This window comes from Choloepus didactylus, chromosome 5 (assembly GCF_015220235.1).
Source record: "Choloepus didactylus isolate mChoDid1 chromosome 5, mChoDid1.pri, whole genome shotgun sequence".
Taxonomy (NCBI): Eukaryota; Metazoa; Chordata; class Mammalia; order Pilosa; family Megalonychidae; genus Choloepus; species Choloepus didactylus.
Window position 1 is genome coordinate 107,057,188 of NC_051311.1, and position 1,032,196 is coordinate 108,089,383.

The 1,032,196-nt window shown below is 38.1% G+C and overlaps 8 protein-coding genes, 1 long non-coding RNA gene and 5 pseudogenes across 21 annotated transcripts; 9 read left to right on the plus strand and 5 right to left on the minus strand.

The window, feature by feature from the left end:
* Positions 1-20,837: 20,837 nt before the first annotated feature.
* LOC119534940 (cytochrome c-like) lies at positions 20,838-21,152 on the minus strand. Its single transcript, XM_037837483.1, has one exon. It carries the CDS (start codon positions 21,150-21,152, stop codon positions 20,838-20,840), a length of 315 nt encoding a protein of 104 aa, XP_037693411.1.
* A 7,230-nt stretch (positions 21,153-28,382) lies between these two features.
* GTPBP10 (GTP binding protein 10) lies at positions 28,383-77,186 on the plus strand. 5 transcript variants are annotated; one of them, XM_037836613.1, is made up of 10 exons: positions 28,383-28,471; positions 30,865-31,058; positions 37,297-37,388; positions 37,815-37,959; positions 45,346-45,419; positions 47,009-47,061; positions 49,080-49,187; positions 49,779-49,856; positions 66,993-67,116; positions 73,244-77,186. In XM_037836613.1, exons 1-10 carry the CDS (start codon positions 28,439-28,441, stop codon positions 73,483-73,485), a joined length of 1,143 nt encoding a protein of 380 aa, XP_037692541.1. In that variant the 5' UTR covers positions 28,383-28,438; the 3' UTR covers positions 73,486-77,186. The 5 variants fall into 5 exon arrangements, with proteins under 5 accessions (XP_037692541.1, XP_037692544.1, XP_037692542.1 ...); XM_037836614.1 differs by lacking the exon at positions 28,383-28,471 and adding an exon at positions 28,574-28,642; XM_037836612.1 differs by lacking the exon at positions 28,383-28,471 and adding an exon at positions 29,545-29,851.
* A 5,144-nt stretch (positions 77,187-82,330) lies between these two features.
* On the plus strand, positions 82,331-93,762 carry CLDN12 (claudin 12). Of its 4 annotated transcripts, none has more exons than XM_037836620.1 (3): positions 82,331-86,799; positions 87,305-87,396; positions 90,426-93,762. In XM_037836620.1, exon 3 carries the CDS (start codon positions 90,459-90,461, stop codon positions 91,191-91,193), a length of 735 nt encoding a protein of 244 aa, XP_037692548.1. In that variant the 5' UTR covers positions 82,331-86,799; positions 87,305-87,396; positions 90,426-90,458; the 3' UTR covers positions 91,194-93,762. The 4 variants fall into 4 exon arrangements, with proteins under 4 accessions (XP_037692548.1, XP_037692547.1, XP_037692545.1 ...); XM_037836619.1 differs by having other exon boundaries at positions 82,331-85,868; positions 86,622-86,799; positions 87,305-93,762; XM_037836617.1 differs by having other exon boundaries at positions 82,331-85,868; positions 86,743-86,799; positions 87,305-93,762.
* A 10,223-nt stretch (positions 93,763-103,985) lies between these two features.
* Positions 103,986-104,406, minus strand: LOC119535127 (annotated as a pseudogene).
* Positions 104,407-126,192: 21,786 nt separating this feature from the next.
* On the plus strand, positions 126,193-202,231 carry PTTG1IP2 (PTTG1IP family member 2). Of its 2 annotated transcripts, XR_005217135.1 has the most exons (8): positions 126,193-126,491; positions 162,197-162,243; positions 171,685-171,775; positions 173,077-173,170; positions 174,342-174,394; positions 176,979-177,037; positions 179,302-179,390; positions 201,870-202,231. XR_005217135.1 is itself a non-coding variant. In XM_037837484.1 (7 exons), exons 1-6 carry the CDS (start codon positions 126,341-126,343, stop codon positions 176,990-176,992), a joined length of 450 nt encoding a protein of 149 aa, XP_037693412.1. In that variant the 5' UTR covers positions 126,193-126,340; the 3' UTR covers positions 176,993-177,037; positions 179,302-179,560. The 2 variants fall into 2 exon arrangements, 1 of the variants encoding a protein (XP_037693412.1); XM_037837484.1 differs by lacking the exon at positions 201,870-202,231 and having other exon boundaries at positions 179,302-179,560.
* LOC119534942 lies at positions 159,339-159,949 on the minus strand (annotated as a pseudogene).
* Positions 202,232-218,942: 16,711 nt separating the features above from the next.
* LOC119535402 lies at positions 218,943-265,790 on the plus strand (annotated as a pseudogene).
* A 19,549-nt stretch (positions 265,791-285,339) lies between these two features.
* Positions 285,340-964,197, plus strand: CDK14 (cyclin dependent kinase 14). 5 transcript variants are annotated; one of them, XM_037836624.1, is made up of 15 exons: positions 285,340-285,897; positions 292,356-292,387; positions 460,902-461,147; positions 498,805-498,899; positions 525,782-525,861; positions 604,351-604,445; positions 647,564-647,626; positions 667,423-667,546; positions 703,588-703,708; positions 727,956-728,049; positions 804,974-805,037; positions 836,509-836,557; positions 871,327-871,466; positions 877,071-877,214; positions 960,834-964,197. In XM_037836624.1, exons 1-14 carry the CDS (start codon positions 285,807-285,809, stop codon positions 877,184-877,186), a joined length of 1,410 nt encoding a protein of 469 aa, XP_037692552.1. In that variant the 5' UTR covers positions 285,340-285,806; the 3' UTR covers positions 877,187-877,214; positions 960,834-964,197. The 5 variants fall into 5 exon arrangements, with proteins under 5 accessions (XP_037692552.1, XP_037692550.1, XP_037692549.1 ...); XM_037836622.1 differs by lacking the exon at positions 960,834-964,197 and adding an exon at positions 884,050-885,001; XM_037836621.1 differs by lacking the exon at positions 960,834-964,197 and adding an exon at positions 883,256-883,671.
* LOC119534360 lies at positions 603,123-603,538 on the plus strand (annotated as a pseudogene).
* On the plus strand, positions 697,473-698,552 carry LOC119534772 (annotated as a pseudogene).
* Positions 869,630-871,020, minus strand: LOC119534773 (protein PBDC1-like). Its single transcript, XM_037837357.1, has 2 exons — positions 870,952-871,020; positions 869,630-870,849 (listed from the first exon to the last, which is right to left on the minus strand). Exons 1-2 carry the CDS (start codon positions 871,018-871,020, stop codon positions 870,271-870,273), a joined length of 648 nt encoding a protein of 215 aa, XP_037693285.1. The 3' UTR covers positions 869,630-870,270.
* Positions 935,415-936,577, plus strand: LOC119535403 (arginine-fifty homeobox-like). The gene has a single exon (XM_037837776.1). It carries the CDS (start codon positions 935,441-935,443, stop codon positions 936,575-936,577), a length of 1,137 nt encoding a protein of 378 aa, XP_037693704.1. The 5' UTR covers positions 935,415-935,440.
* LOC119534361 lies at positions 958,997-965,834 on the minus strand. Its single transcript, XR_005217016.1, has 3 exons — positions 965,731-965,834; positions 960,166-960,303; positions 958,997-959,393 (listed from the first exon to the last, which is right to left on the minus strand). It is a non-coding gene; the product is annotated as an uncharacterized LOC119534361 (long non-coding RNA).
* A 39,479-nt stretch (positions 965,835-1,005,313) lies between these two features.
* On the plus strand, positions 1,005,314-1,009,634 carry FZD1 (frizzled class receptor 1). The gene has a single exon (XM_037836627.1). It carries the CDS (start codon positions 1,005,891-1,005,893, stop codon positions 1,007,841-1,007,843), a length of 1,953 nt encoding a protein of 650 aa, XP_037692555.1. The 5' UTR covers positions 1,005,314-1,005,890; the 3' UTR covers positions 1,007,844-1,009,634.
* The last annotated feature ends 22,562 nt before the right edge of the window (positions 1,009,635-1,032,196 follow it).

A 1,032,196-nucleotide genomic window follows, 5' to 3' on the forward strand; every position in this document is an offset into this window, starting at 1 on the left:
GATCCCACGTAGTGGGGAGGGCAGTGATTTCACCTTTCAAGTTGGCTTAGCCAGAGAGAGAGGGCCACATCTGAGCAACAAAGAGGCATTCAGGAGGAGACTCTTAGGCACAAATATAGGGAGGCCTAGCCTCTCCTTTGCAGCAACCGTCTTCCCAAGGGTAAAACTTATGGTAGAGGGCTCAACCCATCAAACCACCAGTCCCCTATGTCTGTGGTCATGTTAGCAACCATGGAGGTGGGGTAGGCGAATACCCCTGCATTCTCCACAGGCTCCTCAAGGGGGCACTACATCATTTTTTTTTCCTTGTTTTTCTTTCTTTCTTTTTTTTTTTTTTAACTTTCCCTTCTTTTTTAAATCAACTGTATGAAAAAAAAGTTAAAAAGAAAACAAACATACAACAAAAGAACATTTCAAAGAGACCATAACAAGGGAGTAAGAAAAAGACAACTAACCTAAGATAACTGCTTAACTTCCAACATGTTCCTACTTTACCCCAAGAAAGTTACATAATATAGCAACCTTTCTGTGAACTTGTTCCTACTATATCCATCAGAAATTAACAGACCATAGTCATTTCTGGGCATCCCCAGAACGTTAAAAAGCTTATCTGTTCCTCTTGGATTATTGTTCCCCCTTCCTTAATTACTCTCTACTGCTAGTTCCCCTACATTCCACAATATAAACCATTTGTTTTACATTTTTGAAAGTTCACATTAGTGGTAGCATATAATATTTCTCTTTTTGTGCCTGGCTTATTTCACTCAGCATTATGTCTTCAAGGTTCATCCATGTTGTCATATGTTTCACGAGATCGTTCCTTCTTACTGACGCGTAGTATTCCATCGTGTGTATATACCACATTTTATTTATCCACTCATCTGTTGAAGGACATTTGGGTTGTTTCCATCTCTTGGCAATTGTGAATAATGCTGCTATGAACATTGGCGTGCAGATATCTGTTCGTGTCACTGCTTTCCGATCTTCCGGGTATATACCGAGACGTGCAATCGCCGGATCGAATGGTAGCTCTATATCTAGTTTTCTAAGGAACTGCCAGACTGACTTCCAGAGTGGCTGAACCATTATACAGTCCCACCAACAATGAATAAGAGTTCCAATTTCTCCACATCCCCTCCAGCATTTGTAGTTTCCTGGTTGTTTAATGGCAGCCATTCTAACCGGTGTTAGATGGTATCTCATTGTGGTTTTAATTTGCATCTCTCTAATAGCTAGTGAAGCTGAACATTTTTTCATGTGTTTCTTGGCCATTTGTATTTCCTCTTCAGAGAACTGTCTTTTCATATCTTTTGCCCATTTTATAATTGGGCTGTCTGTACTATTGTCATTGAGTTGTAGGATTTCTTTGTATATGCAAGATATCAGTCTTTTGTCAGATACATGGTTTCCAAAATTTTTTTCCCATTGAGTTGGCTGCCTCTTTACCTTTTTGAGAAATTCCTTTGAGGTGCAGAAACTTCTAAGCTTGAGGAGTTCCCATTTATCTGTTTTCTCTTTTGTTGCTTGTGCTTTGGGTGTAAAGTCTAGGAAGTGGCTGCCTAATACAAGGTCTTGAAGATGTTTTCCTACATTATCTTCTAGGAGTTTTATGGTACTTTCTTTTATATTGAGATCTTTGGTCCATTTTGAGTTAATTTTTGTGTAGGGGGTGAGGTAGGGGTCCTCTTTCATTCTTTTGGATATGGATATCCAACTCTCCCAGCCCCATTTGTTGAAAAGACCATTATGGCTCAGTTCAGTGACTTTGGGGGCCTTATCAAAGATCAGTCGGCCATAGATCTGAGGGTCTATCTCTGAATTCTCAATTCGATTCCATTGATCTATATGTCTATCTTTGTGCCAGTACCATGCTGTTTTGGCAACTGTGGCTTTATAATAAGCTTCAAAGTCAGGGAGTGTAAGTCCTCCCACTTCGTTTTTCTTTTTTAGAGTGTCTTTAGCAATTCGAGGCATCTTCCCTTTCCAAATAAATTTGATAACTAGCTTTTCCAAGTCTGCAAAGTAGGTTCTTGGAATTTTGATTGGGATTGCATTGAATCTGTAGATGAGTTTGGGTAGAATTGACATCTTAATGACATTTAGTCTTCCTATCCATGAACATGGAATATTTTTCCATCTTTTAAGGTCCCCTTCTATTTCTTTTAGTAGAGTTATGTAGTTTTCTTTGTATAGATCTTTTACATCTTTGGTTAAGTTTATTCCTAGGTACTTGATTTTTTTAGTTGCTATTGAAAATGTTATATTTTTCTTGAGTGTCTCTTCAGTTTGTTCATTTCTAGCATATAGAACATTACTGACTTATGTGCATTAATCTTGTATCCCGCTACTTTGCTAAATTTGTTTATTAGCTCTAGTAGGTGTATCGTCGATTTCTCAGGGTTTTCTGGATATAAGATCATATCGTCTGCAAACAATGACAGTTTTACTTCTTCTTTTCCAATTTGGATGCCTTTTATTTCTTTGTCTTGCCGGATTGCCCTGGCTAGCACTTCCAGCACAATGTTGAATAACAGTGGTGACAGCGGGCATCCTTGTCTTGTTCCTGATCTTAGAGGGAAGGCTTTCAGTCTCTCACCATTGAGTACTATGCTGGCTGTGGGTTTTTCCTATATGCTCTTTATCATGTTGAGGAAGTTTCCTTCAATTCCTACCTTTTGAAGTGTTTTTATCAAAAAGGGATGTTGGATTTTGTCAAATGCTTTTTCAGCATCTATTGAGATGATCAATTGATTTTTCCCTTTCGAGTTTTTAATGTGTTGTAATACATTGATTGTTTTTCTTATGTTGAACCATCCTTGCATGCCTGGAATGAACCCCACTTGGTCATGGTGTATGATTTTTTTAATGTGTCTTTGGATTCGATTTGCAAGTATTTTGTTGAGGATTTTTGCATCTATATTCATTAGGGAGATTGGCCGGTAGTTTTCCTTTTTTGTAGCATCTTTGCCTGGTTTTGGTATTAGATTGATGTTAGCTTCATAAAATGAGTTAGGTAGTGTTCCATTTTCTTCAGTGTTTTGAAAGAGTTTGAGTAAGATTGGTGTCAGTTCTTTCTGGAAAGTTTGGTAGAATTCCCCTGTGAAGCCATCTGGCCCTGGGCATTTATTTGTGGGAAGATTTTTGATGACTGATTGGATCTCTTTGCTTGTGATGGGTTGGTTGAGGTCTTCTATTTCTTCTCTGGTCAGTCTAGGTTGTTCATATGTTTCCAGGAAATTGTCCATTTCTTCTACGTTATCCAGTTTGTTGCCATACAGTTGTTCATAATATCCTCTTATAATTTTTTTAATTTCTTCAGGATCTGCAGTTATGTCACCTTTTTCATTCATTATTTTGTTTATATGGGTCTTCTCTCTTTTTGATTTTGTCAGTCTAGCTAGGGGCTTGTCAATCTTGTTGATCTTCTCAAAGAACCAACTTTTGGTGATATTTATCCTCTCTATTGTTTTTTTGTTCTCTATGTCATTTATTTCTGCTTTAATCCTTGTTATTTCTTTTCTTCTACTTGGTTTAGGATTGGTTTGCTGTTCATTTTCTAGCTTCTTCAGTTGATCCATTAGTTCTTTGATTTTGGCTCTTTCTTCCTTTTTAATATATGTGTTTAGTGCTATAAATTTCCCCCTTAGCACTGCTTTTGCTGCATCCCATAGGTTTTGGTATGTTGTGTTCTCATTTTCGTTCGTCTCTATATATTTAGCAATTTCTCTTGCTATTTCTTCTTTAACCCACTGATTGTTTAGGAGTGTGTTGTTTAACCTCCAGGTATTTGTGAATTTTCTAAGTCTCTGATGGTTATTGACTTCTAATTGTATTCCATTGTGGTCAGAGAATGTGCTTTGAATAATTTCAATCTTTTTAAATTTATTGAGGCTTGTTTTATGTCCCAGCATATGATCTATTCTGGAGAAAGTTCCGTGAGCACTAGAAAAGTATGTGTATCCTGGTGATTTGGGATGTAATGTCCTGTATATGTCTGTTAAATCTAATTCATTTATCAGATTGTTTAGGTTTTCAATTTCCTTATTGGTCTTCTGTCTGGTTGATCTATCTATAGGAGAGAGTGATGTGTTGAAGTCTCCCACAATTATTGTGGAAACATCAATTGCTTCCTTTAGTTTTGCCAGTGTTTCTCTCATGTATTTTGTGGCACCTTGATTGGGTGCATAGACATTTACGATTGTTATTTCTTCTTGCTGAATTGCCCCTTTTATTAGTATGTAGTGGCCTTCTTTGTCTCTCAAAACATCCCTGCATTTCAAGTCTATTTTATCTGAGATTAATATTGCTACACCTGCTTTCTTTTGGCTGTAGCTTGCATGAAATATTTTTTTCCATCCTTTCACTTTCAGTTTCTTTGTGTCCCTATGTCTAAGATGAGTCTCTTGTATGCAACATATTGATGGTTCATTTTTTTTGATCCATTCTGCGAATCTATATCTTTTAATTGGGGAGTTTAATCCATTTACATTCAACGTTATAACCATGAAGGCATTTCTTGAATCAGCCATCTTATCCTTTGGTTTATGTTTGCCATATTTTTCCCTCTCTCTATTAATATCCTTTATTGTACCCATACCGAATCTCTTTAGTACTGAACCTTTCTCCAAGTCTCTCTGTCCTGTCTTTGTTTCTCTGTCTGTAGGGGTCCCTTTAGTATCTCCAGTAGGGCAGGTCTCTTGTTAGCAAATTCTCTCAGCATTTGTTTGTCTGTGAAAAATTTAAGCTCTCCCTCAAATTTGAAGGAGAGCTTTGCTGGATAAAGTATTCTTGGCTGGAAATTTTTCTCACTCAGAATTTTAAATATATCATGCCACTGCCTTCTCACCTCCATGGTGGCTGCTGAGTAGTCACTACTTAGTCTTATGCTGTTTCCTTTGTATGTGGTGAATTGCTTTTCTCTTGCTGCTTTCAGAACTTGCTCCTTCTCTTCTGTGTTTGACAGTGTGATCAGTATATGTCTCGGAGTGGGTTTATTTGGATTTATTCTATTTGGAGTTCGCTGAGCATTTATGATTTGTGTATTTATGTTGTTTAGAAGATTTGGGAAGTTTTCCCCAACAATTTCTTTGAATACTCTTCCTAGACCTTTACCCTTTTCTTCCCCTTCTGGGACACCAATGAGTCTTATATTTGGACGTTTCATATTATCTATCATATCCCTGAGGTCCATTTCGAGTTTTTCAATTTTTTTCCCCATTCTTTCTTTTATGCTTTCATTTTCCATTCTGTCATCTTCCAGGTCACTGATCGTTGTTCAACTTCCTCTAGTCTTGTACTATGAGTGTCCAGAATCTTTTTAATTTGGTCAACAGTTTCTTTAATTTCCATAAGATCATCCATTTTTTTATTTAGTCTTGCAATGTCTTCTTTATGCTCTTCTAGAGTCTTCTTGATTTCCTTCATATCCCGTACTATGGTCTCATTGTTCATCTTTAGTTCTTTGAGTAGCTGCTCTAGGTGCTGTGTGTCTTCTGGTCTTTTGATTTGGGTGCTTGGGCTTGGGTTATCCATATCGTCTGGTTTTTTCATATGCTTTATAATTTTCTGTTGTTTTTGGCCTCGTGGCATTTGCTGAACTTGATAGGGTTCTTTTAGGGTTTGTAGACCAGTTGAAGTCCTTATCTCTAATTTATCAGATCTACAGCTTCGTGGAGTACACTTTCTCTAACTAACCAGCAGGTGGCGTCCACGAGCCACCTGTTCTCCACAAGCCAGTTCTCCCCTGCTTAGCCTTTTTGGTGAGTAGGGGAGTGAGTCTTGTGGGGCCCAATTGGTGTACCAAGCTTGCGTGTGTAGTTGGTGTTGCCTGCCCTGTATGTGGGGCGTGTTTCTGGGCAGTCGGGGAGGGGGGGTGGTCCTAACAATCAAATCTCCCTGATGATCCTAGAGTTTTAAAGCTGCTGCAATAGTCTAATCCTTCAGTTCAGTCCTGCCACAGTTTGTCTCTGCCACTGACCCACAAGTCTTTGGTATTGGCGTATGGCTCCTGAGACTTGCAAGTGGGCCCCTCTTCCAGGCTGTGCACCCCGGGTCCTCTGTTGAGGGATGACTGTGCTATGTCACACGTGAGTGCCGTCCCCCCAGGGCAGTTCTGGGCTGCTGGGATGTGTAGGGAGGCTCCCAGTCTGCTCAAATGATGGCTGAATGGGGCTTTGTTAATTCACACTGCTCCACCTTCCCAGCTCTGGGACTATCAGCTGAGGTTGCAGGGAAGGCTAATGTCCACACCCAGTTTTGTGATGTGTGCCTGTTATTTGAAGCACTTCCGTCACACTGGGTTGTCTGGGGCAGCTCTGGGCTATGGGGCTGGCGATGGGCAGGAGTGTTTCCTGTCCACCAGGATGGTGGCTGTGAGTGGACACCCCCCTTTTCTTGGGAAGTTGTGGTGTTTAGTGAATTTTCTCAGCCACTGGATTATTGCCTTTTGTCTCAGAGCTCTCTTAGTTCTGCTCTTGACTTGACGTGCCCAAATTGCAATTCTTTGAAGCTTTCTGTATTGGGCTTCTTAGAGTAATTGTTTTAGAAAAAGAAAAAAGGATTAAAAAAAAAAAAAAAAGGTCCCTCCTCAGAGATCTAATGGGTTATTGAAATGCTAATAGACAAAGCAACCAGGGCCATTAAGGAAAGGTCCACAGGGCAGAGAGATCAGCTTTTCTTCGGGATTTGCATATGCGCCTCAAGGCCTGAGCTCCGCCCTTCCCCTTTCTGTGTTCACCAGAACTCCAAAAATCCTCTGCTTTTATTTTGGAGTTTTTCATGTTATTTTTTTTTTTTTTTCTATGCCTGTCTCCTCTCTGCTGGGCTGCTGGCAGCTCTCAGATTCTCTGGTGTCTGGTCTCAGTCTATCTATGGTTGGAGTATGGATCAGTAGAATGAGTTTCCGATAAGAGCTGCCACTGCAGTTCTCCCTTCTTCTTCCGGGAGCTGACAGCCCCTCCTCCCTCGGGACTGAGCCTGACAGGGAGGGGCGCGGGTCCCCTGGCCGCAAAAACTTACAGATTTCGCTGATCTCAGCAGTTCGACATTTTCATGAGTGTTGTATGAAGTATGCCCAAAGACAGATTGCTCTGGTGTCCAGTCCACGCAGTTCCTGGCTTTTTACCTACTTTCCTGGAGGAGTAACTAAAATTTACAGCTCACCAGTCTGCCATCTTGCCCCGCCTCCCCCTATATACTTTTTTATTATCAAACAATACATGTTAAAATTTTTAGGACAGTGACAAAAAGGAAGGAAGGAAAGAAAGAACAAACAGCCTATTCAATCTCCAGGATGGTGTAATACCACAGAACCACGGTGGGGAGACAGATGAAGAACCTGAAGATTACTGTAGGGTCAAACACTATAGCAACGGTTAGGAGAATTGGATTTGAAATAAGATTGTTCATTTGGCAAAAAAGTGCTCATGGGGCTGAAATTGACAAATATGAAAGTTGGAAAGGAATATGATTAATGCAGAGGATGAACTTGATTCAGGACATGTCATGTTAGAGTTGATATTCTGGAATATCTAAAATATAACTGGAAATATAACTAGATTAAGAGGTCTCTGTTTTGATATATAATAAATTGCTACTGTGAGAGCAGACACTGAAAAAAGAAAGTTGAGATGGAGAACTATGCCCAAATTTAGGGATCCATGAACTACAAATGGAATCAATGAAGAAAGGAAGGAAAGAAAGAACAATCAGCATATACAAGCTCCAGAAACAAAGGGAGAAGATAGTTGAAGAATCAAAAACCACTGTAGGGTCAAACTCTATAGAGAAGGCTAGTAGAACTGGATTTTAAAATAAGATTTTTTATTTGACAAAAGGGAGACACAGTGGTGAAATTAAAAAAAAAAAAACACACACACACAACACAATTCAACAGAGAAAGGATAGTCTCTTCAATAAATGGTGTTGGAATAAATGGTCATCCACATGCAAAAAAATGAATCTAGACACAGACCTTACACCTCAAAAAAGTTTAGTCAAAATGGATTATAGACCTAAATGTAAAATACCAAACTATACAACTTTGAGAAGATAACATAGGAGAAAATCTAGGTGACCATGGGTTTGGTGATGACTTCTTAGATACAACACCAAAAAGCATGTTCCATGAAAAAAAAAATTGGTAAGTTGGATTTGACTAAAGTTAAAAACTTCTAGTCTATGAAAGATTCTTAACATTCTCACTGATAAAAGAATGAAAAGACAAGTCACAGACTAGGAGAAAATATTTGTGAAACACATCTGACAAAGGACTTGTATCAAAATATACAAAGAACACTTAGAATTCAACAATAAGAAAACAATCCAATTACATAAAATGGGGAAAAGAACAGATACCTCACCAAAGATATGCAGATGACTAAAAAGTATGTGAAAAGATGCTCAACATCATACATTATTTGGGTATTGCAAATTAAAACAATGATGAGATACCACAACATACTTATTAGAATGGCTAAAATTCAGAATACAGACACCAAATGCTGACCAGAATATGGAGCAGCAGAAGCTCTCATTTATTGCTGGTGAGAATGCAAAAGGTACAGCCACCTTGGAAGACAGTCTGGAAGTTTCTTAAAAGCCAATCATAAGCTTACCTTATGGTCCAGCAATTGCACTCGTGGAACTTATTTCCATTCAAAAACCTGTACACAAATGTTTACAGCAGCTTTCTTCATAAGCCAAAAATTGTAAGCAACTCAATAAGTGAATGGATAAACAAACTGTAGTACATTTCATAAAATGAAGAATTATTCAGTGATAAAAAGAAATGACTTATCAAGCTATGAAAAAACTTGGAGGAACCTTAAATACGTATTGCTAATAAGTGAAAGAAGCCAGTCTGAAAAATCTACTGTATGATCCCAACAATAAGACATTCTGGAAAAGGCAGTAAAATGATCAATGGTTGCCAGAGGTTCATGGGAGGGGGTGGGAAATGAATAAATGGAGAACATGGAAGTTTTGGGGCAGTGAAACTATTCCGCATGATACTGTCATGGGGATACATAATATTATGTATTTGTCAAAACCCAACACTATACAATAGAAAGAACTGTACAACATTGTACAACAAAGAGTGAGCCCTTATGTAAGCTATGGTCTTTAATTAATAATAACAACAGTTAATACAGTTCATCAATTGTAATAAATGCACCACATTAATGACAGATGTTAATAATAGGAGAAACTGTGGGGAGGGGAGACGGCATATGGGAACTCTGTACTTTCTGCACAATTTTTCTGCAAACCCAACTGTTCTAAAATTAAAGTCTATTTTAAAAACTACACATACAACATATTTTTTTCTTTCTTTTTTTTATTAAATTCAATTTTATTGAAATACATTCACACACCATACAATCATCCATGGTATACAATCCACTGTCCACAGTATGATAACATAGTTATGCGTTCATCACCACAATCTGTCTCTGAACATTTTCCTTACATCAGAAAGAACCAGAACAAGAATAAAAAAGAAAAGTGAAAAAAAGAACACCCATATCATCCCCCCATCCCACCCCATTTGTCCTTTAGTTTTTATCCCCATTTTTCTACTCATCCATACACTAGATAAAGGGGGTGTGATCCACAAGGTCTTCACAATCACACTGTCACCCCTTGTAATCTACATTATTATATAATTGTCTTCAGCAGTCCAGACTGCTGGGTTGGAGTTTGGTAGTTTCAGGTATTTACTTCTAGCTATTCCAATACATTAAAACCTAAGAGGTGTTATCTATATAGTGCATAAGAATGTCCACCAGAGCGACCTCTTGACTCCATTTGAAATCTCTCAGCCACTGAAACTATTTCATCTCATTTTGCATCCCCCTTTTGGTCAAGAAGATACTCTCAGTCCCACGATGCCGGGTCCACATTCATCCCCGGGAGTCATACTCTGCATTGCCAGGGAGATTTACACCCCTGGGAGTCGGGTCCCACGTAGTGGGGAGGGCAGTGAGATACAACGTATTTTTAAACAGCTATGATAAAATCATGTCAAAGTTTGGATTTAACTGTTGGCTATTTATAAGGTCAGTATATACTACCTAATTAATCTAATTTATCATTATATCCAAAACAAACCTTCTAACTGAACAGGTATGTTTCCCAGGCTGTGTGTCCTTTTTATTAAAATCGTCTTTAGCAGCAATATATTCATCATCATTCTATCACAATCATCTTGTTTCCGGCATATTCCCATTGTCCCACTCTTTATTTCTGGGCTATATTAAAGAGCATTTCCCCCTTTTTGTCACTTTAGGCCCCTATTTTAAAGAGCTTTTCATTTAATTCAGATTTACCTCTGCAGTTAGGTGTTCATTTTCCCTACATTTTTTGACAGCTGTTTGTGAATTACTTTATATGTTGTTTTTTTCCATGAGAATATGTCATCTCCCCTACTGGTTTATAAGAATATTATCTTTATTTCATCTTTTCCCAATGCCTGATACATAGTACAAAGGGCACACAATAAACATTTTTGACTGATTTCATATCCATGATATTCCCTCCACTTAGGAAGTTTTATCAGCTTTCCATGAGCCACATCCCTCAAATCTTTCAGAACTCAAGTGTTGTTTGAGATTTCCTGGCTTAGTCAGGCCAGAAGCCCATCATTTGCCCCCATGCTTCCTACCTTCCAATCACTTAGGTACAGTTCTGTCACACTTGTGTTTGTCCCATTTCTCCTTTATACAGCACACTCCTTGAGGAAATACTCCCATCGTCACTTCCCACAGAACCCAGAAGAGCACTCCACACACAGCGGGGACATGTTGACTGACTAATGCTGAATACTAGCAAAAAGAATAATTTTTCAATTCATTAACTTTCTGACTCATTTTAATGACAGACATTAATTTGAAATATCTACGATTGCAATAGCCTCTAGTAAACCTTAATAACAATGTATTTATCAAGGTGTGATGCAATACCCTTGGGGGAAAGAGCAGGAAATGAAGTTGAAACAAATAAGTGCCCTGCAGAGAAAACAAGCACTCATTGATTGCTGACTAATTGAAGGGAAAGGAGGTAATAGTTCTTCAGGAACACAGGAGACAAAGATGTACAAAATACTGTCTCTGACATAGGAGAAAAAAGGAAAAGTTCAGGAGAGAAGTTGAAACAAGATCATTAATCCTTACAGCTGCCAAAAGGACCATTGGCAGAAAATATTTCGTCTTGTTTAAGACATCTTAAGATCCAAAAGCTGAAATATAGAAGATACATAAATATTGTATATTCCGGGATCCTTATTTTACCTCTTTGCATTATTTTTCAGTATTTGCTCTAAGGACTACAATATATATTCTTAACTTTTCACAAACCACATAGGTTCAATATTGAATTGCTCCTTTCCTGTAAAATGTAGAAACCTTACAAGGTGTGGGTCCATTGACTCACCCTCCTATCCTTTTTGCTATATTTGCCAAATGCATTACATCTATACACATTTTAAACCCAATGATACAATGTTATAGTTTCTAATTAAATAATTTCTTCATTTTTTCCCTCTGAAAATCTGAATTTCCATCAGGTTTTAATTCTCGTCAACCTAAAGAACTTCATTTAGTATTTCTTGTAGTGAATATCCATTAGCAACATATTCTTTTAATTTTCTTTTATATGAAAATGTGTTTTGTTTCTTTTCATTCTTGAAAGATTATTTTCACTGGGTATAGAATTCTGAGTTGATAGCTATCTATTTTTGTTGTTGTTTTTTGGTTTGTTTTGTTATTCAGGACTTTCAAAATGCTGTTCCACTGATTTCTGGTCTCTATGATTTCTCTGATGAGAATGCATTGATCATTCAAATCACAGTTGCCTCGTATGTAATGTGTCATTTTTCTGTGATAGCTTTGAAAATAACACTTTTTTTGTGTGTGTGCACAATTTGATGATAATATGCCTAGGTGTGCTTTTGTGTTTATCCCACTTGAGCTCTGTTGAACTTTTTTAATATGTAAATTTATGTTTTTAACCAAATTTGGAAATATTTGGCCATTTTTCCTTAAATATGGTATCTGCCCCATTCTCTCTCTCTCTCATTTCCTCTGGGACTCTATTTACATGTATTTTAAACTCTTCTTTATTCTGAACTCCTTGCCCCCCAAATTTTGCCTGACAGTCTCCCCATATGACTTTTCTCTCTCTTCTTTTCCTTTTCTTCTTTCTGTAGCTCTTTATTATGTAACTCTTCTGGTTTCTTTTGTTTTATTTTGTTTAGATATATATCTGAATTTTGGAAAACAAATGAGAGCCAAGGAGCCAGAAAGCAAGAATGTTTCCTCTTAAATGTTTCTTGGTGTCCAGGGAAAAGAGAAAGGTATGGATGTCCATAAATTAGTAATTATGACTCCCTTACACCATTAATGAATAATTTTATCTCTGGTACACTAATAAGAATAGTGTGCTTTATCTTGGACTTTCTCTATTAGATGGGGAGGATTCTTTTAGGGATGACTGGGATCTGGACTAATTCAGATTCATCTGTGAGTTCTGAAATAATACATATGTGGAAGTATGGCTCAGGGCCTTCCCTAAGGACCATGAAGAATGTGCACACAGAAGCTTGCATGACCTGGGTCAGTTAAGGTTTAATCTACCCTCCTTGTACAAGCAGGCCTCCTGTGCTAAATGTCATCTATAGCTTACATCCTTCCTGAACTCCCTGAGATACTATCACTCTTGTTGTTATCTACCAGGTAACCTGCAATCCTCCCCTCTTTACTGTTGAATACAGTCAATCTTTCCCTATGTTACAAGGCTCCCATTCCTACACTTATGCTCATACCATTGGAACATCTCTGTCTCAAGCTCCTATAACTGACTTGCCCATTCCGCCCCAAAGTGCCGAGTACTTGCACACTGAGCTCTGAACTGGCTGCCCTTCAGAGCAGCTCGACTGAACTTCATTTAGAGCAGCCTGACTGATGTCCCATTCTATTCCTTTAAGTAAAACCCAAATTAAAGCTCATGTCTCAGACTGTGTCTGGTGTCTTCTTTGGCCTCTCGGTTGCAAAAATTCCTTTGGGCCATGACAGGAAACTTAGTGGAACTATTGTATAGGAGAAACTAGACTTTTATTGGGTGCCTCCAAACTTTGCTGGGTACAGAGATAGAAGAGAGCTTGAATTGAAATTCTTTTGAAATTAGAGGAAATATGGTTTTAAACCCATATCTGGTTGTTAATTTTCAGCTAGAATCACAGAGGAAAAGAACACATTCAGCTCCCTACCCAGGTATTTGTTTGTTTGTTTTTCTTTATCTATACCACTTAGGAGACCAAAAGTGAATTGGACATAATCAAAAATGCAACAGTAAAAATAAAGTATAACTAATTGGGATCACTGTGGGCCAAGCAAAGTCATGGAGAATTTAGGGATAGAGAAGTCAAACGTAATTTGAGGGATTCAGGGATTTAGATGTTTACCATCTGATGGGTCAGCTTTCTAAGGAGGGCAGTTGCCAAAAGGATGGTATACTGGCAAGCAGGCAGAAACCCTGAGAGCAGTTGTAAAAGGGACTATGTATTACTGTCATTTCTAATCACTGCTGATCCTAGGCAATCCAGATTCATATCATGATTGAGGCAAGTGATGTAAGACTTCAGAGTAAATGTTTCTATAATATGTTATATAAACTAGGAAGATGATCATGACATCAATTAATTTCATCATTTTTGATCAAGGAAAATCCTCACATAATTCACTCAACAAGCATTTGATGAGTACCCACTACTTGCCAGGTATGGAACTAGGTTTTGGGGTTACAGTGGGAAACAGGACAGATAAAATGCTGGAGGGAAATGGACAATAAACCAGTAAATAAATATATGAATAAAAGGGATTATTTCAGATAGAGGCAAGTGTTATGAAGATAATAAAATAGAAAGTGACTAAGAGATGGGTACTGTTTTAGCTTTAGTGGTCTCAGAGAACTTCTCTGAAAAGATGACATTTCAGCTGAGAGTAAAATGATAAGAAAGAGCTAGCCATGCAAAGATCTGTGCTAGAACATGCCACACAGGGGGAACAGTTAGTAGAAAGACCCTAATTTGGGTACAAGTGTAGTATGTTAAAGAGAACACAGTGAAAACAAAATGGCAAGGCTAAATCATGCAGGGCCTTAAAAGTTTATTCTAATTGCAGTGAACAGGCATTGGAGAATTTTAAGCCAGAAAAGAAAATTATCTGATTTATATTTTCAAAGGCTCTCCTGGGCTCCTTTGTGCAGCACAGACCAAACGGGTCAAGGATGGAGGCTTTTACTATCATCCAGGCAGGAGATAATAAGAGTAAGAGTGAAGAAGATAAGAAGATGCTAGAATTGGGAACTATTTTGAAGATTTAGCCAAGAGGACTTACTGATCGATTGGATATGAGAAGCCAAGAAGAAGGGAATCAAAGTTGTCTCTGAAGTTCAGGGCTTGATCAGTTGGTTAGGTGGACAATAACACTAATAAGTAAGATGTGGATGCCTAGGTAAAGAGAATATGATGGGAGTAGTGTGGTGAATTAAGTTTGTCTTGGACTTGTTACGTTTGAAGTACCTACTAAGAGGGTCTATGTTATCAATAAAGAAAAGGAATTAACAGTTTATCAGTCGTGCTCTGAACCAGTTCCACAATAAGCAAAGACCCTGTATTGGGAAGACCTGTTATACACACTTTAAAGCAGGGGGGATCCCAGTTTGGGGTCCAAGAACTCCCATAATTATATGGCTGGGCTTTCACGAGTCCTTGAATACACTTAAATGAAATGAAACATTTTGCGTATAGAGTCACAGGTGCTTTGAGTGGGGAGAATGCACAACCTTCCTCAAATTCTCAGAAGTCTCAAAAGTTAACTTGGAAAAGTAAAGTTAGACACTTCCTAACATCTTGCCTTCTGGATTTTCTTTTTCCCCTCTTTCATTTTTATGGTTATGTGAAAGCAGAGAAGAGAGTACAGATTGAGCTATTATTAAATAACCCAAAATATATGTAAAGGAAAGGACACATTTTGAGAATTACCTCTTTTTAATTTGATTTCATTGAGAATATAGAGATATTCAGGGTATACTAAAAGAGTCTTTCAGATTCCTTTTTGAATACTTGCTGTATTCAAGGTCCTCTGGCATTATTTAGTGTAGGCGATCCTTTAGCCATCCTGGCCTCTCCTGCCAGACTAAACACACATCTCCTTCTTCCTTGCCAAGTCCAGGGGAGATCTTTTACTTTCTTTCTAAAGTTCTCTCTCTGAGGTATAACTAAGGTAAGTCCTGTAATCCTTTTAGGTATTATATCTGATAAGGTTTAATCAGGGAAACAGATCTATGAATGTTATGGACTAAAGGATTTATTATAGGTGTTAGATCTTACATAACTGTGGGAGAAGCTGAGTAAATAAAGGTATGAAAGGGACTAGCTGAAGAATTAGAGAAAAATCACTGACCAGGGTACCACAAAGGGGAACAGGTAAAGAAGTCTGTGGCAGGCTGTTGCCTCAGCATCTGGTTGTGGGCCTGAAGTCACTGTAAGTGAGCAGGTCAGGAAGTCAAGAAGAGACAAGAACCCGCAAGGACAAATTGGAACCTGTCTGTTACTCACCACATCAAACCCCGACAATGCAGGCAACCTGAAGAAAAAGTTGGTGTCTTTGGCCATGTTGCTGCACACACAACTGGACCAGGGTTTTAGAAGCTGAAGGTGGAAATCTGATGGGAGCTGGAGAAGCTGTGGACCTGGCTGTGAACAAGGTAAGCCAGGACATCTGTAACAATAGCACAAGCTGCAGCAGTGCTTGGGGCCCTGAGGTAACCTTCAAACCACAGTGGCTGCTGCTTCTGTCTTCCAAATCTCATGCAAATTTCTCCAATGTTGAACTTAAACTGATACTACACAGGGAAGGAAATTCTGAGAACCAGAGTTCCAGCTTAGCTGAGTTGATGAAATACAAAATCACCACAGGCATGAGCTTCAACACACATACCATGAGAAAGAAGGCAGTGATTCACTCCTACCCCAACCATGATGAAAAAAAGACCTGAAGAGAAGTCGGATGTATTTCAGACATGTAGAATTGCACTGGGACAAAAGAACTCAGTAAACTCAATTTCTGGCTCCAATCACTCAAAAACACCACCTGAAATTCTCAGACATTATGAATATTACTAGCAGAGCAGTTTTTAAGAGCCTGGGGCTACCAATGTTAACAAAATGCTGGGCTGCATGGATCATAGCTTTGACTCATTGGTAATTCCTGTGTAAATAAAAGGGTTGAGATTATTCAATTTTATGTCCTATCCAAATATGCTTCAGCCTTTTATATCTAGTCTCACAGTAATGTTTTATAAGTAATCCTTGTTTGCTTTCTTGCTGTAATACTCCAGTATTGTAGAAGGAAGTAACACAAAATTGATGTAGTTATTGGCTTTTCTCCTCTGTGAACTGTGCATAAGTAATTTCCATAATAATAGGTATCTTCTTTTAATACAAAGAATGTTTGTCAGCTAATAAGACACCATTTTTCTTTGATAGAGAAAAAACTACCTTTCATCTGTGAGAGAATTATCTGTCAGAAATTTTACATGACAAGATTGATAATATTTTTTCTAAGATGACATTTCATGTGAGAGATGTTTTCCTTAATGAAGAGATGTAATCACTCCTAACTGTAGGAGATACAATTTACACAGTAGGTAAAGAGAAGCCCAACTTTGAATTAATGGCACACAAGAGAACAGTTTTCAAAGACCAAGATCAGCCCTTAGAGATTTACTTGAAGAATTATTATTTCCTTTATATTTCAGAAGAAGACAAAGAAGGATAAAAGAGGTGAGAGACTATTTCCTAAAATAAATATCAGGTATTATAACAGAAAAGATGTAAAGAAGAAAATCATAACACCTCTCAGACCCTCTCAAAACTAAATTATTAATTAACTACTCATAGAGAAATGACAAGATCATGCAGATAAGCAAGACAGAATAGAAAATAATGTGTCTGTTCTAGTTAAATTCAATTCCAGCACCCCCCCATTTTATATTTCCCAAAAAAGGAAGTATCTCAGGATTTTAAATTACAAGTTCCAACTGACACACCAAGATGAAATAGATGCTTCATATCAAAGTAAGATGCTATAGTCAGATTAAGATTTTCAAAGGAAATGTTCAAAACCAGCCCGGCAGTGAGAAAAGCTTTGAGGCTTTGTTCCCCCACAGAAGGTTTGAACACCCAGCAAGAACTGGCAGAAACTTCTTTCTCAAAGCTCCAGAAAACAGTTAAACACTAAAAGTGTGAGTACTGAATTCTCTTTTACTCTCATTGTTTACTGCTTTATGAAATCTCAGTAATAAGCATCAAAGAAAATGGGTTTGGAAAATGAGCTTCCTGAAGAAACTACAGACTTTTCTGCTGTATGAGTATTCTTGTTTTAGACAAGCAGGAAGCATCATTATAAAAGGCCCTTCTGATAATTCAGTTGCCACATCTGTTGATGATTAAAAGAAAGTTAAAAAAAAAAGAGAGAAGGAGGCATTCTATGACTAATACTATAGTAGAATTCCCTTAAAATACTTTTATTCCTCTAGTACAAGTGGTTGACAATGGGGGATCTTAAAAATGTGATTCAACTAATTCTTAGGATTTCTATAAATACATCTAAGAAAGTAACCTTTCAGTGATATCCTTCTTCAGATTAAAAGCAGATGTACTATGTAAAATATAGAGAATTTTGTGGTGAGAAATATATTTTTGACATTCAAGGATGCCTATTTTGCTGTCCTGCAAATTCCTTTGATTAATGGACAAGCATCAGGAAACAAGATTTTCCTTATTTCATTTGAAATATTTGCCTTTGACTTTCCTTCACTGACTGCATCATCCATATGGGAACTTCCCATTGGGAGCTTACCATTATACAAGTGTGCTTCCCTTTAAAAATCCATGATGTATCCCTTAGCTTAGTGAGAATTTGGTTGTGTTCTTTCTATAACGTTGCTTGGTAAAATCAACAAAACTATTTGTATGGTGATGACATTCAGAAAAGTCCAACAATGAGCTTGAATTCAAACAAAAATCAAGGCTTCCTTTTCTCATGCACAAATTGTTGTATGAGCATGGTATATTGCACCTTTGATTCTAGAACTATTTTTTCCTTTAATTGCCAGTTTTGCAACATTTTTGAAAAGTGGGGAATTTAAATAAAATTAAAATTTTCAGCAACCAAATAACCCTGTTCCTTCTACATGTTATAAGGATCTAGTTTTTATTCATAATCAAATTTATAGACTTCCTTTTTATCTTCTTAATACCCAAAATAATTTTACCTGATGGGTGAAATGGACCTCAATAAATGACCAAGTAGTTACAGGATGATATCTTTGTTCTACTCATTGTTTTCACTTTTTTTCACCCATTGTTAATCTCTTCCTAGCCCAAGAGATTGATTCATTAGTCTTGGACAGATCTCAGGGGTCTTTGTTCTCTAAAATTCCCTATTTCCTTAACTCCAATTCTAGGTTATTTCATTAACTACTAAGCAGTTAAACTTAATACTTCCCTTCAACCAGGGTAACTGAAGTTTTGCACTACTGTATACATTTAATGCCCAACAGCAAAGTTTTTGTTGGTTTGTTTTGTTTTTATGGGGCCCCTAAAGTCATAAGGGAGGTGTTCTAGTTTGCTAAGCTGCCAGAATGCGAAACACCAGAAACGGATTGGCTTTTATAAAAGGGGGTTTATTTGGTTACACAGTTACAGTCTTAAGGCCATAGAGTATCCATCAACAAAGGGTACCTTCACTGGAGAAAGGCCATTGGCATCTGGAAAACCTCTGTTAGCTGGGAATGCACATGGCTGGCATCTGCTAGCTCCCAGGTTGTATTTCAAAATGGCGTTCTCCAAAATGTCTGCATCAGCTTCCAACGGCCATCTTCAAAATGTCTGTCTCAGCTCCAGCTCGCTCTAGCTAGCTATGAGCTCCTTCTGTCTTTGCTTATATAGTGCTCCAGTAAACTAAACAAGGCCCACGCTGAAAGGGTGGGGCCATGCCTCCATGGGAATTATCCAGTCAGAGTTATCACTACCTTTGGGTAGGTCACATCTCCACGGACACTGAACCAATAGGTTCCAAGCCAATCAACACTAATACGTCTGCCCTCACAAGAATGCATTAATGAACGTGGCTTTTTCTGGGGGACTAATATATACAAACCAGCACAGGAGGGCTGTTATTAACAACGCAGAACTCTAATTTATCAGAATATCTGATGCTGGGCTCAGTGTGTCGCATCCACTGGTAACTCTGCAATGTTCTGACATATCAGAGAGGGCTCTGATTCTGAGAGTACAGATTCTTAATGTCAGTTTTTGAAATTTACATTAGTAAGCTGCAAAAATGTTCACCCATAATTCCCTTATTGATTCCTACCACAAACCCCACATCAAGAAGAAATCCAGTTTTAACATTAGGACTTGAGTTCATTTAGATTCCATGAACTTGAATTACACGAGTTAGAATACTAAATGAGGCCAATACAGGAACTATCACCTTTCTTACTTTGTTTCACAAGCAGGTTGTTCCACTAACCTGGAGTGTGTTACAGTTCTAGAGAGGATGATTTTACATGTATTTATTTTATCAAGTAATGGATTTTCTGGAGGCCCCAGTATGAATTTTAAGACCAGTCCCAAGGGTACCTTTTGTTCATCCTTGCTTTGTGGACTCTTGATATCTCCTGACAAGGTTTTCTCTGTATGGATAAATACGTTCCTGATATTTTGATTTCAAGAACATCACTTGCAGAATTCTAAGATGAAATGAACCTAAAGAAAACCAGAATTATCTAACATACCTTTATTAAATAGCAGAAAGGATCAGTAGGCATTTGGAATCTACACTTGAGTCCTCAATTATTTGATTATTTATTTCAGCAATATTGAGTCTAGATTGTAAAATTTATTAGGCCTGTTAGTCTATAAATGTACCAGTGAGCCTTCTGATGTCCAGCATGTAGACCTGGCCCAAATGCTGGTATACTTATCTATGACCTTTCACTCTTCCTCTTTAGTCCATTTTTCACACTTGCACATAATATGATTTTAAAATGCAACTCTGTACGCTCTCCTGTTGAACTACTGTGAGGCTCATTCAATGTAGGCTCATGAAAACATAATAAACTCATTATGGTATGCAAGGACTTTTCTTTTTTTATGAAAAGGGTTCAGCATTCTTTATTTGGTATTATACATAAACCATATCAAAATGCTTTTTGTTAATTAAAAGGCAAGATTTTAGATACAGGGAATTTTAATTAGATTTACACAGTTAAGACCAGAGAAATAAAGTGGACATAGCTAGCTTATTTTCAGCACTTGCCTTTAAACAGGCTGATAAATACCAACTGAAACCAACTGAGTCTTGTTCTGTTCTAGGAAACAGTGAAGGGGTTTCCTTAGTATTTAAATATATTCATAAAACCAGTTATATAAATCTAAATATAAAACCGATCTCTTATAGGTTGTGAGTTGACATTTACCATCTTTGTGGAAAGCTGAACATTACTAATTCAACCTAGCCTCAAGTCCAATTAAACCTTTAGAAGGGGGAAATAGTGATAGCATTTGCCAAACCAGAATTACTATCAAAATTCGAAAAGCTTGATCATATTCATTTAACTATAGCTAACCTTATTTAACTCAGGACTGTCCAACAAAAATGATGCCATTCATGATCTGAATTCTGGTGTATGACATCAATTTAAATATGGTACTTGTAAAAATGTCACAAGACATTTGTTTTGTAATAAATAAACACAGTGGCCAACTATTACTCATTAGTAGCTTTTTTGAGATAAGTTATCAAGTTTTCCCTTTCTGTCTTCTTAATGCCAGCAAAGATCATTTTTGTTCCAGGGATGTACTTCTTGGGATACTCCAAATACTCCGTCAGTGTCTCATTGTCCCAAGTGATACCTTTCCTCTTGCTGGCATGTGTATAAGAAAATCCAGGGGCCTGACCTGTCTTCCGCCCAAACAGACCATGAAGATTTGGCCCAGTCTTGTGCTTGCCTCCCTTTTCCATGGTGTGGTACTGGGCACACTTCTCAACAAAAATCATCTTGCTCTTCTCAATATCACCCATTTTGAATTCGCTCTTTCATTGCACACAACGCAAAGGTCCCCGTGCGGAAGCCAAACGTCCCGCTCTCCTGCAAGGACTTTTATACAAACCTATGCTTCTCTCTTCACCCCCATCTCTGAGTGCTTTATCTTTCCTCCACAGCATTTTCTGGCCTCATTGAACTACAGCAGTACCTCAAGATTTGTACAATCTCTCATCTTACACTTTTGCAAATCTACGGTGACAAAGGCCCTGTTCCTTCTCAACAATGCCTATCCAACCTATGTAGACCTGTACATATATTTCTCACTGTAATATAATCACTGCATGTTTAACTTTCTTACTAGAAAGTATCTTGAAATCTGGGACTCTCATTGCTAATATACTTAGTGCTGCTTTGGATGTATTATGACCCCCCAAATGCCACGTTCTTTGATGCAATCTTGTGGGGGAAGACGTATTAATGTTGATTCAATTGTAATTCTTTGAGTGTTTCCATGGAGATTCGATCCACCCAACTGTAGGTGATATCTCTGATTAGATAATTTCCATGGAGGTGTGGCCCTTCCCATTCAGCTTGGGCCTTGATTAGTTTACCAGAGCACTATACAAGCTCAGACAGAAGGAGTGAGCTTGCTACAGCCAAGAGGGACACTTTTAAGAATGCACAGGAGCTGAGAGAGGAGCTACAGCTTACAGAAACATTTTGGAAACAGCCTTTGAAAGCAGTCTTTTGCTCCTGAGAAGCTAAGAGAGTTCAAATGCCCCAAGAGCAACTAAGAGTGACATTTTTGAGAAGCTGCAGCCTAGAAAGGAACATTCTGGGAGAAAGCCATTTTGAATCCAGAACTCCAGAGCAGATGCCAGTCACATGCCTTCCCAGCTAACAGAGGTTTTCTGGGTGCCATTGGCTATCCTCCAGTGAAGGTACCTGTTCTAGTTTGCTAATGCTGCCAGAATGCAAAACACCAGAAATGGATTGGCTTTTATAAAAGGGGGTTTATTTGGGTACAGAGTTACAGTCTTAAGGCCATAAAGTGTCCATCAACAAAGGGTACCCTCACTGGAGGATGGCCAATGGTGTCTAGAAAATCTCTGTTAGCTGGGAAGGCACCTGGCTGCTGTCTGCTCCAAAGTTCTGGCTTTCTCCCAGGACGTTTCTCTCTAGGATGTAGTTCCTCAAAAATGTCACTCTTAGTTGCTCTTGGGGTGTCTGTCCTCTCTTAGCTTCTCTAGAGCAAGAGTCTGCTTTCAATGGCCATCTTCAAAATGTCTCTGTAAACTGCGGTTCCTCTCTCAGCTTCTGTGCATTCTTCAAAGTGTCTCTCTTGGCTGTAGAAAGCTTGCTCCTTCTGTCTGAGCTTATATAGTACTCCAGTAATTTAATTCAGACCCACTCTCAATGGAAATTATCCAACCACAGGTCTTGTCCACAGCTGATTGAATCACATCTCCATGGAAACACCCAAAGGATTCCAAAATCTAATCAACACTAATATGTCTGCCCACACAAGATTGCATCAAAGATAATGGCATCTTGGGGGACATAATACATCGAACTGGCACAGTACCTGATTGTTGATGCATTACCTTGGACACTTTATGGCCTTATGACTGTAATTGTGTAATCAAATAAACCCTCTTTTATAAAAGCCAATCCATTTCTGGTGTTTTGGATTCCAGCAGCATTAGCAAACAAGAACATAGTTTTAGCAGCTGAGGCTGTAAGTTTTAAAATTCATTGCTCTCAGTGGCTGTGTTTCCTACCACATGGAGAAGCATGCTCTGTAATGAGACAGAAGAATGAAGTTGTCATGGAAGCAGAGTTAAGAAAGAGTCCTTATTGTATTCCAGTATCTGGTTCTTGTTTTGATGTCCAGATTCATTTCTTCTCTATTCATGAATTGAGCATTGAATTCTGTGAGATGCCACCAGATATCCTTCTAATAAATTCCCCTTTTTGCTTCAAAAAAAAAGAAAGAAAGAAAGAAAAGAAAAAAGGAAAGAAAAAAGCAGGTGCTTTAAGAGCAAAGCAAAATCATGCTTAATAGGGATGTCTTCTCCACTCACTATGAATTCGGGCATCAGAAAAATTAAAATTTGCTTCTTTCTTCCATTAACCCAACCACTCTACTCAGTTATTCATGCTTAGATTTTCAGTACCCATGCCAGTGTCCTAACACATAGCTGAGTGCATGGAACAAATTAGGATCTCAATAATTGTTACATGAATCAGTGAATGAGCTAAGTGTAAATTCTTAGAAAGTAAGGCAGTAAGATAAATCCACTTTATTTTTATTCACAAAGATATTGTTTCAGGATAATAATTACAAGTGAGTCCCTCACTTTAACAACGCTTCATTTTAATTTAGAGAAAGAAGGACTTAGCTGGTATATAGCCCTTATTTATACCATCCATTTACCTTTATCATCTAAAAGAACTTAAATGATTGAGTCTTACAGTGTAAGACCCCAATTTATAATAGTTTTCAGAGTATCAATATTTTGAATAGTATGAAACTAAAGAATATTTGACATGTTACTTTTGGGGGACTGTAAGTCTAATAAGTGAGAATAACTCTATTTCCCACTTCAGGCAATTCATATGTCATAGGAGTTAGCGATATAGCTATTGTATTTCTTATGAATACATTAATTAACTAACAAATATTCAGGAAGTATATGCTATATCCAAGGTCTGAGCCAGATGGACCCTGTTAGGAAATATATAAATGGAAAATAGGCAGATAACGTAAATAATTGAGGGTGGCAATATATCCAGTTTTTTGTTTTTTTTTTTAAGTTTTTTTTTCCAGCCTTTGTTGTAGATAGAGGTGACAATGATAAATAAGGATGGAATTTTCAGGAAAGCAACTTTATTAATGTTCCCACCTGTAACATGAACGTGATGGCTGGAACTGCAGCAATTATGAAGATACCATGAAGGGATCTTGAATATAGTAATATGATTAGATTTGTATATTTAAGGAAAATTAAAACTTGTTATGAAGAGAAAATGCAGTGAGGAAACATTTTGGTAATACACACTAGTAAATCTAATTCAATTATTACTTCTTGCCAACTTAAAACATTCATAACAAAAATAGTAGATTCTGAAGAGTATCAGAAAGTTAATCTCACAGCAAATGCAGAGATATAAATATTATCTCACAGCAAATGCAGCTATTTATGACTTTATGTTAATGGAGAGAAGTGGAATGAATAATATAAAGTAACAAAAATATGTTTATGGTTCTAAATGTAGTGCTGTACTTTCAAAATGTGCTATATATAATCTTTCCTGGGAATTTGAGTACACTTATCATTTCATAAAACCAGACTTGGACATACCTATTGTTCCGGTTTGCTAGAGCTGCCATTATGCAAAATACCAGAAATAGATTGGCTTTTATAAAGAAGATTTATTATGTTACAGATTTACAGTTCTAAGGCCAGAGAAGTGTCCAAACTACAGCAAGAGAATACCTTCACTGAAGAAAGGCCGACGGCATCTGGAAAACCTCTGTCAGCTGGGAAGGCATGTGGCTGACATCTGCTGATCCTTTGCTCCCAGGTTACATTTCAAAACGGCTTTCTCCAAAATGTCTCTGGGCTTCTGTCTCTCTTACCTTCTCTCAGCTCTCTGCTTGATTTTCCTGGGGCATTTCTCTCTAAGTGTCTGGGGGGGCCTCTCTTAGCTTCTCTGGGGCAAATTCTGGGCTTTGTCTCTTCGCTTAGAGTCTCCAAATGTCCTGTCTGTATCTCCCAATGTCTCCAAACATCTGGGTCTATGTTGGCTCTTAGCATCTCTTGGGGCCCAACTCTGTATTACATATTTTAGCTTCTCTCCAAAATGTCTCTCTCAGCTTCTCTGAGCTCCTTTTCTTTCTGAGCTCTCTTAAAGGACTCCAGTGATCTAATTAAGATCACTGGAATGGGCAGGGTCACACCTCCATGGAAATGATCTAATCAAAAGGTCTCACCTACAGTTGGGGGGGTGGATCACATCTCCATGGAAACAACCTAATAAAAACACTAATAAGTCTGCCCCCACAAGATTGCATCAAGGAGCATGGCTTTTGTGGGGGACATAATAGATTCAAACCAGCACAGTTATATAGGCTTATTTATTTACACATTCACCTTCCTACTTTCCCATCTGATTCCAACTCAATCCTGGTTTAGGCCCATGGTTAATACCACAGAAAACATCTCCTATAGGCAGATATGAATGTCTTGTGTGTCCACCAAAAATCTCTTCCACTGACCTACTGTGATACCAGAAAATTTCAGTATTAGAGTTATTTCTCCAAAACAAAGTAACTAGTTCATTAGAGCTAACTTCAATCCAATTCCACCTTGAAACATCTTGGTACAAGATGTCCTCAGGAAATAAAGTCTGGGTAAGTTTGATATGAGAGAAAAGAGGGAGAGAACTAAAGATGTCTGCTGAACAAGAACAGGCCACACTGAAGATTTCCTCGCAGGCCCTGTGAACTGAGTTGTGGAAGACAGGAGGCTGGCACTTCCTGGAAGTCAGTGAATACCAGAGGGAGTGGTGTGAAACTGACAGCAGACTCGACCTTTGCAGTTCATATAGGGACCCCCTAACCTGGCTATGTTGACCTTCTTGGACAGGTAGAACCAAAAGCATGGTAAACACAAAGCAGAAACCCAACTAAGAACAGGTAAGAAGACACAAGATCAGTTTAGATAATCTACAAAGACGAAATCAAGTCAGGATATTTTCATTTCAGTCATCTGACAAAATCAAACAATACAATACCATAAAGATATTAGAGTTGTTAATTATGTATTTGTCCATTTTATGCTGAAGAGTGCACTAAAATGTTAACTAGATTAGGTGCAATATGGTGTCCAGGATCGGATTCTGGAACTAGTTGAAAACCTAGTGAGATCCAAATAAAGTTTATAGTTTATAGTTAATAGTACTGTATCAATGGTAATTTCTTCATGACCAATGGTTACATAAGATTTTAACATTAGGGCAAACTGGGCAAAGAGTATATAGGAACTCTTTGTACTATCTCTGTAATTTTTCTGTAAATCTAAAATTATTTCAAAATATAAAGTATTTTGAAAAATGTTGATTAGAAAAACTCTAGTTTATGTTGCAAAATTTTAAAAATCAAATTGAGTTATGCCAATGGTTCATTTCATGACAACTATGCAAGATTCTCTAGTGTCATTCATTTTAATGATTTCCCCATATTTAAATGTTCTGGGCTGCTGTGGGGGAGGTATCTTCTCTTCTCAGTTGCAGAGTACTAATATTTTCTTCCAGTAATGAGTTCTGTATCAGATCTGTATAGCGCTTGGGGTCATTTTACTCCATCTTCATTTTAGGTGCACATGTTAAAGGAGACAGTGTCTAGCATCCAGCTTCATAATGTTGTTGTTAATTTCAGAACTAACTGGTGACCAAGATGGCCTTACCTTCCCTTTAGCTCGACTAAACTTAAGACAGTCTTTTCCCTGACTCCTGGCCCCTGTCCTCCCTCTCACCCTGGTCCTGACATTATCCAGATGCCTGAGAGGCTCCTAACCAGGTAGCTCCTCCTAACTAGGTAGTTCCTTTCTCCCTGCCCTTACAGACTCCAGGTGGTCTAATTATTAGAACCAACTGGTCCTAATTGCAACTTCAGTAAATAACTCACCCATCCCAGTGATCAGCCTCCACACACACACACCTTACTATCTTCCAGGGCTTTTTCCCCAACCTACTCCCAGCCCTTAAAATGCTTGCCTTCCTTTGTTTCAAAAGATTTGATTTCCACTTTCTCTCTACAACATGGTAACTTTGAGTAAAGTAATCCTTGCTTGTTTCACATTGCCCTTTGCAATTTTTTCTTTTATGCTGGTAACAGAGTTGTAATAAATACCTCAGGCTCTGCCCATGTTTTGTTCAAGGAATGTAATATGCTTTCTTCTTTATTGATAGCACACAATGATCCTCAACATTTTGAGATATTTTGATATCAATTGCTCCTTTATTTTTTATTTGCTGTTATTTCCCCAGGTAAATGTTATAGGAAAGAAAACAATTTGGGCATGTGTCCACTAATGAGACATAAACATTAGAAAATATATTAAATAAATAGACTGTGCTCAACAACAGATTAAGAACACCTAGTAAAGACAGTAATTGAAATGGCAACAAATGTAATCAAGATTCAACAAAAATAATCTACACAGTAACAATCTAATATCCTGATTAATGAGATAGATACATTTGATGGAAATAAACATTTATAATGTCAGGTTAATATTCAACATTCAAGTAATCCATAGAGGGGGAAAATTTATCCATTACAGGTTAAATGACAATTACCGTTTTATGGATTGCCAGGGAGGGGGCCCAATAGCAGCAAAGAAATCAAGACAAAGACGGATGGTTTTCACATCTGCAATTCCAAATAATCACCATCAGAAGTGAGAGATGTCTTATTGACCTGTGAAAAGAATTCAAGAAATTAATGGTTTGGGTGGTTAAGAAAGAGTAAGACTGGCCGTGTAGTTCAGGGTGGCCTAGCATGGATGTGTACATTTTTCACTGCACCGAGGGCACGGAGAGGGGAGAGGTGATTGTGCTTGAAATCCAGCCACTCTCTGCTCTTCCTGCCCAGGCTGAGGAAAGGTAATTTCTAATTCTCTTTAAGGCGCGATTCTAATGAGATTTGGATAAAGATCCTTGTGTATCCAACTCCAAGTTTCTTTCTCCACTGCACACAATGAGACTCTTCTTGTGGTTCTCAGATCCTAAAATACTTTTGTGCCACAAATTTTAAATTTATTGTTTCCTAGAAGCGTTTGCTGGCGACTACTCAGCTAATCAATGAACTAACAACAAGCTAACACCTTTCCGGACTCCTCTTTCCAAGCTGTTTCCCTGTCTTATTATGCAGTAGGTCTTACGATCTGAGGTTTTTTTCCACTCTGCTTCACCAAGAGTAAAGATTCTTAAGATTTCCATAATTAGCATAAAAATTCCTCCAAAGCAGCTTAGTCTCCAGGGGCATGCAATTAAAAATGTTAATTCTTGAGGTATCCACTCTGCACCCAACGTTTTCTCAGAGTCTCATTCTCCCGCTTTCCCGTAGTAAAAAGAGGACCCCCGCCACCGTCTCTCCCGGTGGCGCGCCGCACAGCGCATGCGCCAGTCCCTACGGGACCGCGCGGTACAGGGAAACATCGCGCCGGTGGAGGGTAGTGACGTGCAAAAGGCTGCGCCGTCCTTCAGTTCCCTCTGCTTGCTCAGGAGGGAATCGTGGCCTAGAGCTCGAGCTATGGTGCGCTGCAGTTGCGTGCTATTCAGAAAGGTGCGTGCCTGGTGCTCTTTTGCCTGGTACCCCTACTCCCACTTCGGGACTGGTTCTTTCCCGCTTCCCGCCCCCAACACTTTTTCTTCTGTGGCGGCCTCTTTGCTGCCTGGTTCTGCTGTAGCCGTTTCCTCTCCTCCCCTCCCGGAGTCCAGGCTTTGCCAGTAAGGGGTGAGAAGGGTGTTTGGGGACAGGGTTTGAGGTTCGTTGGGGGGACTTGTGTGCACGTGAGGTGGGGAGCAGCCGTTTAGACACGCAATTTGGTATAGATGGAGTATAAGAGATGACTTTTTCTTTTGGCCCAAATAGTGTGTTTTTGCCTTCTTTTAAGTAATACTATCCATAGCTTGTTCTTATCATACTGTGTATTTTTTCCTCAAGTGCATTGTTTTAAAGATCTTTCTAAAGAAAACTTTTCGTCAGTACAAGAAAGTGTATATTTGGCTTTCCTTCTTGTGGGAACTTTAGGTCACTTTTTGTGCAGTGCCAACTTTAGAACCGCGTCTGTAACAAGTTACAACTCTTTCAAATTAAAAAAAAGCAAAAACAACTCTGTAGAAGGGCTTGGCTAGCCATGCTTTTTTTTTTAAAACCTGCTGGCATCATTTTGGCCAGTGCCTTAGCATAAAAAGTGTATGATATTCCTTTTAAGTAAGGTGAAGCCTCTGAATCTGAAGAGTCTGGAGCAGTACAGAATGTGTCAAACATTGAACTAAGCTTTTAAAACAAGAGCTTTCTTTTTATCAGAGGAAAAGGCATGATTAGTAATATTTCTGAGTGAAATTATACTTCATTGCAAACCCTATATTCTCCAGAAAATAGGTAGTAAAAAGAGAGACTTGTGAAGGGAGAACTTGGGCATATGAGGTAACTAATCTTCCAACTATAAAAGAAACAACTATATTGTTGGTAGATAAATTATTAAAGATGACTTTTGCTGCACTCCTATCCACCTCAATCTCAAATCTAGAGTGTTTCAGACTCACTGAGAGAGTTTTTGCTGAATATACTTGCTTGCTTATCTTCATGTCTTTGTCCAGATCATATTAGACTTGTCAGTTAGTTGGGTATATGTATTTTGGAAAAAAGTTCCCAGGTGTTCTTGATACAACTATCCTAAATGACTAAAGACATGAAGATTATAAATTTAAGAAATTACTCTTAAGGAAATTTGGTAGCCTGGGAGATGAATATACAAGGTCTTTACTTACAAGAAGTCCCCAATTTAGTGAGGGAAACAAGTAATCAACTAAATGCAGTACAATATTGTGAAAGGTGTACCAAAAGAAATATAGACAAATTGCTGACCGTTCTGTGAAGTCGTGGTAAATGTTGATCAGAGGAATTAAGGAAGACATCACAGAAAGTATGACATTTGAGGTGAGTTTATGATAGACAGAAAAGCACAAGTGGCATGCTAGGTAGAAGGAAAATCATGAGCAGAGTGGCATGGAGCCATAGGGGTACAAGGGATAGAGGGGAAGAGGAGATAGGAAATAGTGAAGTGAAGGAAAACAGAACTGGGAGGATAGGTTAAAGACTTTGAATATGTTACTAAGAATATTAGACTTCAGTTCATAAACAATAAAAAAACAAATGAAAACCCATGAATGGTTTCAAGTAGAGGGGAAACATGATTCAGAAAAATAGGCAAGGTGGAAAATGGATTGAGGAAGGAATACTAGAGACTGAAAGACCAGTTAGGAGCTGATGTGATGGTAAAGGCACTAGAGCAGTGGTACCAGAAAGGAAAAAAAATTAGCAGGATTTGGAAAAGAAGGAATGTAGTCTGAAACATTCCCATTTGTATAGTTTCAATGAATAGATAAACTATGGTTCCATTATTTGAGAAAACATTGGAGGAACAGATTTTGCCTGGGGAAAAGTTTGATTTTGTCGTGAAAATATGTCATATTTGGGGTGACTATTATCCATTCAACTAATACTTATAAGCAAATTACAAATTTGGTGGTTTCAAATATGAATTAGATACAGATCCTGTTCTTAGTTGCTTCTAATAAGAATCTTATGTCCTAGTGGAGATATCCAACAGACTGGACATAGAAAATATCTCACATAAGTAATTGCTACAACTGTATACAGTGAGATTACTCGGGGGAGACAGTCTAGGTTGAAGAGTGCCAAGGTTAGAAGCCCTGAGTATAGATGGGGCAACTATTCATAATTGTTTTTTAAAAAACAAAGACCCTTTAGAAAGGTAAGCAAATGGGAAAAGGAGGTCAGATAGGAGGTGACCTGAGACAAGGCTATAATTGGCATATAGATGCCATTGATTTTTTAAATTTTTAGACGATTTAGTGGCAACAACTAGAAAGGAGTTCTAAGTTATTAAAGACATATGGTGTACAAATTTTCTTTTTTTTTTTTTTAAGTATGGAAACTTCATTGATAACCTCAGACTCTTCACTAAGGGAGGAAGTGGCGGAATGGGCTATCCTCGATTAGGTGGAGAAGGTGGAAAAGGTGGTGACGTCTGGGTTGTAGCTGAAAAAAAAATTACTTTAAAACAACTTAAAGACAAATATCCTCAGAAACGGTTTGTGGCTGGAGGAGGAACAAACAGTCGGTAAGTGCTCCCTAAATAACTTTTGACTTTATATAGTCAATTCCCTCTAGAAGAACCCCCCCAAAAAAAAGTTGCGAAAGAAAGTAACTTAATTGGTAATTATTTTTCCCTGTTGGTACCTGAGCAAAAGTCTGCAATTTGTCTTAACTCTAATAAAGATAAAAGGCTGGTACTAAGGAATATAGTGGAGCTTTCCTTTTAAACATTTTATCCTTTTGTACTCCCAATGTTTGTGTTCTTTTTCACTACTGTAAAAACAGAAAACTATCTAAATCCCCACTGTTTCCTTCTAAAATTATTTTTGACAGTCTTGAGAAAACTTTTCTCAAATCTTAACTATACTCCCCACCACTGTTAGTTCTACCAGGGTCTCTTAGGTAGTGCTTAGAATTTAGAGCCTGTTTCACTGACACTTCCCTTGTATATTTTCCTTTTTCTTCTGTTTTAGTCTTCTCTATGATAGCAAAATCTTCCTTTTATTTTTTGTTGATGTTTTTTATTTTCAAAAGAATATATACTATGCTGGCCTCAAAATATGAGAAGGTTTTATCCTTTCATTAGAAAGAAAATTGAAGAAAAAAAAACTTTTCTTAAAGCTTCCATCAGTTTGCAGGCTGCTCTCATTCCACTGTTATTTCTTAGGAGATTTTGATATAAAGGTTAGACTTTTGCCTCTTCTTGCTTGGGTGTATTTAGTTAGCACAATTCTAGAGGATGGAATGGGGTTTAGTTGGGGGAATGGGTGTAGGCAAGGAACAGAAGGCTGGGATTCTGACACCCTTGTAATGCAGAGTGAGTACTGGTCCCAACAACAAAAAATTGTCCTACAGAAAATACCCAGCAGCTTCTCCCACCGGTAAAAGAATCCTTTAAATTTCTTTTGAATGCTTCTGTTTTATAAATAATTTGATTAAAACTATTTTAAATGGCAAATTTTGAAAGCCAATCATATTTGTTAGAATTTTAGTAATTAGTGCTTTGAATTCAGAAAGTTATTCTACTATCTTGATGTTACAGGTGGGAAAGAACAGTAGTTTGCATCATAGAATAAAATTTTTATCATCTTGTAATTTTCTTTGAAAAGTAGGATTGTTGTAATTCCAAGTTTATTCAGTGATCAGTTAAATGGTACACAAACAAGGATGAAGAGCTAAGTGTTAAGATACTTCGAATGAGAACATTTCTCTTACTGGAGTTGCGTATTGCAATTCTTGGAATGTAGTAGAGGCAAGACTTATTTTTCATTCTTATTTTATTTTACTACTGGTGAACTTTTCATTAAAATGTTATTTTTATATTAAAAACATTTGTCACTTAAATTTCAAAAGAGCCTTGGAAACAGCTTTTTAAAGAACTGAAATGGTATTTGATCATTTTCATGCAAAGCTTTAACCACTTTACTGGGAGATAATTTCATGATAAACAAAAGCAGTCTGAATTTTAGTAGACATTATTAGGTGTCTGAAATGAAAAATCTCACTTCATTGCATATATTTTGGAAGAGATCTTGAACCAAGTCTTTAGAGAGAAGTAAGACTTTGCCACAAAAACAAGGCAGGAAAGGGTGCTTAGGAAATAGAGCAATATTTATAAAGGGACTGGATTAGGAGGGAGCAAGCTATTTGGTGAAGTAATAAATAGCTATTTACAGCATAGCCCAGGTATGAGTGAAGTGGCATGTTGTGAAATAAAGTTATGATAGTCCAGATCATGGAGGGCATAATATGTCAGGTATAAGAGTTTGAATATTATCTTAGAGTGACTGGGAACCATCGAAGGATTTTAAATGGGCAAGTGACATTTGTGTTTTAGAAAATTCTTTCTGGGGATAATTGAATAAAGAATGAATGGGAGGTGATGATCGAGACTGGAGATAGGCGACCAGATTGGAAACTATTGCAGTATTTCAGAAATAATGAAGGTCTGAATTAAGTCTGGCCTCTTCCTGTCTTTCTAGTCTTATCTCCCTCCACATTCTATGTTCCCTGGCTCCAGCCTTCTTTTAGTTTCATAAACTGGTATTTGTCTTCTACTACAGAGCTTTTGTTCATGCTGTTCTTTCTCCTGTAATGCTTTTAACTCCCCTTCGCATAGCTGAATCTTATTCATCCTTCAGATGTAAGATTAAGCATCAGTTCCTTAAGCCTTATCTGACTTCCCTGATCAGGTTAAGAATTCCCATCCAGACCTACATGTGTAGGCTTTCATTTGTAAAACTTGTTACGGTTATAATTTTCCATTTTTAATGTATTTGATTAATGTTTACACTTCTACTAGAGTGTAAGCTCCATGAGGTCAGGGACCATGTCAGTTTTAGATCACCATTTTATTCCCAACATCTTGTACACTATTTGGCACTTGGTAGTTAGTTAACATTAGTTGAATGAATGAATTGGGATTGACAGAAATGGATGGATGATTAGAAATATATTAGTGATTGTTAGTGTATTGAAAGAGAAGGATAAATCAAGATGACTTCCTGGTTTCTGGCTTGAGTAGTGGGTAGATGGTGGTAACATTCTCTGAGAAGGATTACAGTAGAAGGTGGTAGCAGCGGTTGTGCCAGTTTGGATATATTATGTTCCTCCAAGAGTCATGTTTTAATGCAGTCTTGTGGGATATTTGGATTAGGTTGTTTCCATGGAGATGTAACTCACCCAGCTGTAGGTGATCATTTTGATTAGATTATTTCCATGGAGGTGTGATCCCGCCCATTCAGCATGGGTCTTGATTTAAAGTACTCCAGTACTCCACACAGGCCCAGATGCTTGCTGACACTGATGGTTAGACATGCTTGGAGATGCAGACAGAAGGATGTTTAGCTAAGAGATGAAGCTCAGAGTTTGCCCTGGGATATGCTAAGACAGGACCCCCAGGCTCCTAGAGAGAAACAGCCTGGGAGAAAGAACCAAGAAGGCACAGGAGCGGAGAGAGGAGCTGGAACACAACCCGGGATGAGTAGATGCTAGCCACATGCCTTCCCAGCTAACAGAGGTTTTCTGGATGCCATTGGCCTTTCTCCAGTGAAGGTATCTTCTTGTTGGTGCCCTAGTTTGGACACTTTTATGACCATAGAATTGTAACTTTGTAACCAAATAAAGCCCACTTTATAAAAGCCAATCCAATTCTGATATGTTGCATAACAGCAGCTCTAGCAAACCAGAATGGCAGTATAGGGAAAGAAATTTTGAGGGACCTGTAGAGATGTTTAGCAAGTAGTTGAAATACTGGTCTTGGTTCAGGAGCATGGTCTGGTCTAGATATGTAAGTTTGTCACTCATAAGCACTGGCCAGAAGTTGTGGTCCAAACTGTAAAGCCAAGAAGACTTGGTGTTTTGGAAGCTAGGGGGAAGAAGAGTTTGAAGGAGAAGGAAAGTTCATATTGTAAAGTTGAAGTAAATTAAGCCAAGAATTTAGATAAATTTGTTGAATGGCAAAAAATTGAATGAATTGTTTTATAGTTTCAGGAATTTTGTCTTCATGTTGTTAGTTTGGGTCCTATGAGAAGCAGACACCAAGATGAGATTAGATGAGTAAGAGATCTGTTAGGAAAAACTTGAGGGCAAATGGGGAGGGAATGAGAGGAGGTTGAGAAAGCTGTCAGACCATGGTGCAGGTCTAAGCCCTATGAAAGAAAGAGGGAAGGAAGGGAAGTTGGGTTAGAAAAGTTTCAGGCTGCTCTGCAGATCTAAGAAAGTTTTAGGCAATGCTGATGGAGAGTCCTTGTATCAAAACCACCCATTAGAGCAGTCCCCTGACTTGTAGGAAGGGTTCTGCCTTAGTAACCCCACCATATTCAGTAATTGGTTATATGTAGCCTGTGCGAAGTGTCCTTTTTGTCATTTCAGAGCATAGCAGCTGTGAGGGACATAGGTTAATTATGTTCCCTGGAGTCAGAGATCTCAGGTGAATTTTCATGGCCACCATGTTAATGCATTGTTCAAATTTTGTTTTTATAATACATAATCAAATTTATCAATATTTAGAGTTCTGCAAGTGCTTTATGAATTAATTACCTTACAAGTAATTATTGGGATTATGTTTCTGGTTGTAGAACCAAAGGATGAGACCCTTAGATTGAAGGGATAATTACTATTTTGTTCATTCACCAAATACTTTTTGAGCATCTACCACAAACTGTTAAAATAATGTCTTGTAGTAGATGATGAAAGATGAACTATACAATTCATCTTTGAATTGTGTATCAATTGTTTATCATGTTATGATTTTAAAGTATTGCTTTGCAAATTTCAGGGCAAAAGGTTTGTATGAGTCAATGAAAGTCATTTATGATTAATTTGAGAATACATTAGTGTTTTAACTTTTCAGAATCTTTTATACACGTGTATTTACACATTACCTGTTTATCCACATTTCACCTTAAGATTGGGCTCTCTGACCAGTCTGTGTCTTTACCCCAAACAACCAAGCTGAGTAAGTATTTTTGCTACCAGTCTCCCCCACCTCCCAATTTTCTGTCTTTCAAAGCTCACTTAATTCCACCTGAAAAGATTTACTCCCTATTGAATATGAATATCCCTTCTCTTCTACTCCCTCTTAAAAGATTTGTTCATGTGCTTCGATTTTTGGAAGAAGATGAAATTTATCTTGGGAAAAAGAACTTGGCTAGACTACCTGTTAAATGCTCTAAGCAATGATTTTCAAAGTTTGTCTGGCAATTCATTAGTGTGGTGGCTTTCAGACTTTTTTCATTGTAACTTAGAGTGGAAATATATTTTATATTGTAACCCAAACACACATACATGTTACTTCTGTTTTCAGTCTATTTTGTGGTATAGCATATATTATTTTTAAATGCCGTAGTATGACCCCTAGTTTGAAAAACATTGCACTAGGTTGTAAAATCAATTTAGTAGAATGCAACCTGCATTTAAAAAAATAAATAAATAAATAAAACCCAATAAAGTAGAATAGGAAACATCAGCCTGTATCACATACATAGTAATTATGAACTTTAAATTCATTTATTATCTACTGGGTCCTGCTTTATAATTTCTTACTGGGAGTCACAATTGAAGTTTGAGAGCTACTGCTCTGAAGAAAGCAATGCAGGCAACATGTAAATTCCTTGAAAGTGCTCAGGAACTGTGTAAAGCATGTCTGTTTCCTCAACTATAAAATAGGGATAATAATAGTATTTGTTTCACAGGATTGTCTTGAATCTTACGTAAGTTAATATAAATAAAGCTTTTAATAGTCCCTGGTACATAGAATTGGCTAAATAAGTGGCATATGGTTATATAATTACCATAATAATATAGCGGTTATCATTATCATAATTCTGTAATCGCTAATCTTTAATTTGTATATTTTTCTTTGTTTTAGGTAAAATTAATTCAGTCTCTTTCTAAAAATATCAAATAATATAGAAAAGTTAAAAAGAAAAAAGTCTAGTACCTATAATTCATCCATGCAGAGATAAATACTATTAACCTTTTCTTGATTTTTCTGACTTTCCTGTGTGTTTACACAAATGTAGTTAATCATAAAATTTTGCGGGCAAAACAAGCATAATATTTTGCAACCTGCTTTTTTTTACTTAACTTTTTTTTCCATGTCAGAAAATAGTTCAGAATGCTGTATAGTATTATAGTATTGGAAATTACATAATTTATTTTATCATTTAACTTATTGTTGAATTTTTTCTATTATGGCCACAATATGGTACACATCCTTTTGTATATATTATTTAACATACTTGTCCAATCATTTTTTTAGGATATAGTTCCAGATGTGAAATTGCTAAGTGTGTACCTTTTTTACCTTAGATACTTTTGATATTGCTTCCAGGAAGTTTGTACTAATTATTCTCTCATAAGCAGTTTGAGAGTAGCCAAATGAGCCTCCTATAAAGAAAGTACTCTCGTTTAAGGTCAATTTTTAAAAAACTTTTATTCAGTGGATTTTCTGTTTTTTCTAGTTATTTAAATTTCACCAATGATCACTTCAGATGTGCAACATTTTAGTTGTTAGGGTTGGAACAACTTTTGGTGGTTAGCTTGGTAACTTAAATTATTACTTAATACCATTTTGGGGGGATGTAACAGCCTGAAATATAAATATATAATTAGATATTGAACGTTTGGCAATTTCACATTAGTATTAGCCAGAGGAGTTTGCTGCTAGTCATCTTTGTAAACCATTATATTTGCTTAAAGCATGAACCACTTAATTTACTGGGTTTTCCATATATTTATTTAGCTTTATTTTCTTGTAGGGTTAGTGCGTTGAAAGGCTCCAAAGGAAAAGACTGTGAAATTCCTGTACCTGTTGGTATTTCTGTAACTGATGAAAATGGTAAAATTATAGGTGAGTGTGTATGGCTTCTAAAGTTATAAAAAATGTGCACATTTTCTAAAATTGCTTAGGGAGTTGGGAGGAATAGCTTCTCTGAATTTCAGAAAAAATATTTTTAACAGCAATTTCAGTTACTGATTTTTTATAAAAGAACTTTAAGACCTTGTGTAAAAGTTGGTCAAATTGACTGCTAGATTTAAGATTGTTTTAAAGATAAAAGAGTATTTACTTGGCTTTAAAACGCTTAAGTAATCTCTTTTCAACCCCTTACAAAAGTGTTTTTCCAGGGTAGAACTTTAATAGAAATTTAATTCTACTTTTTAGCCCTTTAAATTTGCAGATTAGAAGTTCTCAGCATATCTTTTTGAAAGAAAAATATCAGATTATTAATAAGCTCTACTTAATCATCTATTAACTATCTCTCCCCCCTCTTTTAAGGAGAGCTCAATAAAGAGAAAGAAAGAATTTTGGTAGCTGAAGGAGGTCTTGGTGGCAAATTACTTACAAATTTCTTACCATTGAAAGGCCAGAAACGAATAATTCACCTTGATCTAAAACTTATAGCTGATGTAGGCCTAGTGGGGTAAGTATCATTTGTATTTTTATTATTATACTTTCAGAGAGGAGGGCTCATAAATAGGAAATAAATGTAAATGGTAATTTGGGGCTAAGATTATTTCTTGTTTATGGAATTTATGCATTATGTGCATACTTTGAAAATATGCTGCTAAGTATGGTTATTTTCATATTGCCAACATATATAGTTTCACAATTAAGGAAGATCAGAGCAATTGAGTAGGTCTGTGAGAATTTAAGAGAATGAGTAAAGAAAGAAAAATCAATCAAATACAGTATTATAAGAAGGGAAAGAATGTTTCTAGATATTAGGGAATGGAATTAGAAAACCAAGCAAGTCACATTTTTTTTTTTAAATGCATGGAAGTGAAAAGGAAGAAAAAAATGGTTGAGATCTGTACAAATCTTAATAGAAATTTTGAGGTATCATTGATCAGATGGCTAAAGAGCATACTGACAATCTCAAACATCAGACTTATACACTACTGCATACCAAATTGGATCTTGCTGCGACTGCTTTCCTATCCTTCATCCCTCTGCTTAAGAGCTAACTATTCTTTGTTCTGCAGACCTCACAATGTTGTGCTCTTCCTCTAGCCTCCAATCTTTGATCAAACAATGCTATTTGGCTGAAGGATTTACAGACACTGGACTTGAAGGGTGTAGAGAGCAAGATAAAAAGTACTTAAAGGAAGGGAAAACAACTTTGCATTTTCTCCTCTGCTCTCTCACTGTAACCCCACTAGAGCATTATGCAGTAGCCAGATGGAAAGCTTAAGGAGAAGATACGGAAAACTGCTGTATTGCTGCTCTACTCCAAATCCCCAGTTCATTCTTTGCTTTCTCATAGGTTCTTTCTAAGCTCTTATCATTCTCCTCTGTAGCCAACTACTTGTTTCTTTACCAGAAAATCTTAGTCTGAATTCCTCACCTCTTTCCCTGCATGTCACCTCTTTCCCTGCCTGTCCTTTCCCTGCCTGTCCAGCCCCTAGGTCACACCACCAGTGACTTAAAGTTTGCAGAGACCCCATTCTTGCTGAAGTTTTAACAGGGAAGGATGTGATCTTTGCATTCCAACTTGTCATTCTAATTTAATTTTTTTCAATTAATGTAGTTATGGGTCATGAGGCATAAGTTCTGTTACACTATGTATTGTTCAGGAACATGGGTTTAATAAGGTTTTGTAGACGAGGGAATCCATCCACTCACAATCTCATTTTGGTAGAAATATGTTTCAAGTTACAAAGAGACACCTACATATTTCGGATCACAGCCTAAGAATAACCTAGAAGGGCTGAGTAGTAAAAAACGAAGGGGATTTTGCAATTAGACTCTTTGGGTTGGAATTTCAAATCCTTTGGTAAGTTATGTATCCTTTCTCAGCCAATGTTTTCTCATCTTTAATATGGGGTAGGGATAGTTCTTACCTTAAAATGTTGTTGGGAGGGTAAAATATTACATTTATAACACGATACATGCTTGAAATTTACATATGTTCAATGAATTGTAGCTACTGTCCACATCATTTTTATTTTGCGAACATACTGAAGATCACATATAGTGAACTACTAGGCTTTCAGAGTGGTTTTAAAATTAGAGCCAGTAATTAAAGCATGAAGATTTTTTTATTTGACATATGTTTTGATTTTTTTAACTTTTATCAAAAAATTAAAAAACAAATAAACAACAAAAAACATTTCAAACACAGCAAAGGAATAAGAAAAACAAATAACCTAAAATAACTACATTGCTTCCAACATGTTTCTACCATACTCCAAGAAAATTAACAAACCATAATCAAACACAGGCATAAGAAAAACCATATAACCTAAAATAACTACATTGAAGCTATTTTTTTTAAAGGCAGTAGCTTTTTTTTAAAATTTTTTTTTTAATTGAAATTGTTCAGATACCATACAACTATCCAAAGATCCAAAGTGTACAATCAGTTGCCCGTGGCATCTATCAACACAATTTTTTTTTTCAATTTTTAGAACATTTGCACTACTCCAGTAAAGAAATAAAGACAAAAAAAGGAAAGTCAAATCCTCCCATACCTCTAACCACGCCTCCCCTCCATTATTGATTCATAGTTTTGGTATAGTACGTTTGTTACTGTTGATGAAAGAATATTAAAATACTACTAACTGTAGTATATAGTTCGCAATAGGTATATATTTTTTCCCATGTGCTTTTCTATTATTAACTTCTAGTTATAATGGCATACATTTGTTTTAGTTCGTGAGAGAGAGTTCTAATATTTGTATAGTTAATCACGGACATTGTCCACCACAAGATTCACTGTTTTATACATTCCCATCTTTTAACCTCCAACTTTCCTTCTGGTGACATGCGTGACTCTGAGCTTACTCTTTCCACCACCTTCACACACCTTTCAGCACTGTTATTTATTCTCATAACATGCTACCATCTCCCCTGTCCATTTCCAAACGTTTAAGTTCACCCTAGTTGAACATTCTGCTCATAATAAGCAACTGCTCCCCATTCTTTAGCCTCATTTCTATATCCTGGTAACTTGTATTTCATGTCTATGAGTTTACATATTATAATTAGTTCATATCAGTGAGACCCTACAATATTTGCCTTTACGTGTCTGTCTTATTTTACTCAATATAGTGCCCTCATTGTTTCTTCATCAACCCATTTCTTTTAAGATGGTTTTGTTCACACACTGTACATTCCATCGTAAGTAAACAATCGTTGGTTTCCCTGTATAGTCACGTATTTATGTATTGAGCATTATCGCCACTCTCTATATAAGGACATCTCCATTTCTTCCACAAAGATGGAGGAAGAGTCAGACAAGGCAGAGAGGCAAAAGAAAAAGAGAAAGAGAGAAAAACAAACAAAGAAACAACAACAACAACAAAAACTATAGCTAGAAAGTGACAGAAGGAAAGATAGCATTAACCTAAAATAGAGTAAAGAGTCAGACAACATCACCAATGCCAGGGGTCCCATACCTTTCCCCTATTCCCACCCCCACCCCCCCATATGCATTTAGCTTTGGTATATTGCCTTTGTTACATTAAAGGAAGCATAATACAATGTTGCTATTAACTCTAGCCTCTAGTTTGCATTGCTTTTATTTCCCCCCAATCCCACCCTGTTTTTAACACCTTGTAATGCTGACATTCATTTATTCTACCTCATGTAAAAACATATTGTACCTTTTATTACACTCCTTGAGTATCCTGGGTTTCCCTGAGTTACACAGTCCCAGTCTTTATCGTTTGTCTTTTATTTTGGTGTCCCACATGGTCCCAGCCTTCCTCTTTCAACCATATTCATAGTCATGTTTGTTCAGTGTACTTACATAGCTGCGTTACTATCTCCCAAAATTGTTTTCCAAACCTCTCACTCCTGTCTTTTCCTTTCTGTCTGCAGTTCTTCCTTTAGTGTTTCCTGTAGAGCAGGTATCTTGTTCACAAACTCTGTCATTGTCTGTTTGTCAGAGAATATTTTAAGCTCTCCCTCATATCTGAAGGATAGTTTTGCTGGATATAGGATTCTTGGTTGGTGGTTTTTCTCTTTCAGTGTCTTAAATATATCACCCCACTTCCTTCTTGCCTCCATGGTTTCTATTGAGAAATCCAGACATAGTCTTATCAAGCTTCCTTTGTGTGTTATAGATTGCTTTTCTCTTGTTGCTTTCATGATTCTCTCTTTATCTTTGATGTTTGATCATCTGATTATTAAGTGTCTTGGTATAGGCATATTCAGATCTATTCTGTTTGTGGTACGCTGTGCTTCTTGGATCTGCAATTTTATGTCTTTCATAAGAGATGGGAAATTTTCATTGATTATTTTCTCTATTATTGCTTCTGCTCCTTTTCCCTTCTCTTCTCCTTCTGGGACACCAATGACACGCACATTCTTGCTCTTCGTTTTGTCTTTCAGCTCCTGGAGACGTTGCTGGTATTTTTCCTTTCTTTTCTGTATCTGTTCTTTTGTGTGTAGGCTTTCAGGTGCTTTGTTCTCCAGTTCCTGAGTGTTTTCTTCTCCCTCTTGAGTTCTGCTGTTGTATGTTTCCATTGTGTCTTTCATCTCTTGCATTGTGCCTTTCATTTCCACAGATTCTGCCAGTTGGTTTCTCAAACTTTCAATTTCTACCTTATGTATGCCCAGTGTTTTCATTATACTGTTCAGCTCTTTTGCCATATCTTCCCTAAACTTTTTGAATTGACTTATTATTAGTTGTTTCAATTCCTGTATCTCAGTTGAAGTGTAAATTTGTTCCTTTGACTGGGCCATAACTTGATTTTTCTTAGTGTAGGTTGTAGTTTTCTGTTGTCTAGGCATGGTTTCCTTGGTTACCCCAATCAGGTTTTCTCAGACCAGAATGGGCTCAGGTCCCAGAAGGAAGAACTATTCAGTATCCAGTTTCCCTGAGGGTGTCTTAGAAAATTGGTACACCCTGTGATGCCTCAGGTCCCTGTACTTTTCTGCCCAGCAGTTGGCGCCTGTTAGACTGTAATTCTTGACTGATGTAAGGAGATGTGGCTGTTTCCCCCCAGGCTCTGATGTCTGGTTCTGAATGGAAGGCCGGTAGTAGAGCTGGGCCCCACCCCTTTCCTCTTAGAGAAGATAGACCCCCTAGGAGGAGGTCATTAGCATTTCAGTGGTCTCTCTCTGCCTGTACTATCTCCACCCTTGTCTGGGTCAGAGCACTGGGAACTGAAAATGGCTGAGGCTTTCTCCACTGAGCTGAGAAAGGAACGGAAAGTCCCCTTCAGAGCTAGTCCGCGGTGACCCTCTGGCTCTCCAAGGTCAGTAGTCGCCCAAAGCATCTGTCTGCTCGTTGGGGGTTTGTAGCTCGTAGTGAGCAGTTCACACTCGCTAATTAAAACTCCAGTTGGAGCTCAACTGATCTATATTCGCTTGCTGGGAGAGAGCTCCTCTCTGGCACCACGAGGCTTTGCAGCTTGGGCTGTGGGGGGAGGGGTCTCCCGGCTTGGATCTGCAGTTTTTACTTAACAGATTTTATGCTGTGATCTTGGGTGTTTCTCCCAATTCAGTTTGGTGTATGATGAGTGGACAGTTACGTTTGTCCCCCTGCAGTTATTCCGGATTATTTACTAGTTGTTTCTGGTTTTTTTCAGTTGTTCCAGGGGGACTACTTAGCTTCCGCTCCTCTCTATGTCACCATCTTAGATCCTCCTCAACAGTAACATTGCAGTAGCTTTTTTTTTACTTTATCAAAAAATTAAAAAAAATTCAAACAAAACAAAACAAAGGAATAAGAAAACTAATAACCTAAAATAACTGCATTATAAAGCATGAAGATTCTTAAGCACAATATTTAACATTTGTGTTCTAGTGCTTTTAAATTAGGCATCTTTTCTTGAAAAGTTACTATGGTAAACACTAGCATAAACAGATATCCTTTTAGCTAATTTCAGGAATGGACTAAACCTTAGAAGAAAGGTAACATATAACTAATATACTTGTATTGATGTTTTCAAATCTGATCTTGGCATAGGTTGAATTTCAGCCTCTAAAATTTCCATTAGGCACTTTTCAAGAAAACTCTCAATGTCTGTTCTTCCATAGAGTAAACCATTAACATCTTCTTTCTACTAGCACTTTATGCTCTATGGAAATAGTTGCTTGCATTTATCTTTACTTAATCACTGCTGTGAAGATAAGAAGATGTTGAAATGAAACAAGTGAGTCCAGCTAGTGATAGTATGGACAAAAAAATGGTTGCATTTGCTTTTCAAAGAGCTTCAAAAGCCTGAGTATAACAAAATCTGAGAAAATAATGTATGGTCCAGGGAAAATGTATCATTAAGAAATGTCCTATTTTATTTTAAATTTATTTCAGAAAGTTTTTTTTTTTAATGAGGAAAAGTGTTAAAAAAGCTCTTTTATGGAGTTTATACATTTTTAATAGAATTCCAAATCATTACTTGCTAAGTATTACACCATTAGTCCAAATGAAAGTATAGCAGAGTTTTTGAAAGAAGTGCATTTTCAAATATGAATAGAAATTCTGTGAAGGCAAGGATCATGTATGTCTTATTCATCACTGTATTTCTGGTGCCTAGAACATTGCTTGACATAAAGTTGGTACTCAGTAAATTTTTGTTGGATAAATTTAATGAAAATACCTGAATGCAATTTATAAAATCATCTTTTATATGACCCCTCATTCTTTGTATTTTCATACATGGTGGGCCTTTCTTTAGGGAAATTTAGCGACAACATCAAAAGCCTTTAAAATAAGCGTGTATTTTAGTTGAGTATTTCCTCATCTAGAAATTTATCCCAAGGAAAGATTAAAGATACATGCAAAAATTCAAGGATAGTGATCACAGTGTTTAAAATTTTTTAGGAAAAAAGGTTATACAAATAATAAATACTTGTTTGCAGAAAGAAAAACATAGTTATAATCCCACCACTCAGAGGTAACTATTAACTTAGTGTATGTCTTTTAGGCTTTATATAGATCTTTTGCAGTGTTATAACTGGGAAAAATTAGAGGCAACCTAAATGTCTAACAATAGGAATTAGTTAAGTAAATTACATTTCACCCTTGAAAGGTGTTCACCTTACATTATCCAGTTTAAAAAGCAAGCTAACCAACTATATATTAGTCATTCAAAGACAAACAAAAAATCAAACCTGGATCTGATGAAGCCTTTATATCTAATTACTAATTTATAGACGGTGCAGTGGAAAGAAGTGTGTTAAACAATACCACGGAGATGCCAGTGGCAAATACCAAATTGGGATCTACAGGACAAATGACCTAGTTTCTTTAAAAAAAAAATTTTTTTTGCAAAGGAGATATAAGATGGAAGGAGAATCTATACCAAAAGAGACTTAAGAGACCTATCAACCATTCATAAAATGTGGACCTTATTTGGATATTTCCTTATTTGGTTATTTATTCAGACAAAGTTCTTAAAAAAGTATTGGGAATGAATTGTTGAAACTAGATGATGGCTAAATGGGATTCATTACTCTTCTCTGCTTTTGTATGTATTTGAAAATGTCTCCCAAAAAATGTTAAAAAAAAAAAAATTGGTGTTTGGTCAAAAATAGTGAAATTACAAATTTTTTGTTTGTTTATTAGTTTCTTTCTGTTTTTCTATGATTTCCAAGTTGTTTTTTTAACATAATTGGAATCACAGTTGCTTTACCTCTCTTTATTAAAACATCTTCAGTTTCTGGCATGAATTTACCTTTACCTTTATTATAAGTATATTTTGTTCCTCAAGGTTTTCAGTATTAATTTTTAATCTATATTTTAAATGCCAGAAATATTCAAGAGGTCTATGTCTTGAATTGTTAAAAATTCAAAGATAAGCAAGTATTAATGATAATGACATTTGTTTTAATTTATAATTTTATTTTCTCATTTCAGATTCCCAAATGCTGGAAAATCCTCTTTGCTAAGTCAGATTTCTCATGCAAAACCTGTGATTGCAGATTATGCCTGTAAGTGTAATTTGTTTTCTTTCATGTGTGAAGGTAAACTTTTAAAGACTAATCTTTCTCTGAGCATGAATAAAATGACAAGTCTGGGGGTAGCCTTAGTTTGACAACTCTTTGCAGATAAGCTATCGTACATTTCCCATTAATCTTTGAAACCTATGTAGCCCCTAGCAAAGTTTCTTACATTTGTTAGACATTTACTATGTTGCATTTAGCTTATTTCTCTGCTGCATAACCATTTATTTGCTTAGTTATGATTTTATGAGTACCTACCTTGTATCAAGCACTATGATAAATACTAGGAATGCAGAGATGAATTTTCATTCATTTAGCAAATATTTATATCTAGGAACCATATTAGGTTCTGCTGTTACAAAGACTGGTAAGCAGAACAGATACTGTTGTGGTTTTGTTCAGTTTACAGACTAGTGGGGAATGCATGTACATCACTAATGAATATAAAGAAATATATAATGGTTGTGTAAAAGCAGGTAGGTGGCTATTTTAGATTTCCTTGAGGAAGTATGGTACTTAGGCTAAGATATGATGAATGACTACAAGTTAGTGAAAGGGAGTGGAAGTGAAGGGTCTTTTAGCCAGAGGGAATAACATGTACACAAAGGTTCTGTTGGGTAGGGTGTAGACTTGTGTGTCTGGAAAACACAGAGTAAGAGAAAGAGTGAGTCAAGACGAGGCTGAATATGTAAGTAGAGACCATATCATACAGACTTGTAGGCCATGTTTGACTTTTCTATCCTAAGAATAGTTGAGACATTTTAAGCAATGAATAAATGGTTAGATTCCCTTTTCAAAAAGATCTCTACCTATAATACAGAAAATGGATTGAATGGGACATAAATGGGATGTGCAAAGATCAGTTAGTAGGCTTTTGCAATAGTTAGGTGACATATAATGGAAGCATAGACTAAGAGGAGTGAATAAAAATGATAGGATCTCTACTGTCAATAAACAGAAAAACATGGAATGACATTAACCTAGGAAATAAAGAGTCATTCTAAAATTAGAGTCTGATGAAGTAGAGTTAATTTTGGATTGACTGTTATAAATCACATGGTCAATATTTATTGTTACTGTTTCGGAAACTTTTGAGAAAGAAAGAGGAGGGAAAGCAACAAATTATAGTAAAGAAGCTATTGCAGGATTGGTGAAGCATGAAGATGATGGAATGAAAAAAGACTAGAAAAATTCCACCCACAGACCCAGTGATGTAAAGTTAAATTTTGGCCTCCCTCATCAAAATTTTAAAAAAGTAGGTATCTTTTGACTCATTGCTCCTAAGACACCCTTTAGCACCCTCCTTAAAGTGCAGTAAAGAAACTTTGAGGCCCACTAACTAGATTATGTTAGTGGGCCTCAGTGTTTTATGTAGATTATTAAAATCTGCATTTATCCTCTTCCCAAGTACATCATAAATAATCAGGATAATTATACTTTCCACTTCAACAAATGAGGACATAATCTGAATTGACTTGTTCACAGAAAAGAAATATTGTTTAGTCTATGTATAATGCTAACGACAATTTCAGAGTACCAGCCTTTATTCTAGCTTAATTTATTGTTTTTCTTTTTAGTTACAACCTTAAAGCCTGAACTTGGAAAAATTATGTACCAGGATTTCAAACAGGTTGGTATTTTTAAAGTAAGATGCTAAGAAATGAAAGTACTTGCTTTTGGTACCTGAACTTAAAAAAAAAATTGCCTGTTGCTGTGGTTTTAGGGGAAAAACCAGAATGTTGTTTTTTGATAAGTGAAACCATAGTCAAATTATTTCTGCCAAGCACAATTGCAGTAAGTTATTGTATAAGAAGTTACTTCTTGTGCTTCCGAAGATTAGGTTCAGTTTGTTGCTTCATCATCATATTTATTTATCTCCTTAATCTGTATCTTCTTATTATATTTTATTATTGATTTTCATTTACTAGAAACATTTTCCAAAGTTCAGAGAGGTGATTTCATTACAATTTTCTGCTTTTGGGGAAATAAAAATATCCTTTTACCTTAATAAGATTCCAGCTTCATCTAGCTATTAAAATTTATTTTTCTTTGCTAAGGAAGAACTACAGATCTTCTGTGAAATTTTAGAGAATAAAAAGTAAAATAAAAAAGGAAAGTGACAAAATAAAAAAGTAATGTAAGTAAATGCTTATTCTTAATGTATAAAAACTTAAATCTGTGTTAAGTAACTGAGTGAAACAAGTAAATTTACATAGGAGGAACTAAATTAGTAAGTGATCATTTGGGGAAAATGTTCAGCACCATGAATAAATTAAGAAACATAATTAAAGCAACTAGGTCATAGTTATAAAATGTAGCCATTATTAACAGGGCTGTGAAGAAATAGGTAAACCTATTCATGCATTGATATTGAAGTAATTAGTATACTCATTCTAGAGAGCAATTGCCAGTATTAAAGAATAAATATAATCCTGATCATTCCCTTTCATTTAATAATAGGAATATAATTCTATGAAATAATTCAAAAAAAATAACAGCTTTATATTCATTTATAATAATAATGTGCTAGTAAGTATATAAAGGCTCAACAGTTATAAAATATTACATAATAAGTACAAATTTTAAATATTGAATGATATTGCTATAGAGAATTTTTAGAGGGAAAGAGAACACTGTTTATCCCTAATACTAAGGGAAATCAGTAAGGAAACTCAAAAGAAAGTTTTGAAAACAGGAGACCTCTCTTGTGCTCACTGCTTTGTCATATAGCCACAACTTGTTTTATAAGACTGAATTCCTCATACACAGAAAGAAGTGAGTATAGAGCAGTGGTTCTCATTTTCTTGCTGTACATCAGAATTGTTTGAAGTACTTTAAGAACAACAACAATAATAGGAATATGATCCTACAGAATAGTTCCAAATAAATAATAGATACATATTTATTTATAATAACATTATAATTATAATAACATATAACAGTAAAAAATTTGAAAACCTCAACATTTATAATATAAATGAAAAATGATGCCTGGGTCCCAATTGAAACCAAATTCTTGGGGATAGGGTCTAGACATCTGATTATTAAAAATTCCCTAGGTGACTATGATGCACAGTGAGATTTGAAAACCACCAGTGTAGAATGATGGGTAATAACTCTTACCACCTCCAACAGAAGTGGAAGGATACTATATTCTTTTACTTTATAAAAATGGTCAGTAATCCTGGTATAATGTGAACAGAGAGAACAATAATGCCAAGTAAACAATTAAAATATTATTTAAAACTTAAGACTACAGAGCTATACTTAATGCCTGCTAAATTAATATCCTTATAAACTTTTAAGAATTCAGATTGTAAAAATTGAGATACTATGAAAAGTTCATATCGAACAATATAATTTATGAAATTCTAAAGAGAATTATTTGATTAATTGGTATTAAACTGATCCCTAAAATTCCTAGATTGTTAGATTAGTAAGTAAAAATAGGTCTCTAATTTCTGCTATCAGAAGATACTGACTCTTAATACATTTATTTTGCTATAAAGGTATCGTGGCTTTTTCAGAGTTGAAGTAATAATCATAGTTTAGGAACTGTTTATATTTGAAATATGAAAAGTTTTGAATATGATTGTACTTGTGGTTTTCATACTTCTTTTTTCATCAAACCATTTAACTTTATATTAGATATCAGTAGCTGATCTTCCCGGTTTAATAGAAGGAGCACATATGAACAAAGGAATGGGTCACAAATTCCTCAAGCATATAGAAAGAACTAGACAACTACTTTTTGTTGTAAGTCATATGCATTCCAACTTAATGTTCAAATGAATGTGAAAATCAGTTTAGTTTTCCTAGAAAATTTCTATAAAGATAAGATTTAAAGATAAAATAGTAATGTATTCTCTGCTAACTGTTCAGGTGGGGGTCAAGCACAGTAAGTTATTTTTGTTTACAATATGGGGATGGAGATGGCATTGTTTAAATTTAATACATCAGGTGTAACTTTGGCTGTTCTTATCAAGACTTAATTCATTAAGATTTCTGGCATAATACTATATTATATAATATTTATTTCCTACTTCATTGGCAGCACTAGAGTTATATATGAGATTATCTATATCATTATAAATTATCTGTACTGGTTTGTCATTTTATTAATGACTATCATTTTACAAGAATATATAAATTAGTGACACATCAATTTTTCTTATTGTGAATTTATGAAATTATCAATAGAGTATAGAGAAACATTTTTAAAAACAATAGAAGTATAGAGAAAAGCAGAGAAATTATTTTTGACTTGAGAGTCCAAAACATTTCAAAACACAGAGATGTATAGGTGTGGCCCTTATGTTAAAGTTTGTTTCTCTCTCTTTTTTTTAGGTTGATATTTCTGGATTTCAGCTTTCTTCCCAAACACAATACAGAACTGCTTTTGAAACCATAACACTGCTTACAAAAGTAGGTTTTCTGCTTTCCTTTGTCACTGCATCTGACTTAATATGTAGGCATGTAGGACTATAGGAAATAACATGTAATAATTAGAGTAATTACATATTCCACCTCTGCTTTTTAAAGCTGTGATGGTAGGTAAAGAATTATTTACTTATGGTATCCAATTCCTCAACAACCACCTACTTCTCAAACTATATGCTCTATTAAGCCCTCCTTGATTACAAGTCTCCATTAGGTGCTTCTCAGACTTTTTCTTGCTTGAACTCTAAAGTGGTTGACTCAGTGACTATTTCTCTTTGAAACATTCTCCATTCTTGGCTTCATGAACCATAGTCCCTGGTTTAAAACTATTTCTTAGGCTAGTTTGCTGTCTACTTTTTAGGCTCTTCTTGGTCAATTTTTAAGTAGCATGCTTCAGAGTTCTGTCGTAACCCTCTTGTACAATTTGAACTACTCCCATTGCTTCAGTTATGGTTCATATGCTAAAGACCCCAAATCTGTATCTGAAACCCAGATCTCTTGCTTGAACTTCAGACTAGCTGCTATTGGACATCTTTGATTGGATGTCCTTTGTGGGGTGCTCATGCACCTCAGGCTTTATACGTATAAAACTGAACTCATTTTTCTTTTCTTCCCAGCCTCCCCAAGAACTTTTCTGGGTTGCCTAAGCCAGAAACCTGTGTGGTGGTCTTGATTCCATCTTTCTAACCACATACATCAAGCCCTGTCAGTTGTATATCCCACATATCCCTGAAACCCATCTATTTGTCTTCCTCCACCGTGTTACACTCATCAACCCTTCTCATTACAGATGGAATATTGTGTCCTTCCTGTCTAGTCTCCCTGCTTCTAACCTCACTTCTCTCCAGTCCATTTTTATATTGCAGCTAGAATGATATTTCTTAAAGAACCAAGCTGACATCCATTCCCTGCTTGAAACACTGCAGTGATCCCCCATTGCTCTTAGGTTAAAGTCTAAAGTGAACATGGTTTATGAGGTCTGGCAAGGTTAGGCCCCTACCTAGGTGTCTAGCTTTATCCCTTATCAGTCCATGCTCCACCACCCCATAGCTTTTTTTTTTTTAATACAGTTTTATTGAGATATATTCACATACCCTACAATCATCCACATTGTACAATCAACCATTCACAGTACCATCATGTAGTTGTGCATTCATCACCAGAATCAACTTTTGAACATTTTTTTAATAAATAAATAAATAAAAGTAAAAAAGAACACCCAAAACATTCAATCATCCCCATCCACCCTATTTTTCTTTTAGTTTTTGTCCCCATTTTTCTACTCATCTGTCCATACACTGGACAAAGGGAGTGTGAACCATGATGTTTTCACAATCACACTGTCACACCATGTAAGCTGTATAGTTACGCAGTCATCTTCAAGAGTCAAGGCTACTGGGTTGCAGTTAGACAGTTTCAGGAATTTCCTTCTAGGTAGTCCACTACACTAAAAACTAAAAAAGGGTATCTGTATAGCACAAGAGAATGCCCTCCAGACTGTCCTCTTGACTCCATTTGAAATCTCTCAGCCACTGAAACTTTGTTTTGTTTCATTTTACTTCTCCCTTTTGGTCAAGAAGATTTTCTCAATCCCATGATGCCATGTCCAGGCTCATCCCCGGAATTCATGTCCCATGTTGCCAGGGAGATTTATATCCCTGGGAGTCAAGTCCCATGTACCCCCATAACTTTTTTGGTTTTTAATACACCATGACATCTCCTACCTCCAGGACTTAACAGATCCTGTTTTCTATGCCAGGAGGACTTTGTCCTTCCTACCATTCATTGGCCTTGCTAACTCATACTCATCTTCAGGTCTTTTTTTTTAAATTTGTATTTATTGAGATATAGTCACATAACATGCAGTCATACAAAACAAAACATACATTCAATTGTTTACAGTACTATTATTTAGTTCTGCATTCATCACCAAAGTTAATTTTTGACGTTTTCATTACCACACACAAAAAAATAATAAGAATAAAAATTAAAGTGAAAAAGAACAATTAAAGTAAAAAAGACCACTGGGTGCCCTTTTTTTTTTAATTCCCCCATTTTTCTACTCATCCATCCATAAACTAGACAAAGGGGAGTGTGGTCCATATGGCTTTCCCAATCACATTGTCACCCCTCATAAGTGACATTTTTATACACTCGGCTTCAAGATTCATGGGTTCTGGGTTGTAGTTTGATAGTTTCAGGTATTTACTGCTAGCTGTTCCAATTCATTAGAACCTAAAAAGGGTTGTCTATATTGTGCGTAAGAGTGCCCACCAGAGTGATCTCTCAGCTCCTTTTGGAATCTCTCTGCCACTGAAGTTTATTTCATTTCCTTTCACATCCCCCTTTTGGTCAAAAAGATTTTCTCCATCCCACGATGCTGGGTCTAGATTCCTCCCCAGAAGTCATATTCCACGTTGCTAGGGGGCTTCACTCCCCTGGGTGTCAGATCCCACATAGAGGGGAGGGCAGTGATTTCACCTGCCAAGTTGGCTTAGCTAGAGAGAGAGGGCCGCATCTGAGCAACAAAGAGTCATTCGGGAGGAGGCTCTTAGGCAGAATTACAGGGAGGCCTAGCCTCTCCTTTGTAGCAACAGTCTTCCCAAGGGCAAGTCCTGTGGTAGAGGGCTCAGCCCATCAAACCACCAGTACCCTGTGTCTGCGAGCACATCAGCAACCATCGAGGTGGTAGAGCCCAGCACCCCTGCATTCTCCACCAGCTCCTCAAGGGGGCTCTGCATATTTCTTTTATTGTTTGTTTGGTTTTTTTAAATTAACTTTTTTTTTAAATCAACTATATAAAAAAAAATTTTTTTTAAAACATATTATTAAAAAAAAATACATTTCAAGCAAACCATAACAAGGGAGTCCAACATGTTCCTACGCTACCCCAAGAAAATAACCTAATATAGCAACATTTCTGTGAAATTGTTCCTACCATACCCATCAGAAATTAACAAACCATAGTCATTCCTGGGCATTCCCAGAACGTTAAGTTTACCCACAATAGCTTATCTGTTCTTCTTGGGTTATCATTCCCCCTTTATTAATTGCTCTTTATCTCTAGTTCCCCTACATTCGACATTGTAAACCATTTATTTTAGGATGTGTTGTTTAACCTCCAAGAGTTTGTGAATTTTCTGAATCTCTGATGGGTATTGACTTCTAATTGTATTCCATTGTGGTCAGAGAATGTGCTTTGAATTATTTCAATTTTTTTAAAATTTATTGAGGCTTGTTTTATGTCCCAGCATACACTCTATTCTGGAGAAAGTTCCGTGATCACTAGAGAAGAATGTGTATCCTGGTGATTTGGGATGTAATGTTCTATATATGTCTGTTAAATCCAATTCATTTATCAGATTGTTTAGGTTTTCAGTTTCCTTATTGGTCCTCTGTCTGGTTGATCTATCTATAGGAGAGAGTGATGTGTTGAAGTCTCCCACAATTATTGTGGAAACAGCCATTGCTTCCTTTAGTTTTGCCATTGTTTGTCTCATGTATTTTGTGGCACCATGATTGGGTGCATAAACATTTATGATTGTTATTTCTTCTTGTTAAATTGCCCTTTTGTTAGTATGTACTGGCCTTCTTTGTCCCTCATAACATACTTAGATTTAAAGTCTATTTTATCTGAGATTAATATTGCTACACCTGCTTTCTTTTGGCTGTAGCTTGCATGAAATATTTTTTCCCCTGCTTTCACTTTCAATTTCTTTGTGTCCTTATGTCTAAGATGAGTCTCTTGTATGCTAATTATTGATGGTTCATATTTTTTCATCCATTCTGCCAATCTATATCTTTTAATTGGGGAGTTTAATCCATTTACATTCAATGTTATTACTGTGAAGGCATTTCTTGAATCAGCCATTCTATCCTTTGGTTTTTGTTTGTCAGATATATTTTCTTCCTCTCTCTCTTTTTGTCCTTTAATGAAACAACATTAAATCTCTTTAGTATTGAACCTTTGTCCATATCTTTCTCTCCTTTCTTTGTTTCTCTATCTGTAGGGCTCCCTTTAGTATCAGAAGTAGGGCAGGTCTTTTACTAGCAAAATCTCTCAACATTTGTTTGTCTGTGAAAATTTTAAGCTCTCCCTCAAATTTGAAGGAGAGCTTTGCTGGATAAAGTATTCTTGGTTGGAAATTTTTCTCTCTTAGAATTTTAAATATGTCACGCCACTGCCTTCTTGCCTCCATGGTGGCCGCTGAGTAGTCACTACTTAGTCTATGTTGTTTCCTTTGTATGTGGTGAATTGCTTTTCTCTTGCTGCTTTCAGAACTTGCTCCTTCTCTTCTGTATTTGACAGTCTGATCTGAACATGTCTTGGAGTGGGTTTATTTGGATTTATTCTATGTGGAGTTCACTGGACATTTATAATTTGTGTATTTATATTGTGTAAAAGGTTTTGGGAAGTTTTCCCCAACAGTTTCTTTGAATACTCTTTCTGGACCTTTACCCTTCTTTTCCCCTTCTGGGACACCAATGAGTCTTATATTTGGAGATTTGATTTTTTCTGTCACATCCCTGAGGTCCATTTGGATTTTTTCAATTTTTTTCCCCATTCTTTCTTTTGTTCTTTTGTTTTCTGTTCTGTGGCCCTCAAGGTCGCTAATTCATTGTTCAGATTCCTCTAGTCTTGTACTGTGCATATCCAGAATCTTTTTAATTTGATCAACAGTTTCTTTTATTTCCATAAGATCATCTATTTTTTTATTTACTCTTGCAATTTCTTCTTTATGCTCTTCTAGGGTCTTCTTTATGTCCTTTATATCCTGTGCCATGCTCTTCTTCATGTCCTTTATATCCTGTGCCATGCTCTCGTTTGTCTTTAGTTCTTTGATTAATTGCTCCAAGTACTGTGTCTCCTCTGATCTTTTGATTTGGGTATTTGGGTTTGGGTTATCCATATCTGGTTTTTTTTAATATGCTTTAAAATTTTCTGTTGTTTTAGGCCTCTTGGCATTTGCTTTACTTGATAGGGTTCTTTTAGTATATGTAGGATTATTCAATGACTGTTCTTTAATTTGTCAGATCTACAGCTTGGTGGTGTACACTTTCTCTAACTACCCAGCAGATGGCATCTGCGAGTCACCTATTCCCCTCAAGTCGGTTCTCCTCAACTTTGTCTTTGTGGTGTGTGGGGGTCTGTTTCTTGTGGGATCCAATTGGTGCACCAAGTTTGTGTGTGTTGTTGGTGCTGTCTGCCCTGAATGTGGGGCATGTCTGAGCAGTTAGAGAGGGAGGGCAGCTTTAATAATCAAACCTCCCAGGTGTTCCTGGAGATTTAAGGCTTTTGCAAGAGTCTAAACCTTCATTTCAGTGTCACCACAGATTGTCTCTGCCGCTGACCCACAAATCCCTGGTATCGGCATAGGGTCCCTGGGATTTCCAAGTGGGTCCCTCTTCCAAGCTGTTCCCTTCTAGGGCCTCTGCTGAGGGAAAATTGTGCTACGTCACAAGTGCACGCTGTCCCTCAAGGGAAGTTCTGGGCTGCTGGGCCGTGTAGGTGCATTCCCAGCCTGCTGTAAGGATGGCTGGATGGGGCGTGTTAATTTCCCCCTTTTTGCACAGCTCTGCCTTCCCCACTCCAGGACAATTAACTGTGGGTGTGCAAAAGGCTATTGTCCACACCCAGTATTGTGTGTGCGCATGATGCTGGAAACACTTCCTGTCACACTGGATTTTTTGGCGCTGCTCTGGGCTGTGGTGTCGGCATTAGGCAGGAGCATTCCTAGCTCGCCGGGAAGATGACTGGCATGGTTATTTTCCCCTTTTGGCTCACCTCTGCCGTCCTTGCTCTGACACAGTTAGTGGGTATGCGAAAGGCTATCTTCCATGCCAGATATTGAGGTGTTCGCACAGCCCATTCTTGTTGCGCTTCACTGTGCAATTCTCGCTGCCGTGTCTGCAGCTGCTTTCGGGTTTTTTAAAAAGAATGAGGAGGCGGGGCAAGATGGCGGACTGGTGAGCTGTATGTTTTAGTTACTCCTCCAGGAAAGTAGGTAGAAAGCCAGGAACTGCGTGGACTGGACACCACAGAGCAATCTGACTTTGGGCATACTTCATACAACACTCATGAAAACGTGGAACTGCTGAGATCAGCGAAATCTGTAAGTTTTTGCGGCCAGGGGACCCGCGCCCCTCCCTGCCAGGCTCAGTCCCGTGGGAGGAGGGGCTGTCAGCTCCGGGAAGGAGAAGGGAGAACTGCAGTGGCAGCCCTTATCGGAAACTCATTCTACTGATCCAAACTCCAACCATAGATAGACTGAGACCAGACACCAGAGAATCTGAGAGCAGTCAGCCCAGCAGAGAGGAGACAGGCATAGAAAAAAAACAACACGAAAAACTCCAAAATAAAAGCGGAGGATCTTTGGAGTTCTGGTGAACATAGAAAGGGGAAGGGCAGAGCTCAGGCCCTGAGGCACATATGCAAATCCCGAAGAAAAGCTGATCTCTCTGCCCTGTGGACCTTTCCTTAATGGCCCTGGTTGCTTTGTCTCTTAGCATTTCAATAACCCATTAGATCTCTGAGGAGGGCCCTTTTTTTTTTTTTAATCCTTTTTTCTTTTTCTAAAACAATTACTCTAAGAAGCCCAATACAGAAAGTTTCAAAGACTTGCAATTTGGGCAGGTCAAGTCAAGAGCAGAACTAAGAGAGCTCTGAGACAAAAGGCAATAATCCAGTGGCTGAGAAAATTCACTAAACACCACAACTTCCCAAGAAAAGGGGGGTGTCCGCTCACAGCCATCATCCTGGTGGACAGGAAACACTCCTGACCATCGCCAGCCCCATAGCCCAGAGCTGCCCCAGACAACCCAGTGTGACAGAAGTGCTTCAAATAACAGGCACACTCCACAAAACTGAGCGTGGACATTAGCCTTCCCTGCAACCTCAGCTGATTGTCCCAGAGTTGGGAAGGTGGAGCAGTGTGAATTGACAGGGCCCCGTTCGGCCGTCGTTTCGGCAGACTGGGAGCCTCCCTATGCAGCCCAGCAGCCCAGAACTGCCCTGGGGGGACGGCACTCACCTGTGACATAGCACAGTCATCCCTCAACAGAGGACCCAGGGTGCGCAGCCTGGAAGAGGGGCCCACTTGCAAGTCTCAGGAGCCATATGCCAATAACAAGGTCTTGTGGGTCAGTGGCACAGACAAACTGTGGCAGGACTGAACTGAAGGATTAGACTATTGCAGCAGCTTTAAAACTCTAGGATCACCAGGGAGATTTGATTGTTAGGGCCACCCCCCCTCCCCGACTGCCCAGAAACACGCCCCATATACAGGGCAGGCAACACCAACTACACACGCAAGCTTGGTACACCAATTGGACCCCACAAGACTCACTCCCCCACTCACCAAAAAGGCTAAGCAGGGGAGAACTAGCTTGTGGAGAACAGGTGGCTCGTGGACGCCACCTGCTGGTTAGTTAGAGAAAGTGTACTTCACGAAGCTGTAGATCTGATAAATTAGAGATAAGGACTTCAATTGGTCTACAAATCCTAAAAGAACCCTATCAAGTTCAGCAAATGCCACGAGGCCAAAAACAACAGAAAATTATAAAGTATATGAAAAAACCAGACGATATGGATAACCCAAGCCCAAGCACCCAAATCAAAAGATCAGAAGAGACACAGCACCTAGAGCAGCTACTCAAAGAACTAAAGATGAACAATGAGACCATAGTATGGGATACAAAGGAAATCAAGAAGACCCTAGAAGAGCATAAAGAAGACATTGCAAGACTAAAAAAAATAAAAAAAATTGCAAGACTAAATAAAAAAAATCTTATGGAAATTAAAGAAACTGTTGACCAAATTAAAAAGATTCTGGACACTCATAGTACAAGACTAGAGGAAATTGAACAACGAATCAGTGACCTGGAAGATGACAGAATGGAAAATGAAAGCATAAGAGAAAGAATGGGGAAAAAATCGAAATGGACCTCAGGGATATGATAGATAATATGAAACGTCCGAATATAAGAGTCATTGGTGTCCCAGAAGGGGAAGAAAAGGGTAAAGGTCTAGGAAGAGTATTCAAAGAAATTGTTGGGGAAAACTTCCCAAATCTTCTAAACAACATAAATACACAAATCATAAATGCTCAGCGAACTCCAAATAGAATAAATCCAAATAAACCCACTCCGAGACGTATTCTGATCACACTGTCAAACACAGAAGAGAAGGAGCAAGTTGTGAAAGCAGCAAGAGAAAAGCAACTCATCACATACAAAGGAAACAGCATAAGACTAAGTAGTGACTACTCAGCAGCCACCATGGAGGCGAGAAGGCAGTGGCACGATATATTTAAAATTCTGAGTGAGAAAAATTTCCAGCCAAGAATACTTTATCCAGCAAAGCTCTCCTTCAAATTTGAGGGAGAGCTTAAATTTTTCACAGACAAACAAATGCTGAGAGAATTTGCTAACAAGAGACCTGCCCTACTGGAGATACTAAAGGGAGCCCTACAGACAGACAAACAAAGAAAGGACAGAGAGACTTGGAGAAAGGTTCAGTACTAAAGAGATTCGGTATGGGTACAATAAAGGATATTAATAGACAGAGGGGAAAAATATGACAAACATAAACCAAAGGATAAGATGGCTGATTCAAGAAATGCCTTCACGGTTATAACGTTGAATGTAAATGGATTAAACTCCCCAATTAAAAGATATAGATTCGCAGAATGGATCAAAAAAAATGAACCATCAATATGTTGCATACAAGAGACTCATCTGAGACACAGGGACACAAAGAAACTGAAAGTGAAAGGATGGAAAAAAATATTTCATGCAAGCCACAGCCAAAAGAAAGCAGGTGTAGCAATATTAATCTCAGATAAAATAGACTTGAAATGCAGGGATGTTTTGAGAGACAAAGAAGGCCACTACATACTAATAAAAGGTGCAATTCAGCAAGAAGAAATAACAATCGTAAATGTCTATGCACCCAATCAAGGTGCCACAAAATACATGAGAGAAACACTGGCAAAACTAAAGGAAGCAATTGATGTTTCCACAATAGTTGTGGGAGACTTCAACACATCACTCTCTCCTATAGATAGATCAACCAGACAGAAGACCAATAAGGAAATTGAAAACCTAAACAATCTGATAAATGAATTAGATTTAACAGACATATACAGGACATTACATCCCAAATCATCAGGACACACATACTTTTCTAGTGCTCATGGAACTTTCTCTAGAATAGATCATATGCTGGGACATAAAAGAAGCCTCAATAAATTTAAAAAGATTGAAATTATTCAAAGCACATTCTCTGACCACAATGGAGTACAATTAGAAGTCAATAACCATCAGAGACTTAGAAAATTCACAAATACCTGGAGGTTAAACAACACACTCCTAAACAATCAGTGGGTTAAAGAAAAAATAGCAAGAGAAATTGCTAAATATATAGAGACGAATGAAAATGAGAACACAACATACCAAAACCTATGGGATGCAGCAAAAGCAGTGCTAATGGGGAAATTTATAGCACTAAACGCATATATTAAAAAGGAAGAAAGAGCCAAAATCAAAGAACTAATGGATCAACTGAAGAAGCTAGAAAATGAACAGCAAACCAATCCTAAACCAAGTAGAAGAAAAGAAATAACAAGGATTAAAGCAGAAATAAATGACATAGAGAACAAAAAAACAATAGAGGATAAATATCACCAAAAGTTGGTTCTTTGAGAAGATCAACAAGATTGACAAGCCCCTAGCTAGACTGACAAAATCAAAAAGAGAGAAGACCCATATAAACAAAATAATGAATGAAAAAGGTGACATAACTGCAGATCCTGAAGAAATTAAAAAAATTATAAGAGGATATTATGAACAACTGTATGGCAACAAACTGGATAATGTAGAAGAAATGGACAATTTCCTGGAAACATATGAACAACCTAGACTGACCAGAGAAGAAATAGAAGACCTCAACCAACCCATCACAAGCAAAGAGATCCAATCAGTCATCAAAAATCTTCCCACAAATAAATGCCCAGGGCCAGATGGCTTCACAGGGGAATTCTACCAAACTTTCCAGAAAGAACTGACACCAATCTTACTCAAACTCTTTCAAAACGTTGAAGAAAATGGAACACTACCTAACTCATTTTATGAAGCTAACATCAATCTAATACCAAAACCAGGCAAAGATGCTACAAAAAAGGAAAACTACCGGCCAATCTCCCTAATGAATATAGATGCAAAAATCCTCAACAAAATACTTGCAAATCGAATCCAAAGACACATTAAAAAAATCATACACCATGACCAAGTGGGGTTCATTCCAGGCATGCAAGGATGGTTCAACATAAGAAAATCAATCAATGTATTACAACACATTAACAAGTCAAAAGGGAAAAATCAATTGATCATCTCAATAGATGCTGAAAAAGCATTTCACAAAATCCAACATCCGTTTTTGATAAAAACACTTCAAAAGGTAGGAATTGAAGGAAACTTCCTCAACATGATAAAGAGCATATATGAAAAACCCACAGCCAGCATAGTACTCAATGGTGAGAGACTGAAAGCCTTCCCTCTAAGATCAGGAACAAGACAAGGATGCCCGCTGTCACCACTGTTATTCAACATTGTGCTGGAAGTGCTAGCCAGGGCAATCCGGCAAGACAAAGAAATAAAAGGCATCCAAATTGGAAAAGAAGAAGTAAAACTGTCATTATTTGCAGATGATATGATCTTATATCTAGAAAACCCTGAGAAATCGACGATACAGCTACTAGAGCTAATAAACAAATTTAGCAAAGTAGCGGGATACAAGATTAATGCACATAAGTCAGTAATGTTTCTATATGCTAGAAATGAACAAACTGAAGAGACACTCAAGAAAAAGATACCATTTTCAATAGCAACTAAAAAAATCAAGTACCTAGGAATAAACTTAACCAAAGATGTAAAAGACCTATACAAAGAAAACTACATAACTCTACTAAAAGAAATAGAAGGGGACCTTAAAAGATGGAAAAATATTCCATGTTCATGGATAGGAAGGCTAAATGTCATTAAGATGTCAATTCTACCCAAACTCATCTACAGATTCAATGCAATCCCAATCAAAATTCCAACAACCTACTTTGCAGACTTGGAAAAGCTAGTTATCAAATTTATTTGGAAAGGGAAGATGCCTCGAATTGCTAAAGACACTCTAAAAAAGAAAAACGAAGTGGGAGGACTTACACTCCCTGACTTTGAAGCTTATTATAAAGCCACAGTTGCCAAAACAGCATGGTACTGGCACAAAGATAGACATATAGATCAATGGAATCGAATTGAGAATTCAGAGATAGACCCTCAGATCTATGGCCGACTGATCTTTGATAAGGCCCCCAAAGTCACTGAACTGAGCCATAATGGTCTTTTCAACAAATGGGGCTGGGAGAGTTGGATATCCATATCCAAAAGAATGAAAGAGGACCCCTACCTCACCCCCTACACAAAAATTAACTCAAAATGGATCAAAGATCTCAATATAAAAGAAAGTACCATAAAACTCCTAGAAGATAATGTAGGAAAACATCTTCAAGACCTTGTATTAGGCGGCCACTTCCTAGACTTTACACCCAAAGCACAAGCAACAAAAGAGAAAATAGATAAATGGGAACTCCTCAAGCTTAGAAGTTTCTGCACCTCAAAGGAATTTCTCAAAAAGGTAAAGAGGCAGCCAACTCAATGGGAAAAAATTTTGGAAACCATGTATCTGACAAAAGACTGATATCTTGCATATACAAAGAAATCCTACAACTCAATGACAATAGTACAGACAGCCCAATTATAAAATGGGCAAAAGATATGAAAAGACAGTTCTCTGAAGAGGAAATACAAATGGCCAAGAAACACATGAAAAAATGTTCAGCTTCGCTAGCTATTAGAGAGATGCAAATTAAGACCACAATGAGATACCATCTAACACTGGTTAGAATGGCTGCCATTAAACAAACAGGAAACTACAAATGCTGGAGGGGATGTGGAGAAATTGGAACTCTTATTCATTGTTGGTGGGACTGTATAATGGTTCAGCCACTCTGGAAGTCAGTCTGGCAGTTCCTTAGAAAATTAGATATAGAGTTACCATTCGATGCAGCGATTGCACTTCTCGGTATATACCCGGAAGGTCAGAAAGCAGTGGCACGAACAGATATCTGCACGCCAATGTTCATAGCAGCATTATTCACAATTGCCAAGAGATGGAAACAACCCAAATGTCCTTCAACAGATGAGTGGATAAATAAAATGTGGTATATACACACGATGGAATACTACGCGGCAGTAAGAAGGAACGATCTCGTGAAACATATGACACCATGGATGAACCTTGAAGACATAATGCTGAGCGAAATAAGCCAGGCACAAAAAGAGAAATATTATATGCTACCACTAATGTGAACTTTGAAAAATGTAAAACAAATGGTTTATAATGTAGAATGTAGGGGAACTAGGAATAGAGAGCAATTAAGGAAGGGGGAACAATAATCCAAGAAGAACAGATAAGCTATTTAACGTTCTGGGGATGCCCAGGAATGACTATGGTCTGTTAATTTCTGATGGATATAGTAGGAACAAGTTCACAGAAATGTTGCTATATTATGTAACTTTCTTGGGGTAAAGTAGGAACATGTTGGAAGTTAAGCAGTTATCTTAGGTTAGTTGTCTTTTTCTTACTCCCTTGTTATGGTCTCTTTGAAATGTTCTTTTATTGTATGTTTGTTTTCTTTTTAACTTTTTTTTCATACAGTTGATTTAAAAAAGAAGGGAATCTTAAAAAAAAAAAAGAGAAAAACAAGGAAAAAAAAAAGATATAGTGCCCCCTTGAGGAGCCTGTGGAGAATGCAGGGGTATTCACCTACCCCACCTCGATGGTTGCTAACATGACCACAGACATAGGGGACTGGTGGTTTGATGGGTTGAGCCCTCTACCATAGGTTTTACCCTTGGGAAGACAGTTGCTGCAAAGGAGAGGCTAGGCCTCCCTATGGTTGTGCCTAAGAGCCTCGTCCCGAATGCCTCTTTGTTGCTCAGATGTGGCCCTCTCTCTCTGGCTAAGCCAACTTCAAAGGTGAAATCACTGCCCTCCCCCCTACGTGGGGTCAGACACCCAGGGGAGTGAATCTCCCTGGCAACGTGGAATATGACTCCCGGGGAGGAATGTAGACCTGGCATCGTGGGACGGAGAACATCTTCTGGACCAAAAGGGGGATGTGAAAGGAAATGAAATAAGCTTCAGTGGCAGAGAGACTCCAAAAGGAGCCGAGAGGTCACTCTGGTGGGCACTCTTACGCACACTTTAGACAACCCTTTTTAGGTTCTAAAGAATTGGGGTAGCTAGTGGTGGATACCTGAAACTATCAAACTACAACCCACAACCCATGAATCTCGAAGACAGTTGTATAAAAATGTAGCTTATGAGGGGTGACAATGGGATTGGGAAAGCCATAAGGACCACACTCCCCTTTGTCTAGTTTATGGATGGATGAGTAGAAAAATAGGGGAAGGAAACAAACAGACAAAGGTACCCAGTGTTCTTTTTTACTTCAGTTGCTCTTTTTCACTCTAATTATTATTCTTGTTATTTTTGTGTGTGTGCTAATGAAGGTGTCAGGGATTGATTTAGTTGATGAATGTACAACTATGTAATGGTACTGTAAACAATCGAAAGTACCATTTGTTTTGTTAAAAAAAAAAAAAAACTAAAGGACAAATGGGGTGGGATGGGGGGATGGTTTGGGTGTTATTTTTTCACTTTTATTTTTTATTCTTGTTCTGGTTCTTTCTGATGTAAGGAAAATGTTCAGAGATAGATTGTGGTGATGAACGCATAACTATGTGATCATACTGTCGACAGTGGATTGTATACCATGGATGATTGTATGGTGTGTGAATGTATTTCAATAAAACTGAATTTAAAAAAAAAGAAAAGAAAAAAAAAAAAAAAAGAATGAGTCTGCCGCCAAATGTCAACCCACAGTTTCCCCAGATCACAGTGTGGCTGCTGGATATTCAGCAGGCTTACTCACTCGTTTCAGAACGCAGAGTTCCGATTTTACCAAGCGCACGGTCCCTGTGGATTTAGCAGACCTTGTCCAGCTGGTGCATCGCAGGAACTGGTGTTCTGGGTCACTTTCTGGCTTTTATCTAGTATTTTTCACAGAGGTGTTTTTTGGCCCTGTCTGTCCTAGCTGCCATCTTAGGTTCTCCCCCTCATCTTCAGGTCTTAACTCAGATTTTCATTCCCTCAGAAACTCTGTCTTGTCCCTTTTCTTCTGAAATAGGTTCCATTTGTATGTGCTACCACAGCACTCCTGTGTTTACCCTGTCATAGAATTCATCAGATTCAGTTGTAAATGCCTAATTTATTGCTTATACCCTTAACTCTCTGAGGCAAAGGGCTATTTATTCTGTTCAAGAAATGCTTTTAAGTAATAATAACAGCAACAATAATAATAGCTAACACTTATTGAATGCTTACAGTGTGCCATGCCCTTTGCATGAATAATCTCCTTTAATCTTCGCAAAATCCTGTGAGGTAGATACTATTATTACCCACCCTACCTCCTTCCCAAAATGAAGCTTACAGAAATTAATACTAATTAGCCAAGTTCAGAAAGCTAATAAGAGGTAGAGCCAACTCTAAGTAGGCAGTTTGATGATAGTGTTTATACTCTTAACCACTGCACATCATAATGAAGGTATTGAGATCAAGAAATCATCAGATATGCTAGAAGTATATAAAAAAAAGCTTGGTGAGCCAATTGTTTTCTATTAGTGAAGCTATAATGAATATAATGACCTTAGAATCACATTATATCCTTCTACAGCAGTGATTCTCAACCATGGGCATCTTTGCCTCTCAGAAGACACTTGGCAGTGTCTGGAGATGTTTTCAGTTGTCATAGCTGGGGGGATGATAATGGGATCTAATAGTAGTGGCTAAAGATGCTGCTGAATATCCTACAATGTGAAGGACAGTCCCCCTGAACAAAGAATTAGCAGGTCCAAAATGTCATTAGTGCCAAGGTTGAGAAATAGTATTACAGAGAATTGCTTTAGCTAGCAGGAGAAAGCTAATTTCTCTAATTGTCAAAAGTAGTTAACCACCATTAGTTCATCAAATGTAACTCTATGCTATATGTATGTTTGAAGAATGAAGAGCCATAGGAAAGTAATATGGACATACACAGTATGGACCATATACATATATGGATATATATCCCTAATGCTATTATCAATCTTATTAAAAATTAAGGTTAAAAAAAGGTTTTAAAAGTTGTATTGTTATCTGAAGTATAGAGAACTGTTAAAAGGTAAATAAGTGTGAAAGCTTTTTTGCTGCTTTCCTTTTGCACATGAAGAATAACAGCCTTGAATTTCTGTCAGATCAGTGAGCCTAGAGTCCTCTAGCCTTCCTTTTGCCTTAAGGAAATGATTTAAAATGCAATGTCCTTTTTATTTAAATTAAATTTCATTTGAGTTATTTGAAAAATAAGCACATTGACTTTTTGTTTTTTTAGCAACCCTAACTCTCTATGTGTATAAAAAGCAGAAAACTAGATGCTATTGCTCACTTTTAAAAAATGTGATGGATTTATTGAAATATAATTCACCTACCATAAAATTCACGCTTTTAAGGTTACAGTTCAGTGTTTTTTTGTATATTGACATTGTTGTGCAACCATCAACCCCTGTCTAATTCCAGAATATTTTCATAACCCTAAATGAAACCCTGTACCCATTAGTCGTCTCTCCCCAACTTCCTGTCACCCTAGGCCTTGCCAACTTCTAATCTACTTTCTGTTTCTGTAGTTTTACCTATTCTGAACATTTCTTATAAATGAAATCATACAATATATGGTCTTCTATGACTGGCTTATTTCACTTAGTTTGAGGTTTTCAGGATTTATCTATTTTGTAGCATGCCTTGGAACTTCATTTCTTTTCATTGCCAAATATATTTCAGTGTATGGCTATACCACATTTTTGTTTATCCATTTATCAGTTGGTGGACATTTGAGTTGTTTTCGTCTCTTGGCTATTATGAATAATGCTGCTGTGACGATTTGAGTACAGTACAAGTTTTGTGTGCATATCATGTTTTCTTTTCTTGTGGATATGGTATATACCTGGGAGCAGAATTGCTGAGTCATATGGTAATTCTCTTTAATGTTTTGAGAAGCTCCCAAACTGTTTTTCAAAGTGGTTGCACCACTTTGAAAACCTCATTTTCAGTGAGGGTTCCGATTTTTTCACATCCTTGCCAATACTTTTCATTTTCTCTTTTTAAAATTGTAGTCATCCTAGTGAGATGAAGTATTATCTCATGGTTTTGATTTGTACTTCACTGGTGACTAATAATGTTGAACATTAATTCATGTGTTTTTATTGGCCATTTATATGTCTTCTTCGAAGAAATGTCTTTAAATCCTTTTCACAATTTTTAATGGGCTAATTGTTTTTTTATTGTTGAGTTGTAAAAGTTCTTTATATTCTGGATACAAGTCCCTTAACAGACATATGGTTGGCAAATATTTTTCTCCCTTTCTGTTGATTTTCCTTTTTGAAGCATAAAAAGTTTTAATAATCTTTTAAGAATTAAAAGTCCCTTTTATCTATTTTTATTTGTTTTATTTTATTTTTATTTAAGTCCCTTTTATCTATTTTTTTCTTTTGTTGCTTGTGCTTTTGTCATCATATCTGAGAATCCATTGCTTTAATCCAAGGTTGTAAAGATTTACTATGAAGCACATTGACTTTTTCCAAGGATAGAGTAGAGTGTGGTATTAAATTGTCATTACCTATTTCTGAATTTTATCTGAGTGCTTTTAGAATTCCAGATATCTGTACTTTGCTCAAGGCACAAAATCAACTGTCTCTAGTGTCATATGAACTAAAATACACTAACGTGATCTAACCAGTAAGCATTTTCTGAATTGTATTTGTTAATCAGCTTTGTGGTTGTTGGGAATTATTGCATTTCAGAGATATAAATGAATTATAGGTTACCCAGTCCTATACATTAAAAAAAGATATTACCAAACAGGTAATTTATATGGATAATTTCATAAAATTATTTAGATTTTCTCTTTTAATTCAAAGGAATTGGAGTTGTATAAAGAAGAGCTTCAGACAAAACCTGCACTACTGGCAGTTAATAAAATGGATTTGCCAGGTGCCCAAGATAAACTCCATGAACTGATGTCCCAACTCCAGAATCCTAAAGGTAAACCCATTCTTTCATTTAATGTCTATTTTTTGAATACCTACTATGTGCAGAGAATGCTGCTCATTGCTAAAATGGATGAAAATGAAAAACTGACAGTTTCTATTCTGAAAAAACATTTGTGTTTAAAGAAAGCACACATACCATATGAAACATTTAAATAACATTGTAACATAATTATCAAGTTTCATAATGTTTGATTTGGACAGTAAATTATAGGAACAAGAGGAAAGAAGGATTTATTTGAGCTAAAAAGGTCAAGCTTCATGAAGAAGTAAAAATTATACTGGGCTCTTAAAGAGTGGATAGGATTTGGGTAAGAAGAGGAAAAAAATCAGCATTTACCTGTGAGATATTTCAGTTTAATTAACATACTTCACAAGTTTTAGAACTTCTGGTTCCCCTAGTACACCCACCATAATTTAAAATCAGAGCTAATAATTTTAAAGAGGTGTGTTTCTTTGCAACCCTAACTCTATGTGTATAAAAAGCAGAAAACTAGATGCTATTGCTCAAGAAGGATTTGTTTGAAATCTGTTCCTAAATAGACAACCTTGTACAGGGAAACTAAATGGGACTCTTCACGGTTTTAAATATTGACCTTGGCAGATCACCTCAGTAGCACAGTGATGATGCTTTCTTTTTTCTGAGTCTACAAGTCAGAAATACTCAAAAATACTTTTTCTTTTTTTGCTCATTTTTATTGATATATATGTACATACCATGCAGTCATACAAAACAAAGCATACATTCGTTTACAGTACCATTATATAATTGTACATTCATCACCAAAATTAATTTTTGACATTTTCATTACCACACACACAAAAATAATAATAATAAAAATTAAAGTGAAAAAGAATAATTAAAGTAAAAAAGAACACTGTGTGCCTTTTTTTTTTTTTTCCCTTCCCCCATTTTTCTACTTATCCATCCATAAACTAGACAAAGGGGAGTGTGGTCCATATGGCTTTCCCAATCACACAAAAATACTTTTTCAAAAATGAGGAAAAGAAGGGTGTATGTTAGGTGGCTAACATGTTGTCAAGTAGTCTGATTTCTGTATGTTTTTATCCTTGGGATAAAAATTGGGGGAAATGGATTCTGGTGTACTAGGACTAGCAGACACCACCAGAAGATCCTTTCTCCCCTCTCAAAAATGTCTTTCCTGTATATTGTACCTGCTGGAGCTGTCCTTCAGTTCATAATTTTTCCTGGGTATACATATTCCCTGGAATTGTTAAATAGTCATCACATCCTAATGTCATTAGCTTTTAATGTCTTTAGATCTGTTTGCTAGCTGGTCTTGCAGAAAAGGGAATTTTCAGAGGAGGCATGAGGATGAAGGGTGTTTTAGTTTCTTAGGCTGCTCAAAGCAAGTACCATGAAATGGGTCAGGTTAAACAATGGGAATTTCTTCACTCATGGTTTTAAGGCTGGGAAAATGTCCAAATTAAGGCATCGTCAAGGTGATGCTTTCTTCTTGAAAACTGTCTGCTGGAGATCCTTGGCTCCTTTGTCATATGGCAAAGCATGTGTGCATCTGCTTGTCTCTCCCTTCCCCTCCAGGTTTCATTGATTTCAGCTTCTGTGGCTTTCTCTCTCTTCTCTGAATTACATTCCCTTATGAAGGACTCCAGTAATAGGATTAAAACCCATCCTGATTGAGGTGGGTCACATCTTAACTGAAGTAGCCTCGTTTAAAGGTCCTACTTACAATGGGTTCATGTACTCAGGAATGGCTTACATTTAAGAACATGTTTTTCTGGGGTACATACATTTCAAACCATCACACTCCACCCTCTGGACCCCAAAAAGATATGTTCTTTCTGTATGCAAAATACATTCATTCCATCACAATATCCCAAAAGTCTTAAGTGATTTCAGAAACAATGCTAAGTACAAAGACTCATCAAAATTGATTATGGTTGTATCTGTCCTGGGGCACAATTCCCCTCCATTTGTGGACCTGTGAAACTTAGAGAACAAGTTATCTGCTTCCAATATACAATGGAGGGACAGGCATGGGATAAACATTCCCGTTCACATAGGGAAAAATTAGAAGGAAAACGGGTCATGGTTTCAAACCATTCTGAAACCCTGCAAGGCATACTCCATTAGATTTCAAGGTCTGAGAGTTATCTATGGAACTATATTTTGTCCTGCAGGCCTGATGGAATGGCCACCCCACCCCTTCCAGGCACTTGCCCAACAATCATGCTCTCCCTAAACACTGGGTTGATGGCTCCACCCTCTCCAAGCATTGAGATGGGCCAAGCTTTCCACAAATGCTAGGGCACAGTCTCCACCCTCTCAGAGCAGTGGGGTGGCAGCCAGGTTCTCCACAGTCCCCAGGGCATGTGCTCCAGCCTCTCTAAATACTGGGGTAGTAGCACTTACTAACCAGATGACTTGCCCCCTTCAAGCGCAGGGGCAGACTCACCCTTTCCGCACACATTTGTGAACCTCCTGTTTGCCCAGTAAGATGTCTTTGGTCCAGACCTCAGCATCCATGATACTGCTCTTGAAGTGATTTTTCCTTTAATCTGTCTCTTTTCTTTTCCTTTTAGCTCAGACTGGCATTGGTTCTATTCATACAGAACTCACAGAACCTTGTTGATTTTGCTTGTAGTATATAGGAGTCCAAACCATCAAACAGTAGGACTTTCCACAGATCCTTCTTGGATAACTGCATCTCCATTTCTGACTTCCATGGTAATTGCTGAATGGTTCCATGTTCAGTTAAACCCTAACATGGAGCCCTATTCTTCGGGGACTCACTTTTCAGGAACTCAGATTTTCCAAACCATGAATTTCTGGTTTCTTTATGCACTGGAGTTCAGTTCTCAGCTTATCCCTTTTCCTTTCACATTTTACTATAAGCTGTAAGGAGAAACCAGGCTGTACTTCCCACACTTATCTTTGAAATCTCCTCAGCTAAATATCCAAGTTCATCACTTTCAATTTCTGCCTTCCATGCAACATCTGAACTCAGTCTCATCAAGTTCTCTACCACTTTAAAACGAGAATTGCCTTTTGCTACAGTTTCCAATAACACACTCATCATTTCCATCTAGTCCTCACCAGAATAGCTTTAGCATCCATATTTCTACCAACAGTCTCTTCAAAGCAATCTAGGTCTTTTCTCTCAAATTCTTCAAGCCTCTACTCGTGATCACCAGTTCCAAAGCCATTTCCACATTTTTCGTATTTTCAATAGCAGCATCGCACTCTCCTGGTACCAAAATCTGTTTTAGTTTACTAGGTCACTCAAAAGAAATACCATGAAATGGGTTGGGTTAAGCAATGGGAATTTATTCGTTCATGGTTTTAAGGCTGGGAAAATGTCCAAATCAAGGCATCATTAAGGTGATGCTTTCTTCCCAAAGACCAGTTGCCAGAGATCCTTGGCTCCTCTTCATATAGCAAGGCATGTGTTGGCATCTGCTGGTTTCTTCTTTCTCTCCCAGGTTTCATTGATTTTAGCTTCTTGCTTCCATGGCTTTCTCTCTCTTTCTCTGAATTTCATTATCTTATAGAGGACTCTAGTAATGGGATTAAGACCCACCTTGATTGAGGTGGGTCACAGTTAACTGAAGTAGCCTCACGAAAAGGTCCTACTTAAAATGGGGTCACACCCACAGGAATAGATTAACTTTAAGAATATGTTCTTCTAGGGCATATAAAGCTTCAAATTACCACAGAGGGTTAACTCAAGAGTTTGTAGCCATGCTTTACCATCATAGAATAAAATGTGTCCCAGTGGTAATTCATGAGTTAGGCTCTCTGGACTTCCTTGAATGCCCATGCATCTAAGGAAGTATGCCCTGTGTTGGCTTGTCCAGTCTCTTTCAGCCTGGCCTTTCCAGTTCTTATCATCAAGTCAGTAGGCTGTCATTCTTCCCATTGCCTTGGCAGCAAGAAAGAGGGAAAAGCAGTGAAACAGCTGTGAGTTCTTGGGGGTATACATTGGACTCATCTGCAATGATCTCCTCTTGAACTCTTCCCATATTCTTTTAAATTTTATTATGAATCCTAGCACCAAGAAAGATAAGCTTATACTTTAGGAAAGTTAAAAGACTCTTGCAGATTGTTTATTTGGTACAAAATTTATATTCTCTGTAGCACACTAATTTAACCTGAATGGTCAGTTTATTTAAACAACATAGTTACATGGAACCTAGAATAGGGAATGATCATGATCTTGTTATTCTGTACAGGTTACTGTAATACTCCAATACATCCCAGAGTATTTTGGGCAGAAAATAAAATATTTGTAGAGTCCCCTTGAGGGACCGGGGAAAATGTGGCAATATTGAACTTCCCCACCTGGGGAATTCCTGATATTCTCGTGAGCGTTAGGGACACCCAGTTTAACAAGTCAAGCCCTCCATCTTGGGGCTTGCCATTATGAAACTTATTCCTGCAAAGAAGAAGCTAAGCCTACTTACAATTATGCCTAAGAGTCACCCCAGAGAACCTCTTTTGTTGATCAGATGTGGCCTCTCTCAGCCAACTCTGCAAATAAACTTACTACCCTGCCCTACTACGTGGGACATAGCTCCCAGGGGTGTAAGTCTCCTTGGCAACATGGGACATGACGCCCAGGGATAAGTCAGCCCTGGCATCATGGAATTGACAATGCCTTCTTGACCCAAAGGGGGAATAGAAATGAAACAAAATAAAGTTTCAATGGCTAAGAGATTTCGAATAGAGTCAAGAGGTCATTCTGGAGTTATTCTTATGCATATATAGATACTCCTTTTTAGTTTCTGGTGTATTAGAACAGCTAGAAGGAAAAACCTGAATCGGTTGAACTGTAATCCAGTAGACTTGATTCTTGATGATGACTATATAGCTTTTATCTTGTGACCATGTGATTGTGAAAACCTTGTGACTGACACTCCCTTTTTCTAGTGTATGGGTAGATGAGTAATAAAATAAATAAAATAAAGAAAAAATATATATACATAATGGGGGCTATAAGAGGTATGGGATGCTTTGGGTGTCCTTTTTTATTTTTATATTTTTCTTTACTTTGGAGTAATGAAAATGTTCTAAAATTGATTGTGGCAATCAACTATATGATGATACTGTGAGCCATTGATTATATACTTTGGATGGATTATATGGTGTGTGAATATATCTCAATAAAATTGCATTAAAAAAAAGACTTGCACATTGAGGCAGTCTAGACTGTTTCAAATTATAGGTTGTTTTATTTTTGTTTTACAGAAAAGTTCTTTCACCTTATTGAGCAAAAAAAAAAAAAAAAAATCAAAATTTATTGGTTCTGTGAGTAAACCCCCTTCTCTAATTAATCTACTTATACTTAATTTTGTTTGGAATATATTCACCCAACAAATATTTAAGCATCTATCATGTGCCAAGAACCTTATCATTTTCATTAGTGAGTAAAAACCAAAGGTTCTGAGAGTTTATTACAGAGAAGGAAAAAAAAAGAAATTAAAAATGCTAACGTGAGCAAGAGGCTTGCTGCCTGATGCGCACAGGAGCCAATTCTTAGGATTCTATGACATTGAGATTTTGGGAAAAGAAAGAGCTTTATTGTGAGGCTGACCAGCAAGAAGACAGAAGGCAAGGCTCAGATCTGTCTCCTGACTTGAAAGCTAAGAAAGATTTTATGAGATTGGGAGGTGGATTCTGTTATGGGGAAGGTTGATTTGGTGTGGTTTGATTGGCTAGGCATAGATTTGCCATATATAGTAAGGCATGCTTTTGATCTGATTTTCCTTGTTAAAGGACTTCTCATATTGGATTTGCTTCTGATGCTTCTCTCGATTCACTCAAACTTTGGTTCCGAGGGAGATGATTTTAGTTGCTGGGGTCTTGGAGGTTATCTAAGGATGCCAGTCCAGGTTTCTTTGCATGCTCAGGTTACATCTGACTGCAAAACAAGCTCAAATAGAGAAGAAGCTGCTAATATTGGAGTTTGGGTGGTGCTTGCACAACAAGCTCAAAAGGAGGAGCTACAGATTAGCTAACAGTTTTGGGGGCACTTTCACTTAGTTTTGGGTTCCCTGGTTCACAAATCAGACCTCTTAATGTAGTTTTTACTTACTATCAAAGACAATGAAAATAAATTTAGTTTTGTATTCTTTTTCAGATTTTCTGCAGTTATTTGAAAAAAACATGATTCCAGAGAGGATTATGGAGTTCCAACATATCATCCCAATATCTGCAGTTACCAGAGAAGGAATTGAAGAATTAAAGAATTGTATAAGAAAATCACTGGATGAACAAGACAGCCAGGAAAAGAGTGCATACCATAAGAATCAGTTGCTTAACTTAAGAAATGCAATATCTTATAGTGAGCCACCATCAAGGCATGCCATTCCTAGTTCCTGAATGGATATAATTTAAACCTATTAAAAATGATAGGAATTTCTTTGGGTCAGTTTCAAAGTTTTACATAGACATGTAAGTACTTTTTGAGTTTTATTACTAATATTTTGGTACATGCACCATCAAAGATACCTTTTAACCTATTCTTTTGTAGTTAAGGGAATCAAGAGAAAAATAAAAATGATAGTATGTAAATTTTTTATCAGTCTACCCGTTAAGTACCTGGAGTAACATCATCCTCTGGCATTCCTTTATTTATGATGTCTCTATTGAGATCATTTTTAAAAATTATATAAAAGATTTCCATATAATATTGTTAGGATCGGCAACTAGATTTTGTTTTGTTTTTACAGTCTATCATGTACGTGGTTGCTCTAAATATATAATAGTTCTGGTTGTTTGTTTTTAAAAAAGAAAAAAAAACTTTTCAAAACCTTAAACTGGAATCTATATTCAGCAATGATCAAGATCACAAATATTTAACAAAAACCAACAGTTATACATATTTGTGATTTAAGCTTTTGATAATTTTTCTTTCTCAAAATTAAGAGTATTTTTTTCTAGCTTTGGGAAATGTCCTAGTTTGTTTCATTATCCAGTTTCACAATTTAGTAAAGAGAGAATAAGTGCAAACTTTAAACAATATTATCAATCATTAATATATTCTTTTTCCCCCATATTTTTGGTTACAGCATTATTGAGATACAATTCATATACCATAAATTCATTAAATTTGGGAAGATTTTGACAATTATTTCTTTAAATACATTTTTGCTCCTTTTTTCTTATTTCTTTCTGGCATTCCCACTACGTATTATGTACATAATACTATATATTCTATATTATGTAAACATAATGGTGTCCCACATCTCTCTGTTCTTTTTTTTTTCTCTCTTTTCTTTAGATTGTATAATCTCTATTCATCGCTATTCATCTGTCTTCAAGTTTGCCAATTCTTTCTTCTGCTGTTTCAAATCTGCTGTTGAGCAGATTTTTCATTTCAATTATTGTACTTTTCAACTCCAGAATGTCTATTTGGTTCTTTTTATAATTTCTATCTTTTAATTATTATTCTCTATTGGATGAGACATTGTTAAGGTACCTTCCTTAACTTCTCTGTGCATAGCTTACTTTAGTTCTTTGAACATATTTATGTTGGCTACTTTGAAGTCTTTGTTAAATCTAACCTTTGATCACTTTCACTGGCAGCTTCTGTTGCTTGCTTTTATTCTTGTGTATGGGTCACACTTTCCTGTTTTTTCACATCTTACAATTTGTTGTTGGAAACTGGACATTTTAGATAATATACTGTTGCAACTTTGGCTACTGGTCCTTTCCACTCTCCAGCACTAGTCATTGTTTGTTTATTTTTTTAGTGACTCACTGGATTCTTTAAGTGAAGTCTATTTTCCCTCCATAGTTTGAAGCCTCTGATGTTGCTCCTTGGCTAGTGTAGCCCTGGACAAACACACAGTCACTCTTGGATAACAGTGATTGATCAGAGCTCTCTTTGTCTCTTTTCCTGACCACACCCAGTTGATTAGCTTCACTAATGGCTGGCTGATTGTTCTGTTGTTTTCCAATGCCATTGGACACAACTTGTGCTGCAGGATTATCCAATTAAATTTGGACTCATTTGCAGGGATAATTTTTGTGTTCAGTATTTGAGGTTCTCACCCCAGGGAAGCTCTTCTGAGCTGCCTCTTTCCCTGATTTCTCTGGTAAACTAGATGGTTTATGGTTTAGCTTATATCGTTAATGAATCTATGAATCATCTTAATTGCTTTTCACCACACCCTCTATTGTTTTTGTGAGCACCTTTAGGGTTGTACTTTCCTATATTCTTACAAATAAAATCACTTTGGGAAGAGATTTGGAGCTGTCCATTTTATGGGCTGCTTCTCACACTGGGCAAAATCTCTGAGCCCATGCTTCAAGTGGAGGTAGCAGGGTAAGGATACAATGGCATGCTTCACTCTGAGTGATCCCCCTGCTGTAGAAGCTGCGGTCTTGGTAGGGAAGGAAGATAGCCCCTGATCTTCTCAGCTTGCTTCTCTTGTTGGGAAACTACCACCTTATGAAGGAGTCAGAGCAAGGGTGTTAAAGGCCCCAATATTCTCAGGGCATCACATCCAAGGGTAGGGTTGGGGGATAGAAGGGAGCCTTCACTTCTTGGCTATGCTTACTAGGAATTTAGCCTCTGCAACAGGTACCTGGAGATAGGATGTGAAATGCTGATATACTACCTCCTGGGTCTACATCATGGCCCAAGATGAGAGCTGAGGGGAGAGGATGCCCCATTTTCATGGTACATTGGCCTGAAGTAGAGTTTCTGTTACACTGAGTTGGGGTGGGGGGAGGGAGTGGGTTGTGGTTAAATGCCACAGACTGGCTACTCTCACTGAGTTTTAGTAGATTTCCTTGAATGAATTTATGCTGTATACTGTATATCTAGGGATTTTTTTTTTTTAATTTTCACTTTTGCTTGGGAGTGAATCCGCTGAGCTCCTCATCTTGCTTTTCTGAAAGTGAAACTCTGTATAATCTTGAGAGATTAAAATGTCTAAATTTCTACATTTTTGCCTGAGTGTTGCAAAAATACTTACAAATTGGATATTTTCCCTTTGAGTTTTATTATGAAATATATATGTTCATTGTACAAAAATTCAAATGTATAAAATAAAATAAAAGTTTTCCTCTTTCTGTGTTAGGCCCCCAGTCCTACTTCCCAGAGGATATCAATGTTGATAGCTTATGTTCTTGCAGAAGTTTTTTTATGCATTTTTTTTACCCAAATGAGTTTATTATATAAATCTTTTCCAACTTTATTTTTCTTACATAGTAGTAGCAAGCTAAAAGACATTTAAAAAGTATTCTTCAATGCTACTTTTAAATTATTATAAATTATTTTGGAATTTAATGCTTACTAAGTCCTTTACATATGGCTATTCATCCTTTCATAAGCATTAAATAAAATGATTTCAGTAATATTCTGGACTTAAATTTCTTCTGATTTCACAATATGAGTTACTTTTTACAAGCATTATTTCACTTTCATTTGTTCTGTTTTCTGTTCCCAATTCCCATTCCAGTCTCTAGATCACTGTCCTTGCATTTCCTTTTTCTTCATTGCACAGTATTTATTGATTGTTTCCCATGTGCCGGGCACTGTGCAGAGTGCTGCATGTATGGTGTTGAAGAGAACAGATAGGACCCACTGCCTTCATGTATCTTACATTCTACAGCAAAAACCGCAGGGGATTAGAATAGCCTGGTTCCATTTTACAACAAAGGACGACGGCGGGGGAACAGGGATTGGGATTTGGACATCTGTACTGATCAATGTGACCATGTTTCATATTGAATATGTTTTATGTTTGTAACTTTCAATGTCATTTCCCTGTTACCTAAATCTAAACAACTGGCAATGTTAGGACAATTACATTAGGTGAATTTAAAAAGTTACAACGCACCATAATCTTATTTTGTGCTGTGGCAAAGATAGTAGATGTGCACACCATGTGCATTGAGAATGAAGAAGAATTGTACCATATTTGCTCAGTCAATAATGCCCAGGATACTACTCCCAACAAAATGAAGCATTTTGTTATGTGACTCACCAAAATGTTCTTATTAGCATTTTCTAGGTACTGAAAGTGCACTCTATGTACCTTCTTCTGACAGTTGATTTTTATTTTAAACAAAAGGAGAAAATCTGTCTTCCTTTTTTATTTTATAAAAATAAATTTGAAAAAAATGAAAGATTTAATTAGAAATAAATCTTTTAACATCTTTTTTTTTTTTTTTTTTTTTTTTTGCAAAATATATACACATCCCAAATGTTCTCTAAAAAAACCTCCCCATCCCAAATCTCTAAAAAACCTGATGCCCTGGAAGATGCACCACATTTATCCTGTGGCTCAAGTATCATGGTCAGTGGCACATAGCCCCAATCTAGAAGCACAGGATTGGATGGCCTCTGGTCTTAGATATATTTTATTTTGTCTTGAAGCAAGACTTTTTCATTTTTACTTTTCAAACTGCATTTTTCAAATTGTATACTTTTGTAATACCAAATCATATTCTTGACTAGTTAACTAGAGTATCAGTGTGCTGTGACTTTTTACTGAGTCCTGGTAGTTCTTGCAGAGCTTGCTATATCAGATTTATTTACCTTCATGAAGTACAAGTTTATACTACCAGACATTATCACATATTAAACATATTGTATTGTGATGTTGGGTCTGTGCTTTGAAGATTCCACCTATGAATAAACAAAATTTCCAGAATATCTATTATATTATTTTGTGGAAAATGTCCATATTATTCTTATTTATCATAGCAAGATGAACTTAATGTAAAATTAATTTTTTAATGGTAAACATACTTATTATATAATATGGGGAAAAACCTGCTTTCCTATTGGAAAAAATCAGGTTGAGGGTCTTTTATTTCAGGTTTTAGCCACTTGGTTTTCTTGTAAAATTATGTGTTTTCTTTTAGCTCAGTGTTTGTTTGCTTTGGTAATGAGACAGTCAGAGGGTCCTTTGAGAAAGCTAATGAAAGCTACAGATTTTTTCTTGCCAAAATACACATAAGTACTGAAGTATTTTCTAAGCAGTTTCGCAGGATATGCAAAATTCAGATGTTAAACCCAATTTAAAAATTCCATCCAGAATTTGTGTATCATTAAGGTACATGAAAAATACTGTGTTTCAAAACAACAGCATAAATACAATGACAAATTATAGCCAAAAAATGAAAATGAAGAAAAGTGGTAATATCACCCTGTGGATAATAGGAATAATATGTAGGGTTGCTGCCTCATATTAGGTGTCATAAGGATGAAAAAGCCAAGGGGAATTTCAGCTACCATTTCTGACCATAACCAACAGCTAATTTTAGGCAACTCTGATTTTTTCAAATTTTTCTGTTTCTTACTATTGGCAGTTACTTTATTGGGAAGATTTCACAGGAAGGGATCATCTCTGTATATACTAATAATGTGTTTCTGATAGAAATTAAATCCTCTGGGATGCCCAGATACTAGGCTGTGTGAGGCAGAGGCATAGCTATTATGTAAATCATGGCCTTTGAAATACTTGGAATTTGAAGAACAGGATATACAGTTTCTATTATAACTAATTTTGGAGCAATATATAAGATGGGCTTTTTCTATTCATTTGTTAACTCTGAGTGCATTGAAAGTTGAAAGCAAAGGATGAAAGCTTCCTTTTGTTCATGGCACATATTTCAATATATTTTTCTGAAATTGCCAATATCTTCTGACCAGTGTCTTCATTTCCTATTGGTTATCAAACATTATTATTGGTATTATTTCTGTATAAAAGGCTTTAAGAAGACTGTCGTCTGTTTTTTTTATGTTAAGAAAAAGGACATGATTATAAAGCTAAAATATACCTTCAATTTTATTTGTATATAGTTCCTACAAATTGAAAGAGGTAGAGAATATTTGAAATTCAGACATCGTGTAAAAGCTTATGGCTTTGGATAGATTTGAAACATAATTTTTTTTTAACTTAATAAATTTTATTTTGAAATAAATTCAATCTTACAGGAACAGTTGCCAAAACAGTTCAAACCCCATACAAAGAACTCCATCATACCCCAACCCCTCTCCCCCGATACCCCGATCCACCACCTTTAACATCCTGTCACACCACTGTTTCTTTCCCTCCCTCTTTCCCTTCCTTCCTCCCTCCCTATCTGTCATCCATCATCTATTGCTCTGTCCTCTGAACATATGAGAGCAAGCTGCACATATCTTTGAGCAAACAATATAATTCACATATACCTTTCCCATGGACAAGAACATTCTTTTATGCAATCTCATTAAGCGCAGCTAAGAAGTTCAAGAAATTCAACATTGACATAAAGCTTACATTCTACATTTCCTTTTCTTTTCCTTGTGTCCCATCTGTGTCCCTTTGAGCCTCCTCTCCTCCATCCTCAGATCCCATCCCAGGATCATCCTTGGCATTTAATTGTCATCTATTTAGACTGTCTTTTTTTTTTTTTTTCAATTGTGGAAACATATATAGCCTAAATCCTCCCATTCTACCCCCTCGCTAGCATTCCGTTCGTGGGATTAATCACATTTAGAATGTTGCAATGCTATCATCTTCCCACCATCCATTTTAGAAGTTTTCCTTCACCCCAAACAGAAACCCTACTCTCATTTCTTAACTCCTCATTGCCCCTTCCCCCACTTCTCGGAACCCCTACTCTACTTTTCATCTCTATGGTCATATTCTCTGATACTTTCTGTGTGTTTACCATGGGGCTTAAATTTAACATCTTAAATCTGTAACAATTTTGTTTTTCTTTGATACCAACTTAACTTCAATATGACACGTAAACTATGTTCCTATATTCCATCATTCCCCCACCCTTATGTATTTCTTGTCAAAAATTACGTATTTTACATTGAGTCCAAAACTACTGATTTATCATTACAGTTTATGTATTTTAGATCCTGTAGGAAGTAAATAGTGGAGTTATAAGTCAAAAATACAGTAGTATTGGTTTTTATATTTACCATGTGATCTTTACTGGAAATCTTTATTTCTTCATGTAGTTTCAGTCAATTGTTTAGTGTCCCTTCCTTTCAGCCTGCTCATCTCCCTTTAGCATTTCTTATAGGACTGATTACTAGTGATGAAGTCCCTCAGCTTTTGATTATCTGTGAATGTTTTCATCTCCCCCTCATTTTTATCCTCCAGGTGTCTGTGAATTCTCCAAGTCTCTGATGGTTATTGACTTCTATTTGTATTCCATTGTGGTCAGAGAATGTGCTTTGAACAAATTCTTTTTTTTTTTGAATTGAGGCTTGTTTTCATGTCCCAGCATACAGTCCATTCTGGAGAAAGATCTGGGATCACTAGAGAAGAATGTGTGTCCCAATGACCTGGGATGTAATATTCTATATATGTCTTAAAATTCTCTGTACCTCTCTCTCCTTTCTTTGTTTCTCTGTCGGTAGGACTCCCTCTAGTATCTGAAGTAGGGCAGGTCTTTTATTAGCAAAATCTCTCAGCATCTGTTTGTCTGTGAAAAATTTAAGCTCTCCCTCAAATTTGAAGAGAGTTTTGCTGGATAAAGTATTCTTGGTTGGAAATTTTTCTCTCTCAGAATTTTAAATATGTCATGCCACTGCCTTCTCGCCTCCATGGAGGCCACTGAGTAGTCACTACTTAGTCTTATGTTGTTTCTTTTGTATGTGGTGAATTGCTTTTCTCTTGCTGCTTTCAGAACTTGCTCCTTCTCTTCAGTATTTGACAGTCTGATCAGAATATGTCTTGCAGTGGGTTTATTTGGATTTATTCTATTTGGAGTTCACTGGGCATTTATGCGTTGTGTATTTATATTGTGTAGAAGGTTTGGGAAGTTTTCCGCAACAATTTCTTTGAATACTCTTTCTAGACCTTTACCCTTCTCTTCCCCTTCTGGGACACCAATGAGTCTTAAATTTGGATGTTTTACTTTATCTATCATATCCCTGAGATCCATTTCAATTTTTTCGATTTTTTTCCCCGTTCTTTCTTTTGTTCTCTCATTTTCTGTTCTGTGGTCCTCAAGGAGGCTGAGTTGTTCAACTTCCTCTAATCTTGTATTATGAATATCCAGAGTCTTTTTAATTTGGCCTACAGTTTCTTTAATTTCCATAAGATCTTCTATTTTTTTATTTACTCTTGCAATATCTTCTTTATGCTCTTCTAGGGTCTTCTTTATGTCTTTTATATCCTGTGCCATGCTCTTCTTCATGTCGTTTATATCCTGTGCCATGCTCTCATTGCCTGTCTGTAGTTCTTTGATTAATTGTGCCAAGTACTGTGTGTCTTCTGATCTTTTGATTTGGGTGTTTGGGTTTGGATTCTCCATATCGTCTGGTTTTATCATATGCTTTAAGATTTTCTGTTGTTTTTGGCCTCTTGGCATTTGCTTTACTTGATCTTTAATTTGTCAGAATTGCAGCTTGGTGGCGTACACTTTCTCTAACCAGCAGATGGTGTCTGTGAGTCACCTATTCCCCTCAAGTCAGTTCTCCCCAGCTTTGTGTTTGTGGTGTGTGGGGATCTGATTCTTGTGGGGTCCAATTGGTGCACTTAATTTGGGTGTGTTGTCGGTGCTGTCCGCCCTGAATGAGGGGCATGTGTCTGAGCGGTTAGGGAGGAAGGGCAGCTTTAATAATCAAACCTCCAGGTGTTCCCAGAGATTTGGCTGTTCTCTGCCACTGACCCAAAAGTCTTTGGTATTGGCATAGGTTCCCTGGGATTTCTGAGTGGTTCCCCCTTCCCTGCTGTGCTCTTCCAGGACCTCTGCTGAGGGAGGGCCGTGCCACATCACAAGTGCGCGCCGGCCTCCAGGGAAGCCCTGGGATGCCGGGCTGTGCAGGGGTGTTCCCAGTCCGCTTCAAAGATGGTTGAATGGGACGCATTAACTTCCCCTTTCCGCACAGCTCCACCCTCCCAGCTTCGGGACAGTCAGTCGTGGGTGTATTAAAGGCCGCTTTCCACAGTGGATATTGTGGCATATGCGCGGTACTGTGGGAAAGACTCCCCGTCGCACTGGGTTTCTTGGCGCGGCTCTGTGCCATGGGTTCGGCCCTGGGCAGGAGTGCCCCTGCCCGCTGGGAAGATGGCTGCAAGTCGTGCGTTTTTTCCTCCTTTTGTCTCCCCTTTGCTCCCCTGGGCCCGAGACAATCAGCAGTGGGTGTGGGAAGGGGTATCCTCCACGCTAGACACCGAGGCGTTAGAGCCCAGTCTGCTCCCGTTGTACCTGCAGCTGCTCCCAGGCTTTTTTTTTTTTTTTTTTTAAAGAACTAGTCCATCTCCAAACGCCAACCCACCGTTTCCCCACACCACAGTGTGGCCAAGGGACTTTCAGCCAACTCACTCATTTCAGAATGCAGACTCCTGGTTTCGCCAAATGCACAGTCCTTGTAGATTTAGCAAACCTTGTATGGCTGGTGCTCCTCTGGAAGTGGTGTTCTGGGTCACTTTCTGGTTTTTATCTAGTATTTTTCACAGAGGTGTTTTTTTGCCCTGTTTCACCTAGTCGCCATCTTAGGTTCTCCTGAAACATGATAAGTTAAAGAGTAAATGAAAGCCCCTGGTCAACTGAATCCTAATAAGAGTACTGTGTAATAATTTGGCCTTGGCTTCAAAACAATTCTTTCCATGAACTGGTACTACTTTGGGTCAAGAGAAATTGTGCAAATGATATAGTGAGCACACATGGCCTTTCCTATAAAAATATGAAACAGAAAAAAACTTATCTGCTTCAAAGAACCATTAATGCTATAATGCCAAATTTGTTTAACACATTTATCAAAAGCCTAACATGCAAGTTTCTCCTTAAAAACTGGAGAAAAATAATGGTAGTGGGGGGAGGGTGGTGGGCATGGTAAAAAAAATCAAAGACTTAAAACACCTAAATGTAATTACTGGAAAAAGTCTACAATTGTCCTGATAATAGACCAATTCTTTTGCATAATCGTCTGCCTCCCTTTCTTCATTCTTTCCTACCCCACTAGTAACTTTATGAGAAGCAAACATGCTGTAGTCCTGCCTGTTGTGTGGTAGATTACCTTCCAAAACCAATATGCAGAGCTCCTAAAGCACAAATTCCTAACAGTTTTTAAAGTGACACCTCACTATTTGATTTCCTCGGAACCATCTTCCCTAACTTCCCTACTTTTCTCTCTATACTTCCCAGCTCCATCCTCCTCTAAAAATAGTCTATGGGAAGGTTTTTTTTAAAAGTTAAATTGCATTTGTTGAATATCAATCATGGATTCAGAAATCCTCTGGTGAGATATGGTTAACACATAAAAAGGGAACAATATGTGCAAGTTTGTTTACAATTTGTAGTTGACAAATTGTTTAGTTTAGAGAAGATACACATATTCATAGAAGGGGGGAAGGTTGGTAGGATTTGTGTAGGTAAAGATGATAGTAGGCCATTCCAAGTTCAGGAATAGCTTCAGTGAACATTTAGAGTAAGTAATATCTTAGAAATCCAAAATAAGGAGATGCCTGATTGAAGTCAAAGTTTGCCTCATGATACAAATAATTCAGAAGACAAAAAAAATGGATAGGTAGGAAAATGCCTTGATGAGTAAGCAGAGGACTTGGGGTTGATTCTGGCTTAAAAAGAGTCTGGGGAGTTATGAGTGGTGATGGTAACCTTTAGGAAGGTGCATCACTTTGGACAAATTATTTAATCTCTGAATCTCAGTTTCTTTGTCAGTCATATGAGGTTATTGGGATTAAATTAGATAATTCATGAAAAAGAATCCAATGCCTGGTACATAGTAAATGGTCTAGTTATCTCATTTTTTTTTTTTTACATTAATGTATATGTAAGGAGATTGTACCACCTATCTTGATGTGAAGATGTGAGGGCTTAAACTCACATAGTAAACAGTTGTTGGTAGTGAATAAGGGGTAAGTGGGTATTTCAAAAGAAGAATCAGAAGGACTTGGTTCCTAATTTGAGTAAAATATATGAAGTGAAAGAGTCGAAGAAACGGAATAAAGTGAGATTGCTGGCAAAAAAAAGAAGGAATGAAGGAAGACTTAGGGGGTACAATTAGTATTTAGAAAATGATGAAATTGAAGTAATAACAGCCAACTATATGAGCTGGTAATTAGAAATAGGAAGTGAAAGCAACAGGTGGACAGGGAACTAACCAGATAAACTATAAGAGAAGTAGAAATGTTGGTGTCGCCAAATCCAAAGAAGAAAAGCTTTGGTGAGGGGGGAAAGAGGTGGTCAGAATTGTGCACTATGGACCTAGAGGGGGTGGAAGAGAATTAAGACCAAAGAAAGGTCTTTGGATTTAGCCAGAAGTTATTAGTAACTATGGTAGGCAGAAAATTACTGCTGCACCTCCCCAAGGTTGTCCACATCCTAATTCCTGGAATCTGAATATGTTAGGTAAATGGCAAAGGCCTGGAAGCCAGGGCCTATCTGTGCCAAGAAATCCATTATATTTCCCAGTCTGGCAACAGAATTGATTATGACCCTAGATAACCTTATCCATCTTCAGACACAGTATGGCAAATGAAGAGGAGGAGGGCGCGAGCAGTGGACAGAGAGTAAACACTTTTCTCCTTTTTCCATAACTAACAAATAGTCCCATTGTTATCAGAGCAACACAAAACGGAAGTGGTAATAGCAAAAGTGAATAATACTTATTTATCAGGCACTGTTCTAAACTTCTCCATTTATAGTAATTTATTTAATCTTTACCATAATTTTCTGATGTGGATACACCATTATTACAGATGAGACCCTGAGGCACAGAGGTTTCCCTGACTCACCCATGGGATGGTTGCCATCCTGTACTTTTGTTTAAACTGATACTTTCCCTTCAACATTTTATTTTGAAAATTTTCAAAGCTATTGAAAATTTGAAGGAACAGTTCAATGAACACCCATATACTCTTTTTCTAGATTGACCAATGGCAACACTTGCCACATTTACTTTATTTCCATTTGTGTGTGATAATTTGAAAGTAAGTTGTAGGCATCATGACACATCAACATTCCTTGTTTTGTTGAATCAGATAATCACTGATAAAGGACTTCTGAATCCTTGACTTTTAAAATTCAGATATTCACTGATATTGGACTTCGTATTTATGAGAAGCCAACAAAGAAAGGGATGGGACAGTCGAAATTGTGTGGGAAAGTCAAGTTGGTCTAAATATCTAATAGCTAGCTATGTGCCCGGCTCTTTACCTATATTAAGCTCCTTAATTTTTATGACAACCCTATGATGGAGGTAACATACCCATTTTATAGATAACCTCAGATATAAAGAGGTTGACCAAGTATCTCGCCCAGAGTCACCCAACCAGTAGGAATAGAAACCTAGGCAGTCTGATCCCAGGGTCTGCACCTCTTATCCACGTTGTGCCTGCGTATATCTTTTCTGAAAAAAAAAGTACGGATTTAAGAGTTTCTGCCAGCAAAGTGTCTTCCTCGCAAATCACGTTTAGTAGGAAATATTTCCTTGGGTATCTAACTCAAAACTATTTTTAGTTTCGTTTCGTCATGGCTTTCTCCCCCCGCCCCCCCCCCCCCTTTTTTTTCGTAAACTGATAACCCAAATCTGGATGGGAGGTAAGGATGACTGTGGGAAGGGGATCGCAGGATATTGCTTGCGGCCCGCGGCCCGGTGAATTCTGGGAGTTGTAGTCTCCCGGGGCATTCGCGTTTCTGGTCGCGGCAGAAGCCGACAACGCTCCCAGAAGCCTCCTGTTTGCTGGGAACACACTTCCTGGGACGCTAAGAGGGAGACGCTCCAAGAGGCTTCTCGCTGTGGGCAAGTAAAATGCCTTGGATGTGAGAAGCAGGTAGGTGTGGTCGAGAATGTTCCGATTTCTGGGTCTTTTGCATAAGTAGTTAAGGATTTTATGTAAAAGAGGTAAATCGAGGGGAATTAGGGAAGTTGAAAAATGCTGATCGCACTTGGGGACGTGAGAATTGAATGAGGAGTTATTTGATAATTTTTTAAAAAATTATTTTTTATTTAGGATTATGGAAATTGTCGAACTGTCTTGCCGGAGCAGCCAAGGGCTGGGACTGGCTGGCGGGGGTTTGCAGTGTGGAGGTGCAAGTTGCTATTTTTGAATAACCAGCTGATACTGGTTGTATAATGATGATCTGCTCCCTGTTCGAACCCACTCAGTGGTGCGGGGATGGGCTTGCTCTGAGAGCCTTACAGTCACTGTTATGGGCTCTTTCTATTGGCTCTAACTAGCAAGGCTTGTATTTGTCCCCCCGACCCCCCCGCTCGCTCTGGTGTTCCTAAGGTCGCAGCTTTGAAAGAGAAAGAGGGGAAGGGAGGGAAGGAGAGGGAGGATGCTGTTGCCCTGAAAGCTTGTTTTGCGTTTCTCTGAAGCCCAAGTTTTGTGTTTCAGGCCTTCAGCCACGTTACAGAAAGGCCAGGCCTGGTGACCCTCACTTGAAATGATTGCCCCGTAATTTTATTGTGTTTTTAATTGTGAAACTATTTCCTCTGACTTTCGGCTGAACAGTTATGCTTGATACCAAGTCAAGAAACATACATTTGGGGAAAAAACTTAATAGAAATCTCTTCCGTGCAGGTTGTTGTGAACAACATTGTGCATAATGACTTTAATGGGGCTAGTGATAAATACCTTAATCCAGGAAGTTCCCAGGCATTTACAAGTTTTCATTCTCATCCTTCCTGTTTGAATTACATAGTATTTGAAGAGGAAGTTGCTGGTGCTTAAAAAAGATGGAAACCTCTTAAAATGCCAGGTGAATAAACTCAACAAAACATTCTAATTCCAAATTTTAGGATGCACAAGAAAGAAAAATTTTGCCTGTTTTTTTTTTTTTTTTGTTGGTATCCTTTTAAACGGTAAAAAAAGAAACAGTGAATTTCTTTTGCTTCCAAGACAACCATCTAGTGTTTCTTCACCCCTTTTATTCTTTCCCTGTAATTCTGAAAAGGGCTAAAATACGTTAAGTATTGATCATTTATTTCCAAGACAGTAATGCAATTTTTATCCTTTTTGCTCCTGTTTTCTCAAATCACAAAATGAGAGTTGATTTTTTTCTTCTGTATCCTACACAGACATGATGTGTGACTTTAAGAATAAAGTGCCTTTTAATTTTTTAAACTTACTGTCTGCCTTTTTTGGTATAATATTTTATCGGTTTTAGATGATTGCTAATTATTTTTTCTAATTCTGTGTGAATTCAAATTGAGTTTTTAGAGAAATATTATATTAATTTGGGGACATTTCCCCTATTTCTTTAGGTCCAGATCATCTCTACTGTGAATTCAGATGTGCACTTAAATTTCTTCTAAGTTGATTAAAGGTATTTTAGAATTATCAGATACCTCAAAGGGTAAGTACATCCCTCGATTATGTCTTGTCTTCCTGCCATCATGTGTCAGCCAATAATGACACTTTTTTTCTTGTTCAACAAAATAAAGGTGAGGACATACCTTCCTTGTGAGTGCAGCGATTGATGATTTATAGTTTCAAACCAAATTATAGGTAGAAGGGACTGCCGATGTTCCCATCCAGAATCCAGTAGCTGTTAGACATGTGTTCTCATGTAGCTATTCCTTGAAATTGTCCCTGAAAAGATGTTTCGTAATGGCTTAGTGAATTCCTAAAGTTCTTAACCATAGTCCCTTCTCCAGGCTTCATTGAACTCTTCAAACCACAGAAAAGATATCCCTTTGAAAATATTCTTATTCAAAGGGATATGTTTGCTAGCCTTTAATTGCATACCAAATTTTATCCATCTCCTTCTCTGAAAGTCACATACTTGTATTGAAACAGAGTCCTCATTTGATTTAGTCAATAACTTTTAAACAGAATGCTCCGTCATTATTGTTACATCACTCTAATCATCTGTGGTTGTTTGCTAAGAGTCTAGGAGAAAAGCAGTTCCTAGCTGAAGATCAATAAGCCTACTGATAATCATTACAAACATACATTTCTGACCATATTTTGGTTTACAAAGGTCTTTGCTCTTCATGATATTTAACTACCTTGTGAGACATTCTACAGATGAGAAATTTGAGGTTCAGAGGTGATAGATGACTTGCCCAGTTTGTAACTGGTAGGTTATGACTGTCATTTGGGTCTTCGGTCTCTTGGGCCCCAAACCAAGCTGCCTCCCAGATGAAAACAGCAAAGCCTGCACATCTACATCTGTATCTATGACCCAGATATGGGCCCAGGGGGAAGAGGGAGAGGTTGAGGCCTAGAAGCTATCAGCATTCAAACATCAAAATTATGGAGTTAGACTCCACAATACAGCCAGGCACTGTGCAAGTTTCTCACAGTATGTGGAGGAGACAGACAGGTGAGCAAAAACCAACACGTTGCTGAATTCCTGCGCTTTGTTGGCATCATTAGTAGCCTTTTCCAGTATAAACATTCTCAGACTTGCACTAGAGTTTCCATTGCTGGACCAAGGTGTTTGGTTCCTAAAATTAAGCAAGATAGTCTTTTCCTAAATTGCAGGAAAACAAATAAATTAGGACTCTAAGTTCCTTGTTTTAAGTATTTCCTCCATAAAATTTTCTTAAACCTTTTCTTAAACTATAGCTTCTTCTGGTAATGTTAACAGAAGACAACATGATAAATAAGTAGTAAACTAATATTAATGGAGGAACAGCTAAATGTGCTTAACTTGAGGACTTGTAAAAAGTCCTTGTGCTTAACATAGGCATGGTATTTTCCATAGTAAAATTATTTCTACTTCATATGATTGGTTTATATACACAGATGTCATATTGTCTTCTAAAGAGCATTGTACCCTCCCATCTGAACACAGTTGAGAATCATGTCCTAACCCAGTTTCCTAGAGCCTTTTTGTCTTGGTCTTCTTTCTTAAATCCTTGAACTTCTAGGACTGCTGCTCCACCTTCTCAACAGATAATATTTGACTTGCAAAAGATGATGGATTCTCTAAATATTACGTTTTTGTATCCCAGAATAAAAGATATTCTCAACCTTGTGCCTTCTTCATGCTTTGACCAAAAACTGTACATGTGCTTGCTACTTGACTAAAATAGTGTTTTCTGCTGCCTCGTGGTGGGTATGATGGAAGGCAGAGAAAATATATTTGAGTGTTGTTTTGTGATTGTTTCAAGGCCTTTGAAGAAATTAAAACTGAATAAAGTATTATTTTTTTATAGTTTGTCATATATAGAAAAAGTTTTTAAATTTGGGATGAATTAAGAGCCTGAGTACTATTTTTCTTTTTCTTACAATAACATTAATAGAGATGGGTTGTCTGTACTTGAAAAATCTCTGAATTCATCATTTATGAACATTAATAGTATAACAACCAACAAGTGCTATAGATTTCCCTGAAAAGGACTCAGTTCTTTTTGAATTGGACAGGAAGCAGTTGAGCAAAATGGACTTTCAGGGGCCTTTGTTCTTTCCCTATTTTCATTTGACTAATTTACTGGAGATGAGCCCATTTACATCTTATAATTTCCCATAGTGCCTGGTATATAGGACTAAGATCAGTTTGCTTTTTCTTATTTAACACTCATTCAACAAATGGTCATCGAACTTCTCCTGGGTACCAAGCTCTGAGCTGGTCACTGAATGCTAAGCACTAGTTAACACTTGCATTGCACTTAGTAGGTGTCAGACCTTTTCTAAACACTTTACATTACATTAACTAATTGAATGCTTAAAACGGCCCTGTGAGGTAGGCACTATTTTCCCATTTTACAGATGTGGAAAATGAGGCACAGAGAAGTTATGGAGCTGCCTGAAGGTCCCTCAGCTACTAAGTTAAGAAGTGGGGATTAGAACTCAAGCAGTCTAGCTGAGTCTGTTCTCAAGCATTCTCCTGTCCTGTAGTGCTTCTCTCCCCTCACCTTTGTCTTTTATGAGCTTTCCTTACTTCGGCTGCATGCTAGTCTTGTGAGCATTTGAGTCTGAACTTGTTTTTTTTTGTGGCTTAGTGATGGTTGATGAGTGCCATGATGTTTGCTATGTATTTGAGTACCTGACACAAAAAGTAATATTCAGTACATGTGTGTTGAATGAATAATTGACAACCAAGAGAATTTTAGATATAATAAGGGAATTTGAAATTATTTGTGCTGTTCCTCTGACTAGCTGTGAAGAAAATGAGTCATGTCCCTGCATACTTTAAGGCTTTAGTCGCTACCTGACCCAGTCAGTGATAGACGAGTGTGCGTGTACACCTGTGCTCAGAGGTTAACCTCACAAGCAGTTATATATGTTTGTATAGTACATAGAAAACAAGGGACAGGATTTCTTTCCTTGCATTGACATTTCATCGTTTGTTGTATGGCTAATAGGTACCACCCCTTCCTCCTCTGCTCTCTTATTGCCCCCTCATGATTTGTTCTCTTGTGTGTTACCCCCTAGTCTGACTGACAGTGCTGCACAAGCCTGCCTGCCATGGGCTGTCGGGATGTCCACGCAGCCACAGTTCTCTCCTTCCTGTGTGGAATCGCCTCTGTGGCAGGACTCTTTGCAGGGACTCTGCTTCCCAACTGGAGAAAACTGAGGTTGATCACATTCAACAGAAATGAGAAGAACTTGACCGTTTACACAGGCCTGTGGGTGAAATGTGCCCGATACGACGGGAGCAGTGACTGCCTGATGTATGACACTACTTGGTACTCATCAGTTGACCAGCTGGACCTCCGGGTCCTCCAGTTTGCCCTGCCCCTCAGCATCCTGATCGCAATGGGTGCCCTGCTGCTCTGCTTGATTGGAATGTGTAACACGGCCTTCAGGTCTTCAGTGCCCAACATCAAACTGGCCAGGTGTCTGGTCAACAGTGCAGGCTGCCACCTGGTGGCCGGGCTGCTGTTCTTTCTGGCAGGTAGTGTGAGCCTCTCCCCATCCGTCTGGGTCATCTTTTATAACACACATCTGAACAAGAAGTTCGAGCCAGTCTTTGCGTTTGACTATGCAGTGTATGTCACTATCGCTAGTGCTGGGGGTCTGTTTATGACTTCTCTTCTACTGTTTATTTGGTATTGTGCATGCAAATCTTTACCTTCTCCTTTCTGGCAGCCACTGTACTCCCATCCTCCCACTATGCATACCTATTCCCAGCCCTATTCAGCACGCTCCCGCCTTTCTGCCATTGAAATTGATATTCCAGTAGTTTCACATACCACCTGATGGGGAAATTAATTGTTAAAGAGAATTCTTCATGTAGCCTCATATTCCCCTTGTGCACCACCTATTGCAAGGAGCTTTCTTTTTTTTTGACCCAGAATCATTTTCTTTTGTTCCTGACCTGTCAGTGAAGCCCAATGTATATGTCATGGTAGAATGAAGTGCTGCTAGTTTTTATGAAAAGTACATTATTTTAAATGTGAATCATTCCTTTTATCTTGCTTCTTACACTGGAAGGATTTTTAACCTCCATATTGATATTTGATCAGTTATTTAAGTAGAAAAGACCTATGTCTCAATTGAGGTGATTTAGTACAACATGGTAAAGTGAAAAAATGATGGCTAAGAGAAGCTGTTGTTTACAATCTTTATGAATATTTCAGAGTGTGTATTGTTTTTTTTCTGTAATAAACTAGGAAAAAAGCAATTTCAGATATAAGAAATTTCTTTCAGATAAGGGTTATATTTTAACAGTAGTCAGTCTACTAGTCTAAAGCTATAACTTTTCTTACTGTATTGTTAGGCTTAGGTATTTTGAAGATTACTTTCTTTTGTGAGTTCCTTATCTTCTACCTCATGCCAGTGTTTAAAAATAAAATGCATTTTAAGTGATATCAGAGAGAATAGTTTAACATTTTAAATACCTATTATGGATAACATCTAACATTTAAAAAGTTGTTGATTCTATAAATTGTGTTATTGAAGTTAAGACATGCTGTGTGATGGTTTGATGTTTTTTCTGAGGCAGAAAAACCTTTTTTCTAGATCCTATCCACAAAGCTGTATTCATGCCCACATATAATCTCTTATTGGGTAAGAGAAGGAAATAAAGGGGTCCCCGTGGTTTATTTTCTTCTAGCCACGGTGGTAGGGGATCAGAGTCTGTTCCTCATTGACAGTACAACATCGGAGATTCACAGTACTGACTGTCCTTTGAGTGATGAATGATCTAAGATACAGCTTCACCATGACCACATCCACCCGATTCACTTCCTGCCACATCACTGATTATTTCATTGAGCACATATCTCTGCCCAGCATTTTAGTAGATGCCATAGATCCATGAAAAGTATGAGATCTAGTTATATCCAGTAAGAAATTTTAATCTGACAGAGAAGATCAAACTGTTACATGACAATCAGGGGACAGTCTGACTTCCTTGGGCAGCTGGTGTTAACTTCTCAGTCATTGATCCAGAATACATGTCAATCAGAGACATGGCTTTCTGGAAGTCAGGTTTGTTGTACAACACCAGCAATATCCCAGTCCCAGATAATTCAGTTTGCTTCAATTTATCGACTCTTTAGAGCACCTGTCATAGCCAAGATACTGTAATTGCATTCCATAGGATACATGAGAAGGGACGAAAGTGATAGAGAAATTAAAGTGTTCCCTTTCCTCTGAAAATATGGTGATGTACTGAGGACAGACGAATTTTTAAATCTCTTCTAATGGGGGAACAATTAGATTAAACCATGTTAACACTAAGGTGAAAGCTTAGAAGTTCAGGGATACTGGGTTTTTATCCTTTGAAATTTGAGCTGCTTTTTAAATTGGTGTAATTTGCTACATGTTAATACTTTGTTCATGAGGACTTTGTTCTGTTAACCACTACAGATTTTACAAAAAGCTAGTTGCATGACAAACAGATTATAATGCCACCTTTGCAAATTTGATTATAATTCTGGTACTTGTGTATGTATGTATGTGGTAAAATTTTGTTTTTTAAATTCCGACTCTAGTTTATGTATATAGCAAATAAATCCAGTTGTATAGTTTTTAAATGCCACCAGTATAAAGCATGCAAAGCTATGTTTTTTTTTAGTTATACCTTCTGATTTCTTCTATTCTGATTCTTTGAACTTTTCTTAGATGTAGCTGAGTCTTGATCATTCCAAGGCAAAGGCAAGTGGAATTTTGAGAGTAAATTTTAGTTTTCCTCTTTCCTAATTAATTTCAGTCCCTGCTCTCACTGAACTTTTTCCAGAAAAGAACAATCCTTGTTCATTGTATAAAAAAAGAAAAATAGACCTCGCTATTAAGATACTGGACAGTTTTTAGTCCATGGGATCATAAATAGAAACATTAAGCTATTCCTTCAAAAACTTTTTGGCTTTATAATCTGTGAAAATTAGTATTTATTATGGATTCATGAGGCAAAAGAAACAGCTGTTTGCCTTATCCTCTTTTTTCTTTTATATTTTTGATTTGGTATCAGTAGCTAGTTATTTTTTAAAGCCACCAAAGGATAGCAAGTATTTACAATTCTTTTTAGTCACTTTTGAACTTTCATCAGGTTAATATGATGGGGGATACTGTTTTTTTTGTTGTTGTTGTTGTTAAAAGCCTATTAATGTTAAAGGCCTTTTACAGAAGCTGACTTGGAAAACAACCTTAGATGCGGTATGATGCACCAAATTTGGCTTATCCAGCCATGGAAGAAAAAAAGAAACCTGATTCAACTTTACTCGTAAATGTACACTATAAAGGATATATGTTTGCTGTAAACTGCAATGTAAAGCCTCAACTGCACTCTACTTCTTAATGTTTATTAAAAGATGTATTTTTACAAGTTTCTGTTTCTATTCTATCCTCACTTTCTATTCTATTCTCAGTGCTTTAATGTGAAATATTTTGAGAAGTGTTTCTTAAATGCATATAGATTGAAGAGACAGTATCACTGCTATTCCTCATGCCCAGGAGCAGGGGGTAGGCCACAAGAAAGGGAAATGCTGAGATAATTTTCTTCCGAGTGTTTAGAACCTCAGGTCAGGTTTGTTTTAAGTAAACATTCTAAACATCAGTGACCAAAGAATGGCATAAATTCATGTATGTTCAGCTTGTCAGTTCCATTTTTTTTTTCAAATCTTCATTTTATTGAGATATAGTCACATACCACGCAGTCATACAAAACAAATCGTACATTTGATTGTTCACAGTACCATTACAGAGCTGTACATTCATCACCTAAATCAATCCCTGACACCTTCATTAGCATACACACAAAAATAACAAGAATAATAATTAAAGTGAAAAAGAGCAACTGAAGTAAAAAAGAACACTGGGTGCCTTTGTTTGTTTCCTTCCCCCATTTTTCTACTCATCCATCCATAAACTAGACAAAGGGGAATGTGGTCCTTATGGCTTTCCCAATCCCATTGTCACCCCTCATAAGCTACATTTTTATACAATTGGCTTCGAGATTCATGGGTTCTGGGCTGTAGTTTGATAGTTAACAGGTATCTATCACCAGCTATCCCAATTCTTTAGAACCTAAAAAGGGTTGTCTAAATTGCGCATAAGAGTGCCCACCAGAGTGACCTCTCGGCTCCTTTTGGAATCTCTCTGCCACTGAAGCTTATTTCATTTCCTTTCACATCCCCCTTTTGGTCAAGAAGATGTTCTCCGTCCCACGATGCCGGGTCTACATTCCTCCCCGGGAGTCATATTCCACGTTGCCAGGGAGATTCACTCTCTTGGGTGTCTGATCCCACGTAGGGGGGAGGGCAGTGATTTCACCTTTCAAGTTGGCTTAGCTAGAGAGAGAGGGCCACATCTGAGCAACAAAGAGGTATTCGGGAGGAGGCTCTTAGGCACAATTATCAGTTCCATTTTTGCTTTTTAATCTCTCCTGATCTCACTCATCTTCATTCTCATAAAAAAAAAAACAAACTTAAAAACATGATGGAGTCTAAATTGTCTCCAAAATATTTTATAAAATCACTCTTTTAGAAGTGATTTTGAAGAGTCTGTGCCAGGTCTTCTGTCCTGGAAAACTCTAAAAGAAAGGTCCCTGTGGAAAAGATGTAAAGTCACAGAACCACAGGGCTCAATGGGATTTTAACAAATGAGCTCTTCTGTTTCTATTGATTAGCAATATCTTCAGTCCTCTAGCATAATGATAGGTTAGCCCAAGGGGGCTATCTCTTCCCCATTCCTGCACTGGAGGAAACTTTCAGGAGAACGTTATACTTCTGCAACCTGCTAGGTATCTCACCATCATCCAGCTCAGGAAGGTTCTGCGGTGTCAGTGCCACAGTATACCAGAGCCCTTTAAACCTCACTGCAGAACTGTGGAACTCAGGAGAAGCACATCTGTATCCTGCCGATTATTCATATCCAAATCTGCTGTTAAGTGGGATTTGGGTTTGTTTGTTGTGTTTTATTTGGAAATATGCCAGCTTTCCTGACTTCTGTAAAAAAAAAAAAAAAATCTGTAAATTTTGGGAAAGACAGAGTGGAAGAGGAGGAAAGAAGAGAAAATTTTCCTAATTTTCCTTATTTTGTTTGAAAAACCCAGTGGGAGTGGACCTGTTTAGCAGGAGTCTAGTTATGATGATATTTGGGTGGTCTTTGCTTCCCAGAATCCTCTTCAGAAATATATGTATTCGTATCTCCAGGGATTTGCTTTATAGAAAAAAGGTAGAGATCATACTTCATCATTGAGAGAAAAGGTATTAGTGATAATTTAGCTGCATTATATGTAGTGGCTGTTGCTCAAGATTCACTCCCAACAGTTTGAAAGGATACTTCTAGCAAATAAATCAAGATAACCCACTTAAATTTTTAAATAATTTTGTTCCTTGCCCCATACCCTTTTTCTTGCCATCGCTCTTTGAAGATAATCTTGTGGTTGGGGAAGGGATTTAGCCCCAGGTGGCTGTTGTTGGTAGTGGTGGTTCCTTCTGGGGCTCCTTCCCCGCTGGAAACCTGTCTTCACCTTCTCAGTCATGTGGGCAAGGGTATCTGCTTGCTTTGTCCCCTGCATACCTGACCTGCTAACCTGATCCTGGCCATTTCTGCTTTAAGAACTTGAAGGTACCAGTGGAGGGCCAGAGCCAGCTGGTAAAGGCCTGCAAGAGCTGATGGTGTATATCTCTTCCTGACTTGCCATTCAGCGACATCACATTGGTAGTTTGAAATTGGCTGTGGCAGGAGTATTTCTGGCACAGAACTTGGCAAATGCTACAGATTAGGGCCTTTTTTCATTTACCAGCACACCGCACTAGTTAGAGTGATCAATTTGCTGAGCTTCAGGTTACTGATGAAATTAGGAATCATACAGCAAATGTTAAGAGCTGTAAAAACTTATCTATGACTCAAGCCTGTCCAGGGACTATCTGAAATATCCTGTTAGCAGTTTTCTCTGTCTCCAGCATTGCTTTCCCTCCTTCCCTACCACCAGTTCATCCTGTATAAAGGCAACAGAACGATCCTAATAAAATGCAAGTGGGACCTATGGCCTGTCTTTCCCCTTCTTAAAATCCTTTAGCAGCTGCCCTTCAGGACAGAATCTAAGCTCTTCAAGTCTGAATGAAAGGCTTTGCTTAGTAGAACACATAGGAGTACATCAAAGAAGGTAGAGCAAACTTTGCTTGGCATATCACAGATACACAAGGCTTGGCTAGAAGGAGATCTTCACTGTGCCCATAGCTTATCACACCCTTAATTATTATTGACACAAAGTCTCACAAGACAAATGTATAAAATAGAATGCAAATTCAATAACACATAATGAGGACTATCCCTTTTCAGTGTCTAGATTGGTCATACTCCTCATTCATGGAATTTTCATTTCCTACCTGATAGAGTTGCATGATGAATGTGGTAGCTAGCCTCTGAGCTCCTGGTATTCATACCCTTGTGTAGTCCTATCCCACACTGAGCAGGGCTGACCTGTGTTATCATTAGGATTTTGCAGAAATGATGGTATTTGATTACTGAAGTTACAGTTCATAAAAGACATTGCAGCTTCTTCCTTGCTCTCTCTTGGATCACTTGCTTTGGGGGAAGCCAGGCACCATCTTGTGAGGACACACAAGCAGTCCTGTGGTTAACGTAGGAGGAACTGAGGCCTCCTGCCAACAGCCAGTTTCAATATGCCAGCCATGTAAAGAGCCATTTTGGAAGCAGATTTCCCCAATCCCAGTTAAGCCTTCCAATGATTGCAGCCCTGGTCAACATCTTGATTGCACCTGAATGCGAGACCCCAAGACAGAACCGTTCACTAAGCTGCCTGCAATTTCCTGTCCCACACAAACTGTGTGAATTAATGTTTATTGTTTCATGCTGCCAATTTTGGGGGGTAATTTGTTATGCAGCAATAGCCAACTAATACAAAGAGCATCAAGCAAATGCAAGGGACCTTGATTAGATTGTTAGTGGATGTCCTTGTTACCAAAGCAATACATTGAAGGCAGAGCATACATGGAGTTTGGAGGAGAAGTTAAGTAAATTTGCAGTCAAATTAATCTGATAATAGTTATGTTGTCATGTGGTAAGGTGACTTGGGAGTTATGTACCTCAGAAAAACATGTTCTTAATCTTAATCCATTCCTGTGTGTGTGAATCCATTGTAAATAGAACATTTTGATGAGGTTACTTCACTTGAGGTGTGGCCCAACTGAATCAGGATGGGTCTTAATCCTATTACCAAAGGTCTTTTAGAGAAGACCATAGAGATGGAAGCCATGCGGAGCAGCTGGAAGTCATTAGAACCCAGAGGAATAAGAAGAAGACATCAGTGTGCATTGCCATGTGATGGAAAAGCCAAGGAACCTCAAAGATTGCCGGCCAACCAGAGATACTGACCCTGGGAAGAAGCAAGCCTTCTAACCTCTGAAACTGTGAGCCGGTAAATGCCTATTGTTAAGCCAACCCATTGTATGGTATTTGTTTTAGCACCTAGGAAATGAAAACAGGAACAAATGATAAACCATTGCTATTTTAAAATAGATATACATCATTTATTTGTTTTTATCTAACTAACCAACTCTTCCTGGAGTCAGCCCTTCAAGAAGAAGAAAACACTGATACTTTCCCAGGTGGGAGAGGAAGTATCTTATTCTGAGACTCTTTAGGCAGTTGAACTGACATGAGATGCCTCCCTCTCACAAAACTAATAGTAAGATACAAGCTTGTGGAGCATTTGGGAGGTAAGAGTTTGGAGAGGAAGTAGAATTGTACTGACATTGCAGTGGCGTGAATTTACCATATTTAATCTAACCCTTGTCCTGAAAAGGGGCTGAATCACATGGTTTGAGATTCCCAGAGGGGAGAAACTTAAGGACACTGAGCTCCTTGATTGACGAATAAAAGGAATTTATGGAAGAAAATGTGACCCAAGTAGAAGGATGGTTCATAACAGAAAGCTCAAATCCAGCATCTCCTACTCTTTTCAGACTCTAAGATTGAGAAAACCACAAATGCTAAAGTAGAGTTAGGAGACTTAAAATTTTTTCTCAGGTAGAACCACAATGCCTGTTGATTTAAGCCAGACTGACAGGGAACAGAACAAGAATTAAGGCAGTCCTAGCATCTTGTGGTAAACAACAATTCTCTTTAGTTTAGCTCAGGTGAACAGAAGTGAAACAGTGAAACGATGACGGGCAAAAATTCAGTTTAATTAGAGAACAAAGGTATGTAAGGAGATAGTGTAAGAAAGTAAAGGAATCAAACTTTGAAGATTCCTCAAAGAGAAAAATGGCAAAGACGAAAAAGTCATTGTATTCTTATTTTTGCTTAAAAACCAAGGCATTGTCAGTCACATATCTAGAGACTGGCAGCCTGTCTTTCTGTGCTTATGTGTTTGTTTTTGTTTCCACAGGTGCCTCCTAGTTCTTTGTCAGAAACAAAGGCTCTCAGACTGCCAAGAGAAATTAGCAATGTTTTCAGAAGTAAAGTAACCAAAAATAACCTTTTAATGTTGGCATAGACATTCATCGTACCAAAGTCAAATAAGAAGCATCCCCTCCCAGCTTCTCTACCTCTGCCAGGCCTGTGATTTGGAAGGTAGTGTGACTTGAAGCAGGTCTAACTTCATAGATGTGATGCCTTCGCAGTCACTCAGGGTCCCACCCTCAGAAGGCCCTGCAATTGGTCTAATGTGCATTTTCATTTTACATGGGGCCCCACAAATCATGTAGCCAATTCTGTATGAGAGAAGGCTGAGGAAGGTAATACACCAGGCAGACCTAGGATCCCATCCAAACTGCCACTTACTCTCTATATGGCAATGGGAAAACTCCTTACCCTCTGAACCTCAGATTTTCACCTAAACAATGACAGCACCCTTTAACTTCTAGGGTATTAGACCTAACAGACATATACACAATACTGCACCTTAAAAGAGGAGGATACAAGTTCTTTTCAAGAGTTCATGAAACATTCTCCAAGATAGACCACATGTTAGGTCACAAAACAAGTCTCAATAAATTTTAAAAAGATTGAAATTATGCAAAGCATATTCTCTGACTACAAAGGAATGAAGCTAGAGATCAATAACATATGGAGAACTGGAAAATCCACAAATATTTGGAAATTTAAGAACACACTCTTAATGGGTCAAAGGAAAAATCACAAGGGAAATCAGGAAATATCTTGAGATGAATGAAAATGAGAACAACAAAGGCAGTGCCCAGAGAGAGGAAAATTTATAGCTCTAAATGCTTACATTAAAAGAGAAGAAAGAGTTCAAATCAGAGATTTAGTTGCACTATTGAAGGTAATGGAAAAAGAACAGCAAACTAAACCCAAAGCAAGCAGAAGGAAGGAAATATATTGGAGCAGAAATAAATGGAATAAAGAATTAAAGAAAAAATAGAATTAACAAAACCAAAAATTAGTTTTTTAAAAGATCAATAAAATTGACATTTAGCTAGACTGACAGAGGAAAAAAAAGAGAAGGTGCAAATAATTAAAATCAGGAATGAAGTGAGGACATTAGTACTGACTCCACAGAAATAAAAAGGATCATAAAAGGATACTCTGAACAACTATATGCCAACAAACTAGACAACCTAGATGAAATAGACAAGTTCCTAAAAAGCATACAACTTAAATTGACTGTAGAAGAAATAGATCTCAACAGACCAATTACATGAGATTTAATTAGTACTGAAAAACCTCTGAACACGGAAAAGCCCAGGACTATATGGCTTCATAGTGAATTCTACCACACATTCAAAGGAGAATCCCTCTTGATAAAAACACTTTGAACACTAGGAATACAAGGAAACTTCCTCAACCTGATAAAGGGCATATATCAAAAACCCACAACTAACATGATATTCAATGGGGAGAGACTGAAAGCTTTTTCTCTAAGATCTGGAGCAAGAGAAGGATGTTTACTGTCACCACTGTTACTTACCATTTTACTGGAAGTTCTAGCCGCAGCAGTTAGGAAAGAAATAGAAATAAAAGGTGTCCAAGTTGGAAAGAAGTAAAACTTATTCTGTTTGCAGAAGACATGAGCCTGTATGTATAGAAAGTTCAGAAAAACTACATGATTCTCCTACAGCTAATAAATAAATTCAGCAAAGTGGCAGGGCACAAGATCAACAGGCAAAAATCAGTAGTGTTTCTGTATAATAGGGATGAACAATCTGAAGAGGAATTAAGGGAAAAAATCCATTTACAATAGCAACTTCAAGAATAATATATCTAGGAATATATTAAACCAAGGATGTAAAGGGCTTATGCATGGGAACTGTAAAGCATTGCTAAAAAAAAATCAAAGAAGACCTAAGTAAATGGAAGGAGATTCCATGTTCATAGATTGGAAGACTAAATGTCATTAAGATGTCAATTCTACTGAAGGCAATTTACAGATTCAATGCAATCCCAATTAAAATTCCAACAGCCTCCTTTACAGAAATGGGAAAGCTAATCACCAAATTTATTTGTAAAGTTAAGGGGTGCTGAATAGGCAAAAACATCTTAAAAAAAAAAAGAATAAAGTTGGAAGATTCACAATACTCAATCCTAAAACTTATAAAACTACAGTAGTCAAAACAGTGTGGTATGGAAGAAGGAGAGATATATAAACCAATGGAATCTAATTGAGTGTTCAGAAATGGAGCCCCACATCTATGATCAATTGAGGATGCCAAGTCCATTCAGTTAGGATAGTCTGTTCAACAAATATTGCTGGGAAAACTGGATATTCATATGCAAAAGAAAAAGGGGGACCCCTATCTCATCATATACAAAAATTAACTCAAAAAGACCTAAAGATAAGATCCAGAACTATAAAACACCTAGAAGAAAATGTAGGGAAGTATCTTCTGGACCTTGAATTAGGCAATGTTTTTGTTTCTTTTGTTTTGTTTTGTTTTAAATTAAAGAAGTTGTGGATTTACAGCACAATCATGCATAAAAGACAGGATTCTCATATATCACCCCACCACCACCAACTTGCATTGGTGTGGAAACATCTGTTAAAATTGATGATAGCACATTTTTATGATTATACTGTTAATTAAAGTCCATGGTTTAACTTAGGGTTCACTGTGTAGTGTAGTCCCATAGATTTATTTTAAAATTTTATTGTTACATACACTTTTACCATATGTATAACCTTATATATATAACCTAACATTTTCCCTTTTAATCATATTCAGATATATCTTTCAGCGCTGTTAATTACATTCACAATATTGTGCTACCATCACCACCATCCATTACCAAAACATTTTCATCATTCCAAATAGGAACCCTGTACATTTTAAGCTTTTAACATCCCATTCCATATTCCCCTTTCCCCCTGTCTTCAGGTAACCTAGATTCTCACTTTTATGAGTTTACTTATTCTAATTGTTTCAAAACAGTGAGATTATACAATATTTGTCTTTTTCTGTGTGGCTTATTTTGCTCAACATTGTGTCTTCAAGGTTCATCCATGTTGTTGCATACCAGGACTTCATTCCTTTTTATGACTGAATAATAGTCCATTGTGTGTGTGTGTGTGTGTGTGTGTGTGTGTGTGTGTACACACACACCATATTTTGATTATTCATTCATCTATTGATGGACTCTTGGGTTGCTTCCAACTTTTGGCAGTTCAACAGGGATGAACCTTGAAGACATAATGCTGAGCGAAATAAGCTAGGTACAAAAAGAGAAATATTATATGCTACTACTAATGTGAACATTGGAAAATGTAAAATAAATGGTTTATAATGTAGAATGTAGGGGACCTAGCAATAGAGAGCAATTAGTGAAGGGGGAACGATAACCTAATAAGAACAGATAAGTTATTGTGGGTAAATTTAACATTCTGGGAATGCCCAGGAATGACTGTGGTTTGTTAATTTCTGGTGGGTATGGTAGGAACAAGTTCACAGAAATGGTGCTGTCTTAGGTTATCCATCCTTCTTATTCCTTTGCTGGGTTATAGTCTGTATATTTTCTTGCGGTAGAGTAGGAACATGTTGGAAGTAAGTAGTTATTTTAGGTTAGTTGTCTTTTTCTTATTCCCTTGTTTTGGTTTGTTTGAAATGGTTTTTTTATTGTATGTTTAAAAAAAAATTTTTTTTTGATATAGTTAATAGTTAATTTAAAAAAAAATGAAAAAAATATGCAGAGCCCCCCCCGAGGAGCTGGTGGAGAATGCAGGGATGTTGGTCTTCCCCACCTTGATGGTTGTTGATGTGCTCGCAGACATTGGGGACTAGTGGTTTGATGGGCTGAGCCCTCTATCATGGGACTTGCCCTTGGGAAGACTGTTGCTGCAAAGGAGAGGCTAGGCCTGCTTGTGATTGTGCCTAACTGTCTCTTCTTTAATGTCTCTTTGTTGCTCAGATGTGGCCTTCTCTCTCTAGCTAAGCCAACTTGCCCTCCCCCCTACATGCGATCTGACACCCAGGGGAGTGAATCTCCCTGGAAACGAGGAATATGATTCCCGGGGAGGAATCTAGACACAGCATCATGGGATGGAGAATATTTTCTTGACCAAAAGGGGGATGTGAAATGAAATAAGTTTCAGTGGCTGAGAGATTCCAAAAGGAACCAACAGGTCACTCTGGTGGGCACTCTTATGCACAATATAGATAACTCTTTTTAGGTTTTGGTGAATTGGAATAGCTAGCAGTAAATACCTGAAACTATCAAACTGCAACCCCAAACCCTTGAATCTTGAAGACGATTGTGTAACAATGTAGCTTATAAGGGGTGACAATGTGATTGGGAAAGCCATAAGGACCATACTCCCCTTTGTCCAATGTATGGATGGATGAATGGGAAAACGGGGGCAAAAAAAATGGGGGGGGGGACAATTTGGGTGCTGTGTTTTTACTCTTGTTTTTTTTAAATTCTTTCTTTCACTTTTTCTGGTACAAGGAAAATGTTAAAAAAAAATAGATCATGGTGATGAATGAACAACTATATGATGGTAATGCGATCAATGGATTGTATACTTTGGATGATTGTATGGTGTGTGAATAAATCTGAATAAAAGAAAACTAGATTAATGAGCAGCTATTTCTAAAAATTATTACCTAACACTGTTGATGAGCTTTCCTGTTTACTCTGAATCTACTGCTTCATTCTTTGTTGAAAAAATCATATTTTATGACCAAACATTTATTTACCCCTATGTCTACATACAATTTTTATATTTGGGATTTCTTAATCAGAAACTAAACGTGGATTTAGCTTCAATATCTGCTTTAACCACTAGTTTGTGAATATGATATGGAAACAAGGAAGTGATACCTGTTTCTTAATGCATTTTTTCTTATTTATTTCAGATCAACATAATATCTGCAGCTTGATGCAAGAGAATTAGGAAATATCTGCAACAATATGGATTTCTTTTGTTGTCAGTAGAATCTTTTATTCAGAAAAAAAAAAAAAAAAGAATTGTCCAACCACACACACAGGAGGGGTATGGGTAGGGGGATGTGTCTGCACATCCAGACCCCACCCCTGCCCCATGTGGTTTTGGCAGCAATATGGGATATGGGGTAATGGCCCCCAAAAGCACTTGGGAACAGTGGAGGGAAGGGATGGATGAGGTTAGTACTGGGAATGCCACAGGTGGGAGCCCATTTCATAACATTTCTTGTTAATCAAATCACCGTGGACACCTTCCTTTGCCCATCAGTAGGACTAGCATCTAGGCAGTCATGGTGACAGTGAGGTTGAAGGTGGGGGTTCCAGTGGTGCTGTTGGTATAAAAATCCATGGTAAATTCTCTATCCTGCACTAGTGAGTCCCAGATCACAGAACATTTCTGACCCCCAAATGTCTGCCCATTCATGAAAAAACTTGACTGGTCTTTGCCAATCAGGACATGAACCTCAGCTGGAGTGATGTTGAAGGTTTTCCTGGGGATGGCAGTCAAAATGGAGGGCAAGTCCTTTGAGCCCATGATGGCTGCATTCTGACAGGTCCCATCTGCCATGAGATTGTTAATATAGGCATTGCACCCAGCCATGGTGCTGCTACTGCTGCTGGGGCCACAGGCTGGACTAAGGCTGGCAAGGGGGGAAGGCAGAGGGCTAGGGGCATGCACTGCCATCTGGACCTCAGCTTTGCTAGCTGTCAACAATATCAGTTTTGATAAGCTGAATGTTGTGTAGGTGCTTTGGTTTTGCAATGTATTTGCAAATGTATTTACAATTTTCAGTATTAACAGCAGACTAAGTAGTGTCATATTTAGCTTAAAGGGCAATAGAGTGAACATGTGGATACCAGGCTATGAGTCTTCTCTTCCTAGAGTGCTGCCACCCCACCCTATTCCTTTTCCTTGCCAGCTGTCTTATGTCTCATTCACAGTGGACCTTGTTCTTTGTTAAAACACAAGTCATTAAAACTACTCAGCAGAGGGTGGGACAAAATGGTGGAGTGGTGAGGTGTGGAATTTAGTTACTCCTGTAGGGCAGCTGGTAAATAGCCAGGAACTGTATGGAACAGTTGTTTTGGGGACTTCTGTGACTGGACATGCATCATGCACCAGTCTGGTACAGGTGGAACAGCTGAGATCGCAGTGAAGAATTGTAAGTTTCCCTGGCCAACGGGCAGGCAGCCCTTCCCCACAGGCACAGCAGACCATCTTGGAGCTGTTCCCCAAGGGAAAAAGAAACAATCTGTGCTGGGAGCAAGGAGGAGGGCTCAACCAGGTCCCAATTTCAGAAATAGTTAACAAATTCAGACTACTGAATAAAAGCTCTGAGCACAGATAAATCAAGATCAGGCATGAAAGGAACCAGGAGGCTTTGGCCTGGCAGACAGGAGGCAGGGCTAACAACAACAAAAAAACAAAACAGAGACTTTTGGAGTTAGAGGTGTTCAGAATGCTGGAAAAGGGCTGCGCTCCAAGAAAAAGTGGCACACAGAAATGGGTACCAGCTCCAGCTGTTGTTTGCAAACCTGGGGAACTGGATTAAACTCCCAATAAAAAGACATAGACTGGCAGAATGGATTAAAAACCAGGACCCATCTATATGCTGTCAACAAGAGACTCACTTTAGACACAACAAAAGTAGGTTGAAAGTGAAAGACTGGAGAAAGATATTTCACACAAAACAACCAGAAAAAAGTGGGAGTAGCTATATTATTATCAAATTAGACTTCAAATGTAAGACAAGAGACAAAGAAGGACACTACATATTAATATATGAAGACATAACAATCATAAATATTTACACACTGAGCCAAAGTGGCCCAAAATACATGAGGCAAACACTGACCACACTGAAGGGAGAAGTAGATACCTCTACAATAATAGTTGGAGACTTCAATACACCGCTCTCATTAATGGATAGAACATCTAGACAGAGGATCAATAAGGAAACAGAGATGTCAAATTGTATGACAAATGAACTAAACTTGACAGATATTTATAGAACACTACACCACACAACAGCAGGATTCAACTGCTCATGAATCATTCTCTAGGATAGACCACATGTTGGGTCACAAAGGAAGTCTCAACAAATTTTAAAATATTTATATTATTCAGAACACTTTCTTGACTCATATGGAATGAAGTTGGAAATCAATAACAGGCAGAATGTTGGAAAATACACAAATATATGGATGCTAAACAGCATATTCTTAAACAACCAGTGGGTAAAGGAAGAAATTACAAGAGAAATTAGTAAATATCTTGAAACAAATGAAAATGAAAACACAACATATCAAAACTTATGGGATGCAACAAAGGCAGTGCTGAGAGGGGAATTTCTTGCCTTAAATGCCTATTTAAAAATTGAGGAATTAACTGTTCACCTGGAGGAACTAGAGAAAGAACAGCAAATTAACCCCAAAGCAAACAGAAGGAAAGAAATAACAAAGATTAGAGCAGAAATAAATGAAATTGAGAGCAGGAAAACAATAGAGGGAAACAACAAAACCAGAAGTTGCTTCTTTGAGAAAATCAATAAAATTGATGGGCTCTTAGCTAGGCCAACAGAAAGGGGGGGGGGAGAAAGAGAGAGAGAGAATGCAAATAAATACTATTAGAAATGGGAAAGGGGACATAACTACTGACCCTGCAGAAATAAAGGAGATGAGAGGATACTACTAGCAACTATATGCTACTAAACTAGACAACTTAGATGAAAAGAACAACTTCCTAGAAAAGCATGAACAACCAACATTGACTCAAGAAGAAATAGACAACCTCAACAAACCAATCCTAAGTAAAGAGATTGAGTCAGTCATCAAAAAGCTCCCCAAAAAGAAAAGCCCAGGACCAGATGGCTTCACATGTGAATTCTACCAAGCATTCAAGAAAGAATTAATACCAATCCTGCTCAAACTCTTCAAAAAAATTGAAGAGGAGGGAAAGCTACCTAACTCATTCTATGAAGCCAACTTCACCCTACTACCAAAGTCAGACAAAGATACTACAAAAAAAAAAAAAAAAAAAAAAGAAGAAAATTATAGAACAATCTCTTTAATGAAAATAGATGCAAAAATCCTCAACAAAATACTCACAAATCAAATCCAGCAACACATTAAGAGAATTATACATAATGACCAAATGGGATTTATTCCAGGTATGCAAGGTTGGTTCAATACAAGAAAAACAATTAATGTAATATATCACATCAATAAATCAAAGTGGAAGAACCACATGAACATCTTGATTGGTGCAGAAAAGGCCTTTAATAAAATTCAACATCATTTCTTGATGAAAACACTCAAAAAGACAGGAATAAAAAGGAATTTTCACAATGTGATAAAGGCAATATATGAAAAACCCACAGCTAACATCATACTCAATGAAGAAAGACTGAAAGCTTTCCCTCTAAGATCAGAAACAAGACAGGGATGCCCACTGTCACCATTGTTATTTAACATTGTGATGGAAGTTCTAGCTAGAGCAATTAGGCAAGAAAAAGAAATAAAAGGCATCCAAATTGGAGAGGAAGAAGTAAAACTTTCACTGTTTGCAGATTACATGATTGTATATGTAGAAAATCCAGAAAAATGTACAGCAAAGCTACTAAAGCTAATAAATGAATACAGCAAAGTGGCAGGGTACAAGATGAACACACAAAAATCAGTAATGTTCCTATACACAAGTAATGAGCAAGAAGAGGAGGAAATCAAGAAGAAAATTCCATTTACAATAGCAACCAAAAGAATCAAGTATTTAGGAATACCGTGTTCATGGACTAGAAGACTAAATATAGTTAAGATGTCAATTCTACTTAAACTGATTTATAGAGTCAATGCAATGCCAATTAAAATCCCAACAACTTAGTTTGCAGAGATAGAAAAAAAAATAACAAAATTTATTTGGAAGGGCAGTGTTCTGGTTTGCTAATGCTGCCCTTTTGCAAAATACCAGAAATGGCTTGTCTTTTATAAAAGGGGTTTATTTGGTTACAAAGTTACAGTCTTAAGGCCATAAAGTGTTCAAGGTAAGGCATCAAAAAAGGGTGCCTCCATTGGAGAAAGGCCATTGGCATCTGGAAAACCTCTGTTAGCTGGGAAGGCACATGGCTGGCGTCTGCTTGCTCCCATGTTGTGTTTCAAAATGGCATTCTCCAAAGTGTTGTTCTTGGAGTCATTTTGTCCTCTTTTAGCTGCAGCTGCTCTACAAAATGTCACTCTCAGTTGCTCTTGGGGCATTTGTCCTTGCTTAGCTTCTCCAGAGCAAAAGTCTTATTTTCAACGGCCATCTTCAAACTCTCTCTCATCTGCAGCAAGCATTTGGGCCTGTGTGGCTCTTTTTAAAGTACTCCAGTGATCCAATTAAGACCCACCCTGAATGGGTGGGACAACACCTCCATGGAAATAATCCAATGAAAGGTCTCGCCCATAGTTGATTGAGTCACATCTCCATGGAAACACTGAACCAATAGGTTCCAACCTAATCAACACCAATACGTCTGCCCCCACAAGATTGCATCAAAGAATATGGCTTTTTCTGGGGGACATAATATATACAAACCAGCACAGGCAGGGTGCACCAAATAGCCAAAAATAACTTGAGAAAGAGGAATGAAGTGGGAGGTCTCACACTACCTGACTTTAAAGAATACTACAAAGCTACAGTGGTTAAAACAGCATGGTACTGGCATAAAGTTTAGATACACCAACCAGTGAAATCAAGTTGAGTGTCCAGCAATAGACCCTCTCATCTACAAACAATTGATCTTTGATAAGGCAGTCAAGCCAGTGCAACTGGGACAGAGCAGCCTTTTCAATAAATGGTGTCTGGAGAAACAGATATTCATATCCAAAAGAATGAAATAGGACTCCTATATCATACCTTACAAAAAAATTAACTTGAAATGGATCAAAGACCTAAATGTTAGCACTAACTTGAAATGGATCAAAGACCTAAATGTTAGCACTAATGTTGTCAAAAGGACAAATATTGTATGGGCTCAATAATATGAACTAACATTAATGAGCAAACTTTTGAGGGTTAAAACTGAGAACACAGGTTATCAGGAGACAGAAAGAGGGTAGAGATCAGATGTTTGATGCTAAAGGAGTATAGAATGTTCAACAGGATTGATTGTATAGATTCAGAAATGGATAGCACAATACTGTGTGATGGTAGCACAATATTGTAAGTACACTGAATAAAGATGTCTGTGAGTAGAGTTGAAAGAAGACAGCTAGGGGTCTGTATGACACCAGAAGGAAAGACGGACGATAAAACTAGGACTGTATAACTTAGTGAAACCTAGAGTGGTCTATCATGGTGACTAAATGTACAAATATAAAAATATTTCTAAGTGTGGGAGAACAAATAAATGTCAACCTTGCAAGGTGTTGAAAAAGGGATGGTATTGGGGAAAAAGTAAAATCAATACCAACTAGAGTCTATGGTTAACAGTAACATTGTAATATGCTTCCATTAAATGTAACAAAGGCAGTATAGCAAATCTAAATGTCTATAAGAGGGGTAAGGGATTTTTGGGGGTGGTGGTGTTGTCTGACCTTATTATTTATTTTATTTATTTTTTTCTTTAATCTCTTTTTTTTTTCAATAGCTTACTTTTTTAATTAGTGAACATCTGTTTTATTTTTTAAAAAAATTTTTGAGTAATGAATATGTTCAAGTGCTTATTGTGGTAATGAATGCACAACCATAAGATGATACTGTGAACAACTGATTACACACTGTGGATGACTGTACAGTATGTGAATATATCTATAAGATTGCAGGGGAAAAAATAAACAGAGGGATACAAGTGTTGGAGAAAACATGGAGAGAGGGATGTACCTATTCACTGTTGGTGGGGAAGTAGAATGGTGCAGCCTATCTGGAGGACAGTGTGGTGGTTCCACAAGAAGCTAAGTATGTCCTGCAACCTGAGAGCAGGGACACGCATGGACATTTTCACACTGTTGATTATGATGGCAGTATTCATGATTTGCAATGGATGGAAGCAGCCTAAGGGTACGTCAACTGATGAGCAGAATGGTGAACTGTTGTGTATTCATACAATAGAATATTGAGCAGCTGCAAAAAGAAATGAAGTTTTGAGACATGCAACTGCGTGAATTGATCTTGAGGACAGCATTGTGAGTGATAAACACCAGAAATGAAAAGACAAACATTATAATGCCTCACTGTGCTGGTTTGGATTTATTATGTCCCCCAAAACACCATGTTCTTTAATGAAATCTTGTGGGGGCAGAGGTATTAGTGTTGATTAGGTTGGAATCTTTGGATTAGGTTGTTTCTATGGAGATATGACCCACCCAACTGTGGGTAATACCTTTGATTAGATTATTCCATGAAGGTGTGGACCCACACTTTCAGCGTGGGTCTTGATTTAATCATTGGAGTCCTATATAAGAACTCAGACAGAAGGAGCTTGCTGCTGCAGCTTAGAGAGACATTTTGGTGATGGCTTTGAAGACAAGAGCAACATTTTGAAGAATGCACAGGAGCTGAGAGAGGAGCTGGAACACAATCCAGGATTAGCATGTGCCAGCCACATGCCTTCTCAGCTAACAGAGGTTTTCCAGATGCCATTGGCCTACCTTCACTGAAGGTACACTTGTGTTGATGCCATCATTTGGATATTTTCTTGGCCTTCAGACTGTAACTTTGTAACCAAATAAACACCCTTTATAAAAGCCAATCTGTTCCTGGTATTTTGCATAACGGCAGCATTAGCAAACTGGAACACTCACTAATATGGACTAACTATAATGTGTAAACTCTGAGAAATGAATCTGAGAGCACAGGGTATCAGGGGAACACTTATTGTAATGGTCCCTAGATTGTAAATTCTTACAGCAGTCACATCTGTTCCTGAGTTGTAATGGTTATCTCTAAATTCTGAGATGCTAACCTCTTTGAGTATAACCTGGTCGGTCTCTGGAACTTTGGGTAACTATATCACACCTAGAACTCAGAACTAGAGTTCAGTGGCTGTGAATGTCAGTATTACCTAGTACAGCAACTGTTTAAGAAGCTGAAAGAGAGTTCAGACTTCAATTAGAGATATGAATGAAGTGGATCTGGTTAAGCCTAAGAAAAATCAGACAAAAAGGTAAAGGATAATATTGACTGTGTTTTAAAACTTCAACTTCTGTGTGAGACCAAGGGAAGAGATGTTCACTTAGTGCAGGATCTATATTTTCCGCAGCACACTAAATAATTTAACTTGTATGGTATGTTTATTCAAACACCATAATTACATGGAACTTTAATAGTAAATGAGATCTGGTAGGTTTGTGCAGGTTACTGTGAAATCCTGATACAACCCAAAGCAATTTGAGCAGAGAATAAAAACATTTTCAGGGCCCCCCTGAGGAACTGGGGGAAAATGCAGAAATATTAAACTTCCCCACCTGGAGAATTACTGATATTCTCACAAGCATTGGGGCTACCAATTTAGTAGGCTGAGCCCTCGATATTGGGTCTTGCCCTTAAGAAGCAAAGGAGAGGCTAAGCCTACTTACAATTGTAATTAAGAGTCTCCCCAAGACAACGTCTTTTGTTATTCAGATGTGGTCTCTCTCTCTCTCTTTCTAAGCCCACTGAGCAGGTGGACTCGCTGCCCTCCCCCCATGTGAGTCATGACTCCCAGGGGTGTAAACTTCCTGGCAACACCAGACATGACTCCCCAGGGTAAGCCTGGACCCAGCATCATTGAATTGTGAAACTCTTCTTGACCAAAGGTGTAAGTGAAATGGAACAAAATAAAGTTTCAGTGGCTGAGAGATTTCAGATGGAGTCGAGAGATCATTCTGGAGGATATTCTTATGTGCTATACAGACATCCCTTTGTAGTTTTTAGTGTATTGGAATAGCTAGAAGGAAATTCCTGAAACCGTCGAACTGCAACCCAGTAGCCTTGATTCTTGAAGACGATTGTGTAACTATGTAGCTTACACAGTGTGATTGTGTGATTGTGAAAACCTTGTGGCTCACAATTCCTATATCCAGTGTATGGACAGAGGAGTAGAAAAATGAGGACAAAAATTAAATGAGAAATAGGATGGGATGTGAGGGGTGGGATGTTTTAGGTGTTCTTTTTTTACATATTTTTTTGGAGTAATGAAAATGTTCAATAATTGATTGTGGTGATGAATACTCAACTATATGATGGTACTGTGAACAATTGGTTGTATACTGGATGATTGTATGGTATGTGAATATATCTCAATAAAGCTGAAGTTTTAAAAAGCAAGCAAACAACCCCAATTTTAAAAACAAAAAACAAAAAAAACTACTCAGCAATAGTGTTTGAGGTATTTACAGGTTAATATGCCAGTCTTAAAGATGGGAAATTCTTAAGCTCCCCCAAATGACTCTTCAGTGGTGGAATTTCAGGTATAATGCATGTTAGAGGTAAGATTCTTTGAAGCCTGAGTTCCTCCTGGAAGCTCCAAAAATCACAGAATATGAGCCTACCCAATTTTAGTGCATTTTAGGCTAAGGCCTTGTAAAAGCATATAAAATATCATGGAGACTTCTTAATGAGAAAAACATTTCTTAAAAAGATAATTTGAAGAACACTTTGTGAAATGCTATGTTTTGCAAAATACTTTGTTAAATGGCAAATTGTCCTTGTTTTGGAGTTGCACTGGATGACATGTATAAGTGCCAATTATTTAAAGGTGAAGGGGTTAGATATCAAATTCTTTCCAACCTCCAAATTTGAGTGATCTGACCGGACTATAGCTTTATTTTTGTGGAACAATCCTGACATCTAGTGGTTAATCTAAATAATTCCAAGGAATAAGTCCACATGCTATTTTCCTTAACTAAATTCATTTAAATGTGAGAACTTACTATGGAAGCAATACTGTAATAAATATATTTTGTACATATATATTTTTAAATTTCATTGTGTTAACATATATACAACACAAAATTTCCCATCTTAACCACTTTCATGTGTACAATTCAGTGGAATTAATTACATTCACAATATTGTGTTAATATCACCACCATCCAGAACTGAAAAATTTTTAATCACCCCAAACAGAAACTCTGTACCAATTCAGGTATCACTCCTTGTTCCACCACCCCACCCCTATTCCAGGCCCCAAGTAACCTGTAATCTATTTTCTGTCTCCATGAATTTGCTTTCTCTAGGTATTTCAGTTAAGTGAAATCATACAATATCTGTCCTTTTGAATCTGGCTTATTTCACTCAACATGGTTAATTCATTTATCAGCGCATCATTCTTTTTTTTGACTTGGTAATATTCAATTATATGTGATATTCAATTATATTCATTCATCTGTTAATGGACACTTGGGTTGTTTCCACCTTTTGGCTATTGTGAATAATGCCACGGTGAAAATCAGAGTACAAATATCTGTTAAGTCCCTGTTTTCAGTTATTTTGGGTATGTATCTAGAGGTGGGAATGGCTGGGTCTTATGGTAACTGTATGTTTAACTTTCTGAGAAACCACCAAACTTTTCCACAGCAGCTCTACCATTTTACATTCCTACTAACAATGTACAAGGGTTCCTATTTTTTCACATCTTCTCCAACACTTGTTATTTCCTGTTTTTAAAATAATAGCCATTCTAGTGGGTGTGACGTGATATCTCATTTTGGTTTTGATTTGCATTTTCCTAATGGCTAATAATGTCGAACATCTTTACATACTGTTATTGGTCATTTTTATATCTTCTTTGGAGAAATGTCTTGTCAAGTTCTTCACTCATTTTTAAATTGGATTATTTGTCTTTTTATTGTTGAGTTGTACATATATCTTTACATACTCAATTATACAGGATAAAGCCAGAAATTGAACTTCTTAGTGAAAGGATATGTGTATTTAGAATGTTGAATATTGCCAATTCTTCCTCCAAAGAAAGTTGCACCAATTTATCCTATAATTGTATATGAGAATAATTCTTCGCATCATCCCAACAATAAGTATTACCAAACATTCTTCATTTACATTTTAATCTTTGCTTCTTTGTGAGGTGGTTCATTTTTTATGACATTTTTCTTCTCTTTTCATTTTGTTCATTTGTTTTGGCTACTTGCATATCTTTATCTGTGAAGCACCAACCCACATTTTTATCCCATTGCTTTTACTTGGTAGTTCATGAGTATTTTTTTTCATTCATAATAGATTTTTGCATATAGAGAAAATTTGTCCTTTTTCTGTCATATGCATAGAAAATATTTTTCCCAGTTTATCATTTATTATTTATACTTGTGATCTTTTTCTTGCTCTGCAGATTTTTAAATTTTATGTGGTCAAGTGTATCAGTATTTTCCTTTATAATTTTAGTTTCATGTCATATTTAAAATGGCCATTTCTTCTCCCTGAGGATAAAGATTTTAAATTATGAATATTTTCTTCTAGTATATTTATATTTATAGTTTTAGTTTTTGCTTTTAAGTCTTTCATCTAACTGGTATTTTAGTAAAATAAGTAAGGTAGGGATCCAACTTTAATTTTTCCCTACCAATGTAAAGGTCCATCAAAAGTAGATTGGTAAAATTAATTATGCTATCTCTATGTATAACCATTAAAGAGATTGAACTAGGTATATATATACTAACAAGAAAAGATGGAATATATATGCAAAGAATAGAAGAGTGTTGATAATATTCAATTTATGTAGAAAATTTATTTCCCTGAAAAAGATAGAAAGTGTCTGAAAGGACACACACACACACACACACACACACACACACACACACACACACACATGCAAAGACATCTATTAACAGTGGATACTTCTAGGAAGTAATATGGGCATGAAGGGATTTGGGGTGATTTTTATTGTTTTCTTTGCTACTAATTTCTATTTTCTAAACACTCTACAATAAACATGTACTACTTTTAAAAATACATTTCAGAACTGATTAATGCTGTATATAGATCTCTGTAAGATAATCGTAATTTCATGTAGCTTATTTTTTTCTTATCCAAAGAGCTAGAACAGAACTTTCCTCTCTTTCCCACTCCAATGACCTATTTGATCTTTCTAAAGCTTGATCCATCATGTATTTCCTACAAAATAAGATCATATACTTCATTAATACCTTTAAAAGGAAAAATTCCTGGCTTGTGGAGCCAGAAGATAATTGGATATAAAAATATCTGACAGGCTGATCTCCATGGGGACACTGATTTCTAGAATCAGGTCTAGAGCTGCATATGATTCCTCCAGAGCCCACAGCCTTGGAAAAGCAAGCCCAGGAACAGCACCAGGCAGCTCACCCTAATAGCCATGTTTATTTTCATCTCTGCTTTCTGCTCCTTCCAGTTCTTGTAAAAAAAACCAAATATATATATATATATATATATATATATATATATATATAATTTTAAAACTGAAAAAAAATTGCAATGTAAGGTTATTTCTTCCATCAAATTTCAGTCATGCAAGACTTCCTAATCCTTGGACTCCTCACTCTAAATGACTTATTTCTTCTGTATTTTATGTAGAATAAGTAGCAAATACTTGTGAGTTTCTTTGAACTCTTTAAAAATTATTTATATTACTATGCTCAGTCTTGTCCCAGGAAGGATGTAAGGTAGCTAGCAAAAACATGTAACCTGAAGTTTAAAAATAAAAGTAACCAGATGAAGTAAAATGTAAAATGAGCAGGTAAAGAAATCAGGACAAAGAACTATGACAGAAGGAGAGAGAAGCTGAAACCTATTTCTTAAGAGCCAACACTGTTGTTGAGGGAGACACCAACAGTTCTAAACCTCTCTCTTGGCCCCGCAAAAAGAGGTCAGGGTTCAGAATGGCTAAACTATCCTGAGACTGAGGCCAGAAGGAAATTCCTCCAGTGCATTAGGTATATGTATGACAATAACAATGACAACATCTCAGAGGCTTCTAAGAATCAGGAACGGTTCTAAGCTCTTTAAGTCATGATTTTATTTAATCTTCACAATAGCGCTAATATTAGTGAGGAACATTTTCCCTACTTCCCATGTTTCCACAGTAGGAGGAGAATTTCCTCTTGACTCCCTAGGAGGGAAACATTTTGGAGGAACACTTTGGCCACTCAATTCTGCCCCCTCACTTAGCTTTTCTTCCTCCGGAAGAGTTTCGGACAGTTGGTGGGTTTGAGAGAAGGAACTGAGCAGCTGCAGCTCTTTCCTTTGGGGTGGCCTGTTTTCCCACCCAGGATGCTCTCTGTCCCTTGATACACTAAGCTTGCTTTGAGAGCTTTGCCCTGCACTTCTGCTTGGTTCTGATGTGTTCTATCAATTCAGCTTCATCAGTAATAAACCTGGCATCATCCACAATCTCTCATCTGAAACAAGTGGGTTTCAGAATTCAGAAATTTTTCAGATTTTTATAAAGATTATATGGTTCAATTACATTTTCTAATTGGCTATGACTGGTATATAAGACCATTATTGATTTGGTGTCAAGGAAACTGCTGAACTTTTATTAGTTCTAATAGCTTGTAGATTCTCTTGGATTTTCTATGTGGGCAATCACCTGAAAATAAGAACAGGCAAGCATTTTTAAAATGATCATTCTTTTCAGTGGGACCTGCTACTTTGAAGAATAAAAAGCTCCCAGGATGTCTGATTTCTAAAATAAAATTACTCTCCAGTATCTACCTGCATATGTTCAAAAGCAGATATTCAGGAAGCATCTCCTACTCCCTATCCTGAATGTTTTTCAAGGGGTATAGTTATAAATATCTTTTCCTCTTGCTCTGTCATCCAAGGATTTTATTCTCTGAGGATTGTTTGATTTGACTTCAAATGGAGCACCAAAAAACCAAAGAACTGAAAACATATGAGTGACTTTTGTTTCAAGAACATATTACCCACTTCAGAATACCTGTGATTTCATAAAACACTGGACTTTTAGGCAAAATGGTCTTTAGATTTAGACCAGATTTAGATTTCTTTAGATTTCTCTGTAAACATATTGCAGCAAAGGTATTCTCTTTTTGTTTGTCAATAGCTGTGAGTGCACATCATCTCTTTCTAAGGAGAAGAAAACTAAAAAGTCACATAATGAAAATCAAGGTCAAAGACCCATTATCTTTGTGGCCATTTATTCTGACCTCCTATCAGTGTTGGGAGGAAAAAGCAATAATCCTAATAAAGCAAGGGTCTCCAGGGAGAACATAGTCTGGTTTCCATGTGAACTGAAAGCCAGAGCTTTAACTATATGTCCTTTCTCATTATTTTGAACTGACATCATTAAAGAATATTTCCCTGAAACTCTGCTCAATAGAAGGCATTATTAAATAAACTCTATGTGCCAATTAGGGTTCTTGGTTGCAAACAATAGAAACTGACTAACTTCAGCAAATAAAGTTATTGGAAACAGTATAGGTAGCTTAGGGAGTCAAAGACATGTTGAACAATTAGGCCTCAGGAATGAAAGGTATGAGGGCAGCTCTGAGAATCTGGGTAACAGGAACGAATCGACAGTCTCTTCAGGGAACTGCCACATATCAGCTCTACACATAATACTACTGTCTGTGTCACTCCACTCGAGAGTCAGATTCCTGAAAGAGAGAGACTGATTTGCTTGATTTGTGTCGTGTGGCTCCTCCTTGATTTGTGTGTTGGTGGGTCTAGGGAGCTAGGTTGGGAGAGCACCTTAATTTTCATGTCCCACCTGGACCATAGTGATGGGGACATTCTGAAGGGAAATTAGGGCTTTTTTACCTAAGGAAGGGGGAGAATTGCCCTACATGAGGATATAACCGATATCCATTTCACTTCTCTTGGTATGCTTTTTTTTTTTTAATTTGATTTTGTTGAGACATATTCACATACCATACAAACATCCCAAGTGTACAATCAATTGTTCACAGTACCATCATATAGTTGTGCCTTCATCACCCCAATCTATTTTTTGAACATTTTCCTTGTACCAGAAAAAGTAAAAGTAAGAATAAAAAACAAAAGTATAAAAGAACACCCAAATCATACCCCCTCTCCCACCCTATTTTTCATTTAGTTGTGTGTCTCCATTTTTCTACTCATCCATCCATACAGTGGATAAAGGGAGTGTGATCCACAAGGCTTTCACAATCACACTGTCACCCCTTGTAAGCTACATTGCAGTTTGATCATTTCAGGTATTTACTTCTAGCTATTCCAATGCATTAAAACCTAAAAAGGGTTATCTATGTAGTGTGTAAGAATGCCCACCACAGTGACCGCTCAACTTCATTTGGAATCTCTCAGCCACTGAAACTTTGTTTCATTTCGCATCCCCCTTTTGGTCAAGAAGATGTTCTCAATCCCACAATGTCAGGTCCAGATTCATCCTCTTGGTATGCTTTTTATGAAGGATTAAAGCATCAGTCTCCTGGCAGAACCTCTGTAGTGCCAAAGAGGTATCAGACCACAAAAGGAGATGGCTCCAATGAAGACAGATCAGAGAATGCTGGGAGTGGAGCTCCCATTAAGTACATTGGGGACATCCAGGTACCAGGATGGATGAACTCATAGAAAGAAGTCTTATCACATCCATGGATAATGGGACTAAGTCCTTTAAAACATATGAGTTCTGTTGGTGAGCACTTCTGGGTAGGCTGACCAGAGAAGCCAAAAGTTCCCCTAAAGTGACACTATTTTTTTTTTTTTTTAATTTCAGACAACTGTTAAGGAGCAGTCAGCAATCCTGAGAGGCTTCTGTTGTGCCAGTCTCACATACTCCTCAGTTTGACTAGATAGTTGTAGGGGTTCTTCCTAAATCATCTTTCTCACTATCCTTGTTGATTTCAGCTTCTTGCTTCTGTGGCTTTGTATTTTTTCTCTCTGTATTCATTCTGTTTATAAAGGACTCCAGTAATAGGATTAAGACCCATCTTTAATGAGGTGAGTCACAACTTAACTTCATCAAAAGGTCTTATTTACAATGGGTTCACACTCACAGGAATGGATTAGATTTAAGAACATGTTTATCTGGGGTACATACAACTTCAAACCACCACAAAATCCTATTATAAGCCCTTTCTAATACCCTCTAACTGAGACATCCCACATTTTCCCACAGTGTGCATTCTTTCTTGCTGTAATGAGTAATAAACACAACCTGTTTAATTACAGGTGTAGGCCTGGTGGTCTTTGGATGGAGGGCATTGACAGGATCATGGGCTTTGAACCTGAGTAACTTGGTTTGGCATCCTGGCTCCACTGCTTACCAGCTAAATTGCCTTAATCAGCTCCCTAACTTCTCTGTGCCTCAGTTTCCTCATTGGTAAAATAGAGATAATTATAGTACCTGCATCGTTGAAATTTGTGAATATTAACTGAAATACTGCGTAAAGAGCTTAGCACAATGCCTGACAGTGAGTTCTCAATCAATACTGGTGATTATTATTGGCTCTGTCATTGTATTGTTTACTTCATCTGAAAAACACACTAATTCTAAGATTTGCATTTGACTTTCTTCTTAAAGATTGGTGGAATTACCCTGATTTTATTCCACTATTTTTTTTTTGCCAAATTCCATGTCAAAATTCACATGAATTCCAGTATGTGCATATGAATGTGTACATGTGTTTGATGAGAGGACTAGAGGAAAGCCTAACATTTACCAAACACCTGTTATATTCCAGACACTTTGCTGGGGCTGTTCATTTTTTTGTAATGAACAAAAGCTGAAGATACTATTCCTAAAAGCTTTTTTTGATGGTTGATGCCAAATTTTCAAGTACAACTGCAAACAATTCTGCTGAAAGAAGGGACCATTCAGGCATTTTTCTGAAAAATTTGAGTCTGAATTAAGTCTGAAGCAAGGACGTAGATTTAATTTTCCTGCTGGGAGTAGGTAAATCCTCTGCCAAAGACATGACCTTCAATTTTTCCCCCAAGAAATGTCTTTTAGAGCCTGCAAAACAAATTCAACTCACATGGGAATGTAAATCAAGTTAGGATATGAAATTGCATATGCTACTTACTAGCTCCATAGTTGTTTGACGGTAGAGTTTAGGTTGCAACAAGCTTTGAGATACTGAGAAGACCTTTCATTTCAGGGTCTGAAATGATTAAATGATTAATATTGCTGTTTAATAATTAAACATGCCATCTGTATAAGACAGAGTGTGACCTTTCACCCAGGGTCTCTCAGGCTGTTCTAGAATTTCTGCATTTGGCACATATGGTATCACAAATCCATTGCTATTCTTCCTTTGAAATATTAGAGGAGCAGACTTAGAGCAGCTGTTTTTGTGCTGCCAGATTTCATTGAAATGTGGGTTTTAAAAGCCCTTGGCTTGTCATTTTGAGTTAGCTTACCTTAATCATGAATCTCACCATAATGTAATTCAACTGATGCCCTGAAACTCAATATAGTGGAACATTTGCTGAACAATGCACTTAACAATAACCAGCCAGAATGTACATTTTTCTTTGAAATGCCCTTTTCATGTTATATGTACCCTCAAGAATGTCTAATAGATTATAAACATTCCTTGTTCAATAACAGAAAAATACCAGGAAAACAATCCCCATCATACCTTCTTTCCTCAGGTTGGGCACGTACAAGAGAGTATTCTGGAGAACTATCTGCTCTATGATTTACCGATTGATGGTACTACTAAAAAATTGATGCAACCCTGTCATTAAGCTAACTGCAATAATTAGCAAATGATAAGTACACTTGCATGTTTGTCTCAAATGTCACACCAGACAACTCCTTCCACAGTTCAGTGATTGACAGTTACAATGAAGTTACAATAAAGGAATATTTGGTCACCATAAACATAGTTTCTCTGTGTATTTGAGAGAAGGGACAGAGAACTGCCTGTTAACAGTGCTCACTAATTAATCTGTAGTATGCTGAAGACTCTGTATTTACTTGCTTTCAACAAGCTGTTTCATCATTAAAGTTCAGCTGTTAGACCACATTCAAATGCTTTAAATGCTGACTTTAGTGCATCTTTTGGAAATAAAATCAATTCTTCACTTCCATTCAAAGCCTTCCTGTGGACTTTTAGAGCCAGAAGCAAGGACAAAAGAGCTAGTCTTACTTTAAAAATATTTTACAAATTTTATTTTAAAAAATTAAATTGTAGGGAGAAAACTTTATTAGAATCTGCTATTGAAACTTGTTCCACACATAAATTGATAGCCTGGGATCAGGAAAAGGTTTCCTGTTTGCTTTATTGTTGTATTTATTGTATTCAGGAGTCAAATGGAGTTTGTGGGATGGTAAGGGGTAGTATAAAATAGAATACATTTGCCCTTTATTCCCCCCAGCATGATTTTAAGCCATGGGGATAGTTAATGTGTATTCAGTCCTTTATTTATTCAAACATGAATTTATGAGTTTCCCCTAGAGTGGGTGCTGGAAGACTTACTGCCATGAATGAGATGTTGAAGAATTCAGTCTTGGGTTAATATGGGGAGTCAAGTGCATAAAATAAATATCCATAATACAAGATGATTATACATATATAAATTTGTAAAACAGAGGAGAGGGAAATTCATTTTGTGAAGGGAAGATATGCTGGTTATTCACTAGTTCACCCTCCAAATTCATTCTCCACCCTTCTCTGCCCTGCCCTGACCTCTGCAGCTTGAATTACCTGAGTTTCTTTTCCCCTCTCGCTTTGGGAGGAAAGAAAGTAGGAGAGAAAAAGCTCAGGGTATCTATTCCCTCTACTCCCTCAGTCAAGTTCTATTTCCTTTACCTATGGCCCCTATTGGGCAGTCCCTCTTCCAGTGCTACCCTTCTCTCTGGATTCTAGCCTCACCATTCCTTGATCTGCCCTTTCTGTTCCAGAGCTAGTAGCCCCTAAGTGCCTCACCATCCCTTGTTGGTTCTCCTTATTATATTCTCTTCAGTTAACCTCTTTGCCAGGCCTGTGACTGCTGCAGAGCAGAATACAGAAGGTCAAGGAAAATGACACAGAGGTGTCTTTGCCTTCAGATTTTCATCCTATACACTTCGAGGATCTGAACAAAGCTGCTATCCAGCCTAAACACATGCCATTTCTGTTGCCACCAATAGGTGGCATTAACGGCAATGCCCAGTCTTTCAGGCCCAAGAATTGTTTTTTCTTGAGTCTGTTGGCAATTCTTAACCCACTTAAAGAATGTTTTACAAACATTAACCCTACCCATACCTGATAAATGCAAAAGCAGTGAAAGTGTTGGAAAAACGTTATTTAAAAAGGCAATATTTGTTTATGATAAAGCAAGTATGGAGATGATTTGAAAAAAAATGGAAAGCAGAGAGAAAAGAACAAAGTTTGCATGTGAAAAAGAATGACTTTTTTTTTTTTTTTTGACAGGAATACTTCTGAAGGACAAAGAGTGAATCTAAATGATGACGGAAAAGTGCTGTGCCCAACCAATAGACTGTAATCAATAAGAGGCAAGGAGAAGTGACTGAGGAAATGCAAGAACATGTTTGCATGTCTGGCTAAAAGATCAGCATCAATATCAAATGACTTTTAACATTAGGAGAGGGCTAAGAGGTCCAAAATTAAAATGAGGACTGACTGTGAGCCTTCCCCCTTAGGTGACTGGATGGATATTGATGCCACGAACCAAATCAGGAAAACAGGAGGAAGAACTTATTTGATGGGGAGGATGAATCTGGCTTGGGGCATACTGAGTTTGAGGTGTCTGAAGGACATTCAGGTAGAGATTTCTAAAAAGAACTTGGAATATAGGACCAGAACTAAGTGATAAATGATTTGGGTATATAAATACAATTAAAAATATTTATTGAGCACCTCCTATATGCTGGGCACTATTCTAGTGCTTGGGTTACATTAGTGGAAAAAAAAAAAGAGAGGGAAATATCTTTACCCTGTGGAGCTTATATTCTAATGGAGGTGGAAACAAACAAACAAACAAACAAACCCAATAACATAACAAACAAGTAAAGTACACAGTATTTTAGAAGGTGATAAAATGCCTTGGGGCAATAGAGCAATCAAGGGAGTACTGGAGTGAGGGAGTGCAGGTTGCAATATTCTATAAGGTGGTTCAGGTTAGGCCTCACAGAGAAGATGGCATTTGGGCAAAACCTGGAAGGAGGTGAGGGAGTTGGGCAATGGCCTATCTAAAGGAAGTTCATTCCTGCCATAAAGGTCCTGAGGTAGAAGCATGCCTGGTGTGTCTGAGAAACAGCAAAGATGTCAGCATGGCTGTAGCATAAAGACAGAAAAAGAGAGTAATAGTAGATGGTGCCCGAGAGGCAAGGTGGAGAGGGCTCAGATCACTCAAGTGTCAGCATTTTGTAAGGTGTTCAGGTATTGCTTTGAGATGGAGAAGTCTGAATGGAGGAATCACCAGGACTGACTTTCATTTTAAAAGGGTTACTGGCTGCTGTGTTAAGAATAGACTGTGAGAGTATTCCTGGGCAAGGAAGGGAGCAGGCAGACCAGTTAGGAGGCAATTTCAGTAACAGAAGAGTAGGTAGAGGTTTGCTAATCTGAAGGCAGAGACAACTTGCTAACAGATTGGATATGGAGTTTCAGAGAAAGAAAGGAGTCAAGGATGACTCCAAGGTTTCTGGCTTGGGAAACTAGAAGAATAGGAAAAATGGATGGGAGAAAAGCTTGTAAGTTTTGGATATGTTGAGATGGATGTTTGCCACACATTTGGTGATGTTGTATAAACATTTTTCTATATTTGACTGGAGTTGAGGTCTGAACTGGAGACCTAACTGGAAGTTAGCAGCGTGTGGATGGTATTTAAAGCTGTATCACAAAAGAATGAATGCCTTAGAAAACATAAGAGGACCAAGGATTGAGCCAATATTAACAGGTCTTAGGGAAAAGGAGCATCCAACAAAAAAGACTGAGTGAGAGCAACCAGAGATGTGCTTTTAAGAAAGGCACCAACATCACTAAGAAGTATATGGGTGACTCTCCTCCACAGGCAGAGAGTAGAGCAGTCATTTGAACAGGGCTTGTTAATATTCATGGAGATAATGGAGTCCCTGAAGTAAGAGAGACCAGGGTGTATCACTTAAACATAAGAATTCATGGTTTTCTAACCAGAGTCCTTACCTTAGCATGAGAAACCTGCTTTGACTGGGCATTTCAGTGTCTCTGGAGCTCTGTAACTCTGTCAGGTCCTCAGTCTGCTGCTTAACTGTGTCTACTCCACTACAGAAGATAAGGACTACCAAAGAGGTTCCCTGGCTCTCATAATTAGCTAGTCACTATCCCTCTGCAGAGAATTCTGTAGCCAACCAACTTTGCTCTCCTTGTAGGCCCTGTTTGTTCCCCTCTGTCTTTCAAGTGCTTGAATCATTGCACCTACCGAGGCATTCCTTTCCACTAGTTTGTTTTCCTAGGGGGAAAACATTTCACTGCCACCTTTTACCAGGGCCTATCCATATTCCACATACCACTCAGGATGGCATTTTCTTTGTCCATCAGATAGTGAGTAAACCAGTCTCAAAGTTTTACCTTACCACCTCTTTTCTCAGAACACTTCTGGTGACATTTGCATTAGTTTGGGTCCTCCAAGAGGCAGACACCCAAATAAGATTGCAAGTAGAAGAGATTTATTGGGGGGGGAGTACTTGGGAAGAATAAAGGAGAGGGAGCTAGTGAAGGTAAGGAGAACCTTCAAACCATGTGCAGGTTGACACCTGAGAAGGGAAGGAGGAGGATTTGGTTGGCAGTCTCAGAGAACAGCACAGTTCTAAGAAAGTTTCCGCCTGACTGATGGGGCATCCTGAAGCAAAATCGCCCATTAGAGGTATACTATGTTAGTACCCCTGACATATTTAGTCTTGGTTGGGAACATGGCCTTGGCATGAATATGGAAGGTTCTGAGAGATAGCAGCTGAGGCCCCAGTCAATTCTGTTCTGAGTGAGGCATTTTTGTGGCCAACCCCATATGATCTCAAAATGACTTTTAGCACTTCTGGGACTAAGTTCCTCCAAATTTGAATCTAGAGGAAGAAAAGCATCTTTATTCCAGCATTCTTAGCAAAACCCCTGAGATTGACCTTGCTGGATCAGCTTATGTCATGTATCCAGCCCTGAGCCAGTTGTGGTGACCAGAGAAATGCAATGCTCTGATTTGCTCGGGCCTGGTTTTTATGTACTACCTCCTGGCAGGGCTTGAAGTCCCACCCACAACATGAGAATTGAGAAGGAGTGGGGGGCAGACTCCCACACAAAATATGTATATATAGAACATATGTATTTTTAATTTTAATAGCTGTTGCCAGGTTGCTTTCCAAAGACACTGTAGCATTTACAGTTTGCCCCAAAGGTGTACGAGTACCTTTTTCTTCCAGATCTTCACCAGCAATATGCATTAGTTTTTTGTTTGTTTGTTTGTTTTTGTTTTTTGTTTTTTGTTTAGCTTTCTTTTAAAATGTTTGCTAACTTAATGGTTGGTAGCTCATTATTACTTTTCTTTACAATTTCCTACTATTAGTCATTTTAAAAATATTTTTTCATACACGCTTGGCTATTTGGATTTGCTCTTTTTTAGGACTATTTACATTACTTGTCCATTAAAAAAAAGTTTCTCGCTTTAACTTATTTTTGACAGTTTACAAGAGCTCTTTTCATATTATAGCTAATAATCCTCTGTCCTTTGCATTGCAAATAGGCAAGAAAATGCAGTCTGAAGCTCTGGGTATGTACTCTGGTTCCCCATCTTTATCGCCAGCACTAGATCTGTAGTCCCCAGGATCCAGACTACGTGAACAGGCTAGAATGCCATGGGACAGCTCCATCATTCATTTTTGAAAAACAGGAACCAGGATAGGCCTTAGGAATAAGTTTTCATTCTAAGCAAAAACAGATGAATGGCCACCCTCTTCACAATTTTTGCCATATCCTTTACATCGTGTACTATTTCTGACAATTGACAATATTTACATAAATAGATTTCTTTTAAAAGAAAAGTATATCTTGTCCATATATCATTGTAACTACCGGTTATATTTTCCAATACATGTAAACATAAATTCATAGCTATTTAAATAAAAGATGTTCACCTGCAAACCACCTAAAATACACCAGAGTTTAGGAAACTGCCTTAAAGCATCCTTTTTAATCGTGAATTCAGAGAGCCGTGAGTTTCACGGCCTTACCACTTTTAACCTCAGAACAGCTGGGGTGGGCCTTAGGCCCATTTATATCGGAGGAAAGTCATCACAGAGAGGTGCAATTGCTTCTTTACACGCTGTTGAGTGGTGGAACCTAGAATGCAGGTCTTCAAAACAACGGCATCAGGAGACAGCTGCAGGCTTCGCGGGGAGAAAAGCCTCCAGCAAGTCCAGGGAGGAACCGCACACGGTGGTCCCGGGCCCAGGAAGCTGAACAGAGCTGACCCGGAAGGTCTAACGAATAGTCCCCGTTCTGGCCAGAACGTTCGGGGTTCTAAGGTTCTGCGAATTATGCAGGGGTCCGGAGCTCGGAAGGGACGGCCTCAGGACCTGGGGCTGCGACAGGACACAGTCCCTTGGCGGGGTCCCTGTGCCCGCCCCTGCGCCCGGTGCCCGCTCGGCTCCCGCTGACCCGGAGGGATGTGCTCGCCGCGGGCTTGGAGCCAAATCCTCCTGCCGGTGTTCCTCTCCCTCTGCCTCATTCAACTGCTCATCAACTTCTCCGAGAATGGTTTTTCCCAGTTCCTCAGGCACAGCGGCAAGCAGAGACCAAAAAACGCGGACAAAGACGGTGAGCGAGCCCGGTCGCCGGTATCTTTCCTTTTGGTTCTGGCAGCCTGTAGCGCTGAGGTGTTCTTCTCAAAAGTTGCTCACGAAAAGTTGTTTGGTGTTTGTGTGAACGGATTTTTAAAGCCTTTAAACATTTTTGGTGAAACCCAGTTAAGTTTGACTCTAATTTACTTTATCTGAAATGTGAAAAGTGGATTAAAACAGTTTTAAATTGGGAAAAGCTTTTTCCCCTCACTTTCTCAAGACCTACATACACACAGCACATAAGCTTTATGCTGTGAGTAAAAGTCTTAGTTAATACATTGCCTAATTTGTGTTTTTTTCTTATGAAATAAATACTTTAGTCAGAAGGCTTCCTTTGGTCCTTCCCCACCCCATCACCAAAGACATTTTGAAACTTTAAAAGTCATGTTGAGTTGAATTCTTGAAACTAGAATAAGGTTTTTAGTATCCTAAATTGGAATTGTATAGATAGACTAAGGGACAGGATTTAAATTGGAAAATGCCATGTAAAGCCAAGATTGCCATTTTTATGAAGACTATGAGACAGAATAATTGGTGCTGTCTGGTTTCCGGATTATAAAAGAATGTAAGTATCTGTAAGTGAATCAGTCTTCCTTGCTAAAACCAAAAACAGAACTCTCAGCTTGGCACTGAAATGAGAATTTCCATTGGGAAGGTGGGGGAGGGCAGAATCAAAAGGCTTAGCTTTGTTTTACTTGGTTTCATTTTTCCCTTAGATTTCTCTCTTTTTAAACCTCTTCTGTCACCCCCATTCATACTCCAAGAGGAACAGTGTTCCAGTGCCATCTCTGCTACCTTCTCCCCACAAAAACAGCCTAAAAACATAGGCCCAAGCATACAAGCAAATCCTTCTCTTTGTTCCCCTAGCAAACTGGAGTCAGGCTAGGATTTTTCAAGACTTTATTAAAATGCAGACTAAGAACAAACAGGAAGTAAACAAAAACAAATCAAGAATCATAGATAACATAGCCTGGCCTCTAAAAACTGATTCTAGCAAAGTTCTGGGGCTGACCAACCCTGGGCCATTCTATACACTTTCTGAGAAAACAGCTTCACTTTGACCAGGAAAGCCTGGTACAACCTGTCATGGACATCACCTGCATTGTTTGCTTCATTGCTTGGGGCAGGTTCCCCCTTGTGCTTTCATTCAACCTTCCTACCTAACAAAGATATAGTTTCTTAGGCATCATGACTCTTTCACTTCCAAAATGAGAAAGGGCTTCTAACCCCTCAGTAAGGTCCCTACCTACATCCCTGCTTGTGCTATGAGTGACAGGCCTTTTCCACAGGCAACTGACAGGACTCTGTGAATGATCTCACATAGGTGAGATCTCCCTTAAGCAGGTTATTTTGATCCCCAGGGGTTTTAACCTTGATGCCATTCACATTTGAGAGCTTACAATCAACATCCCAAGAAATTATGGCTTCCACTTGATAGAACTTTGGGTGAAGAATTTTCTTCCCCAAGTATTTAATGAATGAATTTAAAAGGTACTAAAACTATAGAAAAATTTTCACCTGACAACAAAGGGACATAGTCCAAAAAGTGGCACCAAGGAAAGAAATGGAAGAGTCTAGATTGGAACAGAAGAGTGTAGCGTGGGAAGGCTACAAATGCCACCACCAGAAGTAGAAGTAACTAATGAGTCACCACACCACCAAATTCTCAATAATATGCCCAAATTTGTAGAGATGCAAATTGAATGGATGTCCTGTTCCTCACCCTGCTCTGAAGATGAGCAGTAGAAATGGCTACAGTGGAGAAATGCATGAAACAGAGAAACTGAACACAGGGCCTGACTCTCTCTGATGGAAATGTAAATTCCTGGGCTACAAGCTGATTTGGGGGGCATATTGGGAGCCCAAAGTAACCTCCCATGGAAATGGAAAACACCCCCAATTAGGTAGAGCAAACCCTCGCATTGGAAAATGACAAAATCTCAAAAGTGAGAGTAGAGCCCAGATAGTCCAACGAAGTCTGGCACAGACAGAACTTGAGTTCTCCCTCTTTGTCAGATGCTGAATACAACCAAGTGAATAGAACATAAAATACCATCAAACTGTAGCTTCTTGAAGAAAAAAAAAAATCTCAGAGTTGAAGGTAGACAAGATGTCATCTACAATATATCCAAATAAATAGAATGTCTATATAAAGCTAGCAAAGCATTAATAAAATGAAATAAGCAATAGAGCAACTATGCAAACACTGCAGAACAAAATAAATAATGAAATAAAAGGAATATGTAATAGGATGCAAAAAACAGTCCACCTCAGAAGAAAATATAACACAAGAAACATAAAAACTTCCTCACAAGTGCTTTGAGCTAGAGAACAACCAAATGAGAAATAGGTTTTAGTGAGACAAGCTTCAAAATAAAGATGATAAAATGTCAGAATGAGATGAAAAGGCAGATTACTCCAAGGAAATCAATTGAAGGCAAAATAGTTTGAATGAGCCAAGTTCCAGATTTTCTTTTCGCTTCTATAAAATATTAATTGGTTTATTTCTGCTGATGGTGAGCACAAAAAGAAAATGTGTCAGGCACACTGTAAGTGTTCTTATTGTATTAGTCTCTGGTAGCTGCCTCCTTCCTGTGTCCTCTAGGGATGGTAACAGCTTCCTACTATGCTGATCTCTGGGGCCCTCAGTTTCTTTCTCCTGGTAGACTTCTCAGTCTCTTCCATCACTTGTATAACCATTTCCCAGTACTCCCTATGTTATAGATATACTCACAGTGGTTTCTGTTTTCCTGATTGGATCCTGATGGATAGAGCCCTCTTCAAGACCAAAAATACTGAAGAATTTGACCAGCAGGAAAATATTAGGGGAGTTAGAGGGAATGACAATGTTTTAGTTCACTAGAGTTGCTAAAATTAATATCATGTAATGGGTTGACTTAAACAACAGAAACTTATTGGCTCATGGTTTTGGAAGTTAGAAGTCCAAAATCAGGGCATTGGCAAGGCCATGCTTTCTCCCCAAAGTCTACAGTGTTCTGGTGCTGGCTTGCTGTAATCCTTGGTGTTACTTAGCCTGCATCTTTTCCTCTTATCACGTGGTGGTCTACTCTTTCAGTTTCCACTGAACTCCGTGTTCTTCTTGTGGCCTTCTCTGACTCTGTGTCCAAATTTCTTCTGCCTATAAAGGGTTCCAGTAATACAGATTATGGCCCACACTGATTCAGTTATTACCTTAACTAATAATACTTCTTAAAAGGGTCCTATTTACAATGGGTTCACACAGGAACAAGGATTCAGATTAAGAACATGTCTTTTGTTGGGGTACATAATTCAATCTACCACAGACACTAAGGTTTAAATTCTGCTGAGGAACTGGATGAGAAACCCACTTCCAGCTGAGGTGATAAAGGGAGTGAGAAAATAAAAACCTTGGGTAGGTTGAAGGGGGATCTGAACACATTAGGAACTTGTGGTTCACTTTCTAGAGTTTACCTTAGGGGGCCACCAGCCTCATAGATAGCATGAGGCTAACACGACTCTCTGCCATAGATAGCAATGTCAGGGAGTGGTATATAAGCAGATGGACCCAACAACTGACTCACAGAGTCCTTGAATATGAAAATTTTATAGGGAAAGGAGTGGAAATCCCCCAAATCTCCAAGATAGCAGGTGGGATATTAGGGGCAGAAGGAGCTCCATGACGACTTACAGAATTGAAAAGGACAGAATATTACAAGATACCATTGGCCTCACCTCCAGAAGCCACAGCAGGACAGCAAATGCCAGCACACAACACCCAGAAGAAGAAACAAGATGAAATTCAGTGCATTGGAGGCCAGCAAGGAAGGAGAAGGCCAGTCACCCTTTCCCTGGGAACAGGGCAACATATAGCTCTCATTCACCAGAGGAGTGGAACATCCCCAAGGAAAATGGGGAGGTAGCAAATCCTGAGGTTGACTAAATATTTACACAAAAGTGGCTTGCCATGACTCCATGGATGCTGAAAGACAATGAGGATCAATGGATCAAAGCAGGGCGGTTTATTACTCACAGCACAGCAAACAGCAAAAACATCAGCATGGTGGCACCAGCTTTCCTGTCTCCAAGTTCCACAGAGTGAAACAGTGGACTCAGATGGTAACTATGCACACAGTTTGTTTCACTGCAGCTCAGGAAGCCAGGGCTAAGGGCCTGTCACCTTTTGTAGCAAGAAGTAAATAAGCCAGTCCCCTGGGGAGTGAGTAGTTGTACTATAGGCACACTGTGGTGGCTCTGACCTATTTAATTGCCTATATGACCAGATTCAGAAAAGCTTCATGGTCAGAGATCAGTTAGGCCTACCAGTTCGGCACACTCAACAAGGAAGCACAGGACCACTTGGGCCCAATGACAGGTAGCTTCTCCCTCCTCTATGATTAATATTCATATGGAGATAACTGTGAAATAAAAACAGGTTTTTATGAAAAAGTCTAGGGATCTTAGAAATTAAAAATACAATCAAGATGGAAATACCTGAAGAGTAATAAGCAAGCTTGATGATTGAGCCATGGGATGCTTACAGAATGCAGCACAAAGGACAAGCAATAGAGAGTATATAGAAAAAAAAATTAAGAGCTCATGCCAACGTGAGTGTAATAGGAGTTTCAGGAGGAAAGAAGAAATAGAAGAGAGGAAACAAGGAAGGAAAAATTTCCAGAAAGAAAATAGTTTTGAAACTGGAACATAAAACCAGACTAAGAAAGCTATGTATGCTCCAGTATGTGGATAAAATGAAAACATTTTGGACTCTTAAAGAGTTCAAAGAATTTATTACTCACAGAACCTCTCTGAATAAGATACTCAAGGATATAATTCAACTAAATAAAAAATGAATCTCAGAGGAAGATGTGGTATTCCAGAAAGAATAGTAAGCAAATGAACAAACAAGCAAACAGTAAATCCCCAGTTAATTCTAAATAATTGATTGTAAATCAATAGCAAATTTAAAATATTAACACTCTAATAACAATTAATTAAAATTTAATAGTAATTAAAATTCCAGATGATCTCCACTTGGAAAGTGGTATGAGTGGGAAGAGGAGAAAATAAAAGCATACAAGATTCCTGGTACAAATAGAGAATGTAGCTCCTGATTAGACAATGATATAAAGATACACATAAAATATATCTGGCAAAATTTTAAAAGTAACAGCTTGAAGAAGAAAAATAGGATTGTGACTTTGAAATCACTAGAAGAAATAAAGGGACAAAGAAAATAAATTGATGAAATAAGATGTACCTTGTACATATTAATGAAAAAGCAAGTGTAGCAATATTCAGATTTGATAAAATAGAATTCAAGTAGAAAAATCATTAAGTAGAAGAATATGGGGCATTCCATATTGACATATAATACAGTATACCAAGATAACATGTTATGAACCTTTATTTACCTAACAACATAGTTTTGAAATTCACACAGCAAAAGCCAATAGAAATAAAAAGTTCTTTGGACAAATTCTAAAACATGAACTCACTTATATATGCCTATATCAGAAATAAACAGATCAAATAAAAAAAAAGGATAAAGAGTAGCAAAATTTAAAATATAAAACCTTATTATCCCTCCCTGTGTTTTTCTCTTAACTATTCTTGAAAAAATTTTCCCTTCTAGATAAACCTTAGAATCAGCTTGTCTGATTAATCTGTTTTATTTTAAAAAATCATTTTATTAATTGATTTCAATACAATCAAAAATATTTTGTTTTGACATCTGGTATCTTTAGGCATTTGAAATTGTGATCCCTCATAGGACAAGAGAAGAGGACAAAGGAGAAAACTTTTTGGAATAACAACACTTTAAAAATTGGTAAAGGAAGTGGAACCAGTCACGGAAACTCAATAAGAATGGACAGAGATATTCCAAGAGAAGTAGGAGAAAATGATGCTATAAAAGTCATGAAAAAATGTAATCATGAGGAAGGATGTGATTAGATAGAAAATAAATATACAAAAATCTGGCCTTTAGGGTAAGGAAAGACTCTGGCACCTGATAAAGCCTAGGAAATAGCTAGTACCTTTTCCTTCCAGAATAGTGTAAAAAAATAACTTACTGATTCATGCAGCACATAAGTCACTGGTTCTTCAGTAAGGGCAAGGAAAACTATATGAAAGGATTCTAGTTAGTTATACCAATGCTCAATCTAAACCTCTGGGATCAAACCATTACTGAATTAAGGGTTCCAGACTATAAAGGGAAGGAATGAGGTCATGAGCAGCAGATAGATTTGGAAAACAATGGCGAGGTCAAGGTAAGTGAAGTTCTGCATGATATCAAAATGCAAGTGAGAGAGAAGGAAGAAAGAGTCTAGAGAATCAATTCTAGAGAATTAGAATTCACTAGAAGATTCTAGAGAATAGAACATTGGAGTATAAGATTTCATGAGTGGAGTGATGTGGAATGATGATAAAATCCAAGTTCAGATCATGGGAAAATAATTTGATGAAGTAAATTATTAAAATGAGGAACCAGAGTTTCTCTAGATGGTGGAATTTCAGTTGATTTTTCTTCCAGTATACTTTTTCTTATATTGAACATACATCACTTTTATAACTACATGAAGACAATAATGCTGTTTAAAAAAAAAAAAAGTAGCAGGAGTGATGGAATCACAGGAAAGAAAAGAGTGAGTCTCAACACTTTCGGGAAAGAAACAAGGCTGTGGGTTTTATATTACCCAGAACTTTTATGGATGCCATGTCAGATACCAAGATTAAGCATATGAGGAATGTAACTTTGTCTCACTTCACCTAAATAAGAGTAGAAATGCATTATTCCGCAGAAATGATTGGATCACCATCAGCTCCCTATTTCTTCTTCTGCCTTCCCTTCTTTTCTCTCCTATCAACTTCATTCTCACTTACTATGCACTGGCTTCTTCCTCAGGGTTGGAGATATGGCCAGTGACAGCTTCTAATCCCATATCTTCAGCTTTTTGACCAGCTTTTTAAGCAGCAGTAGGTAGCTGCTCCCTACCACCTCTTTTTTTTTTCTCTTTTTAATATTCATTTTATTGAGATATATTCACATACCATGCAGTCATACAAAACAAATCGTACATTCAGTTGTTCACAGTACCATTACATAATTGTGTATTCATCACCAAAATCAATCCCTGACACCTTCATTACCTCACACACAAAAATAACAAGAATAATAATTAAGGTGAAAAAGAGCAATTAGAGTAAAAAAGAACACTGGGTGCCTTTGTCTGTTTGTTTGTTTGTTTCCTTCCCCTATTTTTCTACTCGTCCATCCATGAACTAGACAAAGGGGAGTGTGGTCCTTGTAGCTTTCCCAATCCCATCGTCACCCCTTATAAGCTACATTTTTATACAATTGTCTTCAAGATTCATGGGTTCTGGGTTGTAGTTTGATAGTTTCAGGTATCCACCACCAGCTACCCCAACTGATTAGAACCTAAAAAGGGTTGTCTGTATTGTGCGTAAGAGTGCCCACCAGAGTGACCTCTCGGCTCCTTTTGGAATCTCTCTGCCACTGAAGCTTATTTCATTTCCATTCACATCCCCCTTTTGGTCAAGAAGATGTTCTCCATCCCACGATGCCGGGTCTACATTCCTCCCCGGGAGTCATAGTCCACGTTGCCAGGGAGATTCACTCCCCTGGGTGTCTGATCCCATGTAGGGGGGAGGGCAGTGATTTCACCTGCCAAGTTGGCTTAGCTAGAGAGAGAGGGCCACATCTGAGCAACAAAGAAGCATTCGGGAGGAGGCTCTTAGGCACAATTATAGCCTCTCCTTTGCAGCAACAGTTTTCCCAAGGGCAAATCCTGTGGTAGAGGGCTCAACCCATCAAACCACCAGTCCTCTATGTCTGTGGGCATGTTAGCAACCCTCGCGGTGGGGCAGGCCAATACCCCTGCATTCTCCACCAGCTCCTTAAGGGGGCTCTGCATATTTTTTTCCTTGGTTTTTTTTTTTTTTTTTTTTTAAATCAACTGTATGAAAAATAAAAAAAAATAAAAATTTAAAAAAACATACAATAAAAGAACATTTCAAAGAGACCATAACAAGGGAGTAAGAAAAAGACAACTAACCTAAGATAACTACTTTACTTCCAACATGTTCCTACTCTACCCCAAGAAAGTAACCTAATATAGCAACATTTCTGTGAACTTGTTCCTACTATACCCATCAGAAATTAACAGACCATAGTCATTCTGGGCATTCCCAAAACGTTAAATTTACCGACTATAGCTTATCTGTTCTTATTGGATTATTGTTCCCCCTTCCTTAATTACTCTCTACTGCTAGTTCCCCTACATTCTACATTATAAACCATTTGTTTTACATTTTTCAAAGTTCACATTAGTGGTAGCATATAGTATTTCTCTTTTTGTGCCTGGCTTATTTCGCTCAGCATTATGTCTTCAAGGTTCATCCATGTTGTCATTATGTTTCACCACATCGTTCCTTCTTACTGCCGTGTAGTATTCCATCGTGTGTGTATACCACATTTTATTTATCCACTCATCTGTTGAAGGACATTTGGGTTGTTTCCATCTCTTGGCAATTGTGAATAATGCTGCTATGAACATTGGCGTGCAGATATCTGTTTGTGTCACTGCTCTCCAATCTTCCGGGTAAATACAAAGAAGTGCAATCGCTGGATCGAAGGGTAACTATATCTAGTTTTCTAAGGAACTGCCAGACTGTCTTCCAGAGTGGCTGAACCATTATACAGTCCCACCAACAATGAATAAGAGTTCCAATTTCTCCACATCCCCTCCAGCATTTGTAGTTTCCTGTTTGTTTAATGGCAGCCATTCTAATTGGTGTGAGATGGTATCTCATTGTGGTCTTAATTTGCATCTCTCTAATGGCTAGTGAAGCTGAACATTTTTTCATGTGTTTCTTGGCCATTTGTATTTCCTCTTCAGAGAACTGTCTTTTCATATCTTTTGCCCATTTTATAATTGGGCTGTCTGAACTATCGTCATTGAGTTGTTGGATTTCTTTATGTATGCAAGATATCAGTCTTTTGTCAGATACTTGGTTTCCAAAAATTTTTTCCCATTGAGTTGGCTGCCTCTTTACCTTTTTGACAAATTCCTTTGAGGTACAGAAACTTCTAAACTTGAGGAATTCCCATTTATCTATTTTTTCTTTTGTTGCTTGTGCTTTGGGTGTAAAGTCTAGGAAGTGGCCGCCTAATACAAGGTCTTGAAGATGTTTTCCTACATTATCTTCTAGGAGTTTTATGGTACTTTTTTTTATATTGAGATCTTTGATCCATTTTGAGTTAATTTTTGTGTAGGGTGTGAGGTTGGGGTCCTCTTTCATTCTTTTGGATATGGATATCCAACTCTCCCAGCTCCATTTGTTGAAAAGACCATTATGACCCAGTTCAGTGACTTTGGGGGCCTTATCAGAGATCAGTCGGCCGTAGATCTGGGGGTCTATCTCTGAATTCTCAATTCGATTCCATTGATCTATATGTCTATCTTTGTGCCAGTACCATGCTGTTTTGACACTGTGGCTTTATAATAAGCTTCAAAGTCAGAGAGGGTAAGTCCTCCCACTTTGTTTTTCTTTTTTAGAGTGTCTTTAGCAATTCGAGGCATCTTCCCTTTCCAAATAAATTTGATGACTAGCTTTTCCAAGTTTGCAAAGTAAGTTGTTGGAATTTTGATTGGGATGGCATTGAATCTGTAGATGAGTTTGGGTAGAATTCACATCTTAATGATATTTAGCCTTCCTATCCATGAACATGAAATATTTTTCCATCTTTTAAGGTCCCCTTCTATTTCTTTTAGTAGAGTTATGTAGTTTTCTTTGTATAGGTCTTTTATATCTTTGGTTAAGTTTATTCCCAGGTACTTGATTTTTTTAGTTGCTATTGAAAATGTTATCTTTTTCTTGAGTGTCTCTTCAGTTTCTTCATTTCTAGCATATAGAAACATTACTGATTTATGTGCATTAATCTTGTATCCCGCTACTTTGCTAAATTTGTTTATTAGCTCTAATAGCTGTGTCGTCGATTTCTCGGGGTTTTCCAGATATAAGACCATATCATCTTCAAGCAATGACAGTTTTACTTCTTCCTTTCCAATTTGGATGCCTTTTATTTCTTTGTCTTGCCGGATTGCCCTGGCTAGCACTTCCAGCACAATGTTGAATAACAGTGGTGATAGCGGGCATCCTTGTCTTGTTCCTGATCTTAGAGGGAAGGCTTTCAGTCTGTCACCATTGAGTACTGTGCTGGCTGTGGGTTTTTCATATATGCTCTTTATCATATTGAGGAAGTTTCCTTCAATTCCTACGTTTTGAAGTGTTTTTATCAAAAAGGGATGTTGGATTTTGTCGAATGCTTTTTCAGCATCTATTGAGATGATCATTTGATTTTTCCCTTTTGATTTGTTAATGTGTTGTAATACATTGATTGATTTTCTTATGTTGAACCATCCGTGCATGCCTGGAATGAACCCCACTTGGTCATGGTGTATGATTTTTTTAATGTGTCTTTGGATTCGATTTGCAACTATTTTGCTGAGGATTTTTGCATCTATATTCATTAGGGAGATTGGCCGGTAGTTTTCCTTTTTTGTAGCATCTTTGCCTGGTTTTAGTATTAGATTGATGTTAGCTTCATAAAATGAGTTAGGTAGTGTTCCATTTTCTTCAACGTTTTGAAAGAGTTTAAGTGAGATTGGTGTCAGTTCTTTTTGGAAAGTTTGGTAGAATTCCCCTGTGAAGCCATCTGGCCCTGGGCATTTATTTGTGGGAAGCTTTTTGATGACTGATTGGATCCCTTTGCCTGTGATTGGTTGGTTGAGGTCTTCTATTTCTTCTCTGGTCAGTCTAGGTTGTTCATATGTTTCCAGGAAATTGTCCATTTCCTCTACATTATCCAGTTTGTTGCCATACAGTTGTTCATAGTATCCTCTTATAATTTTTTTAATTTCTTCAGGATCTGCAGTAATGTCACCTTTCCCATTCATTATTTTGTTTATATGGGTCGTCTCTCTTTTTGATTTTGTCAGTCTAGCTAGGGGCTTGTCAGTCTTGTTGATCTTCTCAAAGAACCAACTTTTGGTGTTATTTATCCTCTGTTGTTTTTTTGTTCTCTATCTCATTTATTCTGCTTTAATCCTTGTTATTTCTTTTCTTCTACTTGGTTTAGGATTGGTTTGCTGTTCATTTTCTAGCTTCTTCAGTTGATCCATTAGTCTTTGATTTTAGCACTCTCTTGCTTTTTAATATATGTGTTTAGTGCTGTAAGTTTCCCCCTCGGTACCACTTTTGCTGCATCCCATAGGTTTTGGTATGTTGTGTTCTCATTTTCATTCATCTCTATATATTTAGTAATTTCTCCTGCTATTTCTTCTTTAACCCACTGAATTTTTAGGAGTGTGTTGTTTAACCTCCAGGTATTTGTGAATTTTCTAAGTCTCTGATGGTTATTGACTTCTAATTGTATTCCATTGTGGTCAGAGAATGTGCTTTGAATAATTTCAATCTTTTTAAATTTACTGAGCCTTGTTTTATGTCCCAGCATATGATCTATTCTGGAGAAAGTTCCGTGAGCGCTAGAGAAGAATGTGTATCGTGGTGATTTGGGATGTAATGTTCTATATATGTCTGTTAAATCCAATTCATTTATCAGATTGTTTAGGTTTTCAGTTTCCTTATTGGTCTTCTGTCTGGTTGATCTATCTATAGGAGAGAGTGATGTGTTAAAGTCTCCCACAATTATTGTGGAAACATCAATTGCTTCCTTTAGTTTTGCCAGTGTTTCTCTCATGTATTTTGTGACACCCTGATTGGGTGCATAAACATTTATGATTGTTATTTCTTCTTGTTGAATTGCCCCTTTTATTAGTATGTAATGGCCTTCTTTGTCTGTCAAAACATCCCTGCATTTTAAGTCTATTTTATCTGAGATTAATATTGCTACACCTGCTTTCTTTTGGCTGTAGCTGGCATGAAATATTTTTTTCCATCCTTTCACTTTCAATTTCTTTGTGTCCCTGTGTCTAAGATGAGTCTCTTGTATGCAACATATTGATGGTTCATTTTTTTTGATCCATTCTGTGAATCTATATCTTTTAATTGGGGAGTTTAATCCATTTACATTCAACGTTATAACCGTGAAGGCATTTCTTGAATCAGCCATCTTATCCTTTGGTTTATGTTTGTCATATATATTTTTCCGCTCTCTCTATTAATATCCTTTAATTTACCCATACGGAATCTCTTTAGTACTGAACCTTTCTCCATGTCTCTCTCTCCTTTCTTTGTTTCTCTGTCTGTGGGCTCCCTTTAGTATCTCCAGTAGGGCAGGTCTCTTGTTAGCAAATTCTCTCAGCATTTGTTTGTCTGTGAAAAATTTAAGCTCTCCCTCAAATTTGAAGGAGAGCTTTGCTGGATAAAGTATTCTTGGTTGGAAACTTTTCTCACTCAGAATTTTAAATATGTCGTGCCACTGCCTTCTCGCCTCCATGGTGGCTGCTGAGTAGTCACTACTTAGTCTTATGCTGTTTCCTTTGTATGTGGTGAATTGCTTTTCTCTTGCTGCTTTCAGAACTTGCTCCTTCTCTTCTGTATTTGACACTGTGATCAGAATACGTCTCGGAGTTGGTTTATTTGGATTTATTCTATTTGAAGTTTGCTGGGCATTTATGATTTGTGTACTTATGGTGTTTAGAAGATCTGGGAAGTTTTCCCCAACAATTTCTTTGAATGCTCTTCCTAGACTTTTACCCTTTACTTCTCCTTCTGGAACACCAATGAGTCTTATATTTGGTCGTTTTATATTATCTATCATATCCCTGAGGTCCATTTCGATTTTTTCAATTTTTTTCCCCATTCTTTCTTTTGTGCTTTCATTTTCCATTCTGTCATCTTCCAGGTCACTGATTCGTTGTTCAACTTCCTCTAGTCTTGTACTATGAGTATCCAGAATCTTTTTAATTTGGTCTACAGTTTCTTTAATTTCCATAAGGTCATCTATTTTTTTATTTAGTCTTGCAATGTCTTCTTTATGCTCTTCTAGGGTCTTCTTGATGTCTTTTATATCCTGTGCCATGCTTCTCTTCATGTCCTTTATATCATGTGCCATGGTCTTGTCGTTCATCTTTAGTTCTTTGAGTAGTTGCTCTAGGTACTGTATCTCCTCTGATCTTTTGATTTGGGTGCTTGGGCTTGGGTTATCCATATCGTCTGGTTTTTTCATATGCTTTAAAATTTTCTGTTGTTTTTGGCCTCTTGGCATTTGCTTAATTTTATAGGTTTCTTTTAGGATTTGTAGACCAATTGAAATCCTTATCTCTAATTTGTCTGATCTACAACTTCATGGAGTACACTTTCTCTAACTAACCAGCAGGTGGCGGCCACAAGCCACCTGTTCCCCTCAAGGCAGTTCTCTCCTGCTTTGTCTTTGTGGTGAGTGGGGGAGTGAGTCTTGTGGGGTCCAATTGGTGTACCAAGCTTGCGTGTGTAGTTGGTATTGCCTGCCCTGTATATGGGGCGTGTGTCTTGGCGTTCAGGGAGGGGGGGCGGCTCTAACAATCAAATCTCCCTGGTGTTCCTGGAGTTTTAAAGCTGCTGCAGTAGTCGAATCTTTCAGTTCAGTCCTGCCACAGTTTGTCTCTGCCACTGACCTACAAGTCCTTGTTATGGCCCCTGAGACTTGCGAGTGGGTCCCTCTTCCAGGCCGTGCACCTCCTGGTCCTCTGTTGAGGGATGACTGTGCTATGTCACAGGTGAGTGCCATCCCCCCAGGGCGGTTCTGGGCTACAGGGCTGTGTAGGGAGGCTCCCAGTCTGCTGAGTGGATGCCCCCCTTTCCTTGGGAAGTTGTGGTGTTTAGTGAATTTTCTCAGCCACTGGATTATTGCCTTTTGTCTCAGAGCTCTCTTCGTTCTGCTCTTGTCTTGACCTGCCCAAATTGCAAGTCTTTGAGGCTTTCTGTATTGGGCTTCTTAGAGTAATTGTTTTAGAAAAAGAAAAACAAAAGATAAAAAAACAAAGGGCCCTTCTTGCAGATCTAATGGGTTATTGAATTGCTAAGAGACAAAGCAATTAGGGCCATTAAGGAAAAGTCCAGGGGGCAGAGAGATCCATTTTTCTTTGGGATTTGCATATGAGCCTCAGGGCCTGAGCTCTGCCCTTCCCTTTTCTATGCTCACCAGAATTCCAAAAAGCCTCCGCTTTTCTTTTTGGGCTTTTCTTGCTGTTTCTTGCTATCCCTATCTCCTCTCTGCTGGGCTGGCTGCTCTCAGGTTCTCTGGTGTCTGGTCTCAGTCTATCTGTGATTGGAGTTTGGATCAGTAGAATGAGTTTCCGATAAGAGCTGCCACTGCAGTTCTCCCTTCTCATTCCCAGTGCTGACAGCCCCTCCTCACATGGGACTGAGACTGGCAGGGAGGGGTATGGGTCTCCTGGCCGCAAAAACTTACAGATTTCGCTGATCTCAGCAGTTCGACGTGTTCATGGGTGTTGTATGAAGTATGCCCAAAGTCACATTGCTCTGCAGTGTCCAGTCCACACAATTCCTGGCTTTCTACCTACTTTCCTGGAGGATTAACTAAAACATACACCTCACCAATCCGCCATCTTGCTCCGCCCTCCCTACCACTTCTTAACCCCAAGTTCCAATTTGTAAATTGTGAGGGAGGACCCTTCTTGGTCTCATGTTCCCTCTCTCTGGACCAGTAAGTGTGGTCTGGGATTGGCCCCATACAATTCAGGTGTACAACCTTAAATGACTGGCTTGGGCCAGGCAGTTTGCCTAAGAAGTGGGCAGCGCCCAAATGTACTATGTACAGAATTCAGGAGGGATCAGTTCTGCAAAAGAAGGGTGGATTATATTTCCCAAGAGAAGGGTGAGGTGTTGGATGGTGTGATGGTTTGGAGGCTTTATGGACTCCAGAAAATTAAGTTCTTAAAGTTAATCCATTCCTGTGGGTGTGAATCCATTGTACATGGGACTTTTTTTTTTAACTTTATTTTTCAAAAATGGGACTTTTTGATTAGGTTACTCCAGTTGTGGCATGGCCCAGGGTGGGTCTTAATCCTCTTACTGGAATCCTTTATAAATTGGATGAATATGGAGAGAAAGTCACAGTCAGAAAGCCACAGAAGCTGAGAGAGAAAGCCCCAGAAACCAGAAGCTAAAGGCACTGAAACTCAGAAGAGAGTGGAGAGACCAGCAGATGCCACCATTTGCCTTGCCATGTGACAGGAATCTAGGATCGCTGGCAGCTGATATTTGGGGACAAAGTATCACCTGATGTTGCCTTGATTTGGACATTTTCACAGCCTCAGAACAGTAAGCTTGTAAACTAATTAATTTCCATTGTCAAAAGCCAGCCCACTTCTGGTATATTGCATTTTGGCAGCCTATTAGACTAAAACAGGTGGTCAAACAGTGAACATCTTGGGTTAAATCCATACTCTGCCATTATTAGCAAGTAAGTTGAACAGGTTACTTGACTTTTCTGATCTCAATTTCTTTATCAGTTGAGTGAGTATCTTAGTTTTCTAGCTGTTAGAATCATACAGTGGGTTGGCTTAAATATATTAGCTCATGGTTTTGAGGCTAAGAGAAGTCCAAAATTGAGGCATCAGCAAGGCTGTTCTGGGGCTAGCCGCCAGCAATCTTTGGGTCCTTGGTTTTTCTGTCACATGGCAATGTTCTCTCTGTTATTTTTTTAATAATTAAATTTGGTTTTATTGAGATATATTCACATACCGTACAGTCATCCATGGTGTACAATCAACTGTTCACAGTACCATCATGTAGTTGTGCATTCATCACCCCAGTCTATTTTTGAACATTTTCTTACACCAGAAAGAATAAGAATAAGAATAAAAAATAAAAATAAAAAAGAACATTCAAATTAACCCCCCCATCCCACCCAATTTTTTCATTTACTTTTTGCCCCCATTTTTCTACTTATCCATCCATACACTGGATGAAGGGAGTGTGATCCACAAGGTTTTCACAATCACACTGTCACCCCTCTAAGCTGTGTTGTTATATAACTATCTTCAAGAGTCAAGGCAATATTCTTTTATTTCTCTTCTAGGTTCTGTTGACTTCTTGCTTCTGCTTCTCTCTCTCTGTCTGAATTTCATTCTGCTCATAAAGGACCCCAGTAATCAGATTAATGTTCAACCTGATCCACTTGGGCGATACCTTAATTAAAAATAACATCTTCAGAAAGTCCTATTTACAATGGATTCACAACCACAGGAATGGATTAAGATTAAGAACATGTTTTTTCTGGGGTACACAGTTTAAGCTACACAATGGAGATAAATAATGACTACCTTTCAGGTCGTTGTTCATAAATAAGCACTTATGTGTAAATTGCTAAATAAGCATTTATAAAAGTGGGGGCTGAAGCCCAGCTTGTAACCCACATTAAACCAGGTTCCCTGACTATAGCTGCCCAGAGAGGGTGACTTTTTCTCGTTGGTTCTTCCAGAAGGGTACCTCTTTCTGGTTTACACAAATGTACCCTGTAGGCTAGAAGCAGCCCTGGGTCTTCAACTTTCTCTTTCTATTGTTCGTAAAATATATAAAAGTTATTTCAAAATCATGTTTATATCATATACTTGCTGATATGATGAGGAGAAAAATTTACCTCTGCAGTGTTCTGTTATTTCCCAGAACCTATAATCTTGGTCTAACTATTAGTAAAAAACACCAGACAACCCTGAATTGAGGGATATAGTATGTGACCATTATATTCCTCAAAACTGTCAAGTTCATGTAAAACAGGAAAGACTGAGAAACTGTCACAGACTGGAGGAAACTAAGGAAGCATGATGACTAAATGCATGTGGTCTGCTGGATGGAATCTTGGAACAGAAAAAGGACAATCATGTAAAAACTGATGAGATCAGAAAAAAATCTGGAATGTAGTTAAAGTTAGGTATCAATGTTGGTATCTTAGTTTTGATCAATATACTAAGGTAATATAAGATGTTAATAATGGGAAAAGTTTGTGAGGGGTGTGCCAGTTTGAATGTATTGTGTCCCCCAAAATTCCATTATCTCTGATGCAGTCTTGTGTGGGCAGACCTATTAGTGTTGATTAGATTGTAATTCTTTGAGTGTTTCCATGGAGATGTGACCCACCCAACTGTAGGTGATAACTCTGATTAGATAATTTCCATGGAGGCATGGCCCCACCCATTCACTGTGGGCCTTGATTAGTTCACTGGAGCACTGTATAAGCTCAGACAGAAGGAGTGAGCTTGCTACAGCCAAGAGGGACACTTTTAAGAATGCACAGGAGCTGAGAGAGGAGCTGCAGATGAGAGACAGTTTGGAGATGGCCATTGAAAGCAGATTCTTGCTCCAGAGAAGCTAAGAGAAGACAAATGCCCCAAGAGCAGCTGAGAGTGACATTTTGAAGAGGAGCTGTGGCCTAGAGAGGAATGTCCTGGGAGAAAGCCATTTTGAAACCAGAACTTGGAGCAGATGCCAGCCACATGCCTTCCCAGCTAACAGAGGTTTTCCAGATGCCATTGACCATCCTCCAGTGAAGGTACCTGATTGTTGATGTATTACCTTGGACACTTTATGTCCTAAAGACTGTAAGTGTGTAACCAAACAAACCCCCTTTATAAAAGCCAATCCATTTCTGGTATTTTGCAATCTGGCAGTATTAGCAAACTAGAACAAGGGGTATACAGGAAGTCTATATAATAATTGCAACTTTTCTGTCAGTCTAAAATTATTCCAAAATAAAAACTTTATTTAAAAAAAAAGCTGGAATATTGTGGGAAGACGATGGAGAAAGTAGCTCCAAGAATTAACTATTTTGAAACTCTGGAGTCTAATGGAACACTTTGCAGCATAAAAGGAAGAACTGGAGGAGGGGAATGGTAAATTGCAGTAAATTCTGGTGAATTCCACCCTCCTTGCAGCAGCTACCATCTCCAGTCCCCCAGGTCCATGGCAGGAAGGAATGAGGTCTGCAGCCCTGGCTCCTGGTACAGCTTGTGGTTGCCAGGTGGGATATAAAAACCTAGTTCTCAAAATCTGGGGGGATTTGGTGGTGCTGATCGCTGATCACTGCATTATCGGTTCAGTGCATTATCAGTAGTTCCTTTAAATGTAAATGGTTAAACTCTCCAGTGAAGAGGTAGAGTTTGGCAGAAAGGATTTAAAAAAATATGTAACCCAACTATATGCTAGTTACAGGAGACTCACTTAAACTCAAAGATATAAACTGGCTGAAAATGAAAGGATGGAAAAAAATATGCCATGCAAATAATAACAAAAGAGAGCAGATAAAATAGACTTTAAGTCAAAAACTATTAAAAGGGACGAAGAAGGTTACTAAATACTGATAAAGGGATCAATTGAATAAGAAGACATAATTATAAATATCTATGCACCTAATGGCAGAGTCCAAAAGTATATGAAGCAAATATTGACCAGTGTAGAATAGTTCTACATTAATAGTAGGAAAGTTAAAGGCACCACTTTCAATAATGGATAGAACATCTAGAAAGACGATCAATTAGGAAGTACAAGACTTGAACAATACTGTAAACCAAGTAGACCTAACAGACGTATATAGAATACCACCCAACACCAGCAGAATACATGTTCTTCTCTAGTGTACTTGAATCATTCTCCAGGATTGGCCATATGTTAGGTCACAAAACAAGTCACAATAAAATTAACAATATTGAAATCATACAATGTATCTTCTCTGACCACAACGGAATGAAGCTAGAATCCAGTAACAGAAAGAGAACTGGAAAATTCACAAATATATAGAAATTAAACAACATACTCTTAGTCGATTGTTCAAAGAAGAAATCACAAGGGAAATTAGGAAATATGTTGAAACAACTGAAAATTAAAACACAGCACAACACAAAAATGAGAGGGAAGATGGTGGAGTAGGAAGCTCCAGAACATAGACCTTCCACCAAAACAACTATTAAATGGGCAGGAACTGTCTGAAAGAACTATTTTGAAACTCCAGAGGACAGAACACTGTATAGCATCCAGGGAAGAGGGGAAGGAGGAGACTGATAAACTTTGGTAAAGAACAGTAAATTGTTCTCTCTGTGTGGTGGCAAAAGGTGCCCATCCCCCATTCTCATGGCAGGCCACCACAGGGTCCACTCCTGGCTAGCTCACTTGTGACAGAAAGGGACATGAAAATCATCTTCCCCAAGAACAGGGGTAAACAAGGCTGATCACTGATCATGGCTTTTGATCAGCAGATTTGGATTGCTGGGGGCCCAGCTTTGAGGGCAGATATTATTTCAACCTGCTCCCTGGACAAAGGCCATGGCAGCCATTGTTTCAATCCACATTGGACAAAGGCAGCAGCAGCCATTGTTTCAAACTTTCCTGGACAGGGGTGGAGACAGTGGAGATTCAAAGATAAAGCACTTCCTTAGGACTGCAGGAGACAGTTAGCTGAAGAGCTGCATTTGCTAGGCAGGCCAGAAAAGCTTAGCTTTGGGGAGCCATAGGAGAGGCTTTTGCGTGTTTCCTGATCCCCTCCCCAGGGCACTTTGGAGCATGTATGAACTCCCTTTTTGTGTCCCTAGACCTGTGTTAGCTGGAGAAAACTGACTTGGGAACGTCCTCTCTAGGGTGATCCTCCCTTCTCCAGGCAAAAGCAGCTAGAGACAACAAAAGGAGCATAAAAACACTATAGAGGTAGATAGTCAGGGACAAATGCCTACAGGCTTCAAATACCCAGGAGAGGGACATCCATCTCTTAGGAAACAGGAGACAAACTCCTGTAAACAATTAACAAGCAAAATCCCAGGACATGACAGGGGAGAGCATGACACTGCAATTACCTTGGGCAGACCTTCCTGATAGAAGGGCTGAAGCTCAAGAAAGTTTCTGTCTTATCACTGGTTGGTTACAAAGCCAATAAACAGTCATCCAGGGAGTAAATCCCAGAGTTAACTCTTTAAAATATTAAAATGTATAGATGTGCAGTGTACAACAAAAGAATACAAGACAAACAAAGAAACAGGAAATGATGGCCCATCCAAAAGAGGAGGATAAAAAAAACAGAAAATACCAATGAAGAAGACAAGAATGTGGACATACTAGACAAAGCTTTTGAAAAAAAACGATCTTAAAAATACCCCAGGAGATGAAGGAAAGTACAGAGAAAGAAATAAAGGATATCAAGAAAACAGTGAATGAACAATATGAGAATCTTAGTAAAGAAATAGAAATTTAAAGAAAGGAACCAACAGAACTATGGAGTAGAAAACCACAATATCTGAAAGGAAAAATACCCAGGAGCATTTCAAGAGCATATTGGAGTGGGCAGAAGAAAGAATTAGTGAACTTGAAGACAAGGCACTTGAAATGAGTCAGGCTGAGGAGCAGAAAGAGAAAAGAAATATTAAAAGTGAAAAATAGCTTAAGACAGCTATGGGACACTATCAAGTGCACCAATGTTTGCATTACAAGGGTCCCAGAAGAAGAAAGAGAGAAATAGCAGAAGGAATAGTCAAAGACATAATAACAGAGAACTTCCACTTATTAAAAGACATGACCGTGCACAACCAAGAACTTAGGGAACAACAAATGGGACAAACATGAAGAAAAATACAGCCCATCATATATTGATTACATTACTGAATGCAAAGGACAAGGAGAGGGTTCTGAACATTGCAAGAGAAAAGCAATGTGTTATGTACAAGGGAGTCCCAATTAGATTGCATGCCAATTTCCCATCAGAAACCATGGAGGCAAAAAGGCAGTAGGTTGAAATACTTAAAGTGATGAAGGAAAACAACTGCCAGCCAAGAATATTATATCTGGTGAGAATCTCTTTCAAAAATGAAGGAGAGATTAAGACATTCTCAGATAAACAAAAGCTGAGGGAGTTCATCACCACTAGACCAGCATTACAAGCAATGCTAAAGGGAATTTTGCAAACTGAAAGGAAAGAACTCTAGACAGTGGTTCAAAACAGCATAAAGAAATAAAGATCAACAGTAAAGGTAACCATTTAGGTCATTATAAATGCTAATATTATTGTTTGGTATGTAACTCTACTGGGTGCTAAAGTGCAAATGCATAAATACTAATGATAAATCTAGGTTTTTGGACATACAGTGTACAAAGATATAAGTGGCAACAACTACAAAAAACGGGGGGGGGAGACAGAGGGTATGGGAATGGTATATGTGCATGCTATTAAAGTTAAGTTGGTATCAAACCAAATATGATTGTTATATATTTGGGATGTTAACTTTTTTTTTTTTTTTTAATCTCGTATACATGACTATTTATTATAGTATTAATATTTATTTTGATAGCTCTGTTTCTTTGTCCACACAAATTTACAAATTCATCATGAATCCAGCTACCTGGGGTATTCCAGAGATAATGTTTACATAGCATAACTTATAAGACTGGGAAATAATGACTAATACAGTTCCTGGCACACAGAATAGAGAATATTTGTTACAGTAATTGAATGCTGTCTGGAGTGACATCCCAGTGACACTTTGCAGTATAGTTGTGAATGCAGCTTTGGCATTGAGGTCTCTTTCAGTTGCTCAGTTACAGAAAGGACCAGAGAGGGAATTCTTCTTTTTGAAAGGAGAGAGAGAGAGAGAGAGAGAGAGAGAGAGAGAGAGAAACTCTAAACAAACAAAGCCAGCTACCTTGAAATGTTCCCCTGTTGTTCTTTTTTTTTTTTTTTAAATCTTCATTTTATTGAGATATATTCACATACCACGCAGTCATACAAAACAAATCGTACTTTTGATTGTTTACAGTACCATTACATAGTGGTACATTCATCACCCAAATCAATCCCTGACACCTTCATTAACACACACACAAAAATAACAAGAATAATAATTAGAGTGAAAAAGAGCAATTGAAGTAAAAAAGAACACTGGGTACCTTTGTCTGTTTGTTTCCTTCCCCTATTTTTCTACTCATCCATCCATAAACTAGACAAAGTGGAGTGTGGTCCTTATGGCTTTCCCAATCCCACTGTCACCCCTCATAAGCTACATTTTTATACAACTGTCTTCGAGATTCATGGGTTCTGGGTTGTAGTTTGATAGTTTCAGGTAACCACCACCAGCTACCCCAATTCTTTAGAACCTAAAAAGGGTTGTCTAAAGTGTGCATAAGAGTGCCCACCAGAGTGACCTCTCGGCTCCTTTTGGAATCTCTCTGCCACTGAAGCTTATTTCATTTCCTTTCACATCCCCCTTTTGGTCAAGAAGATGTTCTCCGTCCCACGATGCCAGGTCTACATTCCTCCCCGGGAGTCATATTCCACGTTGCCAGGGAGATTCACTCCCCTGGGTGTCTGATCCCATGCAGGGGGGAGGGCAGTGATTTCACCTTTCAAGTTGGCTTAGCTAGAGAGACAGGGCCACATCTGAGCAACAAAGAGGCACTCGGAAGGAGGCTCTTAGGCACAACCATAGGGAGGCCTAGCCTCTCCTTTGCAGCAACCGTCTTCCCAAGGGTAAAACCTGTGGTAGAGGGCTCAGTCCATCAAACCACCAGTCCCCTATGTCTGTGGTCATGTTAGCAACCATGGAGGTGGGGTAGGCGAATACCCCTGCATTCTCCACAGGCTCCTCAAGGGGGCACTACATCTTTTTTTTTTTTCCTTGTTTTTCTTTTTTTTTTTTTTTTTTAACTTTCCCTTCTTTTTTAAATCAACTGTATGAAAAAAAAGTTAAAAAGAAAACAAACATACAATAAAAGAACATTTCAAAGAGACCATAACAAGGGAGTAAGAAAAAGACAACTAACCTAAGATAACTGCTTAACTTCCAACATGTTCCTACTTTACCCCAAGAAAGTTACATAATATAGCAGCATTTCTGTGAACTTCTTCCTACTATATCCATCAGAAATTAACAGACCATAGTCATTCCTGGGCATCCCCAGAACGTTAAATAGCTTATCTGTTCTTCTTGGATTATTGTTCCCCCTTCTTTAATTGCTCTCTATTGCTAGTTCCCCTACATTCTACATTATAAACCATTTGTTTTACATTTTTCAAAGTTCACATTAGTGATAGCATATAATATTTCTCTTTTTGTGCCTGGCTTATTTCGCTCAGCATTATGTCTTCAAGGTTCATCCATGTTGTCATATGTTTCACGAGATCGTTCCTTCTTACTGCCGTGTAGTATTCCATCGTGTGTATATACCACATTTTATTTATCCACTCATCTGTTGAAGGACATTTGGGTTGTTTCCATCTCTTGGCAATTGTGAATAATGCTGCTGTGAACATTGGCGTGCAGATATCTGTTCGTGTCACTGCTTTCCGATCTTCCGGGTATATACCGAGAAGTGCAAGGATGTTAACTTTTAACACCATGGTAACCACAAGGAAAATAGATGAAAAAATGTATCCAGATAGAAGTGAGAAGGCACTCAGTATGGTACAGCCCAAAAAGCAAATATAAAAGTAGGCCTTTAACAGAAGTGAGGGACAGGAAAGGTATAAGACTTACAAAAGTTCAGTAGCACGTGGCAGAAGAATGTCCTGCATTATCAGTAGTGACATAAAATGTAAATGGATTAAATTCTCCAGACAAAAGGCAGAGATTGGCAGAATGGATTAAAAAAACAAACAAAACAAAACAAAACAAAAACGTGGCCCAACTACATGCTGTCCACAAGAGACTCACCTTAAATTCAAAGGTACAAGTAAGTCAAGGGTGAAAGGATGGAAAAAATATACCATACAAGTGTAATCTAAAGAGAGTTAGAAAGGCTATACTAATATCAAGTAAAATAGACTTTGAGTCGAAAACAGTTATGAGGGACAAAGTCAGTCATTATATACTGATAAAAGGGTCAATTCGACAAGATGTAACAATTGTAAATATTTATGCACGAAATAGCAGAGCCCCAAAATATATGAACAGTTTACTGAAGGGCACCATCTTCTGGTCAGGCCAGGAAATCACAGCTTTGGGGTGGCATTAAAAAGGCTTTTTGGCATCTTTCCTGACTCTCTCACCAGGGCTCTTTGGAGTTGGTCTGTACCTCCTTTTTGGGTCTCTGGCCCTGTTTTGGCTGGGAAATACTGACTTGGGTAGATCCTCGCTGGGGTGACCTTCCTCTCAGAATTTGCCCTCCAGGCAAAAGCAGATAGAGGTAACAAAAGGAGTTGGAAAAACTATAGAGGCAAAGCAAAAAGAAACAGAAAACAGATCAAAATTCCCAGAGAAGGAACAGAGGAAAGGAGGCTTTCTCCTGGGGTTGAAATAGTTGCACAAATAGTGCAGTCTTAAAAATTATACCTTATATCCAGAGCAAGAATCAGATGAAGAAGAGTTGAAAAAATCTGGTCAGGTAAACACAGGCTAGTCTATAAGTCTAGAATAAGTTGAACCAAGAGTCAAAGAAGAGCCTTAACACAAAGCCACTCAATAACAAAACCCCAGGCAAGAGAGAGAAACTGACCTTCAGAGTCAACTCATCAAGATAATCAGACACCTAGATATCAGCAAAAATTTACAAGCTATACTAAGACACAGGAAGATACGGCCAAGTCTAGGGAACAAATTAAAACTCCACAGGAGACACAGACTCGAACAACTAATCAAAGATGTTCAAACAAATCTCCTAAGTCAATTCAAGGAGATGAAGGAAAATATGGCTTAAGAGTTAAAGGATATTAAGAAGACACTGGGTAAGAATAAAGAAAAATGTGAAAGTATGAAAGGAAATATAACAGAACTTATGGGAATGAAAGGCACAATAGAAGAGATTAAAATACACTAGATGTATGGTTTGTGACTATATATCAGTAAAATTTCATTTTTAAAAAAGTTATGAAAATACACTAGAGGCATACAACAGCAGATATGATAAGGCAGAAGAAAGAATCAGCAAATTAGAGAATAGTACAATCAAAAGCTCACAAACAGAAGAAGAGATAGAGAAACGAATGGAAAAAAAATGACCAGGGTCTCAAGGATTTGAGTAACAGCACGAAGCACACAAACATATGTGTCATGGGTGTCCCAGAAGGAGAAGGGAAAAGGGGCAGAATGAATATTCGAGGAAATAATGGCTGAAAATTTCCCAACTCTTATGAAAGACATAAGTATACATGTCCAAGAAATGCAATGTACTCCAAACAGAATAAATCCTAATAGACCTACTCTGGGACACATACTAATCAGAATGTCCAAAGATAAAGAGGGAATTCTGAAAGCAGCAAGAGAAAAATGATACAAGAGAACAGCAAAAAGATACCATTTCACACCTACTAGAATGTCCATTATTAAAAAAAAAGGCATAAAACTACAAGTGTTGGAAAGGATGCAGAGAAATAGGAACACTCATTCACTACTGGTGGGAATTTAAAATTTGCAGCCACTGTGGAAGACAGCTTGGCAGTTCCTCAGGAAGCAAAGTATAGAATTGCCATATCATCTGGCAATCCTACTACTAGAAAATTAACCAGGAGGACTGAAAACAGGAACTCAAATAGACGTTTGCACCCTGATGTTCATAGCAGCATTAGTCACAATTGCCAAAAGATGTAAGTAACCCAAGTGTCAATCAACCGATTAATGGATAAACAAAATGTGGTATAAACATGCAATGGAATATTATTCAGTTGTAAGAAGGAACGAAGTCCCAATGCATGGTTAAACCTTGGGGACATCATGTTAAGTGAAATAAGCCAGACACAAAAGGACAAATAAAAAATGATTTCACTTACATGAAATAATTAGAATAAACAAACTCGTAGAGTTAGAATCTAGAATATAGGTTACTAGGGGATAGAATGGGAGTAGAGAATGGGGAGCTGATGCTTAATTTCCATGTAGGTTGATTGTAAATGTTTGGAAAGCAATAGTAGTGGTGGTAGCATATTATTGTGAGTATAAATTACAGCACTGAATTATGTTTGTGAATGTGGTTGAAAGGGAAGTTTTGGGTCATTTATGTTACTAGAAGGAAAGTTAGAAGATAAAACATGGACTGTATCACATAGTGAACCCTGTTGTGGACAATGACTCTGGTGAATAGTACAAATAAAAGAATGTTCTTTCCTGAATCATAACAAATGTATATCACTATTACAAGGTGTTAGTAATCAGGTGGTATATGGGAAAAAATACACCTAATGTAAACTGTGGACTATAGTTAACAGTAACATTTTAATATTCTTTCATCAGTTATAACAAAGGTACCACATCAATGCAAAGTGTCAACAGTAGTGGGATATATGGGAATGCAGTATTTTTTTACACCACTTTTATATAAACCTACAACTTCTCTAATTAAAAAAAAAAGAATTAACAAAAAACCTCCCCCAAAAGAAAAGTCCAGTACCACATGGATTCTCAGGGAATTCTACCAAACATTCCAAGAAGACTTAACTCCAATTCTGCTCAAACTCTTACAAAAAACTTGAAGAGGAGGGAAAACTCTCTACTCAATCTACAAGGTCAGCATCACCTTCACACCGCAGCCAGATAATGATGCCATAAGAAAAGAAAACTACAGAACAATATCTCTTATGAATATAGATGCAAAACTCCTCAACAAAATACTAGCAAAACTAATCCATTAGCATATTAAAAGAATTATACACCATGATCAAGTGGGATTTGTCCCTGGTATAAGAGGTTGGTTCAACATAAGAAAATCAATTAATATAATACACCACCTTAACAGAATGAAGGAAAAAACCACATGATCATCACTATTGATGCAGAAAAGGCACTTGAAAAAATACAGCACCATTTCTTGATAAAAACACTTAGAACACTAGGAATAGAAGGAAACTTTCTCAACATGATAAAGGGCATATATGAAAAGCCTGGAGCTAACATCCTACTTAATGGTCAAAGTCTGAAAACTTCCCCTGTGAGATCAGACAAGACTAGGATGCCCACTGTCACCACTGTTATTCAACATTACTGGAAGTTCTTGCCAGAGAAATTAGGCAAATAAATAAATAAATAAAAGGCATCCAGATTGGAAAGGAAGAAGCAAAACTTTCACTATTTGCAGATGCCATTATCCTATATATACGAAGTCTGGAAAATCTACAACACACCTCCTAGAGCTGATAAACAAATTCAGCAAAGTGGCATGGTCCAAGTCCACAAGCAAAAATCAGTATGTTTCTATACATTAGTAATGAGCAATCTGAAGAGAAAAATTTTTTAAAATTCCATTTATAATAGCAACTACAAGGATCAAATATCTAGGAGTGAATTTAGTCAAGAATGTAAGAGACTTATATGTGGAAATTTATGAAAACATTATTAAAAGAAATCAAAGACCTAAGTAAGTGAAAGGACATTCCATGCTCTTGGACTGGAAAACTAAATATTGTCAACATTTGAATTCTATCGAAAGTGATTTACAGATTCAGTGCAATCCCCATAAAAATTTCTACAGCCTCCTTTGCAGAAATGGAAAGGCCAGTCATCAAATTTATTTGTAAGGATCAGAGACCCCAAATAGCCAAAACCATCTTTAAAAAGAAGTACAAAGTTGGAGGTTTCACATGTCCTGATTTTAAAGCTTATTATAGAGCTACAGTGGTCAAAACAGCATGGGACTGGCACAAGGATAGATATATAGACCAATGGAACTGAAATGAGAGTTCAGACATATACCTTCACATCTATGGCCAATTGATTTTTGACCAGGGTACCAAATCCACTCAATTGGGAATCTTCAACAAATGGTGCTGGGAAAACTGGAATTCCATTTGGGAAAAAAAAAGGAAGACAAAAACTAACTCAAAATGTACCAAAGACCTAAATATAAAAACCAGGAGTATAAAATTCCTAGAAGAAAAGTTAAGGAAGCATCTTCAGAAACTTGTTTTAGGCAGTGATTTCTTAGATTTCATACTAAAAGCCCAAGCAACAAAAGGAAAAATAGATATATGGGACATCATCAAATTAAAAGCTTTTGTGCATCACAGCCTAACAGGGAAATGATTATTGTAATGGTCCCTAGATTGTAAGCTCTTACAGCAGTCAAAGCTATTCCTGAATTATAATGGCTGTCTCCAGACTCTGAGATGCTGATCCCTTGGTGTATAACCTGATTGGTCTCAGGAACATTGGGTATCTGTGCGACACCTGAAACTCAGAGCTAGAGCTCGGCAGATAGGAATGTCAGTATTAATGCGTACAGCAATTGTTTAAAAAAACAAAAAAGCTGAAAAAGAGCCCACACTTCGATTAGAGATATGAATGAAGCAGATCTGGTTAAGACTAGGACAAATCGGGCCAAAGGGTAAAGGTTGAAACTGTGTGTTAAAACTTCAACTTCCATGTGAGACCAAAGGAAGAAATGTTTATTTGGTGTAGGATCTATATTTTCCTATATTTTCTAAGCAATATAACTTCTACAGTCAGTATGTTCAAACACCACAATTACATGGAACTTTGAATAGGAAGTGAGATATGGCAGGTCTGTATAGGTTTGAGTGAAACAGCAAAACATCCCAAAGTAATTTGGGCAGAGAATAAAAATATATATTCGGGGGCCCCCAGAGAAGCTGGAGGAGGATGGGGAGGTGTTGGTCTTCCTCACCTGGATTGTTGCTGACGTTCTCACAAACACTGGGGACTGACAGCTTGACATGCTGAGCCCTCTGTCTTGGGGCTTGCCCTTATGAAGTTTGTTACTAGAAAGGAGAGGCTAAACCTGCTTATAATTGTGCCTGAGTCTCCCCCTGAGTGCCTCTTTGTTGCTCAGATGTGGCCCTCTCTCTCTAACTAAGCCACCTTGGCAAGTGATCTCACTGCCCTCTCCCCTACGTGGGACCTGACTCCCAGGGGTGTAAATTTCCCTGGCAATGCAGGATATGATTCCCAGGGACGAATCTGGACCTGGCATCTTGGGATTGAGAACATCTTCTTGACCAAAAGGGGGATGTGAAATGAAACGAAATAAAATTTCAGTGGCTGAGACATGTCAAATGGAGTCGAGAGGTCACTCAGGTGGACATTCTTACACACTATATAGATAACACTTTTTAGGTTTTAGTGTATTGGAATAGCTAGAAGTAAATACCTGAAACTACCAAACTCCTTACTCTTGAAGACAACTGTATAACAATGTAGATTACAAGAGGTGACAGTGTGATTTTGAAAACCTTGTGGATCGCACTCCCTTTATCCAGTGTATGGATGGATGAGTAGAGAAATGGGGACAAAACTAAATGAAAAATAGGGTGGGATGGGGGGGATGATTTAGGTGTTCTTTTTTATTTTTATTTTTTATTCTTATTCTGATTCTTTATGGTATAAGGAAAATGTTCAAAAATAGATTGGGGTGATGAATGCACAACTATATGATGGTACTGTGAACAGTTGATTATACACCATGGATGACTGTATGGTATGTGACTATATCTCAATAAAACTGAATTAAAAACAAAACAAAAAAAACTTCTGTGCATCAAAGAACTTCATTTCGAAAGTAAAAGAGTAAAAAGACAACTTAAAGAATGGGAGAAAAGATTTGGAAACCACATATCTGAGAAGGATTTAATATCCAAAATTTATAAAGTAAAGCTACAACTCAACAACAGAAAAACAACCTAATTGAAAAATTGTGCCCAAAGCAGGAATACATTTCTCCAAAGATGATATACAAATAGCCAAAAAGTAAATGACATTGCATCAACATCATTAGCCATTAGAAAACCACAATGAAGGAGAGACCCTAAGATGGTGGCTAGGAGAGACAGGGCAAAAAAAAACACCTCTGTGAAAAATACTAGATAAAAGCCAGAAAGTAACCCAGAACACCAGTTCCAGTGATGCAACCAGCTGGACAAGGTCTGCTAAATCCTCAGGGACCATGCACTTCGTGAAACCGGGAGTCTGTGTTCTGAAACGAGTGAGTAAGCCTGCTGAATATCTGGCAGCCATGCTAAGGTTTGGAGAAAATGTGGGTTGGCGTTTGGAGGAGGACTAGTTCTTTTTTAAAAAACCCAAAAGCAGCTGCAGATACTGCAGCGAGAACCACACAGTGAATCGCGGCAGGAACAGGCTGTGTGAACACCTCAATATCTGGCATGGAAGGCAGCCTTTTGTGCACCTGAAACCATCAATATGTTGCATACAAGAGACTCATCTTAGACACAGGGACACAAAGAAATTGAAAGTGAAAGGATGGGAAAAAAATATTTCATGCAAGCTCCAGTCAAAAGAAAGCAGGAGTAGCAATATTAATCTCAGATAAAATAGACTTTAAATGCAGGGATGTTTTGAGAGACAAAGAAGGCCACTACATACCAATAAAAGGGGCAATTCAACAAGAAGAAATAGCAATCATAAATGTTATGCACCCAATCATGGTGCCACAAAATACATGAGACAAACACTGGCAAAACTAAAGGAAGCAATGGACGTTTCCATAATAATTGTGGGAGACTTCAACACATCACTCTCTCCTATAGATAGATCAACCAGACAGAAGACCAATAAGGAAATTGAAAACCTAAACAATCGGATAAATGAATTTGATTTAACAGACATATATAGAACATTACATCCCAAATCACCAGGATACACATTCTTTAGTGCTCACGGAACTTTCTCCAGAATAGAGCATATGCTGGGACATAAAACAAGCCTCAATAAGTTTTAAAAAATTAAAATTATTCGAAGCACATTCTCTGACCACAATGGAATACAATTAGAAGTCAATAACCATCAGAGACTTAGAAAATTCACAAACTCCTGGAGGTTAAACAACACATCCTAAAATAAATAGTTTATAATGTAGAATGTAGGGGATCTAGCGATAGAGAGCAATTAATGAAGGGAGAATGATAACCCAGTAAGAACAGATAACTATCATGTGTAAATTTAACATTCTGGGAATGCCCAGGAATGACTATGGTTTGTTGATTTCCTATGGGTATGGTAGGAACAAGTTCACAGAAATGTTGCTATATTAGGTTATTTTCTTGGGGTAGAGTAGGAACATGTTGGACTCCCTTGTTACGGTTTGTTTGAAATGTTTTTTTTTTTAATTTTTTTTTTTTTTTGATATAGTTGATTTTTTTTTAAAAAGTTAATTAAAAAAAAAAAAAGAAAGAAATATGCAGAGCCCCCTTGAGGAGCTGGTGGAGAATGCAGGGGTGTTGGGCTTCCCCACCTCCATGGTTGCTGATGTGCTCACAGACATAGGGGACTGGTGGTTTGATGGGTTGAGCCCTCTACCACAGGACTTGCCCTTGGGAAGACTGTTGCTGCAAAGGAGAGGCTAGGCCTCCCTATAATTGCCTCTTTGTTGCTCCACCCGAATGTCTCTTTGTTGCTCAGATGTGGCCCTCTCTCTCTGGCTAAGCCAACTTCACAGGTGAAATCACTGCCCACCCCTCTACGTGGGATCTGACACCCAGGGGTGTAAATCTCCCTGGCAACATGGAATATGACTCCCAGGGAGGAATCTAGACCTGGCATCGTGAGATGGAGAACATCTTCTTGACCAAAAGGGAGATGTGAAAGGAAATGAAATAAGCTTCAGTGGCAGAGAGATTCCAAAAGGAGCCAAGAGGTCACTCTGGTGGGCACTCTTAACGTACAATATAGACAACCCTTTTTAGGTTCTAATGAATTGGAATAGCTAGCAGTAAATACCTGGAACTATCAAACTACAACCCAGAACCCATGAATCTTGAAGACGATTGTATAAAAATGTAGCTTATGAGGGTGACAATGTGATTGGGAAAGCCATATGGACCACACTCCCCTTTGTCTAGTTTATGGATGGATGAGTAGAAAAATGGGGGAAGAAAAAAAAAAGGGCACCCAGTGTTTAATTGTTCTTTTTCATTTTTATCTTTATTCTTCTTCTTCTTATTATTTTTTTTTTTCCATTTTGAAAAATATATAGACTCTTTATTAAGCCCCCTTACATCCAATGACCCAGATTTTTACAACAATCCTGGGAAGCTGATAGAGCGTCGAGCACTGGGCCTCAGAAATGTAACCCTGAGTGCCTGACTGAGCTGGTATTCTCTCACCCACTCAGCTACTCCAAGCTCAGAGGAACGTGGCAAGTCAGTTGCCAGCTTTGGGCAAAAAAAAAAAATTGTCAGCTTAGGAGTTAAACTATCCTAGTTTAAAACCACAGGCTGAAAGAAAAGCCTTCTTTCTCAGTAATATGACCCTAATTACTTACTCTCAGATAAATAACAGCAATAGGTGAACACTTTTCAAAGACAAAGCATACAGAATAATTCATGCTGTGTCATCTCCCCCTGGTGGTAAGCTCTGGAAACTGAAATTGGCCTAATAAGGAGCTACTGCAGTAGGTAAAAAAAATACTTGTTTTCGATCAACATCACCCTTATTTCTTTAAATCACCAGAACCTCTTTGTCTTTCTTCAAGGAGCCAGGTATTGACACAAATAGATGAACAGATGAATGAAACCTGGATCTGGTGCCATCCAGGCTCAGTGCTCTGGATGACGCTAAGGGTGATCCCAACTCTGCAGTCCCACTGTTTATCTCCCAGCCTTCCCTTCTCTACCACTTCTGCTGCTGTTGCTTCTGCATTGGGATTCTTCAGCATTGCCTTTCCTGCTTTCTCTCTGCCTCCATCCACTTCTCTGAGTCTAAGGAAAGGGTAACGGGTGGCCCATGTACTCTCAGGCATGAGCTGGCATGAAGAAGTCCCAACATCAGAAACACATAGTACCAATCCTTCCAAGAGCCAGTCCTTCAATTCTAGGCATTGATATTCCAAATATATCAGGTTGCAATACTGACATTCCTTCAGGAATATCAGACTTCAGCATTGTCAGTCTTCGACTGTGCTCTCCAGATGGACACACACAGCTTCTTCACTCTTCCAGGAAGAAGGAAACATTCAATAGTATATCTTGTACAAATTCTTGGTGCTCATCTTCTGAAATTTGGTCCAGGCCTTGGGCAAAGCTTGAATGTTTGCCAAGTCTCCCCACTGGATTGAGGTGAAAAGGTACTTTCTCTTCAGGTAGGAATTCCGATAATGTCTCTCAGTATCATGCAACCATTCCAACATGTCAGCCAGAGAGGCGCTCACAGCTGAAGGCTGCAGGACAGCATCAATGCCAGTTTTGTCTGCATGCTGCTCCTAGACCTGAAACACTTGCTCCACGTGACTACTGACTGTGTCACACACCTTGAGGAGGGTGGCTATCTACTCCCCTAGCTTGTCCAGGGCAGTGTCACCAGCCTCCAGCTGCTTGCACCTCAGCCGCTCCTTCAAGTCTGGGAAGGCCCAAAGTGAGGGCACATCGTTAAATCGCAGATTCTAAGCCACTTGCAGTTGCTCTGCCAAGTTGCTAAGGGAAGCCAGGAGGGGCTGGCAGTCCCTCAGCCTGCTTTGCCACAAGCCATGCTGCACCTCCACCATGGGAAAGCACTACTTCAGGGCCTCGTGCACAGCAAGAGATGGCCGGTCTTGAGTCATCTTCTTCAGAAAGCTATTCTTATTATTTTGTGTGTGTGGTAATGAAAATGTCAAAAATTAATTTTGGTGCTGAATGCACAACTATATAATGGTACTGTAAACAACTGAATGTATGCTTTGTATGACTGCATGGTATATAAATATATCTCAATAAATATGAATAAAAAAACACAATGAAATACCATTTCACACCTACTAGAATGGCTACCATTAAAAAAATGAAATATAACAAGTATTGGAGAGGATGTGGAGAAACAGGAACACTAATTGATTGTTGGTGGGGCTGTAAAAGGTTCAAACTGCCATTTGGCAGTTCTTCAGAAAGTTTAGTATGGAACTACCATACGACTGGCAATCCTACTTCTAGGTATGTACCCAAAAGAATTGAAAGGAGGGACTTGTACATTTATTTGCATACTGTTGTTCATAGCAGCATTATTCACAATTTTCAGAAGATGGAAGCAACCGAAGTCAAAGCAGACATATGGATAAACAAAATGTGGTATATACATGGAATATTATCCAGCTAGTGAAAAGGAACAAAGTTCTGATAACATGCAACGATGTGAATGAATCTTGAAAAATCATGTTGAGTGTAATACACTTGACATAAAAGGACAAATATTGCATGATCTCACTGATATGAAATAATTAGAATAAGCAAATTCATAGAATCAAAAACTAGATTACAGGGAATGGGGAGTTAATGCTTAATTGGCATAGAATTTTTGCTTGGAGTGATGGAAAATTTTGGTAATGGATGGTGGTGATGGCAACACAACATGTGACTGTACCACTGAATTTCTCTGAACGTGGTTAAATGGAAAATTTTAGGTGGTGTATGTTACTAGGATTTTAAAAATTTAAATTTAAAAATAGCCATAGGATTGTATAGTACAAACAGTGGACCCAAATGTAAACTATAGACTATTGTTAATAGTACAATTATAATATGCTCTAATCAACTGTATCAAAGTTACCATAATAAAGCAAAAGATTAATATTGGGGGTGGGTATATGGGAACTCTGTATTCCACAAGAATTTTCTGTAAACCTATAACTTCTCTAATGAGAAAAAGGATAAAATATTTTATTAAAAAAATTTAAAGTATTATATTTCTATAAAGCTGTGAGAAACGAGTAGTTTGGAAAATAGAGGCCATGTCATGAACCATTTTTCCCTACTCCGGTCTCACGAAATGACCAGTTGTGATAAGCCTGAGGTTGGCTGTCTGGGACGTAAATGAAGTAATAGAAACTTTCCTACTTGCCTTGCCTTTTCCTCCATTTAACCTTCCCTTAGGGACTTCAAGAATACATTTGAATAGGAGGAAATAACATTTAGTAGGACTTAGTTTGAAAAACTGGGTTATAAGTTTTTTCTCAGCCAAGTCAGATCTGCATCAAATCAATTTTGAATTAAAAAGTCTAACCTGTCCCACATTGCCTGTGAACTCTGTCCCCAAAATATATAGAGACCGACTTTATTGTTACTATATCACAAAACAACTACAGTATTACTTCCAGGACCTATTTGCTTTATGAAGTTATTCAAGAAATAAAATGAATCATTGAAATACTTTTTTACAAGCTTATATTTTTCAGTCCAGAACTTTCAAATATAAATCATACTGTTTATTTTCTTCACAAACAAAAAGAATGAAAATCCTTAATTGGAGGAAGTTTTTAAAGCTTTGTAGCAAAACAGGATTGGGTTTTGTTGTTGTTGTTTTTAACATTTAAAGGGCTAATTAATTAACCAGGAATATCTTGGTAAAACCATGCTGAATAACCAAGGAGTTCCTAAAAGAGTATTTTAAAATATAGTGTTTTAAATATTCGGTGATATTGCCGATTTGTTTCCCTTTTTGTTTTTTGGCAGATGTTTTTTGGAACTTGGTTGGCTAACCAAAGCTGGATAATACCATTTCATGTTTTTCCAAGTATTGCCGATTTGTTTCCCTTTTTGTTTTTTGGCAGATGTTTTTTGGAACTTGGTTGGCTAACCAAAGCTGGATAATACCATTTCATGTTTTTCCAAGTAACAGGAGAAAATAAACAAGGAGTTAGAATTTAAATAGTAAGGTGAGAGAAGTGTCTGATACACGAAAATAATTTAGTAAAATACTGGGCTGTGGATGAGTATGGCTTGAAACAGGAATGAATAAATGAAATGCAGATTTATATAAAACTAGTAATAAATAGGCTTTGGATTTACATTTTTGTACTTAATTTCTTTTCTTGTAGAATGTGCTGAAAAGAAAAAGTGTAACTCGTGCATAGAAAAAAGAGGGGTAAGTTAAGGACATTGTCTTGGAAATGTTATAAAGTCACACAATCTCCTGATGCAGTCTAAAAGATATGCTAAACTTTGTTTTACACAATGTTTTGATGTTAGGAATGACTAATAACAGGATGTATTTTTTGCATTTCAAATAATTCTTTGAGGATCTAGAAATAAATGATGGAAATAATTTAGTACAAACCTATACTTCCCCCAGGGAAAATTATCCTTTAAAAAACAATATATTTTTTGCTTGAGAAATAAATAAGTCGGCTGAAATTTTGTTAAGAATTTTTTGTAAGGGAAAAGATAAACCTTTTGAGATGCAGTGAAAATTCTCTTGCCGCTTCTAATCCCTAAAGATTAGAAAGGATGCCACACAGCTTCTTAACCACAGTGTAGCTAAGGTCTCCTTTGAAGATTAGGTATCTGAACTCATCATGCTTCACTTCAGTTCTGGAAGAAAACAGAAATGCTGTAATGAATGAGGGAAATGGTGTTTTTGTACCACAGAGAACTCTGTAGCAATCGTCACAAAACCATTCTACTCTAACCAAGTGTTGGAGAACTGACAATATCAAAGACAGAGACATGAAATCACTAATTAGAATAGGACAGACTCTAATAATTGGTATCTTTTATAGTGCTCCAGATATACTGCCCTCTATGGCTTTACATATCTTCCCCCAGGTCACTCCTCCCCTTTAATGGGGTCCTGGGCTCCTGGCTCATGGACTTCTCCCAATTCCTGTCATGCATTACGTGCTTTCTACATCCATCGTGGTGGCAAAGACACACCCGGTTTCACAGTGTCCTTACTTCTTCATCCCTGTGCATTAAGAACTCACTTCCATGACCACCCCATCACAATCTACAATGGCAAATTCACATTCCCTTACTCACGTTGTACATACTCCTAGACCCCAACAAGACTGTCTTTCAGTCCTTTAACCCCTCATTTTTTCCTTCAGCTTATTAGCCTTCTCCTGTGAACTCACTTCCTTCTTGTGAACTCTCATGGCTGCTTACTTGAGTGGAATATTTTTGTACCATTTTTTATTGTTAAATGTTTTACAGTGGAAATTTTCAAATATATAATGAAACTTTATATGCCCACTATCTGTCTGGCCAACCTTGTTTCATATATGCCTCTCCCCAACAACATGGATTATTTTGACTCAAATAATGATATGGATACCATATAATTTTATCTATAAATATTTCCATATTTATCTATAAATATTTCCATATATTTGTATATCTTTAGAAAAAATCTATAATATTTTATTTTAAAATATTACAAATTACCATTATCATACCTAAAAATTAACCATAACAAGAATCCAGGCAATATTCACCTTTCTCTTGTTGTTTCATTGAAATTTTTATTTAAAAATGTAAAACTTTAAAAAATGAAAATTCAAGTCTTAGCATTTAGCAATGAGTCAATATTACAAAGCTGTTTACAGCAATAATTAAAGTAGTGGTGACATTTTACCATTGTAAAAATGTCACAGAATTCAAATCGTATCTTGGATTCACAACAATGCGTTTTATCCCATGTAACAAGGGTTAGTAAGTTTTAAAGTAAAATTCCTCTGATACGCCATCCTCAAGTGTTTCAGCACACATCAGGTAACATTGTAGAATAGCAGGCTGCTGTGGCAATTCCGCAGTGCTTGTTCTGGTCTTTGGCCATCTTTAAATGTCTCTTCATACCCCAATATGTACCCCAACTATTTTTAACAAACCAATAGTTAATGTTATTTGAATCTATTCCTTCAAAGCCATAACCAACCACCACAACACCATGGTCTTTGTTGCCCATAATTTTTAAAAAGTTTGTTTGGGAATCAGGACCCTAATAAGGTCCATACATTGCATTGGCTGATAAATCCCTTAAATGTCTTTTTGTTCTGTATGATCCTTCTTCCTCTCTTTTATTTTTACTGCATTTTATTTGTTGCAGAATTTGGTTTGCTTGTCCTGTTGGGTCTCCCACAGTCTGGATTTTGCTAGCTGTATCCCATAATGTACTTTAATATGTTCCTCTGTTGCCTGTTCTTCTGTTTCTGTAAACTGGTAGTTTTATATGGAGATTTGATCAGATTAAAGTTTAAGTTTTTGCCAGAAATGCTTCATACTGAGGACTTCCATTAGGAGGCATATAAAGTCTGTTCTCTAAGATTTTGTGATTTTAGCAGCCAATGATGATTCTTGCCTAGATCCATTCTTTCACTGAGGCTTGCAAAAACTCTCTCTCATCTTTAATTGTGCTGGATCTACATTCCCCAGACCTGATGGGTCCTTATGACTACCTTTTCATAGCTGATTGCCACTCAAGCATGTTGCATCCAAGATTGCATTAGTGCAATTACAAATTAATTTCTGGTCTCATCTGAGTGCAGAAAACAACTATCCATTACTTATCTTTGGTTAGCAGCACTTCCTAAAATTTCCCATAATAGCAATTCCAAAACTTCATTATTGTCTTTAAAGTTCTGATATTATCCCTCATCCCCTCAGTCTCAATAGACGACTTTGTCTTTGGTTTTATAGATAAAAGTAGAGGCTCTTGGAGTAAAAATCACCTCCCCAAACATAAAGTTACTAGCATTCTTACCCATCCTTACCTATTGCTCTTCCCTCTTAGAGGAAGAATATCGGCTCCTGTTCCTATATCTCTGTTTTGCATCTTGAACTTGTACATTTTTAAAGTTGTGACACATGTCATACAAATTATTTGCATGTTCACTTCCCCCTCCTATTCTTAGTTCCCTGAGGTTGGGGATCTGAGTTTTATTCATCTTTGCATCTATAACATAGCACACATATTCCAGAATGTAACAAGCATTCAGTAACTATTGAATTGAAGTGACTCTTGAGTCATTGGAAGGAGGTTAAATTACATTCAACATACTCTATAAAATATTGAGGTAGAGAATTTTTTCTTATAGAATTTCCAAAGATAAGTCATTATGGGACTACTGGGGATATGTGTATTTGAGTATAATTTTAAAAATACTCTCAGTATCTCATAGAAATAAACTATGGGATAATTCTACTTGATCAACATAAAATTAGGGTATCATACTTTGGAGAAAGATCCCTTAACATTCCCAGGAAATCAGAAGAACACAAAGCTGTCAGTGACAGGGTCTGACATCTCCCATGCTTCAGAGCAATTGCCAACTTTATAGATGGCAATACATGAAGTAACCAAGAACATTTGAGTTTCTCTGTGGGCTATAAGGAGGATGACCATATGTCCTGATTTGCCTGGGATTCTCCCAGTTAATGCCTTTTGACTTAGAAAAATTATTTATACCACTCTTTCTCATGCCCTTCTTAACTTCATATCTTGTCTTGAATATTTCTTTGTTCTTCATTAGTGTGGGATTAGCTTTCCTAGACTTAGGATACATTCTTACCAAGAAAGGTAACCCATTTACAATAGTACCTCCCCCCAAGACACACACACACACACACACACACACACACACACACACACACACCCCTCACAAACACAGCATATGAAAAACATATTTTTTTGATATCTTCCCTTCCATTAAAAATAATGTTTCAAAAAACCAAAGTAACTAAAAGGGCTAAAAGTTCCTTTACCTGAACTTTCATTGCTATTCGTAAGTAATATTATTCATCATTGTTGAATCCCTAGAATAATAGTTGTCACTCATGATGTCTTAATGTTAAGATTTGTCATAAATTGTTTTGTTGAGAATTAAAAGGCTGAATTTTTCAATTGACTTAAAAAAAAAACCTTAGAGCAAATTCTAGTTTTCCTCTGATTTATTTTTTTAAGTGCAATTAAATGCACCATTTCTCTCCCAACAAAAAATCTATCTTTCTTACTCATTACATCTTGATATAGGTTTTTTGGTTGAGAGAGAAGTTATAGCAAACCAAAAGGGATTTTTGTATTTCTCGTAGCCTAGTTCACCTATTGCCCAGTTTATACGGAATTACCATTACTCATAGGCATTTATAAATGTCACACATCACACCCCTCAGATGCCCACTTTGTTATTTACTTTACTTCTCTGAAAAATTGTGTGTGTGTGTGTTGGGGTATTGGGTGGCAGAATCATGGGTCCAAATATTAATATGTCAGTGAACATGTGGGTTGCACCTATCAAGAGTTTCTCAGCTGTGGGTTGCACCTATCAAGAGTTTCTCAGCTGAAAAAATGGTGGAGAACCAGTATCATGAAATACTCTCCATGGCAACTTTTCCCAACACTTTATCTACCTTTGGCATGAACTTCCTTTTAGAGTTTTGATTTTCCTTGAGAAGTTTAAGGTCATCTCTGAGTTCAAATTCCCTCATTTTTCTTCTTTACCAACTCAATGTTTTTTCTCTTACATTTTCTTTTCCCCTCAAGCAGTCTCTTTTTTCCAAGGCAAATCCCTTAACCTTAGCTTCAATGAATGCATCACACTCAAAAATATATGCATATTCACAAATTCAGAACCTTTCTCTTTTTTTTTTTTGTTCCCTCTGCAATAAATTCAGTCTTTTTCTCTGCATTGGCTCCTTCCTTTCTGAGTTCAGACAAAATTCACAAATCAAAACCTTTGTACTAAAGTACTTATTCAACCTTTGCTTTGTTATTACACACTCTGACTTAATTTTAGCAAACTGATTCAGAGATTACAAAAGACTCTCCATAACCAAACCCAATGATCTTTTCAAGTTAGTCACTTACTCTTCTGGAAACTTGCTCCTTTCTTGGTGATCTTCATGTTACACTGCTCTAGCTCTCCCCTTCACCACTCTCTCCTTTACCAACCTCTCTTCCTCATACTGTCTAAACAAGGGCATTTCTTAATACTGTGTTCTCACCCTTGTGCTATCTCACCCACTACCATGGCTCCACCATTACCTGCCCATAAAAGAAATTCCAGATTCCTATGCTTAGACCTAATAGCTCCCTGAGACTTAGGGTCACACTCACAGTTGCTTGATTGGCATTTCTATCTGGATAGTTTTCTATCACTTCAAACTCAAAATTTTCATAACTAAATTTATCATTTTGCCTTCTCCAAGGACGCTTATTTTATTGACTTTGTTTATTTCTGGTAACATTCCCTGAAACCTATAATTTTAGAAATCTTGGGCTGCTTTCTTTTCCTTTTCCTCCATATGTGATTCACAAAGTCCTGTCAATCTTTCTATTTTTAATTTTTTTTTTTTTGACTGGAACAATCTTCAACTTCCTACCCAAGTCCCTCCAATCCCTCCTGGTGCCTTATTCATTATCTTAAAATAGCTCTCCCATCATGTCACATTTTAGCTCAAAATAATTCCGTTGAATCCCTATTGTTATGATAAATACAAATTCCTTAGTCTGCCATTCAAAATCCATCACAGTCTGAGAGAAATTTACCTTTCCAAATTATTTCACAAAACTCCACATGGGATTGTCACTCCTGTTCTTTCACTCTACCTAGTCTCTGCATCTAAGGGGCTTTCCTGTCATGTACAGATATTACCTATTCCTCAAGGCCCAGGCCAAGTTATGCATGTTTCCTGAAAGAAATCTTATCTACACATTCCAACTAGAAATCAATACTTTTTCTTCTGAATTCATGTTACATTTTACATCTGTTCCACTCATTTTAAAATTATAATATACTTTCTTGTAGATATTCATTTTGGTTATATAATGTAAATATATTTCTTGCCAATTAAGTTGTCACCCTCTAAAAAGCAAAAAACAGTGCTTTATGCATATGTGTAACCTCTGCTGTGTCTAGCTTTTGCACCTAAATACCTAGTAAACGCTTTTTATCTTCTCAATATCTACTACTTTAAAATCCCCCTTTGCCCAGTAACGCTTATGTTCTATTTCTTGACCAGTTTAACATTAATCTGTTTGTTTTATACAGTGTTAAAAAAAATCACTAAACATTATGTACCTTCCCCTGTCCTGCATATTTTCATTTTAATGGTATTTACTTATAAAATTAGCAATTTTAATGTCCATATATGCATATTAAAATGAAGTTCTATACTAAAATTAGTGCTCTAATTTTTCTATGGAGCAATATTAACCATCACCCACAAAGTTTTTTAGTTAGCTTCTCAGTTGTCACACTCATAAGAGCTGAGATTAGCATGGCTTCATATTTATATGGGTTATCTTCCTTAGCTACAAGAAGAAATCCATGTAATTTGTCTTAATACATTGTCAGTTTAGGGATGCTGAATATATTATATTCTGCCTTTTGGGCAATGTGAACATCTGCTTTTTGAAGACATTTTAGACTTAGATAAGGTAGGAGTCAAATCTTTTTGTAGTAAGTGACAGAAACCCAACTCAAACTAATTTAATAAAAAGAGGAATTTATTGGCTAACAAAATTGGGAAGTCCAGGGGTGGCCTTAGTTTCATACACAGCTTAATCTCAAAGAATGTCATTCCTATTTCCTCTCTCACCTTTCATCTCCCGGCTCTGCCTTCCTCTGGGTATTGGCCTCATTTTCTCCTCTGACAAATGGACATTCTCTTTGCAGCTGAGGGAGTGGCTGCCAGCAGGTCTTTCCCAATGTCTGCATGCAATTCCAAAGAAGGTTTTGATCAGCTCTGTTTGGGTTTCATGTCCAGTCCAGGACTAGTTACTGTACCATAGGGATGGGTTACCCTGAGTGCCACTGCCCAGGTCACAGGACCACTCCAATAGTAGGAAAGGAGTGAGGCAAAGCTAATTGACAGCTGCAGTACCAAATGGTGTTGGGGAAAGAGGTTCACAAAGGAAAGAGAGTGTGGTTATCAGAAGAAGAATGAGAACTCAATTTCACCCTTTGGCCATTCAGTACATGCACATTCTATTTTCTCCATCTTCATATTTTAAAAAATGCTCCTGGCAAAATAATGCATCAACCCTGAACTAAAACTGTACTTACCCCAAATCATTGTCATTTTCTGCACCTAGCTCTAAATCCAGAAACTCAGAATGATGTTCATTACTCTTGATGAAGTTTGGATGTTGTTCCTCATGCTCCTTCAACTCAACTATGTAATCAATTAAACCAATCCCCAAAGACCCACTATTCAGTAGAAGAGAGTAAGCATGGTAACAATAAAAACTCCCATTGACTAACGTAGTAACTAGTCCTACAATATATTCTAAGCCTATAACATATTCTTTTGAATTTCTCTATCCAGAGAGTGAATTGCTTGTCACCAATATGGCTACCCCTGGTTCAGCCTGCTGCCAGGAGTTCCCTTTTCCATTATTCTCTGAGCCGTCATTGGAGAGAGAAATAGGGGAGCTTTGGAGGCTGCACTGCTTTAGGAGCTTACTTGCTATGGATTTCTTTACTTGGGCCTGGGAATCTGCTTAGGAGTTGAGTAATCACAAGCTCCTCTCTTATGGGTTTAGGGTTTTTCTGGCAATTCAGCTCCCTTGAAACCCTGCAAGATAGCATGGATTTGTTTCCTGAGAAATCAAAGTTTCCTTGAAACTCTAAGAACTATTTACCACAACCAGAAATCTCCCTGAGCTGTAATCCATGAATCTAGGCCCTACCTTTGCAGTTTTAGTCTTTAAACTATAATCTAGGAGGACCTACTCAGACTAAATGAAGTCTTAGACTTGCCTTAAATGGCTTCACTTGGCCTTGGTCTATAGCAATGTGAAACAAAAGTTGGCTTTTGATATACCTCCACTTGCAGCATTGTCCAATGGATAGTTCTTTACAATGAGGTGAATCATTACCTCTGCTACCCTGGAGATGTATAGCAAGAGGTGTTTAGGAGGAATCAGGGGGTAAGGCTTATAGGATTAGATACCAGCATAGAGCCACACTGCTTATGTTAGAACTCAGGCTCCCCTGATTACTAGCTTGTTGTATAAGTCACTTAACTGCTCTGTGCCTTTTTGTCTTCATCTCTAAAGTGGACATAATTATAGCACCTAGCTCACAGGGTTGTCATGAGGACGAAATAAATTAATGCATATAAAAGGCTGGGAACATTGCCTGTCACATGGTAAGCCCTATATAAGCAACAGCCATTTTTACCACTCGGTCCTCATTTTTCTGATTCTTCTAGGTTCTAGTCTTGTTTTCCACATGGTTTTCACCACTGTATCTTGCTTTTACTTACTTCAACAAGGGGTCCAGAACTCAGCTTTCCTATTTCTACATGATTATCTGACCACCAATGACCAGAAGAGGGGGGGTGAGGAAGGCTGGTTGACAGCACCACCAGGGTTACATGTAGCAGATGAAGAATCCCCGGAAGAAGAGTGGGTGCTGCAGACAAAGTGAATGGGAAAGAGTGTTGGAGAGATAAAAAACAAAACAAAACAAAACTATCTACTACAGCCCTTATTACTACTTGGTGAAATAATGTCTTGTGTTGGATTCCCAAAATGCAGATTCTGAGACAGGGATTCAGGTGTGCGTGATTTCTTGAGTGGCAGCTCTTCAGGAAAATCCTGTGACAGAGTAAGGGGCTTAGGGCCAGTCAGAGATAAAAGCCAAACCAAGATGTGGTCTCAGTTCAAACCCACCTTTAGCCTGAACCATGGTGGTAGTGGGGCATCCTAGGACAAAAAAAATGTCATTACATTGTTGTCCCTGCCTTGAGGCAAAGGTGTCCACAATTTGGAATCCCGTATCAGTCAGTTATTGGCAGATGGGGAAGAAACCTCACAGGCAAGGTGGTCCCCATCCACTGAAGGCAATTATCCAAGAAGAGGGACAGCCACAGGTAACTGGCAGCCAACATTCGCTGCAAATGGAGTTTGATGAGTGGGCCTGGTAAAATGGATCTGGGCAGGCTACCAATGGTATTTATGAAAAATAACAATAATAAAATAATAATACTATTTATTAAATACTTATTGAACTATTGCTTTGAGTATATTAACACCATATCTCAGAAGAACCCTGCAAGTGGGACCATTCCTACCATTTTCAGAGAGGTTTAAGTAACTGGTTCAAGTTATGTAGGTGTTAAGGGGTTAAGCCAGAATTTAAACACTCTGGAAAGCACTCTGGCTTCAAAGATCAGAGTTTGTCTCTCTCGATGCACCCTTCTGTTTCTTGTCAATAAGCAGAGTTAATGATTTTTGTCTTTTTTTTTTTTTAACCAAAATTGCTTCTAATAGGAAACAATCTACATCAGATGGAAAACTGCTTTATTGTGCTTTTCCATGAGGTTGGATACAATTTGATCCTAATATTTCTGGTGACAATTTCTACTTCTCGTTAAATACACACATGTTTACACATACACACAGGTATACACATATATAAATATATGTTCACATATACATATATAAATATTTACTTTTGTTCCCTCTGAATTTGTTATGACTTGAATAAGATTATTTAATTCCTACTAATCCCTACTAAAAATTTACTGGGATTGTGGTTATTATACTTGGATACTGCTTTTATTTTTTTTCCCCCAAATACAGTGTTTTTGGTGCAGTGAAGAAAATACTTGCAAAACATTTTGTTTTCGATCTCAGTGTCACCTCAGTTCTTTATTTTGGTTGAACTGTAGAGGTAAGTTGTCCTTATTTTAATTTTAAGGTACTTTTTTAAATTAAATTGAAAAATCTACTGATTTTTACATTTGTAAGGATTATAAATTATTACACCTCCTATATTAAAATATATCAAGTCCAGGGCTGATTGTCAGTGTTTCTCCTTCATACAAACTTACTAGTTGTGTCCAGCCAGTGTTGGTTCATATTAAGTCAGCATTCATTCTGATTTGTGGGTTCCTTTGCCATACCAGTTGTTAGATTCTTTAAATTTCATTTCTAAAAATCCCTGATGTACAGTAACCATAATCCAGTTAAGGGATTTTTGTGTTCTTAAATGTTTGTAGGAACTCCAAGAGTTTCTTGTAACTAGTCTTGGGATGAAGACATATTGAGCCCAGTAGCATTACTACAACTCATATTTCCTCAGTTAATGTAGACTATACTGAGAATTGCCATTCAGAATATTTCCCTAGCACTGAACAGATCTCAAGTATCAAAGATTCTTTAAATTATATTTGCAGCGTTGCACTTAATGTATGTTATATGGTTCTTACCAAGGCAGGAAAATGTACTAGTACATTTTAAGTAGTTTTCAAAATAATTGAAACAAAAGTCTTTCCAGGTGAACCCTAACTCTATGAGAAAACTCACTCTACAACAACGAATTGTCGTATTTTTTTCTTAATCGAAGTGAAAAGACAGGGATAAAATTGTCTCCAAGTCTCTGTTTCCTTCAGGTACTACCAAGTATATTTAAATCACATTCGTTTGTAGCAAAGAGCTTATAAACAAGTATCCCTTCATATATTTAGTATGAATGGGGAGCCCTTGTCTCCTATTTCATATTCTGCCCTTCTAGATTCATTTACAGGCACACCAGGCTGATAAGCTATATAGTTCTGAAGGGGAAAAGAAAAAAACAAACAAACAAACAAACAAAAAACAGGCAAATCAACATTTACAAAGGCTAGAAATCTGCTTTCCCAGCAAGCGTTGGTTGTGTCTGATGAAGTGAAACCATCCCCTGCTATTTATATGTATCTTCAGAGAAACAGCAACCTGAGAAATCAGTATTTTAACTGTCGAGATACTACCTGAAATGAATTTAGAGGTAAAATAGAGGAAAAAATGGGCCAGTGGCCCAATATTTTACCAATTTGGAGATAAAGGACATCAAATTTTACCTCTTTTTAGCAACCCAGATTAGTTTAAAATGTTAGTAATTGAGTTAATGGAAATTTTATTGGAATATGTGATTTATGTTAGTGTGTCATTGTTTTCCAATAACTTAAAATAATTTCTTTTCATATGTTTCAGTTGACATGTTTGGAATCCTGATGCTTCTACTCGTTGCAGTATTAATTATAGCACTTATTTGCTATTGCTGCATCTTTGCCTGTTACATTCAAGAGTATGTTCATTTTATCCTTATTAAGAATGCACTTTGGGAGAATATCAGCAAATAGAATGCTAAGCCGGTCATCAGGAAATGTTTTGCCTTTATTATGTAATAAAAATAGTAGATCCACGTGATAAGGAAATGAAAGTTCAAAAAGTATAGAAGATTGTAAAATGAAAAGAAAAAGTTTATCTTTTCCACCTTCCACTCCACCTCTCACACTTCCTCCCTAGAAGTGATCTTTATAGTATGTAGTTCTTTTTTATTTGTAGTTCTGATATGGTTATATCTCTTTTCCATGATGTATTAACTTTAGATGTTATCTGTTAAACCCCCCATCATGAAAGCTGAAAAATTTATCTTATACTATCCCTGACTTCACTCCCTCTCTATTTATTATATGTTGTTATTATTTTGCTGTTGGTGGATAATTATAATTTTGTTATTTTTTATTGCAACAGTTTTTATTTTTTTGGTTATTAGCTCTTAAGATTACTAATATTTCTCTTATTGGTTGTCTTTTTAACATTGAATAATGTATTTGATCCTCTGCTTCTATATCCATCAGTCTTTATCCCCATTATTTAAGAAAAGAAAATTTGGATCCCTATACTTCTTTCCATCTCTCCTCTTTTCCCTCTATCTCCTAAATTCTGTATGTTTTCCCATTAATTTGATGTTGTCAAGGTATGTAATATTTAAATTGTGTTCTATAGCTATAATTATAACTTGAAATACCCTATAGTTTAATTCTAAAATTTTTAAATTAATAAAAAGCATAAAACATATTATGATGATGTCAATATTGTTCACTAAAGACCCAAAGTGGAAACAGGAAATAGCCATCACTTTAGTTTCTCTTATCTGCAGTTTAAATGGAAAACCCTGAAGCTGCCCTGAAGATATGGTCCAACAATTGTACACAGTTCTGTTTAGCTCTGCTGTTTACCTACCATCTCTTCTTTACTGATATTTTAATTTATATTCCATCTGTTTCAGTTGTGTTTTTCTTAGTTAAATATTTTAATTCTTTGGGTGAATAAACAACAGGAGAATTTAATAAAGTGATGGTTATAAAGTATTTCATAAATATTGTCTAATGAAATAAAATAATTCAGATTATAACCCTAACTATTCTGAAAATAAACATCACTAATTCTAAATTCACCATCATTTTGAACAGAATTGAAACCTATGTTGCTAGAAGACCAGAAACTCACTACTGGAATCCTAGAGGCAAGTGTTTTAATTTATTTGATGGGCTGTCCCAGACACTTTCAGTAAATAACAGCTGGAAGTCTTTCCTTCTCTTGTTCCAGGTATCAAAATTGAAGCATGAGTAGGAAATGTGATAGCAGATATCATCATTCTCATTACTAACACAACCCTGTAAATTCAGTAGATAGACTAGGATCAGTAAAATTACAATATCGATCCAACCCATAATGGGGATATTAGTAGCTTCCCCAGCTCCCCCAACTCCCCTCTACACCAGCAGCTCTACACAAGATGATCTTTGCTTTAAGGAATCCTTGCAGACTTTTCCCAAATTAGTTCACTTCATCTTACCTAGTACCTTGGCTGATTCTCCCTTGGGAGCAGTTCTTGCTTAGTCCACACTTGTCATCTTGCTTCTTTAAACTTTCCCTTGCTAACTAACTTACCCATCACTCAAATCTTGGCTTCCATTTGCTCCTCATCCACAGTTCCTGGGCAGACCTTCCCACTCCTCTTCCCTGGCCTGGATCCTCGAACCCTATCTGGAGTCAGAACCCCTGCTCAGAGGATTAATTGGATCACAAACGATTTTAGATTGGGATAATATGACTGAGGGAAAGGTGGTGCAAGGTCCCTTTTAATTACCGTTAAAAATAACTTTGGGGAGCCTCCAGATTTATATGGTACACTGGATCTCAGGGACATAATGGTAGGGAATGTAGAAAAGCCTAGGATCTAGGAACCATACTAGGTAAATTACCCTTTACTAATATATAGTGTCCTTCAATGTCTCTTATGACATCTTTGCATTTAAAATCTATTTTGTCTGATATTAGTATGAATACCCAAGCTTTCTTTTGGTTACTACTTGCATGGAATATCTTTTTCCATACTTTCACTTTCAACCTACTTGTATGTTTGGGTCTAAGATAAGTCTCTTGTAAACAGTATATAAATGAATCATATTTTTAAATCCATTCTGCCAATCTGTGCCTTTTGATTGGGGGGTGTAAATATATCATACCATTGCTTTCGCATCCCCATGGTGCCCAAAGAATAGTCAGCACTTAGTCTCATGTGGCTTCCCTTGTATGTGGTGACTTTCTTTTCTCTTGCTGCTTTCAGGACTTTCTCCTTCTCTACAGCATTTGACAGTCTGATTAGTATGTATCTTGGAGTGGGTCTATTTGTACTTTTTCTTTTCAGAGTTCATTGGACTTCTTTGATTTGCATATTTATGTTTTTAATGATCCTTCTAAAGGAACTGAGAACTAAAAAGAAGATGAACAATTAGTTGACAGTGAGTGGTGTCATAGAGCTCAAGGGAGGAGGGTCTGAATGAGTGTCCCTTGTCCCTTACAGATTGAGAGGTTCCTGGTGACTTATTTGGAAGTAATAGTTGTAAGAGTTGTGCCAGTTTGAATATATTGTGCCCCCCAAACACCATTATCTTTGATGTAATCTTGTGTGGGCAGACGTAATCAGTGTTGATTAGATTGTAATTCTTCGAGTGTTTCCATGGAATGTGCCCCACCCAGCTGTGGGTGATGACTCTGATTGGATATTTCCATGGAGGTGTGGCCCCACCCATTCAGGGCGGGCCTTGATCAGGGGAGCCATATAAATGAGCTGATGGGCAGAGGGAACTCAGTGCAGCTGAGAGTGAACTTTTGAAGAGGAGCTACAGCCAAGAAGGACACTGAAGAGTGCCCAGAAGCTGAGAGAGGAACTGCAGTTTGATCAGAGCTGTTGGAAGCAGACTCCTCCTCCAGAAAAGCTGAGAGAGGACAAATATCCCAAGTGCAATAAGAGTGACATTTTTGAGGAACTGCAGCCTAGAGAGGAACACCCTGGGAGAAAGCCATTTTGAAACCAGAACTTTGGAGCAGACGCCAGCGCGTGCCTTCCCAGCTAACAAAGGTTTTCTGGACACCATTGGCCATCCTCCAGTGAAGGTACCCAATTGCTGATGTGTTACCTTGGACACTTTATGGCCTTAAGACTGTAACTATGTAACCAAATAAACCCCCTTTAATGAAGCCGATCCATCTCTGGTGTTCTGCATTCCAGAAGCATTAGCAAACTAGAACAAGAGTGTTTAAGGAGACATAGTGTGAGTGAACCTCTGACTTGTGGAATAGGAAAATATGGAGCCTGCAAAACATACACTGTGTGTTATTTGATCACAATGCTTCTTCCAGAGAGTTATTTTCCAGGAGTAGTAGTAATATCACCTCTTGGTCCATACCTTCCAAGAAAATGAATTCAGAAGACAATTTGCTGGGATTAGGGCTTCATTCAGCATCCATAGGTGTTTTGTCACTGGAGACAGCTAGTCTTGTGAGCACCCACCAAATATGTGACCTTTTCACTTTGTCAAATTCATACCCTCATTTCCTCTTTGTCAAATTCATTCAAGTTAACACCACCTTAAGTCACTTGAGCCCTAAATATTAAATACGAGTATTAAAATCTCAGAATAGAAATCTTTTAATTATTTATAAACATTTTGTGTGTTTGACATTTTTAAAAATTAGGTAAATCATCATTGACCTTTCTGAGAAAGAATTTGAATAGATAAATTTATTTTCTCTTCTCATAGTATATAATGGATAACTGAAAAGAAAGATCTTCCAGAAAGAAAAAGAAGTTTCTTCAATGGTAAGGTTTCAAATAATACTGAAGGAATTTTCTCCATATTTTGTTTCCCTTCCTAGTAAGCAACTTTTCAGAAATGTAATCAGAATCATTAAGAAAGAAAATGGAAATCAAGTCTGTTAAAAGTAAACATTCTCAGAGCCTGGAAACATGTAATCAGATAAGGCTGCAGAAAATGGAGAAATAACAGCTCCTGGGTCAAACTGCCTTAGTTGAAATCTGGGCTTCTCCATTTACTAGGATGTCATATTGGACAACTAAGTTAACCTCTCTGTACATTAGTTTCCTCATTTGTTAATATTATCTAATAATAGTGATTAAATCATGGGTAGTTCTGAGGATAAAATGAGATTTTATTGGTAAAATTTTTAGAATTGTCCTAGGCACTCACTAAGTCCTCAATAAGTGTCAGTTGTTACTCCTGTAATCACAAATCTCAGCACTGAAGGCATTTAAAGGTCATCCTGCCCAACCCTTCATGCCAGCTAAGATTCTCTCATCAACATCCAGGGCATGTTAGATGAGAGTTAGGGGGCTGTTACTTGGATTACAGCGTAGTAACGAATTTGACTTCATGTGCTTGCAAGTGTTGTGTGACTTTCAACAAGATTAAACACACAGACGTGCTTTAATTGCGACCTCCTTCAACTGCCTGCACAGAAAGGAGGTCCTTGGGCATGCCCCATAATTCTGTGGCTCCTGAAGTAGTCCATGCAGGTTTATATTGAGGCAGGGACAGGAAATGCTAGTGCCCTCCAGAAGGCTACAGGCCCCATAGGGGCCAGAATGATCTCCAGGGGAGAGAGCATATACACATTTAAAAGATGGGTAACACTGGGGTCACCATATATCATTCAAACCAGGACCCTTCTGAGAGTCAGAGGGGGGCACTATTAATCATTACCCTGGGAGAAGTATGTAAATCAGGACTACCCTATAGTCATGCTGGTTAATAACCACTGTTGTAAGGGAAACATGCACATTTATTGGCCATTGAAGGGAATGTGCATTTATATAAACTTTTAGAAGGCGATCTGGCAATATCTATTGAAATTTGATTTTTTGGATACTCTTTGACCTAGTGATTCTATCATTAGAGATTTTTTTTCCTTATAAAAACTCTTGTGTGAATCAACAAAATTATATGTATTAGTTGAACCATATGAAGTTTCTGATATTTGCCCCTTTATGACATACTAAAATGACAATCTCATATGGTTCAAACTGATTATAATGTTGAGCCAGTCTAGGTTTTCTGGAACCTGAAACTTATGCAATTTAGGGGGCCCTCTTTAAGGAAAAAAAAAAAGTTTAATTTTTGTTTGTAAATTTTACGAACATATTTGATTCTGATAAGCACATATTTAGGGCCCTTCCCAGGGCCTTGAAAGAGCTGGGGCAAATGAGGAGCCCTAAAGTTTAAGCTAAGATTAACTTTAGATTCTCTTAAATTGTTAACTGTAGTAATTATAAATTCTCTTAAATTATTAAATATTTTTAAAAAGAGAATACACATTTCTTGACTAGACTTCAGTAAAGATGGTATGTCATATACTACATATGGGGATTATAAATTAATTCAAAAAATTCTAAAAAGCAGTTTGCTAACATGCGTCAAGAACTTTAAAATTTTTTCACTCTTTAACCCAATAATGACATTTTTGGGAATTTATCCTAAATAAATAATCTGAAATTTTGTGTGTGTGTGTGTGTGTGTGTGTTTAACATTTAGCTCTATGATCCATTTGGTACTAATCATGGTGTTTGGTATGAGATTCAGATCTAATTTTATCTTTTCCCAAATGGCTATCCAGTTGTCCCAACCCAATTTATTTTAAAAGCCCATTACACCAGTCATATGAGATGGAACCTTTTTTATAGGTTAAACTTCCATATGCCTTGGAGTGTATTTCTGTACTCTCTATTCAGTGTTATTGGCCTGTTTGGCTAACCATTCCCAGATACCACATTGTTTTAATTATGGAGGATATATATAAATTATTTTAATATCTGATAATGATAATCCCTCCCTGTCACCTCACATTATTCCCTTTGTTTCCTATTTTTCTTAATTTTAATTTCAAGCAGAAGAAAGATGAGTTGTTTATTCTAACTTGTGCCAGTGCTAGAAATTTCACAAAATTAAACATCTGGTCTCTGGAAAAGATTATCATTCTAGAACTTTCAGAGTTGCTGCATGCAAACTAATTCATGAACTTACAATGATTTTTTCCTGATTTGTTTCATTTTCTTTTTCTTTTTTTTAGAAACATAGGCTCACCAAAGGAGAACTCAATGATATAAGAAAATTTCTGCCACCCCCTGTCTTACAACGTCACTTTGCCATCCCACTTTTGTACTAGTGTTTTTCATTTTGAATCAAAATGCTGTTGCAGGGGGAAGATGTTATTATAGAAGAGATTTCACTATCAGTTGATCATATGATAATCATATAAAGACATTTATATGCATAATGTAAAAAACACAATTTTTAATGATTTCTTGTTAGGTATTCTGTTAAAAATAAAATGGAACTTTTAAAAATTTAGACCTAATATTCCAACACTCTCTTCTATAAGGGAATATTTTGAAGGCTTAGAACAAGGCACTGAAACACACTAGCACAAATAATAGAACTAGTTATGAATTCGCCTTCATATCTAATTAGTAAATTTAAATTAAAAAATAGTGAACTCTATTGACAGAAAAGGAATTGACCCCAAAATGTCAGAAAACAAGAATGTGAGAAGGGAGAAATAAAGAACTTGAAAGGCTGGGTTTGGGGGAAGCTTTTCTTTGAGTGATGAGAATGGGATAACAGAAGAAAGTTTGAAGAGAGCCGCAGTCTTACATTGGGTTCCCTGGGAAGCAGGCTCTAAGACAGAGATTTGTATGCAGGAGTTTTATTGGGGAATGCTCTCAAGAATAACATGCAAGGGAGAAAGAGAAGCAGGCTTGGAGAGGGGAAAAGTTGAATACAGCCGCAATTGAGGCAAGGAGGCCAAACCCACCCCAACAGCCATCATTAGATGTGGGATGCCCCCAAGGCAGAGGTATTATTGGTTGAAAGCAATTCCCAAGGAGGACCTGGCAGCTGGAGAGAGTGTTTTGTTCATGAAGGAGAGATCTGGGCAGCACACCTCAGCAGCTGTCTTTGGTTTGGGAGATTGAGAGTAGTGACCATGAGCATATAGGATTTTGAAGATGCTCTACTGTTGATTAAGCACATCCTCCTCCCCCTGCCTCTTTAGCACTTTCTTTAGAGCCTAAGTAAATGTTTAAATTTCTTTCCATTATGTCTTTTCATTGTTAATGAATCAGTCTTTTCTTTGGATTGACCCAATGCAGAGACTGTGCCACATAAGAACCTCTTATGTTCAGGTTAAATAAATTTGCAATGGAATTAATTGTGATGGTGACTGAGAAGGAAAAGGAAAGTAAACAGAAGATGGTAGATTTAGTAGAAAAAGAAGATGACTGAAAAACAGGATGTCTTGGTGAAGCAGAAAAAAAGCAGATCTAATGGGAGAGAGAGGGGGAAGTAGAAAATTGTGGCCATAGAGTATAATTGCCACTTAAAACATGAATGGTTTAGATCAGGGATTGGCAAACTTTTTCTATAAAGAGCCAAAATATTTCTATGTATTTCTTTATATTTCTATAAAGTAAATATCTTGGGCTCTCTGTCACAACTAATTAACTCTGCTGTTGTAGTGTGAAAGCAGCCATCGACAATAAATAAATGAATGCATGTGGCTGAGTTCCAATAAAACTTTATTTACAAAAAACATGCAGGGGGCCAGATTTGGTCTGTGGACCATAGGTTATGGATCCTTGGTTTCAATTATTAAAAAAGGTCACTGACTGCAGGCCAGGGCTTGCCTAATTTCAATAGACTGACTTGTAACAAATGTTTAAAAGATACCAAATAAAATTGCCAAAAGAAGATACAAAGGGAAAGCTAGAATAAAGTAGTCAGTCTGTAATCCATAATCCCATTTTTTTTTTTTGAAATAAATTCAAAGTTATATGAACAGTTGCAAAAACAATACTAGCCCCATACACAGAATTCCATCATACCCTGACCCCACCTACCCTGGTAGTTCAATCCACCAACTTTAACTTGCTGTCACATTGCTATTTCTTTCCCTCCCTCCCTCCCTATCATCCATCATCTATTGCTCTATCGTCTGAACATATGAGAGTTAGCTGCACACATCCTTGAGCATTCACTATAATTCACATATACACTTCCCATGAACAAGAACATTCTTTCATGCAATCCCATTAAGTGCAGCTAAGAAGTACAATAGATTCAACAATGATAAAAAGCTTACATTCTATATTTCCTTTTCCTTATGTCTCAACTGTGTCCCTTTGAGCCACCTGTCCTCTATCCTCCTGTCCCATCCAAGTTCATCCTTAGTATTCAATTGTCATCTAGTTAGACTGACTTTTTTTTTTTTTTCCAGTTGTGGAAACATATATACAGCCCAAATCTTCCGATTCCACTCCCTCCCTAGCCTTTCATTAGTGGGATTAATCACGTTTAGAATGTTGTAATGCTCTTTCCCACCATCCATTACTAGAAATTTCCCTTCACCTCAAACAGTAACCCTACACTCATTTCTTAACTCCCCATTGCCCCTTCCCCCATTTCTCTTAACCCAAACTCTACTTTTCATCTCTATGGTTATAGTCTCTGATAATTTCTTTGTGTTTACTGTGGGGCTTAAAATTAACCTCTTAAATCCATATCAATCTTGTTTTTCTTTGATACCACCTTCACTTCAATAGGACACATAAACTATGTTCCTATACTCCTTCATTCCCCCCACCTTTATATAGTTGTCTAAAATTACATATTTTACATTGAGTTCAAAACCACTGATTTGTCCTTAGAGTTTGTGTACTTTATATCATGTAGGAAGTGACTAGTGGAGTTACAGTTCAAAAATTATTGACTTCTATTTGTATTCCATTGTGGTTGGAGAATGTGCTTTGAGTATATTCAATGTTTTTTTTTTTTTAATTTCTTGAGGCTTGTTTTATGTCCCAGCTTATGGTCCCTTCTCGAGAAAGATCTGTGATCACTAGAGAAAAGTGAGTGTCCTGGTGATTTGGGATGTAAGGTACTACATATGTCTGTTAAAATTCTCTATATCTCTTTCTCCTTTCCCTGTCTCTCCTCCAACAGGGCTCCCCTCAGAATCTGAAGTAGGGCAGTTCTTTCATTGGCAAAGTCTCTCAGCATTTGTTTGTCTGTGAAAAATTTAAGCTCTCCCTCAAATTTGAAGGAGAGTTTTGCTGGATAAAGTATTCTTGGTTGCAAATTTTTCTCTTTCAGAGTTTTAAATATGTCATGCCACTGCATTCTCACCTCCATGGTTGCTGCTGAGTAGTCACTACTTAATCTTATGTTGTTTCTTTGGTATGTGGTGAACTGCTTTTCTCTTGCTGCTTTCAGAACTTGCTCCTTGTCTTCAGTATTTGACAGTCTGATCAGAATATGTCTTGGAGTGGGTTTATTTGGATTTATTCTATTTGGAGTTTGCTGGGCATTTATGCTTTGTGTATTTATATTGTGTAGAAGGTTTGGGAAGTTTTCCCCAACAATCTCTTTGAATACTTTTTCTAGACCTTTACCCTTCTCTTCCCCTTCTGGGACACCAATGAGTCTTAAGTTTGGACATTTTATTTTATCTATTGTATTCCTGAGATCCATTTCTATTTTTTTTATTTTTTTCTCCATTCTTTCTTTTATTCTTTCATTTTCTGTTCTGTGGGCTTCTAGGACACTGAGATTTGTTTGGCTTCCTCTAGTCTTGTATTGTGAATATCCAGAGTCTTTTTAATTTGGCCAACAGTTTCTTTTATTTCCATAAGATCTTCTATTTTTTTATTTACTCTTGCTATGTCTTCTTTATGCTCTTCTAGGGTCTTCTTTATGTAGCTTATATCCTGGGCCATGGTCTTCTTGATGTCCTTTAAATCCTTTGCCATGTTTTCGTTCCTTGATTGTAGATCTTTGATTAATTTGCGAGGTATACTGTATCTTCCGATATTTTGGTTTGTGTGTTTGGAGTTGGATTCTCCATATCGTCTGGTTTTATCATATGCATTAAGATTTTCTGTTGTTTTTGGCCTCTTGGTATTTGTTTTGCTTGATAGGGCTCTTTCAAGTTGTAAAGAAAAAAGGGATATCGATCTAATTTTTCAGGAACACAGTTTGGTGATGTACACTTTCTCTAACTAACCAGCAGATGGTGTCTGTGAGTCACCTATATCCCTCGAGTCAGTCTCAACCTTTTTTCCGCTTTGTGTGGGGAAATGATTCTTGTGGGTTCAGTTGGAGAACTCAGTTTGGGTGTGTTGCTGGAGCTGTCCGCCCTGAATGTGGGATGTGTGTATGGGTAGCCAGGGAGGAAGGGCAGTTCTAATGTTCAAATCCCCCAGGAACCCGGAGATTCAAGGCCGCCGCAAAAGTCTAAGCCTTCATTTCAGTTCAGCCCCAGCCTCTCTCTCTCTCGCTGATCCATAAACCACCGGACTTGGCGTAGCGTCCCTGGGTTCTCCGAGCGGATCCCCACTCCCAGCCACGCTCCTCCAGTAGCTCAGCCAAGGGAAGGCTGTGCTACGTCATCAGTGCACGCCGTCCCACAAGGGAAGCCCCGGGCTGCCGGGCCGTGCGGCGGCACACTCCCAGCCTGAAGCAAAAATGGCTGAGCAGGGCATCTCAGCCCCCTCCCCCTCACACAGTTCCTTCTTCCCAGCTCTGGGACAACTGGCGGGGCTTTGGGCTGTGGGGACGGCCCCGGGCAGGAGTTTATCCAGCCCTCCGGGGGCTAGCTGCAAGCCGCGGGGTTTCTTTCTGCTTCCGGCTCTCCCCTCCTTTCCCCCGAACCCAGTGGTATCTGCTGCGGACTATCTTCCCGGCCAGACAGCAAGAGGCCAGCCCAGCCCCCTCTTGCTGTGTTTTACTGCGTGGTTCCCACAATTGCTACTGGAGCCGCTCCTTTTTTTTTTTTTAAAACAGCCAGCTGGACTCCATATGCTGAACCCTGGTTTCCCCAGCCTGCCGCGCGGCTGCGGGTCTTCCAGCCAGCTTACTCACTCGTTTCAGAATGCCGACTCCCGGTTTCATCAAGTATACGGCCCCCCTGGAGCTAGGAGCCCTCATCCAGTTGGTGCATCGCTGTAACCGGTATTCTAGGTCACTTTCTGGTTTTTAGCTAGTGTTTTTCACAGAGGCGTTTTTTTCGCCCTGTCTCAGCTAGCCGCCATCTTAGTTCCCTGATTGTTTACTTCAATCCCATTGTTTTTAAATGCATGAATGATTATGTATTTACCCTTTCTTTTCATGATTTACTATTTTTTTTGTTCTTCACATTAATATTCTTACTTCAGAAATAATATTTTTTAGACAGAAGCAACAATTAATCCAACCAGTGGCTACCACCATGATATATCCAAATGGGTTTCACCACACACATATCAGAAGCAGCAGCTAATCTCATGAGAATATATGTAGCAGTAACTGCAAGGAAGAAATTAGACTTCTGAGAGACACAGGTGATGGGGAAAGGGGTCTTTCCATTTAATTTGTATGGCTCCTCATAAATCTTTCAACCTCTTTACTTCATTATGCAACTATCCAATGAGAATAAATTTGATACTTTTTCAGAGCTTTAAATTCTTACACAATAATTTTTAAACTCGTGAAAAAGGTATTAAATGACTTTTTGGAATAAGGTAATATTTTCCATATCCAAGTTGCTGCCCTGCCAAATCCCATCCTACAGGATGGGAAAGCCTTTGTGGACTGTAGGTGAGATGAGATAACCCTAACCCTCATGACTGTTCAACCAATAGAAATTTACTCCAAAATTTCATTTCAGCTTATAAATTGGGTACCCAAATAATTTTTTTTAAAAAGAATATTAAGAAAAGCCTTTATGTCTCTTAACTGTCTTTTGTTAAATATATGCTGTTAAATTATATATTGAACATACCAGAGGCTAATGAGCAAATTGCAACTAAAAATCAAGGAGAAAGACTTAACCTGTTCTGTCCTGCTGGTACAGGAGAGAACACCAGTTTATGGTAAGGGTGAGTGGCAGAATGGCAATAGCTTTGTTAACTTGACTGTAGATTAGATGATCATTGTCTGCAATGCCAGCTTCTGGTTGGCTGTAAAAAAAAAAATGCTTTTCTTCATTTCACTCACCAGCTTTTCTCCCTCCATTTAAATGGTAATTACACATTTATAATGCATTGCAAGTGTCTCTAGCTCTATTCAGAACTCTGGGAGCTCTAAAAAATAGTATTTTCATAATGAGGGATACTCTTTTGGAGTTATTTTTTTGCTTGGGAAGATTTTTGTTTTTATTAATTTTTTCTATTTTCACTTGCATATTTTGTTCTCAAAACCAATAGGAATTTTTCCAAATAGCGACCATTGGCAAAATGGAATAATGATACTCATGTAACTTTAAATAATATCTATATTTTAATTATCTTTTAATTATCTTTTAATTACCTTGGTAGTTGCTGCATACATGTATGATATTTAAGTGCTGTTTTTTTTTAATTCAATTTTATTGAGATATATTCACATACCATACAATCATCCATTGTGTACCATTAACTGTGCACAGTATCATCATATAGTTGTGCCTTTATCACCCCAATCCATTTTTGAACATTTTCTTTACACCAGAAAGAAAAAAAATAAGAATAAAAAACAGAAGTAAAAAAGAACACCCAAATCATCCCCCCCATCCCACAACAATCTTCATTTAGTCCCTGTCCCCCTTTTTCTACTCATTCTTTCATATACTGGGTACAGGGAGTGTGATCCAAAAGTTTTTCACCATCAACACTGTCATCCCTTACAAACTACATAGTTACACAATCATCTTCAAGAGTCAAGGTCATTGGGTTGGAGTTTGATAGTTTCAGGTATTTACTTCTAGCTATTCCAAGTCACTAAAAACCTAGAAAGGGATACCTATATAGTGCATAAGAATGCCCACCAGAGTGACCTCTTGACTCCATTTGAAATCTCTTAGCCATTGAAACTTTATTTCATTTCATTCTGCTTCTCCCTTTTGGTCAAGAAGATGTTCTCAATCCCATGATGCCAGGTCCAGGTTCATTCCTGGGAGTCATATCCTGCATTGCCATGGATATTCACACCCCTGGGAGTCAGGTCCCATGTAGGGGGGAGGGCAGTGAGTTCATCTGTGGAGTTGGCTTAGCTAGAAAGAGAGAGGGCCACATCTAAGCAACAAAGAGGCACTCTGCAGGAGTCTCTTAGGCACAGTTATAAGCAAGTTTAGCCTCCTTTGCAGCAACAAGCCTCTTGAGGGCAAGCCCCAAGACAGGGGGCTCAGCATACCAAACTGCCAGTACTCAATGTTTATGAGAACATCAGCAACAACCCAAGTGAGAAAGTCTAATGCTTTTTTTTTTTTAAATGTTTTTTTTTTAATCTCTCACTTTTCATATTTTTTCTCAAATTTTCCCTATATTTCAGCTACTATTTCTGTATTTTTTATTATTTCTGTGAGTCAGGAATTCTGGAAGGACCTGGCTGTGCTGTTTTCTCTTAAATAAGCCAGACTAATTTCCAGTAAAATCAACTCCCCCACCCCTAAATTTTTCCCTTTTCAAAATTATATCCTTATATTCTTTTAAAATAAAATGTTAATTCTGATCCTGCACCTTCCCTTTTATTTGCTTCTCTTTATGCATGGCATTTAGTTCAAAATTTATTTTGGAATTCATGTCAGTGCCTACTTATTTCTCTAGGTGTAGTATTTTTTTTTTTTTTAAATCATCATTTTATTGAGATATATTCACATACCACGCAGTCATACAAAACAAATTGTACTTTCGATTGTTTACAGTACCATTACATAGTTGTACATTCATCACCTAAATCAATCCCTGACACCTTCATTAGCACACACACAAAAATAACAAGAATAATAATTAGAGTGAAAAAGAGCAATTGAAGTAAAAAAGAACACTGGGTACCTTTGTCTGTTTGTTTCCTTCCCCTACTTTTCTACACATCCATCCATAAACTAGACAAAGTGGAGTTTGGTCCTTATGGCTTTCCCAATCCCATTGTCACCCCTCATAAGCTACATTTTTATACAACTGTCTTCGAGATTCATGGGTTCTGGGTTGTAGTTTAATAGTTTCAGGTATCCACCACCAGCTACCCCAATTCTTTAGAACCTAAAAAAGGTTGTCTAAAGTGTGCGTAAGAGTGCCCACCAGAGTGATCTCTTGGCTCGTTTTGGAATCTCTCTGCCACTGAAGCTTATTTCATTTCCTTTCACATCCCCCTTTTGGTCAAGAAGATGTTCTCCATCCCACGATGCCGGGTCTACATTCCTCCCCGGGAGTCATATTCCACGTTGCCAGGGAGATTCACTTCCCTGGGTGTCTGATCCCACGTAGGGGGGAGGGCAGTGATTTCACCTTTCAAGTTGGCTTAGCCAGAGAGAGAGGGCCACATCTGAGCAACAAAGAGGCATTCAGGAGGAGACTCTTAGGCACAAATACAGGGAGGCCTAGCCTCTCCTTTGCAGCAACCGTCTTCCCAAGGGTAAAACTTATGGTAGAGGGCTCAACCCATCAAACCACCAGTCCCCTATGTCTGTGGTCATGTTAGCAACCATGGAGGTGGGGTAGGCAAATACCCCTGCATTCTCCACAGGCTCCTCAAGGGGGCACTACATCTTTTTTTTTTTTTTTCCCTTGTTTGTCTTTTTTCTTTCTTTTCTTTTTTTTTTTAACTTTCCCTTCTTTTTTAAATCAACTGTATGAAAAAAAAAGTTAAAAAGAAAACAAACATACAATAAAAGAACATTTCAAAGAGACCATAACAAGGGAGTAAGAAAAAGACAACTAACCTAAGGTAACTGCTTAACTTCCAACATGTTCCTACTTTACCCCAAGAAAGTTACATAATATAGCAACATTTCAGTGAACTTGTTCCTACTACATCCATCAGAAATTAACAGACCATAGTCATTTCTGGGCATCCCCAGAACGTTAAATAGCTTATCTGTTCTTCTTGGATTATTGTTCCCCCTTCCTTAATTGCTCTCTATTGCTAGTTCCCCTACATTCTACATTATAAACCATTTGTTTTACATTTTTCAAAGTTCACATTAGTGGTAGCATATAATATTTCTCTTTTTGTGCCTGGCTTATTTCGCTCAGCATTATGTCTTCAAGGTTCATCCATGTTGTCATATGTTTCACCAGATCGTTCCTTCTTACTGCCACGTAGTATTCCATCGTGTGTATATACCACATTTTATTTATCTACTCATCTGTTGAAGGACATTTGGGTTGTTTCCATCTCTTGGCAATTGTGAATAATGCTGCTATGAACATTGGTGTGCAGATATCTGTTCGTGTCACTGCTTTCCGATCTTCCGGGTATATACCGAGAAGTGCAATCGCTGGATCGAATGGTAGCTCTATATCTAGTTTTCTAAGAAACCGCCAGACTGACTTCCAGAGTGGCTGAACCATTATACAGTCCCACCAACAATGAATAAGAGTTCCAATTTCTCCACATCCCCTCCAGCATTTGTAGTTTCCTGTTTGTTTAATGGCAGCCATTCTAACCGGTGTTAGATGGTATCTCATTGTGGTCTTAATTTGCATCTCTCTAATAGCTAGTGAAGCTGAACATTTTTTCATGTGTTTCTTGGCCATTTGTATTTCATCTTCAGAGAACTGTCTTTTCATATCTTTTGCCCATTTTATAATTGGGCCGACTGTACTATTGTCATTGAGTTGTAGGATTTCTTTATATATGCAAGATATCAGTCTTTTGTCAGATACATGGTTTCCAAAAATTTTTTCCCATTGAGTTGGCTGCCTCTTTACCTTTTTGAGAAATTCCTTTGAGGTGCAGAAACTTCTAAGCTTGAGGAGTTCCCATTTATCTATTTTCTCTTTTGTTGCTTGTGCTTTGGGTGTAAAGTCTAGGAAGTGGCCTCCTAATACAAGGTCTTGAAGATGTTTTCCTACATTATCTTCTAGGAGTTTTATGGTACTTTCTTTTATATTGAGATCTTTGGTCCATTTTGAGTTAATTTTTGTGCAGGGGGTGAGGTAGGGGTCCTCTTTCATTCTTTTGGATATGGATATCCAACTCTCCCAGCCCCATTTGTTGAAAAGACCATTATGGCTCAGTTCGGTGACTTTGGGGGCCTTATCAAAGATCAGTCGGCCATAGATCTGAGGGTCTATCTCTGAATTCTCAATTCGATTCCATTGATCTATATGTCTATCTTTGTGCCAGTACCATGCTGTTTTGGCAACTGTGGCTTTATAATAAGCTTCAAAGTCAGGGAGTGTAAGTCCTCCCACTTCGTTTTTCTTTTTTAGAGTGTCTTTAGCAATTCGAGGCATCTTCCCTTTCCAAATAAATTTGATAACTAGCTTTTCCAAGTCTGCAAAGTAGGTTGTTGGAATTTTGATTGGGATTGCATTGAATCTGTAGATGAGTTTGGGTAGAATTGACATCTTAATGACATTTAGACTTCCTATCCATGAACATGGAATATTTTTCCATCTTTTAAGGTCCCCTTCTATTTCTTTTAGTAGAGTTATGTAGTTTTCTTTGTATAGGTCTTTTACATCTTTGGTTAAGTTTATTCCTAGGTACTTGATTTTTTTTAGTTGCTATTGAAAATGGTATCTTTTTCTTGAGTGTCTCTTCAGTTTGTTCATTTCTAGCATATAGAAACATTACTGACTTATGTGCATTAATCTTGTATCCCGCTACTTTGCTAAATTTGTTTATTAGCTCTAGTAGGTGCATCGTTGATTTCTCAGGGTTTTCTAGATATAAGATCATATCATCTGCAAACAATGACAGTTTTACTTCTTCTTTTCCAATTTGGATGCCTTTTATTTCTTTGTCTTGCCGGATTGCCCTGGCTAGCACTTCCAGCACAATGTTGAATAACAGTGGTGACAGCGGGCATCCTTGTCTTGTTCCTGATCTTAGAGGGAAGGCTTTCAGTCTCTCACCATTGAGTACTATGCTGGCTGTGGGTTTTTCATATATGCTCTTTATCATGTTGAGGAAGTTTCCTTCAATTCCTACCTTTTGAAGTGTTTTTATCAAAAAGGGATGTTGGATTTTGTCAAATGCTTTTTCAGCATCTATTGAGATGATCAATTGATTTTTCCCTTTCGAGTTTTTAATGTGTTGTAATACATTGATTGTTTTTCTTATGTTGAACCATCCTTGCATGCCTGGAATGAACCCCACTTGGTCATGGTGTATGATTTTTTTAATGTGTCTTTGGATTCGATTTGCAAGTATTTTGTTGAGGATTTTTGCATCTATATTCATTAGGGAGATTGGCCGGTAGTTTTCCTTTTTTGTAGCATCTTTGCCTGGTTTTGGTATTAGGTTGACGTTAGCTTCATAAAATGAGTTAGGTAGTGTTCCATTTTTTTCAATGTTTTGAAAGAGTTTGAGTAAGATTGGTGTCAGTTCTTTCTGGAAAGTTTGGTAGAATTCCCCTGTGAAGCCATCTGGCCCTGGGCATTTATTTGTGGGAAGATTTTTGATGACTGATTGGATCTCTTTGCTTGTGATGGGTTGGTTGAGGTCTTCTATTTCTTCTCTGGTCAGTCTAGGTTGTTCATATGTTTCCAGGAAATTGTCCATTTCTTCTACATTATCCAGTTTGTTGCCATACAGTTGTTCATAATATCCTCTTATAATTTTTTTAATTTCTTCAGGATCTGCAGTTATGTCACCTTTTTCATTCATTATTTTGTTTATATGGGTCTTCTCTCTTTTTGATTTTGTCAGTCTAGCTAGGGGCTTGTCAATCTTGTTGATCTTCTCAAAGAACCAACTTTTGGTGATATTTATCCTCTCTATTGTTTTTTTGTTCTCTATGTCATTTATTTCTGCTTTAATCCTTGTTATTTCTTTTCTTCTACTTGGTTTAGGATTGGTTTGCTGTTCATTTTCTAGCTTCTTCAGTTGATCCATTAGTTCTTTGATTTTGGCTCTTTCTTCCTTTTTAATATATGCGTTTAGTGCTATAAATTTCCCCCTTAGCACTGCTTTTGCTGCATCCCATAGGTTTTGGTATGTTGTGTTCTCATTTTCATTCGTCTCTATATATTTAGCAATTTCTCTTGCTATTTCTTCTTTAACCCACTGATTGTTTAGGAGTGTGTTGTTTAACCTCCAGGTATTTGTGAATTTTCTAAGTCTCTGATGGTTATTGACTTCTAATTGTATTCCATTGTGGTCAGAGAATGTGCTTTGAATAATTTCAATCTTTTTAAATTTATTGAGGCTTGTTTTATGTCCCAGCATATGATCTATTCTGGAGAAAGTTCCGTGAGCACTAGAAAAGTATGTGTATCCTGGTGATTTGGGATGTAATGTCCTGTATATGTCTGTTAAATCTAATTCATTTATCAGATTGTTTAGGTTTTCAATTTCCTTATTGGTCTTCTGTCTGGTTGATCTATCTATAGGAGAGAGTGGTGTGTTGAAGTCTCCCACAATTATTGTGGAAACATCAATTGCTTCCTTTAGTTTTGCCAGTGTTTCTCTCATGTATTTTGTGGCACCTTGATTGGGCGCATAGACATTTACGATTGTTATTTCTTCTTGCTGAATTGCCCCTTTTATTAGTATGTAGTGGCCTTCTTTGTCTCTCAAAACATCCCTGCATTTGAAGTCTATTTTATCTGAGATTAATATTGCTACACCTGCTTTCTTTTGGCTGTAGCTTGCATGAAATATTTTTTTCCATCCTTTCACTTTCAGTTTCTTTGTGTCCCTGTGTCTAAGATGAGTCTCTTGTATGCAACATATTGATGGTTCATTTTTTTTATCCATTCTGCGAATCTATATCTTTTAATTGGGGAGTTTAATCCATTTACATTCAACGTTAAAACCGTGAAGGCATTTTTTGAATCGGCCATCTTATCCTTTGGTTTATGTTTGCCATATTTTTCCCTCTCTCTATTAATATCCTTTATTGTACCCAAACCGAATCTCTTTAGTACTGAACCTTTCTCCAAGTCTCTCTGTCCTGTCTTTGTTTCTCTGTCTGTAGGGCTCCCTTTAGTATCTCCAGTAGGGCAGGTCTCTTGTTAGCAAATTCTCTCAGCATTTCTTTGTCTGTGAAAAATTTAAGCTCTCCCTCAAATTTGAAGGAGAGCTTTGCTGGATAAAGTATTCTTGGCTGGAAATTCCTCTCACTCAGAATTTTAAATATATCGTGCCACTGCCTTCTCGCCTCCATGGTGGCTGCTGAGTAGTCACTACTTAGTCTTATGCTGTTTCCTTTGTATGTGGTGAATTGCTTTTCTCTTGCTGCTTTCAGAACTTGCTCCTTCTCTTCTATGTTTGACAGTGTGATCAGTATATGTCTCGGAGTGGGTTTTTTTGGATTTATTCTATTTGGAGTTCGCTGAGCATTTATGATTTGTGTATTTATGTTGTTTAGAAGATTTGGGAAGTTTTCCCCAACAATTTCTTTGAATACTCTTCCTAGACCTTTACCCTTTTCTTCCCCTTCTGGGACACCAATGAGTTTATATTCGGACGTTTCATATTATCTATCATATCCCTGAGGTCCATTTCGAGTTTTTCAATTTTTTTCCCCATTCTTTCTTTTATGCTTTCATTTTCCATTCTGTCATCTTCCAGGTCACTGATTCGTTGTTCAACTTCCTCTAGTCTTGTACTATGAGTGTCCAGAATCTTTTTAATTTGGTCAACAGTTTCTTTAATTTCCATAAGATCATCCATTTTTTTATTTAGTCTTGCAATGTCTTCTTTATGCTCTTCTAGGGTCTTCTTGATTTCCTTCATATCCCGTACTATGGTCTCATTGTTCATCTTTAGTTCTTTGAGTAGCTGCTCTAGGTGCTGTGTGTCTTCTGGTCTTTTGATTTGGGTGCTTGGGCTTGGGTTATCTATATCTTCTGGTTTTTTCATATGCTTTATAATTTTCTGTTGTTTTTGGCCTCGTGGCATTTGCTGAACTTGATAGGGTTCTTTTAGGGTTTGTAGACCTATTGAAGTCCTTATCTCTAATTTATCAGATTTACAGCTTCGTGGAGTATACTTTCTCTAACTAACCAGCAGGTGGCGTCCACGAGCCACCTGTTCTCCACAAGCCAGTTCTCCCCTGCCTAGCCTTTTTGGTGAGTGGGGGAGTGAGTCTTGTGGGGCCCAATTGGTATACCAAGCTTGCGTGTGTAGTTGGTGTTGCCTGCCCTGTATGTGGGGCGTGTTTCTGGGCAGTCGGGGAGGGGGGGTGGCCCTAACAATCAAATCTCCCTGATGATCCTAGAGTTTTAAAGCTGCTGCAATAGTCTAGTCCTTCAGTTCAGTCCTGCCACAGTTTGTCTCTGCCACTGACCCACAAGTCTTTGGTATTGGCGTATGGCTCCTGAGACTTGCAAGTGGGCCCCTCTTCCAGGCTGTGCACCCCGGGTCCTCTGTTGAGGGATGACTGTGCTATGTCACAGGTGAGTGCCGTCCTCCCAGGGCAGTTCTGGGCTGCTGGGCTGTGTAGGGAGGCTCCCAGTCTGCTGAAATGATGGCTGAATGGGGCTTTGTTAATTCACACTGCTCCACCTTCCCAGCTCTGGGACATTCAGCTGAGGTTGCAGGGAAGGCTAATGTCCACGCCCAGTTTTGTGGTGTGTGCCTGTTATTTGAAGCACTTCCGTCACACTGGGTTGTCTGGGGCAGCTCTGGGCTATGGGGCTGGTGATGGGCAGGAGTGTTTCCTGTCCACCAGGATGGTGGCTGTGAGCAGACACCCCCCTTTTCTTGGGAAGTTGTGTTGTTTAGTGAATTTTCTCAGCCACTGGATTATTGCCTTTTGTCTCAGAGCTCTCTTAGTTCTGCTCTTGACTTGACGTGCCCAAATTGCAATTCTTTGAAGCTTTCTGTATTGGGCTTCTTAGAGTAATTGTTTTAGAAAAAGAAAAAAGGATTTAAAAAAAAAAAAAAAAAAAAAAAACGGCCCTCCTCAGAGATCTAATGGGTTATTGAAATGCTAATAGACAAAGCAACCAGGGCCATTAAGGAAAGGTCCACAGGGCAGAGAGATCAGCTTTGCTTCGGGATTTGCATATGCGCCTCAAGGCCTGAGCTCCGCCCTTCCCCTTTCTGTGTTCACCAGAACTCCAAAAATCCTCTGCTTTTATTTTGGAGTTTTTCGAGTTGTTTTTTTTCTATGCCTGTCTCCTCTCTGGTGGGCTGGCTGCTCTCAGAGTCTCTGGTGTCTGGTCTCAGTCTATCTATGGTTGGAGTTTGAATCAGTAGAATGAGTTTCCGATAAGAGCAGCCACTGCAGATCTCCCTTCTCCTTCCCGGAGCTGACAGCCCCTCCTCCCCTGGGACTGAGCCTGGCAGGGAGGGGCGCGGGTCCCCTGGCCGCAAAAACTTACAGATTTCGCTGATCTCAGCAGTTCCACGTTTTCATGAGTGTTGTATGAAGTATGCCCAAAGACAGATTGCTCTGTGGTGTCCAGTCCACGCAGTTCCTGGCTTTTTACCTAGTTTCCTGGAGGAGTAACTAAAACTTACAGCTCACCAGTCTGCCATCTTGCCCCTAGGTGTAGTATTTTATCCTGACCTTCAAATAATTTGAATGCTATGGAAGTACCAGGTGAAACTTGGTCTGGTGAAGTTAATAATGACAAGTAATAAATATGGATTCCTCAATCTATCCCTGACCTACTTTTATATAAGCAATTGTTTATACCAACCATTTGTGTGAACACAAATGGAAAACCCACTTACAGTGTTCCAAGTAAAGAGCAATTGAAATAGCTAAAATTAAATAACAAGAAATATCCTAATGATTTTATCTTTTTATGATTTTCATATTAAATCATTTTTATGTAAAAATCCATCAAATTTTTGGGAGAACCAGCATTTTTTGCCAAATTAGTTATAATAATTAGGATTAAATAGTCAGTATATAGAGACAAAAATTGACCAAAACATAATATCAGAATATTTCTTCTATAAGGGTATCTAGTGATATTTCCTATCAAAAGAGTTTCTAAATGAAATAGAACTGCACAAATGATACCCTGTGAGTAATAATAATAACAGTGAAGACAACATATTTCTCAAAGCACTGCTTCTTGTGTGTGTGTGTGTCAGTTCTGGAGTCAGGTTTAAAAGTTGCCTTTGTCATTAACTAACTGAGATCAAGGATAAATTATTTAACCTCTCCGAGCCTTGATTTCCTCGTCTACAAAATGGAGATAACTATAATCACTTTGCAAGGAAATTTAGGCACAATTTTGGAAAATCTCCCAGAATATAAGATGTGATCAATAAATGATAGCTGTTGGGCAGGGGAAGGCACCAGGCGAGATACAACATCACTAGGAAGAGCTCCATCAGTGAACTAGCAAGATCTGGGTTCAAATCTCTACCACAACACTTTTTTTTTTTTAATTAAATTCAGTTCTATTGAAATACATTCACACACCATACAATCATCCATGATATACAATCCACTGTCCACAGTATGATAACATAGTTATGCGTTGATCACCACAATCTATCTCTGAACATTTTCCTTACATCAGAAAGAACCAGAACAAGAATAAAAAATAAAAGTGAAAAAAGAACACCCAAATCATCCCCCCCATCCCACCCCATTTGTCCTTTCGTTTTTATCCCCATTTTTCTACACATCCATACAATAGATAAAGGGGGTGTGATCCACAAGGTCTTCACAATCACACTGTCACCCCTTGTAATCTACATTATTATATAACTGTCTTCAGGAGTCCAGACTGCTGGGTTGGAGTTTGGTAGTTTCAGGTATTTACTTCTAGCTATTCCAATACATTAAAACCTAAGACGTATTATCTATATAGTGCATAAGAATATCCACCAGAGTGACCTCTCGACTCCATTTGAAATCTCTCAGCCACTGAAACTATTTCGTCTCATTTTGCATCCCCCTTTTGGTCAAGAAGATACTCTCAGTCCCACGATGCCGGGTCCAGATTCATCCCCGGGAGTCATATTCTGCATTGCCAGGGAGATTTACAACCCTGGGAGTAAGGTCCCACGTAGTGGGGAGTCTGCCGCAACACTTTTTAGCTGTTTAGCACTATGCAATTACTTAAACAACCTAAATCTCAGTTTTCCTGTATAAAAGGGAAATAATCCTACTACAAAAGTTGTGTAAGAAGTAATTTAAATACTGTATGTAAAGCACTTTATATAACACCTGGTTCATAATAGGTGCTCAATAAATGCTTCTATTCTAAGCCCATTATGTCACTGTAATCCTATAGCCACTGTGAGAACATAAGAAGAAAAACCCTACAGAGTGCCTGCTCTTAAGAAACTTAAAGGAAGATAAGGCCTTCAGATAAGTATAGGTACTGTATAGATAGAAAATAAACTAGAGACAAGTTCCACAGTGAGGTCCATAGTACCAGAGTTGAGTTAAAGTCCAGAGAACTCATAAGTAAGGCTTATTGGAGGCAATAATAGCATCTCTGCTGGTCTTGAAGAATGAGAAGGATATCAATAGGCAAAGATTGGAATTGCTAGGGGAGGAAATTTTCAGGAGATGAAGCAGAATGAGCAATGAAAGGCATGAAGGTAAAAAAGCACAGATTATATACAAGAAATAGTAAATAAATACTACCATCTATTTAAATTATAAGGAGCAGGAAAAATCAGTGAGGGATTCACAGCTGACACTTATTGATCACTTATGTGCCTGGCACTGTTCTAACAACCCATGAGGTAATCCTAGTAGTAGCCCTACTTTATGGATAAAGAAACTGATCCCTTATATTGCCTTTATGTGAAATAGAACAGGGGGCCCCTTCCTCTGAGCCCATGGCAGCCCTGTGCATGGGCCACACTTCCACTCCCACTCACTTCTCAGCCAGATGCCTCAAGAGGGGCCCCCTCAGCCACACTAGCACGTTTAGAGGCCCTGCTCAATGTCACAAACCTGGGCAGCCTGACTCTGGAGCCTGGGCTTTCCATCTCGACACTGTGATAAGAAAGACACTTAGTCCTTATTTGTGGAGAACTTTGGTATCTCCATGTAGGACTTTGGAGTTTATTCTAAAAGTAGCATAGAGACATTCGCTTTATTCTAAAGGAATGTGAAGACATGTTTAATCAGGGGTGGGGGATCTGTAAGGAAGCATACCTTTTTGGCACTATTGTGGGTGGAAGGTTTGGAGAGGGGAGATTCAGGCAGGAAGAACAGTTAAGGGAAGATTGCCAGCCCGCGGGACATGATTCCTGGGAATGAGCCTGGACCCGGCATTGTGGGATTGAGAAAATTTTCTCGACAAAAAGCTGGAAGCAAAATGAAACAGAATAAAGTTTCAGTAACTGAGAGACTTCAAATGGAGTCTGGAGGATATTCTTATGCACTATATAGATGTCCCTCTTTAGTCTTTAGTGTATTGGAATAGCTAGAAGGAAATACCTGAAACTGTTGAATTGCAACCTAGTAACCTTGATTTTTGAAGACAATTGTGTAACTATGTAGCTTACATGGTGTGACTTCGTGATTATGAAAACTGTGTGGCTCCTACTCCCTTTACCCAATGTATGGACAGATGAATAGAAAAATGGGGACAAAAATTAAATGAAAAATAGGGTGGGATGGGAGGATGGAATTTTTTGGGTATTCGTTTATACTTTTATTCTTATTTTTATCTTTTTTTGGAGCACTGAAAGTGTTTAGAAATTGATTCTGGTGATGAATGCACAACTGTATGATGGTACTGTGAACAATTGTTTGTAAACTGTGGATGACTGTATGGTATGTGAATGTATCTCAATAAAACTGAATTTTTTTTAAAAAAGAGAAGACTGCCAGCCATTAAAGTTAGCATTGATAAACACTAGGTGGCACTGGAAATTGGGAGGAGAAGACAGAATTGAATGGTGTTTTGGAGTTAGAATTTGCAACCCAGGTGAACATTTAGAAGTATAGAGTGAAATGGAGGAGATAAAGGAGGCCCCAAGATTTCCAGCTTGGGTGATTGGATGATAGTGTTGCTATTAAGAGAAAGAAGGAATACAGCAGGAGTGACAAGAAAATTTTGGTGAGGAGGTTGAAATGTTTAGTTTTGAACAAGTTGAATTTGTGGTAATAGAAAGACATGCATGTAGAAAATCCAACTGGGATCATGGGTCTGGAGCTGGAGAAGTTTGGGCTGGAAAACTAAACAAGGGCACCAGGTACATGAAGCCGTGGATATGGATGAAAGTGACCCTGTATAGTATAGAGAGAACAGCAGAAGGCCAAGGTTGGATCCTTCAGGATGGCTATAATTTAGGGTGGGAAGTTGTGGTTGCCCACCCCCCAGAAGATGGAGGAGTGACTCACAGGTAAGTATAGGAAAAGCATCAAGTGCACAGGCATAGGAAAGGGGTGGGCAGGAGAACCAAATGCATGGCACAGGCAAAAACTGTCCATACATTTAGTCAATTTTGTAATCTGCAGTAATGCTTTTAAACTATTAAGATATGTTTCAGGGTACTAAGAAGCACTTTGCTAACTAATAGGTACTCTGGTAGCTCTAAATAGATTGTAGGTTTCCAAAGTGCCTTGAATTGCAGGATACATTTTATATACTAGGAGAAGGCTCATACACAATTAATGTTTATCTTCCAAGGTAGCTGTGCCTGGAGCATCATGTGAGCAAGACCCAGGCTCAGTGGAAAGAAACACTGTGATCTATTAGCAGCATCTGCCCAGTGTGGAGAGAGTGGGGAATACTGCATTGGCCATCCCTCCATTAGGGGTGTTCTAAGGCACTGTTAAAACCCTAAATTTCTGTGACTCCTAGAATCTAGTTCATCATGCATATCAACTAAAAAGAAAACAAATTAGGCAAATGACTCCTTATGATTCTGTTGTAGCAATTTTGAATAAGACCATTGTTAGAAGTTTTATTTCTAGTGCCTGGACTTGTAAATGAAGCTGAATGTCAACCTTTTTGTGTGAATGAATGGGAAAAATAAGTACATTTAATAGTACAAATAAGAGAATCATGCACACACTTTTAACTCAGCCCGTTCTTAATACAAGCTTTAGTTGTATATATAAGTGTTTGTGTTATCTGGAACTTTGGATAAATTTTCTAGTGGGAATAGTGGGATTGAGAGAAGAGAATTGAAAGTAATTCTTTCTTACTAAAAGAGAAAGAATATTATTTAAATTTCTCTAATCAAGAACTTCAGTTATAGAAAGCCACAGGCAGGGAACATAAAGAAGCAAATTCTGAGTTGCATATTCCCCAAGGAGAATTCATGGTGACCACATTAACAAAGTTTTAGGTGGACCCTCCACTGTTCTATGTAAATAATTGTGTTGTACAGAAGCTGTTATACTCATTATGATAGAAATATACTCTTCCTTAGTCTTCAAAAGTTGTGCATAAGCACTTTTGAAAAATACTATTATAATTTACATAACTGTTGGAGCTGATTTTTTAAAAAGGTGTTTTGCAATATTCTAGAGCTGTAGCCCTTTGTATTTCTTTTAACTTATTTACTCTAGTGTAAGAATTTCCACCAATCATTTCATCTCTGTGTCAGAATATAAGTCCCTTGAGTACCAGAACTGTATTTTATTGCTGTATCATTGCTATCACCTGGCATAGTGCCAAGCTTCTCTCTAGTCTAGTCTAGTCTCTGACTTTTCTTCTTTTTACCCCACTGACATTTTCAAGAGTCAGATTTCAATACTCCTTTCATGAATATATAAGAAATGTTAAAATCCAGTTGCTGAGAGAATAGTCACCAAAAATAGATAATGAACAAGGAAGTGTTACCAATATGATAACTTGGAGAATATAGCCATGGTAAATTACTATTTAAAAACTTTTAATGTGCTATTGCTGCTTTTTTGGCCACAGATAAATTCCTTGGTGATATACTCAAGGACCTTCACAATTTGGGCTCAAAAGATATGACAACATATTATAACTCTACTATTACTATTTCCTGTGTATATTTGGCATCTCTTTTCTCTGTATCTTTGTTCACATTTTACCTTTTTGATGAGCCTCTTATACCAGCCCATGGTATTCATTTGTCAAAATCCTAAATTTTTTTCAAAGCTTATCATAAATGCTACTTACAAACAAATTTTCCTCATCTCCCTTAAGCAGAAAGAGAAAGTCTTCTTTTTCCTCTTAAATTTCTAGCTCATTTACATTCTCCTCTCTCCTGATACTTATTTTATGGTAGAAATTATGTTTTATTCAATAAAGGTAGTGTCCCAGGTCTATCAGTTACTGTTTGTAAGACCTTAGGCATGTTATTAATCCCTCTATGTCTCAGTTTCCTCTTCTGTAAAATGGGGATAAAACAGTTGTTTGTTCACATGGCTGTGGGGATATAATGAGATAACATATATAAAGCACCTAAAACAGTGTCTGGCACATAATTAACACTCAGAAAATAATAGCTGCTCTTACAATATTTTACAGTTCCTGGAATATAATAGGTACACATGTTGACTTGAATAATAATGATAAAATTGAGCAAATGATGAGTTCTGTTTGCTTTGTATCTGAAAAGAACAAAAGGAGTTAGAAAAGGGTAGATCGTGGTGGGATGGAGTTAATTGAACAAGCATCTATTGAGTTTTTGCTTTGTACCAGTCATTGGAAATACAGCATAAACAAGGAAGACAGAGATCTCTGTCTCACCCTCAGGGTGCTTATATATTCTAGTGGGGGTACAAAAAAAAAAGTGCAGGACCAAGGAAAATAATTAAAAATTGTGACCCAGCTGGGAAGAAATGAAAGGGCTGAAATTAGGAAAAATAGGGGTGGGGAACCTACTTGAGATAAAGTAGGAAAGTCCTCCCTGGGGGAGTGGAGGGATGGTTAACTTAAGTCATGAAACATATAAAAAGGAATCAGGCAGGGGGAAGGAATGGGGTGTTGGAGAAACTAGAAAATCAGTGTGGCTGGAGTAACAAGGGATGGAATTGGAGACAGGCATAGCAATCAGATTATAAAGGGATTTATAGGCCATCATAAAGAGTTTGGATTGCACTAGAAGACTTGTCTGGGAGGGTATGATTTCAGCTGAGCTTAAGACTGTGTAAGAAGTAGAGAAAATTTTGGAAGTAGGCATTTGAGCTAGAAGAGCAACGACGAAAGGTCAGCCTAACCACTAAGAGTGGTGTCAGGGGAGACAAGAAAGATACAGTCCAATGAAGTGTGGAGGATTTGAATTGGGGAGCATCAGAAAGAATTCTGCTTTTGAGGGTATCATTCTACAGAACAGCTGTTTATTTACAGAGATGGAATTTGACAGCTTTTTCTTATAGCAGACAAAAAGTTGAGATGACATGACCTTTTAGAGTAGATGGTTTCTTTACTGTCAGGTTGAACCCTTTCTGGGAATATCTGTGATGATTGAGCTCTCTGACCTTAGTGCAGAGTGGGTAAATGCTATCCTTCCTGAACATTCAACTCATTCCCTTTTATGTCTGCAGAAGGAAATAAATCATTTATGTTACTTTGGGTAATTGAAGGGGCTTTTCCTTTCCAATTTACCCTAGTGTGTGTGACTAATTTGAGTTGACAATCATTACTACCCAAGCACAACTTTTCAAGGGATAGATTGTGATTTGGAAAACATTGCATGTCTATAAAGATTGATGTAATGGGCCTTGAACTTAAGCTTTCTAATCTGAACGTAAAACCTGAGAGTCAACATTGTGTAATGTTTCCAATAATGAATGTATCCTTTTCCTTTCAGGCTTCCTTCAGGATTTTAATCATCCTTACAGCCTCTTTGAGAATGATTGAACTTCCAAATTTCCTCAAGTTAAAATTTTAAATTCTATTGAACATTTTTGTAGAGTATGTCCTTACTTTTACATCATGACTTGTGCAGTAATTTGAGACTATAAGGGTTGAAAATGCTCTTTAAATAAAGAGGTTTTTGTTGGTTAAAAAATAATTTAACTGTTGAATCATCTTTTCTTAGCTAGTCCCACGATCTTAATATTCTTCCCTTTGAACATTAAAGTGGCATTAATATAGAATGTTCAAGTACCTGATGTAAATTTATATACAGCATAAGGATTGTGTCAGTCATTGCTATTTTCTCATTAGTGTTACCAGACAATAAATAAATAAATACTGTAATTATAACTTTGTTTACATTTATGTTACAAAAAAGCTCCATATTCGGAATCTTTCCTATAATGGTAAATTTGATGTAATGGTCGATACTATTAGAATCTGTGTTGATGAAATTTTGAATGAATCAATAATAATATATTTTTAGTGATTCAGAATTTTTATTTCCCAAATAAAAGAGGTGGAGACTCTTCACAACATTAAAAAAAATTAGGTGATGTATTAGAGATTTATTTTAAGGAATTGGCTATGTGATTATGGGGACTGGCAAGTTTGAAATCTGTTAGGAAGGCTGGAAACTCAGGCAAGAGTTGATGTTCTAAGTTGAGTCAGTATTTCTTCTTCTATAGCAAATCTCAGTTTTTGCGCTTAAGGCCTGATTGGATAAGGCTCACCCATATTTTCAAGGGCAATTTTTACTTAAAAGTCACTGACTGTAGATGTTGATCACATCTACAAAATACCTACACGGCAGCACATAGATTTTTGTTTGATTAAATAGCTGGGTACTATGTAGCTTAACCAAGTTGACAGGTAAGACTAACCCTCACAGTTCCTAACTTAATAGAACAATTGTTGAAATCTGAATTTGGTCTGTATATTACGTACTACTATTGTGTCAATGATAATTTCCTAATTTTGATCACTGTAGTGTAAATATGTAAGACAATGACTTTAAGAAAATACATACTAAATTAGAGATAAAATACTTTAAATAACCAATAAATATTAACTAATAAGGTATTATTATATTATTATTATTATTACAAATTTTTCTAGATTGACTTCTGCATCCATCAGCTTGGTGGACCGGGCACTGTTAAAGGCTCTAGTGGTGAAATACAACTGGATCCCAGATAAACTACAAAATTTAAAAATACTATAAATGCATTGCTGGGCTTTTATAAAGTAAAGGAATTCTTGGAAGGCAAACAAATGAAGGGAAAATTTTTTTAAATTGGCAAGCTGAAACCCAAGCAGGATACATTAACGAAACTACCAGACCAAATACTTTGAAAGAATGATGACCAAAGAAATTAGTAATCATGTGTGTAAATATAGACAATCATATAAATAAATTGGAATTTTTAGGGTCAAAAAAAGACAATACAAATTGGGAAAAGAAGAGTGCAAGTTTTAGAAGCAGGGTATTTGGAGTTAAAGTGTTCTAATATTCTTATATTGTTTGGGAAGAAGCCTGATACATTGATTGACTCCAACTCTGTTGGATTAAATATACCTGATAACATTTAGAAGGCAATGACTGAAAAAATAATAGAAGTAGGTTCATAAGCTAGAAGAGGGACAAAGTAGATAAGAAAAAAAAAAAAAAAGGAAAGAAAAATATATCCATACAACAGAAGGCAAAAAAGAAGAAAAAAGAATAGAAAAAATGAGACAAATAGAAAACTAAAGTAAGAGGGTAAAAAATTGTCAGATTTAAAAGTAATCATAATAACTATAAATTGAATAAAAGTATCTGTTTAAAATAGAAATTATTATATTGCATTTTAAACCACCCAGGTTCAGGTATATGCTCTTTGCAAAAGGCACATTTAAAACAAAAATATATAGAGAAGTAAAAGGATGGGGAGAAAATGCCAGGAAAATAAAAATTGAAAGAAAGCTAGAGAAGTTATATTAACATCAGACAAAATATACAAAGCATTATTAGAGATAAAGAGGATCACAACCTATGGAAAAATGTAGGCTTAGAATTATAAGGAGTAAGTAACAAATCCATCATTGGGTTTATCAGGATAGGCTAACTGCTATAATAAGCAACTCCAAAATTCAATGAATTAAATGAAGACTATACATGGGATGGATAGTGTTTTTATTATTCTCCATACTAAGATAATATAAATGATATTTTTGTACCCTTAATTAACTAGATTTCAAAGGATCTGGCTTCTTAATTACCTTGCCATTTGTTTCTCCCATATGTGAAAGAATTTGGATTTGTAGTGGGTTTTAATATTTTCTGATTAAAATGAATTTGGTTTGTTGTAGCCATTGCTGAATACGAGCCCTGAATGGACATAGAAAGTTATAGAAGGCTTGTAAAAGTGAATTTTTTTATTGTAGTCAATGCTGACTAAAATTTGATAAGCTCGTCTAAGAAAGGATGGTTTGTCCTAAAAAAAAAAAAATGGCTAGTTTTAATATGTAAGACTAGACCTAAATGAATATGGAAAGTTGTGGAAGGTTTATGAAAGTGAATTTTGTCTGTCATACTCAATGCTGACCAAAAATTTGATAGTCCTGTTTATAATATTTTTTAAAAAGAAATTTTGTGTCAAACCATGTATACATACAAAACTGGAGTTTAGTTTTCTCTTTGTTAAAATGGTGTGGATTGTTGGTCTGCTCTTAATGAAAGGTTATGAAAAATCTTTGTTAACCATCTGAGTACTCTGTCTAGAAGAAAAAGATTTTATATCATATCAAAAAAAATTCAATGAATTAAAAATAATAATAGCAGATCAAAAGCACAATGAGATACCATTTCACACCCACCATAATGGCTACTATTAAAAAAACCCAGAAAATTAAAAGTGTTGGAGAGGATGTGGAGAAATAGGAGCCCTTGTACATTGTTAATGGAAATGTAAAATTCTGTAGCCACTGTGGAAAACAGTTTGGCAGTTCCTCAGAAAGTACAGAATTATCATATGACTGGGCAATCCTGCTACTAGGTATATATCCCAAAAAATTGAAAGCAAGGACTCGAACAGATATTTGCACATTGATGTTCATAGCGGCATTATTCACAATTGCCAAAAGTTGGAAGGAACCCAAGTGTTTGTCAACCGATGAATGGATAAACAAAATGTGGTACATATATTCAATGGAATATTTTCAGCCATAAAAAGGAATGAAGTTCTGATGCATGCTATAACATGGATGAACCTTGAAGACATCAAGTTGAGTGTAATAAACCAGACACAAAAGGACAAATCTTGTATGATTTCACTTATATGAAGTAATTAGAAAATACAAACTCATAAAGTTAGAAACTAGAATACAAGGGAATAAGGTGGGGTACAGAATGCCTAATTGGCATGGAGCTTCTGTTTGGGGTGATGGAAAAGCTTTGGTAGTGGATGGTGTTGATGGTAGCACAACAATATGAATGTAATTAACACCACAGAATTGTGTAATTGCAAGTGGATAAAATAGGAAATTTTAGGATGTATATATCAGAATGAAAATTTTTAAAAACCCATAGAACTGTATAACACAAAGAGTGAACCTATGTAAACCATGGACTATAGTTAATAATATAATTATAATAATATTATTTTATCAGTTGTAGCAAAGATACCACACTATGCAAAATGCTAATAATGGGGAAAACTGTGTGTGTGAGGGCTATATATGGGAATTCTGTACTATCTGCATGATTTTTCTGTAAACCTACTACTGTTCTAATATATACATATAATTAACAGCTTCTCACTCACTTCACTATCCAGTCCACACTGTAAGTAGGCAACAGGACTCTGCTCCACATGGTCACCCAGGCCTCCTATATCTTGTAAATTCACCCTCAAGGTCCTTGGAATCTTCTCCATCCAAAAGTTGGATTTGACAAAGAGTAGGGATTACACATCTGAGGTCTTCATCATTTATGCTCACTTTCCATTGGCCAGAACTCTATAATGTGGGTACAGTATCTTCAAGAGAGTCTGGAAACTGTAATTCAGGTGTTTCCAAGAAAATGAGGAATGCATGGATATTTATGACACCAGCAGTCTCTGAACAATGATCATGATGAAATATTTTAACATATGTTTCTCAATTATTGATATTATGAATGTAAATTGGAAAAGATAGAGAAGATTTGAACTACACAATTAAGACAAGCTTGATTAAAACTGGCATATACAGCATCAATAATTGGAGACTACACACTCTTCTAAAGCCTACAAAGAATACCTATAAAAACTGACCATAAAGTGAATCTTACCAAATTTCAAAGACTTAGTATTGTACTTTCTGTGACACCATTGCAGTTATTAGAAATCAATAACAAAAAGATAAAAATCCCCATATTGTGGAAATTAAATAACATACTTCTGTATAACATGAGTCAATAAAAATCATAATAGAAATTCTTTAAATATTTAGTAAAAAGATAATGAAAATACTATACTGCTGCATATAGACACTTGTAGAATGCACCAAAAGCATACTTGAGGAAATTAAAGGCCTCAAATACTTACATTTGAAAAGAGAAAAAAGCTAGAAATCATGAAGCATGGCATGTAACTTAGGCAGACAGTGAAAGAATAATAGTATAAACCCAAGAAAATAGCAGGAAGGAAACAATAAAGTTAAGAAAAGAAAAAATGAATTTCATAGCAAAGACATGGCGGTGAGGAAAAACAAGCCAAAAGTTTGATGTTTTAACATTAATAAAACCAACAAATGCTGGCAAGTAAAACAGAGAAAAGGACCAAATAAGTATTAGGAAATAGAAAGGAGACCAAGGTAAAGATACAGTAGCCATTTGTAAGATAAGAGATTACTATGAACAATTTTGTACCAATAAATTTGAAAATTTAGACAAAATGAACAATTCCTAGGAAAATATGTCAAAAATGACTAAAGAAAAAAAAATAACAAATCTGAAAATCCTATTACCATCAAAGAATTAAATCCTTTGTTTCAATCTTCCAACAAAGAATGGAGAAACATATTGTGATGCATACATACAAAGGAATACATCTCAGGAAAAACAACTACTACTACTACTAAATACATGCAACACCATGGAGAATCTCAAAAACCGTGTGCTGAGTAAAAGGAGCCAGGCACAGGAGTACACACTGTATGATTCCATTTATGTGATGTTTTACACCAAATAAAACTAATCTCTAGCGACAGAGAACAGATCAGCGGTGGTCTGGTGCTGGGGATGTATGGTGTGTGGAGGTGGAGAGCAGTCTGACGACAAAGGGCCTGAGGAAACTTTTGGGGTGATGAGGATGTTCTATGTCTTGACTGTGATGATGGTTAATTGGTGTGTCTTTTATCAAAACTCACTGAACTGTAGTACATTTAAAATGGGTACATTTTATTGTAGGAAAATACCTCAGTAAAGTTATTTAGAAAGAAAATGCGCATAAAGAAAACACCAAGCCCAAGTGGTTTTACTGGCAAGTTCTACCAAACTTTCAGGGTACAGATCATAACAATTTTCTATTCATTAATGAAGTGGTATAATCTTAAAGAAAGAAAAACCAACTTTGTCTAAGCTAAAGTGGCTATAACTCCAGCAAGTCAGCTCTTGCATTGGATCAAAGATTGATTTCCATCCTAGGCAGAAAATTTGACTCTGATTAAAAGGCTGAAACAGCAATACAGAAATAAGTAATGTCTTTGTTCCACAAAAATCCAAGAATTTCCTCTGTCTCTTCTCCCTGAAGTAATAGGCCGGCCAGCTAGCGAATTCAGGCTCTCTGCTCTGTCTTGTTTCTTTCCACCTTGGCTCATGTACTGGAGTTTATCCTCACTTTAGAATGGATGTTGACCCTCACTATGAAAGGAGGATGTCTTATAGAACTCTCAATTAACCTTTATGGGTTTTTTTGGTGATAGGTTTTTTCAGCTGCTTTCTGGGGGCTTATACATGCCATGTGAATCACATCACCCTCATTCTTTAGTTGGAAAGATAGTGTTGGCACTAAGATAGAGTGAACATACAGGGTCCAGGAAATTCAAGTTTTATTCAACTTAACACAGACTGGAGTTTATCCTCAAAAGTCTAGGCAAAAATGGGATTCTTACAGGTAAAAAAATTAGGGAGATTAACCAGAGGGAGTACTTGTTTGACTGTCAATAAGATTACCATTGCCATATTTAAATATGTACCCAATTTTTTATTAGAGGGATTCATATCTCAAAAGCATGCTAACTTTTCAAATGTTATAACTATATCCATTTTTGTTAATTCTCTACATATGGCCATTGTCATATACCTGTCAAAATCTCATTAATTGATTGTTTGGGGAGAGTTTCATTTTTTCTCCTTTCACAATAATACATATCATTTTCATTTCTTTTTTCAGTATAGTCTTTATTACCTTTGATAATTGTGAAGAATCATCCTTTAGTTACACAACCTGAATATTGCTCTTGATTTATAATCATCTGGAAAAAAAAGTTTCTATACATAAATGCTAAAGGAAAAATAAAATATTAAGTCATAGTAAGAACTTTTGTTGTAATTATAACAGAATTCTTTTAATTAATTTCTTCATGACTGGCTATAATTCATTTAAGAATCTACCACAATTCTATATTTATAAAAATCATTTATTGGCTGGCTATTTTTTTTCTCAACCAGATACTTTATATAGCCAGTTTTCACAATTATTGATATATCTAATTACCAAATGAACAATACTATACCTAAAGGATTAGTGATTTGGGAATGGTTTTGATGTAAAATTAAACTATTAATAACCTTGTTCTCTCTGCTCTGTTTGACTTTTTTCTTTCGTCACCTGTCTGTGAATCAAAAAAAGTAAAGTGCAACTCAGCTGGCTGCCTTTGAAGAATAATGATTTGAGATGAGAGTAAGTTGATAGTGTAGTAATAAGGTCTGGTGATAGTTTTCCCAGGAGATATCTTATGCAAAAATGATGGAGGTCTGCCCATCATTGCACAGGGGCTGCTGACATTTTTAACTTTAATAGGAAAGCATTTATCTTTTGCACCTGCTCCAGTATATGAGTAGCTGTCATGTACTACAACAAGAAGGGGAAAAAAACTGTCACAATGATTTAAGAAATATGCATTGGTTTCAGAAAAAGCAAAATATTTTGAGCAATTAGAGTTTATATTTCTTGTTCTATTCTGCCTGATTCCTCCAGTGAATTATTTGAGTTATATTTAATAATACTAGTATTTTCCTATTGAGTTTTTTGGTATGACTTCATTATTACAGAAAGCTTTTAAATTATTGAAGAGTGCTTGTGTGCATGCTTTAGGAGTAAAAGGTTAGTGTATTTATGATTACTGAATTTTCAGTGATATGTAATGAAACAAAATACTTAGATAAAATGTAAATGCAGTCTTTACAGTAAAACATAAAACTGAAAATTGACAAAGTAAAAACTTTTTCCTAAAATTTCATGAGTCAAAGTCACACAATTAAAATAATATAATAAAATGCATATTAAAATTGAGCACTGGAAAAACAGAAGGCCCTTGAGGTTTTTAGATGCCTGACATGTTGACTATGGGTCCAGAGCCTTTAAATGTATTACAAATATTGGAACACTATTGCTTTTTCACAACATTTTCATTTCCTAAATGTTACTGCTTTGCTGGGTAAAATTATGGAGGAAACCTATCAGACACCTTCTACATTTATGATTTCCCGGCAGGTGTTTCTTTCCATGGCATTTTACATGCTGATTTTTCTTCCATTGCTGTCTTTCAATTTTAACACTCTCTTTAAAAATATTAAAGAGGCATTGAGATTATTCACACATGTGTATAGTTTGTGTACATATAACAAGTATAGCTATAATCTCACTCATTTTAACAAATTACTAAAACAATTAAGTACCAAAATTAATTTTTCCTTTGGAAGTATTTACCACTGGAAATTATTCACTTATTTCAGTGATGCTAATATTATTTAAAATGTCCTTGGACCTTTTCTTCTGAAATTTCCTTAATAATCTGCAGAACATTTAAAATAAATATACCTTCAGTGGTGACAGAGCATCATTCTTTGAGGATGGTTGGGAAATGAGGACAAAGATTTTGTTTTTGAAACAGCATTCACCTGTGATGATCAGGTAACCGTTTAGATAATCCATTTTGGGTCAAAGACAGTGATGGACTATAAAGAACTTGGGGTGTACATAAGAGAGGAAAATGAAAGAGGAGGGAGAAAGGGAGAGAGAGACCCAACTGATGGTGATAGCAATTTTTCTTTCCATATACTGGATAAAGGGAGTGTCAATCACAAGTTTTACACAATTATACAGTAACACCATAAAAGCTATATAGTTATACAGTCATCTTCAGGAATCAAGGCTACTGGATTACCATTCAACAGTTTCAGGTATTTCCTTCTAATTATTCTAATGCACTAAAAACTAAAAAGGGATATCTACATAACTCATAAGAATAACCTCCAGAATGACCTTTAGACTCCATTTGAAATCTCTCAGCCACTGAAACTTTATTTTGTTTCATTTCTTTTCCTCCTTTTGGTCAGGAAGGCTTTCTTAATCCCACAATGCCAGGGCCAGGCTTATCCCTGGGAGTCATGTCCCATGTGAGTTTACCTGCAGAGTTGGCTGAGAGAGAAAGGCCACAACTGAGCAACAAAAAAGGTTCTCTGTGGGTGACTCTTAGGTGTAATTGTAAGTAGGCTTAGCTTCTCCTTTGCAGGAGTAATTTCATAACTGCAAGCCCCAAGATCGAGGGCTTAGCCTATTAAATTGGTAGTCCTCAATACTTGTGAGAATATCAGGAATGACCCACATGGGGAACTTTAGTATTTCCACATTTTTCCCTAGTCCCTCAATGGGGCTTTGTGATAGAAATTTAAGAAGAAAAATCCAAAATGGTTTGAGCAGTGTTAAAAAAAAAAAGCTTAGAGTTTTCCATGGTGACTATTTTGAAAGAACTGCAGTCATTTGGAAGTACTAGTAGCCCTTGAAGCACTAAGATTTTACTTATTATGATTTTTGTTCATACTTCTGAGCCTGTTATATCCATATTAGGATTTAAAGTAAACAAGATATTAATTAAGACTGAATCTTATTAATTCTTCCTAAGGCTTTTTCACCCACCTAGCATCAACCTGGCCATAAGTCTCACTCCCCACCTTGAACCATCACTTTTGATTCTTCCAAGGGGAACATCTACTGTGCTTTGTTGAGTTTCTGAAAACTATTGAATTGTATAGCTAATGATAAAATAAGATGGCTCCAGGAAAGGTCAGCTCTGGAGAGAGGAAGCAAAGTAAATTTAGAGAGGAAGATAAAGGAGCCAAGATTCAGAATTCTAATCAGAACTCTGGGTGGTTTTGATCCCTGGTGAGGGATCAAAAATGACCAATTTAATGCCAGCTGCTAGGTGAAACTTCATACTAATTAGCCAAGCTTCTTCATGTTTTATTTCAAGAGATAGAGATGTATTGTTGGAATAGGAGATCAAGTTTTAGAGTTAGGAAACATAGCCCTAGACCAGCTCTGACACTAGTTTATTTGTGATCTTGACAAGTTGCTTCAAGAAAATGGTATTTTTAAATTTTCTAGAATAAATCCTTGGAGATAGATAGGTACTAGCCTTCTATTTCATAGATAAGGAATTTGGAAAAACAAAAACAAAAAACAAGCCAGCAAAGGCAAAATGAACTGCCCAAGATCATAAGATTTTTTTTTTTTTTTCATTTTTCAAGTAATTTATTCTTATTATTATTACCTTATAATTTTATATACCACAGTAGTTTGGTGAAAGAAATGATCCTTCAATATAATTTTTTTTTAATCATCATTTTATTGAGATATATTCACATACCACGCAGTCATACAAAACAAATTGTACTTTCGATTGTTTACAGTACCATTACATAGTTGTACATTCATCACCTAAATCAATCCCTGACACCTTCATTAGCACACACACAAAAATAACAAGAATAATAATTAGAGTGAAAAAGAGCAATTGAAGTAAAAAAGAACACTGGGTACCTTTGTCTGTTTGTTTGCTTTCCCTACTTTTCTACACATCCATCCATAAACTAGAAAAAGTGGAGTTTGGTCCTTATGGCATTCCCAATCCCACTGTCACCCCTCATAAGCTACATTTTTATACAACTGTCTTCGAGATTCATGGGTTCTGGGTTGTAGTTTAATAGTTTCAGGTATCCACCACCAGCTACCCCAATTCTTTAGAACCTAAAAAAGGTTGTCTAAAGTGTGCGTAAGAGTGCCCACCAGAGTGATCTCTCGGCTCGTTTTGGAATCTCTCTGCCACTGAAGCTTATTTCATTTCCTTTCACATCCCCCTTTTGGTCAAGAAGATGTTCTCCATCCCACGATGCCGGGTCTACATTCCTCCCCGGGAGTCATATTCCACGTTGCCAGGGAGATTCACTTCCCTGGGTGTCTGATCCCACGTAGGGGGGAGGGCAGTGATTTCACCTTTCAAGTTGGCTTAGCCAGAGAGAGAGGGCCACATCTGAGCAACAAAGAGGCATTCAGGAGGAGACTCTTAGGCACAAATACAGGGAGGCCTAGCCTCTCCTTTGCAGCAACCGTCTTCCCAAGGGTAAAACTTATGGTAGAGGGCTCAACCCATCAAACCACCAGTCCCCTATGTCTGTGGTCAGATCATAAGATTTTAAGATGTGGAGCTAGGACCTGAAGCATGCCACTTTTGCCTCATAGGAAGCTACTTCTCTGTGAGATAACAGCTCAAGATTTTCCTTTATATTTGTCTAAATAATTCAAGACAGAAGTTACTGTGCTAGAAAAAGGTTTTCTTGTCAGTGAAACTGAACAGTTCTGGAGGAAAATGCTTTCTCAACTCTATGTCATTCAACCCGAAAAATCCATGTTTGGTTTTAAAGTTAAGGCTAGGTTTACTTATTATTACCCTTTTATTTGGTTCAAATGTTTCCAGTGATTTCAAGCTTAAATGTTTACTTTGTTCATCACTGTGAAAATCCAAAAGCACATAAGATTTTATTAAAGGCAGTGTTTAGTCATCTGGAAATCAAATAGTAAAAGCTTAGGGAATCAAGTTCCATTTTTAAGAATGGTTTTATGTTTGATGTTTAATCCTAACATTTGAGAGCCTAACATATAGAAAGCATTATAGGCTGTTCAGAATTATTGCAATAACAGCCTTGTGTATAAAATTAGTATAACAAAATCTCTGTCTCTGGATGTCATGTGCTATAGAGACAAAATCAAACTAATAGAAAGGATATTTTCATGCCCTTTTGCATAAATTTCCTGCTCTCATCTATAGACAGAGGTTATTTCATCTTAAAAGAAGTTACAACAGAAAAATCAATATAGTATTCATACACATTTGCGATGGTCAATATGGGTTTTGTTGCCTTTTTTTTTAATGAGAAGAGGGCAGAAGAACAAAACATCCATGGTTCAAAATGCTTAATCATTTTGATTAAATGATTACCAGGGTTACTAAGGGGCAAAGTGAGGGTAGGAAAATGGGAGTTAATGCTTAATTGGTACAGAGTCTTGAGTTGGGGTGATGAAAAGTTTTGGGAATGAATGGTGGTGATTGTAACACAACACTGTGAATATAATTAACACCACTGAATTATATATTTGAATGTGATTAAAAGGGGAAATTTTATATTGTATATATATGTTACTAGAATAAAAATTTTTAAAAACCCATAGGACTATACAATAAAATAGTGAATGCTAGTGTAACATGTGGACTATATAGTTAATAGTACAATTATAATAGCCTTTCAACACTAATGCAAAGTGATAATAAAAGGGAAAACTGTGTAGTGGGGGATATATGGGAATTCTGTGTTTGCTGCATGGTTTTTCTGTAAACCTACAACTTCTCTAACTAAAAAAATAATGCTTAATCAAATGTCTCTAACTCTCTCCAATTGTCTCCTCAAAGATTCCTGGCAAATTCTCTCCAAAAGAGTCCTTTAGCATTCTATAATCTTACCTTCTTTTTTGTTGCACTAAAGGAAAACTAAAGGCTATAACTGTGTAGAATGTAGAAGCATTTACAATGTTCTATAAAACTGAATCATATTAACTTAAGTACACTGTTGTGAGATGCTTACTATTTTGTACTGTTTAGTATATGCTTTTCAAGGTGTTATAGTATATACTATTTGGTTTATAGATGTGTATTTTATTTTTGACATTAAGAAAGATTTCAAATCAAAACTGGAAGAATTAGAGTAAGAAGAGAAAACTAAACCCAAAGCAAGCAGAAGGAAGGAAATAACAGACTATTGTGATTAATGAAGATCAATGAAATAGAAAAACAAAACAAAACAAAACAAAACAAAAAACCAATAGAGGATTAACAAAACCAAAAGTTGGTTCTTTGAAAAGATCAGTAAAATAACAAACCTTTGGCTAGAATGACAAAGAAAAAAGAGAGAGGACACAACTAAAATCAGAAGTGAAAGAGGGGACATAACTCCCAACTTAACTGAAATAAAAAAGACTATAAGAGGATACAATGAACACTAGTATTCCAACAAATTAGATAGCGTAGATGTAATGGACCAATTCCTAGAAACACAACTGCCCATACTGACTAAGGAAGAAATAGAAGATCTCAAGAAGCCAATTACTAGTAAAGAGATTGAATCAGTAGTCAAAAACCTCCCAACAAAGAAAAGCCCAGGACAAGATGGCTTTACAGGGAAATTTTACGAAACATCCCAAAAAGACACCAATCCTGCTCACATTCTTCAAAAAACTGAAGAGGAGGGACACTCCCTAATTCATTCTATGATGCCCACATCAACCTTATACCAAAGACAGATCAAGATACCACAAGAAAAGAAAATTACAGACCAATATCTCTTAGAATATAGCTGCAAAAATCCCCAAGAAAATAATAGCAACCTGAATCAAACAGAACATTAAAAGAATTATACACCATGATCAAGTAGCAGGTATGCAAGAGTGGTTAACATAAGAAAATCAATTAATGTAGTACACAGCATTAACAGAATGAAGGGGGAAAAAAACCACATGGTTATCTCAATGATGCAGACAGGAATTTGAAAAATCAAGCATCCCTTGATTTTCTAGAAAACTAGAAATAGAAGGAAACTTGCTCAATATGATGAAGTGCATATATGAAAAACCCAGCTAACATACTACTTACTGATGAAAGACTGAAAGCTTTCCTTCTAAGATCAGGAACAAGACAAGGATGCCCACCATCACCAATGTTATTCAACATTGTTCTATAAGTTTTAGCCAGATCAATTAGGCAATAAAAAGAAATAAAAGGCACCCAAATTGGAAAGGAAAAAATAAAACTTTTCCTATTTGCAGATGACATGATCTTATATAAAGAACATCCTGAAAAATCCACAACAAAGCTTCTAAAGCTAATAAATGAATTCAGCAAAGTGGCGGGGTACAAGATCAACACTGAAAAATGAGTAGTGTTGGGTGCCATAAGGTCCTGCAACCTCATTAGGGGACATTTACTTGGAGGATCTGAGAGCAGGGACATGAATGGACATTTGCACACTGGTGTTTATGGAGAGAGTATACATGATTTGCAATGAGTGAAGTGGCCTAAGGGTACATCGACTGAGGAACAGAATGGTGAACTGTTGTGTGTGCATACCAGGAAATACTGAGCTATTGCAAGAAGGAGTGAAGCTGTGAGACATGCAGTGAGGTGAACAGAACCTGTAGACAGTATTTTGAGTGAACTATGCCAGAAACAAAGGCAAACACTAAAATGCCTCACCAATATGGACTAAATACAATGTGTAAACTCAGAATTGAACCTTAGAGCACAGCTTGTCAGGGGAATGCTTATTGTAACAGTCCATAGATAGTAAGCTCTTAAAGCAGTCACACATGAATTGTAATGGCTAGCTCCAGATTCGGAAATGCTGATCCCTTTGTGTATAATCTGATCAATCCCTGGAATTTTGGGTATCTGTGTGACACCTGAAACTCAGAGCTAGAACTTGGCAGATATGAATGTTACTGTTAGCACATATAGCAACTGTTAAAAAAGCTAAAAAGGAATCCAGACCTCAAATAGAGATATGAATGAAGCAGGTGTGGTTAGGACTACACAAATAGGGCCAAAGGGTAAAGGACAATACTGACTGCATTTTAAAACTCCAAATTCCAGGTGAGACCAAGGGAAGAGATGTTTAGTTGGTATTTGCTAAACAATTTAACTCACACAGTTTGTTCAAATACCATAATTACATGAAACTTTTAATAGGAAGTGAGACCTGGTAGGTTTGCATAGGTTAGTGTGAAATAGCAACACATCCCAAAGTAATCTGGACAGAGAATAAAAATATATATGCAGGGCCCCCCTGAGGAGGTGGGGGGAAATGCAGAGGTATTGGGCTTCCTCACCTGGATTATTGCTGATGTTCTCACAAACACTGATGACTGGTGGTTTGATGGGCCTGACCTTCTATCATGGGACTTACCCTTATGAAGCTCATCACTGCAAAGGAGAAGATATACCTGCTTATAATTTTGCCTAAGAGTCTCCCCCTGAGTACCTCTTTGTTGCTCAGATGTGGCCCTCTCTCCCTATCTAAGCCAACTCAACAGGTGAACTTACTCCCCTCCCCCCTACATGGGATCTGACTCCCAGGGGTGTAAATCCCCCTTGCAACATGGGATATGACTCCAGGGATGAATGTGGACCCAACATCATGGGAGTGAGAACATCTTCTTGACCAAAAGAGGGATGCAAATTAAAACAAAAGAAAGTTTCAGTGGCTGAGAGATTCCAAATGGAGTTGAGAGGTCACTCTGGTGGGCATTCTTATGCACTATATAGATAACCCTTTTTAGGTTTTAATGCATTGGAATAGCTAGGAGTAAATACCTGAAACTATCAAACTGCAACCCAGTAGCCTTGATTCTGGAAGACGATTGTATAGAAATGTGGCTTACAGGAGGTGACCATGTGACTGTGAAAGCCTTATGGACCACACTCCCTTTATCCAGTGTATGGATGGATGAGTAGAAAAATGGGGACAAAAAAACTAAACGAAAAAATAGGGTGGAGGGGGTGTTTTGGGTGTAGCTTTACTTTTATTTTTTATTCTTATTTTCACTTTTTCTGGTACAAGGAAAATGTTCAAAAATAGATTGGGGTGATGAATGCACAACTGTATTGTGCCAGGTTGAATGTATTATGTCCTCCAAAATGCCATTATCTTTGATGTGATCTTGTGTGGGCATTATCAGTGTTGATTAGATTGTGATTCTTTGAGTGTTTCCGTGGAGATGTGACCCACCCAACTGTGGGTGATGACTCTGATTGGATAGTTTCCATTGAGGTGTGGCCCCATCCATTCAGCGTGGGCCTTGATTAGTTTACTAGAGCACTATATAAGCCCAGACAGAAGGAGGGAGATTGCTAAAGCCAAGAGGGACACTTTGAAGAATGCACAGAAACAAAAAGAGGAGCTGCAGATGAGACACAGCTTGAAGATGGCCGTTGAAAGTGGACTTTTGCTCCAGAGAAGCTAAGAGAGGAAATATGCCCAAGAGCAACTAAGAGTGACATTTCTGAGGAACTGCAGCCTAGAGAGGAATGTACTGGGAGAAAGCCATTTTGAAACCAGAACACTGGAGCAGACACCATCTACATGCCTTCTCAGCTAACAGGGTTTCTGGACACCATTGGCCATCCTCCAGTGAAGGTACCCAATTGTTGATGACTTACCTTGGACACTTTATGGCCTTAAGACTGTAATTTTGCAACCAAATAAACCCTCTTTATAAAAGCCAATCCATTTTTGGTATTTTGCATTCCGGCAGCATTAGCAAACTAGAACAGGGGGTGCGTTTTGGGTGTGCTTTACTTTTATTTTTTATTCTTATTTTCACTTTTTCTGGTACAAGGAAAATGTTCAAAAATAGATTGGAGTGATGAATGCACAACTATATAATCGTACTATGAACAATTGATTTACACTTTGGATGATTGTATAGTATGTGAATATATCTCAGTAAAATTGAATAAAAAATGAGTAGTGTTTCTATATACTAGTAATGAACAATTGGAGAAGAAATCAAGAAAAAAAATTCCATTTACAATAGCAACCAAAAGAATCCAATACCAATGAAAAATCTAAAGATGTAAAGGACAGATACACAGAAAACTGAATCATTGCTAAAAGAAATCAAAGAAGATCTAAATAAATGGAAAGATATTCATGGATTGGAAAACTAAATTTTGTTGAGAAGTCAATTCTACCCAAATGATTTACAGATTCAATGCAATCCCAATCAAAATTCCAACAACCTTCTTTGCAGAAATGGAAAAGTCAATCATCAAATTTATATGGAAATTCTGGGAAGATGGCAGATTAGGAGAGAGAGACCAAAATTCTCCTCTTTGAAAAACACTAGATAAAGGACAGAAAACACTCCAGAAGAGCAGTTCCAGGGTTCCACTGGCTTGGCACGGACTTCTACACCCATAGTGAATGTGTATTTGGAGAAGCTGAGAGACTGTGTTTAAAACCCATGAGTGTTCGGCCTGAAACACCACTGGGGAATGGGCAGTTGGAGCCAGTGGACAAGCACAGAAGGGAGCAGCTGGAGAGGAGGAGCGTTCCACACCCCAGGCACCCTCCTCAGCACTTGGCTTGGGTGATTATCCCTTTGCAGACTCCAGTCAAGAGCCCCTGTGCCAGCCACTGGTGGTTGGAGCAGGCAGATGAGTGTGGAAGGGCACAGCTTTCCATGCCCCATGCCACCGTCTTTGCAGTTGGCTAGGGAGATGACCTTTCACAGTCCTATGGCTGAGAGCTTCCTTGAGAGAATTTGAGATTTCACGGGCTTGTGACAGCATCCACTTTTCCTCCATGGAAGCCCATGGAGCGCACAGCCTAGAGGCCAGGGTGCCACATGGAAGTGCCGGGAGCCAGCTCCCAATCCCAGGGACTTGTGGGCACATGGCAGACAGGGACTCTGGAGCTTTTGAGCTGGAAGTGAGATGCACAGCTCTACCCCAGAGTACTCCACCTGCAGCCCTGGAAATGGCCAGGGCCACCGTGCCCTGGAATGGACCCCCTGCCAAACTGCAGGGTATGCCTCCCACCCACAGGGCTGGCAGTCCCCATTGCACACAGAAAATTGGTGTGCTGACTGGACACAAATGACATCCAAAATGGCCACAGTATGCCAGGCCTTTACCAAAAGTAGTCCCTAAATACTTAGGTGCCTACCTGAGATTCTATAAAAGATTCACTTGCTAAGTTTTATCTCTCAGAAACTTAAATCTACCAGAGTGTTCCTATACCAGACAAGTCCTAAGAACCAAAGGCAACAGCCTCTTTAAGAACAACAATCAGATGCAGCCCTTTCCCCATTGTGTCAACACCCCCTTTCAATATGAACAAGTTAGAGTGCTCTGTGCCTAGACACCCCTGAAGATGGAGAAAGAGATTAAGTGAGAGGAAGGGGTAGCAACAAACAAGATAAGTATTCTATGAATACTGAAACTTAATATAAACATATATATATAGATATTCTTTTTAGATGCTGGGATGTAGGAATAGCTGAAAGGACGTAAATGACATAGTGGAACTGTAACTTACGACATTCTTTGAAATTTGCTCTATAGCTACTCATTGAATTGTGCTTTGAAAGTCTTCACCTTTCTGTGTATACCCTATATAGCATAATAAGGAAAAAACTGAAACTGTGGAAATGTAACCCATAACAATTTTTTAATTCCCTATATAACTGCTTGTTGAGCTGTACATTGAAAGGTGACACCTTTCTGTATGTATGTTATATTTTACAATAATGGAAATAGCTGAAATTGTGGAACTGTGACCCATAATATTCTTTGAAATTTGCTCTTTAGCTACTTCTTAAATCGTACTTTGGAAGTTATCACTGTTATGTATATTTGTTAAAGTTCACAATAAAAAAATGGATTAAAAATTTATATGGAAATGTAGAGGGCCCTGAATAGCTACACCCATCTTGAAAAACAATAACAAAGTTGGAGGTCTCACATTTCCTGATCTTAAAACTTACTACAAAGCCATAGTAACCAAAACAGCATGGTACTGGTGCAAGTATAGACCTACAGAACAGTGGAATCAAATTCAGAGTTCAGAAATCAACTCTCACATTTATGATCAACTGATTTTTGACAAGGATGTGAAGACCACTCAACTGGGAAAGTAGTCTCTTCAACAAATGGTGCTGGGAAAATTGGACCTGAGCCAGGAGCCCCCTCCCCCCATGGCAGCCCGAACTGTAAAACCTCGCTGTAGTAGAAAGCAGCACTCTCTGAATAAGCAAATATACCTCAGTCCAGCCTCAAATGGGGTTTTCATTAACAAATGTGGAATGCTCAGTACAAGCTACAAATCCCCAACAAGCAGACAGAGGCTTTTAGTGATGACTGACCTTAAATAGATAGAAGACTTCTCTATCCCCAAGAGAGGTACTAGGTACCCAGAGGACCAGGTACTATCTCTGGCCAGTGGGTGAAACTGGGGGGGCCATGGCCTGGCCCTGAAAGGGGGCTTTGTGTCCCTTTTACTCTTGCTCAAACTGAGTAGCTCAGTGGTGAAAGCCTCAGCCATTTTCAATTCGCAGCCTGCTGACCCAGACAAGGGTGGGGATAGCAGAGTCAGAGAGACTATTCAAATGCAGATGATAACTCCCTAGGAGGTGTATCTTCCCTAAGAGTAAAGAGGTGGGGCCCAGCTTTCCCTTCAGAACCAGACCCCAGAGCCTGCGGGAAAACAGCCAAAACAGAAACTAAGGAGGCCACACCTCCCTATACCAGTCAGAAGTGACAGGCTGACAGCTGCCACCTGCTAGGCAGGTTGGGAAAAGCACAGTGGCTTGAGGCCTCACAGGGTGTGTCAATCTTCTAAGACACACCCTCAGGGAAACCTGATACTGAATATTGCCTCCTTCTGAGAGCTGACACCGTTCTGGTATGGGAAAACCTTATTGGGGTAACCAAGGAAACCAGATGCCTAGACAACAGAAAACTACAACTTACACTAAGAAAAATGAAGTTATGGCCCAGTCAAAGGAACAAACTTACACTTCAACTAAGATACAGGAATTGAAACAACTAATGCTAAATCAGTTCAAAAGGTTTATGGAAGAAATGGCAAAAGAAATGAAGTGTATAATGAAAACACTGGGCGTACATAAGGTAGAAATCGAAAGTTCGAAAAAACAACTGGCAGAATCTATGGAAATGAAAGGCACAACACAAGAGATGAAAGATACAATGGAGACATACAACAGCAGATCTCAAAAGGCAGAAGAAAACACTCAGGAACTGGAGAACAAGACACCTGAAAGCCCACACACCAAAGAACAGATAGGGAAAAGAACAGAAAAATATGAGCAATGCTTAGGGAATTGAATGACAACATGAAACACATGAATGTACATGTCATGGGTATCCCAGAAGGAGAAGAGAAGGGGAAAGGGGCAGAAGCAATAATAGAGGAAATAATCAATGAAAATTTCCCATCTCTTAAGAAAGACATAAAATTACAGATCCAAGAAGCACAGCATACCCCAAACAGAATAGATTTGAATAGGCCTACACCAAGACACTTTAATAATCAGATTATCGAATGTCAAGGAAAAGAGAGAATCCTGAAAGCAGCAAGAGAAAAGTGATCCATCACATACAAATGAAGCTTGATAAGACTATGTGCGGATTTCTCAGTAGAAACCATAGAGGCAAGAAGGAAATGGGGTGATATATTTAAGATACTGAAAGAGAAAAACCACCAACCAAGAATCCTATATCTGGCAAAACTGTCCTTCAAATATGAGGGAGAGCTTAAAATATTCTCTGACAAACAGACAATGACAGAGTTTGTGAACAAGATACCTGCTCTACAGGAAATACTAAAGGGAGAACTACAGACAGGTCGGAAAAAACAGGAGTGAGAGATTTGGAACACAATTTTGGGAGATAGTAGCACAGCAATGTAAGTACACTGAACAAAGATGACTGTGAGTATGGTCAAAAGAGGAAGGTTAGGAGCATGTGGGACACCAGAAGGAAAGAGGAAAGATAAAGACTGGGACTGTATAACTCAGTGAAACCTAGAGTGCTCAACAATTGTGATAAAATGTACAAATATGATTTACATGGGGTAGAACAAATGCAAGGTGTTAAAAACTGGGTGGTATTGGGGAAAAAATACAATCAATGCAAACTAGACTATAATTAACAGAAACATTGTATTGTGCTTCCTTTAATGTAACAAAGGCAATATACCAAAGCTAAATGCATAGAAGAGGGGGGATATAAGGGAGGGGTATGGGATCCTTGGCATTGGCGATGTTGTCTGACTCTTTATTTTACTTTAGTTTAATGTTATCTTTCCTTTTGTTGCTTCCTAGCTGTCATGTGTTTTTTTTCTCTTTTTTTTTTTCTTTGTCTTTTGTCTCTCTACCTTCTTTGATTCTTCCTCTTCCTTTGTGGAAGAAATGGAGATGTCCTTAGATAGATAGTGGTGATGGTGGTGAATACATAAATACATGACTATACAGGGAACAACTGATTGTTCACTTAGGATGGAAAGTATGGTGGGTGAACAAAAGTATCTTTTAAAAAAAACGGATTGATGAAGAAACCTTGAGGGCACAACATTGAGTGAAATAAGTCAGACACATAAGGACAAATATTGCATGGTCTCACTGATATGAACTAATTATAATATGTAAATTTATAGACAGGAAATATAAGTTACCAGGATATAGAACAAGGCTAAAGAATGGGGAGCAGTTGCTTATTATGAGCAGAATGTTCAACTAGGTTGAACTTAAATGTTTGGAAATGGACAGAGGTGACGGTAGCACATTGTGAGAATAACTAACAGTGCTGAATGGTGTGTGAATGTGGTGGAAAGGGGAAGCTCAGAGTCACATATGTCACCAGAAGGAAAGTTGGAGCTTAAAAGATGGGAATGTATAAAACAATGAATCTTGTAGTGGGCAATGTCCGTGATTAATTGTACAAATATTAGAAATCTCTTTCATGAACCAGAACAAATGTATGACACTATAACTAGAAGTTAATAATAGAGGGGCATATAGGGAAAAATATATACCTATTGCAACCTATATACTACAGTTAGTAGTATTTTAGCATTCTCTCATCAACAGTAACAAATGTACTATACCAATACTATGAGTCAACAATGGAAGGGGGTTGGTTAGGGGTATGGGAGGATTTGAGTTTCCTTTTTTTGTCTTTATTTCTTTTCTGGAGTAATGAAAATGTTCTAAAAATTGAAAAAAATTAATTGTGATGATGGATGCACAGCTGTATGATGGTACTGGGGGCAATTGATTGTATACTTTGGATCTTTGGATAATTGTATGGCATGTGAACAATCTGAATAAAAAAAAAATCTATTCAAAATGGATCAAAGACCTAAGTATAACATCCAGAACTATAAAAACTCCTAGAAGAAAACACAGGGAAGCATCTTCAGGATCTTGTGTTAGGCGATGGTTTCTTAGACTTTACAGCCAACACATAAGCAACAAAAGAAAGAATAGATAAACAGTACCTCATGAAAATTAAAAACTTTTGTGCATTAAAGGACTTTATCATGAAAGTAAAATGACAACTTACACAATGGGAGAAAATATTTGGAAACCACATATCCAATAAGGGTACTATCCAGCATATATAAAGAAGTCCTCCAACTCAACAACAAAAAGAAAAACAGCCCAATTAAAAATGGGCAAAAGACCTGGATATGTCTACAAAGAAGATATACAAATGGTCCAAAAGCACAGGAAAAGATGCTTGACATTATTAGCTGTCGGGGAAATGCAAATCAAAAACACAATGAGTTATTGTGTCACACGTATTAGAATGGTTACTATTTTAAAAAATGGGAAAAAAAAAACAGGTGTTGGAGAGGATGTGGACAAATAGGAACACTCATTCATGGATAGTGGGAATATAAAATGATGCAGCTGCTGTGGAAGACAGTTTGGCAGTTCCTTAGAAAGTTAAGTATAGAAGTATATGACCCAGAAATCCCACTTCCAGGTATATAACTAAGAGAATTGAAAGCAAGGACTCAAACAGATATTTACATTATTCATAATCACCAAAATATAGAAGCAACCCAAGTGTCCATGAACAGATGAATAAAGAACCAAAGTGTGGTATATAAATACTATAGAGTATTACAGAGCCATGAAAAGGAACAAAGTTCTGATACATGTGACAGCATGAATGAACAATGAAGACATTATGTTGAGTGAAATAAACCAGACACAAAAGAACAAATATTGAATGATCTCACTGATAAGAAATAATTAGAGTAAACAAGCTCATACAGACAGAATCTAGAATAGAATTTACCAGGAGATGGAGTGGGGTAGGGAATAGTGTGTTAAGTCTTAAGATGTACAGTTTCTATTTGGGACAAATGGATGGTGGTGATGGTGGCACAACACTGTGAATTTAATTAACTGCACTAAATTGTATCTTTGAATGTGGTTCAAAGGGGAAATTTTAGGTGTATGTATGTGACTAGAATAAAAATTTTTAAAAACACATAGGACTGTTGCAACACAGTGAACTCTATGTGTTAATAGCATGATTTAAAAAATGCTTTCGTGAATTGTAACAAATATGCCACACTAATGCTAGGTGTTAATAAGAGGGTGGTAAATGGGAACTCTATTTTCTACATGATTTTTTTTTGTGTAAACCCACAATTTCTCTAAAAAAACAAATCTATGGAATGGTACAGTACAGTGAGCCTTAAGTTAAACTGTGGACTATAGTTAATAGTACAATTATTAAATGTGCTTTCATCAATTGTAACAAATATACTGCACCGATGTAAAATGGTAATAATAGGGTGGTATATGGGAATCCTGTATTATATGCATGATTTTTATGTAAACCCACAACTTCTCTAATAAAAACAAAAAAGGACCCTAATTTGAAGGTTGGTAATCTGTTTCTTAATCTGGATGCTTGTTTCATGGACTTTTAATCTGGGTGCAGGTTTTGTGAAAATCTACTTACAGTAGGTTTACTTTTTTGTGTATATTTTATACTTCAATAAAAACTCCTCCCCTCCTCAACTCACTCCCTCAAAAGTCTGGAAGAATTCTCAAGGGGGCATGTGGAGAGTATCCTAGTTTGGAAAATAAATTATCAGATGACCTTATTCTCTGTATGATACTCTTTTTTTCCTATTTTAGAGACAAAAATAAGATTTAAAAATGACCTAGAAAAAAAAAAAAAACGAAACACAAATACAGTAAATACTTCAATGGAAACTTTTGCTAGGATTTTCTTTCCTCAAAGTAAATATGCTTTCCTGTTTTTTCCTGCTTTCCAGACCAAAGAAGTGGCCTATGTTTAAGGAAGGTTTGTCATGTTAAAAAGTAATCAGCTTATTTTATGGTCATCCCTCATACATTCATAACATAATTCATTATCACTCACATCAAATTCCCTCAGAGCTGGAGAATAATTTTCATTTCAATATCTTCAGCAAGTTTTGGGACACAAAGCAACTAACCCTAATCAGTTACTGCAATGGTATCAAAGAACTGTAATAAAAAATGGATTTTAAGGAAACAAAAGATTGCCTACTAGTGAAGAATACAATTCTGATCATAAAATGAAACCACCGGTAGAAGAAAACAACATATTTATCAACATTTGGAAATACAGCGAACACTTCAGAAGAAAAATCCACACATCAGTGAGGGCTTTTATATATTTTGGTGGACCAACTCAGTGGAAAATTGTTTTCTCTATGGAAGATTGTTGATTACCAAGGTAAAAAGAAACAAACAATCCTTTCATATTAAATAGCAATTTAGTTTAGAAAATGATTATATTATAAAATAATAAACTGACTTTAAATACTAAGGTTACATATTTTCAAAGAACAATTCCCCAAAGATCATTATATTAGTACAGTACTTTATATACAATAGACTCTCAATGTGGTATGGACTAATTTCAGTTCACGCCCAGTATAGGAGAAACGGTGGGAGAAGATGTTAAGACAGATAGGGAAGAAAAAGAAAAAGCAAAGGTAGAGCAAGAGACAACATAAAAAAATGCCCCATAGTTTTCTAAAAAAAAGTCATTTCCAATCACCTTCCACTGTTACCTGAATCACTGGGCGCTTTATACGTTGTAGAAGATTCTTTTGGTTGCCTCCCCAACATCTCTTTCCCTCCATGCATTTCCTAAAATGACCCTGATTTTTTTCAGGTAGCAGCACTTTGTCATTTGACTGGCCCAGTTCCGGCCTCCATGGGGTAAATTCTAATTGGCCTATGTAGTCTCATTTTGCTTGCCAGTAATTGCTTTTCAAAGGACATATGACCCAATTCTGGCTAATCAGAAATGAGAACTCTGCTGGAAGCTTCTGGGAAAGGTTTTGTCACTCTTAAATAAGATACAAAGAAGACACATTCTTCTTCTTCAGCTTGGTGTTACTGTATCTGGATGTGATTCCCTAAACTGCTTCAGCTGTTTGGCTCTCGTGAAGTTAGCCAGTTTGTGGGAAAAGTTGATGCATTGAGAGAGGCAGAATTGAAAATTGGGAAGAACCTACCTTCTTGATGATGTCTTTGAGCCACTAAATTATCCAGCCCTGGAGTTGCTACTAACCAGCAAAATGTTTTTTTTTTTTTTAATGCAATTTTATTGAGCCATATTCACACTCTCTCAAGGAGAGGTTATTGCTATTTTAACTAAGCTGCATATCTTGTAAATGTTTATCTTCTAACTTGAGTGCAGCCATTGCATTTCAGGTCACTGGGCTTTAAACAAAAGAAAAGCTTAAAAATGAAATTTTTTTGATCTGAGCACATCCTGAAATTCTGTGATTACTGTCCTTGAACAAGAATTTGCTCTTCTGTTACTTAAGGAAGTTCTATTTAAAAGAATTATTTTATTGCAGATAATGTGAGAGGTGCAATTTCCAATGTTCTTGGGATTTTAAAGTAAGGAAAGATCTTTCCCCTGAATTTCTCAGCAATAATTAGATTTCTAATCAATTGTTAAAGTCCATAGTGACTCAAATCATCAGCAAACTTGAAGATATTGAATGTAACCTCTTGATTTTAGTAGTCTCTATTTACTCTATACTTGTCATACTCCTTCAGTCAGAGAAATAAAAAAAACATTTTCTATTTGCCCATTTTTTTTCTAACCTTGATTAATCCCCTAGGCCTCCTTTTATTTAAAAACACACATAAATTTCTATAAAAGCCTCTCTATCATTTATAAATTCAACCAATATTTTTGAGTACCTAATATGTGCCATTCTAAAGACTCAGGACAATTATGAAAAAGCCCCATCCACCCTCATAAAGGTTCAAATCTCTAAGGGGGAATTTTATTTATTGTGCTGTCTAAGCTGTGACAAAGAGACACCAGAGTAGAATGGGTGGAAGTTTGTTTCTCTCCCACCTCATGATTCCAAGGTAGACATCCCAGGCCTACAGGATGGCTGTGTCTTCCTAGCACCAGTTTCCTCTCTGGGTCCAGAGTAGGTGCGCCAGCTCTTACCATCTCCTCCACATCACAACCAGCTTTAAGGAGGGAGGGGGAATTCACACTCCTTTTAAGGACATGATCTGGAAGTTGCGCTTATTATTTCTATTCACTTCCCTTTGGTCAAAAGAGAGTTACAAGCCCACAGCTGCTGTGGTGGTTTGAAACCGTATGTACCCCAGAAAAGCATGTTCTTAAACTTAATCCATTTCTGTGGCTGTGGGCCCTTTGTAAGTATGATCTTTTGATGAGGCTACTTCAGTTAAAGTAGACCCACCTCATTCAGGAAAGGTCTTAATTCTCTTACTGAGTCCTTTATAAATGGGATGAACACAGAGAGAGGTAAAGCCATGGAAGCAAGAAAACCTGAAATCAAGGAAACCTGGAAGAGAAGGGAGAGACCAGCAGATGAGACCATGTGCCTTGCCATGTGGTAGAGGAGTTCAGGATCACTAGTAGCCCAACTTCAGGAAGAAAATATTGTCTTAATTATGCTTTGATTTGGACATTTTTCATGGTCTCAACACTGCAAGCTCGTAAAGCCAATCCGTCTCATGGTACCTGCTTTAAGCAGCCTAGGAAACTAAAACAGCTGGCTACAAAGAAGACTGAAAAATGTAGCCTTTAGCTAAGTAGCCATGGGCCTAGCTAAAACATTCTTTACTCTGGAAAAAAGGGCAAATGAATATCATGGAACAATTAATGGAGAAGAGACCATAAACAGGCAATGACTATCGAGCGTGGTAAGTGAGAAAGGAGCATTATGTCCAGAAGCAGCAAAGTCTGGCATAAAGAAAGAGATGGAAAAAGATGGAGATGTCACTTCCCTCCCAACTCCCAGGAGTATAAATATCCCTGGCAACATGGGACATGACTCTCAAGGATGACCCTATTCCTGGCATAGTGGGATCGAGAAAGTCTTCTTGACCAAAAGGGAGAAGAGAAATGAAACAAAATAAATTTTCAGTGGCTGAGAGATTTCAAATGGAGTCAAGAGGTCATTCTGGAAATTATTCTTATATGTTATATAGATATCTCTTTGTAGTTTTTAGTGTATTGGAATAGCTAGAAGGAAATGCCTGAAACTGTTGAATTGCTACCCAGTAGTCTTGGTTCTTGAAGATGATTGTATAACTATATAGCTTACACAGTCTGACTGTGTGAATGTGAAATCCTTGTGGCTCACACTCCCTTTATCGAGTGTATGCATAGATGATTAGAAAACTGGGGACAAAAATTAATTGAAAAATAGGGTGGGATGGAGGGGAATGGGAAGTGTCAGGTGTTCTTTTTTACTTTTATTTTTATTCTTATTTAATTTTGGGGGGAGTAATAAAAATGTTCAAAAATTGATTGTGGTGATGAAGCACAACTATATGATGGTTCTGTGAACAACTGATTATACATTTTGGATGACTGTATGGTATGTGAATATATCTCAATAAAATTGAATTTAAAAAAAAAATGGAGATACGCACAGAAAAGTAGAAAACAGAGACCAAAAGACCAATAGAGAGAGAATGAGAAGGAAGCTGCCTGAGTTCCCTAAAGCTTTTTAGATCCTGATTCTAATCCTTCATGATATGGGAGCACATGAATCATCTTCTTATTACTTTTTTAAAATCCGAAATTGCTCATAAATTCAGGTTTTAGTTTCTTTTCAGTGACCTTTATATTTATAATGCCCACTTAACAGTCAAGCATGTACTTGCTTTCAACCAACAATTCAGAAAACCAGGTCTTGTTGCCTTTCCTTACTAGAAGGTAATTGCCATAATAGCAAGTGGGAAAAAAAAGCTCCACAGTTGTTTGATAATAAACACTGATATTTTAACCTGTGTAAACCACAAAAGAAGATATATTTATAAAAGCCACTGAGAGTTATTGATAAGACTTGCCAAATCTGTTAAATCTTTCTATTTTTAAGTAAAGTGTGCATTTAAGGAACTAGTCCTCATAGAAAAAGCTTTACACATGTAAGAAACTGCTACCAAAAGGACTGTATAGCAATCAGATTTTTCAGTATCCGTAATAAATGCATGCAGATCATCCCTATCCATAATATTCAGCATCTGCTAGTGGTTCTGAAAGCCATAAAATCAGATGACCTCATATAAATTTAAAAGGGAAATTCATTTAATTTTTTTATTTCCTGGATAGGTTTCTAAATGTGGGTTCATAAAATACTTGTAGTTTATATATAAGAAATTAAAGCATCAAAGGGAAGCTTAATTCGGTTATATTCAGAAGGTGGAGTCAACAAGAGGAACTATTTCTCAGGAATTCATTTTGGGAATTTTTCATAAGACAATCTCTTCCAAAAGAATCAATGGAAAAATTCTAACTCTCTCCTGTGGCTGACTGATTATCCTTATCAAGCATGAATTCAGTGAAGGCAGCTAAATAGAAAAACTTGATGGCATATAACTAAGCAGCCTGGCCTATTTTGTGCTAACCTGATGGTCTGTAAATTCTGAGACAAAAGTGAAATACTCTGACTGTTTCCTTTTTTAGACTCTGAAATGGGCCGCTGTTTCATTAAATTTTATGGCTATATAAATTTTGGTATTAGCCTCAGCAATTTTTCATGCTTTTCATGTCCCCCTAAAGGAAAATGGGTAATCATCAGAAAGAGAGCTTCTTCTTGCCTGTTACTAACTGCTGCTGAAGAAAAATCACCCTGTTGGGCAGATTGATTGGACACTACTTCAACTGGGCCCAAAGTATTCTCAATCAATCCTCTATTTCCTGACTCACCTCCCTCTCTTGTTCTCAACAAGGATTATTTCAAACCTTCTCTACTACCTTCACTATCAAAAATTTAATCACTCCAATTCCTTCTTCACTCTCAGAAAAAGACTTTATGTCTTACTTCACGTGTAAAACAGAAGCCATCTTAAAGGTACTCGCTCTACTTCTCACCATAACTATACAGTCCAGACCCAACTTCTCCCAACCACCTTTCCTCTAACCAGAGATGTTTCTCTCTTCTGTTAAAAGGGTCACCTCTAAGGTGGCTCCCAGTGATCTCACTTGTGTGATCTCCTCCTCTTGAATGTGACTGGCTTCTAATGGATAGAATACATCAAAAAAGATGGGATGTCTCTTTTGAGGTTAGGATACAAAAAGACAGCTTAGGTTACAAAAAGACTCTTGGGTGCTCTCTAGCTTTCTCTTGCTCTCTCACTCACTGTGAAGGAAGCCAGCTTCTGGATTGTGAGCTGCCGTCTGAAGAAGTTCATGTGCCAAGAAAGGCCTCTGGCCAACAGCCAGCAAGGAGTAGAGGCTATCATTCCAACAGATTGTGAAAAACTGAAGGATGACAACAACCATGTGAGTGAGCTTGGAAGCAGATCCTCTCCCCAGTTCAGCTTTCAGATGGGATTGCAGTCTTTCATGACATCTTGATTACAACCTCATGAGAGACCTTGAGCCAGATAGACCCACTTATGGTGCACTCTGGTTCTTGGCCCACAGAAACTCTAAGATAATAAATGTTTGTTATCTTAAGCTGCTAAATTTTGGGGTAATTTGTTATGTAGCAATAGACTATTAATACAACCTTCATCTATGGTATGGATCCTTCTCACTTGCTCCTCTCTCTGCCAAACCATCTCTATCTGCTCCTTCTAATCAGCAATTAAATGTGGGTAAAAAAAAAACCCACTTAAAAAAAAGAAACCTTTCAATTCCAATTTTTCTTCCAGCTACTGTCACATTTCTCCCCTCCCCTTCAGAGCCAAACTTCTTGAGTTATCTACACTTACTGTCTCCATTTTCTTCCCGTTCCATTCACATTTACCCATTCCACAGCAATAATAGCCATCAGACCCATCAACTCCACAGAATCTTCTCTCACCAAGGTCTTCAGTGACCCACAGATTACTGAGCCCAAGGGGAATTTTCAGATCTTATCATACTTAACTGTTCTATATTATTCATTACTGTTGACCACACCATCTATATTAATTTTCTAGCTGCTAAAATAAGTACCATATGATAGACTGACTTAAACAACAGGAATTTATTGGATCACAGTTTTGAGGCTAGGAAAAGTCCAAAATCCAGGCATCAGCAAGGTGATGTTTTCTCCCTGAAGACTGTGGGATAGCTACCAGTGATCTTTGGTCCTTGGCATTTCCGTCACATGGCAGTGCACATGGCAGCATTTTCTCCTTTCTCTTCCAGGTTCCATTGACTTCCAGCTTCTGGCTGCTCCTGTGTCTTCTTTCCCATGTCCAATTTCCTTTACTTATAAGGACTTTAGCCATATTGAATTAAGGCCAACCCTCACTCAATTTGGGCACACTTTTATAACATCTTCAAAAGTCACATCCACAGGATCAGGGAATGGGACCAGAACATTTTTTTTTTTTTTTGGAGGGACACGATTCAATCCCCAACACCATTCTTCTCAAAAGTGCTCTCTTTCCTTTATTTCCATTATATCAGACTCCCATGGCTTTCATCCTATCTCTCAGACCACTCCATTTCCATCTCTTTTCCAGGCTTTTTAAACTCTACTCCAAAAGCTTATGCTTCTCAGAGCTCAGCCACAGGTCATCTGTACTTCTCACTCTATGCTCTCTACCTGAGCAATCGCACTTCCTTATAAATCCGAAATTGATATCCCCAACTAGGAGAGTTCCAAACAAATATATCCAACATCTCTCCTCAAACTCAGCAAATATAGAACTAAACTTATTAATATCCTCACCACCACCACCCAATCCTCCTCTTCTTCCTACCATAGTAAATCACATCACCCTCTGACTATTTTGCCCAAGCTAGAAAAGCAATTAACTAGACTCCCATCTCTCCATATGCACAATTATCTATTCTACTTTCATAATAGTTTACACTTCTGTTCACTTCTGTCCATTCACAATGCCACAATCACACAGAACACCATCATTTCTTGCCTTGATAACTATAACAGCCTTCCAATGCATCTCCAATTCATCATTCTCTCTGCAGCTAGAGGGATAAGTCTAAAACACTAAAAATGTCAATTCCCTGGCAAAGGACTTGAATAGACGTTTCTACAAAGAAGAAATACAAACGGCTGATAAGTACATGAAAAGATGTTCAACATCATTAGTTATTACAATGAGATACCACGTCACACCCACTAGAATGGCTATTATTTTAAAAATGGAAAATAACAAGTGCTGGTGAAGTTGCAGAGCAATAAGAATCTTAGTATATTGTTGGTGGGAATGTAAAATTGTGCAGTCACTGTGAAAAACAGTTTGGCATTGTCTCAGAAAGTTAACCATAGAACTACCATATGACCCAGCATTCCCACTTCTAGGTATATAACCGAAAGAAATGAAAGCAGGGACTTGGATAGATATTTGTACACCAATGTTCATAACAGTATTATTCACAATAGCCAAACTGGTGGAAGCAACCCAAATGTCTATCAGCAGATGAATTGATAAGCAAAATGTGGTATACACATAAAATGGAATATTATTCACCTTAAAAAGAATGCTACATGCTACTAGATGTATAAACCTTAAAGACATCATGTAGAATGAAATGTCAGACACAAAGGGACAGACATTGTATGATTCCATTTATATGAAATAGCTAGAATATGCAAAGTTATAGACAGAAAGCAGAGCACGGTTTACCAGGGGTAGGGGTGGGGGAATGGAGAGTTAATGTATAATGGGTGTAGGGTTTGTGTTTGGTGTGATGGGACTACTAGTAATAAATATGAAGGGACAGGGGTATGAACGGTAACTGTCTGGGAAAATGGAATATAAGGTCACCTTATTTTTAGGTCCTGTGTGATCTAGTCCCTGACACTCTCCATCCTGTCTCTTGCACTGCCACACACTCCAGCCGTTCTAAACTTCATTCACTTCCTTGAACTCACCATAATCTCTCTTGCTTTGGGGCTTCCACTTGCCTGGAAAACTTATCACCCTTCCTCTTCTCCTGAAAAACTTGTATTTGTTGCTCTGGTCTCAACTTAATTGTCCCAGGGAGATGTTTCCTGACCTCTAGATTCCTCTGCCATGGGTTCCTAAAGCATGTGGCACATCCCATATCATAACCTTTACCTCCCTTTATTGTAATTGTGATTTGGGGCTGACTTTCCAGCTATTCTAAAATATTCTTTAGAGAAGAGACTATCTCTGTTTTGTTCATCACCGTATCACAGAAAGGAAAGGAAGGAATTTATGGAGGTTAAGCATTTAAAGTCCCAAAGTGGGATTTCAAAAACCCATCACCCAAATCTAATAAGAACAGGTACATTATTGAGGGTAATCTCAATGTTATGGCAATGCTCAGGAATGATTATGGTTTGCAAATTTTCTTGGGTATGGTAGGATCATGTTGGAAGCACTGTAGTTATTTTAGGTTATTTGTTTTTCTTATTCCTTTGTTTTGTTAGGGTTTGTTAATTTTCTTGGGGTATGGTAGAGACATGTTGGAAGCAATACAGTTATTTTAGGTTATTTATTTTTCTTATTCCTTTGTTTTGTTTGAATTTTTTTAAATTTTTTGATAAAGTAAAAAAATATATTGCATTTAAAAATTAGCTTCAATGTAGTTATTTTAGGTTATTTGGTTTTTTTTTATGCCTTTGTTTGAATATAGTTTGTTAATTTTCTTGGGGTATGGTAGGAACATGTTAGAAGCAATGTAGTTATTTTAGATTATTTTTCTTATTCCTTTGCTATGTTTTGCTTGAAATATTGTGGGGTGTTGTGTGTGTGTGTGTGTGTGTGTGTGTGTGTGTTTAATTTTTTGATAAGTAAAGTTAAAAAATTAAAAAAAAAAAAAAAACCATCACCCATTCCTTGAAACTGCAGTAGATAGGACTATCTCCCCCAACTTCCCATTCCTACCTCTTCTACTGTTGTTGGTGATCCTTAAAGCCTGGGACAAGAATTCAGAAGAGTGAGAGCTTTCGATGATTAAGGACCCACATTCAGAGATTCTGACTCAGGATGGGCCCAGGCAATGGTATTTTTAAAATTCTCACTAGGTGGTACTAACGTGAAGCTAGCATTGCAAACTAGTGCTCTAGAACAGTGCTGTCCAGTACAACTTCTTAGAGGGGAAAGAAGTTCCAGTATGGTAGCTACTAGCCCTGTGTGGCTATTGAGTATTTGAAATGTGGCTAGTGCAACTGAAGAAGTGAATTTTTAATTGTATTTATTTTTTTATAATTAAAATTAATATATCCCCCTCACGAGGGACATGACTCCCAGGGGAATGAACCTCCTTGACGACGTGGGACATGACTCCCAGGAATGAGCCTGGCTGTCCCTGGCAGCGAGGGATTGAAAATGCCTACTTGATCAAAAGGGGAAAAAGAAAGGTAACAAGCTGAGGTTATAGTGGCTGAGAGAGCCCAATACAGTTGAGAGGCTCTCTTGGAGGTTTCTCTTATGCAAGCTCCAGCTAGACATCCCAAATGGCCACAGTATGCCACGCTCTTACCAAAAGTAGTCCCCAAATACCTACATCCCTACCTGAGGTTCTGTAAAAGATTCACTCGCTATGTTTTATCTCCTAGAAACTTAAATCCACCAGAGTGTTCCTATGCCAGACAAGTCCTAAAACCTAGAGGCAACAGCCTCTTTAAGAATAACAATCAGATGCCACTGCCTTCCCCACACTGTCGACACCTCTTTCAATTTGAACAAGTTAGGAGATACCTAGATACCCCTGAAGATGGAGAAAGGGATTAAGTGAGAGGAAAAGGCAACAAACAAGATAAGATTTAACAAAGGTCTAAGAATACTGAAACTTTACATAAATATATATATATATTTTTAGATGCTGGGTTGGAATAGCTGGAGGGGGATGGATGACATGATGGAACTATAACCTGTAACATTCTTTGAAATTTGCTCTATAGCTACTCATTGGATTGTGTTTTGAAAGTCTTCACCTTTCTGTATATACCCTATATTTCATAATAAGGAAAGAACTGAAACTGTGGCACTGTAACCCATAATATTTTTTTAACTACCTATATAACTGCTTATTGAGCTGTACATTGAAAGGTAGCACCATTCTGTATATATGTTATATTCTACAATAGTGGAAGTGGCTGAATTTGTGGAACTGTGACCCATGACATTCTTTGAGATTTGCTCTCTAACTGCTTGTTAAATCATGCTTTTGAAGTTATCACTGTTATGTATATATGTTCACAATAAAAATGCATTAAAAAGGCAAAAAAATTAATATAGCCACTTGGGGCTAATGGCTATCAAAGTGCAGCTTTAGAGCAGCAGCTCTCAAATTTGGGCTTGTATCAGAATCATCTGGAGGGCTTATTGTGTCACAGATTGCTGGGCCCACCCCCTACAGTTTCTGATTCAGTAGGTCTGAAGTGGGGCCTGAGAATCTGCATTCTAACCCATTCCCACATGATGCTGATTTAGTGGTCTGGGGCCCACACTCTGAGAACCACTGCTCTCGAGTCTTACTATAGCATTGTTTTCACCTGAGAACTTGTTAAAAATATAGATCTCAAGTCCCAGCCCAGTTCTACTAAACCAGAATCCACATTTTAAAAAGATCATCGGATTATTTGTATGAACATTACAGTTTGAGAAGCACTGGTTAAGATGATCATGGGTAAGTCAGAGAATTCCAATTTCACCCCACAAATTCAGCTTTCTGACTGCAGAATCACTGTCATGCTCCCCATTTAGCCTTCATCTTTCAAATTCTAAAAAAAGAGCCGAATCAGGATAGGACCCTACCCTTTGCCTCATTAATTAATCCTTCTCTAGATTTAAATTTCCTTCTTGAAAACACAGAAATACTAACAATAAATACACGGTGCTTCACATAAGTCAGAATGTAATGTTACATCTAAACCAAACACTTGGTATTCATTCTGTGGTTTATATTCTGCTTGCAAATCTTTACTTTGGGCTTTGCACATGTTGCCTCTTTGAGATCGCTGCCCTCACTCCAAGCTGGAACATGGCCCTTCTTTTAATTTCCCAAAGCAAGACCTGACTGTAAATTTTGTGTCTGTAGAATGGAAACACCGTGCAGAAAAGCAGCCATTGGAGAGGAATGCTTCAGGAGTTTATAAACCACACCCTTCCCAAGGGGTGCTCTGAGCTTTAATTTTATTCCTTGACATGCTGCTAAGATGCAGTTCACCCTCTGCCTCTGCTTTCACCCCATGTTAATGTCTTCCTCCAAATTCCTGCCTACCCAGAACATTAACCTCCAACTCATCTGAGGATCATAGATAGGGAAATATCTAGTTTTGTCCCTGTCTAAAGCCTGCCCAGCCCAGGTATGTCATCACTGGCAGTTTGCTCTGTGGAGTCTGGAAAGCCCTCCAATCTGGAAAAAGTTTTGGCTCTATCTTGAATCAAAAGGTCCGCCGAAGGTTTCCAACCCCTTCACCAACCTACCCCCACTCCCACTTCAAAAGAGATATATCTGCCTTCAAAGAGCCTTTAGTGAAATTGAAAAGTATTGCAACATTTCAAAAAAGTTAGAATTCTGCTGTGGGTAGGGCACCCTTTCCATAAAAATCAGTTCTGTTATTTCAATCAGGTAATAAATGTCGCTGTCAGAAAACCATGTGTATGGCAGCTGTATGAAGTGATGGGTTTTTTGTTTTTGTTTTTGTTTTTGTTGTTTTTAATATTTATAGTCATTTGTGCAGGCTTGGTGTATGAATACAAAGAATGACTCCAAGTATGCGTCAAATATCTTTTTTTACCCCTAATTTCCTTTTACCAGTAATCATTCAAAAGTTTATCCTGTTTCTTGACATGATTTAAGTGAAATTAAACTTGAACAAAGCCATTTCATCAGACAGTGCTGGAGCAACTAGATATTCATATGGGAAAAAATGAACCTCAACTCATACCTCACAACCATATGCAAAAATTAATTTGAGATGTATCACAGACTTTAACTTAAAATCTGAAACTATTAAACTTCTAGAAGAAAACATGGGAAAATATCTTTGCAACCTTGGGGTAGTCAAAGATTTCTTCAAGAAAACAAGCGCCAACCAGAAAAGGAAAAAAAAATGGTAAATTGGACTATATTAAATTATAACACTTTGAAAAGACTGTTAAGAAAATAAAAAGACAAGCCACAGATTGGGAGAAAATATCTGCAACAACTATATCTGGCCAAAGACCTGAAGGTAGGATATTAAAAAACACCTATAGCACAATAATTTAAAAAATTAAACTGCCCAATTTTTTAAAATAGGCAAAGGATTTGAACAGACAATTCACACAAAATACATAAATGGCTAATAAAAAATTGAAAAATGCTCAACATTGAATTTAAACCACAATAAGGTACTACTTCACACCTACTAGAATGGCTTAAACTGAAACTCCAAATGCTCACATATTGTTGGTGGAAAATAAAATGATATAAGTACTCTAGAAAATTGTTTGGCAGTTTCTTACAAAGTTAAATACACATTTACCAAATAACTCAGCAATTCCCCTCCAAGAGAAATGAAAAGATGATTGCACAAAGATCTATACACAAATGTTCTTAGCAGCTTTATTCCTAAAAGATCTAAACTGGAACCACCCCAACTATTGATCAACAGGAGAATGGATAAACTGGGATATATTCATTCAATGATATTCAGCTCAGGAATAGAAAGGACATACTACTGATATACACAGGAACAAGGATGAATCTCAGAAACATTATGCTGAGTAAAAGAAGCCAGACACAAAATAGTAATATACTGTATGTTTTCACCTATAGGAAATTACAGAACAGGAAAACTAATCTATAGTTCCAGAAATCAGAACTGTAGCTACTTAGGGGATTAAGATGGGAGGAATGACTGGGAAAGAGCATGTTTTAGTTCCTGGGCTGCTTAAGCAAATACCCTACAATGGGTTGGCTTAAACAACAATAATTTATTGGCTCATGGTTTTGAGGCCAGGAGAAGTCGTTTACAAGATATCATCAAGGTGATGCTTTCTCCCCAAAGACTGTGGTGTTCTGGGGCTAACTGCTGGTGATCCTTGGTTCTTCATTCCTCCGCCACATGGCAATGCACATGGCGGCCTTTCAAGGCCTTTCATTTTTTTCCCAAGTTCCTTTGACTTTCAGCTACTGGCTGCTCCCTCTGTGGCTTTCTCTCTGTGTGTATGAATTTCATTCTGCTTATGAAGGACTCCAGTAACAAGATTAAGACTCACTGTTCTGGTTTGCTAATGCTGCCAGAATACAAAACACCAGAGATGGATTGGTTTTTATAAAAGGGGGTTTATTTGGTTACACAGTTACAGTCCTAAGACCATAAAGTGTCCCAGGTAACACATCAACAATCGGGTACCTTCACTGGAGGATGGCCAGTGGTGTCCAGAAAAACCTCTTTTAGCTGGGAAGGCACATGGCTGGCATCTGCTCCAAAGTTCTGGTTTCAAAATGGCTTTCTCCCAGGATGTTCCTCTCTAGGCTGCAGTTCCTCAAAAATGTCTCTTAGTTTCACTTGGGATATTTGTCCTCTCTCAGCCTCTCCAGAGCAAGAGTCTGCTTTCAACGGCCATCTTCAAACTGTCTCTCATCTGCAGCTCCTGTGCTTTCTTCAGTGTCCCTCTTGGCTGTAGCTCCTCTTCAAAATGTCAGTCTCAGCTGCACTGAGTTCCCTCTGCCCATCAGCTCATTTTTGTGGCTCCACTGATCAAGGCCCACCCTGAATGGGTGGGGCCACGCCTCCATGGGAATATCTCATCAGAGTTATCACCTACAGTTGGGTGGGGCGCATTTCCATGCAAACAACCTAATCCCAACGTTCCAACTTAATCCCCACTAATATGTCTGCCCCAGAAGATTGCATCAAAGGATATGGCTTTTTCTGGGGGACATAATACATTCAAACCAGCACACCCATCCTGTTTGAGTTGGGCCAAACCTTAACTAAAGTAACCTCATCAAATGGTCCTATTTACAATGGGTTCACACCCACAGGAATGGATTAAGTTTAAGAACATGTTTTTCTGGGATATATAGCTCCAAATCACAACAGGCCATGAGGGAAACTTTTCTGGTGATAGAATGTTCTATATCTCAATAGGGTATGGATTACCTGGGTGTCAAAACTGAAATCTGTGTGTCAGTTTTGTCAAAGCTGACTTAGTTGTGCCCTTAAGGTCTGTGCATTTCCCTCCATGTAAATGATACTTCTCTTTTAAAAAAAAACCTTGACAATCTTAAAATAATATTACAATTGCATTTAGCTTTTGCTATAATCATTTAATGATCCATTGATCCTACTACTTAATTACTGATGGTGGTCAATTACTCAGTGGTGGTAGTGAGTAGCTAGTTTATATGTGCTGTCTAATTAGGTAAAAAAAATGTTGCTATAAATCTTCTGAATTTTGCTAAATATAGCTGCAGATTTGTTTTAAATTCTATATTGAACTATATCACACTGTAGATTTATTTTAGAAAACACTTTTCAAACTGAATTCTCTCAATGCTTTTCAATAACCTGTTTCCCTTACATGTTTTTGTTCATCTTCATTTTCCCATCTGAAATAAATGTCTTCAACATTTTACTTCGTGCCTTCAAAATCCTATTACTCCATTACAGCCCAGTTCATGTCATTTCCTTAATAAAGCTTTTATTCCTGCTTGCAGCTAATACAGCTTAAAATTTTCTCCTAAATTATTGAACCACTTTTATTCTCTCAAGCACTCCTTCCCATGATGATACAAGAGCTCCAAATACATTTGGAACTTCTTTTCTGGAATGGCCTTCATTCCAGAGTGCAAGCTACGTGAGGTTAGGCATGAGATACTCAAATGCCTAAGTAAAGCATTTGAATTTCAAAAATATTTAATATCAAATAATGTGGATCTTCTTCCCCTGAACTCAGAGCTGGCACATGAGACAATAAATAATTTAAGTTTGTTCAAATAGATCTTGACTTATCTAGAAAGAATAATAATCAGTAAATTTGGATGTTACCCCAATTTTTAAACTCATAGTTAAAATATATTGTTCTCAACATCTTTCATTGCTCAGATGTGGCCTCTCTTTCTAGGCCAACACTGTAGGTGGACTCACTGCCCTCCCCACTGTGGGGGACATGACTCCTAGGGGTATGAATCTCCCTGACAGCATGGGAAAAGTGGCTCGGGGATTTCGAGTGAAGTTGAGAGGTCATTCTGGAAGTTATTCTTATGCATTCTGTGGATGTCCCTTTTTGGTTTTTAGTGTATTGGAGTGGCTGGATGGAGGTGACTGGGACTCTTGAACTGCAATCCAGTATCCTTGATTCTTAGAGACAATCGTATAGCTATATATATTATACGATCGTATAGCTATATATATTATATGGGATGACTATGTGGTTGCTGGAACCTTGTGGCCCACACTCCCTTTGTCTGGTGTATGGATAGATAGGTAGAGAAAAGGGAGACAGAAGGTAAATGAATAATGGGGAGGGGGAGGGATGAGTATGAGATATTTTGGGTGTTTTTTTTAACTTTTATTTTTATTTTTATTTATTTCTTGGAGTAATGAGAATGTTTGGAGAGTTGATTGTGGTGATGAATGCACAATTGTTTGATGGTGCTGTGGGCAGTTGATTGTACACTTTGGATGATTTTGTGGTGTATGAATATAATCTCAATAAAATTGCATAAAAATTTTAAAAAGAGAAAAAATATTGTTCTCATAACCAAGGTCATTTACAATCATTATACTCAAGAAAGTTCAACAGAATAAAACAGAAGAGTTTGGGAATTTCTCTTTTTTCAATCAACAGACAAAAGACTGATTTGACTAGAATTGTCCGTTTTCAATGGGCACATCATGCTTATCTTTGGCAGGAGGTTAAAAGACAGTTCAATATTTCAAATATTTTGGAGCATCAACAAACATTTAGCCAATTCATTAATAAGATATTTTTATATTTTCATTGTGAAGGCTAATAATATGGCTTTAAAAAATTTTTATTACAGAAAGTTGTAGGTCTACAGAACAAACATACATAAAATACAGGATTCCTATACACCACTCTATAACCAACACCTTGCATTGGTGTGAAACATTTATTACAATTGATAGTACTTCTTTGTAATTGTACTATTTCTTTTAATGGTAGTTACCTTTGTTACAATTGATGAAAGATTATTAAAATAGTATTATTTAACTACCATCCATAGTTTACCTTAGGTGTATTTTTTCCCATATATCACCCTATTATTAACGCCTTGTATTAGTGTCATATATTCATTATAATTCATGAAAGAACATTCTTATATTTGTACTATTAACTATAGTCCATTGTCTACAATAGGGTTCTGTGTCATATAGTCCTATGTTTTACCTTTTAATTTTTATTCTTATATGTGCCTTAAAGTTTCCTCTTTTAACCACATTTCAGATATATAATTCAGTGCTGTTCATTACACTCACAATAATGTGCTACCATCACTGTTAGCCATTTCCAAACCTTTACAGTCAACCTAAACAGAAATTCTATACAAATTAAGCATCCACAATCCATTCTCTAACCCCAGTCTGTCCCCTGATAACCTATTGTGCCAGTTTCTATCTTTATGTCCCCCAGAAAAAGCCATATTCTATGCAATCTTGGGAGGGCAGATTGATTATCTTTTTGATTGGGGTGTGACCTCTTGATTGGATGTTTTCATGGAGATTTGACCCCACCATTCAGGGTGGGTCTTGATTAGTTTACTGGAGTCCTTTAAAGGGCGCTTGCACAGAGAGATGAAAATGCCCTGGGATATGCTAAGCCAAGACCCAAATGCTTAGCTAAGAAACGCTGGCCCACAGTTGCTCCGAAGAAGCTAAGAGAGGACAAAATGCCCCAAGAGGAGCTGAGAGAGACATTTTGGAGATGGCTGTTGAAAGCAGATGCTTGGAGATATTTGGAGATGCTAAGCTAAGGACACACAGGAGCTGAGAGAGGAGCTGAAACACAACCTGGGACAGATGCCAGCCATATGCCTTCACAGCTAACAGAGGTTTTCCAGATGCCATCAGCAATTCTTCAGTAAAGGTATCCTATTGTTGATGCCTTAGTTTGGACACTTTTATGGCCTTAGGACTATAACCTTGTAGCCAAATAAACCCCTTTTATAAAAGCCAATCCATTTCTGGTAGTTTGCATAATGGCAGCATTAGCGAACCAGAACACCTATATTCTAGATTCTAACTCTATGGGTTTGCTTATTATAATTAGATCATATCAGTGAGATCATACAATATTTGTCCTTTTGCGTCTGGCTTATTTCATTCAACATAATGTCTTCAAGCTTCATCCATGTTGTCGCATACATCAGGAATTCATTCCTTTTTACATATGAATAATATTCCATTGGATGTATATGCCACATTTTGTTTATCCATTCATCAGTTGATGGGCACTGGGTTGTTTCCATCTTTTAGCAATTGTGAGTAATGCCACTATGAACTTGGTGGGCAAATGTCTGTTCGAGTCTCTGCTTTCAATTCTTCTGATTTTGCTGGGTCATATGGTAATTCTATACTTGGCTTGCTGGGGAATAACAAACTGTCTTCCACAGCAGATGTACCATTCCCACCAGCAATGAATGAGTGTTCCTATCTCTCTACATCCTCTCCAACACTTGTAGTTTTTTTTTTTTAAATAGTAGCCATTCTAGTGGTTGTGAAATGATACCTCATGATTTTGATTTGCATTTCTCTAATAGCTAGTGATATTGAGCATCTTTTCATGTGCTTTTTAGCTATTTGTACATACTCTTTGTAGAAATGTCTATTCAAGTCTTTTGCCATTTTTAAATTGGGTTGTTTGCCTTTTTATTGTTGAATTGTATAAATTATTTATATATTCTGGATACTAAAACCTTATCAGATATGTGGTTTCCAAATATTTAATCCCACTGAGTAGGTGGTCTTTTCAGTTTTGTGACAGTCTTTTGATGCAAAAAAGTTTTTAATTTTGAGAAGGTCCCATTAATCTATTATTTCTTTTGTTGCTTGTGCTTTGGGTGTAAATTCTAAGAAACTATAGCCTAATACAAGATCCTGAAGATGCTTCCCTATTCTTTCTTCTAGGAGTTTTATTGCCATGGTTCTTATATTTTGGTCTTTGATCCACTTTGAGATAATTTTTGTATATGGTGAGAGATAGAGGTCCTCTTTCATTCTTTTGCATATGGATATCCAGTTCTCCCAGCATGATTTGTTGAAGACATTACTCCATCTCAATTGAGTGGACTTGGTAGCCTTGTCAAAAAGCAGTTGACCATAGATGTGAGGGTTTGTTTCTGAATTCTTAATTTGATTCCATTGGTCAATGTTTCTAGCCTTCTGCCAACACCATGCTGTTTTGACCACTGTAGCTTTGAAATATGTATCAAAAAGCATGATACCTCCCAATCCATTCTTGTTTTTCAAGATGGTTTTCGCTATTTGATGCCTCTTACCCTTCCAAATAAAATTGATAATTAGCATTTCTATTTCAGCAAAATAGTCTGTTGGAATTTTTACTGGGATTACATTGAATCTGTAGATCAATTTGGGTAGAATTGACATATTAACAACATTTAGCCTTCCAATCCATGAACACGGAATGTCTTTCCATTTATTCAGGTCTTTTTTGATTTCTTTTAGCAATGTTTTGCAGTTTTCCGTGTACAAGTCCTTTACAACCTTGGTTAAGTTTATTCCTAGAAATTGGATTTTTTCAGTTACTAATGTAATGGATTTTTTTCTTGATTTAGTCCTCAGATTGCTCATTACTAATGTATAGAAACACTACTGACTTTTGCATGATGATCTGGTACCCTGTTACTTTGCTGAATTCATTTATTAGCTCTAGTAGTTTTGTTGTAGATTTTGGGGGACTTTCTCTATATAGGATCATGTCATCTTCAAATAGTCTATGTTTTACTTCTTCCTTTCCAATTCAGATGCCTTTTGTTTCTTTTTCTTGCCTAACTGCCAGGCTAGAACTTCCAGTATGATGCTGAGTAACAGTGGTGATGGTGGGCCTCCCTGTCTTGTTCCAGCTATTAGAGGGAAAACTTTCAGGCTTTCATTGAGTATGATGTTAGCTGTGGGTTTTTCATATATGCCCTATATCATATTGAAGTTACTTCTATTTCTAGTTTTCTAAGTGTTTTTATAAAGAAAGGATGCTGGATTTTACCAAATGTCTTTCTGAGTCAATGGAGATGACTATGTGGTTCTTTACCTTCATTTTGTTAATGTAGTGTATTATATTAATTGATTTTCTTATGTGGAACCACCCTGGCATATTTGGGTTAAAACCTACTTGATCATGGTGTATAATTCTTTTAGTTGCTGCTATATTCAGTTTGCAAGTATTTTCTTGAGGATTTTTGCATTTATATTCATAAGAGATCGGTCTGTAATTTTCTTTTCTGTAGTATCTTTATCTGGCTTTGGTATTAGGGTGATGTTGACCTCATAGAATGAGTTCAGTAGTGTTCCTTCCTCTCCAAGTTTTTGGAAGAATATGAGCAGTATTGATATTAATTCTTCTTGGAATGACTGGTAGAATTCACCTGTGAAGATATCTGGTCCAGGACCTTTCTTTTTTGGGAGGTTTTTGATGACTAATTCAATCTCTTTACTTGTAATTGGACTGTTGAGGTCCTCTATTTCTTCTAGAATTAGTGTAGGTTGCTTGTGTGTTTCTAGGAATTTGTCCATTTCATCTAGGTTGTCTAATTTGCTCATGTACAGTTGTTCATAGTATCCTCATATGATCCCTAACATTTCTTTGGGGTCAGTAGTAATGTCTACCTCTCATTTCTGATTTTATTTATTTGAGCTTTCTTTCTTTTTCTTTGTCAGTCTGGCTAAGAATTTGTGAATTTTACTGTTCTTTTCAAAGAACCAAATTTTGGTTTTGTTTTTTCAGTCTCAATTTAATTTATTTCTGTTCTAATCTTTTTTCTTTCCTTCTGCTTGCTTTAAGGTTAGTTTGCTGTTCTTTTTCTAGTTCTTCCAGCTGTGCAGTTATGTCTTTGATTTTAGTTCTTTCTTCCTTTTTAGTGTAAGCACTTATTTGCCTCTCAGCTCTGTCTTTGTTGCATCCCATAAGTTTTTTTTTTCTTTTTCTTTTTTCCTTTTTTTCTGATACATGAACTTTTATTCAGGGCTTACTTACAGGGTGAGAAGTCGTAGAGAGATCACGCCCGGCAGGCATCGCATTTGCAGGGAAGTCGACCCCTCATGCAAAGAGGACAGCAAGCCATTTATACAGGTTTAAGACAAAGACATTCCTAAGGGTGGGGGGAGCATAGATGCAGGAACAGGACACTGTGTTCTGGGGGGTGGTGCAGGAAGGAAAGAATTATAGGATGGGATTTTGTAAACAACCACAAGAGTGTTAACACTTTTGGGGGTCAGGAAGCAGGTAGAGTAGATTAACATTGTTGCCCTTTTGTGAGACCAGGAGCCTCACACCTCTTGTCTGCTTCCCGTTTCACATTTTAAAGTTACATTTTAAGGTCAATTTACCCCTTTTCTCTTTAATGGCTTACAAAGACAATGGGTTAAACGTTAGCTGCCTAGGTTATGCAGACTGTTGTGCACCAAGGTCCACAGGCCTGTTTTGCTCAGGCCACGGGCTGCCACACAGATGTTCTGCATACTTGTGATCAAAGCATCACAGTCTTGAAGTATGAATTTGCTTTACTTTATCCTCTACAGATGTCACTTTTTTTCTCACAGGAAGCTGGTGCCCCGAGAGGACAGAATTTGAGGATTTGGGATTCTGGTTTAGGTTACATGCCTTGACCATCATCTCTCTCTCAATCTCTTCTTGCTTATCTTCCCCTCTCTCAGGTGGCCTCACACCTTAATTCTCTTCAATTTGAGATGTGATGGTCTGAGAGTTGGGCTGAAGAATGACAGTAAACATTGCTGTGCTACTATCTCCCAAAATTGTTTTCCAAGCCTCTCACTCCTGTCTTTTCCTTTCTGTCTGCAGTGTTTCCTTTAGTGTTTCCTGTAGAGCAGGTATCTTGTTCACAAACTCTATCATTATCTGTTTGTCTGAGAATATTTTAAGCTCTCCCTGATATTTGAAGGACAGTTTTGCCAGATATAGGATTCTTGGTTGGTGGTTTTTCTTTTTCAGTATCTTAAATATATCACCCCACTTCCTTCTTGCCTCCATAGTTTCTATTGAGAAATCTGCACATAGTCTTATCAAGCTTCCTTTGTATGTGATGGATCACTTTTCTCTTGCTGCTTTCAGGATTCTCTCTTTATCTTTGATGTTTGATAATCTGTTTATTAAGTGTCTTAGTGTGGGGCTATTCAGATTTATTCCATTTGGGGTATGCTGCCCTTCTTGGATCTGTAATTTTATGTCTTTCAAGAGAGATGGGAAATTTTCATTGATTATTCCTTCTATTATTGCTTCTGCCCCTTTTCCCTTCTCTTCTCCTTCAGGGACACCAATAACATGTACATTCGGATTTTCTTTTTGTCCTTAAGTTCCCAGAGATGTTGCTCATATTTTTCCATTCTTTTCTCTATCTGTTCTTTTGTGTGTAGGCTTTCTGATACCTTGTTCTCCAGTTCCTGAGTGTTTTCTTCTGCCTCTTGAGATCTGCTATTGTATGGTTCCATTGTGTCTTTCATCTCTTGTGTTGTGCCTTTCATTTCCATAGATTCTGCCAGTTGGTTTCTCAGACTTTCAATTTCTACCTTACGTACGCCCAGTCTTTTCATTATACGGTCCATCTCTTTTGCCATATCCTTCTTAAACTTTTTGAATTGACTTAATATTAGTTGTTTAAGTTCCTGTGTCTCAGTTGAAGTGTAAGTTTGTTCCTTTGACTGGGACATAACTTCATTTCTTTTAGTGTACATTGTAGTTTTCTGTTGTCTAGGCATGATTTCCTTGGTTACCCCAGTCAGGTTTTCCCAGACCAAAACGGGCTCCGGTCCCAGAAGGAAGAACTATTCAGTATCCAGTTTCCCTGAGGGTGTGTCTTAGAAAATTGGTACACCCTGTGAGGCCTCAGGTCACTGTGCTTTTCTGCCCAGCAAGTGGCACCTGTCAGCCTGTAACTCCAGACTGGTGTAAGGAGGTGTGGCCTGTGGCTGTTTTCCACCAGGCTCTGGGATCTGGTTCTGAATGGAAGGCAGGTAGTAGAGCTGGGCCCCACCCCTTTCCTCTTAGGAAAGATAGACCCCCTAGGGAGATGTCATTAGCATGTCAATGATCTCTCTCTGCCTGTGCTATCTCCACCCTTGTCTGGGTCAGAGAGCTGGGAACTGAAAATGGCTGAGGCTTTCTCCACTGAGGTGAAACAGGAACAGAAAGCTCCCTTCAAGGTCAGTGTGGCTCTCCAAGGTCAGTCTTCACCCAAAGCCTCTGTCTGCTTGTTGGGGATTTGTATGGAGCAGTCCACACTTGTTAATTAAAGCCCTGGTTGGAGCTCAGCTGTGCTATATTCGCTCGCTCAGAGAGAACTGCTCTCTGGCTCCACAAGGCTTTGCAGCTTGGGCCCTGGGGGGAGGGGACTCCTACCTTGGATCCGCAGCTTTTACTTACAGATTTTATGCTGCAATCTCAGGCATTCCTCCTAATTCAGGCTGGTGTATGATGAGTGGGCAGTCATGTTTGTCCCCCCATAGTTATTCCAATTATTTACTAGTTGTTCTTGGTTGCTTATTAGTTGTTCCAGGGGGACTAACAAGCTTCCACTCCTCTCTACGCTGCCATCTTAGATCCTCTCATCCCATAAGTTTTGATGTGATATTTTCTTGTTTTCATTCACCTCAAGATATTTACTGATGTGCCTTACAGTTTCTTCTTTGACCCACTGATGGTTTAAGAAAGTGTTGCTTAATTTCCATATATTTGTGGATTTTCCAGTTCTCTGGCTGTTATTGATTTCCACCTTCATTCCGCTATGGTCAGAGAAGATGATTTGTGTAATTTCAATCTTTTAAAATTTATTGAGACTTGTTTTGTGACCCACCATGTGGTCTATCCTGGAGAATGATCCATGTGCACTTGAGAAGAATGTATATGTCTGGCTGTTTGTGGGTATAATGTTCTGTGTATGTCTGTTAGGTCTAGTTCATTTATCATACTATTCAAGTTCTCTGTTTCCTTATTGATCTTCTGTCTAGATGTGCTATCTATTGATAAGAGTGGTGCATTAAAGTCTCCAACTATTATTGTAGAGGTGTCTATTTCTCACTTCAGTTTTTCCAGCATTTGCCTAGTGTATTTTGAGGTACAATGGTTAGGAGCATAAATATTTATGATTGTTGTTTCTTACTGGTGGATTGCCACTTTTATTAATATAGTGTCCTTCTTTATTTCTTGTAACAGTTTTTGACTTAAAGTCTATTTCGTCTGATTTTAACATAGCTACCCCAGCTCTTTTTTGGTTACCTTTTGCAGGGAATATCTCTTCCCAACCTCTCACTTTCACCCTATTTTTGTCTGGGTATAAGATGAATCTCTTGTAAACATATAGTTTGGGGTGATACTTTTTATCCATTTTGCCAATCTGTGTCTTTTGATAGCGGAGTTTAACCCATTAACATTCAATGTTATTATTGTAAAGGCAGTACTTACTTCAGCCATTTTGCCCTTTGGTCTTGATATGTCATATCTTTTTTAATTCTTTGTCTCTCTTCCTTTATTGCAACCTCCTTTTTTGTATAGGTGAAATTTTATGATGTATCTGACAGATTCCTGTCTCATTTTTGTTTCTGTATATATTTTAAATACTTTCTTTGTGTTGACCCTGGGTCTTATATTACACAATCTACATCTACAACCTACCATCTATAACCATGTGCCGGTTTGAATGTATTATGTCCCCCAGAAAAAGCCATATTCTTTGATGCAATCTTGTGGGGCTGACATAATAGTGGGGATTAAGTTGGAACGTTTGGATTAGGTTGTTTGCATGGAGATGTGCCCCACCCAACTGTAGATGATAACTGATGGAATATTTCCATGGAAGCGTGGCCCCACCCATTCAGGGTGGACCTTGATCAGTGGAGCCACATAAATGACTCAAAGAGAAGGAACTCAGTGCAGCTGTGAGTGATGTTTTGAAGAGGAGCAAGCTTGCTAGAGAGGAACATCCTGGGAGAAAGCCATTTTGAAACCAGAACTTTGGAGCAGACACCAGCCACGTGCCTTCCCAGCTAACAGAGGTTTTCCAGACGCCATTGGCCATCCTCCAGTGAAGCATTAGCAAACTAAAACAAACCAGTACATGTTCTCTGCTCCCATATCCCTCTGTTTCCCCTCTTTATGCTGTTTTTATCCTACTTTATCACTTTATATTTTGCATGTCCATTATCAGGAAATATGCCTTTTTCTTGTTCAATTGTATTCTGACTCATATAGGGATTAGAGAGTAGAGTAGTATACTGAGGATACAATACTATCTGGTTTTGCATTTAACCTTTTAGTTTCCCTTACTGATAATCTTCATTTCTTTACACTACTCCAAGCCACTGTCTCCTGGCTTTTCCTTTCAAACTTCATAACTCCCTTCAGTAATTCTTGTAGGGCAGGTCTTTTGTTGATGAATTCTCTTACTTTCTGCTTATCTGTGAATATTTTAAGCTCTCCCTCATTTTTGAAGGATAGTTTTGCAGGATACAGAATTTTTGGCTGGCAGTTTTTTTTTTTTTTTATTTTATTTCAGTCCCTTAAAGATACCATGGAGCCCTTCTTGCTTCCATGGTTCTGATGAGAAATTAGTCTAATTGAGGATCCCTTATTTCTGATTATCACTTTTCTCTTGCTGCTTTCAGAATTCTCTCTTTAGCTTTGGCATTCGACATTTTGATTAGCATGTGTCTCAGAGTAGGTCTAAATGATTTATTCTGTTTGGTGTACTCTGTACTTCTTGGACATATATATTTATGTCTTTCATAAGAGTTGGGAAATTTTCAGCAATTATTTCCTTATTCTTTCTGCCCTTCTCCTTCTGGGATACCTATGATGAGTATGTTTGCATGCCTTGTTCTGTCACTCAAATCCCTGAGACACTGCTTAATTTTTTTTCTATCTTTTTCTCTACCTGTTCTTGTGACTGTATGATTTTGATTGTTTTGTCTTCTAGTTCACTGATTCTTTCTCTGCCTATTCATATTTGCTGTTGTATGCCTCTAGTGCAAATTTCTATTATTGTGCCTTCCATCCCCATAATTTCTGTTATGTTCCCTTTATAATTTCAAATTATTCTTTATGCTCATACATTGTCTTCTCCATATCTTTTTTCTCTTTATACATATTTTCCTTTATCTCCTTGAATTGATTTAGGATTTTTTGTTGAACTTCATTGATTGGTTGTTCCAAATTCTGTGTCTCCTTTGAGGTTTTAATTTGTTCCCCTGACTGAGCTGGATCTTCCTTTTTCTTAGTATGGCTTCTAATTTTTTGCTGATGTCTAGGAATCTGATTATCTTGATGAGTTAACTCTGAATGTTAGTTTATCCCTCTTATCTAGGATTTTATTGTTGACTAGCTTTGCATTAAGGCTGTTCTTTGATGCTTGGACCAATTTATTTTAAACTTTTAAAATAGCCCAAGTTTAACTGATCAAATTTTCTCAGCTCTTCTTCTGATTCTTGTCCTGGATATGCTGTATAATTTTTAATATTGCACTTTTTGTGTAATTGCTTCACCGCCAGGAGAAAGCTTCCTTTCCTCTGTTTCTTCTCCGGGAATCTTGATCTTTTCTGTTTGTTTTTGTGCAGACTGTTCTCCCCAGCTCCTATTACTTGTTCAAATTCTCTCTCTCTCTCAGTACCTCATTTTCCTTACACTTTTCAGTTCTGGGATCCTTCCCATTTTTTGCAGTTCAGTCTAACCCCATCCCAAATCCCACTTTTTTTTTTTTTTTAAATCTCTGTGAGTCTTTCCTGACTCTGGTTTCTTCCCCATTAGGGTATCCTGCCCCAAGGAGCCAGATGGGATAAATCCAGAATGGTGGGTCACTCCAAAAAGTCCATTTTGCCTTTAGGTGGTCCAGCCAACAGTAACTGTACTGAGTGAACATTTGGCAGCTGCTGTTCTACCACAATCTCCCTCCCTCCTGCAGGGGTCCTTTAGAATGCAGTACACCTCAGTGGCTGGTGTTCTGCCCTGGGTCTCTGTGGACTTGAGTCCCTGTGCCTGGATATACATGGGTTCTAACTCACTGATGTGAGAGGCTTTTTAGTCTGTGCCTATGGTGAGAGCAGGGAGGGATTCAGGATGCTGCCTCTGAGCAACTCCCAAGCTGTATGGGACTGAGTGAGGGGGAGGAAAAAGGTCAGGCAGGTTCTAGATGGAAGTTTTCTATCTGTTATTTTTCTTTTTCTTTGATTCAGCATTTTTGGAGTCCTTCTTCAGAGTTCTAAGCAAGTGGGATTTGTCCTTTTATTCGCTGAATCTCTGGGGAGGTTTTTTCAAGGGATGTCTTATGTCATCATGTTGATGATGTCACCTCTCAATTATATGATTTTGTGTGATGTGAGAGCCTTTAATGTGTAGTAGGGACCATTGCTAAATAAATATATTTTAGTTTTCAAGTGTGTTTGATCATTATATTTTGTACTTGAAGACTGAGTCCCATATTGGTCAATACTGTACCATAATGACAATAGGAGAAACAATGCTAATAAGTGAAGATCCATTACACTGGACAAAAAAACCATGCTTCATGAATTTGCTAAGTGTTTTCCCAGTTCTGGACATTAGCCAGTGTCCTTTCTTACTAAATAAACACATCTTAAAGGCCTTGTCAAATAAGTACATATAAAAAGTAGGAATTAATATAGTATTAAATTTACTACCATGCCTTAAATACACTACACATCAGATGTCAAGGTTGTTAAAGATATTTACTAAATTAAAAACCACCAGAGGGCAGCTTAATACAATAGTGATGGAATACTTAAAACAGTATGGTAGGAATAATATTTTTAAAGTAATTCCAGTAAGTCAGATAGGATAGCTATAAAGGAAAGAGAATGACAAGAGACACAGTTAATGTAATATTTTAAAATTCTAACCATAATAAGTGTTTCTGAGTTGGACATGTTTGCATTATATTTTATGTTCGGTACATTTTGTTAGTCAATACTCAAAATTAAGTGCAAATTAAAGTTATGCTCCCCTCCTCTCCCCCCTCCTCCCCACCACCTTGTGGCAGCAGCAAAATTGGCTAGAAGGTTAAGCAACCTGGATAATATTAAATTTAAAAATTATGTGATCTTGGGTTCTCCCCTCTCTGTTCTGGCCAGTGCTCCTTGTGTAAGAAGGAAATAGAACCACTAACTTGTTTCTTTCCAATTTAATGGAATTAAAATGAAAATTAAGAAATAGATGATCTAATAGCAGATTTAATAAATGTTAAATTATTCTCTGTCCAGCACTGTGATAATTCACTTTAAAGCAGTTTTAATAATTTGTAATTATTTGCTGTATTAATTTATTTGGTCTGTGTCTCTTCCTCTAGTACTAAACTCCATGATGACAAGGACATTTAATTCAGGGACCTTGCCAAACAGAGTGGCTAGCAGTTGGTTTTCAATAATGACTTTTGAATCAATTAAGTAATTAACAGTAAATTCTTGAGTAATCTTTCCAGAGACTGTTCTATGTTTTCATGTTGCCCATAGCAATGCCTTCCTTCCCATCTGTCCAACCTTCTATCCATCCCCACATACATCTAACCTCAAAGACAATTTGCAAAAAGGGTTCCTTCCTCTGGTGATTGAAGAAGAAGCATTCTCAGTGAAGGAATTCTCAGTTCGAAGACCTTCCTTCCCAAACACATAAAAGCTGCTTAAGTAGCTTTTACAATAGGGACAGCCAGTCTTCCTCAACTCTTCCTCTCTGCCAATACTATGGTAAAAGAGCACACAAGGGCTCATTATGCTCCATTTTCCTCCCCAATGACCTGATTTCTGGTCAGGAACCACTTTTTGAAAACGTTAAAGATACCCTCTATCCTAGGATTTATGTTATTTATTTTGTAATATGCCAGAGGTTTTGAAGAAAATTCATTGCCACTTTTGTGGGTTCTTAATAATAAATGATGACCCCTTGGACCTTCTGCCCTGGACCATGTTCTTTTTCTCACTTATAGGCCCCACAGCTTTAACCATCACCTCTAAGCTAATGTATTTCAAGTCTGTACCTTGAACCCTGCTGCTCTCTAAAACTGATGATTTTGTATCCTTCTGTATGGCCGAGAGTCACTTTAATTTAACATGACCAAAATGGAATTGTTTTTCCCTCCCAAACCTGCTATTCCTCAAACAGTTCTCCTGCTTTTTTTTTAAACAGGAACTACTAGGCACACAGTCATCTCAGCCCAACTCTGCATGCCACCTAGCCCACTCTCTTCATCTCCCACCCCATATCCTACCCTACCAGCCATAACCTCTCTCTCATAACCATTTTCTCTTGTCCATTCCTAATACAATTAGTGCAGGCCTTCTCATCTTTTGCAATAAATTTTGAACTCATTTTCTTGACTTGAACCATATCCTCATTCAATTTTTTCCTCCACACTTCCTCCAGAGGGATGCTTCTGAAATGTAAATGTCATTGCTCCATATAAAACCCATGCCCTCCATGATAATGTCCAAACTTCCTAGCATGATGTGCACAGCTCTCCATGCAGAGGCCCTTGTATAGCTCTTCAGCCACCTCTCCCTCCTCATCCTTTCTTCTTCCGCTACTTCACACTTTGGCCCCAGTAATGGCTTCTTTCCTTATCCCAAGATCCTTGATGAACACCTCTTTTTGCCTCATCTCAGGCACCCACCTCCAGGAGACTGCACTAACTGGAAAGGAAAGTGTGCACTGGGACTATAGGAGAGAACACTGGTTAGGTGGCATTGTGACAGAGTATGAAATATTAAAAATCAGAGGGAGGGATTTGCAGGTGATTGGGGCTTAGGAACTATAACAGAATGAAGAGAGATGAGAAAAAATTTCAAACACATTTAAATCCAAGTATCAAAAGAACACTGATTCATTTTTGAAACTCTGGAAAATATAGAAAAATGCAACAGCAGGATAAAGTTTTTCAAATTAAAATAAAGGACAGCATGTTTTTCAGGGGTAGTCCTTGACATACTGCATCTCTGTTCCCACTCTCACTGAAATAGTCATTGCTCAATGAGAAGTGTGGGTTCTGCTGAGAAGAAAAGGCATTGCTCAGTTTTAGCCTTCAAGATAAATGCTTTTAAAGGCAGTAATGGTAACAAGGGAAGTCAGGCTTTAATTTTCAATAGGCAAGGTTTGTTGTGAAAAAAAGGAATTCATGGATGGATCCCAATGAGTGAAGGACTATGTGAATGGCATAGAGCTTAAGTGGCAAGTGAGGATGCTGGGGTTGGGGGAACTTTTGGTCCATACAGGAAGGATATCATATCTGTCCCTGGGTGGAAGAGGATGGGAAGGTGAGAAGAAGGGGAGGAGAGAATCTGGGACCTGGAGAGAAATAAGGGTAGGAAGAGTTGGGGGGAGTTAGGGGTGTGAGCCTGAGGGGGAGTGTTATTTCTCCCCTCCTCTTTAAAAACTGTGAGGAGGAAGCTTAATCAAGATGGCAGTTGAAGATGCTCCAGGGTGCTATCCCCCTACGAAATCATTGGATAACTAGAAAAGCCTGGCAGAGCCATCTTCCCCCAAACTCTGGAAAACCCTTAAAGGTTTGCAGTACTGGGCAAGGGCCAAATCACAAAAACAAAGAATTAAAAATGATAGGAGAAGCTCGGGGCACCCTTGCTGACCCCTCCACTACCCGTCCCCAGTGTGGTGTGGATCTGGCCTGCACTCTCATTGTGGGTCTCTGGCCTATTCTGGAGGGAGCAGAGTAACACCTATGCACAAACTAGGTTACCCGTATGTAGGTACAAATTTATTGGGCAGCAGCCTGAGAGACTAAACCAGGAAACTCATCTCTGGCTTGCTGTCCCCGAACTTGCCCTGCAGGCAGAAGAAGCTTGCTGACAGCTAAAGCATTGTAAGAACCGATTAAGTCAAAACAGTTTTGGGCAAATAACTTCCTACTTTAAAAAATACAATAGAACCCAGGAGCAGGGAGGGATAATTTCATAGGAAAGAAAGGAATTCCAAAGGCCACTAGCAAGTACCAGTCCAAGACAAGACTCAGGCTCAGAAAACAGGACAAGGAGCTTGCACTTTACTTTTGTCTCAGGCTGATCTTCTCGATAAAGGGGCTAAATTCTGAAGGATAGCACCAGCCAATCTAGAGCCAAATTTGCAAAGACTGTGAAGAATGTTTTTCTTTGGTTTCTTTGTTTTTTTAAATCTCCTGGCACTCAAGGAAATCTCTGTCATATCACCAGCTGGGTAAAAACTTAAGGAGCAGATTGTTCACAGACTAAATTCCAGAGTTAACATTTTAAAATATTAAAATATACATTGTGCAACAAAAGACTACAAGACAAACAGAGAAATAGGGAATGATGGCCCATCCAAAAGAACAAGATGAAAATCCAGAAAATATCAACAAAGAAGACCAAATTTTGGAAATACTGTACAAAGACTTTTAAAAAATGTTTCTCAATGTGCTCAAGGAGATAAAAGAAAATACAGAGAAAGAACTAAAGGATATCAGGAAAATGATGAATGAGCAATATGAGAATCCCAATAAAGAGACAGAAATTTTTAAAAAGGAACCAAACAGAAATACTGGAGTTGAAAACCACAATAACTGAAATTAAAAATTCCCAAGAGGATTTCATTAGCAGATTGGAGCTGGCAAAAGAATCAGTGAACACAAAGACAAGACAATTGAAATGAGTTGGGCTGAGGAGCAGAAAGAAGAAGAATGAATAAAAGTGAACAGAGCCTAAGAGACCTGTGGGACTCATCAAGTGTACCAATATATGTATTATGGAATCCCGGAAAAAGAGAAAGACAGAAAGGGGCAAAAGGAATAATCAAAGTAATGGCAGAAAACTTCCCAAATTTAATGAAAGACATGAATACACAAATGCAAGAAGCCTGACAATCCTCAAACAGGATAAACTAAAAGAGAACAAACCATGCCCAGACACATAGTAGTTAAACTGTGGAAGCCAAGGACAAGGAGAGAGTTATCAAAACTGCAAGAAAAAAGCAACATGGTATGTACAAGGGAGCCCCAATAATGATTAAGTATTTATTTCTCATCAAGAACCATGAAGGCAAGAAGGTGGTGGGACAAAATATTTAAAGTGCTAAAAGGAAACAGATGCCAGCCCCAAATTTTATATCCAGCAAGACTGTCTTTCAAAAATGAGGTGAAGATTAAGACATTTCCAGATAAACAAAAGCTGAGGAGTTCATCACCTCTAGACCTGCCATACAAGCAATGCTAAAGGGAGTTCTTCAGACTGAAAGGAAGTAGCATAAAGAAATAAAGAATTCTGGTACAGGTAACTGTTCCAGTTTGCTAAAGCTGCCATTATGCAAAATGCCAGAAATGGATTGGCTTTTATAAAGGGGATTGATTAGGTTGCAAATGTATAGTTCTAGGGCCATAAAAGTGTTCAAACTAAGGCATCAACAAGAGGATAACTTCACTGAAGAAAGGCCGATGGTGACCAGAACACCTCTGTTAGCTGGGAAGCATGTGGCTGGCATCTGCTGGTCCTTTGCTCCCAGGTTGCATCAGCATCTGATTCCAGTGGCTTTCTCTTGAAGCATCTGTGGGTTCTCACTTAGCTTCTCCAGGGCAAACTCTGGGCTTCACCTCTTAGCTTAGCAACTCCAAATGTCTGGTTTCAATGGCTGTCTCCAAAATGTCTCTGACCATTTTCTCTCTAAGCATCTCTCTCTCAGCTCCTATACATCTTTGCTTGTCTCTGCCAGGGCATTTCTCTCTAAGTGTCTGGGGTCCTCTCTCAGCTTCTCTGGTGCAAACTCTGGGCTTCATCTCTTAGCTTAGCATCCCCAGATGTCTTTCTGTCTGTATCTCCAAGTGTCTGGGTTTGTGTCAGTTCTTAGCTTCTCCCAGGGGCAAACTCTGTATTACATGTCTTAGCTTCTCTCCAAAATGTCTCTCCCAACTCCTCTGAGCTCTTTTTCTCTGTGAACTCTCTTAAAGGACTCCAATAAAGTAATTAAGACCCATTCTGAATTGGTGGGGTCATACCTCCATGGAAATAATCTAATCAAAAGGTCTCACCCACATTTGGGTGGGTCACATCTCTAATCAAAAGATCCCACCCATAATAAGTTTGCCTCCACAAGATTGCATTAAAGAACATAGTCTTTCCAGGGGTACATAACAGATTCAAACTGGCACAGTAAACTTATGCGTAATTGTGAATGCCTGTACAATTATATTGTACATTTAGTATGTAATTCCACTTTTTTTCTTCTTACAAGTTCTAAAAACCAAATGGATAAAAAGTTATGATAAATCTATGATTTGAGAATACAATGTTATAAAGATATAATTTGTAATAAGTACAACAAAAAGGTGGGGGAAGACAGGGATATTCAAATTAAGGTGGTATCAAATCAAATGTGATTGTTATACATTAGGATGTCAAATTAAGCCCCATGGTAATTACAAAGAAAATACTTGAAAAATATATACAGAAGGAAATGAGAAGGAACTCAAAATGGTACATTAGAAAAAAACCAATAAATGTGAAAGTAGGCATTGACAGAAGAATGGAAAGACAAAAAAGGTATAACAGCAAATAGCAAAATAACAGAAGAAAGTCCTGCATTATTGGTAGTTACTTTAAATGTAAACAGATGAAACTGTCCAATCAAAAGGCAAAGATTGGCAGAATGGATAAAAAACATACCCCAACTATATGCTGTTTATAGGAGACTCATCTTAAATTCAAAGACACAGGTAGATTGAAAGTGAAAGGATGGAAAAAATATACCATGCAAGAAATAACCAGAAGAGAGCTAGGGATAGCTATACTAATAGCAGATAAAATAGACTTTAAATCAAACACTGTTACAAGAGACAAAGAAGTTCACTATACACTGATAAAGAGATCAATTCAACAAGAAGACATAACAGTTATAATTATATAGGGAACTAAAAGCAAAGCCCCAAAATATGTGAAACAAACATCAACAAATTTTAAGGGAAAAATATATGGTCCCACATAAATAGAAAGAGACTTCAATATACCATTTTCAATAATGGGTAGAACACATAGACAGAAGATCAATAAGAAAATAGAAGACTTGACCAATATTAACCAACTAGACCTAACAGACATGTATAGAACACTTCACACAACAGCAGCAGAATACTCATTCTTCTCTAGAGCACATGAGTTGTTTTCCAGGATAAACATATGTTAGGTCACAGAACAAGTCTCAATTTATTACAAGACATTGAAATCATACAATGTATCTTCTCCAACCATAGAAGAATGAAGCTAGAATCAATAACACAGGGTGAACTGGAAAATTCATGGATGTGAGGAAATGAAATGACACACTTTTTAACAACTAATGGGTCAAAAAATAAATCACAAGGGAAATTAGGAAACATCTTCAGGCAAATGAAAACACAACATACTAAAACGTATGGGATACAGCAAAGGTAGTTCTGAGAGGGAAATGTATAGCTCTATATGCTTACATTAAAAAAGAAGAAAGATCTCAAATCAGAGACCTAACCTCATAACTGGAAGATCTAGAAAAAGCAAGGCAAACTAAACCAAAGTGAACAGAAGGAAGAAAACAAAAATGAGAGTGGAGATGAATGAAATAGAAAATAGGAAACATGCTGTGAGGAAGGGCTAACAAGCCATCCCTCACCTATGGTCAGCAGGAGTCAGCATGGAAGGATCAGGAGCCGGAGTCCCTCCTCAACGCCATTATGATCTCAAACTTCCCCTTCCCCCAGAGTCTTAAGAAGTGGGTGAAGGGAAGAAACCTTAAGAAGTTAGGACAGAGAGCAAATATTGAAATGATAAAATAGGAAGCCAACTCTGACTGGGTATTAACCAAAAGGGACCTAATTTTATGCTGAAATGGACTAAGTTACCTATAATTGGTAAGACTGTTTTTACTGTCTGTGGTGGTTTGAAGCTGTATGTACCCTAGAAAAACATGTCCTTAAATTTAATCCATTCCCATGGGTGTGAAACCCATTGTATGAAGGACCTTATAATGAGGTTACTTCAGTTAAGGTGTATCCCACCTCAACCAGGATGAGTCTTTTTTTCCCCCCTTTATTAAAAGTATTGAGGGTTTACAGAAAAATCATGCATAAAATATATATACCACCACATCACCAACATCTTGAGTTACTGTGGAATATTTTTTACAAATGATGATAGCATATTTTTATAATTGTATTATTAATTAAAGTCCGTGGTTTAACAAAGCGTTCACTGTATAGTGTAGTTCCATGAATTTTTAAAAAACTTTTATTCTGTTACCATATATACAATCTAACATTTCCCCTTTTAGTCATATTCAGATATATATTTCAGTGCTGTTGTGTTCACAATGTTGTACAACCATCAAAACCACCGATCACCAAAACATTTCCATCATTCCAAATAGGAACCCTGTACATTTTAAGCCTTAACTTCCCATTCACTATCCCCACACCATCCCTGGTAACCTATATTCTAGATTCTGACTCTATATGAGTTTGTTTATTCTAATTGTCATGCAATATTTGTCCTTTTGTGCCTGGCTTATTTCATGCAACATGATGGCTTCAAGGTTCATTGATGTTGTAGCATATATCAAACTTCATTTCTTTTTATGACCAAATATTCCATTGTATGCATATACCACATTATATGTATCCATTCATTAGTTGATGGACACTTGAGTTGCTTCATCTTTTGACAATTGTGAGTAATGCTGCTATGAACATTGGTGTACAAGTATCTGTTGGAGTTCCTGCTTTCAATTCTTCTGGGTATATACCAAGTAGTGAGATTGCTGGGTATTGTGGTAGTTCCATAGTAGTTTTCTGAGAAACCAACAAAGTTTCTTTCACAGTGGCTGCACCATTTTACACTGCCATTAGCAATGAATGAGTGTTCTTATTTCTTCACATCCTCTCCAACCCTTGTTATTTTCCATTTTTTAATAGCAGCCATTGTAATTTCATTGAGGTTTGATTTGCATTTTCCTGGTGGCTAAAGGTGTTGAGCATCTTATGTGCTTTCTGGCCATTTGTGTATATTCTTTGGAGAGATGTCAGTTCAAGTCTTTTGTCAATTTTTACTCAGATTGTTTGTCTTTCTGTTGTTAAGTTGAAGAATTTCTTTAAATACACTGGATAGTAATCCTTTATCTGATATGTACTTTCCAAATATTTTCTCTATTGTGTAAGTTACCATTTTACTTTCATGTTTTTAACTTTGATGAGGTCCAATTTATATATTTTTTTCTCTTATTGCTAATGCTTTGAGTGTAAAGTCTAAGAAACCATTGTGTAAACACAAGGTCCTGAAGATGCTTCCCTCTGTTTTCTTCTAGGAGCTTGATACTTCCAGCTGTTATATTAAAGTCTTTGATACATTTTGAGTTGATTTTTACCTATGATGTGATGATGTGATGTGGGGGGGCGGTCCTCCTTTTTTTTTTTTTTTTTTTTTTGCAAATGGAGATCGAGTTTTCCAGCACCATTTGTGGAAGAGACTGTTCTTTCCCAACTGAGTGGTCTTTTCTCCCTTGTTAAAAATCAGTTGACAATCAATGTGAGGATTGATTTCTGACCTCCCAATTCTATTCATTGGTCCAGATGTCTGTCCTTGTTCCAGTACCATGTTATTTGGATTACTGTGGCTTTGTAATATGTTTTAAGATCAATGTGTGAGTCCTTCAATGTCATTCTTACTTTCATGATGGTTATAGCTATTTGGGCCCCTTACATTTCATATGAATTGATGATTATCTTTTCCATTTCTGCAAAGAAGGTTTTTGGAATTTTGATTGGGATTGCATTGAATCTATACATTGCTTTGGGTAGTATTGACATCTAATGATATTTAGTTTTCCAATCAATGAATACAGAATGTCCTTCCATCTAAATTACAATGTTTTGTGATTTCCTGTGTAGAAGTCCTTTAAATCCTTGAATAGACTTATTCTTAGATATTTGATTCAACTGCTATTGTAAATGAAAATTTTTCTTTATTGCCTCTTCTGATTATTCATTGCTTGTATATAGAAACGCTACTGGATTTTTGGTGTTCAGGATGAGTCTTAATCCTATTAGTCCTTTATAAAAGAATGAAATTCAGACAAAGAAAGCCAGGAAGGAAGATGGTGAAATCAAGGAAACCCAGAAGAGAAAGGAGTGACCAGCAGATACCACCATGTGCCCTGCCATGTGTCAGAGGAGCCAAGGATCCCCAGCAGCTGGTATTCAGGAAGAAAGCATCACCTTGATAATGCCTTCATTTGGACATTTCCCAGCCTCAAACCATGAGTGAATAAATTCCCATTGTTTAAGCCAAACAATTTTGTGGTGTTTGCCTAGGCAACCAAGAAAACTAAAACACTGTTATTGGAAATGGGATCTCACTGCAAGTTGAGCTCAATTTAGATCAATAAAGTAATATTTTTACATATCTGAGCCATGACTCTGACAAAACTTATTCCAAGTTTTCTCACCTAGAAATAAATTGTATAAAAGTTTTATTGACTATCTTTTCTGACTCTTTTCTATGCATAACACCAACTTTCTGTAATATTGGGATAATATTTACTACTGGTTTCTAACCTTTTTTTTTTTCACTTAACCAAGAATCAGAACATTTTCCCAAGTCACCAAATATTTTCTCTCAATATCATTTTATTCTCATATACTAAGTATTCCATTTTTATTGAGGAAAATTTAACTGAAGATCAAAGATTCTTTCCAGAATTGAGTATTCCAAATTTACAGCAACTGCTATTCTAATACATGTGGAGGATGGGGACCTGACATTCAGTACTCAATTCATGAGCCCTGGACCAGGGGCCATTCAGTTCTTTTGCCAGGAAGATTTCCAAACGTTGCCTGGGTTGTTGCGGAACAGCTGTGGGAGTCCTTCCATTGTCCCCTCAATATCATTTTTAATGGCAGCATGGTAATTTATCATATGGCTGTTTGGTAAATTAGCTAACTTACCTCATTTTTATCAATATTTAGATAGTTTCTTGTTTTCTGCTATGATGATAACTATAAGATAATGGACAACCCTATAACATATATCTTTAGTGCTCCTAAGATAATTTCTTTAGAATAAATTCCTTGAAGTGGAATTTCTGGATCAAAGAGTAAGCATATTTTAAAGGTTTTGGATACATTTGACCAAAATGGCCTTGAGAAATGTTAAACCACTTTCAACTCCAACCAACAGTGTATGAGAGTACCTCTTTCCTTACATCCTCAGCAATACTCATGAATATCGTGTTTAAGTTCTGTTTTGAAAAAAATATTTTTGATTAAAAAACATCATGTTTTAGTCTGTAATTATATGATTACTAGGGAGATAGTACACTTCATATGACGGGTAAATCTCTCTATTAAGAATACCAATACTTTGCCCTTTGTTACCAATATTTTCCCCAGTTTGGTACAAAGATCCTCTGGAAGTATAGAGGTGTGAAAATGTCAATGATGATGAAAGAAATAGATGTGTGTGTGTGTAAACAAATGATTTATGCTTCAAAAAGAAATGGTTAGTGGACCATGATGTAAGAATCCTCTTTTCTCCTCCAAAAATTAAACATGGTCAAGAATAGCCAAATCCGTAGAGACAGAAAGTAGATTAGTAGTTGGTTGCCAGGGGCTGGGGGTGGAGAGGGGGAATGGAGAGTGACTGCTAATGGGTATGGGGTTTCTCTTTGGAATGGTGAAAATCTTCTGCAGTTAGATGGTAGTTGTCATAACCTTGTCAATATATTAAAGCTCACTAAATTATATACTTTAAAATGTATAAATAAACATAAAATGTTAATTTTATGGTATGTGAAAACGTTATGCTAAGTGAAAGGAGCCGGTCACCAAATACATGATTCCATTTATGTGAAATATCCAGAATAGGCAAATTCATATAAAGAAAGTAAATTAGTGGTTGCCAGGGACAGGGATGGAGGTGATTAGGGAGTGACTGCTACTGGGTGTGCTTCTTTTAGGGTTGATGAGAATCAACCAGTATTAGATGGTGATGGTGTCTGCCTAACCTTGTGAATATTCTAAAAACCACTGAACTGTACACTTTAGATGGGTGAATTGTATGTGACTATGTGAACTATATCTCAATAAAGCAGTTAAAATATTTTTAAATTAACAAAATTTTGGGACAAAGATTGGAGAGAGACGGATGGTAGAAAATAGCCTCTGCCAATGAGCTAAAAAAAAAAAAAGTCTCTTTTCTTTTCCCCAAATTCTTGAATCTACAGTGACTCTACTCCTTTTCTAGGTCTTGAATATATTAGCTAAGATTATTTCTCCCCATCTCTCCTCTTCAGGGATTCATTGTTCTATGCCTGTGCACATTGCAGGTGTTCTGCTGACTTATAGAATTTATAAATTCCAGGTGAATTAGTTGCCTAGTGTAATGCTATAATATATTACAATGAAAGGTTTCATGTCATCTTCAAATTTTAAATTTTACCTTGCACCCCTGTTTTTCTAGAAATGCTATGGAAAGTTGCTATAAGCATTCAAGCCAGCCCAGTTACCACAATTGTCCATTCTGCCAGAACAAGTGCATGTACCACTAGGCTCTGGTTCTTGCTATTATTCAACTCCCTCTCCATGAAAATCATGTCTCCCTAGTAACTGGGTTGGTTTAGCCATTGTTTTGACTTTAAGCAGCATTGGAAGTGAAATCTTGACAACATTTAAAGTTATAGCACTTCTGAATTCACACAACAAACATTTATTGCATACCTACTACTGGCCATGCATTATTTATTTATAACCAACATTAAAGAACTCCAGTTGATTAATCAAGCATGATTTTTCTCTTACAGATGCTGGTACCTAAGAGTACTTCAAAGATGTGAATTAATCCAGGCTGTTGGTCCTGACAGGTAAGCCAGTCTACCTGCTGTTAGAATCACATGTAGAAAGGAAATCGAGTAAGAAGAAAGTTATTTTAGTAGCTTTTTTGTTTTCTGTGGTTTGTTTGTTTGTTTTTTGTTTTTTTTGTTTGTTTGTTTCTTTGTTTGTTTGCCAAACAGTGCTCTCACCCACGTAGAGCCAGGATTAAATCTACAAGATAACTGACCAGACCCCAGCAGGGGGCATTACCCCCTCCAACATACGGTTACCTCAGGCGCTGGGGCTGTGGCCACCTTCCTCTTCATGACACTCTTGGAGGTGGTGATGGTGCACTTGCAGTCTCAGCGCCTCTCCGTGGCTAGTGAGCTGATGCATCCCGCCAGACTCTAGATCCTCTCCTACGCCAAACGGAAGTGCCTCAGGCACCGCAACGGTGTCCTGGAGCTCCTGTACTAGTGCCCAAACGGTGTTCGCTGGGCCACCTGGTTTCAGGACCCCTCCTGCTTCACTGGCACCATGAATCACAAGACACTTGGGCACTGTACCCTGTGAAGAGGCCACCCCAACGCCCTAGTGATAACCGTGACAATGACTGCTGTTTGCTTCACTATGACCAACTGAAGGCCTGCCTGTGTGGCCGTGCACTGACCCGTACACACCCAAGGTGGCTGGCGCTGTTCCGCCTGGGCACCGTGATTGTGATCAGCCCCCTGGAGCTGGTGCGGACGCAGAGTCAGCATGGGTCCTACCGGGAGCCAGGCACCTGTGCCCGGGCTGTGGTGGCTCGGGGTGGTTGGCGCCCGCTGTGACTGGGCTAGGGCCCCACTGCTCTGCGGGATGTGCCCTTTTCGGTCCTGAACTGCTGCAACTATGAGCTGGCGAAGCGCTGGCTGAGCGCGTTCAGGTCAAAGGACCAGACATCCACGGGCGTCGGCTTTGTGGCTGACAGCATCTCACGGATGGTGGCAGCCATAGTGATTCTGCCCCTCAGCGTGGCGGAGGCCGGAAGTGACGTGGCACCGGGGGCTGTAGAGGTGGCGAGAATGATGCCCCAGTGCCGACGACACTTGGCTGCTGCTACCGCTGAGGATGTGGGCTGAGACCCGCACCACTCTTTGCAGCTTTTCTCCCGAGGATCATCAAAGCCAGCCCCTCTTGTACCATCATGATCCGCGTTTTTGAGTTGGGCAAGAGCTTTTTCCTGAGGCCCAACCGGGAGTGGCCTCGGGGCCCTTGAGGGAGTAAGGGGATGAGGACCTCATTTCTTCTGTGGATGGGGAGAGGGAATCAGGAGGAGACTAAGCCAAGTGCCTTTTTCTTAGCATTGAGGGGAGGGGCCTTGTTTTCCTTCCCCCTTTTTCCAGCAATATGTGGCTGCCCCTTTGGTCCCTCCCTGGTCCTCCTCACATCCAGTTTTCTTCCTTCTTCTCCCCTTTTCAGAACCCCAAGTATTATCACTTTCCCACCACCCAAGTTCAAGACCAAATCTGCCAATTGCTGCCCTCTCCCCCAACTTTGTTTATTTCTGTGTTTGCTGTAGCTGGGCCTTCCCCCAGGATCCAGAAACCCTGGGCCTGGCTCAGTCTCAGTCACACTCCACTTCTGTTAATCCCCTAAGAATACAGATAGTGAGCTTCTGAAAAAAAGAACAAAACAAACAAACAAACAAAAAAACCCACAAACTAAAAACCACCATGACAAGTTGAGAGGGACACCACAGAATAAAGAAAAAAGCTTTATATTTTTGGTAATTTTACATTTTTTCCTGCCTTTTTCCTTTTGCAGTGGGCCCCACAAATTATGTAGTAGGCCTTGGTTGACAGTGGCTGCATTCCTTCATCAAAGGCCACAATTCCTGATGTGTGGTTCTTTCCTTCTTCTCTATAGCTACAGCACTCCCTGGGTTCCAGGAGCTGCTCTCTCCCTTGTGTCTTCAAGCTTAGGGTGGATCATGGTAGCACTTCCCACTGTTACCAGCTTGGGGAGGGGGTGGTGCTCATCTCCTTTGCTGTTTTCCTTTAACCTCCCCCCCCCCCCCCGCCATCCACACCTTTGTAAATAATTCCTTCATTAGTCTCTCTTTTAGGCCCCCCCTCTTTTGTTTATATCTATATCTATATATATATATATGTTATAGGCAAGTTCAAACAGGGAAAAATAGAGTAGTATAATGGACACCCACATACCCATTACCCAACTTCAACATCCCACTTTGGAGTGTCCTTTTCTTTCCTACTGGGATGCTGGCTGAAATAGGGCCCTCCTATGCATTTTACTATTCAAGGCCACTATACCTCTTTCCTCGACAAGAATCAGCAACTTGGCAGCTTATTTCTGAAAAGAAGTTAATTAAAATTAACCTACATATTTAAATGGAGGAAGTGGCCTTAGACATATTCCTTTCCTATTCAGTGAAACTTGTTCCCCTACCTCCCTCCTGGGCATCCTAGCTCATCTCAAACCTTGCTTTGTTTTGTACATGTGTTCTGTAAAGCTGCAGAAAGAGTACACACTTGGTACCATCTAAAATAAGTGAATCACATTCATCAATAGCATTTATTCTCACAGATTAATAAGTACTTTATCTTTTCACTCATAAGAGAAAAGGAAACACTTGGGATGAACTATTTTCTTTGTGAGGAGGCCCTCTTTGTGAGAAGATTGATTACATGGTCATAGATCAGCAATATATTTGTCTTCCACAATTTCATGAAAATAATTTTGTCATTAATGAGATTTGCTAGTAAAGAATAAATGTCATCTCCACAAGGATAGAGTCATTTGTAAGATGTGGCCCTGGTCTCTTTTCTTAGCAAGAAAGAAGAATCATTTCAGATTTAGTCTTCTTACTGGTAGATACAATAAAAGTAATATACTGTTCTCTATATGGGTATTTGGCATTAGACTCTTTTTCATCAGGTCCCATCAGGGGCCCCATGCAAATGTCCAAATCAGTAGGAAGATAGAGAGGGAAGGGGTGGGGAAAGAACTAATATTTGTTGAATGCCTTTTTTTGTGTAATAAATGCCTTCGCATTTATTGTCAATTTAATCCTTACAGTAATCTTAGGAGTAGATGTTATTATTCCTGTGGTATAGAGGAGGAAAGTGAAGTTCAAAGAAGATAAGTAAGTTACTCAAAGGCCCACAGCTACATAATAATGGCAATAGCCACCATTTATGGTTTTCAGTGCTTGGCTCCATACAAAGCACTTTACATCCATTATCAAATTTAACCACATGAGGTAAGTTGCATTATGCCCACAATGCAGATGAAGTGGGTTAAGTGTCTTGCCCATGATCACATAGATAATAACTGACAGAGGCAGAATTGTGAGTCCATGCTATCTGACTCCAAAGTCCTTACTATTCCCATTAACTTCTGCTGGCTCTCAGGAGAGGTGGGTATGCTGCTACAATTTATTTTTCCATTTTGAGCTGCTCTTCTTCTTTCCCAATGGCAATTCAGTCATTCTTAGTCAGTTGTTTCTTTGCTAAAGGACAAAAAAGCAAATATGAATAGACAGGTCCTTTGTCATCCCATTTCATTGAATAATCAGTCTCAAGAACAGTGGGCCTTTTCTTTCCTTGACCGTTTTCTTGTCCAACAAATAATTTTCTCTTTTCATTGTCTCCAGACAATTTCACTTATGTAGTCTTAAAATATTTTTAAAAAATCAGTGTGCTCAGCCCAGATCAAAACGATGGAGTGAGATGCTTTGGATCTCTGTGCCCCCAAAGAAGATTTGAACAACCAGCAAGAACTGGCAGAAACATCCTTCTCAAAGCTCCAGAAAACAGTTAAAGTATTGCAGTAACAAGGTAAGAACTGACTCAAGAAAAAGGCAACATAAAAGCAGTAGGATCTCATGATGCCCTGACTGGCCTCTTCCCATCCCTTTGCCTGCTTGACGTGGAGTTGGCCCATGCTCTGGGTGTGGGTCCCTGGTCCCAGTTCCAGGGGGAGCAGAGTAACCCTTGTGTACATACTGGGAGCAAGAGTGTCTGGACCAATCTATCTGGTGGTGGCCTGACACTGGTTGCAGGCTCATCTTTCCAGAACTTGCCCTGTGTGTAAAAGGCAGCTCACAGAGTTCTCCTACAGAATGCTGTGGGATAGCAGTCAAGTTATGGGTGTCTGGGGAGGGATTACTAGTTGGAGGACACATAAGGCAGTGCCCAGAACTGTGGGGGAAAACTGTTTCTTAGGGTAGAGGGGACATTCATATCTGTATAAATAAGGGAATCCCTAGTGCCATATATGTATGTCCAAGACAAGACACATGCACAGAAGGGATCAGGGAGGCCTCTGTACTTTGGCCTCAAGCTAGTCTGTAAACTCTTGGATAAGCTCTGAAGGAGAGCACTCACACAGATCAGTCTGCAAAAACTGGGAAAGATGATGTCTCCTCCCCCTTTTTTTTGGTAGCTCCAGGCATTCAAGGAAAGCTGCCATAACATTAACTGGATACAAGCTTAAAGAACAGATGCTTCAGAGTCCAAATTCCAGAGATAATATATGAAAATATTAAAATGTCCATGTTTCAACATAAAGTTACAGAACATACAAAGAAACAGAAAGTAATGGTCTAGGCAAAGGTGAAGATTGAAACATTAGAAATCATCAATGAAGAGGATCAGACCTGAGATATAACAAAGAATTTTTAAAAAATGCTCATAAATATACTCAAAGAGCTAAAGGAAAACATGGTGAAAAAACCTAAAGGAAATCAGGAAAATGATACATGGACACAAAGGGATTATCAATAGAGCAGTGGAAATTAAGAAAAAGGAGCCAAACAGAGCTGAAGACCACAGTAACAGAAATTTAAAATTCCCTAGAGATGTTCAACAGTAGATTGGAGCTGGCAGAAGAAAGAATCAATGAACTTGAAGACAAGACAATTGAAATCATCCAGTCTGAGGAACAAAATGTTGAATGAAGAAAAGTGAACAGAGCCTGAGGAACCTCTGGAACACCATCAAGCAACTCAATATATGTGTCGTTGGAGTCCCAGAAGGAGAGAAAGAAAGGAAGGAAGAAAGGAAGGGAGGGAGGGAGGAAGGAAGGAAGGAAGGAAGGAAGGGGCACAGAGAATAAAGAGATAATGGCTGAAAACTTACCAAATTTAACAAAATATGTGAATAGACACATCCAAGGTGCTCAACACACTCCAAACAGGATAAACCCAAGCAGATCCACACAGTGACATATTATAGGCAAACTGTTGAATGCCAGAGATAGAGCATTTTTAACGCCAAGAGAAAGAAGCAACATGTCATTTACAAGGGAACCTCAATAAGACTAGGTGCCAATTTCTCATCAGAAACACTGGAAGCAAAAACACAGTGGGATGACATATTTAAAGTGCTGAAAGCAAAAAATTGCCAGCAAAGAATTATGTATTGGGCCAAACTGTCTTTCAAAAATGAGGGAGACAGTGGACCCTAATGCAAACTATGGACTATAGTTAATAGCATAATTATAATAATATTATTTCATCAATTGTAACAAAGGTACCACACTAATGTGAAGTGTTAATAATAGGGAAAACTATGGTTAAGGGTATATAGGAACCCAGTACTTTCTGCATGATTTTTCTGTAAACCTACAACTTCTCTAAGGAAAAAAAATGATAGAGTGTTTAAGACATTTCCAGATACAGAAAAACTGAGGAAGTTCATCACCACTAGACTGACCCTAGATGCTACAAAGAGTTCTGCAGGTCAAAAGGAAAGGACAGTAGACAATAGATTGAAGCTGCATGAAGAAATGAAGATCTTCAGTAAGAATAACAACATGGATAAATACAAATGCCAGTATTATTGTATTTTTGATTTGTAACTCCAATTTTTACCTCATACAGTGTCTAAAATGCAAATGAATAAAATGTAAATTAATCAGTGCTTTTGGACTCATAAGGTATAAGCATGTAATTTGTGACAAGAGCTACGTAACGGTGGGAGAAGGTAGGGGTATAGGAACATAGTTTGTGTATACTCTTGCAGTTAGGTTGGTATCAAAGTCAATGAAATTGTTATAGATTTAGAGTGTTAAATTTAACCCCCATGGTAACTACAAAGAAAATATCGGATGATATGTAAGCTCATAAAGACAGAAAGTAGAGTAGAGGTTGTCAGTGCCAGAAGGCAGGGGGAACGGGGAGTTAATGCATAGTGGGTGTAGGGTGTCTGTTTGGGGAGATGCGAAAGTTTTAAATGGATGGTGGTGAGGGTACCACAATATTGTGAATGTGGTTAATCCCACAGAATGATATGCTTAGGAGTGGTTAAGATGGGAAAGTTTATGTTATATATATGACCCCACAATTAAAAAAAAAAAAAGAGCAACTAAAGAGATGAATGGGATCTAATAAGAAAAGAAATAAGTCTTAAAAGAATGTTATTGGAACATATGAAAAAATTGGATTATAGACTGTAAACTTTTATGTTTGAACTTGATAACTGCACTTAAAGTGGTGGCTTAAGTGAATATCCTTATTCTTAGGAAATGTATATGGCACTATTAAATGTTCAAGGAGAATGATGTTTACAACTTACACTCAAGTGTTCAGAAAATGGATGGAGATAGATAGATAGATAGATAAGAGTGATATGGCAAATGCGGCAACATATTGATGTTGGTGGATCTATTTATCTGGGGGATAGGGATAAGCTGAAATTTTCTGTATGGAGTTTGTATTATTTTTGTAACTGTCCTGTAAGTTTGAAAGTATTTCCAAATAAAGTTGTTTTTTTAAAAAAAGGCAATGCACTCCCCACCACATTTAAATTGATCTCTAAAATTTCTTATCATAAGTAAAAGTTTCAAATATATATTTAATTCTCAGCATATTATAAATAATGACATTTTAAAATAAACTGTGGTATCACTATGTAATATCTATCCAGTGGAATCTAAACAGAATAGCAATTTGCTGCCTGTCATCCTTTAAGTATACAGAAATAAGTTCTAAATTTTTGTAGAAAATTTTGTTTGTTTCCTTGAAATTATATTTCTATTCCACTTCCTAATTTTTTTTATACTTTAAAGTATTTTGCAAATAACTTGCTTCTTTGCAACAAAAATATGTAAATAAATGGAAATAATTTAAAATATCCTGTGACCCTAAGGTTCTAAGTGTCAAATCTCCTACACAATTTCTCAAAGCAACATAAATATATTAGAAACATTGATATAATATAAAGTTATATTGAAATTGCAGCTCCTAAAGAGATGGGTAAAACATTTTTGGCCCCATGAATCTATGGATAAATACTGCAGGGTTTAACATCGATTTTATTCCTATTTTTATTTTGATGGGTGGAGGTGCTGAGAAATCCTTCACATAATAAATGAATTGGAAGTATGGAATTTTTTTTTATAGCAGTGGGGCTCAACTCTTTTTTCTTATATGCTAGATTATAGCATATAATCTAGTTATATGCTAGATTATTTTTAATGACCTCTTTTCTGATGACTTGATTAAGTATATGTGAATTTTGTGGAGAGCAGAGAATTAGAATCCATCTGACTTGCAAAAAGATTAATTATCTCAATATTAGGATCATTCACTTTTCCTTTCTTGGACTCTGTGCCAGTTTGAATGTATTGTGTCCCCCAAAATGCCATTATCTTTGATGCAATCTTGTGTGGGCAGATGTAGTAGTGTTGATTGGATTGTAATTCTTTGAGTGTTTCCATGGAGATGTGACCCATCCAACTGTAGGTGATAACTCTGACTGGATGATTTCTATGGAGGTGTGGCCCTGCCCATTCAGCATGGCCCTTGATTAGTTTCTTAGAGCACTATATAAGCTTAGACAGAAGGAGCGAGCTTGCTACAGCCAAGAGAGACACTTTGAAGAATGCACAGAAGCAGAGAGAGGAACTACAGCTTACAGAGACATTTTAGAGACTGCCCTTGAAAGCAGACTTTTGCTCTGGAGAAGCTAAGAGAGGACAAATGCCCCGAGAGCAACGGAGAGTGACATTTTGAGGAGCTGCAGCCTAGAGAGGAATGTCCTGGGAGAAAGCCATTTTGAAACCAGAACTCTGGAGCAGTCACCAGCCATGTGCCTTCCCAGCTAATAGAGGTTTTCTGGACACCATTAGCCATCCTCCAGTGAAGGTATCCAATTGTTGATGCATTACCTTGACACTTTATGGCCTTAAGACTGTAACTGTGTAACCAAGTAAACCCCTTTTTATAAAACCCAATCCATTTCTGGTGTTTTGTGAAAAGGCACCATTAGCAAACTGGAACAGATGTCTTAGATGTTTTTACACCCCAGGTAATGCTTTAATAGATTTGGTATGGGTGTGAGGTATGCTTTTCTTTTATTCAGTGGAAGAAAGATGACAGTACAGGGGAGATAGGAAAAGAGAAACAACCTGATGCCTTGACCACAGGAGGTTTCTTGGGTTGATTCACCTTAGGAAAGCATATCCGAAAATGGATTCCCTTGAAACTATCCGTGCCCACTCACTGCTCTGTAAGACTTAATGTACCCCAGTTTGAAGACTGCTAGTCTTTAGCATTTATATTTTCAAGGCTTAGCTCATTTGGCACTTTAGCACTCTGGTTCTGTTGATAAAAGTTGTGGTCAGTCTCTTACATTTGGCCTGTGGATGTTCCTTTTTTCCATCTTTAGTGCATGTTTTTTTAAACTTTAAGCCCATCACTAAGCTCCCTTAGGGCCTTGTAGATAAGACAGCATTTTGTGTACAGATGTTTAACTACCCAGGCCAATCCAATTAAAAAAGTAATGAAAGAAAAAACACAGATACTCTCAAAGACAGAGAGGGGATTTTAAATTATAAGAGGCTGACTCCCTATGGAGTCAGTGCATGATGTATCAGGCATGTAGAGATTTGGGCCTCTCAGGCTTTAAACAGACACTGATAGGTTGCCTTAACATCTCTTCCTAAATTTCCCCAGCAAGAGTACCCCTCCACTCCCCAGCCCATTCTCAATTCTGTGACTTTGGTGATTGATTCCATCTCAGCTTTGGGGATAAGACCTGGTTGACCTAAAGCCAATCATGGTATCTCATACTCCTGGCTGTAGGAGTTGATTGGTTCAAGGTTAGCTCATAACTCAACCCAAGAGATTTTGCTCCTGCTTCTGGGGGAAAGAAAGCATATAAGCATTTAAAATATATATATATTTTGGCAGATGCTACTGTCAGAGATACTTTCTTTCCTGTTGGACATGACTGAGGAAGATGTAGCCCAGGGGGTTCTGGTAGCTATCTTGCAACCATGAGGGCAGAGATTGCTTAAAAATAGATCCAACACTGATGAAGCAGAGCCAAGAAATAGTGAGAAAGAAACTGGGCACTGGCCCATGGTCATTTGAGTGCTAAATCAAACACCTGATGCAGATATATCCCTAAATATTCTGTTACGTGAACCAGTGAGTTTTCCTTATTGTTTGTGTTTCCTGTTACTTGCTACATAAAAAGTGATAATTAATATAATCACCCACTGTAATCAGAACATGTATTTTTTTTTTACATATTGGGAATCATATATACATGGTGTGAAGAAAAGACACTGTTGCTTATAATGATTGAAAAGCCACTACCCTAAAACATCTCCGTTAAAGTCAGGAACAAGATGTAGGTGTTCATAATGGTCAAAGCATAGCACCTCTCTTTTCTCTGAGACCATGGGTATCAAGATCAAAGTGTCAGTGTCCTTATCATTGGAGCTCAAGATCAAAGTGTCAGCGTCCTTATCATTGGAGCTGCCGGGGTCATGGTTTAGGTGTATTATCCCAGTGGGTTTCCTAATATTTCAGGCCTGAGCTGAACTTCCCATCTAGCTACAGGCTGGACTGAACCAGCATCAGCCAGTCCTTGTGAAAATCCCCACAAAGATGCCGAGACAGACACACACTCCTTAGGCAGGCTGTCTTCTAAGAGAAGGGAGAAAGGAGGAGCCTTGCCTTGGCAGCTCAGTGTCTTATCCCCAACCAGGATGGCAATCCTCTTATCCGGAATGAGATAAGTGGGGGAAGGGGGAAAGGGGGCAAGGGACTGAGAATCAAGAAAGCAAATAAATATTCAAAATATGTAATTAGAATTGTGGCAAATACTAGGAAAGATCAAAGTCTTGTGAGAATATAAAGGGGCAGGGTTACTTTAAAAGGGGTAATCTGGTAAGGCACTTGTGAGATGACCTGAAAGATGAAAAGGAGCCTGTCATTCAAATAGGAGGAGGAGGTTGGAAGCAGAAGAGCATTACAGGCAGAAAGATCAACAGGTTCAGATGTCCCAAGGTGGGGAAGGAAGTGGGTGGGGAGATGGCACAAGATAAGGTTGAATAGGTAGGCAAAGGGCAAGTCACGCAGAGCTTTGAGTGATGGTCTGGTGTTTGGATTTCATTCAAAGTGCAAATGGAAAATCGTTGAGTCATCAAACAGTTTAAACACAGGAAAGACATGAACAGGTTTATGGTTTTAAAAGATCGCGTTGGATGTTCTGAAAATGAGGTGGGTGGGTACAAGAGCAGACGCAGGGAGGTCAGTCAGGAGGATATTGCTGTAGTTCAGGTGAGAACTGATGCATTGATCTAGAGTGTGGCAGTGGAGATGAAGAGAAGGTGAAGGGCTTGAGATATATTTTGGAGCTAGGCTAGACATGGCTTGTTGATGGGTTAATATAGTTAAATGTGAGGAGTCAGGGACACCTAGATTTTTGGCTAGAACAAAAACCCATGCTATTTTCTTCCTTCCTTTCTTCTTTTTTTCTTTCTTCTTTCCCTCCCTCCCTGCCTCCCTCCCTCCCTGTCTCACTCATTCCCTCTACCTTCTCCTCCTCTTCTTCATCTTTGTCTTCTCCTGCTTGGTATGGGATGAGTATATCAATATTTCATTTTTAGACATATTAAGTTTGAGATATACAATTGAGATGCAACTATGTATGGATATATGAAACTGGAGCTTAGAACGTAAGTCTAGTCTGGAGATACACATTCGGGCATTATCAGCACTAAAATGGCTTTTAAAGCCTTAGGAATGATTGAGATCACCAGGTAGATGGAAGGTAAAGAGAAGAGGTTTGAGCAACTTAGAGAATCTCCAACATTTAGAGTTTGCGTAGAGCCAAGGAGCTAAAAAAGGGATTGAGAATGAGTAGCCAATTTGGGTAGGTGGAAAGCCAGAGCTTAGCGTCTTAGAAGTCCAGGGAAGAGCGTTGCAAGGAGGGAGTGGTCAATTGTATTACAAATACTTAGTGAGCACAGTAAGATGAGGACACAGAAGTCTTTTGAATTTCTCCCATGGAGGCCTTAGCTTGACCTCGACAAAAGCACTTTCAATGGGGGAATGAAAACTAATTGGTTGAAGAATGAATGGGAGGTGAAAAAATGGACAGTGTTACAGGCAACTCTTTTGAAAGATTTTGCTGTAAAAGGAAAAAGAAAAGCTGTAAATGGAGGGAAATGTGGGGCCAAAGGAAGTGTTTGTGTGTTTATTTGTTTAAACATGGGGTTTTCTAAAGCTCTTTGTATGCTACAGGGGTTGATTCAGTAGAGTAGGAAAGAGAAGACTTAGGGGAAGCAGGGAAGTTAGTAAGAGGGAAGGGGAAGGCTGAATTCAGAGCACAAGGGTAGATACTGAAAATTGAAAGTGAACCCACATTGTCTTCTGTATTAAAAGAGAAAAGGGAGAATGTGGGAGCAGAATTGAGTAGGCAAAGAATATGAAGGAGGTTCCCTTCTGATGCTTCTTTTTTCTGACTGGGATTTAAGGCCTAGGATAGAATAATATAGTTATATCTTCCCCAATAATTCCAATGTTTTATAAGTGTATTTTTAAAAATACTGCCATACATAAATAAAAAATATGACAATTTATAACATTGTGAGATTTTCCATAGATTTAAATTCATGATCTGAGCATGTGTCCAAATTTTTTCACTATAAGTACATTCTAATTGATCATATTTAGAATTAAATATAAGAGAGTCAACAGTATATAATTATGATTATAAATGTAATTATTGACATTTGGAAATATGCTTGCTTGAATAGACCAGATAATTAGAATATCATGTAAAATAGGCTGAGATTCCAGCCTACACAGAACCAAGTGTTTTGCATAGTTAAAAAATTTTCCATTGCTAGAGAACTGCATTCTTAACCTGGGCCAGGTATTTCATAAATACGCTGTTTTGGTCATAAGGAAGTCCAGAAAGGGGGTGGGGTGGTAGGGAGAGAAACATTAAGGATGACTTTATGCAAACATCACCACCATAGGAAAAACAACACAAAACCATGACCCAGTCAGTAACATTATCTTTGGCTTATTAATAACAGTACATTTCTTGGCTGATTATCAACCTCAGTAATTTATCTTACTGTTATAGAAGGTATTTCCTTGAGAAAACTCAAAGAGCTTACACAAATTATTTCATTTGTCTTCATAGCATTCTGAAGCTGAGAGCAGAAGGGACGTTGTCTAGACTGGTACCATCCAACATAACCCGAGCCACATATGTAATTAAAGATTCTCCAATAGCTGCATTTTAAAAAAGTAGAAAGAAACAGGGGAAATTAATTTGAATATTATATTTCATTTAACTCAATATATCTAAAATATAATTTCAACATGTGATAAACATAAAAAATTGTTCATTCTTTTATTTGTAGTAAGTCTTTGAAATCCAGTGTGCATTTTACACGTATAGCACATCTCAATTCAGATGTGCCACATTTCAAGTGCTCAGTAGTCACATAATAGCCCAGTTATAGAGAATAATGGAAAGAGCAATGGTTACAAAATCCTAAATTTAGACTCCTGCAAACTAGTAAAATGCGATTCAGTTTGTCACTGCCCTGCTAGAAATTCTCCAAAGGCTTCCCATCACACCTGTAACAACAGCTAATCTCTTACCTATACTACAGCCTCTGCCTTGCTTTCTGACTTCAGTCTGCCCAATTTTTCCAGAGATCATTCAGTGACGGCCTCAGGCCTTCTTCTTTGCTAAACCAAGCTCATTCCTACTTCAGAGGCCTGGCACTTCCTCAGCTATCTACTTTGAATGAGTTTTCTCATGGCTCCATCCTGAATTTACTCAAGTTTCTGCTGAGATGTCATCTCAGAAAGGCCTTGCTGGTCAAATAATCTAAAGTAGCTTTTTGTTCTACCCACTCTCTAGCCAGTTACTCTGCTTTATTAATGTTTACTGCACACAGTGTATACATGTATGTTTTTGGTTTTTTTGTTTGTTTGTTTGTTTCTTGTTTATTTGTTCCACTAGAAAGCTCTATGAGGTCAGGGACTTTGCTTTAAACCCTGTTGGATCACCAGCACTTGGAATAGTGCTTGGCACACGGTAGGTTTGTTGAATGAACAAGTGAATAATACTATTTTTGGCAGGTCATTTAGTGGCATGGTGAAATACATGAGTTTGCTTTCTGGGGTCAGACTCCAGATGTGGAGGTGATGGGATAGTGTGAACCAGATTCTAGCTTCAGAGCCTGATTGACCTATCGCTTACTAGAGGGGTTTATTTCATTTTACTCATTTTATTTTGAAAATTAAAAAACCTACAGACAATTGAAAGAATAGTACAATGGATACCTGTATATTCTTCACCTAGAGTTACCAATTTTTAACATTTTGTCACATTTGCTTTCTTTGCCCGCCCAACCCCCATATGGATATGTTCTCTTGTTGAACCATTTGAAAGTAATTTGTAGACATCATGATACTTTACCCTTCACAAATACTGTTTACTATGTGTGCTGGTTTGGATGTATTATGGCCCCCAAAATGACATTATCTTTGATATAATCTTGTGGGGGCAGATTGATTAATCTTAATTAGGGTGTGACCTTTTGATTGGATGTTTCCATGGAGATATGACCCACCCAACTGTGAGTGATGATGTTGATAGGATAATTTCCATGGAGGTGTTACCCCACCCATTCTGGGTAGGTCTGAATTAAATCATTGGAGCCATATAAATGAGAGCAACTGAGAGTGACATTTTGGAGGAGCTGCAGCTTACAGAGACAATTTGGAGAACATAACCCAGGAGCAAGCAGATGCCTAGAGAGGAACGTAGTGGGAGAAAGCCATTTTGAAACCAGAACTCCAGAGCAGACACCAGCTATGTGCCCTCCCAGCTAACAGAGGTTTTCCAGACACCATTGGCCATCCACCATTGGCCATCATCCGGATTGTTGATGCCTTATCTTGGACACTTCATGGCCTTAAGACTGTAACTTTGTAACCAAATAAACCCCTTTAAAAAAGCCAATCAATTTCTGGTATTTTGCATAATAGGCAGTATTAGCAAACCGGAACACTATGAAATAAATAAATACTATTATTGTCACATATAAGAAAATGAACTTTGATTCAATAATATCATCTAATACATGGTTGATATTTAAATTTCCCTTTCTCCCAAATGCATTTTATAAATGTGTGGCTTTATTTTAGTTTTGCATCCAGTATCCAATAGAAGTTCATGCAATACTTCTTTAATCTTTTTTAATAGAAAACAACCCCCTGTCTTTTTTGTTTTGTTTTGTTTTTCATGATGTTGAATATTTTGAAAATCCAGGTCACTAATCTTGTAGGACTCACATTCAAAGTTTGTTTTATTGTTAAATATTTTTGACAAAAATGCTGCATGAGTGGTGTGGGTACCTTTTATTGCCTTGCGCCAGGAAGCACATGATGTTATGCCACCTTTTGGTGAGGTTACTTTTGATCAATCACCTAGGTAGGAAACAACAGCTAATTTCTTCATTGTAAATGTATTCTATGGAGGACTACATTGTGGAGGATTATTACCATGTGGATGTGTTTTATCTAACAATTTTATGTCTAGTGATTTATTGGACTCAATTATTACATGGAGGGTTGCAAAATTGTGATTTTCTATTTCTGCTGTACTTCTACACTTACTAAGCAGCTGAGTGGGTTTGAAGAAATTCATTTAATCTCTATGAGCCTTAGTTTTCGTATCTGTAAATATGATAATGCATTATATCTCTCAATGTGATGGTGAGATTAGAGGTGATGTCTTTGAATGCCTAGCATGTAGCAGTGGTTCAACAAGTGATAGTTTAAAAATGTCTAGTACATTTAAAACCACAATTAAGAGTAGAAAGGAGATTCTTTTTTGAAGTCAACCATATACCTTCTAATACCACACTTCCCCATAAGGTAGGAAAAACAAAATACAGGGCTAGATTTAGGAGTTCCAATTCATTCTTTAACCTGTTTGAGTTTGGGCAGTCCCTTGGTCTCTTGGCCTCAGAGTAGTTCCTTTCTATACAATAAGGACAACAATAATTATACCCAATGTCTATCAGAAGAAAAAGAAAATGACTTATGTCTTGCTCCAAAAATGCTTTATAAAAGAAACACTTTTTGGTAGCCAAAAGTGTGTTTTTAATCTAAAATTGGGACCTGTGTCATCTGGGGGACTGTTTCTTGGCATCTCTATTTCCTAGTGTAACAAAGTGATAATGATATGCCTCCTGGAGTAGGGCAGATGAAATTAAAACAAGATCATCAATTTTTAGCCTGTTATAAAACCATTAGATATTGTAGTTACATTTAAAAATTACCAATAGCAAGTCATTTTAGCTAGGAAATGTGATATGTGAGATGACACTATTGATATAATTAACCTATTTCTGGTTTCTGTGTACTTGATATGAATAGGCATGTGAGTGCAGATGACCTGTTAAGGACCTTAGGAGAAAAGACTTGGGTTTTTAAAAAATCTATTTTGTTTTTCATTTTTTGAATTAAAAATACTTATTAGAGAAATTGTGGGTTTACAGAAAAATCATGCATAAAATGCATACAGTTCATGAAAGAACATTTTTATAACTGTACTATTAACTATAGTCCACCATTTACAATAAGGTTCACTGTTTGTGTTGTATAGTCCTATATGTTTTTTTAAATTTTTATTCCAGTAACATATATACAACATAAAATTTCTCCTTTTAACCACATCCACCTATACAATTCAGTGATGTCAATTACATTCGCAATGTTGCTCTACCGTTATCACAACCCACTTACCAAAACTTTACAATCAACCCAAATAGAAACTTTGTATAATTGAAGCATTAATTCCCCATTCCCATGGCCCCTGGTAACCTATATTCTAGATTCTGACTCTATGAGTTTGCTTATTCTAACTATTTCATATCAGTGAGATCATACACTATTTGTCCCTTCCATATAAATTTGATGATTGGCTTTTCCATTTCTGCAAAGAAGGCTGTTGGAATTTTGATTGGTATTGCATTGAATCTGTAAATTGCTTTGGGTAGAATTGACATCTTAACAACATTTAAGGACTGGAATGTTTTTGATAGAAGGGCTGCATTTCTGAACTTACTTGCTCCTAACAAAATTTGCCTGGAGTGTCCAAAAGGCATAAGGTTTTAGTTCACTTAAACATTAGCTTCTGACCAGTTTGACATCCATGTTCAGAGTTCAATTACAGGACTCAATTACAGGACCTAATTCTGATGTATGCAACATGATACACTGAAATTGATGACAATCATAAATGAGGACACTTTTGGCTAATGACACATCTACACCATGCACACAAGTAACCAAAGGGTATACCAAAGGATATAATTAAGGGTATGATTGTGTCTTAGAAATCCTAGTAGATATTTCTCCTGTAAACTTCCATAGGGCAAATTATATAGCTTGATTGGAAACATGAATGGATGCCATTACAATATTTAAGCCTGATTTAATAGGAGAGGGGGATTTACCAGTATTTCAATGCTCGCTTTGACCTGGTAGTTTATTTTTCTACTGAGCTAATTTAAACTTGATATCATTGGGATTTTTTTTTTCAATTTATTTGTTTTTCTTACAGTCATTTCCAAGTAGAACAAGTTACTTAAGTCCCTAGGTCTCTTGAAACATCTGATGAAAAATATAGAATTACCTATAAAATAATCAGGCAAATGTAGGTCTCATTACTGAACAAGTCTGGAGGTTTGCGTCACAAGGGAGGGATTTCTGTAAATATTTAAAGGATCCGAATGAGGAGCTGACTGGGCAATGGACAGCTGATAGGACTGGGAGTGTGATGGGATACCTGAGTATGAATAAACTGCAAGCTTCCATTTTTTCCCCCTTTTTGATTTCAGTTTGCTCATTGCCAAAGGAAAAAAAAAAAAAAGACCCTTTAGGACTGGACACTTTCCAACAGTTGGAACATAAAAGCCCATGATAAGAATTTTGAATTTCAAGTACCAATTTCACTGATGACTCACTGGGAACTTGGTGTCAGTCACTTAACCTTCTGGAACTTCAGTTCCTCTCTGTCTTCAGAAAGGAGGAAATAGTTGATCCTAAAAATAATTAACTAGGGTTACTGCTTACAAGTTCTAAGAGGATATTTAATTATGCAAAACTCCACCTCTTTAATAATTACACCCTGACTATATGTCTTAATCTTTAATTTTCTAGACTTGGGCCAAATTATAAAATTTTATGTTAATAAACTTATATTCGTATCTTTTCTCTTTTTAATTTCACTTTCCAATTCTATTCTCCACATTCTTGGCATCCTTGTTTCATGGATTTCTTTTCCCTGATAATATCCTTTCATACTGTTTCGGGTCAGTAAATATGCTTCTGCTTTTGCTGGTTCTTTGGATTCTAATATAATTTTCTACATTTCATCTTATTTGGATCAATAGGGTTCTTTCCCTTAAAATCTAATGCCAGCATATTAGCCTGTGACTTTTCTTATATGAACAAGATCCATTTATAGTAAAAGCATAAATGACATTCTATGACTAAACATAATGTAACAAATTAAATTTCATATAATTTTTGTCAACAGATCTTTGTCTATTTTATTTGTGGATTAATTACTCCTCATTAATGTATCTACCTTTTAGTATCTAAGTTAGGGGAGGGAAAATTTGCTATTCAACTTAGAATTAGAATTTTGCAGGTATAAATGACCTTAGAGGTCACTTACTTTAAGACCTTCCTTCATTTTATAGATTAGGAGGTGGTTAAATGACTTACCTGTTCAAGGCCTTCCAATGGTTAAGTGATAGAGCAGGGACTAGAACCCATGAGTCCTTGCTCCCCAGCCAACTGTTGCTAATACAGGTCTAATACATGCTGAGGCTTTAAATGATGAATTTGGCTAAGGTCAACATATGCATAGTTCAGCCCCTAGGTAAGCTTATCTATTTATATTCAGGCACTTCAACTTTAATTCAGGCCAGTCAAAGCTATAGCCTTGTGAACCAGAAGTTCAGATGGAGAACTGGCACAGATCCATCCCCCCACTGAAAATACACATGCCACACACATGCTGGAGAGTTGTCTTTGTTTTCAAGGACAACGCATCACTTTGCAATGGTGGAAATCCATTTGACTTTCGAGAAAATTTGCATCCATTATGAAACAGGCACTGTATATTTTGGATCTTAGGGTCCCTGGCCTCAAGGAACTTGCACTCCAAGGTGAAAGCAAATGTGAAAGAAAATAACTATGCAAAGGATTGAATCCTAAAAACTAAGTGTGCATGTATCTTATAAGCACCCAATTGAAAACTTCCTTCTTTGTATCTTAATTTCTTGTGAAATTAGACATTTCTAATTATAACCAAGAAAGGAAGCAGATAAGCATATAAATAGAAAGCTGGTTATACATATTTGCTAGAATTTATTTTGTCCATGACTAACAACTGTTTTCTCCTGCCAGACATGCTGTTGTAATTAGGTGAAGATTTTTGGAGGTTAGAGAGTTGAAGGTTTGGAGGGGTGTAGAACATAAGAAATATATATATTTTGACGTTTTAAACTACTTTATTACAAAAGTAATGAATTCTTTGGCTAAAACATTCAAACTGCACTTAAAGGTATAAAGTGAAAAGGAAAAGTTCTTCCTATTCTGGGTACCCACTTAAGTTTCTCTTCCTTTCTAAAAATTTTCTTTGCAAACAGATACATGTATATATTAAGTGTGTGTATCTTTTATTCGTTTGCCACAAATGGGTGGATATTAAGCATGTGTTTTTTCACTTACTATATCCTAGACATATTTATACATCAGTACATATTGATCTATCGCATTAAAAAATGGTTGTGTACGGTACCTTTCTATGCATATACCATAATTTACTTAAGCAGATGCTGACTTTTTTTTTTTTTAGTCAGAAATACTGGGGAGGTATAGGAAAGAAATATTTAACACAAATATATTTGAAACAAGCCATCGTTAGAGCTAATAATAGCACAGACACAGACATGGAGTATGTGTACAAAGTTTATTAAATTAATGAATATTTTTTCATCTTTGTTGAAGCGTAGAACCTATCAATGTTTTGATCGGTTGCTTTTGTCTTTTCATTCACAACTAATAACTTTCTCCTTAACTAACCTGAGGAAGTGGTAAAAGACCAACTTTTTCCTGTATGAGACCACACTTGGTGCTGCCTGTATTATCTGGGTATGGCTGCAAGGATCAAATATCCTTGCATTTTAACTCACACCGACTTTACTTACTGGATCCCGCCACCGTCCTCTGCTCCCCTCTTGGCTTGACTTCCTGTCTTTTATCAGCTACAATCTACCAAGACCCTATAATGTGCTCAGTGCAGGGCAGAACAAATCAAAGCGTTCTACCTCACAATTTAAGGAAGGCAGGGGTTAGTTTTTGTTTTAAGATAAAAATCTTTTAACAAAACACAAACTAAAGACTTCCTTTAACCCAAACAGTATTGTCACACCCTCACAAGCTCTTATTACACAGCCAGATGACTCAAGATTACTAACATTTCTATTCATAAGGAGTTTGCTGGCCCCAAATCAACTCATTCTGGCCCTCCCCCATCTTCCTTCTTGCTCCCTTGGGAAACTGACGTTTGGAGCGCTGGTTGCACGATGTTTTATTAGAATGAAGACGATGTGTGTTTGCTGCTAAACTGTTTGTCCTGTGATTTTAAAAAGCCTCCTCCTCCGCCCTTTTAAAGTTTATTTTTCAAGGGGGAAGAGCAAGGAGGGTAGAATCTTTTTAACCTCCAAGTCTTCCAATTCAGAAATACATTGTAAAAATGGGAAATAAATAGATCAAGGACTTCTGCTTGCTATTTATTGCGGAACTGGCATTCATATCGGAAATCATCTACATTCCTGTGTCACCCAGTGCCATGAGGCCTGCCTTCCTGGGGATTACAGTCAAAGCTTCCACCTCTACACTTGACCTTCCTAAAAAAGTACGGTGACAACCGACTTTCACTTCCTTCACAGTTTCCCTGGAAAAACTGAAACAAAACAAAACAAAAAAAACCCTGAAATTTGAATGCATTCTCGAGGCCTTACCGCCCACGTCCCGGTGGCGAACGTGGCAATCGCCTCCCACCCAGGTCCGCGCCCTTTACACACGCGCTCAGGGAAAGGAGAAAACCACTGAAATCAACCATGGCAACTCAGCCCCTTCCCTTTAGGAACCCTCCCTACCCTGCGAGATGAGTCCCGCTCCCAGCCCTTCCCCTCCGCGGGCCCTGGCCCCCGAAGGAGCCGCGGCGGGGAGGGGAAGGCAAGGTCGGCGCAGAAGTGCGGGGGCGGCCGGGAGGAGGCGCCTCCTTTGCGCGAGTGGGGTCGGCGGGGCCGCAGGGACACTGGCGCCGCGCGGGAAGCTGTGGTCTCGCCAGCGTCCCGCGCCCTGAGGCCTTCACTGAGAAGGAGGAGGGGCGGCGGTGGCGGCGGGAGGGGCGGTGAGGGCGGTGGGGGTGGCGACTCGGATCCGCGGCTTTTTCTCCCTAGCGCCCGCAACTCCAGGCTGAGAACTTCTCCCCGCCCCGACCGCTGGGCGCGTACTCGGCGACCCTCTGTTCCCGCAACGCATCCCCGGCCCGCCCCCGCCTCTGGCCGCGCCACCACCCCCTGGTGGCCGCCGGCCGCGCTTCTCTCACTTACAAAGGAGGGAAAATGAGCCAGGCGGCGGCGGCGCGGCGCGGGGCGACCACGGCGGCCGCAAGCCCGGCCGTCCCTGGCACCACGTAGAACGCCCCCGCCCGCCTATCCTGGGTCTGGACCCCAGACGTGTCTGCGGCCGGCCGCTCTCTTTCCGAACCCTGTGCGTCGCCTCCCGGCCCGAGGCGGAGGCGGAGGAGGAGGAGGAGGCGCCGCCTTCCCCGCGCAGCGGGCTCTTGCTGTTGTCTGCGCACCGCTCTGGACCAGTTTGGGGAAGTTGCCGGAGCCCTGCGTCGCCCAGATGTGCGACCTCATTGAACCGCAACCGGCCGAGAAGATCGGCAAGATGAAGAAGTTGCGAAGAACTTTGTCGGAGAGTTTCAGTCGCATCGGTGAGTGGCGCGCTGCCCCGGGCACCCCTCTCGGCGCCCCGTCGCTCGCTTCCTTTGACACCGCGCCCCAGTCGCGCTCCTGGCACTGGCAGTGCAGCAGCCACCCGAGGCTGGCGTGGGGTGCGCTGCTTGCGGGAGTGGAGGGAACATTGTCCTGGACCTGGTGGAGGGCGATGTTGCAAAGAACAGACATCCCTCTCCCCCAGGACTTGGGGATTAATTTGTGGACGCTATCTTTACAGTTTGAGTTCCCCCTTTTCGCCCTTAACGTTCCGGCTATCGCGTCCGAGGAGACTGACTAGGAGACCGCCCGACCCCCACCGAACACAAGGGTGCGTGGCCACCTGGGTCACTTATTATTTTATTTATTTATTTATTTTTTGCGTGAAGGACTTGATATAGGGTGTTTAATCAATAATTAATCCTTAGAAATTGGTGAAACGTTGGGTTGTGGCTTGGTATTGTTTAACATATCCAACCCAAAGGGAAGTGGGACAGATACCTTGGGACCCTTTGTTCGGTACTTCGGGTCCTAGAAAGCGAGATTTGGGTTTTTAGAACCGAGTTCTCGGAATCTTCCCATTAATGCAGAAATGTGATTGTTAAGTTACCTGGACATTGAGGAATAAGTGTCCCGAACTTCTTTCACTTACGGAAACTCAGGGGCTATTGTCTTTAAACCAACCGACAAATAAAAACCGAGCGAGAAATGTTTAGGACACTTAATAATTCCATGTCACAGGTTGTAACAGGGTGGCAAGTGACACGAAGAATGGGTTTATTAGATTTCGAGTGTTAACCTTGGAAAATCCCCTTTAACCTTTAAGACATAGCTGCCTCCTCTACTGTCATAATTTTCATTTATACAGGTAACTGCCCTCAGCAAGAAAATTGTACAAGCATTAAAAATAACTTCCCTTGGAGTCCCTAGAAGCTTTCTAGCCTTTGTTTAACTTGTTTAACATGTCATCCATGTTGATGAAGGTATTAATGGAATTTAAGCGTGAAAGTGCCTAATTCCTTAAAACAAAATAAAACCCTGGACTATGGAAAGTACACTTGAGTATTAATGTCATCGTTCCATCCGCTCATTTAAAAATCATTTTATAAGTACATCTTAACATATGCAAACTGTCTTCAAGTGAGGGAAAGCATGGATCAAAATTTAGCTGAGCTTTCTTTGTTGTCTTTTAATGTAAAATTTCGTATTGCTAAACAAAATCTCAAGATGCCTGTAAAGACATGGTGTGAAACCAACATTTAGTCCTGATTTTATTCATTGCATGTATTGGATGTTTGTACTTTCACTCTTCACCATTAGGGCTGCATGTGAGGAGTCCCTATATTCAAATGAAGTTTGAAGCCAAGAAGAGTGTGCAAGAGTAAGGTGTTCAGTTGGTGTGCATTATTAACAAGGATGTTTCAGCCCCTGACCCAAACCATCACAGAGGCGGGTTCTGGAGTCCATTAAGCTTCTGTTCTAAAACACTGAACTGTGTATTTACTAATGCTAATGACTGTTGGGGTGCGTCCAGTTTTGTGTTAAATAATTCATTGCAATTGAGTATCACTAAGAAACCAAGGACATTAATATAAAAATTCCCTATGTTTAAATAATTTCAAGATTTGATTGACAATCGGTAAAATTTCTATTAAGTGCAGTGCTGGCAAATTGGGGTATTAGGGTTAATTGAATTTTCTGGCTTACAGAGATCTAGTGATGTGAAACTCCTTTTGATTCCAACTCTTGTTAAAATGTCTGCTAAAATCTCCAAATAGATTTTACTTCCAGTCTTTAGAAAGCAGAGTACAGTGCACTGAACATAACTGATTATTTCTTGTATTGATAAGAGGGTCATGATTCTGAATAGCAAAACTCATTGTGGCATACTGTAAAAGTAGAAGGAGATGTTTTAAGTGATTATGATTGCATATCAAGCCCAGGGCATTCATTAGAAATTGTGTTAAAGAAAAACAAACCCTTGTCACCTACTTATTTTTGTTTTCATATTTTATTTGCAAAATTAAAAGCAGTGGAATCATTCTGATTATTTAAGGATTTTTAGGGCACTGGCAATTGTTTAAGTGGGGCTTTATTGTGGGATTATATCATGCTTGGGTTCAGAGTGTGGGCTTTGTGTTAGATGGACTGGGGATTCCCGGTGTTACCACTTTTAGCCAAGTGACCTTGGACAGGTCCCTCAACTTCTGTGGGCTTCAGTTTTTCATGTACAGCTCAGTCTTGTTGACACTTTGTGAAGTAATAATACATATGATGCCTTATGTGATACTTAACATTCACAATGTGTCATCATTATTTGTCATTATTATGGATTACTGTTATACTGGCATAGCTGATCTTCTAAGTAGAAAGTAAGAGAAGTAAGGGTAGAAGTGGTTGCTGACTTTGATGTAGTATACCCAGCCTGAAAACAGAGTAGGTTTTGGAGTTAGGCAAACCTGGGTTTGAACCCTGTTTTTCCTGCTTGCTGTGTGCCTTGGACACCCGCCAGAATTTCCCTAAACCCTAAAGTCCTTATCTGTAAATATTCATGAGATGGTTGTGAAGATTAAATGAAATAAAATACATAAAACATCTAGTGGAGGATCTGTCGCATGAGGAGGATCCATACTGGGGACTGTTACTCCTTCCAGTTTCTCCTTTTAGCCTCTAAACTCCTCCTTTCTTGATTGGTACTTCGTGGGTAGAGCAAAGAGTGAATACTTTGTTCTGTTGAATAATCCAACATTTCTATGTACTCATTTTCTTTAACCAATCTAAGATGGGTTTTGAAATAAACATACTGACTTTATTTTGCTTTTTAGTATGATTCAAAGTGTATCTTGTTATATGGTGAAATTATAATCATTCACCTACAGAAAATGAGGACAGTGTTTGAAAGTATGTGATGTACAATCGATGTTTATTATTAATAACAATAATTCTAAATACAAAAAGTAGCAATGCTAATATTTAATTTGTTTGCAAATGAAAGATCTTGCTGACTCTGTGGCTCCCCACCTCAAATACAGCTGATCTGAGATTACTACATTATAAAAGGAGTAATAAAACACATTGGCTTTCAAGCCACAGTGCTCTAATTTACGACATCTGTCAGGGAGTGACTATTATACAGCTATGGTTCTTTTATAAGACGGATGTAATTGAATTTTAAAGTCACCTGTCGATTTCAGTAGTAAATATTTATGGCTTTCTGCTAAATCTTGTCAGTGTGGGCACTTATTTAGGGATTAGTATAGTTGTCTCACTTTTTTTTTAATTTAGGCAAACATAAACAAAGACAAATGGAAACTTAATTGGTAAAATAGTTTAAATACATTCACATCCATTTCCTCTTTTTCCTTGTTTCTTTTTTATTTTTAAATGATGGTCTAGGAAGAGAAAGGCTTTCTGTGGTATGCAGTGTACAATTAAGGTCAAACTGACATTTCTTCATATTCATTTGAATGGATTTCTTCACATTTATTTTGATTATCTCCTAGAGAAAGAATGTTTATACTCTGTGATATTTGAGATGAACCACTGGTATACCATTTCTTTAAAGGATGTCATTTGTGAGAGAGCTGAATTAAAGGAAGAGGCTGTGGTTACACTGAATTTTTGGGTTTGTTAGCTTGTGCTCTAAGTGTGTAATTCCAGATTCCAGGTGTTATCTGATGAATTCATTCTGTAAGAAAAGAGAAATGTAAGGTTGAAGGTTTCTAGATAGTTCAGACACAAAATTGAGCTGTTGTTCCTTATCCTCTTCCAGTATATTCTCAAAGGATTTTAATTTGAAATGAAATTTGTATCTGTGATCCATTTGTTAGTGAGAACAGCACATGGTTTTCATATGTCAAAACTTTAGTGTGTATGAAAAACAAGATACTTTACTTTCACTATTTAGGTAAAAAACTCATTAATTCAACAAGTAGTTATGGAGTACCTCCTGTGCGTACTACATTGTCCTGGCACTCAGATACAGAGACCAATTAAACCAATCTCTGACCTCAACAAATTTAGAGGGAGACAATCAAGTGAATGAGCAATGACAATACAGAGTGATAAATTCTACTATAAAGATTAGCATGATTTGCCTTTGAGAATGTAGGGGGGGCATTGCTCTCCCCAGAGGACTGAATGGAATATCTGATTATCATAAATGGTCTAATATATGCACCTTTGTTAATCCAGAATAATGTGATATGCTTGTTATTCCATGATATCATTGAAGACAATTGTGGGTTTACATTTACATGAATGATTAATGATAATCAGAGAATATAATCAATAATGAGATTTAGTGTGCTTGTTTAGGTCAGAGTTTATTCATCACTGACCTGATAAATATCTGACACTTCTAATTGGTCTTTGTTGTCACAATTAACTGCTATTCAGGGCAGATATTTAGAAGAAACCTTGTAAAGTGTCAATTTAGCTGTACAGGGTTTCAATGAAATGATGGACTTCTTGGTCTTAAAATGTTTGCCATTATAGTATCATGGGCTTGAAAGTAGCATACAGGGGAAAGAATCTAATGTCCTGCTCCTTCCACCTGCAATTTACTCTTATATTTTCTCCTCCTCTTTCTACTTCCAGACCCCACCTCTTTATTCAGAATGTTGGGGCAATTGGAAGGACTTGGGGCAAGAAGGAAATAGTCCAGCCTGGATGCTGAAAACATTCTAGTTTTCTGCTCTTACATCTCTCAACTTGAGGGCTTTCATTCCATGGTTGTAAATCCCTAATCGATAGTATTGGCTGTAGTTCTTATTGAATGATTTACTTAAGAAAACACATGACGAAATTTGTAGACGTTTGAGGCTATGTAATAATTTACTTATGTGTGGCTTTGTATAATCATTTCTTATCACAAAAAATTAGATTTTTAGAAAGACCAACTTGTCTAAATTTACATAGATCACATATTTTATAAAGGAATCACTAGTCAAGTATTTTAATTAAGGGATATGCTTGAGTTGAAGAAGTGGGAGTGTTGTCTTGTAAACATTGTTGACTGGTATTTAAAGAAAGTCTCCTATATTAGAGGGTTTAAATTCTAGTGAAAACGTAGCCACTGGAAATCAACAAGGGTCTTATATCTTTCTATCAAAATAGGTAATTTTAGATTTAATGTAACTTAAATAATATTAAACTATGTGCAAGTGATTGAGTGTAAGATAGGCAATTTGAGACTGAAATAAAGGATTCCTTTCATTTCGAATTCAGAAGAAAATGTCCTCTAATAAAGGAAATAGAGAAATCTGTTATAGATCAGTTTCTTAACCAAAAGGGAAAAGTGAAGAATTAAACTTGTAGAAGCATTTTATCTCCCTTACCCTCATTTCCTGTAACTCACCTCCATCTCCACATGCTTCTTAATCCCCTTGAAAGGGCACATGTATAGTTGTATAGTATGAAACAGGAACTTAACCTTTTCAAGATTGCTAGATTATGTATTATAAACCCTGAGATGATAACTTACGTTTAGGCACATTACTTCTCCGTGCTTAATTGCCAAAATAATAAGCTTTCCACTTTTGTCAGAACATAGCTTTTCAAGTAATAGCTATCCAAGTGCTTCTTTTTATCCAGAAGAGAACTGTCCAGGATAGTGGATAAGTGTATAGTGCCACTGTTCTGTAAATCTGAAACATTTTTCCAACTAGTGGTTTCCCATAAATTAGCTACTTTGTGAATTCTCCTTAATATGAAATATTCTAACTAAATTTTAGAACTCAAAGTATAGTGTCTGCAAACTACATGAAATACATCTTATTCTTTCTAGAGTGATAAAATTCCAGTACTGAAGATATGTATATTTAAAATAAATTTAAAGTATTTGCTGGTTTCTATAGGATTTTCTGAATATATATTTTTTGAACTTTATTATGAAATTTATCATGTTGAGAATAATGTTCAGATTATCTCTCTCATGCTGCAATTCTTATTTTACACTTTTGATCTTTCACCACCATATTTAAACTGTGCTCACTATGAAAATATCATTTAGGATGATATGCAGAGTGGGTGTCATCCTAACTGTTGGTCGGTGGGGATCTCCATCCACCACAAATGGTGCTATATGCTCAAAACCCAGGAGTTTAAGGGAAATTACTTTAAAGATAGATTTATAATTCATTTATGGTTTCATTAAAACATTTTCCTGCTAAAAAAGATAAGGGAAATATGTACACATTTTTTTTCCATAGTTGGGAGGGTAGTCTATTTACATATGTATGAAAAGTGTTTCACAAAGATGCACGCTGTGCAATTCTGTCTCATTTGCAGTTTTTATATTTGTATCATAACATTGTTATTCAGGTTGGGTTACAGTTTTCTTTCTGAAATGAAAACACCATACTGCTTTGTTTTTTCTGTTTGCTAGGACTTGGATTCTTTGGTTTCTTTTGAGATGTTTCACAATAACTGTTTCCTTTCCCTTTTTATTTTATAGCTTTGAAGAAAGACGATACCACCTTTGATGAGGTAGGTTAAATTTCTTTACGTAATGTTAGATGTATTTAATTACTGCTGGGTAAAATTAATAGGTGCCAACTCTTCACTTAGAACCAGAAAAAAATGCCTTTTTTTAAAAAAAAACTAGAGATGACAACTGCTCATTTAATTTCACTTCATTATTTTCAAATTTTAAATAATCTTTCAAATGAATTTTGGTAGCAGTCAACAGACATTTGTCTTTTAAATTAATAAACAAATTAAAAGACACACCAGGACATTTGCATTGTTACCTTCTTGGTAGAGTTGATGATGGAGAAGCCCAGTGTATCCTGTGTGCTTAGGGTGAGTCTGGAGTTTTTGGTGAGTTGGGCAGGATGGCTCCTTGGCAGACCTCAGCTGAATGAGGGTGTGATGAGTTGTTGACACCAAGCTTTGTCTGTCAGTCTCCCAAAGGAGGAACTGACTTTTCATGCTCTAGTTTTCCTATTCTTTGTAATCAGATCTGTTTTTATCTACTTGCTACAAAGTAGCAAAAAAGCCTATTCATGTAAGGCAGAGGGTTCATGTATCATCATCCTGAACATGATTTTTAAAAAATTATCCTCTTTCCTGAGTCTTTTGTAGCATAAGTGGAGATCACCAGAAAAATATGTGTGTTTATGGAATGTTCTCAAGAGTGCTATAGAGTGAAGTATTTCATTGTAACCATCCAAAGCCCCAGGAATTGATCTGTATTATAAGCTGGGCCACACGTGTGTATATATTGCTTGTTTATATTTGAAAACAATGTGCTTACCCTATAGTCTTATGAGAACTGGTTAGTCTGCTTGTAGTTCTTTCATTTTAATGGTTGCAGATTCCATGAAATATGCTTCCTTTCCATCCTCTGCTGTCATGCCACAGGGAAGAAAGGGTATTTCTGTTCATGGAATGTCCCCTTGGCCATGTGGCTGGCCATAGATTCGCTGCAGGACCGGTCAGGGAGAACCTGTTCCAGGCCGGGATTTCTGGATTGGGCCAGCATCATTTGGCTTTCACGGTCTGCTGCTTCCTCTCGTGCACCTGTTCTTTTTTCCTGGGCTGAGCTCTTCAAAGCTGCGTCTCTGGACTTCAAAGCAACATCCCCTGCCAGCATTCCTATAGCATCCTCAAAAACTTAGTTATTCTAGTCCTGAAGCAATAAGGAAATCTTTTCTTCCCCATCTGTAGTAAGTGATAGTGGTGTTCTCCTCTAAACTTGTATTTCTGGAATTTCTAGAGTGATTGATACTGAGATGTTTTTAGGAGAGTATTTTCTTTCTACTCTAGAGAAATCAATGTGAGAATATTGAGCATCTTTTCTCTCTATATAAAGAATGGTCTCTCCTCTATTTATGGCAGTAGTTTAAGCTTACATAAAAAAATAAAACTAAGGAAAAGGAAAATCACCCAAATCCTTTTAGACAGATGTAACCACTGTTGAATGTTCCTGCTTCTTTCCCCATGTTTTAAAATGCATAGTACATATGTTGTATCCTACTTTTTTTTTAACCTATAACGTGACATTTCCCCATGTTTTTACAAACACCTCTTAAGCATTGTTAGGAATTTTAGAGCTTCTTTCGTTGTTTAAACATAGTTGTTAATGATTGGAAGTTATTTCGTGATGGGGCTCTAACTTAGTTTTTTAAAAAATCTGAGGCTGGATCCCAGGTGAAGTTAAGGATGTGTCTGTCAAACCCGTTACCTCCCTCCCTCTCCACATTCACATCCTTTCTGCATAGTCAAAGGTCTGGATTTTGTAATTTGGGGCAAAATCTTCTTTAGTTTTTACAAAGTGTTTTCCTTCCTCTGCATCACAAGAGGTTGGTTAAATACTTCAAATCAGTGAATCACAGAACATTAGACCTGGAGGAGACTTTGGAAATCAAGTGGCCCAAACTATTATGCCAGGTGAGGAGATTGAGGTCCTCAGGGATCAGGTAATTTGTCCTTAATCGAGGGCAGACCAGGGCCAGGAGCCTGGGAGATAGCGGTCCTGAGGCGTGCCTGGGTGACCACCCACTTCAGGTGATTAACTTGTTCTTTTGTGAAATAGAGATAATCATAGTATCTCCTTCCGAAGGTAGTTGAGAGGATTAAGTAAGCTAATGCATATAAAAGTTTTCAGAATGGTGACTGGCACATAAATGTCTTATAATTTGTGTTATCATTGTCATCATTGAAGTCCTTATGACATCCATCTTCCATAGTTGGAAGGGTTGCAAGGAGGATGGAAGGATGCGGTCTGAAATTAAGAATTAGGACTATGAGGAGAGTTAATTTCAGATGTTCCTCTAACATTCCACATGAGACTTTGTGTGATTTGCACATTAATATGGTGGAAACATTGTCGAAAACCCATTGTTTTTTAGATTTGAGGGAATGACTGCGTTCGGTTTTGTAATCCCTGTGGTATCTTGCGCATGGTTAGCATTTAATAAATATATGTTGAAAATGAGTAAATAATTTGTTGCAAATGAGTAGAGAGAGTGATGTTCCAGGTGTCAGGCAATGGGGATTCTCATTTGCTATTTCCTAGCTACTGAGGCAAGTCATTTAACTTACACAGGCCTTGTTTTCTCATTTGTAAAATAAATCAGATGGGCTGTGATTTTCCAGTTGATTTCTATCGCTGAATATTGGATTCTAATCATCCAACCAACATAAAATTACAGTTTTACCAAGATCAGAAATGAGCACCAGATCTGTGGTCATATCAACAGGAAACAGCTGAGTTCTGTGATGATCTTAGATCTTGGAAGTAGAACTTTTCTCGAACTCTTAGTCTTCCACTTCTCTTCTGGAGCTGGGGGAGTCTGCAGTCCACTGGACTTCAGTTCAGATTTGAGTCTTGGGGATAGGGTCAACCTCTTAGATATGCTGCAAGATGGGGCAACTCTCTCTTCACTCAGTATTTACAAGCTGGAGGCTCCTTATCTGAAGGAGTGGCTGGAGTTTAGTTGAGTTTAGTTGCTCCTCCCTGATTCATGTTGGGGATTCCTCTGGGGATTATGTCTGAGTGTTTGACCTTGAACAGAGGAGAAAATGAAATACAGACCTGTTTCATTAACTGATTAAATAAATAAATAGACTGAAATACCATGACTGCTAATTTTCAAAACCAGACTCAATTTATATTCAGGAACCGTGTGCTAATGTTTGTTGTGGTTAACTTTTGAGGTATCAGATTTAAAATGATAGGCAAACTATATGGAATTATGGTGAAGGGAGGACATTCTAAGAAAGATCAGTTTGCCCTTCATTCATTGTTGTACTTGTGCCCTGACTAAAATATCAGGCATTTTATGTTCTGTTTCAATCTACACCATTTGGTTTGGGTGGAGTAATCATTTACAAGGGTATTCCAAGTATAATTTTTTGGTTTAATTTACTTTAGTTATTATTAGTTTTTTTTCACACAACTTCCTGATCTTTGGGTGCTCACGGTTTATTTAGCATAGTATCTGTCCAGAATAAAGGGCCTAAATCAGTAATTGTTGGAGAAACAAATGGTTAAGGCAGATTGAAAGTTGAAAGCAGATTGGTATTTTGTGTCATAGGTTTTAGTGGACACAGTGTTTTTGGTGACATTGTGATGTGAGCCTCCAGTAAGTAAGAACTTCATATCTGCAATACTGTGGTGGAACAAAGTGTTGCCTGTGTTGGGCTGTTTGGTAAAAAACGCAAAAATTTTAGGGCTTGAAATAAGCTTTCCAAATGTAAAGAGTTTTATTTGCTTATGGTATATAACCCAGATAATTAATCAGTTTTTTGGGAAATAGACAACGGGTGGTAGTTCATGAGTTGTCTATTTTCTGTTTTGGTCAGTTATTTCATGTTTGTGAATTAGAAGGGGCTAGTTATTTTGGTATTTTCCAGCTCTTTTTATTTGGTATACTAAGAAATGTGTACAAAGGATATAAAATATCTTGACATATCTACATCTGATCTGTAAGTGCTCCAAGTACATATTACCAGTTCACTTGCTTATTCTATGCTTAAATATATAATTCTGTGAGAGAGATGGGGCAGTATACATTGATCTCAGCTTCTAGTCCATGCCCCTCTTTGTTATTTTGTATAAAGGATATAACCTGAGATGATAAATGCAGCAGTGATTTTTTTGAGAATAAGGTTCTACGAGTTAGGTACAAATGTGACTTGGGGGCATTATTGGTCATTCTTTCCCATTCATTGAGAGTGTTGGAAACTAGATCATCATTATGGGCAGCCCCAGTGTCCATGTGGATGATGTATACATGGTACACAAAAGCCTAGCTTCAGAGTTCTTTGACTTCCTCATTTCCAATCAGCATCACCCAGGCTAGTTTTCTGTAGGGCCTGGACTGTTTCACTGGGATTGTCCGGAATCTAAAATATTAAAGCCTGGTAACAATCTTTCCTTCTTAGCTCTCTTATTTCTGCCACACTTCCTATGTCTCTTCTTTGCTGCCTTCCATTTCTAGATGACCCCCCACCCCCACCTGCCCATCCCATTCTCCCAGTCCGTGACCCATCCTCCTTCCTTTGTTTCAGCACTCTTGCCAGCATCCTCAATAGCCTTATTGCTCTGTACTTTGCTTAGAATCTACTCTGTTAGCTCTCAATTTTGACCTGGCATCTTCTCCACTCTTACCCAGCAGCTGCCAAGAGCTGCTTGAGGAAATCACTCTTAAATAAATTTATCATTCCCAGCCTTAGCTGGTACCTCAGGTCGCTTACCTGCTTCCTGCTGAAAGCTTTCCCTCTCCCCTCAATCTTCGTAGCTTCTCACCTTCACCCCTCCCCCTTTTAGTGGATGGCTTTCCCTCCAACTTCTTAGAATACTTAATACTAATAGGTCAGTGCCCTGTCTTCACCTATATTTCCATTTGCTCCAATCTTACATCCTTTTTTTCCAGGCGCAGAGCAACATAGATCCTTTTTCTCCTGTTGACATCTTCTGACCTCGAGATTCCTTCCCCTCCTTTCTCCTCCAGAAACTTGCATAACTAATTTTTTCCTTTCTTTTCCTTTATTTTCTACCTCATCATTTTTTTGGGTACTTTTGCCGCAGGCTCTGAGCATCCCTGTTTCTCCCATCTCTTCCATCATGACTGAAGCCCTCTGTCCTTTGTGATCATTTTTTTTTCTGTCTCTTATGCTCTCCTTGAGTGGTTCGCCTACCCCTTGCTTCCAGCTACTACCTTACTATACTCACATCACTGTGGCTAACTTGGCTTTCTGTTCTGAACTCCAGACCCAGATATCTGACTGCCCATTAGATGTTTCTGCCTGCATGTCTCAGAGGAGCAGCAATCTCAGTACACACAAAAACGTGACTGATGCCTGCTTTCTCCTTCTCCTCTCTTCATCTCAGTGAGTGGCTTCACCAGCCACATAATTTTCGAAGGCAGAGACCTGAAGTCATCTTCGTCTTCTCTCCAAACCCCACATCCAGGCAGTGATTTGGTTTTTGTTTCCCAACTGTCATCTGCATTTCCACCTCTAAGATGCACATTCAGCCTCATCATCTCTTGCCTGGACTTGCAGCCATCTTCTCACTGTCCTCCCTGCCTACAGCTTGCCTCCTCTTCCAACAGAATAATGGATCTGAAGTACAACTTATGCTAGTCTCCTGCTTCGTACTTTACAGGCTCTGTCAGCTGTAAGTTTACATCTAGAATCCTTAGGCTGGCTTTCGAGTATTTATAGGTTGGTCAGCTCCTAGCATTTTGCCATGTTGAGCAGGGCAAAAATTCCCTCTCACTCTCTCTTATAGTAAAATTTTACATTACTTTATATCCTTTTAATTATCACTGTAGTCATGTCTGCTAGCCCTGGATGACATGAATCTATCCCATATAAAACATCTAGAAATGTACAGACTGCTGTTTTTTTTTTTTGTTTTTTTTTTTCCCCTTCTCTGATTATGCCAGCAACTGGGTAAGTCGTTCTGTTTCAAATTCAACAATTTGGATTGTTGAAAATTAATCTCACTTCCTCCTTAATTCTTTCCTTGGAGATGCAGTTTAAATTTCGAAATTTATAAAACTTTCTGTGCTTCAGCTCTTCCTTTTTTTAAATGTTTAATCACATTTACCATCTCCCTAATTATGATAGACATAATTACCATAATTACATCTAACCCCAGACAATGGCCAGAATGTCTGGGTAGAGATGTAAAGGCCCTGAGAGGAGGTGCATGTCACAAAGTGCCAAATGTGTGGCATTTGCAAGAATTAGTCACTTTCATATTCTTAATTTCCAGAAGACAGAAGGTTACAGAAGTTTAAAGGGTGAATAGTGTCCTGTTTCTGTTTGTGAGCACTGCACATCCTGACGGCAGGCCGGGCCTGTTAGGAATTCTCTTGCTTCTGGGAGGCTGGTGCTCCTTCCTTGGCAGTGCTCTGATTTGCAGTTTTAAATTCATTTCTAGAAAGCTGGCCTCTGACACAGGAAGTCTCTTCTTGCAGCCTAAGGACTAATGGTTGGCTTCAACAAGTACAAAATGGGCCCAACTACAGAGAATGCATCATGCCCATTTTCCTTCTGACTGAAATTCGAGTCACTGATTTATCATCTATAAATCCTTAAATTGCTTGGTTACCACTGAGATGGCCTTTCATTCTAGGATCCTCAATAATAAGTGAAATCAGCTAAAGCCCAGGGGGTCACAGTTTTCTGAGAAGACTGGAGCCACGGTCTACTGTTCATCTGGAGTACGTCAATATGTCACACACACCTTTCTAAATTATTCTTTTTGAGGAGTACATTGATTAAGAAATTTTTGTAGTCCAAAGCACACTTAACTCTATTCTTGTTCTCTTGTATCATAAAATTTTAAAAGGCAGAATTATAGGAAATTGAAACCAGCAGTTTGCTCTCGGATTTGCAAGCTTAATTTCTCTAAAACGTGTAAATGTCTTTTCTTTTTTAAAAGAACTCTTTCACCATTTAAAGACAATAATTGAAGTAATACTCACTTTTTCCCTCTAAATCTGTTTTACTTTCAGTATATAGAATTGGTTCCAGTTATTCATTCAATTCATTCTTTAGTTTTTATTTTATTTTTTTTACTTTCTTTTAATTTTTTATTATTACTATTTTTTAATTGAGTAACTTCTCCATTTTAAGCATACGACCCTAGGGATTTTCTTAATTTTTGAAAAAATGATCTCAAAGTGGTATTATTTAATACACTGTCTTGCAGTGAAATGTGTGCTTATTATTATTGTTTTATAATGTGATTAGTTTTCTTGTGTAAGATTTTTAAAATACTCTAAATCTTCTAACATTAAACCTTTTATGTATGGGTAAAGAATATGTTGAAAAAAATTTTTTTAAAGACTTTTATGATTGGGTATTTAAGACAGAGCAGAAAATAAATTTCAGTATGTGGTTGCATGCCCAGACTAAAATTTACTGGATAGAGTACTTATTTGATTTTACACTGATAAAATTACTTTTCTCCAGCTGGCAAGTCATTTTGACAGAGACTTGGAATTGGACAGAGAACCCCTGGATCCTTAGAGTCACCACTGTGTGCTCATGTGTGTTTCCTCAATCTGTAGATACCCTCATGTGATGTTTGATGTTTAGAAGGTTTCTTTGTATTTAGAGTTTTGGAATTAACCATTCTCATCCAGCAGATATCAAATACGTTGTTGCAACTCTGTGTTCTGATCAGCTGAAACATTGGAGTGTACAAATTATTCCCCTTTTCTAAACCCAAGCAGATTGAATGTCATTCTCTCAACTGTGTTATATTTTCTTTAGTGGGTAAAAAGGGGGCTGAGTTGCAGTTATAGTACCAGGGATTTGGCATATTCCACAATTTGCCTGTGTAAATGTGTCATGTATGAAGTTATCACACATGACATATGTCTTGGTGGAAACAAATTGAAATATGTCCCCCTGGTCTGTTCCTTGCCTGAAGTCAGGACTGTAGCTGTGAGTTAGCTGTCTTAGAGCATTATTTGTTCTATTTTAAAGGATTTTCACAAAAGGAGATTGTACCTTCTCTATAAAACAGTGATTGGGCCGTGGTTGAGAGAGAGGGTGAGAGTTTTCTAAATACTCCCTGATGATTTTGGTGCAGACCCCTTCTCACCCTGCACTCCCCTGCCCCCTCACCAAAAAACCAAAAACCCAACCACACAACTTAGAATTCTGCTGCCGTAGTTAGCCAGGATTATTTTTTGGTAGTGTGTCATAGACCTCAAGTGTGTTGGACTGATATAAGTGATAAAGAACCACTCCTCTAGAGCATCTATCCTGAACTATTAGAAAGTAGTTTACGATGGTTCAGATCACATGTGGCCTGAAATTTGTTTCAGAAAATATGGTCTCCTTTGTTCTGCAGTTGTTTATTTATTAATATCACATTAATTTTCCCAATTTTATGGCCAAAGGAAAAACTAAGACAGTGATACAGAAATTTTTGGCAAAGAAGGAGCTGAGTAAAGGTTATTCTACAACACATAAAAATGAAGAAGAAATCACTAATGGTTTACTTTTTTCATTTAAGTAATTTTTTTGAGCCTGAGGAGATAAAATTATATGTTAGTAACGGTCATTCAAGGAGTGTATTAAAAATTCTTTTGTGCTTTTGTTGCTCATTTATTTTAACTCTTCAGCCTGATAGCTCTTTTTATACTGTCTGCAAGTGAATATGACAGAGCATGTACTGCAGCAGTACTTGATTCTCTTCTCTTAAAAAGGCAGACTATTTAATTTTATAAATGAGCATCCTTGGGTCATTAGATATTAGGGTTCAGGTGTGCAGAAGGCTTGGTAACATATGGCCTGTCCCCAGATTCCCTAATTGAGGTCAGAACTTTTCCCAAGAGGTTTGCATTATTTTATCTAAATGATGTGTTACATGTGCAACAAAAGGTGTTTTAGTTGTAAAAGGAAAAAAATATATAAACTTTGCTGAGATGCACTGGTTGGTCTTTACATTAATCTCTCTATAGTATTTAGAAGATAAAATCTTTAAGACCCATATGACTGACATTAATTACATCACTGCAATTTCAGATGACTCACATACTGTCTTCAGGGTTTCCTTTATATTACTTATTATATTGCCTGTATATACCTTTTCTTCCATTTGAATCCTTTTTTGGGTAACATAGGCTGTCATATTAAACTTACCCTGCACTTTTTTTCAATTTCAGAATTTATTCTTTTTATCACACTTGCATATTTTTCCATGGATAATGTTTAATTTTTGCTCTTAAAAGAAGTAATTATGCTCATTGCAAAACATTTACAAAATACTAAAAATCATAAAATAAAAATTCAATGTTAAATTAACAAAACACTGTATGGAGTATGATACCAGCTTTCTGAAACGTAAGTATCTTCTTCATGGGGGTAACATCTGAGAAAAGGAAATACAGCAAAATGATAATAGAAATTGAGATTCCCTGAAGTTGTGACATGCTCAGAGTTCCTCAGCTTGCAAACTGACTAGATTCCAATCTAGTCTCTGTGCTCCAAAGTACGTGTGCTGAATGTTTATTTACTAGGCTCCTTCCCAGAAGGGAGAAATAACCCACAGGCACTGTGGGTGTGCCTACAGACTGGGAAAGGACCTAAAGCTCTTACGGAGAAACACCTGATGACTGGTAATAATTCTAACAGATTTAGATTTTTCCTAAAAAGGCATAACAGGAAGTGAACCTAAAAGATTCCTGCAGTAGATCTTTGTTGTTTTTAAGCTGAGTTACACCCGTATTTCAAAGAGGCCTGGGGAGGTTTAGTTAAATGAGTTGCTGGAGAGAACATAGCTGGTTGGTTAGTGGGTGGTTGGAGGTCTCTTTTGAAATTATTCCTTACATTTTAGATTTCAGTTTCAGGATTATCTTAAAACAATGCTTGGATTGCTATTTATATCTGGAGTTGGGTGGGGATTGGGTGTAATTGTTTGACGAGATATAAGCTTGATCTTTCCACTTTTAACTGTTTAATAAAAATTTCTGGCTGGACATTAGGGCTCTGCAGACAATGAAGGTTATGGAAGTTGCCTGTTGGATGAGGAACCGGGGCCCCTAGACCACCTGAAGACTGGTTCCAGCTGGGAGACATTATGAGAGTGATGCTGGTTGTGTTTTCACTGGCATTTTTGGAAAATGGTGTGTTGTAACTGCTTTCTGTAGGTATAAATTACCTCCATTGGGCAAAGCAAAGTGGTGTTAATATTGAACTGAAAATGTGAGAGAATCACTTCATTCTATTTCTTCAGACTTGAGTATATACACTTAGAGTATTAGCTTGTGCTTGTGAAGGGACCCGAGCTTCTTTTTATTTCAGATTGTGACAACTGAAATTTTTGTGAAGGTTGGAAATACAGAGGAAGCAGTCCGATCTCTTTAATATTTACATCTTAGTAAGAAAAATGAATGACTTTAAGTGGGCATGGAGAGAGACGTCAAGTAATTTGTTCTTTTTTTTGTTGATAGGGTGGGTGTTGAGAGGGGAATATGGAAAGAAATAGACCAGTTTTTTCCCTTCTGCTCTCCCCTATGCTTCCAATCTCATTGGATTTTCTTTTTTCTTTTCTAAAAATGCTTGGTCTCGGTGGAGATGGTTGTCTCCATCGAGTCCTGAAGCAAATGATTCAGCTGCCAGCCACTTGGCCTCCTTTGTCCTGAGCACTTTCATGGCCTAGGCACTCCTTCCCGGGAATGTGGTGACCTTTGACCTCTTGAACCTGTGCTGTCCTTCCTCCGTGGCAGAGACAATGCTCTGCTGGTGCAGGATTGGATCCCGCAGGTGAATACGTAAAGGCAGGGGAAGAAGAAGGTAGTAGGTGGGAGATGCAGATGATTTACAATGATTGGCTCCTGTCCCACAATTAGAAAGCAGACTTCTGGTTCCTAAAAAAACAAAAAAACAAAAAACAAAAATCAAAACAAAATAAACTAAAAATGCAACAACTCCTCATGCATTTCATGGACCCGTTCTGGCTTATATATTGCTCGATGTAGTCCATCTTCTGTTCGTACTACCAGTTGGGTTGGGAAGATTTGAGAACACACACAGAAACAGTGATTTTAGATTTTTCTCTAGTACCGGTTGGGTTCAGAAGTAGGGAAATTTGTGTCTTACTTGTGCTTGCTTTCTTTTTAATTTTTTCCTTTTTGATGAGAAGGAGCAGGGAAATGAAAGTCTTAAGAGAGCAGAATCAATTTTCTGGTCATCAAGCTCAAAGTTAATATTTACTTTAAAAATGAATGTATTTGTCAGTCCTTCTTGCTGTTTATTTTGGAAGCATTTAACTTAGATTTGACAACTTATAACTAGTTTCCATTCTCATTTGGGCAGTTTATCTCTGAGGCTGGTGGGTAGTATAATCTGCTGATTTCAGTTGTAACATCAATTTGTTTTCCTTCAAATTGCATTTATCTTGTGAGCGAAGGAAGGGAAAGAAATGAAGCTGTCAACTTTTTCATGTTTTTCTGTACCTAATGTTCATTCTTGATTGAATGATATTTAACATTCATGGTAACCTAGTTAACACATAGGCAAGAGTTTAAGAAAACTGGAAATTTGATTAAATATACAGCCTGGAAATTCAAAGATTATATTTAAAATCTTTATACTTTTTTGTTATTTATTCTAATAATATTGGTTTTTTACATTGTAAAATAACACCTAGTCATTAACAAAATGTGAAAAAATACAGATGATGTAGGAAAAATTAGAAGTTTAGAAAAATAAAATTTTTTTTATTTAGTAAAATCAATTTCCTTTTGATATTTTAAAAAGAATACCCTTTTCAGGTTACAGATTTTCTTTTTCATGCAGGAATGTAGCATGTCCCACTATTTTTCAAGTGTTTTTTTTCTTTTTAAATAAAGGTCTCTTTATAAAGTATTGTTAGTTTTCTTACTTTTTGTGACTTGCTCTTTTCATTTTTTATTAATGTTAATATCTAGATATCTTTTTAAAAATAATTGCTAATTAAGAATGAGAATCAATTTTATTGCTTCTTTTATTATTGATCTTTATATATTTATTTGCATTTGCTACGTTACCAAATCTGTTAGTTCTAAAAGATTTTCAGATGTTTCTTTTTGGTTTTCTAGGTGTGTATATAGTTACGTCATCTGCCAATAAAGATTTTTTTTCTGTCTCTTCTTTCCTAAGATTCTATATACAGATATGTCAGTTTTTTCTTTCTCTTGCCTCTTGTAACTTTCTGAAGAAACTGTTGTTTTCCTCTAGGTTCCAGATAAGTATTTTTTCAATATAAAAACAGTTCTAATGAACACAAAACAGTGATTATTTCAACCTCTCTAGTTATTGATCAAATGGTCCTCAGATACATTTCATCATAAGTTGTGTTGGTGAATTTTTTTAAGTGTTCTGTTAGAGAATTGTTGAATATGTTTGATTATTTGAGGGCCATTTTGAGGAATTTAAAAATTTTTGGTGAAAGAAAAAGAGGTATCATTTATCTTCTGGAGCATTCCTTTTCTTTTATGAGTGTGTGTATTAAACGTTTCTGAAATGAGAGTCACAAGTGTGTTGTGCAAGATGTTGCAATTAGCATCTTCTTTATTGCTTTTTTGTAGCAACATCTTTTTTGAATTTTTGCCTTCTCAGGAATTTGAGAAATATTTGCAAATATTTAAGTGGGGCACCTACCAACAGTTAGAGTACTGAAAAGGACTGAGAGTTGACAAAGTTGAGTGGGGAGAGATGCCATAGGAATTGTTGATGGAATGGTTTGTTTGGTTTGAGTTTTTTTCTTTGAGTTTTCTTTTAATTTTGTTGATTGACTGATTGGCACTGCCATGTCAGGGACAGTGACGATGCTGTCTTTGGTTGTACATATGTGTTCTGTCTCTGGTCTCCAGGTGGCTGTGAGGGGAACTCTGAGCTCCCTCTGAAGCAGGGTGATGAGTGGAAAGCACAGAAACAGGAGCTTTGGAGTCACCCTCCTCCTTGCTCAGGCTGGTTCCCCCCCCCCCCCCCCCCCGCCAGCCTTAAAATCTACATAACACCTTCTTGGAGCCTCCTTTCCCTGCACAGGGATGGTAATCGCTATATGGCAAAATTATTGTGAAGATTAATATGATAATGCCTATAAATCTTTTAACACAGATCTTAGCACATAGCAGACACTCGGTGAATGCCAATTTTATTTCCCTTTAAAGATCACCCCTAAACCCCAACCCCCACTCCTAGGGTTTGATTGAGCTTCTCATGGCATCCATCGTGCTTAGTGTCATCCTGGGTCCCTCCTGAGTCCTCACATCTGTGGAGCACAAGCTGAGGGCTCTGTGGCATCTGCCTGGCTTTATCACAGGACAACCGGTGATCTAATTTTAGAAACCCCTTCATTTTAAAGATAGGGAACCTGAGGTTGCAGTGTCCAAATTTAGGCTTCCTCCTGCCACTGCCCCTCTGTACCACCATCTCCCACACCCTAATCACTGTAGTTTTGCTGTGGCCATGTGCTGACCAGAATCTAGCAGAAAGGAATATCCCTGGTTGGATTTGCCTGCCACGTGGTTATCTGGGGTGGGATTTTACATCCTAGGAGGTGGTCAGGAGGTCTGCATTTGTGGGCACTCTTAATGTTTTGGAAGAAAATACCATTCACATACATCACATCTACAGTGTATGGGTGGTGATGAGGATTTTGAGAAAGATCCCTGATGACTATTACCTTGGATGCAGAGGTCAGTGGACTCTTCCTCTGGCTTTCCACTTCTGCCTTGTTGTCTTCCTGGTAGGTTCCCCTTGATAATGTCTACTTGGGTCTCTTTCTTGGTTACCGACCTTTCTATTGGAAAACATTTTCGTTGTCTTGGCAGGGGAAGCCCCAGTAGACTCCACATGTTCTGTGTCTGCGGGTTGAGAAATTGGGAAATTCTCTCCATCAAACTGTTTTCCCCTCATAGGCTTTTATTATCTGTCAGGATCCTGGGACCTGTTGTCTGAGCAGAGAGTAACATCCTTATAGTCACCTCTTGTTTTCCCCCACGTAGCTGTCCTTGTCTTTGAATGGAAGTTGAGTTACAATTACTGTTGAATTGTGTTACTTTTAAATTGCAAATGAATGCTAAGAGAGCGTTAGGGTAGCCCTTGGCTGTGGGACTAATTGAGAAAGTACAAAATGAAGGTGCAGCAAACAAATTGATTTTCCTACTTAGAGTAAGTACTTTACTCCAGTTTGGGATTCTTCCCTATCTAATTAAAAAGTACAGGCCAGATGTGAGTTGTCAGTAATTTAGTACCTACATCTTTTTTGTCCCTGTTGTTTGTTTAGAAGCAACAGTTTAGAATAATGTGTGCACATTCTTTTTTAAACATAAAATAACTTTCCGCTTGTGTGGTAGTGTAAATATGTGTATGATCATCTTGAGTTTATGGATTTTCTGCACTTATGTTGAAACTAACTTCCAAAGAATTGGTTGATCCAGTGTGGTGACCTTTCCTAGAAGTCCCCATCTTCTAATTGGGGGAAAAAACAAGCCATAATCCATGAGCAAAATGTTTTGGAGTTCATTGTGTTTGTATCTTTGGTTTTTCTTCCTTGTTCTCAAGAGATGTAAAAATTAACCCTTTGAGATTGCACATTAATGCATTGGATTTTTACCTGGGGTTGTCCGTTCTCTAAGTGGGGAGTGAGGGTGTGGGAGGGTGGGACAATTCCTACTAATCTTATAAGTTTTGTATTGTTCTTACTCCAAACCTCATAAGCAAAGTCCTCCCTGACTGTGTTTATACTGAAAGCTCTTCCTGTCATTCTGGGTAGTTTATGCTGTTTGTTTATTTCCTTGTGAAAAGACATTCCTTCTTTACTGTCCTATCTTATCTTAGATCAAAGTTTCCACCCTGTGACCCTTACTTAAACAGTATTTTCTGGGGCTGCATTTTCTTTTCTTTTTTTTTAAAGCTTTCTGAGTCTTTGCCCCGTTTTTGCCCCATCTGCTTTCTCTGGTTTTCCTTCCTTCTATTTTTGACTATTGTGTAATGAATATTCATGCTTTCCATCATTAATGTAATAGCACACTATTCGTCACCTCACTGGCTTCCTTGTACTATAATTTTAAAAATATTTTCTGTTTCTTTATTTTTATTGTATTGTCATCTTTCTTTATGTCTTCTTTAATTTCTTTTGTTCTAGAGGTTGTGATCATGAGATATTTTTTGTCCCTCTAACCAAAACAAGTGTGTATGCCTGAAACTGCACAGAGCGGGATGTCAGATGGCTTCAAAGGATTTCTGTCGTGTACTGAGAGAGTGGATATGTGCCCTTTGAGGGTGTAGTCTGACCACATGAATACCAATAATTAGACATCTTTTATTTTAAGAGACAGGCAGCTGTTTCTGTAGCTGAATTTAAAGATCTTTAGTTGTTTTGCCCCTCTCTTTGATGGACTAGTCTCCAACTATGCATCTTTTTGGCAGAGTTGTTACAGTATCCAGTGGTTTTTAATAGCACACTGGGATAGTGGTATGGTTAGTGTGAAACAAGGAAGAAAAGAACACATCTGAAAGGGAAATTTGAAGTTTTCCAAACGTTGGATTTTATGGGATTAGGTCTGGTTTCTTAAGATTTTTCCCCCCAATTTATTAAAAGAAAGTATAATACCTAAGCATTTATGCAAGTCGATTTTTTAAAAAGTGATTTTAAAGTAAAATTTGCACCCATCTTGCATTTGATTGGAAAGATCAAATTAAAGATCTCCTCGAGTGTCCTCAGCCATCCCTGGGATACTTGATTAGGTGGCAGTTGCAGTTGTGATAGTGCCGTCCTGGAGCTTTCAAGCCTTTTATTTAAATCAGTGCTTGTTTTCTCTCACTGTTGTTTAAAAAACATAGCTCCTCAACCTTAAAATCCAGTGATAATTTCGTCTGGAAGGTTGAGTGATTGGGTACGTAGATTAGGACAGACTGCTGTCTTCCTCTTTGTCTTCATCAGAGGTCCTGAAACCGTTTCTCCTGTCTGGTTAATGTCAGACAGTAGAGTAGTTGCATATTCATAACACCTTTTATAGGGCTTCAGCGTTTACATAACAATTTCACGTATTATTCAGTGAATTCTTACGTGAACTCTGTGAAGTAATGAACAAATATCTTCATCTCTGTTTTGTGGGTATGGAAATTGCCACTCAGATAAGGCTACTGTCAGGTCCCAGGCCACGATTATCTGTTCTCATGTGGAGCTGTGTCTGGAAACCAGTTTTCCTGCTCTCCCACCTCCACCCTATTATTTTGCTTCACCTAAGAGAGTCCGGATTTAAGAACATTGCATTTAGGATGAGATTAATGGAGGTGTGTGACCTAGAAACCCTAGTCATGTTGATTTCAAAATGGTAGTTATTTCCTGAACATTGTAACGTTAGTGACAGACAATATAAAAGATAAAAAAGTTACCCACTAATTTATCCATTCTGCAAATGGGAGTGTTTTATTTTCTATGTTCCCTGACAGATTTATAGACCTGATACTTAATTTAACAGAACTGTGAAAAGTGTAAATCCAATTTTGTGTTCTTCTTCAAATGTCCCAGGAGCCAGCAGCTCAAATGGTGGTAGGAATATTGATTGGCAATTTGGGTAAGAGGAAAGAAAGGAAAAGTGGCTAGCAACCATCCCTTGAGAATAAGGAGGAAATAAGATCCATCTGACAGCGTTGCTAACTGGGACAAAGGTTTGGTGAAAACAAGAAGTTGTTTATGAGAAGGCTGAACTTTATATATGGATTCAAGGCCCTGCCCTGCTCACCCCCTTACCTTTGTTGCCTTGCACAGAAAATGTTGTAATCCCCTGAACCTTAGCCTCCTCTGAGGATGAGGACTGGGAGGTAGTGTCTGCAGGGTGAGAGCCCAGCTCCTGGTTTCTGGGCTTACCACCAGGGGTCATCCTTCCTGCCTGTGTGATCCTTAACCTTTCTGTGCCTCAGTTGCCTCATCCCTAACCCCTCATAGGGTTGTAAAAATCACATGAGTTTTAATACATGTAAAACCTTAGAACAGTGAATGGCTCCCAGTAAGTTCTCTATTAAAAGCTAGTTGTGATTTTTAAGTGGGATAAAGTCGGGAATTACGTGGTGCCTATGTGGAGCCCTCAACGTGTCAGTTTCATTCTCTCTTACATAGATGTGTTGCAGTTAAGCCTAATGAAAGGAATTTAAAATCCACAAAATATGCTATTTTAATATTTGTGTCAGATTCCATTCATGTCATGATTTGCCTCTGGCACTTTGGACAATTTGTCTTAAAAATGAGATATTTTTGCACTATTAATCACTTAAAATATTACGTTATATCATGTCTAGGAAATTCATTATAAGCCTTTTGAAAGAGAAGGCTTTGTGATAAAAGCCAGCTGCTCAGACATTTCCACTCTCCTTGCCCATCCCCCAGCAGGCTGCAAAAGCAGTGTCTTGGCAAAGATCCAGATTTCCTAAGTGATGGGATTGTTCCCGGAGCCAGGAATGAGAGGAATCTGCCCAGATTGGAGATGGCTGGAGCTACTTTGCTTGCTTCATATTAGCAGCTCATTCCCAAACTAATTATGACCCAGCACCATTTTCCAATATCTGAGATGCTGTTTTCACACTAATATGAGTGAAAGTCTTGCTATTAAAAAAATGATTTTGTGAGTCTACTTTTTAATCCCACGGAAGTTTTTCTGTTTTTTTTTGTTTTCCCTTCGTCTTCATATTATGGAAGAAGACAGTGAGTTAATTTTAATTTTAGTTACACTTCCACAAATCAGTAAGGTCAGCCTCTGACAGTGTTTTCTGCGTGTTGCCTCTTTCCTGATTTTAGACAGAATATTGAGATTGTAGTTTTACCTTCTCCATTTCATTTAGGGATGGGACGGTTTAGTTATTTGGATGACTTATTCTAGGAAATTATTGGCTATTGTCAATGGAATTTGTTTATCTTTTCCACCCCTCTACATTCCTAGACTGTGAGAGAATTTTTCATCTCTGCCATTGCACTTCAGTTTGTATCAGCTCCTCCCCTTGCTTTATTTTTATTGAATACTTGATGCTTTTCTGTTCTTTGGATGTAAATTTGGGGACCCTCTAAGGAAACATTTCAGATATGGCTTTGTCCTTCAAAAGTTGTTAAAATAAAAAGATCTATGCTCTTTCCTTAAATTGACTATTTAAGTACACATTTGCTGCAGTTTTTCTTTAGGGTCATTCTATACCCATTTGCTGCAGTTATTCTTTAGGGTCATTCTTTAGATATCTTTATATCTATATAGCTTTTTAAACTTAAGGTTGATGCATGGACAGTTCTAGTAAGCTTCTAGATGAGTGTGAATAGAAATATAGAAATATAATGCAATAGAAATGGAAATATAATGCAAGCCACATAAATTAAAAAAAATTTCTGGTAGCCGCATTAAAAATCAATTTAAAGAAACAGGTGATTTTAGTTTAATATATTTCATTTAACCCAATATATCCAAAACGTTATCAGTTGAACATGTAATCAATATAAAAACTGAGATATTTAACTTTTTTTTTGTACTAAGTCATCAAAATCTGTTGTATATTTTATACTTACAGCATATATCAATTTGGACTAGCCACTTTCCAGATGCTCAGTAGTTTATGTGTGGCTAGTGTCTCCTTGTTGGTTAGCACAGATTTATACTGTAACTTTTCTTCTGTTCAAAAGGTATTGCACTGTGCTGGCAGTTATTTTCTGACTGTGCTGGTGATTATTTTGACACTCAGTGGCCTAGAAAAGACATGAATCTGTGCCTCATGCCCATAATTAATATGTATCTAGTGAGATTTACTTTGCTAGAAAGACTAATTGTGGGATAAAATATCTCAAAACATGAATTCAAACGTAGCATGTGTCAAGTCCCCTAAACAGTTGGCTGCCTTCTTGACTGACAGTGATAAAAAGTTAGTCTTAAAGGGAGACTCAGCAGTCAGCTGTGACCCAACATTAAGCACAATCCCTGGATGCATTCTCTCACACAGAAACTGTGGGAACTCAGTTTTATGCTACCGAAGTCTACTGCAGAATTTTCAGTGTTGTTTCTTTGTGATTGGCACTTCAATGTCCCTCTCCCCCTTTATTTTTCAAGGCTATGCAGTTTAAATCGTGAAAGATTATTGGTTTGTAGGATGCAGGCTCACTGCTTTATGTTTCATCTTGATCCTGGAGTCTTCCAGGACCCCACAATTACCTTCCTTGGGAAAATAGTGACAAAGTCTAAAAGGTTATTGCTGAGTCGTAAATGTAGATGCTTATAATGGAATTTCAGCCTTTGGAGAGTCAGTCTGATCTATTCTAGGACAAAGCTTCTCAAACCTTTACGTGGGTACGAATCACTCTGGGATTTTGTTAAAATGAGATTCTGACTCAGTAGGTCCGAGGTGGGGCCTGCCGTGTTGCATTTCTCAAGGTTCCCAGGTGGCGCCGCTGCTGCTGGGCCACAGGACACACCAGGAGCAGCAGGGGTCTTGTGCAGTGGCCCCAAAATGCCAGTCTCTAATGAGGTTTCATCAGTCTACTGCCAATAGAGAAAAATAAGAATAATGTAGTGAGCTTTTCCGCAAAGCTAAACACACTCTTTTGTTTTATTATTATTTTTAAAATTCAGAGATAATTTCTTTCTTGCCTTTTTGTTACCATGGTGATTGTAAATGGCCAATATTATTTTAAAAATGAACTTTCTTGGCAAAATTAAAAAGCTAACAACTGTGTTTGTGTCTCCACCTTAATAAAAGAAAAGAATTTTACTGGTGCTTGAACTCCTAAAAGTCTCATGCCACTCCACCATCTAAATTACAAGTTTACAGTTTTCTTTTATCACATTTGTAGTATTTTGAATTGGTATAAGTACTTGGGTAGTTATTTGATGTCACATTCTTTACGATGCTCTAAATTCTGTTTTCTTCACCCTTTGTCCTTAATAGCTAGCACTGGGTCTGCCGTCTGTTAGATCCTAGAAAATATTTATAGGATGGATTATGCAGTAGTTCTCAGTGAGAGTGGTACTGCCCCCTAGGGGAATGTTTTGGAAATTGGTGGGAACTAATTTTGGTTGTCCCAAAGAATGGAGGGTGCTACTGGTGTTTGGTGGATGTGGGGCCAGGGGTGCTAGACATTTTGTAGTATACAAGTGTTCTAGGTTTGCTAATGCTGCCTTTTTGTAAAACACCAGAAATGGATTGGCTTTTATCAAGGGGGTTTATTTGGTTACAAAGTTACAGTCTTAAGGTCATAAAGTGTCCAAGGTAAGGCATCAACAATAGGGTACCTTCACTGGAGAAAGGCCATTGGCATCCAGAAAGCCTTTGTTGTCTAGGAAGGCATGTGGCTGGCATCTGCTTGCTCCCAGGTTGTGTTTCAAAATGGCGTCCTCCGAAACGTCAGCATCAGTTTTCAGTGGCCATCTACAAAATGTCTCTCAGCTGCAGCACCAAGCTCCTTCTGTCTGCGTGCTCTTATAGGACTAGGCTGATTTAATTAAGATGCACACTGAATGTCTGGGGCCACACCTCCATGGAAATAATCTAATCAAAGGTATTACCCACAGTTGGGTGGGTCACATCTCCATAGAAACAACTTAATACAAAGATTCCAGTCTAATCAACGCTAATACATCTGCCCCCACAAGATTGCATTAAAGAACTTGGCATTTTGGGGGACATAATACATCCAAACCACCGCAACAAGTCAGCCAACCAAGTGATTGATTATTCTGTGCATTCTACAGAATGTTTGAATGCCCCTCTTGGAGATTCAGTTGGTGAAAAATTACTTGAGCCTAGAATTTAACTCCATATGACATAGACCAGATATATATTTTTGCCCAGTTTTAATATATTTTTAAATTTTCAGGAATGGGACTACTGAGAATTTCAAAGCTTGTGCTTTGATTTATTGGTAACTTGACAAAGAGATATCTACCATTTTGCCAATGCCCATCACCAGTAGCAGTGCTGCTTGTGGTATTTGAATTGTCAATACACATGCCTGAACCAACCCATATTTGTTGGAAATATGGTAATTATGAATATATATGCACACACCTGTGTATACACACACATACACATTTAACCCTTATTTCAGTATATCCAGTAAAAATTGTTGAAAATATTCAGATGATTTTTTTTTTAAACTGCTTTTAAATATAAATGTACTCATTAAAAGTTGTTATAAACATCTTACTAAATCATTAAATCATTTAGTGTAGTCATGCCTGAGTGTTTACATCTCAAAATATACACACATATGAAAACAATAAAAATTTAGGAGTGGTTTATTAGGGTTCTTCAGAGAAACAGAGCTACAGAATGTGTGTATCTATATAAAATAAGAATTGGCTCATGTGACAGTGGGGATTGGAAAGTCTGAATTCCATAGGGCAGGCCACGAGTTGGAAACTCTGAAGGCGACCTTGAATTCCCCAGGAAGGGCTGCAAGTTGGGAGCTCCAGTGGAGGTGATGCTGAAATCCCCAGGAGAAGCTGGCTGGCTGAATTAGAAATAGCGATTCTTTCTTACTGCTGAAATCCTCAGTTCTCGCTTTAAGGCCTCCAGCTGATTGGCTGAGGAGACTACTAAAAGCTGAAGACAATCTCCTTTGTTGATTGTAGGTTTAATCAGTCATAGTTGGAGTCAAGTGATGATTTAACTCCATCTGTCAAATACCCTTACAGTGACAATCAGGCCAGTGCATGCTTGACCAAACAACTGGCCACCATAAGCTAGTCATATTGACTTACGAAATTAACCATCACAAGTGGATTACAAATGTTTGCTATCAAAAGGTGGTTTGGTCTGATGGAGTTGAGAACCTATGTTCTCATGGAAGCAGCGTGGAATCAGGGATTCCTGCATTCTGCTGTGGGGTTATTTCTCTTAAGTGCCCATTTACCTTTTCTGAATTTGCTAGATAATCTACGTTAATACTGGTGATAGTCACAATAAATATTTCATGAATGGCTGAACATGTGGTAAATTGTTCTAGCTTCCTTGGCATCCCCTTGCTGGGAGCGCCTCGGAAAGGCAAACTGCCCACCTGAGACCCATTGTTCTTTGATTGTGTTTTCAGTTTGGGGTGACAGGCCATCTTGGAGGAAGGGGTCTGACCAATGCTCAGGTAGGAAGGGGTGGTGGTGGGGGCAGTAGAGTATGTGTTAACTTTCCAGGAAGAAGTTCAGATCCTGAGAACAGGGGCTACTATTGTAAGAAGTTTTAACCGTCCCATGTTTGTTATTTTTATCACATCCTTTCTATGCCAGAGTGATTAACAAGAAAACCCATTAAGACTCAGGGTCTGAGGAGACTTGGGTGTCTTGCTCAGCACCTGCCTTGGGGTGAATGACAAAGCCCAAAGGCCAAATAGTAGCACACGGTGTGTGTATGGGCTTGGGGCAGGAAAGGCTCCTGGGACTGAGGTGGGAAAAAATGACAGCGGATTCCATAGCAGAAAACCCCTTCAAACATGAATAATTGGAATATGCATAGGTCTGGCTGCAATGTTGCTCATTAATTGAAACTAGAAAGATACAGGAAGCTCAAGGGTAATTGGTGCTGGAAAAGGTCGCTAAAGGTGAGTCCACTTAAAATGAAGATCAACGTTTCATGGTTAATATGTGTGTAAGGTTTGACTGGGATTTGGTCTTTTGGAAAATAAGCTAATTATCATAAAAATAAGATTCTAGGTTTTATTTGCAACTGTGTTAACTCTTAGAACAAACAAGTGAATTAAAGTCTTTTTAAAAATAACTTTTTCTGAATTTTATGATAGCACAATAATGCTATTCCCTGTTTAAGCATACTCATAAAGAGGGTGCTCATCTTTATTTTTCTAATAGATTTTTTGAACATTTGATACTCATTTCATTCTCTTTGAAGCCTCTATAGAATTGTAGATTTTTTTTTTTGAAGTCAATTGTTATTTATAAAGAGGAACCTAAGGTCCTCATTTTCTGTAGTCTTGTATGTATTCTGAAGAGCTTTCTAAAATCACTTCTGCCAATCTCATGTATATATTTTGCAAGATTTTTAGTTGATTTGTTTGCATTTTCATGCCACTGGCAGGGTGGTGGTGGTGGTGGTGGGGAATGGATAGGGAGGATTTTATAAGTGATCTAGGGAATATTTGTGAGTTATGACAAACCTAAGTTTGGGGATAAATATTTGTATCATGAGAGTCCCCTTATTAACACTCAGATTCTTCGTGGATTTTCTGGTGCCAATTTGTTGTTGGAATCTTTGCAGGGGCTGAAGTATGTTTATCCTCTGTAGTCCCTATTGCAGTTTCTTATGCAGGGTGCGTTTTAAGAAATGCTTGTGCAGTGGTATTGTTGAATATTATGAATACATATTCTTCCATGATTTCATGTTTGCAATAAAGTTGCCAAGGTTGCCATTACAAAGTTTAGCCTGACATCTTTTTTATGTTATACTTTACAAGGTAGTATTTTCATCTAAAATTTGGATCATGGCTGTCACATTTTTTGCTTCAAAGAGAACACTTTGTTCTTTGAAATGAATAATGATTTAAAAAACCACACACACACTGGCTAGCATCTGTGCAGGGATCTTTCTCCTCAATATTATGAGCAATTATAAACCATGACAAAAGAGAGGGCTTGTAAATTATGAATATTCTGAAAACAATGAGGCATATTTTCCTGTCACAAAGATAACACTGGAGTTAATGGGAGTGCCATATGCCTAGGGGGAGATGTCATCAAGAAAAACATTTAGTTTGTCAAAGTGACATTTAGACGGGTGTAAGCAATATTAATCCAGTCTCGAGCTCCTGACAAGGTTAAGTCTGATTTCAAAAGTAACTGTTTTAGGCTTGTTTGTATATCGCTGTCTGGTATGGCACGTGATTTAAAATCTTCAAATGTTTAGGGTAAAAAATAAAAAATTATATAAAATTAATCAGCATTTCAATTTATTCTTACTACTAAATGTGTAACACAAACCTTGATTATTTGAATTGTCTTGAATTCTTTGACCCTTTCCATTTTATTATGAAATGTTGGAGAAAGTAAGCTCCTTTAGGCATATAAGGCAGCCTTCTACCCTGTATAGAAAGATATGTTAGCAAAGGGAGACTTTGTGTAGTGTAACAAGAATATATTTTGCAAAATCTTCCAAGGGAGGGTACATATCTCCAAGATCCTCTAAAGTGGCTGTCTTCCAGCGGGGAACAGGTATGCTTAGGGGAGTACATAAAGACTTTCCAAGAGATATGGGCCTACATAGTTTTAAAGGAATTTATTTCCAGACCTCAACTTCTGCAGTATTTTTTTCTGAAAATTGATCTGCCTGAAAACACACCAGTAGTCTGGGCGTCATGCATGATCTTCTTTCTCACCTTTCTTCTCACTACAGCCCTTTCCTGTTTTATAAAAAACATGCTCTCCAATCGGTGACTTTACTATAGCATATGGACCCAAGGTTTGTGTATGTGTATGTCTTTGTGTTTATTTCTTTGTTTTCTTTTGACCCAGGATTTTTTTTTAAATGTATTTCTTTATTGTGAATTTTAACATATATACATAACAGTGATAACTTTCAAAGTACGATTTAACAGGTAGTTAGCAAATTTCAAAGAATATCACAGGTTACAGTTCCACAACTTCAGCTGTTTCCATTATTGTAAAATATAACATACATACAGAAAGGTGTTAACTTTCAATGTACAGCTCAACAAGCAGTTATATAGGTAATTTCAGAATTGTTATGGGTTACAGTTCCACAGTTTCAGTTCCTCCCTTACTATGCAACATAGGGTAGATATAGAAAGGTGAAGAATTTCAAAGCACAATTTAACGAGTAGCTATAGAGCAACTTTCAAAGGATATTATAGGTTATGGATCCACCATGTCATTTACCTCCTTCCAGCTATTCTAACACCCCAGCATCTAAAAATATATATTTATATAAAGTTTCAGTATTCATAGACCTTTGTTAAATCTTGTTTGTTGCTACCCCTCCCTCTTAATCTTTTTCTCCATCTTCAGGGGTGTCTAGGCAGTGAGCGCCCTAACTTGTTCCTATTGAAAGGGGGTGTTGACAGTATGCGGAAGGAGGCTGCATCCGATTGTTGTTCTTAAAGACGCTGTTGCCTCTGGGTTTTAGGACTTGTCTGGCATAGGAGCATTCTGGTGGATTTAAGTTTCTGAGAGATTAAACTTAGTGAATGAATCTTTTATAGAATCTCAGGTAGGGACCTAGGTATTTGGGGACTACTTTTGGTAAGGGTATGGCATACTGTTGACCCAGGTTTTTAAGAGCTCTGATCATTAGACACAGGACCAGTTCATAGTTTTGTTTTTTTTTAAGAGGAATATTTATTAATGTTTTGATTGCAGTGAAAATCCACATATCTTCTCATAGCCCTTTTTCTGTAGGTTTTTCTTTTTTTAAAACTTTTTATTGTAAAGAAACGTATGTCTCAAAAGTTCCCATTCTAACCACATTGAAGTGTACAATTGAGTAGTTTTACTACATGCACAATATTGTGCTGCCATCACATATATCCATTATCCTTACTTCTTCATCACCTTAAGCAGAAATTCTTCATAGTTCATAGTTTTGATGTCAGAGAAAGCTCAAGGCCTATTAAGCATCCCTTACCATATCCATCTCATTAAGCAGTGCGTCCCCAATAAAATTTATTCTTTGTTTATTTATCAAAGTAAATATTATGCTTGTTATATACTACTAATTATAATGATAACTGACTCTAGATGAAAAATATTAAAATTAGTCACAGGAAATCAAAGATACATATATATAAGTATATATATATATAAAGTATATATATAGGTACTTAGAAATCAAAGTTCCTAAGTATATATATGAATTTTTCATTGCAGGGAAGTATGATAGAGTGTTTATAAATCAGGAAAAGACTTTCAGCATAAATATATTAGGATAACATTCTGAGGGAGAAGAGGAATGAAATATGATTTCAAGGAGAAAAGGATATGATATAAAATTTCCTAGTGCTTGTTCATGCATGTTTTGTATGGATTATGGTGGGAATGAAATCGCCATGGTATTTGGGTTTTGACTATCTAAGTGAACTTTTTAATTCGTGTTTGTTTCCTTTTTTTAATACCTCATAGATGATGAATGGATGTATTTATTCAGCGAGCATGTACTGAATACTCACTCTGTGTCAGGCTTTGTGCTGGTTTGGGAGAGTCCAAGATGAGAAAGGCTTAGCCTGTGTGCTCAAAAAATTATTTATCTCATGGGGAAATAAATACAGGAGGGAGAATAAGATTTCAATCGAAGTATAAAAATGTGTTGGGGGCGGAGCCTAGAGCATGTGGCCGGGACAGGAGAGGAGGTGATCTATGTGTGCAGCTTGAAAGATGCACAGGTCTTTGCCTGAAGGAAAGGTGAGAGGCAACGAGCAGGCATGGAGCCCACCTTGCAGATGCCCATCATGCTCCATGATGTGTGCAGGGCATTCCAGAGGTTCACTTGGGCTAAGGAGTTGTCCACTCCTGTGCATTTCCGTTTAGTCATTAGTACACACGGGGTTTCATGCTGTTATTGCTAATATACTTGACTTCTTTGCATTCCATACAAATATATTAATGAAAATTCTTTGCAACTTTTAAGACAAACATTTCTCCCCAGTCTGTTGTTTGACTTTTATTTCAGCTATTTCTCATATTATAGAGTATTTCCATCCTGGTCACACAGGGTTATGATTGCTTGTGTTGATATGCCCCATATGGAAATGTCTTAATCCATAAAATTATGGACTTAGGTGGTCTAGCAGTAGCAAAATCTTGTTTGTAAGGATGACTTTTTTCTACCAAGTGATAAGAGTTGTAAAATGTATGGGGCTTGCGTTTCTCGTACTCGAGCCTTTTCCATGTCTGACCACTCCATGATAAATGATGCAAAATACTAAAGACAGCGTGGTGACTGAGTCAGGAAGCCAGAGGACAGTATCTCTGTACTTGTCCATCTTCTCAGGATGGGGTGGTGTTCGGTTTGCTAAAGCTTCACTGAAGAATGGCTGGTAATGTCCAGAACACTTCTGTCAACTGGGAAAGCACATGACTGGCGTCTGCTTGTCCTTTGCTCCCGGGCTGTGTTTCAAAATGGTTTTCTCCAAAATGTCTCTAGGCATCTGTCCTAACTCTCTTCTCTCGGTTCCTCTGCATCCTCTCTGCTTTCTCCCAGGAAGTTTCTTCTTAAGCGTCTGGGGGTCCTCTCTTAGCTTCTCTCTTGGTCCTCTCTGGGGCTTCATCTCTTAGCTTAGCACCTCCAGACGTCCTGTCTGCATCTCCAAAAGCATCTCTAAGCTTCTCTGTTGGCTCTGGCTCCCGTCTCTCTTCCGGAGCCTCTTAAAGGACTCCAGTGATTTAATTAAGACCTACCCTGGATGGGCAGGGCCACACCTCCATGGAAATGATCTAATCAAAATGTGTCACCTACAGTTGGGTAAGTCATATCTCCATGGAAACAACCTAATCAAAAGTCACATCCTAATCAAAAGACTAATAGATCTGCCCCCACAAGATTGCATTAAAGAACACCGCTTTTGTGGAGAACATAATAGATTCAAACCAGAACAGGTGGCTTCATTTGCTTGACCCAAGAGCCAAACAAGCAACCTCACTTTCGATGGTGCTGTGGCAGCAACAAATTGACAAACCTGTTTATTTCTCAACAGCTTGAAATTTTAATTTTTTCAACAATATAGTAGATGTTGAAAGTGGATGGAAAGGTAATAATGATAATAATTGATAATAATTATTGACTGCTTAATTTATCAATTTTGGATTTCCATACCACAAATTGAGTGGTCACATATTTATCTCCATTTTATAAGTGAGAATCTGAAGATTAAGTAATTTGTTTCAGGTCTCAGTGCTTGGAAGGTGAATCTCTGGATCCCTATTGAGCTCATGTCCAATTTGAGGAAACAGCTCCATGTATTTCATTTGCATATTTTAGGGGCAACCCCCCCCCAGCAATAACCACGAGTGGATGACAAAATGTTTTCTGCTCAGATATTGTTTCGGTTTGCTAATGTTGCCGGAATGCAAAATACCAGAAATGAATCAACTTTTTTAAAGGGGGTTTATTTGGTTACAAAATTATGGTCTTAAGGCCATAAAGTGTCCAAGGTAAGTCATCAACAATCGGGTACTTTCACTGGAGGATGGCCAATGGCGTCTGGAAAACTTCTGTTAGTTGGGAAGGCACGTGGCTGGCATCTGCTCCAAAGTTCTGATTTCAAAATGGCTTTCTCCCAGGACATTCCTCTCTAGGCTGCAGCTTCTCAAAAATGTCACTCTTAGTTGCTCTTGGGGTGTTTTTCCTCTCTTAGCTTCTTCAGAGCAAAAGTCTGCTTTCAACAGCCGTCTTCAAACTGTCTCTCATCTGCAGCTACTGTGCTTTCTTCAGAGTGTCTCTCTTGGCTGTAGCAAGCTTGCTCCTTCTGTCTGAGTTTATATAGTGCTCCAGTAATTTAATTCAGACCCACCTTGAATGGGTGGGGCAACACCTCCATGGAAATTATCCAGCCAAAGGTCTTGTCTACAGTTGATTGAATCACATCTCCATGGAAATACCCAAAGGATTCCAAAATCTAATCAACACTAATATGTCTGCCCACACAAGATTGCATCAAAGATAATGGTGTTTTGGGGGACATAATACATTGATCTGGCACAGATATGTTTGGAAAACTTCTTCATCTTGATGGATGCATGTTTAATATTCAAGGATTTGTACAAATGTACAGCAAAAGCCTGTTTAACTTTACCTCCTTCAGGGAGCCCTTCCTAGGAGCTTCCCCAGTGACATGCTGTGGAGCAGAGTCTCATGGACACCAATTTAGGAAGTACCTGCCAGGGTTTTCATTAGATTACTGCACCAGCCACCAAAGGCCTGTTTAATTTGCAGTGTACCTAAAGTGTCAGTACTATACCCAGAAATATTTTTTAGAAACCTGATTACCATATTTAATACTTTTTTTTCCTGGGAAAAAGCAAACATATTTTTTGTCTTCAGTTGCTGGTAATTGAGCCTGGGCAGTAGAATTTGGCTCACCCTCCCCGCCCCTTGCCATTGGCAATCAGTAGCAATGGGCCTGGCTGCTGGCTGCTGTGGTGGTTCTATGCTTGGGCAGGATGCTGGTGATGCTAGTTGTGGTGGTCTGGAGCTGTGTGTACCCCAGAAAAATATGTTCTTAAATTTAATCCAATCCTGTGGGTGTAAAGGTCTCATTGTAAGTAGGACCTTTTGATGAGCTTCCTTCTGTTAAGGTGTGGCCCAGCATTGGTCTTAATCCTATTACTGGAGTCCTTTTTAAGGGGAATGAAATGCAGAGAGGTAGGAGAAAGCCATGGGTAGCAAGAAGCTGAAATTCAGTGGAGCCCAGAAGAGAACAGCCAAGAGAGGCTGCATGTGCATTGCCATGGGACAGAGGAGCTGAGGACTAAGGATCGATGGCAGCCAGCCCCAAGACTCCAATCCTCTGGATGAAAGCAAGGCCTTGATGATGCCTTGATTTGGACTTTCTTGTAGCCTCAAAACTGTGAACTAATAAATTCCCATTGTTTAGTCTGATCCATTGCATGGTATTTGCTTGAGCAGCTAAGGAAACTAAAACACGGGAACAGGAGAGGGTTGAGGGCTGCAATTAGAACCCCATGCACGGCACCCTCGGGGATAGTTGATGCCCTGGTAGTTTGCTGTGTCGGCAGTAAGCATTTATTTGAGGGACCCGAGTTTGGCTTGCCTATTTCTTTCTTTTCTTTTTAAATGCAATTTTATTGAGATATATTCACACACTATATAATCCATTCAAAGTATACAATCAGTGGCTCACAGTATCATCATATAGTTGTGCATTCATTGCCACAGTCAATTTTTATTCAATTTTGTTGAGATATATTCACATACCGTACAGTTATCTGAAGTGTATAGTCAGTTGTTCATGGTACCATCATATACTTGTGCATTCATCACCACAATCAATTTTTGAACATTTTCATTACTGCAAAAAAAAAAAAAAAAAAAGGAATCAAAATAAAAAGTAAAAAAGAAAACCCAAAACATCCCCCTGAATTATTCATTTACTTTTTGTCCCCATTTTTCTACACATCTGTCCATACACTGGATAAAGGGAGTGTGAGCCACAAGGTTTTCACAATCACATGGTCACACTGTAAAAGCTATATCTGATAATTCTTGTTAAGGATGAATTCTTGATAAGAATCAAGGCTGCTGGATTGCAGTTTAACAGTTTCAGGTATTTCCTCTATCTATTCTAATATACCGTTTCTATATAATGCATAAGAATAACCTCCAGAATGACCTCTTGACTCCATTTGAAGTCTCTCAGCCACTGAAACTTTATTTTGCTTCACTTTGCTTCCCCTTTTTAGTCAAGGAGGCTTTCTCACTCCCATGATTTTGGGTCCAGGCTCATCCACGGGAGTCATGTCCCATGTTGCCAGGGAGATTTACACCCCCAGGAGTCATGTCCCACATAGGGTAGAGGACAGTGAGTTTACCTGCAGTGTTGGCTTAGAGAGAGATGCCACATCTGAGCAACAAAAGAGGTTCTCTGGAGGTGACTTTTAGGCACAGTTATGAGTAAGCTTAGCCTCTCCTTTGCAGTAACAAACTTCATAAGGGCAAACTCCAAGACTGAGGGTTTGGCTTTTTAAATTGGTAGTCCCCAATGCTTCTAAAAATATCAGAAATTCCCCAGGTGGGGAAGTTTAATATTTCCCATTTTTCCCCAATCCCTCAAGGGGGCTTTGCAAATACTTTTTTATTCTCTGCCCAAATTACTCTGGGATATATTGGGACTTCACATTAATCTGTACAAACCAACCAGATCTCACTCCCTATTCAAGGTTCCATGTAATTATGGTGTTTCAGTAAACTGACCATAAAAGTTAAATTATATGTGTGTGTACAGAAAATATAGATTTTGCACCAAATCAACATCTCTTCCTTTGGTTTAACACAGAAGTTGACATTTTAAAACACAGTCAATATCATCCTTTACCCTTTAGTCTGATTTACCTTAGTCCTAACCAAGTCCTTTTTGTTTATATCTCTAATTGAAGTCTGATCTCTTTTTCACCTTCTTTAACAGTTGCTTTTTGGGGTAATGCTGACATTCATAGCTGCCAGACTCTGGCTCTGAGTCTCACGTGTCACATAGATACCCAAAGTTCCAGGAGCCAATCAGGTTACACACAAAGAGCTCAGCATCTCAGAATTTAGAGATAACTATTACAACTCAGGAATAGATGTAACACTGTAAAAGCTTACAATCTAGGAACCTTTACAATAAGAGTTATTGAACATTCCGTATTCCTGCATCGTCGATTGCCCAATCTCTGCCCACGTACCTGATAAACTCTGCTCTCAAATTCAGTTCTCAGCATTTGTTCATCATAGTTAGTTTATATTAGTGAGGCCTTACAATATTTGTCCTTTCATTTCTGGCTTATTTTCCTCAACATAATGTCTTCAAGGTTCATTCACTTAGCTGCATGCCTCACAACTTCGTTTCTTCTTGCAGCCGTTCAATATTCTGTTATATGTTCGCCCTTCTGTTCACTTGTTGATGTATCCTTAGGCCACCTCCATCCATTGCAAATTGTGAATAGTGCTGCCATAAACACCAGTGTGCAAATGCCTATTTGTGTCCTTGCTTTCAGATATTCCAAGTATATACCAAATCATGAGGTTGCAGGATCACATGGCAACCCTATACTTAGCCTTCTGTGGAACCACCACACTGCTCTCTAGAGGGACTGTACCATTCTACTTCCCTACCAACAATGAATAGGTATATTTCTCTCCACATGTTCTCCAGCACTTGTATCTTTCTGTTTATTTTTTATACAGTTTTATTCATACACCATACAATCCATCCTAAGTGAACAGTCAGTAGCTCCCAGTATAATCATATAGTTAATGGATTCACCACCACAATCTATGTGAGAACATTTCCATTTCTTCCACAAAGAAAGAAAAGGAAAAAAATAAAAGAATAAAGAGTAAAAAATAAATAAAAAAGGAGAAACAACAACAAGAATCCCATTATCACTCCCTTATATCCCCCTCTTATAGACATTTAGCTTTGGTATATTGCCTTTGTTGCAATTAATGGAAGAGTATTACAGTGTTACTGTTAAGTATAGACCCTAGTTCGCATTTGTGCTGGTTTGAATGTATTATGTCCCCCAGAAAAAGCCATATTCTTTGATGCAGTCTTGTGGGGCAGACGTTTTGGTGCTGATTAGATTTCCATGGAGATGTGACCTATCCAACTGTAGGTGATAACTCTCATGAGATATTTCCATGGAGGTGTGGCCCCACCCATTCAGGGTGGGCCTTGAGCAGTGGAGCCATATAAATGAGCTGACAAACAGAAGGAATTCAGTGCAGCTGTGAGTGACATTTTGCAGAGGAGCAACAGCCAAGAGGGACACTGAAGAAAGCACAGGAGCTGCAGATGAGAGACAGTTTGAAGATGGCCCTTGAAAGCAGACTCTTGCTCCAGAGAAGCTAAGAGAGGACAAATACCTCAAGTGCAACTAAGAGTGACATTTTTGAAGAACTGCAGCCTAGAGAGGAATGTCCTGGGAGAAAGCCATTTTGAAACCAGAACTTTGGAGCAGATGCCAGCCACTTGACTTCCCAGCTAACAGAGGTTTTCCGGACACCATTGGCCATCCTCCAGTGAAGGTGCCTGATTGCTGATGTGTTACCTTGAACACTTTATGGCCTTAAGACTGTAACTGTGTAACCAAATGAACCCCCTTTTATAAAAGCCGATCCATCTCTGGTGTTTTGCATTCTGGCAGCATTAGCAAACTAGAACAGCATTGATTGTATTTTTGATTGTACAGTTAATCCTGTTGAACATTTTGTACTCCCTCAGCCTCAAATGCCAAATCTCTACCCTCTTTCTATCTCCTGAAAACCTGTGTTCTTAACTCGACCTGTCAGAGTCTGCTTATTATAGTTAGTTCGTATTAGTGAGCTGACAAACAGAAGGAATTCAGTGCAGCTGTGAGTGACATTTTGCAGAGGAGCAACAGCCAAGAGGCTGTTGTAGTAAGGCCATACAATATTTATCCTTTTTTTTCTGGCTCATTTTGCTCAACATAATGTCCTCAAGGTTCATCTACATTGTTGCATGCGTCATGACTTCATTCTGCCTTATAGCTATGTAATATTCCATCGTACGTATACACCAGAGTTTGTTTATCCCCTTGTTTGTTGATGGACATTTGAGCTATTTCCATCTGTTGGCAATCATGAATAATGAATGCTGCTGTAAATATCAGTTTACAAATGTCGGTTCGTGTCCTAGCCGTCAGTTCCTAGGAGTATATACCTGGTGCTGGGATTGCTGGATCATACAGCAATTCTATACTTAACTTCCTGAGGAACCATCAAACTGCCTTCCAGAGTGGTTGCATTATCCTGCATTCCCACCAACAGTGAATAAGTGTACCTCTTTCTCCACATCATCTCAAGCACTTGCAGTTTTCTGCTTTTTTGATAATGGCCATTCTAGTAGGTGTTAGATGATATCTCATTGTGGTTTTGATTTGCATTTCCCTAATAGCTAGTGAAGTTGAGCATCTTTTCATATGTTTTTGAGCCATTTGTATTTCATCTTTGGAAAGTGTCCATGTTTTTTGCTCATTTTTAAGTTGGGTTGTTTGTCTTTTTGTTGTTGAGTTGTACGATCTCTTTATATATTCTGGATGGGTAGGTATTTAAATTTGTGTCCTCACCATAGAGGAAATATGAAGACCCACAGAACCAATTCAGAAAAGTATTTGCAGATCACTACTATATAAAAACACCAATGATAAGGAAAAGACCAACAACCTGGTATAAAGATGGGCAAAGGAATATGAACAGATACTTCCCCTGGTAAAAAAAAATACAAAAGGCTTCTAAGCATATGAAAATATGACCAGTTTCACTCAGGATAAGAGAAAATAGTACTGCACTAAGACACCATTTTCATATTTATATTGGCAAAGATCAGAAAGATGGGCATGCTGTGTTGATAAAGATTTGGGCACATAGGTTCTCATTTCAGGAATTTATCCCACAGATGAATTCCTACATGTGGGTGCTGAAGTGCGGCTGATAGCGTTTTCTAAAGATGGCCATGCCAATATCCCCCAATCACTTACTCTTTTTATGTTGTGACATTGACAGTCCTTTGAGTGGTGAGGTCTGTGTCCCCTCTCTTTAAAACTGGGTGTGACTTCTGAGGCTTGGTCATAAAAGGTGATACAGCTTCCGCTTGGCTCTGTCTATTTCTCGGGTTGTGCACATTTGGAGCCCTGCAGTGCCGTGGAGGAAATCTTGTTACCCTAACACCACCATGCAGGGGAGACCAGATGGAGAGACCACTTAGCGAGAGATGCCAAGGAACCCCAGTTGTTCCAGATCCCCGCTTTTCTAGTGTTCCAAGATCCCAGATTTGTGAGTGAAGAAGTTGTGTGTTTTGAGATAGCCCCATCCAGGTAGCATCTGGATGCTACACCCCCATGAGTGACTTTGAGCCTGAACCACCCAGTTCATCTGCTCCCGATTTCTGCACCCACAGAAATCATAAGAAATAATAAATGATTATTGTTGTTTTAAGCAACTAAGTTTTGTGTTGATTTGTTGCATAGTCATAGTAGTTGGAACATAAAAGTGTATAAGGATTTCATGGCAATATTATTTTCAGCAACAAAACATTGGAAATTACATTTCAACAAAAGAGGTACAATAACAGAGTACTATACAGCCATTAAAAAGTTAAGCAGGCTCTGTATTGTGATTATGGAATGAGCTCCAAGTACATTGTTAAATGGGAAAGTCAAGTTGCAGAAAGTGCTATATAGTTTGCTACTATTCATGTTTACTATAAACCTGTCTGTCTCTCTGTCTGTCTGTCTATCAATCATTTATCAATAATCTGTCAAGTATATATTGGTAAATGCATAGAATATCTAAGAAGGATATGTACAAAACTGGTAACAGTTTGGGTAGAACAGTGGCTGGGGAACAGGAGTGGGAGGGATACTTACACTGTACCTTTTGAATGTTGTTTGGTGTGCATATATAACTTATTAAAGTTTATTTTATTAAAAAACATAGAGTATATGTTCATGTTACTTTTAAAAATTCAGTTAAAATTTAGCTCTGTGTGTGTACAGATTAGACAAAAACCATATGGTTAAATATTTAGGAACTTTAGTCATCTTACCTTCAAGAAAAAATAGATGCCTGTATAAAAATTAACTTTTTTTTTTATTTTAGTGAGCACCTACTATTGTTGCAGGCATTTTATAAAGGAGGTTTTTTGTTTTCTTTTTTCCCTTTCTCTTTTCTGTGACTTAAAAATATATATATAAACTACCCATTTTGATTTGGATTAAAAAAGAATTTGAACATTTTGGTAATTCAAAAGGTGTTTGAAAAGTTGTTTGGGCTTTTTCTTTTTTTTCTTTTTTTAATCTAGTCCCATGTATTCTGGTAGTAGACTAGTAATCTAATCTAGTCTAAGTAGTGCTTAAATAATTTATAAGGAAAACTCTGGGTGTTTTCTACCTTTTAAAAATAGGAATAGGTCATAATACATACTTGATAACACTTAAAGTGAATGATTTTAGACAGTTACAGTTTTTTTTTTTATAGGTAGATGAATAAAAATTCTCTTACTTCAGTTACCAAATAAAAGCCCATTTCAAAACATAAGGGTCTGATCTTTAATACACTGGCCACAAAAGAAAAAGAATGTTCCTTTTGAAAGCATATTGTCCTACTTCAATTTCCCTTCTATGTCACACACACACACACACACACAGAATAATTAACAGCCGCTTACTAGACTTCTTTTAAGCAGATCAGTGATCTGGTAAGTGCTCACTTAGTCTCAGAAAGGGCTGGGTCAGTGAAGAAGAAAATCACCACTGACATTTATGGGTGGAGTCCCCAGGTGGGAGCAGCAGCTTTTTGACAGCAGTATGTGCTCTGGGTGACTCCCACCAGTTAGTGAAATGAATGCTGACTTCTTTTTATTTCTTTGACCTTGTCTGTCTTTGTCTAAGCAGTCAGAGAAAGGCAATTCCTCCACATTTCATGATTCTTGAAGCTTAGGGCAGGGAGTTAGATGACGAGGAAGAGCTCTCCTCCCCTGATTAGTGAGACACACTGACAGTGTGAAGAACCTTTTTTCTCCTGTGTATGATTTTTAATGGTTGACTGTGCATGTGAATGTCTTAAGCCCAGCCCAGACCCTGGCTACTCTGATGGACTGAATTATAAATTAGTTGAATTATAGCTGTAACTCGAGCCTTCATTTATACTCTTGTTCCTTTTTTTTTCTTTTTTCCCATTAAGCTTTCTCCTCCTACTTAAAAACAACAACAGCAAAAAAACTTGAAAATATATCCATGTGGTACAAAAGAGCACAGAATAAAAAGTCTTCCCCTTGCTTTCAAATTCCTTGTACCCCTCCTCAGAGATAACTGTGATCAATATTTTTAAAACTTCTTCCAATCTATGCTTATAGGTCCTTTTTATTTCTTTTTTATACAAATGGGGGCATATCTTTTTTTTCTGGCTAGCAATATATCTTGGAGGGTGTTTCATATCAGCATGTGTACAGACCTAATTCTTCTGTTTAGAGATTGCATGCTGTCCATTGTATGGCTGTACTGTAATTTCTTTACCCATTTTCTTATTGGTGAGCATTTAGGTTGTTTACAGGGTTTGTCTTTAACAGAGGTGACAGACACTTTTGTTTAGAATTGGAAATGCTGAGTCACAGGCTACATACATTTAAGATTTTAATATATATTGCTCAAATTGCCTTTCAGAGAGGATGCACTGGTTCACACTGCCACCCACAGTGTCTGTTTCCCCTGCCTTTGCCCTTGTTGGATATAATGAAACGTACAGATTTTTCCAATCTGGCGCAGGAAAATTAATGTGAAGTTGAGCACCTTTTCTTTTTATGTTTACAAACCATTTTAATTTTTTCCTGTGATCTCCAGGCTACTTTGACTACTTGGTTATACCCGATGAGAAGGTAGAATTTGGAGTTACACTCAGAGAGTCGTGTCTTAGAACCTTCTTAGTGTTACTGGAAACCTTGAAGGCCATCTAGTCCCAACTTCCAATTTATGTAAGAAATATTTTTATGACCTCTATGACTTAGTCTTTGATCATCTGCTTGAATGCTTCCAGTATTAGGGAGCTTAAAACCTCATGGGCATCTCATTTCTCTGCTGGCTTTAGTTGACAGAAAATTCAAGATACATTAAGACAGTAGTTGAATAGATAGAGTGGGAGCAGCTGGACTCTTTAAATAATCCACATTAATGAAGTTAGAAAGTTCTTTTAGGCCCACACTAGGAACCAGGAGCAGTGTATGTTTAGTGAATCTCGTCCTTTGTCCAAGGAACGAGAGAATATAACCAAGGAGGGCTCTTTGAGGGTTAAACATTAGTTATCTATTGCTGCATGATAAGTTACCCCAACACTTAAGACAACAGTAAACCTCTGTTATCACACAGGGCAGGGTTTCTGTGGGTCAGGAATTTAGGAGCAGGTGGTTCTGACTCTAGGTGTCTCAGAAGTTGCAGTTAAGATTTGGTTAGAGCGGCAGTCATCTGAAGGCTTGGCCAGGCCTGGAGCATCTCCTTCCATGTGGCTCACTCCCATGGCGGCTGGCAGAAGGCCCCAGTTCCTTGCTGCATGGGCCACTCCATAGGGCAGCTTGGGTGTCCTTGCAGCTTGGAAGCTGGCTTCTCCCCGAGTGAGTAATCCAAGAGAAAGCCAGGTGAAAGCCGCAGTGTCCTTTATGACCTAGCCTCTGAGATCACACTTCGTCGTTTCTGCAATGTCCTATTGGCTACACAGGTCGGCCCTAGCCAGTGTGGAGGGGGCTACACAAGATAGTGAATACCGGGAGGCAGGGGTCACTGGGGGCCGTCTTAGAGACTGACTACCTTCTGGCCCCAAGAATCACGTCCCTCCCACCTGCAGAATATAAAATGCATTCCGTCTTTTCCAGGCCCCAAAGTCTCATCCCAATTCAGAGGCTAAGTCTTTGTGTCAGAGAACTAGGAAATATTTAAATGGATTTGGGAAATGCTAGGATTCTTTGTATTCAGGATTTCGTTTTGTTGGGGAAAAATTGTGGGTTTTGGGCATCGTTCTCAGTTGTAAAAGTTATTTATGCTCTAGCCTATGAAGTTGCTAAGCAGCCATTGAACCCAAATAAATAGGAAATCAGTTTATAATCCCACAGAGGAAAGGAGTTTTGGGATAATATTTCAACTTCACCCTTAGTCATAAAAGCGTCATGACCTTACGTACTTCTCAAGCACGAGGGTTACATTCTTGGAAAACCCATGTTGGAGAGTTTTCAGTTGAGGAACTTGAGACCTAATGGAGAAAATATGGTTATCAAACTGTGCTGGCTATATATTTGTGGTCTCAGCTTCAAGCCCACCAGTTTATACTTTTTTTGGTGAGGCTGGGGTTGGAGCTCTGCCAGCTTCCTTTCCTAGCTTCCTTGCTGGCTGTATTCCTGTTGGTTTTTGGCAGTAGGAGGCACTAGTGGCAGTTGGAAATGTAGGAGGAAAGGGGAGAAAGGACTTTGCTGTTTTCAGCTCCTGTCAGCATTCCTTCCATGGTAGAGACCTATAGTTTCTTTAGGTACTTTCAGCACCAACCTTTCCAGGGGCCCTAATCGAGGTCCAGGTATCAGTTATACTGTGTGCACCCCCTTTTCCCCTTGAGTCCCTTTACCTCCTTTGAATACCCAGATTCTGGTAACTCCACCACTTCACTTTCGTTTCTTCAGCCCTAAGGTTGATAGTTGCTTCTAGCAGTTACTAATATCTGAGTTATCTCTGAGTCCCCTTTTTATTTTTTCCAGTCTTCCAATGCCTATATAATCAGTTTCTTGTATTAAATCCCTGCCATTAAAAATACCTAATGTGTGAGATTTCTGCTTTCTCACTCACTGAAATGGTTACTGAGGTTTCTGGATACATCATCCCTCACGATTACAGTGACATGTTTATAAATTCATTTTTCTTCCTTGTGAGATGATACTCACATCAGGAGGCCGCTGTTCTTCTCCATCTGGTCCTTTGTCCAGATGTTCAGTGCTTTTCTGATTTTTAGTACTCAGAGCAGTTGACTTCATTTCATGGATCTGTCCTCGTGGAGCAGGCTCCAGGATCCTGCTTCCTTGTTCCATAGTGTCCCAGAGATGCAGGTTATTTGGGGAGGCCCGAGGTAGTTTCCTTTAGTCTCTTGTTCTGATTTAGTTAAAATGGAGGTCAGATGCGACACAACGGGAAACCGAGGCCACAGTGCTTGAGAGAAGAGAGTGTGTTACTGACAGGTCCCAGAGAGAGAGGGGTCCCGTGAGGGTTGGATAGGGAGCACAGTTGGCTCAGGTGGCTCCGTCAGCAGGCAGGGGGCACACAGGCAGAGCGAGAGGGACCCATGGGTGGAGGTTAGTAAATTTCTTGTGCGAGTCAAGGATTGGTTGGTTTAAAGCAAATGCACATGAAAAGGGAAAGGGGCTTGGGGTCCAAGAGTGGTGGAGATGGTGAGCTTATAATTTGGGGTCAACTGTGGGTTTTGGGTGAGGTGTGGGTGTGGCCGCAGATGTGGGTTTGGGCTCTGGAGGAGTTTACACCCCAGGGCTGGAAAGCTGCTTATTAACTAAGCCAAAGGTCAGTGTTGAAGCAAGTGGCTTAGCCAAAGTTAAGATGGATGCTGAGGAAGGACACAAAAAATTTTGATAGTTGCAACGCTCTTTAACCTAAGTACTCCTCCCATCCATTTCCCAGTACAAAGGAGTTCACACTGTATTTGCTTAGCTCTACTATAATTAACATCCTGCCTGAGCACCTGCTGTTTGAGCCTCTGCCCTCATAGACACTGCCCAGCAGTGGGAAGATCTGGAACCTGCACTTGTTTTCCCTTGTCTTCCTTTATAGTTCCTGTTCTAGTTTGCTAATGCTGCAGAATGCAAAACACCAGAGATGGATAGGCTTTTATGAAACGGGGGTTTATTTTGCTACACAGTTACAGTCTTAAGGCCACAAAGCATCCAAGGTAACACACCAGCAATCGGGTACCTTCACCGGAGGACGGCCAATGGTGTCTGGAAAACCTCTGCTAGCTAGGAAGGCAGCCGGCATCTGCTTCAAAGCTCCTGCCTCAAAACGACTTTCTCCCAGGACGTTCCTCTCTAGCAAGCTTGCTCCTCTTCAAAACATCACTCCCAGCTGCACTCACTGAGTTTTCTCTCTCTCAGTCAGTTCATTTATATGGCTCCACTGATCAAGGCCCACCCTGAATGGGCGGGGCCACACCTCCGTGGGAACATCTCATCAAAATTATTACCCACAGCTGAGTGGGGCACATTCCAAGCAAATCTCACCAGCACCAAAAATGTCTGTCCAACAAGACCACAAAGATAATGGCATTTGGGGGACACAATACATTCAAACCGGCACGGTTCCCAAGACTGTTTCTCCTGCTCTGCCATCTGTTTTATTTCCTTTTACTATTTCCAAACCCCAGTTTCCTATTTTTATTATTATCCCCCAGTTGGAATGGTTCATAGTTTGTATATATTAAAAATTGAAGGTAGATCAACTGAATTACTTGAATTTTGCGTAAGGAAAACTCTTGTATGGGGAAGCACAATTATATCAGCTTAAGAATCGAGTAAACATTTTACAGATCAGGGGAAAACAGCTAGTGATTTTGTTAACGGTCCTTCTGTTTTGCAGGTTTATGAGTTAATTAATCCTCTAAACTATTATTAGACAGGTTATGTGTTTCTTTAGTGAACACTTATTTACTAAATAAATGCTATCTTGTTTACCCAGTACTATATCAGATAGGTGCATTGGGGGATAGTAAAGGAGTAAAATGACCTAGCTTTTGCCTGTCATGAAAGATTTTTACTATGTACTGGGGAGACAGAACACATACATTAACAGCTAAGGGACTAAAATAAGTGTAAGATGATGTGATGGAAACTGCACTTAGGTGTGCATTGTGGGGCATATGATAATGGTGTTTCCTATGTAGTATGCACTAAATACTTTACTTGTGTCACCTCATTTTATCCTTATGACTCTGAAGTAGTTACTCTAGTTAGACCTATTTGCATGAGGTGACTCTGAGACTTAAGAGGTTGAATCACTTGTCCACAGATACACATCTTCAAAGTGACAGGAGTTAGGATTTGAACCCTAGGTTGGTCTGAGTCTAAAGACTGTAATAGATAGAAGTGAAGGCATACTGTGTGCACATGTGTGTGTGCATGTGTATGTGTGTGGTTTGGGATGTGCTTGATATCTTCCATTTACTCCCCTGGATCCCTTCTCTACTTTCTTTTTTGTGCTCTGTGACCTGTTTGGATTAAACCAGTGAAAAATCTTTGTTCTTTGGCTTCCAGCCAGCTTTGACCAATGGGAGGAATACAGGAGGTCTGGAGGCAGGTGGACAATGATGTTGGGTTTTTTTTCCCTCAGTTGCTCACTACTGGCTAACAACCCATGGGCTCCATATAGCTTGCTTGCACTCTTTCTTTCTCTCTCTCAGGATTCCAGGAATCACTCCCTCCCCTTGCCCCATCAAGCTCAGGGAGGTAACCATTCCTTGCCGTTAGTTGCACTAACCCTGCCCACAACTTTAAAAGTTGTCATTTGATCAAATTCAGTTTGAATGTATCATACCCATTTTGAGTGTATCATGTTTCCTGCTGAGACACTGCTATGGGGAAATTCTTGTAAGGAATTCCTTTATTCTTCCATCGCTTTCCCCCTTCTTTCCTTTCTGGGTATGTTCGGCTTCAAGGAGAAGTAGCAGCTAAGACATGGTCCATGCCATCAAGGAATTAATAACATAGGTTAAACTTTGATTAATAATAATGGAAATGAAAACTAGCAATGTATTTGAAGTAAAGTGACTGAAGACAGAATCTAGCACATGAAATTAGTTGACTATTCAATGTGAAATGCAGCTGATAATCTATGAATTAATTGCTTATTCTTTCTACCTTGTTCATTAACTTTGTCCCGTCAGAATTTTGGAAAAAACTCATCTTTAGTTTAAATAACATCAAGGTGAATGCAAAGTCTTTTTTTTTTTTAAACCTAAAATGATGAACTTAAATCTGATTTTAGAACTCATCATATTCACAAAAAAGCTAAGCTGACCACAAGAGCTATCCCATTAAATCAAGGTTCCAACTGGTGTGCCAGGATTTAAGATGCATGTGGTGGTAGGGAGGGTCTATCGGGGTTTTTAACAGCCAGGAAAAATGTAGCTTTTGTCTGCCAACGTTCAGTTCCCACCCTGTTATAATGGCTTGGCCAATTACACCAAGCACCAAGGCAAGAACATAACATCAAAAGAAAACAGGAAAAGGAAGTATTTCTGGAGTAAACTACCCGTTCTCAGATATGAAGTTCAGTCTCTTAATATGGAAAAGAAGTTTCTTTGAACTAGATGGAGGGAGCCAGGGCAGATACTAGTTTCCTTGCCATACATACTTAGGCATAATTAATCATTTAATTAATGACATATTTGTGTATGACTTGAGAATTAAGAGTCGAAATACAAACTGTCTTGCAAAAGTCAAGTATAAAATACTTATCTATTTTATAATTTTATATAAGCAATTTACCCAATGACTTTTATTTCAAATTAAGGAAACTAAACACACTGCAAATGCATATCTACAGCATGAATACATCTCTGGGATGTTTTGTAGCTATTGCTTGTTTTTGAGTAAGCAAAGATCCATTCTCTCAAGACTTCCTGTGGCCACCAGTAATTCTGCGAAGGGGTCTGACATCCTGGGAATTTGCCACACTTTCTTCAGAGAATTGACTCAGGCTGAAACACCCTTAGAGTTTCCCGGGGTCTGTTTATGTCTTCTGGTTCCGTGTATGTGGATGTTGAGCCAGAACACATAAATTCCTATTCTGAATAACCTAACTCTGAGCCATGTAACTTTAGGAAAATTACTTCAATTTTTTTATGTTTCAGAAGAGTACCAAGCCTCTCTCCATTGCCTGAAGATATTATAAAGATGGATTTGCATGTGTTTTTAAAGCACTTACAGCTCCCCAGGGGAAAGGGCCTTGCAACTTCCAGGCATAATTACTGGGTTTATTCCAGTTGGAATAAGGCAAGCAAAATGCATTCACTTTAAAACCAAATGCTTACTTTTTTCTTCCGGGGACTCCATTTGGTTCCTTCATTGGGATAATACATCTTCAACGTGAGAGCATTTTAGCTGTAACGGGGACTATATTAGTTATGCAATGTTCCATCATAGGTTTGGACTCTTTATTATTTTGGTATTTTAACCTAAATACCTCATACACTGTGGTCCAGAATCTTCTTTAACCTAGATTAAAATGAACGGATTCTTCTCCATCTTGTTCCTGAAGAGCCTTAGAGCTTCTCAATCTGATTGTGTCCGCTTAATGGAACTATTCTAGTCTGAAGCCTTCTCTGTGTAGTTCAGAGACTCCTGGGTGATACTGAAAGTGAGAAATAGTAAGGAATAACTTTCTGATTTCTTATAATTATGCATAAAAATCACAAACCAGAAGATTTTGTAAATCTGAACTACACACACACAACTAACGATTGTGAAGAAGCCAGTTTGTTTCATATAAAATGACTGTGGCTGACATACGACACAATTTCCTGCTCTTGGAGATTTAAGCCTCCTGTTGGCACCAGCAGGATGAAGTGCGTGCTGGAAATAGTTGCAGAGAACTAGGTATTTAAAAATATTTTCTAAAAAAGATAATTTATACATGAGAAATTGGTGTTGCAGACATGTGCTTGATGTCAGAGGTCATTGTTTCTCATTTATTTAATCCCTTTTTTTCCATTTTGTATTAACAGGAGACATTGATTGTTTTGCATTTTGGAAGTGCTTTATCAATGGCCCAGGCCATTAACTATGATAAGAACTTTGAGGTTTGATTTTTTGTTGTTGTTTTTTTACATCTTGTTTGAAATGTATCTTTCAAATATTTTAATGACCATTCACCAACTTAATCTTTTCTCCAGCTTTTTGTTGTGTTGACAGAACTTGGAGTGGTTGATGCTGATAATTTCTTTGCATACAGAAGTTAGAAGTAGTTTACCATTTGACAGTAAATTTGAGCATCCTAGGTCTCTAGTGCAGTGATGTTGGAAATGTTCTAGATCTATGGAAATTCATCATTTTGATATTTTTCTAGAGCTGTTGCTGTCCAGTACTGTAGCCATGACCCACTTGTGGCTCGTAAGTATGTGAAATATGGCTCATGGGACAAGGAACTGAATTTTAAAAAATTTATATTTAAATAGCCACATGTAGCTAGCGTTTACTATATTGGACAGTGTGTCTAGTGAATCATTTGGTTGCTGAAGTCTTGTCTTAAATTTTATCTTAATGTCCTGGCAGACTTAGCAGCAATAACGAAAACAAACTTCGCTGAGCATGTGTTTACTTGATGCAGGGGATGTCACTGAATATTTAATTTTTGATGTATACCACCACCCTATGAGTTCCTATTTTACTGTGAGGAAACCAGGGAACAATGAGAATAAATGTCAAGACCAAGGTGATGTAGCTGGTGACACAGCTGGAGCATCTGGCCCACATCTTTTGCTTTTTCTGTTTTGCCACAAGGATTAGATTCACAAGGATTTAGATTCACACTTTAGTATTTGGTTTTTCCATTTTGACTGACAAAACAATTAAAGGACTGAAACATAGATTCAGTTTACTAAAAACAATATTTAAATGGGATGGAAGATACTATTGGTTGATAAGACATCTTACAATCATCATATTGATTTTACAGGAAAAATAGTTTTTTCTTTCTAGTAAACTATTTTGTGATGTAACAAATGTTGTAAAGAGAAAATTTCTACATGCTGATCAAAAGGGTTGTGGGACACCATAGACTTTTCCATTTTCCTCTTCTTTCCTGATCTGCCCCAAGACTAAGAGACCGAAAAAGATGTGGTTAAAAGGCAATAAATGTTTCCTTTGTTTTGTCATACTAGTATTTTGATTTTAATTGGGGCTGCTGGTCAGAGAATGACCTTTTAGCTTTGGAAAGCTTGGTGGGCTGGAATCCCTGGCTACAACAAGTTGTGCATAAGCTTCAACAAATAAACACACAAACAAATAGACAAGCAAACCCAAGCCTCCTGCAGGTATGTGTTCTGGAAATTGAGATATTGCCCTGTCCTGGTTTTCTGCTCTCTCTTTAGATCACTTACTAGTAATCGCCAAAGGCGAGGTGGGCACAGTTTTACCATAAGGGACAGCAGAGTCAAAGCGGTAATCAGAATAGAATGACTTGCAGAGATCTGTGGTGTTGACTTGTTGATCATGGCGTCCCTAGAAGGGAAATAGGTGGGCAGTCTAGTAAATTTGTCCTTGATTTGTTTAAGTAGAAGAGTTCTAGGTTACGTTAACGGAAGTCTCACTCTAACTTGAATTACAAAAACAGAGAGTCACAAAAACAGAGAGTCAGGGCCCCTCAGCCAATTTCCAGACTTGAGACAGTTTACAGACCCAGAGTCCTTAAATGAAGGGGATGCCAGGTCCCCTTGAGAACAAATTTATACTGTTAATCTTCCTCCCAGCCCTTCCCAAAGTGACCTATAGCCTTTTACCAGGTGTCTGTGCATTGGAAACGGGAAATAATCAAACTTTTCAGCGATTACTGGACCCTGCCTCTTAACTGATACTAATTCCAGGAGACCAAAAACGTTACCATGGTCTGACAGTCCGAGTAGCGGCTTATGGAGGTCAGGTAATCAATGAAGTTTTAGCTCATGTCTGTCTCTGGGTCCAGCGGGTCCACAAACCCATCCTGTGGTTGTTCCCCCTGTACCAGAAGCATAATTGGAATAGGTACACTCAGCAACCAGCAGAATCCCCACACTGGGGCTAGCATAGACTATCTGGTATGGCCCAAGGCCTCCAGGGAAACAGAGACACTCTTTTTTCATTTTTTTTTTTTATTAAATTCAGTTTTATTGAAATACATTCACACACCATACAATCATCCATGATATACAATCCACTGTTCACAGTATGATAACATAGTTATGCGTTCATCACCACAATCTATCTCTGAACATTTTCCTTACATCAGAAAGAACCAGAACAAGAATAAAAATTAAAAGTTAAAAAAGAATACCCAAATCATCCCCCCATCCCACCCCATTTGTCCTTCAGTTTTTATCCCCATTCCTCCACTCATCCATACACTAGATAGAGGGGGTATGATCCACAAGGTCTTCACAATCACACTGTCACCTCTTGTAATCTACATTATTATATAATTGTCTTCAGGAGTCCAGACTGCTGGGTTGGAGTTTGGTAGTTTCAGGTACTTACTTCTAGCTATTCCAATACGTTAAAACCTAAGAGGTGTTATCTATATAGTGCATAAGAATGTCCACCAAGTGACCTCTCGACTCCATTTGGAATCTGTCAGCCACTGAACAGAGACACTCTTATCAGGCAGAATATTCTGAGAACTTAGAGATCACCACCCGGGAGGCAGGGGACAAGGGACAGATCTTTCTTTGGAATATGCAGGGTGTAGACAGCCCAGACTTGCTGAGCTAATCCTTTAGTGCACAAGGGGGTAGTTCTTATTTTAAAATATCTTTTTGTTTTTAAATAATTTTAGATTTACAGAAAAGTTGCAAAAATCACCCAGATTGCTCTTGTACACCCTTTACCCAGTTTCCCTTAATATGAACAGCCTACATAACCACACTACAAGGCTCAAAACCCAGAGATGAACATTGGTAGAAAACAGTGAATGCAATTATGGAATTTATTCACATTACACTTAGATTCCCCCAATGACCTTCTTCTGTCACGGGATCCTGGCCTTTCATGACCTGACACTCTTGATGAATACTGGCGAATTATTTTGTAGAATGCCTCTCAATTTGGGTTTGTCTGGTGTGTTCTTATGAGTAGATTGAAGTGATGCTTTTTGGGAAGAATCTCACAGAGGTGATGCTGTGCCCCCCAGGTGCATCCTGACAAGAGTAATTATATTGGTATGTCTTGATGTTAACCTTGATCACTTGGCTAAGGTGGGGTCTGGATCCAGTGTCACTGGCTACCAGTGATCCTGGGCTCCTGTCCAGTGGCCAGGCACATGGCAATATCTACTGATCTCTCCCTTCTCTTCTGGGCTTCATTGCTTTCATTTTCTTACTTCAGCAGCTTCCTCTCTCTTTCTGTGACTTTCTCCCTTAGCTTCTATGTCCCTCTTTCTTTTTTTTTTGGTTACACAGTTAGTCTTTTTTTTTCTTTTTTTTTTTGAAATAAACTCAAAGTTATAGGAACAGTTGCAAAAACAATACTAACCCCATACACAGAATTCCATCATACCTGGACCCGCCTCCCCTGATAGCTCAATCCACCAACTTTAACATGCTGTCACATCGCTATTTCTTTCCCTCCCTATCTGTCATCCATCATCTATTGCTCTGTCTTCTGAACATATGAGAGCTAGCTGCACACATCCTTGAACATACACTATAATTCACGTATACACTTCCCATGAACAAGAACATTCTTTTATTCAATCCCATTAAGCGCAGCTAAGAAGTACAAGAGATTCAACAATGATACCAAGCTTACATTCTGTATTTCCTTTTCCTTATGTCTCAACTGTGTCCCTTTGAGCCACCTGTCCTCTATCCTCCAGTCCCATCCAAGTTCATCCTTGGCATTCAATTGTCATCTATTTAGACTGTCTTCTTTTTTTTCTTTTTTCAGTTGTGGAAACATATATATAGCCTAAATCTTCCCATTCCACCCCCTCCCTAGCCTTCCATTAGTGGGATTAATCACATTTAGAATGTTGTAATGCTCTTTCCCACCATCCATTACTAGAAATTTCCCTTCACCTCAAACAGCAACCCTACACTCATTTCTTAACTCCCCATTGCCCTTTCCCCCATTTCTCTTAACCCAAACTCTACTTTTCATCTCTATGGTTATATTCTCTGATAATTTCTTTGTGTTTACTGCGGGGCTTAAAATTAACCTCTTAAATCCATATCAATCTTGTTTTTCTTTGATACCACCTTCACTTCAATAGGACACATAAACTATGTTCCTATACTTCTCCATTCCCCCACCTTTATATAGTTGTCTAAAATTACATATTTTACATTGAGTTCAAAACCACTGATTTGTCATTAGAGTTTGTGTGTTTTATATCATGTAGGAAGTAAATAGTGGAGTTACAGTTCAAAAATTATTGACTTCTATTTGTATTCCATTGTGGTTGGAGAATGTGCTTTGGGTATATTCAATTTTTTTTTTTTTTTTAATTTCTTGAGGCTTGTTTTATGTCCCAGCTTATGGTCCCTTCTGGAGAAAGATCCATGATCACTAGAGAAAAATGAGTGTCTTGGTGATTTTGGATGTAAGGTACTATATATGTCTGTTAAAATTCTCTTTATCTCTTTCTCCTTTCTTTGTTTCTCTGTCGGTAGGGCTCCCTTTAGTATCTCCAGTAGGGCAGGTCTTTTATTGGCAAACTCTCTAAGCATTTGTTTGTTTGTGAAAAATTTAAGCTCTCCCTCAAATTTGAAGGAGAGTTTTGCTGGATAAAGTATTCTTGGTTGGAAATTTTTTTCTCTCAGAATTTTAAATATGTCATGCCACTGCCTTGTCATCTCCATGGTGGCCGCTGAGTAGTCACAACTTAGTCTTATGTTGTTTCCTTTGTAAGTGGTGAATTGCTTTTCTCTTGCTGCTTTCAGAACTTGCTCCTTCTCTTCAGTATTTGAGAGTCTGTTCAGAATACGTCTCAGAGTGGGTTTATTTGGATTTATTCTATTTGGAGTTCGCTGGGCATTTATGTTTTGTGTATTCATATTGTGTAGAAGGTTGGGGAAGTTTTCCCCAACAATTTCTTTGAATACTCTTCCTTGACCTTTACCCTTCTCTTCCCCTTCTGGGACACCAGTGAGTCTTAAGTTTGGACATTTTATTTTATCTATTGTATCCCTGAGATCCATTTTGATTTTTTCCTCCATTCTTTCTTTTGTTCTTTCATTTTCTGTCCTGTGGACTTCTAGGACACTGAGACATTGTTCAGCTTCCTCTAGTCTTGTGTTGTGACTATCCAGAGTCTTTTTAATTTGGCCAACAATTTCTTTTATGTCCATAAGATCTTCTATTTTTTTTAATTTACTCTTGCAATGTCTTCTTTATGCTCTTCTAGGGTCTTCTTTATGTTGCTTATATCCTGGGCCATGGTCTTCTTGATGTCCTTTAAATCCTTTGCCATGTTTCGTTCCTCGATTGTAGTTCTTTGATTAATTGTGCGAGGTACTGTTTTTCTTCTGATATCTTGACTTGTGTGTTTGGAGTTGGATTGTCCATATCGTCTGGTTTTATCATATGCATTAAGATTTTCTGTTGTTTTTGGCCTCTTGCCATTTGCTTTGCTTGATAGGGTTCTTTCAAGTTGTAAAAAAAAATACCTATCTGATTTTTCAGAAACACAGTTTGGTGGCGTACACTTTCTGTAACTACCCAGCAGATGGCATCTGTGAGTTACCTATACCCCTCAAGTCAGTTCTCCACCTTGTCCCCATGGTGTGTGGGGAAATGATTCTTGTGGGGTTCAGTTGGAGAACTCAGTTTGGGTGTGTTGCTGGAGCCGTCCGCCCTGAATGTGGGTTGTGTGTACGGGTGGCCAGGGAGGAAGGACAGCTTTAATATTCAAATCCCCCAGGGTCCTGGAGATTCAAGGCCGCCGCAAGAGTCTAAGCCTTCATTTCATTTCAGCCCCAGACCCTCTCTCTTGCTGTCCCACAAACCACCGGACTTGGCGTAGTGTCCCTGGGTTCTCCAAGTGGGTCCCCCCACCAAGCCACGATCCTCCAGGACCTCTGCTGAGGGAAGGCTGTGCTACATCACCAGTGTGTGCCGTCCCGCAAGGGAAGCCCCGGGCCGCCGTGCCGTGCCGGGGTGCTTTCAGCCTGATGCAGAGATGGCCGAACGGGGCGTCTCAACAGCCCCCTCCTAGCACAGTTTCTCCTTCCCAGCTCCGGGACAACTGGCGGGGCTCTGGGCTGTGGGCATGGCCCCGGGCAGGAGTTTATCCAGCCCTCCGGGGAGCCAGCTGCTAGCCATGGGGTTTCTTTCTGCTTCCGGCTCTCCCCTCCATTCCCCCGGCCCCGAGGGTATCTGCAGCAGGCTATCTTCCAGGCCAGACACCGAGAGGCTGGCCCAGCCCCCTCTTGCTGTGTTTTACTGTGTGGTTCCCACTATCGCAACTGCAGCCGCTCCTGGGGTCCCCTCTACAAACTCCAAGCCCTGGGTTCCCCAGACCGCTGCGTGGCTGCAGGTCTTCCAGCCAGCTTACTCACTCATTTCAGAATGCAGACTCCTGGTTTCACCAAGTATACGGCCCCTTTGGAACTAGCAGATCTCGTCCAGCTGTCGCATCGCTGTAACTGGTATTCTGGGTCACTTTCTGGTTTTCATCTAGTGTTTTTCACAGAGGTGTTTTTTTGCCCTGTCTCACCTAGCCGCCATCTTAGTTTCTCCCTATGTCCTTCTTTCTTAACGTCTGTTTCTCTGAATTTCATCCTTTTATAAAGGACTCCAGTAAGAGGATTGAGACCCACATGGGGCACGCCTCAACTGAGATAACCTAATCCAAAGGTCCCACCCAGAATAGGTTACACCCACAGGAATGGATTAGCTTTAAGGACGGGATCTTCTGGGGTCCATGAAACTTCAAACCATCACTCAGTGTTTAACATTTTTGAGGCAGGGATAGTTTCTGTTGATAGATGTGACTGTTTGTTCATTCTTGTGATTTCTGCTCAGTAGTGAATTAGGGTTACAGTGGAATGTAGATTCAAGATAGCAAGAATTGAAGAACAATAGGGTATCTGATATGTCCTTTAGTTCTGGGTTATGTTATTTTTTTAAAAATATAATCACTTGTTTTCAAGTTTCTGCACATACTGTTTTTTTTTTTTTTTTTTTTTTTTTTTTTGATATATGAACTTTTATTCAGGGCTTACCAAAAGTGTGAGAAGACACAGAGAGATACTGATGGCTGTCTCAGGCTGGGTGGGCATCACATTTGAGGGAAGTCTACCACATGCTTGAAAAAGGACAGCAAGCCAGTTATAAGGGTTTAAGACAAAGACATTCCTAACGATGGGGGAGCATAGATGGGGAACAGGTAACTGTGACATGGGGGTGGTGCTGGAAAGACTAGATTAATATTTGATGGTGGGGAGGTCTGTGGTACAATTAAATTGTTGCTCTTTTGTGAGATCAAGAACCTCTCACATACTGCTTACTTCCAATTTCATGTTTTAAAGATACATTTTAAGGTCAACTCACTCTTTTACTCTTTACTGGTTTACAAAGATGATAGGTTAAACATTAGCTGCCTAGGTCACACAGATTGTTCTGTCTGCACATACTGTTAAACATTTAACATTTGAAATAATTTCATGACAGTTTTCTAATGTCTTCATACTTTTTTGAGAAAAAAATGCATATAGGTTGATGTTTATATAAGTGGTATTCCCAAATGTAATATGGACAGCAGGAGTCCACTGATTGCTGGTAGAATATTGGTTAAAATGAACTCAAAGTAGGACAATAATAATCCCTGTTAGTTTATGGCATTTTTCTAGCTCTTATTATGTTCAGACCCCAAGGGATTAGATTACACACTTCCCTACTGGTCTGTCTGCAAGAAACAGCAGCATTTTAAGACAGTGTAGCTTGTTTTGGTTCAGTAAGTAGGCGTTTCTTGCTGAAATGAAAGAAGTCTGAAACTACGTTTTAAAAATGTACCTAGTTTAATTCTGTGAATCTTGCCAGAAATGATTTTATTAAAATAGGGATGTGATGTAGTTTGGACTGCAAAAGTATTACCTTAATTGCTGTACAGTTGCTTTAAAAAGAAAAAATAAATTCTGGAATAAAAATCCCCACACTTGTGATATTTTCTTGATTTCCCCGTTTAATCCAGTAGTTTCCATTGTATCTGGATATTTTCTGTACTAGTTGCTAAGGAGTGTGCCAAAGAATATGCTGTACTTGTCTTCAGGCAGTTTATGCAAAAAATAACATAGCATAGAAATATAGAAAACACTCCAAGAATGGCACAAAAGGCTGTAGGAAAGTTCCAAATAGCTTGGGAAAAACTGAGCAGTCTGAGGTCCTTTGAGGTGGTAGAATTCTGGAGTTGAGTAATTATATGTGTGTGTGTGTGCATGTGAATCCTTTGCACTGATTCTTTACAGTAAAAGCAGAACTTATTAATTTGGACTCCACTAATTAGGGAATTGTAGTGAAATGCACAGGGATTAAGCTTGAAGTTTAGAGAGAGTTTTATAAGATATTAATAGCAAAATGACATAAAGTAAATGTTCGACCTATTTAGGAGAAGTTAACAGTTTAAAGTACTTCTTTAATGAAGATCTCATGCATAATCGTTCAAACAACATTTAAGTACATAGAATGTTGATAGAATAGTTTGATGGTTAAGAGTATAGATTCTAGTATCAGGTTCCTTGGGTTCAACCATTTATTCTCTGTATGGCCTTGGCAAGTTAGTTTTCTCCAAGCCTCAGTTTCTCCTTCTGTATAATAGGAATAATAATCTTGCCCACCTGATAGCATTACTATAAGGATTGAATGTATTAATACACATAATATAGTTAGATCCATTCTTGGTACCTGGTAACTGCTTAAGTGGTAACTCTTATTAATATGTTCCTGGCACTGTGCTAAAGTAGTGGGGAGATGTAAGGGAATTTCTGGTATCAAAAATTTTACATACTAGCAGATAAAATAACATGCATAGATATATAATATACAAACAATGTCAGAATAATGCAGTACAAGTAGGCACCTGTTTTCAGTCTAATTTGCTGTTTAAAAATTGTAGTCAATACAATAGCCTGTTTTTTTTTTTTTTCCCCTTTTGGAGCAATGAGAATATTCTCAATAGACTCTTAAAGTCCTGGTTTGACACCATAATTACATGGAACTTTGAATAGGGAGTGAGATCTGGTAGGTTGGTATACGTTAGTGTGAAATAGCGATACATCCCAGAGTAATTTGGGCAGAGAATAAAATATGTTTGCAATGCCCCCCAGAGGAGCTGGGGAAAAATGCGGAAATATGGATGTTCCCACCTGGGTTATTGCTGATACTCTCACAAACATTGAGGACTGACAATTTGGTATGCCGGGCCCTTGATCTTGGGGCTTGCCCTTATGAGGCTTTTTATTGCAAAGGAGAGGCTAAGCCTACTTTATAATTTTGCCTAAGAGTCTCCGCCAGAGATCCTCTTTGTTGCTCAGATGTGGCCCTCTCTCTCTAGCTAAGCCAACTCGGCAGGTGAACTCTCCCACGTGGGACCTGACTCCCAGGGGTGTAAATCTCCCTGGCAATGCAGGATATGACTCCTGGGGATGAGCCTGGATCTGGCATCATGGGATTGAGAAAATCTTCTTGACCAAAAGGGGGAAGTGAAATGAAACAAAATAAAGTTTCAGTGGCTGAGAGATTTCAAATGGTGTAGAGAGGTCACTCTGGGGGACATTCTTGTGCACTATATAGATATCCCTTTTTAGATTTTATTGTATTGGAATAAAAGAAAATACCTGAAATTGTCGAACTGCAACCCAGTAGCCTTTATTTTTGAAGACAATTGTATAACTATGTAACTTACATGGTGTAACAGTGTGATTGTGAAAACCTTGTGGCTCACACTTCCTTTATCCAGTATTTAAATGGATGAGTTGAAAAATGGGGACAAAAACTAAGTGAAAAATAGGGTGGGATGGGGGGAGGATGGAATGATTTGGGTGTTCTTTTTTACTTTTATTTTTTATTCTTATTTTTATTCTTTTTGGTGTAAGGAAAGTGTTAAAAAATTGCGATGATGTTTACACAACTATATAATGGTACTGTGAACAGTTGATTGTACAGCATGGATTATTTTATGGTATGTGAATGTATCTCAATAAAACTGCATTTAAAAAAAAATCCTGGTTTGAATCTCTTCGGGCATCTAAAAAGTAATAGAATTTCATAAATGTGCTCTGTAGTAAAGCCTTTTCAATAAATTCTGAATGACCTTCTCCTCTGGTTGGATTGATTTAGTGAAATTAGACTGTCCCATTGTGGAAATGCACACAAGCTTCAAGTCTCTGGTGAATTTTCAGTCAGGAGAGAATGTTCCTGTGCCTCCAGTACCTTCTAGTGGCACAGCTACAAAGCAGTGGCTGCTGGAATCAAAGTTGATGGGAACTGGTCAAACCATCGAGTGAGGCTGTGGCATGCAGTGCCTGAGCCCTGGCCACTTGGAACCTAGACATGGAATAGATATTAGTCATCCGGTCATTTCCTGGTAGTTCTGAAACTTTCCTGGCAAAATACTAGAGCACTTTATTTTTGAGGAGTCTATTAGCAGGATGTCTTCGTATAACTAAGGGGAGGGTCTGGTTGTATGTTTTGAAGTGTCCCTGAAGAAGGCATATCTTGAGTGTCACTGTGTGCAGCAGCAGACTGATGAACCCCTGGTTCCAAAAGGGACTTCAGCAGCTGGGGGATAAAGGCCGGTGTACAAAAACTGAGTTTATTTTGTCTCCTGTATTGAATTCCTATGGCTTTTGTAACAAATTACTATAGACTTGGCAGCTTGAAACAATAGAAGTTTTTTCTCTGACAGTTCTGGAAGCCAGAAGTGCAAAAAGAGAAAAGAGTCTTATGGGGCTAAAACACCATGTCAGCAGGGCTGGCTCCTTCTGGGGGCTTTAGGGTAGAATTCTATGCTTCTTCCAACTTCCAGTGGCTGCCCACATTCCTTGGCTTGTGGCTGCATCACTCTAATCTCTGCTTATGTTGTTGTGTTGCCTTCTCCTCCTCTCTTGGTGACAAATCTTCCTCTGCCTCCTTCTTATAAGGAACTTGTGCTTATATTTAGAGCCCACCTGGTTAATCCAGATAATCTCCCCATCTCAAGACCTTACATTACAAAGTTCCTTTTTATTACCCATATAAGGTAATATTCACAGTTCCAGGGATTAGAACCACGATCTCTTTGGGGGCCACTATTCAGCCTGCCACTTCCCTGTTGCTGCCAAGTGGTCAGATTCAGGTGTGTGTGTGTGTCCATTTGTTTATGTGAAATTGGTTTTCTGGAATAGACCAAGAGATTATGGCCTTCATGTGCATGATTTTGGGTGGTCTTGTGGATGAATTTCTCTTCTGTGTCCAGGGTCCTTTGGTTCTGGCTTTGACCCATGGGATTGTACGTCTGTGCACACTTCTATAGGTGCACATAATGCACAGTACTGAACATTTTTGCTTTATCTGTTTCGCTCCATAGGCTGGGATTCCTTGAGAACAGGGATACTGTCTCATTTATATCTGTATCTGCAGTGCCTAGCACATTGCTGGCACATGGTACATGCTCATTATGTGTTTCTTTTTTTAATTCATCTTTCCATTCCTTAGTTTCTTACTAAAGGTTAGTTGGATTTATTTTAGCTAAACTGGTTCAGATATTTATGTGAACTGAGCTAATGAGTACCAAGTTACTCACAATGAGTACTAGTTTTTGAGTAATTCATTTTAGGGAAGTTATAGGCATGAGCTCCCTGGATGCTGATTAGGGATTGACTTTCTTTCATATCTGTTTAATTCTAGGGCTCACAAAGGATCTATACATGGTTGGATTTAAAGGACTCCATAAATTACAGTGTCACTGCCCATCTCCAAATATCCACCTCTCCCCTTCCCCAGGGACTATCATGGGACTTCAAGTAGGGACATTTTTAGTGGCCTAGACTCCCTTCCATTGGAATCACTCTTTGTGTTTAACATGCATGCGCACATGTGTGCACGCGCGCACACACACACACACACACACACACACACACACACACTGCTGGGATCTTCTCGATAGAGGTGCCTTGAAAATACAGTTTGAGTGTGCAGTCTTTTCCCCAGCCTCTGCCCAGTGGTTGGGATCTCAGCTCCAGGATTGCTGATCAATTCTGTGCCAGAATGCCAACACTGGAGTGGATTGGGCTGTTGGCCGTGGTTTGTTTAGTGTGAAGTGTTGCCTGGCAACATTGCCTGGTCGCTGCCCAGAGGACAGTCAGAAGACAGGGGGCTCAGGGAGAGGAGAGAGGGCAGATTGAAACCATGTATGGCTTCTACATTGCAGATTGGCCCAGTATGGGCCATATTTGTCTCTTAAGTTAGACAGTTGTTTCCTAAATTGTGTTAAAGATGTGCAATGAAAGTAGGTATTTCATAGAAACTGGGTCTCTGGTCATATAACTTTGGGAAAGATTATTAAACTGTATTGTCTGCCAACTTTGTTCATCCCAGTACTGGAAATCCATGAAGAACTATGATAATACTTTCCTTCTTTCAGGGACTGTGTGGCTGATTGATCTCCCTCTTGGAATGTCTGCCTCATCCTCCCCTTCTTTCTTGTCTTCTGTCCTCACCGTGATCCTGCTTTCCCTGGCTTTTGGTGCACATAGGTCAAACGTGGCGCTGTCCCATCTTTGTCAGGCTCTCTCAGTTAAAGCTTTTCACAGACTAACTAGAATTGCTCAACTGTGCTTCCAAATGACTGGTAAACAGAATCTTGAGGCTCCAGTTGGTCATCTGTCTGCCTTTGCCTGGTGTAGTCAATGGTGGTGGGGGTCACTGGGTCATAGGGCTGAACATAGGTGATTTAATTCCATATCTGCTACATGGCTCCTGTGAAGACTTTTGAGAGGCCAAAATTTGCTTAAAAAGGGCTATTCAAGCTGAAATAATAATAACAATTAAAAAAATTTTTTTTTGCAAACTGTCTATTGGCACATAGGTACCTGTGGCTACTGCTGCTTTTTTTGTAGTTTCAGTACTATTTTAGAAGAGTGCTGAGCAAGGCCCACTGCATTGCACAACTCCAGGGGGCACTAGTCCTATATACTTTATGTGACCTGCACACCCTGGAATTGTGCAGTACACAGCTTGCGCAGCTGCACATGGAGGTCATGGTGCTGAGTTTTGTTCATAGTCAAGTTCTTAGGACCTGTTTTTAAAGGCTCTTTGGTATGTGTGCTGATCTTACTGATGAAATTGGACCTTTGTACTGGACAGGGTCTTGAACTCCAAATACCCAGATAACCATTATATTTAGCCCTGTGCCTTCTGTGTCTGGTGGCATTAATCTAAGCTCTTATTACTATCACCCAGGTTATTAGGGCATGCCTTATCACATTAAGTCATCTGGTGGGATTTCTAATTTGTGTGTGCTGGGACTTTAACATTCTTTATTTTTAAGGCTGACTAGTGGTGTTATAGCCACTGTAGATGGGATTGATACTTCTGTTGTCGTGCAAAGATCTGGGAAACTATAAATGTATTGATGCTTGTGCACAAGAGGCTGCTATAGCTCATACAGCAAGGCCCTGTGCTTCCGGCTGCTCCAGGCTGGGTCTGGAGCAACTGCATCAGCTGCTCTAGGCTAGTCAAAGCACTATCCTGCCTTACAAAAGGATTAAAAATATGCTACTTGCTAGAGCTCTGTCTGGCAAGAGTCTTAGAACACTTCCAGGAAAGAAAAACAAAATTGTCTTTCAGCAAAGGGGTAAGAAAAATTAGCACTTATCTTTGTGAGGTCTCCCCACTTGGGACAAAAACTTAATTTTTCTAGTTATTTATTTTAACCAATTTTGTAGGTACTTTGAGGAATACTTTAAGTTTACGATTCTAACTTAAAGGGGAACTAGAACGAGGATCATATATTTTTACTCGTAAAAGTTATTTTTAACTTACATTACTTGCTAATCAACAAATAAGGTCACTGATTGCCTATGGCCAGATTTCATTTTTCACGTTTGGTAGTTGAGAGCACACATCTGTTGATTTAAACCACAGGCATTTAGAACTGGAAGAAATCCTGCTCTCATTAATCATGAGCTTCTCATTTTACAGGTGACAAAGCCGAGGCTCTGAGAAGCTAAGTAACTTGTGCAAGGTCACAGAGCTCAAAGAGGCAGAACACGAACCAGCGCCAGATCTTGCTGTGCCAGTGAAATACAAGTCCAGTTTTGCTGTCCCAATTCTCCCCCACCCAATCAAGTGTACTTGGAGAATTTTCAGAGGCCTGTCTGGTGCCTTTAAGGAATTAAGGAATTCCTCTCTATATTGGGGTGATTCTCGTTTGAACACTTTATTGGAATGGTGTGGGATGTCACTTATTAGAGAATTGACTTCGGGTGGTTAGCTAACCTCTCTGTGCCTCAGTTTCCTAATCTGTAAAGTCACATTCATAATAGTACCTTCCTCATAGAAATACGTGGATGAAATGAGCTAATCCTTGTAAAGTGCTTATAAGAACACTCATTACAGAGTAGGCGCTCTGTAGCCATTAAGCTATTAAGATTATGTGTTGGGAGTTGCTTATTTTATTTTACTGTTTTAAATCTACATATGTAAGAGGAGGTATCCACCAAAAGGTTTAAACAGTCATCATCTTGTGACCTGTGCTCATATTAAGAGCTTGTATCTGGCACCAGGTAATCATGGTTTTAAACCTGGGCCCCTCCGCTTTCCAGCTGTGCAACCTGAGTCAGCTCCCTGGATCTCTTCCGTTTGCTTTCCTTAAAGTGGGGGTAGGAATATATACTTTACTGTGAAGGTTAGAGGAAGTGGGATATGAAGCCTAGCCTTAGCACACAGGTGGAAGGTGCTTTTAGTTCCCTTTGGATGGAATGGTGTCTCCTCCCTCCACTGGGTCCTGTTTCCTCCATGAAGGGATCCTCCCCACCCCAGGAATTACTTTCCGACTTCCATAAATCTTTCTCTATTCTAATCTGCAGCACTTTTAATGCTCTATCTTTTCTTCATTTCATATATACTGTGTTGAATTGCCTAAAGTATTTGCTCTCTCTCTCTGATGAAATTGAGGGCCTCTTGAGAAAAAGTGTTAAGATTCATACTTATTTGGCATCGCCCCACCCCCATCTCAGGCCCCATACGGGTTTAGTAGTTGCTCAGTAAGGAACTGTCGGTGGGGGAATCCATTGCAGCGGCCAAGGTGGGGGGGCTCCTTCTGCCTGTGTGTTCAGAATCTCCGTTCTTCAGATTTCTTTTTATCTGTCACTGTTTTTAAATTCTGTACCTCTGTGTTAATGGTTTCTACTTCGGAATCTCTGAGGAGAAGGCATTGTTACTTTGTCTCTGTTGTTACATTGCAAGAAACTAGAAATATTCCTGGGCCTTGATTTGTTATTAGCAAAATTTCTGCTTTGTAGTTTTTGGTCACACTGCTCTATTCATAATGCCCCTTTCAAAATTCATTGCAACTTTCAGCTCACTTTTATTGTTAATAAAACAAAAGCATACTTCTGTTTATTTTCATGGTTCTTGAGCTCCTTGGTAATGCTTGCATTTTATAGTACTCTTTCCGTGCAGACTAGAAAGTGCTTTCTAAAAAACACTGAATTTGTGCAGTTATAGAGTCTGAAGCCATTGCAAATTGTTTGTGATTGATCAATTTGGAAGCTTCCGAAATATAATGTTTCTAATACACTTTTCATAACTGATTTTTACATTTTACCTGTCATTTTGTATAAACACTTTCTAAATTGATTTTTTTTCCTGAGCAGTGCTTAACATTGTTGTTCTTAATAATATTTAATATTATTAATTTGATATTTACTGTGCCCTCTATAGTAGGTGTGGGAATTTAGTAGTGAATGAGACAAATTCAGGTTTTGCTTTTGAGAAGTTTACAGCCTAGTGTTAAATAGGAAAAAATTGCCCTCAAATGAAGTAATGGCCAAGGAAGGGTTAACGCTGACAAAAAAATACTTTGTTGTTTTAGCACTGAAACTAATCACGAATATTTTTTTTTTAAAAAACGAACTGTTGAAGATGTCATGAACTGTGAAAATAGGTCAAGATGAATGCATTTTTCCTCCCATGATTATTTGCTTTTGCAAGGGCTATAATAATTTTTTTCTTCAAATTTTATGTGGCTGAGAACCCAAAAGATCATTTTTCTGCACCCATTGACATCTACCACAAATGTAACTCCTTGGAGCACAGCGTTTTGCATTATAGTGTGCAAAAAAGCAAGGGAAAGAAAATAGAGTCTTTGTGTAAAATTTAGAAGACTACAGGTAGAAATACAGTAACTCTCCTGTGTTTTTTCCACCAGAAAATAGACAACTCCACATTAAGTTGGATGATATTTTGAATGCCTTTACTCTGCTTTAGATATTTTTCTGATAATTATGTTAGGTTATCACAATCATCTTCTGAAAGAAGAAATATGAGCAGATAATCTCTTTAAATACCCCTCTTTCCCCCTACAGCTTGGATAGTAGGAAAGCTATACTTACATCCAGTGTAAAATATTTTCTTTTTCCTTTTTGAAAAAAGTGAGGAGGATAGATTGTTAGGACTGAAGTAGGTAAAGGAAGAGCTGACAGGACTTCATACTTTTGATAGTTTATGAATCATAAATGATTTTTGGCCTTGATTTTCTTTTGGATGTTACCTACATGGATCAGATTGAAAACCCATAATTGAACTCTGCTTTGTGCTTGAGAGAACTTGTAAAAATCCAGTGAGCAAAGCTAGGTGAAGGAACTCCACTACTGGGGAGGAAATCCTTACACATCTCAGTTGGTAATTGGTTGGTACCATCTTGGAACCCTGGAATTTTTACCCCAGATAAAATAACTTGAAATGAACTTAGACAAGTTCATGATCCATTCAACTGCTGTAACTTATGTCCACCAGATGCTTGGGAAATCACTTTCCTTGTTCCTTCTAATTATTGGGTGTTGTTTTTATTGTTAATTATCCCATTTTATGTACTAATAAATTACTTGAAAGTTTTTGGATTAAACTTTGAAAAGTATGATCTTCAAATAATAAAAATAAAACTAGGCGTCACAGTCTACATGATGTGAATGTAAAGGAGTAAAGTGCAGGGTTGGGTGTTTGGTACTCTTGGAGGGCTTATTTAAGAGGTGGGGTAGGGGAGGCAGTTATTTTCATCTCCAGCTGAATGTATTCTGAAAAATTCCAAGCTCAGTGTGGTCAGATCTTCAAAATTATGGAGGGACTCAGGAAATCCAGATCTTTACATAAAATCACTGGATTTTTAAATAAAAGCATGGATAATGGCAAACCAACCACTTAAATAGCAAATCCCCAACCAGGCAGCAAGGGGACAGTTTTTAACCTCAGTTGCAGTCAGGATCGATAAAATGAAAATACAACACGGGAAATGACTACAGTGTAGCTTTTAAGTAATGAGAAATTCTTTCAAGTGGCAGCATATCCTGGAATTGGTTTCTTCTTTCTAGAAATCTAAGCATCAGAGATGAAAAAGGGATTTTGGAGAGTATTTTCCCATATGTACAATACAGGAGAATCAACTGTATGGTGTTTAAAAATTCCTGTATTTGCAGCTATTTTAGTTTCCCGGCTGCTAAAACAAATACCATGTAATGGATTGGCTTAAGAACAGGAATATATTGGCTCACAATTTGATTTCAGAAGCTGGAAGGCTTGCTTCCTCCCAGGATCGGTATCTTCTGGCTGGCTGGCAATCTTTGGGGTTCCTTGGCTTTTCCGTCACATGGCAATGCACATGGTGGCAGCCGCATCTTCTCTTTCTCTTGTAGGTTCCCTTGGCATATGACTACTCCCTATGGCTTCTCTTTCCTGATTTTTGCTCTGCTTATAAAGGACTCCAGTAATGCAGATTAAAGCCCAACCTGTTTCAGTTGGGCCACACTTTAACTGAAGGAAGGTCTTGAGGAGATCTTAGATACAATGAATCCACACCCAAGAGAATGTGGACCAAGACCAAGAACATGTCCAAACTGCTGGGGTACCCAGTTCAATCCACTGCAACAGCCAATGGCACAGCTAGTTGGAGCAGTAGTTTTGTATGAGTGAAGTGTACCTAGGCCAAAGTTCAAATAATTGTGGATGTGGATGGGGAAGTTGCTTCATTTAGCAAATCAGTTCCCATGCAGGCATGTGACTTATCCACAGTGAATCATCATGTTTCAGGGTGAATATATATCCATTTTGGGACACCAAAAAGGAATGCAGGTTTGAACGCATCTCTCCTCTGTTTAGTCTTTCAGTGGCTCTCCCCAGTGCTCACCCTTCAAACTCAGTAGCCTGTCACTGTCCTTTCCTGCTCGGCCCTGGCCTGTTCCTTCAGCCTCATCTTCTGCCAGTCTTCTCCCCTCGTGTGCTCCCTGATTTCTTAGTACTTCATGGGCCCTGTAGTTTTCACTTCCCTACATCTGCTATTCCTTTTGCCTTGAATGCAAAGTTGCCTGGTAATGTCTTTCTTTATTTCCAGACTGAGTTCAAATATCTTTTCTTAAGCAAGAACTTTCTTATTTCTAAGCCAGCATTTCATAAGCTCTGGTTCAGGTGATCTCAAAAAAACAGACAAAGACTGTATTTATGTGAGGCTCTGAAAATGATTCTGATGCTCTGCCAGGGTTTCAATCCCTGAGGCTTTCCATGAAGTATTTCATGAGGTTAATAGATATATTGTAGATATAAAGGGATTCACAGGCGTTACCCAGCTATAGTCCCTTTTTGGACAGCACACAGTGCACAGGAACACATTAAAGGCTCTGAGCATTAGTGTGGTAAACACATTAACTTTGTTTGACTCAGTGTTTCTCAAACTTAGTCAACCAGGGGACACCTTTGTTTGAGAACATCTATTGAAATCTTGAGAGGAGGCGGGGCAAGATGGCGGACTGGTGAGCTGTATGTTTTAGTTACTCCACCAGGAAAGTAGGTAGAAAGCCAGGAACTGCGTGGACTGGACACCACAGAGCAATCTGACTTTGGGCATACTTCATACAACACTCATGAAAACGTGGAACTGCTGAGATCAGCGAAATCTGTAAGTTTTTGTGGCCAGGGGACCCGCGCCCCTCCCTGCCAGGCTCAGTCCCGTGGGAGGAGGGGCTGTCAGCTCCGGGAAGGAGAAGGGAGAACTGCAGTGGCAGCCCTTATCAGAAACTCATTCTACTGATCCAGACACCAACCATAGATAGACTGTGACCAGACACCAGAGAATCTGAGAGCAGCCAGCCCAGCAGAGAGGAGACAGGCATAGAAAAAAACAACATGAAAAACTCCAAAATAAAAGCGGAGGATTTTTGGAGTTCTGGTGAACATAGAAAGGGGAAGGGCAGAGCTCAGGCCTTGAGGCTCATATGCAAATCCTGAAGAAAAGCTGATCTCTCTGCCCCGTGGACCTTTCCTTAATGGCCCTAATTGCTTTGTCTCTTAGCATTTCAATAACCCATTAGATCTCTGAGGAGGGCCCTTTTTTTTAAACCTTTTTTCTTTTTCTAAAACAATTACTCTAAGAAGCCCAATACAGAAAGCTTCAAAGACTTGCAATTTGGGCAGGTCAAGACAAGAGCAGAACTAAGAGAGCTCTGAGACAAAAGGCAATAATCCAGTGGCTGAGAAAATTCACTAAACACCACAACTTCCCAAGAAAAGGGGGGTGTCTGCTCACAGCCATCATCCTGGTGGACAGGAAACACTCCTGCCCGTAGCCAGCCCCATAGCCCAGACCTGCCCCAGACAACCCAGTGTGACGGAAGTGCTTCAAATAACAGGCACACACCACAAAACTGGGTGTGGACATTAGCCTTCCCTGCAACCTCAGCTGATTGTCCCAGAGTTGGGAAGGTGGAGCAGTGTGAATTAACAAAGCCCCATTCAGCCATCATTTCAGCAGACTGGGAGCCTCCCTACACAGCCCAGCAGCCCAGAACCGCCCTGGGGGGACGGCACTCACCTGTGACATAGCACAGTCATCCCTCAACAGAGGACCCGGGGTGCACAGCCTGGAAGAGGGGCCCACTTGCAAGTCTCAGGAGCCATACGCCAATACCAAGGACTTGTGGGTCAGTGGCAGACACAGACTGTGGCAGGACTGAACTGAAGGATTAGACTATTGCAGCAGCTTTAAAACTCTAGGATCACCAGGGAGATTTGATTCTTAGAGCCACCCCCCCTCCCTGACTGCCCAGAAACACGCCCCATATACAGGGCAGGCAACACCAACTACACACGCAAGCTTGGTACACCAATTGGACCCCACAAGACTCACTCCCCCACTCACCAAAAAGGCTAAGCAGGGGAGAACTGGCTTGTGGAGAACAGGTGGCTCGTGGACGCCACCTGCTGGTTAGTTAGAGAAAGTGTACTCCACGAAGCTGTAGATCTGATAAATTAGAGATAAGGACTTCAATAGGTCTACAAAACCTAAAAGAACCCTATCAAGTTCAGCAAATGCCACGAGGCCAAAAACAACAGAAAATTATAAAGCATATGAAAAAACCAGACGATATGGATAACCCAAGCCCAAGCACCCAAATCAAAAGATCAGAAGAGACACAGCACCTAGAGCAGCTACTCAAAGAACTAAAGATGAACAATGAAACCATAGTACGGGATACAAAGGAGATCAAGAAGACCCTAGAAGAGCATAAAGAAGACATTGCAAGACTAAATAAAAAAATGGATGATCTTATGGAAATTAAAGAAACTGTTGACCAAATTAAAAAGATTCTGGACACTCATAGTACAAGACTAGAGGAATTTGAACAACGAATCAGTGACCTGGAAGATGACAGAATGGAAAATGAAAGCATAAAAGAAAGAATGGGGAAAAAATTGAAAAAATCGAAATGGACCTCAGGGATATGATAGATAATATGAAACGTCCGAATATAAGACTCATTGGTGTTCCAGAAGGGGAAGAAAAGGGTAAAGGTCTAGGAAGAGTATTCAAAGAAATTGTTGGGGAAAATTTCCCAAATCTTCTAAACAACATAAATACACAAATCATAAATGCTCAGCGAACTCCAAATAGAATAAATCCAAATAAATGCACTCCGAGACATATTCTGATCACACTGTCAAACACAGAAGAGAAGGAGCAAGTTCTGAAAGCAGCAAGAGAAAAGCAATTCACCACATACAAAGGAAACAGCATAAGACTAAGTAGTGACTACTCAGCAGCCACCATGGAGGCGAGAAGGCAGTGGCACGATATATTTAAAATTCTGAGTGAGAAAAATTTCCAGCCAAGAATACTTTATCCGGCAAAGCTCTCCTTCAAATTTGAGGGAGAGCTTAAATTTTTCACAGACAAACAAATGCTGAGAGAATTTGCTAACAAGAGACCTCCCCTACTGGAGATACTCAGGGGAGCCCTACAGACAGAGAAACAAAGAAAGGACATAGAGACTTGGAGAAAGGTTCAGTACTAAAGAGATTCGATATGGGTACAATAAAGGATATTAATAGACAGAGGGGAAAAATATGACAAACATAAATCAAAGGATAAGATGGCTGATTCAAGAAATGCCTTCACGGTTATAACGTTGAATGTAAATGGATTAAACTCCCCAATTAAAAGATACAGATTCGCAGAATGGATCAAAAAAAAATGAACCATCAATATGTTGCATACAAGAGATTCATCTTAGACACAGGGACACAAAGAAATTGAAAGTGAAAGATGGAAAAAAATATATCATGCAAGCTACAGCCAAAAGAAAGCAGGTGTAGCAATATTAATCTCAGATAAAATAGACTTTAAATGCAGGGATGTTTTGAGAGACAAAGAAGGCCACTACATACTAATAAAAGGGGCAATTCAACAAGAAGAAATAACAATCGTAAATGTCTATGCACCCAATCAAGCTGCCACAAAATACATGAGAGAAACACTGGCAAAACTAAAGGAAGCAATTGATGTTTCCACAATAATTGTGGGAGACGTCAACACATCACTCTCTCCTATAGATAGATCAACCAGACAGAGGACCAATAAGGAAATTGAAAACCTAAACAATCTGATAAATGAATTAGATTTAACAGACATATACAGAACATTACATCCCAAATCACCAGGATACACATACTTTTCTAGTGCTCACGGAGCTTTCTCCAGAATAGATCATATGCTGGGACATAAAAGAAGCCTCAATGAATTTAAAAAGATTGAAATTATTCAAAGCACATTCTCTGACCACAATGGAATACAATTAGAAGTCAATAACCATCAGAGACTTAGAAAATTCACAAATACCTGGAGGTTAAACAACACACTCCTAAACAATCAGTGGGTTAAAGAAGAAATAGCAATAGATATTGCTAAATATATAGAGATGAACGAAAATGAGAACACAACATACCAAAACCTATGGGATGCAGCAAAAGCAGTGCTGAGGGGGAAATTTATAGCACTAAACGCATATATTAAAAAGGAAGAAAGAGCCAAAGTCAAAGAACTAATGGATCAACTGAAGAAGCTAGAAAATGAACAGCAAACCAATCCTAAACCAAGTAGAAGAAAAGAAATAACAAGGATTAAAGCAGAAATAAATGACATAGAGAACAAAAAAACAATAGAGAGGATAAATATCACCAAAAGTTGGTTCTTTGAGAAGATCAACAAGATTGACAAGCCCCTAGCTAGACTGACAAAATCAAAAAGAGAGAAGACCCATATAAACAAAATAATGAATGAAAAAGGTGACATAACTGGAGATCCTGAAGAAATTAAAAACATTGTAAGAGGATATTATGAACAACTGTATGGCAACAAACTGGATAATGTACAAGAAATAGACAATTTCCTGGAAACATATGAACAACCTAGACTGACCAGAGAAGAAATAGAAGACCTCAATCAACCCATCACAAGCAAAGAGATCCAATCAGTCATCAAAAATCTTCCCACAAATAAATGCCCAGGGCCAGATGGCTTCACAGGGGAATTCTACCAAACTTTCCAGAAAGAACTGACACCAATCTTACTCAAACTCTTTCAAAACATTGAAGAAAATGGAACACTACCTAACTCATTTTATGAAGCTAACATCAATCTAATACCAAAACCAGGCAAAGATGCTATAAAAAAGGAAAACTACCGGCCAATCTCCCTAATGAATATAGATGCAAAAATCCTCAACAAAATACTTGCAAATTGAATCCAAAGACACATTAAAAAAAATCATACACCATTACCAAGTGGGGTTCATTCCAGGTATGCAAGGATGGTTCAACATAAGAAAAACAATCAATGTATTACAACACATTAAAAACTCGAAAGGGAAAAATCAATTGATCATCTCAATAGATGCTGAAAAAGCATTTGAGAAAATCCAGCATCCCTTTTTGATAAAAACACTTCAAAAGGTAGGAATTGAAGGAAACTTCCTCAACATGATAAAGAGCATATATGAAAAACCCACAGCCAGCATAGTACTCAATGGTGAGAGACTAAAAGCCTTCCCTCTAAGATCAGGAACAAGACAAGGATGCCTGCTGTCACCACTGTTATTCAACATTGTGCTGGAAGTGCTAGCCAGGGCAATCCGGCAGGACAAAGAAATAAAAGGCATCCAAATTGGAAAAGAAGAAGTAAAACTGTCATTGTTTGCAGATGATATGATCTTATATCTAGAAAACCCTGAGAAATCGACGATACAGCTACTAGAGCTAATAAAGAAATTTAGCAAAGTAGCGGGATACAAGATTAATGCACATAAGTCAGTAATGTTTCTATATGCTAGAAATGAACAAACTGAAGAGACACTCAAGAAAAAGATACCATTTTCAATAGCAACTAAAAAAATCAAGTACCTAGGAATAAACTTAACCAAAGATGTAAAAGACCTATACAAAGAAAACTACATAACTCTACTAAAAGAAATAGAAGGGGACCTTAAAAGATGGAAAAATATTCCATGTTCATGGATAGGAAGACTAAATGTCGTTAAGATGTCAATTCTACCCAAACTCATTTACAGATTCAATGCAATCCCCATCAAAATTCCAACAACCTACTTTGCAGACTTGGAAAAGCTAGTTATCAAATTTATTTGGAAAGGGAAGATGCCTCGAATTGCTAAAGACACTCTAAAAAAGAAAAACCAAGTGGGAAGACTTACACTCCCTGACTTTGAAGCTTATTATAAAGCCACAGTTGCCAAAACAGCATGGTACTGGCACAAAGATAAACATATAGATCAATGGAATCGAATTGAGAATTCAGAGATAGACCCTCAGATCTATGGCTGACTGATCTTTGATAAGGCCCCCAAAGTCACTGAACTGAGTCATAATGGTCTTTTCAACAAATGGGGCTGGGAGAGTTGGATATCCTTATCCAAAAGAATGAAAGAGGACCCCTACCTCACCCCCTACACAAAAATTAACTCAAAATGGACCAAAGATCTCAATATAAAAGAAAGTACCATAAAACTCCTAGAAGATAATGTAGGAAAACATCTTCAAGACCTTGTATTAGACGGCCACTTCCTAGACTTTACACCGAAAGCACAAGCAACAAAAGAAAAAATAGATAAATGGGAACTCCTCAAGCTTAGAAGTTTCTGCACCTCAAAGGAATTTCTCAAAAAGGTAAAGAGGCAGCCAACTCAATGGGAAAAAATGTTTGGAAACCATGTATCTGACAAAAGACTGATATCTTGCATATATAAAGAAATCCTACAACTCAATGACAGTAGTACAGACAGCCCAATTATAAAATGGGGAAAAGATATGAAAAGACATTTCTCTGAAGAGGAAATACAAATGGCCAAGAAACACATGAAAAAATGTTCAGCTTCACTAGCTATTAGAGAGATGCAAATTAAGATCACAATGAGATACCATCTCACACCGATTAGAATGGCTGCCATTAAACAAACAGGAAACTACAAATGCTGGAGGGGATGTGGAGAAATTGGAACTCTTATTCATTGTTGGTGGGACTATATAATGGTTCAGCCACTCTGGAAGTCAGTCTGGCAGTTCCTTAGAAAACTAGTTATAGAGTTACCATTCGATCCAGCGATTGCACTTCTTGGTATATACCCGGAAGATTGGAAAGCAGTGACACGAACAGATATCTGCACGCCAGTGTTCATAGCAGCATTATTCACAATTACCAAGAGATGGAAACAACCCAAATGTCCTTCAACAGATGAGTGGATAAATACAATGTGGTATATACACACGATGGAATACTACACGGCAGTAAGAAGGAACGATCTCGTGAAACATACGACAACATGGATGAACCTTGAAGACATAATGGTGAGCGAAATAAGCCAGGCACAAAAAGAGAGATATTATATGCTACCAGTAATGTGAACTTTGAAAAATGTAAAACAAATGGTTTATAATGTAGAATGTAGGGGAACTAGCAATAGAGAGCAATTAAGGAAGGGGGAACAATAATCCAAGAAGAACAGATAAGCTATTTAACGTTCTGGGGATGCCCAGGAATGACTATGGTCTGTTAATTTCTGATGGATATAGTAGGAAGAAGTTCACAGAAATGTTGCTATATTATGTAACTTTCTTGGGGTAAAGTAGGAACAGGTTGGAAGTTAAGCAGTTATCTTAGGTTGTGTTTTTCTTACTCCTTTGTTATGGTCTCTTTGAAATGTTCTTTTATTGTATGTTTGTTTTCTTTTTAACTTTTTTTTTCATACAGTTGATTTAAAAAAGAAGGGAAAGTTAAAAAAAACAAAAGAAGAAAAACAAGGAAAAAAAGATGTAGTGCCCCCTTGAGGAGCCTGTGGAGAATGCAGGGGTATTTGCCTACCCCACCTCAATGGTTGCTGACATGACCACAGACATAGGGGACTGGTGGTTTGATGAGTTGAGCCCTCTACCATGGGTTTTACCCTTGGGAAGACGGTTGCTGCAAAGGAGAGGCTAGGCCTCCCTATGGTTGTGCCTAAGAGCCTCCTCCCGAATGCTTCTTTGTTGCTCAGATGTGGCCCTCTCTCTCTGGGTAAGCCAACTTGAAAGGTGAAATCCTCCCCTCTATGTGGGATCAGACACCCAGGGAGTGAATCTCCCTGGCAACGTGGAATATGACTCCCGGGGAGGAATGTAGTCCGGGCATCGTGGGACGGAGAACATCTTCTTGACCAAAAGGGGGATGTGAAAGGAAATGAAATAAGCTTCAGTGGCAGAGAGATTCCAAAAGGAGCCGAGAGGTCACTCTGGTGGGCACTCTTACGCACAATTTAGACAACCCTTTTTAGATTCTAAAGAATTGGGGTAGCTGGTGGTGGATACCTGAAACTATCAAACTACAACCCAGAACCCATGAATCTTGAAGACAATTGTATAAAAATGTAGCTTATGAGGGGTGACAATGGGATTGGGAAAGCCATAAGGACCACACTCCCCTTTGTCTAGTTTATGGATGAATGAGTAGAAAAATAGGGGAAGGAAACAAACAGACAAAGGTACCCAGTGTTCTTTTTTACTTCAATTGCTCTTTTTCACTCTGATTATTATTCTTGTTATTTTTGTGTGTGTGGTAAGGAAGGTGTCAGGGATTGATTTAGGTGATGAATGTACAACTATGTAATGGTACTGTGAACAATTGAAAGTGCGATTTGTTTTGTATGACTGTGTGGTATGTGAATATATCTCAATATATGATTAAAAAAAAAAATCTTGAGAAATGTCTCATGTTTTACAGAACATAGTTAGGAACAATGTTGCCGTAAAACATGGTCTTGATTAATTAGAGGAAATATCTTAGGAAGGGATGTCCTCGAAGTATTGGAAAGACAACAAATTTTGTCTGTCTCTATGACTTGGTTTCAGTATTTCAAATTTTACATAATTATCAGTGGAGACTGTTTAAGGCCTTGCCTGGATTCATTGCTGCATAGTCCAGCCACAAGAAATGCATGTTTTGTATCATAATCTCTTTTAACAACTTTTTTATTTGAAAAATTTCACACACACATACAAGCTGAGACAAGAATACATTGAATCCACATATATTTACTACCCAGATTCGACGATTATCAAGATTTTTGCCATATTCTTTCTTTATCCTTTCCCCTCTACTTGTTTTACTGAAATATTTTAAAGCATATCCGAGACATCAGGTCACTTCACTCTTAACACTCTTCAGTGTGCACCTTTACAAAAGGGGACATTTTCTTATATGGCCTCAGTACTATTGTTGTGCCTATGAAAATTAAAGTAGTCCTTTGACCACATTAAAACATTACAAAATTAAAATAATTTACATGATATAAAATTCACCCTTTTAAAGTGAACAATTCGTTGTTTTTTAGTATGTTCACAATGTTGTTTAGCCATCACCGCTGTCTAATTCCAGAATTTCATCAACCCCCAAAGAAACCCCACACCCATTAGGAGTCACTCCCCACTCCTTCCTCTCTCTAGCCCCTGGCATCGACTAATCTACTTGATGTCTCTGTGAATTTGCCTCTTCTGGATGTTTCACATAAATGGAATCATACAATATGTTGTCCTTTGTGGCTGGCTTCTTTCATACAGCATAATGTTTTAAAGGTTCATCCATGTTGTTGCACATATTAGTACTGCATTTCTTTTTACTGACGAATAATATTCCAGTGTATGTGTACACCTCATTTTATTTTATTTTTTTTTCTTTCTTCTATAATAATCTCAGATGCCACTTACAGCAAGCAAATACAAACATATGAAGAGACAAGATTGAGCAATCCCTTAGCATAAGTTCCAGGCTTTATAAAAGTCCCTCATCTTAAACATTAAAATCTAAAATTGTTGTTTATGTAATCAGCAATTAAGAGAAGAGCAAATATCAAAGAAGAAATAATCCCACAAAAGGAAAACACATACTGAATTAGTGTTCTATAATCTCCCTCTCTCTAGACTTGCTTTTTTTTTTTTTTTTTTATCATCATTTTATTGAGATATATTCACATACCACGCAGTCATACAAAACAAATTGTACTTTCGATTGTTTACAGTACCATTACATAGTTGTACATTCATCACCTAAATCAATCCCTGACACCTTCATTAGCACACACACAAAAATAACAAGAATAATAATTAGAGTGAAAAAGAGCAATTGAAGTAAAAAAGAACACTAGGTACCTTTGTCTGTTTGTTTGCTTCCCCTACTTTTCTACACATCCATCCATAAACTAGACAAAGTGGAGTTTGGTCCTTATGGCATTCCCAATCCCACTGTCACCCCTCATAAGCTACATTTTTATACAACTGTCTTCGAGATTCATGGGTTCTGGGTTGTAGTTTAATAGTTTCAGGTATCCACCACCAGCTACCCCAATTCTTTAGAACCTAAAAAAGGTTGTCTAAAGTGTGCGTAAGAGTGCCCACCAGAGTGATCTCTCGGCTCGTTTTGGAATCTCTCTGCCACTGAAGCTTATTTCATTTCCTTTCACATCCCCCTTTTGGTCAAGAAGATGTTCTCCATCCCACGATGCCGGGTCTACATTCCTCCCCGGGAGTCATATTCCACGTTGCCAGGGAGATTCATTTCCCTGGGTGTCTGATCCCACGTAGGGGGGAGGGCAGTGATTTCACCTTTCAAGTTGGCTTAGCCAGAGAGAGAGGGCCACATCTGAGCAACAAAGAGGCATTCAGGAGGAGACTCTTAGGCACAAATACAGGGAGGCCTAGCCTCTCCTTTGCAGCAACCGTCTTCCCAAGCCTCATTTTATTTATCCATTCATTGCTTGATGGACATTTGAGTTGTTTCCACTTTTTCACTGTTACGAATAATGTTGCTGTGAACATTGATGAAAAGTGTTTGTGTGGACATAGTTTTTCATTTCTCATGTGTATATTCCAAACAGGGAAATTGTGCAGTCAAATCATTATAGTTACTCTGTTTAAGTTTTCTTTGAAATCATTTTGGAAGTTTAATTGTAACAGGTGTGTTTTAATAGTAGTCATAAAATCAACATTATTACCACACATGCAAAGGACAAGACACTAGTTGGGCATATAAAAATTCCATATATTAAAATTGGGTTCATTGGAAAATTTCAGGCCTTTCTTAAGACACCATCTTGCTCTCTATTTTTAACTTTCTGAGGAACTGCCAAACTGTTTTCCAAGGCAGCTGCACCATTTTACTTTCCCATCAGTAATGTGTGAAGGTTCCCATTTCCCTGCATCCTCACCAATACCTGTTATCATTTGTCTCTTTTATTTTAGCCATCTTAGTGGGTATAAAGTGGTATTTTATTGTGGTTTTGATTTGAATTTCCCTAATGAGTAATGATGTTAAGAATGTTTTCATGTGCTTATTTGCCATTTGTATATCTTCTTTGGAGAAATGTCTATTCAAATCCTTGCCTGTTATTTTAATTGGATGATTTGACTTTATATTGTTGAGTTGTAAGAATTCTTTATATATTCTGATTACTCATCCTTTATATATGGTTTACTAATATTTTCTCCCATTCTTTGCATTGTCTTTTCACTTTTTTGATGGTGTCCTTTGATGCACAAAAGTTTAAAATTTTTTTTAAATTTATTTTTTCTTTTGTTGCTTGTGCTTTGGGTGTCATATGTAAGAAACCGTTACGTAATCCACAGTCCTGCAGATTAATGTCTATGTTTCTTTCTAAGACTTTTATAGTTTTAGCTTTTACATTTAATATTTGAGCCACTTCAAGAGTGTCCCCACTCTTAAAAGTAGAATTTTGGCTTCAGCTTTAAGGGTGTCTGAGAAGAGAGGTCTTCCCTCTGCCTTCATCCATTTGTGTGTCCCCCTACTTCCAACTCCTCCATCCTTAATTAATCATGGCATAATTTATCAGAAAATATTTGTGCAGCAGGCATTAATACAATCAGAGTCTACGAGAGGACCAAGTCTCTATTACAAATGGGATTCAATTTTATTAAGCAAATATCCAGGTTGTAGTGGACATCTGTTGCTTTCACTTTCCTTGCCTGCACATACCATTCTTCTGGAAATGGTCTATGGGCTGACCTTAATCATGCACTCCTGTCAACTTGGCTAGCAAGGGTCTTGTATCTAGAGCCACAGTTCTTGGTTCGGAGATGGACAGGAGCCTGAAAGAATTGTGAGAAAGATACTTGAAATTAGTGGGAAAGGAAACTGAGGTAGCCTGGAAATATTGCTTACTACCACCAGGGTGTGCCTGCTTGTTTATCAAGCCAATATGAAGAAAGGAGAGCTGAGAGATGGAGAGAGACATATTCTTAACTATCAGTTGAACAGCTGGATCTAGCTTTGCCTGAAGCTACACTATTTCTGGACATTTCAGATACATGATCTGTGCATGCCTGTTAAGGCTTGCAGCTGAAAGACTTGTAAATATTTCAGAGATATAGCTCCAGGAGCTTGGGACACGAGATGTGTTAGATTCTGCCTTCACATAGTTCACAATCTAGAGTGGAAACAGAGACACAGAAACAAATGAATAAGTGACAATTGCAAAAGTAGACATCTGTATGAAATAGATTGATAGCCCAGAGGAAGGAGTGAAATAACTATTGAGGGGGGATTAGAAAACTGGAGATTCAGAAACAAATCCTTGAAAAGATGAGTTGGCATACTCTTAAGTCTTTCTGTAAACAATGAAACTGATTGTTTTCCCCCACTGTAACCTGAAGAGTAATTAATATTATTTTGTAGAAGATGAGTGTGTTGCTACATTCTACTAGTAGTGGATGGCTCTAACCATCAAATGGCCCACACCATGGCGCTTGTCTGTTTTACAGCCATGAAGAGGAGGTGGGAACTAACTGTAGCAGATTACCGGAAAATTCATAGTTTGGGAAGTGGCACTAAAGTTTCAGAATATTTTATTCATTATACTTTTGAGATAATGGTCCAGTGTGATATTTTGCTTTAACTTGAATCTAAATTCTGTATTCTTGGGATCACTTAGTCCAACTCATTCGTTTCATGGAGAAAAAAAAATTGTAGACCAGGTAGGATATAGAAGTGCCCAGAATCACACAGCAGGGCTGTGATGATAATCTCGGTGGCCTTGCTCTCGGTGGAGTCTTTCTACTATTCCATATCTTTTCCTAACTGAGGCTTGTTCTTAAGAGAAAACCCCTTTGTTAAGAACAAAACCTGGTGGGGGTTTATAGAAAAATTCTTGTGGAAAAAATAAAGAATAGGGCAGGTTTTTATGTGGATGAGCCTTTTGTTTAGCACGTTGCCAGCTGGTTGTTTTCATTTTTCTGAGCTTGGTACGCAGACCCCACTGGAATGGCTGGATGGGTGCCATTTTTCATCCAGATGGTGCTCCCTGTGTCTGTTGAAGCAGGCGGAAGTTGTGGTCTCAACGCAGATTCGCAGATTGTCAGCACACCTGTTTACAACATTCAGTACTCAGTGAATTTGAGCTGAAGCAATTATTAGAACTCACAGATTTTTTCTTCATGAAGTGTCTTTCTTCTTTTGTCTTCTTTACTGAGCCACCATCTTCTTCACTTGGTAACCTACATAATAAGAAAGATGCATAGACTTTCTGTAGCTTTGAATAAGATTATCAGAAATAAGTCTGAAAATGTCAAGATGTAAGCAAACGAAATAAAAACAATTTTTTTTAAGGCAAAATTTGATGCTAATGTTTGGTCTTTTCTAGTTGTGTTCTAGGATCATTATATAGGATAGGCTTAGAATAGCAAATCTGTTTATGTGGTAGTTGAGAGAGATGTGTTGAAGTTTCATTTGAATAGCAAGCCCATATTTTTTAAATTTTGTATACTGTTTGGAGTGGCTTGGTTAGGGGGTAACTGATGGCATTTGGGAGGAAGATGATGCCCTCCTTGTTCCAGCAACCTGTGGCACCACCACTGGTCATTTCTTTGGATCTTTCTTGATGCTCCACAGAATTGCTCTTAACAGGATTGTCACTGTTTTGCAGTTATTAAAACTTGCCTAACAAGTATGCAGTCCTTGGGCATGCTTACTAGATAATGTGTGAAAGCAAAAATTAAATCAGTGTGGCATAAGCCCACTTAAAATTTGCTGATTAAAAGTCTGGATGATACAGAAAGATGACTGTGTTCAAGCCCAGCTGCAAAATTCTGCTCCCCTTTGTCTTTAGGAGCCAGTTGCCAGAGCTTCTAGAATAGAGTAGCCTGCCAGTTACCTTCATGTTCAGTGCAGTTTTTCATAGGGTAAGGGGAGGAAAAGGCAAGCTTTGGAGTTGTTTGAATCCAGTGTGGAAAGGTGACCAGAAGGGGTAAAAATGTGAATAAGGTTAAAGAGGATAGTATGGGAGACATCTAGGATGTATTTAATACAGAGGAGTAGGTCAGTGAGCAAATTATTCTAATGTCAGAAACATTGTAGCTTGCCATTATTTAAATGCTGGTTGAACTTTAATAATATAAAATAGTGTGTTTACTTTTAAGGAGTAGATTAAAAGTATTAGAAGACTTATTTAAGTTAAGGTTATGGAGCTGGTATTTTTCAGCTGGTTTCATTTGTAAGGAATTGTTAAATTTATCCCTCCATACACATCACTGTCTAAGACAGTGGTTCACTAAGCCTCACGGACAGGACCTTCTGCCGTTGGAAACAGAGGGGCTCCATGGAGTAATTCTCCAGAGGCAAGGAGGGGCGATTAGTGGGGGAAACACCCATGTGAATATACTTCAGTGGGTTAGGCAAGACAGTAGGTATAACAAAGGCTGGGGAACAAAGAGGGAGTGATACAATCATCCTAAAGGGGTCAGGGAAGGCTTCATATACTTCACAGATGTGGTTATATTCAAATTTGAATTTTTAAAAACTAAAGAAGAACCTGGAATTTTTACCATAGTATAAAATAATTTAAATTTTTACTCACTCTTCTTTTTTGTTGCTATCTTAATTATATTGCTTAGCATTTGATGTTTTTTCCTCCCTTAAGACTTTTATATTCTGCCCCCCCCTGCTTTTTAATAGGGAAACAAAATAAAATAAATCATGTTTGCATAAAAAACTACCAAATCCTTCACCCTAGGTGAAGTTATTGTAGAAAGATGAAGTTCTTAGTGTTAAAACCATAAATTTTACTAGAGTTTAAAATGTTAGCTATAATGTTGCAATTAATAAAAAACGTTTAGATAAGTTTTGTCAGTATATTTTCATTATACAAATGATATTTAAACCTGAGGTTAATGTTTAAAGAACACTAATTAATTGCTGTCTTATTTCTAGATGTTATGAAAATTACTTACTTCATTATGTTAGAAGCTTTACAATTAGGAGGAAATGCTTAAAAGATTAAGTCCATTGTCCATAGTTAGTTCCTGTTAAGATTTTTTCTCTAGGATTAGATTTTCTAATACAGTCTGATAGTCGTTCCAACACACATCATTACACTGAGAAAAATTTACTCATGCATAATGACAAATCCATCCTTTATAAACCTCAAAACTATAGATATAAGGATTTATTTGTTGTGCAACATGTCCTTGCTTTGCTTTTATGGTTACTATGGATTATACCAATAAAATAGTGGAATACTGTGATTGATGCATTTTTAAGTATCCACTACATTTATCCCATAAGGATAAAGCTTATGTTTACATAGATATCAGGAAACTAATACACTGAATTAAGGTCTTGTTTGTCACTCCATATTCGTACCACTTAATGCGTTTATAGAATATTCAATAGTGCTGATTGTATTGGGATGAATGTATTGTTATGGAGACACCATTTGACCTTTGAGCATTTAACTGACTTGTCCAATGTTGGATCCTGGTTCCATAGTGAGATGGTTTATTACTCACAATTAAGCGTATGTAAAATTGCACAAAAATTCTGGATGAGTCTTATGAAAGGGCTGCTTCTGAGGAGGGAATGGTATTTTTAAGAATGTTATTTATAGCAGGGAGGAAAATATAGCCTTCACAACAAAGCCATATATTGTTATTTACTGGAATATGAGTCAGCCAGGATAGGCTCATGGGGGAGTGTGAGTCCGTGGGGCCTCTGGCTGGCTGAGGGACCTGGGGACCACTGGTGGCTTTGTTAGAGTTTGGGTTGGAACTTTCAGCTTGAATGAGTAAGAGCTATCTGGAGAGAAATGACCATAGTTAGAGAAAGGTTGTGCAGTTAGGAAAGCTGGGGCCATACATTTCTCTAGAGGAACGTGAAAGGTGAATTTCTGTCATATGGACATAAGGTGAGAAGAGAAATGAGATCTAGACCAACCTCACAACTTAATTTGTTCCGTAATTGTATTTGGAAATAGGAAGGTAAAAAAGTTTTTAAACTGTTAGATATAGATGTTTTAGGTGCATCTGTCTTCTCAGAGAGAAAAAGAGATCATAAAATACACAATTTTGGTTTGTGCAAAATATCTTTTTCCAAAACATTTTTTTTTCTAGGCAATTTAAAGAATAATGAGCGGAAACCGCAGTGACACAGTTGCCACTACCCGGAAAGTATCATTTCTCCCACGCTTAACTACTGGCAACTGCAGACTCCCTGGGACAGGCCACGTCCTCCCCTGCACCCCAGTTCTGGCTGTTGGACTAAGCCTGGGGCTTCTCTCACCTCTGCTTCCCTGCCTGGAAAGGGACACTCACCCCAGTGTGACGGTGGAGCCCAGCTCTGCCCATTTGGAATTTATTTTGACATATAGTGTAAACGAAGATTTAAATAGATCATTCCAACAAATAGTCAATTTTAGCAGCACCACGTGTTGATTGTGGTTCCTTCTCATTATGTAGTATTTGACCACGGTTAAGACACAAGGGGAATTTGTGCTAGCTTATCAACTCCATGGGTCTGATTAATGTGGAAATGATGTAATTATGAGGGTCAGAAAGCCTGGAATCTCGTTGACTTTCCTTTTTACTGTGTTAACCTTTTATATATAGTAGGGATTTCTTTTTTCTTGATGTGTTATTTCCCACATTTTTTTTTTTAAATCTTCATTTTATTGAGATATATTCACATACCACGCAGTCATATAAAACAAATCGTACCTTTGATTGTTCACAGTACCATTACATAGTTGTACATTCATCACCTAAATCAATCCCTGACACCTTCCTTAGCACACACACAAAAATAACAAGAATAATAATCAGAGTGAAAAAGAGCAATTGAAGTAAAAAAGAACACTGGGTACCTTTGTCTGTTTGTTTCCTTCCCCTATTTTTCTACTCATCCATCCATAAACTAGACAAAGGGGAGTGTGGTCCTTATGGCTTTCCCAATCCCATTGTCACCCCTCATAAGCTACATTTTTATACAATTGTCTTCGAGATTCATGGGTTCTGGGTTGTAGTTTGATAGTTTCAGGTATCCACCACCAGCTACCCCAATTCTTTAGAATCTAAAAAGGGTTGTCTAAATTGTGCATAAGAGTGCCCACCAGAGTGACCTCTCGGCTCCTTTTGGAATCTCTCTGCCACTGAAGCTTATTTCATTTCCTTTCACATCCCCCTTTTGGTCAAGAAGATGTTCTCCATCCCACGATGCCAGGTCTACATTCCTCCCTGGGAGTCATATTCCACGTTGCCAGGGAGATTCACTCCCCTGGGTGTCTGATCCCACGTAGAGGGGAGGGCAGTGATTTTACCTTTCAAGTTGGCTTACCCAGAGAGAGAGGGCCATATCTGAGCAACAAAGAGGCATTCGGGAGGAGGCTCTTAGGCACAATTATAGGGAGGCCTAGCCTCTCCTTTGCAGCAACCGTCTTCCCAAGGGTAAATCCTGTGGTAGAGGGCTCAATCCATCAAACCACCAGTCCCCTATGTCTGTGGTCATGTTAGCAACCATGGAGGTGGGGTAGGCGAATACCCCTGCATTCTCCACAGGCTCCTCAAGGGGGCTTTACATATTTTTTTCCATAACTTTTTTTTTTTTTTAAATCAACTGTATGAAAAATAAAAAAATAAAAAAAAATAATTAAAAAAAAATACAATAAAAGAACATTTCAAAGAGACCATAACAAGAGAGTAAGAAAAAGACAACTAACCTAAGCTAACTACTTTACTTCCAACATGTTCCTACTCTACCCCAAGAAAGTAACCTAATATAGCAACATTTCTGTGAACTTGTTCCTACTATACCCATCAGAAATTAACAGACCATAGTAATTCCTGGACATTCCCAGAACGTTAAATTTACCCGTGATAGCTTATCTGTTCTTCTTGGATTATTGTTCCCCCTTCCTTAATTGCTCTCTATTGCTAGTTCCCCTACATTCTACATTATAAACCATTTGTTTTACGTTTTTCAAAGTTCACATTAGTGGTAGCATATAGTATTTCTCTTTTTGTGCCTGGCTTATTTCGCTCAGCATTGTGTCTTCAAGGTTCATCCATGTTGTCTTGTGTTTCACGAGATCGTTCCTTCTTACTGCCGCGTAGTATTCCATCGTGTGTATATACCACATTTTATTTATCCACTCATCTGTTGAAGGACATTTGGGTTGTTTCCATCTCTTGGCAATTGTGAATAATGCTGCTGTGAACATTGGCGTGCAGATATCTGTTCGTGTCACTGCTTTCAGATCTTCCGGGTATATAATGAGAAGTGCAATCGCTGGGTCGAATGGTAACTCTATATCTAGTTTTCTAAGGAACTGCCAGACTGACTTCCAGAGTGGCTGAACCATTATACAGTCCCACCAACAATGAATAAGAGAGTTCCAATTTCTCCACATCCCCTCCAGCATTTGTAGTTTCCTGTTTGTTTAATGGCAGCCATTCTAATCGGTGTGAGATGGTATCTCATTGTGGTCTTAATTTGCATCTCTCTAATAGCTAGTGAAGCTGAACATTTTTTCATGTGTTTCCTGGCCGTTTGTATTTCCTCTTCAGAGAACTGTCTTTTCATATGTTTTGCCCCTTTTATAATTGGGCTGTCTGTACTATCATCACTGAGTTGTAGGATTTCTTTATATATGCAAGATATCAGTCTTTTGTCAGATACATGGTTTCCAAAAATTTTTTCCCATTGAGTTGGCTGCCTCTTTATCTTTTTTTTTTTTCATTGTTATTGAGATTGTTCAGATGCCATACAATTATCCAAAAATCCAAAGTGTACAATCAGTTGCCCCTGGGTACCCTCATACAGCTGTGCATCCATCACACTTAATTTTTGTTCAATTTTTAGAAACTTTTCATTACACCAGACAAGAAATAAAGTGAAAGATGAAAAAAGAAAAAAAGAAAAGGAAACTCGAATCCTCCCCTATCCCTAACCAACCCCCCTCAGTTGTTGACTTGTAGTATTGGTATAGTACATTTGTTACTGTTTATGAAAAAATGTTGAAATACTACTAACTGTAGTATATAGTTTGTAATAGGTATACAGTTCTTCCCTATATGCCCCTCTATTATTAACTTCTAATTGTATTGTCATACATTTGCTCTGGTTCATGGAAGCGATTTCTAGTATTTGTACAGTTGATCATGGACATTGCCCACCATAGGCTTCAGTTTTATACATTCCCATCTTTTGACCTCCAACTTTCCTTCTGGTGACATATATGACTCTGAGCTTCCCCTTTCCACCTCATTCACACACCATTCGGCGCTGTTAGTTATTCTCACATCTTGCTACCAACACCCCTGTTCATTTCCCAACATTTAAGTTCATCCTAATTGAACATTCTGCTCATACTAAGCAACCACTCCCCATTCTTAAGCCTCGTCCTATATCTTGGTACCTTATATTTCATGTCCATGAGTTTACGTATTATAATTAGTTCCTATCAGTGAGACCCTGCAATAATTGTCCTTATGTATCTGGCTTATTTCACTCAGTATATTGCCCTCGAGGTTTTGTCATCAACCCATTTTTTTTTCATATGGATTTTTTCACTCACCATACATTCCATCCCAAGTAAATAATCGATGGTTCTCTGCATGGTCATACATTTATGTGTTCACCACCTTCACCACTATCTATATAAGGGCATCTGCATTTCTTCCACAAGGCAGGAGCGAGAGTCAAGGAAGGTAGAGAGGCAAAAGAAAGAGGAAAAAAAATGACAGCTAGAAAGCAGCAAAAGGAAAAATAACCTTAAATCATAGTAGAATAGAGAATCAGACAATACCACCAATGTCAAGTGTCTAACATGCCTCCCCCATCCCCCCCTCTTATCTGCATTTACCTTGGTATATCACCTTTGTTACATTAAAGGAAGCATAATGCAATGATTCTATTAGTTACAGTCTCTAGTTTATGCTGATTGCATCCCTCCCCCAATGCCTCCCCATTTTTAACACCTTGCAAGGTTGACATTTGCTTGTTCTTCCTCATAAAAGAACATATTTGTACATTTTATCACAATTGTTGAATACTCTAGATTTCACCAAGTTACACAGTCCCAGTCTTTATCTTTCCTCCTTTCTTGTGGTGTCTCACATGCTCCCCACCTTCCTCTCTCAACCGTATTCATAGTTAACGTTTGTTCAGTGTACTTACATTGTTGTGCTACCATCTCCCAAAATTGTGTTCCAAACCATGCACTCCTGTCTTCTATCACCCTGTAGTGCTCCCTTTAGTATTTCCTGTAGGGCAGGTGTCTTGTTCACAAAGTGTCTCATTGTCTGTCAGAAAATATTTTGAGCTCTCCCTCATATTTGAAGGACAGCTTTGCTGGATATAGGATTCTTGGTTGCTGGTTTTTCTCTTTCAGTATCTTAAATATATCACACCACTTCCTTCTTGCCTCCATGGTTTCTGCTGAGAGATCCGCACATAGTCTTATTTAGCTTCCTTTGTATGTAATGGATCGCTTTTCTCTTGCTGCTTTCAGGATTCTCTCTTTGTCTTTGACATTTGATAATCTGATTATTAAGTGTCTTGGCGTAGGCCTATTCATATCTCTTCTGTTTGGAGTACGCTACGCTTCTTGGATCTGTACTTTTATGTCTTTCATAAGAGATGGGAAATTTTCATTAATTATTTCCTCTATTATTGCTTCTGCCCCCTTTGCCTTCTCTTCTCCTTCTGGGACACCAATGATACGTACATTATTGTACTTTGTTTCATCCTTGAGTTCCCAGAGACGTTGCTCATATTTTTTCATTCTTTTCTCCATCTGCTCCTTTGCGTGTAGGCTTTCAGGTGTTTTGTTCTCCAGTTCCTGAGTGTTTTCTTCTGCCCCTTGAGATCTGCTGTTGTATGTTTCCATTGTGTCTTTCATCTCTTGTGTTGTGCCTTTCATTTCCATGTATTCTACTAGTTGTTTTTTTGAACTTTTGATTTCTGCTGTGTATATGCCCAGTGTTTCCTTTACAGCCTTTATCTCTTTTGCAATATCTTCTCTAAACTTTTTGATTTGATTAGCATTAGTTGTTTAAATTCCTGTATCTCAGTTGAAGTGCACGTTTGTTCCTTTGACTGGGCCATAACTTTGTTCTTCTTAGTGTAGGTTGTAATTTTCTTTTGTCTAGGCATGGTTTCCTTGGTTATCCAAATCAGGTTTTCCCAGACCAGAACAGGCTCAGGTCCCAGAGGGAAGAAATATTCAGTATCTGGTTTCCCTGTGGGTGTGTCCTAGAAAATTGCTCCACCCTTTGATGCCTCAGGTCACTGTGCTTTTCTGCCCAGCAGGTGATGCCTGTTAGCCTATAATTATTGACTGGTGTGAGGAGGTATGGCCGTGTTCCCCCAGGCTCTGGGGTTTGGTTTGAATGGAAAGGGCCCCACCCCTTTCCTCCTAGAGACTACAGACCCCCTAGGTGGAGGTCATTAGCATTTCAGTGGTCTCGCTCTATGCTTGTGCTGTCTCCACCCTTCCCTGAGTCACAGCCCTGGAAACTGAAAATGACTGGGGCTTTCTCCACTGAGCTGAAAAAGAAACAGACAGTCCCCTTGAAACCCAGTCCAAGGCGATCCTCTGGCTCTTCAAGTTCAGTCATCACCCAAAGCCTCTGTCTGTTTTTTGGGGATGCATACCTGTAGTGAGCAGTTCACACTCGCTACTTAAAACCTCAGTTGGAGCTCAGCTGAGCTATAGTCGCTTGCTGGGAGAGAGCTTCTCTCTGGCACCACGAGGCTTTGCAGCTCGGGCTATGGGGGAGGGGGTCTCACGACTTGGATCTGCAGGTTTTACTTACAGATTTTATGCTGTGTTCTCGGGCATTCCTCCCAATTCAGGTTGGTGTATGATGAGTGGATGGTCTCGTTTGTCCCCCTGCAGTTGTTCTGGATTATTTACTAGTTGTATCTGTTTTTTTGTAGTTGTTCCAGGGGGACTACTTAGCTTCCACTCCTCTGTATGCTGCCATCTTGCCCCGCCAGAGCCTCTTTACCTTTTTGAGAAATTCCTTTGAGGTACAGAAGCTTCTAAGCTTGAGGAGTTCCCATTTATCTATTTTTTCTTTTATTGCTTGTGCTTTGGGTGTGAAGTCTAGAAAGTGGCCGCCTAATACAAGGTCTTGAAGATGTTTTCCTACATTATCTTCTAGGAGTTTTATGGTACTTTCTTTTATATTGAGCTCTTTGATCCATTTTGAGTTAATTTTTGTGTAGGGGGTGAGGTAGGGGTCCTCTTTCATTCTTTTGGATATGTATATCCAACTCTCCCAGCCCCATTTGTTGAAAAGACCGTTATGTCCCAGTTCAGTGACTTTGGGGGCCTTATCAAAGATCAGTCAGCCATAGATCTGGGGGTCTATCTCCAAATTCTCAATTCAATTCCATTGATCTATATGTCTATCTTTGTGCCAGTACCATGCTGTTTTGACAACTGTGGCTTTATAATAAGCTTCAAAGTCAGGGAGCGTAAGTCCTCCCACTTTGTTTTTCTTTTTTAGAGTGTCTTTAGCAATTCGAGGCATCTTCCCTTTCCAAATAAATTTGATAACTAGCTTTTCCAAGTCTGCAAAGTAGGTTGTTGGAATTTTGATGGGGATTGCATTGAATCTGTAGATGAGTTTAGGTAGAATTGACATCTTAATGACATTTAGCCTTCCTATCCATGAACATGGAATATTTTTCCATCTTTTAAGGTCCCCTTCTATTTCTTTTAGTAGAGTTATGTAGTTTTCTTTGTATAGGTCTTTTGCATCTTTGGTTAAGTTTATTCCTAGGTAGTTGATTTTTTTAGTTGCTATTGAAAATGGTATCTTTTTCTTGAGTGTCTCTTCAGTTTGTTCATTTCTAGCATATAGAAACATTACTGACTTATGTGCATTAATCTTGTATCTCGCTACTTTGCTAAATTTGTTTATTAGCTCTAGTAGTTGTATCGTCGATTTCTCAGGGTTTTCCAGATATAAGATCATATCATCTGCAAACAATGACAGTTTTACTTCTTCTTTTCCAATTTGGATGCCTTTTATTTCTTTGTCTTGCCGAATTGCCCTGGCTAGCACTTCCAGCTATAACAGTGGTGACAGCGGGCATCCTTGTCTTGTTCCTGATCTTAGAGGGAAGGCTTTCAGTGTCTCACCATTGAGTACTATGCTGGCTGTGGGTTTTTCATATATGCTCTTTATCATATTGAGGAAGTTTCCTTCAATTCCTACCTTTTGAAGTGTTTTTATCAAAAACGGATGTTGGATTTTGTCAAATGCTTTTTCAGCATCTATTGAGATGATGAATTGATTTTTCCCTTTTGACTTGTTAATGTGTTGTAATACATTGATTGATTTTCTTATGTTGAACCATCCTTGCATGCCTGGAATGAACCCCAGTTGGTCATGGTGTATGATTTTTTTAATGTGTCTTTGGACTTGATTTGCAAGTATTTTGTTGAGGATTTTTGCATTTATATTCATTAGGGAGATTGGCCGGTAGTTTTCCTTTTTTGTAGCATCTTTGCCTGGTTTTGGTATTAGATTGATATTAGCTTCATAGAATGAGTTAGGTAGTTTTCCATTTTCTTCAATGTTTTGAAGGAGTTTGAGTAAGATTGGTGTCAGTTCTTTCTGGAAAGTTTGGTAGAATTCCCCTGTGAAGCCATCTGGCCCTTGGCATTTATTTGTGGGAAGATTTTTGATGACTGATTGGATCTCTTTGCTTGTGATGGGTTGGTTGAGGTCTTCTATTTCTTCTCTGGTCAGTCTAGGTTGTTCATATGTTTCCAGGAAATTGTCCATTTCCTCTACATTATCCAGTTTTTTGCCATACAGTTGTTCATAGTATCCTCTTATAGTTTTTTTAATTTCTTCCGGATCTGCAGTTATGTCACCTTTTTCATTCATTATTTTGTTTATATGGATCTTCTCTCTTTTTGATTTTGTCAGTCTAGCTAGGGGCTTGTCAATCTTGTTGGTCTTCTCAAAGAACCAACTTTTGGTGGTATTTATCCTCTCTATTTTTTTTTGTTCTCTGTGTCGTTTATTTCTGCTTTAATCCTTGTTATTTCTTTTCTTCTACTTGGTTTAGGATTAGTTTGCTGTTCATTTTCTAGCTTCTTCAGTTTATCCATTAGTTCTTTGATTTTGACTCTTTCTTCCTTTTTAATATATGCATTTAGTGCTATAAAATTCCCTGTCAGTACCGCTTGTGCTGCATCCCATAGGTTTTGGTATGTTGTGTTCTCATTTTGATTCATCTCTATATATTTAGCAATTTCTCTTGCTATTTCTTCTTGAACCCACTGATTGTTTAGGAGTGTGTTGTTTAACCTCTAGGTATATGTGAATTTTCTAAGTCTCTGATGGTTATTGACTTCTAATTGTATTCCTTTGTGGTTGGAGAATGTGCTTTGAATAATTTCAGTCTTTTTAAATTTATTGAGCCTTGTTTTATGTCCCAGCATATGATGTATTCTGGAGAAAGTTCCGTGAGCACTAGAGAAGAATGTGTATCCTGGTGATTTGGGATGTAATGTCCTGTATATGTCTGTTGAATCTAATTCATTTATCAGATGGTTTAGGTTTTCAATTTCCTTATTGGTCTTCTGTCTGGTTGATCTATCTGTAGGAGAGAGTGATGTGTTGAAGTCTCCCACAAGTATTGTGGAAACATCAGTTGCTTCCTTTAGTTTTGCCAGTGTTTCTCTCACGTATTTTGTGGCACCTTGATTGGGTGCATAGACATTTACGATTGTTATTTCTTCTTGTTGAATTGCCCCTTTTATTGGTATGTAGTGGCCTTCTTTGTCTCTCAAAACATCCTTGCGTTTAAAGTCTATTTTATCTGAGATGAATATTGCTACACCTGCTTTCTTTTGGCTTTAGCTTGCATGAAATATTTTTTCCCATGCTTTCACTTTCAATTTCTTTGTGTCCCTGTGTCTAAGGTGAGTCTCTTGTATGCAATATATTGATGTTTCATTTTTTTTAATCCATTCTGTGGATCTGTATCTTTTAATTGGGGAGTTTAATCCATTTACATTGAATGTTATAACTGTGAAAGCATTTCTTGAATCAGGCATCTTATCCTTTGGTTTATGTTTGTCATGTATATTTTTCCCCTCTCTCTATTAATATCCTTTAATGTACCCATACTGAATCTCTTCAGTACTGAACCTTTCTCCAAGTCTCTCTGCCCTTTCTTTGTTTCTCTGTCTGTAGGGCTCCCTTTAGTATCTCCAGTAGTGCAGGTTTCTTGTTAGCAAATTCTCTCAGCATTTGTTTGTCTGTGAAAAATTTAAGCTCTCCCTCAAATTTGAAGGAGAGCTTTACTGGATAAAGTATTCTTGGTTGGAAATTTTTCTCACTCAGAATTTTAAATATATCGTTGCACTGCCTTCTCGCCTCCATGGTGGCTGCTGGGTAGTCACTACTTAGTCTTATGCTGTTTCTTTTGTATGTGGTGAATTGCTTTCCTCTTGCTGCTTTCAGAACTTGCTCCTTCTCTTCCTTGTTTGACAGCATGATCAGAATATGTCTCAGAGTGGGTTTATTTGGATTTATTCTATCTGGATTTCGCTGGGCATTTATGACTTGTGTATTTATTGTGTTTAGAAGATTTGGGAAGTTTTCCCCAACAATTTCTTTTAATGCTCCTCCTAGACCCTTACCCTTTTCTTCCCCTTCTGGAACACCAATGAATCTTATATTTGGACATTTTATATTATATATCATATCCCTGAGGTCCATTTCGATTTTTTCGATTTTTTTCCCCATTCTTTCTTTTGTGCTTTCATTTTCCATTCTGTCATCTTCTAGGTCACTGATTCGTTGTTCAACTTCCTCTAGTGTTGTGCTATGAGTATCCAGAATCTTTTTAATTTTGTCAACAGTTTCTTTAATTTCCATAAGATCATCTGTTTTTTTATTTAGTCTTGCAATGTCTTGTTTATGCTCTTCTAGTGTCTTCTTGCTATCCTTTGTATCCTGTAGTATGGTGTCATTGTTCATTTTTAGTTCTTTGATTAGTTGCTCTATGTATTTTGTCTCTTCTGATCTTTTGATTTGGGTGCTTGGGCTTGGGTTATCCATATCATTTGTTTGTTTCATATGCTTTATAATTTTCTGTTGTTTTTGGGCTCTTGGCATTTGCTGAACTTGATAGGGTTCTTTTAGGATTTGTAGACCAATTAAGGTCCTTATCTCTAATTTATCAGATCTACAGCTTAGTGGAGTACACTTTCTCTAACTAACCAGCAGGTGGTGTCCACGAGCTACCTGTTCTCCACAAGCCAGTTTTTCCCTGCTTTGCCTTTGTGATGAGTGGGGGTGTGAGTCTTGTGGGGTCCAGTTGGTGTACCAAGCTTGCATGTGTAGTTGGTATTGCCCGCCCTGTATATGGGGCTTGTGTCTGGGCGGTCAGGAGTGGGGGGTGGCTCTAAGAATCAAATCTCCCTGGTGTTCCTGGAGTTTTAAATCTGCTGCAATAGTCTAATCCTTCAGTTCAGTCCTGCCACAGTTTGTCTCTTCTACTGACCCACAAGTCCTTAGTTTTGGCGTGTGGCTCCTGAGACTTGCAAGTGGGCCCCTCTTCCAGGCCGTGCACCCCCGGTCCTCTGTTGAGGGATGACTGTGCTATGTCACAGGTGAGTGCCGTCCCCCCAGGGCGGTTCTGGGCTGCTGGGCTGTGTAGGGAGGCTCCCAGGCTGCCGAAATGATGGCTGAATGGGGCTTTGTTAATTCACACTGCTCCACCTTCCCAACTCTGGGACAATCAGCTGAGGGTGCAGGGAAGGCTAATGTCCACGCCCAGTTTTGTGGTGTGTGCCTGTTATTTGAAGCACTTCCGTCACACTGGGTTTTCTGGGGCACCTGTGGGCTATGTGGCTGGTGACGGGCAGGAGTGTTTCCTGTCCACCAGGATGATGGCTGTGAGCGGACACCCCCCTTTTCTTGGGAAGTTGTGGTGTTTAGTGAGTTTTCTCAGCCACTGGATTATTGCCTTTTGTCTCAGAGCTCTCTTAGTTCTGCTCTTGTTTTGACCTGCCCAAATTGCAAGTCTTTGAGGCTTCCTGTATTGAGCTTCTTAGAGTAATTGTTTTAGAAACAGAAAAAAAAAAAAAAGGGAAAAAAAAAAAGCCCTCCTTGCAGATCTAATGGGTTATTGAAATGCTAAGAGGTAAAGCAATTAGGGCCATTGAGTAAAGATCCAGGGGGCAGAGAGATCAGTTTTTCTTCAGGATTTGCATATGAGCCTCAGGGCCTGAGCTCTGCCCTTCCCCTTTCTATGTTCACCAGAACTCCAAAAATCCTCCGCTTTTATTTTGGAGTTTTCCTTTGCTGTGTTTTGCTATGCCTGTCTCCTCTCTGCTGGTCTGGCTGCTCTCAGATTCTCTGGTGTCTGGTCTCAGTCTGTCTATGGTTGGAGTTTGGATCAGTAGAATGAGTTTCTGATAAGAACTGCCGCTACAGTTCTCCCTTCTCCTTCCCAGCACTGACGGCCCCTCTTCCCACGGGACTGAGCCTGGCAGGGAGGGGCGCGGGTCCCCTGGCTGCAGAAACTTTCAGATTTCGCTGATCTCAGCAGTTTGACGTGTTCATGAGTGTTGTATGAAGTATGCCCGAAGTCAAATTGCTCTGCGGTGTCCAGTCCACGCAGTTCCTGGCTTTCTACCTACTTTCCTGGAGGAGTAACTAAAACATATAGCTCACCAATCTGCCATCTTGCCCCACCTCCTGTTATTTCCCACTTATCTGCGTGTACATTCTTATAAGAATGTGCTATTTTATTTCCTGTAAACATATAATATATTCCAATATCTGGTATGGCTAGTCAGACTTCTTACTCATTCTTTCTCAAAATTATTTTTTAACTATTTTCGTCTGTTTGAATGTTTTTCTTTTTCCCTAAAGAGCTGAAGAAAAGGAGTTTTATAAAAATTTTTGGCATAGAATAGGACTTTTTCTTCAAATATAAATTTAGCAGTTGCTAGCAAAATCTGAACAGCTTTTGAGTACCATGAAGTTGATAGGAAGAGACATGCTTTATAAAATAACCAGCCAACCATAATCTGTTAAAGGTTTTTTATGCTTACCCTTTAAACAGTACCTTCTTGAATTATGCTGAGAAACAGAACTGATTCAGTCCACAGGTGTAATTTGCTCTCTTTTCTGTATATGCAAACAGATATACAAATGGAGTGTTTTTTATATTAGTTAGGTTTCCAGCCAAGTCTTTGTAAGCTAATAATTATATGATTCAAAGATTTCAAAAACATGCAGAACCCTGAGTGAGAAAACCTTTCACAGCCATTGCGATTTTGATTTTAACATTTACTGATTTTTTTACATCCTGCTCACATTCACAAATGATTTCAGGTGGCTTACATTAAAGGTGTTTTTTTTTTTTTAAATTCAGTTGTATTGAGATATATTCACATATCATACAGTCATGCATTGTGTACAATCAGTTGGTCACATACCATTATATAGTTGTGCATTCATCACCACAATTAGTTTTTGAGCATTTTCATTACCACACACAAACAAGAATAAGAATAAAAGTTAAAGTAGAAAAGAACACCCAAACATCCCATACTCCCCATCGTTCCCCATTATTCATTTACTTTTTGTCCTCATTTTTCTAGTCATCTGTCTGTACACTGGATAAAGGGAGTGGGAGCCACAAAGTTTTCACAATCACATGGACACACAGTATAAGCTACAGAGTTATATAGTCATCTTCAAGAATAAAGGCTACTGGGTTGCAGTTCAGCAGTTTCAGGTATCTCCTTCTAGCTTTTCCAATTCACTAAAAACTAAAAAGAGATACCTATATAATGCATAAGAATAACCTCCAGAATGACCTCTCGACTCCGTTTGAAATCTCTCAGACACGGAAACTTTTGTTTCATTTCTCTTCCCCCTTTTGGTCCAAGAAGACTTTCTCAATCCCGTGATGCCAGGGCCAAGCTCATCCCCATGAGTCATGTCCCACGTTGCCAGGGAGATTTACACCCCCAGGAGTCACATCCCATGTATGGGGTTGGGCAGTGAGTTTATTTGCAGAGTTGGCTTAGAGAGAGAGGTTACATCTGAACAACAAAAGAGGTTCTCTGGGGGAGACTCTTAGGTACAATTTTAAGTAGGCTAGGCCTCTCCTTTGCAATAGCAAACTTCATGATGGCAAACCCCAAGATTGCAGGTTCGGCCTTCTAAATTGGTAGCCCCCAGTGCTTGTGAGAGGATCATTAATTTCCCAACTAGGGAAATTTAATATTTCCATATTTTCCCCCGGTCCCTCAAGGGGGCTTTGCAAATACATTTTTATGCTCTGCCCAAATTACTCTGGTATGTCTTGGGTCTTCAAATTAAGCTGTACAAACCAACGAGATTTCACTGCCTATTCAACGTTCCATGTAATTATGTTGTTTGAATTAACTAAAAGTTCCAGTTTTAAAAAGACCTAAAACAATAAATATAAGAAAGAAGAAGAAAACGAGAAGTTTAAGAGGTGGGTGTGGGAGGTAAGACTATCTCAAGAACTTTTGGCTAGGCAAAAGTACCTGTAAGCCAGTCAACCACCTTTACAGCTTATCAAGAAGGCAAGCTGGAGACCAGCCTGGGTACATTCTTTGGGTAGATTCATTAGTTTATTCAGGCAGTATTTATTGAGCACCTACTATATGCCTGGCACTAGGAATATGTTAGCGAGCATAACAGACACAAATCCCTTACCCTGCAGTGCTTACATTTTAGTGGAGAAGAGAAAATTTGAAAAATATATATTTTTATAGTAATGATTGCTATGGAGAAAAAAGCAGAGCAGGGAAGGGAGATAGGAGGTGTTAGGGGTAGGGGCATTACAGTGTTGATGGGGCGGTCAGGGAGGGCCTTCCTGAGAAACCGACTTTGGGAAAATGGCCTGAAGAAGACAGAGAGGGAACAGCCAGTGCAAGGGCCCGGGCCCCCCTGGGGAGCAGCGGCGCAGTGCTGGGTGGTGAGTGAGGGGAGGGTGGTTGGAGGAGGTGGGTCACGTTTAACACCTGCAACTCCAGGACCAGTTCTAGATGTTTCAAGGCTTTTTTGATAAGAAAGGGCAGGACCGCAAATAAAACCTAAGATACTAGACTTGCCATATTTTCCACGTGTTTATTCAGTTGTATTTAAAGTTTTTATGGGTGTGGAGTTTCCAACACCTCGAGAAATAAAAAAAAGTAACAGTGTGTGCAGGTACAGGTTTAAGATTTTTTATATTTACTTTGACATAGACCATTTTGAAATTTCAGCAAGCATTTTAGAATGTACTTCTAAATGTGATACATCACTGTTTATTTTGGAAGCAAATAAGAAAAGACCTCTCTGGATCCATTTGCCATAGGAAATATCCACTGAGAGTATTGTGCTATAAATCAGTGAGCTCCGTGGCTTGGACTCTTGTTTAAGTGAGACGCAGCTTAAAAAATGATCCCTGAAATATAATTTCCTGTCATTCACCTACCTGCCAATTTCCCCCCAAAGTTTATAGGTTCTTGTAAAACTTACTCTGAAACTTGAGATGCTTATAATAGTCAATTTCACACTATTTTTTGTATGTTTTTCTAGATGAAGTTGCCTTAAAAATATGCTGCTGAAGTCATGTAGTCGTTTTTCGGGCGGTCTTATTGAGCTGTTGGCTGTTTGTTATCTGCCTGTTTAAAGGAAATAGAGTGGTTTTTTTAAATCATAGTTTCAGTTCTGTTCCAGAAACCTAACTAGGTAGTCATTTTACTGTGGTCTCTTCTATGTGTTCATTAGAGGGGAAACCACCACATCGCTTTGCCTTTTTGGGATGATGGGGAAGCATACATAATATGTTTTCCTGGAAGCCATTCTTTCTCCTTGTGAATAGGCGCAGGAGGGCCTTCCAGCTGCTCCCGATGCATGTGTAATGAAGCCTGTTTCATCTGAAGTTGATGTTTTGTCGTTAGGATGACTTGATTTTTCCATTTTAGTGGCATTTGTGGATCTTATCCCTTTGTTCTTGGCAGGGGGAGATGGAGGCATGTGTTAGGCACGCCAGACCTCTGTGGTTGATGCATTAGTGACCCACGCCAGAGCACGTTGTTTCTTTGGGCTGTCAGGAGAGTGGGTTCGGAGCTTGCCCAGTGGTGCCGGCTGTGTGGCTGGCAGGCAGCAGGACCTCGGAAGCGCCCCTTTAGCAGTCAGCAGATGGGCCAGAGAGGCCGTGACTCAGCGAGGAGTGTAAACATTTGTTCAGTTTGAATGATTAGGAGCAGAGCTCTGGTCCCTGGTTATTAGCTGATACAAGAGTGAAGTGGAGGAGAAAGCTTCAGCCTTTGCTGGAGAACAGTGATGTGGAGAAAAGTGTAACATAAGGGCTTTAAAGGAAGCACTTATGTTCAGAGTATTAAATGAAGCAATGGCTTGGGAGGTGGGGTGGTCAGTGGGTTCCATGGGGCTGAGCAGAGGAGCCAGCTAAAGGGGAGAGGGGGAGAGGGGGAGAGGTTTGCCTGGCACCCTTGGCAAGGTGTTGCATGCTCACACCCTTCACACTCCCATTAGTTGGTGCATAAATGAATAAACCTGACCCAGAGCTTTAGAGAAGCATAATAGCAGGAATGCAGGGAAGAATTACCACCTCTACTATTGTTTATTTATGTTTATATCTCCCCCACTAGACTGTGGACGCCCCGAGGGCAGTGCTCATGCTTATTCATTTCATTTTGTGTCACCACTGTTTATTTAAATGAACTGGTAAGATGAATCTCTCCTTCTAATGTGCAGGTTTTTTAGCCTCTTCAGTTTGAGGGTAATAACTTGTTATTCAGATATGGTCTGAAATGAGAGGTCTATAGCATATAACTTCTCTTTTCTTCTTTTTAAAGGTGTGTGATTTTATGAAGAAGGATTGCACAGGAGCAGAGGTCAGGGTCGTTGTCACATAAATGCAGATGGGTTCATTGTATACCCATTCATTTGTTCATCCATTCATTCATTCAACAGATCTGGACTAGGCACTGCCTATTGTGTGCCAGGTGTTGGGGATGCAAAATATGACCTAATCAGTGCCTTCAAAAGGAGCTCACAAACTTCTGTATTTGTGACAAAAAGTACAAGAGAATAATTATCTACCTATGTATAATTGTCTCTAAAGGAACTGTATTGGGAAGAGTTGCAAAGAGAGTTGGGAACCATTCTTAAGAAACTAGTTCAGAGATAATATTGTGTTATCAGCTTAAACTGTATTAACTGATTGCAACTTGAATTAAAATAATTTGAGTTACATATTGATACTAACATCTTAAAGCTTGTTACTTAAGATTATTTTTTCAGGTAGTTTACCTGAGGCATTTGTATTTGTGTTTTATAATAATACCAGGAACTTATTACTGCCAGTCTCTTTCATAGTCTAAAATGCCAATTATCCCTAATTGAATAAATGTATATTTTGTCAAATTGTTTATCATATTTTCCTCCCATGAACCTCTAAAAACACGTCTCAAAAGCAGTTTGTTTTAAAAGAGCATTATAGATAATATTGCAAACAATGGTGAGAGTGCCAACTGGTATAATATTTTTAACCTCTTAAAATACTTTGCACGATGCAGATACACAAGGAGTGCTGTTAGCTGACCTAGTTTTACAGAATCAGAGGAGATAGCTTTGTTTTTTACAGATCTATTCATTTTTGTTGGTATGAGTGCAGCTATGTTATATTATTTTTGTATAAATCAGAGAGTCATTTTTAAGAATGAATGGCTTTCCTCCTTGTGTTCTCCTTCCCCCCTGCCCCCTGTCTCTTGTTATAGATTCATAGTCACCTCAGGGTATTGAAGAGGCTGCCTCGGAGTGTTGAGGATGGATGTTTCCAACTCAGAAATGTGCAGTGGCTCTCAGAGGCCTTTATTTTCACTATCTTTCTCCTGGTGCTTTAGACAACGATTAAAATGATCTGTGTAATAGATTATAAGGCAGTTTTGGCATTGGTATCCTTCTTCTTTGTTAATATATGCATGTATATAATTTTTCCCTGTAAAATCTTGATGGCAATTTGAGGATGACGTGAGAATCCAGTGTAGCATCTGAATTCCTTTACATTATGAAATACTAGCTCTGCTAGTGACTTTAGAAGGATATCAATTTATATCTCTCTTGGATTTTATTACAACCTTTTTGAGGTGAACTTGAATTTTGTTGTATCATTAGACATTTCTGATGTCTGATAAAAAGATATTCAGGTTTTTTTTTTTGATGTTATGTTAGGTCACCAAATATCATTTAACACAAATTTCTGCACCTAGGAAACTATGGTTGGAAGAGCAGCAGTTCTTCATTGATAGGAGAAATAAAATATAGCATGGATAATAAATTTAAAATCCTGGTGCAGATGAAGCCAGATGAGACCCTGGGGTCAGATAGAATGAGTTTCTATTTGTCTTACTCTCAGAGACACCTGTTAGATGTTGGAAATCTATTGGGCAAATTAATCAAATTCCCTCTGTAAGCTCTTCATAATTTAAGACACTACATTAAGTTACATATCTCATTGTCATTGCAAATCAGTGTGTTTCATATGTAGTGATTCAGAGTGGCTGGGCACTTCTTTTCCCTCTTGAGTCTTTGAGGGTAGAGAACAGGTGGTGGTACACAGAAGCCAACTCAGGTTACCCCAGCAATTATTTTTTTATGGCACGCATCTGATGAAGACACAATTATGATCACAGATTAGAAGACTAAAGATCTCATTTTTGAAGCATTTTTGCAGTTTGATACTATGTGGAGCAAACAAGATTTTGGCCACATATGGCCATGTGTACTTTATTTAGAACATGATTATGTACACAATTGATATATTTACCAACAATTCTACTGGAAAATTAAAACAGTTTCTTTTATGGATTCTGAGAAGAGAGTTGTGGAGTGGTGTACATGTTTGAAAGTGTTGATGTTTTTATTCACAAGAGGATCAAAGTCAGAGTTTTAACATATGGTTAAAAATCTCCCCTCTTAACCCTTGTTCTTCTATTATTCCCTTTGATTTGTGTATTTCTGTCTTTTTATGCAATCTTTTGTTTAAGACTCCATTCCTTGGGACATGAACTTAAAATTATTATTGTACGTTATCCAGCACCTGACATTTCTTGCTTTCTCATATTGTTGGTCTGTAAGAAAACAGGGAGGCTCTTACATTGAGGTCGGCTGGAAACATAATCAGATGTCATTTGAATCCCTCTGCAGTTCTGGTAAAATGAGAGCCATTCACAAAGTGCTTAGTCTGCTTGTTTGAGACAGATATTTTCATTATGTCCTTGGTAGAGGTGACCCCGCTGGGGAATCCAGTAGACACTGTCCCGAGGTTCACCTGACAGACCTGTGAGATTAACAGGTGCTGTCTGTTCTCTCTGAGAACACAGACTGGCAGCCAGGGCCCCCTGAGTGTCCTTGGGAATCAGCCACTCTCCAGATGCCCATGCACCACTGTTCTCATTGATTGAGCTGTATATTTATGCCAGTTGTACTTGTTTTTGTAATAACATAGTATAATTATGTGACAGTTAACTGATAAAATGCGAAATAATGTGGTTGTTTCTATGAAAAGTAAGTTAAATGCATTGGAAAGATTTGATGAAGACATGTTATGGAATGTTTTTTTTTTTTTTTGCCCCCTGTTGAAATGGGTAGGAGAGAGAACTCTGCTGTAAAAATTTAGAAGTTTTTAGTCTAAGTGTCTTAAATCCTCACTTTTTGCAACCCGAAACTAGGATTTGTAGGTGGTGCTTTATGATTATGTATCTGAATCCCTGGACCATCTTCAAAGAAAAATCCTCCACTTTACTTCAAAAGATACTTGAATGAATGTACATTTATGAGAATTAAATTAAATGTTAAGGCATATGTTTTAAATTTTTTTGTGAATCCCCACTTTAAATAACATTTTTTTCTTTGTTCATTTGCTAGTGATATTCGCTATATTACTAGTGATAGATTATTGCTTTGCATTCTACATTTCTTTACCTGTATCTCTTTGTGCACTGAGTTTGTATTTGAATTTCATTAATTTGTTATTTTTAATAATTCAGATAGAGATCTCAAATAATAAAGTTAATGTTTTTACTATCTGGTAAGAAAATATCTAGAAAGCAGAGTAATAAAAGTCTTTAGGGGGAATGTATAAATATGTAAAAAAGACTTCTTGTATGTGTAGAAGCAACCTAAATACATTTTAAACTTTTTTATTTGGAAGTAATTTAAACTTACAGAAAAGTTTCAAGGAAAGTACAAAGAACATTATAATATCCTTTATACATTTGTTTTATTATTTTATCTATCTATCTGTCTATCTATCTATCTATCTATCTATCTATCTATCTATCTATTCATCCATCCATCCATCCACCCACTCCACCCTTGCACTTGAGCACGCACGCACACACATATAATCTTTTTGTGAACTATTTGGGAGTAGATTGCATATAGAAGACTAAAGATACTCTCTTGTGTGGCCACACTGTAGTTATCAACGTCAGTAAATTTAACATTTAATGATACTTTTAATCTAATCTATAGTCCATTTTCCAGTTTTGTCAGTTGACCCAATAATGTCTTTTTATGGCATGTTTTCCCCTCCAGTGAGCCAAATCTGGAGTCACACATTGCTTTTAGCTGTCATGTCTTTTTAGTTCTCCTTTAATCTCTAAAACAGTTCTTCAGCCTTCTTATGTTTTATATAACATTGACATTTTTAAAGGATACAGGGTTTTTTTTTTCTTTTTAAAATGGACTGCCCCTCGTTTTATGTTTGTGTGATGTTTCTTAGGTTATTCATCCTCAGCTGAAGTATTACGTAATTATGTTGTACCCTCAGGGTATTACATTAGAAGGCACATGTTGTCCATCTGCTGCTCATTTTTTATGTTAAATTTGATTGTCTGGTCAAGGTGCTATTGGATTTCTTTATAGTTGCTTTTTTTCCCCCCTTACTACTAATAGGCAGTCTGTGGGGAGACATTTTAATTCCATGCAAGCATCTTGCTCCTACCCTGGATTTAGCAATCATTGATATTTGCCTGAACATATTTTTACTGTGATAGTTGTAACTCCAGCACTCCCTCTGCTTTTGCCCATCAGCTCTTGGTCTTCTCCTTAAGCAAGAGCCCTCCTTTCTCTTCTACTTCTTTCTTTATCCATTTATTATTGGTATGAACCCATAGATTCCCATTTTCCCCAGCTGGTTTATAATTCATTACTGTTTTAAAAATCATTTTGGTGCTCAGCACGTCTGAATGAGCAATGAGAGCCTCTTCAAGCTGGCGCCTATGTCTTTGTGGTATGCAAACATTTTAACACTTTCTTACTTTGTGGGATAACTAGATCTGTACAAGTTTATTGTACAAATTCTGTCCCAGTTCTAAAATCAGCTATTTCCCAGAGGAGTCCTGGTTCCTTCTGAGTGGTGTTAGAAGCCAAATTCTAGATAGATGTGTTCATTGCTACTGGAAATCTGTTCCACGACCCTTTTAGCAGATGGCAAGAGAATATATGAATGTATATATACACATTCATACAAATATACCTTGACACATACAGATATACACAGAGATATATGTATACATATCCATGCATATACACATACATATTTTAGAAATTTTGGGTCTACACCAAAACCCTAACTCAAAATTTTGCCTAATGAACACACATACACACATACAAACACATGGTCATCTATGTTCTATAGCTTGCTTTTTTCATTTATAATGTACTGTGCACATGAGATTTCATATTTGTATTTCTCTTCTTCCCTGACTCCCAGCAAGTACAGTACATTTACTCATTTGCTCAAATCTATAGTAAATCTGAAGTAGTTTAAGAATTGTTTCGCCATGCATACATTGTTTCACCACTACAAAATCAAACCTAATAAAAAGAGTTTAGGGTTTTTTATCATTCTTTGCCCCTTCCCTCCTTCCATCCAAGAATACTGTGCTCATAAAATTGCACCAGTTCTTTTTTTCCCTTCTCAGTGTGGTGTATGTTATTCATTTGAAATACAATTTGGGTTTATTTGCTTTGGTTTGTTTGCAGTTTTAGTCGTCCCTCCCCAATCTTTTTGCTTTATTTATATATATTTTAATATATGTAATATTGACATGCTTCTAAAAGTCAAAACTATACAGAAAGATGTTCTCAGAGGAGTGTCATTCTCTCTGGTACCCCTTCCATCCAGGTACCACTCCAACCACCCCACTCCACCCCCCAGTCTCTAACTTGGCAACCAACCCCACAGTTTTCTGGTGCAGCCTTACGTGAAAGGGAGAGGAATTAGCCTCCACCTTTTGAAGGGAGGACATATCAAAGAATTTGGGGACATATTTTAAAAATCACCATACTGTATTTATGATTCTTTGAAACCAGTCTCTGTGTGTTTGTCTGTCTGTCTATGCATATACATGTATTTCCTTCCAGATTCCAGCCATAGATGAACACACATAAACACACACACACATGGTCACCTATGTTCTATGATTTGCTTTTTCCATTTCTAATATACTGTGCACATAAGATATTAAAGTTTATGAGAAATGTGTTTTAGTTAAACCTCAAATTTTTCAAATTCCCTTGACTGTAAAATTGCCATCACCATTTACTTCCAACTTTCTGATACTATCACAAGGAGCTAGTGCTCCCCACACATCTTTAAGCTGGTATCATCTCTAAGTAGGTGTTTGTTACCATTTTCTTATGTCTCTTCATCATGTTAAAGACATTTCTTTTTATTACTAGTTGACTGATTTTTTTTTTTTTTCATAAGTACCAGGATTGACTTGAAAGTTATCAGACTGATGTTGTTTTACCATTATAGATGTTCTATGCTGTTTCTGACTTGTTAGTGTAATATAATAAAATGTGCGGTATATTTCCTAATGTAGACAGTCTTGTGATCTTAGAATATACCCTATTTTGTCTTAAATGTAATTTGTTAATCCTTTTAGGAATTTTATGTTCATAGGTGAGATTGGTTTAGGGTTTTAAAATTTGTGTTACCTTCACCATGTTTGGGTATGAGGGTTATTTTAGTGTAAAATAATTATCTGTTCCATGAAGATTCAATTATACCTGCCCCCAAAACAACTGGATTTGAAAACTTTTAGGAAGATAGATCTTTGATGACTTTTCAATTTCTTATATAGTATTAGCTTTTCTACATCTCTTGGATTAATTCTCTTAATTTATGTTATCTTTAAAAAATTCTCCATTTCATCTAGATTTCCAACTAATACTCATACAATACACAGTAATCTCTTAAAATTTTTCTGTTTTCTCTACATTGTGGGTTTATCTCCTTTCTCTTTAATAGTATTGGTTATTTGTGTTTCCTGTAATTGTTATCAGAATTTAGATGTTTTTCACTTTTTTAAAAAAAGTTTAGTCTTGGGTGTTTCACTTATCTTTTTTCTTTTTCCTTTCCAACCCACTAATTTCTGCTTCTATTTTTCCCCCTTCTGAATCCATTATCCCTCCTCCAACTATTTTTGGGGATTTTCTTTGTATATGATCATTAGAGATCTGCTGTTTCATCAAAAATGTCATGAAACATCTTTTAAAGCCAATAAATACTTGTCACTTTTAAGTTTCCTTTGAGATGCATCATAACTTATTTAGCTGTTTTCCAGCTTCTTTTTGTTTTTTTCTGTTGTTAAAATGAAGTCTGTGATCTGTTTTCATACCCATAAATCTTTGCATATGTTACCTACTTCAGGACGAATTCTGAGAGAATTTCTAAGTTAATGTGAGGTTAGATTTTGAGGGAAATTGCCAAACTGTTCTCTGAAGAAATTGTATCTGGTTAATTGTATGGGAGACCCATACTACTGCAGTTTCTGGCTATTCTTAGTTTTTGCCTAAATTGATATAATGAAAATATTTAGTTTTTATTTGTACTACTTTGATTTCTAATGAGGTTGTACTTATTTTTTAATTAAATTCAGTTTTATTGAGATATATTCACATGCTGTACAATCATCCATGATGCACAATCAGCTGTTCATAGTACCATCATATAGTTATGCATTCATCACCCCAATCTATTTTTTTTTTTTGAGGATTATAGGAGGTGTATTTTATTTATTATCCTCAGCCTTTCTTCAGAAGATTTGAAATGGAAGAGGTAATACATGAATGAAGTACTTAACACAACATCTGGCACATAAATTGGACTTAATAAGTAAGAGTCACCATTAGTTTTTTGATTGTCACTATTAAGCATTCTGCTTCAGACAGAGCAATCTGCTTTCCTGTAAATACTGCTTAATTTTTTAGAGGCTGTATCCCACCACCTGCTAATGTGGTCAGAATTCTCTTCTCAACCTCCATTGTAAAGCTACCTCTTCACTCCCTAGTCTTATTTATTTATTTAATTTTATTTTGAAATAAATTCAAAGTTATAGGAGCAGTTGAAAAAACAATACAGACCCCATACACAGAACTCCAGCATACCCTGAGCCTCCTCCCCCAATACCCTGATCCACCAACTTTAACATCCTGTCACGCCACCATTTCTTTCTTTCCCTCCCTCCCTCCCTCCCTATCATCCATCATCTGTTGCTCTGTCTTCTGAACATATGAGAGCAAGCTGCACACATCCTTGAACAAACACTATAACTCACATATACAGTTCCCATGAACAAGAACATTCTTTTATGCAGTCCCATTAAGCGCAGCTAAGAAGTTCAAGAAATTCAACATTCATGCAAAGCTTACATTCTATATTTCCTTTTTTTTTCCTCTCTTATGTCTCAACTGTGTCCCTTTGAGCCTCCTCTCCTCCATCCTCAGATCCCATTCAAGATCATCCTTGGCATTCAAATGTCATCTATTTAGGCTGTCTTTTTTTTTTTTTTTTTTTTTTTTCCAATTGTGGAAACATGTATACAGCCTAAATCTTCCCATTCCACCCCCTCCCTAGCATTCCATTAATGTGATTAATCACATTTAGAATGTTGTAATGCTATCACCTTCCCACCTTCCATTACTAGAAATCTCTCTTCACCTCAAACAGCAACCCTACACTCATTTCTTAACTCCCCATTGCCCCTTCCCCGCTTCTCATAACTCATACTCTACTTTTCATGTCTATGGTCATATTCTCTGATAATTTCTTTGTGTTTACTGTGGGGCTTAAATTTAACCTCTTAAATCCATAGCAATCTTGTTTTTCTTTGATACCAACTTAACTTCAATAGGACACATAAACTATGTTCCTATGCTTCTCCATTCCCCCGCCTTTATATAGTTCTTGTCAAAAATTACGTATTTTACATTGAGTTCAAAACCACTGATTTGTCATTAGAGTTTGTATATTTTATATCCTGTAGGAAGTAAATAGTGGAGTTACAAATAAAAAATCATTGACTTCTATTTGTATTCCATTGTGGTCAGAGAATGTGCTTTGAATATATTCAGTTTTTTTTTTTTTTTTTTTTTTTTTTTTTAATTTATTGAGGCTTGTTTTATGTCGCAGCATATGGTCTATTCTGGAGAAAGATCCGTGATCACTAGAGAAAAATGTGTGTCCTGGTGATTTGAGATGTAAGGTTCTATATATGTCTGTTAAAATTCTCTATATCTCTCTCTCCTTTTTTTTGTTTCTCTGTCAGTAGGGCTCTCTTTAGTATCTGAAGCAGGGCAGGTCTTTTATTGGCAAAATCTCTCAGCATTTGTTTCTCTGTGAAAAATTTAAGCTCTCCCTCAAATTTGAAGGAGAGTTTTGCTGGATAAAGTATTCTTGGTTGGAAATTTTTTTCTCTCAGAATTTTAAATATGTCATGCCACTGCCTTCTCGCCTCCATGGTGGCGGCTGAGTAGTCACTACTTAGTCTTATGTTGTTTCCTTTGTATGTGCTGAATTGCTTTTCTCTTGCTGCTTTCAGAACTTGCTCCTTCTCTTCAGCATTTGAGAGTCTGATCAGAATATGTCTTGGAGTGGATTTATTTGGATTTATTCTGTTTGGAGTTTGCTGGGCATTTATGCTTTGTGTATTTATATTGTGTAGAAGGTTTGGGAAGTTTTCCCCAACAATTTCTTTGAATACTCTTTCTAGACCTTTACCCTTCTCTTCCCCTTCTGGGACACCAATGAGTCTTAAGTTTGGACATTTTATTTTATCTATCATATCCCTGAGATCCATTTTGATTTTTTCGATTTTTTTCTCCATTCTTTCTTTTGTTCTTTCATTTTCTGTTCTGTGGTCCTCTAGGACACTGAGTCATCATTCAGCTTCCTCTGATCTTGTGAGTATCCAGAGTCTTTTTAATTTGGTCAGCAGTTTCTTTTACTTCCATAAGATCTTCTATTTTTTTATTTACTCTTACAATATTTTCTTTATGCTCTTCTAGGGTCTTCTTTATGTCTTTTATATCCTGTGCCATTTTCTTCTTCATGTCCTTTATATCCTGTGCCATGCTCTTGTTCTGTGATTATAGTCCTTTGATTAATTGCACCAAGTACTGTGTCTCTTCTGATCTTTTGATTTGGGTGTTTGGGATTGGGTTTTCCATATCGTCTGGTTTTATCATATGCGTTAAGATTCTCTGTTGTTTTTGGCCTCTTGGCATTTACTTTGCTTGATTGGGTTCTTTCAAGTTGTAAAAAATACAACTTGTGGGGCATGTGTCTGGGTGGTTAGGGAGGCAGGGCAGCTTTAATAATCAAACCTCCCAGGTGTTCCTGGAGATTCAAGGCTGTTGGAAGAGTCTAAGCCTTCATTTCAGTTTTGCTCCAGATTTTCTCTGCTGCTGACCCACAGGTCCCCGGCATTGATGTAGCGTCCATGGGTTTTCTGAGCGGGCCCCCCTTCTCAGCTGTGATCTTCCAAGACCTCTGCTGAGGAAAGGCTGTGCTACGTCAGAAGTGCACGCCGTCCCTCAAGGGAAGCCCCAGCCGCTGGGCCATGCAGGGACGCTCCCAGCCTGATGCAAAGATGGCTGAATGGGGCGTCTCAAACCCCCCCCCCCCCCGCGTTTTCTCACAGCTCTGTCTTCCCAGCTCTGGGACAACTAGCTGTGTATGCACCCAAGGCCACTGTCCACGGCTGATATTGTGGCATGTGCACGGTGCTGTGGGATACACTCCCCATCACACTGGGTTTCCTGGCACAGCTCTGGCTGTGGGTATGGCCCCGGGCAGGAGTGTCTCCAGCCCACCGGGGAGCCGGCTGCAAGCAGCGTGGTTTCTTTCTCCTTTTGGCTCTCCCCTCTGCCTCTTGGCCCTGAGGGAATCAGCAGTGGTCTGTCCTCCACACCAGACACTGAGAGGTTGGCACAGCCTGCTCCTGCCATGCTTCACTGCTCAGTTCTCACCGTTGTAACTGCAGCCACTCCTGGGTTTTTTTTTTTTTTTTTTAAAAAGAGCTAGTCCATCTCCAAACACGAACCCCTGGTTTCCCCACACTGCAGCATGGCTGCCGGACTTTCAGCAGGCTTACTCACTCATTTCAGAATGCAGACTCCCGGTTGCACCAAGTCCGCGGTCCCTGTGGATTTAGCAGACCTTGTCCGGCTGGTGCATTGCTGAAACTGGTGTTCTGGGTCACTTTCTGGTCTTTATCTAGTGTTTTTCATGGAGGTGTTTTTTTGCCCTGTCTCACCTAGCCGCCGTCTTAGGTTCTCCTGGTTGTACTTATTTTTAAATGCTTTTTGGCCATTTCCTTTGTGTGTATGTGTGTAATTTTTTTTGTTTTATTTTTAATACCATTTTATTGAAATATATTCACATACTCTACCATCACCCACAGTGTACAGTTATTCACCGTACCATCATATAGTTGTACATTCTTCACCAGAATCACTTTTTGGACATTTTCCTTATTCCAAAAAAATAAATAAAGAAATAAAAATAAAGTAAAAAAGAACACCTAAAAAATTACATCCCCATCCTTGCCATTTGCTTTTATGAGTATGTTTGTGAAGAGTTTGTTCCTGTTCTTTGTCAGTTTTTCTACTGGGGTAGTGATCTTTTTCTTACTATTTTATGAGCTAATTGTATTGTTAGGCACAGTGGTCTTCTTTTTTCATGTATATTGCAAAGAATTGTCCCCAGTTTGTCATCTTTCTTTCAAATATGTATATGTATTTCATTTTCAATACAGATTTTTTTTTTCCATTTTCAGAGAATCAGATCCATCTGTTCTTATCATGGTGTCTGGCATTGAGCTCATGTTTTTAAAGGTTTTACCCATAACAATATGAGGAAAACATGCATCCATATTTTTTTCTGATCATTTCATTTTTTACATTATTATTTTTGAATTATCTGAAATTTATTCTAGTATGAAGATTGAGTAGGGACTCTATCTCTTCTTTTCTTTCAAATTGTCTTCCTCTTGTCTCAATAGCATTTATTGAATAATCCATCTTTTCCACACTGCTTTGAAGTGCACCGTTATCATAAATTAATTTTTCATATATACATAGGCCTATAATTGGTGGTGATATTACATTGATTTGTCCTTTTTTAGCTGTACCATTCTCTTTTAATTACTGAAGCATGATAATACATTATCATACATTTATTCTTCCAGTAAATATTAAAATATTTTTTTCAAAAAGAAAAATATTTTCTATTGAGATTTTGATTAATATAGCATTGAATTTAGAAATTAACTTGAGAAGAATTGTTGGCTGTCCAGTATTGAAGTCTTTCTGTTCCAAAACAAGTTTTTCTCCAGTTACTTATTTTCTTGTCTGTTTCTTATTTGTATTTTGTAATTTTCTTCATAGAAGTACCGTGGATTTCTTATTAATATTTATTCCCTGATATTTTATGTTTTCTTGATATTTTGATTGCCTTTTTATTCAACTGTATTTTCACCTTATTTTAATATTGCTACATAAAACTGTTGTAGTCTGTATATTTATTTTAAGAAACAGTATAGCATATTGTGTGTTCTTGAGCAAGTTACTTGGTCTTTCTCATCCTTAAAATAATATAATAGTTCTAGTTGTCCATAGGAATTGTTTGACTATTAAATGAGATGATATTGTAAATGAATGAGCCCATAGTTCTCATCAAATATTATTATTATTGTTGTTATTATTATTATTCAGTTTTCACAGGTTACTCTACTGAACTTTCTTATTATTTCCAGTAGTTTTTCCATTGATTTTCTTTAGTTTCCAAATATTCAGTCATTTCAACTCTAAATAAATATATTTTCCACTTTTTTCCAATTAAGATTTAAAGTGTCTTTCACAAAGCAGTTTTATTCAGCAAAAAGATGTCCTGGATCATTACCATTTTTAGCTATTTTTTACTTACTGATCAAAGTGTCAAGCATATTCTAATGTGAATGAATTTGGGGAGTTAACTTGCAAAAAGTGAATTATATGATATAGTTTTATTTATTTCTTTGAGAAGCTCAATGGGCCGTAAGCCATGGGCTGTAAGAAAGATGTGTTGTCCAGAATGGCCAGTTTTTGAATGTAATTCCTGTAAACTGGTTTGTCATATAACTCTGTTCATCACACAGTCTTTGTCCTAGTTAAAAAAAAAAGTGAAATCTAACATTATGTTATTAAAAGAAAAGGACTCTACCTTGTCAATGTGTCCATTTTCTTGTAGAGATACTGCTAAATGTTATCAAATAGCTGAAAATTATTGTTGGAGTGCACAAGATGAGATAGGAGTATTTCTGTCATTATTTTCTAAAAGTAAGAAGCTGTGGAGATAATGATTAGTTCAGATTTTCACTAGTGCTCTTTAATTCTGGGATAGAGATTTGTTGAGAGAATCAATGGAATGTTATTTTCTCTTCAATTAAAATGTTTCATAAGTTGTCCTCAATTAAAAATTTTTATAAGCTAAGCATTCTAATGTGTTTGAAGTGAATTTTAAATAAGTAATGTGGTTCCATTATATTGTATGAACAAGAGAAGATGAAAAATTCTAACAGGACACTAAATTGTTCATGAACAAACTGAAAACCAGGGAAGATGAAAGTCTTAAAAATTCATTCATCATAACTGCTCCTAATGTGTGAATGCATGATATAATGGTGAATGAATGTTTTTGGTGTTTTTTTTTTTTTTTTTGAACAGCAGCTAAAGCAGCAGCTGTGACTTATGTGATTTTGCAACTAGATCACATTGTCCACGTCAGGGCAGGTGGACTGACTTATTACCTAACACATGATCTGGATGGTATCCCAAACCTCACATGAACATGAGATATAGGATAAATGAAGGACAGTCTAAACCAGTGAACTGTGTTTTTATTTTAAACCTAAAGTACCATCTTCATCATGGGTTTTTTACCTCTATCAGCCAGTGTTATGGGTCTATTTAGGATGGGTCTGGAAACCATGCAGAATACAAAAAAAGCACTGGACCATTGGAATTTTGGATTGAGGGAAGCTAATTAAAACAGAAATTGTGAGGAAAAAAGCTTGGTTTAAAAGGTGGGATTAAAATTAGGTTCTGAAAAGTCCACAAGAGTTTGGTTGGGTAGATTGTGGAAAAGGAGGGCCTTTTGGGCAAGGAGGAGAAGTTGAAGGCTCGTCATGTAGAAAAACTTGGATTATAAAAGCAATTTCTGATAGCCTGAAAAATAAACTTGTGCAATTGTGGCATCTCTTGCTGATGACCCAAAACAAATAGGAACAGCTTTAGGAGGTAGAAGCAATGGTAACTGCCTTAAAGACAGAAAAGACAGCCAGTGAATACCTGAATTAAGTCACCAGATTTGACAACAGAGAAATGTGAGTTATAATTTCTTTTTTCTTAATGTTGTGTAAATCAATACCAACTATATTAGAATGACACAGTATAAAGTAAAAGGTTCAGGCCATAAACAAAGTGTTAGGAGGGAGGCTTAAAAAATATCATAAAGCAGTCAGGATACATGTGTGTAACACATTCCTAGGACGCTTTCCTGCATCTAAAATAGAACTACTGCTTAAATGATTTCCTGTGAACATCCAATATCTTATTTTGATACCTGGGATCAATAATAGACCAGCGACTACAGATTGTTAGTAGAAGTCAGTAATGACACCGAGAAATTAAATAAGGAATGGAAATGTAAATGGAAATAACATGTCATCTCATGATCATATTTTAAAAATATCTTAACAACCTGACAACTTAATCTTTTTTTTTTACCTATGATTAGCCTTTCCTAGATGTCATTACTATTAAACTACCTTAAAAATCTGTTTAATAATTTCTGCTTCATAAAAAATTTGTTTTTCACTGTCTATAGAGCACACAGAAATGAAGTAGTAACAGTCCTGTGTATTAAAAAGCACCAGGTCAGTAATTCTAGGGCAGTGACAGTAACAACTTTGAACAAAAAAACCCACTGCTAGGAGATTATTGCAGAAGTAAACCAGAAAACACATTCTGTGGTATATTGCAAGTAACCATGATCGATTGAATGTGTATTATTTCAATGTAATAAAAACTGTCATAGTGACTGGGTAGGAGGGTGCCCTAACAGGGAATTTCCTTGAAAGCAGGCATTCTCATCTACAGAGGGTAATCAGTGCTGACTTCAGAGACAGCGTCCAATAACCTTCATGTGTAGAAACAGTACTTGCAATGTGATTATGTTAACCATCCTACAAGCCACAATGAATTCGCAAAGTCTTTCCTTAGTCTCTGCCTCCTCTTTTCCTTCCTCCCTCCTTCCCTCCCTTCCTCTGTCCCCTCCACCACAGTTACTGTGTTCCTAAAATCAACCAGACATTGTGTTCAGGGTTGGTAAATAAACACGACAGAGCAGTCCCTCGCCTTCCCAGGGTATTCATCTTAGCGGAAATTCTGCTCTTGCTTTCCCACATTCTTCTACCTTCAGTGTCCCCAGTTTTCAGACGAGTAAGTGGGCAGTTACAATAAAGTGCTACTATGAATACTGGAGTTGTTGATATAATTATCTTAAATTATGGTGCTCAAAGGGAAGTGAATATGGCTAATTATGGTTGAAGAAGGTGTAGAGAGACGTGGAGTTCTTTGAGGGACTTGTGGTTACCTTCAGGAACCATAGAGGACGATGGTGCCGGTTATAAGGATTACTTTAACCTCAAAATTTATGATTTTATTTCTACCTGGTACAGATTAAACACTATCTTTATTTTTAATCTATTACTGTCAGAATCATTTGTTATTTTATATAGGCACTGGAGGGATGTTCCAGGAGGCTGGGTGCATGTACAGTCTCTTTAATTGGGCAAGAAATTGCAAGGAATGGAAGGGAGGGATTAAATAAGGAGAATATGCATGGATGAAAATGGAAATGTTTAGTTCACCGAGCTGTGGTCTGTGCTGAGGGGAAGGAGAAAAGACTGCAGGCGTTTTTTATGATGCGGATCTTCCCCTACTAGCCACTATGGGGACTGTTAACCCAGAGTAGCTTAGTTGCTAACTAGATTCTGTCCTTTAAAGAAAGGTTAGTAAAGCACTGTTTTGGTTGATGGAGACAGACTGCTTTTGTATATTTGATATTAATAAATTGAGTTGTCATAGCTCATGGAATTTTGACCTCATAATGGCATTTGAAAATCTATGGAGTTTGCTTTAAATATTTTGAAGACGTGAAACATATCTTATTTACATTTGTGACCTTCCGGTAGGTCCTAGATATTTAATAATTGTTTGCAGAATGGAAGAAATATTTGAAAGTCGCTAATAAATTGCAAATTAACTTGGAAATAATTCCTTGATGATACAATGGGAATAGAAATTTTTAGTCTTTGAGAAAATTTGTATAGGATTTCAGAATTCTATAATTGATGTAAGAAAATTATGTCATCTAACTTCTCTTTTGATGCTAAGTTTTCTGCTTTTCATGGGTGCATGTGAAACGGTGTTAGAAGCACCTAATCATTTGTCCTGGGCATCTTAAGTTTTAATAAAGTAATACCACCCAAATTGAGGGCCCCCATCTTTAGACTGTTAATCCTGTAAGTTAGTTTTCAGTCTATTTCTAATGCTCTGAAAGGCACAAAAGGTGAGTTTGCTTGATATTTGCTGTCTTAGAAGAGGCAGATAGTGTAATATTTAAGTGTGTGGGTTCTGGAGCCAGATCACCTGGGTTTGAATTCTAACTGCACCAGGATTCCTAGTAAGTGGCTTATATTTTCAGTGCTCCAGTTTTCTCATCTGTAAAATGGAAGTGATCATACCTGTGTACTTTAAATGCTTGCTGTGCAGATTGATACGGCAATAATGTAAAGTGCTTAGAATTGTACTCAGTATTATTGTAAAATACTTATGAAGTTTTTTTACCTATGTCTGTGTAATTTTATTTAGAAAGTGTTTATTAAATAAATTAAATACCACAACTTAATTGACTTACTCTTAGAAGGGGTTTCTTTAGAACCACTAAATACTGCATTTATGACAGTATCTAATATAACAGTATCTAATATGTAAGTGTGGTTTCTCTCACATTGAGCCAGATGGCGTTCTCTAGCTACAGAATAAGGAGTTCTTTAGCTGTGTGTCGTTTTATGAGTAATCACACACATTACTTTAAAATGAAACTAACATGGAATTAAAAACAGATATATGGCAAAATGCATAATGCTTTCCATTCAGTTGAAATCGAAGATTTTTTTGCACCAAGGCATTTTAAGAGCATCAGAAAGATGCATTAGAAAAAAAATTTATACTTATAAAGGTTCTTTTTGATAAAGATTGCTTTAGAATGTAAGTAAATAAAAGTAAAAACAGAAAAAAAACTAAGTTTAATTATAAATGTGACCACTGTTCTCTTGGTGCTCAAGTTGGATTTAAGTCCTCAATGTACTTTGTATTGAAATTTTTTATTTTAATTTTACTCATTTAATAATCACTTGAAAATAATTAAAAAAATTTTTTTAAATGTACTCCCTATTTGGTCACATGCAATTTGGTGATTTGCAGGTAAAAATCACTTTGTTCAACAACTATTTTTTTTCTTTTGCGTAAGAATATCTTTAATTAATGGGAAGAATGAATGCTAGAAGATGAGAATGTTGTTAAACTAAATAATCCAAAACTTGATATAAAACTCTACATCCCTTACATTTGTTTAGTAGCTATTATGGTTCTTTGAAAATTACCAGAAAACTAGGCCCTGTGACTTTTTGTTTTGTTTTGTTTTTCAATCCAGTTTTATTGAAATATATTCACATACCCTACAGTCATCCATGGTGTACAATCATTTGTTCACAGTACCATCATACAGTTGTGCATTCATCACCAAAATCAATTTTTGAACATTTTCATTACTCCAAAAAAAATAAATAAATAAAAATAAGAATAAAAATACAAGTAAAGAAGAACACCCAAAACATCCCATCCTGTTTTACCCCCATCCCCCCTATTATTCATTTAATTTTTCTTCCCATTTTCTACTCATCTGTCCATATACTCAAGAACTATTTCTAGAACTTCTACTCTATGCTTATCTCAGCTCTGGACCCTAAGGATATAGCAGTGAACAAAACAGAGAAAAACCCTTGCCCTCATGGAACTTAATTGTTTAAGGGAGGCCAGTAAAAAACAAAAATAGGTATAATTTGCTTGTCTGATGGTGCTAAGTGCTATGGAGAGACATGAAGCAAGGGAGGGGAGAGGAAAGTTGGTTTGTAATTTTAGGTAGGATGGTCAGAGAGGACCTCACAGGAAAGGTGACTTTTTGGTGGGTGTTGGTAGTGGTGGTGGTGAATCTCTGGGGCGGGGAGTAAAGTCAACAGATATTTTTCCTTTCCCAGGGTGTGTGTTGAGATCTGGCTTTTGTCTCCTCTGTCCTCTACTTCTCCTGCCCAGGGATCTTGTAAATATGGGGATGGGAGAATTGGGAGCCCTGCAGGCTCCAGAAGAGTTTTTAAGGCCACTTTGTCTGAGGTTCTTGTGTCCTAAGCTCGTGGTTCTAATAAGCATTGAAGTAACTTATGTGCTGCCAGGCAGCTCCCTTCACAGTTTGACCTTGTGTATCTCTGAGTCTCACTTTGGCATTTGTACAATGGGTAGTAGAGGTGTACCTCTAGGCCACAGGGAGGATGGAGTAAGATGATGTGTGCACACAGCTTGGTGTGGCACCTGGCACGCAGCAAGTGCTTAGTAAACAGTGCTTTTAGGACTTTGAGCATTTTGCTCAACTGAAAAGGTGACTTTTGAGCAGTCTTGGAGGCTGCAAGGGAGTGAACCATGTGGATGCATGGAGGAAGAGTATTTCGGTAGAGGAATCAGCAAGTGCAAAAGTCCTGAGGCAGTGGCTTCAGTTAGAGGAACAAGGAGGCTTTTGCTGGTGGAACAGAGCGCATAAGGGGAGATTAATAGGAATGAGATGAGAAACGCAAGCCAGATTGTCTAGGGCCTTGTGGGCATCTCTACAATTGGCTTTTACTCTCAATGAGAAGGGAAACATTTGAAGGTTTTGAGCAGAGTGAAATGACTTGGCTGCCTGGTTAAAGGATCACTCCATCAACTATGCTGAGAAAACAGTAAGAAGCAAGGGCAGTAGCAGGAGATGAGATGGGAGGCTCCTGTAATAATCCGCAAGAGGTGATGGTGGATCTGAACACCATGCACCTAAGCTGGCTGCCCTGGAGATATTGAGAAGGGGACAGATTCTTGATTAATTTTGAAGGTAAAACAGCAGGATTTGTTGGAAGAGTAGCTTCCAGGGTTGATGTAGGGAAGGAAATTAGCAGTTAGTTTTATTTCAGATTATGTTGAGTTGGAAAGGAAAGGCACAGGTTTCTACATACGATCCCATAACACATGTATGTTATAATTAAAGGTATAAAACATAAGGGAAAATAAGAAATTGTGTAGTCCTATACACATTTTACATTTGGAATTATCTTTAAAAATTTGAGAACCCCTTTTTCTGGCTTGCCTCCTTATGTCATTGTTCCATCTAATTCTTTTCTTTCTGTAAGCCAAGAGCATATTTTTGTTTGTTTGTTTTATTGACTTGGTATTTTAGACAAATATAGCCAAACTTAAACGTTCCGATATGTGTTATCTATCCATAAGGGGATTACTTATCTTTCAAGTACTATCTCCATTGGATAGCTTTGTGCCTGTTCCAAAATGATGTGGCCATTGTTCAAATATTTTTTGGAATTCTGTTGTCAGATTAATTAAACAAAAAAACCGTCTTATATGCCACTCAGGAGAAATGGTCTTGCAAAGAAGTTGTCAGTTTTTATACATTGACTTTCATACAACCTCTGCTTTGGCACATTGTACATTGATACCTCTTAAGAGCCAACAGCCTTTCATGGGCCAAGTTTAGTCTTTCTCTCATCAAAAGACTAATGATGGGGACTAATGAGAGCACATGAGGCCTCTGCCCGGTGGGGATGGTGCAGGGGGAAGAGGCTGGGCCCTTCCTGTCCTAGAACTAACTGGCACTAGGAATACTCTCACCTACCAGGCTAAGGGAGGCAGCAGTCAGCAGGAACCGTTATTAAGCATTTAGTATCTTTTTATTTCTCTGAAAATGGAGATTATATATTGAAAATTTATTTCCTCCCAAGGGACATGCTTTAAGTAAATGAGACATTACTGTAATGCTAAATAAGAGATATTCTTTATATTATATAGCATCATCTTTAGGGGAATTCTTACCACACGTTTTTCTTTGTTACCCATGCCAGGATTAGTCATGCTTCTCTTGAGGTAATGACTTTAAAAAAAGTTTTATGGACACTGAATCATGTAGATTATGGCTAGTAAAAAAGCTTACAGTCAAATTTGTGGTTTAGCAAATGTGAAATGGTGTTTCTTTGACTAATTTTCTCATGCACTGATTTTTTAAAAATCCAATTTTATTGAGATATATTCACACACCATACAGGCCACCCAATGTATACCATCAGTGACTCCCCATATCATCACATAGCTGTGCAATCATCATCACCACAGTCAATTTTAGAATATTTTCATTACTTAAAAAAAAAAAATTATGAGGTAGAATAAAAGTATAAAAGAAAATCCTAAATATCCCATACCCTTTATTTCCCGCTATAGTTGACCCCTAGTATTGATATGGTATATTTCTTTCTGTTGATGAAAGAGTATTAATATATTACTGTTATAGTCCATAGTTTGCAATAGGTACATTTTCTCCCAAATACACCTCTATAATTAACTCCTTGTAATGGTGTTGAACATTGGATCTAGTTCACAAAGGAACTTTTTTAATATTTGTACTGTTAACCACAGTAATAGTCCACCAGAAGATTTACTGTGTTATACATTCCCATGTTTTCATCTCTAGCTTTCCTTCGTGGTAACATACATGACACTTAACTACCCCTTTCAACCACTTTCACTCACAATTTAGCACTATTAGTTATACTCACAATAATGTTATGCACTGATTTTTAAAGATTATTTTTAAAAAATCTAACAAAGACATAAACAGAACATTAAAATATCATACTGATTGGATGACTGTGAAACAACAGCAGTTTCCTCTTTTCCATGTATCTCCATCTACTAGTCCTAATTTTTGTAGTCAGTGACATTCAACTCTTTTCTTTTTTATGCTGTTTCTCAGGTATTTTGAGCTTGCATCGTAATTCTTGTTTAAATCCATAGTATGTATTTTCATTATGAAGACTATGTAATCAGCATTTACTTCCTGTGAAATGGTATTCTATATTTTGTTCCTTGTAAAAACTTAGTTTCAACTTAACAGTGAATACACCCCTGCATTTGCTTGTTTTTCTAAGTTCCTACCCTTCTTCTTTTCTTTTTCTTTCCTCAATTGTGCTGACAATATTTCAGATTATTAAATGCACTGGGAACCTTTGTCTCACAGCTTCCGTACCTCCAGCTCCAGACTAGACAGTTTAATTCTTAAGCCTTAGAACTTCCATTATCCTAGGGATTCCTTCACATTGAATTGCCTGATTCAGGATCCCATATCTGTGACTTCAGATGCTCCATAGAACATATCCTTCAGTTGCTTCCTAAGGAAATGGGAATATGGGAGATTAAGTTTTTGACATTTTCATGGCCAAAGTGTATTTATTTCTACTCTCACACTTGAATGATAGTTTGGCTAGGTATAGAATTCTCAGTTGAAAATATTTTTGTCAAGATAATTTACAAATCATTGCTCTATTATCTTCTAGATTCCATTTTTACTTTTGAGAAGTCTTTGTTATTCTAATTGATAATATGTAGTTAGCATTTTTTTTTTTTCCCCTTTGGAAGCCCTGGAAAACTTTCTTATTATTTCTGATGTAATCAACTTTCATAATAATTTTCCTTATTATAGATCTCTTTTCATTTATTAGACTAGGTACTTCATGGGCTCTTCGAACCTAAAGACTTAGTGCCATTTGATTCTGGGATGAATCTGGAGATTTTTGTCTTTGGTTCTGAGAAATTTTCTGGTTTTATTACTACTTAATCACCTCTCTTGAAATTTTTTCCCCTAAACTCTCTGAAATTCCTGTCAGATTTTGAATATACTGGATTGGTATTCTAATATTGTTTGTTCATGTGCTTTTTTCATCCTTGGACTTTTGTTTTTACTTTCTAGGAGATTTGCTTAACTTAGCTTTCCAATTGCTTGATTTAAATTTTTGTTTGTTAGATTTTTGTATCTTTTACACAGCATTTCTTTTACAAAGTTTTACAAAGTATTTCTGTTATGTAGCATTCCGTTCTTATTTTATATATGTGATATCTTCTTTCTCTGAAGATACTAATTCTAGGTTTTATTTGTTTTTCTCTGTATTTAGATGATTATTTTCTAGGAAATATTAAATATAGCTTTAAAAATTATTTTTTCCTTCCTTTTAAAGTATTCTTCCGTTCTGTATAATATTTTTGTTTCCTCCAGACCCATTTTTCCCACTGTTTATTTTTGTATGCTGCTCTTACTTTTTGTGAATGTATCGTGACCATTGGCTATTCAGTGTTTCTTAAGAATGAGGCCTGACTTGCTGACTAGCAGTTCTTTCTGTGTTGTAAGGCTTATTAGTAGGTTGCTCTCTATATAGGCTGGTGAGGTGGCAAGCACGCTGCTTCGTCAGGGAACCCACAAATGAAGGCCTTTTTTCTCAAAAAGTTTTAGTTTTTTCCAGAGGAGACTCTTCTAACTTCTTGGATGGGGAAATTGGCTCCTGGTGTTTGGGAGCAGATGAGGAGAATGGCTCTGAAGGTTCTACTGTTCACTTAGCAGATTTTCTTTCAGTTCTTCTGTGTTCAGTCCTGATTCTGAATCTGCTTTGCCTCGTTGATAGCTCTGATCTCGCAGCTTCTAGGGTTAGTTTCTCAGAGCATAACCTGACTGCACTAGGAAGGAGTGGGGGCTCCACAGGGAGACTTCATCTGTTTCCAGTTCTGCTTCCCACTCTCTCTGTTCTTGGTTTTCCTGGCCTGTCTGGGTTTTGTTGTGAACTGGTTCAACTCTCATTAGAATCCCCGACAGGCACTTAATCAGTAGCTTCCTCTGCTCTGCCAAACCAGTGATTGCTCCTCTGGCATTGTTTGAAATAGTTCTATCTTTCTCCTAGCCCCGGTGGGCTGATATCCTTGATTAATTAATTAATTAATTATTTTTTAGTTTTTGAATATTTGTTCTGAGCCAGGCATTACAGATATGAAAGTTATCCTGCTTTCATGTTAGAAATGTCAGTTTTCATCTTCAATGTGAAGAATCATCTACATTCAGGCATAAAAGAAAAAGGTAGTCATCATCAATTGTATATCCAAGACTTAATAGCACCCAAGAGTTTTGGTCTGGGAAAGAAGACTCACATCTAATTTTGGACTTTTGAAATTTCATTTCTCTGATATTAAATGACCAGCTTTTATCTGGGAATCATGTTGAGCTACATCATCTCTTTATAGTCCCATCAGCTTTTAACTGAGAAATATCAAACTCCAAGCCCACTTGATTTCTAGGGGAGGTATGCAGCAGATGTGGAGTTGTTCACAGTGCCACTTCTGGTCTGGCACACAGGTTGCTGAAGACTTAGGCTTTCCTCCTCAGTGGATTCCATCTTCAACCAACCCACCCAAATGGAGCACTGATACCCTTTTTATTCCTTTTCTGGCATATGTTTTGAGAGAAAGAGGAGACAAAAGGTCTAAGTGGTTAACCTGCCATGTTTAATCGGATGTCCTGTGCAGCTATTTAACTTTTTATTTTACCTTGCTAGATTGTAAATATTTTTCAGTTCACCCTAAAATCATTTCTGGAACAAGGCTGGGTTTAAAATATTTTTAAAACTCTTTTTAAAGGATGGTGCTGTGTGTGGATGTGAAACTTCAGTGTGCATTGGAACACATAATTGAAAATTCAGTGAAACCTTGAGATAGTAGTATAATGACTAGAACTTAGTGTGATTAAAGACAATCTTTGCATTTTTTAGATGTCTGAAATATATAATCACCATCCTTTCTACCCGGATTATCTTCAAAAAAAGAAAAAAGAAAACAGCAGAAAGGATATTATAAAGTATGCCCCTCAGGCACGTTTTACTTTCTGTTAAAGCTTCTCTTTCATTGCTTTATGAGTACTTCAAGATGTATCTTGAAAAATAACTATGTGATTCTTTCTGACTACAATAATTTTTGGTAGATTCTATTACTAAAAATAGATTTAAAAATAAAAATAGCAATTCTGACTTTACAGTTTCCGGGTTTGATCTCTCTCTCTCTCTTTTTTTTCCTATCTGACATAGAATGTGTATCCAAAAAGTTTTCAATGATGAGTTATTACCTGGTTACTTTTCAAGGATAAATTTAATCTTTAGTAGTCATGTGACTTAATTTTAGGTAGGCAAGTAACAATGTACAAGAACAATTTTATAATTGTGTTTGCTCAAATAGGGTAGAGACATCTACTTATTTGTAGTCCTATCAAGAGAAGACCAGCTCCCCCTCATATTTGTTTTTTATGCATTTTATAGATTTAGCATAGTTTTGTCTGCATCTCCTTAACAAAGAATAATGCATTTGTACAAAAGCAGTTTCCTCACTGGAATTTATTTCTTATATTGATATATGTATGATCATTTATACATATGAAGGTCAGTTAGCTTTAAGCACATTATCACTGTTTTATCCATCTCACTGTTTAGTGCATTGGCAAAAGCTGAGTATTTAGCCAGACTTATTTTTATTTTTATCTTGTGTTAAACACAAAATGTTTACTATGTGCAGGACATTGTTCCAGGTGCTTTACAAAGATCGACTAATTTAATTCTCACAACAGTCCTCAAAGGTGCCATTACCATCCCCATTTTCCAATGAAGAAACCTCAAAAAAGTGATGGAACTTGCCTGAGGTCACACAGCTGGTGGAGTCACGATATGGACCTGGGCATTCTGACTCCAGGGTCCACGATGTTGACCACTATCACTTAGAATAGTAACTTATACCAGAATGATTGTTCTGTGCCAAAATAATAATGTTTCAGCTCTCAGTTTTTATCTGACCCGTGATAGGTGTTAAAAGGCTTGTGGAATAATGAAGATTCCAGTTAAAGTAAAAGTGTATAAAAGAGAGAAAAATGCTGTCTTTGTGCTAATATAATAAAAATGGCAAATTAAGAACCTTATCAAGTTGTAAATTTAATGTGTCCTAAACTGTTTAGGTATATGATCTCTGAAGGGTGGAATATAGAGCAGATAACCCTCCAAGTTCTTCTACTGCTGTGATTTCAGCTAACACTCATGCAGCCAGGATCTCCTCCCTGGTGGTTGATGCCCTTTGGGTATTTTGAAAATAGACAAGGGAGAATCTGGTTTGGCAGTAAGCTGAAAGATTTTTATTAGCCCCTGTAGCCAAAGAATCACCCAGAGGGTGGGAGGTGTAACACCGCAAGTGTCTCAAAGATGTCTGTTATTGACTGAAACCAAATGGATTCCAGTGGCACAGGGTTACACTCTCCTTTCTCAATTTTAGTTCCTTCCCTGCACATCTGTAACCATCCATATTGTATGACTGGGAAAAGGTGGATTGGAAGGCATATTTTCACAAGGGATGAAATAGATCTGCATGCCTTGAACTTGGTATATGCCTTGTGAGATCCTAATATGTGCACATAACCATTAGACTTTGCTCGAATGCTCAATGATTGGGTTCTTCTGGTTGATCCACAGATAAATACCCAGAATCACCCAGATCCTGTATCAATTTGGGGAAAGATGAAAAGCCTCCTAGGCAATGAGGAAGAGCAGATTATTATCTGGTTTCTGCTTCAGAATATAAGAATGTGCTGGCTAAAGGCCTCTATGCCATGTATTCCCAGAACAGCTACAGCTCCAAGTCCACAGACCTCAAGCAAAAAGCCTAGAATAGTCCCAATTTGTGTCTAAAGCTAACATGGTACCCACAATATGTTGGCTACAGGAGAGTCTAAGATGACTGAACAATTGTGCCATCAAGATACTCAAAGAAACCAGAACATGAAGAATGGTATAAAATTAAAGTTTCTTATAATAAGAACTAGGTACTTTGAGATAAACAATGCTTTTCGTCATCTTTGATAGAATCGTGGGAGGCTTGGAGTATAGGGAGAATTTGACCTGCAGGATTTGCATCAGAAGACTCAGGTTTGAATCCTTAGACATGATGCTTAACCTTTCTAAGTCTCAGTTTTATCATATGTAAAATGGGGAGAATAAGAGTACCCAGTTTCTGGGAGAGTTAGTGGGAACAAATGAGATAATGTGAATAAATATGTAGCACGATGCCTGGCACATCGAAACACTCGGCACATTTTAGTGATGGTAGTAAGAGTTGCAATCACCTTCTTCAGCATCAGCATCTCTCTCCCCTTCACACCCTCGTCTTGTTGATTTCATATCCTAAGTATTTCTCAGATTCTTTTTCTACAGCTGTCACCTTAGTTTTGGTCTTCATTCTTCACTCTTACTACTGCAGTGCCCTGTTTGGTTTCATTGAGTGCATCTTCAAATGCTTACTAGTGATCTTTCTGAAATCCATGTGTGGCTGTGCTCCTCTCTCTGCTAAATCCTTTTCATTGCTCCCCATACCTTTCAGGATAAAGTCCAAATTCTTTAGGACGGGCCTGAAACACATATACTCCTTGGTGATCCTTATAGTTGCAGGAAGAGATCTCTCCTTGGATTTAAGCCCCAGGTGGTCATTTTCAGCCCTTACAGACTTCATAATCTTAAAGGAAGAGATGTTTCCAGCTACATCCTAGATCATGCAGTCAACCACTGAGCACCCATCATTTCTTCATTGGCCAGTTTTATGAAGGAGAGGAAATGATCTTGGGACACCGCCCCCCCAACTCATGATCATACATCTTTTTAGTCAAGTCAGTAAGTATTTATAGAAAACCCATGAATTTAGCAGAATTAGATTGAATGTGTTCTTTCTGACTCTCAGTCCAATACTCTTTCCATTTTAATACTTTCTGAACTTACTGTGTGCTGGAAATGTTATTGGAATGTAATAGCAAATAGGATCTATATACTAGTTATTTTTATTTTATTTTCTCTCCACCAACGTTTCCGTATATCTGTTTCAACAATATAGAACATTTGGGAAGAAGGCTGGTAGCCAGAATCAGCTTCCTTGGGAGAAATCACTATCAGGAGGAGCCCCTGTATGCCTAGGATTATTTTATATTTTCTTTGTTTCAGTTGTGTGAACTCTGAAGTTATAGATCTGATATCTTGGTAAACAAAAAGTTGGGTTTCATTTTCTATTTTATAGCATTGACTTGCATTTTTTTCATTATATTTTGCATAGAGATCACTGCACTGTATGATGAGAAAGAAAAACTGCTTTAAATTCAGGGCATTTCTTCTATCAAGTTAAAAAAATTCTCCCCAGAGAGAAGCATTTTGCCAGCAGGATTCTGAGGCTTATGGGTTGTACTAGGAAAAGGTGCATAAAAATATGAAGCAGAAGAACAAAAGAGTAGTTCGTTTAGCCTGTGTGTGAAAAGCTAGGTTTCTTCTCATGCTGTTAAAGGAAGTATTTCACATTTTTTGTACATATTTGCTTTTTTCCATTTTGAAATGTTTGCTCTGTGTAGTCTTCCCAAAGGCATTTAAAATGTGACTGCTTCTGTGGAATGTAAATATTAAGGTTGATGTCTAAAGGTCATTTTAAAATTTAAAACATCTACACTCCTTCATATTTAAATATTTATTGAACAGAAGTTGTACAAGTTTTATAAGCTGGTGGGGAGTCCTGACCTGGAGTAGATCCTGTGTCTGTGATGCCAACCTGGTTTTGGAGGAAGCTTGCCTGGATTAGCACCTAGTTGGTAAGTGTTCTCAGCTGGGAACATCTCAGCTGAGACATCTTTACAGGATTTCCCCTCCTAAAACTTGAGTCTTTGTCATGAGTGACTCGTTTTCGGCTTTCTTGGTACCTTGCTGTTCTCACGGTTGTGTTGTTTGGACCTTCCAGGAAAGGCTCCTGAGGGACAGTGGATTGGGACGGCAGAAATTTAGCTAGTTTCTACTTCAGAGTAACTGTGCTGTGTTGCTTCTTTATTCCCAGAGTCAGTGCAGGGAGGCCCCAGATGCTCACGAAGACCTAGTGAGAGAACACCCTCTTGGTCTTTGTCTGGGGCCCTCTGCTTTTGGTCATTCTTCTGAATGATTCTTTTTCTCGATCCTCGTGGATTTGGTATTAATCATGAACTTGTCTACTGAGCAGAGACAAGTTGTTTGTTTAAGATGGCTCTGATGCCATACATTGTTCCTTTATCTCAATTGTTTGGCTTCTTTTTAAATAGACTTAGGGTGAAGGAGACTAAATGTGAGAATCATTGAGGAAGTACAAGTATGGTCTTGGAATTAAGTCATTTGCATGAGGATATAAAAGCAGATGTAGGTGGGTCATATAAATTAAATGTATAGTCCGCTCTATGGTAGATGCCCAAGAGGAAAGGAAGGAAGGCTGGACTGCTGTCCTTAAGATCTCCTTGAGAGTGCAGATCTAATCTTTTTCATCTGTGCATCTTAAGTGCTTGCACTGTACCCTGTTGGTGGCGGGGATAAGGGAATAGTTTATGTTCAGCATGTTTTTATGAAGCAGTCAAAGATGGAATAATTACCAGATGAGGTGCTGAGAGTGAGCTCTAAAGTAAGAGGGAAGTATAAGGGTTATATTATAAATACTAAGGATGCAAAGGAAGCCAGGAGGAATAGAAGCAAATAGTGATTTTAAAAACTCAATTAAAACAAAACTATTAAATTTAATTGAAAAGCACTTGATTAAGAAAGAAGCATAGTAAACTGACAATGTGCATTCTCTATTAAGCTTCTTTATACCAGTGAATATTACATGTTAAAATCAAGCCTACAGGTTTAACCTTTAAATCCCTCTTGTCTAGACCAACTGATTCTTTTACTTTAATTTGAAATTTGTAATGGATAAAATATAGACTGTTTTGATATCTGAATAATTAAATACCAGTTGTTTTACTAATTTAAAAACAATAGTTGAAATTTTTGTCGAGTGTTTCACTACCCAATGTTGTATTAACCTTTAATATTATAAGTAAGTTAATGGATTCACTGCACATATTCAAGAATCATTGTGCATCAGTTAAAATCACATGTAAGTGTTCTTGACTTGAAGAGCTAATTGATAAAAGTTGAAAATAATTCAAATTGGAATGTACTGAGAAATGTTTCACTGGGAAAGTTGATTAGTTAATGATTTGTGAGCAAGAAACTATGAATATCTTTCAGGTTTGAATGATAAAGGGTTAACTGATCATTTAAGATTTATGAGCTTGTGTTTCTTATCTCAGTGTGGATCTGGAGCAACTAAGTTGCTACTTCAACTAAGAACAGTTTACCTGGGTTATATAATCCTATGTGACCAGCATAATTTTTACCAAATGAAATAGCAGTTTCCCTGCTTACAGCATTTTAATGATTTCCTGTTGCCTAAAAGTTAACATTCACAACTCATACTGGCGCACAAGATCCTTCATGATTGCCCTTTGTCTGCTTCCAGCCTTATCCTGAGCCTCATCTCTCATCTATCTTGCTTCCTTCTCTCCCACCTTTCCTGTGGGAAATCACAGGAATAGGTTATATGATATTTCATACCTTGTTTGTTTTGCCCATACTGTTCTTTCTGCCTAGAAATTCCCTATCTAACATTATGAGCCTCTGAAAAATATTTAATGGTTCCTTTTGGCATTATACTGTATGTTTTAAAGTAATAAACAATTGAAATATGTATTCTCGACCTTAGTAAGCAATGGATAAGAGTATAGCTACTATTCATTCATGTATTCATTCAACAAATGTTCCTGCTATTGCCAGAAACTGTTCATGGTCCCAGAGATTTAAGAGTGAGCAAGCTAACAAAGGCCCTGCCACCTGGAACTTCTACTCTAAAGGAAATGACAGGCAGAAAATAAACAGATAAATAATTTAAGGTCAGGCTGAAGTGCAAGAAATGTAAACCAAAGCAAGGAACAGGGAAAGAGAGATGGTGGGGGTGTTGGTAAAATGCTAAGGGAGGTATCTCTGAGAAGATGATTTTGAAGTGTAGATCTCAAAGAAGGGAGGGGGCAAACCATGGGAATATCTGGAGGAAGAGGGTTTCAGGAACAGGTAACAATGGCCTTGAGTTGCAGAGGGTTTACTACTCCTAAGAAACAGGAAGGCCATCATGGCTGGAGTGCAGTGAGCAAGGGGACTGTGGTGGAAGTCCAGAGGGATAGGACATGTCTGATCATGGTGAGGATGTAGGATTTTATCCTAAGTCAGAAGCCGTTTGAGGTTTTTAAGGAGGAAAGTGATACTTTCAAAGGGTAACACTGGCTGTTGTGTAGAGTATAAACTGGAGGAGGGAGCAGAGTAGGAGGGGGGCACAGAAAGACTAGTTTGCTGCCATGGTGGTCCAGATGAGCTGTGCAAGTAGCTTGGACTAGGATGGAGGCACTGGTGGGGCTGAGAAGTGGCTGGGCTTGGAATGTGTTCTGAAAGCAGAGCCACTGGAGCTAGCTGTTACTGCTCTCAGAGAGAGCAGTCAAGGATTCTCAAGGTTTTCACCAGAGAACTGAAGTTGATGGGAGGGCCATTTGTTGAGATGGGGAGATACTGACGGGAGCAGTAGATTGAAAAGGTGTGGAAGCAGATCCAGTTTGGACATGTTAAATGTGAGATGCCTGATTGTCACATAAGTTAGTTGGGTATATGAGTTTGGAGTTGAAGGAAAAATAGGGCCTGGAGATACAAATTTGGGAACCCAGAGTGTATTGATGGTATTTAAACTATACGATGGTATAAGATCACTTAAAGAGCAAAGTGTAGACAGAGATGAGAAGAGGTCCCAGACCTGGGGCATTTCAGAAGAGGAGTGTCCAGCAAAGGAGGCAGAAGGCAGAGCTGGTGAGGTAGGAGAAAAACTAGGAGTGTGTGGTGTCTGGAGCCCCAGTGAAGAGTTTCAGGAAGGAGGAGGTGACGGATTGTGTCAGATGATGCTGAGAGATCCGTATGTGGCCTGGGAATTGCCCACTGGAATTGGTGTTGTGGAGGCCATTGCTGACGTTTAGTGGCATGGAGAGGACAGATGCCTGATTAAAATGGGTTCAAGAGTGAATGGGAGGAAAAGTGGAAACAGTTGAATCAACTACTCCTTTTGAGGAATTTTGGTATAAAGGGGAACAGGAAAATGGAGCTATAGCTGGACAAGATCAAAGGATAAAGGGAAATTTAAGGTAGAAGTTAGCTTTTGGAATAACGACAATTTCTATCCTACCTTTTTTGTTAAGCAAAAAGGTGTTGTCTTATGTGAAGCAATCCTTAGCTTTAATGTTTGCAGTCCCTGTAAACTTGAGAAAATTGTCATTGAGAGTAGTAGAGCTCATTACATTCTCTGTGGTGCTAAAAATCTTTTTGTAAGGTATCAGACTTGAGTGTGTTTACAATGTGCTTTCTTCCTTTGACTTTTCAGATGTTAGTGGTGACTTTGAACTGATGTAAAACTGAGCTGCCCTGTGTGAGATTTTCTCTAATCCTAGAAGTAATTTGAGAATAAACATTTTAGAGGGGACTTCTGTTTAAAGTAAAGTTGGTGAAAGGTGTAGTATTCTAATTCTTTTAGAATATCTAAATAGAGTTAAAGAATCAGTCATTTTTCCAAGTGATTATTCCTACTTTAAAAACAACTATTGTATGGGCATGCCAGCAGTAAAAAAACCAAAAAATAAAAACAACTTAAATACTTGAAGAAAATAAGCTGATGCATGCTACTTGATGCTTGTTCTGATAGATAGGGTTAGTTTAAGTAAAAAATAATCACTCACACAATTTTATGCTTACTCAGCATTTTCAGTTTTTGGAAAATATCATGGAGAAGAATCCTGTGCTGATGGTATTTTCACCTGTGCTTAAATTCTTACACTAGTTTTTATTCTTGTTTATATTCTCATGTTAATTTCATGCTAATTGCAGTGTTAGTACAATAATGCCTTCTACCTATCATTATCTTACCTACAGTTTCTTAGTTGCAGTACTTCATGCTCCTTGCACATTTTGTAAGTGAAAGGACAGAACTGTGGTGGGATCTTCTGATTAAATTTAACACATGTGAGTAGGTGCTTCTTCTACATGGATATCACCATGGATCATTCACCAGATTTTAATGAGAGCCAGTTATTTGTGTATATGTTGAAAGCTGATGCCTCAGCAATTTATTCCTTTTTTGATCTGATAGAACATTTTGTTTGGTGCTGCCTCAGAAGACAGTGTTCTGCTTCCTGACTGGCAGCAGTTATCTTAAAACACCTTCCAATTTTTGGAAATTTGTGTCTGCCAATTTAGAACTGTTCATATGAAGAGTTATTTGGTTGTTATTGATGAAATTGATTGAGGGTTTTTTTTTTTTAATGGCTGTGTTTAATCTTGCCACCAAAGTTTCAAGTGGCATTTTTTCAGGTATGAATACATAATGTGGGCAATTTTCCTTGTAGGTAGTGTAAAGTTCACCTCTTCTCCTGGCACTATAAATTTCTTTTGTCCTGATGGTGGTAAAATCTCTTGTTATTGTTCTAATCAGTTCAATCAACCTTTTATTTGAAGTTTCATTATGTAATCATGGGTTCTTGTGTCTTAGGCTGCAACTTGGTAGCTACAGTGGGGGACATATGATAGTTCTCTGAAAAAGGGAAAAAAGTCCGTGGAGAGAGAGCACTAAAATTTCTCCTTAAAATTCATGGAGAACTATAAATAGCTGCCTCCACCTTTAGCCAAAAGAAATAGCAAGAAGGACTGTGGGGTATCGCCTATAGCTTTAAAAAAGTGTTTGAATTTCATGGAATGGTGCAAAAAGCACAGTGCAATGGCAATGAAAATAGAAATATAGATACTGGAGAAGGATCAGTAAGAACTGATGGACTTAAGGAGTGACAGAAGTTGAGCCCAACAGCCCATGGCTGGCTGGTTCAGAAGTAAGGGCCCAGGCTGACCTAAACTAAGGGAACCAACACTAGTCTCAGACCTCATGCAGAAGCAAGACCCCAGGATAAAGAATTGTTTGTGTTGCCTAAAAGCTTAGTGCCTGGTCACAGCTAAATGTACATCATACTTACCACTGGGTCATAAAAACCCTTGTTTTGCTGTGCGCTGTTCTAAGCAGTTATACATGTTAGCCTCACACCAACCCTCTAAGGTATAAAAATTATTATTATTCCTATTTTGCATTTGAGGAAACCAAGATTTAGAGAAGTTAGGTATCTTGTGCAAAACCTGGATTGGGAACCTAGGTTTGCTTCTTGTTTCTTGAGCTCATGTTCTTTTCCATCTTGCTGTTGCATCTGAACTTATATTGAAGCTAATGCTTATTATATATATTACATGGTAATATTACATATGTATATATGGCTTCATCTGTGATATTATCCCATTTCTTCTCCTCAAACCTGTTTTATCCCTATAAAGTTCAGAGTTAAAGAACTTTGGTGGGTGTGAGAGAAAATATCTGAGCCAAGGTAGGTTTGGGCCACACTGAGGTTTCTTGAAGTCAGGTGGCCCTGCTGGGGCTGTAGTTTACCACGTGCTGGCAGAAGGAGCTGGTTGTGATGGGTTCAGACTGTGTTTTGTAGGAACGGAGTCGTCTTGAATGATTAGAAGAAACAATAATTGTTGAAGGGATTAGACTCCAGGTGATCAGGCAAGGATGGATGAAACCAAGTTAATTGATTTGGCCTTTGTATTGTGGAAGTAAAATCTCACCTTCTCTCAATGAGAGTCAATATTGAGGAGAAGACTAGAGAGGTAAAGGTGGTCTCTTAGTTCCTCATGATTAGCTGTACTCTGAGTTCAGCAACGTTTTCTTTAAGGAATATGGAGAAGAATTTGCTTGTCTGACTATGTCACAAGACAACTAGGAAGGAACATGTCTTTGAACCATATGAGCAGGCGGTGTACTTGGAGACCATGGAGTCCTTCCAAAAACCCTTCTATCAGAGGGGAGAAAAGAACTATTGTTCATGATGGTCCAAACCATGGAAATTGTTCATTTCCTCTGGACCGTGCTCCTCTGATATCACAAAGTTTCTTTGTTAAATTACCAGAATACATCCAGATATAGATAACAATTCCCCTGCTAAAAGTGATCATTGCTAGTCTTTTGACATACATGGTGGTTTTTTTTGTTTTTTGTTTTTTTAACATTTTTAACCATTGAATTTTCTGTGATGCTAGCATTCAGAATTTGATTACCCATAGTGGAAATCTGCCAATTTTGTTTGATCCATTATTCTGAGGTTTCTCTCACTATGAACTCCCATAGGATTTTCTTTTATCTCTTCCATGGCAATTATTTCCTGTATTATTTTTGTGTTAGTTTCGGTGAGAGCAGCAGTTTTGTCTCATTCATCTTTGTACCCCCTAAGGTGCTTAACACAAAGCTCAGTAACTGGTAAATGAATAGAATATGAAAAAAAAATAATGAAAACAAAGCTAAGTCATGAAACAGAAAAAATGGTTTATAATGTCTTCTTAGGATATTCTTTATGTACTTCACAATCCCTAGCATACTTCTGTGGCCTTTCCCCAAACCCCCTTGCTATTACTTTAATTTTTAAGAACTCTGTTTCCTGGCCAAAGGCCCTTAAAGTCCAGAGTTGGTGCAACAGACTGATTTCACTTCCATAGATTCTATGATATTTCTTAACTCCTTATGGGAGGTGATATTTACCGTCTTACAGGTAGTATCTACAAAGTTAGTCTTTTTATTTCCCTTTAGGTACTGTGCCTACAATTTGAGTATTTGCCGCCATAGCAAACATTCAGGCTTCCTGCAGGTACAGATAACTGATTAATAGCCAAGGCTCCAGTCATGCCATTAACTATAAATTAAGACTAAATAAGCAAACTCTTTTATATGTAAATGATACTCAATTTAGTATAAGTTTATAGAAATAACATATATAGTCAGTGTTTTTGCAGAAGTCTTAGTCCGTTATTATACACATCCTTTCCCACTGACATTAAGTCAAATCAACCTTACATGTCCTTTTCTTAGAGTTTAAAACAGCACTTCTAGTCAGTTACTTAGCTCTAGCTTTGGCATTAGCTTCGCAGTAGCTCCACATACTTTTTGTATGTGTCCTTTCATGGGTACTAGGACTCTTATTTAAAAAAAAAATTTTTTTTTTTTTAATTAGAGAAGCTGTAGGATTACAGAAAAATCATGCAGAAAATAGAGTTCTCATATTACACCTCCCCGCTGCCATTATTAACACTTTGCATTAGTGTGACACCTTTGTTACAATAAAAATATTATAATTTTGCTGTTAACTATAGTCCATCATTTATAATAGGGTTCACTATTTTGTACAGTCCTATGTTTTTTCCTTTAAGTTTTATTCTGGTAACATATACGACCCAGAATTTCCCCTTTTACCCATATGCACATATAGAATTCACTGCTGTTACATTCACAATGTTGTGCTACTATCACCACCATCCATTTTGGGTAGTGGAATTCTTGTTTGCAAGGAACTGAAAATCAAATTGAACCAATTAAAGAAAAAAATGGGATTTATTGAAAGGATAGTGTGGTACGATAGAAGGGAGGGCTGAACTCTCACTCTTCAGAAAGTCAGACAGCCAGGCAGTGCTGGGACCTTCAGGGGCTGAAACCAGGGATGTGATGTCATCAGTGCCATCTCCCCCTTGCCCTCGTCTCACTCTTAGGACTTGGTGGCTCCCAGATCTCAGTGCAGTTTCTCTGTATGGCCGGAGACCCTGCCAGTGACTGCCACTAAGCCCTCGCCTTCCCAGCTTTGCCACCAGCAGGGGCAGGGTGTGTGTATGTGCAACTCAGCTCTGGTGGAAGTCCCAGGGTAGGACTAGCCTAAGTTAGATCCCTTGTGGTCCCGTACTGTGCGTCGTCCTCACTAGACATGGCCCAGGAGAAAAGGAAAGATGTGCTGGACATTCAGAACAATTGATTCTACTTCTTGGAAATAGGAGCCTATCATATTTTAATACCACTGAAGAAAAACATTCATCAAGGAGTGGCAGAAAGCATTCAACCAATATTTGAATGGTGCTGTTGTCACTGTTGTACTGGATACCAGAGGGCTGTAGGATTGAGTTAAATCATTTCAGAGTTGTTCATTTCCCTGTTACTTAAGCATTCTTTTAGTGAACTCGATTCTCTGTCACACCAGGGAGACTGGACTGGTTATACGATGATACGATGATTCTTCCTTGGATAAATGCCTTATTTTGTTTACTTTTGAGGGTTATGTATATATACACTTTCAGAGTGATCTAAATTTTACCAGTCTTGGCTTGAAATGGCAAATTCTAAAACACTGGCTACAGGAAAGTCAAATTCCTTAAGAGCATATATTTTAATTTCAGTTTTGATTTTTTATAGTTGATTGTCCTTTCATAATCATCAATGTTTACTGTTGAATGTTCAGCATTGTGCCCATTGTTTCCCATGGTCCTGATTCCTATTTTATTTTAATTTTTAGGTGTATAGAGTGATACAAAGGATGCAGATTATTTAATTGATAGTTTAAAAATATTTCAAAGTTCATACTAGATAAATGACAGTTTTTCTAGATTTAAAAATATCAAATGCATTAAAAATTATTTCTGTATGTCTGTCTGGCAGGCTGTGTTATGAAAGTTTTCTTACTTTTGAGAATTTCCTGGTTTCCCAACTGAAGTGGCATTTTAGAAAGCTGGAATAAAGGTCCTAAAAGTAATAAAGCTGACTTATGATGCCTTATTAGAAAACCTTTTTTTCTTTTCATAGTTTCATCAAAAATTTAGATGGGCGGGGGGACGACAAAAAACAAGGCTTAGCTCCTTAGGAAATTTTTTGAAAGTCATGGATTTGTGGCCTTTGTCCTCACGTGCATCCTGATATAACGAAGAGAGAAATCCTCACATCTTTTCTCAGTGCCTTTTGCCTTTCTTGTTTGCTGTTAACTGAGGATTTTGGGTCTGTTCTTTAAGTCTTAAAATTCAATTCACATTTCTCAGATCATGTAGTGCTGTGCATTTGGAACTCTGATACCATTCTTCTTTTGTGAGCGTGGTCCTACTAAAATCACTTTTTCATCTGGATCTTTTGCTCCATTTTACACACTTGGTGCATGGCACCATATCAAAAATCCAGTTGTGTTTCTGTTAGAGTGACTAGGAAAAAACCACACTGGGTCATGTAAATGCTTGTATGTGACTCTGCATGTAGGTGTTTTCTTAATTTTTAAAGGGAAATATATGATAATCTCATGGTAATAAATCAAAAAAGGTGGGTGTTTATGTTTGCATTAAAAAGTAGAAACCACTTTTTAATGCAAATACAAGTTTTGTATGATAAGCATTAGAAATTTACTGGGGAGGGGAGCGGGTACCAGAGTGGGGGACAGAGTCTGAGATTCGGACAAGTTATTACCCAGGGTAACTGAGGACAATCGATCAGAAAACAAGACTTGCAGAAGGAAGAGAATTGTTCCACAAAAGAAGTTTGAAACCTTGGGTAGGAGAAGAACTGTAACCAGAAATCAGATATTTGAAGCCAGGCAAAGTGAAGTCTTTTTGTTGTCATAATCTGCATCTAACCATCTCCATTTAGATTCATGATTCTCAACCTTGCATGCTGCCTCTTGACAGACATAAAAATCTAAATTCCCCTATATAGCTCTATACTGAACTTTTAATTTTCAACCTAGAAAATGTTCATAACGTGAACTTTTTTCACCTGAATATGTTTTCTGCAGTTTATGTTGATCAGTGCAGGAATTCTCTCTACCCAACAAGCTTTTATAGACCATCTGCTGTGTTTAAGGTCCAGCGTCAGCACCACGGGGAATTCAGAGTTGAAGATATGGCTCCATGGGTGTGTTTATTAGGTTTTTTTTTTTTTTTAAGTTCTGGGGTTGCGTGGGTTTTGAGCGGTCTGCCTTCAACTTTATTTTCCCCATAAACCCTCTTGTTTTAATAGAGCAGTTTACCAGAATGCAAAATTTTTCAGTAACACTTTTTTTGAATTGTGATAGAATCGCCTGTATTTACTGATAAAATTAGTAAAACGTTCAAAGTTGTGTAATAGAGGAAATACTCAAAGGCACTCAGTAGAGAAATTCTTAAGGCTTCCATGAAATGCCATGAATGACATTTGGATATTTTTGGTAATGTGGTTGAGAAATGTCTTTGAAACATTCAATTTATACTTCTCCACAGTTTCGGCGCTTTGAAGAAGTATTTTAAGTAAATAACATTTCTCCAAATAAATGGGAGTGTGGGCCATGAATGGCATCAGTGGGGAAGAATTAAGTGGTAAAATATTTAGGCTTTACTGGAAAAATTAGGGTTTAAGTTCTCCAAAAAGTTCTGTGTAATGTGAACATTTTACTGTAAAAGTTACGGTAGAAAGAAATTGCTTGGCTTATATGGAATTATAATCATTTGAAAACCAACTTCTTTTTGGGAAATCTCTATCTTTTCTCTATCACTTTTCAATATAAAATTAAAATTTTCTCTTCCTCTCCTTTTTTAATTTCCCAGGGCTGCTCTAACAAAGCACCAGAAACTGGGGTGGTTTAGAACAATTGAAATGTGTTGTCTCACAGTTCTGGAGGCTGGAAGTCTGAAATCATGGTGTTGGAAGGGCCAAGCTCCCTCTGAAATCTCTAGGGGAAGAATGGGTTCTGTGCCTGCCTCCTGGCTTCTGGCAGTGACTAGCAATCTTTGGCATTCCTTGGCTGTGGCTTAACTCAACTCAGTCTCTGCCTCCGTCATCACATGGCCATCTTCTCTCTGTATGTCTGTCTGTGTTTCTTCTCCCCTTCTTATAAGGACTCAAGTCATATTGTGTTAAGGTCCCACTCTATTCCAGTGTAACCTAATTTTAACTTACCTAATTCCACCTGTATTGACCCTGTTTCCAAATAAGGTCTTATTCTGAGGCACTAAGAGTTAGGACTGACCGTATCATGTCATTTTGGGGGACAAAATTCATCCCATACACCTTCTTTTAGATATTAAATATCTAATGAAATTAACTCATAAGGTAGCCTTTTTCCCCTCACCCCATTCCTATTTTTCAAAAAGTTTTCTCAGTTCATGCTTCTTTTTCTGTTATCAGTTTTTTTTTGTTTGTTTGTTTTGTTTTTTTTTTTGTTTTTTTTTTTTTAAGTCTTTCTCCATCCTTTTCCTCAATTATTTATTTTTTCCAGGTTTGGGTTTTTTTTGTTTGTTTTTTTTCCCTCCTTTTTTCTTTTTTCCTGTTCAGCCTCACTTGTCTGTAAGTTGTTGCTTATGTGATGGTCAGACATCTGGCAGCCTCATATGTCTGAGGTAACTCCAGGTAGGTTATTTCTCGAAATAATGGTTTTTGAGTGGACAGAGGTACCACAAAGCCTATGGAAATAAAAGCTACCCATTTCCCTTTGGGAGAGAACTCCTAGTTCTGCCATTACCCTACCATACTGACTCAAACCGGGCCTCTCTCACACCCTCTCCCAATAAACCTGATTATCTAGTTGCCTAATCCAAGCATGGGTTGAAGAAGCTTTTGACATGACTGGGAAGAGTGTGGCAGTGTTAGAAGGTCGCACATTTAGAGCCTTAAGACGTAAGGAAAGCCTGGTGCCAAGAGAAAAAGAATCGTAAAAATGAGGCAGAGAAATGTATAGAGGGGGGATTACTGAGATTAGGAGCCAGTGGCCCTGCATACCTGCTGTCACTCTGAGGGCTGTTGCTAATGCTCATAATTGGCTCCATCAACATTTGAACATTAAATTGTATATATCATAACCCATTTAACAAGTTGGAGAAGGGCAGAATACATTTCACAATTTGTTCAAATCATGTGTAAAAGACAGGCACTTCAAGGGATCAGTTATTGTTTACCTGCAAAAATGTGAAATTTTAGCGTTTTTGTCTGTCTTCCTTCTTGTCTTTCGCTCTATGTCCACAGGGCTTTTTGTCTCTTCTCTTTGGGGAAGACAGAAGCTTTATCTTAACCTCCACTATTTTTCTTCTATGGAGTAGTTTCAGGTCCATCTCAGCATCTACTAATGAAGATATTCTTAATAACAGTTGATTGTGAATCTTGTTTAAAATGAACAAAATGATTAATTTCCTGCAGCTTTGCCCTCTATTTGCTTTACAAAAGTCCTGCTTTTTGGCCAAACTTGTTGTATAGTTTTATACATTTGTTGATGCTCTTTTATTCTTCTCACTCATTCCTCAAGCTCCGCATCCATTTCCATTGTGCATCTGTCCAAAGAAGTTGTTTGAACTACTGTCATTAGCATCTTCTAATATTTATTTATTCAACAAATACTGAGTGGTATTCTAGGGGCTGAAGAAACATAGAGAACATATGAGTAGCAGTCCCTGTTGAGCTGTTTACATTCTAGTGGAGGAGGAAGATAAACCAGTAAATAAAGTAAATTAGATAGTAGAGAAAAAAACAGTGGATTGTGATAGGGAGTGACTGGGAGTGAGGAGCCAGGAACAGAAAATGGGGGTCAGGGAAGACTGACAAGTCTACCTGAGCAGTGAGAAGGAATCAGACAAGTATCTGAGAACATTCTAGGCAGAGAGAGCAGGGAAAGCAAAGATTCCTGAAGCAGGAATCAGCTTTGAGAAATGGGAAGATTGTCCAGTGTGGCTGAAACTCTGTGGATATCCCACTCGGATTTCCTTGGTTGTTGGTGCCTGAGCTGACGGACCAGCTCAGGAGTATAAAAAACTATCCTTGCTTCAAGTGAAATGAAAGTTGTCTGTGCTTGTTCATCTGAGGCCATGTCTTCCTTGATTTTTTCGCCATTCTTCCTGTGCTGCCTCCTCACTCCTTGTCCCTGAGAGCATGCCTTCATTAAATATTTTAAGCAAGAATCCTGGCTCTTCTCTTTTTCTAGAGAACCCTGACCTAAGACACATAAGCAAGCCTTTGACCTTTCTTCTGAGCTCCAAACCCTTACATGGCTGCCTGTTCAACATGTCCAGTTGTGTATCCAAAGGTAACAGGAACTCAGTGTGTCAAAACTGAATTCTCAAACTTTCATCCATTTTTTATATTCTATTTTCATTGTAAAATGAAAAACCCCATCTGGTCACTCTTCTGCCAATAGTCTTTTAGTGCCTTCCTATAGGATTGTGATGGTTAGGTTCATGTGTTGACTTGGCCAGGTGATGGTACCCAGGTGTCTGGTCAAGCGAGTACTGGCCTAACTGTTACTGCAAGGACATTTGTGGCTGGTCAGTAAACCAGAAGGCTGGTTTATTAAATCATTAGTCAGCTGATTGCATCTGCGGTTGATTACGTCAGCGAAGGGCGTGTCTTCCTCAATGAGAGAATTCAGTCAGCTGGATTTAACCCAATCAGTTGAAGACTTTTAAGGGACAAGAAAGAGAACTTTCACTACTTCTTCAGCCAGCCAGCCTCTTCTGGGGAGTTCATGGAAGACCTTCATCAGAGTTGCCAACTCACTGCCTGCCCTACAGAATTTGGACTCATGCATCCCCACAGTTGTATGAGACACTTTATTATAAAATCTCATATTTACAGATATCTCCTGTTGGTTCTGTTTCCCTAGAGAACCCTGACTAATACAAGGATTAAATGGCTACTTCCTGGGGGTTAAAACCCTCAACTTCTTATTATGGCTTACAAGGCCTTCTGGGCTCTGGCATTGGCCCACCTTTCCCTGGCCTTAACAGCTGCCACCCCTGTGTGTGCCAGTTGGCTGTGTCCTCAGACATCTTCCAGTTTCAGCCTGAGCCTTTACTCCTGTCTTGCCTTTGCTCAAATGCTTGTCTCCTCCTGGGCCGCAGCTCTATGCCTCCTCCTTGGTAAAATGTTTTCTGAACCATCTGGGGTAAGTTACTTGCACCAACCTGAGTTCTCTGAAAACACTAATTTTAGTGTATTGTAATCATTTGCTTTATCTCTAACCATTCATTGGGTTCCTTGTATGCAGAGAACATGGCTATTCACATCAGTTCTTGTTTGTTGAATGAACAAATGAAAGAATAAAGGAGAAAGTTTAGAGTGCTAAGGTTTTTTTGTTTACATACAAGATATCTTAATGAACACAAACACTATAACTGTCCTTATCAGCCAAGTGTAGAAAAAATGGATATTGGAACTACTGAGATGAGATGATTCAAGTAACACTTCTAACATGGATTTTTTTCATGGAACATTGGGAGATAGAGGAGGGGAGATTGCTGAAGAACAACATTTAGCCTTAAAACATGGGGTTATGCAAATTCACTGGTCCTTTAAATATTTATTTAATACTTTCCAGAGTCCTAGCATTGTGTTACATGGCATGGGGGAATAACTAAAAGATGCAATTGATGTGGTCCATCCCGCAAGGGCTTTAAAATGAGGTATGTGTCGACAACATGAGAGTTTTATGAGACGACATATGATTAAATTCTAAATAATTCAAATAATAAATGCTGTTGGCTCTGAAAAAGGAGAGTCTTTGTGGGCTGGGGGGATGAGCAGTTACAAACAAAACCTCAGGATCTTGAAAGACTTGTTGAAATAAAGTTCGCCCTGCAGAAATAATGAAGTTTATGTATTTCAGTAGTTTTCAGATATTAAGGAGATAGCTTTCTCCCTTGGCTTTGGCAAAGAAGGAAGTACGTAGTATTTGTATCTGAAAAAGAACTTTCTGTAAGGTTTTGAATGCACTTTTGTGGGAAAAGAAAATGAAATTTAATATCTTCAGAGTGTCCTTCAAAATGATGAAGGTGAAGGCAGTTTGCAGTGAGGGAGGGGTGCGAGAGATGAGTCATTTAAATCAGTTAGGATGTGAAAAGAAAACTCTTTTCCGTGAGTGAAATTTCTGATCCCTTGGGTGTGCAACTCAGTCTTGGGAGCCCTGGGAATTTGGGGCACTCAACATTGACACAACAGTTACCTCCTCTTGTAGCTTAATTTTTAAAATGAATATGTATAAGATCAGATTTCATGGCTGCTTTTTATTTCTTTGCCTGATGTGTTCCTTAATCTAATGTATGCACTTTTGTGGTTGCATCTTTTGAAGATAGGGAAACCTTGTATGAATTGTAGATCAGCTGCTCTCCGGTAGGGGTCGCTATGAGAGTAGCAGTTTGGTGTCCTTCCTTTGCCACCTGGCACCCTGTGGTGTGACTTGGCACAGTTTGCCTAAGGATTGTGAGCTCTGGTTTGTGTTGGTATTTTATTTTTGAGGGTGGTATGAGCGCTAAGCCCACCACAGATTCTGCAAGGTCATAACTATGCATCTTTTACTCAGGTTCCATGAATGCTACATCTGGACATTTTTTTTTTACTCATGCATGGTTATTTTAGACTTGCCATTACGCCCCCTTTACATATGATAAATATATACACATGGACATATTGAAACATTTTAGTGTCTTTTGCAGTGTGAATGATAGTACCCTAAACTTGGCCTTCTGTAGGACCTCAGATTGTTATTTAATGAGGTTGTCACTCAGGACACTTTTGGGTTTCCTCCAGTGCTTTTAAAATATTGAATTGAGCATGGTTAGGTGCATCCCCTTGATTAAATGTTTTTCCTCCTATGCAATCACCATTAGCTGTCTGGCTCCCTTTCTGTATTCTTTTGAAGCAGCCCTGTACTGCAAATCAATATTTTTCTGAAAAGACAGTGTGTGGTGAATTGCCTGGACAGCATATGCATGGTTACTTTGGCTGCAATGCTGCTGCAGAGCCCTGGTACTCTGCCTTCCTGGGAACTCCACAGGCAAGTCCATCGTGTTTGGAGAAAAAAATTAGATTTTTTTTTTTGGGAAAAAAATAGAACTGTTAAAGCTGTCTACGCTAAGTGTTAGCATGTCCTTTGTGTTCTTTTGAACCTTTTCTGGTCTTTTCCCACCGAGATTAGCTTCTCTTAGGTGATTTCTGTTTTTTTTTTTTTTTTGTGCTTGTGCTTCCCCCTTTCTTGGTTGTAGTACAGCCGTACCATTTCAGCTTGCTAGTGCAGAAAGATGTGAATTCAGTTGCTGTATGAGCCTGGCCTGGTGCAAACACATTGCTAGAGACATGTTAAAGAGTTCCAGGTGAATTGAGCCTGAGAGAGACAACAGCAAAACGGTAAGACGGAGCATGCTTAAAATTATAGATTATAGCAAGGGTTTTAATTTGGAGCATCTCGGCAAGTCTGAATCCTGACTCACTCATTTACAACTTGAAAAGGATTCATTTTATGCATGTCATTTTACTCACCCTCTTTTATTTAACTGCCAAAACCATCCCAGATTGGTAAAGGGGGTATTTAAATTGAAGATCTGACAGGAGATTGCTCATGGGAGAGTCTCCTGAGATTCCCGAGGCTATTGCTTGTAGTTTGTAAACACCAGTAGCAGTGATAAGATGAGGGACAGGTTTAACAACCGTGCTGAGTCCTATTTCTTCTGAAACTAGTCTTATTTATTATAGCTTAAAGAGATCTGGTAGATTGTTCTGCCTGGCTACGCTTGACTGAATGCCCTCTGAGTCAAGCAAGTGAAGGACGGGAGAATAGTTTTTGCATTTGGGTAAACTGATGTCTATGAAGCTAGCTGGATTGCATCTGGGTGGAATAAACATCTCTGATATGTTAGAGATCTGGGGGCTTCCTCTCTGTTCATTCCACCCCCTTCCCCTTCTGGAGCACAGAAATGCACCTGCTTTTCAGTGTGTGCTGCCCAGCAAAGGTCAGTGTGCCGGTATTTTGCATCATTACACTTGTACCGGTTATGTCTGCATGTACAGAAGTGATAATCCTTCTTGCAGTTCTGCTTGAAGTGCTGGCTTTAGTAGTAGATGGTTAGCATTTTGGATGCTGATGGAGAACCCCTGCATGCATGAAGGACCCAGACAAACTGCTCCAAAATGATGCTTACCTGCTTTTGAAGATAACCAAGAGATAGAAATGTAAATCTTGACATCAACAGAGGTTGAATTCCTATATCCTTTGTTAATTGGCATGCAGTATTGGTGGGGTTTGAAGTTGAAGGATGTGTTTTAACATTGTTCAAAGTGAGATTAATCCATGGTCCTGGTGAGTTTATAAGTTTATAAGGTCTGTTTCCTGTGTTGGTGCTGAATATTAAGGATGTCAGCAGTTGATTTTTTTGCCTTAAAAATTTTCTACTTTTGTATACTTTAACTCTGTGTAAACTCTAACGATGTAGATAATGAATATTAATTGAGAAAATCATCGGTAATTTACTGTAGCATGTTGGCCATAAGCCAGTTCTTTGTAGTTTTGGTGATGTGAGTAAATTTCAGAAAGAACACTTGATTACTTGACGGGCTGATTGAGAGAAATAGTGATAATGTGTTAATATTAGGGTTCACTTTAAGTGAACTTATTTTGGGGGGGGCAGCCTTACAGGTGCCACTGTATACATTCAGCTATTTATTTTAAATGTTAGACATTGATTTTTGGGAGTCAATATTTGAGTGTTTTTCCAAAGGGAGCTCAAATTTTCATTTATTTTGGCATTTCATTATTAACTAAAAAGAAACAAAAATAAAAATAAATAAAATGGGCAATAACCTAGTTTTTTCCAGACTTCAGTTCTTTTATTAAAAAAAGTTTTTTCTGTTTGGGATGTGATGTGCTCCATGTTGGCTTTTTTTTTTTTTTTTCCCTGAAAGTGTGTTGTGTTCTAGCTATTTATATTTTACCTTCACTTTGTGAAAGCTGTGAGGTTTATTTTTCTGTCCTGTGACAGAAGGAATTGTATATTTGCAAAAAGCAACTAACTTTTGCAAAGGAGAACAGGAGAGCAATAATGTGACATTGATTTTGCAGTCATACAGTGTTTTCATTCATCCTACCAATAATTATTAACTCCCTACTATTTGTAAGACATGTTGTGAAGGACAAACAGATGGAATAGATATGCTCTGTGCCCTGAAGGTGTTTAGATCTAGTACAGTTGGTGTTACTCTGGGGTGTGCTCCATTATACCTTATCATAGATAGTAAGTTTGATGTTTTTTAAAGATTGTGTTTCCTACTCTGAAGAATCCTTCCCCTATGCTCTTTAAAGCATTTATTCATTGAACAAACATTTATAGAGGCAGAGTCTACCATGTACTAGTGGTAAGGAGAACAGGCCTGGTGCCCGTCCTCATGGAACTTACAGTCTACTTCTTTTAAAAATATTCCAAGGAGAAATTTTTGGGCTACATGTAGATATATATATTTTTTTCATTTTTGTTAATTGTAAAACAGATACCATGTGATTTGATTTTTATACAGAAAAGCAATATTTTTCCCCTTATTGTATAATGTCACTAAAGCAGGTTTCCCATATGAATATAATAAAAGAAGAATTGGTGATACTAAAAATAGAAGCATATGCGGAAAAGCAGGGAATAAGGAAAGATCTACAATTATATTTCGATTCTTTACATGACTTGGCAATTGAGCATGGCGATTGAGCTACTAAGATTCTCACAGATTAAATATATCAATTCTTTGCTGGTAAAGAGCTTTGCTGGTAAAATGCTCAACAGGAATCTGGAGTGTGGCCATTAACTAATGTGTGACCATTAACTTTTGTATTTCACCCACTCTGCTTCTAGTGTCTCACTCTACCTAACTTTGTAAGCAAAGATGGATCATTTTGAGGTGCTCTTACTGAATCAGAATCTTAGAACTGTTCATTGTCCTAGAACTCCCATTTAGCCAGTGGGAGCTAGTCATCTTGCACTTCCCACTGCTCTTATCAGTGGGCGCTTAACCAGAAAACCCTGGGTATCTTCTGATTTAGGAAATGGGAAGAATGGAAGAGGGAGTAAGCTTGATGCCATATTTAGCAGTTTTCCATCGAATGAGGTAAGCCTAGTATGGTGGCTTGGAACGATGTGCCCGAGAAAAATGAATTCTCCATCTTAATCCATTCCTGAGAGTATGAACCTCTTGTAAACGAACCTTCTGATGAGGTTGCTTCAGTTAAGGGTGATACAGTTGAGTCAGGATGGGCCTTAATCCAATACTGGAGGTATTATAGAGAAGGACGGAGAGAGAGAAGTCACGGGCAGCAGCCAGAATCTGGAAGTCAGTGGGGCCTGGAAGACAAAGGAGAATCTGTTGCCATGTACATTGCCATGTGATGGAAAAGCCAAGGAACCCCAAAGACCAGCCAGAAGATACCGGCCTCAGGAGGCAAGAAGCCTTCTAGCCTCCAAAACTATGAGCCAGTACATTCTTGTTGTTAAGCCAACCCATTGTGCAGTATTTATTTTAGCAGCTGGGAAACTAAAACATTTAGCTTCATTCGTCTAGCTTTCCTTGTGAAAGCTAGGTTTAAAGGCCCTGGAGTTGTCCATTTATTTGCCATTGACTGATATGATGATTTTTAGACTGGGTCAGTCAGCAGTTGATATCCATGTCTTTAACCCTTTGTCCAGGGGACTCAAACATATATAGGGGATGAAGATTTTACATGGCAATTTCTGATACCTGAGTTAGTCTGCTTTCCCTATCAGCCTGTTTCTTCTTGAGCCTTACTGTTTTCTTCCTCACTAGCTACTTGACTCTTCAGGCCAGACATTTGATATGAGTTTGATTCAGAATCAGATTAATCAGTTGCATATTAAATTTGGGTGTGGGGAGGAAGAAGAGGAGGATGGGCCAGAATACAAACCACAGGTGCAGTTATTTGGCTTAGCTTTAAAAGTGCTTTTCTTTTGCATCAAGAGAAGAGAGAACAGAGAGAAGCATTGCAGGTCAGATCTGCCCTTTGCTTATTTCTCCTGGAATGTAAGTCCCAAGGGACTTGTAGGGAAGACTGTTTGGTGTTCAAGGGCTTGGGCTTTGTTGTCAGAGTCCTGGAATAAAATACTGGCTTCTCTGTTTACTACCTGTGTGCCCTTGGGCAGGTTACTTAACTTATGTGTGCCTCAGTTTAATCATCTGTGAAATGGAGATAAAAATAGTGCCTGTCTCATTTGTCATGTGGATTAAATGAGAAAACATCTTTCAAACATTTTTTCATAGTACCTATTATGTAACAAGAGCTCAATAAGTGTTAAACACCATGATGATCGTCATCTAAAAATCCCTAATCTTCATTTTTCTTTTCTGTCAACTTGCATTATATCTTGACCTATATTCTTCTCTAGTTTGCTTGATTATTGAACATATATGACAATTTCTTAGTGTTATTGGGTTTGAAAGGATAAAAGGAGGATTTATAGAATGCTCTAGTTTTCTATTTATCATCTGGCAGGCATTAGAAAATTGTTCTATTCTATAGACTTACTCTTCTGCACAGTTGCTACACATTTGCCCCAGTGGCTTATTCCTCTGCTATATGAGATCTCACTAAAAATTCAGAAGTTGACAGTGAAATGCTTCTGGAAGCACTGGGGTTTGTTTTCAGATGGCAGACAAGCAGCAGGATGTGTGCATCCCACTGCTCTGCTCTATTCACCTTGGAAATCTCAGTTAGAATTCACTATTGACTTTTCTCCAACATAGCAAAGGATTGCAGAACCAGTCTTCTTGTTGGGCTTTTATTATTAACGTATTGCTGTCATATTCATTATTGTAGAAATTTTAGCTCTTTACAGTAGATGGACCAATTGTTAAAGCTGCATTGAAAGATGCTTCTATTTTCTCCCCAAAGGCTTATTGTTCCCTCTGTTTCTCTTCATAAGCTCTGTGTGGTTAGTGACCCATATATGATTCTCTGGAAATTTTAAAAGCTTCAAAAGTCAATCCTATATTGAGTGATGCCCTATATTTTTCTGAAAAATTTTTGGTGGGGTTTGTGTCTGGGTTTATTTTATCAGAATAAAAACATTAAATTTTAAAATTTATAATATCATTCTTGACAATAATCACTAAATTATTACCCAAGCATTAATAATGCATTTAAATTTTATTAAAAATATGATTATTATAGGTGAGAAGATGTAAGTTGTATTTATTTCTATAACTATCTGTTTCAGAATAAGAAGATAGTACACAATTTGATTTCTCCTTCAGGGAAGGGATTTAAAAATATTTATAATCTTTATTTTTAAATGCTGTTCATATGGTTACCAAGGGAAAAGAATTCAGATCCTAATAGGCCAGTCGGTATCTCCAGTAGTGTCTTCTTTTCAGTTTCCATTTTTAATGATATTGCACCTTCTGGATGCTTTATCTCACATGAGGGATAGAATAGCAAGCTACAGATATTTGTAAGGTACAAACATGAAGGAAGAACTAAGCCTGGTTTAGTACAAGGAAGCTAGGGGTGGTGCAATGACGCTAAGAAGAGCAACAAAACAGAATTCAGAAGGCACCTGAGACTGTCCTTTGCACAGCTTTGAGACAAATGACAGCTTCTCCAGTCCTTAGATGCTTAAAAAAGCCTCAAACACGGAGCCTATGTGTACAGGTAGAAACATCCTGGACCATGTTATTGATTGCAGAAATCTATGAATCTGAGTTCAGCCTGATGTATTTATTAGTTATCATTGCTCTACAGGATAGACCTTTTTTAACTGCTGCAGTTAATGTTAGTCCCCCTTGGCAGGTTATTTCACAACTTTGCATGGTGTGAGGTCCTTTGAAAATATGTTCTGGCTTCCCCTTCTCAAGTAGGACCCAAAGCAGAACCTAATAAATAATAGCTATATTTAAACCGGTAAATTCTGTGAGAGGGGAAAAGAAGTCCCTATTTGCAGGAACAGACTTTTTCTCTTTTAGGATAAGAGCTTTAGGGGAATAGTGTCTTGATGAAGAAACTAATTAGTCATACAGTGTGAGCCATTTTGTGTAGCTCGATTGTTTTATTTTGTTGAGAATGGGTCTTCCAATTCCCCGCTGGATCTGCGGGAATTTTGTAGGTTGGAATGAGCCTTTTTGCCTTTTGGTATCTCAGTACCAGGGCACTCTCTTACTGTCCATGAGCATTCTCATTTCATTTGCCGCATTTCTGAGCCCTCTGGCTATAAATAGGGGGAGGGGACAATATAGCTGGCAACTCTAACATTTACCTCCCAACACCACATACTCACTTGGCCATGGGATACAAATGCTTTTACCCCCGACTTTGTCTTTTTAGTAGGATGGACTTTTAGCCAGCATGTAATTGTGGATGTCAAGTGGGAGTTAGAAAATTTACATTTCTTCTTCCTTCTCTCCTTCACCTTTTTGGGATATTTAGTAAGTTTTTAGTGGAAACAGTGACTGAAAGACATATCTCACCCAGATTTCCACAGAATCACCATGTCTGTTTTTTTTTAAACTTTTTATCTTGAAATAATTTCAAATTTACAAGACAGTTGCAAAAATAATTCAAATCCCATACAGAGAACTCCAACATATTCCTGCTCCCAGATACCCAGCTCCACCAATTTCAAAATTTTGCCACTTCTGTGGCACCATGCTGTGTCAGTCTGTATATCATTGTTCTATCAATCAATTTATTTTCTGAACATTTGAGAGCAGGTTGCACACATCATAATGAACACCTAATACTTCCATGTACATTTCCTACAAACAAGGATATTCACTTCTGTAATTATCTTAAGTGCAATTATCAAGATCAAGAAATTTAACATTGATATAAAGCTTACGTTCTATATTCCAATTTTTAATGTCTCAATAATGCCCTTTTTAATACAGTTTTGAAATATATTCACATTCCATACAATCATCCAAACTGTACAGTTGTTCACAGTATCATCATATAGTTGTGCATTCATCACCACAATCAATTTTTGAACATTTTCATTACTCCAAAAAATAAAAATAAAAATAAGAATAAAAATAAAGGTGAAAAAGAACATCCAAAACAACCCATACTCCACCTGCATCCCCTGTTATTCATTTGCTTTTTGTCTCCATTTTTCTATTCATTTGTCCATACACTGGATAAAGGGATAAAGGGAATGTGAGCCATCGAGTTTTCACAATCACAGAGTCGCACCATTATACAACTATACACAATCAATTTCAAGAATCAAGAATACTGAATTGCAGTTCAGCAGTTTTAGATATTTCCTTTTAGCTATTCTAATAAACTAAAAACTAAAAAGGGTTATCTATATAGTGCATAAGAGTTAACTCTGGAATGACCTTATGACTCCGTTTGAAATCTCGTAGCCACTGAAGCTTACTTTGTTTCATTTCTCTTCCCCATTTTGGTCCAGAAGGGGTTCTCAATCCTATGATGCCAGTCTAGGCTCATCCCTGGGAGTCACATCCCGTGTTGCCAGGGAGATTTATACCCTTGGGAGTCATGTCTCACATAGTGGGGGACATGCTGAGTTGGCTTTTAGAGGCCACATCTGAGTAACCAAAGAGGTTCTCTGGGGTGACTCTCAGGCACAATTATAAGTAGGCTTAGCCTCTCCGCTTCAGTAACAGCAAGCCCTTTTGAGAACTTTCTCCTCCATTCTTAGATCCCATCCTGTATCATGGATTGCATTTAATTGTAATTTTCTCTTTAGTTTATCTTTTTTTCTTTTTAAATTGTGGGATCATATATACAACATAAATCTTCCCATCCCAACCTCCCTAAGCATACCATTCAGTGGGATTAATCACATTCACAGTGTTGCAGTACCCTTACCACATCCATTACTAGAATGTTCCCTTTGACTCAAACAGAAATCGTATACTCATTTTGCATTAATTCCCTATTGCCCCTGCTCCCCACCCCTGGTAACCTGTACTCTACTTTCTGTCTCTGTGAGTTCACATAGTCTCTGACATTTTCTTTGTGGTTACTATGGGGCTTAAATTTAACTCTCTAAGTCTCTAAGAATCTTGTTTGCTTTGATACCAATTTAACAACTTCAATAGCATACCTAAACTATGTTCCTATATCCTTCCATCCCCCACCTTTGTGTTCTTATTACAAATTACATTATGAATCCCAAAACATTGATTTATCATTACATTTTATGCACTTGCCTTTTAGATCCTGTAGGAAGTAAAAAGTGGAGTTACAAATCAACAATACAATAGTACTAGTATTTATATTTACCATATCATTGCCTTTATCAGCGATCTTTATTTCTTCCTGTGGCTTCACTGAATTGTCTAGTATCCTTTCCTTTGAACCTGCAGAATTCCATTTATAATTTCTTGTAGGGCTGGTCTAGTGACAGTGCACTCCCTTAGCTTTTGTTTATTTGAAAATGTCTTAATCCCACTCTCATTTTTGGAAGACAGTTTTACCAGATATAGAATTCTTGGATGGCAATTTTTTGCTTTCAGTACTTTAAATATGTCTTCCCAGCGGCTTTTTGCTTGCATGTTTTCCAAAGAGAAATCATCACTTAATCTTATTGAGGCTCACTTGTATTCACACATTGCTTCTCTTTTCTGGCTTTCAGAATTCTCTCTTTTGGCATTCAGTAGTTTGATCTTAACATGGTGTGGTGTGGGTCTATTTGGGTTTATCCTGCACCATATTCTGAATGGGAAGAGGCCTTCATATCCTTTGTCCAGTCTGGCAGTGGAAAATGTTCATTATGCCATCGAGGCTGTCATACTCTCCTAGGCCCCCTGTAAAAAAAAGTACCACAAATTGGGTGGCTCAAAACAACAGAAATTTATTGCTTACAATCTGAAACCAAGATGTCAACAGGACCGTGTTCTCTCTGAAGACTGTTGGGGAAAATCTGTTTCATGCCTCCCTCTTGGCTTCTGGAGGTGGCTAGAAATCCATTTCCACTCTGCATCGGTTGTCATGTGGTGTTCTCTGCTCATCTGTCTGTCTGTATCCAATTCCTTCTTTATAAGGACACTGGCCATGTGGATCCTAATCCATTTTGGCCTTATCTTAACCAATAACATCTTCAAAGACCCTATTTCCAAATAAGGTCACATTCACAGGACTGGGAGTTAAGATTTGAACACGTCTTATTGGGGGGACACAATTCAACCCGTTCAGGGGCAGTGGGCTTCTTTTTTCCCAAGGGAAGTCCTGCTTTAGGGAACATGGTGTGCTTTGCAAATGTAAGTTCCTTTTTAAATTTCTTTTCTGAATTTCGAAGTGACTTCCTTCTAATTACTTTTTTTCGGAGTTACCAAAAAAAACCTTGGCAAATAAAGAGCAAAGCAAGGTTCTGGGTTTTGTTTTCTTTAGGATAATTTTGTAGTAATTTTTTACAGCTATGGTGGTAATGGCAAAACAACGCTTCTGTATTAGATACAAGTAAATCCAAATATTTCTATGCAGAAAGTAATGTCACATATGCTATTATAACTGATGTATATTCTTTCTCTACTCCACACACCCCTCAAATCCCATTTTTAAAATTCATATATATATGAGGTGAAATTATTGGAAAATTTTCTTTCAGATCTCAAAATTATGCTAAAGAATTATCTGAAATTAACATGATCTTTTGTAGGAAGTTTGAACAAAAAAGGATACCTGAGGAATATTAAAATGATTATCACTTGTGTTATACCCAGAGACTGAAGCAAATTTCTCCTCTAAAAGATTTGACCTCTCTCCCAGTTTCAATTCCTTATTTGACCATAACAGGAGAATCTATCAACACATGGTTTAAAACAGTGCATCTCAAACCTGGTGCAAGCAAATCACCTGGGGATCTTGTTAAAGTGCAGATTCTGACTCTGCAGGACTGTGCTGGTCCTGAGATCCCAAGTGATCCCTGTGTTGCTGGTCCATGAGCAGCAAGGTTTACAGAAAATCACAGATGAAATTCTGATCCCCAAAGATAATTACGTTCAGAAAACCAACAGAGACCACAACTGGCAATACAGATGATACTTCTACCCTTACTGTAAGTGTTCTGTTAACCTTACGTTAAATTTATCATTATGATTTGGATGAAATAAAGACCACAGAGGTTGGTAAATATATGCAACTATTTATAAGAGACCATAAGCAAAACTGTATGTCTTATATATCGAATCTCAAGGGTGTAATCATACTAGAAGGGGAAGCAACCTAAAATCATTTTAGCAACATATATATTAAAGCTCAAGCTGCTGGGAAGACCACCTAAATATTTCATAATAGAATTAGCGAAACAATTATCAAGCCTGTAGGTGGTAATCATTGGTGCCTGGTAAGGGGAAAAGGGTGGTAACCAAAGTATAGTCACTGAGGCATCCTAAAGAAATGTCACGTCTCCATTCAACCAAGTTCATTAGCTGATAGATTCAGGATTTAACTAAATTAGGTCAGATCTGAAAGAATCCAGTCAGGAGAAAAAGAAGAATGTTTAAGCTGCATCACAGTTTGGACATTGAATTCTGGTGAGTGGGAACAGCTGATGGTGCCTTCTCATTGACTGGAAAAGATTTGGACTCAAGAGGTGCCTCATTGTTATGTAGTGTCTTAGGACTAATTTTTTAATGGTCTATTTTTAGTTAAAGAGGAAGATTTATATGAAGGAAGACAACTGGTCATTGAGGAAATATTGACAGAACACCCTATTCATGTCCTTAAGGGCCATGACAGCAATGGAAGATAGGGTTTTTGTCCTCAAGATGTTTCAGTCTGGTTATGGAAACGTTAACACATGAGAAACAGAGCAAAGCAAAGAAAGACCTCCTCCCATCCCAACAAATAAACCAAACATGTGAAAACAAATTCCACAGGAGTTAAAATATAAAGACAACATATATGTAAGCAAAAAATTAGGAGGTACAACCTAAAAATGATGTAGCTCTTAGTGGGGCATTTTTGGTTGTTATAGTGACTTAGGAGCAGGACAGTCATCTAGTAGTCAGGCCCAGGGTTGCCAAATGTCCTGCAGTGTGTAGGGCAGCACACAAATGATTGCTCAGCCAAAGCGCCCAGGCACCATCACTGAGAGACAATGCCAAGATTTCAGAGTTAAGGAAGATCCATGAAGACTGTGTTCATCAGGAGAAGTGTCATGGTGTGTTCCTGGCAGCCTCCTTTCTAAACTGCCAAGTCATAAGGGAAAGTGGAACCTAAAAGAAGCACAAAGTAGTGAGTTTGTGTGTCTGGCCTTAGCACCTGGTTGATCTAGTTAAAATCATTTAGCAGCCGTAAACTGCTGCCTAGGTTTTATAATAGAACATTAGAGCTGTAAAAGATCTTAGGAGCTGTTTACTCCAGCAGTTATCATTTTACGGCTGAGAAAACTGAGACCCAGGGAATTTAAGTAACTTGTTCCAAGTCGCTTAATTCTGACTTTTGTGTGTAGCAAGTGTGCATTTTTTTTTTAAGATTTCTTTAGTTTTTTTTTTTTTTTTAATGAAATTAGTGTGCATTTTTATTAGCTAATGTTCTGAAGGGGATTTTAGGCCAGATCTTGGTTCTGATAAAATATAGCTGTAACTAAAAACACATTCATGTATCTATCCCCATATTCATACCTTCACTCTACATAGTCATTCACACTGCCTCTTCTGTACAGACACACACTTTTGGCAACAAAAGAGAAGACTGTAACCAAAGAGAGCATAGGGTACTTTTAGATTTGGTAGGTTTGGGTTAAGATGGAGGCAGCTGTCATGGCTGGTGATTCCAGTGTGTGGTCCAGTGGCATTAGAAATTCCTATTACCATCCCCCGTACCCCCAAACTTTCCCACCTATACCCTAATAGCTGAAATTCTGTTTCTGAGGGGTAAGACATTTTGTTCCATAGTGCCTAGAGTGCGTATAGTTCTGGGAGAAGTAATTCTATGATATGAGTTTTCAAAGAGTTGTAAATGACTGATGAAAGTTCTTTATTGGGGGGCAGATTTTGAGAGAACAGGAGAAAGCCATCAGACCCTCACAGTGGGTAATGAGCAAGGTAAAAAACAAATATAAGAAGTTTTCAAGATTTTTGCTTGTTTCACAGTTCTGTATTAGACCTCTGCCGGATATTCTATTCTTGAATGTCGAAAGATCATGACTTAGCTACTGCCTAATGCATGATACATATTTGCTGTGGATCAACTCTAAGTCTTTTAAACCAATTCTTTGTCCAATCTTTGCCTTCACTAAGAGTGTGGAGTGAAGAAGTAGAGATCACATTCAACACCCCACATAATGCTGATAACCAGAAAATGGTTGATTCAAAGGAGCAATTTTCAGCATGAATGAATTCACTTGCAATGAATGCCAACTTTAACTGAATTAAGTTGTGCTCTTCACATCCACTGCAGTGAGTTCAGTAGACGGCTGTCTGGATTTTACGTAGCTCTAAGCTAAAATTGTTGGTCAAACTGTGACTTTTGGAGCCTCTAACACTGTTTGAATTTCCAACAATTTTAACTGAGCTTCAAGTCTGCCAGCGAATGAACAGACCCCTGTTAATCATGAGTGATACAAAATAATTGATTCAGATCAGTACCCAAATGTGTGGGTGCATCTCTAAACATGTTTGAACTTCTAGGTTCTATTGAATTTATTGGGAAGAATAAAAGAACAGGTGTTTATTTTGGCATTTGTGATGATTTCTTCCTTTTGTCTGTTTTCGAGTACCATGAGACATCCCCACTCGTGATTTTTGTCACTTTCCAGTTTCTAAATGGAATAAGGAACTGTGAAAAAATGCAGTCGTGGAGAAAACACATTCTTAATTCCCATTTATTATTTGACTTTCTATTGTTTTCAGGCAGCGTGTGAGTACCCCAGACATTTCCTGTGACTGGCCTTGGACAGAGGTACCAGAGGTGTTTTCTTCTGGCCCCAGGTTTTGAGAAAACCACTTTGAACCTTTGGAAGTCCCTTGCTTTCCCTGAGTTACTTAATGTACCTTTACTAGACCCTGCAAGCAGAGTTTTGAAGAGCAAGGCACTTTTGGAGGCTGTAAAGACAGTCTTTGCCCTATGGAGGATACAATCAAATTGTTGAGATAAAAGTGTCACCAAACGACAATAAATATAATACAGAATATTGAAATGGACTAAATGCACAGTCACTGAGGTGAATTCCTAATAAAGGAGTGATCTGAGTGAGGTGGGTTTGTGGGAAAGGTAATTTTTGAGGTGAGACTCGAACAATGTAACGCTTGGTGTGGCAGGAAAGTTTTTTGGGCTGAGGGCACTGACAGAACGTTAAGGGACAGTGAGAACTGATGGCGTCTGGAATGTCCAAGGGTTTTCTGTGCTCAGAACATAGACAGCTATTGGCTAAGTGCCCACATCCTTTAAAAAAAAAAATATATATATATATATATATATATATGTATAGCTAATGTAACTTTGAAAGTCAATTTGCCTCAATCTATTTAAGCACTGATTACAGTCTTAGATTCCCTTAATTTCAAATACTTATTTAGTGTGACTGGTTATTTTAGTATATTGCAGACACCTTAAACAACAGAGAAAACGTGCATAATGCAATGACTATGAGTTATATTACTGTACTTACACATCCTATTAAAAAATACCTACACCATGGATTTAATTAATTTTATTATTATTTCTGTATTCCATTTTATGCCTTCCTAGGGTTATGGATCTACTTACCTAGATTTCTTCTGGGACTGTGTAATCTGTACAAAGCCACAAGTAAAACAGTGCCTTCTCAGACTGCCTAAGGATTTGTGATCTGAGTTGTTGACTGTGGTGGTCTTGATTGCTTTTCCTGAAGTGATTCAGATCTGAGTCACTGGTTAGCAGTCACACTGTTTCCTTTTTAAGGGTTAAATTTCACTGCTGTTGGTAAAACTCAACTTATTCCTGAAAATGACTTGCACAATGGTTTCACGTAAGTTTTTTGCAACCTGGTTTCTCTCCACCATATGAGTACTTTGTAAAACATTATTCATGCTGCATACCATTATCCTGATCCCATGTTATATAGACCTGGTCTGTTATCATTGGAACCTGTTGTGTTGCTCTACTCTCTACACATTTGCTGTTTAGACCTACTCTTTCTGCAGGTCCTCATCAGCCCTTCCCATTCTTTGTTCAATTTTTCTTTCCTTTTCTTTTTTTTTTAACCACCACTTGGTTTACTAAACAGTTCCCTGTTAAATCCAACCATATCCTGTTATATTCACACTTCTTTTACATTATAACTATCATTTCCCCTTTATATTAACTTTTCTGTTTTGAGAATAAAAATGAATTCATGTTTTTTCCAATAACTTAACTTCATCCATTTAACCATACATGTATTCTCCTTTTGAGGCTCAGTTAAATAATCATAGTTGGCCAGTGGGAGTCCTTTCAGGCAGATTCTTTTGTTCTTCCAGCACTGCTCCTGACATTTTTGAATGGATTCTAGTTTTCTCATAATAACTGCATGTTCCATGGCTGTTTTGTGCTTTCTGCCCCATGTAATGAAATTAGCTACTTTCCAAGGATTCCTGTTTCTTTTTATTGAAGAATTGTAACATAGACCAACATCTGAGCACTAGGGGTGCACATGAAAGTCTGTGGATCAAATGACTACTATTTGGTAGTTGGAAAAAACTGCCTTTTTGAGATTATGGGTTCCAATAGATTTTTTTTTTTTTCTGATTTGACATATCATGCTCTGTCCTCTAGTTTTCATATAGTATGGGATTATATCTTTCACCAAGACCTTCTATAGCACTTGACCATATGCATTTTTGGCAGAAAGACATTCAATTTAGAGAGGGTAAGGGTTTATTTGGATTGCTTAAAAGGTTGATAGAAGGATTCAAATGAAGACTTGGCACTGGGGAGCAGACCATGTATAATCCGCCCTCCGGAAACGTCTTGTGTTGCTAGGACTCATCTGCTTGTTCCTCTCTTCATGCAGCCTGGGCACCTCAATAATTTTATTCTTACTTGCAGCAAGAAATTGAAGCAATGAGCATAATTCTTACTTGCCCTTGCCTAGGTCCTTCTTTAGATCTGTCTCTTCCCTCTTCTCCCAGGGTTCCCACAGTGAGTGTCCTGAGAAACTTGTGAGGTCCACCACACTGCTCTTACTCCTCCCCCATCTTTATGAAATTCCTGGATTCAGCTTTCTGTTGTGCTCATGGGTTACAGAGCTGGCAGGTCACATTTAAGTAGTTTGTCCCAAATATTGGGAACTTGAAACTATTCCAGAACAGACACTTTGCCCTATATGGAAAACTCAAGTATAGATTACTTTCCTGGGTGAAGACTCATTGCCAAAGCAGGTGCTGATACAGTATGATTCACACAAACCCAATTGAAGCGGAGACCAGTGCAAATTGTGTATATACTTAATTGCATGAAGGACAATGGGCTTTATGATACTGTTATGCTTTATAAAACTGATGGAGTTATATTGTGCAGAAAACTTTCAATATATGGCTCTAGTAGTAGCCTGCAAATAGTAGTAATGATGTTCGTCACTCATTTTTTCTTGGGTCTGATAGAGGCAGTGCATCAAGGTTGGAAAGTAGTGTCTGCAATGGTCTTCCTAAGAGCATTCTGCTCAAGTATCATAGGGCTTCATGCAATTTCAGTAAAATGAGTGTGTTAGTTTTCTATTACTGTGAAGTCATCACAAACTTACTGGTTTATTATCTCAGCTTCTGTGGGTCAGAAACCTGGGCATTCTGTGCTGGATTCTCTGCTTGGGATCTCACTGGGCCATCAAGGTACTGTTTGGGGCTGTGGTTCTCATCTGGAGTTCAGGGACTTCTTACAAGTTTACTGGTTGTTGGCAGACTCGGGTGCAGGTCCCCATTTCCCTGCTAGTTGTCATCTGAGAACAGCTCTCAGCTTCTGGAGGCTGCCGGCAGTTCCTTGCCATGTGGCCCTGATAGACAGTTCACAGCATGAATGTTTGCTTTCTTCCAGGCCAGTTAAAGCACATCTCTGTGACTTCCTCTTCGGTGCACAGCTGGAGAAAAGGCTTTGCTTTTGAAGAACTCACTTGATTATGTCAGACCCACCCTGGATATTCTCCCATTTGCCATATAATGGAACAGAACCATGGGAGTGACATCTCATCATATTCATACTCAAGGGGGAGGATATTGTACAAGGGTGTGGGTCATTGGGTGTCATCTTAGAATTCTACCTATCACTAAGAGCTTGCAGTTAAAAAAAAAACTTTGATAACATTTTATGAATATATGTATGTATGTATGCATGTTTTATTTTCATGTCAAGAGTGCTAGTTTTTTTGGTAATAGCTGTAGAACAGTAAATATCCCAGAGCATCAGCTCTTCTAGCAAGAGAGTATGAAGATCATTTATTTGAATGAATCTGCTTAAACCTTATTTATTCATTCACCAAAACCTTAGGGAGCTTTATTGTGGGCAAGGCACTGAGTGAGGCCCTGTAGGAAAAGGGTAGAATAATATAGATGACATCTTTTGCTCATGTGGAACTAGATGAGAAGATACCAAATCTCAAATGGGGTGCTGAGGAACATGGTACTCTGCAGAGCACTATGGGATGTTGATAGACAGTTGATTCTAATTATTTGTAGATCCGTATTTGTGAAACTGCATACCCGCTAAAATTTATTTGTAGCCCCAAAATGAATACTTCGGGTGCTTTTGCAGTTAGGTACAGAATGGTGGACAATTTGAGTCACCTGATGTGCATGTTCCCAGTTGAGTTTGAACAAGGCAACACTCTGCCTTCTCGTTGCAGCTTTTGTACTGTAAACAGGTGTCATTTTCGTGGTATATTTAGTGCCAGTTTTTTCACATTCTAAAGCTTTTTGTTAGTGATCTCCTGTTTAAAGTGGTCCCCGAGCATAGGCTGAAGTGCTGTCTAGTGTTCCCAAGTGTGAGAAAGGAAATACGTGTGTTAGATAAGTTTCATTCGGGCGTGAGTGCTGTTTGGCTCTGTGCTCAATGTTAATGAATCAACAGTGTATATTAAGTGAGGTGTCTTTAAGCAGAGACACATGTAAAACAAAATTATGTATTGATCAGTTGGCGGAAATGTTGTGACCAGAGGAATGCAGGAACATAACCCATTTCCCCTAGGAACAAAGGTTCCAGAACGTATTGACTAATTCAGTGTTTGCAGTGACTTTATAGAACATAACTACTGTGAATAATGAGAGTTGACTATATTTAAAATTAACATATGATTAGCTGTGCCTGTGTTCATGTGCTAAAAGTTATTCTTTATTATAATTTTCCCCATATATTTAAAATTAGGAAAAAATAGAGTTTTCTATCTGATAAAGTCTACCTCACTAAGATGTTTCAAAGAGCTTGGGTATAAAATAGAATCTAGGGTTAAAACTAGCTCATTTTCTGCTTGGCAGTAGAACTAAGAGAGGTTTCTATAGGGTTTATACTTTTTGGTGGTTCTGACTTTCAAGGTAGGGTTGGAGTCTGTTTTAGTTTCCTGAGCTGCTCAAGCAAATTCCAAGCAGTGGGTCAGCTTAAACAATGGGAATTTGTCTGCTTTTGAGGCAAAGATAAAGCCCAAATCCAGGCATCATGAAGAAGATTCCTTCTCCCCAAACACTGTGGTGTTCTGGAATTGGCTACTGGCCATCCTTGGTCCTTAGTTTGTGGCATGGCAAGGCACATGGTGGCATCTCCTCATCTTTCCTTTCTCCTCCAGTCCCCTTGGTATTCAGCTGCTAGCTGCTCCTTCCAGCTTCTCTCTCTCTGAATTTTATTCTGCTTATAAGGGACTCCAGTAGTAGGATTACGACCTATCCTGATTGAGATGGGCCACATCTTAACTGAAGTAACCTCATCAAAAAAGTCCTACTTACAATGGGTTCACACCCACAGGAATGATTAAGTTGAGGAACATGTTTTTCATGGATACATAATAGCTTCAAGCCATCACACAGTCCAAACATGGTCACCATTTTATATTATCATTTTATATGCTTTTATCACTTTACTTTATTTGTATATGTATATATAAATCTCTTTTTAAGTTAAGTAAGAACATAGCAATACTTTATGGCTAAAACACAGAGATTAGCTTTTTTCTGAAAGTGTTACGTAAATCGTAAACCCAGATGTTGGTCTCTTTTTTTTTTCCCTCAGTTTTTGCTTCTCTAATGCTGAAAAATGGAGAAACATGTCTGTTGTTTTGTTAGTTGTTACATAAAGAATTTCAGTAATTAACATGTACCCTAGCACCCTTAAGAAACCAATCTCATTAACTTCTATAAAGACAAGAATGACACTAATCTTTTGAAGTCAGGCCAGTTGACAACAGAATGATAGAAACTATGGTTGAATTATAACATCACAGGTTTACAGTGGATTAATTGACATTACTTGGCTAAGTTCTGAAATGAAAAGAGCAGTGAATATTTCCTGCTCTTTTCTCCAAAAAAATTTTTTTTTTTTTTTGGTGCTATTACTATACTGTTTTTTTTTAATTACAGTAACTTATAGTAAGCTTTAAAATCTGGTAAACCAATTCTCTCTTAAAATTGATAATTTTTTAAAAGTTATTTTTGTTAAGGTATTTTCTAACTTCCTTATGAACTTTAAAAATTGAGACATAATTCACATACCATCAAACTCATCCTTTGAAAGTGTACAATTCAGCAGCTTTCAGTACATTCACAATGTTGTGCAACCATCACCACCATCTAATTCCCGAACTTTCTCAACACCCCTTCAGCAGTCACTCCCCGGTTTCCCCTCCCATCACCTCAGAGCAACCACTAATCCACTAATCTACTTTCAATCTACTTTCTGTCTCTAAGGATTTGCCTAGTCTGGATATTTCATAAAAATACAATCATACAATATTTGTCCTTTTGTGTCTGGCTTCTTTCACTTAGTGTAATGTCTTCAAGGTGCAACCAAGTTGTAGCATGAATCAATACTTCATTCCTTTTTAAGGGTGAATAATATTCTACTATATTATCTGTTTATCAGTTGACAGACATTTGGATTGTTTCTACTTTTTGTCTATTATGAATAATGCTGCCATGAACATTCATGTCCTTATGAACTTTAAAAAATATTGTCCGTTCCTCCCTAAAAGTTCCACTGGAAATCTGATAGGAATTACATTATACTTATTAGTTCAGAAGGACAGAGATTCTTGAATATTAAGGTTTTTGATACAAAGGCAGAATCTGCCTCTGTTCAAGTCTTACCTTGTCCTTTGTTAAGATTTCCAAGAATTTTATGGATATAACCATTTATTTGAATTTTTGCAATGACCGTTTGTAAGTGAATTATAATATTTTTCACTCTTAATGTCTAAAAAGAACCCCTTACATTGTTATATTCAGTATCTAATATTCTTTTATTGTAGAAATAGACTTCAGCATTGTAGAACTTCCTACTGCCTGTTTATTAGTATATAGAATTACTAAGGTATTGATGTTTGGTAAATGTTACTCTACTTAGTGCCCACTTACAAGATAGTTGATTGAATATTTTACCCTATCAACTATTTTGATAGCTGGCGATATATATTATCTTAAAAATTTTTGAAATATCAATAAGTATATAAAATATTTATTATAATCTTTGTATTTCCTTTTGTTGGATTCAGGTGCCTCACCTTTGCTAAATCAAAGATCAGGATTATAATGAAAATTTTACAGAATGTTTGTTGTCACATTGTGTAATGTTATGTGGATGAAAAGAGTTAGACATATCATCTAGGAGAGACAATTACCTTGTATCATTCTGAGGTATGAAAAACAAAACATAGACTTGATGCCGTCTGTAATAGTGGGTTTACCTAGATAAGAATGAGACTTGTGCTTTGGCCATTCTGCAGAATTCTGGGCACTAGAATTGCAATTGCGAACCTCATTTGGTTCCATTCAGTGCTTAAAAGTGCCTTTGATAATACCGCAATCCTTTCTTTAAAAAAGGTCTAGAGTTATATAGACAAGTAACTACTACTTTAGATACTGAATTCAGGCAAAGAAATGAAATACAAGTTGCCAAATGCCTAATTTAAGCCCCCCCTTTCCTCTGAAAAACCCTTACAGTAGACGTTAACCCGCAGGGTTGTTTTATTATTAACTAAAGCTCCTCCATTTCCCCCCTCCGTATTAGCTTGTTTGTTAAGCATTCTTTTTAATATTTTTAGTGATTACCTAGGATTTAAAACACATCCTTGACTTATTTGGGTGCAACATCAAATTAGTAGTTCTACCAGGTACCCTTTGTTAGGTTGAGGAAGTTCCCTTCTATTCTTAGTTTGTTGAGAGTTTCTATCATGAGTAGGTGCTGGATTATGTCAAATCCTTTTTCTAAGCCTATTGAAATGATGGTATGATTTTAAAATAAATCAGTGTATCAGTTATCTATTGCTCGGTAACATATGCTCCAAACGTAGCATCTTAAACAACAAACACTTTATCTTACAGCTTCTGCAGGTCTCATACCCAGGCACTTCCTAGCTCAGTGCCTTTGGTTCAGGGGCTCTCGTGAGGTCCCAGTCCAGCAGTCGGTTTGCTGCAGCAGCACCTCAAGTAGCACCTGCAGGCTCAGCTCACGTGGTTGTTGGCAGCCTGGACTTCTGCATATGCGCGTGTCCACAAGGCTGCCTCATGCATTAGTGATTTAAGAGACAGGGAGTGAGAGGAGGGAGTACGAGTACAGTAGCCACAGTCTTTAAAAACTCTTTTCTTAGAAGTGACATCCCATGATTTCTGCCATCTATTTATTAGAAACAAGTCAACAAATCCAGCCCCACCCCTGCTACAGGGGTATGAAGCCAGGGTGTGAATACCTGGCAGTGGGTATCACTGGGAGCTGTCTCAGTGACTGCCTACCATCGTTTGTTAAAATGGTGAATTGTCTGCTTTCAGCTGCTAAGCCAACCTTGCATTCCTGGGATAACTACTACTTAGTCATGATTTATTATCCTTTTTATATTTATATTATATATTGTTGGATTCAATTTGCCAAAAATGTGGCAATAATTTTTTAATCTGTTTTCATAAGAGAAATTGATCCGTAGTGCTCTTTTCTTGTAATGTCTTTGTCTGGTTTGGGTGTTAGGATGACACTGGCCTCGTGTAATGATTTGGGAAGTATTCCATCTTCCTTCAACATTTTTGCTAGAGTTTCTATAGAATTGGTGTTATTCTTTAAATGTTTGGTTGAATTCATGAGTGATGCCGTCTGGTCCTGGCATTTTCCTTGTGGTAAGGTTTTTTAACTACAAATTCAATTTATTTAATAGATATAAGCTTATTCAGGTTATTTCTTTTCAAGTGACCTTTGATAGTGTTTGTCTTTAAAGGAATTTATTCATTTCCTCTAAGCTATCAGATTTATTGACTTAAAATTTTTGCTAATATTTGTAGAATCTGTAGTGATGTCACCTCTCTCATTTCTTTTTAATAGTTTTATTCACACCATGCAATCCATCCAAAAATTACAATCAGTGGCTCCTGATATAATCACAGAGTTGTGCATTCATCATCACAATCAATTTGAGAACATTTTCATTGTTCTCTCATTCTTGATATTGACAATGTATGTTTCTCCCCCTTTTTCCCCCTTATCACTCTGGCCAGAGGTTTATCAGTTTTGTTTTGTTTTTCTAAAATCTCTGAGAACCAGCTTTTTGTTTCACTGATTTTCTTTATTTTTTTCTATTGTCTATTTCATTGATTTCTACTCTCATGCTTATTATTTGCATTCTTCTGCTTATTTTGGGTTTCATTTACTTTTTTCTTTCTTTTTTTGGTAATATTTTTAAGGTGGAAGCTGAGGTCACTGCTTTGAAACTTTTCTTTTCTAACTTACACATTTAGTACTATAAATTTCCTTATAGCTGTATCCTATATATTTTTTATATGCAATTTTATTGATATATTTACATAACATACAGTCCTTCAAAGTGTACAATCAGTTGTTCATAATATCATATAGTTGTGCATTCATCACCACAATCTTTGAATATTTTTATTGTTCCAAAAAATAAAATAAAAATAAAAATAAAAAAGAACATCCAAAACATTTCATTTCCCTCCTCCCCGCATTGTTCATTTACTTTTTTAAACACTCATTCCTTGTTTTTTAAAACTTCATCAAAAAATAAAAAAAAAACAATAAAAAAACATTTCAAACACAACCAAAACAAAGGAATAAGAAAAACAAATAGCCTAAAATAACTACATTTTTGTGAACCTATCATACCCCCCCAAATTAAACCATAGTTGTTCCTGAGCATTCGTATAACATTAAGTTTACTCTCCATAACTTATCTGTTCTTATTAGATTATTGCTCCCCCTTCACTATTTGCTGTCTATCGCTAGGTTCCCTATATTCTATAATATAAATGATTTATTTTACATTTTTCATAGAGTTCACATTAGTGATAACATACAATATCTCTCTTTTTGTGCCTGGCTTATTTTGCTCAGCATTATGTCTTCAGGGTTCATTCATGTTGTCATATGGTTCACGACCTCTTCCCTTTTTACTGTCATGTAGTATTCCATCATGTGTATGTACCACATTTTGTTTATCCAATCATCTGTTGAAGGACTTTTGGATTGTTTCCATCTCTTGGCAATTGTGAATATTGCTGCTATGAACATTGTGTGCAAATATCTGTTTGTGTCACTGTTTTCAGATCTTCTGGGTATATACCAAGAAGTGAAATTGCTGGGTCGTTGGGTAGCTCTATATCTACTTTTCTAAGGAACTGCCAGACTGCCTTCCAGAGTGGCTGTACCATTATTCAGTCCCACCAACAATGAATAAAAGTTCCAATTTCTCCACATCCTCTCCAGCATTTGTAGTTTCCTGTTTGTTTAATGGCATCCAATCTAATAGGTGTGAGATGATATCTCGTGGTCTTAATTTGCTTCTTCCTAATTGTGAGTGAAGATGAACATTTTTTCATGTATTTTTTGGCCATTTGTATTTCCTCTTCAGAGAAATGTCTTTTCATATCTTTTGCCCATTTTATCATTGGGCTGTTTGTACTATTGTTGTAGAGTTGTAAGATTTCTTTATATATGCAAGATATCAGTCTTTTGCAGATACATAGTTTCCAAATAATTTTTTCTATTGAATTGGCTGTCTCTTCACCTTTTTGACAAATCCTGTTGAGGTACAGAAGCTTTTAAGTTTGAGGAGTTCTCATTTATCTATTTTTTTCTTTTGTTGCTTATGCTTTGGGTATAAGGTCTAAGAAGTGACCTCCTAATACAAGGTATTGAAGATGTTTCCCTGCAGGATCTTCTAGGAGTTTTATGGTACTGTCTCTTATATTGAGCTCTTTAATCCATTTTGAGTTAATTTTTGTGTAGAGTGTGAAGTAGAGGTCTTCTTTCATTTTTTTGGGTATGGCTATCCAGCTCTCCCAGCCCCATTTGTTGAGTAGACTGTTATGTCCCAGTTCATTGGTTTTGGGGGCCTTATCAAAGATCAGTCGACTGTAGATCTGGGGGTCTATCTCTGAACTCTCAGTTTGATTCCATTGATCAATATGTCTATCTTTGTGCCAGTACCATGCTGTTTTGACTCCTGTGGCTTTATAATAGGCTTCAAAGTCAGGGAGTGTAAGTCCTTCTGCTTTGTTTTTCTTTTTAGAATGTTTTTAGCAATTCGAGGCATCTTACCCTTCCAAATAAATTTGATAACTTACTTTTCCAAGTCTGCAAAGTAGGTTGTTGGAATTTTGATAGGAATTGCATTGAATCTGTAGATGAGTTTGGGTAGAATTGACATCTTAATGACATTTAGCCATCCTATCCATGAGCAAGAATTATTTTTCCATCTTTTTAGGGCCCCTTCTATTTCTTTTAGTAAAGTTATGTAGTTTTCTATGTATAGGTCTTTTACATCCTTGGTTAAATTTTTTCCTAGGTGCTTGATTTTTTAGTTGCTATTGAGAATGGAATCTTTTTCTTGAGTGTCTCTTCAGTTAGGTCATTTCTAGTGCATAGGAACATTACTGACTTAAGTGCACTAATCTTGTGTCTCACTACTTGCTAAATTTATTAGCTCAAGTTGCTGTGTCATCGATTTCTCAGGATTTTCCAGATATAAGATCATATCATTTGCAAATGACAGTTTTACTTTTTCCTTTCCAATTTGGATGCCTTTTATTTCTTTTTCTTACTGGATTGCCCTGGCTAGCACTTCTAGCACAATGTTGAATAACAGTGGTGACAGCAGGCATCTTTGTCTCATTCCTGATCTTAGAAGGAAGGCTTTCACTCTCTCACCATTGAGTACTATGCTGGCTGTGGGTTTTTAATATATGCCCTTTATCATATTGAGAAAGTTTCCTTCAATTCCTACCTTTTGAAGTGTTTTCAGCAAGAAGAGGATGCTGGATTTTGTCGAATGTTTTTTCAGCATCTATTGAGATGATTATTTGATTTTTCTCTTTTGATTTGTTAATGTGCTGTATTACATTGATTGATTTTCTTATGTTGAGCCATCCTTGCATGCTTGGAATGAACCGCACTTGGTCATGGTGAATGATTTTTTAATGTATCTTTGGATTTGATTTGCAAGTATTTTGCTGAGAATTTTTGCATCTATGTTCATGAGGAAGATTGGCCTGTAGTTTTCCTTCCTTGTAGCATATTTACCTGGTTTTGGTATTAGAGTGATGTTGGCTTCGTAAAATGAGTTAGATAGTGTTCCATTTTCTTCAATGTTTTGAAAAAGGTTAAGTAAGATTGGTGTGATTTCTTTTTAGAAAGTTTGGTAGAATTCCCCTGCAAAGCCATCTGGCTCTGGGCATTTATTTGTGGGAAGCTTTTTGATGACTGACTGGATCTCTTTGCTTGTGATTGGTTTGTTCAGGTCTTCTATTTCTTCTATGGTCAGTCTAGGTTGATCTTGTGTTTCAGGAAGTTGTCCATTTCCTCTACATTATCTAGTTTTTTGGTGTACAATTGTTCATAGTATCCTCTTACAATTTTTTTTTTTTAAATTTCTTCAGGATCCACAGTAATGTCTCCTCTCTCATTTATTATTTTGTTTATTTGGGTGTTCGCTCATTTTGATTTTGTCAGTCTACCTAAGGCTTGTCAATCTTGTTGATCTTCTCAAAGAACGAACTTCTGGTTTTATTTGTTCTCTCTCTTTTTTGTTGTTGTTGTTGTTCTCTAGGTCATTTATTTCTGTTTTAATCCTTGTTATTTCTTTTCTTCTGCTTGGTTGAGGATTAGTTTGCTGTTAATTTTCTAGCTTTTTCAGTTGTTCCATTAGTTCTTTGATTTTAACTCTTTCTTCCTTTTTAATGTATGCATTTAGAGCTATAAATTTCCTCTTCAATACCGCTTTCACTGCATCCCATAAGTTTTGATACTTTGTGCTCTTCTTTTCATTAGTCTCTATATATTTAGCAATTTCTTCTTTAATCCATGGATTGTTTAGGAATGTGTTGTTTAACCTCCAGAAATTGGTGAATGTTCTAAATCTCTGATGATTATTGACTTCTAATTGTATTCCATTGTGATCAGAGAATGTGCTTTGAATAATTTCAGTCTTTTTAAATTTATTGAGGCTTGCTTTATGGCCCAGCATGTGATCTATTCTGGAGAAAGTTCCATGAGCACTAGAGAAGAATGTGTATCCTGGTGATTTGGGATGTAATGTACTATATATGTCTGTTAATTCAAATTCATTTATCAGATTGTTTAGGTTTTCAGTTTCCTTTTTGGTCCTCTGGTTGATCTATGTACAGGAGAGAGTGGTGTATTGAAGTCTCCCACAAATATTGTGGAAACATCTATTGCTTCCATCAGTTTTGCCAAAGTTGGTCTCATTTACTTTGGTACACCTTGACTGGGTGCATAAACATTTATGATTGTTATTTCTTCTTGTTGAATTGTCCCTGTTATTAGTATATGATGACCTTCTTTGTCTCTCATAACATTTCCAATTAAAGTCTATTTTATCTGAGATTAATATTACTACTACTGCTTTCTTTTGGCTGAAGTTTGCATGGAATATTTTTTTCCAACCGTTCTCTTTCAATTTCTTTGTGTCCCTGTGTCTAAGATGAGTCTCTTGTATGCAACATATTGACGGTTCATATTTTTTAATCCATTCTGCCAATCTATATCTTTTAATTGGGGAGTTTAATCCATTTACATTCAGTGTTATTACTGTGAAGGCATTTTTTAAATCAGCCATCCTATCCTTTGGTTTTTTATTTGTCAGATATATTTCCACCCCCCTCACTCCTTATAACCTTTAATGTATCCTTCCTAGATCTCTTTAGTTCTGGGCCCTTCTCCATACGTCTCTCTCCTTTCTTTTTTTCTCTGCTAGTAGTACTTCCTTTAGTGTCTCTTGTAGTGCAGTTCTCTTGTTAGCAAATTCTCTCAGCATTTCTTTGTCTGTGAAGATTTTAAGCTCTCTTTCAAATTTGAAGGAGAGCTTTGCTGGATTAAGAATTCTTGGTTGGCAATTTTTCTCTCTCAGAATTTTAAATATGTCATGCCACTGCCTTTTCGCCTCCATGGTGGCTGCTGAGTAGTCACTACTTAGTCTTATGTTGTTTCCCTTGTATGTGGTGAATTGCTTTTCTCTTGCTGCTTTCAGAACTTGCTCCTTCTCTTCCGTGTTTGATAGTCTGTTCAGAATATGTCTCAGAATGGATTTATTTGGATTTATTCTGTTTGGAGTTCATTGGGCATCTATGAGTTGCATATTTATTTCATTTAGAAGGGTTAGGAAGTTTTCCCCAGCAGTGTCTTTGAATACTCTTCCTAGACCTTTACCCTTCTCTTCCCCTTCTGGAACACCAATGATTCTAATATTTGTGCACGTCATGTTGTCCATCATATCCCTGAGATACATTTTAAATTGTCCGATTTTTTCTTCATTTGTTCTTTTGTACTTTCACTCTCCAGAGCATTGTCTTCCAGTTTGCTTACTCTTTCTTTGAGTTCCTCTAGTCTGCTGCTGTGTGTTTCCAAGATCTTTTTGATTTGATCCACCATTTCCTTTATTTCCATAAGCTCATCTGTTTTTTTATTTACTCTTGCAAATTCTTCTTTATGCTGTTCTAGGGTCTTCTTCATGTTCTTTATATCCTGAGCCATGATCTTGTTGTTTGTGATTACTTCTTTGATTAATTGTTTCAAGTACTCTGTCTCCTCTGGTTTTTTGACTTGGTTGTTTGGGTTATCCATATCTTCTGGTTTCTTCATATGCTTTAAACTTTTCTGTTGTTTTTTTGGCCTCTTGGCATTTGGCTATCTTGATAGGGTTTTTTTCGGATATGCAGATTTATTTGAGCAATTACCTATTAGTTGAGAGAGCTACAGCTTGGTGGGGTGTAGTTTCTCTGGCTTACCAGCAGATGGTGCCTCTGAGCCACCTATTACCCTCAAGCCAGTTCTCCCCAACTTCATCTGTGTGGTGAGTGGGGGTCCAAATATTGTGGCGGTCCAATCAGTGCACCAAACTTCCGTGTGCAGTTGGTGTTGCCCGCCCTGATGATGGGGGGTTGTGCCCTGTGCAGTTAGGTGGGAAAGATGGCTTTGAGACCCAGAACTCCCATCCATTCCCAAAGTCATAAAGCTGTTGTACAAGTCCAACCCTTCAGCTAAGATTCCCCATAGTCTCTCTCTGCTATGGACCCACAAGTCCTTGAGATTTGTGTAGGGTCTTGGGGCTCCCATGTGGGACCCTACCTCCAAGCTGTGCCCTCCATGGGACTCAGTAAAGGAAGACTGTGCAATGTCACAGGTGAATGGAATCCCCCAGGGTAGCTCTCAGCTGTGGCACTGTGAAGGGGCGTCTCCCAGCCCTCTGAAAATATGGCTCTACAGGGTGTGGTAACTTCCCACTTCTATGGTCCTCCACCTACTGCAGCAGGCCATTCCTATCTCTGGGACAATTAGCTGCAGGTGTGCGAAAGGCTAGCATCCATGCCAGGTACTGAGGCAGGTGCCTGGGGCGTGGAAGGCACTCCCCACCATGTTCAACTGCATGGCTCTCGCTGTTGGACCCGCAGGCGTTTTCTGGGTTTTTAAAACTAACCCTCCTCCAAACACCAACCCCAGGTTTCTCCCCACCACAGCATAGCTGTCATTTCCCCAGCAGCCTCACTCACTTGTTTCTGAACACAGACTCTCAGTTTCACAAGTGCACAGTCACTGTGGATGTAGTGGACCTTGTCCAGCCAGTACAACCTTGTAACTGGTATTCTGGAGCACTTTCTGTCTTTTATCTTGTGTTTTTCATGGAGAAATATTTTGCTCTGTCTCTCCTAATCTGCCGTCTTGGATCCTCCCTGTATCCTATATTTTGTTATTATTTTCATTCAGTTCAAGATACATTCTAATTTCCTTCTTGTTTTATTTGATTTCCAAATATTTGCAATAATGCTTTATAACATACATTGATAACATAATGGTTTTCTTCTGGTTCCTCTTTAATCCATTCTCTGTATCACTAGTTTTAAGCAATTTGATTACGATACACCTGCCTACAGTTTTCTTAATGTTTCTTGTGCTTGGAGCTTGTTTTCTTGGGACCATGTGTTTATAATTCAATTGTTTCGGTGATGTGCTTGGTTTCCTACCTGTAGCTATCACATATTTAAGAAGAACTTTTGAACCTTTAAGAATATTGAGTGCACCTAATCTACTTGTCATATATTGTTTTTCATTATGGAGGACTATGTCTTGAGTCTCTTAAAGACAACTTCAGCAGCTTTGCGGTGTACTAAAAAGTATGACACTATCATTCTGATTTCACTATTTAGAATTTACCCAGTGGTTGGTAGTTAACGCAGACCCTTAGGACGGAGTTGATGCTTAATATTTAATTAAAATTTTATTTGAAAGAGTTTAATTTGATTGTATGTATTTTTCTAATTTAGTGATTTTTTTTTCAAAAACTACATAAGTAAGACATGTTCATTATAAGATTCAGACAATACAGGGTTGTAGTAAAAAGTTAGCAGTCTTACCCTATTCCTACTCAATTCCTTATGTCTGGAGATATCTTATGTTGTTTGGTGTGTTTCCTTCTATATCTTTCTTTCTGCTCATTACCACAGGTACAGATATCTATATCCATATCTGTATCTGTATATCCATATCCATATATGTAGAAATATGTATTCCCCATATGGATACGTGTATTTTAGTATCCATCCATACATACGTTTACATACATTCGTATGTTTTAGTTTCCTTGGCTGCCCAAGCAAATTCTGTGCAATGGGTTGGCTAAACAATGGGAATTTCACGGCTCATGGTTTTGAGGCTAGAAACAGCCAAGCCAAGGCAACATCAAGGTGATATTTTCTCCCCCATTCTGGAACTGGCTGTTAGTGATCCTTGGTCTTTGGTTCCTCTGTCACATGGCAATTACATGGTGGCCTCTCCCAGCCTCCCTTCTCTTTCAGTTTCCACTGACTTTCAGCTTCTTGCTTCCTGTGGCTTTCTCTGTCTGAATTTCATTCTGCTTATAAAGGACCCCAGTAGTAGAATTAAGACCCATCCTGATTGAGTTGGGCCACAGCTTAACTGAAGGAACCTCATCAAAAGGTCCTTTTTTTTTATAGTGGACTCACATCTACAAGAATGGATTAAATTTAAGAACATATTTTTCTGGGGTACATGCAGCGCCAAACCACCACAATATATTACTCTGAAACTTTATATTTTTATTTTAACATTATGTACTTTTCTTAAATGTCTTCTATATTTCTGCTTTTGATAGGTTATAGAGATGTGGAAACTTTTCGCAAAAAGAGAAAAAATTCTAAAAGCAATTTCAGTTCAAGAGAATAGTGAAGTTATCTAGCGTTACCGACAAGCTAGAGGACATGATATGATTTAATAAGAACAACAACATCTCAACATTATAGGGAAAATAAAAGGCTTAGAACGTAAAGTAGAAATCAAAGAGGAAAAGTCAGAGAGACTAAAATAAAATGAGATGGTGGGGCAGGCTGCGCAGGAAGAGAATGAGGAAATACTGGGATGGGTCTAGTATAGTAATGTAAATAAAGTTTTGAAATGAGTGAGTCAGTGTTTTTCTTTTATAGTGTTATTCTTCAATTCTTTAACATCTCTAACTCTTAGCCTTTGTTATAGGCTCCATTTTATTCTGAAGATGACATCAAGAAGGGCACATATTTGAAATACATACATTCAAACATAAAACTTTTAAACAACATACTGATGTTTTTCTCTAGCTTATGTTAGCTGCTTCCATTATAACCCAACAGTTCAGTGGCCATCTGTTTCAGCCCTACTGATTTTTTTTCTTTATTAAGGCGAGTTATCTAACCTCTTAGTGACCAGAAATAGCCCTACCTGTAGTTGGATGGTAAACTTGCAACAGAATTCAAGAGCTACCTTAGGGCCCTAGCAGCCTAAACCTTAAGCTTCCTGTTATGGTGAGAACTTTTTTAGTGTAAGCCCTAAGCATCCATAAGCAAAATGATTATGAGGATTTTTCATATTGTGTTTTTTTTTTTTAATTAGAGAAGTTGTGGGTTTATGAAACAATCATGCATAAAATACAGGATTCTCATATACCACCGTATCATGGGCACATTGCGTTACTGTGGAACATTTGTTACAATCAAGGAAAGCACGTTTTTATGATTGTGCTATTAACTATAATCTGTGGTTTAACTTAGGGTTCACTGTTTGTATTGTGCAGTTCCATGGATTTTTAAAAAAATTTTTATTCTGTTACCTTATATACAACCTAACATTTCCCCCTTGTAACCACATTCAGATATATATTCCAGTGCTGTAAACTAAGTTCACAATGTTATGTGACCATCACCACCATTGATTACCAAAACATTTCTGTCTTTCCTGATAGGAACTCATATTGCAGTTTTGTTGTGATTTATGTTGGTATAGCTTATAAGTTGGTGTAACATTTTCTGGTATTTCCTAAAATTGAAATTGACATATGTTCTAGAATAATAAATCAGCATGTGTGGTGATATTAAAGTTTTATTGCAGAGTTTTGAGTTTAATTTCTTTTTTTCCAGATATGTGTCACAAAGATGTCAACACGGAACTGCCAGGGAATGGACTCAGTGATCAAACCCCTGGACACAATTCCTGAGGATAAAAAAGTCAGGGTTCAGAGGACACAGAGCACTTTTGACCCATTCGAAAAGCCAACTAATCAAGTGAAGAGGGTGCATTCCGAGAACAATGCTTGCATTAACTTTAAGACCTCCTCTGCGGGGAAAGAGTCGCCTAAAGTTAGACGGCACTCCAGCCCCAGCTCGGTAAGTGCAGCCTTCTAATTTATCAGTGGGCAAGGGAAGGAATATCGCTCTTATAATAGTAGCACGCTGTGTTGCAGGATGGCAGGTGGTTTTATCAGTGCATTTTTTATGCATTCTCTCTCAGGGTGGTTTAATGTTTTGGAAGAGAGAAAGAGCAATCTATATAAGGGCTGCATAGTTATAAACAGCCAGAAACCAAATCAGAATTGATTAAATTCTTTTTAGAAAATCATTTACTTCAAGTTGTTTCCTAGTTTAAGTGAATTCCTAACTAAAAATCTTTTGGCATTTCAAATCCTTGGAGACGATATTGAACTTTTCTGTGTTTCTGGGCAGTAGGGGTAGGGTAAATTGGTGAATTGTCAAAGAATTTCACAATTTGAAACTGGTAAATTCACAAAGAATTTCATTTTAGAATAAATGTCACCATTTCTTCATTTGTATTTTACCAGTTTGTTTGCAATGTATGTATTTTAAAATTTAAGAGCTAGATATCAAAGTCGATCACATTAAAGAGAAATCCTATTCATGGTAATGAGGTGTTCTGAACTCAGACTAAATCAGGGCAGCTCTTGCCTTTTGAATTTAGGAAGTATAAAATTCTTAACTGATGCATGCTTTTGTCTGTAAAATTTTTACTGAAACTTATGTTTCCATGATTGGCCTGCATTTAACATTGTAAAACTTCTTTTGAACTTTTGAAATTAAGTAATTTTCATATTTAACCCAACACTTAAAAACTTTTTGACATAGATGCTTTAAAAGTTTAAAAGACCAAATAAGAATGTTCAGGGAATTTTGATTCTCTCATCTTGCTAAGGAACACATGCCATTTTACAAAATTTGAATTTTACACTTTGCATTTCATGAGGGCCAAAACAGCAAGAAATATCAAGTGTTCTAAAAGTGTATTGGTACTTTAATTTAATTAAACTGTATGACACTGCACACATCTTGAGACACGTTTTGTGTTAATGAAACTAAAAAAATCTGTATAATTTTGTGAGGTAGGGTCCATCTGGATCATAGATATATTACTGTTTCCTGGGAGAATTTTTAGATGTAGTGCCTTATAGAAGAAATAAAATGAAAGGAGTTGTTGAGAATGATTAAACCCACGTTATGCAAGCAGATTATATTACTATGCAGTTATCTTAATGTTATTATATATATCAACCTATAAATGATATAAAGATATTTGAATTTTAAATCTTGCGACGAGGCATACTTACACCAAAAATTTATTCACTGTTAAAATGAAAATTTAACTGGTCCCTCTGTGTTTTATCTGGCAATCCAAGTTATAAACCACTGGTGCATTATGCATTTTGTTACTCACATTGTTCCTGCTTTGAGCATTGTGAGCTTTTCTAGTCTGGCTCATATGTCCCTTTGAGATACCCTTATCTTTTTATTTTTTGAGCACTTCCTTGATTTCTGGTCCTATAAGATGTTCCAGGCTCATATTGTTTTCTCTGTCCTGGCCCTAGAATCCGCCTTTTCTCCAAGTAGCCCTTGTTCATTTTACTGTTGAGTGATATTTAGAACAAAGATCTGGGTGCTGGGTGTGCTTGTTGCTACTGGTGACCTTGTAGTTTTAAAAGTCAGTGTATACATCATTATATAAATGGCAGTGGCATTATGATATTAATTTTTAATTTCTAATAAGGAATTAATTAAAAATTTTCAGAAAGAAAGTTGAGACTACTCTCATGTGATCTTTATTTTTCTATATATAAAGTTAAAATTTATTTTTATTAAAGTAATAAATAAACATAATTAAAATGGTCAAATAGGAGAGGATGGCAGGGGCATAGCCTTTGATAGCCTTCATGTAATTAATGCATAGTGTCCTTCTTTGTCTCTTTTAATTGCTTTACATTTGAAGTCTAATTTGTCTGATATGAGTATGGCTACCTCTGCCATTTCTGGTTGTTGTTTGTGTGGAATATCTTTTGCCAACCTTTCACTTTCATCCTGTTTTTGTCCTTGGGTCTAAAGTGAGTCTCTTGTAGAGAGCATATAGATGGATCCTGTTTTTTTAATCCATTCTGCCAATCTGTGTCTTTTGATTGGGGAGTTTAATCCATTAACTTTCAGTGTTATTACTGTAAAGGCAGTAGTTTCTTCAACCATTTTTTCCTTTGGATTTTATATGTCATATATCTTTTTCTTCTTCCTTTCTTTTTACCCTTTTAGTCACCCTTACTGATAATCTTCATTTCTACACTCTTCTCCAAACTTCTCTCTCCTGTCTTTTCCTATCTGCCTGTAACACTCTGTTTAGTATTTCTTGTAGAGCAGGTCTCTTGTTCATGAACTCTCTCAGCGTCTGTTTATCTGTAAATATTTTAACCCCTCCCCCTTCAATTTTGAAGGACAGTTTTGCCAGATATGGAATTCTTGGTTGGCAGTTAGTCTCTTTCAGTATCTTATATCATACCACTGCTGACTCGCCTTCATGGTTTCTGCTGAGAAATCTGCACTTAGTCTTACCAAGCTTAGCTTGTATGTGATGGATTGCTTTTCTCTTGCTGCTTTCAGAATTTTCTCTTTGTCTTTGATGTTTGACAATCTGATTAGTAAGTGTCTTGGAGTAAGTTTATTTGGATCTGTTCTGCTTGGAGTATGCTGTGCTTCTTGGATGTGTAATTTTATATCTTTCATAAGAGTTGAGAAATCTTCAGTGATTATTCCCTCCATCATTCTTTTTTTTTTTTTTAAGTTTTATTTTGAAATAAGTTCAAACTTACAGGAACAGTTGTAAAAACAGTACATACCCCCTACATAGAATTCCATCATACCCTGACCCCCCTCCCTCGATACCCTGATTCATCACCTTTAAGATCCTGTCACACCACTCTTTCTTTCCCTCCCTCCCTCCCTCCCTAACACCCATCATCTATTGCTCTATCTTTTGAACATATGGGAGCAAGCTGCACATATCTTTGAACAGGCAACATAATTCACATATACCTTTCCCATGGACAAGAACATTATTTTATGCAATCTCATTAAACGCAGCTAAGAAGTTCAAGAAATTCAACATTCATGCTAAGCTTACATTCTATATTTCCTTTTTTTTTTTCTTGTGTCCCAGCTGTGTCCTTTTGAGCCTCCTCTCCTCCGGCCTCAGATCCCGTCCAGGATCATCCTTGGCATTTAATTGTCGTCTATTTAGACTGTCTTATTTTTTTTTTCCTCAATTTTGGAAAAATATATATAGCCTAAATCTTCCTATTCCACCCCTCCCTAGCATTCCCTTAGTGGGATTAATCACATTTAGAATGTTGCAATGCTATCACCTTCCGACCATCCGTTTCTAGAAGTTTCCCTTCACCCCAAACCAAAACCCCTGCTCTCATTTCTTAACTCCGCATTGCCCCTTCCCCCACTTCTTGGAACCCCTACTCTACTTTTCATCTCTTTGGTCATATTCTTTGATACTTTCTTTGTGTTTACCATGGGGCTTAAATTTAACCTCTTAAATCTATAACAATCTTGTTTTTCTTTGAAACCAATTTAACTTCAATAGGACATGTAAACTGTGTTCCTATACTCCTCCATTCCCCCACCTTTATGTAGTTCTTGTCAAGAATTACATATTTTACATTGAGTCCAAAACCACTGATTTATCATTACGGTTTATGTATTTTAGATCCTGTAGGAAGTAAATAGTGGAGTTATAAATCAACCATACAGTAGTATTGATCTTTATATCTACCATGTGATCTTTACTGGAAATCTTTATTTCTTCACGTGGTTTCAGTCAATTGTTTAGTGTCCCTTCCTTTCAGCCTGCTTAGGACTGATCTACTGGTGATGAAGTTCCTCAGCTTTTGATTGTCCAGGAATGTTTTCATATCCCCCTCATTTTTATCTTTCAGGTGTTTGTGAATTCTCCAAGTCTCTGATGATTATTGACTTCTATTTGTATTCCATTATGGGCAGAGAATGTTCTTTGAACAAATTCATTTTTATATTTTTTATTTTATTGAGGCTTGTTTTTATGTCCCCTCATACAGTACATTCTGGAGAAAGATCCATGATCACTAGTGAAGAATGTGTGTCCCAGTGACCTGGGATGTAATATTCTATATATGTCTGTTAAAAGTCTCTATATCTCTCTTTCATTTCTTTGTTTCTCTGTCGGTAGGGCTCGCTCTAGTATCTGAAGTAGGGCAGGTCTTTTATTAGCAAACTCTCTCAGCATTTGTTTGTCTGTGAAAAATTTAAGCTCTCCCTCAAATTTGAAGGAGAGTTTTGCTGGATAAAGTATTCTTAGTTGGAAATTTTCCTCTCTCAGAATTTAAATATGTCATGCCACTGCCTTCTCGCCTCCATGGTGGCCGCTGAGTAGTCATTACTTAGTCTTACATTGTTTCTTTTGTATGTGGTGAATTGCTTTTCTCTTGCTGCTTTCAGAACTTGATCCTTCTCTTCAGTATTTGACAGTCTGATCAGAATTTGTCTTGGAGTGGGTTTGTTTGAATTTATTCTATTTGGAGTTTGCTGGGCATTTATGCTTTGTGTATTTATATTGTGTAGAAGGTTTGGGAAGATTTCCCCAACAATTTCTTTGAATACTCTTTCTAGACCTTTACCCTTCTCTTCCCCTTCTGGGACACCAATGGGTCTTAAATTTGGATGTTTTATTTTATCCATCATATCCCTGAGATCCATTTCAATTTTTTCAATTTTTTTCCCCATTCTTTCTTTTATTCTTTCATTTTCTGTTCTGTGCTCCTCGAGGAGGTTGAGTTGTTGTTCCACTTCCTCTAATCTTGTATTATGAGTATCCAGAGTCTTTTTTTTTTAACCTTCATTTTATTGAGATATATTCACATACCACGCAGTCATACAAAAAAAAATCTTACTTTCGATTGTTTACAGTACCATTACATAGTTGTACATTCATCACCTAAATCAATCCCTGACACCTTCATTAGCACACACACAAAAATAACAAGAATAATAATTAGAGTGAAAAAGAGCAATTGAAGTAAAAAAGAACACTGGGTACCTTTGTCTGTTTGTTTCCTTCCCCTATTTTTCTACTCATCCATCCATAAACTAGACAAAGTGGAGTGTGGTCCTTATGGCTTTCCGAATCCCATTGTCACCCCTCATAAGCTACAATTTTATACAACTGTCTTCGAGATTCATGGGTTGTGGGTTGTAGTTTGATAGTTTCAGGTATCCACCACTAGCTACCCCAATTCTTTAGAACCTAAAAAGGGTTGTCTAAAGTGTGTGTAAGAGTGCCCACCAGAGTGACCTCTCGGCTCCTTTTGGAATCTCTCTGCCACTGAAGCTTATTTCATTTCCTTTCACATCCCCCTTTTGATCAAGAAGATGTTCTCCATCCCACGATGCCGGGTCTACATTCCTCCCCGGGAGTCATATTCCACATTGCCAGGGAGATTCACTCCCCTGGGTGTCTGATCCCACGTAGGAGGGAGGGCAGTGATTTCACCTTTCAAGTTGGCTTAGCTAGAGAGAGAGGGCCACATCTGAGCAACAGAGAGGCATTCGGGAGGAGGCTCTTAGGCACAACCATAGGGAGGCCTAGCCTCTCCTTTGCAGCAACCGTCTTCCCAAGGGTAAAACCTATGGTAGAGGGCTCAACCCATCAAACCACCAGTACCCTATGTCTGTGGTCATGTTAGCAACAATCGAGGTGGGGTAGGCGAATACCCCTGCATTCTCCACAGGCTCCTCAAGGGAGCACTACATCTTTTTTTTTCCTTGTTTTTCTTTTTTTTTTTTTTAACTTTCCCTTCTTTTTTAAATCAACTGTATGAAAAAAAAGTTAAAAAGACAACAAACATACAATAAAAGAACATTTCAAAGAGACCATAACAAGGGAGTAAGAAAAAGACAACTAACCTAAGATAACTGCTTAACTTCCAACATGTTCCTACCTTACCCCAAGAAAGTTACATAATATAGCAACATTTCTGTGAACTTGTTCCTACTATATCCACCAGAAATTAACAGACCATAGTCATCCCTGGGCATCCCCAGAACGTTAAATAGCTTATCTGTTCTTCTTGGATTATTGTTACCCCTTCCTTAATTGCTCTCTATTGCTAGTTCCCCTACATTCTACATTATAAACCATTTGTTTTACATTTTTCAAAGTTCACATTAGTGGTAGCATATACTATTTCTCTTTTTGTGCCTGGCTTCTTTCGCTCAGCATTATGTCTTCAAGGTTCATCCATGTTGTCATATGTTTCACGAGATCGTTCCTTCTTACTGCCGCGTAGTATTCCATCGTGTGTATATACCACATTTTATTTATCCACTCATCTGTTGAAGGACATTTGGGTTGTTTCCATCTCTTGGCAATTGTGAATAATGCTGCTATGAACATTGGCGTGCAGATATCTGTTCGTGTCACTGCTTTCCGATCTTCCGGGTATATACCGAGAAGTGCAATCGCTGGATCGAATGGTAACTCTATATCTAGATTTCTAAGGAACTGCCAGACTGACTTCCAGAGTGGCTGAACCATTATACAGTCCCACCAACAATGAATAAGAGTTCCAATTTCTCCACATCCCCTCCAGCATTTGTAGTTTCCTGTTTGTTTAATGGCAGCCATTCTAACCAGTGTTAGATGGTATCTCATTGTGGTCTTAATTTGCATCTCTCTAATAGCTAGTGAAGCTGAACATTTTTTCATGTGTTTCTTGGCCATTTGTATTTCCTCTTCAGAGAACTGTCTTTTCATATCTTTTGCCCATTTTATAATTGGGCTGTCTGTACTACTGTCATTGAGTTGTAGGATTTCTTTATATATGCAAGATATCAGTCTTTTGTCAGATACATGGTTTCCAAACATTTTTTCCCATTGAGTTGGCTGCCTCTTTACCTTTTTGAGAAATTCCTTTGAGTTGCAGAAACTTCTAAGCTTGAGGAGTTCCCATTTATCTATTTTCTCTTTTGTTGCTTGTGCTTTGGGTGTAAAGTCTAGGAAGTGGCTGCCTAATACAAGGTCTTGAAGATGTTTTCCTACATTATCTTCTAGGAGTTTTATGGTACTTTCTTTTATATTGATATCTTTGGTCCATTTTGAGTTAATTTTTGTGTAGGGGGTGAGGTAGGGGTCCTCTTTCATTCTTTTGGATATGGATATCCACCTCTCCCAGCCCCATTTGTTGAAAAGACCATTATGACTCAGTTCAGTGACTTTGGGGGCCTTATCAAAGATCAGTCGGCCATAGATCTGAGGGTCTATCTCTGAATTCTCAATTCGATTCCATTGATCTATATGTCTATCTTTGTGCCAGTACCATGCTGTTTTGGCAACTGTGGCTTTATAATAAGCTTCAAAGTCAGGGAGTGTAAGTCCTCCCACTTGGTTTTTGTTTTTTAGAGTGTCTTTAGCAATTCGAGGCATCTTCCCTTTCCAAATAAATTTGATAACTAGCTTTTCCAAGTCTGCAAAGTAGGTTGTTGGAATTTTGATGGGGATTGCATTGAATCTGTAGATGAGTTTGGGTAGAATTGACATCTTAATGACATTTAGCCTTCCTATCCATGAACATGGAATATTTTTCCATCTTTTAAGGTCCCCTTCTATTTCTTTTAGTAGAGTTATGTAGTTTTCTTTGTATAGGTCTTTTATACCTTTGGTTAAGTTTATTCCTAGGTACTTGATTTTTTTAGTTGCTGTTGAAAATGGTATCTTTTTCTTGAGTGTCTCTTCAGTTTGTTCATTTCTAGCATATAGAAACATTACTGACTTATGTGCATTAATCTTGTATCTCGCTACTTTGCTAAATTTGTTTATTAGCTCTAGTAGCTGTATCGTCGATTTCTCAGGGTTTTCTAGATATAAGATCATATCATCTGCAAACAATGACAGTTTTACTTCTTCTTTTCCAATTTGGATGCCTTTTATTTCTTTGTCTTGCCGGATTGCCCTGGCTAGCACTTCCAGCACAATGTTGAATAACAGTGGTGACAGCGGGCATCCTTGTCTTGTTCCTGATCTTAGAGGGAAGGCTTTCAGTCTCTCACCATTGAGTGCTATGCTGGCTGTGGGTTTTTCATATATGCTCTTTATCATGTTGAGGAAGTTTCCTTCAATTCCTACCCTTTGAAGTGTTTTTATCAAAAAGGGATGTTGGATTTTGTCAAATGCTTTTTCAGCATCTATTGAGATGATCAATTGATTTTTCCCTTTTGACTTGTTAATGTGTTGTAATACATTGATTGATTTTCTTATGTTGAACCATCCTTGGATGCCTGGAATGAACCCCACTTGGTCATGGTGTATGATTTTTTTAATGTGTCTTTGGATTCGATTTGCAAGTATTTTGTTGAGGATTTTTGCATCTATATTCATTAGGGAGATTGGCCGGTAGTTTTCCTTTTTTGTAGCATCTTTGCCTGGTTTTGGTATTAGACTGATGTTAGCTTCATAAAATAAGTTAGGTAGTGTTCCATTTTCTTCAATGTTTTGAAAGAGTTTGAGTAAGATTGGTGTCAGTTCTTTCTGGAAAGTTTGGTAGAATTCCCCTGTGAAGCCATCTGGCCCTGGGCATTTATTTTTGGGAAGATTTTTAATGACTGATTGGATCTCTTTGCTTGTGATGGGTTGGTTGAGGTCTTCTATTTCTTCTATGGTCAGTCTAGGTTGTTCATATGTTTCCAGGAAATTGTCCATTTCCTCTACATTATCCAGTTTGTTGCCATACAGTTGTTCATAGTATCCTCTTATAATTTTTGTAATTTCTTCAGGATCTGCAGTTATGTCACCTTTTTCATTCATTATTTTGTTTATATGGGTCTTCTCTCTTTTTGATTTTGTCAGTCTAGCTAGGGGTTTGTCAATCTTGTTGATCTTCTCAAAGAACCAACTTTTGGTGATATTCATCCTCTCTACTGTTTTTTTGTTCTCTATGTCATTTATTTCTGCTTTAATCCTTGTTATTTCTTTTCTTCTACTTGGTTTAGGATTGGTTTGCTGTTCATTTTCTAGCTTCTTCAGTTGATCCATTAGTTCTTTGATTTTGGCTCTTTCTTCCTTTTTAATATATGCGTTTAGTGCTATAAATTTCCCCCTTAGCACTGCTTTTGCTGCATCCCATAGGTTTTGGTATGTTGTGTTCTCATTTTCATTCGTCTCTATATATTTAGGAATTTCTCTTGCTATTTCTTCTTTAACCCAGTGATTGTTTAGGAGTGTGTTGTTTAACCTCTAGGTATTTGTGAATTTTCTAAGTCTCTGATGGTTATTGACTTCTAATTGTATTCTATTGTGGTCAGAGAATGTGCTTTGAATAATTTCAATCTTTTTAAATTTATTGTGGCTTGTTTTATGTCCCAGCATATGATCTATTCTGGAGAAAGTTCCGTGAGCACTAGAAAAGTATGTGTATCCTGGTGATTTGGGATGTAATGACCTGTATATGTCTGTTAAATCTAATTCATTTATCAGATTGTTTAGGTTTTCAATTTCCTTATTGGTCTTCTGTCTGGTTGATCTATCTGTAGGAGAGAGTGATGTGTTGAAGTCTCCCACAATTATTGTGGAAACATCAGTTGCTTCCTTTAGTTTTGCCAGTGTTTCTCTCATGTATTTTGTGGCACCTTGACTGGGTGCATAGACATTTATGATTGTTATTTCTTCTTGCTGAATTGCCCCTTTTATTAGTATGTAGTGGCCTTCTTTGTCTCTCAAAACATTCCTGCATTTGAAGTCTATTTTATCTGAGATTAATATTGCTACACCTGCTTTCTTTTACCTGTAGCTTGCATGAAATATTTTTTTCCATCCTTTCACTTACAGTTTCTTTGTGTTCCTATGTCTAAGATGAGTCTCTTGTATGCAACATATTGATGGTTCATTTTTTTTGATCCATTCTGCGAATCTATATCTTTTAATTAGGGAGTTTAATCCATTTACATTCAGTGTTATAACCGTGAAGGCATTTCTTGAATCAGCCATCTTATCCTTTCCTTTATGTTTGTCATATTTTTCCCCTCTGTCTATTAATATCCTTTATTGTACCCATACCGAATCTCTTTAGTACTGAACCTTTCTCCAAGTCTCTCTGTCCTTTCTTTGTTTCTCTGTCTGTAGGGCTCCCTTTAGTATCTCCAGTAGGGCAGGTCTCTTGTTAGCAAATTCTCTCAGCATTTGTTTGTCTGTGAAAAAATTAAGCTCTCCCTCAAATTTGAAGGAGAGCTTTGCTGGATAAAGTATTCTTGGCTGGAAATTTTTCTCACTCAGAATTTTAAATATATCGTGCCACTGCCTTCTCGCCTCCATGGTGGCTGCTGAGTAGTCACTACTTAGTCTTATGCTGTTTCCTTTGTATGTGGTGAGTTGCTTTTCTCTTGGTGCTTTCAGAACTTGCTCCTTCTCTCCTGTGTTTGACAGTGTGATCAGAATATGTCTTGGAGTGGGTTTATTTGGATTTATTCTATTTGGAGTTCGCTGAGCATTTATGATTTGTGTATTTATGTTGTTTGGAAGATTTGGGAAGTTTTCCCCAACAATTTCTTTGAATACTCTTCCTAGACCTTTACCCTTTTCTTCCCCTTCTGGTACACCAATGAGTCTTATATTCGGACGTTTCATATTATCTATCATATCCCTGAGGTCCATTTCGATTTTTTCAATTTTTTTTCCCATTCTTTCTTTTATGCTTTCATTTTCCATTCTGTCATCTTCCAGGTCACTGATTCGTTGTTCACCTTCCTCTAGTCTTGTACTATGAGTGTCCAGAATCTTTTTAGTTTGGTTAACAGTTTCTTTAATTTCCATAAGATCATCCATTTTTTTATTCAGTCTTGCAATGTCTTCTTTGTGCTCTTCTAGGGTCTTCTTGATTTCCTTTGTCTCCCGTACTATGGTCTCATTGTTCATCTTTAGTTCTTTGAGTAGCTGCTCTAGGTGCTGTGTCTCTTCTGATCTTTTGATTTGGGTGCTTGGGCTTGGATTATCCATATCGTCTGGTTTTTTCATGATTTGTGTATTTATGTTGTTTGGAAGATTTGGGAAGTTTTCCCCAACAATTTCTTTGAATACTCTTCCTAGACCTTTACCCTTTTCTTCCCCTTCTGGGACACCAATGAGTCTTATATTCGGACGTTTCATATTATCTATCATATCCCTGAGGTCCATTTCGATTTTTTCAATTTTTTTTCCCATTCTTTCTTTTATGCTTTCATTTTCCATTCTGTCATCTTCCAGGTCACTGATTCGTTGTTCACCTTCCTCTAGTCTTGTACTATGAGTGTCCAGAATCTTTTTAATTTGGTTAACAGTTTCTTTAATTTCCATAAGATCATCCATTTTTTTATTCAGTCTTGCAATGTCTTCTTTGTGCTCTTCTAGGGTCTTCTTGATTTCCTTTGTCTCCCGTACTATGGTATCATTGTTCATCTTTAGTCCTTTGAGTAGCTGCTCTAGGTGCTGTGTCTCTTCTGATCTTTTGATTTGGGTGCTTGGGCTTAGATTATCCATATCGTCTGGTTTTTTCATATGCTTTATAATTTTCTGTTGTTTTTGGCCTCGTGGCATTTGCTCAACTTGATAGGGTTCTTTTAGGATTTGTAGACCAATTGAAGTCCTGATCTCTAATTTATCAGATCTACAGCTTCGTGGAGTACACTTTCTCTAACTAACCAGCAGGTGGCATCCACGAGCCACCTGTTCTCCACAAGCCAGTTCTCCCCTGCTTAGCCTTTTTGGTGAGTGGGGGAGTGAGTCTTGTGGGGTCCAATTGGTGTACCAAGCTTGCGTGTGTAGTTGGTGTTGCCTGCCCTGTATATGGGGCGTGTTTCTGGGCAGTCAGGGAGGGGGTTGGCCCTAACAATCAAATCTCCCTGGTGATCCTAGAGTTTTAAAGCTGCTGCAATAGTCTAATCCTTCAGTTCAGTCCTGCCACAGTTTGTCTCTGCCACTGACCCACAAGTCCTTGGTATTGGCATATGGCTCCTGAGACTTGCAGTGGGCCCCTCTTCCAGGCTGTGCACCCCGGGTCCTCTGTTGAGGGATGACTGTGCTATGTCACAGGTGAGTGCCATCCCCCCAGGGCAGTTGTGGGCTGCTGGGCTGTGCAGGGAGGCTCCCAGTCTGCTGAAATGATGGCTGAATGGGGCTTTGTTAATTCACACTGCTCCACCTTCCCAACTCTGGGACAATCAGCTGAGGTTGCAGGGAAGGCTAATGTCCACGCCCAGTTTTGTGGAGTGTGCCTGTTATTTGAAGCACTTCCGTCACACTGGGTTGTCTGGGACAGCTCTGGGCTATGGGGCTGGCGATGGGCAGGAGTGTTTCCTGTCCACCAGGATGATGGCTGTGAGCGGACACCCCCCTTTTCTTGGGAAGTTGTGGTGTTTAGTGAATTTTCTCAGCCACTGGATTATTGCCTTTTGTCTCAGAGCTCTCTTAGTTCTGCTCTTGACTTGACCTGCCCAAATTGTAAGTCTTTGAAGCTTTCTGTATTGGGCTTCTTAGAGTAATTGTTTTAGAAAAAGAAAAAAGGATTAAAAAAAAAAAAAAAAGGGCCCTCCTCAGAGATCTAATGGGTTATTGAAATGCTAAGAGACAAAGCAACCAGGGCCATTAAGGAAAGGTCCACAGGGCAGAGAGATCAGCTTTTCTTCGGGATTTGCATATGCGCCTCAGGGCCTGAGCTCTGCCCTTCCCCTTTCTATGTTCACCAGAACTCTCAAAATCCTCCGCTTTTATTTTGAAGTTTTTCGTTTCATTTTTTTTCTATGCGTGTCTACTCTCTGCTGGGCTTGCTGCTCTCAGATTCTCTGGTGTCTGGTCTAAGTCTATCTGTGGTTGGAGTTTGGATCAGTAGCATGAGTTTCCGATAAGGGCTGCCACTGCAGTTCTCCCTTCTCCTTCCCAGAGCTGACAGCCCCTCCTCCCACGGGACTGAGCCTGGGAGGGAGGGGCGCGGGTCCCCTGGCGGCAAAAACTTACAGATTTTGCTGTTCTCAGCAGTTCCACGTTTTCATGAGTGTTGTATGAAGTATGTCCAAAGTCAGATTGCTCTGTGGTGTCCAGTCCACGCAGTTCCTGGCTTTCTACCTACTTTCCTGGAGGAGTAACTAAAACATACAGCTCACCAGTCCGCCATCTTGCCCCGCCTCCCAGAGTCTTTTTAATTTGGCCTACAGTTTCTTTCATTTCCATAAGATCTTCTATTTTTTTATTTACTCTTGCAATATCTTCTTTATGCTCTTCTAGGGTCTTCTTTATGTCTTTTATATTCTGTGCCATGCTCTTCTTCAAGTGTTTTATATCCCATGCCATGCTCTCTTTGCCTGTCTGTAGTTCTTTGATTAATTCTGCCAGGAACTGTGTGTCTTCAGGTCTTTTGATTTGAGTGTTTGGGTTCGGGTTCTCCATGTCATCTGGTTTTATCGTATTCTTTAAGATTTTCTGTTGTTTTTGGCCTCTTGGCATTTGCTTTACTTGATCTTTAATTCATTAGAATTGCAGTTTGGTGACATACACTTTCTCTAACTAACCAGCAGATGCCGTCTGTGAGTCACTTGTTCCCCTCGAGTCAGTTCTCCTGAACTTTGTGTTATGTAGGGATCTGATTCTTTTGGGGTCCAGTTGGTGCTTAATTTGGGTGTGTTGTCGGTGCTGTCTGCCCTCAATGAGGGGCGTGTGCCTGAGTGGTTAGGGAGGAAGGGGAGGTTTAACAATCAAACCCCCCAGGTGTTCCCAGAGATTTAAGGCTGTTCTCTGCCACTGACACAAAAGTCCTTGGTATTGGCGTAGGTTCCCTGGGATTTCTGAGTGGTTTCCCCCTCCCTGCTGTGGTTTTCCAGGACCTCTGTTGAGGGTGGGGGGGCCGTGCCACGTCACAAGTGAGCGCCGGCCTCCGGGGAAGCCCTGGGCCACTTCAAAGATGGTTGAATGGGACGTGTTAACTTCCCCCTTTCTGCACAGCTCCGCTCTCCCAGCTCCGGGACAATCAGCCGTGGGTGTTTTCAAGGCCACTGTCCACGGCCGATATTGTGTCATGTGAGCGGTGCTGCGGGAAAGACTCCCTGTCAGGCTGGGTTTCTTGTCTCGGTTCTGTGCTGAGTTTTTGGCTCTGGGCAGGAGCAGCTCTGCCCGCTGGGGAGACGGCTGCGAGACTGGGCTTCTTAGCTCGGCTCTGTGCTGTATGCTCAGCCCCAGGCAGTAGCAGCCCCGCCCGCTGGGGTGAAGGCCGCGAGGCTGGGCCTCTCGGCTCGGCTCTGTGCTGCGTGCTGGGCCCTGGGCAGGAGCAGCCCCGCCTGCTGGGGTGATGGCCGTGAGGCTGGGTTTCTCCCCTTTGTTTCCCTGGACCCGAGACACTCTGCAGTGGGTGTGGGAAGGGGTATCCTCCACTGCAGACACCGAGGCGTTAATCCACACCGCTCTCGTCTTATCTGCAGCTGTTCCCAGGCTTCTTTCTTTTTTAAAAAAAAAAAAAAACGCCAGCCCAGTGTCTCCCCCCACTGCAGCATGGCCGACAGATCAGCCTACTCACTCACTCGTTTCAGAATGCAGACTCCTGGTTTCACCAAACGAACGTTCCCTGTGGCTTTAGCAGAACTTGTCTGGCTGGTGCTACTTTGGAAGTGGTGTTCCGGGTCTTTTCTGGTTTTTTATCTAGTGTTTTCCACGGAGGTGTTTTTTTCTTTGTCTCACCTAGTTGCCATCTTCAGCTTGTCCCTCCATCATTCTTTCTGCTCCATTTCCCTTCTCTTCTCCTTCTAGGACACCCACAACACATATATTCATGTACTTCATGTTGCCATTCAGTTCCCTGAGCCCCTGCTCATGTTTTTCCATTCTTTTCCCTATCTGTTCTTTTGTGTGTAAGATTTCAGATGTACTGTCTTCTAGTTTCCTAATCCTTTCTTCTGCCTCTTCAATTCTGCTGTTGTATGTCTCCACTGTGTTTTTCATTTCTTCTATTGTGCCTTTCATTTCCATAAGTTCTGCCATTTGTTTTTTTTTTCAAGCTTTCAAGTTCTTCCTTATGTTTACCCATTGTCTTTTTATATCATTCATCTCTTTTGCCACAATTTTCCTTCATCTCATTGAATTTAGTACATTTGTTTGAGCATCTTTAGTTAGTTGTTTTAACTCCTGTATCTCATTTGAAGTTTAGTTTGTTCACTTGACTGAGCCATATCTTCATGCTTCCTAGTATGACTCGTGAATTTTTGCTGGTGTCCAGGCATCTGATTTTCTTGATTAATTTATTCTGGAGCTCATTACACCCTGAAACTGATTACACCCTCTTCATGAACCCTGGGCCTGTCTTGTCTGGGTGAATCCTATACGAGAAGACCCTCCTCCCAGAACCAGACCTCTGGGTAAAAGTTGCCAGAGGCAACGGAAGGAGTGTTAAAAACATATAGAGGCAAAAGACAAACAAAAACAAAACAAACAAACAAAAAAACCAGCACATCAACATTCCCTGAGGAGGAAGAGGGAAGAGAGGGAAGAGGGAAGATGAGACCCAGCAGAGTGCCAGTCTTTCCTGTGAAGCCTCTTAATTCTGTGTTTTTCCTGTCCTGCCCAGTAGTTGGCACTTCTCAGCTCGCTCCTCCCCACAGGCATAAAGTGGTACAGTGCCTTTAATTCTCAGCAGACCCTGTGCCTGCAAGGGGTGTGGTTGAAACAGAGGCTGAGGCAGAAGGTGGGCTTAAACTGTTTCTGTTTTCCAGCTCCTGGAGTCTGAATTCTCTAAATAACAGTTGCTGCCTATGCTGGGCCTTGCTGACCGTCTTTTTTGGGGTGGGTGGGTGGGTTGGGGTAGCCACTCTCAGCTCCTGTTGCCTGCATGCTGGAAATGGTGGTCTTTCAAGCAGCTCTGGTTTCTTCCCTCCCTGGAGTGTGTTTGAGGCAGGCTGGGCTCCCCCTTTTGAGGTTGAAACTGCTGCTGATATCTCAGCTCCTGTGGTCTAAATTCTGTGAATGAGAGCCACCACTAGCAATGGGCCCTGTCCCCCACCCCTTTTCTTGGGGAAGATACACCTTTTAGGGAACTGTCTCTTCTGTCTTATTAGTTACTGTCTCTCTCAGTTATTCCTTAATTCTACCCTTGCTTTGGGTGCTGAAAACTGAGAACACCTACTACTTTCTTTATTGGGCTGCTCAAAAATAAATAAAGAAAGAAAGAAAGAAAGAAAAAAAAAATAAAGAAAAAAGAAAGAATGCAAAGAAAAAAATAATCCTTCTGAAAACTGGTCCCCAGCTCCCCGAGTTTGCCAATCAAGAGCCAGAGTTGGTATCCCGCTCTATTTTATCCCTTTTCTTGGGTCACAACCCTTTTCCAGTATTCTGAGCTCATTCAACTCCAGAAACTTATTATTATTATTATTTTTTTTTGGTAAGCCCTGTGTCCTCCCTACTGGGGGCAGGCCTGCTATAGATCTCCCAGTTTCTTTCTTGTTTGCATTGTAGATTTATCTGTGCTTGGAGCTGATATTCAGCAGTCTGAATTTTTAAATCAAATCCACAATATGAGCTTGATTGAGCTCTCTTTCCCTTGCTCCTAGTAGAGAGGGCTTCTGTTTCCCACTGGGGAGAGACTCTGAGTCAGCCTGCTGTGCTAGTGGGGGGAGAGGCACCAGCTTCCACAGCATGGAAGAATTTACTTACAGTTTTGTGCCGTGATCTTGGCCCTTCCACAGGTTCCAGGCTAGTGTACGATGTGTGTCTGGTCATGGAAGTCCCTTAAACAATTGTTCCAGACAGTTCCTGGCTATTTACTAGCTATCCTAGAGGACAAACTAAATCCCACGCCTCCTTATGCCGCCTTCCCGTTACATAATTAGAAAGAACAAGTAATAGAATCAAACAAAATTCAATGACTGTCATCTACAACAAATATAGGAAACAAGGTGTCTCCATTAATACCAAAGTAGGAGTGGTGGGGACGAATGAACAGTTTGAAGAACTTGCTACCAGAAAGTGTGAGGAAGGAGGCTCCAGGAAGGCAAAGGACCAGAGAATCCCAGCATTGCTGTAGTGTACAAACTGGGGCTCATTGGGCCATTCCGAACACCAGCAGCCATTGGGAGGGCATCTTGATGGCCCCTGTAAGTGGGTGAGTGCAAGGAGACCATGGGAAGATGTAGGGGTATTGGAGCTGTCTGCTGGTCTTTCTCCTGTGATTTCTCCAAAATGACAAATTGAATTTTCCTCCTAGGACACAGCTCTGCACTGAATAGAAAATGCTACAGGAGAATTCTGTGTAGGGCAGGTTCAATAAAGTCAAAGAAAGAGAAGGTCCAGACCAAATGTTGAAGGGAAACAGGTGGGGAAGATCTCAGCATCTGTGGATTCTCTCCCCCCCCCCCCCCATCCCTTCATGAAAATGGAAGGGAATTCTAACCCATGAAGCTAGAAAAGCTATCTTGGACATACTACTCTCTTCTAAAACTATATAAAAAATTGTTTTAATTAAAAATAAGCAATAGGAAAACACTGATTGAATCCTATACAAAACTATGAGAAAAAAGAGAGTAGGAAGCAGGGTAACATTTCTACAGACCATGAAAGTTTAACGTAAAAAACCTTTACATAGACAAATAAGAATTAGTTTTGAAAACTGATAAAGCAAATGAATGACCATGCATATTTTCTGCTATTCCTATATGAAATTGACCTCAATTTACTCAATCATTGATGAAGGAAAATTTCTCTTTTAGAAATATTCCCACTAATAAATCAAGAAAGAGTAATTGATTTAGGTATTACTGTTTCACAGCCCCTGATGAATAATGCCTTAGTTAATGGTTATCAATAGCTGCTAACATTACCAAAAGAGAGATAGTCAGACATTATTATGTCCTGAGGAAAGTATACAGAAACCACCTATGTTGTAGTATTTATTGCCAGTAGAATTAAATTGGAAACTGAGCAAACCTCTAGACATATCTACTGATTGGCAGGGTACAAGGGAACACATCAAGAGAGGATTTTCTCTGTTATATTCCCCGTCCCTACATATGTTTCCTCTACTTCCATCTTTTTGGTTTAAATTAATATTTATGATCTTATGATGCATAAATAATGTTCATAGGCAAGCCACAATAGTGTACTATGATTAAATTTTCTTCCTTACACTGCTCTTTGATTTTCCTAGTCACTATTGCCTCCTCCTTTAATAATTACATAAATTTAATCACAAATTTAGGCTCCAAACTATTTGACAAAACTATAAAATTCCTGTCAAAAACATCAGAATCAGGTAATTTATCAAGTTTCTCCCCCCTCTGAGAGTGCCCCTGTAGTTCTCCATTGATTTGGTACAATCTGGACTACTTGATCTCCAAGCCTGCTGTCATGAGACGTCCCTTCCCCATCTTCCTGAGAATTTCCTTTTCCTTCTCTCTTTCTCTCTCTCTCTTTTTTTCAAATGCAATACAAGTTTGTTTCTAACTCAGACCCAGCCCAAGATGGATGTTTTTGATTGATGAGCTATTTTCTTTACTTTTGGGGATACAGACTCCTTAAATTTTTTTCCACAGGTTTATGAAAGTATAATAAATATACAATAAACTGCATATACTTGAAATATACAATTTGAGAAGTTTTGACATATGTATATACCTGTAAAGCCATCACCACACTCAAGGAAATGAACGTATCTGTCAGGCAATTGTGATTTTGTGATTCTTCCTTCCAAGCCCATCTCTTTCTTTCACCTTGTCCCTGGACATCCAATGTTCTGCTTTCTGTTGCTGTATGTTAATTTACATTTTCTAGAAATATATATATATATATATATAGTATCATACAGTATGTACTCTTTTTTATTTTTATTTTTATTTTTATTTTTTTTGGTTTGGCTTCCTTCATCCAGCATAATTATTTTGAGATTTGTCTATGCTGTTGCATGTATCCATAGTTAGTCCCTTCTTATTGCTGAGTAGTATTCCATTGTCAGGATTTATCAGTTTTATCTATTCACCAGTTGTTGTAGATTGAATCATGTTTGCCACAAACATATGTTCCAGTCCTTATCCCTGGTCCTGTGGGTGTGAACTTATTTGTAAATGGGATCTTCCAAGAGCCTACTAAGGTGGGGCCAAACCGAAATAAGATGGGCCTTAATCAGGTATGATAGGAGTCCTTAAAAGCAACGGAAATTTGGGCATGGGAGTAGAAGCCAAGGGAGAAGACAAAAAGAGGCATATTGCCACATGACAGAGGCAGAGACTGAGTAATAGATGCCAGCAACCCACCACCAGAAAGCTACAGACTTCTGAGAAGGCCTGGTCTTGCTGACACCTTGATTTTGGACTTGTAGCTTCCAAAACAGTGAGACAAGAAACTCTTAATGTTTAAGGCTACCAGTTTGTGGTATTTGTTATAGCAACCCCGGAAAACTAAGACAGCCGATGATGGACATTTGGGTTGTTTCCAGTTTGAGGCTATTACAAATAAAGCTGATTTGTATTTCTGTGTTCAGACTATATGGCATATGTTTTCATTTCTCATGAGTGAACACCTAGGAGAGGAGAAGTTGGATAATATATTTGGAATATACATTTTTATGAAAGGCCAAACTCTTCCAAAGTGGTTGCTCTATTTTACATTACCATCAATTTTAAAAAATTCTATGTGTTACATTTAGTTTAGTTTCTATGACTTCAAATTCACTAATCATTTATTCTGCAATGATGAATTGACTGTTAAAACCATCTAATGTATTTTTCATTTCAGCTAATGTAATTTTCACCTCTGGAAGCTTTATTAGTTCTTTAAGTAGCTTCTTAATAATTTTCTAAACATATAGGATACAGTACAATTATTATAGTGTCTGTTATTTTATTATCTATGCCAGTTTTACTGGCTTGGCTTTCAATTGATTGATTTTTCTCTTCATTGTGGATTATATTTTCCTATTTCTTTGCATACCTGGTAGTTTTTTATTGGATGCCAGACATTGTGGATTTAAGTGTTAAGTGCTGGATATTTTTGTATTCCTATAAATATTCTTGAACTTTGTGCAGGTGTGTAAAATTAAAAGACAAGTTTATTCTTTTAGTTCTTGCTTTTAATATTTGTTAGGCAGGACCAGAGAAGCATTTAGTTTATGGTTAATTTTGTCCCACTACTGAGACACTTCTGAAAACTTTGCGAAAGACCTGTAATTTTGAGGGTTTTCCCGACTAACTGGTGAAAAGAGTTACTAATCCCAGTACTGCGTGGTCAGGACTGTTCCTTCTAGATTGTACTTTTTCCAGCCTCAGGCAGTTTCCTCAAACACATTTGCTGATCAGTACTTTGCTGAATACTCAGGGGTTACCCTCTGCATGTCTTCTAATATGTCTCCTTGTAAAGCCCTCTCCTTTCTAATATTCTGTCCTGTGAACTCCAGTTATCTTGGTTTCTCAAGAATCCCATCACCATCTTCGCAGTTCAGAGTGTACTGAGCTCTGCCTGGGTTCCTCCTATCTGAGTTGTGTCTTGGAAACTGTCTCAAAGCAACAGGGGCAGTTGTAGGACTCTCTTTGTTTACTGTTTTTCATGGATCACTGTCCTTTGTTGCCTGATGGACATGTCTAGTGTCCTGAAAACCATTGTTTCAAATATTTTGTATAGTTTATCGGTTGTTTCAGGCAGGAGGTAAATCCAATCCGTTACTCCATCTTGATCAGAAGTAGAAGTGCCCAAATACCTATCTTACATCTTATCTTGTCACCATATTCAACACACAACTTGCAAGATCCTGTGGTCCTTCCTGTCAAGCCTTCTGGTGTCTGCCTTTCTCTTTATTTTTTTATTTTTTTTTTACAGAAACAGAAGCTCATTTTCCTGTTTCTTTCTTCTGCTTTTGGGTGTCACTCATTCATTCTTTGGTTTTATTAAATGTCTACTATGTGTAAAACACTCTGCAATGTACTGTACTTTTTTTCCTTCCAAGACTCTTCTGACTATAAAAGTGACATGGCAGTGTCCAAAGTGATATCCGTTGCCACTATTAGACATACCTTAGAAGTGTTACTGATAAAGAGCAATTAGACGTTCAAATAATAATCACAGAAGGCTGCAAACTGTACTGCTGCAAACACTTGTCGCATTAAGTCCTGGAGTTTTGGGGATGCCTAACGCCTTGATCGTCCTGAGCCTTCTAGGACTGAGCACCATGGGGAGCTGGTGCCTCTTTTTGGAGTTCACCATGGGATTACCAGCCTCAGAAAGCCAAACACATGTCTGGGAGTCTCTGGTCCTCCTTGGGTCTTGGTTCCCTGATAAATTTTTGAGAATTTCTTTGGTAGGCTTACAGTCCTTTCTCCGCTACTTCAGATGTTTCACTTGGGGGATCCTGCAAAGCTTTCAAACCTCTGAACCCTTTTTATTTCTTTCACTCTGTTTCTGGGATGGGCAATACCAGAGGGTATGGAGGTCTCACTGCTTCAGGGGCTGGAATCAGGTTTAGTCCATAAGGAAAGATCCTCATCTTCTAGGTTAGTATAATAGAGTGCTCCTCAGTTTTGCAATGTTAGATCTAGGACTGTAGCTGGAGTTCCCAGTAGTGAAGTTCCGGTGACTTCTTTGGCTGCTTGGGAATTGCTGTGAGTCGGTAATTCCAGCCCAGGTTAGCTGGGTCCTCTGCTCAGCATCTCACCAGGCTGAAATCAAGATGTTGGCCAAGGATTGTGGTCTCATCTGAAGTTCAGGGTCCTCTTCTATACTCATTCAGGTTGTTGGCAGAATTCAGTTCCTTGTGGTTATAGGATTGAGGTCCCCATTTTCTTGCTGGCTGTTTTGCAGGGGCTTGCTCTCAGCACCTAGCAGCTCCCTCATTTCCTAGCCATGTGGCCTTCTCACAACATGGCATTTTACCTCTTCAAGTTCAGCTTTGCTTCCCCTTTGTGTCGCATACCTGTGCCCTGAATAACATGTCTTTCTTGTTCATGGTTTATTTCATTACTTTGCAGGTGCCCATTCTCCCGTAGCTTCATGAAAAAAGGTGATGGGGAGTTTGCACAAACGTCTATGTCTTTATTCATACTTGTTTAATTGAAATTAGTAATCTGGCTGGGTAGAGGATTCTAGTTCGGAATTAATTTTTTCGTAGACTTTTGATGACATTGGTCTGTTGTTTTTTAGGTTTCCATGTTGTAACTGATTCCTAATTCTTTGTTTGTGTCTGCCTTTTTCTTTGTAGGACCTTATTAGGGCTTTTTTTTTTTTTTAATCCCTGGTGTGGACTTTTTCCTTGGTACTCTGTGTGTCTTTCAATTTGGAAATAAACTTCTTTCAGCTTCAGAAATAATTACTTTGTTTCTATGTAAATTTCTTCTTTTAATTTTTTTCTCTCTCTTTCCTTTTAAACTTTTATCAGGTGGATATGAACTCTCCTGGATTGATGGTCCAATTTTCTTATCTTCCCTCTTTTTTTTTTCTTCTACTTTTTGTATGTTTTCACTGACATCAATTTTTAACCCTTCCATTAAATTTATAATTCATGTGAATATATATTTTATTTTCAAGAGCTCTTTCTTATTCTTTCAATGTTCTTTAAAAAAAAAGTCCTGTGTTTTTTTCCCCCATGATTAATATACCTTGTCATATGGCTTATTGGATACTAAATGTAACTTGAGGAATTTTTGAAGATTTTATTTTCCTTTATTTACTCCCCAAATTATCTCTGAGTTCCCTTTGAGTTCCTTATTTGTGTTTGTTTTGGTCTCTGCCTTGCCTATTGAGATTTTGGAGAATCTGTTATACTTTTGGAGAGAACTGTTGGCTCTCAATTCCATATTATGTGCAAAGTATTGAAAAGTTGATCAGAGTTCTCTGTGCTTGGGTGGCTTGTCCAGCCTAGGAATATTAAGAGAAGACCTAGTCATTTCTTTGGAGTACTCTTACTCTCAAATGTTAGTATCCGTCAGTCTTTCTTCTTGGCTGGTTAGTTCCTCCAAAGCAGATTTACTTTATCTTTTTATCATATTTATGCCTAGCTTCCAGTTAAATTTTGAGAGATGACCAAGAAGGGGCCGAGGGCCTCACTGTTCTCCATGCAGACATTTTTGTGATTTGTCTTGTTCAGTAGGACTCTTCAACCTGACTTCAGCTGCGCTTGGTGTCCTAGTTCTGAGCTTCCTTGGTACAACCTCTTCAGAGAATAAACCTCTGCTGGAGCCTGTGGGAAGAGACCTGAGTTGCTCCCTTGCTCCTTAAATCCACTTCAACTAACTCTTGTTTTTAGCCCTGTCTTGGACTTTAGCCTCCAATTCTTGAGTGTTTCTGAGATTCTGAAGTGTGAGTTGGCTTATTTCTTATTGGCTTACCCATTTGGTCATTTAGGTTTCAAGTGTTCTTCATTTGGCCTGGCCAGTGACCTCTCAAATGTTTGTCTCCCATTTCTGTTTGTGTCTTGTCTGGAATCTTCTCCTCAGTCATTGTATTTACTCTTGTGGGCTATTACTTGACTATCCCTTTAATATGGGTTGATGATTGGGAGCAGTAAACACATGTGTTCAAGCCACCGTGTTTGACTGGAAGCCCCTCTTTTTCTTCTATTGTATTAACTTCCTTTAGATCCTCCTCCCTGAGTTTCGTGTTGGGTTTACCCTTTTCTGGTCCATCCTGGGATGTCTTTTTTTATATATCACTACACTTATATTACTACCTGTGGAAGCTGCTTTGTTTTCTTTTCATATTAGAAATTTTTCTTCTCTTCAATATACTGTGGAAAATGTTTTTGCTCTTTTCTTATCACTGGAAATGGTTTCTTTTCTCTTTGGCACTATGCTAAAATATTCTGTTTTATTCTGAACCCTTTTTGTTCTCTCCCCTGTTGTGATGGAAGGGAGTATTTTATTCACACTCTTTTTTTTTCTGGAGACACTTATTTCTGATTGGATTCCCCATTGAGCAGAAAATGGAGGGGATGACACTTTTTGTATAACACCATTTAACATCCCCTGCAACAGGGTATGGGTTTGATCATTTCATACCCACTGGCATGGGAGCTTTATGAACACAGTTTTTATTATTCTTACAGGTCCTTAAAGGATGTGACAATTGCTGGTAAACATCAAAAGAGTCCGTTTCACCTAATGGCCACAAACATGGATGTCGTATCTTTATTTTATTGTTATTTCTTTCTAAGTATTTTACTAGGTGTCTTGAATAGGCTCCAAAAATATGATTAAGGAAAAAGAAAGTGATAGAAGTGTGGCCTAACAGCCCAGTTTTAATGAGGAAAGCAGGTTAGCCATTTTTGTTCCTTTGAAATACTGTGAGAAAATATTATAAAACACCACATCTCCCATTTGGATCTCTATCTGTATGCTTTTCCCATCCTGGCTATTGCCTGTGTTATGAGCCGTGACTGAATTCAAGATACCACGCACGCCTTGACTTCAAAAGTCATTGTGCTGATCTGGACATCCCGATGTTTTCCAGATAGTAGCACTCTAAAATTCAGGCAGAATGTAAAGAATGTGGTTTTATTTAAATTCACATATTTCAAGGAGTTTTTGACAGATGGTGTTTATTGTTTCAGGCATTTTTCTGAGTGTCTGCCCTTCCCGGGCCTGGTCTCTTGACAGGACAAACCTTCCCTCCCTTTTTCTACCACTCCCCCCATCCCAGCTGTGCTCCTTAATAGCTAGGCCGTTGGGAATACTGTGGGGGACCGTCCTGTTGGTTGAATTTAGAGGGATCTCTTTGAGATGTACTGTTATTAGCTGAGCTTAAACAGAGCATACTTTTAGGAGTTCATGTTTAGGATAAGGTTCTTTACAGTTTTCACAAATTCCTCCAAATTTACCTCCTTCCATCAACATAAAAACCCACGTCCCGTGATGCACAGGCCTCGTGTGTAGAGAAGGGAGGAGGGTGCCAACTTACAAATGAAAGTTTCACTCCACTTCTTACATGCTCATTTTGGCTTTGATGCCTTCTTATGGGGACTGGAAAATTCCCAGATGGAACCAAGCTCATTTGTCAAGTTGTTACCAAGTGTGGTGCTTGGCTCCATCCCTCTGTTCGGCATCTAGGTCTGTTTTGTAACCAAGTTGCCTGTCGTCTGTGGATGATATCTGGGCTGCTGTGTTTGATAGGGCTAGAAATGCAGGATGGTAGAGCCTGTTCTGGAGATGAGAAGAAAAATCAGTCAAGGCAGATTTGACTTCAATTTCTCATTTGTTTCATGGGTCATGCAGTTCTGGTTGAATCCTTCTCCCCTCACTGTCTCTCTCACTCTTCCAGTGATAATATAATCTAGTGGGGTTGTGATTCTTAATTGTGGGTTTCTTATCATTCAAGTGGTTATTAACAATCTTAAACAAGGGGTCATTTTTTTAAAGGATGGTTTAAAACAAATGCACTGACAGAATAATATGCAAAATAGCACAATTTGGGAGTGGGTTGTAAGAGATTTAGGATTTCTTAGGGAAAAAAAGACTTAGGTATATTCTTCTAAAATTATGTCTAACTCCTAGATTGTAAAATGTGTACTTGCTTATTTTCTTATTTTATTTTCCAGCAGGTAAATGTTATAAATAAGGAAAATGCAGCCATATATCCTCATAGGATTTTAAAAATCCTAATTCTATTTTAAAATGATGTAATAGTTATATTAGTATAACCTTAGATGATTTAAAATCAATTTTTATCCTTTTAAAATTGAGATATAATTCATGTACCATAAAATTCACCCCTTTAAACTGTGCAAATCCAGTGGTTTTTAGTATGTTTACAAAGTTGTTCCATTTTACCAGTATCTAATTCAATAACATTTTCGTCACCCCCAGAAGAAAGTCTACTCATTAGCAGTCATCCCCTACGTCTCCTCCCACTGTCCCCTTCAACTACTAATCTATCTTTTGTCTTTGCTGGATTTGCCTATTCTGGACATTTCGTATAAATGGAATCTTAGACTATATGACCTTTTGCATCTTGCTTCTTTCACTTCGCATAATGTTTTTATCACATTGTAGCATGTATCAGTATTGCATTACTTTTTATGGCTGAATAATATTCCATTGTACGAATATACCACATTTTGTTTATGCATTCTTCAGTTGAATGGACTTTTGAGTTGTTTCCATTTTGCTCCTCATTTTTGAATAATACTGCTAGGAACAGTCATGTACAATTTTTTTTTTTTTTTTGTGGACATATGGTTTCAATTCTTTTGGGTATATACTTAGGAGTTGAATTGCTGGCTCATATGGCAATTCTATGTTAAACATTTTGAGGAACTGCCAGACTGTTTTCCCAAGAAACCATACCATTTTACATTCCCACCAGTGATGTATGAGAGTTAAATCGATTTTAAATCAATTCAGTTTGAAACTAAATATGGGCATTCTTATGGCCATTACTTGGTATCATTGTGATGAGCACTGAGGTATTTCTGAACAGTTTATAAAATGCACTTCGAAAACGTTGCTTCTGGAGTAGACTTCAGTAGATGACAGATGTAAGCAAGATTAATGTCTCCTCCATTTCATTGGGAATTAGGTTTCCATGGGAAGATACTTTAGTGTAGCTGTGATAAAGAAAATAGACCCCTGATTCTGATTCACTTGGTTTGAATTCTAATTCTGCCAGTAGCTACAGGTCCTTAGATCTGAGTTGCTTTATTTCTCCAATCTTTAAACTCTTCGTCTTGAAACGGAGATACTGATACAGCCAACCTCATTGTGGTGTTACAGGGATAAAATTAAATTAGTTCACAGCCTGGCACATAGTAAACCCCTGATGCCAGCTGGTTGGTGGTGTTATTACTACACCCACAGTAGACTAGAACCCTTAAGGCCAGGAATTCCTCCTTCATGGCAGAATGGCAAGCCCCATTCAGCTGGGAGTTGATCTGCATTTTTTCATTATCCATGCTAATGCTCCCCTTCACTAGTTCAGACAATTGATGGTTTTCTGTGCTTTTATTCTGTAAAAAATGTATTTACGTTTTCTCATTAAATTCCACATCTCTGCGCAGTTAGTGTCTGCAAGTAATTGCTGATTAGCCCTCTGTATTTCCAATTCTCTAAAGTGCCATCTCTAGCCTGCACTCTAAAGTAGGGAAGTGGTAAGTGGACTATATAGTTGTCTCATAAACTTGTTTCCTATTCATCCATGCACTTGACATCAAACAGTCAAAGATAATGTATCGGGTTGACTACATATTGGATTGAACTGCTATTGTGATGATTTCATAAAGTTCCCCCTCAAAAAAGGCAATTCAAAGGCCTGAATGTTATCAAACAAAATGGGACTACTCATTTTGAATTATTCTTAGTTTTGTTCATTTGATAGGAAGGATTTTATTTTTTGTCTCTTTAAAGACTTGGCATTTGGATACCTTGTTTATATGCATAATGATTACAGATCAGAATGTTTCTGCATACTTAAAATAGGAGACCAATTTTCATAAAGCATGGAACTGTCAAAGTCCTATCTCATTGGCCTGGTCTTTTGTTTCCTGAAACAACTTTTAAAGAGGCATTGTATGCCTTTGGTAATCTGTATGTAGCTGGCGTGATTGATTTGTAAATTACTGTGTGTTTCTACAATATCTACATCTTGGTTTCACAAGGCAAATAGCATTGCTTTTACCACCAAATGTGGCGAATATTGATTTTCTATCATCTCACTATTAATAGAATATACTTTATAGCAGTTAATGCACCCAAATCCACCTAATTTAGATAAGTAGACTACTTTGTACTATTACCATTTTGTCTTACTCAATTTTTTGTTGTGGATAAGTGGGATGTGTTTTTGTAAAAAAGTCTTCTTGCTTTTGTAATTTCCTCAATTGATGTTCTTCAAATAGTAAGTTTAAGTATGGTGTGTGTCTTAAAACAGCTTCATCAACTCTTTTATGTAGGGCAGTTAGCAAAGAGTGAAATATGTCATTTTTAGGAAATCATTTATGCCTTATCAGGAAGAGAAAATATTGGCTTCCTAGTCTCTTACCAATTTTGTGGTGATTGTGTCTAGTACTTGTTCTAAATACACATTAGCATCTATCTACTAATAGGAGTAAAGAAGTAATTTTGTGCTGCTTTTTTTCTCTTTAACTTCAATTGTATTCATTCTTAAAGGAGACCTCCCATTCTGCTTTTAAATAATTTATAGTAGAACTGCGAACACAATATTTTCCCTATTGAAAATCATTTTATACTGAAGTTTAATATAGGTTTTAAAATTCCTATTTAAAACTTAGGCTTAGGAGGGTGATGGTAAAAAGTGTGACATTCACAAGCTGTTTGCCAGTGATGAAAAATGCATGAGAACATAACCCACACAAGACTAGTCAGGAGACTTCGAATGTAATTTTCCATTTAATTTTACTGAATTTAACTCAACACATGGTTTGTATCTTAAAGGTTTCTTGAAGAAAAAAAATAGGTGGTCCTAAATGAATGTAATGCTTAAAAGTTTAAGGAGCTCATCATTGAAATTCATGGTTTGAGTCACATGAAGACTAGCTAAATTCTTGGAAAAACGTCTCAAACTTCTCGCCCCTCGCCTCCCCTTCCCTCCTCCCTCCCAATCCCTTTTCTAACTCTTTTGTTCTGTTCCCTCTTTCTTTTCTTCCTTTCTATATTAAATTTTGAAATAGCTTTGTCCCTCTAGCTCAGATAATTTTTTTAGATAATGTGTGTGAATATGTGTGTATGTATAAATAGATAAATAGGATAAACCCTTGTTGTTTGGTGAGGATGTTTTCTTAAAACATTGTTAATTGCAAAATGTATGCCACTGATTTTTTTTCTCCGTAGTGAGGGCTGAATGAGAGCAAATTAAATAGATGTCTTTTGCTTTGAGGAAAAATATATTCAATTAAAACTAAGTGTATGATCTTGGGTAAATCAGTCTTTTTGGGAGGTTTTCATATTTATAGATTTATAATTAGAGTAGATAATGCTGAAAGTGTTATCAGCTCTAGGAGCTCAGAGTCTGTGAAGGCAAGGAGTCTGTTTTTGTTAAATATTAAATTATAAAATTAGCAATATGTACTCATGGGTTTTGGAGAAACTGCACCCTGCATTGGAAACTTTGACCAGGAAATGGGCGAATTTGATATTCAACTCTGTGGCATATTGAGTACTTGACCTTTCAGAGCATCGGAACATTCTTGGAACACTCACTAAATTTTCCAACATTTTTCTGTGTTTTTTTTTTTTTTTTTTTTCTTGAACTGTCCTCCTTCTTTTCAGGGTGTTTAATCATGTCCCTGGATTAGTACTTGAAACTCTCAGAAATTTCTCTTCTTCCTTTTGTTAGCGTTAATGATGAACAGCAGAAGTAGTTGCTGATTATACCTCTTCAGTGTCCACAGTTTCCAGTTAACCATGTGAAAATGGTTGTCTGCCTTTAAATTATTTAGTTCCTCACACAGCCAGAAATGTCCTTTTTCATTACACGGAATGAGCTATTCTTAAGGAAAGAACAACTGGAAAGTTTATCTGTAGATGGGTTGGCCTTTCATCTTTTGAGCCTTTTAGATAGCTCAGTCTTTTTTTTTTTTTTTTTTTTTTTTTAGTTTTTTATTAGAGAAGTTGTAGTATTACAAAAAAATCGTGCAGAAAATACGGAGTTCCCTTATAATCGTCCCCATTATAAACAGTTTGAATTAGTGTGGTACCTTTATCACAACTGTTGAGGAAATATTATTATAATTGCACAATTAACTATAGTCTATAGTTTACATTAGGGTTCACTGTTGTCTTACAGTTGAATTGGTGATAAATTTTAGATTGTGTTTGCTTTCTGCAAATGATGTAACATTAATTAAGCCTCTAATATTCAGACATGTTTAAAGATTTATTTGTTGTAAGAATTAAAATAGTGGATTCCTATCTTACAGAAGAGGTTGACTTTTAAAAAAAGTACAGTTAAATGTTTGTTAATGATTCAAATAGTGTAGTTAGGGTACTTCCTTGTCTTGTTCTTTAATTTAAAAGTAATGAATTAAATGTTTCACCATTAAATATGTTTATTATAGGTTTCTATAAAATAATTTTATAGGTTTCTATAAAATAATTTTATTAAATTTAGTGAACTTTCCTTCATTTCTATATTATATGATTCTTCTTTGTTTTCAGTTATATGATAGAGTTTTTCACATTCTGTTTCAGGATTTATTGAATTTGCCATTTGTAAATTTCCTGTATAATGAAATACAGTAAATTTCTTGATGTAGAGTCATTCTTACATTTGTAAAATGCATTTTATTTTGCCATTGTGTGTGTGTGTGTGTGTGTGTGTGTGTGTGTTTAGATAAGTTGTAGGTTTACAGAAAAATCATTCAGGAAATAGAGTTCCCAGATACCAACTCCCCCCATTAACACCTCACATTAGCATGTTACATTTATTACACTTGATGAAAGAATATTATTATAATTGTGTTATTAGCTGTAGTCCAGGTTTACATTAGAGTTTCCTGTTTGTGTTGTATAGTCCTATGGTTTTTTAAAAATTTTATTCTAGTGACATGTACAAAAAATTCCCCCTTTAACTATATTAAATATATAATTCAGTGGTTTTAAGTTCATTCACATTGTTGTGCTACCATCACCAAAACTATTCATTTAATGTTTTTGTGGGAATTAATTTTCTTCTTCTTTTTTTTTTTTTTTTACAATTTTTGCTTCTATGTTCATAAGTGAGACTTGGCCTATTGTTTGATTAATTAGTTATTAATTTATTTAACTTGCTGATAGGATTATACTATTCTCAGAGACTGAATTTGGAAGCATTTTATATTTTTCTGGGAGCTGCTTTATGCAATTTAATAATTATCTGTTTCTTAAATTTTAGTAGTAGATGACCATGATAACCTGTTCTATTTTTAAGTGTAGAACTTTAAAATTTATTGAGCTCCCCCTTTTTTTTGCCTTAAGTAAATTTGGGTAATTTATATTATTCTAGAAAATCATATATTCTACATTTTGACATCTTTTGGTGTAGAGCTGCAAATAGTATTCCAGGTTAATTAATAACAACAATAACAAATCTGAATTGTTATATTGAATTATGTTCTCTTTTGTATCTGCGTATTGTGTATTTTGATCTTTAACTTCCTCTTTTTAATGAGACTTGCCAGAGAATTATCTATTTTGATGGTCTTAATAAATAGCAGTTGGTTTTATTGATCATGTCTACAATATTTTTGCTTTCTATTTCATTTGTATCTGCTGTTGTTTTATAATCCTACTTTGTCCTTTGTTGTTCCTTTACTAGATGCACTTAAGAGTGTAACTCATTACTTTCAAACTTTCTTCTTTCCTTATATATGGACATACCCTTAAATTTTCTTCTGTGTTTTCATTTTGCTGCATCCCTCAGGACTTAAAATATCATGCCCTTATTGCTACATATTTATTTGTATATTTTTATTTTTATTTTCTTTTTAATCTAAGAGGCTAAACTATTTAGTTTTAGATTTATTCTTACTTTCTACCTTTATTACATTGTGTTCAGAAAATATAACTTGAAGTGCTTCTGCAGTCTTGCATGCTGAGGTTTTTTTTTTTTTTTTTGTGGCCTAATCTATTATGAATGCTTGTGAATGTTGAAGATGTGCTTAAAAAGAATATTTGTTTATATATATTAATATGTGCATTAGGTTAAAATTTGAATTCTAATATTCAAGGTCATATATGCTTATTTATTAGTTGTCTGCTCTGTTGGTGTGTGAGCAATGTATGTTAGTCTCCCATTATCACGATGGATTTGACAATTTCTCCTTTTATTTCTACCAACAGTTGGTTCATACATTTCAATCTTTGGCACTTAATAGTTTATAATTATTATGTTCCTTTGTATATTTTAGTGTCCATTTTTATGGGACATCCTAATTTAATGTACTTATTGTTTTGTGAATTCTGTGTTATCTGCCATCAATATTGCTATAATGCGTTATTTTTAAAAATACTTCTTTTTGTATAATTTTCCCTTTTGCTCCTTTGTTTTCAGGTTTACTCTTGTTTTCATGTCACTTCTCACTAACATTGCTAGATTTTGTCTTTCTAATCTGAAAGCTGTTCTATTAATAAGAAAAAATGATTCATTTATATTTATTGTAATCATTGATATGTTTGGACTAAATCTTTCTTTTATGATTTTTTTTAACTTGCCATGCTTTCTTATTGTGTATCTCCCCATCCACTAACTTTCCCCTTCATTTCCTGTTCTTCCTTCTTTTTTTAATGCAATTTTATTGAGATGTATTCACATACCATATAATCCATCCAAAATATGCAATCAGTGGCTCATAGTATCATCATATAGTTGTACATTTATTGCCACAATCAATTTTAGAACATTTTCATTACTCCGAAATAAAGAATAAAATTAAAAAGAACACCCAAAACATCTCATACCCCATATCCCCCCATTATTTATATATTTTTGGTCTTTATTTTATTACTCTTCCCCCCATACACAGAAGAAAAGAAGTGTCAGTCACAGGGTTTTCACAATCACGTGGTGTACCAGTTTGTATATGTTATGTCCCCCAGAAAAAGCCGTGTTCTTTGATGCAATCTTGTGGGGGCAGACATAGTAGTGGGGATTAAGTTGGAATGTTTAGATTAGGTTGTTTGCATGGAAATGCCCCCCACCCAACTGTGGGTGATAACTCTGATTGAATAATTTCTATGGAGGTCTTGTCCCACCAATTTAGGGTGGGTCTAAGTTAAATCACTGGAGCTGTATAAATGAGCTGACAATCAGAAGGAACTCAGTGCAGCTGTGAGTGACATTTTGAAGTGCAGCTGAGAGTGACATTTTGAAGAGGAGCTATAGCCAAGAGGGACACTTTGAAGAATGCACAGAAGCTGAGGGAGTAGCTGCAGATAAGAGACATTTTGAAGATGGCCATTGAAAGCAGACTCTTGCTCTGAAGAAGGTGAGAGAGGACAAACACCCCAAGAGCAATTAAGAGTGACATTTTTGTGGAACTGCAGCCTAGAGAGGAATGTCCTGGGAGAAAGCCATTTTGAAACCAGAACTTTGGAGCAGATGCCAGCCACATGCCTTCCCAGCTAACAGAAGTTTTCCGGACACCATTGGCCATCCTCCAGTGAAGGTATCCAATTGTTGATGTGTTACCTTGGACACTTTATGGCCTTAAGACTATAACTGTGTAACCAAATAAACCCCTTTTATAAAAGCCAATTCATTTCTGGTGTTTTGCAGTCTGGCAGCATTAGCAAACTAGAACACATGGTTACATGATAAAAACTATAGAGCTATAGTGTCATCATCAAGAATCAAGTATACTATAATACAGTTGAACAGATTCAGTTGTTTCCTTCTAGGTACTCTAATACACTAGAAATTAAAAAGGAATATCTGTATAATACATAAAAATAACCTCCAGAATGACCTCTTGACTCTATTTGAAATCTCTTAGCCATTGAAACTTTATTTTGTTTCATTTCTTCTCTCCCTGTTTGTCAAGAAGGCGTTGCAAATCACATAATTGCAGGGCCAGGCTCATCCTTGGGAGTCATGTCCCATGTTGCCAGGGAGACCTACACCCCTGGGAGTCATGTCCCACATAGGAAGGAGGGTTTATTTGCAGAGTTGGCTTAGAGAGAGAGAGGCCACATCTGAGAAACAAAAGAGGTTTTCTGGGGGTGACTCTTAGACATAATTATAAGTAGGCTTAGCCTCTCCTTTGCAGGAATAAGTTTAATAAGGGCAAGCCCCAAGATCAAGGGCTTAACTTATTAAATTGGGAGTCCCTAATGATTGCAAGAATATCAGAAATTCCCCTGATGGGGAAATTTAGTATTTCCACATTTTCCCCCAGTCCCTCAAGTGTCTTTGCATATACGTGTGTGTGTGTGTGTGTGTATACACATTATTTTCTGCCCAAAATACTCTGAGATGTACTGGGGTATTAGGTTAACCTATACCAAATAACAAGATCTCATTCCCTATTCTAGGTTCCATGTAATTACGTTGTTTAAATAAACTGACTTTACGGGTTAAATTGGATAGTGTGCTACAGGGAATATAAATTTTGTACCAAATGAAAATCTCTTAAATAGCAGTAAAATCTCAGGAATTGTGACTGCTGTAAGAGCTTACAATCTAGGAACCTTTACAGTAAGCCTTATTGAACATTCTGTATATATCCAGAATATATAAAGAGATTCTACAGCTCAACCACAAAAAGACAAACAACCCAATTACAAAATGGGCAAAAGACATGGAAAGACACTTTTCTGAAGTATAAATACAAATTGCTCTAAAACATATGAAAAGATGCTCAGCTTCACTAGCTATTAGGTAAATTGCAAATCAAAACCACAATGAGATATCATCTCACACCTACTAGAAGGGCCATTATAAAAAAAAAACAGAAAACTGCAAGTTCTGGAGAGGATGAGGAGAAAGAGGCACACTTATACCTGTTGGTGGGAATGTAGAATGGTGTAACTCCTCTGGAAGGCAATTTGGCAGTTCCTCAGGAAGCTAAGTACAGAATTGCCATATGATCCAGCAATACCAGTACTAGGTATACACTCAGAGGAACTGAAGGCTAGGACATGAATGGACACTTGTACACTGATGTTTATAGCAGCATTATTCACAATTGCCAAGAGATGGAAACAGCCCAAATGTCCATCAGTGGACAAATGGAGAAACAAACTGGTAAATATATATGATGGATAATTGCTACAGGTGGAAGACAGAATAAAGTCATGATGCTTGCAACAACATGGATGAACCTTGGGGACATTATGTTGAGTGGAGTTAGAAACAAATGAACAAATACTGTATGATCTCACTAATATGAATTAACGATAGTGAGCAAACTCTGAGAGCTAAAGTTAAGAACACAGGTTATCAGGAGATAGAAAGAGGGCAGAGATTGGGCATTTGATGCTGAAGGAGTACAGAATGTTCAACAGGATTGATTTTAAAGATCCAGAAATGGATAGCACAATACTGTGTGATGGTAGTACAACATTGTAAGTATAAAGAACAAAATTGAGTGTATGTTTGAAAGAGGAAGGCTAAGAGTATGTTCTACCTTCTTAATTGCATTCTCCCCATGTTTTTGGAATTTGTACATCTCATTTATATTATTCTATCTATATTACATTACTCTTATCTATATTATTCTTTAAAGAATTTAGAAACATACTTAATCTTATGCATTTGGAGTTAAACACTGTCTATCCTGATCAATTCAAGAAATCTTTCCATGCTTTGTTTCTCCTTTTTTATTGTTTCTTGCCTACCTGGATTTCTCCCACCACCTCAACTACATCTGATAATAAGATAATATGGAGTTTAATATCTAGATTATTTTCTGTTAGTGGTAAATTTGCTGTGTTTACATTATTGCACCGGAGGGACTTTCTTGTCAAGTATAATAATAGTGATTCAAAATTATTTTCCCTTATAATTTTGAAAATATTACTTCATTGTATTATTTCAGCCATTGTTGTTTGTGAAAGTATTATGCTTATCAAATAATCTTTCTTTTTAGATACATCTTATTTCTATATTTTTTGGGAGAATAATTCTGTTCATTGAGCTTACTGCTTCAGTTCTGTCCTTTCTTCTATTCACTTTCCATTGAATGTTTTATTTCAGTGATAAAGTGTTTAATTTCTAAGATCTATAGTTTTTTTTAATCGAAAGATGAGATAGCTTCTCAAATCTCTCTGAAGCTACTGATTCTTTCCATTCTAATTTATTCCTAATTTTACACTGTCAATTTTGTTTTCCAGGGTTTTGGTTTATCTGCCCACTGAGTTTATGCTTCCCTTTAATGATGTTGATTTTCCTGAAATGATTTGTGGTTTTTGATTGTATACTCATCTCTGTATTTGAGAATCATGGTTGGCTTATTCTGTTTTTTTTTGTGAATTGTTTCTGGTGATTGTGTGAGAAAGGCAGGGATTTCAGCTTGGGGCTTCTGGGGCATCATCCTTTATCTGCCTGTTGGTTATCAGTGACCTGCTGCTCTGCTTCTGTAGCCCCAGTGCCCATATTCTCAGTTGTCTTATCTGTGCAGATGCCCTGCAGCCTGTTTAGGAGAACACTTGTTCAGCTGTGTTGATTAGTCTAATATTTACCTAGAGGGTCTGCTTCATTATCTGGATTAGTCTTCTCCTACATAACGTTGGTGCTTTAGGTTCCTCCATTTTTTTCTCTGCAGGGTGGATGCTGATTACTTTCTATCTTTAAGAATCCCTCAAAATTTCTCGTTAGACATTAATACTCTTTTGTTTTTTATTCCTGATTCAGTTTTTTAAATTTTGAAAAATATCTTTTCAGTCATTATGTGGAGTTTTGGGTGCGAAACAGATAAGAAACATGGGCTCAACCTGCTGTGTAGAATCTTCATAAATGGTGGGATTCAGATTCGTTGCCAATATGTTTTTTCATGTCATGAAATCACATACTCAAGAATAGTGTTCTATAAACTTTCTGCAAGAAGTTTATAACTAACTAAATAACTAACTTCTAAAATTAGTTATTTAGGAAGTACCTCAATCAGCCACCTTTTACTAATTATATGTGCACTTACAACTATGATAAGATAATCCCTTTTTAAGATAAAAAATTCATTCCTAATAAAATTTCCATTTTCTAATATGTTTTGATTTTACTCTTTTACAATGACATTAAGATAATAGATAATTTAAGTTGAAATAAGAGATGAACGCTTCTCCCTCATGGAGGACATGGTCTCCTTTTCTTGCTCTCTGGTTGAAGTTGGGGCGAGAGATGAGTTCTTGGTCATGATGGGATTTACCATTTCTTAAGGAGGAATTATCTTGTTGCAGGTAGGCTTTAGGATTGGTTTATGTATACATAAGAGAATTCCTTTATGTATTAATAAGGGTACTTGAATGATACATCTTTGATTATCTGTTTGCATTATCACTAGACGTTATTAGAGGAGTAGTTTTATATGGTAGAATGTTATAGAGTTATGATTTACAGCAGAGGTCTGCAAACTTTTCCTAAAAGGGCTAGGTAGGAAATATTTTCAGCTGTGCGAGCATTATGGTCGTGGTTGCAACTACAACTCTGTGGTACTATGAAAGCCATAGGCATTACATAAAGGAATTAGCGTGGTTGTCTTCTAGTAAACTTTATGAGCACTGAACTTTGATTTTCCTATAATTTTTACATTATGAAATGCTGTTTTTTTTTTTGTTTTGTTTTGTTTTTTCCTCAACTCTTTAAAAAAGTAAAAACCATTCTTAGTGCACGGGCTTTCCATAAACTGTTACTGGGCCAGATTTGGCCTAGGGGCCATAGTTTCCTGACCTCTGATTTAGCAGATTATATGATAACATGGAAAAACGTTTATAATATATTGAGTGAAAAAAAAAACAACCCAACAAAATGCACAGTGGAATCCCATTTTGAAAAAAAACTATCATTAGTGTATAGAAAGCACTGGAAGAAGAATTATCAGAATATTCTTGGTAGTTACATTATGGGTAAATTTAAACTTCTATGTTGTATTTATTTGTGTTTTCTGAATTTTGTGTCCTGAATATATTTATTATGCTGTTTTTAAAAATAAATATGCTTATAATCAGAAAAATTATTTAAAAAGTGGCAGAAAATCTGTATATTCTTAGCACAATCAGGGTATTTGTTGTTAATTAATTTGATACAATCTGTTTTGTTTACCCTCTGCTCTCTTTTTAGCCGACAAGTCCCAAATTTGGAAAAGCTGACTCATACGAAAAACTGGAAAAGCTAGGGGAAGGATCTTATGCTACAGTATACAAAGGGAAAAGCAAGTAAGTTCATTATGTTTTGAATATTTCACATTTATAATATATCTATATTATATAGATATATGGTATTTAGTATTTAGATATATAATACTATTATATATTATATAGTATTTAGAGAAAATTATATTTTCTCTAAATACTAATTAGCAGTGTATTTATAATTCTCATCTACTATACAATGGAACTTTTTATCCTAGTGTTTTCTTTTTTAAAACAAGGGCAAAAATCAGCGGAATTGGTTTTCCCTCTGAAAATTGGTTTTGCTTGTTTTCCAATTTATTTCCCTGCTCAAGAACCTTTGTTTTCTTTTTCTCATCAGAGTTGGAACCCTCAGATGATAATTCATTTCTAGGTGAATGATTTGGTTAATTTCTCATGGATTTTTAGTGTTTGCTTAAGACTAAGAATATTGATTTGATGAAATCAAATGTATTGGCCATTCTTGAGGTCTTTTAAAATTGTGCTTTTGATCCGTCTTTCAAAAGTCAGTTCAAAAAACTGCAAATTTTTCTTGTTTTTCTTTCTCCCTGCCTATATGCATTGGCATGTTGCTTATATAGCCATATAGCGAAACAACTTTCTCCCCTCTTTGTCCTCTTCCCTACTTTGGGATCCTGGCACCAGGGCAGAGATTTGGAGGCTTAAAAAGCCTGCCACCGGCCCCCTTCCTGTATGTTTCTGATAGGTCTTCTTTCTCTCCTTTACTGATTGATTAAGAGCACAGAGGTAGTGATTTCAGTGACATGCAGCTTGCAGAAAATGTAATGCCACTTTTTTTGTTTTGTTTTTTTGAATTTTATTGAGATATATTCACATACCATGCAGTCATACAAAGCATACATTCAGTTGTTCGCAGTACCATTATATAGTTGTGCGTTCATCACCAAAATTTATTTTTGAACATTTTCATTACCACACACACAAATAATAAGAATAAAAATTAAAGTGAAGAAGAACAATTAAAGTAAAAAAGAACACTGGGTGCCTTTTTTTTCCCCCCCATTTTTCTACTCATCCGTCCATACACTGGACAAAGGGGAGTGTGGTCCATATGGCTTTCCCAATCACATTGTCACCCATCATAAGCTACATTTTTATACAGTCATATTCAAGATTCAAGGGTTTTGGGTTGTAGTTTGTTAGTTTCAGGTATTTACTGCTAGCTATTCCAATTCATTAGAACCTAAAAAGGGTTGTTTATATTGTGCATAAGAGTGCCCACCAGAGTGACCTCTCGGCTCCTTTTGGAATCTCTCTGCCACTGAAGCTTATTTCATTTCCTTTCACATCCCCCTTTTGGTCAAGAAGATGTTCTCCATCCCACGATGCTGGATCTAGATTCCTCCCCGGGAGTCATACTCCATGTTGCCAGGGAGATTTACTCCCCTGGGTGTCAGATCCCATGTAGGCGGGAGAGCAGTGATTTCACCTGCCAAGTTGGCTTAGCTAGAGAGAGAGGGCCACATCTGAGCAACAAAGAGGCACTCAGGAGGAGCCATTTTTGGAACAGCCACAGGAGATGCAAGCCTTATTTTACCTTGATGATGTTACCAAATGGTGTTGAAAAATAATTTTCTAAACCATTGCTTTTCATTTTCTTTTATAGAGAATAGAAAATTCCGACATAAGTAATTAAATAAAATGATGTAGAGAAGAATATTCTCTGGAGGAAAATTCTAAACACATAATTGGAAATTTTTACTATGTGCTAAGTTAGGTAATCTTTGGCTTTTCTGGAGAGTAGTCTCATGCTTTATGTTTTTTAACTTAAGATGAGGGCATATTCCTTTTAAAGGAAATTATGTAAGTAAGGAGATGTATAAATGCTTTAAGTCAGAAGTAGTAATATTAATTTGGAATGCCTAGATATTTGCAAAAAAATTCTTAAGATCTGCTTTTTATTTGAATAAAAAGTAGATATGATGGAGGAAACTTCCTTGAAGTCTGTTAATGATTTAAATCTGTTGCTTGAGCATTCTGGAATGTCAGGGTCTGAATTGTTGAAATAATTTCAACATGAACTGTGTCCCAAGAAAAACAATAGTAGTATTCTACTGTATAAAAATTGGACATTTATCATCATGAGGAGATAACTACCTTGTATTAAGCAGTTATTTTGTATGAAGTGTGATGTATCCATTGGCTCATTTTCTCCTTACAGCTCCCTGTAAGATAAGTCCTGTTATTATCATCCCCTGTTTGACAAGTCAGGAAGGCTTGGTGCTTAGAGAGGTTTGCCAGCTTGCTGCAGTCCATGCAAGGAATAAGTGGTAAAGCTTGGTTTTAGCCCATGTCTGTCTGACTTGAAACCATTCTTTTCTTAACCTTTGCACCATGCTGCTTCCACAATATAAGGCCTTGGAAAGATTTGATCCTTGTCAAATTTTCCAGATAGTTGTCACATTTGCTTTGACTTACTTAATTATAAATCAAACAGAAGCAAACATATCATTTCATTATAAGGAAACAAACCCAGCACTTGGGAAGTACTTTGCCACAAAAGAGATGCTCAGCTGATCCTCTCCAAATGTAAATTAAAACCTTAAGATTTATGTCAAAGTCTTGGAGATAGTTGAACAATTCTCCATGTCTTATGCCTGAGTAAAAGAAAGATGGCCTTTAAAAGTACCTGTAATCTTTGAGAATGATGGTTCTTGGACAGTTGATAGTTTTCACTACAGCACGTCTAAATTTATCATGTCAGCATTTCTAGAGCAGTTCCAAGCCTGCTGGTCGCATATAATATTTAATTTCCTCCGGCTGGAGATGAAAGCCAGGCCCACTCACTTGCTTTTGGGGATGACAGGCTGCCTCTGGGTGTTGCTTTAAGGTAGCAAGGTCAGGCAGAAGAATAATGGTTCCGTGCCATCTAACAGGAGTTGGGGGCTGTGTTTGTTTGGTGTGTCCCCCAAAGCCCTGCATAGTTAAAGAGCCAGTTAAATGCTGGGGTCACTCACTGTTCCAGTACTCCTCATGGCTGTTCCTTTAATGCCTGCAGACTTTACCTCCTAAGGCTAATCTAAACATTAACTTTAGCATCCTCTGCAGAAGTAGCTATAATTGTCTTGCAATAAAGCTGCCTGGCATTTGTAGAGATTCCACTGGTTTTCGGTTTGTCAGCATAACTTGGCATTGCATTCATGACAACATTCTCCTTTTTCTGTCTAATATATATAGATATCATCCTTTATCTTGTGGTTCTTCTTTAAAAAAAATTATTAATGGATAATTAACCCCATCAGGAGGTTTGTATAATTCTTGATTTTGATAGAGTTGCTATTAGCAAAGTTTAGAAACCCAGGAAGGAATAGCATACCTTTTTGTTACCCTTAAATTCTCTTGAGTTTCTTATTCACATAGAGACACATAGGTTAAGGTGAAGTTGACTGAGATTCCTACACTCTGGCCTCCTTGGTAATGAGCTTGTGTCTGAAGAATGGCTGACCTTGTACATACCAACATAAAGCACTCAAAAATAAACTTGCTTTCTGAAAAAAAAAAAAGGAATGAATAAAAGCTTTGAACTTATCACAATTTCATATTGGAGTAGAGAGTTTTTTAGTTAAAAATTTTTTTTTTAATTTATTAGAGAAGTTGTGGGTTCACAGAACAGTCATATGTAAAATACAGGATTCCTTTTTACCACCCTATTACTAGCACTGTGCATTGGTGTGGAACATTTGTTACAATTGATAATAGCATGTTTGAATAATTGTACTATTAATCTATAGTCCATGGTTTCACTTAGGGTTCACTGTTTGTGTAGTGTAGTTCCATAGATTTAAAAAAAACTTTTTATTCTGTTACCATATATAATCTAAGATTTTCCCTTTTAATCACATTCAGATGTATATATTTCAGTGCTGTTAATTTGCATTTACAATGTTCTTCTATCTTCACTACTGTCCATTATCAAAACATTTCTGTAATTCCAAATAGTAAGCCTGGACATTTTAGACCTTAATTCCCCATTACCTACCCATTCCCATTCCCTGGTAAACTGTATTCTAGATTCTGACTTGAGTAGATATATATTTTTTGCCAATATTCTCCAGCTTCTTTTTATTTTCCTTGTATACATATGTATGTTTATTTATATTTAGGGGAAGGTAGACCATTTATCATCACCTCTGACTACTAATCCCTATCCTGGTTTGGTTTCCTGATTATGTTCTCTCTTGAATTCCTGTAGTATTTAACATAGGGTTAAAAAGAATCATGCATTGTGTAATACTTTGCATTTTTAAAGTGTAGGTCCTTTAAAAGATGTCCTTAATTAATAACCTTGAAATAATCTTTTCACTTCTTGATACCTAGCGACCGTTAGCCTTATTGGTATCTGTTGAGTGTTCAACTGATGATGAGTGTTTATCATCTTGCTTTTATGCCATTCTTATGGTGTAGGTCAAAAAAGAGGTAAATCAGATGTGAGTTCTGCCTTAAGAAACTTAATCTTGAAGGGAGATGGCACATATACATAAATAATTCTGTACAAGTTAGAATATAGTGTTGTAAGAAAGGCTCAGGTCAAAAGGATTTCAAAAGGGAGATAGAGGTGATGGTGTTGACTGAAGTATTTTAAATGTTTTCTCTCCAGTGGTCTGACTGATTGGGTTCAGAAGCCTCATGTGGTTTTAAATTAGGCCTCCCTCATCACCAAATGTACTTGTAAAGATCCTTGGTACAGTTGCCTTTTGGGGCTTAAATGTGTTGAAGCCTAGGGTTTTTAAAGTAAAAGCAAACCGGATTCATTTGATTACTGTGCAAATTTCGGTTAGGTAAAAAATGTTATATTTGAATATTAAAGTAGGACTGGCGTTAAGCAATATAATGTGGGAGGATTGGTGGGTTGCTTTTGTGTGGACACCCATGAATGCCTGGATGTTCTAGATAAGCATTCTGGCCACCCACCCCCTCCCCACCCAACCCCCAATCTTGAGATGAGGTGGGATCCACATTTTCCTTGAGGTACTGGAGCACATGCCTGAATTTCTCCAGGGGTCTGCAACCTGCTGCTGTGAATGGTGGGAAGCTGTGGATAGGGTCCTCTCCTTTCCTTCCTTCTAAATCTAGGGAGAATGTGTGGCTAGTAATAGCTTCCTTTTGATTTTCTCATACTTGACATGTCATTTAGAGGAAGAAGCACCTGCTCTTTGTTCCACGTCTGGAATTAGAGTGTTGGGCTTAGTCTAAGTCATACCACAAATGATCCCGAGTCTGGGTCATTTTTGTTACTTACCTTCAGTTTCTGTTGAGGTGAAGATGCCAAAGCCCTATTCCTGGGGGAGCCTGCTAAACACAGAAGCCTGCCCACACTGTTTTGTGTCAGCAGTAAATTATCTCAGAGGTCAGTAAGAACAATGGAGAAATTTGCTCACTTTATGTAACATGAGATTTACGTGATTGAAAATGCCAATCTTCTTTTAGCATTTCATTCTGCCAATTTGTGCTGAATAATTGAACTGGAATTAAATGACCTCATAAATTGAGAGGCTGTGCCAAACCAAAACTGAAATATGCTAAATACATTTCAGAGAGCCTCTCGAAGCCCCAGGAGAAACAGGGGTAAGAAATGCTGTTAATTAAAACAAGCAGTGGCAAGAAAGGCAGCAGCAGTTAACCAGCTTTTCAGAATATGTGAGACTAAAGTTGTGGTTCTTACTGCTTACCCTGAAGGTCAACTCCATTGAAATACTATCAGAAGGTGTTTGAAGCATTCTAAAAGTTAGAAATCCCTGGATGGAAAATGCTGGGCTTCTGGTTCATTGAGGTTTCAGTCCTAAGTATTGATACCTGGATAGTGATTCTGACTTCCAATGTCCTAGGAGGTTACTTGCACACCAATGAGAACTCCGTACAGGAAAGAGGCAAATCCAATTATATTTTACAAGCTCTGCTGTGAGATGCTCCCAAGTCCCACTCTCTGTTTCTCATTAGGTCTGCTCTGATTTCTTTTGGAATTTAGGTCCATGGGCCAAAGCTTATTATCACAGCTACCTTCGAAGATCAACTCTGCAACCACACTATTAGTCACAGGGTATGAAAAGGGCAGCATAGTGTGATAATACAATCAGTGTTAGTTTTGTAATTTAATGCACAAAGCATGGCATTACAAAGTACAACAGGAGAAACTAGATGAATTTTAAAAAGCTAATGGAGACAGTGGGGTTTGCCCTGTGGAATTGGCAGGTCTGGTGCTCCTCTTTTTATAGGTGAAAGTTGAAAAAGGAGGTTCTTATCCTTACCTAGTTCGGGGAGGATAACAGCCCACCCACCAACATCTGCTAATTTTATTTAAAAAAACCCAAAAGCCTACTCAAATGCAGATTCAGTCCTGACTTTCTTTAAAGGGAGAATGCAAGCATTAGAGTTTGGTTCATTGGCACAGCTGGCTTCATTTAGCCTGCAGCAGATAAACAAACAATGGCTAATCTTTTTGACAAAAGTGACAATGAGGATATTGTTTAAGGAAGAAGCAAAATTTCAGTTATTAGACTAAACCGTACAGGAATAACTTTCCTCATAGGCAATGTTTAAGTTTATAGGTCTTTGTTAGGCATTTTAATTACCAGGGTTATGTGATTGATTAGGAGACCCTCAAAGTGGTTGGTGATATTTGCTCTCTTGGAAACTGCAATCACGTTAGCTATACCCAAATAGTGAAAATGGAGACTTTCCTTGGAAGAATATTTTGAAAGAGTTATTGTGGAAATTTCCAATTATTAGAATGATTGGAAATTCATAATGCCAGGGCTCTGAGAGTCTCTCTCACATAGAGCAGGTTAAGTGGTTTTGAGGAAGATTAGGGGAAGGATACGATGATAAGACTGGTTTCGGTTTAAGACATTTCACATTCTTGAGTTGCCTCATTATTAAGGCTGTCTTTTTAGTTCAAACAAGAATGCTAGGGAAGTAACATCTTCTAAGCTAAACCAGTGGTTCTCAACTAAGGGTGATTTTGCCCCCAGGATACATTTGGCAATGTCTAGAGACATTTTTGGTTTTTACACTTTGGGGTTTGGCATGTAGTGCCTAGAAGCCAGGGATGCTGTGAAACATCTTACAATGAACAGAACAGCCCACCCAACAAAGAGGTTTTACCCTCAGTTTTCGATAGTGTTGAGGAAACTTAGGCTCAAACAAGGAATGCATGGAAGCAATGCCTATTTGAAGTAGTTCATTCCTTTAGAGGTACTGAATAGGCTGTGTTCTGGACCAGGAAATGGATATCATGGTGAAGCACACTGACAGAGTCCCTCTTTCCATGGAGCATAGTTTAGTGGGAAAGGCAGAAATTAATCAGGTATGCAGACACATCCACAATTACAGATTGTTTAAAGGAAAAGAGAGCCATGAGAAAGCATGAAGATACAGAATGAGGGGTGTATGTGTTTGCATGAGAAAAGAGGGGTGTGCAGTGGGTATACTTTAGGTGGAAAGACAATGAAAGCCTTGCTAAGAAGGATCTGAAGGAGGTACAACCGGCTACTAAATGAACCATCCAAAACTTAAAAACAACAAGCATTTATTTTGTTCGTGAATCTTCAGTCAGGGAAGAGGGCAGTCGGAGAAATTTGTTTCTCCTTCACGTGGGGTCATTTTCTGCAACTCAACTTGAGGCTGAAGGATCCATTGCCAGAATGGTTTCCTCACATGGCTAGCAAGTTGGGGCTGGCTCTGCATGTATCTGGGCTTTCTTAATAGCACGAGGTCTCAGTTCTCAGAGGAACGTCCCAAGATATAAGTGAGACTTCTGGTCTCAGCTTCAACATGTAAAGAGCTTAGAAATGGTTACTACTAACCTTACAACCAGGAAAGGCTGTACAGACTGAAAACCAGTGATTATTCTTTGGCCCCATCAAAGAGTTGAGGTCTCAAGACAAACCACCATCACAAAATCTGGAGAGACAGACATCCCCAGACAGATAGACACAGCCGAGATTTGCTTACCTAGAGCAGAAGTCACTGGAGCCGTAAACTAGTAGGAATACCTCAGTGAGTTTTAGTCAAATGCTTATGGTCTGTTTAGTACTGACTCATGCAAAAGAAGTATACCATACCATTAATGGAGAGATCGTACGTACCTGAAAAATCTAGGACTACAGATTGCATAGAGTAATTAACTGCAAGATTGTATTGTAGAGACTGTCGATGTTGGGGAAGTTTGCAGGAATACAAGGTCCTGGTGGGCCAAGATCACAGAGGAAGTTTTTGAAAAAAGAATGAGTGAGGCTTGCTCTGAATCTTTCCCTAAGTATGGTTGGTTTCCAAGGTAGTTGAACTTTAGGCTCTTGTTAGTTGCCTCCCCATCAAGCACTGGAGAGTGATATATACTTTTGTTGATACAATCTGAAAATGGCAAAGATAGTATGAGGTTAGTGGATTTTATCCAGAAAAATATCTGAGATTAGATAATCTGAGACAGAGAGGAAATTATTTTAAAGTTTTCAGAGCATGAAATATTTTCCATGCTTAAATGGTTGATTACCAAGCAAATATGTTCTCCCTTCCTTCTGGGTTTCCTGGGGAACAGATACACATTTCCCTGTATAAACAAGTCCTTTGAAAATTTAAAAGATAATTCTGCATCTAGTTCAGATGGTCTCTTTGGGATTGTTGTGTTTTTAACTTTCAGCTTTTATGGCTTTTAATCACTGATCCTACAGATCCACAAGCATTGTCTGAGCTAGGGGAAAATTGTAAATATTAGGAACTTTGGTTAATGGTTGAAAGCCCTATTCTAACTCATCAGAGATTAAGAAACAAGCTATTCCTAATTGGCCTGATGGGAGAGACAGGAGAGTCAATTCTGAAGTAGCTTAGCAGGCAGCGCAAGTACTGACAGACAGAAAAACCCCACAAAAAGCCCTAAGGGTGCAGAAGAGGAACCAAAGGCTTTCATTGTATGTCTTAGGAGAAATACGAGGAAATCGAGATACTGAGAAACCAAATAAATGTTACAAACAAGGCCTATTGAGCATCTCAAAGGAAGCTGGATTCCTAATGAGAAAATGGGATGGGTTAAACGGAGTGATACTTTTTTTCATTTCTTGTTCCTGGGAAAGTTTCAGTGTTCAGTTCCAGAGAGCTGAGGGTGCCTGGTACTGTGCCCAAAAAAAGGAAAGCATAGAGGTTCATTATTATTATTACTTTTTAATTAAGATAGAATTTATCTCACCTCCGAGTGGAATAGAAGAGATGCAATAACAGAACACCAATATTTAGAGTTGGACAAAGAAGAACTAAAGAAGATGAGAGGGGTGGCACGGAGAGGTGGGGAAGAAAACCAGCAGAGTATCACAGAAGGAAGAGTCTCGGAAGCATATGGATGATGTTCTGAAATACTAGAAAATATAAATCAGATCAGTCTTGAAAAGATTCCATTGAATTTGGCAATTAAGTTTTTTTTTAGTACATTTAGGGGACTGGTGGAAGAGAGAAAAGGAAATGAAAAAATGGAGACTGAAATATAAGCTTTTCTTTTCTTTTCTTTATTAGAGAAGTTGTGGGTTTACAGAACAATCATGCATAAAATACAAGTTTCCCATATGCCACCCTATAGTTAACAGCTTGCATTGGTGTGGAATATTTGTTACAATTGATAATAACACATTTTTATAATTCTGCTATTAACTATATTAGATTATTTAACTTAGGGTTCACCATGTAGTGTAGTTCCAAGGATTTTTAAAAAAAATTTTTATTTTGTTACCGTATATACAATCTAATAAGCTTTTCATTTGAAGAGTGAGGCAAGGAAGGAGAGGACGAGAAGAAGAAAGGAGAGAAGTGTTTTGTGTTGTTTTAGTTTTAAAGTCAGTGAGAGAGAATTGAGTAGTACATCTATAGGTTATGGCAAAGGAGATAGTAGAAAGGAAGAGAGAATGATTAAGGAAACAAAGTATATTCTTGATGAAGAAATTTGAGGAGTTCTGTTTTCTCTTGTCACCGAACTGCATTCCATTTTTTCCAAGTAGTTCTCCTCCTTTCTTGTTATGGTAATTAATAGATTTGAAATAGCTCTTTTTATTGCCAGCTTCATCTCATTTAGGGCTTGGACCTCTAAGAATATTATCCCTCTTATATATATATAGCCTCCTTTTATTCATGCCCTTTTAAAATTCAAATACATCTCCCAACTCTCTGTGTAGCACATTGGTTTTTCTTCTTGGCTCCCTTTATTTCATTGATTCTAGTTGTGATTTTTTTTTTTTTTTAAAGAACAGTTTTTATGAATCTTGTATAACCCTTTATACTTTAAAGTCAGAAAATAAAGCTAATATTCATTAAGCACTAAATATTTATCAGTCACTGGGTTAAGTTCCATTTTTTCACCTGTAAAAATAGGGCTAATGATAATCATACATTTGTGAAGAATATATATGAACTAATACCTTTGGAGTATTTAGAATTTTCTCTGGCAAATCATATAGTTTCAATGTGTTAGCCATTATTTTTTCCCTTTGTTTCTTATAATAATCCTATGAAAGCTTTGAAATAAAATTATTATCCCCATTTTATAGATTAAGAAACGTACAGCTAAGTGTCAGAGCCTGGATTCAAACCCAGTCAATCCAACCCCACTGCTGAATTCTTTTAATTTTTTGAAAAAATGTTGAAATCTGGTTTCTTAAAATCTGTGCTTACCCTCTCCTTCCTTGTCAATCATATACTCTAAGGGGACATAGCTAATTTCTTCCATGATTCTCATATCTTCCCCCTTGCCAGTGTTGTAATTTCTCTTTAGTCATTTATCATTTGTGTTCTCCACTGTTCTAGGCAACTCCACAGTGACCAAATGGCTATTTTTTTCTCCTTGTTTCATGCAAATGAATGAATCCATATGGCAGGTGTCTGTTTTAAACAAGGCACTGCTCCACTTTCCCTTCTGTTGGATAGATTTATTTTGGGCGGTGTTTTCTATTCCATTGCTGTGTTCTCATTATGGACCTCACACAAGTCTTGAGGGTACCCATTTCTCTTACCACCTTTTCATTCTACTTATATAGCTAACATAGCTCTGTTTTCCTTCTCACAAATAACAGAAAAACTATTATGGTAAGAACTACACCTTAAAGAAATAAAATCTTTCCAGTAGGTTTGTGAGTAAATCAGAAACCTAGCTGTCTCTAGCCCCCACCCAAAGTATATTCCCGGAACAAGCTGCAGCAGTAGTTAAGCATTCGAAATTGAGTTGAGTAGATTTTCATACCTGTTGTGTCTTTTGAAAATTTTCCTAAATCTTCATGGTCTTTGTTCTCTTATTTAGTCAATTCCTTGTGTATTTGTATCTGAGTTTGTGTGTTTGTATTGTTTGTATGTATTTATTCACAGGTATTTTCAGATAAGACTTCACTAAATTGTAAGCCATGATCTGAGCTAATTTGCCATTGACCCATGTATAAAAAACAGGCTTGTTTAATAAAGTCTGGAGAGAACAACTGTATTTAAGGTTATTTTGTCTAATAAATATGGCTATGTAGATGCTGCTAAAAATCACAAATGCAGCTATTGCATCTGACTTGGCCAGATCTCTACGTGGAGATAGTATTAGTAATCGCTTAATAATCAGCCTGTATTTTTATGTTTTGCTTTGTATGTTTTAAACCCCCCTTCTTTATATGTGTATGTGTATGTGTGTGTGCATATATGGAAAGAAAACTCAGAGAGGTAGCAAAGATTTTCTTTGAAAGTCGGAGAAAGCAGAGTTGACAGGTGGAATGAGGTGCCTAAGTTTACACTGATTAGTAGCAGAGCTAGACTGAAAATTGGGTGTCTCAACTTCTCATCTGTCACTTCTTCTCCTTTATTTCAGAGTGGGAGTCCTTCCACCCACCTGAAATGAGTAACTCTTTTTTCCAGTATCCTGTATAATTCAGTCATACTTTCTCCTTAGTCACTCAAAATTAGTGTGTTTTGATAGCATAATGGTTGAGTGCTTATCTGACCCATGAGTAATCATGTTCTCTCACTTTCTTAAATTTACGTTTTTTTGAGTCCAGTTGACTAATGAGTGGTCTAGATTTTTATGGTTGTGGTAAAAAGAAGAAAATAGATGCTACATTTTCTTTTAAAATCTGTGTATTTAGAAACAGAGAATAAAGAAAGGTAGTTCTACCTGTTAAACCATACAAAATTGATTACCATGGACACAAAGCAGTTAGTTGTATAACTTCCATTTTTGATAATTTTTGCATAGCTACATTCCAGTTTTTTTTTGAAAGAAAAGAGTATAAATAAATCTTAGAAAAGAGACAAATGGTAGACATTTGCTACTCAGTGATAAAAACTTTTATCTGCAGAGATTTGATATAGAAGGATTTGTATATGTGTATTTGTTTGTCCAGTTTACAGATGTATTACTCATTTTGATTTTTTTTTAACTCATTATAAGACAATATATTACATGAGCTAAAGGCTTATTTATTTTCTGGGTTAGGATTTGTATGTAAGGTGCTGTTATGGAAGAATTCTTCATTTGGAATTGATGATTTCCCATCTGCTTCAGTTGGATAATAGTTATTGCAGTTCTATTTACTACTTATTTTGGGTGAAAACCAAGGAAATATATAATTGTTTTGAGTATATGTTGCCCTAAAGCCAGAGACTTTACTCCACTATCACTCATTTTTAACTTAATTGAAAATCTTATCAGGAAGCTTTCTGTTAATGATTGAGAAGATTGACACACATAAAAGAGAGACATTTAGGAAAGCTGGCTTTTGTGATTTCTTAATTATATAGATTGTTCTGTTAACTGGGAAAGCTGATGTAATCTGTCCTGTTTGTAACTAACTGGTTTAGTCCTTGTTTGATAGAGTTGACTTCATGCATTCACTCATGTATGTAGTATATTTAGGTCAGACACTGTGAAAGGCATTTTGTACAAATCCATGTAACTTGGATTCTCCTCAAGGCAGCTAAGTAGTGTCATCTCACATGAAAGGAAATTAGATTTATTATTAGAAGCTAGATTTGGTGACCAAGGCTTAACACTACTGAATAGCATTTTAAGACTCTGTCAGTTAATCCTGCTTTGTAGTATTAAACCTAGCAGAACAGATTGCACTATAGAAAAGGGATGCTAATGTCCCTGTTGGAGATGAATAGCTTGTTATTGCTTGGAATGCCCTGAAAGGAGCATAGGTGGATTTAACAAATTGTGTATTTGGATTTTTTTTTTTTTTGGTAGTTATATTAAAGATTTGCCACCAGACATTTTATACTATTATATATGTATAACTACAGTATTGAAGTCCTGGAAATTTATTAATTTTTTAGTTTGTTTTAATTTATATTTATATTATGAGGTATATTTAATAGAGTTATAAACACAGTTAATTTACCTTAATTGATTAGGACTAAAAATGTATAGTATTTGGAAGAATGCTGTTGATGATATTTTAGATTTTACGTCATTGGCTCCTGTTTGTCTTGCTTCATAGCTCTCCTCTAAAAATAATGTAGTTAGGAATAAAAATATTGATGTCCAGCAATGTCAAATATCTAATTACTTTAGCAAGTCAATTTTGTAGTGGATCTGGCATCCAACTTCCCCTTGAATCACCTTTTCTTACCTTCTATCCTACTGCTTCCCTAATTTCTATTCATTGTGTTTTAGGTGTGCTTTGCTTTTCACCAGTTCTGCACCTTTATGATAGATCCCTTTACATGTTAAGTGGCTTACCTCTCCTTTTCAATGTCCACCTTCCCATCCAGTCTTTAAGGTCCAACTCAAGATCCCCCCATGCCATGAAACTTTTCTTGGCTTCTCACTTGATGCAGTTACTGCCTTGATTGGTTTCTTCTTTTACTTTCTCATATGTATATAACTTATTCTTTAGCTCTGGTCACAGTGCTATTAATAGAGGCTTAATTAATAAATATTACCTTTAATGATAGGGGGAAATGTTCAGGAATGCTCCAGTCAGGCTCCTTAAGTGTGATGAGAAGAGACTCTGACAAATGGCCCTGGGTGGAGAGTTGTAGCCAGGACATAGGAAATTCTTTCTTCAGCGGCACATTCGGTTGTTATGGGACTCAGTTCTTCCATGTCTAAGATCATATGTCAAGGTTTTTAGAGTAAAATCTCCTAGAGGATTTAGCCAGAGATGATTTGATTGATTGTTTTCTGTTGCTGGGCTTGGAGCATTCCCACTGGACAGAATTCCAGCCAGCAACTCAGTGGCACTTGTCCCACAGGTCCTGCCCACATGGGGTGTCAGGCCCATACGCTGGCTCCCCAGTGGGTCCCCTATTGCTTGGCTTGCAGGATTGCCTCCATCAATAAATCAAAATGCAGGAGTCATGAAACTTTATGAAAGATAAAGCTGGGGCCATTTTTCTTAATGGGAAAGTATGAGCTTGGCTGGAACTTGAGGCTTCCTGTGTTCTTCTTTCAACCTATCTAAAAAATGATGTATCATTAAACAACAGTAGAAAACTGTATGGCCTAATAAAAAGTTGTCTAGGATGCCACTTTGAAAAATAAATCTGCTCAGTGAAAAAATGTGTAGAAGATCTACATACATGTTGGAAAATTTATCTCTGAATAATGGGATTATTGCTGATTTAAAAGTTTTCTGTACTGTCCAACTATTCTGCCATAAACATATTTTGGTAATTAGGATAAGACATTAATGTCTTTCTAAAATATGTTGATTTATTTTGTGGTTTGTAAAATTTATTAGAAACCACAAGGAATAATGGCACCATTTTGAGAGTAAGTAATTTGATCACCAGTGTCTGCAGAAATTTATTATAAGCAGAGTGTGTTTGGTGAGTCAAAGAGTTTGAGAATCTGAACCAAGCACCTTTCTTCTGTGGTTCACACTTTAAGTGTTGCTACTCCACAGAAAGTTTACCAATATGGTCTCTGAAATCTGTCTTCCTAGTTGTGTGTTATCATACCAATGACATGTAATTTTAATAAAGGTCTGTCTTTATCTAATCAGTTCTCTGATAGTTTATGAAAGAATACAAACCCTGATCTTCAGTATGTTTAGGTCGCTTTTTAAATTTTATATTTAATTGAATTGTTTTTACTTTGAAACCCTGCATACCTATAAAACAGTCCATTTTAAGTGTCACTTTTAAGACAGTTTATTTTGAGACACTGTTGTGTTTTAGATTTAGGTAGTTCATGATGCCATAGCACTGTTTTCCAATCTGTTCTATTATAAAATATTTTTAACTCAAATAAATTTTGCTTTGCCTGATATTATTTTTAAAATTTCATTTCAAAATCTATTTAACAGTAACAGTTTCTATAATTACAAACGTGACACATTTTTACTAGTGAAAATAAAAATCACTCACAGTCCTCTTGGCTCAATATAAGTCTTCTAGTCCTTTCTCCAGGCTATTGTGAATTTAAAATAATTTTCCTTATTCATTTTCCATGGGCCTTAATGGCCAAACCAAAAGAAGAAACTACAGTGCTTGATAGCTTGCTTTTGTGATTATAACACAAACTCAAGGTTTTTTTTTTTTCTTTTCTTTTCTTTATTAGAATTGGTTGAGAATTGTCTGAACTCTGAATACCCCTGCCTTAATGACCCTCTGGGGCTGCTTTAATTGTTTTATCCTGCTGTTCCAAACTTCCCATAATTTTGTATGGCTGATTTTGAATGGGAAATGCAAGTGGTTAACACTACTTGGCAATGAGTACTTGGGGACTCCTCAAACCTTTGCGGTTAATCAGTGATGTGCTCTTTTAGCGTCTCTCAGTTAACTTCTCCGGAGAATCTTTTTTGCTGAGAACGGAAGCTTGGCCACGCTCTTGTGTTGCTGAACGTTTATACCTTTACTAGAGAAAGGGGAACATTTATGACTCTGCTGCAGACATGAAAACATGATGCTTTGAACATATTTTTGGATGTGGAAGCTTGAAATGCTATAAAGTTGGACATCAGACTTTATCTTCTTTTTAATCTAGAAGTACAGCATTCACTGTACTTTTTTATGCTGCAGACTTTAAAAAAATGTATGAATTAATTTGACCTAATATTTTTTTTTCTTCTTTATCTACTTGTTGGAAAATATAGACAAGCAAAGGAAGTTCAGAAATTGTTATACATAGTCCATTACTAGGAAATAATCAGAAAATAAGAGATATAATATATGAGAATTAATAGGGAAAGAATAGGTAACCTGAGACTGAGATAAAGTGATAATATCATCAAGAAATATATCCATTTCCCTTCTGCTTTTTTGAAATATATTCAATGGGAAAAAAAGCAACTAAAGATATAAATCTATTTGAAGTGGCAACTTGACCATAAAAAGGGAAAATCTGATTTCTCTGGAAATGTAAAATGCAGCCTTTTCAGAGGCCTCAGTGATGGGTTTCCTAAGACAAGGATGCTTGAATGTGGGACTAGACAAAACAAACAAACAAAATATCCCAACAACTTCTTCTTCTCCCCTGTCCCCTCCCCTTCTCCTCCCTTTCCCTCTCCTTCTTCTCCCTCTCCTTCTTCTGTTTGGTGTTTCTTTGCCTTCACACCATCCCTTCATTCTTACTTTTCCTTGTATCTAGGAGGTTTTCCTATTCAAGATCCTGAAAAGTGTACAGTTCACTGCCTTAAAACTCCAGAAGGTTAATATATCAAAAGACATGAGAAAAGTCTCTTAAAACCAAACATCAGATCAGAGAGCCATGATTCAGCTCAGTGAGGAAGGGGGGCAGCATCAGAGGTCAAGGATGACCGCATGCTTGAAGTTCACACAAAAAGATGCTACTGGTGTAGAAAGGTGAAGGGGAACAAGTAAATTTATTCATCTGTTTAATGGTACCACTGGTGCCAAGGAGAGTTAGCTTCCGGCATGCAAGTGCAGAACAAATATTCATAGGAGTGAATTAAATTATCATATGTGTCAGGAAGTTTAAGAGACCTGTGGAGTTCTGATTTAAGAGCCAAGGTGCCTATTTCACATAATTTTAAAGAAACTAGGAGGTGAGGTTGTTTCACCACTGGCAATCATCTTTGAGGAATTATGAGAAATGAAAGAGGTGTTAACAGCCTTGAGGTACCAAATATTCACCGAAGAAGACGGATTCTATGAACTGGAGCTGGGGGAAATGGTGTGACTTTCCCCCTGCATGCCCTTCACACCCCTCCCCCTGGAAAACTTTAAGACAGATTATCATTCAGATGATTTGTGAGTAGTTGTTAGAAAGCAAACTAGCAATTGCTAGGTGCTAATAAAAAAATTTCCTCATCCCCAGATAACCTTAATTCCTTTTTCTGATCATATTGTTAAACTGGTTGACTAGCAGAACATTTTAGATATACCATATCTAAATCAGATATACCATATCTGCTTGTTTATTAAATGGTAAATGTTTCCACAGTTGTGTTCTGATAGATAAGAGGGTGATCAGGTAGTTGGATGATAAGATGTTGCTGGTGGTGGATTCATAACAGGCTGATTAACTCTGCCCAGGAGTGGGAGAGTTTCTAGTAAGATATAAAGGGTCAGCTCATTCATTCACCACTGAGCCTTTACTGTGTGCTTGGAATTGTGCTGGGGGGGAGTTGTCCAGCTCAATCCTGTGGTACGTGTAGAACGTCAGTGCACTGGGCTGGGCAAAGGGGCTGAAGTTTGACTGAGAGAGTTGTCATGGAAGGATGGGATTGGAGAGTACAAAGTGAAAAGAGAGAGAGAAGGAGGGAAGGGAGAGGAAGAGATGATATTTAATGAGACCAGATCCCCAAAGACGTGGATGGGATGTGAGGGTCAAGAGTGCAGTGCCAAAGAGTAAACAGTGCCTGTTCACTGTTTTCATTTGTGCCTCGGGTGACGACACATAGAAGGATGGGGCGGCCAATGCCTGCCATAAACAGGACAGAAATTTAGAGCCCTGAGTGTTTAGGCAAAGGGTAGATTAGAGTCTGTGGAGTTGTAGGGCCCTTGAAGAAAAATTTGGGGGTTTTAGTTGTCAGCAAGTTCAATAGGATTTTACAGTGTTTTGTTGCAATTACAGTCTAATACACACTTTGGTCACATTAGTCGAAGTTCAGTTTCCAGAAGGAGGCAGGGTGCTATCCCCATCTACTAAGCACTTACCAGACCACATCTGCTAGTGAGTACACCATGGAAACCACAATTCACAAGAGATTAATCAGCTGAGATTTATCAGGAAGCTTGCTACTGAGACTGTGAGGTGCTCAAAATGGTTGAAAATTTTTGATTGTTTATAGCAAAAAGGAGACTTCAGCATTGGAGAGACCAGTCAGTGGAAGAGAGGCTATGAGAAGCTTGTGCAGGAACCTCCAGGCTTAACACAATGGTTCTCAGCTGTAGTTGCACATTCTTGTTTTAAAAATATAGATGCCAGGGCCCCACCTAGGCATCCAGTTAGATTAGGGGTGAGACCAGCTGTTGTTATGTTTTAAAGCTCCCCAGGGGATTCTAACACACAGCCAGGGTTGAGAAGCTCTACCTAAATTCTCCCAACAGCTGCAAAGGCTGACCCCCATTCCCCTCCCTTTTCAGCAGCAGCTAAAACTAGATGCCCCGTGCCACTTGCTTCCTACAGACTATTAGAATGGAGTCTTCTCTGCCTTACATCACGGTTTGCCCCAGGCACTCCTCAAGGAATGAAACTCCCTGATCACCCACTTTCTCTCAAACCTCACCTCATATTTCTCAGTGTATCTCCTACACTGTCCCTTTCCCCATTCTTGAGGCTCTTACCAATGTCTTCTAGATCTAAAAAGTCATTCCCGGATCTGAAAATTCTTATATAGCCCCTAACTGTTTTCTGAGTGTTTTCTTAAATCATGCCTTAACAGAAAACTGGCTCTCCTGAGGTTATGACTTCCACATGCAGTCCTCCAAATCACTCACCTTTTTCTGCCTGGCCTAGATTTCCAAACTGAGATCCAGACCCACAAATGTGTCCTTTAAGTTCTCCATTTGGATACTTCAGACTTCCCAGAGTAAGTTCCTCCCACACAGGCCTTTTGGTACTGTCTAATACTCCCCCTTCTCCAGTTTTCCTCAGCTCAGTAAGTGGTATCTCTTCACTCAGATGCTCAAGTCAGACCATTTCGAGTCCTCCTTTATACCTTTCCTTACTCCCCAATCTAATTTGTCCTAAATGTCTGTTGATTCTGTCTTCAGAATATCATTTCCCTTTTCCTCATTGTTCTTCCCAATACTGTGGTGTGAGTGGCCACCGTTTTTCCATAGGACCACGGTGTCAGCTTTCTTTTCTCTTGCTCTATTCCCTCCAGCCCATTCTCCACACCATAACGAATGAGCTGCAGATACATATTTTGAATCATGTAATTTCCTTTCTTAAGGTTCTTCTGTTATTTCCTATCAATCCTTTTGTGGCCCACAGTGATCTCCCTTGATATGGCTACATCTCTCTCTCCAGCCCCATTGCAAAATCCCTTTCCTACAAGCTCCAGTCACACTTTCTTTCTTAAATTTTTGTTTAACACATTACATTTTCTGTCCCTGAGCTTTTGTAAGATTGTTCCATCTGCTTGGAATCTTTTATCTTTCTTGTTTCAGCTTATGTCACTTTTTCAGGGAACCCTTCCCTGACTGTCTAATCTAAAAATAGATTCTTTATCTCTTTGTTGGCACTCTGTGATTTTCCTTCATCACAATTATCCCAATTCATACTGGGTGTTTTTTTTTTTTTTTTTTTTTTAGAACTACTACAGAAAATAAAGACAAGTAGAGAGAATAGCTATAATAAAACCCCATGTACTCGTCCTCCAGCTTCACAATATTGGAAACCCATGTCTAACCTTGTTTCATTTATACTCTTTTCTGCCACCCCTCCCACCCTCAGATTGTTTTAAAACAAGTCCCAAACACCATATTATTTCATGGTACATTTATGCTTTGAAAGATAAAGACTATGTTTTAAAAGTATAACTGCATTACAGTGATCACTTATGAAGAAGTTAACAGTTCCTTAATATTATCATATATACAATCAGTGTTAAAATGCAGTTTGTTTGACGCAAGATAAAATTGGGTTCATACATTGCAGTTAGTTGCAGTGAGTTGATATGTCTCTCTTTCAATCAGTAGATTCCCCCTCTTTCTCTGTCTTTCATTTTATCTCTTGAAAATTATTTGCTGAAGAAACAGGTTCATTTGTCCTGTAGGGTTTCTTATAGTCCTGATTTTTCTGATTGTATTCCAGTGATGTTATTTAACTTGATCCCTTATCTCCTTCCTTTAAATAGGCAGCTAGATTTAGACTTTGTCAGATTTGGGTTAGATTTATTCCGGAGAGGGTGATGAATACTTCTACCAGGAGGCAAATGATATCTAGTAGTTTCTTCTGATTTGAGCAACCATTGATAATCCATTAAATGATTATGGTAGAATAGTGATACTCAAACGCGCTCATTCCTTCTTCATTTGTTACTTGCAACATGTCTTTTGAGAGAAACTTCTGATGTCAACTATTTGCTTACACTGAGGTACAGTCTATATAGGAAAAGGGAGCATATACTTGATTTTTTCTCTTTATTTAACAGTTTTTAAAATAATGAGGTGGTTCCACAGAATTCTCCAAATATGACCAGTGAGTTTTAAATTTTCATTATAAATTTATGGATTTAAACATATTTGATACCTTTCATTATCTTCGAGAAGTGGGAGCCTTCTGATTCCCTTTGACATATCCAAGTTGTCTTTGTAGTTATGTGTTTTATGTCTGTCTTCTCGACTAGCCTGTCAGCTCCTTACGTATAGGCATCATACTGTGTCTGGAATGTTTTTCCTTTATCCCAAGCACAACATCAGGCATATTATTATGGTCTCTCAATTAATATTGGTTGCTTGAGGGATGGCATCTTAAAAGCTAATTAAGTGAAGGGCTGTCTTGTGGAAAAGGATTTAGTTTGGACTCTGGATTCAGAACTTACAAAGTAGAAGTTACAGAAAGCAGATTTTGGCTCAACATAAAGAAGAACTAAATCAATTTGCGGTGTTGAAGAGGAGTTTCATTTCCACCATCAAATTTTGAGGGACTATTTTGTTCCAGGCTGTGAGACTAAAAAGATAGTTGATAGACAATTAAGCAAGGGAGGATCTTTTTGTCTACTCAGGAGTCTGAATGATTACTGAGGTTGCTTCTACTTTCAAGGTAATAAGACTCTAAAGTCATTTGTTGACTGATTTCAGTTTTGGGGTGAAAGGTTGGATGGTTTAAAGTAGTTGAAATGTACATTCTCCATCTATGTTTTCTTCCATGAGCATTATGTCACTCTAATTTTATGTTTCAAAACATTATGAATATTCACATTAAATAAAACATTGGTAATAATGAATTATGCTTTGGTAGCAATAGTTTGTTTCTACAGGTGGTCCTTGTTGCTTGAATATGCCTTTTTCTTTATGTAACTGTATTCATTAAATCTTCATTTTTTTTTGCATTGTCAGTCACACCCTAATGAATAGTTGTTATATGCTTCCTTTACTAATCTTTGGATTTCATTTAAAAAAAGAGAAATTAATTTAACAGAAGTGAGCCATTAGGCTTCCTCCATGTCTTTCTTTATGCTATTTTAATAAAGATCAGAACAAGATGTAATTTACTGACAGATTACCTTGAAATTCTAATTTATTTTTTCAGAATAAAGTGTAATGGATAGTGCTTTCAGGATACTCCAGAATAGCAAAAGTTAAATGGTATTTATCTGACTTCTTGTTTAACACTGATTAACCTAAAAAAAAATTGAATCCAGATAGAAATAGCAATACCATGAATATTTAGTTGTGTTCAGTGTTTGAAATGTGTATAATCAGCATTTTAACTAGTGTGTTAAGAAGGAATTAATAAGAGTAGTATTATTAGTATAATTTTCAAATATTTTTATTAAATTAGTCAAAATTTTAAAAATCCAGCCCAAATTATTGTCCTTCCTATATTCCAACTTGCCATTGTCGCTCCCTCCCTGGTATTTACATTTCCTCCTATTGCTTCTATACCAATACAGCAAGGAAACAAAAGTATTGTATCTGCCTTCACTTGGTATTATTTTCCTTAGCAGTTTCTCTTGAGACAAAATCATAATGGAAGAGAGAGGCAGAATATATTAAATTTCCCAGAGTATATTAGATTTCTTTTAGGTATATTGCTTTAATTTCCTTTATGTCCTCTAGACATAATTTCTTCAAGGTGTTAGCACATGGATGCTATTTTCAAAGATGGCCTAGATAATATTTGTAATCTTGTTTTATTGTACGAAGTTACCCTATTAATTTGAAGTAAGTAATGAAATAGAAAACCTTTAGGCTTTCCTTTGAGAATTGTTAATCTGTAACAAAATTCATGTGGAGCACAGTCCTTTGAAACTGGAGAATTTACCCTGAGCTAACTGGAGAGTTTTCCTTTGTAGGTTTCACAAAATGTTGAATGAACAAATGAACAAATGGATGAAGAAATGAATAGGTTGTTCTCCTTAATCAAAGCTCCTAGATCTTACTTCCCTCTTACAAGAGAATTTTATACTACAGGTTTAGGACACATAGGATTGTGAACAGAGTTCCTGAAGTTGGCAGAGATTTGGCTTCGCCGTAAGAACCAATTTGAAAGCTGGAGCCCACTTCGGCGTGGCTCTGCCCACCCACCCAGCGTCCCTGTGCTGTACCCAGAGGGTTCCACCCCGGGCATGCCCCTGGCTCTTCTCATGCTGCACTTGACCATCGTCCCGCGTGATGGACCTCGTAGTGAGGCCAGGGCCATTCTTCTAAGTCTGGGAGCAGCAGTTGTTGGAAGAATTAAAGAACAGTAAATAATCTCTGGAATAGAAACAGCTCCCTTTGCAGCTTTGAGCAATTTGAGGCAGATTTAGGACTATCTCCAATAGAAGGTTCTGTAGTAATATTAACACAATTTAAAGCATTTATTCGCCGCATTATTTACCTGAATTAATGTCGACATAGGCAATCAAGCCTTGATTGCCTTAACCTCTGATTTCATTAATAAGGCTTATTCAAGAGGCATCTTCCATGTTTTCCTGTAAACAACTCTAGTTTATTGATTCAACTTATAATTATTTTAAGTTAAATCAATGTTTGAATAATATGTTTTGAACCTCTGATAAAATAACTTAAACCCACAAGGTAATTAGAAAATATAATCTTCATTTGCTAATAGGTATTTTCTTTGATACCTTTAAAAACCGACATTTTGTTAATGAGTCAGTAGCTTGGTATGTCAAGTGTTTCAATCCATACTCAAGTTTTATAAAACATACTCAACCAAAGTAGTACGTTAGGAAATTTCATATCCCCCTGACCCCCACCACCCCAAGGGCACTTTTTCCAAAGCTTAAGCCAATGACTTGACATTTTTACTTGGCTTTAAAAACTAGAGGATTCAGTAGTGGATGAGTGTCTAGACATGTAGAGAAAAACTAATTAAGTAAGGAGAAAGTCACAATGACTCTTAGGTTAAAAGAGCAATTTGATAATCAATATGATTCTTAATGGGAAACCAATGAAGCAACTGGAGAGGAGGGAGATACTGATTAGTGGTCTGTGCTCAGATTGTTAAAGGGTAGTGAGTGTTTTGAAACATGTCTTTTGGGTGCAAAAAGGGTAACTAAGAAAACATTCCGTAAATTTTACAACTTTAAAGCAATAAAAACTTTAATGTATCTGTATGCATCCTAAACAAAGAGACTGCACCTTTAATTTGAAAAAAGAACAGCAATATTTAATCCAGACCATAAGAAGATATTAAAAATTTTATAAAATTTTGGAATTTCTGGAAACTAAATTTTATACATCTTTCTTGACTTATCTTACATTTATGAGGAGAGATGTCAGTATCTTAAAAGTATCAATATTCATTCAATAAAATATTTTGAGAGACTACACTATGCCAGGCAAGTTTTAGGTACTGGGCATATGTCAGTGAACAAAACAGAAGAAAAGTTCTTTCTCTCCTTGTGATTATATTCTAGTATGGATTTTAAGGCAAGTTTTAGTTTCATATGACATAGTATATAAAATCTCAATGCCGTTAGCTATTGTGATTATTATAAATATTATTAAAATTATTATAAATTACTATAAATATAGAAATTAACACTTGGAAGTTTGATTTTATAGAGAATTATGTTTCAGAATCAGAATTCCATGGAACTGGATAATGTTCTTATAAGTGATAACCATATAAAATGTGACTGTTGAAAAATTTTCAGCATAAAAATAATGTGAATTAGATTGTCCATGAGATAATGTAGAGTTGTTCCATCTTTAGTTGTATTTAAAGAGTGGTAATTCAGTGAATGGTTTGTCTCCCATCAATAAAGGAGGGGGGTTGGTTAAATTAAGTACACTTCACCCATATAAAGGAATGCTGTATGATCTTTCAAAAGCAAGAGACGGTTTTACAGGACAATTACAGTGTCATCATCTGAGAACATACAATCTTCAGAAACATGAGATCCCTGTATTCCAGAATTCAGTTCAGGGTATATACAAGTTAATGACTACAGGGGACATGGAAAACCTTTGTGGGAAGAAGAGTGTGTGTGTGTGTGTGTGTGTGTGTGTGTGTGTGTGTTTATGTTTATGGACAAGGGGAAAATATCTGTAAATTGTGGGGAAAATTCCAGTCAGCTCTTGGAATCAGCAACTGCCTCCTTGGGGAGCCTGTGTTGAGTTCAACTGGCCTGAGAAAAATTTGTGCAGATGTCAGCACTGACTGCATCCCAGCCTCCAGCCCTTCCAAAGGCTTACGACCATCCTCAAGGACAAAGTGAAGGGTGCAATGTGCAGTCTCCAGCTGTATCTGGGTACCCAGAGCATAACCAGGGTTAGAAAAATCAAGACAATGAACTCAGGAGAACAGAGTTGCAGAGTTGCAGAGGCAAAATCCAGCAGGCCTGTCCTCCCAGTGGAAACAGAAAGGAAAAATAATAAAAACAACACAACTCCTAATCTTGAGGAAGATGGCACATTGTAGAGCCTCATGATCAGATGCTCTTATGTGATTATTATAACCAATAATATGTTTGAACAGTCAGTTCCATGAGGCTGTTCCATGAAGCCATCCATCACTAGGATGGCTTGGCTGTGATTAATGCCTTTTGGGTTTTGTGTCTGTTGCAGTTTGAGGGCAAACATAGTCCAACTAGATGTAGTTTTTATAAGAAACTTTAAAAATCTTTATTTCAACCTCAGGTACTGGATTCCCTGGGCCACCTAAGTTCTTTTTGCTGGTTCCTTAACCTCTAAAGATCTTTGGTAGCAATTAAATTGCAAAAAGAAAGCATTTTTGACCCATCAGATTGTTAAAATCGAAAGTTGATAACATATAAGATAGATGAAGGCGAACAGGCACTTTCGTTGTTCAGAAGTATAAACCTTGAGGTAGGGCACTTTGTCAGTATTCATCAAAATTTGAAATGCACACCCCATTTGACTTTAAAATTCCACTTACAGGAATTTTTCTTACAGACATTTTTTCATGTGAATTAAATGACACACAAGAATATTCATTGCAACATTATAGTAGCAAAAAACAGGGAACAAGCTCAATGCCCATCAATAAAGGAGGGGGGTTGGTTAAATTAAGTCCACTTCACCCACACAAAGGAATGCTGTATGATCTTTCAAAAGCAAGAGACGGTTTTTGGTGAATTTTTAAGGAAAAGTCACTAAAATACATGAAGTGACAAAAACAATATTCGGTGCACTCTGTATGGTATACTACTATTGTGTGTAGATATACTTGTATATATGCACCCACACACAGGCATACACTGTATACATCTGGATGTATATACCAACAAGCGTAAGTGGTGATCTCAGAAGACTAGCTGGGTGGCTAGAAGAGGGTGTGGCAGGGAGTTTTTCTTCCTGTCAAATACATTCTTATACATATTACATTTTTATGATGTGCTTGTTTTACTTATTCATTAAGCAAACAAACAAATGCTCAGGTGTGACTGTGGTTCAGTAATTTTCTTTTGGTATGGTAGGAGTATATTGGGAGGAATGAAGTTATTTCAGGATATTTGTTTTCCCCATTTCTTTGCTTTGTTTTGTTTGGAAACGTTTTTTTATTTGATAAATAAAGTAATTTTAAAATAAAAACAAAAAAACAAATAAATAAACCAAATAAAGTGTTGCTAGTCCTAGTACAGTTAGAAAATAGACTGCTCGAAGAGAAGTAGGTATATCTTTATAGATTGTCATGTCTTCGTTGACAGAATTGACTCTGGATGAAAAGTTATCTCCATGGTACAATATTATTTTTAATTAAGCTGACATACAATTAGAGTATGCCTGGAAGAACCATTTGGATAGGTCACGTGTAATCTTTTAATAGTAAAACATACATAACTTTATTTTGATAATATAATATAAAACCCAAGTAAACCAAAACTAATTTTAGTTGGCTCTAGTGAAAGAGAGAAAGAGAGAGAGAGAGATATGAATGTCAAGTTTCTGTCCTTTGGGACAGCCGTCAACTAAAGTCAGGAAGATGAAGACCTTTCAGCAAATGCAACAAAGAGTTATTGGAGAATCAAGGGGAGTTATTTTGACTGCTTGTTTTTTAATTATTTGAGAATAATTGATGAAGCATGGTAATTTTGTTAAGTTCTAGTTTCATTCCAGAAAGAACATAAAGTGAATGAGAGAATTTCAGTTAAATCTTGGACTATGCAAATGTGAATATTTAAAATGTGCATATTTAAAGTGTGACTATTTATGATGATGACATAGAATTCCCAGCCTTACTGAAATTAATCTTGTTATAGTGGAATAATTGAGTCGTTGACATTTTCAGTGCAAAAGTGCATACAATTTAAATTGTAAGGAAGAAAATAGAACCATAGTGGGAACACGGATTTGCTTCTCATCTTTCCTTTTGTTTCTCCCAGGGTAAATGGGAAATTGGTAGCACTGAAGGTGATCAGACTGCAGGAAGAAGAAGGCACACCTTTCACAGCTATCAGGGAAGGTAGGCACTTATGCTTGGTATTTTTGTCTTTGTGGTTGTATGATATCCATAGCTGTTTAAATAATGTATACCTCTGCTTATGCTGAGTTGTTAAGTTACTTGGTTATATCTGTCATGGAATGTGTAAACTGAAATGTAAATATCAATACCTCTTGGAATCATATGAAGTCATGCTAAATAAAACACCACCATTCCTCTGTATACTCAGATGTGGGGAAAATACTGCTCTGTAATGATGATAAGGCGATCACTACACAGTTATTTGAGGAGTTTTGTATATCTGATTTTCTTTGCATAGCTCCTAAGATGCATAGCATTAAATACATATTGGTCTAACATTACTCTATATTCATGACTTTTAAGGAAGAGCCTTAAAATTGTGGGTGAGGGGATCATGCTATCTTATTAATCATTTGTATTTCTTCTTTCTTGATTTATTAATTCCTATCTTTTACTGTATTTTTCTATTGGTTTTTCTTAATTATTGATTTATAAAACTCTTTATATGTTAAAATCTTTTATGTTATAATATTTTCTTCCATTCTGATTTCCAAAATTTCCCTTTATAATGTAGGTGTTTTTTATATATGTTTTTAATCTTGATGAAATAAAATTGTTTTATCTTTCTGTTTGTTAATGTTTCTCTAATACAATGGAATCAAATATTTTCTTTTATTAGTGGGAACTTGCTAGTAAGCACTTTAGAAATTTTAGGATCAATAACTTTTTCTCTATTACATTTTTAAAAGTACAAATTATCTTGACATAAGACCAGTTTAGTTTTGCATTGAAGGAATCACAGGTACTTGTTCTGCCGATCTACTACAAGATAACTATCAGTGTTGATCTAAATGTAGTGTCTCCAGTCGTATTTATTTCCCACAGCTATCATTTTGATTTATACTTATTTTCTTGAAATCTCCTTTCTATTTCCATTTTCTCACTTCTCATTCTCCTTTTCATCTCACTTCAGTTTGTTATCTAGTAAAACTGTTCTCATTAAGTTCACCAGTAACCTCTTTATTGCTAAATCAAATAGAAACCTCTGTGTCTTTATTTTACTCAACCTTTCAGCAGATGGTACATAGTTGAAACATTCTTTTCTGTGACACCAGATTTTCCAAGTAGGTAGGTTTTTCTCTTTCTGTTGTGCTGCCTCTTTCTCTTGTCCTTCTCTAAATTTTAGGGATGGTCAGGGCAGGGAACGGCCTTCTTTTCTCTGCTGGCACTCTTTCCTAGGTGAGTCCATCCATTTCCGTGAGTTTAAATAGCAGCTATAAGCTACTACACATTTATCTCTTTGGCTATGATCCTATTGTCCATTCTCATATATCCATCTGCCTACTTGGCATCTCCTCTCGAATCCAGCAATATGGAAAAAGGATAATATATCACAACCAAGTGGAGTTTATCCCAGGAATGCAAAGGTACTTAAACATTCAGTAATCAGTCAAGGTGTAACAATCATCTCAACTTAAAACATCCAAAGTGGAACTCATGGTTCCCCAAACCCCACCACAAACCAAGCCATTTTCTCCCAGTGTCAGTAATGGCAGCACTCAGTGCCCTTCTTCCTCAAATCTAGCCCATGAACAGGTCCTGTTGGTTAATCCTTTTTTTTTTTTTTTTTTTTTTTTTTGTTTATGCTTTCATTTTTTTTTTATCTTCATTTTATTGAGATATATTCATATACCACGCAGTCATACAAAACAAATCGTACTTTCGATTGTTCACAGTACCATTACATAGTTGTACATTCATCACCTAAATCAATCCCTGACACCTTCATTAGCACACACACAAGAATAACAAGAATAATAATTAGAGTGAAAAAGAGCAATTGAAGTAAAAAAGAACACTGGGTACCTTTGTCTGTTTGTTTCCTTCCCCTATTTTTCTACTCATCCATCCATAAACTAGACAAAGTGGAGTGTGGTCCTTATGGCTTTCCCAATCCCCTTGTCACCCCTCATAAGCTACATTTTTATACAACTGTCTTAGAGATTCATGGGTTCTGGGTTGTAGTTTGATAGTTTCAGGTATCCACCACCAGCTACCCAAATTCTTTAGAACCTAAAAAGGGTTGGTTACTTCTTTAAAAGGTACCTGAAATCTGTCACTTTCTCTCTCCTCACTGCCACTTCCAGCCCAGGGCATCATCAGTTCTTGCTTGGACTTTGCAATAGCTTCTTAATTGCACTTCCCATTTCTTTTATTTTCCTACTGCCTCTCCTCCATGCTATAACAAATACATTAATTTTATAAAACTTAATCATACAGTGTCACTGCCTTTATTTTAAAAGCCTCACTTTCAAGTCCTGTATGACCAGTTTTCCTTCAAACATGGCGTAGAATTTCTGATCTCAGGGATTTTATACATGCTACCCTAGAATGTCCTCCCTACCTCTTCACATATGTCAAGTATTAATTCAAATGACCTCTCTTTGGAGAAGTTTCCTTTGAGCATCCTATCTAAAATAGCAGCAAACCTTCATTTCACCTTCCTTTACTTGCTGTGCCACTACCCTGTTTATTTCCTTTGTAGTTCTTACTGGAATCTGAATTAATTATTTTCTCTCCTTCCTATTAGTTATAATCTTAGTGAGATCAGGGTCCTTGTCTGATTGTTCAGCATCTAGTCTGGTAATCATTCTATATTTGTTGAGTGACTTGCTGAACATCATTGAGCCAGATTCTGTAAATATGACAGGGTATTAGACAGACTCTCTGCCCTCAAGGAACCTGCCTAATGGGTGGGAGATGGAACAAATGGATAATAAGTTGAAGAATAATATGAGGTGACATATGATGGCCACACCATTCCTAAAAGATAGTAAGTTCTAATGAAATTCCTCCATTAATGAAGGTAAAGTTTCAGCTGGGCCTTGAATTTGTCATAAGATAGATAAACAGAGAAGAGTAGATTGAGGGAGAAGGTGCCTTCCAAACAGGAATAGAAAAGGAACCGATTGCACGAAGCCCAGTGCCTTTGCCAAGTGCAGTGAACAGGAATAGTTTGTAGAAGAAATTCTCAGTTGGTAGGGATGGAAGGGTGGTGCCTTAGTTTTCAAGGGCTGCTATGACAAATACCACAGGCTGGTTGGCTTAAACCACAGGAACTTATTGTCTCACAATTTTGGAAGCTAGAAGTCCAAAGGTACCCGCAGGCCATGCCTTATCCTGGAGCCTGTAGCATTCTGGTATTGGCTTGCTGGCAATCCCTGGGGCTTCTTGGCTTGTAGATTCATTTCTGTCTCCCTTGCATGGTGATCTCTGCCTCTTTCTCTGACTTTTGCTTCTGTGTCCAGTTTCCTTTGCTAATAAGGATTTCAGGCCTATTGGATTAAGGCCCATCCCCATTCAGTTTGGCCACTCTTTAAATAAAAGCCATCTTTAAAGTACCCATTTACAAAGGGGTTCACACCCACCAGGCTGGAGTTAGGGCTTGAACATGTCTTTATGGGGTACATGATTCAGTCCTCAACAGGCAGTGTGATGATTCCTCCATGGGAGAGGTATTGTCATTCTCATGATTATACAATGTAACTAGCATTTATTTGGCGGGAACTGGGCATCCTGAGGTACATGGGATGCTGGAATACAGAGTTCAGCAAGCTATAGCCTGGGGACTGCTGCCTGTTTTTATGAACAGTTTTATTGAAACACAGCCACACCCATTGTTTACATATCTCCTTTGGGTGCATTTGCTTTTGTTTGGCCTACAAAACCTAAAGTTTTTGCTATCTAGCCCTTTATAGAAAAAGTTTGCAAATCCCTAATCTGATATAATGAACAATTATCTCATATCCCACAAGCATTTTGAAGTTCCTAGGGGGCATTCATGCAGGTGAAAAACCTGCTTATGTTTTTCTGAGCCTTTAACTTGACTATAGCACATATAAACACAAAATATGTTCTGCACAGATTTAAAATGTCCCATATTTTCCAAGAACAATGTAAAATGAGGGAAAATTGTACTTTGTTTTGCTTAAAATGTTATGTAACTAATGGCGATGCTGCTTGTGTTATGTAAGTCAGTAATGCAAGACCCTGAATCACTCTGCGTTTGTAGTGATAGTCTTCACTCTGATTCTGTATATAGATGCAAGCACCACTCTTTATGGTGACTTCCAGATTACTGACTACTTCTATATTAGGAGACACTATTTTATTGTAAATTTCTTTCCTTTTATTTCTCTTTCGTATTTCAGTTACATATAGATGTACATATATAAATGTTTGAAATAATGTTTGTCCTATTCCCTATGAATTTCATTTCATAATAGTAAAGTCAGCTTTATGACATATTTGTTATCCAAAGAGGGCACTTGGTCTGACAGGACTGAAAACCATTGGTTGAGATGTGACAGTGGTTTCCTCTTGAGGTGTGGAGGAAGGCAAAGTTAAGACTGATGTTGAATTTGATTATGGTAGACCCTGAATATGAACCAGTAGGAGAGGGGTAGGGAGATGCTGGGCCGAGTGGGAAGCAGGAGTAAAATGAAACTTGTCAGCAGGCATGACCTCCAGCAATCCCAGTGTGCGCTGGAATTAACCAACCTAACCTTGCTCTTGGCAATCCTCTGGGTTCTAGTTAAGAGCAAACTTATAAAGATACAGAGGATCCTGTATGGCAGGTGGGTTCCTCAGTGGGAGGTTCAAGGGAAGAAGCATATAGGATCAAATTGAAGTTGTTGTTGATCTGTCTGTTCCCACCAGCTGGACATGAGGCAGGGCCCTTGTGCATTATGGGGCGGGTGTCAAAGCAACATAGGGGAGCTATGAATGCAGTGGATGATAGTCCCATGGATGTCCAGGGCTCATCCTTGACACACTGGGCTCTGGGGCTGGTTGGCAACATGACTTCATTCTAAGCCTTAATATAAGCTTAGGATCTGGCCCAGGGCTGCAGTTGTGTCATGGTATGCAGGGCTGCGTAAATGGATCCTTGTTCTGTGGGATTAGAGAGCTATGGAAGACTTTTGTGCTGGGTGTATTAGGAAGATGAATCTGACATTAGGGCATGATATAGATTGGATAAGGACAAAACTGGAAGCTGAAAAATCATTCAAATTAGTGCAGATTTAAAATAAGGAGGACCTGGGTTTCTGAGAAGACAGTGATAATGACTAACAATGAAACATGTTACACAGAAAGAAATGCCAGAACTAGGTGAAATATTGGTTGTAAAAGATTAAGGAGGGGGAAACATCAATGGTTTTGAGTTTGAATGAGGGCAAAAATGGTGCCATAGAAAGAAATAGTTTCTGATTCCATAGAGAATTGTTTTAATGCTTTACTATTTGAAAGGGATGTTCTTTAATGTAATCTTCACATGAGCCCTTTGAAGGGGATTTTATTTTTTATTGTGCAGAGTTCATGTTCGTTACAGAATTTATGTTATAAATATGGGATTGAGATTCAGACAGATTAGATAACCTGTCTAAGGAGTTGGATCTTGTACGTAGACATTCTTAGATTCCAAAACAGTACCGTACTCACTTTTGGAGTGGTTGATTTGGGTTTAGACATTTTGAGTGCATGAGACATCTATATGAAAATGTCTTCTTGGAGATGTGGGAGTGTAGCTCATGAAAGAGTTTAGCATAGCAGTATATATTTAGCATGGTCCACAAGGAATTGAACAAGTATAAGACTTTTGTGAAGAGAACTTAAAGTGAAAATGGGGAGTTAAGTTGTAAAGTTGTGTAGTGAGGTGGGAACAACCATAGACTTTGGAGTCTGGAAAGCTTGAGTTTTGATCCTGACTTTGTTTTTCAGCACCACACAGTATAAAGCAAGCCACCTAGTAGCTTTTTAGACCCAGTAACTCTACTTGCAGAAAACTGGAGTTGAATTATGCCATCTCTTAGGAACCATCTACTGCTGCATAGTGGTTTTGATTTCCCAAAGAGTCTTTAAACTCAAATTTGTGAATGTTCTGAAGATCAGGGAAGGTTAGAAGAATTATTGAAGCCTGGAGGGACTTATCACAAAATAATCTTGGGTTTTCCTTTGAATAAAATAGGTTTGAGGTTTCATGTGTTTTCTTAATAAAATATGACTTGAGTGATTTTTACTGGCGATAAATGACCCTATTTTAAAAGGAAGAATTTGGTCAGATTTGGTTATTTGTTCCTCTCCTGCCTTCTATCCCTACCTTTCATAGTCTTATTTTTATGCTATTTAGTTGTTCAGGAAACATTATCACCATCACCCAGCTTTCCTGTCTTTTGCTATTAATACTTGTAGAAATACGTGCACAGTAACTCCTCTGTGAATGTAGTGGTAGAGGTTGGACTATTTAAAATAGGGATGGTCGAGACGTAGGATATATTCATTTTAATTTTCCATTGGTAAGGGAGCAGTATGGCTTGTTCAACTGAAATGGGGCAATTGAATTTGAATTTGCCTCTCTTCTCTGTTTTGGTCAATTTCTCATTCATGAGATATCAGCAGTAGGAAGATTTCAAGCTAGAAAAGCAAGATGCACAGTAAAGTAGTTTTCAAGGGGTTGCTTGCCACTTACAGGCTTCCCTGGAAATTTGGATTTTAACACATAATTTTAACCTAAAGTGGAAATACTTGCAAGCAACCGTAATCTTACCTACATTTATATTCAAAGATGGACTTTGAATTTTGTCTCATTGAGCTAGAATACTTAATTTACTGGCTTTATTCAGGTTCAGTAAATCAGACACGTGTCCTCCCAGATTTGCTGGTGCTTTGAAACATACACTGTCTTTGATGGCAGCTTAGAGAAATTAAGTACCAAGTGCTTAGAGCCAGCTTTTTCATTTTAATTTAAATTCCTCGTATGTTATAGTCATGGTTTGTGGTGGTACTGATAAGAGTTCAGGAGAAACAAAAAGGTTTGAAATGGAGTGGAGTAAAATGTCAATAGGACATCTGATCTTTAAGATTGCTTCTAAGTGTGTATGTTTTTACTGTGTGATGTTATATTCCAGATGCCCAAGAAAATTTTGGTTAAGGTTTCCCCAGACAAGGAATAAGGTGAGGGGACCAATTGTCTCCTTCCATGGATTCTTAAATATCTGGTGGGTTTATTAGGTTAGATTATGCTTAAAGAGAAATCTAGATACTCTAATAGGAAACAATTGAAAATTATGATACAAATTTCAACAGGCAATATTTAGGGTATGCTTACATACTATGCATGCATAGCCAGTTCTAGACTCATGTAATTTTCGCAGAACACTCTAAGGTATGTTCTATCCCTATCTCTATTTTCCTTTGAAGAAGTGAGGTATAGAGAGGTTAAATGACTCACCCAATGTCACACAGAATGGTAGGGCTGTATCTGGAATCTTGCTACAGAGCCCACATTGAAATTTTACACTATGTTAGAGAGATTTTAAATGAAGAAATTGGAACTTACATTGTATTTTCTTTTTGTCCAGAGGGTTGCATTATCATCATTTTATTAAGGTAAGCAAAACAGATGGGGACTTGCGAATAAAGTAGGGAAACAAGTGTAGCTTCTGTATAGGAAAAGGAAAGGTCAAAAACAGGAAAGGCAAAATAGGTTCAGCATTGTAGGTAAGGGGAAGTAGGAAACATAGAAAAGAAATTAAAAAGACCCTCTAATGGTAACTGGATAGTATTGGACTCTTCATTTGGATATATTCCTTTTAATACATGACAGAATATTCCCATATGTTTTACTTGCATTTTCTCTTCTTGTCCTCTCTCCATTCTCTCTCTGTGTATCAGAAAATGTCTTACTAAAAACTGAATTTTTTCTTGGTTTATTCCTCAGTTGATTTTCTCACCATTATTTATATTATTAGAATGCTTAGGAAACAGTTTAGATTTCTGATAAGCATTTAGGTATACAGGAGGGAAGAGGTGAATAGTAATTGAAAAGAGAATTAAGAGAAAAGATATTTGGAATATTATTTCAGATATTTGGAAATAAGCTGCTTATAAAAAAATAACAACCATTTAATTGCTAATTTTCAACTGTTTAATTAAAATATTTTAAATAACACAATAAACTAGGTGTGTATATACTTAAGTTATTGATGTTATTTTTATCAGCTTGCCAAAGTTATGAAATATAAAATAAGCCTGATTTTAATTATCATGAAAATTTTTGGTGTTTGAGATATGACATTCATCATCACATCCTTTTAACTTATGTTCTAGTCCCTTAATTTATTTTTGTTGCTTTTTATTAATTGTACCATCTCTTTTTCTTGAATCTGTCTGATATAAATGCTTGTGAAGATAGAATGTTAGCTTTGGTATCTAATTCAATTATAATTCCATCGGTCGTTAACCTAAGTTTTGTTTCCTGAGTTTCATATTTGGGATGTCTGTTCCTTTCTTTAACAGAGATATTTGTCATAATAATACACTGATATCTTCATTGCACCTTCGAAAGGTTAGGAGAAAAATGTACTATTTACTTGTTTCATTTACACTCCTCATTGTTGGTTTTTTTTTTTTTTTTTTTTTTTGCTAAGTTGACTTATATTAAAAAAATGAAAGAATGAGTAAACTTTCAAAAGAATGAGTTTGATTTTGTTCTAAGTTGGCTCTTTTGTTGTTGCTGTTGTTCATTTGTTTTTGTTTTTATTTAAGAAAGTGTTACTCCTACTGAATGATTGACAACTCATTGACGGTGGCCTATGTGGAGACAGATTGGGGCTTTTAGGACAGGGAATATGATTGAGGCATTGGTAATTAGTCAGGGGTAGGAAGCAGGTTGGAAGCTAATGTAATGGAGGCCACCAAGGCTACTAAGTAGATGCAACATAAAAAAGATCTACTTCCACAGTTCTGAAAATTGGTTTCGGGAGTTCAGATGCAATTACTCAAAGATAAAATGTTTTAAATCATGATTAGGACCCCATGTTGTCCTGCAAGTCCTTCTCATCCGGGTAATGCAGTTGAGCAATTATTTAGCTTTTAAGGTCAAATAGCACTTAAATATCTGTTCTCTCTAATATCCTTCCCTGGACAAGATGATTTCTGAATCCTAAACATCTGGGTGCCAGGACACATCTTATCCATCTCACCTTCCCAGTGAAGAGAGGGAAGCTGCCCAAGAGGACTCACACCTTCCATTTTCTCCCTTTTCCCTGACCTGGACTCTGCCACGCTCAGGCCGCTGGAAGCTAAACGGCGAAAATGGGCACAGATGGAAAGAGGGGCTCTTGGTGCATAAACTCCTTCTGTAACAGAATCGGAGGGGAATTGACTGAGGAGGAGGATAGAGGGCAACCATTTGTTTTCATTTGTATTTACTCAGTATTGGGGTTTTGCAAGGTTCATCATCTTATGGTGGTTTCTAAATTAACAAGTAGATTTATAAACAGAATTTAAAATAAGTCTTGACTCTGTGCAGTGGGTGATAGGTTAAATTAGGTGTCTTCCAAGGGTTTTTATAACACTTAGGATTCCAGGCTCAGCTCAGATGTTTGAATTTGGCCAGGGTTCCCTATTCAAGCGCCCACAGCTTCAGTCAACAAAGCTCACTCCAAAATATGAATTGACAATCAAGATCCCCTGACATCTAAAGGATGCCTCCAATAAGAAAGAAAACAAAACAGACAAGCAGGAAAAAGGAAACAAAGACAATACAGAAGAAAATCCAGAGGAATTGTATTATCTATCCTCAAAGAGATAGCTATTCTTGATCTGCTTTGGGGAGATTTCCTTGAATTCACCATCCAAGTCTTTCCTGAATTTTTAATTCCTGCGAATATATTTTTCATACCCAAAAGCTATTCATTATTCCTCGATGTTTCTCTTGCATGGACTCATATATTTAATTGATGCAATATCCCAACAACCCAAAATAGAAAGTAGTATTCTTATTCTTCTTTCACCGATGATGAAACTGTGACACAGAGAGTTTAAGCTACTTGCACAAAATTACACGTTTAGGATGGAATGGGGGCCAAATTTGAACCCAGGAAGTCAGGCTTCAGAGTCCAGGCTCTTAATCACTAGACTGAACTGCCTCTTGCTGGCCTCTAATCCACTTCGTAAAAATACACTGTAAGGGCCAAACATGCAGCTTGAGCATTATCAGTTTGCAATTTAGAAACCTCTGGACAAGGTGATCTCTAAAGAGTGACTTAGTTTCCAAACTTGTTCACCGAAGGATTAATATGCTTCAAGCAATGATGGCACAACTAGTGCCTTAAAAAGTAAAAAGCGCTTTTTGGAAGCTGATGCAGAGCGCCATTTTGAAATGCAACCTGGGAGCAAGCAGACACCAGCCATGTGCCTTCCCAGCTGACAGAGGTTTTCTGGATGCCAGTGGCCTTTCTCCAGTGAAGGTACCCTTTGTTGATGGATGCTTTATGGACTTAAGACTGTAACTGTGTAACCAAATAAACCCCCTTTTATAAAAGCCAATCCATTTCTGGTGTTTTGCATTCTGGCAGCATTAGCAAACTAGAATAAGGAGGTTTTTTTTTGGCGGGGGGGAGGCTTCAGTCTCTATGGGAAAGGATTTATTTTACTGCCTAAAGGGTCTATGTTGTTGCCCACATTCTGAATGCTTAGTAAGAGACAGGTGTTAGTATGTCTCGCCCTTCAACATGGAGATTATTGTTGAAAATCTCCATATTTTCAGTTCAGGTCATGCAACTAGTGTGAAAGGACTAAGAGGTACTGAAATAGTAAAGGGAAAAAAATAAGCCTGAAAAAAAGCTTTGGCATTAGCAGAGAAAGAAGCAGAATATGTTTGGGAGGCATTTAACAGGAAAACTTGGTAGGGCTTGGTGTTTGGCTAGACATGAACTTGATGGAGCTGGAGGTATTCAGAATAACCTCCAGGATTTTGACTTGTGTAACTGGGTGGATGGCAGAGCCGGACATGTTCAGTGTGAGGTCTAGCATTCATGTGGCAGTTGTTTAAGTGGTTGTGCAATATAGATAACAGGTCATCTGCACCTAAATCGAGGACCTTACTAGACGCTTTTAAGTACATGATCTCATTTAATCTTTCAACATTGAGAGGAAGGTTGTTATTATCATTCTCATTTTACTAATGAATAAACTGAGGTCTAAAGAGATTTTTGTCCTAAGTCACACAAATAATTCAGTGGTAATTATTGGAGTTCAGCTCAGATGTTCTAACCAGTTCCTAGAATGGTGTCTGGAACATAGTAGGCACTCAATAATGTCGAATAAGTGAGCGAAAGACTAAGTCCAAACCCTTTTTATTTTCTCTTATACTGCATTTTATTGAGATTGAATTCCATGTGAACAAAATTGTACGTAGACTCTCTTCAGGCTACTAAGAAGCAAGGAGGTAAAGTTGGGAAAGCACAGAACAGGAAGTCAGGATACTTGAGTCTTGGTTGTGGCTGTGCCACTTGCTATGTGATCATGAGCAAGTGGCAACATATTTCAACTTCATTTTTTTCGTCTTTGAAATGAACAGGTGGGACTAAAAGATCTTAGAGTGTCAGCGTGAATCTTTACGTGGACAAAGGATCTATAATTGCAACATCAATGTTCTTCATACACAAATGTTATAATGTGCACATTTATTGTGTTAAAAATATTTCTCTTAAACCCTTTGATAATAATCCTTTATGTCTGTGACTGCAAAAATTAACGTGAATTGCTTCAGAGCATTTTACAATTGGCAGGCAAAATTTTTTTTGTAATTGGAAGATAAAAATCTATGAGTCTAGAGAGGCGGGGCAAGATGGCAGACTGGTGAGCTGTATGTTTTAGTTACTCCTCCAGGAAAGTAGGTAAAAAGCCAGGAACTGCGTGGACTGGACACCACAGAGCAATCTGTCTTTGGGCATACTTCATACAACACTCATGAAAACGTGGAACTGCTGAGATCAGCGAAATCTGTAAGTTTTTGCGGCCAGGGGACCCGCGTCCCTCCCTGCCAGGCTCAGTCCCGGGGGAGGAGGGGCTGTCAGCTCCAGGAAGGAGAAGGGAGAATTGCAGTGGCTGCTCTTACCGGAAACTCATTCTACTGATTCAAACTCCAACCATAGATAGACTGAGGCCAGACACCAGAGACTCTGAGAGCAGCCAGCCCAGCAGAGAGGAGACAGGCATAGAAAAAAAACAACACGAAAAACTCCAAAATAAAAGCAGAGGATTTTTGGAGTTCTGGTGAACACAGAAAGGGGAAGGGCGGAGATCAGGCCTTGAGGCGCATATGCAAATCCCGAAGCAAGGCTGATCTCTCTGCCCTGGGCACTTTTCCTTAATGGCCCTGGTTGCTTTGTCCATTAGCATTTCAATAACCCATTAGATCTCTGAGGAGGGCCGTTTTTTTTTTTTTTTTTTTTTTAATAATTTTTTGTTTTTTTTAAAACAATTACTCTAAGAAACTCAATACAGAAAGCTTCAAAGAATTGAAATTTGGGCACGTCAAGTCAAGAGCAGAACTAAGAGAGCTCTGAGACAAAAGGCAATAATCCAGTGGCTGAGAAAATTCACTAAACAACACAACTTCCCAAGAAAAGGGGGGTGTCCGCTCACAGCCACCATCCTGGTGGACAGGAAACACTCCTGCCCATCGCCAGCCCCATAGCCCAGAGCTGCCCCAGACAACCCAGTGTGACGGAAGTGCTTCAAATAACAGGCACACACCACAAAACTGGGCGTGGACATTAGCCTTCCCTGCAACCTCAGCTGAATGTCCCAGAGCTGGGAAGGGGGAGCAGTGTGAATTAACAGAGCCCCATTCAGCCATCATTTGAGCAGACTGGGAGCCTCCCAACACAGCCCAGCAGCCCAGAACTGCCCTGGGGGGACGGCACTCACCTGCGACATAGCACAGTCATCCCTCAACAGAGGACCCGGGGTGCACAGCCTGGAAGAGGGGCCCACTTGCAAGTCTCAGGAGCCATACGCCAATACCAAAGACTTGTGGGTCAGTGGCAGAGACAAACTGTGGCAGGACTGAACTGAAGGATTAGACTATTGCAGTAGCTTTAAAACTCTAGGATCATCAGGGAGATTTGATTGTTAGGGCCACCCCCCCCCCCGACTGCCCAGAAACACGCCCCACATACAGGGCAGGTAACACCAACTACACACGCAAGCTTGGGGCACCAATTGGGCCCCACAAGACTCACTCCCCCACTCACCAAAAAGGCTAAGCAGGGGAGATCTGGCTTGTGGAGAACAGGTGGCTCGTGGACGCCACCTGCTGGTTAGTTAGAGAAAGTGTACTCCACGAAGCTGTAGATCTGATAAATTAGAGATAAGGACTTCAACTGGTCTACAAACCCTAAAAGAACCCTATCAAGGTCAGCAAATGCCACGAGGCCAAAAACAACAGAAAATTATAAAGCATATGAAAAAACCAGACGATATGGATAACCCAAGCCCAAGCACCCAAATCAAAAGACCAGAAGAGACACACCTAGAGCAGCTACTCAAAGAACTAAAGATGAACAATGAGACCCTAGTACGGGATATGAAGGAAATCAAAAAGACCCTAGAAGAGCATAAAGAAGACATTGCAAGACTAAATAAAAAAATGGATGATCTTATGGAAATTAAAGAAACTGTTGACCAAATTAAAAAGATTCTGGACACTCATAGTACAAGACTAGAGGAAGTTGAACAACGAATCAGTGACCTGGAAGATGACAGAATGGAAAATGAAAACATAAAAGAAAGAATGGGGAAAAAAATTGAAAAACTCGAAATGGACCTCAGGGATATGATAGATAATATGAAACGTCCGAATATAAGACTCATTGGTGTCCCAGAAGGGGAAGAAAAGGGTAAAGGTCTAGGAAGAGTATTCAAAGAAATTGTTGGGGAAAACTTCCCAAATCTTCTAAACAACATAAATACACAAATCATAAATGCTCAGCGAACTCCAAATAGAATAAATCCAAAAAAACCCACTCCGAGACATATACTGATCACACTGTCAAACATAGAAGAGAAGGAGCAAGTTCTGAAAGCAGCAAGAGAAAAGCAATTCACCACATACAAAGGAAACAGCATAAGACTAAGTAGTGACTACTCAGCAGCCTCCATGGTGGCGAGAAGGCAGTGGCACGATATATTTAAAATTCTGAGTGAGAGGAATTTCCAGCCAAGAATACTTTATCCAGCAAAGCTCTCCTTCAAATTTGAGGGAGAGCTTAAATTTTTCACAGACAAAGAAATGCTGAGAGAATTTGCTAACAAGAGACCTGCCCTACTGGAGATACTAAAGGGAGCCCTACAGACAGACAAACAAAGACAGGACAGAGAGACTTGGAGAAAGGTTCAGTACTAAAGAGATTCGGTATGGGTACAATAAAGGATATTAATAGAGAGAGGGAAAAATATGGCAAACATAATCCAAAGGATAAGATGGCCGATTCAAGAAATGCCTTCACGGTTTTAACGCTGAATGTAAATGGATTAAACTCCCCAATTAAAAGATATAGATTCGCAGAATGGATCAAAAAAAAATGAACCATCAATATGTTGCATACAAGAGACTCATCTTAGACACAGGGACACAAAGAAACTGAAAGTGAAAGGATGGAAAAAAATATTTCATGCAAGCTACAGCCAAAAGAAAGCAGGTGTAGCAATATTAATCTCAGATAAAATAGACTTCAAATGCAGGGATGTTTTGAGAGACAAAGAAGGCCACTACATACTAATAAAAGGGGCAATTCAGCAAGAAGAAATAACAATCGTAAATGTCTATGCACCCAATCAAGGTGCCACAAAATACATGAGAGAAACTTTGGCAAAACTAAAGGAAGCAATTGATGTTTCCACAATAATTGTGGGAGACTTCAACACATCACTCTCTCCTATAGATAGATCAACCAGACAGAAGACCAATAAGGAAATTGAAAACCTAAACAATCTGATAAATGAATTAGATTTAACAGACATCTACAGGACATTACATCCCAAATCAACAGGATACACATACTTTTCTAGTGCTCACGGAACTTTCTCCAGAATAGATCATATGCTGGGACATAAAACAAGCCTCAATAAATTTAAAAAGATTGAAATTATTCAAAGCACATTCTCTGACCACAATGGAATACAATTAGAAGTCAATAACCATCAGAGACTTAGAAAATTCACAAATACCTGGAGGTTAAACAACACACTCCTAAACAATCAGTGGGTTAAAGAAGAAATAGCAAGAGAAATTGCTAAATATATAGAAACGAATGAAAATGAGAACACAACATACCAAAACCTATGGGATGCAGCAAAAGCAGTGCTAAGGGGGAAATTTATAGCACTAAACGCATATATTAAAAAGGAAGAAAGAGCCAAAATCAAAGAACTAATGGATCAACTGAAGAAGCTAGAAAATGAACAGCAAACCAATCCTAAACCAAGTAGAAGAAAAGAAATAACAAGGATTAAAGCAGAAATAAATGACATAGAGAACAAAAAAACAATAGAAAGGATAAATATCACCAAAAGTTGGTTCTTTGAGAAGATCAACAAGATTGACAAGCCCCTAGCTAGACTGACAAAATCAAAAAGAGAGAAGACCCATATAAACAAAATAATGAATGAAAAAGGTGACATAACTGCAGATCCTGAAGAAATTAAAAAAATTATAAGAGGATATTATGAACAACTGTATGGCAACAAACTGGATAATGTAGAAGAAATGGACAATTTCCTGGAAACATATGAACAACCTAGACTGACCAGAGAAGAAATAGAAGACCTCAACCAACCCATCACAAGCAAAGAGATCCAATCAGTCATCAAAAATCTTCCCACAAATAAATGCCCAGGGCCAGATGGCTTCACAGGGGAATTCTACCAAACTTTCCAGAAAGAACTGACACCAATCTTACTCAAACTCTTTCAAAACATTGAAAAAAATGGAACACTACCTAATTCATTTTATGAAGCTAACATCAATCTAATACCAAAACCAGGCAAAGATGCTACAAAAAAGGAAAACTACCGGCCAATCTCCCTAATGAATATAGATGCAAAAATCCTCAACAAAATACTTGCAAATCGAATCCAAAGACACATTAAAAAAATCATACACCATGACCAAGTGGGGTTCATTCCAGGCATGCAAGGATGGTTCAACATAAGAAAAACAATCAATGTATTACAACACATTAAAAACTCGAAAGGGAAAAATCAATTGATCATCTCAATAGATGCTGAAAAAGCATTTGACAAAATCCAACATCCCTTTTTGATAAAAACACTTCAAAAGGTAGGAATTGAAGGAAACTTCCTCAACATGATAAAGAGCATATATGAAAAACCCACAGCCAGCATAATACTCAATGGTGAGAGACTGAAAGCCTTCCCTCTAAGATCAGGAACAAGACAAGGATGCCCGCTGTCACCACTGTTATTCAACATTGTGCTGGAAGTGCTAGCCAGGGCAATCCGGCAAGACAAAGAAATAAAAGGCATCCAAATTGGAAAAGAAGAAGTAAAACTGTCATTGTTTGCAGATGATATGATCTTATATCTAGAAAACCCTGAGAAATCAACGATACACCTACTAGAGCTAATAAACAAATTTAGCAAAGTAGCGGGATACAAGATTAATGCACATAAGTCAGTAATGTTTCTGTATGCTAGAAATGAACAAACTGAAGAGACACTCAAGAAAAAGATACCATTTTCAATAGCAACTAAAAAATCAAGTACCTAGGAATAAACTTAACCAAAGATGTAAAAGACCTATACAAAGAAAACTACATAACTCTACTAAAAGAAATAGAAGGGGACCTTAAAAGATGGAAAAATATTCCATGTTCATGGATAGGAAGGCTAAATGTCATTAAGATGTCAATTCTACCCAAACTCATCTACAGATTCAATGCAATCCCAATCAAAATTCCAACAACCTACTTTGCAGACTTGGAAAAGCTAGTTATCAAATTTATTTGGAAAGGGAAGATGCCTCGAATTGCTAAAGACACTTTAAAAAAGAAAAACGAAGTGGGAGGACTTACACTCCCTGACTTTGAAGCTTATTATAAAGCCACAGTTGCCAAAACAGCATGGTACTGGCACAAAGATAGACATATAGATCAATGGAATCGAATTGAGAATTCAGAGATAGACCCTCAGATCTATGGCCGACTGATCTTTGATAAGGCCCCCAAAGTCACCGAACTGAGCCATAATGGTCTTTTCAACAAATGGGGCTGGGAGAGTTGGATATCCATATCCAAAAGAATGAAAGAGGACCCCTACCTCACCCCCTACACAAAAATTAACTCAAAATGGACCAAAGATCTCAATATAAAAGAAAGTACCATTAAACTCCTAGAAGATAATGTAGGAAAACATCTTCAAGACCTTGTATTAGGAGGCCACTTCCTAGACTTTACACCCAAAGCACAAGCAACAAAAGAGAAAATAGATAAATGGGAACTCCTCAAGCTTAGAAGTTTCTGCACCTCAAAGGAATTTCTCAAAAAGGTAAAGAGGCAGCCAACTCAATGGGAAAAAATTTTTGGAAACCATGTATCTGACAAAAGACTGATATCTTGCATATACAAAGAAATCCTACAACTCAATGACAATAGTACAGACAGCCCAATTATAAAATGGGCAAAAGATATGAAAAGACAGTTCTCTGAAGAGGAAATACAAATGGCCAAGAAACACATGAAAAAATGTTCAGCTTCACTAGCTATTAGAGAGATGCAAATTAAGACCACAATGAGATACCATCTAACACTGGTTAGAATGGCTGCCATTAAACAAACAGGAAACTACAAATGCTGGAGGGGATGTGGAGAAATTGGAACTCTTATTCATTGTTGGTGGGACTGTATAATGGTTCAGCCACTCTGGAAGTCAGTCTGGCAGTTCCTTAGAAAACTAGAGATAGAGCTACCATTCGATCCAGCGATTGCACTTCTCGGGATATACCCGGAAGATCGGAAAGCAGTGACACGAACAGATATCTGCACGCCAATGTTCATAGCAGCATTATTCACAATTGCCAAGAGATGGAAACAACCCAAATGTCCATCAACAGATGAGTGGATAAATAAAATGTGGTATATACACACGATGGAATACTACGCGGCAGTAAGAAGGAACGATCTGGTGAAACATATGACAACATGGATGAACCTTGAAGACATAATGCTGAGCGAAATAAGCCAGGCACAAAAAGAGAAATATTATATGCTACCACTAATGTGAACTTTGAAAAATGTAAAACAAATGGTTTATAATGTAGAATGTAGGGGATCTAGCAGTAGAGAGCAATTAAGGAAGGGGGAACAATAATCCAAGAAGAACAGATAAGCTATTTAACGTTCTGGGGATGCCCAGAAATGACTATGGTCTGTTAATTTCTGATGGATGTAGTAGGAACAAGTTCACTGAAATGTTGCTATAGTATGTAACTTTCTTGGGGTAAAGTAGGAACATGTTGGAAGTTAAGCAGTTATCTTAGGTTAGTTGTCTTTTTCTTACTCCCTTGCTATGGTCTCTTTGAAATGTTCTTTTATTGTATGTTTGTTTTCTTTTTAACTTTTTTTTTCATACAGTTGATTTGAAAAAAGAAGGGAAAGTTAAAAAAAAAAAAAAAGAAAAAAGACAAACAAGGAAAAAAAAAAAAAAAACAATGTAGTGCCCCCTTGAGGAGCCTGTGGAGAATGCAGGGGTATTCGCCTACCCCACCTCCATGGTTGCTAACATGACCACAGACATAGGGGACTGGTGGTTTGATGGGTTGAGCCCTCTACCATAAGTTTCACCCTTGGGAAGACGGTTGCTGCAAAGGAGAGGCTAGGCCTCCCTGTATTTGTGCCTAAGAGTCTCCTCCTGAATGCCTCTTTGTTGCTCAGATGTGGCCCTCTCTCTCTGGCTAAGCCAACTTGAAAGGTGAAATCACTGCCCTCCCCCCTACGTGGGATCAGACACCCAGGGAAGTGAATCTCCCTGGCAACGTGGAATATGACTCCCGGGGAGGAATGTAGACCCGGCATCGTGGGATGGAGAACATCTTCTTGACCAAAAGGGGGATGTGAAAGGAAATGAAATAAGCTTCAGTGGCAGAGAGATTCCAAAACGAGCCGAGAGATCACTCTGGTGGGCACTCTTACGCACACTTTAGACAACCTTTTTTAGGTTCTAAAGAATTGGGGTAGCTGGTGGTGGATACCTGAAACTATTAAACTACAACCCAGAACCCATGAATCTCGAAGACAGTTGTATAAAAATGTAGCTTATGAGGGGTGACAGTGGGATTGGGAATGCCATAAGGACCAAACTCCACTTTGTCTAGTTTATGGATCGATGTGTAGAAAAGTAGGGGAAGCAAACAAACAGACAAAGGTACCTAGTGTTCTTTTTTACTTCAATTGCTCTTTTTCACTCTAATTATTATTCTTGTTATTTTTGTGTGTGTGCTAATGAAGGTGTCAGGGATTGATTTAGGTGATGAATGTACAACTATGTAATGGTACTGTAAACAATCGAAAGTACAATTTGTTTTGTATGACTGCGTGGTATGTGAATATATCTCAATAAAATGATGATTAAAAAAAAAAAAAAAAAAAATCTATGAGTCTAGACTTTGATAATAAGCTAATGTAAATTGCCATAATTGTTATTCTTTGTAAGTCTGATGGGAATCTGTCAGTTGATATCAACAAAATTTTGCAAGCGGTTAGATTATGTGATCTTAAAAACTATGAAAATCATATGAAATATTTATCATGTTTTCATTTGTGAAAGATAAAGTATTTTTTTAAATCAAATAACTGGCTTCTTGGCTGCTTTAAATTTTTTAAAGTTTTATGTTACATTTTGTCCTATTTTGTCAACTGGAAATATAAATTCAGCTGTGATACTTTTATGCTTAATGCATTTTTTTTTTTTTTTTGGCTTTAATAAAAGAGGTTTATTTGGTTACAAAGTTACAGTCTTAAGGTCAAAAGTGTCCAAGGTAAGGCATCAACAACAGGGTATCTTCACTGAAGGATGGCCACTGGCGTCGGAAAACCTCTGTTAGCTCGGAAGGCACGTGGCTGGTATCCGCTTGCTCCCAGGTTGCGTTTCAAAATGGTGTTCTCCAAAACGTTGCTCTTGGGGCATTTTGTCCTCTTAACTCTAGCTGCTCTGAAGTCCTTCTGTTTGTGAGCCCCTTTAAAAGCTCCAGTGAATTAAGCAAGGTCCACGCTGAATGGGTGGGGCCACACCTCCATGCAAACATTCGATCAAGAGGCCACACCCTAACCAAAGGTGTCACTCATAGTTGGGTGGGTAACATCTCCATGGAAACAACCTAGTCCCAATATCCAATGAGACTGGGTTAAAAGATCATGGCTTTTTCTTTTTCTTTTTTTTTAAATGCAATTTTATTGAGATATATGCACATACCATGCAGTCATACAAAGCGTACATTCAGTTGTTCAAGTACTATTATATCATTGTGCGTTCATCACCAAAATTGATTTTTGAACATTTTCCTTACCACACACACAAAAACAATAAGAATAAAAATTAAAGTGACAAAGAACAATTGAAGTAAAAAAATAACACTGGGTGCCTTTTTTTTTTTTTTTTTTTTGCCTCCATTTTTCTACTCATCCATCCGTACACTGGACAAAGGGGAGTGTGGTCCATATGGCTTTCCCAATCACATTGTCACCCTTCATAAGCTACATTTTTATACAATCATCTTCAAGATTCAAGAGTTCTGGGTTGTAGTTTGATAGTTTCAGGTATTTGCTGCTAGCTATTCCAATTCATTAGAACCTAAAAAGGGTTGTCTATGTTGTGCGTAAGAGTGCCCACCAGAGTGACCTCTCGGCTCCTTTTGGAATCTCTCTGCCATTGAAGCTTATTTCATTTCCTTTCACATCCCCCTTTTGGTCAAGAAGATGTTCTCCATCCCATGATGCCGGGTCTACATTCCTCCCCGGGAGTCTTTATGACCCTTTGAAGCTAGCTGTTGTAGTAAATGTGGGGAGTTAACCTGACCTATTTGTTCATTAGGGGATATACAAGGAGATAATCAATATATTGTACAAGAGTGGGGCTTGAGGGACAGATTAAGTCTTGTAAGTCATTTTTTTTTTTTTTTTTCAGGTCCAGTTTGGACCACTGAGACTATTATTATTTTTTTTTTTTTAATCTTCATTTTATTCAGATATATTCACATACCACGCAGTCATACAAAACAAATCGTACTTTCGATTGTTTACAGTACCATTACATAGTGGTACATTCATCACCCAAATCAATCCCTGACACCTTCATTAGCACACACACAAGAATAACAAGAATAATAATTAGAGTGAAAAAGAGCAATTGAAGTAAAAAAGAACACTGGGTACCTTTGTCTGTTTGTTTCCTTCCCCTATTTTTCTACTCATCCATCCATAAACTAGACAAAGTGGAGTGTGGTCCTTATGGCTTTCCCAATCCCATTGTCACCCCTCATAAGCTACATTTTTATACAACTGTCTTCGAGATTCATGGGTTCTGGGTTGTAGTTTGATAGTTTCAGGTATCCACCACCAGCTACCCCAATTCTTTGGAACCTAAAAAGGGTTGTCTAAAGTGTGCGTAAGAGTGCCCACCAGAGTGACCTCTCGGCTCCTTTTGGAATCTCTCTGCCACTGCAGCTTATTTCATTTCCTTTCACATCCCCCTTTTGGTCAAGAAGATGTTCTCCGTCCCACGATGCCGGGTCTACGTTCCTCTCCGGGAGTCATATTCTACGTTGCCAGGGAGATTCACTGCCCTGGGTGTCTGATCCCACGTAGGGGAAGGGCAGTGATTTCACCTTTCAAGTTGGCTTAGCCAGAGAGAGAGGGCCACATCTGAGCAACAAAGAGGCATTCGGGAGGAGGCTCTTAGGCACAACCATAGGGAGGCCTAGCCTCTCCTTTGCAGCAACCGTCTTCCCAAGGGTAAAACCTGTGGTAGAGGGCTCAACCCATCAAACCACCAGTCCCCTATGTCTGTGGTCATGTTAGCAACCATCGAGGTGGGGTAGGCCAATACCCCTGCATTCTCCACAGGCTCCTCAAGGGGGCACTACATCTTTTTTTTTTCCTTGTTTTTCTTTTTTTTTTTTTTTTTAACTTTCCCTTCTTTTTTAAATCAACTGTTTGAAAAAAAGGTTAAAAAGAAAACAAACATACAATAAAAGAACATTTCAAAGAGACCGTAACAAGGGAGTAAGAAAAAGACAACTAACCTAAGATAACTGCTTAACTTCCAACATGTTCCTCCTTTACCCCAAGAAAGTTACCTAATATAGCAACATTTCTGTGAACTTGCTCCTACTATATCCATCAGAAATCAACAGACCGTAGTCATTCCTGGGCATCCCCAGAACGCCAAACAGCCCATCTGCTCTTCTTGGATTACTGTTCCCCCTTCCTTAATTGCTGTCTATTGCTAGTTCCCCTACATTCTACATTATAAACCATTTGTTTTACATTTTTCAAAGTTCACATTAGTGGTAGCATATACTATTTCTCTTTTTGTGCCTGGCTTATTTTGCTCAGCATTATGTCTTCAAGGTTCATCCATGTTGTCATATGTTTCACGAGATCGTTCCTTCTTACTGCCGCGTAGTATTCCATCGTGTGTATATACCACATTTTATTTATCCACTCATCTGTTGAAGGACATTTGGGTTGTTTCCATCTCTTGGCAATTGTGAATAATGCTGCTATGAACATTGGCGTGCAGATACCTGTTCGTGTCACTGCTTTCCGATCTTCCGGGTATATACCGAGAAGCGCAATCGCTGGATTGAATGGTAACTCTATATTTAGTTTTCTAAGGAACTGCCAGACTGACTTCCAGAGTGGCTGAACCATTATACAGTCCCACCAACAATGAATAAGAGTTCCAATTTCTCCACATCCCCTCCAGCATTTGTAGTTTCCTGTTTGTTTAATGGCAGCCATTCTAACCGGTGTTAGATGGTATCTCATTGTGGTCTTAATTTGCATCTCTCTAATAGCTAGTGAAGCTGCACATTTTTTCATGTGTTTCTTGGCCATTTGTATTTCCTCTTCAGAGAACTATCTTTTCATATCTTTTGCCCATTTTATAATTGGGCTGTCTGTACTATTGTCATTGAGTTGTAGGATTTCTTTATATATGCAAGATATCAGTCTTTTGTCAGATACATGGTTTCCAAAAATTTTTTCCCATTGAATTGGCTGCCTCTTTACCTTTTTGAGAAATTCCTTTGAGGTGCAGAAACTTCTAAGCTTGAGGAGTTCCCATTTATCTATTTTCTCTTTTGTTGCTTGTGCTTTGGGTGTAAAGTCTAGGAAGTGGCCGCCTAATACAAGGTCTTGAAGATGTTTTCCTACATTATCTTCTAGGAGTTTTATGGTACTTTCTTTTATATTGAGATCTTTGGTCCATTTTGAGTTAATTTTTGTGTAGGGTGTGAGGTAGGGGTCCTCTTTCATTCTTTTGGATATGGATATCCAACTCTCCCAGCCCCATTTGTTGAAAAGACCATTATGACTCAGTTCAGTGACTTTGGGGGCCTTATCAAAGATCAGTCGGCCATAGATCTGAGAGTCTATCTCCGAATTCTCAATTCGATTCCATTGATCTATATGTCTATCTTTGTGCCAGTACCATGCTGTTTTGGCAACTGTGGCTTTATAATAAGCTTCAAAGTCAGGGAGCGTAAGTCCTCCCACTTGGTTTTTCTTTTTTAGAGTGTCTTCAGCAATTCGAGGCATCTTCCCTTTCCAAATAAATTTGATAACTAGCTTTTCCAAGTCTGCAAAGTAGGTTGTTGGAATTTTGATTGGGATTGCATTGAATCTGTAGATGAGTTTGGGTAGAATTGACATCTTAATGACATTTAGCCTCCCTATCCATGAACATGGAATATTTTTCCATCTTTTAAGGTCCCCTTCTATTTCTTTTAGTAGAGTTATGTAGTTTTCTTTGTATAGGTCTTTTACATCTTTGGTTAAGTTGATTCCTAGGTACTTGATTTTTTTAGTTGCTATTGAAAATGGTATCTTTTTCTTGAGTGTCTCTTCAGTTTGTTCATTTCTAGCATATAGAAACATTACTGACTTACGTGCATTAATCTTGTATCCCGCTACTTTGCTAAATTTGTTTATTAGCTCTAGTAGCTGTATCGTCAATTTCTCAGGGTTTTCTAGATATAAGATCATATCGTCTGCAAACATGACAGTTTTACTTCTTCTTTTCCAATTTGGATGCCTTTTATTTCTTTGTCTTGCCGGATTGCCCTGGCTGGCACTTCCAGCACAATGTTGAGTAACAGTGGTGACAGTGGGCATCCTTGTCTTGTTCCTGATCTTAGAGGGAAGGCTTTCAGTCTCTCACCATTGAGTACTATGCTGGCTGTGGGTTTTTCATATATGCTCTTTATCATGTTGAGGAAGTTTCCTTCAATTCCTACCTTTTGAAGTGTTTTTATCAAAAAGGGATGTTGGATTTTGTCAAATGCTTTTTCAGCATCTATTGAGATGATCAATTGATTTTTCCCTTTTGACTTGTTAATGTGTTGTAATACATTGATTGATTTTCTTATGTTGAACCATCCTTGCATGCCTGGAATGAACCCCACTTGGTCATGGGGTATGATTTTGTTAATGTGTCTTTGGATTCGATTTGCAAGTATTTTGTTGAGGATTTTTGTATCTATATTCATTAGGCAGATTGGCTGGTAGTTTTCCTTTTTTGTAGCATCTTTGCCTGGTTTTGGTATTAGATTGATGTTAGCTTCATAAAATGAGTTAGGTAGTGTTCCATTTTCTTCAATGTTTTGAAAGAGTTTGAGTAAGATTGTTGTCAGTTCTTTCTGGAAAGTTTGGTAGAATTCCCCTGTGAAGCCATCTGGCCCTGGGCATTTATTTGTGGGAAGATTTTTGATGACTGATTGGATCTCTTTGCTTGTGATGGGTTGGTTGAGGTCTTCTATTTCTTCTCTGGTCAGTCTAGGTTGTTCATATGTTTCCAGGAAATTGTCCATTTCCTCTACATTATCCAGTTTGTTGCCATACAGTTGTTCATAGTATCCTCTTATAATTTTTGGAATTTCTTCAGGATCTGCAATTATGTCACCTTTTTCATTCATTATTTTGTTTATATGGGTCTTCTCTCTTTTTGATTTTGTCAGTCTAGCTAGGGGCTTGTCAATCTTGTTGATCTTCTCAAAGAACCAACTTTTGGTGATATTTATCCTCTCTATTGTTTTTTTGTTCTCTATCTCATTTATTTCTGCTTTAATCCTTGTTATTTCTTTTCTTCTACTTGGTTTAGGATTGGTTTGCTGTTCATTTTCTAGCTTCTTCAGTTGATCCATTAGTTCTTTGATTTTGGCTCTTTCTTCCTTTTTAATATATGCGTTTAGTGCTATGAATTTCCCCCTTAGCACTGCTTTTGCTGCATCCCATAGGTTTTGGTATGTTGTGTTCTCATTTTCATTTGTCTCTATATATTTAGCAATTTCTCTTGCTATTTCTTGTTTAACCCACTGATTGTTTAGTAGTGTGTTGTTTAACCTCCAGGTATTTGTGAATTTTCTGAGTCTCTGATGGTTATTGAGTTCTAATTGTATTCCATTGTGGTCAGAGAATGTGCTTTGCATAATTTCAATCTTTTTAAATTTATTGAGGCTTGTTTTATGTCCCAGCATATGATCTATTCTGGAGAAAGCTCCATGAGCACTAGAAAAGTATGTGTATCCTGGTGATTTGGGATGTAATGTCCTGTATATGTCTGTTAAATCTAATTCATTTATCAGATTGTTTAGGTTTTCAATTTCCTTATTGGTCTTCTGTCTGGTTGATCTATCTATAGGAGAGAGTGATGTGTTGAAGTCTCCCACAATTATTGTGGAAACATCAATTGCTTCCTTTAGTTTTGCCAGTGTTTCTCTCATGTATTTTGTGGCACCTTGATTGGGTGCATAGACGTTTACGATTGTTATTTCTTCTTGTTGAATTGCCCCTTTTATTAGTATGTACTGGCCTTCTTTGTCTCTCAAAACCTCCCTGCATTTGAAGTCTATTTTATCTGAGATTAATATTGCTACACCTGCTTTCTTTTGGCTGTAGCTTGCATGAAATATTTTTTTCCATCCTTTCACTTTCAGTTTCTTTCTGTCCCTGTGTCTAAGATGAGTCTCTTGTATGCAACATATTGATGGTTCATTTTTTTTGATCCATTCTGCGAATCTATATCTTTTAATTGGGGAGTTTAATCCATTTACATTCAGCGTTATAACCGTGAAGGCATTTCTTGAATCAGCCATCTTATCCTTTGGTTTATGTTTGTCATATTTTTCCCCTCTGTCTATTAATATCCTTTATTGTACCCATACCGAATCTCTTTAGTACTGAACCTTTCTCCAAGTCTCTCTGTCCTGTCTTTGTTTCTCTGTCTGTAGGGCTCCCTTTAGTATCTCCAGTAGGGCAGGTCTCTTGTTAGCAAATTCTCTCAGCATTTGTTTGTCTGTGAAAAAATTAAGCTCTCCCTCAAATTTGAAGGAGAGCTTTGCTGGATAAAGTATTCTTGGCTGGAAATTTTTCTCACTCAGAATTTTAAATATATCGTGCCACTGCCTTCTCGCCTCCATGGTGGCTGCTGAATAGTCACTACTTAGTCTTATGCTGTTTCCTTTGTATGTGGTGAATTGCTTTTCTCTTGCTGCTTTCAGAACTTGCTCCTTCTCTTCTGTGTTTGACAGTGTGATCAGTATATGTCTCGGAGTGGGTTTATTTGGGTTTATTCTATTTAGGGTTCGCTGAGCATTTATGATTTGTGTATTTATGTTGTTTAGAAGATTTGGGAAGTTTTCCCCAACAATTTCTTTGAGTACTCTTCCTAGACCTTTACCCTTTTCTTCCCCTTCTGGGACACCAATGAGTCTTATATTTGGACATTTCATATTATCTGTCATATCCCTGAGGTCCGTTTCGTTTTTTTCAATTTTTTTCCCCATTCTTTCTTTTGTGCTTTCATTTTCCATTCTGTCATCTTCCAGGTCACTGATTCGTTGTTCAACTTCCTCTAGTCTTGTACTATGAGTGTCCAGAATCTTTTTAATTTGGTCAGCAGTTTCTTTAATTTCCATAAGGTCATCCATTTTTTTTATTTAGTCTTGCAATGTCTTCTTTATGCTCTTCTAGGGTCTTCTTGATTTCCTTTGTCTCCCGTACTATGGTCTCATTGTTCATCTTTAGTTCTTTGAGTAGCTGCTCTAGGTGCTGTGTCTCTTGTGTTCTTTTGGTTTGGGTGCTTGGGCTTGGGTTATCCATATCGTCTGGTTTTTTCATATGCTTTATAATTTTCTGTTGTTTTTGGCCTCGTGGCATTTGCTGAACTTGATAGGGTTCTTTTAGGATTTGTAGACCAATTGAAGTCCTTATCTCTAATTTATCAGATCTACAGCTTCGTGGAGTACACTTTCTCTAACTAACCAGCAGGTGGCATCCACGAGCCACCTGTTCTCCACAAGCCAGTTCTCCCCTGCTTAGCCTTTCTGGTGAGTGGGGGAGTGAGTCTTGTGGGGTCCAATTGGTGTACCAAGCTTGCGTGTGTAGTTGGTGTTGCCTGCCCTGTATATGGGGCGTGTTTCTGGGCAGTCGGGGGGGGGGGTGGCTCTAACAATCAAATCTCCCTGGTGATCCTAGAGTTTTAAAGCTGCTGCAATAGTCTAATCCTTCAGTTCAGTCCTGCCACAGTTTGTCTCTGCCAGTGACCCACAAGTCCTTGGTATTGGCGTATGGCTCCTGAGACTTGCAAGTGGGCCCCTCTTCCAGGCCGTGCACCCCGGGTCCTCTGTTGAGGGATGACTGTGCTATGTCACAGGTGAGTGCCGTCCCCCCAGGGCAGTTTTGGGCTGCTGGGCTGTGTAGGGAGGCTCTGAGTCTGCTGAAATGATGGCTGAATGGGGCTTTGTTAATTCACACTGCTCTACCTTCCCAACTCTGGGACAATCAGCTGAGGTTGCAGGGAAAGCTAATGTCCACGCCCAGTTTTGTGGTGTGTGCCTGTTATTTGAAGCACTTCCATCACACTGGGTTGTCTGAGGCAGTTCTGGGCTATGGGGCTGGCGATGGGCAGGAGTGTTTCCTGTCCACCAGGATGATGGTTGTGAGCGGACACCCTCCTTTTCTTGGGTAGTTGTGGTGTTTAGTGAATTTTCTCAGCCAGTGGATTATTGCGTTTTGTCTCAGAGCTCTCCTAGTTCTGCTCTTGACTTGACCTGCCCAAGTTGCATGTCTTTGAAGCTTTCTGTATTGGGCTTCTTAGAGTAATTGTTTTAGAAAAAGAAAAAAAGGATTAAAAAAAAAAAAAAAAAAAGTAGAAAAGGGCCCTCCTCAGAGATCTAATGGGTTATTGAAAAGCTAAGAGACAAAGCAACCAGGGCCATTAAGGAAAGTCCACAGGGCAGAGAGATCAGCTTTTCTTCGGGATTTGCATATGCTCCTCAGGGCCTGAGCTCGGGCCTGAGCTCTGTCCTTCCCCTTTCTATGTTCACCAGAACTCCAAAAATCCTCCGCTTTTATTTTGGAGTTTTTCGTGTTGTTTTTTTTCTATGCCTGTCTCCTCTCTGCTGGGCTGGCTGCTCTCAGATTCTCTGGTGTCTGGTCTCCGTCTATCTATGGTTGGAGTTTGGATCAGCAGAATGAGTTTCCGATAAGGGCTGCCACTGCAGTTCTCCCTTCTCCTTCCCGGAGCTGACAGCCCCTCCTCCCACGGGACTGAGCCTGGCAGGGAGGGGCGCGGGTCCCCTGGCTGCAAAAACTTACAGATTTCGCTGATCTCAGCAGTTCCACATTTTCATGAGTGTTGTATGAAGTATGCCCAAAGTCAGATTGCTCTGTGGTGTCCAGTCCACGCAGTTCCTGGCTTTCTACCTACTTTCCTGGAGGAGTAACTAAAACATACAGCTCACCAGTCTGCCATCTTGCCCCGCCCCCCATTTTTAACAGTATTTTATAACTAGCTTTAATCTGACAGCACTTAAAACTGGCTAAAAATTCACATAGACTTTTTCAGAACCTACCTTGCTGACCTTTTAAAAATATCACCTCATTTAATTCCCACACTATTTTTATGTTATATGTAGGTATGAATATCTCCAAATTACAGATGAGGAAATTGAGGGCTAGAAATAAATAAATCTTCCTGTGTCACGATTTGCTAGTAAATGTCTAGGTTAGAATTTTAAACGGGGTCTTTTTAACTGAAGTGTTTCTTCCAAAGATTATATATTCTTCCCTTAAAAATTTCTTGGCTAATTTAAAAAAGTGATGTGAATTTATAATTTATATATGAACTGCTTGTCATAATAGTAATTAACATAGCTACTGTATAGACTATATATATACTATATATATAAGATGCTTTATGAAAATACAAGCCATTTGGTGTACCTTTGTTACTTCTCAGTATTTCAAGAATCTGTTATATTGTTTTGTTGCCTAATCTATGTCCTATTTAGTAATGTAGAAGTAGTCAAAGGATAAAAACTGTGAATGGCAATTCTTGACCAATATCATGACCCCTGACAGTGTTTATGTCTTATATATTTTCTGGCTTTAAATTAATGTAAATTTCCATGAATGTTCAGGGAACTCCAAGGAAGATAGCAATTGAGGAAACTTTTGAGTGTTCACTTGAAAAAATAGATAAATCTTCTATATTGGTACAAACTTTCAGGAAAAGAATTTGACAGAAGGAGAGGACAGAAAGAAGGGGACAAAAAAACTTTGAAGAAATAATTGCTGAAGCTTGGTAAATTTGAGCAAAACCATTATTAAGTCTAGTAATCCAAGATCAATGAAGTGCAAATAGAGAAACAGAGAGAGATCCATACCAAGACCCCCGATAGTCTAACTATTGAAAGCCAATGACAAAGAGAAAAATCTTGAAAGCAGCAAGAGAAAACAATTCATCCTGCAAGGGGAAAATACATTTAAGAGCTGACATTTCCTCATAACCAGTGGAAGCAAGAGGGAAAGGTAATGACATATGAAGACCAGACACATTTCCAGGTCAGCAAAGACTGAGAGAATTCGTTGCTACCAGATCTGTCTTACAAGAAATTCTGAAAGATGTCCTGTAGGCTGAAAAGAAGGACTCTTAGACAGTAACTTAATTCCAGATCAAAAAATGAGGAACACTTGAAATGGAAATGGTAAATGTGTAAGCAAATATAAAAGACTTCATGAATATATATTTTTAATCTTAATTTTAAAAAGACATATGATTATGGAAAGCGATAAGTATAATACTGTATCATTGGGTTTAAAACGTATTTAGATGTAATGTATATGAAAATAAGAACACAAAGGAGGGGGAGGAAATGGAGGTATATTGAAACAAAGATGCCGTATTTTACCATATACAGTATTAAGTCAATATTAACCTGAAGTAGAGTGTGATTAAATTAAAATGCAAATTGTAATCTGTAATGACTGAATAAACAATATAGTTAAAAATCAAAATAAAAATCAAAAAGGTACACTAAAAAAAGATTTCTTTAGCACAAGGAAGAAAGTAAAGGAAGAACATATTAAAAAATATAAGACTTTTAGAAAATAAGTAGCGAAGTGGCAGATGCAGATGTAAATCCAACCATTTCAACAACTGTGGACTAAAAACACACCAGGAGGCAGAGATTTTCAGACTGGGTGAAAGAGGAAGAGCCAATAATATGCTGCCTGTAAGAGAAACACTTCAACTTCAGAGACTCAGTAGGTTGAAAGGAAAAAGATGGAAGAAGACAGACTGCACAAATAATAACCATAAGAAAACTGGGATGGCTGTATTAATATTAGACAAAATAGAGTTTGTGACAAGAAATATTGTAGATACAAAGAGGTATGTTTCCTAATCATAAAAGGGCAATACATCAAAGGAAGCTATGACAATTATATATTTATGACAATTATAAATGTATACATACTTAACAGTGGAGCCTGAATATGTAAGAAGCATAAACTCACGAATTGAAAGAAGAAATAGGTAATTCAGCAATTTTAGTTACACAGTACTTTACTCTCAATAATTGGAAGGACAACTAGACAGAAAAACAAGGATATAGAATGTGCGAACTCTATAACCAAGTTGACCTAAGCGACATGTATACAATACCCAACCCAGCACCAGCAGTATATGCATTTCTTTTAAGAGCACATTGGACATTTGCCACGGTAGTTCATACGCTAGACCACAAAACAAGTCCTGCTAAATTTAAAAGGATTAAAATCATTCAGAATATGTGCTCTGGTCCCAAGGTAATTAAATTAAAAAGCAGCAACCAAAAGAAATATGGGAAATATGTGGAATTAAACAACATATTTCTAAGCAACCCATGGGCCACATTTTACTTCAAAGTTTAAAAAAAAAGCTTCATTCCTTCTCACCTTTCAGAAATTATGTCCTCTAGTTAACACTATTGATGTCAGTGATGTCAGAGCTAATCTTCATCTTTCCAGGAGGGCAGAGAACAAGGCATAGGAACAGTAGCCATGTGCTGAATTGACCCACCATAACCCCTGTAAGAAGGAAAGAAGCATCCCATAAGGTTGCACTAAACCTTGTGAAGCTGTATGTCTTCGCTTCAGTTTTTGCCAAACAGCTTTAATGGCAACACATTATTTCTTCAGTGAGATAAAATAACCCATTATGAGCAGTAAAACATTGCATAACTCAGGCAGTCAAGAAGCCGATTGTAAATGGCAACTGGCAGGTTGAACTTGTATGACTCTGTAGTGGAGAAGCCAGAGAAGGCCACATCTCGGAGGAAGAAAAGTCCCTCATCCTTCTCAAGCGAGTCCTCCCTGTCCCTTCCCAGTTCCATTTTCTGATTCTTTACCTGGACTCACCTTATGAGCCTAGAATCTCCTCCCCTCATTCTCTGCTGGTCTTCATCTTTCAAGGCCCAGTTAAAATGCTGCCTATTCCATGAAACCTTTCTGGCTTTCATTGAAAAAACTATTTTTCACTTTAGCAGTTAGCACATTAAACTTTATATAAGTAGTTGAGTTCAATTGCAAACTATTCATAACATCTTGGGGCTTAGATGATGTATTGTTCATCTTTATATTCTCTATAGGAGACATACAATAAATGTTTAATTTCAAAAACTAAATTCTGAGGATTGTGATAGGAAGCAAGCATTGAAACTAGTCATACTCTAATTCTTTCCCTACTGCTGCCAAAATGGAGCTAACCCAAATTCTAGTTAGCTTTTAACAGAATTCAAGCCGTAATGAAAAAGGCCAGAGTGCTTTCTCAGTTAAAAAGGGAAGAGATTGCTGTTGGGGTGATGGAAAATAGAATTTGGCCTAAGCCTTAAAGGACCGGTAGTAGAATTCAAACAAAGAGACGCAGACAGAGAAGGGCACGTCTGCTAGGGTTGCTGGCTGAGTGATGTAGGAAGTACCACTTGCTTCCCATAAAACCCAACCTACCACTGGTTTGGCTGGTACACAGGTAGTTAAATCACTAGGCAGTGGGGTGTGCAAGATGCTCTTAACAGTTTTCTAATGATTGTAGTATTGCTGCTCTTGACTTCACTGCTATTTTACTAAAAAGACAATCACTTTTGTTCTGTGCAGTCTTAGTTTCCAGAACCTCTATTCTTTTTAATTGATTTTTATTGTTTTGCCATAGCATTTGCTACTCTAACGTGAGTTTCATTGTTGACGCTGGATTATTAATGTAGCCAGGGATCAGGAAGCCTGGGATAGAGGAGAGACCAAGATGTCGAAAAGGAGGAACACATCTAATTGAGGGTGGTTACTAAGGAGCTGAGAACGATTTGAGTGTCATAAGCCAGGGTGATTTGAGATGGAGAGAGCCATTTACAGAAACCAGAAAGTCAGAAGTGGCAGCAAATTTAGGGCCAAAGTGATCAAGCTGATGTTACATATGCTGATAGCCATTTATCCCAGCAGAAATCACTGATTCTTAGCATTCTAGAGCTGAGAAGAGTTTTAGTGATTGTGTAACCTAGCGCCTTCATCGTACAAAAAATTAAACTGAGTCCTAGAGAGAAGTGCTCAGTGGGTAGTTTGAACTACCAGGGTCAGTAGCATCAGGCATGGAGAGAAAGGCTTGTGAGACATCACTATGGAGAAGATGGGCTGAGATCTGGCAGTAAATCACACCTTTACAATGCAGCCCTGACCACAGATTATACAGATTGTACCTGATTTATCTGAGGTGCCAAAACAACAACAACAACAACAACAACAACAAAACAAAACACAAAGAAACAACATGTCCTTCAGGTTTCTCTGTATTTCTGAGTTCTCTTCTGACTTTTTGGAATGTGGTGGAACTCTTCAAAAGATCATCAAATCATGCATATTTTAATTTTTTAAATGAGAGTGCATTAAGCACATGTGAAAAAAATGCAACAGATAGCATATTGTGGGAAAAGTTCAGACGTACAAAGCTAAAGGGAATTTGAGTATCAGGCATTTGTATTTTTTGGATACATGCCATCTCAGTCGAATCCCGAAGTATACCCATAAGGATTGAATTGGTATTCAGACTTTTTTAAAGCCCTAACAATTTGAACAGGATCCAAGAAAAAGAATTAAAGGAAATAATACACAAAACCTTGGTGGTGCTTCTGTCATCTGTGAGCTGACTCTCCTTCCTTCTGTCCTAAAGTTTAGGGCTCGTGTGGACAGGGACCAGCAGGGGCCAGTTTAAATGACGATGACTTGTTTTCACAGAAGTACTTATGCTTGTACAATTTTCTTGATAGACACCATGATTAGTTTCTCTGTAGGGGTATCTTTTTTGTCAACTATTTAAGCTCTTTTCCATGACAAGCAGCAGGAAGTTTGGTGTGTGCTGATTTAAGGTGACCTGGGTAATTTTCTTTTTAAAGTTCTAATTGCACAATCGTCATTTAGTAAATGGTTGCCTGTGATGTAGCTTTCTAAGTGCTTTAATTTAACTATTAAGATTGTAAGCCTTGTGGGAAGAAGTTAAACGTCTCTAGTCTCTGAGGGACCTACAGAATCGATCTGGATCTGAAGCGGGACTTTCCCTCTGCCTGTTACGTTAATGCATTTGGAATTTTGCTGACGGTTGTTGGTGGTTAATGGGAACTAATAACTCCTACCACCCACCCATTCTAACCAGTGGAGTGGTAAACCCAAAGAGTCAATTACAAGATAGATTCAGACCTAGATCCATATGAGCCTAAAACCCCACTCTTGACCTTAAGATGTGCTCCTTCCCAGAAGCAGGATCAGGAGGTGAAGACTTAACCATTAAGTGATTTGCAGCTTGAATGGACCAGAACTGCAGGCCAGCACCCCAACTCCTGCTCTGGTTTCCTTTCTTAGCCTAATATACACAGTCTTCTATAACAGAATCTTGAATGTGTTAGAAAATAATTGAAACCTGCTTGGCAGGGGTTCAACCATAACTGATTAAATCTTACAAAAATAGATTAACTGAATACCAGACATCCTCCTATTTCATAAGGCAATTAATATAACAGAACTTGCTGATACAACATGCGGTGGAAAACTTAGTGTAAAATATTTTTAAAGAGCTGCTTTATCAAGGGACTAAATCAGACTGAAAATTGGAAAATATGAAAGTGAAGCTGCTCATCACACAATTTTGTTTTTCACATGCATGCTTGAATATTTTCAGAATTGGTTCTCTGGTATTTTAGCTACAATTTGAAGCATTATACTATTAGGTAGTTCTTATTATTTTCAGAGATTTCTTCCTCTTTAGTAAATTATTGAAAACACTTGGCCGATAAACCCATGCTATTATAATTTCGGATTTACCTAGGCCATTAAAAATAAAATCATTAAAATACTTTGAGTGAGAGAGTAATAGGAAGCTTGGTTTTTTAGGATAATTTCATCTCAACTTTGAAATGTATGCCTGAAGTGGAAAAGTTACCGGCACTGAATCTGTCATGCTTAACAGGAAGTCCTACCTGCCTTCTTTAAGTAAAAAATTCAGCAATCTAAAATGCTTTGAGAAAAACAAAATCTTAAAACCCACAAAGAGCAAACAGCTCATTTTGTTACTCAAATATTTCTTTTCATGCCATATTGCAATATTTGGAACAAAAATATGACCAAGGAAATATATGGACATATTATTTTAATAATTTGATAAGCCTGTGTATTATTTAGGAAGCAACCTTAAGTATAGTGATATATTGCTGTGCTCTGTGCAGAGTTGTTAGTGGACACTTTATGTGTCATTAGAGGGCAGTACACAGCCTTTTATATTTCAGATATGAAGTGTAATACAAAAACAAATTTGAGATGACAGCTAAGAGCTGAGATTTTCAAACCTATAGACTTCTTATGAAGAATGTATACTTTTCTTTATTTACAGGGAAGTAACTGAAATGATTTGTTACGTGTATCTGACCCAGAGGATATACAGCAAGCTTTCTTTAATGCTGATGTTTCTGGGATACAGTCCTTTCTGTATAAGTGTACACAACTGAATATATGCACTGACAGATCCCTGCAGCTTAAATGCTTATTTTAGATAACTCATGTTTAGTAAGTGCAATTTGTGTTTTGCCTTTCCCTGGTGACTGAGGGTACCCTCCCCACCCCCCATTCCATAGAAATAAACATGTAGGAAACTGTCTTTTTAATTGCTGTGGGCATCCTCCATTCATGAGATCGCTCTAAGCAATTTGTAACTTTAGTGAAGCCAGAGAAAACATTCTTTTAAAGTTTTAAACGGTTATTTAAAATACATACGTTAATGTGGAAAGTCAGGCTTTTTAGAGCTTTCGCAGTTGTCAAGGATGCTAACCTTTGGCTGGTAGGAGGAAGGAGGATTTCCAATACTGAACATTTGCCCTTTCTCTCAAGGGACAACAGAATGCTCTCCTTTGAGACTATTTTTTTTTTACACAGTTTTATTGAGATATATTCACACACCATACAGTCCACCCAAACTGTACAGTCTGGCTCACAGTGTCATCACATAGTTGTGCATTCATCAGTACAATCAATTTTAGAACATTTTCATTACGCAAAAAGAAAACAAACAAACAAAAAATGCCAAAACATCCCAGAACCCCTATCCCCCCTATTATTGATCCCCAGCATTTGGTGTGGTACATTTGTTACTGCTGATGAAAGAATATTTAAATATTACTGTTAACTATTGTCCATAGTTTGCAATAGGTGCATTTCCCCCATATATCACTCTATTATTAACTCCTTATAATAGTGACATACATTTGTTCTATTTCGTGAAAGAACATTTTTATATTTGTGCTGTTAATCACAGTCATTGTTCACTTCAGGGTGCATCGTGTTATACAGTTGCATGTTTTATCCTGTAGCTTTCCTTCTAGAGAAATACATGGCATTAAACTTCCCTTTCAACCACAAGCACACACATAATTCAGTGCTGTTAATTACAGTCACCATAATGGGCTACCACCACTTCTAACCACTTCCAAACATTTAAATTCAACCCAGTAAAAATTTCTGCACACATTAAGCATCTGCTCAACATTCTTTACCCTCATTCTATCTCCTGGTAACCTATATTGTAAATTTTAATTCTTTGGGTTTACTTATTATGATTAGTTCATATTAGTGAGATCATATGACATTTGTACTTTTTTGTCTGACTTATTTCATGCAACATCATGTCCTCAAGGTTCATTCAGTTGTCACATGCATCAGGACTTCATTCCTTCTTACTGCTGAATAATATTATATTGTATATATATACCACATTTTGTTTATCCATTCATTGGTTGATGGACACTTGGGTTGCTTTATCTTTTGGCAATTGTGAATAATGCTTCTATGAACATCGGTGTGCAAGAATCTGTTTGCATCCCTGCTTTCAGTTCTTCTGGATATATACCTAGTAGTGGGATTGCTGGATCATGTGGCAATTCTATACTTGGTTTTCTGAGGAACCACCAAACCATCTTCCACAGCGGCTATCTCATTTGACATTCCCACCTGCAGTGAATAAGTGTCCCTGTTTCTCCTCATTCTCTCCAACACTTGTGGTTTCCTCTTTGTCTATTAGCGGCCCTTTACTGGGTGTGAAATGATATCTCATTATACTTTTGATTGCTGAGCATCTTTTCATGTGTTTTTTAGCCCATTTGTATTTCTTCTTTGGAAAAATTTCTATTCATGTCTTTTGCCCATTTTTTAATTGGGTTGTTTGCATTTTTTTGTTGTTGAGTTATAGGATTTCTTTATATATCCTGGATATCAAAGCCTTATCAGATGTGTGGTTTCCAAATATTTTCTCCTATTGAGTATGTTGCCTTTTCACTTTTTCGACATGTCTTTAAAGCACAAAAGTATTCAGTTTTGAGGAGGTCTCATTTATCTATTTTTTCTTTCATTGCTTGTGCTTTGGTTGTAAAGTCTAAGTAAACACTGCCTATTACTAGATCTTGAAGAAGCTTCCCTATGTTTTCTTCCAGGAGTTTTATGGTATTGGTGAGACAACTTTGATAAAAGAATAATTCAGTTAGAAATCAAATTAAGATAAGTGAGCATACACACATTCAAATATGGAAATCAATAAATCTTTTATTTTTAATAGAGAAGTTATGAGTTTATGTAAAAATCATGCATAAAATACAGAGTTCTCATATACCTCTCCCCTGTCCAATTATTTACGCTTTGCATTAGTGTGGTACATTTGTTACATTTGATTAAAGAATAATATTATAATTGTATTATTAACTATAGTCTATAGTTTACATTAAGTTATTTGTGTATGTATATATACACACACACATACACATAGAGACACAATCTAAAATTTCCCCCTTTTAACCACATTCAAATAAATAATTCAGTGGTGTTAATTACATTCATAATATTGTGCTACCATTGCCACCATCCATCACCAAAACTTTTCCGTGACCCCAACTGGAAACTCTCTACAATTTAATTATTAACTCCCCATTCTTTACTCCCATCCTGGCCCCTGCTAACCTACGTTCTAGTTTCTGACTCTATGAATTTAGTTGTCCTAATTATTTCACATCAGTGAGATCATATAATACTTTTCCTTTTGTGTCTTATATATGTTCAATTTATCTTTTATAGAATTTTTCAAAGAAAAATGAGAATATTTTCCCTTAAACATTACCAGTGACTTCCACTTAGCAGAAAGATTACCAGTGACTTAGCAGAAACTCATGAACTTGTCATATTTTTGATCATCCTTAACATCATTTCATAATTGCACACTATTGGTTGCAACCACTGAAGAATTGTCTTCTTCTTTAACTTCTATTATACCACACATTCCTGAGTTTTTTTTTCCTGCCTTTTTTGTCCCATGTTCCTAGGGTTGTCACATAAAATACAGGGTGCCCAGGTAAATTTGAATTTTGGATAATCGGGAAAACGTTTTTAGTATATGAGACTCATGCAGTATTCAATGGGATATCCTATATTTTATTGGCTAAATCTGGCATCCTGGCATCCCTCTTTTCTCTGAGGAGGCCTTGTCCTCTTTCTGCCTCCTTTGGGCATCCCACAAATCTATGGCCTTGACCCCCCTCACCTGCGAATCATGAGAGTTCACCTGCATTTTAGTGGTATCAGCTGCCACCTGCCTCTCTGAGCTGATTTCCCAGTCCACATCTTTAGCCTTGACTGTTGCAGCCCCCAAATCCAGACAACCTAAAAAAACTCTAGTTGAATGTGCCGCTACCATCGCCAAGGCAGCATGGCCCAACCGTACTCTGTTGTGAATGCTCTGAACCAGTTGTTGCCTTCAGCAGTAGTTTTCATTGACTTAAACACTTCAGCCTCTCTGGTTGTCCATGCCAGGGTCACATTAGACTCCTGTCTCCTGATAAGTAATCTGTCAACATGTTCGTAGAGTTTTTATCAAAATGGCTGCCACTTTCACTCCCCCTCCACTTTTCATCGTCATTGCTTTTATCCTATCCAGATATAAACTTGTGAAAGTCCTTGAAATAATATCTTTTCTGGGCCCCCCTGACTGGTATATCCCTCCTCTAACCTGTCCTACATTCTGCTGCTAGGCCATTCCTATTTAAGCTCTGTCTTAGGTTGGATTCCATGGAAGCACAGTTGGAGGCAGTGTTGTGTGTAGGTTTGTTGGGGAATGCTTTAGGAGTAGGGAAGTGAGGTTGGCAGCATTGGGCAGAGAGAGAAGCTAACCTGCACTGAAATAATATCTAAAGTCTCAGTTGATCCCACAGTGTTCCAGATCAAGGATGGGCCTTCAGAGTTGTCTCAAATTGACACAAAAGGTCCAAGCCTCATAACTGCATCAGCTGATCATTGGCCACCACGGCCCCCTGAGAGGGAGGAGATGTAACATTGGGTGAGGGCAGTTCCTACAGCCAAGGACTAGTCCCACCGAGGGACGCAGTGGTAGAGCAGCTGAGGGATGGGTGTGCGTTGCTGAAGAGACTCTATGTGCTGAACCCGTCTCTGTTCACTGCAAACACATTCAACATTTCACTGTCCTTTTGAGAAACCTGAAGGCTTCCTTACTGCCCGCTTCATGAAGGTAAACGTCTCCGCCCGACTTGAAGGGACCCTCCATTAAGTGGTGCCACCTTACCCCTTACCGAACCGTTTCTCATCATCTTCAGTGCCTACACTCCAATCCAGTGAGGGTTTTCCTCAGCAACGCCTTCCTACGTCTGTCACCTCCTCGAGCTCGCTGCCCACTCACACCCACTCTGCGCCTTCATTCAGGCCTCCATTTTGCTGTTCTCTCTCCTGGAATACCCCGTCTTCTCCAAGTCTTGTTCTCTTCCTTTCTCCCCAATTTCAGAGTCCTGCTTATGATCAGTGTTGTATAATTCTGTTCTTAATTGTATACTATCTCATATTTCTTCATTAGTTCTGTCCGTGTGCTATTCTTGTCTTCATCGTTACAGTTATTCCTTCCACATCCTGATTTTCCCCATTGCGGTTTTGATGTATCCCGGGTTGGCATAAGAAATTAAATGGGAATTTTGGGGGAGTTTTGCGGAAGCCGCAAATGGCATGCAAAGGCTTGCAGACGACACAGAGAAAGTTTAGAAACTCAGAAAGGCAGTGGGATACCATTATTTGGTGTAGTCTGGATTCTCCTGATTGTGTGTGAAGCCTCTCACATTTGCACTTTCCCTCACCAGCCCTCTCCTCCTCTGGGCCAACACTGCTTTCCTCTGAAGGAGCGCAAAAGGCAGTCGGGGAACGGCCTGGCCAGTGGTAACACCTCGGTGGCCTTGGTGCCTTCCAGGCTTTTCTGCCTTCTGCAGGTGCTGCTGGAGGTGGACCCAGTTGGCAGCTGGGTGCGCTGCCTGCTGGCAAACATTGACGACGCAGTGTTTTTCATACATGGTTTAGAAATGGCCGGATGCTGTTTCCAGGCCGTCCCACAACAAGGCTTTAACTTTACAAAAAAGTCTTTGATATTTCCTTGATTTCCTTGTTCATGTGCTGCCTCTTGAAAATGAAGGAACATGTGTCCTTAACCCAAATTTTAAAATAAGTTGCTGTAAACAGCCCGAAAAAGAAAAAGCAAATATTCGGGCTTCTCTGCTGTGAAGGGAGGGCCAAAAAATTTTACAGGGATTTTCCAGATTGGAGGGTGTTGCACCCCTAACTCCCATGATGTGGAAGGGATAATTGTATATTTTTTCTGAAGGTGAGAATTATAAATGACCTTTCCTTGGTATTCTTGACAGGACCTAGCAGTGTAGTAGGCATGTGGTGGAGAATCAGTGATTGACTCTTTTATTTCCTGATTAATTTTTGTAAGTGGTACTACCCAAAAAATTAATACTGAAGATGATGATATGTGTTGGAGGGAATTGCCAGAAAGAGTTTCAGAATTATGTGTTTCTAAGGGGTTGTTTGGATCCTGTGTGGATGACCTGAAGTAAGGGTCATGGATAACAGCTGCTTACTTCTTCTCTTGTCCTGGTTCATGCTCTCATAGCATGCTGGGGACAGTGAGGAATTGGCATCCCTTCCCTGTGATTCCTTTAGGAATGCTCTTCCTGTTCTGATACCCAGTGCTGTGCTTTTCCTTGCTCAGGTGTCTGGCAGCCCCCATCTCTTACCCGCAGAGCAACATTTCCTGGGCAATACCCCTGAGCTCTGAACCATTCTGAACCAGTTCTCCCCTTCAGAACTTACCTGGCTCGATTACTGGACACACAAACGTAGTGTTGACTGAAAGAATACTGACTGATACCATTCATGTGAGATGCAAAAACTGGCATAACTAATCTAGGGTGTCATAATCAATGGTGACTCTCAGAGGGGATAGTGTTTAGAAGGGGACATGGAGGGCTACTGGAGTGCTAGGAATCTTTATTTCTGAATGGGGATAGTGATTACATGGGTGGGTCAACCTTGTACTGTACATTTATGATTCGTATACTTCTCAGTATGTATGTAATATTTTGATAAAATTAAAAAAATTTTCTTTCTTTGTTAGGTAAGCTGATCACTGTATCAGCCCCTCTGTGAACAGATACTAATAGGTTGATCTTCCCAGAAATACTTATTTGGGGATAATAGAAAGAAAAACCATGAACTTGGTTCTCTTTGTTTACCCTCATCATGGCGACTCTAGATGAAGACTTGGAGGTTATTGATTCTTTCCTTTTGCCACTGGACTTATTATACATTAATAATCAAACACTTAGGTTCAGTTCTTAACTCTTTTTCCCAGTAGACTCAAGTTGTCAGGCTGGTTTTCTTTATGTCTTATTAGTTTCTCCCACTGCAAAGGAAATGTCTTTACTCTTGCTTTATTTTCAAAAAGAGTTAAGAGAAGAGTTGATCATGATTTTCCTAGGTGCTCTAGGTAAAGCAATAATTAACTTGCTTTGAAAACACCTCCGACTGAATATTTCAGAATATCTGGGAAGGGAAAATTGGGGTAGGGGGAACAATTCTTATTATTTGTTTTCTTTGAGTACACCATTCAATTTGAATCTCCTTTTTTATGGTATAAAATTTCCCACAGTGGAGAGAAGAGACCTCATCATGGATTCTCCACTTTTACTTGGGTGGTGTAAATTATGTGCTTAGATTGGAAGGGCTGGAACAGGAGAAGTGGAGGCAGCAAGTCACAGTGAAAAACAGTAGATATGGGTCAGCCAAACCTACTCTCCAGCCTGGCTTCTGAGACTTAGTAAGTATGTGGACTTAGGAAAATTGTTTAACCTTTACTTGTAAAAGGCAGTAACAGTGCTGTTTTCCTGTGCCAGGTTTCTGTGGGGACTAGACATTTTGAATGTAAGGCACCAGATCCAGTAAGTGCTCAGTTAAATGCTGCTATGGTTATTATGTGAGACTAAGACAGAGAAGGTACACATTTCTAGGTTATTATTTTAAATGCACAGTATTTTGATACAGATCACACATAATCAGCACTTTCTTTATGCTTGGGAAATAAAAAATAAATAGAAACAATCCCTGTTCTTCAAACGATAACCCACAAAAATTTGTGAAAGAACTAAACAATAATTTTATAGCCATATGTTAATGAGTAGTAGAAAATCTTTTATATATATACTAAGTGAATTCAAAGTAAATGAAGAGTCTTGGGAGATGGGGTTTGCCGGAGAAGGCTTTTGTTAGTAGGTGTAGGTGTGCATAGAGCTGAGTTTGGAAGTTAAACATGACAGTAGACAATGTTAATTCAGCCTGGGCTACGAGCTGGGCACATGCTCCCTGCTTTACAAGTCTCATCTCATCAAATTCACAGAACATCCCTATAAGGTGTAACCACTGTAATTATTCCCATTTTACAGGTGAGAGATCCAAAGCCCAGAGCCACACAATCAGCAGAGGGTTGGGGTGGTGTCTGTGCCCAAAGCCTTTGAGATCATCTGCACCGTTCTAGGCGAGAACATGAATCTTGTAGCGGATAGTACCAAAATGGATTTCGAAACAGTTGCTCTCTAGGGATTCTGTGAGTCAATTGGAGAATCAGTAATTTTACTTCTGTTCTCTTAAACCTCGACAGAACAGTGCTTACTAAAAGGTCTTATGGTATAGTGGGAAGAATGTGGAAGGCATGAAGGTAACTAGTTTTTTGTTTGTTTGTTTTTTTGCCTTTTTAATCTTTTATTCTCTTTTTTTATTTTATATATATATATATATATATATACACATACATATATATATATATATATATATATATATATATATATATATATATTTATCTTTAATTGAGATTGTTCAGTTACCATACAACTATCCAAAGATCCAAAGTGTACAATCAGTTGCCCACGGCACCACCATACAGCTGTGCATCCATCAACACAATTATTTTTTTTCAATTTTTAGAACATTTTCACTACTCCATAAAAGAAATAAAGACCAAAAAAAGGAAACTCAGATCCTCTCATACCCCTAACCACGCCCCCCCACTCCGTTATTGATTCATAGTTTTGGTATAGTACATTTGTTACTGTTGATGAAAGAATGTTAAAATACTACTAACTGTAGTATATAGTTTGCAATAGGTATATATTTTTTCCTTATGTGCCTCTCTATTATTAACCTCTAGTTATACTGACATACATTTGTTCTAGTTTGTGAGAGAGATTTCTAATATTTGTTTAGTTAATCACAGACATTGTCCTCCAGAAGATTCACTGTTTTATACATTCCCATCTTTCAACCTCCAACTTTTCTTCTGGTGACATGCATGACTCTGAGCTTACCCTTTCCACCACCTTCACACACCTTTCAGCACTGTTAGTTATCCTCATTACATGCTACCATCACCCCTGTCCATTTCCAAACATTTAAGTTCACCCTAGTTGAACATTCTGCTCATAGTAAGCAACCACTCCCCATTCTTTAGCCTCATTCTATATCCTGGTATATTTCATGTCTGTGAGTCTACATATTATAATTAGTTCGTATCAGTGAAACCCTGCAATATTTGTCTTTATGTGTCTGTCTTATTTCACTCAATATAGTACCCTCAAGGTTTCTTCATCTACCCATTTCTTTTAAGATGGTTTTGTTCAAACACTATAATTCCGTCCTAAGTAAATAATCGTTGGTTCCCCATATAGTCACGTATTTATGTATTGAGCACCATTGCCACTCTCTATATAAGGACATCTCCATTTCCTCCACAAAGATGCAGGAAGAGTCAAAGAAGGCAGAGAGGCAAAAGAAAAAGGCAAGAGAAGGAGAGAAAAACAAACAAACAAACAAAAAATCTTGATAGCTAGAAGGTGACAAAAAGAAAGATAGCATTAACCTAAAGTAGAATAAAGAGTCAGACAACATCACCAATGCCAGGAGTCCCATACCCTTCCCCTATTCCCCACCCCCTCATATGCATTTAGCCTTGGTATATTGCTTTTGTTACATTAAAGGAAGCATAATACAATGTTTCTGTTAATTCTAGCCTCCAGTTTGCATTGATTGTATTTTCCCCCCAATCCCACTGTATTTTTAACACCTGGCAATGTTGACATTCATTTGTTCTACCTCATGTAAAAACATGTTTGTACCTTTAATCACAATCGTTGCTCACTCTAGGTTTCCCTGAGTTACACAGTCCCAGTCTCTATTGTTCGTCTTTTGTTCTGGTGTCCCGCATGGTCCCAGCCTTCCTCTTTCAACCATGTTCACAGTCATCTTTGTTCAGTGTACTTACATTGCTGTGCTACTATCTCCCAAAATTGTTTTCCAAACCTCTCACTTCTGTCTTTTCCTTTCTGTTTGCTGTGCTTCCTTTAGTGTTTCCTGTAGAGCAGGTATCTTGTTCATAAACTCTGTCATTGTCTGTTTGTCAGAGAATATTTTAAGCTTTCCCTCATATCTGAAGGACAGCTTTGCTGGATATAGGATTCTTGGTTGGCGGTTTTTCTCTTTCAGTATCTTAAATCTATCACCCCACTTTCTTCTTGCCTCCATAGTTTCTATTGAGAAATCTGCACATAGTCTTATCAAGCTTCCTTTGTATGTGATGGATCGCTTCTCTCTTGCTGCTTTCAGGATTCTCTCTTTATCTTTGATGTTTGATAATCTGATTATTAAGTGTCTTGGCATAGTCCTATTCAGATCTATTCTGTTTGGGGTATGCTGCGCTTCTGGGATCCGTAATTTTATGTCTTTCGTAAGAGATGGGAAATAAATTGTCATTGATTATTTCCTCCATTATTGCTTCTGCCCCTTTTCCCTTCTCTTCTCCTTCTGGGACACCAATGACACGTAAATTCTTGCTTTTCGTTTTGTCTTTAAGTTCCCGGAGATGTTCCTTGTATTTTTCCATTCTTTTCTCTGTCTGTTCTTTTGTGTGTAGGCTTTCAGGGACCTTGTTCTCCATTTCCTGAGCATTTTCTTTTGCCTCTTGAGATCTGCTGTTGTATGTTTCCATTGTGTCTTTCGCTCTTGTGTTGTGCCTTTCATTTCCATAGATTCTGCCAGTTGGTTTTTTGAACTTTCAATTTCTACCTTATGTATGTCCTGTGTTTTCATTATATGGTTCAGCTCTTTCGCCATATCTTCCGTAAACTTTTTGAATTGACTTATTATTCGTTGTTTCAATGCCTGCATCACAGTTGAAGTGCAAGTTTGTTCCCCTGATCGGGCCATAACCTCATTTTTCTTGGTGTAGGTTGTAGTTTTCTGTTGTCTAGGCATGGTGTGCCAGTTTGAATGTATTGTGTCCCCCAAATGCCATTATCTTTGTGGTCTTGTGGGACAGACATTTTGGTGCTGGTTAGATTTGCTTGGAATGTGCCCCACCCAGCTGTGGGTGGTGACTTTGGTGGGATACTCCCATGGAGGTGTGACCCCATCCATTCAGGGTGGGCCTTGATCAGTGGAGCCATATAAAACATGCTGACTCAAAGAGACTGGGCGCAGAGTAGCTGTGAGTGACGTTTTGAAGAGGTGCAAGCTTGCTAGAGAGGAACATCCTGGGAGAAAGCCATTTTGAAACCAGAACTTTGGAGCAGACGCCAGCCACGTGCCTTCCCAGCTAACAGAGGTTTTCCGGACGCCATTTGCCATCCTCCAGTGAAGGTACCTGATTACTGATGTGTTACCTTGGACACTTTATGGCCTTAAGACTGTAACTGTATAGCCAAATAACCCCCTGTGCCAGTTTGAGTGTATTGTGTCCCCCAAATGCCATTATCTTTGTAGTCTTGTGTGGGGCAGAAGTTTTGGTGTTGGTTAGATTTGCTTGGAGTGTGCCCCACCCAGCTGTGGGAGATAATTTTGATGAGATGTTCCCATGGAGGCGTGGCCCCACCCATTCGGGGTGGGCCTTGATCGGTGGAGCTATATAAATGAGCTGACTCGGGGGGGAAGAAAGAGAGTGCAGCTGTGAGTGACGTTTTGAAGAAGAGCAAGCTTGCTAGAGAGGAACGTCCTGAGAGAAAGCCATTTTGAAACCAGAACTTTGGAGCAGACGCCAGCCACATGCCTTCCCAGCTAACAGAGGTTTTCCGGACGCCATTGGCCATCCTCCGGTAAAGGTACCCGATTGCTGATGTGTTACCTTGGACGTTTTGTGGCCTTAAGACTGTAACTGTGTAGTGAAATAAACCCCTGTTTTATAAAAGCCTATCCATCTCTGGTGTTTTGCATTCTGCAGCATTAGCAAACTAAAACAGATTTTGGTACCGGAAGTGGTGAGCAGTTCACACTCGCTAATTAAAACCCCAGTTGGAGCTCAGCTGAGCTATATTTGCTTGCTGGGAGAAAGCTTCTCTCTGGCACCACGAGGCTTTGCAGCTCAGGCTGTGGGGGAGGGGTCTCCCAATTTGGATCTGTAGTTTTTACTTACAGATTTTATGCTGTGATCTCAGGCATTCCTCCCAATTCAGGTTGGTGTATGATGAGTGGACAGTCACGTTTGTTCCCCCGCAGTTATTCCGGATTATTTACTAGTTGTTTCTGGTTTTTTTTTTTAAGTTGTTCCAGGGGGACTACTTAGCTTCCACTCCTCTTTCTGTGTGCCATCTTAGATCCTCCTCTTCGAGGGTAACTAGTTTTAAGCCTCTGCCACTTGCTGAGTGTTGCATGGCTGTGAGGAAGTTACTCAACAGAGCAGAGCTGCCATTTCTTTGAAGTGTCTTTAAGGGAGGTCTAGAAATAAGTACTTTGCCAATTTGCTCCACTGGGCTCTTGTATCCATCTAATGGGGTTGTGAAATGGTCAAGTACTGCAAATTATTGTTGATAGTAGCATAAGTAATAGATGTTGTGATGATGATAATATGACACTGATAATAATAGTAATGATAATAATGAAAAAAAATAATAGAAATAGACCATAGTGGCTCTGAGTTAGAGGACTGAACTGCCCCTTGCTGGCAGTATTCCAGATATACATTAATAATCAAACACTTAGGTTCAGTTCTTAACTCTTTTTCCCAGTAGACTCAAGTTGTCAGGCTGGTTTTCTTTATGTCTTATTAGTTTCTCCCACTGCAAAGGAAATGTCTTTACTCTTGCTTTATTTTCAAAAAGAGTTAAGAGAAGAGTTGATCATGAGTTTTGGTACCAGAGAAGTGGGGTGCTTTTGCTGCTGAGTTTGCAAATACCGAACATGTTGGAATGGCTTTTTAAATGGATAATGGGGAGTTTCTGGAAGAGTTGTGAGGAGCTTGATAGAAAAGGCCAAAACTGCTTTAAAGAGACTGTTTGTGGAAATATGGACTCTAAAGATACTTCTGATGAGGCCTTGAACAGAGATGATACAATGTGTTGTTGTGAACTGGAAGAAAGGCGATCCTTGTTTTAAAGTGGCAGAGAATTTGGCAAAATTGAGTCCTGGTGTCATATGGAAGGAAGAATCTGGAAGCAACAACCTGGAATACTTAGCTGAGGAAATCTCCAGACTACATGTGGAAGATATACCCTGGCTTCTCCTTGCAGCTTATAGTAAAATGCGAGCAGAGAGAGATAAACTTAGAACTGAACTCTTGGGTTCCAAGAAACCAGAAACTGATGGCTTGGAAAATTACGAGCTTCCAGGGGGTGGAATCCCAGAAGCTACAGCCCAACGTGAGGATGTAAGCAAACATGGAACCCAGCCACCATTTCAGTACAAGCCAGGATTGGAGATGGAATTATCCAGAAAGGATTTGTGGAAAGTCCTATTGTCTGATGGCTTTGACCCCTGCATGCTTCATGCAAAGCCAACAGAATTTTTGCGAGATCTTTATAGACAGAGCCATTGCCGGTCTGGACTGGAGGAGACAGACAAGGAAAAAATTAAAGGAAAAATCTCTTCAAAGACAGAGCCATGGAGGTTGAGGTCTGGAGTCAGGAGGTCTCGGGCTGGGAGAGCGGAGCAGCCCACATGCATGGAAAGGGTGAGTTTGCCCTGGAGGTCGAGGGCGGGCTTTCCGCCTCGATTCTCTGGAAGAGTTTTGCCACCTCAGGTCCCAAAGAGGTTGGAGCACATTTCCAGGGAATTGGGGAGAGCCTGGCTGCCACTACACTGTTCTGAAGGGGTTGAGCATGTGTCCCGGAGATGGAAGGGAATCCGGGAGCTGCCCCGAGGTTTGAGGAGGGTGGAGCCGAGAAGGTGGTCTCCCCAATGTGTGGAAATGTTGGAGCACTCACCTAAGCATTTGGAGAGAAAAGGGCTGCGACAAAGGCCCTTGGGAAGGGTTATACTCCCGCTCTCTCAAGCCCCAAGGATGCAACATCGTTCTGTAAATGACTCTCAGACTTTGAAATCTAATGGAGTTTGTCCTGCAGGTTTTAGGAACTGTTTTGGTCCTGTTAACCCTGTTTTCCTTACTGTTTCTCCTTATGGCAATGGAAATGTTTATCCTATGAATGTCTCTCCTTTGTATATTGGAAGCACATAACTTGTTCTAGGTTCACAGATCCACAGCTAAAGGAAAATTATGCCTTAGGACTGACCACGTCTAAATTGATTTTGATGGGATTTTGTACTTTTGTTACTGAAATGATTTAAGTTTTTGTGATGTTGTGATGAAATGAATGTATTTTGTATTTGGAAAGATAATGCCATTTTGGGTTCCAGGGGGTGGAATGTGCCGGTTTGAGTGTATTGTGTCCCCCAAATGCCATTATCTTTGTGGTCTTGTGTGGGGCAGAAGTTTTGGTGCTGGTTAGATTTGCTTGGAGTGTGCCCCACCCAGCTGTGGGCAATGATTCTGATGAGATGTTCTCATGGAGGCGTGGCCCCACCCATTCGGGGTGGGCCTTTATCAGTGGAGCTACATAAATGAGCTGACTCGGGGGGAAAAAGAGAGTGCAGCTGGGAGTGATATTTTGAAGAGAAGCAAGCTTGCTAGAAAGGAACGTCCTGGGAGAAAGCCGTTTTGAGGCCGGAGCTTTGGAGCAGATGCCAGCTGCCTTCCCAGCTAACAGAGGTTTTCTGGACGCTTTGTGGCCTTAAGACTGTAATTGTGTAGTGAAATAAACCCCCGTTTTATAAAAGCCTATCCATCTCTGGTGTTGTGCATTCTGCAGCATTAGCAAACTAAAACACCCCCCTTTTTATAAAAGCCAATCCATCTCTGGTGTTTTGCATTCTGCAGCATTAGCAAACTAAAACACATGGTTTCCTTGGTTACGCCAGTCAGGCCTCCCCAGACCAGAATGGGCTAAGGTCCCGGAAGGAAGAAATATTCAGTATCCAGTTTCCCTGAGGGTGTGTCTTAGAAAATTGGTACACCCTCTGATGCCTCTGGTCACTGTGCTTTTCTGCCCAGCAGGTGGCACCTGTTAGCCTATAATTCTTGACTGGTGTAAGAAGGTGTGGCTCTTTATCTCCAAGTTCTGAATGAAAGGCAGGTAGTAGAGCTGGGCCCTGCTCCTTTCCTCTTAGAGAAGATAGACCCCCTACGCAGAGGTCATTAGCATTTAATGGTCTCTCTCTGCCTGTGCTGTACCCTTGTCTGGGTCACAGACCCAGAAACTGAAAATGGCTGAGGCTTTCTCCACTGAGTCAAAAAAGGAACAGAGAGTCCCCTTCAGAGCTAGTCTGAGGCAACCCTCTGGCTCTCCAAGGTCAGTCGTCACCCAAAGCCTCTGTCTGCTTGTTGGGGATTCGTACCTCGTAGTGAGCAGTTCACACTCGCTAATTAAAACCCCAGTTGGAGCTCAGCTGAGCTATATTTGCTTGCTGGGAGAAAGCTTCTCTCTGGCACCACGAGGCTTTGCAGCTCAGGCTGTGGGGGAGGGGTCTCCCAATTTGGATCTGTAGTTTTTACTTACAGATTTTATGCTGTGATCTCAGGCATTCCTCCCAATTCAGGTTGGTGTATGATGAGTGGACAGTCACGTTTGTTCCCCCGCAGTTATTCCGGATTATTTACTAGTTGTTTCTGGTTTTTTTTTTAAGTTGTTCCAGGGGGACTACTTAGCTTCCACTCCTCTTTCTGTGTGCCATCTTAGATCCTCCTCTTCGAGGGTAACTAGTTTTAAGCCTCTGCCACTTGCTGAGTGTTGCATGGCTGTGAGGAAGTTACTCAACAGAGCAGAGCTGCCATTTCTTTGAAGTGTCTTTAAGGGAGGTCTAGAAATAAGTACTTTGCCAATTTGCTCCACTGGGCTCTTGTATCCATCTAATGGGTTTGTGAAATGGTCAAGTACTGCAAATTATTGTTGATAGTAGCATAAGTAATAGATGTTGTGATGATGATGATAATATGACACTGATAATAATAGTAATGATAATAATGAAAAAAAATAATAGAAATAGACCATAGTGGCTCTGAGTTAGAGGACTGAACTGCCCCTTGCTGGCAGTATTCCAGATATTTGCTGATTAAGTTGTTTTGGTAGATGTGCAGTTTATGCCTTTCTTGGCTCAAATAAGCAATTAAATTCTCCTCAGGAAACCTTGAAAGGTTACCTTTAGATTACTTGTACAGCCTATGCTGCTGAAATTTTGGCTTCAGTTCAGGTTTTGTGGACTTATTAACATCTGAATCATTTGAGGCCTATTCATAAAGAATAGGATTATTTATGTAACTAAAGCATCCTGAATTTCACAATGTAGCCAGGCTGATTCACAGACTGAAATGTAGGCATCTGTGGGTCTATAATGATGTTTTATGGAAGTGAGCATCTGACTTGGGTCAGAGCTTGCTAATTTAAAGGAAAAGGGTGACTACAATTTAGCAATTAAGATTTATAGAAGGCTTCATGGGGCCTTCCATGGAAAACTTTTGTACAAATGAGATAATGGCCACATTTTAGTCATTTGAAAATCTTGTTTTAAGTAAAATGTCTTATGAAAACCTCTAAAGATATGGTATGATTTTTTTTAAAAATTAAATTCAAATTCTCTTACAGGGACTTCTGAGCTAGCAAAACATTTATTTCATACTGTTAGGTGGTGTTGCCCCTTTGTTTGCCTTGCTGCTGTATTAGTCAAAACATATATAAACTATTATCTTGGAAGTGTTTATTCTCAGATAATATGTTTTGGACAATCTTTTTAAAAAACGTAGCTTCATATACAAACTATAGTAAATATGGTTCTAACTAAGTCTCTTGGGTACTATGAACCTGAACAGTAGGGACTTGGGAAATAAGTGTGAATTATTTTTAATATACTGTTTTGCTAATCGGGCTAATTCTGACTGACATAGTTTCTGTATAATAAATTTATCATTGTTTAAAAATTTTATTATTCATGTTTTGAAAAGGATCCTTTGAAGGTACCTAAATGTAAAAATGACCATAGAGAGTGTGGCAGTTATACTTCTGTTAGTCAAAGCTCCTAACAGTTTTATAGGTTTAGATTAGTCATCTGAATAGGAATTTTAAGAAATTGCCTTTGCAATAATATAGCTATCTTAGAATTCCTTCCTGAGAAAATGAGCAAGGATGCCATACTTTCGACTGTGGAGTGAATTATATGTGAATGTCTTTGAGTTCAAATTCCGTTAACTTAGGGAAAAGCCCTTAAATGCTATAATTTAATAACTAAAAAGCTCTGTGGTCTGTTAGTCTGCTGCATTTGACTGAATTCTTGACTGAAGCATTGGTTTCTTCATTTTCTTTTTCGAGAACTCAGCGTACTTGGCAGTGTTAGCCAACTCTGAGGGAATGCCAGTTCTGGTCAGGACAACAAGGTTGGGTGAGGTAAAGAAAAGGCCTAATTTCTTTTTACCTGGAAGTGAGAGCACATAGATGCTGGGTGGATAGATGAGGCTCAAGACGAACACACCTTCCTATGGGAGTGGAAGGTGGGAGGTTGGGTTGGGGAAGGGCGATGACTAGCAAAGGTTTAAAGTGTAGATACAGCAAAAGTTTGAAAACACCAGCCTGTCTCCTGCCGGGGGTAACTGGACTGTGGGGAGATGCTGAAAGGACGTTTTCCTTCTTGTTTAAGTCCCATAAGCCATGTTAAATTGCATTTATAAATTTCACATATTTGGTTCTCCTTTCAAGTATTTCAAATGCTGAATCTAACAACGCAAACTTCTCCAAAGACTTTAAACTATTCTCACAAACCTAGTAAAACTAAACTTATAAATGTAGTTCATTGTAAGCATTCCAGTGCTGGTGGGAACCTAAAAAACTTCAGTCATACCTTTCAACTTAAAATCACAAACTTAAATTGAAATTGCAAGCTTAGTCTGTTTTAATATATTGAATTGGCTTTTCACAGAAGTTTAATTATGAAGTATAATTTTTAGATTAGGTTATTAGGGCTGCCTTTCCTCTTTCTCTCAGTCCCACGTCTAGTCCATTCATAAATTTCTCTTAGTTCCACCTGCAGAATATATCTGGAATCTGACACCTTCTCACCACTTCCTTAACTGCCATTATCTCTAGCTAGGATCTAATGTGAAATAGCTTTTTGAGTAGCCTCCTTGCTTCCAGTCTCCCTATACACAGTCTGTTTTCCACACAGTGGCTGGCACGACATGAATCATACTGCTATTCCACCACTGTCAACCCCTCTAATGGCTTCAATCATACTAGACTAAAATACAAATCCTTTGCCTCTGTGTTCTGAGTCCTGGTTTCTCTCCACCAGTTTCTTCTACCAGACTGGCCTCCCTCTTGTTTGTCAACCCTAGATGCACATGGGGTTCCGCCTCAGGACCTTTGTAATTATTGTGCCTCTTCCTGTAGCTCTCTGCCCTTGAATATGAGCATGCCCCCTCCCCCACTTCAAGTAAATCTCTGCTCAAACATCACCTCCTCAGAGATGTATTCAAGGAGTACATGTGACTGCCCTTTCTGATTTAAATCCCCCACCCCGCAGTCCCTGTCACTCTGTGGTCTCCTCACCAGTTAATTTTTATTCATAGTACTTACCAACACATTGTCCTTTACATTTACTTGTTTACTGTCATAGTTCCGGGCACTAGTAAGTATTCAGTAACACTTGTAACACAATGTACTTGAACGAATGAATGAATGGTTCCCTTATTAGAAGGACAGTCCAGGAAAAGCAAGGGCTTTGCCTGTCTGGTTTATGACTATATACCCTGTGCTTTGCATGTAGCAAACACTCAATACATATTAATTGAGTGAATGATGGACTGATTTGGGTTAGGTCTCTTATGAGGCATTTCAGTTCCTGATCCTTGACACTGCCTTAGTGACCATGACCTTCATCCCCATCTCTCTTGCTATTTGCACCCCTTCTCAATGATGGAGTGACCTAAGGGAGTCTGTGTGAATTACACCCCAAAGAACCTAATTAAAATACTTGTCATTGGACCTGTAGCTGATTGATTTAGTTTTCCTTGTGCCCTACATCCTTGTTTTGGAAAATTAGAAGTAAAATCAGTGATACAAGCACAAAACTTGAAAAGAAATGAAATTATTTGGAGATTTGGGATTGTTAAAGTAATTTGGTCTCTTCACCATATAATTTACATTAGACATTGTCATTTAAGTTTTCAATAAAAGTTACTTAACATAAAAGAGTAATTTATAATAAAATATCAAGTATTTAAAAGAGGACTGGAGTGTTTAAAAGGAATATTCCTGAAAATTGCTTAAATAAGTTTGCATTTAAAAAATATCAGTCCAGATGACAAAAAATAGTCATGTTGCTAAATGTTGAAGTAGCATAAGAATAAAATATGCCTTTGTGTTTGAACAGTGCTTTACAGTGCATGGAGCACCTTCCTCTGCATTATCTTAAGCAGGTATGGACCTGAGATCAGGTTTGAAAAACATACTATTGTCTAATAACCTAGATCGTGAAGAAGAGCTCAGATAAGAGGTTTTGAAAAAATTCTTTTAGAAAATTCACTCAGAGTAGTGGGTAACAATCCCTAGCGTGGTTCATTGGAGATGAGAAAGGTCACAGAGCCAAGGTCTTGGTGAACGTTTCTAGAACCATCAGTGGTGTCTACACAGTCTCTTTTCATGCTAGTAGTTGTCATTTTCTTCCCCACTTCTCTGGCCCTCACCTTGTCATCCGCCATGTCTGTGCTTAGCTCTTGACTCTGTTAGTCCTTGTCCTTCCTCTGGAAGCAGAGTAGCAAGATTGTGGGATTCAGATTCCTCAGCCCTGGTAAAGCTTCAGCTCTGCCATTTAGTGTCTCCTTGGCTCATTTCATCTCATCCATGTTCTATAAAGATGGGGATGATGCCTTCCAACCACTAGTTAATTGAAATTGGTAACAAGCTCATTGGTAAATTTTGTGAAACAGTTAGTCAGACAATGCTTATGATAGGAATACCATGTAAGGCTCTGGGGTCGTGAATCCCAAATATACCTGCCCATCAGAATCCCTTGGGGAAGGAACATCGGGAACATTTTAAAAACCCAGACTCTTGGGCACACCACAGGAACACTGACTCAGAATCTTTGAGGTTGAGGTATAGGAATCTCATTTTTCAAGTTGCCCAGGAATTTTGACATGCTTTCATGTTTGAAACCACTGCTCTGGGAGACTCAACAGGAATTTAAAGGCATAGTTTCTACCCTCAAGAAGCTTGTGTCTAGTTAGAAAATGAAAATGAACATGAATGGCACAGTAAGTGTAATGGAGTTTTTGTTGTTGTTGTTGTTTAATTGATTGATACACATGGAAAGAGTCTAGATAAAACAGCATGATATTGAATAGCCTTGACTTATTCTTGAGTTAAGGAGTTTGAGTAGAAAAGTATGGGATAGCCTGACAATTACAACAGTATGTATTTAACTACATCAATCGTTAGTAGAGCTTCAAAGAGCATATCATGTTAAATATCATTTTATGTAGCCAATATTTCCTCCATCCCTTCCCTCCCAAAGCTGATAAGATTTTTCAAGAACTTAAAAACAGAACCAATCTTTTTGGTTGCATTTGTTTTTGTTGCCAAAGTAAACAGAACACCCCACAATTTTTTGTAAATTTGATTTGCATTTCCTTTCAGATCTCTTAAGAATGTAAACTTTGGATATTGCATAATAGTTCTCATGGTCTTATCAGCAATTTAAAACCATTTTGACCAATATACCCAGTTACCTTATTAGAAAAATGCTCAGGTAGTGACTAAAAGATCTGTTGATGGTGATCTTAGCTATTGGTGTTTGCCCCTTTATAGTCTTACTGTCAAAAAGGGTCATTAGCTTTCTGAAACTTTATTGCAAGGACTTTTATAAGTAAATGATCTGAAAATAAGGTGAAATCAATTAGAGGAAATTATATCTCTATTTTGTATCTCTTGTTTAGCATATATAATTAAAATATCTTCTTAGAAATTACATCGGAAAAGATGTTAATCAACAATACTAATAGGTGTTCTCTGAGAACAATGCCATGATTATTATGTAAATTCAGTTTGTTAAAGCTTTGGGAATATATCAGACATATAGATTGACTCGTTGGAACAAGAATAAAAAGCAAGTGAGGCTGGAGGTTGGAGGAGAGAGACTGAGTGGAGAAGTGTATCAGATGAAGTGGGGCCTTGTATGTGAAAAGTTGGGATTTTATTATGAATGCAATGGGAGGACATTGAAGTAATCGGTAAGCAATTGGAGGTTTTCTTTGTTTGTGAGGGAGTGATATAATGTGATTTAAGTTCTAAAAGACTATTTTGTGTTTGGATTTTTAGTAGACCTGGAAGACAGATGTTTAAATTAGGGTGATATTGTGGAAATGGAGAAACATGATTGGAGTCTCTTTATATTTCTTGGGGTACCACTAAGGAGAGTCACTACTGAATTGATCCAAGGAATGAGACAAAAATAGGGATAGAGGCTACCGCCTAGGTTTTATTTGTTATAGCATTTACTGAAATGTGTGTGGGAGGAACAGGCTTGGGGGCAGACCTGGAGGATATCAAGGATTCTTTGAGATGCCGTTAGTCATCCAGTTGGAGATGTCTAGTTGGTAGCTGAATGTATCAGTCTGGTATTCAAGGAGGCAGGCTAGAGGGAAAAACTGGAGATCCATCAGTAAATAGATGGTCTTTAAAGCCACAGAAATGGATGAGAGAGTTGGAGAGGAGGGCTCAGGGGAGAGCCCAGGATTTAGACATCAATTAGAGGAAGTGCAGGAGGAAGTAAAGGCAACTGAGAACAGGACAATTTAAACAAGAGAAGAAAGAGATTCAAGAAGGAGGAAATAGTCAAATTTGTCAGAGAGACAGGAAGTGACTAGAAAGAGTGGAAGAGATGGATGCTGGATTAGAGTAGGTGTGGAACAAACAGGAGGTGAGAATTATTGGCATACCTCTGAAGAGTAACTGAAAAATGATAGTTAAGGGTGGCAGGTGGGAGGTGGAGAATTTGAGGTCAAGGGAGACGTGTTAAGATGACACTGGAGTATGTTTGGGGGTGATCCAGTAGAAAGGGAGGAAGTCCAGTTGCAAGAGCCTCCATGTCATGGAGAGTTTGTTTTTGGGTGTGCTACACTTCTGTAAAATTGTTGTTTTTTTTTTTTTTTAAATAATATTCACAAATAAAATAAAATTCCGGACTGGAGAACGATAAGCTCAGTATTGTTAGAGCACCAATTCAAAGCCATTCCAGATTACACAAAGAGAGGCAGTGGTGGGCTCCCAGCCACTCTCCCATAAAAGCCCCTGTCCTTTTCTTGCCCTCTGATTTTATACTCAAAGGCTGGATGTGTCATCTTTGTAGGGGAGAAAGGCACTCCAGGCTCAGATGAGCGGGGCCAGAGTTTCAGGGATTTTGAAGCCCAACAGAGCTTGTCCTTCCTTGGCTTTTGTTATTGGAATCTGCCTTTTTGGTTCCTGCTTGCCATGGCCCAGGACAGCTGGGTGGACAGATTGAAAGGAAAACATGGGCACTGTCTGTAGTCTGAAGGTCTGTGGATGTGCCTGGGTTTTAACTGCCTAAGGAGGATGAACTTTAGATGTACAGGTTCTCAAGAGATTAGCTTGAGAAAGTATATTGAACATCTTGTGTAGTGATTTTCAGAGCTGAGGGGCTTGAATATCAGAATTGTGGTGGGGAGGGAAGAGTATGTTGTTTGGAAAAGCACAGATAACATGCCTGCTGTTTCCAATTACGGAACATAATAACACTGATCGGAATTTTCTGGCTGAAGCGGATATGCCGATGGTCAAGTGAGAAAGTTTCATAGAAGGTTTGGGCAAAAAAAATGTTGAAATCTGGTCCCACCCATTCATTTAAACATTGTGAAACAAGGAGAGTCCCAGAGGTTAACCAACTTACCCAAGGTCACATAATAACGTAGAATTGATACTATAGCTTATTCTCTAGAGTTCTAATCCTGTGCTTGTCCCACTATGTGAATACTTCTTGCCACCCTACAAAAAAAGTTTATTAGCCAAAATGAAGTCTTGTTCCAGTGTTGTGGAATCCACAGCAAGACAGCTTTCTTGTGACAAAGATTGTAAGCAGGGACGCCCATTTGCTTACTTCCTGCCACTCCATCTGTTCTTTTCCCTAAGTGTAACATGATATAGTACTTTAATGGTCTTTACTGGCTGCACTGTGCTTCTCAAGATTCAGAAGCTAATGGCAAATTTGTGTTACAAGGAATTATGGAAAGGTCTTGTAGAAGCTACACATTACATGTTAGCAGCAAGTAGTTGTGTTTTTCTGGTCATTTTTCAAACTTATTCCAGTGGCGTCATTGAATGCTCTGCTTACCTTCATTTACCTAGTATATCTTCCATTGAATTGGTTTTCGGGAATGTAATTTGTTACAGAAAATGAAGTATTATGCATGGTTTAAACCAAAGTGGTCTATGTTACCCACTGTTTGTAAATACTGAATTTTTTTTTTCCTTTTTGAAATTGTTTCTTAGCATTATGGTGATTCTCCATCCATCTTTTCTGTACTGACTCACAGGTTTGCTTGCTGGGACATTGAGTTCAATGCAGCAAGCATTTTTTATGTGCTTATTGTATAGACATCTGGAAAAGATAAAAAGAATGAAGGGGGAGAGTTAATCTATTATTTAAACTTTGGAATAGGTGGATGAGAGGCTGGAAATAAGTTGCTTCAGAGGACAGGCTATCTCTGTCTTCTTCCTATGTAGGGCTGACTGTCTTATCACAGTGACTGACTTGTCACTGGCACTGGCAGCTGTTGGCCTTTCCAGCTAAGATGTTCTTTTCTCCTACCTTTTCTAGCCTAGCAGCTCCTTATCTTCCTCTCAAAGCCCTGTCTTATTTTAAATGAGTGAAAAGGATCATGGACACAGTTATCCCTGTTGGGGAGACTAGTAGAGTGATTTTCAAGAACCAAGAGATGAATGGAACACAAGTCTCACTTGTCGTTTAAGCTATAAAGTTTGGAAAGTTTGTGACCTTAAAAAATAAAAATACAAGAAGGCTTTTCATTTTCTTTAAAGACTTATCTATCTGCCAGAGATATCCAACAGAATGACCAGAACAGAACATTCTGCAAAAATTAATTATAAGACCCCCTTCCATATTAGGACTTAGGTGGGCAAGGAGATCAGGAATTAAAATAATTCCTTGTCTTTTTTAAATGTGTTCTTTCTCATCCCTTGCTTTGCTGGTAAAGGGCTGGTGGGAGGAGAATTGGAGACATAAGGGAAATTTGTAGCATGAGTTCAAGGGAAGACAATGTGGAAGCTCTGGAAGAGTTGTATGAATTCAGTCCGAGAAATGATCCACAGTACCATTCTCCTTTCTCCTCTTATTTTCACTTACACTTCATGCTTCTACAAGCAAATGAATGAGTTTCACATTTGTGATAAACGATGGATCAGACCATTTACCAAAATGGGTTCTCAGATATTGAAGAATGACAACAGGACTCCAGTGAGAGGTTTAACCAATACTGCATTTGTGGAAATTCTGGGGAGCTTCCCTTACTTTCTCTGTCTGTTAAATTTAAAGTGCAAGTGAGGAAAGGAAAGGTATGAGAGAGTATACACACAGACACACACACACACACACACAGACACACATACAACTCCATACATATATGGTGTCATAAAAATAAAGAACAATTTGGAAGGGAAGTCATCAAATTGTGGTTATCTAGCTGCTTGGATTGCAGTGGATCTTAGTTATTTGTGTTCTATTTCCTGAAATTGTGAGACCTAAAAAAATGTTTTATTTTCATAATCAATGGAAATGTTATTCCTATTTAAAAAAAAAAAGTAATATAAAGTGTAGTTAAGTTTTTGGTGTTAACTGAACATGTTGCTAATTTACAGTTACGAGACTTCACCTATGATAGCACTTGCATATGAAGTTTCTGATGGAGCAGTGGTGTTTTCATTGGACATCCGGGATCAGCTTTTCTATGGGAAACAAAGGGCGCTGAGAGGATTAGAGGATGGACTGTGGTTAATAGAGGGTACTTGTTAAATCCTTAGTATTTCCAGACACCTCATTAAGGAAAGGAGAAAACTAATTTTTATGAAGTGCCTGCTCTTTGCTGGGTACCTTGCTGGGTGTTTCACATGTCATCATCTAATCTTTGCAGTATCTGTGTGATATTGGTCGTATTATCATCATCTTAGCCATGAGGGAAAACCCAAGCAAGGTCACAGGCAAGCAGAGACAAAGCCTACAACTCAGATCTTCCTGACCTTGTCCTTTTGACTTATTACAGTGCTAATTCTTAATTTGCTAGGTGCCAGGCAAATTTAGAACCTTATTTTATATATTTGCCAACAGTTGCTATTTTGATCCTATGAAACCATCATTTGAGATTTTTGCGGTACTGTCAGGCATCTGACTTCATTTTGTTTGTTCCTCTCAAACAATCCCCAAGGATACTCAGTGCTACATGAGACTCGTGAAGGTGTTATGAGGGGTTTCAAAGAAGTCAGCTTAAGGGAGGGAATGTTCACTTAATAGTGAGCTGTACAAAAGAAGGCAATGAAGGTATGTGCCAAAAAATAATTTGGAAATACAATTTAGGAAAGTGAAAGCAAAAAGGAAGTGGTTTAGGAACAAGTATCACAGATTGACAAAAGCAGAAGGCACCAGGAAAGGCTTTGAAACAATAAGACATCTACACACACAACCGTGTGTACATATGTTGTTCTGGTTTGCTAATGCTTCCCTTTTGCAAAATACCAGAAATGGATTGGCTTTTATAAAGGGGGTTTATGTGGTTACAAAGTTACAGTCTTAAGGCCATAAAGTTTCCAAGCTAAGGCATCAACAAAGGGTACCTTTACTGAAGAAAGGCCATTGGTATCCAGAAAACCTCTGTTAACTGGGAAGGCATGTGGCTGGCGTCTCCTTGCTCCCAGGTTGTGTTTCAAAATGACATTCTCCAAAGTGTTGCTCTTGGGGCGTTTTGTTCTCTCTTAGCTGCAGCTGCTCTTCAAAATGTCACTGTCAGTTGCTCTTGGGGCGTCTGTCCTCTCGTAGCTTCTCTGGAGCAAAAGTCTGCTTTCAATGGCCACCTTCAAACTGTCTCTCACTTGCAGCTCCTTTCTCAGCTCCTGTGCATTCTTCATAGTGTCCCTCTTGGCTGTAGCATGCTCCCTCCTTCTGTCTGAGCTTATATAGTGCTCTAGTAAACTAATCAGGACCCAAGCTGAATAGGCAGGGCCACATCTCCATGGAAATTATCTAATCAGACTTATCACCTACAGTTAGGTGGGTCACATCTCCATGGAAACATTCAATCAAAGAATTACAATCTAATCAACACTGCCCACACAAGATTGCATCAAAGATAATGGCATTTTGGGGGACATAATACATTCAAACTGGCACACATGTATACACACACAATTGGCATCAGTGATCGCAAAAATTGGTGCCACCATTAATAAGTGGCTAGTATGAGCACTTTATAATGCGAAGGGAATGATTAGGACCAGACCTAACTTTGTAAAACATGTTTATTCTTCTGTTAGGGTCTGCATTGGATGAAGGTCTGCACGTAAGAGTGAACAGTGATGTGACATTTTCTGATTCGTCCTGCAGATCTTTCATAGGTATACCAGACAGCCTTACTGCTGATATTGGTTTTGCTGGGGAGATTTGTACAGTGATGGAAATTTCCCCACCTGGTTTTATAGAGACCAAAGAATTGCTGTTGTGTTCATAAAGGGTGTTCTGCTGTTGTGTTATTATTTAGTTTGCTTATTTTAAGGAGATGAGATAAATTGCAATAGATTCTTAAATTTGTGTCTTCTTCACTATGAATAGGGCAAGTGAGTTTGGTCAGAGGTCATATGAATTTGTGATAAACCAAAAATTTGCATTAATTATATTCTAGCTCTAATATTTCAGCTCAGTAATCATTAAGTTCAGTCCTTTTTTCCTTCAGAAAGTACATACTTAAATGTAACTCATAGACACTCGTCACACTGAGAGAGAAGCAAGTTTCAATTTTAAAAGTAGTAGACATATTAATATTTTAGATTAATTTTGTAGCTTTATCTGAAAATTGATTAATAACTATTAAATTTTATTCATTATAGTCAATTGATGGTGATATTCTGCATCCGCTGGGACTTAATTACCTCTTACTCAGTAGGTTAAACTTGTATATATAAGAGGTATTTATTTTCACAGCTCTGAATTTGAAGGATAATAGTAGTTAGGAAAAGCAACATATCTCATCCTATCCTTAGAGTAAAGATCCTGGATGTGAACGTGACTGAGGTTTTGTTCTCCTTAGTGTAGGGGCTGTGGTAGGGAATCCTTCTGGACTTGGACCTCTGGCTAGGCTGCTTGGGGCAGAGGCTTGATTCCCTGGAAATGAGGAGGCTTTTCTTTGTGCAGAAGAGAGGCAAGAGCAGTCTCTGGAACTTTCTAGTCTGGAAGCCAAAGTCCACCTCCCTATTAGAAGGCAGAAAATCTTGTAAGGATGTTCCGGTTTGCTGATGTTGCCAGAATGCAAAATACCAGAAATGGATTGGTTTTTATAAAGGGGATTTATTAAGTCACAAACTTACAATTCTGCAGCTATATAAAAGTGTCCAAATCAAGGTATAAACATGAGTATAGCTTCACTGGAGGAAAGTCATTGGTGTCTGAAAAACCTCTGTTAGCTGGGAAGGCATTGTGGCTGGCGTCTGCTCGCTCCCAGCTTGTGTTTCAAAATAGCGTTCTCCAAAATGTCTCTAGGCTTAGTTTCTTGGGGCAAACTCTGGGCTAGTATCTCCAAAGCATTAGCAAAAATCTGTTTTCAACAGCCATCTCCAAAATGTGTCTATCAGCTGCAGCTGCTCTGTGGTCCTTTTGTTTGTGAGCTTTTATAGGTTGCCAGTAAACTAATCAAGACCCAGACTGAATGGGCAGAGCCACACCTCCATGAAAATAATCTAATCAAAGGTATTGCCCACAGTTGGGTGGGTCACATCTCCATGGAAACAGCCTAATCCAAACATTCCAACCTAATCAACACTAATACGTCTGCCCCCACAAGATTGCATTAAAGACCATGGCATTTTGGGGGACACAATACAGACAAACCAGCACATTAGGCATGGTTGTAGGGAAAGTCAGTAGTCTGCAATAAATCTGGATGGCTCTTACATTTTTTCTGCCTCAGGTAATGAAGTTTTGGACTGTGAAGTATATATTGCAGTGTAATTTCTACTAAAATCTATTCCATCACCCATCTCCTATTGATTTAGCATCTTGAAAGATTTTACTAAGGGAAAGGTAAGTGTTTCCATGCTATTTTCACAGAGCTGCTGAGTTAATGATTTTGGTTTTGTAATTGAAAGCATAGTAGTCACTCAATATTAATTTTTGTTGACTGAGTGAATGGATGGATGAATGAATTCTCTTAACATTATGTAAGCAAGTATTGCATTATATCCTTGCGCTTTAAAACTACCTCCCTTATATTTTTAAGGCATTTGAATGACAGAGATTATTTTATGTAAATCTGGTGAAAAATTCTTGGACATCAGTGTTTTTATCCCATTTGCTTTAGAGTTTGTTTTCCTCTTGATCCTTTTAAATGATTTAACAGAAACATTTTCTGGGGGAAATTTCTGTCAGAAAATTCAGTGAGCCCCTTATTTGAGTCTCTTCTTTTTAATCCATTTTTCTTCAAAATGAAATGGTTATTTAAAACCGGAAGTGAAAAAAAGGTCCATTTTCAATTAAGCAATGTATAGAGAAGCAAAGATTGTTTTTGCTAGTTTGCTTTTCTGATGCCACTCGTGTTTGAATACATTTCTGTGCCAATTTGAATGTATTATTTCCCCCCAAACGCCATTATCTTTGATGTAATCTTGTGTGGGCAGAAGTATCAGTGTTGATTAGATTGTAATTCTTTGAGTGTTTCTGTGGAGATGTGCCCCACCCGACTGTGGGTGATGACTCTGATAGGATAATTTCCATGGAGGTGTTACCCTACCCATTCAGGGTGGGTCTAAATTAAATCACTGGAGCCATATAAATGAGCTGACAAACAGAAGGAACTCAGCGCAGCTGAGAGTGACATTTTGAAGAGGAGGTACAGCCAAGAGGGACACTTTGAAGAAAGCATAGGAGCTGCAGATGAGAGACAGTTTGAAGATGGCTGTTGAAAGCAGACTCTTGCTCTGGAGAAGCTAAGAGAGGACAAACACCCCAAGAGCAACTAAGAGTGACATTTTTGAGGAACTGCAGCCTAGAGAAGAATGTCCTGGGAGAAAGCCATTTTGAACCCAGAACTTTGGAGCAGATGCCAGCCACGTGCCTTCCCAGCTAACAGAGGTTTCCTGGGCACTATTGGCCATTCTCTAGTGAAGGTACCCGATTGTTGATGTGTTACCTTGGACACTTTATGGCCTTAAGATTGTAAGTGTGTAACCAAATAAACCCCCTTTTATAAAAGCCAATTCATATCTGGTGTTTTGCATTCCAGCAGCATTAGCAAACTAGAACAGTTTCCAACAAACGTTTTCATAAATCTTTTTGTAGTAAACTATATTATTCGTATGACAAGTAATAGGCATCACTCAGTGCTAACCTTTTATTAGAAATGTATGTTTTCATTTCAGTTAGTATAATATCTATATGAATTTTTCTGAAAAAATAAATAAGCACTGTTTCTTTCTTCCTCTTGGTATTCTCCTTGGACACTGTTCTGTCACTAAGCCAGGATGGCAGTTTAGTAGTCTAGTTTGTATGCATTAATAGCTGTTCTGTCAAGTCATCACTCAAATAGTGCACTCAGGTAGCTGGTGTATGTGAAAGGACTCTCTCTTTCCTGACAGCAGTCCATTCGGTGTATTTCTGCTGGATTAATCTTCTAGACGCTCAGCTCCCATTACCACTGCCCCCCCCCCCCCGCACACTTTGTATAAAATTATAATTAAACTCCATAAGAACTTGAAAACTGGGGACCCAAATCTTTCATTCCAACCTTGTCCCCATCTCTTCCCTTCAGACTTTTGCTTTTCAGCCAAAAGAAACTACAGGATTGTTCCCGTTTATTACTCTTGTACTTTCCCTATACTTAACTTCCTTGCATTTAGAATGTTCCTTTTTGTTATGGCACATCCAAAAGTTCTCCAAGAGAGCCCAGATGCTACCCCTATCATAAAGTTCCCTACTTTGCCCTTGTTGGGAGCTAACCCTCCCTCCTCTTCGTTCCCATGGTATTTCAGTTGTTACTCTCTTGTGGCCCTTATATAGATCTATAGGAGTAAAGTTATTTATTCAACTCTTCTTACCCACTTGAGTGTAGAACTTTTGCATGAAGGGAAGATTCTTCTTTGAGGTGACACATTCTGTGCTGTTGTTGAGCATCCTTTCAACTAGCTTTGGGAACATTTGCACCAGACCATCTCAGTTTACCAGAAGGAGCTCACCTGCACGTTCCCTTCAGAATGAGCACTACTTCGGGGTGCTTTCTAAGGGATAAATAAACCTGTGTATTTAGGGAAAAGATAAAAATGTGTCAGTTGCCCAGTCCTCCATGCCAGGTTAGTTCTGTGAACTGGGCAGGGGATAGCTGTGGCCAGCTGTGGTGTGAGCAACCATCACCTGGTGTATAGCCTGTCCTAGCATTGGTTTTATGAAGTGGTTCATCAGGAAAGAAGTGAACATCACTTGACTGCACACCAGTCTCACATTGGGGCTCAGCCTCTGCAGATCCTTCCCTGCTATTTCCCATTTCTTTCCTTTCCCCTTGTCAGGAGCAGTTTGTTTTCTGGCTAGTCCCCGAGCTGTTATGTGTGAATAGGGGAGGGGTGAGCAGGGCCTTATTTCTCATTGCCATCTTTCCTTGCAAGACCCAATCCATATGAGGTTTTGGGGGTTAGGGGTAGTGGGGTGGGGAGGTCACATTTATTTTTGGCTCCATCACTTTATCTTCCTTAGGGATGCAGGGCTTGTTATTGTGCATATGAAAACATTTGTCTAGGCATGTCCTAGTGAGCCATGTGAAGTTATTATTCTTGGATGCTTATCCACTCCATAACTACGTGTAGTATGATTTTTGCTTGTATTATTAGAGTAGTAGAGTCTTAAAAGCCTTCCAGTACTTACTGTACCCTTCCACATTTTCCAAGGTTAGGTAGTCACAAACAGAACTTAAATGCACAATAAATAATTGTTGAATGGATGAATAAGTAGCTTGTTAAATAGATATCTGCCTAAAAACAAATTAGAGATAAAAGGGATTTTTCGAAACATGCTTTCATTAATTTTTATTAGCTGCATTTATAATGTAAAATAGGTTTTCTAGGTAAAAAAAATTTTTTAAATAATGGGTATAAGATAAAAAGGTAGCCCCCAGCCTACCCCCACTCTATCCCTTGAGTTCTGTGTCAGAGGGAACCTCTGTTCATAGTTTCTTTGTCAGGAGCTGCAAGTCTTTTATGGAAAGGTGAGTTGTATGAGCAGGAGCTATTCTCAGGACCAGTCACAAGTGTTCCTTTCCCAGACACTAAGAAAAGCCCTTCAACCATCATGATGTTTGGGCTTCAAAGTTTTAGGAGACACACAGTTCCCTACCAGATGAATGTGTGGTCAGACTGTTCCTTACTTCAGTGCCTTTGGCTGGCAGTGGTGGAGAGAGATATGCAAAATTTCTGGGAAATTTGTGACCATAGGGAAGAGATCTATTTTTCCTCCTTTTTGTCATGTTCTTGAATAGCTGATTATTGTTACTGTTGTTATTTTTATTTTAGCATCAGAATAATCAGATGTTACCTTGTTAGTTTAGAAACTATAAGGTATTTAATGTACAACTAACTTACCTTTTACTTTATTCATATAGTTTTCATAGTAGATCATACTTTTAAATGTTTTATTTTTAATCACTTGTACAGTGTTACATAAAATCTAGCACTTGCATAAGGTTTTGCCAGTTTCTAAGAGGACAACAAAGACTTTAATGGAGATAATATGAGACTCAAACAATTTTTAAAAGTTTTCTTTTTATTGTACTTGTGTGACTTCTCTAGTGTCAAGGAAATTTGGGAGTCCTTATTTTCAGAAAAAGTTTGGAGGAGTATCTTCTCAATCTTGTTAATTGACAGTTTGCCCCATGTAACACTGCATAAACAGTTCCTTTTTTTATCACAGGCATCTGAATACTGAATACTTGAGATAAGTCACTTTACCTTTTATATGTGTATTTGTTTTCCCATCTTACTTTGCATTTCCAAATATAGAACAGTTTCTTTCAAATGCTGCATTAGCCCTAGTAACATGAAACAGGAGAGAAATGAGACCACTCAGAGGCTGGGCTTTGCCACACATGGTTGGATGATGATCTTTGACTGAATCCTTAATTTCTTTGCTTAGATTAATTACCTTGTGAAAATCCTGAACACTTGAATGGTGCTGGAGGGGCCAGGTATTGTTTTATTAGCAGGTGAGCATTACTGGACTCAGGCTGAGGAAGAGCACTGGTGGGAGGGGCAGTGGGACTCAGGGTAATAGTGACTGTCCCGTCCGTGGCAGGGCCTGCTCAGGGCCAAGCTGAACCCAGGTTCCCACCAGCGCCCCCCTTGACACACGGCACCATGAAGGGGGTTAAGGCCTTGTCCAGGTCTGGGGGCGGCTGCTGAATTTCGTCCTGGGCAAGCCAGGGGTGAGGGTGACATGACCGCCTTAAGGTTCCCTGACTCTGGTGGTCTGTGCTGTTTCCACTGGATTAGGCTGTCATTTGCCATTTTTATAGAGTTGTCTTTGTTATCAGTCACATGAAGTAGTGAAATGTTTGAAATTTCTGACAGGGCTTTACCACTTAATTGGCTTCTTATGAAGTTGAGTTTCCTAATTGCAGGCTTTTAGGCACTGGGACATGCAGCCATGGCAAAGAAAATATTTTTTTCTTTAAACTTATCTTTATTTGTGTAAAAGAATGCAATAATAGTGGTTTAGTATTTTCTGATAAAGAGTAGGTTGGTTAAGCTTAGTCAATCAGCAATAAGTAATATGATTGAAATGTGGTTTCTTCTTAACAAGAAGATATGTGGGACTTGGTGCCAAATCATACATCCTTTTTTATGGCACACTTTGCAGTGTTTCTGCTGACTGTGCATGTAACCCATCTGCAGTAAAGTGCAAAATACTTAAAATAAAGCAAAACTTTTTTTTGATGTAATCAGCTTAGTTTTCAGCCAGACAAAAAGCAACTCTTCTGTTGTCAAGTCTTCTCGAAGCCCTCAGTCCATAAATCATTTCTTTTCTGTCTAACGACAATTCATGTAGCATAACCACCATGTTGCTTAAGCAAGTTTCATTTCTGCAGAAGTTACTAGCAGGGTGTTAGCATTTGAGAAGAACCACACATCTAGCATTTATATAGTACCTGTGTATGTATGGGTCTTTGCAGTAGCAAATAGAAACAAAATTAGCAACAGCATTGACAGGTGGCTGATAGGTTGTTTACAGGGTGAACTTTGAGTAACTGTTGACACTAAGACAGAATCTTTTACGTGGAGTAAATTCATTTTAATGCAGGGAAGTTAATATTTAGATGGGGAACAGTTTCAACTGCTTGAATTAATGTGTGATATGAGAGCAAATTAGAGGCTGGCTGATACAGGGCCCGCAAAGAACCAAGGTAGAAAAAGAACCTCACAATGCAAGGGCTTCCAACAATACCCTTATGAGGAGGGAGTAGTAGTAAAGAGTCACACTGCCCGTATAATGACTCATTATTTTAGTTGTTGCATGCGTATTAATTGTGTGACAAAACATCTGTGTGCCTATTTTATAGTGTTGTTTCAGTTCTGTTCAACTAATCCACTTGCAATAAAGAACTTTTTCAGATTTTTTAATTATAAAAGTAATGTATCTTTATTATAAAATAATTCAAATGATACAGAAAAGTACATGTAGGAAATTAAATTGTTTCTATGATCTTTCCCCTCAGCTACAACCATAGTTTGATATGTAGATTTTTCTATGCAAAGTCATTTCTTGGCCATTCAGTGGCAGATTAACTGGTTTAAATATTAACAGTAGTTAAAAAGTAGCAATGCATTTGTGAGAAAGCTAAAATTGCTTTGAACCATGAAAACTCTTGAATAGGTTGAACTATGCAAAATTGCTGGGTTAATAAGTAAAAAATGTCAAAATTGGCAGTTTCCTGTGGTTAAACTCTACTACCAGAGGCATTTGCTCTTTGATGTGGGTTAATGAGTAATGCGTGTGGTCATGTAAGGCTGCTATGTGGATAGAGCCCCTAGCCTGGCTACACTAAGTGGTCTCTAGCCAGATACAGATGGCAAGGGGGAGTGTTCATGGTTGTAATTTCCAATGCCACATTTCAGGTCCGTGATATTGGAAAAATTAGTGGGGAGCAAAGCAAGAGTAATATGCATTAGGGATAGAATTTTTGCCCATCTGAAAATTGAAAAACTCTACTAAGAAATGAGCAACAATGGCTACAGTTCTTAGGCCATAAACATGTCCAAACTAAGGTATCAAGAAGAGGATACCATCACTGAAGAAAGGCTGATGGCATTCGGAACACCTCTGTCAGCTGGGAAGGCACATGGCTGACATCTGCTGGTCCTTTGAAACTGTTTCTAGTTTCAAAATGGCTTTCTTCAAAATGTCTCTGGACTTCTATCTCAACTTCTCTCTCTCAGCTCCTGTGCATCCTTTTTATTCTCCCAGGGCATTTCTCTCTAAGCTTCTGGGGGTCCTCTCTTAGCTTCTCTGAGCTTCATCTCTTAGCTTAGCATCTCCAAACGTCTTTCTGTCTGCATCTCCAAGTGTCTGGTTCTGTGTTGGCTCCCTGAGCTCTCTTAAGGACTTCAGTAGACTGATTAAGACCCACCCTAAATGGGTGAAGTCACATCTCTATGGAAGTAACTTAATTAAAAGTTAGTAACCGTAGTAAGTCTTCCCTCACAAGATTGCAATAAAGAATATGGCTTTTGCGGGGGACATAACAGATTCAAACCAGCACACCACCATATCAGACTTCTCAGTTAGATTGTCATTGAAACTTCATCCAAAGAAAATTATATATATATATATATGTATATATATATGTATATATATATAAAATGTGTTAAATATACATATACACATACATTTAACAAAATATAGTGTTAAATAAACATATACACATAAATTTAACAAAATTATTAATATTTTGGGGAAAATTACCAACATGTGGTATATAGAAAATTTGATGTTACATTTTTTTAAATCCTGGACAACTCCAGGCCTTTTTTAAACCCACAAACTGTTTTACACAACAAGAGTGCAATAAATACATAAGTTAATGACTACATAATATCATTTCTCATTGCTTCTACTTAAACTGCCTCTATATAGCTTTACCCAGCCTCTGTATTTCAAAAGAAGATATACCCCTACTTTCCAGTGCAAACTCATCTACTTATGCATACCTGTCCCAACCTTTCCCATCTCTTCCAATGTTTAAATTTATTTATTATACACTTTCTCCTCTTTTTAATTCCTCCCCTCCCTTTCTTCCTCTCTCCCTTGTGGAAACACGTCCTCTCACCACTGTTGACTCCTTCCCTGATGCAAAATTTTAAAAATCTCACCAACTACCAGGAAAATATTAACAGTTTTCAGTATCTGAAGAATTTTTTTATTTTCCATAAAAAAAAATAAACACATTTATACATATACAAAAGAGTCTACTTACAAGGAACTAAAACAGATTCTCACAATTGGGTTTTACATTTACCCTTTTTGTTACCCATACTGATTATCTTCATTTCTTCACACTCTTCCAAGCCACTCTCTCCTGTCTCTTCCTTTCAACCTGGAGAACTCCATTTAATAGTACTTGTAGGCCAGGCCTTTTTTTTTTGATGAACTCTCTCAGTTTCTGTTTATTGTGAATATTTTAAACTCTCCCTTATTTTTGAAGGGCAGTTTTGCCAGATATCTTAACTATATCACACCAATGATTTCTTGCCTCCATGATTTCTGGTGAGAAATTGGCACTTACTGAGGATCCCTTGTATGTGACAAATCATCATTCTCTTGCTGCTTTCAGAATTCTCTTTATCATTGGCATTTGATATTCTGATTAATATGATCTCAGAGTAAGTCTTTTGGGATTTATTCTGTTTGGAGTATATTGTGCTTCTTGGACATATGTATTTATGTCTTTCTTAAGAGTTGGGAAATTTTTGGCTATTATTTCCTCAAATATTCTTTCTACCCCTTTTCACTTCTCTTCTCCTGGGACATCCGTGAATTACATGTTTGTGTGCTTCATGTTGTCAGTTAGTTCCCTGAGACAATACTCATTTTTTCCTGTTCTTTGCTTTTTCTGTTCTTCTGATTTTGATTTTCTTGTCTTCTGTATCTCTGATTCCTTCTTCTTCTTCAAATCTGCTGCTGTATATGTCTAGTGTATTTTTAATCTCTGCTATTGTGTCCTTCATCCCCATAATTTCCGTTAAATTTCTTTTTATACTTTAAAATTCTTCTTTATGCTCAACCATTGTCTTTTTAATATCCTTTATCTCTTTATGCATATTTTCCTTCATCTCCTTGAATTGATTTAGGAGATTTGTTTGACTCTCCTTGATTAGTTGTTCCAACTTCTGAGTATCCTCTGAAGTTTTAATTTGTTCTCATCTGAGCCATGTCTTTTTGTTTCTTAGTATGGCTTGTAATTTTTTGCTGATTCTAAGCATCTGATTATCTTGATGAGTTAATTTTGATTGTCTGTTTCTCTCTCTTGTCTAGAGTTTTATTGTTGATTGGCTTTGTGTTAAGGCTCTTCTTTGACACTTGTTCCAACTTATTCTAGATCTTTAGACTAGCCCATGTTTAACTGTTCAGATTTTCTTGACTCCTCATCATCCGGTTCTTTCCTTGAGTAGATGGTGCAATTTTAAAGATTTCACTTGGTATGCAGTTGTTTCACCTCCAGAAGAGAGCTTCCTTTCCTCTGTTCTTTCTCTTGGAGTCTTGATCTATTCTGTTTGTTTTTTGTGGTAACTTTTCTTCCCAGCTGCTATTATTTGTTTAAATGATCTCGCTCACTCAGTGCTCCATTTTTTAGTTCTGATGCCTGATTTATGTTACAGCAGTTCAGTTTAACACCCCCCCCCCCTTTTTTTTTCTGTGAGGCTATTTTGCCTTTTGTTTCTTCCCTGTTAAGGTATCCCACCCTAGGGAGCCAGATGGTGTCAGTCCAGAAAGGTGGGTCACTTCAGAACTTTAGGTGGTCCAGTCAGGTGAAACTGAATTGAGCTATGGCACAACAATTCTTGCCACCATTTCCATCATGGTTTCTCTTTTTTTGTCCCTACTGGGGGCCCTTTTTCATGCAGTATTCCTCAGCAGCTTGTGTTCTACCCTGGGTATCTGTGGCCGTAGGCCCCTTTACGTGGATATGCGTGGCGTTCTTACTCACTGCCATGAGTCACTCTATAGTCTGTCCATGGTGGGAAAGACCCAGGTGGTGCTTCTTCTGTGCAGCTTACAAGCTGCATGGGATTGGGTAAGGGGGGAGGGGAGTGGGAGCAGACCTGTGGTCCAGGATGGAATTTTCCTACCTGATATTTTCTGTTTCTATGGATTATCATTTGTGGAGTCCTTCTGCAGTCTTTACTGTTTTCTAGGCTCTGAGCAAGTGATATTTTTCTTTTTATTCACTAAATCTCCAGGGAAGCATTTTCATGGAATGTTTTATATTACTATGCTGATGACATCGATCATTTTTAGTTTCTAATTTAAAGTAAGAAATGTGCAACTCTTCCTTTCACTTGAACACTTAGAGGCCATTGTGTGGTTGTTAATTGGGCTAATCTCAATATTTTTGCATCTCAGCAAATATGGAGGCAGTTAGATTCCAGATGCATGTCTATATCAAGGCATTGACAAGATGATGCTCTCTTCCTGAAGACCAGGTCAAGGCACCGGCAGCTTCTGATGGTCTTTCCCTTCTCCTCCAGGTTTTGTTTCTTTCAGCTTCTTGCTTCCATGGCTTTTTCCTCTCTCTGTATATATATTCATTAGTTAGAGTCTAGGAAAATGTCTCAATCAAGGCATCATCAAAGCAGTGCTTTTTCCCTCTGCCACATAGCAAGGCACATGGTAACATCTGCTGGGCTCTCCCTTTTCTTCTAGGTTTTGTTTCTTTCAGCTTATTGCCTCCATGGCTTTTCTCAATGTAAAGCTTTTTGATAGATATAAAACAATTAATGTGATATTTATAAAGTATTCCTAACCTGTTGTATTATTTCTGCATAGTCGAATGGCGTCTGGTGAACAAAAACCGTGTCTCTCAATCCTGAATGTGATTTCAGCTAAATTAAGTTTATATGATATTCATTTTGTGCCACATTTGTTTTAACCTTGTGTTTTGCATTAGCTGTGACCTCCTTTCCCCAAATACAGAGTTGACTCTGTGTATATATATGTGTATAAAGTAGGAAAAGCAAAACTGGGGTGAAGATACAATTCCATCTTTTAATCTGATTCTTTCATTTATTAGTCTATGGTTATGTGTATGTGTGCATATATACATCACATTAGATATCATAAAGGGGAAAGTCCAGAATTGAGCAGACTCATAGCATTTATAATTGCTCTTCCAGAACGTCAGTCAGACAAACAGCATGCCTTACTGAACAATGCATGAACTCACCCAGCTTACGGTACACACACGTGCCCTTTTCTCTGTCTAGACCATCTCCTCATATCTGACGTAGTCAAACAAGCAAACCTGTCTTTTCTCTGCATGCTCTTTTTTTTTTTTTTAGTTCTCCTTTATGATTCCACTCAGAATATTTTACCTATAGAAATATTCAGAATCCCCTAGCAAATCAATGAGATAGAATTTCTCAGTTGAAAGTAAGAAATTTCACTATTTGTAGTATAAAGGGAATTTCCACAGTCTTAGAACTATTTAGCTGTGGGCTTGAAGAAGAAGCGGATGTGTGTTGTAGTTGAAGCTTGAGATATGGTTGGCTCCTTGGATTTGATGGGTGGTAGTTCTTCCGGAAAAGTCAGGCAACAGCCCCTCCTCTGCACCCCACCCCACTGAAAAAGAACACACAAAAAAGATAACAGGAAAATCTGAATGTAGTCTTTCTACAAGCTGAAGGAAAAGTGAGTGAGAATGATTTGTGTGTACTTGTGATCTCTTTCTGTTCTAATGGGATGTCAAATAATGACCTAGAAAACCATCTATGTATTAAAGGTTAGCTTGTTTTATCATTCTTTCAATATATATATTCATATTCATATATTTTTATTACTATAGTGGGAATCTGATAAAATGAACCTACTCTGAGTTTCTTATTAACTCAAAATTTTATTTTAACTGTGATGGCGTTGGGGTTTTGGTGAAATCCATCTCTTCCAAGTTAGACTACAAACTTACATGTTTTTCTCGAGAGTGGGAGGCCTAAGTTTGAATATGATTTATGAGTGGTTATCTAAATCCTGCTGTCAAACTAAGGAAGACTCCTTGTGTCCTTCTATCCTTCTGGGACTTTGTCTTTGTCAGAGACAGAGTTATCTTTATGAACAAGAGTGTTTGCTCTGCTTCCATACTGTTTTGACATTGCAGCTCCAAAGCTGTTGTTTTGATTTTCATTCTCAACCCTAATTATAAGTCTTTTATATCACATCCAATTGTACCTTTTCAAACCTCGCTGGTGAAGTGAATTCAAAGTATTGCCATGTGTTTGCTTCAAATTTGGGGGGAAACCAAGCATGCTGGAATTACTAAAGCTAATGTTACAGGATATGTTTTGTAGGTAAACAATGAGAAAAAATGTGTGGTACATTTATGATACTCTTAGGATTAAGTGAAGTGTTATTCTGGCAGTGTTTGTCTAGAAAAGGGAGACATAGTGGCTCTAGTACTTGTAGACGTGGCAGCCAGGAGGCTCGCTGGCTTTGGTAACAGCAGGAGCTGGCTGGACCCATGACGGCTGCGTCAGCAGCCTCCAGTTAGTCAGGGCTGGCACATCCCTTCACGCGGGCGGGCATCACAAGCTGTTTCTGCCCTTTAATGCCTTTTCCTACCATTAGCTCTGAAGTGAAAGGATCTCTCCTTTTCATAGTATGAGTTCATTATGTTACTCCCAAAAGAAAGAGGGCTTGCTTTCAAATATATATACTGATTTTTATTTAACTGACTATGTGTTTTAAAAGTTTACATAAATATATTCTGAAATCTAAAAATCTGTAGTAATCCATTCTTATTATAATGAAATGTGGAGGTTTTGAAGCTTCATGTTGAAGTGGTCAGAAATATAATATTTTTAAAATGACAAAACTTTTTTCTGTAATGTTAGTCACCATCAGGAAACATTTTTCTTCAAGATGAATGATGGCAGGAGTTTGGTTTTACTGAAATTGTAGGAAAAATGCAGAGGGAGACAATGGGTGTGAAAACATGACCTTGAGAAAGTCTAGGTGTAATTGGTGAGAGAAGAAAGGTGATAATGGGGAGAAAAGGACAAAGAAAAATCCTGTGGCAAAGGGTCCTCGGGGTATGGGACTCCCAATGGAGTGTAAGCATCATTACATTTTTGCAGTTGTCACAAGTCAGGAGGGATCATGACTGAGTTTGGCAAACTGAGAGAATAACTTAAAGATGAAATTGGACAAGATCACAGATGATGCTACATAATACATTGCATAACTTGCCTCACAAAGTCTTGTGCCTTTCTTACAACATGATATTCATTAGGCCCAAACCAGTAAACATTTCCTGAACACAGGCTCGGTTTTTAAATATTGCACCTGGTCATCATTTTCAAATTCTATATTGTGGATATAAATATCTATCTCTGTGAATGAGCCTGCCTCTGAAGACTAGTGCTGGAGTAAGAGTTCTTTTTTTAAAATAGGCAAGTGTGAAGTTGGTCCCCTGATTAATATCTGAAAGCCAGCTGTTTAAGCCTTAATTATTTAAAGCTGATGGGCTAGTTGAATAATTAAAAGAAAGAAGATTATATAATTACTGTAATTAACAATACTACGCTCCATGGTAACTTTGAGTTTACCATAAACTCAGTTGTTTGTCAAAGTCCATGCTCAGTGATTTCATTGTAGTACTGTAATTTTTGTAATTATGTCCTCACTTGCACACTGATTTTTAAAGCTCAGATGAAATAAATTTGTGGATATTTTACCATAAGATTTTTAGCATGCAAAATTAACCTGGCCTTGGCAGATACGCGTGGGGTGAAAGAGAAGGCCTCCCCACTATGGGTAGCTTAGCCATCTGTGGCCTTAGAATATACGTTGCTGCAGATTCAGGTGCAAACGGAACACACTTCTGTGTCAGTACCTGCCACATCAAGTAATTCTCAGTCTGAGTGGCCTTCTTTTGACTGGTTATGGGTTTAGAAAAGTTTATCTTGTGATTAAGAATATAGTATAATTGCCCTGAAACATTGCTTGGGGAAGATAAGTGCGATTTATAGCAATAACAATAACCCTAATAATAGGAATGCACATTCACTGGGGTCATGCTAGAACGAGGCAGTCTGCATGCTTAATCTGTGCCCTCTCTGGGGACTTCCCAGCACAGCATCTTTTGCATGGTGATTGCGTATCTAAAATTCCATTTTATTTGCATGAACTATTAAACAATGTAGATTTGCTCTATTTTAATATGTGAAAATATGGGTAAATCTCTTTTAAAAGATGAGGCCTTGCAGTATTATTATTTGTCAAGTGTTCATGGTCTGCCCAGGGTCACTGGTGCCTGCACCTAGGTTCTAAATAAATATTTGATGAAAAAATGAATGATTTACAAGTTCTTGAAAGAACATACGCAAAGTATGGTTCTTTTGTTTTCCTCTCTCAAGGGTGGTCCCCCTTGAAGGCATGGCAGTGAAAGGAAAGATGGAAAGAAAAGGGAGGAGTTAAAGACCCCACAGAAATAAAAAAGAAATAAGACATCTCCAACCCAACCCCTCCCTTCCTCTCAGTAGCACCAACCATAAAAATTGCACAGAAGAGAGTGCCCTTAAACTAGAACCCAGTCCATTAGGTAAATAGGAGTAGAACAAAGTGCAGCCCACAGCTATATAAAAATGCTGTTAAAAAAATTGAGAATAATGAATCAATGCATGTCAGATTATTAAAAACTGTTTTTAAAAAAATGAAATTAAAGAACTGTAATACAGCACTGTAATTTGAATGAAATATTCTCATTCAGGCTTTTGGGTATATGAAATGAAAACATCCTGAACAGGGAATACAAAAACTAAGAAGATAAATGACCAAAAAACCCAACCAACCAACCAAATAAACAAACAAAAAAAGCACAAAAAAAATGAAGTGAGAGTTGATTGAATTCAAGGAAAAAATAGACAAAACCAAATCAGAAATGAAAACTAAATTGCAGGTGTCCAAGGGAAAATACATTCAAATGATGAGTGACCTAGCATGCCAATATTTAAATATGTTAAATGCAGATGGTCTAAACATGCCAATTAAAAGACAGAAATTGGCAGAATTAATTAAAAACCCCATGTCCACAGTCCTTTTCTGGTGTTGAAGATGTCAAAGTGAGAACGTAGTAGGTCCTCTGGTACAAAATCCAGATTTCCCTGTGTCTTCTGGTAGAAGTTGTGATCAACTGCGCTGACAACACAGGGGCTAAAAGTTTGTGTATTATGTCTTTGATGGGGTCCAAAGGACTGCTGAATAGACTCGTTGCTGCTGGTGTGGGTGACATGGTAATGACCACAGTCAAGAAAAACAAAGCAGAACTTAAAAAATAAGATACATCCAGTAGCGGTAATTTGACAATGAAAGGCATACCAGGGAAAGGACAATGTGCTCCTTTATTCTGAAGATAATGCAATGGTCATCATAAACAATAAAGGGGAGAAAAAAAGTTCTGCCATCACAGAACCAGGTGCAAAAGAGACCGGGGGCCCAGGATTGCATCCAGTGCAGGCAGCATTGCATAATTCTCCAGTGTATTTGTTTAAAAAGACAAAACAAAACAATATGTCACGAAAGTATGCTGTTTGTAAGCAACCTACTTCAAATATAATGATATTGGTAGGCTAATGGAAGAGGATGGAAAAGATGTACCATGCAAACGTTAATCAAAAGAAAGCTGCAGTGGCTATATAAAAATCAGATGCAGCAGACTTCAGAGCTAAGAAAATTAACAAGGTATAAGAGGGACATTACATGTTGCAAAACAGGTCAGTTCACATAGAAGACATTGCAGTCATCAATGTTTATGCTGCAAACAACAGAGCTTCAAAATTCACAAAGCAAAAACTGGCAGAACAGAAAGGAGAAATCCACTATTTTCTTTGCTGACATCAACACCTCTCTCTCAGTGATTGATGGAACCACTATTCAGAAAAGGATAGAGAAGAACTCAGTGACCCCATCAACCAACAGCTTCTAAGGGACATTTATAGAACTCGCCACAGTTTTTTGAAAGAGCCCATGGACGTGTAACCAGATAGACCAAATCCTGGGTAATAAAACAAACCTTAACAAATAATAAAAAATTGAAATAGTGCAAAGTGTGTTCTCTAACCTTCATGAAATCTAACTGGAGATTAATAATATATGACAGTTGAAATAATTGAGGGGGTTTCATCTAAGTAAAAACCTTATTCCTCTGTCCTTGATTCTGATTTCTTGTTGGAACATTGGAAAATAGATACCTTTCATCTGACAATGTGTCAAAATGATAACGAAACTTATTAGTTGATTGTTACTTGAGATAAATTGTCTCTCTGTCCACTTTATTTTACAGCTTCTCTGTTAAAAGGATTAAAACATGCTAACATAGTGCTGCTTCATGATATCATCCACACCAAGGAGACGCTGACACTTGTGTTTGAATATGTGGTGAGTAAAATAGGAGCTCAAACTTTTAGAATATAAATGAAATTTTTATAGCATTGTCATAGTTTCTTTTTCAGATTGCTATCCTATAATGAATATTTAACCTGAGAACATCAGCCTTCAATTCTGCATAAAGTAGTGGCCCTATAGCAGATTTTTAAATGATATATGTCTTAAAAGAAAATTCTAGAAAAATAATAGGTTGAATTTAAGCTATATATAACCTATTCTTTTCTAGGATACTTAATAGTTTTTAGGTTTTCCAAATAGGATTAAACATTACGATGGTGGTTGCTCTATCAAAGGAAGTTCACACAACAATAAAAATGGTTTTTTTTTGGACTTGTAACTTGGCATCTCAAAAGCATCCTTATTACAGTGTATTTTATGCAGGAAAGCTTGATACTTACAATTTAGACTTCATAGTTTTTACCCTTGGTTGTTATTTCAGCTATTAATTAAATCTTCCAATTTGCATAGCACACAATGTAATGATCTTATTGTGTTGAGAGTATTAATGCTAGAAGACTTGGGCTTACCTCGTAATTAATCTTTCTCCATTTCCTTTAGAAAAACATATGGTATTTGTGTAGCATCACTTCAGCATTTAACTGTGGACTGAAATGTAACCATAATAATTAAATCCCAGTTTTCACAGATGGATCTGAGAACATGTAATTTATAAGATACAAACGACATTGGTAGAGATTTTTGAGAAGAATGGCTGTTGGTATTGTGACTGTATTACAATCCCATTTTGTAATTACCACACTGCTTTTTAAAATAAATTTGAAATAGTTTTACATTTTCCTTAAAAATATATCATAGAATGAAACTCTGGAACATTTTTATCTTGCTAATGTCTGCCTGTGTCTATCTTTTGAAAATTGTTGTCTTATGGAGAAGCCATTCATCTTGTCTATTTACATATAAATGATAGATATGTTTGAATAATATGGTAATATGGCTACAAGGATATCTAGAGCTAAGCAATTGCATGTATTACATGCTACCAAGAATGGATGCAGATTCACACATCAATGCAAATGTAATTTCTTTTGTTTAATCTGTGATTTTGGAGTCAGTAACATATTTAGCTGATTTAGAATTAGAATTTTGGATTCATACGTTGCAGTATTCTACTTTACGTATTGCAAATAAATCTAGCTTTTTCTTGCAATACTTGACTTTTATAATGTTTTGTTGAAAAGAGATTTCAAAAACATGCTTCTTCCCTCCCTGAAAATTGGATAATTAAATTAAAAGGAAGAAAAAAATAGGTTGGGCCCCCCAAATCAGTTACATTGAAAGAGAAACTAATAAAAATAATACGAAAATATGTCTTCAAAGATGAGAAGAAAAATAAATATGTTTATGAGGCTAAAAAAACATTCATATTGGGTCAGTGTCTATGATGATTTTATATTCTGTGGAAGTTGCCAAGTTAAAAGAAATAAATTCATTGCCCTACAATATTTGCTAACTCATCAAGATTCACTTTTAAGCATAATCATTCTTCTTTGTGTGTAGTGAAATTTCACCTGGTTTCAATTCCTTAGACGATATCTCAGATCCTCTTAAATTTACTGAATAATGGTGTGGACTTATGAAGTACACTCAAGAAAACATTTCATTTCTAACTTCTCTGGGAGAGAACATTAATTACTATTCTCTTTTCTAGAATGAGGCAAGCTTTTGTCATTCATGGCTTATTGTTGCCCTGCCTTTTCTTCAGTTCTCCACTCCACTTTCCCTCCATCTTATCATCTTCCTCCTTTACACTTTTTTTCTATCTCAGTTCTTTTCACCTCCTTATCCTTTTGCTGTATCTTGTAAAGTACTTTTTGCTGGTACACTTTAGATTGTTCTAAGTAAAATATGTTTCACTAAATTCCTACAATCACAGCCTGTGGTAAAGAAGAGTTTGGGGATGTAGAAATATCTTATGAAAATCTTCTCAATTAGCATGGGGAAGGCAGGATTAGACTGCCTGTTTGGCAATTGCTCAGTACAAAAATAACTTCCCTGAATATCTTCTAAAGTTTTCATTTTCTTACTCTGCCTTTTAATTGCTTATTCTTTGTAACTATGCTGATAGTTAATGGAGAATTAAAGTTCTTGCATACTTTTGTGAATTGGTATAGTCAGATTGCTTTCTTCACAGCATCTAACTGAAATAAACTCCACTCTTTTCTTGCACAGTTCATATAGCTGGGAAGAGAGATGGTAGTTTTGAAGCATGAAATGCCTTGAGAATTAGAGCAGAACTAAATGAGGGACATAGGGTAATGTGAGGGCACTGTGGGCTTGGGATGATGAGTGAGGGATGCAGAAAGGAAGGTGAAAGAATGTTTGACGAGTATGACAACAACACTAAAACCAACAACTAAAATATGGTGAGAACTTATGTTGACACCGTGCTGAGGGTTTGACATGCGTCATCACTTTTAATGTTCTCAACAGCCTAATGGTACAATGAATATCATCACATTACAAAGGAGAAATTTAATAGTTAGGGAGATTAAATAACATTTCTGAGAGTACGATTGTAAGCAAAAGAGACTCAAGCCTTTCTTAATCTGAATGTCACTTCTAACCAAAGGTTCAATTTTACTTTGGTCAAAAACCTAGCAATTTAAATTTTTATTTCAGTTAAGAAATGTGTTTTAAAAGTTTCCCCAAATCACATAGATAAGTGATTCCGTTTGGGGTCTACTTAAACATACATGCACATAAGCAAGGAATTTTGTTATTTAGCAAGCCCTAAAATCAGTATCAAACAAACATTTTAATCTAAAGTTTCTTAAACTTAATGATGATATTGCCATAAAAGGCATACTACATGTTTCAAAATTGTTAACACCAAAGTCAGAAATGTTCTTTTCTGAAAGCAAAATTTGTACTTCCATGTAATTAATAGTATCTTTGTTTTTGAGGAAGGGGACAGTTTAAACACAGTAGGAAAAGTCAGTACCTTATGCCCATTAAAACCCTAGATATGAAGTAGGATGTAAAAGAATTTAAGATTCATTAGGTACTATTGGCTCCTTGCATTTTGACTTCTGAATTAAAGGTTCAAGGGTTTTTTGAGGTACCTGTGTAATCTGAATTCCACAAAGTTAATATTTATGATAATGTACATATAATATGTATATATATATGTTTGTTCTTTTCACTCTAAATATATTTCTGTTCTTTGAACTCTAAGCCTAGTTGCTTCATATTACTGCCATAAATGACATTTAAAGTTACAAAAAAGACTTCTGAAGGCCAGAGTAAAGAAAAAATGATCAACAATTAGTGATGCTAAAGAACAGTGGAGAAAATAACTTTTGGGGGCATTATTAAAGTGATTCCACGGATAATAGGATGTTGGTAGTATAGGCTCTCTCTTAAGTGCTGTGAAAAGCTCCTAAAATGTTCTGAAATTTAGATTCTTGTACACTTTCAAAGTGAGTGTATGTAATTATCTTGAAGCTGCAAGGAAATTTGCTCCCAGCTTGTTCATATCTCAGTCATTTAACACATGAGCCCCTGAGATGCAGTCTACTTTGAGTCTTGCCTTCCTCCACTCTTTGTGAAATGCTAAGGGGTATCTTTAACCAAAGGTGAGAGACTGAATTAGCTTGAAAAAGAATCTGTGTTCATAATGGTCTAAAATATTGTTATAGCTACTTTTTTTACTGTATAGGTTTAAGACTTGAAAGAGAAAGTTAGAAAATAGCTCAGAATCATTGGCTCTCAGAATATATTTAGTTGTAAAAGTGCTAACAAAATTTTCTTCTATTTAAATAGAAAGTCAAGCTATTTAGTTTTTATTTAATTCTTTTTTGCCAAAGGAAAATAAATGCCACATAACGCTATTTAACCCAATGCTCAGAAAGTTCAAAACAGAATCCATAAGTGGAAATCAGAATAGTAATAGGAACATGATTATGTAAATATATGTTGTCAGTAGTTAAGCTCATAACTATTCTGTTCTATTTTAAATTACACGAGAGCAAAACACGTGTAGCAGCACTTTTCATTACACATTTAATAATTACCTATAAAAAGAAAAGCAAGAGCAGACTTTTATAGCTAATCATGACTTTTGGGAGCAATTATTTTATTTCTCCCATTATTCTGTAAACTAGTGAAAGATTCCAAACTAATGTGAAAAAAAATCTGTGCCACCAAAAAGCATGCAAAGTGATTTATGTATCATGAAAAATCTTATAGTGTTTGTATATTGCTTTACATTCTACAAGGCTCTACAGATGTTTTTCTGTTAAATTTTGCCTTTAACTCTTTGAGATAGGTAAGGCATGTCTTACTGTTATCCATTTTGATTTGCTAGAAAAAATAATATGTAGAGAATTTAAAGTAGTTTTACTAAAATCGCTCAGCTGAGTTCAAAGGGTAAATGTGAGACTTAAGCTAATCTTCTATGCCTGAATCCCTGTTCCTCCACTTTAACTTGCAGCCTGCCTATGTTAACGATCTTCACAGAATTTTATATGGTGCTGTGTGTGATGTTTGGTTGTAGGACTGGAAGCTGAAAGTTATGTCCCATGATTTCAGCCTGCCTCACAATTTACCTAATTATTGGGTTTCTCTGCCTCATACATTTTGATTTTTTTATCTAGGAAGACTGTTTTAATTTGCATGATTTTATACCACATCTGTTCTTGAAAACTGCAGCTCTGCATCCGTATTCTGGTTTCCAGATCAAACTATCTCAGGGGCAGTTGCACATTTTTGTGGTTTCCTGTGAGATAGTGTGTGTATTCAGATGTGCATCCATATGTGCCCTTAAATGGAGGTGGTCAAGGATGGCCTTGCTGAGAAGGTGAGAGGTATTTAAGTAAAAATCTGAAGTTCGCAAACGAGCAAGACCCACACACATCTGGGGGAAGAGCATTCCAGGCTGTGAGGAGTGTGCTGGCTTCTGTGAGAAGCAGTAGGTTCCTGTGGTTGGAAGGGAGAGAGTGAGGAAGAGGTAGGAAGAGAAGTCCCAGTGCAACAGGGTCCAGATTGTTTACAGCCTTTCTAGCCTTTTCTTCTAAAAGAAGGAATTTGGTTTTTACTGAGAATGAAATGGAAAGCCACTGATGGGTGCTGAACAGAGAAGTGATCTGATCTGACTTATATTTTAATAGGATCTCTCCTTTCTTGAGAGTAGACTGAAAACGGGCAAGTTCTTGAAACTGGGAGACGAGTAAGGAGGCTGATGCAGCGATCTTGGTGTGAGATGATGTCAGAAGTGGAGGTGGTGAGGAGAGGTTGGATTCTGGATATACTTTCCAAGTTGAGCAGATAGCATTTAAGATGGAATTTGAGAGATGAAGAAGAGTTGAGGATAACTCCAGGGTTTTGGGCTGGAGCAAGTGGAATAGTGGAGCTGCCGAGGGGATATGTGGGGAATACCACAGGTGGAGCAGTGTAGGGAAAGATGGAAGTTGGTTTGCAACATGTTAAGTTTGAGATGCTTATTATGTATGCAAATGGAGATTTCACAAGGCAGTTGGATATAAGTCTGGAGTTTAGGAGAGAAGTCCAAGCTGGAGATTTGGAAATTGTCTAGATTCTAGGTATTATGTAAAACCAGGTGGCCCTAAATGAACCATGCCTTCTGTACTTACCTCCTTTTGTAGTTTTTGCCCCTGCAGTCTAGGCTTGGCCTGTGACTTACTCTAAACAATAAAGCAACATGGTGGAAGAAACACAGTGCCAGTTCTGGGTGTTAAGAAGGCCAGACAAGCTTCTGTGTTTGCCCTCTTGGGAGCCCTGACCAGCCATGTGAGAATTCCAGTAATATTGCTAAAGAGACCAGGTGGAAAAGTCTTGGGGAAGAGAGAGGCCCTGAGACTACATGCAGGAGCTTGGAGAACCAAGCAGACTGTGCGATCTAAAGCCCTGGACATAACCTTCCTAGCTAAGAAGCCATCTAGGGTGAGGGGCAGCAGGGAGACATTCGAGGCACACAGAGATCATGTGGAGCCCAGACAAGTTGTCCCTGCTGCGCCTTTTCTGAGTTTGTGACCCCCAGTATCATGAGAAACAATATAATGGTCAATTGTTTAAGCCACTAAATTTTGGGTTAGTTTGTTATGCAGCAATTGGTAACTGAAACACCAAGTGAATGAATGCACATAGAAAATAGAAGAGAGTTCCGTGGACTGAGCACTGGAGCACTCCAGCATTACAAGTCAAAGTGATAAGGAACAATCAGCAAAACATACTGAAAAAGGAACAGCCATTAAGGAAGATTATTTATGTTCTCACACAAAACCAAACAGTGAGTTTCAGGGGGCAGGGGCTTTCTCTCTAGTGCCTGGCAGAGTGTTTGCCACGTAATAGGTTCTTAGAAAATCCTATTTTTCTTGAACAAATGAGGGATATTTTAAAGCAGGAAGAACAAGAGACTATAGTATCAGTCAGGTTCTCCATTGCAAGCAACAGAAATTGTCCTTGGCTGACTTAATCAGAAAAGTTTATTGAGAGGATCTCATGTGGCTGACAGACCTGCTGGGAAGTCTTTAAAAATGGGCAGGAACAGTGTGGGCTGAGTAGCCAGAATCAGAGCCCAAATCATGCCATGGCCCTGTCCACTGGTCAGGCTGCTGCACCAGGAGTGCTGGCACTGGGCGTGTCTCTGACTCCACTGGCCCAGGCTGCTCTGGGTGATTGGAAGTTACTGCCTCTGATGATGATGTCAACATGGCATCTACATTGTTCCATCTTCTCTGGGTTGTTAGCTCCTAATGCTAAATCAGGATTGGTCGTGTTCGAGTGACTGAGACTGGTCATATGCCCTTATTTTGACTGCATAGGACTCTGAAAAAGTGAGTGCCTGGCCTTTTGGGCTTTTATAATGGTGAATGGGCCCTCTTCCCACCAAGATTCACAGAGCAGGGAACTCGCCCAGCATGGGGAATACTCTAGGATATGGGGCACACTTCCCTCTCTTCCCTGCTCTTCCCACCCACCCCACAAAAGAAAAACATTTCATGAACTTACACTAGAATAAGATCATTTTCTGTCCTTGATATGTTACATCTAGAATGTGAAAAGAATTTCAGGTGGAGTATTCATGGAACCATTGTTTGTAAAAATCTTTGAGAAATCATCAAGAATGCAGATGGGCAAATGTAATGCTGGTTTTTAAGAGGTGATGACAACAAACCTCTGAATCCATAGATACATAAGTTTAATATGTATCATTAGGGAAATTCAAAAATAGGGTTTTAGGCATTAAGGTCTACACCCCCCTTATGTAAGATAATGTTTCTTCGTTTCTCCAAGGCTTGTGATGGGGTCTTCCATGAGATCCTTATAAAGAGAATAGAAATGAACTCCAATTGTTAGAAGATTATTATTTTTTTCAGTTAATTTCTGGTAGACCACCCTTGCCTAAAATGTATTGATTAATGAATTGACATGAGTATGGAGAAAAGGCTATAGGGGTGTGCTAAAAGGCATTGTCCTTTACCTGGTCCTGTTTGATATTTTTTATTAGTGATTCAGATGAAGACATGGTGATGATGTGCTTGACCTATTTGTGTATTTTCACACAATTAACACTTGAGGTGATGGGATCAAGGCTTAAAAAAGAATCTGATGAAATGATAAGTCAAACCTGTAAGGTGAAATGCTGTGGTAATAAGCAAAAAGAAGTATATTTTGTTAAAAAACGAAACAAAACAGAGCAGTCCAACCAAATGCAGAAAAACAGGATGCAGAAAAGTTAACCTAAAAACAGTTAAAAAGATTGTAAAAAAAGCCTAGTAAAACGACTAGTAATTTATTTGACCCAAGTATGAGTCAACAAGGAAATGTGGTGACAAAAAAAGCTAAAGCAAGTTCAGTATAGGAGAGCAGTAACTCCACTGTGTTCTGCATTTATCCTGACTGGCATGATAAACTCAATATCTTAACATGAACACCTTATTGCTAAATGTACTCAAGTAGAGGATGAACAGATCCACATCAGAAAAGTTGTAGGGAGCCTTCCTAACCTGTGTTATATGCATGGCACCAACTGTGTAATTTAGATATGTTTTCACGTAGTCCCACCTCAAGTCATGAAATAGTTAAGAGTTCTCTCTACTCTGCAGATGAGGAAATTCAGGCTAAGTTGTCAATACTCCATGCACTCTTTCCAATCGTGTCATCTCTTAGGTGTGGAGTATGGATCCAGGAAACTCCACGTTTACATAGAAAGGACTGCCCAAGTTTTTGCAACTGTTATGCAAGCTCATTCCATTTGGCATAATTTTTTTGGAAGTCCACAGCACAGCTTGTTACCATTCAATCATTCACTTGTTCATTCATGCATTCTTTTTCCCCCCAACATATAAGTTTCTTGTACTAGGGACCATCCTGAGGTTCTAGAGATACAAATATATAGTGTCTTTCATACTGCTTTGAAGGAGTATGAAAACCTGTAGGGGACTGTGATCTTTGAATATCTAATGGCCGTGATCCATTTGAATTATAAGTTTCTCTACCAGATCTTCCTGTGTCTTGGGGCTGGAATATTTTTGAGTTTTAGTGAAAACAGTGGGAAAACAGGATTTGGCTCATAGACTCTTCTTTATGGAAGGGTTTTAGAGATGTTTTTATTTCATATATAGAGAAATGGTAGTGCAGTATAATGCTATGATTCTATACTCTGAAGGGAAGGTTGTCATTCAGCGCAAAGTACAGAATTTGAACAGATGTACATGCTGTGCATGACTGAATGTGCAGGCAGCGTGAGACAGGAGAATTCTGAACCATAAGGAGAAATTAAATAAATGCAAAGGAAACAAGCTACCTATCAATCAGTGCTGTGTTATGAACTTCTCATTTTCTCTAATTGGTAGGACAAAGTCAATTAACTTCTTTTCTGTCCTTTTCCCTAATGGCCTTTTCCCATCTAATGAGTATCATGGTTTCTTTTAGTCATTTTTGATTGTTTGTTCACTATCATGTTGGGTGCTGAGATTCTAGTTTATCTTTGTCTGTTTACATCATGCCTGTCCTCTCTGTGTTCTAGTTTTATTCCATATGGTTACCATCTTATTAGGTAGTCCTAATCATGATTCATGTTTTAATTCATATGGTCTAAGATGGAAATGTATCTGATCTCTAATTGTTGCTATAAAAATGCCTGATTTTAACCACGGAAACTCGGTTGTGAGTACATTCTACTTTGTATCAGACTATTTTCATGAGTATGCACTATGCCTCTGTGTGTTTTGATTTTAATTATTTTTCTTACTTTAATTTGGAATTTCACTATTTAAATCTCAGATATTTAATTGGAAAGCTGTAATATAAAATGCATTGTTAGTGGAGAATAGAATGAAAAAAAAAGGCTTTATTGGTAGAAGAAATTGTAAGGAAGATAACAGCAATAAAAAGAGCACTCTTTTAGAGAGGAGGGATATAGATATTTCTCTTGTTAATGGTTTTTTTTTCCTCATACGATTTATTGCCATACTTAAGAAAAGAATAATCTTGAAAAAGGTGTGCATGTTTTGGAAATGGGAGGAGGAGGGAGAGTGATGCATTAAATTAGTAAGACTGAAAATAGTGATCAGCTGTGAGAAATTAGAGAATGGCTCCTGCTAAGGTTAAAAAGCTGCACTCTGACCAAAGAGCCCAAGATGAGGAAAAAGATGAGATCAATAATTGCAATTACCTTCACATTATGTTTGAATAGACCATTAAGTAGTTGGAGAAAAAAATCATTAGGGAATTCATCTGTAAGTGAGAAAGTATACACGATTATCGTTTAAAATGAGATGGCTACAACTTCTCATCAACTTTCAGAATCAGTAATTTCATTAGTGCAGATCTTTATAACCATTTGTCTCTCTTTCATTCTTTTTATGTTTTTTATATCTATATTTTTTATTTTTTCACTTCAAGAATGTTTAGTTCACATCACTGTGCATTCTGTGCTTTGGTGTAGGGATATTAAACCATTCCAGATTGAACTCTTTCACGTTTGTGGATGTGGTTGTTGTTTTATCCAAGTTATACATGCATGTGAGTTAAAAACTTTATTAAAGAGTGTATAGTGTGTTATGAAAAACAGCAGTCTTCACCTTCAATTTTCAACTCTTTAGCTGATTCTTTCTGATTTTTCTCTGACTGTCTACTAAAATTATTTTATATTGCCACTTCTTGATTATTCATCGTTAGGCATCATCCATTGTTTTCCTACAATGAAAAAGGAAAAATGGAAATTTAGTTCTTTATCATCCCTCCACATTTCAAACAGATGGCCCCTTCTCATCCTGTTGCTCTCCTACCCTCCTCACCTCTCAGTAGTGTTATATCATAATTTTAATTAGATTAGAGTTCAATGTTTACGTTATGTCAATGTCAATGTTCTTTGTTGCCAAGGCATATAGTATACTAATTACTTTTCTCCTCCTGTTTAATTTTTGGTTTTCCTGGAGTTAATAATTTCCTGTCTTTCATTTCTATGGTTAATTTAACTGTGGCCTCCCAGAGCCTCCGCCTGGTGCATTTCTCTTCACCGATTTTCTGGAATGTTCTTCTGCTGTCTCCTGAGCTGGAGATATTTTTTTTTCCCCCATCCCATGTTGGCTTGTTTTGGGGAACACAATTTCTGATAGTTTCCTTGGGAAAGGATGTATGGAAGACTTTTTTTTTTGAGGCCTTAGGTTTCTAAAATATCTTTATTCTGTGCTCACACTTGACTGATGTTTTGGCTAGATATAGAATTCTTGGCTGGAAATCTTCACATTAGAGTTTCAACAAGATGGCTCCATTGTTGTCTCTTTTCTATTATTTATGTTAAAATATTTTTCTTCATTTCCAGTGTTCTGAAGTTTCATGCTGAAGTGAGAAATAGACCAAGGTTGTCGCTTTATTTTCTTCCAGCAAGCAGGGAAATCGGAAATTAGAAACTCATGCACTTCCATTCTTTTTTCCTAATAACAGCGTTATTTAATTCACATACCATGCAAACATACAATACACCCCTTTAATGTACACAATTCAGTGTTTTTTAGTCTATTCACAGACTTGTGCAACTATCATCATTATCTAAATTTCAGAATGTTTTCCTCACTCCAGAAAGAAACACTGTGCACAGTAGCAGTCACCTCCCCCCACCTTGCCCCAGTTCCTGGCAACCACTAATCTACTTTCTGTTTCTAAAGATTTGCCTATTCTGGACATTTCCTATAATTAGAATCATAGACACATGGCCTTTTGTGATTGACTTCTTTCACTTGGTGTGTTTTCCAGGCTCATCTTTATTGTAGCATGCCTCAGTACTTCATTCCTTTTTATTGCTTAATAATATTCCACTGTATGTATGAACCACATTTTATTTATCCATTCATCAGTTGATGGGCATTTGGATTGTTTCCCCTTTTTGAATATTATGAACAATGTTGCTATTAACAGTTGTGCCAGTTTGTGTGTATTGTGTCCCCCACAAAAAGCCATGATTTTAATCCAATCTTGTGGGATGTTGGGATTAGGTTGTTTCTATGGAGATGTGACTCAGCCAACTGTAGGTGAAACTTTTTTTTTATTTAATTCAGTTTTATTGAAATATATTCACATACCATACAGTCATCCATGGTGTACAATCAACTGTTCACAGTACCATCATATAGTTATGCGTTCATCACCACAATCTATTTCTGAACATTTTCCTTACATCAGAAAGAATCAGAATAAAGAATAAAAAATAAAAGTAAAAAAGAACATCCAAATCATCCCTCCCATCTCACCCTATTTTTCATTTAGTTTTTGTCCCCATTTTTCTACTCATCCATCCATAACACTAGATAAAGGGAGTGTGATCCACAAGGTTTTTACAATCACACTGTCACCCCTCATAATCTACATTATTATATAATCGTCTTCAGGAGTACAGACTACTGGGTTGGAGTTTGGTAGTTTCAGGTATTTACTTCTAGCTATTCCAATACATTAAAACCTAAGAGGTGTTACTGTGTAGTGCATAAGAATGTCCACCAGAGTGACCTCTCGACTCCACTTGAAATCTCTCAGCCACTGAAACTATTTCATCTCATTTTGCATCCCCCTTTTGGTCAAGAAGATATTCTCAATCCCACGATGCCCGGTCCAGATTCATCCCCGGGAGTCATATCCTGTGTTGCCAGGGAGATTTACACCCCTGGGAGTTGGGTCCCATGTAGCGGGGAGGGCAGTGAGTTCACCTGCCGAGGTGGCTCAGTTAGACAGAGAGAGAGAGAGAGGGCCACATTTGAGCAACAAAGAGGTACTCAGGGGGAGACTCTTAGGCACAATTATATGCAAGTTTAGCCTCTCCTTTGCAGTAATGAGCTTCATAAGGGCAAGTCCCATGATAGAGGGCTCAGGACATCACACCACTTGTCCTAATGTTTGTGACAACATCAGCATCAGTCCAGGTGAGGAAGTCCAGCAGTTCCGCACTTTCCTACATCTCCTCAGGGGGGTCCTGTAAATACATTTTTATTCTCTGCCCGAATTACTTTGAGTTGTATCTCTATTTCGCTCTAACCTATACTACCTACCATATCTCACTTCGTATTCAAGGTTCCATGTAATTGTGGTGTTTGAACAAACTGACTGTAGAGTTATACTGTTTAGAAAATATAGCTCCTGCACCAAATAGACATCTCTTCCCTTGGTCTCACATGGAAGTTGAAGTTCTAAAACATAGTCAGTTTCGACCTTTACCTTTTGGCCCGGTTTGCCCTAGTCTTAACCGATCTGCTTCATTCATATCATAATTGAAGTCTGGTCTCTTTTTCAGCTTTTTTTTCTTTAAACAGTTGCTGTATGCACTAATACTAACATTCATATCTGCCGAGCTCTAGCTCTGAGTTTCAGGTGTCACAGAGGTACAAATTATTCCAGAGACCAATCAGGTTATACATTAAGGGATCATCATCTCAAAGTTTGGAGATAACCATTACAATTCAGGAATAGATTTGACTGAGGTAAGAGCTCACAATGTAGGGACGATTACAATAATTGTTCCCCTCTTAGACTATGTTCTAAGATTAAGTTCTGATTTACGCATTGTAGTTAGTCCATACTGGTGAGGCATTATAGTGTTTGCCTTTATTTCTAGCATACTTCACTCTAAATGCTGTGTACAGGATCCATTCACGTCGTTGTGGGTCTCACAGCTTCACTCTTCGTAGTTGCTCAATATTCCATTTATGCGCACACCAAAGTTCACATTCTGTTCCTCAGTCTTTGTACACTTAGGCCACCTCCACCCATTGCAAATCATGAATACTGCCTCCATGAACACCGGTGTGCAAATGTCCATTCATGTCTCTGCTCTCAGATCTTCCAATGACATACCCCATAATGAGGTTGCAGGACCTTGTGGCCCCCACATACTTAGCTTTTTGGGGAACCACCACACTGACCTTCAGAAAGGCTACACCATTTTGCCTGATCATCAACAGTAGATAGGTACATCCCTCTCTCCATGTTTTCTCCAACACTTTTACTGCTATATATTTTTTCCTACAATTTTATAGTTATATTTACATACCATATATTTATCTGCAGTGTGCAGTGAGTCGTTCATGGTATCATCATAAAGTTGTACATTTTTCACCACGATCAGCCCTTGAACATATTGATTACTAAAAAAAAAAGGGGTTTTTTTTTTTTTAGTGAATAATAAAATGATGAAAAGAAAAATAACATGTCATACAATACAATATAATAGTAAGGACAGAAAACAACACCACTACCAAGAATCCCATACCCCTTCCCTATATCCCCCTCTCATATACACTTAGCATTGGTATGTTGCCTTTGCTACATTTAATGGAAGCATATTACAATGTTACTGTTAACCAGACTCCAGTTTGCTTTGATTATGTTTTTTCCCAAATACCATCCCTTTTTCAACACTCTGCATGGTTGACATTCATTTGCTCTCCCACATGCGAAAACATTTTTATATTTGTACATTTAGTAACAGTCATTGGCCACTCCAGTTTTTGCGAAGTTATACCGTCCCACTCTTTATGATCTATCTTTACCTCTGGTGTCATACATTCTCCTATCCCACCTCTTTCAGCTTTACTCACAGACATCTTTGTTCGGTGTACTTACAATACTGTGCTACCATCACACAGTATTGTGATGTCTATTTCTGGATCTATACAGTCAATCCTGCTAAACATTCTGTAGTCCTTCAGTTTCAAATGCCCGAACTCTACCCTCTTTCTATCTCCTGATAGCCTGTGTTGTCAGCTTTTAACTCTCAAAGTTTGTTCATTAATGTTTGTTCATATTAGTGAGACCATACAGTATCTGTCCTTTTGTTTCTGGCTAACTTCACTCAACATAATGTCCTCAAGGTGCATCCATGTTATTATATGATCCATGTCTTTGTTCTGTCTTACAGCTGCATGATATTCCATCATGTGTATATACCACAGTTTGTTTATCCACTCTTCTGTTGATGGACATTTGGGCTGTTTCCATCTCTTGGCAATCGTGAATAATCCTGCAATAAACATTGGTTTACAAATGTCCGTTTGTGTCTTAAGTTTCAGCTCCTCTGAATATATACCTAGCAATGGAATAACTGGGTCATGTGACAAATCTACACTCAGCTTCCTGACGAACCTCCACATTGTCTTCCAGAGTGGTTGTACCATTCTACGTTCCCACTGTTCTAGTTTGCTAATGCTGCTGGAATGTAAAACACCAGAGACGGATTGGCTTTTATAAAAGGGGTTTATTTGGTTATGAAGTTACAGTCTTAAGGCCATAAGTGTCCATCAACAAAGGGTACCTTCACTGGAGGATGGCCAATGGTGTCCAGAAAATCTCTGTTAGCTGGGAAGGCACGTGGCTGGCGTCTGCTCCAAAGTTCTGGTTTCAAAATGGCTTTCTCCCAGGACATTCCTCTCTAGGCTGCAGTTCCTCAAAATGTCACTCTTAGTTTCACTTGGGATATTTGTCCTCTCTCAGCTTCTCTGGAGCAAGAGTCTGCTTTCAACAGCTGTCTTCAAATTGTCTCTCATCTGCAGCTCCTGTGCTTTCTTCAAGTGCCCCTCTTGTCTGTAGCACCTCTTCAAAACGTCACTCACAGCTGCACTGAGTTCCCTCTGCCCGTCAGCTCATTTATATGGCTCCACTGATCAAGGACCACCCTAAATGGGTGGAGCCATGCCTCCATGGAAATATCCAATCAGAGTCATCACCCACAGCTGGGTGGGGTGCATCTCCAAAGAAACACTCAAAGAAATCTAATCAAAACTGATAACTTCTGCCCACACAAGATTACATCAAAGATAATGGCATTTGGGGGAACATAATACATTCAAACTGGCACATCCATCAACAATGAATAAGTGTGCCTCTTTCTCCACATCCTCTCCAGCACTTGTAATTTTTGTTTTTTAGGTAGTGGCCATTCTGGTAGGTGTGAGATGATATCTCATTGTGGTTTTGATTTGCATTTCCCTAATAGCCACTGAAGTTGAGCATTTTTTCATATGTTTTTGAGCCATTTGTATTTCCTCTTCAGAAAAGTATCTGTCCATGTCTTTTGCCCATTTTTTAATTGGGTTGTTTGTCTTTCTGTTGTTGAGTTCTAAGATTCCTTTATATGTTTGGAATATTAAACCCTTATCTGATATGTGGTTTCCAAATATCATCTCCCATTGCATAGGTTGCCTTTTTACTTTTCCGACAAAGTCCTTTGATGTACAAAAGTGTTTAATTTTGAGGAGCTCCCATTTGTCTATTTGTTCTTTGGTTGCTTGTGCCTTGGGTGTGAGGTCTAGGAAACCATCTCCTATCACAAGATCTTTAAGATATTGCCCTACATTTTCTTCTAAGAGTCTTATGGTCTTGGTGCTAATGTTTAGGTCTTTGATCCATTTTGAGTTAATTTTTGTATAAGGTGTTAGATAGGTGTCCTCTTTCATTCTTTTGGAAATGGATATCCAGTTCTCCAAACACCATTTATTGAAGAGGCTGCTCCGTCCCACTTTCTTTGACTTGACTGCCTTATCAAAAATCAATTGTCCATAGATGCAAGGGTCTACTTCTGAACACTCAATTCAATTCCATTGGTGGGTATATCTGTCCTTATGCCAGTACCATGCTGTTTTGAGCACTGTAGCTTTGTAATATGTTTCAAATTCAGGTAGCGTGATGAGACCTCCCACTTCATTCCTTTTTCTCAAGATATTTTTGGCTGTTCAGGGCACCTTGCCCTTCCAAATAAATTTGGTTATTGGCTTTTCTATTTCTGTAAAATAAGTTGTTGGGATTTTAATTGGTATTGCATTGAATCTATAAATCCGTTTAGGTAAAATTGCCGTCTTAACTATATTTAGTCTTCCAATCCATGAACATGGTATGTTCTCCCATTTTTTAAGGTTCTGTTCAATTTCTTTTAGCAGTTTCTTGTAGTTTTCTGTATAAAGGTCTTTTGTGTCCTTGGTTATGTTTATTCCTAAATAATTGATTATTTTGTTTGCTATTGTAAATGGAATTTTTTTCTTGATTTCCTCCTCTTGTTGCACATTACTTGTGTATAAGAACACTACAGATTTTTGCATGTTGATCTTGTAGCCTGCCACTTTGCTGTATTCACTGACTGGTTCTAGTAGCATTGCTGTAGATTTTTCTGGATTTTCTGCTTATAGAATCATGTCGTCTGCAAATAGTGAAAGTTTTACTTCTTCCTCTCCAATTTAGATGCCTTTCATTTATTTTTCTTGCCTAATTACTCTAGCTAGCACTTCCAGCACAATGTTGAATAACAGTGGTGACACTGGGCATCCCTGTTGTGTTCCTGATCTTAGAGGGAAAGCTTTCAGTCTCTCCCCATTGAGTATGATGTTAGCTGTGGGTTTTTCATATATTGCCTTTATCATATTGAAAACATTCCCTTCTATTCCTGTCCCTTGAAGTGTTTTCATCAGGAAGTATGTTGAATTTTGTAAAATGCCTTTTCTGCATCAATTGAAATATCATGTGGTTGTGGTATATTACATTAATTGATTTTCTTGTGTCGAATCAGCCTTGCATACCTGGAATAAATCCTACCTGGTCATGGTGTATAATTCTTTTAATGTGCTGCTGGATTCAATTTGCAAATATTTTGTTGAGGATTTTTGCATCTATATTCATTAAAGAGATTGGTCTATAATTTTCTTTTTTTGCAGTATCTTTGTCTGATTTTAGTATTAGGGTGATGTTAGCTTCATAAAATTTCTGAGTTAGATAGCTTTCCCTCTTCAATTTTTTTGAAGAATTTGAGCAGGATTGGTACTAATTCTTTCTTGAATGCTTGGTAGAATTCACATGTGAAGCCATCTGGTCCTGGGCTTTTCCTTTTTGGGAGATTTTTGGTGACTGACTCAATCTCGTTACTTGTGATTGGTTTGTTGAGGCCATCAATTTCTTCTTCAGTCAGTGTTGGTTGTTTATGCTTTTCTAGGAAGTTGTCCATTTCGTCTAGGTTGTCTAGCATATAATTGCTCATAGTATCTTCTCATTATCTCCTTAATTTCTGCAGGCTCAGTAGTTATGTTTCCTCTCCCATTTCTTGCATTTATTTGCATCCTCTCTCCCTTTTTTTCAGTTAACCTAGCCAGCAGTCCATCAATTTTATTGATTTTCTCAAAGAACCAACTTCTGGTTTTGTTGATTCTTTCTATTGTTTTCCTGTTCTCAATTTCATTTATTTCTGCTCTAATCTTTGTTATTTCTTCCATTCTGTTTGCTTTCGGGTTAGTTTGCTGTTCTTTCTCTAATTCCTCCAGGTGAACAGTAATTCTTCAATTTTTGCTCTTTCTTCTCTTTTAATATAGACATTTAGTGCAATAAATTTCCCTCTCAGCACTGCCTTTGCTGCATCCCATAAGTTTTGATATGTTGTGTTTTCATTGTCATTTGCCTTGAGGTATTTACTAATTTCTCTTTTAATTTCTTCCTTTATCCACTGGTTTTCTAAGAGTGTGTTGTTTAGCCTCCATATGTTTGTGAATTTTATAACCTTCTGCCTTTTATTTATTTCCAACTTCATTCCATTATGGTCTAAGAAAGTGTTTTGTATAATACCAGTATTTTTCAATTTGTTGAGACTTGCTTTGTGACCCAACATGTGGTTTATCCTAGAGAATGTTCCATGAGCATGTGAGAAAAAGTGTATCCTGCTGTTGTTGGATGTAGTGTTCTATAAATGTCTGTCAAGTCTAGTTCATTTATTATACAATTCAGCATCTCCATTTCTTTATTGATCCTCTGTCTAGATGTTCTATCCATTGATGAGAGCAGTGTATTGAAGTCTCCAGCTATTATTGTAGAGGTGTCTACTTCTCCTTTCAGTGATCTCAGTGTTTGTCTCATGAATTTTGGGGCATTCTGGCTTGGTGCATAAATATTTATGATTGTTATGTTTTCTTGGTGAATTGACCCTTTTATTAATACATAATGTCCTTCTTTGTCTCTTTTAATTGTTTTACTTTTGAAGTCTAATTTGTCTGATTTTAATATAGCTCCTCCCACTTGTTTCTGGTTGTTGTTTGCATGAAATATCTTCTTCCAACCTTTCACTTTCAGCCTGTTTTTGTCCTGGTGTCTAAGGTGAGTTTCTTGTAGACAGCATATAGATGGGTCTTGTTTTTTAATCCATTCTGCCAGTCTGTGTCTTTTTATTGGGGGAGTTTAATCCATTTACATTTAGTCTTATTACTGTAATGGCAGTACTTTCTTCTACCATTTTGTCTTTTGGATTTTATATGTCATATCTTATTTTTTCCTCTCTCTCCTTTTACCTTTTCTGATAATCTTCATTTCTGCACTCTTCTCCAACTCTCTCTCTCCTGTCTTTTCCTATCACCCTGTAGCACTGCCTTTAGTATTTCTTGTGGTGCTGGTCTCTTATTCACAGTGTCTTTTTGTCTGAAAATGTTTTAATCTGTCCCTCATTTTTGAAGGACAGTTTTGCCGGGTATAGAATTCTTGGTTGTCAGTTTTTCTCTTTCAGTATCTTAAATATATCATGCCACTGTCTTCTCTCCTTTATGGTTTCTGCAGAGAAATCTGTACATAGTCTTATCGAGCTTCCCTTGTATGTGATGGATAGCTTTTCTCTTGCTGCTTTCAGAATTCTCTCTTTGTCTTTGACATTGGACAATCTGATCAGTAAGTGTCTTGGAGTAGGTCTATTGGGATCTGTTCTGTTTGGGGTGTGCTGTACTTCTTGAATCTCTAATTTTCTGTCTTTCATAAGAGTTGGGAAATTTTCAGTGAATATTTCTTCTGTTTTTCTTTCTGCTCCCTTTCCCCTCTCTTCTCCTTCTGGTATACCTGTAACACGTATATTCATGCATTTCATGTTGTCACAAGACCCTGCTCGTATTTTTCCATTTTTTTCACCGTCTGTTCTTTTGTGTGTATGAATTCAAATGTCTTGTCTTCCAGTTCACTGATCCTTTCTTCTGCCTGTTCAGATCTATTGTTGTATCTCTCCTTTGTGGGCTTCATTCCCATGAGTTCTGCTGTTTGTTTTTTCAAGTTTACTAATTCTTCTTTATGGTCATCCGGTGTCTTCTTTATATCCATCATCTCTTTTGCTATATCTTCCTTCAGTTCATTGAATTGATTTAGCATTAGTTACCTCAACTCCTGTATCTCAGTTGAACTATTAGTTTGTTCCTTTGGCTGGTCCGTATTTTCATGTTTCCTAGTATGGCTTGTTATCTTAAGTTGTCTAGGCATCTGATTTTCTTGATTAGTTTATTCTGGAGCTCATTTTCTCTCTTTTACCTCGGGGTTTCTTGTTGGTTGGCTTTGCTTTGTGACCTCTGTTGTTCAGTTCAAGTTATTCTAGACCTCTAACTTAGGTTCTATTTAGTTGATCAGAATTTTTCACCTCTTGTTTTTCTGTTTCTTGCCCTGCCTCTATGTAGCCTTTTTGTGAGAAGGTCTCCTCAGATATGGTCAACCCCAGTCAGATTTTCCCAGTCTAGAGATGCCAGGTCTCATGAGGAGGGTATGGAGTTTTCCTGAGAATGAGACCCTCCTGTCAGGCCTCTAGAATTTGTGCTTTTCGTCTCCTGTCCGGCAGATGTCACTTGCCAGCCCACAGCTCCCCCACCAGGGTAAGGAGGTATGGAGCCTTTAGTTCTCCTTGTGACTCCAATCCTGTCGGGGATTTGGCTGACTGAAGCTGGAATCTGGATTCCAGCCTCTGGGGTCTGAGTTCCCAGAAGGAGGGCTTACAGTTGAGCTTTACCTTCCACTTTCCCAATCCTAGGAACTCCAGTTGTCTCTTAGGGGCACTATTCCCTTCTCTCCTCTCCTCTTTGGGGCAACTCCAGCTAAATTCCTTGGTTAGCCTGAGTTGCCAATTAAAGATGGGGATGAAGACCTTCTTCAGAAGTGAATCTGGAATTCAAAGACGTTCTGGGTACTCTGTCTCCCCCCAAGGCTAGCCTAGTACTTCAGCTTGGGCTTTCTGATAGAAAATAACCACATATGTTACTTTTAGATTCAAAAATAGAAATGAGAAACAAGAAAAAAGAAAAGAAAAAAAAAAAAAGAGTCCCTTTGAAAAGCTGTTCCCCAGCCTAGAAGTTTTGTCAGTGTCAGAATAGAGCATTTAAAGATGTACTTTGGGCTATTGTCTGATAATTACTCTCCAACAGCTTCAATTCCACCCCTGCTGGGGGTATTGAAATGCAAAAAGATAAGAAGTCAGTGAGAAGGGAGAAGGGACAAAATGTAGGGGGAAAGGAAAAAAAAAGGCTTTTTTGGAGCCTGGGACTGGGTGTCCGCTTTTATGTGCCCCTCCCCCTTACTCGGAACCCAGCCTTTCTTTAATACCTCCAGCTCCAAAAATTAGTCAATTAATTTGTTAATTAATTCTGCAGGTGAGGCTTGGTTGAGCCCCCTTCTTGTCCTCAGCAGATTATTGTTTTTGTTTTTTTTTTCCCTTTCAGGGAGCCAGCAGCAAGACAGTCCATGGGGTCTGGGTGGGGAGGGGTGCCAGACTCCTGGTCAGGGGAGCTTACAATGTTTGCTGCGATCTCAGCTTTTCCCACAATTCCAAATTTGTGTCCAATGAGTGACTGCTTACTGGAGACCCCGAAAACACTGTTTCATATAGTACTTGGGTAATTACCAGCTGCTCTAGAGGAGTGAGGAAATTTTGCACCTCACCACTCCGCCATCTTGCCCCACCTCTCTGTAGGTGAAACTTTTGATTGGATTATTTCCATGGAGGCATGCCTCCACCCATTCATTGGGGGTCTTGATTAGTTTACTGGAGTTCTTTAAAAACACTGGTACAGACCCAGACACTTGCTGGCTTAGCTCAGAGATGCTTGGGATTGTGGACCCCTGATGTTGGCTGATGCTTAGACATTTTGAAGAATGCCGTTTTGAAACACAAACTGGGAGCAACCAGACACTAGCACAGGTTTTATGGATGCCTTCACCCATTCTTCTGTGAAGGAACCCTATTGTTGATGCCTTAGCTTGAACACTTTTATGACCTTAAGACTGTAACTTTGTAACCAAATAAACCCCCTTTATAAAAGCCAATCCATTTCTGGTATTTTGCATAACAGCAGCATTGGCAAACCAGAACAACAGTCATGTACAAGTTTTTGTGTGGGCACATGTTTTCATTTCTCTTAGAAGTGGAGTGCTGGGTAATGCTATGTTTAATATTTTGAGAATCTACCAAACTATTTTCAAAAGTGGATGCACCATTTTATAATCCTACCAGTAAGAGGGTTCCAGTTTCTCCACAGCTTCACTCACACTTGACATTGTTTGTCTTTTTTATTATCTCTATCTTAGTGGGTATGAAGTGGTATCACATTGTGGTTTTGATTTGCATTTTCCTAATGACTAGTGATATTGAGTATCTTTTTATGTTTTTATGTCCTTCTGTTCCAAGAAATTATCTTCAATTGTTTTGTTATAATTTTCCTCCTCCATTTTCTCTTTATTTGTGCCTACATTATCCATTTATAAAGTCCCTTTTTGTTCTCTGAATATTCCATTTTATAACATCCTGTTCTTGTTTCAAGGTTGCTATGCCTTTTCTTATCTCACTGAAAATATTAAGAAGTCTTTTTAAGTTTTTCTAACAACAGTCTATTTCCCCCAAATTATTATTTTTTTGTTTTAGTCTGTTTTGGTCTCTGTCTTTAATTTTAGAAACTTTTGTCATGTATCTGGTGATTCTTGGCTGTCTTCTCATACTTCAGTGTGGTGCATGAACAAGCTGATTGGAAGCTCCCGATTTGTGGGTAGCTGGTTCACCATGAGTTTCACTGTAGGATGAACTGCCTAACCCATTTTGTTGTGAAACTCTTGATGTCAGTATCTATCTCTGCTGCAGGGCTGTAAGAGTCCAGGAGATGATTCTTCTAAACTCCTACCTGAAGGATATAGGCCTAGCTGCCAATCCTCTGGAGGCTGAGTTGGGAATAAAGTTCCACTGACTCCTCTTGTTTCCCGATGGTACCTTTCTCTTAACCCAGTGGATTTCTCAGTCCAGACAACCTCTCTTTTACCTCCTCCCTGGTTTCCAAGGGCAGTTATGTGTATTAGCAGAGTGGGAGAGGGAATCTAGGGATTAAATTGCCGCTTAAAGACTTTCAGCAAGTCCTCTATATTTTGGGCCTCCATGTGTAGACCTTCTGTTCATTCCCACTTCCTGGTGCCACCAGTTCCTGAGCCTTTTGGCTGTTCTGTGGCATAAACAGGGCTGCTTCTAGGCTTTCGCCAGTTTAGTCATCAGTCAGGTCTGTTTGTGTTTTGCTGTGCTAAACTTGCTGCCTTGTTTTGGAGCTTCCACATTTGGACAGTGGGGATTCAGGCAAGTACAAAGTAGATGTATGTGTTCAGTTTGCCATCTTTACCTTGACTCTCTTCCATTCTTAAGCTTATGTATGAACAAATGCTTCAGCTTGTCATTGTGTATGCCACAGTGTAATTAGGCAATTTTTTTTCACATTAATGGTTGGAAAGCGTTTATTTTTGCCGTTTATCAATTGTCAATGTTTATCAAATGTGACAAAGCTAGTGGAAGTGAAGCTATTTGAATTAACTGTTATTAGCTTATTGTCCAATCAGTAAAACTTTAGGCATACAGTGTCTAAAGTGTGTGTGTGCCTTTATTAGGATATCCTGTCTTGATGGAAAATATTTAGGCTTAATTGGCTGGTTGGTTTTCTGTTTCAGTTTTGTAATGATTTCATTTTGTTGTAGGATGTTGACCCATTTTATAAACTCACATGGCTATGTTAAATAGTATTTTAAAACCAATAAGAGCATTTTTACAATGTAGGTATATATGTAAGGTTCTGGTTTTTTAAGATATATATGGATTGCTCATTTCACAGGTTTATTATTTCTTTGAGAGCTGTGTGTTAGTAAAGACCTCCTTTTTAGAAAATGAACTTTAATGTTGAATTAACTTGCAACTTCAAATGACTAATTTACTCCGTTCTCAATGGCAGATAAAAGCTCAGTTATAAAGCCCTACAGATGCTCCATTTCATTTTTTATTATTAAAGAAGTTGTGGGTTTACAGAGCTATCATGCATAATATATAAGATTCCCATATGTCACCCTATTTTAACACCTTGCATTGTTGTGGTACACTTGTTACAATTGATGAAAGGACATTTTTATAATTGTACTATTAACTGTAGTCCATGGTTTAACTTAGTGTTCTTTGTGTTGTACAATTCCATGGATTTTTTTTTTTACCAAGAAAGGCTATTTATTATTTTTTAATACATACATCTGTGATAAATCTATAAAAAGAAAAATCAAATGAATTTATATATACAAAATTTAGGGTAGTACTTAAAGATGGAAGAGAGATTGATGGAGGAGCATATAGGTGGATACAAAAGTATTGGTTATATTCTAATTCTTAAATTGAGTGAGGCGTCTGTCTCCAGACCAAAATCCTGCATGTGATTTTGTCAGGCCACAGGAAATTGTAAGGCTTTGCCTGGCAGGCCACATGGAAGGAAGCTGCCCTCCCCACACCCGACTTTGTACATGGCCAGTGCATTGCAGCTTTCTGGAGGGAGTTGTAGTCAAGGACTCAGGTCCCCTGGACCAACCAGGCATATATGCATATATGCTTTTCTAGCTCCTTATCTAGGGCCTTGGCTGAGGTTCTCTCCAGATGCCTCTCAAGACCTCTTTATCAGGGGCCTTGGCTAAAGGACTTTTCTCCACTCTGACTCAGTACATTTCTACTTCAAGCCCTTCTCCCTCTCCCTTTCCCCAGTCCCTGGGTCCTTTTGTTTGGGACTCCTTGGCAATGAGATGGTTCTTCCTGTCTGTGCTGTATGTCATCTGACCCCTGCCTGGTTCTGTTAACTTAGGGTAGAAAAAAAAAAGGAACATCAAGGAGCTGATGCATTTTCTTTTCACCTCTTGCTTGCACTGTCACAGAAAACAAATGAGGTCTTGATTGTTACTTTCAGTTTGTCTCATCCTAGTTGACCATCTTGATACCTGGCAGCTTGACAGAGCAGCTCCACAAGTAGGGAGGTCAGTTGAGCATCATTCCATTCCAGAAGAGCAGAAATTCTAAGCATCCCACGGGGCACTTCACCAGCTATGCCAACAGGTCTTAGGAGTGCTAGTGGGTTGTTTACAGAAACATTTTGTTTCCAAAGAACCCCTGCTTCCCAATTAAGCTTGCCTGGTGGGTCAAATTAGAAAACTAGGGCAACAGTTCTCTGGTTCCTTCTCATGGTCCTCCCGGCAATGGGACCAAAAACTCTTGGATACTCTGTGTCCTGAGAGTCATCCAATGACTATTGTTAGGCATGTCCTGACACCAAAGGACATCTGGTCACATGGCTAGTTATTGAGACTCATGCCTTCAATAAGAGTGTAGAGCACTTCAGGATCGCTTTGCCCAAAATCCTGAAGAGACTTTAGAAACTTGAATAGTTAGCTTCCATGATAAAGAAGATAATCCTGTTAAACAGTGAGGGAGAGTAGTGCCTTGTGGGGTTTGTTACTATAGATCTTTTCATTCATTGTGCTCTGACAGAAGTCACTTTGCCTTAAAGCTACTTAATTCCTCATGGGTTCATAATCCTTGGTGAAAATTATCTGTGGACTCTTTGATGCTGCTTTAGGTGATCAGATCATGCAAAACTTCTGTTGCATTTAGTACACGGGTAGGGTAGTTCCCCACTGTGTCTGCTGAGTTCATCTGTGTGGGAGAATTTCCAAGTGCATCCTTCTACATTGCATGAGTAGGGCTTCTCGCCTTGCAGTCCGTGGCACCTACCTTCGCCCCAACGTTTGTGGTAGATCCTGAGCCTAGACGGCAGACCGCGCCTGCAGTTGGCTGAGCTTAACCGGTGCTCTCCATGGATTTTTTTTTTTTTAATTATTCTGAAAACATATCTACAACCTAAATTCCTCCCTTTTAGCCACATTCAAATATATAATTCAGTGTTGTTAATTATGTTCACAGTGTTGTGCTACCATCACCACCATCCATTACAAAACTTCTCCATCATCCCAAATAGAACAATGTTCTGAATTTTGGCTATGCTAATAAGAATCTTAGGGAATATTTTGAGGAAAGATACCTAAATCTAACAACAAGATGATGGAAAGTCAGCAATGTTGGAGGAAAGCAGTCTAAGGAGAAGGTGACTGGTAACAGGATATTTATTAGAGGCAACGAAAGGACTGGGCATGTTTTTTCAGACTGCACCTGACTAAAAATACCGTAAACTGAGTGATATGTTATAGAGGGCTCAAAGGACACTATGATCATTCTCATTTGTCATCAAGACACGTGTTAGGTGGATGGGCAGCTGGTGTCCTTGAGGGCAGGAACTTATTTTGCATCCCTAAAAATACCATTCACAGAGGGCACTCTGCAAATCTTTACCAAATTGGTATTTCCATAGAATAGACGTATCCAACACGATGGTGGTACAGGAATGGTGATGGAATATAGAGTCATTTCCAAGGCTTCAGGAGGCAGTTGGAAAAGTCTTAATTTGATATTGTTAAAACACTTTTACAAAAGAGTGTTATAGACACAGAGGTATCCCCCTTGAAGGAAGGAGTTTCTCCCATTACAGGAAATATGGTCAGCAGAGCGCAAACAGCTGTCACCTCTTCTGGGTACTGTCTCAGCTGTAGAGACCCATCCTGAATGAGGTCATGCCTTTCCCTTAGCAACCTGTATCTGGTGAGTGAGTCAGGCGGGGCCATTTCTTCCCACGGTGGGACAATACTTGCTCCAGAGTTCCCTGCTAAGCTGGCTGAGGGCTTTTGTGGCCTGCACCCCAGTTTGACTTTCTTTACCCAATCTTTACCCAATCAGGCTTCATTCTCCTTATTTTTACCTAATAAACTTATTACATTCCTTTTCGCTGATAAAAATATCTTAACTCAAACTCCTTCCAGAGAACCCAACCTGTGACACAGTGTCAAATGCCATTTATCTTTTACTAACAGGGATGGTTTATCTTTTAGGTAAGTTACTGTCAGAATATGGGGTTCTCACTTAAGAATTCAAGTATATCAGGCAGTACACTGAGAAGATTTTCAGAATTCAGAGGGGGCAAAAATAACATAGTATAACAAAATTTTTTAGAAAAGGTAACTTTTGATGAGAAGCAATTGAGTTGGTAAAATTGTAGCATTGTTTTAAAGTTACTGAATCTTTGACAATGGGTTTCTTAAAAAATTTATTATAAATATATATATACATATTTAATATTATTACTATATTATCAATGAAGAAAAATTTGAATATGATTTGCCTCTGTAGAAGATTATATTACAGTTTTCAAGTATTTGTGTCCCATTCCCTGCAGGAAGATTATGCTTCCTTTTTCTGTTGATTTCGGACATGGCTACATGATTGCTTTGGCCAATAAATTGTGAGCCAAACTGTATTTCTTCTTTGGGGTAACCCACGGCCATTGAGATTTTGGGGTTGTTACTTCAGCATAACCTGGAGTATCCTGACTGATATATCCCAAACCACTGACTAGTCAACAATGCAGAGAGAGCTGGTGGTAGCATGTGTTATACTTCTTTTGATTCATACTTTCATGTGTGCTGCATGTGTATATGTTAGTTTATGTGTTTATTGTACTCCTTTAAATCATATGATGCTCTCTAACCTTTTTTACTGATGTAAGTTAATGCTGCCATCTTTCCATATCAATAAATGTAGTCATGTATCAACATTTATGCATATTTTAAAAGTCGATCACCCTTTTTGTTAACATAAAAGTCCCATGCTCTTCTTTAGTGTCATTTTAGACTTTGGATAAATTCTTAAAGTTAAAATTCTTAATAAAACCATTTCAAGTAATGCTTATTTTGGAAGACTTTATTAAATATTTAATTTTTTTTTTAACATTTAAAAAATACTATTCTGTTTTATTATTAAAGGTTCTAAGTTGGCTTGCGTACTACAAGCTTATACATCATCAATAGCATCAACGGTGAAGCACCAGCATGGTCACATTCCAAGTCAAGGATGCTTTCTGTTGTGTTTTCCTTTTAGAAATTATGACCACCAGCTTACTTAGGCTGATTATGATAATTGCTTGCCTAGCGGGCTAATTTCTTTTGACTATTGAGATATTTTGCCCTAAATTCTCCAGTATGATTTTCTGAAGTCATTTTACATAATTAATTCAAATTTGAGCACCAATAACTTTTTTAGAAGTCTTGTAAAGTCTGACTTTCAAATGGTATTTTCAGCTACAGAATCAGGAAAGCATTACCTGAATTCATCCCAGAGAGACTAGATGAGATTTTATTCTTTGCCTTGAATTTTTTTTTTTTTCAGTAACCATTTTATGGCAAATTACACCAAGTCAAGACAATGAAGGGATATTTTTAACTCTGTATCACTGAATACATAACTAGATTTTGGCATAAAACATATCACAAGGAGGTATCATGTTGGTCTTTGCCTCTTGATGTTTCAGGATTCATATTCAAAACATCAGCTTTTTCTGCCAAATGTGCCAGACTCTCGGTGAAGTTACTATCTTTTCAAGTTTGCAAGTGTCTAATGTTTGAGAAAAAAATAAAACATTTCTTTTCCAAGATATCTTTAATTTCATATCATGTACATCAAGGAATTAAGCACATTTTCTTTGTTCATGGATTGAGCAAAGCTAGTAGCAAAAAAAGAAGAGTGATGATTTGATACCTGTTGAAATTTTTTTTATGATAGGTAAGTCATCAATTTGACTTTTCAACATAGAACTGGACAAAGAGATAATTTTGTATTTCTACTCTGTTTCAACTTTTGCAAAACTCAGAATACAAAGATTCATAAAAATTTTTCCCTCTGTGATCTGAAGCCTTTTTTTTTCTTTGATGTTAAAACTGCTCCTTGAAAGAAAAGTTGCCTATTTTTTGTGGATTCTTAACAATCTACTACTCAATTTTTGTGCTTCAGAAGATTACACAATGTAGGTAAAAACCTGCATTAAAAAAAAAATCGTTGATGTGAATCGTTTATTCATTGAGTTTGAGAAAATAAAATGACTTCCCACTTTATGTAATATATTGAAATAATTAAAAAATGAACTTTTAATTGAAAAGCAGATATCTTAGCTAAAGTTACTTATACTTCAGATGTGTCACAGGAATAGCAATAAAAATTGCTTCTTTCATCATATGTAACAAATGTGTCATATACTTCACTGTTTGCCACAGCTTTCACTGACAACTTTTTCATTCTATATTCTGCGTATTCCCACCAGTCAGAAAGATTTAGAATTCCTATATGTTTGTATTATAAAAACTTTTTCAAATTATCTTTCCAATTCTAGAGATTTTGGTTTATCCTGTCTTGGAATCTATAGTCCATTCCCCTTTCCTCTTAAATAATCAGATATTCAAAACCACATTTAAGAACTCCATAGTATTTTTAAAATTTAATTTTATTGAGATTGTTCACATATCATACGATTATCCAACGATCCAAAGTGTACAATCAGTTGCCCAGGGTACCATCATATAAGCTGTGCATCCATCACCACAATTAATTTTTTTTTCAATTTTTAGAACATTTTCAATACTCCAAAAAAGAAGTAAAGACAAAAAAAGGAAACTCAAATCCTCCCATACCCCTAACCACTCCCCCTCCATTATTGATTTATAGTATTGGCATAGTACATTATTTACTGTTGATGAAAGAATGTTAAAATACTACTAATTGTAATACATAGTTTGCAATAGGTATATTTTTCCCTATATACCCCTCTATTATTACCTTCTAGTTATAGTGTCATACATTTGTTCTAGATCGTGAAAGAGATTTCTAATATTTATACAGTTAATCATGGGCATTGTCCACCATAAGATTCACTGTTTTATACATTCCCAGCTTTTGAACTTCCAGCTTTCCTTCTAGTGACATATGTGACTCTGAGTGTGCCAGTTTGAATGTATTGTGTCTCCCAAATGCCATTATCTTTGATGTAGTCTTGTGGGGCAGATGTTTTGGTGCTGATTAGATTTGCTTGGAATGTGCCTCACCCAGCTGTGGGTGATGAGTCTGATGAGATATTCCCATGGAGGCATGGCCCCACCCATTCAGGGTGGGCCTTGATCAGTGGAGCCATATAAATGAGCTGACTCAAAGAGAAGGAACTCAGTGTAGCTGTGAGTGATGTTTTAAAGAGGAGCAAGCTTGCTATAGAGGAACGTCCTGGGAGAAAGCCATTTTGAAACCAGAACTTTGGAGCAGATGCCAGCCACGTGCCTTCCCAGCTAACAGAGGTTTTCCGGACGCCATTGGCCATCCTCCAGTGAAGGTACCCGATTACTGATGTGTTACCTTGGACACTTTATGGCCTTCAGACTGTAACTGTGTAGCCAAATAAACCCCCTTTTTATAAAAGCCAATCCATCTCTGGTGTTTTGCATTCCGCAGCATTAGCAAACGAGAACACTGAGCTTCCCCTTTCCACCACAGACACACACCATTCAGCACTGTTAGTTATTCTCACAGTGTGCTACCATCACCTCTGTTCATTTCCAAACAGTTAAGTTCAACCTAGTTGAACATTCTGCTTATAATAAGCAACCTCTCCCCATTCTTTAGCCTTGTTCTATATCCTGGCAATTTATAGTTCATGTCTATAAATTTACGTATTATAATTAGTTCATGTCAGTGAGACCATTAATATTTGTCCTTATGTGTCTGACTTATTTCACTCAATGTGGTGTCCTCAAGGTTTCTTCATCAACCCGTTGTTTTTCTTTTTAAGATGGTTTTGTTCACCCACCGTACTTTCTGTCGTAAGTAAACAATCGATGGTTCCCTGTATAGTCACAGATTTATGTATTCACCACCATTACCACTAACTTCCATATTATTTACTAGTTGTTCCTGGTTGTTTATTAGTTGTTCCAATGGACTAATTAAATTCCACTCCTCTCTATGCCACCATCTGAGCTCCTCCCAAGACTCCATAGTATTTTGCACCATACAAATCTTAACTGATACATCCCTCTGTACTTCATTAGAACAAAAACTCCAAAAATTTTTACTACTGGATCAGATGATATGATTAAGTTTATAATTAGTTAAGAAGGGGAAGGAACACATTGATATTTATTTGTTATTTTTATTTCCCCCAGTCGATGGTTAGCTCCTTATTAGTGAAAACTTTTTCTGTTCATTGTTAGGTATTTTGTAATACTTCACCCATTATCAAGGTAGATCTATATCTGTATAAGAGAAACTGATTTTTAATTGGTATGTCAAAAAAGATGGGTTGACAAAATAAACAAATTATAATTATTTTATATTTTCATTTTGAGTATGTGTTCTAGAATTACTGTTTTTTAATTAAAAATAACATGCCTGATACTTGTCACAGTATAATTAATAGAGTTTCCTGGACCATACATATGGTATGATCAATCTCTATGTAGGTGTCATTCTTGGAACCAAGATTATTAAAAAGGCCTCTGCATCCTATTTATATCCAGCAGAAGTTATTCCGGAATGGCCACCACTGATTCCTCCCCTCTCGTCCCCCTCTCCCCTTTCTCATTTTCTAACTCTTCTTGCTTCTGGCATCACCCCAAAATTTCAGGTCTTCTATATTTCTAGCAAGCCAGCTCCAGAAGGTGTTTTTAAAGTCAGGAAATTCCTGAGAACTTTTCCAGTTCCTTTTTCCCTCTACTGTCTCAAACTTTGAGTCCAAAAAGTTTTGCATGCTGACTTTAACCATTGGTTTTTCTTTGCTTTTTTTTTTCCCCTCCAAATTCTTGAGGCTCTTGGATGATCCAAGCATTCTATTCTTTATAACCACTGGCTTTTTATTTTTCCTTTAAAAAATCAACTGGGCTCCAAAATAGCACAAATATCTTTTTACTGTGGCTCTTTGATATTGTTAAAAATACGTTACATGATTTAGGCTTCTAAATGGTGTGCTAGAGGGCATATAAACCATATTGGGTGGTCCATTCCTCTGCTGTTTCAAAGCACATTCTTCTAATGCCTTAATAGCATATGGTTCTGTAGAACTACAATATTCTATTTCTAGATTTCCCAAAATTTCTTGAAACGTCCTAAAATAATACATTAAATTTACTTAATTTAAAAAGGAAAATCATGTATGCTTCCTAAGAGTTTTATAAAATTAATAAACTATATAGATAATGAGATGATATGGATATGTATTTTCATTTAAGAATTCTTTGGGACATGAAGTTTTGCATTCTATTTTCATTTGTTTTAGTGTTCCAAGCTGCTGAAGCAAATACCATGCAGTGGGTTAATTTAAACAATAGGAATTTATTGGCTCACAGTTGTGAAACTAGACAAGTCCAAATCCAGTCACGAAGGCAATGCTTTCTTCATAAAGACTGTCATTGTGGGGCTGGCTGCCCATGATCCTTGGTCCTGGGCTCCTCTGTCACATAGCAGTGGGGATGGCAGCCTCTCCTGGCCTGTCCTTCTTTTCTGGTTTCTCTTGACCTTCAGCTTTTTGCTTCTCCTGGCTTTCTCTCTGTCTGAATTTTAGTCTGCTTATGAAGGACTCCATTAATAAGATTAAGACCCATACAGATTCAGTTGGGCCACACCATTACCGAAGTAACTGTATCAAAAGATCCTACTTATAATGGGTTCACACCCACAGGAATGGATTAAGTAAGCTTAAGAACATATTTTTCTGGGGTACATATCTCCAAGCCATCACATCAGTGAAGAATGGTTTGTAATAGTCTTATTGCCCAGGCAAAGCTATGCAATCTGCCTGCCCATGATGTCATTGCTGGAAGCCAAATAGTAAGGTTTTTGTTTTAATGGAAAGGATCTTTCAGATTGCTGGTTTTACATGACAGGAATGTGGCTAGAAATGCTTCCTCTTCTGGTTACCAGCCCTCTGTTACTCCAGGTATTTTGGATTTGGAAATGACAGCTGAAACCAATTAGGCAGAATTATGGGAATGCTAAGTCACATATAAAGGAGAAGGAGAATACATTATATCGTAAAAAGTAATGGCTAATTTAATTAGGAGTAAACTACAGCACTGAGATTGCCAAGGGACTTTTTTCTTTAAAGCAGTTTTATTGAGATTTATTCTCATACCATACAACCCATCCAAAGTGTATAATCAATTGCTTTTAGTATATTTACAGAGTTGTGCATTCATCAGAGATTGAAGGGTGACTGCTAAGGAGTCTAGGGCTTTTCTTTTTGGAGTAATGAAAATGTTCTAAAATTGATTGTGGTGATAAATGGGAGGAGTTTTTATAAACCATTGTAGTGTTAGCTAGCCCCTACCATCCCCAGGGAATATGTATGTGGTTACTGTTAGAATTTCCAATATTTCACAGGTGACATATAAAAAGGTAAAAATAAAATAACCCTGAAACAGGTTTTGTAATACACAAAATAATTATGTGCAGGAATAGTGGAAAATATTGAGAATAACATATCTTTGAATTAGTGATTGGTGATGATATAATAGATGAGAAGCCCATATTGTCTCTAATGTCATTTATTTTTTATGCAGTTTAGGGCATAGTAATACAGTTGTAATTAGAATGTCTGTTTCAGAGGGAAGAAATAGCACTTTGCTACCTGTTCATGAATGTTTTGTCACTAGAGATGAGAGAGGATTAAATAACATTTGGTAGAATACTTATGAAAGTTTATTTTTAGTCATTCTTTTAAAAATGGGTCTCTGATATGTATATAGATAGACAAATATATCAGATACCTATATATGTAAATATATATAGATATTTATCTGTAAGCATCTAAAATGCCTGTGATTGTTTTCTAAAGGAGGAGTTGGTTAATGTTCCTTTTAATATTTTTCTCATTAATAAATGATGCTAATGTGTTGGAATTCATTATTCTCTACTTCATTAATTATGATCTGGAAATGAAATAGATGAATATCACACAAATTCATGTAAGAGCAGTTTGAACCTAATTTCTTAATAATTTGATGTTTTAATTCTTAAAGAAATGCAGATTGATTAAAATGGAGGATATATCTAGAGGAAAGTCTCATTGATTGCTTCAGAAGAAAGGGGGGTTCAATTTCTAAAAGTTTTCTTCAGTTGCCTCTAGCAGTAACTATTCCTCAGTGAATTACATGCCTGCAGTGAGCTACAGGTGAAATAGATTAACTAAAATGATAGTGAGTTCTACCAAAGTTCATAATTTGGATACTCTTCAAGTGTGGTTTTAGTTAAAATGTGTGTGGTGTGTGTGCTGAGTCCCAGACACGGGGCTTGGTAGTGAAGGTGACGTTAGGCAGTAGTCGAGAGTAGTAAGGGTCATATCAGCCACTCTTGCTGCCGCTGTCACACTAACAGTTACCATCATCACCATTCATTTTGGGACTGCATGTGGTAACACCATAGAGTAGAAATCATCACCCTTGTCCATAGAAATTGCTTTCTTAGTAAGTTATAGTCTCTTACCCTCAAGAGTACTATTTAAAAGTCTTTTATAATGGGTCACTTACCTGGAGGAGACTGGGATGTCTAGAAGCAAAACGGGATGAGAATCAAAACAATTTGATTTCCAAAACCAGTCAAGGAAAGGAGGACTCTATATTTTTATGCTTCCAATTTGCACTAGGTTTTTGTTGTTGTTGTTTTTTTTATCACGTTTCCACTTAACTTTTGGCTTCATGTATCAGGTTTTCATTAAGTTAAAAATAAAAGCATAACTGAACTTTGTTATTTAGACATAAAATAAGCCTACATATTTAGAAAAAATAAATTCAGAATTAGTTTTATTTTCTATAATCTTTCAGTATTCTTACTCTTGTGAAGCAATTGTTTTTTCATGTTATGAAAACCATACCAAGCTTGAATATACCGACTCCTATCACTGTCAAAATGGAAAACTAAATCAAGCTGAGATATAAGGTTGGGGCGGCTATGTTTAACATAACTTCCAAAAGAGGATTTCTGTTGGTCATCCCCACTTATAGAGTTTCTTATTTTTAGACTAGTTGCTAAACATAGAGCTGTTATTTTCAGCAACATAATTTGGCAGTGATTCTGAAGAACTTCAAAATTAGCCAATGAATACTGTGGGCACCACGCTTAACAATATAGAAGAATAGAAATAAATTCTCAGGAAGGGGCTTATTTGCATTTGATGAGAAAATTCCAGTATGAAAGCTGATGCTAATGCAAAAGCAGAATTATTCTTTGAGGAACTTGATTTCTTTTGAGTTGAAGGTTTGATCATTTGAGTTGTCAACAATTCGAAAATCTCACTTCATGAGTAATAAATTGATTAAAGAGAACCATAAGCCCATACCAAATTGATGAACTAGAAGCATAAGTGCAATTGACTTATACTTGTTTCTGCCCTAGAAAATGGGCATAATTTTGGAATATGGGCATAATTTCACATCAGAAAGATTGTCTAAGTTTGTGGGCTTCAGATAGTCTTCTTACCAGTGGTTTTAGGTGGAAGAATATTGCTTCTTTCCCCTGACCCAAGGTCAAATTCAAAAAGGATAAGGGTAGAGAGTAAAAAATAGGAAGAAGTGAATGTTGTATTCTGCTTGTGTCACATGTGTTTCTTCCTTCCTGTACTGGACCTCTCTTAAAGGGCTGTGCTTTGGCCAGAGCTTTTTTTTTTTTTTTTAATTTTTATTTTTTTATTGAATTCAGTTTTATTGAGACATATTCACATACCATCACCCAGCGATCAGACCTATGTTTAATATGCCATTATATTCCTAATTTACCATTGTAGTTTTTAAAATGCCTCCCCTTTTAAGCATGATGGTTGTGCATGGCACATGACTAATATTAGCCCTGTAGTTCACAGGTTTACTATGATTTAAATTAACTCAGACTCTACTCTGTGAAAGTGCTTAGGAGTAGAAGTCTTCTTGATTTTCTGTAGTCTTTCCATATCTTGCCTTTTTACAAAGGGAGATTTCTCTTCTACCTTCTAAATTGATCCAACCACAGACAAATCAAATCAATGTGGGGAAGCCCAAATTATAAATCTGGCAAACTCTTTTACAAAGAATATTTAGCCTCCAGAGGATTATGATTTCAGATCTTTCCTCAAATTCCTTCCCCTAGAAACACTCCTGTCCCTATGAAATAACCAAACAGAAGCTACTTGCTGGGTAATCAACACTTAGGAAGAAAGAACTTGATTTTGATAAGAATATAGAATGTGGGGATCAAACCTTTTGGGACCCTTTCTGGTCTCATCTCCATCTTCTGCTTGCTCTGTAAGTCTAGCCACATTTGATAGCTTCTTTAAAAACCACTCACATCATGGAAGACATGAGTTTATATGCCTTCAGGTATAAACCCATTTGACACAAACATTTCTATCGGCATTATCCTGAAAAACAGCACTAATGATGGAATGAATGGAGAAGTGAGAGAAGGTGAGGTGAGGCGTCATTCAGGGAAGGAAACAAGAGATGTTAGCCTGAACCTGGTAGAGGTTGGAGAGGGAAGAGCTACTGTGGTTGATATGTGGTCACCAGCATCTGGTCTATAGGTGCTCCTTCCAGTATTAGAACAAGATGTAACCAGAGATGAAGCCAGATGGGTTTGAGCTTATCATTGTTTCATCTGAGGAGAAAGATCTATTGATCAAATACCATAGGGGTCTTCTCTTCAGAACATTTCTGTCGAGGATGATGGCAAATTGGAATCACTAAGACATGCCCTCTGACATTGTAAATTTAGTTCTGTATTTCTGAACCAGTCTAAACGTTAAAGGTCAGATGATCCAATGAATAGAACTAAATAAAGAAGTTGCAAAGAAAGAAGAGGTGTAATGAAATGTATAATTTAGGTACCTCTAACACAGTTCCAGGTGTAGTTCTGCTCATAAAAGAAGAGAGAAGAAAAAGAGAGCTTTTAATATAGGTAGAAGTTTGTGAAAATTGTTTGCTAAAGCTGCTATTATGTAAAATACCAGAAATGGATTGGCTTTAATAAAGAGGTTTATTAGGTTACAAATTTACAGTTCTGAGGCCATAAAAGAGTCCAAACTAGGGCATCAACAAGAGGATGCCATCACTGAAGAATGGACAGTGGCATCTGGAACACTTCTGTCAGCTGGGAAGCCATGTGGCTGGTGTTTGCTGATTCTTTTCTCCCAGGTTGCATTTCAAAATGGTTTTCTCCAAAATTTCTCTGGGCTTGTCTCTCTTAGCTTCTTCAGCTCCTGTGCATTTAAGCATTGGGGTCCTCTCTTAGCTTCTCAGGCGCACACTCTGGGCTAGCATCTCCAAACATCTCCAAGCACCTCAAAGGGTTAGCAAGCATCTCTCCAAAAGTCTCTCTCAGCTGCTCTGAGCTCCTTCTGTCTGTGAGCTCCTTTACAGGACTCCAGTGATTTAAATAACACCCACCCTGAATGGGTGGGGTCAAATCTCCATGGAAACATTCAATTAAGAGGTCACACCCTAATCAGAAAGATTAATAAATCTGCCCCACAAGATTGCAATAAAGAATATGGGTTTTGAGGGGACACAGTATATCGAAACTAGCACAAGAACAAGCTCTAAACTTGTTCTAGCTCCTGTCCTTTCCTCATCTTGGATCCTCCAGATTTTTGCCCCTAATGATCCAGAGCAATCTGAGGTTAATGGTGTACTTGCTAGCCATAGTTTCAGTGGTTGTATGTGGGAACAAAGGAGTGTGAATGAGAATGGCTGGGCAGATAGATAGGAAGAAAATATATATAGTCCCTCTCCCAAGAATTCCAGTTTTCCAACTGTATTTAACATTCCTGTTTTTATTTGCAGTCCTCCCAAGCATCCTTCCCCACTTCTACCCCTAGACACACCACAGATCATCTTCTATAGCATCTACCATGTACTGGGTAATGTTCTGAAACCTTTATGGGTGTTTATTCATTAATTTTCATAATGACCTTATCAGGTAGGGGTACTAGGATTATCTTCATTATACTCATAAAGAAGATAATGACACACAGAGGTTCTGTAACCTGCCTAAGGTTACACAGCTAGTGATAGCCATGTGTTCATGGGTGTGATTGCTGTGCACTGCCCTCCTCCCCCCACCACATTCTTATGCCATATGTGGTGGTTTGAAACTGTATGTACCCCAGAAAATTGTGTTCTTAAAACTAATCAATTCCTGTGGATGTGAACCCATTCTAAGTAGGATCTTTTGATGAGGCTACTGAAGTTAAGGTGTGACCCACCTCATTCAGGGTGGGTCTTAATCCTCTTACTGCAGTCCTTTATAAGAGAATGAAATTCAGACAAAGAAAGAGAAAGCCAGGGAAGCAAGAAGCTGAAAGTAACTAGACCCCCAAGAGAAGGGAGAGACCAGCAGACACCACCATGTGCCTTGCCATGTGACAGAGGAATCCAGGATTTCTGGCAGCCAGGCTTTGGGAAGAAAGCATCACCTTGATAATGCCTTCATTTGGACATTTTCATGGCCTCAAAACTATAAGCTTGAATTTAAAAAAAAACCCATTATTAAAAGCCAGCCCATTTTATGGTATCTGCTTTGAGCAGCTTAGCAAACTAAAACAGATTTGGGTACCAGAATAGTGGGATGCTGCTATTACAAATAACAAAAATGTTAAAACAAACAAACAAACAAAAATCTTTGGAATTGGGTAATGAGTAGAAGCTAGAAGAATTATGAGGAGCTTAATAGAAAAGGCCTAGATTGCTTTGAAGAGACTGTTGGTAGAAATATGGATGCTAAAAGTACTTCCAATGAGGACTTAGACAGAAATGATGACTGTGTCATTGCAAACTGGAAGAAATGTGATCCTTGTTTTAAAGTGGCAGAGAACTTGGCAAAATTGAGTCCTGATGTTGGATGGAAGGTAGAATTTGAAAGTGACCAGCTTGGATATTTAGCTGAGGAGATTCCCAAACTAAATGTGGAAAGTGCAGCCTGGCTTCTCTTTGCAGCTTATAGTAAAATGCAAGAGGAAAGGGATAAGCTGATCAGAAATTGATGGTTTGGAAAATTCTGAACTTCTGAAAAACGTGTCCCCAGAGAATAACACTCCATGTGAGGGTTTAAATAAACATGGAAACAGTCAGCCGTATGACTGCAAGTCAGTATTGGAAATGCAGTTATCCAGAAAGGGTTTGTAGAAAGGTCTACTGTTTGATGATTTGGACTCTTGCGTACTACGTGTGAAACCAACACGTTTGGGGGAGATCTGTATGAATGGAAACACTGCCAGCTTGGACTAAAATGGGCAGAAAAATGACAGATTGAAGAAAAACTTTCTTCAAAGGCAGAACCATAGAAGCTGAGATCTGGACTGAAGACATTTTCTTAGGACAAGAGAGCAGGCTCGCCTATGTATGTGGAAAGGGGGAGTATGCCCTGGAGCTTAGAGAGGGCAGGCCTTCCACCCTGTTGTTCAGGAAATGTTACCACCCCAGTGTTCACAGATGCCTGGGGGATTGTGGAGAGTCCGCTACCACCCAGTGCTGGACGAGGCTGGAGCCAGGAGCCTGGCCATCACCCCAATGTGTGAAGACATTGGAACCTTCACCCCAGCATCTGGGGAGAGCATGGCTGCTGCATAAGCACTTGGAAAAGGTTGGGCTGCTGCTTCATCATGCCTGGAAGACAAACTCATTCTGTTGATGCCTCTCAGACCTTGAAATCTAATGGAGTATGCCTGTAGGGTTTTGTAGCTGTTTGGGACCCATGACCCGTTTTCCTTCCAATTTCTCCCTATGGGAATGGGAATGTTTATCCTATGCCTGTTCCTCCTTTGTAGATTAGAAGCAGATAACTTGCTCTCTAGGTTTCATGTGTCCACAGACTGAGGGGGAATTTATTTTGCCCCAGGACGGACCACACTTATAACCAATTTTGATGAGATTTTGTACTAAACATTGTTTCTGAAATGATTCAAGGCCTTTGGGATATTGTGATGGGATGAATGTGCTTGTATATGGAAAGTATGTCTTCCATTTTTATGGTTTTCAACTAAAATACCATGTATCTAAAGAAAATATGTATTTTTAAATTGTAAAAGCTTTGGAAAAACTTTATTAACTTTTCCAAGATTTCATTTCTGGAGAAGAACTCTTGCCTGCAGTACATTATGTTAATGTCATTGGACATATACCCAGAAAGACTTCATATGTTGCTTGAAGATCAGGAATTTCTCTCCCTCTTGATAACGTTATTTACTCATAATTTTTTTTTATTTTAACAAAAGCTTGAATACTTTAGTATTGGAAAAGATTAAAATAATTGACAAATATATAAAATCTACAGAACATAGCTTCATGAGGCTGTGGACTTTGTTATGTTTATACATAATCAACCTTTATTACATATATGTCAAATACATAAATACCATAAAAGTTCTCCATACCCATCATCATTCCACTTCTTTATTAATATTTAGAGGATCAAATTAATAGATTTTCTTATGTTGAACTATTTCTTCTTTCCTAGGATTAACCTTGTTTGGTCTTGACATATTAGTCTTTTAATACAATATTGAATTCTAGTACCTACTATTATTACTTTTAGAATTTATGCATCTATAATCTTAAGAAATTTTTTTCCCTCCTTCAGTCCCAGTCTCACTTGTCTTTGTCTGGTTTGACATTGTATTTTTAAAGACGGGGTGAGAGTTTTCTCTTGCTTTCTGTGCTATGGAGTAATTTATATCTGTTACTTAAACATTTGGAGAATTTTCCATTAAAACCATGTCCATTTTTAAGGCACAGTTCTATCCCTATCAGTTCTAGAATGAAATACATAAATATCAGTTCAAGAATGAAATACATAAATACATAAATAAATGAAGTACATAAAACTTATTTAGAAAAACACAAATTTTATCTAGATATGAAATTTATTGCTCTCATGTATTTTTTAATATGCACATTTTTAGTAATGTCATTTTCCTCTCATTCTTAATGTTTATTACACCTTGGCTAAACCCTTCACTTTTTAAAAAAGTCATACTTGCCATAGATGCGTATTTTATTGGACTTTTAAAAGAAGTGAACTTCTTGTTTTATTTAATAAAGACTTTTGTTTTCTAATTTTTCTATTTAATTAATTTATTCCTTAACTGAATTAATCCCTCTACTTTCTTTTGGTCTTCTTGTGTGGTCTTCTTAGCTTAAGTTTATTGGTGTTTCAAATTTATTTTCAGCCATTCATTTGATTGTTCTCACCAGTTTTCATTGCTTTGAAATGTAGTGTCATCCATTTCTATATGATTTAAAAAATATTTGAAGACTTTTAGAATATATATATTTTTTTAATTTCCAAGAATATAGATTTTTATTCTTCCTTCCTCTCTTTTTCTTTCCCTCCCTCTTCCTTTTTTCTGTCTCTCTCATTTTTCCTACAGCTTCCAGTGTACTCAAGTCACCATTGCTTGGAAGAAACATTATTTTATGTACTAATAAGAAAGAAAAAAAATGCTTCCAATTAAACTATGATCGGGTGCTTTCTTCTGTGGAACTTTCTATTATATACTTATTGAAACCTGTAGATTTTTAATTCTGGCACTTTTTAAAAATCTTACCTGAAAATTTCAATGAATGGTTTCCAGATGTCAATTAGGGTTCATCTTTACATATTTCCTCAATGGTCCTTAAGTTTGCCAGCAGAGTGACAGACAAGTTTGCTTTAGTACAGACAATGGCAACTATATTCTAACTAATGCCTGGATAAATAGCCAATATAAGACATATTTTAATGTCAGAGATGAAAATAATGGTGCGTCTTAAAGTTGGTGAAATATAATATTCTTTGTTGTTAATTTTTTTCAGTTGTGGGGAAATGTTGTAGTATGACTTTTGCTTTCTGGAAATTGTTGAGGTTTTCTCTGCATCTAATACATTTTCAATTTTTGTGAATATGCCATCTGTGTTTAAAAATAAACATGCTAATTAATTGTGTTATTCATATTATTTAAAACTTTACTGTTTGTTTGTGGTTTTCTTTTTTTTTTTTGTCAGTTTTGTCTGTTGATTTCTGAAAATGTAAGCTAAGCCCTTCAAGATTTTGTTAACTTTTCAGTCTCTTTTATTTCTGTCAGTTTTGCTTTATATTGATCAGCATGTTGTTAGGTGCATAAATGATTCATAGTTTTTCCTTGAATTCTGTTATGTTTAATATTTATACTGTTATGCCTGGTTCCTTTTTGTTTGTTTGTATTTCTTGAGCCCTTATTATGTTCCAGTCACTACACTAGTCACTAAGGACCCAGAATTCATTGAAAGTGATGCCATGGAAAGCATTGTCTTTGATTTAGAAGCTAAACACACGAGTGTGACCCATGTAAAGGCAATTTTGTCTCAGATTGTATCTAAGAGCATTTCTTCTGTCCCTTTTCTCTCACTTTCTCCCTTGATTGGCTAATTTCTTGCTTCCTTGTTCGTGCTTTATGTAGAGGTAACTTCTCTCAGAGGCCTTTCTCAAACCTCTAGACTGCGTTATGCCCTTGAACATTGCACAGTATTGTCCTTAAAATAACACACAACATACTGTACTGTAATTACCGGCATGCCCGTTTTCCATTGCATCTCTTTCATTCAATTCTGTGTGCTTAGTGACTAGTCTAGAGCCTGGAACATAAGGGCTCAAGACATACATGATGATTAGGTGAATGCATGCTAAATTCTTTGTATCCTCAGCAGTTACCACTTGGCATGGAATAAAAACTCAGTAAACAAATCTGTCACGTTGGCTACAGCCAGGTTATTGAATGTATTATAAACTTGAAATTCCTCAATAACTCAAGCCCTATAACATGTCACAAATGCTTACCATGTTCAATGAATTTTGTCAAATGATGAAATGTTTCAATGTTATGAATTTTTCAGTATTCTCCAATATGAAAGGAAGAATTTGAATAGCAACTCTACATGCTTTCTTGAAAATTCAACATAGTTCTTAATGTAAACAGAAAAAGCATAAAAAGAAAATATGCAATTGTAGGCAAATTAAGCTTGTCACTGAAAAGAGTAACAGCATAAGATGTTTTCTAGGGATATCCCTTTTAACTTACATCTGGATGTATTTGTCTTATTTATAATTCTAGAAGTATTTCTATTTATAAGGTATATTTGCTCAAATATATTCAGGAATTCTGGAAAACTGAAAATCATTGTGAATGTAGATATTAAAAATTTAAATAAGCCTGAAGATTAATTTTACTAGTATGATCCATTTGTAGTTTTTTCACCTCATATAAAATAGGTAATCATAACCTCAATTTGCACTTGGAAAACACAAACTAAGTGACATTGTAATTGGTCTGTTATTTTTTTAGTTAAGGCTAGAGATATAGATTCAATGAAGAATATATTAGACACTTAACAAATTATGGACATGTATGCTTTCTAATATGCAGATGTGTGTCACATAAATAACAGCCTACAGGTAAAGATAATGATTCAGTTGTGGTTCAAAATGAGAGTTGAGGGTAGCATGCAACTGTGTACACTAAAAAATCCACATACTTGTTTCATATTTGCTTTGTTCAGAAGGTAATGGTGACTTTAAAGGAGAAAAATATTGATTTGTTGTGTTATAGCCAGAGGGATGTTAATACATTTTTCCTTTTTTCTTCTAGCACACTGATTTATGTCAGTACATGGATAAACACCCTGGGGGGCTGCATCCACACAATGTGAAGGTAGGAAAAGATCTTTTTTTAAGCTAGAGTTAGCATTCTTCATGTGCATTTTTGGAGCTGATGTATAACTTCTCTACCATAAATTAAAAAAAAAAGAATTCTTGTATAAAGAGAAGTAATATTGTAGTGAATCTAGCCATTGCTTCAGTTTAGTGGCTGGAAACCATATTTTAACACTAAACATTATTTTCATTGGGATGTTTTTTAGGTCTTATCCTATTCTTCATAGAGAAAAATTGTGCCCATATTGAGTGAGATCCATTGGAATATATTTTAATACTGTTTCCAGTGAGGGAAATTTTGGGTAGCTCTATTATGGAACCCTATACTTAAATACCAAATTGGTTTTTTATAAAGCATTATTATGAGTTCCAAAACAGTGTCATTGTGGATCTCCAGTGCCTACTTTTTCACTTGTACAAATAGATAAAAATGGTATTACTGCCAGCCACACTCTTTCATTTCTTTTACTAGAAGTTTGATTAATGTGTGTCAAAAGAACTAACTTTTTCTAAGATCTGACCTAGCAACCATCATGGGAAATTGTTCCCAGATTTCAAACTTAAAGCAGGAGATTCTTTCTTGGCATATGTTAGGGGAGTTAGCTTAATGATGTGCTTACATTTAGTAATTCAAATGAGTACATTTTATAATCCAGAAAAGCAATTATTACAGATGTATTTGAAGTGAAATTATTAGCCTCTGTTTCTTCCTACTTGTTATCAATGCCATTTCTTTACAACAGAGGATGATTGTTTTTCATACTTTTTCCTTTGCCTTACAAGTATATATGCACTATGGTGTTTTGTGTGTTTCTTTTATAACTTTTTTTTTTCCTCACTTCTTTCTATACCTGACTGTATAGCTCAGTCTTTCTAATAACCACATATTATTCCATAGTATGAATAAATCATAAGTTTTTCATGGGCCTTTCTTTGACTATTTCCAGAATGTTGCTATTCTGAGTGATTCTAGAGTAAATATTATACGAAAGCTTTATACTCTTCTTTATTTCTTCTTGGATCGCTAATCAATAGGATTGCTTCAGTGAGGAAGAGGTGTGATTTTAATTTTAATGAATTATATTTGAGAGTATTGTTTTCCTCTACTCTCACTAGCATTGATTGTATCCAATCATTTTAATTTTTGCCATTCTGATGAGTAAAAATAGAATCTTTTCAATTAGTGTTTTCTTTATTACTAGTTACATTTAGCTGCTTTTCACATGTTTCTTGATCCTTTGTCATTTTACTTTTATGGGTTGCCTCTTCTTATATACTGTCCATTTTTTCATCAGGTTAATTTTCATTTTCTTAGTGAGTTGTAGGTGCTTTTTAATATTTAGGGCATAGTGATGGGTTTCTTTATTTTTGATAGTCAATATTAAAAAAAAATTATTTGTAGAACATGCAGGATCTCTGAGAAAACATTGATTTTTTCCCCCCTTAAGCTCAAGAATGAGGAGGGCTGGGGGGGGGTGGCGGGGAATGGGTATGAAAACATTGATTTATAAATAAATAATTAAATCTAATGGTACTGACAGTCTTTATTGATTTTTCATATCCCCTTTTTCTTGGTGGTGATGGTTTTGTTTGACAGGTTCCTTTAAAATTTTTTGGCAATTCATTCTTCTGAAAAATACATATCCATTGAAATAAATAGTTTTACAATAGATTGGGGAAGAAATTTCAAGAGATGAGGAAGCTTGTTTTGTTAATCTTACCCACGTTCAAGTCCACTTTCTAAGCATTTACATAACACGAACATAATTTTGTTCTTTTCTTTTCTGTGAAAAAACTCTTGGGCAAATTGTCTTAAAATTATATATTCAGATGTTCTCTTCAGAGAGCCCACTGGGCTTAAAACACACTGGACACTTGGCATCCTTATTCCTGTTTCTTGCTTGAGACTTGTGGCTCTGGGCTGCTGAGGGGCCTGCTGACTTCAGTGTAAATCAGCAGTTACTCTGAGCCAACCTTGACTTCTCAGCTGTCAGATTTAGTGCTAGATAAAAGAGCCGACTGAACCTTCCCAAAGAGCCGTGGATGATTTTTTAACTTCCTTGTTTTTATTACCAACCCTCTGTGTGTCATTAGGTATGGGAAATTGTAGGTGAAAATTTTGTTGGCGAAACAAAGAAAACTTATTCCACGAAGCATGTGTGTGCTCTCTTCCATCAGGCCAGTGTCATAGGTGATTATTGTATCATTTTTACTGCAAGCTCTACTCCCATTACATTTTTATTTATTCTTATTTTCTGATGGTCATGGTGAGATTGATCTCTAGGTTGCTGTTTTTTTCCAGTAAGTAGGCTGCACTCCTTGAAATTGTGGGTCTATTTTTTTTAGAATTCTTATCCAAGATTCACATTCTTTTCTTTCAACCCATGACTGCTCATTATATTTCAAATACTTAGTTTCTGTTATTGTAAGAGTTGATACCTCCTAGGACATGTTGAGAAACTTGAAGATGAATGAGATGTGCAGTCAATCTAGAAATAATGTCACAGGAATTAGATGTGGCACCCACAGTGAGCCCAGGAATTAATCATCTAGAGCTGGTGATATTCCCACTTGGAAGTTGTTTAACATGGTCAGGACAGATCCATGCATTGCTACATTTTTGCCTCTAAGGGAACATGATGTGATTTACCTCTTCTCATATCTTTCTGAAAAGGCATCAAAATATATTAATATATCGATATATCTTTCCCTATTGCTAGTGAAATCTTTGGTTCTTGAGGATTTGCCAATGTGTACTGGACAGACTCACTAATCATGTAAGAGACCTTCAAACTTGACTCCACGCCAGTCACCTGAGAAGCCTTATTTTGCATATGTTCTCTTGTCTCACCTCCCAGAATAAGAATAAAAATTTAGAACCTTTTTAAATAGGAAAAGATGGGCATCTGACCCAGGCAGAGAGCCCAGGGCGCCTCCAATGACCTGCATCATCCCAGGTCCCAGGAGGGCCTGTCCTCTCACGTCTCACTGTTCTTCCCAGCCCAAAGGGCTTGTGGACCCCTGCCATCCGGCTGCCACACTCTGGCCTGCCTGCTTCCAGTGCATGCTGTGGGATGCAGGTGGACTTGAAGGGCCCTCTGTGCCCAGACTGCTTTCTGCTGTGCTGCTACCTCTGCCTCATGTCATTCCAGAGGAACAGAGGAAGGGGGACGGGGGTTGTGAGTGGGTGAGAGACATGGTGTGGCCCTCGGCCCTACAGAACACAGGCATCAGGCCGACAACTCTAGGAAGAAGACAGGAAGAGGCTTCTGGAGAATCTGATCAGTCCAAGGGAACAAACATAAAGGTCTGGGCAACCACAGTGAAGACTCAGTTAACAAATAAGGAACTGAAAAGAAGCAAAATTGCTTGCATTGATTAGATAAGAAAAGGTACAGAAGAAACCTTCAAAAAAAAAACCACATAAAAACCCAAACTATGGTTATTAATATTCTCAGAGAGGTAAAAGAAAATACTGCATCCACCAGTCAAGAACAGACTGTTATTTTGAAAAAGCAGAGTTTAGTGAACAAAAAGCAGTTCTTGGAAACTAAAAATATGTCAAATTTAAAACAACACAATAAAAAAATGATTGAAGATAAAGTAGAAGAAATGTCCCAGAAGGTAGAGCAAATAAGACAAAGATGAAAAATAGGAAAGCATCAAAAAAATTAAAGGAGAAAATAGAGAGAAGGGACTCTTTAATGTAGTAATCATTAAGCTATGATTTTCCAGATCTAAGGACATGCGTTTCCAGATTGAGTCAATTAAATGCTTAGAACAATGACTGAAAATAAACTGACAAAATGTTCTTGTGGATCTCAGAACACTGGATTCAAAGAAAGATTTTTACAAAAAGAAAATAGGTAAAAGATCAAGAAATACAATGGAAGTAGACTTCAATACCAGCGCTAGAAGTGAGAAGGCAGCAGGGCAATGACTTGAAAATTCTGACATAAAATAATTTATAACCTAGAATTGTATACTAAGACAAACTATCAATGAAGTGTAAGGGTAAAATAAGTCATTTTCACATGTGCAAGGTGTTAATAATTTTGCCGACTTTGCATCCTTTCTCAGGAAGCTACTAGAAGATATACTCCACCAAAACTCAGGCAATAAGCCAAGGAAAAGAAAACAAAAGAAACTGGGTAACTGACACAACTACTGGAGAGAGGCGAAGGAAATCCCCAGGATAGTGGTGAAGCAGGATCCTAGAATAACGGCAGGCCAGGAGAGCAAGCAACCAGTTCAGATTGCAGCAGATCAGAAGGTGCCAGGAGAGATTTCCTCAAGAAGATGAATTTGATAGACAGACTACTTAATGTGTGTGAGCAGATTTACAAGATGGGAGGAAAGTGTGGTGTTGAAATAGTGATAGAAAGAAAGGAAAACCAAATAAAATAAAAAGTAGATTATTAACAGTAGGCGAAACAAAATGTTATGCAGGGGAAAAAAGAGATTCATAGTGAAGTTCATGGCTTAGCCGTAGACAACATTTACAGAATATAATATAAACACTGAATATTGATCTTATTAAAAAGCAACCTCTTGAAGTGATTCTGATGTAGCCATGCACATTCCAGGACCAGTACCCTGAAGCAATGGAATATTCCAACCCCACATTTCATATATATATAAAAAAGGTCAGGGTCATTGAGAGTGGGGAACATGTCAAAGAGCTTTTGACTTTTTGTCCAATGTTCTTTTCCCTACACTGCTTGATTAAGACATAAAATTACCATAATTAGCTTGCTTATTTGTGACTTTATATGCACTCAGTCACATAGGTTTATTATCATTTTCATATTGAAGATAATAGTTACACCTTCTCTGAGGGTATGGAAAGAAAAGACAGAATGCAGCTTGTTACTGCCACGTGTTTTTGCATCTGAATTGCAGGGAAGCAGAAGGCCCTCATTATCATCTTGGTTTCCATGGGAGGCCACTCTCCTAATTATGCAGTGCCTCTTCCTCACTGTTTGTCTGCTTAGAGACAATACACTCCCTCCAGGGTTACATTTAGGATCTGCACTGCAGGTGAAATTATATTCAAAGAAGACTGACTGTGATGTAGTGACAGATGTCCCATGAGTATTTCTGTCTGCTGTATTAACATTTGTTTCATGTGGTGATATTTATTGTCACTTAAATCTATGAATGCAAAGTGAAGAACATCAAAATAATATATACTAATTTAACAGAAACCAATAATGCTATGCTAGATTTAATTAAACAAAACCAGTGAGCTGAAATAAGACACTATAACGGTTCTCTGTAAATTTAAAGAAATGTGAAAATTGGGTGAGATAAGCTGTTATCTTTAAAGGAGTATATCCTTTAAATAACTGAAACTCTGTATTTGACTAAATACTTTACAGATCATTAAATGATCAGAGTGTAATAAATACGAATATTTATTATGATGAACAGAGGAAAAGCACAGTGATCAAATGCTTTTTTTTTTATTAAATTCAGTTTTATTGAAATACATTCACACACCATACAATCATCCATGATATACAATCCACTGTCCACAGTATGATAACATAGTTATGCGTTCATCACCACAATCTATTTCTGAACATTTTCCTTACATCAGAAAGAACCAGAACAAGAATAAAAAATAAAAGTGAAAAAAGAACACCCAAATCATCCCCCCATCCCACCCCATTTGTCCTTTAGTTTTTATCCCCATTCCTCAGCTCATCCATACACTAGATAAAGGGGGTGTGATCCACAAGGTCTTCACAATCACACTGTCACCTCTTGTAATCTACATTATTATATAATTGTCTTCAGGAGTCCAGACTGCTGGGTTGGAGTTTGGTAGTTTCAGGTATTTACTTCTAGCTATTCCAATACAGATCAAATGCTTTTGTTTCTACATTTTGACAATTTTGACTTCTAGTTTCATCACTTTGCAGCATGGCAATATATTTAAAAATTAAAAGATTTCCCTTTGGTTCTAAAAAATGTACATGTTGAATTGACTAGATTTTTCCTTAGTACAAATCAGGTAGAATTTCAAGCTTTACAGATGTATCCTTGAAGAATGAAGGAAAAAAGAACAACTGAAACAGCACATGGCCCGATTTCATTGTAAAACATGGAATAGTCTAAGGTAATTTTGTAGTAATTCACAGCAAAACATCTGTTAAAGTTTTATCTTTCTTGATGTATATTCCTGCTAAGCAGTGAAATAGACTCCTCTAAGAAAAAAAAAATGGCAGTGTTAACTAAATTTCTATTTCAAACCTACAGAAGCTGTCTAGTATCACTATGGCATTCTATAATAAATATTCACTATTATTAACTAATGATTTCTTTCTAAGAATAATATAAATTTTTGACAAATGGATAATTTTAGCAGTTAATTACTTAGAGGGCAATTTAAAACCTGAATCGAAAGCCTGAGGACATTAGCCTTGTTATAAATATTTATGATAATATAGCGACTTATTTCTACAACATGATAATTGATATGTAGGAGACGGGTTAGTATTCTTTGTGGTAGGAGGGTGAAGGGCGAGTTTTTCCTCCCTTCCCAAACTGTTCTCTATGAATTGTATTGGGTTTTAGTTATAGTTAAGTTAGATGCAAAACTTGTATTAGTTCTTGAATTTATAATTCTTAGTGACTTACAAATTGACTATTGAATTTTTTAAGATTACCATCACAGTGGAAATCTCCTTCATTCAGTTTTTCATGTGTTCTTTAAAAATTGATATGCATGATAGAAAATTAAGGCTCATTTAAAAAAAGATTAATTGATGCTGTCTCCAGCTGAGATATCCAGAAATGTAGATGTCTGAATCTTATTACCATGATGAGATTGAATCGTCCTGTGTCATTTTGTAATGTATTTCCATTTCCATGTTATCTTAATGACTTTTCTAGATGTTCAATACACATTGACCATTTTTTACAGAACTGTTTTGGAATAACTGAAAATGACCAAAGCAAATTTAACTCTCTGCCTTATTCTCTGAGATATCTAAAGTCCTATTGGCATAAAGTTGATTTTTACTTCCCCTTGCAATAGATATACTAATTAAAAAGATACGCAGTTTATTATGGTTGAAGTTGCTATTTTTCATTCATAGTCCAGAGAACAAGCAGGTGTGTAACAGACAGAATAATGTCGTGCCAAATTAAGATTGCCTTATACAGATGGCACCGATAATTGATTTCTAAATGAGACTTTCTTAAGTTGAGATAGAAAATTAGATGACACCTGATTTTCTTCTTTTCCACATTAGAGCTCTCATTTAGCTAGTAATGATTTCTTACTTGGCTTTACTGTGAATATTATAAAGCCTTTCCTCATTCTGCATTTTGGGTAATAGCATTATTTCATGAAGATATTAAAGAGTGTTTTAAAAATGTGACACCCAGTCTCAATGCCTGTCCAGGTTTCTTCTGAACCTTTTCATCCTATTTTTGTTATATCAAAATTATCTTCCATATCTAGAAAGTGAAAGATTAAAATTCAAAGAATGAAATTTGGTGTGTCCAATCCTATTGGGTTGGACATTCAGGGGTGGTACATGTAGGGGACTGACTGGTTAAGACATGGGGTTGAGTTTTAGTTGTTTAGAGAATGTCTTTTGCATCATCAGTGTCATCTGCTGATTTGCTCATAACAATTTTGATCAGACAAAAAATCAAGGCCAGCTAATTAAACAGCATAGTCTTTCCTAGAGACCTTTAAAACCCAGATTGAAAATAAATCACTCCTAAGAATGATGAAATCTGGAAAATTCTTGGAAGTAAGGTACATTCTGCTTTTATTTTTAGATAGAAGTACCCAGCTTGGAGACTTACAGTGGCAAGAGGGGTAATACACACACCTCCCTCCCAGAGCTTTAAGCTTCAAGCTATAACCTTGCCTTTTACCGAGGTACCCTGCACATAACCCTTTTATTTGTATGTTTTCCAAGATAGATGTGTGGCCCCAGAAGGCAATCAGGTCAGTAACAGAGTGCACACACACGACCAGGGATTTTTCTGATTGTCTTGGGCAGGTACAGCTTACAGTTTTCCTGTGACAACCAATCCCAATGCATTGGTATTTTCTGAATAATGTATAAATTTTGTATTACCTGAGACCTCTTTGAGAGGATACAGAGAGAGGTTTGTTGATCATATGGATCCAGATTTAAACTTCTTTAAATATTATGTTCTGTTTGAAATTTATTTTTCCTTTTGGTATAGCTTACATATATGAGCATTCCCAAGACTCTTAAGACTCAAGATTTCATCACCTTTGTCAATTTTTCAGTCCATATCTATTTTTTTAAAGTTACATCAGCAACTTCAATTGATATTAAGATAGCTGGTATTGATTTAGAGCCCAAGGAGTTACCTTAGGTAATAACACCATTTTAAACTCTGAATATTTATTTCTTTTCAGTGTGTGTAATAAAGAATGGCCCTACAATTCGGGTAGAATGGTATACGTACACAAATGAAGTTGAATAGAAAGGACGTGCTGACTCTCAGGTTGCCATTTGTATTTCATGCTATCTCCTTCTAGTTCTAAAAAGCATATATTTAGTCAGGTCAGTGTAATTTATTTATATTGACAGGCAGAAACTTGACAATGACAGGTGCTTAAGATTATGTTATTTGAATTCCTTGGAACAATTGTTAGAGATTTTTTCAGAAAATTATGTTGGGTTAACTATTAAATCCAGCAGCTGAAGTTTGACCATCTTGTCTTTAAGGATTCCTAGGGAGTATTTCCAATTCTGTTTTAAGCTGATGACCAACTTTATCAAAAGGAAGATTCTTGCCCTCTGCCCTCCCTCACTTTCTTCATCATACATACAAACCCTGATACTTTTGGAAACTTAGATCTTCTTTTCACAAACCTTTCACAAATCTATTTTACAGACCTCATTTGGCTCCTTAGTTTCCCAGCTCTAGATCCTATGGCCTCAGTCTTCCTGCGCACTTGTGGGAGCCTCTGTGTCTGAGACAACCGCTTGTTTGGTCACTACAATTATAATGTGGCAGAAGCAGAATGGGAGCCTGATTTACTTGTTCAGCCCGAGAATCGCAGAAAGGATCACAGAAACTGTGTAGTTATTTCCCCAAGAGCTTGCTCAAGTACCTGGAATTTTTTTAGTTTGTTCCTCTCTAGAAAGTTGTCTTTAGGAATAGCATATTGGTGTTTCAGTTTCTTACTTGGGATGCAAATTGAACTGTTGTTACATTAAGGAGAAATAATGAGACATTAATTATCTCTGGACTGTGAAGAAGTGGAGCAAAGAATAAAAAAGTTGAATAGGAAAACGCAAATAGGACAGAAAAGTGGCAAGACAGGCTTGATCTGCTATTCAGGGTTTCCAAGGACTGAACCTACATGAAGTACTTGGAGGAAGAAGAGTTTCCTCTATTACCTGAATGTTTGTGTAGTACATCCTGGTAGTACATTTAAATGACACGTGAATTATACCATTTTTTTTTTCGATATCCAGGGGTTTATTTCTGTCTCCTTTATATCTCTGTATAACCTTCTCCATATTCTTTTAAAAAACTCAATGCATACAATTGAAATGATGCATTGTAAAAAAGAAACTATTCGGGTACGTATTTTATAGGTTTTATTACAAATTATGATTTGCTGTTTGCATAAAATATTTCAAAGCTCAATTAAATAGAATGAATCATGATGAATCATTCTGTGGCTTTCAAAAATTGAAATAGACCTAATATTACATGTTTAATCTGATGACATGTTATAAAATATTTTGACACTCATTACATATTTTGGGGTCTCAAAGTTTCTAATTATTTTTCATTTCTAGAAAGTTGGATATATGGTTAATTTAATAATTGTGCAGCCAATGGGTTTTCAAATGATACAGTGTTAAACATGGAAAATAATATTTGAAATGTTTATTTCTGTGTACTACTTTGGTTTATCTGCCAGCATCACATTTTCTAGTTTTGGGTTCAGACAATGTGTGGCTGCTTTAATCAAATAGTAAGCATACTTTTATTGTAGGAACACATTGGGTCAGTACAGACAAACATGGGTTAAAATATCAGTATTGACCCTTACTTATTATATGACCCTTTGGACAATTCACTCAATTTCTCTGAGCCTTTATTTCTTAATTCTGATACAGAGATAATAATAACCACCTGGTGGAGTGCTATTAACACTTAGTATGTGCACTTAGCACAGCGTCTATCATGGTAAGCTTTCAATCAGTGGCAGTTATTATGATTGTTTGATTTGTAATGTCCTTTCCATTTTTGTTATTCATAAAATTATGGACTTAAGTAATTTTGCAACTTGAATAGCTATTAGAGGTGTCTAAGATTTAACCAGTCACTTTCAGGATGAGAAACCTATGGTATAGAAATGTTAAGCGTGATTCCCACGTGGCAGAAAAATAGTTCAACCAATTGTCTTTATAAGAATTGGTGGTGTGCCATAAAGATGGGGCCCATTGCTAACAATTCTCATCATCCTCCCATAAGCCCTAAGAGACCCAAGTATTTTAAGGAACTTGACCTTTTATTTCTTGTATGCCTTGTATTTCTGCAAGACGTTAACTGTGCTTGGTCTCATATTAAGTGGAACCACACATATTACATAATGCATGGGTTTCAGATCAGTCATGCAGCCTAATGACTCTAGACATTCAAACAGCATCCAATCATATTTAAAACTTCGAGGGGGTATAAAATTTGTTGCTTACTATAAGTGCCAGTAATTCTTCTGACCATTAAATACAACATATTGAGTCCAATCATATGTGCTTATCACCAACTTACTTTAAAAGTTTTGGTAAAAGGCCCTGTGTTGATGTTTTTTACCCATTTAAAGTCAAAAGTTTCAGAAGAGAGTAGATGAAGTATTAAGGGATATTCCCAAGAAGTATATGCCATGGCACAGAGCATATAAGATACTTACTGATGGGGATGAGAAGACATCTGGGCTATAGATAGATCTGCTGCTGTCCCTATTCATCATTCTATTGCTATTTAAGGCATTTTCCCATTGCAATTTTTATTGCAAAAGGTCAGTATATTCAAACTAGAATGTAAATCTTTACTGATCACACTGAAGCATTTGGAGGAATCTCTTATTGTAAATGTTTACTAGAATATCCTGAGGTTATGAGGGATTCTTAGGAAGATGTTATGCCTATTACAGTAGAAAAACAGGACGAGAGTTTCAAATACGTCAATTTATCGACTTTAGTACATGAAGCTGTCTTCTGCCATTTACTTACTTCTGAGAGGATTTTAAATACCAAACTAGAAAATCAGGACTAATATGCTGATTACATAATATGCTAATTCAGGCTTTTACAGACTTGAGTTCATTTAATAATAAAGCAATTTGATTATGTTGGGTATATAATTTTATTCATGCATGTATTTTTTAAGCATCAAACTCATTTAAAATAATGAGGGTAGCAGAAAGTTCACAAGCTCTGTGAGATGGCTGGATGACTGTGGGCAAGTTCCTTGTGCTTTTAGAGCTTTAGTTTTTTTTCATTTGTTTAAGAGAAAAGGAAAAATACAGGATTGTAGATGGAAGGATTAAATAATATATGTAAAAATTCTCAAAATGGTCTTTAACATAGAGTAATCCTTCAGTTAACATTAGCCTCTTTTCTTTTCAGCACTCCAGATTCCATAGATGTTTACCAGAGCTTTATTAACGAGTGACAAAGTTGATTCTTGCTACTCCCCTGTGCATGGCCCTCTCTTTGGTGATCCTTATCGTTCTTACAGTGTCCTCTGTTTTTTCACAGAAGAAGAAAAAAGATCAAGAATAGCTTAGTTGGTGGTGATATACATGTCAACCAAGTGGCTTTCTCAAAAATTTACATAGGGAAGTTAGGTACTTGCCTGCTTATCCGAAGGAAAAAAGTCACCACGGCTCTGAGTTCTGAAGACATTCCCAAGAAGTCGTCTATGGGGCATTCTGTTTAACTTAGCATGGCGGAATATTTTGTTTGGATTAGATCCTCCCTCCTCTGTGGCTCCATTTGTGCTTTGATACAGTGACAACCTCTTTACAAGTGGCAGTGATCTGCTTCTCTGTCTGCTGGACCCACTAGGCTGTGAGATCCTCAAGGCCGGAGACAACATCTCACATCTTATTCATCTCTTCACCCCTCTTGCATGACACAGCACCTGGCACATGATTGGCACTTAATAAATTCTGAATGAATTTATTCTAGAGGAATTTGTTTTGACTTAACTGCATTTTCAAAGGGCAAAAAATTGATCATTTAGCGATGATTTAATGTTAGGGGATGTATTTATCATGTCTGGGGCTTAGTTTTTCATGTATACAATTATAATTGGAAAGTGTAGTTGCATCCTTTTCTGACACTGATTTATTTTTTTTAATTTAATTTTATTTTGAAATAAATTCAAACTTACAGGAACAGTTGCAAAAACAATACAACCCCCAAACACAGAACTCCAGCATACCCTGACCCCCCTCCCCTGATACCCCAATCCACCAACTTTAACATGCTGTCACACCGATATTTCTTTTCCTCCCTATCTATCGTCAGTCATCTATTGCTCTGTCTTCTGAACGTATGAGAGCTAGTTGCACCCATCCTTGAACAAACACTGTAATTCCCATATACAATTCCCATGAGCAAGAACATTCTTTTATGCAATCTCATTAAATGCAGTTAAGAAGTACTAGAGATTCAACATTGATACAAAGCATACATTCTGTGTTTACTTTTTTTTTCCCCCTATGTCTCAACTGTGTCCCTTTGAGCCTCCTGTCCTCCATCCTCAGATCCCATCCAGGGTCATCCTTGGCATTCAATTGTCATCTATTTTGACTGTCCTTTTTTTTTCTCAATTGTGGAAACATATGTACAGCCTAAATCTTCCCATTCTACCCCCTCCCTAGCCTTCCATTAGTGGGATTAATCACATTTAGAATGTTGTAATGCTATCTCTTTCCCACCATCCGTTACTAGAAATTTCCCTTCACCTCAAACAGCAACCCTACACTCATTTCTTAACTCCCCATTGCCCCTTCCCCCATTTCTCTTAACCCATACTCTGCTTTTCATCTCTATGGTCATATTCTCTGATAATTTCTTTGTGTTTACTGTGGGGCTTAAAATTAAACTCTTAAATCCATAACAATCTTGTTTTTCTTTGCTACCAATTTAACTTCACTAGGACACATAAACTGTGCTCCTATACTCCTCCATTCCCCCACCTTTATATAGTTCTTGTCAAAACTTACATATTTTACATTGAGTTCAAAACCATTGATTTGTCATTAGAGTTTGTGTATTTTATATAATGTAGGAAGTAAATAGTGGAGTTACAATTCACAAATTATTGACTTCTATTTGTATTCCATTGTGGTCAGAGAATGTGCTTTGAGTATATGCAATTTTTTTTTTTTTTTAATTTATTGAGGCTTGTTTTTTGTCCCAGCATATTAGTCCATTCTGGAGAAAGATCCATGATCACTAGAGAAAAATGAGTGTCTTGGTAATTTGGGATGTAAGGTTCTATATATGTCTATTAAAATTCTCTATATCTCTTTCTCCTTTCTTTGTTTCTCTGTTGGTAGGGCTCCCTTTAATATCTGAAGTAGGGCAGGTCTTTTATTAGCAAAATCTCTCAGCATTTGTCTGTGAAAAATTTAAGCTCTCCCTCAAATTTGAAGGAGAGTTTTGCTGGATAAAGTATTCTTGGTTGGAAATTTTTCTCTCTCAGTATTTTAAATATGTCATGCCACTGCCTTCTTGTCTCCATGGTGGCCACTGAGTAGTCACAATTTAGTCTTATGTTGTTTCCTTTGTATGTGGTGAATTGCTTTTCTCTTGCTGCTTTCAGAACTTGCTCCTTCTCTTCAGTAGTTGACAGTCTGATCAGAATATGTCTCAGAGTGGGTTTATTTGGATTTATTCTATTTGGAGTTTGCTGGGCATTTATGCTTTGTGTATTTATATTGTGTAGAAGGTTTGGGAAGTTTTCCCCAACAATTTCTTTGAATACTTTTTCTAGACCTTTACCCTTCTCTTCCCCTTCTGGGACACCAATGAGTCTTAAGTTTGTACGTTTTATTTTATTGATCATATCCCTGAGATCCGTTTTGATTTTTTCAATTTTTTTCTCCATTCTTTCTTTTGTTCTTTCATTTTCTGTTCTATGGACTTTTAGGACACTGAGTCATTGTTCAACTTCCTCTAATCTTGTATTATGAGTATCCAGAGTCTTTTTAATTTGGCCAACAGTTTCTTTTATTTCCATAAGATCTTCTATTTTTTAATTTACTCTTGTAATGTCTTCTTTATGCTCTTCTAGGGTCTTCTTTATGTCCCTTATATCCTGTTCCATGGTCTTCTTGATGTCCTTTAAATCCTTTGCCATGTTTTCTTTCCTCAATTGTAGTTCTTTGATTAATTGTGCCACGTACTGTGTCTCTTCTGATATTTTGATTTGGGTCTTTGGGATTGCGTTCTCCGTATCATCTGGTGTTATCATATGCATTAAGATTTTCTGTTGTTTTTGGCCTCTTGGCATTTGCTTTGCTTGATAAGGTTCTTTCAAGTTGTAAAAAAAAAAAAAATACCAAACTAATTTTTCAGAAATACAAGTTGGTGACGTACACTTTCTCTCACTAACACAGATGGCGTTTGCGAGCCACCTATACCCCTTAAGTCAGTTCTCAACTTTGTCCTTGTGGTGTGTGGGGAAGTGATTCTTGTGGGGTTCATTTGGTGAACTCAATTTGGGTGTGTTGCTGGAGCTGTCCGCCCTGAATGTGGGGCGTGTGTCCCGGTGGCTAGGGAGGCAGGGCAGCTTTAATAGTCAAACCTCCCAGGTGTTCCTGGAGATTCAAGGCTGTTGCAAGAGTCTAAGCCTTCATTTCAGTTCTACCCCTGATCCTCTCTGACGCTGACCCATAAACTACTGGCCCTGATGTAGCACCCCTGGGTTTTCCGAGCGGGCCCCCCCTTCTCAACTGTGACCTTCCAGAACCTCTGCTGAGGGAAGGCTATGCTACATCACAAGTGCACACCGTCCCTCAAGGGAAGCCCTGGGCAGCCGGGCCGTGCAGGGGCACTCTCAGCCTGATGCAGAGATGGCTGAACGGGGTGTCTCCACCCCTCCCCTCTCCTTGCACAGTTCCTCCTTCCCAGCTCAGGGACAACTGGCGCTTGTCTGGGCTGTGGCCATGGCCCCAGGCGGGAGTGTCTCCAGCCCGCTGGGGAGCAGCTGCAAGCAGCGCAGTTTCTTTATCCTTCTGGCTCTCCCCTCCGCTCCCCTGGCCTTGAGGGAATCTGCAGTGGGCTAACATCCACGCCAGACACTGAGAGGCTGGCTCAGACTGCTTCTGCCTTGCTTCTACTGCGCAGTTTTCACCGTCGCAAATGCAGCCGCTCCTGGGTTTTTCCCCTTTTTTTTTTTTAAAAAAAAAAAGAACCAGTCCGTCTCCAAATGCCAGCCCCTGGCTTCCCCACACTGCAGCGTGGCTGCGGGTCTTTCAGCTGGCTTACTCAGTCGTTTCAGAATGCAGACTCCTGTTTTTACCAAGTTTACAGCCCCTGTGGTTCTAGCAGACCTTGTCCAGCTGGTGCATTGCTGAAACCGGTATTCTGGGTCACCTTCTGGTTTTTATGTAGTACTTTTCACGGAGTTGTTATTTTGCCCTGTCTCACCTAGCCGCCATCTTAGGTTCTCCACTGATTTATTTTTTTAATCTCCTTTTATGTGATATTCTATTTGAATAGCTTCTGAATTAGCATGAGGATTATATATTTTCATTAATTAATAAAGGTATTAAAAGGAGGGCCCATTGGGACTGCTTGATCTACCCACTTCTGTTCTTAGCTTTCAGAGAATTCCATTGCATGGTTTCCTATATGACATTTCTTTTTTCTGCAGCCATCCAGATGTCTCTAATTCAGTTCAGTAATCACATTACTGCTATATGACTGCCAACTATATACCCAAGTTATAAAGATGGTAAAGGCACACAGTCTATGTGAGGTAGGATAAGTAGTACCCTGCTGTGATAGGATATGCAGAGGTTGCCCCCACAGCATTGAGAAGTTGCATCTCATGCAAACTGTAGAGGCAGTGGAGGTCAGGGAAGGAGGTTAGGGAGGTCCCGAGGAATTGGGAGGCAAAGGGGAAAGAGGACTTTTCAGATAGCAGAGGGTCAAGAACAAAGGGACAGAGACGAAGAGCAGCATGCTGTGGGTGTGGGGTGGGTGAGGTTGCTGGAGCCATGAGTTAGCGGTGGGGAATGTAGAGTAACAGAGAAGGAGCTCCCAGCTGGAATCAGTGCTCAGCTCAGTGGTCTTGAAGGCAATGTTACTAGTTTTATCCTGTCTGCTAGAGGGAGCCTCTTAAGCATTTTAATCAGAGAGGATATTATCCAATTTTCATGTAGTCTTGCGGGGTTAAAGCTGGAGGAGAAGAAGAGGAGACAGGAAGAGCACTGTGAAAGCTGATTTACTGTCCAGGTGAGCTGTGCGGAGGGTCTAGGAAGAACTGAAGGAGTCTGTGATGGAAGCAGGAGCAAGGAGGGAACAGATGGAAGAGATAATGAGCAGGTAAAATTAGCAGGACTTGGTGATTAAGGTTACTTGGCGGGGTTGGGGTGGGGAGGAAAGAAGAATAAGAGAAGACCCCAAATTAAGGATGATGCTTCTGTTTCAAACTTGGGTAACAGGCTGAACAAAGTTTATTAATTGAGATAAAGAAACTAGGAAGAGGAATCAGTTTAGGACTGGAAGAGATAATAATAAAAATAACTGATAAAAATAAGTAGGATATATACAATAAATATATAGCTAATATTTGAGTGCTTACTATGGGTTGCATGTTGTTCTAAGTGCTTTCATGTATTAACCTATTTAATTATCATAGTTTAAATCCATTTTTACTGATTGCCAAACTGAGCAAGGGAGAGGTGACAATGAGTAAAGTTTTGTACATGTTGAGTTTTCAATTTCTGCAGAACACCTATGTGAATATGCCCAGCAGGCTGTTTGGTATATGATGGGAAATGTAGAAGATTGATTAGAGATGAAAATACAGATTTTGGACCTAGCATGTGGACAGCTCTACTGTATTGCATGTCTCCAGGAGCACCGTTCCTTTTGCAGTATATGGGAGTGGCGCCCCCTGGAGTTGTGCAGCGAATAGCCATTGTGGCTATCACTTCAGGCTGCATTTATGTGAATGTTGAACTGTGAAAGGCTGTGAGGTTTCTCACAGAAGAAAAGGTCAAAGATCAGAGAACAAAAATTAAAATGAGCAGAGGCAGTGGGTTAGTGAAAGAGGCAGAAAAGGAATGAGCAGTGCTGTAGGACATTGTGGGGTGGGGCAGGGCAGGGGAGGTAGGGAGATGTAGAAGCTAGGAGAGAATTTCAAGAAGGAGGACATTTTCAGCAAGGTCAGATACCAACATCTCCTGAGATGAGGACTCAGATGAGTCCATTGGATTTGTCAATTAAGAGTTCAACATTGAGGAGCTAGGTCATTGGTGCCCTTGGAGGTTAGCTGAGCCCTTTTAGTGGATATTTGGGTGTGGATGGGAGTTAAGGGTGAATTCAGGCCATTCTTGTGAATTGTGTGATTGTGAAAGGAAGATTAGTGGTAATAGCTGGTAGAAGGAAGCAGAAGAATACATTTCTGGGGGGAGTAGAAGTGGGAGAGAGGGCAGGACCTACCTGATAATTCATAATATACTTATTAAATAGCACAGTACTGGGCACATCACAGAAGCCCTAAAACTGTTTACTAAACACAGCCTACAATAATAACTTGAGTATTAGAGGAAGCTGTTTGCTTAGTTGTGCTGATTTCTGGCCAGGATTTCTATAGGATGGGTGTTAAGGGTAAGGACTTTGGAATCAAACTGCCTAGTTTGAGTCCTGGCTCCATCACTTAATTGCTTGGTGACCTTGAGAAACTGCTCACCTTCCTCACCATTAACGTGGAGATAATAGTAGTAGCTACTTCATTAAACTTGTTACAGAGATTAAATGGCGTAAGATTTGTGTTAGAGAATGGCAGCTAGCATGTATCAAGTGCTTTGTTTGTTAAATTATTAAAATGCGTTGTAGCAGTTAGACAGTCACATTCTGAGGCATCTCCAGGATCCATTGACACCTTGAAGAGTAACAACTGTTTCTTTTCAGAATCAGTTTATTTTCAAAGTTAAGTTTGTTTTGTGATGTGCTTTTGCATCTTTAATTTTTTTAAAAAAGCTTTTGAAAACAGATTCCCTCACTATACCTCCCTTCTAAACTGAAGGGATATGGATTTCCTTAGAAATTTAAGTTTTAGTTTTCAAGATGCAGGGGGTGTTTAGAAATGAGGAATGAGGCTGCAAAGTGCTGGTGGTGGCATTAACTCAAGTCTTCTCTGCAGGAAGGGCTGAGAAGGTCTAGAGAGGTCTAGAGAGGTATTTGCCTCCTGAGATTCTTTAGCCAGTATTTTAATCCAGACTAACACAGAACAGACTTCTACTTCTAGTATTTAGACTCTGGAAATAATGATACTGTGCCATCTCTGTCCTGCAGATTATCGTATACAAAGCTTTTGAAATTAATTCATCTTACTATTATTTCAAGCTTTTCTCCTCGTAAACGTTTTGCTTGGCTTTCCTAGCCCCTGGTTAGGTGGAAAACATTTCAGAAATGCTGACTTTCAGGGGCCTCAAGCAATTGCCAATCTTTTCCAATTGAAATTCTGGAATATCCTTATATGGCCAGTCTTTGACAACTAACTCATTGAAAATTGGTAATCCTGGTAAACTGCATCTTGTTACTAGCTGGTTATATAGAAGAGACTATTGTTGGCACTTAAAAATAAGAACATTTCTTGGCACTTAAAAATAAGGCCATTTCTTCTGGTTTTTTGTTTTGTTTTGTTTTTTTGTTTTAAGATGGTAAAAACTATGTCAAGTAAAATTATTTTGGCAAGTAAATTTCTGTTTTCATAAGCCGAATACTGGAAAGGCTAGTGAATCAAATATTTTTTGGTCAAAATCGAAACTTTTATTATGCAATATGAAACTTCACAGAGAAGGCCATTAGTCACCTCTTAAATTATGTCTTGCAAAATTATTAACTTTTAAATTCTTGATTTCTCTGTTTTTTGGCTTCTTCTTCCCTTTGGGACAGGTCTGCTCCATAATTAGTGAAGGTACCTATCTGTCTTTAAGCAACAGCCTAATCTCTGATTTATATGTGCAAAAGTAGTGGAATTAAAATGTTGTATTAATTGGACCTTGTGAGTGTTTTTACTTTAATTATTTCAAATCCCCTTATCTTTCCTTTCTTTAAAGCATGTTAATTCATGAATCCATGGGTACCATATTTGTGTTGTTTTTATGGAATTAAATATGTGTACATTTACATAAACTTAATGGTATGGATAGATTTTCCCCCCTCTTTTAGACATCAGTTTAGCCCTGAAGAAATAGAATATTATGAAGAATTGATTCTTTACATTTCCCCTTATTTATAAAACACAGACTGAATTACAGTTTGTGTACTGGATTACACTTCTCTCTTGCTGAAGACATATCATTCTTGGTTGACATAGTAGGTTTTTAGGAATTCTCAGATTTACTTCTTAATGAATTAGCTATTGATATGTGTATATTGCACATGCTGCTTCAATAATTTGGTAAGGAATTTAGTGAAGGGTACCCATTTTCATGAAATAGAAGTACTTGGCAGACTGTATGTAGAGACTGGCATTTTCTGTGTTCAGACTTTAACTTTTGTCTCCCTATTTTTTCAGTTGTTTTTATTTCAGTTGCTGCGAGGGCTGTCTTACATCCACCAGCGGTATATTTTGCACAGAGACCTGAAACCACAGAACCTTCTGATCAGTGACACGGGGGAGTTAAAGCTGGCAGATTTCGGTAGGAAAGCAGTTAATTACCAGTCTACTTTGTCACACTGTGAGAATGCCAGGCAGATGGTGGCCCTGCGTTTGTTTCGGTGCACTTATTCTGTCATCATAGATCATGGTAAAATTTTTTCTGGAGTGAAAGAATTTTATTTATATTTTATGACCAACATAATGCTTGGTGGATTTTGTAAAATTCAGACTATTTGTTAAGAGTCTTCAATAATCATAAGCATAATTCAGATTTCAGTAATGTATATTGCCAAAGGAAAAGCCAGTAAAATTATGAGCATGAAATAAATTTAAAGAAACCTATTTTTTCCCACTTTTTATTAAGAGAATGTCAAACATACCAAAAAATAGAAGCAATAGTATAATATTCTGCCGTTACCCAGCAGCCAGCTTCAACAATTTTCAGTGTTTTGCCAAGCTTGAAGAAACCTGAATTTTAAGCCTCTGGATTTTTCAGGGCATCACTATATTCAATAGCATACATAGCCCTAAAGCTTTAATACTTAAAAATCAAGAATTTTCAATAAGATTACAAAAGTAGACATTTTGATTTGAATACAAATGATCTGGGCTCATTATAAGTCATTCTTTCCTTAGAAGGTTTAAGATTGACCTCTTCCAGGTTAGAAGCTTTCCTGCAAACTCTTTGAGCATTCAAAGGGGAGCAAAACTGTTGTAGCCTCCTTGCTAGCTGCCCTTCCGTGATCAAATCTGACATTTGTACATTGTGGTGGTTCTTTCTTATACCAGAAACTGTGTTGAGTTGATTTCTAGAACTGGGGAATACCTGATGGCAGAATGATATGTTGACATTGCATTGCCTCAATTATTTTTGAATACATATTCTGATTAGAAATTTGTTCCATTAAGAGTGGAATGAAAATATTACCCTTGGGATATTGAGATATGGGCTTTTGCTGAAATGTGAATAGCATTTCTCACCCACCCCCAATAAATAACAGAGGACAGGAAATATTTATTTCCTATTTCAAGGTTAGTAGATTGTTGAATGCCTTTGGAATGAATCTATTCTGTTGGGTTTTGTATATTGTTTTCTCTTTAAAATGAAATAAGATGAAAGTTAGCCTTACTAGTGATGTATTGGAAATCTTTGTAATTTGTCCTCATCAAACTTTGGTAAAAATTATTAAATTCCGTGTGTGTGTGTGTGTGTGTGTGTGTGTGTGTGTGTGTGTGTATTGTTCATTGCCTGAATTCAGCATCAGAATTATACCAGATAGCTAGATGTAAAATCTTTGTACCACAGTTTAGGAAATAATGGGAGGGCAGGTGGGTAGGAGAGAGAATAAGGTTTGTAGTTCTTCAAATTCAAGTTATAGGCTTTACTGTGAATATATTCGTAGTTTGTTAGTCTCAGTAAATAAGGATTTATCATGATTTTCTTATGTTGTGTTATTATACTGGGATAATTGATCATATTGAGCAATTGTATTGAACATATTTTTCTTTTATATTTGTCAAATGTATTTTTATAAAATTGATTTTGTCTCTATAACAAAAATACACAGCGGGATTGTATCTAGGTGCTTACTAGGGATTACTTTTGATGTTTGCTTTTATGGTGATATGGGTATTGCCAATAGTCAGGTAAGTTCACCTTAAAGATTTTTATGGGTTAAGCTGACATTTTGTAGTTTCAAACTGAGAAACAAATTGAAATGTAATTTAAAAACAACTTAGAAAGCTTTTCTCTATTTCTCCCTTCCTTCACTCATATTAGATACCCTCAAAAAGTTATTTTTTAACCATTTTTCACATAAAACTATATCACTGCTCTTTGTGTATAACCTGGTTGGTCTCTGGAACTTTGGGTATCTGTGTGACACCAGAAACTCAGAGCTAGAGCTTGGAAACTATGAATGTCAGTATTAACACATACAGCAACTGTTTAAAAAGCTGAAAAAGGGTTCAGACCTCAGTTAGAGATATAAATAAAGAGGAACTGGTTAGGACTAAGGCAAATAAGGCCAAAGGATAAAGGACAATATTCACTGTGTTTTAAAACTTCAACTTCTGTGTGAGACCAAGGGAAGAGATGTTTATTTGGTGTAGGATTTATATTTTCTGTACTACACTAACTAATTTAACTTGTATGGTCAGTTTATTCAAGCACCACAACTGCATGGAACTTTGAATAGAAAATGAGATCTGGTAGGTTTGTACAGGTTAGTATGAAATTCTGATACATCCCAAAGTAATTTGGGCAGAGAATAAAAATGTATTTGCAGGGCCCCCCTGAGGAACTGAGGGAAAATGCAGAAACGTAAGACTTCCCCACCTGCGTTATTACTGATATTCTCACAAACATTGAGGACTACCGATTTAGTAGGCCAAGACCTCAATCTTGGGGCTTGCCCTTATGAAACTTGTTACTGCAAAGGAGACTCTAAGTCTACTCATAATTGTTTCCAAGCATCTCCCCCAGAGAACCTCTTTGTTGCTCAGATGTAGTTTCTCTCTCTCCTCTAAGCCCAGTTGGCTGGTGAACTTGCTGCCCTACCTGCTACATAGGGGAGCATCAGTGGTTGAGAGATTTCAAATGGAGTCGAGGTCACTCTGGAGGGCATTCTTATAGATATTCCTTTTTAGTTTTTAGTGTCTTGGAATAGCTAGAAGCAAATACCTGGAACTGTCAAATTGCAACCTAGTAGCCTTGATTCTTGAAGATGATTGTAAAACTATGTAGCTTATGGGATGTGACTGTGTGATTGTGAAAACCTTGTGGCTCACCTCCCTTTATCCAGTGTATGGACAGATGAATAGAAAAATGGGGACAAAAATTAAATGAAAAAGTAGGGTGGGATGGGGGATGGAATGTTTTAGGTGTTCTTTTCTACTTTTTATTCTTTGTTTTTGGAGTAAGGAAAATGTTCAGAAATTGATTGTGGTGATGAATGCACAACTATGTGATGGTACTGTGAACAATTGATTGTATGCTGTGGATGATTGTATGGTATGTGAATATATCTCAATAAAACTGAATTAAAAAAACAAAACAAAAACTGTTCTCACGGACACTTTTGCCTCTTATTAAATAGGACCGAATCATTTATAACAGCTTATCTTTCTTTCCATTAATGGGCAAGCTAGTTCTTTATTTGTTCCCTTCTCAATGAACATTTGGGTTCTAATTGTTCACTATTATGCCTAGTCCTGTACTGAACATCCTTATAGAGAAAGCTAAATATCCTGCAATTGGAATATTGAGTTTTTAAAAATTTTTGATTCTTTGGACCAGACTGCTCTGCAGAAAGGTTGTGCCTGTGCGCATCGCCATCAGCATCATGGACTTAATCTTCTATCTTGGTGTGCATTCTGTGCACAGAGTGTAATAAGGGAGACATTCACCAAGAGACAATTTCACCAATTAATCTTGTATTATTTTCATCTTTTAATTTAAGGCATGCAATTAACTGTGATTTACTGCATGCACACGTGTGTATCTGAGATAAAGGGAGCACAGTGGAAGCATCAAAGAAACTAGGTAGTCAAAATGTGATGGGTCCAGGCAGCAGAACAATTAGAAACATGAGGTCTTAATTCAGAGTTTGATGTGCTTTAGATGGGCTTTAGAAGCGGTTTCTTTTTCCTATCTTTTTCTCTTATGTGAAAAATACCATAACATTTTGATTAAAAAAACAAATGCAACCTGTGTGATTTGAGTTCCATGTTATAAATGGTTCTGTTTTTATTAAGAAAATATATGGAACAGGGCACAAAGTGCAAAGAAACACTGAAATTCATTGAGTTTATTTTATGGGCCAGTCTTGAGTTAGGATTTCTTGTTTCATTGTCTCTTCAGTCTAGTAGGTGGGAATATCCTAATATTTTTGAGATAGCGATATAAGATTCAGAGAGGTTAAGAAAGTTGCCCAGAGGCTGATTACAAAGGTGTAATTCTGATTCTTGATCCATATCCTTCAATCTCAGATGGACCAGGGTCTTTATATTTACACATATAGACATTTTACTTTACAGGGATATCTAATCTCCTAGGAAATTATTGATCATTTTATATTCACTGTTTTCTACATATAACAAATACAGCATACATGCTCTGTAGATAGATTGCACTAAAACCAAAAAATACATCTCATAATTTAAAGAATATTTTATCACATGACTAATTCAGTACTTTGGAGATTTTACTTGCTAGACACCAAACAAGGTAAACCAGACAGTAGAATTTTTGTAGACCCATTCAAGTTGAAATGGATTGCAAATCTAAAGTCCAGGTGGTCACAGTGCTGTAAGAATATTTTTTTGCTTTTTTGGGTCCCCCCCCTTTGGTAAGCAAAGCCATATTTAAGCACATACCTGAGCCTAATTTTCTATGCACATTTTGAATGAGTAAATTACACACAGAATTACTATGGCTTTTCTGATGCAGAGGTTGTCCAGAACTCCTGCCTGCATATAAAAAAATAATGAAATTGTGTGGTGGCATTCAGAATGATTTTCAAAAAGAAGGTTCCTCATTAAATTATCTACAGGAAAAATATTTCCAACCCCTTATCCAACCCATGATGCTGACCGCTTGTCTTTCCTGTGCACTCTGCTGCAGTCAGACTCCAAACTTGTTCTCACTTCAGGGCCTTCCACTTGGCTGTTCCCTCCACCTGAATGCTGTTCCTTCTCCTTCTCATGTGCTGCCTTTCTTACCATTAAGATCATAGTTTGTATTTCACCTGCTCAGAGAGGCCACCTTTCCAAAGAGGGAACTCTTCTGTTACTCTCATCCAGTTTTAACTTCTTCAATAGCACTTATAGTACACTGAAATTATTTTGTCCATTTGTGTATTTCACATCTCCTTTATTAGACTGTGAGTGCTGTGAAGGCAGGTACTAAGCCTGTCTTGTTCTACTGTCTGTGCTATAGAAGGTGCTCAGGAGACACTCGTTGAAGGAATACGTATGTATAGATGACTGAGTTGTATATTTGTCTGAAGTCCAAGACCCACCAGAATGCACTAATTTTGGTTTGATTAGCTTTGATAAACTTTAAAAGATAAATTAATTTTCTCTTCCTCTATGCTGCCATGCTTGTGCAGTCAAGAGTGCAGGTGGAATTAGATGACTTTGGACAGTGTAGAGCCTCACGGCTGCTTTGAGGCACTTCACTTGGGCCTGTCACACCTGCTTAGTACTTAGTAGTTTTGTAACCTCAGACTGCAGAAATACACATCACCAAGTGAATATAAACATGCACAAAATATATAAATAAAAGGTTCGAAGTCCCTCCTCTGCAGACCCTAACTTGTTGTCTAGTTGTACTGCTGTTGAGGGCAAAGTGAGTTGGACATTGAATTAGGAGACCTCGCTCCATCTATTATTAGCTTGTGACTTTCAAGGAGCCATTTCACCCCTCTATGCCTTAGGCTCCTCATCAGAAGAATATTAACCTTGGACAGATATTTTTAAAGGACTTTTTCAGTGCTTTTTATGTTATACATTTCTGAAATTATTAACCTATTTTCTAATGACCAGATATTCTCTGGTGGGTAAAAATCAGTCCATTAAATCTGAAGTCAATACCATCTTTCCCTTGAATCTAATTTTTGATTCTAGCTTCTGGAAATCCAACTAGATAAGAATCATGCTTTTATGATATGCATTGAGATCACACTAAAAGAATATTATTGAAATAAAACAAATGCATAAATATATTCATCAAGAAATTATTGTTCATTTGCAGTATAAATTATGAAAACTTAAGGGCATTTTTCCATATAGTTGAGATTAAAACAAAATAGATGAGTTTCCTATAGTTCCCATGTGAGGACGTCAGTGTCATCCACATTTCCTAGCCATTCTTCCACTATTTTTGATGGGCATGTCCTAGCTGTATTAAACGGCAGCTGGGGTAAATTTGCCTCTGAAAAAGTGAAGCAGTGTGAACTCAGTAATATAAGCATATAAGGTCTTGCAGGAACCAAGTTAAAGAGCTCTGTGGTTTTAATCAAGTAAAATTAGACAGGTTTCTTTCCCATCAAAGATCTAAAATATTGCCTGTCTAATGTTGGCATTTCTTCCTCCAGGCTATTCCTTTTCTAGATTTGAGGAAGGAAATTATTGTAAATCAAATTTTAGGTTAATTTACAGAACACACCAGCATTGTGACTCCATGGAGGATATGGTATGTGTATGGTTGATTTGTTATGTGCTTTTCAGAATTCACATAGTGTAATACAGAAAGAAATCAACTTCTTCCAGAAGCAGAGTAGACTCTGTAAATTTGATGAATATAAAATCTCTGAATAAAACCCATTAGTCCGAAAGTTTTAGACCTTTAGCTATTTTTTTAATCATAAGCATACAAAAATTCACCATTGAAGTTATAAATTCAAGGTTAGATATAACTCAGCCCATTTGTTATGGCCTGTAGGATTGAATTTTAGTCTTTGTTTTAGAATATATTTCCTAATAGAACAAAACACACTTTATTACTCAGTGAGGTATCACTCTACTTTTAAAAGGCCCTTGAACAGTTTAATGCATAAATAGCTTTCGTGCAGTTTAGATCCTTGCTTCCATCCTTGACAGTGGAAGGAATGTATTTAGAATAATTGATGCTACAATGTCAACCAGAAAAAGGGTTGATTTTTCCCTCCTTTCTCTACAACCTCATTAAAATTTTAAACAGTTTCACGTATTTTAAAATCTGTTAAATACATTATCAAGATTACATGTCAGAAATAATTTTGATTTGACATGTGTACTAGACAAAGTTATTTCCCTCGACCCATTATTTTAAAGATGTAGTAACCCTTTTGGAAAGGAATTTTGATACTTTAAATTGTTTTCTTCCTGATTGTGAAATCATTACTTGGCTTCATCACTTAAATCTTGTTTAATACCCCCTTCATCCCCTCAAAAAGTTTTTTTCATTTAGGAGGAATAATAAAAATGATGATGGTGATGATAATTATATTGCTTTTCTGTTATGTGTTATCACAATGTAACTTTCCCCATCATGTTAAAATGTTAATATGGGTTTTAAAAAGGCTGTAAATGGAAACAAGAAGGATATATATGAACTGCAGTTAATATGCATATTCCACTCTATCAATGAGAAATTTCTCTGTTCAGTTACCATAAATCAGATTGAAGCAATGTGGATGGAGGTTGGTTGCTAAGAATGGCAGCTTCAAACTCCATAGAAATGAATAAATTTGAAATAGTGTTAGTTCATTTTTAGCCAGGTCATGCGTATGAGATAAGGAGACATCTCTGAGTGCAAAACAGACTACTCTTATGGGGACTGATTATTTTATTCTCCGATGTCCTTGGAAACCTTCTGGGCAGAGGAAATATCACTGTGGTGGTTTGAAATGGTATGCACCCCCAAAAATCATATTCTTAAAGCTAATCCATTCCTGTGGGTGTAAAACTATTTTAAGTAGGATCTTTGGATGAGGTTACTTCAGTTAAGGCATGGTCCAGGATGGGTCTTAATCTTCTTACCTGAGTCCTTTATAAATGGGATGAAGAGAAGGGGGCAGGGGAGAATGAGCCACAAAAGCAAGAAACTGAAAGCAGCGAAACCTGGAAGAGAAGGGAGAGATCAGTAGATGCCACCATGTCCCTTACCATGTGGCAGCAGAGTCCAGGGTCGCCGGCAGGCAGTCTTCAGGAAGAACGCATCATCTTGATGCCTAGATTTGACATTTTTATGGCTTCAAAACTGAGAGCTTGTAAGCTAATAAAGTCCTATAGTCCCATAATTAAAGCCAGTGTGTTTCATGATATCTGATTTGAGCATCTTTTTTCCCTGTATAATAAGAAAACAGAAGTGTTAGAATTAAGCCAAATAACTGATTCAGAATGAGTTGAAATATAGCCATGTATCCTTAGAAGATATCGGTGTGTGGAATGTCTGGAACCCTATAATGACTAGAGTGGAAGAGCTATACTTGATGTTAGGAAGGGTAGCAATGAAATGATCCTTAGAATTATGTAACATACTTTTGCTGTTCAACAGTGATTAACACTTCAGCATGGATATTAATATATAGATAATTATGAAATTGGTTAGAGTTTAGCAATTCACCCTGTTATTAACACCTTTCATTAGTGTGGTACATTTGCTACAACTGTTCTCTACCTTTCAAGAAGCCAGTTTTTAAAATGCAGCCAAAAGCAGAATCCAGTGATGCCTAAGTCAATATACCTGATTTATACTAGAATCTGAATGAAAGTAAGTGAATCATTGCCATCGAAAGCACATGTTTTCTGCAATCTTTGCTGACCAACTACTTTGGGAAATTTGAAGTGAGCCATAAATTCTGAAAGTTAGAAAGCTTTAAAAAATTGGAGATTTTGAACTTTTTTTTTTCACTTTAATACTATCAGCATACTATTAGTTTTGTTTTGTTTTGTTTTGTTTTTGTTCTCCAGTTTTTTCTTTAATACCATGTGTTGGTTTATTTACCTAAAAAGTTGTTGTTTTTAATTAGAGAAGTTTTAGGTTTACAGAAATATCATGTAAAAAGTGCAGTGTTCCCATGTACACCCCCCCCCATTATTAACACTTTGCATTAGTCTGGTATGTTAAAATTGATGAATGAATATTAAAATTATACTATTATCCAAAGTCCATAGTTTACCTTAGAGTGTATTTTTTTCTCATATACTACCCTATTATTAACACCTTGCATTAGTGTGGTATGTTGGGTATAATTCATGAAAGAACATTTTTATAATTGTACTATTTACTATAGTCCATCATTTACAATAGGGTTCACTGTGTTGTACAGTTCTATGTTTTATCTTTTAATCTTAATTCTAGTAACAGATATATGACCTAAAATTTCCCCCTTTAACCACATTCACATATATAATTCAGTGCTGTTAATTACACTCACACTTTGTGCTACCATCACCATCATCCTTTTCCAAAACCTTACAATCCACCTAAATAGAAATTCTGTACAAATTAAGCATTAACTCCCCATTCCCTCACCTCAATTCAGCTCCTGGTAACCTATATTCTAGACTCTAACTCTATGCATTTGCTTTTTCTAATTATTTCATATCAGTGATGCCATATAGTAGTTGTCCTTTTGTGTCTGGCTTATTTCACTCAGAATAATGTCTTCAAGGTTCATCCCATATTGTTGCATATATCAAGACTTCACTCCATTTTATGGTTGAATAATATTCTGTCATATGTATATATCACATTTCGTTTATCCATTCATTGTTTGATGTACACTGGGCTACTTCCAACTTTTGACATTTGTAAATAATGCTGCTATGAACACTGGTGTACAAATATGTGTTTGAGTCCCTGCTTTCAACTCTTTTGGGTATATACCTAGTAGGGGGATTGCCAGGTCATTTGGTAATTCTATACTTAACCTTTCTGAAGAACTGCCAAACTGTATTCCCCAGTAGTTGCAGCATTTTACATTTCTACCAGCAACGAATGAGTGCATATTAAAAATTTCTTTTTCACTTTGAATAATTTCCTCTGTTGTAATAGCTAAACTTAGGAAGTTAGGAGTTTTCTTTTATCATTAAAATGAAAAAAGAAAACACCGGAAAATTAAAAATTAAAAACCAACTGAGAACTAATTATCTGTGCTGCTTCAGAATTTTAAATGCATGTCTGAAAGGTATTCTATATTTATTTTACCCACATAGCATAAAAATAACCTTGATGTGTGTTATCGAGTTTACAAATCTAAAATAAAAAAACTCATTGCAAAATTAAAACTTTGAAAATGGAACATCTCTTTTTTAAATACCAGTCAAGTTATCTGACATTCTAATTTTCAGTCTTTTCAGTCAGGAAGGATGCTGGTATAAATGCACATTAAAGTGTTTATTCCTGGTTTGGAGTAGAGGTTAGCTAAAGAAACCTGTTGTGTGTGTCAGAGATCAGCTAATATTAGATGTGGAAACTGGGTTTTGAGTCAGCCTGGAAGTCATAGAATAGGGAGCAGTGGGTGAAAGGAGCCAATGCGTTGGCTAAATTGAGTGCCCTAAATTGGCTAACACAGGCACGACTGGAGATATGGAAAACAATTGGAAGATTTCAGACCTATATGTTTACGATGGTTTCAGAAAAGTTACCATTGGGCTGTCAACCTAGTTAATCTCTTAACTTCTCTTTGTAAGAATCACCAATATTAGAGTTACAAGAAACAACATAAAATAAATATCATACGCAAGCATTTTGTTCAAACAGTTGGAAGCAGGATATGATATTATTATTGAAGTCATCATTCAGTTTTTGGTAGAATTGTATCACTGGGAAAATTTTATGTTTTCTTTTTCAAAATAAAGGTAGCAAATCTATGAGGGAAAAGTTGAAATAAAATAAGCCAATTAATTCTATGAGAAAAAAGATAAACCTCCAGGTTAAAAAAAAACGGTGTTATGTTTATTGTTTCAGAAATTTTTATTTTAGATATTCACAGTCCTCTGAATTTTGATGGAAACTCAGAGATCGTCTTGTCAAAACCCTTCATCTGAAAATTGTGTGTTTTGGGGTCCAGAGATGGAAAATAAGTTAAACTTTGTACTTGCCACTTAGTAAGTGATCAATAAGTGTTAAATTATTATTATTAACATTATTCTTAGCATGTCCCTAGAGCCCCTAGTGTAGTATTCAGCGGAGTATTGATATCTTGTTTAACACATGCATAAGCTTAGCTTCCTAAAGAGGTGAGAAGTTGGGAGTGCTAAGCAGATGTCTAGTTCAAAGTAACACCTGCTGGTCTGATGACCTGTGTCAACTGAATGATGAGTTCCCTGTCAGGAAGGTGAAATCTAGAGTACTCGGTTTCACTCCATACTAACCACTGGAACTAGAGCATGAATCTTGAGGAAACTGCAAGAAGTGCTATGAAGGAAAACACAGAAAAACCTGTAGGAAACCTCATTGGTATTATATGTTGGAATGGAGCCTTAGTAATCTGTAAATTAGAAGGGACCACCCTCTTTAATTATTTTCCTGGGAGAAAGTAAAGCATTGACTAGCCCTGTGGGCAGATGAAGGCTGAATTACCTTTAACAATATTCCCATTAAAACACAGCAGTGCTGGGCACTAGCTCAAAAAGCACCCTTGATGCCGCTCAGTGGGAGGGATTTTCCACTCAAATCTTATTTTTCCCAAAGGTTAGCAGCAAACACTACACAACTCTGGGGTAGGTGGAGCTGTGGAAGATGTACTAAGTAATAACATAAATATCTGAAAGAGAAAAGTTGTGGAAGCAAATGCACCCATGTGAAAAAACAAGATAAGCTAAAATAATCCCAGAATTTAGGTACAGATTCTGTTTCCAGGCAGCTAGTGTTTGAATGCTGGCTCTGCTGCTTACCAATTGCATGTCCTTGGCCGAGTAATTGAAACTGTCTATGCCTCAATTTACCCATTTTAAAATGCAGATGATGATAATATCTGAGTTATTTGAAAAATTAAGTGAATTAATACTTAAATCAATACATTTAAAACAGTGCCTGGCTTATAGAAAGTCCATATATGTGTCATTTTTATTATTAAAATGTTACTTATTTTTAACATGATTTTTCTAAAATGGGTAATGTATCTCTTGCTTTTTTGAACAGAGGATATGGCATTTTGATAAGTGCCTGCTATATGTCTGGCATTGCCCTAGTGGCTGAGAATACACAAGGAGACATGGTTCTTGAATTCTTTCTCTAAATTTTCCTTACCGTCTTGGGTCACCATTTTGAATATTAATTATATTATACAGAGATGCCCCTGAGAAGTAATGAACCCTTTAAAAATTGTCTGATTTTTAAATCATTCTTTTGCATATTGTGCTAGTTGGGATGTATTATGTCCCCCAAAACGCCATGTTCTTTAATGCAATCTTGTGGGGGCAGATGTATTAGTGTTGATTAGGTTGGAACCTATTGGTTCAGTGTTTCCATGGAGATATGACTCAATCATCTGTGGACCTGAACTTTCATTGGATTATTTCTATGGAAGTGTTGCCCCACCCATTCAGGATGAGTCTTTATTGGATCACTGGAGTGTTTTAAAGAAGAGCCACACAGGCCCAGATGCAGAGCACCTGAGAGTGACATTTTGAAGAGGAGCTGCAACCTAGAAAGGAACGTCCTGGGAGAAAGCCATTTTGAAGCCAGAATTCCGGAGCAGACACCAGCCACATGCCTTCCCTGCTAACAGAGGTTTTCCAGACGCCAATGGCCATCCTTTGGTGAAGGTACTCGATTGTTGATGCCTTACCTTGGACACTTTATGGCCTTTGAACTCTAACTATGTAACCAAATAAACCCCCTTTATAAAAGCCAATCCATTTCTGATATTTTGCATGAATGGTGGCATTAGCAAACTGGAACACATATTTTACAGGAATTTTTATTCCTTCATTTTAAAATATAATTACTAAACTATATAGGATTTTTAAAAAATTATTTACAAATCAATTTTAACAACTTTCTGTTGTTTGTAGTGCAGATTTTAAACTGTTACTATCATAGTGCCATTCATTTTAGCTTCTCTGTTAAAAGTACTGAGGATAATTTTATAAAAGTGAATAATACTTGTGATAAAATGTGTGTAGTAAATTTGTATCACTAGTGTCATACTTTGATAATAAAATGCTACTTCATGTTACTTCCTTTAAAAAAACAGAGTATTTTGGCAGGTACCCACGAATCCCTTCATACTATACATTTTCTCTTCATAAACAATGAGCGCATGTTTTTGCCAAATATTTTATTGGTACAGAGCTTGTAGATAAGACAATTTTGTGAACCAGGTGAAAAATCAGTCTGTTGGAATAATATAATTAAATCTTAGTGTATACTTTAATATAAAAAATGAGTAAGCCCTCACCCAGAATGAGTGCTACTGCTGTCCAGTACCAATGTTTGTGGTCCCTTAGGAGTAGATCTTGCTGCAAGTATTACAATTATATTGTCACATAACTCAGAAATCTAAATGTAAAATAGTATATTGATTTATAAGAGGCTTTAAAGTTTTGATGCTCTGTAAGACAGTGAAATTAGTTTAAAGGAAACAATGTAGGACCACTATAACTTGCATCTATGGCTTTTGTGGCTTTGGATTGATGTCAGAGTCCATTTGACCAGTGTGCCAGTTTGGATGTATTATGTCCCCCAACATGCCATGTTCTTTGATGCAATCTTCTGGGGGCAGATGTATTAGTGTTGATTAGGTTGGATCCTTTGATTGAGTGTTTCCGTGGAGATGTGACTCAAGCAGCTGTGAGTGAAACGTTTGGATAATTTCCATGGAGATATGGACCTCACCCATTCAGGGTGGCTCTTAATTAAATCACTGGAGTCCTATATAAGAAGCTCAGACAGAAGAAGCTTGCTGCTACAGTTGAGAGAGGAACATCCTGGGAGAAAGCCATTTTGAAACCAGAATTCCAGAGCAGACACCAGCCACGTGCCTTCCCAGCTAACAGAGGTTTTCCGGACACCAATGGCCATCCTTCAGTGAAGGTACCCGATTGTCGATGCCTTACCATGGACACTTTATGGCCTTCGGACTGTAACTGTATAACCAAATAAACCCCCTTTATAAAAGCCAATCCATTTCTGGTATTTTGCAAAATGGCAGCGTTAGCAAAACAGAACAACCAGTCCTTAAAATCTCAAAAGGAAAGACATATGTCTAGAAATATGCATAAATTAAGGTATACACTTGAAATCTTTTTTTTTTTAAAGGTATACTTAGATACTCAAAATGTGTGGTTTGTAATAATGGTGGAATTTAGATTTCATAGCTAATTAATAAACCAAGCCCTTTATAGCATGTATTCTTCATTCCAATAAAAATAACAGTGCCTTACATTTTTTCTGTCTTGGTTATGGACAGCAAACTGAATCATTTCTTAAAATTTGAGAAAGGTTGGTTTATTTTCCCTCCTATGTGAGTGTCATGCCTGTTGTCTGTGTTGGCATCTCTACTGGGCAGTGTTGAAATTAAGAATGCGCCTTTTGCACAGTACATGATGTACAGGTCATTCTGGACTTCAGTGACTGAAAGCATCCTTATTTTTGAATATTGAATTCAACATTTGGAAGCGTTCTAGTTGTTGAATCATTAAAGCATTTGATTTAAAGCACTTGACATTAGATTGCCTTCAGGAAATGAAAATGATTCCAACCTCAGTCATTTGTAACAATAATAATAGTCTTTTACAGCTGATCAAGTGCTTTCATAGCTATTATTGCATTTTATTCTTAGAACCCTGTCAAGTAGATAGTTCAGGTCTCATTTCTCCCTTTTCAAAAGGAGAGCATAGTTTTGTGCTTTTAATATTAGCTCAGTTTGGGCATCAGATTCACTGATGTTTTAAAACACTGACATTTCTGCTGATTCTGTAGGCTTGAAGATAATTCATTTTGAAATCATCTTATAATCATGAGTTCTTTTCCATCCTTTAAATAACAATATGAACACTCTTCAAGCAGTTCTGCTTTTTATTACGGTCAGTGAACTTTTGAAAATGAATAGCTGGAGAGCACTTTATCAGTGGGAATAGCTCTAGCAGTTTATTAATGAGGATTAGCTATAAATGAGCTCTTTTGCTCTCTCAATAATAAAATGTAGACTTGTAATTGGAATCAGTGATATTAAAATTTAATCATAGTGTCAACTTACTAAAATGTACCTGGTAAACTGAGAAACTTTGATGCAAATTTGAAATTGTCTTTGAATCACTAAGTGAACCCCAGAATAAACAGCACTTTCCCCCATCTACTCTAAAGGGTTATCTATTAATTGAAAGCATAGAAGTTGAAGACAGTGAAACCTTCCAGTATAATGCCAACTTTCCTTTTCGTTACCAAAGGATCTAAAATTTCTGGAAGTCATGCAAACATTACAAAAAAAAAAAAAAAATCAAAACTCAAAACCTTCTTTTAAAAAAGGGAAGTATGTGACGTCAAGCCAGATGCTGATTGGACTTAACTCCCCACTCTCCTTCCTCTTTCCATGCTTCCCCAATCCATTCCCAATCTACAAAAACCTCTGCTGTGATGGGAGGAGAGGGCAAGAAAGGATGAGAACCATTGTTTGGTCTTCTTCATAGTTCAAAGTTATTTTGTTGAGAAACACAATGTATAATTTGTTTTCCTCATAAAAATATCATGCTTGGTGTTTGGTTTGCTAAAGCTGACAAAATGCAATATACCAGAAATGGACTGCTTTTAATCATGGGGATTTATTAGCTTACCAATTTACAGTTCCAAGGCCATGAAAATGTCCCAGTTAAGGCATCACAGGACGATACCTTCTCTGAAGACAGGATGCCAGCATCTCGGGTTCCTCTGTCAGCTAGTAAGGCACATGGTGACGTCTGCTGGTCCTTCTCTCCCAAGTTTCGTTCCTTCAGCTTCTGGCTTCTCTGTCTGTGGTTCTTTCTTTAGTCTTCTCTGGGACTTTCTCTGTGAGCTTCTCTTAGTTTCATCTGTTTTTTCTGTGTCTGTTATCCTCTTATAAGGACTCCAGTAAGAGGATTAAGACCCACCCTTGGGCAGGCCTCAACTGAAATAACCTAATCAAAAGGTCCTACCCGTAATAGGTCTACACCCACAGGACTGGATTAAAAGAACATGAACCTTTCGGAGGTACATACAGCAGCCAAACTACCATACTTGGTATATTTAGAGAACTAAAAACACAAGAAATGACTAGAGAAATATTTTGCAAATCTTTTTCATCCTTGAATTATTTGGGGGAGGAGCCATATGATCCCCTAATTGCTTGAATGACTTTTGTCGTCTTTTTATCCTTCTCCTGCCTTCTTCTCAGCAAAGCATTCAGAGCTAACTTTTGATTGCTATTTCTTTCACTGCATCTCTAGATCTGAAAAGTCATTTCTGAACTGTGGTCTACGGAACACACATTAATGAAAAAGAATTTTGTAAAAATTTCAAAAAGTTTCCTTTGTCATATCCATTTAGGATGAGCCTCATTCGTGTGCCCCTCCACCTCCAGTGGAATCACAGTTGCCCTTAGCTAGTAATGAAAGGCTCTGTGACTTTCTGCAGTTAAAATGTATCTGACACTGCATCTTCCACATATATTTGATTAAGGACGATTTTTTAACTCTGTGAACATAAGTTGGAGTAAGGTTGATATATTAATTGTCTATTGGTGTGCAACAAATTACCACGGATTTGGCAATTTAAAACAACAAACATTTATTATCCCACAGTTTGTGGGGACGTGGGATCCGGGCATGGCTTAGCTCAGGCCTCTGCTTAAAGAGCTCTCACAAAGGTGCAATCAAGATGTCAGCCAGGTCTTCCCCTCTCATCTCATTTGAAGGCTGGACTGAAGAAGAGTGTGCTTCCAAGCTCATGTTGTTGTTAGGAGAACTCAGTTCCTCACAGGCTGTTGAATTGATTGCCACAGCTCCAAGTTGGCTGTTGACCAGAGGCCACCCTGAGTTCCTTATGACTTGGGCCTCTCCAACATGGCTGCTTGCTTCAACAAAGCACACAAACCAAGAAGGCAGTAGAGTCTACAGCAAGACAGATCTTCTGTAACCTCATCACAAGAAATGTTATCCTGTATGTTTGCATATTCTGTTGGTTAGAAGCAGGTAACAGGTCCCACCCACACTCAAGGGGAGGAGATTGTACAAAAGCATGAATACCCTTATGGGGGGTTGTCATGGAAACCACCTTAGAGTCTGCCAGCCACTATGAATATAAAAATTACTATACAATTATCTCATGGTGATCATATTGTATGATAAGATACTCCATAAAGAATAAGAGTTAGCTGAGCATCTATTCCATGTGAAGCACTATGCTAGGGTGTCAAGATTTATGAAGGGTATTGATAATGATCATGATGCTTAGTAAGCCTTATTGATTGGTGCTCCCGTCAGACCAGAAAGTGGGTTGAGCACTGTGCCTGTGACACTTTACTTAATCCTCTCAGAAGCCTCCTTTTTCAGATAAAGAAATGGGGGGTTGAGAAGTTAGGCAAGCAGCTCACTGAAGAAACAGACCATTTATACCACAAATTGTACTATTTTACGGCAGATAGCATCTCTATACAGAATGGGAGCCCATAAAAAGGTGCCACACTTTTTGCCTGAGAGATTTAGAGGGGAAGAACTAAGGAAGCCTTTCGAAGGATGAGTATGAGTTTTTGAGGGTTCTGGGACAAGGACAGGGACAGGGCCTAGTGTGAGTAATGGTAGGTAGGGTTAGGTAATGGTAATATTTTACCATCTCTCTGCTTGTAATATGCAAAGGACAGAGCTTTTATGGTTTAACTACAAGAAGAGATATTGGTGAACATAAGGGCAGCAATGCAAAAAAGTAGATTACATAGTCAATGAGGGGGCTGCAACAGCCACAGGTGGCAACTATTTTGATTAAATTTATTACTATTTGTTTACTTTCAGCCTCTTTCCAAATTGGCTCTGAAGCAGCTGTTGCTCTGACGCCCACTTGCTTTATTCTTGTTTAGCTGTAGGCTGTTGGACCCTCCCCTCCCCTGCCCCCCAGGTTGCAGTCTCCAGTTTCCACCTTTCCACCCTCCATTAAGAACATTCAGAAAGCAGCCAGTGCTGGGGAGGTCCGGTGGCCGGAGAGCTGGAGCAGGAGAGGGTTTCAGCACTCATTTTTCTGGCCTCCGATCAGGGAGAACCTGCTGCCAGTCAGGCAGATCCTGGGCCAGATCCAATTCCTGCACAGATAGGCCCACAGGACTGTGTCAGGGCTCAGAGCCAGGCATCTGCAACCTCCAGTTTGTCATGCACAGAGCCAGTTGTCAGATACGGGGAGGCTAAGGCTGAGAGAGCAAGTCCTGGTTCAGTTCCCCAGTCCTGTGGGCTAGAAGGAGAGTGACAGCCAAGGCTCATAGCAAAGAGTGGGGCTGAAAAACTAGAAAAGCCCTTCCTTTGAGCAAAGATGGTAGCAAAGAGGCCAGCTTATTTAGCAGTGAAATTTAGTGAAACAACACAGTAGCAGGAGTGAGAAGTCTTTGTCACTAATTGATTTTGGAGAAGTTAGTTTAATTTTCTCTAAAATTAAAAAAAAAAAACAAAACCTGAATTAAACGATCTTTAAGTTTTAAATTCCAAGTTTCAATATATTCTCTTACATACATTTATTACATTTTCTGCCATATGTTTATGGAGTTTTCAGTCATTTTCTTAAAAATACTTTGGCCAACTTCAAAGTAAACTTCTGCTTGCCCATGAAAAATTAATGAAACCCAACAAATATAAAATTATGGTGACTGTCACACTTATCTGGAATGGAGATTTTATATAGTTTCATATTCTGATGACTGTAAATAGGTAATATGGAGAAAGAATGGTGAAGTATTAATGCTTTCAGAAAGTGTCATTTTAAAATTCAAGGAAAATCTTGAAAAGCATCTTCATATTACAACAAAAAAGAATATATTTATATAATCCTTCCCTTATTTCTTGGTATATATCTACTGTTTAAAAAGTTGTGACTAAGATAGTAATGTTAAAAAAAATTAAAAACAATTACTCGTAATCTTGTGAACCTAATCACCTAATCAGCTGCCTTCACCTCCTTGTTTACGTGCATGCATATCTTCACATGGTGGCAGTGATGCCATTCGTAGCATGGAGGCTGCTTTATTTTTACTAATATACTAGTAATGTTTTTCATATTTCCTTCTCATATATTCACTTTTAAAGTTATATAAAGAATACATCTTCTTTGTCTGAAAATAGAGATTTCAAATAATCAAAAAGAAAAAACTAAGTATTATTTATTATCCTCCTTCCCTAATATAGCCTGTTAACATATATCGCAGCATTTTCTGCTTTAAAAAAGTAATAATAATATAGTAATATTATTATTACGCACACACACATTTACTGCTTTTTAAGGCTGTATGGTTAGATTAATTTTGTGAATTTTCTCGCCAACATTCACCAGTCTATTAATTATCCCTAATGCAGTTGGTAGTGGAGATTTATGTGAAATATGGTAAACACAGTAGGAAATAGACAAGTGGTTTTCCAAAAAGTGGCCACAAACTTTAAATTGAAATCCAGTAACATTGTATTCTAGCATGAATTTATCTTTTGCTTCTTTTTATCTCAATACACCTAAAACATGGGTACTCAGATTTTTAATTAAGAGAAAACTTGGGCAGAAAACCTGGTTGGTTTTTTATATTAATGCTGCTATTTCTCTTTTTCCTTTGAACTCATTGCCATTATTAGAGCCAATTAGTAGATTTTTTCCAGCTTGCCAGATGATCATTGTTTTAATTTTAAATTTTTATCTAAAGCTGAATAATTCTTTGAACCCTTAGATTTTGAAAATTAGCTTGGGTCCCGTCAGGAAGAGAGAATTGTTTTCATTACAAAATAATTGCTGGTCCCTGTTTTTCCGTGTATCAGTCTGCAGATGAAAACTCATATTGAGTCTGCCATCTAAAATAAATTAAGTTTTTTTGGTAATTCAAACGTAGAGAATTACAAATCATGGTTAAGAATTATTTTTCATTATCAGTATTGTTTTATGTATTATAATTTGTATTGTAATCTTGTAGAAACAGTCCTATCAGAAATGACATAAGTCATCAGCTTATTTTCCTTGTTAAATTCTAATATTTCTCAAATTTATGACTTTTATTATCCAACTATTAAAACTAGGTAAATTTATCTTCAAGTGGTATGTTTTAGTGTTTTTATTGCAGTGTATTTTACATACAACACAATTTACCCATATTTAGTGTACAATTCAATGAATCCTGAGAGTGTGGGGGCTTGTTGTGAGAGAATAATATCACCCATTTTACAAAATGGAACATACCCAAAGAGCTGGCTGTGGTTGGGGCGCTTCTTACCTGTTGGAGTTCTCCTTCTGAACTTGCGGCCTTTGTCATATGTGTTTCTTCTCTCTTCAGAATTACAACTTGCTAATATTACAATCTTTGGATGCTCTTTATCAAAACGTACTTAGAGCCAAACCTAGTAATCTCCTAACACACACACACACACACACACACACACACACACACACACACACACACACAGAAAACCTCAGTCCAAACTCACTACACACATGTACTGAAGAATGGGTCTGTCGTAGGAGCTAGGTCAAGTTAATTGTCATAGAAAGGAGCCATTTGTGATTTCCATGATAGTGAAATTGCGAAAGTGGATGCTAACATAGAAAAATATATTTTTAAAAGTATTTTATTAGTTGCTTTAACTTTTGACTTAAAAGTGAGAAATGTGTATAGTTGCTAATAAGCAAAATAAGAAAGGTTTATTGAAAATGGTTGATAGTTTAAAGCCTATCTTTTTTAAAACCTCTGAGATTTTTGTTTGTTTTGAAGATTGCTTCCCTTGAAATTTATTTTTAGAAATAGAAACTGGTTACACTGCATTTGCTCAAAGTATTGGATGCAATGTCATCTTTAAAAGCTAAATAATAGATTTAGGGCAATTTAGTGCCCATGAGTTACTGTTTCTTACTTTGAGATTTTAATATACTCTTGTGAGTTCAGAGATTAATTAATCTGCGTATACTAGGTCTTAATTAACTTCTAAATATATATTTCAAGTACAGCTTCCTCTTTTTGCTCCTTTAATGAAATATTTAATAAAGGAAACAGTGAGATCAATAAAAGGGTAGGTTGCAAAGTAGAAAGATTTTATGATTCTGGTACTCAATTTAATTTGAAGAAAGTTTCTTAATTTAAAATGTCTTCAACTACATTGTGTGATTTCAAATAAATCTTTATTGGAGAAGAAAAATGCAATGAAGGACAAGTTATTTGAACTGACAAGATGGGGATATTTAAAGTATATTTAACAGATTCTGAAAACTAGGACATGTGCTTCAGATGTTTGTTTCTGTCTGTAATTCTTAAAGGATAAGACGGTTGTCTAGTATAGCACAAGATGATTTTACACTTCTTTTCTGACAGCTCTCTTAAAACCCTGGCAGCCTTCTGGGAATTCTGTCTTGGTGTACTCTTGGTCCTCTAAAGCTTAGCATGTGTGATGTTTGCTGACAAGTGAGGGTAAATAGATTGTCAGGTTGCCGATTCTGAGTTCAAACGTCCCAAAATCTACCCAATGTTATTCTATGCCTGTTAGTCTTCAGTTATTTAGATCAGCACACCTTTATTTGGTTAAATTAGATGTAAATTAGATGTACAAGTCATATGAATTGTTAAAATTAAATTTTTAAAATGTCATAGCTACTTGGACAGTTTTGACAGCCTCATCTTAGGGAAGTCTATTGTTAAGTGTTATATTGCAAGCAGGTTTCCCTTTAAGGTACTTTTTTTTTTTTAACTTCAAAATTGCCTGATGAGTCAAATTGCTCTTGCAAGCTTATCCCAGATCTTTGTAGCTAAACTGGCTATTATGCAGACAAGCTAGAGCTGTAGAAAGCAACTTGGTTGTAGTGGTGAGAATATTTAAAGAATAGTTTATTTCAGCTTGCTCCACCCAGTCATGAACTCACTGCTGTCAGCCTCCAGCTTCCCTGCTATGCCAGGAAAATCTGTCATTTAGACTAGATGACTATTTCAGGACCCACAGTATAAAAAAGCTAAGGCTGGAGTCTTTTTGGGACATTGAGGCTGCAGGGCTGGGTAAGGACTTATTTGACCTTTTTTCCCCTTTTTTTTAAAAAACTTTTTTTTTTCCAATAGGTAATATGAGCACACAATTGTAGGCATTCCAAAGAGTACAGAATTGTAGAATAGTAAAAGTTAAGTTTCCATCTCTCCTGTTTCCTTGTTCCTTTCCTCACAGATAATTACTTTGATTAGATTCTTATGTATCTTTCCAGGGATATAATATGCATATATAATCACATGTTTCATGCAAATAGTATATAATATACCTTCTGCTCTTTATTTTGCTTTTTCCCTTAACAATATATTATAGTTGGTTTGGTGTTAGTACATATAGATTTATTGGCCTCACTGGCTGCACTTTCAGGCGATACCATAATTTATTTAGCTAGTTCCCTACTGGAATTTGAGGTTATTTTTATTCTTTTGCTATAAACAATGTCACAATGAATATCTATGAATATAAATCTTTGTGTGTATAAATATAGGATAAACACCTAAGAATATAGGAATAAAGTTGTCATTGATCACTCTGAAACTTCTGAAACATAATGAAGGACTTCCAAATTCAGTTCAACCAATCAACTCAGTTGAATGCATAACTCATTCTAAGCCCTGTGCTGGTGCCTGGGAGCTTTTGAGAATCAGACCTGGCCCTTCCATGTCTGATGCTTCAAGGTAGAAGTGCTAGGCTCCAAAAGAGAAGCACAGCTGAATCTTTTGGAATTCTACGGGGGAAAGTGACTGCTGGCCTCAGAGACCAGGGAAGAATATGGAATTAGAATTAGATGTGGGCAGTGGCAGAGAAGGACCAGGAGGATACGCGGAGGCACAGGTGCAGCAAAGCCAGGCATGCAGGGTGCACTGCACTCCACCCTGTGACATGCACGGCCCACTCCAGCCTCAGGACTTTGGCACTTGCTGTGCCACCTTCTTGGAGCATTTTCCCTAGATGTCTTTATAGTTTTCTCCCTTCACAGTGATGCCCACAAGACCTCAGGGACCCTCAGCAGGGGCTCTGGTTATTTGCTTGGGTGGTCCAGATGCTGTGCTGTGTGTGGCAAAAACTGATGCCTCATGCTTCTGCAACCTGCAGGTCCTCTTGGGGCCACCATCAGAGGGCCTGGAACAATGACCCTATAATGCAGCTGCTTGCTCCCTGGTGTTTTTTACCACCACAGCCATTCTGGCCTCCTTTGCCATCTGCTCAAGGGCAAAATAGGCCTTTTCCTTGGGCTTTTACAATGCAGCTGACACCAGTCTGTCATTTCCAACAAGATTTTATGAAGCTTGGGCATTGGGGGAAGGGCAGCACAGTGTGGGGAGAAGGGTCCTCTCTGTTTAGTTTCTGCTCATCACTGACTTGGACTGGCTTCTGTCTCCCTGGTGTGAGTGCACTCCAGTGGATGTGACCAGAAAAAGGAGATCTCTTGTCCTGAGAGCCTCAGGCCCCTGGGAGCTCTAATTTCAGATCTTGGGATCCATCTTCCACCCACTACTGCCAGCCCCATTCCCCCACCCTCAGCCATAGCAGTAGGTACTTTGCCCTCAATCCCCAGTGGATACTCAGAATAGTTGTTAACATTTATACCAGAGCACAACAAACAGTCCAGTATCAGTACTCTTGGGTGATTTAAAGATATGTTACTGTAAGTTGGGCTTTTTTGGTCAGTTGCGTTCCTGAAAACCTCCGATCAAGAACCATGGGAAGCATCCATGTGTGGCCTCTGTGTTCCTTGAGGCGACAAACATCTTCCTCAAAGAAGCCACATAACTTTAGAAACACAGCTTTGCCAAACTGTGCACCCTTTCCTCTTCTACTTGAAACATGGAAATGCAAGTTAATTTCAGAATTTACCCCAGAATAATGAATAGAGACTTGCTTTATTTTTCTATAACAGAAATTACCATTAAGTTGGCTTTCTTAGAATAAAGGAACAGTCAGCATCAAAGGTGAATTCAAGTCTCTTCCTTCAGTAAACCTGAATAGGTGGGAACTTTTGGAATTGATATTTTTGTACTTCTTTCTGTCAACATAAAAAAAAAGATCTCTGTATTGGGCACACGTCTTCCTATACTTAAGTTAACTCTCTCGGAGGCAGCTAAGGTGTTCATGCAGAGTCAGATAAACCTAATAATGTCATAGTTGGGATTAAAACTGGGTTAAAACATCTTAATATTGCAATTCTCAGTCTGGGGTGCCAGTAAGCAGAAAGAAATTGATCCCCTTTCTGAATGTACTTTAGACGATCTTTGTCTTGTCTACTAATTACTGCATTTTGCCCAAGATCCAGTGATACATAGGCATGCAAAAGTGGGCAGGGAGATAGTGGTGGTAGGAAATGAGATGCTTAAAAGAAGTGTTCCTTGTTCTTAGGGAGCCTACAATATAGTTGGAGAGGTAAACATAGAGATAAAAATAGGAATAAAAATAGTTGTATATGCCGACTGCCAAGTGAGCTGAATGGAGAACAAGGTGTAGTATATGAGTCCGTTGGAGAGACTGATTATTTCTTGAGGTTTCATTCATATAAATTTTAAATATTTTATTACAAAAGAATTTGGAAAGTCAGGAAATTTGTTAGGAAGGTGATCCATCACTTGTATTATTAAGAATCAGTAGCCTCATGGTATGATATTTTTTTGTATTTTTATTTAAAATATGTGTGAGCATAATAAAGGGATTAAGTATTTTATGTATAATTTGTGTTAATTTCTTACCCAAATGAATAGGTTCTGAGCTTTTGTGTGATTTAAATTTACCCATATTAGTGGTTTTTATGTATTTAAAAATTGAGGTCTATGTTTTCTATTGAAACCTTACACAAAATTCAGAGGTATAAAATAGGTGAAGGCAGAGGTGGTTTCGTTAAGGTGGTGATGAGTCTCCCTTCCAGGATAGCATACACATGCTGCCCACTAAGGGAACACTGATATGGGGGTGCACAGTGAGAGCTATTCTTGCTATATGTCAATTCAACATTAGATTCAATGTGGGCAAGACACCATGCCAGGAGCTGGGAATGCAAAGGCAAATGGACAGGGTCCTGCTTTCAGGGGATCTGCAGTCTTGTGTGGGGCAGGTGGGGGTTGGCACGTAAATGAATGACTTGGGACATGCATGAAAGCAGCAGGGGCTGAAGTCAATTGGGGAACAAAAGAGGGCTCTAACTGGACCAGCAGGGGAAGGGCAAATGAGGGAAGCCTCAGGACTGGCCTCTGAGTCTAGTTTTAAAGGACGTGTAAGAGTTCATCAGCTGAGCAAGACATTCCTGGATATGAGACCATTTCGTGCTGAACAACTAACCTGAGACAAGATCATTACAGATGATTTGATGGGATGCTAACAGTTGGTTAAAACTTAGAAAGTGAGGAGACTATACAAGGCTGGTTTAGGAACCAGGGACTTTTAGTCCTTGGAGTTTGGACTTTCAGGATGAAGCCCAGAGAAACTATTAAGCTCTTGAGCAGATTGTGTTTTGGTTCACGGTAATAGCCAATATGTATTGAGTGTTGCTGTAGATAAAGAGCATTAATAAAGATTTCCCATACATTATTTATTTAATTCACGCCAATATCCTATGACTCAGTTGTGGCTATTGTACTGGAAATCCAAGAAGAAAACAAAGGACATCTCAAATAGGGCAATTGAAGAGAGCTGATGAAGGAACTATTTATGAAATGGTGTTCTTGGTTAAGGATATGAAACCATTCCAGGCCAGTAATATTGGGAAGACATTGTAGTTCCTCCCCCTGAAGGGTTAAGAGATGGATTGGTTCTGGAACCCCACGAGCAAGGGCTGCAGTCTTCCAAGGAAGGACTTAGCCACTGTCATTTCCCTGCCCAGCTGGGAAGAAGACTAACCTGGGGAACAAATACACTGACTTACTTTTCCCCTTCCCTCTGGTTTTTGGTTGGCATCTCCCATTGGCCAAAACTCAACTCCAGGCCAGGGCCAGCACCACGGTTATTACAGGTCCGTAAAGGTCAGCCCCTGAGGAGCATAGACATGTTGAAGAAGAGTCGAGGATGCATCTCCAGAGGCAAATGGAGAACACCCAGCAGAGTTACTATATACTTTTCACAGGTGAAGCAACTGAAACTCAGCTAGATTAAGTCACTTGCCCCAAATCAGACAACCTTTAAGTGGTGGTCCTGCCTACTCGACTGAAAGCTCTTGCATACTCTAAGGAACCATCTCTTCATCAGACTGTGGAAAAGGAATAGGAAAAGCAAACTTCAAATCTGGGAGACCAGTTAGTAACTCTTTCTAAGATCTAAGGCACAAAACAATAAGTTTGAGGGGCTGAAGTGGCAGTGAAAACAGATAGAAAGAAATGGATTGGGAGCATTGGTGACAGACTGGAGAGAACTTGGGGCCTCAAATTCCCTCTTGTTTAAAGGAAATGATGATATTACAGAATGTAATATCTGCCTTAGATCCTTTCCAGAATGAAAGCTCTGAGACTCTTTTGTGCAGTGATTATAATTTGCATTTATTTCATGGAATTAATATATTCTTGAAGATACTCCCAAACTGCTCACTGCACCTCTTTTTGGAGATTTGAAGTTGTTACACGTATTTACTGTATGAGCAATGCCCTGCTCCAGGTTCAGGCAACCCAAGATTGTCACAGTGTCCCAAAATGCATTTTAAAATCATCAGAGTAAAGTGAACATATACATTTATTATAGTAGATGTTTTCTTTTAAATATTATGTCCAGAATCAGTGATTCTGATGTATTATTTTATTTTAGTGACCTAAAAATAGTTCTTACCATCTGCCCAAATAGTTTGACAAAGGGAAAAGCCAAAAAACTAAAAGCGTAGGAGAAAATAAATCAGAAAAATTGGACAGCAACAATGCAAAAAAAAGTGTTACAATAATTTAGTATGACCCAAACATTTTTTCTTTGAATTGTCTCAATAATTGCCTCATTAATTTGCATCAATTCACATAAGCATTTACTGTTATAAAAAGATGAAAATGTCTTAGTTCAATTTTTGAAAATAATTGCCTTTTTTTGTCTCCTGGAACTTTTTAGAAAATTCACTTTAGACAAGGCATCTCAAAGAGCTTTTTCCTTCTGCTTTATTTATTACGTGCCCGTCAGTGAAGCTTTGACCACACCCTGGTTTGGGGTGTCTGAAAGAAAGGGTCCCTAAGAGTCCTGCAACATAATAAATCTTTTATTTTTCAACAATTTCAGTTTCTAGTTGTCACTCTCAAAGGCATCACAGTCTTCTAGCTAAGTACTCCATTTCTGTCTGCCTACCCCCTTTTTCCACTTCAAACCAAACATGTTGAAAAGGGGTGTCAACATTATGGGGAAGGGGGGTACAACTGGTTGATGTTATCAAGGAAGCTGTTACCTCTGGGTTTTGGGACTTACCTGGCATAGAAACACTTGGGGATTTTTTGGTTGGTCACTGCCAAATTATCCCTGAAGATTGAGACAGTGATCAAACGAGAGACAGGGGTAGCAACTGACAAGATAGGATTTAACAAAGGATTACGAATACTGAATCTTTATGTAAATGATTTTTTTTTTTTAGCTTCTAGGGTACTAGGATAGCTGGAAGGAAATAACTGATATGGCGGAACTGTTACATATAACATGCTTTGAAATTTGCTCTATAGGTACTTTTGTTAAATTATACTTTGAAAGTTATCACTTTTGTGTGTATATGTTATATTTCACAGTAAGGAAATAACTGAAATTGTGGAACAGTAACCCAAAACATTCTGTGAAATTTGCTCTGTAACTACTTGTTAAATCGTTCTTTGAAAGTTATCACCTTTCTGCATGTATGTTATATTTCACAATAAAAAATGCAACAAATGAAAAGTGTTCTCATTTCAGCCATGAGACCCTGAGGTGAAGGTTCCTGAGCTTTTCTCTGGAGTACTTCCTTATCAAAGTTCTATTTTCCCTGAGGGCTTTTTGTCTGATTCTTCTGTGAAAGCTCTCAAGACATCATCAGTCATCCTCTCTAGTTAGCTCATATTTGTGGAGCCACCTTCTGGTAGAACCAGCTTGTGTTTCCTCCTCATTTCCTTTCCTGTCTCCTCTGCCTGCCTTCCCTCACTCCCAACCCTCTCCCTCCCTCTCTCACCAGGCTAATCCATCACTGTTCTGGACTTTGAACCTGATCAGTCCAAGCCCCCACAACTGGAGCCCAGAGGCACTTCCCAGAGGAGCCCAGTACAAGCTCCGGCGCTATTGCCTGTGTCCAGGTCCTAGCGTGGTCACTTATTACCGTGTTACCTTAGTTTCTCTGAGCATTCGTGTTTTTTTGGCTTAAATTGAAATACTAATAATCATACTGTTACTCTAGGTTTTTGAAATGATTAAATGATATAATACATCTAAAACTCTTAGAGTCCCTAGCAGATTATAACCGCTCAATAATTATTCAGTTTTGCTTCTGTATTATAAGTACTACCATATTCACAATTTTTTTTTGTGTTTTAGTATTATAAGACCAGATAAGGATAGTGCCTTTTTAAAAATTTTGTTTTAATTTTTAGGTGGTGCAGGAAGGAAAGGGAAATGATTTATATGCCTCCCAGAGGAACACTCACCCTAATTTACTTCTCTTAAAAGCTAAAGAAATGAGTACACTAATGAAGGCATATGTTGTCATTTCAAGTATTATGTATGTATAATAATCTCGTCTTTATAAAGTGGCTTCTTTCCTGTCAAGTGCAAAGCAGATCTCTGGCATAAAATCATAATTATTCTTACTTACCCGACTTAATTATGGTTCTGTAAATATTGTTTCTTTAATTAACACACGCAAAGGTGCATACCAATATAGTATTTGGGGGTATATATTAATACGTATATACAAGCAAACGGCCTTAAAGTGGGGTTATAGTTCTGTATATTATGTGAAAAAGAAAAACTTTTCATGCTATTGAGGATTTCACAGCTTTATTGAGCAATTCATGAATTGGGCAACATCTTATTATTAAGGGGGTCCACTGAGGGCATGGAAAGGGGAAGCTCATATAGAGATAACGCAGAAGCAAGTGCAGGAATGCTCTGATTGGTTGACACTAAGTTTCCAATATACTTGGGGGGGTGTCTTACAAATTGGGGAGCAGATATACATTGATTAGTATGGTATGCTAGTCCCTTCTCATAAGCTCTCTCTATTGGACCAAAACTGGTTTTATTACCAAGTATTGCTTATCGGGGGCCTTGTAGACTTGACTCAGTCTTCTCGGAAAACCCCTTCAGGTCAATTGTTTTTTCTTCTGGAAAAGCCTCTGGGAAAGGGGTCTTCTCCAGGCACTGCCCAATGCAGATGGCCATTTTATTTTACTTAACAGTGTATTGATTTAAAAATTAGACTCTCATAATGTATTTAGTATGTTTTACCTTTAACTTTTTTAAATCAAAATGTCCCATGTATATGGAAATTCATCGAAACTGCCAATGTAGTTAGGTTTTGAAATTCATACAGTGTTGTCATCTAGCATTGGAATAACAACCATGAGTTTCATTAACTGAGAAGCAGAAACTAGAAAGTGAAATGTAAGCCACTGAACTGTGAAAACGGTGACATATTTGCATGTACTCTATTGAAAATGATTCTGCTCTCTCTGCTAATGGGGATATGATGTGATGGGCTCACTGAGGTGGAATTACTTATTTGAAGTGCTTGTTAAGGACTTGGGCATATATTTTCTTCATACATTTAATGAGCAAGGTTTTTGGTAATATTTTCTTAGGATCACTGAGTTTTGGGACTTGGATCTTAAAGTTTCCGTATTCTGACCCTGGGGAAATCCACAAATATTTTCTTAAAGGACCAGACAGTAATTTAGTCTTACAGGTCATGTATGTCTGTCAACCATTCATTCTGCTCTAGACAAAAAGTAGCCATAGACAATACTTAAAGGAATGAGTGTAGTTGTGTTCCAGCAAAATTTATTTACAAAAACAGATGGCCAGCCCAGGCCATAGTTTGCTGACCTCTGATCTGGTCTCCTATTTTACACATAACAGAACTGAAGCCCCAGAGTTTATGCTGACTAAATCAAGGACACAACTAACCTAGTTAGTGTCAGAACTGCTGTCAAGCATTTATTCTGTCATATGTGACAGGTCTCCTAATATGAAGACTAATGCTCTGGCGACAAAAGCATGTTACTCTTATGGTATTCAGCCAAAGAGTTCTGAAAGAAGTCTTACTGCAGGTATAAATTGCATGTAAAGCAATATTTCCAAGAGACTAATACTGTTTTTATCCTTGTATATAAAATAGAAAATTTAAATCTTCCTGTAAATGAAAGTTAGTTATTTGGATGTTTTCTTTCTTCTTTGGAACATCTAAGTGTGAGCTGTTGGCCTGGGGGAAAGGGAGCTGTGGCTGCACTTCAAGAAACTCTAGGAAGTACATGAATGGGGAGTGGATACTGGAGGGCACGCATGAGCGACAGATGACCAGCTGCTTCTACCTCTATGTCCACCCCTACCTGCCCAACTGCGGGGCCCACTGGATGAAGGCACCGATTACCTTCAGCAAAGTCGAACTCACCAAAAGCTCCATATTGAACTCCTTACATAAACATGAACCCTGAATTCACCAAGTTAGGGTGGTGGTGGTGGGGTCCTCAGCAGATGATCACCAGCCATTGCTTTCCAAGACCCAGTTCACATTGGCCACAGCTTATCAGAAGGAGGAGATCACAGTTCTTAAAATTAAATACAATCCATTTGCAAAATCTTTCTGCAATGCAAAGGAAACAAGTGATCACAAAGATGTGCCAGACGAACTCCAGACAACCAGCAAGCTGGGTATTCTCAGTTGGGGAGATGCTTATTCCTGCAACCAGTCCATTGGTTCCACCTTCCAGCCCCTACCCTTGTTTGGAGGTTCTGCCTCCCTCTCCTTCCTGCATGACTGTGAAAGATAGCTCAACCTGCGAAACTACATCTCAACCCTGTACCCCAGTCCATACACTCATCAGAACAGCTCTCCAACCTTTCTGACAATTCATCTGCATGTTTAGGCATGCTCCAATTTCATGACAGTTGGTCCAGCCTTGGGGTGCCTGCCCAAACCAGCATGCTACTCCTGAGCCATAGCACAGATCCACCCCCTGGTTCTAGTCAGTACCTCAACCGGTGGTCTGTGATTTAACAGCACCATCACTCCTGGCTCCCAGAAGCCAGGGATGTCCAGTGGGCTGGGAGTCCAGTTCTCTCTAGGCTCCACAGTGCACTGTGCACCCCTTGCCCACATGGTCTCTGCTTCCTCTTCCTCAGGGCCCCTGCTGTGTGAAGGGGGCACATGCCACAGACATTCCTGTAGCCAGTACAATGCCTTGGCACAAACCTGCCTCACAGCCTCACGGACACCCTTGTTGCCATGTTCCATGTAAATCACGGTCCTTTTCTTAAAATATGCACTGCACTTTTTTCTATGGCAAGCAAGTATTGATTTGATTGATCTACTAGTAAGATATAAAATGGCAGTTCTCATGAGGCAAGGGAAGGAAGAAATAAAGCTTTAAGTTTCATTTAAAATAAGAGGAGGAATACACATTCTATTTATCAAACAGAACAAAAACAACGCACCACCACCACTCATTTCCCCATCATCTACAATAACAATTTAGACCTGGGTTGTTTAATTGCTACAGGTGAATTTTAGTTTGAAAACAATATATTTGGCCTACTTCACTGTTATTCATAATAAAATAATGTGTTTGCTTGGAGCTAGAATCTTAATTTTTGTTTCATACAGTATGTAGATGACTTTGGCACACCAGAATTTATAAATCCCACTGGTCTTATTTTAGTGAGATAAAAAAGCACACTTTTAATTCTCTTATTGCTTTGGAGTAGTTTTCAGGTCCATTTTATGGCAGTTACCATAGTTAGAGGTGAGCTGTTACAGACAAATCTGAGGACAACAGATGTTACTTGAAATGAAAATTTGCTCTCTCTACTAGAAAGTGTGTCATTGTGAGCAGATGTATTTTCTTGTCTTTTTAAACCTAGAACTGTTCATATTTTTCTTCTGACAAAGTAGCCAAAGACAATCAGCAGAAAACATCTTCTGCAAAAGAAAAAAAGGCAATATGCAAAAAAAAAAAATATTATGACCATTTCTGTTACTAAAAAATGGAAGACATAAAAAAGAATCTGTGCCCTTTAAGATCTAAAGGAACTAGGCATCATTTATTTTCTTTCAAAATTCAGGGATAATTGAATAAGATCAGAGCAAAATAAAATTTTCCCTTAACATAGTTCCTTGTTCAGTTGAAAGAACTGTGGCTGTTTTTGGAACCTAAGACATCTTTCTAATAAAATGTGAATGCTCTAAATTCTGAAGGTGGTATTCCTGCATTAAAGGTGCTGGTGAGGGTAGAGAACTTCTGGTAGCGACTGTTGAGTTGGAGGTGCCTGTTACACCTAGTGGGGAATTGCACAGTCCCAGGTCTGAAGGTCAAGGGCAAGTATGAGCTGGAGATAAAATCTAGGGAGAAATCACCCATGGATGACAGTTAAAAACATGACATTAGCCACAGTTCCATACAGAGTGTATAGATTTGAGAAAACACTGGTTTGAACATATATCCCTAGACAAAACCAGGTTTTAAGTGGCAGACCAAACCACGATTTAAGGAGCAGATTCCTGGAAGAAGATTAAGTCACTCTTATTAACTCTTCTATATCTGAGACTTCAAGGAAATAAATTAGAAAGGAGGAGAAGGATCATCGGGGTCCAGTGCAGCTGAGAAATCTAGCCAGATAACACCCGAATGAACTCCATTTGTTGGTGCTGAGGCAAAGGTTGGGAGCACTGCCACATAATTTAGTCTACATTGTGCCAGATGTTGGATGGCCATCATATAGGGATATGAAGGAATTCCTTCTCTGGATACAAGGTTAACCGTCTGACTTAACTCTTTTGGAAATCTAAGATTCTGTTACTCTAGTATCAGGGTTACCAGCTGTTCCGGTTTGATAATGCTGCCTTTTCACAAAACACCAGAAATGGACTGGCTTTTATAAAGGGGGTTTATTTGGTTACAGAGTTACAGTCTTAAGGCCATGAAGTGTGCAAAGTAAGGCATCAGCAGCCGAGTACCTTCAATGGAGGATGGCCAGTGGCATCTGGAAAACCTCTGTTAGCTGGGAAAACACGTGGCTGGCATCTGCTTCCGAGTTCTGGTTTCAAATGGCTTTCTCCCAGGATGTACCTCTCGAGGCTGCAGCTCTTCAAAAATGTCACTCTTTGTTGCTCTTGGGGCATTTTTCCTCTCTGAGCTTCTCTAGAGCGAAAGTCTGCTTTCAAAGGCTGTCTTCAGACTGTCTCTCATCTGCAGCTCTTCTCTTCTCAACTCCTGTGCATTCTTCAAAGTGTCCCTCTTGGCTGTAGCAAGTTCACTCCTTCTGTCTGAGCTTATGTATTGCTCTGGTAAACTAATCAAGGCTCTTGCTGAATGGGCAGGGCCACACCTCCATGGAAATTATCCAATGAAAGATCTCATCCTCAATTGAGTGATCACATATCCACGGAAACATCCAATCAAAAGTCTCCAACCCAATCAACACCAATACATTTCCTGCCCACACAAGACTGCATCAAAGATAATGGCGTTTTGGGGGACGTAATACATCCAAACCAGCACACCAACTTTGAATCATTGAGAGTGAGGCTTAAATAGCAGGAATTTTTACTCTACTCTGGGGTCTTTCATTAGTTAGAAAGGATAACAACTTAAATTCAGATATATTGAATTGTTGTGCAAACCATTTTAGATACCCACAGGTACATGTGCCCATATATACAGCCATAGCGAAAACAGCAGCATGCAAATAACCTGTATCCATCTGGTTAGCGTTTCACATTGTTTTTGACTTTTAGTTCAAACTAAACATGATATAAGAAGTTTTGATAATAACCCATGAACTTCATCCTTTTTAAAAGGTAGTGTAGCTCTCTTCCTGTAGTGTAACCATAGCAACTGACAAGGAACAGAGAAAGAAAGCTTTCACACATGCTGTGCTAATTAATCCTGACCTACAGTTTTCCTTCTGCTGGAGGATGCAGTTTAATAAATTTTGCATGAGTAAGCATGTTTTGATGGATGAACTGTATAAATGCATAGCAATGTCATTATCAAAATATTTTTTAAATGTAGTTATAGACTTACGCTCCAAGGTATACTTTCTTGTTTGTTTGTTCGTCATTGTTTTAATAATTTGTTCCCTTGCTGAAAAGTTCTGGAATTTATTTATTTTTATAACCAGGCAGAAACATTTTTAGGATAAAAACCTTTTGTTCATCAATTTGTAGGACACTTTTCCCAAGAAAATGTTTAATTGACTGACTATATTAAAGTGAGGTGATGAAAGAGTTTTATATCAGTCAGGGCAGAAGAATGTACCTTGAAAACGCAATGATATTTTTCATTCTATAGCAGACGTTTACATGGAAACCACTTAAGAAACATAGTCTTGACACACTAAAAACTTATATATTGAGAGTTCTCATGCTAGCTGTTGTTTTGGGAGGTTGTGTGCCTCATTGGAATGGAGTATAGGTAGCCCCTGACGTTGATATGTGAGAAGGAAGAGGATAATGTAGACAAATAGATTTTCCTATTTATATTTTCCAAAAATGTTTAACCAGTTTAGCAAGTTCATATTCAGAGTGAACATAACTGATTTGAAATCACATCTAATTATTTTGATTTATACTAGTTCTAGGTTATTTTTTGAGTCCTTGTTTTACCTTTAAAACTGGAAATATCACAATTTTCTATAACCAGGCTGATTGTCTAAGCTGTCGAAGAAATACTCAGATTTTTTCATTCACCAGTCTCTCTGGCCTACCTCTGACAACAGGGCCTCAGGAACACTAAGGGAATCCAGCCTGAATGTTTTCTGCTTCTCATTTGACTTGACAACAGCATATTGAACAAGTCAAAACCTATTTCAGAACTTGTGCTTAGCTCTTTGGTTTTGCTACAGAAACATGGTGTCATTCAAGGAACCAGACTCTTTCATGAAGGCACTATACTATCCTAATTGTCCTATATATTGTTCGTTTTTGCTTGAGCTGAGGTAGGATAAAACCTTGCAGAGAAAAGAAGTAGAGATCATTGAAGAAATCTGTTATCAAAAATAGTTTTACCATTTGTGTGCAGGATAACTGGGATGTGTGTGTGTGTGTGTGCTTGTGTGTGTATAATCTGTACATTTTGATATGGAATACTTATAAATGTTAACCAATTTGTATTCCATTGCAGCATTATAAAAACTGTGTTGTAGAAAATAATTGTGAGTGTAACAGTAGTTGAATTAGTTAGAAATTCTTTGTCTCAGCTGTCCTATTAATTTAAAAATTTACATATAGCACAGTAAATTGAGTGCCAAGTGTTTAATAAACTGGAAAAAAGTTACATTGCTAAAAACTACAAAAGTTTTTAGGTAATCAGAAAAGTAAAAGGAATATGACATCTTGGGTTCACTGTAAAAATTTTGTATGTGCTTTGAGCATCGTGTCATTAATATACCCAGATAGAAAGATTTCCCACACGTTTTTTTCTTTTAAAACATAACTTCTATAGATTTTTTTTAAAAGTAAATATATATCATTGGATAAAACTTGGAAAAAACTTAGTAAATTAAAAAGAAATATGATCCCATATTCTGGAACTAAACATTTAAGACATTTAAATATATTTTCTTTTCTCTTAACTCGTATTATTATGACTGTTTTTCCTAGTTTTAAAAATTCTTAGAAAGCATTTTAATTTACCATATATTATTTCATCATCTGTATATATACCAGATTTATTTAAGTATTTCTTTATAATTACTTATTTAGATGGTTTTCATATGAGCTTTCCAGATAAGCATTTTCTAGTGAATATTTAGGAGAACATTGGAACCACAATGGACAAAGCTTTGAGAAAAGTGTCATATGCTCTTCTTGGAAATTCACAACAAACATTAGGACATTACAAAAATTAAGGACACCGAGAAGTCTCCCAGTTTGCAAACCTGTTCAACTCTTTAAATCCAGCTTTTCTCAGTGGTATTTTACCTTGGAACACTTTCTCGTAACGCTCAGAGCTAGAGTCCCATGAAACATACTTTGTAAAGTCTAGGAGATTTCTTAGCTTCCTTGTAACATATAATAGTTTATGAAATATACATTCACTCTTCTGGTTCTCTGTTAGATTCATGATGCTAGTGTTTTGTTAGGAAATACAAGTGTATTCAAAATGAATAGACTGCAATATGCTTTTCGCATCCTTTCTATTAACCTTGACATTGCAGACATGATTCTGTATTACAGTATCATATTTGACCTTTTTAAATTGTGAGCATTCAAATCTAAATTCCCTTGTTCTCTTAATGCCCACTGAACTTCTTTATGTTTCCTGTAACCCACAGGTCTTGCAAGAGCAAAATCCATCCCTAGCCACACATACTCCAATGAAGTGGTTACTTTGTGGTACAGACCTCCAGATGTTCTCCTGGGCTCGACAGAGTATTCTACCTGCCTTGACATGTGGTGAGAACTGTGCTCTTTACTCTAGCTAATCTATTTGTAGTGCTTGGTCTGGGTCAAGCCTAGACAAATAGCTTAACAGTTTCAATGAAGATTAATGGTGCAGCAGTATTTGCCTACGTGTGGCAGTACTGCTGGATTTTTCTAAACATGATTTTTCTCAACATGATTGGTTGAGCCTCCCTTGCAGATGGTATCTGGTAATGACTCTTGATGGACAGGGCCAGAGACATTTTTCTGTCAGTGCAGTGATTTTTCTCCCTAAGGGTCTTAGTTTGTTTCTTTATTTTATAACAAGAAAGTATACATCTCCAAACAGCATGGAGCATTTGGAAGTAGCAGGGAGCATATTAAATTCACAGCTAAGGTATAAGAAAAAGTAGTCTGAAAATTGTGCTGTAACTGTTAAGTACTAAATTGGATCACAGTATATGTCTCCAAACTGTTGATACCAATTATCCAAATGAAATTTTAAAAATTAAAAAAAATCATAAGTTTAATTTCTGCATTGTCTCAGTTTCATTCATATTTTAACCAAGTTTAAAAATCTATCCTGTGAGGCCCAAAGATTGGCAAAATATAATGCATAATTGCGATTAATGGTAGACTGTATTTAATTCCAAATGAAATACGATCTAAATCAAATAATCAAATCAGGGAAGAATCTATTTTTAGCACTCAGGAAAGGCTTACTAATGACTTCTAAAAATGTCTTTTATTAAAATAAAATCCCTTTTCTAAACTCACAGTTGTGTTCAACGTAAAACAATTCACACAGCACATGGCTATTTTCTAGCAATCATGAGTGACGATGTGCCCATATGCAGATTGCAGCTACATGTTCATATAATGTTTATGACCTCAGTAAAACTTCAGCATTTCTTGTTTGTCTTACTGCTGAGTCCTTAATTCACTGTTCTACCCTTGGTAACTTAGCTTGTAGTAAATTAAGCTATGATGAGGCCTGGCTTCTTCCCTGATGTTTTTCATCCAGTAGTTTTGTGGTGAGAAGACAATCAGATTCCCTGCCATGTAGGGCACAGTGTATATTTTCTTAATTTAGATTCTAGCAATCCCGTAGGGATGAAATTTGGAGATTTATAAAGCCACTGAAAAATGTATACAGAGTTTTCAGTGCATGTGAGTATATTTATTTTTGTGGGGTGTTGATCCATAGCTTTCAGTATAGCTCTACAAGAATCCTGGTCGTCAAACAGCCTGACATCTATTGTCGTAAATTGTGTCTTGCCTTATAATAAATTTCATGCCATTTTAACCCATATTTCAAAACACCAAGAATAAAGATGACTGTCTGTCATTGCAGGGCTGGGCAAATCCATCTTTTCATCACACCTCCTGACTTTCTTTTGGACAGTTGTTTACAAAGTTAGATTTTTTCCCAATGCCAAGCCAGGTGCATGGGTAAAACAGAAATTTAGACCATTAGTTTTAATGGAGAAAAAGGTTGAAAATAAAAGCCAATGAATGCATCAGGATATCAGTCACTAACTTTCTATTTTTGTCCTCCTTCCTGCCTTATAGTTGAGAGTTGGCTATGAAAAATAATTATTATTTAAATATTCTTTAGTTATGGGTGTTTTCTGTATTTTTGGGGGGTGTGGAAATTCTAGATTGTCTTTCAGTGAGGTCTGCTATTAAGAAACACATTAGGGAACATTTGTGGCTTGGATCCACTTTTGTCTCAGTCTTGGTGGTTCTGTTAAGACTACCGTCACAAATCAGAAGAAGCTTTTTTTTTATACACTATGATGGATTTTGTCCGAACCTTTAAATATGCTCTTTAAAGTGGAAAGAACCACATGGACTGTGATTACTAATGTGTCTGTTTCTGATGTGTAATATTTGATATCCAGTCTGTGTGTCTATTCCCCTTTTCTGCATACATGGGTGTGTTTTCTCTTAAGGAAGAAGAATTGGACACTTTCCAGCAATTTTCTTTGAACAGAACTATAACGGAAGTATAAGAAGACTTATTTAAGTGGAAGGGAGGAAAACTGATAGAAAATAGTGGACCCCAAATGCCCTTTTGTCTACATGCCAAGATTATTCATTGCCAAAAACAAATAGCAGTTGTGTTATATATGAGCAGCTTCCCATGCTTATTGGCACTTCACTTCCAAACCCTAAAATCTGAGTTATCTCTGGTTTTGCCTGTCATTCTGAATTTGATATCATTTCAAGCCATTTTCATTGTAAGCCTTTATTCTAAAGGCCGTTTTGTTGTTAGCCTATAAGTCAAGTGAAATGTACTCATCTTTCCAGTTAGAAAGAAGTTCATAGGGCACTGTTTTTTGCACAATGACGTTGATACTGGGCATTTAGACACTTAGAAATGGGACTGTAATTGAGTCATGGCTCAGCTGCACCAAAGAGAAATGCAAATATTAACCTATGGATAATGGCAGGGAGGCAGGTGGCTGTGATTTCAGACTATTTTTACAGTTCATTTACCATTGTGGGGCAGTAGGGTAGTAACTAAAAACTAATGATCCCCACACTGTGTTACATTTTCCAGTTTTCTGTTTAAATAGCCATAGGCAGTAAAAATATTAATGAAGACACATATGCATTAACATTGTCAGCAAATGATGGAAATCAGAGTTTGGCTTATTATGATTTACTGCTCTAGGTCTCCAACACCATGGTGATATGTAAATAAACTGTGTGATTTGAACATACATCAAGAAAGGTAGTTTTTTTTTTATCTTTGCCTCCATCCTTAAAGGAGGATTTAAACAGAGGAATCCAACTGAATATTGCCTCTTATATAACTTTTCTTTCTTAATTCTTGGCTTTTATACCTCTTTGAAAGTCAACACATCGGAAATCATCTTTAAGCTTCTAAACCAAAAAGGCTTACAGAGTACTGAAAGCCACATTAAGAGAAGGGCAAATGTAAGAAGCAGCTTATCTGTATAGTTCTTGCCTTGCCAGGGAGTTCTGCTCTCGCTGTCGAGTTTGTGGCTCTAAATAAGCTTTATACACCATCATAGAAGCCCATAAATATGTTTAGAGCTTCATTTGTTTGCTGAAGCAGAAGGTCACTTGGGATTATTTTAAAGGATTAATTTTTAACATAGAGTGACTAAGTTATCTGCAGCTAGTAAATAATTGTCTCATCAAGATCACAGGACTTTTGGGAGGCCAAAATATACAGTAGCATTACCTTATGGTATTTACTACAGTGCTCCTCAACACTGTAAAGAAAATAATTGTATGTTGGTCTCTTCCATCATCTTTTTAAAAGCTAATTAACATATTAACCAAGCTTGTCAAAGTGTGGGGCAAATCATTTATAAATAAGCCTGTCAAATGTAATGAGATTGCATATTAAATCACCCTTTTCTCTATTAACATCTCTAATTTAAGATTAAAATTAATTTATTTAACATTGTAGCAGCTGGGTGGTTAGAAAATAATTTCCACACCTGTCTTGATATATAGATAAATGTCTGCCAAAAATTGATTTTGCATATATCAAAAAAGAAATTGCTATTTATTGGGTATTATAAGGCCATTTAACATTGCTTTTTATGAAATAAGCCTAATCACCATACATATTGGCAGTACACAGGGTTCTCTCATCATCTTTGATGATCTCTCTTGAATCAAGGATCATTTATGTAACAAAACAAGGTTTCCTAAGACTCAGGTTTATTTAACAGTATTTAAAGAGAATCATAAATGTGCCCTATTTTATAGCCTCCACCCTGATAATAAATTTGTTCCCCATGAAGGCGTGTGGTTTGAGTCTTGAGTTAAAGTAATAGTAAAAATAATAGGTACTTACATACTGTATTCTAAGCCCTGCGTTATACATTTTAATTGCTGACATACTGTACCATGATACAGAGGAAGGAAACAAAACCGAACAGACTTAGTAGTATGGTCACAATCATACAGTTAGTAAACAGCAGAACATTCAAACTCAGGGCTACCCACTCCAAAGTCCTTTCTTTTATAACATATTACACAATCTCTTAAAATGACTTCTGAGGAATGTGCCTTTATTTTACTACTAAAGCAACTCTTAAAACAAAACTACAGTAAAAGCCTCCTGTAACTTAGGTCATGCTTTGGATCATGTATATCGTCTGCATTCTCACTCTGTAGTCTCGTGGACTGCCTATCTCCTTTGACAAAGATATTTTAACAAATTCTACTTTATAGTTTGTTTTTCTCAAAGGAGAGTTTCTTTGAAATAATAAGACCTGAATTGTTGAATTGAACACATTTTTCATGGGACCAAAATCTGTCATGGCATATATTTTTCCAATTCCCAACCACTCCGTATTTACCACTGCTGCTAATATGAATGAGTCCATTTAAAAAAAAAAAAATGCAAGTAAGAATGAAAGTTTGGGTTTATATGCTACATTTAAGTCATCTATCTGTCAGGACTACTTGCACATTTTCTAATTAGCTGGGTCATGAGACCAAGGAGGATATGAATTGGTCACTGTCAGAAGTTACGTCTCTTTAAGACCTCTTGCAGGCTGCTCAAATAACACATGATCCAAGTGACTTGGTGGCGTGGCCACTGAGAATGCAGTGGAGCATAATGAAAGAGCCCGGGACAGTGAAAAGTACATCTCAGGGGTTGAAAGCTTAGCTCTTGGTGGCAGCCATAGTTTCTGGGCCCACTCCCACTACTGAAGTCCCATAAAATTAGGGTGACTATGTAGTTTCTTATCCATACCAGAAAAACCTTTGAAAACTGTTAGTCATTCTGCCAGGACAACACCTTTCTCATAATGCACCAAAGCAATAATTTGCTAAATACTGGTTGGTCAGAAGAGACCTAATACATTTGAGTCCCTAAGTTCACCCTTAAGGACTGCTGGCTACAAACTCAAATTCATTGCAGCAAACTCATATTACAGTGCCTAATAATGAGTTATCTCTGTAAGTACAGCTCTGTAGTATTAGATTATTGGGGCATTATGGAGTAGCTGCTCAAGTGCTGAATTCCATGATGGCCTTGGAGAGCTAAGACGAAGCAGTTCTATTTTTCTTTAAAAAGTGTAGCATAGCTAGGCACAGCCTATTGTTTATTGATGTGTGTGTTTATGAGAGAGAGAGAGTGAGAGACAGAGAGAGAGAGAGTGAGTATACGTCTTTTTTCAATATATATGTTTCCTCATTTGTTGGAGATAAATTAGCTGAATGAGAATATATAAAATGAGGCATTGTATGTAGTCTTCACTGCTAAGTATCTTAAAAACAAAGAAGAATTCCCCTATTCTTATCAATGTTAGAAAAGTAATTGGTTATCCATAAACTAGTTGTTGGATGGCTTTTGAAACAGCTCATCATAATCACTAAGTTTCATGACTATAACCCTCAGTGTACCCCATCTGCATCACTGGTTGTGAGAATAACAAAGATAACTACATGTGAAGTTCCTTAAGAAACATAAAACCACAAATGTTGAGAATAGAATTCGAGAAGCTCTAAGTAGGTTAATCAACCAAGCTAAATATATTGCATTTCTATTGGGGTATGGCATCCAAGGACACTAAGGGATATATAACAGAAATGAAAGCTGCCATATTTGGTTTAAGAGACAATCACATGCCTTCTATGTCTATAGAATCATGGAGAAAGTTTGGCCCAAGGTATCCTCATTTTACTTTCTTGTGTGTGTGTGTTTTCATTTATAAATATATAAATTCGTGCTCAAAGTTTAGAATTGAAGTTTGCTTGTACCCTAGTGCCTTTTATGTCTTAAGGTGTGTCTTTAATCATGTAGAAATCAATTCTCTGAAAATATGAGTAACAGTTTTGTTGTGAAAAAAGGAAGCAAAGGTGTAGTAGAAAATGCTTTGAAAGCCTAGGTTGGATTCCATTATTGCCACTTATTAGTTGTGTGACCTTGTTGTGTGACCAATTCCCTTAACTATTCTTATCTTCAGTTTCATAATCAGAAAACTATGACACTAAAGTCTATCTGAGGTATAATCAATAAGTAATACTTGCCACAGTAGTAGCAACAGCAGAAACAGTGAGCTCCCGCCTCACCCTTACCCACCCTGCAATTCTGTTTCTGCAAAGCAACTACTTCCACCTTTCTGTTTCTTTTGATATCTGTCATCATTTGTCTAAATAATAGTTTAATTTCAGTTTCTCTCACCCCTCACCAAAGGGTAAATCTATTCTTGCAAAAATGCCAGTGACTTCTAAAAAAGTTTGGGTGTAACTGTTTATGACATTATCTATGAAGTAGTAAAGGGAGATTTAACTTTTCCTATATCAACTCTCCCTCCAGCCCTTGACCTCATTCTCCCAATATAGAATCTGTATCACATTTTAAAAAATTGGCATATAACTGTTATTCATGGTTAAGTCAGGTAATATTCATGATTATGTACCCCTTCTTTTCCAACTGTTTGCTTTTCCTGGATTTAACAATCATCCATGTTTTTCATTATTGAGTTTTCTTTGTTCCTATCTCTAGTTATTTATAGGTTTAACAGATTTGTCAATTACCTATGACAAAATATTTTCCAAATGTTCAAACGTCAACAAATCTGTCAGTCCCATTTATTTTTCTTCATGTCTCTCTTTCAACTTTTTCCTTCAAACTTTCCTCCCTCAGCATTCTGATTTCTTGCCTTAGCATTTGTTGTCCCAGGACTTCCATTTGCCCCTCTCCTGTTGTGGTCCTAAGCTCGTTATTCTCCATTTCCCTGTAGATCCATTTTCTGCCCTCTTCTGCCCTGCCCTATTATGTGGATGGACGGCCTAAGGAAGGCATCCTGTAAGCATCCTTGGTTATTGGTTTCCAGTTGTGTTCAGTCAATAGACAAGTAGCAGGAGAGAGAGTTTGGGTACTTCTTCCCTGCTTTCTCCTTGCTTTGGGCCATATTTATGGAAATTGCTGGTGACAGCTTCCTTTGGGGAGCCTCTTTTCTGAGGCTCTAGCTCTCGCTGGACTCTTGATCCTTTAGGTCTAGGAGATTAATGGATTCCTGCTGTTGCTAGCAATTTGATGTTCCTATTGGTTCTCCCACATCTCTATACATAGTCACTTCAGTAAAGTCTCTGCTAGGTTGATTTATCTTCCTTTTGAAACTCTGATAACAGATGCCCTCTTTCTTGAATTTCGTGTCTTCCTCCTCCTTTAGTTTTCTAAGAAAGGATGCACTAGAAATAAGGTTTTCAAATTCTTATTTTCCTGAAAATGTCTTTATTCTACTCCCACAAATGATTGACCAAGTTCCAGTATAAAATTAGTATTGTTTTTCTCAGAATTTTGAATGCATCCCTTCATTTACTTAGAGCTTCTAGTATTGCTCATTAGCTGTGTGACCTGAACTATTCCTCTGAGAAGTCTGATTGCATTCTGTTTCTCCATCATTTGTGCATTCCCTCATACTCTCTTTTTGGTAAGTGTGAGGTTCCTCTATCTGTCCCTGATGCTCTGAAATTTCAGTGTTGGACCGTGGTAAGGTCCTTTTCTATTGGTGCCGGGTAAATTCCCTTCAACATAAAGACTCATGTCTTGCAGTTCTTAGAATAGTTCTTGTATTTCTCTCTCTCTTTTATTTTTTATTGATTTCTTTCCTTGCCTCTTCTCTGTTTTCACTTTCTGAAAAATTCATACTAGTTTGATGTTGGAGCTGCTAGCTGAATCTTCTATTTTTTAATAATCTTTTCTCTTTTGTTTTACAGTTTTTTACCTTCCAGAAAGTCTATTTTTATTTCAGTTATCATATTTTTAATTTTCCTCTGTTTCCTTTTTCTCTGGCCTCTATTAGCTTTCTTCAAATATGGTGGTATCTTTGGCTATCGTTTATTTTTATAAATGTATACAGTTTACTTAGGAGGGACCAGTTGATAGGTCAGTTTGGGAAAAGATCTGGCCTTCTTAGACCCCCACATATCAGCATGTTAAGATCTATTCTCTGTTGTCAGATGCTGACTTCAGGCAGCCAACCTCCTGAAAGTTCCGGGGGGAGGGGTGTTGGAGAATGGAGCTGGATGTTGGAGAATGGAGCTGATGGCTGCACGTTCCAACCGAAAGATTTTTCACTTAATTCCCCTATTCTCAGCCCTGTGCTTCACCCATCTCCCTGTTTCACCTTGTATCCTCAATTTGTTGCTTCATGGGTTTAATTTCTCCAGAGAATAACTTCCTGTGCCCCACTGGTGTGTGTTGGGAGTGGAGTTGGGCGGGTTCGGGGGGGTCAGAGAAGACCTTTTGGTCATTTGCTTTTCGTATGAACTTTCAACCATTCACCCTATTTCCGGCTCTTAGACTCACCTTCACACTTTCTGGAACCTGTGCCTCTAAGTCCTGAGACTTTTCTGGGTTTCTGTTGGGTAATATGAAGTTGTAACTGCCTAGGTCTGCCTGGATGGTAACTACACCTACATCCACATCTTCTGGAACTGGGATATGTCCCCTCATCTGCTCTTTTTAACCTTGTTAATGTGTTTGTTGTTGTTGTTGTTGTTGTTACTGACAGTTCAGTCACTTTGGGGAGGGAGGGAGGGAGGTTAAAGCATATTTAACCACATGTCCTACTCTTACTTATAATTTAGTATCTATGGTTTTAACTATAAATGGTTGACTGCTAAGGTTAACTGCAATTTGTAGCAATTTGTGATTCTGCGAAGGTGCAGATTTTAATTAAACATGAAGGTAGGTCGAAGCCAGTCAGACAGCATATTGCAGACAGGAGCCTCATGACCATCCTGCATCTTAGTGTGATGCTGGGAAATTTATAATCCTTACCATTGAATAATATAGGTGACAATGAGCAATCCTTGTCTCATTCCTGATCTTAAAGGGAAGTTTTTTTCAGCCTCTCACTGTTGAATACTATGCTGGCTGTGGGTTTTTCATATATGCACTTTATCATATGGAGGAAGCTTCCTTGAATTCCTACCTTTTGAAATGTTTCTATCAAAATGGGATGTTGAATTTTGTCAAATGCTTTTTCAGCATCTATCAAGATGATCATTTGATTTTTCCCTTCTGATTTGTTAATGTGTTGTATTAGATTGATTGATTTTCTTATGTTGAACCTCCTTGCCTGCCAGGAATGAACCCCACTTGGTCATGGTGTCTAATTCTTTTAATGTGCTTTGGATTCGATTTTCAAGTATTTTTCTTGAGAATTTTTGCATCTGTATTCATTAGGTAGATTGACCTATAGTTTTCATTTTGTGTAGTGTCTTTTTATGATTTTTGTATCAGAGTGATATTAGCTTCATAAAATGAGAGGTAGTGTTTCTTTTTCTTCAGGTTTTTTAAAGAGTTTGAGAAGGAATGGTGTCCATTCTTTTTGGAAACTTTGGTAAAATTCCCCTGTGAAGCCATCTGGCCCTGGGCTTTTATTTGTAGGTAGATTTTTGATAACTGAGTGAATCTCTTTGCTTGTGTTGGTTTGTTGAGGTCTTCTGTTTCTTCTCAGGTCAGTCTAGGTTGTTCATGTGTTTCGAGGAAATTGTCCATTTCTGCTAAAGTGTCTAGCTTGTTGGCATTCAGTTGTTCATAGTATCCTCTTATGAGTTTTTTATTTCTTCAGGATCTGTAATTATCCTGCTCTTATTTCTGATTCTGTTTATTTGGGTCTTCCCTCTTTTTTACTTTATCAGTCTACCAAAGGGCCTTTCAATCTTGTTTATCTTCTCAAGGAACCAACTTTTGGTTTTATTTATTTTCCTTACTGTTGTTTTTTGTTCTCCAGCTCATTTATTTCTGCTTTAATCTTTGTTATTTCTTTTCTTCTACTTGCTTTAGGGTTAGTTTTCTTATCATTCTGTAGGCTCTTCAGTTGTTCAGTTAGGTCTTTGATTTTAGCTCTTTTGCTTTTTGATATATGCATTTAGAGCTATAAATGTCCCTCTCAGTACTGCCTTCACTGCATCCCATAGGTTTTGATATGTTGTGTTCTCGCTTTCATTCATCTCTAGATATTTATCTGTTTCTCTTGCAATTTGTTCTTTGACATACTGGTTGTTTGGGAGTGTGTTGTTTAACCTCAATATATTTGTGAAAGATCTGGTTCTTTGATGGTTATAGATTTCTAGTTGCATTCCATTATGGTCAGAGAATGTACTTTGAATAATTTCAGTCTTTTAAAATTTATTAAGATTTGTTTTGTACCCCAGCATATGATCTATCCTGGAGAATGTTCCATGGATGCTAGAGAAGAATGTGTATCCTGGTACTTTGGGATGTTACGATATATTTATGTCTGTTAAGTCTAATTCATTCATCATTCTGTTTAGGTTCTCAATTTCCTTATTGGTCCTTTGTCTAATTGTTCTTTCTATAGAAGACAGTCATAATTGAAATCTCCCACTGTTATGGTAGACATGTTTATTGCTCCCTTCAGTTTAGCCAATGTGTGTCTCAGGTACTTTGGAGCTCCTTGATTGAATGCATAAATGTTTATGATTGTTATTTCGTCTTGGTGAATTGTCCTTTTTATTAATATACAGTGTCCTTCTTTGTCTCTTATGACATCTTTGCATTTCAAGTCTGTTTTGTCTGATATTATTCTAGCTCCCCCTGCTTTCTTTTGGTTGCAGCTTACATAGAATATTTTTTCCATCCTTTTGCTTTTAGTCTCTTTGTGTAGCAGGGACTAAGATGAGTCTCTTGTAAACAACATATCCATGGGTCATAATTTTTAATCCATTCTACCAGTCTGTATCTTTTAATTGGAGAGTTTAATCCATTCACATTCAAAGCTATTACTGTGAAGGGAGTTCTTGAACCAGCCATCTTATCCTTTGGTTTTTAATTGTCAAATCTATTTTTTCCCTCTCTCTTTTTTTTCCTTTAAGTTACTCTTACTAATACTCCTCAGTTCTGTTCCCTTCTCCAGACCTCTCTCTCTCCTTTCTTTTTTTCTCAGCCAGTAGAGCTCCCTTTAGTATTTCTTGCAGGGTAGATCTCTTGTTAACAATTTCTCTCAGCATTTGTTTGTGTGTAAAAATTTTAAACTCTCTCTCAATTTTGAAGGAGAGCTTTGCTGGATAAAGAATTCTTTGCTGGCAGTTTTTCTCTCTCAGAATTGTAAATATGTCATACCCTTGCCTTTTTGCCTCCATGGGCACACTGAGTAGTCAGTACTTAGTCTTATGCTGTTTCCCTTGTATGCAGTGAATTGCTTCTCTCTTGCTGCTTTCAGAACTTTCTTCTCTTCAGCATTTGACAATCTGATCAGTATATGTCTCAGAGTGGGTGATTTGGATTTATTCTGTTTGGGATTTTTTGGGCATCTTTCATTTGCAGATTTATGTCATTTAGAAGGGGTGGGAAGTTTTCCCCAGCTATGTCTTCAAATACTCTTCCTAGCCCTTTACTCTTCTCTGCTCCTTCTGGGACACCAATGAGGAGAGATCCATTTCAGATTTTTTTATTTTTTTCACCATTTGTTTGCTTTCAATTGCGTCATCCTCATTCAATTACCTTGTCCTCAAGTTCACTTATCCTTTCTTTTACCTCTTCAAATCTGCTATTGTTTGTCTCTGGTGTATTTTTAATTTGACCAACAGTGTCTTTTATTTCCATTGTATCTGCTATTTTTAAATATACTCTTTCAAATTCTTCTCTATGCTCTCCTAGAGTCTTCTTGATGACCTTTATGTCTTTAGCCATTTCATTGAAGTTGTTTTGGAGATTTGTGGGTACTTCTTTAATTGCTCCAAATTTTGTTACTCTTCTGGATTTTTAATTTATTTGTTTGGCTTGTCCATGTCTTCTAGATTCTTCAAGTGCTTTATTATTTTCTGTTTGCTTTGGGGCATTTGGTTGTCTTGATAAGGTCATTTTAGGAAATGCAGGATCATTTGAGCATCTATACATAATTTGGCAGAGCTACAGCTTACTGGAGTACAGTTTCCCTATCCAATAGGCAGGTGGCACTCTTGATCTGCCTTTTACTCTCAAGCCAGCCTTCCCCAATCTTCTCCTGTGCTCTGGGTAGAGTTCAGACTGGGTGGGGAACCAATCTGTGCACCAGTTCTCCATGTGCACTGGGAAATGCCTATCCTGGGTGTGCGAGGTGGGCCCTGTACAGATTGGCAGGGAGTCTGCTCACGGGTACCCTCCAGATCATATGTGCCCTGTTCCCTGCCTACTGTTCACCCCTGAGCCTCTGGGGTGTGAGAACGGTTCCTGATGCTTCAGTATGGTGCCCTCTCCTATCCTTGCTTCTTGTCATTGCACACCCCAGACTTCCATGTGGGGAGAGTAAATGCTGCCTCCCAGGTTCCCTCATGGGAGCTCCTGGCTATCTGGCTGTGGAGGATCACTTCCCCTGCTAACTTCCAAAGTGGGTGCACAGGAGTGGAGAGCTGCTGCTCACTCCCTTGCCTGGTGGCAGTCTCTCTGCTGCTGGCCCCAGGAGGTGGTCCCGGCCCAAACAAACTCCTCCCATCACTTGAGATATCATCCTGCTGCATTTTTGTCTGTCCCCACCCTGTACTGTTGGCATCCCTCTGTGGCCAATTACAACCTGAAACTGCAGTCCTGGGCATCCTCCAGCCCCTCTCTAGTTTCCTTCACGGAGGAGAAACCCACTCTACCTCAACCACGCTGCCTTCTTCCTGGAAGTTCCAAAAGCACTTTTGCAACGAGGCGGAGCATAAATACATGATCTTAGTTCTTCCACGTTTGCTTTTGAAAATCAAATATAGTCAGAGCCTAATGAAGATTCAACAGATTTAAAAATTTTATTAGATCCACAACAGGTTTTTCATCTGTCACATTTAATCCTAACATGTTTAATTTAGAAATCTTTTCCAAATTTTAGAAACCCTATGAAATCAATCCATAGTTTTCCTTATTATTTTTTCATAGCCATTATATACCTAAAAAAATCTGAAGGGTGCTTGGTTATTTTGCCCGCTAGTTGTTCTTGGCTCATGGAAAAAACCCTTCCAGACTTCAAGGGTAGCCCAGTACCCACAAAGATCTACCTTATGCAATGTAAGTCTTTATAAGATCTGTCTTATGCAATATAAATCTTTATCTCCCCATCCATCCATCCAACCATTCCTCCAACAAAACCTTACAGAATGTCCAGCAGATTTCAGATGGTTGTCAAATATTTTACTTTCAAATATCAGCCAGCCCTCATGTATCTTAATAGCTCCCATTCCAGTGTTCTTTGCCATAGTTCATCAAAGTCCAGCTATGCCACTTAAACATAAATATATTTATACAATATATCAATTTATATATATCAATATGAATATATATATCAATATAAATATATCAATTTAATATACTATCAAAGAATTTTAAATATATAGCTCTCATATATTCTTATAGGAGAGTGATTTACGCAAAGATTTTAGCAGTGATTTCTCTTCATAATGTGCCAGATATTGTCTCTTGAAGAGGGTTTCTTGATAATTGTACCATTTTCTTTCATCTTTAAGATTAAACAGTTAAGATGAACAATTTTGTTTCCTAATCCCTCAGATTATTAGAGGAGGATTAATAATTTATAGGGTGAAATCTTAAAATATGACTTCCTCATTATGTATGAGCTTCATGTAAACAAATTAAAGATGGGTGTGCCGGTTTGAATGTATTGTGTCCCCCAGAAAAAGCCATATTCTTTGATGCAGTCTTGTGGGGCAGATGTTTTAGTGCTGATTGGATTGGAATCCTTTGGGTGTTTCCATGGAGATGTGACCTACCCAACTGTAGGTGATAACTCTGATGAGATAATTTCCATGGAGGCATGGCCTCACCCATTCAGCATGGGCCTTGATTACTGGAGCAATATATAAGCTCAGACAGAAGGAGCCAGCTTGCTACAGCCAAGAGGGACACTTTGAAGAAAGTGCAGGAGCTACAGATGAGAGACAGTTTGAAGACGGCTGTTGAAAGCAGACTCTTGCTCTGGAGAACCTAAGAGAGGACAACTAAGTCCAACTTTAAGTCCCAAGTGCAACTAAGAGTGACATTTTTGAGGAACTGCAGCCTAGAGAGGAACATTCTGGGAGAAAGCCATTTTGAAACCAGAACTTTGGAGCAGACGCCAGCCACGTGCCTTCCCAGCTAACAGGTTTTCCGGACACCATTGGCCATCCTCCAATGAAGGTACCTGATTGCTGATGTGTTACCTTGGACACTTTATGGCCTTAAGACTGTAACTGTGTAACCAGATAAACCCCCTTTATAAATGCCAATCCATTTCTGGTGTTTTGCATTCTGGCAGCATTAGCAAACTAGAACAATGGGCAAGGCTTATTAACTTATTTTCGCATTCTCTGCTTGGTCTACAATTATTCCTTGGAGAAGTGCATTGCGTGATACGGTTTTAAATAATGTACCAGATTAGACTTCTGTCTCCCTTCATTGTTCCATAGTATAAGAAATAATATTTTTCTGCTATTCAATGAAATATTTTGTTTTACGTTTTTTTCTTACGTAGTCCCCATTAAAGGCCTTTCCTGTTTACATTTTTTCTGAGTATTTCTGGTTATCTATTTAATCTGTGGTTGTTATTTTAAAATTCTTTCTCTGGGGTCTTGATTATCCTTTAGGGTCTGTTTTCAATTTTCAAGCATTTTTAAGCATCCAGAACCATCTTATTTTCAGTGTGCTAGCAATGGTGATTGACTTCAGTTTTCTAGGATTGTTTCATTGTTTTTCTGTCCAAACCTCTAGTTTTGAAGACTTGATTTCAGTTTTATCTTTATCCTTGCTAGCCTTTGTGTCACCTAGAGAAAAAACAAATTTGCTGTTTCTACTTTTGTTTCTCTAATCTGAACAGACTGACCAAATAAAAGCAGGTTGCTCTAACTGAGGAGGCAGCATGGTATAATGAAGGAGATATTGGCCCGGGATTTAGGAGATGCAGTTTCCTGTTCTGGAACTGAAACTATGATATTAAAACATACAATACACTTACATGATAAATCAAAGTGTTATGTTAGGCAATCTATAAGGCCCCTTCTGTCTATAAATTTTAGCACTTGAGCAGACTGTTCTGCTGAACCTGCGGTTTCCATGGAGACTGCTGGAATTCCTTTGGAGTATCTGGGTTTAGATATTTTGGTGAAATTAGGGAATTTATTTTTTAATTTTAAATTTTATATGAGAATATTAGTTCTAAATCAAGTTCCTCCTGTGCACGCCTCAGGCTTATTTTTGCAATTCATTAATTCATTTTAAGGACATTTATTGAGCATTCATTTTGTACCAGTCTCCTTACTAGGTCCTCGGAGTGCAAAGATGAGTAAGATTCACCTGTGCCCTCCATCATGGGGGAAAGATCGTGTGAGAAGTCGTAACACAGCTATGCAGTTAGCATACTGGTGCCTCAGAAGCAAAGGTGATAAATTCATCCTTAACGGATGGTTAAAGGGATGAAGGTTTGGGTTTAGGAAGCAGGTGGAGAAGAGGGAAGAAGAGAGTGTTGAGAAAAGTAGTTGGAGATTAGAATAGAGGAATAGCTAGGATATGAAAACTTGATGACTAGATGTGAGGAGTAAGGGAAAGGCAGGGGTTTCAGCTGGTTCTTGGGTTTCTGGCACAGGTAACTGGACAAGAAAGCAAAAGTACAGCTTTGCCATTTGATTAAAAATAAGTCTAAAAATTTTAAAGTATGTTTACACACTTTAAAAAATAGATATTGATGGATATAGATTTAGGTAAGTATTATCATTGTGATACAAAGAGCATTTATGCTGGTCAGAACTTTAAGGTGGTTGGGCTTCTTCCTCTTCCTTGCAAGTCTTTTTGCAGCCATGGACACTGGTAAGGTTTCTGCAACCCTGTGCCTCTGGGCCTGGTCAACAGCAGGCCAACCTGGGTTTTGGCTGGACTGATCTATATTAACTTCCTGTATTTCAGTCTTTATTTTTTGGTTTAACATTTGTTCTGATATAAATATGCTTAATTTGTAAGTATAGTTTCTTAGGGGTATAACTTTATTTCTGCATTTGATAAATATATCTTGAGTGCCCCTCGTTATATAAAAAGTCTTTGTTTTGAAGAGAAATTTTTCTGGGATTGGTTTCTACCCCAAAATCTAGAGTTTTGTTTTCTTTTCGTTCCTTGAGAGCTAAGTACTTTGTAGAAGTATTTGACTAAGATATATTGTGCCTATCTGTGCCTAATGAAGCACTAACCACAGTAAATGATGAGTGGCAGTTTAATCAATTCGGTTCCTTCAGTAGTCACCAAGGACATGTGGAGTGTAATTTTTTAATCTTTCACTTTTCAAATACTGTGAATACCAACATGAAAAGATCATGTCTGTAATGTATATTTTCTCTACAAGTTATAGCAAAAGAAAATTCGTTTTCAAATTTTTGATCTTCTAAATGTTTACTTCTTAGGGAACTAAACTCTTTGGATATTTTACAAGCCCATGCATTCCTTCAGAGAAAAGTGAGATAAATAAATAGCTAGCTTGGTGAATCAAATAGCCGTAGCTTTAACTGCTTAATGGTGTATTTCAGTGACCCATGGCTAAATTAAATTACCTGTTAGGTTAATTAATGTGGAATCTTTTTGACTGCATGTTACAATCTTGTGTGTTAAATTCAGATTTTGTTTAGCATTTGGTTCATTTAATGTGTTTACTCTCTTTGTTATTCCATTGACTGCAGCTCGTATATATATTTTGAGTGCTTAGTCTTGAAACCAGCAGCACTGGCATCACTTGGAAGCTTGTTAGAAATGCAGAATCTCAGGCCACCACCCAGCTGGTAAATCAGAATCTGCATTCTAACAGGATCCCACATGACTGGCATACACATTAAAGAGTGAGAAGCACTGTTTTAGATTTTTTTTTGATGGACACTTTGGCTTTGAGGACATTTCTGGTGCCAGCATGATGTTGAAAGAGAGAAAGGCAAAGGAACTAACCTGCAGTGAGTTATGGTTCTGTTCATCTGCTTTCCTTGTATCAGAAGCAGCTTGACGCTGTCTTTATCCCCATCCCTCTTTCCAAATGATTGGAGAAGGACCATGGTTCTGAATGGCTCTCAATAATTCTCTGAACTTGAGTAAAGGCCTATTACAACTTTCAGTTGGGGAAGTCTGTATCAGAAGGGCAGGTCTCCCCCGTCGGTGAGAGTGTAATTGGCCTCTGCACATCCTTGAATGCACAGACTGGGCTACCTCATGGATTCTTCTCCTGTGGTAAGTGCAGCCACTGAGAGTCAAACAGTCTCTCTCTGCTTAAAGCTCTCGGTCTTAAGGAATCTCAAGCCTTTGCTAATAAACTGGTGAAATTAGAAGCTAAAACCTAGCTCTTTTTTTTTTTTTTTTAAGATTTTAATTGCACCATGTTTTAAAATATTAAAATCTTTCTTCAGTGTCTACTGAGATTGAACCAAACTTTCACCCTGAGTATGCGGTACAAAGTAGAACAATGTTTTATTTTTTGATGTGTTTTGATTAAAACAAAAGAATCAACTAAATAATAACTACTAGGCCCTATTTTGCAATTCTTCATGTAAGGTCATTGTTTATTAGGTTAATTAACATCTTGTATCTTTAATGTCTTTGTAAAAAAAATTAACCAAGATTGAGTATGCTCCACATGAAGTATAGATACGTCAAATACAGATATTGTTTAAGTATGAGTGTTGATGGATCTAATTAATCCATATTTTAGTTGAAGGGTATTGTTTCGGTTTGCTAAAGCTGCTGGAGTGCAATATACCAGAAATGAGTAGGCTTTTACAATGGGAATTTATTATCTTCTAAGTTTACAATTCTAAGGCCATGAAAATGTCCCAATTAAGGCATCAACAGGATGATACCTGGACTCGGAAGACCAGTTACCTCGAGCTTGGGCTTCTCTGTCAGACAGCAAGGCACCTGGTGTCATCTGCTGGTCCTTCTCTCCTGGGTTCCACTGCTTCCAGCTTCTGGCTTCAGTGGCTTCCTCTCAGCTTCTGTGGATGTGTCCTTGTTTCTCAGCTTCTCTTAATTTTTTCCTTCTTGCTTCTCTGTGTGTTTTATCCTCTTACAAAAGACTCCAGCAAGAGGATTAAGACCCACCATGACTGATGTGGGTCACATCTCAATTGAAATAACCAAATTAAAAGTTCCCACCCCCAATAGGTCTACACTCACAGGAATGGATTACAAGACCATGGCCCTTTCTGGGGTGCATAACAGCTTCAGACTACCACAGATATAAAATTATCTTGCACCATAAAATCCCGATAGGACTTTAATAAACAAGTATGTTATAATGCATATAAGCTGGTGACTTAACACCCTATCCCTACTTCATTCAACTCATGGAAGGTGGCCAGAATTCTCCATTTGGACTATGTCTTTAAAAGTAAAAGTCCAAAGACTCATTCTGAGGAAGCTAATACATTTACAAGTAAGTAAATAAATTGTAATTGTGGAAACTCTTAGGGAGCTTGGAGTGAGGGGCCTTTTCCCATCTAGGAGATAAGGAAGCCTTCCTGAAGAAGTAACATTGAACTTGCCTGTTCCCTAATCTGATAGAAAAAAGCTCTTCCCCTTCCCTGTCAATTCCATTTTTTCTCTGCATTTACCCCTCCACTCATCCACCATTGCCTCAAATTTAATAGTTTAGATAAATTTTTCATCTTGAATTCCTTTGCCATACAATCTATATATATTAGTTTTCAGATGGTTTCAAATCAAACTTAATTAATCTTTAATTTATTTGCTGTCCAAGTTATTGAAGGCTGAACCTTAATGACATCTCGCATCCTGAGCCTGAAGTTCTGGAAGGTTCATGGGAAAGTTCATCAACATGAACAAAGGTTCTTTTTACTCAAACAGGGAAAACTGAGAATACTTTGTCTCTTCTATTTATGACTAATTGAATGTACAGTCCCAAGAAGATGCTGTCTTTCTTAATTTTGCCTTTTTTAAAATAAACTTTTAATTTAGGATAGTTTTAGATCTATAGAAATGTTGCAAAGAAAATAGAATGTTCCCGTACACCCCTCATTGCTTCCCCTATTGTTTACTTACATCTGATAAAAGAACAACTTTTCATACAGTTTAGAATATCTTGCAGCTTTACTGGGCAATTAATGAATTGGGTAGCTCCACTGAAGGTATGGAAAGGGGAAGTTCATGTAGGACAAATGTGAAAACAAGTGAGGAAATGTTCTGACTGGCTGACATTCCGTTTCCGTTTTACACAGGAGGGGTCTTACAGCCTGAGGAGTAGGAATACATCGATTAATATGGAATGCCTGTCCAGTCTGAAAAGCTGTCTCTACTGGACCAAATACATATTTTCTTACAGGAAAACTGCCTGAGGAAAATCATGAAAAAAACCCAGCTCATATTTGTTATTAATTATTATAATATAATATATATTTACAAGTAATAATGATATATAATTTTTTTTTGTTTTTCCTTCATAATGACAAAGATGATTTCTTCTATTTACAATTAGGTATTATTATTTAAGTGAAGCATAACATAGGTCAGGGTTGTCAAATTTTTTCTGTAAAAGGTCAAATAGTAAGTATTTTAGACTTGTAGGCAATATGGTCTCAGAGTCTACACAACTCTACCATTCAATGAAAAAGCACTCATAGACTGTATGTAAATGAATGAGCATGACTGTGTTGTGATAAAACTTCATTTACAGGCACTGAAATTTGAATTTCATGTAATATTTTGCATGTCACAAAATATTCTTCTTTTGATTTTTTTCCCCAACCATTTAAAAATGTAAAAGCCATTCTTAGCTTGTATGCATACAGAAACTGGCAGTGGGCCAGCCAGATTTGGCCCATGGGCCATATTTTATGGACCCCTGTATGTGGACTGCCAGTAAAGGGAGGGCATAGACTACTGTTAGTTGCATGCATTTGCCTGTTGTTATGCTGCCACGAGTGGGAAAGAACAACATGACTTTGGTTGTAATTGCTTCTGTTCTGAAAACTATTTTATCTCCAAATCATCCTGTAGTCTGGGCTCCCTGGGGACTGTGTTCACCCATCATCTGTCATGAGTGATGGGATGCAGAAAAAGATTGAGAACTTCTAACCAAGGGATGAAACACAAACTTCTTTCCACGGAATTTGGATTGCCGTCTTTTAAACCTTTTCTTCAAATTTCTGCACAAACCATAACAACGGCACTTGGCTCTCTCAAGCTCCTTCACTTATTAGATCCTGTTTTCTCTACTTGATGTGCCTCATTCTCACTCCTGGAGATGCAGTGCCACAATCTACCAACTCAATTTTTCTAATCTTTTAAGATTTAAGGTATATATTTCCTCCCTTACTCTCCACACTGAGCTTGGCGTGTCCTGTCCATGCTCCAGTTCCTTGTCATTGGAATTGTGTAGAATAGAATGTGTTAGAATCACTGTGTTTATATCATACAGACCTACTTAAAAGAAACCCTGGTAGAATTTTCCCCAAAATGACAACAACCCTAAAAATTTACATGATATGACCAGTGATGAGAAGTGATAAAAATGAAACTTTTCTAGATGTTCAGAAATTAAGAACAAGCAAATCCCATCATCATGCTAGAAGAAGATCTAAATTATTTTTTTAAATTCTCTTTATGAAAAATGGTATTATAGAATTGTTGTCATATGAAGAGTCATCAAAGATTTTGCATCCAAAATTGTAGAAAGAAAAGTATTAGAGTGGTGTGTCCAAGGCAGCTAATAATAAATTTATTTTCTGAGTTTTATAGTATTTGTTAGCTTTTAAATTTTTTATGATTTGTTTTGATATGATTTATTTTCTCATTCTAAATTCACTTTTTTTTTTAATTCAGTTTTATTGAAATACATTCACACACCATACAATCATCCATGGTATATAATCCACTGTCCACAGTATGATAACATAGTTATGCGTTCATCACCACAATCTATCTCTGAACATTTTCCTTACATCAGAAAGAACCAGAACAAGAATAAAAAATAAAAGTGAAAAAAGAACGCCCAAATCATCCCCCCATCCCACCCCATTTGCCCTTTAGTTTTTATCCCCATTTTTCTACTCATCCATACACTAGATAAAGGGTGTGTGATCCACAAGGTCTTCACAATCACACTGTCACCCCTTGTAATCTACATTAACATATAATTGTCTTCAGGAGTCCAGACCACTGGGTTGGAGTTTGGTAGTTTCAGGTATTTACTTCTAGCTATTCCAATACATTAAAACCTAAGAGGTGTTATCTGTGTAGTGCATAAGAATGTCCACCAGAGTGACCTCTCGACTCCATTTGAAATCTCTCAGCCACTGAAACTATTTCGTCTCATTTTGCATCCCCCTTTTGGTCAAGAAGATACTCTCAGTCCCATGATGCCGGGTCCACATTCACATTCATCCCCAGGAGTCATATTCTGCATTGCCAGGGAGAAATTCACTTTTTTGTACCTGATTTTTGCTCATAATTTTGTATTTGTTTTCATAAAGAGGTCTCCCAAATAATGTGAGCTTCAGGCTTCAAAAACTGGCTCTTTCTGCTCGTATCAACAAATAATTATGAATTCTGCTTAAAATCTTGCTTTGAATTGTGATAAAATCATTTGTCCATCTGCAGCATGAGTTAAACTTTGAGATTTTGAGTTCAGTGGAAATGAAAGATGTGTGAGCACTGATGGTAACTAATCTTAAAATGGGAGTTTGAATACACCACATCCTATGAAACCTTTAATTGTAAGCTTTTATGACTAGTTCTTAGTCTTGAAAGATTTAGATTAAGTGGGTGAAAATTACATTATTATTAAAATTCCCCAGAGATGCATCAGAGTAAAGGAGGCATTTCCTAAATAAGATTATATATTGTAAGTACACTGCCTAAGTGAATGAATTCTTTCTCAGTAAACCACCCAGGGTAGAAAACTTAATCCATTAAAAGAGGGGAAGCATGGGGCTAATGGAGGATAGAAAGCCAAGGAAAGAAGAAAAAAAAAAAAAGAAAAGCAGGCAATAGTCCCTTTCGTGTTAACTTTTGAAGGCTTTAATTGCTGTTTGGCAATAAGGCAGTTCCAGTAATAGTCTACTATGATTATGTATGTACATTTCTACTTTTTTTTTTAAGTGAAGATTGCTTAATTTTATTAGCACACACTGGAGCATCTTTGAAAAGATGATGTCATGGGAAACATCCATTAGAAATAAAAGTTCATGGCCTTTAACCAGCTAAGCAGATAGCCTATAGAAATGCTTTTTCATCTCATTCTAATTGAATAAAATTTAAGCATAGATTTATCTTCTAATGGTTCAAAGTATCATATTATGGAGATGATGTAGACTAAACAAAAGTAGTGGTAAAAGAATTTCTATAAGTATTTCTGACAGTGTAATGGTTACTCATCAGCCAGTTTAGCTGGGTGCACAATGGGGGTGGCTGTGGCTTCTGCTGGAGATTTTCCCACTCAGAGGTGCAGCTAAAGGGAGAGGATGGAGAAAAGATTCTGAACTTTAAAAAAAAGAAAAAGGAAGGTCCATGTAGCTATTTAGGATCCAAGATATTTTAAGTAAACTTAAATTAGAACACAATTGAAATGTAAGTCAATTATCTTGTAAAAGAATACTTGGCAGAAAACTTTGTAAAGCCACCAAACTGGAATTTGAAATAGACTTAGCCTGATAACTGAAGCCCCAATATTTATAAACATATGTTTGCATTTTATAAATACATGTTACGTATCTATAAACATATTGCATAGGTATCTCTTGATACCTATGTTGTCTCTCAAATCTAAAATGAAAACGAGTTATGTTTAAACCCGTTTGCCTAGAATACTGCATGGAAATTAGTTCTTTTCTACTTGAAATATAAAATAGCATTTGTTTGTTTTTAGTCATGACTCAAAATGCCATTTGAATGGAAATTATTTGGTATAATAGGAAGAGATTTCTGCAAATGTATTACTTCTTTAATTCAAAACATTGTTTATATACAACAGTGATAACAACTAAGGTAGCTATAGAGAAGTAGGTCTCTTATCTTTCACCTCTTGGGCATCGGAAATCAATTACAGAAACAAGGTTTTGCCCATCCGAAATTAATTCAGTATGAGTGCAGCAATTGAAGAAGCGTCCCACTCTGTTCATGATTTTACTAGGATAGTTGCAGGAAGCATAAGCCCACTTAAAGTAAAGCAATTTTTTTTTTTTTTTTTTAAATCCTGGAGGATTTTTAGAAGGTAGAGAGATCTCTAAAAAAAAATAAAAAAACTGGATTGTTTGAGCTTCCAAGTCTAAGGAAGGCAGGAGCCAGGCCAATTCAAGAGACCTCAGCTGTAGAAATGTGTAGCCATTTATGCTAGTTCTCTGCCATTTACATCCTGCTACCAAATGACTTTTTCTCCCAGGAGAGGAATCTGATTGTCTCTGCCCAGACTATTATGACTTGGTGGTTCCCGTTGGGCTCAGCCCAGGCTGCTGTGATCTGGGAGGCGAGGTCCTCTAGTTTGCTGGACTGCCTTGTGGGAACTGTGAGCATAGCAGATTGAGCTATGGGAGGAAGTTGAGCATGGTAGATGGCTGAAATATAGAATAAAGGCTTCATAAATGAGCTCATAAACAAGAGCTATCCTGTCTGCTGGAATGTTCAGGGAATTCCTTATGGAGGAGATGGGCATTTAAATTGGATCTTAGAGGTTGGGTTTGATTTAGACATCAAGAGCAAATAGGTGAAACGGGATGGTATTCTAGGTAGTAAAACAATTTGAGCCAAGCTGGACAGGCATATATCAGTCTGGCTCAGTGATCCTCAAAAGAGCTGCCTATTGGAGTCACGCGAGCAGCCCAGACTCAATGCCTGGGCTCCCAGCTACGCTGACTGAAAGAGAATCTCTGGGAGCTGTAGTCAGAGCATTTGCACTTTTTAACAGTTTTCCAGATGATTCTGATGCAAAGAGAGTGTGGGAAACCACTGGACAGGCAGAGCATGCAATACATTGTGAGTTCATGAAATTCAGCTGGAAAGGTATGTTAAGACAAGACTTCGGAGGTTTTCTATATCAGGCTAAAGAATTTCAACTGTATCGTGTTACTATCTCATGGGGTTCCAGTATCAGCAGAGCTTGGTATGACTGTATCTACTCAGAGTCCTTTTAGGGCAGTAGACAGAGGGGAGAAAGGAAAGTTGCAGGAGCTAGGTATATGTGGCACCTAGAATAAATACTATGAAGAATATTATTTATTCATTACTTCTTCTCTTAGGAGTGGATGTTCTAATTCCAGATTAAATATTCTAAGCAGTATATAGTGAAGTTTTTGTAATCATCCTTTCTTCTCTCTTTAGGGGAGTCGGCTGCATCTTTGTTGAAATGATCCAAGGGGTTGCTGCTTTTCCAGGAATGAAAGACATTCAGGATCAACTTGAACGAATATTTCTGGTAAACTCTCTAAATAGTGCTTTGAGATGAATTGGTTTCAAATTAGTCATTTAGTGACGAATTATACAGTGGTCAGTGGAAAGTAATTTAAGACAAATTTATTTGTTGTCCCATTTAGTTTGAACCTTTGAAAAAGTAGGATATTAGTTAAGAATTATGTTTTTAAACCATCAGACATGAATAATATGCCAAAATGGTAAGAAAAAATAGGATGTGAGAGGCAGTATAGAATAATGAGTTTAAAATGAGGGTTCTTACAGAAGTATTCCACATAATTTATCTAAATATCCTCCCTTCAGATAGGTGGAGATGAACTCTCTCCCATCCACTCCACTTGAGTATGGACTGCACATGGTACCTTTGTTCCAAAAAGTAGAGTATGGGAAGGGCATGGTGGAGTATAGTAACTCTAGATTGGAAAAACCTGACTAACACTGCTTTGGCCAGGTGATCAAGCTTAACATCATCAATGGTAAGTCATGATGATAGGATTCATTCTTGATATGATGTGATGAGAATAACAATTCACCGCTATGGCCTTCCTCCCAAAACCGTAATCACAGTCCAGTCACAATAAGCACATCACTCAAACCCAAACTGAGGGACATTCTGCAGAATACCTGACTGGTACCTCTCAAAATAATGACCTCTAAGGTCATTAAAACAAGGAACATCTGGGAAACTGTCCCAGGCCAGAGGAGGCTAAGGGGACATTATGACTAAATGCAATGTGGCATCCTGGTTGGCATCCTGGAACAGAAAAAGCAAATTAGATAAAAAACAGTGAAATCAGAATAAGGTGTGGAGTTTAGTTAATAGAATCATGCCAGTGTTGGCTCCTTAGCTGAGGCAGAGGCACCACAGTAATGTAAGATGCTGACAGTAGGGAGAATGGATGGGGGGTGTATAGGAACGCTCTGTACTGTTGTTTTTTTTTTTGTTTTTGTTTTTGTTTTTTTTGTAACTTTTCTATATCTAAAACTAATCTAAAATTGAAAGCTTACGTACTTTTTTTTTCTCTTTTTGTTAGGAGTCATTTTGGGTTTAGTACCTGACTCTGTCACTTTTTAGCTTTTTTAGCTGTGTCATCTTAGGCAAGGGGCTTAGCTCTCCATGCCTTTGTTTTCCATGGGAAATAATACTAGCATCTACCTCATAGGTTATTTGAGGAATAATTGACTTAACACACATAAAGTGCCGTTAGAACTATGCCTGGCTCATAATAAATACTCTTAAAATGTAAGTTGTTGTTACTTTTATCATCATTTTAGGTTAAGTATTTTTATTCAATAAAAATTCCATATTAGCTAATATTCATATAAACTATTATTTAAAACATGGAATTAGAGCTAGACAAATAAAGGTGTTTGTTAAGAAGATGCAAACTATCTACACTGTGGTTACTAACCACGTTACCATACTTTTCCCTTCTTTAATAAAGTTTCCATATGAAATCACTGGGGCAGACTTTAATATGGCCCATGCCAAGAGAGATACTTACTGGTTTATCATTCATTTGAGTTATACAACTACAGCATTAAACTACATTATGAATAGGGATTGCTGTAGGGTGTACTGATAGGAATTGAGACTCTGACACTAGTGAGTTTTCCCTTTGATGTCAGCCATAAAATGATAAGAAAACAATACTGGAAACCAAGATATTAGGTACCCATGACTCCGCCATTTAGTATCCTACATCCTGATGTGTCCCTGCTCATTCCAGATGGAAAAACAGCAAAGTCCCTAATATTATAGGAACCTTCCTCAAAATTTTGCTGTGTTCCTGTCTTCTTCCAAAAGCTGACTGAATTCACTTCCTTTCAGTTTTACTTCATTACTTCTTTTACATAAATTCCCACACACTAATGTTAAAATAATTTCTTATGAATATAAAAATAATATATCCTTATTGTGGAAAATTCCTATAATGCCGGAAATGTGTAATAGCCAAATATCCCCTTTGTCCTACAAGCCCTAATAAACAACATTTAGTATTTTGATGTATAGCCTCCAAAGACTGTTGTCTATATGTGTTTAAAAAACTGAATCATATTTTGTAAGTTGCCTTTTTTTTCACTTAACCATATATAATTAACACCTCTCTTCGGAAAAAAATCCAGAATCCCATTACCATGACAGGGAAGGGTTTCATCACATGGATGAGACATTAGGTATTTACCCATATTGATAATTTGTTACATTTTTTCACTGTTACTAATTTTTCACTGCCAGGAACAACCTTTGCACATTTGTCCTACTAAGAATTATTATTAGAATTGGAAATCCTTATTTTAATAAAATTTAGTTTTCAAATATTTGTTCACTGTCTTTGCAAATTCATCCCTTCATCTAAAATGTTAAAACATTTCCTTCCCTCTGTTCCCAAGCAAAAGCATAGATTATTGCCAAAGCTTGGTCAAAAGTTTTCATATTAAATACTGTTTTTGTAATTTAGGTAATTTCCTATTGGTATACCTTGTTGGATTATTTCCTCTGAGGAGATTTTGCTATTATTTCTTAATTTTATGGCAGTAGTTTTCTAATTTTGTGGACATACAGAGGCCTTTGAGCTATGCCTAGGTTTTTTAATAAGTCAGAGAAATAAATCATTATAAATTTCCCTTGGTATTATGGACACCCTAAACTACTATTTGCTCTTTTTAGACCACAGAGACCGTTAAATGCAGATAATCATCATGACTGATGGTAATAACTCATTTATTGTAGCTGTTTTACATGTGTAATGCTTCTTACAAGTAAAAAGACCCTTTGATAATTAGGAGATAAAGATCAGCTTCTATGTAAAATTGCTGCTTTTAGAATAAATGATGTTATATTTTGCCCTGAGGAATTATACATGACCAAAAAAAGAGAAATCTACAAACTTCTTTTGAGTGTAAATGTTATCATCTTAAATATTTTATTTTCTCCACTGAATTGTTTAAATTTTCAAATGCTAACTGTGTTTCATATTAAGCAAGTAGACTCTCTCAGGAGTTGTGGAATTATTGGAAGAGGAAATTTTACATACCCAGTATGGTTAAATCACTGGGAAAAAATGCTTTCCCTCGGTGACCTTTTACGTCTGGTCTGAAGAGGAATGACTATTAAAGTCTGATTAAATCCACTTTAAAAGGTTTCTAATATAAACAGCCAGAGATTCCTCACCAAAGCAGCAGTTGTGTATCTGCACAGCCCCTGGTAAAGCATTGCCAAGGAGATAATCAACTTTGAAAGTCATGAAACACGGGATTATTGGGTTTGTTTTGTGTTTTTATATAGGGATTAAGTCCATTCATTTGCCTGTGAACTGCACACAGAAAGGTGTTTAGTAACTTTGAAGCTCAAAATTAATACCTTGTTACCCAAGATAACCAATATAATTAACTCCCGCACACTGAGTCTTTATAACAAATGTAAAAGGAAACAAAGATCAATCCATAAAAGCCTTTACATTTTTCTTTTGAAGGTTTTATTTTCCTTTTTTCTTTTTACTTCCTTTGATGGAAGGGAGCAGTCCACATGTTTAACCAATTCAATGAATTTGTTTCTGAAACATAACTGTGTTGATATACAAGGTGAGCTGTCTATGCTACATTCTTAGATTTCATCATTAAATCATTTTCCTTGAATTTGCGGTGCTCATTTGCAAGAAAGGAAGAAAGGTGATGGAATTTTGAGAAATTATTTTTAAGACATTTTGACTTGCCCGGTGAATGAGCACCTAAATCTCTAAGCAGCAGCTCTGCTCTTAGTTTGAAAGAGTGATTTATTTTCATTTCTTCGGCGTCACCCATTTTTTAATGTAAAATGTACTATATTCACCTCCGTTATGAGCAGTAGATGTATTCATCCAAGTGAATATATATTCAGAGTGACAAAATCAGAACTAATACAAATTTTGTATTCTAATCACATTCTTCTGAATTGAAAAGGACTACTTGGATTTACCATGGGAAAATAGTCTGTCTTGCTTCAAAACAGCTGAACAAATGGCAGAGAATGCTTGCACAGCTGTCTGAAACCTTTGGCAGATGCTTTTGGGTTTGTGAGGTCCGTGAACCGTTTACAGCAGTCATGACAGAGGCACCAGCATGACTTGGTCTTTTGGCATGTTCTTGTTCTCTCTGACTTTGAATATTGGTAACCATGAGAGTCTCCCCTTTCCCAGCCTCCTGGGTCTTTGGGCTTGCAATGGAATTTCAATCACCAGTTGTTTGTTAACCTGTTGTACATTATTTAATTGGTAACGGTAGTTAAATATGCCTCTTCTTCAATATATGTCATATATGTATCATTCAGAATTTAATTTTTGAATGTGTGTGTGTGTGTGTGTGTGTGTGTGTGTGTGTGTGTGTGTGAATGAAAAGCGCCACTTGGAACTTTGGAAGCTACTACACAGCCAGGCTTTTGAGTTGGATTGGTTCCTTAACCCTCTGTGTTTTACAGCACATTAACTGTAGAGACGTAGTCTGCTTGCGGATCCAATTCCTATCCTTGTTTCCCTATCCTGGTTCTATTTATAGGTGTCTTAGCTTGAACTATAGCCTTGAGTTTTCATAATTGGCTAGGGCACACTCACAGAATGTAAGAGAAAGGTGACACTCCCTTCTTTGAAAGTCATTAACATCTAGTCGCATGTAGCAGCCTCATAGTTGAATATCAGTATCACAGATCTGTATCATTACTACCATTGTTGCATTTGCTTTAGGTCATTTCCACCCTATTTCTCTGGCATTCCCTCTGCAGCACTAGGTACAATGGAGATGTAAGTCAATTGTGTGCCACACTGTTGCCCTGGAGAAAATAACAGTGACAACCAAGTCAAGCAGGAAATGGGATCATGAACAGTTGTTGAGCTGTTGCTTGGAAGATGGTAGAGCCAGCAACAGTAACAGATCCTGTACTACTTAAAATATTGAACTCTGAGAGTCAAATACTGGGTTCTATCCCTAGGTTGTTTGTTTACCTAACAAGTTACCTTCTCTATTTGGACTGCATTTTTCACATTTGCGAAGGGAGGAGTTGAACTAAATGATTTCATTGTTGTCTTGCAGCTCTTACCTTTTCTAATTCTAAAAATGCATGATATTACATAGGATTATGCATACAGACTGTGGGTATTCAGAGAAAATTGCTGAGTGAACATTTTGCAAGAAAGCATAAGATTTGAAATGGAATAAGAGGACAAGGGACCTTTGGGCGGGGAAAATGGTGTGAGTGTGGAGTCGGCGCAGTGAATTCTGCCCTGTATGTGGTTGAAGGTAAAGCGAGATGGGCAAGGCTGGATCTTGAATGATAGGATGAAGATTTTAATTTTATCCAAAAAGTAATTACAAGGAAGTACAGCTTTTTGAACAAGAGAATAATGATGTTAAAAAGGCATTTTAGCATAATTAACGTAATATCATATTATCGTGAGGTAAAGAACAAAGAAATACATCTTTGGATGTAGGAGGAAAGGGAGTAATCTTTATTCATTTAATAAGGATCATATCATGAATTAATCGATTTATTTTGTGTATCTTGAAATTATTGAAAATATTAAGCAACGATATTTAAGTCAATTTGAGAAAGCAGAAGCAGGGAGGAGATAGGTCAGAACCCATTCCTCCTCTCAGAACAAATACCTCTTTTAATTTGTACAGTTTCCTTCAGGTCTTATCAATATACATAGTTATTTACTTGGTGGCAAATCATGTTCAGAGCTTTGTTTACAAAAATAAAACAGATGGAAAATCTTTCAAAAAATCTAAAAACAATATGAAAAAAATAAAAATCATTACTAAGAGATAAGCAATGTTAAACTTTTTTTTGGTATTTCCTTTTTTTAGCTTCTCACAGTTGGATTCAAAATACATTTCTAGTTTTGTATTCAGCTTCTTTTTCATTTTAATATTAAATAGGGAGCAATTTCCAAGTCATTACTATATACTTGAAAATATTATTTTAATTATACTATAATATTCTATAAATGTGCCAAAATTTACTAACACCTTCCCCTATTACTAGGTAATTTGCTTGCAGTTTTTATGCTACAGTAAACATCACATACTTTTACCCCATTTAATTATTCATTCATTCAGCAGGGATCATGAAGCATCCATTCTGTACCAGGCATTGGGCCTGGAGGTGGAGCTGAACCAATGGACACAGTCCATGTCCACCTCAAACATCCTATGATCCAGCTACATTTGCATAGTTCCCAAAAAGTCAGATTACAAGGATGTTGTTGCAAAACTTTTGTGATAAGCCCTGGCTCTAAATGATGAAGAATAGAAGAGTCAAAGCTAACGCAAACATTTCAAGCTAGGGGAACTAAATGAACAGTGAGATCATTGAACATAATCCAGATGTTGAGAGGCATGTCAGTGGAGGAAAGGGAAGAAGAGAAGCTGACGGTACCACCCCAGGTGCAAAGCTTGTGCACCGCAGATCAGGAGAAGGATGTGCATCAAAGGTCCATTCACCCAAAGGAGACAATGAAGGTTCCCGACTATACTAGTTCACGAATAATGAGTAGAGTGGGAGATGCAGCAGACCACTGCCTGAACCTTAGGAGATGCTGACAATTTGTGGGGGTGAGTTGAAGGAGGCGGGGTTGCGAGCGAGACCAGGAGAGGATCCCCATTGTGACAGAAAAGTCAGGGAGGCCAGAGCAGTGGAGAAGTGAGACATAAGAAAGGAGCAAAATGACCACTCACTTGAGGGAGATCGTAGAGTTAGGAGACCAGAGGCCTTCTTTTCTTGTGTCCTCTCAGCACATTCGTCACATCCTGTGTAGCATGTGGCACTCCGTGCATGCTCACTAAATGCTTTCTCCTCAAGGAACAGAAGGCATTCTTGTTGGAGAAATGCAAGAGCTGACCCAGACCACACGTGAGCTTAGTCGTGTAAGTTTAGACGTCCAGTGGTTTCCAAGGGAGACCCGGCATTCTCCTCGATATCTCAGGGGAGATTGAGTGAAGGACGGTGTCAGCTCAAGGGGAGGCACAGTTCTCGGCCCTACACTCCTGGCTCTGCTTTTATTAAGACTGTGCATATAAAGTAGATTCCACTGCTGAAAGAATGGTTTGAAAACCCCTTAAGGCTGTCCCAGGTCAAGAATTTTATGAAAGAAAATGTCTATGTGGAAGAAAAATGCTAGATCCAGTGAAAATGGAGATGTTAGAGAAAAAAATAGAGGGATTCATATAAGGAGATTTTATATAAATGTTCTGATCAAGAATGTTCTACACTTCTAAGCTAATAGAGGTATGGGCAGCAAACATTAGTGGGTCATTTGTCTTAAGAAAAAACTAGGACAGTGGTATATCCCACTTTAGAATAGCTAATCCGTTTCTGTTTGCACAGAAACTTCTATTAGGAGACTAGCTGGTCTGTTATATGTAGAGATAATTTAAGTTAGCTCACATGATGACAAAAAATATTTTTTTGCCCTGAGTGTTCTTGTGTCATAGCTTTACAAATGGGAAATGAGAATATTTTCATTAAATCATTCATTTTCTCATTAAGTTGTTCAATTCTTCATCTAATATTTATTACATATTTACTATGGGCTCGATACTTTTCCATGTTTTCGGAAGACAGCAGTGCACGAAACAGTCTCTGCTTTCATTGCATGTACATTTCAATGAAGGAAGAAAGACAAGAAGCAAATAATGTGTCACGTTAGCACTAAGTGCTGTGAGATACTACTTGATGAGCAGTGGTCTGGGGAGCTCTCTCTTAAGGTGATACTTGTTTATTCTGTGAAGTTAGCAAAGGCGCAAAGACATGCAGATACCAGGGGGCAGAGCATTTCAGGCTAACAATAGCACTTGTGTGTGCTTAATGATAGTATTATTAAAATCAGAGTGCTCAAACCTGAATGATAAATTAAGAATCGTTTTTCCTAGTGCATCAAGGTAATTTCTGATGCTCTAGTTACTTTGACCTCTTTTATAGGAAACATTTTCTTATGGTTTTATTTGGGAATTCCTTGCTTTGAGTGAACATCTCAGTGACTGTTGAGACTTCAGATTGAGCAGATCAACAGAGTTTGAAATATGACTGGGCTCATCTTCTCAGTTGGAGTTATACTGGAGCTAGAAATTTGGGCTCCTGAGTTATTCATCATGAAATTGATACAGATAGGAGGTCAGAAGGGTTTCTGTTTCGGAGAGTAGAAGATGGTTCAGAGGAGAGAGTAGATAAGGAATGTCCAGAGTATGAGGAGAGCCAGAAGAGCACTTTTTTAGAAAGTCAAGAGTAGAAGAATTTCAAGAAGAAAAGATTTATCACCTGTATCTGTGACCAGAGTGATGTTAGTGGAGGATGGTGCTGAGAAAAGGGGCCATGTTTTTAAACTGCCACATGACCACGTAAGTTTTCATCAGGGCATATCACCAAGTTGAGCTTGGTCGGGGGGAAAAATCCTGGATACAATGTTATCCAGCTCCTAAGTTGTTGGCTTTTCTCCCATATTCCCTAGCCGTACAGCACTGCTTCCCATGCTAAAAATATGAGAGTGTGAATTGTCACAAAGTGCTACTGGGTGAGTCATGAGGTCTCTCATTTGCTGTCCCTCCTTAGCTTCCCTTTTGGATTAGCAAGTTCACAGATGTGTCAGACTGAAAACCATAGCGAAATGCTGCCTTAGTGTGACATGTCTGAGGCAAGTGAGGAGTTGGTGACACTTAGCAAATTGCCAAATGTTATCCTTAAGGTGGATTTTTGTAACTCAAATTCTACCTTAAAAAAAGTCTTCCATTTGCAAAGTGCTTCCACACAGGTCTTTCATTCCTTGGAACGTCTTGTATGTTGTATCTCGTGGTAGGCGGCGTTTAAGATGGCCTCCAATGGTGCCATTCTCCTAGGATTTTTGTCTTTGTGTTATCCCTGCCCCTTTAATGTGGGCTGGACATAGTGGCTTGCATCTAATAGATAGAACATGGAAAAAGTGGTGGATGTCACTTCCAAGAATAGGTTATGAAAACATCTTACTTCCTTCTTGCTTGCCCTCTCTCGCTTGCTCATTGGCTTGTCTCGGGGAAATCAGCTGCATATCTGATTTGCTCCATGGAAGGACCCTGGTGGCAAGGACCTGATGCTTGGCAATGCCATGAGTGAGCTTGGAAGCAATTCCTTTCCTAGTCTTGCCTTTCGTAAGAGACCACAGCCGTGGTGATCACCTAACTGCCTGGTGAGCGACGTCCAGCCTAGCCAAGGGGTGCCTGGATTCTGGACCAATGGAAACTTTGAGCTAATAACTGTTGTTTAAAGCCGCTAAATTTTTGGTAACTTGTTCCATAGAAACAGATATCTAATATGTCTCTTTTGATCCCATGACCACAAAAGGGCAGGTACTATTACTCTTGTTTTACCTCTGGAGAAATTATCTTCAGAGATGGTGGGAACCTGCTGAAGAAGACAAGATTAGTAAGGGCCAGAACAGACACTAAATCCTAAGTCTACCAACTCTTCTACTAAAATACTCTCTTGTTTTGTGTGTTGTTTGGTTGGTTTTGCTCTAATTCTTAATCAGGAATGTGTATTAGAATGACCTCGGAATCATTTCCAATTGCACGTACTGAATCAGACTCTCAGGATATGGGACATATCTGTGTATTCAAACAAACAAGCAGGCCTTGGTTTGTGAATCCTCCTTGTTAAGAACTTCCACTCTGAAAGGTATGTGCTTGCTTAGAAATTTCTGGTCTGATGTAGTGACACTTAAAAACCTAGATATCCAGAATACAGAAATCATCATGCAATCAGACTAAGCTCCATGTTTCTTACAGGGTGACTTTTGATATGATCCTCAAGGAACCTGCTTTGTGTTAATAATACTAGGTGACTGTTATTAGAACCATGAACACAAGCAAATGAGGATCAGTAATCATTACATGCCAGCACTATAACTTATCTTGCCTGATCACTTGATTAACATTCTGTTTCCTACCCTCATTTTGCAGCCTACCATTTCTTATGACTCAGAAGACTTTATCCTCAAGGATAAATCTGTCCGAGCTGTTACTCTTTCTGTGAAGCATGAGTTCATTTAAAATCTTACCTTGTATCATCTCCTGCCCAACTTCCCACAAGAAAAAAGGGGGAGGGGGGCTCAAAACAATTTCTATCATAAATTGATCCTCTTGTCTCATTATTGTATATCTTGATAGAAATCTGTGGCTGTTTGATTGAAATTTATTATATAAAATGATTTACTTAAGTTATTGGAGCATATCCTTTAGAGAACAGCTTTACCCTAAGTCAAGTTAACAGGTTATCTGACCTTGGAGCTGAATTTGTCCTCTGACTAACTTGTCTCTTTTGACAATGACAGACATGCATTTTCCAGGTAACATGTAGGCTGTGACTTTTTGTATTCTTCCTAAAATTTTTATTTGTGAGCTTAATTGCACTGTCGAAAGTATTGAGAACTATTTTAAATGTACCATTCAGTGAATTTCTTCTTAGTATAGTGCCTCAAACAGACTCAAGCTTCAGTTAATTTTAATAACTCAAATGATAAAACTATCAGTGAACTTGAGTCTCTGCCTGGGAATATCTTTTCTGGGACAAGAACAAATGTCACACTTTGCCTTTAATGTTGGCCAATGCCTTGTAACGATGCAAGAATTGGTTTCGGGACACATCCTGTGCTATCAATCCTCTGTGCCTTTACATCTGCCAGGAATTCCTCTTCTCCTGTCTGTGATGTCTAAATGTAACCCATCCTTCTGATATTTGAAATGTTTTCCCCATCCCAGTGAATTTTTATTTGATTCCCTTTCCTCCTGAACCTCTCGGTCTCTACCTAAACGTCTCTGATATCCCCCTTCAATTTCTACCTTGCAGTTGCTATTGCTCTTATTCCCCTTAATAGAGTTTAAGGTTCTTGGTGGTGGGAGACAGGAGGAGAGGAGAAAAGTATAGTCTCTTTAACAAATGGTGTTGGGAAAACTGAATATCCACATACATAAGAATGAAGTTACACCCTCACCTCACACCATATGCAAACCCACATGTACTGGGAACAACAAGTGCAAGGTGTGGTTCAGAGGGCTAGAGAGCATGGAGAATTTAGTGACCAGGGAAGGGGCAGCACACAGCAAGGGGACTGAAGAGGCAACCAGGGACCAGATCATCGAAGGCTCCTCAGGAAAAAATTTTAAAATATTATTACCAAACAGTAAAAATATCTCACTTACATGTCAAATATATTCATTTCTTTCCCTCTATTGGTTATTATTAATTATAACTAGTTGCTTTTGAAGAAGCTTCAAAATTTAATCAAAAAGAGAGAAGTGCAAAGCCTCAAAGAAGCCACTCTAAATCTTTTTCAATTACTAAATGAAGAGATCTTTGGAACTGTCTCTCCCCACTTCTGGTGCTGTGCATTATTATTTGAGAGCTTAAAATGATACTGAATTCACTTGCTCTGAGAAAGAATGGACACAGCTAACTAAATAGAGGTTTTTGCTTTGGGCTTACCCTAGTCTGCTTTTTATAAGAGTTTTTTCCACTGTCCATGAAAACTGAGACTCCATGGGAAAAGTAATGTTCCCTAACAACCACAACCAAAAAAATTAAAGATGGGTGTCTTTATTTTGTTTCTGTGCTTAAAAATCGATGTGAGTTTATATTTTCCTCTGGTTTCTACTTTTGCTGTTCCTCATCCTAAAAATATGCAAATCACTAATGGAAGATCATATTTAGCATTCAGATGCAAAATTCATTTCACTGAAGCTCAATAGAACACGGTATTATCAATACACTCTAAGTAAAATCAATATTAAATGTGTTTGTTTGCCAAGTGAATTGTAAATAGATGAAAGGTGTTAATAAAACCTTTTTTTTTTTTTATAATAATATTAGGTCCATTCTTGAGTCTGATTTTATTCCATATGAAATGGAATATTGCTTATCTCTCATACAGAATACTGATGAATGCACATTTTAATCTGACCATTGACTCTTGGGATGTGATTCAGTTTATTCAGCAGTTCGAGGCCTGCAATATGTCTGGCAGTGGGCTTCAGTGAATTTCTATTTCAGAGAAGTTTGGCGAGATTTCCATTGAATTTTATTTCTAGTCCTTAGTACTAAGAGTGCCACTCTGAGGGAATTAGGAAACCAAAATCTCAAGGAAACTCTAAATTTGATCACCAATTCCTTATTAATTTCCTTCCTCATAGAGAGGACCCTTTTTAGAGTGGCTCATATAATTTTGATTTTCCTAATGTACCACAATTTTAAATTAGACATGAAATGGGAAAGGCACTAACTTTTAATTAAATTATAGCCCTCTCTCTAGTGAAAAAAATATATATATATATAATAAATTAATATACTGCAGTGTTTGTTCATCTTTCCAAGCATTAAGCTCAATTTTTTCAGACAGTAATTGAAGCAGAATACTGTCCAAAAAATCCATTCTTTCTTCTTGTCAATAGTAAGATCCGCCTATTGGGATCTTTAACTTCTATTTGTCAGTGAGACCTGTGTGGAAAGGAATAGGGAGGCAATAAAACTATTTATTGCTTAACAATTTAATGACAGTTGTGGTAGGTGGGCGAGGGAGATGCAAAGATGAGTAAATACTGGTCTCTGGAGCAGAGGAGCTAACAGTATAGTAGCAGGATCAAGTCAAGGCTTTTATTGAAACCTATAATCAGTACTTTTGGAGTGGGGAGTATATTTGGGGTGGCGGGGGCATTGCTGATGATCGTTTTTCACGTGTCTTTAAGTTGGTATGATTTGGTTGAAAGGGAAACATTCACTTATTAGGCAGATGTTTAACTATGTTAATTTGAAAAAGACAAAGGTGTTACACTATATTGTGCGTCATGCAAAATTCAGTGGCTTTAATAAAAAATAACAGTGAACCTTTTAACTTTTGGGTTTTGAGATAGAGAGTGACCCATTTGTTAAAACAAATGTTCTGTGACTTATAAATATTTAATTATTATTAGTTGCTAGTAAACTTTTCTGTCTCATCCACTGCCTTAGCATTTCTTTAATACCAATTTTAAAAAGGTAATGACTGAGCCATACGATAAAGTGGTTTCATTTTTTCTACCGATACATGTTTTCTATGTCCTCTGGTTTCCAAAATAATGATTTTATTTATGAAATGCTACAAGAAGCAAGTTGTTCTTGCTTGCCATTCCTCTCCTTAGTTAAAAGCTAAATGAAACACAACAGAACACTGGTTTCTTTTTGCCTTTTGACATACCACCCACTTGTCGACCAGCAGCCCAAGAACTGAGTTTGACACATGCAAGTGATCCAGGCTATAATTTGTATATAGTCTTCAAAATCCTATATTAAAGTAAAAAGAACTACTTCCATTTCACTGCTAAGTATCTTACCATCCCTTCTCATATGATCCCACCTAAAAAACAGCTGTGCCTTGCTTCTCGCTGATGTGCACATTCATTGCAGATTGTTTCCACTGATGTCAGCCAGTGGCTTAGCCACTGACAAGCTCAGCCTTATGTTTATGGCATTGGGATGGGATCCAAGAAAGTATTAGAAAGAGGATGTGGCTACTCCTGCAGGTTTATTAAAAGATTCTGGGATTCACATTAGTTTAAGTAGGTCATTAAGGTTTTGCCACAAAAAGTACTCTTTTTTTTACCCCCTTCACATACCCCAGGCTACTCTTTGATGACTTTATATACTTCAGGGCTGTTTGTGACAAAATATAGGACAAATTTTAGAAAGTAGAAAAGGAAAGACAAATATAAGAATCAATTGTAAGTGACTCCCAAACTCTTAAAAATAAAGAAAAATTGTAAGTGGGGGCTTACTGAGAATTTCAAAGGTAACTTGTAAATAGAATGATGCAGACAGCCTCTATGTTCCTCAGGAAAATCTATCAGAAGATCAGCATATTAACTAAGAGAATAGCATATTTTTAAAAATCATTGTATTTCTAGATCTTTTTTTCTTCCCTCATATTTGTTTGGTCTTTTCTGGAATCAAGTTTATGTGAACAAGATAGTAATATGACAGATCAGTTTTAGGAAATGTTAATGCAGAAGTAGCAACTATACATCAGTAGGTAAAAATATAGAGTTTTTGTTTGTTACTGTTGTTATTGATTTTGATTTTTAGTGTTAGAATTTCTGAAAAACTGTAACAAGATTAATGTTTGCCTTTATGTTCTTCAGCAGCTTTTGGTTAGAAATCTTTCATTTTTGTATGTGTGTTCAAGTTCATCTGTTTATTGATAAAATTTTAGTCCAATTAAGTGTTTTTAAATATTATGGATGAAGAGCACATTGTCTAGGTTAGCAGATTAATTATTTTTTTTCCCCTGGGAGCCTAGTAAGAGTTTGAAGACATAACAGTTCCTGAGAGCTTACCCCTAAGGTTCTGTATTATACCAAATATAATGAAAAAAAGGAAATTCAGTCCTGCTACTCACTCTCAGGATACACAGCTTTAATAATATCAGCCTGTCTTTGCAGATGATAAGATAAAAAAATTTCACTCAGAAAAGAAAAAGAAAGCAAATGAAGAGATTTTATCCACAGCATATTGCATCTTAACCTTCTGGATAAATAATGTAGTGATAATGGAAACATAACATGAAGCTGACATCAGTAGTTGCTCTGCTTTTTAGTTTTTTCCTGTCTTGAGAAATGCAATACTTTTTCCAAATGTGAATAAAAAGAGTTTGTTCTTTTTTTTTTTTACCCTATCACTCTGCCCTTTACTTCTGATTAGTATTTAATTAATTCCACTGTAACCCCAGGAGAAAAATTAGGATATCTTGCAGTAATTTGAATATTCACCACCTAACAATGTTTGAAGAACAAAGTTGGTTGACCTGAATGCCCCTGACTTGCTCCATTAAAATAACCCACATAAATCTTTCATTTAACCATAGCCCACAGAGCTTAACCCCAATTGCTGTCTTCAAAGCTTGTGCTCTTTTCATTACACTGTGTTAAAGCCTGGTCTAAGTGATACAGCCTAACCATGTGTAATAACTTATGGGATTTATGACTCCAAGAATTGATATCTAGTGAATATGGAAGTTTGTTAAATATTTTTTAGATAAATTTCAGAATGGAAGCTCCTGATCTCTGCACTGGAGTTGGAAGTCCCTACTTCTATTCCTGTCTGTTTCTGATTGCACATGCTTAGGAAGGGTTGTTTCTTCACCTGAAGAATGAGGTTAGGGTATCTCTAACTTTCAAAATTTGGGTGTTTTCTTTTTTCAGTAGTGTAGATTTTTTTTAAATGAAATCTCACCTATAATCCTGAAACTCCAAACACTACCTGCTTAATCTTCCCCCAACCGACTGCAGTAGCCCTGTGTGCCTATGAGAAAGTGTTGGGCTCGAAAGAACGTAGTATGAGTGATTTTATTGTAACTACAAACTTCTTCACTTAACACCACACTAGTTATTTAAATATTTTAGTATGTTATAATATCTCTCATACCTTGTGAGGTTAATATCCTAGGGGTCCTTTTATATCTTGTTAATACTATTTTAAATGGACATAGGATATCAATATATATTTCTTAATCAAAGAAAGAAATTAAACATATAATGCCTTTATTAAAACATTTATCCCTGTCTTCTGATTTTCTTTATTTATTTGGTTGTTCATTTTGATCATTTGTATAGTTGATATATGTAAATATGAATAAAGATACATGTATTTTTAATCCCATAGCAGTTTGTTTCAGGGCTTATAGGTTGAGTTGCTTTTTACTAAAACTAGGGATTTATGGACTAATTTAATCAATTGTTATTGAGTATCTACTTTACATGAGGTGCTGTATTAGGACACAGGATATAAAAATAAATGACTTGGTCCTTGCCATCAAGTCCTCACAGTCTGGTCAGGGAGCCAGACAAGGAAGCAGATAGTTATGATACCATGTTGTTAGTGCCCAGTATCTAACCTCCTAATGAATCTATCCTATCTAATATCAGATGTAATCCATGTAAATCATGGCTCTTGATATATCGTAGACAAAATTACTCAAACATGTTCCCTCCCCAAGTCTTCCTTGCAGGAAATAGCACCATCTCGCACACAATGGCTTAAGCCAGCAATTTAGGAGTATTCCTTAAATCTTTCCCTTTTCTCATCCTGTGCATCAAACTTGTTAGCTAGTTCTGTTAGTTCTAGTTCCAAAGTAGATCTGGAGGATTTGATCCGTGATTCTCCACAATGCCAGTCCACTTCGCCTGGTCACAGCAATAGCCTTCGTGTCACTCTTGCCCCCCCCCCCTTCCCAATGGTACTCTGGCAATTTTCAAATTGTGGAGAAAGCATATTAGTCAGCATATTTGTTTGGCTATTTAAAAATAGACAAAATTAACATGTCTTTGAAAAGAGAGAACACTTATTTCTATCTCATATGTAGTGCAAGTTGGTGGGTGGTCTTGGGGCTGCAGCCCGTGAGGTCATCCAAGGTTCTGGGTTTCTTCTATCTGTAGATCCTCTCTTTCATAAGGTATTGTCATGATTCACATGGTTGAAATTGGCTCACTACCACAAGACCAAATGCGAGGCAGTCTGGAAATTCCTTTTAAGTGCAAGATCTAGAAGTTGCGTGCTTCCACTCACATCTCTGTCCAGAAACTTAATTGATGGCCAGAACAAGATGATAAGGTATCTGTGATATGTAGCCTCTACCTGGGTCACCACATATGCAGACAAAATTCAGGAGGATTGATTATTAAATGGAGAAAGTAGAGAATGCTTGTTCAGGAAATGAATAAACTCTGCCATACAGAGTGATTATTTAAAATGTCATATCTTGCTAATAATGCCTAGTTTAACACCCTTTAATGACTTTGCACTGTACTTAGATTAAAAAACAAATAAATGGGACAGAACAGAGAGCTCAGAAACAGATCTATGCATATATGGAACATTAGTATATTACACAATTGGCAATGCAAAACAGTGGGAAAAGGGGAGAAATAGAGTTTAGAAGAATATGGTATGATATGACATGACATGATATATGATATATGATATGGAAAAAATGAAATTTTATTCTTTTCTCTTACACACACAAAAATCAACTCCAGATGAGTTAAGAAATAATGTAAAAAACAAAATGTTTAATAATTTAGAAGAAAATGTGGAAAATATCCTTCTATTCTTATTTATTAAAAAAGACACAAAAGCATTAATCATAAAAGACAAGATTAATACATTTGACTACATTTAAATTGAGAATGAAGCATTTGACAAAATTTAACATCCACTCATGATAAAAACTGTATGCAAATCAGGAAAAAGGGAACTTCCTCCACCTCTTGTTGTTTGCCTAAGCTTTGTAACTTATAGCTCTATAATAAGTCTTGACACCTAGTAGGAAAGTCTCCCCTACTCTTCTTCTTCAGAAGCATCTTGGTCATTCTTTCACTTTGCTCTTCTCAATTTCATTTTTTAAAACCCTACTGAAATTGTGATCCATGTTGCTTCAATTCTTTCCATAAATTTATAGTAAAATGACGTATTTCAAAATTTATTTCACCTATCCATGAAAACAGGATTTCTTTCCCATTATTTAGGTTTTCTTTAATGCCCTTCATTAAAGGTTACAATTTTCTTTGTTCAGATCTTTTATATCTTTTGTTAGATTTATTCCTAGGTAGTTTATTTATAATTTTGTTAGTACCGTTGTAGCAAAATGTCTTAATTGTACAATTGGCTTCTGTATATTCTGGTATATTCTATACATACAGCCACTGTCCTAAAAACTCCTGTTATTTCAAATTTATAATATCTATTCTTTTGGGTTTTTTTTTTTTTTAATCATTTTATTGAGATATATTCACATACCACGCAGTCATACAAAACAAATCGTACTTTCGATTGTTCACAGTACCATTACATAGTTGTACATTCATCACCTAAATCAATCCCTGACACCTTCATTAGCACACACACAAAAATAACAAGAATAATAATTAGAGTGAAAAAGAGCAATTGAAGTAAAAAAGAACACTGGGTACCTTTGTCTGTTTGTTTCCTTCCCCTATTTTTCTACTCATCCATCCATAAACTAGACAAAGTGGAGTGTGGTCCTTATGGCTTTCCCAATCCCATTGTCACCCCTCATAAGCTACATTTTTATACATCTGTCTTCGAGATTCATGGGTTCTGGGTTGTAGTTTGATAGTTTCAGGTATCCACCACCAGCTACCCCAATTCTTTAGAACCTAAAAATGGTTGTCTAAAGTGTGCGTAAGAGTGCCCACCAGAGTGACCTCTCGGCTCGTTTTGGAATCTCTCTGCCACTGAAGCTTATTTCATTTCCTTTCACATCCCCCTTTTGGTCAAGAAGATGTTCTCCGTCCCACGATGCTGGGTCTACATTCCTCCCTGGGAGTCATATTCCACGTTGCCAGGGAGATTCACTCCCCTGGGTGTCTGATCCCACGTAGGGGGGAGGGCAGTGATTTCACCTTTCAAGTTGGCTTAGCGAGAGAGAGAGAGGGCCACATCTGAGCAACAAAGAGGCATTCAGGAGGAGACTCTTAGGCACAAATATAGGGAGACCTAACCTCTCCTTTGCAGCAACTGTCTTCCCAAGGGTAAAACTTATGGTAGAGAGCTCAACCCATCAAACCACCAGTCCCCTATGTCTGTGGTCATGTTAGCAACCATGGAGGTGGGGTAGGCGAATACCCCTGCATTCTCCACAGGCTCCTCAAGGGGGCACTACATCATTTTTTTTTTCCTTGTTTTTCTTTCTTTCTTTTTTTTTTTTTTTTAACTTTCCCTTCTTTTTTAAATCAACTGTATGAAAAAAAAAGTTAAAAAGAAAACAAACATACAATAAAAGAACATTTCAAAGAGACCATAACAAAGGAGTAAGAAAAAGACAACTAACCTAAGATAACTGCTTAACTTCCAACATGTTCCTACTTTACCCCAAGAAAGTTACATAATATAGCAACCTTTCTGTGAACTTGTTCCTACTATATCCATCAGAAATTAACAGACCATAGTCATTTCTGGGCATCCCCAGAACGTTAAAAAGCTTATCTGTTCTTCTTGGATTATTGTTCCCCCTTCCTTAATTACTCTCTACTGCTAGTTCCCCTACATTCTACATTATAAACCATTTGTTTTACATTTTTGAAAGTTCACATTAGTGGTAGCATATAATATTTCTCTTTTTGTGCATGGCTTATTTCACTCAGCATTATGTCTTCAAGGTTCATCCATGTTGTCATATGTTTCACGAGATCGTTCCTTCTTATTGACGCGTAGTATTCCATCGTGTGTATATACCACATTTTATTTATCCACTCATCTGTTGAAGGACATTTGGGTTGTTTCCATCTCTTGGCAATTGTGAATAATGCTGCTATGAACATTGGCGTGCAGATATCTGTTCGTGTCACTGCTTTCCGATCTTCTGGGTATATACCGAGAAGTGCAATCGCCGGATCGAATGGTAGCTCTATATCTAGTTTTCTAAGGAACTGCCAGACTGACTTCCAGAGTGGCTGAACCATTATACAGTCCCACCAACAGTGAATGAGAGTTCCAATTTCTCCACATCCCCTCCAGCATTTGTAGTTTCCTGTTTGTTTAATGGCAGCCATTCTAATCGGTGTTAGATGGTATCTCATTGTGGTTTTAATTTGCATCTCTCTAATAGCTAGTGAAGCTGAACATTTTTTCATGTGTTTCTTGGCCATTTGTATTTCCTCTTCAGAGAACTGTCTTTTCATATCTTTTGCCCATTTTATAATTGGGCTGTCTGTACTATTGTCATTGAGTTGTAGGATTTCTTTGTATATGCAAGATATCAGTCTTTTGTCAGATACATGGTTTCCAAAAATTTTTTCCCATTGAGTTGGCTGCCTCTTTACCTTTTTGAGAAATTCCTTTGAGGTGCAGAAACTTCTAAGCTTGAGGAGTTCCCATTTATCTATTTTATCTTTTGTTGCTTGTGCTTTTGGTCTAAAGTCTAGGAAGTGGCCGCCTAATACAAGGTCTTGAAGATGTTTTCCTACATTATCTTCTAGGAGTTTTATGGTACTTTCTTTTATATTGAGATCTTTGGTCCATTTTGAGTTAATTTTTGTGTAGGGGGTGAGGTAGGGGTCCTCTTTCATTCTTTTGGATATGGATATCCAACTCTCCCAGCCCCATTTGTTGAAAAGACCATTATGACTCAGTTCAGTGACTTTGGGGGCCCTATCAAAGATCAGTCGGCCATAGATCTGAGGGTCTGTCTCTGAATTCTCATTTCGATTCCATTGATCTATATGTCTATCTTTGTGCCAGTACCATGCTGTTTTGGCAACTGTGGCTTTATAATAAGCTTCAAAGTCAGGGAGTGTAAGTCCTCCCACTTCGTTTTTCTTTTTTAGAGTGTCTTTAGCAATTCGAGGCATCTTCCCTTTCCAAATAAATTTGATAACTAGCTTTTCCAAGTCTGCAAAGTAGGTTGTTGGAATTTTGATTGGGATTGCATTGAATCTGTAGATGAGTTTGGGTAGAATTGACATCTTAATGACATTTAGCCTTCCTATCCATGAACATGGAATATTTTTCCATCTTTTAAGGTCCCCTTCTATTTCTTTTAGTAGAGTTATGTAGTTTTCTTTGTATAGGTCTTTTACATCTTTGGTTAAGTTTATTCCTAGGTACTTGATTTTTTTAGTTGCTATTGAAAATGGTATCTTTTTCTTGAGTGTCTCTTCAGTTTGTTCATTTCTAGCATATAGAAACATTACTGACTTATGTGCATTAATCTTGTATCCCGCTACTTTGCTAAATTTGTTTATTAGCTCTAGTAGCTGTATCGTCGATTTCTCAGGGTTTTCTAGATATAAGATCATATCGTCTGCAAACAATGACAGTTTTACTTCTTCTTTTCCAATTTGGATGCCTTTTATTTCTTTGTCTTGCCGGATTGCCCTGGCTAGCACTTCCAGCACAATGTTGAATAACAGTGGTGACAGCGGGCATCCTTGTCTTGTTCCTGATCTTAGAGGGAAGGCTTTCAGTCTCTCACCATTGAGTACTATGCTGGCTGTGGGTTTTTCATATATGCTCTTTATCATGTTGAGGAAGTTTCCTTCAATTCCTACCTTTTGAAGTGTTTTTATCAAAAAGGGATGTTGGATTTTGTCAAATGCTTTTTCAGCATCTATTGAGATGATCAATTGATTTTTCCCTTTCGAGTTTTTAATGTGTTGTAATACATTGATTCTTTTTCTTATGTTGAACCATCCTTGCATGCCTGGAATGAACCCCACTTGGTCATGGTGTATGATTTTTTTTAATGTGTCTTTGGATTCAATTTGCAAGTATTTTGTTGAGGATTTTTGCATCTATATTCATTAGGGAGATTGGCCGGTAGTTTTCCTTTTTTGTAGCATCTTTGCCTGGTTTTGGTATTAGATTGATGTTAGCTTCATAAAATGAGTTAGGTAGTGTTCCATTTTCTTCAATGTTTTGAAAGAGTTTGAGTAAGATTGGTGTCAGTTCTTTCTGGAAAGTTTGGTAGAATTCCCCTGTGAAGCCATCTGGCCCTGGGCATTTATTTGTGGGAAGATTTTTGATGACTGATTGGATCTCTTTGCTTGTGATGGGTTGGTTGAGGTCTTCTATTTCTTCTCTGGTCAGTCTAGGTTGTTCATATGTTTCCAGGAAATTGTCCATTTCTTCTACATTGTCCAGTTTATTGCCATACAGTTGTTCATAATATCCTCTTGTAATCTTTTTAATTTCTTCAGGATCTGCAGTTATGTCACCTTTTTCATTCATTATTTTGGTTATATGGGTCTTCTCTCTTTTTGATTTTGTCAGTCTAGCTAAGGGCTTGTCAATCTTGTTGATCTTCTCAAAGAACCAACTTTTGGTGATATTTATCCTCTCTATTGTTTTTTTGTTCTCTATGTCATTTATTTCTGCTTTAATCCTTGTTATTTCTTTTCTTCTACTTGGTTTAGGATTGGTTTGCTGTTCATTTTCTAGCTTCTTCAGTTGATCCATTAGTTCTTTGATTTTGGCTCTTTCTTCCTTTTTAATATATGCGTTTAGTGCTATAAATTTCCCCCTTAGCACTGCTTTTGCTGCATCCCATAGGTTTTGGTATGTTGTGTTCTCATTTTCGTTCGTCTCTATATATTTAGCAATTTCTCTTGCTATTTCTTCTTTAACCCACTGATTGTTTAGGAGTGTGTTGTTTAACCTCCAGGTATTTGTGAATTTTCTAAGTCTCTGATGGTTATTGACTTCTAATTGTATTCCATTGTGGTCAGAGAATGTGCTTTGAATAATTTCAATCTTTTTAAATTTATTGAGGCTTGTTTTATGTCCCAGCATATGATCTATTCTGGAGAAAGTTCCGTGAGCACTAGAAAAGTATGTGTATCCTGGTGATTTGGGATGTAATGTCCTGTATATGTCTGTTAAATGTAATTCATTTATCAGATTGTTTAGGTTTTCAATTTCCTTATTGGTCTTGTGTCTGGTTGATCTATCTATAGGAGAGAGTGATGTGTTGAAGTCTCCCACAATTATTGTGGAAACATCAATTGCTTCCTTTAGTTTTGCCAGTGTTTCTCTCATGTATTTTGTGGCACCTTGACTGGGTGCATAGACATTTACGATTGTTATTTCTTCTTGCTGAATTGCCCCTTTTATTAGTATGTAGTGGCCTTCTTTGTCTCTCAAAACATCCCTGCATTTGAAGTCTATTTTATCTGAGATTAATATTGCTACACCTGCTTTCTTTTGGCTGTAGCTTGCATGAAATATTTTTTTCCATCCTTTCACTTTCAGTTTCTTTGTGTCCCTGTGTCTAAGATGAGTCTCTTGTATGCAACATATTGATGGTTCATTTTTTTTGATCCATTCTGCGAATCTATATCATTTAATTGGGGAGTTTAATCCATTTACATTCAACATTATAACCGTGAAGGCATTTCTTGAATCAGCCATCTTATCCTTTGGTTTATGTTTGCCATATTTTTCCCGTCTCTCTATTAATATCCTTTATTGTACCCATACCGAATCTCTTTAGTACTGAACCTTTCTCCAAGTCTCTCTGTCCTGTCTTTGTTTCTCTGTCTGTAGGGCTCCCTTTAGTATCTCCAGTAGGGCAGGTCTCTTGTTAGCAAATTCTCTCAGCATTTGTTTGTCTGTGAAAAATTTAAGCTCTCCCTCAAATTTGAAGGAGAGCTTTGCTGGATAAAGTATTCTTGGCTGGAAATTTTTCTCACTCAGAATTTTAAATATATGGTGCCACTGCCTTCTTGCCTCCATGGTGGCTGCTGAGTAGTCACTACTTAGTCTTATGCTGTTTCCTTTGTATGTGGTGAATTGCTTTTCTCTTGCTGCTTTCAGAACTTGCTCCTTCTCTTCTGTGTTTGACAGTGTGATCAGTATATGTCTAGGAGTGGGTTTATTTGGATTTATTCTATTTGGAGTTCGCTGAGCATTTATGATTTGTGTATTTATGTTGTTTAGAAGATTTGGGAAGTTTTCCCCAACAATTTCTTTGAATACTCTTCCTAGACCTTTACCCTTTTCTTCCCCTTCTGGGACACCAATGAGTCTTATATTTGGACGTTTCATATTATCTATCATATCCCTGAGGTCCATTTCGATTTTTTCAATTTTTTTCCCCCATTCTTTCTTTTATACTTTCATTTTCCATTCTGTCATCTTCCAGGTCACTGATTCGTTGTTCAACTTCCTCTAGTCTTGTACTATGAGTGTCCAGAATCTTTTTAATTTGGTCAACAGTTTCTTTAATTTCCATAAGATCATCCATTTTTTTATTTAGTCTTGCAATGTCTTCTTTATGCTCTTCTAGAGTCTTCTTGATTTCCTTCATATCCCGTACTGTGGTCTCATTGTTCATCTTTAGTTCTTTGAGTAGCTGCTCTAGGTGCTGTGTCTCTTCCAGTCTTTTGATTTGGGTGCTTGGGCTTGGGTTATCCATATCGTCTGTTTTTTTCATATGCTTTATAATTTTCTGTTGTTTTTGGCCTCGTGGCATTTGCTGAACTTGATAGGGTTCTTTTAGGGTTTGTAGACCTATTGAAGTCCTTATCTGTAATTTATCAGATCTACAGCTTCGTGGAGTACACTTTCTCTAACTAACCAGCAGGTGGCGTCCACGAGCCACCTGTTCTCCACAAGCCAGTTCTTCCCTGCTTAGCCTTTTTGGTGAGTGGGGGAGTGAGTCTTGTGGGGCCCAATTGGTGTACCAAGCTTGCGTGTGTAGTTGGTGTTGCCTGCCCTGTATGTGGGGCGTGTTTCTGGGCAGTCGGGGAGGGGGGGGTGGCCCTAACAATCAAATCTCCCTGGTGATCCTAGAGTTTTAAAGCTGCTGCAATAGTCTAATCCTTCAGTTCAGTCCTGCCACAGTTTGTCTCTGCCACTGACCCACAAGTCCTTGGTATTGGCGTATGGCTCCTGAGACTTGCAAGTGGGCCCCTCTTCCAGGCTGTGCACCCCGGGTCCTCTGTTGAGGGATGACTGTGCTATGTCACAGGTGAGTGCCATCCCCTCAGGGCAGTCCTGGGCTGCTGGGCTGTGTAGGGAGGCTCCCAGTCTGCTCAAATGATGGCTGAATGGGGCTTTGTTAATTCACACTGCTCCACCTTCCCAACTCTGTGACAATCAACTGAGGTTGCAGGGAAGGCTTATGTCCACGCCCAGTTTTGTGGTGTGTGCCTGTTATTTGAAGCCCTTCCGTCACACTGGGTTGTCTGGGGCAGCTCTGGGCTATGGGGCTGGCGATGGGCAGGAGTGTTTCCTGTCCACCAGGATGGTGGCTGTGAGTGGACACCCCCCTTTTCTTGGGAAGTTGTGGTGTTTAGTGAATTTTCTCAGCCACTGGATTATTGCCTTTTGTCTCAGAGCTCTCTTAGTTCTGCTCTTGACTTGACGTGCCCAAATTGAAAGTCTTTGAAGCTTTCTGTATTTGGCTTCTTAGAGTAATTGTTTTAGAAAAAGAAAAAAGGATTAAAAAAAAAAAAAAAAAAGGGTCCTCCTCAGAGATCTAATGGGTTATTGAAATGCTAAGAGACAAAGCAACCAGGGCCATTAAGGAAAGGTCCACAGGGCAGAGAGATGGGCTTTTCTTCGGGATTTGCATATGCGCCTCAAGGCCTGAGCTCCGCCCTTCCCCTTTCTGTGTTCACCAGAACTCTAAAAATCCTCTGCTTTTATTTTGGAGTTTTTCGTGTTGTTTTTTTTTTTTCTATGCCTGTCTCCTCTCTGCTGGGCTGGCTGCTCACAGATTCTCTGGTGTCTGGTCTCTGTCTATCTATGGTTGGAGTCCGGATCAGTAGAATGAGTTTCCTATAAGAGCAGCCACTGCAGTTCTCCCTTCTCCTTCCCGGAGCTGACAGCCCCTCCTCCCACGGGACTGAGCCTGGCAGGGAGGGGCACGGGTCCCCTGGCCGCAAAAACTTACAGATTTCGCTGATCTCAGCAGTTCAACATTTTCATGAGTGTTGTATGAAGTATGCCCAAAGACAGATTGCTCTGTGGTGTCCAGTCCACGCAGTTCCTGGCTTTCTACCTACTTTCCTGGAGGAGTAACTAAAACATACAGCTCACCAGTCTTCCATCTTGCCCCGCCTCCCTTCTTTTGGATTTTCAATATAAGAATTATATCATTTGCAAGTAACAACAGTTTTGTTTTGTCCTTTCTGATCCTGTGTGTGTATATCTTAACACACTTCTGGAAAGAACCTCCAATTTGGAATAGGAGTGGTGATAGAAGGCATCCTTGTCTTCTTTATGATTTTATAGGGATATAGAGGATGCTTCTAGCATTTCCTCACTTAGAATGAAGCTTATTGTAGGTTTTTGGTCAATTCCCTTTTTCATGTCTAGGAACTCCAGTCTATTTCTATTTCCTAAGAGTTTTTATCAACAGATAGTTAATGTTGTGAAATGTTTTTCTGCATCTATTGAGAAGATCATCAGGTTTTCCTTCTTTAGTTGTTAAAAGACACCTTGGTTATGAAATTTTATCTTTTTATCACTATCTTATTCAATTTGCTAATATTTAGGATTTTGCATCTATATTTCTGATATGAATGGGTGTGTAATTTTCATAAACCATTCTGTCTTTGCCTGGTTTGGGTATTCAGGGTCCACTAGCTTATAGAATGAAGTGGGAAGGATGCTCCCTTTTTCTACTATCTGAATGATCTGTATAAAATTGCAATTATAATCTGTTGCTTAATGGGACTCTTTTCATTTTATAGGGCAGTAGGATTTTTAATTTCTTCTGGACTTAGTTTTGGTAAGTTATATATTTTCTTAGGAATTTGTTCATTTTATCTAATATCTAATTTACTGATGGTGTTATTTGACAGTATTTTATCATCTTTTTAAGCATTGTTTTATCTAATAATGTTCTCCTTTCGCTCATAGTGTTTTATATTTTTCTCCCTCTTTATTAGTTATACTGCAGATTTGTCTGTTAACTTTTTTTTATTGTATCAGTGTTCCCATGTCACTGATTTCTGCTCATCTCTTTATTATGTCCTTCCTTCGACTTTCTTTGCATTTAATCCATTGTTCTTTTCCCTACCACTTAGGGAATGTAAGAATTTAAGACTGTAAGTTTCCCTTGAAACATTGCTTACTGCATCCCACACATTTTTTACTTAAGTTTTTATATATAGTATTCTTATTATTATTCATTACATACTTGTAAATTTATTTTATGATTTCTTCTTGATTCATGAGACATAGAAAAGTTTTTTTAATTTCCAAAAATATAGAAAAATATCAAATTATCCTTTCATTGTAGACATCTAAAAGAATTGTTTTGTAAAGAGACTCTATTAAAAAGTCTTCAAAATATGTGGGAAAATGTTATATGATTAATGTTTATAAATATTCTGATGTGTGCTTAAAAATAATGTGCTCTCAATTGGATGCCAAATTTATATGTCCATCAGAAAAACAAAGAAAAAACAAATAAATGAATTCTCCACCATGCAACATATCAAAATATGGGAATACAGTGGAAGTAGTGCTTAGATGGAAACATTACAAACTTATAGTAGAAAAGAGGATGATTTCATATTAATGATCTGTGTCCACACTAAGAACTAGAAACAGAGAAGCAAATTAAACCCAAAGTAAACAGAAAGAAGGAAGTGAAGATAAAAAAGAAATCAATGAAAGTGGAAATAGAAAACCCATAGAGAATATCTGTGAAATCAAAAGTTTCTTCTTTGAAATGCTCAATAAAAGTGATAAGCATCTAGCTAGACTGACCACAGTTTGTCTAGAGAGACACAAATTGATTGCATTGGGGAAGGGGAGACATCAATTTAGATTCTGAGGAATTTAAAGCTAGTGAGTGAATATTGTGAATAACTTTATGCAAATAACTTAAAAGACAGCTTCCTTGAAATATATGAAATATCAATCAAAGCTTACCTGAGATGATATAGGTAACTGAATTGCCCTTATCTACTAAATAAATTGACTAAATAAATAAAAACCTTCCCATGAAGAAAAATCCATGGCCAAAGGGTTTCACCTGTGAATTCTAGTAAACATTTGAGGAAAAAATAATACCAATTCTGCACAAATTCTTCCAGAAAATAGAAGGGGAGGGAACATTTCCCAAATCATTATATGAAGCCAACATAACCCTGATAGCAAAATCAGCCCAAAGGTATCACAACTAAAGAACAATAAAGACTAATATCCCTCATGAACATAGCAAAACATCTTTAAGAAAATTTTAGCCAGTCAAAGCCAGCAATATATAAAAAGTGTAATACATCATGACCGAGTAGGATTCATCTCAGGAATTCAAGGTGGTTCGACACTAGAAAATCACTTGATGTAATTCAACATATCAACAGATTAATCAATAAAACTAATTGACCATCTCAGTAGATGCAGAAAAAGTATCGGTCAAAATTCAGAATCCATGCATGATCAAGACTCTCAGCAAACAAGGAATACAAGAGAACTTCTCTAACCTGATAATGGACACTGACCAAAAAAACCTACCACTAACATTATAATGATGAAATTCAGAATGCTTGAACTCTACATTCATGAACAAAGCACCACCCCTACTCCCGTCTTACTAAGGGCAAATGCAATGTGACAAGGAAAAGAAATTAAAGGCTTAAAGATTGTAAACAAAGAAGTAAAACTCTCCTTATTCACAGACAACATGATCACCTATGTAGAAAATCCTAAGAAAATACAAAAAAAAGGCTATTAGAAAGACCAGTATACAAAAACAAATTTTATTTGTATATACTAGCAACAAACAATTGAGAATTGAAAATTTTAAAAATACCATTTTAGTATCACAAAATATCTAAAAGTCTGCAAATTCTAAAATACCACTGTATGACATTTTAAGACTTACATAAATGGGGAGATTGCCATGTTCATAAATTAGATGACTCAATATTACTATTGATTCAGCCAAAGTTGATGAACAGATTCAATGCAATCCCAATAAAAATTCCAGCAGGATTTTAAAATTTGAAATTGTGAGGCTTATTTAAAAATTTATATGGATTTTCAAAAGAACTTAAAATAGCCAAAACAACTTTTAAAACAAGAACAAATTTGGAGGATTCACACTACCTGATTTATAAAGTTCAATAGGACGTGTTAGTGGTGTAAGGATAGATAGAACAGAAAAAAAGAATCCAGAAATAGACCCACATCTATATGATCAGTTGATTTTTAACACAAGTGCCAGTTGCAGAAAGGATATTCTTGACTCCGGATGATGCTGGAACAATTGGAAATCCATAGGTAAAAGAAAAAAGAAAAAAGAAACCAAGAACTTCAACTTTTATATCACAGCATACTCAGAAATTACTTTTTGTTGGATTGTAGACATGAATGCAAGAGTAGAACTCTAATAAACCATCAAGAAAATCAAACGTATTAGACTTCACCAGAATTAACACCTTCAGCTCTGTGAAAACCATTGGAGAACCTGAATATGTCTGAGATAAGTGTGCAGAAAAAGAAAAGACCCCATGGAGAGAGAGAAAGAGATATTAAAGATGATAGAACAGAAGGCAATAACTGTAAGGAACATCCTGGATGATGAAACCTAGAATAAAGAACAAGGCATGTTATGCATGGAATGAGGTATGGTTATAGGGGGAGGGAGCAATTCCAGCTTTTTCTTTTAAGCTGAGAAGAATGTGAGCAAGGTCAATAGAAGGAAAGTATAGGGATTAAAAAATTTGCATTGTGAAGGAAGCTCCCTCTTAATGTTAGAGACTAGCAGTTGATGTCACCGTCTGGTAGTTGTTGGTAGGTTGGATTGGAACCTAAAGGACACAAGAAAAGGTCTGAAATAACCTGGTGAGCTGTATGTCAGACTGAGAGCAAGACATGAAATAATGAAATTAATGCACAGCATTGAGGGCCTACTGGAGGTTTAAAGCAGTTGCATTCCTCAATGGATGGTTATCAAAGAGAATTCTTCTGTTAGGTCCAATCTATAATCAGAAACCACACCTTGATTTGAACAGGGATATTTTAATATAGGGAATTATTAACTCTGTACAAGGAATTTGCTCCTGAGAGTGTATCAAAGACAATTCTAAGGAATACCCTAAACCTAAGGGACAGTATCCCAAGGAAAGAACAAACTTGGAAAAGGTCTTCCTCCCCAAGGTTGGTTTTCAGACCTCACTGGAGAAGGTGTGCCTACAGCCCACTGGCTGGTGGAGAAGCTCACTGGGTTGCCCCAGGCCAGAGCTTGTCCACAGCTGCCAGGCAGGGGCCCTTGCCTTGGAACTGAGGGCCAGGCTAGTTAGCTGGGAGCCTCCCTCTGGCCAGTGGGCCAATCAGACAGGCAGGAAACCACTAGGTAGGGCTGGAAACCTGTAAGGTGAGTACCACTGGATGCCAAATCCTTCCTCTTCCAGGGCCCCTCTCATGCCCTCAACTGACAAATCATAACATAAGTGCCAGATTGGCAAGGAAGAAATATTCCAGTATCACACATGGGCAATGAAGGGTACATTTGGAGCTGACAGGCATTACACTGATAACTGAAACAGTTCTTAACTTCTGCCCAGAATTCTTATTAAACATTGCAAAGATTTAATTCCTTTGGTATCACTCGTGAATACGTGTGATAATTTTATAAAGTAAAGGAGAAAAAGTCAGTCTTACACATGATGAGTCAAAGGAAGAGCAAGGTTACAACTCCAGTCCACTTGAGTCTTGGAACATAAGGGATTTAAAACTGAGTTTGTTACAGTTGGATGAAATGACACATTTTGGCAGAATTTTAAGGTTTACAATTTCACATTGCAGGTTGTGGCCACTGTGCCATTCTGACACAGAATTAACAACTCTAATTAATGTTATATAAAACAGAGGGCTGTGAGGCAGAGCCATAGGAGACAGTTCTCTGTGAAGGAGATGGTATTTTTAGAACCAAACCAGAATTTTCTTCTAGGGTCCACATGGCACTAAACAGATGGTGATGTGGGTGGCTGTGGTTTAAGATCTGAAGCGGTTCATGAAGACACCCAATTTTGTCCTCATCCCACCTTGGAGGTGGTGATGGCTACAGGCTCATCCAGGTGACTGCTGCAAGGTGGTGTCAGTAGACCTTGTGGGTGGACACCACTGGACCACCCAGACAGACAGCACCCGTGACTGTGGGCTCTGGGAGCTCACGTGCTCAGGCCTGTTGGCTGCATTCAGAATTGGCATAACCATGTCTGTTTAACCTGAAAAAAGAACTCGGAATTTTTCTTCCTTTAGCTCTCCTTAGTTTTTAAAGGTGGAAACTACCCTTCCCCAAAGGTTCTCTTTAAATTGTTCATTAATTTTCCATTCTGTCTGCTAGATAGCCTGCATTTATCCAGAAATTTGAATTCTGCGTAGTTAATGGGGTTAGAGAGGGGAAAGAAAGTTGTTTAACTGCTGATTTTTTTTCCAGAAAATTATTATACACTCTCCCTCATAGGACTTCCTTACTACCAACACCTATATTATAAAACCACATTTTCATAATTTGATTATTTCCCATTTTCTTATTGCTTCTCTGTACCAATATCCTGTTCCACTTATTTTATTTGATCTTGTCTTTTTTGATTTATTGAATTAAAATGCACTCATAATTCCACTATATTTTGGAAGTATATAAATTTAAGTTAAAGTTCTGTTCAGCATTGCTGTAACCTCCTCTCCAGTAACTTTTTTTTTCTTTTTTTTTTTTTTTTGGACAATGCAGTGCGTATCCTTTCTTCTGTGCCTATGGAGTAATTCACAGTAATTCACTAAACAGTCTGTATTTGAGCTTAGTATGTGCTATTGTGTTATCTCACCCGAAAAAAAATTACAAAGATTTTTTTCAAGTTGCTTTTTTTTCACCTAATAATTGGTCATGGACGCCTTTCTGAGTCATTTTACATAAATCTTACATATTTTTAAGAACTGCATAATGATCCATTATATGGCTGTTACGTGTTTATCCCACCTGGTCCTGGGCATTTAGGTTGTTGCCAGTGTTTTACTATCATGCAAGAAGGAGCCTGCTGCAATAGCATCCCCGCTCAGACGTATCGCTACGTCATCTCTGCACTCATCATTATCTCTACAGAAAAGACTCCTGGAAGAAGACTGTTGGGTGCACCTGAAAATTTTTTATAGATTTTGACAAATAATCATCCGAAAGTGTTGGCTCAATTTACACTCCCATCAGCAACGGTGCTTGTGTCCTCCCCCCTACTTGATGCCTGACCCCTCCCTGGACGCTGCCCCTGCCTGGGCTGGTGGCTGCTGGAGTCAGGCTTGGTATTCAGACAGGATTTGTTTTCCCATCTTCGTGTACTCAGCTGGAATGTACTCAGTTGGAAGCTTGTTTCCTATCTTCGGTGATTTACCGTAGTAACTTCATTTCCCGAAGACAGTATACAGTATTCAGAATAGGCCTTCCTGGGAGTTAGACCATACTCTGTGCTTGTACTGAGGTGTGGGCCGTATCAATAAATTAGCCAGGGTCAGTTTCTTCATCTGGTGAAATGGGAGATTGTTATGATGGTTATTTTCTAAACTGTATATATTTCCAGACAGAACACTGCTAGACACATTTATAAAATGTATAACAATCAGATAACTGTTACCCGTAATTGGCAGTCAAACAAATCCACCCCAGCTACAACCACCCACCACAGGAACAAAACAAATTAGTTATTTTTCCTTTCCTCTCGGTTGAATAGAAGCTTCAGATTCATTTGAGCTGGAGAGAATGAAAAAGCCTCCAAGCTAGCAGCTGTCCATAAACTGTTGTTCTGTTTTTTTTTTTGTTTTTTTTTCCCCTATAAAGACACTATAACATCAATAAAGATATTTTTGAATACAGGAGGGGAAATAAACATTAATCCTACCACCCTAACAGCAGCTACTTTCTTTTTTACAGATGTCCTTCTAATTTTTATCCCATCTGCCAGTCTTTTTATGTGGTTAAAATCCTTTTATGAATACAATTATATATGCTGATTTTTTTTTGTTTTGTTTTGTTTTTTGTTTTTTGCACTATGTTTTGTTAGGTATTCCACGTAATAGTTGCAAGTCCTTGTGGTCAGTGTATGTTTTTTCAGGTAAGGATGGTAAGTGGCATTCCGAAAAAAGACCTGTACCTCTTTAAACTATCCTTTTACTGGATTAGGAATGCTCAATCTGGGTGCACTAGAACATGAGCCAGGGTTGAGAGAAGACCATAAAACAAGGATGGTGGTAGCTGCCTGCATCAGCTGCACTAATTCCGCTCAGCAACTGGCTGTCTGCCACATTCACAAAACTGTGCTGTCTCAAGGTGAAGCCAGCCAGCTACCTGAAATTGTGAATTTAGTGTGACTGCAGGGCTAATCAGAGTAATTGAGGATGAGACAAAGACAGGTAGGTAAGGAAAAATGGACAAACAGCTACCCAAACAAAGATTGTCGCTGTGATGCAAGTTTAGACTAAAGGCCAAATCTAAACTTACTTAAATGCACAATGCATTTGATACAGTCCTTGGATGTTTCTTATTTGTTTGTTGTTCATTTTTTTTTTAACTTTTTATTTTGAAATAATTTCAAACTTACAGGACAGTTGCAGAAATAAAACAGAAACCCCATACAGAGAAATCCAGGATATCCCCATTCCCTCAGATACCCAGATCCACTAATTTTAACATTTTGCCACATTTGCCATATCATTCTATCTATACATCTATCAATTTATTTTCTGAACATTTGAATGTATAGGTTGTATAAAGCATTCTCTTTGAGCACTTAATACTTCAAAGTACAATTCCTAAGAACAAGGATATCACTTAAGTAACCACCTTAAGTGCACTTATCAAGTTTAAGAAACTTAACATGGATATAAAGATCCAATTTTTTTCATATGTACCAGTAATGTTCTTTTGAGCCTTTTCTCCTTCATTTTTAGATCCTCATCAGGATCACTTACTGCATTTAGCTGTCAATTGAAAATGTACCAGAAATGACACAGATGGTAGAATTTGTAGAAAAGGATATTATTACATATGTATTCCATTTGTTAAAAAGAACTAGAGGAAAGACTGCACATGGTAAGTAGAGATGAAGAAATTAAAACAAACAAAAAAATACCCCAAAAAAAACTTCCGGTGATAAGAGCTACAGTATGTGAGATGAAAAATAACTGGGTGGGATTAATGACAGATTATATGTTGCAGAAGACATGGATGAGCAAATTTGGAGACATAGCAACAGAAACCCTCTAAAATGAAACACAAGAAAAAAAAGACAGGAAAGCAGAGCAGGAAAGCAGACAGGAAAGTGAGTCTGTGACAATCAGTAAATCAAGTGGCCAAATAGAAGTGTAATTGGAGTCCATGAAGAAGAGTGAGAGTGAGAAACAGAAAAAATATATGAAAAATGGTCTAAAATTTTCCAAATTTGATGAAAACTATAAACTGACATCTAGTGAGTTTAATAAACCTCAAGCACAAAAACATATTGAAATGTATACCAAAACACATCATAATCAAATTGTTTAAAACCAGTGATGAAGAGACTATCTTAAAAGCAGCCAGAGAAAAAAAGACACTACATGTACAGAGGAATAGAGATAAGGATGACAGTAGATTGTTTTTGTCCAAAATGATGCACGATATGATCATATAATCCTCATATAATCATATACTCATCTCGGTAGATGAGAAAAAACATTTGTCAAAATCTGACATCTATTCCTGATTAAAAAAAAAAAAAAACTCTCAGGAAACTAGAAATAGAAAGGAACTCCTTCAATTTGATAAAGAGCATCTATAAAAATACATATACATGTAGAACTGATCATCATACTTAATGGTCAAAGACTGAGTACTTTCTCCCAAGATCAAAAACATGGCAAGGATGTTCTCTCTCACCAATTCTATTTAATATTGTACTGGACCCAGGGGAGTGAATCTCCCTGGCAATGTGGAATATGACTCCCGGGGAGGAATGTAGACCCGGCATCGTGGGACGGAGAACATCTTCTTGACCAAAAGGGGGATGTGAAAGGAAATGAAATCAGCTTCAGTGGCAGAGAGATTCCAAAACGAGCCGAGAGGTCACTCTGGTGGGCACTCTTACGCACACTTTAGACAACCCTTTTTAGGTTCTAAAGAATTGGGGTAGCTGGTGGTGGATACCTGAAACTATCAAACTACAACCCAGAACCCATGAATCTCGAAGGCAGTTGTATAAAAATGTAGCTTATGAGGGGTGACAATGGGATTGGGAAAGCCATAAGGACCACACTCCACTTTGTCTAGTTTATGGATGGATGAGTAGAAAAATAGGGGAAGGAAACAAACAGACAAAGGTACACAGTGTTCTTTTTTACTTCAATTGCTCTTTTTCACTCTAATTATTATTCTTGTTATTTTTGTGTGTGTGCTAATGAAGGTGTCAGGGATTGATTTAGGTGATGAATGTACAGCTATGTAATGGTACTGTAAACAATCGAAAGTACGATTTGTTTTGTATGACTGCGTGGTATGTGAATATATCTCAATAAAATGATGATTAAAAAAAAAAAAAAAAGAAATGCAAGGTGGAATTGCCAACTACTGAGATGAGAAAAACTGGGAAGAATAGTCTTTTGTGGGAAAGTTTAATTTTAAACATGTTGTGTTTGAGATGCCTACTAGACAGCCAAGAGGAGATGTTGAGTAGGCAGTTATATAAGTCCACAGATCAGGGGAGAATCAGGGTGGAGAGAGTTATTTAAAACCATTGGATGGAGGTGTAGACAAAGAAGAGACGATATCTGTGCTGGTTTGGAGTTGTTATGTACCCCAGAAAATACCATGTTCTTTTAATCCATTTTTTTACTTACTACTAGATCATGAGTATTTCCTTGGATCATTAAGAATTCCTTGCATATCAGAACTCACTTAATCATTCCCACAATATTGAACATTGAGGGTTTTTCCAAGTTTTTGCCATTATAAATATCACTGTATGGAACATCTTGGAATAGAAATAACTTTGGCATTTTTGATTATTTCATGTCAAGAGAAAATATAATCTCAAAATTTCTAACATCTATTTGGTATGAAAACTGGAGACTACTCTGTACTGCAGATTCTGTCATGTATATACTTTGACAAAAAGGTAAAATTTCTCAAGAATGTTCTTATTGCACACATTGAAAGAAAGCAGTGTTGGTAAGAGGGACAATAGTTATTGGCAGATTGTCATTGTTTTTAACACAGTATAATTAATTTCAATGTTTCTACCTGCTCATTTTTTTTTGTTTTGTTTTGTTTTGACACTGAATAAGTATAAAAGTAATAAATATATAATTTCCACTACTGGAAAAAAAAATTATATACTTCTGTTGTTTGAAAGAAACTGTTAAGAGAATGAAAAGACAAACCACAGACTACAAGAAAATATTTGGGAATATATCTGATAAGGTTTTGTATCCAGAACATATAAAGTACTATCAAAACACAACAATTAGAAAATTAAAAAAAAAAACTCAAAATAAGGAAAAGATTTAAACAAACACTTTATCAAACAAGATATATAGATAGTACATGAAAAGATGCTCATCAGGTGACAAATTATTGTGTATCCACACAATGGAATGAAAATGAATAAACTGTTGATACTAGCAAAAAGATGGGTGAATCTCAAAATGGTAACCTTGCTGAGAGAAGCCAGACTAAAAAGTACATATCCCATAATTCCATTTACACCAAATTACAGAAAATGCAAACTAGTCTGTAGTGACAGACAGCAGATCAGTGGTTGCCGGAGATGGAAGGGAGGTTAGCAATGGAGGGATTACAAAGCTTGGGGAAACTTTTGAGTTTGATGGATATGTTCACTATCTTCATTGTGTTAATGGTTATCTGGGTGTGTACACATGTCAAAACTTGTCAAATTGTACACTTTAAGCGTGCAGTTACAGTATGTTATACAGTCAATAAAGCAATTAGATTTTTTAAAAAGACAGTTTCAGAGAGGTGAAAATTTAGTGCAAAATGCAACTTTGTACTCTTGTTCTCGGGCAGTGTTTATAAAACTTCAGTTAACTCAATGCCCTCTTTTATTAAATGTAAAATTCTTATGCCCTTCTTAATGTTATTTAAAATCTTAGAAGGAATTGAGTTTTCTTTTTCAAGCTACAATCCTTCCCTCACTTTGGTAAGTTCCAGTTCCTTTGAGATTATTATTTTAAAGGTTTTAAGAAAAAAATTATAGCTAAATAGGCAGTGGAAAATATAATGCAAAATGAGAGGAAGGAAGGAATCAAGGAATCAAGAACTGGTGGAAACATCTTTCTCAAAGTTCCAGAAAACAGTCAAGAAAAAGCCAACTTATAGATGATAGGATCTCCTGGTTGTATGTTCCTTCTACTTTGCATGCCTGGTGATTTTTTATTCAATTCCTTATGTTGTGATTTTTTTCCTTTCAGTTCTGGATATTTTTGTATTCCTAAAAATATTCTTGAACTCTTTCTGTGATGTGGTCAGGGTATCTGAACCAGTTTCATTCTTTCAGGTCTTGATTTTAGACTTTTATAGGCAGCACTAGAGCTGTGTTTAGTCTAGGGTGAAATTTTCTTCACTCTTGTAGCTAGATCCTTCTTAGTACTCTAAACAGTATCCTGTGAATTGTTAGGATTTTTACCATGGTTATGGGGAACAGACACTGTTCCCAGCCCTGTGTGAGCTCTGTCTGGGCACTTGTTTACTCGAACCTTTTTGTATGGTTCTTTGCCTAGCCTTGGATAGTTTCTTCACATGTAGGCACTGATGTGTACTTAACAGATTCATCAAGGGGCACCATCTGCAGATCTTTGGAGTTTTCTCTTTGTGCAGGTTACTCCTCTCCAAGACTCTGCTCTGCAAACTAGCTGCTTTAGCTTCCCCAAACTCCTGGCTACATATCTTCAATTCAAGGAGGTTGCCAGACTCTCTGGTTTTCTCTTCTTTGCATCACAGCCTGGACACTTTTCCCAGGCAGTAAGTTTGGACAGTCATAGAGTTAACATTATTTGTTTCCTGTGTCTTAGACATCACTGTTCTTCAGTGCCTGATATTTAAATACTCCAGAGCCATTATTTCATATATTCTCTTTGGTGTTTTTGTTGTTTCAGGCTGGGTGGTAAATCCAGTCTACATTACTTGATCTTGGCTGGAAGCAGATATTGTGATGGTTTCTTATGCCTTTCTAGCATTCAGTATGCTGTTAGGTATATAGTAAAGGCTAATCAGAGTGAACATTAAGAGACACTTGGATAAAGATCCACATCCAAATAAATGGGTGGTGTGCAAGTGAAAGAAAAATATGTAACTTGTTGAGAGAGTGTGACAGAAACCAGGATATGTTAGACAAGAATGCATTTCTGAGCAGGTCTTCCTAGAATTGCTCCAAGCTCTGGCCAGTCATGCAGAGCACCAGGACAGCTGAATTTTGCCTTCTTCCAGTGCTGCTGAATAGCAGAAATAACAGGAGTATGAAACTACTTAATTTATTACCTAGTCTGATTGGTCATAGCCGGCAGGAGAGACAAGAAGTCATCATAACTACAGAGGTTCTCATACATAAGCTCAGATTTACATTTTAAACAAAATTCAAATTCCCTTCTTCGTTTGTTCCTTCCCAGGTTCCTGCTGAGTGTCTCTTTCAGAGAGGTTTTACCAAGGCTTCTGATTGTTCTTCTTTAGGCAGACAGAAGCACCCATGTCAGCTCAGTTGAGCTAACCTGTTTTTCACAGTCTTTCTACTTTGGGTTCTGTTTCTGACCGTGAGTTATTCTTTCCCTGTCTACTTATTTCTACCAATTATTACAACTCCTCTTTATTTTGCATTATTAACTATCACTTTCAAAATTTTATAAGCCAAGAAATTGAGTCAAGATTTTAAAGAAAATTGTTCTAGAAATCATCAAAGGAAACTACTGGGTTATTTCCAGATAAAACTTTTAAAATTTTTCCTTTTAAAATGTCATTTTGGTATTGAGAACATTTGAACCTCTATTCCTAAATAAATAACTCCAATTTGGCTAAAAATCTAGATTACCATCCTGACAATTTACCGGAGTTTTTAAGGTGAGATTTTTTTTCTGCAGACCACATGATTCATTATCCTTATGGGTTTTTCTCCTTCTTCTTCTCCTTGATTTTCCTTGAGGTAAGAAGCAGTGGTACTGAGTTAGGAGAGTCTTAGTCCCTGACTGTTACAATCACACATTTTATATAATATGATCAATTTGAGGTAATGTGTAATTAAGACTCAGTTTAAAGAGGTTCGCCTCTGCACAGGAGAGAGTGCTAGAGAGTGTTTCCAACCCTGCATGGGTTAACCGGTGAAATAAGTATTCAAAATTGGAGAATTGGAAAGTAGGTGACCTAATTTAATTTTCTTTTATAGTTACAGATGTGCTGAGAGTATCTCACACAAACTTCTGGTGCTTAAACTGATGGCATTTTTGTTAGTTGTCAGTATATTAGAACGTTAAAACATCACACCAAGAGACATCTCTTGTCTTTCCGCTGGTTCATCACCAGATTTCACCTTCAGTTCATGATAATCCAGCACTGATTTTTAACTTACACATTAGTCTTGGTAGGAGGAGAGTAGGAGGTTGAGAAGAAGGGAACATTATTTAACTGCAAAGCAAACTTCCTCTTGCTTATAGTAAGCTGTCTGCTCTGACTTGCCTTGCTTCCTCAAATTAACTTATATTTCAGGATTTTGTCTTTTGCAACTGGGTACTTTATTATAGACATTGGGAAACTGAAACACAACGGTAATCCAGATAAGAAAAAGAAATTGATTTGTGAATTTCTCATTTCCTTTCTTGGTGCCAAAACATGAGATCACGTTTAGAGTGATGGTCTAGCCCATATTCTTTTTTAAAAAGGTTCTGTTGACTGTCACTAATATTTCCTTTCTAGGATGATATCTTTACCTAACAAAGACTGTTCTGCATAATATGTCATTTGACTTTGCTTTTGCTTGTTGTCTTTCTGCATTAGATCAAATCCAGACACCTTAATCTCTTCTTGTCTGACTCAACCTCACTTGCCAATTATTTCTTTTTATCAAGTCTAGCCAATCCCTCTAATGTACACTCTTGCTTATTACCAAGCTCATCCTCATTTCTCTCTCTTTTCTCAGGCCACCACCTCTTTCTCAAGACACTCCCTGCTTTCCCTCTCTTTTCCCAGTTCTGTTTGTTCTTCACAGCTGTGGGATCTACAGCCTCAGGAAGCTCTGCCTTTGCTAATTGCCCTTTATCACAATTCGGATAACACAGTTTGTACTTATCCCATATGCCACCTGACCCCCTGTATTGCTTACAGAAATTGCAGATATATCCTGAAAAACCCGTCTTCCCGATTAATAGTTTTTTTGTTGATCCTTCCTACCACTACCCCCATTACAATGCATCTTGGTTTTTCTTGCCTCACCTCATAGAATGTAGGTAAGAGTCAGTTCAGTGTTTATGTAAGAAAAGTGTATATGAACATTCCCCAAAATGTTTGCTTGATTTTCAAGAAGCATCCTAAAATGATAGCTGGTTACTTATATATTAGCAGATGACTATATTTTAATTACATTTTGGGAAATTGTTTGGGGATTTATTGTTGGCAGATAACATCACACTTTTTCCCAATTAAAATAGGGAAAATCTTGGTTATCATTTTCATGCAGAAAATTAGCTTTTTAGAAGTGGATTACTATTCTAAAGTGGGCGATGCCTGTATTATTCATCCCTAAATAAATAGATCTCTGTTGCTCTCATACTGCACGATGCAGGATGCCTATGGGAGAAACAGCTCTGCAGCCAGTTTCTGCCTGCAGGTTACAACTTCTGCCCTTGTAAATTTTGATTTTGGAAAATTTAAAACCCAAATTGTTTTCTCTGATGGCAAAAACATAATACTAGCATGCTTCTACCTCAGTCACTCTTTACCCAGGTCTGTCATTTTATCATGATGTCTGGCAGCCCTTTAGGGCCCATGAACTAAATTTTATGTCCCCCTCAATTTTAAGATGGGCTGTTCCAAACATGCTCTCCAGAATTGATGAAAATCCATCACACCATCATATGGTGTTGCAGTCAACTAGGCAAATACTTTACATTTATTGATTTATATTATTTATAGATGATCCCTTTCTCTAATTGTTTAATACATGCCATATGGCCCCACTGGACTGTCAGCCTCTCACAGTGAAATGTGAGCTGGGCATTTTTCCTGCTCCTTCCCAGCCCATCAACCCAGTCTCCAGTCATATCAGATATTCAATAAGTACTTGCTGAAGCATTCGCCATCCAGGCCAGAAGCAGAATTGCAGGGTGGTTTGAAACCTGAAGAAAATATCTTTTATCTCAGGCCATGTGCGGCAACTCCAGTGCAGCTATGGATGCTGGATGCCTTTTATTATTCATCATCTATGGCAAGTTTTAAGGTCTTGTAAACCAGATTCTATATGAGGAACTGGCAAGGTGTGATTTTTTTTTTTTTTTTCATATGCCAGACTTTCCAAAGAAAACTAAGCCAAGCATTGTCTACAGTAACTTCAGATGCGTTGGTGCTGTGGAGGCACAGAATGTGACCTCAAAGGGACCTGTGTTAAAGCCTCCCACAAACTTCAGCATACCTGTTGCTGCTATTAAGAAAAAGAGGAAAAAGAAATAAGAAACAAAATTCTCATATCAAGGAGGTTGGCAGCCCAAATCCTTCTGGCATTCTTCTTCACCTGTCCTTGGGTCCCCAGTGTTGTTCGTTTTCTTTACCTTACCTGCTGGAATCCATTTGTAATGAGCAAAAATGATCTAAGGGACACAATCTGTTTTTTTCCGAAGTTAACACTTCTTAATGAGATATACTCCACCTTTCAAAAGAGATTGGCTTCAGCCTTTATTCCTCACTGTTTTCTCCAATATTACTTCATCAAGATGTGTAAAAGAAAATAAGCAAAGTACAAAAGAGGCCTAAGTGCTGGACAGATGAACATGATTTGACATTCTGTGGATATCCAGACAGTGCCTGGAAGATTACTAGATGGTAGTTTCTTGAGGGAGCAGGACTGGGCCTGTGCTAACAGACTCAGTTTTCATCAAAGACTCTTCTTATACAATATTAATTATTATTATTTTGCTGTTTGCATGTGATTTTTTCATAATAGTTTTTTTATGTTAAAGGTTAAAACAAACTTTTTTAGAGAGAAAAGCCATCAAAAATAAAAAGACCTCTCTGGGACAGCTTTCACAATATCTTTGGACTCAGCATTAGGGTGGGTGCTCTGTGATGTTCCCCCAAATGCTGGCTTTTTGGTCTGTGTGTTGCTATTATTGATTATTTCAAATGCCTGAATAGATGTTTGTGCTTGACATAAGCAGTGTAAACGGGCAATGCTTTAACATGGGTGAGTGTCAGAGCTCTATTAGGAGGAGCCAACACCAGTATATTCTGTTATTACTCTTGTTCTGTGAGTAGGTGAATCTGTGCACAGCAGTAACGAGGGCATTTTGAGTCTTAGTGCCACCAGGGCGCAAAAGCTAGTCAGCCTGCCAGATTATTTCCATAACTAAAGAAAGGTGCTGCTAACCAGCTTCAACCAGTTTTAGAGCTTGGATGAAACCAAATTAGATTGGCTTTGCATCAGCCAGAGGTTGTGGCAAACAGAAGACAAATGAACATGGCATCGTTTCCTAAACAGAAGTGTAGGGGCAGTGGTATTTCTAAGTTAATTTATTATATAATTCATGGCTTTGATAATGAATGGGTTCAGGCTGGATTAACTAGAAATGTTCAGTACCGAAGAAACCTGAGAAGCAGTATGGCACTGTAGACAGAATCTAGGTTTTGAAGTCAGAGGCCTCTATCCTATTTCCTCATACTCTGTTTATCAGATGTTTGTCCTCATACAATGAACTTCACTTCTTTGAGCTTTACCTGTGTTGAGAATATGAGAGTGCTTAATTTGTTAAGATCATTGTGACAACTAAAGATAATATATATAGAGAGAGTTTCTAGCAGAGAGAGCCTGGCATAGCAGGCCTCAATAAATAAGAATGATTTTGCTTTTCTTATTGGCAGAGATGTAGCAGCCACTGGACTAAACTGGCTTCTACTTGCATTTCTGCATCAGCCGCAGTGGGCTGGTCCAGCTCTGTGAATGGACAGCTCCATCCGAATAATAGCTTCCTGGAACTTTTTCTTTCATGTCTGTAATATTAAGCCTTGACTCTCCTTATGCATCCTTACCCAGGAAAAATTATACCAAGTAGATCTGGCTTTGATCTGTTTTCAGTTTTGACTGAATTGTGAATATAATATTGTATTTTAAAATATAGCTCAGAGACTCCAGGCTACAAAATTTCAAAACCTTTATAGCCTTCTCAGATCTTGAAAGTAAATGATTAGCCATTGTCAGCTCTATATTGACTTGGGCTGTCTTGGCTATTGAACTCCTGGCTTCAATTCACACCTGCATTCTCCCTTTAATACTGTATAATATAATTTTCTTGTAATACCTTAATTTCAGTAGTGCATATATATGTATTGGTTTTGTTATTTTAGCAGAGTCATGATCTCTGGGAGGCTGTATCGTAAAGGCTGCTTTTAGCATAATGCTTGAAAGCATCGCATGGCCAACAGAGGGACTATTAAAGCATAATTATGCCTTCCTTTATCACTGATGCCAGTGTTGTGAAAATCCATGTTAGGAAGGCCTCAGGGTGGAGTGAAAGGAAAAATCCTTGTACTAGAATCCAAAGGATGAGTGTCTCTTCCTATTCCATGATAATGCTGCATAACAAACCACCTCAAAATGCGTGACTCAATACAATTATTTATTCATGTTCAAATCACAGATTGGTTGGGGTTGGCTGATGCAAGCTCAGCTCATCAACTCCAGGTCAAGTCCAGGTTTGCTCTGCATGTGCTTATGTCTCGTGCTCACTGGGCCTGCAGGCTAACCAGGGCATGCTCTGGCAGTTGCAGAAGGTCAGGAGTGGTGAATGGAAACACACTTTGCTTCCTACGTTCGAAGCTTGTAACTGGCATTTTCACTTCCATTCCATTCCATTGTCCAAACAAGGTACACAGCGAAGCTCAGCATCAGGGAGCAGGGACATGTCCTCCATTTCTGGCTGGAGGAGCGGCAAAGTCATATGGCAAAGGATGCAGTTATAGGAAGGGGGTACTATCAATATCAAGAACACAGTCGGCCACACTTGGCTGTTCCACTAACCATCGAGGATACTTGGATAAGTCACAGGCCTCCATTGCTCAGTGATTACATTCATTCATGCACGTATCACGTATTTTTGTAGGAAACTTCTTTGGTCACTGTACTGTCCCCTAAACTGGTTGAAGCCCATGGGTCTTAAATAGGCCATTGGATGGTGCCACTGGATTATAATAACAGCTTGAAAGTCGGTTCCAGTGCTATGTTTGAGATGTGCAAGTGTGAATGGCTTTTTAAACATAAATAACCAGAATATCCCAGCCCCTGAATGCCCACTCCCACCCACACTGCCCCATGAGGAGAGGTCCTTATGGTCATCCCTCCAAGATGACCTCAGGCAAGGATGGGTCCAGGTCTTGCTGTCACTACTGCCCCTACTGAGGACTACTGCTAGAAGCATTCTCCTCAAAAAGGCAGGGAATTGCTTCTTTCCTTGGGAAGATGCAAGGTCTATCTGAACTACTCCATTTCATGTCCTTTTGGGTGGTATACTTTGCTTGGAGTATTGAGGAACCAGGAGGTAGCTACAGCACTTGTTTGTATAATCCATATGTCTTGAGTGCTTGTTCTCTATGTAAATAAAGGCCCTTCATGTAGAACAGGGCTTCTCGGCTTCAGCACTGCTGACGTTTTGAGTGCAATAATTCTTTGTTGTGGAGGCCATCCTGTGTGTTGTAGGATGTCTAGCAGCATGCCTGGTCTCTGTCCATAAATGCCAGTGGCACGCTCCCACCCGCCCCCCACACATACAGTCGTGGCAACCAGAAATGTCCGTAGACATTGTCCAATTTCTCCTCTACATTTTATATATTTAGTTATTTGTGTATGTATCATTAGCTTTATTTTAATAAGTAAAACATGCATGATTTAAATAAAATTCACGTGGGACAAAGGGAAAAAAGTAAAAAGTTCCCAAGCATCAGCCTTCCCTCTCCAAAGGCAAAAATGTTACCATTATTTAGGGCAAAAGAGATTGCACTGAAATCTATGTAACTGCAGATATGGGTATATAGTGATTATAAGACACACAAGTGTGTGTTTTATATTTTTATTAGCAAATTTCTTTCAAGATAAAATCAAGGAAATGACTGGAATGAATCTGCTATAGTTTTTTAAAAAGCTCATTCTGTACTGACTAACTGCCTCTCAAGAACGATTATATCCTGCACGGTGAGAAACTACATCCCCTTAGCTTATTCCCTCGGTCTCTGAAACCTCTCACTGTGATCTGTTTTATGACTAATGGTGTATGGCTGTACAAAAGAACTCTTTGGGGAAATAGTATTTTAAGCCCTTGAAGTAGACATTTTTCATCTAATGAAATAACTGAATCCTTTAAAAGTCCTAACCCCTGTTTTTTGTTGCCTGTGAACTTTGCTTTTTTATTGATTTCCTTGTGCTGTTGAGGACACAAAGTACATCATAATGTATTTTTCGCACCACGGCCCCACCTTATTGCACAGTGAATACAGTGTTCATATCAAGCCTTGTTCGTTTATAAGTAAATGTGATTTACTGTTTTCATAATAAATGCATTGCTATTCCTGCTACTCCATAAATCTGTTTCTCTGTACTATAGTACCATAAAATTTAAGTTTGATTTTTTTTTGGAGATGGTGGCAGTGGTGTTCTTCACATAAAGTTGACTTTCATTGCTTCAACAAGATAAATGGTCACTCGGGACCGATTTTTAAAAATGAGAATTCCTACTCTTGGCAAGATGTAATAAATACTTTCATAGCCCTGAAGGGATTATGAATTGATATAATGATTCTACAGAATAAATTAGCAAGAATTTAAAAATATCCATGCCATTTGACTTAGAAACTGGACTTCTCAGGATTCCTAAATATGAACATGTACATGTAGACTTTTGAATAAAAAATTCCAACAATAGGGGAATAGATAAACAAATGACTTTTATTAGTACTACTATTAATTATTAATATTAGCCAATACTTATGAAGCCTTTGCAGTGAACTAATGCCATACTAAGCACTTTTTATGTATCATCTCATTAATTCCCACACCTCTATGAAGTAGGTGTCATTATTATCCCATATTCCATGCAAGGAAAGTATGGCTTAAAGAAGCTAAGCAAGCCATCCAAAATGGTAATAATGGGTGGTAGTGTTGATGGTGATGGCAGCTACCATTTACTAAGTGCTGCTCTGAGTCAGTTGGTATTGTAAGTACTTTACATGTATTGCCTTATTCAGTCTTCTAATCAAGAACCCAATGAGGTAAGTACTCTTTGTGGTCCCCATTTTACCAAAGGGGAAACTGAGGCACAGGACGCTTAACTGACTGGGATAAAAGTGATTAACATACCTGGTTCAGTATTTGAAGTTGGGATTTGAATGCAGGTGGATTGATTTCAGCAACCAGACTTTTATTAAAGTACCTACCAAGGTCACATGTTTGTTGAGTAAGTAGCAGAACCAAGACCCAAATAAAGTCTTGTAGGCACTTGAGTTTATTGTTTAAGCATACCCATGTGATGGAATATCTTGTACTATGTGATATGATTACTTACCCTCTTCTGAGCCTCATGGGTATATATCTCACACACAGAGGTGACCGGGGATAAGGAAGAAATATAAATTCACATATCATATTACAAGTCATCCCTTTACCCCAGGATGTAGTGGTGGCTTTCCAACTGGAAAAATAGCCAGATAGGGTAGATAGTCCCACCCCAAAAGGGAGGATACAAACTCTAGAGCTGAACTTAGAACCTAGCAGCAGTATCACACCTGGAGCCAGACATACCTGCTTTCAAATCTTACCTCTTCTGTCTGCTGGTGAGGCCTTAGTCAAGTCCCTTAAAATCTCATTCTCCTCATCTGTGATATAGAGGAATATGACCCACCTGGATGTATTGTTGTGAGGATTAAGTGAGGTGACAGATCGAGGAGTCCTGCCAAGGGAAGCACTTGGTGAGGTGTTAGAGACCCTCCTTCTCCTTAGTCCTCACTGGCATTATGCAAGCACCTTTTCTGGTTTAGTAGCAACCTCGAAGTCCTGACACTTCCTTTTGCCTCCTAAGAAGAGCCCGGCATACACTCCCCACCCTGAAGTCTATAGCAATGGACATTCTTTGAACCCAAGCAACTAAGAATTTTCTACCACCACCTCACTCCAAATATAGTCCAGCCTGGCTTCAAGTGAGAATAATGTTGAATAATTGTAAAGCACTTTAAGAATCTGGGAATTTATGCCTTTTAGTGTTCTGTTTACTCACCTGCTTTGAACCACTGGCATCATTTAAAAATAAGGGAGGTCTTCTTGGTCAGGGGGTGGGAGATCTGTGTAAATTTGAACTGTTTGTTTCTAATGAAGTAACGGAACTTCTCGTAATGCATGTTTATAAGAGAAGCAAATTCTTTTTTGTATTATGAACATCCCAGAACAAAACTTTGCACCATACCACAATGGTAGCCTCCACTGTGCTCAGATCTCTGATTTCTGAAATCTGCCACAGAGGACCCTATTAAATGGATTTCTACCAGGAGATTGCCCAAAGATAGAAAAGGAACTTTTAAAAGGCATTTTGGGAAAACCTTGCTCATCATCTCAAGTATTATCTGATTTAAGGCCAACTCAATGAATAACTTGGTAGAGGGCAGTGAGTTTTATGACTTAAGTCTCATTAAATTGCATTCATGCAGATGTGGTACAGGGAATGAGAAAATGTTGAAAATGATGATGATTGTTCTTGGACCCAAATCTGGTACTTTAAAGGACTATGAGTGACTTTGATTCACTTTGCTGTTGCCTCGTTTTGACAAGGCTGGGAGGAAAAAGAAAGACCCGAGGGGCTCTGTTTGAGAAATACAGTGTAGTCTGAAAATGCATCTACCAGGGACCATCTTGTGAAGGTAAGAATCTCAACCAATAGTCAGTGCACTATCTCTAAAACAATTTATAGGAAAATAAGACTTCCTTTTTTGATTTAATTTCATATGTACTAAAAGAATGAGTCCCCAGGACTCTTAGGCAGCAACACCATTGATGAAAATCCTAACCTTACCAATCAAAAATATCAGCTTGCCTGTGTTCTCTGTTCCTCCACTTGTTAGCCAGTTACACTGTGAACCTATTTTAATCGTAAGAAACAGCAAGACAATAGTGGCTGAAGACTAAAAATCTAGGTGAGTTCTCTAAGAGGACTGTGTTACCTGCCTTGTTAGTGAATGTGATCATTAGAAGACTTTGCACCTTGGTTGGACTGGTCCTTTGCTCCTGTGTTGTTGGCAGGCAGGCTTGTAAGACTGTCCTTTCTCGCCCGTATGCTGTCAGCAGGAGAGCAGGGGCACAGCAGAGAGAAAGAAAAGATGCCGCCTTCTTGAGCCATCAGAGGAAAAGCAGCTGCTGACAGTTTCAGCTGTGTAAGGAGGCCATGCTGTGTCAACTGTCTAGATTTCCTAACTTTGGGAAAACTTTACCCTTTACTGAAAATAATAAACCATTTTGGCAATGTTCTGTGACATGTTGATAATCCACAGCGCTAATGACTCTTCAAGAGATAACAAAACAGGATGGTCTTATAGAGATATGATGGAGCAAGAAAAGGCATACCCATTGTTGGCCCAACTCCTGATTTGAATGAGTATCATTAATCTACATTTTATCCTTCATTTGAGGATACAGTTCTTAGTCAAAAATCAACACGTGTTTAAATTATTGTACAGCATCATTTAATGGCAATATTGCTATAGTCCGGTGACCATCCCCTTAACCCTGTCACCAGTCACATTAGTGGGGTGACCCTTGGCAAGGCATTCAGCCTGTTTTATGTGCCATTGTACAGCTCTGCATAAATCAGGGCTCCCCATTTAGGGTTTATCGTTCCTTATAGCACATTTGATATTCATGTATGATGAGGCTCCCTACCTCCAAACCCCTCAGCAATGTTAAATGTGTCTTTCTCTGAGCATTTTAAACCCTCGCACCAAACTATCATCATGTGATATAAATTACAAAATTACAAGTGTGTATGTTTTTCACCTGGAGTTCCTCTAGGTCTGGCTCTCACCTTCTTTTCCTTGGTGCACTTAGGCAGAAAAAAAGGATCTCTTGACCCACCCTCCCTATTTCCTATTTACTGTGGAAAGAACAGTAAATATCAGTCTTTAGGGGGGAAAAAAAACTAATTTAGGGCTGGGAGGAACGAGGTGTATGTCTGCTTTAGCATGAGTCTCTTAGCTGATACATATATAATGCATACTGCATAACTGTCAATGTCTTTGATGCAGAAATACATTAAAATCTGCTGTGAAGTTACACAGCTAGCTCACAATAATCTCAGCTTGTGATGAAGAGGCCAAACTGACACTAGCTTATAATTTAAGACTAAAAGTAATAGCAATGGAAAGAACCCATAGCTCACTGTTGTCCGGAGAACCCTATCTCTTGATGTGTCATTAGGAGCATCACAAGGTTGTGATGTGAAAATGTCCAAATTAAGGCATCAGCAGCCATGCTTCTTGGGAGAATGCCTCATTTTCATCTCTGCTAACGTATTTTATGAATACCAAATTTTATGAATATCAAATTGACCCACTGAGGCTGGCAGGAATAAGTAGCTCATTTATAGGTGTGGGATTGCATGTCAGTTGCCAAAAGAGTGTGGCCTGGCGGAGGAGGGAGGTTCTGTTCTTGTCCTGAGTGGGGCCGGTGAGGCCGGTGGACCTGCAGCTGGAGCATATGATGAGGCTCACCCTTTGTCCGGGACTGTCTTTTCCATATTTTATCCCAGCTTCTAGCACAGTCCATGGTAAGTATGTATAGGCTCCTGGTTAACTTTTTATGGACAAATGAATAAATATGTAACAATAAAATAATATATTGAAATTGTATGAATCTAAATAGTATGTAAACAATTGCAAAAACTTTAATAAAGTATTGCAAATGTAGCACATTCTGCGGACCTATTTTGAGCTAAATTTTTTTACAGAATTTCTGCCAGTTAACTTGCCCGAGATTTAATTGTAACTCACACATTCCTGCATACCCCATTGAAAGCTCTAAAAATAACTTCTTTTTTTAGCACAGGTGAATGTATGGACTTCCTCTCAGTAGACAGGCCCTGACCTACATATTCCCAATACAGGAGCAATCTTACAGACCAAGTACTGAGAAGCTCTGTCCCACTCCCCACCCTCCGGCCCCCAGTACTCCCCAACTCAGCGGCACAGTGATCACCTCCTGTGCCGGTTTGGATGTATTATGTCCCCCAAAATGCCATGTTCTTTAATGCAGTCTTATGGGGGCTGACGGATTGGTGTTGATTAGGCTGGAATCTTTGAATTAGGCTGTTTCCATGGAGATGTGACCCACCCAACTCTGGGTAATGCCTTTGATTGGATTATTTCCATGAGGTGTGGCCCCAGCCATTCAGCGTGGGTCTTTTTTTTTTTTAATTCAATTTTATTGAGATATATTCACATACCATGCAGTCATACAAAGCATATAATCACTTGTTCACAGTACCATTATATAGTTGTGCATTCATCACCAAAATTAATTTTTGAACATTTTCATTACCACACACACAAAAATAGTAAGAATAAAAATTAAAGCGAAAAAGAAAAATTAAAGTAAAAAAAGAACACTTTTTTTTTTTTTTTGCCCCAGTTTTTCCACTCATCCATCCATACGCTGGACAAAGGGGAGTGTGATCCATATGGCTTTCCCAATCACAGTGTCACCCCTTGTATGCTACATTGCTGTACAATCGTCTTCAAGAGTCAAGGCTACCAGGTTGGAGTTTCCTAGTTTCAGGTATTTACTTCTAGCTATTCCAATATATTAAAACCTAAAAAAGGGTTATCTATATAGTACGTAAGAATGTCCACCAGAGTGACCTCTCGGCTCCTTTTGGAATCTCTCAGCCACTGTGTTTCATTTCATTTCATATCCCCTTTTGGTCAAGAAGATGTTCTCCATCCCACGATGCTGGGTCTAGATTCCTCCCTGGGAGTCTTATTCCATGTTGCCAGGGAGATTTACACCCCTGTGTGTCAGATTCCACATAGAGGGGAGGGCAGTGATTTCACCTGCCAAGTTGGCTTATCAGCGTGGATCTTGATTGGTTACTGTTGAACTTTAAAAAGAGCCACACAGGCCCAGAGCTGCTGCAACTTAGAGAGACATTTTGGAGACCGCCAATGAAAGCAGACTTTTGCTAATGCTTGGGAAATGCTAGCCCAGTTTGCTCTGGAGAAGCTAAGAGAGGGCAAATGCCCCAAGAGCAACATTTTGAAGAACACACAGGAGCAGAGAGAGGAGCTGGAACACAACCCGGGATCAGCAGACACCAGCCACGTGCCTTCCCAGCTAGCAGGTTTTCCAGAGGCCATTGGCCTTCCTTTGGTGAAGGTATACTTGTGTTGATGCCTGAATCTGGACATTTTCATGGCCTTTCAGACTGTGAAACTGTAACCAAATAAACTACCTTTATAAAAGCCAATCCATTTCTGGTATTTTGTGTAATGGCAGCGTTAGCAAACTGGAACACCTCCTTTTAGTACACTTCATCTCTTACATGAGTCCCATATTCTGTCTCTCTTATGGCCCATGCTAAGTGCAGGAGATGCCTCTATGAAAGAGGAGGTAAAAAGTAAGTGATGAGGGGAAAGAAAATTGGTGGAGACACCCGCAGATACCGCCTGGCTGTTGCTCCCCCTTGACCAGTGCTAAAAATACAGAGAAAGAACTGTTCACTTTTTGACCAGCTTTTCACCCCATCCACTACAGTCCCTGACACTGGCCAAGTCATACTCTCCTTCCATTCTCAGCCTCAGATCTCCATCCCAGCATCGCCCAGGGCTCGGATGCCTCAGGCTAGCCTGCTGTGCCTCCTTTTGCTGGAGCTCCCGCTCCAGGCTAGAGCTTGCAGAGGCTTGTGAAGGAGAGAAGAAGAGCCCTGTCCTCAAGCTGATATTTGTAAAATTTGGTGTTGTGGTTACCACGGTGGGTGCATTTTCCATTGGAAATGCTGTTGTACCTGCTGGTTTGGCTCTGTAGTGCTTTTTGGCTTATTGTGAATTAAACAGCTCTTTGTGCATCAGCCAGGGGACTAATCACTATGTAGAGAATGGTTTCATTGGGAAAATATATTGTGGGTCCCAAACAGCTCCCAAACTATTGGAACACCATGCCGTTTTAGGTGCCAATATTTTATTTTTGCATTATGGAATTTTATAGTGGTAAAGGGATAATAAGAATGCTTCCAAGCTTTCTAGTTTCCATTTTCACATGATGCAACTTTCTTTCCTGTATCATGAATGTAAACATGGAAACAACACAAATATCCACCAACAGGAGAGTGGATGAATAATTTAGCCCTCACTCAATGGTATATTCATGCAAGAGTTTATATGAATCATAGAGATATAATATTTTGTCAAATGCCTTTTCTGCATCAGTCAAGTTGATTATGTGGTTTTTCCCCTTTGATTTATTGATGTGGTGTATTACATTGACTGATTTTCTTGTGTTGAACCACCCTTGCATACCTGGAAGAATTAGTCATGGTGTACAACTCTTTAATGTGCTGTTGGATTCAATTTGCAAGTTATTTTGTTAAGGATTTTTGCATCTATAGTCATTAAAGTGATTGGTCTGTAATTTTCTTTTTTTGTAGTATCTTTTTCTGGCTTTGGTATTGGGATAATGTTTGCTTCATAGAATGAATTAGGTGGCTTTCCCTCCTCTTCAATTTTTTTGAAGAGTTTGAGCAGGATTGGTACTAATTCTTTCTTGAATTGGTAGAATTCACATGTGTGAAGCCACTTTTCTTTTTGGGGAGTTTTTTGGGTTTTTTTTTTTTTTTTTTTTTTTTTTGATGACTGACTCAGTCTCTTTACTCGTGATTGTTTTGTTGAGGTCTTCTGTTTCTTCTTGAGCCAATGTTGGTTGTTCATGCTTTTCTAGGAAGATGTCCATTTCATCTAAGTTGTCTAGTTTATTAGCATGTAGTTGCTCATAGTATCCTCTCATTAGTTCCTTTATCTCTTCAGGGTCAGTAGTTATCCCTCCTCCTGTTTCTGAGTTTATTTATTAGCATCCTCTCTGTTTTTTTTCTTTGTCAGCCTAGCTAAGGGCCCATTGATTTTATTGATTTTGCTAAAGAACCAACTTCTGGTTTTGTTGATTCTCTCTATTGTTTTTAAGTTCTCAATTTCATTTATTTCTGCTCTAATCTTTGTTATCTTTTCCTTCTGGTTTGTTGGCATACAGTTGTTCATAGTATCCTCTTATCATTTTTGTTTTATTTCTTCAAGGTCCATGTAATGTCCCTCCTCCTCTCACTTCTGATTTTATTTATTTGTATCCTCTCTCTTGTTTTCTTTGGCAGCCTAGCTAAGAGTTGATAAATTTTATTGATTTTCTCAAAGAACCAACTTTTGGTTTTATTGATTCTCTCTATTGTTTTTTTCTCTCCAATTCATTTATTTCTGCTTTAATCTTTGTTATTTTTCTTCTTCTACTTGCTTAGGGTTAATTTGCTGTTCTTTCTCTAGTTCCTCCAGGTGAGCAGTTAAGTCCTCAATTTTTGCTCTTTCTTCTTCATTAATATAGGCCTTTAGGGTGATAAATTTCCCCCTCAGTACTTCCTTTGCTGCATCCTATAAGTGTTGTTATGTTGTGTTCTCATTTTCATTGCCTCAAGAAATTTACTGATTTCTCTTGAAATTCTCTTATAAGAGAATTCATTCATTTATATTTGTGAATTTTCTAGCCTTCCACCTGTTATTGATTTCCGGCTTCATTTCATTATGATCTGAGAAAGTGTTTTGTATAATTTTGATCTTTTAAAAATTTTTAAGACTTGTTTTTTGTCCAGCATTTGGTCTGTCCTTGGGAATGATCCATGAGCACTTTAGAAAAATGCATATCCTGCTATTTGGGGTGCAACGTTCTGTAAATGTCTAAGTCTTTTTCATTTATCACACTTCAAAATCTCTGTTTCCTTATTGATCCTCTGTCTAAATGTTCTATCTATTGATGGCAGTGGTGTATTGAAGTCTTTAGCTGCTATTGTAGGGGTGTCTACTTCTCCCTTCATTATTGTCAGTGTGTGCCTCGTGTATTTTGGTGCATAAATATTTATGATTGTTATATCTTCTTGATGAATTGTCCCCTTTATTAATACATAATGTCCTTCTTTGTCTCTTTTAATTGCTTTACATTTGAAGTCCAATATTAGTATGGCTACCACAGCTCTTTTCTTGTTGTTTGCATGAAATATCTTGTTCTAGCCTTTCACTTTGAACCTATTTTTCCTTTCTGTTTAAAGTTTGTCTCTTGTAGATAGCATATAAATGGGTCCTTTTTTTAAATCCATTCTGCCAGTCTGTGTCTCTTGATTGGGAAGATTAAACCATTAAAATTTAGTGTTATTACTGTAAAGGCAGAACTTTCTTCTACAATTTTGTCTTTTGGATTTTATATATCATATCTTATTTTTCCCCATCACTTATTATCCTTACTGATAATTGTTATTTCTACATTCTTCTCCAAACCTCTCTTTCCTGTCTTTTCCTATCTCCCTGTAGTGTTCCCTTAAAAATTTCTTTGTGGAGCCAGTCTCTTTTTCACAAACCCTTTCAGTGTTTGTCTGAAAATATTTTAAACTCTCCCTCATTTTTAAAGGACAGTTTTGCTGGATGTAGAATTCTTGGTTGGCAGTTTTTCTCCTTCAGTATCTTAAAAATATCCTACCACTCACTGCCTTGTCACCTACATGGTTTCTGATGAGAAATCCGCACATAGTCTTATCAAGCTTCCCTTGTATGTTATTGATTGCTTTTCTCTTGCTGCTTTCAGAATTCTCTCTTTGTCTTTGACATTGGACAATCTGATTAGTAAGTGTCTGGGAGTAGGTCTATTCAGATCTATTCTGTTTGGGGTATGCTGTGCTTCTTGGATCTGTAATTTTATGTCTTTCATAAAAGTTGGGAAATTTTCAGTGATTATTTCCTACATTTTTCTTTCTGCCCTTTTTCCCTTCTCTTCTCCTTCTGGGACACCCATAGCACATGTATTCTTGTGCTTCATGTTGTCATTCAGTTCCTGAGACCCTGTTCATATTTTTCCATTCTTTTCCCTATCCGTTCTTTTGTTTGTAGGATTTCAGATGCCATGTCCTCTAGTTCACTAATCCTTTCATCTACCTTTTCAAATCTGCTGTTGTATGTCTCCACTGTGTTTTTCATCTCTTCTGTTTTGCCTTTCATTCCCATAAGTTCTGCCATTTGTTTTTTCAAGCTTTCGAGTTCTGTATGGTCAATGCCTTCTTTATATCCTTCCTCTCTTTTGCTACATTTTCCTTCAACTCATTGATTTGATTTAGAAGATTTGTTTAAAATTAGTTGTTTCAACTCCTTTATCTCATTTGGAGTGTTAGTTTCTTCCTTTAACTGAGCCAAATCTTCATGCTTCTTGGTATGACTTGTGATTTTTTGCTGGTGTCTTGGCATCTGATTTCCTTGATTTGTTTATTCTGGAGATCACTTTCTCTCTCTTACCTAGGGTTTTCTTGTTGGCTGACTTTTTTCTCTATCTGTTCTTTGACATTCAATTCAACTTATTCTAGACCTCTAGCATAGCTTCTGTGTAACTGATCGGAATTTTTCAGTTCTTGTTTTTCTGGTTCTTACCCTGCTTAAATGGAGTATTTTTTTGAGGAGGGTCTTCCCAGATAGGATTGACTCCAATCAGATCTTCCAGACAAGACAGGCCCAGGACTCATGAAGAAGGTGTAACCAATATCAAGGTTCCCTGGGGATGGGACCCAGCAGGTTGTCAGTCTCCTGTGAAGCCTCTTGATTCTGTGCTTTTTCTGTCCTGTCCAGCAGGTGGTGCTCATCAGCTGCAGCTCCCCACTGGCATAAAGTGGTACAGTGCCTTTAATTCTTGGCAGACCCTTTCTCTACCAGTGGCACATTTCAGACAGAGGCTGAAGCAGAGAGAGGGGGATTAAACTGTTTCTGTTTTCCAACCCTTGGGACCTTAATTTTCTGAATGACCACTAGTGCTGGTCCCCGCCTCCTCCCTTTCTTGGGGAAGATAAGCCTTTCAGGAAATTATCTTCGTCACCTTTTTACTTAGAACATCTCTTAGATATTCCTTAGCTCTGCCTTGCCTGGGGCAGTGGTGACAACTGAAAATCCTGCTGCTTTCTTTATGCTAAAAAGTAAAAAAAAAAAAAAAATCCTTTTCAGAGGTGGTCCATAGCCCCCCAGTTTGCCAATCAAGAGCTGGAGTTGTTATCTGATTCTATGTGCCCCTTTTCTAGTATTCTGCACCCAACCAACTCCAAACACCTCTGTCTTATTTTTATTTTTGTTTTTGTTTACTGTCAGCCCTGCTTCCTCTCTGCCATGGAGAGAGTTCCAGTTTCCTTTCATGCCTTCTCCAGGTTTATCTGTGTTCAGAGCTTATCAGCTGTCCAAATTTGTTAATTAAATCTGCAGTTGGAGCTTGGTTGAGCTACTGTCCCTTGCTCCTAGTAGTGACTGTTTTTTCCCATGAGGAAGTGATTCCAGACCAGTCTGCCATGCTAGTGGGGGAGGGGTGCTTTCCTCCACAGATTGGGAGACTGACTTACAGTTCTGCACTTCCACCCATTCCAGACTGGTGTACAATGTGTGTCTGGTCACAGAAGTCCCCCAAACAGTTGTTCAATACAGATCCTGGCTATTTACTGGCTGCCCTAGAGGACAAATGAAATTCCACACCTCCCTACACTGCCATCTTGCCTTGCCTCTCATTGCGATATAATGTTAAGTGAAAAAAAAAAAATCCCAACAGCATTATATCCTTAATATAAATTAAATTTATGTGGACATAAAATTATATAAAAAGGAAAGGAAGAGAATAATGAATGTGATTCAGGGTGGAGCTTACTTCAGATAGAGGGTGAAGTGGGGAGCTTGCTTGGGGGCTGAGCCATAGGGTTAAATGCATGTTGCTTTAAATATCCTACTCTTGTCTGGGATGGCAAATTCATAGGTGCATATTACATTAATTAGAGCAAAATTCTGTGCACCTGATCCAAAAAGAAAACTAATGAATCTATTGTTTTTTATTTGGTTAGATCACCATTTCTATTACATTTCTCAGGGCAGAATAAAAATGAATGATACAGTTGGTTTTCATAGTAAATAGCCATATGAAATTTTACTCCTTGACTTTGAAAGTCCGCTAAGTATGTCCAGTAGTCAGCAGAAGCACAGCAGCACTGCTGGGAGAGAAGGAGTCAGTTAGTGAGGTCACTGGCAGACCACTCAGTTTCACTCTTTTGGTCTTTGCTGGTCTTGGAGCCATAAAACTGCTTTGGGAGTCAAGAGAGATGAAAGTACAGTCCTAACAATAATATTTCACTGAATACATATGAGTGAAATGAGGAAGGGCACCATGAGAAAGGGCACCATACAAGGGGTCAGAAATCCGGGTTGTGTACTGGCTCTGTTCTTCTCCCCTTGAGGAGCCTAAGCTGGTACCCCTCTTTGCACTATAGTTTTCTCATTTGCAAAATAACAATTATTGGCCTATCTCATTGGGTTGATGTGCAGTTCATATAAAATAACAGGTGTAAAATTGCAAACAATAAAGCAGCTTATGTGGATTTATTGCTGTAAATCTTTATTTTTCCAAAGCCTTTTCTGTTTGCTTTCTATATATATATATATATATGTATGTATGTATAAAATATCCATTTTGAGCAGAAGATGCTCATTAATTAAGAAAACAACTTTTCCTCAAGAAAAAGGAGATGGTGATCAGTTTGGGCATGTATTAGTTAGTTTTTTTTTTTTTTTTTTTTTAATCATTTTATTGAGATATATTCACAAACCACGCAGTCATACAAAACAAATCGTACTTTCGATTGTTTACAGTACCATTACATAGTTGTACATTCATCACCTAAATCAATCCCTGACACCTTCATTAGCACCCACACAAAAATAACAAGAATAATAATTAGATTGAAAAAGAGCAATTGAAGTAAAAAAGAACACTGGGTACCTTTGTCTGTTTGTTTCCTTCCCCTATTTTTCTACTCATCCATCCATAAACTAGACAAAGTGGAGTGTGGTCCTTATGGCTTTCCCAATCCCATTATCACCCCTCATAAGCTACATTTTTATACATCTGTCTTCGAGATTCATGGGTTCTGGGTTGTAGTTTGATAGTTTCAGGTATCCACCACCAGCTACCCCAATTCTTTAGAACCTAAAAAGGGTTGTCTAAAGTGTGCGTAAGAGTGCCCACCAGAGTGACCTCTCGGCTCGTTTTGGAATCTCTCTGCCACTGAAGCTTATTTCATTTCCTTTCACATCCCCCTTTTGGTCAAGAAGATGTTCTCCGTCCCACGATGCCGGGTCTACATTCCTCCCCGGGAGTCATATTCCACGTTGCCAGGGAGATTCACTCCCCTGGGTGTCTGATCCCACGTAGAGGGGAGGGCAGTGATTTCACCTTTCAAGTTGGCTTAGCCAGAGAGAGAGGGCCACATCTGAGCAACAAAGAGGCATTCAGGAGGAGACTCTTAGGCACAAATATAGGGAGGCCTAGCCTCTCCTTTGCAGCAACCATCTTCCCAAGGGTAAAACTTATGGTAGAGGGCTCAACCCATCAAACCACCAGTCCCCTATGTCTGTGGTCATGTTAGCAACCATGGAGGTGGGGTAGGCGAATACCCCTGCATTCTCCACAGGCTCCTCAAGGGGGCACTACATCATTTTTTTTCCTTGTATTTCTTTCTTTCTTTTTTTTTTTTTTAACTTTCCCTTCTTTTTTAAATCAACTGTATGAAAAAAAAAGTTAAAAAGAAAACAAACATACAATAAAAGAACATTTCAAAGAGACCATAACAAGGGAGTAAGAAAAAGACAACTAACCTAAGATAACTGCTTAACTTCCAACCTGTTCCTACTTTACCCCAAGAAAGTTACATAATATAGCAACCTTTCTGTGAACTTGTTCCTACTATATCCATCAGAAATTAACAGACCATAGTCATTTCTGGGCATCCCCAGAACGTTAAAAAGCTTATCTGTTCTTCTTGGATTATTGTTCCCCCTTCCTTAATTACTCTCTACTGCTAGTTCCCCTACATTCTACATTATAAACCATTTGTTTTACATTTTTGAAAGTTCACATTAGTGGTAGCATATAATATTTCTCTTTTTGTGCCTGGCTTATTTTGCTCAGCATTATGTCTTCAAGGTTCATCCATGTTGTCATATGTTTCACGAGATCGTTCCTTCTTACTGACGCGTAGTATTCCATCGTGTGTATATACCACATTTTATTTATCCACTCATCTGTTGAAGGACATTTGGGTTGTTTCCATCTCTTGGCAATTGTGAATAATGCTGCTATGAACATTGGCGTGCAGATATCTGTTCGTGTCACTGCTTTCCGATCTTCCGGGTATATACCGAGAAGTGCAATCGCCGGATCGAATGGTAGCTCTATATCTAGTTTTCTAAGGAACTGCCAGACTGACTTCCAGAGTGGCTGAACCATTATACAGTCCCACCAACAATGAATAAGAGTTCCAATTTCTCCACATCCCCTCCAGCATTTGTAGTTTCCTGTTTGTTTAATGGCAGCCATTCTAACCGGTGTTAGATGGTATCTCATTGTGGTCTTAATTTGCATCTCTCTAATAGCTAGTGAAGCTGAACATTTTTTCATGTGTTTCTTGGCCATTTGTATTTCCTCTTCAGAGAACTGTCTTTTCATATCTTTTGCCCATTTTGTAATTGGGCTGTCTGTACTATTGTCATTGAGTTGTAGGATTTCTTTGTATATGCAAGATATCAGTCTTTTGTCAGATACATGGTTTCCAAAAATTTTTTCCCATTGAGTTGGCTGCCTCTTTACCTTTTTGAGAAATTCCTTTGAGGTGCAGAAACTTCTAAGCTTGAGGAGTTCCCATTTATCTATTTTCTCTTTTGTTGCTTGTGCTTTGGGTGTAAAGTCTAGGAAGTGGCCGCCTAATACAAGGTCTTGAAGATGTTTTCCTACATTATCTTCTAGGAGTTTTATGGTACTTTCTTTTGTATTGAGATCTTTGGTCCATTTTGAGTTAATTTTTGTGTAGGGGGTGAGGTAGGGGTCCTCTTTCATTCTTTTGGATATGGATATCCAACTCTCCCAGCCCCATTTGTTGAAAAGACCATTATGGCTCAGTTCAGTGACTTTGGGGGCCTTATCAAAGATCAGTCGGCCATAGATCTGAGGGTCTATCTCTGAATTCTCAATTCGATTCCATTGATCTATATGTCTATCTTTGTGCCAGTACCATGCTGTTTTGGCAACTGTGGCTTTATAATAAGCTTCAAAGTCAGGGAGTGTAAGTCCTCCCACTTCGTTTTTCTTTTTTAGAGTGTCTTTGGCAATTCGAGGCATCTTCCCTTTCCAAATAAATTTGATAACTAGCTTTTCCAAGTCTGCAAAGTAGGTTGTTGGAATTTTGATTGGGATTGCATTGAATCTGTAGATGAGTTTGGGTAGAATTGACATCTTAATGACATTTAGCCTTCCTATCCATGAACATGGAATATTTTTCCATCTTTTAAGGTCCCCTTCTATTTCTTTTAGTAGAGTTATGTAGTTTTCTTTGTATAGGTCTTTTACATTTTTGGTTTAGTTTATTCCTAGGTACTTGATTTTTTTAGTTGCTATTGAAAATGGTATCTTTGTCTTGAGTGTCTCTTCAGTTTGTTCATTTCTAGCATATAGAAACATTACTGACTTATGTGCATTAATCTTGTATCCCGCTACTTTGCTAAATTTGTTTATTAGCTCTAGTAGCTGTATCGTCGATTTCTCAGGGTTTTCTAGATATAAGATCATATCGTCTGCAAACAATGACAGTTTTACTTCTTCTTTTCCAATTTGGATGCCTTTTATTTCTTTGTCTTGCCGGATTGCCCTGGCTAGCACTTCCAGCACAATGTTGAATAACAGTGGTGACAGCGGGCATCCTTGTCTTGTTCCTGATCTTAGAGGGAAGGCTTTCAGTCTCTCACCATTCAGTACTATGCTGGCTGTGGGTTTTTCATATATGCTCTTTATCATGTTGAGGAAGTTTCCTTCAATTCCTACCTTTTGAAGTGTTTTTATCAAAAACGGATGTTGGATTTTGTCAAATGCTTTTACAGCATCTACTGAGATGATCAATTGATTTTTCCCTTTCGAGTTTTTAATGTGTTGTAATACATTGATTGTTTTTCTTATGTTGAACCATCCTTGCATGCCTGGAATGAACCCCACTTGGTCATGGTGTATGATTTTTTTAATGTGTCTTTGGATTCGAATTGCAAGTATTTTGTTGAGGATTTTTGCATCTATATTCATTAGGGAGATTGGCCGGTAGTTTTCCTTTTTTGTAGCATCTTTGCCTGGTTTTGGTATTAGATTGATGTTAGCTTCATAAAATGAGTTAGGTAGTGTTCCATTTTCTTCAATGTTTTGAAAGAGTTTGAGTAAGATTGGTGTCAGTTCTTTCTGGAAAGTTTGGTAGAATTCCCCTGTGAAGCCATCTGGCCCTGGGCATTTATTTGTGGGAAGATTTTTGATGACTGATTGGATCTCTTTGCTTGTGATGGGTTGGTTGAGTTCTTCTATTTCTTCTCTGGTCAGTCTAGGTTGTTCATATGTTTCCAGGAAATTGTCCATTTGTTCTACATTGTCCAGTTTATTGCCATACAGTTGTTCATAATATCCTCTTATAATCTTTTTAATTTCTTCAGGATCTGCAGTTATCTCACCTTTTTCATTCATTATTTTGTTTATATGGGTCTTCTCTCTTTTTGATTTTGTCAGTCTAGCTAGGGGCTTGTCAATCTTGTTGATCTTCTCAAAGAACCAACTTTTGGTGATATTTATCTTCTCTATTGTTTTTTTGTTCTCTATGTCATTTATTTCTGCTTTAATCCTTGTTATTTCTTTTCTTGTACTTCGTTTAGGATTGGTTTGCTGTTCATTTTCTAGCTTCTTCAGTTGATCCATTAGTTCTTTGATTTTGGCTCTTTCTTCCCTTTTTAATATATGCGTTTAGTGCTATAAATTTCCCCCTCAGCACTGCTTTTGCTGCATCCCATAGGTTTTGGTATGTTGTGTTCTCATTTTCGTTCGTCTCTATATATTTAGCAATTTCTCTTGCTATTTCTTCTTTAACCCACTGATTGTTTAGGAGTGTGTTGTTTAACCTCCAGGTATTTGTGAATTTTCTAAGTCTCTGATGGTTATTGACTTCTAATTGTATTCCATTGTGGTCAGAGAATGTGCTTTGAATAATTTCAATCTTTTTAAATTTACTGAGGCTTGTTTTATGTCCCAGCATATGATCTATTCTGGAGAAAGTTCCGTGAGCACTAGAAAAGTATGTGTATCCTGGTGATTTGGGATGTAATGTCCTGTATATGTCTGTTAAATCTAATTCATTTATCAGATTGTTTAGGTTTTCAATTTCCTTATTGGTCTTCTGTCTGGTTGATCTATCTGTAGGAGAGAGTGATGTGTTGAAGTCTCCCACAATTATTGTGGAAACATCAATTGCTTCCTTTAGTTTTGCCAGTGTTTCTCTCATGTATTTTGTGGCACCTTGACTGGGTGCATAGACATTTACGATTGTTATTTCTTCTTGCTGAATTGCCCCTTTTATTAGTATGTAGTGGCCTTCTTTGTCTCTCAAAACATCCCTGCATTTGAAGTCTATTTTATCTGAGATTAATATTGCTACACCTGCTTTCTTTTGGCTGTAGCTTGCATGAAATATTTTTTTCCATCCTTTCACTTTCAGTTTCTTTGTGTCCCTGTGTCTAAGATGAGTCTCTTGTATGCAACATATTGATGGTTCATTTTTTTTGATCCATTCTGCGAATCTATATCTTTTAATTGGGGAGTTTAATCCATTTACATTCAACGTTATAACCGTGAAGGCATTTCTTGAATCAGCCATCTTATCCTTTGGTTTATGTTTGCCATATTTTTCCCCTCTCTCTATTAATATCCTTTATTGTACCCATACCGAATCTCTTTAGTACTGAACCTTTCTCCAAGTCTCTCTGTCCTGTCTTTGTTTCTCTGTCTGTAGGGCTCCCTTTAGTATCCCCAGTAGTGCAGGTCTCTTGTTAGCAAATTCTCTCAGCATTTGTTTGTCTGTGAAATATTTAAGCTCTCCCTCAAATTTGAAGGAGAGCTTTGCTGGATAAAGTATTCTTGGCTGGAAATTTTTCTCACTCAGAATTTTAAATATATCGTGCCACTGCCTTCTCGCCTCCATGGTGGCTGCTGAGTAGTCACTACTTAGTCTTATGCTATTTCCTTTGTATGTGGTGAATTGCTTTTCTCTTGCTGCTTTCAGAACTTGCTCCTTCTCTTCTGTGTTTGACAGTGTGATCAGTATATGTCTTGGAGTGGGTTTATTTGGATTTATTCTATTTGGAGTTCGCTGAGCATTTATGATTTGTGTATTTATGTTGTTTAGAAGATTTGGGAAGTTTTCCCCAACAATTTCTTTGAATACTCTTCCTAGACCTTTACCCTTTTCTTCCCCTTCTGGGACACCAATGAGTCTTATATTTGGACGTTTCATATTATCTATCATATCCCTGAGGTCCATTTCGATTTTTTCAATTTTTTTCCCCATTCTTTCTTTTATGCTTTCATTTTCCATTCTGTCATCTTCCAGGTCACTGATTCGTTGTTCAACTTCCTCTAGTCTTGTACTATGAGTGTCCAGAATCTTTTTAATTTGGTCAACAGTTTCTTTAATTTCCATAAGATCATCCATTTTTTTATTTAGTCTTGCAATGTCTTCTTTATGCTCTTCTAGAGTCTTCTTGATTTCCTTCATATCCCGTACTATGGTCTCATTGTTCATCTTTAGTTCTTTGAGTAGCTGCTCTAGGTGCTGTGTCTCTTCTGGTCCTTTGATTTGGGTGCTTGGGCTTGGGTTATCCATATCGTCTGGTTTTTTCATATGCTTTATAATTTTCTGTTGTTTTTGGCCTCGTGGCATTTGCTGAACTTGATAGGGTTCTTTTAGGGTTTGTAGACCTATTGAAGTCCTTATCTCTAATTTATCAGATCTACAGCTTCGTGGAGTACACTTTCTCTAACTAACCAGCAGGTGGCGTCCACGAGCCACCTGTTCTCCACAAGCCAGTTCTCCCCTGCTTAGCCTTTTTGGTGAGTGGGGGAGTGAGTCTTGTGGGGCCCAACTGGTGTACCAAGCTTGCGTGTGTAGTTGGTGTTGCCTGCCCTGTATGTGGGGCGTGTTTCTGGGCAGTCGGGGAGGGGGGGTGGCCCTAACAATCAAATCTCCCTGGTGATCCTAGAGTTTTAAAGCTGCTGCAATAGTCTAATCCTTCGGTTCAGTCCTGCCACAGTTTGTCTCTGCCACTGACCCACAAGTCCTTGGTATTGGCATATGGCTCCTGAGACTTGCAAGTGGGCCCCTCTTCCAGGCTGTGCACCCCGGGTCCTCTGTTGAGGGGTGACTGTGCTATGTCACAGGTGAGTGCCGTCCCCTCAGGGCAGTTCTGGGCTGCTGGGCTGTGTAGGGAGGCTCCGAGTCTGCTCAAATGATTGCTGAATGGGGCTTTGTTAATTCACACTGCTCCACCTTCCCAACTCTGGGACAATCAGCTGAGGTTTCAGGGAAGGCTAATGTCCACGCCCAGTTTTGTGGTGTGTGCCTGTTATTTGAAGCCCTTCCGTCACACTGGGTTGTCTGGGGCAGCTCTGGGCTATGGGGCTGGCTATGGGCAGGAGTGTTTCCTGTCCACCAGGTTGGTGGCTGTGAGCGGACACCCCCCTTTTCTTGGGAAGTTGTGGTGTTTAGTGAATTTTCTCAGCCACTGAATTATTGCCTTTTGTCTCAGAGCTCTCTTAGTTCTGCTCTTGACTTGACGTGCCCAAATTGAAAGTCTTTGAAGCTTTCTGTATTGGGCTTCTTAGATTAATTGTTTTAGAAAAAGAAAAAAGGATTAAAAAAAAAAAAAAGAAAAGGGTCCTCCTCAGAGCTCTAATGGGTTATTGAAATGCTAAGAGACAAAGCAACCAGGGCCATTAAGGAAAGGTCCGCAGGGCAGAGAGATCGGCTTTTCTTCGGGATTTGCATATGCGCCTTAGGGCCTGAGCTCTGCCCTTCCCCTTTCTGTGTTCACCAGAACTCTAAAACTCCTCTGCTTTTATTTTGGAGTTTTTCGTGTTGTTTTTTTTTTTCTATGCCTGTCTCCTCTCTGCTGGGCTGGCTGCTCACAGATTCTCTGGTGTCTGGTCTCTGTCTATCTATGGTTGGAGTCTGTATCAGTAGAATGAGTTTCCGATAAGAGCAGCCACTGCAGTTCTCCCTTCTCCTTCCCGGAGCTGACAGCCCCTCCTCCCACGGGACTGAGCCTGGCAGGGAGGGGCGCGGGTCCCCTGGCTGCAAAAACTTACAGATTTCGCTGATCTCAGCAGTTCGACATTTTCATGAGTGTTGTATGAAGTATGTCCAAAGACAGATTGCTCTGTGGTGTCCAGTCCACGCAGTTTCTGGCTTTCTACCTACTTTCCTGGAGGAGTAAGTATTAGTTAGTTTTAATTGACCTTAAGTTTGCAGCTGAAGTAAAGAGCATCAGTGGATGGAACAGGTGTTTTTTCATTGTTTATATTTTGCCAGCATCTAGAAATAAGCTGAAGCCTCTTGCCCTAAGAGATATCTAGACTATAAGACCAGTGGAGTAGCTCTGCCTTACAGAAGGCTGAGCCACCTCTTTGTAGCAGCTCCTGATCAGAGTTGTCCACACTAAACTGGGGATTTGCCCACAACCCCTCCTTTCCAAGTGCATTTTAATAAATAATTTTACACGGGTGCTCTGTGTGAAGTTGTACCTGTGGCTATACCTTCCTCTCCACTGCTTGTGCTTTTTAGGTCAAAAAGGCCAATTATAATGAATACTTTAAAGCAGTGTTTCTTAAACTTCAGCATGCACACGAATCAGCCCAGCATCTTAATGAAATGTAGATTCTGATCCATCAGGTCCGGGTTGGGGGCTGAGCTTCTGCAGGAGATGCTGATGCTGCTAGTCTGGACTCGCACTGTGGCATCCAGTGCTCCTGCCTCCGGGTCCCCCTCCCCCCTCCTCCTGGTCCACTTCGAGACCCTGCTTCAGGCCGACAGCCCAGTTCTGCGGCAGTTGCTTGCAACAGTGCCCTCTCCAGCCTCGGCAACTTCACCCTCTGGCTGCTGACTGTGTACATTTCCATCCCTGTGACTCCCACTGTGCACAGTTGGGGACTATCATTCTAAACCCTTGTCACAATAACATTACTCAGTCTGGAGGGAAGAGAAAAGTCTCTGAGATGAGAGTGAAGTTGATGAGGGAGTCAGGGCTTAGGAAGACAAAGAATAGAAACAAGAGGAAAAGGAAAAAAAAAAACATTTAAAATGAGCTGTTTTCACTGAAGAATTTTCCAGTTAATGCCAGCTAGGACTATTTTTTTTTTTTTTGGAGTAATTTCTAATTTATTTTTTAGTTATCCTTTAATGTTTGTTTTGTTGATTCATCTACTGAAAACCTTTGGTGGTCCTCTGCAACCAGTCCATAGACCTTTTTAAAAAAATGTGCAAACTGTCTAACTGAACTGAGAGCTCTCCAAGAGATTGCCTAGTTAAATTGTGCTAGTCAGCGGTCCCAAGCCTGCCTAATGTTAGAATCATCAGGGAGGTTTAAAAAATTCCACAGACCTGGGCTGCACCTTGAACCAATTAAATCCAAATCTTTGGGGTTGGTCCCAGTCATTGGAATATTTTAATGTTTCCCAGATGATTCCCGGGTGCAGCCAATGTTGAGAACCCTCTTTACTTCTAGCAGGTGAATCGAATTCATTTTAAATAAAACTCTTAAGAGCTGTCCTTGAATCCTGAGGTTCCTTCTCATCAAAACCTATGTTGAAAACTTGCATAATATTTTGGAAACACCTTCTCATTTAATCCAGCACCTTTTGCTGAACAGCAGATTAGTCAGTTTTTTTTTTTTTTTTTTTTTTTTGGTTGGTTTTTTTTTTTTTTTTTCGTTTATCCAATCCAATGGTTCCCCCTGCTGGCCTTTCCAGGTAGAGCTCACTGCTCAACAGAATCTCACTTCAGGTTCTGCTGCTCTGCCAAAACTCAGCCCAGAATCTTAGGATTTTAAAGTGGTTTTTCTAATCTCACATCCAACCCATACACCTTTGTCAAAAACAATCAGAACACGTTAACAAAACCCTTATCTACTTGTAGTTTAGGTAAGGCCTGGAAAATACTGGAAGAGAATAATATCTGTGTGTGTACGTGTGTGTGTGTGTGCACGTATCTTGTACACACCTATCTTGCCACTAGAAAATATTTGGATTATTGTGCTGGCTCCATGCAAAATAATTAGCATTAATATTACTCTAGATAGAAAATGAGGAAGGAAGGATTACATCCATACCTTCTCTACCCTCCTTCTGATCCTCCTTTTCTTATCAATTCATTTCTTCTTTCTGCCCCTTAAGTTATAATTACAACCAAATAAAAGCAAAGGTAGATGTATGTGTATAACCTCATCTTATCACCCAAACTATTTGTTGTATGAACAGCAGAATTTTAGTGCATATGACCATTGTGTTTACAGAGGAAGAATTTGCTCTTTAGTATATCTGAATGCAAAATGTGGTACAGTCCAACCCATAGCTCTGCTTAACCCTTAAAGGCTGCCCATTCCATTTTATACAGCTGTTGTCATCAGAATGCCCTTCTTTGTTGTACACTTACATCTTACTCCAGTGGCCCTTGTTTTCCATGTGAGTCAACCTAGAATAAGTCAGCCCCCCATCCACCTTGCAGTGCTTCATTTATTTGAGGTGACATCTCTTACCAGTTCTTTCTCTTTAAGGGCAAACATTCCTGGAACCATCACCTTCATAGGGTTTGGGTACATTCTATTAAAAAACACTTTATTTTTGTCCCTCTTAATATGCAGCACCTGACTCTGGCATATTAATCCATATGTGCTCTAACTAGTACATGTTATGATTTATGACTCAATGATTAAATCTGCATTGGTTGTTTATTGCTGTGTAAAAATATTACCACTAACATAGTGGCAGAAAACACATTTATTTTCTCAGAATTTCTGTGGATCAGTCAAGAGTCTGGGCATGGCTTGGCTGGATCCTTTGTTTCATGGTCTTACAAGATCTCAATCGAGGTGTTGGCTGAAGCCTCAAACTCATCTGAGACTCGGCTGGGAAAGAATCTGCCTCCAAGCTCACGTGGCCATCGGTAGGATTCGGTTTCTTGCTGGCTGTGGTCTGGGAGCCACCATCTGTTTTTTGCGACGTGGACTTCTCAACATGGCCACCTGCTTCCTCAGCCAGCAAGGGAGACAGTCTCCTAGCAAAGTGGAAGTGAAAGCTTATGGAATGTGATCACCGAAGTGCCATCCTGCCACTTGTGCTGCATTCTGTTGGTTAGAAGCAAGTCACTGGCCCCACCCACCCTCAAGGGCGTGATGACAGGAGGTGGGGATCCTGGGGCCACTTCGGAGTCCTCCACCACAATCGCCTTTGATTTCCTCGAGGCGATCTCATAGAATTTGTACTTGGCTAAAATCCATAAGTCTTTTACACAAATTGCTGCCTGCCAGGTCTTCCAAATCTTGAACAATTAATTGATTGAACCCAAGTACTGGACTTTATTGCTATCAGATTTCCCTGTGTTAAGTTCAGCCAGTTGTTTCTACCTGACTAAATCTTTTTGAATCCTGGCTCAGCCATCAACATATTATACATCCCTTCTATTTTGTATCGACTGAAAATGTAAGACATTCTTCCATGGCTTCCTTTAAGTCAGCAATCGAAATGCTGAAAAGGATGGTACCTGCTATGTAGAGTGGAGGTGTTTGCATGTGTGCATGTATGTCTGTATTGGATGGAAGGGAGAGAATGACCAAAAGCCTTGTTTCTAATACTCGAGTCCTTCTCCTGGAGTCTGGTCTTTTGGCTGTAAATCATTTAATACCGTCCAAGCCACATTTCTCTCCGCTTCACCCAGGAGCAAGTTAGAGCCGTTCTTAAGGACATGGTCTTTCTAGTAAAACCAACTTGATGTTGAATTCTAGCTCCACCATTTTCTTCCTGTGCAACCTTGAACAACTAGTTTCCCAGGGAATAAAAATGCTTTTAGAGCCCAGCACAGTAAGTAGACAGTAAGTGACAGCTTATTTTGTTGGTGGATGGCTAAAGTCAACATGCACTGGAAGAGCGGCTGCAACCTGGCTGACCTTCTCTGAGTAGAGAACACAGACATGTTTAGTTTGGCCCATTTCATTTGGTTTTAGCTTTTAATTTGGATTAGATAATTTCTCCTAGAAATTTGAATTAGAAGATTGATTCAACGTAATTTCACGTAGAAATCTGAATTAGATTAAGTTAGGTAATTGCATGTGAAATCTGGGTGCCATCTAGTTCCTATAGTAAAATGAAAGCTGTAGCAGCTCTGGACTTGCATCCTGCACGGCAGCCACAAGCAAGAGCTGAGCAGTCACTGTCAGTTTCTCTATGGATGGGATGCATACCAGACACTGTTATGCAGAGGGTGGTAAATAATTAGATTTGAGTTTAAAAAGATCATTTGAGAATGTGAAGACATGGATTGGAAGAAGGCAGGAATGGGGACAAGTAGACTGGTTGGGAGAACAGTGTTATAGCTCCTTAGGAGATGATGGTATTCTAGTGTAGCATGCGCATGTCAGGAGAGGGAGAGAAATAGATGGACTCAAGAACTATACGGGGGGCAAAATTCAAAAATTGGTAATGGACATATATCAATGTGGTTGGAAAGTGGAGGCAAATTTAAAACTAACAAACCTGAAGAAGTTATTCCAGAATGTCTTAAGAAATCCCACCTGGTCTTTATCACCCTTCCCTCTGATCTGCCTGGTTCTGAGGCAGTCGAGACACGATCCCAGCCTCCTGCTCTTCACCACTAACCCCAGTGGTGGTTCCAGCTGGCCCTCCCCTTCTGGGCACTTTGCCATGAAAACCAAATCAAGCCAGGGGAGGAGAAGCCAACAGGTGCCAGTTCAGGTGTCCACTTGGTGGCCCCTGATACTCCAGCCTCTTTTCTTCCCACTCTAAGCCAGTAGGTCCCCCAAATCAGGAATCTTTCTGCTTCTATGATATTTCCTGAGGTCTCATAGCACTGATACTTTTAATGAATTAGTATTTTTCTTTCAATCATCTCATTTCAAATAATTTTATTTGTTTGTTAATTTCACTCCTGAAGGTAGAAAACATTTATAATTTGCCATAAATGGAAGATCATTGTAAAACTGCGTAATGAACACCCGTCAGTGTTATTATTAAATTGTGCATGCCTAGCTCTTTTTGCCTGCGTAGGGCTCTGAACTGAGGCTGCTTTCTGCTCTGGGGGATGTTAGCAGGTGTTTGATAGGTTTTAAAAACAAGTACCATGCTGCAGTTTTCTCCTTGATGTTCTCAAAAGGATTAAAAGAGAATTGAAAAGTGGGTAACTTTCCAGTTAAGTATTATTTAATGCCAGGTCCTAAAGTGAAGGTATTCCCCACACTTTGGGAAAAGCCGCTTTAGACCCGACATGCTACTGCTGGAGTTAGAAGCACCAGGGGAGCTTTTATGAAGAACTGATTTAATTGTTCTGGGCTGGGACATAGCCAGAGGTAATTTTAAAACAATAATTCTCATTGGAAGTAGTGTCATAGCCCTGTAGACATTTTGGAAACCCTTTGGGATATTCTTGGTTTTCACACTGAATAGGGGGTGTTCTTGGTGATGGCCAAGGATGCTACACCATCAACACTGTGTGAGGAAGGTCAAAAGGGCCCCCCCAGGCACTCCTGTGGGTGAAACACTTCACTGTAATTTTCCAAGCTTTAATATCTCCGTTTTACATATAAATGCTGTTTTTACAAATAAGCACAAAACATTTCTGAGCCGGTGTAATATACAGTGAATTTTCTAGGTATCTGACTAATGTATAAATCAAGGAAAGAATATTATTAAATTTGCCAATAAGTTAAGAAAATCTTATCACTAACAACAGTGCTACTGGTGATACTGGAACCTCCAGTACAACACAACTGAATTCGTCATCTTGTGTGGCAGTGGCCTGCAAGATAATTTAACATATAGTTGTGATCCTCTGACTATCTTATTTTACCATTGAGCATTATCCTGTTTGAGTATTTGCCTAATGAAATGTATATTTTTTCATAAATACTTTTATGTCTTCTTCATGCAGTGGTTACAGTACTATATTGATTTTTTACAATTATGCTTGGGAGGAGTGAGTGTCACTGCTTTAGAAGCTCCCAGTGGTTCTCCTGGGCTTGGGGGGAGCCATTGCCTCCACCTCTAGGCTTCTGGCCCCGCTCCCTCCTAATCCGTCTCCATGTTTTTTATGAAGCACACGGTTAGTGTCAGCATTCCCTTTCTGAATGCATTGAATGGCTGCCCTGTGTCCATGGCACTAAAATCTAATGTCCTAGCATATTATATAAGTTCCCTTGACATAGCTACTGCATCTTCCTAGCCTCCACTTCATTCTGCTCCTCCCTGCCCCCCATTCTGAAGACAGCACTGGGTGGCTTAGGGCTCACACACACGGACACAGACACACACAGACAGATGCACAGACTCACACACCCCTCCCTCCCTTTGAATGTACTTCCTCTTCTGCCAGCAGTGCCCTTCTTCTACTTATCTGCTTGACAAGCACCTGGTCATCTTTGAAGTCTCAGTTTTGAGGATATGTTTTCTTTGAAGCTGACCCTTGGCATCTCTTCCAGTCTCACCGTCCTGCCTGTGGTTTGCATCCTAGCCTCTCCCTCCAGACTAAGCACCTCTAAGGCAGATAGCTCTCTTGGCAGTACTCGGTGCATTTCTATTTTTACACAAATGGAAAACTATAATTAATTCAATATCTGAATAGGAAATATACATATGGTACAAAATTTAAAGGTTACCAAAGGATATCTAGAGAAAAGTGAGGCCTGTTTCACCTCTGTTCCCAGCCACCCAGCTTGCCTTGCAGAGGCCACTACTACTGCTAGTTTATTTTAGAGATATCCTATGTCTAGTCAAGAAATTACCTAGACAAGCAGAGTGATAGAAAATGAATATTTGACTCAAATATGCAATTGGCTTTTTGGAGAATTTCCACCTGGAAAGTGCCCCTTTTCATCATTTCCTTCTGTCCTTGGCCACCCCAGTTTCCTGCTATTTGCACCATTCCCCTTCCTTCTTAACACATCTCACCCTTTCATTGTCTGCCTTTGATACTGCCTTCTCTCCTCTTAAAATTTCCTTCTCACCACATGCCTGAGGCTCTTGGGCCCACAAACCTTTCCTCTTCACCTTTGGTGCCCTGTCCACAGCACATTTGTGCTGATTTCAGGTAACTTAAGCCCCAAGCACTCTCAGCTGTGGCTCTTCCACGTGATTATTCTGCTTGCTAGAGAGAGCACAAGCAGGACAAGAGTTAGGAAGTTCTGCTTTCTGTCTGGCTCATACATGAACTTTATACCGTCTGTTCCAGAGTGGGCTGTGTAATACCCAAGCCAAGTTCTGCCGAGCCACTTCCCAAATTTCATTTAGAAGAAATCTTCCAGAACCTAAAGTAGTATAGCTCAAGCAAGCATTGTTTAAGAGATGTTATCAAAGTTTCCTTTTAAAAATCATGTACATCATGGAGTTATGCAGTTCTTCTCCTGCCCCTTAGAGTTCCCAGCTACGGCAGTTTAAGGTCATCAGCACTTCTTTAGAGTGACTATCTAATTAAACTTAAATCCCTGAAGTAGAAATCCAGCTCTTTCCACATCACTTTGTTAGTACACACTTGTGTGAACCAGTTTTATTTGCATTTGATGGGCCACTCTTCCTCTCTGCTGGCAGCTGCTCTCACTGGAGTGTTTGTTAGAAACGTCTCTGTCTTCCTGACCCAAGGGTAACTTTTGGAAGTCTTTGTACTGCTTAAACCACAGGGGCTCTTTAGGGAAAGCCCATGGTTTCATGTTAGCAGCCCCAGGGCCTGTGCAAAAGCGAAGCCAAGGAAATGTGAGAATTAGTGGAACCATTAATAGTTTGGATGGATGAGTAAATATTTCTGACAAACACTAGTTCTTGACCTCTGTACTCCAGAAGTTTAGGACTTCCTTTTCTTCACTAGTTTGTAAAGTAGGTATATCAGCAGAGAGGCCCTCTTTTTCTCAGCATCTGCTTCTGCCCAACATAGACACTGACGTGATGGGCTGGATTTGTGCCTTACCTGTCAGTGTGTCAGTAAGGCTGAGTAAGTGAGCTTAGTTCATCAAGATCAGACAATATAAACTTCCTGAGATCATCCCTCACTTTCCTTTAACAGATTCTTGATAGTCCAGGAAATCACAAAGCACCCTTCTGGGAATTGTTTATGAGTGAACACAGGGAATTAAAACCATTTTGTCGCTCATATTTTGGTATGTGCTTTCTACCACCAAATATATGTGCCAAGGAGTTCCAAATGGTTTTATCTCAAATTCCTCTCCCAAGGTCCAGATCTGTATTTCCAGCTGCCCTTTACACATCCGTATCTTGCTTCCTGCAAGCATTTCTAACATTTTATGTTAGAAGTAGACTCTTTGCCCTCAAGTCCCATTGGATTTAGAATCTGGCTCCAGCTTCCCATCCTATAACCCAGTCTGCAGTCCAGTAATACTGAACTCACGTTGTTGACCAGATACACCATTCATTCTTTCACTGGACATTTATCAAGTGCCTATTTTGTGCCAGGGATATGCTTGGCACTAGGTGATCCAAAGATGAACAATACATGCATTCTGAGTTCCATAGTCCAGCGAGGAGACCAAGGCAAGATCTAATAATTCCCAGGCAATGGTTATGTCCTATAATAGAAGTCTGCGCAAAGTCCTTGGAGATCGCTAAGAAGCAGCAGGTAACTTTAGTCAGAGAGTGCAGAATGCCTTTTAGGTAATGGTGACCTGTGAGCTGAAGCTAGAAACAGAAGGAGGAGTTAGAAATACGACTTAACCTGGTCAAACCAGGAGTGAGGCCCTTCAGGAACAGGAAACTACTCTGTGAAAGCATTCGGGCACAAGCAGCATGCTAATTTAGAGAACAGACAGTATTTTGATGTAAGCCTTCCTTTTAACCAGCATATTCTGCTGTCACTCCCACCACTTCTTTACTTGGAAAACCACTCAGTGTTGCCTCGCCTACTGAATTATCCTCGGTTGTGCAGACTTTCTCCCCACCCCCAGATAGACTCAAGCACACCCTCCTTTGGGCTCTCGCATAACTCTTCCCATACCTCCAAGGGAACACTTATGTTGAACACAGTTCGTCACCACCCGTTCATCTCTCTCACTAGACTAAAAGCGTCTGAAGGCAGAGCCCAAGTCTCAACTTATATCTTCCATGATGGATGCAATAAATGTTAGCCAATTGAAGAACAAAACAAAAAAGGAACAGGGAGATGTGCAAGCCACATGCATAGGTTTAAGGTGAAACTGCTGAAAATAAAACATATAACAGTATCGTAGCATGTCATTTGAAGACTCAAAAGGGACCTCAAATGATAAATCTGCTTATTTAGAAATGTGGGTGCACATTTCATTTTAAATGTTAATGGCACATCAGATCAATTTTATTTTTCACTACTTTAATTTTCCAAAGAGTATTTTTTTATTTTGGCAAGTACCTCTTTTTCCTTCCAGCTTTAAAATTTCTTGGTAGTGGAATTTGTTAGGCATTTGATCTAATGAAAATCTGACATCCAGAGATAGTACCTGTCCCTATCCCTAATGCACAGGTCATCTCTAACCATATATTTAACCAGAAGCTTATACAGGAAGCAAAATTAATTTTTTCTTCTTTTCCTTTGCACAGTTTCTGCCCATTTGGCATTTCCTGTGCGGATGGTACAGGAGTTGTAGATAGAAGAATGTAAGGTCCATAATCTCAACAGTCAATTCTGTAACAACTAAAAAAAGTATTATGATGTTCTCCTTGGTAATTTTTATGAGATTACTATAATACTTGATAATCGCTTTGAAATGGAAACTTTGGGTGCGGATAAGGAGAATGCTAATGGAAAAGTTTTCCTAACACAAGCATTTTAGAATCTGGTGTAGCTGGGCTAACTTCACACTTGTATTGGGAGCGAGAGAACAAGGTGGAGATTGTGGCTGGCCTTTGCATTGCTTAGGAAACTTTCAGAGAGTCTATTTCATATGCGATGGATTGTCTGTGTTCAAGTCATGCTTTTGTAGATGAAATTTCCTCCCTTTAACTGTTTAGTAGTGCTGAACCCCTCGTCCTATATGCAAAATTCAGTGTGAGAACCAAGTGGGACTTTTCCAGATAAGCCATGTTTGCTGCCCACAAACTTGATTGTCTCTTTCTCTCTCTCTTGCATTAATAATGGGAATTATTGAAAAGAAAGAGAAAAATGCCTCTTGTGGAGACATCATTATCACAGTGGTTTATGTAAGACAGTGTCCTTGTCCATTTTCCTACTGGACACCTCTTCCAGCCCTCTCGCCTGTCTCCTTCCCCCACCCACCCAATGCATCAATGAGACCTTGTTTGTATAGATCTAGCTACTACTGTCAGTAATAATTATTGCTTGCAAAAATAACCAATTGTAGTTTAAAGGAAGAATTGTATTCTCTCATCTCTTGACCCCAGATTCAATGTTTCTGTGACAAACATAAATATATGTGTTTAACCCTGATTCACCAGAGTAGGAAGCAGTGAGTAAAGCTTGCCCTGGGTGCGTGCCACTCTTTGCTGTCACGTCCCTGTCCCATCTATTAACAAACACTTAAATACTCAGAGCTCTGTATTGTCTTGTTGCCTGGCTGTACCCGCTAATCCTCAGAGGTAAAGTGAAAATGCTTCATTTTCTCCCATATCTGCCATTCCTCCTTTTCCGGACAGCGTCTGGCTTTATCTCTTACCCTTTCTAACCTGTTTGACTACCCATGTTTGTCCATCAAAATTGGAATTACAGCATCTGAACCTGGCTACCCTGAACAGGGAGGCACTGTGGGAGAGTGGACAGTGCTATATTTTTCTCTCCGATTTACATATCCCTCACCTGACTCAGTGTCCTGAGGGTGCTTTGAATAATATCTAATATTTGCATAGTGCTTACCATGTGCCAAGCAGTATTCTCGGCACAAATGAAGTCAGTACTGTTATCACCCCCATTTTAAATATGAGGAAATTGAAACCCAGTGAGGTTATTTTGTGCCCAGGGCCACATGGCTAGTAAATAGGGGAACAGGGATTTGAACCCTAGGAGTCTGTCTCCAGAGTCTGGGCTGTTAACCGTTAAACTCTACTGCTCTCAGTCAGTGATTTACTATGACCTTTGAGTCTGGTGGCCGTAGATCATGTAACTGAAAATTCAGATGGAGTGTGCCCAATTATTTTTGAGCTGGAGTTATATTTTAATTCCCTTAGTGAGATTAAACATTGTGGTGATAGAAAAGTAGATGGGGAACAAAAGTGGAAGTATGAATAGCAAAAGGGAAAAAATGTAGGAAGAGCATTTTGGCTAGAAGAAACTTTAAATTACATAATTAAAGATTTTAACTGTAATGAGCCATATAGCCAGTGGAGACTTTGAGCATTCAAAACTGTTGATCCTGCTTCTTTGAAACATTACCATGCTCAGCAGAGAATGTGGAGGGAGAAATGACAGAATTCTTAGAACTATTAAATGATGAGACATGGTACTGGAATGAAGGTCAAAAGTTCATGAAAGAATCATGAGGGACACAAACATATTTTATTCTGTTCTGTGAAGATGACAGCATATTGCTTAGTTCTAAGCCTACGTATGAAGTTTGGAGTCAATAAGGTATAACAGATTTAACTTGTCCACCACATTCAGCAGCATTTACTAAAACACAGAGATTCATCTTGGGTGGCTCTTTAGCTGGGTTTGTTTTTTACCAAAATAAAATCCCTGGCACGTGATAATGGAAAAAAATCCAGAGTTTCGTAATGTAGTGTACTGATTTCTACATTAGAGAATTTTGAGTGCTTTGGAAATAATAAGTCTGTTTCCACAATTTCCTGCTCTCCACTAGGTCCTTGGAACGCCAAATGAGGACACATGGCCTGGAGTTCATTCTTTACCACATTTTAAGCCAGGTATGTTTCATTAATTACCAATGCTTAAGTGCTTCCTGTAGGCAAAGGGTGAATATATAAATGTCCCCCCCCAGAGCTAATACATTACTTTGAAAACATTCCGGTTACTTTTGCTATTGTATATTATATCTGTTAGTGGAGTTGCCATTTTGTTTTCACAGTTTATTTGCCTATAAGACTGTTAATGACATCCCTCATGGGAGAATTTCATCATATGTACCTTATTTAATATGACCAGCTGACCTTGAAATAACCATTCATTTCATCATCATCTAGACTAGCATTCTTGTCTGTAAAAGCAGAATTTAAATTGAGGTACTAAAAATCATTTGTGTGACTTCTTGTAATATTATTGGGAAAATTATTAAATTGTGAGAAGTAAAACATCAAAATGTTTATTTCTTTTTATAAAACTGATGATATATGGTCAGTTATACTAAGAACAATATAAGATGTTCTGAACTACTTATTGTACAGCATTCCATATTTTAAAATGTAAAATATTTAAACTCCTAAACTCAAATATCTGAGTGAAAAATGCAGAACTTTTAAAAAATACGTTGTTACAGTTACTTGAGCAGTAGGTGGCAGTCATGAAACTTTTAGCTTAAATTACACTTGACAGAAGAGTCTCAAGCACTGTCTGTTTAATTTTTATAGGAAAGTTGAAAGGTTTGGAATTGGAAATTTAATAAAATCAGTGGGATGAATTATTGTAAACTGATTCTCTTGCTTGTAATATTTTTTTTCTTTTCTCGGTTACAAAACATGGATTATAAAATGCAGACCCACCGTAAAATTGCTTAAAAGGATTTTATGGAAGATCTGATTATCCATTATCCTATTAGGAAAAAAGGCTATGAATAATTTTGGTCAGGAGAGCCAACTATATTCTTTTTCTCTTCCTTCTCTCTTTTGGGGGGCCATCAGGAATAAATTATCAATCCCAAAGAATGACTGAGTTGGGAGTCTATTTTTGTTCTTAATATTTTTCATCTGAAAGTGTACAGTGTGCTGAGAATTCTTTTATCCTCTTCTGCTGCTCCAAAGACTCTTTGTATTTCTACCGAAATATTCTAAATGACTTCTATGTTCTAAAGGACTACAGAAATTTAACAGTTTAGGAAGGTTTTTTTGTTTTTTAAACCACACAAGAGGCATCCTCCAACTGATCCACTTGTTCCTAATGGAATCTAAGTGAAGAACACAGCTCTTTATAAATGTCCCAAATATGGGCTATTAAAGGTTAGCTTCCCTGTGCTAGGATTTAAAATCTTAAGTCCTACGAAGGAAGAACAGACGAGAATTTGAAAAGATTTTAAATGAATAAAGTTAGATGCCGAAGGGAACAATGAAGACAGTCATTTGGCCTGCCAAGTTTCTGTACTAGAAAATATGGAGTACTATGTTTATTTTAGTGTAAATGGAATTTATCTTCAGCAGCAGCATACGGAAGCATATATTAAATGTGTTCTGGAATGTACCACTACACAATGCAAATTAAACTAACGTATTGTGAGCTTCATGAGGCTAGGGGTTGTGCATGGTACTTATCTGATGGCTAATAAATGTTTAGTGACTTGAATTACATTGAATGTCTACAACAGACATTATATATGTAGCTATTCTGAAGAACATATATAAATAAAGTTATATATGTTTACGTTCCTGTTATGTAGCCAAATATTACACAGTAGGTAATGGAGCACTAGAACATATGTCAGCGGTGTAAAGTGTGGGTGCTGACAAGCAAAGAAAGTGTTCCAGGCATGGCTTGTGGCTTGTGGGTAAGGATGGAAGGTATAAGTGCTTCCAAGTTAGCCTGGGAGGAGTCAAGGGGAGACAAGATAATAGATGGAGGGGAAGGAAGCAAATCTCTGAGTACTTCCCTGCGGCACTTAACCAGGCCATCCGGCAGAGTCCGGGTCTCTAACCTCAGGGCCCTCAAACTCCAGAGGAAGAAAATGCACATTCCCAGAGGAGGAAATGCACCAGTGGCACAGGCCACCTGCCCCCCACCACCACCCCCACCATCCGCCTCCTTGTTCTGCTCCAAAGAGTGCCTCAAGAAGTCTGAGGGGAAGGCAACAGTCTCTACCATGAGGGCATGTTTTGTTTAATTTTTTAACAAATAATACATTTTTTTTCCTTTTTAATTTTTATTGGGATTGTTCAGATACCATACAATTATCCAAAGATCCAAAGTGTATAATCAATTGCCCCTGGTACCCTCATACAGTTGTGCATCCATCACCACACTTAATTTTTTTTCAATTTTAGAAGCTTTTCATTACTCCAGACAAGAAATAAAGTGAAAGATGAAAAAAAAAGAAAAAAAAAAAAAAGAAAGAAAGAAAAGGAAACTCGAATCCTCCCATATCCCTAACCAACCCCCCTCAATTGTTGACTCATAGTGTTGGTGTAGTACATTTGTTACTGTTTATGAATAAAGAACGTTGAAATACTACTAACTGTAGTGTATAGTTTGCAATAATTATATATTTCTTCGCTATATGCCCCTCTATTATTAACTTTTAATTGTATTGTCATACATTTGTTCTGGTTCATGGAAGAGTTTTCTAATATTTGTACAGTTAATCATGGACATTGCCCACCATAGGATTCAGTTTTATATATTCCCATCTTTTGACCTCCAACTTTCCTTCTGGTGACATATATGACTCTGAGCTTCCCCTTTCCACCTCATTCACGCACCATTTGGCACCGTTAGTTATTCTCACATCTTGCTACCGACACCTCTGTTCATTTCCAAATATTTAGGTTCATCCTAGTTGAACATTCTGCTCATACTAAACAACCACTCCCCATTCTTAAGCCTCGTCCTATATCTTGGTACCTTATATTTCATGTCTATGAGTTTACATATTATAATTAGTTCCTATCAATGAGACCCTGCAATATTTGACCTTGTGTGTCTGGCTCATTTCACTCAGTATATTGCCCTCAAGGTTTTGTCATCAACCCATTTTTTTTTTTAAGATGGTTTTGTTCACACATCATACATTCCATCTGAAGTAAACAATCGATGGTTCTCTGTATGGTCTCATATTTATGTGTTCACCACCTTCACCACTATCTGTATAAGGGCATCTACATTTCTTCCACAAGGCAGTATGGAGAGTCAAAGAAGGTAGAGAGGCAAAAGAAAGAGGGAAAAAAAATGACAGCTAGGAAGCAGCAAAAGGAAAAATAACCTTAAATCAAAGTAGAGTAAAGAGTCAGACAACACCACCAATGTCAAGTGTCTAACATGCCTCCCCATCCCCCCCTCTTATCTTCATTTACCTTGGCATATCGCCTTTGTTACATTAAAGGAAGCATAATACAATGATTCTGTTAGTTACAGTCTCTAGTTTACATTGATTGCATCCCTCCCCCAGTGCCTCCCCATTTTTAACACCTTGCAAGGTTGACATTTGCTTGTTCTCCCTCGTAAAAGAACATATTTGTACATTTTATAACAATTGTTGAACACTCTAGATTTCACCAAGTTACACAGTCCCAGTCTTTATCTTTCCTCCTTTCTTCTGGTGTCCCACATGCTCCCAACCTTCCTGTCTCAACCATATTCATAACTATCTTTGTTCAGTGTACTTACATTGCTGTGCTACCATCTCCCGTAATTGTGTTCCAAACCACGCACTCCTGTCTTCTTCTATCACGCTGTAGTGCTCCCTTTAGTATTTCCTGTAGGGCAGGTGTCTTGTTCACAAAGTCTCTCATTGTCTGTTTGTCAGAAAATATTTTGAGCTCTCCCTCATATTTGAAGGACAGCTTTGCTGGATATAGGATTCTTGGTTGGTGGTTTTTCTCTTTCAGTATCTGAAATACCACACCGCTTCCTTCTTGCCTCCATGGTTTCTGCTGAGAGATCCGCACATAGTCTTACTAAGCTTCCTTTGTATGTGATGGATTGCTTTTCTCTTGCTGCTTTCAGGATTCTCTCTGTCTTTGACATTTGATAATCTGATTATTAAGTGTCTTGGCATAGGCCTCTTCAGATCTATTCTGTTTGGGGTATGCTGCGCTTCTTGGAACTGTAATTATATGTCTTTCATAAGAGATGGGAAATTTTCATTGATTATTTCCTCTATTATTGCTTCTGCCCCTTTTCCCTTCTCTTCTCCTTTTGGGACACCAATGATATGTACATTCTTGTACTTTGTTTCATCCTTAAGTTCTCGGAGACGTTGCTCATATTTTTTCATTCTTTTCTCCATCTGCGCCTTTGCATGTAGGCTTTCAGGTGTTTTCCATTTCCTGAGTGTTTTCTTCTGCCTCTTGAGATCTGCTGTTGTATGTTTCCATTGTATCTTTCGTTTCTTGTGTTATGCCTTTCATTTCCATAGATTCTACAAGCTTTTTTTTGAACTTTCAATTTCTGCCTGATGTATGCTCAGTGTTTTCTTTACAGCCTCTATCTCTTTTGCGAAATCTTCTCTAAACTTTTTGAATTGATTTAGCATTAGTTGTTTAAATTCCTGTATCTCAGTTGAAGTATACATTTGTCCCTTTGACTGGGCCATAAATTCGCTTTTCTTAGTGTAGGTTGTAGTTTTCTGTTGTCTAGGCATCTGACCTCCCACGCCACCCCAATGAGGTTTTCCCAGATGAGAACAGGCTCAGGGTACAGAAGGAGGAAATATTCAGTATCTGGTTTCCCTGATGGTTTTTCTTAGAGGGCTGATACACCTGTGCTTTTCTGCCTGGCAGGTGCACCTGTCAGCCTGTCACTGGCTGGTGTAAGAGGGTGTGGCCTGTGGCTCTCCTCCCCCAGGCTTTGGGGTCTGGTTCCGGTAAGGCAGGCAGTAGAGCTAGGCCCCTCCCTTTCCTCTTGGGAAGCTGTGCCCCCTCCAGAGAGGTGATCTGCACGTCAGTAAGTTCTTTGTTTCTCTGACTCTGCTGATCAAAGTGTTTTGATTTTAAAATGGCTGAGGCTTTCTTTACTGCAAAGCCCTGTGGGCTGAAAACAGCTGAGGTTTTCTCCACAGAGAGAGAAAGGGACAGAAAGCTCCCAGGTTCACCCATCAGCCAGAGATAGCACCCGATCCTCTGGGCTCCCTGTCCTGAGACAGATATGTCCCCTGACTCTCCCAAGGTCAGTTGTCACCAAAAGCCTCTGTCTGCTTGATGGGGATTCACTGTTTGTATTGAGCAGTTAATATTAAAACCCTACTTGGGGCTGGGCTGAGGTCCACTTGCTTGTTTGGAGAATGCTGTTTTCTAGCACTGCGCAGCTTCCTTGAGGGAGGGGCTCTCGGCTCTCAGTGCGGTTCGCAGTTTTTACTTACAGATTTTATGTCGCAATCTCGGGCATTCCTCCCAATTCAGGTTGGTGGATGATGAGTGGTCAGTCATGTTTGTCTCCCTGCAGTTATTCCAGGTTATTTACTAGTTTTTTGGTCATTTATGAATTGTTCCAGGGGTGGACTAACAGTCTTCCACTCCTCTCTATGACGCCATCTTAGCTCCTTAGATAATACACTTTTAAAAAATCAAACAATATTAAAAAAAAAGGATCATGGTGCAAAGCCTTCTCCCCAACCCTGTCCTCTAGCTTCCCACTTCCTGAGTACCACGCCCCCTCCACAAGCCCCCAGTCTCTTCGTTTATTATGTTTATGTTCCTAATGGTAATGTAAGAAATTACGAGCATGTATTTTCTTTTTTTCCCGTATTAAACACAATTCTACATCTTGCTTTTTTCATTAATACATCTTGAAGATTTTCATGTCATTACGTAAGAAGGCCAGTGTGGCTTCCCTTTTCCCTTTTACAGCTGCGTTTGTTTTCTGTTGTATGAATTTAATTTATTCCCTTGTTATGGACATTTAAGTTGTTTCCAGTCTTTTGCTATCATAATTTTTTTTTAACTTTGCTAATTGTTCTTTTTTGTTGTTGTTGTTGCACACTTCAACCCTTTACAGAAAAAAAAAAAAAAGACTAAGAGCGCCTGAAAGTCCGGTTAATTACATCTGTTCTTCTGATTCTTTTCAAGGTAGAGACCTAAATTGTTATGTAAATATTAGAAAATACAATTTATAATTAACATTTTCGAGTTTCACTTGAACATTTTTGCATTCAATTTTACGTATATTACCAAGTATTTAATGGCTATATAACAGTCTATGGTAGCAATAACAATACACCAAACTTACTTATCCATTTCCCAAGTATTGGGCTTTTTTTTTTTTTTTTTTAACTCTTATGAGTGGAATCTCTAGGAACCTCTTTGTTCAAGAATCTTTTTTTTTTCTTTTGACTATCTCCTGGGCATGTACTACTGAAAAGGAATTAGTATAGCAAGAGATAGCTCAACTATAGAACCCTTACTGTATTCTTATAAATAGCTCTTTTAAGGCTACTAATATACAATGCTACTGGTATGAGGACACAGGCAATTTTTTTTGTTTTTTTAATTCAGTTTTATTGAGATGTATTCACATACCATACAATCATCCATGGTGTACAATCAACTGTTCATAGTACCATCATATAGTTGTGCATTCGTCATCCCAATCAATTTCTGAATATTTTCCTTACACCAAAAAGAATAAAAATAAGAATAAAAAATAAAAGTAAAAAAGAACACCAAATTCATTCCATCCCCCCCCCCATTCTAGTTTGCTAATGCTGCTGGAATGCAGAACACCAGAGATGGATTGGCTTTTATAAAAGGGGGTTTATTTGGTTGCACAGTTACAGTCTTAAGTCCATAAAGTGTCCAAGGTAACACATCAGCTATCGGGTACCTTCACTGGAGGATGGCCAATGGTGTCTAGAAAACCTCTGTTAGCTGGGAAGGCAGCTCCAAGTTCTGGGTTCAAAATTACTTTCTCCCAGGACATTCCTCCCTAGGCTGCAGTTCCTCAAAAGTGTCACTCTCAGTTGCTCTTGGAGCGTTTGTCCTCTCTTAGCTTCTCCAGAGCAAAAGTCTGCTTTCAATGGCCATCTTCAAACTGTCTCTCATTTGCAGCTCCTCTCTCAGCTTCTGTGCATTCTTCAAAGTGTCCCACTTGGCTGTCGCTGCTTGCTCCTTCTGTCTGATCTTATATAGTGCTCCAGTAATTTAATTCAGACCCACCCTGAATGGGTGGGCCAACACCTCCATGGAAATTATCCAGAGTCATCACCCACAGTTGGGTGAGGTGCATCTCCATGGAAACAGTCAAAGAATTACACTCTAATTAACACTGATCGGTCTGCCCACACAAGATTACATCAAAGGTAATGGCATTTGGGGGGACATAATACATTCAAACTAGCACACCCCATCCCACCCTATTTTTCATTTAGTTCTTTTTCCCATTTTTCTATTCACCCATCCATACACTGGATAAAAGGAGTGTGAGCCACAAGGTTTTTACAATCACACAGTCACACCATGTAGGCTACATAGTTATACAATCATCTTCAAGAATCAAGGCTACTGAGTTGCAGTTTGACAGTTTCAGGTATTTTCTTCTAGCTATTCCAATACACTAAAACCTAAAAAGGGATATCTATATAGTGCATAAGAATGCCCTCCAGAGTGACTTCTTGACTCCATTTGAAATAGCTCAGCCAGTGAAACTTTATTTTGTTTCATTTCACTTCCCCTGTTGGGTTGAGAAAGTTTTCTCAATCCCACAATGCTGGGTCCAGGTTCATCCTGGGGAGTCACAGCCTGCGTTGCCTGGGAGATTTACCCCCCTGGGAGTCAGGTCCCACGCAGGGTGTAAGGCAGGGAGTTTCCTGCCAAGTTGGTTTAGAGAGATTGTCCGTATCTGAGCAACAAAGACATTCTCTGAGGAGACTCTTAGGCACAATTATAAGTAGGCTTAGCCTCTCCTTGCAGTAACAAGCCTCACAAGGGCAAGCTCCAAGATCGAGGGCCTGGCATACCAAATTGTCAGTCCTCAATGTTTGTGAGAATATCAGCAATAACCCAGGTGGGGACGTCCAACATTTCTGCATTTTTCCCAGCTCCTCAGGGGGGCCCTGCAAATATATTTTTATTCTCTTCCCAGATCACTTTGGGATATATTGCTATTTCACACTAACCTGTACAAATCTACCAGATCTCACTTCCTATTAAAAGTTCCATGTAATTATGGTGTTTGAATAAACTGACCATACAAGTGAAATTATTCAGTGTGCTGTAGAAGATATATATCCTAAACCAAATGAACATATCTTCCCTTGGTCTCATGCAGAAGTTGAAGTTTTAAAACACAGTCAGTATTGTCCTTTACCCTTTGGCCTGATTTGGCTTAGTCCTAACCAGATCTGCTTCATTCATATCTCTAACTGAAGTCTGTGCTCTTTTTCAGCTTTTTTTTTTTTTTAACAGTTGATGTATGCACTAATACTGACATTCATATCTGCCAAGCTCTAGCTCTGCGTTTCAGATGTCACTCAGATACCCAAAGTTCCAGAGGACCGACCAGGTTATACACACAGAGATCAGCATGTCAGAATTTGGAGACGACCATTAAAACTCAGGAATAGATGTGACTGCTGTAAGAGCTTACAGTCTAGGGACCATTACAATAAGTGGTCCCCTGATAGGCTGTGCTCTAAGATTCAATTCTCAGAGTTTACACATTGTAGTTAGTCCCTATTGGTGAGGCATTATGATGTTTGTCTTTTCATTTCTGGAGTACTTCACTCAAAATGTGGACACAAGCAATTTTAAAAATTTTTGAGCTTTTTTCCAAACCAGGTCAAAGTTGTTTTAATTGTCATTTTCAATATTAGGAAATCTGTATATCATTCTATGAATTGATTTTAATTTATATCTTCTCATCTGTTCCATATCGTTTTATAAATTTGTTTCATAAAGAGTAGAAAACTTTTTTTAAAAAATCTTAAGCACTTTATCCATTTTATAAAAGTTAGAAAGACTAGACTATTATACCAACTGTAGTACAAAGGAAACGTTATATAATTGAAAAGTATTTTGGACAAAATAGAAGAGATTAACTGAAAGAAAGATGAAAATTGTATCCTAAACAGGAAGAAGGCAAAAGAAGAAATGACTATCATAAATATCAGTGCAATGAATAACTTTGTATATATGTACATACACTTCACATATATGCAAGTATAGCTGAAGGATAAATTACCAAAAGTAAGGTTGCAGTTATAATAGTACAAGTAGGTACAGTTATGATTTTGAATACTTATGTCAAGTTGTTGTCCAACAGGGTGGTACCAACTGGCTCTATTATCAACAATACTTATGAGAGTGCTTATTCTCCACAGTTTTTTCTATAGTGTACTGCCAAACTTTTGGGGTTTGCCAAGCTGAAAGGCAACAAAAAGAATCGCAATGTGGTTTTAATTTGCATGTTCCCTCTTATGAATGAGGTTGAGCGCCTTTTTGTGTTCAGTATCACTGCATTTCCTTTTCTGTCGACTCTTTATATCATTTGCTCAATTTACAGTTGCATTGTGCATCACTTTCTTATCTTTCTAGGAGTTTTTTTAAATATATATATATATATCAGAGATAAATCCCTTTGTCTATGAAAAGTTTTTGCTTCTCTGGGATTTTGCAAACTGATCCTTTCTAATTTTTTCAGCAATTCTGAAAGTAATCTTCGCTTTTTATGTCTTACTTGGCTTGCTTAACTGAATAAATTTTGCCTCAAGAGAATAGTGCTGTCATGATTTTTTTTTGTAAAGAACAGTTCCCTTTAAAGCTATGTGTACCCATTCATTTATACATATCTATGTAAGAAAAACCAATTTATGTTTTCAAATGGATAATTTTGTGGTTCTGATGTAGGTCATGAATAGAGCTATAAAGCTAAGTCTCTTGGCTTCAACATACCCTAATCTTATTATCCAGTAGGTCTTTTTTTTTTTTTTTAACTAACTTAGTTTTTTTGTTTTTTTAATTTTTATTTTTTATTTTTATTTTTATTTTTATTTTTATTTTTTTTATTGAGATATATTCACATACCACGCAGTCATACAAAACAAATCAAACTTTCGATTGTTCACAGTACCATTACATAGTTGTACATTCATCACCCAGATCAATCCCTGACACCTTCATTAGCACACACACAAAAATAACAAGAATAATAATTAGAGTGAAAAAGAGCAATTGAAGTAAAAAAGAACACTGGGTACCTTTGTCTGTTTGTTTCCTTCCCCTATGTTTCTACTCATCCATCCATAAACTAGACAAAGTGCAACTAACTTAGTTTTTATGGCTAATTCCTATAGACTAGGTAAAAAACATTTATTTACTCAGCACTATTTATTGAGCATCTTTCATATGTCTAGGGACTGGGGATATTGCAGTGAACAAAACACACAAAATCTCTGGTAGGTAGGAGAGACGTGTAATTAAAATATATAGAATCTTAGGTCATGCTAAGTACTGTGGATTAAACTAGGGGAAGAAACTGGTTCAGGAAGTGCTAGGAAAGGTTGCAGTTTACAATTTTAAATGGGTGATCAGGGAAGGTCACACTGAAAAGGTAACATCTGACTGAGGGAAATGAAAGGAGCGGGCCATTAGTATATTTGATAAAGAACTTTCTAGACAGAAAGAACAGGATGTTCAATGGCCCTGAGGTGCCAAGGAGAGGGCAGAAAATGAGGTCAGAGGCCACAAAGGCTGAGGCAGGTCACGTTGGACCTTGCAGGCCACTGGGAGTCCTTCACCATCTCTCTGAGCAAGGTAGAAAGTTCTGGAAGGTTTTGGACAAGGCAGGCATGATCTGGGTTACATTTCAGTAAGACCACCCTGGCTGTTGTGCCGAGAATTGGGGGCCAAGGCAGAGATAGGGAGACCAGTTAGGAGTGTAAAGGAGTTTAAAGGAGAGATGAAATATTCCATGAATAAAAAAACTGTCCTTTTCCAACTCCTCTGTTTTAGCTCAACACTTAACATGATTTTCTTTTGGAAAACATAGCAAATTTGAGGAACATTTTTAAAACAATTCTTAAAATACTTAAAAAACAGTTAGATAAAAACTGAGTTATTTTTTCTTTTGTATTTAGCCTGTGTATATCCTCCTCTACTCTTACATTTATGCTAATCAAAATTCCTTAACTTCAGCTTACTCCTATAGCAACCAGACAGCTGTTGCATAAATATGTATACATATACTTTTGTATGTGTGTCTGTTACATACAATAAGGAGGCTAACCTTGGAAGTTGCTGTTTTACCATCGTTCATTTCTGTTTAAATTCCTCTTAAAAGAAGTGGGTCTGCTTTGAACCAGATCACCTTCCTTCCTGTCCTTCACCCTAAGGGTTCTGTGGTTTATGGTCTTTTAAAAATAGGCTCTCTCTCCCCTCTCTGATATATCCTCGGGAAGCTTGCTGTAGGAACAGCCTTGGAGGTGCGAGTTTGCATTGTGGTATTTTTAGTAGTTCAACAATTCTGTCACAAAGCCCCATTCTCTTAAAAAAAATTGAGTCCAGTTCAAAATTAAGACTTTTTTTTCCCTTTAGCTTGTTTCTTATTTACTTAGTGGAATGCCTTTCCCTTATGCCCTCTGCTTTAATTTCCTTCTGGAATAATGAGAGACTTCCCCACGTGAATCCCAAGATCAGTTTCTCCTGCATGCTTTCCCACTGCCCTATTAGCTGTACAGAGGCAGCATGGCTGATGTGCCTCTAGGGAAGGGACGCTTCAAATTTTTGTTGTAGGAAAGCTTAGCTTTAACATCTTTAAAAAAAAATTCCTCTTGGTACATATTTGGTGGTGGTGGTGGGGTGTTTGGGCTGTAGAATTGTGGTAAATTCTAGATCAGTGCAGAATGCAAGTGGACATTTGAGGCTCTCCAGGCTGGCGGAATCAGGGAGACTGGACGAAGAAGTCTGCCAACATCTTGTAATTTCCTGCAGCCACGGAGAACCCCAGGGTGCTTGAGTTGGCAGTGTGGGTGGTGTTTTGTTTGTGCCGTAACTACTTGAGCCAACTGAATGCTTGAACTGGAAGAAGCCCCAGCAACTGTCTAGTCCTGTTCTCTCCTTTATAAAGTTAGGAACCTGAAGTCTAGAAATGTTAAAGGACTACCCTAGGGTTAGGGTCAGAGGTGGAACTAGAACCCAGGTATGGGCCTCAGCTCATTCTCCCTGCACACATCTTGGCAGATCATGCTGCTGGATGTGTATGAACTTCTAGAGACAATTTTATTGATGATTAGTCTATTAGAAAAAATCAGAAAAGTGAAGATGATCTGACATCTGTATTTGGTAAAATATGTACACAGACCCACAAATATCCCTTTGTATAAAATGATTTGGCTCCAAAATAACATGTAGACTCCCTCTATGATAGTTTCATTCCTCTCTTAAATGCTTCCAACAAAAGAGACAGTAAACAGCTATGTAATGACAGATTATTATTCAGGAGATAGAAAAGGAAGACTTTGTGAAATTCGGGGAGAATAAAAAAACACCACTAGACCAGAAGCAATTGAAAGTAGTGAAATTTAGAATAACATAATTCTGTATCCCAAAATCAAGCAAGATAATAGAGCTTTTCTAAAGTAATTTTACTGTTCTCAAGGGAAAGTTATCCGATGCTATTTTGACTAAAGTTTGAAGAAGATAGAATTTCTTACAATAAGTGAACTAATGTAAATAATGACTTGCCATTGGAGACAAAGTGCAGAATAGTAGCATTTTAAATATAGTATGTCTCCAAACTAAGGCCACAGGCACATTGATCTTGAAGGCATCGTTTATATATGGGGCTTAGTTGTATTAAGGCTTTAAAAGGAGGTAAGAAATTCACTTCTCATCAAGTCTTGTGACTTATTCACAGGCCTTACTGGGACTCCAAAACCAAATAGATCCAGAGGGAAGAAGTAAATTCTAGAAATAGAATGCAATGGTGATAACACCTTACATTTTATGTTGCATTTTATTATTTACAAAAAAATTATGTATCTTATTTTATATTTAGAATAACTTTGAGTTATTACAATTTTGTTATCCTAATATTGTTATCCCATTTCAGAGAGAAGGAAACTGAGGCTTAGAGAGATTTTTGTGGTTGGCACAAGGCCACACCGTTTTATACAGCAAAGCCAAAACCCAACCCAGGTCTTTAGACCCCATGCTTGGTTTTCTTGCTGATGCTTGACCTCACTTTAAGGAAGCCGCCCCGTCTGTAAACCTAGAACTACAACGGAGAGTTTTAGGCTCTTCTCAGTTCTGTGTTGTAGCATCTCAGAAAATAGCTGTTATCTGCTTGTAGATACCAAAACCATCTATCCACCTGCTAAGTATGTCCATATTCTTAAGCCCTTTAAACCTGTGCTTCCAGTAGCTTATCAACTCCTAAATGCCCTATACAGATGTTTAGTCTCAGCTATGCATTCCTAAATGCATTTTATGGGGGCTGCCCAGCTTCAAAACTCATAGACCCAAGGAGATTTGAACCCTTATCCTTTACTTAAATTCCTAGTTTTTCCCAGTTCTTTAAGAAAGTGATGGAAAGCTTCAGAAGTGGCAGGATTGTTGTTGGGGTCAGGATAGTCAGTGTAGAACGTCTGGAAGTGAGACTGACTTCCATGGTGCTGCCCCTCTCCGACCACACCTACAGTGGGGGAACACCTATGGCCATGCAGGGTCATCTCCCTTCCTCTTTGAGAAGAATTGTGCCTGCTTCATCCAGCTCAAATGAATTTCTACAGAAATTAAATGAGATGGCCTATTTTTTAATTCTTTTCATTATCTATCTATACTCTACCTGCTTTTTAGAAGATTTGAGCTAGCTAACATAATTGATGTAAACTTGACATGTCACTACAAAATAATATTTTTACCATTTATTCATTTACCTCTGCCGGGTATTTCCTTTCCCACTTGCCTTTTATGCATTATCTTAGTAATCTTTTTAAAAATGTTTTTGGGTGGTTTTTTTTTTTTCCTATTAATAGCAACTGTAAAATCTCAGGTTAGGTCTAAATGTACAAGGGTGTAACTATGTGATGGTTATAAAACAGGCTTCAAAAATTTCCATGCAGCACCAAGACCATAAAACTCTTAAAAGAAAATGTAGTGCAATATCTTAAAGATCTTGTGAAAGGAGGTGGTTTCTTAGACCTCACACCCAAGGCACGAGCAACCAAACAACAAATAGACAAATGGGATCTCCTCAAAATTAAACACTTTTGTACATCAAAGGACTTTGTCAGAAAAGTAAAAAGGCAGCCTACACAATGGGAGATGATATTTGGAAACCACATATCAGATAAGGGTTTAATATCCCAAATATATAAAGGAATCCTGCATCTCAATAACAGAAAGACAAACAATCCAATTAAAAAATGGGCAAAAGACATGAACAGACATTTTTCTGAAGAGGAAATACAAATGGCTCAAAAGCATATGAAAAAATGCTCAACTTCACTGGCTATTAAGGAAATGCAAATCAAAACCACAATGAGGTATCATCTCACACTTACCAGAATGGCCATTATCCAAAAAACAGAAAATGACGAGTGCTGGAGAGGATGTGGAGAAAGAGGCACACTTATTCATTGTTGGTGGGAATGTAGAATGGTGCAACCACTCTGAAAGACAGTATGGAGGTTCCTCAGGAAGCTAAATATAGATTTGCCATATGACCCAGCTATTCTATTGCTGGGTATATACACAGAGGAACTGAAACTGAAGACACAAACAGACATTTGTAAACCAATGTTTATTGCAGCATTATTCACAATTGCCAAGAGATGGAAACAGCCCAAATGTCCATCAAAGGACGAGTGGATAAACAAACTGTGGTATATACACATGATGGAATATTATGCAGCTGTAAGACAGAACAAAGACATGGATCATGTAATAACGTGGATGAACCTTGAGGACATTATGTTGAGTGAAGTTAGCCAGAAACAAAAGGACAGATTCTGTATGGTCTCACTAATATGAACAGACACTAATGAACAAACTTTGGGAGTTAAAAGCTGACAACACAGGCGACCAGGAGATAGAAAGAGGGCAGAGATCAGCCATTTGATGCTGAAGGACTACAGAATGTTTAGGATTGATTGCATAGATCCAGAAATAGACAGGATAATACTGTGTGATGGTAGCACAGTATTGTAAGTACACTGAACAAAGATGTCTGTGAGTAAAGCTGAAAGAGGTGGGATAGGAGAATGTATGACACCAGAGGTAAAGATAGATGATAAAGACTGGGACTGTATAACGTGGCAAAAACTGGAGTGGCCAGTGACTGTTACTAAATATACAAATATAAAAATGTTTTTGCATGTGGGAAAGCAAATGAATGTCAACCATGTAGAAATTTGAAAAAGGGATGGTATTCAGGAAAAAACATAATCAAAGCAAAGTGGAGTCTATGGTCAACAGTAACATTGTAATATACCTCCATTAAATCTAACAAAGGCAATATGCCAATGCTAAATGTATATGAGAGGGGGATATACGGGAGTAATATGGGATTCTTGGTAGTGGTGTTATTTGCTGTCCTTAGTAGTATATTGTATTGTATGACGTTATTTTTCTTTTTATCATTTTTTCTTATTGCTAAAAAAAAAAAAAAAATTTCTTGTAGTAATCAGTATGTTCAAGTGCTGATTGTGGTGATAAATGTACAATTTTATGATGATACTATGAACAACTGATTGTACACTGTGGATAAATGTATGGTATGTGAATATAACTCTATAAAATTGTAGGAAAATATATATATAGGAGTAAAAGTGTTGGAGAAAACATGGTGAGAGGGATGATGCCTCACCAGTATGGACTAACTACAATGTGTAAACTCAGAGTTGAATCTTAGAACATAGCCTAACGTGGATGCAATAATTGTAATAGTCCCTAGATTGTAAGCTCTTACAGCAGTTAACTCTATCCCTGAATTGTAAGGCCTATCTCTAAACTTTGAGATGCTGATCCCCTAGCGTATAACCTGATTGGTCTCTGGAACAATGCATATCTCTGGGACACCTGAAACTCAGAGCTAGAGCTCGGCAGATATGAATGTCAGTATTAGTGCATACAGCCACTGTCAAAAAAAAAAAAAAAAGCTGAAAAAGAGCCCAGACTTCAATTAGTGATATGAATGAAGCAGATCTGGTTAAGACCAGGGCAAGCCAGGCCAAAGGATAAAGGTTGAAACTGATTGTGTTTTAAAACTTCAACTTTCATGTGAGACCAAGGGAATAGATATCTATTTGGTACAGGATCTAAATTTTCTAAACGGTACAACTCTACAGTCGATTTGTTCAAACACCACAATTGCATGGAACTTTGAATAGGAAGTGAGATACGGTAGGTTAGTATAGGCTGGAGTGAAATAGTGACACATCCTAGAGTAATTTGGGCAGATAATAAAAAATATATTTACAGCCTCCCCCTCCCCAGCCCCAAGAATCTGGGGGAAGGTGCAGATGTGTTGGACATCCTCACCTGGACTGGTGATGTTGTCTCAAACATTGGGACTGGCGATTTGATGTGCTGAGCCCTTGAGCATGGGACTTGCCCTTATGAAGCTCATTACCACAAAGGAGAGTCTAAAGTTGTATGTAATGGTGCCTAAGAGTCTCCCCCTGCGTACCTCTTTGTTGCTCAGATGTGGTCCTCTCTCTCTCTAACTGAGCCATCTCGACAGGTGAACTTGCTGCCCTCCCCTCTACGTGGGACCCGACTCCCAGGGGTGTAAATCTCCCTGGCAACGCAGAGTATGACTCCCGGGGATGAATGTGGACCCGGCATCGTGGGACTGAGAGTATCTTCTTGACCAAAAGGGGGATGCAAAATGAGATGAAATAGTTTCAGTGGCTGAGAGATTCCAAATGGAGTCGAGAGGTCACTCTGGTGCACATTCTTATGCACTATATGGATAACACCTCTTAGGCTTTAATGTATTGGAATAGCTAGAAGTAAATACCTGAAACTACCAAACTCCAACCCAGCAGTCTGGACTCCTGAACACAATTATATAATAATGTAGATTACAAGGGGTGACAGTGTGATTGTGAAGACCTTGTGGATCACACCCCCTTTATCTAGTGTATGGATGAGTGGAGGAATGGGGATAAAAACTGAAGGACAAATGCGGTGGGATGGGGGGATGATTTGGGTGTTCTTTTTTCACTTTTATTTTTTATTCTTGTTCTGGTTCTTTCTGATGTAAGGAAAATGTTCAGAGATAGATTGTGGTGATGAACGCATAACTATGTTATCATACTGTGGACAGTGGATTGTATATCATGGATGATTGTATGGTGTGTGAATGTATTTCAATAAAACTGAATTTAATTAAAAAAAAAAAAACTCCAAAAATTTCCATGCAGATATCTGGCTCTGATCTCCAATTTTATTGCTAAAATCCCTGTGGTTCTGCTTGATCCAAGGTTTAAGACATTTAGAACTCTCTCCACCCTCTGTCAACCACCACCTTCATCAACCTTGCAGTCCCTCTTCTCAGAAATAATGCCACTCTAGTCACATAGGGAAAAAAGCCAGTGAATTAGTAAATTTATGAAATATGTGAACTTTATAGAGTAGAGGAAGTAAAAAAAATGTAAGCCTGATGGAAAGGCTAGACCATCTTTGCTGTACTTTTGTACTTCCCAACTGTGGCAGTCACACTGGGAGACTGCTGGTGACTGCGAGCTGGGAAGAGCATGCTCACGCTGAGAGTCAGTCTTCAATCAGCAGTAACCGTGCTTCAGATAGACTCATGAGTGGGGATTCATATCGAGTGCCTGCTGGGTGCCAGCAGTATGTGGGTGCTGAATATAGATAGAGTCATGAACAAAGCAGACACCAACCCTTTTCCCTAAGGAGGTTTCATGCTAGAGGTGGACTGATGAAAGACAAATTACAAGTTACTACATGACTGGAGTGGGGTGATCACAAGGAGAGTAACAAGAGACAATTTTGAAAAGTGGGTCCTAGAAGACCAAGTTAAGGAGTTTGGATTTTATTTGAAGTGTGACAGGAATCATTGGAGGGTTTTTAGCGGAGGAGGAAATTGATGTTTCGTGTTTTCAGAGGAACCTACTGGCTACAAAAAGTCACGGCCTATTTCAGAAATGGAAGGAGGTTTCATCTCAAGTGCAAACTTCTCTTGATTGGTAGTTTCTTCCTGGAGCCCTGGGTTGAGAATGGTCAATGAAGCAAATCCTGGCTCAGCAGGAAATTACTCTCACATCAGATAGCAGTGATGCTGCAGGCATAGGGAATATTTTCCCACACAGGTCTATAGTTGGCCAATGATATAAAATAAAATGATATAGCCAATGATATAAAATAAAAATAAATAACAAATAGCCAGAATTATTTTAATTACTTAAAAATATAAAATAATTATGCAGTTCTTCTGCAACAAGCAAATGGTGTTTCTGAATGAATTGTGGAAATCCATTCAAGTGCAAAGCAGGAACTGTCTTTACTGACTTCCTATGTATCTGTTGGAAGAATTTCCCAACAATTTTCTCTAGAAGGCATCCATAATGATAGACACTGCCAGAGTGTGTAGTAAATGCGAAAGAAATATAATAAAAGTTTCAAGGGGCAGTGAAGTTGTTCTGATTACAGCCTTATCAGAATAAAAAAACAATACTGAATGAACTAGTTTCACTACTCCTACTCTCTTGGTTTTGTAAAATTCAGTTTGGGAGTTACACACACCTACACATCTTATTTCACGGAAGTTGATAAAGATTGCCAATCACCAAAGACTTCTGTATCTCTTCAGTGATGCTTCTCCCTCCCCCACCCCCACCCACAACACACACACCAAAGATTAAAATCCTTGTACATTGTCCCATATGTGTCATTTGGTCAAAATCAAACTAAAAAAGGAATTAAAATTTTAGCCTAAGGCTTGAGACTAAAATTTAATTAAGATATGAATTATGTTTATGGTCCTAAAAGAATTGTCATCTCAATTAAAACAGAACAGTTTCTATACCAATGACATTACCATAAGCTAGGAATACTGTTTTTGCTGGTTTTTAAAAATTTGTAACTTGATGTTTTGTATTTATCTTGCTTACAAGTAAATTCCAGAAAATGTGTAGCTAAAAATCTATGCATTGTATGAAGTCCTCCATATCTACTTACTCTGAATTTTTAAGCCCTCTTCCAAAGACATTTTAGAAATCATGGTCTTAGAAAAGGGAATTGAGAGGATTCCAAGTTTGGATCTAAAACAAAAAACTTTGATCCCTATGTTCAAGTCAGGTCTAGGGAAGAAGTGGGGCTTCACAAGGCCAAAGGCTCGCCACATGTGCTTGCACAACTGACCGTCCTGAGCAGTGATCCCATGCCAACGTGAGAGATCCGTGACCGACTAAGTGACTCACCCAAGGGTGGGATGAAAGAAGGAACACTGGAAGCACAGAGAACGGCCTGGTGTTCAGTAATCTTAGAATTCCTTTTAATTGTTTCAGCATTTGAAAATTCTTAGAAACAGTAACTAGTGTAAATTTTAAGTGCTAGCTGGCTGGTCATGCTACTTTGCATTGTATAGCTCTTTACCGTTCACCAAATACTCTCACATCCATTTCCTCATTGGTTCCTCATAGCAGGCAGATAGCGTCGGTGGCATTATCTTTGTTTTGTGGATGAATCAGGAGCCTGGTATGGAAAGCTCTACCTCATGGTACATGGTAGTACTGGAGCAGAGCCTATATGTAGCAGTCAACTCCACCACAGTAATGCTCAAATAAGCCACCCCAAAGTCAGTGCCATATGACAGCAAGCATCCATTAATTGCTCATGTCTGTGCAGGTCAGCCAGTTTCAGCTCATCTGGCTGGGCTCTGTTGGACTTGGCTCCAGGTGGCAGGTTGGGCTCAGATCTGTCCCACACATCTCTTATCCCCCTGGGAACCAAAGCAAGCCAGGGGCACAAGCGAGTGGGCCCAACCCCACAGGCACATCCCAAGCCTCTGCTTGGGTCAATACCACTAACATTCCATTATCACACAAAGTATCAGTGGGGCAGAAAAGTATACACCTCTCTGGAGGTGAGAAGGGAGATGGAGAAAATGCCTCCTGAATAGTAATCTGATCTACTACACTAGTCTTTTGATTTCTATGTTTGCCAGCTACCTGTGGCCAAAATAAGTGAATCAAATTAATTTTTTGCTATTGTTTAAAAAAAATCCCTTTAGGCCATTGTCATAGGGCTTCTTCAAGGCAAAGACATGACTGTGGAATAATTCTTATGGCAATATATGGATGAAAAATAGTTTTAGTTTCTATTATGTAAGATGCAAGCAATATTTTAGCCCCCAAGTATCCAAGTCAGACCCATAGGATAATAAACTAACTGCTCATAATTTGCTCAGTTGTAAGATCTGTTGAATTTTCTTCACTTAAACCTGTCCTTGCTGCAGCGCTGTCAGAGAGTGCCTTTGTAGGTAAAGACAGTAATGTTTGCAATGGAGGTTATTAGGAGAGGACAAAAGTGCGTATGCAAACAGGTGGTTGCATCTCTAGAGCCAGCTTTGTAAACCCTACTAATAATCTCTCCATTGTAAAGAAGAAGAGTAATTGTTATTCACTCGGAACACCAATTGTAGCTCTCCACTAGTGCATTAGAATCACAGTTACATATAAAGAGGTAGAAGAGCACTGATGTGTCTGTGGTTTTTATTCATTTCTGTAACTGTTGCCCTAAAAGGAGTAATTTTGGATAATGCAAGTATATACCCTCCCTGGAGTAAATGGAATATGGAAAGAGAGGTATCCTATCACTTTTAAGCTGAGAAGTGTGTGGATGGTTTGAAAACCTCATCTGCAATATACGCTCACATATCCACATTTGTGTGTATGTTAAAAAAATGAAATGCCTTAGCAAGTAAGAATATCTCATGAATATAGGAGGGCATTTGCTTCTACAATATGCTCAGTGAGTCCTCCTTTTACAAAGAACACCACTGGTAATTGAAGAATGATTTGCTGCAGTCAAGGCAGGTAAGGATGCTGCAGTCTCCCGTTTTCAGGACTGAAGATGGTTGCTCGGCATTTTATGATAGTTCCTCTGGGTGACAGGGACAGGGCACTGCAATTCTGTTCACAGTGATATGTCATATCAAAGCCTCCTGCTGATAATGCTAGAGATGTGTCAAATCTTAGCCTTTATATATTTTGGGGATATCAAGTGTTTTAAAGCTGTGAATTGCAGTTGTGCAAATGTACATATTATTTGTAAAATGCCTTTTTGGATTACTGTGCTCTTTTGGAGTTAAGATATCTAAACTCCTCAGATATCATTATTTTGGAACAAATCTGGCCTTCTATATTTGGAATAAACTCTTCTGCTGTACATGAATTCTGCTTTACTTTGGTTCCAGCTTTTTGTCTCTTGATCAAAATACCAACTGAAATGTTCACTGCTGGTATCGTTTTCCTTAAGAAAAAAGAAAGAAGTTTGCATAATCATATTTGTGAATACCTATTAATATAGTTTCTTCTCATGCGGGCCTAGTAGTATAGGTTTACATGATTTATGTAGGCCACTTATGATCTTGTAGAGCTGTTTTGTCTCTGCTGTGTATCCCCAGTACCTGACAAATAGTAGGCATGCAATAAATATTTGTACAATGAATGAATAGTGCTGCCTCCTATCCAAAAGAATTTGAAGTAATTTTCTGTTAAATAAACAAATATAGGCTGGTTAGTTGAAATGTAACCAGAGTGATTCATGAATATGCTAATTTTTCACCGTTATAAGGGACTTGGCCCTTTTTTCTCCACTGAAGCAGCCTGAGAAAGGCATTAAGCTCAGCAGATTTCCACCAGATGAGAGCGTCCTTCAGCTCAGCCACAGCTCTTTACCAAATCCTTGCTACCTTTTTACAAGCTCAGTAAGAATAAATGCATTTGTTAGAATGTAGAATAATCATGAAGAATTTAGATTGTGCATAGTTGAATGATGGTTTAGAGGAGTTAATTATAAAGGGTATGCAGCATATGATGTCGTTTTGTACATACTCATTTTTATATTGACTTGTAAACTAATACTTATTCCATTGCATTATTTACATGGTATGATGATATTAAATCCGTTTGCAAAAGACACAAGAAAGTTTGAGTCTTTTTATGATTTCCTATTGCCAACCTTTCCTTCCCCAGTCCCCTCCCCCACCTGACCCCCCCAAAAAAGAGTAAAAGAAAAACATTAGCTCACAAATCTTTGTTTATCCTTTCAGGTCCTTTGAAAGTGCTTGGGGTTTTTTGTTGATTGGTTGAATTTTTTACTCATATATTCTCCTGTCAATGAAATTAAAAACATGGCAGTATCTCATAAGATCCAACATTATCAGTGAGAGGTGGGAGGAGGATAAAAATTAAACTTAATCACCTAATGTATACAGTATATACCTATACATTAATGAATAAATTCCACTTTGTTTTATCCTCATGTAGTTTAAAGTTTGTTTTTATAGTGCCTCAAGCCATTTCAGATTTAACTTTTTTAAGCTGGGAAACTTTATAACATGTAGACTTGTTCTCCATTTGTTTTCCTGTGGAATTTCAATGAATTGCAGCATGGCAGTGTGAGAGAAAACCTTCCCAGTCCCGTCCCCCGCCTCATGTGGCATAGTAAGTGATTTCTCCTCTGCAAGCCCTCTTCCTTGGTCCCCCGCTGTGTTGTGATCATCCTCTGCAGTGTCCCTGCAAAAAGAGGAGAAGGTGAAAATCAGCCTGCAGGTTTAAATTAATTGCACTCCTCAGTTATGCCATGAGTAAGCCAGTGCTTTCAATAACAACATTCTAAACTTCTAGTTTAACCATAATTGGAAAGAGAAAGTTGACATTGAAGTAGTAAGTGACTGAGTAAACTTAACTGAAGGAAAACAGTGTAAAACATTCATCTGCAAATAGGATAATCTGATAAAATTACTCATAAGCAGTTTTGTGTATCTATTTTATTAAATTCCCCTGTTATCGATTTGGGGCATTAATTGAAACATCTTTCTGTTTTCAGAATTCCCATGGCTAATTATGTAAATTGCCTTCTAATGGAACAGTACTTTTATTCATAATGGAAGTAGTTTTTTAATATATGTTTTTGATCTAATTATTAGTGTGACTTATGATTATTGCAGAAAATTTTAGAAATTTCTCCATCTGAAATGCTGTATTTCAGCAGTTAAGATCTGAAAGGCATTGGATACAAGAGTTCCAGAGGCCAGCAGTAGATGTTTGAGTTTATCTGACTTCATTTGGAAAAAAAAAACAGATGCAGTTTGTGACTTGGCCTCTGGGCTTTTGAGGGATTGTGTCCACATTCTTGTATCCCTTTCCACCCCGTGTCTGTAATTTTCTGTTTACATTTCTGTGCCACTTAACTGTAAACCAGAATTTATTCATTTTTGTGTCCTCATTGCCCACACAGACAGGAGCCCAGGCAGCATTTGCTAAAAGAATTTACAAGAGTTTATGTGAAAAGCATTAGAAAGTAAATGAGAGCATGAGACTTTATTCTTCCTTGTTTTTTGTACTTTCATATGGCTTGTTTCACTATCAGTTTTGGCTCTTTTATGCACAGCTAAAATGGATGCATTGTATTTCTGAAAAAAATTTCTATTAGCATATCCTGTCAAACTCTAAATAGAGGCAATTCTTAGAACTAATATTTATGTGCAGTCATTAATTGCTAGGAATAATAATTTACTTGTAAATGCAAGATTCTATTAATTTTGTTATCTGTAATAGAATTCTTGTGCCTCCTGAAATCATAGCAAATTATTAAAATTGCTTTGTGGGAAGTACAAAGTTAAAGAAATCAAATTTGCTCTACAAGTACATTTGATGTAATTAATTTTAACAATATCTGTTGTTTCTTTAACACCAGACTTTACATAAAAATAATGTTTTTTTAAAACATTATTAGTCCTCAAATCTAGAATATGGTTTAGAATGTCTATTCTATACCAACTGACTGACTTACATTGCATCTTATATAGTATACTCTAGTAGAGAATAAGCTCAGAAATTAGACATTCTTTTGAGACAAATGAATACATAATTGATGGTGAACTCCTTTGCCTACAGCTTTAAAACCTGGATATTTGTACTCTGGCTGATCTTTGGTGAGTGCACACCTTTACAGCCTATTTCCATTCGCTAAAGCTGCCAGAATGCAATATACCTGAAATGGGTTGGCTTTTACAATGGGGATTTATTAACTTACAATTTGCAGTTCTTAGTCCATGAAAATGTGAAAATGTCCAAATTAAGGCATCAAGAGGTTGATACATGGACCTAGAAGAAAGGCCACTGGCATCAGGGACACCTCTGTCACGTGGGAAGGCACATGGCTGGCATCTCCTGGTCCTTCCTTCCCAGGTTTCATTGCCTTCAGCTCTGGTTCCAGTGGCTTCCTCTGTGGGTCCTCTCTTAGCTCCTCTGGGGCGTTTCTCTCTAAGCTGTCTTGGCCCTTCTGTCCTTTGTCCTCACGTAAAGGACTCCAGTAAAGCATCAAGACCCACTCTGAATGGGGTGGGTCACCTCTTAATTGAAATAACCTAAACAAAAGTCCCACCCACAACAGGTCCACACCTACAGGAATGCACTGATAGAACATGGCCTGTTCTGGGGACATAACAGCTTCAAACCAGCACATGGTCTAATGGCTAGTTTCTGTTCTGTTTGGTCAATGCTCAGGCCTTCCAGGTTATTAACTATTTTGACAGTTACCCATGTTTGAAATGATGACTCTGAACTCCTTGAGAACTTTAAATTCTCTGAATCATCACAGAAAACTTGATGAATTCCCAGGGTAATATTTGAGTTCTGTACGGAATTCCACCTCTTTGAAACCTGAAAGCTGGAGATGATTAAGTCCTTTATTAGTCTTCCTTGACTCCACATCCAGTTCAAACCCCACATCCAGTTCTTCAATAAATCTTAGTGGCTCTACCTTCAAAATAGGGCCAGGCCCTGGCCCCTTGTAATTGCTTTCTCTCTGTTAGTATTGCCCAAGTCAGCCTCTCTTAACTGTTGGAGTAATCTTCTTTGGTCTCCTTGCTTCCAACTTGCCTCCTGTAGACTCTCCTCCCAACAGAAGCTACAGTCATCCTTAAAAAAGAAAAGGCTGGATCATATCTTAAAAGTAGCAAAGGCACTCTGTGGCCAGGTCTTCTGCCCCGTCTTGTCTCACCCTCCACTGCTCTCTCCTGGGCTCTGCCTGGTCCAGCCACCCGACACACTGTAGACATGCACACTGGAATGTGAGCCCCCTGATTGCTTCCTGAGTCTTCAGCACCAGGTACCTGGCACATAGTTGTTGCTGAATAAATAGTAATTGAATGAATGAATGACTCAAATCACAATATATTCCATTTGAGTAAACTCTGTGTTTTGAGGTAGGAAACTGAGTGAGTGTTCATTTCTTTTTGTTTTGCTTATCAAATGATAAATTCTTATACATGATATTATACTGTAACAAAAGCAATATCAATCGTTTATTTTTTTATTTTGAAATAAATTCAAACTTACAGTAACAGTTGCAAAAATAATACAAACCCCATACACAGAACTCCAGCATACCCCAGCCCCCTTCAATGTTACCCGGATCTACCAACTTCAATATTTTGTCACTTTACCATTTTTTTTCCCCTCCCTCGCTCCCTCCCTCCCTCATCCATCATCTATTGCTCTATCTTCTGAAGATATGAGAGCAAGTTGCACATATCCTTGAACAAATAATATAATTCACATATACATTTCCTATGAACAAGAATATTCATTTATGTAATCACATTAAGTGTAGTTGAGTTCACGAAATTTAATATTTATATGAAGCTTATATTCTATATTTCATTTTTTTTTGTTATGTCCCAATTGTGTCCTTTTGAGCCTTTTCTCCTCTATTCTTAGATCTCATCCAGGATTGTCTATGGCATTTAATTGTCATTATCTATTTAGACTGTCTTTTTTTTCAGTTGTGGAAACATATATACAGCATAACTCTTCTCATTCCAGCCCCTCCCAAGCATTCTATTTAGTGGGATTAATCACATTCACAATGTTGCAATGCCATCACCTTCCCACCATCCATTACTAGAAAGTTCCCTTCATCCCAAACAGAAACCTTACACTCATTTCTTATTAACTCCCCATTGCCCCTTCCCCCACTTCTCGTAACCCATACTCTACTTTTCATCTCTATGATCATATTCTGTGATAGTTTCTTTGTGTTTACCATGGGGCTTAAATTTAACATCTTAAGTCTATAACAATCTTGTTTTCTTTGATACCAACTTAACTTTAATAGGACACATAAACTATGTTCCTATACTCCTCCATTTCCCCACCTTTATGTAGTTCTTGTCAACAATTACATATTTTACACTGAGTCCAAAACCACTGATTTATCATTGCATTTTATGTATTTTGGATTCTGTAGCAAGTAAATAGTGGAGTTACAAATCAGAAATACAGTAGTATTGGTATCTATATTTGCCATGTGATCTTTACTGGAAATCTTTATTTCTTCATGTGGTTTCAGTCAATTGTTTAGTTTCCCTTCCTTTCAGCCTGCTCATTTCCCTTTAGCATTTCTTATAGGACTGATCTACTGGTAATGAAGTCTCTCAGCTTTTGATTATCTGGGAATATTTTCATCTCCCCCTCATTTTTAACCTCCAGGTGTTTGTGAATTTTCTAAGTCTCTGATGGTTATTGACTTCTATTTGTATTCCATTGTGGTCAGAGAATGTGCTTTGAATAATTTCAATTTGTTTAAATTTATTGAGGCTTGTTTTAACTCCCAGCCTGTGGTCTATTCTGGAGAAAGTTCCATGATCACTAGAGAATGTGTATCCTGGTGATTTGGGATGTAATGTTCCGTATATGTCTGTTAAATTTCTCTTTATCTTTCTCTCCTTTCTTTGTTTCTCTGTCAGTAGGGCTCCCTTTAGTGTGTGAAGTAGGGCAGGTCTTTTATTAGCAAAATCTCTCAGCATTTGTTAGTCTGTGAAAAAATTTAAGCTCTCCCTCAAATTTGAAGGAGAGTTTTGCTGGATAAAGTATTCTTGGTTGGAAATTTTTCTCTCAGAATTTTAAATATGTCATGCCACTGCCTTCTCACTTCCATGGTGGCCGCTGAGGAGTCACTACTTAGTCTTATGTTGTTTCCTTTGTATGTGGTGAATTGCTTTTCTCTTGCTGCTTTCAGAACTTGCTCCTTCTCTTCAATATTTGACAGTCTGATCAGAATATGTCTTGGATCGAGTTTATTTGGATTTATTCTATTTGGAGTTTGCTGGGCATTTATGCTTTGTGTATTTATATTGTGTAGAAGGTTTGGGAAGTTTTCCCCAACAATTTCTTTGAATACTCCTTCTAGACCTTTACCCTTCTCTTCCCATTCTGGGACACCAATGAGTCTTGTCTTTGGACGTTTTACTTTATCTATCATATCCCTGAGATCCATTTCAATTTTTTTTATTTTTTCCCCATTCTTTCTTTTGTTCTTTCATTTTCCATTCTGTGGTTCTCAAGGTCACTGAGTTGTTGTTCAGCTTCTTCTAGTCTTGTACTATGAGTATCCAGAATCTTTTTAATTTGGTCAACAGTTTCTTTTATTTCCTTAAGATCATCTATTTTTATTTAGTCTTGCAATTTCTTCTTTATGCTCTTCTAGGGTCTTCTTCATGTCCTTTATATCCTGTGCCATGGTCTTGTTGTTTATCTTTAGTTCTTTGATTAATTGCTCCAAGTACTGTATCTCCTCTGATCTTTTGATTTGGGTGTTTGGGTTTGGGTTATCCATATTGTCTGGTTTTCTCATATGCTTTAAAATTTTCTGTTGTTTCGGGGCTCTTGGCATTTGCTTTACTTGATAGGGTTCTTTTAGGATATGAAGGATTATTCAGACACCAATCTCTAATTTGTCAGATCTACAGCTTAGTGGTGTACACTTTCTCTAACTAACCAGCAGATGGCATCCGTGAGTCACCTATTCCCCTTAAGTCAGTTCTCCCCAACTTTGTCTTTGTGGTGTGTGGGGGTCTGATTCTTGTGGGGTCCAATTGGTGCACCCAGTTTGGGTGTGTTGTTGGTGCTGTCTGCCCTGAATGTGGGGCGTGTGTCTGAGCAGTTAGGGGGGGAGGGCAGCTTTAATAATCAAACCTCCCAGGTGTTCCTGGAGATTTAAGGCTGTTGCAAGAGTCTAAATCTTCATTTCAGTCTCTCCACAGATTGTCTCTGCTGCTGACCCACAAGTCCTAGGTATTGGCGTAGGGTCTGGGTGGGTTCCTCTTCCCAGCCGTGCCCTTCTAGGGCCTTTGCTGAGGGAAGGCTGCACTACATCACAAGTGCACACCATCCCTCAAGGGAAGCCCTGGGCCGCCGGGCTGTGCAGGGGCATTCCCAGCCTGCTGTAAAGATGGCTGAATGGGGCATATTAATTTCCCCCTTTTTGCACAGCTCTGCCTTCCCAGCTCTGGGACAATTAGCTGTGGGTGTCAAAAGGCTACTGTCTACGCCTGATGTAGTGTGTGCACGGTGTTGCTGGAAACACTTCCCATCACACTGGGACCCTTGGCACGGGTCTGGGCTGTGGCTCCAGCCCCAGGCAGGAGCGTTCCCAGCCCAACGGGAAGATGGCTGCAAGGGGCATGGTTTTTCTCCCCTTTTGAATTACCTCTGCCCTCCTCACTCTGAGGCAACTAGTAGAGGGTTCGCGAAAGGCTATCTTCCATGCCAGATATTGAGGCATTTGCACAGCCCTTTCCTGCCGCGCTTCACTGTTTGGTTCTCGCTGCCGTATCTGCAGCCGCTGTTGGGTTTTTTTGAAAAAGAACTAGTCTGCCTCCAAACACCAACCCACAGTTTCCCCACACTGCAGCGTGGCTGCCAGACATTCAGCGGGCTTACTCACTCATTTCAGAACGCAGATTCCTGGTTTCACCAAGTGCACAATCCCAGTGGATTTAGCAGAACATGTCTAGCTGGTGCATCGCTGGAACTGGTGTTCTGGGTCACTTTCTGGCCTCTATCTAGTATTTTTCACAGAGGTGTGTTTTTTCCCTGTCTCTCCTAGCTGCCATCTTAGGCTCTCTCTCAGTATCAGTCATTTTTATTCTCCCCTTTAAAAGCTTACACTTAAAAGCAGGCAACAGTGACAAAAATGTTCAACCAATATTAAGCAAACTTAAGCTTATTAAGTATTAAATTATCAATAACAAAAACAAATCAGGTCACTATGAAAAAGAAACTATTTAAATTTACTGAAGGACAAACCATGTGCAGATGAAGACATATTATATTCCTGTGTGCAAAGATTTTGTATGATCTCTCTCAGATAAATATAGAGTTTAGCAGAATTCCAAACAGATTTCCAATAGAAACTTTGTTTATCTGGTTGCTTGACTGTTTTCTTTCAAATTAGCCTTCCTTCATCACCTAAAGTGTCCCTTCCATGCTGGTCACTCTATATCATATCTCCATATCTCCTTGTACTTCTTTGAGCACTTACTAAACTTATTTTGTTCATTTTGTTGTTGGTGGTGGTAGTGGTAGTGATTATATTTGTGTCTGATTCACCCATGCTAGAATATAAGTTCTGTGATGGAAGGAATATTTTATGTTTGTTCATGCTTACATAGTCAGCATGAGAATAATCCCTAGCACATAGTAAGTGCACAATAATTATGTGTGGACTGAATGAATAAGGAAGTGTTCATAACTTACCTCAATTTTTTTCCAAAAAAATGAAGAATAGTAAGAAAGATCTTTCTAATATAATAAAGGTACTCTAATTAACACAGATGACACTGGAATAAATAGATGAGTAGAAAATAATCCAGAATCAGGTATATTTTGGAACTTACTAGAGGATAAGGTGTCATTGTAAATTACTGGAGAAAGAATGATTGATTTATTACATAGTCCTAGAATAATTATCTGTCCTCCATGAACAAAGTAAAACTCTATGTCATGCCATATTAAAAAAAAATTCCAGATATTAAGGCTAAAAGGTAAAAAATTAGACAGTCAAAATAGTAGGGGAAAAATGCAAAATACTTTTTGTATAAGCTCAGGGTCAGAGGTTTTTTCTTTAAGCAAGACAAGAAAGTCAAAACCACAAAAGAAAATAATTTACTAAATAAAGATGTAAGTTTCTGAAAGGAAAAATATTCCATAATTAAAGACAAAAAAATACATACGATGTGGGAGACAATTTGGAAAAGCTTATTTTGATTGTGTGCAAAGAAATTCTGTAAACTGATAAAAGACCAAGAACCTGAATTGGTACCAGCTACAAAAAACAAAATTTGAAACAGAATAGGAAATTCAAATGGCCAGAAAGTGTATGAAAAGAAGCCCAATAACATTTTGCTAAGCATCAGTTTAGCAAAAACTTTAAAATGTTGGTAAGAACCAGTACTGGAAGGTATATGGAGAAGGGACATCCTTATTTCGTTGCTGGTGGGGAAAAGGCATGTGATCTGTCGACACCTATTAAAATGTAAAACGTGCATACCGTTTACCAACCAGTGATACACTGGGGAATCTATCTGACAGAAATGAAATCATCAGTGTATAGAGATATATATGCAAGAATGTTTGCCGAAGCATTGTTCATTTGGGAAAAGAAACTGGAAACCACCCAAATGTTGATCAGTAGGGGAATGGTCAAAATTGGTAATACTTTTCCATGTTATACAGCTATTAAAAAATTTGTTGCCGTCTATTTTCTTGATTTGAAGGACTACTTGTTATACATTTTTAAATGCCAAAAAAAAAAGTTTCTGAGTAATGTTTATTGTATAATTCCATTAACAAAATTAAAATCATGTATTTGTTCATATATGGGGATGTGTATTTATAAACATAAAGAAACGTGGGAAGAGACATAGCAAGACACTAACAATTGTTATATCATCAGGAGTGAAAAATAGGGGGCAGGAGGGGAGATTATTAGTCTAGTCTGTATCTCTTTATTGTTTAACTTTGGTAAAACAAACAAGTTACTTCTTTAACTTAAAAAATCTAATAAAGTTTGATAAGTGAAAAATGTCAATATACATTATATGGCATTACTAGTTTGGCATTGAGCATGTGTAATACCATATTTCATAAGAAAGGAGAGCCAACATTTCTGTATTTGGTCAGAGACAGTTTCATAGAGGAAATAGCAGGTCTCATAGGATGTGTCAGTATTCTTCTGTAAACCTAGTTATGGTTTGGAATTTGTGATTCTTTTTTCAACTCAAAACTTAGTTATTCTAAGAAGTAATTCCTATAAAACTAGATCATCCTAGACAAAATAAATAAATCACCCTAGACAAGAGAACAGTGCTTCATTCTTTCCTATTTTATTCTTTATAACTGCCCAATCTAAAGATTAAGAACTTGCTATAGCTAATGTTAACCATGGCTAAATCAAAGACTGTTTTCTGAAAACTTGAGTTTTCTTTAACATTGCAATTTATACGTTTGAAACAAAGATTGTTTATCATTTTTCTTTTTTATTTCAGAACGCTTTACCCTGTACAGCTCTAAAAACCTTAGACAAGCGTGGAATAAGTAAGTCTTTTCTACTGATTATGCTCATGCACTCTCTTTTAATTTTTAAAACTCCACTGATAAGTTTGTCATGATGTTCATTCGTTCATTTATTCATTAAACAGCTATTAAAAACCCTAATTGTGTGTCAGACATGGTGCTGAGCCAACACTGTATGAGTTTTAGGTTCTTAGTGTGATGTGGTATTGCTTCAGGGGTGTAAATTCTAAAACTCATCATGGTCAATGTTTTCTGTGTAAGGAAAAATTTTAGTATCAGCAAATTAGTATTTGTAAAATACAATCCAGTGAGAAACGTTCTAATGTAAATGATGTTGGTGACAACCTTTGAACTAGATAAAACTGATCTTTCAAATTTTCTCAGTTTGTCTGTTTTTCCTCTGTGCCTTATTAAGAAGCTAGATATATGTATTGCTTGAAGTATATGTCACTCCATTCATTTAATTTCTGTCATCTAACTTTGTTGAAAGTTTTCTATTTATTGGTTTGGAATCTGATTGCATTACTGAACATCTGGGTTTTACAAATTATTCAGGGGTCTTTTATTGCAAGCCAACCTGTTAGTAAATAGTTGGAAAGAAGATAATCGAGTCATCTGTTTAGTTATTTCTATCACATTTCAAGCATTGTGATGGGGGAAAAGTAGCTAAAACTCCTTTGATTAAATAAACTGTGATTCATCATAACAAAATTTTGCCTATGTTCCAGCCTCAGTATTTACTTCAATTTTGGACACCAGCAGTTATTAAAAATACAAAGTAAGAAAAAAAACCTCTTCATATTAAAAATGCCTTTAATCTTACAATACTGTTATTAGATATGGTGGACACTATATTGTAGGAACTCATGGAATGAAATACATTAAATTCTGCAGTGATTTATTTGAAGGATTTGGTCGTTTATTTTTATTTAATTCGTACTTGGGAGAACACACTGTTCTAATTATCTTTGTCTAACATGGGACTTCTTATTTGACATTTGAAGGGTCAGTACTTAACCTCTACAGAACCTGGGTGGCATGTCCTCTGCTGGTAGTGTTCTGTGTGTGCTCCTCACCCAGACCCAGCTTTTTACTGATCATTAATTAAGGACTTTTATATACCAGGAAATATATTCAGTATACATTTCATACCTTAATTAAAGGATTGAACACATTTCTTTTTCATAATTTCTGAAAAAGTTTGTCCAAACAGGTGACCACTTTGTAAAACAATTCTTGATAAAGCAATGACATCTCAAACCCTCTCTTTGAATGCAATGCACGTAGTAGCATTTGTGGAGAATGGCCTCCTATTTAGATAACTGCCCATTTCCTTCCTCCAGAGAGGCAGAGCTAGATGACCCCAGTAAAAGAAATGGCATTCTTACCCACTTAGAATGGTCTGGATGACCCAGGGAGGTCTGTAGAGGATGCGGAGTGATATTGCTCACATCCACTGCCCTCTTGTGGATGTGACCCCACACCGTTTACACCATGACACTGGTCAATCTTTTCTGCAACTTGTACTCAGCACCTGCCATTTTAGGCACCGTAACATATGTTTAGATGAACAGACTTTTGTCATTTTTAGTGGCTACTGGGATGTCTCTCAGAGGAGATAGTTTTGCCCACTGGCATCACTCTATCCCAGGAGAAAATAGGTTATTTCATGTCTTTTGAAAAGAAAAAGAAAATTGAAGAAGCATGCAAGCCATTGCATTGTTTTACTGTGTTCTGACCATCTAAAACCTGAAGCTTTCCTTTTCCCAAGAGGCAACATTCGTGTCACAACACAGTCATTAATTTCACTGACATTAATCAGGGTGTGCCACACTCTGGTATTTTGCTTTAAGAATATTTTTTAAAACTATTTGCATTGTGCTTCTTTTAATGTCTAAGTTTAATTTTTTCTAAAAATGCTAGATATCGGTAAATGTGCTTTTACTTTTGAGCACAATGAGAATTCTTCAGAATATGATTTTCACCAAACAAAAAGTTTCTCTTTAAGAGATCACTTCAAAAATATTTGCTTTTTACATGAAGATTGGGATTTACAATTTTTCTACCAAAAAAACAAGGGTTCAAATTCTGAAAGAGGTATTACATTTCTATGTAAACTTTTTTTAATCAGCTGGCAGAATTGTAATTTAAAAAAATTTACCAACATGTGCTTTTGTTTTACAGTTAGTAATTAATTCAGTCATTTAATAAACTGAGCCCTCACCCTTGGACTGCTTTGTGTGTGTGTGTGTGTGTGTGTGTGTGTGTGTGTGTGTGTTTATTTTTTAATTTTTTTATTTTACTGAAATTGTTCATGTACCATACAATTATTCAAAGATCCAAACTGTACAGTCAGTTGCCCATGGTACCATTATACAGCTGTGCATCCATCACAATTGAAATTTTTTTTCAATTTTTAGAACATTTTAATTACTCCAGAAAAGAAAGACAAAAAAGGAAACTCAAATCCTCCCATATTCCTAACCAACCCCCTCCGTTATTGACTTGTAGTATTGGTTTAATACATTTGTTACTGTTGACAAAAGAATGTTAAAATACTACTAAGTGTAGTCTATCGTTTGCAATAGGTATATATTTTTCCTATGTGCCCCTCTATTATTAACTTCTAGTTATAGTGTCATACATTTGTTCTAGTTCATGAGAGGGATTTCTAATATTTGTACAGTTAATCATGGACATTGCCCACCACAAGATTCACTGTTTTATACATTCCCAACTTTTAACCTCCAACTTTCCTTCTGGTGACATATGTGACTCTGAGCTTCCTCTTTCCACCACATTCACACACCTTTCAGCGCGGTTAGTTATTCTCACAACGTGCTACCATCACCTCTGTCCATTTCCAAACGTTTCAGTTCACCCTAGTTGAACATTCTGCTCCTAATAAGCAACCACTCCCCATTCTTTAGCCTCGTTCTTAAATTGCTTTAAGAATATTTTTTAGAACTATTTGCATTGTGCTTCTTTTAATGTCTAAGTTTAATTACTGGTAACTTACATTTCATGTCTATGAGTTGACATATTATAATTAGTTCATATCAGTGAGACCCTGCAATATTTGTCCTTATGTGTCTGTCTTGGACTGCTTTTAAAACATTTTAAGGAAAATATTAAAAGCTGAGCTTGAGATAAGATTTTTAAATTATAAAATGAGTTGTTTAGAACCATACTATTTTTAAGTCCCCGTAAGTCTTACTTTTGTTGCCTTAAATTTTTATTTCTAAGTAATAAAGTCTTCTCTAAAAATATTATTAAAATGTTACTTTTGCTATTCCAGTCTGCTATAGCCTCTAGCCAATTTGAATCCAGTGTAATTATATTATTGATTCTTTTTCCAAATGGACTTGTGACCTTGTAACCATCTTTGACATTCCAAATCTGTCACATTCACCAGTGGTGTCTAGAATAACTGCATTAAAAGACAAATAAGTGCTGGCTTTCTCCATTGCTACCAGCTAATTTGTCTATAGTACAATTACTAAACTGAGGCAATTGGTGAGATCTCTTGTAAAGCAGTAATAGGCTCAAAATAAAGTGAATTAATTTGCAAGAACTAATTTGAATTCGATTTAGATGGGTTAGTTATGAGATGGGTGGATTAATATTAAAAAGTCAGAAACTGTTCACAATTAAGTAACAATGCTTTTAAAACTATGTATTAACCCAGCTCTTAAAGTTAGTGGTTGTAGTAACCTGCCTAAAAGAGTAGGAATTTCTTGAGAAATGAACCCTCGAGTATCTTTGAATGGCTATAAAAGCAGTACAATTTATTTGGGGGCCAAGTCTGCCCTAGGTTACACCCATGCACTTCCCACTGACTTTATTTATATCAGTGACCATGGGCATAATTTTATCCTTTGAATGATTTTTTAGTTTTATGGGGAAACAAAGGAATGATGGAGAAAAAAAAAAAAGTCAAAAGATCCAGCAGATGTCCAAATTCCAAAGGGTAATAGGAAGAAAGAATCTTAGTTTTAAGATTCAGAATAATAAATATTTATTAATGAAGAAAAAAAGTCCTCTTATTCCCTCATATTGGAAGTGCAGGATCCATTTGGGCTTTTCCTGCTTATTAAGGGGTTTGGGGTAAAAGGGAGACAACTCCTAATTTTATAAAAACATGTACTGTTTTCTGACTGCTTTCATAAAATTCCATTTTATTTCATTGGAGCTGTAAAAGACTCTCCCTATTTTTCTTCCAAATCTCTCTATTTATAGTTGTCCGACAGTGGCCTGTAAGCACAATGAAGCAAAAATCTCAGCCATTTGAAAGGTCTTTTATTATTTTGGCTGGAGATGAGGCCCTCATGCATGCTCTCCAGCAAAGTTAAGGGGAAGTTTCCAGGAACACGTTTGCTTGTTTTGTAACTTTTTAACGGCTGAACAATTTTGAAGATTTGAAGGTAGCAAATAGAGGACTAAGGATAAACCACCAGGTTGCAGAAGACAGATCTGGAAAGCACAGTTAGCTGGTGGCTGGTAAATGGAGGCCTGTGTACAGGCTTGGATAGGTAGAGGTTGACCCTTCCCTGCTCCCTGCACCCACGTGCTCTGGTTCTGCCGACAATCCTTGCTGTTAGTTATGTTCAACTGGATTTCTCCTCAGAACTTATAGTCAACACAGAGACATCGTAATGAAGCCACCTTTGTGGAGATACAAAACCAGAAAAGAACAAAACATTTGCCTGCGGATATTTGAATGTACCAGTCGAGTCCCAAACCCTCATTTAGAAGATTTAGAAATGCTTCCTAACCTTGTGTTCTTGAACTTTTCTTGGAAAGTTCTGATTCAATGTTTAACTTCCAAATTGTATTTTAAAGATGACTTGACTAGATATCTGTGTTGCCTGTACATAAAATATAACATACTTTAAATAGCATCTATAGAAAAATGACAGTGCCGCTCTGATTATATTGGTTGTTCTGTATTATATTTTTCTTGTTCTCATACCTGATGTGTTGCATTAATATTCAAATTGCTTCCTTTTCAAGAAACCCAAAGGTCCTGTTTCCACTCTGCCTTATTGTTCTAAATTGCTCTAAAATTTTGTAAAATAATAATATATAGCAAAGTGAAGTAGAGCTTTAGCTTCTTTGCCAGTTGTTTAGAAATGTGAGCAGAATGTGAGAACAGTGTTACTGACGCTAGGCGGAGCAGCTGAGTTGAGCCAGACCTTTAAATCATCTTTCTCCACTTTCACATTTTTTTTTCATTGTTGATCATTTTTGTTGCAGTTCTGTTAACTTCAAAGTAATCTTTTTACTTCATTTAGTGCCTGGATATTTCTTCTCACAATATTTTCCAAGAAATTACACTTTACATCATCAGTTTACTTTTTTAGAGATGGGTTTAGTGGGGTGCCAAACTCACAGTACAGCAGTGGTTTTGGAATTCCAACCTCTGAGCTCAAAGGATGAGCCACCATCGCCGACTGCCCAGCAACGCAGCGCAGCTTCAGGTCCGGCGTTGGGAGGCTCCGTGGGGTACAGTCTTCACCACATTCCACACCCTTAGAAATGTACAGTTTTAACTCATGGACGCCAGATCCAAGCAGTCTCTCCTCCTGACCTTGGGCACCCACACATGGAGTTGTTGGGAAATCCCAGCGTTCACCTTTCTGCTTGAAAGTTACAGTTCAGAGCACTTTCTGGGGATGGCCGTTTTAACAAGAATAAATCATCTGTTCAATTACTGAAAAGCAGTATGTGGGTGTGATGCCAATCAGACCCACTGAAACCCTTAATCCCTAGGAGAACTGTTCTAGGAAAATGCAGATTGGATTTTTGAAAGGAAAAAGAAAGGACCTAAAATAGGAAATGCTTTTTAGGCCCTGGAGGGGGTTCTAGAGAGCTTCCAAGAAGACCAAGTAGAGGTTTGGGGGCAGGTGCCAGGAGGACAAGGAAGAACTTATCCAAAAGAAAGTTGGCAGATGTGCCAAGGGCCTTGATCACTTATAATAGCAACAACATAAACGTGATAATATTTGAAATGTGCCTCATCGAAGGCCGAACGTGTACTTGGTGCTCCATAAATAATCACCAATGCGGGGAGTAATAGTTGTACTGGGGATAGCAGTGGTAATTAACATCTGTACAGACTTTTGCAAAATAGAATTTGTTTTCATGTATATTGTTACATCCTTATACATTTAACAAGAATCTTGTAAGGTAGGCAGGGCAGATATTAGTGTTCCATTTTATAACTTAAAATAAAAACCAATGCTTTTGAAAATTGGAACTTTGGATGTCCACCCCACAGTGAATCTGGTGGGGGAAAAAAAGCACTATTAATTTTAAAACCCTTATATTTGTGTGGGCTTATCAATATCTGATTTTATTTTGTTCTCACTACAACATTGGAGAGGGAAACCCTTTCTGGGAACTGAGGTCATTCCCGGTCCAGGTTTTAGGCAGCAGGACAGCTAGGAAGGAGGGGAAACTTGATTTCGTCTGTCCTGGGGAAAATAGTGTTTTCAGCAGACTGACCACCCCCATTATCGACTCACTAGGGCGTCTGCTGCATCACTGCTGTGGGATGTGCCATGAGGATAAAGGCTGGGTTTGTGACAATCCGAGTGCTAGAGAAGAGATGACAAGCCTGCAGCCACCCACTCAGGCCCTGCTGCTGAGATTTGTCGCCCATCCCACACAGCTCCCACCTCCCGCATGAGGTTATCCTCTATCATTTTGGGTCATTGCCACATTTCCTGCCCACATCTTTCTTTGTTGTAGCAAAGTATTCACTGTCATCAGTAATCCCTTGTGATGGCTGAGGGCAGGCCCCATGCTGTTTGTTATCTGTTGGGCCCGAGTTTTTTGTTCCCTTTCTGATAGAAAATATCCATCTTCTCTCTTGATAATTGGCAGTAAGTGCCAGTCTTAGGAGAGGGCAACAGCCATTGTTTTTCATCCTTCCAGATTGTGTATTGAGCACCTCATCCAAAATACATGCTTATGGTGCAGCTAATACCTTCTTTCTGCCATCCAGCTCATTAGGAAGGAAAACCCAAGCCTGCAGCTTCTCACAACAGCTGGGCTGCTTGTGTCCCTGAAGGGAGAACGGTAGATTAGGCTTTCTTGAACTCTTCCCCAAAAGAGATTCCAGAAGTGTGAAATGACATTCTGCTTCTCCTGAACAGAAGGTGGTGTATTTGTTTTCTCTCATTGCTGTAACAAATTACCATAAATTTAACAGCTTAAAACAATACTTAATTTATTATCTCACAGTTATGGAGGTCGGAAGTCTGGATGGGCTTCGCTGGTTTCTCTGTTCTGTGTCTCACATGGTTGACATAAAGATGTTGATGTCCCCCAAATCTTATCTGGAGACTCTTGGGGACAATCTGAGAGCAGACCTATTCAGATTGTTGGCAGAATTTCACTTGCTTGCGGTTGTAGGAGTGAGGTCCCCATTTCCTTGCTGGCAGTTGGCTGGGAACCTCACTCAGCTCCTCAAGGTCACCTGCACTCATTGTCACCTTGCCTCCTCCATCTGCAAACCAGCAACCACACAGATGTTGCATGTCCTTCCCGCAGTTCAGATCTCTCTGAGTTTCTGCCTCATTTCTTTTGCCACCAGCACTAGAAAGTTTTCTGCTTCTAAAGGCCCATGTAATTACATTGGGCCCACCAGGATAATCCAAGTTAATCTCCCTATTTCAAGGTCTGTAATCTTAATTACTTCTGCAGAGTCCCTTTGGCCATGGAAAGGAACATACTCATCGGTTCCGGAGATTAGGGTATGGGCATCTTTGGGGGCTATTCTGCCTATCACAAGTGGTTACCAAGGTTTCCTATCCAGCAATGAGTCATAGGGTGAGGCAGAGCAGAGCAGGGCAAGCCCAGCCCTGGCCAGGTCAGAGACAGTCTATTTTGCCTGGTCTCAACCCTATGAGGGAACAAACATAGGCCTCAGGCTGTGATGGGTCCACATTGCCTGGTTCACAATAAATATCCTCAGAATTACCTACATCTGCATCAGTAGCCATTATCCTCTTGTATGACTTAGGAACTGAAGTTTTAATTTTCATTAATTTAAATTTAAATAGCTATCTGTAGTTAATGACTAAACCAAATTGGGCACCACAACCGTAGATCAGCCTGCAGAGTATTCATTTCTTTGAGTGCTCACACAATGTAAAACAAGTGTAGTGCCTGATGCCTTGGAAGCTCTAAGCTAAAGGGTGCTTGTATTTTGCACTCCAGTGTCCAGAGAAATCTTGCTTTATATTTTTCATTCTCATCCCTATGTTTTATTTGTAAACACTCTGAAGTACTCAATAAGTGTAATAAATCTGCAGGGGGAATAGTGGAAGTATCAGAGAACATGACGCAGACATTCCTTTCCCTCCTCCTCCCCTGCAGAAGCCCTCCTGAGGGGCACTGCCCGTTGCAAGCAGCTCTATTCCTTTCTCCTCCTTGTGTTCTCTCTTGCCTGCTCTTCTGTTGGTAACTGTTAGGGGTTAGACACACAGCTCTCTACCCTTTTTGAACTCCCTTAAGAATTCACCTCTCTGCTGTTGCTCCCAGCCCCCTTGATCTCCCATAACTTTACTCAGAAAACATCGCAAAGGCTCAGCTTCCTTTTTACCACATTTAAGATGCTATTGAAAAGGGCTCCATTTTCTAAATAAACCTCCCAAGTTGAAAACCAAGTCTTCCTCACGGAGCCCCTGTGGGTACATATCCTAATGCTTAAGCTTCAGAATGTTGAAAATTGCTGCATTTTAGGCAGTAAAGTATAAACAGAAATGGAGAAGTTTTTAATGCTTTATTTATAAGGATCACTGAGTATACGATCCCTTTCTTCAATGATAATCAGTGTCATTTCCTTTTGATTAAGAAAATATTTAGGAATTTTGTGAATTACCAGCCTCAAAATTTAGGATGAATGTAAGTCACTGAAGACAGAGATAGTTTTAACATTATATCCTCAGTATCTGATGCAACCCCCCCAGTCTTTACCATGGTTGATTGTCATGAAAATTAAGGTTGGCCAAGGGGTATGGTTAGTCAGAGCAAAGCATCCTCCTTCATCATTTAGGGGTGTCTTCTCTGGAACTGGGGCTCCACTTCCACCCACTGTGAGGTCACATACATTAGACAGACCATGCCTGCTGATCATACACCCGCCATGTGCTGACCGACTGAGAATGCACAGTCAGTAACTATTGTTGATATGAACCAAGAAAGGACAGAACAGAGGAAGGGTGGCTGCAAAAGCTAATTACTCCCACAAAGTACGAGAAAACGCCTTGGAACAGTGAAACCAGCAAAATCACTGGTATCAGAGGACTTGAGTTACAATCCCAGATCCACTAACGAATTGTAAAAGGTTCAGGAACTTATTAAGCTCTCTGAGCCTCAGTTTTCAATCTTTAAAACAGGGATGTTAATAATTCCCTGGCAGGAATATTGTGAGACTTAAGTAACATACGGGGTAAGTTGGTAGGCACCTTATCAAGCACATAGTAGTTCTTTGGGGATTGTTCTCTTCTCTTCTGTTTCTTCAGCAGCTCCATCCCTCCTCTGCCAGTCAGAGCATTTCATTCAGTTCCAAATAAGTAATAGTCCTTGAACAATGAAAACCACTCCTAATCGGGGCCCAGGCATCTTCTGGAATATTCCTTCCACCTTTCTAGGTGTACATGCTGAACTGCTTGATCACCAAATTATTATTATTTTAAAAATATTTCTTGTGTAGAAACAAGATTCCTCCTTTCCCAGCAATTTCTTCCTAAAAGTGATATGTTAACAAATAGCATTGTAGATAATTAATGCAAAACTGTGATTTATCCTAAATCTTGAAGCACATCTATTAGACATTTTTCCTAATTACAGTGAATGAAACTCATAGACAAATCATTATTACCAAGTTCAGAGAATCTGTTAGACCTCTTCCTAACAATGCTCTCTGTGCACTGGTTAATCAGTAAGCCTGAAACAGGGGAGTCGGGCCTCGGGGTGTCCACTTGAACTGGTGGTTTCAAGAGTTATACTAAAAATAATTATTCTTGCTAAACATGGTGTGTCAGTGGGGAAGGTAAATGATTTATCTCTGGAAACTCAATGAATAAAGGCTGGGAGCGTGGCCTTGGTGTACCTGTCATCACTGGCTGGGAAACGGGCAGGGGTTCCAAGGTAACTGGCCTTTTACTTTCAGATATGAGTCAATCCATACCCTAAGGCACAAATCCCATGTTAAATCATTATGTCCACCATGATAGTGAATTTTATCAACAGATCTCATTATGTCCTTAGCAAAAGGGAATATATAAAAATGTTTTAGATACCCCCAAACCATTTTTTTTATTTTATTCAAAAAAGGATTTGTAGGCCATTTTAACTTTTTTTTTTTTTTTTTTTTTGATCTCAGAAAAATCTAGTGGAGGTTTTCAATTGAATTTTCATAGTGTGTGTATATGTGTAGATGCTATTACTTAAACTATAAATGAGTTGTAAATGAATAGAAATATTAACAGGAAAGGATCAATATTCTGGCCTGGTTGCAGTGTGATACAGCTTATCTTTGTGTATCTCTGTGTGAATGCCGTGCTTGGCCTCAGATGAATTTAATCCCTCCAGACTTGATATACAAACACAATGCCAAATACAGAACTTCCCTTAAATTATTCAGATCTCCCAATAAGTGATTTCCCACTCTTCCTGCAATGGAAAACATTTGATCATAAATTCAACTAAATCAGCCATCATCTTTGTGATGTTTGTCCAGCTAAATCCTTTAGTGACTAAACCAATAAACATACCAGCTGTGTGTGTGTGTGTGTGTGTGTGTGTGTGTGTGGTATGGCACGGCTGTTTTGAAAGAAACAATCTGAAGTAAAGATGAAGGGTATTTCTCATTTCTTAGGCCATATTTTTAACTACTTCACTGCTGCCAAGGCTTAAAAGATTAAACTCTTGGCAGGGACAGGATTATGCATATTCCTTTAAATGCGTTGACTTTTATTTCCCAACCCCAGGGCTAGGTTTAAATATATTGAGTTTTAAATCAAAACTGCTATACTTCGGAAGGGGTTGGTAAAAGCTGTCAAATCACATCAACCATTCTTCTGCCTCTTTCTTCCACACCTTCTCCTCCCTGGTTAAAACAAAGGAAAAATGACTGTCGACACACATTTAAGTTTCTCCAGGAAAATGCAATGATGGGACTATAGCACTATTTAGATTTTTCATATGTATGTCAGCTGAAGGGGTAAGATTTATTAGAAGATTATAAATGTTGATGGTTTCTCATCTTGCTCCTAATGACTTTCAGACACACACAACCATCCACTTCTGCCTTTTTTCGTCATACCTTCACAGATGATGCTATTAATTTGGGTGTTACTGAACTCATGTGTGTCTTGCATGTACGTGTATTTCCATGTGGCCTGCAGGGGGCAGCATGTTCTGAAAAACAGGTTAGAGGACAGTGACTTATCTCCATCAAATATTCGAGATAAGAATAGAAAAAATCAAAGAGATAAGTTTCAAAGTGTGGTGTTTTGGCAGCACTGATTCTGCTGGGCAGTCAACCTGTTTAGTTTTTTCTGCAGATATAAACCAACTTAGAAAAATGTGCTCAAGTGTGTCAAGCTGCATATTTTAGTACATTTCCTGAGTTGGCTGTATATCTGAAACATCTGTTTACATTGACTACCAATAAAGCCTATTTGTGTACTATCCATTCTGATGCAACCTCGATATTCTTTTGAACATTTTCTTGTAAGTTCCCAAATAATCAGATGAGAATTTTTCCCTTTTTCATTTTTTAAAATGCTCCCATATCTTTACACCTGCAAATACATGTCTCCACTTGTCTACATTACGCTGACATTGTTGGTTCTAAGACATAAGCAGATTTTTTTGAGTGGTATGTGTCATGCCACCAGCTTCTGTCTCGTTTTAACCGCATATGCCTGTAAGTTATAATTAGCTGGACCCCAGATGATAATAAATGTGTAGCTTTTAAATTTTATTCATTTCTCTTTCTTTGATTGAAATTATAAAGATAGAATTCTTGCTTGAGAAGATAAATAGCTCTAGCAGTTATGCCAATTTTTGGGTTTATTTGAGCCATGGTTATAGAGTAGCAACCTTCTATTATAATTCATTTTCTATTAAGAGTCAGATGTGGAGTTAAGGCAGGTGGTACTTTGGAATGAAGGAACATGCACTTCAAAGGTTGTGCTCAGTTTCATTAAAAGACAGTCTCTGCTTTTTCTGTACTCACACCAAACCACCCCTTTGTAGTGCCCATGGCCCCAGATCCACAACCTCCTCCACATAATAGATTTTTGTGCCGTGGAGAGGAATGCAAGGCTGGCTGGTAGTCACATTGTTCTTTAAAAGAGACCAACTTCTTGAAAAAGAATAGACATCCCCACGTTTACAAGGGATGCAGAGCAAAAGAAGGAGGGATCATGAAGTTCTTGTCAATGCTTTGTTAGTAATGGGCTTTAGGACTGGGTAGCCAAAGATGAAGCCAGTTCCTGCCATTCCAATACTGGTAGGCTTCCTATTAATGGACATGTGAGCTGTCTGTAGATAAATCATGAGTCTCTATAAGGTAGCAACTGTTTCTCTGTTGGGAACAACCATTTGCAAATCCCAGAAGCACTTTAGACTATTTGATAATGGTGATTGCAACCATATGCTGGTTCGTATAGATATATAAAGAGAAAGAGAGAAAAAACGAAAAGTCATAGGGAAGAGCTTGGAAACTAGGAGAATACAAGATACCTTTCCATAGTTCTTAACCCTTTCTCATAGCATAGAGTTGGAAAACAGTCTTCAAATTTGTTGCTAAAAATCACTTCTTAAAGTACACATTCCAGTGTAGGAGGAAATGATGTCTTTTGAAGGAAATGTATAAAATATTTTTACTGAAATAAAAAAAAACTATCTGAAGGGTTTGTTTAACTGTACCATACATCATAGAGTAGAATAAATTATTTTCCAGGCTTTGAACTGCAAAACCAAAACAAACACAAGAGAAAAATGTTTCCTTCCTACTAACTTTAGCATTAGTCCCTGGCAAGGCAAGAAATTGCATTAATCCCTCCTCCACCATAGGTTGGAGTTACCCAGAATTCTGGCTGGTGTCAGTTTGATGCTTCGGTAGCTCTGAGAGGTGTTTTGAGTCAGTCTATTTGGGAGCCATTTGAACGGAAGGGTTGGGAAAAGAAAAGGAGCAATAAGGATGGCTGAGAAGAAGACACATTTTTGTACTGTTATCTTAATAAATCTGGACATGACATTGGCACCCTGCTGCCTGCCAGCCAGGAAGGACTGAGATAAGAGATGGGCCAGAGAACTGGGAGTTAGTCAATGAGGAAGACACTGGACATTTGGAAAGAGTTACGAGCATCGTGAGAATGAAGGAGGGTAGGGGGTGGGGTGAGCAAGAGGAGACTTTATCTTGGACTGTTTCACAGCAAAACACATTTACAAGTATCTCGTTAAAACTTAGGAGGCAGGTCCTGAAGCATATCTATCAAGAGAATGTTTCTAACTGTAAGTTTGTAAGTTAACATTGAAAATCTTTTTACTTGAGGTGCCCTGTCATTGTTTTTATTTTAACGAACATTTAAAATATGTATGAGGCCATGTTTGCTTTGGTTTACTCATGACCTCAATCATCCTAACTCTAATTTCTCTGTTAATTTTAAGTCCTCCAATGAGATGTCTTCTACCATTGGATGTTCAGGGATATAAACTAACTGGGGAGAGAGTATTATATTCCTAAAAGACTTAGTGGGGTCAACTGAATTTTTCACATATACAAGTGGCAACAGGAGTAGCAGTAATATTTATTATGAAATACCCACAGCTACCTATGTTTGTGGTTTGAGTAGATGTACCTCACAGGGTGTCCAGTTCTTTGTATGCATTATCTCATTTAATCCTGAAAATAACTCTCAATTGGTTTTCCATATCTTTCAAATAGGGACATTTAAACTGATTTTAGAAAGATTATTTTCCTGTCTTCAGTTATTTTGTAGCTTCAAGAGCTGATCTATAAATAATATGCCTCATTTGTCATTTTATTTCCAGTAGGGCCAGGAATAGAAGGAGGTGAGTAGGGCACTTGCCTTGGATACAAAATTTAAGGAGGTGCCCAAAACCTCAGTAATCAGCATAAATAACCTTTTAATGTGATGTTTTACAAGTCAATAGATAGCTTCATTCTAATCTATGTTCACCATCAAACTACCCTCCATTAGCACCCATTCCCCAAGATCCACATATCCTCTTTCTTCACCACCAATGCTGGTGAGTTATAGAGAAATGGGCTCATGAGGATGGCATAGTAAACTGACAAACAGCATGAAAAAACACCCTGGAAACATGTATTAAGAGCCATAAAGATATTCATGCATGGCACATTTGAGAACATCAGTTTAGCATCAGCTAACTGTTCTAGTGCTGAGGAATGCACTGGACAAGGTTCCTGCCCTCATAGAGCTTTCCTTCTAGAATAAACAAGTTAAAAAAATAAACAATTTAATTTTAGAAAGCAATAAGTATATGGAGACAATAAAACAGGGCAATGTGAGAGAGGAATAGCGTTGGCAAGCTATAAGCCGTAGGAAGGCTGTGAGTTTGTGAATTTTGCTCACTGCTATATCCTTAGCACTGACAACAGAGCTGACACAGAGTGGGCACTCAGTAAGAAATAAGAATTAGTTGAGGAATGTAAGTCTTTAGTGGTAAGAGTTGGGTGAGGCAGGGACAGTGAGTGGAGATGAGCTTGGAGAGTAGAGTGGCCTTTCAGGCTGCAGCTTGGAATTTTACTTTACTTCTAACAGGAAGCCTGGGGATGTGTTTTTGACCTAATAACTGCACTCTTTAGGCTTTCTCCCAAGGAAATAAATCAACAGAGTAAAATCCTAGTTCCCCAAAGAGTCTCATTATTGTTTTGTATATTATGATTTTCAAAAAAAGTAGTACCTGAAAATTCCAGCAGCCTCCTTTGTGGAATTGGAAATTTTTGCAAATTCATATTGAAGGGCAACAGGCCCCAAATAGCAAAAATCACCTTGAAAAGGAAGAACAAATTTGGAATACTCACACTTCCTTATTTCAATACTGACTCCAACACTATATGAACCGAAGCATGTGGCAGTGGCACAAGGGTAGACAGGCTGACCAGTGGAATAGAATTGAGAATTGAGAAATTAACCCACACATCTGTCTTCAACTGATTTTTTACAAAGGTGTCAAGTCTACTCATTGGGGGAAAAAGAGTCTCCTCAATGAATGGTGCTGGGAAAACTGGATATTCAGATGCAAAAGAATGAAATTGGATTATTATCTCACACCATATATTAAAATTAACTCAAAATGGAACAACATCCTATATATAAGAGCTAAAACCACAAAACTCTTAGAAGAAAAATAGGGGAAAATCTTCAGGATCATGACACTAAAAAGCATGACCAACAAAAGAAAATATAGATAAATTGGGTTTCATCAAGATTTTTTAAAAATTTGTGTATTAAAGTGCATTATGAGGACAGTGAAAAGACAACCTGCAGAATAGGAGAAAATATTTGGAAATCATATGTATGATAATGGCTTATAACATAATATGCAAAGGACTTCTACAATGCATCAACAAAAAGAAGAACAACCCAATTAAAAAAATGGTGAAGGGCTTGAATAGACATTTCTTCAAAGATATTCAGATGGCCAATGACCACATGAAAAGATGTTCAGTATCACTTGCCATTAGGGAGATGCAAATCAAGACCACAATGTGAATACCACTTCACAACCACTAGGATGGCTATTATTTTTTAAATGAAAAATAACAAGTTTGGCAAGGATGCAGAGATAGGAGCCCTCATGTATCCTTGGTGGGACTATAAAACAGTAAAGTCGCTGATGAGAACAGACAGTTTGGCAGTTCCTCAAAAAGTTAAACATAGAACTACCACATGACCCAACACTTCCATTTCTAGGTAAATACCCAAAACATTCAATGGATGCAGGAACTCAAACAGATACTTGTATGCCAATGTTGATATTGGTATTATTCACAATAATCAAAAGGTGGAAGCAACCTGTGTCCACCAACAAATGAATGGACAAACAAAATATAGTGTATATACAATAGAATATACTATGCACACACACACACACACAATGGAATATTATTCCACCATTAAAAGGAATGAAGTTCTGAGACATGCTGTAAAATGGAAGAACCACGAAAACTTTGTTGCCTGAAATAAGCCAGACACAAAAGGAAAAATGTTGTATGATTCCACTCACGTGAGCTACCTAGAATATGCAAATTTGTAGCAACCAAAAGTAGAATATTGGCTACCAGGGTCTGGGTGAAGGGAGATTCTATTTTGGATGACGGAAATGCTCTGGAAATAGATATTGGTGATGATTAGACAACATCTAATGTACTTAATACCACTGAGTAGGCTTAAAAATTATTAAAATGGCAAATTTTGTGCTATATCCTGTTCTGTAGATTGTCTTTTCACTTTCTTGATAATGTCCTTTAATGCACAATTTTTTAAAAAGTTTTGATGAAGCCCAATTTATATTTTCTCATACTAGCATATAGCTGTAAAAATGTAAACTGAACAAAATGAAAATAGTTGTGTTTGAGTAATAGAATTTGGGTTGATTGTTTTTCTACTTTACAAATATTATCTTTAGTATTATTGCTACATACTCTCAAGAAAAACATACAAATTTTACATCTCCCTTCCACTGCAGCTATACCTTGTTTTTCACCTATCCTTGAAGTCTTGTTTTCTCCTCTTTTAATGAAATTTCTGGATATAGCAAACTTTATGAATACAAATACATTAAAAGTTGAGCTACGTAGTAAAGTGAAATTTATCTCTTTTTTTCATGGCACCCACAGGATGGCAGTCACAAAGCCGAGTGTACTGTTAGGCCTTGGCCTAATATAAAATGCCTGTGGCCATGTTTTTTCATATGGAGGATATTTGGTAAACCAGCTGCAATATTAAGGGAATATCGAGTGGCAAAATGAGGATGAAAGTACACACTGCAAGTGAAAAGAAAAGCGTGCACCTTCAACAGGGATGTCTGAATTTGCTGATTATAAAAATTTTCCTGTTCTCCCCTAGAGGGGAAAGCTGGTATGACCTCAGTGTGGAGTTAAGTCTGACTTTCAGAAGTTTAAGGAGAGCTTTTAAAAAATGTACTCAGTGACAAAGATGACAAAAAGAAAACAAAATTATACATTTGCTGTGACCTACACACAGAGGAGTAGATAAATCTAATGAATAAAGAAGTATCTCTGGATTACGGACGTGTGAGCTGCCTTTATTTTCTTTTATATGTCTTAAGATTTTCTAAATGCTGTACAGTGATCGTATCTTACTTCTATAATGAGAAAAAAATAAGATATAAATAGAGCTTTTGGATGGGATGACATGGGGAAGAGAGCACCAGCATTTGAGGCACATAGCACGCCCTGCCTGTCACTTGCCATGTGACCGTGGCTGCTCCTCCTCTTTGAGCCTCAGCTTCTTCATCTGTGAAGTGGGAACAATGATGACCTCATAGGCTGGTTACATGGAATAAGGGGGATAACTTGGAAAGTGTCTCGCACATAGGAAATGCTCCATAAATGTCTCTTCCTCCGTATAACTTCCCACGGTATATAGAAGAGGGGTTTATTTTGCTTGTCTTTTGTGATAATGTGGGAGAGCACACAGTTCAACAGTGGTTGGTTCTCGTTGTGCAATCTGGAAGACACTGTGTGACATGGGAGACGGAAGAGGCTCCTTGCAGGAGGAATTCGCACTAGCAGGGATTTTGTCTTTTCTTCCAAAAGAATATCCGGCCCTCCAAAAGAGTATCCCTTCCGAAAAAGTATCCCTGCAAGCTATGCTTGCAGAGGAAGCATAGCTATTCAACAGTCTTAATCCAATTCTTGTTTTAAGTGTAGGTGCACAGGCCAGTTCTTTGTTTCACAACGAATGAGTGTATTTTCTAATTCGAGATGCAATGTCTTAAGACAAAAGTAGCTGAAAGGTATAGAGTCCTCAGCAAATGATTCTTTAGTTGCCTTCGATAGCTCATGACCTCTGACTTCACTTTGCTGAATTTTCTTTTACATTGATTTAACTGGGAGAACTGTTCTGGTAATTTTCTCTAATTGTAATTATTTAATATCTTTAATCTGCAAAACAATAGAAATCTGCTTTTTAAAAGGTAAGAAAACATACCTTCTTTATCAGCATAGGGTGCTAAACTGTATTATCTTTTGCCTTTTTTTACAAAAATTTTTTCCTTTTCACGTTTTTCTTCTTATCTTGGATCAAGGAAATAAACATGTGGAGAAAGATTTCTGTGGAATGTTCACTGTGCTGGTATTAGTCTTCCTTTATCATGCCCCAAGATTCACAAAAGTTGATATAAATTCACCCTGCCTTCCTTAAAAAGCGTAACAGCAAGGCATTCTTCCTGTAGGAGTCAGACTGCAAAAGGTGATTTTCCGTTCCTCCATTTGGTTTAAGCCTGTAAAAGGCATTAAGTGAAAAATCTGATCTATTTGTTAGGGCATTTATTGCATTACTAAGTTATATTTTCAGTTCTCAGTGAAAGGTTTATTGAAAACATAAACTTTGAAGAGGGTTTGTTCAGGATGAAAGATATATTTTTTCCTCTCTTTTGGTGAAATAATATCATATAAAATCATGCCTTTCAGGATCTATTTTTAGCACTGTTTACAGTCAAAGGACACAGCATTCCATTCCTGCAAAGCAGATACCGGCCTTCCCAAACCACCTCTGATGCCAAGATTTGCAACTTCTCTAGGGTTTCAGAGGAATAAAAGGCTGTGAAGTTACCATTTTCCATTAACTCCGTTCACCATAATACAGATGCACCAATATGCTTACTGTTTTGCAGGAGCCTTTTATAGGTAAAACGTTTTTCATGCTGTCCATGTAATTTGGCCTAAATATTCATAACAGATCCATCTGAAATGTGAAACATAAGCCATTCCTGAAGGTGAATATGGATTGATTTTTTTTTTTTTTTGGCTAATGAAGATTTGAATTTAAACTCTCAATGCAATCTTTTATTATAAAAATGAGAGCTATGTATTTCAGGTGAAACAGTGCTGTAATCAACCACTTTGAATTCAAGAAAATATGATTATCTTTATTCTGTAAGTAGTACAGATATCAAAAGCATCATAGGGTATGGCATTTGCTAACAATTTACTTTACTTACTCTTTATTTCCTAAAAAATGTTTTAAAACTGTTGAAATATGTGCGATAATAAGGTGCATATAATCAATTTAAGCAAGTTATGGTAAGAAAAGATCAACCTTCAGTGAAGTAGGAGGAGACTATTAATTTTATCCTCATCTATATCCAGAAGTTGGAAAGGTTGTAAGTTGCCTGATAGCCTTCAGGTAACAATAGAATTCCATTCTGGGGAGGGTTATAAGTTTGTGAAGGTCTAGTGCTTATGATTGGATATATCTGAAAACAAATTAACTGGGATGTTGGCAGTCAGTCCTGTTGAATGCATATCTTCAGGTTTTGAGGACATTCTACAGGGACTTGTGAATTTAGAATTTTCTTTTAAGTATTCCGCAAGCCTTAACCTTCTGATTACAAGGGTTAATTACCATAAATGTATTTGTTTTCTTTTATTGAAATAAAATATATTCATCTCTTCTACCATACCCTCTAGTCAGAAGGTTGAACTTTTAGTGCCTCTTCTACTATTAAAGTAAAATACTGAATAAAAATCATAGAATCTAGGGGACCTAGAGATAGACAGAAGCTAGACAAGGGAGAATGATGACCTCATATTTACAGACCTGTTAAACAAGGTTGAACTTAAGGGTATGGAAATGGACAGGGGTGATGATGGCTCATTAATGGGATTATATGTATGAGTGCTGTATTGAAGGTGAACATGATTGAAAGGGGTTGTGTAAGGGCATATATCCCACAGATTAGCACTACAAATATAAATAAGTGCTTGCTTGCAGGACCTACTTCTAAGGTATGACACTAGTACAAAGAGTTAACAACAGAGTGGTATATGGGAAAAACTACCTATTACATTGTATGACTATATTTAATAGGAATACCTTACTAGTACCACGCTAATACTAGGGATAAATAATAAGGGGGTAATAAGAGTTTTGGGGTGTTTGGTTGGGGTTATGCTAATTGTTTAAAATTGAGAGTGGTGACAATTGTACAACTAAGTGAAGATGGTGTGAGACATTGATTATCTTGGACAGACAGAAGCTAGACAAGGGAGAATGATGACCTCATATTTACAGACCTGTTAAACAAGGTTGAACTTAAGGGTATGGAAATGGACAGGGGTGATGATGGCTCATTAATGGGATTATATGTATGAGTGCTGTATTGAAGGTGAACATGATTGAAAGGGGTTGTGTAAGGGCATATATCCCACAGATTAGCACTACAAATATAAATAAGTGTTTGCTTGCAGGACCTACTTCTAAGGTATGACACTAGTACAAAGAGTTAACAACAGAGTGGTATATGGGAAAAACTACCTATTGCATTGTATGACTATATTTAATAGGAATACCTTACTAGTACCACGCTAATACTAGGGATAAATAATAAGGGGGTAATAAGAGCTTTGGGGTGTTTGGTTGGGGTTATGCTAATTGTTTAAAATTGAGAGTGGTGACAATTGTACAACTAAGTGAAGATGGTGTGAGACATTGATTGTTTATCTTGGACAGAACATATACTATGTTAAATTAGGAACCCGCTATTTAATATGTCAGGCCCATGATCTTGAGGCTTACTCTAGTGAAATTTATGGCTGTAAAGGGGAGGCTAAGCCCATCTATAATTATGCCTAAGAGTCACTTCCAGAAAACCTCTTTAGTTGGTCAAATATGGCCTTTCTCTCTCTAAGCCCAACTCTGCAAATAAATTCAGTACCCTCTCCCATATGTAGGACATGATTCCCAGGGGAGTGAGTCTCCCTGGTGACATGGGACACAACTCCCAGGAATGAGCCTGGCCCTGGCATCAAGGGATTGAGGGTGCCTTCTTGACCAAAAGGGGGAGAAAAGAAAGGTAGCAAAATAAGGTTTCAGTTGCTGAGAGATCTCAGAGTTGAGAGGCTGTCCTGGAGGATACTGTTATGCAAACTCCAGCTAGATATTCCAAATGGCCACAGTATGCCAAGCCCTAATCAACAGTAGTCCCCAAAATCCTAAAGAATACCCAGACCCCTATTGGAGACTCTATAAAAGTTTCACTCACTAAATTTATTTCTCGGAAACTTAAATCCTTCAGAGTGTTCCTATGCCAGATAAGACCCAAACCCAGAGTAAATAGCCTCTTCAAGAATGTCAAACAAATGCATCTTCCTTCACCATAATGTTGACACCCTTTTCAATGTGAGCAAGTTAGGGAAGTCACTGCCCAGATATCCCTGAAGATTGAGATAGTGATCAAAGGAGAGGGAGGGGTAGCAAAAGACAAGATAGGATTTAACAAATGATTACAAATACTGAATCTTTATATAATTTTTTTTTTCAGTCTCTAGGGTATTAGAACAGCTGGAAGGAAATAACCGAAACGGTAGAACTGTAACCCGTAGCATTCTTTGAAATTTGCTAACTACTTGTTAACTCATTCTTTGAAAGTTATCACTTTTCTGTATATATGTTATATTTCACAATAAGGTCTGAAATTGTGGAATGGTAACCCATAACATTCTTTGAAATTTGTTCTATAACTACTTGTTAAATCGTACTTTGAAAGTTATCACTTTTTCGGTATATATGTTATATTTACAATAAAAAATGTTGGGAAAAAAAGTAGAAAGAAGGGAGGGAGGTGAGTAGGAAGATAGGTTGGAGGAAGTGGGGAGACTATTTATTTTTGGTTAGTCCAGAGCAGCTCAGATAAACTTCTTTGAAAGGCTCTCAAAGCTCCAGGGGCAGGCAGGGCCAATCTTGAAAGCAGTTTGTTATGTTAATACCAAATGAAGAGTCAGGCCTAAAACTGGCAGAAATAGGCATCCATATGTTTGGGAAATAGAAGAAAGCTCTGCCCCTACCTTCCCCACTTCTTTCCACACACCCATGGCTTCCCTGTTTTAGTTTGAATTGTGAAATAAAACATTGAGCTCTAGGTCAATGCCCTGGTTAAAAAAAAAAAAAAAAAAAAAAAATCATAGAATCATATCACTAGTCCACTAAAGCTAGATACAAGTATAATGCCTGACAGGTAAGTACTGTCCTATATAAGAAAAAAGTTAATGTTTGGCAAGTGCTAACAAATCTTAGAGTAATTCTTCAAAATTATACTATTTAGGCATGTAAAATTACAGGTTAAGAACAAATGGGTTTTTATACAAGCTATTAAAAATAAAACTTTATAACTCAAAAAACTCATTGCCACTAGGCAATGGAGAAGAATTAGAGAAGAAAATTAAAGGGGAATCTCTGTAAAAACAACGTAGTGAAGTAGTCAATTGATTCTTTCCTATAAATGGAATGAAAGCACAATCTGTTTTTGTGGTAGTTAAGTGAAAATAAGTTTAAATACATGAGGGTTCTTGTCTAAAGGAACATAAGAAGAAGTTCACTCATGTTAGCTTTCCTGGATGAATATTTTATGATACTATCTACTTCAGTGGTGTTATGAAATATATGAAAATATGAAAATCTATATGAAAAATATGAAAATCTATAGCTTCATATTGGTAAACAGGAAAGGCTAGTATAATTATGTCATAAGTTTATCAATTTTCTTTTAAAGTCAGACTACTCCTTATTTGATTTCAAAATGAACTTAAACATCTGAATACACCTTTTTTCCAGGGAGGGTAGAAAATAGTAATAAATAAAAGCCAAACTATGAAATTTCGGGTAAATATTATCAAACTAAGCTGTGAAATCCAAAGCAAGAATTTTTTTTTTTTTAATCATCATTTTATTGAGATATATTCACATACCACGCAGTCATACAAAACAAATTGTACTTTCGATTGTTTACAGTACCATTACATAGTTGTACATTCATCACCTAAATCAATCCCTGACACCTTCATTAGCACACACACAAAAATAACAAGAATAATAATTAGAGTGAAAAAGAGCAATTGAAGTAAAAAAGAACACTGGGTACCTTTGTCTGTTTGTTTCCTTCCCCTACTTTTCTACACATCCATCCATAAACTAGACAAAGTGGAGTTTGGTCCTTATGGCATTCCCAATCCCACTGTCACCCCTCATAAGCTACATTTTTATACAACTGTCTTCGAGATTCATGGGTTCTGGGTTGTAGTTTAATAGTTTCAGGTATCCACCACCAGCTACCCCAATTCTTTAGAACCTAAAAAAGGTTGTCTAAGGTGTGTGTAAGAGTGCCCACCAGAGTGATCTCTCGGCTCGTTTTGGAATCTCTCTGCCACTGAAGCTTATTTCATTTCCAAAGCAAGAATTTAATATTTTCCTTTCTCTGGCCCACTTTTTGGCAGTTTTTAATGCCCTTAAGAGTGTCAGTGCTAGCGTTTTCAAAAACTTGATTCATTCCGACCCTGCTGAAGGCTCTTCAGCACATTCTGTACTTTTCCATCAGGTGTAGTTGGCTGTGAGGTGCCTGTGAGCTGAGGAAGGCTTGTGTCTGAAAGAGAAACCCAGCAGTGCTGGTTCATGTGACTGGCTTTGTAGGTTATTCATCTTGTCCATGTTAAGACTGGACTCTACCTGTTGTCCTTATTTAATGTAGGACTGTGGTGCTGTCCTCAACAACAAAAAAAGAATAGTCTTTTTAGAAATGGAGTTCAGAATAAAAAAGAGATAGAGTAGTTTAGAACATGTTAAAGTGTTCTTAAGGAAACCTTTAAGAATAACCCGATAACTCCTTTACCCACTATGTAACATGCATAGCAATAAAATACATATTTTAGCAATAAATCTTTGGCATGGCATGTAAGTAAAACTAAAACTTACTCTAAGTAATCAGGGTACTCACCATTTTGTAAGTGTGATGTTTTGATCATCTGGATCAAATAAATTAATTCATACAAAAGTACTTTGCAAACTGTAGAGCTCCCTACAAAAATAGCATCATATAGCATTTTGGCAGTAAAGTGAACTGATCATTATGGGAATAACTGTCAGCTGGGAAGATTATGGCATTTAACAATTTTATTAGAATAAATGAATGAGAATTGAGCATTTTTCTATGCACTAAAAACACAACTTATTTATGTAAACTAATATAAAAGTGTTATTTGTCTTGATGGGAGGAATCTTATTTTATATATATATATATATAAAATATATATATATATATATATATATATTTTTTTTTCCCTGACAGTGACTCAACAAAGGAAGTCTCAGCATTAACTCTCTGCCTTCATTATTAATGTAACTAAGCGTATTGCTTCTCATTTCACTATACAAGCCCAGCACCTGGGGTTGAGAAAGTCACTGTGTAGACAAGAAAGAGTACATTGATACTGAAGTAACAGGCAGGTGGGTGTTCTGGTTTGCTAATGCTGCCAGAATGCAAAACAACAGAAATGGATGGATTTTCATAAAAGGGGGTTTATTTGGTTACACAGTTAAAGTCTTAAGGCCATAAAATGTCCAAGGTAATGCATCATCCTTCGGGTACCTTCACTGGAGGATGGCCAGTGGCGTCTGGAAAACCTTTGTTAGGTGGGAAGGCACGTGGCTGGCATCTGCTCCAGAGTTCTGGTTTCAAAATGGCTTTCTCCCAGGACATTCCTCTCTAGGCTTCAGCTCCTCAAAAATGTCACTCTTAGTTGCTCTTGGGGCATTTGTCCTCTTTTAGCTTCTCCAGAGCAAAAGTCTGCTTTCAAAGGCCACCTCCAAAATGTCTCTGTAAGCTGAAGCTCCTCTCAGCTCCTGTGCATTCTTCAAAGTGTCCTTCTTGGCTGTAGCAAGCTTGCTTCTTCTGTCTGAGCTTTTATAGGGCTCCAGTGAACTGATCAAGGCCCATGCTGAATGGGTGGGGCCACACCTCCATGGAAATCATCTAATCAAAGTTATCACCTACAGTTGGGTGGGTCACATCTCCATAGAAGTACTCAATCAAAGGATTACAATCTAATCAACACTAATAGGTCTGCCCACACAAGACTGCATCAAAGATAATGGTGTTTAGGGGGACATAATACATTCATACTGGCACAGCTTTATCATTAATCATCCAAATAATTTTCAAGATCTCAGCTGTTGTAAGTCCAGGGGTCAGTGCCCACGTTGGCATCTTTGCCACAGAAATGACGTGGCTGTCAAATGAAAGGATTCAGGCCTCCAGCCCTGAGCTTTGCTCTGTCCAGAGTGTGACAGTGAGTGAGGGGTGATTAGAGACCCTCCCCAGCACTCGTGCCATGTCACTCTATTTCTGTCATCTGTGAAACAGAGCACACATTGTGCTTCAGACCCTGTCCACCATGTACATAAGCCCTTCCCATCACCATATAGAATACAAGTGTGGAATATTCTAGGACTTCCTCCTTTTCAGCTTCTATATGGAATTCAGAATCACAATTGAACTCTTGAGTAGGTAAATAGAACCCACTATATCACTACATTTTCTGTGCACATTTTATGAAATAAGAGATTAATAAATTCTAGAAAAGATTTTTATAGGTATATGTAGAAATCAGCTCTTGGAAACAAAATACAGCTTGCCTTAGTTTTTCTACAAATGGATGTAGCATCAGTTGTAGTGGAATCATTTTGGAACTGCAGTGTGAGAAAAAGCTTACAGTCCCACTTTACAAAGTTGCTTACAAAAGGCAACACCCAATTCCCAATTCACTTCAAAAAAAAAAACAAAGAATATGACATCCTCCAGGGGATGTTTTTAAAGATATTCCTTAAGGAAAGATTTGAACTTAAGATGCTTTTGCTCAAATGTGATTTTTTTACAATCCATGTTCCTCAGCTAAGTTTGAATATCCTCTAAAGGTACTCATTCCCCAAGCACACATTCAGTCACTCGAAAAATTTTGTGTCCCCACCGTGTGGTATTGCCATAGCCTAGCATTCCTGCTCTTCCTCTTATTTGCAGCATCATCTTCATCCTCCGTGGGTTTCTTCTCTCCGCTTCCAGCTCACTCTTCTCAACTCTGACAGTTTTCTTTAGTCTGGGAGACTGGGGGGGAGGGGGAGCGGAACCTCTGATTTGTGTTTTTTTTTTTTTTTTTTTGCTCTGTGTTTTTCTGTTTTCAGGAAGCTTAGAAATTTAGGTGAACTTCCAAAGCAGAATTAGTTGAAAGGGTGGAGTGGAGAGAAATGAACAGCACTGTTTGATCATTTCAAGGATGGCAGGAAACATGAAATACTGGCAGGTCAGCCCCCACAGACCAGGACGGCTGGGCTAACCCTCTCTGCCTCTCATTCTCAATCAGATTCTTCCTAGATTGGAAGACATGGAATGTTGAAGCTAGAACAGCCCTTAAAGACCATCCATCCATTCCTTCTTCCTTCTAAGGTTGCTTTTCACCGTACTCTGTTGTCTTCTAGTGTATTGACTACTAAAACAAAAACTCATACGATGGGTTGGCATAAACAATGGAAATTCATTCTTGTATCCCTGCTTATCAAGTTGCTTGGGAGGGTTCCATTGCTTGTTGCCCTAGAATTAATTGAAGGTGGAATGTTATACGGAGATGGAGTAATGTTTATAAGACAAATGTGTCATGGAGCTTTTAAAAACAAGTGGCTTTTGTATTTGGAGAAATATTGTCCTAAAATGCAGCAGTGCTTTGAAGATTCAATGATGGTAGAAACAACTGTTGGAGTTAATAAAATGGGGCTACCAGATGCTCTTGCCTTGGAAGTGGACCTTGAGACAAGACCTTATTTTTATCATGCATATTAGCCAACATCTAGGCTTGGTGAATGATAAGTCTAATGACTCCTCCAGAAGAATATTGAAAAGCGGTTTTACCACACCTCAAGCTTGACAGAATTGTAACCTGTGTACGGATTATGAACAAGCTGTTTGTATACTTAGCAAAAGATTCTTGCTGTTCAACATTTAAAATGTGCTTATCATTGTTGCCAGTTGACCTTTCCTATTGGGTTATGTCTTCTTCAGATCTATTCCCAAGCTAGAATCTTATCAATATATAAGAAATTTAGAGACATTATGTGCCAAAACAACTAGCACAATAATTGTGTGTTTTTAGTATCAACAGAAGTAAAATCCCAGGAACTATGAACAATACTCTAGACCTTATGTTATTTATTCCTTCAGTCATTCCAAATATTCAAAGTGTGGGCCATATGGTTTTTTGTCTGCTATTATGTTTTTATCTCCCCTGTTCATATGAGTATACTTCAGGTTTGTATAACTATTGATTTTGTCAGGTTTTTACCAAGTCTTACTTAAGTGATTAACGTCTTTCTATTCAGCTCATTTTGTGCTGTTTTACAAACCTCCATTTTTGAAAATCATAGAGCTCTGGTTGAAAAGTTCATGTAAAACCCACGTTGTACTCAAGCAAATGACTTTAATAGTCTCCAGACAAAAAAGCACGACTATCAATTTAACATTTGCAATTTAGGGTGCAACTTAAGAGAGAGGGCCTGAAAAAATGAATGGGAGGGAGCTATGAAATGTTTTTAGTAAAATATTGCCCTTGAATTGTGCAGGATTTATAGAATATGCCCTTTAATTTTTAGTAAATTTCTTTAAAGTGGGGCTACTGTAATTAAACAATTCCTAATCATAAAATTCTGAAAATCTTGTCATTTTTTCCGATGTCTATCAGAAGTTGTTTACCAACTCTTTTGTTTAAATTGTGATTTTTTTTCCCTTCTCTTCCCAATTTTTTGTAAAAAACAAAAAAGTGGATTTTTGCTAAAGGATCAAGCAGAGATCTAAAATTTTATAGATCTTTTGAGCTGTGTAACTTAATATTTGGATAATTGATAATTTGTTTTTTATGTAATTGATAAAATGGTGACGTGTTAGTTCAACAATATATTTATATTGTCTGGAATGTGTGATTGTAATTCTGTATGAGAAATAGTTTGTCAGTGTTCACCAGCCTGTAAAAAGTTAGTTTAAGAGCTTAAACATCTAAATAAATAATGAAATGAAAAAAGACAGAAAGAAAAGAAAGTTAAGAATAATCACTTAAATACATGAAAAAAGAACGTATAATTTCTAAAAACAGAAGATGGAAATTTTTAAAACTCAGTCCAAAAGAAGGCAGAAAAAAAGTCAAATCAGGGCAAAAGGAAGATGGTAGCAGTAATTCCAAATGTATTAGTAATCACAAAATGTAAATGGAGTAAAGTTTCTCCTTAGAGGATGTTTAATTGGATAAAAATCAAGGCCAGCTGTATAATGTTTATGAAAGATACACCTTAAAATTATAGATAGGGAACAATGAAAGTGAGAGAGTAACAAAAGATGTCAGACAAGTACTAAACGAAAGAAAGCTGCAGTTATTAAATTAATATGAGAAAAAAATGAACTGTAGCCCAAAAAGCTTTATTAGAGATAAAGAATTCACTACATAAGCATCGGAAGACCTAATTCTCCAAGTAGAGATAACAGTGCTAGACTGCATTTCATTACCCAGCCCTAGAATATGTAAAACAAAAATTGATGGCATTATAAGGAAAGATTGAAAAATCTACCATGATAATGGGAGACTGAAAACAACAGTTGTTCTAACATTCTGACAAGCTGCACTATGCTTCAAGTAAAACGCCCAATTACGATATCATACCTGTGTTCCCAAAAGTGTCATGTAACAAAACAGTTTAGACAGACACAAAAAGTTGTTCTAGTGATGACGAAGACTCTGGTGTTGAAAATGCATGTGGAGAGTTTGAATAAATTTGTTTCTTGAAATGCAAGTAAGGAAACAGCAAAATTGCTAAATTAATATTTTCTGTAATTTAAATATTGTGTGTCAACTGAATATCACAAATGAGCATTTGATTATTTCATCAACATTACTAAAGAAGGGATGAAATCACCTTATACCAGTGAATTCCTCATATTTAGGTATATACATTAAATCTAAATGTAATCAACAATGGCAAAAAAAAAAAAAGATACAACTATAAATACTTATAGTTCTTCAAAATAGTGAAACCATGCTTCAAGTGTATGATTTATGGTTTGTTGGAGCTAGAGAGACAGAACAAAATGTGGTTTATCACCCTTGTTCAATTGATGAGAAAACTAAGAGTAATAATAGTGACAGAGCCAGGCCTAAAGCTCAGATCAAGTCCCAATTTGGCACTGTTATTCTATTTTATCAAAACTATATAAAACTTATATAACTATACTTTTCACCAGGATTATATATAAACTGTACATTCAATACAAGTGTAATTTTATCATGAAGTCCAGCTATCTTAAACTTTGATTTATTTAAAATTAGTGAAAAGCTTCTTATTTATATTAATAAGAAAGGCTTGGGAAGAGGGGGGAAAAAATTTTTGGCCTTTGCCCCTCTTAAAGGAAAAAATAAACTGTAGGGGATTTTGAGAAAGCCTCCATTTCCCATGGACAAATTTCTCTTTGCCACTTAAAACCAATTCACTGATCGATCTTAAAAAAATAGACATTGCAGCAGCTAAACATTGAACCCCTCTGTGAGAACTTCACATAAGATTTGGAGAAAAGTTCTCTTAGATGGGTTGTTTGGAGGTAATATTTTTCTTTAATTTTCTCCCTTTTTTCCTTTATCCAAATTCATTACTTCCTTTTTTCCTCATTCCCAACCCGCCCCACTCTATCCTATAACAATTTAAAATCAGTACTAAAGTGCACCTTGAAATGCCTTTAAGGAGGAGAAAGAGTGGAACTGATGGTCATTGAGGAAAGATGTTTATTGTCTAATTCTATGTTTAGTAGCTTCAAGGCATTTAAAACACACTTCACCTCTCCAGCCCCTGGCAGATGCATCTATTTCTGGCTGCTGCTGAGGATCCCTGCAACATCCTGTTACAGAAACTCAGGAGTCTGTGGGAAATCCTTTAGAAATGACCTGTGAAAGAGAAAGCATGACTTATGCAAGCAGCTTGGAGTCAAGTAGTTCTAGATGGGTTTGAAGCCTGCTGACCTAGAAAGCCTTCTCTGGCTCATACTACGCTTCCACTGCTGGGAACAGAAAGAGTTAACTCATCAGGCTACAACTACATATGAAAGTTAGAGTGTGACAAGTGCCTAGGAAAGCATCTGACACATGTTCAAGTCTCCATAAACAGTAGCCATTATTATTTTAATTATCTAGACTTTATGGCACTGATCAGTGAAATAGAGATTCCATGAAAAGCAGAACTGAGCTGGGCTGTGAGGACTGGTACCCATTTAAAAACTTACACCACATGGATGTCTTTACTTTTGTGCTTTTTTGTTTTTTGTTTGTTTTTTGATAGTCTTGAGACTTGTTTTCTATCTATTGTTGTTTCAAAGGTCATCTTGAATTGATTCAGTCCCATGTGTCTTAAGCATGTCCTTTTTGTTAGCATGTATGTTGATTATTAATAGTTGACAGAGTACTTTCTCCAATAATTTTGTATTCAGTGCAAGAAAATGTGAATTCTTCGAGCAGAAGTAACTTTAGTACCTAGAGAATTTTTTTTTTTTTTTTTTTTTGTTTGTTTTTTTAATTTTTTATTAGAGCAATTGTATGTCCACAGAAAAATCATACATAAAATACAGAGTTCCCATATATCACACCCTATTATTAACATCTTATATTAGTGTAGAACTTTTGTTAAAATCGAGGAAGAACATTTTTATAATGTTCTATTTTTATCATTTTATTGAGATATATTCACATACCACGCAGTCATACAAAACAAATCATACATTCGATTGTTCACAGTACCATTACATAGTTGTACATTCATCACCTAAATCAATCCCTGATACCTTCATTAGCACACACCCAAAAATAACAAGAATAATAATTAGAGTGAAAAAGAGCAATTGAAGTAAAAAAGAACACTGGGTACCTTTGTCTGTTTGTTTCCTTCCCCTATTTTTCTACTCATCCATCCATAAACTAGACAAAGTGGAGTGTGGTCCTTATGGCTTTCCCAATCCCATTGTCACCCCTCATAAGCTACATTTTTATACAATTGTCTTCGAGATTCATGGGTTCTGGGTTGTAGTTTGATAGTTTCAGGTATCCACCACCAGCTACCCCAATTCTTTAGAACCTAAAAAGGGTTGTCTAAAGTGTGCATAAGAGTGCCCACCAGAGTGACCTCTCGGCTCCTTTTGGAATCTCTCTGCCACTGAAGCTTATTTCATTTCCTTTCACATCCCCCTTTTGGTCAAGAAGATGTTCTCCGTCCCACGATGCCAGGTCTACATTCCTCCCTGGGAGTCATATCCACGTTGCCAGGGAGATTCACTCCCCTGGGTGTCAAGACATTATGTTGAGTGAAGCAAGTCAGACACAAAAGAACATATATTGTCATGATCTCACTAATTTGAATTATAATATGTAAAGTCATAGACATAGAATCTAGAATATAGGTTACCAGAAGATAGAATGAAGCTAGAAAACAGGGAGTGGTTACTTCAGACGTACAGAATTTTTAACTAGGTTGAATTTAAATAAGTGGAAACAGACAGAGGTAATGGTAGTACATTATTGTGAGTATAATTAAGTGCTGAATTGTGTATGAATGCAGTTGATTAAGAAGTTTAGAGTCATATATATCATCAAAAGGAAAGCCACAGGTTAAAACTTGGGACTGTCTATCCCAGTAAATCTTGTGGTGGATGATGACTATGATTAACAGTACAAATATAAAAAATTTCTTCCATGAACTCTAACAAATGTACAAAACTATTACAAGAAGTTAATAACAGTGGTATATGGGGAAAAAACACACCTACTGCCAACTATGATATTCTTATCAGAGTTAACAGTAATGAATACCTAATATATCAGTCAGGTTCCTCCAGAGAAAAAGAACCAACAGGATGTGCGTGCGTGTGTGTGTATTAACAAGAGATCCATTCCAAGGAACCGGCCCACATGACTGCAAAGGCTGTCAAGTCCAAACTCTGCAGGTCAGCCTGGAGGCCGGAAACTCCTAACAGTAATATCTTAATATTCTTTCATCAATAGTAATAAATGTAGCACACCAAATGCTAGGGATCAATAATAGGGAGAGATAAGGGGTATGAGATGTTTTGGGTTTTCTCTTTTTTGGAAGAAAATGTTCTAAAATTGATTGTGGTGATGAATGCACAACTATGTGATGATACCGTGAACCACTGATTGTATACTTTGGATGGATTATAGTGAGTACATCTCAATAAAATTGCATTTAAGAAGAAAAATGCCTTTTAGACCAAAAGGGGGAAAAGAAAGGCAACAAAATATGGTTTTAGTGGCTAAGAGAATTCAAATAGAGTCAAGAGGCTATCCTGGAGGTTACTCCTATGTAAGCTTCACTTAGATATGCCAAATGACCACAGTATGATAAGCCCAAGTCAGCAGTAGTCCCCAAAACCCTAAAGAATATCTCGATCTCTAAGGAAAAAAAAAAGAAGGATGAGGGGATAAAAAGAGTGGGGGGGAAGAGAAAGAAGATACAAGATAAAAAAGAAAAGCAAGGTATCCACTTGGCAAGCAAGTGTGTAGTGACTCTGGAGCGAAGAGTTCTGGTATTTACTTCTTGATTTTTTAGATTGTACAGTGCAGTTAAAATGATGGAAACCTGCAGATGGCACCTTTCTCATTCTCAACTTCAATTATTGGCAAAGTTAAGTGTATATAGATTAATGTACTGAGTGTTACCCTGGTGTTATTTAAAATAAAAAAGATATGGAAACAATCTAAATGCTCCTCAAGAGTGGGTCACTTAGATAAATTTACATCCATAGCAATGATCTAAGCACACTCATTAAATAATATGGGTTTATGTTCATTGTTATGAAAAGATGTGATGATTCAAACATTCAGGCCTTCATTTATTTTAAAAATATTTATTGAAAACCTACTGTATATTTGGCAATGTACTAGTTACTGATGAAAAATAAAATATTTTCACCTATAACTAACAAACAAAAAACTACACCCTCTACTCCTCTCTGAGTTCTAGCCAGGTGGCCTCCCCTACAGATTTCATACTCAAGATTTCAATATCACTCTTCCTGGAATTTCCAGCCTCCAGCCCGACCCACAGAACTTGGACCCAACAGCCCCCACAACCACCCGAACCAACTCCTCAAAACAAATCTCCCATTAACACACACACACACACATCCTATTGGCCCCCCCTCTCCGCAGGAACCCGACCTATACACTAGGCATGAGGGAACTTCATTATAGGAAAGGGTGACAAGAATTAAGAAACAGGCATAAATCATTTTATATAAGACATGGCTAAAAGTATCAAATAATTTTAAATAATTTTTATAGTCAAGAACAGATATAGATAATCATATGAACTGAAAGACATTTATTTATAAAACTCCTTACTTAACCAGTGGTAAAAACCAAAAAACAACATACCAAGAAACAATCAACTGAGGCCCCACTAAGCCAGTTCACACAAGGGAATGACCAGAGCAGCTCCTAATTATTAAGCTAGAAATACATCTTTTTGCACATTCTTCAACTGCACAAAGACATACATTTGTACCAAAGGATACAAGTAGCAGTGGTTCTTGAAGGCTCAGGTGAGTCACAGCTTCTAGAGTGCTGTCCCCTGTGTACCTAGCACAGCTGTTTCACCACCTTTGTTGGTTTCTTTGTTGGCTTCTTTCTCTTTTTCTCCTCCTTTGTTGGCTTTCTCTTTTTCTCCTTTTCTGTCAGCTCTTTTATTTCCTCTGTTGTCAGCCCTTTTCTCTCCTTCTCTGTCCTGAACACTGGTATAAACCGCTTTGTTATAGCCTTCCCGGTTTCGAGCAATTTCAATGGCAAAAAATTGTATTCTGGGGGCAAAGATGGTGTTTTCTTCAGTGTAGCCCTGAGAGCAATCTAGTCGCAGCAAAGTACCATAGTTGAAGTCTTCTACAATCCCATCAAACTTCAAGCAGAATGGCCTCCATTTCTGTTTAGCAGATTCTGACTTGAGTTCCTCTGGGTTCAAAACATCTATCCTGAGTTTCTCAAAATTTTCCCGGAACTCAGAGTAGATTTGATCGTCAACTTTGGTGAGTTTAAGAAACTGTGGGTCAACTGATGAAATCAGCTTGTAGTAGACTTCAGCATGCTGCATTGCTCTCATAGCCCAAGCTATCTCAATATCAGGCCGGCCCCAGAGCAGCGTCTCACCAGCTCATCAGTTCCACTAGTCGCCTCCATGTTGCCACCCAGAAAGCGTGGCCTGTACCTAGAGAATTTAATAGCAATTTTATTTTAATCCTCCTACATGCTTTTTATTAATTTTCTTATAAATGTATCCAGATGTATGGGCAGTACATAGATACTGTGAACACATTCTGACAAATTATCTCTTGAGATTTTCTATCTCTGGACCTAGTTCTGTCCACGCTAAAAGTATCAACCCTTTGCTTTTAGCAGAAATATTTTTAAATCAATGATGCTAGGATATCAAAAGTAAAAGCCAGTTTGGGGTAATAGATGCTCTAAGAATCAACATAAATTCTCCTTTTTTACTTTCAGCAGTTAATTTGTTTTCCTGGCCAGGAATAAATTGAAGTCTAGAAAAAAATAGGAGAGCTTTGTCTTATTTAGGGGATTTTCTTGCTTGGTCTGATTTCTCTTTTTTTGCTTGTATTGTCAGGCTCAGCTATGTGAATCATGCAGAGGAACTGGCCTCCAAGCTCCTACAATGTTCCCCAAAGAACAGGCTATCAGCACAGGCAGCCTTGAGCCACCAGTATTTCAGTGACCTGCCCCCGCGGCTATGGGAACTGACTGATAGTAAGTATAACAAATTTGCAACATCCAATCAAAGCAGGGACACAACTGTAGCATCATGTGTAACATATATATATAGAGAGAGAGAATCACATGTTTGTATGTACATATGTAAGATTATATATGTTTTGTGTGTGCTTTATACATACACACACATGGAGGGAGGGGCATGGGGGACAGTGTGTATATTTAGCAGAATCCTGCCATTCAATTGCTAGCTTACCCGGCCCAGGAAGAAAATGGATTCCTTTTTTGCTATCTCCTCTCTGCAGTCTGCAACTGCGTGTCTTTGTATTTGATTATGTGTGTCCAAAAAAATGATCTGAGCAGCCATAAAGGAAAAGAAAAATATGATTTACATATTTAGTGCTTTATACATACAGTACTTTTTAACTGGCTACAGTACACAAAGGAGAAGTGATTCATTTCTGTTTGATTCTCAGAGACCATTTTGGTTATAACAATAATCTTAAAAAGGGCTGCAATGCAGTGAGCTGAGGAACAGAATTGGCATTTGGCTAAAGCACTGAATTGACATGTAGGAACCGAAGACATGCAGTTCATTTTAACTACAAATGCTCTTGGTATTCACACAGAAAGCTCTTCTCTGGATCTTTTAAAACAAAACACATTCCTGGGTGGGTTTTTGTTTTGTTTTTATAAAAGCATTCATATTTACACAGCCTTTTTCAATTACATTTTAAATATTTGAGGGAGGATTTATGGCTGGAAGCATCTCATCTTTCTTCCAAAGTGCGAAACAGAATTCCTGTGAAATTTTTGCAAACAACTACAGCAGTAAGAATATTTTTGTACAAGGGCGATGTGATCTTTCTAAATGCCAGATAGAGATATTTCTTCCACTACTCTTTTCTGATTGCCTTAAAAATTAATATGCTACATATATGCATAAATATTTATAATATTTTTGCTAATCCTCAGATATATATCACTTATAATATACATACATAAAGTTATTTCTTTGGCCCCTTGGAGTTTAGACTCTTGTTTTCCTCATTGCAGTGTTGGATTCTCCTTAACAATAGCCTTTTATTTTGTAACTAAATCCCAAGTACCCCTTGGGTTCCCCCCCTAAATCTTTTTTGATTTTCCAAATTTAATTCTAATTATTTTTTTTATTCAATTTTGTTGAGATATATCCACATACCATGCAATCATCCAAAGTGTATAATCAATTGTTCACCATCATATAGTTGTACATTCATCACCCCAATCTGTTTTTTGAACATCTTCCTTGTACCAGAAAAGGTGAAAATAAGAATAAAAAATAAAAGTAAAAAAGAACACCAAATCACCCCCCCCCCCAATTTTTCATTTGGTTTTTTTGTCCCCATTTTTCTACTCATCCATCTATACACCGGATAAAAGGACTGCGATCTACAAGGCTTTCACGAAAAATCATACTTTGTAAGCTGCATTGCTATACAATCATCTTCAAGAATCAAGGCTACTGGGCTATAGTTTGATAGTTTCAGGTATTTACTTCTAGCTATTCCAGTGCATTAAAACCTGAAAAGGGTTATCTATATAGTGTGTAAGAATGCCCACTAGAGTGACCCTCAACTCCGTGTGGAATCTCTCAGCCACTGAAACTTTGTTTTGTTTCATTTTACATCCCCCTTTTGGTCAAGAAGATGTTCTCAATCCCACAGTGTCAGGTCCAGATTCATCCCCAGGAGTCATATCCCACATTGCCAGGGAATATGACCCTAAGTTAACTCTAGACATATTAATCTATTACTTTTATGCTTAGCAAATCCTCTTTAGTGTTTCATAGATTCTTAGCCTGGAATTTACCATATATTCTGTCTTACTTCCTTCTAAAAGTCTACCTACTGACTATTAGAACTGCTACCCCCAATTTAAAAAGAAATAAGTAAAGCTGAAATCCCTTTTGGAAAAATAATGAATTGGCTATGTGTCTTACTATACTGGAATAAATGATGCAGATAGACTCATTCGTTTATGGTTCATCAAATTCAAACATATGGTTTGTTTTCCATTTAATGAAACGAGTAACTTGCTATCACTCCTTCTTGGTGACATCTCAATCTCATCTGACTCTGTGATTGAGTTTAAGCCAGGATTTTGATGGTCTATGAATTCTGAATTCTGTAGTAGTACTTTTCTGTTAATATGGACTTATTACCCACTTGCCTCTTAGTTTATCAGCCAGTGGTTAAATCTAGTTTCTATCAGTGAGTAAATGCCTACATATTATCACTCAGCAGCAGGCTGCCAACAGAGCCAGTCTTGTCCCCATCATTAACAAACACAATATATGCAGAACACCAGAGGGGAATTAAAACTGCAAAAAAAATACCTCAGGGTGGTATTTTTAATATGAGAATTTAATTTGTAATTTCACAGATTAAGAATTTTGGCTGCATTAATCCCTTTATCAGCTCACAGCAGGCTATTTGCAGAAGCATAACCATAAGGCGATATTCATTGGCAGAAACACATCTTTGCATAACGTTAAACATCAGGAGCACAGTGAAACCTTTTGAAGGGGGGAGAATAAAGATGAAAAATCATTATATTTTTAAAGCAAGATTCTGCTAAATGCCTCTGGTAACAATTTTGAGTTACAGAAATGCTATTTCTGTGTCTAGTAGATAATCATTATGAAGCGTGAATCTAGTTGCAAAAAAAGGACCATCCCAGTATTAAATACTATAGTAATTTCCATTTAGGACAATGTGGGGGTACTTGTAAACATGTTTACAAAACAAAGAATTCCCAGACTCTGGAGACTTTGGGAACTAGTTCTTACAAGTGAAATGACTGGTTTTGGTAACTGTTATCTAGGTAGATATTCTGCAGAATATTAGTGTCGAGTCCTGTAAAAGTACACCAGTTGGCAAATGGCAGCAGCGGCAATACACTCACGTGCTTTCTTTTCATGGCCATGTGGAAGGAGGTCCAGCTGGGAAGGAGTGTTGCAGAACCAATAAATGGATTATCTTAGCAACCAAGTCATGGTTTAGGATCATTGATTCTAGGGACCTCACAGTTTTAGTGATGGCTCATAGCACTTTTTAAAGAACGCCCACAAAGGGGAAAACACTTAGGCAAGCAGGAAGGAAAGTTCAGTTAAAAGGAGAATACTGTGGACAAAAATAGGTTGAAAGTGGGCTTGAGCCTGCCCTGCCTATGTGACTGTATCGGACCCTGCAGAGAAGAGCATCAGGTGTTGTCAAAGCATTGTTACCATACAGTGCAGTCCTTCTTTGATGAGTGTAAAAATGAAGTTGTATGCTTATGCCAGAGTCTTATGTGCTTTAGAAGAACCCGTAACAAGTTAAAATCTTTCTTTATTGCGCTTTCCCTTAAAGCCTGCTCAGTTTATATAATACTGAAATTTAGAAGCAATATATTAGTGTACCATCAAAGCAGGAGTTATAAGTGCATCAAGCAAGGATAATGGTACAGCTACCTGGGGATTGGCAGTTAAAGCTGGCTGATTCTAGTGGCACCCTGTCATTCTCCATCTCTCCTTAAACCCCAACAGCTTCGCCCCACTTCACAAAGATTTAATTGCAAGATAGTAAATGGAGGACTGGTTTAGAAGAAATTCATTACTTTTCCCAAATATACCACAGGACATTCTCCTGTGTATACTATCAAGTTACATAAATAATTGAAGCTGAACTACCCTTGTCAAAGTAAATGAACAAAATACACTTCATAGCACAGAGTCCTTGGTTTTATTACATTCATTTGCTAATTCACAAACCTCAAATCTGCAATGAAAGAAAGCTAACAAATTGGTACAGTGTAAAGAGCACTGACCTGGAAATCAGACCACCGGGATTCTAGCCTCAGCTCTTTTAACAACTTGGTCAAATTTGGAGAAGTCCCTTAGTCTGTCTGGGCTTCACATTTCTCATTTAGAAAATGAGAGAAATGGGAATGGTAATCCCTAAGGATTACCCTCCAGCTCTAATGTCTGTAGGTTTTCCTACATATCTGTGCATTTGCTTTATATTCCTATATATTATCATAAAGCAGCATTATGCCATTGACATACCTCAATGCTATCTTTTAAAAAATAAAACAAAGCACACTTATTTCAAATATAGTGCTGCTTCCAATTCCTAGTCTTCTATTCTCTTGTGAATGCTTTCCAACCAGGCTTTTGCTCCCACTCCTCCAGAACAGCTGTTGTGAAAGTTGCCAGTGACCTTTATGCTGTTCTATCCACCAGTCTTTTCCAAGCGCTCATCTGGATCAGTCAGCAGAATTCAACACTATTGACTATCACCTCCTCCTTACAACACTTCCTTCACTTAGTTTCTAGGACACCAATCTCTCATGATTTTCGTTTTGCCTTTGCTGACTCCTCCCCATCTGCCAGACCTCTTACTGCTAGAGTGTCCTGGGGCTTAATCCTTAGATCTTTCTATCTGCATGCATTCCCTAGAGCCTAAGTGATCTCATCCAATCCCAGGATTTAAATACCGTCTGCATTCTGACAGCTGCCAAATTTATATCTCCAGCCCTTTCTTCCTTGACTCCTGACTTGCATATCCAACTGACTACTCACCGTCTCTCTTTGGTGGTCTGGTAGTCATCTCACACTTGATAGTACCAAAACCAAATTCCTTATCTTTTCCCCCAGACTCCTCCTTCTGTAGTCTTCCCCTTATCAACAAATGGCGATGTCATTCTTCCGGTTGATGAGATCAGAAACCTTGGAGTTACCCTTGATACCTCTTCTTTCTCCAGACTCCATATCCAGTTCTTTCACAGACTCTCTTGGTGCTACCTTCAAAATACATCCAGAATCGCACCACCAAAAGATAGCCAGAATCACACACCTCTTACCACCTTGTCCCAGGTTGCTCACCATTTGTCTTTCACCTGTATTTTTACAGTAGCTTCCTAGCTGATGTGCCTGCTTCTGTTCTTGCCTTCTTAGAGTCAGCTTTTACTGTTTCTTCTTTCTGCATTGTCTAATTGCTCTTTCTCTTCTCTAGATATATGCCTGAATTTCATATATTGCCCCCTCACCTCCTTTGCATCTCTGCTCAGATGTACTTTATCAAGGAAGCCTCCATTGGCCTACTTCCCAACTTTCAGTTCCTCTTCCCTGCTTGCTTTTTCTATGTGACATCAATCACTACTTGGTATGTTACAGTTGTTTGGTTGTTTAATGTCTGTCTCCCCCAGCTGGAATCAATAATGACAGAAGTTTCCTTCCTCCCTATTCTCTTCACTGCAGGATTCTGCAATAGCTAGGACAGTGTGGGGCTCAATAAATATTTCTCCAATGAATGGATGAAAAATTGACATGTTAAAATGGCAAAAATATGTTGTTTCCAAATCCATGCTAGTTGTAGATCAAAGAAATCTGAGAGATCAACTGAGCTGTGATTCTCAGAGGAAGGCAGACTGTCCGGTCGTAAGTGTGCGAGGAATATGTGTGCGTATGTGTGTGGCAGTGACCACCAACCATGTGGCATTTCCAAGACCAGTCATACCAATGTTTGATGTGCTGGACATCCAAATTGCATCTCGATCTCCATATTTAACAGAAAAGACTATAGATGTATAAATGAAATTTTTTCATTCTGTCCACAGTGTCTTCTATTTTTACCGTCCCAAATGTAAGATTGCAACCAGAAGCTGGAGAAAGCATGCGGGCCTTTGGGAAAAACAATAGTTATGGCAAAAGTCTATCAAATAGCAAGCACTGACAAGCACAAAATTCTCAAGAGAGTGCAGGTAAGATGACATACTTTACTGGAAAGTAATCTTGGATGGACATTGAATAGATCTTTTAAATGAAATAATTCAGACTGATCTTTTCCCCAAGGTACCTTATGAGTTTCTTATATTTATTATGGCATTCATCATATTTTCTACTGAATCAGAGTAGACTCTGTCATGTCCATATTTTCAGGTATGTTCTAGATTCTACCCAAAATTGTATTTTATCTTTGTAACTTATGTGGTCATAAACAAGTCATTTTAGTCATAGCAAATCATTTTACCTGGCCACCCATTCTTCACTGAAGTTAGAAAAAGATGACCCTCAGACTGTGTCTAAGCCAGTGTGTGTTTGGCTCACACAATTTTTTGAATTAGTTGTCGTTTTTAAATGGGGAGATTTTACATCAAAGTATGGATTTCTGGCTTTTCTTGAAAAATCAGGGAATCTGGCAAGGCTGTACTCACATGCCTCCCAGAAGGTTTTGTGTGTAACTCAGTCATGGCTGCCTCATTAGGAGAGGACATGTGCTCTCCGGTTTAGCTCAGCTGCCATCTGGGCCTCTTCACCCATTTCTGTTTCCTGCCTCACCCTTCGTACAGAATATATGATGAGGAGGAGGATGCTTTTTTTATTTACTATCCTACTATTTGACTCTACTCTTCTGCCCATAGAAAGCATAAGCTAAGAATGGCAGTCTGTAGTAGCTACATTGTCAGCCTGTCCCTGTCATCTTACATGCTTCACAGTGATGAGCATAAGATAGCAACTTCTGAAAAGGCTGTCTTTCTCTACTGCCAGATGGAAATATCTTTTTTTTTTTTTTGAGAGGTGGGGGGAGCTTTGTGCCTACATATATCTTTTCCTTCAGTGTAACACAACTCTCTGAAGCAAACAGAGAACAAACTTATCTGTGGGGAAGGCTAACATACTGGTCCATAAAAAGCAGTAGATGCTTGTGTCTTGCTCACGTGGATGTTCAGTCATTAACTTGTTTTAGTTTCCCAGGCTGCTCAAACAAATACCACAAAATGGGTCAAGTTAAACAATGGGAATTTATTCACTCATGACTTGGGGCTGGGAAAAAGTCCAAATCAAGTCGTCATCAAAGCAATGCTTTCTTCCTGGAGACTGTGTGGCATTCTGGGGCTGGCTGCTGGTGATCTTTGGTCCTTAGCTTTTCTGTCATGTGGCAAGGCACATGGTGGCATCACCTGGTCTTTTCCTTCTCTTCTGAGTTCTGTTGATGTTCAGCTTCTTGCTTCCTGTGGCTTTCTCTCTCTCTGTCTGAATTTCATTCTGCTTATGAAGGACTCCAGTAATAGGATTAAGACCCATCCTGACTGAAGCAGGCCACACCTGAAATGAAGTAAACTCATCAAAAGTTCCTACTTCCGATAGGTTTACACCCTCAGGAATGGAATAAATGTAAGAATATGTTTTTCTGGGGTATATATAGCTTCAGGCTATGTACAGCATTGTAGAAGCTCTACTTCTTCCTCCATCTCTTAATTTGAAATATAGTAAGAGGCTAAATTGTACCACAGAAAAGAGAGCTATGCTGGCATTGTCTTGTGGGTAATTTGCTAGTATCATGAACTGTTTCTGGACTTAGCTTTTCCATGTGCTCAGTGGAGGGGCCAATGTTAGACCCTCAGGAATATGGCAGTGATTTACGAATGATTTAGAGGTAAAGATCCCTGGATAACAGATGATGTGTAAATGCCAGTCAGGAGATGTTACTATCAAACTTGCCACTCTGTAGTTAAAAGTAAGATTCTTCATCCTCATGGTATTATTTCTTCCTGTTGGATAAAAAGTCATGAGAAGCACAGCTTTACTCACTGTATAGCATTTGTACTCCTATTCTGAACTTCAATGGATCAGAAAAAGACTGGGACTGAGTTTTTGACCAGTTACTTTCTGGCTCTGAAAATAGTTTTAATTCATGAGGTGGCAGGATATGCTTTTTAAAGTATTTAACTTGCATAACCATAAGGAGAGCCCCTACCCCACCCCCCAGCTTTACAAAACCCTTAGCCAGTTTAGTAAAACAACACAAAACAGTGGACATTTCTTGTGCTGCTGCTTCATGTCACATGCATGCACACAAGCAAGCCTGAATTTCAACTGCATGAGCTGTGTCCTTTCTTCTGGAATCTTTTGAGATCTCTCTGAGCTGAGCCTGGCCAGTGGAAGCCACTAGGATGTATTTCTTTCCCCTAAAATCAAATCATGCTCACTGGGTGGAAGCATTGCTGATAAGGTCTCAAAAATTGCTGATTGAAAAGAGATTTTATAAAGGTTCTCAGAATTGCAACCATAAGTATTCAAAAACTTTACAAAAATGTACTTTCTTAGCAAAATTTGTTTAAATTTAAGGTAATATCTGCACAGTAATATCTGCACAGTGGAAGCTGTTCCTCTAGAATTATTTGGTAACAATACAAATATTTTCTCTATGAGTTTTGTCTTTTCACATCAACGTTTACAGCTTTTGTATTGTAGTAGTTGTTATGTAGCATTTTTTTCCAAATCCAGATCCCTCGACTTGATTCAACATTGCTGTTGTTAAGGAAACATTTAAATTCTTCTTTTCTTTTTCTTTCTTTTCTATTTGTCAAACTGTTTCTCAGAAAAGCTGCAGGGAAGCTGGAGTCTAAGAGTTTTCTTTCAGTTAGTAGAGAAAGGAATCATTTTAGTTCCTCATCTTTGGGGGTTATATATAATTTTTTAATCAAATAGAGCCTTCCTAGAGGTCAAATAACAGCCTATGTGTTGGCCTAATACAGCCTTATATGACCTTATTCTGGCCAATATCTGAATATCAAATTGTAGACATTATACAATAAAAAGTCTCTCACGATAGAGCAAAAAGTAAGGGTATACATGGAGAAAAATATCTCATTCCTTAGACTTTGATTTTGTTGTTGTTGAATTAATTGACTGCATAGAGAAGGCAGCAGCATCTTAAATTTACCCCAAATATCCCAGTTCTTTGCAAAGCAGAGAGAGATTAGGAAGGAGAGAGAGAAGGGGAAAGGGTTGGGGCTCAAATGGTTAAGACGGTTTGCTACCACTTCAGCCACCTCTCTTTGGGGAGTTTTACAGAGGTGGTTGTGGAAAATGCCTATCATTTGTTACTGACATGATGGAAGACTGAGCAGGCAGGAGTGCTTCAAGTCCTAATTTTCTCCCCGCCCTCAGTACCAAGTTATTTCTATACTTTCATGCTAAGGTCACTTCAATTATTTTGTTAATAATGCTGGATTTGCATAAATTGGTCTTAGTGGAAAGGCTAATGAGATGCAGTTTGCTTTGCAGTGGAAAGTGATTTTGGTTTCCAAGTCTTGTAATGGAATTAAATGAAAATAAAAGCAGAAGCACCTAAGTTATAAATGGGATAGGTGCCACACTGGATGATCAAAACACTGTGCTTCCTACATTTTGTTATCCTCTAAAGATATGACTGGAAAAAATATTTTATAAGATGTTGCCACTCTTTTTATCAGCATTGAAGTGTAAAATCTTCATTAGGCCTGAGAGAGCCTTAAATGTGCATAGAAATTTTCTTCAAGGAAAAGACCAGAAGGTATATTGAATTTCACATTATATTATATTTCACTTTATATTATATTTGCATACAGTGTTACCAAACACACCCTCTGTTAGTTAATAATTTTCCAGTTATTCTAAGCTGAGACAGTGCTCTGTCTCCTTGTGCTGAATACGAAGGATAAGAATATTCTCTAATCTTTTAGATGTCTGTTTTACAATTTTTCTGAAATGGTTTGTGCTCATTATGGGCCATCTCTTTTCAGTGAACCAGTTGGTCCTCAGACCCTATTAAATTCATGGAAAATATACAAATATCTGTCTAGTACATGGAAGAATTTTATTTAGTTCAAGTAAAAGAAGTTAACTGCAAGCATGTCTTGGAAACCCTCTCCTTACCTTTCAGCATATTATCTTTGCTAATCAACATTATTGTACAACCATGAAGAAAAATGTTAGACTCTATCTACTTGGCTCAGTCATCAAAGCAATAATTTCCTGAAAGTAGGCCATCAGGTAAACAGAGTAGAATGCATAAATTGCTCCAGAAACTTTTATTAAATAAGACAGAAATTTTTTTAAAATCCCAGGTAACATGTAATGCATTAATGTTTCAGACACTCTGGCATCACCAGCTGAGCACTCAGCAGAGTAGTGGTTCTCACACCCAGTAGTGCCAAAGCCCCTCTGGAATTTCTAGAAATCCAGATTCCTGGGGCCCCTGAATCTGCACTTTAAAGCACCCTAAGGGATTTTGGTGCAGGTAGCTTTTGAATCACCTGTAAAGAAATCCTTCAGTAACTATTCAATAATTCTGTGTTTATGAAGTGAGGTAATCAACCTATTTGGGGCAGGATTAGAGACAGGCAAACTAGGAAAATCAGTTCTCCATCATGTAAAGTAGAGCAAAATTGTTCTCTCTCTCTCTCTCTCTCTCTCTCTCTCAGAAAGAACAGAGTTATGCTGTCCAGCATGGTAACCACTAACCACATATGGCTATTAACATTTAAATCTAAATTAAATTAAAAACTCATTTCCCCAGTAGCAGTACCACATTCCAAGTGCTCAATAGCCACATGTGACTAGCAGCCACTCTACCGGACAATGCAGATATAGCACATTCCCATCCTCACTGAATGTTCTACTGTACAGTCAGTGGTGGTATAAATAATCTCTACTACCTGCCTTTTAAAGGAAGAATCAGGGAAGTTGGACTGAATGCAATAAAAATATGTTTCAGTTCAAAATTATATTCACTTAAGAGAAGGCCAAAGTAGGTGAGGAAGAGAAACACACGGGAGGAAAGAGACAAGTGGCAAAGTGGCTGAAAACTGAGAATGACAGTGGAGAGACATCATGCCTAGTGCCTGCAGGAAAGCAGGTGTTGGGGTCTTTCCGGTTGCAGGGAAAGGAGACATGATCTTGTTTCCTCAGTTAGCAGTGGTCTGTGTTGAGATTGCTCGGGGAAGTAAGGAAGAACAGGTTGACGGTCTCCCTAAAAGCACAGCCAGGTTTCATGAAGACTGGGACATCAGTCGGAGTCCACCTGTACCTTTAGTCCATCTGCCTTCTCAGCCACCATCTCAGCCCTGGTAACTGCTCCCTTAGGAACAGCCATCCGTTGCCTCCTCCATGCTTTGCCATTGTGGTTGCACACTTCTGACTCCACACTGACTAGCATTGCTTTTGTCTTCTCTTCACCACATGGCTTCTGCTGACATGTTTCTGCATTTTTGTGGATCCCTACCATTGTTTCTCTTTTTTCTTCTATTTCTGGGGCAGTGTGTTGCCTAATAGAGTCAGATTCAACCCCCTCCCCTGCTCAGAGCAGTTCTGATTGGTGTAGCCATCGTCATGAAGTAGAGAGCAACCCTTGGAGCAAGGCTTTTGTGTCAGCCGCGCACACACACACACACACACACACACACACACACACACCCATAAGGTGCCTGCCAATGGTAGAACACCTCTGGGTCAGGCACTGAGCCCTGGTTCAGGCAGCTGAGCTCTGAAATGAGTGGCAACCTTTTCTCAAAGCACCCTTCAGAGGAGTGCAATAGCTTTAGCAGTCTCTGAAGCATCTCCTAAGCATCCGGTAGAAGCTGGAAGCCACCTTAACTGGCCTGTGTACTGCAGAGGGTGAAAACACAAACAGAGAAACTCCCATTTTAATGCAGTGAATAACATCCTCATTGTGTGATATTTTCAGGTATTGACTTCAAAAATTAGTTCTTTTTTTACAACATGTTGCATTTTCTCAGCTACAGACTCAAAAGGAAACCCCCATTACTACTTTTCAGGATATAAGAAATTCAGGTGTTGGATCTAGCTTTCTTTCAGAGGCACAAAGGTTTCTGTTTTTTTTTTTTTCTTCAAGAACTCCTGTTTTCTGCCGTATCAAACTATAGTTATATTATCTCTGCTGCCTAATGTTGTAACAAACCTCATGCTTCTCACAGGTTTTATCTCAAAGAATCCCTGGCTTTTGTCATTGCTACAGATTAAAAATACATCTTAATGGGAAATTGACAGTGCTTCAAACCTCAGATGCATAATGCATATTGTGAAGACCCCATAGAGAAGCGGCTGGAATGTTGTTTCATTTCCCCATCCTACCCCACCTTCTGTTTCCTTAACTTCCCCTCTAGCCTGGAGAGTCTGTAATCTCCTTTAAACTCTGATGGAAAACAGCTGAGGAAGTTTCTCTCCTCTCTACTCCCTCTTCCTTCTCTTTCTTTCCATCCCTCCCTTTCCCTGGGTCACCACTGACCTGTATTCTGCCCTTTCAAGTCCCATGAATGGGTCATCAAGGGACCTCGAGACCTTCATTGCCTGGTCTGCATAATTACATACAGGGCTTGTTTCTTCCTGATGTTTCTGCACAATGAAAATAAAGTTAAATACATCATGCGTCAACCAAAATGCCTCTTTAAGGTATTTATTTATTTTATATCAACACAATTTCAGGTTCAAGAAAAGTTGCAGGAATTTCTGAATACCCCTCACCCAGATGCCCCAAATTTTAGCATTTAACTACATTTGCTACATTTGCTTTATCATTCATTTTCTCTGTATATCTCTCTACCTGTCATCTGTCTAGTACATGTACAGTGAGTGTATGTTTGTGTGTCTATCTACACACACATTTTTTTCCTAAGCCAACCATGTTGTACACATGATACCCCTTCCCTTTATCCTTAAATAATTCCTTAAAAACAAGGAATTCAGAATATTTTAAAATTAAAAATAATAGTTTTTTGTCCTTGCTTTTTCTTTTCCCTTCTTTGATTGAAGGTTTTTAAAAGAAAAATGGCTGAAAGAGAAGAAACTGGTTTGATGCTTTATGAACTGGTTCACCAACCCATGGATCCTTGAAAATTGACTATATTTTTGTAATTCAGCATTTTCAGGTCAGATGAGCTTTCAAATTATGGGGGAAAGTAGCACTGCAACTTGCATCTTCTGTCTTTTTAAAACCCAAATTAATTTCATAGGGACTGTTTAGCCAGCAGCATAACATGAGTGAAGTTTTCTCATAAATAGTGGGTGCGAGATGTGATGTGGCTAGTAAGCAAGATATCTATTACAATGCTTGGTCAAACTGTTATGAAGTTAGCAGTCACATATAGCAAGGAGTTATAATCAGTATAGGTGCTCTATCTTTCCTTTTCATTTAATGTTGATTCTTATGAATTTGAGATACAGAGAGAATCATCTCTGCCCTAAGTGCACTATATTGTATTATTAATACCAGGATAGCAGCCGAATCCCCCTAGACAGTCTTTGTGGTCTGCTGATGCTCTAAGAAGTGTCTGAGCATAAAAGGAGACTGTTTGAGTTGAAGTGGGCTGATGGTCTGGGATGACATTTGAATGCATGAAGGACAGTGTCTAAATGATAATGTCAAGAAGGGAAGGCAAAAAGAAGCTCAAAACTGTTCCCATTGTCCCACGGATGCTCATCACTCCTCCTGGGATATTCCTCACATGGGAGCTTTGTCTGGGTGGAAATGTAGAGTTAGGGGCGGGGAGGGATACAAACGTGGCCCTGGGACAAAAGCCAGAACTTCAGGTCTTAGACACATTAAAATTCTAGACAGATAGCAAATGTAATGAGATCTACAACCTGAATGTATTTCAGTTTTAACAAAATTAAACATTTTAGCTAAACTATTACAAGAATATTTAACAAAATGGTTGCAATACTCTGAGATGCTTCTATGAATAAAGCTTTTAAGAACATCAAATTGATTGTGCAAATGAATAATTTACTGAGTCTCTTGGAATTTAAGATAGCTGCTTCCTCTACCAACTTAAACACACACACACTCTCAATACACTCACACAGACAAATGCAGTAATTTTTCAACAGTTCTTGAATTGTTAGAATAACATCATATTTTATTCAAATGATTTCTTTTCTACCTAAGAAAATAATGTACAAAGGTCTAAAACAAAAACAATCAAAAGTTACAGCAATTGATGGAAGTTTTATCTCATAATAAATGACCTGATACACCAAATACAGAATCAGATATTTTAGTGTTAACTTCCATACTTGGGTGAATTTTTTCCGTTTAAATTATAACCATTCTTTTAATGAAGTTTGCATTCTGTATTGTGCCCTTGGATTTTTAATTGCTCTGGATTATCATTTCTAATGTAATTAGTAAAATGCCCTCAATTACATAACAATTACTCTAAATGGGGCTATTGGCCTAATTACTATAAATGGGGAAAGATGTGTGATTATCATGTGCAATTAAATGGTATACAATATTTATTTGCATTATTACATACAATGCTACAGTGATAACACATAATTATATTGTATAATTCCTTAGTCAACAAATCTATTCCACATTAAGATACCTAGAATTGTGATCCGTGGCCAAATTAACCATCTTCTAGGGCATTCTTCCTAAAGTAATTGGGACAATTTATGGACTGCAGACCCACTAAGTTTAAATGTAACTAAATAAATTGGTTCTGGACAGACAAGAAAAATCTGGAAGGAGAAAAATCTAATTATTTTACCTCCATTAATTTAAAATGCCCGGATTGTTCTATTTTGTCAGCATCAAGAATTGAATCCTCCCTGAGCCTGACTAACCTCCACCATACCTGTTTGTTTTTGTGTGCATGTGTAAAAATCAACATCCCTAAATGGTGGCAACCTTTAAAATATGCCTGGAAATAAGAGATTCCTTTCTTCACTGTGGCAAACATTATAATCATCCCTAGTTGCAAACATACACTTAACGAGCTTATAGCATGTAATTAATTCTGCAAAGGATGCTGTTTGACAGAATGGGATTACGAGCATTGCATATTGATAGTGGCAGGAGAAATAAATCTATTTACTCTGTGTAAGGTAAGGTATTCTTGTGTTCTTTAGAAACTGGCACATCTCAGAGGTGTTGCTCTCAAAATGATCTCAGGATGGAAAGAAATCAGTAATTACAGAGCCAGGCATTCGGTTGTGTCCTAATTTTCCCACCATTTTTTCAGTGTTTCAGCTGCCTCGGAGACTTAAAAGTATTCTCATTAGGTAGCTGCAGAGGCAGCCGCTTGCTTACTCCCTCATTCTCTCGCTCACTTTTCCTCCCCCTACCCCCAATTCCTGCTTTGGGAGTGACTGTGAAGATCATTTGGTGGAATGATTGGCAGGTTAGAGGATTCGATCAGATGAGTTCCTCTTAGCGCAGGTCAAAAAGGCTAGTTAGCAGGAGCTGTCGAAAAATGCCAGCAGCATTCGAAATGGGAAATGTCATGACTTCGAGGCAGGGGGTGCCACCTGGAACAGAAAGCCCCTAGCTCATTAGCAAGTTACAGGATGCGGGCTTAACTGGAGGGAGCGGAGAAGGAAAGATAATGCCCAATAGGGAAAATGATTGTGAAGTGGAATTGATTTCATGTATAATTTGTTTATCACTAGAGGGGACAAATGCTGTCCTTCTGACATGAGCAGAGGAGTGTGGACTATGAATGAAGCAATTTAGCATAATCTCCAGGTTGAGCTTTGGATTTAAAGAATGCCAACTTCTTTATTCTTAACTGTGGAAATCATCAGGTCATGTTACGTTAATTAAAGCTGACATACTCTCAAATGTTTTATCTGGGCAATTGTGGCAATTCGACAGAAATGGATAGAGATGGGCGACTTTAGAAAATAAGAGGTTTTTTTTTTTTTTTTTGCTCTGCTGTTGGGGAAGACTAGCTCAGTTGCATACCGAATTATAACAGGGCTGGTGTTTATCTTTAGTGATTAGCTAGGCTGCACAAATCAAACTGGGGTTCCCAATTCATGTGCAATCTCATTTCCAGAAGAGAATGTATGACCCTTGAGAGATTAGCTCTAGTACATGTTAAAATATATCTTTATATTTTAGAATATGACTATTGTATTGTGGTACAATGTTAATCTTTTTTTTAAGCAGAAGCTTTCTAATGTTTTTATTGTCTAGAGTTAGCTGTCAGTTTGTCTACAATCTGATAGTCTACCCTAAAGCCAAAAACTTACAGTAGTCATATTTACAAACAAAGCAAACAAAAGAAAACCAAAAAAAGGTGGGTGTCCTTAATAGAAATAATTAATTTGCAATTTGTTAAAAGAGAGCATAGCTGCAAAAAAGAAATATTACCTAGCTTGTTCTCATTACTAAGCTCCAAATTTTAACCTACCAGTATTTTTACAATGTATGTGTGGGCTTTAGCGTAAAGCTTTCTCCTACATAAATTCAATCAGAAAACATTTTCTTTTGATAAGAAACTTGTATGATATCATTTATTGTTTACATGGAGATCTTTGTCTTGTTATTTTAAATCCCAAATGCCACAGCTGCAAGTCTTTCTGGCTGAACACCAGAGGATGCTTACTTAGCATCCAGATTCTTGTTAAAACATATATTTTCAAAATGTCTTTGCCTTGAGCTTCTCTTTTCTCTCAGATATTGAGACATTTTATGAGACAGTTATGAAATAGCCAAGGATTGTTTTATCAAACAGTCTGACTGCTTTCTAATGTGAATAGGAAACTTAAACCTCCTAGTCTAAACATTGGTGGAAAATTCATTCTTTTCTGTGTTCAGCATAAAAAGCTTAGCATTAAGCTTCTGGATATAGCTGTCAAAATATACTAAATTAGCTTTGTCAAATCGAAAAATCTATACATCAGTGTGAATTCACTCATCCTCTCATTTGGGAATTTTATTGTGTGGTTCAGAAGCTGGCCTTAATTTTTTTTTATATAAAATACAATTTGAAATGTTCCCCTAAAATTTAAGACTTTGTCTTCTTTCACAGTAACCCAATTTATTAATAACTGACAGAGTTAATAGAAAAAGGAATAAATCAACTATTTTGAGAGAAAGCATTGCAGGAAGGGAGGGAGGTAGAGAAGGAAGGAGGAAGGAAGGAAGGAGGGAAAGAAAAAGAGAGAAAAGGAAGAGAGGGAGGGAGGGAGGAAAGGAAAGAAAGAAAATTTTTTTAAAAAGAAAAGAAAGCAAAGAAGGAAAGTGTTGGTCTGGTTGTCTACAGGTGGATTTCCCAGTCTTCAGAGCGGCTGTCAGTGAGAAGCCCTTACCTCTGCAGTGGGCAAGCCTGGGGAGTCTAGCAGTAGAGTAGGAGGTGAATGCTGGTGTTGGTGCTTGTCTGGTCTCATTTGACCACCTTTTCTTCATTCCATGTCATCAACTCAACCTTCCAAAGGCAGCTCTGTGTTCACCGACTTCGTAGACTCTCCACTGTTCTGCATTCATTTCAGTTCATCACCTCTCTATTAACTAAAATAATCTCTGGTCTGTATTGACATTCTTATATTTTTCATTCCCTTCGTTAAATCTTTCCACAACTATATGAATTGTGTAACCATGCTGTTAAAACTTTTATCTTCAGGATCTTAGGTTTTTTTTGGATAAGGTCCATAGTTTGTAAAGGAAAAGAGACAGTTTCCCTATAATTTCCCTTTGTATTAACAATTCTCCAAGGTGTGGTCCATATACACTGGGGATCCCCAGAGGCTTCATGGGGTCAGAAGTATTTCATAATAATATTAAGACATCCCTTGCCTTTTTCACTGTGTTGACAGTTTCACTAATGGTGCAAAGGCAATGTTAGTGTGCTGGTTTGAATGTATTATGTCCCCCAGAAAAGGCCATATTCTTTGATGTAATCTCGCGTGGGCAGACATATCAGTGTTGATTAGATTGTAATTTGAGTGTTCCATGGAGATGTGACCCACCCAACTGTAGGTGATAACTCTGATGAAATAATTTCCATGGAGGCATGGCTCTGCCTATTCACCGTGGGTCTTGATTACTGGAGCACTATATAAGAGCTCAGATAGAAGGAACAGTTTGCCACAGCCAAGACGGACACTTTGAAGATGCACAGAAGCTGAGAGAGGAGCTGCAGATGAGAGACAGTTTGAAGATGGCTGTTGAAAGCAGACTCTTGCTCCAGAGAAGCTAAGAGAGGATGCGCCAAGAGCAACCAAGAGTGACATGAAGAGGAGCTGTGGCCTAGAGAGGAATGTACTGGGAGAAAGCCATTCTGAAAACAGAACTTGGAGCAGATGCCAGCCACGTGCCTTCCCAGCTAACAGAGGTTTTCCAGACGCCATTGGCCATCCTCCAGTGAAGGTACCTTGGACACTTTATGGCCTTAAGACTGTAACTGTGTAACCAAATAAACCCCCTTTATAAAAGCCAATCCATTTCTGGTGTTTTGCATTCCGGCAGCATTAGCAAACCAGAACAGTTAGTAAAACTGCTGGATCCTTAGAATGAATGACGGCAGTGGTGCCAAACTGATTCTTAGCAACTATTCTTTACCATCACACGATGCAATTTAAAAAAAAAAAAAAAGCCAGTTCCACTTAATGTTTTTGATGAAGAAGTATTAATGTTATTAAAATCTTAACCTTTGAGAAATGTCTTTTTAACATTCTGTGTGATGAAATGCGAAGTTTGCGTAAATCTTTTCCTTTGTATACCTAATTACTATGGTTGTCTCAAGGAAAAGCTCTGGTGCATTTGTTTGAGTAGCGAACTGAACTTAAAGCTGCTTTTTTCATGAAACTCAGTTTTTGTTTTGTTTTGTTTTTAGAGAAGTAGTAGGTTTACAGAAACTTCATACATAAAGTACAGAGTTCCCATATACCACCCTATTATTAACACCTTGGATTAGTGTGGAACATTCGTTACAATTCATAATAGGACATTTTTATAATTGTATTATTAGTAATAGTCCATCATTTGTTTTAGGATTCACTATTTGTAGAACATGGTTTTCACTTGAAAGAATGACTAATAGACAAACTATGGTTATTCTGACAAACTGTTGGGTATTTGGCAGACATTTTCTCAAAAATGAACAAAGCAAGTCTGTCACCCAAGGAAAACAACTGACAGTATTTATCACCAATGATAAAATTAGAGCTTTCAAGAGAAAATTAGAATTTTTGGAAACTGTGGAAAATTTTTATCTGGCCCTGTGAGCTTGACAAAGGCCTTTCTGATGAAATTGGTGTTGATATAAACAAATGTGGTTTTTTTGATATGGTAAATTGAAACGTGTTAACAGTTTTATCTGAATGACTCAATAAACAAATATTTCCAAATGACCAATGCATAAAGTTAGAAAATTATGCATGGATAAAATATCCACTGAAACTACAAAACAGACCAATAAATTCTGAAGTGACAGAGTGCAAAGAATTCATTGATACAGTTTCAGATACCCCAGTGTAGCTAGCCTTTAAGAAACTACTACTTGTTGAGTTTTGTTGTAATATAAAGGGGAAATATCCCTGATTATCTGAAAGGGCTCTTAAAATGCTTCTTTCTTTTCCAATGACATATCTGTTAGAGACTATTTTCTTCAGTTGGTTCAACCAAAACAAGTATCATAACAGATTGGCTGCAGAAGTAGATCTGAGAATCCTGCTGTCTTCCATTAAGCCAGACATTGAAAAGATTTCCACAATTGTAAGATAATGCCACCCTTCTAGCTAATTTTTTTTGCAAAAATATATTTTTATTAAAATAATGTTTGTATGTTAACCCATAATAGTTTTATTATTTTTAATGAATTGATAAATATAGATTTTAGTTTTAATTTTGAATATGGTAAATATCAATATCTATAATCATATAAACAAAAGCTCTTTGTGGAGTCTTCAGTACTTTTTAGGATATAAAGTGTCCCAAGACCAAAAAGTGTGAGAGTCAGTGCTGTCTGTCAGCAGAGTTATGCATTAACTAACATGCTGTGTTAGTTTCCTTGTAGACGAACTCTTAAAAGACTCTTGCTGTCTATTTAGCCTTTCAAGCCATTAGCTTCCCTTTTCTGTATGCATTACCTTTAACTTTGTGTGGAGAGGCTCTGGCGCTATATGACACCAACTCATCAGGCCATTTTATATAGGGTATTTATAGGATTCCAGAGTACTTTCAGTATGGAGCCCTGAGAAGACATAGTACAGATAGGACTTCTTGTCAGGAGAAGGGGCTCACCTGGGTCATCCTGTGTCCAGCTGCTCTGAGGTAGCTTACAGAAATCTGGGTGCATTTTTGGGTTCAGAATCCAAACAAAACTGCTCAGCATGAGTAGCTGTAAATTCAGTCGTCCTTTTTTTTTTTTTTTAACTCTTTGTTTTGAAACTCGTTTAGATTTACAGAATGGGTTGTAAAGCTAGAACCCTTCACCCAACTTCTCCTAATGTTAATATCTTATATAACTATTATACATTCATCCAAACTAAGAAATTAACATGGGTAATTTCTTGAACTCTATTTGGATTTCATCAGTTTTCGCACTCATGTCCTTCTGAGGTTCCCAGAGCCTGTGCAGGACACCACGTTGCGTTTAGTCCATGTCTCCTTAGTCTCCCCTGGCCTGTGACCGTTCCCCCAGTCCTTCCTTGTTTTTCATGATCTTAACACTTTTGAGAAGTACTGGTCAGGTATTTTAAATGAGGTTTCCCAAGATGTTTTCTCTTGATTAGACTGGGGTCTTGGGTTTGGGGGAAGGATAAAATCAAGATGAAGTGCCCTTTTGAGTTCATCATGTCAGGGGAACAGGATGTCCACACGACTTATCATGATTAATGTTAACCTTGATCACTTGGTTAAGGCAAGTCAGATTTTAAAGTCAAGATGACACCCAGGAAGTAAAGTCAGAGAAACAGGAGATCCAAGTCAGGTTCTTAATCAGATGGAATACACTCAAGTCAGTAAAGTTAGGGAACTGAGGACAGGGTCGCCAGATGTCAGAATCAGGAGAGGGGGACATTGCCCTCAAGGCTTGGACTTCCTGACTAGAAATGGGTGGAACCGGAGGAGAGCAGTCACCAGTGGGGAGGAGAGGGCCCAAGTCAAGAATCCTGAGACATTCCAGGCCCAGGTTCTGTAGGAAGAAATTAGCAAGATATCTAACTGTGGGATGTATATTTTCTGAACATAAGTGAGTGTATGGCTTTTTTATACATTTTGGGAACAAAGCCACAGTCTCTGTATTGAATTCACCTGTTCATTTGTCTCCCCTACTGAAATCTACATCTCAATTGTAGGAACTGGTTTACTGTTTATCCTCATTTTACTATTTTTATATCAAGCTCTGAGTCTGGCACATAATTTATACTCATTAAATATAAATTATAAAATATAAAATATAATGACTAATTCACAATACCATAATCTTTCATTATTTCAGCAAAGTTTTTTGTGCAGCCTTTGTACTGGTGCTGTACTAGGCAATGTTGAATACAACAGTTTCTATCTAGAAACACATACAATCATTTAAATTTCAGGGAGATAAATCTACAGTGGAAATTTACATGAGGCTACATGGAGGAAAAATGAGGCAAAAATTAATTCTGCCAGAGGAAGTGGCAGAAGGCTTCACAAAGGAAGTGATTTTAAGTTAAAGGAGGAGTTAGATTTTCCATGGATGTGAAAGAGGAGAAGGTGTTTTCAAGCAGAAGAAACACCCAGAGCAGGTATGTGCCACAAAGTGCAGTGTCCTGGGAATGCTCTGGTAGAGTTAAAGGGCACGGAGGGTTGGGGAGTGAGAAGAGATGGCACTGAAAAAATAATATGAAGCTGGATTGTGAAGGGCCTTGAATGACATGCTGAAGAGTTTAGATTTTAATTTGATTGCCTACGAGGAGGTATATATGACTCCCTGCTCTGACGCAGGACAATCAAAACTTCTTAAAGCTGGGTGATCCTTTAGAAGGCATATAATAATGCTGAAAGAAGATGTGGTATGTTTAATTTTCTTTGAACGTACTGTGGTAGATCATATCTTGAAAATCACTCGAGATGATGCATAAAATGCTATTCATATATGTATCTAACCTAATATTATAAAATACGCCAACAATTACTCTTCTCTTTGGTTGAAACCTAATCATCCTCCTGCCCTGAAATTTTACATGTCTGTAATGGTATGGTTCTTTCATTATACATTTATCAATGTACATATTAAATTAATAATCTCCCCTCCTTAATTGCATGTTTGTGAATAAATAGAGTTCCATATATTTGGATGCATTGCTGCCATTTAGGGGAAATGCAGAAAACTAAAAGGTGAGATAACTAGTTTTCCAGAGATAAAAATTTAGCGCAATTTTGAAATCAAAAGAAATTTTAAGAATTCAGTATCTTTGTGGTCTTACTTATAATGGGCTCAGCCCTTCATAAATGTGCAAAAGTGTTCTCATGAAAAAAATTTATACCAATATATGGTATAAATTTATACCAATATATTTATACCAATGTATTTTAAGTCCCTCTAAGAGTTAGCGTAGTTTTCATACCCAGTTTTTCCTAAATCCAAATAACTGTTAGGTATTTGAAGATCTTTAAGTGTATCTAACCAAATTTTTAAAACCCTCTATTGCTTAATAACCAATAACTGTTTTGGTGATGACTATGGTAGTACAAAAAACAATCTCAAGGAAAAAAACTAACATGAGACAGATTAAACATAAAATAATAGGAACAGAATAGACTGCTTAAATATTGTTATAGAAATAATTAAGTAGATTATTGTACACTAAACTAGATGAAATATTATGAGTCTTAAAAATTATGGTTAAAAAGGCAAATAACATGGAGAAATACACATGATGAGATGAAAAGAAAAAAGTGGAATATTCTGCTTACATATATAAAAATTATATGTAGGAAAAAATGATTGAAAGGAAATACACTAAACTAATATGCCACTGGTTTAGCAGAGAAAGTGGTTTTATAAATTATATGATTAAGAAAGTTAGTTAATTTACATTTTTATAGACTGTAATTCCAACCTCAGAGTCCCCTTTGGATGGGTCCAAGTTCTTTGACACTATCTCATTTCCAGACTCTTCTTTGTAGATAGTGGTAAATGATGAAGAGTCAGACATCAGGCCAGCTAAGCTCATTTCACAACCACAGAGCATTTCATAATTTAACATTTAAAGCATCTCCTACCCACCTCTAAGAAATGCTGGTAAATTAATACTAGAAATAGCAGTATCCAAATGATTAAGAGAAAACATGGAAACCTAAGTTGGCCAAAAGCAACTAGAAGAGCTAAAGTAATCATGTCAGTAGGAATTTGAGTTTAGAACTCCAGATTCCTCACCCTACTACGTATCTTAATATGTTTTTCAGAGAGCTGTTTTTTAAGACTTTTGTAATGTAACATTATCTACTTTCCTATACCAAGATTAACTGCACAACATGTCTGTGTGTTTGAGAGAATGGGACATTGTCTAAAGCAATGACGCTTTTCTAATTTGAACCATTTAACTAAAGCTAAACAGCTCATGACTGATGACTGAACAACAAGTTAAGTTGAAACAGGTCCTAATTTCTGATATGTAAATATCTGGACAATTTATTATATAAGCAGGTATTAAAGATATACACCTCTCACTGTAAATGTGTAGATTGGAAAAATTTATAATGAAGAGTAGACCTTCACATACTACAGAGCAGATCGTATTTTAGGAAAGAAGGCATATTTCCTTAAATCACCTGCTCCCATTCCCAAAATACTTCTTGATCATGGCAGTGTTGACCTGCCCACACGCCAGAACTGGAAACTGTCTGTCACAGATCAGAAATTAAGATTATTGACTTTATTCCTACCTTCTTTTCTGAAGTTTAAGGATGAATAAGAGAGATATAAGGATATAAGACAAAATCATTACCTTTTTTTTGTAAAGCAGGATGCATATTTTCAGGAGATGACTATATACTATGTTAAGAAAATGAATTTGTAGAATTTTTATGTTGTGATTATACACAAACATATTTTGGGGACCCAAAGCCAGCTTATTACCTGGTCATTTTACATAAATAATGCTCGTATTATGCTTATATGATTCTTTCAACAAAAGCAGTTTGTTTCATTTTTTAATTCTCTGTGTGATTTTCCATGCCATACTTCCTCATGTAGTAAGCTTTGCCTTTTGAACTGTCTCTTTTCCTATAGTTTCCAATCTCTAGCTTCATTCCATCTCTCTCTTTACTTGAAATGTTACCAGGCAGGAGGTGAAAAGAAAAGGGTAGGGGGTGGGGGCGTGACTTGAAAAAAGACAGAGGGAGGAAAACTGCTGAAGAAAATAAAAATTTTAAAAAAAGAAAGAAAAAGATTTAACCGAGAGCTGAAATGAATGCTTCACTTGTTGGCTTTTAGCACAATTACCATACGTTAGGAATAATTATGAGTAAATGAGCCCTTTTTAGAGGCAGTGGCAGGCCAGGGGGTCAGACTGTCAGAGCTGTGAAAGATATTGAATTGTAAGGCTGGTCTCCACGTCAGGCTGGTGAGCCAGACAGAGAAAAGATGGCTGGGTAAGAGTAGCCCCAGACAAGGAGTCCACGCACAGCATTTGCATACTTTTCCTGCAAAGGGGGTATAAGCCAAAGAAAGAAGGAGATTACAGTATTGTCAGGCAGGCTTTGTTCAGGTTGAAGAGTAAAAGGAAATCTGCTGAAGGGGCCTTTCTCAAAGCCTTGGTCTCAGCCTTGAGGTTGTTCTAGTAAAGTTATGTTTTTGAGGGTTGTTTGCACACTATTGTCTATTTGAAGATATTCTAAACCAGAAGGGCTCAGAGTATCCCCCTTTGCCAGCATAAAAGCAGGGAATTTGTGTGGTAAAAATGACTCGTATTGCAAACTGAACCCAAGCACCCTTTTGTTCTTGCACAAAATTCTGTGTAGTTCCAAGGATGTCTTTTAGAGCCAGACTGAGTGAGTCATACCATAAAAGTGTTTGCAGACATGGAATATGACTCCCGGGGAGGAATGTAGACCTGGCATCGTGGGACAGAGAACATCTTCTTGACCAAAAGGGGGATGTGAAAGGAAATGAAATAAGCTTCAGTGGCAGAGAGATTCCAAAAGGAGCCAAAAGGTCTCTCTGGTGGGCACTCTTACGCACAATTTAGACAACCCTTTTTTAGGTTCTAAAGAATTGGGGTAGCTGGTGGTGGATACCTGAAACTATCAAACTACAACCCAGAACCCATGAATCTCGAAGACAATTGTATAAAAATATAGCTTATGAGGGATGACAATGGGATTGGGAAAACCATAAGGACCACACTCCCCTTTGTCTAGTTTATGGATGGATGAGTAGAAAAATAGGGGAAGGAAACAAACAAACAAACAGACAAAGGTACCCAGTGTTCTTTTTTACTTCAATTGCTCTTTTTCACTTTAATTATTATTCTTGTTATTTTTGTGTGTGTGCTAATGAAGGTGTCAGGGTTGATTTAGGTGATGAATATACAACTATGTAATGGTACTGTGAACAATCGAATGTACGATTTGTTTTGTAAGACTGCGTGGTATGTGAATATATCTCAATAAAATGAAGATTAAAAAAAAAAAAGTGTTTGCAGGCTGGAAAACATGGTAAAACCCACTCACATTTGTGTCTTTCTTTGCCAGCTCCAAAGAGACCTTAATGTACTTCCCAAAAAAAGGTGGCTCAAAAACAATGTGACAGGTAAAAAACAGTTTTTGATTGGCATGTATCATCCCTACTTCCTTGAAAAATGTTTTCAGATAGAAATGATTACCTGAGTCTAAAGTCAAGGCAAATTATTTGGACCATTAAGCCATACACGTTTTCTCACCACTCAATCCACCTTAACCTGTATCTGGCAACGTGAGCTTGGGATTGTGATCTGTGGATTGTCCCATTTTCAGCAATATGCCTTCTTTCCTAAAATATGATCTTCTCTGTAGTATGTGAAGGTCTACTTTTCATTATAAATTTTTCCAGTCTGCACCTTTACAGTGAGAGGTGTTATATCTTTAATACCTGCTTATATAATAAATTGTCCAGATATTTACATATCAGAAATTAGGACTTGTTTCAACTTAGCTGATTGTTTGAGCCTAAGCGTCCATAACCATCATAGTTCAGGAAAATATGAACTAAAAACACAGATTCTGAGTTCTAAAAAAAAGTGTACTTGTTTACAAAGTTAATGTGGACAGCTGTGAATGCTGCCCTTCTAAATTTATAACCTTCCACATGGAGCTTAATGCTTCAAAAAACATGGTATCTTAACACATCGTGTATCTATAAAACACAAAACATATCTAAACATTGCTTGTAACTGATCAAATAGTTTATACAATAAAACTTGACATTAGGTGTTGGAAGAATATATATTTACATATAGCAACTAACTTAGCTTGAAATCTCTATTAGATCAAATTTTTTATGATTGTTGATCTTTTTTCATTTTGAAACCTACTTAGAAGACCCCATACAAATGCAAAATAAAAATAAGTGATGAAAAATCTGTTCATCTAAAGGTCTTCAAAGACAAGGAAATGTGTATCTGAGTTTCAGAATAAAGGTAAAACTTAAAAAAAAGAAAGAAAAGCTTACTTTGAAATTAGCATGAGACAGCTACTGAGAGAAAAAGTAGACCCTCTTCATTGGTATAGCAATTAGGAAATCTTTTATCAGGATAATTGTATTTTGGGATTTCTACCGATGTTGTAATGCTAGTGTGGACATGATCATGGGTGAGGTTGGAAGCTAAGATATTGGCAATGACCAGATAAGAGCTTTCAGAAGTTATAAATGAGTGAGTGGTACTTGTCGCTTTTCTAAAGACACTATTTTTTTGTATTGGTTGGGATACTTGTCTCTGATTTAAGAAAACTCTGCTTTGCTGTAAGTGGTCAATTTCTTTCTCCTGCTTTGCATTTTTCCCTGTGAGAAGCGTGTCTGAGTTGAGGGGACCTGAATATACCTCTTTGTTGCAGAGCTTGTCAAGCACAGCGTTGTGTTCTCTTTCCCACCAGGAAGGTCAGGCCGCTGGGGTCCAATCTGTTTTCTGAAATGAACCCTACTGTCTGTCCCTGGTGTCTAGCAGATTGAAACAGTTGTCTGTGTTACTGTGCTTTCAATGCTTTTTTTAAATGCCTCAGTTTCTGGGAACAAGGTAAAATGTGTAAACAGCACTGCAAAGATAAAATTTTTTAAAGGACTGAACTTCGGGTGTTAATATTTATCTAAAAGGCAAATTTAATTAACTTTCTAAGAATATATTTACAAATTCAGGAATTTACTGTCTGCACTGAGCATGCACGCACGCACACACACTATGATAAGCCTTCGCTTGTGAGTTCTACTTCTAAAGACTTTGTGTGTGTGTGTTTTAATTGGAGCAATAAAAGTGTAAAGAATAGAGCTGTTTCAATAGTAGCATTGTAGAAGTAAGCGTCTTCTGTTCACTTGGATTTTTGTTTCATATATTTTGATCAGAAGTATGTAAAAAGCCTGAAGAAATTTGTACTGTGCTGAGTCTCACTTCAGTACTCTCCAGATAATTGAGCTAATTAAATCTTTACCAACATTAACACAACTTCGGCATTCCTTGGACAGTGGATAATTATTGCTTGAACATGGCAAGCTTAAACTAAACAGATGAAAATAGAGTTCTGTGGAATGGGTATTGAGTTTTTTCTTTATTCATCTTTTGATAAGGTTTAATTAAAACTGCCTCTTTGCATTGTAGTGAGACTGAATGTGCTTGTTTTCTTAGTGAAAGGCAAATTATTCACTTCAGCCATGGTTCAATAATCAAAGCCTCTGCAAAGTTTTGCGTTTTAGTGTAGCTGTGGGGATATAATTGCTGCAATTCTGTATGAAGGCTTTATCTTTTTTTATTACTTTCTCTTGTTTGTTTTTGTAGAAAGGCATTTATAAAAGCCCATTTTGTGATTTGGCGGTGAGGTGCATATGTTTGAAGCCTTGTTATAGGTTTACAGTGGCTAGATTCTTTAACAGATGTATATTTTAGAGCCTTTTGCTAAAATGAAAGGTGAAAATGTACATGCATTTAAATAGATGGCATTTGAGATGGATTTTTTGTCAGTGAAAAAAATTAAATAAAATCTTTAAATCCTGTGGCTGCTACTAGATTGACATAGTGAGCAGACAGTTCTAAGGGTGAGAATTCTTTCTGTAAATGTGTTTGTTTACTCCATTTTCTTTAAACTCACCAGGAATATTTTAAAGGAGTAGGGGTTTTTTTCTTACGGTAGTGATAGTTTTGTTCTACGAGTAGATTTTATGTATATTAGGAATTTAGACCTTATTATCATGACTGCTATTATTTTTTCCTCTCTCCTTTTTTAAAATAGAATGGGAGATTACAAAGATATAGGATGTGTGGGACCAAGGACTAGAAGAAAATTGAGCTTCAAGCATAAAGTGGAAGCAGGGTCTCAAAGCACAGACGAGATCTCTTTCATTCTCTGTCTTTTTGTTGCCTTGATTCTGGCTCTCTCTGCTTCTCTGTGCATGGATGGAAATCTGGCCTCTGAAAGCCTCCAGGTTCACTTTTCCCTTGACAGTCACACTGAGTGACGGACCAGACCTCACCTTGGTCAGCACCCCCAAGTCCCTAGCAGGGGATTCTGCCCTTTTATGGTGTGTGAATCAGCCCCAGACCCAAATTCCAGCACTTGCACTTAGCACTTCTCACGGCACTTTTTCTTCATCAGTTGTTTAGTGAGGGAGGAAATACAGGTGTCAGCAAGAGTTTATTCATCTGTAGAATTGTTTTGTGGATTAAGTCATTGAATGCAGTGTTTTCAGCTACCTCAGTGGGTAGTGGTATCCATTTAGTGGACTGAAAATAGTGTTTCTCAAATGCACTAGACTAGATTGAAAAGGAAAGTATCAGATGATCACATGTAGTAAGAATAAGTATTGCTGCATGAAATTTTTGTTCCAGTTATATGTGTATGTTTGGGTGTGTACACATGCATGTGTGTGTATACTGTGTCACTTAACAAAATGTGTTTCTTATGGTGAATCGTGGCCAAAAACAGTTTGAAAACCAGTTCTCCTTCAGGGTTTCTCTGGGCGGTGGGAGGCAGGGAGGTGGGGTAGTGGGCAGGGCTCCAAACCCATCACTTTCCCCAACAAAGTAGCTCCATTTTAATCGGCTTTACACTTTGCATTTCCACCTGAAATATCTTTTAAACAAAAGATTCAGTGGTCAAAGTTCCAATCAATGATTTCCCAGGTTCCTTCTTAGAATTTTTAGGGCAAAGTACACTAGCCACTGTGACCAGACTGGGCATTATTTTGGTTCTCTGTACTATAAAGGGCTTGGGAAACCATCCAGCCCTCCGGTTTTGTTTGGGGTTTTGATTTTTTTTTTCCTGAAGTTGAAATTCAGGTTCCCTATTTAATCCTGTAGAAAACTCTGAGACTTAGCATATAACCAAGACAACACTAAATCTGAATGGGACTTTAAACAGACTTATTATTAAAAAAGGAAAAAGGCAGTGACTCCTTCTCCCTGCACTTTTTCCTGTTCATTTCTTTAGGGAGGGATGAAAGGCAAAAGTGAGCAGTGGTGACATGAGTGATAAGGATTTGGGCAGCCTCCTCACACACTCCAAATAAGATCTCTGGAGAACTGAGGATCTAAAGGAGAGGCAATCTCTTTAAGAGAAATGAATAGTAACATAACAAAGACTAAATAAGAAAACAAGCTGACTTCCCTGGAAGTGTGTATTATATGACTGCTTTTGGAAAGTTGAAATGGGCTTGGCAATCGTTTTTTCTGTCCTTGATGTTGTGTGAGGGGATCCACATACACAGGCTGTCCTGAAAGCCAGAATTTTATGCTGAATTATTTTGTTTATTATGAATTCTCTTGTGCCTATTTGCCAAAAGATCTGAAGCAGTTATGAGCTTCTTTTATTTTAACCTTATGTAAGTGAACCTTTTATTAGTCATTCGTTATATAATATCGGTTCTGTTAGCAGTAGACCATGCTCAGTACACGTACCGCTCTCCAGCTTGGGGAATGGGGAGAGGGAAGGGTTCAAGATCTCAGGCTTGGGCCAGCAGGCTGGGCTCTCCACTTACCAGCTCTGTGAGCTGGACTAAGTCATTTGACCTCTCCAACCCTCAGTTTTCACGTCTATAAACTGGACTTAGGAAGGGTGCCTATCTTGTTAGCTTGTGGAGATTAAATGGAATGATAAATGTGTAATGTATAATGCAGTCCTTGCTTGGTTCACAACAAGTGCTCAGTAACTGTTAACATATTACAAATTTCATTGAAGTTTATGATAAACAAAAGACAGAGATACTTGAAATCTTTTTGAAACTATTTTTGTGTGTGCCATTCCGTTTCCTTTATCTGCATTGGAAAAAAAAAGCTAGGCAACCTTACACTGCAACATATTAACACAAATCATACATATTTATAACAAAAGGAAGAGCAAGCCAGGTCTTGATTTGGCATGGGTTTTAAAGGAGGATGAAGAAAAAGGATTGATGGAAAGTGGGAAAAGACATTCAAGAGATTTTTTTTTTTTTTAGTCAGGCAAAAGCACAAAAATGGAACTGAACATGTTGTGTGCAGGGGTTGCAAGCATTTACTTGGGGGAAGCAAAGAAAGTAATACAATGGAAGCAGTCTTTGATGAAGATTATTCAAGTTGCGTGGCTCTCAATCTCAAGGTTATTAAAAACCACTGCAAATAAATAATTAATGTGATTTAGTCATGTTACTGGAGTGGGAAAGATAGACAAGGGAAGGATTAAAATTGCCTCCCATTTTGTGAGAAAAGTGGATTGGCCAGCTTTCACCTCCACTGGTGGCCTGGAAGAACTCAGAATGGGTAGGCAGTGGGTGAGGATAACTAGGCCAAGTGTGGGGAGATACAGTAATTGTGCCCTTTAATTTAGGGTGGTGTATCACCAGAGAGAGAAATCAGAAAACAGAACTGAAAATTTGGGAGCTACCATGGGTTGAATTGCATCCCCAAAAAGATATGTTGAAGTCCTGACTCCCAGTACCTCAGAATGTGACCTTATTTGAGAAAGGGTTGTTGTCGGTGGAATTAGTTAAATTAAGAAGAGATCATTCTGGAGTAGGGTGGGTCCCTAACCCATGATGCCTGGTGTCCTCATAAGAAGAGGAGAAGAGACAAACAAGAGAGAACACAGCCATGTGATGACAGAGGCAGAAACTAATAGGCTGCAGCTGCAAGCCAAGCTAGTGAATTCCAAGGAACGCCGGCAACCCATCAGAAGCCGGGAAGAGGCAAAGAGGGATCGTCCCCTACAGAATTCAGATGGAGTATGGCCCTGCTGACACCTTGATTCAGACTTCTAGCCTCTAGAATTGTGAGAGAATAGATTTCTGTTGTTTAAGCCACCTGGTTTGTGATATTTTGTTAGGAAACAAATACAGGAGCCTTCAGCATGATAGCATTCTGATGGGGATAGCCACGAAGTTTCAAAAGTTGTGTCGCTGTTGGTGAGCTGTGGGTAGAGGTCAGTGCAGACAACAGAGAGCAGGAGAGGTCAGTGAAAAAACAGAAATAAGCTACGGGTGCATCCCAGTTACCATCTTCACTGTGAAACTGGGCCAGCACAGTCCAACCTACAATTATCTTATCTTTCTCTGAATTTCTGAAACACTTGTGGAGGTTGTAACCTGAAAGCCTTTAACAGAATCTGCCTAAATACATTGTATTTGCTAAAAGTCAGTCTTTAATAGTCAACATTTAAAACTATGTCGATATTACGTAAAAATCCAAATTTTTCTGCCTCTCAGGGTAAAAAAAGGAAGACTGAGCCACGCTGGCCTTTTCTCACAGCTGTGATTGATCAGCTGGGGTTGAGTAGCAGCTGCCTCCTTTAAAAAGACTGCTCTGAAATTTGCCTCAGTCTCTCCCATTCCTTCTTGTCTCCCTACCATTGAGGCTGAGAGTCAGTTGCTATTTTGCTTTTACATTTTTGCTGTTGTTTATCTCATGGTAGATACAAAAGGAAAGTGAAATCTTTCTCTGTCATAAATGGCAAATGGCAAAATAGCCCAAAGAAGCCTTGTGTTGGAAGAAGAATTGGAGAGAGCTTCTTTTTTTTTATATAAATAATCTATTCCACTTCACTCATTTAAGTTACCTTCTTGGCCTTTTTGGGTCTGTGTCTTAGCAACTTTTCTAATTGTTTGTCATATATGTTTACATTGCATTCCTTAAGGAGACCATAAACTTATTGATATGAAATCAGTATACTCATAGCATCTAGCACAATGCTGTACACAAAGTGAAATATTTGCATACAGTTGCTGGGAAATCAGGAACAAGCCAAAGCCGAAGAGTGTAATAAATTTCTAGGGAAGAATGATCATCATGGAAATACATGTTCCAGATGAATTGAGAACCCAGAAGACAATTCAGCAAACATTTATTAACTGCCTGCAAATCATAGATTTTGTGAGCAAGACAAAGATGTACAAGGCATGGTCCTTACTGTCAAACAGTCTGCAATGCAGTAGATGACAGATAAAGACGACTAGCTCAAGGTCAAAATTGTGAAAAATACTTTTATACAAGCATAGATAAAATGCATTGAAAACAGAACAGGGACAGACCTCATGGAGGTCAGTAGATGTTTCATGGAGAAGGTGGCATTTGAGCTGAAGTTTGAACAATAGATGGACTATTTATATGCAGGGATGGGGGAGAAGAGGTTTCCAGGAAGGGGGGTCAAAAGACAAAGAAAGGCTGGAGAGTCCAGGGTGTGTTTGAAGCTGGACAAGAAATGCAGTGGCCTCAGCAGCAGGTGAGAAGGTGCATGGGTCCCTGGGGAAAGGTAAGGATGAGAATATGACCAAAGATCATTCACTGCAGTATCAAGTACGAGCTACTGTTTTCCTTATCCTTTTCTCTCTGCCCTTTACTTTAAGAGAGTTCTGCCATGCCATAAAGCACAATAACAATCTTAATGATGATAGTGATGATGATGACATCTCACATTTACCCAGTGATCACTGTATGCCAGGCACCATGTTGCATATGCGTAATCCCATTTAATCCCCACAGTAACCCCCTAAGGGAGGTGTTCTTCTTGTCCTCATTTTGCAGAGGAGGCGACTGAGAAATTAGTTGTTAGGTCACTTCAGCAGCATCCCACAGCTAAGAAGTGATCAAGCTGCATGGCAACCCAGTTATTCGGCAGTGTGCTAGCAGTATAAACTAGGAGTGTCATCTTGTTGCAGTCGTCACTGATCATTATATTCTCAGTGCTGACAAGCCTTTATTTTACATTTCAATTCTAATCAATCTGATCCTATGTAATGATTTAGTTGCTAATATCTAAAGAAACTTTGGCTACCTCTGGAGATAAAATTAGAGATGTGAGAACTCCAGTGCCCCCAAAACCCCATTCAAATTGAGTTAATTAATCTGTAACTTGAACACCCTAAAGGCCCTATTTAAATACAGTTTCACTGGTAGTGAGAAGCTCCAGGAATCTTGATTAGAACTGAATGCAACCAGAAATGATGAGTGTAAATCTGTCTATAATTTGAAGTCCCCAACTTAAAAATGTGGCACAAGTTTCATATTGTTTCAGTCGGCTCTTCAAATACATGTCACAGTTAGTTGTTAACAAAATGGTGATGATCTCTATAAATTCCATGAAGGCACAATTGGTCTGAAAACAGCTGAGATTTCTACATAAGCATTCATTTTTTTTTTTTTTTATGGGAAGTTTGATTCATTTATTTAAGTTTGTTTCCCATTCAAAGGATTGCTTTTCCATTTTATTTTTATATTTTAACCATGTTAAACATTTACATGGTCCCAAAGTCAAAACTGTTAAACATGATATATTCAGAAAGGTCTGGCTTCCATTTCTGTCTCCTTCCTCCCCTGTTTTTGCTCTCCCCATAGGTGACCATTTTTATTAGATTTTGGCTTACCTCTGAATTGTTTATAAGCAAATATCTGTATGGGTATATATTCACTCCCCTACCTCTTATACAAAAGGTATATTTTACACATGTTTGTGCCTTGCTTTTTTCATTCACTGGATCCTGGACATCACTTCATTGCCATATCCTTATATCCCAGAACCATATATCCTAAGTCACATTCCTAAAGACCTTCATAGTATTTCATCGTATGCATTTGCCATTCAAAAGATGCTCCACTTCATTCATAAAAAAGTAAATTCAAAACTCTATTGAGATACCATTTCCCTCCTATCAAATTAACAAAAAATCCATAAGTATGACAATCCACTCTATTGGAGAGGCTGTGAAGAAACAGGAGCTTTCATATATTGCTGATGGGAATACAAATTGAACAATCCCCATGAACAGGAATTTGGCAATATCATGCAAAATAATATGTTCTTTTACCCTTTGACCTAGCAATCCCACTTGTAAAAATCTATTCCAAAGATATATTGGCAAAAACATTATGCATACACAAGGAATGATCTGTAACAGCTCAAGACTACTAGCAGCCTGAATATCCATCAAAAGGGATCTGGCTGAATAAACTAAGGTACATACATATATAACCCACAGAGAATAATTATGTTACATGCCTTTAAAACAGTCTTTTTACTGTACAGCCCTAGCAGGCTATAGAATAACTAAAAAAAGATGCATACACAAGCAAGCACATTTGTGTGCACGTACAACCTTTATTCAGCAAATCTCACTTGGCAATATTGTTATTCTGTTGTTGTGTGTGTATATACATGGATGAAGCAAATAAGTAATTATTTTAGTATCGTTAGAAACCAACATTTTCGGCTTGAGAGAGGAGGAAAAAACAAAATAAAAGAAGAAAAAATCTTGTGTTCTTTCATTTGAATGGGAAAAGGCAGTAGGAACTCCTTTTTCTCCCCCCCCCCCCCCATAAAAGACATACTTCCCATGTCTGCTACTGGAAAGGCCTAAAAGCAATGTTAACCCAGTGGCAACGAATGGTTCTAGCACCCACACTGTAGTCTCTAAATATCATTTCATACTAAAAAGAACAGGGGTCCTTTAATAAATGGCTGATTCCAGGTAAGGAACAGAATATGTGTAAGATAAGCCTAGGACGTCTTGTGCCACAAAGTAAGGAAGCTCTCCTGTCAAAGCAAACAGTAGTCAACTTGAAGGCGCTCCAGTTACCAAAGAACATACTGAGTACTTATGGGCAAAAAGGTAAGATGTCTTGCATTTGTTTTATTTTATTTTTTATTTTTTTTGTTTTTTTGTTTTTTGGTTTTTGTTTTTTAATCTTCATTTTATTGAGATATATTCACATACCATGCAGTCATACAAAACATATATGTTTTAAAAACATATATTTAAGATGCTATCATTATGGACCATATTGGATGATATTGTCATTTCATAAATATTTTTTCCAGGATAAAAAATGCAGGGGGAGCAATACTTAGAATTCAACTTCAGCTTTAGTCTCTGGCCAATTTTTTTTTTTTTTTTTAAATTCAGTTTTATTGAAATACATTCACACACCATACAATCATCCACGATATACAATCCACTGTCCACAGTATGATAACATAGTTATGCGTTCATCACCACAATCTATCTCTGAACCTTTTCCTTACATCAGAAAGAACCAGAACAAGAATAAAAAATAAAAGTGAGAAAAGAACACCCAAATCATCCCCCCCATCCCACCCCATTTGTCCTTTAGTTTTATCCCCATTTTTCTACTCATCCATACACTAGATAAAGGGGGTGTGATCCACAAGGTCTTCACAATCACACTGTCACCCCTTGTAATCTACATTATTATATAATTGTCTTCAGGAGTCCAGACTGCTGGATTGGAGTTTGGTAGTTTCAGGTATTTACTTCTAGCTATTCCAATACATTAAAACCTAAAACATGTTATCTGTATAGTGCATAAGAATGTCCACCAGAGCGACCTCTCGACTCCATTTGAAATCTCTCAGCCACTGAAACTATTTCGTCTCATTTTGCATCCCCCTTTTGGTCAAGAAGATACTCTCAGTCCCACAATGCCAGGTCCACATTCATCCCCGGGAGTCATATTCTTCATTGCCAGGGAGATTTACACCCCTGGGAGTCGGGTCCCACGTAGTGGGGAGGGCAGCGAGTTCACCTGTCAAGATGGCTCAGTTAGAGAGAGAGAGGGCCACATCTGAGCAACAAAGAGATGCTCAGGGGGAGACTCTTAGGCACAACTATATGCAAGTTTAGCCTCTCCTTAGCAGTAATGAGCTTCATAAGGGCAAGTCCCATGATCGGGGGCTCAGCACATCAAACCGCCAGTCCCAATGTTTGTGACAACATCAACACCAGTCCAGGTGAGGATGTCCAACACATCTGCACCTTCCCCCAGATTCTCAGGGCTGGGGAGGGGGAGGCTGTAAATGTATTTTTTATTATCTGCCCAAATTACTCTGGGATATGTCACTATTTCACTCCAGCCTATACTAACCTACCGTATCTCACTTCCTATTCAAAGTTCCTTGCAATTGTGGTGTTTGAACAAATCGACTGTAGAGTTGTACCGTTTAGAAAATTTAAACCCTGTACCAAATAAATATCTCTTCCCTTGGTCTCATATGGAAGTTGAAGTTTTAAAACACAGTCAGTTTCAACCTTTACCCTTTGGCCTGGCTTGTCATGGTCTTAGCCAGACCTGCTTCATTCATATCACTATTTGAAGTCTGGGCTCTTTTTCAGCTTTTTTTTTTTTTTTTAACCAGTGGCTGTATGCACTAATACTGACATTCATATCTGCCGAGCTCTAGCTCTGAGTTTCAGGTGTCTCTGACCAATTTTAATAGATTCAGACCATTTTCAGTTATGTATGTCAGTACACGGAAGAATTGACACAGATAACCCAGAAATCATTTAAATTGAGGATGCATTGTTTGGGCTGCAGTTTAGTGCGGTCGCAGTTGACTCGTCTGGGGGGGGGTGGCGGCCGGTTGCTAAATCCTAGGCTCTCAGGACTGCTCGGAGGGTACCGGCGGCGGGGGCTCTTTCCCGGAGGCGAGGGCGAGGCGGGGGATTTGGCCAGGTCCCCGGCGGTGGCGTGCAAAGTATGGAGGGCGGCGAAAAAGGAACAGGCGGGACACGTTTCTTTTAGGGTGAAGAAGCCAAGAGAGAGTTTATTAGGGGAGAGTACAAGCTTATATCGGGCGGTTTAGAGGGCGGGGTAGCTGTAGAGGTTAAAGGCTTGGATTGGTTCTGAGAGGGCGCGGAGGTTGTTTGAAAGGGGGCAGGAGTTGTTCCGGTAACGGGGAGTGGGCGGGCAAGGTAAAGGGGGCGGTTTTTTCCGGCAAGCTTCCCCTGACGGTTTTACTTTGGGGTGAGGAAATGGGGCCTGCATTCGGCTCCACTTTCTCAGGCCCGGGGGGCCGTGGAGGGCGCTACCACCCGTGCCCCACTACCTTTCCTAGGGGCTGATCAGTTCCCCTGGCCCAGGCCCGCCAAGTTGGAACTCGATAACAGTGTCCCGCAGTTTAGCATCCTAGTAGTTTTAGGTATAGCCTAATAGCAGAATTAGTTTGCATTCCTTAAAATATTAACCAGTTTTGGAGCAGGAATTCCAGAATATCTTGATTCCTAGAACAGGTCCACAAAAGGAAATCCACTGACAGATATGTGAGGCTTTGTTTGTTTTTTAATTAAAAACAATGTGAGGAATCAAATATTAGAAAAATCAACAGAGAGATGGTTGAAAGGAAGAACATAAGCTATTTCTGGCATTTCATATCTGCTGTTAGATTTTTAGGTTCTGTCCTTGGGTTCAGTAGCTATTGGGGACATAGGGGTGGGAACAGAGAAAGAAGGGGAGACAGCTGCACACATGCCTCCTGGACAGAGTTTTGAGCCTGCAGTCACACTGCTCTCCTTTTTTTGTCACAGATATTTTTGCTTGACAGCTACAGCTTTTGTGAGGAAAGCCATAGGTATTTGCTGCTCAGATATCAAGTACTCTGAGAAACAAAAAGGAATGGACTCAGGGTTCCTAAGAAAAACTGAGTGAGACAGAGGAAGGGTGACCTGTTCTCCTCAATGTTTTAAGATTTCATATTGATGATGACCAACGTCTGCAAAGACCAGCTCCAATTGAGCAATCTCGCTGCAATCCATACAGTGTCTTCTTTCTTCAGACGTACCTTTTTCAGAGGGCTGAAATTTAAATTAATAAACCAGCCAGGCCTGCATGCCGACATGACTTGAAAGTTAACTGGAATTTATTGATCTGCAGCCTACAAGCTGTTCTATGCCGCTCTGCACATAAGAAAGCCTGTCTTTAAAGTTGCCCCCAAAATTTTAATTACCTCTAAAAAGATCTTTTATATCTTTAGACAGTACTGTTGTTTGATTGGAACCTTCTTCCCTCCACCCCACTTCCCCCCAAATTGGGTCATTAGTGCCTAGTGTTGACAAGGATTGCTAATGCAACATGCATAAACCGTGCTTGATTTTCTGCATTAATGGAGGGGAACGGAGGAAAGGGCACGCCGGGCCCACTACTCCTCAGACCTGACATGAAGGATGGAGCGCAGGGGAAGTTCAGGGAGGGAGCATGACTGGCCATCCGGATGGTCATTTCAAAAGGTGGAGGTGCAACAAGAAGATCCTAATTTTATTTAACCCATTAATCAAGCATCCAGCCTCCCTGAATTTCTCAAGCTCCTTAAGCCTATTTCAGTGTTTCATTAGTCACCTTCTCTTGAAGTCACCTGTTATGTAAGTCCTTCCCATCAGATGTCCTTAAAGAGCCTTTTAAACTTCAAAGGGGTTTAATCTGATTTAACTGTTTAGGCAGTGAGTGTCATGGATATACCATCTGTGAGTTCCAAACTTCCCCAGTCACTCTCAACTTCTGTTTTTCCATGCTGAATAGCCTCCATTCTCTATCCTCCCCTGTCCGTCTCTGTTTTCCTTTGAATATATTATATGTAATATATTCTTTGAGATATATATATATAATTGAGGGGAAATCTCATTGTTCATATATATTTATATATTCATTTATGATACTTAGAATATTTTATTTCCCAATTTTCCTGGACTTTCTAATCATGTATCTTGCGGGATATAGTAATCAGAATTGTACCTATCGGGTGATTACAGACAAGGCTGTTTGTTGCCAAGGTAAAAGCACTGTCTGCTTATCACTTCCAATAGCTCCAGCTCCTCAGCAACCAGCCACCTAACACACACACACACAGACACACACACACGCACACACACAGACACACACACACACACACACGCACAGATCTTCCTGTGGTTTTAGGTATTTTACCACCCCGAAGAGGTGGGTAGGACCTACGGATCTGCATTTTGTAGCATGTGCTGTCTCTCAAAGATAATTTTTCACATTATTAAGAAAATCCAGCTGATGCCGACTACTAGGGGGCTCTCTTTTAACACTTCTCTGTTGGCAAATATTGGTTCTTCTCACTATTTCCCATCTTTAATTAAGTTATCTCTCCATGAGGAAACACTCCCCCCAATCCCATGTTAACTCCATTTTTGTAAACCATCTTTTGATGTTTGAAAGTTTAAATAAATCATGTGTCCTGCTTGTTTACCCTTTCAAATATCGCAAGACGGTTAGTAAGACATGTATATTTATATACATATAAACCATGCTGCATTTCCCCCAACAGATTATATTTGCATATGCGATAATTATCTTACACTTTATTTTAGAGGCTGCCAGTTTTCCATCTATGAAGTGAAATTATGAGTCCCAGGATCCAAACTGAGTTCCTTTTTCCATAAAAATCTGGATAGGCACATAAATACTCCGTGATAAAAGAAAACTCTGAAATTATTTCTCTTTTGGTATTATGATACTTCATGGCTTTTATTCTTCTAATTTATATTTTTTATTATGCCCAACATTAAAGTGAGCATGTTTAATATTAAAATCATTATTAGGGATTCGGTCAAGAAGTAAAAAGAGAACAAGGTTTAAGTGTGCAGTTGTGTGTATCTCTAGATTTTGAGATTCTGAGTAATGTGAATAATAAAATTAAGCTGTACAATCAAAAATAAAAATTCATTTTTAAAATCAAATTTGCAAATCAGTTAATGATGTGCATATAGTTTACCTTTTACTCATATCAGAATTCTCCTTCTCCAGCGACTCTCCTAAGATATGATGGCAGTTTCTTTGGCCAGTTGGAAGTTCGGGAAGTAATAGTTACCTTTGGTGCCGTAGGGTAGAAAGTCCAGTCCTGTCCTAGGTGTTTAGGGTACACAACCAGCAAGCTCTAGTGCCCACCCTTAAGATACTGGGGAAAACAAACAACAATTAGTGAGTCTAGTCTCAGAGTACTGAGGTGGGGCTTCCCCAGAACCCTGTGGATGAACTGAAGAGGAATGTGTAAATACGGCCACTGGCAGGGCTCCTTCCTCACAAATATTATTATATGTTTTCCATTTCCTTCATGTCAATCCAATTCAGCAGATCTTTATTAATTCTTGCTGCTTGCCAGGCATTGTGGGAGACAAGATACAGCCACTGCCATAAGGGGTCTGCAGAATAAAAGCAGTTGTTGAAATTTTATATAAAAACATGATGTTCCATGTATGGAAATGTACGGTTAGGTAGACTGTGCCCTGTGTCAGAGGTTAATGATTTTAGAGTACTCTGGATTGTCCAATAGTCCTAACTCATTTTAGTAATATTCATTCAGCACTCTGATTTTACCATAAAACAACATTGCCTTCTTGAAAAATAATCAGCGAGAGAATATAAGCGAAAGGACCGTTTCAGGATACTGAGTAAATAGCTCTGGAAATGATACAATATTATTCAATGGGGGAGAAAATTTGATAAGAGCTTTATTTCAAAGCATTCATTCCCTCTTCTGAAACCCTCAAGAAATATGCCTTCCACATTGGGAGCTTCTTAAAGAAAAGAGTGAGCACCCATTTCAGCACGTTAACAGCCTACTTCTCTGTATTCTGTACTTTTTAACTTTCCTTCCCTGCCATCCTCCTCCTTACCATCCCCATCCTCCAGTGCATAAGCTCACAGGATCCCAAGAATGGGCAAGAACTGCTGATGGACTGTAAATGTCTTTTCAGTAGTTCAGTAGTTCAAGCTCGCTTGGTTAGCATGTGGCTAATGCATAAAATGCTAATACTCCTTAAAAAGAACATACATTACAATCTTCGCATCTTGTCAAAAACACACGCTAATGTCTTAGCAATTTTAAGCCTCACAAAAGCTTGTTCTTGGCCATGTTTCTGTCTCTACAGTTCTTCTTAGATCCTGTGCAACTTCAGAGCATGAGGATGACATTAAATAGCACACATCTTGGTTTTATTAGCCAGCCCTAAACTGTTTATATGAACGCACTAACTGACTTCACTTTGTGGAATTAAATATGCCATTCAAGTGTGCTCCTTTTGCCAATTCATTCATTTTATTCCATTCCATCCCCCCCTCCCCCATTATTGACCCCGTGTACCCAGATCTTTAATGGAAAAAAAATTGATTGACTCAGAGAGTAGGGGATTGCAATGTAGTGATTTCACGCTCAGTTGTAGGCTAACAAGGCACCGTAGTTTTTATTTAGTGAGGCCCAGTGGAAGGAGATGAAGAATTGTGCAGGGCCCAGCTGCCACGGTTACAGAGCAAGCAGCTTAAAGGGCTTCGGGGTTCCAAGTGTGCGGGGAATTGTCTCTTCCCAGCAGGTAAGGAATAGATCTAGACAGAGTCTGTTGTGTTCAAGATGCTGACTGGCCTGGCCAATTCATGAATCCAAAAAATTACAACATCCTCTGCCAGGGAGGAAATGGAGGAGACATTTCATGGTGCCATTAACCCTAGTAATGCCAGGGGCATAATACCTCCTGCAAGGAGACATTTTGTGTTTAAAGCATTTTTTTAAACGTAATTCTCCTTTCTAAGTGTTCTTTTAAATTAAAATGTACTGGATCAACACATTAATTGTTTATTTAGGTGAAATCAAGTCAGTTGATCCATTTATTTGTGCTGCACTCATACGTTTATATTGTTTTTCAGACAATCAGTGATTTTTTTTACATGTTGGTCAAACAGACCTAGAAAGGCTGCCTGTGTGTCTGTGTATATGTGTGTACACAGGTATGGCATCACTACTGAATTTATACAACTTTTTAAACATCTAAACTTCAGTATACAATTTTTTTTGTTAACTTAAAATGGTCTGGTGAATTTGATCTTTCCTCCATCTGTGAAAAGTAGTTTGCTAAGTCAATAAAAGTTCCAAAAAGAAATGCAAGGGATGATGCTTATTCTATTTAGGAAAACTACTTTCAAATATGTTAGAATGGCTGTTAATAGGCTATATCTGCTTGATAAAGATAGCCCTCTTCTAGCTTTTGTGTATGTTTAAAAGCAGTACAGAGACAGACTGGAAGATGGCGGCATAGAGAGGAGTGGAAGCTAAGTAGTCCCCCTGGAACAACTACAAACAACCAGAAACAACTAGTAAATAATCCAGAATAACTGTGGGGGAACAAACGAGACCATCCACTCATCATCATACACCAACCTGAATTGGGAGGAATGCCCGAGAACACAGCATAAAATCTGTAAGTAAAACCTGCAGATCCAAGTCGCGAGACCCCCTCCCCCATAGCCCGAGCTGCAAAGCCTCGTGGTGCCAGAGAGAAGCTCTCTCCCAGCAAGCGAATACAGCTCAGCTGAGCTCCAACTGGGGTTTTAAGTAGCGAGTGTGAACTGCTCACTACAGGTACGCAGCCCCAAAAAACAAGACAGAGGCTTTGGGTGACGACTGACCTTGGAGAGCTGGAGGGTCGCCTTGGACTGGGTCTGAAGGGGACTGTCTGTTTCTTTTTTGGCTCAGTGGAGAAAGCCCCAGTCATTTTCAGTTTCCAGGGCTATGACTCTGGGAAGGGTGGAGACAGCACAAGCAGAGGGCAAGACCATTGAAATGCTAATGACCTCCACCTGGGGGGTCTGTCTTCTCTAGGAGGAAAGGGGTGGGGCCCTTTCCATTCAGAACCAGACCCCAGATCCTGGGGGAACATACCTCCTCACACCAGTCAAGAATTATAGGCTAACAGGTGTCACCTGCTGGGCAGAAAAGCACAGTGACCCAAGGCATCAAAGGGTGGAGCAATTTTCTAAGACATACCCACAGGGAAACCAGATACTGAATATTTCTTCCCTCTGGGACCTGAGCCTGTTCTGGTCTGGGAAAACCTGATTTGGATAACCAAGGAAACCATGCCTAGACAACAGAAAATTACAATCTACACTAAGAAAAACAAAGTTATGGCCCAGTCAAAGGAACAAACGTACACTTCAACTGAGATACAGGAATTTAAACAACTAATGCTAAATCAATTCATAAAGTTTAGAGAAGATATTGCAAAAGAGATAGAGGCAGTAAAGGAAGCACTGGACATGTATACGGCAGAAATCAAAAGTTCAAAAAAACAACCAGTAGAATCTATGGAAATGAAAGGCACAACACAAGAGATGAAAGACACAATGGAAACATACAACAGCAGATCTCAAGAGGCAGAAGAAAACACTCAGGAACTGGAGAACAAAACACCTGAAAGCCTACATGCAAAGGAGCAGATGGAGAAAAGAATGAAAAAATATGAGCAACGTCTCCGGGAACTCCAGGATGAAACAAAGTACAATAATGTACGTATCATTGGTGTCCCAGAAGGAGAAGAGAAGGGAAAGGGGGCAGAAGCAATAATAGAGGAAATAATTAATGAAAACTTCCCATCTCTTACGAAAGACATAAAAGTACAGATCCAAGAAGCGCAGCGTACTCCAAACAGAATAGATCTGAATAGGCCTACACCAAGACACTTAATAATCAGATCATCAAATGTCAAAGACAAAGAGAGAATCCTGAAAGCAGCAAGAGAAAAGTGATCCATTACATACAAAGGAAGCTTAATAAGACTATGTGCGGATCTCTCAGCAGAAACCATGGAGGCAAGAAGGAAGTGGTGTGATATATTTAAGATACTGAAAGAGAAAAACCACCAACCAAGAATCCTGTATCCAGCAAAGCTGTCCTTCAAATATGAGGGAGAGCTCAAAATATTTTCTGACAAACAGACAATGAGAGACTTTGTGAACAAGACTCATGCCCTACAGGAAATACTAAAGGGAGCACTACAGGGTGATAGAAGACAGGAGTGCATGGTTTGGAACACAATTTTGGGAGATGGTAGCACAACAATGTAAGTACACTGAACAAAGGTAACTATGAATATGGTTGAGAGAGGAAGGTGGGGAGCATGTGAGACACCACAAGAAAGGAGGAAAGATAAAGACTGGGGCTGTGTAACTTGGTGAAATCTAGAGTATTCAACAATTGTGATAAAATGTACAAATATGTTCTTTTACGAGGGAGAACAAGCAAATGTCAACCTTCCAAGGTGTTAAAAATGGGAAGGCATTGGGGGACGGATGTAATCAGCATAAACTAGAGACTGTAACTAATAGAATCATTGTATTATGCTTCCTTTAATGTAACAAAGGTGATATACCAAGGTGAATGCAGATAAGAGGGGGAGATAGGGGAGGCATGTTAGACACTTGACATTGGTGGTATAGTCTGATTCTTTATTCTACTTTGATTTAAGGTTATTTTTCCTTTTGCTGCTTCCTAGCTGTCATTTTTTTTTCCTCTTTCTTTTGCCTCTCTGCCTTCTTTGACTCTCCCTCCTGCCTTGTGGAAGAAATGTAGATGCTCTTATATAGATAGTGGTGAAGGTGGTGAACACATAAATATGTGACCATTCAGAGAACCATCGATTGTTTACTTAGGATGGAATGTATGGGGTGTGAACAAAACCATCTAAAAAAAAAAAAAAATGGGTTGATGTCAAAACCTCGAGAGCAATATACTGAGTGAAATAAGCCAGACACATAAGGACAATTACTGCAAGGTCTCACTGATAGGAACTAATTATAATATGTAAACTCATAGACATGAAATATAAGGTACCAAGATATAGAACAAGGCTTAAAAATGGGGAGTGGTTGCTTAGTATGAGCAGAATGTTCAGTTAGGATGAACTTAAATGTTTGGAAATGAACAGGGGTGTTGGTAACAAGATGTGAGAATAACTAACAGCACCGAATGGTGTGTGAATGAGGTGGAAAGGGGAAGCTCAGAGTCATATATGTCACCAGAAGGAAAGTTGGAGGTCAAAAGATGGGAATGTATAAAACTGAAGCCTATGGTGGGCAATGTCCATGATCAACTATACAAATACTAGAAATCGCTTCCATGAACCAGAACAAATGTATGACAATACAATTAGAAGTTAATAATAGAGGGGCATATAGGGAAGAACTATATACTTATTACAAACTATATACTACAGTTAGTAGCATTTCAACATTTTTTCATAAACAGTAACAAATGTACTATATCAATACTATGAGTCAACAATTGAAGGGGGTTGGTTAGGGATAGGGGAGGATTAGAGTTTCCTTTTCTTTTTTTCTTTTGTCATCTTTCACTTTATTTCTTGTCTGGAGTAATGAAAAGTTTCTAAAAATTGAACAAAAATTAAGTATGATGGATGCACAGCTGTATGAGGGTACCCAGGGGCAAGTGATTGTACACTTTGGATCTTTGGATAATTGTATGGTATCTGAACAATCTCAATAAAAATGAAAAAAAAAAAAAGCAGTACAATTGTATCTCTTTAAAGAGTATTAGAATTTAGATTTTGACTCCGATATGTCTTTCAGGCCATTAATTGAAATTAATTAGGCTTTACTATAATAAAGACAAGATTCATAATTCTTGACTATTTCCCTGATAAGTGCAATAACAAATTTTGGTTGTGTTTAAGTGGAAAACTCACTGCTGGAGAACACAGAAGTCATTCCTAATATTTCCTATTTAATGCCTGCAACGTCCTTGGGATTGCATATCCCATGAAGCAACCATAGTTTGTTCTAATAATGGGGGTTCCCTTGTGGAAAATACTCTGCTTTTGCTTTCATGTTCAGCCTCTCTCTCATGCCCCTCACATCCACACCCAGTCTTTAGGCTTTCTCATAATTTGGGACCCAGAATGCTCAGGTCAAAGTGAGTCTGGTTTGCAAAACAGCTGAAGGTGGGATCCTCCTGATCACAGAATCCATTCACTTCAGGTCATGTCCTTGATACAGAAGAGCCCTATTAAAAATGGCTCATTGTTACACAAATCCAGATAACTATGGATCTAATCGGGCTCTCAATCATGCAAAACCTTAACTTCACCTGTTAAAAGCCTGAGGGAAATGTACTTAGCCTGTAAATTTGGGGTCTGGACCTCAGTTTCCGTAACCCCATGGTTAGGATGCGGTTCCCAAGAACACTATATGTTTTTTAAATTTTCCTGATTTTTATTTCTTAATTGATTTATTTCTTAACAATTCTATTCTAAATAGTACTTGCAATGCTTGTATGACAATCTAAATAAAAACTGGTTTGGAATGACTTCCTTGTTGGGGTTCCCCTTTAATTCCAAAAGGGCCCTTTTGTACATTATCTCATAGATGCCAGAGAGGAAGAATGCTCCTCTTTTCTCTCTGTTTGAGAGAATCCACTGGCAGCTTCATTTCTACACTTACCAGTTGCTAAGATGGAGAAAGGAGTCTCAGTGTTGCCTGCTCATGATGTAATTTTATGGTGTGTAGAGTTCAAAGAGAGAAGTGAGGTTAGAAATTAAGGCCAACATGAGATGGAACAATCTTACTGTATGTGGACTCCGTTGGAGTCATACCCATGCATTATATAAAACCAAACCTGTGTGTTTGGGATGATGGTTTCCTTAAACGCAACCAGTGGGCTTGATTGGCTACAGAAGCCAGTCAGACTTTCCTGTTGTGGTTACAACTTCTCCACAACTGCACAGAAAATTATAACTGCTCATATAGACCACTTATTCGTGTATTTATTGTGTCTTGTGAATCGCAGAATGATATTTTAGTCTCCAAAGATAATAGTAACTTCAGAGAAATTTGAAATACAGTGGGGAAAAAATAGTAAGTGGAATTACCTCCTCCCTTCTCCTATTTTATCACTAAAACACTAGATAGGAAGAATTTTGTAATAGGAAATTGTTATGATGGGTAAGAATTCCATTCATTATATTTTTCAGGTTCACTTTTTTGCCATCTTGTAGATGCCTACTGGCAAAGAAAGCTAAGTGGACAAGGGATGCATTCTTTAGCTTTACCACCTTCATTCATGGAGATTTTAATGATTCCTGGTGTGGATGTTGTGTTCCATGTATAAGTCATGTGAAAGTTGCTTCCAGGATTTTCCATAAAGCACTTACACTTATTTTATATTCAGATTCACCTATTTCCTCTGATTTGTACTTTATTCAGCACATATTTATTGAGTAACTACTATGTACTATGTGCTGGGACACAAAGTGGGTAAGATGTAATAAAATTGCTTATGATTATTGCTTAGTAAGATATTGCTAGATTCAAGGAATTGGCAGTTAAGCGAGAGAGACATGCATGTAAACATCTCAGTTAGTTTTTGTAGGGAGTGCTATAACCCAAATGTGAAAAATGTGACATAGGAGACAAGATAGCTACTAAGGCTAGCGTGTAAACATAAAACTGCAGCACCTAAATGTGGGAAGCATTGTTAATATGACTTGCTTGGTTTGCCTGTGGAAATGACTACCTTTTGTAGTAACCATATGACCCACAGGTTGAATGCTGCTTTCCACACATGGCAAAACCAGAAAGAAGTACCAGTTTATAAATAAAGCCAAGTTATACTCTAAATCCACAGGAGAGATTGATGCATTTGTATCAGCAAGGTATGAGTGAGGGATTGGGGCTCTGGGTGGGCTTTGACCAACAGCTGGGTTAGGTAGGGGGCAGGTAAGGGAGGCTTAGCAAGAAGAACTGTCATCTGGGGTCTGGCATTCTCCTGGGAAGAAGCAGGGGCTGGAGTGAAGGAACCCACAAGAAGTCCTAGACAAAGGGGCTTGAATTCTAAGCAGAGATACTTTCAACATAATGCAACAGGCCAAAGGTATTTATTGTTGCATCCTTCATCAGAGAAATACCAGTATAGAAGTAGTCTGGTTTGAATATAATTTTTTAGATAACACTTATCATTGAAAGAGTGGGGGCTGTGATACAAAATGTATCATATGTTAATCGTAAAATTTTGGAAAGCTTGGGGAAAAATCCTTAGCATCCCAACACCTCAGAAACAATTTCAGTGAAATTTTGTTGTATGTCCTTATAATTTTTTTGTTTCATTTTGTTTTTGCATTTGAGGTTTTTTTATTTCTTTGTTTGTTTGTTTGTTTTACAAAATTGGATTTGTTTTCTGCAGTACTTTACATAACTTTTATAATCTACTTTTCTCCACTTAATAATCTTGAACATTTTTCCTCCTCATCAAATACTCTTCTTCAGTGCCATCTTTAATGGAGTATATTCCCTCATATGGACATTTTAACCATTGAACATTAAAGTTGCTTCAATTTTGAACCCTTATGAGTCTTGCTGCAGTGAAGATCCCTGTATATAAACCTTTCTGTGCTACTTATTTTCTGTGGATAAATTCACAGAAATTTTAACTCAAAATGGATTTCAAGCCAACAGATACGAGTAATTAAAGTTGCTGATATGTACTGCCACATTTACAACACTATTTAAAAAAAAATGAAGCAGATGTAGTGTGCAGTGTGGTTTGGATGAGAGATTTTGTGAGAAGCAATTCAGTCTAGCTCTGAAGAACTCTAGAGCCATATGGCTCAAGTTCAAATCCTGCCTCGTTTTGCTGTGCAGCCTCAGTCAAATAAATAATCTCCGTGCCTTGGTTTCTTCATGTGTAGTAGCAAGATAATTCATGTAAAGCAATTATAACAGTGCTTGGCACATAATAGCTGACAGTATTGAGTTGTTGTTAGTATAATTATGGCAACAATTCTGGTTTGAAGTAATGAACACCTACATTAAGTTAATGAGAGGAAAGATACAGAACGAGGAATCTTTGAAGAATCTGTAGGACTCAGCAACTGATTGGCTAAGCTACATTGGCTAAAGGAAAGAATGAAATAAGAAATGAGTCAAAAGTTTTTAGGTTGGAGGAGTGGTTCTTTTAGGGGTGGAGGTGGCCTCTGGCTTTGATGATGATGCAGATAGACATAGGCTGGTGCCTGTGAGTTACCCGGAAGAGACCGAGGGAGGACCTGTTGACACGGAAATGCTTAGAAATGAACCGTCAACCTGGGGAGTGGACAGACCCCAGAAAAGGTGAGAGTTTGGAGAGGGGGGCTTTGGTCCTGGACTACTGGAGGCAGGTGGGGGTATAGAGTTGCAGGAAGGAACACAACCAGCCAAGGAGACTGAAAAGGAGATTGCAGAGGTGGACAGAGATTCAAAGTTGTAGGAAGCGCAGAAGGGTGAATATTGCAAAGGAGAGAGGGTGGTCAGCTATACCAAATAGCAGAAAGTTCAGAGGTGATGGGAAGTAAAGACCATGGAGTTCCATTACCAATTCTAGGTAGCAAATAGAAGATAAGAGAATTTGAATATTTCTTTACATACTCTACGATAATCAGTTCTTTTTGTTGATTTTTCTTCTGGCTTCTCAAAACTGTCTCTGTGAATTTTAATCATCATATTAACTTAGTCATTTGCAAACACAATTCAGAATTCCATTTTACTCTGTAAATTTTATTTTAGAAAGCCTTGCGAGATGGTCAGTCCCCTGGCTCATCCTGTAACAGAGCTTTGTTTCCCATTCATTTCATCTTTGGCACAGTTGACTAAGCACTTGTTTCATGTAACAATTAAAAACACATGAACAAAAATGCTTTAAAATAAACAAGACTACAATATTTTGTGCAGTAATCACTGGCCATGTCTCCCCTTTGAAACAAAAGCCATTTTTGTGTCATTGAAGAATAGAATGATCTATAAACAAGATTTCTGTAAGGTTCATATATTAAAACAGATGAAATTATTTTAAATAAAATGTTAAAAGCATTTACTTCCTAGCTCAAACTAGGCTGGATCCAAAAAAATATTCATCCTTGGTCCAAAATTTAAAAAACAAAACAAAACAAAATTTTGATCCTCTAGTCATTTGCTTCGTAAACCTGGAAAGATTTTTTTTCAGTCATAAATACGCAATCTCTAATGTAAATCATTTCTTATTTCATTCCACTTTGTGTAAGCATTTTCCCATGGTCATTTCACTCTTCTTGCATTTGAAGGCTTGACTTATTGTGCATCACATACCACCTCCTAACCTTATATGTAATTCTTGTTGGAATTGGCTACCAGACCTGTCGTCACCATCACCTGCCTATTGGTGCGTCCCATCACCTTTAAAATACAGGTTTTTTGGTTTTTGGTTTTTGGTTTTAATTTAATTTGAAGTGTAATTTCCCTTTAGGCCTGGTCTACCGACTTTGCAGTAAACCATTCTGAGGTTGATTTTTTTCCCCCCCAAACGACGTATTTGGGTAATTTTTAAATCTCTTAATTAGATTCGGCTTAAACTTTTTTCCTCCTGTTTTCTATTATTTCTTGGGTGCCCAGCACAGCACTGAGCCCAGATGGATTCTTTATAAAGGCTGTTGGACTATTTGTAGGAGGGAGTGAAGAGATCTTTTTTTCCCTCTTGCCTACAGCTGCTCTCAATATGACTCATCATGACTGAAAGGAAATGAATAAAGATGAGTTATCTGAACCCAGAATCAACCACAGAGCAGAAGTGATTCATACTTCCCAACCTGTCCACAAATCCACTGGGGAAAAGAAAGTTTTTGCTGTTGCTTATTTATTCATATATTTTTAATGGTGACAGAGATATAGTTTTTTAAATCTTCTTCCTTTGAGTAGTGGCCATTTGGAGCATTTGTGCAATGCCATATGGTTCTGAATGAGATTCCCATCACATTCTGTGCCTTTCAAACCATTTATGCTGAGCCTCTTGGCACAGCTTGCACTTGGAGCATGAGCAGACCCATGAAAACACTGTAGACAAAACTAAAGAACACGCAAATAGCATTTAGAAAATGTTAGTGGTTTGAAATACAGTTTTTGGATCAGCCTTCATTTGGATGATACAACTATATTTTATTTGAAAGAGCTATCATTTCCATATTCTCTGTCTTACATGTCTCCAATGATTAATTTCTACCCTTGTGACTAAGGAATTTTAAGTGCTCAAAAACATTTAAAACAGAGAAACATGTGGGAAAAGAGTTTTGAATTTGGGTCCAGATTAAGATGCAGGATAGGGTTCAGCAGGGAAGTTACTGAATCACACATTTCATGTTTTCTCTAGTTCTCGATAAGAAGAAAGGATGCGTGTAATTATGAAAGGTGACTTCTAGATAAAATGATCTCATGTCCCTTGAGGTTTTGGGATATGAGCACTCAAACTCTAGCCACAATTGGCTTTTATCCACTGTGAGCAAGAGGTTCACTGTGGCTTGTCCTTAAGAGGTGTCCTTCAGATTCATGCAGACCTGGGTTCAAATCCCAGCGCCATTACTTTTTACTAACTGTGAGGCCGCGGGAAAGTTACTCAGCCTCTCTGTGGCTCATTTTCTTCATTTCCAAGTGTGGATAGTAATACTAACCTCACAAAGCTGTTGTGAGAATTAAATGAGCAGAGAGATGTCAAGTGCCCCATATTCCCTCAGAGGCATGAGGCCCTGTGGCATGGCCATTAGGGGTGAAGGTTCCAGAGCCAACTGTCCAGGTGTGATCCCAGCTCTGATACTAAGTCCAGGGGAAAGTAACCCCATTTCCCCATCTAGACAGCAATGGTGATTATATTTGTATCCCAGACATGTGACAAGAAGTGAATGAGACCTTGAAAGTCAAGCACTTAGACTAACACTTGCGTGGCACACAGAAAGTTCTCAGCGCTCTGGTGGTTGGGAGATGGGCGTAAATGCCTGTGATTCCCGGCACCTCATAAATCAGCATTGTGGTAGCTGCAGTTACTGCCATCCAGACTAACTCAACGTGGACTCCCACTCTTGATTAGCCATCCCTGGTTCCTCACTCGAGTTCATCACGGCTGCAGGAGCATCTGGTCTGGCACCATCTGAGATGATGTACTTCTCCAAAGCCATGATGAGTTCCACAGCTCCCGAGAAACTTTCTTTTTCTCTGACGACAGCCTTTGGCCAAAGACAAAATTTTCTGCCATCCACTTAGGCTATCCCACTTCCAGACTTGCTACCTTGTAGATGTGGAATTGGTTGCAATTTATATATTAATGTAATGTGAAACATTCTCTCATTTTCCAGGAATTTTCTCTGCAAAGTAATGCATCCTTACCAGATAAGTTACGTTATATTGAAAATTGCTATAGGAAAGACAGACTGTGAAGAGCCACAGGGCAGGTGTATGAGGAGAGATCCTTCTGCCATGACAGAAGTAAAGAACTGCTGGGAAAAGGGCTGATGCCTTTCTCCAATGTAGATACAGTCAAATCACAGAGGATATTTAATGTCCTGGCTGCCTAGAAACAACTCAGAAAGATTAGGTTCTGAAACTGCGCACTTAAGGGCTCCAAAAGAGAATGAAAATTATGTTGCCTTTCGATGATGGGTCTTTCTCAGGAGGAGAAAAAATTTTATTATCTGTGAACACTTTATTTAATACCCAACAAATGTGATATGCTGCTGATAGAAAAACACACATTTCAATTTTGTGTGCCATGGCAGTAGAACAATAGAGTCAACATTGCGGTAACAAGGCTCTAAAAGCATCCTTTTGATGAAAAACAGTACTGTTTGGACAAATATTTTCTGGCATCTTTATATTTCCTTTAACTGGAAGCAGAGAAAATGTTGGCTTGGTGTCATGACTGTGGGATACCGTATTTTCAAACTACAAACAAATGGTGGAGACAGTTCTGCCAAGAAAAATGAAGGTGGTTGGAAGGTATGGAACCCAGTACTTCTGGCTGCTCGTATCTAACAGCGTCAAAGCCATAGACTGGTTTGTTAACTAAACGACATGACTCTCGATGAAGGAATGCTATTGTCTGCTGTTATTTTCTTGGATATAGTCACTTAATCCCCTTTCTGCCTGTTGCCTCAGTGGTGAAAAGAAGAGCATTCTCTCAAGATGAATAACTTAGCATCATGAGAATCATGAACACTTGGAAATTTGGAAATGATATCTGAATTCTAAAATACATCTAATTATCAATTAGCTATAGGCTAATTGTTCAAAGTTGATATTATCCAGGGCACTGTCAGAAGCTCGCTGTCTGGACAGGTGGAAACAGGGATGCCAGGCAAAGTCTGAGAGGCTGTTGTGGGAGCAAGGTGTGGTCCCTGAGCTGAAGAGCATGGTGGGCTCAGCAAGACAGGGAAGAAAGCAAAACATTGAATAAGAAGCAGCAGTCTGAGCTGTGCATCAGAACCAAGATTCTTTAAAAAACAAACAAAAAAACAGCAAAATCCAGAAAACAGGCAACGGGAACAAAGCTGGGATTACTAGCACAGGTTGACGGTTTCAAGTGCAACTTGGAGGGGAAGTCCAGAATGTGCCCGTGGTGGCGTTACAGGACACACCTGCAGCTTCAGTCACAGATGGCGAGGGAGGAGGTAGAGGCACAGTAGAGGCTCACATAAGCTCCTGGTTTTCCTCTAGCTTCCAGCTTTTTGACTACATACTGTCTTTTCTTTTTTTAATACATGAGTGTGATGTGAAGACATTTTTACAATGATTAACAGCTGGATCAGAATCAGTCTCAGGCAGAATCCTATCTTTGTCTTAAAAAGTTATTGATTAGACATTGCATTTAAAAATGAGATCCACCCTAGAATAGAGGATACGATGGTGCCAAGATGCTCTCTAGAAAATCTAAATTACTTTGTCCAGGAGGAAGGAAAGCAGAGGGAAAAGCAGGATAATAGGGAGAAAAGAGCCATCAGGGTGGAATGAGGATGTACCACACCTCCTCGTGGTTTCATCTTCCCCAAAGCTCCAGCAAGTTCCACTAAAGGCATCTATGCTGGTTTGGATGCATTATGTCCCCAAAAATGACATGTTCTTTAATGCAATCTTTTTTTTTAAAATTCAGTTTTATTGAAATATATTCACATACCATACAATCATCCATGGTATACAGTCAACTATTCACAGTACGATCATATAGTTATGCATTCATCACCACAATCTATTTATGAACATTTTCCTTACATCAGAAAGAATCAGAATAAGAATAAAAAATAAAAGTAAAAAAAGAACACCCAAACCATCCCCCCATCCCACCCTATTTGTCATTTCATTTTGTTTTGTTTTGTTTTTAAATTCAGTTTTATTGAGATATATTCACATACCATACAATCATCCATGGTTTACAATCAACTGTTCACAGTACGATCAGATAGTTATGCATTCATCACCACAATCTATTTATGAACATTTTCCTTATGTCAGAAAGAATCAGAATAAGAATAAAAAATAAAAGTAAAAAAAGAACAGCCAAACCATCCTCCCATCCCACCCTATTTGTCATTTAGTTTTTATCCCCATTTTTCTACTCATCCATCCATACACTAGATAAAGGGAGTGTGATCCACAAGGTTTTTACAATCACGCTGTCACCCCTCGTAATCTACATTATTATATAATCGTCTTCAGGAGTACAGACTATTGGGTTGGAGTTTGGTAGTTTCAGGTATTTACTTCTAGCTATTCCAATACATTAAAACCTAAGAGGTGTTATCTGTATAGTGCATAGGAATGTCCACCAGAGTGACCTCTCGACTCCACTTGAAATCTCTCAGCCACTGAAACTATTTCATCTCATTTTGCATCCCCCTTTTGGTCAAGGAGATATTCTCAATCCCACGATGCCAGGTCCAGATTCATCCCCGGGAGTCATATCCTGTGTTGCCAGGGAGATTTACACCCCTGGGAGTCAGGTCCCACGTAGTGGGGAGGGCAGTGAGTTCACCTGCAGAGGTGGCTCAGAGAGTGAGAGGGCTACATCTGAGCAACAAAGAGGTACTCAAGGGGAGACTCTTAGGCACAATTATATGCAAGTTTAGCCTCTCCTTTGCAGTAACGAGCTTCATAAGGGCAAGTCCCATGATCGAGGGCTCGGCACATTAAACCGCCAGTCCCCATGTTTGTGACAACATCAACACTAGTCCAGGTGAGGAGGTCCAACACTTCTGCACCTTCCCCCAGCTCCTTGGGGCGGGGGAACAGGGGGGAGGCTGTAAATATATTTTTTATTCTCTGCCCAAATTACTTTGGGATGTGTCACTATTTCACTCTAACCTATACTAACCTACCGTATCTCACTTCCTATTCAAAGTTCCATGTTATTGTGGTGTTTGAACAAACCGACTGTAGAGTTATACTGTTTAGAAAATATAGATCCTGCACCAAATAGACTTCTCTTCCCTCTTTAATGCAATCTTGTGGGGGCAGATGTAGTAGCATTGATTGGGTTGGAATCCTTCGATTGCTTCCATGGCGATGTGACACAGTCAATTGTGAGTGAAATGTTTGATTAAATTATTTCCATGGAGATATGGACCCCACCCATTCAGTGAGGGTCTTGATTAGTTCACAGGAATCCTATAAAATGAGCTCACAAACAGAAGGACCTTAGAGCAGCTGAGAGTGACATTTCCGAGAGCATCTGAGAGACAATTTTTGAGGACAGCCATTGAAAGCAGACTTTTACTGATGCTTTGGAAATGCCAGCTCAGAGTTTGTTCCAGAGAAGCTAAGAGAGGACAAAATGCCCCAAAAGCAACATTTTGAAGAATGCAGAGAAGCTGGAACACAACCTGAGATCAGCAGACGTCAGCCACGTGCCTTTCCAGCTAACAGGTTTTCCGGACGCCATTGGCCATCCTCCAGTGAAGGTATACTTGTGTTGATGCCTTAATCTGGACATTTTCATGGCTTTCAGACTGTGAATTTGTAACCAAATAAACCCCCTTTATAAAAGCCAATCCTTTTCAGGTGTTTTGCATAACGGCAGCATTAGTAAACCGGAAAAACATCTGCAGCAAGCTGAGTTTCAGTGTGCAAGGCCTCTCTCAGCAGGTGGGAGAGTCAGAGCCCCCAGAGCATACATACACCCCCTCCCTGGGACAATGGACCTTCATGGGGTAAGGAATTGTCTGGGTTTCTGGCAGACTTAAAGGACAGAAAAATCCCCAGCCATTATCTGGATAGTATACCTATAGTGATTATGACAAGGAGGGAAAGTAAATTCAAATAAATAACTTGTGGCCTATAAATACTTGTATTGAAATGTTCAGTTCAACAGTTGATTGAACTCCATAGCCGAAATTGCTTGTCGTTATCTATGGATTTTAGTTATCCAGGTTTACAAGTAACCAAATGTTCACTATAAACTGTATGTATTTTTTAAAATGTTGTCTATTGCAAACTCCTTTTACCATATTACATGCTTTCTATTTCCTTTATTCATTCACTTTATTAGATTATATTTATTGGCTTCACTTACATATGTTGATGTTTTAGGCTTTGCAGACTACAAGGTGTCACCACAAAGCATTGTAATTGCTCTCCTGGCCATCAGTTTAAAAATCTGTACTTCTTTTTTGATATTCATATTGTTAGCATTATGTACTTGAACCTCAGCATGTGACCGAGGGCAGCTTGCAGATGTATATGCAATACAGAGATGAAATATTTATTGACACTCTCCAGAGTCGCTGAACTCCTGCTGGGGAGGGAGCTTCGGAGGCCCAGATATACCATGGACAGACAGGTCATATGAGAAGCACAATGCAAAGAGGTACAGGCCTTTGGTGTCAACATTTGTAAGAGGGAGACGCTGCTTCTAACTTGGATACTGATGGAGGACTCATGGTGGAGGTGGAATTTGATCTGCGCCTGGAAGGGTGGGTAGGATTTTGACATCGGTTGTAGGGATGTTGTGGGGTAGAGGTACTGGGATGGACAGAAGGGATTCAGGAGTCACCTGGGCACAGGCTCAGCAGTGGGACAACCAGGATATATGCACTGTGATAGCACAGGCAGATGGCTAGAGAGAGCAGCTGAGAATGACATTTCAGAGAGCAGCTGAGAGAGACATTTTTTGAGGATAGCCATTGAAAGCAGACTTTTACTAATGCTTTGGAAATGCTAGCCCAGAGTTTGTTCCAGAGAGGCTAAGAGAGGACAAAACACACTAAGTGCAACATTTTGAAGAATGCAGAGAAGCTGAAAGAATAGAAGGTAAAGCCAAAAAACTTACTTCATTTCTGTTAGAAATGAAGACATTCTCTATAAAATTTATGATATACCCAGAGAAAACTCTGACTAGTAAGGTTCCTGAAATGTAAGGTTTATTGCTGAGAGCAGTGCATTTTTCTGCAGTACCAAGCAGAATGAGAAATAACTTTATATTTTCATTCTAGGAGGCAGCACAAGCTGTTTCTGTGATGGACTAATCCTAAAACATCTGTGGCATGAAGGAACCTATATATAATTTTACAATTGTCATCAGCCTCTTCATTGTTTTAATTATACTCCCTTTGCTAATAAATCTTTATTTTACTTTTTCAGAAATATTTGAGCCAGAAAACTTCTATTTAATAAATGAAACTAAAATGAGCCTAAAAGACTTTTAAAATCTGAGATATTATTGCAAAATAAATAGCCAAACTGAATATTAAAGCGACAAAGCTATAGATGACTGCTAAATTCTTCTTGGCATTCAGCACATAACTAAAATAATAAATAGAATATTAGTCTTTATTTTCCCTCAATTTGTGAGTAAATTAATTCTATTAACAGTTCATAAAATAGCATGCCAACATACAATGGAAGAACATTCTTATATAACAACACTGAAGTAGATTCTCCGCAGAAGTCTGAAAAAGCAAATTAGCTATTCTGCCTTCTCCAACCTTGATACTTAAGAAAGATCAACTTTTTTCTTGGTATCTCAAATGCTTGTTATTTTTTAAAAACTCATGAAAGAGAGACACAGAAAAGAGAACAATCACTCCATTCTTTGGTAGGCAAGTGGCATTAGCATGGACAGACTTGGAAAATCCTCAGTGCAGGACTTTATGACACGTGGAAAAATGATATTATATATATTCTGACAAAACCTCTGTTCACACTCCGCCGTCCAATGTTGACATCGCTCAATCACTCCCTCAATACTTATTTACATATTGCCTCTTATGCTGGGTACAATATCTTCTCTAAGCACTGATTTCTCTAAAAATATGCATTTACATTTATAAGCAATTTTTGTTTTATATCAAATATTTCTTCTCCATGTATTTCTAGCAGTCATTTAAGCCTTTTGTTGAAGGAAAGCAATTTCTTTTCTTTTCTCTCTTTCTTTTCCTTCAGCAACATGTTTAAATTCCTTCCACTCTCAGGGAGGCCCCCAGAACAGGCAGAATCTAAGGCCTTTTTCGGTGAGGAAGGTTGATGGTTGGTGAAGGTAGGAGACTGGGGAGTCTGAACCTGAGGAACTGCCCCCTGGAGGTGCCAGTTCAGGAGCAAGTTGGGGGGAAAGAACAGGAGAAGGTTGGTATGAACTGGGGGAGCAGGGACCAGGGGTACCCACAGGACTATGTTAGTGATGAAGGAGAAAGGCCCAGGGTCACATCCCAGCCTGAGCACTGACGGGCTCTGTGACGTGGGAAAGTTACCCTCTCCACAGCTCCAGTTCCTCATCTGTAAAATGGAGAACCTTATAGTGATGATGATGGTGACGATGATTTTACCTACCTCATAGGGGTGTTGTGAGGATTAAATGCAGTTCATACATATAAAGTACTTAGAATTGTGTCTGGCACACAATAAGTGATCAATAAATTGTAGCTATTATCGTTATAAGTCCTTGTAGAGACAGGCAAGTAGTCACAGTGGACAGTCTCCTTTTAGATGTGTGGTATTGCCAAAGCACTCCTTTCTCTGGGAAACATTGTGGTTCCTAAATGCAGGATAATGTAAATTATACATTCAATATCCAATAGTCATTCCTCAGTTACCATCTCTATCTTTAAAAAATTTAACTGCAGGTTCCAAAAACTAGCACCTAGGTGATTCATTCACACTGCTCTTAGTAGTGATGACAGGAATTTTCCCCCTGACCAGCAAGGTATTTAGTCAGGTTTTATTAAATGTGTTTTTCTAGCCTGTAGCAGGTGAAAGCAGCATAGAAAATCTTCTTGCTGGAATGTAATGATACCATCTCCTCAGGCCCCTGAAGTTGCTCCTCAGGTCCACTCTGTGTCTTGCTGGCCCAGTAAATCTGGAGTGAATTGGTGCAATGAAGTGCCCAGGTCCTTTAGAGCTCAGTGCAAGTTTTCATGAAGCCTTAGTGGTATTGCAAGGCGAGCCTCCTAATAGTAGGTCAAGGGTAGTCTGTTGAGGAGTTTGGGTTCAGGTGGAAATATCACTCCTGTTATTCTGAATTATTGAAGAATGAGGTGATCCACATAAGAAAAATTTTAGATAAATGGAATTCGCCCCTGTAGACATAACCATTTTTTGATAAGATGATGTGTAGGGAATCAGTTAAGGCTTTGGGATTCAACAGCCTGGGCTTGAGTCTTGTCTATAACACTTTAAAGTTTTGTAACCATACTGTATTTATATTGTCTAAGTCTTAGTTTCCTCATTTGCAAAATGGCAGTATAAAGACCATCTACCTCCTAGGGAAGCTGTAAAGATAGATTGGCAGATAGTATACAATATTATTTACATAGCAGAACTTTGGAAATATACTGAATTTGTAATAATAGGTGAGTGGTTGAGTAAATTATGGCAGAGCCATAGGATATTAATAGCTTAACAAGCCATTTCTTCATTGATGATGTAAAAGTAATTATGTATAGCCACCTGGGATTCAGAACTATGAGGAAGTCTTACCTTCATGGAGTAAAAGTAATAATTATAATAACTAAAATTTACATAGTGCTTATATGCCAGGCCCTAAATAAGACGTTTACATTTAACTACTCATTAAATCCTAACAACAACCAACTTTAAGAGAGAGCTACTCTGTTATCCCCATTTTACACATGAGGGTGCCGAGGCAAAGATTAAGAAATCAGTCCAGCTAGTAAGTGGCCGACCAAAATCAGAGTCAAAGAATTGGGGAATTTGAGTCCAGTGAGGAAGCAGGTTGGACTACAGATGGCTCCTTCAAGTCTCATCTGGCTCTATGATTGCCTAGACAAATGTAGAAAGACTTGGCTATGTTGCAGATGAATAAAACACACCATTATTACATCGTTGGCATAAAAGCCGCTGGCCCGAAAAAAACTGGAAACTGTCACACTCAAAATGGAAAGCCCTTCAAGTATCAATATTGTCAGCAGATGATTCTGCACCATTTCCTGCTTTCCTGCCTGCTTGACATTGCCTGCTTTTATTGAACACAAACTGTGACGTACCGAAGAAATGAATCCAAGATAAATTTGTAAGACATCTAGTCCCAGTATCCCCTGTTGATCCAAGGCTGGGGTCTAGAAAATAGAACAGAGCAGAGAAGAAGATGTAGACACAACTTGCCACAGATACATGTAGAGCGAAGGAGGTATTTTTTGTTTAAAAGACAGACAGCTGAGAAACAGTTATTTGATCCCTGCTGCTTAAGGGACAGTAGGGAAAGAAAGGTATTTTTGTGATCACTCTTCAGCGTTCCCTAGGCGGCTTGGTTCATACAGACACAACAAAAACCCGAGCTCTAACACTACATTGCAACCAACCACAGATTTGTTGCAGGCATCAAGCACAGTAGTAACTAACATCCAGCCTCCTTTTGATTACTTCCAGCCTGTGACATTTACATTGCTGCACATTTCTTCTACCCTCAGAGAACTCTGAGAGTCAGTTGTGTGCAGCTGAATAATCATGTGCTGACATAGGAACTGTAAGGAATTGTAACTGGTTGGTGTCATTTATCAGTCTTTCATCACGGTTAGGGTAATAGAGCAAATGAGTGCCATATTTAGGAGTATGGAGAAATAGGTTTTGGACTAAGCATTGGCACCAACTAGCTGTCACCTTGAGCATGTCACTTGATCTGTCTGAGGCCTTTCTGTAAAATGGGGACAGAGTTTTGGGTTCCAGGACACCTTTCAACTCTAATATTCTGTGCTAAGTCATCGGTGAGTTCTGGCTAATAACACTTTCGATTTTATCACATTCCACTGGATAAAATCAGAGTGTGGTGTCTTGGTTTGCTGGGGCTGCCGTAACAAAGCATCACAAAGTGGTTGGCTTAAAACAACAGAATTTTAATGTTTCACATCTCTGGAGGCCAGAATTCTGAAATCAAGGGGCCAGCAGAGCCAGGCTTCCTCTTAACTCTGCAGATGAGAATCCTTTCTCATCTCCTCCAGCTTCTGGCTGTCACTTGCTGTCAATACATGGCATTCTCCCCTCATTGGTCTGTCTGTGTCCAAATTTCCTCTTCTTATAAGAACACCAGTAATACTGCATTAGAGGCTCTCCCTACTATGGTATGAACTCATTTTTGCTTGTCTAATTGGGAAATGAGCCTGTTTCCCAATAAGGTCACATTCCGGGATGCTGGGGCTTAGAACTTTAACATATCTTTTTGGGGGACACAATTGAATCCGTAACACTCAGGAAGACCAAGAAAGTGGTCATGTTTACCCATCAACTAGGGCTGGCTCAGAGAGTTATCAAAGTAAGCCATGCCTAACTTTTTTATAAAGGGAAGTGAGAATGTTAATTCCCACGTGAACATTTTAAATGTCAAATGTCTCTGCACTGTTTTTAATTTTAACATTATCTCTATGGCGCCATCATTATCACAGTTAGTCAATCACTGCATTATTGCGAAAGATAAACATAAGTGTTCTTGACTCACCTTAGTTTTTACTGTACTAAATTTTATTCTGTACAGCAGATTTGGTTTGTAGGTTTCACCAGCAAATGCAGTCCTTTGGGCAAGTTTACCTAAATTGAAGAGCAGTTTTCAGTGTTTCCGTCCTCCTGTGTGTGCCCTTCCCTGTTAACTACTCCAGGCCCCATGACCCAACTAATGAGCATAAGTGGACTGTTTACCAGGTGTCTGCTTCTGTAATAAGGAAACTGTGTTACCAGTAGACAGTTCGCATGTAGAGAGACTTACAAGATACACATCTGGGTTTCTAAATAAAAATTTTTTTTTCACGAAAGTCTTAACAAATTCATGTAGTCAAACCTTAGGGAAGTTAATGTGTTTGGTAGCTTAAGCTGCCCACACAGACTCCGTGTCTGCCACGAAAGACCAAATATCATCCCAGTGGACCTGACCTAGTTGGACATAAATACACCATTGAGGAGCAACTGACTTCAGAATTAATAAAATTTATAAATAAATAGGATGGCCTTGTGAAGAGGCTAAACTTGAAGTGCTTCTTAACTTTTTAAAAACACTGCAGCAGCCTTTAGCTGCCCTACTGCTGCAAAAAACTAGTAAATGAAATTGTTTCGTAGAAGGCAATGGCTTGTTCACATTTTAAAAGATTAGAAAAGAACTTTAACCCGTAATTAGATTATAATGCAGAGCTTTATATTTTTGTAAGATGCTGATGTAACCTAGAATCTGATAGTTGGGCCAGTTTACTTTGCAGAGAATTTGGCATTTTTCCTTTTGACTCATAAGGTCTCTGAGTTTGTGGAACTATGTTTCTAAACGTATTTAAACTTCAGTTTTTGTGATTCATAACTGCCCTAAGGATAGTATACCTGTCCGGTGGTCCCTCTGCCCAACAAAGCAACTCAGTCTGAATCTGCATCTGAAAGGATCGCTATTAATATATAAAGAGCTGAGCAGTCTCTGTGCTCCTGGACCTGCTGATAAAGCTCATTAAAGAATCACTCACCAATGAGGGCAACCAACAGCAAGGGCTAGAAAAGAAGCACCCAGCTCCTAACTTTACTCCTTATTGATAATACAATCCAGAGAAGAGTAATATTTTTTACTTCTTGCTCCCCTAGGCTGAATTTTGAGAAGTAACCATAAAAGATGAGGCCGAGAATTATAATTGGGTCTTTGGTAGAGATGAACTGTGCTGTGTCTTTTGATTTTTTTTTCAATTCCCCCCAAAAGGTCACTGGATTCAAAAACAATCTCTGATTTTATTCAGAGGAAAGCTACAAAGCTGTTATATGCAGCTGTATATATGCCTGCCTGTATTTCACACTCTCTTTTGTCATCCACTATCAAACAAACAAAATGGAATTCAATCTGAGAATTTCATTATGGTCAAAAAATTTTCTTCAAGGGCTTATTTCCAGACAATGATGAAAAATATTTCTAATTTAAAAAAAAAAGAAAAGACAAAGGTTCCACGTTTGCCTAATCATATTGTATCTTTCCTGCATTCACACAGGCAACATTAGAAGTAAATTTCAAGTTGCTGTCACCTGGGTGAATGCAGATGTGAGGCCATAGGTGTCTTTTCAGCTCCTTCCCTGGGAGGTAGATTTTTGATGTGTCCATTGCTGCCTTCTCTTGAACAGCTGACTGCCCAGCTGATTGCCATAGTGTGGGCGGGGCCGTGGCACCACTGTGAACCTAGTCTTGATGCCACGTTGCATGTTTGAGTTATTTTCTGGGTGACTAATTTAGCCTGAATCTGGTGTCTCACCTTCAGATTCCAAATCAGCCAAGTGGACAGCATGAAGTTGCCCCCAGAAAAAGGCTGGGTTCAGGCCCCTCTAATGCAGTGACATGCAGTAGTGTGGTAATCGCTAGACACCCTGGGTGTGAGTCCTGCGTCCTACCAGCCAGATCGCTGTGCCATTACTTAACCTCTCAAGGCCTAAGAACTGGGGAAATGGTAGTCTCTACCTCACAGAGAATGAAATGAAATTGTTTTGTCGAAGGTAGTTGGCTTGTTCACATTTTACAAGATGAGAAAGTGCATTTAACCCAAAATGAGATCATAATGCAGAGTCTTATATTTTTTGTAAGATCACGATCTGGCCTACAAGCTGATAATTGGGGCCAATTTTTATATGGTTTTATTAATTTAATAAATTAATTTTTGTAAAATGGTTAGAGCAGTGCCTGGCATATAGTAAACATTTTGTTAGTGTTAGCTTTTGTTAGTAATATTAATATTGTTAGTAATATAAATCACAGTCAAAGAGCCCCTTGCAGAAGTCATAGTTGAGAAGTTAAAACATAAAACAAATTTTTAAAAACTTTTTCAGATTTTACTTTGTCAGACATGGCACTATTCACTTTACATCCATTATCTTGTTCAAGATTGCATGATCTCTTTGGGACTATAAATTTTACTGTGTTAAAAAGAAATTAGGGCATTTCCAGAGAGAGAAACATCAAACAGGACTGAAAATGGATACTTCGAAGGGATTCATGATAGACCTACCAGTGGAGCCCTGTGGTGCCCAGATGGGCAGAGGGGCCCCTGGGAATCCCCAGCCCCACTCTTTCATCCACATGGGTGATTCCAGCATGAACACGATACCACAAGAACGAGTGGATCACAGCTATCCATCTCAGATTTCGGGACCTTCGATGAACAGAATGGCCCCAGAGAATCCCCAGCCTGAAGCTTTTGTCAACATGGGTGATTCCAGCATGAACTTGCTATCACAGAATCCAGCTGATCACATACCCCTGCTGAACAGAATGCCCCTTGAGACTCCCCAGCCAGACCGTTTTATCAATATGCATGGTTCAAGCATGTACTCGGTACCTCAGGATCAAGGCAGTTCCTCAATTTGGAGGAAGCATCATGACCGTACCTCATTCTCCCACAAACAGCATAAAGAATTGGAGTCTCTATTCAGCCAGACCATGTTTCCAGATAAAAATACCCAGAAGGAACTTGCTTTGAAACTCAACATAGAGGAGTCAAGAGTGAAGATTTGGTTCAGGAACCGGCGATCCAAATTGAGGAAGCAGCAGCAGCAGCAACAGCGATCACTGGAGAAACCAAGCCAGATCCTTCCAGCCAAGGAGAATGTGCCCATCTCATCCAGAGCAAGCGCCAATCCTTATTCTTTTTTTCCTGTGGTTTCCAATTCCTACAGCTTCCTTCCACATCAGCCATTAGGCCCTTCCAATTGGGCACGGGACTCTGACTTCTCTGGGAATCGCACAAGGGAAACCCAAATGCAAGATCGAGAGTTGGAAATGCTTATGGCCTCAGTTCCTGCTTTGTACTCCGATGCTTATGACATATCCCAAATCATGGAATTGTACAGTTTTCCTGATGAGAACGAGATATCCAGCTCTTCCTTCAGCTGTCTATATCAGTATCTCTCACCCACAAGACCTCAGCTAGGAGGACAGGGTAACATGCTCAGCAATTTTGCTGGTCCAGCTGTAGGTCTGTCTCCAGAGCGAACCTGGTCCAGCGGGACAAGCCAAGGCTTTGAAGCCTACTGCCTAAGATACAGCCTGGAGTTCCAGAACCCTTCCAGTATGGTGGACTATGGATTTCTGTATCAGAGTAATAGCAAATAGTATAGGCCTCATAGAAGCAGGGTCTTCCCACCCCTTGCACTTGCTTCTCTTCACTCCTTTGTCTACATTTTAACTCAGATATCATGGAAATCTTGTAAAAACTAGAGATTTTCTAAGTATAGCTCAGCACCACACAATGAGCCCCCACAACTCTCCCTGGGGAAAGGCCTTCCCGGTTCCTCAAGTGGCCAATGAGACTCCATAATGTCCTCTTCGCAAAACTATCTTGTACTTTTTAAAGGAGTGATAGACTGGGGCATTTAAGGTCATTCACTTTTTTTTCATAGACTATTTTTTTAGAGCAGTTTTAGGTTTACAGAAAAATTGTGCAGAAAGAGAACAGTTCTCATATAACCTCTCTCACCCCCATCCCCTGCACAGTGTGGTACATTGTTACAATTAACGAACCTATATTGATAGAATATTATTACCCAAAGTCCACAGTTTACATTAGGGTTCACTCTTTTTGTTGTTTATTTCTATGGGTTTTGACAAATGCATAATGTCATATATCCCTTCCAGTATCATACAGAATAGTTTCATTGTCCTAAACATGAACTGGACACCACCTATTCATCCCTTCTCCCATATTTGGAACCTGTGGCAAACACTGGTGTTTTTACTGTTTCTATAGTTTTTCCTTTTCCAGAATATTGCAAAGTTGGAATATTTATCTATTTAGCAATATTTATCTAAAGTTCCTCCATGTCTTTTCATGGCTTGGGAGGTCATTTCTTTTTATTGCTGAATGATGTTCCATTATATAGATTTGCCACAGTTGGTTGATCTATTCACTCTCAGAGAACATCTTGGTTGCTTGCAATTTTTGACAATTATAAATAAAGCTGTTATAAATAAAAAAAAAAAGGAAATTAGACAATGAGTCTTGAAGGAATAGATATTTTCTATTTTTATAGGTAGACCATATATCCATTAATACAAGTTATGTTTCATTTCTTAAATATTTCTTAAATATCACCATTATACCACCATGCTACATTTCTTTCAACTTTTCAAAAGTCCTTTTTTCCTTTAGGGATTTGTTTTTTATTTGCCCATTTGGGGAGGTAGATAGGACAAGTGATATTTTCATTTTATAAATGAGAACACTGAAGATTTGTGAAATTGAGGTGAAGTGACCCCTCCAGGATCATAAATAAATTGGCCAAGACCACAGCCATGATCCAGCTCTGTCCCCCTGAACTGCTGAGCCGTGGATCCTATCAGTTTCATCACACATCTTCAACAGTCATTTCCGAGAACCGAATGAAATTGTCACCCTTGCGTGTTTTCCAAAGCTATTGATTGTGCCCCTATTCTTTATTTGCCTTGTGGATAATAAATCCATCCATTTAAAGACAAGAAGAATTCGGTGTTCAGCTGTAGTCTGCTACACATATGTTCACTTTCCTTACGTTTTCTTTGAACAGAACACAGTCAAATCTATTGTACAGCTCACCGGCGTGATATCGCTTTGATAGACACTGAGTGACCTAATATACACACTCCAGTGTACTCTAATCTGTGGTCTCCCAGCTCCCACGCGGCAGGAATTCTGCGATGTTGATGGAACCCCGTGATTTAACAGAGCAGCCGAGCTGCCCTTTCACCCCTCACACTGGTTCTGACAGCTGCCTGCCATGTGTAGAGAAAACCTCACAGGCTGAAACCCTGTCACAGACTAAAGGTCCTTGCATAAGCATACAAGGATAATCATGCTACTACACTAAAATTAAAAAAAAAAAAAAACTGAATTGACAGTTGGGTAATTTTACAGCTGAAGACTGGAAGCACCCCAAATGCATCAAGTGCCTTCTCCCTTTAACAATAAAACAAAATAACACACACAATAAGCCTAGTGTTGTCCACACTTTACTTGAGTTACCTTTTCCAAGTGTACTAAGCCTGTTTACCAACACTCAGGCTTTTCTACTTTGAAACAGCATCAGCCTGCTGGAAATGATGTCTGGCATTTCCTGGTTAGTTAGGAAACTCTATTTGTGTTTAAGCTGTCAATTTAATCCTCGTTGCCTTTTTACTTTTATCAGGATATTCTTCAGGCAGAAAAAGAATAGAAGGAGGCTTTAGGCAGGACTACCAACCTAAAAATAAAGTTGGTTTTAAAAAAAAAAACCCTATCTCAGCCCCGATAGCATTGTGCTTTATAATTCATTCTTTTCCCATACAGTACCCCACGTTTTCATGGCTAATGTTTTCCTGCTGAGCTGCCATCATCTTCTATTGAGCTGTCAGGGTATTAAATTGATGTACCTTCCACATTTGGATAGAGGTCATTATCCTGTTGCCTGGTTGCGTTGCCTCCGCTGAGCAGGTTAACTGCTTGAGGTCTTTCATCTAGATAAATGTTTCGCCCGCACTTTTGCTCTGTGATGACATGAGCTGTTCCTTAGAGGTCAAAAAGTGATGCTACGATAAGTTGTTCCCTGGTGTTCAGAGAAACAGAAAAGAGTGGGGTCCCAATTTCATAGTAGACCTAAAAATAATGTTAAATGCTCATTTTAGCATCTCCCAGAAGTACCAGATTTGAGACTCTTTACAAAATAAAGTATGTATTAATTTTGTAGAGAGAGAAAAAACTTGCTTTGGAGTTTTTTATTGTTCCAGTATCATGAATGATGACACTAAGTGTGTCAGAATCTACCCTTTGGTTCTGATGATGATGGAAATAGACGATTATGTGTGTGTAATATATAATACAATTTGCATTCTTTATTTTCAGGTATTCTAGTAAAAGTCATAAAAGAATATTTGGAGTCATTTAAAGACCACACTGTTAGATACCTTGGTACTATCCACTTAAGTAAGTGGAGAGAAGACACCATTAGATAATTTTCCTTTCAGTGAAAATTGAGTTGCATTAGAAATAGTTCCAGTTTTCTCAAATTTAATTTGTTTCTAATGATGAATATACCTAATACAAAGGAAAATAATTTTAGATGATTTTATAATAACCAAATAACTTTTATGAAAAACTTGTTTTTGAATGCTTGGTTTTTCAATACAGTTTTTTTTTTAAGCAGTTTTCCAATTGAAGTGGGTTTCATCTCCATATTTCCTATGGCTAGTGTTATTATATGAACTTAAAGATGCTTTTATGACTAGATAGAATCGTTTTCTTTTTCATCTTGGGGAAAATGCCACTTTATATCTTTTAAAATATAAACAGATAATGACACATGGAATTCACTTTCTTAACTGCATCATTTTAGACCAAACTATTTAATTTTAATCTCTGACTATCCTGTTTCTCATTGGATGGTATATTTAGTACTGTCCTTAAAGAGGAATACTGTTATTTTCAACAGTTGGGTAGATTATAATTGCTGCTTTATTTTTGAGGGGGTCAGTTGTATGTACTCCACAATTGCCATCATAGAACAAAACTTAAATCCTGCCTAGAGGTGCCATCTTGTTATTGAGCTTCGAGTTATTGAGGTCAAATGCAGTGGTAGTTTTATTCATTTACTTGTACAACATCTGTTAGGGGGTGTAGAGACAGACATGAGTGAGACGTAAGAGATTCTGTACACTATTCCCTTTCATATCTATTACTTGTGTCATCATCAGTTCCTCTGCCCAAGCTAGAAACCTCCATATCCTCCATGACTTTCCCTGGCCCTTTACCAGACATTGAGCGATCCACCGAGACCGGTTGAACTGCCTTCTAAATATTATGTTAAAATCCATTTTTCCTTCTCCACCTTCCATCATCTTCTAGCCTTAGTTGAGTCTCTCTTCCTCCCTCATCTGCTTCCTGAATTGTTCCCCTACCTCTGGATTCTTCTACTCCTGTCCCTCACTGCCTTCCATCTTCCTCACTGCTAACAGAATTTTCTTTCCAAAATGCCAATCTGATCAGTCACTCTCTGCTTAGGAGTGTTCCAGTGGATCCCATCTGCTAGAGGGTAAAGTAAAGAATACAGAGCCCTACATCATCTGGGCCTGGCTAATCTTTCCACAAATCCTCCAGACCCACTCAGTGCTCCAGCCAAGGAGATGCTTGGGGCACTAAGCACACCTCACTCGATCTCTCTCACCTCAAGGCTGTTTCCCCATCCTTGAAAATGCCCTCCTTCCTCATTCTATGGGGCTTATTCCTCTAAGAAGCACCCCCTTTTTTTTTTAACTTCTCCAGGAAAAGAGGTCATTGTTCTTCCTCTGTGACTTCATACCTTACTACAGCACTCAGATCAAATTTTATTTTTATTATTTATATTTCTCTCATTAAATTATGAATTCCTGTGGAGGCATGAATTGCATCCTTTCCCAGTGGTTTTCAAACCTGGATGCATGTATCCTTCTACAAGGAAAAACTTTCCTAAATTTTGTATTATTTTCTAAACTTCTTCTGCCTGAGAGTACCTGCTGCTGCTTCTTCCCCTTGATCAAAGAAACCATCTTCTCATCCATCCCAGCCTTTCCATGTGGCATTGTCTTGAGCTGTACAGACTCCCAAATGCCAAACAAAAGGATAGATGCATATTGTGCCTAGAAAGCCTCCTTAAATCAGAACACCCAGTCTCATTATAGCAATAAATAAAATTCTTCCAGGGATACATCAACTGATTTTGGGTGGGGAGGGAACCACCATATCGACCTCATTAAGAGTTGCATTTCCAATAAAATTTTAATTTTATGTTTAGTAGATATTCTGTTTTATATTTTAATGTTACTTTGTTCAATTATGTACCAATAAAAACTTTAATGATAATTCAACCCAGAAGAAAAATTTTAATGGTTTAAACTTTGTTGTCTCAAGAAATTTTTAAAAATCTAATTTAATTTTATGTACCTATTTATGCTATAGAGTATGATAGAGTGGTAAATATTTTCCAGTATAAAAATATATTACATTTAAATAAAATTTTGTAAGGGAAGTAGAATGGAAGTACTACTTAAAGGAGAAACAGATATGATAAAAAATGCCAAATAGTAAAGAATAATTTATTTATGTATTTTTTTAATGAAGGATGGTGGATCAAATTGTTACACATATATTCCATTGGACCCATTTTAAAGGATGATGAAAATCTTTATTTTGAAATGTCGATATTACAATAAACCAAACTTCAACTTTAAAGCATGCAAAAGGGTACATAGTTTAACAAAAACGTTTATGGAGTAATGAAGCAAAAAAAGGCAGAGACCATTAAAATAATTAGATTTCAACCCCCCCCAAAAAAAAAAAACTGAGCAAAATGTATGGAATGTTCATTCCCTAAGCCTTTAACAGATTTTTTTAAAACTTATTTTGTTGTAGTCTAAAAATGGATAGTAATCAAAATTGTTTTCCTCCCAATTATGCCAGCCAAGAAATACGTTCCAAGAGCTTATTAGTGGCCACCCAGGACACAGGACAAATCTCTGTAAGTAGGTCTACGCCAAAGGGCCTCCTTGTTCTCCAGTCAGTATGGAACCCCCTGGGTTTCTTATAAAAGCACGTAGCTATTCTGACCTGGTTTTCCTGACTGTTAATTCCGGTCCTCACTGCTGATCCAACATGGAGGAAGCTGGTTCAAGAGTTCTTATTTGGATTTCGTATTGCCTAATTGAGAAACCAAAGACAACAACACTGTCATTAAATGTGCAACTTTCTGTTCTTGAATTTTTTATTGCACTCAAGTACCAGGAGCTCATGGGCATTAGGTTAATTGTGCAGTAGGATCTTTTGTAATCACTCCACAGTCATCAGATTCCCCCAAAGCACAAGCAGCTGATTAGCAGAGTCATAGATCCCTCCTCCTGCAAGTATCAGCATTTACATTTGTCATTGTCATGCAGGCTGCTTCATTAGGTGCAAAATTCATTAAGAATTCACATCACCCCTACCTTCAAGGAATTTACTTACCAGTTTTGGAAAAAAATTTAAATAATAATACAGTTCAAGCTGCAACTATTAATCATTGAAGTAATATTTAGCAACATCCTGAAAGACACTCTGTGCCTATCATTAAGTGAAAGAACCAATTGCAAAACAGCTATGTATAGTTTGATCCTATGTCTATAGCTAAAATATAGACATGTAGGCATAGAAAACATACTGAAAATTTTAATATCTACAGGAGAGAGTATCTGGAGGAAGACAAGTTAGGATGTGTGTATATAGCCCCGGGTACCCCATTATCTGTGGCCTCTACCCCAGATTGCTCCCCACTTCTCCCTTTGCTGGAAAACATTTTGACACTTTTGCATTCAAGGATTTGGGGGTAGGGAGTCTGGTCGAGTGGAGAGAACTTTGTCTTGTAGTTGAGGCATGGCTCCAACGCTTACAAGCTAGATCATATGGAAAGTTCCTTCATGTTTAGGTTTTCCCCATCTTTCACATGGGGATTTCCCCCTGCCATGCCTCCTTTAAGGAGAATTTAAGAAAACAAAAGGAAAAAATACGGATGGAAAGTGCTCGTTTAAAGGAAAAGACCTATACAAATAGAGTCATATTAGAAAACCTAACTTCCCATTGAGAGATTACTCAGAGACCCAGTTTTTATTAGCAGATTATATTTCTTTGAAAAAGCTGAAGAATCAGTTTTGCACTGGAGAGGGAAAGCGTGCATTCATCACCCTGGCCCCTCTGAGCTTTCCAGGGCATATTGGTTTACTTTCTACAAGTAAACGCCAGCCCTGAGATTCACACCGCAAACCTCCAATACTTAGATGACTTCTCAGGGATTTAATCAAGCTGCAAGATATATGATTCAAAGCACGTACACAAAAAAAGTAATTAAGAAAAATTCTTTCTATAGCAAGGAAAAGCAGATTGTTTCCATTAGTTTTTGAGGAATTTTTTTTTTTTTTGGCTGAAAACTAAACTGGGGGTGATGGGGGTGGAGGTGAAGGGTGGGAGGAGAGGCAGTGGGAGGGCAAATTTAATGGAACAGCGCAGGGTTTGTGTCACAGACATGCCTCACTACACAGTCACACAAATAGACCAGCCACTTCAAGTCAGGACGTTCAAAGCAGGGCTTACCTCCCTTCAAGTCGGCTTGCCTTCTCAGATGTCCTCTCCTCGTCTGTGGTCTCACTCGGCTCTCAGTGGTTCCACTCCCCCTCACCTGCGTTTCCCATCAGCCTGCAAGGCTGTCTGTCCTTCCCTTGACAGCCTCATGAATTCATGCCCTTTTCTTCATTCCCTCACCTCACACCTGTATTTCTTAAAGAGTCTCTCAGATAAATTATGGAGGGTAAACTTAATGTTATGGGAATGCTCTGGAATGACCATGGTTTGTTAATTTTGGGGTGGTATGGTGGGAACATGTTGGAAGCAATGTAGTTATTTTAGGTTATTTGTTTTTCTTATTCCTTTGCTTTATTTTGTTTGAAAGGTTTTTTTGTTTTTTTATTTTTTGATAAAGTTTTTTATAAAAGAAAAAAAAAAGAGTCTCTCAGGGCTCAACCAATGAAAAAAATAAATGTTTAGTAATTGTTTGCTTTGACTACAGGATCTCCCTTGTTCCCCTCCATATTGTATGATGGCACCTGATAAGTCTTCTGAAACGCTGTTTGCATCTTGTCATTACCTTTCTCAGAGACCTTAAGTGATGCCTTATTTCATTCTGTCTCAAGTCTAACCCCTTACATTTGAATTTCAAGGTCTTCCCACAATCTGGCCCCCTGGTACCATAAATCCCAAATTCATTAGACTTCTGCTGTATGCTTAGCACAGTACTAAGCACCTAAAAATAAGTTATGATTCCTTCCATTAGAAGCTCAAGAAGTCTAAAGGTGGCAATTTATAAGGGAACAAGATAATATGGTATGATAAAGGCTTCCTTCATAAAGGTCTTTACCGTGTCTGTTGGTTAAGTTCGGAGGAAAGGGGGCTTAACTGATTCCACCTGAAGAGGACAAAGGGAGCAGGCAGGGAAATTGGCAGAAGGAGGACTGAGCCCCAATTAAAGGGAGGGAAAGCTGAGAGTCGAAAGCTGGCATACCTAAGCACTAAAATCCAGCTCTAAATGCAAAGGACAGGAATAGAACTTCAAATGGGAAAGGAGTCAAGATTCAGGAGTCAGACCGAAGGAGAGTCAGAATGGGAGCATGCTGAGGACATGAGAGAGGGTCCTGGACAATTGCTGAGAGCAATGTCAGAATGTGGTGGCTCCTCTTTATTAAACAGTAGGTGCTTGGCTTGAAGACATTGAATTGGTTGGGTGAAAGCAACAGTGGGAGTGAATACATGGAAGCATAGGCTTCCTATGGCTTAAACACCAAATAGATGTTGGAAACAGTTATGATGGGGCAAGGAAGTTAAGGTCAGATTGGGAAGAGCTTTGATTGCCAGCCCTAGGAGCATGGACTTTATCCTACATGCAGTTGGAGGCAAGGAACAGAAGGGTGGTTGGTGAGGTGATGGGTTTAGGACAGGTCATGGGTCAAATGGTGCAGTATGTACCTTTCCAAGTCCTTTTTGATATGCATGGACTTCAATGCTTATAATTTTAAAGAATATTATTACTTGAATATTACTCACATTCAAATTATATGAAAGTTTAACTTGCCCAACCTGAGAATGATATTCATATGAGAATCCCAGTTTTTCTGTTTTGTTTTGTTTTACCAAATATCTGAAAGCTCTCCTATTTGCTAGTAGGAAGAGCACAAGCAAAAATAAAATGCTGTAAAACTTGGCAGAAGTACTGGTACTACCATTCAATTTTCAATGTAAAAGAATGGGTTTTCTTGTATGGCTTGTGGCATTTGTCCCTTATTCTATTCTATTAGTTTCCAAAGGGACTCTTCTTTTCTATCTGTGGCATTTAACAGTCAACAAGCATCAGATTAGAGTAGAAAGAGAATGGAAATTGGAGTTATAAGATCTGAGTGCAAGTTCCAGTGTTGTCTCTTACTAGCTGTGAGTTGTTAACTAAATTACGTGTATTTTCCAACCCTCATTTCCCTCTTTCAAAAGAGAAATGGCAACAATAACTACCTCACTGGGACTGTTTTGAAGAATAGGTAAGTTACAGCTTTTGTCTGAGGACTTACAATCCAAATTAGACATGACAGTATAGGCTAGGTTTGGCTATGGATGTTTGCTATGGATGTTTACGCAACAAACATTTATTTCTTGTTCATACTACATGTCCAGTGTGAATCCTCAGGGGAACTCTTCTGCTCACTGTTCACTCAGGGACACAAGCTAACAGCATCTCCCTCCCCACACATGCTTCCTCAGTCACTCGGCAGCAAGAAGACACATGGGAGGGCGAATATCGGTGCTTAAAGCAGCCCATGGATGTACACACTTGATTGGTCAGAGCGAGTCAAATGGCCAGGCCTAATTTGCAAGGGACCAGAGGCAGAGATAATGCAAACAATCTCTAAGGACTGGTAAAAAGTCATCCTTTTATATTCTTTGATCCCAGATGGATTCAAGAAAGATTTCCAAAGGAGAGTAACAAGCCTTGTATGTTTCAGGCATGAAAAGGAATATATGTTACTCCAGTAAACATAGAAAATAACGGGAAGAATGGCATCAAAGTGCAATGAGCTTGGTCTAATGTTGGAATAGAGTTCTAGGCCCACACTGCTGATGTTTCTGGGTGTGAATAGGGTTTTAGACTGCAGGCTAAGTGAAATCTTCCTCAGCCACCTCTGTGTATCATCAGATGTGGGATGCCTGCCCCACACGAATTACCTCACAGTCGCTTAACCCCACCTTATTGCTTGGTTCCCGGTATTGCTCCTGGTTTCTGGTTTTGCTCCTGACATTGCAGTGTTTCTTTTGGCCTTTGTGCAGCAACTGCAGGATCTTTAGTGTGGAAGATCATTATAGCCATCCAGTCTCAGCATCACCGTGGCCACCAGGCTTCACAGGCCACTAAAACAATCACAGCTAAGTTCTGTCCCCTGCAACTTCTACAGAGCATCCTGTTGTCTTGGTGCTTAAAAGTAAAGGGAGTGTTTTCTATGACTGCATGGTACGTGAATATATCTCAAGAAGATGAATATTAAAAAAAAAAAGTAAATGGAGTGAATCTCACTTACTATTTAAAAGGAAGCCATGTCAAATAAAAAGGAGTTAAAGAAAAAGTCAGCAGCAAAAATCTAGATTTCATTATGCCAAGTCCCCCTCTTAAGCCCCTTCTCCTTTGGCTTAATTATGGAAGGATTACAAGTCGGCAGGATGCTTAGGATCCCATATCTGTATAGCTAGAATTTATGTTCAGAATATTCCTTCAAAAATATAACACATTGTGCTGGTTTGAAACTGTATGTGCCCCAGAAAAACATGTTCTTAGACTTAATCCATCCCTGTGGGTGTGAACCCATTGTAAATAGGACCTTTTGATGAGGTTACTTGAGTTCAGATGTGGCCCAACTCAGTAAGGATGAGTCTTAATCCTACTACTGGAATCCTTTACAAGCAGAATGTAATTCAGACAGAGAGAGAGAAAGCCACGGAAGCAAGAAGCTGAAATACAAAACAGAACCTGGAAGAAAACTGAGAGGCTAGAAGAGGCCACCATGTGCATTGCCATGTGACAGAGGAGCCAAAGACCAAGGATTGCCTGCAGCCAGCTCCAGAACACCAAGTCTACAGGGAGAAAGCATCACCCTGATGATGCCTTGATTTGGACTTTTTCCTGGCCTCAGAACCATGAGCCATTAAATTCCCATTGTTTAAGCCATCCCTTTGCATGATATTTGCTTGCGCAAACAAGGAAACTAAAACACACATTCTTAATCAAATGGTGTGGGTGTCTACATGTGTATATGTGTGCAAATGCAGTGAAAAAAAGAGAAAAGGGAAGGGGTGAAGGGAAGTATGAGGCAGAGCTACACACTTCAAGAAGGGGAAATGTGGAATAGTCTTGCTGCATTTGATCTGGTGAAAACCTGCATTCAGAAAACTTACATTTTTGAAATTTTTAGTCTCTCTGTTTTTTAATGCTCAGGGGATGAAATGGTATAAAATCAAATGCTATAAAATTAAAACTACCTGGATCAGAGAACGAAATCAATTCTGTGCAGATTACCTTGAACGTCCAAGCCGGCAGATCAATGGGAGGAGCAAGGTAGAAGGACAGTTAGGAATGGTTGCTATGGAAACATTTTGCTGATTGGAATAAGATCAGGAAATCATGATTCATAGCTGATTGAATGTTTTCCTTTTTCCCCTCTCTACTGGCTCCTGAAGAGCCATAGTCCTCAGGGACTTGGTGTTACCAAGCTGGGTCACAGAGAGATGCCATGTACCCAGAGGTAGCCTCTCTCTGGGACGAACAGGGTGCAAGTGTAGATAAGGTTTAACCAGAGAGATGAAAGTGAGCAAGAATCATCGGAATGCCAGGTTTCCAGGCCATGTCCTGGTGTGCCACAGCTCTGTAATGGCAGAACCAAGGTAAGGGCTTCGATGCCAGATCAGTTGTGAAGAGCAGGTAGAAGATATGCATTGGCTTTCTGATGATAAGAAGAAACAACATTATTGGTAAGTGAATTGGAGAGAGTTGGAATGGAAGTACTTCTCCTACATGTATTTCTGAGATTCAGTACCTCCTTGAAAGGTTTCTGTGAGTACCAGAGGCACAGTAGATACCCCCAACTGCTCAGATTAGTTTTCTGCAGCCATTCCTGGGAGGGAAACCATGGGTAGCCATATTCCAGCCAATTGCAACTTCTTGGCTGCTGTTATTCTCTCCTAAAAATAAGAGGGGTCATTGGCAAAGAGCTTTGAGAAGTCCTCATAATTATTTTTGTTTTCTCACAAAAATAAAATTTTAAAAATGACATATCATATAAAGTGACTTAATGATACTTAATATATTGTAATTAGTAAAAATGGGTACTATGGAATTGATTTCTATTTATCATTAGTCTGGCATTAATGTTGGTAATGTCACTCATAATGGCTTATAAAGAAAAAGGAAAGTAGAATGAAGGATTGTGTTCAGGAAGAGAAGTCTTCAACTTAGCTCCTCACATTCTCAGGAACCTCTAAATAGGTTCCACACCACCCATGTGTGCCTCTCTCTCGGCGGTCATCTTTTCAGTTAGAATGGTCCATGTTCCATCTCTCTTGAAGGAAATATGATGCATAGACTGAATGTGGTTTTTGTTTTCCTTTGTTTTTGTTGTTGGTTGTGGCTTTTTTTCATATAGGAAGGATTTAGGAAATCATGTGAGTCTTATATAACAGGGATGCCCCTAAATTTTGCCCTTGTTCAAAAGGCATAATCTTCAACTACTGACTCTCCATCATTTACTTTCATGAAAGGTATGTCCTCTGCAACATGCTCTGTAATGCTAGCTGTTTCTGTACTAGATGGTGGAAGTGCTGTTTGCTGCTTCAGCATTCTGGCACTCTTAACCTAAGGCTTGTGACCTGGGGCCCATGGGTCTCTTAATGGTATTCAGAAGGTCTGTGAACCAACTAAAATCGTATGAAATGTCTGTGTTCCAGTTTGCTAAAGCTGCTGGAATGCAAAATACCAGAAATGTCTCTGGGCTTCCATCTTAGCTTTTCTCTCTCAGCTCCTGTGCATCCTTGCTTGTTTCTCCCAGGGCATTTCTCTCTAAGCATCTGGGGGTCCTCTCTTAGCTTCTCTAAGGCAAACTCTGGATTTCATCTCTTAGCTTCTTTCCCGGTTCTGGTTTCAATGGCTGTCTCCAAAATGTCTCTGGGCGATAGCTCCCTAAGTGTCTCTGAGCTCTCTTCAAAATGTCTCTGCCTTTTGTCCTCTCATAGAGGATGCCAGTAAATTAATTAAGACCCACATTGAATTGGCAGGATCACATCTCCATGAAAACAACCTAGTCAAAAGGTCCCACCCACAACAGGACTGTCCCTACAAGATTGGATTAAAAGAACATGGCTTTTGTGGGGTATGTAATAGATTCTAACCAGCACAATCTGCATGCGGTTTTATATGTTTTTCTGGATGATTTCTGGTATTTATCTGGTTCTCAGAAGTTCTGCAGTGATTCAAAAAACTTAAGAATTAACATAGACTTGAGTGCTCTGTGTGTGCCTGGTCTCTTGTTGGCAGTTGTATTTATAAGTGTTTTGCCCACTGAGGAACTGGTGAAAATAGGAAAGAGGGGCAATATTAAAGATATTCTTTTGTCAAGAAAAGTCATATTCTATTTGAATTCTGAATTAAAACTGCTCTATCTCTATCGCACAGAAATGTGACACTTCCTGTGTCATCACATTAAAAACTCATCAAGTCCGTTTAAAATTTGTGCATTTCACTTTAGGTAAATTTTAACATAAAACATAAGTATACTGATCTCTAGTAAATGATCTGCATATTATTAGGGGTGAAGTGTACTGATATCTGCAACTTACTTTAAAATGCATCAAAATGATAGGATGGATTAATGAATGGATAGAAGGATGGGTAGATGAATAGATATGTGACAACACAAAAATTTCAAATGTTAGTTGTAGAATTTAGGTAGTAGGTAAATGGGTGTTCACTGTATAGTTCTTTCAGTTTGCTACATTTGACAATTTAATAAAAGGTTGGAAAAGTACTTCAGCATAACATTAATAGTACATAAAGCTGTGTATTGTACATCACAGCAGACAGGACAAGGGTTGAAGGAATGCATGGAAATTGGCTTCATCACTTGAATACTCAGCAAGTCAACTTGGAGGCAGTTCTTGAGTACATAAGTAAATCTACATATTTAGAATTTCAACTGCAGAGAATTTATGCTCAAGAGGGATTACTTCTTGGTAATATGGAGAGGGCTTAGCAGGGTAGCCCTCCAAACACTGGCCATGATTATGTATCTCTTCCAGATTTAGTATTGCTGGCACAGTTGGGAGAGTGTTCTAACATAAAGTCGCTCTAGCCTGTAACTGTTTTCTGTGTCTCTCTAAGTCCATCTTTGCTCGATTTCACACCGTTAATCTTACTAATACCCCTCTCCCTTCTCTGAATAGCCCCTCTCTAGTAGGAAGACAGTCCTAACATGCCACATCCTAAAGAGCTAGGGTAAGGCATAATCTTCAGGTACTGAGTCTTCATCCCCTTCACATTGATTAGACATGTATGTGTTCCTAAAAATCATCTCATTAGAATTTCTCTTAATAAGGAAGCACCGAGAGTAATGAGACTTAGCTTTACCATGTTAATCCAAGGCTGAGCGGTTTTATATCCTACTTGTACCAAAAGTACTCCATAATTGATATAACTATATAAACTCCAGCACTAAAACTTGGGTTAGTAACTGATAAACAAAAGAGCTTTTCCATTTTAACTTCTAGGCCCGTGCTCACTGTGCATAACATTTCATGCAGAGCACCGGAATCTAAGAATTGCAAAAGGAGCAATAGCAAAGCAGCTTATAGGAGCTGGTGAGGGTGATTCATTTTTTTATATGTGCATACTTCACACAATATACCTTCTATTTAATGATTTCACGAAAAATGGAACTGTTGTGATTTTCCCCCATGATAACGTGAAACAAGGAAGTCAGATCTTTTTCCTTCTTCTCCAAAATGGCCCCAGTGTTTAAAGTCAGAACTTTTGAGAAGGACTTAAGAGAGTATCATGAGACATGATAGGTGCTCAGGGTGCAATTTTAATGCCAACAGACTGGAAAACAAACAGCACAACCCAGACAAGACATGACTTTGTTCTTTAGCATCTCTGCAAAGAGGAAATAAGATCATTCTGGGAAATAAGATCATTCTGGGGTCATTCTGGGAAATAAGATCCCCCTCTCCCCACCTCAGGGTATGGAAGAAATGATGTTACCTTCTCAACTTACTACTTTGAGGGGGATTCTGGTTTGGGGCAAGGCAAGAGGGTGTTGCACTGACTTCCATTAAGAGGTCAGTTCAGTGAACCCTGTTGGTGCTTTTGTTTGTGTCTGCCACAAGTGGACACTATAAAAGCATGAAGCAGCCCTTAATCCCATGTGCCTGGTGCCTGCTGGCTACTGTCACTGCATTCTCTGGCTCTGCTGCCAGTGGAAGTGAGACATTGACCCCAGGCTGCAGCCGTTGTTCTTTGCTGTGCCACTAAACCACTGAGCTGTTGGCACCCTAATTGTTTTATAACAGGAGGAAACCAATTGTGTTGATGTGAATGTCTTATTCATCAGACGTTACAGGCTTCACATTTTTAATGAGCTGAAACTCCTAGTCCAAGATGTGCAAACAGTGGATCAAGGCAAGAGTATAGTGACGACGTTTTCTAATTTATTGCAGTTGCTGTTTAAAAGATTTGACAGTATTTCAGAACTCCAAACGCTGCAGTTAGAAAGTCGGTCTGAGGTCATGCGTTAATCAAAAACAGTAAACCATGTCTGAGTTATAAAGGGCAGCAGACTGGTATAGCTAGGAGTTATAAATTAATCTTTTTTTTTTTCCTTTTAATTGCATAGAGAAAGATAAAGACACAAAATATTCATCAAGTACCAAAAGCATCTTTCTGATGCATGAAAATATCTAAATTGTCCTTGTGGGTTGAGTTTAGAAAATTGTGGTTTTTGCAAAGAAGCCAAGTTTCTATGTCATCGTGAGTATGGAACACTCTGGATAATTCTCACAGGCAAAATAAAATGTTTCAGCATTAAACATTACAAAACCTTGTGTGTAGTTGCAGTAGTCATTTGAAGAACCAGCTGCATTATCTGATTTGATGGGGTCCTGAAGAAGACAGCTGCTTACCCACAGGCTTCACTAGAAGCCACTCAAAAATACGTCTGCGTGAAAAGTACACACAAATGTTCTTGGGTTGGGACATGAGACAGCCTTGCTCAAAACCCTCCAAGGCTTCCTCACTGCACAAGAAAAAGTTCCAAACTCCTAAGCAGGCCCTCGACCCCACAGCCCTCCTTACACTTTCAGCTTCCAAGTCATCTGTGTCCTGACACGAAAATATGTGCCTGCCCCATAGGCCATTCACTACTTCCCAGCATGCCTCTGAGCCCTCTCCCAGAGCCCTGCCCTCCCTTTCTGCATATTAAACATTGACTTATCTTTCAAGGCCCATTTCCTTCCCATGCACTGGTATCCCTGGGATAGCCCTTGCTTTTTTTTTTTTTTTTTTCTTTTTTAATTTTGACTTGTAAGTAGCTGAGTAGCTGTCCTGGTCATGCCCCCTCCAAACTCTTGAGATCCTTAAAGACAGCAGTGGTGTGTTGGTAAATGTCTAACAACCCCCTCTTCAGAAAGAAAGCAGAAAAACCCTGAAGGCTCATATCTGTCTGTATCCCGTGGTGTAGATCACTATGGCTGATTTCCGTCTCCTCTTGACCATTACTTCCTGAAAATTTGCTATTTGCCTCCCATAGCCAGTTCACGCCAGTACCAGGACACCACTGGAAACTTGCCTTAATGTCCTTACATTATTCTCGTCCTCCACCCTAAACACTGTGCTTTGCTTTAAAGTAGGTGCTCAGTAAATGTTTCCTCACTTGAATTACACAGGCCATTGGACTGTGTGGCTCTTCCACCACTGCTCACAGAGAAGGGTTTGCGTCCGGCAGTGATCTGCGCGGCATGTGCTCTCCTTGCCACTTGAGGCTGGTGGCCTTAGCCAGCTCCTCCAGCCACACTGCACTGGCAGGTGTGAATTCAAATAGATGGATTTTTTTTTTTTAATGCACCTCAAAATTATGATGACAAACAAGTTGATGGTCTTGTATTCAACAATCTCATTAGAACAAGAAAGTGATCTGCAATAAAAAAATTTATAGAAGAAAGCCTAAAACACAGTCATTGTATCCCCTCCAAGGAGGTAAGTGAAAAATCCCTGTATCGTCTAGGGAGTGAGAGGAGAGAAGGCTACTGTCTCACTGACCCTCTTCCTTTCCACAAACCCTTTGCCATTCCTGGTGTTTAGCGTGCGTAATACTTTTGTGACTCACATTTTGAGATTGGAGTGTCAGCATATTTTTCATTTTAGTTCATGTAGTAAAGTGCCAAGCCTGCTGATACCGTTTTTATAAGGGACCTGAAAGTCACTACACAGTGAATCCCAGGTTCCTGTTAGGGTGACCATCTCATCCCGGTTTGCCCCAGCTTTGAAATTGAAAGTCCCACATCCTGGGACCCCCCTCAATTGGGGCAAACCTGGACAGCTGTTTCCTCTAGTCCCTGTAATGGTTGTGGTTTCTATAGTGAATGCTGTGGTTATTAAAACATGCAGCATTCCAGAAGACATTGAATCGGTGACTAAAAGGACTAGCACTTTTTTTAAAAAAAATTACAGTTTATAAAATCTGCTCTCTTCTTAGGGTCGTGGTCCTGTTCTTCAGGCACTTTCATTGAATGACAGCATAAATGGGAATATACTTTAAATAGGAGAAAATGCTGCATGAGCACAAAATGCTAGTTTTTATTTCTCATAATAATTTGCATGTTCTGTAATTAAATCTTTCAGAACTCATCCCGAGTCTGATAGAAATGTAGCCTCTTGCTATAGGGAGGCGGGAACACCTGGTATCAAAATACTTTAAAATAACCAAGTATAATTTTATGGGGAGGACACATCGGGTAACTTTACATGAAGATAGACCCCTAGCCTTCATGGATCACGGATAAGATGCATCAGCACTGCTGTCCATAAGCCGTGTCCACGTTGTAGAGCAGCCGCAGGGAGCCAGTCGATAGGGCTCAGCTGCTGGCCACCATTTGCATCCTTCAGCAGTGTTTCTTGGACCCTGTTGCTGTCTGCAGACATTTCCTGGTAGGAATGATGTGCACTAGTAGTATCCTCAGTGTGTCTGGATATGACAGTGTCAGAATGGGCTCCCCAAGAATAGTGGAATATTCTCCACAAGAATAGCATGTCTGCTTTGATGTGGTATCTGTGTCCCTACCTGTGTTCAGCAAAATCATACAGTAAAAATTATAGGACTTTGGGGGAAAATAGAGTAAGGGGAAGACAGTTTGGTAACCATAGTCCTCACAAGAGCAGTAAAAATACTAATAAAAATACCAGCACAGGTTACAGGCGAAAGGAACTTGATAGAAGGGTGGAGACTGCTGAAATTTGGATGCAAGGACAAAATGCACAAAAGATCCAGAAGGAATGCGCAATAAACAATTCCAAGACAGAGGATGTAGCCAAACTCCCCTTCAGCTTGCATACGACTGTGTTTATGTATTTTGCCCGTGGCTGCTGTTACTTGGTGGCTCAAAACCTTCACACTGGACAGAAATGTGACCTGAACCTGCACAACTTCTGGTTTATGCTGGCATCATTCTCTGTTTAGACCTATGTGATCTAATACAGAAATGCAGTATTTTTAGCTTGCAAGTTTTTGCTGAATAAGATGGTCCACAAAACAGATTCAAAACCCTAAGCACAAAAACTTAATGGGCTTCAACATTTTGGACAATAATGCTAGACAAGTTTGTTTTGTTTTGGCTTAAAACAACAGACATTTACTATCTCACAGTACTGGAGGCTAGAAGCCAGACAAGTTTTAATTTGACAAAAAAAAAAGCCCATCCAATATGGAATTGCATCTTCTCTTAGATCTTTTAAAGGTAAACTTCATATGAACCCGTATGCTTCTCCCACTCCTTGATACTTAGAAGTGGATTTACATGATTTTTATATGTGTTTTTAAATTGTAAAAAATGCACACACCACTGTGTTACATGATTTTGTATTTGGTTTATTTAAATATGGTTTAGCAGGACTGTAATAAATAAGGAGAGTTAAAGGGTCAGAATTCTACTTAATTAACTTATGCCCACTTGGGAGGCAGTCCATTGTAAAGGTGGGCTGAGCAAATAAAGCCTCAAATAATAGGAAATCCTTGAAAAGAATAAGCCACCTTTGGTGAAGGCTTTTCTATTAACTTTGTCATTAAAACAGTTTCAATGAAGTATTTCAAACCTCACAGCTAATATTATATAGGAGATTTAAAAAAAAGATTAAATGTATCTTGGTGGTTCTGAAAAGATCAGATCAGTTCTTTACCTGCACTTTCTTGTGGTCTTTGCTAAGACAGGAAATATACGCAGAACTGTTCACATGTGTCTAAAATATGACCAGTATTTTACATTTACATAAATCTGATTTACTAAACAGTCACCATTAAAATAGAGCATTCTTTTCAGTCATGGCTAATTGCATATCACATAATGCCTGGTCTTTAATGAGGATTTCAATAAGTGTTTGTTGATAATAATGATTATGAAATGATATGTTAAGTCAGTCTCCTTATGGGAGAAATGCTTTGTTTGGAAATGTTAGACTTATAGCTTTGCCTAAAAAATTTTAATTAAAATCACCACTTTGGCATGAAACTTAAAATGTGCAAAGCTTCCGCAATTAGGGCATTGTGCATCCATATGAATATTACCAAACAGCTTTCAGCTTAAGGATTTGGCCTATTTTGAATGATGGACCTTCTGTTAAGCTTAAAACAAAGCCTGTCTCTCTCTGCATTCGTTTTAATTAATATTCTCTTGTGGATTCAAAAATGTTTTCTCTTCTGGGGGGGCAGGGAGAAGTATGAATATCAGAAATAAGTTGCAGAAGTAGGTTAGATTAATTTTTTACTCTTTCCTTTTTTCATCCTGTCCTGCCCCTTCTCCCCAAACACACACACATCCTGTTGCTCCCCCCTCCCCACCTAAGGAGCTTCAATGCAATGTCGGACTGAGAAACATTGATGTCAGATGTTGTTAAACAAAACAAAACTGTGCTTCTAACTAAATCATAGCATAATGAAACTCCCTCAGAAAATGAGGAAATTAAGCTTGTCACCCAGTTTTTTGAATAGAGTATGAAGTTTAAAATTTATCATTTTAAATGAGTATCAGTTATTAAATGTCCAACATTCATAGTGTAAAATTTAAATACATTTTTCTCTCCATATGCAGTACATGCATACATAGATGATTTTTTACCTCAGGGAAATGTCTACTTTCCTAGGTGCTTACTGTGTAGCAACCTTATTTGTGGACTTAATTCCTCACAATATCAAACTGCTTGGGAGCAAGTTAGGTGCAAAAGATTTATTTTGTTTGTTTTTCTTAATAGTTTAAGCAAAATCAGACTCAAAGTGGCACAACCTTGTAGCTTTGTTATCTGGACATTTTTCATGTGAAACCTTATTAATATGTTATATGGGGAGGGAAAGTTTTCTGGACTCATTTCCACAAAATGAGAATAAACTCTACAGACAATTATATATTTTAGCTATGACCCTGATTTTTTAATTGCTTACCAGCATCTCCCCCACAACCCTGCCCTCTCTCCCTGAATACACACGCATACACTCATATATATAGTTGATATTCATATATACAATATCACATCTATATAGCAAAAATTGTCACTTATTTTAGTTCTCAATACCATAAACTATCCCCTTTGAAAGCAGACAACTAAAGTCATCAAAAATATTCATCAAATTTCTAAGAATGGGATAAATGTGAAAAATTGCAAAACAGAATTGTAATTTACCAGAATGTATGGGGAAAATAATTCATCCCACATGTGAGTAGAAAAGCATAAAATCAGTAACTCCACTCTGGAACACCTCCATAGCAAGTCCTATTTTTTTCTTTTATCCCAGCATTATGGAAATCCATGCCCTGTAGCCACTAGATCTAGCACAAAAGTACCCTAATTTTTTTCATACTGTCTGTATCATGTATTTTTATTTTGTTTTTTTTTAATAACATGTAAACAGTTAGATACTTATCTTTAAATGCTTCCTTATACCAGTAGGAGTTTAGGAATGAGTCTTATTTTAGGTTAGAAACAGACAAAGCTAAAGTTAGTTGAATGGTATAAATTATTTTTCTTAAAGAGACTGTCCCAATTTTATGATTGTATACTCTCTCTTCTAAAGTAAGGCAGCTTTCTATCTGTCAAATTTCAATATTTCTTCCCTTTCATACTCTTTAAAAAGAAGTCTCTCAAAGTAAAAATGAGTGGAATACCCTACAACTTCACACATACCCTGTTCACAATTTACGTGATGAAAAGAAAACCTGCAATTGTTTTAATTTCGAGCCAAAATAATCACTTCTCTCCAGTGAGGCTTGGGGGGGGGGGGGGTGGAAATGGGCCATGGTCTTACTGTAAAAAAAGCAATAACAAATAAAATATTTTGAGGAGGATTAGTACAGCAGCGGGGGGGAGGGGAGCAATAGAACAAAAACCAAATCTTAGAGTGGGTAAACAGGCCAGTAAAAGACAGCCTGTCTCATCACATTGGAGCACCCTGAGCTGGGTCTCCCCCCACCCCAGGCACGGAAACTGCATGTGTGTGTGCAGAGGGTGTGCGTGTATGTACACAGAGAGATTTAATGGGGAGCACGGAGGGAATTAGAAAGAGCCTAGCCCATTTTTAATTTAGGCCTGTTTGCTTGCATTGAGCATTTAAGGGCTTCTGCATTCAGTTTGCTCAAAAGAGTGATGAAGCACTCCTTACTTATGCCTCAAATCAGAAATGCATGAAGTGCAGCTGCAGAGATAATACATTTTCCCCAAAGGCTTTGGCTGAGCAAATTAGGTGTCAATGGGGTGCCTGCGCAGGCAGTACTCGCTCTAATTAGTCTCTTGAGCCTAGTTGGTGGCGAGTATGAGATGATCTAATCAATTGGTCTATGTCTGATGGTTCGTGTAAAAATCCTACCAGGCGGACTGTCTCCCACAGGTCACCCACCTGCACAGCGGGACTGCTCATTTTCATTTTTCATCTCCTCCATCACATGATGCTGACAGTTGGTTTTAAGAAAATTGAATCCAAAAAATATCTAGTTCATAGGGCACATGGGTCAGAACAAAGTTGCATTATGGGTACCGGCGATCCAATTAATTAATATTTGTAGCTGAGAAGCTCTATGTAGATATTTCTGAATAAGGATTTTATCAATAAAATCCAATTTCTTGTTTAAAACATTCATTTCTAGAGAAAAGAACATTGTAAAAGCAGAAAGCAAGATAAAAATGGCATCCATTAATCTTATGACTTCTATACCTGTGAGTGGATATGCACACAGTGATTTCATATTCACTGTTCATTCCTATTGTATGTGCAGTGTAGTTTAATAATCAATTAAATGCAAGGAAAGGATTTACACTGATACAGAATTTACCTTCCCTATGAATGTAGGATACCCTCTTCCTTCCATACAAATTCCTACCTATTAAATGTATGAATAGATTTAGATCTTAAAGAATCTTACTAAGAGTAAACTGACCCACCTTATATGGACTCCTCAGAACCTGAAGCTGATGCTGATGTTGCCCAAGGACAGAGAAGGGACTGCCCATACGGCCAGTGAAAAATAGCAGGCAGAGTAGATGGCACAATGTGGACTACGGGGTCACCACACGGAGATGGGAAAGAGTTTACCTCTCATTGGCACCTCCCTTCTTTTCTTATTCCTGATTCCTTCCATTAAATGTCTGAGCCCAAACTTAAGAAATGGACTGAAGTCCATTAATAGTAACAACCGTGTTCACCGTTTATTATCCAAGTAGTATTGTTTTCCTTTATTATCCAGTTTTGCTTATGTCCAGGTGCAGTTGTAGGAACTCCGTGCCTAGACAAGCAGGTGTCAGGACAAACCCACAGCTCCCCTTTGGCCAGGTGGGCAGGCTTTCTAGAAGAGCTGGAATCTCAGCAATATGAAAGAGAAAGGGCATGCTGGTCATCTGCTTAATAAATATGTCAAGGTTGGTAGTGGGGTTGGGGGCCTGGATAGATACATCCGTGGACAAGAATGCTGGAAACATGGCAGGAACAAATACTGTTCTTGATGTCCTGGGCCTGAGGAAAGATGTCAGTGCCCAAATCAGAGTGCACGATTCCATGGGAGCAGCAGGGAGAGTGGAGGTGGCTTTTCTTCATTTCCCTGGAAGAACAAGGGACAAGGAATAAGAGGGTTGTTCCCATGTAGTTATTTTTGCTGGGGTGGTGACTTCAAGATGAGCATTGATAAAGGCATCTGGGCAACCTGGCAGGGCGTGGGGTGGGCAAGTGAGCCACATGCCGTAGGCACCTGAACTAACACCCGAGCAGTTACGACTTGTGGCAGCGTCTTCCTAAGACATAAGAGAAGGGCTTTGGTTACATTTGGCCCAGTCATTGGGGACAGAGACCCTTCCAGAGCTGAAGGTTAGCGTTCCAAAAACTCTTCATAGTTACATGGGGGCACTGAGCAGAGGATGGGGAGGACACTATTTTAGCAGTCTTAAGTGAAGATTGGAACTCTGCTCTACTGGTCAAGGTCGCTGGCAGGTGGGGGTGTGGTCCCTGAGGCTGCAGCCTGTGTGGGCAATGGCAAAGCAGACCACACCGTGAGGCCGCTGCAGAAGGCCAGAGCCTTTCGGATCAGGCTCGGTGCGAGTTTTCCTGTGTCTGGGAAGATGACAGTGAGGCACTGTAGATGGGGACAGACAGGCCTGAGCAGTGCTTGGTGACCTTGAGCTTTTAAACCTAGATGATGAGTTGGTTCTGGGATTCAGTGGAGCTGATGGTTGGGATCTCATGACTGTGTGACTTAAACCCTTCCTGGCAACACATTCTTTTCCCATCCTAGATACTCAATGCAAATGCTTGAGGGCTAAAGTAGCAGTGCTTGGAGGAGCGAAGTGAGCATTCCTTCTTTCTCCTCGGTTCTTCACCTGGGAGTAGTTGCCGGGTTTTCCACAGACATCGTTGGAAAACCTTGGCCTCCACCCTGTACAGTCACGTGCAGGTTGATGGGAAGAGGCTGGCAATTCGGGTCACACCGGCCAACTTTCATTCTGCTGGAGCTTGTTCTGGAACTAGGCAACCAAAGAATTACATACAGCTGGATTTTTTTATAAAGCATGTAGGTAGTCAGTTCTTCTATTTCATGTTCATAAAAATGAGCGTGATGATATGTCCTTTTAATGGTCTGTATGATGCTACAGGCAGTTAATTAAGACCAATACTAATGACTTGGAGAAGGAAATTTGCTAAATTTCTGCCTCTCTAAATAATCTAAGAGGAGGTTAGACTATTTAAATTCATGGAGCTAAATTAGATTCCCTGACACAGAGGAAAACCCACACCGAGCCTGATCCCAATGCAGTCAGAACATTTGTTTATCACACTATAAAAATTAAGGAGACTACTCTGCCTCAATATATGTGCTCAGGGTGGCTGCAGAGAAAATGGATGAGCTCACTTTGGCCTGACCAATTTTTATGTGCTTCATGTAATTTGGTAAAAATGAATGGGGGTGTGTGTGTGTGTGTGTGTGTGTGTGTGTGTATGTGTGTTTTCTTTTTTTTTAAATAACACTTTTCCCGTTTCCTCTATCCAGGATTAAGTTGTCATCATTCTGGGAAGAGAAAAAACATTAATGAAGTGGCTGATAATATGAAGGGAATCATGGATCTGTTTCCTTTCACTCCCTGTGGTGGATTTCGCATACAAGAAAACTGAAGCCGGCAAGACCCTGTTTTTTCAGCAATTTATTTAAAACCTTGCACGCATTTGGATACCTTGTGATTTCCAAGAACTATGTGAAGATTAAGCTTTGCTTACTGATACATGGCATGTATTCTTTTCAGTCCTTTGTGTTTGATTTTGTTTGATTTCCCTCTGCAGCACAGCGTCTCTGTAAAGATTTTTATGCTTTCACCAGCCGTGTCTTAAATACATTAAGACAACACATTTGGTGTTCGCATTTCTTCAGTAATGTCTGGACATGAAAGCCACACAGTGGCATAAAACAATGAATGTTTTCTTTGGGAGCAGGGCACATTTTTCAGCCAGTAGGAAGGAAATTTTTAGCTAAGGAAACCCATGTCCTCTGGCTGACTTGACAATTTTTTGATCCCTGTCCATGGGGCATTACCAAGTTGACTCACATTTTGGGGACATTTGCCTATGTGAGATTTTCTTGGAAATAACTGCGCATTTATATAGGATATCAGAAACTGCTAAGCATTTTCAAGCCATATAGCATGACTGTTTTCAGAATAGGTTGGAAGTGAAGTAACAAATATCAAGCATTAAGAACAGTGACTGGCACAAATTGCTTAGTTTTCAACCTTTGGAGATTGAGGTAACTTTTTAATGGTTTCTGGGTCTTGTCAACATCTTTTTTTTCCATTCATGCTGTTACACTTTGTGAGTAGTTTCTAAATGGAGAAGAGAGTGAGGAACAGAATGCTTAAAACTTGGGTGCAAAGAATCATTTTTACTAGATGAACCCTGGGAGCTAGCTGTCTTTGCTGGACATCATTTAAAAAGCAAATTGCGAAGTTACCCAGAGTTAACAGATTGCTCCTTTACACCAAAGCACCTATGAATTCCATTTTGTTTCAACATTCCAATCTGATTGGAAGATATCCCCAGGTACCTTACTTTAAACAGTCTTCTGGAATAATTGTTCAAGTGCAGGTTTTAGAAACAATGCAAGGATCTTGCTTTAAAGATAGGAAATGGAAAAAGAAAGGCCCAGCTTCCCTTGATTAAGGGATTAAGGGACCTTAGAGGAAGAAGGCGAATACGTGGCACTGAGGGCAAAGGGCACTGGGCACGCACTGGGCTTCGTTAGGAAGGAAAGCTGCCTGGCTCCAGCCTCGCTTCAAAATCCCAAATAATACCGAAGCTGAGGGGGTGGTTAGGAAACTTCATCTAAAGCATGAAACCTATCTCCTCAGGACATAGATACCCAAATGGAAATACCTTCCTGCACATTGTTTTACATTTTCTCATAGTCAGAGGAAAGGCGAGAGTAAGAGCTTGAAACATGTCACACTTTTTAGGATCAGGACTACGAATTATGAGCCAATTTGACAAGTACTTTCTCTGAGAGTCAGGCAAGGGAAAAACTTTTCTGTTGTCAAACCTGATAGGCTGAGGAAATTAGACTCAAATTCCTAAACATTAAAATGATCCCTTCCCTGGAGTGGGGTGTGAGTATACATGTCACGGTCATGGTCCATCCTAAGCAGAGTAGTATTTGTCATAAGCTTATAGTAACTGCTAAGCGAGGAATTCTTTGCTGATTGATCTTAAAGAGAGCAAAAGTTATCCAAGGCTAGAATGTTTACCATTTGCTACCTAGAAAACTTTCCCATTCCCTTCATGCAATCCAAGCCATTGGAAGTTTTTAGAGGTATTTTGATTTAAAGTGTACTTAAATTAGAATTTCCTGAAGTAATATGGGAAGAACATGTATGTGCAAACACAAACTGCCTGTCCTGTGATTCATTTGGGATCATTCATTTGGGGGAGAGACACAATTTTTGTATTTCACTCAATATAACTCAAACAACTGATGAGTCAATCTTGTTATTTAATAAGCTTTCTACTTAAAAATTTGAAAATATTTAACCTAGAAAGACTTCAATTATGTTAGAGTCATTAAGAGATGTATGTCTCTGTCACAGGCAGCTTCTCTTGGGAAGTGAAAAGCAAACTACTCAGTGGTGGGGGTGGGGAAGAAAAACAAACAAATGCCTGTTGTAGTACAGAGACCGAAGATTGCATTTAGGGGGGTTTTAATTCCCCATACCTACCATCAGTATAGGAAATCCAAAGTTTGGTTTGTCTCCTCTCTTTGCCTCTCCTATTTGAAATCACATTCTCTCTCCCCTTCTTTGCCCTCCCAACCTGTCTGAGGTTTTCTTCTTTAAATCTTGAAAGTCAATCTCTGTGTTCATTAGCAGATTTATTAGTCTATTTAGAAAGCACTGGAATGTTTTGTGAGATTATTTTTATATGAAGGAATAGTAAGAACACCTTAGGATGGTAATTGTATCAACATCACTGCACACACAATATTCTGGAAGGAGGTTTGGGACTTAATTTCCATTTTCTTAAAGGAACAGTTTGGCTGGGTTAAATACAAGATGCATAGGATATGACACATTTTTTGCAGTGCTTAGAAAAAAATACGGGCATAAGGGAGGATTGGCTGGCTGTCCACGGATGCAAGGGTGAGAAGCTGTTTCTACCTCCCAAGAATGGTTAGAATAGTTTCTAGAGGAGCCTCCAGGCTTCAGGAGAAAGCAAGGCCTCTTGGTATCCTTCCCTCAGTGTGTGTATGGCAGTCAGTGTAATCAATACCCTAGGTTATGCTTCTATATAAAATACTCATCTGTGAATATTATTGGTTTTGTAATCTTTGTTATATAAGATGTTTAGGTTGTACATACTGGGGTAGAATACTGCCTGCCCCTATACATAGGAATATGTTGCATAATTGCGCATAACTTCCATCTCCTTACTGGCTTATAGGTGGAGGAAACTGTATATGTTACTGCCTTGCAACAATTGTCTCATACACCAAATAAATAAATAAATAAAATGAAATACAAATAAGCAATCTCCCATTATCACTCCCCCTTTCCACAACAGCCTATTTTTGACGCACATACAAATCTACATTCTCTTGTTGGAAGTGGATTTTTTTTATTTTTCCTTTTTTTTTTTGTATGATGCACTGAGATGTGAACTTTTTAACAGGTTTGATACCTAAGAAATGTGCTAGCATCATTCAGAAAACTATTATACTTCAAAATGACATATAGTAAGGAGAATGGAATGATACATGTTGCATATTTGTTACCAGTTGTAATTTGTCTGTATTATGAAAGATGTAATGGTTTGTCAGCTGTCACTGTTGCTTTCTTGTAACATGATATGGAATAAAGTATAGGAGAATCTCTGTACATCTTCTTGATGGGTACCCAATTAGATTATATACTGTATAAGAAAGCATCTCTTAAAAACTATTAGATACATAGATACAACCGTATTTTTTTTTAGGGAGAAGTAATGGGTTTACAGAGGAAAACTCATTTGCAGAAGAATCAACAACCATTCTTTAAGGGTGAAATGAAAGACCAAACGCACAACACTCTTGGATATGCAAAGGGATGAGCTTGCTGGAATGTTCCAGGAGTCTGTTAAGCCCTCCCCTTTCCTTCATTTGCTATGCCAGATTTAGGCAAAGAAGTAAAAACTGGGCAAAACAAATCTATGAGCAGCAGGATCTTCACAATTTCCCCAGCTCCTTACTGATGCTCACCACATGTTCTACCCATCTCAGAGGCATCTGAAGCTGATCTGGTTTTGTTTAGTGACAATCCTATTTATCTTTTACTCTCTCTTGCTCTATTTTTTTGCACATATCTTAAGATGAGGTGAACAGGTTACTCTCCCCTGAATACAAATCAAAACTTCAGCTTGCAGACGTTCCAGCAGAAGTATTGCTGTTTTCCAAGCTATGCATATGTCCTTGGGCAGCCCCTGGAAGACTGGATTGGCAATGCCCACTGGGAAGCCAGACCCATTTCTATCATCACCTCTTTCTCATGGGATCTGTCGGCCTCATAATGGTTACTCTCACAGTTTGTTAAATTACTAATTAACTTTCATGCCAGATACAGTCGTCAATTTGTAGATAGGATATTTGACGATTTAAAGCTTTTACAGTGAAGCCATAACCTTTAAAGTATCAGAATAAATTAAAAAGGAGGGAAAATTCTCTAGCTTCATCAGAGTTAAAAAAAAAAAAAAAGGAAAGAAAAAAAATTACCCTGAAGGTAAAAACTCAAAGTTTATATGTCATGTTAAGAGGACCCAGGACCCCTGGCTTTCCCCTGGACAGATTATCACCCACCAAACCAGCAGCCACCAAGGTGTCCCTTCCCTTCCTCCTCTCATGTACCCTGGGTCATTTCATATGTTTTTAAGCCCTTCAAAGAGTTACATTCTCACAAATACAACTGTTCTCAAGCAATGCATGTTCCACCCCAGAAAAGCTCCCGGGAGCCACTACATCTTCAGCCCCCAATTGTCCCGACTGTTTCCCTGAAGTAAATCATCTATGCCAAAGGCAAATACGTTTCAGACAGTTGCTGCCACTCCTAGAGGATTCTGGGACAGGAGATTGCACAGAAGCCAGCTTCATGGTAGCCAACAGACAAATAGTACACAAATGTCTTGGTTGAATGGAAACTGATTAGAATTATAAAAGTATGAAAAGAATTACTCGTTCCTCAGTGTTGTTTCAAGGGAGCAAAATCTATGCCAGTGGCTTACTTCCAGACAGCTACAGTAGCTCATAAGCCCCTTGCTGAGGACATTCCCTGTAGCCTAAGAGGCAAGGGTACATTTTAGAGCTCATCCATGTGTCTGTGTTGATTCAATCACTTCAGCTCTTACCAAAAGAAAGAAGGGGGTGGAGGGTTGATACTTACAAGAGGCCAAAGAAAAACCTTTGAGAGATATTTTTAACTTGCTTAATGTGGCAGTAGGGATGACAAACTTCTTCTCCGTGCCATAATTGCCCAGCATTTCCTTCTTTTTCAGTGGGAGCTACTCAGGCTCTGCCAGGTTGGAAGACAGGATGTGTGCTCACCAAGCCAAGCAGTACCAGTCAGGCAGGCAGCACTTCTATAGCTGCCTTTGGCCCCTAGAGTAAAGAGAAACCAGAGGGGAAGGTGTTTGAGCAACCTTGTGCCACCAGGTTAACACGTACAGTTGTTGAATAATGGCGGGCATTGTCAGGCTCTATAGCAAGAACCCCAACGTGGCCCAGCAACCTGCTGCTATCAGTGGGTGGTAGTGTTATGGGCATTAGCTTTGAGAAGCTTAGATAGCAGAGGGAGCTAGGATAAAGGACACAATCAGGGAAAAACTGACAAGATTAAAAAAAAAAAAAACCCAGGGTCTCGTATTTACTGTTCATCTCCCATGCTTGTGGTGTGCTATATTGTCTGTGTTGAGTCATGCTGAGCGAGAGCCAGGCACAATAATAGCTCAGAGCTGCCTTGCAGCCCCAGGCCATCCTCTGCCAGTGGTGCTGACTGTGCTAGGGGAGAATGGGATTCTAATAGAGGGTTGTCCTTTTTTCTCCTTCCCTGCAAGACCACCAATAATTATGGAGGGCATGCTGCAAAGATGGGGTAAGGGTTCCCTGTTGGAGTGTATCCTGAGAAGTGACCCAGCAGGGGTCCCTACGGAGGTATGTCCAGCTCAGCCCAAGGCGTGACTGCCTGACAGATGCAGACAATGCTGGGGAAGTCCAGGGACACGTGTTTGAACCTGGCGTTCGAGGGTTTCGAGAGGTTAAAATGGAACTTGGCTTTATAAAGCAAACTGCAGTGTGAAACAATGACCCCTTTCTCCCTCTCCACCTCTCCAACTAAACCTGGTGACTGGGTACCTCGTTTCCTCGAAGGAAGGCTGTGACCCACTTGGATGGCTGGGAAAGGCAGGGATGAATCCTGTGACCATCCTGCCTAACATTTGGGAAATTTAGAGCTTCATAGGCCCATGCCTTTACTCGGCCCTGACTCTGATTTGAATCACAGGGGGAATTGAAAACAACACTCATGTCCAGGTTCCCACCCAGAGCAATTCATTCCAGAAATGTTGAGGGTGATTTGAGACTGATTTGAGAGCTCACCGGGTGATTCTATTGTGTAACCAGGGTGAGAACTACCAGTTTCTTCCCCTCCTCCTGCCTGTCTGCAAGGGTCAGCAAACTTTATCTGTAAAGGGAGAGAGAGGGAATGTTTTGGGCCGTCCAGGCCATGCAGTCTCTGTAGCAACAACTGACTCTGCACTGTGGCCTGCAAGCAGCGATAGAAGATGCATAAAAGGAGGAGCATTTTATTGTGCACCAATGAAACAATTTATGGACAAGGACATTTGAATTTCATATAACATTCTTATGCCACAAAATATTTTTCTTTTGATTTTTTTTACAAGCATTTAAAAATGTAAAATCTGTTCCTAGCTCATGCGCTATATAAAAACAGGTGGTGGGCGGGAATTTGCCTGCAAGCCATAGTTTCCTGACCTGGCTTAGACTATGGCCGTGGTAAAGGAGTAAGCAACGCTCACCCCTAACATTTGTGGGGCCCAGGATAAGAATAAAAATGGAGGCCACATACCATATGTCTAAATATTTTAAAATATGAACCCAACTAAGAAAACGTTAAATATACTCTATTCTCTCCTTTTGACAAGTGTCCTCATAATGACCAGGAAGGTCAGGTTTGCATTTAGAATCCTGGGGCTCCCCAATGTTCTTTGCCAAAACATGGCAGCGAGGGGAGAGCTGGTCCCACTCCAGACCTACCCTCTTCTTGTCATTTCCCGTCTCTAGCCCCATCCACAAGGTGAGGGGCTGCACCTGCTGAGTGTGGACACAGCCCCACATCCGTGCTCTGTGCATACCCTGGGCAAACAGTCCCTCCTTGACCAGCCATTAGGGTCCAGGTTTCTTTCAGAACATCTCTTGAAATTAAAGGCTCTGGCCTTCTGCCTGTCATGTCCTGGAGTCAGCAGCCTCACAAGAAGCAACTGTTAAATATATAGGAATTTTGTGAGCCAGTCCTTAAAACACTGATAGCTTGAAATCAGATGGGAGTATTTTATTTACCCCCCTGAAATTGGCAATTGCTATAACTCAGACCTTTTTTTTATTATTTTTATTTTTATATTTATTTCTTTCTTTTCTTTTTTTTTTTTTTATAGCCATTTTCCCAGCACAGCACACCATGCCTCCTGAGCCCTTTCTTTCCAGCAGTCTCATCTCCACCCCTCCACCTCGCATCCTCCTCCACACTTGCCACACTAAACTTCCCTGGATGTTCTGAGTCTTCTTATGCCCTGTTCTTTGGCACACACTGTTCCCTATGACTGGAATGTCCTTTCCCATTTTCTAGAAGGCAAACTCCTATTCATCCTTTTAATACCCAGTTCAAAAACCACTTGTGTTGCAAACAATACTTCCAGAACTCCCCTCAAAGCAGTCTCTCCCTTTTCCAGTTCCTCATATCATTTTGAAAATAGTAACATATAGGTCTTCTTTCAATCTCTATATCTTCAGGTCCTAAAACAGTGCCTAAGGCACCAAAGATACTTAGCAATTTTTTAACAAATGAATTATGAGATAGTAAATATTAAACAGAAGTGAAATGGGAATAGAGTTTGCTTTCTAAGAAAAGGCTTAAAAGCCTGCCAACAATACAAGTATACTATGTGTATACTATACACTACAATACGCTGTTATAGGCAAGGCACAGCTTGGTTCTGTGGCAGAAACAAAAGAGGAAAGATCTCTGTCCACAGGGGCTCATTATGCTCAGAGGAAGTGGCCCCTATACCTGGCTCACTAACAGCACCAACCGGGGAGCTTTCTAACATTCCTAATTAATCACCATCTCCAGGGTGACAGCCCAGAGTAAGAATTTTTTAAAATCTCCTCATATGATTCTAATTATCAGCCATACCCAAGAACCACTCTGAGGAGAAGTTTAGACCTCCTGACCAGTCTGCCTGCCTCCTTCTCAAATCATCCCTCCACTCTGCCTCCACCTGAAGATTCTATTCAAATTGTAAATCATATATGCCACACTCCTGCTTCAAACTTTTCCGTGGCTCCTTCTTCCCTCCAAAGTGAAGAACAGGTTCTGTAGAATGATACCAAGGGCCCCCTCCCACCATGATGTCCTGTTCCTTCTTCTTTAGTTCCATCCCCTCTCCCCTCTCCCTTTGTCCTCCAGCCTCGGACTGCGACTGCCGGGTAGCTTTCCCCATTTTTCCTCCCTCACTCCCCTTGCTTAGCTTAAACTCATCCTCTACCTGGAATTCCTTCTTCCTCCTCTCGGGTGGCTACATCCTACTTGTCCTTTAAGACTCATCTTTGGCATCACCAGCTCCACAAAGCCTTCTTCCCTGACAATGCCCCTTTCCCTGGCTGGTTGCCCCTCCTCTCTTCATTTCCCCCTCCCTACCTTTATTCAATGTGGCAGAGACTAGCTGTTTTTCCCCTGGACTAGGCCAACCTGACCACATTTCACAGCAATCCTTGCAGGTGTGGGTGTGGGTGGCTGAGTTCCAGCCAATGGGAGGTGAGCAGAATTGATCACTCCTCTTCCAGGCCTGGCCGATTCAAAACCTCCTGTATGCAATTTCCTTGCTCTTTCCCCTTCTTGACAGCTTCATGCAAATGAATATGGTGAAACTGGAAGCCATGTGTTAAAGAAGATGGGATCACAGACTGGAAGAATTGCTGCTAAGAGTGGAGCCACCTGATGAAGAAGAAGGTCCTGTAAGTGCTTTAATGATCAAGACATAAACTTCCATTGTGGCTTAGCTGTTAAAAAAAAAAAAAAAAAAAAAAAAAAGATATTGTACTCCAATTTATTCAACTAATAATTATTGAGAACCTACCATGTATCAAGAGTGTTCTGGGTGCTAGATATATGGAGATGAAGAAAGATAAAGCCCTGCCTTCATAGTGGGATAGAGAGAATTTAAAAAACAAAACAAAACAAAACATAATTTCAAGTAGTTCTAAGTGTCATGCAGAAACTCTGAGCATGTTTACTGTTGAACTCTTTTCATTTTATTATAGCCACATTTTTATGCATCTACCTTGCACACAGGCTCTGAATTTTTGAAGATGAGTACTGAGTGTTTCTCATCTTTGTATTTCTAGTTCCTAGATCCCAGCTAGGTTCAAGGAAGGTTGTCAATAAATATTGGTTAAATGAAGTCACAAAGGCATAATGTGACATGGGCTATAAAAAAACAGAGCAAGCGGAGGGGGGAAAAAAGGAATGTTCCTTCTAGCTGTAAGTAACTGGGAGGGTTTCATGGAGGGGGAAAACTCTAAGCTGAGCTTTGGAAGTAGTTTACCATTTCAGCACATAGTGACTGAATTCGGGCAGAGAAGAAAATTGGGATAAAGGAAAAAGGGATAAAGACGTAAATGTGAGATTTGCAGGGTGTTTTGGGGAAACAGCAAGGAGCTCTGCTTTGATTGTAGCATAATGTGTGGGAAAGGGTTTAATGAGGAATAAAATGGGGTCATGGAGACCCTAGAGTGCCAGACTTCAAAGACTGTATTGTAGAGAAAGAAGGTGGAATAATCTGAACTCTGCTTTGGGAGCATTCACTTTTTCATAGGTTGCTTACCATTATTCATTTCTCCAAACATCTATTAAATGCCTACAATGCACCAGACATTGTGCTGCAGGTACACAACCCAGCAACACATTGCCCTTCTCTCACAGTCCAGTTGGGGGAGAAAGCTGTATAGACATCATTTCAACTTGTAAAGGATGTAAGGGTTGTAGAAGTAATACAGGGCATGAGATTGTGCTTTGGTTCCGGGACAGAGGATGGGAGTAGGAGGGAGAGGATGTCCTGGGGACACTCCCCAGAGGAGGTAACACCCTTAGAGATTTTGAAGGACACAGGAGGTTTTGAAGGGATGTGAACATGCTTTCCTGACAAATGGAAGAGTAAATGCAAACACACAGAGGGATAAAACAGCATGTACTCCCCTCATGTTAATTCAACCCCAACTCCAGAATTCTGTAGTAGACATCTCAGGGTTTCCTAATTTTCTCTCTCAGGGTTAGGTGGTATAACTCAAGGTGTCTTTTAACCCCTATATTAATAAATACCTCCCAGAGCATTCTGCACATTCCTCCCTCAGAGCTTGGCCTCCTTCCCACCCCGTGAGAGCAGTACTTGTCTTATGCTCCCCAGGACCCTGAGCTCCCACCACTGGAGACTCGGTCTTCTTCATCTCATATCTGTAGCTTGTACCCAGCAGAATTCAGGTAATCCCAGATATTGGCGGTGCAGAAAAAGAGATTCATATTAAGCACATAGAAATGTGCTAAGTGGAGCCTATTGGAAATTATTTCTGGTCTTCACACAGCAAACAAAAAAAAACCGAAATTCCCAATTCCTTCCCATTTTCTGTGAGATGATGAGAATACTTAATGAATATACTCTGATATGAATGCTGGGATTACTATGCTGGGTTCTGATATTCTTGTGTTGTTGAGACCCCAGAGGAAAGCCACACCCTGGGAGAGGGATGCTGAATTGCCTATCAATCTCTGTGTCAGTCATTTGCTGAGTGTACCAGAGAATTAACGGTAGGCTATAGAAAGCAGTATTTTTTTCATTAACATCCAGATGAGGATGTGTGCTTTCAATCATTACCAAATAGGAGAACTCAACGTGGTGCTCCATAAGTGTCATTTAAGGTTCCTATCTCATTTAATTCTCTAGTGTTATTCATAAGTTTGTTTTCAGAATTGTGGAGTTTTAGATCATCTCATGTTTGAACCAGTAGACAGGTCCTAAGTGTAGGCACGTCTTAACTAAAACACTGCTGCCTTTCCCCGGCTGCTGTCTGAGGTCCTGACCATCGTTAGTGGCTTGGTTGGCTTGGCTGGCATGTGCAGCTTCTTTGAGAAGCCTGGGGGCATGCTCGCCCCTGAAGCCCATATGTATGCCTGCAAGATGAAGTGACATTTCCATTGAAGTGACATTTCCAAGGTCACAATATTAGTAAGCAGAGAAGTTGGGACCTCTGTCTACTTATTTCTGAGATCAAGTTAAATCCCAGGAGTGCAAGTGCACTCTACTGTAGCTGCAAAATAAACCCTTGAACTACTGTCTCCCATTTATGATGACTTCAGTGTTATATTTAAACTCCTTGATATATACCATGAATGGGCACCCTTACGCCTGTGACTCTAATTCAGGAAATTTTCTGTCCTTAATAGGATCAGTTTAAGTCTCCAGACCTGTGTAATTTGTTTTTTGTTGTTGTTGTGCTCCAATGACAATGGAACTCTGAATTTAAACAAACAAAAAATAGAGAACAAGCAGCAAGTTTCAGAGTCAGTAGAGTTAATAACAAAGCACATATTTGAAGATTCTCTATCACACTAAAAGCAAGACTCTTCTCATTCCCCTCTGCTTGTGGGAACAGGGGATGAGCAGCCTTGCTGGTCGTAGGGAGCAGGAAGAGGGAGCACTGGATGTATAAATCATCCACAGTCTCAGCAGGTATACTGGGGTGGCTCTGTCTTTAATATAGGGCAACAAGGACTCCTGCCCTGCGCTCCATGCTTTAGAGGGCCCTGATCTAGCCCTCCTCTGGCCTGCCCCTCCCCTTTGTTTGAGAAGTCTGAAGGACAAGGCTGTGAGACCTCTCTGGGCTGGTGAATTGTGTGCACTCCTAGGCCTGGGGAATCGATGAGGGCAGATGTTTGCATTGGGTGGGAAAGGAACTTGGATACGCAGGCTGTGATCCACCCATGTGACATCCTTCATGGTGCAAGGAGGAGCTGTGGATGGGAATAGAAAGGGTTTCCAATTGTTGTCTAGTTAGGCACAGCAATTCTGCAGTTTGGATGTCAGGGTGGTATTAGGGGAAAAGCCGAGGCTGAACTAGAGTAGAAATCCCAACAGACATTAACAAAGCCGGGGCACCAAGGTATAAGGGACCAGTCTTGAGGCTTAGTGTCAAATGAAGTCAAGACATGGAGACGGGGGCGGGGGTAGAAAAACAGGGAGAAGGTGAGAAAAAGTTAGAACAAGTGAAAAACAGAGTAGTCTAGAGGAAGTCTGGAAATGTGAACCAACACAACTGGGTTTGCATAAGTTCCTATGATACCATCTCCCATAGAACTCCAGGGATTCCCTTTCATGCAGACAAAATGTGAGTGGTGCCTTGTTCCAATAGCTATTTCTGTTTAACAAATTTCCCCAAAATTGAGGATGTTCGAACAACACAACACATATTCTCTCACATAGTTTCCATACATCAGGACACTGGGAGCAGTTCAGCTGGGTGGTTCTGTCTTGCCATTTCTCAGGAAACTGCAGTCAGTTGGTGGCTGGGCTTGGGTCACCTTGAAATCTTCTTCACTCACGTCTGTTACCTGATCTGGGAAGACTCATAAAGAGTTGGGGATAAAGCAGCTGGAAGAGATGCTTATTGGGCATCACTAACTTTGTGTGGTTTCTCCACAGGTCTCGAGCTTGATGTCTGATATGGTATTTCAGGGCTCCAAGACATGTGTGCCCAGAGAACGAGAGAGCCAGGTGGAAGCTGTACTGCCTTTTATGATCTAGTCTCAGAAGTCAGGCAGTGACTGCATTCTGTCAATTTGAAGTGAGTCACTAAGGACAGTCTATGTTCAAGGGAAGGAAAATTAGACTCCCCCTTTTGATGGAAGAGATGCCAAAGAATCTATAGGCATATTTTAAAACCATGACAGTCTACTCTCAGGACACAAGTTGTTTACATTGCTTCCACACCCAAAATACACTTATTCAAGGTATTTCAAAATAAAATTTTTTTAAAAATGCACTCAGTCCCTCCTAAGATGCCTAAATGTCTCATCAGTTATGGCATTCATCTCAGGCTCAAGGTCCAGGATTTCATTTAAATCAGGTCCAGGTACAGATGAGGCCCTCAGGTGCATAATCTCAATTACAACTTCTCAAGTACGCTCTTGATCTGAAGATCTGGGAACTAAAGTGACAAGTTATGTGCTCTCATACACCCAACATACTTTGTTGAAATAGGCATAGGATAGCTGCTACAGACATTTCAAAAACAGGGAGCAAACAGTAATCACTGCTGTATAGCAATTCTCAAATCCAGCCAGACACATGTTGCAGTTCCTTGATTAGAGCTCATTATTATTTCCCAGTTATGGATTCTCCATGACTCTCGGTTCCATCTTCTGAGCTCTTGGTTCCTCCCTCTGAATTATCCTTTCTGTTCAATGAAATGCACCTAATTTTTGCAGCTGAGTAGTTTGACATCCTGCTTTTTTCCTATAGAATTTCAGTAGCCCCAAAGACCTCTTTTCACTTTATAGTGCCTCTGTTTCTTTTAGTGCAGCTGGCAACATTTTCATCAATATAAGTCTCTTTAAAACCTGTGGGTTTCCTATCAATCTTATTAGTGTTCATCTATTAGACAAAAAAACACACCCACAAATCTCATTGAGATAAGCTTTTCTCTGCTTAAGTTTCCTTCGAAGACTGCTATGGGGGTAGGCCCTTAAGATTCCTAAAAATCCTTTTGTTTAATGGAGAGATTTTGAGAAATGTTCCCTTAAGATCTTTAGAGGGACTTCTGACTTTTGAAAGAATCTATGAGGCACTGCCCTAAATCACCTGAGGTCTTAAAGGGTCTTACAGTCACACCATTGCCCTATTCTTTAGAGCATGCTTTCATGACTCTGGATTGGATCTTTGCCCACAAGTGATGTCTTAATTTTTGTATCATTTGCCATCCAGAGAAGTTGAAGCTGAGGAATAGTTTTATTTTGAATTCCAAAAGTCTTGGCTCTTTTGTATGTAACAATTCTTTCTTTAGTTCATTTCTCTCCTCTCCTATTTTACTATGGGCAGCTGGAAGAGCTGCCTGGAAATCTTAACTACATTATGAGTCGCTAGATACATTTTTTATTTTCCACATTACCACAGGTGATGTTATTGCTAGACTACCCACCACTTCATAAAAGGGGTTTCTCCTTTCTCCAGCTTCCAATACATTTATCTCACTTTCCTTTAATCCCTCACTGGCAGCCTCTTCAAAGCCCTGCCCACCTCCATCCTCCAGCCAGTCCCCAAACCAGTGCCATATGTTTTAGGTGTTGTTACAGCTAATATCTCCTTGCTAGGTACCAAAAACTGTTTTAGTTATCTGTTGTTGTGAAACAAATCACCCCCAGAATTGGTGGCTTAAAAACAAAACATTTCTGTGTTTTTTGTTTGTTTTTGTCGTTCGTGGTTTCTGAGGATTTAGCATTCTGGATCAGTTCATCTGGGTGGTTCTAGCTTAAGATCTCTTAAAGTTGTTGGGGATGGGGCCAACTCAAAGACTTTTCACCCACGTATCTGGCATCTTGGCTGAGAAGACTCGAACAGGTGGGGTTGTTGCTGCTGGGTGTCTTACTTCTCTATCTCTGTGGTCTTTCTATGCAGTTTCTCCCACACAGCGTTTTCTGTGCCCCAAAGGAGCGTGCTCCAAGAGAGAGAGCAGGGCAGAAGCTGTATTGCGTTTTATGAACCAGCCTTGAAAGGCACACAATCACTTCTGTCACTCCTCTTAATTAGAAGCAAGTCATTAAGGCCAGCCCAGTATTTAAGAGGAGGAGATTAGACTCCACCTCTTGACAGGAGGTGTTTCAAAGGATTTGGGGGCAGGTTTTAAAACCACCACACCTTTGAGTTGAACAACCTGGAGGTCCCACCTTGGTGTGTGTTTGCTTACTGGTAGACTGGAGAGAAAATCCAGACTGTGATTTTCTTGGAATTCTGGGAATTAGGTCATCTGTTTTTTAAATTATCTGCAACTGAATGTTATCCCCCATAAGCACTCGGGAAAACTTTGCCTGCCTTATTGCTTTTGAATCCTGAGGTGATAACTGCTTAGAGTCCCACTTGCCTCACAGGAAACCTGTGTTACATGGAAGGAATTTTGCTCTTTGTCCTTCATTAGTTTCCTGCTTCCCAAAACCAGGCAGCCACTGTCTCAGAAGAAAAGTAATCCTCACCAGGTAATCAGCAAGCAACACTCCCTCTGTTCTAATACTTGGATTTGACTGTTATCAGCCTGGGTGAGTAGCCTTTTACTACTGATTTTTAAAAACCCCTCAGCATCAAAAAATACTAATACTACTACTAATAATAATAAGCAACAGTCCAGATGTAAATGCTTCACAGGGAACTAAAGTAACACCTTTTGATACAAACAATATAGTTTTCATCTCCCTTATCCAACAGAACAAAGTCTCTTTTCTACAAGATCTTGCTTCTGTGGAACGTAAGTGTTGTCAGGATAGGGTGCAATCAATTCTCCAAAATGTAAAAAGAATTCTAGGAGTGCAGAGATTTTTCTTTGCAGACAGATGAATGTACAGGTAAGGATGTGGCAGGTGGTACAGGGAAGGGATGGTCAACCCCCTAGTTGACTGGAGTCTACTTTTTTATATTTATACTATACTATGTCTTGTTACATTTAAGGAAAATACTCTACTTGTTCTTTTCTCCCTCAAACCACTTTCCCTCTGTCCCTTCCTCCTCGGGCTTTTTTTATTTATTTAAATAACTGAGTCACATGAGATTCATTCCTAAAGCTTAAGACTTATTTTTAACAACTTGCCTGAACACAAATCCCATTGTTCACATCCTTAGGGAGAGTGAGTAACTCGAAAGGAAATAATGTAGAGATTTGTATACGTTTTTCATTCAGTGAATAATTTATATTAAAATAAATTTTGCAGAAAACATGAAAGATCTTTTGAGAAATGCAAAGATGTTGGATTTTGTATTTTGGACCAGAAGAGAAATGACTGAAATACAAAAAGCTTTGGTGAGAGCCAAAAGGGGGCTTTACATTCAAAGCTTTTTGTTAATGTCAGTCTATTGTTCCAGGAGACTCCTTGAACGTCACCCTGTTCACAGTCTTTCCCCACTGTCGATGAGTGTTGTTTGGAGTACATGAAGCTTTTGATATGGCGATAAGACACAGCCAAGGTAAACTTCAGAGATCTTGGTTTGGTATAGACTGGATGAGTGAAAACAAACTCAGCAATGGGGGAGAGGGGGCAGGAGGGGGTGAGGAGAGGAGAGGTGGGGGGCGGGGGAGAGAATAGCGTGGGCTTGATGACGAAATAGCATATTGAATCAGATCACGTTTCAGCCCTTAGTCTCTCAATTTTAATCACATTTTTCCTTCCTGGGTATCAACAATATTGCTGCCAAAACCCCACAGCTAAGGGTGACATAAACATTTAAATCTCCCAGAGGCAGATGGCAGCATAAATCTCCATTGTTGCTCTCTGAGAGGATTCCCAGTGCCCGTGCCTTCTGCTGTGAATGGGACACTGGGGATAACTATTTCCCACAAGGGCACATTTTCAGATTCACCTTCAGGAAGTAAAGATGCTTCATTGTTTTAGGGGGAGTTTTACTGGTTGAGATCGTGGGAATTACAACAGCAGTAGGAAGCTGAAGCTTGAAGGAAAGTTACCAATTAGCAACTCCACAACTTCCTTTCTGGCTAGGAGAAGAGGTTGCTGCCACCGGCTGCATGTTTCCAAGAAGTTTGTTCATGCCCATAGAGAGTGATCCAGCTAACAGATTACCTTAATTATGGCAAGGGGAAGACAAATGGCCAGGCTCTGTTAGTGATCAGAGACTCTCACAGAACACTTTTGAATCCATGATCTTGCATTTAACCCGAATATAGCCTTCTGTTGAATTGTCTAAGATTTGTAATGTCTCATATGTCTGCTCCCTGGCAACATTTAGCCAAGGTTGGTTGACCTTGATTGCATACATTACAGCATGAACATTTAAAAACCCTTTTGTGATTGATTTAAAATTCCAAATCTGCATATCTTCTATACTTACTGATTTGAATTACTGCATTTGAAATGTCAGGAGGGGTTACAGAGCTATGCCATTGCTCTAAGCAGGCTCCAGGATACAGTCCCTGGTACTTGGGATGTTTATATCTATTTGGAGTGCCAATGGGGGGCAAAACTGGTGCACATCTGTCTTAAGAGAGAGAGAACAGAGACGGTCAATATAAGAATCATAGATGAGGAAGAGTCAGAACAGAGACTTCTGACACTATTCAAGGAGACACAGAGACCTAAATTTAGGAGGGGCGATGGAGTTTCATGATCCTTGATTAGAACTTCTTCCTCCGTGAACATAAAAGTAGAAAAAAGTGACCTTGAGCAGCCAAGGAATGCCAACTGAATTTAAACACATCCAAAGAGGTCTTTGAAGGAGGGAACCTAGCACAGAAAGACAGCTGGCATGCAGAACACTTTGTTTAGAAAGACAGTCCAGGTTTCCTAGAGGTTTAAACCAACTGAATCCAAACGCCTGTGCCTTATAGCATACCTAGAGCAACTGATGGCCCTGGAGCTTTCTCGGTCAGCTCTGGACTTCACCGGACTTGACCATCAGTATCTCCACTGCCACTGTGAGCTTTAAGCTCTCAATGTTTCCACCAAACAGCTTCAAGCGCTCTTCCTGCCTCCCATCTTACCCACCTCCAAACCTTCCTCCTTGCTGCAGCTGGTGGGATCTTGGGGAGCCCTCTCCTGCTGCAGACCCTCCACTGGTTTCCCCCACTTTCAGGATCCTGTCCATATCTAATAGCGCCCACCTCCTCTTGCCTTGAGCCGTTCAGCCTCTTCTTGGTCTCTCTCTCCTCGGGGCCTTTGCTGTGTACTCTCAGGACACTTGTTGCTTCACTAGAACATAATAAATGCGCCATTTCATTGCAATTGCTTTCTTGGCATGACTCCAAGCTTGGCTTGCTCTCTGAAGGAGCACAGGGTGGGGCACACAGTGGGTCCAAAACATTTCAGCCCAGGGTGAAATGCCCATTAGTCCCTGGTCATCCTGCAGGGTTGCCCCAGGAAGCAATCCCTGACCTTTGTCCCTCCACTGCTGCCCTGGCACCCCAGTACAACCTGCATAAATTGTATTTCACCTATTTATACTAGGCTGACTCTTATACATTTGCCATTTCTGTAGGTCAAAAGGATCAAATATCAGCAATTCTAAATGGTTCAACCTAATAGAGAAGGAGAAGCACATAGTGGGTATGTCAGGCAGACTTGGTTGAACACTAGCTGTGTCACTTCACTCACTGTGAGACCTTGTCAGGCTCCTTAGCCTCTCAATGTCTGTTTCCTAGTGTGTAAAATGAGGATAATAAAACCACCTGCCTCATAATGGTGGTGTGGGGATTAGATGAAGCAATGCACGTTACAATTCAGAACACAGGGCTTGGCTCATAATAAATGCTAGCTGTTGTTAGCCAATGGATAAATATTTCTTGAGAGCTCACTATGAGCCAGGGATAGTGCTATTTGTGAGAGATACAAAGGTGAATAAGGGAGAAGCAGGTCCTTATTATGAAAGTGCAATAATAATAAGCCCAATGGGTGCTACAAATGGGGTTGTAGCTGGGCTGGAACCATCTTTGTGTAGATCTATTTCCCCAGTAAACCGTAAACCCCTCAGGTTAAGAAGTCCTGACTGTTTTTTGCCCGGCGTGTGGCTTATAGTTCAGTGACTGGTATATGGTAGATACTCAGTAAATGTGTGTTGAATGAATGAATGAATCAACCAATCAATGAAATATAGCTCCAGCTCCAAGGATTTATGAGACAGAAGCTTATCAGGTCAACATTTGCAGCCAAAGCAGCCAGGAGTTTGCTTGTTTTTTTAAACATTGACGTTGTCCAGTGTTTGACTATAGAAGCTTAGGGGCCAGAATCTACTTTTACCAGAAATGGCAAAGAGGTATCTCTAAACCAGATCCTGGATTCTGGACTGTATCCTTTTTTTCTTTTAACTATCTCTTCAAAAGCTTTGTGGCACACACACACACAAATGGATGTTTTGAATATTAGTGCTTTTATAAAGTATAATCCTGTAAAGAAACAAACAAAAAAGACAATGAGAGGTGATTTTGCCCAGTTTACCCTTCATTCACTCGCTCATTCCACAAGCAGGCTATGTGCCGGGCCCTGTGTATATCCCAAATGTGTGGGAGACAAACAACCATCCCCCAGCCCTACTGTTTAATGGCCCTCTGCTGCAGGACCTTGTTTCTCTCTACTTTCTAGCTTATCTCATTATGTACAGTTATTCATTTATTCAAGAAATATTTGCCAAGAGCCAATTCTATGCCAGGCTCTCTGATGGGCGACGAGGACTGAGAAATGAACAAAAGCTGTCCAGGCCCCTGCTTCTGTGGAACTTGGGCTCTAATGAGTGGACGGACGGTATCAAGCTGTCACATAAATACATAATCAAACTGTGATTAGTGCAATGTGGGGGGAAAAAAAGAGAAGCTATAGCAGAGGGGCCTGATCTGGGGACTCAGGGAGGGTTTCCTTGAGGAAGCAACATGTGAACTGCTATATGAAAGTGGAAAGGGGAACAGAGCAGGATAACTGGAAGAAGCCAGCAGTGGGAGTGGAGTCAGTTAGCAGCTCAGGGCAAAAAAGCTGGAGAGCTGTGCAGGGGTCAGACCATGCAGGGAAATACAGGCCATAATAAGAATTTTAAAGAATGGTAGGGAAGGATGAGATCTGCTCAGATTTACAATTTTCTCTGTTTACTGTCTACTTTCAAAGAAAGTATGGGGCTGCATCATACTTGTGCTTTACAGTTCTCACCATGCCCAGCAGAGGGCTTTGAAGCAGGTGATACCCCGTGAATAATGACTGAACATGTGGAAAGGCCCTAAAGGATGTGACCACACACTGGAATGTTCATGGTAACAGAAATCAGTGGATACTTGTGTCTCCAAACCAGAAGATGCCCTTAGAATCCCCAATGAGTTCCTGAGGCCATGCAGTTCAAAGATGAAGGGGCCAGGGAACTAGTTTTCACCAAAGAAATGTCTCTGTTTAGATCATCATCTTTCTACAGGACAGAGAGCTCTTAGCAGTTTCCTTGCCCAAGTCCTCATTAGGAGACTCACTAGTTGGCCACAATCTCTACAGCCGCACTGTCTGAGCATTATGCCCGTTACTGGTGAGGGCAACTGGGATTAGGAGTGGTGAATAATTGTCTTTCTCTAATTCCTTCTAGTCCTTCTCTTTGACTCAGAGAGTCTATGACCAGTAACTCCAAGCTCCATATTCCCCAACTTTGTTCTTTCCATAGCCACCCATTAATTGATCACCTCCCACAGTCTGGTCGGCAGATTAAGGGTGTCCTTGGGCGTGGCTTCTATGGGATTGATGTCTCTTATATTTTGGGATTGATGCTCAGCAAATATGGTTGAGGCTTCCATACTCTGCGAGAGAAAAATGCCACCTCTGAGTTCATTTTGTCACCTCCATTTTAAAATTCTAATGGAAAGGATTTTTTGGAATAGGAAGAACAGATTTCAGAGGCTTTTTTCACGCAATAATGATTTCCTCAAAATGGAACCAGATTTCAAGGAGCTTTGTCCCCTCTGGAGAGGCTTTTCTTCCCGGTGTGTGGGGAGTATGTGAATCTGATTATATAAAGGCAGAGAGAAGACAAGCTCCTGGCCACTCTTTAAGTTATTTGACACTGGCGATGACCTCATTCTTAAAGCCACTAGAAACTGCAACTGATGGCTAAATTACCGACATATTTTTAAACAGCTTCCATATTTATCTGTTTGGCTGTTTTCATCCCATCTTCTCCCCCATGCCATTCTGTGATGTTGCCTCAGCACGGAGATTCCGCGCGGCCATCTGCTGAACACATGAATACTAAAGAATTGGTTTCCTTAGCAACAATAACCATGTAGCAGCTCTCACAACTTCCTGCCTTTCTGTCTGTCTGACTTTCTGCATGTTTGCTTTCTGTTGGTCACGTGGAAAAGATGCTCAAACGAGGCTGGTCCATAAAGGGTTCACATAAGTTTAATGACCCATAAGCTAAAGGGAAGCTTGTCTCTGCTAATGTTACATTTATTTTCTCAGTATTAGCCAGAGTTCTGCCCTGCCCTGCCCTGTGAGGTTTGGGCTAAGCCAGGGCATCTGCAAAGGACCGTCCCAGAACTCTGCTGTTTTTTTAAAAAAAACAGTGTTAGTGATTTGAATTTTATTTATTATGTAGCTTTGTTTGCATTTGGTATATAAAATCATTCAATTTTATAGTTACTTAACTGCTATAAGCACAGAGTTTAACAGTGTTATTCCCACATCATACAGTCCATCCAAAGTGTACAATCAATGGCTCTCAGTATAATCACAGAGTTGAGCGTTCATCATCATAATCAGTTCGAGAACATTTTCATTACTCCAAAAAGAAAAATCCCATACCTCTCATATTCTCCTATTATTGACAGTTAGCACTGGTGTGGTACTTTCATTACAACTGGTGAAAGAATATTACAATATTACAGTTAACTATAGTCCATAGTTTGCATTGGTTCTATTTTTCCCATATGCCACCTTGTAATAGTGACATACATTTGTTCTAGTTAATGGAAGAACATTCTAATGTTTGTACTATTAACCACAGTCATCATCCACAACAAGGTTCATTGTGTTATACAGTTCCATGTTTTATCCTCTAGCTTTCCTTCCAGTGACTACACATAACCCTAAACTTCCACTTTCAACCACAATCACACCCATAATTCAGCACTGTTAATTACACCATCTCCTCTATCCATTTCCAGACATTTACAAACAACCTAATTAAATTTTGCACAAATTATGCATCTCCCCATTCTCTACCCTCATCTGTCTTCTGGTAACCTATATTCTAAATCTTAACTCTATGAGTTTGCTTATTATAATTAGATTACATTACTTAGATTATAGAATATCTGTCCTTTTGTGTCTAGCTTATTTCACTCAACATATTGTCCTCAAGGTTCATCCATGTTTTCACATGCATCAGGGCTTCATTCCTTCTTACAGTTGGTTAATATTCCATCATATGTGTATACCACATTTTATTTATCTACTCATCAGTTGATGGACACTTGGTTGGCTTCCATCTTTTGGAAATTGTGAATAATGCAGCTATGAACATCAGTGTGTAAATACCTGTTCGAGTCCCTGCTTTCAGTTCTTTCGGGTATATACCTAGTAGTGGCAGGATTGCTGGATCTTATGGCAATTCTCTACTTAGCTTCCTGAGGAGCTGTCAAACTCTCTTCCACAGTGGCTGCACCATTTTACATTCCTACCAGCAATGAATGAGTGTTCTTATTTCTCAGCATGCTCTTCAACACTTGTTATTTTCAGGTTCTTACATAGCAGCTATTCTAATGTGTGGGAAATGTTATCTCACTGTGGTTTTGATTTGCATTTAATCTGATGGCTAATGATGTTGAGCATCTTTACATGTGCTTTCCGGTCATTTGTGTATCTCCTTTGGAGAGATGTCTGTTCAAGTCTTTTGCCCATTTTTAAATTGGGTTGTTTGTCTTTTTATTGTTGAGTTGTACCATTTCTTTATATAGTCTGGATATTAAACCCTTATTACATATATGATTTCCAAATATTTTCTCCTATTGAGCAGGCTTCCTTTTCACTTTCTTGACAAAGTCCTTTAAAGCACAAAAGTTCTTAATTTTGAGGAAGTCCCATTTATCTATTTTTTCTTTCATTGCTTGTGCTGGGTGTAAAGTCCAAGAAACCATTGCCTACCACAATGTCTTGAAGATGCTTCCCTACCTTTTCTTCTAGCAGTGTAATGGTTCAGGCTGTTATATTTAGGTCTTTGATTCATTTTGAGTTAATTTTGGTATAAGGTGTGAGGTAGGAGTCCTCTTTCATTGTTTTGGATATGGATACCCAGTTCTCCCAGTACCATTTGTTGAAGAGACTATCCAATCCCAGCTGATGGACTTGGCAGCTTTGTCAAAAATCAATTGACCATAGGTGTGAGCATCTATTTCTGAACTCTCAATTTGATTCCACTGATCAATAGATCTATCTTTATGCCAGTACCATGCTTTTTTGACCACTGTAGCTTTGTAATGTGCTTTAAAGTCAGGAAATGTGAGTCCTCCAACTTCTTTCTTCTTTTTCAAGATGTTTTGGGCTAGTTGGAGCTCCTTACCCTTCCAAATAAATTTGATGACACCTCCCTCTGTCCTTGCACCTGCAGCTCAGGAGTACAAGCTTCCTTTCTGAGAGTCACATGCTCCCAAGTGATGGCTCCTTCTGTCTCAGATCTTCACATCCCTCTGAGCTTACCCTCCCCTCCCTAACATACACCACATCTCATTTTGTTTTCAACCCCTATAGCCTGGAAGAGGAGAAGGCTCTTGGCAAAGGAATGTTGAACAGAAGGTTGAATGAACTGGATTACATTTCATTTTCCCTCCTGTTTAACAAAACTGTGGTCTTGACCATTGCAGCTCTGTTACTAATTTCATCCAAGAGGAAGGCAAGGAGTTAATTCTGTGCAGTTTCATATTTACTTAGATAAAGAGGCAGAAATAAGCCCTCTCTCCAAAATCTCCTGACCAGTTGAAAATTGGGTTAAGGTCTAGTGGGTTGGTAACGGTTTGAATTGGACAAACACACATAGAGATAGTGAGACATTCTAATCAGCTGAGGACCTACTGTGTAGCATTGTGAAGGCCACATGGGTCATAGCTTCTCCCAGTCTGGTGGCCTAAATCTGTCCCTGCCCTAGAGGAAGGAAAAATTTTAAAATGAAAACACAAGGCCAAAACAAACCATAGGATAAGTTTAATGACATCAGCTACAATGAAGTAAAAATGCACATAATATTCTATGGCCCATCATTTTAGCAAATAACCAAAGGTCAGTGACCTTTCTGTTTTTTGTTCATGCTCCCCAAAGAGAATTTTGAAAAACTACATACATCCCTTGCACATTTTTAGACAGCTTTATTGAAGAATAATTTACATAAATTCACCTGTCATAAGTATACAATTCAATGTTTTCTTAGTAAATTTACAGAGTTGTGCAACCATCACCAGAATCCAGTTTTAGAACATTTCCATTACCCCCAAAAGGTCCTACATGCCCATTTCTCCTGCACATTTTTAAGTTATTTAAAAATTTCTAATCAAAAGTTTAAATATGATCAATTTTTGTTCACAGGAGGTAGAAAATATTAAACTTTTAGTACAATAAGAATGGCCTGTGACTGGAATAACTATGTAATGATGTAATTTGATAAAATAGACTTTACCCTATTAAATAATGTGCCTCAAATTTGAAAGACATCATGCAAAATTTCTACCCAAGATTTAGGATTATGTCACTTGAAATCAGATTAAAAATAATAGCAGTAAGAAAATAAGGCAATGGACATTCACTGAGTACTCTCTAGTGCCAGGGACTATGTGAGTCCCTGACAATCTCCTTATGGAATCTTCTCAACCAACCAAGAGGTAGGTTCCATTAATATCCTCATTTCATAGATGAGGAAGTTAGCATTTAGAGAGATGAAGTAACTGGTAAGGTTTACACAAGCCGGTAAGTGGTGGAGCCAAGGTTCAGAATCAAGCAGTCTGACCCCAGAGCAGGGACTCTTAACAACAGCCATTAAAGGAAGCCCTTGAAAGTGAGTCTTGGAAAGCCTGAGGTGAGTTGGGGGAAGGGGATACTGAGGGCTGTGGGGTACAAGCTGATGGCCCCTCTATCACCCCCTCTTCTCCCACTGGTTCTCTTTGCTGCACCAGCCTCTAGATCTTAACACAGAGCACCAAGCTTAGATTGTCCACCCTAAGCCAGCTGTGCCTGCTTGAGGGTGCCAGCTCGTGAGAACCGGACACTGTCCTTTAACACAAAGCACCTTGGGAATCATTGTACACCATATAGCAAAAATCTCAACTCAGTTATCAGATCAATGAAGCACAGGACGGAGATGGAGAAAGGATTCAGGGACCCAACCAGTGTGAATGAAAAGATGTATTCCTGATAAAGAAAAGAAAATCTGCAAATAAATGTGAAGGGAAGAAAAATGCAGTTATCATGTCCTGTGATAAGAACTAACCTTATGTCTTCTGACTCACTGACCAAAGGTATCAAATCAACAGTGACTCAGAAAGACACAGGAAAACACAACTACTTCTTCAAAAGCCACAGTACAGTAATTACCATATTTTAGCATATGGTTCCACACTGAATTATTTCATGATTATAATTAGATTGCTAATGCAGTACAGAATTGGACGATACACTAATTTGGTATACACTTTAATCTGATGGAAACGCAACATTTAGAGAGCCTGACTCTTTTTCACAAGCAATTAAAAAGACTTCTTCAACCTGAAGAACATTAATATTGTATTCTTACATATTTTTTATTGTTGTGATGGGCTTTGTGGTGTGTGTGTGTGTGTGTGTGTGTGTGTGTTAGAGAGAAGAGAGAGATTCCAACCCTCCCACCTCTGTCCCCCAACATTTACAGGCACAAACCATACACTTTAGTCACTGATGTTTCCAGCATTCATCACATGACATTCTCTTCTTGTCTGCTTACTTTTTTTTTTCCTGTTTTTTTTTTTCTTTTTTTCTTTTTTTGCCTTTGGTGAATTAAAACTGAATTTTCTTCCCCAGGACAATTCTCTGTTCCAATCATAGTAAATACCAATTTCATTTCCTTCCTATTATCTTTCTAATTAAGCATTCGTCATGCAAAAGGAGATCTGAGGTGCCTGTGCTTTCCATTATATAAAATATTCAGTTATGACAATAGCTTTCCAGAAGGTTTCTTGAAGGTATTATGGAGAGAAATCAGGAAAGAAATAAAATAAAATAAACTGTATTTTATCTTGGACTTTGGCCGGTTTATTTTGCTAACAGGTTATGTGCTTCCCCTTAGTTTGCCACAATTGCTAATATTGGCACTCTCCCGTGATGCAGGATGTACACATAAGTGGCATCCTTCAATAAAGAGAATTCTTAAAATCTCTATCTAAATATTTTTAAAAGTTTGAAAATATAAACTTGCCTCATGTCACCTTACATCCTTTTCCCATTTGTCCTCTTCTATTCACACTTTGCAAAACCTACACTTCTATCCTTGACAAATTGTGCTTCTGAGCTCAATTTTTTCAGAACAAAGTAAGAATATGCTAGAAGGACAATATGATAGTTCTTGGAAAGTCTCTCTTCTTTCTTATGACAAAGCCCATAATTCATTTGACATAAAGCTTTTCCATTTCCTGGCACAAGATATTTTCCACAGACAAACAATAATCATATCTATATCTCTATATAGATCCATGTGTATATTATATATCCATATGAATGTGTTCTACATATGTGTGTATGTATATGTATATCTATATGTGTATCTATATCCAGCTATAAAATCTTAGGCTTTAATTTTCAGTTATTTCTATCATTTACACAGAGTAAGCTGTAAAACTTGATTATATAAAGATGGTACTGTTTTCTTTCAGTTTTCCTCAAAATATAGATTGAGAACTTAATAGTTTTGGAAGGAAGCCTCATGCATTTCCTTAAATTGCCACATTATGAAAACACTGCATCATGTGTGTGTTTTGTATATGTGTATATGTGTGTTGCCTCTTAGAGTGCTAACAATAGAACCTCAGTGGTTTACACTATGAATGACTGGGTGTTCGGGATCTGTGGAAAATACTGTTTTGGGCCCCTCGAGATCCCATTACTGGGCTGGTACACCCTCCCCCAGCTGTTCTCAGTGTTTGGCTGCTGAAGGCTCACAGGTGCCACCACTTCTTGGAAACATTAGCTCTCAGCTACTAAGAGCCACTTCACCCAGGAAGTCAATGTGGGGGAAGCCAGAGCCAATGACTGGATGGTAAAGGGTTCAAAAGCCACCTGACTGGCCTCCAGAAGGAGTAATTCTGTGGTGTGGTGAACCCTTCAGAGCCCTCTCCCATGTTCTGAACCAATGCTAGACTTGACCCGAGTCTACATCTTTCCCCTTCCCTGCCCGGCTTCACTCCCTCACAGGATTTTCCTAAAGAGCACTCAGTCAAGAAATCACCTGCCTCCAAATCCCTGTTTCAGGCTCTGCTTCTATCAATTTTAGACATTTGATTTCCTAATTAGTAAAATCCTGCCATCTATTTCTCAAAGTTGTGGTGAGAATGGCAAATGAGGGATAAGAACATTCTCAATAGCCAAAGCAACAAAAATATTTTATAGGCCACATAATACATATTAATATTTAACCTTAAATTCTATGAAAATAAGGTTGACCTTCACCAACTTTGAGTTTTTCACTTTAGGCCAATGTCTACAGTGTTCATTTTATCACTTCCTAAAATGAGCTGATTTGTAAGAGTTGCTGATTTGTTTGCATCTTTTCTCTTAGGGCTCCCCAAGGTAAATGAATGAAAGAGAAGCGAGACTAGTGAGGGCCATGTCAGAATGGACAGCTGTGCCCTGTCTGCTGGGACACACTGCCCCAGCCAAAGGCCAACTAAGCAAGAACCCAGACATGGTGTTAGAACTTCATGTGGTTTTAAGAGAAGCTAGGCGCCCAGAATTTTATGTGAAATATCCAGATTCTTAAATACTAACAACACATTGTCAGGAACAAGACAAGGATGCCCACTGTCACCACTATTATTCAACATTGTGCTAGAAGTTCTAGCCAGAGCAATTAGGCAAGAAAAAGAAATAAAAGGCATTCAAATTGGAAAGGAAGAAGTAAAACTTTCAATACTTACAGATGACATGATCCTATATTTAGAAAGTCCTGAAAATTCAATGACAAAGCTGCTAGAGCTAATAAATGAGTTCAGCAAAGTGGTAGGATACAAGATTAACACTCAAAAATTAGTCATGTTTCTACACACTAGTAATGAGCAGTCAAATGAGGAAATCAAGAAAAAAATTCCATTTACAATAGCAACTTAAAGAATCAAATATCTAGAAAAAAGTTTAACCAAGCCTGAAAGGACTTGTACACAGAAAATGTCAAAACATTGCTAAAAGAAATTAAAGAAGATCTAAATAATGGAAGGACATCCTATGTTCATGTATTGGAAGACAAAATATCATTAAAATGTCAATACTACCCAAACTGATTCAATGTAATCCCAATCAAAATTCTAACAACCTACTTTGCAGAACTGGAAAAATCAATTATCAAGTTTATTTTTAAGGGACCCAGAATAGTCAAACACATCTTGAGAAAGAAGAATGAAGCTCTTCCTGACTTTAAAGCATATTACAAAGCTACAGCAGTCAAAACAGCATGGTATTGGCACAAAGATAGCTATATTGACCAACTGAATTGAAAGCTCAGAAATCAACCCTCACATTTATGGTCAATTGAAGTTTTACAAGGGGGCAAAGACCACCCAATTGGGAAAGAATGGTCTCCTCAAGAAATGGTGCTGGGAAAACTGGATATCCGTTTGCAAAAAAGAAAAAAGAGGACCCCTATCTCACACCATATGCAAATAAATAAACTCCAAATGGATCAAAGACCTAAAGAACCAGGATTATAAAACTCCTAGAAGAAAATGTAGGTAAGCATCCTCAAGGTATTGTGGTTGGCAATGGTTCTGTAGACTTTGCACCCAAAGCACAAGCAACAAAAGAAAAAATTAGATAAATGGAAACTCCTCAAATTATAAAACTTTGGTCCTAAAGGATTTTATCATGAAAGTAAGAAGACAGCCTACACAATGGGAGACAATATTTGGAAACCACATGTCCAATAAAGGTTTAATATCCAGAATATATAGAGAAATCCTTCAACTCAACAATAAAAAGACAAACAACCCAATTTAAAAATGGGCAAAAGACTTGAACAGACATCTCTCCAAAAGAGATATACAAATGGCCAGAAAGCACATGAAAAGATGATCAACATCATTAGCCATCGGAGAAATGCAAATCAAAACCACAATGAGGTAGCGTTTCCCGCATGTTAGAATAGCTGCCATTTAAGAACCTGAAAATAACAAGTGCTGGAGAACATGTTGAGAAATAGGAACACTCATTCATTGATGGTAGGAATGTAAAATGGTGCAGCCACTGTGGAAGACAATTTGGTGGTTCCTCCAAAAGCTAAGTCTAGAACTACCATATGACCAGGTAATCCCACTACTAGGTATATACTCAAAAGAATTGAAAGCAGGGACTCAAATAGGTATTTGTACACCGATGTTCATAGCAGCATTATTCAAAATTTCCAAAAGATGGAAGCAGCCCAAGTGTCCATCAACCAATAAATGGATAAGTAAAAGTGGTATACACATGCAATGGAATATTATTCAGTCGTAAAAAGGAATGAAGTCCTGATACATGCGAAAACATGGATGAAGCTTGAAGACATCAAGTTGCATGTAATAAGTCAGACACAAGGACAAATATTGTATGATCTCATTGATGAAACAGAATAAGCAAACTCATAGAGTCAGAATGCAGAATATAGGTTATCAGGGGAGGAGATGGGGCTAGGGAATGGAAAGTTAGGACTTAAAATGTACAGAGTTCCTATTTGGAAAGATGAAAATGTTTTGGTAATGGATGTGGTGATGGTAGTAGAACATTGTGAATACAATTAACAGTACTGAAATATATATATGAGTATGATTAAAAGGGGAAATGTTGGATTGTATATATGCAACAGAATAAAAATTTTTAAATAATCCATGGGACCACACTACACAGATAGTGAACCCTAAGTTAAACTATGGACTTTAATTATTAGTACAGTTATAAAGATGTGTTATCTACTGTAACAAATGCTTCATGCCAGTGCAAGGTGTTTGTTGGTGGTGGGCTGGTATGTGGGAATCTTGTATTTCATTCATGAGTGGTTTATAAACCCACAACTTCTCCAATAAAGGGGGAGGGAGGAGCAACACAAACAAAATAAAATCTAAAATAAAATAAAATAAAATAGAATATAAAATAAAAAACAATTTCATTGATGTTCCCAGCTTGCGGCCTGCTGTATGGAATTTGGATTTGTTAATTCCCACAGTCACATGACCCAATTTCTATAATAAATCTCTTAATATTTACAGAAAAATATCCTGTCGTTTCTGTTTCTCTGGAGAACCCTGAGTAATACAGCACTCAACCAAGTGCTCAGCCCATTCTAGATGAAAGGCTCTGGATAAAAATTACTACAATTAGCGTTTGTGGGCCTCCAAGAAGTTACATGAAGGACTGCTAGTTTTAGTAAATAGTTCCCTACTGTGTAAGGAATACTTAAAGTATGGTTTTTTTCACTCAGTGTTACAACATATGAAGATTATTATTCACTTGTCAACTTGCTATTGCACAACTTTCCAAAGATACTGAGTCTGTTCCTCATCTGTTAAACTGAAATAATTACACTACCTACCCTGAAAAAGAGTGCTAACATGTAAAAATGCTTTACAAATAGTGGCAATCAATCCAAATGCAAGGAATTATTGTTCTCTAGATTCTGCCCTAGGATTTAAATCTCATATTCAGAAATCTGAACCCAAAGAACTGAGGCTCTCATCTGTCTTCTAAGATGGCTATTTCTTTAACTTTCATCAAGATTTTTTGCTATATTATTTCCTATTGCTAGTAATTATCTAAGTTTTTATTTAAATCAAATACATATTTTCCTTATTATCAAACCATCTTTTTCAACCATCAATTTCATCTTCATTCTAAGCAATAACATCCCTGAGTGCACAGATTTGATGTCCTAGTATTTAATTTTAATATATGTATATATATTTATATATGTGTGTATATGCATAAAATGCATATCAATACCGCTTAAAAATCACCTTGCTTATCAGCAATCATATATGTCCTCATTTTCACATATTCTGTCCCCAGGATTTCATAGAATTTCCCATAGAATTTCATGGGAAGTTTTTCTCCTCTTCCAGATTATTAATTTACTCATTGAACATTGATCAGCTATTGTCTATCCCATGTAAATCCAGAACAGGGAGAAGAAGAATAACATCATTGAGTTTCATAAAAACTTTTAAACCACTCTAAAGAGCTTTGTGAGCCAACGTGGCTAATGAACTTCAGGTGGGAAATTCATGCTCCAAATCTTCCCACTCCAGATTTTGTGGACTTGGTAATGCTCATGAATCACAGAGGGCAACCCCCGGAGAACACATTTGCAAAGTGCTTGGCTCTTCTTTCCAGGTCTGCCTGAGGGGAATTAGGGTAGCTATGAGTGAGTTCAGCACAGAAAAGTCTGGTGGCGTCTTCTCAACCACTTTCAGCAGGATCCTGTCTGGTACTCTGTTCCAAACCATCCATTCCCTCAATTTCTAAGGTTGGTTTTAGTCATTTAATAAGATAACAACATTTAAACCAGTCTGCATTAGGATATGAGATGATGCTAATATTTACAATCTCCATTTAGGTGGCACTTCTCCCTGCAAGCATTGAGAATTTTACAAACATTATCTCATTTTCATCTTCAAGGCACCCTCACCAAACAAACATTTTTTATTGCATCTCTACAGAGAGCACTGCTGAGGCGTGAAGAAGTTAAGCATGTTGTGCAATCTGAGATCAGATCTGAGATCAACTATCTTAAAGTTGTCTAAAGAAAGTATCTATAATGTGATTATCTCTGGAATTATTTTACATTTAGGTCTATAAACTAGAATCTTTAAACCTTGCATTCAGCGTGGAAGCAATGGTGTGTGCCTTCTCTATTTAGTAATAATCGCAAACAAACATAGAGGTCTAATTTTGGAGTCTGGCATACTACATATCATCTGCCAGATACTTATTTAATAAATCTGTGTGCAGCATTTACACGTGCCAGGCATCTTCCCAAGTGCCTTATAAATATTAACTCATTTAGTCTTCACAATGACCCTGTAAGGGAGGTACCCTTCCTTTCTTCATTGCATAGGTAAGGAAACTAAGGCACTGGGAAGTTAGATAATTTGCCTAAAGTCTCACAACTGGCAAGTGGCAGAGCTGGGATCCAAATCCACACAGACAGGCACCAGAGTTCATGCCATTAGCTGGAACATTTTGCGGCCTTCAGGTTTTTTGGTTTTTAATAGTTAATTGGTCAAAAATGTTCTCTTCTTTCTTGTGCCAGTCAAAGGGTTTTCTTTGCTCTTTTTTTTTTTTTTTTTTAATTTGCTTGTTTTGTTTTTTTTATGAAAGTGGTTATTCTCTTAACCCTACCAGGCAGAATCTTCAGTTTAGCCAATGGTCCTGACACCTCTGATTGTGCTTGTGCTCTAAGAGGTGGGTGACTAGCTGGTATTCCAAATGAGTGACTGGAAAAGAGGGTTTCAGAAGAGAATATTAGAAGCTAAGTTCCTTGTCAATCCATTTCATTCAGAATCCATCAAGGCACCTCCCAAATCTGTAGAAGAGAGGAAATCCTCTCTTTATTTGTCCTCTGGGAAAGGAAGAAGAGTGAATTTCTCCCACCAGTTTGCCCCAGAATTGGGATGAGCTGTTATAGTAAGCAAAGATAATTTTCACAAATGACTTATGCAATATACTTCATGTTTGGAGAGTGCTTTATGGTTTCTGAAATGCTATGTATATTCATTATCTCATTTGATCCTTACACAACCACCCAGTGAGGTAATCAGGGAAGCTATTTTTATGACAGCCATTTTACAGAAGAGAAAACTGTGGCTCAGCTTCGCTAAATAAACTTCTCCCAAGTCACCTGATTAATGAGCTGCAGAAGCAGAGTACGTCAAGTGTCATATGTTAGTAAGCCTTGTAAATTATCTCATCTCATATTAAGCTTAATAGTTTCTGGTGATATCATTGCTATAATCAAACATTTAAACAAATAAAAGTCAGAGAGACTCCTCCTCAGAGTTGAAGACGTTCAGGATACTCGAGGACAATTAATGTTTTCCAGTTTAAACTGCGCGTCTCCTGTTTGAGCAAACATAAAATAGGCTTTCCAGGGTCGTGGAAAGGCGAAGGCGCTGATTTTCCCAGTGCCTACTGCCTGAGTAAAGGCCAGCTGTAGAGCCCCAGAAGAGCCATCTCCCTTGTTCTGGGAGTTTGTCCCTTCTCCCCTGGTTACAGCCGCTGTGTGCCGGAGAGCTAGCCCCACTAAGAACGAATGAAAAGGCGGTTCACTTCGATGAGTAATGTATGGGCTAGGCGTTGGGCCCTGGAGGTCGAATCTGCCAACTTTTATTTTCTCTATTAAATGTTTTCTATAGAAAATTGACTTTTCCTCTTCTGATTGCTATAATAATTGCAGTGAATTTTCACTTGTGATTTACAATTTTTTATACTTAGTCTGCCTATTTATTTATTATACACGCATTTGATATTCCTCCAAATAGGTTATTATTGCAAGCGTTAGCTTCCCTCTTCTTCTGCATAAGATCTTCACCTCTGCTTGATGGGGATCCAATTATCTGAAGTGAGCTTCTTGGGTTTCCCCTCCTGCCACCTCAGGACTACTGCATTTTCTCCCCCAGTCCCACTTTAATGGGAAGAGGCTGCCTCCTCCCATTCACGGCTAATTAAACCTTTCCTTCTGCTAGAGATGTCTCCCTTCCCAACTTCACTGCCTCCTGAAGAAATGGAAAAGAAATCCACATGGAGTCTGCTTCAGCATCTACTGCTGTAAAACAAACCACCCAAAGATGATAGCTTTCAACAACAAAAATCTATTTTGACTCACAATTCTAGCAATTAACTGGGCCCAGCTGGGCAGCTCTTCTGCTCCCTAGGATGTAGTTGAGATCACACTCATATGGGATCTGGACTGGCACTGGAACATTCAAGATGGCGCTTCTTCCTCCAAGACCTTTCCAGGTGTCCCGCATCATTCAGCAGTCCACTGGAACTCCTTGAAGGGAGGGCAGCTGGCTTCCAAGAGCACAAACCTGGAAGCTGCTGCCTCTCTAAGGCTTAGACCTGGAAGTTGCACAGCCTCACTTCTTCTTAATTCTTTTAATTATATTAATGGTCAAAGAAGGTCTCCAGGCCAACCCAGATTCAACAGGAGGAGAAATAGACCACAACTCTTAGTGGGAGGAAAGGCAAGGAATTTATGGTTATCCTTAATCTACTGCAGGCCCTCAACATTTGCTTGACTCAAATCACCACAGTCATCATAATATCTATTTGGAATTATTTCTTAAAGTGTTGATAAAGCTGAGTCAGAAGCTCTTTTTATGTAGCTTCTGATAGTTACTGTTTCTCCAAAAGAACAAAAAAAGCTCAATTTCTGGCCTTAGATTAATGGAAAAAGGAATTTTATAGGCTCTTAAAATACAAAATCTGCTTTAAAAGCTATTTAAAATTCAGCTAGAATTTATTTCTGTTTTCTAGATACAAAAATCAGGTGGCATGTTTATAAATCTGGAGAAAGTAGATGAAGTGAATTTTAATCCATCTTTTTTTCAAAAACAAAAGCCAATGTGTTCCTGTAAAGAAGCTCAGTATCGCATGAGGCAGAAACAACCACACATTAGAGATGTCACCTAGCTTTATCACTGATACTAGAGAAAGGTCTATTCCAGATGCCCCATCCAGGAACTCAAGAGTGCCCTTATCCCACAGACTTCCAAAAACAGCTGGTAAGATGGTTGTGGGGTTGGGGATGAGGTTTACAGTCCACCAGAGTTAAGATATGCGTTTGATTAATACAGCTTTCTCGTGGGTCCCCAAATCTTATTCCTTCCTGCCTCTTAGTTTTTGCAGACACCATTCCTGTTTATCATGATATCCCACCCTCTCTGCTTCCCACACTTTTCTTTTTGGCTTAGTGAATTCCTCTTCTTCCTTCAGATATCAGATTGTATTTCTCCTCCACCATGACTTTGATTCTGCCCTCTTCACAAAATTAGTTCAGATGCCCATGGGACAATTTCTACTTCTGTTTTGCAGACCATTTCACAGAGGATGCCTGACCTCTTCTTTGGAGCAGGAACCCTTAACTCAGGGGGGGCCCCCAACAGCCTTGTCTGTTCGGTAAGACCTACTTCCCTGGCTCTGGCTGATTAGTCCAAGGGCAAATACTACACTCTCTTTTGGACCGGCAGACCTGGAGTTGTTGATAACTAAGTCACATTAATGGAAGCATATCAGAAGAAAGATCTATAAACTTCTGCCAAAGACATGGAGCTAATTTGGTTCTTGTACTTCTCTCTTCCTTAGATCCTGTGAGACACCCCCATGATTTTCCCCATGCATTCCTTTCTTTGATGCAGCTGTCCAGAGTTGTCCATAATTCTCAGCCATAAGACTTAACACAATTTTTACCAATTGGAATGAACACATGCATGCATGTATGAATGAATCCTGTAACTATTTGTTCTCTATCATTTTTCAGAGCCAGAATGCATCTCTGTGAAGACAGGGAGGGTATTTGATGTTTTATCTTGAGCACCAAGCAGAGCATCTGGCACAGAATCAGTGCTCCACAAACATTTGTTGAATGAATGAATGAATGAATGGAAATGCAGACTGATGCAATTCTGTGGGAACTGCTTGGGAAACAAGGAGATTTCACCATAGCTGGAGGGGAGGGTTAAAAGACCGTACACAATTGTGGCTATAGATTCCATATTGGTAAGAAATACTTTGAATGGAAATCTTATATTGAATCACTGAGATAGTCACATGGCTCAACCTTTGAAGAACATCATAGATTATCTGACAGCAGAATGAGTAAAGCGCAAAAGCCCTGGTGACCCTTGAACACCAAGATTACCTGAAGAAGCTTTTCTTACCATAGATGGGAAATCTCTCTAAACTTGAGCAGTGCAGGAGGGAAGGACAGAATCTGTGAAGCAGTGGACCCTGCAGGGGTATATGTGGGTGACAGGGCAACTGTGCCTCTAGGAACAAAGTTGGCAGAGTCTCTGGCTGTCAGTGTACGAGACAGAGCAGCCATGACCAGCAGGGAGAGTTGGGAGTGGGTGGATGGGAATGAGGAGATATGGGAGCACCATTTCCTGTCTACACTAAGGCCACATATGAAGTGAACTGGAAACAGGGCTGGCAGAGTTGAAATTTCAGTTCCCAAATTGATTCAAAAGCTAGAGTTCTGGGGTTGGCCACCACTCCCCAAGATCTTAGCATTTCTGAGGATGGTGTTACAAGGGTTACACAATCTCAGCTGCAGGCTGAGGTAGTCTAGGATTCTAGTAAGAAGCAGGGCTACTGCAAGGACACAGGCTTTCAACTCATCACAGGGGTGTGTTTCTTTGTAATTTTATAGTTTTCATAAGATGTAAATTTTCTAGGTAACTTGGTCTGATTTGTGAAAATTGGGTTCAAAAAAATGGGAGCTTTATATTTCTGTGCTTTAGCTATCTCCTTTCTAATTGCTCTGAAAGATGAAATAATTTTTCATTAGAATATGTCCTGATAACAGCCGAAGTCTGGATGCAAAACAATCTCTGTATTATGGAATGGTAGCCAATTGCGAGTAAAACAATCTCTGTATTATGGAATGGTAGCCAATTGCGAGTCAAGAACAAAAGCCTCATTTCTTAACAGTCACAATACAGTAACCCTTAGAGCCCATGACTCACTTTATTTCTACCTGGGGAAGCTTCCAGCTCTGCCAGTTTGAGCTTGCCCAATCCTGTCAGGGTACTATTCTGCCAGTGTGCAGGTGTCTATGTGGAGGTGAGACATTTTATTCATTTGCTAGGGGTCCAACATCAACATATATGTTCTCATAATTTTATCCTAAACATTTCTTAGGATTTCATGAAGGCCCACAGCTTTAAAATTTTTGCTTAATAATTCTTAATAGTCTTTAATTAGCTAATGAGGCATTATGTAAGACCAGTGGTGAGCCTCATAGGCTCTACAGCCAGGCAGTCTTGGTTCAAATCTCCATTTTCTTGTTCTTTAGGGTGTGACCATTTCCTTAATCTGTCTAAGCCTCATTTTCCTTCTCTGACCTCACTCAGAGAACTGATGTCAAAATTAACTAACATATTAACTAGCACTCAATAATAAGCTATCTTTAATCCCATAAACTAATATACAATTATTCTAAACATTCAGATTATTTAGTATGGCAGTTTTTAAAAATTGCTACTTGCTCCTCTCACTGCGGTGGTGTCTCTGTGTCCTCCATTTGAATCTGGGTGGGTTTGTGACTCCTTTGACCATTAGTATACATGGGAAGTGACACTATTTGACTTCCGAGGCTGGGTCATAAAAGAATACTCAGCTTCTGCCTTGTTTGCTGGAGCTTTGAGCGCCATATAAGAAGCCAGACTACCCTAAAGTTGCCACACTGGAGAGGTCACTTGAAAGCACTCGGCTGACAGTCCCATCAGATTCCAGCCATCCCTGTCAAGGGGCCAGGCATTTTGGAAGTGGATCCTACAGCCCCAGTTATTCTCATCCTTCCAGCCGAGTTCCCAAACAACATGGAGCAGAGGCAAGTCATTCTTGCTGTCCCTGTCCAAATTCCTGACCCCATGAATCTCTGCACATAATAAAAGGGTTATTACTTTATGCCAATAAGTTTGAGATGATTTGTCACACAGCACTAGGTATATGGAACATTTAGAAAATAAGGTAGTTTGGGGGTAATAATGGAGTAAAACGGAAAATTTAACTATTTAAAAAACATGAAATCTAATCTTCATGTGTGTGCATATACAGTTTCTAATGATTATGAAGTTTACTTTTTCCTAAGCTAAAAGTTCCAAGTTAATCTGAAGGGCTTGCAGCAAACCAGTGCCATTTCATCTCCACAGACTGGGAAGCCCCAAGTAGAAGCACACAGTCCAGGGAGACAGAGAGTTTTTTTGTTTGTTTGTTTAACTGCTGTTCTTGAGAGGACTGAGGGGAAAGAAAAGCCAAAAATAAAAGCTGTTGGTTTAAAAAGACCCTTATTGCATTCCAAATTATCAGATCAGTAATGAAGAGATTCCTAAAATCAATGTGCTGAGGCAGTTTTATCAAATGCACTTGACTATTGATAAATATTCTGACTGCTAAATGTAAGCAAGCATACTTCTAGGTTGCGATTTCTTGGGTTATTAAAGCTGCAAGAAATACAATACCATTAGATTATCATCCTAATTTTATAAATGAAGAAACTGAGGCTCAGAGAAGCAATAAAACTCACCATGATCAGAAAACAATGATGATACCTTTTCCCCAGCACTGAAAAATATTCCCAAGTCCAGGCCTTCCTTCTGATGTAGAAATAAATGTGACAGAGGTGTGTACATCCCCTACCCTAAAAATCCACCCTTGGATCACAGAAAAGCTGCATCTTGAGCCTACTGTTTTACCTCCCTAGAGAAACACTTTCCTTTAACTGAGACTTACCATTATACCCTGAGTTTTTATCATGGGTAGGTGTAAGAAACAGCCATCTGACATTGCCCTTATGGCATTTGATATCCTTTGCATTCAAAGGCCCATGACTGTTTTAGATCTAGGTTCTTGGAAAAATTTTTTTCATTTCCCAATGAGCTTTTCTTTAATTACGTTACAAAGGCTGTGGATTTATCTCATTCAAAAGTAGTAACTGCTTTTGAATCCTGGTTTGTGCACTGACAGACTATACGGGCAAATTAGCTTCTTGAGCATCTGTTTCTGTATCTTAAACGAAGGTGTTCACCTTGCCACCCATGGGGGTGGTTGTGAATAGAGTTAGGCACCAAGATATGGTAAAAACTGTTGTGGGACAAAAGTTTTTACTCTTTTGTTCGTTCATTTGTTTAAGTATTAGGATCTCTTCAGCTTTAGATTTCTTATAAAGTAGAAATATCTCAGTGCTTTTCTTTACCCTGGCCAAAGAAATAAGCCAGATCTGAAAATGTCTGGGTGCGTGCTCCATTTGATCTTAATCATAATCCCAAAGATTTTATTTTAAGAAGTTGTACCAACACCTTGGAAACTGTGGATTAGAAACCATGCTAACTTCAGCCAAAGGATGCAGGCTACATTTAGCAAGAAACAAACAAAAAGGTAACAATTTGGTCAGACTATGATTTTAAAAGATGTATAACATTGTCTCCCCCTATAAACAAGCAAAAATGTCAAGCCATCCAGAAAGGAGAGCAGAAATGCTCACTTACAGAGGCAGAAGCTATTTGTTCTCCTAAAAAACTTTTCTTACCAAAATGATTGCAAACTCAGCTCCCCACAGTTCAGCCAATCAGAGGGTCCTCTCTAAGCACATGAAGCATATGGTTTTAATTTACAAGGGATCATCTATATTTCTTTACCAACGCCTCACAGAACTACACTTCAAATCTAATATAAAGGCCTGTATGTTTTACAAAAGTTTTCGTAGATAGTATACACTATGGCTAACTGTACCGTGACAAGAGAACTAATTAGAGCAGTTATGAGTTTAATGTGGTCTCTTTGAGAAACTGAGATTTTAAGTAACATATGTAGCCAAATTTTCTTTTATAGTTTAATCTTTGAGCTACAAGAAAATTAGGGTGATTATTACCCTATCTTGTTGATGGTGACTCAGCGATGGAATTTTTTTTTCCCTTTCATAATTCTGTATTTCTTTTAAAAATGTGTTTCATTGCTTTATGTACGAATAACCCATGACTCATATTTAGACCTAGTGAACACACCCACCTATATTAAATCTTTGAGTCTTACTATGTTAAAAATGTAAATTCTGACAAATATGGGCTAACTCCCAAAAGATAAGTTCAGGATCTTAATATGAATCAGCTATAAGTGCCCTATAAGATAAAAGTCATGAAAATCAAACTGACAATCTCTTTTGATAAGTTGCTTCAGGGAAAGTGAAATATTTAAAAAGATGGACCCTTCAAAGACAGTCTGTAAACTGAGGCTCCATGTGAAAGTAAATCCAAGAACTATCTTGCCAATGTCAGGAACAGATTTGTGTAAGAATGAAGAAAAATGAAGAAACAGAAGAAAAAACACATTTATTTTTAGAATTGTTGCACAAGAATGCAGATGTTTTAGAAGATGAGAATTAGTTTATGCAGAAATTCCTGGGTTGGAAACTCCAGGGGAAATGAGGAAGAGATTTATGCTGAAAGATTAGGCAGAGTGACAGCTAACGTGTCCCTACAAGGACAATAAAATAGACTCCTAGGTGGTGCCTCCCAGGAAGGAGAGAACAGTATAGTTTGAGCTTTCTCTATCACCATCGGCTTCCTAATCAATCACTATCCCTTCACTAGGAATTTAAAGGGAAGGGTCAGGAACTCAAAGCTCAGCAAACCATATTCTCGCTTTCTGCTCTTGACACACAAAAGTGATGCAGAGATGAGACCAACCTTATAAAGTGTGATTTCAAAATGTACTAGTTCTAATTAATCATTTCTTAACCTATATTCCAAAAAGCACTAGTGTCAAGCAAAATACTGATATAATATGTGTGTATGTAGATAGGTAGGTAGGTAGGTAGGTTGGTAGATAGATAGATATTGAGAAAGAGGTACAGGTATAGATACAGATACATTACAAATGCGTGTATATATATCCCAAATGTGGGAAACACTAGGTAAAACAAAGTTTAAAAAGGGTTCTTTACCTCACGACTTCTCAAAGATTTCATTAGGTTAACATGAATCACCAACAAGGACATAGAATATGTTCTTTTTCCAAACTTATTTAATCAAATTTATTCCACAGGAAACCTTTGGGGGAGATACTCTATTTCACAGGACAGAATTTGAAAAAGGCTGGTCTAACTCATCAATCAGTCCCAAAATTTATAGCCCTACCATATATATTCTGGGATCTAAAACTGTGATAAATATTGAGGAATCACCATGATCTGTACTCAGAAACCAACTTTCCTTCTATAATTTTTAAGAGCAGACATGTCACAGTGTTACTCGATGGAGTTGCATGAGGCTTTGGCCAGACACGAGGCCTGTTCCAGCACTTACCTGGCTGTCAGACCTTGGACAAATTACTTAACTGCTTTGAGCCTTAGATTCCTCACCTCTTAAATGGAGATAATAATAGTACCTACCTCAAAAAATTGTAAAGTTTAAGGGAAACAATGTATATTTACATAGTGTGCATTAAGCAAAACAATGACAAGTATACATACTAGTGCTCAAAATATAGTCTTCACCTATGTCTACCTTATTGAATAAAGACGATTCAAGTTTGCCATCCACAAGTCAGCAACAAAACCACTCATCTAAAAGGTTCAAGTCTGTGAAGTTGCACTTGGAGTATTCACCCAGCTACTTGTGTGTCCATGTGCACTCAACTGTATCTAATTGGAACTGGATCTCTATCCCTGCTAATTATCCACATTCATATTGACATAATCAGTCTGGAGAAACTTCAGAAGATTTGGGAAAGGCCTGATATAACAAGAGCTTTAATATAAGAAAACTTAGGTCTGAAGCTTGATGAGCCAATATCAAACAGGAATCAGGCATGTTTATGGTTTTGATCTAATTGAAACATTTTCATTACAGAGTTCATAATAGTTTATACTTATTTAGTAATTTTTATCTGTGGCTCTCAAACCTTTTCACATCCTGAGAAAATGACATATTTTAGTCTGAAGTAAAAATATGCTGCTCATATTTCTATTCTAATGTTGTATTACCTACCGCCTTCCTCAGCTCCCCAAAGAAAACCTTCCATAACACTGGTTGCTATTGGTTACAAGTTGGCACTGTTCCTGATTTTAATAGCGTCCCCTCCATCGCAGAGGTTTGATGAATGAAATACTGTATTGATATAACAAACAGATAGAAAATCCAGTGGGCTTTTTTTTTTTAAAGCTTTGGATGACAACACTCACCCATTTTCTATTTTACAAGATCTTTTTACACAAGCCTTTGAGAAGGATCTTCCACAGAATGTTTTTTTAAATACAAAGAATGATTATTATTCAAAAGAACATAGGAAGGGTTAAAGTAAGCATCTAATGAAATGCAAACTAAGCAAGGCCATTTAACCTGAGGCACATCCCTTAAATTTCTGGGCCTGGCTTATTGTTTGTAAACTGAAGAAAATGAACTAGTTCCTGGATGAAGTCTGGTACCTTCCAGCTCCAGGATCTGATAAGAATGACTTTTTTTTTTTTTTTTTTTTTAACCCTGGCCACACTCCTGAATCTCCTCCTTGTGAATTTCACTATGGGGCAGAAAATGAAACAAGCTCGAGAATTTCAATAGAGCGACTTTTGAATCAGGAGGGTGTCACCTACTCTGAGGAAGAGAGCTGGGCACTCTGCCACAGGGAATTTAGAGTCCCTGCAGGGGACCGAGCAGCGGGGAAGATTTGCAGTGATGGTGGTAGTGGATGCTTAATGCATGTGATCCCTCTTGGTAAAAAGGAACATGAGAATAAATTCACTTTTCAGCCAGTCCATTCACCTAGAATGGCCTTGAGAGAATGGAACAGAAGACAGATTACATTTTTTACAATGCTAGACAGAAAATGGCTCAGGAAGTTCCTAAGCATAGGATACTGGTCAGGAGAGGAGTGAGCATCATGGTGGAGGGCTCAAGAAAAAGCATCCATGGGAGCCTGTGGGTCAAAAGGCAGAAGGGTAAAATGAACAGAATTAAAATGTGATTGCCCAAAGGACCTCAGAGTGCACTTGTGTTCTCCAACCTCCTTTTCCATATCGAAATGTTTCATGTATTATGGCCAACCCACATGCACACACACACTCACATATGACACTTATACATTTAGTACTTGTTACTTTTTCTTTTAAAATATACTAGAAATTCAGAAATGCTTTAAAAACAAATACGTATTTTTAGAATTTACTGCATCTATGAATGTCTGAAAAACAATAATATATGTATCTGGGACAAATAAATGTCATTTTGTTTTAACAAATAAATATATGACTGCACATCCTCTAGAGACACTAAAATGCACGGTGATGAAATTCACAGTGCTGTGATAGCACCTATCACAAGTTACACCCATCTTAAGTAGTGACCTCTATGTCTAGACTCATGTTAAAGTTACCATACAGTGACAGTCTGCTCCAGGTCTTCTCTTTTCACAGTCTTCCTGAAGACTTTCCAATCGGTTACTCCCTGCTTACGAGGGGAAAAGTTACCTTCAATAGCTCTCCATTGTCAGTACAATTCAATCCAAACTTTTTCAGTACGGAGTAAGACCCTTTCCTCTGCCTCTCCCCAAAAGTCCCAGTCACACTCACCTACCCTGGACCTTCAGCAATTTAAGTACTTCTGAACTCCAGTGTTTTTGCACCTTCTACCTGCTTCTCCATCCAAACTCTCCCCCATCCCATCCCACTTTAAGTATTTGCTTCTTTCAAGCTCCATCAGATTTGAGGTGGGCATTATGATAACTGATTTACATTTCTGGGCCCTTCTCTAGGGCAAGGGCCATGCCTTGTTCATTTTTGTACCTTTCTGCCTAACACAGTGCTTACAGCATAATGGGTGTTTAGTAAATATTTATTAAACAACTAAGTGCATAAACGAATGAAAGAAAATTAATTGAAGAAAAGCATCCGACAAATCTATGGTAGAAATAGTAATTCTAATTAACTGATAAAAACTGACTTAGAGGCACAGTTAAAACATCATTTCTTTAAAAATGTTACACGGAGACAACAAGAATTGTCCTAGACGAAGTGAGCTATTTTGGAATTAGGAAGGGAACAGGCGGTTTGTTTTCAGACTCTTTCTAAACCAAAAAAAAAAAAAAAAAGGAAAGAAAAAAGAAAAAACCTGGCGTTCCCAGCTCTGCATACCAGTCGGTCAAGACCGTGCTGCAGCCCCGCCTGTGGGACCTAACTGGCCCAGGTGTGACACTCCCAGGGATTCCCAGAGTCACGGGCGTCCCCGGGCTTTCAGAAGTTTCCTCGCAGCTCCCCTAGGGCCCCGGCTGCTGGCGCGCGCGGCTCGGGCCCCGCCACTTCTGGGGTCCGGGGCAAAGAGGACGCTCCAGGAGAGGCGCCCCTACCGCCTCCGTGGTCGAATCCCCAGGTTTTTCTTGCTTCTGACTTGATTAAAAAAGAGTAAAAGGAGTTTTGCTATAAGAAAGATGATAGTAGAGGACCGCGCTTCTGGCTTTACTTTTAAAAAATCCATCAAAGTTCGTCTGTGTTCTTCATTTGACAGGGATCCCGAGAGAACTTCTGCTAGGGGGAAATGGCGCGTCCAAAGCCCGCCAAGCCCAGCCTGCGAGCTCTGGGATTTTTGTTGTTGTTTTGTTTTGTTTTTTGTTTGTTTTTGTTTTCGTTTTCAGAGTAGTGTTTTAAACAGAATCTTGACAGACACAAACCCAAAAGAAGTCGTGCGCTCCTTAGGTCAGGGGGTCTGTTCTGATTGCAGCTCTCGATGTGCTGTTAGTAACCAGGGTGAAAAGGAGGATTTTTAAACATGAAAATGGATAAAAGACAAGAAAAGCCAAGTCGCGCGGTCCGCCGACTCCTATTCATTATCTCCAGCAGCATATGGGACCATTCTCCTACTTGTCCTCGCCCTTTCATCCTCAAAAGCACAAGCAACCAAGCCTGTCCCGCTTCATAGCAAACCCACTCTTTGTGCCAGAGCAGTGCCTCTGCCACCACCGCTACCGCCTCCTCCTCCCGCCCGCCGCCGGCGTTCGCGCAGGGAAGGAGGCGGCGGGCGCCCTTTGCGGGGGTAAGCCGTTGCGGCGATTGGGCGACGGTCCCTGAGCCTCCAGTTCCGCGTCGGTTTCAAGGCTCCTCCCTCTTGGTGAAAGACAGACTGCGGGGCGCCTGGAAACCGGTCCGAGGGCGCGCAAGGGAGAGGAGAGGGAGAGAGTTGAGGGATTGACACAAATGGTCGGGCGGCGGCGGCGGAGAAGGAGGCGGAGGCGCAGGGGGGAGCCGAGGCCACAGGGCTGCCGTGAGTTGAGCGCTCTACGGGGCTGCGGCCACTAGCGCGGCGCCGTCAGCCGGGAGCCAGCGAGCCGAGGGCCAGGAGGGCGAGACGCGACCCCAGCGTGCCCGAGCCATCCCGGCTCTACCCGCCGCCGGCGCTTCATGAATCGCAAGTTTCCGCGGCAGCGGCGGCTGCGGGACGCGGAGCGGGAGCCGGCCGAGCGGGCCTCGGGCTGGACGGAGGGCACCGGCGCAGAGGAGATCTCCCCGGACACAGGGGAGACCGCCGCCGGCCGCGCCACAGCTAGCCCCAGCCAAGCGGCGCCGAGAAAGTATGGCTGAGGAGGAGGCGCCTAAGAAGTGCCGGGCCGCCGGCGGCAGCGGGAGCTGGGAACTTTGTGTCCGGGCGCTCCTGGCCGGGCCGCCGGCGGAGGGGAGCGGGGATACCGGCAGCCGCCGCCGCCCCCCCCATCCCCGTCCCCCAGCTGACCCCGGACGCTTGGCGCGCAGGCTGCTGCTGCTACTTTGGCTGCTGGAGGCTCCGCAGCTGCTGGGGGTACGGGCGCAGGCGGCGGGCCAAGGGCAGGGGCCCGGGCCGGGCCAGCAGCCCCCGCCACCGCCTCAGCAGCAGCAGAGCGGGCAACAGTACAACGGCGAGCGGGGCATCTCCATCCCAGACCATGGCTACTGCCAGCCCATCTCCATCCCGCTGTGCACGGACATCGCGTACAACCAGACTATCATGCCCAACCTGCTGGGCCACACGAACCAGGAGGACGCGGGCCTCGAGGTGCACCAGTTCTACCCTCTGGTAAAGGTGCAGTGCTCCGCCGAACTCAAGTTCTTCCTGTGCTCCATGTACGCTCCCGTGTGCACCGTGCTGGAGCAGGCGCTGCCTCCCTGCCGCTCCCTGTGCGAGCGAGCGCGCCAGGGCTGCGAGGCGCTCATGAACAAGTTCGGCTTCCAGTGGCCTGACACTCTCAAGTGCGAGAAGTTCCCGGTGCATGGCGCCGGCGAGCTGTGCGTGGGCCAGAACACGTCGGACAAGGGCACCCCGACCCCCTCGTTGCTGCCAGAGTTCTGGACCAGCAACCCCCAGCACGGCGGCGGACACCGGGGCGGCGGCTACCCGGGGGGCGCCGGCGCGTCCGAGCGAGGCAAGTTCTCGTGCCCGCGCGCCCTCAAGGTGCCTTCCTACCTCAACTACCACTTCCTTGGGGAGAAGGACTGCGGTGCGCCCTGTGAGCCGACCAAGGTATACGGGCTCATGTACTTCGGGCCGGAGGAGCTGCGCTTCTCGCGCACCTGGATCGGCATCTGGTCGGTGCTGTGCTGCGCCTCCACCCTCTTCACGGTGCTCACGTACCTGGTAGACATGCGGCGCTTCAGCTACCCGGAGCGACCCATCATCTTCCTATCGGGCTGCTACACGGCGGTGGCGGTGGCCTATATCGCCGGCTTCCTGCTGGAGGACCGGGTGGTGTGTAACGACAAGTTCGCCGAGGACGGGGCGCGCACGGTGGCGCAGGGCACCAAGAAGGAGGGCTGCACCATCCTCTTCATGATGCTCTACTTCTTCAGTATGGCCAGCTCCATCTGGTGGGTGATCCTGTCGCTCACCTGGTTCCTGGCGGCCGGTATGAAATGGGGCCACGAAGCGATAGAGGCCAACTCACAGTACTTCCATCTGGCCGCCTGGGCCGTGCCCGCCATCAAGACCATCACCATCTTAGCTCTGGGCCAGGTGGACGGCGACGTGCTGAGTGGGGTGTGTTTCGTGGGGCTCAACAACGTGGATGCGCTGCGCGGCTTCGTGCTGGCGCCCCTTTTTGTGTACTTGTTCATTGGCACCTCCTTCCTGCTGGCGGGCTTCGTGTCGCTCTTCCGCATCCGGACCATCATGAAGCACGATGGCACCAAGACCGAGAAGCTGGAGAAGCTCATGGTGCGCATCGGCGTCTTCAGCGTGCTCTACACGGTGCCGGCCACCATAGTCATCGCCTGCTACTTCTATGAACAGGCCTTCCGGGACCAGTGGGAGCGCAGCTGGGTGGCCCAGAGCTGCAAGAGCTACGCCATCCCCTGCCCCCACCTCCAGGCGGGCGGGGGCGCCCCGCCCCTCCCGCCCATGAGCCCCGACTTCACAGTCTTCATGATCAAGTACCTTATGACGCTGATCGTGGGCATCACGTCGGGCTTCTGGATCTGGTCGGGCAAGACCCTCAACTCCTGGAGGAAGTTCTACACCAGGCTCACCAACAGCAAACAGGGGGAGACCACCGTCTGAGGACGGAGGTACCCAGCCCGTTCCCAGCCCCTCGGCCCAGTCCCAGCCACTCCACAAGAGCCAGCCCCAGGAATCCATCCCAAGCCTGGCTACTCGAGCCTTCCTCGCTAGACAGACACTTCTGCAGGCTTCTTTTAACGACGCAACTCCTGCAAAAGCGTCAGTCCCGGGGGCAGACGGACATGGGGGCCGACTCTACCCTAACACTCTGGTAACAGGACTGTACGCTTTTATGATTGTAAATAGACTGTAAGATTTTTGTAAGTATATTTGTATTTAAATGACGGCCGATCACGCGTTTTTCTTTTTTAATTTTGATTATTTAGGACGGTTCAACCATTTGAGGCTTTTTCCTTTTCGCGCTTTTGGGAGTACTGCAGAGGGGAAAACTCGAGCGCATCCTCCCTGCCGCGTGTTGCAGGGGTCTGTCTGGGCACCGGCTCTGGGTCGAGTCCTGCGCGGCGGGGTGCAGCTGGGGTCACTTCTCTTCTCCTTCTTCTGCTCCCTCCCTTCTCTTCCCTTGCTTGGGGTGGGGCCTCTTTAGATAACGAACACCACAAAGCTTCCAAATCCTGTGGTGGGCCCCTGCCCATTCGATTCAACCCTCGCCCATCCCAATTCAGCCCCTCGCCCGAGGGCAAATTGAGAAGGCCTGTCCCTTAGACTTCGAGAAGATGAAGTTTCACTGTGGAGAACCTTCCCCCCAGCCCCGCAGGCGTTCACTGGTGTGGCCGCGGGCAGTCCCAGTCTCCCTCCTCTCTCCCCTTCTGGGCCCAGACACTCCCTCCTCCATCCTTAAGTTGGTTGGAGGGTGAGTGGGATAACCAATACCAAACTTTTTTTTTTGATGGATGAGCTCATTTCATTCCCAAGCGTCTAAAACCTGGGATGGGTTTGGCCGGCGTCATGGAAAGATGTGGTTACTGAGATTTGGGAAGAGGCATGAAGCTTTGTGTGGGTTGGGAGAGACTGAAGATGGGGTTACAAAATGTTAATTCTAATCGCACACTGATGCCTGGCAACCTGCCCCTAGAACTGAGACAGACGAGCATTTAGATTTTACCATTCTGTAAAATGAAAATGTTGAGGTCACTTGGAAAGCTTTGTTAAGGAGTTGATATTTGCCGTCAGTAACAGGACAGCAGCACATAATCAGAATATGAAAACGTGAAGGAGATTTCAATGTAATGGACTTCCCCAGATTGAGTGCTGTTTTCTTATTTTTAATCAAACAATAATTAGATATATATCAAAAACTTTAAAATGTAAATTTCTACATTTTCAACTTATTATTATTCAGCCACATATTCTGAGGGAGAAACAATGCACTCTATTAATAATAACTTGATAAGATTTCAGAAGGTAAAGAAAGTGTTTTAATGGATGGGGTTAGCTCCTCAAACAAAATACTGGCATGCATGCTAAAGGGAAAATGTGTGCAGGTCTGCGTTAAATCTTGTGTCCTCCTTTTATACAGATTTACAGAAATTTGTCAGATGTAAACCTTTCAAAGCCATTTAAATATCTTCTGTTCTCTGTGAAAAGGAGGAGAAAAACAATCCTCCTGATTGTATTGTTATAAACTTTAAGAGTTTATCAAAATGCTGGTACTTAGGACCTAAATTTATCTATGTCTGTCACACCCTAAAAAGACAATGGTCTTTGAATTTGGTATACATTTATTCTGTTCACTATCACAAAATCATCTATATTTATAGAGGAATAGAAGTTTATATATATAAAATACCATATTTTTAATTTCACAAATAAAAATTAAAGTTTTATACAAAATTATATGGTTTTTGTGCCTGAAAATAATAGAACTTGAACTGTCTGCACTATCTTTATATTTTATAGTGTCTCATTAGCCAGTCCCACAGTACAAAAATTCAGGAATTTAATGAAAAAGTCTACTTAAACCTTTAGAGCAGTCCTTCAAAATAATTATTCTGTTTGCATTGTTGTGATTTATGTTGTGAGGTCATAAGATCTGTTTTCCTAACAGTGGAAAATAGAATTTTGCAAATTATTTCTTTACTCAAAGAGGCTTATTAAAAGAGAACTCTAATTTTAATATTAAAGCTTTTTTTTCTTTCAAGGGGTAAATTTACATGACTTTTTTATAATAGGTTTAGGTTTACATCATCAGCCATCACCTTTGTCATGATTTTTATGAGGTATTGTCTTATCCTTTTCTACAGTCTTGGATATCCAGAAATCATAAATAGGCAATCGATAAATGATGAAATGACTGTGTGCTTATACACATTTTAAACAGCAGTTAGGTTTATAAGGCTATGTTGCTGTATGTTCCTGAAAACCCCAATTTTATATCATTCAAGGAGCTGTCTCCAGAGGAATTATCTAGCTGGTCTACTCTTAGTCAGAATTTATGTATATAGATATATGTATATATGTGTGTATCTATAGGTCAATGGATACACACATATAACTAATACTACACTCTAATTTTTCAAAAACAGATGGAAAGTTTACTTGTATATTTCATAATATGGAAATAAGGTTGAGAAATTGAAAATGTTAGGTGAAAAACAGCGAATACATTTGGAAAACAAGTCTTTTATTTCTTTTCAGATTACAAATATCTTTATTAAATTTTCCCGTGGAAACATTTTTTGATAAAATGACAATGGGCTAAAATGATCATTGATACAATAGAGTTACTTTCATGGTTATAAATAAGGCAATTTCTTTGATTATAAGTCATTGTCATTACTCATTTTCAGGCAAATGAAAAATTACGTCTAATTGAAAAAATATATAGCATTCAATTTTAAGTAGCAAAATGCAATTTTATGTTCTTTATTCTTTGTTAGATTAGTCTATTATAGTAGATATCTAAAAGGTTTCATTGTATGGATTCCCAAAATAGTAATTCTTAGTCCAAATTAAAACATACCTCCTCACTAGGAATTTAATCAGTCAGATAATTATTGGGAATTCTTTTTTTTAAAAAAAAAAGATTATTAGTTTTCACCCAAGGAATAAGTATTAAATCATTCTTATTGTGGCTATCCTTAGAATGATATAACTATAGATTTGGTGCAGAACGATTTTATTTGCTGAATCTAAATGTTTTTAAAAGACATTTAAAAATTACCATCAGGCTTTGCTTTTAGAAAAACAATTGTTAAAGAATTATGCTGCAAATAAAAATCCAGTGTATTGTTTTGTTTCTTTTAATACTGGTGGCAAAATAGGACCTGTCTGGAAAACCATAAAGCCACTTGGGGGTATTGTCACATTAATATGTGGTTTCCATGACAAGTTCTGCTTTCAGATGGTTTGATTTACCTAATTTTTTAAAAAAAACAGCTATTAATTGGAGTCAATTCCCCCTAAGGGTGTGTTTGATTCAGCTTTTAGAGTCAATGTATATGTAGTCTGAAAGCCTTCTGATGTTCTTAAAAACAAAAACAAAGGCAATTTTTCAACTTAAACTTTGTAGTGGTAGAGAGTCATATTTTTAATCTCAAATCCAGTAAGTACAAATATACTCAGAAGAGCTGGACTGGAGTTTTCAGCTTGTCCTGGGATAGTCACTTGCCAGCCCGACTTTACAGTGCTGGTCCTTTTGTCTCCATGAAGCACCGAAGCCCTCAGCTACAGCTGCATCAATCCTAAAGTCCAGGATTTAACTAGGAAAGGTGACCACAGTATAGAGTTGGTGGCCAATTAAGAAGAAAATTGTCCAAACCACAAACTGTTCCAGGGTTTAGGAGGCTTCAGATCACTTTCCCTGATACCATGTTTCAACCTTGGTACACATTTGTTTTTTTATAAAAAGATGCCGTACTTTGTGTGTGTGTGTGTGTGTGTGTGTGTGTGTGTGTGTGTGCATGCGTGCGTGCACACGCATTTGCGTTTGACTTCAGCTACTGTTTTTATTGCTTTCTCATCCATCTATTGGCTATTGGCCTCTTTTTATGTAATGTACATGCAATTAATTAAAACCAGTGGTATGGCATTGACATCCAATTTTAATATTCTGTGTAACTGGAGACTTTAAGAATGGAAACAAAATGTGATCATTACATATGCCTGGAGGTGGTCACTGGTGATATTTTCATGAAATACTTCACAGAAATACCAAATTCTTGCCAGATTAACCCTGTAGGAGCTGAAGTAAGATGTGGATTACATACAAGGATCCTCCAGTTTTATCACTGAAAACGAATAGCAATACTACCTTAACTTCAAGACTTTCGAAATAGGGTCTTACAAGGGAAATGCCAAACAAGGTAAAGTTAATTTTGGTGACTCCCAAGACTTATGTTTATATTTTGAAGAGCTCGATGCCAATAGAACTTCAAATTTGGAAAAACAGTTCTTGAGGGTTAGTCATGACTCAAAATTCCCTTGAACTTTTTGGGCTTAAATACTTTTATTCACTTTGGTCATACTTTTTGACCACTGATAAATAAAATCATAACAATTATACTGACAAAACAGCTTACGTAGAACCTGGTGGTTAGAAGACAGAGAGCCTCTAGACTAATTTTCCTAAGTTTTATCACATTTCATGGCACAAGTATCTCTATTCCATTACAGAACCAAGTTCCTGTTAAAATGTAGTAACACTTCCTTTTGGGATTTTTGTTTATAGGTTGGTTAGGGTCCTATCATAATAATAGGTCAAACGAAAGGATGTCTCACAGGAATCTTTCTCATGTAATGAATAGTTTTGAGTACATCCTACAGTGAACATATAATAAATATTCTGAGGGCCATCATCAGTTTTATGAGCCAAGTAGATTCTTAAATTACTTGGAAAAGAACAATATACCATTTTTTGAATGGAGATTTCTCTAAATAATCTGATTATATTGGATGGTGAAATTTGAATTTTGAATGATAAAATTCAAACAACACTGCATTTTCTTCAGGTGTCATTAATACACTAGTCAAATGGCATATTTGTATAATAATAATTCTAGAAGCAAAGTATTGGAATAGCATTGATTTGCATATTTTACACAAGTTATTTTTCAAAAATTAGATTGAATAGATTGAAAACAAATTTTCAGTTTTAAAATTTGTAACAGGCATGTTTCATATAAAGAAGAGCTCAAGAAATTTCATTCACAGTATAGAATTTCAAAACATGTTTATAGCAATACAGTGATTAACATGACAAGGGCCCACTAGTTCTGCTTTTAAGGTACTTCTCTGTGGCCTGGATTTCTTTTCTTTCCTTTTTAGAAACCCAGTATCCTCTAATTTGTGGATATCTCCATGTTTCAGATCTCCATTCCTTTTTGAATTAAATTTGCAGGGGAATGACTACAGGATCCCCCCATAGAGAAACTATGGCCTTTATTTCCTTTTAAGTTGGCAGCATGTTCTTGCTTAAATGAAGCGCTCTGAAACAGTGGTTCTCTTGCCCTTGAAAATGTTCGTCTTCACAAATGCAGTAGCACATACCCAAAGTGATACAGGCCTCCACTGCTAGTTAGATGTGTATTCCAAATGCCAAGCGCCACCTGATCATTTTCTCCCATCAGTGTAAGTAAGGATTTTATTTTCTTAAGAAATAGGTTTAGGGAGTATTTTTGACCCTATCTTTCCAACTCTTGGAAACCGTTTTTAAAAGTTAACTTTTCTGTTTAAAAACTCTCATAACTCAGATAGGGTAACCAACCATCCAGGTTTGCCTGGGACTGAAGAAGGTTTCTTGGAAGATGGGAAAATTTTGATGCTAAAACCAAGGAATTCCTGGACAGACTGAGATGGTAGGTCACCCTGTTCCATGGATTAAATTGTATGCTGGCAAGATAGAGTAAAAGTTTATGTGTTAGTCACTGGTCCAGCAGTCAAAGTAATCCAGTGGTTTTAACCTTTTTCATTACCAGTGAACCCAACCCTCTGTAACTGGTCTTTAGAGTCAGTGCCAATAAACAGAAGCTGAATGGAGCATGAAGATAAAATGCAACAAACAACAATGAATATTTTAGCCATTCTGCCTTCAGGCTTTTGCCTTCTGAAGAAATGGGACATAGATTGTTGGAATCTAACCAACAACTGAGCCCTGTTCTTGCTACTCGTGAAGTTGGGGTAAGTAGCTATTTTTTACAAGGACTCTCAAAAGTTTGTCCTGGGAATGAACAGAGGAGAGAGGTTTTTTTGTTTGTTTAATTTTATGTTAAAGTTATAAGATTGTTAGGAACTGTTAGGTTTTGCATATACATTTGGATTTATTTTTATTTTCCTACCTAAATGCAGTCCTCCAAAATGAGAGGACAGGATCAAGCATGGACTGACTCAAAGGGCTGTAAGTACTGCTGTTTCAATTGCAATACTTTTTCTCAGAGGTAAGTAGATTTAGCATCCAAACTACTTCTAAAATGATAAATAGTGCCTACGGAAAAGAAAAAGTAGTTAAACTGGGTCTTAAAATTCTACTGTGGTTATTGAGAATTCTAGAATATAGGGTGTGTAATGACTGTGCAATTCACGGGCTTCACATATTACCTGAAACTCTTCAGTCAGAATTGGTCTACTCTTTTTGACAGAGTTCAACTGCCATCCCTCTTGTAGATGCCCGCAAAATATCACTGCCTTTGTTGTTGAAATCACACTTTTCTTGCTATCTTTTAATTAAACTCAGAATGTAAATGACACACAGTTACTGTAACTACTTCAGGAGGTACCTACACATTAGGTCGTGGAGCTGTGATTCTCAACAAGTGGGCAGTTTTGCTGCACCACCCCCCCTGCCCCTGCCAGGGGCTTTTGGAATTATCTGGATACATTTTTAGTTGTCACGACTGGGATATGCAACTGGCATTTATTTGGGTAGAGACCGAGGATGCTACTAAACATTCTATAATACACAACACAGCCCTGACAACAAAGAACTATCTGATCCAAAATGTCAACAGCACCAAAGATGAGAAACTCTGTTTTAGAGGAATACTTTACATTGTGAAATACACATTTTAAAAGAGATATATTAAATTTATAAAATACAATTTGAGAAAAATATGGATATACCATGTATATATACAGCATGAGCTTTTCTTTTGACCTGCCAATTTTGTTTTAAATTGCAGAGGCCTGATAATATTTCCCATTAGTCCATAACATAAATCTGCTTTTATTATTCAAATCTAGTCAGGGATGTACAGTATCTAATTTCAGTGAAACATATTTTGTAAATTACATTAAACGAAAAGTTTATCGAAAAGTCTCTTAACGATGTTTGTCAGTATTATGCTATTATACAACATATTCCACATTTCCATTTTCTTTAACACATTTCTCCACATGGGCGAAGATGTTGTAGTAGAGAAGAACCCCGGCCTGGGAGTCAGAAAGCCTGGATTCCATCTCAACTGGGCTACTTACCAGCATAAGGGACCCTGGGCGAGTCCTTTAACTTTTCTGACTGGCAGGATCTTATGAGTCAAATGAGGATACTAATCAAATAATAGATGTAAAAGTCCTTTATAAGCAGCAAAGCTCTATACAAATGTGAGGCGTTTTCCTTACTATTCACAGTAAGCTAATTAAGGAGGAAGTTGAGACAGCTGGAGGCCTCCACTCAGCTCTGGCTGCCTTTAGAAAAGGATGTTCTAGTCACTGGGGCCCTTCTGCAGTTTTCCCAGTCGCCTGTCTCCTGACTTTACCACTGCGCTTGGGTTTTCCTGGACACATCTAAGATTTTATTCAGTTTTTATGAGACTGTAGTTTAATATGTATCTGTCTGTGGTGCAGCTACTGTAGTGTTTGAGTGGAGGATGGGTCCTAGTTGGGAGGAGTTAGGATGGGTCCTTGTCTGAGAGGGCTGGTTGAGGGCAAGAATTCTGCTACAGGGGTATTTTGAGGTCAAAGTGGGGTGGAGGCAGGTGTCATTAAGAGTGTGCTCTAGGTCCAAGTATGGAAAATTCACAGGCAGACAGAGGGACACAGGGGCCCTAGGGGCTGGGATTGCCCATCTGTCCATTGACGAGTCACTGTAGACGTCAGGAGCAGGATGGGGGTGGGGTGGGGAGGGACTTTATGCCCTGGAGGCACACAGGTTGCAGTCATTTGGCATTTGAAGAAGTGAGTGGAGGGATTGAATGGAAACATCTATGAATAGGGCAGTACACCTGGATTGGAAACACAATCTCCTTTCCTCCTTCTCCTCCTCCAAACAACAAGAAAAACGTCAATTTAAAGAACTGAATACAGAAATTGAATGTCGTCTTGGAAAAGAGATTGGACTTGCAAGATCTCACTGAGTCCCAATGACTCTTCGCCTAGTTCCATTATCTAAAAAGGTAATAATTTTTTTTTTGCTAACTCACATGGCTGTTGGGAGGAGCAAAGAAATAATGTATATAATGGTGTTTTGGGCACAACAGAGTCATCTACTTACCTTAGTCATTTATATTGTTTTCTATCTTCCTCTTCTTCCTATTCTCTCCCCCCTCCCCTTCCTTCTGTCTTCTCCCTTCTCTCCCCAAATCCCCTCTCCCTTCTCCTCCACCTTCTACATTTCACCATTATCACTGATGGAAACAGAAAAGGCAAGTAGCAAACCGATGCTGTATTTTTTTTTCCTGCATTCTATTTTCAGGGAAAGCCTGTTTAACAAGGTTTATTAACATAAAATATTAAGTTAATGGGCAGTCTTAAAGGTTAAATGACACAAATGATGTACTGTATATTAATCAACTAATAATTGCTCTTGCAGCACAAATACATTTCTATGCATACATGCACATTTTGGGAGGCACCACTTCAAATTCAATTTCTTTACTGCTGCTAATAATTCTGACCTAATTGGCAGGTTATACACTAGGGTAATATGACAGCAAGACTTCAAGCAATCATGATCAGGTAGGAAATCATAGTTCTCTTTTAGAAATAAGCTCTTCTGCTGGTTTAATAACTAACTGACTAATTGCAGGAGTCCTTTGTCCTTGTTGACTGTGTTGTCAAAGGGAGTTTATTCGATAGCAGTTAGGAAAACATTCCATTTATACTACTGAAACACATTGACTATATATTGATGCAAGAAGTTGAACAGGTTGAGATTATTATTTCCTCATAAAGAAAGAACAGCTGGCCATTTTGGTGCCTTACTCATCCCCACAGCCTGGTACATTAGTTTTCTATTACTGCCGAAACAACTTACCACAAACCTGAATGCAGATTTATTACCACAAGTTTGACAAGGATCACAGTGAACTAAAATCAAGGTGTTGGCAGGTCTGCATTCCTTTCTGGAGACTCCAAGGGGCATTCCATTCCTTTGCCCTTTTCAGCTGCTAGTGACCACCTGTATTCTTTGGTTCATGGCCCCATCTTCAAAGCCAGCTACATCAGGTTGAATCCTTTCTCTCCCAGCTGACTCTCTCCAGCTGGGAATGGTTCCATGCTTTTAAGGACTCAGTGATTAGATTAATTGAGGATAATCTCCCCCTCTCAAGCTCCTTAACCTCAATCACAACTGCCAAGTCCTTTTGCCATATAAGGTAACATATTCACAGGTTCTGGGGATCAGGGTGTGAACATCTTTTGGGGACCATTATCCTGCCGATCATATCTATAGTTAGCTATGGAAATAGCTAGATGGTTTTTCTTTTAAAAGTACTCCCACAAAATTCTCATTCTTTGCAATTCCGTTAAAAAAAAAACTGGCTTCCTGAATTTCTTCTGTTTTCCATTTCAGTCTCTCAAAGTATGTTTCTGTCAATGGTCAAGTCCCCATTGATTTCTCTTCTCCTTTTGCCCCATTTTCTAAGAGATCTGCAGATCCATCCGAATCCTCTAACTCTACCAGATTTCTTTATATTCCAGCTGCCATCTTTCTTCCTCTTCCTTGCTACATATTCTCTCCTTTGCTACTCTTTTTGCTATCCTATATGTCTTTTCAGTACACATCACTCTAGATTCACATTTTTTCTGTCCCAGAAATAGGTCAGAAAAGGATGGTGATTGACAATCAGTTCTGTCCTCCCAAGTGAACATACATATTCCCTCTATTTTTAACTGCAGATAATATGACCTATATGGTTTCATCAGAAACGCATCCGTCAAATGATTGCATTTTTTCTCCTTGGTGACGGGCTAGATATTAGAGATAGTCTACATAGTACATCTCATTTCTCATTAATCCATTCTGTATTTCTAACTGTGATTATAAATTTTAATACTTTATGAAATTACCATCATGCTCATAGAGCAAAAACTTTTTATGATCTTTAATTTAAACATTTTGTCAAAAAAGAAAAGAAATTGCAATTGCCTGGGATGCATTTCATACAAATTCAGGTAATGAATATACCTGCTCTAGTATAAAATAATAACGTTGACTTTTCTGAAAAGAAATTTTTCTGGCATTACAAATGCATTCTTAAAAATGCTCTATAAAATGTAACTTTCAATCTACCATAGAAACTAACTGCAATATTGCCTATATATCTCTCTATCTGAAAAAAAAATTATGTTCAGGATTATTTAAGAAGAAGGACTTGAAATGTGGATAGTTATCCCCAATTTTGCATTATTTTCAAGTATCTGAATTTGGAGTGATAATATAGGGATATAGTAGAATTTCTAGAAATCAGTAATACATTAACATATACAAAATTATCTTCTAATACTGATGTCATTTATCTTCCTTTAAAAAGTTACATTATTCATCCTTTTTGTAGATTTTTATCCAAGCAGGAATAATTCAGGAATAGACCAGAATGCAGTAATAGCTCGAAAATAAAGGGGATGTGTTTTCATACTATGCAGCCTCCTAAGAATCAAGTTAGAATTAACGTAGGAGGTATAGGGTATGTTCAAGGATCTCAGATCTGGCAGGTTATAATAAAACATTATTCGATGCTAACTAAAATAAAGCAAGATGATATCCAAAATATACAATATTTATCAGAGGTGGCAATGGGCTACCAGGAATTCCTAAAACTGAGATACTTAAGAATCACCCAGGGAGCTTGTTGAATATGAGGATTTCTGGTGTATTTCCAGAGATTCTGATTTTGTTGGCCTGGGGAGGGATTCAGGAACCAGTGTTGTGGTGACTCCGTGGCTGAAGGTTCTTGGATTGCACTTTGAAACACGGGATTAGGCAAAGCTGAAGAAACGGGAAAAGGACTAATATGTGCTCGTCAGGGAAGGGAGATGGTCTTAGGGAAGGAGCACATTGGCAGACCCAAGTGGGGACAAAGAGGATCCTGGATGACACTGGTGACAAAGTGCACAGCAGGGCGGTCTCAGTAGGACCCTCTGCCCCATCAGCTCCTCCCCCAGTTTTTGATAAGGACAACTGATGTTTCTGAAGCTTGTGTGAAGTGTTTTGCAAACACAACTTCAAGACAAGCCCCTACCCATACTTCCCCTGCAAACACCCTCTTATATAGACATTCTAGAAATTTCACTGCGCATAGTTTCCTCCCGCCTAGAAAACCATCAGAACTAGTTCTTTAGAACCCTCAGTGTGGAGCAGACCTGTCCTGCCTGTGTCATCTTTATCCTTACAAAGGTGTAAATCAGGAACAGCCAAGTGCTGGCCTGGCCAGTCTGATAGGACCCTCTCTAAGGCCACTGAGTGGTTTGCCCAAATAAGGTGTGTGTGTAGGGGGAGTTAATTCCCAGCTAGAGGTTAATTTAGAGTTTTTCCTTTATTTAGATTTTCAAAGGTGAATCAGTTAACTGATTACCAAGTCGGGAAGCAGAAGGATATGGGTTCTATCTTGCTCGGATACAGCAGCCAGAGAGAGAGAATACTGCAGCAGGTGGAGGCTTGTTGGGCAGGCAGAGGAGGGACTCGCAAAGCTGCCCATCTTCCCCCAGGGTAGGTCCCGTCTGCTTTCAGTGGGGCTGCCCCTGGCTGACGCTGTGCTGGGAGGCTTCTCAGGCATCTTAGCTTCCCATCCTTTTTGAACATTTTGTTTGTTTAGGTTTTTGATACAGCTGACTTCTTAGATGGCCCTTCCTTCCCAGGGAATTCACTAATTAAAGCAAAACTCTATTTATTTCCATAAATAAGTTCTTTTGAAAGAGCAATTCATTCATTAACTAAGAAATGTGATCATTTCCACTGTTGTACCTGAATGCTTCAAAGCTCCATCAGTGTTCACATCAATTAATCCAGGTACCTGGGAGATAGGAGTAACACAGGACTAAAGTATTTCCCAACTGATCTTACAAGATAAAAAAATAATCCAAACATAAAATATCTAAACTCATGTTGTTTTAAGCATGTAAAGGTCTTGCTTCATAGGAAAGATTTCACGGTACAGAGGAGGGGATGTCAAAGCTTTTTGGAGTGAAGTCATTTTATTCCACAGAGTATAAACTGCATACTAACTATAGCTTGGGAAGTTTTGAGAAGCCTCTTCCTTTGTACTGGCCAGTGGAATATAATGGGAAGAAATATCTCTTCCAGGTATGTAGCATGCCATATTAGCATCCAGCTAGGAAATATGGAAAACAATTTTTATCAGTTTTTTTGTTGTTGTTAAAATGTTTTTATAGTCTATGTGAAGATGGATATTGAATCTCAAAGATAAAATATTTATTAGTTCTAATTAATTACCTGTCAGTAGTTTTAGTACTAATTTCAAAGGTCACTGTTCATAACTTATAAGAAAAAAAGAAAGAATTGTCTATTAGATGGCCATTTAGCAGCCACTCCTTCCAAATAACAAATTGTATACATTTCAAGCCTAAGTTAACCAAAATGTTTTTTCATGAGGCTTTAAAGAAAGTTGTAACAGAAAGCACAGGATTAATTATAGACTGTTGAGGTGATAATCAAGTAAAGTCTTTTGCAGGAAAATAAAATTGATCCGCCACCCCCCACCCCCACCCCTTACACCCTTTCCCAACTAATTCTTTTCATTTTTCAAAATTGAACATAATTCACATGCCATACAGTTCACCCTTTGAAAGTATTTTTAGTATTTTACAAATTTATACAACCATCAACACTGTTTAATTCCGGAACATTTTCATCACCCTGGAAAGAAACCCTGGACCCATTAGCTGACACTCCCCATCCACCCCTCTTCCCAGGCTCTGACAACCACTGATCTACTTTCTGCCTCCATGGGTTTGCCAATTCTGGATATTTTATATAGATGGAATCATATATGTGGCTTTTGTATCTGGCTTCTTTTACTTAGCATACTATTTTCTAGGTTCATCCATGTTTTAGCATGTAACAGTACTTCATTCCTTTTTAAGGCTGAATAATATTCCATTATATGGATATACCACATTTTATTTATACATTCATCAGCTAATGGATATTTGGGTTGTTTCCACTATTGGCTATTATGAATAATGGTGCTGTAAACATTCATGTACAAGTTTTTGTGTGAGGACATATATTCTCAGTTCTGTTGGGGGTAAACCTGAGACTGGAATTGCTGGGTCACATGGTAACTCTTTGTTTAATTTTTTGAGTAATTGCTAAACTGTTTTCCAAAGCAGAGGCACCATTTTACATTCCCACAAATAACGTGCCGGTTCCTATTTCTCCACATGCTCATCAACACTTGTTATTGTCTGTCTTTTTTATTATAGCCATTTTAGTGGGTGTGAATCAGTATAACATTGTGGTTTTGATTTGTTTTCCCTTCTTTTAATATTTTGAAATTAGTTCAACGGTGGAAGAAGAAGGAATTTCCTAACGGTTTTCATACCACTGAATAAACCGAAAAAGGAAGATGACTCAAAATTAGATTCATAGCTTATCTACTTATTTATATATCACTCTATCAATGAAAAGGATTCTGTATGGAATGTATGAGATAACATAAATGCAGACAAATATAAGGAAATTGGGTGATTAGAAAATACAGGGTAGATAATTTATAATATGCAAATGGTCAGGTTTAGTACACTAGCCAGAGGTGGACTAAATTTTGTCTCTGAGCTTCATGAGAGCCAAAGTAAAGTGGCAAATTTCAAAAACCATAATGCTCTTAAGATCAAAACCCAATGAGAATCTGTTCTACTGATTATCATAGAGTCATTATCTATTCTCTGTATCATCTCTCCAAAATGAAGGAAATCCTGGATCTAGATGTAGTCCTTTGCATTGTTGACTATTCCATTTGATAGGAGAGCTAAAATCTGCTTCTAACTTTCATCCATTCATTGGTGCCATTTCTCTTTGGAAATGCTCCTGAATAGAGCTGTTGCTTTAATTTCCACATCGCAGCAGGGCAGCTGTTTGAAGGCGTTAGACATGAATACAACTTTGGCTTTTGCTTCCCTAAGCTAAACACCCATGTATCCTTCCACCATTCTTCCTATGACAGGCCTCTGATGGCTCCCCATTTTCTATAGATTTAAGTCCAACTTGCTGACCACTGCCTGGTTTTCTAGCTTCATTTCCTCTTAGTCCCTGACAAAATCCAGGTACACTGGACTCATCTTTCCTTCTGCTTGACAATCCTTATATACATTACTCCTCTATTTCTCTGCCCCCTTTACCTCTAAGAAATTTGGAACTCTACTCCTCAAGGCCAAAAATAATATATTTTTGGTAGGTCCTTGATACCCCCAGGCAATTAATTTAATTTTCCCTTCTTCATCTCCTATAGCACTCTTTAAACAACTGTTGTATGGGATGTACATAGTGATTCGTTTATGTGCCAGTCTTCCCCAATGGACAGTGATTGGTTTCACGGGGGGGGGGAATGTCTTCATCTTTATATTCTCAGTGCTCAAAGCACAAACTCAACACAGGGTGTTTGCATCAAATTGGTTTCTTAAGTTACTCCTGACTCCTCACTCTCCTGTGAATACACGTTGGTTTGTCACTGTCCCTCTGTAAAATTGACCTCCAGAATGTAAAGCCACTTTTCAGGTTTTAGCCACTCAGTGTGAAAAATGCCCCTCTGCTCTGGAAATGGCACTTCTGTTAATGCCATCTAAGACTGTATGGATTTTGTTCATAAATGTACTTGCTATAGGGTCACAGAAAACTTTGCTAATCTGAGTTCTGTGATTTTTTTCCAGGCAAACCACGGCCAAATAGGTTTTCTCCAGCTTCTACTTGCAAATCTAAATATAGGCCTTTATATGTATCCCTATTAAATGTCATCCTCTTTTCTGCATAAAAAGATAACTTCATCTTTTCAGACTAAAAAAGATAAATTTCAGATTTGACTCTACCTTCCTTTGTATTCACTCTATCTCCTAGTTTGTCATCTGCATATGGGAGGATAACAATGTAAAATATGTACATTTACTTAGTATAGAAGAAAAAATATCCAGTATGCCTAATTATTGGGACATTTTTATTGTTCTTCTAATTCAAGATTCTAAAATATTGCTCCCCAGCTCCCCATCTATCTTCCAAAGTTATATAAGGATTTTCTTTAGTTAGCTGGAAAGCTAAATAGTTTGCTTTCTTTAGATCTTGGAAAAAAACTGTTATCGTTTAATGTATGTGCCCTCTGCCTGATATGTCTTTCTGAGTCCCACAGATCAACTTAAGTGCTCCTGCTGTGCATTCTGGTAGCATCTTATACCTCCATTATCATAGAGCTTACCACCTCTTGTATAATAGCTTATATAAATCTTCGTCCAATAACAGTCTATAAACTCTGTTTTATTCAATATCTCAATAGCCTAGCACATTTCTTGGCTAAAAATTTTAGTTGAGTCAAATCTACTTCAGATCAATAATATTATGTGTATAAATACTGTCTTCTTTCCTGTGGTGCTACCCCTAGGTCAGTAACTAAAGTAAAAAAAGGTGTGTGGGGGTGTGGTGGTACTAATATCCCAAGGAATCAAAAGACATTATTTCAGGAAAGGATAAGGCAGTCAGCAGATAACATTATTTTTCTGATAAGGCCATTTCAAGTTTTGCCATAAACAAAGCAAATAATGACTTACATTCAGCAAAATTTTAAATCCCCCCAAATATGGAAAATAATTTATCAATAAACAAAACATTAATTTGAAATTTGATCAATCCAAGGTTTATTTTTATTTGTTGCCTTGGAACTTCTACATAACTCTGGGCTACAATACTGAATCAGTTGGGGTATCTTAGGCACTATTCATGAGGTTTCATTCCCCAAGCATTAAAAGGATCTTATCAGAAGCCACTCACCTCCAAGGAGGTCCCACAGCAGGAAGTCTAAGGAGAGATTTGTGGTGAGAATTCAGTATAATTTGGTTTTTAAAAATTCCTCTCTGCAAGACATCCCCATGATATAAATAATCCTAATTAGTACAGCATTTCAGTTCCTTCGTACAAAACGCTGCAGTACAAATTTAAGACTGCTTAAAATTATTGTAACTTTTCCCATTTGGCAAACTGATCCAGAGTCTTAGGAAATGTAGAGCTGTAGTGAACAGGGCTGGAGTAGCTGTAGATGCTCCCTCCAGTGCCCACAGAGCCTTTTTGTGGATCTTACACTGAAGTCTTATGTTGAAGTGTATCATCAGGATGCCAAGCCAGCTACTGACTGACTGGCAAGAGAAACTTCTGAAATACCAAGGCAAAAATGTAAGTGGAGAACCAACCTGTATTGGTTGAGTTCATGTGTCAACTTGGCCAGGTTATGGTGTCCAGTTGTTTGGTCAAGTCAGCACTGGCCTGATTGTTACTGTGAGGATATTTCATGGATTGAAATAATTAATGACAGTTGATTGTATCTATGGCTGATCACATCTACAATCAACAGATGAGATTGCTTCAGCAATGAGAGAAGTTTCATCCAGTCAGTTGCAGGCCTTAAAAGGTTTGCTGATGATTTCAGCAGTCAGAAAGAATTTCTATCCCCACTTCAGTCAGCCAGCTTCATCTGGGGAATATATTGAAAACTTCACTGAAGTTCCCAACTTGTGGTCTGCCCTATGGAATTCAGACTTGCCAATTCCCAAGGTCATGTGAGCCAATTCCTATAATAAATTTCATATATATATATCCTGTCGGTTCTGTTTTCCCAGAGAAACCTGACTAATACATACCCAAATTGAAGTTTTTCAGATAGGGTTTGCTGCTTAACATATTCACAAGAACAGACCTAATGAAAAGTAGGTTTCCTGTTATCAGGTGCCGAAGAGACAAAAATACTATTCCTGTCTGCTTTCTTTCCCTTTGGTTAGTTATTGGTTGCCATGAAAAATAAGCTATGTCTCTATTTCCTGAACTCACTCAATATTTTTAATGTCTTTCCATCTACATGTACATTCCATCAAAAAGTTAATAATAGGAAGGATATATTATAAATCCTGAGCTTTATTTTCTGAATTGCAGCAGAAATTATTAAGGATTTGTATGCACCTGGCATTGACCTGCCTCATGACATGGTCCTATTCTTCAGAAATTTACAGTTGAAAAGAAACACCATTAGACAAGAAAGGGTTTTTCCCCCACTTTCTTCCTCCACCATAAAAAACAATAGATAAAATATAAGAAATAAAAAAAAACATTAACACTAATGAAACACCAAAAGGGATTGGAAAACTTTCAAGAAAGTGTGGAACAGTGAGGAAAAATGGGGCAAAATATAAAGAGGGCCAAGAATATAAATCAATTAAAATAATAATTGAAAATAACAATGAGATACTAGTATGCATCTAATAAAATAGCTAAAATCCAAAACACGGACAAAACCAAATGCTGGGGAGATGTGGCACAACAGGAACTCACATTCACCGACGACAGAAGTGTAAAATGGTGCAGGCACTTTGGAAGATTCTTACAATGTTGGGCAGTTTCTTACAAAGTTAAACATAGGCTCGCTGTATGATCCAACAATCATGCTCCTAGGTATTTACCTAAATGAGGTGAAAAATTGATGTCTACACCAAAACCTGCACATTAAAGTTTATAGTAGCTTTATTCATAATTGCCAAAACTTGTAAGCATCTGAGATGTCCTTCAAAAGGTGAATGTTTAAGCAAACTGTGGTACATCCATACAATGAAATAATATTCAGTGACAAAAAGAAATGAGCTATTGAGCCATTTTGTGGAGAAACCTTAAATACTTGTTGTGAAGTTAAAGAAGTCAGTATGAAAAGGCTACATACTGTATGATTCCAACTGTATGACATTCCAGAAAAGGCAAATCTATAGAGATGATAGATAGATAGATAGATAGATAGACAGACAGACAGACAGACAGTGGTTGCCAGGGATTTGGTGAGGGGGATGAATAGGTGGATACAGGGCATTTTCAGGGCAGTGAAACCTGTGTGATCCTTTGTGTGATCCTGTAATGGTGGACACATGACACTCTGCATTTGTAAAACTCATAGCACTGTTCAACACAAAGAGTAAATCCTATTGTAAACTATGAACTTTGAATTGTAATAATGTATTAATTTTTGTTCATCAATTGTAGCAAATATGCCACACTAATGCAAGATGTTAATAAGAGGAGAAGTTTTGTGTGCCTGGGAGAGGGGATATATGTGAATTCACTGTACTTTTTGTGCAATTTTTCTGGAACACTAAAACTGCTCTAAAAAATAAACTCAATGCAAAATTGCACATGGCAAATGATCTCACACTATGATTCAAACATGCCTTCCTATCTAGATGACCAAAAGAATTCCATTTTAATTCTATTTTAACAAGGGACCAAGCCATCTCCTGGGAAACAGCTCTCCTTAGGTTTAGATTCAAGTCACCCCAGCTGGGTGAAAAATGAGTGCCAGAGTATCAGGAGTGGGATGTACATGACAGTGCCCTTGGAATCATGCCTAAAGCCTCCTAAGAAGGCAGCCCGAAAATGAACACTAAAAGAGCTGTTTTCATTAGAGTCTGTGAAAGACACGAGGAGCATGAGGGTGGTGCTCTACTTCATTGGAGAATCCGCTGTGACTTTGCGGAATGAAAGGGTTGGTCATCGGCAGTTTCAGCAGTTTGGTGCACTTGGTTCAGTGGTGCTATCACATTGTGGTATCATCGGTGCAGGGAGGGCCAAATGGCTTTGAGAGTAAATGGAAGTGGCCCAGTGCCAATGGGAGCTGCAGAGGGGCTCACAGGAGGGTCTTCATGGAGGCTCCATGGAGACTGTAACTGTCAGCTGCAAATCTCAGGATGGGGACAATGGTGGACATCATATAATAGCTGAGAGGGCCATGTGAGGTGCCTTTTAGAGCTCTTGAAATAAGTAGGGTGGGGTGAATTTTGAAAATAGCCTGGAAAAGGGTTAATAATAGTTGAGTCTGGTGTATGGGTTATGAGTAGAGTAACATGTAATTTATCACCCAAACAGGGATAAGTTTGAGAGCAAAGGCTGTGTGACTAATTATCATGTCAACACAACAGATATAAACCAGGGCTACCATGGACAAACTGGAATGCATAGTCACTTTGTGAAGGATTGCCACTTGTAACTCTGTTAGTTTTACAATGGGTTTGCAGTTTTATGCTAAGCATGCATTATTTTTTAATCAGAAAAATATATAAAATTGTGCAACTTACATATGAAAATGAAGAAGGAGAAATAGCGTTACCAGGTACCACAAGAGTGATGGGGCAAAGACAGAAGCAAGTATTTACATTGTTATGGTGACTCTAGTCCCCCAAACTTCCACCCTTGCATTGTAGTCAAGGAAATTATGTCTGTAAATTACTCATCACCCACTGGCAACCCCAAAGAGTCCTAACTTGCTGAGTGTGGTCACACTGTCCCAGCAGTTCTGGTGTGCCCCACTTTAGTTATTTGATTTTATGCTCTATCTTGTCTTCACTCTGAGATAGTAGCCTTCCAAGGCCTGAGGGAATTTTCTTTATGTTGAAATTCTGGGGTTCAACTTTAGAAATGCAATGCTTCCTCATTGCAGTAGTCATATCAGCCCTGTAATGAAATAATGATAGAAAATTTCTTTATAAATACAGTACCCACTAGATAAAGACCCTAACTTACTTGGTTCCTAATTCACAAAGAGAAGCCCACTTCTCTTTCTAAACTAAGCTGCAGTTTTGTCTTTAAGTAACTTCTGACACCTAGCCCTGAGTTTCCATTGCAAAGTACTTGTTTTGTTTTAAGCTCTTTCCAAGTGACTTTATAACTTTTTAGAAGTTTCTACGTCTGAGATATTGCACTCTTTCTCTGTCCATAGGGCAGGTACATGGAACTATGTACTCTTCTGGCCTTGTCCCCATCCATTTCCATGAGCAGCTAATTGCCTTTATGAGAGAGATGAAGTTTGATGATTCAGCTCACAGTGCCCACAGGAGAGCAGATAAAGCTGGGGATGATGCCATACACAAGGGCAGATGGGCTGCCAGTCCAGTGACTGTAACTCTGATAGTGTTAAGATAGTGAGAAGCAGCTATTGACTGTAAAAGGAAAAGCCCAGCAGAGGAGGTAGCTGACTACCTGGTCTGATTTAAGAGCCCTGCCAAAAGGCTTTCTAAAAATTCTCTTTATTAATCCTCCCTGTAATGTGTGCTTAATGAGGGCAAGGATTTTTATGTTTTGTTCACAGCTGAATCCCCAGAACTCAGCACAGTGCCTGTAGGAGCTCAGAAATGTCTGTTGAATAAAAGAATATTTCCTTGTCTTTTAAAATGGGCATATTAATAGTGTCTGTATCCAGGAATGATATTCAGCAGGCTTCCATTCTGATATATAATGCCAGTGCCACTGGGTTGTCATGAAGCAATACATGTAAAGCATTTAAGATAGAATCTGGCACATAGCAAGTATTCAACTAATGCCGCCTGTGTTCAGTAAATGGCCACCAATTACTTGGCAGCAGGGGGTTGACGCCCAGGAAGACTGGAGAACAATGCAGGAGCTCAGTTGAAGGCACCCGTGAGTCCAAAAAGCAGTAGCAGCGGTTCAAACCCAGTCCCACTTGATTGTGGGAAGGACAGTGTTGTGGTCCTTGCCTCATGGGACCAAACTTGACCTGGACTTGACTGTGAAAATATGGGTCTGGGGGGCAGGGGTGAGCTCTGAGGTAACTGGCTACCACAGGCGCAAAGGCAAGGAGGTGGGAGCAGAAGTCAGATGGCCCTGAGGGGTTGTTTATAATTCAACCATTCGTTTCTACTCTTTTGACCTAACACACAGTATATTCAGGGTATCTAATCTCTGTTAAAAATGCAAGTCCCTGGAGGGAGGTCATACCTATAACCGGAAAAATGGCATTTATACCATCTGTTCAGGGATCTTGCTATCATGGTGTGGAGATGACAAAGTTCAGAGAGACTGGGCCACAGGGCAGATAAGTTTTGATATTGGGGCAGAGAGACAGTCAGAGCAAGACACAATGCCCAAGAGGTGTAGGCTAGTCCTGCCAGAGAGGAGCAGGGTGATGGGCAGTTGCTGGGTGGCTAAGGTTGAAGGGTGGGTGGAGGGAGTGGGATGTGAGTAGAACAAGTTCTGCTACCCTGTTACCAAACCATCTAGTGTCTACCTGGCAATAAATTGTGTTACAAAGATAAGAAGCTCAACATTGTTCTCAGAAGGCTTTTAACTTCAGCAGCCTGGTTCCTTTCCTAATTAGAGACCTTATCAACTTGGGATACAGTACTTGGTAAAAATCAGGTCAGTTGTAGATTAAGTAGAGTTGGACTTTATACTATTTGAACATTTGATCATAATTGTTTTATTTGACATAAATTTGTATAATACTTTACAATCTGTATCTGTTTTCTCTCTGTCCATGATAACTCTGTGAGGTATGAAGGGCATGTAGTATCAACTCTAACACATGAAGAAACAAAGGCATGAAGGATTAAGATGTGAGGATGGTGGTGGAAACCCCTGGGGACCGGGAGGTGGCTTTTTTGGGTAGGTGTTCTACTAATTGTCAGAGCAGGGACCAAACCATGGTTTTCTGACTTCAGATTCAGGGATTTTTATTTTTTTTTTTTTACCACAGTTGGCTGCCTCTCAACCAAAAATTAATTGGTAGCATCTGGTAAGCTGACAAAAAAAAAACCTAAGGAAGATTTTTGATTTTTTTGATGTTAAGTAGAAATATCTTCTGGGTTTCCACCAGTTTTATCCCTATTAAATATACTAATTGAAGTGCAAAATATTTCTATTCTCAAAACCAGTCGTTTTAGAGGATATGTGGTATGATCCATCAGCATGTGGGAAAAAAATACTAGAACTTTTAGCTTTGTATATATTTTTGGATATGCTTAAATGAATATTATATATCACCACAGTATGCATTAATGATGCAATTATAGCCATAAAAGTGTATAATTTGTAAGTAGTGTATTGCAAATATCAAGGTACGTCCTCATTTTTTTTTTAAACACTGATAGAACTGCATTTTCCAGAAAGCTGAGAAACTGTTGTTCTTAACTGGTAACTACTTTCCTTAAAAGGTCTGCAGTGTTTTTGGCTAAGCACACTTCCTTTTGTTTCGCCTTATGCTTAGTGCCACAGAATACAGCCATGGGTTGCTGTACCCGGAATAACAGAAGCTTTGAGTGAGAAGGGCCCAAAGGGATCAGTTCCCCTAACCCCTTCATTTGACAGGGGAAGAAACTGAGGCTTACAGGGGTTAAGGAATTTGTCCAAGCTGACAAGTTAAGGTTGAGCCCAACAATATGGGAAAAGGGACAGAAAATCCAGTTAATGCTTAGCTAACCATGGTAATGTGTCATGAGTCTGGCTTGCAGAAATTAAATCCGTTAATAATCCCCCAAACCTTATTTTAGCCAGAAATTTTAAGTGCCTTACCTATCAAACCTTTTGCTAAAGATGATAATGTAATGGTTTCCTTTCTCTGGGCCCCTAAGAATATCTGCATTAAGCAAAATTGTTACAAATGCACTGCACACTGAATATCTTGTAATATCATATATACAAATGTGGAGACTATATATAAAGAGATATTTAATTATATACGTCAATTGGGGAAACAGTTGCATTGAAGAAATGTACTCCCCATCCCGACGTAAAGAACTGAACAAAATGATAACACCTCACAATAAGCAAATATGTACTCACTCAAATTTCCTTCCATCTCGAGAGAGGTCAAGTCTGCTTCTGAAGGGAGCAGCACCTCCTCAGAATTTAAGACCAGACCATCTCCAATGGACTACTTTATCATATGTTAGATGCCAATATGAATTTGATTCTATTTCTGGACTCTATTTTCTTCCATTGTTCTGGCTGTGTATTTAATTGCCAGTGCCTAGGAGTTCTACTTACTGAAGTATGATGGTTCATATGACTAGTCCCTCTTCATTATATAGATATATTTTTCATTTTTTTTTAATCAGAGCAGTTGTAGGTTTATAGCAAGTCATGCAAAAAGCACAGTTTTCCCTGTTATTAACACACAGTTTTTCCCTATTAGTAATATTTTGCATTAGTGTGTTACCTTTGCTACAATTGATGAAACAATATTCCTATAATTATTCTATTAACTATAGTCCATAGTTTAACATTAGGGTTCACTCTTTGTATTGTACAGTTCTAAAATGTTTGGTTGGTTTTTAAAAATTTGTATTCTGGTACCGTATATACAACCTAAAATTTCCCATTTAAACCGCTTTCAAATATACAAGTCAGTGGTGATAATTACATTCACAATGTTGTGCTACTATCACCACAAACCATTACCAAAACTTTTACAACACCCCAAGCAAAAACTCTGTATCATTTAAGTATCTGACTCCCCGTTCTGAACTCCAACCCCAGCTTCTCATAACCTGTTCTTCATTATATTTTCATTTTATGAAGATTTCCTAACTGTTATTGAACTCCCACCAAGGATTTTAGAATCACCTTGCTGATTTCAAAACCAAACCAAAAGAGTAACAAAAACTACCCCCCCCACCAAAAACCTTACTGGTATCTGTTCTAGTTTGCTAATGCTACTGAATGCAAAACACCAGAGATGGATTGGCTTTTATAAAAAGGGGTTTTATTTGGCTACACAGTTACAGTCTTAAGGCCATAAAGCGTCCAAGGTAACACATCAGTAATCGGGTACCTTCACTGGAGGATGGCCAATGGCGTCCGGAAAACCTGTTAGTTGGGAAGGCACGTGGCTGGCGTCTGCTCCAAAGTTCTGGTTTCAAAATGGCTTTCTCCCAGGATGTTCCTCTCTACCAAGCTTGCTCCTCTTCAAAACATCACTCACAGCTGCACTCTGTCTGCTCTTTGAGTCAGCACGTTTATATGGCTCCACTGATCAAGGCCCACCCTGAATGGGTGGGGCCACGCCTCCATGGAAATATCCCATCAGTTATCATCTACAGTTGGGTGGGGCGCATCTCCATGCAAACAACCTAACCCAAACTTCCAACTTAATCCCCACTATTATGTCTGCCCCACAAGTTTGCATCAAAGAACATGGCTTTTTCTGGGGGACATAATACATTCAAACCGGCACAGTATCTTTATAGGAAAAGTCATGAAA

What these genes read in the sequence shown, in the direction of transcription:
- LOC119534940 (XM_037837483.1), bottom strand. Translation starts at nt 21,152, where the DNA reads ATGGGTGATATTGAGAAGAGCAAGATGATTTTTGTTGAGAAGTGTGCC.
- GTPBP10 (XM_037836612.1), top strand. Translation starts at nt 29,801, where the DNA reads ATGTTGATCAGAGGAATTAAGGAAGACATCACAGAAAGTATGACATTT. An exon ending in CAGAAAGTATGACATTTGAG is followed by an intron (nt 29,852 to 30,864) that starts GTGAGTTTATGA and finishes TTTTTTTTTAAG; the next exon opens with TATGGAAACTTCATTGATAA. An exon ending in GCTGATGTAGGCCTAGTGGG is followed by an intron (nt 37,960 to 45,345) that starts GTAAGTATCATT and finishes TTCTCATTTCAG; the next exon opens with ATTCCCAAATGCTGGAAAAT.
- CLDN12 (XM_037836620.1), top strand. Translation starts at nt 90,459, where the DNA reads ATGGGCTGTCGGGATGTCCACGCAGCCACAGTTCTCTCCTTCCTGTGT.
- PTTG1IP2 (XM_037837484.1), top strand. Translation starts at nt 126,341, where the DNA reads ATGTGCTCGCCGCGGGCTTGGAGCCAAATCCTCCTGCCGGTGTTCCTC. An exon ending in ATTTTGGTTGAACTGTAGAG is followed by an intron (nt 171,776 to 173,076) that starts GTAAGTTGTCCT and finishes CATATGTTTCAG; the next exon opens with TTGACATGTTTGGAATCCTG. An exon ending in TTTGCCTGTTACATTCAAGA is followed by an intron (nt 173,171 to 174,341) that starts GTATGTTCATTT and finishes CATTTTGAACAG; the next exon opens with AATTGAAACCTATGTTGCTA.
- CDK14 (XM_037836624.1), top strand. Translation starts at nt 285,807, where the DNA reads ATGTGCGACCTCATTGAACCGCAACCGGCCGAGAAGATCGGCAAGATG. An exon ending in GGCACTCCAGCCCCAGCTCG is followed by an intron (nt 461,148 to 498,804) that starts GTAAGTGCAGCC and finishes CTCTCTTTTTAG; the next exon opens with CCGACAAGTCCCAAATTTGG. An exon ending in GTATACAAAGGGAAAAGCAA is followed by an intron (nt 498,900 to 525,781) that starts GTAAGTTCATTA and finishes TGTTTCTCCCAG; the next exon opens with GGTAAATGGGAAATTGGTAG.
- LOC119534773 (XM_037837357.1), bottom strand. Translation starts at nt 871,020, where the DNA reads ATGTGTTCACAGTATCTATGTACTGCCCATACATCTGGATACATTTAT. An exon ending in AGAAAATTAATAAAAAGCAT is followed by an intron (nt 870,850 to 870,951) that starts GTAGGAGGATTA and finishes TGAGCTGGTGAG; the next exon opens with ACGCTGCTCTGGGGCCGGCC.
- LOC119535403 (XM_037837776.1), top strand. Translation starts at nt 935,441, where the DNA reads ATGGATACTTCGAAGGGATTCATGATAGACCTACCAGTGGAGCCCTGT.
- FZD1 (XM_037836627.1), top strand. Translation starts at nt 1,005,891, where the DNA reads ATGGCTGAGGAGGAGGCGCCTAAGAAGTGCCGGGCCGCCGGCGGCAGC.